General features: G+C 41.5%; 6 protein-coding genes, 3 long non-coding RNA genes, 2 other non-coding genes and 1 pseudogene across 25 annotated transcripts; 8 read left to right on the plus strand and 4 right to left on the minus strand.

Moving 5' to 3' along the window:
- The first annotated feature begins 14,871 nt into the window (after positions 1 to 14,871).
- Positions 14,872 to 20,715, plus strand: LOC122565109 (large ribosomal subunit protein eL28-like; annotated as a pseudogene).
- A 16,507-nt stretch (positions 20,716 to 37,222) lies between these two features.
- LOC122565055 (ephrin-A5-like) lies at positions 37,223 to 413,160 on the minus strand. Of its 3 annotated transcripts, none has more exons than XM_087976001.1 (5): positions 412,881 to 413,160; positions 94,372 to 94,664; positions 62,751 to 62,816; positions 60,935 to 61,006; positions 37,223 to 52,100 (listed from the first exon to the last, which is right to left on the minus strand). In XM_087976001.1, the coding sequence occupies exons 1-5, from the start codon at positions 413,000 to 413,002 to the stop codon at positions 51,985 to 51,987; spliced, it is 669 nt and encodes a 222-aa protein (XP_087832127.1). In that variant the 5' UTR covers positions 413,003 to 413,160; the 3' UTR covers positions 37,223 to 51,984. The 3 variants fall into 3 exon arrangements, with proteins under 3 accessions (XP_087832127.1, XP_087832126.1, XP_087832128.1); XM_087976000.1 differs by lacking the exon at positions 60,935 to 61,006 and adding an exon at positions 258,222 to 258,326; XM_087976002.1 differs by lacking the exon at positions 60,935 to 61,006.
- Positions 413,161 to 413,495: 335 nt separating this feature from the next.
- On the plus strand, positions 413,496 to 676,564 carry LOC122565405 (uncharacterized). 5 transcript variants are annotated; one of them, XR_015751896.1, is made up of 5 exons: positions 413,496 to 414,073; positions 460,568 to 460,666; positions 658,198 to 658,320; positions 660,162 to 660,288; positions 676,476 to 676,564. It is a non-coding gene; the product is annotated as an uncharacterized LOC122565405 (long non-coding RNA). The 5 variants fall into 5 exon arrangements; XR_006316156.2 differs by lacking the exons at positions 658,198 to 658,320; positions 660,162 to 660,288; positions 676,476 to 676,564 and adding exons at positions 487,433 to 487,628; positions 494,259 to 494,690; XR_015751897.1 differs by lacking the exons at positions 658,198 to 658,320; positions 660,162 to 660,288; positions 676,476 to 676,564 and adding an exon at positions 543,939 to 546,005.
- Positions 676,565 to 676,569: 5 nt separating this feature from the next.
- LOC122565406 (uncharacterized) lies at positions 676,570 to 730,041 on the plus strand. The gene is made up of 5 exons (XR_006316160.2): positions 676,570 to 676,694; positions 683,444 to 683,560; positions 710,734 to 710,891; positions 718,866 to 718,958; positions 729,692 to 730,041. It is a non-coding gene; the product is annotated as an uncharacterized LOC122565406 (long non-coding RNA).
- A 9,545-nt stretch (positions 730,042 to 739,586) lies between these two features.
- Positions 739,587 to 801,189, plus strand: LOC148142496 (uncharacterized). 4 transcript variants are annotated; one of them, XM_087976224.1, is made up of 7 exons: positions 739,587 to 739,938; positions 764,972 to 765,099; positions 775,979 to 776,044; positions 787,264 to 787,302; positions 791,541 to 791,648; positions 792,248 to 792,288; positions 800,699 to 801,189. In XM_087976224.1, exons 1-7 carry the CDS (start codon positions 739,884 to 739,886, stop codon positions 800,715 to 800,717), a joined length of 456 nt encoding a protein of 151 aa, XP_087832350.1. In that variant the 5' UTR covers positions 739,587 to 739,883; the 3' UTR covers positions 800,718 to 801,189. The 4 variants fall into 4 exon arrangements, with proteins under 4 accessions (XP_087832350.1, XP_087832348.1, XP_087832351.1 ...); XM_087976222.1 differs by lacking the exon at positions 792,248 to 792,288 and having other exon boundaries at positions 800,699 to 801,185; XM_087976223.1 differs by lacking the exons at positions 739,587 to 739,938; positions 792,248 to 792,288 and adding an exon at positions 764,194 to 764,891 and having other exon boundaries at positions 800,699 to 801,186.
- A 39,664-nt stretch (positions 801,190 to 840,853) lies between these two features.
- Positions 840,854 to 992,148, plus strand: LOC122565403 (calcium/calmodulin-dependent protein kinase type IV-like). The gene is made up of 11 exons (XM_043721352.2): positions 840,854 to 841,265; positions 896,252 to 896,330; positions 907,795 to 907,857; positions 944,850 to 944,932; positions 947,864 to 947,936; positions 973,567 to 973,657; positions 974,849 to 974,923; positions 983,277 to 983,352; positions 984,513 to 984,639; positions 988,080 to 988,232; positions 991,355 to 992,148. The coding sequence occupies exons 1-11, from the start codon at positions 841,144 to 841,146 to the stop codon at positions 991,499 to 991,501; spliced, it is 1,089 nt and encodes a 362-aa protein (XP_043577287.1). The 5' UTR covers positions 840,854 to 841,143; the 3' UTR covers positions 991,502 to 992,148.
- Positions 992,149 to 1,006,504: 14,356 nt separating this feature from the next.
- On the plus strand, positions 1,006,505 to 1,063,726 carry LOC122565401 (PWWP domain-containing DNA repair factor 3A-like). Of its 6 annotated transcripts, none has more exons than XM_043721346.2 (14): positions 1,006,505 to 1,006,840; positions 1,024,567 to 1,024,668; positions 1,030,035 to 1,030,123; positions 1,031,044 to 1,031,114; positions 1,034,083 to 1,035,297; positions 1,044,226 to 1,044,363; positions 1,049,086 to 1,049,156; positions 1,049,517 to 1,049,602; positions 1,050,564 to 1,050,624; positions 1,052,113 to 1,052,188; positions 1,053,262 to 1,053,312; positions 1,056,660 to 1,057,108; positions 1,060,593 to 1,060,681; positions 1,061,785 to 1,063,726. In XM_043721346.2, exons 2-14 carry the CDS (start codon positions 1,024,609 to 1,024,611, stop codon positions 1,061,867 to 1,061,869), a joined length of 2,541 nt encoding a protein of 846 aa, XP_043577281.2. In that variant the 5' UTR covers positions 1,006,505 to 1,006,840; positions 1,024,567 to 1,024,608; the 3' UTR covers positions 1,061,870 to 1,063,726. The 6 variants fall into 6 exon arrangements, with proteins under 6 accessions (XP_043577281.2, XP_043577283.2, XP_043577284.2 ...); XM_043721348.2 differs by having other exon boundaries at positions 1,044,250 to 1,044,363; XM_043721349.2 differs by having other exon boundaries at positions 1,044,253 to 1,044,363.
- Positions 1,063,727 to 1,074,729: 11,003 nt separating this feature from the next.
- trnaf-gaa (transfer RNA phenylalanine (anticodon GAA)) lies at positions 1,074,730 to 1,074,802 on the minus strand. Its single transcript has one exon. It is a non-coding gene; the product is annotated as a tRNA-Phe (tRNA).
- A 223-nt stretch (positions 1,074,803 to 1,075,025) lies between these two features.
- trnan-guu (transfer RNA asparagine (anticodon GUU)) lies at positions 1,075,026 to 1,075,099 on the plus strand. The gene has a single exon. It is a non-coding gene; the product is annotated as a tRNA-Asn (tRNA).
- An 87-nt stretch (positions 1,075,100 to 1,075,186) lies between these two features.
- Positions 1,075,187 to 1,088,938, plus strand: ndufs7 (NADH:ubiquinone oxidoreductase core subunit S7). Its single transcript, XM_043721345.2, has 8 exons — positions 1,075,187 to 1,075,303; positions 1,078,200 to 1,078,236; positions 1,080,550 to 1,080,618; positions 1,082,022 to 1,082,139; positions 1,082,465 to 1,082,644; positions 1,084,376 to 1,084,422; positions 1,084,511 to 1,084,599; positions 1,088,712 to 1,088,938. Exons 1-8 carry the CDS (start codon positions 1,075,288 to 1,075,290, stop codon positions 1,088,807 to 1,088,809), a joined length of 654 nt encoding a protein of 217 aa, XP_043577280.1. The 5' UTR covers positions 1,075,187 to 1,075,287; the 3' UTR covers positions 1,088,810 to 1,088,938.
- An 846-nt stretch (positions 1,088,939 to 1,089,784) lies between these two features.
- On the minus strand, positions 1,089,785 to 1,101,272 carry gamt (guanidinoacetate N-methyltransferase). Its single transcript, XM_043721344.2, has 6 exons — positions 1,101,077 to 1,101,272; positions 1,098,442 to 1,098,587; positions 1,096,823 to 1,096,886; positions 1,094,433 to 1,094,500; positions 1,090,617 to 1,090,727; positions 1,089,785 to 1,090,216 (listed from the first exon to the last, which is right to left on the minus strand). Exons 1-6 carry the CDS (start codon positions 1,101,255 to 1,101,257, stop codon positions 1,090,076 to 1,090,078), a joined length of 711 nt encoding a protein of 236 aa, XP_043577279.1. The 5' UTR covers positions 1,101,258 to 1,101,272; the 3' UTR covers positions 1,089,785 to 1,090,075.
- Positions 1,101,273 to 1,107,740: 6,468 nt separating this feature from the next.
- LOC122565107 (uncharacterized) lies at positions 1,107,741 to 1,128,637 on the minus strand. The gene is made up of 4 exons (XR_015751899.1): positions 1,128,505 to 1,128,637; positions 1,114,402 to 1,114,533; positions 1,109,526 to 1,109,636; positions 1,107,741 to 1,108,056 (listed from the first exon to the last, which is right to left on the minus strand). It is a non-coding gene; the product is annotated as an uncharacterized LOC122565107 (long non-coding RNA).
- Positions 1,128,638 to 1,141,432: the final 12,795 nt, after the last annotated feature.

Below are 1,141,432 nucleotides of genomic sequence, written 5' to 3' on the forward strand. Positions count from 1 at the left end.
TGTTTTCTCATGTGGCTGATTTCAGAATGAGTGGGCACTGTTTTAACATTAGGACTCGCCCTTTCAGGACAGAAATGGGAAGGCTATTTCTCTCTCAGAGGATCGTACGACTTTGGAACTCTCTGCCTCAGACAGAGAGTTCTTTTAAGGCAGACAGTTAGATTCTTGATGGCCAAGACAGGAAAAGGTGATCAGAGGTAGATAGGAATTTGAAATGCAGATAGATCAGCCATGATATTGAATGGCAGAGGAGGCGTGAGAAAGCGAATGGTCTACTTCTGCTCCTATTCCATATGCTCATATGTTCATCTGATCTTCCACCATCAGCATGAAACTGTGCAACTACACATCAGAAATAGACAGCAAGGGAAAAATATTTTTCCCATTGCTAACAGGAAGTCTCATCCCCCAGCAAAAGCATCTGAGCCTTCGATACACAATGTCCTTATGCAAGGCTTCTCTGTAACCAGCTGTCATGCAAAAGCTACTTTGTTAACAACCATTGCAACACCTCGCATTAATAAAGCATCTTCAATGGAGCAAAATATCCCACAATATTGAATCCAGGAAAATTCAATAATTAAAGTGGGTAAGAATCATTTTTTTTGCCAACGTGTTGTTGATAAATGGATGCATGGCAATACACATAATTTCTGTTTATTGTGATTTTAATGTAAAACACCAACTTGCTGCTAGTGTGAATGAAAGAAATCCATTTCAGTCAGGAGCTCATCCCTGGTGAAGCTGCCTAATCGCCCAACCAGCATCATTTTTAATGCCTCTGTTAGGACCTTACTGGGTACATGTGAAAGAAAATGGAGTACTGTGATCAATTTTGGGCCCCTTGTCTGAGGAAAAATATAATGGCATTGGAGGCAGTCTAGTGAGAGTTCACTACATTGGAGGGAGGGATTTTCTTTTGAGGAGAGATTGAGTGGATTGGGCCTGGATTCACTGGAGTTTAGAAGAATGAACGGCAACCTTGTTGAATCATACAAAATTCCTGGGGGGCTTGACGGTAGATGCAGAGTTGTTTCCCCTCAAGGAGGAATTTTTTCTCTTGAATGTTTGCAATGTTTTACTGCCGAGGGCTGTTGAGGCTGGGTCATTAAGTATGTTCAAGGCTGAGATAGACAGATGTTTAATCAGGAAAGGATTCAAGGGTCAAAGGGAAAAAGCAGGAAAGGTCAAATTGATGGGAATCAGATACGTCACAACCTCATTGAATGGCACAGCAGACTCAATGGGCTGACTGACCTACCAGTACTCCTCCGTCTAATTGGTCACATTCCCTACGTTCCTGAGTTTCAAATTAACCCCTTAGTTGACATCTTTTGCAAAGTCTTTTCCCTGGGGTCGGGGAGTCCAGAACTAGAGGGCATAGGTTCAGGGTGAGAGAGGAAAGATATAAAACAGACCTAAGGGGCAACTTTTTCACGCAGAGAGTGGTACGTGTATGGAATGAGCTGCCAGAGGAAGTGGTGGAGCCTGGTACAATTGCAACATTTAAGAGGCATTTGGATGGGTATATGAATAGGAAAGGTTTGGAGGGATATGGGCCGGATGCTGGCAGTTGGGACTAGATTAGGTTGGGATAACTGGTCGGCATGGACAGGTTGGACCGAAGGGTCTGTTTCCATGCTGTACATTTCTATGACTCTATGACTCTATCTGTTTTTGGGTGAAATTGATCTTTTGCTTTTATTCATTTGTGGGATGTGGTTGTTCCCGGCTAGGCCAGGATTTATTGCCCATCCCTAATAACCCAAAGGGGCAATTAAGGGTCAACTTGTGAATCTAGCATCACGTAGAGGCCAGACTGGGTAAGGACAATCGTTTCCTTCCCTAAGGGACATCAGTGAACCAGATGAGCTTTTATGACAATAGTTTCATGGTTATCATTGAAGTCTTAATGCCTGATTTTTATTGAATTCAAACTCCGCCATCTGCCATGGTGGGAATCAAACCTAGTCCCCCATATTATTGCCTGGGCCTCTGCATTAAAAAGCCTAGTAATCATACCATTACACTATTACCTCCCCCACTCGTCACTGTGCTGATAGGATGGGACTGCAAATTGGTGTATTTTGAAGTCACAAGTAATGGCTACAGTAGTTTTTATTGCTCAGTACATGAAAGCTTTCTTCACTGTTGGAATTTCACCTGCTGTTTGCACGTGTCAGAGAGACTGAGAACATAACAACAGGCACAGATTTAGTTGTGCTCGTTTGATTGCACATTTGTGTGTGAGGAGCTCTCCACACTGATAAGTTTTGGGACTGAAATTTCTAATCAAGAGCAGGACCAAGTTCCAACCAATTCAGACTTTTTTATATATTTAGGAGCAGAACTGCAAACTGGGAAATATTAACATAAAGAATATTCTTGCAAAACTGATTTTGCTGAGACATTCATGCAGCAAATATGTGAAACACAGTCACTGTAAATCTAAATTCACAACAGATTTAACTGTACAATTGGATTTAATAAACGTCAAATTAAATTCACAATCATTTGAAGTGATCTTGTTGGTTGAAATATGTTTTGTAGCATAACTGCGCAATTTAAATCTCCTTTCTTTCTGCCCAAAGGTAGATGCCACTCAGAACATTATGACCTCCAGCGTGGGTAGTGCAAGGAGGCAGCTCCTATATCCAGGAGAAAGTCAGGACTGCAGATGCTGGAGATCAGAGCTGAAAATGTGTTGTGGAAAAGCGCAGCAGGTCAGGCAGCATCCAAGGAGCAGGAGAATCGACGTTTCGGGCATGAGCCCTTCTTCAGGACAAGAGAGGCCCTGAAGACATTTATTGACAAAGAATAAGATTTTGATATGCTGTGGTAAAAACAATGAGTACAGATGCTGGAAACCTGATTCTAGATTAGAGTGGTGCTGGAAAAGCACAGCAGGTCAGGCAGCATCCGAGGAGCAGGAAAATCGACGTTTCAGGCAAAAGCCCTTCATCAGGAATAGAGGCAGGGGGCACTCTGCCTCTATTCCTGATGAAAGGCTTTTGCTCGAAACGTCGATTTTCCTGCTCCTTGGGTGCTGCCTGACCTGCTGTGCTTTTCCAGCACCACTCGAATCTAGAATCTGGTTTCCAGCATCTGCAGTCCTTGTTTTTACCTAGTTGATTTTAACCCTACTGTGAAACCCCTTACAAGGATGCCTGCCTTGAAGAAATTTTCCTCCTGTCTCTACAAGAATATCAGGGAGTCCCTCTCCCACTGCAACTACGAGGTCATTTCCACTGCCCTTTTGATATGCTGTGTATGTTGGTGGAGGTCTTCTGAGACAGTGGGTAGTGGCCGTGGCTCTGAACCAGAGGCTCCAGGCTCTAGTCTGACTTCAGGAGTTGATATCCAAGGAAAGTGTTTTCATAATACAGCCATTAGAGGGTTCAGTTTCCCAGTTCCAGCTGAGGTTGGGTGGATGTACGAGCTGAAAATGTGTTGCTGGAAAAGCACATTGAATACCAAATCAGGAGTTCTGTCCTGATTTGGTATTCAATGGAGCTTGCCACTGAAGGTACACAAGAGCAGGTCAAGGTTAAGCAATAACAGCCTACCTTGGTTGACTAACATCTATGTTGGTGGATAGGAAAGGAACAACCATTTCAATGAGGTATTGGTGATCACCTGGTAGCAACTCTAGAAATGAACCCTTGTAGGGGCTATACAAATTCTTTCCCAACAGTAACAGCATCACCCCTTTATATTCAGGAGAGAAGAATCAGTTGAATACGCTGACAGGGCTCCTCCAGCAGAGCCCATGTGTTGTCTGTCAGAGGTGTGTGTGTGACTGCAGCTGGGAGATTAAAAGCTGCCTCACTGAGTAAGTGATCTTCGAGCTACTTCCCTGGTTGTACAAGTAGAACGGACAACCTGAGATGACATGACTTCCCCTGTGAAGGGAACAGGAAGGGTCTGAACCACAGCTTGAGACCAGTGATTAAAACAGCATGGGGATTCGTCAATTAAGTGCGGAACACTGTACCACAAGTAATTATTAGGGACAGTGATGCATTAGCAGTTATTACTTTGTGCTGTCATGCTTTAGAGCTCAGTCTATGAAGGTTATTAACTTACTTCCCTGGGCAATTTTATCGGCTAGTCTAAAACAGTATGGGCTCTCCATCTTTGACCTCAAGGTCTGAACATAGTAAGAGCTGAATATATGAAGTGTTCTACTCAGTGGTGAGTGAGTCTGGCTGGCAGTGATGCATAATGATTGCTTTGTTCCTTCAACTATTCCAAACCAAACAATGTCTTTCCAGTGGGAGTAATTGGATATCCTTTTCACAGAATCAGCACAGACCAACAGGCTGAATGGCCTCCCAAATTATCTTAGAAACGGTAGATTTGGGGCAGTCTGAAGCATTCAAGAATCCTGCTTTCTGTGAGAAAGCAGCTTCGGATCATCAATGATCTACAGTTTCACTTTTGCTTAGTTGCTTCCTTGCCTTGTCCTCCCTGCTGGTCTGTCTCTGCATAATCTTTCTTTTTGCCTTCAGGCAGTATTCTCTTTCTCTCCTATCTTCTCCCTCTATCTCTCTGTCATTTGACTCTTTGTCTCATCCAGCTCCTTCTCCTTACCCCCCACCAACCCACCCTCCCCTCCTGACACCTTCCCCAGCCACGACAGGAATTGCAAAACCTGCGCCCGCATCTCTCCCCTCACCACCATCCAAGGCCCCAAAGGAGCCTTCCACATCCATCAGAGATTTACCTGTACTTCCACACACATCATTTACTGTATCCATTGCTCCCGATGCAGTCTCCTCTTTATTGTTAAAAATCACACAACACCAGGTTATAGTCCAACAGGTTTAATTGGAAGCACACTAGCTTTCGGAGCGACGCTCCTTCATCAGGTGATTGTGGAGGGCTCGATCGTAACACAGAATTTATAGCAAAAATTTGCAGTGTGATGTAACTGAAATTATACATTGAAGAATTGATTGTCTGTTAAGCCTTTCATCTGTTAGAATACAGTGATAGTTTCACTTCTTTCATGTGTAAATCACAAAACCCTTTTTTTAAAGTTGCATTCTCGGGTTAGCTGTTAACAATGGTGATAGCTAGACAATATGTTGAAGGTGTTAGCCCCCTGTGTGTTCTCTGTCTATGACCTGATGTTTAGATTGATTCCAATCTAAAAAGTGAGATAACAGAGTATTACATAAATTCATGCAGTTTTTGAGCTTAGAGTTCTACATGAATGTATGTGGTTTTTGAGCAAAGTGCAATGTAACTCTGATAGTACCAAAAAAATTCACCACACAAAATATATGTGTGCATGTGGGTCTTTGTCTGTCTGTGTGTGTGTCTGTCTGGGGTGGGGGTTGTGAGTGTGAGAAAGTGTGTGTGTGTGTGTGTATGTGTAGTGAGTGCAGAGTGTCTTAAGTCTGTGAGGGGGTGCATGTGTGGGAGTGTGTGTGTCTATAAGGGTGTGTGTGGGTGTCTGTGTGCGCGTTTGTGTGTATCTGTGTCCGTGTATATGTGAGAGTGTGTGTGTGTAAGAATATCTGTGTGTGTGTGTGTGTAGTGCAATGGTGATCACCTGTATTGTGACATGAACCCAAGGTCGCGGTTGAGGCCCTTGGACAGACAGGATGTCAACTTGCAGAACACTTCAGAAAAAATCTCTGGGATACGCGCATGAAGCAACCCCACTGGCCCGTGGTCAAACACTTTAACTCCCTCTCCCACTCCCCCAAGACATGCAGGTCCTGGGCCTCCTCCATCTCCACTCCCTTACCACCCGATACCTGGAGGAAGAATGCCTCATCATCCGCCTTGTGACCCTCCAAGCCCATGGCATCTGTGTGGATTTCACCAGTTTCCTTATTTCCCCTCCCCCCACCTTATCCCAGATCCAACCTTCCAACTTGGCATCGCCCGCACGACCTGTCCTACCTGTCTATCTTCCTTCTCACCTATCCACTCCACCTTCCCCTCCGACCTATCACCTTTACCCCCACCTCCATCTACCTACCACACTCTCAGTTACCTTCCCCCTCCCCCAGCCCCACCTCCCACTCCCATTTATCTCCAAGCACCCCCAACCCACAAGCCTCATTCCTGATGAAGGGCTTATGTCCGAAATGTTGATTCTCCTGCTTCTCGGATGCTGCCTGACCTGCTGTGCTTTTCCAGCACCACATTCTCGACTCTGATCTCCAGCATCTGCAGTCCTCACTTCTTCCTTCTCCTTGCTGTTGACATCATTTTGATCTGTGCTCGGAGAGATAAGCACTTGGCTCATGTTATGAGAGACTGTCATGACTTACCTCATGTACATTCTATGGGATGTTTCTTTCCATTGTGTGAATCTCAGAACTCCCTGCATAGCAATGGAAGCCAATGGGTCAGCACGCCAATCAAAGTTCCCTTAACCTGATGGCAGCTACACCAGGAGAAGATTGGCACTTACCATCCTGACTTGAAAATAGATCACCGCTCCTTCTGTGTCAGTAGGTCAAAATCATGGAACTCTGTTACAGCATTGTGGGTCAACCTACAGCACCAAGAATGCAGTGTGGCGGGAAGGCAGGGCATCACCTTCTCATGGGCAACAAATGCCAGATCAGTCAGCGATGGCCACATAAATGCAATAAGGAATTCAGTTTCCAAAAAGCTGCACCAATAAAATCATTGGTCATTCTAAATATCTGATTGATATTTAAGAACTTACCTCGATGCCAATGGTCTTTTCACAGCAGAGAGCGGCACGATCTGGGCGGAAGTGAAATTGGAGCGCAGAGCTGGTCGGGAAGGTAAGTGATTGATATTTGAGTGGGTGTGTTCTAGACCCCAGGCCCTACAAAGTAGGGCCTCCTTCCCATCCTCCTCCTCTAACCTAACTTTAAAGTCCACAGGTAAGCTACTCAGTGTTCTTGTTTTGGAGACTAAGTGTAGAGTAATGGCAGCGCAGGCAGTGGAATGTTCCTCCTGCAGGATGTTTGAGGTAGGAGTGACCACCGATGCTCCTGCTGACTTCACCTGCAGGAAGTGCAGCCAGCTCCAGCTCCTCACAGACTGCGTTAGAGAACTGGAGCTGGAGTTGGATGAACTGAGGATTATTCGAGAGGCTGAGAGGGTGATAGATAAAAGCTACAGGGACATAGTTACGCCAGAGAACAGAGGTAGCTGGGTAACAGTTAGAGGTGGGAAGGGGAGGAAGCAGGCAGTGCAGGGATCCCCTGTGGTCATTCCCCTCAATAATAAGTATACCGCTTTGGATACTATTGGGGGGGACGGCCTAGCAGGGGTAAGCTGCAGTGACCGGGTCTCTGGCACGAGGTCTGGCTCTGAGGCCCAGAAGGGAAAGGGGGAGAGGAGGAGAGCACTAGTTATAGGAGAATCTATAGTTAGAGGAATAGACAGGTGTTTCTGTGGACATGGGCGAGACTCTCGGATGGTTTGTTGCCTCCCGGGTGCCAGGGTCCGAGACATCTTGGACCGTGTCTTCAGAATCCTCAAGGGGGAGGGTGCACAGCCAGAAGTCGTGGTGCACGTTGGCACCAACGACATAGGTAGGAAGAGGGATGGGGAGGTCATTCAGGAGCTCAGGGAGTTAGGCTGGAAGCTAAAAGCTAGGACGGACAGAGTCGCCATCTCTGGGTGCCACGTGACAGTGAGGCAAGGAATAGGGAGAGAGTGCAGTTGAACACGTGGCTGCAAGGATGGTGTAGGAGGGAGGGCTTCAGGTATTTGGACAATTGGACTGCATTCTGGGGAAGGTGGGACCTGTACAAGCAGGACGGGTTGTACCTGAACCAGAAGGGCACCAATATCCTGGGAGGTAGGTTTGCTAGCACTCTTCGGGGTATTTAAACTAATTTGGCAGGGGGATAGGATCCGGACTTGTAGTCCAGCAAGTAGGTTAGCTGTTTGTCAGGATGTCCAAGTGTGTGGGGAGGCTGTGGAGAAGGTAGCACTGACAGGGAATACTTGCGGACACAGAGATGGGTTCAAGTGTGTATACTTCAATGCAAGGAGTATCAGAAATAAGGTGGGTGAACTTAAGGCGTGGATCGGTACCTGGGACTATCCACGGAAACGTGGATAGAAGAGGGACAGGAATGGTTGTTGGAGGTTCCTGGTTACGGATGTTTCAGTAAGATTAGGGGGTGGTGGTAAAAAAGGAAGGGGAGTGGCGTTGCTAATTAGAAATGGTATAACGGCTGCAGAAAGGCAGTTCGAGGGGGATCTGCCTTTGGAGGTAGTATGGGCTGAAGTCAGAAATAGGAAAGGAGCAGTCACCTTGTTGGGTGTTTACTATAGGCCCCCCAATAGCAGCAGAGATGTAGAGAAACAGATTGGGAAACAGATTTTGGAAAGATGCAGAAGCCACAGGGTGTAGTCATGGGCGATTTCAACTTCCCAAATATTGATTGGAAGCTCTTTAGATCAAGTAGATTGTATGGGGCAGTGTTTGTGCAGTGTGTTCAGGAAGCTTTTCTAACTCAGTATGTAGGTTGTCCGACTAGAGGGGAGGCCATATTGGATTTGGTACTTGGTAACGAACCGGGACAAGTGATGGGCTTGTTAGTGGGTGAACATTTTGGTGATGGTGACCACAATTCTGTGACTTTCACCTTGGTTATGGAGAGAGATAGGTGCGTGCAACAGGGTAGGTTTTACAATTGGGGGAAGGGTAAATACGATGCTGTAAGACAGGATCTGATGAGCATAAGTTGGGAGCATAGGCTGTCAGGGAAGGATGTCGTGGAAATGTGGAACTTTTTCAAGGAACAGATGCGACGTGTCCTTGATATGTATGTACCTGTCAGCAGGAAAGAGATGGTCGTGTGAGGAACCTTGGTTGACAAGGGAGGTTGAATGTCTTGTAAAGAGGAAGAAGGAGGCTTACATAAGGTTGAGGAAACAAGGTTCAGACAGAGCGTTGGAGGGATACAGGATAGCCAGAAGGAAGCTGAAGAAAGGGATTAGGAGAGCTAAGAGAGGGCATGAAAAATCTTTGGCGGATAGGATCAAGGATAACCCCAAGGCCTTTTATGTGTATATGAGAAACATGAGAATGACGAGAACGAGGGTAGGTACGATCAAGGACAGTAGTGGGAGACTGTGTATTGAGTCGGAAGAGATAGGAGAGGTCTTGAATGAGTACTTTTCTTCAGTATTTACAAATGAGAGGGACCGTATTGTTGAAGAGGAGAGTGTGAAACGGACTGGTAAGCTAGAGGAGATACTTGTTAGGAAGGAAGATGTGTTGGGCATTTTGAACAACTTGAGGATAGACAATTCCCCCGGGCCTGACGGGATATATCCTAGGATTACATGGGAAGCAAGAGAGGAAATTGCAGAGCCGTTGGCAATGATCTTTTCGTCTTCACTGTCAATGGAGGTGGTACCAGGGGACTGGAGAGTGGCGAATGTTGTGCCCCTGTTCAAAAAAGGGAATAGGGATAACCCTGGGAATTACAGGCCAGTTAGTCTTACTTCGGTGGTAGGAAAAGTAATGGAAAGGGTACTGAGGGATAGGATTTATGAGTATTTGGAAAGACACTGCTTGATTAGGGACAGCCAGCACGGATTTGTGAGGGGTAGGTCTTGCCTTACAAGTCTTATTGAATTCTTTGAGGAGGTGACTAAGCATGTGGATGAGGGTAGAGCAGTGGATGTAGTGTACGTGGATTTTAGTAAGGCATTTGATAAGGTTCCCCATGGTAGGCTTATGCGGAAAGTCAGGAGGCATGGGATAGAGGGAAATTTGGCCAGTTGGATAGAAAACTGGCTAACCGGTCGAAGTCAGAGAGGGGTAGTAGATGGTAAATATTCAGCCTGGAGCCCAGTTACAAGTGGAGTTCTGCAGGGATCAGTTCTGGGTCCTCTGCTGTTTGTCATTTTTATTAATGACTTGGAAGAGGGAGTCGAAGGGTGGGTCAGTAAATTTGCAGATGATACGAAGATTGGTGGAGTTGTGGATAGTGAGGAGGGCTGTTGTTGGCTGCAAAGAGACTTAGATATGATGTAGAGCTGGGCTGAGGAGTGGCAGATGGAGTTCAACCCTGTCAAGTGTGAGGTTGTCCATTTTGGAAGGACAAATAAGAATGCGGAATACAGGGTTAACGGTAGGGTTCTTAGTAAGGTGGAGGAGCAGAGGGATCTTGGGGTCTATATTCATAGATCTTTGAAAGTTGCCACTCAGGTGGATAGAGCTTGTAAGAAGGCCTATGGTGTAGACATAGAACATAGAACAATACAGCACAGAACAGGCCCTGCGGCCCACGATGTTGTGCCGAACATTTGTCCTAGCTTAAGCACTCATCCATGTACCTATCCAATTGTCGCTTAAAGGTCGCCAATGATTCTGACTCTGCCACTCCCACAGGCAGCGCATTCCATGCCCCCACCACTCTCTGGGTAAAGAACCTATCCCTGACATCCCCCCTATACCTTCCACCCTTCACCTTAAATTTATGTCCCCTTGTAACACTCTGTTGGACCCGGGGAAAAAGTTTCTGACTGTCTATCTATTCCTCTGATCATCTTATAAACCTCTATCAAGTCACCCCTCATCCTTCGCCGTTCCAATGAGAAAAGGCCTAGCACTCTCAACCTATCCTTGTACGACCTATTCTCCATTCCAGACAACATCCTGGTAAATCTTCTCTGCACCCTCTCCAAAGCTTCCACATCTTTCCTAAAGTGAGGCGACCAGAACTGCACACAGTACTCCAAATGTGGCCTAACCAAGGTCCTGTACAGCTGCAACATCACTTCACGACTCTTGAATTCAATCCCTCTGCTAATGAATGCTAATACACCATAGGCCTTCTTACAAGCTCTATCCACCTGAGTGGCAACTTTCAAAGATCTATGAACATAGACCCCAAGATCCCTCTGCTCCTCCACCTCACTAAGAACCCTACCGTTAACCCTGTATTCCGCATTCTTATTTGTCCTTCCAAAATGGACAACCTCACACTTGACAGGGTTGAACTCCATCTGCCACTCCTCAGCCCAGCTCTGCATCATATCTAAGTCCCTTTGCAGCCAACAACAACCCTCCTCATTAGCGTTCATTAGAGATTAATGTGTAAACTTAAAATGCATGGGATTGGGGTAGTTTATTGAGATGGATAGAAAATTGGTTATCAGACAGACAACAAAGACCAAGACTAAATGGATCTTTTTCTAAGTGGCAAGCAGTGACTAGTGGGGTACTGAAAGGATTGGTACAGGGACCCCAGCTATTGATAATATATGCTGATGATTTAGATGAGGCGACCAAATGTAAAATCTCCAAATTTGCAGATGGTACAGAGCTGGGTGGAAGGATGAGCTGTGAGGAGGATGCTGGGATGTTGCAGTGTGATTCGGACAGGCTGAATAAGTGGGCAAATGCATGGCAGATATGGCATAATGTGGATCAATGTGAGGTTATCCCCTTCAGTAGCAAAAATCAGAAGGCAGATTATTATTCGAATGGGTGCAAATGGAGAGAGGGGAATGATCGATAAGATCTTGGGGACCAGCATAGGTGCAGCAGACAGTAAAGAAGACAAGCTGTATGTTGGCTTTATAGTGCGAGGATTCAAAAACAGGGACAAGATTGCTACAGTCATATAGGCCATTGGTGAGGCCACACCTGGAATAATGTATGCAGTTGTGGTCTCCTTATCAGAGGAAGGATGTTCTTGCTATAGAGGGAGTGCAGCTAAGGTTTCCCAAGTTGGTTCCTGAGATGGCAGAGTATTGAGTTGGTTAGGATTGTGGTAGAAAAGTGTGGTGCTGGAGAAGCACAGCAGGTCAGGCAGCATCTGAGGAGCAGGAGAGTTGACATTTCGGGCATATTCATCAGGAATGTCCAGGCTTATGCCCGAAACTTTGATTCTCCTGCTCCTCGGATGCTGCCTGGCCTGCTGTGCTTCTCCAGCACCACACTTTTTGACTCTGACTCTCCAGCATCTGCCGTCCTCACTTTCTCCTTGGGTTCGGATTGTATTCACTGGAGTTTGGAAGGATACGGATTTCTCAGAAACCTATAAAAATCTTACAGGACTCGACAGGGTAGACACAGGCAGGATGTTCCGATGGGGAGGGTCTAGAACCAGGAATCATAGTTAAAGATAAGGGGGTAAACCTTTTAGGAGTGAGAAGAGGAGAATTTTCTTCACCTAGAGAGTGGACTTCTCTGCCACAGAAAGTGGTTGAGGCCAAAACATTGTTCTAAGGGGATTAAAGAGTATGGGGGGAGGGCAGGATGAGGGCATTCAGCTCGATGGTCAGCTGGGATCATATTGAATGGTGGAGCAGGTTCAATGGATCGAATGATCTACTCCGACTCCTATCTTCCATGTTCCTGTTTAGACACAGCAGTGTTCTATTCTCAGTAATTAATAATTAGGTAGATCCCAGACTCATTCAGAAAGAAGGATTAGTAGCAGTGAACTACCCAAACCAGCATCCAACAGAATATTCCTTTTGCAGATTCTTTACTAAGCATCAGAGCCATGATCTGGAAGCACAAGGGAACTCTGGCCTCCTATGATGCTATCCTACATCGGGATACTTTGCACTTGTTATTATTCCAGTCACTGAAGTATTGAGTCTCAGAGGAGCAGTGGATTCCTTGGTCTATTTGAGTGTGTGCAACCTCACTCAAGTGATAGATTATGAAGGTCTCTCTTTTTTTTCTCTCTCTCTCTCTCTCTCCCTACTAAATGAAAGGCTTGCAATTTTAAACCAAATTCCATGACCTCAGGAGATTATGAACTGCTTCAGTCAATGAAGTAATTTTTTTCTTCCAGTTTTGTTGTCGCTGCGAAGTCAGAAACATACAGCTAATGTGTCCGCGGCAAGTCCCCACAAACAGCAATGTGGTAATGAGCAAACATTCTGACAATGGCTGAGGGATAAATATTGACAAGGATAACTGGGGATGTTCGCCGTTGATTGCACAATACTCAGCACCTTTTGCGACTCCTCAGATACTAATGCAACAAGATCTGGACAATATCCAGGCTTGGGCTGACAAGTAGCAGGTGACATTCATTCCACACAGATGTCAGACTCTGACCATGACCAATAAGAGCTGAAAATGTGTTGCTGAAAAAGCACAGCAGATCAGGCAGCATCCAAGGAGCAGGAGAATCGACGTTTCGGGCATGAGCCCTCATTCCTGAAGAAAGGCTCATGCCCGAAACGTTGATTCTCCTGCTCTTGGATGCTGCCTGACCTGCTGCGCTTTTCCAGCAACACATTTTCAGCTCTGACCTCCAGCATTTGCAGTCCTCATGACCAATAAGAGACAATCTAACCACTGCCTCTTGACATTTAATGGTGTTACCATCACTGAATTCCCCACAATCAACATCCTGGGGGTATCACTGACCAGAAATTCAATCGGACTCACCAGATAAACAAAGTGGTCACATGAGGAGGTCAGAGTCTAGGAATACTGCAGTGCATAACTCACCTCCTACTCCCCAAAACCTGTCCACCATCACAAGGCACAAGTCAGGAGTTTGATGGAATGCTCCCCCTTGCCTGAATAGGTGTAGTGCCAACAACACTCAAGAAGTTTGACACCATCAGGACAAACCAGCCCACTTGATTGGCACCACATCCACAAACCTCAAATCTCTCCACCACTGACACTCAGTAGCAGCAGTGTGTACTAACTACAAGATGCACTGCAGAAGTTCGCCAAAAATTCTCAGATACCACCTTCTAAACCCACGACCACTCTCATCAAGAAGGCCAAGGGCAGCAAATACATGGGAACACCATCACCTTCAAGTTTCCCTCCAAGCCACTCACCATTCATACCTGCAAATATATCACCATTCCTCATTGTCACTGTGTCATAATCCTGGAATTCCCTCCCTGATGGCAGTGTGGGTCAATGCACAGCAGGTGGACTGCAGTGGTTCAAGATGTCAGCTCACCACCATCTTCTGAAGGGCAAATAGGGACAGCCAATAAATGCTGGCCCAGTGAGTGACATCCACATCTCACAAATGAAGGAAAACTCCCCCATGGGTCATCAATTATGTCCTGCAGCATCTGTTACATCCAACGGAAAGGGCCTAAATGGTTCTTAATGCCTTAGCAGAAAGAGATCACCTCTGACAATGCAGCCTTCCCTCAGTATGGTATGTCAGCTTGGACGTTGTTTACAAGAGGAAAAATTTTAAGTATGGCATTTGTTATGAAGATGTTGGTGTACTGTATCTTTAGGAAAGTTAAAAGCTAGCAGTGACAGCACCAAGTGTACTCAATAAGATACAATATAATATTCTCCAGCTACTGGGATAGCTAGGGTAGCTGGTTGCCAGGAAACAACAAAACAGATTCAAATTAGGCCAATCAGTTTAAATTATACCCTGAAAAATACCAAACTCCAATCCAGTTTGAATTTAGTATATTGACAATCTTAAAAGCCAATGACACAATCTAATACTTTGGAGGAATAAGACCGGGCAAAATTGAACAATTGAGAGGAGAACTGCCCAGCTACCAGCATGTAAAAAGACTGCCCGAAAAATAGCTCTCTCAAAGGTACCTTTATCAATTAGTAACCTGTGAAGCAGAATCCTGAAGAAGACACAGGAAGATCCAAATAGAAGAGCTGAAAGCTGCCTAGTTTTGAGATAAGTTTTGTCAATTTTAATTGGGAGTGTTATCAGACTAGTATTGTTGAAGAGGAAGGTAAACGATAGGTTAGAGGATGGAGTTGTAAATAGTTGTTAGTTAATTATTCTCTATTATATTTTAAGAAATAAAGTGTGTTAACTTTTACTTTAAATGCTTCTTGGCCTCTCGAATTTTGACAGAACACTGCACGGGATAAATCTTTTCTGTGTTGCTGGTTTTAAATTAAGCAGGAGGGTTTACCCCATGTCGTAACACATTGAGCATGTTAAATGGTGTCATATCTGTCAATATCCTGGGCTTGTCACCTTCTGGGCATATCCTGTGCTTCTTAGCTCATTTTTTTTTGTTCTGTAAATTACTCAGCAAAGCATGTTCCAAATGAGCTGGACATTCTCACCAGCTGCCAGGGTCAACAGTTCTGTCGTTACATTTAAAGGCCAACTGCTTACCATTTGGCTGACTGCAAACCAGGAAAATTCCTTCAGCTTGTGCCAGCCACCCCAAGATCCCCTGAAGTGTCTTCAAAGAAGCCTAAGTTGGTGCCCATCTGATGTTGCTGGATGGTGTCACTGTTAGAAGGTACATCCTTTTCACAACTGACCACCATCCCTTTAGACCCAGAGCCTGAGCTAAGATTTCAGCACAGGTCAGCGCCACCCTCAAAGACTGGGAAGTACTGCAAGAACAATGTCAACAAACTTCATGTGTTCCACAGGGTAAATGTCATCACCTTCACTCTATGGCCACATACTCACTCAGGTCCATCACTGAGGCTGACCGTGCCACCGCACAGGCATCTAAGGGACAGCCTCTGCCCACAAACCTCAGCATCTCACACGTGAGCTGCCGTCAAGGGCTCACAATCACCTCATCCTCCCAAACCTCTAACCCTTCCTGCCCACTGTGGTTCTGGGAATGGCTCACTAACTTGACATGGTTTTGCATGATCACAAACCACTCCCATCACACTGAATCCTTCTCTTTTCCTCATTGAGGGCATCATTGGCCCACAACTTGGCTGAGAAGGCAAAGACCACCGTGGGCCGGGAGGAGGGGTCAGGGATTTGCCGGCCACATCCACTTTAAGGACAGGGCTATCAGACTGGCAGAGGAAGGCAGTGTCAGCCCTTGCAACATTGTGCCCTGTTCTTCCCCAGTGTGCAGGAAGGCAAACACATAGCTCTGCATCAGCATCTTTCAGGTCCAGCTGAAAGTTCAGTAGCTAGCCGCTATGCGCTCAGACCTGCTCCAACTCTGGATGTTCAGTATCAATGGCAAGGCAACAATGAGGATGAGGCACTGCGATCTCAATCCAGGTGTCCCATAATACCATAAGATATAGCCACAGAATTAGGCCATTGGGCACCTCAAATCTGCTTCAATATTTAATCATGGCTGATGTGTTTCTCAACCCCATTCTCCTGACTCCTTGCCACAACCTTTGATCCCCTTACTAATCAAAACATCTCTACAGCGCTCTGTGACAATGCATTCAGCAGGTTAACCACCCTCTGGCTGAAGAAATTCCTCCTCATCTCAGTTCTAAAGGGTCAACCCTTCACCCTGAGTCTGTGCCCTCAGGTATTAATCTTTCCCACTTGAGGAAACATCTTCTCCACGTCCACTCTGGCCAGGACTCTCAGTACTCTGCACATTTCAATCAGATCCCCCACTGGCCCGCTTCCTTCTAATCTCCATCAAGTACAGACTGAGAGTCCTCAACTGCTCCTTCGATCAATCTTGTAATCCTCCTCTGGACTCCCCCCTACACTAGCACATCCTTCTGTAGATACAGAGCCCAAAACCACTCACAATATTCCAGTTCTGCTCTGACCAGAGCCTTATACAGCCTCAGCAGTACATCACTGCTCTTGTATTCTAGCCTCTTGACATGAATGCTAATACTGTTTTTGTGTTCCTAACTGCCAAGTGAACCTGCATGTTAATATTAAGAGAATCCTGAACTAGGACTCTCAAGTCCCTTTGTGCTTGAGATTTCCAAAGCTTTTCTCTATTTCGGAAACAGTCTACACCTCCATTCTTCCGACCAAAGTGCATAACCTCAAACATTCCCACATTGTATCCCACTTGCCACTACTTGGCTCACTCTACTAGCCTATTCAAGTCCTTCTGCAGCCTACTCACTTTCTCAACACTACCTGTCCCTCCACCGATCTTTGGATCATCTAACAAACTTAGCAACAGTCCTCATCCAGATCGTTAATGTATAATGTGTATAGTTGTGGTCCTGACCCATGTGGAATTCCACTGGTCACCAGCTGCCATCCTGAAAAAGACACATTTATCCCCACTCACTGCCTTCTGCCAGTCAGCCAATCCTCTATCCATACCAGTACCTTGTCCACCTTCTCATGTAGGTGGGTGACATCATCTGGAGTTCATGGGGAGGAGGAACAACCGACAGGCATCCCAGTAGCTTCTTTATAGGGCACCCCAGAAGTGCTTTGCCCCTCTAAGTCTCCCCTGCCAGAGAAGGGCTGGACTGAGAAGGGGGAGTCCGGACCTGTACAGCAGACTCTCAGCAGGCTAAGCCTCTTGAGGCTGGAAATCCTCAGAGTATGGCCACCACCTTGTTCGATTGATGGGGACACAACAGGTGGCAGGATCCATTCCAGCAGCAAAAGGCAGGCCTGAACTTAGAAACAATGTGAGAGAGAGCGAGAGCAAGAAAAACCCCTTCCAAGGGGACATCCATAGCACGGGTGTTGAATTATTAAGAAGCACTTTTGTTAATATATTTGTTCTGTTGTCAGTTGTAGTCTCTTTGTCCCAGTAAGAGCAGAGATGGTCCTCCAAAGTAGAAGATGTGGACCCTCTTCAAACAGCAGAAGAATACGCCATGATTCAAGCAGTACCTCTTTCATCATCTAAGTGGGTGACTAGAGATTGCTTTATCCAACAGGGAACCACACACCTAAAAGCTGGGAATTGCAATCAAGAGACACAGGAAGCTCAGGAACATTGCAAGTTGTGATAAAGTCCAGGGACAACCACAAGATATAGGAGCAGATGTAGGCCATTCTGCCCATCAGGTCTGCTCCACCTTTCATTGAGATCATGGCTGATCTGATAGACCTTAGCAACACTTTCCTGTATTTTCTCTATAACCCTTGAGATAGAACCTGATGCGCTCAATTCCTGGACATCCCGCATGCACTGTATTGGTTGAATCTGTCATGTGTCTACAGGCTCCAAGAGGGAAAGGTCTGTCCCTAGTCTGGGGTTCTCACAGCAACGCTGCAATATTTGAGGGTGTGAGGTGCGAAATGGATAAATCACATGTCAATTTACCAGAACCAAGTAGAGGAAACAAATCCACACTGTGCAGCCTATGGCCGTGGAAGAATTGTCAAGTGAAGATGCAGAGGCATTGCAAGGATATAGTCAAAGCACGTTGCATTCTGCAGCACTGCTGAGGTGCTGAGAGGAATAAGGTGCTTAAGGAGCAGTCTCAGCATGTGGGTAAACTCGTGTGTATTCATAAGGGAGTGGGCTCCTTTGTCTTTGATGCAAGGATCATTTGGGCACAAACATCCAGGTAGTGGAAGTGTTCCCTGTATCATCGCTGCTTTAGGGCAAGACATGTGCACTTTAGCTTTCACAAGGGTGAAACCAAAGCCACAGTTAAAAGGAAAAGTGTGCATTTTATTGCATAGATAAATCAAACACAAAAACAAATCAATACTTGAAGAGTGTGGCACACAGCAAGCAGAGGAAATAATAACAGGAACAGAAAATGTCTCAACACAGATGAGTCATCCCAGAAACAGGTGGCTATAGAGTGTGCAGGGCACTCTGCTCTGTCACTCACCAGCCATCCTTGAGTGCGCTAAGTGCCTTTGAAAGAGGCTGGCACGTGTGAGAGTTCCAGGTTGTACGAGTTCTGGCAGCTCCTTGGATATCAATGCAGACTTGCAACATCTGGCTGCTGTGGCCACAAGTGATTTGAACATTAAGGGAGCAGAATCATTCAGTGTTCACAAAAGAAGGCCAGTTGATGTAGAGTGCTTGGATTGCTATGTGGGTGTATTTGTTTGCACACTGTCCTTGTGGGAAACTAATGATGGTCGCGATTCCTAATGCCCTCACTCTCTGACTAGTCGCAACATGGGGCTAAGAGGTCAACTGATGGGCTCTGGCTGAGACAGCATCCGTGATGTTCAAGATGCACTTTAGGACAAAAGAACTAGGAGCAAGAGTAGGCAATTCAGCCCCTCAAGCTTCCTCCAGCATTGAATATGATCAGTACTATGTACTATGTACCTGAAATGATCCACTGACAGATTAATTCAAGGCAGCTTTTACCCTTCAGGCTACAAGGGTGGCATTGTTACCAAATCCTTATCCAGCAGCTGGGGTAGATCTGACACAATGACTCGGGAGACCCTTAGTTGTCTTCTGCACTGCCTGTCAGTTCTCTGCAGATATCTACAGCTAAGCCAGAGGATCTGGGTGTGCAGCAAACCACACCTCATCTTTGCTGGCTCCTCACCTGTTGCATTCCCCTCTGGAGGCTGTGTGATGGCCAATGCCAACTATTGCTCTTACTTTTGCTGATGAAGTTACCTCTGGTATCCAGTGCAGCAGTTCAGTTGCAGGAGCACTGCAAGAGGAAGTGAAGGATTGATCTCCACTGTGTTTCCTCAGCATGCATCCAATCTGTGAGAACAGTAAGTAAAGGTAAAGTCAACATAGTCCTATCAGATCATAGGGACTGCTCTCTCACTAGAGAGCGAGATGACTGATTGTGATTTAACCTGAGGGTCACCACGCCTCAGGTGAGAGAAGAAGTTGAGAAGGAATGTCCTTCCTATTGACCAGTCTTAGTAAAGGGAAATTTTTCCCCATTAAGCTCCAGGTTCTGTCCTCACTGACGGCTGTTATTGTTAAGAGGACAGCTCTTTCCCACCAACCTCAAAGGAGCTTGGAGGCATGTACTGCAGGATTACCTCGAATGTGATAATACCACTTCTCATGTACATTAGTGACTCTGATCTTACTTAAGGTTCCCTAGAAATAGTCCCTGTGTGGGACTGGAATAATCAGATGTTAGGAGTGCCCTCCCATCAGCCAGCCCTATCACAGGAGCCCTGTCCTACCAGCCTTCACCTTGGAGGAGAGGATGGGCAGGTTCAAAGTCACCTGCAATCTGGGGCACGGTGGGCCTTGGTCAAGGGGGTGAGTGTGATATCGAGTGAATGTGCCTTGCTCCATTGACTCTTGCTGATCTCAGAGTTCACAAGACGGCAACTCAGTCACAATACTCTCTCGATCAGTCCTTCATGGGATTGGGTCAGAATTGAACAGTATGAGAAGAATTCTGATTGGCAACAGAACTGATGAGACTCTTCTTCAAAACCTCTTCAGTTCCAACTCAAAATGTTAACTCTGTTTCTCTCTTCACGGATGCTGCCAGACTTGCAGTGTTTCTCCAGCATTCTCTGTGTTTGTTCCAGATTTCCAGCATCCATAGTATTTTGCTTTTATCTGCGTTGAATGAGGAACAGTGACATTCTGATTCACTGGGAATTGAAGACAGATAAATGGTTTTAGTGGACGATAACTGGACTTCTGATTCTTGAAGGACCCCTTTCGCTGGCTTCACATTCAACCCAGAATTCCGAGCCCCTTTCAAAAAGATGGCGGACGGTGGCGGTGAGACAAGAGGGGGAGATGATCATCCAGAACTGCTCCAGTTTCTTGAACAAAAGGAACCATCAGGTCTACATCACATAGTCCAACAATCTGAAGTCCAAAATCTCCTTCCGTTACAATGGACTTATTCACCTCAAAGCTGTGGGCATAGAGCCTGCAGCTGATGGGAAAGAAGTGGCGGTTGTCCTCAAAAAGCGAGCAGGTCAACGTAAGCCAGCAACTTCCTATGAAAAGATCACAATCAACAAGAATAGCCTCACTACCCTAAATAGTTTGCGACACATCATCCACAAGAACAAATACCGAAAGGACCCACGCGTGGCTGCACTTCAACGTGCTAGCGCCATTCTGAAGAGCCAGAAGCCAGTTGTTGTCAAGAAGAAATGCACTTGGGCTACCAAGAGTTCATAAACTTGGAAAAGTTGGGACATGTTTTATGATTAAAATAAAGGAGGATCTTGAGAGAAAATAATAAACAGGGGTTCTGTTCACTCTGAGAGCTGGCTTGGAGGGATTTGGATCAGTTTCAAGGTCCATCCACTTGTAAATAAAGGGTGACTTGGAGATGGCATACTGGCCTGTATGGAGTTATTTCGGTCACATTTCTGAAATGGCCACATTTCCAATGTGGAGAAAGAGAGGACTGCAGATGCTGGAGAGTCAGAGTTGAAAAGTGTGGCATTGGAAAAGCACAGCAGGTCAGGCAGATTCCAAGGAGGGTCAACGTTTCAGGCATAAGCCCTTCATCAGGAATGTGGAGGGGTAAGGGGATGAGGGAAGGCAATAGGTGGAGTTGATTGTGATAGGTCGGTGGGGAGGATGGACTGGTTTGGTAGGAAGATGGACAAATCAAGAGGCGGTGCTGAGTTGGAGGGGTGGATCTGGAATTAGATTAGATTGGATCACTTACAGTGTGGAAACAGGCCCTTCGGCCCAACAAGCCTACACCGACCCACCGAAGCGCAACCCACCCAGACCCATTCCCCTACATTTACCTCTTCACCTAACACTACGGGCAATTTAGCATGGCCAATTCACCTGACCTGCACATTTTTAGACAGTGGGAGGAAACCGGAGCAAACCCACGCAGACACAGGGAGAATGTGCAAACTCCACACAGTCAGTCGCCTGAGGCGGGAATTGAACCCGGATCTCTGGTGCTGTGAGGCAGCAGTGCTAACCACTGTGCCACCGTGCCACTCACCAGGAATGAGGTGAGGGCTGGGGAGTTTTGACTGGTGAAGTCAATGTGGTTGTAGGGTCCTGAGGCAGAAGAGGAGGCGATCTTCCTCCAGTCAATGGGAGGCTTTGATTTGGCGGTGGAGGAGGCCCAGGATTTGCATGTCCTCAGGGAAGTGGGAGGGGGGAGTTAATGTGGTTGGCCACATGGCGTTGCAGTTGTTTGGTGCATGCAGACCAGAGATGTTCTCCGAGTTGGCGTTTGGTCACCCGATGTGACCAATATAAAGGAAACTATGGCTCAAATGGTAACATGTCACCCTTAAGTCAGAAGGTTGTGGAGGGTCCCCCCTTCAGGGTTAACATTAATGTTTTAACAGACTTCTAATGAAGTGTCGCCAGACTTGAAATGTAAAATCTGCTTTCTTCCCACAGATGCTGCCAGACCTCCTGAGTTTCTCCAACTATTTCTCTTTTTATATACTGGTGTAAGTCTCTCCAAGGTTGCAGATGAGTGGGGTCAATTGGACCTTTCAAAACTGAGGTAGATAGATTTTTTATTGGGTTAGGGCAGTCACAGAGAGGGAACAAAGACAGAAAATGGAGTTGAGGAGCAGATTGACCGGTTTCATGCTGGAACTGGTGTTAATTGCAGCAGCCACGCTGTCACGCTAATTGAAATCAGCACAGGACAATGATCAAGCCTGGCTCTTTGCTATTCAGAATAGCTCACACGTTTGCTATCTTAACTGGCTGGACCATCAGGTAGGCTTGGCAGCAGTGCTTTGAAATATGCATCCCGGTGGTTAAACTTTTATTTTTCTTTGGTTTCGATTTGAAGTCTGTGCCTGAAGCAATAATGAAAATAATTACCTCCCATTTTCCATCATTTTCATCGATGTGAGCTATTTTGTGGCAGAAATAACCACTTTTTTCTGACATCATCGTAAATTTGAGAAAAATCACCTCATAATTTTCTCACAGAAATGCTCTGCAGCCGCCTGGACTATGTATAATGTCCTTTCTGTTCTATAGAAGAGGTCAGAATGTGGTACTTGGAGAAACAGTCCATCCAACATCCACAATAAAGATTACTCAGAGTGCTGGAACGGCATTGTCCACTCATCGGATTACCACCCACAATCGCTCAAGCTAATGATTCCTTTGTGGACTTCAAAGGTTTTGCCTCCATGATTTGAGCTATTTATCATCCTTTGAGGCTGATACTGTGGTCTGAGAAACTTGAACCAGTGGTGCAATTTGCTCACTGGAACACTGCATTATCAAGTTGGCCTGAAGTCTATTCCGCACACAACATGAATATGATCAAGGGGCTTTTTGCAGAAGACTAATGAAGGACACATCTTTTAAATTGGGGCATACCTCATAATATGCCTGGAGTAATGCAGGAGTACCCTGCAGGCCAAATACTTCTTGGAGGGAGGCCTGGTTAGGAATCTGAAATACCTCCACGGAGGCTGATAATCCATCATCAAGTCACCCTTCATTTACACGTGCACAGTACATGGATTCTGACCAGCCACTCAGAGCCAGTCCCCAGAATGAGGAGACTCTCTGAGACTCCTGTTTTTTTATTGTTTTCTTTTATTTTGGAGAAACTCAAAAACAAACAAAAACGAACAACCAAAAAAAAATCAAAATTGTCAATCACTCAGAGAGCTTTCCTCTTCTTCTTCCTTCTCCCTCCTCAGAGCACACTGGATGTGGGCAGTCAGCTCAGAGTCAGTCACCTCCTCTGACAGAAAAAGGAGAGTCCTTCACTCTATTTTAGAGACCCACGGATCAGTATGAAGAAGATATCCAGGACATTCTCATGAAATCCTCTTTCTCAGCAGTAGAATTTAATGGGAAGCTGGTAGAGTCTCCAATGCCTATATTCTGGCTACTTGTAAAATCTGAAGGTGTGGACCTTGTCCAAGCCCCAAAGACTTATACACAAAAGTTCATATTGCAATTCATGTGGATTTATCAGTCTTCTATTGTCAGCAATTCAGCATTGTCAACAGGAAATCCAGCAGATATGAGAAGTCATCACATTTTATTCTTTGCTTCAAACTTTAGGCCCAAAGTGAGTGTGTGTGTGTTTGAAGGACTATAGTTTTAATTCCACATCATAATTTAATGTTAATCAGTATGTGACACTACCTCAAGAATAAGCTTTTTTTTAGATTCCCTACAGTGTGTGGAAACAGGCCCTTTGGCCCAACCAGTCCACACCGACCCTCCGATGAGTAACCCATCCAGACCCATTTCCCTCTGACTAATGCACCTAACACTATGGGCAATTTAGCATGACCAATTCACTTGGCCTGCATGTCTTTGGGAGGAAACCGGAGCACCCGGAGGAAACCCACGCAGACACGGGGAGAATGTGCAAACTCCACACAGACAGTCACCCGAGGCTGGAATTGAACCTGGGACCTGGTACTGTGAGGCAGCAGTGCTAACCACTGAGCCACCGTGCTGCCCCTTTGTTCACAATAAACAGACAATTTGAGTTAATTAAGGAAGCCTGATGTCCACTTGACACAGTTGTAACAATAAGGAGCCATGAGCCTATACCTTTTTGGAGGGATGTGAAATCAATAATAAGTATTTTAAAAATGAATTGGAACTTACTGAGGGTAGACTGCAGTTTTGCAAGTCCAATGGTGATTCCTGAACAGAAATTGGCATGGGTCAGAATATAAACAGTAGAGGACTGTCTGCCCCTCTTCCGCGGTTACGTTAGGGCCCGGGTGTCCTTGGAGAAGGAGCACGCGGTGTCCACCAACACCCTGGAGTTGTTCAGGGAGAGGTGGGCGCCACAGGGAGTGGAGTGCATCATTTCTCCCTCCAATTCTATTTTGATTTAGTCCCTACCCTCCCCTTCACTGTTTGATCACACAGCATTGCCCTTTGATGTGAAGGGCAATGCTTGTCACTGGCCACTCGGGTGTTTCCTATCTTGCTGGTGGTGGAAATTGAATAAAGATTCATGCACTTTGTGAAAAAAAAGGAAAATAAGAGAAAAAAAAAGAAAAAAATATAAACAGTAGAGATGGTCAGCATGACAGAGTAGTTAAAGGCCCTAAATTGAGGTTCCCGTGTCTATGGAAGCATTGCTTTGAATCCCACAGCATGCCAGTAGTTTAATGATTTTATGGCACAGAGGTAGTGCCCATCCCTCAAAACCAGGAGATCTGGGTTCAAGTCTCATCTGCCATGGAAGTGTGTCATAATGTGGCTGAACATATTGACTAAAAAGATCAATGGGCAGTGGGGTTTCTGATGATCTCAAGCTTATGGTGGTATTGTGGGATAAATACCACACTCAGTGTCCAGAGGTGGTTAATGCCAGGAACTGTTTATTACAAACAGCTGCCAGAGAGATTCAAACCCTGATGTCTGTCTTTCTACGTATTCCCTCCTCTTTCTCTCTTACCAAATTTCTCAAAGTCTCTCTCTTGCTTAAAGTTCTTTTCAGCATTTCCTTTCAATATCAGTTAACTATCAATTATCAAATTAGGCTCACTAGAATGATCCCAGAGATATGGGGTTTGCCTGAGGCCTATACATTTAGAAGAATGAGAGGAGACCTAGTTGAAGTATCTAAGATTCTAAAGGGAATCAACCTGGTGTTGTGTGATTTTTAACTTTGTACACCCCAGTCCAACAGCGGTACCTCCAAATCAGAATTAACAAAGTGATTGGAGAAAGGATATTTCCTCTTTTGGGGTAATCTAGAACAAGAGCTCATTGTTTTAGGATAAGGCACAGCAGATTTAAAACAGAAACATGGAGAAATTACTTCTTCCAAGGGACGGTGAATCCGTGGAATCCACACCCCTAGAGTGTAATGGATGCCAGAGCATTGAGTGAATTTAAGGAGGACATTGGAAAATTTTCATTAAGTACTGGCTTAAAGGGTTATGGAGAGTGGACAGAAAAGTGGAGGGGAGGTCAGCCATGATTGTATCAAGTTGAGGTACAGGATGAGTTGTCTACTCCTGCTCCTATTTTGTAGGAGCTCTCATCGGTCTGGTGCCATCATTTAGCCTTAGATGGACCAACCATTTTGGGTTGCATTTACAAGCAAAGGCTCAGTCCTGACAAGCCAGGGGTCAATGCCAGTCTCACTCCACCCACAGGCTAAGCTTCAGTCAGAAGGACTTGTGGTCCGGAGCATCACAGAGAAAGATCAATGCCACATATTCCACACACACCATTACCTTCTGGAAAGTACATTCCACTTCAGCAGTGAATAGGCCAAGGCAATATGCAGATGTTTAAACGATGCAGGAAAAACAGCCTGAGCTATGAATTACAGTAAATCCATCTCTGACATCTTTATTAACCCCTTAATTCTCCATTGCAGCAGATACAAGATGGGAGACCAGCAATGCTGGCACGATTTAACTCCATATGGTGGTATTCAATAAGGTTACAGACTATACTGGTGGTGACTCTTGTGGTGCAGTGTTCGTGTCCCAACCTCTAAACCAGAAGGTTCAGATTCAAGTCCTACCTGCCCCAGAAATGTGTCGCAACATAGCTGAACAGGTCAATTAAAATAACTCCACTCTGTACTGGTCAACATCCTATAGCATCGCACCCAGGGGGAGGGGGGAAGGGAGTGAATGCAGCCCAGCATTAAAAGGTGAAAGCACAATTGGATTAAACTGGAGGTAAGTGGTTGGTTGGTGAACAATATAATACGTAGGAATGTAGGATTTAGGAGCAGGAATATGCAATTCAACCTTTGAGCCCACTCTATCATTTAACATGATCATGGCTAACCTAATCCTGATCTCAACTCCATTTTCCTGCCTGCTCCTCAGTGCCCTCCATCCCACTTTTCGTCAGAAACTGTAGTGATTAGAATCAGATTGGCCTCGTTGACTACGAAGTTCTGGATTGGCCCAGGTTAACAACTCCAACCAGGAATGCCCTGGCTGACGAATATAACCAGGGGTTTAGAATCTCCTCAGTTGAGGACTGACTCTGAGTTTGCTGGCTGGCCACAGCCTGTGTACTGTGCACTAGTAAATAAAGGGTGACATTGTGATGAGTTACCGGCCTCTGTGCAGTTATTTCAGAAACATATTGATTTCTTTCTTGAACCCTTTGATTAATTCTGCCTCCACTACACTCTGGGGCAGTGAGTTCCACAGATTCACAACCCTCTGAGAGAAGTATTTTCTCTTCATCTTAGTTTTGAACCTACCGCCTCTCACTCTATATCTATGACTTCCTGTTCGAGACAGTCCCTCAAGGAAGACTATCTGTTCAATGTCAACCTTATCAATCCCCTTTAGCAATTTATATATCTCACTCAGATCCCCCCTTGCTATTACTTTATTCCCAAATGCATGCTCCTTAATCTTCTCCAATTGTGCTGTTTGCAATAGCTTTCCACGTAGCCATCATTGCAATTCTGCCATTCACTGTCGCTGTCACCTCTTCAAAGAACTGCATCAACAATGACTTGTAAGAACTTTTACTGCAGTAAAGAAATCCAAAGCTTCATGAGGAACATTTAATTAGTCAAAATGGATGCTGAGCAAAAGAGCTCATTAGAAGAGATGATTAAAAGCTTGGTCACTTTTCTTTACAAATTGGATGATTAGGATCTGCACAACTGAAAGGGTGGTGGAAATGGATTCTATAGCACTTTACAAAAATGTAATTGGATTAAATACTTGAAGGGGAAAAAATATTGCAGGTTTACAAAATAGATTAGGTTTACAAAAAAAAAACTGCACAGACTTAATAGGCTGAATGGCCTGTTCCATGATTCCATACGGACTTTAAAGGGTAAGCTATCGTTGGAGAGGGACAAGAAGGTTCAAGAACATATGAGAGAAATTTACAAGACCTTGGAGTCCAGATAGTTGAAGGCACAAAACAACAAGGTGGAGTGATGTAAGAGGCAAGAGAATAAGGTAGATGGGGAAATGATAGGATCTGACTGTTAGACTTCATCAAATTGTCAGCTTTGTCAAACATGATCTTTCTTTCTGATATCCATGTTGGCTGCCTCCAATTACTTTCTTTTCATCTTGATATGTCATTATTTTGTTTTGAATTGGGGATTAAAACTTTTTCCCATTCTCGGAATAAGCTAACTGGCCTGTAATTATCTGGGTTAATGCAGTCCCTCCATTTGAAAATTGAGATTAATTCAGCCAACTCCCAGTGTTGAAGAACACACAAACTCTTAATCGGACCCTGACAGATCTCTACCTATAAGCATCATTGTTTATTTTTAATCTCTTTATTTATCCATGATGTTCTGAACAGTCACATAGTCTTGGGCTTAATGAAACAAATGAAGGAAAGAATTGGATTTATATGGCACCTTTCATGACCACAGAAGATCCTAAAATGTATTACAGCCCAGGGATGTGCACAGGAAGTGTACTAACATAGGAAATGCAGCAGCCAATTTGTATACAGTAAGCTCCCACAACCATCAGTGAAATAATTGACTGGTAATCTGATTTTGTGCTGCTGCTGGAGAGATAAATATTGGGCAGGAGTAAAGGGAATTATAATCTTTCCCCTTCAAGTACTTAATCCAATTATATTAGTTAGGCAATCAAGGGTTATGGGTAGAGAGCAGGAGAATAGGGCTGAGAAACATATGAACCATGATCAAAAAGTGGAACAGATTCAACGTGCTGAATGGCCTAACTCAACTCCTATATCTTATGGTCTTACAGTATAGGAAACTGGTGAGAATTTGCTTTGACGTTTTCTGAAATAGGTCTTACATTAGAACTTTGAGTACTTCCAGCATTTTCTGCTTTTATTTCAGCTTTCCATCGCGCACAGAATATTGCTTTTCACCTTGGTGTTACAATGACATCTGCGGATACATTACTCTGGAAATTCTGAAACCATTGACTATTTTACAGATATTACATATAAATTTCCATTACATGTGATATTACAATACCAACATATTTTCACAAACTGTCACCCTTCTTCCCTCCCTTTAGCATAGATCTAAAGTACAGCAAACTTTGTTTTAACCACTACCTTATTCACTGGTAATGATTAGATTAGATTCCCTGCAGTATGGAAACAGGCCCTAAGGCCCACCGAACAGTAACCCACCCAGACCCACTCCCCTACCCTATATTTACCCCTGACTAATGCACCTAATACCATGAGGAATTTAGCATGGCTAATTCGCCTGACCTGCATATTTTTGGATTGTGAGAGGAACCCAGAGCACCTGGAGGAAACGCACACCGATACGAGGAGAATGTGCAAACTCCACACAGACAGTCGCCTGAGGCAGGAATTGAAGCCAGGTCCCTGACACTGTGAGGTAGCAGTGCTAACCAATGAGGAGAAAGTGAGAACTGCAGATGCTGGAGATCAGAGCTGAAAAATGTGTTGCTGGAAAAGCGCAGCAGGTCAGGCAGCATCAAAGGAACAGGAGAATCCACGTTTCAGGCATAAGCCCTTCTTCAGGAATGAGGAGGGTGTGCCAAGCAGGCTAAGATAAAAGGTAGAGAGGAGGGACTTGGGGGAGGGGCGTTGGGAATACAATAGGTGGAAGGAGGTTAAGGTAAGGGTGATAGGCCGGAGAGGGAGTGAGGCGGAGAGGTCGGGAAGAAGATTGCAGGTCAAGAAGGCGGTGCTGAGTCTGAGGGTTGGGACTGAGAAACGGTTGGGGGAGGGGAAATGAGAAAGCTGGAGAAATCTGCATTCATTCCTTGTGGCTGGAGGGTTCCTAGGCGGAAGATGAGGCGCTCTTCCTCCAGCCGTTGTATTGCCATGGTCTGGCGATGGAGGAGGCCAAGGACCTGCATGTCCTTGGCAGAGTGGAAGGGGGAGTTAAAGTGTTCAGCCACGGGGCAGTTGGGTTGGTTGGTGCAGGTGTTCCAGAGGTGTTCTCTGAAACGTTCCGCAAGTAGGCGGCCTGTCTCCCCAATGTATAGGAGTCCACATCGGGTGTAACAGATGCAGTAAATGATGTATGTGGAGGTGCAGGTGAATTTGTGAAGGATATGGAAGGATCCCTAGGGGCCTTGGAGGGAAGTGAGGGGGGAGGTGTGGCCGCATGTTTTGCATTTCTTGCGGTTGCAGGGGAAGGTGCCGAGAGTGGAGATTGGGTTGGTGGGGGGTGTGGATCTGACGAGGGAGTGGTCTTTCCGGAACACTGATAGGGGTGGGGAGGGAAATATATCCTCGGTGGTGGGGTCTGTTTGGAAGTGGCGGAAATGTCGAAGGATGATACGATGTATCTGGAGGTTGGTGGGGTGGTAGGTGAGGACCAGTGGGGTTCTGTCCTGGTGGCGATTGGAGGGGCGGGGTTCAAGGGCGGAGGAGCAGGAAGTGGAGGAGATGCAGTGGAGAGCATCGTCAACCACTTGTTCAAAGACCGCAATTTCCCCTCAGACGTGGTTGACGATGCTCTCCACCGCATCTCCTCCACTTCCCGCTCCTCCCCAACCGCCCCGTGGCTGAACACTTTACCTCCCCCTCCCACTCCGCCAAGGACATGCAGGTCCTTGGCCTCCTCCATCGCCAGACCATGGCAACACGACATCTGGAGGAAGACCGCCTCATCTTCCGCCTAGGAACCCTCCAACCACAAGGGATGAATGCAGATTTCTCCAGCTTTCTCAATTCCCCTCCCCCCACCTTATCTCAGTCCCAACCCTCGAACTCAGCACCGCCTTCTTGACCTGCAATCTTCTTCCCGACCTCTCCGCCCCACTCCCTCTCCGGCCTATCATCCTCACCTTAACCTCCTTCCACCTATCATATTCCCAACGCACCTCCCGAAGTCCCTCCTCCTTCTACCTTTTATCTTAGCCTGCTTGGCAGACCCTTCTCATTCCTGAAGAAGGGCTTATGCCCAAAACGTCGATTCTCCTGTTCCTTTGATGCTGCCTGACTTGCTGCGCTTTTCTAGCAACACATTTTTAAGTGCTAACCAATGAGCTACGGTACCACCCTTTTTTTGTTGAAGACATATACATACATAATGAGGTGTCTGTCATTGACCGAGAGGGTATATGCTTGAATAAAATTTGAAAACATTGAAAACTTTGCCAAGAGATAACAAAGACACATTGCATTTATAAAGCACCATTAATATAGTGAAATGTCCAAAGACATTTCACAGAAACATATACAATGCAAATCTTGGTAAACCAGCAAAGATTATATCCCTCATGCAAAGTTTACTGTATTATTCTGTCCAGTTATTCTCGTCTTTTAATTTATTTACCTCAATGTAAATATTGTGTTCGTCAATCAAACAATGACAACATTTAAAAGGCATCTGGATGGGTATATGAATAGGAAGGGTTTAGAGGGATATGAGCCAAGTGCGAGAAAATCACCTGATGAAGGAGCGATGCTCCGAAAGCTAGTGTGCTTCCAATTAAACCTGTTGGACTATAACCTGGTGTTGTGTGATTTTTAACTTTGTACACCCCAGTCCAACACCGGCATCTCCGAATCGGGATTAGATTAGGTTGGGATATCTGGTCAGCATGGACAAGTTGAACCAATGGGTCTGTTTCCATGCTGTATATCTCTATGACTCAATGACTCTAAATGGCCACAGGACATACCAACAGGTGGTGCAATTTCAAGTCAATTTCGTCTCAAATACCATGAGGTCACAGTAGTCAGTTGAAGGTGTGAGTGAGAAAGCTGTCAGCTGGTAAGTTTTATTTAAGGGAAAGTTGTATTATTATTTAACTGATTTGTGCTGTAAATATGAAAGTATACCTGTGATGTGTATACCCCCTGCGTTACATTTCTATTAATTAGTGTGTGTTTTTACATTGATTATGTATTCCAAATAGTCTAGCGGCCCACATAATCAAACAGAACACCCCTGCTCCCATAAGTGCCAGTTAATAAAAAAGTTCACTGCATTAAAAAGGAGAAAGCCAGACAATATTTGCTGGTTTATATTTACTCCCAAGATTATAGTTCAACTATGAGAATGGGTGTTAGAAACTCAATTAACTCCTCCTTAACAACTAAGATTAAGCTAGTTGTGGATTAGGGTGCCAATCTCCAAAACATGCATCTTCAATTCTAAATAAAAACAGAACAAACTGCGGATGCTGGAAATCAGAAGCAAAAACAGTAGTTGTTGGAAAAGCTCAGCAGGTCTGGCAGCATCTGCAGAAAGAAATCAGGGTTAACGTTTTGGGTCGAGTGACCATTCCTCAGAACTGAGTTTCTCCCCAGAAATGTGAAGATCAAAACCAGCTTTCCTCTTACAGGTTTATCACACACAAAGAAAGACATTGCAGAGGGAAGAATAAGTAAGGCATGCAAAAATAACTGTGCAAGCTGAATTGATTGAATGGCCTCCTCCTGTACCATGATTCCATATAGCTTTGAAAGGAGGAGAAGGAGAAGACAATGCATAAACATACCAGACTTGCCTGTGGCCTATATCATCAGCTGTGAACCGTCAGCTCTTAATTAGGAAAAGGACAAAGTTCATTTGAAAACTTTGCCAAGAGACAACAATAACACTTTGCATTTATAAAGCACCATTAATCTAGCAAAATGCCCAAAGGCACTTCACAGAAACAGTGATCAAACAAGATTTGACTCTGAGTCACATCACATTTTACGACAATGGTCTAACAAGTTTGGCCAGAGGGGAATTATAAGCAGGCGCTTTAAAGGGTGAAAGAGAAGGGGACAGTTTTAGGGATGAAGTTCCAAAGCTGAGGGCAAGGCTGTTGAAACCCCACCCTCCAAGCTGGAAAGAAGGATGTTCAGGCAAATATCCCCTTGGCCCTTCATCTAATCCACACAATAGCAGAATTCGTACTCAGTCAGAATATGAGCCAGATGAAGGTGATCGGATCACGCAGCTCAATTTCATACATACTCATTAGATAGCCTGCCATTATACACTGAGCACAGACACCCAGTTCACAAAACTTTGGCACTTAATTAAAACAAAATAAGAAACTGGACAAAGAAAAATAAAGCAATCTAATGATGCAGAGATTAAATAATCCATTATTCAATTTATCAATTGAGGGAATGTATTAAACTAACATCATGACAGTGTCACTAACTACTATATTACATTATGGTATGCAAAGCACAGCGACACAGTTTTAATTGAATGGTTCAGAGCTCGGCATGCTGATACAAATGTAAACCCAGATTGTTGGGCAGCATTTTTCTCTGTCGGCCTCCGAACACTTCCATCAGGTTCAAGTGGGAGTCAGAAAGCTGCACCGGACAACAGGCACTCACTCGTTTGGGTGTTCCCCCAAATGTCTCCAAACGTGGCCAGAGGGTGGGCTCAATCTTGAAGCTGGGGAGGTGGTGGGCACTAATGGGAGGACGGTGACATTGGAAGCAGCAGTGCAATGCCATGTGGTAACTGTGAGAGAATAGGCACCCGGACGTGAAGGCCCACTGCCCAAATCCGTCACACATAAAGTTAACAAATCAGACTCCGCAGCCTTGTTGGAGAGAGGGTGTACACACTGTGGCTTGCAGCTGGAGGTGGACCAAGCACAGGGAGGAATAGCTGGCCCCTGGATCTGGAGTCAGGTGACCACCTCCACCCAGGTAAATCGTTGCCTGCACACCTACTGGGAACTGGAGGCTGATTGGAAAATCAGAGTGAACTTTCGAAACGGCACTGGACCATTCAGCCCCTTGGGTCTGTCCTGCCATTCTAGGTCATGACAGATCATCTAACTCAGCACCACTTTCATGCACTTGTCCCTTGATGCCATTAGTATCTAGAATACAAATTCATCATGTGGCCATTAATTAGGTGAATTGGCTGCCAGCCACTTGCAAGAAAATGGCTCAGGGATAGACCTGGCACACAGAGATGGGCAGCATGGAATTCCATACCCGCCCAACTCTGTTCCAGGCCATGGCAGATGCTGAAAGCCTAGACTATAGTGTGACGACAGCCACACTAACATCTCTGCAACAGAAGGCATAGTTTCAAGTCTCATTCCAGAGACTTCTCAACAGAAATCTATCATCCTAACAAAGGAGTTGCTGTGGGTTGCTGAAAATAGTATTAAATCAGGGTCCTGCCTGCCCTCATAAGCAAATGTAAGGAATCTCATAGCAATGGTTGCAACGCAGAGCAGTTGTGAGTTAATACCAGTATCCTGGGTAGTATCCAGCGCTCAGTTCACATCAATAAAACTGATTATCTGGTCATTATTACGTGAGGTTTTGGGCCCTCATGTAATGATTTTTTTTGCCCTGCTGTGGGCAAATTGGTTTCTAGAATCCCAACAAAACGGCAATGAGTAGGATGTAGTAAATCATGAACTGTAAAGCCCTTTGAGAAAGAATCATATTGCGAAAAAGGTAGGTCTTCCTTTTCTTCTCTGTTGGCTGGCAAAACAAAATGATAGGGTGGCATGACTGAAAACAACAAATGCTGGAGATCATAGCAGATCAGGCAGCATCCATGGAGAGAGAGCAAGCTAACGTTTCGAGTCTAGATGACTTTTTGTCAGAGCTGAAGTGAAGTGTGGAGGGGGCAGCATTTATACTGTAACTGGAGGGTGGGGTTGGGTGTAGAGCACCGAGGGAGAAAGGATGTTGATCGTTCAGATTAAGTGATCAGAATGTGAGAATAGCAGAACAATGGTGTTCAACTTCCAGACTGGAAAGGACAGACAGTTGGGGGGGCGGGGGGTGGGGACGAGGGGGACATAGTGACAGAGAATGTAACAAGTAATGCTACAAGACAGGCAGTGGGTTCACAATCTGAAGATGTTGACTTCAATATTGAGCCCAAAAGGTTGTAAAATGCTGAGCGAGAAGATGAGATGTTGCTCCTTCAGTTTTCATTGAGATTCTCTGGAACACCGCAGCATGCTGAGGACAAAGTGGCCAGCGAGCAGGACACTGGGTTAAAATGACCGGCCATGGGAAGGTCAGGGTCAGGCTTGCACACGTACCGGAGGTGTTCTGCAAAGCGGTGACATAATGGGTTTTGACAGAGAATCCAAGACCTGAGTTAAACTCTAGCCCAATCTGATTGGGTGGGTGGGGGGGGGGGGGGGGGGGGGTGGGGGGGGGGTTCGATGTCTTCTGTGGCTAAAAATGTTTTGCTATGAATCACACCCTGCGGACACTGGGGCCATCAGTTGCCAACTCTACCTAAACATGTTCCTGGAGATTCATTTTCGGGTTTCCTATCGCCATATCTCCTTCCCATCCTTCTGTTCACATTTCCAGAGTTTTTATTACTAATAAACAAAAATATTCAGAGGTTAAAATCACGTGATTCTTTTTTATGCTTTTTTGTTTTCAGGAATTGCTAACCAGAAAATAATCTGCAATCCCTGGAGACTCTACATCAAACATGGAGGCTTTCAGTCCTAGCAGGGCTTGAAAAGGAACACAAGCAAAAACCGAGATGCTAGAGATTGGAAATGAAAAAACAGAAAGTGCTGGAGAAACTCAGCAGGATCTGTGAAGATAGAAACAGAGTTAATATTTCAAGTCTAATGTGACCCTTCATCTGAATCTTCTGAAGAAAAGTCATACTGAACCCAAAACATTAACTCTGTTCCTCAGGTCAGATTCATTCCCAAGCACAAGGGGGTCAGAAGAGGTGTAACTGAAAGGGTCAGAGATAAGTTGTGGGTAAGTCAGTTTAACAGTTACCCAGGAGTTCGGGCATGTTTCTAATCCTCTGAGCTTTCCTGGGAAATTATTGAGCTGAAGTAAGTGAAAACCCTCTGAATTGATCAAGAGAGATCACTTTCAGCGATGCAGCAGTCCCTCAGTCCTATGTTGAAGTGACAGCCCAGGATGTGTATGCAAATATTGGCTCATATCTTGAACGTGCAAACTCCAATTCAGGTATGAGAGCCCAGCTGACATGGCTTGTTGGTTGCACAGTGCTTCAGTGCTGGGAAACATCAATGGATACCGATTAAAATTGTAGACTGAAGTAAATGCCAAGAAACAAGCGAGAGCATTCATCATAGTCACAATACACAGATGTGAATCATTATGCTACAGTTAGCATAGCACTGTACAATTAATGTAAAGGCCACCTAAGTTTACAAGGATAGCTCATTTTGTTTGAATAAACAGAATGTTCGCAGATGACACAATAAGTTTAAATTGACTTTACTGTGTGGTAAGACAAGCACAGAATAATTATCTAGTGTGGTTTTCCCCTACACATCTATGCCATTTGCTAACTCTGGCCAAATGTTTTAAGATTGCTGGAAAGCAATTTAGATTCAAGCATACTCTATTTTAAACACAATTGCCCAATGGTAATTTGTCACGTTATTTTAACACATCCATTTCAAGTGTTTATCATGTCGAATTGGTGAATTTTATTCAAGCTTTATGTTAAATGTGCAGTGCCCCACTGTTACCAGAAGATACATTGGGGAAGAGTGAGGGGAGAGGACAGTGCTACCATTTAAATTGGACCCTGCCACCCTGGGCATCTGGCTGAAATTCATCTGGTGCTAAAGGTGTAGAACTTAGTTATTCCAACAAGATGGCACGATGGCAGGAAACAAAGGGTATGTCACCCATTGCTTTCTTGAGCCATCATCACAGCCCTCTTTTTTTAAAAAATTGTTCATGCAATGTGTGCATCGCTTTCTAGGCCAGCATTTAATGCCCTTTCCTAACTGCCCAGAGGTTAGGATTCAACCACATTGTTGTAGGTCTGAAAGAACATGTAGGCCAGACCAGGTAAGGATGGCAGTCTCCCTCTTGAAGGGGAATTCCTTTCCTGAAGGACATTAGTTAACCAGATGGGTTTTTCTGACAATTGACATTACACTGCTAATTCTAGATTTTTGATTGAATTCAGGTTATAACTGGTGATCTCAGGTTATAACAATCTAGCGCTAAGTGATCTGCAACGGGGTGACTACCGAACCAGGCTGGACTCGAGCGATTGGCCGTGAGATGCCATAGCAGAGGAGCGTGTAGGAGACTGACTCACGCAGGGGAGAAATCGGGCCCAGGGTGGAGGAGAGTGAGTCCAGAATGGAGGAGCACATGCCTGGCGTGGAGGAGTGTGTGTCCGGCATGGAGGAACATGAACCCAGCGTGAAGGAATGTGAGCCCAGGAGTGAAGGAGAGCAAGCCCGGCGTGGAGGAGTGTGTGCCCAACGTGCAGGAGAGTGAGACCTCATGGTAGAACATCTGCAGACCCATGGCTAAAGAAGGACTATAGTTCTTTGTTTTTTCTACTTTATATTAAAAAAGACTGTAATGTTTAATTTTTAACTTATTTGTTTATTTTTCTACTTTGTACCCGGATACCTTTGCACTAAGATGGCACCGGGTTTGGTGCCATTGCATACTTTACACTGTCCTCCCCTACCCCTGCACTTGAGTACACAGGACAATAAACTTAATTCTAATTATAACACCACGAGGCCATTTCCTTTTCCTGTGTGTTGAAGACCATTACCAGGACCTTGAGTTCCGACTCTCCATGGTAGCACTGAGGGAGTGCTGCAGTGTCAGAGATGCCATTCTTTAAATGAAACCCAGAGAGTATATGATGAAGTCTCCTGGAAGACTACAGTTCTGCTAATTTGCTCTGGGAAAGCATGGTATACTATTTGTCCATTCTCTGCTGGGTTAAAACTCGTGTTGCCTCTCAATCAGCTGGTTACTTCTCACCCACCCTGATCAATTAAGATCAATTTTGTTGCATGTAATTATTATGACTGTCACATTATTGACACAATAGTTGCAGCTATAAAAGAGTTTATTGATATTTTATTACATCAACAATTATTTACAATGAATACAGTCAAACTTTCTTCCTTGGAGAGAGAATATTGATCATGTTGTAAGAAACCATTGTCCAGAAATTAACAGTTGAATGTAAATGCAAGTCATATTACATCTCTGTTTAGACATACAGTAAGAAATACAGAACAGCCCACCGCATATAAACTTTGATAAGATTAGATCCCAGCAAAATCATCATTTTTTAATGTAGAAAACAATTTTCATGTTCACTGATGTTTCGTTAAGTTATGTCGGTTCAATTCCAATTCCAGGTCATTTGTTTTCATGAGATTCAAAAGATAGTTACCAGACTAGCTGAGAGAAAAGGCCTTTGTGATTGTAACAGGGGTTAGACTTTGCCTTGGAACAGCATCTAGGTGGCCTGGGAGTTTGTAAAGATGAGTTACTCCAGAACAACAGGGCAAGAAAGCCAAAAAAAACTGGATCACAGCTGAAATGATTTCAAGGTTTGCATGCCTGACTCCGCTTACTAATGTTACATTCTGTCATATGCCACGCTTTGCCTTGCCTCTATCTCCAAGCCTGGGCATTCCCCAAATCCAAGACGGACGGATAAAATTAACGAGATTTTACCTCAACCCCTTCCTCAATGCGTCAATGCTCTCAGTTGTTTAGGCAACTGGATAAAAACGGCTAGTTAGATTGGAGGGGTACAGAGGCAGGGTTTCTGTCACACAGAATTTAATGGCCATTTAATGGCTCCAAACTGGCAAAACATCATGCAGGGCTGGTTCAGGAGGACCCCATAAGAGTTACCAAAGGCCATTTGATGGTACCACTAAAATGAAAATCAGAGCCAGCTTTGCAACCCACCAGATTTTCTGTTTTATTGACGTCAATGAAGGCATCGTATAAACCAGGGACCGGTTTGCTACTGCCCAGTGTATGCTGCCTTGCAAGCTGGATTTCACAGTGGAAACTGAAAGGAGAAGAAACATCAACAATTTGGATAGGAGTAGGGGTTCACTTCAAATGCTTAACTATCTTTCTCATCTGGAAGTTGATCGTTTCCAGCATTTTCTGCATGTATTTCTGACAGAAGTGATGTCACACTTGAACTCACAGTATGAACAAGATGAAGAACGCATATTAACCTCTACATTGGTTACACATCATTAAAATTACAGCACCTCCAAACAAAACTGCTTCTTCTGCTTTTAATGCAGGGGTGAAACTGTTTGTAATAAGTCAGTCTATTGAAGTAACAAATAGTGCAATTTTCATACAAATGGAACTATTCGGATGCTAACATTGGAACCCAAGACAATCCTATCACTCTTTGCCTTACATTTTTGTTGACACACAATTTTCTAGTTTCCTTGTCTTAGGACATCCCTCCAGATTGGTCCACTATCCCCTGGGAGAGGGCAAATAGCAAGTGAACAAACCAAAAACAAAGAGCACTCAGACACCAGGATGTTTGAAGGAACAATGTAGGGTGATTCACACTGGTGCTGAGGTGCTGCAGTTCCATAAGGAGCCATCACCTGGTGACCAGGATGAGATCCGTGTACATAAACCACTCTGTTGTTACTTGCCCACCAGTGTGTCACACCCCACTGAGACTCCACATGCACCCTACGCAACTTCAATTTAACTCGGTCACATTCACAACTATAACGTGAAAACGACTACCTGCAATTTTTGTATATTTCGGTGCATGAGAGACAGCATTTCCCATGTGAAAACTCAGTTGCAGCACTTCTAAAAACCAAGTGTAGGAAAGGATGTTTACAAATATTCAGTTCAGCCTCAGTGAAAATAAATTGCTCCCTTTTCGCATACACCCTCCAAGGTCAGTGCGGTACTTCCTATACTCTGTATGCATCAGGCCTCACTGAATGAGTTTGCAGCAAAGGTGTTGAGAATTGTTGAATCAGAGGAGTTCTGTACTCTTTTACGGATTCAGGTTCATTGGGAAGTGGATTAAGTTAAGTCCCACAGCAACTTCACACTTGAAATCACACGTATGAGATGTTAAGAACTGCCCAAACTCATTTCAGATAAGACTGGTGACAGCCCTGAAAGAAAGAAAGCTTTTGCTCTCTCTGTATGGGTTAGATTTGAATCAGAGTCCCAGAGGGAAAAAAAACATTGTTTGAAGATCCCCAGAAATATGAAACGTGGAGATTTTGCTTCTTTCTTTCAGGTCGTGTACAAATAGCCCATCTGATGATGGGCTTGGCAATGTACATTCGAGGGAAAAGCAATGCTGTCATATTAAATAAACTTATGGCTGCCTGGAGATAAATCTTCAGGCGATACAAGCTGCTTGAATAGTGGCAATTGGATCATTCAGGGAACTGAGGTCAGCACAATATGCAAAAAAAAGCCAAACGAGGGATGCACTGGACCAAACCCAGATCTTGGGGAACATGGGAAGCTCTTCGGACATATGAAGGATGCCCTTTTGTAGCTAATTGTTGTGCAGTGTGCAGAGTGCCCATGTGAAAGGGGCATGAGCTCACCTAAGGAAGTTCCCAAAGTTACAGCAAACCACCCAGTGAGATTCAAGTGAAATCCATATTGCTCCAAATGATACTCACAATAATGAACTACCAATGCAGCGTCTCAGACACTGAGAGCATATGTGAAAGGTTCGCTCTCTAATGACCTGCATTATCCACTGAAACATATAAGCTATGTAGGAAAACAGGAATGAGAATCAATATATCACCCAATCACATCCAAAGTACTTTATAATCGATGGATCACTTTTTGAATAACATTCATGTTTTACCTAGACAGCAAGCTGGGACCAATCATGACAACTACGTATTATAAACCAAGGAACAGTGACCCCAAAAGAATACTTTCATAATGAAATTAGATGATTGTACAAGGACTCATGACAGATTAGTTACTGCAATGTGTTTTATATCGTCTCCTCTAAGTTAATTTCCAAGACCTGACTGCCAGTTAGAGTGTGACAAGTTGTAAGCTTTCTCAAAATCTCCTGAGGTACATGCACAGTTAGCTTTCAATCCACGAGAATCTTCTAGCATCTTGGAACAATTGTCAAAACTTGTGCTTTTACTATCGAATCATCGTCATCATCATAGAAGCGTGGAAGTAGGCCTTTCAGCCCATCAAGCCCACACTGACCAACCCCCTTCCTCCCACCCGATCCCTGTAACCCTGCATTGCCCATAGCTAACCCACCTGGTCTGCACATCCCTGGATGCTATGGGCTGACCTGGTGCATTATTGTTCCATGTACCCTTTTTAATTGTACTTTTCCTTTGCCAAACCTCATTCTTTTCCCCTCAATGCCACTTTTAGTTAAAATCCTTTTGTATGAAATCATTAGCAACGTTGATATAAAGTTCATTTATTTTGAAGAAAGTGCTATAAACCTCTTGAAGTGGTATTTGCCCCTTTTGAAAAGCAGGTCAAGGAATTTCTAAATTACATCAGCCTTCAATGTCCTGCATCATCCTCGTAATCTGCATCCCTACTTCTAGATCTGTGTTACGCAAAGGACCTCATTGAATCCCTACTGTGTGGAAACAGGCACTTCAGCCCAATATATCCACACCAACCCTCCGAAAAGTAACCCACCCAGACCCATTCCCCAAGCCTATTATCCTGTGCATACTCCTGATCAACACACCTAACCTACACATCCCTGAACACTATGAGCAATTTAGCACAGCCAATTCACCTGAACTGCACACCTTTGCACTGTGGGAGGAAACCAGAGCACCCACAGGAAACCCACACAGACGCGGGGATAATGTGCAAACTCCACACAGACAGTCACCCGATGCTGGAATCAAACCTGGGTCCCTGGTGCTGTGAGGCAGCAGTGCTAACCACTGAGCCACCATGCTACCCCCACAATGACTGAAAGGAACAGGAAATTCTGTATCCTGGTTTCCAAATAAACAAAAACAAATCAACCTTTGCCCCTTGTTATTCGGCGCCACTTCAGGGAAGTGGCTTCAGAAATTTCAGAAATAATCATCTGTGTTGATACATATAGTGGTCTCATTGTGAAAAACATTCCCAAGAGATATAGAGAAAATGCACAGCAGCCAAGGAGATAGAACTTAACGAGGACAAACAAAAGTTTTGCTGATCAGAAAAGGGTTTTGAGGCTGGGCGAAATCACAGAGGGCAGAATCCATGCAGTTTAAGATTCTGCTGCTATATAAATGCAATATCGTTTACAGACATAGACAAATGGTGCTATGCACTGAAAGGTTCTGTGTTGGCCAAAAGAAAGAGGTGTCCAACCTCATTCCCACTTTACAACTCCATAGCCCTGAAGGTTACTGCACTTCAAGTGTCTACCTAACAATTTTAAAAGCTACAACGCAGGATTTTGCTTTACTTCTTTTTCAGACAGTGAGCCCCAGACCCTGCACCACCATCTGGGTGCAAACATTTCTCCTTAACATCCCAATAATGGAGGGGAGATGGAAAGGTTCAATAGACCCAGGGCTAAAACAAATGTTTATACAGAGGAGAAGAGATATACAGTCGGAGGAACCTGCAATAACATGTTAGAATGAAAATCATTTGATTTTGAAATAGTATAAGAAAGGGAAACTGGCACATTGATTTGTAAGCAGCTCTGGATATTCTAATAAAGGCAGACATTAGATGTAGGGCAATGTAATCTTTCAGAATGGAAAGTGCACTTAGTAACATTTCAGTTTTAAAAGTGACAGCATTATATGTTAAAAATTCATATTGTTCAGCCAGCTAAATGGGATAAACAGACAGCAATGCCTGGCTTTATTATAGATTATTGCAATTATTTTTAAACAAAACAAAGTACACTGACCAGCTGATTTTATTATTCTCCTCCATGTTACGATCAATGTGCTATTATGCTGACTATACCATTTTATTGTCAGTAAAGCAGCAGGTTTTTAAAATGGCGATGACTGTATGTCACCTGCACTACTTTCAATTAAAATAATAACAAGCATTTTTCAAAAAAATCAATGAATCAGCAAACTGTCCCGAATTTGCCAGATCTTGCATGTACCTCATCTTTCATAAAGGGGAGCTGTGATTTTGTGACTTAAAGATGATTATACATAACCTGTCTGTGAAAACTTTCTACAAACATTATAGAGGCACTTACCTTCTTGAAGGGGCTTGTATTGCATGGAGCCAAATCACTGGTGCATATGGCCCGTTGCAAAAATCTAACATCTCTACAGAACTCACAGAACGGTTTAACCTTATGTACTAGAACATGATAGGTTTGTTCAAAATCACAAATGAATGAGCTGGGGTAGGCAATGTTCTTACTTACAGCAAAGTCTTGACTGCAAAGACAAAACCTCTGGTAGAGGTAAAAAAGAGACTCAACGTCCCGAGTAACCTTTAATGATACACATTAACGGTCTCGCTCGATGGAGATATTTCAAATCATTCAATGCAGCTTCAATTCATTCCCTTATACAGAATTTACAGCATTGTCATGGGTCACATAGCCCAACCAACCACAGCTTGGCTTCCAAAGGTGTAAACACCAAAGCTGGCAGAACTGTGGTGAAAATGGATAGAGCTGACAAGATAATCAGAAAGACTGTGACCACGGCTCTTGCCTGAATTATGCAATACTCACAGGAGAGGCAGTCTCCATATGGAGGTGTGGACCCCACCTACCTCTCAGACTATTTACCCAATATCTAATGGTCTTTTCACATGTAAAGAACTCACAAGACTCTTCTATATTAAATTATACGATATCTTATCCTTATGACTACTATCAAAACTGCCAGAAATAGCTCACTGTATGCAAAGGCTTACTTTGACACAGGCTGGTGAGTAAGTGATGAATCAAAGCTAAAATCCTAAAGAAAAGCCTTCTGTTCAAATTTTTTCTTGTGATTGACTGATCCAATTACTTTCCTGCTTATCTAGTATTTGCTCCATTGTGCTTAAACTGCCAATCATATTGTGCATTGGACAAATTGCATCGTTCAATGATTCTGATCTTTCACAGAGGCATCATTCACATTGTCAAGTCATTATTGAGGAGATCTTGTTGAGATCACAGGGACTGGTTGTAAACCTGGGTTTGGATCTTGGGCAGATCAGCTGTGAGATGGTCCCCCTGCTTCCCTATACGGCTGCGCATTTCTGCACAGGCAGCAGCATAGTGACATTTAAGAGGAAGCCTAATTAGAATATGATGGAGAAATGAAAAGAGGGAATTGCTGATAGCATGAGATTGGATAAGGTGGGAAGACACTCATGAGAAGCACTGATCATCGAACTGAAAGGTCTATGTCTATGCTGAAAAAATTTCATAATGAATTGCTGGAGGAGGTTAGAACAGTCCTGCCTATGAAGAACATCCTCTTACACTTCTTTTACTGGACTGCAACATCATTAGGGAAAACATCAACGAATCTCAACACAATTAATGTTTCAAAACTGGGGCAACTGAAATGAAAATGTCACAACAAACATGAAATAGCACGTTTGATGAAGGCCATTGCAGAAGAGAAAGCAAGTTTCCAAACGGAGCCTTGGAGCATGAATGCGAGACACTTACACCCTGTCTTGGAGAGAGAGAGAGGCAGACAGACAGAGAGAATGGGATAGTATGTATCAATGAGGTTCAATGAAGAAGGATGGGCATTTTGTAGAGCATAAGCACTGACATTGACCAGTTGGGTCAAACAGCCTCTTTCTGTGCTGTTTAACCCTTCTAAAAGTATACTATAGCCTCACCCTTTATAGGAAGACTATTCAGCCTCAGCCAATATCCAACAGCAAAGGCCAAGAGAGGCTTCAGTAAAACAATTCACAAACTGATATCAATAGAACAATGTCATCCTTGGTACAATCTTCCAACTAATAATATTTACACAAAATACACAGCATAGGTGCAGCTGTAGATTGACAATGGGGTATTTCTGGCAGGCTTCCCAATGTTTCAACAACATTAATCCTTCAATTTAAATTTATTAGTTTACAATTTTGCAGTGGGGCAGCACAGCTGTATTCCAGAAACCTCCTGTGCAAAATGGTAGCATTCATGTGTACGTTCCCCTCTTACATCAACTGCAAATCGAAGGATTAACATCACATTTACAGCACACAAGTGATGTGTAAAATTAAATTACAGCTTTATGAAAGCTTCTTGGCACACATTTCATGAGTGTCTATTCCTTTGAATGGACTGGGTCTAACTGATATGGAAAGACCAGGAGTAGAGTTTGACTCAGTCACGCTACCAGTAATGAAAGCCCTGCAATGCAGACACATGGCCATGACTAACCTCATCATCTTTACAACGTGGCTACAGGGAATATGTACATTTTGAAAATACCTGTAGATTAATCCAAAGTTTGTACCTTCTTCCTTCCAACCAATTTAATATCTGAAAACAATCCAAGAGATCAGAAGCCAATGATGAACAACCCTTCATCATATGAGGTCGTAGCAATCACTGTGGTGGTCACCTTATCTGAATTTGACTAGGTGAGTCTGGTATCTGATCTATTCTCACAGTGCTTGATTGATTAAACCTGAGTGTTGAGTCTAAGTAGAGAGACAACAGAGAAGCTAATAGAAAGTTAGATTTGAAGTCTGGTATAGATATTTAAGCCTTGCTTAAAAGCCTGAAATAACATTACTGCACACTTAGAAATCCCTATCAGCATTGCTTGCTCTGAAAAAATACATATCAAATAGACAACAGTCACTATCAATTAGAATTCTCCCCATCCCCCCCAAAAAAGCACTGAACAATCAAATGATATGAAGTTTCCATTTATGATGAGAAAACAATTAAATAATTCCTACAAACTTGGGCGGAGAACCACATTGAAAGGTTAACTACTCCTGAGCAACAACAATATCCCAATTTTACATACAATATATAAAGATCAACTTAAGTAGTTTGCAAGTCATTAACATTGTCTTTTGGGCGACCTCTCCCTTTGAGCATTGAGTGTCCTCTGCAATTTAAAAACGGTTTTGAGAAACGAGGATTTTCTACAATACATTTTGCCACTGTCTCTGGCAGAATGTTAGGCATGGGATAGGGTGTATCGCATTTCTTAATATTCTGCAGAGAATTGGAAATCTAATTTATTTTGTTCTACTTGAAGGCAGGAATGTTACTCCAATTTTCAGACAGTCAAAGTACTTAAATCAAGGACTTCAATCCTGTGCTGGATTTGTGTGATCAACTAAAGCATGGTCCACTTAGCTAGTTTGTAGCTACAATGCAGGAATGTGTAAACCAGGCAGGCAATCATTGTCATCTTCAATCTCAGATAATGCAGGGGATTGGGAGAAAGTTTTCTCGTACTGTACTGCTCGTATGAAACACACATCTGGTATAGTCCTAACAATGACCTTGAAATGCTCTTGGCATTCTCATTTCCTGCAGGTGTCAACTTGCACAGATCAACAGCTGGCTTTTCTGGATTCTGACTGGTCACCTAAGGTGGGTTGTTGTATCAAGACATATTGAGTGGTCGGGAGCTTTGACCAAAATGGTACAAGGTTGTCAGTAAAGTGAACAACACATAAATACAGTTAAGAGGTTTGAAGTTATCTACTGGCCTGAATCAATTGCAGATCATAGTGTCCGGTGCATCCTTGATCCAGTATTTGAAAATTCAATTACAATTCAATTTCAGTTCTGGCACCACATTGCAAGGAGGATGTGAACACATTGGAGAGAATGCAGAAGCAATTTACAAGAACAGTTGCGGGGATGAGAAATTTGAGGATAGATTGAAGAAACTGGGACAGTTTTCCTCGGAGAGAAGATATCTGATAAAGCTTTTCAAAATCATGAGGGAGAAACTGTTCCTGCTCATAAAAGGATCAAGAACCAGAGGGCACTGTTTGCAAAAGAAGTAAATGCAAGATGAGCAAAGTTTCATTCAGCAAGTAGTTAGGGAATGGAATGCATTGCCTGGAAGTGCAGTGGAGGCAGGTTCAATTACGGCATTCAAAAGAGCATTGAATGATTATTTCGATAGAAATAATGTGCAAGGGTATGGTGAAAGAAATAGGAGATTGGCATGAGATACTGATGTTCTTTTCAAGGAATGGCGCAGGCATAATGGACCAAAGAGACTCCTTTCTGCGCTGTAGCAATTCTGCGATTCAGTGATTACTTCTTTTCAGAGGTGAAAACGCTTCTGTAGTCACTTCTACAGCTATATAGTTGTGAAAGTTGCCATTACGTCAGGATACATGATATCCATTACACAATCTGCTTTTCCACATGACTTACTGGCACTGTCCCTAACACCACTGGTTTAAGAAATGATAGGTCATTACTGTCATTCAGCCCCATATAAAGAATCTAAAATGCTCCTTGGTTTTTGGTTTTCAAGTCAATTAGATCCCTGGACAATGGCCCTTCAAAGACTTGGCTCATTTCTTTCAGAAACAGCTTTACTGGTTCTGATAAAACACGATCAACCATAGATGATCACTTTTTTAAAATCATGAATGGATATTCCTATATCCTTGACCAGTTGTCTTAATCTGTGTGTCCAACAATGATCAGATGAGGATCAATGTAAGTCTATATAGCGCACACATCTATCGCTCTTTCTAAAGCTCACAGAGTATACATTGACAGGAAGGGGTTAAAGGCAACACAATTTCAATGACAAGGTCACAAATTTTAGACCTTAAACAAACTAAATTCTCAAATGGTCATTGGCCAAATGGAAGTCTTGTGAGAGTGACCAATGATGTTCCCCCTCAGGAGTGTGTTTTCTAACTCCCCAATCTCCTTGCTGGCCACCAAAACCAGCAGAATCCAGGAAGATCACGTGTCAAAAAGAATTCAAACGGCTATGGCTTCAGCTGCATGGGTCAAAGCTGAAGGCTAGAAGCAGGAGCATCTATCCATCACCTGTGGAAACATGTATTGACACAAAAATTTTAATAGAAGCATTAGCGCATTTATTTGATTAACTGGAGAGTTAAACTAGAGTGAGGGATAGAAAGTGAGTGAAACGACTGCTACCAGTGGGAATTCTGGATATTACCATAGAATCCCTCCAGTTTGGAAGCAGGCCATTCAGCCCGAGTCCACACAGACCCTCCAAAGAGCTTCCCACCCTGCCTGCACATCGCTGGACACAATTTAGCATGACCAATCCACCTAACCTGCACAACTTTGGACTGTGGGAGGAAGCCCACACAGACATAGGTTGAGCGTACAAACTCCCCACAGACAGTCACTTGAAGCTGGAATTGAACCTGGGTCACTGGAGCTGTGAGGTTGCAGTGCCAACCACTGATCCACCTTGCCACCCTACAATTCACATATTCTATTACCAGTCCCAGCTCCTGCATCTTGCAATCTGTTTGCACCTGAGATTACATGCACCTGAGATTACATGAACAGAAGCCATATTGTGAAAGAATGAAGAGGACGCGTTTTCGTTGATAGTTTTCACGGGAACTATGTTGTGGTCAAAGTTAGAAGATTTCATATGAGTTCAGTCACGTATGTTCAGTGGATAACTGCATACCGCGTTGTGTACTGGAGTCCTCTAGTCCATGCTGACTGGGTTGCTCTCAGCAACGGTAGTCCTCCTGGGTAAAGGACTACAGAAAAATAATCAGGAGCTTGGGTCCGATCCCCAGTCACCATCCACTGAACTGTGATATACAGGGATGAGGACAGAGCCAGTTTGTAGGAACATCACAATCCATTCCCAAATGGCCCAGTGGCACACATGGAAAGGAAGAGGCAGAGGAAGGAACAAAATGGACTGTACTTGCTACCTTCATGTCAAGTAACCAGCTGGCAATCCTGTTCTGGCTTCACTGATGAAGATTTGGTTGAAGATATAGGAAGATCATAAGTACCCATGATATATGACCACCAGCCAACACTGTGCCTTTCCCAGATGTCTCTCTTCTTTAACTAATTCACATGATGTGGGTGTCACTATCTAAGCCAACATTTATTGCCAAGAGGGCAGTGTCAAATGCCGACCACTTTGCTGTGGGTCTGGAGTCACTTGTAGGCCAGATCAGGTAAGGAATTTTTAAATTCATTAATGAGATGAGTGTATCACAGGCTGGGCCAGCATTTGTTGCCCATCCCTAATTGCCAAAGAGCAGTTAAGAGTTAACCACATTGCTGTGAGTCTAGAGTCCCATATAGGCCTGACCAGGCACGAATGGCAAATTTTCTTCCCTGAAGGACATTCTGAACCAGATGGGTCCTCCAAGAATGGACAGCACTTTCCATGGTCATCATGAGACTCTTAATTCCAGATTTTTAAATTGAATTCAAATTCTTTCATCATGGCAGGATTCAAACATTACCAGGGTCTGTGGAGTAGTAATCTGGCGATAATGACACTAGGCCATCACCTCCTCTCATATCAGCTGGTTCTAAGAGGTAACATGGAGAAAGAGAACCCGTTCAGCTGAAAAGGGATCATCCCCTGATCCATGGGATGCTGCTTTCAGCTGAAACTCAGCGTATAACACGTGAATTAGCCCGACGAGGAATCTACTGCTGAGCAGAGAAAACGTGCCCATCTCAGTTGATGGGAGCTCTCAGGAGAGGAGTGTTGAACTATAAGCAACCTTTAATGAAAAGGTGGAAAACATCAGAGGCCTGCAGTGAGCACTTAACTCCTTTTGATTGACCAGGTGAAATGGGAACTCCAAAAATCAAAAGAACTGCGGACGCTGGAAATCTGAAACAAAAATGGAACTTCATTTTCATGACAGATTTTACAGTAATCATTTGCAACACTGAAATATGATTTTTAATTTCATAAAAAATGTCAAATATTGGTCATTTTTGTGAATTTGTTACCTATACTCTTTAGTTCACTCTCTTTTCTGCCCAGATTAATGGCAAACTGTTTTATTTTTCTGCATTGAATGCTCTCCCATTTCTATACTGAGATTATTTAAAAAATTTTAGTGCCGATGTCTTGCGTTTTGTGGCTGAGCTTGCATTTGTAGACAACTCTACTCCTATCTATGTCAGCTGTAGCTAAATTACTTGCAATCTTCTCTTTGAATTAGAAGGTGGTGGGGTCAAAACTCACTTTAAGATTCATGCCGACACTCTAGAAGCAGTATTGAGAGAATACTGCGCTGTCAAAAGTGCATCTTTAGGATAAGATGCTAATTCATGCCCCATCTGCTCTCTGGGACAGATGGCAATAATTGTATGTTACTACTTTGAAGGTGATTAGAAGGGTCCTCTCTGGGGTCCTGACAATATTCATATCTCAGCCAACATCAAAACAGAGGATTTGGTCATTACCATGTTGCTGTTTGTGGCAGCTAGCTTTGTGCGAATTGGCCATTGTGTTTCTTAAATTGCAACAGTGGTCACACCTTGAAAGTACTTCATTGAATATAAAGTGCTTTGGAATGTTCTGTGGTTGTGACAGCCGCTATGTAAATGCAAGCGGTTCTTCCTTTCCCTAGTTACGAACTGAAATTGTCAACTTTTGTGAAACAGGTTTGAAATTGGCAACTAACTTATAAGATCTACAATCCTCTATTAATGGAAACAGAAAAAAAAGCTAACCAGACAAGGGTAAAACACTCGCTGTGGCTGGTCAGCAGACACGTGGAACTCAATACCTCACTAACTCAAGCTACATCTTAAAGCATATATTCCTATAGAAGACCCACAGATTCTCTCTGCCCTGAGAGCCCTGTCCTCTCACTAAGATCAGGGGCTATTCGGCTTTATGTGCAGTGCTTCAGCACGCGAGTCAATTTCAGCTGCATTGCACTAGAAAATTGCTATGGGGGTGGGGAGCACCAGGTTGAGAGTTTGTGTGTGGGCAGTGTCAGTAAGGGGAGAATGTGATCACCAACACTGACCTATGTATGCATTTTATGCATATATTATATACAGGTGTATATATACTATATATACATATAGCACATGTATATATTTGATACACACACACACTATTCTCAATCCAAGTTCGGAGAAATATCCCATTGCGTGACAGAAGCAGCAGAATTACCACAGCAAGTCATTCAGTCGTCTCTAAGCTTTAAATACAGCAAAGTGATGAGAAAATAGACACAGTATCTGAAAGGGAATTGCATGTTGCAACTTTCTGATAACTTCAACTTGCTGGATGCCATACTTCCCAGCCCCAAGGAAGCCTCTAGCCTGACATGTCCTTCACAAAAGCTTTGTCTCTCTGAGTCATTCGTGACTAGAGGCAAAACATCCCTGTACTGACCACTGACTAAAACTTCAGAGCTTTAGAGAATTTCACCATCTTTGCCTGTAAGGCAAAACACTAATTTATTGTTGTAAAACAAATAGCACGGATTTGCAATATATATATATAGATATATATAAATATCTTACAGCCAGTCTATCCACCTTTTAACATCAGAGGTGACTTTTCTTACAAAGTCTTGTGCCTTTGAGGTGTTCATTACCACTTCAGCTCTGCAGAGTTAAGCCCTTCCTCCAATTCTGAGGCATTGTACAGGTATTTATATTATACAACTATCCACTTAGAAATTATTCCCTATGAGAGTAGCAGGTAGGATTACCAATGGTTCAGGACTGACCTGGAATCCATGGAATTGGTTAATCTCTGCAGCGAACAACCATGAGGCAAAATCACTGGGTTACCATGAAAGATTGCAGGTTTTGTTTTAGTAACTATAAAAATATTGGGAGATGGAATCACAAAGAAAGCTATCTGACTTCGCAGGAGGGAGGTCGTGTGTTGGAACCTCCAGGAATATATCCAACCAAGGTTAGCAAACCTATTGGCAGGCAGATGCTTAAAGCATTCACAGGACATTTCTGCCTGTTCACCATTTAAACACAGATGATGTGAAGTTGCTTATTTGAAACGGAGCCGTGGGCAGAGAAATGTTACTCTCAGTGTTTGTTCACTGATCTCGCCTTCTGGGTTATGATATGCCAGAGCACTGTGGATTTTGGGGTTTACAGGAGAGGAAGTGGCACCCATTTTTACACCAGCAGGAGGCTATTGCCAGATTAGTACATGACACCATCCATTGCAGCATAGCAATCACACTTTAACCTGCAGCGAAAATGCCACAGTTTCTCCCCACCCCTGCTGAACCCAACTCCCCACCCTGACAAAGTGACAGCTTGAACTACTAACCCCAACCCAGTCCAACCTCCTGCCCCCTCCAAAACTTCCATTCAGCTGAACCTCCTCCTCAACTCAATTCATTTACAGAACAAAAAGAAAACTGAAAGCAGGAACTAGCAATGAACGGTGTAAATTTGTGACTGCCTACATGGCGAATGGTGTAAAGAAGTTGCTGTTAAAGGGGATGTTTGGGGGAAGGGGGGAAATGGTGTGGATGACCGAAATTCCCAGAAGTCATCTAGGCTTCATCCTACTTGAGTCTTGGCTTATCAATGGAATGAAGGGTTGCACCAACATAGATTCCATTTGAGAAAACTTGCGTCTGGAGACCTCCATGGAGATACTTGTTGCTATATTTGGGTACTTTATATCAAACCCAAGGGGGCCCAAGGCAGTGCTTCACAAGAAAATGAGAGTTCCCAGTCTTGGAAAGCAGTAATGGAGCATATTTGTCCCTCGAATAATTTGTGTTGACGGCAAAGTTTCTCAGAAAATGGAGTCTCTTCCGTGTGAACCATGTCAATTCCACTGCTGCCACCATTTTGGTTTCAGTCACTTATGTAGAAATCACTTCTTTCATTCTCTTCTTGTTTATGTGCTATGATGTGAGAAATAACAGGAGGAGAGCTGCTGCTACAATGAACCAAGAAATCCTAAAGGTCGTGATCCCATTGTTATTGTGATACGGTTCAGGCGATTCATATATAGAATCATCTGCAAAACAAAGAAAAAAAAGTCAGCATTTTCAGCACTTTTCATTTTCTTCATGAACCCTGCAAAATCTAATAACGTAATGGGCAAATTAAAGAAAAGGCTTTACAATATAATGATTTAATCACATCTGAATGTCCTTCACATGCAATGAACTACTTTGACACACAGTGGCTGCTGGCTCCGTAGCTCAGGCACCAAGGCATCACTTCTTTCAGCTGTATTCTGTTTGAAAGGTAGAATAGGAAGACTAGAGTCTGGAGATTTGGATCTTTGGTTGCAGAAACCCCCAAGGATTGGCCACTTTGGAGTGTTGTTTGCTTGTTGTCCTGAGTGGTGATGCTGTGCTCACACAGGAAGTCCATACAACCTTAGAAGTTGAAGGAAGAGGCTTGGCCCTTTGAGCCTGCCACACTAAGATCACATTTTCCATCTTCAAGTTCCTGTACTATATTCTATCCCCAAACTCCCTTAGTATCAAATATATTGTATCTGAGGTCGAGAATTCCAAAGGTTCACGACACTTTGAGCGAAAGAAATTTCTCCGTATCTCACCCTAAGTTTCCAACCCATAGTGATCTGTGTGTCGTGAATTCTCAAGCCAGGGGTAATATCCCCTCAGCATCTCCCCTCTCAAGTCTCTGAAGAATTTGGTATATTTCAATTAGATCACCTCTGATTCTTCAAACCTCTAGGAAATATAGGCTTAGTCTACTCAATCTCTCATCACAGGCCAATCCATTCGGGTCAGGAGTCAGTCGAACAAACATTCATAAAGTGCATTCGGAACCTGCCTTCAGTTCTGTAAGTGGGAAGGTCCAACTCTAATCTTTCAGCAAAGACTTATTTTACGTGTGGATCTGAAATTAAATGCTGGGTATTTGTTTCATATTCGCCATGGTGTGTGAGGTGAGTCACTGCCCATTTTGGCCTTTCATACCAACATCACAAGGATAGATTGAAGAAGTTATAACTGTTCTCGTTGGACAGAAGAAGGCTGAGAGGAGGTTTGATGAAGTCATAAGCAGGCTGGATAGAGTAGATAGGGAAAACTTGTACCCGTTTGTGCAAGCAAAAAAAAACAGAATTAAACGTGATGTGCAAACGAAGCAAGGATGATGTGTGAAAACCCTTCTCAGACAGTGAGTACTGGTTAGTAGTATGAACTTCACTGACTGGAAGTGCCATGGAGATAGCTTCAACTGAGGTATTCAAGAGGATATTGGATGATTATTTGGATAGAAATCTTCTGCAGGGACAAGGCAGGAGATTGGCAATCAGTAATAGTATTGATGCAGGCACGATAGGCCAAATGGGCTCCTTCCACACGGTAACAATTCTGTGATTCTGTGATTATAAGCATGCACAGGCTCGATGAAAATGCAAAGTAAATCTCTCTCTACTAAAATGTACCCAAGGGCGGCACAGTGGCTCAGTGGTTAGCACTGCTGCCTCACAGTCCCAGGTTCGATTCCAGCCTTGGGTGACTGTCTGTGTGGAGTTTGCACAATCTCCCTGTGTCTGCGTGGGTTTCCTCCGGGTGCTCCGGTTTCCTCCCACAGTCCAAAGATGTGCAGGTCAGGTGAATTGGCCATGCTAAATTGTCCATAGTGTTAGGTGCATTAGTCAGAGGGAAATGGGTCTGGATGGGTTACTCTTCAGTGGGTCAGTGTGGACTGGTTGGGCCAAAGGGCCTGTTTCCATACTGTAGGGAATCAATCAATCAATCAACTCACAGAACACGGTGATTAGTCTGACTCACACTGGTCTCCTGTGTAGACTCAAAGTCGGGTGAGGCAGGAAGCCTATTGTGAGTTTACGGGTTTAACTGAATCAGGCAGCAAATGGTCAGTTAGCCAGATTAACCTGATTACTGATCCTGTTATCAATCAGCTAAGAATCAAAAGTTGTTGAACAAATCTAGGACTACTACTGCAGGTTCCATCTCCAGCCTGCTCTGAGTTAACTTCTCCCAGCCAGGGAGATGCTAGCATTGGTCCAGCTATTATTCATGAGATGGAAATGTGTTGCTGGAAAAGCGCAGCAGGTCAGGAATTCCTGAAGAAGGGCTAATGCCCGAAACGTCGATTCTCCTGTTCCCTAGATGCTGCCTGACCTGCTGCGCTTTTCCAGCAACACATTTCCATCTCTGATCTCCAGCATCTGCAGCCCTCACTTTCTCCTCCAGCTATTATTCAGCCATGTCCAGCATACACCTACACATATCAATACCATCTCTGGGAGACTCCTGCAAACGTAGAAGTCTCAATTTGCTGAGGTTGAGGGGAGTGGAGATATAGTCTGCCAAGCTATGTACCCAGGATACCAACAGGGGTGTGTGTCTGTATGTGCGTGTGTATGTGTGCGTGTGTGTGAATGTGTGTATGTGTGTGTGTGTGTGTGTGCGGCCCACAGCTGAGAAGCTAACACTTGTTGCCTTCACCCGCAGTTGAAGAAGAGACTTCACCGAGACAACGTGACCAGAAGACAGAAGCCTCACCTTATGAAGGATGCCAAGGCCATGAAGAGGGTGTGGAATAGATTCCTTAAAATAAATAGCAGCATTTAAGGGAAAGGAAAAGGTGAAGAAACTGAACTGTTTCCAATGGAACAAAGAAGGTTATGTGGCACTCTGATCGAAGGGTTAAAAATATAAGAGATTTTGATAAAGGTCAATTAGATAAAATTAGCCAATGAAGTGGAATGCTTCAAGTTAAGGTTTATACTGAAGAAATACACAGAGGTTCAGAGAATGTTTGTTTGCTCATGAACTATATTGTCAGGAAGTAGACTATTCAATAACAGAGGAGGCAGAATTAATTATAGATTAATTTGAAGAACAAAACATAAAAGACCAGCAGAATGGGATCACGGGGTGGACATTTAAAGGCAGAACAATGGCTCAGCTGGGAATCAAACTGAAGGATCAATTCCTGAGATAGATAGCACTGGCATGTGGGGCTGAATGGCGACAAAAGACCCTTAACCTCGACTTCTTCACATTATCAGTTGCCTTGCACTGTGAATGATATAACAACTGAAAGGAAAGACTACACTTGGCATTTAAAAAAAAAGTCCTGTCCCCAGTGACAATGATATAAAATAGAAACAGTGGATCTGAAGTACTGGGAGTGACAGCAGCAAATAGATTCATTGTGTTTTCTTTATTTTATCACCTCTCTGAAATCTCCACAATAAAAATGAGGGGCATTCCAAGGAGCCTCCTCTAGCAGTTTGACTCCCCACCGCCCAACCCTCCCCACCACCGACAGGGAATTTTAGCCAGATTTGGAATTCTGATTCCACCCGTCACTGTGTCAGAATAAGCACTGGGAATAAACCAAATGGGACATGCTGTGCACTGAGGGAACCTTGAAGGTAGACTAAAGATGCCTGACTGACTGTGCATGCTGTGAGTCACCAACAGTGCCAGTGCGATGCCCTCACTGAGCTCTGCCTCCAAGTCAGAAACTTCAGGCTTTTTAAACAGTGCTCTGGACTGTAGCTTGGGATGCAGAGGGATGCTCACAGCTGACAATCCCTCCCCTTCATGGGCTCTGCACGTCTTACAAACGCGAAGAAAATCCTTATTTAGAAGACTCTCCTCCGTGTCTTTGGTTGATGCTGCATTCGGACAAACCAGGCCCCTCGAAAGGACGACCAGAGGCTGAGATGTTAAGAAAAAGGAGCTGTCCTTCCGACACCACATTAACTGATTGCTTCCTCCTACTTCTGCTTGGGAGCATGACCTTCCCTCCTTCCCTTCTCTGGTTCCAGCTACCCTCACTCTACTGATTGCAATACCCATCCCCAAACCAATCACTTTCCTTCTGCCTTTTAAAAGGTGGAGGTAAATTCCATATGGGGTTTCAAAAAAGCTCTGGATATATGTTTGAAAGTGATTGATTTAGAGGGCTAGGGCTGAAGAATGGAATTAGCTGGGTCACTCTTTCAGGAGTCATAGGATCTTACAATCCCTACAGTGTGGAAAGAGGCCATTCCGCCCATCAAGTCCCACCTAGGCCCAATCCCCTACCTTATCCCTGAATTTCTCATGGCTAACCTACCTAGCCTGCACATCCCTGGACACTATGGACAATTTAGCATGGCAAATCCACCTTAACCTGCACATCTTTGGACTGTAGAAGGAAACTAAAGCCCTCAGAGGAAACTCACACAGACACAGGAAGAATGTGCAAACTCTGCACAGTTGCCCGAGGCTGGAATCACACTGGGGCCCTTGGTGCTGGGAGGCAGCTGTGCTAACCACCATGCTGCCCCAAGTCTCCTACCTTAATAAGCTCTCTTCTCCCCTCTTCCAGTGAAGTACCACTGAATCATTTGCCTTCATCTCATTATCCAGGAAAAGTTAAATGTTATTAAAAATGACACTAATTATTAATAATTCTCTGCAAGCATTTAACTTGTGAGTTGGTACACACAATGGGTCAAATGGCCGCCTCTATGGCTTCCATGATTCTATGCTGTTATGTGATGGAAGGCAATGGCCTAGCGGTATTAGTGCTGGATTGTTAATGTAGAGACCTGGGTAATGTTCTGGGTAACTGGGTTTGAATCTCACCATGGCATTTGAGCTCAGTAAGAATCCAAAAATTGACCATGAATTCTTTGTTGGAAAAACCCATCTGGTTCATTAATGTCCTTTAGGGAAGGAAACTACCATCCTTACCTGGTCTGGGCTACATGTGACTCCAGACCCACAGTAAAGTGGTTGACTCTTAACTGCCCTCTAGGCAATAAATGCTGGGCCTGGCCAGTAATGCCCTCATCCCCTGAATTATTTTTTAAAATGTGGCATGTTCTCATAACCTGTGACTATCTGGAGCATGCTTGTTCAAATTTCTGCATGGGTATTACATCTGCCAAGCACAACTCTGATCAGTTTTAGTAAGGGGGAAGGGGCAGCATGTATAAACAGGTATCAAATACAGATTTCCCAACTCCATATGCTCATGTTTGGACTAGGAACTGATGGATATAAACAGAAAATTCAAGCTGTAGTTTTAGCAGCCCACTAATGCCCATAGTTTATATCTGAACCAGCTTCAGTATGACTGGTTACGCTGATTAAAGAATCAGTCTTTTGCCTCTTGCTTTAATAAGCTCTCTTCTCCCCTATTCCAGTGAAGCATCGCTCAATCATTTACCTTCATCTCATTATCCAGGAAAAGTTAAATGTTATTAAAAATGTCACTGGTTATTGATAATTCTCTGCAAGCATTTAACTAGTGAGCAAATTAGTGTCAGCTTCCTCCGTTCATAAGGCGTCATTAAGCAAGATTCCTAGAGCACTTTTCAATGTATAATGAGAGATTAGGCTCCATGAAGTTTAACAATTAGAGTAAGGTATGCGTTAGAAATATTTATGGTAATATAAAAAGTGACTTTCTCCCAAACTTCGGATTTAAAATCTGTTTCAAGGTTTTAATTTCAATCACAATTTTATTTGTGAGTCTTTTCTCTTGTGTGATGCTGACGATGTATGGGAGACAATGCCTCTTCCTGTTTGCAAACCTTGAATCTGAGGAAAGCCAGTGAATCTTTTCATTCAATTTCATTTTCATACTGAGCCACTCCTTGTCCACGAGAACCAATTGAATTCAGTCGATAAATTAAGAGAGGCTCTTTTTTTTTTGCAAAGAACTGACTGGTGGGCTTTCTCAACGTTTTACAATAACTAGACTGCGGACGTACACATTTTAAAAACTGGTTTTAAAACAATGCAGACGCAGTGGGAGACCTCCCTGAGGCATTGCTCGCCAGGGTTGCAATATTTTCCAGCTGCTGAAGTACAGCTGGAGTGTGCTGCCCCTTTCTGACCACTGCTCCTGTAGAATGTTAGAACAGAACTGTGTAATGGTAACAGCACCGAGGAGGCTAATCAGCCCGTTGTGTCCATGACAGATCTCAAGAAGAATAACGCTGCTAGCGCCACTCCCTTGCCCTTCTCCCCTCGCCCAGCCCTGCAGATTTTTTTTCTCTTCAGAGATTTCCTGGTGAGGAAGGTTTTTTTCTCCATCCGCATTGTTCATGAACTCACAAAACCAATTAAAGTGCATTGTAATTGCGCCTGCTTGTAAATTCCTGGCCCCAGATGGAAGCCAGACTGTTAGGGTCAGAGAGAAAAACAATCCTCCACTAAAAGCTGCCTAAAAGCAAGCAGGAAAGGACTATCCTTCCAATTCCACGCTGTCTATAGGGTCGGCACTCCAACTGCAATCGCAGACTTGTCAGGAGCACTGTCAGAATTGACAATCCAAATATTAGCAATTCTGGGGTTCCTTTCTCTCTCCTTGTTGTATTCCTGAAGTTGAAATTATGAAGTTTGAACCAACAGGCACTGGTGCACATTGTGCACTTTTGCTTCAGATTTGGAGACAGTAAAGTGTAATGTAGGGACATGGGGAAAGCATGAGGAGAGGAACATTAACACAGTGGTACCATCTTTATAGCAATTCCCTCTGGTTAAATTAGAGCTCCTGTTTCTTCTCCCTGCATGCAGCAAAATGCCCGGAATTTAAAAATGAGTTAAAATGAAATTGTAAAGGAGCGATGAGAGATGGAGGGCAGGAGTTCGGTTTCTCGTACATCTTTCAAAGAAATGGAAGATAACAGGGCACTGGGAAAATGTCTGTCTTGCATATGGGAACTGACATGCTGTGCATTTTCATCACTCACTATTTTCACGAGATTTCAGGGGTCGATTGCTCTTCAATCTTTCAGAACGAGCAGATGCAATTTTTACTTTCAGAGATTTGAGATTAGACACTATTGTTAGAGAGCATTCACTTGGACCACTCCTTGAAAGGCAAGGACCTTCCTCACCACTAGATTAATGTCAGGGGCCCGCAGAACAAGTTAAACATTAATTGCTCACGATAGGGCATCAGTTGGTGGTAGAGGGGCCGACCAGGACATCTTCCTACTGTCAATTGAATGGGGGTGGAGATAAGAGGGCAATGGGGTCCCTAGTTGCCCTTTCTGCTTAATTAAATGTATCCTATCACCCCGCATCCCTCAACCATCAAACTTGCCGTAAGAGAGGGCACAAGACTATGTTCTCACTCTGATGGCAGCTCCTTCTCAAGACCAATAGTGCAGGCAACAGTTCTGTCTTTCAGTGTTGCGATCATTGCTTCGCTAATATTATTTTAAAATAGGTTTTCTGCTCCTCCCCTGTGACACTTATCCAGAAGGTGCTAACTCTGACTGAGAAACTAAATCACAATCAGTAGCAGGAGTCTTGACACCTCCTGGCTTGGCTGTGGCAGCCCTCCAACTACTCAGAGTTCAGATCTGTGGGCTTGACAGCACTCTCCAATCTGAACAGCTCAGTCTCACACCACAGAAACCACAAGGCTGCAGCCGTAGAAGGTTAGCATGGTGGGAGGTGGGGGGGGGTGGGAGAGTGGGGTGGTGGCAAACAGGAACCAAAGTGAGGGTTAACATTCATATATTGTTACTGCTTAGCTCAGTCAGATCTAGTTCCTTCAGTCCATTCGTTCAACAAGAGATTCCTATAAGGTCAGTGTGGAATGTGTCCATTCAACAGGGGAAGAAGGGTTTAGTACAAAGATGTGAAGCAATTACTGCACAGTCACTGAACCCCAGACAGCTATGTAAAAGCCATGGGGCTTGGCTTCACTGTATGTGGGAAGTTATGATTGCCTGTGGGAGAGATTTTACTATCTCTACATCTGCCAGTGAGTAACTCAGACAGCGGGAGATGGTCCAAGTTCCCTCCCCCGACCCCTCATCCCTCCCTCACTAATGTAACAGACCCTTGCTCACAAGAATGGTAACAATCCTCTCTGCTGCAGCCATATACACACACACACACACACACCAATAGCTCAAAAGCCTGTACTTCCCTTACCATCATTAAGATTGCAGGGTCCTCACTCCTGCCCCATACAGAGGACCGAGAGTCTAAGAACCGTTGTATTTTACAATAGATCTTTGCCCTTGGTTCGAGGGCCCTCACTCCACCATACAGCCTTATTGTGAGTTGAAGGTTCAAACATTAGAGGGTCCACAAGTCCCAAAGGATTTTGATCATGGTTTTAAAGTTACACTCTTAGACTTGATAATCCACATCTGCATTTGCAGTTTAAATCTCCTTTGCCCAACATCCTTACCCAATTATTGTAAGGTTAACACTTCCATTCAAATAAAGGACAAAAATAACGCACACACTAACGTTCACATAATTTCAAGCCCACGGTCTCTTTACTCTTACTTGATTTAGAATATTTACTCTCACGAGACAAATGTCATGTCAATCGGTCTGATGAGAATTGAGAAATAAAAATAAACAAATAAACTCCGAAATAAAATAATCATGAGTTTGATATTTAAAAACATGGTATTTTGAAACTTTACCAACAGTCAAGCTTCATAATAATTGCAGAATACAACAGACACACTTGACACCTCAGTCTGATTGGATTCTACTATTAGAAATGGTTGGTTAGAGAAACAGCAAGTACCACCAGGATTATTACAATATTATTATAATCCTTCACGAGCTAGGAATTCATGTTCCCTCAGTGCCTAATTGTTAACCCAGTCAAATTTTGTCTCCTTTCCCTCCCTCTCCTCTCCCCCCACATAGTAAATTTAATTGCCATTTCATATCTCTTATCCCAGATTTTACATCAATTATGAACTTTAAACATGAACATTAAGGCAATATTTAAGAAAAGCAATAACCCTGGGTGTAACTTTTCAAGAAAAGGATCAGGAGAGACACAGCAAAAGGAGAGAAAGGGAGGGAGAGAGACAAGAGAAAGGTGAGGCACTGTGATATTACTGACCTGAAGCTTCAACTGAACTGTTGTTTACATCGAAATCACCTTCATTCACCCCTACTGCTTCCATACAACTGTCTACGACAGAAATAGAAACAGCAGCTATGTGTCAGTGTGAGGGTGATTTTCAAAGCATAGGGTTAGTGAGCAACAGAAAAGGGATCCCGTTTCAAAGTCCCCTTTTTGAACTACAGCCTTCAAAAAAAGTTAGAAGTTAAGGGACAAAGTATTAAATAGTGCCAGTGGAATGGTAGAATTCATGATTGACTTTAGAGGAGTCTTGTTTTTAAAACACGATTCCAGTGATTAACGATTTAATGTTGAGCTCCCAAACCCATCACACTTGGCCATAAGTGATACACAGGGAATAAACCATTAGATCTTTACCCAGAAATGAGACCACATACTGTGTGTACATACCTTAAATCCCCATCCCTGTAAATAAATCTTAAGCTAAAACTGTGACTAACATGGCCCTAAATTATAGGCCTTCCCCTAGAATCAAACCTTAAACAAAAGCCAGACCCGCTGATCTGGGTTTTAAACTAATGACCCACCCCTAGAACTGGGTAATAAACCATATCTCTGTCCCTGCTTTGTGGCAATCCATAGTTAGCACGTGGAACTGGGCCTTAAGTTAAATCTGTCTTTCGGGCATGAGATCTCCCCATTGGTGGTACGATTACAAATTTTGATCACCAGAATTTACCTTCAACACAATATACAAAATTCGATGAAACTCCATTTTAAGTTTAATGTTCCACATCCCCCAACCTGAATTAGACGTGTTCAGCTTACAGTCTCCCTTCAGTTCAGTATTCATTGTGTAGGGTCTAGCCACAGTAATGATTCAAATAGATCTTTATTATGGTGGCTTCCTGAATCTCTTCAACCAACACTTTGCTCCCATAAATGGCTCTGCTGAGGGCTTTTAAAATCCTGCTCACCCTCAATGCTTTTGCCATCAGTCGGTTTTCTCAGACATGTTTTGCCTAAAATAAGCTCTCTCCAGGTAGCATCCATGATTATTTGAACCATGGCTCATGTTGGGATTTTGCTATGAGGTGAGGAAGCAGGCCTTGAGGCTACCTTAGACAGAATGGGAATTAAACCCTGGGTCCGTGATATTATTCAGAACCACAGGCTAACTGCCTGGCCAACTGAACAGCACCCATTATGACTGCCAAAATCATAGGTAACTCGATCGAGTTCTCTGTTATTTTAAATTGTTAGGTTTAGGACCCAGAATGAACATTTTGAAGAGAAAACTGTCTTTTGATCCAATGCAGTCAAAATGACTCAGTTTGCATCAGTTCAGTTTTCTGATCGAATTTATGGTTATCCTTATGTGATTCATACCATTCTCCAAACTATCCTTTTTGATATAACGCCTCAAATTAAAGCTGCATTAATTTTCCCCAATGATGAGCTTTAAAGATTTACTTGCCTCTCTTAGTTTCTCAGCAAATCTCCTCAAAGCAGGCAACTAAGTAACTCAGTGCTGTGTTTTAGTGAGTCTAACCCACTCTTACACCCCAACCACCCAAGATCAACTTAAAACTGAAGCTTTGTAAAGGGCATCGGGAATGTCCTTGATACGTGGATCAATGCAGCTTGAAAATTGAGGTATATCAGTGAAGATGAAATAAAGTGGAAGAAAATGGCAGCAGAACAGGGAGGGAAGAAGAAGTTAGAACAAGCAATTATTTTAGTGATACTCTACTGATTCAGTTTATTGATTTAGTAGCATCAAGCATGCAGTCTTAAAGGAACAATATCAACTACAGATTTTAGAAAAGACATTCAAACAGACATGACTTACTTGTTGGTCGGACATATACTTTTAACTTTAAGCAGGGTTTCCCAACAATATTAGGGTGAGGTGAAGCTGGGAAAAAAAACACAATGCAATATTATTAGTGCTTCGCACAACCGTGCCAGGTAATAAGGTTTCCTGACTTTTTTCACTGAATTTAGATTGACATTTCATTCTAGAACTAAAAATGTGCTACGTTGCTGGTGATAAAGTTTAAATTAGCCCTCTGCTCTGGTGCACATTATAGACCCCATTATATTCATTAGAGAGACCATAGCACCCATAAACTTTATAGCACTACACATCCTAGAGTCAGTTAGCACCGTTCATTATAGAACCATGGCACAATTGAACATAGATTCCCTATCACTCTTCCTTATAGATCCAGTAACATTATTAACTATAAAGCACATTGCTCTTTTCATCACAGACCCTATAGTTCTATTCACTATTGATCAGATATCCCATAGCTCAAATCATTACAGACTCCATTTTACTACGTATTATCAAGCCAATATCATTATTGAACAACAAACACAAAATTGCTGGAAAAGCTCAGCAGGTCTGGCAGCATCTGTGGAGAGAAATCAGAATTAACCTTTTTGGGCCCAATGACCCTTTCTCACTTGACCCAGAATGTTAACTTTGATTTCTCTCCACAGATGCTGCTAGAGCTGCTGAGCTTTTCCAGCAATATCTGTTTCACTTTCTGATTCCCAGCGTCCACAGTTCTTTTTGATTTTTATCCACCATTGAACAAAGCATGCCATTGCCAACATTCTACCTATGACCAAAAGCAGGTTAACAAATAAAGCACACTACTTTCTGTGGAATGATGCTGTTGACAAAATGGCTGCATGCACAACAACAGTCATTAATCTGCTGCATGTGAAGTGGCCTAAGATATTTTGGAAAATCACTGTGACGGGTTACACACAATGAAGTTCTTTGAAAAGGAAGACCAGTTTGTTGAAATCCAAGACTTTCCCATTACGGTGTCCCCATTTGTTTCAAAGAGGCACATTATTTTCCTGTCATATGCCTCACTTGATAGATCAATCTGAACATTTCTCAGTCTTCGAGTAGCAAAGTTTTTGTTCACATCTATTCGAAATTTACTTTACGCTAATTTCCATTTATGCCCTCGGGTCCTATTTTCTTGTCTTACCTTTGAAGTAATAATCTGGGTTTATCTTACCTATACTATTTAATATTTTATATAATTTGATGAGACGTTCAATTGAACATCTCTTTTCAGAATAATTGCTTTAATAATAGAACCATTGATATATCTGCTACTAAAGACTGGAGTCGTAAGCATAATTGGTTATATTTATTAAATATTTAATGTACTAAATTACCCATTTTATAATTCCTCTCGAATAGCTTCAAATAAAGGAACATTCTTCAATTTTCTCCTCTCTTGAAGGTCGTGCTGCAGTTTGAAGAAACAAGCAGCCCTTCTCCTCAGGAGCTTGCTAGCTTGCTGTGAAGTGCATCATAGCCTGATCTTTAGTTGATCATTCACAAACACTTTCCCAGTAGGATCACGGGATGCTGATGAGGAAAAGGAACTCCTGCGAACTCCTTGTCCTCGCTGCATAAGGGATTGAGAGCTGGGTTTTTTTTTGTGCCTTAAGCTAATTCAACACTCAGCTGAAAGAGAGGGCGATAAACTATACTGAGTGACACTTAGGGATGCGGTGTCTTGCTCGTTTTAAGTCGAAATTGAAAATGCACCCACTTTCCTGCAAAGCCAACCTCACCCAGTACATCATTAGGAAAGCTTTTCCCTGGACTTCACTGCATGATCAGCCCTGTTGTGCATTGTTTCTGAAACATGAGGCCTAATTTCTGGTGCGACTACCATTGTAATAGAAAGCTTGCTCACTGGGGCTCTGAATGTTACTGGCATGAATGATAAGGTCCTGTATCCTTAAACTGTGTCCCCTGGTTCTGGACTCCCTGGTCATTGGGAACACCCTTCCTGGGGTTACCCTTTCCAGTACTGTTAGAATTGTATTGATATCTATGAGATTCTACCCCTGTCCCACCACCTCATTCTAAATTCCAAAGAATATAGTCTGAGCTGATTCATACATCAGTCCTGCCATCACAGAAATCAGCCCATTTTATAGTAGCTAAACTACAATAAACCATCCCAAGGTAATTTGCACAAGAGTTGTTAAACAATAATTTGATACCACCTCACATACTTAGATATAAGGAAAATGAAAGAGGTGACCTTTAAGCATTATTGTAATGAAAGAAAGGATTGCACAGTTTTAGGCAGGAAATGCGATATAGTTTTATTTGCAAATGCTCTCAGTAAAGTTGGCAATGGACTGCATTATCCTTCCCTCTTGATAGTGTGGACAGCATTGATGGTTTGAAAGAAGGAGCAGAATCGAAACTGGCTGTATTTTTAGATTTAAGTGACAACAGGAGCCTGTATAAAGGTCATGAAAGAGTGACCTTAGAATCGTTGAGATGAAACCTGACATGTTGCATTCACAGTTACCACAGTGCCATCACATGTGGCTGGAAAGGGGTTAAAGCATTTTGAAATTCTAAAAGGAGTTTGCCCAGATGTCAATCTCTGACTAAACCGAGCGCACTGGACCTCAACAGTATAAAAAAAAGCAAAATGAACAAAGCATGGCCAGGGTGTGCTCACCCAGTGAGACGAGATGAATTTCGTTTTTGTCCTCCTTGCTCCTTTGTAGTCAGCTGGGATGTCTGTAAAAGCAGGTCTGATAGACAAACCCTTTGTCCAGAGATAAGAGTGTTGCTCTGTCTGGTTCTAGGGTACGGCAGCACAATGTAGCTAGATGGAAAATCAGGTTCATCTTACTGAAGGAGGTCGAGTGTCTTGAAAGTACATGGCCTTCAGAGGATGTTCAATGTGATCACACAATGGGAGCCCACATCCGGACTTGTTTCACCGCCACTCGCAGGCCCTCCTTTTGCTCACACTCCAATGTGACTATCAAGCTCACTTTGGAATGAACAGCCAGTGGGTCAAAGATCATTATTCTTTCAAAGGTATGATGTCGTTCTAAACTGCAACTGTTTGAATTCCTGTTTCCACAGGGACTCCTGGTAGTTGTATATGTATAGGGACAAGTAGTTTGGTCAATGGCGGTATCCATATCGTAAATTACAACCTCGAAGTAAAGTAGGTTAATGCCTCCATTAACATAGCAGGTCAAGGTACTTCAGGGGAATTTGATGAATGCTTGTGTTCTAAAATTTGAAGAGTCTAATCTTAAAGCAAATATGTTTTCACAATGCAATAGCAGTTACCCAAAGCTCTCTAGAATTATATAAATATGCTTTCCATCCATGTACTTTCAACAATATCACCCAACAGCAAATTAGTGAACAGTTCGACCGGATGATATCAGTAAAGTTGTGAATGCTGTCACTGGAGAATAAATATTGGCAATCTGTTTAACTATGGAGGGAGGGCCCAGACATCACAGCTGAATCCATCCTGATATCAAGATCTGCACAATTTTGAGCATTTGTTGACCAGATGAACATCTGGAACAGGAACTAGGGCCCAGCTTCCTCTCCCCAGTGTTGGGACATGAAGACTGGTTGAGGCAGCTCTACTGTTGAGTTAGACAGAACTGAGATCAAACCAGAGGTCCTCAAGAGACTATGATAATAAGAGAGTCAATAAGTAGTCCAGGATAAACTTCTTTCAGTAGACAGTGGTGAGAATGTGTATAATTTTGGTTTCCTTAGGTTAAAGAAGGATTCACTTGCCTTAGAGGGATTACCAGGAAGGTTGACTAGAGTGATTCCAGGGAAAGGCTATTGTTCAAAGAGATGAGATTAAGTAGATTAGGGCAAAATTCCATTGAGCTTTTTAATTCATTCACAGGATGCCGGCATCACTGGCTAGGCCAGCATTTATTGCCCGTCCCCAGTTGCCCACAGAGCAGTTATGGTCAACCACATTGCTATGGGTGTGGAGTCACATGTAGACCAGACCAGGTAAGGCACATTCCTTATGTAAAGGACTTTAATAAACCAAATGGCCTTTTCCTGACAATTGACAATGGATTCATGGTCATCGTTAGATTCTTACTCCCAGATTTCTTTTTGAGTGAATTCAAATCCACGGCAGGATTTGAACATGTGTCCCCAGAACATTCCCTGGGTTTCTGGATTAAGAACCCAGCAATGATATCCCTTAGCCATCACCTCCCCTACAATTTCAGAAGAATGAGAGGTGGTGTCAACAAACTACATAAAATTCTTAAAGGGGTTTCATAGAATATATCCATGGAGAACGTTTCCCCAGCTGAAAAGTCCAGAACAAGGGATAACAGTCTCAGAATAAGGAATCAGCTAGTTAAAATTAGCATGGATGCAATGGCCCTTTCTCTGTGCTGTAGATATCTATGGCCAAATGACTGAGATAAGAAGAAATGTCTTCACTTAGGGAGTTACTAAACTATTGAACTGTCTACCTCAGAGATCTGTGGATGCTCAGTTCTTGGTGATAGTCAAGACAGAGATTGATACACCATCATTGGCTACGAAGAAGAAGAAGAGCTACCTATTGAGGTAGTGGGGTAAGTTGATGGAGAAGATCAGGCCGGACTTTGCTGCATGGTAGAGCAGGCTTGAAGGGCTGAGTGATCTACTTCTGCTCTTTGCTGTGATGTTATCACATGGAGCGAGTGAAGGGCTAGCATAGACACATTCAGGATGAAGCTAGGTAGGTACATGGGGGAGATGGGACTAAGATATGATGACAGGATTAGATGAACTATGGTAGGAAGGGGGTCACATGCAGCATGACCATCAGTGCAGCCTCATTGGGTAAATGATCCAATTTTTTTGCTGGCCATGTAATTTATAATCCTGTAGTTCACCACCAGGTCTGGTGTTATTCATGTTGTCCTTTAATTCTGATGGATTCCCACAAACACCAGATGGAAGTTATATCAAAAATATTGGCGTAAACCAGATATTAATTAACAATCAAGAAGGATTCATATAAAATTCACTTCTCCCGACAGCTGTTATTTCATTACAAAGAGCAGAAACATGTGTCAATAAAACACTTAAATAGCATTATTACTGGTAATGAATAGTTTATACCAGATTGTTGCATATTTTTGTATATTAAGTTCCAGACGAGCAAATGGTTTGCCTCTTCAATGCCTGACAATTAACAGCTCCATTGATGTGGGCCTTCGTTTTGTTCAGAAAGTAAATTTTTCTCTCTAACATCACTGCAAATTGCAGCGTAATTCTTTATTTTCTCTTTCTTTGCGATGGGTGATGTCTATGCAGAGCAATCACCATCACCCTATTTCAGGGGACCCCTGCGCCCACATCAAACAAGCACTCCCTAGTGGAGTACAGGATCAAATTCCCTCTCTCCTGCTCAATGACCCTTGGAAGAGCACCTGTGTGACCTGCGTTCCTCTCCCCACCCCTGCGGTGCACAGCTCTATCTGAGTAAAACTGCCATCAGTGCTGAATTATAGCTCCTCAGGAGCTGGATTGCAAGGAAATAAATTCAATGGGGAAGACCATTATGTCCAGAAATCTGACCAGTGGTGCAGCCTCTCAGTTTGAATTAGAATCCCACCAATCTCTCTCAGGAAGTGGCCAGAAGTAGCAGCTAATGTCCAGTCCGGGCTCCTCTCTCTGTGCTGTAGATATCTATGACCAAATGAGAGGATGGGGCTAGATTTTCTCTTGGCCTGATGTGAAAGAACGCTCCATCTTGAAGAAGGGTCACTAGTCCCAAAACGTTAACTCTGCTATCTCTGAGGTTTTCTGATTTTGTGTATGGATTTTTTATTCCACTTTGGAGGCCACTTCAGACAACATTCAGAGCTATTGCCATCGATGTGGGACTAAAGCTGCATAAAGGACAGACTGAATCTGAGCAGCAGCTTCCCTTCTCTCATTGGACATTTGTAAAATGATGATAAATAATTCATTTTTATTCCCACTTTGATTTAGAAACCTTCTCTCCTGCAGAAACTGTGATACTACCAGCATCAGCTGTCGCTCGATCTGACAATGGTGCCGACTCAGGGGTGGGGATTTTTCCCATGAGTCTTCACGTGACTGAGCAGTCGATTCCCGACTGGAAAATCTTCAGGCACCTGAGGCAAGACATGCCACCAGGCAGCAGTATCCATAGACAAGGATTCATTTCCTTTCCTTTTCTGCAGTCGCTCTGCCTCACCATGAAGATGGTTGGACTCAGAGCATGTCAGCATTTTAACGGCAATCTTTAATGCCAATGCTGACACACTTCAAGGGAAGCCTCAGAGTATCTCCATCGGACTTTATTCACTCTCTCCTGGATTGTTGACTATTGTTGAGTTGAGACATCAGAACCTGGCAGGAGGGAAACCCTTCGATCAATCAGACAGAATATCCAGCCCACTGCGGTTGGTTTTGAGGGTGTTTTGCCTGAATGGTGTGAAGCTGGCTTCAAGAAGGACATTAATCCTTAATCAAGGGTCCTCCCATTGACTTCCAAGGAAGAGGACCAAAGTCCTAACTTACAGAGCAACTGCTGTCACACTTCTCCTGTACTGCAATGATCAGATGTGAACTGTGGATCAGTGACACATAAGGGCACTAGAGATTTTCTGTCAGCGGTAATGATTGTGCAATAGCATTTCCACAAGCAGGTTTGCTAGATTGAAGCACTTGACCACAAGTGGCCAGTGATAAACAGGGCCAGGCCCCACCAATTTGTAAATTGTCAGGGAATGTTTGCAGCAATGATGTTGAAATGTTATTGGTGTGAAGGTCATGCTTAAGTGTATTACAAGCCCCTGTCAGCAGCGGGCTTTCTCTTTGTGAAAGTGTTCCTGTTGTTCAGCTGTTAGATATCTCTAATTCTAGAGGGGGAGGGAGGGAGGTTGTCTGAAACTCCTAGCAGAGTTTTTCTGCATGATTCTCATTCTACGGTGGAACTGATGGAATGCCACATTGCCTGATGTATCTCTTTCGTGGCTGGGATGTTACACCAAGATTCTATCTCCTTGTTCTCAGGAATATTAAAGATCCTATTGCACTATTCAAAGCAAACAAGGGAACATTCTTCTCTCAACTAATAATAGAATCAATTAACACAAGACTGTGGTTAAGCTTCAGTCCAGGCATTGTTGTAACTGAATACAAGAGCAGAGATGAGTGTAATATCTTTAGGTATCAGTAAAATGACACTGAATCGCTCAGATTGTTGTAAAATGCAAGCGGTTCACAAAGATCCTTTAGGGAATGCAACCATCACTACAGATACAAAATCTTACAATTCCCTAATGCTACCACAGGAGGTTTATTTGCACAAGGGCTGGTGGTTACAGGGAGAAAGTCCAGCACCATTTTCTCAGAGTCAAACAATAAATGCAAATTGCTGGAAGCAGCCCAACAACAAGTGGAATGAATAAAATAACCATTTTGTTCAGTTCTTTCATGGGATGTAGGCATCACTGGTTAGGCCTTCAGTCATTGCACTTGAGAAGATGACAATGAGCTACTTTCTTGAGCTGCTGCAATTCGTGGGGTATAAAGACACCACAAAGCCATTAGGGAAGGAGTTCCAGGGATTCTGATACAGTGACAGTAAAGGAGCAGTGATATAGTTCCAATTCAGGATGATTTGTATAGCTTCGAGGGGAACTTGCAGATTGTGCCCTTGTCTTTCTAGAGGTTATGGATTTAGAAAGTATTTTTGAAGGGGCCTTGGTAAGTTATTGCATTGCAGGTTTTACACTAGGCGTTGATTGTATTAGATTCGTTTCCCTACAGTATGGAAACAGGCCTTTCAGCCCAACAAGTCCACACCGACCCTTCGAAGAATAACCCACCCATTCCCCTACCCTGTATTTACCCCTGACTAATGCACCTAACACTACGGGCAATTTAGCAAGGCCAATTCACCTGACCTGCACGTCTTTGGACTGTGGGAGGAAACCAGATCCCCGGAGGAAACCCACACAGATAGTCACCCGAGGTGGGAATCGAACCTAGGTCCCTGGCGCTGTGAGGCAGCAGTGCTAACTACTGAGCCACTGTGCTGCCCTACCGTTCAGGTGTTTAATAGAGTGTCAATCACGTGGGCTGTTATGTTTTGGATGGCATAAAGCTTCTTGAGTTTTGGTGGAGCTGTATTCATCCAGGAGATGGAGAATACTCCATCACATCCTGACTAGTGCCTTGTAGATAGTGGACAGACTTTGAGGTAGCTATTTACTGCAGTATTCTCAGCCAATCACCTGCATGTCTCGCAAACAATATTTATATGGCTAGTTCACTTCAGTCTCTGGTCAATGATAATTGGGGATTCAGCAATGCCAATGTCATTGAATGTCAAGGGGCGATGGTCATTGCCTGGCATTTGTGTGACGCAATTTTTTCTTGTTGTTCAGGGTGTCGGGATGTCTTTTTGTCGGGGTGTCTTTTTGTGGGGTAACAGAATCTTTCAAAGTTATGTCAGATTCATCGACACAATGAGCTATAGAAAGACAAATGCAGATATTGTTTGCCACTTACAGTGATACCACAGAATGGAGACAGTTAGGTACTTTTCACACCTGTAGATCACATTAAATAACTGGGGTTGAATTGATGCAAGAATCTGGTTTCCAGCATCTGCAGTCATTGTTTTTACCACCTTGATGCAAATCATTCCTTTCTTCAGCTTCCACACATTTTACTTGTATTTTACTTGAGAATTATTCCTGAAGTACTCACAAGACTAGTTGCTGAATTGAGTTCAGAGACTCTATAAGTTAAAACCACAAGTCCCATCCCCAACTTGATACAGTGATGTCAATATTCACTGTGGTTCTGTAATTGTGACTTGCAAGTTCCAATTGATCAACACATTGTTGGTTTTGATATTGGTCCATGATTGTTAAAAGTAGAGGGGAATGCAGACAGTGACAAAGATATATGTCATGTCGAGCAGAACATGTATGAACTATAACGATGTCACCATATCAAAATCTAAAAGCACTCAATCTCAGGAGCCTGTTCAATAGCAGATGTTAGCAGCTGGTTTTGCTTTCCTCCTACTTTTCTGTACAATTGTTTATGTGATCCCCCCAGACGCTGTGGTCACTGTGATCTTTCAACTCATCTTTAAAGAATTTTGTAATGGATAATGACAAATTTCTGCTTAGTTACCATTAGTGAAGAGTCTCACTTTTACAAGTCAGCAGTACTGCTTTATGAAGACTTTCTCCTTTCATCATGTGAACGTGTAAACAGCGATTTGCATTCACTTAAGAGTTTTCACATGGAAACCTCCTGGTGACTGCTTCACAGAGCTGAGTAGTAATAATCGAATGTATTGTATTGAGGAGTGTTTTGAAGAAATTGCTTGCTAAAAGATGAGAGAGAGGCAGGGAGGTGAAGAATAGGTTACACTGTGGACCTAGGTTTTGACAGTGCTCTATTCCTAAAGGTGACGGGGAGAGGTGCAGAAGGGAGTGGCAGAGGTAAGGAGGGGGTTGATGCAATGTTAATGAATCCAGAGGGTTACAAATTAGTACATTGGGGCTGGGTGGGGGTGAAGGAGGGGAAATGTTAGGGATTTGAAATAAACTACGGTGATAAGAAATCAATAAGGTTGTGAAAGACAAGAGGGATGGGTGGTATGGAATATCCTTTATAATTAAACATCGCCTTCTCTGCCTTTGAGAGGCTCATTTAAGAGGCTCTTTTTGGCCAAGTTTTTGGTCACTTGTCCTTGTGTCTCCTCATGTGGCTCTGTGTCAGACTTGGTTGGATGACCTTCCATTAAAAGCATGTAAATACATGCAGCTGTAGTTGTTGACAGGATGTTAAGTGGAAAAACACAGTGGTAGCCACTTGAGAGGCTTGGGCAGGAACTGAGGCTTGGTGATCACAAAAAAAATTCCATTCGTTATAAACAGATTGTCACACACAAAGCAACCTTACTCCCTGTGGCTGATGGCTTCTATTATCTTCCTCCCTGTCTTCCTCATGCCTAATACCTTCCCAATATTGGCATCGCTGATGTATTCTGATTCATAGATTCTGCAGAAAAAAAGCATGCTCCCAACAGGTTCGATTTGCAAACTCAATGATTAAAATTTAATTTGAATATTGCTTTGTAGATTAATTATTCTTATGATAATAACTAGCTCCATGTTTTGAGCTGGAAGAGGGGATAGTCAGCTCATTAAAGCACAGAGCAGAAAGCCAATGGCTTTAATCAGCCCAGCAGCCCCTCTCCCATCATAAGACATATTGGAACATCACTACCATTAGCAGATAAGTTGTGATGTAGCTATTGAACTGTAGCAGTACAGCTTGTCTGGGCAATGCAGACTATTACTATGCACTAACATTCATTTTCTCAACAAACAGGATTACAAAGGCTCACTAACCTATCTGCTAATAAGTTGCACATGATCATTCTGACATTGAATGATTCAAGGCAGTATGTCATATTAATCTTGGCACAAAGTTATTTGCACAGTTCAAGTCAAATTGCTTCCAGTTCTAGAAATCTGCATTCACTTAATGTCTGTTTAGTGACAGGGAAATCACTTTGCCAGCATGTTGTGAGCACATTGCAAACATGATATTCACGATAGTGCAGACTGGACATTGATGAGCATGAAAATCTCAAGATTCCTCCTGCTAATAAATATTCCTGCTCTTCTTATCTATGCAGGCATTAGTGCAGGACTGCTAAGTCCCTGGGTGCAATGGCCAGCAAAGATTTGGTCTCCAGAAGATTAGGACTTTGTTGCCTGCTTGGGACAGAAATAAGAAGCAGGCAGTAATGGGTACCCCGAATGGGCCCCATGATTAAGGTGAGGAAGGGGCTCTGACTCACTTCAGACAGTCAGAGGGCATTAAAGTTAAGTGGGCGATAAATGTGTTTCCATGGTGAAAACCAACCAGAGTTTCTGGTTTCATTAATTTAATAAACATTTGTAAGTTTAAGAAGGAAGGGTCTGTGACCGTTATTATTGAGTGCACAATGTTCAGGGAAAACTAACCCAACGATTCATAAATCACAAGGAAGAAAGAAGAGTTAGCAATATGATAACTGGGTTTGTAATGAAAAAGATGTACATCAAGACTAATTACTCCAGATAGACTTTTTCACGAAGTAATGCTACATTAGTACTTTAAACATTCTTTATGCCATCTCATTCATCCAATCTAAAATATACAATACCACATTGAATATTTGGCAACTTTAAAGCAATTCATTTTAATACAACAAAGCACTATTAGACATAATTGACTGTCGACATTTCTGTCTGCTAATTGACTATTGGGCCAGTGATCCAGACCAAACTGTTGACTCCTTGTAAAACTTGATATGTGTATTGCTTCAGAATGAATGCAGGGCTGCTGCATGCCAAGCCCGACTGACTGTATTGAAGCTGAGTGATTGTCTGAATTGTGCAGTGTAAGTTGTAATTCATTATCAGGGATGATTACTTTCAATAGGTAAGTAATCATTGTCTTGTTTTCAATTGTCACACCTTAACCCTTTGACAACCGCACTTTCCATTATTATTAAAATGGGAGGTATACCTACGTTCTCCTCAATAGCTTCACTGGCAAGCTGTCTGCTCAATTTGGTAATGAGCCATGTATTGCAGAAAGACACCAGGTTAATTCCCTGGTCTGTGTGAGTTATATTATTTTGATTGCCTTGATAGAGCAGAGCCACAATTTGCCTCTGTCTCCCAAGGCTAAATTAAAAAATTCAGGTTACATATGTACATGTGCACATGTAGGTATGCATGTTTATTTGGGTACATGTGTATGTTTCTGTACATATGTGTGGGCATGCTTGAATGCATATGTGCTGATATACATACAAAGTATGGATATTTTCTAATGAATCTGCTCAGAGATGTTATTATGTATCTCTGGAGCAGGTGGGACTTGAACCTGGGCTCCTGGTTCAGAGTAAAGACAGTGCTACTGTGCCACAACAGCCCTACGCATGGATTATAAAGTAAGCAGGTGAAAGTGAGGACTGCAGATGCTGGAGATTAGAGTCAAGAATGTGGTGTTGGAAAAGCACAGCAGGTCAGGCAGCATCTGAGGAGCAAGAAAATCGACGTTTCGGGCAAAAGCCCTTCACCAGGTCCTGGGCCGCCTCCATCATCACTCCCTTACCATCCACGCCTGGAGGAAGAACGCCTCATCTTCTTCCTGCTCCTCAGATGCTGCCTGACCTGCTGAAAGCACCACACTCTTGATTATAAAGTAAGCACCCAATCTGATGTTCCCCATCGATAAATTTGTTTGACAAATCATTGGCAAATCTACACATAAAGAGTGTTCGTTCCCAGGAGGCACTGAGGTATGGCCTGTACTCAGACCTTCACGACAACAATTGGGAGTGGAGGAGAGGGAGTAAGAAAAGACAGACTTCATATTAAGAACAAAGCAGATGACTTTACTCTTGCTGCATTATTCATTAAAATCCTTAATTCAGTTACTTGATTTTTAATGGTGGTTTTCATTCAATTGTGTGTGCTAAATATAAAGAAAGTACTCTTTTTCTTCACAGGAGCAAGTTTGAAAGTTTATTTCTCTCTTTATTGATGTCAGGATTTATATGCAAAGTAGCCAGTGAATCAAAACTCATTCCGCAGCCCTTACAGAGGGAAGCTAAAGAGGAGATCGGAACGGTACTTTGGATAATTAAATTCTGAGGGTATAGAATGCCCACTTGTAAAGGAGCATTTCATCTTTAAGATGTTAATATCGGAAAATTGGATTGGTTGAGGTTCTGTCTCGCTCAGTCACTATCTCTTATCCCAGATTCTCATTCATCTTCAGCTTCTTCACTGAACCACTTTGCCCAATAAAAAAAACACAAGCTCAGTTCTTGGCAAATTATCTCACTGTTTTTTTCCCCTAGATTCATCACATTTAAAGATTAAATGTCCTTCCAACAGGAAAGAAAGTTGATTCTCAGAGTACAGCCATTGATGTGAATATTCTTATACCTACAGCAAGCAATGGCTAAAACCAAATGGGACAGGCAATTTGCACATGAATCGCACATCAATAATAGAGGCAGCAGACATCAAGACACAAACTCTTCAGAAAAGGAAAGCACTTGCTTCAGAATAATCTTAGTTTGTTGATAGGGTAAGAAACAACAAATCTAATGTTTTAATAAGTTGTACAGTGTCACCCTGTCTGACTTTTACAATGCCTTAGAGTTTCTTTGGAATTCATTAAAATTTTGCAGACAAAGCAGATTTTGGAGCATTGTTTAGAAGAAATGAGATGTGGATTATCATAGATGACAGACCTGGCAAACGTCTTCATCTTTTATTTACCTGATCTGCGTGTGTAAATCAGCAACCCTTTCCATCAGATTATAACTGGCCAGATCCCACTTCAATTTGCAGGGCTAATTTCATTGGTTTGAGGCAAGATCTTCCCCGGGTGAATTGGAGTCAAAGCCTGGCAGGAAGAAATGTACTGGAGTGATGCTTAAAGAGGAAGGGACTCTGGTACAGTCCAGGGTATTCCCACAGCAAAATAAAAGAGTGGACAATCGAGGCCACAACTCCCTGGATAATGCAAGAGTTTGACAGAAGGATGGAGGAGAAAGAGGGGCAGTCACAGATTTGAAAAGCCAAGTAGGAATCACAAATTATCACGAAGTTCAGAGGATAACTAGAAAGGAAATTAATGGGGGCAAAAAAGATTAGCAGCTAACGTAAAAGGAATCCAATCGTAGTATATGGGCAGTAGCAGGTTGTGAGGAGGGGCAGGACTATAGTTGGTTAGTACAACGGAGAACTTGACAGCTATTTGAAAGGATATTTAAGACTCAGTAACATTGCAACAGGCCTGGAACCAATAGACAATAGACAATAGGTGCAGGAGTAGGCCATTCAGCCCTTCGAGCCTGCACCGCTATTCAATATAATCATGGCTGATCATTCCTAATCAGTATCCTCTTCCTGCCTTATCTCCATAACCCTTGATTCCACTATCTTTGAGAGCTCTATCCAACTCTTTCTTAAATGAATCCAGAGACTGGGCCTCCATTGCCCTCTGGGGCAGAGCATTCCACACAGCCACCACTCTCTGGGTGAAGAAGTTTCTCCTCATCTCTGTCCTAAATGGTCTACCCCATATTTTTAAGCTGTGTCCTCTGGTTCGGCACTCACCCATCAGCGGAAACATGTTTCCTGCTGCCAGAGTGTCCAATCCTTTCATAATCTTATATGTCTCAATCAGATCCCCTCTCAGTCTTCTAAACTCAAAGGTATACAAGCCCAGTTGCTTCAGTCTTTCAGTGTAAGGTAATCCCGCCATTCCAGGAATTGACCTCGTGAACCTACGCTGCACTCCCTCAATAGCCAGAATGTCTTTCCTCAAATTTGGATTCCAGAACTGCACACAGTACTCCAGGTGTGGTCTCACCAGGGCCCTGTATAGCGGCAGAAGCACCTCTTTGCTTCTATACTCAATTCCTCTTGTTTTGAAGGCCAGCATGCTATTACCAGATGTATGCCAGATCAGTTGAGGACAGCAGTTTTTTTTTCCCCACCCCCAAAGGATATTAATGAAAAATATAGGCCTTTTAAGGCAGTTTGACTGCTTTATGGTCAACATGACTGAATAGCTTTTATTTTAAATTTAAGATTTATTAATTAATTGAATTCAACACTGATTCTCATCAGCAGCAATGTGTAGCAATGACAAGATACATTGTAGAAACTCATAACAGCATCTTCTAAACCTGCTACATCTACCACCAAGGATAGATATATGGGATCACCACAACCCGCAAATTCCCCTCAAAATCACTCACTATACCCCGTTCCTTCATTGTTGCTGCGCCAAAATTCTGGAACAACAGACCGGTGAGCTTGACCTCAGTGGTGGGCCAGTTGTTGGAGGGAATCCTGAGGGACAGGATGTACATGTATTTGGAAAGGCAAGGACTGACTAGTGATAGTCAGCATGGCTTTGTGCGTGGGAAATCATGTCTCACAAACTTGATTGAGTTTTTTGAAGAAGTAACAAAGAAGATTGATGAGGGCAGAGTAGTAGATGTGATCTATATGGACTTCAGTAAGGCGTTCGACAAGGTTCCCCATGGGAGACTGATTAGCAAGGTTAGATCTCATGGAATACAGGGAGAACTAGCCATTTAGATACAGAACTGGTTCAAAGGTAGAAGACAGAGTGTGGTGGTGGAGGGTTGTTTTTCAGACTGGAGGCCTGTGACCAGTGGAGTGCCACAAGGATCGGTGCTAGGTCCTCTACTTTTTGTCATTTATATAAATAATTTGGATGCGAGCATAAGAGATACAGTTAGTAAGTTTGCAGATGACACCAAAATTGGAGGTGTAGTGGACAGCGAAGAGGGTTACCTCAGATTACAACAGGATCTGGACCAGATGGGCCAATGGGCTGAGAAGTGGCAGATGGAGTTTAATTCAGATAAATGCGAGGTGCTGCATTTTTGGAAAGCAAATCTTAGCAGGACTTATACACTTAATGGTAAGGTCCTAGGGAGTGTTGCTAAACAAAGAGATCTTGGAGTGCAGGTTCATAGCTCCTTGAAAGTGGAGTTGCAGGTAGATAGGATAGTGAAGAAGGCGTTTGGTATGCTTTCCTTTATTGGTCAGAGTACTGAGTACAGGAGTTGGGAGGTCATGTTGCGGCTGTACAGGACATTGGTTAGGCCACTGTTGGAATATTAAGTGCAATTCTGATCTCCTTTCTATCGGAAGGATCTTCTGAAACTTGAAAGGGTTCAGAAAAGATTTACAAGGATGTTGCCAGGGTTGGAGGATTTGAGCTATGGGGAGAGGCTGAACAGGCTGCGGCTGTTTTCCCTGGAGCGCGGAGGCTGAGGGGTGACCTTACAGAGGTTTACAAAATTATGAGGGGCATGGATAGGGTAAATAGGCAAAGTCTTTTCCCTGGGGTTGGGAGTCCAGAACTAGAGGGCTTAGGTTTAGGGTGAGAGGGGAAAGATATAAAAGTGACCTAAGGGGCAACTTTTTCACGCAGAGGATGGTACATGTATGGAATGAGCTGCCAGAGGATGTGGTGGAGGCTGGTACAATTGCAACATTTAAGAGGCATTTGATGGGTATATGAATAGGAAGGGTTTGGAGGGATATGGGCCGGGTGCTGGCAGATGGGACTAGATTAGGTTGGGATATCTGGTCGGCATGGACAGGTTGGACCGTAGGGTCTGTTTCCATGCTGTACATCTCTGTGACTCTAACTCACTTCCTAATAGCATTCTGGATGTCCTAGTCCCAAAAGATGGTAATAGTTCAAGAAGGCAGCACACCACCACCTTCTCAGGGGCAATTAAGATGGGTGAGAAATGCTGGACTATCCAATGATGCCCATTTCCCATGAATGAACAAAGAAAACAATAATCCCAGCTGATGTGGTGGGATTTGAATCCATGACTGCAGGACATTGGTTTGGGGAGTCTAATTTACTGATCCAATACTATTACCATAACACCACCAACCTCAAAGACAAGGGGTACAATTTTAAAAATGACAAATTCAGCAATATTTTTATCAAGGAAGAGTATTTATTAAATGAAGAGGTTGGGAAATGGGGTGAGATAAGAAGAAATATGGGGAAGTATTTGGAAGCCTGAGAGTTCTCAAAGTGACCTTGTCAGGAGGAGAGTAGCATCCTAAGTTGCTGAGGGGAGTCTACTTGTGTCTACTCTCTTGTCCTCACTTCACCTTTGGATTTTCATTAAATTCATCCTTACATACAACCAGGCAAAATACTACAGTGGTTTTCCATCACCTTCTGCAGGAAGGCTGACTAGGGGCCTCTCTTGCTGTTAGTGCCTGCCACCACATGTATTAAAAGGATGTATAGACTGACGACCAACATAGAAACATAGAAAATAGGAGCAGGAGTAGGCCTTTTGGTCCTTTCAGCTTGTTCCCCCATTTAATATGGTCATGACTGATCATCCAACTGATTTCCCACTTTCTCCCCATACCTTTTGATCCCTGGAACACTAAGCTGCATTAACAATGCAGCTACCACAGCCAAAATGTGGTGGGATGTGAACCAGGAGCTATCAGTCCAGAGGTGGAGATGTTCCCAATGTTCCATGGAACGACCAAGGGAAATAAGGGTAGAAATCATAGGACTGTCTTGAATTTTTAAATCCTTCTTTAGGAAAGGTGATATTGCCAAAGGAACGAGAGGATTGCAAAAGTTGTAACCCTAATTTTTAAAAGAAGACTAAACTTGACAATTACTGGGTGGTCAATTTAATGCAGACACTTTCAGAAACAACATTAATAGCCATGGACAGGTATGGACTAATAAAGGAGGTGTTAAATCTGAATTATGTTTGGCCAAAATGATTTGATTTTTGAATAGGGTAACAGGAAGAATGAATTACGGGCAGAGCAGTCAACGTTGGGGCAGAGCAGTCGACGTTGGGGCAGAGCAGTCGACGTTGGGGCAGAGCAGTCAATGTTGGGGCAGAGCAGTCGACGTTGGGGTAGAGCAGTCGATGTTGGGGCAGAGCAGTCAATGTTGGGGCAGAGCAGTCGACGTTGGGGAAGAGCAGTCAATGTTGGGGCAGAGCAGTCGATGTTGTGGCTTTTGAAAGGCGTTGAATGAGATACCACATTTATATTCATTCATGAAATGAGCAAAACTGAAACCCATAGGATAAAAGAATCAACAACAGTTTGGATACAATTGGCTAAGAGACAGAAAACAGAAGGCTGTGCTGCATAACATCATTTTGGTTTGTACTGTTTGCTTTCTCACACCCAGAGAAATTGATTTAAATGAATGTAACAAGCTTAAGGTATTCAACTGGATAATGACAACTGTCCTCAATTGATGGATATTGATTGCGAATATACAGTACTTTGAGGAAAGGCCAAGAGAATGGAACAAATTGATCACATGCTCAAATGTATGGCTCTGGTACAATGGGCCAAATAGTTTTCATTGACGATAACAGAGCCGTAAGCTGTACAATCGAGTGGCATCAACAAACCCTGAGTGGAGATCTACATACCCAAGTATTTTCCAGTGTCTTTCTAATAAGTACATCTTCTGCAAGTAAATGTCAATTAAAACACTTTGGATCACTCCATCAACAGCTTCAACCCTATTCAGGCACTATGGGAGAGACAAGAAGTCTGTTTATCTTCCTACTTCCACTTGAGTATAAAATGTTGATTTATTAATCAATGGCATTTGGAGAGTTCAGTTCAAACAGAATTACTTTTTTCTCTGAATGTCGCATGGGAAAACTGTTTTGCAATTTTTTTCTATTTTTGCCAGCCATTCTACAGTACAGTGTGTTCCAGAGCAGGGTTAGTGGAGGGGATGGCAGCATTGTGGGGATGAGGAATTGGTGAAAGTGGGTGAGGGATTGTTGTGAGTTGAAGTGCATTAACCTTAAAGGGGGCATATCTAAAATTGCTGTCAATCACCATCACTGAGTCAGGATGTGGTGCATGAGCCCTGACCCTCTATACTCTGCAAATCTACATCCAAAACCTCAACCTGAGCTACAAATCTTCTCAAAACTCGCTAAAAACCAACATCACTATTTTACCAGTCCCTGTAGTAAGAGTGATACATCAATATGATTTGAAAAATTTAACAAGGATAGGTTGGAGTACTCCAGTAAGAAAACCAACAGCTCAGCTCAGGATTCTTCTCTTACCTATGATGATATCCCATTCTCATCTGTTTCTTCTGTGAGTTTTTTTAACAGGTAATTAGTATTCCAGACCAATCCATATGCATGTGTGGTGAAGGATTAAGTCAAAAATAGGAAATTGGTATTGCGATTGGGATTGGAATTTGGCGAGCAGGACAGGAACTAGGAATGCCTGGCCGTGAAGTCGCTGCAGAAGAATTTCACATGAAGGCAATCAGTCTTTAAAGAGAAATGAAACCCACAGGAACTGACTTATGTCAGTGTAGCTTGGGCCCTGAGGCTGGGTCTGAAAACCAAGGCAGACACATTTGGATTATTGGTGGCACCCCTAGCTGTATTCTGGGCCTATCCTGTAACTGATCAGATGCCATCAGAGCTCCCATGATTACCCACCTCCAGCAGCTTCTGGTAGGCTGGCATCCCTTAAGTCTCAGCAGTGCCACCATGATACGTGGCCATTGCTGGGATTGCAACCAGCTGGGACACAGCAATGAATGCCTCACTTGTAACTAAATGAATGGGATCTGTGTAGTTAATATAGTTATTATCACAACAACTATTAAGTTTTTTTAGAATTAGAATTATTTTAGAATTCAGAATTAGGTTTAATTGTCACAGGTTTTCAAGTATAGGGATACAGGAGCAGAGTGAAAAGTTCCAAAGTCACCATTTCTAGTGCCATCTTAGGTACAAAGGTACCTGGTTACAAAATCATAGGTAAATCTTTTGTACTTAAGGAAGGGACTAGATTAAAGGTGCATTGATTATAGAACTAGCAGTGTTGCAAGGCTAAAATTTCAATTACTTGTCTGCACTGTCAGAGGGACCATTTAAGTTATAACATCTGCTATAAGTAGAACATATCTAATCTAGGAGATAAATAGTGCAGATTATTTGACAAAATCTTTTCAAATTTTGGTTCAGGTATAAATGACTTAGAAGCTGAAAGAAAAGGAAGGGATTTAGAGTGACCTTTTCTTCAGTCTGATCTTCCTGGCATTAAACGGGGACAGTTTTCAGCAGTTAACATTCTTCAACAGCATATTTTAGTTCCAATTAAGACCACAAACATGGTGGGGAAAGAAAGGGAAGAGAGGTTTGTCATAAGCTTGAGGGCATCTCACCTTTCGGATTTACCTGACCTTCCAGTTTAACCGAGTGGTTGACATTTTGCCTGCAAATCACTGCCTTGTGACCCTTTAATCAACACACGAAACCCATAGCTGTATAGCAAAACACCACAATAAGGATAGTGTCAGAGACTCTTGAGCACCATCCATCTGGGTGGACGTCTGCTGTCAACTGGTGCCATTGCGATCCATGAGAGGGGCAAGGACATGAACAAATCTGACCTTGACATTTGCAAAGATTTGAAAAACCCACCAAGAAAGCTCATAAAAACCCACCAGTCATCTGGCGAGATAGCAGCTAAATTCATGCAGCTGGCACCATCCTGTTAGCAGACTGATGGGATCGAGGGATGCCTGCGACCGTAAAGTAAACCATCATTGACCCATTGAATTTGTTAGGTTCAGTTTCCTCAATGACAAGGAAGCCAGATGTTCAAAGGAATCTGCAAAGGCATTGAACGAGGTGACCAACCTGTTATTAAAGTGGAGGTTGATGAATTGTCTGATTGTGGCCATAAGTTCCATGGAATGCATCACACGGACCTGTCGACTTCCTGCATTTTCCTATTTCCGTTGCAAGAGTAATCTGCTCAGAGGCAGTTCCATGATTTTTGAGGGGAGGGTGGGGGGTCCCATTTTCATCTACTTTCAGGGGGTGATAGAAACATAGAACATTGGAAGAGAAACGGGCCATTCAGCCTTGTGAGCTTGCTCCACCATTTAATTCACCCAACACAGCCCCCGTTCCCTCTTTCTTCCTGTATCTATTGATCCCTTTATAAATAACTCCTTTTTGAAAGCATTCAATGTTTTGGCCTCAACCATTTTATATAGCACAGAATTCCATTGGCTTAGGACTCTCTGGACGAAAAAAGTTCTCCACACCTCAGTCCTAAATAGCCTACCCACCCTGAATTGGGGCCTGTGGGTCAGAGTGAGGAGGCAGGTACCAAGTCCTTGTGAGGCAAAAGGGAACTGAAGATGCATTGTTGGCAACACAGTGGCTCAGTGGTTAGCACTGCTGCCTCACAGTGCCAGGGACCTGAGTTTGATTCCAGCCTCAGGTAACTGTCTGCGTGGAGTTTGCACATTCTCCCCGTGTCTGCGTGGGTTTCCTCCGGGTGCTCCGGTTTCCTCCCACAATCCAAAAATGCGCAAGTTAGGTGAATTGTCTATGCTAAATTGCCCTTCGTGTTCAGGGATGTGTAGGTTAGGGGCAAATACAGAATAGTAGGGGAATGGGTCTGGTTGTGTTACTCATGGGAGGGCCAGTGTGGACTTGTTGGGCCTAATGGCCTGTTTTCACACTGTAGGGATTCTATTATTTCGGACCATATGCTTGTCACTTTGGCAACTGGTCCCTAGTTTATAGAAAAGAATAGCCTGGTATGTAACTTTAAGTTGAATGTCAATGAGTTGAAAAATAAAAGTGGACACAGGCTGGAATTTAGTGATCATTCTGTGTGAAAAGTTTTCTCTGTGGTTGAATGGCCAATGTTTAAACATACACGGAGTAACAGAATCAAACATCATTAAGGGGAAGGCTTTAGGCTACTGTAGGACAGATAATCCAATTGCCCTCCATGTCTGCATTATCTTGTCACTCACTGAGGGAGATAAAAAAAACAACCAAATGAATATTGATTTCACTTTTGGGCTCTTTCTGTGCAAATAAGGAGCTGCTGTGTTTCTCTACATAAGTTCAATTCATACAGAGATATTTTGTTTATGCTTTATAACCAGAAAAAAGCTCCATATAAACTCAAGTGTTTTGTAAATGTTTTCCTAGGGTATTACTAAACATGAAAAAAATTGAAATGAATTGTGGGACTAAAGTGTTTGCAGAATATTTACAGTCGGCAACATGTTACATAAAGGCCACCCCGACTGAAGGTATAGGAAGCCTGATTTTCTTTTTAAAAGGGCAGTCAGCAACCTTGGCTCATTTTCCACTCTGCTCTCTATTCCAGCTCCTTCAATAAACTCCCACAAGAGGAGTGTATATATATCTTGTTCTTAACAATGTCAGAAGACAAGAAACACAATAAATCACATGTTATTTATGAGGAGCACTCATTGTATAACACTAACAGACAGCTAGTCAGAATGCTGCTTAAGGTAAACAGAGGAAAACTTATCATCAGCGCACTATGGGGTCGGGGATCATATTCCTCACCTGAGGCCTTACAACAGAGGTATTTAAACTATCATTATCATCTACACCCCATTGTGGGATTGTATTTCAAGCAGTCAGAGAAGAAGGCATAACGGGCAGTCTTTATTAAAGAGAAGACAGGATCAGCTATAGATAAATCTAACTCTATCAGCACCAGAGGATTTTGTTTTCATGATCCTTCTCTGCAGCTGGTGATTTTCTAATATGGCTTTCCCAGCTCCTCGGAATTGATAATGAGCTCAGTGCAGTTCAACATCCCTTGTGACATTCAGCAATGACAAGCTCACACAGTGTCTCATTGCTCGCCCCTTCCTTCTTTCAAGCCCTTGCCAAGTGGTTCTAGCACAACTACAGCCCTAGCCTTTACCTAACGATGTGGAAAATTCTCCAGTTATGACCTGTCCCCAAAAAGCAGAATTAATCCAACCCAGTTAATCACAGCCCCATCAGTCTGACTGTCAATTAGCAGGGCCGTTTTCGTCGACAGAGCTACCAAGCAGTACTAACTCAGCGGTAACTTTTTTAGTCACCAGCATTCAATTTGGGTTCTGCCTAGGGCCTCAGAGCTCCAGATCTCATTAAAGTGTTTGGTCCAAACATGATCAAAAGGATTTGAATTTCAGAGGTGAGCTGACTCAACTGCCCTTGATGTCAAGGCTGCTTTTAACTTGGTGTGGCATCAAGGAACCCGAGCAAAATTGACATCAAGCAGAATCAGGGGCAAAACTCTTCAGATGTTGGAGTCATACCTTGCACAAAGATGTTGTGGTTGGTCGGCACCAATCACCTCCACTTCAGGACATCACTGTAGGAGGATAGTGTCTCAGCAAATCATCTCCATCAACTTTACTCAATGATCTTCCCCTCTAACATAAGGTCAGAGATGGAATATTTACAGATAACTGGACAGTGTTTAACCATTCCCAACAAGTCAGAAACTCAAGCAGCCCATGTCTGCGTGCAGTGAGACCTGGACAATGTTCAGTCTTGGGCTGATAAGTAATGAGTAATACTCATGCCAGACAAGTGTCAGGCAATGACCAGCTCCAACAATTGAGGATCTATCTCTCCATGATGATCAATGGTACTAACATTGCTGAATCCCCAATGATATCGTCCTGGGTGGTTACATTGAAAAGAAATCTAACCAGGCCAGCCATATAAGTAACATGGCTGACAGAGCTGGTTAGCAGCTGGGAATCATTACGCAGCGCTGACATCCCAGAGCCTGTCCACCACCTACGAACCACCACCACATGTCAGCAGCATGATGGAATAATCTCCACTTGGCTGGATGAGTCCTATTCGAACAACATTCAAGAAACTTGCCATCATTTGGGAAAAAGCAGCCCACTTGATCAGCACCCTATCCCTTACCTTTAACATTCATTCCCTTTACCACTGATGCACAATGGCTGTAGTTTGCACCATTTACAAGATATACTCAACATTTCACCTTCCTCCAACAACAACTTTCAAATCCATAACGTCTGTCCCCTGGAAGGACAAAAAAAATTCAAATGCAATGGAAACATCGCTAGCCACAAGTTCCAGTTCAAGTCCTACGGCATCCTGATTTGGAAATATATTAGCATTCCTTCACTGTGGCTGGAGCAAAACCTAGAACTGCCACCAAACAGCTGTCCCTAAACCAGACTGACTGCAATGATTCAAGAAGGTGCTTCACTACCACCTGCTCAAGGGCAATTAGGGCTGGGCAATAAATGCTGGCCTTATCTTCGATCCTGACATCTCATAAATGGACAAAAGAAGCACTCCTCCACAGCAAAGGTCTTCTGTTAAAATTGCCCCAATTGATAACAGTTTCCTATTTGCTTTCCAATTTTCCAAAAAAACATGAAATTCCCCTCTTCACCTCTCTCTTTCATACTTTTGACCATAGGACATCGGAGCAGAAGTAACCCATTTAGCCCATCAGGTTTGATTTGCTCATTTTCCAGCATTCAGCCTCCATGTTTCTGAATTCTGGAATTGCATCCCTAAATCTTCTCACTTCTGTACCTCCCTTAGAAAAAGCTTTTGGTCATCTGGCCCAGTCGATGTTACTAGGAGTCAAATCCTTTTTGATAAAGTTCGTCTGAAGTCCTTTCAGATATTAAGCTATATAAAAATGTCGTTCATCAGTTGTTGCTTATTTCCTCAGTAATGATGGAAAGATATTTGGTGCTTTGTCGATGGAGCTGACTCACTTCTGAATTCCTCTAAGGAAACATTCTCGATACAAGGCTAGACAGTCAGTATCAATTGGCTTAAGGAGTGACTGTCACCTGGCCCATGTCAGATGCTGTCCTTTCACAGTCTTCAGACTGATCATTTACATCAAGCAAGACTAGGATCTTTGGTTGATCCTAACCACTCCTGACTCCTGCACTCACTGATCTACACAAGCCCTGGATTATGCTACTCTTGTTTTCTATTACTTAAATTGTATCGCCGCTCATCATCTCCATAACATCCTCCAGCTCCACAACCCTCTGAAATCTCTACAGTCCTCCAATTCTGGTCCCTCGTGCATCTTGCACAGACAAAATTAGCTGAATGGCTTGTTTCTTTGCTGTACCCCTTCTGTCATTCCTGCTTATTATCGCTGTACGACTAGACACCTTCAGCAGCCTAGACTATAATGCTTTACAAATACCAGCTGTTGTTATAGCACCACCTTCACGAACCAGCTCAGATCAGCTAACCCTCAACAGACTGAATTCAACATTGGATGTTCATAATCTGCAGCTCAGTTCCATACTGAAACATGCATTTTCTTGCAAAACCATTTTTGTTGAAATTAGTAGAAAATTGGTAGAAAAGGGGCACATAGTTTGGCATTCAAACATAAAGCAGCTAATAAAAACTGAAGTGAAGTGAAATGATACTGAATGGATTGTTTCCCTCAATTTAGAGGGAAGTTGTGGCGAAGTGGTAATGTCATTGGGTTAGTAATCTAGAATCCCAGTCTATAGGGCAGCATGGTGGTTCAGTGGTTAGCTCTGCTGTTTCACAGCGCCTGGAGTTGATTCCACCCTCCGGTGACGTCTTGTGTGGAGTTTGCACATTCTCTCCACGTTTGTGTAGGTTTGCTCTGATTTCCTCCGACAATTCAAAGGTGTGCAGGTTAGGCGGACTGACCATGGGAAATGCAGGGTTACAGAGATAGGGTGGGGAGGGGGATGTCTGGGTGGGATGCTCTTCGGAGATCGGTATTGATGTGATGGGTTGAGTGGGCTACTTCCCCACAATAGGGAATGAATAGAAAACAAAAAATGTCAAAAATACAATGTCATTCTGGGCTTTATAGGTTAAATAAATTTAACTTTTCTGGAGGTTGGACAGAATATTTTTCCTTCTGAAGCTGAAGGTTAGAAAGTTGGCAGAACAGATTCAATGGACTGAATGGCTTACTCCTGCTCCTATGTCTGATGGTCTAAAATGTGAAGGAGAGAGGCAGAGAAATTCTGTCATTTCCTGGGTCCCTAGATTAAGAATCCAGTGATAATATGACTAGGCCATCACTTCCCCATTGTCTTCTTCTAATGAAACATTCATAGAAGCCATATAAGGTGTAACCTGAACTGTTTAACCTGAACTGAATGCTATTTCTTACTCCTAGTGTTAGGCTTTTTTATGACTTTGTTGTATCACATCATCAACTTCTGGCTGACTACCATTGTTGTTATCTTGTTTTAACACATTGCCAATTTTTATATGCATATTGTCTTTACATTGTGTTTTTATGCTTCTTTTTCTGATTCACTTACAGAGCAGTTCTTTTTGCCGATATGCAGATCCACATGCTCTTATAGGTTGAATTTTGGAATCAGAAGGCGGGGCTACCCCAACTTGAGCTGCCCAGCCTCCAGATCTGGAGACTTCAGGAATTAAAAATTCATTTCCAGGAAACTGAGTTTGAAAGGAACATTATAGAAGGCCCTAAAACAGTCTCATATATTTTCTGTAATTGTCTGATTTATTAAATGTAAATACAGAGGAACTTTGATTACCCACATTCAATTAACTGAACTTTGGATCATCCGAACAAGAGTACAAGGTCCCGATGCATGGCTAACTATGTTATCCGGCATTGATTATCGGGAATTCCATTAACCAAACAAAATTCTCCCCGACCATATCCTTCGAATAATCGAGGTTCCTTTTTACTTATAGATACTCTAACTGGCCTTGAAAATGATTACCCTCTGAAATGCTACTTAGTTAAGTATTCACCACACAAGTCATATGAAGGCAAGATTTTCCTTCTCTCCCCTGAAGAGCATTAATGAATTTGGTAAGTTTGGTCAGCACTCACGAGACCAGCTTTTAAATCCAGATGTATTAATTTATTCTAAATTCCTTTCGGTACTGAGATTTGAACTTGAATATTCAAGCTTTAGTTTGGCCTTCCAAATTATTAGAGCAATAACATATTCGCAATGCTACCACTGCCCCCTTGATTAAAAAGGACATATTGGACCAAATGGTGCATCAAGAGGTTACGCAGTCAAGTTAACATTGGTTCATGAAGTCCACACCACGGGAGTAGTTGTCAGGTCAAGAGGTCTACAGAGTGAGAATGAGCAACAGATTAAGTCTACACAGTGTGATAAAACATTCCATCAAGAGCTGTTGGTCCTGGGAGGCAACATTAGTTTATGAAGTCAACATAGTGGGAATGAATATTGGATTAAACGTTCCATATAATGGTAGAGAACAATATGCAGTGGACATCCACATTGGCAATCAATAATAGTTTAAGAGGTCTACACAATGGAAGTCAACTGCAAATGGTATAGTGCAATGAGAATCAATGTTTGGATCAAAAGTATTTTCTATCTGAAAGGAACTTACTTACTGTTGCAGGTGATTCTATTCCTGTACCTGTGACTAAAAGGTAAAGTCACTGTAGTCCTACCAGAGCACAAGGCTGTTCTCCCATTATGGAGAGGGGGTAGTTTAACCTGAGGGTCACTACAGTTTTAGTTGCTCATAGAAGTCACAAGCTTGGTGTCTCTGAACTTCACAAGTTAACAGGTCCCTGGTTCAGTTTCTTATTGATACAAGCTGAGCAGTGTTAAGGAAGTATAGCAGTCTGGGGTCTTATTAATTGGCCTGTCAACGTCTAGTGAGCCATTGTTGGAAATATGAAAGTACAGATGTACAATAAGCTGGATTCAGGCTTGGAGGTGATCTCTTACTCAGCCATGTAGCCCTCCAGCCTTCATTATAATGGTTTTAATATGGTCAATGACCACTCAGGGAAGGAGTAGAACAGAGCACTGTATAACATTGGCTCATTAAGCATTTCCTAGCTTCTCAATCTTTACCACTAATTGAAACAAGAGCAGATCCAAATCACTAACTATCCTGGACACATCTCATCATTGTTATAGAGTCATAGAATAGTACAGCACAGAAACAACAGACCCTTCAGCAGCTGGATCCAAATGCTGGAATTCCTGAGCTCGTACCCTGAGCACAAGGACTGCAATGGCTTGAAGTGAAGGCCAACCAATATATTCTCAGAGATGGTGGTGATAGGCAATAAATGGAGACATACCAGAATCATGTTGGTGTAACAGAATTCACAGAGACAAAGAAATAAAGGAACAGGAAATATTGCAGATTAGGGAAACGAAGAAAAAAATGATTTAAACGATCACACCAATTGCCCAGTGTTGAATGAATACATTAATAAAAGTGTATGTTTGTGTGTTGTGTTGTATTTCTGTGTATGATGTGCTGAGCATGCATCTGGTTCTCCTTACTCTCTCCAACTGAAGGTGCTGCACCTTTCCCAGTTTGGCATTCTTCATCGATATGGCTAAGATGCAAGTGTTGGAAAGATATTCAAACATTGAGGGAACTACAGCCCAGTCCAGTCCTGTCATAACCTCCACATCTCCACCATCTACTGCTACTTAAAAGCACCTTTTCCTTCCACTGTGCCTTGCGAATAGGAGAGTGAGGTCAATTCAAGTAGGTACCTCGGCTGACTCAATCCAGTCTTCTGTTAATGTGATGCTTTAATAATGTGCTGCAATGTGCCTTGAAGTTTATTTCGTGGATTGTTCATATTGAAATCTACAATTCAAATGTCTGCATTTTATTTTCATTGTCAGCAAGTAAGTGCTGGCCCTCATGAATGCAAGATTACCACCATAAAACTTTGATGTGATATTGTACTTCTGTTGTAACATTTCTGACAGGCCCTGACTCATCACTTTAATTATCAAGCTTCTGTATATGTTGTGACAATACCTAAATTTCTAGCTGATCGCTGGTGCTGCAACTAACGGCATAAATGACAACATTGGAAACCTAAATGTAACTGTCGAAGATTTGATTAGCCACAAAGACAGAGGCACAGACATAAAAATTGCCTTTAGGCAATCTAAGATGAAGTCTGGAACTTCACTGAATGATGGGTAAGTGCTTCAATTAAGGAATATTTACATTCAGTTACACCTCATGGTATCACTGCTCCATTTTATAGCTGTGTGCCAGGTATTCTGGTGTGGTTTCCCCCCCACCCACCCCCTCCCCACCCCTGCGCCCCAAACACATTTTTGCTATGAATTCTCCTTTTTAACCCCTGTGTGTGGTTCAGGCTGTGGGTGCTAAGGGTGTGGGTTATTACTTCACATTTCCCTTTCAGTCTCTCAGGATTAAAGATTGCTTTCCTGGATGTTCCTCTGAGCCAATCTAGCAGAAAAGTCATCTGCATTAAACGTCTCCTGAGCATTATGTCACAAAAATGAGGGAGAAAGAGAGTGTGGAATAAAAAGCAGTGGAGAAAGTGTTTCAGAAGATATTTATAACCTCAGTTAATTTGAAAGCAAGACATTGGTCACATTTGGAGTACTGCGTATAATTCTGCTCACTCTGCTATAGGAAGGATAAACTGGAAAGGGTGCAAAAATGATTTACAAGGATGCTACAGAGACTGGAAAATCTACGTTAAAAGGAGAGGTAGGATAGGCTGGGACTTTTACTCTCTGGAGTGCGGAGACTGAGGGTTAACTTTCTAGAGGTTTATAAAATCGCGAGGGGCATAGATAAGGTGAATAATCAGGTGGATTACCCAGCATAGGGTAATCCAAAACTAGAGGGCAGATGTTTAAGGTGAGAGAGAAAAGATTTAAAAGGGACCTGAGCGGCAACTTTTTCACACAGAGGGTGGTGCAAATATTGATCGAGCTGTCAGGGGAAGTGGTAGTGGAGGATACATTAACAACAGTTAAAAGATAATTGGACAGGTAGATGGATTGGAAAGGTTTAGAGCAATACGGGCCAAATGCAGGCAAATGGGACTAGTTTAGTTTAGGAGATCTGGTTGGCATGGACAAGTTGCATGGCTCTATGATGCTATTGGCTTTTGTCAACTTAGTCAATAAAGTTAAGAAAGAATTTTGTCTATTGAGTGGAATTAAAACTGATGAGTTTTGATGAATGCAGAGTAAACTGTCTTGGCAGCCGTATCCCCCATTCTCATTATTCCACGCTGCCTTCTCTGGTTTCACCCTGATCTTACTCCTCTTCCTCTTCATACTCCACTCCCCTCCAGCATCTCCTTCCCTTCTCAGTTCCCCTTCTCCTCAATTCTTCCCTTCCCTCAAAGCCGACACCCACAATCCTGCTCCCCCATTTCTCCATGCAGTTCTACCCCCTGTTTTAACCTTCCACTCTCATAATCCCCACAACACACTGTCTCTCTCACCTTCACTTCCCTCTCCCTCCTTTACCTGAACCTCCCTTACCATCCTCACCTTTTATTCCCAGAAATCGGTGATTCTGTCCCCTGTGCCAGCCCCACATCCACTCACATCTCCCCAGTTCTCCACCCTCACCCCTGGCCTCTCCTCAGTCTTCACAACAGGAAGACCCAAGTGACTGAAGAATTAGATTGACTGAAGCATTTGTCTCTCTTGATTCTTCTCTCTGCCAGCTCGGGGAAGAGAAGCTTTGAAAACACAGGATGAGTCTGAAAATACTCTGGCACATTTGGCAAGCAAGCTAAAAATATTGAATCATCAGAGAGCTTTTATGTAACAAATTCCAAGATAACATTGCCAACAGGTTCCTTTTGTGATGGAATTGGTTTGGACCTCGCTGAATGAGTGCTCTAAACATTCGTGGATTACTAATAAGGGCAGAGGAGATAATCAATAGTAATTATTACCAGCGTATCTAGAAAATCGAATGAATACATGGATTCACACTGTTTAATTGTTTTATTTGATCAACCCTTCAGCCTGCAGGCAAAAGACACTCTCATCTTTTTATTTATTTTGGGTTCTCAAGCTGAGTTTTGCTATAGATTTATAACAGTGTACCTCCCTGCCTTCTATAAGATTGAAGGAACAGCCAGAGCACTGAGCAGTCATATTTATCATAGCCTGACTCACTCTACATAAACAGGGACTCAAAAATGCCTCACAACTGGAAGCATCTCTTTCTGATTAAGGCTTTGAACCTCCATTTTGTTTTCTACCTTTCCATCGCTCCTTATCTCTCATGATGTGGTGCAGTTCTGCAGATCCTGATTGTTCTCCTCAGTATCCTGCACAAACGGCCATGACTCAATGTATGTGCCTGAATATTTTGGAAAGGGGTCTTCAGTTTAGGGGGTTGAGGGGGATGCATTGGAACCTGGAACCCAAACCATGCACTGACCCAACATCCACTCGGTTGGATGTTCCAGCAGGGATAACAGGAGTTGTCTGACAACATGATGGCTCAGCGGTTAGCACTGCTGCCAGGGACCTGGGTTCAATTCCAGCTTCTGGTGATGGTCTGGGTGGAGTTTGCACATTCTCTCCACGTCTGTGTGGGTTTCCTCCGGGTGCTCCGGTTTCCTCCCACAGTCCAAAGATGTGCAGGTTAGGTGAATTGGCCATGCTAAATTGCCTGTAGTGTTCAGGGATGTGTAGGTTAGATGCATTAGTGATGGGAAATGTAGAGTAATAGGGTAGGGGAACAGTCTGAGTGGGTTACTTGTTGGATGGTCGCTATTAACTTGTTGGACAAATGGCCTTTTTCCACACTATGATCTATGAACCCACCTTCTCAGACATTAGCCCACCCCACCTTCTCACAAATAGCCCAATGGACTGCCAACACTTAATCCATACTTGCATAGCAAGGATGTTGCCTTGAATGATATGATAGTTGATGGCTAATGCTTATGGGCCATAAAGAGGGAAGAAGTCAGTGCACTCACAGGGTGAGAAACAGAAAAAGGGGTTGGGAAACATACAATCAAAAACTTATTTCAAATCATCCACTGATTCCTTTTTGAATACAATGATAGGTTATGAATAATGAAGGCCATTCAGCCCATCATTCTCAATGTTTCATTAAAGTCCTTCTGTCATAGCTTCTTATGCCTCCTGAATGATTTCAGTATTTCTGTCTCCGCTGTTCTGGGGACTGTTCAGAGCCTGACTTGTTTGTTTGCAGATGTCCTGCCTGACCTCAGTGATTTGTCCATTTGACCAGTTTACACCTCTGTCCTGTGGCCAAGACTTTGAAACAACGGCTATGTTAACCTCCTCGTGCGGTTGATCATTGCGGTGTACTCACATATATAAAAATACTCATTTCCGGGTCGAAACTCAAAGCCCAGAGAAAACGGCGTGAAGAGTTGGAACTTCTCGGAGAACTTCAGTGGGCCGTTTGGTGTGCGCGGCCTATTGCATTCCCAACGCTTGAAGCCATTGTTCTTGTGGTCACAGCTCCTGTAGCCATCAAAATTCACCATGTACAGAATGTAGCTCTCTGTCTTCTCCTCTGGCACGGAGGCATCATAGTGGGGGCAGTAGATATCAAGGTAATCATTGATGCAGACATCGACTGTATAGTCCCCTCTGTGAAACCTAAAATTCAGAAAGACAATTCAGCAACCAGAATGAACTGAATGAAAAAAAACTGCACAACTATTAAAGCAAAACCATGAAGATATTGAGTTTTTCTGCCCTCTCAGTGGATCCGAGTCTCTATCAAATGGTTCCATGGGTTATATCATCGCCTCTTGGTCAAATTGTTATGGGTTTGATTTGCATTTCAAAGCTTTGAGCCCAAAATGTAGCATGACTTATACCTTCCAGTGTAGTACTGAGGGAGTGCTGCACTGTCCAAATTGTGGTGTACTTCAGATGCAATGCAATAATGCTCGATCTGGTGAATCCTATCGGTCTTACGGCCTATTTTTACAAAACAACAGTAGAGCTGTCCTGGGACAATATTTATCAAGCAACCGGCTCCATTAAAATACATTCTCACAATATCCATCTGTGAGATTTTGCTGCGAGCAAAGTGACCTCCAAGTGATATGCTTCAAAATGTGCTGAATTGAACAAGTAATTCAGAGATTCTGGCTAATTTTTCTGGGGATATGTGTACAAATCCCATCAGAGACAGTGAAACTTAAATTTAGTAAAAACGTGGAATTCAAAAGTGAAAAAATTATTATGAAGACACAGCAAGTCAATAGAAAAAATACCATTTTCATGAGGGGAATTAAATACAAAAGTTGGACGTTTATGCTTTAGTCATATGGGGCATTGGAGAGACTTAATTGGTAGGGCTGTACACAGTATTGCCCTCTCTACTTAAGTAAGGGTGTAAATGCATTGGAGAGAGTTTAGGGAAGATTTACGGCTTGTCTTGAGGAAAGTCTAGACAGGCTCGGCTTGTATCTGCTGGAGCGAGAAGAGTAAGAGGCAACTTTATTGAAAAATATAAGATCCTGACGTTCTTGACAGGGTAGATGTGGAGATGATGTTTTCTTTGGTGAGATAACCTTTGATGAATTAGGAGCCACTGTTCTTAAGGGTTCACCTATTCAAAACAGAGATTTGGCTATTCTTTTTCTCTCAGAAGGTCATGTCCCTTTGAAAATCTCTTTTTGAAAAGGTGGTGAAAGCAGAGTCATAGAGCCATAGAGTCATAGAGATGTACAGCATGGAAACAGACCCTTCGGTCCAACCCGTCCATGCCAACCAGATATCCCAACAGAATCTAGTCCCACCTGCCAGCACCCGGCCCATATCCCTCCAAACCGTTCCTATTCATATACACATCCAAATGCCTCTTAAATGTTGCAATTGTACCAGCCTCCACCACATCCTCTGGCAGCTCATTCCATACACGTACCCCTTGAATGTTTTACGGTAGAGGGAGATAGAGTCTTGTTAAGCAAGGTGTTGAAAGTTTAACAGGAGTAGATTGAGAATACAATCAGTTCAGTCACGGTCTTAATGAATTTCAGAACAGGCTCGATGGTCTGAATGGCCTACACATGGAGTATGCTTCATGTGTTTGTTTTGACACAGATTTAAGCATGGTCTTCAAAAAGTAACTGGATAGATATTTGAAGGAGAAAAAAGGTGCAGGTTTCTGGAAAAGAAATTTAAATAAAAAGATTATTCTTCAAAAGAGCCACCTTAGGCTGAAATGCCCCATCTGTATTGCATCATTCTGTGACCTTACTAACTGAGGGATACGAGGCCAATGCTGACTTGCTCCAGCAGTGAATATAGTACATAGGCTAATTCAACTTCATCTTCACAGATAGGTAGACCTGACCAGGTAAAAACATTTATTACGCATGCAGCATCTGAATCAAGTAAGTTATCCCTTGCGCTATTAAAGGGAAAAGACTTAAATATAAATACTCCCCAGGCATCCTCTTTTAAGCACTTGCTCAACAAAGATTTTGCAGCTTTCCTGTTGGGACAATAGGTGGTTGAATCATTGAAAACAAGTGCAGAAGGAGGCCATTCAGCCCTTTGAGCCTGTGCCAACAGTCAATATGATCATGGCTGATCATGCAATTTCAGAATCCCATTCCCGCTAAAGATAGAGGCAATTGCATTAAGTGAAAGAAAGGCCAGAGGATGAGTGTGAGTAGAGTCAGGCAAAGTTATGCACACATTATTACATCAGGCACAGACTCTGGCAGTACATATGGTTTAGTATCTATTGAGTTTGAAGAGGTGGGTCAAGTTTATGTCTCTATGCTAGCTCCTGGCAGAGAAACTAGATTCCCGCACAGTGCAGGTGTGATTCTCCAGCCTTGTTTCCAGTTGCTGCAAACGCCTCCAAATTACAAATTCAAGGCCGAGAGGTCACATAGAGGCTATTTTTGTATAAGTCAATTAGCGGGCACCAGATGTGAAGCGTAATATCGGAAGCAAATTGATTGAAGACGGAATAAATGACGTGACAAGAGTCTCCCAGTGTAGCCCAAAGACCAGGTGGAAATAGTGGGTGGGCACTGGAGTGCCAGCTGTGGGATACGGGCACATTTTGTATCAAGCTCAATTAATTTCTTCCGATGGAATGGCCCAGTACACGTGCAGTCATTTGGGATTTCAGGTACAGAGTTTTAATATATCACATTAAGGCTTTCACCAAATCAAAGCACTTGCAAGCTGCTAATGTTAAGAGGCAGCTGTCTTTATTACACAGTTTGGCAAAACCTTTTCTCATTTGTTTCCAAACACATGGCCAGAGGGCATAAACTATTCACAAATGCATCATGCATTACCTGAATGACATTAACACTCTGACTTCTTTTCGCCTGCAATCAGTTTTGCAAAATTTTCCTTACAGCAAAATAAAAGAAAGGTTTGCTAGTGTTCCGGTGAATTGAGGTGTTAAATGGTGATTAAATATCCTACGTGCCAACCCTAACTCAGTTGGGAGAAATCTACTCTCCACCTCCAAAAAGCTGTGAATTCAGGGCACCACTCCAGAGGTTTGACCCCATAATCTCGCCGAACACTTCAGCATAGTGCCGAGGGAATGCTGCCTTTGGCAGAGATGCTGCCATCCAGATGCAATGTTAAATTAAGATGCTAACTTATCATAGAATCATAGAAGTACACAGCACGGAACAGGCCCTTCGGCCCAACTTGTCCATGCCGACGAGGTTTTGTAAATTGAACTCGTCCATCTATCCCTCTAAAACTTTTTAAAATCTATGTACCTATCCAATCTCGTGGCTATGTGTAAAACATCCACTGTACTATTCTGAAGAGGAACTGGAAAGGTATGCTGGGGTGCCCCCTTAATATTTATTCCACAAACCGAAATTGAGTTGTTTGGGAGCTCTCACAATATGCAAATTGGCTCCTGTTGTTTCCTCCATCACAACAATGATGTCATCTTCGCCAGTCAGATGGTGACAAAAAAATGCTGGGATCCAAGGTAGACAAGCAGGAAGTTGGAAGAACACAGCAGGCCAGGCAGTATCAGGAGCTGGAGAGTTCCTGACGAACTGATGCATCCAAAACGTTGACTTCTCCATCTCCTGGCGCTGCCTGGCTTGCTGTGTTCTTCCAGCCTCTTGCTTGTCTAAAGTCAGATGGCGACATGTGGTGGAAATGAACAATCCTAATTGAACATCATCCTCCAATCAAGGAACAGCTGACGATGATGCCAACAGTGACTGCAGTTCATTGGCTTCAACATTCTTTGGGTCATGCAAGACACAATATAAACAAACACAAGACTTCCTTTCCTTTTTTTTTAAACCAATACAAATGTGTTTGAGCTTCTTGCTCCTGAGGTCAAAAGTTTTTTGGGTTACTTTATCCCAGCCAGGCATTCGGAGAGAGCTGTCAGCACTCAATTGAAATCACAGGCTCAAACAAAGCAAATCCAGGACAATAACAAATTGCTTTCATTGTGTGGATCAGCCACTTAAATGTGTTTCAATTTTCCATTATCTTTGTTTGCTTTTTAGGCTCCACACTTTTGTTTTACAAAGGACATATATTATTTGAACATAAGAAAATTAGGCCAAGCTATGCCTGTATCATCTCACCACTACACCTTCTCAAGGGCAACTAGGGATGGGTAATAAGTGCTGGCCCAGCCAGTGATTCCATGTTCCACAAGAGAATAAAAATGTTTAGAAGAGTTGGAAGTGAAGTAATTGGAACACAATTGACCAGGTAGAAGTTGAAAGGGCATTGCCTCTTGTTGGAGAATCTAGAAACAGAGATTAAAGTTTAAAAATAAGGGGTCACCCATTTACGACAGATATGAAAAACATTTTTTCTCTGAAATTTGAGAGTCTTTGGAATTCCCTTCCTCAAAAGGCAGTGGATGGAGAGTCTTTAAGGCAGACATAGATAGATTCTTGAATGACCAAGGGGCTGAAGGGTTATCAGGATACGCAGGAATGTAGAGGTGAGGTTAAAATCAGATCAACCATGATCTTATTGAATGATGGGACAGGCTTGAAGGGCTGAGTGGCGTACCCTTGTTCCATCAGTTCTGAGGAAGGGTCACTGCACCTGAAACGTTAACTCTGATTTCTCTGCACAGATGCTGCCAGAACTGTTAAGCCTCTCCAGCAATTTCTGTCTCTGTTTCTAATTTCCAGCATCTGCAGTTCTTTCAGTTCTTGTTTGTTATTCATATAGTGCAGTCTGAACAGGCCATTCAACACACTGACCCTGTGCTAATCCGAAACCACACTTGTTCCCTGCCATTTGGCCCACAGAACTTGCCCATCCCCCTTAAGCACCAGCAGCGGTGGGGGTAGGCTTTTGGATCGGTAAAAGTTGCCCACTTAAGGGCCTCATTGGCAGTGATGTGGGAAAGCCATCTACAAACCCTCCTGCTAAGGACATGACTGGGGTAGGGGTGGAAAGGTGGACAGGGTTCCCATTCACAACCCACACTGTCCCCACACCCACCGGCACAAAACCCTCTGTGGGATGGTAGAAGATATTTGCCCATTGTCAGATAACCCACTGACGCTCACTGCATTGTCCATTTGGATGGGCTGCTGCAGGAGTTCCCAGAAGAAAGCTAAAACGGTTAAAGCAAAAACCCAGTCACACTTGGAAATGAATATCCTGTTGTCATGGGGTTCGATTTTGAAGATGGTTTGAGAACAAGTGGGAGCAGTACGTCTCATTCGTCAGTTTCACAGGCTTTTCCAAAGCCTTTTCAGGAGGGCAAGGGAGGAAAAGGATGGGGAGTTCAAAAAAAAAACACTAACTTGTCTGCGTCAGATCTATCATTGTGAAGCAATGCCAACATTGTGGTTGACTGGGAACAAGTGTTACATTACTGAACAAACAAAGACACAAACCACTGAGAGCAGTGGTTACATGGTCATTTGCAAAATGCATTACAGCAAACCACAAGGAAAACACAGGGTTGAGGTATTCGCACTTAAACGTCTGGCCATCTGCAAATGGCCGTGCAAAACTATCCATTTGACAGCTCACTTCTGCACCCTCTAAATTGCCAGTGAATGTGCTTAAACTAAATGCGTAAAGTCCATTAAAATTACAACACAGGAACAAGCCATTTTGCCCAAATGGTGAGTGCATCACTGGTGCTCCACTCAAGCCTCACTCCATTCAAAATCATCAAACCTTATCTGTGTAATGCTCTGTAAGTTTAATCACTCATGAACTTGTCTAGTTTCCCTCTAAACGCATCTATTCCTTTTGGCTCAACCACCCCTGCAAGTTCCACATTCTAAACGCTCTCCACATGTGTTTCTCCTGAAGTGGATCACTAGTGACTATGGGAACTGTTCTTAAATTCAAAGGCTGCCCCTTTGAGCTCCATCTGTGCCTCTGACGGTCCCAACATTGGGGGCATTTGGTGACCACCACCCACCTCTCCGCTCTTCCCCAACCTGGCAGGAAGGTTCCCCTGGTTTTGTAGTCAGGAAACTAGCCATCTTTCTCACTCACTGAGGTGGCAATCTGACACCCTTACATGGCTGTTAATTGTCCACTTAATTGGTGGTGTGTTGAGAAAGGTGAACGATGGATCTTCTAACCTGGAACTCAACTAGTGAGATGGCTAATACAGGGGCCTTTCTCACCAGGGCCAACTCACCCTCAGGTCTGTTCTGCCATGTAGTGAGATCATTTCTGATCTGCATTGCAACTATATTCACCCGACTTACTTCCTCGGATGACTGTAGGGGCAATTTTGGCATTGACTGACTCCAGTGTAGTCTTGCTCTGTCATTCCCGTCAAATAAAGGACAGACAATCCCCCCAGTCTGGCTGTGCTGTGTAGGTGAAGGGATCTCAGTCTGACTGCACCACCAGGAACAATCCCACCTTCCAGATGGAGCCTCAGCACTGATAGTTGCCTCCCACTGCAGGCCGAGCCAGTCAGGAAAGGGGACTGTGAACTAAAAGATGACCAGATGGGTAAGCCTTTTGGGTTTTCATTTTCGGGATGCCTTTGTGGAACTGAGCCCTGCTCTGAACTCCATCTTTGGGCCTCCCTTTCCACAGACTATGCTACTATCCTGATTGTGACGCTAGGCCTCCTTCAACTGAGATCCCCTCTACACCTCCACTCCCTTGTTACCAAACTGCCAGGCATCGGCCTTATGGGTTCCCAATTGCGGCTTCCTGCCACAGAACTCTTGCTGTCTTTTAGGCCATCACTTGAGACCAGGATGACTGTTCGCCATTCTGAGGTTGTGGGTCCTGTGGTGACCAATCAGTTCAGTGCTGGAACCACACACCCTGCCTGGGGCAGGTGGTATTTGAAGAGATAGATGAGTGGGGTGGTCTTTCCTCCACTTCCACCTGGCCTACATTTGGGCCTGTCCGAGATGCTTGAGATGATTGGCACCTTGGCAGTGGCATCTTGTCCATCTCGTTGAGCTAGAGATTCGGACCATCAGTGGGAATGGTAACTTTGGGGACCTCCTTGAAGTGTTCCCTGTGCCCTTCTGGTAACCATGTGCCACAATGAAGCTCAGAGTAGCCAAAGCATGGTGCTCACACATACCTTACTCACCCCTCTCTCTTTAAAATCCAGGCCACACAAATGCCAAATAGGAGAATGCATCAACATGTAGTCAGGGGTGGCCAGGAGGCTCCATCTCTGTTGATTATATGTTGGGAGACTCCCTTGCCTCCTGTGTTCATCCCTACAGTCCCTCTCTCAACTTGATCATAGAAGGATCAGACTCAGATGACAACCTCTTTACATGCAACCTTTCTCAATGCTCAGAGCATGTAAGCTTCAGTGCAGGAGAACAGACATCCTCCTACCTTGCCTGCCAGAACTAATGACTGATCTCCCAATCACAGAGTCACCCTGCCACAGATGCTGGCTTTCTGTACAATCTAGCCAGCCTCATTCCTCCAATCTACCCTCGTAGCCAGCAAGTTTATTTCCTTCCAATGCTGAATTTCATTTTGCAATCATTGATCATTTTTACTCCTGCCAATCTCATGGGTTTTGAGTTTCAGGTTAACACCACTGCTTGTGCAAAATCTCTTTACAATCGCACCTGAATCTCTTGCCCGAAATCTTAAATCTATGCCCCCCCCCCACCCCATGCCCACGCCCAGACCAAAGTGGGTGTTGGTTGCCCAAGTGGGTCATAAGAGACATTCCCTCTAAGCTGTGTGGCTACGTCCTGTGCTATTCCAATGTTCGGATCGTTCTGCCATAACGCACATTTGTCAACATGAATTCACTATAACGCGTTGATGAATGGGGACGCTGTTTCTACAGTCGAGAGTGTGGTGCTGAGAAAGCATAGCAGGTCAAGCAGCATCCGAGAAGCAAGAGGATCAAGGTTTCAGGCATAAGGAACCTTCAGGAATTCTGAAGCATTGATTCTCCTTGGATGCTGCCTGACCAGCTGCGCTTTTCCAGCACCACACTCTCGACTCTGATCTCCAGCATCTGCAGCCCTCACTTTCTCCTAGCTGTTTCTAAAGTGCAAACTCTTAAAACATGTGTTGGCTACAGCGCGATTGCATCATCAACACTTGAGGTGTAATTTGTATTGCACGATTCTTGTTTAGCCCAGGGATGCACAGGAACGTGACTATCGCTTTATAGACAAAGTGACTGTACCACAACGTGATCAACATTGGCATGCCAACTGTGGCACTGACTTCTGTAAGTCCCTGCCATGCACAGTCCTTGGAGGCCCACACAGCTGGAAAGAAAATGAGAAGGTCACAAGCTGACGTTCAGCCGTCATGAGCTCTGAGAGAGCAATGGCCAGCATAACCAAGTGGTGACAGCTGTACAGCTGTGCATCAGCTCTCACGGTTCTCAGCAAGGGGGTTACAATAACGTTCAAGCCTCAGAATTGGGTCACAAAGGGAAAACAGGCAAGGAAGCAGTGCCCTTGACCTCATCTGCCAACAGCCTCAGCATTGTTTCGTCTATCTCATATAAATCTGAAGACTTCTATCAAATCTCACTTCAATTTCTTTGCTCCAAGGAGAACAGCCCCAGTTTCATTAATTTGACCTTGGGTTATATCTAAAATCTCACATCACTAGAGCCATTCTGGCATTCTCTCAAGTTGTACAGATTGTTCCCAAAGTGAGGTGATCGGAACTGGATGTGAGACTCTAGTTGTGGTCTATCCACTGCCTCATTAAAGGCCTGATGTGGAGGTGCTGGTGTTGAACTGGGGTGGAGAAAGTTAAAACCACACAATACCAGGTTATAGTCCAACAAATTTATTTGGAAGCACTAGCTTTCGGAGCATTGCTCCTTCGTCAACTACCAGTCCGGAAGCTAGTTGATGAATGAGCGGCACTTCCACATAAACCTGTTGGACTATACCTTGGTGTTGTGTGATTTTTAACTTCATTAAAGTCCAAAAACCTTTTATCCACTTTTGTACAAAATGCCCTCTGTTTATGAAGCAACTCCAAGACAACTCTTCCTTCCAAGGAAGAGGGGATTTCCAAATATTGTAGCTCTTCCTATTTTGTTTTAACAATCCTGATTGCTAGTTATACAAAGATTCAGAGACAGCACAAATGGCTATTCGATATTCTGTCTCTGCACGTCTAACCTGTTCATGAAATATCTATTCACTTTCCAATTGGCATACAAAAGCTGTGGTTTGAGTGACATTTTGTTTTAATTCATAGGATGAGGATATCACTGACTACAATCAGTATTTATTGCCCATCCCCAATTGCCCAGAGGGTAGTTAAGAGTCAACCACATTGCTTAGAGTCACATGGAGGTCAGACCAGGTGAGGGTGGCAGTTACCTTCTCTGAAGGTCTTTACTCCCTCCAACAGTTGTCCTGATCATTATTACACTCTTAATTCCAGATTTAATTGAATTCAAATTGCATCATCACTATAGTGGGAGTCGAAACTAGATTCCTGGAGCATTGCACAAGGCTCTGGATTAATAGTCGAATGATAATACCACTAGGCCATCGCCTCCACTATGGTGAGAAAGGGTTGAAGCAGGGCCTTATGTGATCAGACCACTCCAAACAAAGATGGCAGCCCTGCCTGCTGAGAGCTGGTGAGATGAGGAATGCAGAACTGATTTAAAAAAGGATTCCCTTTGCAAAGAGTCTCCTGTAATTTATTCATCCACACATACATTAACATCAAGGAAGATTGGCAGCTGCAGAAACATAATTGGATTACAGGATCAACAAGGCACCCCAAACAGCTGTCAAATTCTCCAACAAGAAGAAAAGACTGCATGCTAAAGCAGTTAATTCCCTCTGTGCAACTATACATCCTGCTCTTTGGCATAGGTGATGCAAAGCATTTCTGTAAACACAAATCAACTTAGTCGGCCACAGTACAGTTCATTACAGAGTGCATTCTGATCATGTACATGTAATAGGTGTTTTTTTAATGCATTATTTTGTTTTGTTAACACCAGGCTGCCAGACCCACCTATCCTTTTCCATATTATTTGGAATCATGGTAACAGAAGCCATTTGGCCCATTGAGTCTGCAGTAATCCTCTGAAGAGCATTCCACCCAGGCCCACCCCATCCCAGTAACTTAACCTGCATACCTTTGATCTGTGGAAGGAAACCACAGTACCTGGAGGAAACCCACACAGTCAAGGGGAGAATGAGCAAACGCCACACAGACAGCTGCCCAAGGCTGGGATCGAACCCAGCCTGGTACTGTGAGACACCAGTGCTAACCTTTGAGTCATTGTGCTGCCCTAAGTTGGAAGGGGAGGGAGAAGTGCAAAATATGGTAATTTTCACTTTCAGGGAATGGATCAGCCTCTCGTTGACTTTAATGGAAAAGAAAACAGTTGGACAATGTGAATAGCCAGAGATCCACTATCACTGCTTTCCACCTTCATGTCATCTTCCCACTAGTGCATCTCAAAGCTGAATGTTGGCAATGTCACCCTTGGCTTTTTTGATTCATTCTTGGGATGGAGACATCACTGACTGGACCAGCATTTATTGACCATTCCTAGCTGCCCCGGAGGAGATGCTGCTGAGCTTCCTTCTTGAAACGCTGCAGTCCTTGGGCTCTGAGGTAGGGAGTTACAGAATTATGACACAGCAACTATGAAGAAACAGCAATATATTTCCAAGTCAGGACAATGTGGAGGGGAACGTGCAGGTGGTGGTGCTGCCATGCAAAGTGGGTGTTCAGATGAGAAATAAGTCAATGTTTAATTCCTCCCATGCTGAAAAATAAAGATCAGCCAATTTTCATGTTATCCTCTTAATTTCATGGATTTATAAGAAAACAAAATGTACAAAAGGTAATGGATAGGACAGGCTATTCCTTGGTTTCCAATAATAACGAGGAGTTGGCTGGGTACAAGCAATGTTGACTGCCCTTTGTCCTTGAACATTAAATTGACTTGGTTAATAGGCCACTTTGCTCCAGGCCATGTTTGCAAGATCAAAGCTTCTCTCTCAGAATTTAAGTACATCAGCTACACTAGCATTTCAGCGCAGACGCAAGTGCATTGTTAGAAATTCAATTGCTTCATTGGGATATTAAACTAAGGAATCTTTAATATTTTAACAAAAGGTTATCAACCTGTAATGTCGCTTTCTCCATAGATACAGCCAGACCTGCTGAGTATTCCCAGCATTTTCTGTTTTGAATTCCAGTTTTCTAACATTGCAAGCTATTGCTCTTGTGTTTTTTTTAATGTCTGCCAATTCGAATGAACTTTAAAGATCTCAGGGCGCTGTCTGGAAATGTTTTCCTGGTGTCTTCAATAACATACCTCCCTCACCAACAACACCAAAAGGAATTTCAATGATAATTATCTTCTATGTGGGACTTTGCAGTGCACAGATTAGCCACTGTGCTCACTACATAGCAAATGCTAACTACATTCCAGCAGCAAGTAATTGGACGTGAGCCCTCTGGGATATCCTGAGGATATTCCATGTATGCAAGTTCTTTCTAATTCTCTTCCCCCTGCCCCAACCAATGCCCTCCTCAAGGCAGCTGACTCTTTGATGCTTTTGTAAAGATGGTTCAAATTCAGAATTCCCCAAGTGGGAAATCCCAGATGCAAAGCTCATTCTCCAATGCACCATTACACAAGAGGGGAGACCCTGAAGGCCAGCACACTTTAAACACTGTCTCCTTTCAGTGCATTGACCTCTATTCATTATTTTAAATGCAGCACAGTTATCCCCTTGAAGAGCTCGACTATGATCAAAAGCTTTGTCAAATGAACATTGTGGATTGCAGTAACTACAGCAAGCAATACCTCATTAGCTATGCACGCTGCCAATAAAGTTTGCATATTCAGTTTGGGAGAGCCCTTTCTTTTATGTGGGAAGCAAGTGATGAATAAATGAGAATAAATCATCAAATTTATAATTTTACCGTAAATCACCTGAAAACAGAAATATTCACTTTCACAGAATTAGTTAAAAACTGATGCTCTTGTGAATTATCCAATCAGGCCATTCAATTCTCGATGCTGACATTTTAATTAGGCATGGGATCAGTTAAGTCATCCAAGTGGGGTCATAGACGCTTTGTTGTGATGGAGAGGGAAGTTGTAAATGTGTTTCTGATTGAGTGTAGGAGTTCCGCCATAAAGCCGTCAATGGTTCCACAGTGAACGAGAGCATAGCTCTCAATCAATACCTATCATCAGAGTAAAATTGGAAGATGATTTAGACTTATGATCCTGGGAAGTCCTACTTAACCACACCATGTATGTATTGACGGTTCTTTGGGGCTAATGACATTTGTTAGTAAATATTGATCTTGACAGTGATAAAAGGTAAAGTCACCATCCTGCTCGCTTACTGGGACAGAGACAGACCCAACTGGTGGTAGTGGCTCCATCTGAGGGCTACCACACCTCATGTGAGGGGAGAAGGAGAGTCCTTCTTGGTAACTTCAGCCAATGTGGGAATTGAACACGCACTGGTAACATTTCTCTCTACTGCAAACCAGTCACCTGGCTAACTAAGTTAACCAAATCGGTGGGGTGGCACGGTGGCTCCGTGGTTAGCACTGCTGCCTCACAGCACCAGGGTCCCAGGTTCGATTCCAGCCTCATGCGACTGTGTGGAGTTTGCACATTCTCCCCTTGTTTGCGTGGGTTTCCTCCAGATGCTCCGGTTTTCCTCCCACAATCCAAAGACGTGCAGGTCAGGTGAACTGGCCGTGTTAAGTTGTCCATAATGTTCGGTGCAATAGTCAGAAGGAAATGGATCTGGGTGGGTTACTCTTCGGAGGGTCGGTGTGGACTTGTTTGGCCGAAGGGCCTGTTTCTACACTGTGGGGAATCCAATCTGACCCTCAATTGGCCAGTGATACCCTGAAGAAGAATTAGCAAAATGTGGAGCACACACAGAACAGATATGGTAACTCATCTAAAGCTGCATTGTTCTTCTCATTGTTTCCACTGGATCATTTTGCTGTAGAGGTGAAAGCAGGTGAGGTAGGCACAGTAGGTGGTCCAGGGGCATCTTTTGCCCACCAAAGTTGCCCACAGACAGAGCGTTTGTGAGCCATTGACCTGAAGAGCAATGTGTATGGGCCTTATATTTGAGTGAGGGCTAGCTTTGTGGAATTATGGTAGCTCAACTCGAGAGTTTACAGCCCTGACTGACCTTTCACAATGACTTATTTTTCTCTTTTGAAAAAATGTATTCTTTCTGTCTGAGACAAGCACTTTGAGAAAATACATGTCTTGTTTCTGACCCTTAACCAGCCGATTCCTACCCTGCAAGGAGAAAAAAACAGAAACATTTCCAGGAATTTCAATGGAAGCCAAACATGAATAAGGCACGCCTCAAGTTCCTGTTAGCCTTTTGGGTCAGCACTTCTACTTAAATGCAACTGTCTTTCCATTCAACAGTAACTTTTAACCCAGAGAAGTCCTTGGCAGGTGAAGATACAGACGTCTGCACACTGAATGATGCTGGGGTTTGTTACCCCAAGGGGGCGAGTAGGCCTCTGCTGAACCACAGCTCATTTTCACAGGGCTGTCTGCTCATGAACCTTGACTAGGAAAACACTGAAAGACGTCTTTTTCCACAGAATAAAGTCTACAGTCCAGCTGGCGAACGCCATCCCACTCACTTTCAAACAATATGTCATTGGCAGATATTTGCTCGGTAATAAATCAATTCCAGCTGGCTAATGATCGAGCAATTATTTACAAAGCAGTTTTTCCTCATGGGCATTACTTGCACGTACCTGTAATTGTCTGTCTGTCTGTTTGTACAGACCCAGAATTTCCGCACCACCATTGCCGGAAATCAGACAAGCCAGCCTAAAAGATTGATAAATTTGAAGTGCAAGTTATGTCGCATGTAAACTGAGTTTCCACAATCACCTTGAAAACAATTTTGCTTCGAGCAAGCCTTGCTTACAAGACGTTCTCTGTCCCAAGTGCCAACTGTTGAAACAAGGCAAGTTTCCGCCATTTTCAAGCCTGTGAAGGGTTCTTTAAGTTAAACTGCTTTCCTTAGAGGCAAAATCACATTTTCAAAAATGTATAAAATGTGAAAAGTGCTTAACCTACTTCAAAACTGACCAGTGTACACCAATGAAAACAATAAATGGTCAATTATAGCTTTGGTAAAATCATTTACAGCGATTGAAACTTGTGGCGGCTGAGTAAATTATTTTTGTGATGAATTAATTTTTAGCTTTAATAATAGCAGGGCAGTGGCTCAGTAGTTAGCACTGCTGCCTCACAGCACCAGGGACGTGGATTTGATTACACTCTCGGGTGACTGTCTGTGTGCATATTGCATAATCTCCTAGTGTCTGTGTGGGTTTCCCCTGGGTGCTCTGGTTTCCTCCCACAGTCCACAGATGTGCAGGCTAGGTGGATTGGCCAATCTAAATTGCCCTGCATCCAGGCTTAAGTGGGTTAGCCATGGGTAGGGATGGGTAGGTCTGGGTAGAATAATTTTTGTTGGGTTGGTGTGGACTTGATGGGCTGAATGGTCTGCTTCCACACTGTAGGGATTCTATGATTTGATTCTATGAAGACTGCACAAGGTTATTATTCTTAAATATGTCAAAGACTGTATTTCAAGTTGGAAAGGGCTAAGACTTAGTTTCAAATACAAGAGATCTCCATTTTTAGGCGGAGATGTGGAGATCTCCTTTCTCTCAGAGCCTGTTAACATGTAGAATTCCCTACCCCTGAAGACAGTTGATGTTGGTTCATTAAATTCGTTCAAGGCCAGCTCTTGATTTCTTTTTAATAGACAAGAGCCTACAGGCTTTTTGGTGGCGAGCAGACAGGAAAATAGAGTTGTGATTGTAACTGATCACCTTATTGAATGGTGCAGTAAGGCTGAATTGTTCCTCAAGTTTTATATTCGTTTAAAGGAGTCTGAACTTAGATCTATTTTATTTGTTCATGGAATGTGGACATTGCTGCCAAGGGCAGCATTTATTGCCTGTATTTAATTGCCTTTGAGAGACAGTTTCTGAATCACTGAAGTCTGGGGCAGGGAAGGGGCAGTGGTAAATACGCTTATAACAGTGTTAGGAAAGGAGTTACATGTGTGTTGACCCAGGGTTGCCAAGTCTGGTTGGACCGATTTCTGGAGATTTCATCCTGAAGTCGCCTGTCTCTAATAACTATCATTCACCCATACATCACCTCACACCACAACAAGGGAGTTACCAGTGATCACAAACTGGCCTGGACAAGAATTACCAAAGCAGAAACTGAAGGTTCTGAAGGAAGGTCACTGACCCCCAAAAGTTAACTTTGCTTCCTCTCCACAAACGCTTTCCGGCCTCCTGAGTTCTCCCAGCAATTTCTGTTTTTGTTTCCGATTTCCAGCCTGCGGTTCTTTGTTGTTTTCTTTAGCCATATAAGTAGGTAGGTCAAAAGATATAGGTATGATGAAGGGCTGATGAAGGACTCTGGCCAGAAACATTGATTCTCCTGCTTTTCCAGCAACACACTGTCAACCCTGATCTCCAGCATCTGCAGACCTCACTTTTCCCTAAAAGATATGAGTAACTCATGTCTGGCTCCCCAGAGCCTGTCCACCATCAATGAGGCACAAGCCAGGTGTGTGATGGGATATTCTCCATTTGCCTGGAAGGTTTCAGCTCCACCAAGACTCAAGAAGCTTGACACCATCCAGGACAAAAATGTTTACCTGATTGGCCAACACACAGGAGCAGCAGTGTGTACCATCTACAAGATGGACTGCAGCGCTCACCAAGGATCCTTAGATAGGCAACACTTTTAACCTACCACCTAAAGGGACAAGGGCAATAGATACATGGCAAACCCCCTATCTTCAGGGTCCCCTCCAAGTCACACACCATCCCGACTTGGAACTGTATCTGTATTCCTTTATTGTCCCCAGTGCTAAAGCTTCCTACCTAATAGCACTGTGTATGGATGTATGCACTTACAGAGGCACAAGAATGCAGCTCACTCCCTCCTTCTCAACAGCACTTAGGGATGAGTTACAAATACTGCCCTTGGCAGTGACCCCCAATTCCATGAATAACAAAAATCTTCATGCTGCACTGCTTCCTATCACCCTTTGAAAAGCAGCATGCTCTGATATCTTGACTATCAGTCCTCTTACTGTTTATAAAAAAAAGCTATTAAATGGTTTTAATCAGGACAGATGCAAGAATACCAAACTTCAAAGGGAGCAACAATTTACATTGAATGAGAAAAGTATGCTGATTGGTTGACAAGTCAACTAACCATCAGTCATTTTCCTCTATTACAACTGAACAAAATGAAAAGAACTGTATGTTTTTCGTAAGAATATTGCCAAGATCTTTCTCCCCAGTTGTCATATTGATGTCCAATGTCTTTAATTTCTGGTTATGTCAGGGCAATCCCTGGCAGGTTTAGTATGGAACACGAGCTGCCTCAAACAAGACTGGGAGGATACAGGAAATGGAAAAGTGGTCTTCTCAGTTTGTAGAGAGAGCTTTACGCATTCATGTGATCTCATGCTTGTCTGCCATACATTGCTCAATGGGTAGGGCTTTCACCTCTGGTTCACAAGGTTCTAAGTTCAAGACTGATACTAAGGCATGAATGGAAAAATTCGACACTGACACCCTAGTGCAGTTGGGAGGGAATGTTTCCATGTCTGAAGTACTGTCTTTTGGATAATATGTTAACCAAGGCACCCATTTATCTGTTCAGGGAGGGTAACAATATCCCATCACAAAACAGTCATTATCATCTTGCTCTTTGTGAGGAGTTTGTGGTGCACCACATGACTTGTCGTATTTCCAATAGTACATCAGTGACAACACTTCACATGTACCTCATTGACTGTCAAGTCCTTTGAAACACCCTGCGGTTATGAAACTTGCTGGAAGAGTGTAAGGCTTTCCTTTCTTGTTGAAAAGAGAGAGATGTTGCCGAAGCTTTTTATCTTATACTCATCAGGACAATTGCAAGAAGGCCACTGTTGAAATATTGCATGCAATTCTGGTCTCCTTCCTATCAGAAAGATGTTGTGACACTTGAAAGGATTCAGAAAAGATTTACAAGGATGTTGCCAGGTTTGGAGGATTTGAGCTATAGGGAGAGGCTGAACAGGCTGGGGCTGTTTTCCCTGGAGCATCAGAGGCTGAGGAGTGACCTTATAGAGGTTTACAAAATCACGAGGGGCATGGATAGGATAAATAGACAAAGTCTTTTCCCTGGGGTCGGGGAGTCCAGAACTAGAGAGCATAGGTTTCGGGTGAGAGGGGAAAGATATAAAAGAGACCTCGGGGCAACTTTTTCACACAGAGAGTGGTACGTGTATGGAATGAGCTGCCAGAGGAAGTGGTGGAGGCTGCTACAATTGCAACATTTAAGAGGTATTTGGATGGGTATATGAATAGGAAGGGTTTGGAGGGATATAGACGTTTCGGGCAAAAGCCCTTCATGAGGGCTTTTGCCCGAAACGTCGATTTTGCCTGTCCTCGGATGCTGCCTGAATTGCTGTGCTCTTCCAGTACCACTAATCCAGAATCTGGTTTCCAGCATCTGCAGTCATTGTTTTTACCTTGGAGGGATATGGGCCAGGTGCTGGCAGGTGGGACTAGATTGGGTTGGGATATCTGGTCGGCATGGACAGGTTGAATTGAAGGGTCTGTTTTCATGCTGTACATCTCTATGACTCTATGACTCTAAGAGCAAATTGCAAATAATCGCAGCAATTCATATAAATCAAAGATCTGCTGCAGATCTAAAACAAAAACAGAAATTGCTGGAGAAACTCAGCAGGTCTGGACAGCATCTGGGGGGAGTGAAACGAGGTAGCGTTTTGAGACCATTGACTCTTCATCAGAACTGCTAGTAGCGAGGAGGTGTTAACAGCTGCTTATAATTCTGGTGAAGAGTGACCTGACTTGAAACATTAACTCTGCTTTCCTCCCACAGATGCTTCCAGACCTGCAGAGTTTCTCCAGCAATTTTTGTCTTTGTTACAGCAATTTATCTGGTGGGAGGAAGGGATGCTAGTTGTTGCATTTTGGTGGGTGGAGCTGTTGCCATGGAGAGACCAACAGGCACCAGTCTTTTTTTCTCTTTGTTGACCTCAGTGTGCCCAATGTTGGTTTTAGGTTCTTAAACAGGAACAACTTTACATTTGGTATCTCTCAGATACCCTTCTTGTTAATGATTTCAAAATTTATCCTGGAAAGGGCATTCAAAAGAAATATACATTTTAAGTTTTGTTTCAACCATTTATTATTTAAAAAAATATTGGTGGTTGATTAAAAATAAACCGATCCGACTGACAGTCAAGAATCCATCCAACTGGACAATGATGGTATCTGATTGCTTTCGTAGAAAAGGAAATAGACAGGCAGGAGGCTGGAGGAACACAGCAAGCCAGGCAGCATCAGGAGGGACAGGCAGGAGGCTGGAGGAACACAGCAAGCCAGGCAGCATCAGGAGGGACAGGCAGGAGGCTGGAGGAACACAGCAAGCCAGGCAGCATCAGGAATGGACAGGCAGGAGGCTGGAGGAACACAGCAAGCCAGGCAGCATCAGGAGGGACAGGCAGGAGGCTGGAGGAACACAGCAAGCCAGGCAGCATCAGGAGGGACAGGCAGGAGGCTGGAGGAACACAGCAAGCCAGGCAGCATCAGGAGGTGGAGACATTGACGTTTCAGGTGTAACCCTTCTTCAGGACTTAATAGACATAATAATTCAGGACTTAATCTTACAAGTAAACTGAAACATAGAAAATAGGAACAGGAGTAGGCTATTCAGCTCTTCAAGCCTGCCCTGCCTTTCAATATGACCACGGCTGATCATCCAACTCAGTACCTTGTTCCCCCTTTCTCCCCCTATCCTTGCAGCCCTTTGGCCTGAAGAACTGTACAAAATTCCTTCTTGAAACCAATTAATGTCTTGGCTTCAACTGCTTGCTGTGGCAGAATGTTCCACAGAATCACCACTCTCTGGGTGAAGACGTTTCTCCTCATCTCTGTCCCTATATCCTTAGACTATGACCCAGGTTCTGGGCTCCCTGGTTGTTAGTAAATGCAGGAAGAATGTTTCTATGTCTAGTGCTGTAGAATTTAATAGATTTCAATGAAAAAAACCCTCTCTTTCTTCTAAATTCCAGTGAACATAGTCCCGACTCATCCAGTCTCTCTCCAATTGGATTTGGAAATGCAGGGCTCTGATAATTTTGGACATGACAAGTGACTATTGGCGAGAATCTGGAGACAAGGCATGGAGCGACTGGAGGTAGAAGGTCATGGGACAATCACAACCTCAGGGAATGTGTCCAATCATGGTTGGCCACTGTAAAACCTATCCCACATTCATCAGGCTGAAGACTGAGGGTTGTCCTGATAGAGTGATGCGCTCAGCATTGATCAGCATGGCTCATTAGCAGTGATGTTAAAATGAAATGACACTGAGATGGAATTGTTCTCCCGTCACTTTGCACTGCACACCAGGCCACTGCCTCCATCTGCCCCCTATTCATACCCATCATTTCATTGTAATTAGCCGTGCACTCACTCTGTGCAAAGCGAGGGCTGCTCAATCACCTGGGACCACCTGCAGTCCTTACGGCCTGCATGATACCAAGACACATTAACAGTGGAAAAGGGAAGCTGGATTCGACCCAAGATAGAGTTGAAATCTGACCTTTCTCTGGCTCAGTTAATGCAACTCAAGCAATCAACCAACCGATGCTTCAATCTCTTTCCCCCGAATATTGCTTCCCATCTTCGCCCAGACTAACTGCTCTTCCTGGCTATTACAGCCATCCAATTCTCCCCTTCCCTTCCTGGAGGTCTAGCTGTGCACCAACCTTTTTTTTGTATGGCAGATCAGAATGTATTCTCCCAATGTCCACGCAGGTCACTGGGGAAACATCAGGAATGAGATCCATGCCTGAATTCCCTAACCCCCAAACCGTTACATTACCCTTTCCCTAGCCCCTACCACAGTAGAGCTAATTGCACTGTGCCAGCCTTCACCAGACTGAAAGCAGCTATTTTACCAAAGTCAGACAGTGAGTTTGGTACTTTCATAAACTATCTCGCATCACATTATATTAAAATTTAGTGGCTTATTAATCTTCAGTCACAGCTAATGCATCCATCAGCCTTGCTGTTATTACTCCTTCTATTATTCTCTCACTAAAGGTGTTGACTTTTTCAGCAGGGATGCAGTGTCACAGCATTTGTCAGCTCTGAATCATCTGTCCAACCACCATTATTAATTTACAAACACTTGCATGGTGAATGTTAGCAGGCTATTTGACCATAAAGAACATCACAATCCAACTTCTCTGAAACAGAATTGAGGGAGTTACTGACTGAGGCACAGCATGTGGCTTGCTGCCAGATTTTGTTTCCGATTGCTCCAGTGAGGCAGCTTGGGGCATTTACAGGTGCTATATAAATTCAACTCATGGAACGTCCAGCAGGAATGACAGTTTTGATGGGATTTCCCTCTGCTAACTCTTGAGTGCAGGGTGGAATTATATTGCTTTAAATATTGGCAGTGGCACAAAAGTAGCATTGTCGCCTTGGAGTTAGAAAGTTGTAAGATCAAACCTCACTCGCAAAGTCTTAAAAACACAACCTTGAATTACACTTTGGTCTTGTAGTGTGCCACAGAAGGTAGAATCTTTCAGATAAAAAAGACAGAGTGAGGCTCCATCTGCCCTCCCAACTAAACATAAACAATACCACTAGCATGGTTTAAAGAAAAACAGGCTATTTCTCCTAATTATAACTAGAACAAAAATCTCCTGAGCAATTGCTTGTTTATCTCATTGCAGCTCCTTTGGCTTTCTCCTATATTAATTGATCATGGATTTTCTGAAATTACAACAGTGAGCCCATGTCAGATATTATTCAGTGGCTATCAAACATTGCATATTCCTTTTGCCTTGAGACCCCTTCTCATAAGTAAGTGAAGTCACCGTAGTCCCAGAGGATCGTAGGCTGCTCATTAGAAAGACAGAGTGAGTGAGTGAGTGAGAGAGAGAGAGACAGAGAGAGAGACTTAGTCAGGTGATTTTAACCTGAATCCCACCATACCTCAGCCAAGAGAGGAGAAGGTGGGATCTTCATGGTAACCTCAGCTGCTATGGCAACCTGCACTGTCGGTATCACTCTGCATCGCAAACCAGCTGTCCAGCTAACTGATTCCCCACCCCCACACCTCCCCATACATGTCTAACAGTCATTACTGGGATCGAAGGTGTGCTAGTGAGGTCTTTCCTGCTTCCTTCTTAGATACAGTTGAAAACAATACAACCAGGAGTTACGTCCTTGTCTTCATGGTCTATGCCGAGCAGAATGGTCAACGTGGATGCACATTCATTCTCTCCATCTGTCCATGTTTGCATATATATTTTGTCTATGAACACCTGATTCCTGTTGCCACAAAGTGGTCACACTTTTCTGCCAATTTGTTTTCATGAGAATATTTAATATCCAATGTTAGAATGAAAGCGAACTATGTAAAGCTGTCAAATATGTTTCCATCCTCCTGTCACTGGAGCTGCATCAGTTTTGTATGTCTAAACCTTTCTGCTTATATCACAGAGAAAGTGCAACAACTCCACTTCTGTCCTCAAACTGCCACAGTCATATCAGTTATATTTAAAGAAAGAGCAAAATGCAATGAATTTAAAAGGAGGACTGAATGACATCCTTGTGGCCTGTTTTTAGCTACCATCTGCCTTTTAAATCCACATCAGCCAGGGATTGCAGGGAGTGTTGATGTCCGTACGGAACATGAAAGAGGTCAATCAGTTGACACAAGATATTCAAACATATATTGAGTTAGGAACACTGCGACTACTCTGGCACACTTTATCCTCTGGCAACTCACAGTCTGTCAATCAGTCTACCCCGAAATTGTTTCCACTGTGTGCTCACCTCAAGGTTTCGAAATTGTCACAATCCTTCAGTGACAAATGTGACGGGGGTTAGGTGAGGTGTGGGGGAGGGAGGGGGAGAGGAGACCTGTGAGACCAGCCCATATTGGATTTTGGAAGCACAGCTCTCTGTGGCAGCCATACGAAGCCCCCACTTTATAATCAAGAATAGCTCATTCTAAATTTTCTTGGATATATCAGCTCAGTACAGCATTCAGCACAGTACTCAACTGATCTACATGGCCCGGGGTTGAGAAAACAATTACAACTCCACCAACAACTGAAGCTGCAGGTTATACAACATTCAAAGGTGTAAAACTCTACTCATAGATGATTAGTTACTTGTTTAAAGTATGAAACTTCATGAAGAGATTGCTGCTTTTATAGCCTTCTTTTCTCTGTGGCACAGGCAAATCAGATTAAAACTGGTGTGAACCGCTGATCTGTGATACACTGCATATTCTAAATGAGATAGATTAGGCTTTTCTACGTTCAAGCCACATTGTAGTCCTTTAAAAAGAAAGATTCACATTCATACAGTGCCTTTCACCTCAGGACATCCCAGTACACTTTGCAACCAAAGAAGTGCCTTTGACACATGGTCACTGCTGAAATGTAGGAAAATGTAGCAGCCAACATGTGCTCAGCAAGCTCCCACAAACAGCAGTGTAACAACGACCCACATAAACACATTGCAATGATGTTGATGGGGGTTTACTTATTGGCCAGGGCACTGCCACCTAAGAGGTCAGGCAGGATCTAGGTATAACCTTTCACCCAAAAGATGGCACCTCCAATAGGGCAGCACCCCTTCAGTTCCTGCATGAGAACAACAACTGCACTTCAAATGCACATCATTGGCTGCAACCATCGAGGGACATCCTTAAATCACAAAAGGTGCTACATAAATGAAAGTTTTCATTTCAATTGTGTTAAGTTCCCAGGAGTGGAACACCATTTTCTAAAGCAGAGGTGAGGTGTGGTCCACTGAGCCACACCTGATACTCATGTCATGAGTGGAAAGTAATTAAAAATAAAATCCATGTAAGGCACTTTAGTAAAACATCTCAAAGTACATTTCACGGTTAATTACTTTTTGAGGCGTAGTAACTTTGTTTGGTAGAAAAACGCAACATTCCTTAGGTGTGAGTAAGGCTGACACCATGAAATGAGATGAGTGACCACCATCTAAATAGATGTGAGAGGTTAGAATGGGCTGAAAAGAAGCATTTAATTCAGAGATTTCTGTCCTTTCCACTCAATAGCAGGTTTGGGATATAATCCAATCGATGTGTTTAAAATACCAGAAGGATTCAATGGGGTAGACAAAAAGACATTGCCCTGATGTGGGTATTAAAAAGGAGAGAGCACATTAAAATCTGAGATAGGTCTTTTATGTTCTCATTAAAAAAGCTGCAATACTTCACTCCCTTACCCCCACTCCCAAAGAAAAAGCTGCTGGTATGGTTGGAGCTCTCAAGATTCAGATCGATAAGTTTTAGTTATGGAAAGTTATTGATTCGAGGAACATGGAGTTATGGCTACTAAACGGAACTGAGGTATTGATCAGCCGTATTAGAGAGAGCAGGCCCAAGGGGTATAAATGATGAACTCCTGCTACTCTGATCCCATTTGCAAGATCTTGCTGGATACAGCTCCACCTTTCACTGGAACCATCACCCTCCCATCTCTACGGCATCTAAATGTTTGTTATATGAGATTTTACTGTGGATGCGGGGGCAGATTGACCTGGTGGGGAAGGAACATCACCTCCAAACCCAATCCCACCTCCAAGAAAGCATCTCCCGGGAGGTGTCGCTGAACCAGCTCGTCTGCAGACACAGTTTTTTCCTTTCGCTGATGGTCCTGTTTGGTACAATTCTACACTTCACACAACCCAGAAAAAGTCACACCTTTATCCAAGCACATACTGAACTTACAGTGTAGCACTTGGGGGCACTCACTAAGATCAAGAGGATAGAAGCAACAATTTCTGTGGTTACTGTGCTATGCACTCTTTCAGCCATGTCTATGGATTGTGATTCTCCCATCAACTCAAGCATCAAGGGTTGTCCCTTCATGAATTCCAAACACTCTGGATTCTCTTAGCCTTAGGTGACCATAGACTGCATTATCTGGCTCAATACAGGGAGAACTAGCCATTTGGATTCGGAACTGGCTAAGAGACAGAGGGTGATGGTGGAGGATTGTTTTTCAGACTGGAGGCTTGTGACCAGTGGAGTGCCACATGGATCGGTGCTGGGCCCTCTACTTTTTGTCATTTACATAAATGATTTGGATGCGAGCATAAGAGGTACAGTTAGTAAGTTTGCAAATGACACTAAAATTGGAGGTGGGGTGGACAGCGAAGAAGGTTACATCAGATTACAACAGGATTCTTGATCAGATGGGCCAATGGGCTGAGGAGTGGCAGATGGAGATTAATTTAGATAAATGCGAGTTACTGCATTTTGAGAAGGTCAATCAGAACAGGACTTATACACCTAATGGTAAGGTCCTAGGGAGTGTTGCTGAACAAAGAGACCTTGGAGTGCAGGTTCATAGCTCCTTGAAAGTGGAGTCGCAGGTAGATAGGATAGTGAAGAAGGTGTTTGGTATGATTTCCGTTATTGGTCAGAGTATTGAGTACAGGAGTTGGGAGGTCAAGTTGCTGCTGTACAGGACATTGGTTAGGCCACTTTTGGAATATTAAGTGCAATTCTGATCTCCTTTCTATCGGAAGGATGTTCTGAAACTTGAAAGGGTTCAGAAAAGATTTGCAAGGATGTTGCCAGGGTTGGAGGATTTGAGTTATTGAGAGAGGTTGAATAGACTGGGGCTGTTTTCCCTGGAGCGTCAGAGGCTGAGGGGTGACCCGATACAGGTTTATAAAATCATGAGAGGCATGGATAGGATAAATAGACAAAGTCTTTTCCCTAAGGTGGTGGAGTCCATGAACTAGAGGGCATAGGTTTAGGGTGAGAGGGGAAAAATATAAAAGAGACCTAAGGGGCAACTTTTTCACGTAGAGGGTGGTACGTGTATGGAATGGGCTGCAAGAGGAAGTGGTGGCGGCTGGTACAATTGCAATTTAAAAGGCATCTGGATGGGTATATGAATAGGAAAGGTTTGGTTGGATATGGGCCGGGAACTGGCAGGTTGGACTAGATTGGGTTGGAATATCTGGTCGGCATGGCGGATTTGAACCGAAGGATCTGTTTCTGTGCTGCATATCTTTTAGACTCTATAACTGCTAATGCTCCTGGTCCCTTCCATCTCCAGCTTCTCCTCAGTTCATTGCCTCTGAGATCAATTCCCACTGTGGCCCCACTTCAAGGTTGAAAATTGTCGCGACTCGTCGTTGAAAACTGACAGAGCAGAGGCCTGTTAGAGAGGGAGCAACCCTGTTATAACTCAGTCATTGCTTGAGATCTTAAAGATCACAGTGATAAATTCCCAAATCAAGCTTACGCCTCCCAAGAAATATAATAGGATGACATTTTAGTTCAGTTCATGATTCATTTTCCTACTGAAAACACAGCACTGAGGGAAAACACAGCTACAAAAACAAGAACCACTTGGCCACTGCACTCTTGCCTCTAAATCAAACTTTGGGGTTTTTAGATTAGATTAGATTAGATTACTTTACAGTGTGGAAACAGGCCCTTCGGCCCAACAAGTCCACACCGACCCGCCGAAGCGCAACCCACCCATACCCCTACACATCTACCCCTTACCTAACACTACGGGCAATTTAGCATGGCCAATTCACCTGACCTGCACATCTTTGGACTGTGGGAGGAAACCGGAGCACCCGGAGGAAACCCACGCAGACACGGGGAGAATGTGCAAACTCCACACAGTCAGTCGCCTGAGGCGGGAATTGAACCCGGGTCTCTGGCGCTGCGAGGCAGCAGTGCTAACCACTGTGCCACCGTGCCGCCCACAGGAAAAGGATGTCATTTAAACTGGCACATCGTGGTTTCACACCTCATTCAGAGGGTCTCCATCTGTCGTGATGTGCCAGCCTAAATGATATCCATTTTCTGGAAGTCTTGTCCATCTGAGGTAGATGTTAAAGAACTTGTAGCACCATTTCAAAAGCAAAGGATCAGGTGTCCTGGATTTTGTCCCTGCTTCCAACAAGTGTCAATGAGAAATCCAAGAAAGAAAATGAGGCCATATGGTAGTGCAGTGGCTATGTTACTGGATCAGCACTCTGACAGTTAGAACTAATGATCTGGTGGTGTGTGTTCAAATCCCACCAGACCACCTATGAAATTTGCATTCAGTTCATTAAATGAATCTGGAATTAAAAAACTAGCATCAATAATGGTGATCATAAAGCTGCTGGATTGTTATAAAAACCCATTTGGCATTACTAAGGCCCGCGAGGGAAGGCAATCTGCAGTACTTGTGGGAAGGAGCCCAGACCCACAGCAATGTGATTGACTTTTAACTGTCCTCTGAGCAATTACTCCACTGTACTGAAAAAGAAGGCTTCCCAGCATCTTCTCAAGAGAAATTATGGATTGGCAACAAACACTGATGTTCCCAGCAACCACCCACAACCTGCGAATGAGTAAAACAGAAGTGGGTCATTCAATCTTACTTTAATCTGAAATACTTACCTTTGCTTACCTGCCAACTCCATATCAGAGACCCCTGTGCCAATGTTAATCTCTCAGACAATCCTGCCAAAACTAGGGCTGCAAATTTGCTGTTGCATATCCTGTTTGATACTTCAAACAAATTCTCAATTGCCTGTAAAGTGCCAAGGATGTGACAGTCCCTATATGAATACAAGTGTCCTCCATTTTCTTTTCGAGTTAGTGGAGATGGCATAATTCAGGAGGTGCAATTTCCACATTTACTTCAATATCTCAGTCCCTCCTGGCTGCAAAATGATTATGTTGTTACAAATGAAGAAATTACATCCAGCTAAAAATGTGTTTGTTAGTCTAAGTAAATTAGTTAATTTGACAGTGAAGCAAGAAAAACAAGGGTGTGGTAAAGCAGTGAACAGTATCTGTCTACAGAGCTATAAAAAATTCACATTTATTTCTCCCATCACGGGACTAACATAGTCAACGTGAAAGAAAACCCAGTACAATTGATTCTACTCAACTGATGAGTCTGGCTAGAGAAAAGTTAAATATTGTAAACTTCATACATAGAATATAAAATCAGGTCAGCTTAAGATTTTTTTAACTTTGACTTTTTGTGCTTTGCTTCACTTTTTGTGCAAGTTTTAGTTTCTTTGTGTCGATTATTATCCCTTAATTGACGTCACTTGTACGTGAAAATCATTGTACGTGCGTTAGTCTGGGTGTATCCTATCTTGTATCCGCTGGGAGTTTGGTCTCATCCAGAACTTTGCTGCCTCTAATCTACATCATGTGTGATTAGGTCCTATTCGCCAATCATACCTTTGTTCACTGATCTACATCGACTGATCTAACCTTGATCTTAATATTCTTAGCTTTGCTGAAGAAATACATATTCTGTTAAAGCTTTTTTTCCCTCTATGCTTACCAGGACAATTTGCAAGAATAACAATTCAAGCGGAAACCATATACTTGTATATCTGCAAAATATCCTCACAAGTGTAAGGTGAAAGGCTTTACCAAAGTATGTATTTCTTTCAGCAATACTCAGGTCTGTACCACCAACTGAGTGTTCCCTTTTTGTTTCCAAATTCCTCCATGGATTCAGATCACCAAAGCCTGATTCTTGAGCAATACTCACAGAAATTTCTAAAATAGAGTCTGCGTATCAGAAATTTAAATGTTTCAAATAAATACCCATTTTCCCCAATTATTTGTGAGATTAGGGAATATGACCATCACTTCTACAATTACTGCAATATTTAATCCAAACATCATATACATCACTTCAATGGGTTATACTGCTTTGCTGACAAGTAAAATAGTTTATTGACTATTTTGATTTGATTTGATTTATTACAGTCACGTGTGTTGAGGTACAGTGAAATGTGTTGCTTTATGTGCTTTATAGACAGATTGTACTATACAAGTGCGTCAGGGTAACAGAACAGAAAGCAGGATACAGTGTTATAGCTGCTGAAAAGGTGCAGAGAGAGATCAACATTAACATGAAACAGGTCCATTCAAAAGACTGATAACTGTGGGGAAGAAGCTGTCCTTGAATCTGTTCATATGTGTATAGAAACTTTTATATCTTTTGCTTGATGGAAGAGAGTATAAACAGAGTGGAAGGGGTCTTTGATTGTGGTGGTTGCAGTCCTGATGAGGCAGGAAGTATAGCTGAAGTCAATGGAAAGAAGGTTGGTTTGCTTCATGGACTGGGCTACATTCACAACTCTGTAGTTTCTCGCAGTCTTGGGAAGAGTAGTTGCCGTACCACACTGTGATGCATCCAGATTGGATGCTTTCTATGGTGCACCGCTAAAAATTTCTAACAGCCTTTATAAACATGCTGAATTTCCTTAGCCTCCTGAGGCAGTAGAGGTGTTGCTGTGCTTTCCTGACTGTAGTATCAATGTGGGTGTACCAGGACAGAATGTTGGCGATTGTCACTCCCGGAACATGATGCTCTTGATCATCTCCACCTCAGCACCATTGATGCAAACAGGAGGATGGTCTCTACTCCACTTCCTGAAATCAATGACTATCTCTTTCATTTTACTGAGGTTGATGGAGAGATTGGTGTTTTTATACCATGCCGTTAAGCACTCTGCCTCCTTCCTGTATTCTGATTCAGCATTATTTAAGATATGACCGACAATGGTGGTGTCGTCAGCAAACTAAATGGGAGTTGGTGTGGAGTTTGGCGACATAGTCGTGTGTGTATATAAGACGTACAGTAGGGGGCTGAGTACACAGCCTTGCAGGACACTGGTGTTGAGGATTATTGTGGAGGAGGTATTGACACCTATCCTTATTCACTGTAGTCTGTTGGTCAGGAAGTTGAGAATCCAGTTACAGAAGGGGAAGCTGAGACCTAGATCCCAGGTTTGGAGATATGTTTGTTTAGAATTATGGTGCTGAAGGTGGAGTTATAGTCAATAAGAGGAGCCTGACATAGGCATTCTTGTTGTCCAGATCTTCCAGGGATGAATGTAGGACCATGGAGATGGGGTCTGCTGTGGACCTGTTGCGCTGGTAGGCAAATTGCAAAGGATCAAGGCAATCTAGGAGGCTGGAGTTGATGTGAGTCATAACCAACTGGTTGAAGCACTTCATAATGACGGCAGTGATGGTCATCATCTTGAAGCAGGTGGGGACTTCAGATCGTATTGAGGAGAGTTGAAGATGTCAGCAAACACACCTGCCAGCTGGTCCACACAGGATCTGAGTGCACGGCCGGTGATTCCACCCGCACCAGTCGCTTTCTGTAGGTTCACCTTGAGAACGCCGACCTAATGTCTGGGTGGTGACCAAAGGAATTGCTGCATCAAAGACTGATGGGATAGGTGACATTGTTTCACTCTTGTCTGTTCACAGTAAGGATAGAATTTGAGAAGGTCACCCACCATGTCCTATATCACTCACCTACATATTACATTGTCATTTATTCACACACAAATTACCATTCTTATAAACCTTTGTACACTTTTCACACTTCCCACTTTTCAGCACAAGTTATCTTGTTTGCCATAGCTGAAGCACAGCAGGGAGAGAGCTGCAGCTGACAGAGTACTCCTCATGATGCACCTCGTTAGAAGAGCTTTCACGATGTATGAACAAGTGAAAGTCATGTTGACATGACTGTATCAGAGAACTTAAGTGGAATTGGCCAAGGTGAAAGCAGAACTCTCCCCAAGTATTTTGCCTTCTTGCCTTTCATTTTATCTCTCTCTCTCTCTCACTCTCTCTTTCTCTCTCTCTCTCTATCGTGCATACATTGCTCATCAATGCCAATGCAGATGCTAGACCTTTTTAGAGGCAAAGATTTTAAGGGTAATGGAACATAGGTGGGAAGATGGAGTTACGATACAGATCAGCAATGATCTAACTGAATGGCTGAACAAGCTCAAAGGCAGAAGTATCTATTACAGTTTCTATACGAGTAGTTGTACAACCACTGTTCCAGAGTCACAACCTTTACACATTCTTCTGTATTTGCCTGTATTGGACAGGTGTCACTGAAGGAACCATAGCATGAGTAATGGGCGCAGGACAACTCCTCTGAGTCAACTTCTCTCACTATTGTCAAGAACAGCAAGAGTATGTCCAAGCCGAAGGATATTGTAGATGGTTTGAGCTGGGAAGGAGCCAAGAGCTAGCAGGAACAGGTCAGCAGGAAGCATGAAGCAGGTTTAGAGGAAACAGAAAGTTGCTGGCCAGTCAGGAAAAATCCAAATGTTTTTCTTAAAATCCTGGTCTGGTGGGGGGTTTGGTTACTTACCACCTCCTTTGTCAGGAAGTAAGAAAGAAGATATTGTTTGAGACACAACTCTTTACATAATCATTTCTAGATCCTGTGAGATCTGGTGTGATTCAAAGTCTTCTCAGTACTACAATCCACACTTTGAAGCAAGTAGGTCGTGTGGTGGTGGACTCCATTCACAGTTTTTGTGTAACAGGGTGTCAAGTTGGTGATGGAGTGACATGGTGGCCCACTGGTTAGCACTGCTGCCTCACAGCACCAGAGACCTAAGTTCGATTTCACCCTCAGGCAACTGTGTGGAGTTTGCACATTCTCCCTGTGCCTCTGTGGGTTTCCTCCCACAGTCCAAAGATGTGTGGGTCAGGTCAATTGGCCATGCTAAATTGCCCATGGTGTTAGGTGCATTAGTCAGAGGGAAACGGGTCTGGGTCGATTACTCTTCAGAGGGTCGGTATGGACTTGTTGGGCCGAAGGGCCTGTTTCCACGCTGTAGGGATTCTAAATCTAATTCAGGCAGGGTCTCTGTTGTTCACAGGATTCGATTTACGATTCATTTTTGATGGTGTCTTGTTTCCTCCTAGTTATGCTCTGTGGTATTCCAAGCGTGATCTGGGGATTCCGCTGGTGGGATGATGTGGGATGTTGGTCTTCCTTGGAATGTCAAACAACATTTATGTCACAGTTAATAGAGTAAAGCATCAAGGTGCTTCCAAGGTCTGGTTTGAGCAAACAAATTAGGAGCGATGATTACTTCACATTCATGCCTTTCCCAACCAAAGAACTTTTATTCCTTGCTTATAAAGAATATCTGTTTCAACATCAAAGATATTAAATTCCACCACTTTTTCAAGAGCTTCAAACACTCAGGACTCTTAGTGAGAAGAAAGTTCTCCTCATCTTTGTTTTAAACATGCGAAGCCTTATTTTAAACCAGTGAGCCTCCATTCTAGATTCTCCCATGAGATATGGGCCAAACGCTGGCAAATGGGACTAGGTCAGATTGAGATGTCAGGTCAGCGTGGATGAGTTGGACTGAAAGGTCTGTTTCTGTGCTAGATGACTCTGTGACTCCACAACCTTCTGCAGCTCTGCCCCTAATGGCAGCGGTCCTAAGCTCAGTCAGTTATCTTGCTGAAGATATCTCCCTCTGCTGCGACCAGAGGCTTGAGTTCCAACATGAAACAGATATCCCTGCGCAGCTTCATTCAGCACAATTTGCAACAGTGAGCTGAGATATCTGGAAAATGGCTTCATCAATTTCACTTGTCAGTCTCTCGCCTGTTTCAAAGCAGAAATGACAAGGCAGCCACTGGAGACCAGGGCATGGCTGGATTTGGTACAAAGAGAGACTGCTGTCTCTCAGAATGAGGCTACATCCCACCAATCTCAAAGAGATTACAGAAAAGGAGACTGGTTCATTCACCCATCAAATAGAGCAACTCGACATTTGGAGGCGATACAAAGAAATGTGGTTCTGCAGCAAGCATATTTTATACTTGATTTATACACATTTAATGCTGTCACCAATTGCAAGAAATGGAAAGTATTCCTTTCACACTAATTGCATTGTAAAGCTTAACGAGCACAAAATTTACAAAATAAAATGGAAAGCATTTCCCCAACCACACTCCTAATAGTCCCATTGAATTAAAATCCAAGTATATATGGAACACATATGACATAACGCAGTGGGAAACCAGAATATTGCATGTACTGGCTACAAGTAAATATTCATCAACATCTCGTAATATTACCATCGAGACACAAAAGCCTTTGAAATTTTGGTAATGATAGGTTAAAAGTAACAAGAAAGTAACATGCTGACTGGAAAGCTGAAAGTGGGCTAAAACATAATCCTTTCACCCTTATGATCTGGGTTGAAGCTGCCCCAAGTATTGTAGAAGGAATTCATTGTGAAATTAATTTGGGAATCCAATCCTCGCCACCAAATTAAAAGAGCTTTGAGCATGAAATTGCCAATGAAATTCAACACCAATTGCCCTGTATCACCAATTTACTATGACATACCTTAGAATGATTAAAAGCCATTCAGTCCATCCAGCTCACATGATCATTAGTTCCTATTAACTCATATAAATGTAAAAATCCATGACAAAAACAAGAGACGTTTCCTGAAAGTACTGGTTAAAATTCAATATTCATCCCTGAAATTCATCAGTGAAATAGTCGTATGATTATTATCACAGTGTTGCTTATGGGAGCTTACTGTGCATAAATTGATTACTGCATCGGAATGCTACAATTAGAATTTCATAATTACTTCATTGGCTGCAAAGCACTTTCAGATATCCCTCAGACATGAAAGGAGCTACATAAACTGAGACCTTTCTTTCCAAGTACAGAGACCACCAAGAATCATTTACATTTTCCAACTGTTTCAAAACAAAAGCTATATCCTTTACACCTGCTTGTTGAATCAGAATCTGTGCCCTTGTTTTTCCTGAATTCTTCAATTATATCTCAATAGAAGCCATCAGTTTATTTAATAAATTAGTAACTTCAGCTGAAAAATAATCCTTAAATTCTTCAGTTTGTAAAAACATAGAGTCATAGAAAGGTACTGCATGGAAACAGACCCTTCAGTCTAACTTGTCCATGCCGACCAGATATCCTAAACCTAATCTAGTCCCATTTGCCAGCACTTGGCCCATATCCCTCCAAACCCTTCCTACTCAAGTAACCATCCAAATGCCTTCTAAATATTGCAATTGTACACATAAATTATGAATTGATCTTCTCTTTCTGTATCCAAGGAGCAGGAGAATCGACATTTCGGGCATGAGTCCATCTTCAGGAATGAGGAAAGTGGGCTGAAGAAGGGCTCATGCCCGAAACATCGATTCTCCTGCTCCTTGGATGCTGCCTGACCTGCTGCGCTTTCCCAGCAACACATTTTCAGCTCTGATCTCCAGCATCTGCAGTCCTCACTTTCTCCTTCTCTTTCTGTAGTCCATTTTAAAAGTTCACTTCAAACCAAATTGCACTCTAACTGCACTGTCTTGAACTCTTTCCAAAGTTAAAAATCACACAACACCAGGTTATAGTCCAACAGGTTTATTTGGAAGCACTAGCTTTTGGAGAGCTGCTCACTCATCCTGTTATTGAGACAACCATCTGATGAAGGAGCAGCGCTCTGAAAGCTAATACTTCCAAATAAACCTGTTAGACGATAACCTGGTGTTGTGAGATTTTTAACTTTGTCCACCTCAGTCCAACACCAGTTCCTCCACATCATGGCTTTTCCAAAGTGTGTATGTGATCACGGGTTCATAATGTTATAAGTCAACAAGTTGTTATTATTAGTATAAGAAGAGTACCAAGAGCTGAAAGGATCGTGATCACATGCAAAGGAATGAAATGCTATTATTTATTGAAGATTAAGATGAGGTTCGCTATCTGTGTATTGTAGTTTGAAGATATTGTAGTCAACTGTTGAACAGGATTTGGAGATGCCGGTCAATCACCTGATGAAGGAGCGTCGCTCCGAAAGCTAGTGTGCCCCCCATTAAACCTGTTGGACTATAACCTGGTGTTGTGTGATTTTTAACTGTTGAACAGGCATGCATGTCTGTGAATACAGCAAAAAACATGTTCCATATGAAGAGCAACAGGCTTGAAAACTAACCAGCAAAAACGGATTCTTGTTAATTGAGAATCGACCTTGACAGGTTAAGGCCCATAATGCACAGCACCAGCAAAGTTGAAAAAAAGGAAGGATTTGCATTTAAATAGCACCTGTTCTGACCTCAGGATGTACTAAATCACTTTGCAGGCAGTCAAGTCCATGCTTTTTGGAGTTGCATTGTGAAATAATTGGGAAATACAGTTTGGGTTTTCAAAATGAGTTGAGGTTGAGGTCCTGGAAAAGAGACTGCAGGAAATTAACACAGTTGCCAACATATACGGTGGCTGAATGTGTAAGATTTCGCCTCGTACATGTACAATGAAGAAAGGTGCTAAAATACTGTTGTAAGATCGGTGTAACATTTATGTTGAAAATGGCCACAGAAACGATCAAGAATTAAATCTACATAAGGATACAATGATTCACTGAATATTTAATAAATTATTCATGTTGCATTTGTCAATTATTAATGGTGCATGCACATTTCCCTCTCTCTCTTTTTGGACACTTCCCATCATTTTCTGGACAGTACATGACATTTCACAAGTCCATGCCAGCACTGTCACACGCTTGACTGCAATTCCACAAGATTGCACTCCACACATCATCAGCTCAGTTGAAATGTTGAGGGATTGTCATGTGTTGCTTTGAGATAGTCCAATAAGACAGGTAAATGTCAGCACTAAGGTGCAATCATATTTATGATGGATGGCTTAACCCCTTCCACCTAAAACTACCCAGGATTTATAGACCATCTCTTAGAATGTAATACCAGAGTGCAGGACCCCCTGTTGCTGCACCATATTGGAATGTGCACCTGATGATTGTTTTGCATCTCAGGCTTTATGAGATGAACAGATTGCCCATCTAAAAATGCAAAAAGCCTCATTGAAAGTCAATAACTACAGACACCAAGATATGTGCTGCAAATGTATAATTGTGAATAAAACTTTTCCAAATATTTTATCACAACAGGTGAACACTGACCTTGGATCACTATGTCTACAGTACTAGTGCACATCAATACACATCAAGTGCAGATTAGGTAGTTAATATGTGCATGTAATAGAGACTTCAACCCGCAGGTCACAAGTAAATAGTTTTATCCAGTTGTTAACGCTCTCCACTCTCAAGTCTGAAGCCTTATGGATTCAAAGTCCTTATTCTGAGAATTAAGCACAAAATCTATATGAACTTCTTAGTTAAGGACTGAGAGGAAGCTGTGTTGTTGGGACTGCCACAGCTTAGTAAGACATGAGGCCTCACCTGCCCTTTCAGATGGACATAACCAATCCCATGATGGGGTCCAAGAAGATTTGACTTGCATTCTCTTGAAGAAAGACAGATTGAATTGAAATCATTTCCTCTGGTGAGAGAGTCCAGAATCAAGGAGGCAAAATCATAAAGTCAGAACTAGGCTGTATGGGGCTGATGTCATGAAGCACAACTTTGCATTGTGGAAATCTGGAACAGTTCTGCAAGGGCAGATTGACAAACTGCACATTGAGATTGATGGTCTTTTGTTAGGCAAGGACATGATAGGATATGGAAACAAGGTGAGTAGATTGAGTTCAGATACAGATCAGTCATGATCCAATTAAACAACAAAGCAGGTTTAAGAGCTGAGTGGCCTTTCGCAGTCCTAATATTCTAACAACAAGGAACTCTCCTTGTACATTGCTAAAAAGAGACATCGAGTCAAAGCTTTTTATGAGGACTGGAATACAAGAAACCAAACTTAGAGAAAGGGAACATCATTTTTTTTTTCTTTCTTTTTTATTTCCCTTTTTTAAAAAAATTTAACCCCCACACTACCACCTAAGTGCGGTAGTGCTTATTTTATCCCCAGCACCCATGGTGTGTGTGTGTGCAGGTGTGAGACACAGTGAAAGACACAAAGTGCACAAATCTTTATTCAAGTTCCACCACCAGGAAGATAGGAAAACACCCGTGTGGCCAGTGACAAACACTGCCCTTCACATCAGAGGGCAGTGCTGTGTGATCAAAAACAGTGAGGGGGAGGGTAGGGACTAAATCAAAATAGAGTTGGAGGGAGAAATGATGCACTCCACTCCCTGCGGCGCCCACCTCTCCCTGAACAACTCCAGGGTGTTGGTCGACACCGCGTGCTCAACATCATTTATATAGTTTGAGAAGAGGTGCTGATTGGTTGGACTGCAATTGGCAGAGAGATGCACACACCACTGTTAACTGATTAAACTCAAACAAAGCAGGTAGACTCTGATCGGTCAAGATGTTGCCATGGAGAATACAGCAGGGATTGGTTATCTCCATAAACCTTTTCACAATGAACAAGGTGAAATGTATCAACACATTTCTTTTACTTATAAAGAATAAGGCCTTGAATGTAAAGATATGTCACTTCTGGCAGGGGCAAATGAACCACACTGCAAGCCTGACTGATGATCTTAAATTGGTTTCCAGTATAATTCCTAGCACAGTCAAGATTATCCAGTAAATGCTGTCCAATAACAGACTTAGATCTAATGTTGGACAAAATATTCTGAGGTTTTCAAACATGGACTCATTGAGCAAGATCAAAATGCTGTCTGCTATGGACAGTCAAAGGGACATGCTATTTTGTAGGGTTCACCATTTGTTGGGATGCACAACCCCACACCTGGCATCACTGACTGTGAAACTCACATATCACATTATTTAGAGTCATAGAGGCACTACAGCACAGAAAAGGTCCTTCAGCCCATTGTGTATGTACTGGTCACCTATCTATTCTAATTCCGCTTAGCCTGTGGCCTTGTATACTGTGACATTGCAAACGTTTATCTAAATACTTCTTAAATGTCTAGAGTATTCCTGTCTCTTCTACCCTTTTAGTTTATGAACTCCAGATATCCACAAGCCTCTGGGTGAAAACAGTTTCCTCAAATCTCCTCTCAACCTCCTGCTTTACACCTTCAAACGATACCCCTGTTTATTGATCCATTTACTAAAGGGAAAGGTTTCTTCCTATCCACCTTATTTATGTCCCTCATAATTCTGTAAATCTCAATCAGCTCCCCCCTTCTTTGCTCTAAGAAAAACAAACTTGTAGTACTCTATTTAGTCTCTCTTCAGAAAAACCGAAAGAACTGCAGAAGCTGTAAATCAGAAACAAAAACAGAAATTGCTGGAAAAGCTCAGCAGATCTGGCAGCAACTGTGAAGAGAACTGGACCCGAAATATTAACTCTGATTTCTCTTCGCAGATGCTGCCAGACTGACTGAGCTTTTCCAGCAACTTCTGTTTTAGTCTCTTTTCATAGCTGAATCACTCAAACCCAGCAACATCCCAGTGAATCTCCTCTGCACCCTCTTCAGAGTAATTATTGTGTGGTGACCAGAACTACACACAGTGGATTAACGAATGTTATGTACAGCTCCATGTTAACTCCTTGGTCTTGTATCCAGTGCCTTGACTAATAAAGGCAAGTATCTTCCATGCCCCCTTAACCACTTATCTACCTGCTCCGCTACCTTCAAGGATCGATGGACATGCATACCTTGGCATCTCTGATCCTCTGTAGTTACTAGGATCCTACCATTCAATCTGCATGCTCTTGTCTCGTTAGTCCTCCCAAAATGTGTCATCTTACAATTTCAGGATTAAACCCCATATCGTACATACTGCCCTGTAGTCTAAGAATTTATTTACCGCACCACCAATTTCTGTGTCACTGTTAATTTGCTGATTATACCTCCTACATGTTTAGTACGCAAAAATGTAACTCTGGCTTGATGGCAGCACCTGCTTTGTGGAAGTGGCCACTGATGAGTTAATTGCAAAGTAGCAGTGTGAGATGGCTAGCTTCACCCATTGCTCAAATTGTTGAGATGCCTTTCCCTCAAGACTGTCCTTGTTCCAAGGACAACAGTCCTCCCACAAACAACACCAAAAATAGAGTTAATTAGTTGTTCATTTCCATTGTTTGTGAGGTCTCTTTATGTAAAGCAGTGACTCTATTTCAGAAATAATTAGTTTGCTATGAAGTGCCTGAAGGCATTGTCTTGCTTTTCCTAAGTACACTGTCAATACGTTTAAGACACACGTTGTTCAACATTGATGAATACTCACAACAACAGACCTAGGAAATATGAAACACATATCTAAATTTTTTTTTAATTGAAATAAGATGCACAGTGCTTACAAGCGCATTGTTCATTACATTTTGGACATTCAATGCCATCTATTGCCATTTTCTGGGTTACACTTCAAGAATAAAAGCTTAAAATATCAGTCAATAATTTATAACAAAGAGGGAAATTCTCCACAGAAACCAAGTATGAAAAGAAATGTAACCAACAGCTTTAGTCACAGAATATCTTACTGATTTTTATACTTTACTTCAGCTAACTGTGCACTGCCATGGGAGATTGGAACCATAGGAGTCTAAAGTGTAAGTAGGGACTATTCAGTTCATCATTTTTGGGAAATCCACCCAAAGTAATCCTGTTGTCCTGCCCTGTCTCTGCTATCCTACACAGGCTCTGTTTCAACATATTTGTACTTTTACTTGAGAAAAGATGTATTGGCACTGGAAAAGGTGCAGAGGAAGTTCACTAGCTTGATTCCAGAGTTGAGAGGGTTGGTTTAGGAGGAGAGATTGAGTAGACTGGGACTATAGTTGTTAGAATTTAGAAAAATGAGGGGGAATCTTATGGAAACATACAAAATTATGAAGGGAATAGATAAGATAGAAGCAGGGAGCTTGTTTCCATTGGTGGGTGAAACTAGAACCAAGGGGCACAGCCTCAAAATAAGGGAAAGCAGATTTAGGATTTAGTTGAGGAGGACCTTTCTCACCTAAAGAGTCGGGAATCTGTGGAATCGCCTGCCTAGTGAAGCAGTTGAGGCTACCTCGTTGCATGTTTTTAAGGCAAAGATAGATAGATTTTTGAACAGGAAAAGAATTAAGTGTTATCGTGAGCAGGCAGGTAAGGAGGAGCTGAGTTCACAAAAAGATCCGCCATGATTTTATTGAATGTTGGAGCCAACTCGATGGGCCAGCTGGCCCACACCTGTTCTGATTTCTAATGTTCTTACTTTTCTTTAAAAGTGGCAGTGATCGTTCCACAACAAGATTGTCTATTTTATTTTATGTATTCACAGGATGAGGGTGTCACTGGCTGTGCTAGCATTTATTGTCCATTCCAGAGGGCAGTTAAGAATCAACCATATTGGGTATGTCTGGAGTCAGACGGTGCAGACCAGGTAAGGATGGCAATTTCCTTCTCTAAATGACTTTAGTGAATCAAATGGATTTTTCCCTAACAATCAAAAATGGATTCATGGTCATCATTAGACTCTTAATTCCAGATTTTTGTTGAATTCAAGTTCCACAACCTGCCATGACAGGATATTACCTGTATCTTTGGATTAGCATTGCAGAGATGATACCAGAGATAGGCCATCACCTGCCCTGATAGTTTATATAAAATCACCGAGCAAATTCAATTGCCACACGTATGCACATACCCAGATTCCGATGTTACATTCAACTGCAAAGGGAAATAAGGAGGGGAGAGAAAAGGTCATATCCTCAGGAAACTCTATAGCAGCCGATGTACAGAGTCAGTGGGTCTAGTAATTCAGTAATCCTGAGCGTCAGGTTAATGCTGTAAGGAACAGGGGTTCAAACATCACTGTAGCAATTAAGGAAATTTAAATCTGAACTAATAAATCCTCATTTGAACATTAGTCTCAGTGATGTTGATTGTAGAGCTATCATTGATTGGCAAAAACGACATTCTCAGAAGGAAATCTGACATCCTCACTGTAGCAATTGCAACGAGGTCAGCCAGGTGGAATCTCATAGAATATGACTTCCCTCATTGGGGCTGTTAACCTGGTCCAATCAGGGAGTTCTGGCTGACAGATATAAACAGGAGTGTATTGTCTAATGTACAAATGTCATTGTCACTGTCTTATATGTGGAACTGGGATTTGAGGTTTGTCCTCCTCTCCCTGTAAATTGGTTGAACGGTAGGGTTCAGGGCCCAGCTTTGCTGCTCCTCTCCCTTGTAAAATTGCTGTCTTTTGTGTACAGCTGTCAATGTTTTTTTTGTAAACTGTTTTGTAATTTGTTTAATAAAATAAAAAATAAATAAACAGGAGTGTCAGAGGTTCTGTTCACTCTGAGAGTTGGCCCTGAGGGAGCTGGATCAGTGTCAAGGACTCTCCCCATGTAAATAAAAGATAACGAGGTGATGGGATACCGGCCTCCATGAGGTTACTTCACTTAAAGGTCTGGTGGCATGTGACCTCAGAATCACAACAATCAGGTTGACTCTTAATTAGCCTGGCAAGCCTTCAGTTCAAGAAGCATGGGAACAAATGCTGGCCTCACCACTGATACTCACATCTCTTGAAAAAATAAAGAAAATACAGAGGAACATTGATTATTCGAAGGGCACAGGCGGGGACTATGTCATTCGGTTAATCGAATTCCTGATAACTGAATGCCAGATAACATAGTTTAGCCAAACATCGGGACCTTGCAATCTTGCTGCATAATCTGATATTTGGATAATCCAATGCCAGATAATCGAGGTTCCTCTGTATACCAAATGATTTCCCAAGCCAAGCTCGTGATAAGATGGAGGATACTCATTTTGGACTGAAGAAGCTTACAAATGCCATTTTACACCTTAAAATGACAGTTGAGTATAAAGCTTACCTTAATAATAAAATAATGCCATGAATTTATCATAATATAATGCTTTCAATTTTCTAAAGTGCTCTAAACTCTGAATAATGATTAGTGCATCTGGTGGATCACAAGATTCAGAAGATATATCACTTGCTTGAAAATGTTCACTCTATGGTGATAAACATTCGCAAAGTAAAATAAATCACCACAAACTGAGCATTTTCAATTTCAGACTGAATTGGAAATGTGGGTTGCTGGAAATAAAACTAGGGGGAAAGACTTGCATTTATCTTGTGCTTTCCATGACCACCAGATGTGTCAAAGCAGTTTACAACCAATAATCTGCTTTTAAATTTGCTGTGCTTTTTTTTGAACTGGTTAGCTCAGTTAGCTAGATGGCTGCTTTGCATTGCAGGGTAATGCCAACACCATGGTTACAATTCCCATGCTGACTGAGGTTACCATGAAGATCCTACCTTCTTAACCTCTACCTTTGTCTGAGATATGGTGACCCTTTGCTTAAACCACTACCAGTTGTCTCTCTCTCTAATGTGATAACCCCATGGTTCCAAACTACTATTTTTGCTTTACCTTCACTATAGGAACCTAGAAAATGTGGTAGCTGATTTGTATACAGCAAGCTCCCATGCACAACAAAATGATAATGATCCCATAAATCTGCTTTTGTGATGTTGGCTGGAGGAGGGGTGTGTTCCAGGACTATAGGGATAGACTTCCCTTCTCTTCTTCAGATCAGTGTCATGGCATTTATAATTTTATATCCAGCCAAGAAGACAGATAAGGTACTAGTTTAACATTTCATCCAAAACACAGGGCCTCCAACTCCCTCAGCACTACACTAGAGTGGCAATCTTGATCTTTGTGACGAGTGGCCTTGTGATGAAAAGGCAACAGGATCACTGACTGAGCCACAGCTGGCAGCCATTACATATTCTCCATTATTGAAATTCCTCAACTTGACGAATTCAGCACTTGAGAAGCTCTCACATGCACTGGGAATCTTAAGAAAAAGCAAGCATCCTTGGGAGGTCATTGTGAATCGAGTGAAAATTGGGCTGCTTCTCCAATTGGTATGGGACCACTGCCCAGTCAATGAACTTGAGGTCATCTCATTATCAAACTTTATGTGTATTGTTTTTTCTATCCATAAGCAGGCATCCCTGTCCTCCTTGTTAAGTCAGGAATCTGTTTGTTCTCTTTGCAATGCTTCAACTGCACCAATATTTACTTTCTTAAGTTTGGTTTAACCTGTGACTTTATTACAGCCTACCCAGCTGTGTCACAAATTCCTCCCTTGATCTCCAGTATCTTTCTTCCGTATTGATGTTACACTCCTAACTGTCAATCATGGGAGAGAGATATTTGAACAACTGCTGGTCACAAATAGAAGTCTCTCTGGGAAGACCAATTCATGTCACCGATCAGTAACGCTTTTCATGATGAAGTGTTATCTGAAAGACTTTTTTGCCATTACGTCTTAAGAGAGTACCTTGGATCTCCAGTGACTGCTTAAACTATTTAATCTGTATCGCTGCAGTGCAGTTATACTATCAACAGCAACGATCCTGTGCTCTAATTTGGGGGAGCAAGAACAAATGCTTTGAATAGTTTACCATTTGTTGCTGACCTTTACCATTTATTTGGGGAGTCCAGGACTGAGGGACATCATCGAAAAGTAAGAATCGGACCTTTCAGGAGTGAAATTAGGAAACATTTCTACACAGATAGTCAAAGTTTGGAATGCTTCAGTGCATGGCAATTGATGTGAGCTCAACCATTAATATTATGACTGACATTGATTGGCTTCTGAGGAAGGGTGTTTTGACCTGAAACGTTAACTCTAATTTCTCTCCATAGGTGCTGCCAGACCTGCTGACCTTTTCCAACAATTTCTGATTTACAGCATCTGCGGCTCTTTCGGTTTTTATTTTGATTGGCTTGTGTTGAGCCAAAGGTGTTAAGGGAAATGGGGCAAAGGCAGGGACATGGAGTTAGGTCACAGATCAGCCAATGTTGGATGCAACAGGCCCGAGGGATTAAATGTTTAACTCCTGTTCCTGTGTTCAATGACCTCCATGGTTCTTGGCCTCAAGTTAATCCAGTGGCGTGTCCTGTTGTCTGACTCCTGTGCCTATTCCTAATCCCAACCACTCTAACATCGGCAGCTTCATTTTCAGCTGCTTGTACCCCACACTCTGAAATGCTTTCTGTAAACCTCTTCACTTCTCTCTCTCCCTCCTCCTTTACAATCTTTCTGAAAACCTACTTCTTTGACCAAGCTTTTGGTCATCTGCACTGAAAATTCCTTTTGTGAATCAGTGTTTTTTTTTGTTGATAATAGTTTTGTTTATCAAATTGGGACATCTTGCTACATTAAAGGTACTACATAAATGCATGCAGTTGGCTGGAGGAATGCAAAGGATACAGATCTGGGACCTATTTCTTTTTGCACACAGTATGTATCACACAGATCTGAAACTGATAGTCAGAGGTGTCTTCACACTAGTAAAGAAGATGCATGCCATTAAGTTTATTCTAGTGTGATACACATGCTGAGCTTTTCCTGCCACCCAGATAAAAAGGCTTACAACATAACTGTTGGTGACACATAAACTAAGTGGAATGAAATAATCTCTTGAAAAAAATCAAAGCTCCCTTCTGACTAAACCAGCTATATTAGAATATGTTCTGAGAAACTCTGTTTTCAGTCGTGACCATGATCATTGCTATATAATCGTACATGTTCATAAGCAACGACACATACATTCATTTGGAATCTTTAATGTGCTAAACATCCCAAATAGCTTCGCAGGAGTGATAGAAATAACTTTGATCCACATTAGGAATTTAGACAATCAAAAGCTTGGTCAAAGAAACTAGATTTAAGGAAGAAGGTGAGGCATGTCCTGGGACCACAACTTGCTGATTAGGGTGAGCCCAATAACTGCAGCATCTTTGAAGAAGTCTGAAACATGGATCATAAGAGCCCTCTAAACTGGTCACCACCCAACATGTCACAGGAGCAGTCCACATTCATGCATCGGCATTTCAGTTTTTACTTGATCACTGCAACAACTTGATATTTGTGGCTCGAATTCTACACATTGTAAAGTTGCACAGGGTTAATTTTGCAACTTGCTTACTGGACACCAGAGGTGGCAAAGGAGCTGCACTCCAAAAGCTTATACCATCAAATAAACCTGTTGGATTATGAACTGGGGTTGTGTGGTTTTTAACTTCAATGATAATCAGGATCAATCTCCAACTAATTTCATGTTCCTAAAGTCCAGGAGAATGTCTGGAATTTTCCAATAATTATGATTTTGTGCTACCATTTATTGTACAGGAAGAACAAAGGAATAATTGAAACATAGAAAATAGGAACAAGCCATTCAGCGCTTTGAGCCTGTTCCACCATTCAGTAAGATCATGAGTGATCATCCCAACTCAGTATCCTGTTCCCACTTTCTCCCCATACCCTTTGATCCCTTTAGTCCTAAATCCTCTTGAAATGATTGTGGCCTAAACTACTTTCTATGGCGAAGAATTTCACAGGCTCACCACTCTCTGGGTGAGAAATTTCTCCTCATCTCAGTCCTAAATGGGCTAGTCCATATCCTTAGACTCTGATCCCTGGTTCTGAACTCCCCTGTCATTGGGAAATCCTTTCTGTATTTACGCTGTCTACTCCTGTTAGAATTTTATAGGTTTCCATTCATTCCCCTCAATCTGCTAAACTCTCGTGAATACAGTCCTAACTGATCCACTCTCTCTTCATACATCAGTCCTGCCATCCCAGGAATCAATCAGGTTTTAAACCTTTAATCGCAGAAGACTAAGCCTCGCTTTTATTTTGTTGAAGAAAAGAAATGTCTTTCCCAGTAGATTTACACAGTGCCTTTTACAAGCTTCGATGAGACTGAATATGAACTCTAAGTTTAAAAATAGGAATCATCATACCAGCAAGGTACCTGGCAACATATGGTCTTCAAAAGCAGGTGAGCCAAAAGACATCAGTCAGACTAACACATTTTTGAGACAGCTCATTTGCCCAGTAAGAACACGTCACAGTGATAATTCAGAATATTAGCTTTGAGGAAGGATTGTATAGGCTTGGGGTTGTTTTCTTTAAATAGAAGAAATAAGTTTAGATTTAATTAATGTTTATAGAGTAGAAGGATCCATTGTCCTCAGCAGAAAGATCAATAACTGGAAGGCATGAATTTTAAGTGATTGGCTAAGGATTAGAGGCGAGTTGGTGTCCTTGTTTCCAAACCCTTCAATGGGCTTGCCCCTCCCTATCTCTGCAATCTCTTCTCGTCCTAAAATCCTCCAGGATATCTCTGGTTCTCTAATTCTGCCGTCTTGAATATCCTTGATCCTAAGCATTCCACCGTTAAGGTTCAGTTGCCTAAGGCCTAAGCTCTTTCTACATCTGTCGATCTTATTTCCCTTCTTCAAGACAGTCCTTAACAAATAAGAAAATTGACCTCGTTGACTAAGCGTTCGGTCATCCGATCTACTTATGTGACTCAATATCATCGTTTGTTTTGGAATGCTTCTCTGAAATGCTCTGGGATGTTTTATTAAGTTAAAAGCATGAGATAATTATAACTTTTTGGTTGAGTTGAAGAGAAACCTTTTTGTTGGTGGGGTTAAGTATTTTAAAATTATATTTAGATAACACTTGAATCTGCACTTGAAGTGTCATAATCCATGTGGTATAAATCAAGAGGTAGAAAAATGACATTAGTTTGGACAACGCTGTCTCAGCTGTTGTAGTCACAATGGACTGAGTGGCCTCCTTGAGTGCAATACATTTTCTGCATTGTAAGGTAAACATTACTTTGCCCAGCTTTTCGCTGTATAATCAGCACGCTCTGGCATGCAATTACTATTACCTGCTTGGTTTGTACAGCCGTCTACAACGATTGTGACATTAAAAAGAAATAGTGTACTTATTTGTGGTGGAAAAGGGACAGTGGAGGCTGACGTAGTCCATGATGTGTGCATTGCAAAGCACCTCAGAGCGTCTCCAGTTACTAGGACCAAGTGAGCCGCACCCTGTATTAACATCTTCAAGTACATGAAACCCAATCTCTAGCTTCGGGCTGATGGTACAACCACCAACAATGGTGTGCCTGTTGTCAACGTACCCATTCAGACCAAAACATCGGCAGTAAGATAAAGACATACAATGGGCCGTTGAATATTATCAAAGTGGGATTAGTTGTAAGGCAGTAAAGTGAATGGAGAAACATGGTCTCTATTTCAAATGACCAGGGAAGGAGAACTGGGAACCAGACATGTTCTAATAATGCACAAACCTGGGGGTCACATTTTCAAGGCTTGAATTGGCATATATTAGGCACAGAAATGGCTGATAACTTGTGAGCTTAAATATAAACTCTCCAGAGGGACAGAAAATGAGGTAATGGTTCGGAAAGTGTATTCCAGATTTTTAGACCTAGACAGCTGAAGGGATATCAATCAATGATTGACAAATTAAAATCGGGAATGTTCAATAAGCCAGAAGTTGGCATACACAGATATTGCTGGAAAATGTGTTGCTGGAAAAGCGCAGCAGGTCAGGCAGCATCCAAGGAGCAGGAGAATCGACGTTTCGGGCATAAGCCCTTCTTCAGGAACGAGGAAGGTGTGCCAAGTGGGCTAAGATAAAAGGTAGGGTGGAGGGACTTGGAGGAGGGGCGTTGGGAATGCGATAGGTGGAACAAGGTTAAGGTGAGGGTGATAGGCCGGAGAGGGGGTGGAGGATGAGAGGTCGGGAAGAAGTTTGCAGGTCAAGAAGGCGGTGCTGAGTCTGAGCGTTGGGACTGAGAAAAGGTGGGGGGAGGGGAAATGAGGAAGCTACATAAATCTTCTGCCATCGCCAGCCCATGGCAACACGATGCCTGGAGGAAGACAGCCTCATCTTCTGCCTAGGACCCTCCAACCACAAGGGATGAATGCAGATTTCTCCAACTTCCTCATTTCCCCTCCCCCCACCTTATCTCAGTCTCAACCCTCGGACTCAGCACCGCCTTCTTGACCTGCAATCTTCTTCCCGACCTCTCCGCCTCACTCCCTCTCCGGCTTATCATCCTCACCTTAACCTCCTTCCACCTATCGTATTCCCAACGCACCTCCCGAAGTCTCTCCTCCTTCTACCTTTTATCTTAGCCTGCTTGGCATACCTTCCTCATTCCTGAAGAAGGGCTTATGCCCCAAATGTCGATTTTCCTGCTCCTTGGATGCTTCCTGACCTGCTGCGCTTTTCCAGCAACACATTTTTCAGCTCTGATCTCCAGCATCTACAGTCCTCACTTTCTCCATACACAGATATTGAACAGTCTGATGGAGCTGGGGATAAAGTGCAGAAATAGAGAGAGGTGAGAGCACAGAGGATTTGAAAACAAGTGTGGGAGTTTTAAAATTAAGGCAGTGTTTGACTAAGTAAAGGGAATTCCAAGAGATGTGACATCTTCTAGAACGTTGCATTCAATGGATGAGAGCATGAAATTACACAGAGTTTTAAAGCACAAAAACAGGCCATTCAGCCCAATAGGTCAATTTTGCAATCTACTCCACAGCATTGTGCTCTGACCCCTTTTCATCCAAACCCATCAACACCCCCATGATTTCTTTTCCCTCCAAGCACTTATCTAGCTTCCCCCTAAAAGCACTTATGGCATTCGATGTGGTAGTGAAATCACCATTATCTGAGTTAGAAGATTTCCTCTGAATTGAATAGAGACTATTTTATATTGAGTTTTCCCTCCCTTGCAGGTAGAAGCATTTTCACGATATCTGCCATATCAAACCTTTTTCATAACATTAAAGATTTCTACCAGATCACTTCTCAATCTTCTATTTTCTGGATCCACTGCCTGTTCTGTCTTTCCTAATAAAGTCTTCGGTAGAGTCATAGAGATGTACAGCAGGAAACAGACTCTTTGGTCCATCTCGTCCATGCCGACCAGGTATTCTAACCTAATCTAGTCCCATTTGCCAGCACTTGGTCCATATCCCTCTGAACCCTTCCCATTCATCTCCCCATCCAGATGCCTTTTAATTGTTGTAATTGTACCAGCCTCCACCACTTCCTCTGGCAGCTCATTCAATACATTCGCCCTTTGCATGAAAAGGTTGCCCCTTAGGTCCTTTTTAAATATTTCCCCGCTCACCCTAAACCTATGCCCTCTAGGTCTGTACTCCCCCATCCCACGGAAAAGACCTTGCCTATGTACCCTATCCATGCCCTTCATGAATTTACAAACCTCCCTCAGTCTCCAAAGCTCCAGGGAAAACAGCTCCAGCCTATTCAGACTTCTCCCTATAGCTCAAATCCTCCAACCATGGCAACATCCTTTTAATTTCTCTTCTGAACCCTTTCAAGTTTCACAACATCCTTCCTTTAGGAAGGAGACCAGAATTGCAGACAATATTCCAGAAGTGGCCTAACCAATGTCCTGTACAGTATAGTTCTGGTGTTGTGTTGTACTTGCAAATCTCTCTTTGCACTTTCTTCATTTCTTCTGCGTACTATTTGTGATTACTGCTGGAACTGTGCATGGTACTCCAGGAGATTTAGCCACGCTTCTGTCAGCACTGAACATTTTTGGCCACTTCTGTATCTTATGAATGCATCACAGTCATTGAAGATCATCTTCAGACACTAGTTCCTTCCAAAAGCTCAGCATTGGCTCGGTAGAATTCATTGAAACAATTTGGTAAGTGGAGTGTTTTTGGTGCTTCTCAGGTATTTAACTAGTAGTTTTGTTTTGATCTGAAGGTGGCTGAGCTGGTGACAATGCAGTAGGGTTGAGGGTTTGTATTATGTGGTCAAGAGGTCCCCTTGAGGAGAAAGTGAGGTCTGCAGATGCTGGAGATCAGAGATGGAAATGTGAGATGGAAAGATGAGGCGTTCTTCCTCCAATCGTCGTTTTGCTGTGGTCTGACGATGGAGGAGTCCAAAGACCTGCATATCCTTAGTGGAGTGGGAGGGGGAATTGAAATGTTGAGCTACAGGGTGGTTGGGTTGGTTGGTCCGGGTGTCCCAGAGGTGTTCTCTGAAACGCTCCGCAAGTAGGCGGCCTGTCTCCCCAATATAGAGGAGGCCACATCGGGTGCAAAGGATGCAATAGATGATATGTGTGGAGGTACAGGTGAATCTGTGGTGGATATGGAAGTTTCCTTTGGGGCCTTGGAGGGAGGTGAGGGGGGAGGTGTGGGTGCAAGTCTTGCACCTCCTGCGGTTGCAGGGGAAGGTGCCGGGAGTGGAGGTTGGGTTGGTGGGGGGTGTGGATCTGACGAGGGAGTCAGACCTCATCTTCCGGCTAGGAACCCTCCAACCACAAGGGATGAACTCGGATTTCACCAGTTTCCTCATTTCCCCTCCCCCCAGCCTGTCTCAGTCAAATCCATCAAATTCAGCACCGCCTTCCTAACCTGCAATCTTCTTCCCGACCTCTCCGCCCCCACCCCAGTCTGACCTATCACCCTCACCTTGACCTCTTTCCACCTATCACATTTCCGACACCCCTCCACCAAGTCCCTCCTCCCTATCTTTTATCTTAGCCTGCTGGACCAACTTTCCTCATTCCTGAAGAAGGGCTAATGCCCGAAACGTCGATTCTCCTGTTCCCTAGATGCTGCCTGACCTGCTGCGCTTTTCCAGCAACACAATTCCATCTCAAGAGGTCCCCTTGCTGGTCGCAATCCAATTCCAGCCGGTTTTTGCATTTAATGAGTTCTGTCATTGCAATATGAGAATGTTCAGTACAGGCCTCCCACCCAGAGGGAAAGCAACAGTAGCCCTACAGTGCTCTACTTAAAGCTGCATTTATGCTTAGCATCATATGAAGTTGCAATCATTTCAGATTAAGATGGTCTCCCGCTGGCTTTACACTCACCGCTGCCCCCATTCAGTTAATGTAGTCCTGGGAGGTATTAAATTACCATCCTGAGACTGTGCCAAAGTTTCCCTTCACTACCTAAAACAACAGGAGATTTATATTAGTCATTTAAACGCGGTTGATGTGAATGCTTTGATGTGGAGCAAATCTGTAAATTTGCAGCACTTCCAAAGCAATCATACACACGAAACCACAAACATGAATTTGACATTGAGATTACAAAAGGACTTTCTTTTCTTTCTGCTAATTTTCTCACCTTGCGCCACAGCAGAACAGTTACCTTCTTGCTGGGGTTTGCATGGTCCCACTAGTGCCAGCATCACCCCAGTGTCCACCCTCCCCTCCTTCCACCATGTCCCACCTGCCCACTGTCTTCTGGCCAAATGTTCATTGCACCTTAAAGTGATACAGTGAGACCCAATAGACGATTGGAAATCTCGGCCTGTCGGCATCCAACACACTTCCCAAAAAGATGTATTCTTCATTCCCACTGCTCCAGAAGACAATCACTGTGTGGTTTTAACAATCTCCTGCCCAGAAGGTCAGGATGTGCATTTATTGAGTAGCCTGCATATCCCAAATTCCTCAACATCTAATTCACTCTCCAAGTGCAGTCGCGACTTTCGAAAATGTCTGCAGACAGCAGGTCCCCATAAACAGCAAGGTAACAATGATCAGACAATGTTTTTAGTGACTCAAAAATGAAATACTTCAGACCCTGGAAATCTGAAATAAAAATAGAAAATGCTGGAAATGCTCAGGAAGTCAGACAGACATTTTTAAAACAAACCTTCACACCATGTGGGAATCACTGACTGTACGTGCCATCCTCTGCTATTTTAAGGGTGGCACGGTGGCTCAGTGGTTAGCACTGCTGCCTCACAGCACCAGTGTCCCAGGTTCGATTCCAACCTCGGGCAGTTTGCACATTCTCCCTGTGTTTGCGTGGGTTTCCTCTGGGTGCTCCGGTTTCCTCCCACAGTCCAAAGATGTGCAGGTAAGGTGAATTGGCCATGCTAAATTGCCCATAGCATTAGGTGCATTAGTCAGAAGGAAATGGGTCTGGGTGGGTTACTCTTCAGAGGGTCAGTGTGGACTGGTTGGGCCAAAGGGCCTATTTCCACACTGTAGGGAATCCAATCTTCTTGATCTGAGCAGCTAGCTGGGGCCATTTCAGAGAGTAGCTAAGGGTCTGGAGTCTGGGTCTGGAGTCACATGTAGGCCAGACCAGGTAAGGATGGCAAATTTCCTTCCCTGGGGACATTAGTGAAGCAGATGGGCTTTTACAAAGATCAACAGTGGTTGCATGGTTACATTGAAACACAATGCACAACTTTTCCAAACATTGAGAAACATTGAGGACCGCATGCTGCTCTCTCATTGGACAGAAACAAGTAGTGGTGAGTTTAACCTGAGAGTCGCTCATTTCAGGTGAGGCTGAGAAGACAGCACCTTCAAGATGACCTCAACTGGCAAAAGAGCTGGACTCACACTGTTGGTGTCACTCTACAACACATTAGTGCAGAGTTCATATTCAGAAATGTTGTGAAACATGATGGAAACCATTTCTCTCCACAGGTACAGACTAACATGCTGAGCGTTTCCACCATCATCTGGTTTTATTTCTATTTTCAGTGATGCTGATCAAGGGATGAACATTGAACAGGAACTCCCCTGTTCTTTTTCAAATGGTCTTTCACCCTGAGAGGGCAGAAGGGGCCTCAGCTTAACATCTTACATGAAAGATGGCTCATTTCACAGTGCAGTTTGCCCTCAGTCGACATCAGAGTGTCAGCCTAGAAGCTGTGCTTTAATTGCCTGAGTGGGATTTGAATCTATTGATCTGGAGGTTAGAGTTTGACCACTGAACCATACCTAACACTACAGTGAAAAACACACAGAGACACAACAAAACCACAACAGTCACAGTCTCAAATGCTGCTATCACTGAGATTAGCTCAGTCAAAGTAGACTCTCATCAAACTAGCATCTCTTTCCTCTGTGGCTAGTGAGTAGTGAGAAGCATTCTCTTAATTGTTTGATTCAGGCTGATTAAAAATATTTGGACAAAATCTTTTTTTCCAGAACATTTTATATATAAAATACATTGGCAAGAAGCCTGACATTCAAATAGAAAACTGTGTGGGATGTGCCAATGGATCTGCAGATAGGAACACAGGGATATCAACATCATTTTCTCACACAGTCTTCATATTCCTTTATGTCATTAGTAGCTAAAAGTTTATCGACCTTTGTCTTGAATGTACTCGATGCTTGACCTTCCACAGCTTCGCAAATCCCCGAGTAAAGAATTTGCTTCTCATCTCAGTCCCATATGGCTTTCCCACAGGTAGAAGGTCTATCCCTTGGTTCTAGATCCGACAGTCAGGGGAAACATCCCTTTCTACACTGACACTGTCTAGCCCTTTAAGAATGTTGTAAGCTTCACTGAGGTCACCTCTCATTCTTCTAAATTCCAGAGAATACAGGTGCAGTCTCCTCAAACTCACTTTATAAAACAATCCTGATATCCCAGTAATTAGCCTGGTGAATTTTCTCTGCACTCCCTCTGTGGAAACAATATCACTAGGTAAGGGGACTAAACTTCACAATATACACAAGGTGCAGTGTCACCAAATTCTTATAATTTAGAGGCAATGCTAAGGTAAGCTTGGTGGTTAGTTGTCAGTCTTCACCAACTGGTGCATTTTCCTCAGCAATGCCTCAACCAATCAAAGTCTACTTGCCAAGTCTCAAAGTATAAAGGTTGTTTTTTAATTTCCATTGACATTTCTTGTGAATGGCCCTGACAAGTGCAAATGCAATTCTTTTGTCTGACAAACCCTAACTTGGAGATATTGCATTTGGTTCCTAAATCCACATAATTGATAAAATCAATGAAAAGCTGAGGCCAATATCCTCGCACTGCCCTCACAAGTCATAACCTGTCAACATGAAAATTGCCCATTTATTCCTGTGCTGTTTACCTTTTGCTAATGTTCTGAAGACCCAACTCTTGAATCAGGGCTATTTCAATATGCTTGGCTGTGCTAAGAAACAGTACGCCAACATGGCAAGACACCTTTCAGCCTGTGTTGGGGATTTGAAAGAGTTAAGCAATGAGAACTCCCCTGCCCCGCCTCCAGGGCCTTATTAGTCTTCCCGTCAAATATTCATTCAATTTTCATTGGACAGTTATTATCGCTTTCACCATCCTCTCAGACAGTGCAAACCAAATCACAGCAACTTGCCATGTCAAAGAAATGCTCATGTCACCTTTGGCTCTTTTGCCTTAAATTTGTTTTCTCTAGTTATTGACCTTTCTCCCAGTGGAATCAGATTCTGCTTATATACACCTTCATGATTTTGAACATCACTATTAAACTCCCCTTGGCCATCTCTACTCTGAAGAGAACAAGCCCAGCTTCTCAGCTTTCTCTACAGAACTGAAACCTGTAAACTGTTAAACCAGTTTAGCTGAAGGGGGTCAGTAATTGGGGAGGTACAGGTGTAGAGTGCACTCTATCCAGGAAAATTGTTGTCTGGTTCCTTTGTGCTTTTTTCAAACCTCTCAGTGATGACCTCCACTGAAGGGTCTGCCACAGAGGGCCGAAGAGCAGGAAATGGAGGCACTCACAAACAGTATGAAGCAAAGTGGCACCAGCATAGACTTCCAACTTTCATGCCTCAAGGAAGTGCTGGCAAGTGGCACAAGAAGTTAGCCGATCTGAAAAGGACAGGCAATCTAAGGTGCCAGTTTCAGCTCCTTGGGCACTCAGAGCATTCTACAAACTCCTCCTCTGGGGAAATCTAAGGCGCAATTTCCCCATCCCCAGAGATGACGAGATAGACAAATAACTGGGCAAGTTGGCCCTGGAAAGGTATTTGCCACCTTCTTGATACCTCAGCGATTAAGTACTGGGTGAGATCAATGTGGTTGCCCTTCTTGACTCACCAGCAATAGAAGTCTACTTAAGGACATTAACTGGATGATGTGTGCCTTCGCAGCAGGTGAGAAAAGTGATTAAAGGCAACTTGCCTGTCAGGTTGGAGGGTAGTCTCCATTTGCCTCAATCTGGGGCCAACTAGTGGCACAGATGGGCAGCAAGCAGGACATAGTTACAGAAACCCATTAGATCCCCTGAAGACTAGGTTTCCAGCAATATCTTGGACCTACAGAAGCAGGAATTTAATGTTGAGTCCTCGGATTTGCTGAGAAGCTCTCGGGTTAGCTCAGAACAGGCCAATAGGGGCTTAATTCATTTAGCTTTCTCATTAGCACATCAGGTGGACAGTGTATCAGTCAATATTGAATATGCCAGCCCCTACTCTTAGACTGCAAAATGGTAAATTTCAGCCAAGATGCACAACTAACTCTTTATGCTCAGTCTGATGGGAGGGGTGACAGCTCAGGATCTTACAGCCTGTGGCATCACCTCCTCGAACTTCAATCACATCTGTTCTGGTCTTTGAAATCACATCTTCCACTGAAACAGGGCGACATCATCAAATCTCTCGCATTAGCGATCCTGATGCCACCAGGGATACAGCATTCAACTGCAAGTCATCACCTACTCCATTCAATTACGTCGCAAGAGAGAAATGTTAAACAAAGAGAAAGGACATTGAAAGTGACAGTCTGACAATCTGAGGAAGATGGTGGTGTCGGGGTAATAACACTGGGCTGAGTAAGTTAGAACCACAAGCTGATGTGCTGGGGTCGTGGGCTCAAATCTCACTGCGGCAGGTGGAGAAATTTGAATTCAATAAATAAAAATAAGCCGGTTGACTGGCAACCATGTAACCGCTATGGCTTTGTCAGGAAACACCATCCAGTTCACAAATGTTCTTGAAAGAAGGAAATGGTCTGCCCTACAAGTGACTCCAGACCCACATCAATGTGGTTGATTCTTAGGGATGGGCAATAGCCATTGAGATCCACCAGCCATAAACAGTAAAAAGGGCGGTGGCACTGTGTTGGTGTCAGGTTAGTGTTAGTACCAGCCAGTGCACCCACACCTTCGTAATTCATTAGATAATGAAGGGGGAATGGGGAAATTGGAGGGTTGAAAGCAAGTTTCCTGGACACAAATTCTTACATACTTGTGCTCTTAAAACATTGCAAGTAGTTTTGGACAAAGGAAAATAGCAAAGAAATGATGCGGTCTCTATAAGGATGGGAGTCTTCAAAGGAATGCTTAGGGATAACACAGTTCTGAGATACTTCCCTTCCCTCTTCATTTGGGGCACCTCCCACCATCCTTTTAAGAAAGCAAATAGAAGTTTGACCTTTGCTGCAGGGGGTTTGATTTTAAAAACAGTAAAATCTTGTTACGACTGAGGCTGTCCATGGAATGCTGTGCACTGTGTCAGTCTCCATATTTTGTAGAAAATATATTGACTTTGGAGGCAGTCCAAAAGAGATTCACCAGGCTGATTCAGAGGATTAAGGTGTTGACTCATCAAGAATAGATAAACAGATTAGGCCTTTATTCAAGAATGAGGGCTGATCTTATTGAAAGATACAAGATTCTGAAGGGGGGCTTGACAGGGTAGATGTTGAGAAGATGTTTCAGTTACTGGGGGCATTTTGAACTGTTACAGAATAATCAGCATTGTTACAGAATAAGAGGACACTCATTCAAAACTCAAATGTGAAGTAATTTCTTCTCTCAGAAAATAGTGAATATCTGCCATTGTGCATCCCGAGTGTTGTGGAGAATGGAAGTATTGAAAGAAGAGGTAGATAGATTTTTGAAATATTGAGGAATTGAGGGCTCTTAGGGGCTGGCATGAACAAGGGGTTGAGGTGTGAGGCCACTCAACCTCATTGTAAAGATTGGTAGGGCAGGCTTGAGGGTTTGAATGTTCTAATCCTGCTTCTAACTCCCTGTGTTTGGTCTTATCTTCTTGCCAGGAGCAAGTTAGGAACCAGTGATGCCACCATCACAGGATGGCATCATAACAAAAGGCTCTCAAATTTTCCAGCAAGATGTGGAAAATACATTGCAGAGTTTGCCAGTTCATCAGCCACTGGTGGGTGCCAGCCTTGCTACCTGGAGGTATGATTCGGAGATGCCAGTGTTGGACTGGGGTGTACAAAATTAAAAATCACACAACACCAGCTTATAGTCCAACAGGTTTAATTGGAAGCACACTGGCTTTCGGAGCGACGCTCCTTCATCAGGTGATTCCTACCATGTTGCCTTATTCTCCTCATCGCCAGTGCATGAGTGGCACAGAAAAATATGCTCAGGGGAATGTCCTACCTTCTCCATAGTCCCTCTTAATATGTGAAAGGCCAGGGATGTGGGTGTTAAAATGGTTAGCGGTAGGTTTTACATCATAACAACCTGCAGGTTAGGTGTACAACTGTGCAAAAGAGGTTGGAGAAATCCCTGCTCTAAAGTTCAGTCAAATCTGGGAACTTCTCAAAGTTCTCAAATGGGGCAGCAACAACACTTATTCATAAGACTCAAATTTCCTCAGAGTGCAGTTGTGACACAGTGATACATAATAACCCAGGTACAGCTCCACACTTCCACAGTCGCGTGTGGCTTGGGGAAACAAATCACAAAAACAGCTCACATGATCCAAGAACACTGCAGCCCAGCCCATTAGCAAGTTCAAATTATTTTGTGCCTTCAAAGTTGTAAAATGTCCCAAGGCACTTCACAGAAACATTATCAGACCAAGCACTCAAAGTTAAATTGTCCTTGCGGGGAGTTAACACAAGGCCAACATGCCAAGTAGCTTCCTTTTGTGCTGTAACCATTCCATGATTAGATTATCCTCCTTGACAATAGAATGCAAGCAGCTTAATGCACTAAATATGAGCTTTCTCAATCTTTTATTAGTGCATCAATGGTCCAGTATCAGTGTAAGGAGCTGAAAATCCCAAGGAAATTAAGGACCGATGTGTGACTTTGATATTCTAGCTGCCCATGGCAACAGGCCACTTCCTGTTTGTGAATGAGTAATATTAAGCTGTGAGAAATGTATCCAATTTGAAATTAAGCCGTCTTAACTAAAAACAAATATTCTAAGGATATCATTATTCTATAATGGTGCCCTATCCTGCAATGCATTAACCAGGTTAGAAGATTGAAATAGTTCAGAATGGCTTTTTGAAGTCTTATTTACACAAAATGCAAATGTTTGCTGTTAAAATGAATATGAGATTGAATCAGACAGCTGCTCATTCTCTTTCCCTCATCCTGCTCCTTTTAAATCTCTTTGTACATACCTTGTGTCATCCATAAGGTCCTTTTTTGCATTAGTCAGCTGGCTATTATGGTGCCAGCAAGTCTATTCTAAATAAATTTGAAATTTTGATATAAATTTGAAAATAAATGAATTCTACCCTTCAAGCTCTACTACTCAAATTTAGCTCAAAAAAATTAATTGAACAACGGCAGTCGACTGATATAACCCTAATGAAATAATGCAAGCTGAATTGTTCATCCAGCAGATTTGTCATTCAGTCCCTTCTCATTTTGTCCACGGCCCTATTGTAAATCATTATTTGCTTTTTACATTATCTATTATGTCTAATAGGTAATGCCTGTATTTCCTATTACATTTGTGTTCTTTAGTTCCACTAATGCTTTCATTGTGTCTTCTCCAGGGAGACCCACAGGATCTGAGGCAAGCTGCTTCAGCAGTCCTGCCTTGGTTAAATTAATGTACTAAATCTTACTGTTACTTTTTTTTTAATTGAGAGCTCTCGGTGGATAGAGCATGACGCCAGTATGGCTGAAAGGAAAGGGTCAGGGAGAAAATGAAGTTCCAATTGAGGTGACACCAAATCTACTCTCCTCACAACTTTGTGGAGGCTAAGACTGAGAGATTGCACTCAGTGCTTGATCCCAAATTTTGAAAGATTATTCATTTTGCAACCTGCAAAAAGGAGCTTAGAGTTCATAATTGCACTATTACAGAGCCAATCATCACTTCAATGTTGCAATTCTGATTTTGAGAGGCAGGCAGCAGTTGGAGAAAGAACCATATATTAGAATTAATTCTGAATCAACTTCCATATAGCTGCAAGTACAATTCAAAAGCATTTCAATAACGGTAAAGCACTCTCTGATGTCCTGAGGTCATGCTTTCCAGTTGCAAGTCCATCCCTTTTAAAATTTAAACTGCGTGTTCAGGCACGATCAAAACCACCCTTGTATTGTTCTCCTGCAGCCAGTGAAACACTGCTTTCAGAATTGCAGCAGAATTTCACTGGGTTCCCTGGCTAACACTGGCCATTCTGGGGCTGATAAATCTCTCATGCTGACAACAGCATTATTTTGTACCTGTCATCAGTACCCATAAATATTCCACTTTCATGCTGTTACCCTAATTCCACACAGAGACTCTGGCCAAGATGTCATGGGAGCTCCAATTGTGGACAGAAATACCAGTTTACAGGAAGACTACCTACACATTACTGAACTAATGTGCATTAAGTCCAAGACCCAGGCTACAATATGAAGATAACTCACGTGGCCTGAGCAAAAGAAATGAGGAATTAGAGCATCATACTCACCTTGATCACTTCCAGTGGATTTTACAATTTCACACACATTGCCAACACTTGTAATCTGATTAAGAATTTTGACAGTGTTGTTCCATTAGGTTCATGAGGACAGAAAGAATACAGATCACATTTCGCCCTTTCCTCTTCCATCTTTTTGAATCATGTTCAATAATAAGGAAAAATAACAGAACTGTTAAGCTAATCATGAATTTTGGCATCACAGTACACTATCTCGAATTGTTTTGGTTTCCCAAGGAGGTGATTAAGTGTAGGCAAAACATCAAGGAAGATGCAATTTTACAGAATTACTTTCCAGCTCCCAAAGATATAAAGGGAAGTTCCAGGATACTAATCCAATATCACACAATCAACATTATTTAATATGATCTTGTTGGATTGCCAAGGTCCCAAAAAAACTGGAGTTATATGGTTCCTCAATCCTATTAAATTTCTTAATCCACTGATCTTCAATCACTTTCATTCACCAGATTCTCACTTTTGAAATGAATTGAATGCAACCTCAAAATGGATTTGGGCCTGTATCCTACCACGCTCAACAAACAGCATCCATGGTGTGGTTCAAATGGCTGACTTCTAACACCATGGAATCCCTCCACTACTTCTTCATTGTTCCCCGAAAGGGAAGTAAAGGTTTGTGTAAGCTGAATAAGATGAGGTTAAGCTGAAGAAAAGTAAAATATAGAGTTTATTCTTAAAGTGTTTGAGGAAGTAAGGTAAAACATGCAGAAGTGGAATCCAACCTAGCACACCATTATGCATTTCTATTGCTGTGTTACTAATTATACTTGACTACAAGTTGGAAATGTAGATGTGTTTTGGGTGTGTAGTGGAGGTTGGGGTGTACTGAATGGGGTGCCTGCTGTCCCTTGAATTTGGGCTTCAAACCTCATTGACTCAGCTTAGCAGGCAAGGGATGGGCAGGTTAGGTGGATTGGCCATACTAACTCTTGAGTGCGATGTTCTTTGGAGGGTTTGTGTGGATTTGATGTGCCGAACAGCCAGCTTTCACATTGTGGGGATTCCAAAAAACAAAGAAGCTGAAAGTTGAAATGCCAGTGCAAAAGCAGGCAGGGCAATCCAAATGATTAAACTCAGAGGATGTTGGAAAATCCAAAGGAACAAAGACTTATAGACAATCGGGAAATCTAAATGAGGGGTTGTCATTCTAATGTTCTATTTCTGAAGAAGGAGATGTCGTCTAAAATATGAGTGCAGTTTGAAGATGTGTGGTCTAAAGCACAAGGGTCATTGAAAGTAAATAAACTGGAATAATCTCAAAGAGGTGGAACTGTCTGAAGTTTGAGCAAAGGCCTAAAGAAAGTAATGTGGCTGAAAGATTAGCAACTGCCCAAAGAGACGAAAGGACAATGCAGGTTTAAAGAAGATGACCGTGCTCAGGAAAGAAATGGGCCAAGATTAACCGGGGTGGGGGGGAAAATCATCAACAATGTGTTCTTTTGAAGGAAAACAACATAAATTGAGATTTTGAATTTGTGTGATCGTGCAGGGCTCTTACTGTACGAATAATCAATTGTCACAGCCTGGTAGAATGCAGACTGCTCATGGCTCTTTCACTAATAGAGAACTAATCATATAAAGCATCCTTTGTGCACTGAACCCCTTGGTGTCTTGCTTCAAAAGGCAACGCAATAGGGAGGCGGGTTTCACAAGTTAAATAAACACTTTGAAATGTTTTCATGCAACAAAAAAAATCTCGGCATCTTCGATAAACGCTGAGGCACAGGAGTCAGCACAGCATCAGATACAGGAGTCACGGGGGAGATGTGAAGGAATAAAACTACCCACAGTTCAGTCTTATAATACAAGAAACAGAAATGAATGCCATCCTGTCTCAATTAGGGGATGAGAGGAATCTTTTTTGAGGTTAAATATTTGGGCACTCTCTGGGGGTTATTATCTACAAAGACGATTTGGGAGGTGAAAATATTTCAGAATATTGGTAAATCTTTCTAAACAAACTCCACATGCCCTGTTTGTATTTTCATATTTGAGTGGTGGGGTAACTTTCATAAAGAAGGGCTTTCCTGAAGAAGGGCTAATGCCCGAAACGTCGATTCTCCTGTTCCCTAGATGCTGCCTGACCTGCTGCGCTTTACCAGCAACACATTTCCATATCTAACTTTCATAAAGTCAATGATAATTTATGGGAGTAAAAGCTAGGATTCAAATCTATTGATATGTCTAGAATTTTAGGTGTTGTCCTGACTTAGTTGAGATAATTCTCAACCCAGAATGTAGTGGCTTTGGACTCAGGTTCTACCTGAGGACCTCATCATCTGAGGTAGGCTTCCATTGTACTGCGGCAGAACTATTAAAAATATCTATTGCAATGAAACATCCTGTACAATCCTCCTTTCTGATGAGGTAACTTTCTCAGGAACTTGAAGGAAGCTCCATTCACACAGTAATGTGGAGTTTCCAAAGGCAATGGCACCCAATTAGTGAAAAAATGAATTACAATGAAGGTTATAACATGTAGGGAGCCAATAATACATTCTGCTGGTTCACTGCCCATCCCTCACCCCCCACCCACCAAAAGTAATCTCACTGCTCTGCTCTCTACCCCACAGTTCTGTGTCATCCCCTGTGTCTAATTTCAAAAACACTTCACCTTAAAACATACAACACAAGCAATGAAACGTTTCCCATCCTCGCCCCTCAGCCTGGGCTCAGTGCTTACACTCTGAGGTGAAAAGGCAAAGGTTCAAGCTGCACTCCAGAGACCTGTATTAGTAACTGACACTTCAACACTCTGCCAAAGTAACTTTGCATTGCCATCAGAATCTGCCTTTTAGACCTTGCATTAAATTCAAGCCTTGTCTGCACCCTCCCATTGATGTACAACATCCCACAGCATTATTCAAATTCAACAATTATCTTGCATCCAACATTATAATAAGAAATTATCTGGCTATTTTCCCTGTTGCTACATATGGGATCTTGCTGTGCACAAGTTAGCTATTACGCCCCTCCCCACAATGGTGAGCACACTTGAAAAACACTGGAAAGTGTTTTGTAATGTCCTAAATTTATGAAAGGCAACCTGGATTACACCTCTTCCCACCCTACCTCTTGCAAAAATGCCATCCCGTATTCCCAATTCTTCTGCCTCCGCGTATCTGCTCCCAGGAGGACCAGTTCCACCACAGAACACACCAGATGGCCTCCTTCTTTAGAGACCGCAATTTCCCTTCCCACGTGGTTAAAGATGCCCTCCAACTCATCTCGTCCACATCCCGCACCCCCACCCCTCCAACCGTAACAAGGACAGAACGCTCCTGGTGCTCACCTTTCACCCTACCAACCTTCGCATAAACCAAATCATCCGCCGACATTTCCGCCACCTCCAAAAAGACCCCACCACCAGGAATATATTTCCCTCCCCACCCCTTTCCGCCTTCCGCAAAGACCGTTCCCTCCGTGACTACCTGGTCAGGTCCACGCCCCCCTACAACCCACCCTCCCATCCTAGCACCTTCCCATGCCACCACAGGAATTGCAAAACCTGCGCCCACACCTCCTCCCTCACTTCCATCCAAGGCCCTAAAGGAGCCATCCTTTACCTGCACCCATCAAAATTTTACCTGCACATCCACTAATATCATTTATTGTATCCGTTACTTCCGATGCGGTCTCCTGTACATTGGGGAGACTGGACGCCTACTAGCAGAGTGCTTTAGGGAACATCTCCGGGACACCCGCACCAATCAACCACACTGCCCCGTGGCCCAACATTTCAACTCCCCCTCCCACTCTGCCGAGGACATGGAGGTCCTGGGCCTCCTTCACCGGTGCTCCCTCACCACCAGACACCTGGAGGAAGAACGTCTCATCTTCCGCCTCAGAACATTTCAACCCCAGGGCATCAATGTGGACTTCAACAGTTTCCTCATTTCCCCTTCCCCCACCTCACCCTAGTTCCAAACTTCCAGCTCAGCAATGTCCCCATGACTTGTCCTACCTGCTTATCTTCTTTTCCACCTATCCACTCCACCCTCCTCCCTGCTCTATCACCTTCATCCTCTCCCCCACTCACCCATTGTACTCTATGCTACTTGCTCCCCACCCCCACCCTCCCCTAGCTTATCTCTCCACGCTTCAGGCTCTCTGCCTTTATTCCTGATGAAGGGCTTTTGCCTGAAACGTCAATTTTACTGCTCCTCGAATGCTGCCTGAACTGCTGTGCTCTTCCAGCACCACTAATCCAGAATCTGGTTTCCAGCATCTGCAGTCATTGTTTTTACCCAACACAATATACCTGTATATGTTCTTCCTTTGGTCTTCAATGCCTTATAGAGTCCATTTAAAATGACCAGCCTCTTTTCAGAAGAAAACGTCTAATGAAGCTTTTAAGAATCTTTCCATTTATCGTCTTACCAGTCATGTTACCCGTGGCATTTTTCTGCTTATAAGCCCACCAGTCTTTAACAGCAAGCTTGTTTTATTAAAACCTAATTGACCAACCAGTGCCCTATTGCAATTTAACCCCAAGCATTTTACTCTCGACAATTTCCATTGTAGCCAGTCATTTCTTCTCCAATCCAGACTCAACACTAAACATTTGGATTCACAGATAGCACTGAAGAGTCTCAAGCTAGGCAGTTGCAGTCTTGGTATTAGGGACCAGCCACTTAGATCCAAGGTGAGGTTCCATTCCTTCACTCAGACTGCAATGAATCAGCCAAGAGGTCTGTGACTGCTCAGTCACTAAGCTTATTTAAAAATGAGATCAACAGGTTTCTGGACAGTAAGGGAATGAAAGGACATGGATTAGGAGGGAAAATTAAATAGATGTTAAAGTTCAACCATGATCATATAGAATGGTCGGACAGGCTGAAGGTGTATTATAGCCTACTCCTCCTCCGATTCCTGATGCTCTAGTGACACACCTTCAGTCTCTGTATATTTACACAATGAATTGATCTATTTCACAGTCACGACCTCAAGCGAACGCTGCAGCTCTCTCTCTTCATGTAAGGCGCAGACACACTCCTCACCTCATCCCAATGACATCTTCTCTCTTCTCCTTTCTGAGTTGTCTGCACTTGTGAAATGATCGGAGTTACTCTAGTTTAAATAGGTCGCTAACACAGAATGAAACCATTCCCATGATGCTGTGCACAACTGGCCTTCGGTCTGTCAATTCCAAAGCTGTTCACAGTAAAGCCATCATTTCTGTTTTGTTTTTGAGTATTACTGAAAGAGACATACTTTGTTGAAGTTTTTAATCTTGAACGTTTCGGGACATTTCACAGTTTACCAATTCAAGGGAAAAAGAACAATATTTATACTGTATGTGAGGACAATACTGACTGGTTGGCAAGTGGACTCTAGTAGAGGCATTGCCATCAGGAATGCACCTATGAATGCTGATTGATAACTAAATGCCAGGCCCTGTTTAAATTTAAAACCATGCAGGTTTTTATTTTCGTCAGGGTGAGAGGACTAATGAGCACACTAATGCCAGTAATGTCACTATTAGAAAGTACAATACAAAAAAAAAGCAAACAGAAGTACACCTGTTGTCAATCCATTCATGCGTTATTTATTCTGCAAATAGGGATCTGTTGTGGCTCAGTGGTAGTGTCTCTCCCTCTGAGTCAGGAGTCCTAAGTTCAAGTCTCACCTGCTCGAGAGGTGCATCATTATATTGTTGAAAAGGGTGGTTAAGAAAATGATTAGAGCAACTTGGGCTTTCAGGCACAGCAGCAGGAAATCACAAGTAGTGTTTTTTTTACCTAAAGTCTTATTGTCTTGGACTGGCTCCTTCACTCTCAAACTTCTCTCTCTCTCTCTCTCTCTCTCTCGCTCTCTCAACTCAAGGTTCATTCTTCAGGCTCAGTGATGGTAGGAATAAAACTGCAATGAGTGCAGTTTGTGTGCATGTCCACGATATAAACATTGTACATCATCAGGCTGAGCCTGTGCAGGAATGCTGCATACAAAAGCAAATTACCCATCATCCATCAGTCAAACAGATGTTCTTCCCTCCCCCTTCCCCAGGGATCAATTAATGGATTCCTGATTCCCTGCATTGCTTTGAATAGCCCTAAGGAGATTGAGGATGAATGCTGTAGTCTCTCCCCAATTCCAGAAGGATTGGCAATCCTGGGTTTAAAGTCGAAAGCAGGGATACCTCAAGTATACAGTGCTGTAGGATTTCAGCCCCATGTTATTCTTGATCATCAAATCCGTAAAACCTGTGTGACCACTTTCAGAGGAAGGACAAATCCTGTAATTAAGTATTAGAAATGATTTGATGTTCACTCTGTCCCAGATGAAGGATTTTTTGAACTGCTACTTATTGCCTGCTGTGGATGTAACATGGAGGCCACAATTGGAGGCTCATTAGAGCAGATTGAGCTCGATACTTTGTACAGTTCTTCAGTGAAACAAGAGCTACATTGTGAATATGAACAGATTGCCTTTCAATCAAATTGATTTCAGTCATTCACACCATCCCTTCAACTGGCTCCAATTGAGGTTAATCAGTCACTATATTCTACTGTATCCGTGGAGGGACAATCAATCTGGAACCATTCACTCCTCACAGCAGTTTATATGCAGAAAAAAAGACATAAAAGGGAGAACTAAACTGATTGGTATTGGCTGCTGTTCTGAAGACACATAGCCCTTCACTTTCACATTGTCTCTTACTGAAAGGCTTTTGGTCTGGGAGCTCAGTCCTGACTGAGGTGAAATTATGATGTGAAGTTTGCTTTTGTTAAAAGTCTTACACGCCTGCACTGACCTACAATGTGTTCTTTTATTTCCTGTAAGTGCTGCAGCTGGAGAGATGGACTCAGAGTTGTCATGTCCCCAAATTGGTAAATGTTTTGTGTGGCCACATCACCACCCACTGAGTGCAGGAAAAACAGGTTGGGACATGGCTGGAAGGAAGGTGGCCTCTTTAAGCTACATCAGCAGCTAACAGCGAAAAAGCACATCACGTTCACAGGTTGTGAAGTATGAACAGAAGAAATCACATCCACATTTTTAGGAGAAAATATTCCCAGTGATTTGAAGTCATCTTATTTTCATATTTAAACACACATACTCCCTCTCACACACACATACTTTCTCTGTCTCTCTCTCACACACACACACTCTCTGTCTCACACACATACACACTTTCTCTGTCTCTCTCTCTCATACACACACACAGTCTCACACACAAACATACACACACACTCTGTCCCTCACACACACACACACTGTCTCTCTCTCTCTCACACACACTCTCTGTTCTCACACACATACACACTTTCTCTGTCTCTCTCACACACACACACTCACACACACAGTCTCACATACAAACATACACACACTCTCTGTCCCTCATACACACACACTCTCTGTCTCTCTCTCACACACACGCAGACACTCTCTCTCTCTGATTATCTCTAGTTCCTCTTTAAAGCGTGTATCTTTATCACCCTAGCTGAGCTTTTCTCTTCTTGCGATTCATTTCCGCTATTCCCTTTCTTGCAAGGTCTTTTCTTTCCCTCGCACTCTCTATAAGCAATTTTACATTCCTCATTTCCATTTTGTTCTTTCTCCTCACCTACTGTTTGTATCTGTGCATCTTTCTTGGTCTCTCTGTTTATCAGTTGTGAATAATCTCTCTCTCTCTCCCTCCTGTGTGTATCGGTGAGTTCCAGGGGGTTTTTTTTGTATGTGTCTCCTCCTTCCTCTCTACCACCCCCCACCCCCGTATGTTTCCAACGTTTTTCCACCTTTTGCCCTTCAAGTCAATCACCATGTCCCTGATAACCCCAGTCCATGCCTCTTATACATCGTTCTAATAAGCTGAATGGTAATACTAACTGGATCACGATAAAAGTAAGTGCTTTGAACACAGCGATAGATTGGTACTACAGGCATGGTCTTGGATAAAAAAAATCTGATACCTGAACGTTTGATAAGATGTCCAGATTTGGTATAAGACTCAATAAAGCACTAAATATGAACTTAGCAATGAACAATGGTATATGAGTAACAGATTTCTATTTAGACTTTTCATTAAGTCTTGCCCAATTTAAACAATGCATTCTTAATAACAAGCTGATTAAATTATAGCTGATGTTGATGTCATATACATGGACTTTAGTAAGGCGATTGATAAGGTTCCTCACGGTAGACTAATGGAGAAAGTGAAGTCACATGGTGTGCAGGGTGTTCTAGCTAGGTGGATAAAGAACTGGTTGAGCAACAGGAGACAGAGAGTAGTAGTTGAAGGGAGTTTCTCGAAATGGAGAAAGGTGACCAGTGGTGTTCCACAGGGGTCAGTATTGGGGCCACTGTTGTTTGTAATAATATATAAATGATCTGGAAGAGGGTAGTGTTGACATGATCAGCAAGTTTGCAGATGACACAAAGATTAGTGGAGTAGCAGAAAGCATAAAGGACTGTCAGAGAATACAGGAGAATATAGATAGACTGGAGAGTTGGGCGGAAAAGTGGCAGATGATTTTCAATCCAGACAAATGTGAGGTGGTGCATTTAGGCAAGACTAATTCTCGAGCAAATTATACAATGAATGGAAGAGCCTTGGGAAAAGTTGATGGGCAGAGCGATCTGGGAGTGCAGGTCCATTGTACCCTGAAGGTTGCTGCACAGGTGGATAGAATGGTCAAGAAGCCGTAAGGTATGCTTGCCTTCATTGGACAGAGTGTTGAGTATAAGAGCTGGCAAGTCATGTTAAAATTGTACAAGACAACGTTTCAGCTGCATTTAGAATACTGTGTTCTGGTCGCCACATTACCAAAAGGACATGGTCGCTTTAGAGAGTGTGCAGGGAAGGTTTACGAGGATATTGCCTAGTATGGAAGGTGCTAGCTATGAAGAGAGGTTGAGTAGGTTAGATTTATTTTAATTAGAAAAAAGGAGATTGAGGGGGGAACAAAATCATGAAGGGTATAGACAGGGTGGATAGAGACAAGCTTTTTCCCCAGGGTGAAGGACTCAATAACGAGAGGTCATGCTTTCAAGGTGAGAGGTGGAAGGTTTAAGGGGGATACACGCGGCAAGTACTTCACACAGAGGGTGGTGGGCACTTGGAACGCGTTGCCAGCAGAGGTGGTAGAGGCAGGCATGGTAGATTCATTTAAGATGCATCTGGATAGATGCATGAGTAGGTGGGGAGCAGAGGGATACAAATGCTTAGGAATTGACCGACAGGTTTTGACAGTATATTTGGATCGACTCAGACTTGGAGGGCCGAAGGGCCTGTTCCTGAGCTGTAAATATTCTTTATTCTTTCTTTGTTCTTTGTATTAAAAATTGTATCAATACAACTCACTGGAATTTCATCTCTTACCTGGAATTTCATCTCTTACGTGGGCGGCACGGTGGCACAGTGGGTGGGCGGCACGGTGGCACAGTGGTTAGCACTGCTGCCTCGCAGCGCCAGAGACCCGGGTTCAATTCCCGACTCAGGCGACTGACTGTGCGGAGTTTGCACGTTCTCCCCGTGTCTGCGTGGGTTTCCTCCGGGTGCTCCGGTTTCCTCCCACAGTCCAAAGATGTGCAGGTTAGGTGAATTGGCCATACTAAATTGCCCGTAGTGTTAGGTAAGGGGTAAATGTAGGGGTATGGGTGGGTTTCGCTTCGGCGGGTCGGTGTGGACTTGTTGGGCCGAAGGGCCTGTTTCCACACTGTAATCTAATCTAATCTAATCTAATCTAATCTAATTTGCATTTTGATCAATGAATTCTTTTTCTGCTTTGTCATTCAGTGTACTAACGTACTTTCAAATGCCAAACATTACTTCTCTCTGGTGGTATACTGGAATCAGTGAGTGGTTTTGTCATGTGATCTGACAATGTATGCTAAGCAGGAGCTTATTGGCACCAAGTGAGCCAAAATGAAGAGGAACATTATCAATTTTCAAAATGCTACCGTCCCGAGGTTGCATTTTCTTAATCTCCTATGAACTCCAAATTCTAGCCTTGCAAAATATAGAGGAGGTGACGGCCTCATGATATTATTGCTAAATTAATAACCTGGAGACCCAAGTGATGTTCTGGGGATCTAGGGTTGAACCCTGCCATGGAAGATGGCGGAATTTGAATTAAATGAAAATTTGGAATTAAGAGTCTAATGATGACCATTGACCATTGTCAATTGTCGGGAAAACCTCATCTGATCCACTAATGTTCCTTTAGGGAAGGAAATGTCATGCTTACCTGATCTAGCCTCTATGTGACTCCAGACCCACAGCATTGTGGTTGACTCTCAACTACCCTTTGGGCAATTAGGGATGGGCAATAAATATTGGTCTAACCAGTAACACCCACATCCTGTGAATTAATACAAAATGCACAGAGAATCTCAAAATGCCGTATTGCACCATTTTTATGCACAAACTCACCCACACATAAAAAAAGAGAGCATCAGATGTGAATGACTACCTGTTTGATAAATGTAATCATTTTCTTGTGATTAAAAATATAAATATATAACTTTTCATTTATTGTTATTTTGCTTGAAAATTTATTTTGGACATTAGACATTTCACTTAATGAGCAAAATTAGCTTTTTGAGTGATTTCCTTGGTTTACTTATTTTCTCTAATTTCCTCTAAATAGCTCAACTATTTTCTTAAGTCCTCCATGTTATACGATTACACAGATCGCAGAAAAGCAGGAAATCTTTACAACATTCCAGAATAAAGTGGCATCACCTTTAGTTGTCATAGTATAATGGAGTCAGTGCAATGCATAGTCATTGCAACCCTCCATGTACAATGTCACAGTCATGGAATGTAGCCATAACATCAGCAATCATAGAACATAGACTGCATGGGAGTCTGAGGTCTTATAACAATGCAGGTAGTGTTGCTAATAAATACTGTGATATCTGTCTCAATAAAAACTCAATCTTTGTGCTACTTACATGAGCTAACATACAGGGAAACAATCAAATCATATCAAACAGGCAGTGGTTTTTCCTCAGAAACCACTTCACTCTGGAGGCTTCAATTGTCAATTTTCTCATCTTGCTTTTGATTTGTGTCCCCCATACCATTTTAGTGCTGGTATGTTGCTGTTTAGCTTTGAGCCAATTAATGAAGGGCAAAATAGCAACACACCAGCAAAATATTGACAAAGGATTTCCCATCTTAAACATCAACTTTGATATTCCCATTGTATCTGGTAGCTTACTTAAAAATTGTGGTAAAGCAAGTAAGCAGGAATGGTGTGAATGAAAAACTTTAATGTATTTTAGATGGAGTTATATATATTACAGACAGATACAGATGCAGTGGATGGATATATGATGCATGGCTATATTGCGAATGACAGCTGTGGCTCTGTTAGTAGAGCTTTTGTCTCTGACATACTGGGTTTAAATCCTACCTGAGGGTTTGAACACCAAAATCAACGCTGAGGCTCTAGTACTAGAGGAAACGTTAAACTGAGGCCACACCTGCCTGCACTGGTGAATGTTAAAGATCCCGTGGCACTAGATATGGGCCAAATGCTGGCAAATGCGACTAGATTCATTGAGGATAACTAGCTGGCATGGACAAGTTGGACCGAAGAGTTCGTTTCCGTGCTGTACATCTCTATGATGCTATGACTATAACACTACTTTGAAGAAAATCAGGGGAGTTTTTCCTGGGGCCTTGCACATATTCATTCCTTCTCAACACAAAAGCAGATTAGCTGGTCGTGATTACATCTCTGTTTATAAGAGGTTTCTGTGCACAAACCGAGTGCTGCATTTTCTTCATACACTTCATGTAACCTTGCATTTCCCAAGGCTAATCCACCTAGCCTGCACACTACAGGGTAATTTAGCATGACCAATCCACCTGCATGACTTTGGACTGTAGGAGGAAACCCAGGCAGACACGGGAAGAATGTGCAAACCCCACACAAGCAGTCACCTGAGGCTGGGATCATACCCAGGTCCCTGGCACTGTGAGGCAGCAGTGCTAACCACTGAGCCACCATGAGGATGCTGTGGAGCTCATCCAAACTTTGGAGTGGAGAGGCAGGAAAACCAGCAAGACATGGCCTTCATTAAAGTTTCAGAACCGCTAAAAAAAATCTGTACAGGTAAAACTAAATAATCCCGGTCACACAGACTGTGCGGCTGCACACTCCCCAAGTTCTGACTTTACAAGGTTGGATTATTCAAAGCAAAAAAAAAATCAGACACAGTAAATGTAAAATCTTATTGATTGTGCACTGAAAGCGAGGAAACTAAAGATAGGTTAATGCCACCCAGAGGCACTATGTTCAAACCTGTGTGGAGAGACATCAAAGTAGGTCCTTTGCTATTGAAGTAGGATTTTATTGGGGGGAGAAAAGGGCAAGACAAACCTGTAGATCATTTAAATCTATTGAGGTATGTTTATTTTCAGTGATGAAATTTGTCCACTTTAAGATCAGACATTTCCTTGCTGCAAACATAAAAATCATAACAGAAGTTTTTTTTGTATGAATACAGTGAAGTGACTGTTTGATGTGTTTGTGGGTGGAATCTACTGATACATTACACTCTGTGTATGGTTTCACTTATAATGGGAGGGATATGCATTTGGAGGCTGAAGCAGCCTTTGAGAGTCTCAGGTCAGAGGGAGGGAGGGAGGGAATGGTAGAATATTTTGGGGGACTGGTGCAGGGGTGAGGTTTTGGTAACTTATTTGCCTACCTTTACCCTCACCACATTCCCTTCTCTATAGGTGATTAAACAGTTGGCATCACAGCTCTAAGTAAAGTAACCACTGACCCACCTGCTTTATGTTCATCAAGTCAGCCTGAACTAAGTGCAGCGTTAACAACCATAATCCAACCTCGAAATTATCTTGACCTGATTCAGCACCGACGCTATTCCTTCACACTATAGACACTTTCAGAGCAGAGCCTACCCCAGAAAATTAGACCCAAATTGTGAACTGTTTCTTGACTGAGGACTTGTGCTGAGAAGAAACCATGAAAACAGCTTTCACTGCAGAGATTACAAACCTACGTTCAAAGTACCAGTTTCAGAGGCTGCTGCATGACTGGAGACACGTTCTGAAATAAACAGCACAGATCCAATGGTGTTAATTTGAACTTGAGCAGAGTATTTACCTCAAGTGTCCTGAGCAATAACTATCTATCAACTGAGATCTCTAGAAACACAGACCATCCAGTCTTTTACCACGTTATTGCTTGTGGGATCTTGCTGTGTGTTTAATGGCTTCCAAGTTTTCTGCATTAACACAATGACTGCACTTCAAAAAGTACTTTATTGACACTAAACTGCTTTGGGATATGTCCTGAGGTCATAAAAGGCTGTATATAAATATAAATCTTTCTTTCTTCCATAAAAGAGACATTTATTTCACCCCACTGAACGCAGCAAAATCAAGAATTGTAAAATGTAGTGTTTTCCAGAGTTCAAGTGGACATAAAAGGAGCATTTCACCCACCCTTACCCAATGAAACTCGGTGTTTTTTTTAATTAAATGAGCTAAAATGGATTCAGAGCTTGTAGCACCCCAGAGAGTGTAAGAAGACACGTACTGAGGCTATTTTTATACCATAGCTTCTGATCTGACAGCAACAGCCACATAACCAGTTCTAGCTTCATAGTGCATTGCATATTGAAATAATCAAGAGAGCTCTGCAAACACGTTTTGGTCTTTATCACTAGGTACAAAATAAATGTGAGGAAGTCTTGGTACTGCTACACAGGGCTTTTGTGAGGCCATATCTGGATTCATAGAGGTTTTACATGGAAGAAAGAGACCCTTTGGCTCTTACATAATGGATATCAAATATGCATCTATTCTCATTCCATTTTTCAAACTTTCGTCCATAGCTTTGTATACCAAGATGTTTGAAATGGTCATCTAAATAATTTATAAATGTCGTGAGGGCTCCTGTCACTATTACCCCTTTAGGCTGTGGATTCCAGATACCTCCTATCCTCTGGGTGAAAAACGTTTCCCTCAACTCCCCTCTGAACCTCCTGCTCTTTACCTTTGTGCCCTCTACCCTCTGGCTGAAGAAATCCCTCCTCATCTTAGTTCTAAAGGGCCATCCCTTCACTCCGAGGCTGTGCCCCCAGGTCCTAGTCTCTACTATTAGTGGAAACATCTGCACCACATCCACTCTATCCATCTCTTGGTGAGAGGTGGGAACAGTACCAGATGTAAAGAAGATGGTGGCGAGAAGATGGTGGGGAGAAGATGATGGCACTTATATTGGCAGAGCGGTGAAGGTCACTGACTTGTTGTCTGCATTGCAGGGCATTCCTCCAGAAGGCTGAGTCTGCACTAACCCGGATGGCAACTTCAGACTAGTGTGGTGCCATGCTCTTCACTGTCAGTCTTGAGGGAAGAGAACTACCTGCCCCTGCAGCACCACATCTTCCTGGTTCTTGCCGGCACAGCAGGGCATCAATTGCCCCCTGTCTGCCATTTCTGGAGCAAAAGTGTGGAGGGCAGCTCCGGACTGACAGGGTATGTCCATGTGCACAGCCAGCTTTTAAAGATAGTATGGACACTAGGGACACCGGTGAACTCTGGGATACCTTCTGAGTGGCGAGCTGTCTTTGGAACGGCATGTAGTAAACTGTAGCTGGAATCAGGCATGAGGGACACAATAGGGATGGAGTAGTTAATGAGGCAAATTTGGCAAGATACCTTGAGAAAACCCATGAGGCGTTGCAGTCTCCAAGATGTCCCTCCAAGAAACTTGACAAAACTCGGACTTAGCCAAAAAGAAAAGGAAGATTCTTTGCCTCTTTCAATTATGTTTTTTGATGATTTGTCCTCATGTCTCAAGTCTCGGGTGTCCAGTTTTGATAGGATCTACAGAATGACATGGGATGTTTTACATGATATTTATATGAAAGTTGTTGTTAATGCCAGAGGGACAATAGTGAGGAAGAGAGATGGAGGAAAACATGAAGGTTGCAATTTACCACAGGCTGGTCTCCTTCAGAAAAGGCACAGCAGAGGGACAATGTTAAGAAGAGCATTCCACCAAAAAGAGAGTATGACAATGCATTTATTTTGAGCATAACTTGATACACACATTTTTATTTCCCTACGTTGACAATAGATGGGGGAAAAAATTTCAGGAAATATTAACCACACATTCAATTATATCATAATCCCTTCTTCTGTGACCAGCAAGGTCTGGAGTGGGACTTGAACTGAGACCTTTTGGTCCATGATTAGGAATGCTTTCACTGTGCCACAAAACCTCGGGCAATGCATTATGTTGGCGATAAAAGAAGCAAAAGGAACCTAAAAGCTGGGCACATCTATTGTAATTTATTTCCCTGTGAAGAATGAAGACACTTTGATCTTCAATGACTCATTCCTTCTGAAAGCTTCACCACTTCAAAACAAAGACTAATGACACCACTTAAAAGAGTGTTGGACATTGGCCAAAGGAAGGTGCTGAAGGTGGTATACAGTTATAACGTGCAGATAGCTGGTTGAGTATTAACAGCTGCTCCTGAGGACAGTGCCCCATTGTGCTGCATTTTCGAACTGATTAAGACCGCCACCACAAGCTGCTAATATGACAAGGGCCCGATGATAATTGCGGTTGCCGGTTAAGTGGCCTCCATAATGCTGTCTGCCAACTTGTTAGATTCCATTGAAACCTAGCTGTGCTGAAGTAGAAGTAAGGGCTCCCTCGCATAGTGTTAATCAAGTTAACTGTCATTTTTACATGTCCTTCTGCATGAGTCCTTCAAGTTACTCTCTAGGTAGTAATGTTAAGTTTTCAACAGTTAGATGCTTGTCTATTAAAAAGAAATTGAACGTATTAGTGCCTGTGGATCTACATAAACACTGCACACCACAGCTCAAGTCATTACTTTGATCATGACGCACCAGCATATCTGTTTCCTTTGTCCTAACTGTTAACTTATAAAATTTAGTTGTGCAATTTGCCTCCTCAACACACCTTTCTACAGGAGCTGACCCATGTACACGTCTGGCTTCATGCTCACGGCATTTTATCCAGTACCATCCTAATGTTTGACAATTATTTTTTTTTAAGAGAGGCATACAGCAGTAGGTTATGGACAACAAAGTCAGAAATTGTCGGAAAAATGTTTTGGGTCCAGTGACCCTTCTTCAGAACTCAACTTCAGTACCTGGACCCTGAAGCTTTAACTCTGATTTCTCTCCATAGATGTTGCCAGACCTCCTGAGTTTTTCCAGCAATTTCTGATTTTGTTTTTGCATTTCCAGCATCCACAGTTCATTTTTTTTTGTTGAGTAGGTTATGGACACTTTCCCCATCGGTCACAGATCCAGGCTGTACCGTCTTCCTACTGGTTTCCTGGTGAGCATGGTCATCTAATTCCAAAGAAAAACATTCTGTAAAACTATCCTTAATTTGATACTAAACTTGCAGTTTCCACCATGAGAGACCACAGGGTGGAATGCCCAAAGAAAATGTCACTCTGATGAAGCAGGGAATTGGTTTTCTGAGGTTGAAGTTTGATTGTTGAAAACTGAAGGGGTTATCTTGGGTGGGTGAGAATATGAAGTAATGAGACTGACTGTACTTTTATTGAATGACAGAGCAGGCAGAAGGGGCTTCTTCTGCTTCTAATTCACACATTTTTGTAACCTGTTAGGGGACCTTTCAATTCTGACGCTAAATGCACTCCTTCCCATCAGGTTGAGAAATGCTACGATTCTCATCTGATGTGCACCAAATCTCATCTGACACGTCAGCACAGTGCTGACGGAGTGCAATACTGTCAGAGTTGCTGTCTTTTAGGTGAGGTATTAAACCAAAGACTGGTCTGTATTTCCAGGTGGACACAGAGGATCCTTTGGCCCCATTCTGAACAAGTGCAGGGGAATTCTCCTGGCCATCATTTATCAGTCAATCAACATTTCTAAAGTTAAAAATCACACAACACCAAGTTATAGTCCAACAGGTTTACTTAGAAGCACACTAGCTTTCGGAGCGTCGTTCCTTCATCAGGTGATAGTACCTATCACCTGATGAAGGAACGACGCTCCGAAAGCTAGTGTGCTTCCAGTTAAACCTGTTGGACTATAAACTGGTATTGTGTGATTTTTAACTTTGTACACCCCAGTCCAACACTGGCATCTCCAAATCAGAACATTTCTAAAGAAATATCTACAGAATGTGTGAAAATCAAATGCTACCATTTGTCTACAAGTGAAACTAGACACCAATTACTTACAAAAGCAAGTCTTTCTTTTCTTTATGTAAATAGGCTGAGGCCAAAAATTTGTAATAGTTTTCTTGGATACAGAATACAGCAGTGACACACAAACTGTGAAATAGGAACAGTTTGTAAAACAAGTGTTGATTTTATGGATGAGCACCCTTATATCATAAGTCATCCGTGATAGGCTTCTGTTGACATATTGAGGGTGATTAAATTACTGTACTAGAGATGTGATATACTGCACCACTGACAGTTCTGAAAGCATCTTATTTGTGCTGCTGGACCTAATATGAAACAGTACACAGTCAACGCTGTTTCATCTGACACAAGAATTGCAGGCATAGGCTAAAGCTAAATGTTCCCACTGCTGTTTTACACAAGATTTCGGCTTCAAGATTGCTCTCGAGGATGACCCGAATGGCTCAGTAATTAAATGCATTGTTGCTATGGCACGGCGCTACAGCAGAAACATTCCATGCTTGATCCCCAACTGTGCCAAGTTAAACAAATTGGATTTCACTTTGAAATAAACATTCATTCACTGGATGGAGGCAGCAGCATGTGCCGTCTATAGAAAGCACACATAGTAACTTGTCAATTGTCCTGCCATCACACTTCCCCAACTAATAGGTACAGGGGCAGCAGGCACATAGGAACAACCCAACCATCATGGTCCCATCCCATGTTGGACACTGCCATAACTGAGTCACAATTGTTTATTGAATTCAAATTCCACCATCTGCTAGGGCAGGATTTGAACCCAGGGTCCATAGATCTCTGGACTAACAGTCCCATGACAATACCATTAGACTGTTGCCTGCCCATGTTGTGGATTTGCTTTCAGAGCTATGAATAACAGCTACTTTGGTCAGAGGACCTGAGGTGCAGAGTACTCCCTGAATGTTGAGAGATTGGAAAGTATTGTAGGTGCCCTTATCTATAAGTCACTGGAAGCTAGCATGCGTACAGCAAGCAATTTGGAAGGTAAATGTTATGCTAACCTTTATTATAGATAGATTTATGTATAGGAGCAAAGGTGTTTTGCTTCAGTTGTGTAGAACACTGATTAGAAAGCACTTGGAGTATTGTGTGCAGTTCTAGTCCCCTTGCCTGAGTAAAGATATACCTACTACTGAGTGAGTGCAGCAGAGATTCACCAGACTAGATCTGTGGGATGGCGGAGATGTCTGCTGAGGAGAGATTGAGAAAATGGACCGACTTTCTCTGGAGTTAAGAAGAATGAGAGGGGAGCTCAGACCCACATAAATTCTTCAAGGCATGGGCAAAGTAAATGCTGAAAGGACATTTCCAGAGGACACAGTCTCAGAGTAAAAGGCAAACCATTTAAGACTGAGATGAGGAGGAACTTTATTAATTAGAAGGTGAAGCATGTTTGGAATTCTCTAATCCAGAGGATTGCTGAAACCCAATCTCTAAATAAATTCAAGACAGAGATTGATAGCTTTTTGGCTACTAATGAAATCAAGGGATAGGTGGATAGCATGGAAATATGGCATTGAGGAGGATGATCAGTCATGATCCAGAATGATGGAACAGGCTCCTGCCTCTATGCATAATGTTGAACAATAAAATTAACATTGTAGAAACAAAGACTTGAGCTTTGACTTGAAAATCATCTAAATCAGCACTGAGATTTATAATTGTGTCCTGCAAAACCTTTTTTGGAAATAACTGAAAGACTTTCAATTACACCTTCTAAGCCCATGATCTTTAACTACTAGAAGTTCAAAGACAGATGGTACATTGGAACGTCACAACCTGCATTTCCCCTCCATCATTGTCACTGGATGAAAATCCGAGAATGCACTTCTATTGTGGATGCACCCCTGTCAAGACCAGCATTCCCCTGCCAGCCCTGCCCCCCCCCCCCCCCCTCCACCCACTAACATCCTCACCCCAATGAACTGCAGCAGTTAAAGAAGACAGCTCACCACCGTAAGGACGATTAGAGATAGGAAATAAATTTCAGCCTAGCCAATGACACACATATCCCATGAAAAATTTCAAAAATGTTACATTGATGACCCAGCTTGCTAATCACCCTTCCTTTTGCCTCTCCTCTGATGTGCTGTATTGTGAACAGCTTTCTGACAGGCTAGCCCTTACTCTTCCTGTCATTAATTATCCACATTAATCAGAAATTAATCAGCATTGAATGCTGTACATGCATATCAATCTGAAAGATTAATCCATGCTCATAACCAACCACAAATGGTTGCACTTAATCTACTTGATCAAGTGCCACAGCCTTCCTTGAGAAGTTGGAAGAATGAGCCAAGGGTAAATAGGTTCCTATTTACAGAGGTTTCCATGATAACAACAGTACCACTGAAGGTGACCCAGTGCACTTCCTACAGTGCCTGTGCTGTGGGTATAAGGAGCTGCTGTTTGTGATCAAACTGTACCCATCAATTGGGTTACTCCGGGGGTGTTCTAAGCGATCAGAGAAACTGTACAGATCGCCAGCATACACTTATCAATTACTGAGCTATTTCCCCTGAAATCCATAAACCCATAAGCAAGCTCAACAAAAAAAAATGTAGGGCTCTGGGAAAGGAGTGAGAGTTAATTGGATAGATTCTGGGGCTTACATGATGGGCCATATAGCCTCCTATATGATTCTATGAACATTATGCTACCTATGCATGCGAGAGACCACTGCCTGCAGGGTGGACTTCAGAATACAGGCTTGGTGTCATAGCTCCATGAATCCTGCCTGGATCATTTATTACCATTGAATTCTTTCCATCGAATAACAAGGCAGCTTGACAGCAAGAGGGTACTCCAGAATGATACAGAGCGGGTATTAAACTGCAAGTTTCAAGTTGGAATGAGTCCCGAACAATCTCCAACCAGGCTGAATCTGATCTGCCACCACGACTGGCATTCATCGTGTGTATGTAATCTCAGATTGAGACGCATTTCTGTCTTTCATTCAGTATCACAATGAGACACAGGAAGCAGTGATGTGGCGAGTAAGTGGGAGTGGGCTGGTGCCCAAGTTTTTCTCCAACCATTCTCAAACCCCAATCTAACTGGATATACCTCAACATTGATTCTGTAAAATTAAAACTTGATCCATTACATGAGGCAGAAGCTTAAATAAAAAGCAGGGAAATCAAAGTGATTGAAAACATGTTTTTTTTTATTTGTGAGCCATCAAAGAAAGTCTGCAATAATGTCCTTTATCTAAGCTTTCAACAGATAAATGGTATCTTTCACTGATAACTGCTTTCAGGATTAGGTGGAGCTGGTGAAGTCTGGCAGTGGCAGGGTTAAAGCTCAGACAGAGGCTGTTGATGGAGATGAATGGAAGTGTCCTGCAGGGCTCTCCTGAGGAATGTATTAGCTGACAATTTACTACCAGAAGCAGTGATGCAGTCTGTCAGCTACCATTAGCCTATAGATCCAGCCTAATTGGACACTTTATTAAAGGTGCTTCATCTTGGAGGCTCACCATTTGATGATGGGGGAGGGAGAAATGGGGAAAGGGTAAAAAAAACCATTGCTTTAAAACATAAGCAGAATTTGTGTATGCTTCAAACAACCCTGCAAGTACCGTCTGTCCATGAAATCTAGAAGTTGGCTTTGCAGTATCAAATAATTGTGCAAGATGTGCTATAAATATTTATCATTCTGGAGATCATTTTGAAGGAAGGAATTCAGAGATGGCTGCTGCCAACTCCTGATGTTTCTTTTCCCTGGGACTTTCATCATAAAATGACTACAAAAATGAAAAATTTTTACACTTAACTGTTCATTGTTTATTATCATTTGATAAGGCTGTCTAACACTGAGGGGAAGCTTGCCGTGCGCAGAGCAAAAAGTTAAAAGAAAACGAATTAACTGTGCTCTGCAGGAGAAGGTCATTGGGAAAATGATCACTCTTGACGACAGGAATGAATAATTATGAACTTAGATAAAAAAACGATCACAGATGGGTTTCAGACCCTAACCTCATAAATCAAGATAAAATGAAGAGCAGTTAGAGCAGGTTACATTTGTTTCTCATACCATGTGTCTCATCACCTACATTAGATTTTTCTGCTCTCTTAGGTGCCCTTGCCCTCATTTCCACAAGAGGGATGCATTCTAACACGTCTTGGGTTTTAAGCTGCAAAAGGAATTCTCTTTGTATTTTCAATTGGTGGAAGCAGTGTGTAACTTCAGCACAGTGGCTCAGTGGTTAGCACTACTACCAACAGCACCAGGGACCCAGGCTCAATTCCAACCTGAAGTGACTGCCTGTGTGGAGTGTACACACTTTCTCTGTGTCTGGGTGCTCTGGTTTCCCTCCCAAAGGCCATGGTAAAACCAGGAACAAGATAGGTGGTGGGATGCTCTTTGGAGAGTCAGTGCAAACTTAATGGGCCAAATAGCCCCCACCCCTATGACAGTTAGAACATGGTGACTTGATAATTCTGCCTCTTCCCACATGATATCCTGCAAGAAACAAGAAGAATCAGCCCAACACTCCGGGGAAAAATATTTTGGAAAATTCCTCTTTCTTGACCAGAATAGCCTCCTCACTGGTCAGATGCTCTGAAGTATGAAGTAAAATCCAATTTTCTCCTCTCGCCATTCCCAGGCTGTCTCGTAGAAAGCAGCAACATTACCTTGGGGAACAAGCTGGAGTGCTTTTCCCCCTCATTAACCCAATAGTTCTGGGGTTCAATACCATTGTCCCAGAGATTTGCTAAAACTGTACACAAGTAGAGTTCAAAATTGACTGTGTGACATGGAGCAATTCATTGTCTTTTCTACTAGAGCCAAAACTGCCTTTCTGAAGAAAGCTAATCTGAAAGTGACACAATTGTCAGGTGCTACAGTTCCCTTACAACACCACACCATGATATGCAAATGGTTATCTAGCCAAGAAAATTTGTGGAGGAAAATAAGGAACTTGTGTTTATGGAAGTGCTTAATTACATTTCTCAGAATGCTGTCAAAGCCCCTAGGATGCAGTAAATTACATTTTATACTGACTGTGAGGGTGGACAATGTAGTGACCATTTTGTTCCATCCTACAATGAGATGAATGTCTTTTATATTCTGGTGGAACGCTGACTAAGAATGTTGAGGAATACACTTCTATAAATGGTCCTTGGAGATTTTATCGTCCATCTGAAACAGTAGACAATGTCTTGGTTTACAATTAATCCAAAAACATGACCTTGAGTTATTAAACCAAAATGGTGTCTAATTGCTCAAAGTTTATGCTCAATTGAAATTTTGATGCCAATGCAAAGGGGAAGCAAAACTGGCAAAATGTATCTGCCATTACACTGTGCAACAAGTTAACCAAACTACATCCAACACAATGCATGCTTTCTCCATGATCATCATTCTATATGATGATGCATTCAAATGTGAATTTTCCTGAAGCAAAATTGCTCTTTTCACTGCAACCCACCCCAAATACACTCCATTCCACACCTTATTCCGCAACACTGCGTTGGTTAGTCAATTGGTCAGGCTGTAAAAATTAAGTCTTTTTCTGTCTAACTTCATTTTTCTGTCCTCATGAGTGTAAGGTTAAATATTTCACTTCATCTCTCTCTTTAGCAAATTTCTCACATTGCTTTTTTTTTAGCAATATCTAAAACTGTTCAGGCCAGTTTGCACAATAACTAAAATATGGAAATTGATTTGAATGGCTCATTGAGAAATCTTAGGGACAGGCTAAACTCCTGAGAGGCCAGAAACAACACCAAAATGGAAAAGTGTGAAATAAGATCAATGAACGAATAATTATTCGATGTTGCTGAGTTTGACTGCAACAACTTGGAAAAGAACTTGAAGTTTGAGGAGAAAAGGAGGTGGAGTAAGCACAATTTCTATATTACAAACTTGCTGCTATTTGATGGAAACAGGGGTGAACAAGCAAACAATTGCTGCTTCTGTTCCTGCCACCACAGATTTCAATCTACTGCTCGAATCCTTAAATCCACCCAGACTGGTGAAGTTCAGAGCTCAAAGCCTCATCGTCCTAATAGTCAGTCTTCATTTATCACGTACACTCATTGGCCTCAACTTGATTCTGGTTGGCATTACTTGGAGGGAAGGCTAAAATCCCCTGTGAGTTTGAATCCAGCATTTGGCCAAAACATGCTGCCTTCAAAAATTCAGCACACAATTGGCAGTGAGCATTGTGCTAAATCCAAACTCCTCAATTTGCTTCAATGTGAGGAATTGGATTGCATTTAGCCAACGCCTTTGCTGGCTTATTTTCCATTTTTAGATTTGTACACGGTTTTGGATACATAATATGGCCTTTATCTAATTACTTATGTGTCCGATATAAAGACAGAGTATGACTCAAAGTGAACTGAAATGACAAATGTTCACTGTGAATTAAACCCAATTTTGCTCATTCCAGTCATCCACCTCTTAGCATGGTGGAGCATTGCTGTACCAGGGCAAGAAATCAATTGATATCTTGTTGCTTTTCCCTTTAGATTAAATGAACTGAACTCAGCCCAGGTTACACAACTAGACAGTATTCAGGGAATACGTCAGGCAGCATTCTCACTCAGTCCAGGGAAAGCATCAGCTTGCAGTTAGGCAACAGCCCTGCCCATAACTGAACCGTTTACTGTCTGGGCCGGTGTTGCATCTCTCCATGAGGCAGTAACCTGCCTTCAGGGCAGAAGGTGTGATCTTTCAGCCCACTGCTGTCTTGCAATAATTCTTTTTGGCAAGCGATCCTCATCAAAACTGGCAGCTGCTCTGAAGTGAGGGGACCTTGCCAAAGGGGAGGAAAATTGCCTCTTTGGGGAGCGGAAAAACAATAATCAGCTATTGCAAGAGTTAAACCTGTTCACCTGCCACTTTGTAATGGTTTCAGGGTGAGTCGACGTGGAGGCTGTAGGTAAATCACATGCAATTTGTATCACTTTTATTTCTATTGAATCTAACTTACAGCATAAACAGACAATTTGATTAATGAAAACCAGGAACACAGTCCAGAAAACTAATGCAGTATGCCCCCGATAATCGGACAAGCTTTAATGCAGCTCTTCACCCTGATGTAGAAACGTATTACATTTTACTGATGTACTTGGAAGTGTCAGAACAAGATTTGTTCCTCAGCTCTCCACAGGCTGTCATTTGTGAAGATAATGGACATACCACAAGGCTGAGCCATGTAGTAATAACACAGAAGGAGACAGCAGCAAGATGCAAATTTCAACTGCAACCTGTTTGAATCCGAGAATTTGATGGCACCGCTTGATGGATTTCAGTCTGCTAACAAGTGGGGAACAGAACACTTCAAATTATATTTTCGCCTCAGCAGTGCAGTATTCCCTCCTCCTCTCAGCATTTCAATGCCTGGGGAACTGTGGCCCCCGTGTCAAATGGTGTTGACCGTCTGCTAGGGTACACCTCCACAATGGATACACACTGAGGATATTACTGAGCCAACAGTTTCGCCCAGGGTCCTAGTCAATGAGTGAGCAACAACGTGCAAGTTAGGTGGGTTAAGCCATGATTAAAAACCCCAGATGGAGTTACTAGGATGGGGCTGTGGGCTTGGGTGGGGTGCTCTTTGGAGGATTGTGCATCCTTGATGTGACCGAATGGCCTCTTTCTACACTGTAGGGATTCTATGATGTGAGAAGTTATTGGCAGGGGAGCAGATGTTTTTGAAGCACTGTTATCAAAACCTCTATGATTCTATGAAAACCAAACCTCCAAGCCTGAGTCTGGATTCACTTTCAGTGCAGTTTCCAACAGAGGTCGAAGCCAGAGAGGAGGGGTTTGTCGTATGAAGAGAGATTGAACAGTTTACGTCGACAGTCTCTGTAATTTAGAGGAACGAAGGGAGATCAAATTGAGGTATTCAAGATGATAAAAGGTGTGGATAAAACAGACATGGAGCAGATGCTTCCTCTTCTGTCCCACTCTAGGACAAGAGATCATAGTCTTCAGATAAGGGGTAACAAATTTAAAAATGAGTTGAGGAGAAACTGCTTCTCCCAAGGCGCCATTGGGATGTAGTGACCATAATACAATAAGCTTCAATCTGCAATTTGAGAGGGAGAGGGTACAATCGGTAGTGACAATATTTCAGTTGAATAAAAGGAACTATGGAGCTATGAGGGAGGAGCTGGCCAAAGTTCAATGGTGCAATACTTTAGCAGGGATGACAGTGGAGGAACAATGGCGGATATTTCTGTGTATAACGCAGAAGATGCAGGATCAGTTCATTCCAAAAAGGAAGAAAGATCCTAGGAGGAGGCATGGGTGGCCGTGGCTGACGAGGGAAGTTAAGAAACATATAAAGTCAAAAGAGAAAAAGTATAACATAGCAAAGATAAGTGGGAAAACGGTGGACTGGGAAGCTTTTAAAGAACAACAGAGGATCACTAAGAAGGAAATACGCAGAGAAAAAATGAGGTACGAAGGTAAACTGGCCAAAAATATAAAGGAGGATAGTAAAAACTTTTTTAGGTATGTGAAAGGGAAAAAAAAGGTTAAGACTAAAATTGGGCCCTTGAAGACAGAAACAAGGGAATATATTACGGGGAACAAAGAAATGGCAGAAGAGTTGAATTGGTACTTCAGATCCGTGTTCACTGGGGCAGACACAAGCAATCTCCCAAAACTAACAGTGGCTGAAGGACCTGAACTGAAGGGAATTTATATTTGCCAGGATTTGGTGTTGGAGAGACTGTTAGGTCTGAAGGTTGATAAGTCCCCGGGGCCTGATGGTCTACATCCCAGGGTACTGAAGGAGGTGGCTCTAGAAATCGTGGATGCGTTGGTGATTATTTTCCAGAGTTCGATAGATTCAGGATCAGTTCCTGCAGATTGGAGGGTGGCTAATGTTGTACCACTTTTTAAGAAAGCAGGAAATTATAGACCAGTTAGTCTGACCTCAGTGGTGGGAAAGATGCTGGAGTCAATTATAAAGGATGAAATTACGACACATCTGGATAGCAGTAACAGGATAGGTCAGAGTCAGCATGGATTTATGAAGGGGGAATCATGCTTGACTAATCTTCTGGAATTTTTTGAGGATGTAACTCTGAAGATGAACAAGGGAGATCCGGTGGATGTAGTGTCCCTGGACTTTCAGAAAGCCTTTGAAAAAGTCCCACATAGGAGGTTACTGAGCAAAATTAGGGCGCATGGTATTGGGGGCAAAGTATTGGCTTGGATTGAAAATTGGTTGGCTGACAGGAAACAAAGAGTAGTGATAAACGGCTCCCTTTCGGAATGGCAGGCGGTGACCAGTGGGGTACCGCAGGGATCAGTGCTGGGAACGCAGCTTTTTACAATATATGTTAATGATTTGGAAGATGGTATTAATAGTAGCATTAGCAAATTTGCTGATGATACAAAGCTAGGTGGCAGGGTGAAATGTGAGGAGGATGTTAGGAGATTACAGGGTGGCCTGGACAGGTTAGGTGAGTGGACAGTTGCATGGCAGATGATGTTTAATGTGGATAAATGTATGGTTATCCACTTTGATGGCAAGAACAGGAAGACAGATTACTACCTAAATGGAGTCAAGTTAGATAAAGGGGCAGTACAAAGAGATCTGGGTGTTCTTGTTCACCAGTTAATGAAGGCAAGCATGCAGGTACAGCAAGTAGTGAAGAAAGCTGATAGCATGCTGGCTTTCATAACAAGAGGGATTGAGAATAGAAGCAAAGAGGTTCTTCTGCAGCTGTACAGCACCCTGGTGAGACCGCACCTGGAATATTGTGTGCAGTTCTGGTCTCCACTTTGAGGAAAGACATTCTGGCTATTGAGGGAGTGCAGCGTAGGTTCACGAGGCCAATTCTTGGAATGGCAGGACTATCTTATGTTGAAAGATTGGAGCGACTGGGCTTGTATACCCTTGAGTTTAGAAGACTGAGAGGGGATCTGATTGAGACATATAAGATTATTGAAGGATTGGACACTCTGGCAGCAGGAAACATGTCTCCGCTGATGGGTGAGTCCCGAACCAGAGGACACAGCTTAAAAATAAGGGGTAGGCCATTTAAGACAGAGATGAGGAGAAACTTCTTCACCCAGAGAGTGGTGGGTGTGTGGAATGCTCTGCCCCAGAGGGCAGTGGAGGCCCAGTCTCTGGATTCATTTAAGAAAGAGCTGGATAGAGCTCTCAAGGATAGTGGAATCAAGGGTTATGTAAATAAGGCAGGAACAGGATACTAGGTAAAAACAATGACTGCAGATGCTGGAAACCAGATTCTGGATTAGTGGTGCTGGAAGAGCACAGCAGTTCAGGCAGCATCCAAGGAGCAGCGAAATCGACGTTTCGGGCAAAAGCCCTTCATCAGGAATAAAGGCAGTGAGCCTGAAGGGTGGAGAGATAAGCTAGAGGAGGGTGGGGGTGGGGAGAAAGTAGCATAGAGTACAATGGGTGAGTGGGGGAGGGGATGAAAGTGATAGGTCATGGAGGAGAGGGTGGAGTGGATAGGTGGAAAAGGAGATAGGCAGGTAGGACAAGTCCGGACAAGTCATGGGGACAGTGCTGAGCTGGAAGTTTGGAACTAGGGTGAGGTGGGGGAAGGGGAAATGAGGAAACTGTTGAAGTCCACATTGATGCCCTGGGGTTGAAGTGTTCCGAGGTGGAAGATGAGACGTTCTTCGTCCAGGCGTCTGGTGGTGAGTGAGCGGCGGTGAAGGAGGCCCAGGACCTCCCTGTCCTTGGCAGAGTGGGAGGGGGAGTTGAAATGTTGGGCCATGGGGCGGTGTGGTTGATTGGTGCGGGTGTCCCGGAGAAGTTCCCTAAGCGCTTTGCTAGGAGGTGCCCAGAGACCGCAATTTCTCTTCCCATGTGGTTAAAGATGCCCTCCAACGCATCTCGTCCACATCCCGCACCTCCGCCCTCAGACCCCACCCCTCCAACCGTAACAAGGACAGAACACCCCTGGTGCTCACCTTCCACCCTACCAACCTTTGCATAAACCAAATCATCCGCCAACATTTCCGCCACCTCCAAAAAGACCCCACCCCCAGAGATATATTTCCCTCCCCACCCCTTTCCGCCTTCCGCAAAGATCATTCCCTCCGTGACTACCTGGTCAGGTCCACGCCGCCCTACAACCCACCCGCCCATCCTGGCATTTTCCCCTGCCACTGCAGGAACTGTAAAACCTGTGCCCACACCTCCTCCCTCACCTCTATCCAAGGCCCTAAAGGAGCCTTCCACATCCAAAGTTTTACTTGCACATCCACTAATATCATTTATTGTATCCGTTGCTCCCGATGCGGTCTCCTCTACATTGGGGAGACTGGGCGCCTCCTAGCAGAGCCCTTTAGGGAACATCTCCGGGACACCCGCACCAATCAGCCACACCGCCCCGTGGCCCAACAAGGGAGCAATTGGGAATGGGAACTTTTCTTCCACTTCAGACGTCCTCCTATCACATTCTGCTATTGGTGCCCTCAAAGAGATCAATTGACTGGATCCTGCTGGCCTGAAAAAGATCATTTACTAAAGCTGCATTCAGGTTAAGGGGCAAAGATTTAGGAATTTACTGCGGGGGTAGAGTGGTGATGTGAGGAAAAGAGTTTTTAAGTAGCCGCTCATAAGGACCTGGAGTTTCCCGCGAAAGACTGTGGTGGAAGGAGAGAAAATGGATGATTTGACAAGGAGGGCATTTGAAGGAAATTAACCTGCAAGGTTAAGAGGAGAGAGTGAGGAATGGGATTGCACTACAGAGTACAGCATGGACTTAAAGGACTGAACAGCCTCCTTTTGTGTCATGGTATCACATTTTCAGATTCACCGAGTTAAGTCATTAGACAGCTGAGGGATGTGGGACTTTTCTTGCAGCAGAAATTCAGAACCTAATGTGAACAGTGTCCCACAGTAAATCATCAGTGCTTCCATCGACTCCTGTCACTCTCATTGTACACATTACACAGTGGCAGGTACAGGGTCTGAATCAAACATAATTGGATGAATATAGATCAGTGCATAGAATTCAGACAGATCCAGATCTGATTTAGAAGACAGAGCCTATGCTCATCTGCCAATTTATTAAGATCGCCTTGGGATAATCTCAGAAAAACATGAGGTTTCTCTGGCAGGCTGAGCTTAAACTGCTCCTGGAATGCTTGAGAAAATGTTTTCTCCTTAATTCATTCATGGAAGTGGGCATCACTGGCGAGGCCATCATTTATTGCCCATCCCTAATTGCCCAGATGGCAGTTAACAAACACATGGTTTTCCCTTCCCTAACGGGCATTAGCGAACCAGATGTATTTTTACAACAATCTACAGTGGCCAAATGATTGCCATTAGTCCAGGGTTTTATTGAATTCAGACTTCACCATCTGTCTTGGCAGGAACCTATATTCCCAGATCATTAGCCTGGAGTTCTGGATCACTAGTCCGGTGATATTACCACTACGGTGCCACCTTCCCATTAATCTCTTGCTGTCCAAAATCTTTCACATTCGCTTTGTTCCTTCTTTCACTCATTCCTGCTCAGCAAACAGAATACTGGAGTCTGCCAGTTTCCACAAAAAACAATTCAGGGAGACAATCTGGGACCTTTTGCATGCTCAGCTAAGGTCAACCCGACAGGAATGCAGGGACACCAGGGCTTGAGTTGGAGATTCTACTGAGCTCCACAGCTCCTGTCAAAACATTCTGGAATAAATTGGCCCTGCACAACTACTAAGTGTTACTGAACATACATGATCAACATTTTGGCTGCAGTGACTTTTGTTTGTGTGTCTCAGTTTTCCATCTCATCTCTGCTTACATTATTTGTGGGAGCATTGCAGATCACTGTCAAGAAGTTTAGGAGTTGGGAGGTCATGTTGCAGCTGGAAGGACATTGATGAGGCCATTTTTGGAATAGTGCATTCAATTCTGGTCTCCCTGCTACAGGAAAGATATTGTTAAACTTGAAAGAATACAGAAAACAATTACAAGAATGTTGCTGCGGTTGGCGAGTTTGAGCTTTGGGGGTTATTTTCCCTGAAGCATGGAGACTGAGAGGTGACCTTCTAGAGGTTTAATAAATCATGAGGGGCATGGATAGGGTGAACAACCAAGGTCTTTTTCACAGGTTAGGAAATCCAAAACAAGACAGCATTGGTTTAAGGTGAGAGGGAAAATATCTAACAGGTCCCTGAGGAGTAACTTTTTTCACACAGAGCATGGTGCACGTATGGAATGAGCTGCTAGAGGAAGTGGTGGTGGCTGGTACAATTACAACATTTAAAAGGCATCGGGATGGGTACATGAATAAGAAGGATTTGGAGAGATATGAGCCAAATGCTGGCAAATGGGACTGGATTAATTTAGGATATCTGGTGCTGTACATCTCTATGACTCTATGACTCGAAGAGTCCGGAATGGAAGGGTCAACTGTACAGGAGGAAGAAAGGTAACAAGTCAAGGTGAATGATAGAGATGAGACTACCAGGATGAAGGAGAAGAGGAAGGCCAAATCCAGACAAAAAGGTGTGCTGGCAAGAGAGTTAAACACAGCAAGTTTGGAAGAAGGATTGATGATTGGCAGGAGGAGATGGGGAAGGCTGACCACTGTGGCGAAAACTAACTGAAATAGTGCTGGAAGCAGAATGCTTCAATATTTTTAAAACAGAGGTCAATAGCTTCTTGTAAATAATAGGTGAAAAATTATCAAGGAGGAGAGTGAATGGCAGAGAAGGTTTTGGGGCTGAATGGCTTGGTCCTGTTTGGTACGTTGATATGAGAGAAAGCAAAGAGAGATGATTCCTTAAAGCGACAGAGCATCTGACTATCAAGCTTTCCAAGCTGACCTGAATTTAGGTACGTACAAATTCTGTCTTCAAGGTTTCTTTATGCTAAGATTTAATTCTTACTCCAATTCTGCATCAATTATGAAGAAACTATAGACATTTGTGAGGGACAGCATCACCTCATCAAAAGGCCAAGGGCGAGGTCAGGAGGAAGATGTTGTGAGACAAACAAGAAACCCAATGATTGCTGCAAGGAGTGTGCAGACACAGTGACAGAGATAAAAGACAAAGTTAAAACATTATGTTAAAAGATGGCAGGGCAACAATATGAAGAATTAGTAATGGACAGTGTATGTGAGGAATAGGAACAAGTGGGATGCCAGTGTGAGGAGTGGGAATCAGGGATAGGATCGGTCCAGCAACTAAGATGCTATAAGAAGCCAGTATTAAAGATATATGTGAAAAGAGACAGAAAAAGAATTAGTGCAAGGAGTCGGAAATGAGGAGCTGGTGTGATAAGTGGGAGGTGGGACTAACTTGTCACAACAGCAAGTATTTCTTGCAGAATAAACATATGTGGACTGAGACTGTACTGTAGAATATTCATAATGAACCATTTCTGAGCCAGTAGGAAATTCTTTTGTCTTCTTTTCAACAAAGGCACTGACCTATTTATTTCTGAGTCTAACTATTGGCACTAATTCTCAGAACAGCCTAACTTGCAAATTAGGAAGGCATAAGCCATCATTCTAAATTACAGTCTTACCTATGTCCCACGTGACAAAATAAAACACTTTTATCTGTGATGCCCTGAAGTGAAAAAGATGAAAAAAAACTTTAACAGAGATCTAATGGACTGTCTTTATAAATTTACTCCTGAAAAACTCTAATGTAACTTCTACTGATGCCAACTGTGGCTCAGTAGAGGCACTCTCAACTCTGAACTAGAGACTCCAATGCACAATCTAGATAGAAAGTCCTGTTCTGAGGCAATGCAGCCCTGTCAGGGGTAACACCTTTCAAAAGAGATATTACACCAAGACCCCATTTGTTCCCATGGGTGGTTGCCAAAGGATAAAGATCTCATGAAACTATTTCACAGAAGAGTTGGTGAGGTTTGCACATGTCCTTGACAATATTTATCTTTCAAGCTGCAGCAAGATAAAAAACAGACAATCTAATCATTGTCTCGTTGTTGTCTGTGGGTGTTTCTATGCACAAATTGGTTTCTATAATACTACAGTATTTGATTGGCAGGAAAACACGTCAGGCCTCTTCTGGAGCTCCGTGTCCAGTCTGGTCACCCTGTTACAGGAAGTATGTCAATAAGCTGGAGAAGGTTCAGAGAAAATAACCAGGATGTTGCCAGGAATGGAGGATTTGAGGTTTGAGGAAAGGCTGGATAGGCTGGGATTTTTTTTGACTGGAGCTTAGGAGATTGAGGAACGACCTCATAAAGGTTTTTAAAATAGTGAAGGGGTACAGATAAAGGTGAATAGCAGGTATTCCTTTCCTACAGTAGGATATTTCAAGACTGGGGGGCATATTTTCAAAGTGAGAGGAGAAAGATTTATAAAGCTCTTGAGGGGCAACATTTTTACACAGAAACTGGTTCGTGTGTGGAAGGAAAATCCAAAGGAAGTGGTGGATGTGGGTACATTTACAATATTTCAAAGACATTTGGATAAGCACACAAATAAAAAATGTTTGGAGGGATATGAGCCAAACGCAGACAGGTGGGGCCAGTTTAGTTAGGATAATAGTCAGCATGGACTGTTTGGATCGGAGGGTCTGTTTCCATGTTGTATGACTCTATGACTCTATGAATCTACAGGGTATCCTGAGGTCATGAAAGGTCAGATATAAGTGCAAGCCTTCACTTTATAATTATTGTTAAACAACCTGAGACACATTGGGCTGAATCTTACATGATATTTGATGACGTGTTATAAGTTATGACATGTTCTTGGGAGGATTTTCCACCTCATGAGTTTTCTCACCATATCTTACCAAGCTCTCCTCATTATCCACCCGCCCCTCACATTCGATTCCAGCCCATCTTACCTCTCACTGTTCCGAGAACAACATGCCACTGCCGGGCCATCCAGGATTGAATTAGCTTTCCTTGAGCTTGCACCACCTTTCAAAATCTGTTAGGCAGTCAGACAAGCACTGCTAGTCTCGAGCTGGTCTTTGTGATTCCTGCTATTTGCTTCAGACATGGCAAACAGGGAGACATTGGTTCCCACTTTGTGGGCAGGAATCAGGATGACCTGCTGGTCAGGCAGATACACAGTTTAGGACGTCTCCTCCTCTAGGACCAGGGGAGGAGGCCAGGATACCAGACTGGTCTGAGACTCCCTGCTGGGTTAAGGCAGTCACAGCTGTCTGGAGGAATGCACAACACTTAAGAGAAAAGTCAATGATTCTCTCCACTCTGCCAGGCAAAGTGCTAGCACTTTCTCTCTGATATCTCACACCCACTCTGTCTCTGCTTCTGTACCTGCTTCCTGCCATTGCTCAAACTGTACCATTCTCATTGTTGCTGACAAACCCTTCCCGACACGTTCTCACCCACCTCACTACCAACACAGTAAACCTGCATGCTTGCTTGTACTGCCTACACACTCGCTCAGGACACCTCCCCATCCACACCAATAGTAAAAGCTGTGCCACGCACTTTTATCTCCCATAATACCTGCTTTCCTCTCATTCCAGGTGCAAAATAGTCTCCAAGAGGTGGAAAGAGTCAAGATAAATGGAGGCTGCCTGATGTTTAGATCTTCACCCCTCATGAGTAAAGGATCCTGACCTTGACCATCCTAAACAGCTGACCGGCCACGCCCAAGTCCTTTGATTGGCATCAGAGGCAGTCCTTGACTTATTGGGCCAGGACCCCCAATCGAAGACTTGACCAAGAACTGCTGAAAACCACCAAAGTTCTTTGTCTTTGTGTCTATGCGAAATGGCAAAGCAAGTCAGAACATAATATCTCTGGCTAAAGGAGCAAAGTGCAAATAGCCAAGACAACATAAAGGAGGGATGCTGTGCGCATCAAAGTAGGCTCAGAGTGAGTAAGAACAATGGTGGTGAGTGAACAGGACAAAATGTGTCTGCCCCAGTCCTTGTGCTAGTGTGTGTCCCTGAACACACAGTGTCCTTGCTGCAGTGTCACATCGATAGATGCTGACGCAGCCAAAGGTGCAGCATTGAATTGTAGAAGTGTCTTGTAAATAATTGGCATTGTGCTATGAGGTTTTAAGAGGCTAGCATATTGTTGGATGCCAATGTCCGTTAACGTGGGGTGTGTGTGGCCAGTGTCCATGAAGCTAAGATGTTAGTGCCCAACATCCAATATGAAGATCCTTTAGAGCAAGCAGCGAGCTAGTTTCAAGGACCCACTCTGGTTTCCACATCAAGTTTTGTCAACTTCAATAAAAAAGGAAACTAATGATTCATAAGGTATTTAATAAGAAAAAAATCCCCCTTAACTGGCAATTCACCACGGTCTAGTGAGAAACTACTCATGCCATTTGTCAAAAACATAAAAGATGGAGCAAGATAAGAGGCCTCACTGGACTTCTCCTTCATTTTTGACACAAATTTTATGAGGGCCCATTGCACTCAGAACCCTACAGGATTCCACCCGTTATGACACTGAGTCTCCACTAATTGCATGCATTACTAAACAAGCTGCTATTTTAAACAATGTCCTCAATTCTGAAAGAGACTTGTTCATTTCCTGCCAAGTTTGATTCTTGATCCTGGAAGTTCAAAAGCTTTTCAGTGGCTTTCTTCTATGTCACACACCATTCTCCTGAGTCTTGCTATTTGATGCAAGGCACTTTTCACTGCAGATGTTAAACAGAGAGCACAGTTCCTTTGGACTTGACTCTCACAGGTCTTCAGATAGACACCAAAAGCTTAAAGGGTGTAAAAGCCCATCACCCATTGAAAGACATGATGTGGAGATGCCGGTGTTGGACTGGGGTGTACAAAGTCAGAAGTCACATGACATCAGGTTATAGTCCAACAGGTTTATTTGAAATCACATTGAAAGACAGCACATCTTTATGAAAATCCAGCACCTGTAAATCACCCACCACAGAAATCAACAGGTTTGATGCCCGAAACTCCCTTGAAATACTTAATTCGCTAATTAGTGTGCGCTTCAGAAACTGCAATTTAAACTGCTTTGGTTGAATCAGATCCAAGCCCATTACTTTAAGAATGGATTCTAAGCTGATGAAGGAAGGCAGCTTCTATCCTGCTGTTCTTGTTTTCTCATGCACCAAAGTCCCCATTGTTCACTCGTCCTGACTCTGAAGCTTCCTTCTGAAACTAAGTCATGGCCTTGACTGCTCTGGAACTGCAAGACCCTCAGACATTGGAGATACTCACCCCTGTAAGCTGTTCTTCCCTCTGCTCCTCCCTGGATCATCGTATTCCAATGGTCCCTGAGCTCTCAAGGTTCTGACTGACACATGCAACGGGGCCCTTTTAAGCTCCTAAACCTTTATGCTGCAGTCACCAAACACACACAAGCTAATATCAAAATAACTTCATATTCATGGACCATTCATCATTTCCATTGGGGAAAAGAGAAATGGGTTCTCGCCTCCCTCCAAATCCTCCCCTTCCCCTCAAATGTCTCTCCAAATTTCACACATCTTTCCTGAGGGAAAGGTTTGCCACCTGCCCTCTGTTACCAGGTTGTTTGCTCGTCAATAATAAATCAAAACAATGAGCTGGCCGCTTAACGAGAGAGGAATCATTAGAGTTGAACTTGACCTTAACTTCCACTCATAGCCGACTCATCACGCAAAAGTGGCTCAGTAGTACAGCAAATTTTGCTTTAACTGGCATCTTAATCAACCAGCACTCTTGATATACCGGCAAAAATTATATACCTCAAATATCACGATTTACCACAATGTATTTATGTTGGAAATAAAGCACACCAGTGACATGTGTTACCCTTGCACTATGTCTCAATTACTTACTGTGTGTTTTTACATTGATCTTAGGAGGTGTGTTGATGTTTCTATATTTTCTTTTGAGGAATGTTGATGTTTCAAAGCTTTGCTTGGTCAGGGTTTACTGCGGTTCTGCAGACCTCTTATAAAAGGTTTGCTGTAATGAGGAGCAGGAATTCATGAGGATATTTATCGGCCCTGCTTGTAAAGTCAACCAAAGAGCCACCTTTGACCCCAACATGTGATGCAGAGAGTCAGCCTGCCTTCCTAGCCTCACCATGACCTCTCTCAATCCCTCCACTTTTGCTAAGTTTTCAGACTGCATGCCCAACACCCAATAGATAAAAGCAATTGTTTTACACAGAGTCTTAAGAGAAGCTGAAGCAAGAGTTACAGAACCAAATAGTTGGGGAGAGGGCACCCAGAGACCAGGGTTTGGGTGGTTGAAGGCATGCCCATTACAGTTGAGGTGAAGGAAACAGGGAGTCCACAGAAAGTGAAAGGTTGGAGCAACATAAAGATTGCACAGCAACGTAGAACTAGAGATAAGAAGAACGAGGCTATGGAGAAATGTGAAGAGGGGATTTTTAATATCAAGGCGCTGGTGGTCTTGCAGCCAACATAGACAAGCAAGTAGAAGGGTGATGATGAATAGGACGTGTTGGGATTTGGAGGAAATTTGGATGAGCTTGAAATTATTGGAAATAGAAGACAAACCAAGAGAGCATTGGCTCAGTCAGGTCTGGCTGTAGGTAGGGCATGAGAGATTTCCACAGTATCAGAGGTGGATGATTTGACAGAAGTGGATGTAGGTGGGGGAGTCCAATCAGACGTTAGCACAAACAGAAGGCCTTAGCTCAGGTATGAAGGGATATAATACAAATTCAGTCTGTTTTCTTCAGAACTTAGAAGGTTAAGGATGATTTGATTGAAGTTTCTGAGATATTAGCTGGAAACGACAGAGTCAATAAAGATATACTATTTCCACTGGTTGGGGATTCAAGAACTCTGGAATATAGTCAGAGAATTAGGGCGAGACTGTGCTGGAGAGATGTCAGGAAGCGCAAAGGATGGTTTGGTTTGTCTGTAGGACTTTTGCCCGAAACGTCGATTTTCCTGCTCCTCGGATGCTGTACTGTGCTTTTCCAGCTCCACTCTGATCTAAACTCTGTTTCCAGCATCTGCAATCGTCACTTTTGCCTTGTCTGTGGAAGTGGCATGTGGTGGACAGGGAATTGGGAAGGGAGTGAGGAAAGAGGATAGGACAGCTTAACAGTTTCTAAAGCAATTAGGACAAAGTCCTAGAAAAGCAAGGGAGGGCTTGAAACTGGTGTGCCCAAGGGCTGCTTCTGGGGTCAATGGACTGGAAATATTCCATCCCTTCCTCCTCAGAGTGACAACAGTGTTCAACCAAGGTGGCTCTGTATGTCAGAGTACTTCCTGACTTGAGCTCCCCACTTCAGGAGCAAAAATCCAAAATCCAACCCAAGGGCTCAAATTATATCAGTGTCCTTCTACTGCGTGACACCCCAAAATAGATAGGATCAGAGCCGGGCAATATTTATACCTCTGATCAATACAAATGTTTGTTCTTTTCTATCTGTTCTTCTTGTTCTACTTCAGTCTTGATTTGCTTTCTCCAGTGTTGAAACGAAGATCACAAACAAGCATATGACACAGACCCAGGGTGCAATTTAATAGTTGGAAAATGTGTTGCTGGAAAAGCGCAGCAGGTCAGGCAGCATCCAAGGAGCAGGAGAATCGGCGTTTCGGGCATAAGTCCTTCTTCAGGCTCATGCCCGAAACGTCGATTCTCCTGCTCCTTTGATGCTGCCTGACCTGCTGCGCTTTTCCAGCAACACATTTTTCAGCTCTGATCTCCAGCATCTGCAGTCCTCAGTTTCTTCCTGCAATTTAATAGTGTTTAGTGTAGGATGATGTCTGTTTAGACAGACTACATTAGCAGGAGTGCACCAAACATTCTTTGAAGCTTCAGTGAATCAGAGTGTGATTTTTTTTCTCTCCAGACATATTTTTCCATTTATTTCAGTATTTCAGTATTAGATCGTGCAAATATACTTTAAACTGTTGATCTCTTCAACCACTTGTGAGAACGTTCTTTTGGATGAATTAACTCATTTTCCTTAGCCAAATTAAAACTGTTTTTATAAGTGGTTTGATGTCCTACTAATACATGAAAAAGAAACAGAAGCAAACCTTTCAGCCCCTCAGCCTGTTCTGTCATTCAATAAGATCATGTCTGATCCGTTTGTGTTCCAAATTTCACGTTCAAATCTACCTCTGATAACCTTTGTTTGCCTTGCCAAATAAGAATCTGTTAATTTCTGCCTTAGAAATATTCAATGACCCCCCCCCCACCACCTCCACAGTCTTTTGAGGCCAAGTTCCAAAGCTGCATAACCCTCGGAAAAACTTCTCCTCGTTTCTGTCCTGAAGAGATGACCCCTAATTTTAAATCAGGGCCCCATAGTTCTCCACAAGGAGAAACATCTTTCCCACATCCACCTTGTTAAGAACATTCAGCATCTTATACACTCCAATCAAGTCAGTGCACATCTTCTAAACTCCAGTAGAAACCTCCCAGTGTACACGTACCCAAAAGCTTTACGAACAGGAGCAGGAAACTCAACGTTTCATGCCTTTGCTGTTGTTCAATGATTCTGAACTCAGCATCCATTTTGTCCACTTCCATTTCCTCAAAACCATCCAAGATGGCGGTGAAGTAGGGAGCTTCAGTCATAGCTCGTCTACTCTGTGTTTCTTTCTCTTTTTCCTCCTTTCTCTGTGTTTCTTTTCGCCTTTTCTTCACACCCGGCCTCGGCGAGGCATCTCCTTGTCCTGGCATCTCTCGTACTGGCATGGCAGTATCTTGGAGTGTGAATGGGTCCTGCCCGGGCATGTTCTGGGGGCAGCAGGAGGAATCAGGGAGATGGCAGCTTCAGCATTGCGGCCCAGCATGGGAAGAGCGAGCGGTGAGGGAGCTCCCGCCGGTATCTGTGGCGATGGTGTCAAGAACAGGCAGTTGAGGGTCTCCTGGAGACCGAGCTAAGGGGAGGACTCGTCCTGAAGAAGGGCTTATGCCCGAAACGTCGATTCTCCTGTTCCTTGGATGCTGCCTGACCTGCTGTGCTTTTCCAGCAACACATTTTCAGCTCTGATCTCCAGCATCTGCAGCCCTCACTTTCTCCTCAAGGACTCGTCAAAGTCTGCTGAACTCTTAACTTTATCCTTTTACTTTTATGTTAAGAAGGACTTTGATGTTAACTATTACCTCATTCTTTATTTTTCTACTTAGTCTATGAATGTAATGCTTAACTTTTTCTAACTTTTTTTACTACTTTGTACCTAAGCTTTCGTACCTACATACATTTGTACCTAAGATGGCGCCGTATGTAGTGACATTATACACTTTTCACTGAACTTCTGTACTTGAGTACATGTGACAATAAAATTTAAATCTAGATCTTTACATTCACAAAAATGTATTAATTTCAATCATGATCGCTCTAATCAGTTCCCAGTTTTTTGAGGAAATGTAATCCTGATTTCCACTACCCTTCGTGGAAAACCGCTTCCTGGTTTCTCTCCTGGTGATTACCTGTAATTTTAAGCCCAGTTTTCTGGGCAAATGATCTGAGTCAATCTAGCAACTGAATGGTCTTTGCTGCTATCACCAGCTGTGCAAAAGTCCATCCAATCACAGCATAGTGAAGACAGCTGATGGGGGTTGCTGGCCTCAATTTTAAAAATGACAGTTTGACTTGATACAGTATGGTTAACTGCCAATGGACACCCTTGTGAGATTCCACATTCTGCTACCTTGAGGGGTTAGTATTTTAAAGTAACGGGCAAAAGCCGCAAGCTTGGCTAAGAATCACTGACGAGACGAATTCTACATCACCTCATTAAGCACGGATGCACTGTTATCACATGGCATAATTTCAACGCCTGGGAGGTTTTCATCACAGTATTTGTGAGAAGTCTTTAACTCATCCAAACACTCAAGAGGTCCTTCCCATGATGAAGAGATGGGTAATCAGATCTGTAATGTCAGCGTGAAGCAGCAGTTGCATAGTGTGGTTCATGAGCTCAGTAGCTGTGCTCTTTGCATGCCCCCACACCTGCTCCCCCAGAGCACTTTCCAAATCCTTCACTCAATGTGCAGTTCACAGTATCCGTCCCATAAGGGGTGTTTATGCACATCATTGTGCTTGGGTACTGGCCATGCACAGAGGGAGAGAAAGAACAAAAAGAAGAATAAAATGTGCAAATATATTTTCCGACCCTTTCCTCTGATCTGAGGGTTAGAGAGGGGTCTTCATGCTTTAGTTATTGTCAGACTGCGATATACAATAAAAATGATTTGCATTTATATAACTGCTTTAATATAGCAAAACGCCCCAAGATATTGCACACGAGTGTAATCAAACAAAGACTGATACTAAGATATGTAGTTGGGTAGATAAATAATTGGTTTATCAAAAAGAATCATTGCAGCAAGCGTAAAGTTGCGATGATGATGCAAATAAACAAGGAATTATAATTCACAGCATGATTATAGACAATTATTAAAATAAAAATAAGATAATAAAAAGAATGAACAATTATGAATATTTCAGTACACACATAATTGCAGTATGTTCCAAATGTAGGTCCCCTTAATTTACAGAATAGGAATGAACGGCCGTCTGCACTCTGCATTTTTTATCACATAGTCCATGGATCATACATTGTCAGGTTGAATTCATTAAATTCTCAATCATTTACATATTATTTATGAACTTAATGAAATAGGGGAATACACTGTCTCATAGTCTATTTGTGCAGTATCTTACTTAGGTGTGTAGATGTGGGCAACACGTTCAATGTAGCAGACCTGGACTTCATCAAGGTTTGATAAGGTCTTGCATGGGAGACTGATAGTGAAGTTAAGAACCCACAGGATCCAAGGAAATTTGGTTAATTGGATCCAGAATTGGGTGAGTGACAGGAAGCAGAAGGTGATGACCTAGGGGTGCTTTTTTGACTGGAAACCTGTGATCAGTGAAGTTTGGAGGACTCAGTGGTCCTTGTTGTTTGTGGTTAGTAGAAACCATTTAGAATTGGAATATAGAAGTGTTGATCAGTAAATTCACAGATGATACAAAAATTGGTGGGGTGGTAAAAAAGTGAAAAGGATAGCCTTAGATTACAGGAGGAGATAGATGGGCTGATCAGCAGCAAATGGAATTCAATCAAGCTAAATGTGAGGTAATGTACTTGGGCAGGACAAACACAGCAAGGGATTACATGATGAACAGTTGGACCCTGAGAAGCACCGAAGACCAGATGGACCTTGGTGTGCATGTCCATTGTCGATAACGTGTTGCTGGAAAAGCACAGCAGGTCAGGCAGCATCCGAGGAGCAGGAGAATCGCCGTTTCAGGTCAGAGCCCTTCATCAGGAATTTCTTCAGGCATGAGTAACCTTCCATGTCGGGCATGGGTAACCTTCTTCACTGTCCACTACACCTCCAATTTTGGTGTCATCTGCAAACTTACTAACTGTACCTCTTATGCTCGCATCCAAATCATTTATATAAATGACAAAAAGTAGAGGACCCAGCACCGATCCTTGGGGCACTCCACTGGTCACAGGCCTCCAGTCTGAAAACAACCCTCCACCACCACACTCTGTCTTCTACCTTTGAGCCAGTTCTGTATCCAAATGGCTAGTTCTCCCAGTATTCCATGAGATCTAACCTTGCTAATCAGTCTCCCACAGGGAACCTTGTCGAACGCCTTACTGAAGTCCATATAGATCACTGAGGAGAAAGTGAGGTCTGCAGATGCTGGAGATCAGAACTGAAAATGTGTTGCTAGAAAAGCGCAGCAGGTCAGGCAGCATCCAGGGAACAGGAGAATCGACGTTTCGGGCATAAGCCCTTCTTCAGGAAGGGCTTATGCCCGAAACATCGATTCTCCTGTTCCCTGGATGCTGCCTGACCTGCTGCGCTTTTCCAGCAACACATTTTCAGCTTCATATAGATCACATCTACTGCTCTGCCCTCATCAATCCTCTTTGTTACTTCTTCAAAAAACTCAATCAAGTTTGTGAGACATGATTTCCCATGCACAAAGCCATGTTGACTATCCATAATCAGTCCTTGCCTTTCCAAATACATGTACATCCTGTCCCTCAGGATTCCCTCCAACAACTTGCCCACCACCGAGGTCAGGCTCACCGGTCTATAGTTCCCTGACTTGTCTTTACCGCCATTCTTAAACAATGGCACCACGTTTGCCAACCTCCAATCTTCCGCACTTCACCTGTGACTATTGATGATACAAATATCTCAGCAAGAGGCCCAGCAATCACTTCTTTGGGTATATGAATAGGAAGGGTTAGAGAGATATGGGCCAAATGATGACAAATGTGACTAGATTTTTTTAGGATATCTGGTTGGCATGAACACTTTGGGCCGGAGGGTCTGTTTCCATGTTGTACATCTCTATGACTGTATGTGGAAGTGCACTTGGAATGTCATGGGCCAAGTGTTGGAAAATAGGATTACGTTAGTGGTGGCTTTTGACTGGCACAGACTCAATGGACCAAAGGGCCTTTTTCAGTGCTGTAGACCTCCATGATTCTATTTATTAAATGGTGCCCTTTCCATTTAATTCCACTGCACGTTTACTTTTGTGTATTGTGGCAAGAGGCAGTGGCAATGGGAAGGATGATTCAAGGGTTTTCCAACAAAGTCCAGACAGAGCTTTGTCTGCCTTTCAGCAAGGAAACACATATTCAGCTGTTTGATGGTGTCAAAGTAGATTTTTAGATTACATTTCCAACTGTGTGGAAACAGGCCCTTCGGTCCAACAAGTCCATACCAACCCTCCGAAGTGCAACCCACTCAGACCCATTCCCCTACATTTACCCCTGACTAATGCACCTAACACTATGGGAATTTAGCATCGCCAATTCACCTAACCTGCACATCTTTGGCCTGTGGGAGGAAACCTGAGCACCTGGAGGAAACCCACACAGACATGGGGAGAATGTGCAAACTCCACACAGACAGTTGCCTGAGGCGGGAATTGAACCTGGATCCCTTGTGCTGTGAGGCAGCAGTGCTAACTACTGAGCCACTGTGCCGCCCAATTTGATACACAACATCTGAGATCAGTTTCAATGCTCATTTCTGGACATTTCCAAGGTTGTTCACATGCTTTTTGGCCAGTCGAGCATTCTAAACAGGTGCTGTGCATTCAGTAATGGGTCTTACATAACTACAAAACACAGAGAATAGCTTAGTACGAGATATATTGTGGTACTTGAGAAGATGTAGTCTTCCATTGGCTCTTGGAAGCATATCATGCACTTGGTAATCATATTTGAGATCACTCTGAATGTTGATTCCTGACACTTTGATGCAAGCTTGGTTCATCATCTAAGTAGCTGAGAAGTGGGGAGAGTCACAAATTTTGTGCAATTCCATAGCGTTACAGTTTTGGGGATTCAAGTTCATTTGATTCTGCGCCACTCATTCACTTCTCATTGTGATTGTCCCTTATAGATGGGTTGTGTTGCCTTGATTATGGAGCTACAGGAGAATTAAGTCATCCACATATAAATAGTGAAGAATAGGTATGGTGATAAAAATATAGGGGTGCCAGATTCACAAACATCCAACTTATGAATATGCATACAAATGAATGAACTCTCATACGGGGCATAATTTTAAAGACTCAACATACAAATATTTCCTGTACTTACAAGTGGCTCCTTTATATTGTCCTGCATTGTGCTCTGACTTGCATACAAATCGAATTGCAAGCAAACTCCAGAATGGAATCCATTTGTAACCTGGAGACTACCTGTACAGGCATTGTCCGAGAAAGTTAAAAATATAATCGGGCCTAATTTGGTTCCTTATGGGACCCCAGCATGTCGCATTATTCTAAGCACTGGAAGAGCTCGATTCAAATCAAGTGATTGTTGGCAATTATTGAGAGACGCCAAGCTCCAGTGAACACATGGCAGGGTCACTCGTAATTAAGGAGATTGTTGATTTTGTGATATTATTATCCATAGAGTCAAATGCTACACTAAAATCAGCCAGCACCTCCTTTCAATAGTATTTTCTGTTTGTCAGTGTAAGAAACAGCTCCTACACGACAATAGACTATGGGTGGTCATTTTCAATTGCCAGAATGTTAAAGGTCTAATTTTTTTCCCTATTTATGGGACATGGGTATCACAGAGAAGGCCAGCATTTATTGACCATCCTTAGTTTCCTGTAAAGTGAGTGACTTGCAGCGTCAGCACATTGCTGTGACCTGGAGTCACATGTAAGCCAGACCAAGTCAGGATGGCAGATTTCCTTCATGGAACAAGTGCTTTTATGACACCTGATGAGAGATGTCATGATCATCATTACTGAGACTAGCACTCTATTTCAGATCTATTAATTGAATTTAAGTGTTACCAGTTGCTGTCGTAAGATTTAAACCCATGTCCCCAGAGCATTAATCTCTGATAATTACTAGCCCAGTGGCATTACCACTACACTACACCCTAAATCCTTGTCATACCTTTCAGCCTCCAATAAAGCTCCCAATAAAGTAAGGAGGCACGGGCACAGTGACTCAATGCTGAGTTATAAAAGTAGGCTTTAACAAATGACTTAAAGAAGGACAGAGAAGTGGAGAAATTCAGGGAGGATCCAGTGCTTCGAGCCTGGACAGCTGATGACATGGAAATTGATGGGAGAGAGATTAACATCAGAATGCACACGAGGCTGCAAATGGAGGAGAGCAGAGATCTTGGAGCGTTGTAGATCTAGTGGAGGTGACAGAGTAGGAAGGGGAGAGAGCAGAGAAAGCTTTGAAAACAAGGATGGACATTTTCAAATTGTGTGCACAATCTGAGCAAGGTAGTAGTGGACACGTGATTGTATGGGCCAAACTATCACTCAATCACACACAGCAGGAAAGGGAAGTGAGGCCAGCTGAGTTAGGCAATTGATATTTTAGCATATGTTCTACCTTTCTTGACTATCTTCTTCCTTCTTTACCCAATTCATGCTGGGGCATTCTTCCAGATGGAGCTGCTGTTCTCTAGCAACTCTTGTAAGCCTCTGCTGATCCCCTGCACTCTCTATACTACTGCTGCCTCCAGTTACTCCCTTATGCTCACTGGATACCATTACTGTATATATGGTGCCTTATGGTTACATACACACACGTACAAACACACACATCTCTCCTCTTCTGCCAAATTAGTGAAGTGGTCACTCTTCTGGTCAGATTTTGACTGTGGGCCTCAAAAGTCCTTCTTCCAGCAGGTATCACCATACAGCAATGTTTTTCCACACCCAGAGTTTGCTGAGGCTTGCATTATGGTAAATAACCTCAAAATCAGACCAGAAGCAATTTGTCAAGTGGACCCATCTCAATCTCTTTTCAAACCAACACAAGTAGGATTAATAACGATGCCATTCAGAAGAACAGCAGATGTAAAGCTTTGAGCAGACAATCCCTTTGAGCTCTGTGTAATGCCAAGAGTGCATTCTCTCATCTCCTCCAAATGCAACCTTTACAAAAGTCTCAAATACTTCCTCAAAACTCTTTGCAACACTTGCATTCTCCATTCCCACATTTTACCTCTAAACCCCCTTGCTAAATTGTAGATTTACCACAGTGATTTCTGATGGCCAAACACTCACTTGCATCAGCAGCAATACAACAAGACCACTGATGAGCATTCTTTTCAAATATGATGCTCCATTAGTTATGAGTGGCTAAGGTCACTATGTGCAAGAATTGCAAATTCTATAAGAGGCACCTGACAAACTTTGTCTGCATGAGAGATTGTGTGTTTGGTTTGGTCACAAAATCAATTTGGGGAGAAGCAGTCTGTCTCTGCAAAGAGCCACCAGATGCCAGCCCACTGGCAATGTGCAAAGCAATGTTACTATTTTAAAAGGCGCTGTATAAATGCAATTTATCACTGTTAACGTTTCTTGTCACAATCAGGTTTTCTCAGTGCAGAGAGAGATTGTCATTTGGCAGCAATTGGGGAGTAGCAGGGGCTCCACAATTAGCTTGAAAGTCAGTTGCGTATCAGTTAGTAGCACCTTCATCTCATGAGTCAAATCCCACCTCAAGATTTGAACAAACCAGTCAATGTAGCATCTTTAGTCCAATACCGAGGGAGTGTGGCAATGTGGCACTGTTCATACAGGAGATAAACTAAGGCTCTACCTATCTGCTTGGATGGCTGTAAAAAAAGGCATTCTGCCTGGAGTCCTGGTCAATATTAAGTCCTCAATCAAAATCACATGAAGATCATTTGGTCATTCTCATCGTGCTGTTTGTGGGAGCCAGCTGTGCACAAACTAGTTGCCAGGTTTCTTGCACAGAGATTGCACCTCAAAAGTACTGTGTCGACTATAAAGTACTTTGCAATGTCTAGCTGTCACAAATCATGCTTTATTCTTTAAAGTGACAGATCCACGAAAGGTTCAAACCTTAAGCAAAGGTTGATTTATATTCTCAGAGTTAGATAGGATTTTACTTGATAAAGGAGTTCATGGTTATGTTTAAGGGAGTGGGGGGAGCAGAAGCCACAATCACAGCATGACTTATTGATGGGCCAAGTGGCTTTCTCCTCCTGGGAATTATTGTGTTCTTCTGAACATGGATAAAATACACCAAAAAGCAACTTCACCTTTAATATGCTAAACCTTCCCAAGATGATGCAGATGGGAAAGAATGTTCAGATCATCTCACTTCATCATTTTAGAAAATGTGAGCATCACAGCATTCCAGCTGTGTCTTAAAAGATCTCAGTGTGTTTATCTTGACCTTACCCAGGCCATGAAGCATAAGTGGAGGCAAAGTCCTTGTGGTATAACTGCTGGACTGTTAATCCAGAGACCCAGATAAAGTTCCTGGGTTCAAACCCTGCTATGGTAGCTGGCGGAATTTGAATTTAGTTTTTTTTAAATCTGCAATTAAGAGCCTAATGATTGTTGGAAAAACCTATCTGGTTCACTAATGTCCTTCCGAGAAGAAAACTACTATCCTCACCTGGCCTATACGTGACTCCAGACCCAACACCAATGTGGTTGACTTTTAATTTGGGATTAGGAGAAAGTGAGATGTTGGAGAGTCAGAGTCGAAATGTATGGCGCTGGAAACGCACAGCAGGTCAGGCAATAACCGAGAAGCAGGAGAGTTGATGTTTCGGGCATAAGAGAAGGGCTTTTGCCTAAAACATTGACTCTCCTGCTCCTGGGATGCTGCCCAACCTGCTGTGCTTTTGCAGTGCCATACTTTTCGACTCATTTAGGGATGGGCAATAAATGCTAGGAGAAAATGAGGACTGCAGATGCTGGAGATCAGTCAAGAGTGTGGTGCTGGAAAAGCACAGCCGGTCAGGCAGCATCCAAGGAGCAGGAGAATCGATGTTTCGGGCACATCGATTCTCCTGCTCCTTGGATGCTGCCTGACCTGCTGTGCTTTTCCAGCACCACACTCTTGATTCTGGGCAATAAATGCTGTCTAGCCAGTGACGTCCTCATCTTGTGAATGAATAAAGGGAAAAAAATGTGCATAGGCACCAGGTAAGGACAGGAACGAGCTTAGCCCTTATGCTCCCAATGTTTATTAGCTTGCCAACCGTCTCAAAAGTAGGTTCATGCATAAGAAACAGCAATGTGGACAGGAATGTCTATCTTAATGACAAGGATAATTCCTAAAGGAATGTCAAAGATGCTTCAGCCAAGAGAGTTGAAGGAATAAACCAACAACAAATGTTACAAGTGTCAACAGCCATGCAAAAACTCAATACTCAGGAAATAAAATGTTTGCCATCATTCAAAACCACGTCAGTTCTATTCCTGATTGCAGATGTTAAAGACGACAGTGTCAGCGATGGTAAGTCAGAAGCTGACACTTTGCAAACATCTTAATGACTGCCTTAAGATCCACTGAAGAGAGAAGCAACAACAAGCCTTAAATCTAACGATTTAACAATAATTAAATATTTACTTCATTCTGGCTGCAAATTCTGGCTGTTTTTTCTGTGTGGAAAGAATCTGAAGTCCTTTGCATTTATCGGTAATCAAAATGATCAAATCATTCTAATTTATTGAGGTGCTGTTTGCTATTATATTTTCATTCTTAAACTCAAGTAATTGAATTTTTAAAATAAAAATTATTTTTGATTTTTAATAAGTTTACTGTGTTTCTCAATGAAAATTGTGTAATCAATGCAAAGGGTTTCAAATGCTGAAAACCTTTCAATATGACTTTTTCTGTACTAGATATTCTTCTCTGGAAGGCCAGTTGTGAAGGATACAACTGGATCCAATCTCCTTTCAATCTCACATTTGTTTACTGAGCATTATATTACAAGCATTTCTCTCCTAGCTTGACAGTAACATGTTTAAGTGAAGGTCTCTTTATACATCACTGAAATCTCAATGAATGCCCTTTGCCTGTGCACAATTAAACTGGCTCTTCCATCAGCAGATAGCTAAATTTGGTGTCTTATCCTGATAATCAAGACTCATTACATATGCCCAGACAATACAGGTCAGAGAAACAGATCCACATTGTTGTTTAGGCCCATAATCCTTTCCAACATTCTATTTTTCCTGAAAGTAAAGGGATCTATAACTAGAGAAAGAATTATCTTTATGCAAAATACTGAAGAAAAAACAATTAAGCCCTTACTAGTAAATCGAATAAGGAATTCAAGAGATACAGGGGAAGGTGATGGTGTCGCAATATTATCGTGACACCAGAAATCCAAAGGCTTAGGCGATGTTCAAGAAACTTGGATTTGAACCCTTTCACTGCAAATGATGGTATTTTAATTCAAAATAAAAATCTGGAATTAACAGATTACTACGTAACATTGTTGGAGACACCAATCTTTATGTCCTTTCGGGAAAGAAATCTGCCATCCTTACCCTGGTCTGCCTTGCACATAACTCCAGACCCACAGTGATGTGATTAATTTTTAACTGTCCTCTGTAATGGTGAGTAATGACTCTCAGAAACAGAATTAAATTATATGGATGGACTACCCAATTCCCTCCCTTACAGCACTGTGGGTTTACCTACAACATATGGGTTGAAGAAAGCAGCTCATCACCACTTTCTCCAGGAATTAGGAATGGACTGGCACATCCGAGAACTGAATAAGCAAAAAGACGAAAGGGTTTTATCATATGAGGTAGTCAAATTGAATTGCACAAAGGCATTTGCAGGGAAAGTCAGATAAGTGAGAAAGGAAAGCAAAACAAAAGCCTAGATTCAAGTTGTAGAAAGAAAAGTTAAGTTTAAGTCTCATTTCCCTTGTTCTCAAATGTTGCTCATGGTCTTTTGGAAATTTTGGACAGCAATTTAATCAACTCAAAATGAATTTTATTTTTCTTCCTTGCATTAATTTCTCTCCAGAATTTGAAAAGTCTGAAACTAGAGTGTAAGCTATAAGTAAAGATGTGCTCATTGATTTCACTATCGAGTAGCTACAAGGGCAGGTCAAGGACTGGGACTTCCGCACGAAGTAACTTGCCAAAGTCTGTCCACCATCCACAAGGCACAAATCAGGAGTCTAAATGACTACTCCCCATTTCCCTGGATGAATGTAGCTCCACCAACACTCAAGAAACCCAACACCATCAATGATAAAGCAGCTCTCTAGTTTAGCATTCTATCATACACTTTCAACATTCACTCACTTCACCACCCATGGACATTGGTAGCAGTGGGTCAACAAGATACACTGCAGCAATTTGCCGTAACTCCTTCAAAGTACACCTTCCATAGCCGCAACTCTATTATCTAGATGGACAAGGGCAGCAGACGCAAGTGTCCACCAATACTTATAAGTTCCCCTCCAATCTACTCACCTGGAAATATATCATTGGTCCTTCACTGTCATTGGATCAAAATCCTGGAACTCCCTCCCAACAGTGCTGTGGGCATACCCACACTACAATGATTACAGCAATTCAAGAAGATAGTTCAACAACACCTTCTCAAGGGCAATTAGGATGAGCAAAAATTGCTGACCTCACCAGCAATGCTTGTACCCCATGAAAACAAAAATAAAAGTATCCCCTTAGTTGTGGATTTCTGATCACCGATATTTTAACTGTGGTCATATCCTGATCTCATCATGAGTTTCAATTGCAGTTTAACATGAAGTCTTTCGATGGATACAGGAACATTAGGAGTAGGAATAGATCATTTAAACCCTCAAGATTACTCTGTCATTTGGTAGATCATGGCCAATCTACACCTTAATCCCATTAATCTGTCCTTTCTCCATAGGTTTTGTATGAAATTCAATCCAAATTTTAATGTAATGAAGAAAACAGAATAATTATCATCGACATATTATTTCCTTTTTAATTTGCGTTGACTAAAATAGCACTGAAAAGGTCAGAAACTTGGCTTGATTCAACAAAAACCTTCCAATTAAGGAAAAAAAATTGAAGAAAGGTACTGGATTTATCACAGCCAGGACACCTGGAGGGGGAGTTTAATGAGGCAAGGATTTGGCTATGGGAGGGGATGAATCCCTCCCTGCCGGTGAAGTAATGACTCCCGTCCTGCTCACTCATGTATGATGCAGATTGATGGGACAGTCACAACGACACCTATGGAGATGCTCGGAGAATATATTATCCTACACTCATAATGAAGAGAAGGGTTAGGCTGTAGAGGTTGGCAGAGGAAGTAGGCAATAAGCAATTGAGCCAGATGAAAGGTTGGAGGGGTGTCAGATGGGGGCAATGAAAAGACACACTACTCAAAGCAAGAAGATCCACAAAAAGCTAAATCTGAAAGCAGTATTCAGCTCCTTTTTTTTGTGAAATGAATTTTTTAATTGTTCAGCTTTTTAGGATAGCTTTTCTACTTCTGAGTCCCTTTGCTTCATCTGTTTCCAGATTTCTAACAGAGCCATTTTAGCAGTGAGGTTCCTGCTCAATGTAAATACTGAGAAAAATCCCAGAATTTTAGCATCATTACGAGTACTGAAAGATTCCCTTTGAATCAATAACAGTGCCAAACATCAGCATTGCCTCAGTGTGTAGAACTCTATTTTCAAAGACTGGCTTTCCAAAACCCAACTCTGGAGTCTTGAGCGTATACTCTAAGATAAAATTGCAGTGAATAACTGAGGGAGTGCTGTACTGTCAGCAGTGCTGTCTTTCAAACGAAATTTTGAATCTGGGTCTTGTTTACTCTCTCAGGTTGGTGTAAAAGATCCCACAGGACCAAAAGTATCATAGAAACTCTTTTGATCGCCTGTCAACATTTATCCTTTGACCAAAATTTAGAACAGATTATTGGGTCACTTATTTGATTGCTATTTTTGTAAATTCTCCAAGGGATATGGGCAATGCCAGCAAAAGTGGCATTTGTTGCCCATCCTGAGTTGTCCTGAGGTAGTGATGCCAAGCCACCTTCTCAGACCACTGATTGCCAGTTTGTCACTACAGAGTGGCTTCTAGACCACTTCAGAGAAAAACTAAGAATCAATCACATTACTGTGAGCCTGGAGTCACACATAGACCAGGAAAGAAAGACAGATTTCCTTCCCTCGAGGGGTCACAAAATCAGATTGGTTTACGTGACAACTTGGTAGCCTTATAGTTACTTATGGCGTTACACTCCAAATTTGTTAAGTTATTGATTTTCGTTTCCCCTGTTGCCATAATGAGATTTGAACTCACATCTCTTGATCAGTGTTCCCATCCTCTCATCACAAGTTCAGTAATATGACCACTACAGGGAACCATCAATAACACTTCCAATGTGTTTAAATGCCTGCAAACAACTTTGGGACATCCAGAGATTGTGAAAGGTGATATATAAATGCAAAACCTTGCTTTTCTTTGTCACAGGAGACAGAGGTGCCAGGTACTTGCTGAGAGTAATCATTTTCCCTCTAAGTTTTCTTAATTATAAACCTACAAAGGAATAAATGAGGATAATAGCATCATCCCAGTCATTTTGTCTTTCACCAAAGTTATTAGAATTTTATTGCAGTAATCCATCACCTGTGGTGGGCCAAGTACAGAGAGGTCACTGGCTGCTGGCACTCGGCTTTAACGGCAGGTCCTGCTCCAGCAAACAATCGATTCAGCTCGGGAAGGTGGTGGCGGTGGGTGGTTGTGAGAGAAGTGAGAGGGGTGGGGGTATGGTTGGGAAGAGAGGAGAGAATTAATAGACCCAGAAGAAGGGGAGGAGATCATGGTTGCAGAGGGGGTGGAGAGATACCAAAATTAAAACAGCAAAAAAAACCTGCTTTAAGTGGGGAGAAAAATATTGTAAGAGGAACAATTAACCTTGGATTCAGAATATTTTAAATCCATTGCATAAAACATAGCTGCCGTCATGCAGAAAATCAGTAACAAGTGCTATTAAGAAAAGAAATGATGAATTATATTCTAAACGGTTGATTCCTTATGAAAGGAATGGAATGAAAAATGACTTATTGCCTTATTCCTTCATCCATTTGCAGTTAGTCTCCTAAGGATCAGTTAACCTATTGAAAGGACAGTCACTCGGTTGATTTCCCTGAGGGGATAACATTTTATTCTCTACACTGGAAGCATCATTTCATGTCAAAAAAAAAATCCGATTAGGCGATATACATGTAAGATAATATGACAGGATTTTTTTTTTTTAAAAAGAGCTGATTTTCCTCTGGTTGACCAGTCATACTGAACACTAAGGTATCTAAAGTGCAAAATGTCGATGTTTTCAGCAGCTAATGAGGAACAGAACAGAACTGAAACTCTTGCAAATGATTGTCTGATTACAAACAAACAGTCTTGGAAAGCTTCATTGCAGATGTATATAAGTGTGAGTGATCATGACAGAGCCCAACAGTTGAGTGGAGGTGTACAGGAACTCAGGAACGACCGTCCGGTAATCTGAATGGAATAATAGGAGAGGGTGCAAAGAAGGTTTACCAGAATGCTGCCTGGACTGGAGGGCTTGCCTTATGATGAAAGGTTGAATAAGCTCAGACATTTCTCTCTGGAGAGAAGGTGGAGGAGAGGAGACCTGATCGAGGTGTACAAAATAATGAGAGGAATAGATAGAGTCAATAGCCAGAGACTCTTCCCCAGGGCAGGATTGACTGGTGTGAGAAGTCATAGTTTGAAGATATTAGGAGGAAGGTATAAAGGAGACATCAGAGGTAGGTTCTTTACACAGAGAATGCATGGAATGCATTGCCAGCTGTGGTGGTGGAAGCAGAGTCTTTAGGGACAGTTAAGCGACTGCTGGACATGCACATGGATAGCAGTGAGTTGGGGGGTGCGTAGGTTAAGTTACTATATTTTACATTAGGATTAAATCTCGGCACAACATCGTGGGCCAAAGGGCCTGTTATGTGCTGTTCTTTTCTATGTTCTATGTTCTAGAAAATGAGGACTGCAGATACTGGAGACCAGTGTCGAGAGTGTGTTGCTGGAAAAGCACAGCAGGTCAGGCAGCATCCGAGAAGCAGGAGAATCGATGTTTCAGGCATTCCTGATGAAGTGTTATTGCCAGAAATGTCGATTCTCTTGCTCCTCAGACGCTGCCTGACCTGAATGGAATAGTGCTCAAACTCCATGTGGTCACAACTCAAGAATGAGGTGGGCTGCAGCATAAAGCCAACAAGGCATATACTGTGGACAGAGCTGAAAACTGTGTTGCTGGAAAAGCGCAGCAGGTCAGGCAGCATCCAAGGAGCAGGAGAATCGACGTTTCGGGCATAAGCCCTTCTTCAGGAATGAGGAGGGTATGCCAAGCAGGCTAAGATAAAAGGTAGGGAGGAGGGACTTGGGGGAGGGGCGTTGGGAATGCGATAGGTGGAAGGAGGTTAAGGTGAGGGTGATAGGCCGGAGAGGGGATGGGGGTGGAGAGGTCGGGAAGAAGATTGCAGGTCAAGAAGGCTGAGTCCGAGGGTTGGGACTGAGATAAGGTAGGGGGAGGGGAAATGAGGAAGCTGGAGAAATCTGCATTCATCCCATGTGGTTGGAGGGTTCCTATGCGGAAGACGAGGTGCTCTTACTCCAGGCGTCATGTTGAAATACTTGTAGAGGGAGGAAGAGAGTTTCTTCAAGGAAGGCATCCTTGCAAGAGGATTCGCAGTAGGTTAAAATCAACTAGGAGAAAGTGAGGACTGCAGATACTGGAGATCAGAACTGAAAAATGTGTTGCTGGAAAAGCGCAGCAGGTCAGGCAGCATCCAAGGAGCAGGAGAATCGACATTTCTGGCATAAGTCCTTCTTCAGGAATGAGGAGGGTGTGCCAAGCAGGCTAAGATGTGGACAGAGAGAGAAAAACAGCTTGCATTCCATAAAGAATAGAAATTACTCCTTAATATTAGGTAGTACAACTGCTCTCCAAACACAACTCAAGACGAAATTAGCAACTGTACAAGTTACATTTTTGAGAATTTTCCACATCTGATGTGAACATCCAGTGCCAAAGCTTTGCACACCAACCATAACAGTTCTTGTACCAACTCTAAACTCTATCCAACATAGAAAGACACAACACAGAAGGAGACTATTCAGTGTAGCATGCCTGTGCTGACTATTTCCGAGACCTAGGCAAAAGTAAGGACTGCAGATGCTGGAAATTAGAGTCAAGATTAGAGTGGTGCTGGAAATGCACAGCAGGTCAGGCAGCATCCAAGGACCAGGAAAATCGGCGTTTCGGGCATGAGCCCTTCATCAGGAATATTTGCGAGACCTGTTCATTCTATTAGATTCTTCTGCTTTTCTCTCTAATCCTGGAAAATTTCCCCCTTTATGCATTGATTGGAAGTTTATTGCATTGAACTTTCTTCCGTCACGCTCTCAGTATATTCTGGCTCGTAAGTAGTATCAAAAAAAGCCCTCATCTAGCTTCTGAGATCTTGTGCTTCTGGCTTTTGGTCACTTTCTTCTTTTCTCTTTGTTCCACTAGACATTTTCACACAGCACTTTAGAACATTGTATCTATGCCTCGCAGGAGATATGCTATTTAACTTTAAGGGATGTGTTCACGAACTCATGACCATATCATGGTATGTAACATAATGGTATAAACCTCTCAGTCTCTATCTGACTGAGCTGCGCCCTGTCACAGTAGGATGTACAGAGGGAAGCATGCTATCCAGACACACAAACGCCTGTAATTGTATTGTGCATATGTACAGTAAATACCAGGAGATGCAATAAAAGTTCTTGAAGTTTGTCATTTTGGTGTGCCCAACTCCTCACAACTTATATCACACAAGTATCTCAGTTTGATGGTTGCAGATCATCAGCCCTCACACCTTATTATCACATCACTCCCAAAATTGAACACCTCTCCCTTTTTAATGATCGGAGATGATAGTCCATTGGTGTTGTCCATATAATGATGTGGGAACCTGGATTTAAATCCTATCAGAGCAGATCTTGGAATTTGAATCCAGTAACACAATTAAGAGTCTAATGATGACCATGAATCTGTTGTTGGTTGTCAGAAAAGCTCATCTCACTTACTAATCCCTTTTAGTTAAAAATCACACAACACGAGCTTATAGTCCAACAGGTTTATTTGGAAATATTAGTTTTTGGAGCGCTGCTCCTTAGCCAGGCAGGATTATAAGACACAGAATTTATAGCACAAGATCACAGTGTCATGCAACTGATATGATATACTGAACAAACCTAGATTGCATGACACTTTGATCTTGGGCTATAAATTCTGTGTTTTATGATCCTGCCCACTAGCTATCTGATGAAGGAGCGGCACTCTGAAAACTAATATTTCCAAATAAACCTGTTGGACTATAACCTGGTGTTGTTTGATTTTTAACTATGAGAAAGTGAGGACTGCAGATCCTGCAGATCAGAGTCAAAGAGTGTGGTGCTGGAAAAGCACAGCCGGTCAGGCAGCATCCAAGGAGCAGGAGATACGACGTTTCGAGCACAAGCTCTTCATCAAGAAACATCGATTCTCCTGCTCCTCGGGTGCTGCCTGACCGGCTGTGATTTTTAACCTTGTCCACCCCAGTCCAAGACCGGCACTTCCACATCATAATACCTTTAGGGAAGGAAACTTCTATTCTTACCTAATCTGGTCTACATGTGACTCTAGACCCACAGGTGCTGCCCTCTGGGTCTTTAGACAATAAATGTTGGTCTATCCAGCAACAATCACATTCCCAAAACAAGATATTCTTGTTTATAGAAATCCGCTCAGAGTGTAGGAGCAACTCCGACATAACCCATCAACCCATCCACCCATTGCAGAATAACATGTGACAGAGCGAGGGGTAGGTGTCTCATCCTTCACCTGTCCCTGTTGATTCAGAGTGGGATGAATGCATCCTGACTGAAATAAGTCTGTAAAGTGCAGCCCAGTTACATTCAGCAGTGATTGGCTACTTTAGTCAAAGAGCCATTACAGGGACGGAAATGGAATGCTGGTTTGTTAAGGTGCACGCTTATAAATTTATCAATCTCTGCCTTGAAATTTCTTAATGACTCAGCTTCCACAACCCTCTGAGGCGGAGAACTCTAAAGATTCTCTACCCTCTGAGTGAAGATGTGCATTTTCATTTTCAGTCCCAAAAGGTATGTCTTTTACTCTGAAACGGTGAACCCTAGTCGCAGATTCCACTATAAAGGGAAACAGCCTTTCTATATCAACTCTGTCTATTCTTGAAGAATATTCTTAAGCTTCAATGAGATTACCTTTCATTCTTCTAAACTCCAGATAATACAGGCCCAACCTCATCAATTTCTCTTGACAGGACCATCCTCACATCGCCTGGAATCAGTCTGGTGAACGTCCACTACACCCCACCATGACAAGCGAATTTGTGCATGACAAGCGAATTTGTGCATGGCAAGCTCCCACAAACAGCACTGCGATAATGACCAGCTAATCTGTTTTGGAGATGTTCATTGAGGGATTAAAAATTGGTCAGGACACCAGGAATAATTCCCCTGTTCTTCAAATCAATGCCAAGTCCTGATAAGAGGTCTACCAAATTATGACAGGCATACGTAGGGAGGATAGTCAGAGGCTTTTTCGAAGGGTTGAAGATTCAGTTACAAGGGGGGACAGGTTCAAGGTGAGAGGGGGGAAAGTTGAAGGGAAATGTGAGAGAGTGTTAAGAAAGTGGAATGCACTGCAATAAGAGGTGGTGGAAGCAGGTACATTGGTGACATTTAAGAAGCATCTGGATGGTTATATGAATAGGGAGGGAATAGAGGGACACAGACGGAATAAGAGCAGGAGGTTTGTTTTTAGTTTAGTTAGGGCATAATGATCAGCACAGGCTTGGGAGGGGCAAAGAGCCTGTTTCTGTACTGTACGTCTCTTTTGTTCTTTTGAAATCTTGCATGACCAACTGCTGACAGCAGATCGGGTGTTAGTTTAGTATCTTGTCTGAAAGATGATAATCTAAAATCACTACCCCTCCAAAAAACAGTAATTAAAGAACATGCCTTCTCTTTTGTAGAGACTAACAGTCATCCTTTTAAGAAAAAATAATACAAGATAATGAGTGGAATAGATAGAGTCAATAAGAGACTTTTCCCCAGGGCAGGATTGACTGGTACGAAGAGTCATAGTTTGAAGATATTAGGAGGAAGGTATAGAGGAGACGTCAGAGGTAGGTTCTTTATGCAGACAGTTGTGAATACATGGAATCATTAGGGACATTTAAGTGACTGCTGGACATGCACATGGAAGGCAGTGAGTTGAGGGGTGCGTAGGTTAAGTTATCATATTTTACATTAGGATTAAACCTCGGCACAATATCGTGGGCCAAAGGGTCTGTTCTGCACTGTACTTTTCTATGTTCTGTGTTCTAAAAAAAGTACAAAGCATATTCAAGTTATAATTTCAACTGCAGCTCACTTGTCAATAATTAAGGAGTATTACATTTACCAAAGATTATTACTTTAATCAAATTACTTATGCATTTCCGATTCCCTCTCTGGCACTCCTAAGATTTTACTGTCTGACTAGGGTTTGATCTTAAACATGATAAAAATCCCTGGCACTTCATTATAGTGTCATCAAACAAACTTAAGTGAATATTAGGATAGGTGACCATAAGTATGGTCTAAAAGGTAGGCAATAAAGAACATCTGAAGGAAGGGAGGTGAAACAGAGAGGCAGAGGTGTCCTTCTTATTTCACCTCTAGCTTGAGGTAATGAATTACAAGAGCGATAAAATGGCACAGTATTAAATTGCAACGACTTAGTTGGAATTTGTTTTCTATAGGTCATCGACACTAATAAGCCCAGTAACACTAGTGATCACATAAAACAACGTGGAAAAGCATGGGAGGGAAGGAGGCTGGGAACATTTAGCCAAGGTCTCAACAACCTACCTCCAATTCCCAAAGGGTCCCCCTACACATTAACCTTGCATGTGCTCGCAAAGTACATGATACAACCTTTTGGGAATGCAGACAAGCTTGTGATGTGTAAATGATGCAAGTGTAAATTCACATGGATTTTGTTAATTATTAATCAAATACAGTAGTGCATTTGAATAGTCCTCACACTGCTGCATATCATTACAACTTTAAATGTTTAACGCTTAACCCTTCTGCCACCAGGAAAATGGAAAGATTCATCTCACCAAAAGTAAAAACAAATCCCGTTTTTTGGGTGCAGTGAGTGAGATGACTTTATCTGAATTACAAACCTATTCATTTTGGTGCACAGCTCCAACAGTGGCAAATGTCAGTCGTTTCTCAGAAATTGATGGCCCTTCAGGATCTGATCTGAAGTTACTTCAGGCGGTTCTGATTTGACTCCCCAGTGAGCAGGAGTTCACAATGAGAAACTGTTCCCAGATTTGATGCTAATTGGGTCAAAGTGCACAATCTCCAAGAGGCCAACAAAAGTGGGAAATGGATAATCTAATCAAGCCTCCTCAACTCCATACCCTCGGATGCATAGGGTGTTGATCTTCATCCTGAGGGATTAGTCTCATTAAGGTTGGAGTCTTTTTCTCTGGAATGTAACTAAGCTCCATTAGCCTTATTATGTAAAGTCTATAATACACAAATTAGCTGCAACAAGATTCCATTGCCTTGACCTGAATCAGAGGTCAAAAATAACCTATTTTTAGGACTCCCCTTGAAGACTACTTTTTGATTGTCAGTATATACTTTTATTATCCGTCATGCTTTCATTACTCAATGCAATCAGAGAGTAACATTATCTTCTGTATTTGTATTAACATGCAGGCAATTTGGACTCAAGCAGAAGCAGAATTAGAAGAATTCATCAATATCCTCAATAATCATCAACCCCATTAAAACCTAAAGGCACAACACACAAGTAAACTATTAATTTCCTAGATATCACAGTATTTGAATTGCTAAGAGGCAAAAGGCATAAGTTAACAAAAGCTTTTTCTCGAGATAATTGAGACATGCTTCTACGTACAAGACGCTGTCACTTTAAACACATTATCCACAGACTGGTGATGTCACAGTTAATCCATTTCCATCACATTTTCATAAAGTTAGAATATTTTAAATAGGTGGTTAACACCCCTATTACTGCAGAACAGATCTCAGTCTCAGATGTAAATTTAACAGTTCCATGTTTTCATTACAATAGCATCTACTACAATCTTTCCCATACAGCAGCTCCCAAATATACGCAACGTTAAGACATAGATATCACATTCATTAGCAAGTAATCCATGACCTCAATAATTTCAATTTAATTAACTCCTCGATGGTTGAGTTTTTTTTGTTGAGAGGTTTGACACTCGACTCTCTCCTCTGCAACCATTTTCACTTTCCTTTGCAGCTTGTCTCTGTTATCTGTCATAATCTGTTATAATCTGTGCTAAAATGTTCAGTACTTTTATTTTTATTCTTTTATCAATATTACACTGTGAACTGGAAATGATTTGTGGATTTTAGGACAACTTGTGATAAAAGGAGAAGAACAGACTAAACAAGCTCTTTGTTTGTTTGTGGAGTGAGGCATAGAGGCTAATTATAGGCTGAATTTTGATTAAAAGGGTTCTAACAGACTCAGCAACACCAGGAAGAAAATTATGTTTAAACAAGTGGCAGAAGTTGGCGACAAAAGAGGTCAGTACCCAGGAATTGGTTCCAACAAGTCTGGAAGTGACCCTATGTTCAAGCAAATGAAAGCTGTTGAATGGTAAATGAGGACTCAGGAAGAGTTGATCATTCTATCAGGGCAGAACCAGAAGTGAAGTGTTTTTTTTTAAACTATTTTTTCTGGGAAATGGATTTAGCAGCTGCTGAGGCAATATGAGGATTTGAAAGCTCCCTGCCCAATCTGCCACACCAGCTTCCAGAAGCACAAAGAGTAAAATCTGACTTAGAAGTATTGTTGCCTTTGCCTGAGTGAACTGAGAAGGTGACCATTTTTTTGGCAGCTCCAAAAAAGCAACCAAGAAGTCCCCATCTATGCCTGAGAAACAATGCATCGTGAAAGCCATTTAAGCAATCTGGCCAGTTCTATCATGTTCCTTTATTAATCCTTTAACTGTGTTTATCTTTTGTCTTTTGAGTAAATGGGGCTAAGAACAAATGCTGCGGATTTGAAGCATAGATGTTAATGAACTTATCCTGTTGTTTAACTTTTCCTCTGCTAAAGTTATAGTGTATTTAATAAATAGTCAAGTCTTTTGCTTGAGATACAAAACCAGTGTCTGGAATTAATTATTCACAAAGTCAGGGATTGGTTATTCGCAATCTGGTTTGGACAAGTTGTACAATTATTAGGGGTCTTCGATGGCTTAATTTTATGGTGTGGAGAATACAGAAAGGTTGATTTAATTTGGCTGTCTGTCTATGTGTTGTAACATATTCACATGTTTTAGTGGGTTTCCTTCTGAGGAAGTCAAATAAGGAAACAAAAAGAGTGGTATAAATTTGGAAATCCCTTCCACAAAGGATGCCAGATCAATTATTTTTAAATCTGAGACTTGCAAAGCACACGGAGTTCGGCCACAGTTCAGCCACAATCTCATTAAAGTGCCAAATTGGCTCAAGGGACTGCTGTCAAAATGGTGGACAGACAATTGGGAGAAAGACATAAAAAGCAAGTAAGAATCAGCAGAGCAGGCAAGCCTGTGGTGACAGGAAAACAAGGTTAACGTTTAGTATAACAATCTTCATCAGGACTGCAATGGGGCAAGTTATAGTTTTCACACTGTGTTTCCTCAAGGCCAATTTGTTAATGACCATTAAAACTAAAAGGCAGGAGTTCAAAGCAAATGCTTTCAGAATACCTTGCTAACAGTGGTTGAGGAAATTCATCTTTTAATCACTATCACATTTATTACCTAGTCACTTGGGTCACACTAAGTTCTGCCATCATCTAAATGGGCTGGTTCAAAAAGGCTCCTCATTTTGATTTTAATTCATCTTATTTAGGTACATAGGGTCCCATCAGTCACACTTAAAAGGAAATTTTACATACCAAAATTATTTTGTTTATTCAAAATCTGGCTAGCATGACCCCAACAGAACTATTAAATGTTTCATCATAGTTTTGTCACAGTTATATTCAATAACCCCATTTACAGTGGAGAACTGCACACCTATACTAAAAGTTATTTTGGGGTACAAATGTGTGTTCAGTTGCACTGATCAAACAATACAATAAAATACAGCAAAGGTTTATCTGATGAAGAGAAACAAGAAAAAAACAATTTGCATTTTACTTTGCTGTCTGATTGAGGCAAATGAAGAAATATTTTGGCTTTGCAAAAAGATTTCACAGAAACCAACAGAATTGGAGGCAAATTCCTCGCTGTAGTCAACTGTGTAAACCCTGCCTGAACGCTTCTGGAGGTAAGTTTCCAAAATCAGACAAATTATGGGGTTAAAATTTCCAAATCAGTACAACCTGCACAATGATTTGTGTTCTGGGAATGCTTATCAGGCCACCAGGAATTCTCCGATTAACATCCCAGCTAACCTGTTAAAATCGGCCCTCAAATTATGATGACATTACGTGTAAAGGAAACAGTTCAGTTGACATTTATAAAGAGCAAAAGAACAGAAATATTCAATTGGGCTCATGTTTCATTGCCAAACCCTCATCATATTACAATGACATGCGATAAATGTTGGAATTTTATTTCAATCCCAGACAAATGCTTAAATTATTCTTAAATACCAGCTAAGTAACAGGATAATCAGTGAATAGTATTGGAATAGTAGGTCAGAATAAAACACTTACTCAAAATCGCTGCTTTTGGAGATTAAGATGCTGAAGGGTTAAGGCTACTGGTTTTAACAAGAAGCTGATCCCTTCCAGAAATCAGTCTTTGTATTTCTTAACAGAGTCCACCAGCACTGCTTGTTCCTCTCTACCTTTGTTGTATTGTCCTACATCCATCTAAGATCAATTTACTGAAGAAGCATCATTTCAGACTCAAAATGTTGCCTCTGTTTCTCTCTCCACAGATGCTGCCAGACCTGATGAATTTCTCCAGCATTCTCTGTGTTGGTTTCAAATTTCCACCATCTGCTGTACTTTGCCTTTATAATAACATGGAATATATGGTCTTCAGGAAAGTTTCTTTTAATTCATTCCTGGGTTCGCTGGCTAGACTAGCATTTATTGCTTAATCCTTTGAGCCAGTCACAATTCAATAAAACAAAGTAATCATATTTTTTTCTGAGCTATTTCTCCACGGAACTGGGGTTTTATTACAATTCTTTTAGAAAATTAGTTGGCATCATGAAGGTTTCGGATTGTCATGAAGAAGCTTTAGCACAAGTAAGTAGGAAGGAATCCACAAAAATCTCCAACAGCAAAGGAATAATCCTACCTCAGAGTTGGTTTCACTGGGTGTTAATGAGATTGAAACTAGCGGAAATTAATTTTTCTTTTATTGTACTCCATTGTAATAGTTCTGCTTTCAGCCAGAGGAAATTGATACAAGGAGAAAAACAGGGCAAATACAAAAAAAGATTGGTCTCCAAGGGCTTGTTAATGGTAGTGAAGTCCTCATTATAGGCCGATGTCAGGACACATATTTTACAGGAGGTGATTTAAACTGCAAAAGATGTCCTAAAATCTCTCTTGGAATGAATTGGTGAGGTACAGGAAAGGCAAGATTTGAAAAGATCAACACAGTAATTCCAAAAGCAAATTGTACAGGCTGGGTCAAAGCCCTGGAACTCCTACGCCAACAGCATTCAGGGTGTGCCATTATGTTCCACACCCTGCAGCTGTTAGAGAAGATAGTTTAATACCATTTCAAATAACAAGGGATGGGCAATCGATGCTGGTCTTGCCAGTGCCACCCAGGAATGACGCAGTTTAATAGATGCAGCTACTATTGATCGTTGGAACCCAGTAAAAAAGCCACAATGGTACTTCCAGGGAATCTGAGGAAACATCAAAGAACAAATCAGTATGCCATCTATACTTGCCGCAGGTGGGTTACTAGTGTCCTACATTCACCTACACATCTTGGCACAGAGCATTAGCAGCACAGGTACAATGACTTTTCATCATTACTGGCTTCTTACAGCACAGAGAACACCAATTATAACTATTACACCGCCTCTAGCAATGTTATGGCAACAGGGAGGAGTTACTTCATCAACAAGAAAATGTACACAACTATTGCCAGAAAGGATAAATGTCTTGGATTTATATAGTATGTTTCACAACTTTAATGTCCATAAAGTGCTTTACAGTTAATGAAGTGTAACACAATGTTGTAATTGCAGGAAAGAAGCCAACTTAGCAAGCTCTCCAACACAGCAAGGTGATCGTCATTAAATACTCTGTCCTTATGATATTGACCAGGACTCTGGGGAGGACACCCCAACTCTTCTACAACACACCAAGACAGGCATGGCTTTAGCTTAATAGTTCATCTGAGACATTGCACCTCTAACAGTGCAGCCTTGCCTCAGTACTGCATTCAGATATCAACCTAGATTATGTGCTCATGTTTCTGGGATAGGAGTTGAACACATGACATTCTGACAAGGAAAGAACGCTGTCTCATTACTCATGGCTGACAACACATTAAAACGGTCAATGTTTCCCAAGGAACATGCAAGGCTGCCACTTGAAGGTCATAAGCTATCACCTTGTTCTTTAAAAATAGTGAAGAAAATACACATAGTTGCAAGGTGGGTTCCTTAGAGATGTGACCTAAGCAGTTGAATTATTGGCAGCACTCCACGTATCCTACACACCAAAACAGACAGCGACAACAAAATAACATGGGACAAATTAGATCTTCACTAAGTGGACACTGGTGACATTTAGATGCCAGGACTGCTCAGAGGTGAGAAGCAGCTTATACTAAATCCTCAAGGAGGGCAAAAAATTTCTATCAGTACATTACATAATATCCTCATGGGCTTCACTGCTGACATCAGGAAAAGCATCAAGAAGCTATTGAAGAACAGGATGACAATGGAGTGAACTATCTACTGGCATCAGACCAAGAAGTGAACCAAGGGGACAGGTTCACCAGGGTATTGTTACCCAGTACACTTTCCTCTCAGATCAAACTTTCCATTCTCTACTGCGCACACCTTTAAATGCAGAAGAGGGAGCTGCATGGTTCATGCAGTTCAAATAAACCTGCTTCATTTGAACAACTTTTTTTTAAGAGACATATAGCAGATGTCAAGATGTGCCTAAGATGGTAATTATTATCATCTTTGAATACCTGGTGTACCTGACTTGGTGCAAGTGGCACTTCAATACACAATATTATGTACTTGACGTGGGCTTATGTTGTTCCTCTCCCTGTGCACCTGTCTCCAAATGCTCTCTTACCTGAGGCACTAGATGAGGAGAATGCTCCCTCAAACCAGTTATGATTCACTGGAAGCTTAGTCAGTGTCTTTGGACATTTCATCAACCTGCTGTATTCATATATGTTGTGTCACACCTCCTAGGCAAGTGGGACTTGAACCTAGACCTTCTGGCCCTGAGGTAAGAACACTATCACTACACCAAAAGGCCTGCATTCATGCCTTTGGCTACGGAGCCTGCAACTGACTGACCTCCTTATAATAAGGGAGCTGATCAGCTGCTCCCATGCTGCTGTATGCATAATCTGAAGACGCCCAATGGACTGTCTCAGTAGATGAAGTTTGGCATTCAGAGCCCCTGACCCCTAGGTCTGTTTCCAGGCCTATTACCATATTTATTAATTGCAAAGAGGAAGGTGCTGTCACAATGTGCACAATGGTCAGCAATATTTACAACCCTCAGATACTGGTCACCCTGGGCTCATATGCAGCAATACCAGGATGACACTAGGTTTTCAGCTGATGAGTGGCAAATAACATTCACAAATGCCAGGCATCTCCAACTACAGAAATTTTAACCTAGTTTCCCTTGACATTCAATGGCATTACCACCACTAAAATTCCATTATCAACATTTGGTCGATTACTACTGACACAGAGACAGAATTAGACCAACGATACAAATGCTGTGCCGAAAACAGTAGGTCAGAAATTGGAAACTCCGAGGAAGGAAACTCACTTTCTGACTTCCCAAAGCCTATCCATCATCTACAAGACTCAAGTCAACCACATGATGGAATACCCTCCTTTAACCTGAGTAAATGTGGATGAAGATGTGCAGCATCATCGTGGACTAAGCAAGTTTTGTGACTGGGACCCTATCTACACATTGGCAGCAACATGCAACATCTACAAAAAGCTTTGCAACTACTTGCCAAGGCTCCCTTGACAGATCTTCCAAACTTTTACTGCCTTCTCTGTAACTTCTACTATTGAGAAGGTCAAGGACAACAATCAAATCAAAATGCCATTCTCTGAACCAAATAAGTTGAGCCAAAGTAAATTGCCCTCTGAGCTAAATACCATCATGACTTGGATTTATAATCATTTCTCCATCATTGACTCCAGGTTAAAATCCTGGAACTTGATTCCTAACAGCACTGTGAATGTAGCTACACTACATTGACTGCAACGGTTCAAAAAGGCAGCTCACCATCACTGCCAGCTGGACAATTAAAGATGGGCAATAAACAATGATGCTAAAATCCCACAAAACATGATAAATGAAATGCATGTCTTTTCCAGTGTGTTAAACCAAGTCCCGTGGCTTTTGATATGGGATGAAGAATAAGGAATCAAGACATTTCTGTAAACCTCTATGCTGTCTCAGAAGCCCCTTCCACACTGTCCACTTCCTCCGTCCTCTCGTCACTAATGACCTTTGTTTTCCTAATCACATCAGTTGTTGCAATGCTGAACTGAATGCAGATTTGATCTATCATGTGCAGCTGTAACCTCCTTATCTTTAATGGCTCACTTGTAATAATGGGACTGCAACAAAGTTTCATCAAATTAATTAGTGGGATGGAGGGACAGTCCTATGAGGAAATACTAAATAGAATAGACCTATATTTTTATATTCATTTAAGGATCTGGGCATTCCTGCAAAGCCATGCTATGTCCCCATTTGTCATAGTAATACAGCACAGAAACAGACTCTTCAGTCCAACCAGTCCATGCTGAACATCATTCCAAACTAAATTAGCCCCACACCTTGACAATCTTCTTCAAGATATTGTCTATAATTGCTCAGAGATTACCTTACAGGAGACCATAGGAACACAATGCCAGCAACTGTGTTACTTGGCTTATCTGTCTCATTGTTTAGTCTTTGATTTACACTGTGCTATTAACTCACTGATCCACATGGAACTTACTGAATTCAGTGACCAAACAAAGGGGATCATGCCGTTGAGTTCTGAAAAAGAGCCACACTGGATTCAAAATGCTAATTGTTTCCTTCTCCCCAGTTGCTGCCAGAGCAGCTGGATTTATCAAGCACTTCCTGTTTTTATTTAAGATTTCCAGCATCTGCAGCATTTTGCTTTGATGTTCAGATATTGCGCACTCCACAGCGGAACTAATGATTCGCCATTTACACCAATTAATGCAGTGGTTTACAAAAATATAATGTGATACCACAATCATTAGAGGAGTGGCTTTATTTCAATGACAAGACTTGCTCAAGCAATTCAGCTTTCAAAAATCCAATGAGAGGACTATCCTTGCCTTAACACCATTTTGACAAGCAAGCATTTAAAATTATATTGCAAGAAACCTGCGGTACCTAAAGAAGCAAAATATATTTGAGTATCATTATTAGCAAGGGAAAGATGTAGGGTCTATAGTTCTGTATGCAAATCCATATTGCATTCCACACAAGGAGTTAGTAAAAGCAATGAGGCAAGTAATGGAAAATGTAATATTAAATCTGTCTGCATTTAAAAGTTCTGCTTCACCAATAATCCCTCGATAATGAATTTGATGACTAAATACTGAATAATCCCATTGTCCTGAAGAATGAATTTGGATTTGTTAGAAAAAGATTCCGAGTGTTAGTCCTAAAGAGGATGAGCTAATAGGAATACAGTGAGCACAACAATATTTTATGAATATATTTGGTGGGGGGTGTGCATCCAGAGGAACCTGGATGCAAGTCTGGATCTTTGTGCATGCTGAACATACGCTGGACTAGATATACACGTAATTTGACTAAATCCTGCATAATTGATATGTCTGCTGCAGCAAAGAAAAATGACTTGAGTTTGATTAAGCTGGACGAGACTTTGGCCTTTTGCATCTTGCAGCTGTGTCACACTTGGTGTGGAGTAAGTCTCAATCTGGTTGCATGAATTACCATTAATTGGACCAACTCGCTTGGAGACGTATGAATTTAATTTAAAAAAATTAAAATTTATGGAAAATTGAACACGATAAAAGAAACAAAAAAAAGTGTTGCCAACCACAGAATTGTGCAGAGAATAAGGCATCCTCACCGAGTGCCTGATTTGCATAACTTTGGACTTCACTGAGCCAAGTAAGAAATGGATTTCTGTGTTCCCTGCCAAACAAATACAATATTCCATCACTTTCCCTGCAAACCTCTGCAGGTTTCAGTATGGTCCATTACACCCAAACCTTTGATAGAGTTAATCTCACACTTTCCATTTACTTGCATCTTCTCTTCAGTTTACATAGCCTCGAGCCCCAGGATATGTTGCAAATTGTTCCTTGGAATGTATTTCCATCACTGAATTGAGCAATGAAGTGTGCTTAAGAACTGGTTAGCAGATTCTGCCTGTGACATTATAATGCAGAATGAGTTTGGAATCAGACGGAAAGTCTCTCTCTCTCTCTCTCTCTCTCTCTCTCGCAACATTTTGATGAAAAAAAACCTCAATTTCACCATTTTGTTTCTTCATTGTTGGTTTGGAGAGACACAATCAGACATGTTTGCCCTGAAGTACCTCAAAGAAAGCAACATGTGCACTTTTTAAAACAAACAAAGTCTCCTACTCATGTGCTGAATGAGCAGAACCCTCAACTGAGTTGGCAGGCTGTGGTTTCAAGTCATACCCCAAGGATTTCTGCACATAATCCCAGCTGACCCATCTGTGAAGTAGTGAGGGGAGCTACACTGTCAGAAACGCCATCCCTTGGATAAGATGTCCATCTGTTGATCTGGGTGCAATGTGTTGATATTTGGTCAGAAGAGGTGCTATCAAGTGGCACTTACAGTAATAACTTGCTCGCTGATGCTCCATTTGGGTTTCACCAGAAACTAGACATCAGACATAGACTAAGGAACGGAATTGCAGAGGTGAGGTGAAAGTGATTTCTCTTGACATCAAAGCAGCATTTGACCGAGTGTAGCTTCAAGGAATAACATTAAAGTCAATAGGGATTAGGAGGAAACTCTTCTCTGTTGGAGTCATAGCTAGCTAATACAAGCGAAGATGGTTGCACTTATTGGAGACGGGTCATCCCAGCCCCAAGGGTTTCACAAGATGGTGTGCTTCACATAACAATCTTTAGTTGTTTCATCAATGGCCTTCCCTCCATCATCTGGTCAGAAATGGGGAACCGTTGCAAAGCGTTCAACTCTATTAACATCTTCTCATGTAATGAAGCTGCCTGTGTCCCATTGGGCATAGACCTGGGCACTGAAATAGAGACACACAGCATATCTGGCAGCATTCATGGAGAGAGAAACAGAGTTAATATTTCAAGTCTGATGAGTCTCCTTCAAATTAACTTGTCCCACTTTCTCCAAGGCAAATATATGACTCTGGGTATCCACATGGGTCCAAGTTATGACACTTTCTGTGCAAGGTATTTGGAATATCCCTTGTTCCAATCCTACTCTGGCCCTGATTTGGAGATGCCGGTGTTGGACTGGGGTGTACAAAAGTTAAAAATCACACAACACCAGGTTTTGTTCCAACAGGTTTAATTGGAAGCACTAGCTTTCGGAGCATCATTCCTTCATCAGATGGTTGTTGAGTACACAGTTGTATGACACAGAATTTATATCAAAAATTTACAGTGTGATGTAACTGAAATTATACATCGAAAAATACCTTAATTGTTTGTGAAGTCTCTCATCTGTTAGAGTGACCATGACAGTTTCACTTCTTTCATATGTAAATCACAAAACTTTTTTTAAAAGTTACATTCTCAGGTTAACTTTAACAATTGGTGTCAGCCCAGATAATGTGTTGAAGGTGTTAGCCCCCTGTGTGCTGTTGTCTGTGCCATAATGTTTAGACTGATTCCAATCTAAAAAATAAGTTAACAGAGTCTGACATCGATTCATGCAGTTCATTCAATCAACTGTACTTGATTTTTTACATTTTCCCTTCTGTCCCAGGCCCCATCACTTCCTTTCAGGTGAAGCAGTGATTTATTTGTACTTCAGTATCAAAGAAGAGTCAATGGATATGAAATGTTAACTCCGTTTCTTTTTCTCCACTATTGCTACCAGAGCTGCTGAGTATCTCCAGCACTGTCTGCCTTAACTTCAGATCACCAGTATTCACAGCATTTTGCTTTTGTAACGCCTGGACAATATTCGGGCTTGGGGTGATAAGTGGCAAGTAATATTAATGCCACCCAAATGCCAGGCAATGACCATCTAAGCGAGACAAACTAATTGCATACTTGTTCCATTCAACAGCATTATCATCACAAATTCTCCACCATTGAACAGAAACTTAACATGGCCAGCCATATAAATATTGTGGCAACAACAGCAAGAATTTTGCTGCGATTAACACACCTCGTGACTCTCCAAAGTCTGCCACCACCTACAAAGCACAAGGGAGGAGTGTGATGGAATACTATCCTCTTGTCTGGTTGAGGGCAGCTTCAACAACACTCAAGAAGCTCAACACCATTGACAGACACCAGTCCACTCAGTCAGCACCCATCCACCACTTGAATCCTTCACTCCCTCCAACACTGGTACACCCTGCCTGAAGTGTGTACCACACAGAAGCAACTCCCAAAAACATCCAGAGGGGCAAACGCAGCAAGCACAAAGGAACATCGAGATCCCCTCCAAATAACAGGAATGCTTCAAAAGCTCCTCATAATGAGGAGGTTATGATGAAGTGCTAAATAAATGCAAGTGCTTTTCTGTGAACTGTGAAAGATAACAATTTAATTTCTGTTGTGCTACTCAATCACTCGGCAAAAGGCTCACAGCCAAAGAATTGTTCTTACTGTGGCTACACGCTCGCTAATCAAACCATGCACAGCAAGATCCCACAAACAGTGGCTAAGATAAACAGCCAGGCATCTGATGTTTGTAGACATTTTCTTACCAACCGAATCGACCACACCTCTGGAACAAGTGGGATTTGAACCTGGTTCAGAGGGAGGGACACTGCCACTGAGCCACAAGACCCCTTTCAATCTGAATGCAGTCAAACATTTCTAGAAAGTTTTAAACAATCTGTTTGGAGATGTTATAACACACCTCTGGAGCTGGTGGAACTTAAACCCAGACCTCCTGGCCCAGAGGTAGGGACATTACCACCACGCCATGACAGCCCACAACACCCCCCAATCTGCTTTTTGCAGCCTTGACTGGTGATGGGAGTGGGGCAAGAGAAGGGGTATGGCAGGAATTGTTGTCCCGGTCACAGAAAAGGGGATTCCACCCCTTGGGATCATCAACGTCAGCCTGACGAAGCAGAGAGCTTTGGTTCAGGGCCTCATCTGAAAGACTGGATCTGAGGTAGTTGACTGTCATTGATCGTGCCAATTAAGGTGCATGGTAAGGTGTGCTTTTGTGGACTGACCCACATCTGGGAATACCACCACCTGAGACTCTGTAGATGGGCAAAGGGCAGCCGACAAGATACATTATGCTGTAGCACTGGCCTGTTTAGTTGTGTGTGATTTTTTTTCCCTATGTTGCATTGGGACAACAGGGTAAATTAGACGAGTAATACATTGTGCACAGTAGCTCTGTCCCCTTGTTAAATGAGGATCTCTACGCTATCAAGGATAGATATTGGAATGCACAGCTGGATATTTCAGTTCTCTGGATGCCTTGCTGTGCTCGTTCATTCCCCTTCGCCTGAAGAGACCTAAATCGGACTTCTACCCAGGAGGGGGTGGGGGGAGGTGGTTAGGGTGTTTCAGACAAGATGAAAATCTTCTCTAACCGACAGCTGTGAAGGGTCACGAATGAAAGCACTTCTGCAGCTTTCTTGATGCAATCTCCAATCTTATCCCCCATAGCGACAGCACCAGGATCTACGAAACCCCTGGAGTGACTGGTTCCCTTTATTCTAATACTTTTCTCATGGTGAATGCCTTTTCAGAAACAAATCCAACCTGAGTTGAATGAATTCAGCAGCCGATTTTGCATGGGCCCAAATCAGGCCAAGTGATGCTTATCGGCAAACACATTCAAATCAATTAGCATAACTGTCAACACCCAAAGCCTACATTTTGCTTGATGACATTGGTGGGCCTTGGAAAATTGAGTGTGATGAATGGGCTGCTGTTATTAGGAACATTTATTTCATTATTTCTTTGGCCAATCAGCCACTAATTGCACAGGTGACTGACAATGCTTGCTTTGTACTGACCATTAGTTAAAGGGGTCATTTTTGATTTCTTGTGGGATCAAGTACTTTCAAAACTACTGTAATACAAACTACCATCTGTGCGCTCTGAGGTGCTAAATGTCCAGGTATTAAATTTCCAATTTTTGACTTATTTTCAGATACAGGTTGCAAATATCTGGTAACAGAGGAGGGATTACAAAAAGAGAGACGACAGTAACATCCACTGCAGTCTTTTCACTCTGCTGCTGTCTCCAACAGATTATTTAGTATATTGTCCCAATACAACAGAGGAAAAATTATACAAGACAATACAAATTAATGTCACAGCATGATGGTGTCTCAAAGCCACCTTCCTGCATCCCTGCATAAGAAAGCAAAAAACAAAATGCTCTTCATTCCTGACTGGAGCAAAATGCTTCATTCTGTAACATTTTTAATCAATTGACCTCTGCAAGTTTCTCTGCAGTTGAGCCTCTTTTCCAAAGCAACTGATTGTTTTTAGTATGTCAGGATGTGATACTTTAGCTGCTCAGTCAGTGCTCAATGGGATACTTGGCACATCTTTTGTGATGACAGCTGCACTGCTAACTGCACCATGTGGTATGAGTTCAGAACCATATACACAAGGAAGGACACAGGTTTAATGTTTGGCCTATCCTAAGGTAGGATGATCTGGGTCAGGAAGCACTGGGGGCATTGCAGCTAGCTTCAGTAACCGGACAGTATTGAGGGGTTTGACAATCAGCAAGTGTCCCTGCTCTTCGACACATTCAACCTTTAAACCTTCAAGCCTTCAACCCGTTATGGGTGGCATGGTGGCTCAGTGGTTGGCACTGCTGCCTCACAACACCAGTGACCTGGGTTCGATTCCCGCTTCGGGTGACAGTCAATGTGGAGTTTGTACATTCTTCCTGTGTCTGTGTAGGTTTGCTCCCACAATCCAAAGATGTGCAGGTCAGGTAAATTGGTCATGCTAACTTACCCATAGTGTTAAGTGCATTAATTGGGGGTAAATATAGGGGAGGGGAATGGACCTGGGTGGGTTACTCTTCTGAATGTTGGGCCAAATGGCCGGTTTCCACACTGTAGGGAATCTAATCTAATAAATAGCCAGTGACACCCACATTCTATTTCAAAGAAGTCTGTTCTGCTATGCCGTCAGATCAAAGTTGACATGGATCTTAACTCCAGCCATCTGTTTTGGTTTCATATTGTGTAATGCCCTTGACCATTTGTTTGTAAAATGATGTTCACTATGACTAAGTACAGAAATCAATGAATCCTGGACAATAACCAATAACCATCATAATATACATTTATACAGTGCCTTAAATGTAATAAACCCTTCCAGGCACTTCACAGGAATTTTAAATATGAGACTGAGCCACCAAACAGAAAGAGATCATTGGTCAGATGTTCAAGAGCTTGGTCAAAGAGGTAGCTTATTAGGAGTGTCATAAAGGAGAAAAGTGAGGTAGAGAGACAGGGTGGAGTATTACAGAATTATGTGACTGCTGCAGAACAGAAAGAGACCATTTAGCCCATAATGTCTGTACTGGTTCTCCAAATGAGCAATGCCATTCCTTCACCTTGCTGCCACTAACCCTGAACATTCTGCCTTTTCAGATAATAATCAGTTCCCTGTTAAATACTTCAGCGGGACCTGCCTTCACCACACTCTCAGGCAGCACGTTCCTGACCTTAATCTCTCACTGTGTGAACTTAAAATCAAGACATTGCTTGACAGGGTGCCAGTGTAGGTTGGTAAGCACAAGGTCAATAGGGCTACACGTTATGCTGTGAATTAAGACAGGAGCAGCATAATTGTAAATGAGTTCAAGAGAGATGGTGAAATATGGGAGACCGGCCAGGACTATATTGCTAAGTCAGGGTTAGAGTTAGACAGTATTCAGCTGTTGGAAGTATGTCATCATAGCAATGGCATGAAGACATGGATGGAAGATCAAATATGACACCAAGGTTGTGAATGGATTGGCTTAATTTCAGACTCTTGCCAAGGAGAGGAATGGAGTCAAAAGCTAGAGAATGGGATTTGGAACGGAGACTGAACACAATGGCTGCAGTCTTCCCAAATTTGCCCAAAGTTGACAGATCTGCATATTCCAGTCTTGTGATGCCCTGTAGTCGAATGTCTCAGTTCACATTTGAGAATGGTAATCGAGACACTGGAGGTCTGCCAATACCCATGGAACTTCACACAAGTTGAACATTTATCTTCAAGACTGGAGGAAGAGTACAGCAAATCTGAAGGAGAAAATAAAGAAACGTGATCACTTCAGGGTTAGAGTACTTCTAAATAAAAGGTAAAGTCCTTCTGGACCATGGACCTGCACCAGAGGTGACTGGTGGTGATTTAACCTGAGGATCATCACACCTCAAGCAAGGGGAGAGAGTGAAAAAGACAGTCCTTTGTGGTAGCTTCAGGGTGCAAGCATTGAACCCAGGCTGTTGGCATCACTCTGCATCACATAGCAATTATCCTGTCAAATGAGCTAACCAATATCTCCCTCCCACTTGCAAAGAGGCCGCATTTATTAAAAGACAAATCACACCCTGTATATTTTACCATTATAATGAGAAAATAAGGAACTCAGTACATTGCAAATTGTGAGTGAAGAGGTATGCTCCTGGCCTCAGCACAGACCTAAGGAGGCGTCCTCTTGGCCCAGCATAGCGACTTCCCAGAGACCCAGCAATGTGGTCTTCGGGTGATATGTGGCATCCTCTTGGCTTGGCGTGGTGTCCTCTCGCCCTGCATGGCGATCTCCCATTGGCCAAGTCTGGTTGGTGATCTTCATGTGGTACGTGGAAGTCTCTTAGCCTGGCACAGTCTCTCTGTGGACCTCTGGTGTCAGGGAGGCTAGATTTCAACATAAACTGAGTTGGAAGACCATTTCTCTGCATTTTTTTCTCCATTGTGCAATTTATGCCTAAATCTGTAATGTGCACGTTGTTTTTACTTCTCTATTTTTCCAAGAATTGCAACAGAAAAAGCTATGCCTAGGGACGTCTGTACCTAAGATGGCGCCATAAATGGTGACTTACACACTTTTCGCTGTAGTCATTTGAGTACATGTGACAATGAAGCTAATTCTAATTCTAACTTTCCATTCTGCCATTCTTTGTACAGAATTTCAGTCAGTGTGAGCTTGTATCTGTAAATCAGAAACACTGCATGGAAACTGCCAAGCAACTAAACTGTTGGGTAGGAAACTGCATCTGAATCTCTGGTACAACATTGCAGAAAGTACAGTTCTTCACAAACGAACATGAAGTCAAATTAATTGCTCTGATAGTGTCCTCTAGCAAGTGTCCAGTCACAATGCAATACGTATGGCATGATAAAGTTAGGATCCAATTGGTTTATTAGTCTTATATAAATGGGAACCTTCCAGCCAAACAGGGTCCCTGTGCATGTGAGAGATGCAAGCAAAGTTGCATGCTCAGAAGATTAACAATGTATGTCAAGTGTCATCTTATTGCTTTAATACTCCAGCTACTGTGATACCCCTAGTTAAGATTATTAAAATATTTCTCCTTCTTTTGAGGTCAGTTTTGGATTGCCCTAAACCCCTTGGTATGAGGAGATTAACAGCTCAGTATGGAGGATAAAAATATATCATTAGGGAAACAAGCCAGTAATTTAACCTACAGCTATCTTTGAGCAGTCATTTGCCTGGTAATCAAATCTCAACGGGCTTAAGGCAGCTGCTGTAATTCAGTAAGATCATCCCTCATTAGCATTACTCCTCATTAAGAAAAGCACTCACACAGTGAGACTAATCAATATTGCCATTATAGAACTACTCTGAATTACTGTATTTAACCTATTAGACGGGAGCTTTCCAAATTTCTCTCATCCTTGGGTCCAAGATGTTCCCATGGGGGAGGGAAAGGTGATGTCATGTAAACAATTAATCCTTCCAAAGTCTTTGGAGTTCAGTGGGATTCATCTTCATCTAGGCCCTGATCCTCCTGGGAAGTTGCATTAACGTGTTGGTGCAAAAGAAGGAAGTAATTGTGGAGCAACTGGCTCAGACTATGCCATAGTTTCCTGGGGCTTTTGCATCATTTCCTTCCCCTGGTAAAATCAGGTCACAATTTTGCAGGATTATGCTGAGTTTGCCAATAGGCACCGCTCATGAGTATTGTGCCTGTTGTTTGAAAACAATGTGACTTACTGATCAGATCCCTAATATATGTCACCACCATATAATTAGAGCATCTACTATGAAACTATTAGATTCCAGGATCAGCATAACTGAAAAGGAAGACTTGGGGACATACATGCCTACTGGTTGTCCAAAGCACTTTATGGTCAATGAAGTATTTTTTCATGTGTAGTTACTATTGTAAAGTGGGAAACAAAACAGTCAGTTTACACACATATATAACAATGACAGATAGATCAATAATCAGTTTTAGTGATGTTGGTTCAGGGAGTAAAAGCAATAGGACACCACAGATAACTCAACTGCACTTAGAGTCATAGAGCTGTACAGTACGGAAACAGACTTTTCGGTCCAACTCATCCATGACGACCAGATATCCTAAATTAATCTAGGCCCATTTGCCAGCATTTGGTCCATATCCATCCAAACCCTTCCTATTCATATACCCATTCTTTGAATGATGTTGTGAATCAGAAGAAGCAAGCTCACCCAATCCACCAATAGTTCAAGATTATTTAGACATTGGATGGCATCTTAAAGCTACTCACTTTAAACAAAACTGAAATATGGTGTCCCTCCGAGGTTCCACTCCCACCAGGTCAACTTCTCCACCACTTTGTTCCTCTCCAAGACAAACTTTAAAACTGAACATAAGACATAGGAACAGAAGCAGTCCATTCGGCCCATCAAGTCTGTTCCACCATCTGTCTACCTTGGCCTTGTGCAGTATAAAATTCCACAAACTCACTACCTTTTGAGAGAAGCAATTCTTCATAATCTCTCTCTTAAATAGGCCTACCTCTTGTAGCCAGGTTTGCCGTCGCCTGTCTTAGTGTCTCCTCATGCAGCCCAGTGCCAGGTTATAATTAGTAATGTTACTGTCCTTCAGACATTCACTCATTTAAAAACTTTGCATCAATGCAAATTGCTGTTGTTCTTTGCAGTATCTGAGTTTGGACATTTTCTAGTTTTACTGAGCTGGCTTTCCAGCCGCAACTTAGTTGATAGCATCTCTTGGATTTGAGTTAGAAAAGCCTAGACTATAAAGCCTACCCAAAGACTCTTGGCTGGAGATGCTGGATGGCTACAGTAACAGAGGCCTTTTTCTGGATGAGATGACAAACTTAGGCAACATCTGCGCTCCCTCCCCTTAACCCCAACAAATGATTTCCTAAAAATATTTCGAAGAAGAGCATGGAAGCTTTCCGTGTTCGATACTTTCCCTCAACCAACATTATTAAAGCAGACGATCCTGTCATTTATCTCATATCTAGTGGTCTGTGATGCATTACAGTGTGCAAATTGGGCTGCTGGGTTTCTGACATTGCAACAGTAAGTGCACTCCAATTCATTCACTGCAAAGTGCTTTCAGACATCATGAGGTTGTCAAAGGTGCTATATAAATGCAAGTAGTTCCCACCCCACTGTTGCTTGAAACATCACACACAGGAAATGTTCTACAACACGGAAGCATTTTTGCTAGAGGTGTTAAATATCAGTCAGGAAAACATGGGTCATGATTGCGACTTTACTGTGTGATTAAGCAACCCCTGAAGAGGCTCATTCATTTGTTGCAAATGCGGCGGATGCTAGAAATCCAAAACAAAAGCAGCACATGCTGGAGATATCCAGCAGGTGAGATAGTGTGTGTGGAGAAACAAGAGCTCTCTTTTCAAGTTGACAACATTACAACCAACGCTCATTCAGCCCAGCACACCTGCTGACCCGTGTACACAGGATGTAAATAGCTTGGTGTAAAAGGAGAGGCTTATTTCTCCCGTAAATGGGCATGAATTAATTGGGGTCACTTTAGCGTAATTGCTTTTGTGCTCTGGAAATAAGAGCTAAAAAAATCAGTTAATCCCTGTGCTTTCTGTTCTGGCTTTGCATGGAATAAGCTTTTGCCCCAACTTTGTCCAATGAAAGAACTCTTTAATGACCTGCATTATAAGTGTTAGGTTGCTCACTGGAGCACCTGTGGATTTCTTGTTTGACAGTTTTCCATCACAGTTCAATTCACATAACAGTACTGGACCCTCTCTTGTGGTGCAGTGGTATGACCCTATCTCTGCACTGGGAGGCCAGGGTTTACATCACTTCTGCCCAAAACGTCGATTTTACTGTTCCACGGATGCTGCCTGAACTGCTGTGCTTTTCCAGCACCACTAATCCAGAAACTCGGTTTACATCCGTCTGCTCTGTTTGTGTGTAATAACTTCTCTGAACAGGTTGATGAGAAAAATAGGTTCAATTTATTAAAAAAAAAAATAGCATTGGTAGAGCATAAACAGCTCAAGGATGGCATCACACAATAAGCCTCACCCTTCAACTCATCATATTTCTGTGAATACAAATGCATAATACAAGGTCAACGAAGCTGCCTTCTGAATATCAGATTCAATCTTCTACCTCCTTCCTTGATTAAATGTATAGAGGAGGAAAGCAACAGAACAATTAGTTGAGAGAGAAATAAGGTCAACTTGAGAAAGTGGAGGTCAAACACCGAAAGGAGGAAGATAAAACAAACTGACATTTAAAGAAACCACCGTAGGACTCCCAACTGTCGGACTTTGACACAAACAGTGAATGAGGTTGAGAGCTCTTCCTCCTCAGACGATACTTGCACCCAAACTTAGGTCACCTCCAGACCTGTCCTTGCCCTATACAACTCTCAGTCTCTCTCTCTCTCTCACTCTGTGGGCCACTTCAATGAGCCTTTCATCACCATAAAACCTGAAGAGCTCAGCTGAAATCTCAGTGGTAAGTAATTGTTGCATGTGACATGTTATGAAGCACTCCATTTTCACATGACTATGAATCTCTGTCCCATCTGTTCTGATGGTGCAGGGGGGTCCTCAGACATGTCCATTTTTTCTTTATCTGAGGATTCCTCATTACCATCGTTGACAGGGCCCTTAGCAGTGACCAACCCATTTCACACACCTCTGCCCTCAACTTCCCTTCCCTCCCATAACAAAATTGTCCACATTTTCCATTCCACCAGCCTCCATGTCCAAATAATCAAAATACGCCATTTTCACCACCTTCATTGGGATGCCATCACCAAAAACATATTTCCCTCCCATTCCTTGTCAGCCTTTTACATGGACTGTTGCCTCTGGGACACCCTGGTCCACACCTCCTCCACTCCCAATACCACAGAACACCACTACAGCACATTCCCCTACAATCACTAAAGGTGCAAGACCTGCCTGTTTACTTCATCCTTCCTCACCATCCAAAGTTCCAAACACACCTTCCAGGTGAAGTATCAATGTACCGGCACTTCATTCAATCTAATGCTCGAAATGTATATCCTTCCCCAGCCCCACCCCCTCCCTCCCATTTATCTCTCAGCCCCTTTAGGCCACCCCCTCATTCCTGATGAAGAGTTTATGCTTGAAACATAAGACTCTCCTGCTCCTCTAATGCTGCCTGGCTGGCTGTGCTTTTCCAGCACCACACTTCTTGACACTTCATTCAATCCAGTCTACTATATTCACTGCTCACAATGCAGCTCCTCTATGTTATGGAGGTGAAACGCAGGCTGGGTGACCACATTGCCAAACACTTGTGTTGTCCACAAAAAAATGACCCCGAGCTTCCTGTTGCCTGCCACTTCAGCACATCACTGTGTTCCCTGACTAACATTTCTCTCTCGGGCCTGCTTCAGAGCTCCAGCGAAGCTGGAGGAACAACACCTCACCTCCCACTTGTGTACCTTACTGCCTTCAGGTCTCAATATCAAGTGTAACAATTCCTGATTGTAAACACCCTCCTCTGTGCTTATTACCTATCCTCACAACCTTAGGTCCTCTCCTGAAGTGGCCTGTTTTCAGCACAGCCAACCCATTTTCAACTGCTCATGATCCCCATTATCACCTATTTAGCTTCTCTTCTTGCCTTGCTTACTGTCAGCAATCTCTTTGTCGAGGCAAAAGTGGGTACTGCAGATGCTGGAGATTAGAGCAATGCTGGAAAAGCACAGCAGGTTAGGCAGCATCCGAGGAGCAGGAAAATCAACGTTTCGCGTGGGCTTTGGCCCAAAATGTCGATTTTCCTGTTCCTCGGATGCTGCCTGACTTGCTGTGCTATTCCAACAATCTCTTTATCTGCCTACCCTGTGTTCTCTTTCTCTCTGGGTTCCATCTCCACCTGTATGCTCACTCCCATGTTCTCCATCAGCATAAATACCACCTTTTCCGAGCTGATGCTATTTCTGAAGAAGGGTCACTGGTCTTGAAACAATTGCTCCTTTATTTATCTATAGATCCTGCTGAGTTTCTCCAGCAATTTCTGTTTTTGTTTGTTTTGTGAATCGATGTTGCTGCTGTTGAGCTGCAGCCGGTCTGAGCCTGGGATTGGAGAGCAACTTGGGTTTTAACATCCATCACCCCAGAGCCCACAAACCTCCAGTCCCACTGCTTTCTGGCTGAAGTCCACCAGCAGGTGCTGATCAATTAAGCAATGGGCTGAAGGGCGCATAAAATAATCACATTTTTACAAAATGCCTCAAGAGAATAAATTTTCATATTTATCTGATGTATTACATGCTGATCAATAATATGCAAATGTTAATTATTATATACTCAATGTTACTGTGCTTCTTTATATCTGTTTAGCTTTGGTTGATGTCAGAGGTCATTTTAAATTTCAAGAGTTAAAACTAAGTTGTATTGACAAATAGTTTGGCAATGTTGCTCTGTTCCCTGCATTTTCTCGGTTCCCTTTCTAGTCCTTCAAGGTTGAGTTTTCTGCTAGGACCATAAATCATGTCATTAACACAGTTTTTGTGACATGCATTACACGCCTGGGACGAGATTCACACGTATGAATACTGCAAGCTGAGCAATTTCCTGATGATACACAATTGGAACAGTCATGGCAAGACAGTCTTCAGGTTGGTTTTGGGAAGGATCATGGTGGAACAGTGACAAATTGTCCAGCAAGCTGCACAGATCAGAACCTGCTGCATATTACATGTGCACTACACAGTGATGAGTTTATTTATCCAGTGACAACTGGTACCTCATGGTATCTGCCACCAGTTGCCAGTCTCTGGCACAGGCTAAGAGGAGCTTGAGGTTACTTCACCGACACTAAGTCTGCTTTGTTTGTACTGTGTCCACAGCCTGTCTGATTTTCAGTGCTTGAAGAACGACCACTGGTGAATCTAAATAGATGAAGCACTTGTTATAACAAGATGGTTTATTGCATATTCGCAATAATGGTGTTTGGTCTATCACTTGCCCATTCCATCAACTGAAAATGAATATACTCGGTTGTTCTCCTCAGATAAGATTATTCTTCTGTCCTCAGGATCTTTTGGTGAATCTTTTGCTTTCTGATTCCAGTAGAATCTGAATAGTTTCCTCCCAAGTTAAAGCTTCTTTGGACTGTGAAAGATCTGACGGGTTTTTATTAAGAATTCCAATTCTATTTCTTATGAATTCCAATTTCAAACCTCCAGGGTTACAGTTTTCCACTAATCTGTAAAGGTCATCAATTAAATTGTCTCGGAGTCCCCTGGAAGTTGAACTCCTCTTCAACTTAAATTTTGCTCATTCAAGAATTTTGTTTGCTCTCAGATTGAAGTGGTCATCAAAGACTTTAGAGCATTGTCAAAATTATCTGTTCTCACTTTAATATTTTGTGGCTAATAACATCATCCGTAATAGAGCTCTGAATACAATAGTGTATTATTTTGTTCTGTTGAGACTTCGTGTGCAAATTAAAGCAATTCTGCATCTGAGGAATTGTCATCTCCATGAAGTCCAATCTAATATTTGCTATGGTCCATATCTGACCTTGAGGAAGAATTATGTCTCCTTACACATCTTCTCAAAGGGATTATTAATTTCCTAGGTGGACAATTATATTCAATAGCGAATGATTGCCAAGGATGATTAATTCTTATGGTTGTGAAGCTGTGTTAAATCTGTATCAATTCAGTTTTGCTTGTAAGCTGTTCTTCTCTAAGCTAGTATTCTTGTATTCATCAATGTTGTTTTGAATTCAATTACTACAGAGCTTGTTAGACTCTGTACAGTATTGTCTTTATTTGCTGGTCTTAATCTCTGTATTACCGCAACACAATATTAAATTCTCAATAAAGCTTTTAATTCTACTAAATGTTGTTCTGTAGTTTCGGCTTTCCAAATTGAGGTTCTTTATGATACTACACCTCCTGGCTCTTTATTGGGTTTTCTTGCCTTTTCTTTTCAAAGCGTTTCCTGCCACTCTTAACATCAAAGATGGTGGCTTCCACCCCACAGTTTTCCAGATTGCTGCAGCCAAGGTGGAGCTTTCCTGCTTCTCTCTGGCCAAAACTGACATTTTTCAGTCTGAAACACCAAACATTTTCTTCTACCCAAAAGTTTAAGTCAAATTTCTCTGACTGAGACCTTCAAAAACTAGCTGAAATCTAGGTTTAAATCGCTGTCTTGGTCCTTTTAAATCTCCTGTCTTTTCTTCTTCCACTAGAATAACAGTTCTAAAAGTCTCTTGTAGAGTGAAACTAAAGACTCCTTCAATATAGGGGTATGAACAATACTGGAATGCTTGTACTTCCCAATGTGATGCTGTGCATGGTTATAATTTTAAAGCTCTAACATATGAGCATTTCCCGTACTTACGATTGGCTCCTTTATATTGTCCTGCATTGTGTTCTGACTTACATACAAGTCGATTTACGAACAGATTTTAGAATGGAAAGCAATTACAATTTGGGATCAAAATCTTTACTTGCTAACCTTAAGTAAGTTTCAAGGCCTCCCCATTCGACAATACAGTTGAACCCCCGTATCCGCAGATTTGGTTTCCGCGGTCCCAAAAATATTACATGGAACATTCCAGGGGGCTGCTGCGGAGGTAAATTTCCCATTTAACTAACAGGGTTTGCTACTGTACGTGATTTTGGGCATCTGTGTTAGATTTTGGAATGTATCACCCATGAATACGGGGGACTTTGGGGTGGCACAGTGGTTAGCACTGCTGCTTCACAGCACCAGCGTCCCTGGTTCAATTCCCGCCTCAGGCAACTGTCTGTGTGGAGTTTGCACATTCTCCCCGTGTCTGCGTGGGTTTCCTCCGGCTGCTCCGGTTTCCTCCCACAGTCCAAAAATGTGCAGGTCAGGTGAATTGGCCATGCTAAATTGCCCATAGTGTTAGGTGCATTAGTCAGAGAGAAATGGGTCTGGATGGGTTCTAGATTAGAGTGGTGCTGGAAAAGCACAGCAGTTCAGGCAGCATCCGAGGAGCAGGAAAATCGACGTTTTGGGCAAAAGCCCTTCATCAGGAATAGAGGCAGAGTGCCTGTAGGGTGGAGCAATCTCTCCACCTGAATTGCTGTGCTTTTCCAGCACCACTCTAATCTAGAATCTGGTTTCCAGCATCCTTGTTTTTATCTGGGTGGGATGCTCTTCGGAGGGTCGGTGTGGACTTGTTGGGCCAAAAGACCTGTTTCCACACTGTAGGGAATCTAATCTTAAAAAGAAAACACGTGTACTAAGCTAAATATCTTTCCTGCCCTTTCATATTCCCTTGCCCCATCCCTTGATGGCAGTGATGCCCTTTCTGGGAGCTCCTTTTTACTGTCCCTTTCTGGTCATTTTGCCATCTTCATAGAGTTATTCCTTAAAGGGATTTAAATTAACTCCTGGAGCCTTCTCTTGCTTTTTACAGGGTCTACTTCACTCTGTCTTTTTCCAAGTGTGGTTGGCTTGTTCTCTCTTTTCACATTCCGTCCTCTTCTCCCTGCACTTCTTACCAACTTCTTGAAGAAGATTTGTCTTTTTGAGTGTTGAGCTTGCACTGTTGCTGCTTCTATGGCAACTGAAGCCTGCATTTCAACTGTTAAGTATTCTTAAAGTGACAATTCTCTTCAAGTTGTAAATTTACTTATCTTCAAATCAATTAGTTATTCTGGTTTTCTATAATTTTCTTCCTGTACTGGGGTCTTGGCAAGGAATTCAAATTTACACCACCGTTACCATGTGGTCTTTGCCCTGCTTGTTATTAAGGAGGAGAAAGTGAGGACTGCAGATGCTGGAGATCAGAGCCGAAAATGTGTTGCTGGAAAAGCGCAGCAGGTCAGGCAGCATCCAAGGAGCAGGAGAATCAACGTTTCAGGCATGAGCCCTTCTTTAGGAATCATTCCTGAAGAAGGGCTCATGCCCGAAACGTTGATTCTCCTGCTCCTTGGATGCTGCCTGACCTGCTGTGCTTTTCCAGTAACACATTTTCAGCTGCTTGTTATTAACTCATGATAACTGCCTTCTTTGTCAGAATGTGGCTCAGAATAAGTATTGTGTGTGTTGGTTTCCTGACACCAAACCTCCTTCAACACTCCTGTCTCCAGAGCTTGTCTAATTATCAATGGTAGAAGATAGTACAGTCTAAAGTGAAGATGCACTTGTCTTTTGTTGACAAGGTGGTTTCTTGCAATGATAGAAATAACTACCATTTTCATTACTCTTCCAAATGATTAGTAAGGCCTTTCAGGAACTGTTTAGAATACATTTGCTCCCTTTGAAGACTAGTGGAGAGCTTACTGTCACCACCCTGAAACTGAACATAACCTCATCAGGAGCTCAAAGTACCATGAACATTAATGCCTTCAGAAATATTACCTTAGTAGGTACTGTATGTTCACTGGAAATTTCTGGACAGTTCATAGAGTCATAGAGATGTACAGCATGAAAACAGACCCCTTGGTCCAACTTATCCACACTGACCAGAATCCTAAATGAATCTAGTCTCATTTGCATTTGGACCATATCCCTCTAAACCCTTCCTATTCAAATACCCATTCAGATACCTTTTAAATGTTGTAAATGTACCAGCCACCATCATTTTCTCTGGCAGCTCATTCCACACATGCACCACTCTCTGAATGCCCCTTAGGTCCCTTTTATATCTTTTCCCTCTCACCTTAAAACTGTGCCCTCTAGTTTTGGACATCCCTATCCTATATGATTTTACAAACCCATCAGATCACCCCTCAGCCTCCACAGCTCCAGGAAAACTAGCCCCAGCCTATTCAGCCTCTTGCAATAGTTCAAACCCTCCAACCTCAGTAACATCCAAGTTGATTGACTCTTATACAATAGGAAGTAGCAGGATCTAAAAGGAGGAAGTTATGATAGATGCTGTCCTTGCTTTGAAGGGACTCTGCAATCCAGCAGGTGCTGAAGAACCAAGCTGTGTCCATTCAGTGCCCAAACCTGGATTGCCATCCTCCTTGACTGTCCTGGAGGCTACAGCAGTTAAAGATTAATCTCCTGATCTCTGCTGAGAGAAAATCACTGTGGGGAGAAAAATAAAACAATATTATGAAAAATCATGTGTGTTTTCTTTTTCTGCACCCACATGGTGTTGAGAGTGTACTGTTTTCTTGTCTTTTTCATCAGATATTGAAATGCTCCCTTCTGCTCTGTTGAATGGATATAAAAAATCCTCTGGCACTTTGAGTTATCTCAGTGTCATGATCAGTATTTATCCCTTGACCAGCAAAGCAAAACAAAAGACATTAACTGGTCACTATCACATTGTTATTTGTGGGAGTTCCTGTGCATAAACTGGCAGACATGTTTCCTACATTACAACAGTGACCACATGACTTCAATGGCTGTAGATATTCTGAGACATCTGGTGTTGTGAAAAGCATTACACAAGTGCAACTCTTTCATTTTATTTGTACCATTGTTTCTTTCTTATTCTTTCACGGGATGTGGGCACCACAGGCAATTTAGTGGTCTGGCCATTTCAGGCACCAAATGAGAGTCAACCTGTGGATCTTCAATCATGTACACACCATTCAAGATTAGCAGGTTTCATCGCCTAAAGAACATTAGTATACCAAATGGGATTTTAAGATAATTGATGATAATTTTATGATTATCATTACTGTAATTAGCTTGTAATTCCAGAATTTTAAAGATGATACTGGATTTTAAACTCCACCCACTACCATAATACAGTTTGAATCCATGGTCTCATGAGCATGGGGATCTCTGGATCACCAGTGCAGTGAAATCACCATTTCCCCCACATTGGTTTTAAGCATGTTGAACATTGGAGATTAGAGGCTGTTTGACCAGGTTGGGAAACTGGGCGATGAGGTCACATGACGAAAACTCCAGGAAAATGCCACAGTGGAATTGGCAAACCTGATCAGGTTGGAAGTGAAGAAACAAATCTTTTTTTGAGCAGAATACAGTCAAAACCAGCAATCAGTTCCCTGGGAATTTACTGTGTGAGTCTATATATCCGATAACATTGCGACACTTACTTAATGAAGTCAATACCAGACTTTAGATGATCTATTGTGCATTAATGCCTTTTTAATCACTGAATTGTAATATCAGCAGTATTACACCAATTAAAGCTTATTATTGCTTTCAGCAAGGCTACATCGATTTGCAGCTTAGTTTTTCTGATTTAGAAATAAATCAATTGAAGATTGGATCCAAGCGAAATTTTAGAGGTCCAACTGTTCATTGTAGAGTTACAACATGGCTGTTAAATAGTTTCTCCTCATTTAATTAACTTACCAACTTTATGTTATAAAAGTGTAGAAAATGTGACTGACTCCAACCCACAAATCATAAATGATTAGTAAGTTCTATTCTCCCCGGAGTATTTTAGAGACAGAGATATGTTCAATTATTTCCATATGTTCCTCTTCATTAACAGTCATCAGAATTATATAAGAGACATGGTTTTAGGTAATGTCATTTGCAGGGTGGGAACTCATGAACAACTCCTCAGAAACTTAAAAAAAACTCCAAAATTAATCCCCTCAAAAATGACTGTTGGCAGAATCTATTGAACAAACAGCTATTATATGTGATAAGTTTTTTCAATACTTCATGAAGGGTCTCTGGATTATGGCAACTGAAAGAATAGTTCAAGTCAAAAGCTTTCCAGATTTGCTGGTCATGTTTACTTAAAAATGATGCAGCAACATGTGATTTTCACTCTACGTTTTCAGATGCAGGATAGGGTCTGGCCCATCAATGTCAGACCTCTCAGCTCCCCCAATGACTCCTCATACACTTCATGCCACCTCCATAGCCACTCAACCAGTATCCAGCAGGGGCAGGTCTCAGAAACCATGTAGAGATGAGAAAATAGCTTCTAACAATCAGACATACTTGGTAGTGACTAAGCTCCAACTCATTACAGTCAACTTTTAATTCTCAAGTGGCTAATCTTTTATGAAAATAAACCTCTCCAAACCCTCAACAAATCCTTTAACAGACTCTTTAAATTTTGATTAAATTTCAAACTCAGAAACCCCTCTGGAGATAATTTTATCTTTTGAAAATCAGCCAAGCATTCTAAACTGCAATGATATCCCTACCTTAAATAAAAATGTCAACAATGAACTGTATTGAAACGGCTTGTCCAGAAGCAATTGTTTTTCTCTTACCTACATCAGATGACCTGCCAATTGAAGCAGTCCGACTTAGAATCCAGCTTCTACTCTTACTGATAAGTGCAACTTGATTTTGTCTTTTTCAGTTCGGAAAAAAGGATTTTCACATTTAGGAACGAAATATTCTTAAGGTTCACTTCTGAGAAAATCCAGCCCAATATGTTACACGTGAGTCTGGACACATCAAAACTATTTTCTCTTTTAAATGTTTCTTCTGAATAAAATAGTCAAATATATTATATTGTGCTGTTGTAATATTGAGCTATAGTTAATAACTGGACTGAGCTGACTATGACCAATGTTAAGCAAACAGTTAATGTACTTCTAAGCTATCCCTTATTTTAGCATCGAATGTTATCCATTTATTTTAATGGGTTAATGTTTACATAAAAACAGTACACAATGGAATACCACAAACCAAGGCTGAGCTTCCTTGACACTGGTGTAGTCAATATTAATTTAGAAGGAGGTGCTGACTGTTGAGATTCTCTGAGTATTGTCAGAGGATTTTAGGCAGAATGTTCATGGTTCTGCCAAGATAGTTTTGATGATGGGACTGGTAGGAAGGCAGAGTGGGAGGATCAGCAGAATGGTGAGTTCCTGCTTCTCGCCAGGCTCGTTGGCAGCAGAGTGAGGGTGGCAAAAGTTGCCCAGAGCCCAAGAACTATATCTATCACCTTATTGAAGACAATTAATATTTCGGCTTCAACCCCTTTCTATGGCAAAGAATTATCTGTCTTCTCAAATATTTGATCGTATGATCCCTAAAATATCAACTTCAGGATTTAGCTTGTTCTGAAATTGTCCAAAGTTTCCAGTGTACTGGAGGAGGAAGAAACAGTAAGAGGTTCATTTGGCCACTCACCACATACAGGATCCATTTTTATAACTTTTTTTAGAATAGTTTCATTTCTCTCTTGTCAGCATCACCGCCTGATGGCAGATAACCAGGTTGGGCATGACAGTGATGCCCTTTGGAGTCAAATAGGTGGCCAGAATCACTGTTGCTAATCTTACTACAGTGTTGCCAATGCTTGTCAGTTCCATGTCCAAGCATGAGTCAGGAGAAGGAGGAGAAAAAAAAGGAAAGAAAATTCTGAGTTTATTTGTTTCTGTTTAATACAAAGTCTGCTTCAACTGCAATGGTAAGAGCAGGTGGCACAATTGGGGGAAAACTGGCTGGGAGGAGAAATTGGCAGCCTAAGTGAGCAGAATTGATGTACATCATTAAAATGAAGTATTTCAGGTTAATGACAGCATTTATTGGCATTTAATTCAGTCCCTCACGCTGCCGGGTTCACTAACTGATTGGAGTCAGCTCCCTTGATTATGTCACCATTGCTCGTTAGTTAAACAATATTCATTTAAATTAACTGGTAAAAAATAGTACACTTGAGTCATGTTTTCGTAAAATGGTTTGTGATTGCGAGACTCCATTTTTACAAGTTGAACGTAGAAAATCCATGAAAGGAGCAATGATCGCTCATCAGCATCATGTTAAATGCCTTTACATTGAGGAGTCAAACAATGCTGATTACTGCAAGTTACTTCACTATTATATAACTGCACACATTGGAGCACAGAAACAGGAAGAGGCCACTGAACCCATCCAGTCCATTGTCATTCAGTGGGATTGTGAATTCTTTATCCAACATCTCTTCATTGTTCTGAATAACCGAAGCCCATTCAACCTTGGACTTCAATTGTAAAACTGATCTAGCTTCAAACTAGTCTACAGGAGAGTGTCCCAAACTTCCAATAGCCTGGACATGCACTCAAACATACCTACGCTTCACTGTCATAAACCAGAGGACCTGAAACCAGAGGACCTGAACAAAACCCATGCAGACACGGGGAGAATATGAAAACTCCACACAGACAGTCACCCGAGGCTGGAATCAAACCTGAGTCCATAATGCTGTGAGGCAACAGTACTAATCAATATACATATATTGAACTCAGGTTGTATACCTGATGTGGAATGCACTTGGTAAATATGAAGACTGTTAGAATCGGACATGTTGAACTTTTTTGCAATATTCAAGCCAAAATGTTCTTGTTTCGTTTTTGTTTTCAAATTTTATGAACAAAGTATATTATTTAAGGGAAAAAATAGACTGTTGTTTCATGGTCACAAATATGGAGTTAAGTTTTCAATTCCAGATTTTATGAACTGAAGTTAAAATCCACCTTGAACCTGTGCTCCCAAAATATTAACTTCTGAGTCTATGGATTGCTACCACGCCAAGAAATCCCCAATTTAACTTCATGCCTGCTCCTTGGATGCTGCCTGACCTGCTGCACTTTTCCAGCAACACATTTTCAGCTCTGATCTCTTCAATGGTCAGGATTGGAGTGAGTTCACATTGCCACTATTCCAGCTTCCATGAGACAGGTAGGGTTCAAATGTGATCCTCAGCTGCAGGTTAAATTGACTACAAACTGGCAGCCATGCCAATAGGAATCAGTAAATCACGAGCTACAAGGTAAGCATCTTAACCACAAGTCAAGACAAGTATTTCTTTAATGAAACAAGCCACCTCTAAGCAAGCTATTAGATAGAAGCTTGTCCATCATTCCAAAGCAATTCTATATAGATTCATTCTCAATAGTTAGCTACAATAAGTGAAAAGAACACAGTGCTTCTGCTATCACTATCAAGTATAGCAGAGAGATATAACATGCGAGACATCTTAATGTTAGCCCTATTTAGCAATTGTTCTCTCTGTCCCCAACACTGACAGACTCTATGAAGAAACCACAGCCCCAGTTTTATGCTCCAACACAATGAATCTTCCTTATTGTCATCTTATTTATCACTCCAGCTCTTTTCCAAGTCCTGAATCTTACTCTGAATTTCCCATTCAATTTCTTTTTGACAGTAATACCTGCTTGAAAAAAGTTGTCAGTCACACCTTTTGTCACTTTATTGCATTCAATTGTGCATGTATTACAGATACCAATTGCCATCATTTTCTTGTCAAACACATCAGATGTAAGCATTGGCTGCTCCCTCCAAACGTGTCAAGTAATCAAAATTTAATGCAAAATCGTAAAAGCACGTTATTGCCTGGTGTACAAGAGTTAGTGTACAACAACTTACTTTGTTTTGAGAGAACTGCAAAAAAACCCAATAAGTTGTTTACTGCTCCTCCTTAACATTTCCTCCAATTTGGGGGTGTGGTGCAGACAGTGTGTATAAATATCTGTGCTCATCTGCTCTTGACACCACAGAAGAAAGCAGAAAGCAAAATAATGCATTTATATAGCAACTTTCTCATCCACCAGGAGTCCCAGAATCTGTGACAGTCAAATTGTTTTGAAGTAGCGCTTCCCTATACAGGGAACATGTCCCACATCCAGTCAGTCAATCTTACCAGTTTTCGTCCCAGGAAATTTGGACTGCATCAGATCAAGAATCACTTAGAGGGCAGGAAAAGACTGGCAGGTGAAGCCAATAACCCATTGGCATGGGAATGAGATAGTATGTTGTTTCACTTATTTAACCATGATGTGGAGGTGCCAGTGTTGGATTGGGGTGTACAAAGTTAAAATTCACACCACACCCTTATAGTCCAACAGGTTTATTTGGAAGCACTAGCTTTCAGAGCACTGTTCCTTCATCAGGTAGCTGTCTGATGAAGGAACAGTGCTCCGAAAGCTAGTGCTTCCAAATAAATCTGTTGGACTATAACCTGATGTTGTGTGATTTTTAACTTTGTCCACTCATTTAACAATATTTAAAAATCATACATGGCTGATTAGAACAATTTTTTTTCTCAGACATCAAATAGCCAGATTTCAAATATTGTTTTACATTGGCCATATTTCAAAAGTACCTTGTTGGTTGTAGTGAGTTTGGGAGTCCTGAGGTCATGAGGGATGCTATTTAAACGCAAGCAGTCCCCTCTTTTACAATCTTCAAACATTGACATCACTTTTTTTTAAAAACGCATTCTTGGGATGTGGGTTTATCTTTGCCTTTACTTGGGTTTTCACCTATGGTGATCGCAGTCTTATTAGAAAGTACAATAGGTGGGTGTATGGAATGAGCTGCCAGAGGAAGTGGTTGAGGCTGGTACAATTACAACATTTAAAAGGAACTTGGATGGGTACATGAAAAGTAAAGGTCAGGCATCATCCGAGGAGCAGGAAAGTCGACATTTTGAGGCCTCATTCCTGATGAAGGGCTTTTGCCCGAAATGTCAACTCTCCTGCTCCTCGGATGCTGCCTGACCTGCTGTGTTTTTCCAGCACCACATTCTCGACTCTAATCTCCAGCATCTGCAGTCCTCACTTTCACCTATATGAATAGGAAGGGTTTAGAGGGATATGGGCCAAGTGCTGGAAAATGGGGCTAGACTAATTTAGGATGTCTGGTTGGCATGGACAACCAAGCTTTCTGATTCAGACGCAAGATCATTAATCAAGAAATTCAGTTCTCCAAGGTAACTGCACTCAGCAGACCATTAGACTGCTTCCTTCTCTACTTCCACTGATGCGATACTAGAAGATGACCAGTCTGGTGGTACAATGGTAGTGCCTCTACCTCTGAATCAGGAGGCTGGGTTCGAGTTGGCATTTGTTGGACAAGTTGGACTGAAGGGTCTTTTCAATGCTGTACATTTCTAGGACTCTAGGGATGAACTTGGACTTCACCAGTTTCTTCATCTCCCCTCCCCCCACCTTGTCTCAGCCGAATCCCTCCAGCCCGGCACCGCCTTCCTGACCTGCAGTCTTCTTCTTGACCTCTCCGCCTCCATCCTACTCCGACCTATCACCCTCACCTTGACCTCTTTCCACCTATCACATTTCCAACGCCCCTCCTCCAAGTCCCTCCTCCCTACCTTTTATCTTCTCCTGCTGAACACTCTCTGCTCATTCCTGAAGAAGGGCCTGTGCCCGAAACGTCGAATCTCCTGTTCCCTGGATGCTGCCTGACCTGCTGTGCTGTTCCAGCAATAAAGTTTCAACTAGGACTCTAGTTGCAACTCATCTTTGCAGCCCCTCTTGGTTCTTCAGTGTAGACCACCATGCTGATACCCACTCAGCCTTAGCTGCAAAGACTCACGAGGTGGATAAGCAGGAAGTGAAGGGACCGTTGACTACGCAAAGAAAAACTTGCATTTATGTAGCATTTTTCCACAGCTACCATGATGTCTCAAAACACTCTACAAACAATAAGGTCTGTTGAGGCTTTTTGCGATGATGTACAGAAAACTATAGGCGAAGTTGCTTAGATTTAAATTAAGAAAAGCAGAGGATTTGGAAGGCAGTCAGTCGGATCATGGGGAATGCAACAGTGCAGTCTGAATGAGAGCAGGATGTCTCATCGCCCAGAGGTCCTCACATAAGCAGGCAGATGGTAGATTGACAGTGAGAACAAGAGCTATAGAAGCTTACACATGTGAATTCCTCTTCATCAAATGGTAATCTATATTTTAAGATATTTTAATGACAAGATAAGCTTGCATTTATATTGTGTCGTTCATAGCCTCAATGCTTCTGCAAAGCACACCACAGCTAATTAGTAAAATGGCGGTGGATTAGGGCTTCCAAGCCAGGGTCTCGTCAGCTCTGTCTGCTTTGCTTTTTGATTACTTTTTTAGCTCTCTCTTCTCATTTCTTTTTTTCTCCCCCTTTTCTTTTAGTTATCTCTTGAAGGGTTTGGTCACGGAAGTAGGGCTAACGCGGATGGCGAGTAGGCCCACTGCAGACTCGTGGCGGCAGTGTTGGAGAGGGTTTGTGTTCCCAGCGACTTCTGCATCATCAAAGAGATCCTTGAGCTGACTTATGGCTGCTGTAGGGGAAACAGGTCAGGATTCCTGGCAGCGTATACGTCCAGCACGGATTCATGGAGGTGGTGGAGGCGCGTTTGGGTGCAGTATGAGACCCTGCGGCATCAGCAGTGGCTGCATGGTGAGGTGGGCCTGAAATGGAGTTGGGTTTGGGCCAGTTTCATATCTGATGGCACCTACATTGGCAAGGTTCAGCCAGGACTCATAGTGGCGAGGGAGATGGTGCTGATGAGCAGGCGTATTTCATTCCAGCGGCAGTGATATGGTGAAGACTCTCGTGCCTGGCACAGGGCCCATGAAGGAGCACTTAACAAGAAGGACTGTTAAAGTGGAACACTTTTTCTTTATTTCCCTACTCTTCTGCCTTTATATTCTATGCCTTGGTTTTTTTGTGTGTTTTGAAATGGTGCCAGAGAGTGGTGGCACTTCACAACACTTTTGCCTGTTAGACAGTAAGGACTGCAGATACTGGAAGCAACAGTCAATAGATGTGAAGCTTGAAGAGCACAGCAGGTTAGACAGCATGCGAGGGGCAGGAAAGTCGACATTTCAGACCAAAACCCTTCGCCCTGATGAAGGGTTTCGGCTTGAAATGTTGACTTCCCTGCTCCTCAGATGCTGTCTGAGCTGCTGTGCTTTTCCAGCTTCGTGACTATTGACTTTTCACTGTATTTTGTAACAAAATACACATGACAATAACTAAATCGAATAACTACACCTGACATGAAGCCACTATTGTGATGTAGGAAATGTGATCGGTAACTTGCACACAGCAAGGACCCACAAACAGCTGATGAGATAAATAGCTGGCTTTTAGCAATCCTGTTCAAGAGGTGATGCTGACCAAGACACCCAGAGAACTTTGCTCTCATTCTTCAAGTAATGATGTGAGGTTTTTAAATAAAACAATTACCTCGGCAGGCAGACCAGACTTAAATGCCATTAAAAAGTTGAGGTGTCAGACAATGTATCTTCAGCACCGCAGTAAAGTTTCAGCTTAGATGAAAGCAAATTACTGCGGATGCTGGAATCTGAAACCAAAAGAGAAAATGCTGGAAAATCTCAGCAGAGCTGATGTTTCGAGTCTAACTGACCCTTTGTCAAAGCAGTGACAAAGGGTCAGTTAGACTCGAAACGTTAGTTCTTTTCTATCCTTACAGATGCTGCCAGACCTGCTGAGATTTTCCAGCATTTTCTCTTTTGGTTTCAGCCCAGGTGACTTGGATTCATAGTGGACTTGGGCTTAAGCCAAAAGCTTTCTGATTTAGACGCAAGATCATTAATCAAGAAATTCAGTTCTCCAAGGTAACTGCACTCGGCAGATCACTAGACTGCCTCCTTCTCTACTTTCACTGATGCTATGCTAGAAGACGACTAGTCTGGTGGTACAATGGTAGTGCCTCTACCTCTGAATCAGGAGGCTGGGTTCAAGTTGGCTTTTGTTGATAAAGGAATATAGTACAAAAGTAGTGAAGTATTGTTGTAAACAGCATTGGTGAGACCGCACCTGGAGTGCCACATGCAGTTCTTGGTCCCCCTACCTGAGTAGAGATGTAGTTGTATTTGAGGCGTTTCAGAGGAAGTTCACTAGATTGATTCCAGAGATGAAGCGGTTGTCTCATGAAGAGAGATTAGTAGTTTAGACTTATAGTTTCTGGGGTTTAGAAGAAAGAGAGGATACCTAAAAGGAGATACTTGAGACGCTAAACAGACGTGACAAAGTAAATGTTGAGTTAATGTTTCCTCATGTAAGGCAATCGAGAATGAGAGGTCAAAATTTTAGGATAAGGGGTAGCAGATTTAAGATGGTGATAAAGAGCCAAGTATTTCTCTGAAAGGGTCGCAAAACTGTGGAATGCATTACCCAGAATGTGATGAACTCTGGGACACTGAACAAATTTAAGGAGGACATAGACAGACTTTTAATTAGCAATGGGTTAAAGAGTTATGGAGAGCAGGCACGAAAGGTCGAGTTGAGATCAACCACAATCATACTGAATGGTGCAGCAGGTTTGGGAGGCTGAATTACCTACTTCTGCTACTAGTTCTTACATAAGTGCCATGTGTTTCAGAGGTGTGTAATAAAATCTCTGAACAGACTGAGTAGAAAATAGCTACCATATGCGGAACCAAGAGCAAGGCAAAAGATAATGGGACTCACGAGAAGGCAGGCCACTTTTCATGATAAAGAGAAAGTATTTTTCACAACCTCATGACTTTCTGAAGTGCTACTCATAGCCAGCAAACTACAGTACAGCACGACTTGTTGCTTCATGGAAAACATTTGTGAGAAGAATGTAGCATTTACAGTACAGAAACAGGCCATTCAGCCCATCTACATGAAATGCATTGCAGGATCCTCCAGTCCATCACCTAAGCCAATCTCCCATCCATTGACTCCATCTATATCTCCCGCTGCTTTGGAAAGGCAGCCAACATCATCGAAGACCCCTCCCACTCCAATTATAATCCCTTCCAACCTCTTTCACTGAGCAGAAATTACAAAAGCTCAAATACATGTACCAACAGATTCGAGAACAGCTTCTTCCCCACTGTTATTAGACTTCTGAATGGACTTCTCAAATTTCAAATTTAATGTCAATCTTACTCTTTCTGCACCTTCGCTGCAGCCATAACATTGCATTCCTCATTCTGTTCTATTACCCTAATGTACTTTGTATGGGTCTGATCTGCTTCTACGGCACACGAAACAAAATTATTCACTGTACCAAGGTGCACATGACAAAACTAAATCAAATCAAAATCCTCCCACCCTACTTAGATAATTTCACCCCAACAACATACCATCCCCAATAGCTTCTCCCTTTGGCCTGCAGCCCTTCTACACTGCTCACATTTGAAATTTATTCTCACAGCAACCTTTACAGCAGTTCCTCCCTTGTTGTTGGAAAGGTGATAGTATTTATTTCAGTCTGTCCTGGGCGAGTTCCTCAGTTTCAGCAGATAAGTTGCCTGAGGTATAACGCAGAAACCCATACTAGATGCAATCCAACCCTACAGGAGAGAAGGGAATGAGTGGGCAAAGAATTTTTTAAAAATACCTAACAATTATTCCCATTGAGTAACAAGTTAAAGGATTCTTAAGTGTCACCTTTACAACACCAAGGGGAAGCTGTTAATGTTGCTTTGAGGATGATGTTCAAGGCAGAAGCAGGGAAAAAAGTGCAGAAGTTGATGTACTGCCAGAAAGCTGTAAGAGTCGAGTACAGTAAATTAATGCTGGCCATGCTCCCTGATAGCCTCGAGCTAACTGCAGATAGGAATGTCAGATCTCCTCAATATGCTGTGCCAAACTTGTCAGCCTGTCTCCAGAGCTTTCACGGCCTGTGTTATGTAAACATACCACGCTCTTATCAAAACATAAAAAGGAAGAGCTGATTCCCACATGAAAGGATTGTTTCCCAGTGTTTGCCATGATTGTAGCAGTCAATGTGTTTAGTAACTACAATCAAGAGTCAATAGGAATGGTGCCATCATTATTCACTGCACTGTCTGGCTGCCTGGAGTGGTCAGAACCGACTTCAGGGAAATGTTCCTGACAGGTGAATGTTGCACAGTTGACATCAGGTAATGAGGATGCGGTTGATAATTATGTTCCAACTTACGGCCAAGGAGGTTTTTCAGAGACTGATTGATCTCCAGCGTTCTGATGGGTTGTCCTTAACGAGACAATTCGATCGATGAGTGTTTTTTTTAATTTCGCTGTTACATCCCAGGTGTCAATTCCACATCTCACGGCACTATTTGGGACACTACAAAAACCCTAAATTTACCCACAGCCGCAAGCTGTGTTTTTGCCCGATTACGTTTACATAGTCACTAAAAGGGGCTCCTGTTGTGTTGCTTAGGTCAACACACTGACACACCCTTTTATAGAGACAGCAATAAACTACATAATGTGAGAGTATATTATTCCAGTTGTCTTAATGAGCCCTTTTCCCCTATGGTCACAAAGTTTAAGTGTAAATTGCCATATCCTCAGGTCAATTAGAAGTTAATTGTTATTGGTTAAGGGAGTTTCCAAATTAGCAAATGTCATGACACCTGATTTTCTTTAGACAAGTTCCCAGGGCACTTGTGAAGCAGTGGTAGCATTCCCAATTCTGAGTCAGGAGGCCCACGTTCAAATCTCACCTGCTCCCAGAAATTGAGTCATAGAGATATACAGCATGGAAACAGACCCTTCAGTCTAACACGTCATATGTTATAACATCTCCAAAGAGGCTATTTGGAAATATTTGAGTCAAGGTCCTGAGGGAAGTGGTCATGTTGACCACACTGGACCAGAAAGGGCTAGAATCAAGTCCCACCTGTCCCAGAGGTGTGACAAAACATATCCAAACAGGTTCATAGAATGAAAGAATCACACAATTGCCAAAGTGCAGATAGAGGCCAAATTCCCACTAACCTTCTGAAGAGCATCTCATGCAGACCCACCCCATCCCTGTAACCCTGCCTTTCCCATGATTGGTCCATCTAACCTACACATCCCTGGACACTTATGGGACACTTTAGCATGGCTAATCCACTTAACCAGCACATCTTTGGACTGTGGGAGGAAACCGAAGCACTCGGAGGAAACCAGAGCACCCGGAGGAAACCCACGCAGATATGGGGAGAATGTGCAAACTTCACACAGACATCCATGGGTGGAACCAAACCCAAGTTTAAAAATATTCACAAATTTCCAACTTTGGTGTAAAACAAAACATCTTGTAAGATTTACACATCTGACCATCCATTATGAAGTGATAAGTTTCTCATGACTGTTTCCATTTCCTTCAGTTAACTCTCAATGCATATGTATAATGGAAAGTACTCAAGAATGCCATATCCTCCCCATTTGGGGATGAGGGGCAGTGATGTGCTGGGGACATTTGATCAGGCAGGAGGGTGGCACGTGGGCTCCTATCTCCACTGATTAACTCTATCACCAGTGTTGGTAGAAACCCAGTGGTGGGCAGGTTTGGTGGGGCTGAGGGCTCACCGTGTGGGGTGTGTAATACAGGAACTCGCTTATAGTTTCTCACCGGCTTCCGACACAGATCCTTTCTTCAGCGGCACTCGTTGCCTGACTGAGAGGAGTGGGAATAGGAAGGTCGCGGGGCTGGGGTTGCCATTAGCAACTGTGACCCTTGTGGCTGACCATTTGTCCGCCTCCCAAACACCCATTCTCTTCCATTCCTCCTGTTTGGCCTGCGATGATAACCTCGTGCTATTATCACTACACTATCAATGTTCTGAGGACGCAAGTATGAATCTCACCATTGGCAGAATGTGTAATTTAAATTCAATAAAATCTGGAATTAAAGAGTCTAATGATGACTTTAAACCATTGCTGATTGCTGCAAAAAAACCCATCTGCTTCACAAACAACCTGCAGGGAAAGAATTCTGCCATCCGTAGCTGGTCTAGCTTACTCGTGACTCCAGACTGACAGAAATGTAGTTGATTCTTAACTGGACCACAGGCAATTAGAAATGGGCAATAAATTCTACCCAAGCCAGTAATGGCCACATCCCATGGATAAATAACAAAAAGATGCATGCGTAGATGTAGTTCCAACAGGGGCCACCAGTCTGCGAATGCTGCTGTTGTTCAATGAAGTTATGACTTCTGATTGGCTGGCTGCTCTTAGGGGGCAAAAGCTCCCCCCTCAGAGTCAAAGAACGTCTGAGGCTGGCCTGAGTGGGCATGTTGTTAGGAGAACCTTCTCTGAAAGAGGTGACCTTTTAGATTAGATTGCTTACAGTGTGGAAACAGGCCCTTCGGCCCAACAAGTCCACACTGACCCGGCTTCTGCACCTCACCAGCCAATGGGCTGGACCCTCCTATCGCCGCCATTACATCTGGCCTTGTCTTATGTTAACCTCTCAGGCAGTAATTACATCTTTTTGCTAGAGGGGTGCTCTAGGACTTCATGCTGTGCATCTCCCAAAATACATCAACGACCACCGATATTTATTTGCTTTTTAACGAAATGCCCCAAGGCACTTTCACAGAAGCTTCTATGTTTCTATGTCAGATCCCCAGCATCTGCAGACTTTTGCTTTCACACTAACATACTTCATTAGGGATAAAGCAGTGCTTCCCAAACCTTTTCCTACTGTGAGCTCATTTCGAAGCTTGAAGATTGTCGTGACCCTGGAGTGAGAGTGAGGGGGTGGGAGCTGGTAGAGAGGGGGAGCTCTCAGAGCGTGGGGCATAGAGCGGGAGTACATTAATCAGGTCTCCAGTTTGGCCATTGCCCCTTCAGAGCTTGTGACCCCAAAGTTTCAACGCATGACCCCACTTGGTGTCCCAAACCTCCCTATCCTGGGAAGCCTAAAGTAAAGCATTTTGGATGTCCCGAGAGCCTCAGAGGCATCCTCTGAAACAAGTTATCTTTCAGACATTTTGACATGGAGAGGATGCAGAGGAGATTTACCAACCTGGGCTAGAGAGTTTCAATTATGGAGAGAGACTGGACAGACTGGGTTGTTTTCCTTAGAGCAGAGGGGATTTAGATGTATAAAATTATGAGAGGCATGGGTAGGGTAGACAAACAGGAACATTTCCCCTTAATGGAAGGATCAAGGACTGGGGGCAGATATAAGGGAAGGAGTAGAACAATCAGAAGGGATGTGAGAAAGAACATTTTCACCCAGAGGGTGGTGGGAATGCCTATAAGGATATTAGAGGCAGAAACCCTCTTAACATTGAAGAAGTATTGAGATGTACACTTGTGAGTCCAAGGCGTACAAAGCTCTACCACAGGAAAACTAAGTTGCCAATTTGTGCATATCAAGATCCCACAAACAGCAACTGACCTGAAGGACATATGGTCTGATTTAGTCCTTTGGTTAGGGGATATGGACAGACTGGAATAGGAGAACTCATCTGCTTTTCCTTTTAAAAAAAACTGTGCAAACTTTTATAGCCTCCTCCAAGAACAAATTGGACCTCAATGTTGGAAAGATGACTCCCATCTGACAGTGCAGTAGTTGGTCTTTGGCCTTGCTAGATTAGAACCTTGAGTCTTCAGAATGAGGACACTGGATAGGCCACTTTTGCAAGCTGCGTTCAATTCTGGTCTCCCTGCTGTAAGAAAGATGTTGTTAAACTTGAAAGAGTGCAGAAGAGATTGACAAGGATGCTGCCGGAGTTGGAGGGTTTGAGCTATAGGGAGAGGTTGAATAAGCTGGGGCTGTTTTCCCTGGAGTGTCAGAGGGTGAGGGGTGACCTTGTTTAGGTTAGATTCCCTACAGTGAGGAAACAGGCCTTTCGGCCCAACCAGTCCACACCGACCCTCCGAAGAGTAACCCACCCAGACCCATTTCCCTCTGACTAGTGCCTAACACTATAGGCAATTTAACATGGCTAATTCACCTAACCTGCACATCTTTGGATTGTGGAAGGAAACTGGGGCACCCGGAGGAAACCCACGTAGACACGGTGAGAATGTGCAAATTCCACACAGACAGTCGCCCAAGGCTGGAATCAGACCTGGGATTCTGGTGCTAACCACTGAGCCACCGTGCCACCCCGGTGGTTTTATAAAATCATGACAGGTATGGGTAAGGTGAATAGCCAAGGTCTTTTTCCAGGTTGGGGAATCCAAATATAGACAGCATAGGTTTAAGATGAGAGGGGAATGGTATACAAGGAATCTAAAGGTTAGCTTTTTCATGCAGAGAGTCATACATGTATGGAATGAGCAGCCCGAGGAAGTGATAGAATTACAACGTTTAAAAGGCATCTGGATGGGTGTATGGATAGGAAGGGTTTAGACAGATATGGGCCAAGTGCCGGCAAATGGGATTAGATTAATTTAGGATATCTGGTCTGCATGGACCAGTTGGACCAAAGGGTCTGTTTCCATGCTGTACAACTCTATGACTCCAAGACTCTTGAATCCAAATTCTGAGGACACAGTGCAGTTAGTCAAAGGCTAGTCAGACTAGGTCTAATGGCCCACTTGGTAATCCATGATTACCCATTTGCCTGCATTATTTTCTTGCATATCCTACCTGGGAGAGGGATTACAGGAACCTTAACACACTTCTACCTTTACTTCTCTTCCAAATTATACTTCTAACAATTTCCCAGCTGTGTTTCACTGCATTAATCTTTTACACTTCGCTTACAGTGAGTTGTAGAGCGATGGTGAATTTACAATAAAGTTCAAGTATCTGATAAAAGGGGAAAATGCCTACCTCCAGCTCTGTCATTCATCACCTTACTCATGAGAGGAAAAGAAAATCCCGTAAAAATTTTATGAGAGATGTCAAAAGAAACATTTGCAAGCCACGTTTAAAACAAGTCATCAATGCGTATTCAAGTTCTCTGCTCAAGCCTCTCACTGTAAAGGCCACAATCCCCTTTTGTGATGCTATGCTCCCAGAATATAAACAACTTGTAACTGCTTTCAGTTTGACTCCTTGATGTTTTCGCAGTCATCGTCCCCTCAGTGTTGACGAAACTGAGCACATCCCAGTGAACAAGAGCACACTGTATTCACTGCTCAGTGTGCAACCTCCTATGCTTGTTCAGGAGACCAAACATGGGGTGATCACTTTGCTGAACACCAAAAGCGTGACCCCCAAGTTACAAGTTGCGTGCTAGTTGTACTGTCCACCCCACTCTAGGCTAATTTGTACCAAATCTGACAAAAAGTCCCTGTCCTCAAACATTATCTTGGTTTCTCTCTCTGAAATGTTGCCTCACCCACTGAGTACTTTTAAATTCCTTCATAGGATGAGGGCTCACTGGCTAGGCCAGCGTTTCTTATGCATCCCTGACGGCAGTTAAGAGTCAACCACATTGCTGTAGGTATGGAGTTACATTTAGGCTAGACCAGGTAAGGACAGCAGTTTCCTTCCCTAAAGGACATTAGTGAACCAGATGGATTTTTCCAACAATTGAGGATGGTGATCATTAGACTCTTAATTCCAGACTGCTTTCTTAATTCAAATTTGACCATCTCCCATGGATTCAAACCGGGGTACCCAGGACATTACCTGGGTTTCTGGATTAATAGTCCAGCCATAATAGTGTTAGGCCATTGCCTCGCTAATTTGCAGCAATCCCGGTTATGGGTTTATATAGGGTGGATGGTTGAATGATTCTTATCTATTCTTTGAAGTAACACAGTGCATGTGGCTAGATATGATAATGAGCAGGGATTTGTTATTAACACCATACCATACGATCTGTTGTGAAGAATCTGCATGGAAGCTGTGTTGACCCAGAAAGTTTTTTCACCTGGCACGAGCACCTTTCCTGACCTAGAAAGGTCAACAAGTCTCACAGTGAGCAAGTTGTATAATTTTAGTGAAGAACGGCAGAGCCAAGTAGGAACAGACAAGTCTGAACCTCATGGCAGAAGAGGGTACTGCAGATAATGGAGATTAGAGTCAAGATCAGAGTGGTGCTGGAAAAGCATGGCAGGTCATGCAGCATCCGATGAACAGGAAAATCGACGTTTCAGGCAAAAGCCCTTCATCAGGAATGAGGCGGGGAGCCTTGGGGGTGGAGAGATAAATGAGAGGGGGGTGGGGCTTGGGGGACGGATGCTGAGAGTGCAATGGGTGGATGGAGATGGGGGTAATGGTGATAGGTCAGAGGGGAGTGGATAGGTGGGAAAGAAGGTGGACAGGTAGGACAGGTCATGAGGGCAGTGCTGATCTGGAAGGTTGGAACTAGGGTAAGGTGGGGGGGGAGGGGAAATGAGGAAACTAGTGAAATCCACATTGGTGCCATGGGATTGGAGGGTCCCAAGGTGGAAGATGAGGTGTTCTTCCTCCACTCATCGGGTGGTTAGGGAGAGGCGATGGAGGAACCCACATGTCCTTGGCAGAGTGGGAGGGGGAGTTGAAGTGCTCGGCCACGGGGCGGTGGGGTACGTTCGTGTGGGTGTCCCGGAGATGTTCTCTGAAGCGCTCTGCAAGTAGGAGTCCTGTCTCCCCAACGTAAAGGAGACCACATCGGGATCAATGGATACAGTAAATGTGTGGAAGTGCAGGTGAAACTTTAATGGATGTGGAAGGCTCCTTTGGTGCCTTGGACAGAGGTGAGGGGAGAGGTGTGGACGTAGGTTTTGCAATTGCAGAAGATGCCAGGAGGGGAGGGTGGGTTGGTGGGGTGGTGTGGACCTGACGAGATAGTCGTGGAGGGAATGGTCTTTATGGAAAGCGGATGGAGTGGGGAGGGAAATATATCCCTGGTGATGGGGTCTGTTTGTAGATGGCGGAAATGGCGGAGGATGATGCGATGTATCTGGAGGTTGGTGGGTGGAAGATGAGGACCGGAGGGTTTCTGTCCTTTTTGTGGTTGGAGGGGTGGGGTTTGAGGTGTGGGAAGTAGGAGATGCACTGGAGGGCGTCATCAACCATGTGGGAGGGGAAATTGCAGTCTTTAAAGAAGGAAGCCAAGCGATGTGTTCTGTGGTGGATTTTGAGAGTTGTGTGGTGGATACAAGGAGGCTTCAAGAGTGGTTTAGAAAGTTCAAGCAGTGGGCAAACACTTCACAGATGCAGTACAATGTGGCTAAATGGAAAGTTTTATGCTTCAGTGTGAAAAACAGAAAGGAGTCTTATAGTATAAATAGAACATAGAACAATACAGCGCAGAACAGGCCCTTCGGTCCTTGATATTGCTCGTCCCCCAACACTATCCCAAAAGCATCCACGTGCTTACCTAAGGATTGTTTAAATCTCCCTAACGTGGCTGAGTTGACTACATTAGCAGGTAGTGCTTTACACGCCCTTACCAATCTCTGCGTAAAGAGCCTGCCTCTGACATCTGTCTGAAATCTATCACCCCTCACTTTGTAGTTATGCTCCCTTGTACACGCTGACATCATCATCCTTGGAAAAAGACTTTCATTGTCTACCTTATCTAAACCTCTGATCATCTTGTATATCTCTATCAAATCCCCTCTTAGCCTTCTTCTTGCCAATGAGAACAGACCCAAGTCTCTCAGCCTTTCCTCATTAAGACCTTCCCTCCAGACCAGGCAACATCCTGGTAAATCTCCTCTGCACCTTTTCCAATGCTTCCACATCCTTCCTGAAATATAGCAACCAGAACTGTACACAATATTCCAAGTGTGGCCGGACCAGCGTTCTGTATAGTTGTAGCATGATATTGCGGCTCTGAAACTCAATCCCTCTACCAATGAAACCCAACACACCGTATGCCTTCCTGCTATTCTTCCCAAAGTGCACCACCTCACATTTAGCTGATTGAACTCCATTTGCCACCATTCAGCCTAATTCTGCAGTTTATCAAAGTCCCCCTGCCACCTGTAACATTCTTCCACACTGTCCACTACTCTAACTTTAGTGTCGTCAGCAAATTTACTAATCCATCCACCTATGCCTGTGTCTAAGTCATTTATAAAAATGACAAACAGCAGTGGTCCCAAAACAGATCCTTGTGGCACACCACTAGTAACCGGACTCCAGCCACCACTCGCTGCCTTCTTTCAGAAAGTCAGTTTCTAATCCAAACTGCTAAATCACCCTCACTTCCATGCCTCTGCACTTTCACCTCCAACAGCCTACCGTGTGGAACCTTATCAAAGGCTTTACTAAAGTCCATGTATACCACATCAACTGCCCTACTCTCATCTACATGCTTGGTCACATTCTCAAAAAACTCAATGAGGTTTGTGAGACATGACCTGCCCTTGACGAAACCATGTTGACTATCTGAAATCAAATTATTGTTTGCTAGATAATTATAAATCTTATATCTTATAATCCTTTCCAAAACCTTTCCTACAATAGAAGTAAGGCTCACTGGTCTATAATTGCCTGGGTCATCTCTACTGCCCTTCTTGAACAAGGGCACAACATTTGCAATCCTTCAGTCCTCTGGTACCAAACCTGTAGACAATGACAACTCAAATATCAAAGCCAAAGGCTCTGCTATCTCCTCCCTCACTTCCCAGAAAATCCTCGGATAAATCCCATCCGGCCCAGGGGACTTGTCTACTTTCACTCTTTCTAGAATTGATAACACCTATTCGTAATTAACCTCGATCCTTTCTAGTCTAATATCTCGTACCTCATTCCTCTTCTCTACAATATTCTCCTTTTCCTGAGTGAAAACCAATGAGATAAATGGCGATAAGTTGGGAAATGTGGATATCCAAAGAGATCCGAGTGTCCTTTTACACCAGGCAATGCATGTCAAGGTGTAGCAAGCCATCAGGAAGGCAAATTGTATGTTGGCCCTCAATGCAATATTTAGGTTCTAAAGTACGGATTTCTTACTGCAGTAATACAGGGCCTTGATGAGACCACATCTGAAGTATTCTGTGCAATTTTGGTCTCCTTACCTCAGAAAGGATGTGTGAGCCATAGAGGGAATGCAGCAGAGGTTTACTAGGCTGAGTATGGAGATGGCAGGACTGTCCGATGAGGTTTGATTGATTTGACTGGGCCTGTATTGACAAAGTGTTTAGAAGAATGAGAGAGGATCCGATTAAAACATATACAATTCTCACAGGGCTGGACAGGTTAGATGCAGGGAGGTTATTTCCCTAATTAGGGAGTCCAGAACAATGGAACACAGTCTTAGGATATAGAGTGGACAGGACTGGGATGAGGAAACATTTCTTCCCTCAAAGGGTGGTGAACCTGTGGAATTCTCTACCACAGACAGATAACAGAGGCCAAATCACTGAATATATTCAAGAAAGAGTTAGTTTTTTTTAGATTTTTTTTAAGATGTCAAGGGTTAAGGGGAGAAAGTGGGAATATGATCATATTGATTGGCGGAGCTGTCTGGCCTACTCTGACTCCTAGTTTCTATGTTTCTATGCTTGACTAACATTCTATTTTGTTGACCAGTGCTGCAGGGGAACAAAGGGATAGGGTGAAAATATGGACAGTTTGGAATTTGAAGGGAATGTTCACTCACCTCGTCGTGTCACTAACTCCATAACCCTAACACAACCTCCACTTCCCCAGCTCACTCTCATGTCGATGTCTCACATCCTTCAAAGGCAGCCTCCTGTCCCATCATGACAACAAAAATACCCAGTATTTTATTCTAAAGGTTTACTGAATCTGAATCAAAAATGACAAAATCCATTGAAACATTCCCCTCAATTTGCAAAATGTGTAGCACTTGCAAAGCACAACAGGTCAGGCAGTATTCGAGGAGCAGGAGAGTCAACATTTCGGGCATAACTCCTTCCTGATGAAGGGCTTATGCCCGAAACGTTGACTCCCATTCCTGATGAAGGCCTTATGTCTGAAATGTCGACTCTCCTGCTTCTTGGATGCTGCCTGACCTGCTGTGCTTTTTCCAGTGCCACACTTTTCGACTCTAACTCTGCAGCATCTGCAGTCCTTACTTTTTTCCCCTCAATTTCCCTCAAGCTCTCTTTCTTCACAGGGAAATGCTTTTGTTTATTCATTCACAGAGATATGGGTGTGCTGTGGGTCTGGAATCACATGTAGACCAGATCGGATAAGGATGGCATTTACCTTCCCTAAAAGATGCTAGGGAATCATTTCAACACAGGATCTCTGTGAAAAAACAGGTACATGCTGCACTGGGCAGATCTCAATAATTCCGCAGTGCTGCTTAAAAATTGTGTGGCCACTCTTGGCAAACCATACCAACGTTTTCTTTCCAATTTCAAACGTCGTTTAAAATCATTGACGTTATTCCGCACTTTGTTACATCTGTTCAGTTCACGGTGAATGCCCAGTCAATCACTGAGGGAACACAGCCAGTTTAGCCGTCTGCTATGTTAGGACCAGCCAAGCAACAGCTGTTAATGGAGAACAATAACTGCTGATGTTTAATGGCAGTGAGCAGCTTCCAAATTTGAAAGGGGCAACACAGATGAACTGAAGCCTTCACTTGCTGATCTCGCTTCTGTTTAAAGTGCTGAACCAGAGCGAATTGTGGAGAAATATTTTCTTTCAAAGGGTCATTCATCTGTGGAATTTCCTTACCAGAAAGCAGTGAGGGCTGGGTCATTGAATTTATCCAAGACTGAGTTAGATAGATATTTGATTGACAAGGAATTCAAGGAGTGTGCAGATAGGAGGACAAAACAAGCTCATCCATGATTTTATTGAATGGAAATGCACTGCCTGGAAATGTGATGGAGCCAGATTCAACTGAGGCATTCAAGAGGACATTGGTTGGTTATCTGGGTAGAAATGGTGCAAAAGGATAAGAAGAAGAGGCAGGAAATTGGCACTAATAACACAACTGGTAATATAAACAGTATAGGCAAGAAGGGCCAAATGGCCTCCTTCCACGCCATAATAATTGTGATTCTGAGAATGGTGGAACAGACCTGAAGGACCAAATGACCTATTCCTGCTCCCAAGTCCTATGTTCCTTTGAAATTCTTTCCCTGCCACAGATGTTTCTCCCTTTATCCTGTCCTGAAGATGTTAGGGTTAGGGATACAATTCCATTTAGGTTGGCCTGTGAGCTGGTCCGTTCCTCTATGTTGTATCGTTTGATGTTCTCACCAGGTTGTCTTGAGATTTCACTTAAATGATTGTTTTCTGTGAGTCATGATTTGGAGATGGCGGTGTTGGACTGGGGTGTACAAAGTTAAAAATCACACAACACTAGGTTACAGTCCAACAGGTTTAATTGGAAGCACACTAGCTTTCGGAGCATCGCTCCTTCATCAGGTGGTCATCAGGCGCTCCGAAAGCTACTGCTTCCAATTAAACCTGTTGGACTATAACCTGGTGTTGTGTGATTTTTAAGTTCCATGAGTCAAGCTATTCCATGAGTACAGTAGCCAATTTGAAGGCCTTGTTAGTTAACCATGACGGGCTTATCCATTACAACTGTACAGCCATCCCTTGCTCAAAATCCTAGCCCTAAACAGCAAGCTAGGCCTGTGAGCCACCTGTTTTGCATGGCTCAGTGAGTCATCACTAAGTGATGCTATGACTGCTAGTGACCTGCTAATGACTGAAGGAAGAGGTCTGTGGCTCAGTCAGTAGAACACCTACCTCTGAATCACAAGATCCATTTCAAGACCGACTTCAGAACTTGTTGACCACAGTGGGAGGGTTTATGACGTTCTGCCTGCTAATCCTTCTAATATTTCCCCAAAGATGAAAAAAAAATTATGCAAAGATATGAAACAAACAGTCCATACATTTTTATGTTCTGCATTCATCTTTGTCTTCAAATGTTTCCCAATGCATCGGAGATATTTAAAGATGGCAAGAAAAAGCATGCCTTCATTACAATTGCAGCAGGTCATGGCTACTGTTACTGAACTAGTAACCCAGGTGGCCTGAACTAACAATCCAGAGGACCTGAGTTCAAATCCCTTCATGGCAGCGTGAGAATCTAAATTCAGGTCTGAGCTAAAAAAAGCTTCTGAGAGACAACAGGTCAGATCGTATTGCCATGATAAAGGAAAAACTGGCTACTTGTCTCTTTAGGGAAGGAAGGCAAAGGCCTTTATTTGGTTCGACCTATGTGACTCCAGTCTCTCTGCACTGTTAAAGTGACCTCGCAAGCCACAAAGTTGTATCAAATCACTAGAGGCCGAGTTCTGGAAAATGTGATTAGGACTGATAGCTGTTCAAAGACGAGAGTAGGTATAATGGGCTGAACAGCTTTTTCTGTGCTGTTAAACTCTATGGCCATAAGGAGGCCCACTTCCAACTTCCCAGGAAGCCTAAGGATGGATATTAATTGTTGGACATGTACTACGAATCAACTAAAATAATACAATATCAAAATGGGACCATGGGGCTCCGGGCAAACTACTAATAGGTAAATTCAGGCCAGAATCGTAGAGGTTAGTCTTAAGTTAGATTTAACGCACAAAGTTCTTCCCTCCAAACCAGATCAGTATCTGATTTGCACCAGCTGAAGACTATTCAGAAAATACACAGTCATAAATGCTTCTCTAAAGCAAATCATTTAGTCTAGTCAAGATAACCAAATTACTCACGTTTGTGAGTTAAGCGACACACATTTTTCTTGCAAACTCTCTGGCACATACCCACTGAGGAATAGAAGATTGTAAATCGATGATTGGCAGCCTCAGTGGTACAGCTGCAGCTTATGTGATACTGTTACCAGATGCCGCCTGTAAATTCTGTCTAATTCTGGTCTCTGCCTTGATTTCTTACCAAGCTGCACATATATGTGTATTTTTGTAAGGGCTACAGCTTCTTAATATGCACAAATGAGAAATTTCATTAACTTATTCATGGCACTCTGCCGACATGACCTCACTTTCCACCATCACTGCCATGCACTCTGCACAGCAATAATAGGACCATCTGGAGTATACCTGAGATTAGACACTGCACTGAGGAGCAAATCAAATCCAGTTTGTAGTGCTTAATGAGTTAATTGTGCAAAGGAATACTGAAAAGTAAGGGCTGCTCAATTGTATATAGCATTTCCCTGAGAACTTGTTAAGACGGACACTCAATCTTTAACACCATCCAGCGCAGGAGGAGGCTAGTCAGCCCATCTTGGTTATGCTGGTTCTCCGAAAGAGGCTTCCCTTCCCTGGCTCTATTCCCATGGCTCTGCAAATTTGATTAGAGCTCTGATTCCATTTTGAAAGTTGTTACTTAAGCAATTCCCAACCTCCTTTCAGGCAGTACATTACAGTTCTTAACAGAGTTTGGAAAAAAAAACTCTCCTCACATAGTGTGTGGGTGCAGAAAGCAATTAGGACGGTAAGTGGTATGTTGGCCTTCATCTCAAGGGGGATTGAATACAGGTCTAAAAGGCATCTTGCTGCAATTTATGTATCCTATGTGATACCACACCTGGAGTGATATGCACAGTTTTGGTCACATTATCTAAGGAGGGATAGAGGGAGTGATGGGTTCACCAGATTAATGCCTGAGATGGTGGAGTACGTCTATGAGGACAGCGTGCAGACCCTGTATCTGTATTCTCTCGAGATGTGAAGAATGAGGATTTTCTTCATATGGTACGTCCACAATTCTAACAGGACATGGCAGGGTGGGTGTAGATAAGATACTTCCCTGACCTGAGAGTCTGGAGACACAATCCCATGATAAGGGGTAGGCTATTAAGAATGAAACAAGATGGAGTTGCTTCCCTTAGGGGGTAGTGAATGTTTTAGAACATAGAAAAATACAGCGCAGTACAGGCCCTTTGGCCCTCGATGTTGCGCTGATCCAAGCCCACTATCCTCCATATGCCTATCCAATGCCCGTTTAAATGCCCATAAAGAGAGAGAGTTCACCACTGCTACTGGCAGGGCATTCCATGAACTCACGACTCACTGAGTAAAGAATCTACCCCTAACATCTGTCCTCTCCCTACCACCCCTTAATTTAAAGCTATGCCCCCTCGTAATAGCTGACTCCATACGTGGAAAAAGGTTCTCATGGTCAACCCTATCCAAACCCCTAATCATCTTGTACACCTCTATCAAGTCACCCCTAAACCTTCTTTTCTCCAATGAAAAGCCCCAAGTGCCTCAGCCTTTCCTCATACGATCTTCCTACCATACCAGGCAACATCCTGGTAAACCTCCTCTGCACCCGTTCCAGTGCCTCCACATCCTTCCTATAGTATGGCGACCAAAACTGCACACAATACTCCAGATGCAGCCGCACCAGAGTCTTATACAACTGCAACATGACCTCAGGACTCCGGAACTTAATTCCTCTACCAATAAAAGCCAGTATGCCATATGCCTTCTTCACCGCACTATTTACCTGGGCGGCAACTTTCAGAGATCTGTGTACGTGGACACCAAGATCCCTCTGCTCATCCACACTACCAAGTATCCGACCATTAGCCCAGTACCCCATCTTTTTGTTACTCTTACCAAAGTGAATCACCTCACACTTACCTACATTGAACTCCATTTGCCACCTTTTTGCCCAGCTCTGCAGCTTATCTATATCCCGCTGTAATCTAACACATCGTTCCTCACTGTCAACAACTCCACCGACTTTCATATCATCCGCAAACTTGCTCACCTAACCTTCTAGCCCCTCCTCCAGGTCATTTATAAAAATGACAAACAGCAATGGTCCCAAAACAGATCCTTGCGGAACACCGCTAGTAACTGCACTCCAAGATGAACCTTTTCCATCAACTACTACATCAACTACATTTTGGAATGCTCCATCCCAGAGTGCTGTCACTGAGCAGATTCAAGGACCGAGAGTGTGGTGCTGGAAACTCGGCTGGCCCTCAACTCTGATCTGCAGTACTTATGTTCTCCCAATTAAGCAGCTTCAAGAAATAGTCCCCAGAAGTCAGTTGATTTGCGACATCAAGGGGATATCGAAATTGTACAGTTAAGTGGCATTGAGGTAAATGATCAGCCATGTCTAATTGAATTGAGTGCCTATTCCTGACCATTCATTCTTATTTTTCCCGAGCTTTTCTGCCAATCTTAAAACTATGTTCTTCAGCCAGTGGAAACAGTTTCTACTCAGCCAACATCCCTCAGAATTCTGAACACCTCCATCAATGCTTCCCTCCACTTTCTTTGTTCTAATGCAACCAGTTTCTCAGGTCTCCTCCCATTGCTGTACTCCCAATTTGGTGAATCTGTTCTGTGCCTTTATCAAGTTGAAATAAAAGGGACAACTTTATTAAGTCCTCCTTGAAGTGTTTCTGCTATTGGAGCTTGCCTGGGCTCATTCCGGGAGCATGATAGAAAATACAGACATAATAAATGGCTTAGACAGTGCCTTTCACATCCCCATGATAATACAAAGCAGCACACAGCTGGAAGGTTATTTTTGAAATGTTTTGATACAGGCAAATGTAGCATGCAATTCACCCACAGCAAGGTGTCACAGGATACTGACCAGCCAACACAATCTATTTTGGTGCTATCCCTTCAGCAATAAATTAATGCTGACTGGGACTTGAGGACAATTGTTGTTCAAGTAATGCCATGGGATTGTATTCTTCCTCTCACCAGGCACATGGGACCTCATTTTCAATTCTTATACAAAGAAGAAGACACCTCCAACAATCCAGCACTCCCTCAGTGCTGCATGGAAACATCAGCCTGGATTGTATATCAAGTCCTGGTGTGGAGCTTGAATCCATAACCTTCTTTCAGGCAACAGGGCTGCCACCTGATTAAACGTACCTCAAATGACCCATTCTTGTGCCATTTCAAAATTAATCATGCAAACTGAGCAACCCCAGAATTCACAAGTTCATAACATTATCCATTGAAAGCATTCCATCCAGCTGTGGTATGGCAACTGCTCTGCCCAGAACCATAAGAAACACAGCTCAGTCCATCACGCAAGCCAACCTTCCATCCATTGAGTCTAGAGTGCGGTGCTGGAAAAGCACACAGCAGGTCAGGCAGCATCTGAGGAGCAGGAGAGTCGATGTTTCGGGCAAAAGCCTCACTTTCTCCTTCCATCCATTGACTCCATCTATACTTCTCTCTGCCTTGGGAAGGCAGCCTACATAATCAAAGACGCCTACACCCCGATTATAATCTCTTCCAACCTCGTTCATCCGGCAGAAGTCACTAAAGCTGAAACAGACTACCAACAGATTCAAGAACAGCTACTTCCCTGCTGTTATTAGACTGCTGAATGGAGCTCTCAAATTTTAAACATAATGTTGATCTTGCTCTTTGTGCACATCTGTGCAGCCGTAACATTATAACCTTCACTCTGCTCTCTTATCCCAATGCACATTGTGTGGTATGACCTGTCTATAGTACATGCAAAACAAAACTTTTCACTGTACCTTGGTACATGTGACAATAATAAATCAAATCAAAACAAAATCAAACTTCCAAACATAAATGTTGAAATTGCACAGCGACTTAAGCAGGTCCTAAAGGAAAAAGGTTTATTTTCAGGCAGAATTCTTTATCAATCTTAAACCTAACCATGACATGACCCTGCCCCAATGATGGAACTGAAATAGCACCAGAAACAACTGAAAACAAAATGTTTTTTGAGTAGCTTTGTCCCCAGGTGTTGCTATTAACAAGGATAAACTACGAGCATGTCAGCCGGTTGGGGCAGCTGGCAGGTGCACAATAGGATGGTAATGACATTGGTCACCATTTTTGCTTAACATGGACCACACTAGCATGATGAAAGCAAATGATTATAGATGGCACAAGTTTAAAATAAAAACATTGTCTCGCTTTCAATTCAAAATAATAACTCCATTACCTTCTCCACAGATGCTGCCAGACCTGCTGGGTATTTCCAGCACTTTGCATTTTTAACATTGACCATACCAAGATTCATCCCTGATATCCAACAACTGCTGTCAATGTTGTCCCACTCTTGCCAAGTCTGCCTCACAAGAGGCAACAGATTCAACAGGACAGGAGTGGGAAATATTACTGAAGGTGGTCTCTCCAGTATGAATGAGGGAATGAAGTGCCACTGAGTACTCTGTTTTATTTTGCACACCTCACAATTTTCCTTCACATAAATAATTGATAATTTGGTGGATGGAATACTCAAGACCACCATCATCTTGGCTGCAATTTCTTATGTAGAAGCTGAAAGAACACACATCTTGACCAATCCTCACCCTGAGCATGATCCTGGGGGTATGTTTAAATTGGCATTATTCTAGCTTGGTGGCATGTTAGTCTTAACTCTGGTTGGTGGTTAGGCAGGCCAAGGGAACGGGTGCAAGGAAGCAATCCATTTCACCGCATTTTCCCATTTCACAAACCGACAGAAGAAAGCTGTTGGCATTGGTATGGCAGAGTGACAGGTGGCAATGAAGCTTGGCTGCTGGTTTGAAGCAGGAGTTACACAAGTTGCGTTTGGAAAATCTGAATGGATATACAGCAGATATGGAGGCAGTGCTTAGAGTATCGGCATGGGGCTAATTTAAAGGGAAGTGATAGCGTAGTGGGCACATCACAGGACTAGTAAGCCCAGAAGTCCAGACTAATCCCAAAATGGCAGATGAAGAGATTTGAGTTCACTTAAAACCCCAGAACTTTAAAAAAGCCAGCCTACTGGCGAGCATATTAACTACTGTCAATCATCAGGGCAAAAACCCACTGGTTCACTAGTACACTTTATGAATGGAAGTCCATAACTTTATCTGATCTGGCCTACACGTGATTTTCTTGCACCTGCCCTGTGGGTTATTAGGGATAAGCAGTAAATGCAAGTCTGGCCAGCATTGCTCACACAGAATCCCTAGAGTGTGGAACCAGGCCATTTGACCCATTGAGTCCACACCGACCCTCCAAAAAAGCATCCCACCCAGACTCACCCCACTACCCTTTCCTCTAACTATGCATTTCCTATGGCTAACCCATCTAGCCTGCACAGGTCTGAACACTATGGGCAATTTAGTATGACCAATCCACCTAACGTGCACATCTTTAGACTGCGGGAGGAAACTGGAACAACCAGTGGAAACCCACACAGATGCAGGGACAAAGTGCAAACTCCACACAGTCACCCAAGGCTGGAATGAACCCAGTTCCCTGGCATTGGGAGAAAGCCACGCTAACCACTGAGCCACTGTGCTATTCTAGCATCCTATGAACAAATTCTTAAAATTATCAATGAGATATAGCAGGCTATAGTTGGACACAGCTCAGAGACAGTCATTCGGCCCATTTAATCTATGCTGGCGCTTCTGCTTCACTCAAGCCTCCTTCCAACTCATTTCTCACCTAATCAGATAGCCTTCTATTCCTTTCACTGTTGTGTATTTTCCCATGGATGTGTCAATGCTATTCACCAGTATACCCTATAGTAGCATGTTCCATACTCTAATCATTCTCTGATCAAAGAGATTTCTCCCAAATTCCCTTTTAGATTCATTAGTGACCTTATACTTTAGACCACAGACTCTGATCTCCCTTTCAAGTGGAGGTGTCTCTGGTTCTGTGATCTGGCTTGTCACGGGGAACTCCACATCACTACTTCCCAGTTTCCAAACATGAGCATTCCCAATACCCCAACCCCTCAACTGTACATAGAATTGCACCAATATTTTCATTTACTTTAAAACTCTTTTTGCATTGAAATCACGATTGCATCTAACATTTAACTGCACACTTATCTCAGTCTAACAAACTGAGCCTGTTACAGGCTGTGATCTCAGTAAAGATAACATAATTTTAAACAGCTGCCCATAGCAGTGCCTCAATGATTCAATTTGATGGGCCCCATACATCCTTCATTCAGAATATCTTTCTCTTGGACTGAAATGAGCAGTTTTAATAGTTTTGATTCCTTGCCAAGTGCGAGTAAGATTTATTGGGTCCAAATCCAGATTTGTGTGAGGCTTGCAAAAACTTGGGGGAACAGTGAAATCTTTAACTAAAATGGCTGTGGTGCCAGATCCGAATGAGATTGTCCTCTCTGCAATTTGGGAACTGTACCTCTGGTAATGTTCTCTAATTTACAGTGGGCTATTTTAACACAACTTTTGCTCTGATTATAACACACAGGTTAATAACTTCAGTCCAAAAACCCAGAAGGTTTTTAAAATATATTTTCCAGGATGGGCACATTGCTGGCAAAGCAATGGTTGACCTGACAGCTGAAGGCACATAATGAGAGCTGAAGTCATGTCGAAACCAGAATGAGGAGGAGTGGCAAGTTCAATTCCCTGTGGAGCATTACTGAACCAGTTGGGTTTTTACACCAATTTGGCAGCTTTCAGGGTCATTTTTCTACCCTCTCCCTTTCATGAGACCACAATCTTGCCAGATTTGTTTAATTCGATTATCTCAATTTTTCTTTGCTGCAGGATTTAAACAGTGGATCACTGATCCAGTATCTGAACCACTATCCCACTGGACCCCACCTGTTAGCCATTGCAGCATCTGAGGAGATTAAACAGCCACTTTGGACTAATAGATCACATCTTTTCTCAAGGATATGATATTGAGGTTCTTTCTGTTACTGTTTAAGAATCGACTTCTCTCGTTCATGTGACAGGGAGGAGAGCAATCTGCTCCTTGATTGTCAAGTTAAGAAAAAGGCAAGCAAAATCATGTGGGTTGGAGCAAGGGAAGTTATGGCGTACGTGACAAGTGATTCTCAATGAAAATCAGGTTTGATGAAAGATTCAAGATGATGAAGACTAACATGCAAGTTAGCAAATCAATACAGTCCTTTATTTTAAAATATGTGAAGGAAATTGGTGATTCAAATCTATTGATTAATAAATGTCTCAGTTTGAGACCATAAATAAAACTAACAGGAGTTCAGAAAGGGTTTACAAGGGTGTTGCCAGGGTTGGAGGGTTTGAGCAGGGAGAGACTGAACAGGCCGGGGCTGTTTTCCCTGGAGCATCGGAAACTAAGGGGTGACCTTATAGAGGTTTATAAAATCATGAAGGGCATGGATAGGTTGAATAGTTATGGTTTTTTTTCCCCCAGGGTTGGGGAAGTCCAAAACCAGAGCGCCCAGGTTTAAGGTGAGAGGGGAAAGATATAAAAGGAACCTAAAGGAAAACGGTTTCACGCAGATGTTGGTGCATGTATGGAATGAACTGCTGGAGGAAGTGGTGGAGACTGGTGCAATTATAACATTTAAAAGGCATCTGGATGGGTACATAAATAGGAAGAGTTTAGAGGGATATGGGCCAAATGCTGGTAAATGGGACTAGGTTAATTTAGAATGTCTGGTCAGCATAGACAAGTTGGACTGAAGAGTGTATTGTACACTCTGTGATTCTATAAGTAGGCCATTCAGCCCCTCAAGCCTGCTCCACCATTCAACAGGATCATGGCTGATCCAATACTCATCATATCCATTTTCCCCTTAATCTTTGATTCCCCTACTGATCAAGAATCTCTCTCAGCCTTCAGTAATCACAAGGACACCACTGTGGGAGGTTCAACCCAGTGAGAGAAGAAATTCTTCCTCATATCCAACTTAAGTTAGAGCCCCTTTATTCTGAGTCTATATCCTCTGGTCCTATACTTAGGTCCGAGGTCGTGCATCCTCTCAGCAGTTACCCTGACAATCCATTTAAGAACCCAATATGTTTCAATGAGATTACCTCTCGTCCTTTTAAACTGTAGTGAGTCAAGTTCCAACCCTTTTAGCCTTTGCTTATAAGACAATCCCCCCATACCAGGGATCATCCGAGTGAAACTTCTCTGAACCAATGACATAATAAATTTCCTTAAATAAATGGCCTAAAAATGCTCTCGGAAATGGTGTCAGCAGCACCTCTAACAGTTGCAGAAAGTCTTCCCTACTCTTCTACTCCAAGCCCTTTGCAATTAGTGAATGTTCAGCAGCATTACTTACAGCTAGACATCTTTCACCAGAAAGTCAGGCAGTGAAGGACAGAACTGAAGCCTAATCTTTGCATGTGTTGTAGTCTTTTTTCAAAACAGAAGCACCCTTTACAAACATGCACCTCCAAACCCAACAACTGGTTCTGCATATAGTAACATGTGTGAATTCCACAGTTAATGTCCAACACCAGAATGCAATTCAATAGGCAATCATGACAACACTAACTTACGGTTGTATAGCACCTTTAAAGTAATACATTTCCCCAAGATGCATCACAAGAGCATGATGGAATATAATATGATATCTAAAGATCCCATGGCACTGTTTTGAAGAAGAACAGAGGAGTTATCCTGACCAACATTTATCCTTCCATCAACATCACAGACTATTATCTGGTTATCATCACACTGCTGTTTGCAAGAGATTGCCATGCAAGGTCTGAGTGCTGTGTTTCCTATGTCACAATAGCAGCTACACTTCAAAAACATTTCATTGGCTGTAACAAGCTTCATAATATCCATTAATCATGAAAATGCTACACAAGTGCAAGACTTTCCTACCAACGTTTTTTAACATTTCTTTTCACCCAGTGCCTCCAAAATAGCTCAATTGGTTTATCAATTAAATGATATTTGTGGGATCTTACCGTGTACAGCCTAGCTGCTGTCTATACCGACATAACACCAGTTGCTATGCCTCGCAGACAGTTGTGAGATCTTGCTCTGCGTAAAGTGGCCATCACATTAGCCTCTACAACAAAAGTTGGAGTTGTATTGCTTTGGAGGATAAGCACTTTAGGTGATGGGGCATCATATAAATGCACATTCTTCTCTTCCCACCATCTCTCACTTCAGTCAAACAAAACCACAATGTCTTTCTTGCCCTTGACCCACACAGGACACACTTATAGAAATCCATAACTTAATACACTTTCACGGGTTTGATGTTTTTTCTGCAACTATAGTATTGCAATAATTCCTCTTTTAAAAGCCATTACTCCATCAATGTTGCAGCAGCAGACGGTTGATTTGCTAATGCTCCTGCAGCCTGAGTAAACAGGGATCAAAGATCAGCTGATTTAGAACAGATGAAATTGATTTGAAATTGACAGGGAGATCAGAGGGAGAAAAGGGAAACAGCAGCTTTAATTACCCAGTGCTAAATGGATTGTGGTCTGCAGTGTCAGGGCCCACCAGCATAGATATTTTTGATCAACCTGTTTTTATATGTTACTACAAAACCCTGGAGCTGGTGAGACTCAAACCTAGGCCCCAGTACTCAGTGATAGGGTTGTTACCACCGTGCCACAATAACCCTCTGGCCCACCAACAAAATGGGGATCTCAGATGGTGTCCTGTTAATTAAGTTAACAAAAGTAATCAAATATCCTGGCAATCTTTTTCAGTCAGTGGTGGTTTTCAAACTCAGGGTGGTAGAGAGGAGGAGCAGGGCTCTCTTGTTGATTGCACAGTTCACTCACACGTGGTCATTTCAAGTTTACACACTATGCGCACCCAGGGCATAAAATACCAGAACTTCCTGACCACAAAAGTTAATGACACAGGCAGCTCAGTATTTGTGCCCTGGGGGCCCTGCGATAGCACCTGACTCCTCCCATTTTCAGTCCCCTGCAATAGCACCATCCTATTATTTCCACATTTGAGAACGATACACTTTTTCCGTACTTCCTTATTCCAAACCCCCCCCCCCCCCATCCCCCACCAGCTCTCAATTCCAAGCTGGAAATATAAGTTAAGATGTCATAAACAATCAAATACTTCCCAGCCAAATAATACCTTTTAAAGGAATGGAAAAACCTGCATTTATATAGCGCTTGTCGCACTGAGTGGCTGTGAAAAATGTACTTTACAGCTGATGAAGTAATTTCAAAACTAAAGTGCTGTGACTTTGGCAATATGGGAAACACAGTAAGCTCCCACAAAGAGCATTGTGACAATGAAACAGATGCTTTGGTTTCGTGTGATGCTGGTTCAGGGATAAATTTTGGACTGGGGATAACTCTCCAGTCCAGCTACAAAACAGTTTCATGGTATCTCTTACCTCTATCTAAGAGAGATCAAATAGGGCATTGGTTTAACATCTCATCCAAATTCAATGAATCATTGATTCCCTACAGCGTGGAAGCAGGCCATTCAGCCCATCAAGTCCACACTGACCTTCCAAAGAGCATTTACCCTGACCCCTCCCCCAACCCATAATCCGGCATTTTCCCCATGGCAAATCCACATAGCCTAAACATCCGTGGACACTACAGGCAATTTTCCATGGCCAATCCATCTAACCAGCACATCTTTGGACTCTAGGAGAAAACTGGAGCACCTGATGGAAACCCACGCAGACACAGGGGAGAATATGCAAACTCCACGCAGACCATTCAGCACCATCTCCTTTCTGAGACATGGACTTCTGTATTCAAAGTCTGGAGTTGAATTTGAACATGCAACCTTTGACTTTTGAGGTAACAGCACTACGACTGAGCCACAGCATTCATCATTAAGAAGACACGCACAGTGACTAATTTGTGCACAACAAGACCCCAAAAAACAAGCAAAAGCAATTGATCTGATAAGTTGTGTTTTTGGCTGTGTTGACTGGGGGAGAGAGTTTTAGCCCAGACATTGGTAGAACTCCTTGGAGTTACTCAAAGAAAGGGATGAAATACTTCTACATTAAACTAAGCCAATCTACTAATTATTGGTCACCAAACTGACTAGAAGGGTTGATGGAAAATCTAGGAGCAATAAAAGGAATTTAATGGGGCCTTCAATACTAACATCTACCAACTCCAACACACTCAATCCCTATGAATGACATAACAGCTCAACTGCACATTTAATCTCACTTTTTTCATTCATTATCAGGATCTTAGCATTGTTGACTGGGCCTAGATGTCCTTGAGAAGTGGTGGTGAGCTATCTTCTTGAACCATTGCATTCGGAGAGGTTACACTCACAATGCTGTGAAGGAGGGAGTTCCAGGACTTTTGACCCAGTGACTGAAGGAACGACGATATATTTCCAAGCCAGGAGGTAGGTGGCATAAAGGGGAACGTACAGGTGATGGTGTTCCCATGGTGTTCTGCTGACTTTGTCCTTCTACATGGAAGTGGTCTTGCCTTTGGAATGTGGTTCCTAAGGAGACTTGGTGAATTTCTGGAGTGCCTCACGTAGATAGTCCACACTGCTGCTACTGAGCGTCACAGGTGAAGGAACAGAATGTTTGTGAATTTGGTGCCAATCAAGCGGGATGCTTTGTCCTGGATGGTGTCAAGCTTTTTGAGTGTTATTAGAGTTGCACTCATCCAAGAAATAATATTTATTCCATCACACTCCTTACTTGTACCTTATAGACATCACACAGGTTTTGGGAAGTCAGGGGGTGAAGTTCGTCACTTCAAATTTCCTAGCCTGACCTGCTCTTGTAACCGCAGTACTTTTGTTACTAGTCGAGTTTGGTTTCTGGTCAGTGGTCACCCCCAAAATGCTGATGGTGGGGGAATCATTGATTGTGATGTCATTGAATATTAAGGAAAGATGGTTAGATTCTCTCTTGTGTTCTTTCTTAGATATCAGCAGTTCTTTGTTTATTTTATATCAGATTCTCTTTTGTTGGGCATCATTACTGCCTGACACTTGTCACCTTAAGCCTGGATATTGTCCAGTTCTTGCTGCATTCTAGCCTGGAGTGCATCAGTATGTGAGGAGTCATGAATGGTGCTGAACGTTGTGCAATCATCAGTGAACATCCCCACTTCTAACATCCTGTTTATGAGATCTTACGGTCAGTCTCTGAAATTAAAAACAGGAAATGCTGGATATACTCAGTAGGCCTGGCAGCATCTGTGGAGAGAGAAAACACCTGCAAAAGTGAAAAAAAAATCTTAGAAGCTGGAGTAGATTAATTGGTCCCATAAGTCTGCTCTGTCACTCTGTAGCATTATGGTTGATGTGATAGTTGCCTCGCTAGTCTACTCCTTTTATTCTTTTCAGTCCTTGGTCAATCAGGATCTATCTAAACATTATCTGGGTGCTTCTGACCAGAAGTGACAGCCCCTTAGGGCTCACCTCATTGAATCAGTGAACTCAGCAACCTGTAACTTCAACTCTTTCTCTCTGCAGATGCTGGCAGTCCTGCTGAGTATTTTGAGAATTTTCTATTATTAATTAGGGCGAACAGAGACCCTATATGAGAGCTCCAGGTCTCAGGGCCAATTAGTTTTTTTGGCCATTATACAAGATTAGATGCTACAGCAAACAGCACAGAATCTGTGCACAAGCTGTCTTTTGCACTGTTACGTCAAACAGCAATTTCATAACATTTTAGCTGCATGCCTGAACCCACCCATTATGAAATACTCTAAACATTACAGATGCCCAAGGAACAGAAGAGAACTTCAGCGAGTTTTAACAAGCCTCTTGAAGGTGGAAGGCTGAGGGTCAAGTTTAAAATGGAGCCTCCAGAGTATGGGGTAAGATGATGAAAGAAATACTTAATATTTTACTTCAAACCAATAAGTATTTTGTGGTTAAAAAACAGGATCCGATGGGAATGAAGAATTATAAAATAATAACTATAAGTATATTCTCAGGCAGAGTAAGATCTCAAATGAAAACCTTTTCTGGCGTATTATTGATTTTAAAAAGTATTGTTCGATAGAGTTGCACACCTAACCGGAAGTCATTCACCTTTTGATTCCTCCTTGTTGAATGTTGAAACTCTGTTTTGTTTCACTCCACAAACCTCAACAACTGAAGACAGTATGCTATTCGCCTGCAGAGGAGAGGTCATCACCATTCTAGCCCATTCCTCACCACACAGAGTCCCAGCACTGGCCTAGGTACTTTGTTTAGGGTTGGTGGCATGGTATAAGATTCCCCATCCCTAGTTAAGGATGATTAAGATCGATTGCAGCACACCCTCCCTGTTTTGCTTGTGCCACATCTTGGCAGAAAATAATGAAATTATTCTTTAAATAGCAAACAGAAGCAAGGCCAAACTGAATCTTCAGGAGAAGCAGAATTAAGAGGGCAAGTCAGATTTGGACCAAGGTTGCGGACATAATGCAATCCTCATTATATAATTAGAACCTTAGAAGAATCCCTACAGTGTGGAAACAGGTCCTTCGGCCCAACAAGTCCACACCGACCCTCCGAAGAGCAACCCACCCAGACCCATTCCCTATTAGTCTACATTTACCCCTGACTAATGCACCTAACCTACACATCCCTGAACACCATGGGAAAACATAATTTGATTGGTAATTAATTAGCAAAAATTACAGCAATTGAAGAGAGTAGTAGAGTTGGTGAGAATTACAGTGCAGCCCAAAGTGATAGGGGATGCAAAACAGAGACTCACAGCACCATCACTAGCAGGAGGCTGTCATTACAATGTGGCAACCTTTATGCTGGCATTATAAATGCGTGGACGACTGGGATTTAAAACTGAGAAATGTTGATCCAAAAATGATGAAAACACAAAGTAAAAGTTTTAGACAGCAAGTGCATTGTAATAAATTAGGTACATGATCAGAATCCTTCTTAAAGACTAATATTGCAATTTGTTATTGTGAACCAGGAGTACAAAGTGTGCTATGTTATCCACTTCCTGGCATTATTCTCACTAAGCATGCTTAGTAACATCAGGAGGCCATTTCATCATTCAAACAAGCTTGTTCTGCCATTGATTGAGGTCAGAGTTGATTTGTTTTATCACTGCATATACCTCATCTATCCATCAGTGCCTTCAGTAGATTTTTGGTAACCAATCTCAGCTTTAAAATCTATAATTGAGCATTAATAGTTGTTACAGAAGAGAGTGCCAAACCTCTGCCAACCTTTGTGTGTAAAACTGTTTCCAAATTTCATGCCTCTTATTTTTAGACTGTGCCTCCAAGTCCTAGAGTTCTCAAACTGTCTGAGGTTGTTTCCTTCCATCCAGCTGATCTGTTCCTGTTAATAATATTGAAAATTCAATCAAATCACAATTTAACCTTCTGAATTCCAGGGAATAAAACCCTAATTTGCAAGACCTTTCTCTATAATTTATCTCTTGGTTCAAATATAAGCTCCTCTATTAATGTACTGCTCATGGAGCCCAGACACAGTTTCACCTCGCACCCAAACAGCACCATTTCAAGACCACTAACCTGTGGGGCATTGAGTCTTGGTTAAGCACATCCTGACTTCAATTAGCACTATTGAGGGAACCTTCCAAGGATTAGCAGCCAATTTATGAATTCCTCACTCTTACAACTAAGGCAAGGGCTACATCACTAAGAAACAATTGGCTTCACAATATTATTATTAGTGCACATGTTAAGGACGAAAAAAATAGGATTTGGATTAGACCATTTGAACCTTTGAGCCTCCTGCACACTTCAATAAAATCAAAGTTAATCTCCTACATCAACTTCTCTTGCCTGCATTTGCCCCATATCTGTTAATAACCAAAAAATCTATTGATTCTGTCTTGAATATACTCAACAAATGAGCATCAACTGCTGTATGGTATAGAGAAATACAAAGTCTTGCAATTATTTGATGCAGAAATTTCTCCTCATCTCACCCCTTATTCTGATTCGGTGACCCCATGCTTTAGGTGCACCAGCCAGAGCAACAATTTTCTCAACATCTCACCTGCATAAGATCTTTAAGAAATTCATGTATTAATTAGATCGCTTGATATTTTTCTGGACACCAGGAAACATACAAACAGGCGCACATATACATTTCATGCATATACTTGCATTGTGAGATAGATGGGAAAAGTCAACTTGATTCTGGTGTTATATTTACCACAAAACATTAACCCAAATGTTAGGCAACAATTTCCCGGGACAAAACCCATGTTCAAAAGGGCGAACTTTCAACGAATGTTGCAAACCGTGGCCAATCCGGTTTTAATGCAGTAAGCACACAGAGATTAACGATCACTGACAGTAATTTCTGACAAAGTTATTTGGCTACATTTGTATGAGACTATGACTCAGTGGTTAGCCCTGCTGCCTCACATCACCAGGGACTCTGTGTGGAGTTTGCATATTCTCCCCCTGTCTGCATGGGCTTCCTCTGGGTGGTCCAACTTTGTTCAACAATCCAAAGACATGCAGGTTAGGTGAATTGACCATGGCAAATTGTCTGTAGTGTCCAGGGATGTGCAGACTAGGTAGATTATCCCTGGGAAATGTGGGATTAAAGGGATAGGTTACGGGGTTGGATCTGGGTAGGATCCTTTTCGGAGGGTCAGTGCGGACTCAGTGGTTAAATGGCTTCTTTCTGCACTGTAGTGACTCTATGATATGGGGGGCAATGAAGTGGGCAGTTGAGTCCTGAGCCCATTCCAATCATTCTTAGATCTTCCATTATGTCTTTGGAAGAACACCAACATTTTTATCTCAGACCAAAGTGGGCATTCTAAGTGGACTGGGTATTTGAGTGTTCCCCAAATCCCGGCTCAACTCCCTTCCTACCTGCCAAACCAAAAATTTGACCGTACCAACCAACAAATGTTCCTGGCTGCACATGGCCTATTTATTTTAATGCTGGGTACCTTTATACATTTTCAAGGGGAGAATGCACAAGGAACCTGCTTAGTCCCTTCATATATTTTTATATTACCCTGCTCAAAGATGTTAGTACACTGCTCTGGAGGAGGTGGGACTTAAACCTGGACCTCCTTGGACAACACAATAATACTGCAATGGCCCTGAATGACTGGTCTCTTCGTGGTTACTACACAAACATATTCAACTCAGAAGGTGCGTTACCATCTACCACTTAAACCAACTCTACCCTTTATTGGGAGCCGTTCAATCTCTGGTATTTGTCAGCTGCATTGTTTCATTCTCTGGCTGTAGATATTTGCCAAAGAGCAGCGGTGAAACGGTTAACAAATCTCACACTCACTAAATGGCTTAAGCACATCTCAGTCCCTTGGAACTGTGCATTATGTAAGAGTCTGTGACTTTTTAAAATACTGGTCACGATTAATGCATGTGCCCTGTTTTAGAAACAAAATTCGTTGAGGCCTGAGGTCACATAGTCCCTGTACAGAAAGCAGGGGATGTATTGCGCCCATTAATGTAGAAATCAATTGATGTAGAGTACAGCCACACAGCTGTGAAAACCATGAATTTTTCGTTCAAATGGCCCTAATTGGAGACACCTCTTGATATCTGAATGAGAGATGAAAGCAGTTAACTTAACGGAAGTGACCTTAATAATATGCAGATCTTGTGATGCCTTCCTATCAGATGGGGATTTTGACTGACAGTGGGATTTGAGTCAGAGAATTTCCAACTGCAATAAAATATTAATCGCAGAATTTTGCATTTCACCCTCTAATTAGCCCTGCCACAGGCTGAGGGTTCCCCTCTGGGTCCTAGTGCATGGGTCTGCTCTGAATTAAGTAATAAGGTATTAAACTTAGAATAGCCTCTCTTTTTTAAAAAAAAGTTCATGGAATGTGGGTGTTAGTGGCTAGGCCAGCATTTTTTCTGTTGTGATTTCTGTCCCGAATTGTTCAGAGGGCAGTTAAGAGTCATTTACATTGCAATGGGTCTGAAGTCACATGTAGACTAGACCAGGTAAGAATGGCAGATTTCCTTCCATTATTCTAATGTCATCCTCTTATTGAGAACATACCATTCCCTCTCATGTGTTGGAAAAGAAAATGTTTAATTTGGCCTATTCTGCCCATTTTTTCTCCCTAGTTAGCCTTATCCTCAAGTACCCTGTTTTCAGATGCAGGCTTAGATCGTAAGTAACAGCAAACTATTCTAGTCTGCGAGCTTCAAACTTCATCCAGTCATTGGGACATAACAGCAGACGTAACAACACAAACATGGAATGGTCAAGTGTCAGCCTTAGGCAAAAGTGAGGACTGCAGATGCTGGAAACCAGAGTTTAGATCAGAGTGGTGCTGGAAAAGCACAGCAGGTCAGGCAGCCTTCAAGGAGCAGGAAAATCAACGTTTCGGGCAAAAGCCAATTTTCCTGCTCCTCAAATGCTGCCTGACCTGCTGTGCTTTTCCAGCACCACTCTGATCTAAACAAGTGTCAGCCTTAGCCCAGTGGGCACACTCTGGCCACCTTCTGTCTTTGAGTCAGAAGTTATGAGATTAAGCTCCATGCAGCATTGGTAAATGTACCACCCAGGCTGCCATCTTAGTGCTGTGCCAAGGGATTGCTGCATTGTTGGCAGTGCCTTCTTTTGGAGGGCAACATATTTATCTTTTGGCCTCAAATCCACAGTCAGTTGAACATAAACATTCCTTTCAATACAAAAAAGTGCAGGCAAACGATTTCCCAGACTCCTGATCAAGCTTTAGCGCCAGCAATGAAGTGCATTGATGATGCTGGTTCAAATGAATTGCATTACCCAATTATTGATCTGTGTGCAAACTCGGCATCTATTTCACACACAATGGCCCATGTCTTCAGCTACATTAAATGTTTTTTTTTGTCAGAGGAATGTTGGACAAGTCAAGAGCAAGGCACTTTAGCAGGAATGTTAGAAAATAAAATGTGAGCCATGAAAGGAGATATTAGAAAAGTTGACAGAAAGAGGGGGGTGATAAGGACCATCTTTGAGTGGACAGAAGAGTTGAGACAGGGGAGCAGGGTTGATAGATAGGGAAGAAGGGTTGAAAAAGAGGGGAGAAGGGTCCAGAGAGAGGGGAGAAGGGTCCAGAGAGAGGGGAGAAGGGTCCAGAGAGAGGGGAGAAGGGTCCAGAGAGAGGGGAGAAGAGTCCAGAGAGAGGGGAGAAGAGTCCAGAGAGAGGGGAGAAGAGTCCAGAGAGAGGGGAGAAGAGTCCAGAGAGAGGGGAGAAGAGTCCAGAGAGAGGGGAGAAGAGTCCAGAGAGAGGGGAGAAGGGTCCAGAGAGAGGGGAGAAGGGTCCAGAGAGAGGGGAGAAGAGTCCAGAGAGAGGGGAGAAGAGTCCAGAGAGAGGGGAGAAGGGTTCAGAGAGAGGGGAGAAGGGTCCAGAGAGAGGGGAGAAGGGTCCAGAGAGAGGGGAGAAGGGTCCAGAGAGAGGGGAGAAGGGTCCAGAGAGAGGGGAGAAGAGTCCAGAGAGAGGGGAGAAGAGTCCAGAGAGAGGGGAGAAGAGTCCAGAGAGAGGGGAGAAGGGTCCAGAGAGAGAGAGAAGAAGCATACAGAGAGAGGGTGGAAGTGTTCAGAGAGAGGGGAGAGAGGGGGAGAGGTTGTGGGGTGGAGAGGAGAATTAGGGGAAGTGAAGGGCTTGAGGGAGAAGAGAGGGAGAGAGAGTTTTGGGTGGGAATTCCAGCTGAAGGCATGACCACCGCTTCTGGAACAACTAAGATTGGTCAAATGCAAGAGGGTAGCATTGGACAAACCCCCAAGCTGGTTGTGAGGCTGGGTGGAATTATGGGGTGGGTGTGGGATCTGGATGTTTGTGGGGGGAAAGCAGCAGCAATGCCAAAGATAGATTTGAAAAGGGGAAAAGTTTTTTTTAAGTCGAGGCATTACCAGACCAGAGTCTATTTAGTTCGGGATTGAGTGGGGTACAGGGCTTGGCATGCATTAGGACACGGACAACACAGAACTCCTACTGCTAAAGCATCGGTTTCACAAATCCTGTGTCTCTCTGGATGGGGTGCCATGTCCAAGGGAAAGTTTAATCCACAAAAACCATTTGCAAACTTTAAACCATTTGGGGGTGGGGCAGGTTCGGTGCTCTCCAGTTCGAACAATTGGACCTTTGGGTCCACTCTGCCGAGCAGTCCAGCTGCAGAGTAAAGCTTGATTGAAGGCAAAGTGACCGAACCCCTTCCAGGTCACTTCTGAAAGCAGCCGCCTGGATGTCCAGTCCCATATCATTTTTTAACATGCCTCTGACAGATAGCAGATAAGCAAACAATGGAGCAGAGACTGTGATTTACGCTGCACATGATAAAAGGGCTTTCAAGGGGTCCCGATAGGTCCTGGGGGGTGAGACAGCAACCTTTTGTCCAGCCAACAATTAATAGCTTCTCTCCCACTGATACAATCTCAACTACTAAGGCTGGAAAGTGGCAATGCTAAGTGTTAAGAGTTATCTGTCTTCCTATTGTATAATGCTCCTGTAAGGACAAGGAACTGAGAGAGAAAACTGCTTGTATTAATGACCCCCTTTTCAGTGTGAGAAAAACAGCAACACATTCCAGTAGCAGTTTATTCTCTGATCAATACCGTGATATATGTGGCACTAAATATATATGTTTGGCCTTATGTTTCTCTGCAAAGTGCAGATATATTAAACTTCTGTCTGCAGAAAGCAATTTTCTGCATCTTAGAGGCAATTAACATGTGGCATTTGTTTAAATGGTCAATGCCAGTTGTAGTTAGCCACTGAGGGATAATTCCTGCAGAATCAGAAAATCCCACAAGCAGGCTGAAGGACCCAGAATCTATTCAAAATTGATGTTTTTATTAATTAATATTATCATTGATTATGGATGACAAGATGCCAGATTCCACATTCAAATGATTCAGGACTGTTATTTGACCCACTTATGATCTGTACTCGCCCAGTCACAGCCCCTCACCCAGTCAAAAGCCCGTAGGGAAGGATCAAGCCAATGATATCATCCCCAAGATTTAAATGAAAGGAGACAAGTGAGAAAATCAATAACTAATGATGGAGATACCATGTTTGAGTTTAAAGATATTGAAGATTGAATTGGATGGAGGGAATACTGAGGAGGCAAGAGACTATGGAATGGGAATGTTCAAGAAGGAGACCTTGCAATGTGATGACACAGCCATGGCTCAGTGGGCAATGGCTCCCACCTCTGAGTCAAAAGTTTACGGGGTCAGTCTTAAGTATAATCCCAGTGCAGGATTGAGGGAGCACTGCATCTCTGCAGGAGCCACCTTTTGAATAAGCAGCTAAACTGAGACTCCATATCTGTGCTCAGAAGTGGACATGTATCCCAAGACACTACTTGGAAGAGGAACAGCAAAGTGTCTGTCCTGGTTAATACCTCAACTAACATCACTGAAACAGATGATCACACTGGCCACATAGATCCTTGTGAAACCTTGCTGCAACATCATTATAATGACCACACATAAGATGCACTTCATTGGTTGATTACAGACATAGAGTCAGAGAGATATACAGCACAGAAATGGATCCTTTGGTCCAACTCATGCATACCGACCAGATATCCTAAATTAATTTAGTCCCATTTGCCAGCATTTGGCCCATATCCCTTCAAACCCTTCCTATTCACATACCCATCCAGATGCCTTTTAAAATGTTGTAATTGTACCAGCCTCCACCACTTTCCTCTGGCAGATCATTTCACACACACACAACACACCTCTGTGAAAAAGTTGCTCCTTAGGTCCCTTTTAAATCTTTCCCCTTTGGGGTTGAGAAAGGCACAATGTGAATACTTATTTATTTTTACGAAGCGAGAAAACAAGGAGATGAATAAGGAGCAACACAATTTTTTTTCAAATTAATGGATAAAATGTTTGGGTGTGTCAAGATCCTAAATGAGATTGCATAAAGAAGAGCAGGGGAATTCTCCCCAGAATCCAGGTCAATACTTAATTTTTAACCAAAATCACAGAGTATCCAGTTACTGTTGCATTGGCTGTTTGAGAGACTAGCTGCAAAACATTGTGTGACTGTAGCAGCTCCAAAGTCATTTTCGTGTCTGTTCTGAGACCCACTGAGGTAGAGCAACACAGAAACTAGAACAGGGGAGAATGAAGAAGAAATTCAGAAGCAGAAGAGATCTGACAGAGATATTCCAAATCATAAAGGGTTTTGGTTCCAGAGGCAGAAGAGTCAGTAATCAGAGGACACAGAGTTGGCACTAAAGAACCTGGGAAGACATGAGGAACCATTTCTTTAAAAACTGGAATGCCCTTGCTCATGAAGGATGGTGGGAGCAAGTTCAATTTTAAAATTCAACCGAGAATTGCATAAACATTTCAAAAGAGAAAACAAATATATAATGGAAGAGTGAGGGGATGGCATTAATTGAATTGCTGTACCAAAAGGCCGACACAGGTACAAATGGCAGAATGGCCTCATTGTGTGCTGCATCATTCTGTGACAAACGAAGGCTTTGACCTTGAACTGAAGAGGGGTTATGTAAGAAAGTGTGTATTTTGACTGAAAACTTTGACTGAAAAACGAAACAATTGTGAGAAAGTCAAAGCTTCAAACAAAATAAAACCTCTCCAACAAAAAAACAAACAGTGTAATGTTTTCATTTAACTGCAAAAAATCAATTTTAAAGACCTGAGGCAATCAGATTTCAGAACGGATAAAGGAATTTTTTTTAAAAACAGTTTTATCAGCATGAGGCTTGTAAATTGTAAATTATTTTCCAGCCTCATTCAGCACCACAAACAGGCTCCAAACTTTGATTTAGAAACAGTGTCAGTTCCAATTGGATATAAAAGCAAATTTGCTTTGACAAAGGGTCAGTTAGACTCGAAACGTCAGCTCTTTTCTCTCCTTACAGATGCTGCCAGACCTGCTGAGATTTTCCAGCATTTTCTCTTTTGGTTTCCAATTGGGTAGAATCCTGGAGTTGTCATCATGTGACCTCTGACTGCCAAATGTATCACCCCATTCACACATCTGCCACTGGTTACCCAATACACCTCTCCTCATGATCACCTGCTTTCCCCAGTAAATTGGAAAAGTGTGTCAACACTCTATTACCTAACTGATTAACAGTCAAGAATCTACCACCTCAGAAAGGCTCCTTTGGCAGCACTTTTCACACTCATGCCCTCTACTATCACAAAGGACCAGGGCATCAGATATTTGGCAATGCCACGACTTGAAAGTTCCCTTCCAAGCCACGTACTATCTGACTTGGAGCTATCTCGCTGTCGCTGGGTCAAAGTTCTGGAACATCCCCCTTAATATCCCTGGAGAGTGATCTTCACCACCACTGTAGGCTGGATATCAAAAAATGATGAGGCAGAATACAGGAAAGAGATAAAGTGCTTGCTCAGTGTCAGCAAAATTAAAGAACTGACCATCAACTTCAGAAAACAAGGAGGAGGGCATGCCCCTATTTATATCAATGGGGCTGCGGTGGAGATAGTTGAGGGTGTCAAGTTCCTAGAACTGATCAGCAACAATCTGTCCTGGACCACCCGCGTGGATACGATGGTCAAGAAGGCACAACAATGTCTCTTCTTCCTCAGGAGGCTAAGGAAATTCAGCATGTCCATAAGGACCCTCATCAACATAGTCCCACATCTATTTGGGTGCATCATGGCTTGGCACAGCAACTGCTCTGTTGTGAATACAGCCCAGACCATCACGCAAGCCAACCTCTCATCCATTGACTTCACCTACATTTCTCAATGCCTTGTAAAGGCAGCCAACATCCTCAAAGACTTCTCCCACACCATTTATAATCTCTTCCAACTTTTCCATCAAGCAGGAGATACAAAAGCTTACTCACATACCAACAAGACAGTTTCTTTCCCATTGTTAATCTTGCTTTCTGTGCACCTTCTTTACAGTTGTAAGTTTTTATTCCTCGCTCTGTTCAATCACCTTGAGATGTTTGTATGCTATGATCTGCCTGTACTGCATGCCAAACAAAGCTTTTCACTGTACTTGGGTACATATGACAATAATAAATCAAATCAAGCGTGGACTTCGATTTTCTCAAGGGCAATTAGGTCAGGATAATAAATAATGGTGTAGCCAGTGACACTCACACACAATGAACAAATTCAATGTTGAAAACAACTTCCCCTTACCTCTACCCCACCATCTCCAATGTTTTAAAGCATGACTCAAAGGGCGGCATGATGGCTCAGTGGTTAGCACTGCTGTCTCACAGCGCTAGGGATGCTAGTTTGATTGACACCTCAGGTGACTGTCTGTGTGGAGTTTGGACATTTTCCCTGCGTAGGTTTCCTCCGGGTGCTCCCGTTTCCTCCTGCAATCCATAGACGTACAGGTCATGCTAAATTGCCAATATTGTTAAGCGCATTAGTCAAGGGTAATATATATATATAGGGTAGGGGATTGGGTCTTGGTGGGTGACTTTTGGGAGGGTTGTTGTGGACGTTTTGGGCCATATGGCCTGTTTCCATACCGTAGGGAATCTATTCTGTTCAAAGAAAAAGAACATGATTTTCTAATGCTCCTATGATTTTCTCCTGAGTTCTCACAGCAGTGTCCTGAAGATTAGGCTTTAAATCCTCAAGACTCCAGAGCTCCTCTGGAGGTTTGGCACTACCACTTGGTACAGATTATTTCTTTTTGGTGCGGCTGAGTGAATTTTTCACTGAGTCAATAATTCTTCTTCCTAAGCAGGAAGTGGTAACTCTAATTAGTTGCAACTGAAGCCACAAAGCTGTTTGGAAAAATGAGCTTTTTTTGTGAAATTCTACATGAATTTCTACATGAGAGCTTTGTCTGGATGACTGATACATTTCTCCAGATGCTAAATGGCTCCCAATTCGGACTGCAGCGCAGTACTGACCAAATTCTGCACCTTCTGAGGTTTCAGTCCTTGGGTGGGACATGAGATTGAGATACTATTAGTCATGCCAGGTGGATGTTAAAGATTCCATGGGTGTTTCCTCTTAATTTTGCTGTCAATCTGAACTCAGTCTGCAGCTCTCTCTCACCTCTGGGCCAAAGGTAATGACTTCAAGTCCTAGCCCAAAGATCAGACCTCAAAATCTGAACTGACACTCCAATGCAGTACTGCCAAAGCATTGTAGAGTCTTCTATTGGACCAAGATCTGGCCTGCTCTCTCAAGCTGATGTAAAAAATAATCACTGACATTTTTCAAGGGAAGTCTTCTTGCAGACGCAAGACATTAAGATATAGGAGCAGAATTGGGCCATTCAGTCCATCAAGATGCTGCCTGACCTGCTGCACTTTTCCGGCAACACATTTCCGTCCCATTCAGTCCATCAAGTCTGCTCTACCATTTAATCATGGCTGCCATGTTTTTCAATCTCACTCTCCAGCCTTCTTCTCTGTAACTCTTTAACCCAAAATGGCCATTACACCAGCCTGAAGTCCAATTCACTTATACTATGAAATGGATGCTTTCCACCTGAAAAACTCTTTTGGGGTAACATGACGTTACATCAGAGAGAATTATTGGCTCTCTTTTACACACTCCTTATTAGATGAAGTTGGATTGTTCAGATTATAAGGCATCATTCACGTACATGTTGAATTTCTTGGCCACCAATGACAGTTCCCTGGTAAACAGGACTATCTCCCTCAGGGCATTGTGGGTTAACCTACAACACATAGACTACATCAGTTCAAGAAGACAGCTCCCCATCACCTTCTCAAGGGCAATTAGGGATGGGCAATAAATGCTAGCCAGCGATACTAATTTCCCGTGAATGAAAAAAAGCTAGGAAGCTGTTGGTAACCCCTTTGCAATTCTGAGAATCCCGCTTGGGCTTAGATCCCAATCAGGCACTACACTGCCTGACACTGGGTTTCCCACGATCTTCACCATGAGGATCCTGCCACCTAAAGCTGCCAGAGTTGAGAGTGTGTTGTGGGAAAGTTCAGCAGATCAGACCGCATCCGAGGAGCAGGAAAATCGACATTTCAGGCCGGACCCTTCATCAGGGATGAGGCTGGGAGCCTCGGGGGTGCAGAGCTAAATGGGAGAGGGGATGGGGCTGGGGAGAAGGTAGTTGAGAGTGCAATAGGTGGATGGAGTGGGGGTAAAGATCGGAGAGTAGGGTGGAGTGGATAGGTGGGAAGGAAGATTGACAGGTGGGACAGGTCATGAGGGTGATGCAGAGGTGGAAGGTTGGAACTGGGGTAAGGTGGGGGGAGGGGAATATCAGTGAAGGGCAGGGACCAAGCCAGGTTGGGGGTTGGGTGGATGTCGGGAAGGGGGTTGCACTTGTCTTTGTTGGAGTCTCCCTGACCAAATAGGAGGGTATAATTTCCAACTTGCCTGCCCATCATCACCACCGCCACCTCCCCCACCCAGCCTACAGTCTGTCCTGTCAGGGCACAGTGGGCAACCTCACCACATACATGGCCCTACCCATCACCCAAAGTTGGCAAAACATGAGCAGCAGATCAGCCTCCAGGCTGGAAAGCCTTCTCTTCTCCTAATTGGGGTATTGGTGGTGGGCGGGGGGGCAGGGCAAAATAGGTGGCATCAGGGGATATCAGGCTCTATACCCAGCCTGATTAATCAGCCAACACCCCTATCACCTCAGTATTGCTGGAACTGCTTGTCAGTTGTGTCTATATGTGCTGTGATGAAAAGCAGCCAATATTAGCTGCAGATAAATTATGGCAGTTTCCATCTGAGAGGCGCTGGTTTGTAAAAAGGGAGAAATACTCTGGGCTCATATAGGGTATTGTGAATAAACCAAAATGGAAGACCAAGTCCTGCGTCTTCCTTTGTCGGATGGACGTTTGCCAGATTAACCTCCCCTCCTTCAAGCATTAAGTTCCACCCACTGTCACTGCTGTGACGTAACTGCTACATCCCTTCTTGCTGTCAACAAACTGGGCACGACCTCGCAACAGCAACTTGGAAGTAATACACTGCCTGTTTACCACTTTGGGATGTCTGTGAACAAGAGAACAAAGAAGACAAAAGCTTATATTTGTTCAGCACTTTTCGCAGCATCAGGATGTATCCAAAGCTGTTTGAAGCACTTCCTTCAAACAAAAGTGCAGCCATTGTTGTAACACCAGAATAGGCATCCATTTTGTGCACAGCAAGCTCCCACAAGCAGCAATAAAGCATCTGAACAACATTTAATGATCATGCAAAAGGGATAAATGTGATGCACCTGGACAGAGAGAGGAAGGTGGTAAAATTACAATCACGAGGGAGGTGGCACTATGTAAGCTAATGAAGTAGTGGGCAGCTGAATCTGAGTCCAGATAGGCTTCACTCAAGGGCCATAAAGAACATGGCTAACGAGAGAGTGTTAATTTTCCAAAATTCCAAAATTTAGCTGGAAATAGCAAATAGGAAGTAGGAAGTACTTGTGCAAGTAGGAAAACTGGAAACTAATGGCCAGTAAGCTTATGTCTGTTGTGGGGAAGGTGTTAGAATTGATCCCAAAACAGATTATAGTCACACACTTGAATTCAAGATAATCAGGAGCAGTCAATGTGGTTTTGTCAAAGATAGATTGTGTTTAATCACTTTATTCAATGTCTTTGAAAGAGTAACCTCCCTGAAGATGCACTGTATTTGGATTTCCAGAAAATGATTGGTAAAGACAAAGATTATTGTGGAATATAAAAGCTCATGGTTTTCAATGAAAGATATACTGGAATTAGATGCAGTCCAGAGACTGATACCATGTATGGAAAGTCTGTCTTATGAGGAGAGGTTCACTGTATTGAACCTGTACTCATTGGAGTTTATAGTGAAAGATGACCTTATTGAAACATGTGGGATTCTGGATGGACTTGACTGGATAGATGGGGGCTGGAAATGTGTTGCTGGAAAAGCGCAGCAGGTCAGGCAGCATCCAGGGAACAGGAGAATCGACGTTTCGGGCATAAGCCCTTCTTCAGGAATTCTTCAGGATAGATGGGGGAAAATTGTTTCCCATTGTGGAAGGGTCAAGGACAAGAAGGTCATAATCTCAAAATAAGGGGTTGCATGCTTGAAACAGATAAGAAATATCTTCTCAGAAGGTAGTGAATCTGGAGTTCTTTACTGCAGGGGACTGTCAGGGTGGGTTTTTAAGTATCTTCAAGGCTGAGAGACAGATTTCTAATCAGTAACAAAATCAATGTTGAAAGCAAAAAGGCAGGAAAGTGGAATTGAGGATTCTCAGGTCAACCAAGATCTTGTTGAATGCTCGAGCAGACTTAATGGACAGAATGGTATAATTGTCTTCCTTTGTCTTATGGTCTTATATGGTATATAGGGTAACATATTAGCATGGCTGGAAGATTGCCTGGCAGAAGCACAGTATACATTGGGTCCTTGTCTCATTGGAAGGATGTGATAAATAGAATTCCGCATGAGTCTGTGCTAAGGCCTCAACTTATACTTTATTGATTACTTGGATGAGGAGGCTGATGCATTGTAGTTAAATATGCAGGCTATGTTAAGATAAGTGGGAAAGCATTTTGTGATGAAGACCATAAGGAGGCAGCAGGTAAATATAAATGTTGAATGAGTAGGCAGAAACCTGATAATGGAGTATAATGGGGGAAATTGTGAAGTCCTAATTTTGGCAGGAAGAATGAAAAAGCAGAGTATAAAGTTAGAATGCGACGTACGGAATGTAATCAAGGCAGCTAATGGAGTGATATCCTTTATCACGAGAGGAACTAAACCTAAAAGTAATGATGTTATGCTTCAGTTATAGAAAGTAATGATGAGACCATATTGTGAATATTGTGTGCAATGTTGGTCTCCTTTTTTCAGAAAGGGTTTAATGCATTGGCAGTTTAAGAGGAGGCTTACCGGATTGATACCTAAATGAGTGGTCTATTTTATGATAGGTTCTGTAGATTGGGCTTAAACCCACTGGACTATGGAAAAGTGAGGAGCGGCTTGACTGAAGTATACAAAATGCCAAATGATCTTGACAAGATGTATGTATCCTCTTATAGGTGAGTCTAGAGTCAGGGTACAGTGTTTTAAAATTATAGGTTGCCCTTTCATGGAAGGTTAAAAAAAATCCGCTGAGGAACTCCATTTTTTTGTTTGTCATTTATACAAAAGATATGGATGAGAATATAGGAGGTATGGTTAGTAAGTTTGCAGATGACACCAAAATTATTGGTATAGTGAACAGTGAAGGTTATCTAAGGTTACAAAGAGTTATTGATCAATGGGGTCAATAGGCCAAGAAGTAGCAGATTGTGATGGAGTTTAATTTGTGTAAATGTGAGGTATTGCATTTTGGTAAAACAATGGCAGGACTTTGACAATTAATGGTCAGGCCCTGGATAGTGTTGTCGAACAGATGGACTTAGAGGTTCAAGTACATAATTCTTTGAAATTTGCATCACAGGTAGACAGGATGATTAAGAAGCTGTTTAGCATGCTTGCCTTCATTATTCAGACCTTTTTAGAATAGGAGTTGGGACTTCATGTTGAGGTTGTATAGAATGTTGGTGAGGAATCTTCTGAAGTTCTGTCATCTGGCTACAGGAATAAAATTATTAAATTGGAGAGGATTTAGAAAAGATTTACCAGGAATGGAGGATTTGAGATATAAAAATAGGCTGGAATAGGCTGGGACCTTTTTCACTGGAGCGGAGGAGGTTAAGGGGTGACCTTATTGAGATTTATAAAACTTTGAGGGGCATGGACAAGGTGAACAGCAAGGGTCTTTTCCCTACGGTGGGTGAGTTCAAATCCAGGGGGGCATATTTTTAAGGTGAGAGGAGAAATATTTAAAAAGGACATGAGGGGCAACTTTTTTTTGCAGAGAGTGACTCGTGTGTGGAATGAACTGACAGGAAGTAGTGGATGCAGGTACAGTTAGAACGTTTAAAAGACATTTGGATAAGTACATCAATAAGAAAACTTTGCAGGGATATAGCCAAACGCAGGCAGGTGGGACTAGTTTTGTTTGGAACATGGTCAGCATGGACTAGTTGGACCGAAGGGTCCATTTCCATGCCATATTACTCTATGACCATGATTTTTTTTGAACAGCGCCATTCGAGTTTACACATCTATATGAAATGGCAAACAAGGCTTCACATGGGAGGGCAGGACCACTGACAGTGCAGCATTCCTTCAACACTGAACTAGGACACTATAAAAAGAATCAGATTAATTATTTTATTCCCATCCTCCCAAAAATAGTGGTGGCAGTCCTTAAAAGTTAGAAATCAAAGCAATTTGTGAAAAAGATACTGGCATAATTTACAGTCAGTTTACATGTAGGATCATCTTGTAAGGATGTCACACCTTGGGTACAGAGAGATGGCTCAAAAGTCATTTAATACAATCAGAGATCTTTACAGCACAGAAAGAGGGCCATCATAGCCACACTGGTCATGTAGCATCTATCTATTCCAGTGCTGCCTTTTCAGCATTTTGCCTGTAGCCTTGTGTGCTGTGGCATTTCAAATGATTATCTGGATACTTTTTAAGTATTGTGATGGCTCATGCCTCAACTATTATTTCAGGCAGTAAGTTCCAGATATCCACATAACTTTTGTTTTCCTCAAATTCCCCCAAATCTCCTGCTTCTTACATTAATTCTATGTCCTCTGACTATTGACCCCTCTACTAAAAGGAAAGGTTTCCTCCTACCTACCATATTTATGTCCCTTATAATTTTGCAGACCGCAATCAGATACACCCTCAGTCCTCTTCTCTCAGGAAAACAACCCCAGCCAGTCTAGTCTCTTTTCATAGCTGAATTGTTCCATCTCAGGATTCTTGGTGAATTACCTCTGTTTCTTGGATATAGGTTCATTTCCAGTCACTTTGTTACCCTACTACGTAACATCTTCAGTGGGCCTCAGGCAAAGCAATGCTGAAAGTTCCTGCTTTCTATTTATATGTTTGGGTTTCTTTGGGTTGGTGATGTTATTTCCTGTGGTGATGTTATTTCCTGTGGTGACGTCACTTCCTGTTCCTTTTCTCAGAGGTGGTAGATGGGGTCTAACTCAATGTGTTTGTTGATAGAGTTTTGGTTGGAATGCCACGCTTCTAGAAATTTCCGTGCGTGTCTTTGTTTGGCTTGTCCTAGGATGGATGTGTTGTCCCAGTCGAAGTGGTGTCCTTTCTTATCTGTACGTAAGGATACTAGTGAGAGAGGGTCATGTCTCTTTCTGGCTAATTGGTGTTCATGTATCCTGGTGGCTAGTTTTCTGCCTGTTTGTCCAATGTAGTGTTTGTTACAGTCCTTGTGTGGTATTTTGTAATTCTGTACCTTCTCTGGAATAATCAAATCCTTGTGTGGTGACCAGAACTGCAGTCAGCCCTCCAACTGTGGCCTAACTACTGTTATATACAGCTCCATCTTAACCTCTCTGTGCTCATAGTCAATCTCTCAATTAGTAAAGGCAAGTACCTCTTTTTTTAACCACCTTCTCTAACTGTTCTGCTACCTTCTGGGATCAGTTTTGTTTTTTTATTCTGCAGATACTGGATTCAATAATTTTGCCCACCACACAACATAGAAATAGAAGTTTGCAGAAAAGCAGCATCGGACTACCAGCTAATTGATGAGCCCAAAACTTAGCTATGGGATCTGTCTGTGTCCCCAATATCTCCAAAAGTAGCCAGAAGTCAGCAAAGAAAGTAACTGGCAGTGTACACAGACAGCTTCACAAAATGGTGGCAGAGTGAAGCAATATTAAGGAATTAAAAAGTGCAAATCACAGCAGTGCCTCCATGCTGTGCAATTTGTGGTTGCTGAATTATTAGACTGGTCCATAACCCCCTTGAAAATATGCAACCCCAGATGTATTAGCCTCCAATTATGTATTGATGTGGAGTCAGTCGTGGGTAAGTGCAAACATTGTATTCTAAAATGGAAGCAAACAAACAGCAAGAGGAAGAAGGATCACTGGACTTTGTTTTCTCTCCACAGATGCTGCCAGATCTGTTGAGTTTCTCCAGCAATTTGTGTTGTTGTTTGTTTCAGATCTCCAGCATCTGTAGTTCTTCATTCCTAAACAGGATGCAGCTTTGCATTTCGCGGATAAGAGATGAGCATAAATTAGATGTTTGCAGTAAGATTTCCACAGATGTTAAATGTTTTTCAGTCAGTTCGGCAGGTTTGTACTTCCCTTTTGGAAGATAATTGGGATATGGATGATGTAGAGACCAACTGGCTTGGTTGTAGGAAAAATGATTTACTGAGTCACAAAAAACAAGTGTACTCTTAAAAATTTTGCAAGAGGTACTGAGTAAGTGATATTCACATGGATGATCCCTGGAATGGTAGGTCTAACATACGAGGAATGGCTGAGGATCCTGGGATTGTATTCATTGGAGTTTAGAAGATTGAGGGGAGATCTAATAGAAACTTACAAGATAATACATGGCTTGGAAAGGGTGGATGCTAGGAAATTGTTTCCGTTAGGCGAGGAGTCTAGGACCCGTGGACACAGCCTTAGAATTAGAGGGGGTTAATTCAGAACAGAAATGTGGAGACATTTCTTCAGCCAGAGAGTGGTGGGCCTGTGGAAGTCATTGCCGCAGAGTGCAGTGGAGGCCGGGACGTTAAATGTCTTCAAAGCAGAGATTGATAAATTCTTGATGTCACAAGGAATTAAGAGGTACGAGGAGAATGGGGGTAAGTGGAGTTGAAACGTCCATCAGCCATGATTGAATGGCAGAGTTAACTCGATGGGCCGAATGGCCTTACTTCCACTCCTATGTCTTATGGTCTTAACTGGTTTGATTGTAGGAAAAATGATTTACTGAGTCACAAGAAACAAGTGTACTCTTAAAAATTTTGCAAGAGGTACTGAGTAAGTGATATTACCAAACCCTTGAGAAAGTGCAGGAATAATTTCATGTGCCAGCAATGGCTCAGTGGATAGCAATCTTATCTCTGAGTCAGAAGACTGTGGGTCCAATTCCTGTTTGGATGCAACAATTGAGACTGATACTCCACATGCAGTGCAGAGGGAAGAGGTTCATAGTTTGAGGTATTGTCTTTTGGAAGAAATACTTAACCTCATTTACCTTAACCTCTCCTCTTGTTCACAAACTGGTTTTCTCCAGCACGTACAAAGGTTCTGGAAAAATAGTGGCAGCATCTGTACAAACAGAAGCAGAGTTAATCTTTCAAATCCACCCACCCTTCATCAGATCTCCCACTCCTTAGCTCGCGAGCTGAACTCCATCCACCCTTCTGGTCACCCAGTTAAAGGAAGGATTATATCTGAGAAGGTTGCACCTACAGGGAAAGGACCGAGTGCCTCCTCAGGCTGCTAACAATAGAAACAAGTTCTCTTTAGATGGCTCATTTGACATAGTCAAACCTCAAAAGGATATTATCGAAAGAAAATAAGGTTGTTCCTAATAGTCAGAGTACAGATCAAACTGAATCTGGTTGCAAAGCTCAAAACAAAATGTCTGTGATGTGATTCCGTTATTAGGCAGCACTTTCTGAACAATCTTGAGTGTGCTAACAATTAATTTAAGATAATTAGTCAACGTGATGAAGTGGCTCATTTGCGCTTGCTGGCAGAGACATACTTTCATACAAAATGACCCGCTCTCTGCAATCAAAAGGAATCTGTACAAGTCTTGTGCCTTTCTCGAAGGCCCTCGCTCCCTATTTTCCTCTCCATGTCTGGGTCAATCACAGTCAACTAGCCAACGATTCAACACCCTGTGATTGAAATTGTGGAGATTGTTTGAAATTTGGCATTTCTGTATTTGTCTGATAAGTGGAAGATGAACAACTTCAACAACAGGCCTCTCTTGCCAGCAACATTCAGGAACATGATCAGGAAGCCCAGGGAAACAGAAGGCAGACCTTGCCTTGTATTCTAATCTTACACTGCACCCTTAGGTCATGAGGGATGTGGATCGCACTTGAGGCAAGGTTCTCTTTGCCCTCAGGAGTGGGATCTAGCTGTGCTCTTCCTCCAGTCAGTGGCTTCATTTGACTAGCACACATTATCACACTGACTTCAGCAAAATCGTCAACATGATAGAGAAGGCCAACCGCCCCCCCATCAAGGAGGGATGTTAATCCCACAGGAGTCACATGCTAATTTCCTTGGTTGAGCAGCGGCAGTGAAACAGAAGGCACATCTACAAAAAAAAACCCTCTGACTTATTTCCATTTCCTTTGAATTATCATTAGTTATAAAAATATCAGGGCTAGGATCAAAAGGCTGCCTCACTGATGGTCAGATCATTTCGAAAACCTGCCCATTACTATTCAGCGTGAGGAGTGACGGATTCCAGCAATTTGCTTTTGGCGGCACTTAATGCATGAGTGAATGTAAAAATCATTGCTATTAATTTGTGTTCCCTCCCCTCAGCTAATTGTCCGACTTGACATTCCACACAAGCACAGTACTCAGGAGTAGGAAGAAGCCATTTTCAGGCCCTTTTTACCTGCTCCGCCATTCATAAGATGGGTGGTCACACTGACTCTTTTGTGATTTGCGCCACCCCCCCAACCCCATCCTCCCTAACTCTCAAATCCCTTGTTTATCAAAAACCTGACAAATTTTGCCTCCGATAAAGTCTGCCCAAGACTGATGTTTTTACACTTCCTCCAGGAGTCATTTATCTGCCAATATTGTGCCTAGATGTGAGTGTTAGGAGCTCTGGCTATTCCACTACAAGGGCCAGCACACTAGTCTTATCAAGTTCTGCTCATCACCCACACAGAAGTATTTCGAGCTGAAACGTCAAGGTGGTGATCGGAAACTTTAGCCACTTCAATAATCCAGCCTCATTTCTGAGGAAAGGAATTCCTGAGATCACCGACCAACATATTAAAAAAAAAACTCCTCATTTCTGTTTGAAAGGGGCGGCCTCTTATTCTCAAACAATGTCCCTTAGTTCTACTGATCCATTAAAGCATAACATCCTCCCACTATCCACCCTATTGCTGCCAGAGGAAGTGGTGGAGGCTAATACAATTGCAACATTTAAAAGGTATTTGGATGGGTATATGAATAGGAAGGGTTTGGAGGGATATGGGCCAGGTGCTGGCAGGTGGGACTAGATTGGGTTGGGATATCTGGTTGGCATGGACAAGTTGGACCGAAGGATCTGTTTCCATGCTGTACATTTCTATGACTCTATCAAGTCCCCTCAGGATCTTATATGTTTCAATAAAACTACCTCTCATTCTTCTAAAATTGCAATGTAGATTAGATTACTTACAGTCTGGAACAGGCCCTTCGGCCCAACAAGTCCACACCGACCCGCAACCCACCCATACCCCTTCACCTAACACTAGGGGCAATTTAGCATGGCCAATTCACCTAACCTGCACATCTTTGGACTGTGAGAGGAAACCGGAGCACCCGGAGGAAACTCACGCAGACACGGGGAGAATGTGCAAACTCCACACAGTCGCCTGAGGCGGGAATTGAACCTGGGTCTCTGGTGCTGTGAGGCAGCAGTGCTAACCACTGTGCCACCGTGCCACCCTCAAAGTGGATTAGATTAGATTAGATTACTTACTTTGTGGAAACAGGCCCTTCGGCCCAACGAGTCCACACTGACCCACTGAAGTGGCAACCCACCTAGACCTATTCCCCTACGTTTACCCCTTCACCTAACACTACGGGCAATTTAGCATGGCCAGTTCACCTAACCTGCACATTTTTGGACTGTGGGAGGAAACTGGAGCAGACATGGGGAGAATGTGCAAACTCCACAATTGAACCTGGGTCTCTGGCGCTGCGAGGCAGCAGTGCTAACCACTGTGCCACCGTGCCGCCCACAATATGTATATAGGTTCAATTCTTCTTCATACGATACTACCTTTATCTAAGAGTTATGAAGATTTCTCTGAACTAGTTTGAATGCAATTATAGCCTATTTTCAAATAACTACCAAAACTGGACATAGAGACTCACTTGCAGAGTAAATCCAACTACCAAACTGACTTGCATGTTAAGTACAAACATTTTTCAATTAACAGGATGAAACAATGCAGAAGTTGGCAATTGTATTTCCTCATTGAGGGAATCCTCAAAGTGAATTGACATGATAGACTGAATGGCCTCTTTTGGTGTGTGACCTTGCTATAGTTCTACACACAAAATTTGGAAAGGTCCTAGCAAATTTGCAAAGGACAGGTGAGTAACTAGCCTGATCCTCACCTGGGCATTCAGCTCAAAAGAAAAATTACATGTAGAAGATGAGCAGAGACGTGACAGGACTGGTGTGATGGCTCTTGCGGGGGAATAGCCAGGCCTTCCAATATTCGCCATCGAGCAAAGTATCAGCAGATGACTGATGCCTAGTGGGCATGTAGGATTGATAATCTCAGAAAAGATGGAAAGATAAGAAACTTGGTTAAAAAGCAAAAGAGAAAAGACTGCCAGGTCTCAATGGGCTAATCCCTCAGTACCTTTCACTAGATTAGCGTGATGCTAACTTGATGTCCCGTCTCTAACTAACAATGAAGTTTACAGACTATTTATCTCTGGTCTCTTAAGCCTTCCTGTGCATTGAACCTTTCTCGCCCCTGCCCCTGACTACAATCAACAACTTCCCAGACGACTGTCTCCACACTGGACTATAAAATACGCTCCTGACCATTAAAGCTTTTAACTGACTTCAGCTTCCATGACTAATTGATTCCACAGCTCGAGGATGCCTGCCCTGTTCGGACTTCAGTCAGAGGCTTGGAAGGACCAGTGACAGCTTCTAAGGCATTCAGCTGGCAGAAACCGCTTTGAATACTGGGCGATGCTGAGCTCAATTTGGATACAAATGGTTCTATCATAACACGCACAAATATTGCACTCTAGGTGAGAAGGCAACTAATACAGAAGGCAAGCTTCGAGATTTGTTTCCAAATAGCCTTCCAGTAGCAGCAGTGAAGCGGGGAGCAGGAAAGTTACAAGGAGTGCTCATTCAAATCCTATGCAAGTGGGAAGAGAGGTCATAAAACAAGGATCTACTTCCAATTTCAATAAGCTCAGCAAAACTAATATTGCTGCATTAAAGCACTTTGCAGTCAATATCTTCCTGAGACTCACTTCCGCATTTTCTGTGTCTGCACCATTACCAATGTAACCTCAATACAATTGCTCTAAATAGCCTACCTGTATCCTTAAACTGTAATCCTTGGTTCTGATCTCCTCAATCATTAGGAACATTCTTCCTAGGCCTGATAAACTTTAATAGTTTTCTATCAGATCAACCTTTATTCTCCTAAACTTCTGTGAATATAGTCCTATCTGATTTGGTTGGGGAAAGTGGGGACTGCAGATGCTGGAGATCAGAGTCAAGAGTGGGGTACTGGAAACACAGCAGTCATCCGAGGAGCAGGAGTTGCGTTTAGGGAAAGAGACCTTCATCAGGAATGAGGCTTGTGAGCCGAAGGGATAGAGAGATAAATGAGGGGGGGGGGAAGGTAGCTGAGAATGAGGTAGGGAGACGGAGGTGAGGTTAATAGTGATAGGTCAGAGAGGAGGGTGGAGCGGATAGCTGGGAAGGAAGATGGACAGATAGGACAGGTCATGAGGGCAGTGCTGAGTTGAAAGGTTGGAACTAAGATAAGATGGGGGGAGGGGAAATGAGAAAATTGGTGAAATCCACATTGATGCCGTGGGGTGAGAGGGTCCCAAGGTCCCAGGAAGACCAATTCCACCACAGAACACACCAGATGGCCTCCTTCTTCAAAGACTGCAATTTCCCCTCCCACCTGGTCGATGATGCCCTCCAACACATCTCATCCACTTCCCGCACTTCTGCCCTCAAACCCTAACCCTCATGCCGCAACAAAGACAGAACCCTCCTGGTCCTCACTTTCCACCCCACCAACCTCCATATATATCACATCATCCTCCGCCATTTCTGCCACCTACAAATGGACCCCACCACCAGAGATATATTTCCCTCCCCTCCCCTATCCGCTTTCCGTAAAGACCATTCCCCCCATGACTCCCTTCTCAAATCCATGCCTCCCACTAACCCACCATCCCCTCCCGGCACCTTCCCCTGCCATTGCAGGAATTGCAAAATCTGTGCTCACACCTCCCTCCTGGAGGAAGAACGCCTCAACTTCTGCCTCGGGACCCTCCAACCACACGGCATCAATGTGCACTTCACCAGTTTCCTCATTTTCCTTCGCCCCACCTTATCCTATGTCCAACCTTCCAACTTGGCACCACTCTCATGACCTGTCCTACCTGCCCATCTTCCTTCCCACCTATCCACTGCACCCTCCTCTCCGAAATATTATCCCCAGCTCCGTCTACCTATCGCACTCTCAGTCACCTTCCCCCCAGCCCCACCCCCCCTCCCATTTATCTCATCACCCCCTCAGCTCACAAGCCTCATTCCCGATGAAGGGCTCTTGCATGAAACGTCGATTCTCCTGCTCCTTAGATACTGTCTGACCTATCAGATATAGTCTCTCTTCTTTGCCTTACCTTTACAGCTGTAATACTTTTCTATGTTTTTTTCTGATAGAGTCATAGAGCTGTACAGCATGGAAACAGACCCTCTCATCCAACTTGTCCATGCCAAAAAGATATCCTAAATAAATCTAGTCCTATTTGCCAACATTTCGCCCATATCCCTATAAACCCACCCTATTTATTTACCCATCCAGATGCCTTTTAACTGATTAGATTAGATTACTTACAGTGTGGAAACAGGCCCTTTGGCCCAACAAGTCTACACTGACCCTCCTAGAGCAACCCACCCAGACCCATCCCCCTACATTTACCCCTTCACCTAACACTACAGGCAATTTAGCATGGCCAATTCACATTTTTTTTGGGACTTGGGAAGAAACCCACACAGACACAGGGAGAATGTGCAAACTCCACACAGACAGTTACCGGAGGTGGGAATTAAACCCGGGTCTCTAGCGCTGTGAGGCATCAGTGCTAACTACTGTGCCACCATGCAGCCCACCATCAATGATGAGGAGTTTATTCCAATGGTGTCTTGCAAACCTTCCCAAACTCCAAGGTCTGTAAAGTACCAACTCATTTAAAACTCTGACATTTGTAGACGACCCAAACAAAGTTTCATCAGTTCTCAACCTATGCTTAGTGCTTGGCATTGGGCCTAGTGCCCTGAGAGCGCTAGTTTAACAGGTTTGCATTGTTAGTCAGTAGCACGCTTGCCCCCAAGTCAGGTTTGTGCTCAAGTCCCACTCCAGGACTTGGAGACAAACAAAATTCAGGCTGACATATCAGTGCCATACTGAAAGAGTGCTGCACTGTCAGAAGTGCTGTTCTATTCAATAAGATTTTGAACTCAAATCTTGTCCATTTTGCTTGGGTGGGTACAAACGATCCTATGATGGCGTTTGAAAGAAGAGGAGATAAACTCTCTGCTGTGTCTCAGCAAAAATGTGTTCCTCAATCAACAGCGCTAAAACAGATCAATGTAAAACAAAGAACTGCAGATGCAGGAGATCTGAAATACACTAAAACAAAAATATGCTGGAGAAACTCAACAGGTCTGGCAGCATCAGAGGAGAGAAAATATGAGTTATCATTTGAGTCAAGTGACCCTTCTTCAGGCCACAAAAACAAAATCAGATTATCTTATATCACTGCCATTTGGGTGAACTCACAATGTGTAAATTGGTTGTGGTGATTCCTAAAATAAAATAACTACACTTCGAAATTACTTCATGGACATGAAAATCACTGTTAAATGCAAGTCTTTTCTTAAAATCTCATCAAGGCCTCAAATTTCTGTAGTTTGCTCAAGCACGCCCTCTCTTCATCATCACCTATACTCTGCTGCTCACCCTGGTAATCCACCTCCCTTCAGCTCGCCATAAACAGCCATGTCTTCAGTAACCTCAGCCTCACGCTCTGCATTCACTCGCAAAACCCACCTTCCCTCTTCTCCTTTAAGACTCACAGACTTTAGTCACTCTTCCTTGCATCTCTTTCATTGGCTTAGCATCCATTGTTTCAACAAAGCCTCTGTGAAGTGCTTTGTGATTTCTTTCTCAACAATTGTAGGTGTTACAGGACTGCAAGCTGTTGGCGATGGGCTTGGTGATACTGGATGAGTTGAAAGACTAATGACACCATGCAATGAAAAATAATTCCTCTGAATAATAAGCATTAATTTCTTAGTCTTTCCAAGACTTAAATTATATCAATCATAAAGACCCTGAAACCGAATAGATTTAGAATTGTACAGCACAGAGGAAGTGTGACACCATGAGATGGCAGTACATGAAGCCTTAGCACTTGTGTTAAATTCTTTGCTCTGCTACCTTAATAGAGACACTAACCTTATTTATTTGAGACAGATTAGGACTTCAAGATGAAATTTATATTAATTTTATTCAGTAGAACCACGGAAGTGCATAATAGAAACAGAAATGGCAGGAGTCACGTTATTAATGCCTTCATTCAAAAACATTCATAAAGAGTAACAATTAGGTTTAACATCCGACTTGTTTTACTTCAACAGAGAATCAATGTGGTTTTAGAAGCGAGTGATGAAGAGATTATGGGGTATCATTCCACTCCATTCCCTATCAGCAGTGAGAAGGCAGACATAAAGTGCTTTAAACTGGCCAAAATGTAACAGGCAGATGAGATGGACCCCACCAGTTAACCTGCCAATAGAAGTCGCAAGGTTTAACTGCGTTTACAAGCATAGATCATTCGGTATAAATTACAACACGCGCAAAAGCAGTCGGACAAATGAATACATCTGTACTGATTTAATTCTGCTCTCTTACACCATCAGGCTTAGTAATTCCACTGTGCAAACTCAATGAAGATGAAAAAAAGAAACAAATAAAGAATGTAAATTTTAATCACTGTAACATTCTAACTTTCAGCGGAGAAATCGAGGGTAACAATCCTACTTTAAGGTTAAAAACAAATTTGCATTTTCTGAATACTTTCTCACAGAGTCATCATTTAAAATTCACTAATTTTGACGTTTTCATATTTAGCAAATGTCCACATTCAACAGATAAACTCACCCCACCAACCAGCACTCTCTAAACAAGGGGCATCGCACTGGATAAATAGTCACGCTACAAAAGCTAGAATCATAGCTTTTATCCGGAATGTCATGCAAAATGATTTCTTAAGACTGAACATGCCTGTGTAATAGGCTTTGAGGATCACCTGAAGATAAATCTCGGATAGAACTAATAAAGTGACCCTTAAATGGAATTCAAAGCTTCCGACAAGAGTAAGAGAGATGCTAGGGGCCACAAAGGATGGATGACGGTCCGTTACCACGGTCAAAAGAAGATGAAAACCCGCTTGATCCAAGCCTCAATGTGGTGAACCATTTTCCATCCTTTGTTCAAAAAAAATCTGCTTCATTTCGGCAGCGAGAGAAAATTCGCCATTTTCTAACTCGCCGTGTTCAAGTCATACCTCGCGATCTTGACCATGACATCCATGGAGACAGTCGCTTCTCTGCCCCCCATAGGAGGAGGAAGAAATGCGCTTAGAGAAAAGAAAAGCTTTAAATTTTTGAAATGAAACATGCTCTTATTTCTTTTCAAAATAACATCATGATATCTTTCACAGGAGTCATCTCAAACTGAGCTGTGTGTTACCCAGGTCTCAACATGTCAAGTTTTTATACTTTACTCACATCTAACACAACAGACGATCTATTCTAGAAATTAAATATACATAAATCACTTGTAATACATCAGGAATTCGGGGGGATATCCTGAAATACATCATGTGTTAATTATAGTTAGCATAAAATGCTTAACTTGAGTCTTTTTTAAATCACATTTTCTGTATTATCCCACCAACACATCATTTGTCACCGCCTTGTATTTTCACTGCTCTGTTAAATGGCTTAACACATCACTAAAGCAGAGGTAGAAATTTGGCAAAAACAAACACTTCCCATGCAGTGCTATCATTGGAAGTTTCTCAGTTACTGTGACAAAATTGGAAAAATATCATTCAGAAACCCACAAAAAAAAAGACCTATTTCTGTTCAATGAAACTACATTATTCGAGAATACGAAGAGTTGAAGTGATTTTATCAGTCCAACATTCATCACACTGAAATCTCAAATAAATGAGCAGCATGCAAAATTGTGTTGCAAAAATGGTATAATTACAATTCCCTGCCTCCACCTAGCCTTTCCAATTACCTTTTTCAGTACGTTTTATAACTAATAAAAATCATCTTCTTTAAAGACTTTTCTTTAACACCACCATGGCTTTTCTTTCAGCAGTATATCAAGGAATACAGTGGAAAGTACAGTTTAAGTTAGATGATCAAACCATGCTCTTACTCAAATGCAGAGCCGGCATAAGGAGCCAAATGGCCCAGGCTTGCTCTTATTTCTTATGTTTTTCCAAGTCCCTGATGTGCAACTTCATCCCAAAGGGGCACGGACTTCAACACAAGCTATTTTCTTTGAGACTACCCAGTCAGACTCAAAAATCATTAACAGCTCCCGAACAGATGGAGTCAATAGACTTAAAATGATCCAGCATTCTTCACTGGTCAAAAGCAAACAAACCAAATACATTTGCTAAATCCTTTCTCAGCGTCATCACCTCCAAAGATGGAAAACACGTGCAATGGCCAATCCAGGAGTACATTTTATAACTAATAAAAATTATTTTCTTTGAAGATATTTCTTGAATGCCAACATGATTTTTCTTTCAGGTGATTAATCCTAATGTTTAAGGCTCTAAACTCTGGAAATTCCTCCCAAATGCTCTCCACCTCTCTCTCTTTTGAAGACACATTTGATTCAATGACCTGTTGTTTAATGGGTTTCTATGAAGCTTACTGGGATGTTGTGCCTGAATTAATAACATAGATAAATGCAAGTTGTTACTGTTCTTCCAAACTCAAGGGAGTTTGTATCTAGTGCTTCAATCTGATGATCTATGGTTTCCCAATGGTTTTATCAGGTGTTTACACTGGGTATAGTATGTTGATGAGGTCCTCATTTGTATTGATGTGATCAGGTTCAGCTGCCGCAGTGGGATGACAGGGACTGATCTCAGTGCCAAATAATCCAATAGCCTGGAACTATCATTGGACTAATTAATCCTGAATCCCAAGATGATGCTGTGGGAACATGGATTTGAAACCCACTAAGACAGATGGTGACACTTGAATTAAAAAAAATGATAACCTGTTGATTGTTCTAAAAACCCATTTGACTCACTAACATCCTCAAGGGAAGGAAATCTGTCATCCTTACCTGGTCTGGCCAACATGTGACTCCAGACTCACAGCAAAGTGTTTGACTCCTAACTGCCCGCTGGGTTATTAGGGATGGACAATGAATGCTGGCCTAGCCAGCTGAAGTCTGGCATGAGCCAGTGAATGGAAATAGGAACTGATTCAGCCTTTGATGCAAGAGCAATCCATAGGATGGAACTGCACAGAAGGAGGCCATTAGTCCCATTGAGATTGTGCTGGCTACTAATCACCACCTTCTCTTAACCACAACAATGTCCAGTTGGTCAAGGTGGTAAAGAGTTTCAAAATTCACATGCCATCAGAAGGATTGGACTTTTAAAAAACCTAACTAGCCATTTAAAAAAAAACACTGCTTGGAGATGTTGTGAGATCAGAAATATCCTGCTTTGTGGTTTCAGTTTTACAAATAATCAAGTCAGTAACAGGCCAATGCAACAGCCCAGACTGGGGTCAGAGACAGATGTTTCAGTGTTTCAAACTTAAAGCAGAAAAGGTTAAAAGGTAATTTGATAGAAGTGTTCAAAATCATTACGGGTTTGGATCAAGTAAATAAATAAATGGTTTATTTTGGCTGAAGAGACAGTTAATAGAGGACACAGAGTTGAGGTAATGGCAATAGAACCTGTACTGAGTGGAACAAGATCAGCCAGATGGATCTCATAGAATATGAGTTCCCTGATTGAGGCTGTTAACCAGATGCAATCAGGAACTCCTGGCCAACAGATTAAACAGGAGTGTCGAGCAAAACAAATGCAATTTAGTCTGCATTTTGCATCCATTTGGGGCTAGACATTGCTGTTCCAACATGGTGAAAACAAATAATAATGAAAGCAAACTATTGCAGACCCAGGGAGATCTGAAATACAAAGCTTGGTGAAAAATCTCAGCAGGTCTGGCAGCATCCATGGAGAGAGAAAAAAAGAAAAAAAAAAACAATAGTATAAACAGGAGTGTCCACCTGCACATACACAACAAGGGTGCTGGGGAAAAATAAGCACTACCGCTGTTAGACGGTAGTGTGGGGGAAAGAAAAAATAATAAACAGGAACATCAGAGGAAAAAAAAGAAAAAAAGAAGTAAAATAAATAAATAAACAGGAGTGTCAGGGGTTCTGTTCACTCTAGGAACCGGCTCTGAGCTAGCTGGGTCAGTGTCATGTACTGTGCATGTGTAAATAAAAGGTGACGCAGTGACAGGTCACCGGCCTTTGTGGAATTAATTTCGTTTCAGTTCTGAAATAAGACATAAAAATTGTAGATAGTGACCTGTTAGACTTTGGATTGCGTTGTCTGAAAGGAAACATATTCAAAAGTAACTTGCAAAAAAGAATTACATAAATACTTGGACAAATAATTTGCAGAGGTATGGGGAAAGAGCAGAGAGGGAGGGACTGATTTGATACCTTTTCCAATGGACGAAATGGCCTTCTTCTGTGCTGTGTTGTTCTCCAATCTTCCAATTTAGTCAAGTGGCATGGACCACAATCTATTCTTTACAATTTCTGCATTATTAAAAGTATTGGACATTGCATGTGCCTGAACGTCCTTTAATTTGGAGCCAGTTAATGCAGACCCAATTTCCACTCATCCTGTGAAGTTTTGAATGCTCATAATCCACCTCATCAAGAAATCAGCAAATGCCTCCATTTGAAAATTGTAAATGTTTAGGAGATTTAAGTTAACCAGATTTTACCAGCAGTTCTAAGCAGAGACGAATTATTTCTGAAAGAGGTAAAACTGCAAACCATAGCTGTGATGGAGCATCATCTAACATGCACAGCAGTTGGCTCTTTTCAGGAACATTGGCACCAGAAGTGAAGTTCAGTGGGTCTAGGAAGAGTGCCACACCAACGGACCTAAATGTAAAAGTCCTGAAGAGGTTGCGTTGTTAATCAGAATAGTTTGATTTAGCAATTATAGGCATGTCCTACTTTCAAGGGGGTAGATGAAATGCAAGATGTCCCGATCCTGTGCTTCCTAATCAAGTTAATCATTCACTTTAACATCCTTTCATACCCGTTTGGTTCCCCGATTAGTTTCCTAAATAACTGCCTGGTTTGAAACGAAGCCCTCAGAGGACAGAAGGTAGCTATGGGTGGAGTCACAGTCAAGGCCCCTGCTCCTGTAATTGTACCTATGCTGAAACATGCAAAAGGTTTCCAAGGGTACATCTCTCTCAACTGTGCAACACCTTAATTCATTGAAAAATAAAAGTAAGCATTTATATAGCATCTTTTACCACCTCAGGAGTTCCACAGGGCTTTATGGCCTATGAAGTCATTTATTTGATGCCTTAGTTTTCATTAAGTGGCTAATTTATGCACAACAAACTCCAAGAAAAATATCAGTTAGACCAACTGAGCTGCGGTACCAGAGGGGCTGTCAGAACTCCCCCCTCCCATGCTGACAAGGACCTGGGGAGAGGACACCGACAGGAAACAAAACAGTACCATGGGACTGGGTATTAGTGAGAAATCTTGGGATGCAAACTCCACCACAAAAGACGACAGGGCTTATTATATCGACTAATTCTTTCATTAAATCTCTGAAGATGTGGCAGGATGGATAGAGGGATTAGTTTCACCTAGTTATTACTCCTGTTGCTATGCTGCTCATCATGGGTGTCAGCCCCAGCCCACGACATTAACAATGGCCCAGCCAACCAATAAAATAATTGAGAGAGATAAAGGATTTGCTATTAAGAAGAGATCCCATGCAAGCCATAAACTGCCATTAATGAAAATTTGTCATTTGTTGACATAGCTGATTACAGAGCAGCAGGTTAACAGTATTAAACTGTCCAAAACTGTCAACGGCAGCTGATCTTTTGACACTTTTCTGCCACCTTTGACAGAACTAAGCTAGCTTCTCTGAATACCTGGCTCACAAACCAAAAACTCCCTGACAGTCTGTGGCTGGTGAAAGTACAGGGCAGCTGAACAAATCTCTTTTTTTAAACTTCTCAGCATAGTCAGCAGTCTCGGCATCAGAGATTCCAGCACCAGTCGGACTGTAGTCCACATGGTTTCATGACTTTGACCATCCAGCCTCCTCCTGCCCCTTCACACCCCAGCATCAGTTGGTTGGATCATATGCTGGGAGATTTGTCACATTACATCCCATCGTCAGGTAATTGGTCAATAATGGCGGTGATGGTACCCACAATCCTTGGCACTACAGAAACTTCCCTATCCACTTGGTGATTTCAGCTGGACTGCAGAGGAGGCTGAGAAACACTACTTCCTGATGCTTTGTAAATTCACCATTTCCTAGAGTCCAATTAAGGAAAGCTTTTCAAGAAAATGCTCCTATGATTTTTTTGTTGTTTTCTTTTACCCTGGGTAGGAGTTCCAGAATTTTCTTTTAACTCCAGGACAATCCATGCAGGTTAGGACCCCACATGACAGCCTATATCCAGGTGGATTACAGACCCCACGTGACAGTCTGAATCCAGGCAGATTACAGACCCCATGTGACAGTCTGTATACACGCAGATTACAGACCCCATGTGACAGTCTGTATCCAGGCAGATTACAAACCCCATGTGACAATCTGTATCCAGGCAGATTACAAACCCCATGTGACAACCTGTATCCAGGCGGATTGCAGACCCCATGTGACAATCTGTATCCAGGCAGATTACAAATCCCATGTGACAGTCTGTATCCAGGCAGATTACAGACCCCATGTTATACCCTATATCCAGGCAGATTACAGACCCCATGTTATAGCCTATATCCAGACAGATTACAGACCCCGTGTGACAGTCTGTATCCAGGCAAATTACTGACCCCACGTGACAGTCTGTATCCAGGCAGATTACAGACCCCATGTGACAGTCTGTATCCAGGCAGATTACAAACCCCATGCGACAGCCTATATCCAGGCAGATTACAGACCCCATGTGACACTGTATCCAGGCAGATTACAGACTCCATGTGACAGTCTGAATCCAAGCAGATTACAGACCCCATGTGACAATCTGTATCCAGGCAGATTACAGACCCCATGTTACAGTCTGAATCCAGGCAGATTACAGACGCCATATGACAGCCTGTATCCAGGCAGATTACAGACTCCATGTGACAGTCTGAATCCAGGCAGATTACAAACCCCATGCAACAGCCTATATATATCCAGGCAGATTACAGACCCCATGTGACAGCCTATATCCAGGCAGATTACAGACCCCATGTGACAATCTGTATCCAGGCAGATTACAGACCCCATGTGACAGCCTATATCCAGGCAGATTACAGACCCCATGTGACAATCTGTATCCAGGCAGATTACAGACCCCATGTGACAGCCTATATCCAGGCAGATTACAGACCCCATGTGACAATCTGTATCAATGCAGATTACAGACCCCATGTGACAGTCTGTATCCATGCAGATTACAGACCTCATATGACAGTCTGTACCCAGTCCAAGTAAACTTTTTGATATAAATGTTTGTGGAGGATGATGCTATGAAGCAACTTCCAGAGGAAAACTGAGCTGAGATACTATCTTAAATTTATAAAGCTCCTTTTGTTAGCTCAAGTATTTTATAGCCAAAGTAGTACTCCAGAGATCACAGCTGTAATTTAGAAAAACAGCAACCAATTTCAGCACAGTAAAATCCCAGGAACAGCAATCCGATAACAATCACATAATCTGTTTCAATGATAAAGAGTCACTGAATTCAAAAGCTTTACTCTGTTTTCTTTCACAGATGCGACCAGACCTGCTGAGTGTCTCCAACAATTCCTGTCTTTGTTTCTGATCTCTAACATCCACAATTCTTTGTTTTATTTTAATGCTTTCAGTGATGTTGGTTGAGGGATAAGTATCAGCCAGGCCATAGGAGAATTCCACTGCTCTACTTGATAAATGCCACAGGTTCTCTTACTCCCATTTGAATGGGCGAACAAGGCTTCCATTTAGTATCTGATCTGGAAGATAATACCTTAAACCAAGTAGCACTCTTGCAGTAGGGTGCTCAATCACCAGTCTTTATTTCTTCTAGCAGACCCCAGGTGGGGATTAAACTCATAATCTTCAGACTCGGAGGTGTGAGTGCCACCCAGCACGTCTTTGATTAAACACCACAACCACAAACTGCAGTTGCCATCAGTAACAAAATAGCTGAGAGAAATAGTCTTTTCAGGTTATGGATATGGAACAATAACCACTGTACAAAATACAGCTTTTCCCTTCTCTTTATCACATCAAGCTGTAACAAGGAGTTGCATTGGATGCTGTGTAACTTTGCTAATGATTCAGCTAATCGATCTGTTAGAGCTCTGTCTGCTTTACTGCGATCAATTACTGGAATTGTTATAAGCGTTTCTGAGAATCATTCTATCTAGTAGAGGTGCATTGATTGTGGGAACCAATACCATAAGAAACAGCAGCATGCACTGTGACATTTGTCGAAATGCTAACATGATATGAGCCATTGCAGTCTAATCTCCTTGTGTTTATTTCTTAATAGTCTCTGGTGAGGGCATTAATAGATGCTTCACTACTAGAGATCTACATGCCAAAGGAAAGTCAATATGTAAACATTCACGTTATTCTGAATCTGGAGGCAACAGCACAATGTCAATGGTACCTCATCAAAACCTTGCTCGGCTGCTGTTATTCTACAAGGGCAACCCTGACAAGCTTCACCTCAAATCACCTCTGCCACCATGCAACACGCAATCACAACCTCGCCTCAGTGTAACTAGAGACAAACAATTGCATCAGGTCACTACTTAAGCACTTATGTCAGCTGTGGCTCAGTTGGTAGCACGTACACCTTGGAGTCATAAGGTTCAAGTCCCAATCTCAGAGACTTGAACAGGAAGATCTAGACAATCAGCTCAGGGGAGTATTCAGGCTGCAGTCTTTCAGATGCAATGTTAAGCTAAGGCCACGTCTCCCCTGCCAGGATCACACAGCAGCATTCTGATGAGGAGCAAGGGCATTCTCCCTGATGTCCCAAGCGATATTCAGTCCTTGACTAACGCCAACAAATCAGATCATTACTGCACAGGTCATTTTTACAGCCTGCTGCCTGCAAAGCAACTGAAGTTCCAACATCACAACAATAACTGCATTTTTAAAAAGTATTTCATTGAGGGTACAGCAGGGTGCTATAAAAGGGGTTAGAGAAATAAATGAAGAGTCCTTTCTTATTCAGCACCTTATGCCTCCAGTGAAAAGCTTGTGTTCTTCTTATCTTGCTCTTCAACACATTACGGTCCCGTCCTAAGTGTTTCAGGAATGAAACATTATTCCAGATGAGAACCCCATCAGAATCGAAGCCCAGGGCAGGAATCAAGACTCAAAAGCAGACATCCTTTTACGTGAACCCAACAACACAGTTTAACCCACAATGGAGTGGAGTCTGCAAAAGCAGGATGCTTCTTTTCCCATCTGTGGCCCATGACCTTGCTCACAGGACAGAAAAAGTTTCCTGTTGGACAAATAGACAAAATATTTGCTGTCCAAGATTTGAGGTTTTACATATTTTCAGAGCAACCTCCTCAATGTGTCAGCAATGTGATACATCTTTCTCACTGATCTCATAGCTGAAAATGTGTTGCTGGAAAAGCGCAGCAGGTCAGGCAGCATCCAAGGAGCAGGAGAATCGACGTTTCGGGCATGAGCCCTTCTTCAGAAATTTTCACTCTTTCCACTGATCTCATACAGAGTCTCAACCAAACACACAGTCTTCCTTTCCTTTTCTTACAAAACCCAATCTTCTGCCCCCTTTTGAGTGACGTGACCCAATTAGACTGGAATCGTGGGCAGTTCTGAGTGCTGGACTCATATCTACAGGGAAATGGGTTCAGATTGTCTAAACTCATCTCACTTAGAATTCTTAATAGCTGTCAGAAAGAAAGAGAAACTTTAATTCCATCAGAGACAGGTGATTCAGGGTCCCAGAGGTGAAGGGAACTGAATTGACTGACTGTTTCTGAAGCTATTTTTGTTAGGTTCGAGTAGAAAGTGAAATTCTTACGAAAGAAGTATGAGGAATCACATGTGCAAGGCTACCATTCTCATTGAGTGTGGATAGTGTTGAATGTCAAATGTTTAAAAAGTTCAATAAATTGACACACAAACTATTTTAGGAGAAAGTGAGGTCTGCAGATGCTGGAGACCAGAGTCGAGAGTGTCATGCTGGAAAAGCACAGCAGGTCAGGCAGCATCCAAGGAGCCCTGATAAAGGGTTCCAGTCTGAAACATCAATTCTCCTGCTCCTCGGATGCTGCCTGACCTGCTGTGCTTCTCCAGCAACACACACTTGACACAAACTATTTTCTCTGATGGGAGGCATAAAAAAATGAGGGGGTTTAGAGTTTGGGATCAGTTCTTTGCAGCCAGTGCTCTGGGTTAGATATTATAAATCTCCACTAGGTGACTGGTCAGTGAGGGGACATGAAATATTAGTCAGATATCTAGCCCACCACTTCCCCACCCACTCAGATGCACAATATAGTTGACTCTCAGCTTTTCTCTGGAACAAGCTAGTCAGCGATATTCGATCAACAGGGCAGCCTCAAGGTGAAGTTCACCACAACCTTCTCAGGGAAATTTATCTCTTAGCCCCCTTGGCCCCCAACCCTCATTCCTGATGAAGGGCTTATGCCTGAAACATCAACTCTCCTGCTGCTCGGATGCTGCCTGACCGGCTGTGTTTTTCCAGCGCCACACTCTTCAACTCAGGAAAATTACTAATGGGCAGCAAATGTCAGCCTTGTCAGAGATAACCACATCCTGAGAATTATCCTTCTATTTCTTTCAAGCTACTGCTCTTCAAACAAAAAAAAACACCTTCCCCAAAGAATCAGGCTTAGCATCAAAAGATATTACAGGGTACAAACAGACTATTAAATCCATTATGTTTTTTTTCAATGAGATGTCCATTCCAATTTTTTTTGCTCTTGACCTTTAATATTATTCTTTCCAAAAGACCAATAAATTCCTTTCAACAATGGATTGTGACAGAATATTTTTTTCACTCCAGGTTGAAAAGTAGAATTCTAACCCTCACTCTTAAAGCCTTTTGGGATCTTAAAGTTTGGTACACCCTCACCAACCAATGTGGTGACAAACAATCTATCACTGCATAACCAAATGTAGTCCATTGCATACAATTTGCTTTTATTTTCACGGTGATAATTGCAATGAAACAGGTTTGAACCTTTGCAAAATGCAAGAGGATGAGACTTTGCTTTAAGCCATGGGCACCTACTTTAAAAAGGAGTTTTGCCACATGTGAATCACTGATGTTGCAACACCAGAATATGCCACACTTACCTTGACTTAAACTGGTGCCAAAGAATCATTTGGTTGGCAACTGATGTTGAAATTCTAGGTTGGTAATGAGCTGCTTGGATGCCTAAGGATACTGAAATGAAACAGCTGCCCAGAATGCATGCAACCCTGGCCCCTTCTGAGCTAAGTGAAGTCTCACTGCTGATGATTTAGGATAAAATTACCTTGGCAGAAACAAACATCCCTTACCTATTCTTGACTGGCTTGGTAAACATTTTGTAACAACATCTGAACTGGATCTGTGACTTTCAAGTAAATGAGTGAATTTTGCTTTCTGAGACACAGCATGATTTCTCTGGTCCAGTCAAAAGAATGAACATGACCACATTCCAACCAATCTGTTGCTTGTAAAACAAATAACAACCAAGAAAGATGGAACAGGCCCAGGATTCATTCTTTTAAAAATTGATCGAGAAATTTGAGGGTTCACCTAAAGAAGGCTTCTAAAATTACAAAGGGTTTTAGTCGGGTAGACTCAGAGAAGATGTTCCTCCCCTGGGAGTCCAAAACTAGGAGCAATAAATTAAAGTCAGTCACTTATTAATCTGATAAAATATTCAAGAGGAAGTTCTTTATCCAGCGAGTGGTTAGAACGTGACTCTCACTGCTACAAAGAGAAGCAGGGGTGAGCAGGGGTGATATAATAAAAGAACTGCAGATGCTGGAGATCTAAAACAAAAACAGAAACTGCTGGTGAAACTCAGCAGGTCTGGCAGCGTCGGTAAGAAGAAAGCAGAGCTAGCATTTTGAATCCAGTGACTTTTTACTACCTTTAAAGTGAAACTCCTGGTATTTTACCAGATGGCCAGCCACCGCTGGCACTTAGTGGTATTTGCCACCTTTCCCCGTGTGTGACACTAACTGAGAATGGCTTGAGGTTGTTCATTGCCACTAATCTTCCTTTGTCTTGAGTCTATCGAGTGATTTGTGGCAGAGGATATAGCAGTGTAGAGAATCTAAAGAGGCACTGTCCTTAGATAGCATGGTTTATTTCACAGTAACAATAGGCACAACTACATTTGCTGAGCTGTTATTACCAGGATCGTATGGAGCCGATATAGATCCATTTGCCCCCTCTGCAAGTTGGACTAGAACTCTGTCTCTGTCCACAGGCTTTGTGTCATGTAAGTAGAATAGATAGAGAAATGTAACAAGAACACCTTGGGAACCATTACCTTACCCAATGAAGCCGGATATGTACATGAGGAAAAAAGGAAGCAAAGGATATGTTGGTCAGGTACAAGCTCATGTGAAGCATAAATATTACCATCACTTGAACCAGTTGGTTTGTTCCTGTGCTGTAAATTCTATGTAACATATACTGAAATCAGTTAATTACTAATTAGAATACACTTTCTTTCTCTTTTTCCTTTTATTGCAGTGGCTGACTTCAGCTTCCAAGTGGTTTTTGACAAGGTGCAATAAGTTCTGCATTACCTTCAACTAATTGTGTTCCTGTAAATAATTTAGATCATGCACTAATTAAATTAAAAGCATAATCGACAATGAAGTCAAGTCTGCAGCCAAAAAATAGGCATGGCTTTATTAGTAGAGTTTTTATGCTCAATATGGTTGCGACTGGTCAAGTCAATTCTCTCTCTGGGTTCCTCTTGTTCTTCCACACCAATTCCCCTTAACCTCGAATCAGAAATATCTATTACATTCTGTCAGAGCACTGGCGCAGTGTTTGTCAGGAGTGAAAAGAGCCAAATGAAAAGAAGAACGTACAGAATTGTCACTGCAAAATAAAATGCAGTAACATCTTTGTAGCAGTCATAGAATTGCTTTCATAGAATCCCTATAGAGTGGAAGCAGGCCATTCAGTCCACACTGACCATCCGAAGAGCATCCCACTCAGACCCACTGCACCCCTGTAATCCCCATGGTTAATCCACCTAGCCTGTACATCCCTGGACACTATGGGTAATTTAGCATGACCAAGCCACCTAACCTGTACATCTTTGGACTATGGGAGGAAACCCGAGCACCCAGAAGAAGCCCACACAGACACAGGGAGAATGTGTAAACTTCACACATGCAGTCGCCCGAGGCTGGAATTGAACCTGAGTGCCTGGCACTGTGAGGCAGCAGTGCTAACCACTGTGAGGCAGCAGTGCTAACCACTGTGAGGCAGCAGTGCTAACCACTGTGAGGCAGCAGTGCTAACCACTGATCCACGGTGTGGATGGTCTCAGAATGCCTGTGAGGTGCACAAGTGCCTCATTAGACTCCCCAAGCATTGCCAGCAAACCATGAAATTGATAGAAATTTCTACTGGGGACATCAGTGTATAATCATCAGCATAATGGGCTCATCAAATGAAAATTAGTCAGCAACCCTCTCGCCTTGACACCGGAATGGCTTGGTGACTTCATTCCTGGAGGACTATGTGCAGTTTTAGTCTCCCTATCTAACAGGTGATATACTCACCATGAAGGAAGTGCAGTGAAGCTTCACTCGGCTAATATCGGGGATGGCCGACTTGTGGAATGACAACCAATTCGGCCTGCATTCAGTAGATTTTTGAAGAATAGGTGGGGATCTGACAGAGGGGAAAGTGCGGATTGCAGATGCTGGAGATCAGAGTCAAGATTACAGTGGTGCTAGAAAAGCTCTGCAGGTTAGGCAGCATCCGAGGAGCAGGAAAATTGACATTTTGGGCAAAAGCCCTTCATCAGGAATGAGGCCTCATGCCCAAAACGTTGATTTTCCTGCTCCTCAGATGCTGTCTGACCTACTGTGCTTTTCCAGCACCACTCTAATCTTGACGGGGATCTGACAGAAGCAGGGCTAAATGAACACAAGATGTTTTCCCTGGATGGGGAATCAAGAGCCAAGACTCACAATCTCAGGATACAGGGTAGACCATTGAGGTGACATGATAAACCATTTCTTCACTCAGAGAGTAGTCAACCTGTGAAATATGCTAACACACAAGGGTGTGGATGCCGGGTCACTAAGTAAATTTAAGAAGGGTTACATTTTTAGATTTTAAAAGGACTGAGGGATATTGGGAGAAAGCAGGAACGTAACGTTGAGATAAAGGATTAGCCATGAGAATATTAAATGATGAAGCGAGCTGAAAGGGACAAATTGCCTATTCCTGCTCCTAATTTCTATATTTCTTGATCTTGAATTCAAGTCTCACTCCAGAAACATGAACACAAACTCTAGCCAATGAGGAAATGCTTCATGATCAAAGGTAATAGCCTTCAGATGAGCTGTTAAATCAAGCCTCTATTACATAGCTTCTAGAAATTGGGAGGGGGTTGCTTCAGGACCCCAAGTGTTTTGTAAATTGTAATTTCGGATTTGCAAGTTCTGGGGCTGAAATAGCTGACCTGTCCTCTGCTTCCCCCACTCTCCATTCCCTTCCCACCCACAAAACATCCTCAATATTTATCCCTCACAACGAACACCTATAAGAAAAATTACTTGATCATTGTTTCTGAGACCTTCCTGTTCACATGCTGGTTGTTTGTGCTAATATAAGTGACTGATCTTCAAAACTACTCAATTCAGAGTAAAGCACTCTGGGACAAATAGAAGACAAGAAAGGAACTATATAAATGCAAAGCCTTGTCATTTTTTGAATGCATTTTCATTTTATAATGGCAATTTTGGCCCAGCAAGTTATTTTGCTCTTGCATGTATACATGTGATGGCTCGTTTTTGTGCCTCTAACACAGGGAAGTATATTAAAGATCCAGATTTGTAATTAAAAAAGACTGACAGGTAACTGGCTATTTCACACCTTGGGGCATCACAGCATTCCCACCAAGCCTTATGTCTCCACCTTATCAACGCCTTGGAGCCAGCTGATTTATTCCAGAAAATATATGATAGATAAAAAACAGTACACCCCACCCAAGATGAGCTAACTCAAGACAAGCATGTTCCTCTTTTGTGTGGCACGGCCAATCCCCGGCTGGGGCACTGAGTGAATGACCGAGTGGTTTAACCCTTTCAGTTTTGTCCCTGCAAACTCAATTAAAGATGAAGGAACTGTGAACTTTATGCCTACTTGAAGGGACAGCACGGTGACTCAGTGGTTAGCAATGCTGCCTCACAGTGCAAGGGACCCAGGTTTGATTCCACCCTCGGGCAACTGTTTGTGTGAAGTTTGCACATTCTCCCCATGCCTGCGTGAGTGTGCTCCGGTTTCCTTCCACAGTCCAAAAGATGTCAGGTCAGGTGAATTGGCTGTGCTAAATTGCCCATTAGACGCATTAATCATAGGTTAGGGGAATGAATCTGGGTGGGTTACTTTTCTGTGGTTGGTGTGGACTTGTTGGGCCAAAGGGCCTGTTTCCATACTGTAGGGAATCTAACCTAATCTAATCTTGAAGATACTCTGCTGTGAACTGAGAAAGATTCAATACTCTGCACTGGCCTCATTACCATGCACCTCAAGAAATAATGACAGGCAGCAGGTAAAACTTCCAGTGTTCAAAAAAGGTTACAGTTAGGTCTGTCAATGGCAACATCGTGTCAATATATACAACTTTCAACCTAATAAAACCTTCCAGGGTGCTTCAAACAAAATCAAACATTGAGCCACATCAGGAGATATTAGGACAGACAACTTAAAGCTCAGGCAAGGCCAGAGAGGAGAAAAGTAGAGAGGTAAAATAATATTATGATGGAATATAAAATAATATTATGATGGAATCCCAAAGCTGAAGTCTTGTCACTGAAGGTACAGAGATCAAAGTAGGTGGTGATTAAACCTCAAGAGAGCTAAGCCAGAATGGAGCAGCAGAGAATCTGAGGGTTGTGGGAGGCTGCAGAAAAATGGAGAGACGACACCACAGAAAGATATCAAAACTAAGATGTCAATTTTTTTTTAAAAAGCCAGAAAGAGATGCAGAGAGGTGTCCCTTCAACCAAAATGGGAGATATGGTGGATTCTCTGAGGACTGCATTCATATACCAAGTACAGTGTGGGCTAGAGACACAATGAAACTGTAATTCTGCAGCAATGCAATAAACAGTCTGAATGCCATGATAAGATCACACCAGAGTTCAGCATTGAACAGAAGACCAAAGTGAGTAATTGTCAGTGCACTTTTCAATTGGGATGCTGAGTGATTAAACATGCCTGGTAAATTATTTTCCTGCATAGTTTTGGTTGTCAAAGAAAGTAGGAACAGGAGTAGGCCATTCTGCCCTTTGAGCCTGCTCTGTCATTTAATGCGATTGGGGCTGATCACTTAATTCAGCACCCTGTTCATGCTTTCTCCCGTATTTTTCAACCTTTAACCCTAAGAACTATATCTATTAAGTTGACAATGAACTTGTCCATCACTTTCCTAGTCTGTCCGATTTCATCCCATATCTAACAGATAACTGGATTCATAGCAGTTTTCAAAATAGGTTTATCTGAAAGAAAAGCATATTCTGTATTACACCCGAGACGCAACGTTGTTTAAATATTGAGTTGATGTTGGGGAATGGATCCGGGATAAAGCAGATAGTGGTCTGGGTCATTTGCTGTGATGTGTCTTTCTGTTTGGTAACACAGTAAGAGTGTTTTGACGCAGTTTATACCAACCTGTCAAGCCTTGGACAAACAAACACTAACCCCACCCGAGGGGGGAGACAATAAGGAGGGAAAGGGTTGCCTCTGAATAACGAGGGTGCCCTGTTAATTTAGTGTGGTGTCCTTTCTCTGTTGTACAGGTATTAATCAGGGCCCCCATCAAAGGGTTCAGGGGTGAGGTCGGCAGGGCAACAGAAACACATTTTTATTTATAACTCGCGCCTTGCTGAATTCCCCCAGCCCTAATTTGGCACGATATATTGGACAACTTGCATCCGCAATGACAATGGCCACTGAGCCCCATTCTACGTCGCATTTAAACCAGTCACTCAATGGCTAATCAGATTAAAGTATTGAGAAATGATGGTCCCTACTCCATTCAGGCTACCCTTCAGAAGGAAGCCTCAAAAGCCTAAAAGCTTTTGAATGCTTCCCCGCCTTTGGCTATTACCTCATCTTTCCCCGGCTTTGTCCCCGGTCGCCGTGGTAACTTGCCGGAGTTGAAGCTAAACACTGGCACGCCGTCTCGTTGACCCTCCCTTTGAGTGGTACATGCTGTCGCCTACAAGAAGGGCAAGCGGTGCACTTTCACACAGGGGAGGGCGAGGCCAGCTTTGAAAAGTAATGAGAGAACGCTGCCACACTTTTCACTTCGCCGAGATAACAGCAGTGTCTTATCGATGGCCCTCGTCTGTCTGCAATCCCAGTGAAGCGAACATTGTGATTAGTGCACCCAACTCACGATGCGCAATGAGATTATTAGAATTTACTCAAAGTTGCTTGGCGCTTCCTCAACATTAAGCTTGCTGCTGCCCTTTTTTTTTGCAATGCAAGATGTCACCTTCTTATTGGCTCTTCTAATGCAAACAGCCATCATCCTCAGTTTATCTCTGTGTGCTAGACATCTAAACTATTAAAAATTTATAGGTCCTCGCGTACGTTTCATTGTATTGTACTGCAGTGAAACCTATGAGATTTGCTGCTATTTTAATTGGCTTTTCATTAAAGACACACTTCATTTGGAAAAAGAAAGGGTCTGTGAAAAGGAGCAATATGTAAAGGTGGTTTGTGAAGAGTCGAAACTGGATTTCTGAAGCTGAGTTTTTATTTATTCCCCAACTCAAAACGATGTTTTCAGAAAGCATTTTTTCCCCCTCTCTCTCCGTGCGGCTACATTTCACTCATTCTTTCTTAAAGGCACCGGCTTCCTATTTGAGTTCGAAGAGCCAGTTTAATGTTAGACTGGAGTAAGACTTTGGAATCCCAAGTAGTCCTAACAACGATGAACCCCTCTCCACACAGACTCCATTCCTTTGCAATACTGGGAGAGGGGATGTGGTGGTGGTCGGGGGTCGGGCGGGGGTCGGGCGGGGGGGGGGGGGGGGGGTGGGAGAAGAGAAGAAAGGCAATTGTAACTTGCACCCTTATGGGAACCCAATTCAGTACAGGGAGTCAAATCTCTATAGTTTTTTTTAAAAAAAGGATTTTCAAAAGGCTTTAAAATATTCTAAATACAGCAAGAAAACCATCCCAGTATTATTATCGCTTGACTTTTCTTTTCTTAAATTATCAAGTAACACACACTTTTTTTCTCCTCCAGTATGGTATGTCAAACATGTTTTGTCAATGAAAAGCCAAAGATTGTTCTGGGCCGCCTGCCAAAGCGCTGCTTGCTAATACCGACTGCATATAGCAAAATGTCACTTAACCTGGCTGATCAGAGTGCAAAAAAAGAAGTGGGGTGTCGGGGGCTATTTCCTTCACCAAGGCAGGTGCAAAGTTGTAATACTGGCAATGAGATCTGTCCCCAGCCACCTGTCTAAAAACGGTGTTAAATATTCATGTTTTAATGTTTCTCTTTTTTCCAAGGCACGGTGAAGGGCTGAAATTTCAAACGATTAAAAAATTAGATTCCCCCCCCCCAGTGTGCACTTAATGATCCACTAAAGAAATTACAGCTATCCACAGATTTGGAAAATGCAATTTCTCAGTGTTCATGGAAACAATATTGTCTCATTGATCCTTAACAGAAAAACCCCTCTCCTTTTAAAATTCAGAATATTGGAGATGCAAAACATCATCAGAGCAAAACTCGGTGCCAAAAATGAAGACCTTCGCAAACATAACAGAGGACCAAACAAAAAATGAAATCCTGTAAGTTCCAAATTGGCTGACAGTACTGGACTACCCAGAGATTGATTAGATTAGATTACTTTACAGTGTGGAAACAGGCCCTTCGGCCCAACAAGTCCACACCGACCCGCCGAAGCGCAACCCACCCCTACATTTACCCCTGCACCTAACACTATGGGCAATTTAGCACGGCCAATTCACCTGACCTGCACATTTTTGGACTGTGGGAGGAAACCGGAGCACCCGGAGGAAACCCACGCAGACACGGGGAGAATGTGCAAACTCCAGACAGTCAGTCGCCTGAGGCGGGAATTGAACCCGGGTCTCTGGCGCTGTGAGGCAGCAGTGCTAACCACTGTGCCACCGTGCCGCCCAGATTGAAGGGAAGGTGTCCTGCACACTGTGAAATGGAGGACAAACGGCGTTAAATCCTTCTGTCTGATAAAGTTAACACAAGTGCAACTAATGCTAAAACGAAGAGGAATCTTTAACTTGTTCAGGATAAAGTAACTTGGAATGTTGAAGTATTTTTATTGTATAGATTACAGACAGCACACGCACATTTTGCAAAACAAAACTACTGAAAAGGAAATTGTTGTACTAAATACTAAATTCGTATTTTTAAGAAATCCAGCCATCTAAGTCATTGGAAATAAAATTTAAATCTCAAGGAATGTATTAGGTAAGATTACAACCTCCTCGATTTGATTTGCACTGGTTAAAAAAAAGCATTTTGAAAAGAAAACCCAATTCCTGTCCCAATGATGGTATTGGTTCAAACCGCAGCTCATCTTTATTTCAAAAGGTCCTTAAAAATTCCATTATAGCTTCAGAATATGTATCAAATATACTGTGTGTATATAATCGCAGAACGTAATGGAAGCACATTTTTTATGATGTTCAATATTGGAGCCAAAAGGAAAGGACAGGGATTCATTGAAACTATCCTTTCCAAAAGAAAAAAAACTACACCGCCAAATAGCATCAATGTTTCCTAGGATTTAACAGCGGCTTCAAGAAATAGCCCATGTCTTGATGAAGTAACTATTTTGTAATGCATAGCAAAATGGTGTTAAAAGCATACCAACCTCTAAGAGCTAACCCAATTTAAATGCATGCAAATCTCCAAAGTTTTGTCTGAAAAAGATTAAACAGCAAGTTTAAAAAATCAGGATGTAACTGTTTGCTGGCTTTGAATTATTTTATCTATTGCTACACAAAATTAAATCTGACAATAGGTACTTTTTGAAAAGTAACAGGGGAAAAAATATTAAGTTGGAGTAATGCTTATCGGTAAATTTCATTTGCATTAGCATTTGTTTGGATTGCAAATATTGAGTGAAATGAAACTATATTTTTTTGAAAATAAAGATGGGTGTAACAAGATATTTTCATGTGGGCGGAGAGGAGATCCAAATTTTAAAATATAATTTCCAACATTTTTTTTGCGAGGTGGGAGTGAGGGGGAAGAACAGACGCACTGAAAAAAAAAGACTTTTTCAATGTATGCAAGTCATGGTAAGACAAATTTGGAATTTTATTGCAAACAATTTGACCCAAAAACGAAGAGAATCCTGTTGCTGGGGAGTTATAAGTTGGTCCCTGCCAGAAGAGGAAATGTTCACCTATTTGAACAATTTTTAAAAACCAGAAAATACAATGCCAACTTCACCGGATGGGACTGACAATAAAATCAGGATTTTACCTCAAGAAGTAACGCCAGTTAAACAGATGGATCGCTGAAAGATTGAGATAGTTTTAGAAGGATGGACAGCAGTCGGTTGGGAAGACACAAGGGCTTTAAGGACAAAAGCAGAAATTGCTGGAAAAGCTCAGCAGGTCTGGCAGCATCCGTGGAGAGAAATCAGAGTTAAATTTTCCTGGGGTCAGTCGACCCGAACGTTAACTCTGACTTGTGTCTCTGATTTACAGCATCCGCAGTTATTTCGGTTTTTATTTACAGGGATTTATGGACTGCATTACGAGTTACTTTACAATTGTAAAAGTCAGTTTTACTGACATTCTATTTCAACGGTTTCATTTACAATATTTCATTCTTTACCTCCATCCTAACACACACATCCTAAACACAACACTTAAGAATATTAATTTCTTGGGGAGCGTGTCATATCCGCAAGGCTGCAAGATAGAACACGTACTTAGCTATTTCCCAAACAGATGATACAGTAGCAGCTGATATCAGTGTGAAGGGAGAATAGACTTTTTTTTGCAGATAACGGATGGACGTTTTCATTCATCTTTCGGCTTCTGAAGCTTGTATTGATGCAGAACCAAAAATAATGCCTTGTTAGCGCTCCGAAAGCTAGTGCTTCCAAATTAACCTGTTGGACTATAACCTGGTGTTGTGTGATTTGTAACTTTGTCCACCCCAGTCCAACACCGGCACCTCCACATTATGGTTCCTTTGGAGGTGCTATCTATCAGTTTAAATGACTGAAGAAAACGGCTAGTGGTTTCCACAGCTTACTGCTTTCCAAGCTTTTATTTTTAATCTTTAGTTGAAAGGCCGACCTTGGTTTTATTTCCAATGAACAAGACTCGCCATTCGAGCCGCTGGGCTGGGTGGGATCTGTCTGACGGCCGGTGTTAATCTCCGAGGATGTCGGGCACTCTGGTGCAAAGCCCGACGTGCTTCATTCGCTTCTGCTCGCTCTCCTTTCAATTTCCCTTGGCCACTTTTCCGGTCTGATCATTATTTCCCGCGAAAGCTAAAGTGGGAAAGGAATGTGGAATCCGTGCGTCCAAATTTATTGTAAAGGTGACGGCAGTGGAGGCTAGACCAGTTTATTTTAAATCTAGAGAAATGCTTTTTATGTGTGTGTATCAAAAGGTACTAAGGGATATGGGCCAAACTCTAAGGGATACCTTGGTAGGCCGCAGATCAGCCACTTGAATGATGGGATAGACTAGAAAGGGTGAACGGCCGACTCCTGCCTGCTCCTCTGACAAGAACCTGGGAAGAAGCTGTGAGGCAGGGTCACTGGACCCGAAACGTTAACTCTGATTTCTCTCCACAGATGCTGCCAGACCTACTGAGCTTTTCCAGCACCTTGAGTTAATGTGTTTGATTTGCAGCATCCACAGTCCTTTCGGGGTTTAACCTACAAAGAATTAGCGCGCGCTTGAGGTTCTCTTATTCCACTGAAACAGCATGTCCAGTGGAATGGAGGTAACTACCAGATAATTGTACAACATCATTAATTTATCCGAGATTGAAGAAAGCCCTGTCTGTGGTGACAGTCCATATTTTTGTTCTTCCTGCAAAATCAAATTTTATACAAATACATACATTTGCAGCCTTAAGCCCGCTTTTGGTACACAATAATGCAAAGTCCAGAGCTCACCAATTAACACTCCTTCAGTCAACTGAGAGGCGAGATTATTTTAACATGGAAGCAGTGGGGGGAACTGTTTGCTCCAGTAGACCAGGGAATGCGTGTTCAGTGACTGTAAAACCTCCTCCTGCGGCTAAGGTAGAGCGAGTCAGTTTTATTTATTGTCTGTTGAAGTTTTATTATGGTGATGCGTTGTCTGTTGCTTTGTTTTTTTGAAAAAAATACATATATATATATACCACACAGAGTAACGGGCAATGCAACGCCAAACATCTGCTTTACCGAGCCGGCCAAGCGTCAATTTCACGGTCCGCTCTTTCGCTGATTTCATTTTGGTGAATTTCCAACAAAAGAGCAGAATTAAGAATTAGCCCGGAATACAGCGATGTCTGAAATAAACTAATTTAGAGCAATAAATATTGGCGTTTGGTTAATTGATTTCTGTTTACTGTGGTGAATAAGAGTCTGGCGCTGAAAACGGTGTGAATTTTTGCCTCCTTCTGGCCAGGCGATTTCATCCTTTGTGTGGAAGGTTTTCACCTCTCAGTCATTTTGGCCACAACATGGAATTGCTGGTCGGCAAATTTCCAGCCCAGTGATGAATTCCAACAGCAGTGAATCCCAAAGCAACTCCAACTCTCAGTCATAGAATTCCACAGAATTCCCATGTCCCTGGCTTTCCTTACACAGGCGTCCAAATCCTAGCCATTAAATGAGCTAGATTTCGCCCATCCGCACTCCACTACCAAGTGAGCAACACACAACGGCTTTTTTTTTTGGCAAATTAGCCACACGTTGACAAGCTCCAAGGAACTCGGAAGAGTTTGCTAGTTTCTTAGAAGCTGGTTACGAGCCAACTTGGCGTTCCAAATCAAAACTAACAGAACACAAACCCACAAAGTCACACGCAAACATACAGTCTAATTACCAAATTACCTCCAGGTGCTATTAAACAAAAAAAATTAGAAATAATGGGTAGGATTGTGTGATATATCACGTTGCAAATGTACAGGAGATTGTATTTACATAAAGGAGCGGCATGAGCAACATTTCCTTTCATAGGACACAACTTTGCTGAACCCTTAACCCAGCTTTATGTCTGATCCGTTGTCAAATGACCTGAACTCAGATTAGTTTAACTGGGCGCACCAAGACTAGATAAAAAGTAAGCTTGTACAAACTAGTTGGGAGCGTGTGTCAGGGTCACATCTCACAGAATTTCTCCGACTTCACAGTCCTGCCTGTGACAAGCTCACTCCAAATTAACTTCATGACGAGCGTTTCTGAGGCAGTGCGAATGAAAAAGCAAGCAATGCAATAGACTTGGCAAGGAGCCGGGAGCCTTGTAACAAATCTGATTCTGCCACTTGGATCGATATCAAGTGCTGGAAGTGGTAGCCAAAGCCAGAGGAGCAGATACCAATTTCTAACTGTTACATATTTACATCTGAAGCCAGTAAAGAAATACTGTAGTAGGTGTTAAAAAAAAAAGCTGGAACTTTGCAAGTGTAATCGCAGTCAAAGTTCCAGCTGCCATTCTTGGATCGGTATCAATCTGCAATGCAGGCCAATCTCTCTATTAAAACAAACCTAAAGCAATGCTGAATTAAGGCGGCAGGTTTCGCTTCTGTAATCTGTATTCAATTGGATAAGATGTGGTGAAGCAGTAAACCACTTTATAATTGATCGGCAATTTATGCAGGTTTTTAAATGTGCATCTTTTTTCTCGATTTATCTTGTTTGTCCTTTTTTATTGTTGCTGATTTTTATTGTATTTAATGATCTTCAATTCCAAATAGCTCTTTGCCAAAATGTTTTCGTCCCTCTATTAAATATTTTATCTCTCCTTTGCTTATTTTTTGTGGTCACTTGCACTGATGATCTTAATGATCAGAGGACAAGTCATTCCCACTTCAACTTGCACTCATCACTCCTTTTACCCTCCCGTCCCCTCTTTTTTCATTAAAAGCAGGTTTCCGGCGCAGCTACAGTACATGTGTGCTCTTGTGAATGCGTGAGTGCGTGTGTATAGAGTATTTGTCTGAGACGTGTGTGTGTGCACACTACTTTCAGGTAGTGTCACTCAAGTAGAAAATATAATTTAAAGGGAAACAGTGTTAAAGGTACTTCAACAGTGCTGGTGTTTTGTTTAGTTGCTCGGTTAAATGATAATTTTATATGGCACACTGGCAGTGGAAAGATGTTGACATGACATTCTGCAACATTAATAACCAACATTTGAAGAGATTCATACCTTGCTTGAAGCAGCAGACAGGGGATTTTGTGCGGGTTTGAGCTGCTAATGTAATTTAGTACAACTTAAATCCAATTGCGTTTCTAACACAAAATAGGAAAATGTAAGAATACTAACAGTACAGTTAGAAAAACAGTAGAACCTGTATTATTCTGACACCAATTTTCCATCTAAGTTTTCTCTAGTCATTAATTCATTAACTTATTGCACTGCCTACAGCCCAAGAAGGGTCAAACACAATTTACATTATCTACCATGTTTGGCATGTCAGACAGTCAGTGAGATTTACAGCACAGAAAAAGTCCCTTTAGCCTCTTGCACCACACTGGTCAAAAACAACTGCCTAATTACAAGATTAGATACACAAAAACAAAATTTTAAAGAATTCTTGCAAGTTTCCATTATGCTTCAGGCCCCCTCAAAATTACAATTCCTAGAACATTTTGTAGTATTGGATGTAGGTTTGCTCGCTGAGCTGAAATTCGCTAATTTTGTAGAATCTTCCAGTACAGGAGGCCATTTGGCCCAGTGTCCACACCAATACTTGAAAGAACTGCTCAATTAATCTGCAACCACGTCCCATTTTACCTTGTGGGATGGATTTAGCTGGCTGTTAGTTGTAGCAACATTATACAATTATGTGGGAACCTTTATTCTCATTAGTATTTCTAATGATAGTGCAGGTGCATTGTTAACCAGCAGTATAAACAAGTTGAAATGTTCCCAAACTCACTTACAGTGTTGATGCATTGCTGCCTGCTGAAGTCAGCCTCATGGGAGTGCAATGTACTCCAACACAACATTCCTTCCTCATCATTGAGTCAAAATTTTGAAATTCCCTTCCTCTTGCAATTCTTGAAGAGGACAACTCACCATCACCTTCTCAGATACCACATTCAGAGAGAAGAAAAAAAAATAAAAATACACATTTATATAAAACCACAAACCATAGTCATCAGTCCATGGAACTTGGTTCCATTTACATTTTCTTGTAGTAATTGGTTTATCTCCTTGGAATTTCAACACTCACCCGAGTATTTGGATAGGGGTGGTTTCAGCAGTGTTGCCTCAATAAGGGGCAAATGCTAAATTGGAATGCCAGGATTGGTCAATATTAGTAACTCAAGAGAGTTGTAAATTAATGAGAACGTGGATTTACAGGTAACTTGAGTGCCTCAGTTTAAATTAAGAATAAACCTTGGTCAGTTTTCCCATAGTAAAAGGCTCCCCAGGAAAACATCCTTCAAGTCAAAGGGGATAAAATATCATCAACTTAGGGTTAATACCCCAATGAGAAAATCTCAGAGAACTAGTTCAATGTAATGTCTCTTTAATTTGTCATTTGAAGGAATCATGTTGGCTCTGCAAACTATTCTTTGGCTGACCTTTTGGGGTTGGGTTTTCACTGATGTTCCTTCAGGATACTGAAGTAGTCTCAGGGTAAGGACAACACACTCTTTTATAGGTTTTACTTTGAGAATCTATTCACACTCATTCATGATGTCAGTTGTGGTGTGGTGGATAGGATGCTCACTTTGGAGTCTGATGGTCATGAGCTCAATCCCTCTGCAGTAAACCACAGAAAACTCAATGCTCATACTGAGTCACCAAAGGAGTACCATACTGTCAGAAGTGCTGTGTTTCAGATGATACCTTAAAATGTAGGCTCACTTGCCCTCTTGGGTAAAATATTATCCTACGTTATTACATATAAGAAACATTTATTCTTGAGCTAAATGAAAAGCTGATTATCTGGTCATTACCACGTATCTGTTCACAAGATGACCCCTGCATTTCCTGCATTGTAATTGTCACGATTACTTAATTGGCTCTTGAAGAATTTCTGAATGTTCTGGGGTTTCACACAATGACATAAAAGCAAAATGCTGGAGATCTGAAATAAAAACAAGAAGTGAAGGAAAAACTCAGCAGGTCAGCAGCATCTGTGGAGAGAGAAAGACAGGCAACGTACGTTTTGAGTTCAATAGTACTTCAACAACACTGAAGCAGCTTGGCACCATGCAGAACATAGCAGCTCAATTGACAGCACATCACACAAGCATTTAATCCCTCCACCACTAATACTCAGTAGCAGCAGCAATATGTACTATCTACAAGATGCACTGCAGAAATTCACCAAGGTTCCTCAGGCAGCACATTTTAAACCCACAACCACTACCATCTAAAAGCACAAGGGCAGCAGATACATGGGAACATCCATCTGCAATTTCCCCTCCAAGCCGCTCACCATCCTGACTTAGAAATATAATCATTGTTCCTTCACTGTCGCAGGGTCAAAATCCTGGAACTATCACCCTAACGGTATTATGGGTCAACCTACTGCTAAAGGATTGCAGTTGTTTAAGAAGGCAGCTCACCATCATCTTCTCAAAAGCAACTAAAGATGAACAATAAGCACCAAATCCCAAAATCCTGCAAGAAAATGTAAACCAGTAAGAAACAAATATTGAAAATGTTGGGAGAAACTCCAGTATTTTCTATGTTTTCTTCAGATTTCCAGCATCACCATATTTTGCTTTTTAAAAAAATGATTTTTCTTTGGAAAAAACACTTCTAATGGAAACTTGCTGAGTTTCTGTACTTAAGTGCAAGACAATTTTTGAAATTGTACATGTACAAAAAAAATGACAAAATGGTAGCAATGAAATTGATGTGAATAACTGAAACTGAATGAGATTGACACACTAGAATCAGCTAAAACTGCATGACTCACAACATTTTTCAAATGCCCAATATCTAAATTTCAACTTTTTTGGTTATGCAAACTTCTGCTAAGCAAAATCACCGATACTGCAGATTTGTTTTTGATTTCAGTATGTTGAAACAGAAAAGAAATGTTAATAAGTCAGCAAATCTCAGAATGGACTGTTTGCAATCTGTTGCCCTCAGGGATTGTGGAACCTTATGTTGTCAGGTGAGAATTAAGTTAACAGGTTAACCTGCAGTCTGACATCTGACGAAACAGCTTGCTTTGATGGACCCTGTCCCCACCTCAACTCAGTCAGATCAGTGAGGTGGCAGACCTCCCACGGCTAGCAGAACGGTGCTTCATTATGCAACTTATGTAATAAAATAATATTTAGAAGGAAAGGGATTAATAGGTTGGTCAGAGAATCCATGAAAAAGCAATCTGATGATGTGTAGAGCTCTTGTTAGTGTCTGGGAGACCTGCCTCAAACCAGTAACTGCAGACATTGTGAATTCTAGCCAACACAATGCAAACTGCACAAAGAGTTTTGTCCCTTTTCTGAAACATACACATTTGCAGTCGTCATTTGGCAAAGATATGTAGGAGTTCCAATAGACTGCTGGACATGTTTTGAATGCCACCTCCAAAGGTTAAAGGCCTGTCTGAGAATGATAGAGGAGCATCAATTACTTCTGTTATATCGCAGGGAGCCAGTTGGTTGGGGATGAAACTGGAGCCAATCTTTGTTTTTGTTTATAGAGCTATGCATTGCAAATATACACCTCCCTCCAACCCAAAAAAAACACAGTTCTAGTCTACTTTCCTTTCCAAAGGTTCAAGCGAATCACTAAGGCCTGTCACATGTTAACTCAATGAATACGCAACTAAAATTAAACTCACGTTGCACAGCGTGTTTCTCCCACTAAAACAACAGGACCTGGTTTCAAAGTCCCACCTGCTCCAGAGGTGTAATGACATTTCTGAACAGGTTGATTAGGAAACTATCTACACAACATAACTTTCATTTACGCTCTTCAGTCAGACAAGACTTAATCTAGTTGTCTTCCTACAAATTATGCACTGATGCTAAGCAGACATTTGACATGGTAATAGCAGTACAACTGATCAAGCAACCCCCATATAAGAACACATGGACAATTCCTGCGTAACTCGTGTCGAAAATATCCCTTTCTGCTGAAGTTAAATCTGTTATGAATTGAATAGAGATACACTTATTTACTTAAAGTAATTACATGAATTCTTAAACTTGGTAATGGGCAGTCTGCAAGTCCATTACATCAGACACAGTGTGAAATTCATTCCTGATTTATCCAATGGCATCAACATGTTGGAAGTAACAAAGATAGGTATGTGAGCTTTTAATTTTGAATCATCAGGACAATTTGCAAGAAATACTGATGCAAAGGAAAAATAACATTTATGCTGTTTCACAGGGGAGTGCAGGTTTGTGACCAAGTGGATGCTGCTTGGTAGAGGCACTGCCATTGGGAATGTACTAGCTAATGATGATTGTCAGTTAAGTGCTAAGCCTTGTTAAAATTTTAATCCAGGCTTTCCCCCAGAATCAACCAGAGAATTGCTGTCACTTAACAGCATAAAGCTTTGCCTGCCCTTAACAAAAAAGATATTGACCACCTCCTAGAAGTTCCTGCTTGTGAAACACACAATATTATCCAATATTGGTTGTGAGTCCATGATCGGATATAATTTGCTAAATAATCCTGAGTGTGCAAATAATTATGTTGACAACCAATTTAGGGGTGCCAGTCGAGATCACCATTGTACACCGAAAGTTACAAATGTGAATTCACATGACGCTGTTCTTTGCAGACAGCAAGGACATATGCATAAATTGTACCTGTTTCAACTCAACAAAAGATTGAACCATTTTCTGGTTCATATCTCAGGACAATACCATGATCAATTCGAGTAGACTTTCCTGGTTTCAAATGTAAACAAAGCTTGACATTTAACTGTCAGTCATCCTTAGCAGGTTCATTCTCCATGGCTGGGTCCTCTATCAATCAGAGTCCACTTGACCATCAATCAACATTCTCCTCTCATTCAGCACAAATTAAGTTTTCCATTTGCTTTAGTATTTCTTGTGAATTGAACTATTTAGTTAAAATGTTTCTTTTTCAGTGATGCTCGGTTTCTGTGTTACTAAATGACGAACAATGAATAATTCCTTTACTCCACCTCTTCTTATATACCTCAGTTCATATTCATCAAGCATTAACTTCATGAATAGGACCTCCAAATAAATTTTAAGGCATGCCACAAAGATTGTTCAGCCTTAAAATTCTCACCTATTTTCTCTTCCTACAATTTAAAAAGGAGCAGACAACACAGAAGGTGGTCATTTAGTCCAACATGACTATGTTAGGCCCTTTGAAAGGTCGCCTACCAACTAATACCATTGCCATGTATTTTTTCCCCAATTGCCTTGCCATGCCACTCCCCTTCAAGTAATGAGTCACTCACTTTTGAAAGTCACGAATGAATCTGCATTCACCACACGTTCAGCCAGCGCATTCTGAGTCATAACAACTCATCACCTAAAAATGTTTTTCCAATCAAACCTCCGGCATTTTTGATTTAATGATGACTTATGTGTTTCAAGGGGCAGAAACAGGCACTCAATACACCCTAACAACTGGGGGTGGGAGAGGGAAGAAGTGGGGAAAACTGAGTAAGAGGGGAGAGAGCATGACTGAGAAATACAGGAATGACTGACAATTTAGCTACGCAGGCCTTTGGAATTCCAAAAGTTTTACTGCACTTAGCTACAAGGAATTCGAAAACTATCGAATTTGGAACTGAGTCTGGCTAATGGATTTCTGTGCTCATTGGTTTCCCGACTGAGAAACAATCAGCTTTTGCATGCACAGGGAGGGCAGGTGCTCAGAAAGGTAGCAAGTTGTGAGATTTAAAGGATTACAAAACTACCCTAATCGGTGAAGGTTTCCATCCAGGGCCAACATGATCGATTACTTCCTCTTCTCACACTCCAGAGAGGAGAAAATTCCAGCCAATGTTTCTGCTTGGCCTTTTCTATTCCTCACTCCTTTCGAATGACCGAATTCTGTCTTATATCTTATGGTCTTTAAGATACCGGTCTGCCTGCTGTCCATTTTTGACAGCTTTTTTATTCTCAGTGTTGACAAATTGAAAACTAAAAGCAAGAGGTAAATGGAAAAATCACGTTGAATTCTCTTCTACATTAGGAACACGTCTGATCCAATGTGAACTCATTTCCTGAGCCAAAGAAGGAAAGGAAATGACAACAAAAAAAAAGCCTCAGTTCTCAGACAAGTGAGGAGTTCAACATTAATAGTTATTGTCTGTTTTGAATAAAAGAGGTAATTTTGTAGTGTTACACAAGGCTGAACTAGATAGAAACATGAGATGGAAATGGGGCTGTTATATGGCAGCCAAAATTCTCACCAAAAACAAAGCTGTGTCCAACACATGCTGAAGTGTCTACACAGGATTCGGTTAACCCTCAATGGTTTCTTGATTTTTTTCCCCCCAGGTGGAAATGTCAAATACTAGGGGCATAGTTTGAAGGCAAGAGGAGGGGGTTTGAAGGAGATGAGAGAGGCATTTTGTTTTACATAGAGGGTGGTCGGTGCTGCCAGAGGAGATGGTAGAAGCAGATATGGAGCAACGTTTAAGAAGCATTTAGAGATGCCTGTGGACAGGCATAGAACAGAAGCATATGTACAATGTGCAGTTAGATGGGATTAGTTTAGAATGCATCATGGTCAGTATAGACTTGATGGCCTGAGTGGCCTGCTCCTGTGCTCCACAGTTCTATGTTTTCAATGTTAGTGAGAACACAAATCAATGTGACATTTCAAGTGAAATTTCCTCTGCACCAGAATGGCACACAGTAAGTGGGAACTCCGCCACTTCCTCCCAGCATTGTTCCGCAAGAAATGAAACCTTTTTGCTCTCTCAACTTCATGCAATGAGAAAACGGCTAATAAACTGAGAATCAAGAATCATCCAAGTGAATCAACAACAAGTCTTTTCACTTCCCAATCGGTCAGGTACAGAAAGGATGGATCTGGTTTACAATTAACAATGGGCACATGGAAGTGGGGCATTTGGAGATTACAGAATCTCCACAGTGCGGAAGCAGGCCACTCTGCCCACTGAATCCACATTGATCCCACCTGAAAAGCATCCCACCCAGACTCACCCTGCCCTATCCCTGTACCCCTGCATTCCCCTTGGCTAACTCACCTAGCATGCACATCCCTGGACACTATGGACAATTTAGCATGGCCAATCTACCCTTACCTGTATATGTTTGGACTGTGGGAAACCACAGCATCTGGAGAGAATGTGCAAAGTCCACACAAACAAGAGCTTGAAGGTGGAATTAATTTCCTAGAATTCCCATAGTGTGGAATCAGGCCATTCAGCCCATCGAGTCCACACCTATCCTCCAAAGAGCATACCCTACCTATCCATGTAACCCTGCACTTCCCACAGTTAGCCCACCTGTCACTGGATACTATGGGGAGTTTAGCATGGCCAATTCACCTGACCTGCACATCTTTGAACTGTGGGAGGGAACCAGAGCACCCGGAGGAAACCCATGCAGACACAGGGAGAATGTGCAAACTCCACACAGACAGACAATCACCCGAGGGTGGGATCAAACCCAGGCTCTGGCACTGTGAGGCAGCAGTGCTAACCACTGAGCCACTGTTCCACCTATGTAATTATAAAACTGCTAGAGTACCTCAAGATGAAAGGAAGACAATCAGGTTTTGAAGGAAATGCATTACGTAAAAGGATGTAACACCACTATTTTGAAGAACAAGAGAATGATTTTCCCAGGTCCTCGCCAATATTTTACCTCAATCCTGTGCACTGAACAGATATGGACACTATGAGGTTGCTAATTGCAGGATCTTGCTTTACATCATTGTGCTACTTCCTCCATTGCAACTACACTTAAAGAAGTAAGTCATTGGCTACAAGCACTTTGGGATGTTTCACAACTGCAGCACAATAAATATAAGTCTTGCCTTTCCTTCTCCAGATTGTATATCTAGTATGTAGTGAACGAGTCTACCTTGGCTGGGCTGGCTGGAGACAAGATCCAATTGGTCTCAAGAACCCGGGTTAATGACGGCCAGTGTTCATCGCTTTGATCACGTACTTTTCATCAGTAACCTGCCTGGAGGGCAAATCCACAGAGCTGGAGTGAAAGCGGACAGTTCAGCTGTGATACCCTTCATACCCTAGCGGTTTGTCAACAATTCCTAACAGATCTCACACGCCTGACTGCTGGACAATGTACCAGAGAGCACCTGATGCCGTTTGGCAATTTACCACAGTGAGGGGTCAGAGGGGAGATGGAGAGAACTGACAGGGAGGACTTCCTCGTCAATTATTAAATACAAACGATCCAACTCAAAACCTACTGGACCTGAAGCTGTAAGGCCGTGTGCTTGTCCCCAGTGTGTTTAACACATGCATTACAAATGCAGGCATGATGGGGGGGGGGTGGGTGCTTACCCATGACCTAAGCAGAAAATCAAGCCATGGAGTGATCCTTCGAGCTTTCAGTATCTCAGATAACAATAGCAAAATGGTGCATTTCCTTTCCACCTTTGTGTGAACTAAATCCAAAGTAGAACAGACAAACAAATATCAGGTGCAGGTCAAAGGAGTCGATTTTTTGGAAAATTTTTTGATTCGATTTATTATTATCACATGCACCAAGATATAGTGAAAAGTATTGTTTTGCTTGCTAACCAGACAAATCAGACCATACATATGCAATTCACAATGAGGCACAATACAAACACAGACAGAGTCCAGAGTCAGTCATTCGAGGAACCAGAACCTCAGCATTCGATAATCCTATTAAAGTCATTTTAAAAAAAAATTAAATTACTTCAGGTCCAGGTAAATAAGAAATATCCAAAGTTCAACCTGAACTCATTAAAATGCTGCAAACAAGCGACGCCTGAACTTGTCCGTTCATGTGCCCAATGCTATACAATAAAGTTATCTTTTTTTTCTTTTCTGAGCACAATATTATGACCAATCATCGGGATAAATCGCTTTCCTCAAGCGCAGAAGGGCATGAAGCTACAATCGATTGCGGTGCGAGAGAAGGTTTTTCACTTCCCTGCACCCCACAATGAAACTTCGAGTTTCACAGCAAGTACATTTTATTCATCTCAAAGCGATCTACACATTTTATTTTAACTCCTTCCCATATCACATGTAACGAGAAAACAAACATATCTTGCACAATTCAATGTGGTTTAACTATTTTGTTTGGCAAATGGGAGATTGCGGCATTAAAAAAAACCTTCACCTAAATTAAGGTAACGAACCGTTAACCATTTTGAAAACATAAATTTGTGACAAAGAAATCTGCCTGTTGTTAGCAATACACATGGAAATTATTGACCACATAGATTGAGAACAGACTTCAGAGAAACCTTCTGAGATTGGCTGGAATAATTGAATAAGGATGAATTAATCAGGAGGAAAATAATCTTAGGGCTATTCAGGAAACAACTGGTGGAAAAAAAACATATTTTAACACAAAAAAAGAATTTCCATTCTTTTCTCAATGTCAAACAAGTTGCTAACAAAAATCACCAGCTGAGGAACTGCATCAAAACCATTCATCCCACTAATTTCACAAGCCTGTTATTAGAGAAAGAGGAATTTCCTTCCTTTAGGTGTCACAATGGAAAAGTTAATATACTACAAGGCCATATTTTGAATGCTATTTTCTAATTCCTTACTTTTTCTTCCAGCACATGATTCTCTTGAGCAATATGTTACATTAAAATATAAAAGACAGTGTTATTTGTACACTATAAAGGAAATATGGGAAAGGGACAATTGTGTAATCTGCTGCTTTTAACGCAGTTTCTTGGAATTAATGCAGGGCACTGGTCCAGTCATTGTTTGGAGCGGACTCAAGTCTTGCCGCATATTTGGAGATTGACTGCTATGTTATCTTCAACAAGACCGTACAGTGCATCAAAACAGTGCCGACAATATAACAGCAAATACAGCTTGTGATAAATACTAGAGCAAAGCAGCTTCCGACTTTTGCCTGTGTTTGGAAGATGCAGAGGGTGTGACCGTCCTTTTTTAAAAAAATACACTGACCTCCTGAGCAACACTAATCGAAAAATGTTTTTATAAACGTCAACCACCGGACAATTTTTTTTGTGCTGCAAGTACATGTTAAGAAACAAGGCTGTTCCTGTTGACTATTTCAGAAAGGAATGTTTTACTGTGCCTGAGTGTGCGCACTAGCTAACCATTATCGGATTAATTTCAGAGTTTATCCATGAGAATTATACATTTGTGACTGACTCAGAAAAATCTTACAAAAACAAAATAGCTGCAGTATTAAGTAAACATAATAAAAGTTGTTTCGTTACATTCACCATACATGGACAAATTAATGTTTCACCCAAGTCGCCCCAAAATAAGGATTCTCTCAATCTCCCTTATTTTTTCAGTCCTCGGCTGTCTTGCTGCAATCTGAGGGGGTCTTCAGATGACAAGATCAAGGAAGAAGCTACAATGAAGACAAAGGTGTCTCAATGCTCTCATCTCTTCCAAATGTGAAAGCAATTCCCTTTTCTCTATCTTAGAGAAAGATCATTTTGTACCAAATCTGGAAAAAATAACTTGAGATTATTTGCACAGAATGGTCACAGTGTTAATGAACCGTGGGGAATCTAAAGGTTTCTCAAACCAACCTGGACAGAGCTCAGAGCTGCTTGGGCCCTGAGTATTTTTTTTCCTCCCGTCCCGAAATCTGAAATTTCCAACAAATGAATTATATCTAACCAGTTAAATGCGAATACTTCTCGCTAATGGGTCTCATGGCGAAAAGATAAAACCTGCCGAAATGTTCAATGTTCAAAGGGTTTTGCTTCATTTTAATATAGATCTGCAATAGAAGATGATTGTCACAAGGCTGCAGTTGATAAAACACCCCTTGATTTAGTGTTAAGCTGGTGTTATTCAGTGGAGTTTTATTTTTAAAACAGACCATCACTCACCAATGTATATTCTTTACACAGAAGGAGAGTTCTAAAGCCTTTTGTTGCAAGAGCTCAGCCCAGCCAACCATACGGTTTATGAACAGTTGCTTTTCTTTTGTCCCAGACTTGGACATCGCTAGCTCAGCTAGGATTAGAAGATGGAATGCATCCTCATTTTACTTTTATTAAACCGAGGGGGACGATCTACCTTTAACGCAGTCGATGCTCATTTTACTTGCTTTATTTTTTAATTTAAGAAAAGTTAGTAGTTCCCCTAGTTCTATCCCAGCTGAGGTAATCTCCCTCTCACTGATCCTCCACTCCTTCTTTGGGTTTCGCCATAGCAGGTAGAACAAATTAGCCGCAAAACCACATTCCACTTTGGGATACAGTCTGCAGGTTCTGCAGCTTTAAAATGGCGGCAGAGGCGTGTTAGCCAAGAGGACGGCTCAACATATCTATTCAGAAAAATAAATTAATAGAAGAATTTTATCAAAATGCTTGCAGCAAATAAAAAACAGAAACTTCTGCAGCCAGGCACCTAAGGTAATGAACTCTTGATGCAGTCCAAAAGCAATTTACCAAAATGTAAATTAGAAAAAAAATTGTAATTAAGCAACAAAGTTAATATTCGTATAAATCCATAATGGCCAACTGTCATTCAGAAAGGCTTAAAAGTACATATTTCCAGCTAATGAAAGAAAATTAATCTCCAACGGATCTCTAGTTATAAAAATTCCAACATGGAAAGATTTAAATTTCTGAATCCAGAAGCACATTCAGAAGGGACACAATTATGAATAGAATTAAAGCAGTGACTTTAAGCAACAAAACCTTTAAAAGCAATTTTAAACAATCGATCTGATTGTTGCACATACAATTCTTGGGTTTTTCAGAACAAAAGTGTGCTTGCAATATTAAAAAATGTCAAAAGAGCAATTTGGGATAGCCAATAAATGTTAGTTTTTGGAATGTGAGTATAGCTACAAAAGCTAAGTTAATTTTTTTAAAAAACATAAATACATAAACAGTCGTTTTTACTAACTCAAAGACATTTCATAGTATATGCAAATCTCTACACAAAATTACTTATAAATATATATGTGTAGGAAAGACATATCTTCTATGTGATAAATATACATATATAAAATATACATTCCTACAGCAGAAAATGTATATGCAAAATAGTGTAAATACTAAAAAATACATTAAAATTGCAGGTATAATAACAGTTTAAATGTAAAGAGCTACGTGCACTTAGTAAACTCAAAATATAAGTATCTATTCTGCCACTGCAGAAATGCCACTATTTCTCACAGAGGTTACAGCGTTTAACATCTCAATGAATGCCACACGCTTGTAACAGAAAATGTAGTGGGGATTCCATTTGTCTGGCTTATGAGGCTGGTGTTGAGAACCAACATGGGATATGTACCTCATGTAGAACATGTTTCAGAACTACCTGAACCAGGTTAAAAGAATTCAGTGCTGTGCCAGTCATAATTATGGGCACAGTTGCCATTTCATTTTGATCTCTCTCTCTCTCTCTGCTGGGTCTTTCTCTCTGCTGTTCAATTTTTTGAGGGGAAATGAGTTCTTTGATTTTTCTGTCACATGTCAATGATCTCCAGGAATCAATTAGGATGCGCTTTAAATTGATGCTGGTCAAAGAGGGATCGATGTGACCTGCCCTCTGGAGGTTTGAGCAGCCAGTTCTGTAATTAAAAGCATTGGTTCTATTCTTGTGTAGCATTTAGTCCAGCTTAACCCAGAGAACAGAGAAGGTGCTACAATAAATGACCTGGGTGCCCAGAGATTGAGGGGGAAAAACAAAGAGAGAAATGCACCCAAATTTCTGCCCCTTGATGACTGGTGATTCCTGATGAAAAGCATAAATATATCTGTATATCTGGCAAGGGTAGAACTCAGCTCAGTTTTGCTGTCTGGCTATAGGAGCAAGACACTTTAACACATCCACTCCCTGTAACTACATTTCAGTGTATGTCAGAATCTTCAACAGAGGAAAGATCAGGATGACTGAGGTAGCTCCTGGGTCTCAGTTATATTAGGGCTTATCAAAATTCTCTTTGGTTTCTCCACAAACCAAGACTTAGGGGCAGGTAGCATTTTTCTGAAGAGCGTAAAAGAACATTAGGTACAAGATCTTACAATGGCTTTTGGTTTCTGCTGGCTTATCTATTTTAATCAATGTAAAACAGTTGTTGATTGACCTGGTAGATTTTAACATTCACTGCTTGGACTGTAGACCAGTGAAGTACACACTCCTTTATAACTCCCACCAACTCCTGATGACAATGAAATCAATGGAATGAAAATTGGCAGGTTCTACAAAGGACATGTTTGCTCTTCATACAGTGAAGTTTCAGTGCAGGTGGAGAATACAAACCACATCAGGAATTTCCAAACTGATATTAACATTGACATTCAACTTTCTCACAGACTGAGAGCACCAGACATTTGACAAGACATTCAATTGGGTGGTCTCACATTTCCCTCTTGTGCTTTTTTTTCCTCTGATTCCTTTCCACAGCTCGAAACTACTCTTTAACAGCTGCACCTTTCACCGAGAGGGCACAGAAGAGACGTGGCCTTGGCTGGAGTGATTCAGCCATGAAGAGAGATTAGATACGCTGGGATTGTTTTACTCAAAGCAGAGAGGGCTGAGGGAGGACCTGATTTATGTGTACAAAGTTCCAAGAGACATAGACAGGTTAGATAGGGGTCACAGTTTGAAGGTAAGAAGTCGGAAACTTTAAAGGAATTTGGGAGATAAAAGATATTGACCGAGAGGGTTTTATGTATGTGGAACTCTGTCTAAATGGTGATCGAGGTGGGAACCTTCAATGTACTGAAGAAATATTTAGATGAACACTTGAGGCACAATGTATATGAGGCTATGGGTCAAGTGTTGGAAAATGGGATTAAAGTAGATGGATGTTTGATGACTGGCTCAGGCACACTCAGTTGAATATCCCCTTCCCATGCTGTAAATTCTCTGACTCTATAACAGAGAGGAGGCATTTTGGTCCATCAAGCTGTGCTGACGCTGTCAGTCTGTGTCTGGAGATGTCCACTGCAACTCTCCCAAGGCATCCCTTGACAGGGTTAACCAGCCAAGCAATGCAAACAACCTGGAATATTTATTGGACAGTTAGCTTGAGCCTCAGCTACCAAGCAGAAGATGATGTGTATGTTGAAATGAGTGCACAGAGGCTGGCAAGGGCTCCACACACATGCTTATCATTATCCAGACCAAGTAACAAGTGGCCTCAGGCACCAATTGTAGACCATAAATCTGAAGTAATTCAAGGATGTTCCCTAATCTCACCAAGGTATCGAAGATAAGATGAACATACTCCTGCTCCCTAATTACAAACTGGAAGACCATAAGGAGAAACAAAGAGAGGTTATTGCACACTCCAATTTGGAATTGAATCTTTAAATTTTATGGCCATTAGACAAGGAATTCTTCGCCTCTTAGTACAGGAAATGGTTGAGAAGGATGCAAGGAACCTGTTAATAGAAGGATCTGTTTTGCTCAGAGTTCAAATTAAGATAATACTTAGGCAACAATGATCAGGAATGAAACAACTGAAAATAATTGACTTTTTAATTCACCAAAATAGTGAATTAAAGTAACTTTTGCTTCCTTTTTAATAAAAGAACCTGTAGCATATCTGTGAGTGATCTGTTACTAATGGATCGTCACACATGAATCAACCAAGCGGGCATAAGCTCACTTTAAGCCAGTGGAAATAAAAATCTATTCATTTCAGTTACAACTTGTACATCTTTGCAATTTTTATGTCAAACGCTGTGCTCCAAAACTGTATGCAAATGGCACGTTTTTCTCTGTTGTGTTAATCTGCATAGGCTCACCTTAGATGACAAGTGGTCGTTTCCCAAAATACCCTTCAAATAAAAAAGCACTGTTGCATCTCCATTTTCAGGGTACCCTTATAAGTAAAAAAAAAACAGAGAATTTTGTTTCCCACTAGAGCTGTCATCTTCAGAGGAACATGAATCAATTGTTAATTCCTTTATGGCAGAAACTTGTACCTCAGTGGCTGAACGGCCAGGTTATGTCATCAAAATCAGGTTTAATCTATGTCGGCAGCCATGACACACATGTCTGAAAAAGCACGGATGAAAATAGCAAGGGTGATGGGAGAAGATGAATTTCAATTTGTTTTCCCCTTACCCCTTCTCTTGAAATTGTTGAGTCATTCTGCAGTAAATAACATTCTCTTCAGGTCATTTATTTATGTTCTAAGCAATGTCCCCATTGCAAAAGGCACTGCACCACCCCAAGAATCCACAATATCAGAGGGATATGATTACACTGAAAGGGTGCAGATAGACTTACTAGGATGTTGCACAGCTTTTAGTTATGAAAAGCGATTGGACAGTCTGGGATTGTTTACCTTGGAGCTGCGGAGAATGAGTGGGGACAGAGTTGAGATATATAAGATCATGAGGGGCATAGATATTCTATACAGGAAGGAAACTTTCCCCTTTGTGGAAGGATCAGGGTCTCCAGCATTCATTTAAGGTAAAGCGCAGGAGTTTTAGAGGGGATGTGGGGAAATATTTTTCATTCAATGGGTGGTGGGTATTTGGAACTCACTGCCTGGACAGGTGGTAAAGGCAGAAACCCTCAATAACTAAGAAGTATTTAGATGTACACTTGCAATGCTGAAGCATAAAAGGTTGTAGGCCAAGTGCTGGAAAATGGGATCAGAATAGTTAAGTGGTTGCTTTTGAACAGTGCAGACTTGATGGACCAAAGGGCCTTTTTCTATGCTGTTGACATCTATGGCTCTCGGTGCAAGAGCTCAAAACCATGGGTATTACCACCTGAAAGACTTTAGCATATTGTTAGTCCAAAGATTACAATGTCTTGGCTCTCCAAAAGAGGCTTCGATGTGATTATGTTGTGGCTGGCAAGAATGTAGATTACATCTGAGAGAATGCGTTGACTGTTGCCAGACACAATTTAACTGTAATAAATTCTATGCTGATGCTGAACAGGGAATCCATTGAAACCCCAAAACCCAAAATGTAATGGGTTTGTACTTGGTAGCTTCCTATCTTCCTAGTTTGAACAAGATGTTTCCTGGTACTGTCCATGAGTGATGCATTTTTATAACAGGAATTGGAGGAGCATCACCTTCAAAATGAACTGCAATTTATTATGCCCAGTGGGTTCGATGAAGCCACCCAGAGGTGTAAATGTTTATGGATTGCAAGGTTATTATCTAACCAAGGAGGGCAGCATGATACATTGCAATAATGTTGATGTTAACTTTCCAACATCTGAACATCAATATTGGATTATATTCTTGACTGTAACAGGGACATCATATTGCTCTTGGCTAGCTCTGTGTTAATCTTGGATGTGTGTAATTTTACATCGTCCCTCATGACGATTGCTGGCAGTGTAAGAGGAAGGACCTTTGAAGAACTTTTTCCAAGTCTCTGACGATGATTCAATGCCCCAAGTTCTCCAAACTTCACAGCAAATTTTAACCATTCACTGGGGCAAGAAGTTTCTCCTGAACTTTTTATCAGATATAGTAAACTTTAATTTACACAGTTACACAGGAGCCTTGGTTTGAACATCATTGCCACATTCAATTACAAAGGTGTGTTTTCTGCACCCCTGGGTTCCTCATTCGAGCAGAGGCTGAAGGAATGAATGTTATGTTAAATTAGCCAGAACTGGCCAAACTCATCTGACCAAACAGCCAGTTTCAACCATTTCATTTACTTGACTGACAGTCAGTTCCTCGAAATAAAGGTACTGCTTGTTGACACTGCACCTGTCCTTAAAAACATTTGATTAGATTACGTAGAGTATGGAAACAGGCCCTTCGGCCCAACGAGTCTACACCGACCCTCTGAAGAGCAACCCACTCAGACCCACTCCCCAATCCTACATTTATCCATGACTAATGCACCTAACACTATGGGCAATTTAGCATGGCCAATTCACCTAATCTGCACAGCTTTGGATTGTGGGAGGAAACCAGAGCACCCGGAGGAAACCCACACAGACATGGGGAAACGTGCGAACTCCACACAGACTGTTACCAGAGGCCGGAATTGAACCAGGTCCCTGGCACTTTGAGGCAGCAGTGCTAACCACTGAGCTACCGTGCCGTTAAATTAGAGGAGCCACAAACAAATCTGGCAGCATAGAAAATCACTTGATTCTGATGGGTACACTATTTGGCTCCAGAGACATGATATCACTGACATCAATGAGTGGTACAGAATGTCAGGCAGTCCTTTTATTCTGAGATCTCATCTTCCCAGTGTAGACCAATAAAATGAAAATCACAAGCATTTATATGGTGCCTTTCATTACCTCAGGACATCCCAAAGCACTGTATAGCCAATGAAATACCTTTGAAGTGTAGACACTGTTATCGTGCGGGAAAGTGTACATTGTAAGCTCCGACCAACAGCAATGAGGTAAATGAACAGACAACCCATTTTGCATGAACTTCTGAAGTGATGGTGCTATTGTTAGAAGTCACACAATACCACGTTATCGTCCAACAGATTCATTTGAAATCGCAAGCATTCGAAGCGCTGCTGCTTTACCTGGTGAAGGAGCAGCGCTTTGAAAACTTGTGATTTCAAACAAACCTGTTGGGCTACAACCTGGTGTCATGTGACTTCTGACTTTGCCCACCCCAGTACAACAACAGCACCTCCACATCGTTCCTATTGTTACAATTTAGGTTTTGCATTACTTTGGACTGTAGGGACCTGTCAAATTCCTAGCGTGGCTGCTGCACTCAAGATGCAAGCCATGTATTGGAGAACAGCAAGTCCTACCATAAGTACGGGCTCACAATGTAAGTGGAACAGAGGCTTCCTAAGAAATTATTCCTGCATGTAGCAGGCCCATTAGCTGGGAATATTTAGAGTCTCAGCTCTTGCTCATTTTATTTCCCATGATTAGTAAAATACTTATGATCTATTTACTGCTCCATGACCAGTTTTTTTTGTGTGACAAAAAAAAACTGATGCGATTAACAGACAACATTAATAAAAAGAAGATTCTCCTCAAAAGAAATGGGAACTCAGTTGAACATAAAGGCCGTTCCCAAACGTCAAGCCAGACTTCAAAGCAGTTGGAAGTTAGTGAATTTTCTCAGACCATCTGCAAAACTCGATAACTATAATTCCTTCTTCTGTGATGTTTTCTGATTCATAACCTGACAAACCCTCAGGGGAAACAGGAACACCACAACAGATACAAACCAGCTTTGTTTCCATGGTATAAATCACTGTTCAGGGCAGGACTGGGACACACACGAAATGAATGGCTGGGGAACACCACAGAAAATGTCTGTATTTCAAAGTTATGCCCAGCACTGCCAACCACTCAGGATTGTGTTAATGATTTATTGATATTTGCAGCATTGGTTTAGATTTGTGAAACTCACAAAGATATATATCAATGAATGAGACACAAGGACAGGTAAGAATCAGATAAAGATTATAGGGAAGATTAAAGGGAGACTTGCATTTATATAGCACCTTTCAAAATGTCAAAATGTCCAAAAACGATTTACAACTAATAAAGTGTCACAAGTTGCAGTTACCTACAAATTGTGCTGTCATCTCCTCCCACCTGGATTGAGATTGCCATAAACTGTTGAATTCAGCTAATGGTGTAAAGAATGTCTTTAATCCCATTGTTCTGGAAATGGATGAAGATAGGATCACTATGTCTGATGTCAGAGTATCCAAACCTCTTCTATATCTGAAACTAAAGGGACTATTTAATGGAAAAGATGGAAACACCCCACCGCCTACCCACCCTAACATCCCCAGCCACAGAGCCACCATGCGCTCCATATCACCATATTTGGGAAGCCCCACATGAGAATTAGTCAGAGTGTGCGAGTGTGAGAAAATGAGGGTGAGAGAATGATGATGGGGAGAGGTTGTACAAGAGGTGGCCCCGAGCCCCACCGCACTGTGGTACCCTCAGTGAGTGCCCGACAAGGAGGTCCCCACCCAGAAACCTTCTAGAGGTTTCTTCAAACTTCATTTGCTGGGCTTCTGACTTGACAGCACTCAGAAATCGAAGCCATGGTGCTACTGAACTGGAAAAAAAGCAGGGGTCTGCAATAATTGCAATCTCACAATGCAAATGGACTAGAGTCTCCTTATGTCTGCCATTGGGTGAAAAGCAGGAGAACTAGGATGAAACCAAATTTGAAGTGATCCTTAGTTGCCGACCTCACAGGCCTCAATCAACAAGAAAGCCATAAAAGAACCTCCCATCCCAGCTTTAATTAGGGCAGCGACAGGAAGGCAGCAGACACCCCCATTCATCACCCTCCTGTTCCAGTGAACTCTGCACCCCCACCAACGTATAAAGCAGCCTCACAGGAGGGTATTAAAATTCCAGCCTCTGAACTTGACAAGATTCCTCCCAGGAATCTGGTTCCAAATTTAAATTTGACTGTGAGTACAAGACTTTACTTTGTAAAGTTTGAAAAGGGTGGCACAGTGGCTCAGTGGTTAGCATTGCTGCCTCATAGCGCCAGGGTTCCATTCCAGCCTTGAACGACTGTCTGTGTGGAGTTTGCACAGTCTCCCTATGTCTACGCGGCTTCGGTTCCCTTCCACAGTCTAAAGATTTGCAGGTTAGGTGAATTGACTATGCTAAATTGCCCATGATATTCAGGGATGTGTAGGCTAGGTGCATTAGTCAGGGGTAAGTGTAGAGTAATAGGGTAGGGGAATGGGTCTGGGTGGGATACTCTTCAGAGGGTCGGTGTGGACTTGTTGGGTTGAATGGCCTGTTTCCACACTGTAGGGGTTCTATGATCAATCATTTATTGTCACAGGAGATCTTTACTGATGTTTTGGAAACTATATTCTATTATTTTGTCTATTTTTCTACTGTCATCTCTGGTCTTGTCTGTGGTACTTTAAAATAAAAAAAGCACAATATTACAAACTTGCCAGTTTCCAATGCAAGTTCATAGGCAGTGGCACTGATTACCAAGCAGATTACACAGAATAGGAATGGCTAGCTACCCTTGTGCCACACAGCAAAACCTCCTGCTTTTGAACAACACAGAGTGAAAAACAAAAGGAGAAGGAAAGAGAGAGAGAAGAAAAGATTTGAAAAGCATGAGATAGGAAAGGAAGGGATTAAAGAGATAAAGAAAAAGGGGAAAAATAAAAAAAAGCAAAACAAGAAAGTGAAAGATAAGAGAGGGGAAAAAATGAAAGAAAGAAAATGAGTGAGACACAAGAAGCTAAGCGGACAGAGAGAAAGAAGAAAACATGCAAAAAAGAGGATGGATAAAGAGAGAAAAAGAAAATAAATGTAGAGAAATGCATAAAGAGAAAGAGAAAAAGACACGGAAAATAAATAAAAACACAGTGCTGGAGAAGTGTAACAGATCTGGCAGCAGCTGTGGAAAGAGAAACAAAGTTAATGTTTCTAGTCGGGTATGACTCTTCTTTGGAGAGTCAAATGGGTAAAGTAGGAAAGGATTATGAAACAACTCCACAGAGGCTGGTATCCCGTCACAAGTCATCGTTTATTTACGCATGGGAATGTCCTTGACTGTGGCACAGCCTTGTCAGAGTCAATAGCCAGAGTGTCAGAATCTCTGACAGTTCTCTATTTATCTGTCAGCCAGGGCTCCCCGATTGGACCAGATTAACAGCCCCAATCAGGGAACTCATATTCTGGCTGACCTCGTTACAATCGCTGTCCATCAGACACATGCTGCCAGCAGTTTGAGAAGCTGTGGCATAAAGGGTTGTCCTTGACTCAGTTGGGTTTTTGTGAATTGATGCCCATTGCCAGTTGAGTTTTAGCATAGGGCCTACAGACTGTTTTTAATATTGGGTTTTGCAGCCTCATGACGTATTTCGCACAAGACTTTAATAAACCAGAGGATGTTTTTATCATGTCAGTTCAAGATGAAAAGCCACCATTAGCACTGCCCAACTCTCCTCCATCCTGTTTGTGCTGTAGAAAAGGTCTTCCACAATCTGCTGGCCCACCTTGCCTCTGGACTCATCTTCTGCCCATCCAAACACAAAGAATCAAATAAAGGAAAAACTGAAAATAAAACTGAAGCTGCTGTAAATCAGAGACAAAAATGGAAGTTACTGGAAAAGCTCAGCAAGTCTGGCAACATCAGTGGAGAGAAATCAGAGATAACATTTCGGGTTGGCTCTGAGGAAAGCTCACTCGATCTGAAACGTTAACTCTGATTTCTCTTCACAGATGCTGCCAGACCTGTTGATTTTTTTTTCAGCAATTTCCGATTTTGTCATCAAATGGAGCAAGTTTGGTTTGAAATGGTTTGGAAGAAATTCCCGCCTCTGTTAATCAGTTGCTTTTCAACAAAAAAGCTTTCTTTGCAGTTTGAGTGCTTGGCAAAATTCTTCAACCAATCAACCATTAATAAAATGACACAACACAATCCAGATAAAAAATGTAACTGAGTTACAGTGTAATCAATAACAGGGAAAGTACACTGGGGTAACTGGAGGCAATTCCATACTTTGCACACATGGACCTGCCCCACAGGAAATATGTATCAGAGAGTCATGGCTATAGTTGTGGATCTGAGAATGATCACGCTGCTGGAGTCAGTAACCCAGAGACCCGAGCCAGCAGTTCAGACAACGTCAGTTCAAATCTTACCGGTGACAGGTTCAGAATTTAGATTCATCATAAAAATACCTAGGAATAGTGGAAATGACCATGAAACAGTTAGATTATTATTCTAAAATTAGTACATTAATGTTCTTGTAGAGAAGAAAGCCTGCTACCCTCACCTGGTCTGGTCTATATTCGTGTCCACACCAAAATGGTCAATTAATCTGCCTTCTGAAGTGACCTGCCGTAGCCACTCGACTGCATCAAGGCAATAAATGCCAGCTTTGTGAGTGATAATGCTTTATTAACAAAAAGGTGAACTTTTAGCTCTCCTTGAGAGCACCAGACTGCAATGCTGGGAATTCGGGGGTATGTCTTGTGTAAGATAATGCTGTAGTTAACCCACAAAATTCTAAAGGAGTTTATATCACACCACATCATAGGCCTAATAGTCTTTTCTGCTGTAAAGTACCTATATTTGTCTAATATATAGCAATCACAGTTCTTTGGTCACTGCAGAATTCTGAAAGGCATATCCCCATCCTATCCTCTGAAACATTTGCAAAATGACACAAGGCAAGGCAATTCAATCAGTTACCCGCACTCAAAGTCCTCAGCAGCTATTAATGGAACCTGGAGGTCTATTTGCCCTCTCCAGGTTTCACAGACCATGAACTTCTAACTGAATACAATTTATACATTAAAATTTTATGGGAAATCATAAAAGAGAAGAATCATGAGGGTGATTACCCAGAATTAGAGCACTGAGCTTCCAGGGAAAATGAGACAGAAGCTGTTTAGTTTTAGAAGGTGAGAGAGAAAGGGACCTTGTGAAAATGTATCAATGACCTTAAACAGAGCAGGGATGACAAGTCCTAATATTCCTTCGTGAGGCTCAGTGTCAAATTTAAAAATCACACAACACCAGGTTATAATCCAACAGGTTTAATTGGAAGCACTAGTTTTCCGAGCATCGCTCCTTCATCAGGTGGTTGTCTCCAAATCAGTGTCAAATTGTATTCAATCACACTGCTGTGAAGGGCCTTGGACATTTTAGTACATTAGAGGCTTTATTGAAATAAGAGTTTTGTTAAGGACAGAGGAAGAGAAAAGAGGCATAAACTGAAGGCTATAAAGTGATGTCTGGACACACTGGTGAATCCTTGAGGTAGAATTCTAGTTAGGATAGTGGAGGTATTTGTGGGCCTGCTGAATCTTGCCACTGCTTTCAGGACAACTGTTACTTTGTGAATAAATGAGCTCTCTACAGGTAAATTGTGAGCAGGTGACATGATATGATCCAACAGTGAATTGGCATTAGATCTGAATTTCACAAATGGGTGCCTTCTCATATTATGCGTTCAAGACAAATAGACAGAAAACACAATATAGATGGACATCTCTAGATTATGAAGAATTTCAGTAAGGTAGACAAGGAAACACATTGTGGAAATACTTGCAGGTAGTCACTTACAAATCCAACGAGGAACTCAGGAGAAACTTCTTTACTCAGTGAGGTGAGAATGTAGAACTTGCTACCCCATGGAATATTTGAAACAAGTACTAATAGTTTGATATGAGGGGACTGTTTGATAAGTACAGGATGGAGAAAGGAATATATGGGGTGACATGAAGTGAGGCAAAATCTCCTATGCCTCTTCAAAATAGCGCAATAAGGTTGTTTATATCTACCAGGGAGGGAAGACAGATCCTCTCTCAAGTATGTCATCTAAAAGGCAATGCTTCTAACAATATCACTGCCTCAATGCTGCTGTGGAGTTTTAGTCCAGACTCAAGTCTTTGCATGACTATATTCACAGAACTCCTGAATGATCTGCACATTAAACAAAGAACTGGCTAGAAAATTTATCAATACAATGAAAAATTCAAAGCATCTGTATTTATCAAGGTTCAGTTGCTTTGTAATAAATTAAAGTACAATTAAATATTTAAAACTCATGTCCATGTCTAAGTTTCTATTCTGAACTCCAAGAATAATAATATTCTGGAACTCAGGGGAGGTCAGTCAACATCCAGAGAGTAAAACAGGTTTTATTTTCCCTTTGGTCTATGTTTGGGACACACAACAGCTTGAATAGGTGGCCTTTCTCAATCAAGGAAACATTTCAGAAACGTAGACCAAGTATCCTACACCTAATCCAGATCAGATCCACCCTCAGATTAAAACTAAGATAATTATAATTATAAACAAAGCAACAGTGTCACTTTCCCCATTAAACAAAACAAGCCATCCGTGGAAGCCCAGTCTCCCGGGAAGGCAACATATATACAGTTACATCAACGTTGGTAAACCAAAAGTTTTTCCAAAAAGGCATGATTAACCAAGTGGAAGTTCTGCAGTCAAACGTTTTCTTATTGCATTGATCAACATGCATTGCAACATGCAGTTTGATTTGGAGAAAGGGAAGGAGAAAAAAAAAGAAAGAGTAGGAATGGAAATAAAGTCAACCTCTAAGCAGGTCATCAGTGCCCAGCTAGTGTTCCATGCATGGAGTCATTCCCATGCCCTTCCCCTCCAAATAAAAGCCCAAATTAATGAAGAAATTGCAAAAAGTTACGCAATGCAGAAACCGGTGATGAGGGTGGAAAGGAAATGCGGTATTAAGATGGCTGCCGACTTTTCTGGAAGTAGACGGAGCACAATCAAATCAACGCTGAAGTGAATGCAATGTGCATCTGCTTCACCATTTTACATGATGAAGGGAATCTAACAGAGGAAATTTCTTTTTCAATACACATTCTGCAAAACGACAAAACCGCAATTGTGACACGGGATGGAGCTGCACACAAGGGTAGGTATTGAAAATCCTCTTTGCTTTCTGTTTGAAGCGCTGGCAGTGACAGCACAAGCAGGTGCTGAGGTATCGCTCACAATAGCGGCAGCGATGGTGGATACGCGCATGCGTCTGATACAGGCAGCATTGTGCACAAGATGGACGGTTCGGGAAGTAGCAGGATAATGGCGAAGGGCTGCGACTGAAATCACGTGGGCAAGGTCTGCGGAACTGCAGAGGCAGGCAAGGCAGGAAATGAGACCCGAGGCAGCAAGATAGATAGAGGAAGAGCAATTGAATAGGACTGGGCGGAATATGGACAACTGCAAGCCCTCAAACATCCTTAGACAAACCTTGAACTTTGGTTTGCAAAAAAAATCAGACAGATTAAGGAGCTGTGGCTTTTGCAAGAATGCCATTACTAATGAAAGAGGTTTCTCTATCAAATATCTCTATTTATATCAAATATTTACTTTCACTATCGACAATATTCATTTTCACACTGCAAAGCAACCTGCTCAAACCAAAAAAAAAGGATCCGCCGTTTTCACAGAATATTCTAGTTTTTCTCGGTGGGTAATCTCATTACTGAAAATGCGACTTTTGTCCCAATTTTCTAACCTCTTTTAAAGAAGGAAAACACTTCTGCCACTTAATATTAATCATAACTAATAGGATTTTAAACTCAGAATCCAGGGCATGCCTTGAGTGACAAAAGGACTCGGCGGCCTTTCAAATCCCGCCAGTATATTCTTTGCTCCCTTAAAGCAAGCGCTCTTTGAGGTGAAAAGTAAAGCTGGGAACAGAAGCCGTCATGCACTGTAAGGTGCTTTGGTAACATAGCCCTCAGAAGGTTAATGGAGGACAATGTTCCGGCACTGAACTTGGAAATGTGATGATAATTTGATGAATTTCAATCCCTTTTGTGTGCCATACAAATGGAGCAGACCACTCTCCATAGGTGTTAAAATGGTGTGCGAAAAGCAGCTATAATCCATTGAATTATGGCTGTCTTTCAAAACCCTTGAATAAATGGACCATACAAAAACAAGAAACGGAAGGGAATGGGACTAGTGATATTTAGTCTGGAGCACACGGTTTGAAAGGAATAAGTCTCGAAGTGGTGAGGATTGCCAGGATAATATGATACTTGACATATAGTAAAGTTTAACTTTCAACAACCAGCTTCCCCCACTCCCTCCCTCCCTCCCCACCTTCCTGTGCTTTGTGCTCTGTGTCTTTCACCAGGCATAAGGCTTTTCCAGTGTGAAACCATCAAAAAAGAAAACCTTTTCTTGCTGCCATCAATTGTTGAAAACATGAGCTAATGCCTTGTGATCGCAATGCCGATGTGACAATGTGAAGGACTCAAAAGCCAGGAACAAATTCGGGCAGGTCTCTGTTCTTGAGGATTTTCATTTTGAGATGAGGTGGGGAATGGCAAAGACAAATTTGAATAAGGAATGGAGAATGAACTGTGTGAAACCTGAGTTTGTCTCAGCATCTCTCCTGTCTATTACGCTCATATCCCGAAGACCCCTCATGTTGATTGGCTACTGCGGACGTTCTATTGCTTGCACCTGCCTTGGACTTGCTTGTCTATTGAGCTTTTTTAGTGGCTCCGCTGGCATTGAAATCGCACCAAAATTTTTTTAAAAAAGTGAGATTCGAACCTATTCCCCCCTACCTCGCCTCACGACAAAACTAACCACGATTTGAGCGTTAAGGATCTCAGCTTTTATTTTACAACGGAGCAGGAGGAGAGAAGTTGTCGCAGGAGGCTTGAGGAACAACAAAATGGCAAGATACCTTCACTCCCCGTTTCCCCAGCATCCCCCTGCACCACGCCCCCCACCCACAACTGCGTCACGTGGTGAAAATTCAGCAATGCGGCTGTAGCTATTCAGTGTCACTGGAAATGAGCTTCACTCTTTGTTATTAGAAGTGCGGAGCGGACAAGCTCACTGAATGCCGACATAGATCGCCACGCTCTCACTTCAAGGGTTAGCTGAAATGAAATAAAAAGTAATAATAACATTTTTTTTGGACAGGTCCCATCTCATGGTCAGATTGCCGTGTCCTCGGCAATAGGATAACCGTTTTTTTTGTTACATAAACGCGTACGGGAGAAGCAAGAGGGATGGAGAGATCAGAAACAAAAGAGGTGGGAGTGGCAAAGGGAAAGCAATGGTGGTTGGAGGGAGAGAGGTGCTGATGGTAGCTGGAGGATGGCATTGTTTGTAAAAGGAAAATATCTTCCTGGATGATGGCCGGACAACTTCTTTGATCTAATTTTATTTTTTTGTCCCTCTGTCATGCGCCACATAAGAATCGAAGGAGGATATAACGCAGAAAAGGCTATTCAGCCCATCTCTTTGCAGGGGCTACCCAATAAATCCCACCATTCTATTTTGAATCCCTACCATCATATCCATGCTAATTCTCCCCCTCTCTTTTGAAAGTTACCCTGAAACTGTCTTTGCTACCTGTCCAGGTTGTGCGGTTCAGATCATAACAGTTCTGTTTGCCCTCATGCTGTCTTTGTTATTGAAGAGTTAAACCATGTTTTTTTTTCCAAGCTTCTGACTTCCCACCATTTTCCTTCCCATTCATCTTGTCCTCATTTTGCTTTCCCCATTTCATTCAAACTAATATTTGGAGGTCTTCTTCAGCATCACAGACTCTGACCCAGTTCTTACCAAAATATCAAAAAGAGACTGTTTTTCCTTCACATGGGTCAGCCCCATTAGTAATGTGCTAAAATGTTAATAAGATTCCAGAATTTATAGCAGTGACCACTGTTAACTGCACTATCAAAGTCAGCATGTGCTTAATTAAACATAATCTATCACCCCGACACACAGTATAGATACAATCTTCTTCACTCTGCTCCCCCATCTCTAAGTATTCAAATGTACCATGAGCACAGTCAGTGTTACCATTGCAAACAAAGTAATGGCAGCAATGACAGAAAGCCTAATTAACAGCAATATTCAGGGCAAAGGGTTTGTTCCGGCACAGAATGGGAACACAATAAAAGCCATAGTTTGCCTGAAAGGCCCAGAGGATTGTCAGTGTTCAAAAGGTCGACACAGCAGTCAAGTGTTGTCTATTTCAGCGAAGTGAATAACCTTTTTGGCACAAAATGTTATTCAATTACCCAGAGCCTTCAGTTGTACTCAAATAGTTTTGTTTTAAGCAACAAAAGTCTGCCTGCCGACAGGGAAGACACACTCAGACTGATGCATAAAGCTCATTCTATTGTATTTCAGTGCAGTGTGATCAGCCGCTGGGGAATACTTCCATCTGAGGAATAACAGACATTCCCGGTTATTCAGGTTAAATGGGATACAATCAAGTACACTAATTCAACTCAATGTGCAATCACTAATGCCTTACATCAGTGCAGAGCAGAGTATGTGCCTTAATGTGAGTGGGCAAAGGACAAGCAGAATGATGGTGATATAATGACAGAAAGACAACGAAGGACTGACAGTCAAGACATTCTGACTTCTGCTGACAATCTAAAATCAGTGGACGATATTAAATTAACTGACCATTATATACCTCTTCAAAATTTTGCTTTTTTTAACTGAATGGAATTGAAAATCAGGGTCAAGGCACAACTGAAGGCTGGACCACTCCATTATCATCAGTTTTAGAAAATAAGCAAAGTTTACGACTTCCGTCGGAGACAGGGATAGGAAGAGGGAGAGTGAAAGAGAGGGAGAGACACAGAAAGAGAGCACGAAAAAAAACATAGCAAATAAAAAAGGACAGACGGATGGAAATAGTTCCACAGAGCAAGACACAGAGAGCGCGAGAGAGAGAGAGATGAAAATGTAAGAAAAAGAGGGGCAAAGATGCCGAGAGAGATACAAAGCATCTGAAAGACAGAAATGATGCAGATAAGGATACACATATACACAGAAAAGAAGACACCCACAGAGACAGAGTCACTCACTCTTACAAAAAGCAAGTCGAGGAAAGAGTATGACACAGCCAGAAAGAGAAGACCGACAGTTTGGCAGTGGCCTGGCTGGCATTGGGCCTCAGGTAAATAAATTGTCACCATCTCCTCAGTGGAGCTGCCCAGCCTCTGGCTGACAATTTATGGAGAGCAGGATTTTAAGCCCACGTGGTCCTTTATCCCAGGAAAGGCTGCCCAGTTACATGGTCAATTGGCAAGGTACCCCATAAGACAACGATGTATGGCTCTCTCCAACAGACAATTAGACAGACAAAGGAAAGCAAGAGAGACAAAGATGGACAAAAAAAGGAGAGAAAGACAGTGAAAAAGAAAAAGACACACTGACAGAAATAGAGAGAGGGAGGAGAGAGAAGCAGAGAGAGAGAGAGAGAGAGAAAATGACAGAAAGAGAGGGAGACAGAGAAAGAGAACTATTGGCAAAGAGTAATTTTAATTTTTGGTATAAAGCTAGTGACATCAGATCAACCAGTTATCATATGTTTCTCCCATGATTAGGTTAACTTGCTTAATAGTCACCTGAGAGCACTGTCAAAGGCCAACATCTTCCACAATGCAGCAGTGAACTGGAATGTCTGACCAGTGAAGGCACCCAATTCCAGGACAGGGGTTTCAAACACAGCCCCGCACTAAGCTTGGAGAAGTGTCAGTTGCTTTGCCAGTTAATTGTAAATGACAGAAAGAGAGGGAGACAGAGAAAGAGAACTATTGGCAAAGAGTAATTTTAATTTTTGGTATAAAGCTAGTGACATCAGATCAACCAGTTATCATATTTTGGTGTTTCCCAACAAAGTAGGCTAAAGGACAAAGGGAGAAGCTTGTGAAACTAATCCACTCAGATGATTGAGTTCAACAACGACTCACATTTACATAGTGCCTTTGACACAAAACACCAGAATCGCTTCATGGGAAATAGATGTGATGCCAAACCACATCAGATTTTGAGTTAAATGATCAAAAGGTTGATCAAATAGGTAGGTCATAAAGGAGTGCAATGTAAGTGAAAAGCGGTGTAGAGAGCAAATTCCAGAGTTTGGGGTGTAGGCAACTGTCAATGGTGGAGAAATTAAACTGTAAATGGTGGAGAGCAGGGACGCTCCGGAGGCCAGAAATAAAGAGCACAGATAACTTGGAGGAACTGGAGGAGATTGGGCTATGGTGGGATTTGAATCCAATATCTACGTTTTAAAATCAAGACGTTGTTTGACAAGGAGACAGCGAGCACAAGAGAAATAGGTGAATGGGACTGGTTGCGATTTAAGTCACAGTTTTGTATGACCCCAAGTTTAGAGTGACGAATGTGGAAGACCAGCCTGGTGAGCATGGGAACTTAGTAAGTCCTCTCTTCCCATTGAAATTAGATTAGATTAGATTACTTACAGTGTGGAAACAAGCCCTTCGGCCCAACAAGTCCACACCGACCCGCCGAAGCGCAACCCACCCATACCCCTATATTTACCCCTTTAACCTAATGCTACGGGCAATTTAGCATGGCCAATTAACCTGACCTGCACATCTTTGATCTGTGGGAGGAAACCGGAGCACCCGGAGGAAACCCACGCAGACACTGGGAGAATGTGCAAACTCCACCTAGTCAGTCGCCTGAGTCGGGAATTGAACCCGGGTCTCTGGCGCTGTGAGGCAGCAGTGCTAACCACTGGGCCACTGTGCCGATTACTTTCTTTACAATTAGGACTTGATGTGAAACAGCATTAAACAAATCAGATTTAGTGTATAAATTGTACTTGGGTTCCTCAGCAAGTCTCTGCCACAACCCACCACTGAGCCTGAGGCAGTCTGTGTCCTGTCACTAAGCCCCAGATAACTTCTCCATTCCCTGGTTGAGGTAATTCTGAGTAAGGGAGCAGGGAAGGAAGCAGGGGGCAGATTTGTGGAAACTGAGAGGGTCAGCAATGTAATAGCAAACATTGCAATTTAAAAAGGGTGTACCTCCCCTACTGCATTGGTAATGCAATTATGAAAAATGTTAAATGGATCAATAATAGGTGAGCTATTACTGTTGTTGAGCTTTGAAGGTAGCAAAGACAAAAACAGTCTGAATAACTGCATTTCTATCCTGCAAAAATAAAGCAGGCAATCTTCCGTCATGGTTTGCAGACCAGAGAAATACAGAAGCACTGCGAGGGTTAATCAATTCCCTGTGTGTAAGAGCTTCCCCCACCATCCATTGCTGTTTCCACTGAAACTAAGTGCTCTCACAAAAATCTGTCAATTCTGCAGGAAATGGCCAATGAAGTAAAGTTTTCATGCTGTGTTTATAATGTTGCGAGCTCAGGGCAGCCTGAGGAAATTGACCTCCTCTGTTAACTCATACAATTAACTGGCAAAGCAACTGACACTTCTCCAAGCTTAGTGCGGGGCTGTGTTTGAAACCCCTGTCCTGGAATTGGGTGCCTTCACTGGTCAGACATTCCAGTTCACTGCTGCATTGTGGAAGATGTTGGCCTTTGACAGTGCTCTCAGGTGACTATTAAGCAAGTTAACCTAATCATGGGAGAAACATATGATAACTGGTTGATCTGATGTCACTAGCTTTATACCAAAAATTAAAATTACTCTTTGCCAATAGTTCTCTTTCTCTGTCTCCCTCTCTTTCTGTCATTTTCTCTCTCTCTCTCTCTCTCTCTGCTTCTCTCTCCTCCCTCTCTCTATTTCTGTCAGTGTGTCTTTTTCTTTTTCACTGTCTTTCTCTCCTTTTTTTGTCCATCTTTGTCTCTCTTGCTTTCCTTTGTCTGTCTAATTGTCTGTTGGAGAGAGCCATACATCGTTGTCTTATGGGGTACCTTGCCAATTGACCATGTAACTGGGCAGCCTTTCCTGGGATAAAGGACCACGTGGGCTTAAAATCCTGCTCTCCATAAATTGTCAGCCAGAGGCTGGGCAGCTCCACTGAGGAGATGGTGACAATTTATTTACCTGAGGCCCAATGCCAGCCAGGCCACTGCCAAACTGTCGGTCTTCTCTTTCTGGCTGTGTCATACTCTTTCCTCGACTTGCTTTTTGTAAGAGTGAGTGACTCTGTCTCTGTGGGTGTGTCTTTTCTGTGTATATGTGTATCCTTATCTGCATCATTTCTGTCTTTCAGATGCTTTGTATCTCCTCCAGTTCCTCCAAGTTATCTGTGCTCTTTATTTCTGGCCTCCGGAGCGTCCCTGCTCTCCACCATTTACAGTTTAATTTCTCCACCATTGACAGTTGCCTACACCCCAAACTCTGGAATTTGCTCTCTACACCGCTTTTCACTTACATTGCACTCCTTTATGACCTACCTATTTGATCAACCTTTTGATCATTTAACTCAAAATCTGATGTGGTTTGGCATCACATCTATTTCCCATGAAGCGATTCTGGTGTTTTGTGTCAAAGGCACTATGTAAATGTGAGTCGTTGTTGAACTCAATCATCTGAGTGGATTAGTTTCACAAGCTTCTCCCTTTGTCCTTTAGCCTACTTTGTTGGGAAACACCAAAATCCCAGGCAAAAGTCAGATGAGAATAAATTCTTGCAAAGCGTAAATAAGACTGAGGAGTTTGTCTTTCAAAGGTCCAATTATCAAGGCTTAGAGGACATGCAAACCTTGTGACACAGTTTGTGCTGAACTGCTTTGAGCTTTACTATCAATATGCTAAGTAAACCTGGTGACAAAAAGGAACAGACAGAACTGTAGCTCAAAGCCTACACAAACGCCCACAGCCTTTATTTTAATGTGGTCTTCACATCTTAGCTCATTACAGCAGTGGATGATTTAAAATTATTAGTTTACATCACTGGAGGTAAATCAGCCCCATGTGCTGGTGCTAACCCTTCAATTGGAACTATCTTGTTGCGACATATTTCATGCTTCACTAATTCTGTAATTGAAAGGATTTCCTGTAACTTGCCCTTTCATTTGTCTGGTGATAATTCAGAGTGAATACTGCCTTATTACAAAGTGTGCAGTTCATTCACTGCGCAGAAGCTGTCTAAGAAATCAGAGTTTGCACTCCACAAGCCCTTTCACACCATTCACCCATCAACCCCCATTAACAAATCCATTCATTCCTTTCTCCCTCATCTGTACCTAGCTGCTCCATGAATGGGCCCCAGGGATTTGACTCGACAGCTCACTGAGTGAACTACCATTCTAACTGCAAACCCAGTGTTCCCAAAGATTTTGCCACTGCGACCCCAGTTCCAGGCTTGAAAATTTACACAACTCTGTCCAACCCTCCAACGCGTGTGAGAGCAGGGTGGATTGCATGAAAGGAAAAAATGCTGAGAGGAGAGGGCCTCGAAGTGCAAGTGTTAAAGGATCATAGCTGTAATAAAATTGGTCAGATCTCCATGGTGACCATTGCTGCCTTGGACCTCACAACCCCCTTGGCATCTCCTTCCCCCAGTTTGGAAAACTCGACGCTAACTGATTCACCCAGCAATGAAGGCAAACTTTCACTATTCACCTTCTTAAACCTTTCCCAACCTGGAAAATATTCTTCACGTCTCTGTTATTCACTCATAGGCAAGGTACAAACAGTTCACATGATAGAAGGGCATTTTCTGCTCTTGAGTGTTAATCCTCTAAAATAATATGATCTAAGAAAGACAGAGGAAAAGAAAATAACAACATTTGGTGTGAAAAAATAATAAAATCAGGAACGACTGAAGGTGATTCCCACCACTTTATCCTTTGTGCATTGATTCAACCTTTTGCATAGAAAACATTTTCAGCTGTTAATCCTGTGCAGTATCCAAATCAATTATGAGAAAGAGGGACAAAGTCATGGGTTTTGAACAATTACATGCATCACGTTTATGATCATAAGATGTGTGCAGTCCGCAGTCTGCAAGTCCCATTGGAGGATACGAGATGAGCTGGCTGTTGATGGTACTGGTGGATTAAAACAGGTACACATCTGCATCCAAAGACTTGTTAAGTAAGAGCAATTTCCAATGGATAATTGCAACTCTGTAATCAGACACATTCTGGACAAAGCATGCTTTTCACCACATAGCACAGACACTGTTTCATCTTTCATCGACTCCCCAGGCACATTATGCTCCTCCATAATTTTATTTCAGGTGGCTTAGCCCCTCTATTTGTCCAAGTAGCTTTCATTTAAACATACTAATAATAATCTCTATTCTGTGATGTATGGCCCAGGTACAGGGACTTGCAATGGTCGCTTGCCAGCAGGTTTGACTGCAAATGTTTGCAACATGATAAAACTCTCAGCTTTGTCTCAAAACAGCAGCCTACATGTACAGCAGCAGACGCCCACAACAGCAGAGCACTCTCTGCACCAGTGGATGCTTTGTTACAGCTAACCTGAGGGAGAGGTGCGAGGGTGTAAGGTGTAGGAGTCTGCCCAAGGTTGAAAACAGTAAGCGAGAAGTCAAAGTCAAGTCAAGGGAGCAGTATCAAGGTAACACCAAGCTTATGTAACTGAGCCAGCGAAGTAGCTTCAACTGACAAATGCCACCCACCCCCCCCCCCAAAAAGGGTTTGTTTCAACTTTAAGCAACAAAGAGGTGATAACAAATTGGCAGCTATTTGACATCCCTTGCAAATTTATATTCCTATTCACTTCAAGGAAAATCGACCATAAGATGTAGGAGCACACATAAACCTTTCTGTCCATCGAATTTGTTCTGCGATTCGATCAGATTATGACTTTTCTCATCATCCTCAAAAGAAGGGCAAACTTTGCCCTTTCATAGAACAGCCCCTCCAGGTGGAAACTGTTTCTTATAAATTACTTTTAATTACTTGCTTGGACATGACTCTAGGCTAGTTGGGACTTGAACCTAGACCTTCTGTCCCTGAAGTAGGGAAACTATCACTGCACCACAAGACTCTTCATAAATCTCTTTCAGATATTCTTAATCAACCCATTCAGATGTGTTATGACATACCCTTGAAGCAAGTGGTACTTGAACCCAAGTCTTCTAGCTTAGAGGCAGGGAACAACTACTGAACCCCAAATTGTGGATCAGGAATAAAAACCTGGAGAGTGGAAAATGGATTGCTGTGTCATTTTGTCAAGATCTATTCAAATCCACTCTAGTGATGCTGGTTAAGGAATAAATAGTGGCCAGGAAATGTGTGTTCTTCAAAATCGTATACCTAAGAATCTAATAATGCAGCACTCCCTCAGCATTGCACTGGAAGCAACAGCCTGGATTTCATACAGAAATCTGTGAGGGGGGTAACTTCACCCTCAACTTCTGATTACCCACTGACACTTGGTAACTAACACAACCCCAGCTGTCACATTGCATTGGGGCTAGCACATTGGAAATCAAGCCTTATTGTTTTTGGACTTATCACAAACGTTAAAATAATTTACCAAAGGATGCAAAATTCTCCAATTTACCTACCTTTTAGACCCAGATTGACAAAAGGCATAGACCAGGTATCTACATATAACAATACTCGGCACGGTGGCTCAGTGGTTAGCACTACTACCTCACAGCACCAGGGTCCCAGGTTCGATTCCAGCCTTGGGTGACTGTCTGCGTGGAGTTTGCACATTCTCTGTGTGGGTTTCCTCTCACAGTCCAAGTTAGGTGAATTGGCCATGCTAAATTGCCCATAGTGTTAGGGACATTAGTAAGAGGGAAGTGGGTCTGGGTGAGCTACTCTTCAGAAGGAGGGTGTGGACTGGTTGGGCCGAAGGGCCTGTTTCCACACTGTAGGTAATCTAATCTAAATAGATTCTAGGGACAGGAAAACAACTACAAACTGCAGACATATAACTCTACTAGTTAAATTCTAACTCCTTATAAAATCCCCTAATACACATATAGAGACAAACACAGAGAGACAAATTAGAATTGGTGTTAGGGTGAAAGGAAAGCTTGGCTGGCAATTCAATGGCTTTCTTCAGGCTCTGGGTGTTCTTAGTGCAGAGACAAAGGCAGCACCTTTCTTTCCAAATGTCCAAAGGCTTTTCCATCTCTGTTCAGCTGCCAGAGAGCCAATCACATAGTTGTTGGTCGACAGGAAGTCTTTGACAACGGATCGTCACTGCCAGCTCATTAGCAAATAAACATCCCCTATTGGTTGAATAAACAGTATAACAGCACTTACAATAAGTGCCAGTAGTTTACTTTTTTAAAAGTGCAGCCATCCCTTTCATAATCCTTTGTTCTTAAAAGAGTCCAATTCCCATTTCAGTTCACATTGAAAAAATACAGAAAAATTTAAAGATACTGTCTTTACACAGAAAATGAATAATGCCGTGAGAATTATAAGAGGAGTCTATGTAGACCAATTATCTAGTGACCAATGGTAAGTTGAACAACAGTCGCTGTAAGACCTGTTTCATTTCTAACATGTGTGCTTTGTCACAATGTCACACTGAAATAGCCATACAAATATTGTGACTACAAAAGTAGTTCAGAGCTGGGAATCCTGCAGTGAGGAACTCAACTCCTGACTCCCCAAAGCCTGTCCACATCTGAAGGTACACATCCAGTCATTTGGGCTCCGCTGACGCCTCAGTAGAAGAGCTGGATAGTAAATGTACAGACTTGTATATATGAAAAATAAATTTCGATGTCTGTATGTAAAGCAATGTAATGTGTGCACAGGAATGGCATGACCAATTGCATAACGATCCAAATAATTTTATGAATAAAGTATATTTTTGAAATTAAAAAAATCATGAGTGCGAGAGAATGCTCCCCACTTATTTGGAACAATCCAGTTCCAACAACACTCAAGAGCACTCCTGACATCATCCAGGACAAAGCAGCCCACTTCATTGGAGCCACATCCACAAACATTCATTCCCTCCACCTGGTGCACGTTGGCAGCAACCCATACCATCTCTTCAGAAATTCATTAAGGCTCCCTAGACCACACCTTCTACAGTGTGGAAACAGGCCCTTCAGCCCAACAAGTCCACGCCGACCCTCCGAAGAGTAACCCACCCAGACCCATTATCCTCAAACGCACCTAACCTATGGACAATTTAGCATGGCCAATTCACCTGACCTGCACATCTCTGGACTGTGGGAGGAAACCGGAGCACCCGGAGGAAACCCACGCACACACGGGGAGAATGTGCAAACTCCACACAGACAATTGAACCTGGTATCCTGGTGCTGTGAGGCAGCAGTGCTAACCACTGAGCCACCGTACCCACTTCCATCTGGAAGGACATAACATCATAATATCCAAGGCTACGGGCTACTGTGGGAAAGTAGGACTAGTATAGAGAGTAGTATATTTTAGAGTTGATGGGCCTTGGGCCTCTTCTGTATTGTGAAATGCTCTGAGTAGTCAAAGAGCAAAGAGCTCTTTTGTTCCATATTCCTTCTCCAGCCATTCACCTCATTACCAGTTGTGCAATACCTGACCCCACAATATGCCTAATGTCACGGTCAAATTAATTAAAATCATTTTTGGATGTTAGTGAGAAATGTGATCAGATACCAACCAGATGGAAGAAAGCAGCGAGGCACCGTTCTATAGTACCGGTGAAAACAAAAATAATTTCTGTCATGCACTCTCGCCAGTCTCTTAATGCCCCAAACTTCTAGAACCAACCTAACATCCTTTCACCACACTTAACAGAAAGCTTGCCAATCTCACCTGTACTACAACAGAAAAATATTTCTGAGTAATTTACCAAGATATTCCGAAAAAACTAGATCAAGCTGTTGATTAGCCATCTTAATGTTACATTATGTACCTCTATCAAATCTCGACTGATTACATTCCTGTGAAGTGCATGGGATATTTTATTGTATTCAGGTGCTATATAAATACAAACTGTTACCATCAAGCAATCGCGGACATCACAAGGTGCTATTTAAATGCAAGTAGCTCTTTTGCTTTCTTTTATTCCCCTCGTCCACATCACCACCACCACATCCCCCCCCCCCCCCCCCCACTCACCCCACCCCGGTTGATAATAGGACACTACTGGAAGAGGATTGGGAATAGATTTTTGCCAACTACTGCATGTTGCATAACATGGCAGGGGACGGGGAACACAGAAATGAAGAATACTCTTGCAAGTAATGCGTGGAATGTAGGCTGAGACAGTTCAACAGCAACTCGGTTTGGGCTTCGATAAAAGTATCAAGGTTGTTTGACTCAGCCAGTGATGAGAGAGATTTGAGTCAGCTCCACAAGGCAGATGCTGTAATTAGACACTGAAAAGAGGGTCAAAGACACGCAAATGAGATCTTTAATTAATAGGAGATCTTCACAAAGATGTTAGTAATAGCTCGAGTTCAGACACTGGTATTGTATTCCCACCCTCTCACTGGCTCCAAAGTGGTCAAGGACATAACCAAAAGGAGCTTTCTACATACATAAATGTGTTCTGCACACATTGCTGTGAAACAAGCGACCATTGTTTCCAAAGTTAATAACTGAACTCTTTCAGCGGGACAGCACAAGGTTTCAATTTGAATAAACCTCCTTCTCTCTCAAGGATCTGAGCCCGCTGTTAAAATAATATCTAACAGTGACACATTTGCCGCAGCAGTGCTGATGAGGACTATGGGGCTAATTTACCCCTAGTATTTCAGTGGCAGAGAAAACTGGGCTATCAAAGGTTTATTCTCTTGACACCACTTTCTCCCTGTCCCAGAGCTGCTTTATAGAAGCCCTTGTGCTGAAACCATGCTGTCTAATATCAGTAATAAATGTTTTGGCCCAGATCTTACTGCAGCAGTACATTACACTGTGTATTCAGTTAGTGAAAACATTTTCCCTCTCCCTTCAGCTTAAAAACTTTTTTGGCCTTGGTAAAAGTCATAATTAACAGTCTATAAACTCTGGAAAAAAAAACAGGAATGATGGGGAAGGAAATAGGGAGAATTAGAGTCAAATTGGGCACAGAAACAGAAAGAGGCATAAAAAGATAGAAAAGAAAGATTTACCTTTGTAAATTAAAACATTTTTCTATGCAATTTACTCGATGCAGGAGAAAGATTTCCAAGTTTAAAAAATTTCTTTCCGAGATACTTTTTAATTGTCCTGTTGAGGGTAGGTAGAATATGAACCCAGACAGCCTAGCCCATAGGCAGAGCCACTACCAACTGCACAACAAGACCCATGCATTCACTTTCTAATCTTTTAAACAAAACAGCAATGTGGTTAGACAGCCCTCATGAGCACAGTAACAAAAGTAAAATCAAACAGTCAATGGAAATTTACAGAATCATAAAGGAAACCTGTCAAAGTCAAATCAAAATATTGTTATCCTGGATGATGGTGCACCTGCAGTGCCCACTGCGACCTAAAGAATGATTGTATGAAGAGGGTTGGCAGTGCTACATCTATTTTTAAGCACTGTTTGAATCAACCTTTTCAGACACATCTCCAGGCAAGTTGGGATTCGAACCTAGACCTTTTAGCACAAAGACAGGGACACCACACTCTGGGGTGTTAATAAGTATTGCAGAACTGCCAGTGCTAGTAACCAATACCTCGCACCATTAAGCATCAGCCTTAACTTTCTGTGGAGGGTGTAAATGGCAATTAATGTGCAAATCCAACAACATCCAAAATTCACAGGGAGGTTGAGGGTAAGCTTTCCATTATCACAGGGCAAGGGGTGACACAACATTAATTACTTAGGAGTTAGGAGAATTTCAGTATTTACTATCCACGTGGGTATTGTTTCCTCATTCCTAGTTGATTCATGACTTGCTTGCACATTGAGAACCTGTGGACAGCATTAACCTCTTCATTTCTTCGACTGCAGAATCTGGGCCAACACATTTGGATAAAATTCTGCATTTAACAACCAACTGGATGATTGTAAAAATAGCCAAGGGCTTCCAATCGTCAGTAGAAATGAAGCATAGGAAATGCAATATCTGCTGAGGCTGCACCCAAAAAAAAATAGAAAAAGGAAAGAAATTTCATTAACAAGGCCTCTCTCACAAGCTGAGGATATCTCAAGCACTCTGTAGTTGAATTTTGGTCTTATAATTATGGAAAAGTCGTAGTACAATCCCACAAACAGCAATGTCAAAATAACCAAGTCCTTTGTTTTCAGGTGTTGTTGACCGAAAAAGATATTGAGAAGAATGTCACTAATCTCCTTCCAATGGTGTCAAATTATGTTCAGATGAGGGGGCAGGTAGGGCCTTAACTTAAAGCTTCATCCCCAAGTAATACTTTGGAAAGTCAGCCTAGATTTTGTACTTTTAATCTTTGGAGTGATGGCATCTTCTGAAAACTTTCTGACCCTGAGGCAAGAGTACTACCAGCTGAAAGGTCCATTGAAAGCAATGATTGCGACAAGTGAGATCCAGATTCATTATGTCTGTGCAATAGGTTTGGACCAAATACATGAACAATTTCCTTTTATTAAAAATGAGCTGCATCTGCCCTGAAGATGGCTTCCTAACACATGTAGGAGGATATCCTTTCATTAAGGCAAGGAAATTCTTTCACCGTTCTGTTTATCAAGCATCAGAACTGTACCAATTGGGATTTGAAGCAGCATTGTCAAAGAATATATATGTACTTATGATATTCCCATATGTATTTATGATAAGACTACTTATACAAACCAGAGAAACTGGAGTTGGTCTCTCAAAAGGAAAGGGAAAGAATGCAGATGAGCCAAAGGGAAACTTCACAACATTTCCTTTGCAACCCATTTAGAATTTCAAGGTCTCCCATGAAAGACTGTTGTCTCAAAATCTTATTCAATGTAAAAGTATTAAGGGTTGATTATTAAGCAGAATGTGATGATCGTGTAGGTGTGAGCCACATGCAAATGATTTCAAAAGAGTTTGCATAATCAGTTGACTAGCTTCCAATGCTGCACCCTGTATTTGCTAGTACAGGTAGTTCCAGCTCACTTGAAGCCCATCCCCTGCCTTCATTTCAATGACTCAGCGCACACAGTCATTTCAATGACGAACTCTGTTCTAAGTCACATTCCAGCCATTCCAGCTCCAAACTAATCCCAGTCTCAAATAAGAGCACTCCTTAAAGCTCAATTGTTTTGGTGCATGGCAAAGCTGTCTGTTATCACCTAACAAAAGTCAGACACTTAGCATGGATCACAAGCTTTCAGAACTCAGCTGTCGTGCTAATTATTTAGAAATTTCAGAATAATGATGAGATGCAAGTCTCATTACACAAAGTACAACAAAAAAGGGAACAACTTCTTCCAAACATGCCCAGACAAGAGTGGCATGGTGGCTCAGTGGTTAGCACTGCTGCCTCACAGCGCTAGGGACCCCAGGTTTGATACTACCCAAGGGTGACTGTTTGAGTGGAGTTTTCACAGCCCCCTCTTCTGCGTGGGTTTCTTCCCATAGTCCAAGAATATGCAGGTTAGGTGGATTAGTCATGCTAAGTTGTCTGTAGCATCCAGGGAAGTACAGATGAAGTGGGTTAGCCATAGGAAATGTAGGGTTGCAAGGGCATGGGGTGGGGGGGGGGGGGGGAATGAGGGGTGTTAGTTTGGGTGGACTGCTCTTTGGAGGGTTGGTGTGGACTTGATGGGCTGAATGGCCTGCTTCCACAGTGTAGGGATTCAATGATTCATTTTGGTGATTGACCAATGAAAAGGGAGGAAGACCTGCGTTTATATAGTGCAGTCGCTGTTGTAACATAGGACACATAACAACCAACCTGCACTCGGCAAATCAATATCCTAGACCAGGCAATCTGGACCCATCCTACCCTAACTTATGAACATATAAATATATGAATTAGGAACATGAGTAGGCCACTCAGACACTAGAGTCTTCTCCATCATCCAGTAAGTTTACGGTTGACCCAGTTCCTGCCTAACTCCAATAATCTTTTACCCTTTATCAAGAATCTATCTACCAGTGCTTTTAAAATATTCAAATGCTCTGCTTCTGTTGTCTTTTGAGGAAGAGTTCCAAAGACTCATGACAAAAGAAAATTCACCTTACCTTTGTCTTTACAGGATTTCCCCTTAATTTTCAACAATGATCCTGAGTTCTAGATTTTACCACAAGCAGAAACATCCTTTCCACATCCATCTTGTCAAGGCCCCTCAGGATTTTGTGTACTTCAATCAAATAATCTCTTAAGTTTCCAAACTCCAGCAGATATAAAGCTACCCTAACCAACCTTACCCCATAATAAAAAAATTACCCATTCCAAGTTTTAGTCCGAGCAGCTTCCAGATCCTTCCTTGGCACCCATTGGTAAAATTGTTAAAAGAGTTTATTTTGAAAGTAACACCAAATTAATTCTACATCTTTGATGTTACCAGTCACAGGTCATAGAAAAGAAATAAAGAAACAGAGAGGACAGAAGAGAAAGAGAGATAGCAGTATGTAGACAGGCCTACTAGGGGCGAAGCCACTTTAGATTTAGTACTGGGTAACGAGCCTGGCCAGGTGCTAGATTTGGAAGTAGGTGAGCACTTTGGAGACAGCGATCACAATTCTGTGATGGGAAGGGATAGGTGTACTCCACCGAGCAAGATTTAGGAAGCGTAGAATGGGGAAGGAAACTGCAGGGCATGAGCACATTAAAAATGTGGACCTTATTCAAGGAAAAGCTCCTGTGTGTCCTAGATAAGTAAGTACCTGTCAGGCAGGGAGGAAGATATAGAACGCGTGAGCTATGGTTCACTAAGGAAGTGGAATCGCTGGTCAAGAAGAAGAAGAAGGCTTATGTTAGGACAAAATGTGAAAACTCAGTTCGGGCGCTTGAGGGTTACAAGGAAGTCAGGAAAGACCTAAAAAGAGAGCTCAGAAGAGCCAGGAGGGGACATGAGAAGTTGTTGGCGGATAGGATCAGGGTTAACCCTAAGGCTTTCCATAGTTAGGTATGTCAGGAATAAATGAATTACGAGAGTTAAATTAGGGCCAATCAAGGATAATAGTGGGAAGTTGTGTGTGGAGTCAGAGGAGATAGGGGAAGCACTAAATAAATATTTTTCGACAGTGTTCACTATAGAAAATGAAAATGTTGGTGAGGAAAATACAGAGATATTTGCATCTAGACTAGAAGAGATTGAGGTTCACAAGGAAGAGGTATTAGAAACACTGCGAGTGTGAAAATAGACAAGTCCCCTGGGCCGGATGGGAGCTATCCTAGGATCCTCTGGGAAGCAAGGGAAGAGATTGCCGAGCCTATGGCATTGATCTTCAAATCATCATTGTCTACAGGAATAGTGCCTGAGCTCTGGAGGATAGTAAATGTGGTTCCCTTGTTCAAAAAGGGTAGTAGAGACAACCCTAGTAATTACAGACCAGTGAGTCTCACTTCAGTTGTTGGTAAAGTGTTGGAAAAGGTTATAAGAGATAGGATTTCTAACCATCTAGAAAAGAATAATCTGATCAGGGACAGTCAGCACAGTTTTGTGAAGGGTAGGTCGTGCCTAACGAATCTTATTGAGTTTTTTGACAAAGTGACCAAACAAGCAGATGAGAATAAACCGGTTGATGTGGTGTACATGGATTTCAGCAAGGCGTTTGATGAGGTTCCCCACAGTAGGCTATTATACAAAATGCGGAGGAATGGGATTGTGGGAGACATAGCAGTTTGGATCAGTAATTGGCTTGCTGAAAGAAAACAGAAGGTTGTAGTTGATGGAACATGTTCATCTTGGTGTCCAGTTACTAGGGGCGTACCGCAAGGGTGTTGGGTCCACTGCTGTTGGTCATTTTTATAAATGACCTGGATGAGGGCTTAGAAGGGTGGGTTATTAAATTTGCGGACGACACTAAGGTCGGTGGCGTTGTGGATAGTGACGAAGGATGTAGTAGGTTGCAGAGAGACATAGATAGGATGTAGAGCTGGGCTGAGAGGTGGTAAATGGAGTTTAATGTGGACAAGTGTGAGGTGATACACTTTGGCCGGAGTAATCGGAATGCAAAGTACTGGGCTAATGGTAGGATTCTTGGGAGTGCAGATGAGCAGAGAGATCTCGGTGTCCATGTACACAGATCCCTGAAAGTTGCCACCCAGATTGACAGGGTTGTTTAGAAGGCATACAGTGTTTTGGCCTTTATTAATAGAGGGATTGAATTCTGGAACCAGGAGGTTATGCTACAGCTGTACAAAGCTCTGGTACGGCCACACTTGGAGTATTGTGTCCAGTTCTGGTCACCGCATTATAAGAAGGATGTGGAAGCTTTGGAAAGGGTGCAGAGGAGATTTACTAGGATGTTGCCTGGTATGGAATGAATGTCTTACAAGAAAAGGCTGAGGGCCTTGAGGCTGTTCTTGTTAGAGAGAAGAAGATTGAGAGGTGACTTAATAGAGACATACAAGATAATCAGAGGGTTAGATAGGGTGGACAGGGAGAGCCTTTTTCCAAGTATGGGGACGGCAAACACGAGGGGACACAACTTTAAAGTGAGGGGAGATAGGTATAAGACAGATGTCAGAGGTAGTTTCTTTACTCAGAGTAGTAAGGGTATGGAATGCTTTGCCTGCATCGGTAGTAGATTCGCCAAGTTTAAGTGCATTTAAGTCATCAGTGGACAGGCAAATGGACGTACATGGAATAGTGTAGGTGGGATGGGCTTCAGATTAGTATGACAGGGCGGCGCAACATCGAGGGCCGAAGGGCCTGTACTGCGCTGTAATGTTCTATGTTCTACAGCACAAGCACAGGAGTATTCTGTTGCAGGAGGTAACAAACAGGATAGATAAAGGGGAAATGGCTAATGTAATATATTTGAATTTTCAAAAGGATGTGGTACTGCACATAAGGCTACTGAAGATAAGAATAAGGTTTTGAGGGTAGTATATTAGCATGGATAGAGCATGGGCTAATAGAAGACAGGGAGTTGGGATAAAGGGAGTATTTTTAGGATGACGACCTGAAATTACAGATCAGTGCTGGGGCCATAATTATTTATAATACCTATTAATGACTCGGATGGAGGAAGTGACCGTACTATCACCACGTTTGCAAATGACACAAAATTAGCTTGGATGGCAAGTGGTGAGGAAGATACAGAAGGGATATAGGAAGGTTAATTTAGTAGGTAAAAACTTATCAAATGGAATATAATGTGGGGAAATGTGAGATTATGCACATTTGCAGGTAAAATAGAGGAGCTGAGTATCATTTTCATGAAGAAAGACTACAAAAAGCTGCAGCACATAGAGATTTGGGAGTCCTTATATATGAACCACAAGCTGGTATCCAAGTTCAGGAGATAATAGGGGAACCAAGTTTAAAATAAAGAAATCTTGCTAAAACTATACAAGACACGAGCCAGACCACACCTAGAATACTGTGAACAGCTTGTTCCCCTTACCTGCAGAAATATATTCTGTAATTGGAAGCAGTCCAGAGAAGGTTTACTCGGTTGACCCCCAGTATGGAGGAATTTTCTTATGAGGGGAGGTTGAGATTAAATGAATAAGACGTGACCTTATTGAAACATAAGAGGATCTTAGGGGCTTGGCAGAGTAGACATGGGAAAGTCGTTTCCCCTTATGGGAGAATCTCAGACCGGAGGGCATAATCTCAGAGGAAAAGGTCACCTATTCAACAGAGACACTGGGAAGATGGACATTTTTTAATCAGTAAGGAAATCAAGGGTTATGTGGAAAAAAAACAGAAAAAGGGTGTTGAAGCAATTCAAATCAGCCATGACATTGAATCTGTTCTGCTATTAAACAATGGGCCAAACCGCCTTTTCTGCTTCCACACCTTACTGAAGGCCGTTTGGTCCATCTTAATCCATTCAAGTGTTCCAAACTATCTTCCTAGTTCAAAAAACAACTATTTCTTAACTCATTTCACACTCAGAGAAACACACGTTGATCAGTCTCGATATGAAGACAAATTTCGGTACTTCTGTTGTAAGTGTGCTTTTTACTAGTCTGAACTTGTATCTTTTTGTCCAGCTCCCAAATTAATATGAAATTCTATTTCAGGTTTACTTTTTCCATTCAATTAATTATCTTATGCACCTCTAGCCGATTTCCTCACTGAATTCTTCTTTCCAGGCAGGAAATCGCTCCTGTCTCTCATCATAACACAGATCTTGCACACTAAGGAATCAGCCTCATAATTCTTCTCCACTCAGCCTCCAATGTTTGACAGCTTCCCTCGAGTATTGCATCTAGTTTTGGACAGCGAGACACATGCGCCACATGACCACCTCCAGGAACTTGCAGACTGCTGATGAGCTAATACGGTTCAACATCTTCTCTAAGTGAAGCTGTACAGAAATGAGAATTCTTGACCTGAATACAGTTTTCTTCAGTCACCAACCCATTCTCAAAGTGACAAACATCACAAATCCCAAGAGTGTACAGCAATAAGTACCTAGCTCATACTGTTATTGAAGTGTTTAATCAACACTTGCTTTTTTTTGGCCTCAGTATGCTGGCAGAGTTTAAAATCTATTACTTGATCATTAGGTTACATTTCCATATGTTGCAATTGGTGCCTCGGAATAATTTTTGTTCTGTTCGATTAACAGAATTTTACTCAGTGTGTATTCTTTAAACCAATCATGTCTCCTCATTACAAATCCTGTAGCATAAATATCAACATAGGTTTGTCAGGGTAATTTTGTAAATTTATCCAAATTAATATACCATGCATACTAGATACAACTTTAATATCACTTACTCTGTTGGTAATTACAGAGGTGCTACATTGCCAATAGAATGTAGGAGAGGAGGAGCTCACTCGGCCCATTAAGCCTGATACATCAATTGAAATAAACATGGATAATCTGGACCACTGTTCAATTTACCCAGCATGACTTCATACCTTTCAATACCCTGATTGAAGAGAAATCTGCCTTCTTTTCTCCTGTCTTGCAAGTTCCTATTGTTGCAGACGTAACAGCCTTGTTAATGTTACTGTCTTGCAATGAAGACTTTTCAACTACTGGAAAAAGGATTGAGAAAAGAAATCATTTGCAATATATAAACAACAGACACCTGTCACTATTTGACTTCAGTGGCCAAATCTTTGGCTCCCACACCACTTGGTAGATCTTGGGCAACTGTGGTGTAGGACATAATGCTGACGGATGATTAACCCAAAGAACAGGAGCTGCAGATCACTTTATCTATACCCCTCATGATTTTATAAACCTCTATAAAGGTCACCCCCTCAACCTCCTGCACTCCAGTGAGAAAAGTCCCAGCCTATTTTTATAACTCAAACCCTCCATTCCTGGCAAATCTTTACTGAATACTCTCCAGTTTAATAATATTCTTCCTATAACAGGGTGACCAAGAGAGTATCAAAGTCGACCACCCTTACCCAGTCTGGTCTGTAAGTCAAACCAATCTCACCATTGTGGTTGACCACTCTACTGCTTCTGAAGTGGCCTAGCAAGCTGATCAATTGTATCAAACTGTTTAAGGAGACAGCCCACTCTCACTTTCTCAGAGCAATGAGGGATTGACAGTATGTGTCAACTTTGCCAGGGTGGGCCACATCCCAAGAATATATTACAACAGAAACTGGCACAGAACATCCAATTGGTGTCGGAATTGTTCCAACAACACCAAAAGTAGCAAAAAAGTGCTCAGCTACATCCTCATGCTTTGTATGACTAGGTTTCTGATACTGTCTGCTTACCGTGAATCTGCACTGGAGAAGTAAAGTCTCACCTTCACCTTAAGGCCGGCGGAAGATAGCAAAGGGATTTAAACTGTAAGTTAATGGAAACCTAAACTTTCAAGATGATAGCATATGTGCTGCTAAATCATCAGATCAATAGCTTTCTGTTTTTTGCCATGGGTGTCCTTTCCAGCTTTAAACTGCAATTTTGCATCATCACTATGAATATTCCTAACTTCCCAATAAACACAATTATTTGTCCAATTTTGTTGAAAAAACCTGAACAGCTCATGTGGACTACAAGAACTGACTGTGTGACAGGAAAAGACAGTATCTGAGGAAACTAGGCACTTGGTTGTCACTTCCAAATTTGAGTCCAGTGTTAAAAGGTTCCCCTGGCTGCATTTGTACACTATATGAATGTAACTGGGTATCCTTGTTCATGGAAGGCATTATTCAAGAGCATAAAGCTACCCTAATTCAGTAATAATTTACATTCAGTGCGGTCACAGTTTGAACAACGTGAGAAATAGGAAGCATGTTATAAAAGGGATGCTGTGCTGAGCTTGAGTTGCACATGTGACTGTTTGTGACAGCATATAGTGTGCTTTACTATGTTGAACTAAGATCCAGAGGTAAGTATACAGAGATAAGAAAGTGTTAATTCTCCATAGAAAAGTGATGGGGCTCGAAACTCTGTTTCGCTTTCCAGTGAACTAAGATTTCTTTTGCACTGTTTATTTTTATTCAGATCACCATCTTCCTCAGTATTTTGATTTTATTTGAGATATATGATAACACAGGGGTATCTTGCGCACATCAAAAACTCTTGCAAATAATACGAAAAAACTAGGCATTGACTCAGTTGGAAAGAGATTGTGGAACAGAAGGAGTGTAGAATTGTACGAGTGCTGCCTTGTCACCCTTTGGATAAGCGACTCAACCAGTTGAAGTAGTCTGTCTGTCTGTCTGCATTAAATCAGGGAGAGCGGACAGTTCTCCCAATATCCTGGTCAACATTTCTTCCTCAACTGGTAAAAACTGATGATCAGTTGTCTCGATATTTTGAGACTATTGCTGGTGCAGACAGATTGCTGCATTTGCCGAGCTAACTTCAAAATAATTCATCACATGTAGTGCTTTCAGACGTTCCAATGATATGGTGAGGCGAGTTTTAGGTGAAGAGATGACAGACTTCAATATTTAATAGCTTTTTGCCTGCAGGCTAGGGAATCCCAGTTATTGCAATCAATGGACAATTATTTGTGGAATCTGAAAAATCTGTGGAATCCACGACCCCATACCCTTCCTGATCTAACGTCTTGTTAACAAGCTGCAGGAGTCCGAGAGATTGCATTCCCCTGCCAAAATGAAAATTTACCAGTGCACCCTCTGAAAAAGACCTGTTTGGACACCTGATTCACTTCAGCATTGCCGATGGTTGTCTCTCAGCTCCAGTGCTAGTTCAAACCTGACCGATGCTCATTTTATTTGCTTTATCTGTGCACTGAAGAGGGATTTTCGGATCTTGGCCGAGAAAAGCTCAGGAAATGCATGAAGAACGCGGATAAGACTGTTAACACAGGCATGTCGCTTTTATAACAAAAAACAAAGAACTGCAGAATCTGGAAATCTGAAACAAGAACTGGGATTGCTGGATAAACTCAGCAGTGCCTGTAGAGAGAAAAACAGAGTTAATGTTTCGAGTCAAGTGAGTCTTCGTCAGAACTTTTGTTAAGATGCGTCCTGTGCTAATTAACAAAATAGCTCTGTGTCAAGCAGTCAAGTGTGGAACGTTTATTGGCAGGTTATAGTCAGAGCAAGAACGAGGAAGGAATTCCACATTAACTAGAAAGTGACGCCCATCAATCCTGAAATGCAACTTCTGGGCAACCTGATAATCTCAATTGCCCAGTGGCACTGAAAGGTTACTGAAAATGAAACATATAAATTAGGAGATGAAATGGGCCATTCAAAAAAATCTCACCTATTTATGCTCCATAGTCCCTTACCCCTAGATTCTTGGTAGGCAAAGGAACCAGTGTAACCCTGCCAAACACAGTCCACAGGACTTGAACCATTGTAGGGAAACCCCACTGTATTTTTGAAATATCAGCTTAACTACTTGGCCATGAATACAGTTTAGAGATAGACAGGTTCTTCTTTCTCCTGATAAACAGTGGACATGCAGAAGAGACTCCAGATTTGTTTGGTGATTGCTAATTTACTGAATTCTTTTGAGTAGGAGATGGATCTATTTATGGATAAGGAATGGAGTGAAGGACTGCCATGTCTAAGAGTTTGATATCATATAATATTACAAAGAGCCAGAGAGATTCTTCTGGACTTGTCTTGAATGCTTAAAAAGAGGAAGATTCCAGACACTTTCCCAAATTATTTGGCCTAGAACTTTTTGGTTTTTAAAACCCTTCTCAAGTAATTGCATGGCTTTGGGTGGAGCGGGTCACTATGCCTTATGTTTCCCTAGGCATCACAATGGTATGAGGCAATCTCTGTGGACCAGTGGATCATTTGCAGTCTTCCACCTTTCATATGCTTGCAAGTTCTAACAAAAGAAGTGAGCAGATAATAGTCTCCCCACTATTTTAGAGATGGCCCCTTTGGAGGTGTTTGGCAGAACCACAAAGTAAATAATATATAAAGTCACCATAAGGCTGCTATTTCACTATAGAGAGATGAGTGATGGTGATTCAAGTGGAGGTCCACCATGCCTTAGGTGAGGGGAAAAGTTTGGGAAGGAGAGTCCTTCATGGTAATCACAGCCAGTGTGGTAATTGAACCTATGCTGTTGGTAGCATTCTGCATCACAATCCAGCTAGCCAACCAAATGAGCTAACCAACCTCTGTAAGAGCATGGAGTTATAACACCAGGTGATGCTGTCCTTCAGTCAGAGAAGGAGACCTGCACTTCTGCATTGTAATGGTGCAATTCCACCATCATGGCAAGTATATAATGCTGCCCAACTGAAATGGAGCAAGATCTAAAGGACATTAACCAACCCTGACACTTGCATTTGGCACTTGGCTGTTGAGAAGGTGTCACATGCTGCTACTGTTGTACCTGGGTGAAAAGATGCAGAGTGCAAAAGCAACATGGACAAAGCACGAGCCATGCTATTAGCACTTTACTTCCTCACATTCAGGTACTACCGGGGTTCAAAAGTGGGTCTTTACACTTCCCACCTATCTATCATCTGAAGGTGAGTGACAGGAGAGGCACCAGATCCAAGATTATAACTGAACTGGGGAGACTGACAGATGGTTTCTGGAGCAGCTTAAAGTGTTTTGGCTGACTCATGACATACAACATTATCAGCGAACAGAAGGGAAGAAATACTGCTACATTTGTGCATGCACTCACACTAATAAGTTAATTTAGATTCCTTTACAAGGCGATTAGTCATGAGCGGCAATATTTTGAGTGCGCACATTTGTGGAGGACACCTACAGTATTGTTTAACCTATGATCCTCCCCACTCTGGAATACTAATATACTGAGTGTGCACTGAATATGAAGGATAATAGATGCCTGGAAAATGACTGCCAGGCAGTAACCCAGTGAAACAGTTCAGATGATGAACTACTCTATTGTGGGAACATTCATACAGATACACAGTGTATATACACTACACACACAAAAACACACACGCACACAAACACAAACACACGCACGCACACAAAATCAAACACATTGCAGTGTTCAATGCACTGGCATTGAGGTGAAAATGATAAAACAAAGGGAACATCAAAGATCCTTCCATGTTATTTAAAAGAAAAGGAGGAATTTTCCCAATATCCAGGTCAACATTGTACCTTCATCCAAAACCATCTATAGCGCATGCAAACATACCCATACAACATGGAAGATATTCAACACAAATAAGTGTAATATGCTGCCTACTGACATATAATTATGTGACTGCTTGTGAGCCAAATTAGATCAGAAAATTGTTGACAGAAAAATTTACAATGGCATATTTTGTCAAAAGAGCACGCTGTATATTGTAGATATACACATGATTTCATTGCCAAGTCTGTGCTATTGCATATTTGTATATTTCTTTATATAAAATATAAATTTATCTGGATGCTTAGGGGAAAGATTAGATAGGGTTGTTTATCTCAGAGAAGCGAAGGTTGGGAGATGATCTGATAGATGTGCACAAGATTGGGAGGCATATACAGAGTGGTTAGGAAGACACTTATTCAATGAGTTAAAGTGTCAATTGCTGCGGGCGCAGGCTTAAGAGGTAGAAGGCTGAGAGAACATTTAAGGAGAAATTTTGAGGCTGCAGGGTGGTGGGGGGCAACAGAAGGAACCTGGAGCTCAGTCCCTGAAAGTGATGAGTTAGAAACTCTCATAACATGGAAGCAGTAATTAAATACTCATTTCTGTTGCCACAGCCTCCAGGGCTATGAGACATGAGCTGGAAATGGAAAGTGCAGCTAGACCTTAGTTGATTGGTATAGACATGGATTGAATGGACTACATCTGTGCTGTAAATGTATCAGAGTTTATCTATTTCTAGAACAGTATGCAGGAAGATACGTAGAAGGTACATGGGTAGAATTGATACTCGATAAGGCAATGCAAATGTTCTTTGAAATTTTAGCTTTTTATACAAGGCAGTGGCACATCACTTCACAGCCCTCTCATCATTCTGATACTAGGCTGCTTCGGTAGAGACTGTGCTGCTATTTTTATGCTGGCATTCCAAATTTTATGATAAATATTGTTGCTCAATGGGGTAGCATCCACATCAAAATAGCAGGATTTATGAATTAATTACAATAGCACCTTTTTTTATCTTGACATGTTAGTTTTTCTTGGACTAACTGAAATGTATGTATCAGAAGCAGGTGTAGGCCATTCAACCCCTCAAGCCTGCTCCATCATTAAATAAGAACATGGTTGATCTGACTGCAATCTAAAATCCACATTTCCTGCCAACCCCGATACTCTTTCACCTTCTCAGTGAACAAGAATGTATCTACCGCTCTTAAAAATATTCATGGACTCTGCTTCTACCAGCGTTTCAGCAAGAGGATTCCAAACACTCATCAACCTCAGGGATAGAAATTCACTTAATCTCGGTTTTAAATGGGCAACTCCTGACCTTCAGTTCTAGATTCTCCCAGAACAGGAATTATCCTTTCCACATCCATCTTGTCAAGACCCCTCAGGTTTCAATCAAGTCATCTCACGATCTTGTAAACTCCAATGGGTTCAAGCCTAGAGTCAAGAGTGTGGTGCTGGGAAAAGCACAGCAGGTCAGGCAGCATCCAAGGAGCAGGAGAATCAACGTTTCAGGCATAAGCCATTCCAGAGGAGAATCAACTCTTCTGCACCTCGGATGCTGCCTGATCTGCTGTGCTTTTCCAGGACCACACTCTCAACTCTGATCTCCAGCATCTGCATTCCTCACTTTCGACTACGTGATTCAAGCCTAGTCTGTTTTACCTTTCCTCATAAGACAACCGATTAACTCCAGGTACTGGTCTAGTCAACCTCCTCTGAACTGCCTCCAGCATATTTATATCCTACCTTATTTAAGGTGACAAATACCATGCACAGTACTCCAGACATGATTTCACCAGTGCCCTGAAGTATAACTTTCCTACTTTTGTACTTAACTCACCTCATTATCCTAATTACTTGCTGCATACCAACCCTTGATGATTCATGCATAAGGATACCCAGATCACTCTGCATTTCAGAGCTCCGTAGACTCATAAAACTTAGGTAATATGCTTCTTTACTATTTACCTTGCCAAAAATTGACCATTTCACATTTTCACCCACTCACAATCTCAATATATTTTTTGTAAAGTCACCATAGCCCCATGGCCAAGTAAGACTACCTCTCATTAGAGGGAGAGATGAATGGTGGTGATTCAACCTGAGGGTCACCATGGCTCAGGGAGAGAATCCTTCATGCTAACCTCAGCTGGTACAGGAGTTGAACCCATGCTGTTGGCATCACTCACCAGCCATCCAGCCAACTGAGCTAACCAAACCCTAAGAGCGTTTTGTAACCTCTTTGTATCCTCTTCACAACCTACTTTCCTACCTATCTTTGTGTTATTAGCAAATATTGTAACCACATCTTCAGTATGGTATCAATAACAGAGTTTTAAATAAAGAAGGACTTTCATTTATGTAGCACCTTTCATGACCTCAGGATACTTTAAAGTGCTTCACAACCAATAAAGTATTTTTGAGGTGAAGTCATAAATGCACTGTAAGAAACAAAGCAGTTATGTTGTACATAGCAAGCTCCCACAAACAACAGTGGGATATTGACCAGATAATATTTGCATGTGTTCATTGAGGGAAAAACACTGTCCAGGACACCATTGGGAACTTGCTCAAAATAATGCCTTGGCATCATTTGTGATCATCCAAAAGGAAAACACTAAATGTATGGAACCCATTACAGAATTTGCATCTTAAATCTTGTCCAAACTGATTGCAGTAAAGGTCTCAGGAGCCCTTGTTAATAAAAACAAGTTTTCCTTAATAAAAGGATTGACTGTTGACCCTGCAGGGTTTCAGGCAGAGAGCAACATGTTTTGACAAAGAGTAATAGCAAACTATTTTAAATTTTTCCACTCCTCAAAGACACTCCTTAAAATCGTCCTTTCCAACCAAGCTTTTCATGTGTGTCATAGGAACAGGAGAGGCCATTCAGTCCCTCAAACCTGTTCTGCTGTTCAAGGAGATCACAGCTGACCTATGGCCTAACTCCACATGTCTGCCTCTAGCCCATATCCCTCAATATCTTTGCTTAATGAAAAATTATCTACCTCTGACTTAAAATTAACAACTGATCTAGCATCAACTATGCTGTGCCATCAAACCTCTACCATGTAGAAGTGCTTCCTAACATTTCTCCTCAACAGTACAGGATCAATTTGTAGACTATGTCCCCTCACTCTAGAATCCCTGACCAGTGGAAATAGCTTAACTTTTCCTGTTTATCTCTCAAAGACTTCAATCAGATCACTCCTTAGCCTTCTAAATTCTGAAGAAAGCAGGCCTAATATGTAATTTCTCTTCACAACCTCACCCTAAAGTCCAGGCATCAGGTCCTAAAAATAACCTTTTCTGATTTGTGGTCAATTTTGCGATGAGATCCCTATGAAATATCTTGGAAAATTTTACTACTTTAAAAGGTGCTATCCGGTGGCAAGCTGTTGTTGAAGCAAAAGCAGTCACAGGCTGCTTTTATGCTAATGCGAGAGAATAACATAGCAAATTCAGTATTTTGTGCATGTGGAATTTCAAGGATACACTAAAACTGATCAAAAGCATCGTTTTTTTAAACCATTCTGCAGCCTTGCTCTTGCTGCAGATGATCTTGCATGTCATTAAACTCAGTGTCTGACTTAACAGTCAAGAGAAGTTGGTGTTCGGTCAGCTGCCACATCATGATGTCAAAGGCCTGTTGCTCAATTATATTTTGCATATTGTTCCAATACAAACAATGGTACTATTTGTTGATCTTGAAATAATTTTGAAGAATAATAGTCACACCTGTATTTTAAAGAAAAGCAAAGTCTCACTTCTGATGCATCTTGTTATTCGGTTGTACTGCTTCTAATAAGTTCAGTGATTATATTAGCTCATTTATTCACAGTGCAATTATGCTAAATGTGCCAAGTGGTTCACAGAAGGATCAAAAACCAAAAACCCAGGAGGGGATATTAGGTCATGTCAGGAGGGTGGGTTTTAAGGAATGTCTTAGATAAAAGGAAAGTGAGATAGAGAGGTGGAGAGGTTTAAGGAGCGCACCCCAGATCTTACGGAGAGAAAACAGAAGTCATGGTCATCAATGATGGAGATTTTAAAATTAGGGATAAAAACATAGAAACAAGGAGTGGGAGTAGGCCATTTGGCCCTTCGATGCTGCTCTGCCATTCATCAGAATCATGGCTGATCCTCCATCTCAATAGCATCTTCCCACTTTCTTCCCAAAACCAACGATGCCTTTAAAAATCTAAAAATGTATTAATCTCCTTTTTGAATATACCTCGTGGCCGCCATACCAAAGTGTTCAAGAAGTCAGAATCAGAGCAGAACAGGTATCCAGGAGGGTTGAGGGGCTGGGGGAGGGCGCAGAGACAGGAAATGGCGAGTCCACGGAGCGATTTGAAGAAGAGAATTTTAAAACCAAGACATTACACAACTCAGAGCCACATTAGCTCAGTGAGCGCAGGAACTTGCTGTGAGTTGAGATTTGGCTAACAAAGTTTCTGACAACCTCAGGCTAAGGATAGCCCAAAGGTAGAGGGAGCCCAGTATAGACATGAAGAAAGAAACAATAAATGAAAGGGAGAAACACTATTTCCAATGTCTCTTCCTTTTTTAAAGTTATTCCTTAAAACCCACCCTCCTGACATTACCTGGTATCTCCAGTGAAAATGTTTACTTAACTGCTTCTCTTACCATGTTGTTGGTTACTTCAATTTTTATCCAATTACACCACTGTGAAGTACAATGGGATATTTTACAATGTTAAAGCTGCTACATAAATGCAAATTTTTCTTTCTATTACAAAGCTATAAGACTTTAGCTCTGTGAGACGGCCGTTTTGTAAAATTTCTTTTCTGGTTAACTAAATAGATTGCAACGTATTTTTACTCATTTCTCACCTTCTCCACCTCCAATCGTTTCACATTTATTCACAAAATTTCTGAATTTTAATACAACTAATTCATCTTTTTATAATCATTCCCACATGTTGTCTAAAGATGGGCAGAGAAAGAGTGAAAAGGGTATCCATGGCCAACAGCAGAAAAGCGAGTGAGTGCAGATTTTCAGATAGAGTATCAGAAACACAAGGAAAACGAAACATAAGACTGATCCTTGTGACTCAATACATGTTTAGATTTCCCCAGTAATTCCACGCTTTCAGCATAATTTTTATTAAGTTTCATGAGCAATCCTGAAACTTATGACCTTGAATTAACCAATTCCGCTTTCATAGCGGTTCCTTAGCAATACCACAAAACAATAAACCATCCTTCATGGTTGATTTCACAGTCAACAGGACCCTTAAAAAGAATTAAGGCTTGCATTCACATCACACACTCAACAAAATAAGGAGAGGAGTAGCCCATTTCACCCCTCCAGCCTGATCCCCCATGATGCATTGCCAAGTGACTGTTTCAAATTCTTCCATAAACAATTTAGTGTTCTAATATTGTTAAGAGGAGACGTGAAGTCAATACTTTTCAACTTGCACTCATTGTTAGAAACCACAAACTTGGAAAGTGAAGTACAATTTATACGCCAAGAGACAAGAGTCCTAAGTGATTGGAACATGATTGGCACGGAGATGCAGCACAAACTGTCAATCTAAGTTAGGTGACAAAACTCAGAGGACAGGTAAACTCTGAGCACTGCCAGTTTGAACACAGCAATGATTTGCAGTCTTCTTAACCTGTTCCTGAATATAAAAGACCCTATATATGGATGAATGCCTTTTGCCTACAAAGAGTAAGGTCCTGTTTTGAATGCACACAGTTTTCATTATAAACAAATGAATTACTTAGGAATGGAATGGCTCCTGCTATATTGCATGAACGAGCACTCATTTTTCCCTCAGTTAGATGGCTCGGTGACTTATTTGGTGTTATTATTAGAAGTTTAGATTCAGGGAAACATCCAAAGCAGATGAGTTTGAATGCAGAACATATGAGCAGGGTTTCAAATCAAGTTCCATGACCAGTGGAGCAAGAATTACTTAAAAGATTGCTCTGCGGGACAAACAACACAAAGTAGTCTTCTATATGTAATCTCAAACAATTAAAATATAGCAATCACTAAATGTCCACTCAAGAATCAAATCTGAACATCTGAGTTTTTGAGTTTCAATTAGTTGGTTAGCTACGCAAAACATGCTAAATACCAGTTGTATTTTCTGAACTATACAATAAGTTGGATATTAATTCTGGATTTTCATTCTAATAAATACTCAAAGGGTGGAAATTTGCAGGATTATGGAGGTCACCCTTTCAAAAAGCCAACATAGCGCCCACTTTCTGTGTTGTAAGCTTGTATTGAAACATTCATACAAGAACCTGAGGTCATTAAAGGATTATTGGGACTGGATGTTTTTTCTTATGGGATAATCTAGATTTAATTTTAAAAATCAGAATTACTGAATTAAAACAGAGTTGTGGTGGAGTTTTTCTCTCTCAGATGGTCATGGGTTTTTTCGCATTCTCTTCCTCGAGGCTTGGTGGATACAGTAATTGAGTTTTTTTGAAAGGTAGAGCTGGATAAATTACTGTTAAGTAAGGAGGTGAAATGTAGGCATGAATGTAGGTTTGAGGCTACAATGACATTACTAAATGGTATAGTGAGTGGGAGGGCCTGAATTGCCTACTCCTGACCCTTGGTTGTATGTTTATTTTAAAGGGGTTATGGCTCAAAATGCTCAAAGATGGTAAAAGCTTTGCACTATTTAAATATACAATGATGAACTACTGCTCATATATTCCTATTGAAGCAGATGACCTTACCATTATTATGACTTTGTGAATCTGTTAGGAGAGGGCTCATCCACACACACAGCAATATGTCTAGTTCATGAATCTCAATGAAGCATTCCCCATCGTTAACACCTTGGCCATCCTATCTTGGAAAACATAAAAGCAGCGTTTTGAAAATAGATTATTCCTTAAACTGTGGCATAACATCATTAGGGTCCATCCATTACTTCAAAATCAATGTATAAAATGTAGGGTTTGAAAGTGGGGGAGGAGTGGGGGTGCAGGAACAAGAGAGTTATAATTTCTGCACTTCAAAAGAAGCATTTAGTCAGCTAAAACAGCTGCATTAGCTCAATATTTTTATTGGACATGTAAGAGAGATGGCAATAATTTCCTGTGCTGCTAAAATTCCCTTGTGATTTCTTACATATTTAATAACAGATATAATCAGTCAACGAGTAAGGCTTTTAAAAAGGATTCCCTAACCCAACCTCCCCCCAAAATATGAAGCTTCTGATATCAATGCACACAGTTAAAACCACATGAAACCCTCAAGTATCCAGATGCCACATGCTAACAGAGACATGGTTTAATAATGTTAGCTTACAAAAAGGCTGCCAAAAACAAATAACCGATGAAATCTGTCACAAAAGTTATTCAACTATCAAAAAATGCTGCAATTATTTAATCAAACTGGCTGTATCCCTTTGAAGATTAGTGTTGTCAACGGCAGGAGGGAGAAATTGTCTTTTATGAACTGATTATGGGATGAACATATAAAGCTTGCACTTGCTGTTTTGAGTAATTCTGTTTTCCTGCGTATTAAACAAAGCTTTTGATCTGAGATGTGTAAGGGAACTTAAAGTCACGATTTTGAATCAGATGCAGATGGGTGATGTTAGTTGCATTTGGAAATCCTGTCCCAGAGCTCTGGCTGGTTCCATTCTCAAGTCACAAAGGTTTCAGTCCCTTAATCAGGGGTATTGAGCAAAGATATTCCTTAGGTCAGTGAAATTACTTTGGATGAGATGTTAAATGGAAGATAAACAAGGGAACTTATCCAGATCTCCTGACCAACAGTTAACAATTGACCAGTACCCACCAGAAGTAAGAGTTTAACTGTTGTAGTTTAATTTATTTGCAATTTCAGTAAGGTGTTTGATAAGGTTTCCCATGGTAGACTATTGCACAAAATACAGTCACATGGGATTGAAGGAGATTTAGCAGTTTAGATCAGAAATTGGCTAGCTGAAAGAAGAGAGAGGGTCGTGGTTGATGGGAAATGTTCATCCTGGAGTTTAGTTACTAGTGGTATACCGCAAGAAACTGTTTTGGGGCCACTGCTGTTTGTCATTTTTATAAATGACCTAGATGAGGGTATAGAAGGATGGGTTAGTAAATTTGCAGATGACACTGAGGTCAGTGGTGTTGCGAACAGTGCCGAAGGATGTTGCAGGTTACAGAGGGACATAGATAAGCTGCAGAGCTGGGCTGAGAGATGGCAAATAGAGCTTAATGCGGAAAAGTGTGAGGTGATTCACTTTGGAAGAAGCAACAGGAATAAAGAGTACTGGACTAATGGTAAGATTCTTGGTCGTTTAGATGAGCAGAGAGATCTCAGTGTCCATGTACATAGATCCTCAAAGTTGCCACCCAGGTTGATAGGGTTGTTAAGAAGGCATATGGTGTGTTAGCTTTTATTGGTAGAAGGACTGAGTTTTGGAGCCATGAGGTCATGCTGCAGCTGTACAAAACGCTAGTGCGGCCGCACTTACCAAGTATTGCATTCATTTCTGGTCACCGCATTGTAGGAAGGACGTGGAAGCTTTGGAAAAGATTCAGAGGAGATTTACTAGGATGTTGCCTGGTATGAGGGAAGGTCTTATGAGAAAAGGAACTTGAGGCTGATTTCATTAGAGAGAAGAAGGTTGAGAGGTGATTTAATTAAGAGATATACGATAATCAGAGGGTTAGATAGGGTGGACAGTGAGAGCCTTTTTCCTCGGATGGTGACGGCTAGCACGAGAGGGACATAGCTTTAAATTGAGGGGTGATAGATATAGGATTGATGCAAGAGGTAGTTTCTTTATTCAGAGAGTAGTAGGGGCGTGGAACGCATTGCCTGCAACAGTAGTGGACTTGCCAACTTTAAGGGCATTTAAATAGTCATTGGATAGACATATGGATGAAAATGGAACAGTGTAGGTTAGATGGGCTTCAGATTGGTTCCACAGGTCAGCGCAACATTGAGGGCCGAAGGGCCTGTACTGCGCTGTAATGTTCTATATTCTATTTATGGGACAATACTGTGTACAATTGGATTTGATTACCCTTCAGCTGTAAGTCACTGGCTGTGCAGTGCGTTGGGATGTTTGATTTTGAGTGCAATATAAAAACAAGTTTTTTTTTCTGGAAATAGAGCACAATTAAAACTGATTAAACCTTTGCTCACAACTTGAAGCTCCATTTCATTTGGACAAAACTGAATTATGCCTAAACCCACATAAAGTGATGACTGTTCATAAAAGCAGTGTGAAGGGAACTAGGTAATTAATTGATGTTTTTTGCATTAGACCAAAAACGTACACTTACGACAGTAGCAGTAAGGTGACAAAAAATGTCCCAAAAATTCTCCAGGGAAGAGCCAGGAGAAGAGAGAGAGGAACCATCCTAAGGCACTGTCAAGAAAATAAACTTTAAGAGAACATTGAGAAATTCTGGAGAGATGTAACGAGATGGGTCGGAATGGGAATGGAATTCCAGATATAAGCATGGCATTGATCTTGGAGCAAGGGGATGGGACGGAAACAAAGGTGTATATTTATAATTAAACATTTTTACTTATCGTCAGGATGTTCCAAAGCATTTTACAACCAGGGAATTATTTTTGAGGGGGGGGGGGGGGAACACAACTCCAATTGCTGTTTAACAACTACCAACTGCAAACCTCATTAATGTCAAGTGTGGATTTGGATCAGGGTGTCGACATAGGAGCTCCACTCATTCTTTATGTCCAATAATGGAAAATGGTCTGTTGGGCAAGACACCAAACAGCCTGCTTGTGCAACTGAACCCCAGAGTGGTTCGCTTTGGGAAAAGACAAAAGTAGAAACAAAATCTGAATTACTCATTCCAATCACTGATGATAATTAACAGCTGAATTCATCATCTAGATGATACTTTTAATGATAGTTTTATTGTGGGTAGATTTAATTGTCCATAATGAACGAGAATGAGAATATCGAAATCCTTTAAACAAACAGAGTGAAGACACAACATTTCATAGATAGGCAGTTAAAAACATTGTGAATGCTAAAAATAGGAACATAAGCTAGCCAATAAATTTAATAATAATGGCTAAGACACTTTGAAAGCTTCCCTCAATAGTGAAAAGGTGATTGTAAATGGGATTCAAGTGTCCAGATTGCCTGCTTTTAACTGAGAAGACTGAAAATACCAAAGGCGAACAATCAAATGAGCACTTTAAATCAATCTTCGATTTGAGACATTTTTTAAAAACATATGCCCTCACCTCCACTGCTTGAAAGGAAAGGGATTGTTTAATGTCATGAATCAGCTAACAGGCACTTGTAAACCCAATGCCATGTACCCAATTCCATGGCCACTTTCAGTGCTTCACAACCAACTTCCCCTGAGATTTGCCAAAGTAAATTCTTTGTGCCTCAATCTGTAACTGTGACCAATTTGAATGTAAAGGGCAACACAGTTAAACATGATTCTGCCTTCACCTGCCTTCACCTGTACAGTTTATGTGCTGTGAAGATTTTGACCTGATTATCTGTGAACAATAGCAATCCCAGGTCAACTGAGTATTTCATCAACACGATATTCCAATATAAGAATCCACTAAATCAATATTAAATATTGCATCATTAAATTCCTCCAATTATTTTGGATGGTAACCAAAGCAAGGGCCCCAAAGATCTCATTTCGCAGCAGGCTGACCCTGGCAGACAGCTGGGTCCCAACAAATAAATGTGTGCATGTTTGTGTGCATCAAGGCACACATAGACTAAGTGGCATTGGTCCAACAGCAGGGTGGGACCCAGCTGGTGGACACATCATAGACTCCAGCAACAACCAAAGCTTTACCAGTGAGGAAGGAAAAACCACTGTTCTATCATCGAGACAGAATGTGATATGCTAACCAGTTTGCCCGAAAATAGATCTTCTCAGATTGCTCCTGCTTTAATTAGGATGTCTATTGACTGCATCTATAAAATGCTCAATCTGAAACACAGGGCTTGTGTCAGAGTCAGCTTAATCACTCGTGCTGAATCTAAATTAAACACGTTATTATACAAAATACGATCCTGTCATAATTAGAGCACGAGAAACGAATGGGACTGGACTAAATGATGGCATGCTGAGTAATGAAAACATGAATAATATCAGTGGATCAGGTTTACACATTTTAAGTGGTGCACTCAAATTGAGAATTCTATACAATAGAATGGACTGGAAGCAATTCAAAACATTGGAATTCTATAAACTGAAGTATTCTCATTTCCGGTGATATCATTTTACCAACTTTTCAGAACCAGCATATATTCAAGCTTCATTGCCAGCTGAATGACCAATCTCCTGCTCCGTTCATTATTATATATTAAAGATATTTATACAGGATATTTCTGTTCAGCCTGAATGCTCATTTACAATAGATCTCTGCCTCAAGGGCAGACTGACAGACGCAAGAAGATATGAGCAAACATAATGCGAACCAAAACACACTTAAGCTTTTAAAGAAGTTTTGTGTCTTAATTTGTGAGTGGGCAGAAGGGATTTTGATGACAGAATTAGCAATATTAGGAATTGGTGTCAGATTCAAATATATTGACTGTATGTAGAGCAGTTCCCCAGCTACCCTACATGAACCATCAATCTTTACACTAACTCCCTTTTCTCTTCCAGCCAAGGATTCCTCAGCCAAACATGATCATCCAAGTGATGCTTCTAGATTTTTTTTACCTCAGCCTCTCTCCAAACCTTGGCCCATCACCTCAGATGTCAAATCCTTCTTTGCGGAAAATAAAATGTGAACTGATAAGCATGGGAAAGATCATTTGGCCCAACATGCTTAAAGGCAAAAGTAATGAAGGGCTTTTGCCCGAAACGTTGATTTTCCTGCTCCTCAGATGCTGCCTGACCTGCTGTGCTTTTCCAGCGCCACTCTAATCCCAACATGCTTATAGCAGATCTCTGAAAGGGACTCTGTAGAGATTTCACACTCAAGGCTTTGCCCAGATTTGACAGATCTTTGTTTTAAAATCAACCCATTCAGAGAGGTTATCTCACACACTACAGCAGATAGGACTTGAACCCAGGCCTCTTAGCTCAGAGGTAGGGACCCTACTACTGGAACCCTCTGCTGGGAGACTCCAGGATTAAGAGGCATTGTTGAATAAAAACTGCAGTCAGACCTTTCAAGTGTGAAATTAGGACAGAGCTCTCTTGTGCAACTAGCAACTGCTAGGTGCGGGATTAATCATTAATTTTAAATCTGAGATTTACAGATTTTTGATGATGAAAGGTAGTAAGGGTGTAAACCAGAGACAGATGTATGGAGTTAGGTCACAGATTAGTCATAATCTCACTTAATGGTGACACAGACATGAGACGCTAACGACTCTATAAATAATATTTCATTTATCATTCTGTCTCAAGGAAAATATTTTGTACATTGCAAATTGAAAACTTTCACTGATGATTAAAATATTTTAAAATTGTGATTGTTGTCAACTAGCCCACATACTAATGTTGTAATTCTAAAGTTGTGGTCTAACCTTATCAATATCTTGTTGACATAGGAAAATGAGTGAGTGTTTCTGCACTACATTGATCGAAGATTAGCAAAGGGACATTATTAGCATGAACTGGGAACTTCAGATCATCAACCAAAGCACTGCCAAATATTGGGGTCAGTTAGCTCAGTTGGTTGGATGGGTGCTTGCACTACTTGTGGTATCCTTGTGCCAGTGGAGGCCCCAAATTCTCAAGTTTGCTCGAGGTGTAGTAACTCTCAGGTTAAGACCACCACCTGTCGCTTCTCTGTAATGGGACAGTAACCTACATCTTTACTTGCCAATATGTCATGGCCCTTCAGCAAATTATCACATTGGTGAAAATAGACACTAGCCACCCGTGACATTAATGTTTTATTATTGGAGTTCATTAAAATACCTTTGAAAAGTACTTCTGGACCTAATCAAAGCTTAAATTAGAGATTACCAAACCTTGGTTTTAACTGCCTGTAACTGCGAAGATTGAGGGGTGAGTTGGATCCAAGGTTGTTAAGAGAATACAACAGTGCAAAAAGAGAAGTTATTTCTGCTGGTTGGGGAAATCTAGGGCAAAGGGACATGCCATGGAAATGAGAGCTCAACCTTTCATCAGGAGTGAAATTAGGAAAAATTCCATTTGCAAAGAGTGGTAAAGTCTCGAATTGTTTCTTCTGCAAACAGCAATTGACATTGGGTCATTTACTGCAATTTTAAATCCAAGAATGATTACTTTCTGTTAACCAAGGGTATTAAGGGATAGATGGCAAAAGCAGTATGTGGAGTTAGGTCACAGGGCAGCTAGAATCACACTGAAGAGCAGAGCAGGCTTGAAAAACAAGGTAACCTCTTCCTGTACCTGAAGTAATATGAGGCATCGAAATACAAAAAGGTTCTGTCACATGCCTGCTATTCTAGCTGTTTTAAGATTGAAATGAGTGAATATCATGAGTTGTTGCAGGCACCATCAAATGTCTCTTCAAAGCCCTTTTTAGAGTCAACAGCCAGTGGCACGGCTGCACGAATGAAAATAAGGAGCTGGATTTTTTGTCTGAGAGCAGCAAATGGAAGCCATGACAGTTTCAGGCTCCTGACCTCAACTCTGGAGGAAAACAGCCTGTGATTTTCTCTAGAACAACAAATTATTAGCCAAAGGGCAGGTCTGGCATCCAATTAAAAAATGATGGATAGTATCTCAAAGCTGAAAGGCCATTCCACATGAAAGGAGTAGCTGGCTATGATGGAAGGTGGAGTAAGAGAGAATGTATTTCAACATACCCCCCATCTTTAATTTTATTAAGTGGAGTTGCAGCCCCAAGTGGGAGTGGAGGTGGTGGAGGTGAAGTAGTGGTGATGGGTTCGGAGAGGGGCAGTTTAATGCTTAAATAGTTAAGCATTAAACTGTGGAGTAAAATAGTTGTTTGACGCTCAAGAATTGAGTTAAGTAGTGTCATTCTGATTCCATAGGAAGATGGTGCAAAGAAGATGTCTACGCCAAGTTGCCAAGGGCAAGAAAGTATGACGGCATCATTAGCAGTAGGTCATATGATGACCCTTCAGAAATGTGCCCAATGAAAATCAGAAACCCAAGAGGTTATAATAGGATTAGAATTATTGGTTCAAATATAGAAACAATAAATGTAAAGCTCTCAAGGACAACACATTTTAAGTGCAGCTCATATGTTATGATTTCAAAAGGTATGAATGCATCTGATTTAAAGAAGGATAAAGGCAGCTCTATGTATCAAACAGGTTCTAAGGAGGGGAGTCCAGAACTAGAGGGCATAGGTTTAGGGTGAGAGGGAAAATATATAAAAGAGACCTATAGGGCAACTTTTTCATACAGAGGGCGGTACGGGTATGGAATGAGCTGCCAGAGGAAGTGGTGGAGGGTGGTACAATTGCAACATTTAAGAGGCATTGGATGGGTATATGAATAGGAAGGGTTTGGAGGGATATGGGCCGGTGCTGGCAGGTGGGACTAGATTGGGTTGGGATATCTGGTCGGTGTGGGCAGGTTGGACCGAAGGGTCTGTTTCCATGCTGTACATCTCTATAACTCTAAACAGCGAGGGAATATAACAGGGGACCAGGATTCAGACATGTGGCACAGAGTTCTCAAGGTCAGATCTTCTGCCAATGCTGAGGTTATTAAACATAGCCAGTTCTGCAGAACAGTCTCAGCACCATGTCTCCCCATTTCCCGCACCCCCACCCCTCACTCCCTCCGTAAATTCCTATTATGCTGCTTCTTCAGCTTAGGGATAAAGGTGCAACAGTGTCACATGACTTTTAAGATCATCACACTACCAATATAGAGCTTGGAACAGAAATGTACATCAGAAATTTAGATGTGGAAGTCAGAATGCCCAACCTCTTGCACAATTTTCTCAGCTTGAAAATTAATGGACAAGAAACAAAAGGAGGCAGCAAATCTGTGGCACTGACTTTACCTTTCCCAAATTACACACCCATTACCAGCAAAAGCTAATCGGAGATAAGGCACCAATCATACGCTAATCTTTCACCTTGATAAGTAGAGTTCACAGCCAGCTAAGACTGAAGGTATGGAAGTTGCCACGTTTTACTGAAAAGGGAGTTCTTCCCTGGTGCAACTGGAGGAGGCAATGCACATAGAAGAAAGGGAATGTCTCTCTCATATTTTACTTAAAACTGTGTTAATTGTGAATCAGTGTTCATAACAGACCAATATGAAGAGAGTTTGCTGTGTTTTTTTCCCCCAATATAAACATCAGTGCTATGTGCCCTCAGGTCAAGTGTAATTACGATCCAGTGAAGCAATGCCAAGTTACTGCCAAACTCCTGGAACTTAATCCAACCTTGGAGAAATGTCAGACATGTGACTCTTTCATTTACTTCTATCCTTAAAGCTCTTGCAAGAGGACTTACAGGAAATGGACAGCTTCAGAGAAAGCAAAGTACTTACTCAGCAAACAGAGCCTGCTGAAAAACAGAGCACCAGAGCAAATAGAGTGATTACAGAGTCTGTGTAGAATGAGGCTCCATTCACAGAGCACATTCATAAGTGACAGCAACATCCCCAAATCAAAGAAGGATAACTTTTCCAGCAAAAATGCATTGAGTGGAGGATGGATGAATAAGAGAAAGTGTGAGGATAAAATCGGTCTATCACGTAGAGCAACTAGGACTCCTATGTCACAGGTGGGAGAATGACTTATTCATCTCCATTCTAGAATAGAATGATGTTCTAATTATATACAGCCCCCAGACATTGGGCTACACTGAACCAGTTACTTCAACGTAACCATGTCAGAGGGCTGATACCAGTTCCGAGGCACTCCTAAGAACCAAAACTGACTCCTGACCAATCTTTCAGACTACCACCCACTTATTCTTCCCTCATGGGTACAGACTATTTTTAATCATTCATGGGATATGGCAGTCGCTGACTGGGCCAGCTTTTATTCCCATTCCCTAGATGCCCTGGAGTGATGAACTTTTTGAACTGCTGCAATCCATGTGCAGTATGGAGAACCCACAATACTTTTAAGGATGGAGTTCCAGGATTTTGACTATGGACAATGAGAGATCAGCAATATATTTTTAAGTCAGGGTGGTAAGTGGCTTGGAGGGAAACTTGCAGTTGGTGGCATTCCCATAGATCTGCTGCCCTTGTCTTTCTAGATGTAGTGGTCATTGGTTTGTGACGAGCCTTGATGAATTTCTGCAGTGCATCTTGTAGATGGTACACACTGCTGCTACCAAGCATTGATGGTGGAGAGAATGAACATTTGTGGATATGTTGATAATCAGGTTTTGCCTTGATGGTGTCAAGCTTCTTGACTGTTGTTGAAGCGGCACTCATCCATGAAAATGGGGTTTAACTTCATGGCAGTCTTGACTTGAGCCTTGGAAGCAGGAGCTGAGACATTCACAGCAACTGACGTTTTGCATCCACTATATTTATGGCAAGTCCAGTTCAGTTTCTGAGCAGTGATAACCCTCAGGAGTTTGATGGAGGATTAAGTGATATTAATACTATTGAAGATCAAGAAGTGATGATTATATTCTCCTGTGTTAGAAATGGTCATTGCTTGCTACTTGTGTGCCATGAATGTTACTTGCCACTTGTCAGCCCAAACCTGGATATTGTCCAGGTCTTGCTGTAATTGGACACAGACTGTCGTTGTCTGAGGAGCCGCAAATGCTGCTGAACATTATACAAGCTGAACATTATACAATCACCAGTGAACATTCCCACTTCTGACGTTATGATGGCGAGAAGGTCACTGATGAAGTAGGTTGAGTGAAGGACACTATCCTAAGGAACTCCTGCAGAGGTGTCCTGTAACTGAGGTGACTGACCTCCAACAACCACAGAGCAGAGGTGGGTACTGCAGATGCTGGAGATTAGAGTCAAGATTAGAGTGGTGCTGGAAAAGCTCAGCAATCCAGGCAGCATCCGGGGAGCAGGAAAATCGACGTTTCAAGCAAAAGCCCTTCCTGATGATGGGATGCTGCCTGGCCTGCTGTGCTTTTCCAGCACTATTCTAATCTTGATTTCAACAACCACAGCCATCTTCCTTTTGATCAGCAAGAAGTTTTCCCCCTAATTCCCACTGACTGTAGTTTTGCTAGGGCTTCTTGAAGCCCCACTCACTCAAATGCTGCTCTGATGCACTCTCACCTCACCTCTGGATACAGCTGTTTTGTTCATGTTGGGAGCAAGGCTTTAATGAGATTAGGAGCTGAATGACACTGGTGAAACCAAAGGGAGTATCAAAGAGTAGGCTATTGCTAAGCATGTGCTGCTTGGTATCATTGCTAATGTCCCCTTCTGTCACATTACTGATGATCGAGAGCAGACTGTTGGAGAAATAACTGCATTGGAATTATCCAGTTGTGTGTGTATAGGACATACATAGGGCAATTTTCCACAATTTCACACAGATGCCAGTGTTGAGGTTGTAGGAACAGCATGGCTAGGGTTGGAGCAAGTCCTTAAGCACAGTGATTGCTTTTTAAACTGCAGAAGGCTATTCATATCTGGTAAGATAATACTTTTGTTACATCCTGTAATATAAGAATGAGAGACATGAGTAATGTAGTACTGAAGGATTCAATAAACTTTTATTACAATTCCTGATAACTACATATATTACAAATCACAGGCACTTCCACGTCTGAGCTCAGCTAAGCATTCAGATGTAAACTGTAGCAATCTTCTCTCAGTCAAGCTCCAACAAAGGTCAGCAAGATGGAAACTTCATTAATGGCCCTTAAAAGGTATCTGGCAATACTAACTGTGACACATAACAAAACAGTCTCTGCTAATCACCTACCTCCCAGGTCTTACCAAAGGTTGCAGGTTTGTCTTTGTGGAATTGGTGAACTGCTCTCAGATGCTCGATTGGCACATACAACTCATGAAGAAGGGCTTATGCCCGAAACGTCGATTCTCCTGTTCCTTGGATGCTGCGTGACCTGCTGTGCTTTTCCAGCAACACATTTTCAGCTCTGATCTCCAGCATCTGCAGCCCTCACTTTCTACACATACAACTCATGAACAATATGTCACAGTGGCCCTGTACTCGATTTCAGGCGAGTGTTGGGCGGCCAGTTTCTGCTTCACCCTTCCAGTGCCAAAAAGGAATTTCCATTTCAAATTTTGTCATTTACATAAATGATTTGGATGGTAAGTTTGCAGATTACACCAAAATTGGAGGTGTAGTGGACAGCGAAGAAGGTTACCTCAGATTACAACAGGATCTAGACCAGATGGGCCAATGGGCTGAGAGATGGCAGATGGAGTTTAATTCAGATAAATGAGGGTGCTGCATTTTGGAAAAGCAAATCTTAGCAGCACTTATACACTTAATGGTGAGGTCCTAGGGAGTGTTGCTGAACAAAGAGACCTTGGAGTGCAGGTTCATAGGTCCTTGAAAGTGGAGTCACAGATAGTTAAGATAGTGAAGAAGGTGTTTGGTATGCTTTCCTTTATTGGTTAGAGTATTGAGTACAGGAGTTGGGAGGTCATGTTGCGGCTGTACAGGACATTAGTTAGGCCACTGTTGGAATATTGCATGCAATTCTGGTCTCCTTCCTATCGGAAAGATGTTGTGAAACTTGAAAGGGTTCAGAAAAAATTTACAAGGATGTTGCCAGGGTTGGAGGATTTGAGCTACTAGAGGCTGGGGCTGTTTTCCCTGCAGCGTCGGAGGCTGAGGGCTGACCTTATAGAGGTTTACAAAGTTATGAGGGGCACGGATAGGGTAAATAGGCAAAGTTTTTTCCCTGGGATCGGGGAGTCCAGAACTAGAGGGCATAGGTTTAGAGTGAGAGGGGAAAGATATAAAAGAGACCCAAGGGGCAACCTTTTCACACAGAGGGTGGTACGCGTATGGAATGAGCTGCCAGAGGAAGTGGTGGAGGCTGGTACAATTGCAACATTTAAGAGGCATTTGGATGGGTATATGAATAGGAAGGGTTTGGAGGGATATGGGCCGGATGCTGGCAGGTGGGACTAGATTGGGTTGGAATATCTGGTCGGCATGGATGGGTTGGACTGAAGGGTCTGTTTCCATGCTGTACATCTCTATCTCTCGAATATGAAACTATATACTAATTATTGATTCCAACACAGATAAAGATAATGGATAGCATAGGACATTTGAATCCAAAGAAATATAAAACAAAGAAAGAAAGCAAATTTGCTTTTCTTCAGTCCTCTGAATACCTTAGGATATCTCAAAGCTATTTTACAAGAAATGTTTTGCTTTTCTTAGTGAGCTAAAAGGAAAACATAATCAACGCACATTAGCTCTTGTACAAAATGAATGATGGACCAAGTAATTAGTGCGGTTTCAGGGACAAATATTGGCTTGGATATCCAAGAACTCCTTGTTCTCCTCTTCACAGTGCCATGAGATTTTGAAATATCGATCCAAAAAGGCAAGTATGACTTCATTTGAAATTTCCCTTGAAAGGCGAAATTCCCATCCTGTTATCATGACAACACCATTCAGCTTGCAAATAGTTAAATCTACACTTTCCATATTGTTTCCTTTCCCTCAGCATTCTGTTTAAGGTAAACATTGATTTTTATTTCATTTTTTTGCCAAAGATGGCAATACATTGGTGCTTTTAAACCCATCTATCATGGGATGGCACCTCTTGGCATCTTTAATGATAGAATATTACTTTTTCATCAGATGCATTAGTTAATTACTGCAAAGTGCACAGCCTCTTGCTGTTAACTGTTATAGGAACATACACTTAACAGGATCCAGCATGAGAATTGAGAATTTGATACGCATTGATTGTATATTGTGTTCCTAACGGTGCTGTTATTGAAACATATTAAATAAGAGAAGTGATTTCCTGATGCTGATGAAAGAATAATGGATCCTTCACACCACAGGTAACAATGGGAGACAGGGAGGTTAATCAATGCCAGATTATCGGCAACTATTTTGAAATCATTCCATTGACCTTATCGGGATGATTGAAAGACGAACTTTCTTATATAGTGAATAATCACATCTCAAAATAATTTACAGCTATGGGTGAACAAGCAGCATTGAAATGTTGACCACATTGCATTCCCATGATTGCTACTGAGATTGCAGAATGGCTGGAGATTTGTTCTCTCTCTATTTGTCTCTCCTTCATCACAATGCATCAAATCCCTCCAGTAAGTCCTTTGGGGGAAAAAAAATTGTAAGGTGCAAAAGATTTTTACATTGTCCTTTTACTTGTTGCTCCTGCATTTGCATCCATCCAAATTTTTAAGATCTGAAGAAAGGAATAAGCAGGCTGTGATTTGGAGTGTCTTGCTGTGCAGTGCTGCTACACTGACCCTGGGAGATGCAACAAAACCAAGGAAGCTGAGATCTGGTTCTGGAGAAGGACGGAGCAGGTCATTTTGTAAAACACATGAGTAATGAAGAGGCTCTCAGGTGGTGAAGAAGGAAAGATTGTCAGTGAATACTGTGTCATCAAGAAAAGGAAACAGGGATGGATTGGCCATTTCTAAGACAATGAAAATATGCTGAAGGAAACCTGAAACAAATAGAAAATGTTGGAGAAATTCAAGGTCAAGAAGGTCTGTCAGTATCAGTGAAGACAGAAACATTGTTAAGGTTTTGGGTCTGGTTTGGCTTTTCCTAACCAAACTGGACAGGAAACTCTCGTGACAGTACTTTCTCTCTCAGAGTTACTGATGAACCTTCAATATTCTGTGTTTGTTTCAGATTTCCAGCAGCTGCAGCATTTTGCATTTTATTATTGAAGGAGATAACTGAAGGACAATGAGAGTGATACAGACGAAGAGGAAGGGTGAGAGAGCGAACAATGACTTTAGACGATATTGAAAATGTTAGGCTTCCCCAAACATTCTGGAGAGGAAAGCACAAAATACAAGATTTGGAGAATGGAGTTCAGGACCTTCCATTGGGAGATCATCACGAATACAACCATTACAATGTAAGCAAAACTGCTGGAATGGTGATTTTCTTTCTCTGCTCAATCTCATGGTCATGAACTAACTAATTTTGAGCAGTCACAATTTAATTTGAACTTTCTGAGTGGGCTCATAGCAGGAGAATGCCCCATGTAAGGTGGCTCGTGTGTGGAATGAACTTTGAGGAAGTGTATACAATCACAACGTTCAAAAGACATTTGGATAAAAGACATGAATAGGAAATGCTTGGAGGGATATGGGCCAGGAGCAGGGAGGTGGGACTAGTTCAGTTTGGAATTATGTACAGCACAGACTGGTTGGACTACAGGATCTGTTTTCGTGCTACACGATACTATGACTACGTGATGATATTAGACGAAGAGAGAAAAATAATACAAGTATGACAAGTGTGGGAAATGAAATTTGCTTGAAGCAGTGATGGACAGTTCTGAGATCAGGGTTTAGTCATACCGCAAGGTCAAAAACAAACACAAGTTGCTGGGAAAACTGGCAGCATCTGTGGAGAGAAAGCAGAGTTAATATTTCAGGTCCAGTGACCCTTCTTCACAATTGCAAATAACAACCCGAAGCATTAACTCAGATCTCTCTCCTCTGCCAGACTGAGGAGTTTTATCAGCAATTACTGTGTTTGTTTCTGATTTCCTGCATCTGTGGTTCCTTAGGTTTTCTCATCGTGCCACGGGGTCAATGAGTCTTATTCTGTTTCTCATATCCAATTCCCAAAATCTGAAATGGGGGATTCATTCTCTCATTACTTTTATTCCTCACCTTAAAGGCATAAAAAGTGACCTTTTGTTAATAAAGAAAAAGGTTCTTTTCAATCACAGGTTCTGTACAAAGTGCCAGTTGGTGTGGGACAGCAATTAGGGGATAACTTAATTACTTAAAACAGAGGTAGCGCTTTGTTTTCTCAACAAGTTGGCCTGCTGAAAAAATAGTTTTTAAAATCAAATGCAAATTGTTTTGGGATGTGGAAATTCCTGGCAATGACACTTTCTTGACAAAGTGTTGGTGAGCTTTTTTTTAAATTGAATCACAACAGTTCTTGAGCCAAGGATGGTCCCATAGCCAGAAGAACCAGGAAGTTGAAGACATGGGTTTAAACTGATTGGCAAAAGAATCTTTCCGCAGCAAGTGGTCAGGAATGGACTGGCTGAGAGTGTGAGGAGGAGGCTGACTCACTTGTCACTTTCATAAGAAAACTGGATAAGCATCTGAAGGGCAAAATAAATTGCTGGACAAAAGAAGAAGGGACGGAGAATGAAGCTAGATAAATTGCTCTGGCAGAGAGCAAGCTTGAGCTCGATGAGTCAAATGGCTTCTAGTTGTACCATATTATATCATAATACGGTACCACAACTATCTTATAATTCCATGAATCGACACAGAAAACAAAACATCCAGAAAACACTACAGCTTGGTTTCTTTTTAAAAAATGCATACTCCTTCCTTCTGCTCTGTCCCATCGCCAAAACATGAAAAACTGTGCTGCAGACCAATTAGACACAGACACCATTTTGTGAAGTGAATGAGAATACACAAGCTTGTTCCTTGCTGATGATCTTCTTACGGGTCAAGCCTCAAGGAGTCCTACCTTCCCATTCTGCAGTGAGAAATCTCGGAGGTTTTGAGGACCATCATGCAGACAACACCGAAATAAAAATGCAGTGGACAGAACAGACAGGGAGATAAATCAGGGAAGTGGTGATTGGGTAGACGGATTTGCATTTCCGTAGCGCCTTTCATGACCTCAGGATATCCCAAAGCACTTTACAGCCAACTGAGTATTTTTGAAGTGTTGTAGCATGCAACTTAGATTTTAAAGATTGCAAGATGAAGAGGAGACTGAAGGTGAATGAAGAAAATTAGTTATAAAGTGCTTCCATATAATGCTTTCACGAGATTAGCTGAAAGTCAATGGACTAAAACCCAGTTCTGAGTGATTAAGGGTTTAACAGTTTCACTTGCTTGTGGGAACCTGAAGTGAAATATATTTGGATATATTAAAAGGCCTTGAAATTAATCCTGTCCCCTGACCCTGTAGCAGGCATTGAAGATGAAATATCCCCTTCTGAAGATTTAACACGGCCCCCTCCACATTTTATCATTCAACTGTCACATCAGAGCAAAAACTGCACTCTCTCTCAAGGTGGTATGACACTAGTGTGACTCCCAGTTTTAGAAACACTGCCCATGAGCTCAGAGGATTAAAAAGGGTACACTTCAGTGACTGACATCTCCCATAACCCCCCACCTAGCACGGCCCCTGAGTCCTTTCACAGACCCTGACAGCAGTTTCCTAATCAAAGAGGGATTATGTCCATTCAAGATGGACCCTTCCCAGAGAGCGCCGGAGAAACTGCCATTGTCCCCTAATGAAAGGGAAAGCAACAGAGTGAGACACACTGGACCAACATAGTGGGAAACTACTAAAGGGAGAAAAAGGCAGAGAAATGTCATGAATCCAGGTTTTCAGAGTACCATTTAACGTGTTCTAAAGCCTTGGTGAAAAGGGGTACCCCTTTGAGTTGAGGAACACCCGTACCCCGTACCCCCATCCCAATCACCACCTGTCTCCCCCAACCCCAGTGCAGAGCTCTGGAATCCTTAACAAATTAGTTGTGGAGTTATGAGAAGTGTTATGCTTGGATTAAGAGCAGTGAATGGGAGCAATGCACTGAAACTTTACATTTGGTTGGGAAATATGCTGCTGCTTATCAGGAGCCTGTGTGTCTATGACAGAAATTTCTATACAGCCGTCACAGTGATGCAGTGTCTCTTGGATATGCGGTGACATCGAGGGCACAGGCCGAGCCAAAATCAGAGTATTCTGCATGGCCGACAGTTGATATAGAAGAATGAGACAAACACTGTAAAGCAGAACATAATTATCTCCCACAAGGGACATGGTTTTAAAAATAGGAAGTAACGTGTGCACATGTTACATAAAATTACAAAATGTATCTGGACCTGGGGAAAGTTTTAGATTCATTCGTGGGTAGGCAACATTACAGCAACAGAAACAACCTTTGAAGCAGTGGAACATTGCAGTGCTACAATTATCTTCGAAGATAAGCTACCAACGAGACCTTGAACACATCTTTAAATTCTAAAACAAAATCTTTCCTCAAGGTTCACAACTCACAAAACTGAGATAACACTGGACAAGGTATCACAAAGCAGTGTTTCTGATAGGGACTCACCACCCAAAGACTTCCAACTTCTACTGCAGCTGCAGAGAGTTATTAAAACAACAGATCTGCTCATTTATGGACAAGCAGCAGAATTCAAGTCTTTCAGCAAGGGGACACTATCAGTTTTAGCCTAATTCACTTGAAGGAGGCCAAGTAAGGCATTCTGCTTCTGGCCAAAGCTAAAATCTCACTCTTGCTCCCAACTCAGGGAATGGATAATAAATTCAGACCAGCCAATATCACCCGCATCCGAATAATGATTTTTATTGAACCTGGGAATTGCCTAAAAATAAACACACACACCTTGTCAAAGCTTTTCATCTTGCATTCTTCGGGACATTCACAACGTAAAGAGGCTGTGTTTGTGCTGACACCGGTTCATGCCTAGCAGCGGCAAAATTGGTAAAATAAATTTAAAAAGACGAATGACAAAGACCTAACAAACCCTTAAAAATGAAAAAGTAAACAGAAGAGGAAAAAAACCTGTTAAATAAAGTAAAAATTTTGCAATTAAAAAAATTATATCGCTTGTGCACATGCACATTTTAAAAAAGGAGGCTTATAATCGTATCATTGGTGTCAGACACTCAGAATTTTTTATGCTGTATGTGAGGAGATTGTAATGAAGAATGCATCCATTAGATGATGACCAACAATTAATTGCCAGTCAACATCTAACCAGTGCAATTCCTATGACAATTCTTCAACCAATCATCACTTTATTCTTATACCTTGTAAGGAGCGCTGTCACTCTTTAGATTGGTATTCTTAAGATAATGTTCACTAATGCCAGCCAAAGAAAAATGCTTTGACAAAACAAGACTTTTTTCAGCAAAACCCAATTTCTGTACTACCAAAAGAACAATTTGTAATTGAAATGAAGTGACAAGTTGTAGACGTTAAACCATGAGATTGAGTGGAGAAATGTAACTCCACAGACCCCCATGACAAGTAGATTACAAATCCTTGAAACCTCAAGTGACTCTTGACTAAAAGCAGTGGAATGCAGAATTTCCACCCGCACTCATTTTTGCTGTTGGAACAGGAGGACAAATCGAAGATAGAGAAACAGTGAACATAAGCTGGGGAACAGTGAACATAAGCTGGCACAACTTTAATACTGAGAATTTAGGAGGGAAGATGTCTGAGACATTGAGGGATATATGAGGAAACCAGGGGTGACACTGATGAGAAGATTAAGCTGGGAGAGATTTCCTTCAGGTAAACAGTTTTACAAATAGTGCTGCAACAGTCAACAAGAAAGTAAAAGCAGCTAAACATGACTTTATGTAAGTTAAACAGTCAGAAAAGGAAAATTAAGTGATTGATTTATAGATGCTCTGCGGGATGTGAGCGTGTATGTCTGCCTCTGTGTTTGTATGTTGATCTGTCTAAAGGTCAATTACAGCTCGAATATATTGTGGATAGAATTGAGCTTGCGATCTATTGATCATAAATGAATTCAATCTTGCCAAAACCTTGTTCTTGAGGCAGTGCTTGTGTGTCAATGAATCAATTTACCATCCAATGCACTCGCTAAGAGTGAAGAGATCAGTGGGAAGGGTGGAAGTGAAAAAGAAGCAGTGAGTTGAAGCCGACTTTTTTTAAAAAGCAAAACACACACATGTCCAATTTATTTTCGATTTGCAGCTGCTTTGAAACCAGCAGCACATGGTTGAATGTGCTGTTTCTTGCCTTGGTTCGATCAAGGAATCAACGGCACGATGCACATGGAAAACGCAGCCCAGCTGCAAGTCTGGCGCAAAGCCTGATAAACAGCTGCTGCATGAAGTGGCGTGAATCCTAATACAATGTTTCCCGTCATAGCACCTCTGTATCACAGGATGCACAGATTGACTTTGTAGACCCCCTCAATGGACACACAAAGTCTTAGGATTTTGGATTGAAATCCGTGGCTTCAAAAATAAAATTTGTACATTTAGTTGACTTGTAAATAACAGATATGGCCATCAATAAACTTATTTTCAATGCATTTTAAGACTGTAAATTTACACTTTGCCCTGTGTTAGCAGCACTGATTTCTTAGGTATCAGTTAGATTTCTTGACAAGCTTTCTCACCATGACTTTGCAAGGCATTTTGTCCATCTCTCTCTCTCTTCCCCCCCTCCCCCCTCGCCTTTTCCCCAACCCATCGCCTGGTTCAGTTGGTAGCAGTTTCAGCTCTTGAGTCAGAACGTTGTGGATTCAAGTTGCCCCTCCAGAGGCTGAAGGAGGAAATCTAGGCTGGTACTCCCAGTACAGTACTGATGAAGTGCTGCACTGTCAGACCTGGCTCCTGTGAGACTTAAAACTAAGTCCTTTGTGGAAAGGATATTTAATTAATATTTGAAGATAAGCCAAGGATAGTGTCCTGACCAATATTTATCCCTCAGCCAACATCACAAATAAACATAAATTGCTGCCGTTGCAGCTTTTGGGATCTTGCTGTGCACAAATTGTAACATCTTCCACATTATAAATATGATCATATTTCAGTAAGTACTTAATATGCTGTAACATACTGAGGAGGACCTGCAGATCAGCCATCCCATTGCCCAATTACTGTTCACTCTTGCTTCCGTTTCCATCACTTTCTGAAAATCCTGCACCATGACAGAGTTTACTTAACCTATTGATACCTAATCACAATTCAGAAAAATATGATCAAACAAGTCATTGCACTTAATTCATCAATTGTCACTGATTGATTTGGATTCACCAGTACCCAGTGCTTGTGTTAAACAGCTCAATAAACAACCCTGTAGGCAGCATCTAAGTTTGGAAGGGCAAAAATATAGCTCTGCAGCTGATGTTCTAGACAGTTCAGTTGGACACAAGATCAAAAATCACATGCTAACAGAAGAAGTTATTGAAATGTGTGATGGAATGGGATTTTGTTTTTATATATTGACAATGCAGTAAAATTCTATAGGTGTACTGCAATCATTGAAACCCAGAGAATTAACATTTTCTCAGTTTAAACTACAGCATCTTCTGCAATAAAACAAGTCAATAAAATATTACTGATCCTGCAACCTCATAATTTAAAGCAGTGTAACAAATATTAACAGTTATTTCAAATGTAATAGTGATAGTCATACTGGGAGGGGCAGGGGTAGAAATCCACTAACTCCAGCCTGAGACCCATAGCACTGACCCCAAGACCATCCTTACTATTCCCTCCTAGAGCACAGCAAATTGCTTTAATATTTCTCAGTCAACTGTTAAATTATACTCTTTAGAAAGAAAAGGAACTGACCAAGGGATCATTGATTGTGAAAACAGAGCTTTGTCAATCTGTAACATAAATAAAATTAGAGCGATCACTGCAAAATACAATATTAATCCAATACCCGATACCAGAGGAGCAAAGATACCTGACATCTACTGATATCTGTGATACATTCACACAATGGCCATTGTGGCTGTAACCACTAGGTTGGGGACCTTACTGATCGCAGTATCATCTTACAGCATCAAATGCTTAGGTGCAAATCCTGTTTATAATCAGTCTGTCCGTTCTGCCTTTGCAATGATAATTGTTCCTCAGCAGTGAAAAGCAGGTGCCCACTGCCCGTTGGAACAGATGCGTGCTTGAGAAACAGGATTGTTAATGTACAGAAACAGCCCTTGGATCCAAACAAGGATCCAGCCCGCCCTCTTAAAAAGGGCTACACTTTAAAATCCAGATTTCTATGCATTTTACTGCTGCCACAATTGAGATTATTTAATGAATTGGCACTAATATCCTACAGGAAAATATATCCCAAAGCGAACTTATTTTAATATGAAATCCCTTTAACCAGTCATCTGAAATTGTTTCCACACTCCCAATACCAATGACTGACAACCAGAACTTGACCTCCATTTGTACAGCTCAGTGTTCTTTCCAAATGCACATTCGTGGGAAAGCAGCAGTTTATGGAGTGCAAGTGATATTTGATAAATGAAAATTTAAAAAGTGCTGGAGAAACTCATCAAATCTAGCAACATCTGTTGAGAAAGAGGAACAATTAACTTTTCAGGAACAGTATGACTCTCCTGCAGCAACAAGCACAGCATGCTGGAGAAACTCAGCAGGTCTGGTACCTGTTCTGAAGAAGTCTGATACTGGGTGCGAAATGTTGACTATTTCTCTCTCCAGACCTGCTGAGTTTCTCCAGCATTCTGTGTTTGTTTCAGATTTACAGCACCCATGATATTTTGCTTTTAATTGCCCCTTCTTCAGAACTCACTATTTAATGAATGCAAGCTTTGTTTTAAATACAAAACCTTCACACAACAAGGGGTTAAACCTTAAAAAATAGTCAAAAAGCACACGACACCAGAGTACAATCCAAGAGGTTTATTTGAAACCACAAGCTTGCGGGTTCAAATAAACTTGTTGGACTATACTCTAGTGTCATGATATTTTTGACTTTGTACACCCCAGTCCAACACCGGCACCTCTACATCTTAAAACATAGGATTGGGCCATTCAGGAGTGCTATCAGGGAAGGGACTATAATTGCAAACAGTAGTGGAAATTTGGAACATGCTCGTCCAAAAGGATGCTGAGGCAGGGGTCTTTGGAAGGTAAGCACGAGAACATGGCTAGATGTAGATCCAAGTGAATAGCATCAACGCTGGGATAGGAAGAATGGAATTCCTCTGTTCTGCCGGCAGCCATCCTGCAGTAACTCTTTGATATAAAAAGAATACTTGTTCACAAATAGCCAGTGCAACTTACTAAAATCCGAGTGAGGGAAAAAGACAACGAGAGCATTGCTCTGAAAATTTCACACACCCACTCATTACTCTCTGCTGAAGTGCTACAAACTCCTAGGTTGTCCACCAAAAAAGCAGTCAACTTCTAACACCCATTCTGCAGATTGCCGAAGTCATTAATTTGGCACTTCAAACCAAGCAGAGCAACAAGTCAATAATCCTGCTGATCAAACATTTCTATTGTGCTCTTTCAAAACAAAAGTTTTGCAGCAGATTTTTTAACAGTGCCTTGCTGTTTGTACAGCAAACCATCAGGTGCAAGATGCCAGCAGAATAGTTGCCTTGCTGATAATTAAAGACCTTTTAATTAGAGAGATGTGCTAAGCCAGAATCGAGATGTTATAGTTAAACTTACGGAATTTTATACAGTGGGTCGGTTGAATGGAAAATGGCTTGGCAGATGGGAATTCTACGCTTGGATGAGGCAGGCATTAACCTGGAATGGACAATTTAGTAGTGATCAGAGCTACAGCATTACGGTGACTGACCACGTCAAGTTCCATTTTGATTACAAGGCATTGGGGGATTTTTTTTACTAAAGTCTCGCACGGGTGGATTCCACAGTCCTGCTCTGTGCCTGCTCCTTCCTTTGAAAACCACACACTGGAACTTTCGCCACAACCCCCACAGTGATTGCTATTCCATATTAAAGCCACTGACCAATGGTGAGTGAACGAGGGAAATAATTTGGCACATGAACTTTTCCATGAAGATTACAAAATGAGCAGGCTCAGTAATGATTGACAACGTTATGCTTTTACTAAGCCAGTTTTACAGCAGCCGGCACTGCTATTTCACACCAGTGAAATTAATAATGACACGTGTGAAAATCACACTCGCAGTCCCTCCCACGTGTTAAAGATTCTGCCCAGAAATCCGACTCTGCTGATGGTGCAGCATGACTGGGGAAACTCAGAACGCAGCAACCCTCTGCACACTGACAGTCAGAGAGACAATGTGGACAGGCCCATCACAGCAGGGATCATTAACCTTGTTAAAATTACATCTATTTACACATCGCTTTTAAAAACAACACCGATTTTAAAATAGTACCTGACCTATTTAATTGTTCAGATAATTCCAAGAAATGCCCAGTAAGGAGAATATTGCACTTACACAACAATTTATATTCATATGTCACCATTTTCATCCCACGATGCCAGGCAAATGATGACACTAAACTCAAGATAGAGACAGATGGCCAAATGTTTGGTCAAAGATCCAGGATTAAAGACCTTTACAAACCTGTCCTGAAATCAGTTCTCTTGCCGTTGATACTGATCCCTTCCTTGGTCCCAGTCTCAGGCTGAACCAGACTATTGACACCCTGTGTCCCATTTGACAATCAGGTAAAATGCAGCTCAAATCCTGCATAATATCACCCACTGTCCCCACTCAACTGCCAGATGAAACCCTGATCCCTGCTTTTCTTACTTTCACATTCAATCATTGCAATGTTTTTTCTAATCAGTCTCCCAACTTCAATACAAAATTCTGCAGACCTAGAACTACCTTACAATAAAGTCCCATCCATACATCACTCCCTTGCTCACTGACCTGTGTTGACCCCAAGCAATGCAATAGCTCAATTTCAAAACTGCGATCCTAGCATTCATATCCCTCCAAAGTTCCATTCTCCATTTTCCTTTTCTCATCTACTGCAATCAAACTACCCTTAGAGGTCCCCCAATGGAGGAATTGCTGGGGACAATATCATTGGACTAGTAATTCAGAGGCCCAGGCTAATGCTGCAGAGGCATAGCTTCAAATCCCACCAATAGTAGCTAGAGAAATTTAAATTTAATTAATTAAATCTGGAGCTGAAAGCTAGTTTCAGTAGTGGTGATCACAGAACCATTATCAAATGTCGTGCCAGAGCCATTAATTCCTAGCAACAGATACATGAGAACTCTACCATCCAGAATCATGGAAATATATCGCTATTTCCTCAAGGTCATGGGATCAAAATTCTGGAACTCCTGCCCTAACAGCACTGTGAGTGCCAACACTTGATGGACTGCAGCGGTTCAAGTGGACAGCTCAATACAACTTTTGCAAGGCCAACTAGGGAAGGACAATAAATGCTGGCCCAGTCTGTGACGCCCATATCCCACGGGTGAATTATGAATAACTTCTCATGCATTCACCCATTTCACTTCTATTGCTCCACTATTGGCGACTGAACCTTAAGACAACCACGCCCTTAAATCTGGAATTCCGTGACTGTGGCACGTGTGAATTGCGAATCTTTACCGCAAGTGAAAAAAATCCAGTAATATGCCATTAATGGGTACAATATCCTTCATTTCCTGAAACAATCATTGCAGTACCAAAAAGGAAGTTCTCACTGAAGCGTTCCAAGTGTAGATAAGCAAATCCTAGGGGAGTTCTGTGTGGCTTGTTTATTTTGATTACATTCGAGATTTTAAAAGATAGTGTTTTAAGCGAAAAGAACAGAGCTTAGCAGGAATACTGATCCTAATTAGAAACAGAAATTACTAATTTCTTCAAAAGTAAAATTATATCAGCTAGGTTTCAAATGATCACTGCATTCACAGCTGATTAAATTTTTAATGGGCAACCAAGCTAATCATTCAACAATGGGTGGGGAAGCCCTTTTGGTAATGGACCAAATCAACAAAAGAAATTACACCGGGCAATAATGCTTACTTGTGAGGTTTTAACTATTGAATCTATTATCCATGAGACTGTGAACTTTTGGTGGTTAAAATTATATTTTGTAATGGAGTGTGAGATGCCCTGAACAAGAACTCTTCTCTCTCCCCATTTCTGAGCAAAGGTCAGACAGAACCTTGACTAATGGATTGCTGCATGCACCCATCCTTTCCATTTTCCTTACTGATGGAAGCAACAGACTGATCTTTCAAGTAAATTTAGCTGAAATCATAAACTTACAAAATGAATCTTACTGTACTTAACATAATTATTACAATGTCTTACACCAGTTCTCCTGCACCTCCTATACATCAAGGTACTTGATGTCCTTGGCAATAATTCCCAGATCTGGGCTCGACATCAGAGGAGGAATACAATGGCCTTGGGAAGGATATGCAGCACAGAGTGCACCAGAATGGTTTGTTTTACTCATTTGTTGGATATTGCTGGCTGTCTAGCATTTATTGCCTATCCCTGGTTGTCCTTGAGAAGGTGAGCTGTCTTCTTGAACCGCTGCAGTCCATGTACTGCAAGTAGACACACAATGCTGTTATGGAGAGAATTCCAGGATTTTACCCCAGTGACTGGGACTTAGAGTTAAATTATGAGGACACATTACATACACTTGGCATGTATTCCCCTGGGTAAAGAAGACTGAGGGGTGACCTGATCAAGGTGTCTCAAAGGATAAGGACCATTTGACAGAGTAGACGAAGAGAAAATACTTCCTCTTGTGGAAGAAGCTATTGAGGAGTGAAACCTGAAAGCACTTTTTCACACAAAAGGTACTCGCAGTCTGGAGCTCCCTCCCAAAATAAACAGTGATCACAATTCAATTAATGCTTTCATAACAGAGATCAATAGATTTTTGTGAGGCAAGGGTATCAAGAGATATGGAGCAAGACTGGACTGAGGCTGAGGAATAAATCAGGCATGATCTACCCGAATTGTAGAACAGGTTGAAGGTGCTGAATAGCCTACTACTGTTTCTAGAGTTTTTCAAAATCAACCTGTTCAGAGATTTTATTACACAATAACTCAGGCTTCCTGGCTCAGAATTAGGGGCACTACCACCACAACACAAGAGCCCTTACTTCTCTTTCTATTTTCCATTTTTAAAAAATTATCAATGTGGTAATTATACATTAAAGGTATGGGGAGTTACACGATGCATACACAAGGAAAGGATTTGTGTTAAGAAATATTTCTGTACAACATTGTCAACATGCTGACTCCTTTATAGAACTCTGAATTATATAAACTCTCAGCAGATGCAAGTTCCCAATATCATTACTTTAAATTATCAGTCCTTCCTTATATGCGACTCGTGTCTCAAGCTGAAGTATTTCATGTAATGAGATCCCACTGTAACCCAGTTAATTGAAAATACCAGTTTATGTTTATTTTCATGATTAGGATCCAATCAATGGGATTTTTGTTCCAGTTTGAGTTGACTTGCCATGCATTTTAGGTGGGATGGCTGAGGCACAGCAAGATGTTTTAAAAAGCAATACCTTACAATCAGTCTAATCTGCTTGCCAACAAGCACAATAAATAGATTGTTGGATATTATAAAAGGGAAAAATAAAATAAGTAGCTGTTCAGTATTTAAACATTGATGATATAATCGTGAGGCCTTACCTAGTGAATATTAGATTTTGTCGATTTACCGATTAAAGTCCCCTAGCACACTATTAACCATGACAAATAACATTTCAAAAGAACTTGTTAAGAGTTGCTCCTATATAATTTCCTTAAAGTGGTTCATAGACTCCACAGGAAAAAAAAGGTAATACATTTTTTAGGCGTTTTTTGTGACAGAAAAAAAATGTCTTTCTTCAAGTCTGTATTGATCTCTGATCGGACTGCTAAGCAGCAGCATCAGGGATGCAGAAAAGGCAATTGTTAGAAAGGGGTAAAATGGCATTTGAATGATCTTAAGAATAAATTAGGAAACGAGGTAATAATAAATCACACATCATATTTTCCCTCATTTGAGAGAGCTTTGAACTGTCTATATATGGCTGCTTATTTATTTTCAGTGTATCTACTACCGGCAACATTTTTTGTGTGATTTATAAAATGTCACATACTCTCATATGACAGGTCCACTTACAGCTTGGTGGAGAGTTTAAGGCAACTAAAACACAAAATCCTTATTTTGTGTAAACGAACCTGTTGTTATGAAACTCATGTATAAATTAACCACGTACAGGCAGCTTCATTAAAAACTCCCATTACCTCTGTCTGTGAGCAAGGCTATCAATTTTATAGGAACAATTTATTATAACGATGTGTATCACCATGCTGCATCTAGCTGGGTAATTTGCATTGTAAATTCAAATTAGTCCGTGTAATATTGAGAGCGCTACCATTTACTGACTGTCCAACTATTATTAGCGAGGCACGTTTGTAATTTGGTATTAACATAAATTACTAACATAGTTATTGATTTTTTTTCATGACCACACTAAGATCGTGGAAGCTGGATAAATATAGAGGGGAGATAAATATGAGGCAGATGGAGAGTTACAGAAACTGAGACAGCTCCAATACTTCTCCTGAAAAGTTAATTGGGAATATTACTCGTATCAATATTTCCTTATCCACTTTTGGAAATGTTGGCTTACCTTCATGGTGATAAAGTTTAAATGCATCCATGAACATCAAAAATGTTAATATGAAAGTACCTTGGAGAACAAATGCTGTGATCAAACAGATAATGAGTAAAAATTGCTAATTAAAGACCAAAAAAATTGCTAAGTACAACTGGCAGTGTTACAAATACCAAAGTTAAAATGATGGACTGACTGTGAACCTATCCTTCAGTTGAATAAAACAAAAGAATTCAAACCACTTCTAGAGTGCTTAGGTTTGGTATCAACTGTAGCTATCTCCTGTAGGTTAGTGTATGGTAATAAACACAAACCCGACTATACGCAGGACTCGCTGACAGAATCGGAGCTGTCTTGAGGCAAACAGAGCGCATTACTTTGGCACAATTAAAATGTTGTTATTCCCTCCTGGTCCAGACTTGAAATCAAGCTTTTTATTTGTGCTTGGGTGCCAATGAAAGAGATCGGATACATCCAAGCGTGGGGTAACCTCTCAAACTTTTATACATTGGAAGAGCAGAAACAGAGAGACGAATAGGCAAGGGCACTGACGGGTGCAGCCCAGACTTGGGAAGCTTAGCTTTTTCACTTTGTAACTGAAAGAGGGTGCGACAGGCAGGGATGGCGAGAGCTTTCTCCTCGCCAGCTTCGGAATCTCGCGGATACGGTGCAATTACGGCGTATTTAAATACCTCGACCGATGCCAAGTCAAGCAGCGGTGCCTGCTCTGATATCTCGATTGTCTTTGTCACAGGTCAAAAGGAATGGGTCTTTGCTGACTACCTTGGAGTGGGTGCGGAATGTGAGCGTTTACTGAACTAAACCAGAAACGCGCTGGAATTGCTAATTGCAAGAGTGGGCAGTCGGGATTAACCCTGGAAGCGGTCTGCTCTCCCTGAACTGCAGAAATAGAAACTGGTATAAAACTGAATAATTTCATGTGCTGTCTTAGTACGGGGGTATGAAATCTCAGCAACAGGCTCGCTTCTTGAACACAAAGTGCCCAACACTTTACTCCAGCACCTGCTTCAGAACAAGATCCAGTGTAAGCCGTCCTGGACTATTTCAACAATCTTGTCCTTTTCCTTAAAGAGAAAACGAGTCTGGAATCTCTCGTTAACTCTTCAGACAGGCGACAAAACTCAAAACTGAATTATCTACTCGAAAGGCAGAGTTCATTCACACTGCTTCCTTTGCGTTTTAAAGAATCATTTTCAAATTGTACACTGGCCTAAAAAGTTCGCTGGGTCAGGGATGAAAGCGAATGTTTGTTTGGTTTTGAGAATTTCCAAGTCTAGAATTACACTTGATGACAACCACATAAACCAGAGACTGAGACAGAGACACGCGGTGAAACAACCGTGTGGTTTAGAGAGGGGGAGACTATAGTGAGCTCATTTTCTACGGCGGACTGAGGAGTAAGCTTCTTACGGTTGCACCTGGGTAGTCTTGCTAATAAACCTCATTCCTCTCTCTCCTCCCCGAGACTGTACTCAATATATCTCATCTCAAGAACAGCTCCAGGTGGCGCGGCTTCATCGACAAAAAGAAAACACCTTCGATGCACATTGTAGTTACACAATGTTCGACGTTTACGGGAAAAGGGTGCTCAATTTTTCCCCGAATTAAACAAGCTCATTCAAGAAAGGGCATGCGGTATCGAGTGAGGGAAAATAAAGTTTAAACAATGAAAAGCTGTCCTTCTCACTCCAGATAGAATGCGAGTGGCCCATTCCAACTCGATAATGAACAAGTTACTTATGTAATCGAGCCCCCAAAATAGTGCATCGATCACTGTTGTAACATCTGTTAGATGGATCCAAATTTTTTAACAGCGATAAAATACAAGGGGTGATACAGGAACCTTTGTCACTGCAGTATCTCTTCGGATCAGCCGCGTTTTACGTGTCAGTCACTGCAATCCCCTTACAAATTCACCCTTAACAAAAACCTACGCCTTTTGCAAACTGATTTTTTTTTTGCTCAGCGGCCACACACCTCCAAGTGACTACGTCTTCACTTTAATACAATGCGTTCTCCTTAAAACAAAAGGAGGAAAATTAAAGAGCGCTGCGCAAGGCGTTCGCTGCTCGCTCGGTTAAGTGAGATGAAAGGCACCCGTAAGTTTGGTGTTGGCATTTAAAAGCGAAGGAAAAGCACAGTTCCTCCAGCAAGGCTGGCTTTCCGCATCAGTTTCAGACATCTGAAATTAACAGGACAATAAATCTGTGCACGATCCGGCTTGGGTCAGGCGCTGTGTGTACGTCGTTTTCCCTCGTGTTCAAAAAAAAGTAATTTGTTATGATTGAGAAGCTAAACAATTACAAGAGACGGCAGAAATAAAAGCAACTTTTGGATGCTTAATAAAACAGAGCAAATCAATGGGAAATTAGGTTACTGGGAATCAAGGAACTAGAGGAATGAAGGCAAACTCTTCCACTCTCACCAAAAATAAATTAAAAATACATGCAAAACATAAATGTAAACGCTCCCCCGTTACACTTCTCTGATGTGCAAATTGCATTACCTGGGGTTGGTGCTATTCCAGTACACGGCGTAGCGGTCAGCAACTACTTTCCCAGAATCTTCCGTCCAAACACAAACCCAAAGGGCCAGAAAGAGCAGCACAGCCACCTCCACGTTCATCATCGCCGATGAATCCGTCCGGCGGTCTTCACGCGCAAAACTCTGGTTGCAAATCAAAGCCTCCAGCCGCCGTCTCCATACGGTGCCTGAACCACAACTTTCAACAGGAGCAGCTCCTTTTTTTTGAAAAAAAAGGAAGAGTGAATCCAACCCCTATTACACTCGCGCAACCTAGCCTGCTTGGAGAGGGAGGTGTGGTGGGAGCGAGCAGAGAGGAGGAGGTGGCGGAAGGAGGAGGCGGGAGCGCTGGAAATTATGAATGAAAGCACCTTCCACCAGTTGTGAGCCGGGCGCCTCCGAGGCGTCTTCGCCAATCGGAGCTGGGCGGGGGCGGGACAGGACCATGTTAGGGCGGGCCGCCGTCTTGAGTGGCAGCCGCCGAGGAGCGGCCGACCAATAGTCGCGGGTCCCCGGGCGGATGACGTCACAATGGGAGCCCACTAAATCGCTACATTCCCTTCCAAAGCCTGTAACAATTCCGCATGCGACTCCCTGAGCACCCTGCCGCTGTAAACACGACTCAGGGGAATCGCAAGTCACATTTTAAAAGTAATTGCATCGCAAATCAGCAAACTTTAAGTAAACTCCACCATCCCCTGCCCTTCAATCACATATCACAAATTAGCGTACAAAAACAGAGAAGTGCTGGAGAAACTCAGCAGATCTAGCAGCATCACCTGTGGAGAGAGAGAGAGAGAAACGTTAACAGAGTTAACGTTCCGAGTTCAGTGACCCCCTCTCAGAACATGAACAAATTAGCAATTCATGTTAAAATACTCTAGAGTTTACGCCGACTTGAGACTGATTCTTCGGCGTGATCCTCCTGGAATTTTACAGTGCTAACAATGGAATGGAATTGTTTGTTTTTTTTTTATTTTGAGAACTGGATAATTTGTGCATGAATCCTTACAGGGAACCGTCCTTCTACCTGTTTCCGAAGCAACGCATCTAATAGAAAATAAAAAAAACATCAACTTGCAGCGCGTAAGCCACTAAGAGGGAATCAACTGTAGGATCTCTTTCTGCACACGTGTAATATTGAATAAGTGTGAAGAATATCAAAAAGAGTAGGAGGTAAGAACACGTCTTAATTCTGAATAATATCGCACTGATTTTTTAAATTATTTATAAAAGTAGCTTTATTGAAAAACCCTCATACTCTCGCGCTAGTTAACTCAATTATCTTTCTCCTTTCCATGTGCTTCCAACTCGTCATACTGCACCTCATAATGAATGTAACTGTATAACTTGGGCTCGCTCCTCTTCCAGGGTCCTCCTGCTTGGCCACCCACACTGTAAAGCTAAGCTCATTAAATGCCTGTATCCTATATCACACCAAGTCCAAATTAACCACCATCCCTGCGTTCACTGACTTGTATTAGCTCCTAGTTTGACAACGCCTTGACTTAAACCCAAACTCTCATGCTTACCTTCAAATCCCTGTATGGTGTCCCGATCCTCTTCCCTCCTCCACTTCTGCTAAACTTCCTTCAGAGCCAAACCCTTCAAGATCTCTGTGCTCCTATAACTTTGGTCACTTGCACTGCGCGATTTTAACACCTTGACTGTTTCGTTCGCTGCCTGGTCACCTATCCGCCTTTCCTCTTCCTCTAAAATGCTTCTGACAATCACCCTCTGCTATCAAGCATTCTGACACCTATTTACGATCTCGTGATGAATGCTCGCTGTCGCATTTTCTTCACTGGGTCTGCTGTGAAAGGACTTTCGAAGTTGTAATATGTTAAAAGTGATTTTGAAAGAAACACAAGCTGAAATCATTCTGATGAACAGTAAATATCCCGCCAGATTCATTCTCTCTCCCCAAATTCTATCTGACCTACCTGTTCTTAGGCGTTCAGGGACTGCAGTATTTTTGATTTTGTTTTAAATATAGTCAAGTTAAAATATGTGGAGACTCTTCACGGATCCGGGTCATCTCAGACCACTTCACACCAAGCCCAGTATAGTTCCTGTCCAAGAATACAATCTACACAAATAGTACAGTTAACACGTTGAAGCTAAAATCATTTAAGAGCAGGAAATTGAAAATACCATATTGATGGCATTTTAAGTGGATTAATATCTTCCTAATATGGATCTTAGATAGAAACCAGTTTAGCCAATTCATTTACAAAATCACAATTACCATTTATGGTATTACTAATTTATTCACAGGTTCATAAATATAGAATGGTCAATGAAACCAGAATGGTGTAACATGCGATTTATTGTAATTAAATGTGCTCTCACTATGAATCTTTCCTCACTTATATGGGAACATCAATAGTAAGCAGTGAGGAGTGTTAAGTTGTATCCCAATATTGTATTGAGTGTAGGAACATTTATATAATCTGCCTATATCCTTAATGATCCAGTTTTAGGTGAGCCACTAATCATCTCATTTGGTTAACCACACTGCTTGATGCGGCATTGTTGCAGAAAGGCATATGACAATACGGACTTTGATGCTTGTTGAATCTATCTTGTTTCAAGTAAGCAAGTTAATCACTGGTTAGGCCTCAGCTGGAGTCCTAACAAATCTGAGCACAACACTTTACAAATGATGTGAAAACCTTGAAGAAGATGTACATGAATTTAGCAAAATAACAATAGGAATGAGCTATATGGAAGGAAAAGAAAAGGTAGGCTGTTCTCTTTGGAGCATCAAAATTTAAGTGGCAATGTAAAGAAATGTTCAGGATTACATGGATTTTTGACAGATTAAGTAAGAGGAAACAGTTTTGTTTTCAACTAGTATTCAGCTCTGTAGCCAGAGGACACAGATGTAAAATAATTGGCAAGAGATTGAGGGGAGAAATGAGGAGAATATCTTTATCCAGCAAAGCTATTTTGATTTGAAATGCACTGCCTAAAATGGAGAAGTAAATTCAATCACAACTCTCCAAACTGAAATTGGATTATATCCAAGGGACCAAGGTTTGATTCCAGCCTTGAATGACTCTGTGGAGTTTGCACATTCTCCACGAACCTGTTTGGGTTTTCACCAGGCACTCGGGTTTCGACCCCAGCCCAAAGATATACAGGTTAGGTAGATTGTCCATGCTAAATTGCCCTGTAGTGTCTAGAGATGTGCAGGTTAGATAGGTTAGGTATGGTAAATGTAGAGATAGGGTGGGTCTGAATGGATTGCTCTTCGGACAGTTGGTGCAGACTTGATGGACTGAATGGTTTTTGCACCGATTCTATGATTCTATCTCGAAGGGAAGTAAAACACGGGACTATGGGAAAAGAGCAAGGATGCAAAACCAATGTCTTTCAAACAGGCTGCACAGGGAGAGTTAGGTGATTGATTTTGACTAGAGTGGACATAATAGACTGAAGGGCTTTGACTGTGTTGTAGATCCCTATGACATCTTTCTGAGCTGTAAAATTCAACCTTTTTCCCCACTCTGCTAAAGCATTGGCCCATGCTGGTGTATAGTTTCACACGTGTTATAATCCAACCAAGTAGTCATTTGTCATATATGAAATTAGACTTTTGAGCACCAGAAGACTTTTTGAGCATAAGTGGGGCAAGGGGATGAGGGTAGATCAGGGGTTGGGGAATCACAATATATCCAATCCTGTCTTTATTCCACAATCATGCATTCATACAGTTCAGTCCAGGTCAGCAAACAGGATACAGAATACTGCTTTATTATTCCTCTGCAAACGTATTAATTATTGGAGCAATTGACCATTGTCCCAACTATGGCTTATTTGTGCATCAGACCAATAGCAATGGGGAGATCAGGAGTTGTCTTCTAAATTACCTCTCTGTAACAGCTTTTGTAACTTGTGGCTTGGCAATATCATGAAGTAAAGTTAGGTAGCATAAGCAGACCATTGTACTCTGCTGATAATTCAATGATAATTACACTGCAGTAAAGTTGCAGTACCAATATCAAAATTGTTAATTGACAATTCATATCAAGCCCTGCTTTTACTCACTAAGATAATTCTTATATTTAATGAATAGCTTTCTGTTGTTATCTAACATGCCATAACGATGGCTAAATTTCAACAATTCCTTTTTGATTTTCAAGTGCTTTGGGATAATTTGATGTTAGTAGTCTTACAAAATAAATTCAGATCTTTTCCTTAAAATGTGAAGCATAGGATAGCTCTAAGTGTTATTAATGTTAGTCAACCACCAAAACAGACTGAGTTAAACAACCCAAAATAAAACACAAACATCACTGTACACTCCACAGTATATTTTATAACAAATGATTTACAGGAAGGAATTCAATGCTCTCATGTCAGATTTGCATTGTTGCAACTACTAAAAGCTGCTTTAGTTTCATTCTTGACAGCTGATCCTACCTCCCTTCCCATGCCCGTTTTAAATTATTGCCTTGTGAATAATTCCAGATATCCAACCATTCCTTCCATTTGTTTTATTTTTTTCTTGAGAAATGTGCAACACTGGCAAGGCAAATTCATTACTTAGCCCTAAACAGTTTCTGCATAACTTCAAATTGTAGTATTTAATGAAGTGCTCTGGGGCATCCTGACAATGTAAAAGGCATTTATAAGCGTAGTTCTTCTTTTCTAATTGTCCTCTGGACATTACTTATATGTAGATCACACCAACTTGAGGTAGTCAGCTCCCTTTCCTTTCATACTTTAACAGAATGGAATTTGAACTCTCAATCTCTAAGCTACCAGTCTAGTTTCACATTCAGTGTGCTACTGTTAGAAGCTGCATTTATGGAAACACAGTAATTGATGACTACAGAATTTAGAAATGGCAAGATGTTTAATCAGGAATTTGTAAGGAATTGCAATATCTTGTATAAAACTGTACACATCTTCGGATAACTTTAACCAATATGCTACAATGGTTACAGCCAGAATGACATCACGACTGACTATCACAAGACTTACCTAAGTCTTATCTGAAAATGTTTTCCTGCATTCACTTGGCATGAATACTATGTGTAGATGCAATTACAGTAAATCAATTACACAATTCTCCATAAAAACAATATTCAATCCTACTCCAGTGCCAGACCGGGAAGTCTTAGTCAGAATTTGATCCTGAATAATTACTTAAGTTTTATATTTAACTGATCTTTGACATTTGTAAGCGTCATCCACTAAAGAAAATGTGTTTTGTTCTCATCATGTTGATTACTAAGGTTAAAAATTAACCAATTATAATTGTGGCCATGGACATCATCTAATTGTATTCAAATTTGTAAAGTCACTCATAATTGTGATATCAGCTTTTCATTAAAACTCAGCTTCGAGCCTCCACCAGTGGCTCAGCTGGTTAAAAATCTCAGGTAGTGATAATTAAATTAGGACAGTATCAAGGTTCAATTCCCAATAAGTGCTGAACCAGCTGACACAGTTGGAAAGCTGGTAGGGATCCTATAATTATCTTCAATATCATTGGTTTAAGCAAAATAAAACTTGTCAATTTCTGATTGCTATCCAATAAGCAATCTTGTGTGTGTGTCTGTTGACTAGATGGTTGGCTTTTGGTGAGCACAGCAATATGAACAACACGTTCAATTCCTGCACTGGCTGAGGTTACTATAATGGTTTTGCCTTCTCAACTTTGTCCCTTGCTGAGGCACGGTGACCCACAGGTTAAACTCACTACTAAATGTCTCTCTCTAATGACAGAGCATCTCTATGGTCCTCTGGAGCTGTGATCACATATATTGTGTGTGTATATATAAGTATACATGTAGGTGAGAATGAAATTGGTCTCATCCCAGTGGTAGAATAGTCTACAAATGCTCATATTCTACACATATACGTGAAGAATGACTATTTTGGGTCTACATCCTTTAAAAAATGGTCAACATATCCAGGCAAGAGGGGAAATAATGGGGTATAAATAGCCCATATCAATACAGTGGTCTTCCAACTATGACAAAATATGCAGCACAAACACAGGCTGTTCTATCCAATGTGACCATCTATTGTCCACTGAAAACTCCTTCCATTCTTCCTTATCTGCCGTCATCACCCCTATGGCTCCTCTCTCTCTCTCTCTCTCTCTAGTGTGGTTGCCTAGCTTTCCCTTAAATGCTTCAATGCCATTTGCTTCAATACCAGTGCAAATTCCATACTCTCACCACTCTGGGTGAAGCATTTCTTCTGAATTTCCTGTTGGGTTTTTTTTGGTGATCATCTTATATTAACAGAGAGCCCCTAGTCTTTCTCTTCTCATTCTGAGTCTATTTTAGCAAAGCCATTCATAATTTTCAAGACCTCGATCAACCATTAAAAATAAGGAAGATGAGCACATATCATTTTCTCAGGATATCCCAAAACACTTAACAATCATTTAAGTAATTTTGAAGTGTTGTAGGAAATCTAGCAGCCAATTTGCACACAGCAGGCTCTCACGAATCAGTAATGTGATAATGATCAGATAATCTGTTGCAGTGATGTTGATTGAGGGTTAAGTATTGGGCAGGTTACGGCCCCTGCTGTTCTTTCCAATCATGCATTGGGATTATTTTACAAAAACTGAAAGAACCGCCAATGCTGCAAATCAGAAACAAAAACAGAAACTGGTGGAAAAGCTCTGCAGCTCTGGCAGCATCTGTGGAGAGAAATCGGAGTTAATGTTTCGGGTTGAGTGACCCTTCCTCAGAACTCAATTATTTATGTTAGAGATTACTTTGTGTTCACTTTAGAGAACATAGGGAGTCATGACTAGACATTTTATCTAAAAGATGAAAGACAATACCTCTGAAAAATAAAAGTTATTCTAGAATGTCACCCCAGTTTTATGGCAAAAGTGAGGACTGCAGACGCTGGATATCAGAGTCTAGATTAGAGTAGTGCTGGAAAAGCACAGCAGGTCAGGCAGTATCCGAGGAACCAGAAAATCGATGTTTCGGTCAAAAGCCCTTTTTCAGTAATGAACATTCCTGATGAAGGGCTTTTGCCCGAAACGTCAATTGCTTTTATTCTATGCATTTTTTCATGTTTCCCATAGCCTCTTTCTCTGACATGAGCACTTCTGCAACAGGGATCAAAGCTGAATGCTTCCAGGGATTCACTGAAGACTCTTTTGGCATCGAGAGGTGAGGTACAATGTTTTCAGGGACTTGAACATGCCCCTTCTTTGTGCACAAAATTAAAGAGCAAAATGCTGACTAGTGGAAGGTGTAACAAGAACTCGACCCTCAATCTACCTGTTTTAAAATGGCCTTAAACCAAAGATTCTAAGATGAGCATCTTTCATCCATTTCCAAACCCCATTTTGTATGGTTAAAAATCACACAACACCAGGTTATGATCCAACAGGTTTAATTGGAAGCACTAGCTTGGAACCACCATATGACTATAACCTGGTGTTGTGTGATTTTTAACTTTGTACACCCCATTCCAAAACTGGCATCTCTAAATCATTTTATATGAAGTCTGAAAAGCAAGAAACACTGTCCACTCAGGTAGTCAACAATTATCCATTCCCACAAACCATTTTTTTTGTTCTGATTGTTCAAGGGTCAATCCTAACTGCTCCCAACTAGAACTGAGAGATAATGCATTCAGATCATTCATTAATGAAACAGCTGTCTAGATAGAATGAAAGCACTATGAAAACTAGTTTGTTTGCAATTGATTTATGATACAAGAGTAACAACATTAAGAAAAAGCGCATAACTAAACTTTTCCTATCCCAAAGTTCTGGGGTTAGTTAGAGCAATTCTAAGTCTGTACTGTTCTACAAAAGAAAATGTAATGTGAAGTACATCTTTAAACTTTCAATTAAATTAAATTCTTTCACAATAGGCTGTAATGCATTTATAGCATAAAAGGAACTCAGTCACTGAAATAATAATAACCATAAAATTTATGGCTTGCTCAATGCAAAATTACTGTTCCATATCCAACCAAGATTGATGATTTAGATAGGTTAACCTTGAATGAAAATAATTGGGGTCCTTTGCCCCAGACATACTCATTTGTGTTTAATGTACCTGTGAAAGTGTTAACTCCTTGATTCTCAAATAAACAAGTTACCAAGTCAACTGGGAGTACTTTACTTTTCTAAACTGAGGAGACTACCACACAAGCCTCAGTAAAGTTGAAACGAATTGAGAGAAAACAAGTGGGACCAAATGGGTGATAGTTTAAAAGACTACAAAAGCCAGGAGTGTGGGAAAGTTAAAGGGCTCCTCTACTGGGAAAGAATAAGCCAGGGCGAGTCTTGATTTCATTGCACTGAGGATCTAGGAATCAGGAACTGTGTATATAGAAGTCAATGCCTCTTTTTGAAATCGCAAGGGGGAGGAAACTTAACAACTGTAGTGATGTTGCTGTAAGAGAAAGTGAATAGAAAACTTGCAATGAAGAGTAAAATAAGAGACTAGAAATGAGAATGAAATTGTATATCAGCTAGAAGATGGTCATTTGAAATCAAAGGCACTCCTGCATGACAATATGCTCTGCAATGGAGTTGGGTTAGCTCAGTAAGACATGTCATTATGGAGCAGCAAATTGAATGGGAAATCCAGTCATTTTTACCTCATCTTTATTTCCTTATATGGGGTGAATTTCCCATCTTCACAGCCTCGGTGATAATCTTACAGGGCAAATCATTGGTTCTTTACAGAACCATGTGGTTGTAATTCCATCAAAATTAATGAATAATGAAGAGAAGGTTCTATGAAGGGTGTCCAGGTGATGAAGATGAAAATCTACCCCAATTAGATCTAACATATGTTCTGCTCATCACACCACATGTCACACTTTGTTACAGATGCAAACTAATCCTAAATAACAATTTATTTAATGCTGGGTTCTTCTGAGCTGCAGCTTGAAGCTTACAGCCATTTTCCAATCTGCACAGTTCAGTGACCAAACAATAATTGCCTTTTGATTTACCCAAACTTGTGTTTCCACATTGACCTTGAAGGGACACCACTCCATCTCAGCACTGTCCTTTGCAAGGCAAAGTACTCCAATCCTTATAATGTAGCATATCATCTGACATACAGAGAGGTTTTAATTTAGAAGTGAAGTTAGTTACCAATTTACACTGCTGCTTCCAACCCCCAAGACTGCAGACAGCCAGAGATGTAAAGGGAAGATGTAATAATTTTGTATTAATTTTATTAAGAAAATAAATTGCATAAAAATTACAATCAAATTGCAACAATGAATTTGCGCTTGAAATGCAGATTTTAATTGAGGAGAGCAGTTTGATTGGAAGATGTGACCTGTGCTTTCATCCTTCAATCAGGTTTGCCCGTCCTCAATTATAACCTCTACCGCTACTCCTGCACATCCATTATCACTTAAATATGCAATAGCGCTATCTTCATGTAAATGACTTTAAATTTTAAGGTAATAGAATTCCAGCTTGTGACTGTTCTGAAAATCTTCAGGGTAATCTACTACTAGCACTGCCCCACTCAGTTTGCTCCCAGGGTGAGTGGAAAAAGGAATTGTTTTGTAAATAATAAACAAAATCAGATTCTTTTCAGTGGCTACAGTAAAGCCATCTAATAATGTCAGATAATAAAACTTGAAAATGGCTTTATTTTTTTCTCTGCTGACAATTGTCTGTTAATATTATTTAGGAGGCTACACAGGGTGTCAAGAACTATTTAATCAAATACTTGTAACTGCGCTCATAAAAACTTCAGCTTGTGTAGCAGTAACATTGAATTATGCAGGATAAATAGAGTTACAGTCCTCAATTCCATGCGCTCAATTGAATGTTAATTCACACCCTAACTTTGAAATTAATTAAGGAGGCAAGATCCCTTTTGAATTCACATATCAGCTTGAGTGTTAAAGCTGTGAGAATTAACCCAGCATGACATTTGTTTCTATTCTTGTTTTAAAATTGTTATTTTTACGAAGTGCTTATAAAACTCTTAAGTCTATTAAAAAAATGACTTCAACCCCATTAAAATCACGTGTATATGATTAAGGCGGAGTTGGTGGGAAAGGAAGACTTTCTCCAGAATTTCCTACTGAAAATTAAAGAAACCCTTCCTTCTATTTCCATGAAATACAGCCATTAAGCAATAGTGTAAAATCAATAAATCATCATTGGATTCGTGTTCACAGTGTAAATTCTGTATTGAAGGACTTACTGCTGCAGACAGTACCTTCTTCACCCTTTGAAAATAACTGTATATTCCTTAATGCACAGGAATGTGGATACATCTCCATTCCTGAGGAGGGTAGTGAAGAAAGCGTAGTGTGTGCACAATCAGCTCATGTACTGCATTTATATTGGCACATTTTACTGTGAATTTTGGGAATTCAGGACTTTGTGTTTTAAAAAAAAGAAAGCCTTGCATACACCTTTCACACCCACAGGCCATCCTGAAGTTTTTTTATAGCCAATTAAATACTTTTGAACTGTAGTCCCTGTTGTAATGTAGGAAATACAAGTGCCATGGGTGGCACAGTGGCTCAGTGGTTAGCCCTGCTGCCTCACAGTGCCAGGGTCTCATGTTCAATTCCAGCCTCAGGCAATTATCTGTGTGGAGTTTGCAGTTCTCACTGCATGTGTTTGGGTTTCCTCCGAGTGCTCCAGTTTTCTCCCACAGTCCAACGATGTGCAGGTTAGGTGAATTGGCCATGCTAAATTGCCCATAGTGTTCAGGGATGTGTAGGTGGGCTGCATTAATCAGGTGTAAATAAAGGATAGGGGAATGGGCCTGGGTGGGTTACTCTTTAAAGGGTCAGTGTGGATGTGTTGGGCCAAAGGGCCTGTTTCCACGCTGTAGGGATTCTAATTCAATCTGCACACAGCAAGCTCCCAAAAATCAGGAACACGATAATGACCAGGCAGCCTGTTTCTTGTGAAGTTGGTTGAGGTTTAAATATTAACCACGACACCAGGAACCACTTACCTGTTCTGCAAAATAGTGCCATGAGATCTTGTACGTTCACCTGAAAGGGCAGACATGACTTTGATTTAATATTTTGTTGGGAAAACATCATCTTCAACAGTGCAGCTGCTCCTCAGTACTGCACTGAAGTGTTGGCTTTATTTTTGTGCTAAGTACTTGAGAAGGGCTTGAAGTCAAAACCTTCTAACTCAGAGGCAAGAGTTTCTTAACTGAGTCAAGCTACAGCACAGAAACTACTCTCTGTTCCTGGCAGCAGATGTCCAGATCCAGTTTTAATGAACTTGCCACCAAATAAGGGAGTAGGGTTCAGCATCATTGAACTTGGGATGCCAGTACTGTATCCCAGATTCTGAACAAAATGGTGACTCTGATTTATTTTAATCTTTTTTCTTGCTCCTGGCGATGACCTGAAATGTGGAGGACAGTTCCTCATCTGGATTTCTCACATAGTTTAAGGTGTACACATTGCAGAATCAGAAGTCAAAAGCTTGTAAACATACCAACTATTTGTTCTTTAATTTGCTCTGTGCATTAGAGCTAATATATCTATTTATTGTTTGTTATTATATAATTTGGTGTGTTAGCTTTAATGTAAAGTAATGTACATGTACACTCCTTAATGTAATATCATATAATGTCATATAATATATGATATACTTTGTACACTCCTGAATACTCCAAGGAGTAAATATGTTTAATCTGTGTTAACAAATAGCTCAGTATTAAAACAGCTATTTGGTAGTACAGAACTTGAGTACCAAGGAAAAGAAATCATAATTTATGATGTCTTGTACTCATCAGGTTAGTTCATAAGAATACTAAATCAAGGGGATGTAAGGGGTTGACCTTTTAAGACAAAAATGAGGATTTGTTTTCACTAAGAGGCGAGTGAGTTTGTGGAATGTTTTGCAGCAGAGGAATTTTGAAGTTAGGCCATTAAATATTTTGAATTAAGGATTATCAGATCAGCCATGATCTCACGCAATGGTGGGCCAGACTCGATGGACTGAATGGCCTGCTTCTGCTGCTATGTCTTATGATCTTATCGGAAAACCAACATTAATATTGCAAGAACAGAAGGTTGACAAGTTGGCTCAGATTTGTAGGGGCATTGCCATGCCAAATGCCCTAATTTATGTTGATTGACAGTTAATGGCCAGGCTTTATATAATTTTGAACCAGGCATTTTGATTCTGAGTGACCTGAGAAATGAGCAAGTGAAAGGCTGTCACCTATTTTGTTGAGTTGAAGCAGACAAAGTGCATTCACATGTTCTTTCTGTCTCCAAGGAAGAGGGTCCAGTTTATGCAAATATATAGCTACCAATGCTTTCAGTAAAAAATTCTGTATTAATGCGTTTGTTTGTGTGTTAATCAGAAATTAACTAGGAATGAACTTGTAAACATGAAATAGATTTTAATTTTATATTATTCTCACATGTATGAACAAATAGCTTTTACCTCTATTTCATGAGATTATGGCTGATTTGTTTCCTACCTTCATCCACCTGTCTTGCTTCCATATCCCTTTGTAGCCTTGGCCAATAAATCTCTATTTTGTTTAAAACTAGTAACTGGATTTGCATCTATCACTTTTTTCCGGGAGAGAGTTCCACACTCCCAACACTCTTATTGCAAAGAGGGGCTTCTTAACACTTAATAGGGGAGACAGCAAATTTATTTCGTGTCACTGGACTAGTAATCCAGACCCCCAGTCGAATATCTAAGACCATGGGTTTGAATCTCTTCATGGAAATGGTGAAATTTGAATTCAATAAAAATATGGGATAAAAGATTAGCCTCAGGGTGACTATATAACCATTGTTAATTATCATAAAAACTCATTTGATTCACTGATGCCCAATAAGGAAGAAGATCTGCCATCCTTACCTCATCTGGCCTACATTGTCTCTCCAGACCCACAGCAATGTGGTTGACTCTTGGCTGCACTCTGGGTAATTAGTAATTGGTCTAGCCAGCCCACATCCCATGAACACATAAACAAAATGTCTTCTAAATATCTAGCTCTAACCTTAAAAGTTGTGTCCTATCATCCTATTGGAATCTAAGAGGATATTGCCTTAAGGATGCGCTTTTTAAATGAATTTAGCGAATATAGAATTCAGTCCATTGATGCTAAAATCTTTGGAGTGTGCGTGAAGGAGAAAACAGCACGACGAGTTCAAGATCGATTGCTACAGCCTGACGTTGTATGAGTGGCACTGATTTGTTACGTGTTTGATGAACATTAGCAAAGAACAGTGTGTGAAGAAGCAGTGCCTGAACAGCATTCTGATTTCAGACCTTAAATATAAGAGTGGAGCAACATTTAGTTAGTACTTGCAGTGTCAGGAAAAGGTGAGCATTAGATTACTCCTGCACTCCAGTAAGTGCATTCGCTTCCCAATAGAAGGCATCAGTTTCAACATTTTGTTTGCAGTTACCGATTGCAACTCTGAGATCATCGTAACTGTATTCTACATTGAGAATACCTCCCCTTCTGCACTTAATTTATCCCTTAATTATGTGTATGTGGAAGATAATGGCTGGATCTTGGTAAATTGGCAAGACACTAATTAAAGGGTTCAGCCTACAATGTAAACTGTAACAACCAAGCATTTATTATTGCTTACTATCTATAGTTATGACTGTCAACTTCAGGCGTCACATTTCAAAATGTCAAAAGTTGATTCAAATAAGGAAGTCAAACATGATTTTTATTTACCCATGATAACTTAGTCTTTGACCAAGAATTGGTAATTTGCAAGTGGCTATCCATCTATAGGAACTTCCTCTGAAAAATAACCTGGCCAGGATTTACCACCCAAATGGAATTTAGTTGCAATTTTAAGAAAAAAGGAAGACACATTTATACCTTTTACAATCTCAGGAGGGCCTGAAGCACTTTAGAGCCAATATCTTACTTTTGAAGGACAGACAGTGGTGCCAGCAATGCAACAGCCAGTTTTAGACAGCAATATCCTGCTAACAATATGATAATGACCAGATAATCTGTTTTCGTGTTATTAGTTGAGGAATAAATAGTGGTTAGGACATCAGAAACAATTTGTCTTGTTGAAATGATGCCATGGTATTTGTATGCTCCCTGAGAGAGCAGACAGGTTCAGTGTTAAATGCCTCACCTGAAATACAGTATTGCCAACGTAATAGCACTCTCTCAGTACAATTTAGGTTTAGTGATATCACTGCTAACACCAAAAAAGGGCAATACAAGCTAAATAAAACTCCAGATTAACAGCCTCAGAACTGAGACCAGCAATAAGTTACACTGCAAGAAATATGTATTATGTAGAAAACAGGAGTAAAATGTTAAAATAAGAGATAGGTCTTTTAGAAGTGATTTAAGAACATACAAGTTACCCAAAGGGAAATCGAAATATGAAATTTTCTTCCCCAAAAACCTTTTGAACCTGAAATTGTCAATTGAAAATGTCCAAAGTGAGACTGCTAATATTCAATTAGACAAATGTATTAGGGGGATACAGAAGTAGCTAAAGGAATCGGAGGTACATATCAGTCAAATTTTAATTGACTTACAGAATAGGATTGAGGGATGAATGGTCTATGTTTCAAAACTTAATGTCAACATCTCACATTGAATATGTCTTGTGAAATTGGATATTGAGTCAAAGCGTGTGGTGCTGGAAAAGCACAGTCAGTCAGCACCACACTCTTCGACTCTGATCTCCAGCGTTTGCAGTGCTCACTTTCCCCTTTATAATGGAGATTGCCAATGTAAACAGGTCTTGGTAATGCTGCAATTGCAGACTGTGGTCAATAGATGGCATCACAGCTCCATTGAACCTTTTTCCACAAGATTCACTGACAGACAATGGGAAAAGCCATGGGATTCTTTTTAATATGCGTAATTTCACAGCTCGTGGAGTCTCTATCTGTGCCAGTGTTTATTTCCCATTGGGTACTTAAGAGTCAATTACATCGCTATGAGACTGGAGTTACATGTAGGCCAGATCAGGTAAGATTTCCTTCTTGAAAAGCTCCAGATGAATTTTAATGACAATTGACAGCAGAGCTTTTTAATTTCAGATTTTTATTGAATTTAAATTTAATGATCTGCCGATGGTTGGATTTGAAACCATGTCCTCACATTAGCCTGATTTCTGGATTACTAGCACACTGACATTATCACTTCACCACTGGCATCTCCTGAAAGGTCAGGCAGTAATTGATTTTTTTGCTGCCACCCTCTGTTCCAATACATTGTATGACTGGACATTTAAGTCTGTAATCAGGGTTCGAAAATACATGCCATTGCATTGTACTTCTGATGTGAATCTTGTAGCATACACAGTGCACACAGTGAATTAAAGAGAGTGCAATGCCTTCTAATGTCACATTATGTCAACTTTTCCTATCATGCTCCCAGATCGCTGAGTATTCTGACAGTTACCAGTTATTATAATCTAAATGTGAATGAAAGAATCAAGAGTGATCTGCTATGAGTGCTCAGTCTGCAAAATTAGAAATCTATTTAACATAACCCATCAAATTGCAGTTACTTGATGTATTGCTACTGGTTTATTTTGTATGAAAGCAGTTTTATAATTCTTCAACATTTAATATACTTGTAATAGATCCCTTTCATATCTTCATTCATAAAGTTGCAATATGAGTAGTTGTCAAAATAAGTGAATTAGCCTCTTTTGGGTTTCCACTCACCATCCTGGGAGCTGCAATTTGTAATAAATAATGAATGTACAAAGGAATAAATATTAAAACATGTTTTAAAAATCAGAAACCCATATTGTTTCAAACAACAAGGGCACAGAGTCCATGAAAGAAAATGTTCTTCATTAACTTAATTTATTCAATGTTTCAATCCTTAAAATCTTTGCCAATGCCCCTTGTCTCGTGCATGTACTGGTTCCTTTCTGTGGTGGTTTTCCTTTATGCCAGTTGTCCCCGGTGACTACTTTCCAATTTGTCTGGTTGTTACCTGGTTATTCTTCCTTCCTGCCTCTCTGCCATGCTAAGGTGACAACAAACTCCATCTCCTCCAACTCTATTTTGATTGTCCCACTCAAGATTTAAAAAAAAATGCAATCCTTTCCTCCCTTAATCCACCTTCCTCTTGCAAGTTGCCAGCTATTAAAATTTGGATTTTAGACATCTGGAGGCATGAGGAGGAATGCAAGAGTGAGGGAGATAACTATCTTCAGAATTTTGGGGTCCTGGGAAATGAACGAGTCAGATGCCACAGAGCACATCATTGGCCTTTTATAGACTGACAGGGTAATACAATCTGGAAATCTTGAATCTCCTCATCATTGCTCATGGTAGAGAAACTATATAAATAGATACCAATCATTGACAATGAATAAGTTAAATCCCTGGATCTAACTTTAAAAAGAACTCTGTTTGGAAAGCTGGCTACAGTGCTGCAACTTGTCTGACACTGACAGATGACCTCATGTTGCCAAATAGGAAGTAATTGACGAGAGGTTAAATATTTAGTCCTGATGGTGAGATTGAGAGAAAATTGAGGTCACTATCTGGTCTTTTAGCAGCAGGGTAAAAAGTGGGATCCACTCCGGTACGCCTGAGTACAGGGTAGTCAGGAAGCATTCAAATAGTGGCAATAAAGGCTCCCTTACCCCAGACTCCCCCAAAACATATTTATAATGTCTACTCAATTTACAACGAATCTTCAAGATATACTGGTTTAACCCACTTAAAATACAGCTGCACAATATCGTTAAATAGCAACTGGGATAGCCAGCTTGTGATTTTACTGTCTCCCAGTATTGCATCCATAAATATAGCTCAATTAAGTGGTCCCTGAATTGAAGCAAAGATTAAGAAACGTGAAACAGGGGCCACAGGGGAAGATTCGCTCTGTCTGCTGTATTACAAATGTTTTCTCTATGAAAAATATTCAGGCTTCACTAAAAATATTGCACAGAGCAGATGAAATCTTCTCCACAGGAGATATTAAACAGTCATCTTCTGAAGACCTTTATACATAAACCTTTCCAGATTTTCTTCCCTGTTCTCAAGAGGGGCTCCAGCATTTAGAGATATGACCCACACAATGGCCTTATTCCAGTGGATGCAGAGGTCAACAACTCAAAGTCCCAGGGTTGATCTCCATTATATTGAATTAGCTGTTCTCTGGCAGGATAGGGGGTGAGAAGCTGTAAATGGTTTCCATCTCAGGGAAGGAGGCAGGTAAGAAATTCAGCCATTAGTCCTGTTCATGATAACTTTCCTATGGCTCTTGATGGAAAAAGTACATTTGTCAGAGTCAGAATGAAATGAATCAGACTTAATAAGCACCTGCCTTCCACAGCTCCTGACGACCATCAAATTACTCACTAATGCTCAACAGTCTAAGCTCACCCATGATCAGAGATGGGGAGAAACTGTTTTTACTGGCAGGTGAGTTGGGAACCAGAAGACAGAGATTTAAAATAATTGGTAATTGAAACAGAAGGGAAATGAGGATAATGTTTTCCTGCAGTGAGTTCTTATGCTGTGGAAAACTGTCTGAAAGGCTAGTCGAAGCAAATTCAATGGCAAATTTCTAAAGGAAATTGGTTGAAGATTCAGAAGGGAAACATTGGCAGGGTTATTGGGAGAGAGTAGTGGAGTGATTGGATACTTCTGTCAAAGATCCTGCACAGTGGTGATGGGCCTCCTGCTATGATATATGATTCAATAAATAATGCTAATTTAAGAAGATCAATGAATCACTATTACTTATTACATTAGAAATTGAACATGTAAATAAGGATGTTATGTTGTAGTTATTCAGGGCATTGGTAAGACCACATTTAGAACATGGTTGCAGTCTGATGAAGAGTCACCAGATTTGAAATGTTACCTCTGCTTTCTTCCCACAGATGCTCCCAGACCTGCTGAGTTTCACCAGCAATTTCTGTTTTTTTTGTTTCAGATCTCCAACATCTCCAGTTAATTTATTTCATTGTTGCAGTTTTGGTTCCCTTACTTAAGGAAAGATTTGCAAAGGCATTTCAGAGAAGGTTTATCAGCTTGATACCTAGAATAAGTGAGTTGTTTTACAGGGAAAAAAAATGGACAGACTGGACTTGTTTTCATCGGGGTAAGAAGAATGAGGGCTCATTTGATTGAAGTTTATAAGTTCCTGAATGATCTTGACAAGGTGGATGTGCAAAATAGGTTTGTCGCTGTGGATGAGTCCAAAAGTAGGGGACATTGTTTTAAAATTAGGGGTCACTTTTTTTTTAGCACAGGGATAAGGGGTAACGTTTTTCTCTAAGGGGGTTGTGTGACTTTGAAACTCTGCCTCAGAAAGAAAGCGGTAGAGGCAGGGTCATTGAATACCTTTAAGGTGGAGGTAAATAGATTCTTGTTGGGCAGGAAATCAAAGGTGATTGGGGATAGGTGAGAAGTACAATTCAGAACAGAAACAGCCTTGAAGGACTGAATGGCCTACACATTTGTATTTAGGATAGCCAACATTTGTGGGTGGATTACTCAGCCAAACCCATCATATGCAGGAGAGGAAGGGAGAAAATTTGAAGGATGGGAGTGGGAAGGGAAGCAATCAAATCTCAAAAGATAATACTTTATATTAAGAGGGAATAAGATGCTCCATCCATTGTTATTTGAAATCTATGTGGTCAATGTCAATGTGACGGGACCTTACTAGGGCACATTTCATTTTGGTATTTGTGCAAAGGACAAGACACTTTATTTAATGACATTGCACTCTGAATATCTGGCTGCAGCATAAGCTACAAAAATGTTTGTCGTTGCCAAAAAGGAAATGAGAAACACAACTACCAGCCTGGGTGCAAAGGAGTAACCTGCTTTGTTCTAAAAGTTGCAATTTGACAGGTTTTGCTTTCAAGCAGTTTGTCAAAGAGTAATCAATAAGGTCTCAGCGTGCTTTTTTTTGAGCCCAATCAGGCTTGGTGTACTGACAGTAAAATGCATTAAAGTAATATACCTTGTTAAAAATAGTATTGTCATCTCCAATTAGAATAGTTTGAGTCTGCAATGCCATGTGGTTTGAAATATGACAGCTATTTGTCAATCTTACCTACGTACAACTAAAGGCAAGCATTATTGACAAGCACTTGTTTGTTGACATACTCATTCCATTGACAGGCAAAAACTACCTGTCCTTCTTACTGACAAATGCTCATCCTTAGATGCAGTATTTTGGTAAAAGCTTGTGCTAACTGATATGTTTTAAGAGTCAATTAGGGCCATGATATCCTGATGCCCTTAAGTGGAATGATCTTTGACATTGTACTGATGCCCTGAACTCTGCTAGTATTTTATATCTGTCTATTTCAGATATAAAGTGATGGGAATTGAATTATATATGCAGTCTGCTGTAGGTCTATCTGAATTCTAATCGAGCTAACTTTTCAGTTTTGAAAGTAATATCTGAGAATATCATGCACATGTGTAGCATACAACAATAACTTTTGATTATGTAGCGCCTCAATTATCGTAAATTGTTCCTGCGTGCATTTTTGGAAAGTTAAACAAGCAACAAAATTTGATCAAAAGCAAGATAAGGCAGATGCTGGAAATCTGAAATAAAAACAAAAAGTGCAAGAGGAGCAGGTCTGGCAGTGTCTGTACAGAGGGCTGAATCTTGTTTTTTTTTTTGGTCAAATCATAGTTGCATCCAGGTTTTGGAGGGTTTGTCATCTTTAGGCCTGGAGTGTTTTCTCACCATATTTCAGCAAACTCATTTCATTAATCATCCTGATGAAGGGCTTTTACACAAAACGTCGATTTTCCTGCTCCTTGGATGCTGCCTGACCTACTGTGTTTCCCCAGCACCACTCTAATCTTGACTCTAATCTCCAGCATCTGCAGTACCCACTTTCACCTCATTAATGATCTACCCTGCCCTATGGCATCTCTCACTTCAGACTAGAACAATTCACCATTCAAATGATATCCCAAAATTCATCAGCATCCCTTTGCACCTGTACCATCTTTAAAGCGCAGTCAATCTGGAGCTACCCAGTATGGTTGCTAACATTTGCCCCAGACATGACAGACAGCAGAAAATCGGTATCTCTGTTTTACAGGCAGCGCTCTGGAGGTCCTGCTGGACATGATCATTCGCTTAAAGTGCATGTAAAGTGTTTGGCATTGACACTGTTGGTACATGGTGACATTGATGTAACACCATGCCAAACTTCACCATGTCCACCCATTGTCTGACCACTGCTGAAAACCATGACAAACTAAACAGTGAGACAAGACAGAAGTGTGTTAGGTCTGGCTGAGGAGGCAAAAAAAAGGCAAGGAAAGGCAAAGGTGCTGTGAGCATCCAAGGAGCCAAAAGAGCCAGAGAGGAGCCTTGAGATGCACCCAGATCCAATCCATGAGCTGGGTACCTGCTTCTGCGTCCAAAGTATCCTGGCAGCAATATTCCAATGATAGGTGCCGATGTGCTCCAAAATGCAACATTGAAATGCAGAAATGTATTGTAAGTGGTTTAGAAATGTGATGCAGTGCCCAATGCCAACATCCGTGGATGATGTTTGCGGGCAGTCCCTGCCAATGAATATGCCCACGATGTTAATGACTACTGTTCTAGGAGACACGGAAGAGCAACCAGCGAGTTGGAGTCGCCAGGTACTTGCTCTAGCTTTCATGTCGGGAAATTGTTGCCACCTAGTTTCTATCCAGTGGGTGGGAGAATGGGAAACTGCATATCAATGAGGTGATTGTTGGTAATAATGGTCTGCCAATGCTTGCAAATAGGTCTCTTGCTTCTCACTACCGAGATTCTTGTCTCATTGTTCAAAACTTTGTTGCAGAATTGGACTTTTTTTCTCTCAACATTAAAAATCTAATTTCTGCCAATCTCGCCCTACCTTCCCAACTGACTCACCAATGCCCATGGGATATGTGTGTGTGTGTGTGTGTGTGTGTGTGTGTGTGTGTGTGTGTGTGTGTGTGTGTGTGTGTCTTCTTCATTACTTGTCTCAGAGTTAGCTGGTAAGAAAATTATTCTTTACTTCACTCAAGAAAACCATAATTGACTTGTCACTGTTACAGTAAAAATTAGTTTACTGCATTTTAGTTTCAGAGCTTTGTGCTAAAAATAATTTGTTGTGACTAAGTGAGGAGTTGAAAGAGGGGAAGTGATTCATTCCCACCTCACCTAGTCATAAGAGAATAATCTGAAATTTAAAAAAATTAATCCATGGGATGAGGGCGTCACTGGCTAGGCCAGAATTTATTGCCTATCCCTAATTGCCTAGAGTCACATCTGGAGTCACATGTAGACCAGACCAGATAAGGATGGCAGCTTCCTTCCCCATTCATGAACCAGATGGGTTGTTCCTGACAATCACCAGTGGCTATCATTTTTGATTTAATTTCAGATTTTTATTGAATTCAAATTCCACAATCTATTAGGGGGATGCAAACCAGGTCTCCAGAACATTACCTGGGTCTCTGGATTAACAGTCTAGCGTTTTACCACTCAGCCATCACCTTCCCATTGCTATTCAGAAAGAAGAGCTGCAATTGCATCTTGTAAGCCATCAAGACTACAAACTGACATTGTAACTTTAGTGACACTTTGGAAAATCTTGACCATTTTTCAATTCAATTTTACAACAAATTTACAAAAGTTTCTCCCCAATTCCTATGCCTAAACCATTGGGTTTGAGCATTGTTGACACCAGAGTTGCTTCAATGGAAATAATACTGAAAAATATGAACTCCCAGAACAAAAACAGGTAGCTTTCATTGCCTGGCCCAACAACCCATGGGCTCAACTCAAGAAGGCAGTATTGCAGCAGCTTCAGGCTGACACTCAAAGCCAAATTTAGAAGATAAAGCCCATGTGGTAGGGAGGAGAAAGCCCAAGATGTCCAAGAATATGCTGACCATCACGACATGCAAAGCATTTCAGAAGCCAATCAAGGCCATCCAGAGAACCAGAAAAAAAGGGGAAAAATCATCTTCCCTCATAGGATGGTATTTCTCTTCATAAGGTTTTCAACTGCCATTCATGAACACTGCAAAGTACATTTTAAAGCAACTTCTGAATCTGAAATGACCCCTGATACAACCAGGTTATTTCCCAGTCAGATATATAACTGAACCACCATTGTTGGGGAGCTGCAACAACCAATCCAATGGCTGAAAAACAGCAAAGACTTAGCCCTGTTAGTCCCTGAACTGGGGTCTTCAAAGCTAGGAAACGTTTGCTCATTTGAAGACTCCATTCAATCTTCTTACAGATTTGGGAGAAGAAAACTCACTCTGCCCTTTCAGGAATGTGATAATTGCTGTAATCTTCAGATGGCACAGCGAGGTACTTCACTCTTGCCCATAGCAGGGACATTCCTAACAGGCATTCCCCTTAAGTGCCTACTTCCTGAGGAAATCCGGCTGTATTTGCAGGAGTGTTGTAAAAGGTGTGAGTACTATTGCACAATCTTGCTTGACCTGATCTGGACTTTGAAAGCATCTATTTCAGATCTCCCACTTAAGACAGTTGCAGTTATATCATTGTGAGAGCCAGATATTTGGAGTACAATTCACAGAGCCTCATGATGTACTGTTTTGGTCAGGAATGTGATGACATGATCTTGGTGATGTTCTTGATATTTTTCTTGGACTCGTCTGGCAATAAAGACCACGTACAAGGTTCCTGTGGAAGGACTAAAGCCGTACTGTCTCTGACAAGAGTTGGAATTCTCTCTTACAAATTGCCATGGGAACTAAGTGATATTCTGCAGACTGAGATGGACAATTTTTCGTTAGGCTTGTTTACCAAGGGGTATGACTGGAAGGCTGATAAATCAAATAAATCAACTGTGATTTAATTGAATGGCAGGATAGGCTTGAGGGGTCGAATAGCCCTTCTCTGTTCCAGTTTGCCATGTAGTATGCTGCTGTGCCAGCATGAGCCACAAGGGGTGCAGAAGAGAACAATGAGGATAAAAGATAAACTTGTTCAGTACAAATGACAAATATCTAGTCAGAGCATTACTTGTTATTCAATCTCAGATTCTGCTGATATTCATAAATTGGCCAAACTTTTCTAGTTTATGACATTTTAATGGCTGTTCAATGAAACTATAACCTTGTAAGTCACTGCCAACTGTCCATTAGCATCTTCATAATGCAATTTAAATGTGCATGCTTTAACGAGGGTTGTTAAAAAAAATTGTTTCAGTTTTCATTTTTGGCTTAAAAATAGACAAAAATTTCCCCAGTGCATTTGCAAGATAGAGTTGTTATGGAACTATAGAAGGAGGCCATTCGTTGATTGAGTCTCGATCTCTGCAAGGGAAATTTAGCTAGTCCCACTCCCCGAATCCTGCCCCTGCAGCCAAGCACCTTTTTCCATTTCAGATCATTTTCCTTTCAATTGAAATTGCTCCAGCACACTTTTAGGCAGTTCATTCTAGACCTTTACCACCCTCTGTGTAAAAATGTTACTCCTCCTGTTACCTTTAGTTCTTTTGCCAATCACCTTAAATCATTGTCTTCCCATCATCAATTCTTCTGCCAATAGTAACCGTTTCAGTCTATGTACTCTGTCCAGAACCCTCATGAATTTGAATACTTCCATCAAATCTACTCATGACCTTCTTTAAGGAGAGAGACTCCAATCTATTATGGAACTGTAGTCTGCTGTCTCTGGAACCTTCTTCATAAAGATTGCTGAGTAAAGTGGGCTGATTTTCTCCAGAGCATAGAGGAAAGAAAGGTGATCTTCTTGGAACATGCAAGATTCTGAAGAGGCTAAAGAGGATGGATACAGAGAGGTTGTCTTTCTCCTGGTCGGAAAAATTAAATTGTGGGGTCACAATTTCAGAACAAGAGGATGAGCATTTAGGCTTGAGGTGAAGAGAAATTGCTTCACTCAAAGGATTGAGAATTTTTGGAATTCTCCACCCCAATAGATGCAGATGCTTCATCATTGAATACATTTAAGGCTGAGATAGTTAGATCTTTGGTTGGTCATGGAATCAAGGGAAATAGGGGATTCGACCATTCCTGATGAAGAGCTTATGCTCAAAATATTGACTCTCCTCCTCCTTGGATGCTGCCTGACCAGCTGTGCTTTTCCAGCGCCACATGTTTTGACTCTGATCTCCAGCATCTGCAGTCCTCACTTTCTCCCAATTGGATGGCAAAGTGGAGTTGAGGTCCAAGGTCAGCCATGATCGTATTGAATGACTGAGCAGGTTTTATGAGCTGAATGGTCTACTCCTGCTGCTTTTTTTGTCTTCTCTGAACCCTCTCCTCAAGCTTCCACAGTTTTCTCAAGTGCAGAACACAGACATATGGACCCTAGTCCCAATCTTCTGGACTCGGTAGAGATGCTAGAGTTGGCAGCTGAATTGAGTTACAGATATTGGGAGAGGGGTGAGGAGGGGGTCAATAATAAACCAAACTTGTCATTCACAATTCACTGGCAAGAACAGGAAGGGATTGAATCTTGCGCAGGTGGCAAGACCACCAGCTAGCAACCTCTGCCCACAGCTAAACGATGACAACTTGGTAACGAAGGAGCTGACCACCGATTGAACCACGTCACACCCCAGTTAGTGTTCAGGAAAGACAGCAAGAAGAAATATCAATACACACTCATATGAATAACTAATGAGATAGTTATTTTGAAAAGCCCTGTGCTGCTTTGAAACCTCCACCTCCACTTCAAGTTTCGTTTCTGCATAAAAAGACCATCATAAATGGAGACAAAATAAGTAGAATTAAAATACTTGTCAACTTTGCATCAGTTTAATAAATGAAAAGCTTTTATCTGTCTGATGCAGTTTTATGTTGCATTTTATAGTGAGCAGATGTAAAGCATGGACACATTATCCACAGTAAGAGCTGCTCGTGACTGAGACGGATTATACATCCCCAGAGAGTGCACATTAACCCTCTCTATCCATTACAGTATACATCTTGACCAATAAATTAATTACTGCTAATGTATTTTATGTGTTGCTCTGACACTAATAGCATTGCAAAAATGGCTCTTTTTAAAAAATAGCTCCCATCGTAATCCATTAGATTTAACTTTGTAATTCCTTAATCTCTGAAAATTAAAAGGTGGGAGAGAAAATCGAGAGTGAAGTCAATGACTACCTTAGCAGTGATTGTGTCAATAAACTAATAGCCAAGAGATCGTGAGTTCAAAGCCCCCCCCACCGATGGCAAAGTGTAAAATGAAGGACAGGAGAGAATAATGGACTTTAGTGACCGCAAGATCATTTCTCAGTGTAACTGAAGGAAATAGACTATTTTCAAAAAAGGAAAAAATTATCAGTTCTGAGGAGTGGTTTCTGGACTCAAAATGTTAACACTGATTTCTCTCCACAGATGCTACCAGACCTACTGAGCTTTTCCAGCAATTTCTGTTTTGGCTTCTAATTTACAGTATCCACTGTTTGTTCAGTTTTTATTTAAAAATTATCAAACTGCCTTTAATGGATTCCAAGCTTTTTAAAAAATTGTTCATCGGATATGGATCCCTCGGTCTATGTCAGCAATTATTATTTATTCTGGGTTATAGCAAAGGTAGTTGTAAACTTCATTGACAATTCTTTGGGACATCATAAAAGGTACTGTATGAGTGCAACACTTTGTCCTTTTTGAGATTTCATTAGGTACTTTATGCAGACCTGAATGCCACATTATAGAAGAGGGAGTGCTGGAGGTCTTAAAAAAGCTTAAAGGTGGATAAATCACCAGGACGTGATCAAGTGTATCCCAGGACATTGTGGGAAGAAATTGCAGGACCCCTCACAGAGAAATTTGTATTATCTATAGACACGGGTGAGATGTCGGGGGACTCGAGGGTGGCTAAGTTGTGCCTTTCTTGAAGAAAGACTGTCAGGATAAGCCTGGGAACTGTAGACCTGTGAGTTTGACATCAGTGGTGGGTAAGTTGTTGGAGGGGATTTTGAGACACGGGATTTACAAGCATTTGGAGAAGCAAGGACTGATTAGGGATAGTCAGCATGGCTTTGTGTATGGGAAAATATGTTTCACGAACTTGAGATTTTTGAGGATGTGACCAAAAAGATAGATATGAGAAAACAGTAGATGATGTTTACATGGAGTTTAGTAAAGCCTTTGACAAGGTTCCATTTGGTAGACTAATTAGTGAAGTTAGGTTCAGGGAGAGCTTGCTGACTAGCTACAGGATTGGTTAGATGGTAGGAGACAGAGGGTGGTGGTGGAGGGTTGCTTTCAGGCTGGAGACCTGTGACCAGTTTTACGACACAGGGTAAACCCCTCTGCTAATATAACGCCGACACACAGAGAAACTCACCTTGTGCCATAATCTGTTAAATTTTGAGAGGCAAAGAACCATCCCAGATCTTACTATTTAAAGTAAAAATGAACAATTTTATTCTTTAAGTTCTAAAGCGAACACTAAACAACTATTTACAACTCCTTTCTTTTAAACCTACCTTTTACCTCCCACTCTGCAATACTCTGTAATAAAAAAAACTTCGATAAAGATTTTTTAAAAATCATGTTTCAAAACCAGTCAGCTTTGCCAATTTGCCTTTGTAGATATTCCTGTGTAGATTTTTGTTGGTCGGTGTATCTTCAGTTTTCTGCTGCACAACTGTCTTATGGACAGATACCTTTCAGACAGCTTTTCAGTTAGCAGTCTATGCTTGTTGGTGTTTTTGGCAGTTCTCCGTCGAACTGTTTAAAATGTCCTGTTTTATACCCCAAAACATCAGATCATTTCATTGGTTTGATGTCATCAAAACACTAAATTCAAATTCAATTGGATTTTGATATCTGGGGCATAATTTAAACTGATTAGCCGAATTTGAATTTGTTTTTGTTCCATGGCAATGCAACTCCAGCTATTTGAATCAACCAAGTGTTATATTTTTAAGTTGTTCAGCGCACTCTGTGCTTTCAGTCAGTCCTTGCTAGCTTCCTTTCACTCTTAAAGGTACAGCACACACCCACACCTTCATAACACCAGGGGTGTTTCACCGGGATCAGTGCAGGGTCCACTTTTGTTTTTCATTTATATAAATGATTTGGATAAGGAATTAGGAGGCATGGTTAGTAAGTTTGTGGCTGACACCAAAATTGCTGGTACAGTGGGCAGTGAAAAAGTTTATCGAAGGTTACAAAGGGATCTTGATCAATTGGGCCAATGGGCTGAGGTGTGGCAAATGGAACTAATTTGGTTAAATACGAGATAATGCATTTTGGTAAAACCAACAAGCGCATGACTTATACTGTTAATGATAGGGCCCTGGATACTGTTGTCAAACAGACAGACCTAGGGGTTCAGGTACATAGTTCTTTGAAAGTTGCGTCACAGGTGGACAGGGTGGTTAAGAAGATATTTAGCACGCTTGTCTTCATTGCTTAGACCATTGAGTGTAAGAGTTGGGGTGTCATGTGCAGATTGTACAGGATGTTGTTGAGGCCATTTCTGGATGACTGTGTACAGTTCTGGTTGCCCTGCTAGAGGAAGGCTATTACTAAATTGGAGAGGATATATCAGGATATTGCCAGGACTGGAGGGTTTGAGTATAAAGATAGGCTGGATAGACTGGGACTGGAGTGTAAGAGGTTGAGGGGTGGCCTTATTGAGGTTTCTATCATTAGGGACATAGAAAAAATGAATTGCAAAGGACTTTTCCCTAACGTGGGTGAGTTCAAAACTAGAAGGCATATTTTTACTGTGAGAGGGGAAAGATTTAAAAGGGACCTGAGGGGCAACCTTTTCTCTCCGAGGGTGGTTTGTATGTAGAATGGACTGCCAAAGAAAGCAATACATGCAGCTACAGTTACAACATTTAGAAGACATTTAGATAGATACATGATTGGGGGAGGTTTAGAGGGATATGGGCCAAATACAGGCAAGTGGGATTAGTTTAACTGGGGAAACTTGGTCGGTATGGATGGGTTGGACCAAAGGGTCTATTTTCATGCTGTATGACTCCATCACTCTATAAGTGCAAGTTAGTGCTCCTGATTACTTGCAATGTCATGATCCTAGCAGAGCAAGCTAATTGCTGCTTCTGTGCTCTAAACGTAACACGTACGCAGTCGACGATGGCCTGTGTATTTGAGAAGGGCTTTTGCCTGAAATGTCGATTTTCCTGCTCCTCGGATGCTGCCTGACCTGCTGTGCTTTTCCGGCACTACTCTAATCTTCACTCTGATCTCTAGCATCTGCAGTACTCACTTTCGCTTGTGTATTAGAGAAGCCAGCTACAAGATGGCACCTGTTCTGTCCTTTCTAACAGAGGTTTGGTGATCCCCTAAATGTAGTGATCCACTGCAGATTGAGATCTTTGGTTGTTGCCCCCTGTAGCAAACCAAAAAGATCCAGCAGTGCAAACTTTAGAAGCTGTGGTGAACTTTGAGAGTCATTGGCAAGGCGTGGCCTCATTGATGAAATAAGCAGGAGGCCTGTCCTATTGCAGGTGACTGCGCAGATGTGAGCACCCACCTGCAATTTTAACTCCAGCAGCCTGAGTGCACAGGTGAAGTGGGATCAAACAAAAAGGCTATGTTTCAAAAAATACAGAATATACTTCTCACTTTATCGCTGAAGACAGGAAAAAGGTGTAATGTTCATTCAGATTCCAAAAGGAAAGTTTAGGCTGCAGATGAGTCTCCTCTTCTCATTCACAAGACATCAGTTTTCCATCAGTCTTCACAGTGGAAGACACCAGCAACATGATCACAAATCCACCAACACACTAAAACAGCAGCTAATGAACTTGAAATACACTGTACAGACAACAATCAAAACTAATGTCATTTACAAAATACCATGCAAGAACTGTAACAAACACTACATTGGACAAACGGGCAGAAAACTAGCCACCAGGATACATGAACACCAACTGCCACAAAATGACATGACCCTCTCTCACGAGTATCCTTACATACACATAAGGAAGGACACCATTTCGACTGGGACAACACATCCATCCCAGGACAAGCCAAACAGAGACATGCACAAGAATTCCTAGAAGCATGGCATTCCAACTGGAACTCTATGAACAAACACATTGAGTTGGACATCATTTACCATCCCCTGAGAAAAAGAACAGGAAATGAAAGCAGGAATCATCAGCAGTGCTTTGTCCGGAGGCTCATTGAATATGTTACCTAGTATGGTGATGAAACATCTGAAAATGAACCTTCCAGCTCAGCGAACAAATTTACATCCAGTCTGAAGGTGGATATGTCACACAGACCAGATGGCAACATCCCAGGATTCTGAAGGAGATAGCTGAGGAGATTGTAGAGGCATTGATGGGTGATCTTTCAAGAATCACTGGAGTCATGGTGGGTCTTAGAGGATTGGAAAATGGCTAAAGTAACATCACTGTTTAAGAAGAAGGGGAGGCAGAGGATAGGAAACAGTAGGCCTGTGAGCCTGACCATGGTCATTTGTAAGATTTTAGAGTCCATTATGAAAGATGAGATTGCAAGTACTTGGAAGTGCATGGTAAATAAGACAGAGGCAGCATGGCTTTATCAAGGGGAGCTTGACAAACCTGTTAGAATTCTTTGAAGAGGAGGACTTACACAGTTAATAGTCAGGCCCCGGGGACTGTTGCCGAACTAAGAGACGTAAGGGTGCAGGTGCACAGTTCCTGGAAAGTGGCTTTTCCTCATATCACCTCTAAACCTTCTGCCCCTTACCTTAAATCTATGCCCCCTTGTCATTGATCCCATCTTCAAGGGGAAAAGTTCCTCCTGCCCAACCTATCTATGTCAACCCATCATCATTTTATACATCTCAATCGTGTACTCTGCCAACTTCCTCTACTGTAAGAAAAACAACCCTAGTCTGTCCAATTTCTCTTCATAATTGAAACTCTCCAGCCATCCTGGTAAATCTCCTCTGTGCCCTCTCCAATGCTATCACATCCCACCTGTAATGTGGATTCTGGAACTGCACACAATACTCTGTGTCCTAACCAACGGTTTGTACAGTTTCATCATAAAATCCCTGCTCATAAACTCATGTTTCAGGTAGTAAAGGAAATATATTATATGCCGTCTTAACCATGTTATCCACCTGACCTGACACTTTAAAGGACCGGTGTACATGCACACCAATGTCCCTCCCATCCTGGGTGCTTTCCAGGGTCTTATCATTCATCAGGACTTCCCCTGCCTTGTCTGTCCTTGTTTAACATGCCCATCTCTGAAAATCAGGTGAATTTTCTTTGTCATTTGGGGAGATAATTATACCTTTGTTACATTAAAACAGGAAGAGGCATTGCAGGCATTACTCAGTTGGCAGCACTGTCACCTCTGAATCAGATTTTTGTATGGGATCGAGTCCCACTTAGTGTCTTGACCACAAAAATCTAAGCTGCTCCTCCAGTGCAGTAATGCAGGAGTGCTACACTGTTGCAAGTGCCACCTTTCAGATCAGAAGTTAAACTGAAGTCTTCTCTGCACTTTCCGGTAAACATTAAAAAAATCCTATCGGAATGGTCTGTCCCATGTTCCAGCCAATTAGTCCCTCAAACCACAATACAACAGACTGTCTGATAATTATCATCTTGTGGCTGCCCGTGAGGTTTGCTTTCTGTAAACTGGTTGCTGTCTCTCTGACATTACAACAGTGACTATGTTTTACAAATAATTCATTGTATCTTTTTATTTGATCATGCAATGTGGAGTGCACCTGGTAAGTCCTGCATTTACTGACCATTCTTAATCGTCTGATAGGCAGTTAAGAGTCAACTACATTGTTGTGGGTTTGGAGTCATGTATGAGTCAGACCAGGTAAGGAGGGCAAATTTCCTTCCCTAAAGTGAACCATAAAGGTTTTTACAATAATCGATACTGGTTACATGGTCACATCAGCGAGTTTCAAGAAGATTTGTAGCTCAGGTTGAGGTTCTGGATGTACATTTGCTTGCTGAGCTGAAAGTTTGTTTTCAGACGTTTCGTCACCATACTAGGTAATATCATCAGTGAACCTTTCTAATGAAGCACTGATGGCATGGCCCACTTTCTATTAGAAAGCAGACCATGCCACCAGTGCTTCATCCAGAGGCTCACTGATGATGTTACCTAGTATGGTGACGAAACGTCTGAAAACGAACCTTGCTTTTTTTATTTTTATTGAACGCAAATTTCACCATGATTAAGATTCAAGCCCACATTCTCAGAACATTAGCCTGGGTTCTGGAGTGTTAGTCCACCAACATGACCATTATGGCACTACCTCCCCTTTTAGTATGTCTTGCAGCACTCTGAGGTTACAAGAAACATTTTTTTTTGCAGGCGTCTCCTTTGCTTAGGAACTGCTTATGAACATTAGGAAATGTGATGATGTATTTTAAAATGATTAGCTTGTTGGAGTCAGGATAGGAAAAGGAGATGAAGTTTAGTTATTAAGCCACCATTGCAGTCAAAATAAAAGTATCCGTCTATAATTGGATTGTCTCTTGTTTCTCTTCTACTCATGCTCATATCACATAAACCAATAACTATTTATAAATAAAAGAAATGGGCAACATAAGGACTGAAAGGTCAAACCCAATGTAATTATGACATATTGAAAAATTATCTCTTAATGGTCAAAAGATAGGGGGTATTTAATTTGTAGGGCTCTGCTCCACACTGAGTTGCTTTAAAAAATGAAGCAAATTTTAAATAAAAAATAGAAAGAGAGGACTAGAAATGAAAAAAATAAACTAAAATGCAAAGCAGACAAGAACAGAGTCTAAAAGGATTCATCGCTGATTAGATGGCCTGGAAAAAACTAAAGTCCAGAATTAGGATTGTTAGAGATAGATTTTGTTTTCTGCGAAAATTCAAACTATCTGCGATGAGTCACAAGTTAAGAATGATTTTATGGGTTGATATAATATTGGAACGTAATCTGTTATTATTTAGTTAAATATTATTACAGCAATTGCACTGTCTTAAATATTTTTACATTCACTGATTTATTGAGGAAATGCAGCTTAAAAAACTGCAGATGTTTGACTACAACTTGGAATCGTAAAGTCCGCCAAGAGGGAAACAAAAGTGCAAGCATTTCCACGAAATACACCAGCCACCACATCATTATATCCAACATGAATTTTCCCCACATGTACCATCAAAATCATTTTTTTCCTGTCTGAATTTGTTGAACTCAAGGTTGAACTTGACATCTTTTGGAGCCCTCACCTTGTGTGGAATATGGGCATTATTGGCAAAGGAAGCATTTGCTCTTCATGAATCACCTGGCTTTCCAGGACATTACAGAGGGTCATTAGCAGTAAACTTCACTGCTGAGGGACAGACCAGATCATGATAGCAGATCTCATTCCCTAAAAGACATCAGTGAACTTCATGCGTTTTTACAACATGGTCACTATTAGACCAGCTTCTAATTTCAAATTTTTATTGTATTCAAATTTCACCATCTGCCATGTTGAGACATGAATCCACATCCCCAGAATAATTTTTGGATTATTAATCTCATGACTCATTTTCCTTTTCCATTTGGCAACAATCTGCAAACTCAAACTTGACATCAACTAATCATTATTTCTTCATCTACCTTGTTTCCAATTCCTCAGTACAGTTTTGACCCTTCATCTAAGGATGATGAATAATCACAGGAAAAATTTCCTGTGATTCCCAACAATTTGATTCCCTACCAACAATTTCCTGAGTCTCCCATGGTATCAGTCTCTATTGTTCAACCCTGACCAGTTGCATCCCACATGGCGGATTAGGCACTGCATGCAGTTATCCCGATGACTCAGCAGAACAGATAGGGTTCCAGGTTGCATTCCTGATAAGTGCCAATGCTGTTGATCTCAGCCAGAATGGAGGTTAATATACAACATCTGGCTTAAGGCTCTACATGTTTTGGAAGTGATACAGAGAAAAAAAAACACTGTGCTTGAACCTCAATGGTTCTCTGGAAATGGTATTGCATATTGATACAGGGTGGGAGTAGTGTCTGGCTCGGTTCCAATGATCAATTAGCTTCCCCATACTCAGAAGATCCCAGAATCAGAGTTGAAAATTCCACAATAGAATGCCAAAGGCTAGTTTGGTGATTGATGGGCTGAGTTTGGAGTTTCATTGTTTTCAATGAAAAACACTCAGCTCAATAATAACATACCAGTGACGGCAAACTCTGAGAAAGATTTATAACTGATGTGAATCCCATGGAAGGGCTTGGGATCACTGGCACAAAAGTCTGCCTAATCATCAGGAAGTTGGCTGCCAGCACAATCTTCAGTGGTCTTTTATAGATGTTTAGATAGCAGTGGCAGTCCTGGCTAAGTGACATTACACATATGTGGACTATCACCTTTGATCATGCTAGGGTGGTAAAATAAATTAGTAATCACTAACCACAATATAAAGAGGAGAGGAAAGTAAGTTGTAATCTCATTGAGAGGTTTGTGTTATGTCATAAATTACATGAGCAAAGCACAAGTGATTTATTACTTGTCATCCAAACCCTGAAATTAATACACAGCCTACAAATCATTCTATGTTACATCTTAAGTACATATTGTTCATTATAAATGGCGATAGGTTTAGACTTGAATGCAGGTGACTCACTGTCTTGCTACAAGATGATGTTCGTAGTATAGACAGAAGGCCAATGTTGCAAAAAGAAATTTATTTTGCAATTTTACATTCTTAGAGCCATAGAGTCATACAGCACAGAAACAGTCCATGCCAAACATAATCCCAAACTAAACTAGTCCCACCTGCCTGCTCCTGGCTCATATCCTGCTGAACAGTTCCAATTTATGTACTTACCCAAATAGCTTTTAAACATTGTAATCGTACACATCCACCAGTTTCTTAGTAAGTTGATTCCACATACAAACTACCCACTGTGTAAAAAATTTGCCCTTGTATCTTTTTTTCAAACTCTCTCCTCTCACTTAAAAATGTGGCCCCCTAGTCTTGAAGTCCCTCATCCAATGGAAAAATCAACTACCATTAACCCTCTTTTCAAACAAGAACAAAATTTCATTTGTATAGTGTTTTTCACTACTTTACAGGATCCCAAACTATTTTCCAGCTAATGCTAGTAATTTTTGAGTATAGTCACTGTTGTAATGTAAGAAATGCAACAGTCAATTTGCACACAGCGAGCTCACACAAACAAGCACCAAATAATCCATTTTAGTCATGATAGCTGAAGAGTAAATATTGATCAGGACGTGATGGAGGACTCTTTTTTAAATCTTTGTTAAGGAATCTTTTACAACCACTGAGGGTATAGAGGAGGCCTCAGTAAAATCGAAAAAAGCAGCACCTTCAACAGTGCAGCACATCCTCAGTCACACACTGGTGAGTCAGCCTAGATTTTCTCACCAGGTCTCTGGAGCGGAGACCTACAAATTTCTAATTCAAAAGTGATAGTGTTATAATGGATCACAATATTTCACTGGTGTGCAGAACTGTGTAGCCATTAATCCTTCAACATTTCACTTCAGCATTAATTCTTGATTTGCAAATAAGAGTGTTACCAAGACTGGAAGGTTTGAGCTATAGGGAACGGCTGCATAGACTGGGACTTTTCCCCTGGAGTGTAGGAGACTGAGGGGTGACTTTATAACGGTTTATAAGATCAAGAGGGGCATAGATAAGGTGAATAACCAAAGTCTTTTCCCCAGGATAGGGGAGTCCAAAATAAAAGGCATAGATTTAAGGTGAGAGGGAAAAGATTTAAAAGAGATCTGAGAGTCAGCTTTTTCACACAGAGGGTGTGTGTATAACAGGGGAAGTGATAGAGGTGGATACAATTTCAATATTTAAGACATTTGGACAGATATATGGACAGGAAAAGTTTAGAATGCTATGCGCCAAATGCAAGCAAATGGGACTAGTTCAGTTTAGGATATCTGGTCAGAATGGACGAGATGGGCCGAAGGGTCTACTTCCGTGCTGTATGACTCTATGATGCAAGGGACCATGAATAGGGGCAGCTTGTATGATTGCAAAAAGCATCATTATCAGTCCCTGATCGTGGCCTCTGGCTGAATACACATTCTTCCAGCACAATCGCTCAAGAATAATTTGAGGAGGGACCCTTGCAGAATTTCCCCTTCCCTATTTCCTGTCCTCTTAAAATATCTCTATCATTAACAAAAACATCACTGGGCTAAAGCATTACAGTTAATTTATCGGGGTAACTTGCAGCGGATTACCAAGAAAGTCTCTCACCAGTGCAAATTTTATAGAGGATATGTCAAGGCCAGCCAGATAAATAGCTGCCGAGTGAAGATCAGATAACTCACAGGCAGAGAAACTGCAATTGAGTAATGGTCAGCCTCACAAGTGAAGATATTTATCACATCTTACTGGCGCCCATAATGTGATACCATATATTGAAAATAGAATTCTAAAATAAATATGTAACTTTTATGCATGAAATATATATATTCACCATGCATGTATGAGGAGGGCTTAAATGTGGAGGGAGAGAACCGCCTCCAGACTAAGTTATTGCACAGTTCAGAGAAAAATAGATTGATGATTTTGGTACACTTTGTGTCAAGGGAATTTTCCTCTATGCCGCAATACAGTATCCTACAGTTCACGCAGCTTGAGATCAGATGACCTTGGTCAAACTCTGAGATCCGGGTTGTGCTTTGAGGTCAGACAGAAAGTAATGTTGTGTACACAGTCTGTTTGCTGACTTCCTAATGGGGGTTATACCTAGACCACAGTAGAAAGCTGCCTCTCCAGTTGTCTCTCTCTGTTAAGCTTAAAAAGTATCCAGAACATGTTATTTAAATTAAATTTTGAAAGTTGGCTTTGCGCTTAGCGCAAAACTAAGGGCTCCTGTAAGACCACCTGCTAGAGGTGGTATCACATATTTCACTGAAGAGGCTATGCTGGCCAACACCTCAAGTAACATGGGTTGACTGCCGTAAATGCTTCACCTCAATGATAACATGTGGCAGCAAGGTGAATTGACTTGGCATTTGCTTGGAGTTTTTGGAATGAGTTGAACCACCAAGGGTTTTCTCACAGCACATGGTGTCAAAGTTTCTAAATGTGGCTTTCTGTTATTTCACATGACATTTGGCATTTCATCATTTATTCAAAAACACATTTCCCAGTCACCGTAAAACCATTTCTGCTTCGAGCACGGCAGAGGCCGACAGTATAACTCTGAAATCAGAGAGGTCATGTCTGAATGCAAATGGGAATAGTTTGAATTCCATTGGTCACTGTGTCCCACCTGGGCTTACCATCACATATGACTTCCCTATGCAGTCATAGACAGCTGGTGTCAAAGTTAGCCCTTATTTTAATGTGGAGTTTCAAAGATGTCTTTTGAATCTCTTCCTCACTGTATAAAGTCTTTGAGAAACTGATAATCCCATGAGTGCTCCTAATATATTTACAGTTTATCAGCTGGGAACTGAGTACTTACTTGTGCTTTAAGTAGTCATGCGTAGAATTACCTCACAGCCTCAAGACTCAGATTCACAGTCACACATTCACAGTGTTAACAAGGAGCTACAATTGCAAGTCTAAGCTCCTGCAAGATTGGTCAAACAACCGTATAACTGCAGTCTAGTCCAATTTGGTGTATTTGTATCCTTCTGTGTACCACAATAACTCGCATTCATGTAGTTACTATGTATGTTATATAGTTATGCAGCACAGTAAAATGTTCCCAAGATACATCACCTAAGTGTAATAGCACAACAATGGATATAAAGGTGGAATTATTCGTGCAAGTTCAACATTGTTAACTCTCTGTATGAGCTGTTCAATTCGTCCCACTTCTCCATAGCCCCAAAAATCTTTTCCTTGTCAACTAATGGTGAACCCAAAGTAATGCTCCATTACATTATACCCACTAGAACATTTTTCCATGTTTAGCCTGGCATATGCTTCATAGTGCAAAAGGTCTCCTGCAGCAGTAATGGAGAGCAAGTCTTCTGCTCTTCCGACTGTCCCTTACCACTCCAGCGATTATGCTTAAATTTAATAACGCTGCAGTATGCAGCAATTACCCAACTTGGAAAATAGATTTAAATATTAATAATAAATAAACTCATTGGATAACTAATGGCTTAAATGCCAAAGTATATGACATCATTAATATTAAACAGTTAAGGATTACTTCATAATTTGTTTGTAATCACAAGGCTTGGTGTGCAAGATCTCTTAGCAGCCAAAGGTTAGAAAAAGGAATTTAAAACAATGGTTTATTTTTAAATATATGACAGCAAAAATGTGAAATCCAATGAGAATGGCTAAGGCATGACAGGCATACTTTCAGGGAGTGAAATTAAAATTTTGCATGACATAGTGGTGAAAGGATTCAGCTGCAGAGTGTGGCCCCTTCAATAAGTGGTACTGAAATGAAAAGAACTCTCGTAGAGTTCAGAATTCAGCAAGGACATCCTTCAGCACAATGGAGAAAATGCAAGGTATTGCAGAAAGCACACTGGTGATAGATTCTGATGACATTTATAATGTATTAATAACCATGCTATTTATAATACAAACAGACTTACTTGGGAACAAATATTTTACAATTGTATTATCAGGAAATTCAAGTTTTACATTTCCTTTATGCATCTTTCATGGAAATGAGCATTTCATTTAAACCCAGAATGTCATATGAAGGGCAGACTTGCCTTTACCCAGCAATACACTAAAGTTGAAAGGAGGCCATTTGGCCCAATTTGTCTGTGCTACTATTAACCCCTCTACTTTTGGTTAACACCTCAGTTCAAACAGGAGAGAAGAAATAAGAAGACACATCTCCATTAAGTGGATTGCAAGCTTGGAGTTTGAAAGGGTGTGGGCTGGAGATATCGAAGGAGCAAAGAAACCCTACAGTTTTGAGACATTCAGCAAGGCCATGTTAGAGGAGGTCACACTGGGAAGCTAGGGAGAAGAGGAAGAGCTTTTCGGGTAGATACATTTGGAATGAATTGTTAAACACCATATAATGTATTTGAGTAGTGACACTGCAAATCTTCAACACAGTTTGACAATCAGTCATCGGGTAATGGAATGAATTCTGTATCTCAGTCCTTTGCGATTTTAATTTACCAATAAGAAACCAGGACTAAAATCAAGTGAAAAAAAAAGTCCCATAAATTTGATATTCCATTTACCAAAAGCTAGTCTGAGTGATTCTAGGAGTAATTTAATCTTTTAAACAATGAGAGGTTTTCTGTTTCTGTGTTTAAGAGATGAAATGAATTCCTTGACAAGATTATTGTTTTGTAATCACTCCAGCTCTCTGATATTTCCACACAATATATAGAGGCACTGAAATTCACAACATCTTAAATCAGAAATAGTAATTAAATCTTGATGTGATCTTGTGAAGGATTAAATTGATATTTACTTCCCTTATTTAATGATTTATTTGACAATGTTAGATATCAAGTGGATTGTGCCTTCTTGTGGCCATATTTGGTCATAACATGGAGGAGGGACCTTCTCGTACCACAGACATTGGCCCCTTGCCTGGGGTGACCTTTATGACTCGTGATACATTTGTACACTGAGCCATGAGAAAAATGGGAATGTGACCTTATTTATCTTTCATGACCTCAGAGTCACTAAATTAATGTTTGGTGTGCAAGCATTGTTGTTTTTGGAGGCAAACACAACAGCCAATTATTACATACAGCAAACATCCACAAACAGCAAGAGAGACAAAAGGCTAGTTATTCTCTTTTTGGCTGAAGGATGAATGTTAGCCGGGACTCCCACAGAACTGCCTGTTCTTATTCAAATACCGTCAGTGAATCAGATGGGACTGGATTTATTCTTTAATTCAATAGCTTTCCCAGTAGTGTAACTTACAGTTGGACTCTCAGAGCAGAGAAAGGGGCAATTTGCTACATTGTGCCTACATTTGCCAGTTCTTTGAAAGTGTTATCCAATTAGTCTTGCTCAAATTGTCCCTGAATTCTCTTTTCAAGTATTTATCCAGTTCCTTTTTTGAGTTTTATTATTGAATCAACCTTGACCAGTCGTGTTACGCAGCACAAACCTGATCATAACAACTGTGTAAATATACCTCCTCCAGCCACTTATTTTGAAAGTTTCTCTCTAGTACTGCAATATGTGCACACACAAAGTCACCATAGCCCCGCTCCCTCATTAGGGAGAGAGGCAACTGATGAGCGTCACTGTGCCTCTGGTGAGGTTGAGAAGGTGGAATCTCATGGTAACCTCAGCCAAGAGCAGGAATTGAACACGCTTTGTTGATATTAACTGTGCAGCACAAGCCAACTATCCAGCTAAATGAGCCAGCCAATCCCTTAGTACTGTAATATGAGTGAAAGTCAAGGGTTACTGTCAAAACTTTCTAACTTGGTGGCAAGAATGTCACCAGCTGACTATCAATGAAGAAAAATTGTTCATATTTATATAAAAAGACATTTTCATTTTGATAAATCAAAGTAAATGGCTAGCTTTTCAAATGTACAGGCTAGGAATACTGCAGCGAACAACTCACCTCCTGACTCCACAAAGCCTGTCCACCATCGACAAGACATAAGTCAGGTGTGTGATGGAATACTTCCCCCTTGCCTGGATGGGCACAGCTTTAACAACAATCAAGGAGCTTGACACCTTCAGCTGGACTGGCACCACATCTGCAAACATCCATTCCCTCCACCACCAACACTCAGCAACAGTAGCATGTAACATCTACAAGTTGGGCTGCAGAAGTTCACCAAAGATCATTAGACAGCACCTTCCAAACCCACAACCACTTCCATTGAGAAGGACAAGAGCAGCAGCTACATAGGAACACCACTACTTTCAAGTTCCTCTCCAAATGGCTCATCATCCTTCCTTGGAAATATATCGCAGTTCTTTCACTGTCACTGAGTCAAAATCCTGGAATTCCCTCCCTAAGGACATTATAGATCAACCTACAGCACTTGGACTGCAGCGGTTCAAGAAGACAACTCATCTCCACTTTCTCAAGAGCAACTAAGAATGGGCAATAAATGCTGGCCAAGATTAGAGTGGTGCTGGAAAAGCACAGCAGGGCAGGCACCATCTGAGGAGCAGGAAAAATCAACGTTTCGGGCAAAAGCCCTTGCTGATGAAGGGCTTTTGCCCGAAATGTCGATTTTCCTGCTCCTCGGATGCTGCCTGACCTGCTGTGCTTTTCCGTGACCACTCTAATCTTGACTCTAATCTCCAGCATTTGCAGTACCCAATTTCCTCTAATAAATGCTGGCCAGCCAGCAATATCCACATCCCACAAACGAGGATCTTCAACTGGGACCAGAGAAATAGTCATTGAAAAAAGAGGATATGTAATTACACTGAATGTTATAATGAGGTTCTGCTACTTGTGCTAAATAAACTGAAGTAAGTACCAGAGAAGGAGCTGTTTAGGTTCTGTCCAAATGGATCTACTTAACAGCCTGGCTGACTTGTTCGTCTTCACCATATTATATAAATCAACAGGAGTACAAGACATGCCTTTATATTCTGAGTGCTTAAAAGCAGAAAATATATTTACACACCTGAATTATGGTATTTAAAAGAAAATAATTCTTTATTATTGAACAGTTATGAGAGCAGGAGTCCGTAGGGATCAGTAAGAGAAAATTCTGGCTTTCATTAGACAAAGGAAGGGAAAAGAGAGCCAAGGGAGCACTTTTGGTCCAAATCACTGCCTCAATGTTTATGTAAAAAAAAATCTTAATTTAGAAATGTATTCCCTACCATTTAAAAAGAAATTCTCCCATTTCCCCTTCTCCGAAAGTGGCCAGAACTATTAGTTGCAAGAGCTGTGGATTCAAATTCCACCTTGGTAATTGAACAATTTGAATTCTTTTGTTTTAAAACTGGAAACAAAAATGTGGTACCAGTAAAGTTGATGAGGAAATGTCAGAACATTGCAAAAACCAAACTAGTTCACTCTTGTCTTTTCGGAGAAAAAAAACTACCGCCCTTACCAGTCTGAGCTTAAAAGTGACTCCAGTCCCACACTAAGATGATTGCCTGGGCTGGTCAGTTTTAGTTATGGCAACAGATTAGATAGACTGGGGTTGTTTCCCTTGGAGCAGAGGAGACTGAGAGGGGGATATGGTTGAGATATATAAAATTGAGGAACACAGACAGGATAGACAGGAAGCAACTTTTCCTCTTGGTAGAGGGTTCAATGGCCGGGGGACTGTAGCTTTAAGCTAAGGGTCAGGAGGTTTAGAGGGGATGTGAGGAAAACATTTTTCACTTAGAAGATTGTGGGAATCTGGAACTCACTTCCACTGAGTATAATCGAGACAGAAACCGTCAGAACAATTAAATATTTAGATGTGCACTTGCAGAGCCAAAGCATGCAAGACAATAGGCCAAATGTTGTCAATGGGATTGCAATTATTGGGTGGTTGTTTTGACTGGTGGAGACCTGATGAGTTGAAGAGCCTTTTTCTATGCTGTAGATCGCCATGACTCTATGATTCTATGACTCTTAATTTTCTTGTGAAGTGACCTAGCAAATTACTGGGCTATATGAAACCAGGACAATAATTGCTCACTGACATCTATGTCCAAAGAATGAATTATTCAACTAATAAAATTCTCAGTGTATGAGTGCTCCACACAAGGGCTTTTGTGCTACCCTAGTAACATCCCTACTAGAGTCATGGAGATCTACAGCACAGAAACAGACTCTTCGGTCCAACTCGCCCATGCCGACCAGATATCCCAACCCAATCTAGTCCCATTTGCCAGCACTTATCTCATATCCCTTTAAACCCTTCCTATTTATATAGCCAGATGCCTTTTAAATGTTGTAATTGTATCAGCCTCTGCTACTTCCTCTAGCAGCTCATTCCATACACGCACCACCCTCTGCGTGAAAATGTGCCCCTTAGGTCCCTTTTAAATTTTTCCCCTCTCAGCTTAAACTTATGCCTTCTAGTTCTGGACTCAGCCACCCCAGGGAAAAGACCTTGACTATTATTCCTATCCATGCCCCTCATGATTTTATAAACCTCCATGAGTTCACCCCTCAGCCTCTTCTGGACTAAAAGGCCTGGATTCAATCTGCTCCAGAAATGGGTCATAATTTTTCTGAACAGATTGATTCAAAAACATCTAAAGTATGTTTTGTTTGAGCATCTGGAACAAGAACATTAGTTTGAGGGCTCTCGTGGTGCAATAGCAGTGTCTATGCTTCCTGAGTTAGGAGACCCGTGTTCAAATCCCACCTGCTCCAGCAGCTGTATACATGTTTATTGGAAAACACCTATGGATGCTCAATAGTCCTTAATCTCATTCCAGTATTCCACTCAAGCACTTATTTCTCAGCCTAGACAGTGATTATGACTGGAGAATGCTAGACCTGGATCTATTTTCATTTCATCTTCCCAGATAGCACTTCATAATCCAGCTGGATATGCAACCAAACTAACTCCTGACAAATCAAGCCTGGGGGCTTTTTGACCTAACTTTTTATACCCTGAGACACCTATTCCATCCTGTATTAACATCCCCAATGGTGTTTCCCTCCTCTTTAAGTTCTGTTGATATCATTTACAGGGAAGGAAACACAGGATTGGCAGCTGTTGGGTCAGTCTAAAGATAGAAATCCTGAGACACTGACAGAGCGATCTGGAAAGAAATAGACTAAACATGTCAGATGGAAAATTTGCTATTGATAAGCAGGAAGGAATGCCTATTTTCAATTATAGTACTTTGTTTTCAATCTCAACATTTGGAGCAGCTTTGAACAAAAACTAATTTACCAGTATATTTCACTTTGTCTTTACCTGGAATAGACCATATCACCTAAACCCAATTTGTAGAATACCTTCAGTGCTCTGATGTTTAGTTAATTGAACTTGGTGAAACTAGATGCTTTCCCTTCTCTATAAAAGACAAGTCAAACCAATTATTAATCATGGCCACAGCCGCATCTCAAGGATCTTAAAAGTAGTAATTTGATCGTAATAAACTTGAGAAATGCTAGAAGAAGGACATATCATGTTGAAGCTTTTCATCTTAAATTCATCAGGACAATTCACAAGAAATCCTAATGTGAAAGGAAAACAATATTCATATAATAAGAGAGGAAATTGTTATTTGGTTGATAGATGGGCTCAAATAGGTGGAGGTGTATCAAGGAAATTGCGCCATTGGAAGATGACTGACAGCTAACTGCAAAACTGTTTAAACTTTAAACTAGGTATGTTGATTCTGATTAATCAAAGGACTAACCTAAGTAATAAACAAGAAAATGTCTGTCACCTACTTTACACTGTGCACTACAATACACTGTGCACTACAATGTATGTCCAACTGACAATCCCCAATTGGTTGTTAGTGAAATTCTTTGTACACTAAGATTATTTAGAAAATGCTTTCCATCTAAAGTTGTAGGTTTGCAAGCACAGGCTGGATGGATTTGATTAGTTGTCAATCATCACTAACTGGCACATTTCCGATGGCAACACCTCCTCGGATGCTGCCTGACATGCTGTGCTTTTCCAGCACCACTCTGATCTGAACGCTGATTTCCAGCATCTGCAGTCCTTGTTTTTACCTAACACCTCTACCAATCAGAGTACACTTGCCAACTAATCATCAATCTCCTCTCACACTATATAACTGTTATTTCCCCTTTGCATTGGCATTTTTTGTACACAAAATGTCTTTCTGTTCAGCAATCTTTTAGTTCTATTAAAAAACATGTTAATTAACATTGATTAATCAGTTATATGCACAGAACAAGACCTCTGTTGTAATCAAACAAAAGGTTTGCTTTATCCTAGGTTGCAATAATCTCAGGATTTATGTGTAAAGCAAAATTAGAAAATCAAAAAGCATAGTGATACAAAAGAGTTTGACATAACAATACTGCCATATATCTGATGTACATGTTTACTCTTAATTTTTAAATTTATTTTCTTCTCTCCTTTTGTTCCACTATACTGTATCTGTTGGCTCATTGAACAGATAGAATCCCTACAGTGTGAAAACAGGCCCTTCAGCCCAACAAGTCCACACTGACCCTCTGGAGAGTAACCCACCCAGACTCGTTCCCCTATTACTCTGCATTTCCCCCTGACTAACCCACGCATTCCTGAACACCATGGACAATTTAGCATAGCCAATTCACCTGACCTCCACATTTTTGGATTGTGGGAAGAATCCGGAGCACCTGGAGGAAACCCATGCAGACATGGGGAGAATGTGCAAACTCCACACAGGCAGTCGCCCGAGGCTGGAATCGAATGTGGGTCCCTAGCGCTGCGAGCCACCATGTCACCCATGAGGATCTGGAGTTCAGATCCTTTAGTGCTGAGAGCATAATGAATTGGCCATTATTCATGTGTCAGTCGCCTTAAAGTTATACTTTTAATAGTAATACAGCAGAAATGTAAAAAAACAAGTTATGGATTTTCTGAAATCTAATACTGATTCTAAGAAAGTGCTAGCATTTTGGAGAGGACTGCTGGAAATATGTTGTCCATCCCTGACCACCCTGAGAAGATGGTGGTGCTGAGCTGCTTTCTTGAACTGCTGAAGTCCATATGATGCAGATACACTCACAGTTCTGATAAAAAGAGAGTTCCAGGATTTTGATGCAGTGATACAGAAGGAACAATGACCATGAAGGCAATGCCTTCTTTAATCTCACCCCTTGCCCAAGATACTGTAACCCTCAGGTTAAGCTCACTGTCAGTCATCTCTCTATACTGGGACAGCAGCCATGGACCTCTGGGACTATGGTGACTCTCACTCTCTTTGAATCTTGATGGAAGCTCAGGCTATAGATTAGATTAGATTAGATTAGATTAGATTACTTACAGTGTAGAAACAGGCCCTTCGGCCCAACAAGTCCACACCGCCCCGCCGAAGCGCAATCCACCCATACCCCTACATTTACCCCTTACCAATTTAGCATGGCCAATTCACCTTACCTGCACAGCTATACTTTAAACATTATTTATTAATAGACTATAAATGATTATAAGGAGAAAGTGAGGACTGCAGATGCTGGAGATCAGGGTCAAGAGTGTGTTGCTGGAAAAGCACAGCAGGTCAGGCAGCATCTGAGGAGCAGGAGAATTGACGTTTCGGGCATAAGCCCTTCATATGCCCGAAACGTCGATTCTCCTGCTCCTCCGATGCTGCCTGACCTGCTGTGCTTTCCCAGCAACACACTCTCGATTGTAAATGATGAAAAGACTACAGAGCAGCATGCTCTGTGCTGTACAGGTTCCAACCTCCTACCACATGATAGCTAAACTTTTACATTACACTGCCTCTCAGATACTTACCTGCATACTTATTAAACCTTATCTCCACAAATAATTCCAGCATTTTCTATTCATATGTTAGATTTCCAACATCTTCAGTTTCTTCTTTATGCTTTGACAGTTTCTGTGTTGCCACAGGAATGGACACAGATATGTAGTTTTAATATGTAGTTTTAATACAAGTTCAATGCAATAACAGCTACAATTTGGATTTCAACTGATATTTTTAACAACACTCAAAACTTTTTCCTTCCCTCAATCTTTCTGCGCATACAATCCACAAGTTTTAAAAGTTCATGCTTTTAGGCCACATAGAAATGTAAAATTAATCAACAAGAAGTGTATGGCTTACATTAACTGTGTATCATTAATTTAATCCTGGCTATTTTATCCTGAATGCATTTAACTATAATTGTAACCATGAATTCATAAGATAATTACAAGCACACGGGGGGATCAAGTATTGAAGTAGGTATAACTTGGACATTTCATGAAGGTTTTCCTTGTCTGCTGGTGACAAAAGGCACCGTGTGAAATGAGTTTAAATAACGCCAGTGCAGTTCCTGGTGAGCACAGACTCAGAGCAAATTTCCAATGGGAGAACAAAGTGGTCATAGCAACAATGTTCTATAAATCACTATAGGTCTGGATCATAAAAGCCAACGAGATTCAATCACAGAAGCTCCTGTCAGTTATAGTCTTCGATCCAACTCATCCATGCTGACCAGATAGCCTAAATTAATTCACGGAACTCCATTAACAAACATATACATTTGGACCCTATATACCAATCATTAAGAAACAAAACCAACAACAAAACCAGAAATGACATCACCAACCCCAGCAGAACCAGACACATAGATAACAAGTTTGATAGAACACCAATGCTTCACCAGAGGCTCACTGATGATGTTACCTAGTATGGTGATGAAACATCTACAAACAAACTTACCAGCTCAGCAAACAGACAACCTCATCCACAACCTGAGCTACAAATCTCAAGTATTCTAATCTAGTCCCATTTGCTGCAGAAGATGAATTATAATGGTATATTTGGAGGTGCACTTGAGGTTCATTGCTGGAGCAGGGATCCCAAATTGGAAAGTGTTCAATTCTCCTACCAAATACCGAAGCAATGTCCTGTACAGCCACAACATGACCTCCCAACTCCTGTATCAATACTCTGATCAATAAAAGAAAGAATACCAAGCACCTTCTTCACTACCCTATCTACCTGCGACTCCACTTTCAAGGAGCTATGAACCTGCACTCCAAGGTCTCTTTGTTCAGCAACACTCCCGAGGACTTACTATTAAGTGTATAAGTCCTACTGAGATTTGCTTTCCCAAAATGCAACACCTCGCATTTATCTGACTTAAACTCCACCTACAACTTCTCAGCCCATTGGCCCATCTGGTCAAGATCCTGTTGTAATCTGAGGTAACCCTCTTCATACCGGACTTGAACTGTTATCTCTGTTTCTCTCGCCACAAATGCTGCCAGGCCTACACATTCTCTGTGTTTCTTTCAGATTTCAAGCACTTGCAGTATTTTGTCTTTATCAGAAGCAGAAAGAAAATCTCTTGGAAAATAGGCTAATTTAGAGAGAATCAAACTGACTTGAAAGTAAAAATACGATATGGGGAAGGGGCAGAATTCCTCAAAGTTAAAATGTGTAAGAGCTGGAAATGACAGGTTACTGAGTTTGTCAGTAGCGTTATTGATGGGAGTAATTTCAAATGCAGTCTGTGTGATTTGAGTAAATAATCCAGAGAATATGAGTTCAGTTCCCACCATGACAACTTGAGAATTTGAATTCAATTTCTTGAGGACGATATTGGAGGCTACCACTCCAGCGCAGTACTGAGGTACTGCAGCAGTGTCAGTAGTGCCACTTTTTGAATCAGATATCAAACTGAGGGCTGTCTATCCTCTCAGGTGGATGTAAGAGATTCGATGGCATTACTTCAAAGAAGAATGAGGTATTTCAAGACTGGGGACATATTTTTAAAGTGAGAGGAAAGAGATTTTAAAAAGACAGGGGCAAATATTTTTACACAGAGGGTGGTTTGCAAGTGGAATGATCTTTCCAAGGAAGTGGTGGCTGCAGGTACAGTTATAACGGTTAAAAGAAAGTTAGATAAGCACATTAATAGGAAAGATTTGGAGGGATATGAGCAAGGCACAGACAGTTGGGGTCAGTTTAGTTTGGGATAATGTTCAGCATGGACTGGTTGGACCCGAAGTGTCTGTTTCCTTGCTGTATGACTCTATGACTCTATAACACCAGGGGAGTTATTGCTGCTATGGAGATAAATGTAGATCGCTGAACCAACATAACAGAAAGAGATGATCTGGTCATGACCACAATGTTGTTAGTGGGATCTTGCTGTGCACAAATTGTCAGCCAATTGCAACTGCACGTTTAAAGTATGTTTTAAAACTTGTGTTTTTCTTCCATAGGCATCTCTGGCTAGATCCGCCTTAATTGCCAATACCTACTTGTCTAGAAAACTGCGAGAGGCAACCACATCGTTGTTGTCTAGAGTGGGTCAGGCCAAGGTAAGGATGGTGGATTTCATACCCTAAAGGGAAATGACATGGGCTTTTGCGATAATCAACGGTTGTTACATGGCCATCATTAAATCAAGTTTTTAATTCCAGATTTTCATTGAATTCAAATGTCACCATCTGCCATCATAGGAATGGAAACCATTAACCCACAATACCCTGGATTACTGACTTACAAGTCTAGTGACAGGCACTACTCCACTTCATCTGCTAAAGCACTTTTAGGTGGCCAGTCCTGTGAAACTGGTGCATTGTTATTTCCTTTTGTAAAACAACAAAATGAAAATAAACTGACACAGTTAAAATGACATTGAAGCTAATGGATTATCCTGTTAAACCCCACTGGTTCTATAATGTCCATTAGGAAAGTAAATCTGCTTGGCTAACACCAGTCGCACACCAACAAGCTTGGCTCTTAAATCAAAGCAAAATGCTGGAAATAGAAAGTACTGGACAAACTCACAAACTCAGCTGTCTGAGCAGTGTCTGTGGATACAGAAACAGAGTTAGTATTCACTATAATTGACTTGTTCTTAACTGACTCCTGAACTGGCTAATGTGTTAAAATAAAACAAACAACTGTGGATGCTGAAGATCTGAAACAAAAGCAGAAATTGCTGAAGAAACCCAGCAGGTCTGATTAGATTAGATTACTTACAGTGTGGAAACAGGCCCTTTGGCCCAACAAGTCCACACCGACCCGCCGAAGCGCAACCCACCCAGACCCATTCCCCTACATTTACCTCTTCAACTAACACTACGGCAATTTAGCATGGCCAATTCACCTAACCTGCACATTTTTGGATTGCGGGAGGAAACCGGAGCACCCGGAGGAAACCCACGCAGACACGGGGAGAATGTGCAAACTCCACACAGAGAGTCGCCAGAGGCGGGAATTGAACCCGGGTCTCTGGCGTTGTGAGGCAGCAGTGCTAACCACTGTGCCACCCACTGGCAGCATCTGTGAAAAGAAAGCAAAATTAATGTTTCAGGTCCAGTGATCCTTCTTCAGAACATTAACAAATTAGTATTTCGTGTTGAAATATGCCAGAGTTTATGCTAACTTGATACTGGTTCTTTGCATGATCCTTCTGAAATTTCACGGTGATATTAATGGAATTAGATTAGATTAGATTCCCTACAGCATGGAAACTGCCATTTGGCCCAACAAGTCCACACCATCCCTCCAAAGAGTAACCCACTCAGACACATTCCCCTACCCTATATTTACCCCTGACTAATGCACCTAACACTATGGGCAATTTAGCATGGCCAATTCACCTAACCTGCACATCTTTAGTCTGTGGGAGGAAACCAGAGTGCCCAGAAGAAACTGACACAGACACGGGAGAATATGCAAACTCCACAAGATAGTCGCTTGAGACGGGAATCAAGGCTGAAAATGTGTTGCTGGAAAAGCGCAGCAGGTCAGGTAGCATCCAAGGAACACGAGAATCGACGTTTCGGGCATAAGCCCTTCTTCAGGAGCTTATGCCCGAAACGTCGATTCTCATGTTCCTTGGATGCTGCCTGACCTGCTGCGCTTTTCCAGCAACACATTTTCAACTCTGATCTCCAGCATCTGCAGCCCTCACTTTCTCTCTGAGACGGGAATCAAACCCGGGTCGCTGGCACTGTGAGGCAGCAGTACTAACCACTGAGCCACTGTGCATACTGTATATCAAAGACTGTAACAAACACTACATCGGACAGACAGGCAGAAAACTAGCCATTAGGATACACAAACACCAACTAGCCACCAAAAGACATGACCCACTATCCCCATTATCCTTACAAGTGGACAAAAAAGGACAAAACTTCAACTGGGACAACGCATCCAACCTAGGACAGGCTAAACAGAGACGCAGAGAAATTCCTAGAAGCCTGGCATTCAAACCAGAACTCCATCAATAAACACATTGATTTGGACCCATTTTACCAACCTCTCAGAAAAAGAACTGGAAATGATATCACCCACCTTAAGAGACCAAGACACATAAATAGAAAGTGGGACAGAACGCCAGTGCTTCACCTGAGGCTCACTGATGAATTTACCTAACATGGTGACGAAACATCTGAAAACAAACCATCCAGCTCAGTGAGCAAAGTTACAACCTGACAGTAGGATAATTTGTGCATGAATCCATACAGGGAATTGTCTTTCGACCTGCTTCCAAAGCAGAACCTTTAACGGCTTGGTACACTGGTCAGTTGCATTAAACTGCTCGATAATTTTTTTAAAATAGTTTTGCAGTCCCTGTTTTCAATTTTAAAATTTGTTTTCTGTATTTTCTGTTATTTCGTACCCATTTTTCATTCGGCCTGAACAGACCTATTGCTACTTTTCCAGCCCGCCTGAAGTTCACTTGCTGCTTCAATTGCATCTGTCTCCTCCAATTTCAAAACAAGACTTCGCCTAGTGGCAGCAGAGTGGAGTGCAAGCAGTGTCAGACCATGACTTTGCAGCTGCCCCTGTTTAAAGCTTACTGCCTTTCTTTTGAAGTCCGACTGCTGTGGGCAATCGCTTCCAAATCTAAAATTAAAAATTTCGTTTGTAATAAAGCCATTAAATATACAGCACAGAAAACCAACATCAAAAGAAACCGAACAAGTACAACTTGTGACTAATATATAATTATGGAATATAAGAATCCACAAACTTCCTCTTAAAATCAGCAGATGTCTCTAGAAGTATTCTTGGATGTCAAAAATATTCCATTTTGCAAACACTTTCCAAACTTTCATTTCTGTCAGGGTTTATCATTTATGCAAATGCTCTATTCCAAAATGCGTCTTTCCATTTGCGTTGCTGTAATATAATTCCTAATAGTTTGCAAGGCCTTGTAATGGGAAATAAAAGTGGAATCTGTTGTATTAATGTGCAAAGCTCTCTCTGCGCGCTGCGAGTGGCAAGATTGCAAATGTAAGTTAGGTGTTTTAGAATTTTGCTGCAAATAATTGCCTAGATAAATTCCCCCATGAATACTGTACACACTGGAAATCCGAAATTTTAAAAAATGAGAATATTGGAAGTCTCAACACGTCAGGCAGCATCTGTGGAGAGGGAAACAAGAATAAATGTTTTCGGGTGAACAATATTTGTTCTTGGGAAGTCATGTCTCACAAACTTGATTTGAGTTTTTTGAAGAAGTAACAGAGGATTGATGAGGGCAGAGTGGTGGACATGATCTATATGGACCTCAGTAAGGCATTTGACAAGGTTCCCCATAGGAGACTGGTTAGCAAGGTTAGATTTCATGCAATACAGGGAGAACTAGCCATTTGGATACAGAACTGGCTCAAAGGTAGAAGACAGAAGGTGGTGGTGGAGGGTTATTTTTCAGACTTTTTTATTAGATTAGATTACTTACAGTGTGGAAACAGGCCCTTCGGCCCAACAAGTCCACACTGACCCATCGAAGCGCAACCCACTCAGAACCATTCCTCTACATTTACCCCTTCACCTAACACTACGGGCAATTTAGCATGGCCAATTCACCGAACCTGCACATTTTTGGATTGTGGGAGGAAACCGGAGCACCCGGAGGAAACCCACGGAGAATGTGCAAACTCCACACAGTCAGTCGCCTGATGCGGGAATTGAACCCGGGTCTCTGGCACTGTGAGGCAGCAGTGCTAACCACTGTGCCACCGTGCCGCCAACTTGAGGCCTGTGACCAGTGGAGTGCCACAAAGATTGGTGCTGGGTCCACTACTTTTCGTCATTTATATAAATGATTTGAATGGGAGCATAAGAGGTATAGTTGATAAGTTTGCAGATGACATTAAAATTGGAAGTATAGTGGACAGTGAAGAAGGTTACCTCAGATTACAACAGGATCTTGACCAGATGGGCCAATGGGCTGAGAATTGGCAGATGGAGTTTGATTTAGATAAATGCAAGGTGCAGCATTTTGGGAAAGCTGGATTTATACACTTAATGGTAAGGTCCTGGGGAGTGTTGCTGAACAAATAGACCTTGGAGTGCAGGTTCATCGCTCCTTGAAAGTGGAGTCACATGCAGATAGGATAGTGAAGAAGGTATTTGGTATGCTTTCCTTTATTGGTCAGAGTATTGAGTACAGGAGTTGGGAGGTCATGTTGCAGCTGTACAGGATATTGGTTAGACCACTTTTGGAATATTGCGTGAAATTCTTGTCTCCTTCCTATCAGAAGAAAGGGTTCAGAGAAGATTTACAAGGATGTTGGCAGGGTTGGAGGATTTGAGCCATAGGGAGAGGCTGAATAGGCTGGGGCTGTTTTCCCTGGAGCGTTGGAGGCTGAGGGATGACCTCATAGAGGTTTAGAAAATCATGAGGGGGCATGGATAGGATAAATAGACAAAGTCTTTTCCCTGGGGTGGGGGAGTCCAGAACTAGAGGGCATAGGTTTAGGGTGAGAGGGAAAAGATTTAAAAGAGACCTAAGGAGCAACTTTTTCATGCAGAAGGTGATGCGTGTGTGGAATGGGCTTCCAGAGGAAGTGGTGGAGGCTGGTATAATTGCAACATTTAAAAGGCATCTGGATGGGTATATGATTAAGAAGGATTTGGAGGGATATGGGCTGGTGCTGGCAGGTGGGGCTAGATTGGGTTGGGATATCTGGTCGACATGGACGAGTTGGACTGAAGGGTCTGTTTCCATTCTGTACATCTCTATGACTCTATGACTGAAAAAACAAGAACTATAAAAAGAAAATGTCTGTGATAGAGTGGGAATGATTAAGTGACAAGCCAAGATGAAGGCACAAATAGAAGATTCAATGCTGGGTCTGGAGGAGTGTCAGTATTTTCTAATCAGTCTGTTCAGAGATGTTATAGCCCACCTCCGGAGAAGGACAGGACCTGAACCTATGGCTTCTTAGTTCAGAGATGGGGACACTACCACTAAGCCACTATAGTCTTTCTTTGGAGTTTGGAAAAGCAGAATCATTACAACTGCTGTTCAAACAACAAAATAATTGTTGGGTTCTAAAAAGGATCTCTGAACCCAAAACATTAACTCTGCTGTCTCACCACAGATACCACCAGACCTGCTGAGTTTTTCTGATAGTTTCTGTTTTTGATTCTGATTTCCAGTATCCGCAGTTTTTTTTTAATCTGCAGTTTTAAAAAAAATATACAGGTATACAATCCTTTATCCGAAACCCTTCGGACCAGCTGTCTTTCGGATTGTGGAATTTTTCAGATAAAGAATAAAATGACATTTTCATCGTAAAATTTTAAAGAATTACCCAACAGCAGACCCACCTTTGATTATTATAAGCACTGAGACAGATTTGACGCCTGCCAATGTTGGGCCATACCACTATGTCACATCTGAGTCACATGGAGTTGAGATAACTGCATGCATGCCAAACAACCTTGTGAATGAGAAAAAAAACTTTGAATTTCGGAGCTTTTCTGTATTTGTTTTATGAAATAGTCCCTACTTATTCAAATTCTGACAATGCAGTGTGTGCTGCCAACACCTAGATAGCCACCAGTCATCTGTGCATGTGTAGATGATTGTGATGACTTCACACTGCCATCACAGAGCTTTCTGCTTACCCCCTCACCTCGCACTATCGCTGTCCCACTAACCACAGTTCCCCCCCGCCCCATCCCCCTCTTGCTAGTGGGGGAGATGTGGTAGTCGCATCCTTACCCCCTCATGGTTACACGCCTCACTGCATTCCCCTACCTCCCCCTCCCCCGTCCGCTCCAAAGGCTCCCAATTCAGTGCAGCTGTTACTGTGCCAACTAGAGTTGGTGTTCGCAATAAACACAGCCTCTGATGCAAGGTCATCAATCAGAAACAGTGAGGAGGGAGGAGAGGGAAGCCATCCCTACCTCACAGAGGTCAGTCTAGAAATGAGGCTTGGAATAAATTTTGAAAGTCAGGCATTAGATCAGCTCTCAATGAATTCCCACCTCCAGGAGATCTTGCTCAAGGTGGGCATGAAGTGGCAGCACCTGGCAGCAGCAATGAGGATCAATTAAGGACCCAGTTTGGGCTAATGTTTTCATGCTAATTTATTCTTTCATGTGATGTGAGCATTGCTAGATTTATTGTCTGTCCTTAACTGTCTCTGGACTACTTAAGCCATTTCAGAGGCAGCTAAGAGTCAACCACATTACTGTCTGGATTCCTAACAAAGGAGCTGAGCAAATACTGCTTACACAGTATGCAATCATGGAATGCAACAATCTGCACATTTTCTTTAATAGATTTAGATTTAGATTTTATTTTCACATGTACTCAAATACAGAAGGACAGTGAAAAATGCATAATGTCTCCACACACGGCACCATCTAGGTACAAAACAATGCCGGTGCAAGTAGTAAGAGAAACAAATTTTAAGAAGTTAAGCATTACCTTCATAGAATAAGTAGAAAAATAAAGAAATAAGAATTAGCAACCGTCCCTGTGAGTGCCCTTAATGCTGAATATTCCATTTTTAAAGCATTTTCAGAAGTTTTATTGGGCTTTATCATTTATGCAAATGTGCGATGTTGGCCAAACCAGGTAAGGGCAACAGATTTCCTTCCCTACAGGACATGAGTGAACAGATGGGCTTTTGTGTCAATTGATGATAGTTTCATTTACCTCTATTACTGGAACCAATTTTCAATTCCAGCTGAATCCAGATTTGACCAGGTGCTGTGCTGGGATTTGAACCCGCAGATATACTTATATCCATATCAGGAGCACCAGACTAATGACCTTAGCACTCTGCTGCCATCTTCCCCGCGATAAGTACATCACCATGATTTTTTGGACTTCAGCCTAGCTCCGTCAGTGAGTTCAGAAACCATCAATAACTGGGAGATAGCATCACAGCAATTAAGCCAATGGTTTACAGGTCTTTTTACCTTAAACTATAACCCATCACATAATCGGAAATTTTCTCATTCTCCAGTGTTACTCTTAAAGCTTCCTTTTCAACTGTGGTGTAACATTATTCTATCTCAGTGAGAGGTCTAGACATACAGTAGATTGATTTACATTTTTCTTCTTTCTGCATCTGACAGTACTGCCATCAATCTTGTTGAAAATCCATAAGATGCTGCTATGGTTGTTAGATGCAGAACATAAGATGTTACGATTTGTGAAGAGTTCAGAGTTGCTTGATTTTGTCAAAAGCTTTTCCTGGTTGGCATTCCAGCACTGCTATTGACCTTGGCGTAGTGCTGTCTTTGAGGCTCATTAACCTCTGTTCAGTTTGGAATAAAACCTGCCCAATTGACTCACTACCCCAAGTTATCTTTGAAATTCCGAGATGTTCCCAGTGATAAGAATCTGCATTCTGTAGGATTTTCATCATTGTTCAAACACTGTAATCATGTTCTTCTTTAGTAGCTCCATGTATCAATATATCATTGACGTGGCATGTTACATTTGGCATTGCCTTTCAATGTGTTTGACATTCATCTTTAAAAATTTCCGAAGCAGATTCCATACCAAAGGATAATCTGTTAAAATAACAGCAGCCAAAGGTTTCATAAATACAGTTAACTTTCTGGATCCATCCAGAGGTAATCACTAAAGTCCACTGTTATCATCCAGTGAGGTGAATCTTCCATTAGTTTTCAGAGTCTTGCATCCACTGAAGTCATTGCACAAAATTCATGTTCCACTGCTGTATTTGATCAAGTTAAATCAACATAAATTCTTATTTTACTGTTTTGTTTTGGTACTGTAACCCCATCTCATTGGCATAGTAAATGGTTTTCTAGGCATACACAGTATTTCTTTGTTAGGTTTATCCAAGAATGGGTGTGGCACTTCTCTGGTCTATAAGCAGATTTTGTATGGCACTGTTCTTGGGTAATGTGGTGCTCTGTCTTTAATTACCCCTAACCTGAGAAAAGATTTGGGAACTCAGTTTGAAACACAGTTCCTTTGTCTGCATCTTTAATTCCATCAGTTTTATAGATTAATTTCAGTCTTATGAATGCATTCCTGTTCTGAAGGACATGGAGGATTCCATGATTCTCTTCCCTGAAATGTGAGATTTGCCGTGAGTTGGCCTTTTACTTTCAATGGTGTTCCTCTAGGATCTTGCAACTTGATTCAGAATGTCTGCAATTTGATCTGTTTAAGCCACACAAACAGACCGAATAACGCCTAAAAGTCAACTCTGATGAAGAGTCATCGACACTTGGAACATTAGCTTGTTCTCGCTCCACAGATGCTACCTGACCTGTTGTGGTTTCCAGCATTTATTGGTTTCAACACCTGAATGCCAACCTAGTAACAAGATTCAATTTCATGGGATTTCCATTTGCTTCCAGTTTGACATTCCAGTGTTTATTGTCAGATTTGTTGATTTCTCCCAAAACTATTTTTTTTCTCATGAATGTACCATTTTCTAAAGGATTTCCTTTTGCTTCACTGCTGTCTTGCATGTTGACTGACAGGTTATTTTAAAATGACCCACTTTCCCTACAGTTGTAACACTGTGCTCTCCCTGCCACCCATTTGTGTGGTTTGTTCCTGCCACAACGAGAAGATCTCGTTTGCCAATTTTGGCTGCAATTTTCATGCACTTTGTCCTTTGTAGCCTATGAACTGGATCACTTTGCTCAATTCCTTCTACAATGCATCATTTTATCCATGAAAGAGCACTGCGTCCTGTTTTTGAAGTTCTGTTTGCTGAGTCACCACTTCTTCTGGCATTAAGTCCATTTGGCTTGTGAAAGTCTGACAAGGCCTTATCTGATATTCCGACTACAATCCACAATGCTATACCTGCAATCCAGATTATTCATGAACAAATCTATGCTTTTGCCAAGTCTCTGCTTTCTTCTGTTCAATTTCATCCACTTCATGATTAAAATTTCTCTTAAATAAACTTCAAGCATCTTCATACGATGCTATATTCTGATGTTCTGCTTTGCTATCACGGAAAAATTACTCATCTGGTCCTTCTGACATTTCTTATGTAATCCTAAAGCAATTTTATATCTCTTAAAGTATCTTCCCAACCCTCCCATTTCTGTGCCTATTATGGTCCCTGGATTGTCTGAAATGGTTCCTGGGGTGTAACGTTAGCCTCCATGGCTTTGGAGCTGTTCTTTCAAACTTTGTCTGTGTTTGACCTACTGTATGTTGTTCTGGTTGGACATTCACCAGTCTAGTTTCTAGGTCTGTTCTCCAACCTACTGCTGTGCTCGCAATGTCCCCAAATGTCTGTCAGTCTTCTACAGTTTTGACTCTTTCTCTTAGAGTCATAGAGTTGTACAGCGCAGAAACAGACCCTTCGATCCAACTTGTCCATGACTTGATTGCAGAGTTCATTTTGTGCTGGCTTTGATGCCTCACTTCACCATTTTCCCGGCCACCATGTTTTGTTGCACGTATGGGATCTAACTCTATTGAGTCACCCAAAGTAATGCTGCTGAATTTGATGAAAGTTTCTGCAAGAACATTTTATTTACAGTTTGGTCTATACACACATTCTCTCAGCTCCCTTCCCTTTCTCTTGGCTTAATCAGTCAACTCTGATATCATAACATCATAATGTATTTTAATTATGCATACTTTTGATGATAATCCCATTACTGTACACATTCCACAAAAGGCAGATTAATGATCAGCAAGATTAATGCTGCTAAGTGTTGGTTTAATGATTAAACCTTCATTCAATATCTGAGGGCACCTCCACCTTACAGCATCTTCAGAAATGGTTCCAATTCCTTCAAATATCCAGATTCCAGAAGGTTCCAAGGTTATCTCTGATTATCTCTCTCCAGATGCTGCCTGACCTGTATTATGGAACTGGAGGTGACCCCCCACTCTGAGAGTGATAAACCCAAACAACCAAAAGGAGCCTCACCTCGTAATCTGTTTTAAAACAAAGGTGGTTAAATGAAATGAAATCTTTTCACTCACTCTACAATCCAACAAGTAACAACTTATTTATTTAACTCCAACAGTGAACAAATTAACAGAACCATTTACAAACTGAATAATTCCCCTCTAACTACTAACTATTCTCTAACAAAACAAAGTCCTAATGGTATGCTGGTCCAATTAAATACAAGTCCCACTTATATAACAAAACAATTGAATTTAGTCTCTCAAAATTACAGCTAAAATACGTCTTCCAGAATGCTCTTTGCTCTCTCCACTGAACCTCCACCATGAACACTTTTCTTCATCGAAAGGTGTCTGGTGTCTGAAACACCTCTCTGTCCAATTCTTGTGTCAGGAGTATTAGTTAAGAGTACCATGGTATCTTTTAATGATACTTAATCAGAGAGCTTAAAGATTTCTGTGAGAACTGGATATTACTCTTCAGATGGCAGTTCACTCTCACCTTGATTTTCAAAATGCCCTCATCTTTTATATCCTTGATGACCCATTAATTTATTTACAATCGGATTGGTTTTAGGTAGTCAAAACCATCAGATTTAAATTTAGTTGGGTTTTGGTATCTAGGGCCTGATTGAAATTAATTGGCTCATGTTCAAGCTGGTTGCCCTAACATCAAAACAAGCCTCAGGTCAAAAGGTGTACTGCTGGAAAAGCACGGCAGGTCAGGCAGCATCCAAGGAGCAGGAGAGCTGATGTTTCAAGCATAAGCCCTTCATCACATTCCTGATGGATCACACCAGTGGTTTGCCACAAGGATCGGTGCTGGGTCCACTAGTTTTCGTCATTTATATTTGGATATGAACATAGGAGGTATGGTAAGGAAGTTTGCAGATGACACCAAAATTGGAGGTGTAGTAGACAGCGAAGAAGGTTACCCTAGATTACAATGGGATCTTGATCAGACATTTGGTATGCATTCCTTCATTGGTCAGAGCATTGAGTATAGGAGTTGGGAGGTCATGTACAAGACGTTGGTTAGGCCACTTTTGGAATATTGTGTGCAGTTCTGATTTCCTTCCTATCGGAAGGATGTTGTGAAACTTGAAAGGATTCCGTAAAGATTTACAAGGATGTTGCCAGTGTTGGAGGATTTGAGGTATAGGGAGAGGTTGAACAGGGCTGTTTTCCCTGGAGGGTTGGAGGCTGAGGGGTGACCTCATAGAGGTTTATAAAATCATGAGTGTCATGGATAGGATAAATAGACAAGGTCTTTTCCCTGGGCTGGGAGAGTCTAGAGCTAGAGTGCATAGGTTTAGGGTGTGAGGGGGAAAGATATAAAAGGGACCTAAGGGGCAACATTTTCACACAGAGGGTGGTACGTCAATGGAATTAGCTGCCAGAGGAAGTGGTGGAGCTGGTACAATTGCAACATTTAAAAAGCATCTAGATGGGTATGTGAATAAGAAGGGTTTGGAGGGATCTTGGCCAAGTGTTGGCAGGTGGGACTAGATTAGGTTGGGATAACTGGTCGGCATGGACATGTTGGACTGAAGGGTCTGTTTCCATGCTGTACATCTCTATGACTCTATGGCTGTATGTCAACTCTCCTGGTCCTCGAATGCTGCCTGACCTACTGTGGTTTTCCAGTGCCGCACTTTTCAACTCTGACTCTTCAGCATCTGCAGTCCTCACTTTATCCTAGTTGATCAAAACAAGCCTAGGTTGCGAACTACGCAACCAATATATGTTTCAATTTCAGAACTTTCTGTGAATCTACAGCTGCTTGCAGTTTTTTTTGTTTAAATCTCTAAACTTTTATAAGCATATCACCTCTTAAAGGGATGGCACAGTCTTCCCCTCTATCATTTTTACAACAAATTTGAACTTCCTGCCTTCCAATTCACAAATACTGTGCACAGCTTCACAACACCTGCTAAGTATTAGCAGTGTTTTCTGAATACAAAATGTCTTCCAATGCTTGGTATTTGGTTTACAGGACCAAAATCTCCACCTTCACTTACTTTAATGGATAGATTAAGAGAGCTCTAATCAACCGATCCAGTGCTGCCTATCATCTCTATTCCTCCGTAAAACCTGATTAGCAGCCAGAGGGCAAAAGAACCCAGTCTTTGCTCATTAGTGTCACATTCACAACATTTATGAGGAACTCTTGCAGCTTTCCACAGCAGTCCAACCAAGCTGAAATGTGTATGCTTTACTCTGGTGACACTGGGGGCAGATGTTTTTAATAGAGCACCAGATAAGGGAGATGATGACCTGTGCGCGAGGGCGTGTGCCTGCTTTCCATTTTTAAAATTAATTCTCAGCATATGAGTGTCACTAACGTTTATAGTCCATCACCTGAATTCCTCAGATGTTAGTGGGCTATTATTTCTTGAGCCACCGACAGTGTTTGATATTATTCAGTGTCTGCTTGGCACTTTAAAGGGCAGTTACAATGGTGCAGGTCTAAAGTCACATTTAGGCACTTGTATGTAATAATGGTGTGTTTCCTAGTTAGGTTTGAATGCCAATTTTACTGATAACAGACCTTCATTTGAACTGAACACAAATGCCCTGGTCACATTTGAACTCATATCTTCTGGAATACTAGTCTAGTAATAAAACCACCGCATTGCACAGTGAATAGAAAATCAGAGGAAAGTCATCATCCATGCTCAATCTCCTCTGCAGATTTTTATGATGACTCCCTGATGATCCTCTAAGCCCAGCAGCTATAAAGAGGAAGTTCTGCTCCAGTTAGTTAAAGCACATGGGGAAGTGGTAGCGTAGTGGTAAAGGCACTGGGCTAGTAATCCAAAACATGTGCTGTGGCATTGGCTTCAAATTACACCATGGCATATAATGTAATGGAATTCAAATAAAAATTGGAATTGAAAGCTAGACTCATAGCACAATGGAGAGAAACTGGAGGAGCCACCCCACATCAATCTTTGCACTGGAAATGAAAAGAGCAAACATAACTCTGTTCACACTGCAACATATGGGGTTTGTGCCAAAATTGGGAGAGATGACCCACAAACTAGTTAAGCAACAGCCTGCCATAGTCACACTCATGGAACCAGACCTTACAGTCAAAACCCTGTACACCATCATCACCATCCCTGGATATGCCCTATAGCAAAGGAGTGTTGAAATAGTCATTTACAGTTGGAAAGGAGCTGCAGTGGGTGTTTTCAATAGTGATTCTGGACCCCGAGAGATTTTATGGCATCAGATCAAACATGGGCCAGGAAATCTCCGTTGAATAAAATCTACTGCCTCACCTTATCTTGGCTGATTAATTAGTATTCCTTCATGTTGTACACCATTTGGAAGAAGCACTGACAGTGGTCAGGGCAGAGAATGTACTCTGGGTAGTGGACATTTCTGTGGCTCTTAGGAGTCATAAAGAACATAAATGCTGAACTGGGTCTATAGCAGATGGTGAGGGAACCAAAGAAAAGGTAAAAAAAACATACTTGATCTCATCCTTATTAATCTGCCAACAGCAGATGCATCTATCCGTGGAAGTATTGGTAAGAGTGACCACTGCACAGCCATTGAAGACATTGAGGATGCCCTCCACATTGTTATGTTGAACTATCACTGTGTTAAGTGGAATAGACTTCAAACATAGAGTTATAGAGTCCTAGTTAAGTAAAGCACATGAAACAGACCCTTCAGTCTAGCTCATCCATGCCAACCAGATATTCTCGGTTAATTTAGTTCTATTTGCCAGCATTTAGCCCAGAACCCTCTAAATCCTTCCGGTTCATATATCCGTCCAGACGCCTTTTAAATATTGTGATTGCATCATCCTCCACCACGTCTTCTGGCAGCTCATTCAGCACATGCACCATCCTCTGTGTGAAAACGTTGCCCCTCAGGTTTCTTTTAAATCTTTCCTTTATCTTAAATCTATGCCCTCTAAATTGGATTCCCTACCCTGGGAAAAAAAGTCTTGACTACTCAGCCTATCCATGCCCCTCATGATTTTATAAATCTCTATAAGATCACTCCTCAGCCTCTGAAGCTCCAGAGAAAATAGCCCCAGCCTATTCAGCCTCTCTCTCTATAATTCAAACCCTCCAACTCTGGCAATGTGAATCTTTTCTGAACCCTTTCAAATTTCACAACATCTTTCCTATTGCAGGGAGACCAGAAATGAATGTAGTATTCCAGAAGTGGCCTAACCAATGTCATGTACAGCCGCAACATGTCCTCCCAGCTCCTATATTCAATGCACCAACCAATAAAGGCAAACATACCAACTGCCTTTTTCCATATCCTGTCTACTTGCGACTCCACCTTCAAGCAACTATGAACCATGAGCTACTGCGCGCTATTAGCAGCAACAGAATGGTATTCAAATACTATTTGTTTTGTTTTTGCATGGCATGTCCCCACTTTGCCATGCCCATCAAAGCAAAAGATCTGCTCTGGTTCAATGGAGAGTGCAGGACAGCATGTCAGGAGCAGTATCAGGCATACCCAAAATATAGGTGTCAACTTGGTGAAGCTATAAAACAAGACTATTTTTGTGCCAAACAGTGAAAGCAGCAACTATTAGACAGTTAAGCATACCCACAACCAATGGATCACATCTAAACTCCACAGAATCGCCACATCCAGTCATAAATGGTGGTTGGCTGTTAGACAACTCATTAGAGGAGGGGATTCCACAAATATCCCATCCTCAATGATGCGCAAACCTAGCACATCGACATAAGAGATAAGGCTGAAGCATTTGAACTATCACTGTGTTAAGTGGAATAGACTTCGAACATAGAGTTATAGTGAAGTAAAGCACGCAAAACAGACCCTTTAGTCCAGCTCATTCATGCCAACCAGATATTTTGAAGAGGTCTCAGCCACAATGGCCAAAGGGATGATTCATCTTGACCCCTTCAGAGGTCCCCAGCATCAGAGGTACCGAATTTCAGCCAATTCAATTCACTCCATGTGATACCAAGGAACAGTTAGAGACACTGGATACAGCAAAGTTGATGTGCTCTGACAACATCAATCAAAAACTCTGAAGAGCATTTTCCAGAACCTGCTGATAGACAATCTGTTCCAGTACAGCAACAACATGGGCATTTACTTCATAACGTAAAAACTTACACAGGTATGTCCTGTACACAAAAAGCAGGAAAAATCCAACCCGGTCAATTACCAAACCAAAGAGAAAAATGCTGGAAAAGCTCAGCAGGTCTGGCAGCATCTGTAAGGAGAGAAAAGAGCTGACGTTTCGAGTCTAACTGACCCTTTGTCAAAGCTTTGACAAAGGGTCAGTTAGATTCGAAATGCCAGCTCTTTTCTCTCCTTACAGATGCTGCCAGACCTGCTGAGATTTTCCAGCATTTTCTCTTTTGGTTTCAGATTCCAGCATCTGCAGTAATTTGCTTTTATCCAATTACCAACCCATCTGTCTACTCTCAATCATCAGTAAAGTGATGGAAGATGTATTCAACAGTGCTCAGCAATCACCTGCTCAGAGATGCCCAGTTTGATTTCTGCCAGGACCACTCTGCTCCTGACCGTGTTAGAGCCTTGGTTCAAACACGGATAAAAAAGCTAAATTCTAGAGGTGAGATGAGAGTTACTACCCTTGACATCAAGATCATATTTGTCAAATGTGACACTAAGCAGCCCTACCAAAATGGGAGTTAAGGGGAATTGGGGGAAGCTCTCTACTGGCTTGAATCATTCCTGGCAAAGAGGAAGATGGTTGTGGTTGTTGGAGGTCAGCCATCTCAGCCCCAGGATGTCTCTACATGATTACATCAGGGGAGTGTCCTGGGCCCAACCATTTTCAGCTTCTTCATCAGCAACCTTCCCCACATGATATGATCAGAAGTGGAGATGTTTGCCAATGATTGTACAATATGCAGCACCATTTGTGACTCCTCACACAAAGAAGCGATCCAAATGGAGCATTACCTGGTCAATATCCAGATTTGGGCTGACAGATGGCGGATAACCTTCACGCCACACAAATACCAGGAAATGAGCAGCTCCTACAAGAGAAAATTAATCAGTCATGACACTCAATGACATTACCATCAGTGAATCCCACATTAATGACATACTGGGGTTACCATTGACCAGAAAATGAACTGGACTCGTCATATAAATACAGCAGCTACAAGAGCGGTTCAAGGATGAGAAAGCACGTAACTCACCTCTTGACCCCCAAAGCCAGTCCACCATCTACAAAGCACAAGTCAGGAATATGGTAGCATATTCCCCACTTGTCTAGATGAGTGTAACTTGAAAAAACTCAAGAAACTTAACACCATCCAGGAGAAGGAGCCCACTTGATTGGCATCACATCCACAAATATCCACTTCTTTTACAGATGCACCATTGAAAGCATACTGTCAGGGTGCATAACAGGCGAAAGTGAGGACTGCAGTGCTGGAGATGAGAGCCAAGATTAGAATGGTGCTGGAAAAGCACAGCAGGTCAGGCAGCATCCGAGGAGCAGGAAAATTGGGCAAAAGCCCTTCATCAGGAATAAAGGTGCATAACAGCCTGGTGTGGCAACTGCTCTGCCCAGGGCCATAAGAAACTACAGAAGGTGGTGTGCACACCCATCACAAATGCCAACCTTCCATCCATGGACTCTATTTACATGGCTCACTGCCGCAGAAAGGCCGTCAACATCATCAAAGACCATTGCACCCCGGTAATGTTCCTCGATAACTTTCTCCATCAGACAGAAGATGCAGAAGCCTGAACACATGCACCAGCAGGTTCAGGAACAGCTTCTCTCTGGCCATTATTAGACTGATGAATGGCCTCTCCAACTTCAAATAATGCTGATCTTGCCTAGCAAACGTCCTGTGTGACTTAACCCATATGCCTTTTTTCAGCCTATGTTCTGTATGTCCTTGCTTACTATGATCTGCCTGTACTACTCAAACAAATCATCAAATCCTTCCACTACCGACGCTCAGTAGCAATTGTGTCCTCTCTTCAGCATGCACTGCAAACATTCACCAAAGTTCCTTAGACCTCATCTTCCAAACCCATGACCATTTCCATCTGGAAGGAGAAACACAGCAGATACCTGGGAACACCACCACCTGCAAACTCCCCTCCAAGCCACTCACCATCCTGACTCGGAAATATATCAGCATTCCTTCACTGTCACTGGGTCAAAACCCCGACGTTCCCTCCCTAACAGCGCTGTGGGTCAACCAACAGCTCATGAATTGCAGTTCAAGAAGGTAGCTCACCGACACTTTGACAAAGCCAGCTCGGAATGGAAAATAAATGCTGGCCCAGGTAGTAATGTTCACACCCCTTGAGTGAATAAAAATAAATAAAATTAAATTTATTAAGTGTTTGTGGTGTGAATGTTTAACATTTCAGCTCTTTATTTTCTCCTTCTGCATGTGAACAGTATTGTGTTCCTAACCTGTGTGTCCAATCGAAACTGCTAGCCTCAGAGTCAAAATGTTGTTGATTCAATATCCATTTCTCAACTTAAGGGTACAATCCAGTCACTTTAACACTGAGGGACTATTGCACTGATGGAGTCCCACCTCTTCAATCACATAATATCTGACTTCATAAAAGCAAAATGCTGATGGTGCTGGAGATGGAAAATAAAACAGAAAAGTTTGGAGAAATTCTGCAAGTCTGTGGAGAGAGAAACAGAGAACATTTTCAGTACGATTTTCTTCAAAACTCCATGCCCTGCTCATTGTTAGACACAAAAGGTACAAATGATCTATCACACGGTTTCAAAAGAGAAGGTGGAACCGGGACAATATACATCCTCGACCAGCACATATATCTCCGAGAGCAGGTGGTCATTTATCTCATTCCTGTTTGTGGGACCATGTCCAATATTGTAACAGTGGCTGGATTAAACAAAAGTATTTTATTTGTTGTAAAGCACACTGGAGCATCCCAAGACTGCCAAAGGTGCTACAAAAATTCAGTGTTGAGGTGGCGGACTCAGAGGATATAATATTCACGATGAACTTTATTGAGCCTGCATTAGTCTTGGGCACAGCGAACTACTGGCACAAGTGTCACCTCGAAGCTGCTGTGTTATTCTCTGTGTGTCAGTGCTGGAGGGCATCTCCCGACATGAAAGCCTGGCTGCCTGAACCTGGGATTGTAGGCATCTGTAAAGTGCCTAAAGGCTTGGTCCTCTGTGATTTTCTAGCCAAGTCAATAATCTTAATGCGTTTTGAAAAAAAAAGCTCTCAAAATGTTCATGTCTTGCTGGGTCATTAGTGGACAGTCAGTCCTGTGATATGTTCTTTACACATTAAGTAATGGGAGTGTCAGTTTGGTTTTATGCTCAGTGCACAGCCTGTAATGGAAGAGTAGATCCTGTGATTTGTTTCCCAGGTAGTCAGTAATGGAGTAGCTACAGCCTTGTTATAGACTCCTCACACAGTTTAATGGGATAGTCACAATTCTGTGATACACTCTTCACATAATCACCAATATGACAAGTCAGCTCTGTAATACATTTCTTACGCAGTCAGTTAAAGGATGGTCACAGTCTTGTTATATACTCTTTAAGCAGTTTAATGGGACAATCAATCGAGTTATATACTCCTCATTTATGGCAGGGTCACAGTCCTGTTACATACCAGGTTGAGCTACTGCTTGAAACAGGGCTCATTAAAAACTCACAAGCCATGATACACAGGTCACAGCATTTTGACTGCATCATCTGTTTATTCGGCAGGCTAACATTTTGCCTCAAAGGAGTTAATGGTGCACTGCAGCACAGTGCTTCTCCTTTTCAAAAAACAGTTTGAAGTAGGATTTTACAAAACGGGTTCAAATGCATTAGAAGTGCTGCCAATCGATGGAGCCAAGCAACAAAAAGATATTCTGTTGATGGTTTGTCAAGGAAAGGTAGCCTCCTGCTTGCTCATTGCCATTCACATGGTGTTCTGAAGTGTGTTACGTTCCTTGCCAAATTGTCACACAAAAATGTAATCAATCCAGGGGTTATTCCCCCTTTAACTGGGAATTATTGATTACATGTTCAATGGATATTTCCAAATATTTTAGAATAAAAGTCCAACAGGGTTTTTGTTAATTTCTGTCTAATTGAGCAACAACAACTTGTATTTATGTGGTGTTTTGAATGTATCAAAGTATCAGTCACATAAGTGATTATTGAACGGCAGTTGACACTGAGCCACATGAATAAAGATTAGGTTAAGTAACCATATTGACTGTTGCTAAGGATTATGTTAATGACAAAAGTGGTGTAGGAAGGAAATTCCAGATGTTGAAGGCCAGATAGCTGAATGCATGGCAACCGATGGTGGAGTAGAAAAAAACTGAGGAGATGCAAGCGGCCAGAATTGGAGAGTGCAGAAGTCTTGAGTCTATAAGTGGGCACCTGCTTAGTTTTACAATCATTTATCCCAATGTTTAAGTTATAGGTAAGCTGCCCAGGCTGCCAATTAGTTATGTTGACCAAGGAGATTGGAGCTCTGATCTTGCCTTCACACAAATAGCTTATCTCAGCCTTTTGAGTAATTGACTGTTTGAATGGGCCGTAATCTCCTGGGTTCAGGAGGGAAAGAGAACAAATATCCACAGGTTATTGGACTGCAGGGTGGATTGTAGTCCTGATTAAAGTGGTGCTGGAAAAGCACTGCAGGTCAGGCAGCATCCGAGGAGCAGGAAAATCGACGTTTCGGGCAAAAACCCTTCATCAGGAATGAAAGTATTGTAGTCCAGTTGGATTGTAGTCCAGTCTAGTTGTGCTTTTATACATACCCTTTCCAACAAAGTCACCTGACAACAATTTTCTTCCTCCCTAATTAGAGGATCTGAACCCATTTGAGATACCTCTGACATCACTCTGGCTGAGACGGTGTCAACTCAGCACAGACTGAGTTTGAAACAGTAACCTTTCAGTTTACATGATTTCTATCCACTGGATAGAATCTGTGAGGCATTGGCTTGTTGTTTAAATGCCCAGTTTTAGGACCAACAAATCCTTGCCATAATTTTTCTAACTAAGTATGACCTTGCCTTTCTTTATCTTTGCAACTGCTCCAGCTTTGTCTGCCCTACTCAAAGCTCCAAACCCTTGGGCTACTGAACTCCCCAATACCCTTCTCCCATCCCACATTGGCATTAAATCCTTCAGGAGACCTATTGCAACTCTGCAGAACTCATTTTTTAAACATTTTCATTAAGAATTTCCTCAGGAATTCTCCCAAACTGTCCTCCTTAAAATCAAGCTTTTGGTCTGCTTTTCTGATCTCTCCATCTTTGGCTTAGCATCATGTTTTTTTCAGATTATTACTTTGTGAAGTACCTTGGGATATTTTTCTATGTTAAAGGAGCTATATAAATGCAAATTGCTGTTGACGTTGGGAGACCTCATTTCATTTTGATAACATCGTCCAATAAATCCACCAATTTCATTCATGTAAACAGTGGGATGACCTTTAGTTGAACGAATGAATAATGAGTTGGAAATAGTAATAGTTGCTGGTTGTAACCAAGTGATTGGCCTCCGTGAGTAAAAAGAATAAGGGAAGTAACTGTTTGCACGCTGATAAAATTAATCGGATAGGAATGTAGGAATTGCAAAAGGAAAAGACACCAAGATTCATCTAGCTCACCCTATACCATCCTAGTCATTGTATGATAGAATGATAACGGTGTTTGGACTAACCACACAATCTTTCAATTAATCTGCAGTAGACCCAGACATGATATAAGGGCAATCTGTGATCGAAAGCTTTGGCAACTATCAGGGATTGTCCCGATTTACCTAGGCACAGAAAACAGATGAATTGAAGATGTATAGTAGAAACTGGTCTGAAAAATGCCCACAAGTTAATTAACCAGATTAGTTATTTCCTTTGAGTTACATCTGCTAAATTCAGGCTCTGGTCATGAATTCATCAATACCATTGAGAAAAAGGAAATCCTCCACAATTACTATGAAATTTCTTTATAGTTCAATAACTGCATACATAATCTTTAGTGGGAAATGCTTTAGGTAAAACAACATTAAAGCTAAATTGCCTTCGACACACTCTCCACGTATCTCTACGGTGTTGTAATCCTGGCTTATTACATGGTTTTCAATTCAACTCATTTTGCTCCATGACAGATTTATTTTTTATTGGCATTGTGGAAGGACATTACCCACATCAGAGATAAGTCCAAACTCAGCAGAGTCTCTTGGACTTAATGGTGAGTTCACAGGAACCTATTTTGATTGTCACAAGGGCCTTGATCAGCAGTGTGAGAATCACAAACACATGTAAGGAGGTAAGGTCTGCTAAAGTGTCATAAACTGAGGATTTTAAATCCCCCACTCATTAAACATGAAAAAAAGGTTGAAGCTGTCAGAAAGAAGTAAAGAGATATCTTTGTTGAATTTTGTTGATTGACAGATGATCTATTATAGATTAAAACAAAATATTATCATGGGGTTGTACAGTGATCTTTGACATTTCCCAAAGGGCTACTATTAATGAATGTAAATGCTTGCCTGAGCTTCAAAAGCTACAGCCATCAGTAGGGGATTCTAAATTCACGATTTAATTGAAGTTTAAAAAAGACTGTTAAAGGAATAGTTACCTCTGAGGTGGAATCCATATAGAAGTTTATTTGTTTTTAAGAAGGGCAGCATGGTGCCTCAGTGGTTAGCCCTGCTGCCCCACAGTGCCAGGTACCGGGGTTCGATTCCAGCCTCAGGCAATTGTCTACGTGGAGTTTGCACATTCTCCCTGTGTCTGGATGAGTTTCCTCAGGGTGCTCTGGTTTCCTCCCACAGTCGAAAGATGTACAGGTTAGGTGATTTGACGGAGTTAAATTACCAATAGTGTTCACGGATGTATAGGTTAGGTACATTAATCAGGGGTAAATGTGGAATAATAGGGTAGGGGAATGGGTCTGGGTAGGATATTCTTTGGAAGGTGTGGACTTGTTGGGCCAAATGGCCTGTTTCCACACTGTAGGGACTCTATCATTTGAGAGTTTAAAGCTTTGAATGAGTTTAATGGATGGGAGTTTTTTAAATTATCAAGTCTATGATTCAGGGCTGTTGTAGATTGTTAGAAGATTACTTTTTCATCTCTGCACAGTTCCTGGGTCTACACATAGTATGTGAGTGGAGATGCAGGATCCAAAAGAGCTATGAAACAAAGTGGAGAGAATGGTGGCTCGGGGGTTAGCACTGCTGCCGCACAGCGCCAGGGACCTGGGTTCGATTCCAGCCTCAGGCAACTGTCTGTGTGGAGTTTCCACATTCTCCCTGTATCTGCATGGGTTTCCTCCGGGTGCACTGGTTTCCTCCCACAGTCGAAAGATGTGGGGTTTAGGTGATTTGGCCATGCTAAATTGCCCATAGTGTTCAGGGATGTGTAGGTTAGGTGCATTAGTAAGGGATAAATGTAGAGTCGGCGAATGGGTCTGGGTGGGTTACTCTTCAGAGGGTCAGTGTGGACTTGTTGGGCCAAATGGCCAGTTGGGCTTCTATGATTCAATGATGTGGGAGGTTTAAGTTGCTTAGAGAGGCAATGGAGGATATGAAGGGACTTGGGGGTTGCTGAGGGATGCATACTTGGTCTGGATGGGCCATAGAACTGGCAAGAGGATCTAACAGCTTCTGTAACAATTGGAATGAAGCCTCAGACCAAGTTCAAACCAGCCTACCTCAACCCTCGCCCAATCCTCTGGCACCCTTGAAAATCTTTCTGGGATAGTTGGGCTCAACTTGATTCCACTCTGGACTATGTGCAGTGAAAATTAGACCTAATAGAGCTCTTTAAACTGAGTTGGGTTTGAGTTGTGAAATTTCCCAACTCAAGTTATCCCTCTCAGAATCAAAAATCCTGCCCTATATGTTGGTATTTAAGTTCCTGATTACCGAACAATAAATGAGAATGACAAATCAATGAGATTTAATGCTCATCTACATAAACAATACAGCATCTGACTGTGACTTAGAGAGTCCATGGAATAAACTGACTCCATTCTCTCATCTAAATGAAACGTAAGTGCTTATACTGAAACATTGACACTTAAAGGAATATCTCTAAACCTCAACGAAACAAAAGAGAAATGGAAATTGGAAAAGAAAATGCTAAAAAGAAACATGACAACATCAAAAGATGCCAAAGAAAAAAAGAAAGATCAGGAGGAGAGGAAATAGTAGGGTGAAAGAAATGATTTGAAAAATAATTGCCTTGCATTGAAGTTAAAGAGTATATTGAAGATTTTTACAGCTGAAAAATTTTATGATTAATTATATAAGTTGATGCATTTGTTAAAATGACACAGAAGGACCAGCACTTGTATGTTTGTTGTTTTAATATAGTGCTATCAGGCTTAAGGCAAAGTACATAGATGCACCTCTCTATTAATGGAGCAACACACTTTGTTTATTTGGATAATTTGCCTTCCTGAAGAGGGAGAGAAAAACTTGGTTGAGATCGAAACATGTTGCCAAACTGTCAAGATAAATCAGTTCCAAGGTATTTCTTATGAACTAGTTAAAGGTACATCTCTTTCACCTCAAACGTGTGTCGCCACTTTAACCTCAAGAGCAACCCTTGCTGCACTAGTGCTTTATTTCATTTCCCACATCTGCCAACCTGATGCCCTCTTTGAATGAGTCTGTCTAATTAGTGTCAATTATTGCTGAATTATGGGCAGCCCTGGGCTGTGGACTTATGCCCACTGGGAACTAAATTGAAACTGCCCAAACTCATTCCACTTATGACCCTTCCTTAATAGCTGTCGGAGAGAGGAGACTTACACTGCAGTTGTCTAGACTGGATCCATGCCCATATCCCTGAGGTGAAAGGGCAGAAACTGTTCAGACTCAATTCTGTTACCAGGCAGAGAGAAGTGGTAGTCACATTGCATTTGCCTGAGTTCAAGGGTGCTCAAACCTACCACACCTATGAACATTCTTCCCTTGGCGCTTTGCATCTGAAAGCCAAGATAGAATGGAAACGTCACTTTCTCACTCCAGTCTTTCCTCTACAGCTTCTCAACCTTTCAATTTGACATATTCAGAGTATGCTGAACTCAGAACAATTAAAACTAACAGGCCCATGGTCAGACTTTAGTTCAAACTCACCAAATTTCAGTTCACACAGATATCTTACAAATAAAAACCCACTGAGTTTGTATGGTTTTCCAATTTTGCTTTAGCTTCCTAGCAGCTGCAGATGTTTTTTTTTCCCATTGGCTGTTCATATTTAATTCATTTTGACTGTGAATTTATGACTGCCTTAGACAGAGTGGGCCTTGACTTCAGTGTGTGTCCAGATTGTAAGCACTTACATATTATGGTTTCAACACAGTATTCAGCCGCTCAGGAGTTAATTTCTTTTATGGAAGATACCCAGCTTGCTGCTCAAAGCTGGCCAATTGAATTTGTTTCTTATTTCCATGTTACATGGTGCACATTAGCCCAGCTCAAGAGAATGAGAGACAATATATTATTAAAACATTGAATTAGCTCGCTTCGCCCAGTTCCTGTACTGCACAAGATGTGGCAGAACTGACAAAGTCTGCTCTGAATGATGTGCATCATTGTCAGTAAAATCAAATTCTTCTTGGCAATGAATCTTCATGAAAGGTACAGTCCATTAACCTCTTGAGAACAGCGCGGCTTAATTCTCTGACATCAACAAATGAAGGCCCCCTTGCAGAAAATAAGCATAAATAAACTGCTTTTCTGATTTTGAGTTTTGGACATTGATGTATCTGCCCCATTACTTATTCTCTTCTTCATTTCTTGCACTCTTCACTCACTTATGAAAGTGACAGTGGAGAAGAGTTTGCAAACTTTTGATTCACATTTGCATCACCTGAAGTTCAGAGCAAACAAATCAAATGTCAGAACTCTTATCCCATGAGTGTACAGTGCCATCTTCTATCTACATCCTTCATGGTACATAAATTTGTATTTTTCCATATAAATCCGATTTGAACCAATTTCAATTGACTTGGAATCTATTCCCAGGGGATAGTTTGTCAGTGCACATTATTTTTCTTGGGTGAATATGGAACGGAACTCTAGAAAGCAGAGTCCAGTTTTGTTATCCCCTAGGGAGCAGTTTAACCTGATGGCTTTATTGCTAGTTTGTGGTTTGCTAGCTCAAAAATGGTCTGTAGAAAATCATAGCATGATTTGAGAGAGCATACAAGCAACTAACATTTATCTTCTTAAAAAAAAGTCAGATTTACTTCAGAAAATAATGTACCAGAATGAGTATTGTCTTCCACAGATAAAGAATGTCACAGCATAACCATTTTTCATGATACAGCGATGCAGAACATATCCAACCAATTAGTTATAGACTAACAAACTAAAGTTTATAATGCAGACATTGTGCTATTTTCCTGCATTATTGTCTTCCCCCCATTTTATGCAATACACCACATATGTGTGGATCGGGGGTCAATTCTGCTCCAAAACCAGTCAGTTTGAAGGAGTAAAACTATTTTCAGGTATGCCAGAAACTCGAACATAACTGGAAGATTTCCCAAAATGATTTATAGCTTTGTCCAAACAGAAGAATATTTCCTGCATGCACTGTTCGCAGTGTCACTAATGTATCGATGAAACATGGTCCTGCAGTATACAAGAACAGCCTGGAGACAATGCTCCTTTTTTACAAGAACTTTTTCTGGAGTAGACCTCCCTGTGGCTGGCTGGTCAAGGTCGGAAATTCAGTTTGTGGAGAATGGTAGCTATAAATTCCCATGTCCACCCCCCCTCCATCTCCCACGACATTAACCGACACTTTAATATGGAACAACTCCCAAAGCACAACTTAAAGATCCTGGTGTTGCATTTACTGGATTGCCAACTAACTTAATTAAGAGTCAGCTGGTTTGGCATGATATTATTGTATGTGATTCTACTTGCGCTTTGGGAAATCAGGTTGTTCACTTATCCAATCTTGCTGTGTATCCATCATTACTTTTTGAACATGTGTAACTGCATTTGGAAAGAATTGAAAAATAGACAGTCTTTTCACAATATTGTATGTTTATTCCTGTACATGTTTTACAAGCCATACTCCAAGTTGTTAGTCCTCCCCATCTCAAGGGTTATGGGGAAAAGGCAGGAAAATCAACATGAGGAGCATTGGATCAGCTGTGATCCTGCTAAATGACAAAGCAGGCTCAAGGAGCTGAACAACTGTTCAGCCTGTTCCTGTTCCTATTTTTAATGGCCTTATGGTCTTATAGCTAAGTCCTTAGCAAATAGCATTACTGCCAAGCCTATTCTTGCCCTGCAATATACATACATGACTACATAATTTTATCAAAAATTACATTGATGTCCTCAATGAATTGACAATGTCAGAAGTCACACAACACCAGGGGTTCTAGTCCAATACGTTTATTTGAAATCACAAGCTTTCAGAGTGCTGCTGCTTTGTCAGTTGAAGTAGACTTCACCTGATAAAGGGGCAGTGCTCCGGAAACTTGTGATTTCAAGTAAACTTGTTGGACTCTAACTTGGTGTTGTGTGACTTCTGACTTTGTCCACCCTAGTCCAACACTGGCACCTCCACCTCACTGGATTGGATATGCCATTGTTTTTAAACAGAGAATATGGATGTCACAGACCTTACCCTGTTCAGGGAAAGTTTAATTTGACTGAAATTGAACTGACATAAAAACTGACAGGAAATTGCAGTGAAACTTCAAAACCTCAGCTGTCGTACTGCCATTATGTATACTCTCAATTACTTAACAGCCTTTGTAATGGAAGGGTTTTGTTGCCAGCATTGTTGTAGCACATTTGTCTGAAATATTTCTCTCTGCTAATTTAATTGACGTGTTATGTTATTTATTTTAAATGGGTTTACACATCTGTCAGGATGGAAGACTTCTCTTCCTGGATGATTGCATTGTCACATATCAGTATGATTTCAAGATCTTTGTTTTCTCTTCTGCTTTCAAGGTTAGCCCATCAACTGGGTTCCTCAATTAGAAGAAATGGAATTATTTAAAGAGAACATTTACTCAGCTGTCAATTCATCCTTTCTAATTTTAATAAAGGGAGCATTTGCTCTTCATTGTGGTGTTCTAACCAAGCTTTGGCTCAGGTTGATGTTTTAACAGCAATAAAACAGCAAAGAGATGTTTTAAAATGACATGTAAGTACTTTGTATGCCTCCATTTGATATCAGAACATATCTTCCCAGCCTTTTAATGGTGTGGGCGATGGTGAGAAATTTGAGAAAATAGGACCCATTTGAGTGCAGTGAGGACCTTCTTGATGTAAAAACCAAATGTCCCATTTTCCAACCAACCCATTGAGTCAAAGTGTTATAAGCATGGAAACAGACCCTTTGTTTCAACCTGTCCACGACGACCAGGTTTGCCAAACTAAATGAGTGCCATTTGCCTGTGTTTGGTCCATATCCCTATAAACCTTTACTATTCATGTATTTGGCCAAATGTCTTTTAAATGTTGTAACTGTGCCTGCATTTACCCTTTCCTCTGACAGCTCATGGCACATACAAACAACCCTTCGTGTGAAAGATTTGCCCCTTGGGTCGCTTTTCAATCTTTCTTTTCTCACCTTAAAATTATGCCCTCTAATTGAATATTGAGCTGTGATTCTCATTAGTGAGTGCCATCTTAGTATGGATTATCACTCATTAACAGTCAGATTATTACTTCATATCACCTCATTCATCTGCAGTTTCCCAGTTTCCAACCCATCAGATGGAAACTAGGTGCCAAGAATTCCTGACGTGAAAGTCAGAGCGGCCATCTGGCTGCTCCAGCTCTCTACTTGCTCCTCTGAACCTCTACCTTGGGCACTTAGCACCAACATCTCAGGGCACTCTCCATGTGCAATGATAGCACACACCCAACATCCATGAACATTGGCATCTAACACATGCCAGCTTCATTGTATCATCACGGTGCATCTCTGATCCACGAAGAGTACAGTTCTGCACTTCGATGATGTACTTTGGAACATCCTGGTATCCATAACTGGAATATTGTTGCAGGGACATTTTGCCCTCAAGGATGGGCATACAGCTCACAGATTGGACCAGGCTGCTTCACAGGACTACTGACCTGCTCTCTTAGGCACAAACTGAGAGAGTGCTATCTGGATGGTCACAGCATCCCAGATTTCTCTTGACCTGGATTTTCGCACTCTTCTGCCTCAACCAGAACTTAAAGGTTCACAGTGCTTCTGTCTTCTTCCTGGGAAGAAGGCCTGCGCCATCCCCATCCACCATTGCCCTCCGCCAGCAGGCCAAGCTCACTTTGAACAACTTCTCCTGTAACTCCTCTCACTTTCTTCAGGTCAAAAGGTGTGGCCATGAATATCCACATGGCCCCAGTTATGCCTGTCTCTTTGTGGGACATGTGAAACATTCATATTCCAGTCCTACTCGGGTCCATCCCCACAACTCTTTCTGTAGTACATTGATGACATCATGATGCTGCTTCCCTCTGTCATTCAGAATTGAAAACAATTTCTCAAATTTGCTTCCAATTTCCATCTTTCCCTCACCTTCTCCTGGTCCATCTCTGACTCCTCCCTTCCCTTCCTTGACATCTCTGTGTCCATTTCTAGGGATAGGCTGGCCACTAATATCCCCAACAAACCCAATGATTCCCAAAGTTACATGAACTATACATCCTCGCATCCTGCTTCCTGGAAAGGCTTTGTCATTCATCCAGTTCCTCCGTCTTCATTCGGCTGTTCTGATGATGCTGACTTTGCCGGGATGGGTGGCGGGGGGGAGGGGGAGGCGGTAGGGTTTGCTCTCAGAGATGTCCATCTTCTCCCTCAACCAAGAATTCCCTGCCACTGTGGTTGACAGGGCCCTCAGTCATGTCCGACCCATTTCTTGCACTTCTGTCCTCACTCCTTTTCTTTGTCCTCACAAATACGATAGGGGTCCCCCCACCCCCCACCCTCACTTATCACACCATCATCATCCACATCCTAAGGATAATAAGCTGCCATTTCCACCATCTCCAGCAGGATACCACCACCGGACATATATTCCCATCCCCTCCTTTGTCAGCATTTTGCAGGAACTGTTCCCTTGGAGACAGCCTGCCCCAGTCCTCCTCCATCCCCAACACCTCCTCACATGCCCACATCACCTTGCCATGCAATCGTAGAAAGTGTAACATTTGCTGTTTAACATCTCCTTCCTCACTACTCAAGGCCCCAGACATACAATCCAGGTGTGATCTACCTGTACTTCACTCAATCTAGTCTACTGTATTCACTGTTCAGAGTGTGGTCTCCTCTACACTGGAGACTGGGTAACCGCTTTGCAGAACACCCACAGTTTCCACAAAAATGCCCCTGAGCTTCCAGTTGCCTGCCATTTCAACAACCACCCTGTTCCCCAGCCAACATTTGGGTTTTGGGACTGCTGCTGTGCTCCACCGAAGCTCAGCATAAATTGGAAGAACAGGCTCAATAATGTTAAAACATCAACACCTTCTTCTTTGTCCTTTACCCAACCCTCACAACACAGGCCCTGTCAAGACTTGAGCTGCTTTCAGCACAACCAACCCATTTTCACCTACTTATGGTCCCCATTTTTTGCGTTTCTTTCTTCCTGGCTTACTACCATCCATTGCTTTGGCTCCCTAAAGGCCATTTTCTCTCCCTGGGCTCCATCTCCACCTCTCCACTCACTCCTTGTCTTCCTCCCCTCCCCACTTCAGCAGATATGTCTCATTTTCCCAGCTACTATTAGTTCTGAATAGAGTCCCTGCACTTGAACGTTAACTCTGCTCTCTCTACACTGATGCTGCCAGGCTTGCTGAGTTCCTCCATCAACTTCTGTTTTTGTTTCAGATTTCCAGCATCTCCACAGTTCATTATTTTATTTTACTTCTGTCTTGACATGTCTTTTAGCACAGACACAAAGCCAAGCAGCTTGTCATGGTTGCCAGCAGTATTAGTAAAGAGGGTGAACATGTTGTAGTCTGGCATCATGCCACATCAGTACCATACCGTACCATGTACCAACAGCTTATGTGCTAGATGCACTGCATGTATTTCAACCAAATGGCCATATCTCAAAGTCTAAGCAGTAGCCCTCAGTCAGGTCAAGGAAAACACCTTTCATTCTGGAGGTCTCTGAGCAGTAAGTCAAAAAAAGTTTCCAATATCAGTTCAGGACTTGGGCAACATCAGTGAGTCACTTAAGGAGGTTACGATCAGGATCCTCTCTTGGCAGGAATGCAGATCTGAATATCAGACACCCCACAACCGTCTTGGCTTTTCCTGTCTATGATGGGCTATTTTCTCCTAAAATGAGACAGAGGAAGGAACTGAGTGAGGTGAAAGTGGCTGGCACAGCTATTAAAGTTGGTGCAGTGAAGAAAAGGTGGCGTCTTGCCCTGAGTGAGTAAGTAGGAGGAGCAGAGGCTTGGTCGGGTTAATTGTCTAAGGGGATTGGCTCGGTAACAGCAAAGGAAGCAAAACGGTGCAAGCAACAGAGACAAATGTTGAAGATGCGCTTTGGCGAGAGGTGTGTGCAGTAGGAGAGAGAGCGAGTGTGAGGTTGCAGAGAGAAGATGCTGGTACTTACTCTGGTGGAGTAAAGAAGATTGGCAACCTTATTGCTACCTTACTGGGTATTCCTCAGGACAGATGATACCTCAATGACCCACAAGGCAACCTCAGTCCAGGCTGGCAGTGTCTGGTATTGTGGTCTCCTCTGGCAGTGCTGGGGGAAAGAGGACAGCCTTTCTATGTGCCATCCTGACCTCCAGGTCTCTGTCTGCAAACTGGTGCTCCAGTTTTCCTTTATCTGCCAAGTCCAGGGCAAACATGGCAGAATGTACAGGGCAGCACTAAAGTGCTGATGCTTGACTGTGTGTGCAACAGCTTTTAACAGCTGTCACCAGGTAAACAGAGATGCCCCAGCAGTGGGGGTGTACTTCCACCCACAGCAAGTGGGAAAATCAGGTAGACATCACACTAACAGGGTACCAGAGGGGTTTGATATCTGGTCAGCGAGGTGAGTTTGGGCTGAGAGTATGAGAAAACTCACGAGGCCTCAAAGAGAGAAACCCTCCACGAAACACAACTAAAAGATCACTTAGCCGATTTCTGGTAAATTCAGCTCATCATTCTGAACTTGATGGCGATAAAGTGATTGACATGTGTCAGATTTTAGGTTTGTAACCTTGCAGAAGGAAGGGAGTAGTCCCAATAACACACTTAATAAAGTGAACTATCAAAACGCTTTCAACAAATGGTTGGGTCAGATGCGGCTCATTGATAGATTGAGAAGATGGTGTGTTCATTTCCCACAATTGCAGGCCGATGCTGCAATGCAGTTCAGAGGTAGTGCTACACTGTCTGAGGTACAGTCTTCCAACTGAGGTGTTAAAAGTGAGCTCTGCATGTCCTCTGAGGCTGCTATGAAAGATTCCATGACGTTATTTCAGACTGGTGTCTTGGCCAACCACTCAGTCAGTGCAAAAACAAAGATCTGATCTGAATATAAATTAGAAAACAGAAATTACTGGAGAAACTCAGCAGGTCTGGCAGCAGCTGTGGAGCAAGCCCAATATGACTCTTTTTTGGAACTGAAAAGTCATGGTTCTACCGGTCTTTTGTTCCAAAGTCATATTGGACTCAAAATGTTAACTCTCGTTTCTCCATCCACAGTTGCTGCTCCACAGGTTCTGGTAAGATGGCGGCGAAGTAGGACACTCCAGCTCGAGCTCGTTCACTCTGCCATTTCTTTTTCTTCTTTTCTTTCTTTTCCTCCCTTCTTTTGGCCTTGGATACCTGACCCTGGCCTCTATCTCCCTGCCTCCAAAGCAGTGACTGTCAGCCCGCAGTGGAGATGCCAGCGACCAGTGACCCAGTGTCGAACATGACGACAGCCAGCGATTAGACCATGTGGAGGCCCCCTGCTCTAGTCTGCTGCTCAGAGCCCTTGGAGTGACTATGATACTTGTTTTTTAACTTGGTGTTTTTCTGACCTATGGTTACACTGTGTATAGCTGTAATGTAATTTTTTTTTTCTTCAATACTCTGTTCTGTAACTAAAGATTTTACCAAGGTACTGTGTACCTAAGATGGCACCGTGCATTGGTGACATTGTTACACTATGACTAACATTTTTTATCTCACAAATATATTTTATTCTTAACAAATATCTTTGTATAGTCTCAAATGCAATTTGGTTCTGTACATTAGCATATCAAGGAAAACAAAATTAGACTTTGAATCTATCCAAACAAACTAAAGGCAATCCCTCGAACATACAAGACTATATTGGCCTCCATTCCTGATGAAGGGCTTTTGCCTGAAACGTCGATTTTCCTGCTCCGCAGATGCTGCCTGACCTGCTGTGCTTTTCCAGCACCACTCTAATCTAGACTATATTAACATGCATTTGAGGCACTAAGGAAGACGAGCTGAAACTTTATTGCTGGAACAGCACAGCAGGTCAGGCAGCATCTAGGGAACAGAAGATTCGACGTTTCGGGCACATGCCCTTCTTCAGAAACGTCGAATCTTCTGTTCCCTAGATGCTGCCTGACCTGCTGTGCTGTTCCAGCAATAAAGTTTCAGCTTTGATCTCCAGCGTCTGCAGACCTCACTTTCTCCACTAAGGAAGACGAGTCTTGTCAGTGAAGGAGCTGTACCTGAGTATCTTTGAACCTAAGGTGGCACTGTAAGTGGCAACTTATCAACTTTTCACTGTACACGTTTGAATACATAGAACATAAAACATAGAACATTACACCGCAGTACAGTCCCTTCAGCCTTCCATGTTGCACTCTATCTTAACTATCCATGGGATAATAAAGCTCATTCAGTTCAATTCAATTATACCATGCCTGATGGGTTTCTCAAGCATTTTCCATTTTTATTTTGGATTTCCAGCATCAGTAGTACTTTGCTATTCTTTATATCCAACCATTGCTATCTGGAGCTGTACACAATATGGCTGCTCCATTTCATCCATTCACACTTCAATGATACTTCATAGCCACCAAATAAAACAAAGAGCTACAGATGCTGGAGATCTGAAACAAAAACAAAAATTGCTGGTGAAACACAGCAGGTCTGGCAACATCTGTGGAGAAAGCAATGTTAACATTTCGAGCCCAGTGACTCTTTATCTAATACATTATATCCATGTTTGTTAAAGGAGTAAAGTGTTTAGGCATGTTCTGATACTGTGAATTGAACTACGTAAGTGCAAACCTGTCTTTCAACATATACAAAATGTTCAAAATCTGTGTTTTAACAATGGAACTTTGTTGAAAGTAATGGTGCCTTTCCTCATCATCGAGAGTGTGGTGCTGGAAAAAGCATAGCAGGTCAGGCAGCATCTGAGGAGCAGGAGAATCAATGTTTCGGGCATAAGCCCTTCATCATCTATTCCTGATGAAGGGTTTATGCCCAAAACATCGAGTCTCCTGTTCTTCAATGCTGCCTGACCTGCTGTGCTTTTCCAGCACCACACTCTCGACTCTGACCTCCAGCGTCTGCAGTCCTCACTTTCTCCCTTTACTCATCGTGTCAGATATGTCCCACCTTTCTAACTTGCACTGGATCAAAATGCTGGAAATCTCTACACAATAGCAGTGTGTTCCTACACCACAACTCAAAAAGGTGGCTCACCATCACCATCTCCAGAGCAATTAGCGACGGGAAATAAATGCTGGCTCACCCAGCAATGCTGACATTCCATGAACAAATAAACATACATGGTATTTCCAGCTTACTGATACTAACTTCTGAAAATATCTGCTCCAGCAGGTACATGGGAACACCACCAGCTTCCAAGGTCCCCTCCAAGCCAGGCAGCATCCTGACTTTGAAATATATCACCGTTCCTTCACTGTCACGAGGTCAAAATTCAGGAATTCCCTCTCTAATGGCATTGTGGATCTATTTACAACACATGGATGCAGTGTTCAACAAGGCAACTCACCGTTAAAAACGTTACTGACAGCAAAAGATTGGCTGGGACTTCATGCCTGACCTCCCCTCATGAGTCCTTAAGCATCATAACTGCACATCACCCATCCAAACACATCTAGTATGGGATTAGATTAGATTACATTACATTACATTACAGTGTGGAAACAGGCCCTTCAGCCCAACAAGTCCACACCGACCCGCCGAAGCGCAACCCACCCATACCCCTACATTTACCCCTTACCTAACACTACGGGCAATTTAGTATGGCCAATTCACCTGACCTGCACATCTTTGGACTGTGGGAGGAAACCGGAGCACCCGGAGGAAACCCATGCAGACACGGGGAGAATGTGCAAACTCCACACAGTCAGTCACCTGAGTCGGGAATTGAACCCGGGTCTCTGGCGCTGCGAGGCAGCAGTGCTAACCACTGGGCCACCGTGCCGCCCATTTTGGTACATTCAAAACACATTCACTTACCTACAGTTAACAGTGTGCCAGTCATCTCCTGCTAGAGACAAAGAGCCTGAAACAGAAACTCAAAGACATGAGAAATAGAATCAAGCATAGGCCACTCTGCCCTTCGAGCCTGCTTTACTGTTCAATAAGATCCTGCCTGACCTTCTATCTCATCTACACTTTGAGGAGCTATCCTTGTATTCTTTGATTCCCATTGTATTTTTCAATCGTGAACGGCACAGTGGCACAGTAGTTAGCCCTGCTGCCTCACGGCTCCAGAGACCCGGGTTCAATTCCCGCTTCAGGCAACTGTCTGTGTGGAGTTTGCACATTCTCCCCGTGTCTGCGTGGGTTTCCTCTGGGTGCTCCGGTTTCCTCCCCCAGTCCAAAAATGTGCAGGTTAGGCGAATTGGTCATGCTAAATTGCCTGTAGTGTTAGGTGAAGGGGTAAGTGTAGGGGAATGGGTCGGGGGGGGGTTGCTTTTCGGAGGGTTGGTATGGACTTGTTGGGCCGAAGGGCCTGCTTCCACACTAAGTAATCTAATCTAATCTCTGACTTGAATGTGCACAATCATGGAGCACCCACAGCTCTCCAAGCTAGAGACTTCCAAAGATTCACAATACTTTGATCAAGGAAATTTCTCCTCATGTCAATCCTAAATGGTCGACACTATTTTCTGAGACTTTGACCCACTCATTTAAGATACCCCAGACAAGGGAAGTGTTCTGCAAGCAACTCCCCAGCCAAACAGCTTGGGAGCAAAAGCATCTGTTAAAATTGCATCTCTGTGCACCCTCAGACGATCAGAACCCATCCTCAAGATCAGATTGGCCATCCAATGATCATTGGCTGTGAAATCATTTATTTACCATAGGATGCAATCTCTGTTCCAGCCAAGAGGCAGTCCGGCTTCCTCTTGACTTCCTGTGGAAAGTCAACCCACATCACATGAGCCAACAACGCATTCCAGAGGTATAATATATTCTGGGGATGTGCTGTTGATGAGTGCGGAAGCATGGGAAGAGAAGTAAACAATTTACATTCTCAATTTCACATTTGTAATACAGTAATATCAGATGCATGTAAAATTCAAATCAACATATTCAGATACATTTTTTGATGGAGGGTGCATGGTAAATTCATCTCATTGACACTGAATTTTTTTTCCACTGACAATCAGTTTGGAAACAATTATAGTGGCTAGTTTGCAGATTACAAATTGTTCAATTCAGACTTTTAGATCAATTCCGCGAGAGAAAAAAAATCTGAAAGACCTGCTGCTCCCATCCTGTAACCAAAGGCAAAATTGATCAAGTTACTTTTAATCGACTAACATTGTTCTGAAAAGTGGTATTTATGTAATGGAAGCAATAAATAATAACAATATGTCAATAATCCAGCTAGTCACAGATTGAAATTCTTCTCATTGTCAGTGCACTGATCCTTGAATTTGAAAATGCTCTCCAATATAATTTTACTGAAGGAAGTAATAAATATCTTGCGGTGGAACAAAGTTTTCCAATAAAAATCTAAGCTAATTTAATTATTAGTGTGTGCAAACATTCACGATCATGTTCGAAAAACTGCTGACCTCTCAAACTATTCCTTCATCAGCCACCCAGAATTTTTCTGAATCTTACCTGTTTTGGAGTAGGCTTTTTGGAAGTTTCCCACCAGAGACTGACAGAGGTTTCTCACCACATCTCAGTTCATTAACTGCCTCCAAATCCCCACCACCATCTGATTGGTGCCCTTCTAGCCCCATCAACTCGCCACGGTGCTGGAAGAGGACAGCAGTTCAGGCAGCATCCAAGGAGCTTCGAAATCGACGTTTCGGGCAAAAGCCCTTCATCAGGAATAAATGAAGGGCTTTTGCCCGAAACGTCGATTTCGAAGCTCCTTGGATATTGCCTGAACTGCTGTGCTCTTCCAGCACCACTAATCCAGATATATTGAACAAACCTAGATTGCTGTTAAGTCTTTCATCCTTTAGAATGGATTACAGGTTTCAGTTCCAGAGTATCCTGGAACAGACTGATATCCCTGGTGCCAGTGCTGTCTTTAAAAGCCAGGACAACCACTGTTAGTCCAAAGCTCTCCTGCACGATTCCTGACATTTGTCCCAGACATGACAGTCAAAGGAAATTAGTTATCCTGCTTTGTAGGTAGGGACCTGGGAGTCCTGGTGCACAGTGTGATGCAGAGGCAGAATATCCTCATTCCCCCAGTACTGGCAGAGGAGGTCACTGCTCCAGACCACACTAGCTTGGTCTGAGGTTGCTCGTTAGTGCAGTCTCAGCCACCTGGAGGAATGCAGAGCACTGTAGGAAGAAGGTCAGTAATCTTGCCCAATCCCTTAGTACAAGTACCACAATCTTCCCTCTGATGCCTCATACTCACTCTTCCTCTACTACTGTACCAACCTCCCATAAAAGCTTATGCTCTACCACTCTCACTGTTGCCTGCACTCACTTTCAGTCCCTGACACCATAAACCTTGCATGCCCTCTGGGCTGCCTCTAACTCAGTTGGAACGTCTCTCCAACAGCGCCAAAGGTAACAGCTATGCCACTCACTTTCACCTCCCTTAATACCTGCCTCTCTCTTATTCCAGGAGGGAAACAGCCCATTATGGGGCATAAAGAGGCACTGACATTCAGCACCTCACAATTCTGGGGAGAGGATCCTGATTCTGACAACCCTGAGTGGCTGACTGACTGTGTCCAATCTCTTAGACTGGTATCACAGGCTCTCCTTGACTAACCATGCCATTATCCCTCTGAAGTGAAGGCTATCTCCTTTGACTTGATTAAAGACTGCCGACAAAGATGAAAGCTTCCTGGATTTGTGTCCAAGCCAAATGTCACGAAAGTACAGCAATACTATGACTGTGGTATCTCTGGCTGAGGGGCAAAGGGCAAGAAGGCAAAGTAGGGATGCTGTGAACATTGAGGTAAGCTCAGAGTGACTGACAGAGCAGTGGAAACTGATTAAGCTTCAACTTGCAAAGAAAATTTAGATTTCTGCCCGGAACAGATAAAATTGTGTAGCAATAGGAAAGAAGCTTAGCGTGGGGCTAATTTGGTGGGCGAACGGGGAATGGAGAAACTGGGGCTGTTCTCCTGGGTGAAGAGTGAAGAGTGAAAAGAGAAGACTTGAATGTAAGATTTAAAAGCCAAGAGGCTGGGCAGAGCAGAAAGAGAGAAACTTCCCGTTGTGGAAGTGTCAAAAACGAGAAGACATTAAATTAAGGTGATTAAGTTAAGGCAAAAAGAAGCAATGGTAACATGACATCCATGTGGTTTGGATCTAGAATGCACTGCCTAAAAGTGTGTTGGAAACAGATTCAATTGAGGCTTACAAAGGAGAACTGGATGTTTTTCTGACGGGAAATTTAAAAAAAATGATGCTAATAGGAAAAGTGAAATAGGTGAATGGTTCTTGGGAAGAGCTAGCATAGGCCTTCTTCTATGCTATAACTATTTTATGATTCAATGATAATTGTAGAGCTTTGTGCAGAGAATCAGATATGTCACAATGGGTTGAATGGCCTCCTTTATACTTTTATACGTGGAAGGGCCTGAAAGGGCTATCATAACCTCCTGTGCACAGCAGGTACCAAAACAGTGGACTTGGCCAAGGGTTTTCGCCATCTTCCCATCATTAGTTTAGAGGAAGATAATTTGCCTGCCTAACACAGGGGAAAGGCTCATGAAAACTTTCAACTGGAGTCTTTTTATGTAAATTGGGTTCGAAAACCAGTCATCACTTCCAGGCTAAGGTAGGAAGGGTAGTTGAAAATGTTATTTCTGTCAGGCCAGGAGGAATCTGACTATCCACCAAATTAATCTGGGCAACTGATAACCCAGACAATCTGCTCACTGCATTCACCCTTCCCGTGCCCCATGGTTCACCTGGAGTCCACGATCATTGCTCCACACTGAATCTGGTCAGCTGCAATAGGTTGGGCAGATTGCCAGTATTAATAAATTGAAGTCAGTCTCTTGAGATTGTCCAAGTCTCCGTCTGTGCCTCCCTGTTTTTCCACAAGCCATCTGTTAAAATACCCTCGCAGTAATCTAAAGGATGCAGCTGACGCCCCCATACATCCTGGAATACATTTTCCAAAGGAGGCCACTGGGGTAGGAGCTCGAGTACTTTTTAGTGCTCTTCTTGCCCAAATGTACTTAGACAAACTATAGCATATTATTACAGAATAATTAAGGAGTCCATTCAGCATGATGTGTCTCAGTGGACAGCATTCTCACCTCTTGCATCAGAAAATTCAAATTTCACTCAGGAAATTGGCACAACTACTCAGCTGACAGAGCCAGGACTGAAGGGGTGCAGCACTGTTGGAGTTGACAGACCCAGTACTGAAGGAGTGCAGCACTGTTGGAGTTCAGATCCAGTATCGAGGGAGCGCAACACTGTTGGAGTTGACAGACGCAGTACTGAAGGAGTGCAGCACTGCTGGAGTTGACAGACCAAGTACTAAGGGATTGCAGTACTGTTGGGGCTGACTGTTTTGGAATGGACAATAAACTGAAGACTCTGCTTCACTGATCTCTCAGGTCCATAACAAAGAAGTGCAGGGGAGATCTCTTTAACGTCCTCGCCAATATTTATCTCTCAGTCCCAACACTATGAAAATACATTGCCATGTTGTAATCATATTGCTAATTGTGGAGCTTGCTGTGTGCAAATTGGCTGTTCCAATTGCTTCATGGAAACAGTGACTAGTATTGTGATTTGTTTTGACCTCCTTATTTAAGGAAGGAAATTGTTTCATTGCAACAAGTTCAGAGAACATTCACTGTGATGATCCCTGGAATGGAAAAATGGTCTTATGTGCAAAGACTAAACAGATGAGACTCTACTCACTGAAGTTTAGAAGAATGAGAAGTGATCTCATTGAGACATGTAAGATTTTTAAGGAGCTTGACAGGGTAAATGCTGAGAGTATGTTGCCCCTCAAGGGAAAGTCTTGGACCAGAGGGCATAGTTTCAGAATAAAGAGGCACCAATTTATGACTCAGAAAAGGAGGAGTTTCCTCTCTCAGAGGGTTGAGAGTCTTTGGAACTCCTTGGCGCAGACAGCTGTACATGCAGAGTCCTAATGTATATTAAAGACTGAAATAGATCGATTTTAATCAGTTGGGGAATCAAGCAGTTAGAAAGAAAGGGCAGAAAAGTGGAATGTGAGGAATTTTGGATCTGTCATGATCCTGTTGAATGGCAGAGCAGTCTCCAGAGGCTGAATGGCCTACTCCTGTTCCTATTTCTTATAGTGTTATGACATTGTGAGGCAGTGAATAGTGACATGATAGTGCAAACACTTTCCTTTATTTCAGCAAAGGTCAAGTAACTGTGGCTTAGATAGGACATCAGGCATTAACTCTATGAGCTGGAAATGTGTTGCTGGAAAAGCGCAGCAGGTCAGGCAGCATCCAGGGAACAGGAGAATCGACGTTTTGGGCTTATGCCCATTCCTGAAGAAGGGCTTATGCCCGAAACGTCGATTCTCCTGTTCCCTGGATGCTGCCTGACCTGCTGCGCTTTTCCAGCAACACATTTCCAGCTCTGATCTCCAGCATCTGCAGACCTCACTTTCTCCTCAATTAACTCTATGAGGCTCATTTAAGGCTTGAGAACTGGATACATTTTCATTGTAATGAAATTACTTCTGGTTTTGTACTCATTGCACTTTACATGCAGGGGTTGTGTAACGGATCTTACTTGGATTCAAATGGTGTGCAGTGTGTTTCTCTGCGGATACAAGGCTGGAGAAACCAAGCAGGTCTAGCAAGAGAGGAACAGAATTAACACTGAGACTCTGGTATAACTTTTCTTCAGTCTAAAAGGTGTTGGAAAATAGGTTGTTCTTTAAACTTTTGACAGAGGCAGAGGGGGATCCAGAGGGCACCTGTTAATAGTGGAGAAAGTAAAAAAGGGATGTGAAAATGGTATAAATTAAGGTGTAAAAGGGAGAGAATTGGTCCTTTCTACAAAGTGTAAAGCAAATAAGACACAATCAAGCTGTAGGGGAGGAGTGGGGGTCATTGGGAGAGAATGTAAGAAAAGTGGACAAGAGACATAATGTAGTCGGTTTTAAAGTTATTGCATTCAATGTTGAGATCTTCAGGCTTTAAAGTGCCTAAGCGGAAAATGAGGTGGTGTTCTTCAAACTTGTGTTAGGCTTCATTGGAAGACTCCAATAGGCCCAGGTCAGAAATGTGAACACGAGAGCAAGGCAGTTTCTAGAAATGGCAAGCAACTGGGAGGTCAGGGTCATTCCTATGAACAGAGTGGAGGTGTTCCACAAAGCAGTCACCCAGTCTGCAATTTCATTTCACTATTGTAAAGATGACTGCATTGTGAGCAGTGAATGCAGTAGATTAGATTGAAAGAAATACAAGTGAAATGCTGCTTCACCTGGAAGGTGTGTTTGGGGTCCTCGACAGTGACGGGGGAGGAGGTGAATGGGCAAGTGTGTCTGCACCTCTTTCCCCGACACTTTCCCCATTATCCTGAAAATGTTTCCCTTTTAAGTCCCCTAGGCCTGTGCTCAAAACATCAGGTCTTGAGCACAAGAAGATCAAGGGTGAGGTAACAATGCAGTACTGAAGGAGGTTCTGTCTTTTGGAAGAGAGTTAGGCTTAGGGTGATCCCTGATATGGAGGGATTGTCTTATGAGCAAAGGATAAACAGGTCAGAACTCTATTCACTGGAGTTTAGCATGAGGAAGTGTTCAGAGTTATGGAGGCGTGGACCAGGATATCACAGAGGGAACAGTCCCTGCAGAATGCTGGCAGTGAAGGGAAGGGTAAGATATGTTTAATGGTGGCATCCTGCTGGAGGTGGCAGAAATGGCAGAGGATGATCTTTGAATGGGGACTCTAGTGGGTTGGAAAATGAGGACAAATTGTTTTGGGAAGAAGGGGAAGGGATGAGGACAGAAGTGCAGGAGATGGGTATGACATGGCTGAAGGCACTGTCAACTACAATAGGGTGGAGTGGTGATGGAACCTCAGTTGAGGATAAAGGAATCATGTTGGTGGCAGCTTGGTGCCAGATGGCATCATCAAAGCAGATGTGACTAAGACAGGCAAACTAGGAGAATGAATGGAATCATTGCAGGAAGCAAGGTATGAAGAAATGCAGCCAATGGGCTTGTAAAGGATATTGCTGAGCAGCCTATCCTCAGAAATTACTTCTCACCCCCAAGGAAGGGAAGGCAAAGTCAGAGATGGACCAGGTGAAGGTGAGGAAAAGATGGAAATTGGAAGCAAAACTGATGAATTTTTCCAATTCCGGATGAGAGCAGCAAATGAGTACATCATCAATATTTGGGAGAAGGAAGAGATGGGCGAGTCCGAGTAGGGCTTAAGGCATGTCCCACACACCCCACAAAGAGACAGGCATACCTGGAATCCATGCAGGTATCCATGGCTACACCGTTGACTTGGAGAATCTATTGTAGTTCTAACAGAGGTATAAAGGGTTTACAGATGTGAATACTGGATGGATTTTACAGAGAATAAAATTCAATCAAGCCGATGCTATTATGAAAGCAGATATAAGTGGAACTCTTCCTGTCACTTTCCCTGTTATTTGCCTAAATGCATTCATTATTAACTGCATAATTTCAAATTTGCATAATTACTAATAGCTCCAAAGGCAGTCATCAACCTATCACCATTATAACCATCACAATGTACTCACAATTACTCCCAGTATCATCAACATAGATAATATTGTATTAAGCAATGTTAAGATTCATGAGCACATTCCTGATGAAGGGCTCTTGCCCGAAACGTTGATTTTCCTGCTTCTCGGATGCTGCCTGACTTGTTGTGCTTTTCCAGAGCCACGCTCTCAACTCAGAGCTCTACCATGCTGACTCTCATTCCTCCTTCAATTCAGCTTGACACAGACTCAGATGCAGCCTAACATGGTCATATCCAAACGTTTCTCCTGTCACTGCTTCTTTGCTCTCCCTCATGCTTACAGTCACTCTGTCTGACAGTTAAACAGTACAAGCTGAAGGTAGTTACCAGGTTAGGTTAGAATCTAAAACAGAAGGAAGGTTAATGCTTTGGGACCATTCTTGAAAACAGTGGAAACATTGACCTGTCCAAGATCTTCACGAGCCCTAATATGTATTCTCAGCATCATCTGTTTTGACTTCAGAATTATAGTTTACCTTCTACCTTGTTTATCAAGCCCTTGGCTTCTGCTCTTCAGTTTCTCTCATATCTGAAGTTCAGCAATTTTTTTTTCTCCTTCCATCTACATTCTTTCATGCCTCTCTCTTTGCTGCCAGGTTTCACATTTTCCAAAACTCTTTTTAATCTATAACTCTGACACTTTTATTTCCCTCACCGGTCTATTCTGTGTCTTTTGTGTGAAATCTAAAACATCCCACCTTGCTTTCCTACTTTTTTTCCAGTTCAGATTCTCAACAAATTTATTATTGTTACTTTTCGCTAACATGTTTGCATCTCAGGTGGCCCATTAAGGTTTGGAAATGAAACATAAACTAATCAAAGGCCTTTCAACCCTCCTTCTTCCAGAGGTCAGCTTAGAATATAGATAGCAGTATATGGCACAGGAGGAGATCATTTCATACATCATACCTCTACTGGCTCTTCAATAGAATTAATGATTTATTCTCCTTCCCCTACACCTTCCCCATAATCCTGCAAGTCCCCAGGTCCCATGCTCTAAACGCTACATGCGGAAAGTACTTTACACAGAGGGTGGTAGGTGCCTGGAAAGCATTGCCAGCAGAGGTAGTGGAGGCAGGCACAGTAGATTCATTTAAGGTGTGTCTGGACAGATGCATGAGTAGATAGGGAGCAGAGGGATACAGATCCTTAGGAATTGGATGATAGGTTTAGATAGTGGATTTGGATCAGCTCAGGCTTGGAGGGCTGAAGGGCCTGTTCCTGGGCTGTAAATTCTTTTTGAGATAGTGCCATGGGATCAAAGGTGACATACCAGTGCAACACTGAAGGTGCTGTCTTTTGAATGAGGTGTTAGGGCGAGGATGATCCCTGGTGTGGAGGGATTATCTTATGCGCAAAGGTTAAAAAGGCTGGGGCTCTACTCACTGGAGCTTAAAAGAGAGGTGATCTCATATAGGATTCTTAAGGGACTTGACAGGGTAAATGCTGAGAGGATGTTTCCTCTCATGGGAGAGCCTAGAACCAGAGGGCATAATCTCAGAAAAAAGGGACAGCAATTTCAGACTCAGTCTTTGGAACTCTTTGCCTAAGAGAGCTGTAAGGGCAGAGCCTTTGTATACATTTAAGACTGAGATAGATAATTTCTTGATTGTTAGGAGAATCAAGGCTTATGGGAAAAGGGATGGAAGTGGACATGTGGAATATTGGAACAGTCATGATCCTATTGAATGTCAGAGCAGGCTTGAGAGGCTGAATGTCATATTCCTATTTCTAATTCTTATGGATGGTGTGGATGTAAAAGATCCCATGGCACTATCTCAAAGAAGATATCCCTCATGTTCGAGCCAATAACTATAATTTAATCAACTCAAAAGAATACAGGTCTTCTGGTCACTATTACATTGCAGTTTCTGGTAGTTTACTGTGTGCAAACTGTTGCATTTCTGACATGACAACATGGATAATCTTTCAAAAGTCCTCCACTGGTTGTAAAGCGGATTGAGACATCCAACCATCATGAAAGTCCATATGTTGTTAATTCCTTTTCACTTATTATGGAATCTGAATCCACATCCTGTCAAGCAAATGAATTCAATTTGAAGTCACTGCATTTGTTTAATCTGAAGATGTGCCCCATCACTGTGACTTAAATTTCTGAAGTGTTTCTGAAGAAGGGTCACTGGACCTGAAGCATTAATTCTGCTTTCCCTCCACAGACGATGCCAGACCTGCTGAGTTTTTCCAGCAATTTCTGATTTTGTTTCTGAATTCCCTTAAGGTTCGTTTTTGAAGAGAATTTAGGTTACTTGATGTGAATAAGAGGAAAAGGAGCAGCCAGCCTCACCACATCCCTGGCCCAACAAATAGTTGCAGAAGGAAGACAGGCTATGTCAGTATAAACTGACAGCCAAGGCTGGAGTACAGGTTGAGAAGATTTAAGTCTCTGTTGAGCAGCAGCAGTGTCTTTTAACGAGTGCAGGACTGAAAGTCGAGGGCAGAGGCAAATGTGAATAGTTTAGTTTGTGTAACATTACATAGCATAAACATTACTCATTCATCCTGTTATATATTATTCAGGCAAAAGAAAGACACAAATGCTTGATAGATTCAGGCTGTTGCACAACGACAAATACACATAATAGTCAATCTCCCATTGCCTTGCATGTTTGGGAATTGAAGACCAAGTGTAGCCTTCAAGTGAAACAAGGTTAGAGGCTTGGGGATAATTGGACCAGGGTGTGCAGATGTAATTCAGTCCTTCCACTAGCCGGAGGGTGTGATTACAGCCTGACAAGCTTTACATAAGTAGTCTCCATTATAACAGTGAGCATAGGAATTTATAATGGAAAAAGTTGACGGGAAATGCATGCAGATGTAAGACTTGTAATATATTATTGATAGGTAGAGATACTGTGATATTAACCCTCAGAGTATCAATCCATTTGGAAAGCTTCATATTTGCATGGTACAATCATTCTTGTGTCTGAGTTTTCAACCAAATATTTCTGCTAAACAGAATTCTCAATTTCGCTGTAAATATTCCCATTAAGGGCTGATTAAATATGGAATAAGCTACCGGAGATCAATACAGAGCCCACATGTTGGTGACAGACTTCGGTAAGGGATAACACCTTTATTTCCTTTTGAACCATAAACTGAAAAGCAGAAGTTGGATTGCTATATGGCTAGGAGCACCAGGACAGTTTTGCAAGTTGCAGATGAAATAGGATTGTGAAGTCGACACTTTCACTGCATGTTTTACAGCAGTGAGGTTGGTACCTTATGAGACAGAATGGCACCAGGAGTCTTTGAGTTAAGGAAACACTACCTAATGACAGCCTTCAGACTGGTCCACTGCTGTTCATTACAGACTTGTGCATTATTATACCTGGGTATTATAGTAGCTGTATATAATTCCAAATCGAGCTTATGGATATACGTCCAGTTTCAGAGTGATAAACTAAAATCAATTATGTGTAACTGAGGAAAAAGATCTTTTCTGGGTAGACACCATTTCATTTCTCTTGTTTAATTTTTCTTTGTCCACCTTGGGAGTTCTTCTGAACTATCTGGTTCATTGTGAGAAAAAACAAAATATTCACTGATAAAATAGATTCATTTTTGAGACTTAAATTGCCATTAATCTGGTGAGTGGATTTTGATATTAAAAATGGGTTGCACATTCTCTCTGTGGCTCAGAGACAGAGACATTCAGAAGCTGCTCTCTCACCTGCTCTCTCTTTCTCGGTGACTGAAAAAGAAAAACCTAATTGCTTTGTCGTAGAGTAACCCATTCACGTTTACCATTGTTAAAAATATGTTAGTTCACAAAGGAATTGAGTTATTTCCTGTTATGATGAAACCTAATGTGAACTGCTTTTGCCCTGAATAGTAGTGTCAGTCAGGTGAATTGATAATCTTGGTCGTTTAATTGGTTAATTACACATTTGTGACAGTTTATGGAATAGTAGGGCTTGATTATCAGTGCACTCTTCCCAATTGAGACAACACTTTACTCCGTGGTCACACTCGGTTCCAGTTCCACTCCAGAATCTTGGACACATGAGCTTGACTGACTCTTCAGCTTATTCCTGAGGGAGTGCTACACTGTGTGAAATACTGTGCAGCAGCTGGTCAGTCAGGGACGGGTCTCTGGAAGTGGTGTCAAGAAGGTGGCAGGTGGAGGAGCAAGCACAGAGACCCAGTATTGGCTGCTATGTCAGTGGAGGCCAGCGGTGGCTTCAGTGAAGAGATGTTTTCAGCTTGGTATCCAGCAGACCCACGATTCCTTTGGTCATCTTTTGTAATGACTTCTTTCCCGGGATTGACGATGAGATTGGTCCTTGGCGTGGCCTCTGTGGAGTTTTGCAGCGCGCTATGCCAGTGGACCGGTGTGGCAGTCTTGCAGCAGTACTGCCTTATCCCAAACCCAAAAGCCGTGAATTGAACTAAGATAGACTTTGTCTTGATCTTTAAATTTTTTTTCTTGGTTATGCCTTTTGTTATTAATGTAGGTGGTATGGTGACTTAAACACTTTTCACTGTATTTTTCTTTCGTAAAAATAAAAGTAACAATAGAATTAGATGTTATCGTCACATGTACTCAAGTACAGGAGTACAGTGAAAAGTGTAAAATGTCACCATTCTCCAGTGCAAAAACAGTAGAAATAAAAAACAAAGCAGAGCCAAAAGGAAAGAAAAACATCCAGATCTAAAAGAAAGAAAAAAAATATAAAAACTATTGGTCAAAGTCTTTGGAAAATGGGATTAGAATAGTTACATCACCACTTTGACTGGTGTGGACATGACGGAACAAAAGGCCCTTTTACATTGCTGTAAATCTCCATTACATATTGGGCAAGGTATCAGAGGGAGATTAAAGTGGTGCTGGAAAAGCACAGCAGGTCAGGCAGCATCCGAGGAGCAGGAAAATCGACATTTCGGGCAAAAGCCCTTCAGGAATGATTCCCGATGAAGGGCTTTTGCCCAAAATGTTGACTTTCCTACTCCTCGGATCCTGCCTGACCTGCTGTGCTTTTCCAGCACCACTCTAATCTTGACTCTGATCTCCAGCATCTGCAGTCTTCACTTTCACCTAAGGTATCAGAGGGATCTAGTGACTACAAAGTGCCAGCACAACAAGTTAACGCATTCAAAAAACATTGGCACAAGGCAGTAAACCAAGAACTGGGTGAAGAAAAGTAATCTTAATTTCCAAACTCAAGGCATCATGTATATCTCACAATACTTGTCAAAACAGTTATCATTAAGGACTGAATATGAATGTAAAGTTTCAAAGGTCCCTGAATTCTGGCAATAATTAAAAGGTGAAATTGTATGGTCGCTGAAGAAATCTTTTAAATAACCTCAGTTATCTTTCAGTTATTCCAAACATTCCATTGTTATTCCTACACCATCACAGTATTTCACATCTTAACTACAATCATTTTTGCTCAAAATTTTCAAAATGATTTATATGATGTAGTTTTTCCCAGCCAAATTCTGATTTAGACTTTTTTTACCACAAAACGATTGAGTTATGGTTTGTTCTTTAGTGTATCCAGCCCATTCAAGGCTGTTCCTTTGTTCAAATTAACAAAAAAACTTTAGCTGATGCTAGTTGAAGTAGTCAGTAAGAAACTAGTCAGATTTCTGCTTGCAAGTCCTATTCAATCATATTCTGCAGGAGTAACAATTCTTCTGAAGTTGCAACTCTGACACTTGGTAGTGAAGTCAGTCACACTTCATGTCCAGTCAATATTAAATCACAGAATAATCCAGATACAATAAGAAAAGATATGCGGCATTGTTCTGCATCCATCTCGTTCCTTATCGATCTGTCACTATCAATCTCTGTCTCCTCTCTTTCCTTCATATTTTGCTCAATGATTCCTTTCTCTGTCAGTCATTCACAGTTTATCTGTTTATCACATCACTTTCTGCCTGACTCTCACACTGTTGTCACCTCTCCCTCCATTTCTATAGCACCAACCTCTCCATATATATCTTGTTGTTGCACAATCAATCAGTCTCTAAATCCCTTGTTACCTCACACTTTCTGTGCCCTTGTCTCCCTCCCACTCTGTCCCCTCACTTCTCTCCCTACTGTTTTCCCTTGCTTTCCCTCTCACTGTGCAAGACAACATATCTGTCTTACTCACTGCTCACTTCACTTTCTCACTCATTGCAGTCCCTGCCTCTTTTTCTCCACTGTTGGTCTTACCTTCTGTATCCTTTTTCCTGCTTTATTCTCCCTCCCACTCTCTCATAACTCCCCTCCCCCTCCATACACTCTCCTTCCCCCAAACCACTTTGTCTGCCACCATAGTTCCCTCCCTGTGGCTCCCTTTCATTCATCCCCTCCACTTCCTCATCAACTCCCACAATGTCAGGTTGTAGTCCAACAGGTTTATTTGGAAGCATTAGCTTTTGGAGCGCTGCTCTTTCATCAGGTGGTTGTGACAAAGGAGCAACGCTCCGAAAGCTAGTGTTTCCAAATAAACCTGTTGGACTATAACTTGCTGTTGTGTGATTTTTAACTTTGTACACCCTAGTCCAAAACCAGCTCTTCCATATCATGGTCACCAACTCCCATCCACTTCCACATCCTTGCTACACCACCTCCACTCCCACCACTCTTACTCCTTCACCCCTCCCTTTCTGTAGTCTCTCCCTGCCAATTTCACCCCAGCCCAACTACTCCCTATCCCCCTCACCTTCCAAATCTCTCTTTGCCCCCAATTTCCTCTCTCATCCCATCCCACTCCCTCGACCAACTCCCCACCTGCTCCTTCACAGCACTGTCTATCCCCACCCCCTCCTTCTCCTCCCACTCCTTCCTACTCTCTACCACCATCCCACTCTCTCTAACTCCACCCCTTCCCTCTCTCTGACCCCATCCCCTCTCTCTCTCTCTCTCTCTCTCTCTCTCTCTCTCTCTCCCCCCACCCACCCCCTCGGCACATTCTCTCTGTCCCTACCCCCTTCACACACTGTCTAAATGACTAGTCTATTCCACTGTCTTTCGACTGAGTATTCAAATCAAGGTTCTAACTGCCCTCTTAGGCATTTAGTATAAGAAAACTTTGAAGTTTTCTTAGCAACCTGACAAATATTTATCACCTGACCTACATTATCACAGAATCATGGAGTGGATAAAGTGCAGAAGAAGACCATTCAGACCATCAGCTCGTCAAATGAGCATCATTACCTGTTGTCAACTTCCTGCATTTTCTCCATACCCGTGCACACTAATTCTATCGAGATGCCCTCTTGAATGCTTCAATTGAACTTGCTTCCACCATATTTCCAGTAGTGCATTTCAAACCCTAAATATTCACTGTGTAAAAAAAATTTATTCTTGCTTTTTTTGCCCATCATTTTAAACCTATGCCCTCTCGTTCTTGTTCCTTTTGCTCCATATTTACTCTAACATGTTCATGATTTTGAAAACCTCCATCAGATCTCCTTCCAGCCTCCCTCTCTCCAAGAAGAACAGTCCAACCATCTATCATAACTGAAGTTTCTCATCCTTGCAACCATTCTTGTCAATCACTTCTGCATCTGCTCCAATGCATTCACATCTTTCCCATAATGAGGCACCCACAACTGCACACAATACTCCAGCTGAAGTCTACCAATTGTCTTATGCAAGTTCAACATCACCTCTTTGCTCTTCTACTCTATGTCCTTATTAATAAAACCAAGAACATGGAGTTTTCTTAACTGCTCTCTCCAACTATCCTACTAACTTCAACAATCCGAGCATACATACACCCAGGTCCCTTTGCTCTTGCATTCCCTTTATAATTGTACCTGTTATTTCATATTGTCTCTTAATGTTATTCCTACAAAAGTGCATGATCTCACACTTCATTGTATTCAAATTCATCTGCCATCTCTCAACACACTCCACCAATATGTCTATGTCATTTTCAAATTTCACACTGTCTTGCTCACAGATTATAATTATTGCAAGTTTTGTGTATCTGCAAACTTTAAAATTGTTCCCTGAACACCAAGATCCAGTTGTTTTATCTTTCCTTTGGATTTATTATTGTCATATATACCTACACACAGTGAAAAGTTTTGTTTTGCATGCAGTACAGGTAGATCAAACCATACAAAGTGCATATGGGTAATAGAACAGAGCAAGGAATACAATGTTACAGCTGCAGAGATGAACAAAGAGCGAGATCAACATTAAAATTAAAATTTGAGAGGTCCATTCAGAAGTCTAATAACAGCAGTGAAAGTGTTGTTCTTGAATCTTTTGGTATGTGTGTTTAAGCTTTTCATCTTCTGCCTGATGGAAGAGGTTAGAAGAGATTTTTATGGGGATAGGAGGGGTCTTTGCTAATGTGTGATGAAGCTGCTCCTTTAACATGATTATATTGTCCTTGGCTTTTTTTCAGAGATGTTGTAAAAGACACAGACTCCGAAAAATCTAAGTTGAAGGGTTTTAGGGCCAGTTTGGTTATAGTTAACAGATACTGCCTCAAGTAAAAGGCTTTCAAGTTTTAAGAAAAACACTTAGAATCATAGAGTCATAGAGATGTACAGCATGGAAACAGACTCTTCGGTCCAACCTGCCCACGCTGACCAGATATCCCAACACAATCTTGTCCCACCTGCCAGCACCTGGCCCATATCCCTCCAAACCCTTCCTATTCATATACTCATCCAAATGCCCCTTAAATGTTGCAATTGTACCAGCCTCCACCACATCCTCTGGTAGCTCATTTCATATACTTATCACCCTCTGCGTGAAAATGTTGCCCCTTATGTCTCTTTTGTATCTTTCCCCTCTTACCCTAAACCTATGCCCTCCAGTTCTGGACTCCCCAATCCCAGGGAAAAGTCTTTGCCTATTTATCCTATCCATGCCCCTCATAATTTTGTAAACCTCCATAAAGGTCACCGCTCAGCCACCGACGCTCCAGGGAAAACAGTCCAAGCCTGTTCAGCCTCTCTTTATAGCTCAAATCCTCCAACCCTGGCAACATCCTTGTAAACCTTTTCTGAACCATTTCAAGTTTCATAACATCTTTCTGATAGGAAGGAGACCAGAATTGCATGCAATATTCCAACAGTGGCCTAACCAATGTCCTGTACAGCCGCAACATGACCTCCCAACTCCTGTACTCAATACTCTAACCAATACAGGAATGATTTGGAGATGCCAAACGTCTTCTTCACTATCCTATCTACCTGCGACTTGACTTTCAAGGAGCTATGAACCTGCACTCCAAGATCTCTTTGTTCAGCAACACTCCCTAGGACCTTACCATTAAGTGTATAAGTCCTGCTAAGATTCGCTTTCCCAAAATGCAGCACCTCGCATTTATCTGAATTAAACTCCATCTGCCACTTCTCAGCCCATTGGCCCATCTGGTCCAGATCCTGTTGCAATCTGAGGTAACCCTCTTCACTGTCCCCTACACCTCCAATTTTGGTGCCATCTGCAAACTTACTAACTGTACCTCTTATGCTCGCATCCAAATCATTTATGTGAATGACAAAAAGTAGAGGACCCAGCACCGATCCTTGTGGCGCTCCCCTGGTCATAGGCCTCCAGTCTGAAAAACAATCCTCCACCACCACCATCCTCTGTCTTCCACCTTTGAGCCAGTTCTGTATCCAAATGGCTAGTTCTCCCTTTATTCCATGAGATCTAACCTTGCTAATCAGTCTCCCATGGGGAACCTTGTCAAACGCCTTACTGAAGTCCATATAGATCACATCTATTGCTCTGCCCTCATCAATCTTCTTTGTTACTTCTTCAAAAAACTCAATCAAGTTTGTGAGACATGATTTCCCATGCACAATGCCATGTTGACTATCCCGAATCAGTCCTTGCCTTTCCAAATACATGTACATCCTGTCCCTCAGGATTCCTTCCAACAACTTGCCCACCACCGAGGTCAGGCTCACCGGTCTATAGTTCCCTGGCTTGTCTTTACTGCCCTTCTTAAACACTGGCACCATGTTTGCCAATATCCAGTCTTCCGGCACCTCACCTGTGACTATCGATGATACAAATATCTCAGGAAGAGGCCCAGCAATCACTTCTCTAGCTTCCCACAGAGTTCTCGGGTACACCTGATCAGGTCCTGGGGATTTATCCACCTTTTACCGTTTCTTATACAGTAAAAGGGGAGTGGCCAGTTCTCCCAGCTTAGTTTTTCTCTGATTGGGTTTGGTTAGCAAGCAGTAGTCTTGCTGGACCCAAAGGAGCAGGTCTAGGTTGATCTTCCTCTCTCTTGGACTTCTCTCCTATAAGACCCTGGGTTTGATGTTACGTTTTGTGCCAAGGGGTGTTTCTGGGGACTGTTGCAGGTATTGGGTACAGCATCATTGAGTTGGTACAGTCTGTTGGGTTTTCGGTCGGTTAAGTCATTCGGTATTCTGTTCTCTTTTGTTTGTGTTTCATTTGGTTACCTTGCACATAAATTCTGGTTTGTTTAAAACTAATTGGTTTGACCAACTGCGTCTCTCCTGGAATATCTGCATTACACCTGCTTAAAACAAAAAGGTAGGGTTGGGGCCACTTCCTTGAAAAGGTTTGAGGGGGTCTGGCCTGGTCCATAACAAACGTAAATCAGGAGAGGCAAGGGTCCCAATATTTATGAAGGTGGTAGTGTTATGATGAGCTGTAAGATGCTGTCTGTACTTTCTGCTGGATAGAAAAGCTCAAATGGCAGTATTTTGAAGATGGTTTTGTATCTGCTTCTTATTGGAGCTTGCTGTGCAGAAAACTGATCACTTTTGCCCATATCACAATTGTGAGTGCACTTCAAAAATGTGTTGTTGGCGTTTGGTCATGGAATGTACTATTTAAATACAATGTTAAAAATTCTTTCACAGGATGTGAGTGTCACTGACAAGGCCAGCACTTTTTTTGCCCATCCCTCATTCCCCTTGAGATTGTTCAGCCATTTCAGAAGACAGTTAAGAGATGATCACACTGCTGTGGGTATAGATTCATGTGTACCCCAGATGAGGTAAAGATGACAGATTTCTTTCCCTCAACGTTGTTAGTGAACCAGGCGGGTTTGATGTTTTTTCTAAGTGATAACCCACAGTTTTTGTATTATTTAACAGTTCTCTCTGTTATGTAATCTACCCAGGACTAATTAATTAAGAAGCAGCAAGAACACACAAGACATATTATTGTAAGGTAATTCTTGAATATCATTGATATTAATTTGCCCTGAGTTGGAGTCCGAGTTTGAAGTTTTACAGATCATGTCTTTTTTCTGTATTTTTATTTGTGGACTGAAAATAGGAAAACAACTGATTAAAAATCAAATATTGTTGAAGGATTATAGCACTTTCTAATAGCAAGTAACTTGTCACTCATTGTGAGTGTTGTGTACACAGCTGCTGGCTGAAGCAGTCATGGACAAAATGGAGATTCAGTTGGCAATAAAAAGTTGATTGTTCTGTGGATTAGAGACCAGTTGTCAATGACAAAGGCCTTCTTGCCTGCTAACAAAAATGTGATTGGCTTCCAGGTCACTGAATGGCTTGGGGCTGTGTACAAGATTGTGAGAAGCCATCAGATTGGCTATCTCCATTCTCTGCAGTAAAACAACTTAAGCCTGAAGAAACAGCAGTTACTATAAGTTGTGATTTTTAATTAATTAATTAAGTCAGAAATCTTTATAAATGTTAACCAGTCACCCTGTACCTCCTAAAAGCAGGTGAAAGGATTTGAAAAAAAGATGGAGAAGCAGCATGCTGATCAGCATGGAAAATCATGAAGAACATGGATAGGGTCAATAGATAAGATCTTTTCCCTGGGGTGGGGGGAGTCCAGAACTAGAGGGCATAGGTTTAGGGTGAGAGGGCAAAGATTTAAAAGGGACCTAAGGGGCAACATTTTCATGCAAAGAATGGTGCTTGTATGGAATGAGCTACCAGAAGAAGTGGTGGAGGCTGGTACAATTACAGCATTTATGAATAGGAAGGATTTAGAGGGATATGCGCCAAGTGCTGGCAAATGGGACTAGATTAGATTAGTATATCTGATTGGCATGGACGAGTTGGACCAAAGGGTCTGTTTCTGTGCTGTACATCTCTGTGACTCGATGAGGGTGACCTCAGCAAATCCTGTGACCTGAGATCACTGAGTTGCTTTCCCAGTGTTTCCTTGCACCCATAACAGCTACTTATTTTTCCATGTCTCTGTGTGTGTATATGTATAGGGGCAAGTTTAAGAGGGGGTAAAGCTTTAGTGTGTATGGATGGGAGTTTGTAAGGAGATCAGTGTTTTGGTTAGAATTAAGCTTACAATTCATAGTTGTTTACCTGCAGCTTTAGTCTTATTTATTTGTAATCAGTAATAATTCTTGTTAAATGCAGAACCCTTGTCTGTGCTTTCTGTTAACCTGGGTCTAAAAAACAAGTGGGAAATTTTGCATACTTTTATATAACATTTAACTTTAGTCATAACTTTGGGAATAGAAGGGCTTGATTTTCCATGTGCTATCCAAGTGAGGCATTATAAAGAACAAAGAAGTATTGCATGCATTCTTCTTTATAGTTGTTGCAGTTAGCACATGACTGCTGAAAATGCTAGAGGTCCTTTAATATGGCTGAAGCGATAATATTTCATTGTAATCGTAAAACACCAAAGACAAATTTCCACAATTACTTATGATATACAGAACAGAAGATGGTCACTCAGCCCAACTAGTCCTTATTAGCATTTATACATCTAAATGCTAAATTAGATGTATACCTAACCTCCCCGCATGTGTTTCTTTGCTATATTTACAAGTGAACTCTGTGTCACCACGTCTAGCTGTAAACAGGTTCCTGGTGCTGAGACTGTCAGATAGTTCTAGCTGTGTGATAAGGAATCAATGTGCAGACACCAGGATGCCGATTTGAGTCAAATGCATCTTAAATGATATCATGGGTAGAAATTTTTACAGTATCTTGGTGTGTTAGATTGGACTGTTAAATTCCCCAGATGGCTGCCCCACCCATAGAAAAATAGAAAATAGGAGCAGGAGTGGGCCATTCAGCCCTTCGAACCTATTCCACCATTCAATCTGATCATGGCTGATCACTGAACTCAGTTCTTTGTTCCCACTTTCTCCCCACACCCTTTGATCCCTTTAGCCCTAAGAACTACATTTATCTCCTTTTTTAAAAGATTCAATGTTTTGTCCTCAACTGCTCTCCGTGCCAGAGAATTCCACAGGTTCACCACTGTCTGAGTGAAGAAATTTCTCCTTATCTCAGTACTAAAAATGGCCTCCCCCACATCGTTATTTTCCTTAGGCCTGTCATTTTACAGAAGGACAAGTGAGGCCTGCACTGATCAGCCTTACCTGGGATTCATTTTAGTGTACAATTAATGACTGCTTAAGTGTTCTCCCAGTCTCAAATTGAGACTGATGCAAGGAGTTCAGAAGCAATGAGGAAGTCTGGATGGTTACTCTGCTCAGGTCTTGGCCAGAAGGTGGAAAGGAATGCCTCATTCAATGGCCTCCTTCCTACATTGGGCACTCCCCATAAGGTCTGCTTTCCACCTTCCTTACAATACGCGGGTGCTTGTTTCTCCAACCACACCGCATCACCTTCTGTCCACATTCCAAACCACCTTTCCCCAGGATGTTTCACATCCACTCCTCTCTCTCTGAAATAGCCACCAGAGCTTGGTCTCGGGGACATAGAGTCTTGGGACTGCATGGAGTTCCAGCAGTGACCTCTACTGCTTCTAGCACTGCTGAGACTACAAAGCTGCTGGCCAATCAGACTGGCTGGCAGTTCTCGGAGGTGTGACTGCCTCCTGAGTGAAGGGCACATGTCCAGCCAATGATTGGTCTTGGAGCATTCAAAGGCAAAATGGCATCTAGTTTGGCAATGATGTGTTCCCACCTACTCCTTGGGTGGCAGAGCAGGAAACCTCCATCCAAAAAGTATTGGCCCAAACATGACCTGTGCACATTGGTTCATCACATTTATAGGGCCATGAATTAGTGGTAATTAGCAGAAGAACGAGATTGGAGGTGAGGGGAATATATTACATGGTAGACCACTTCAGGCTTGAAGGAATGTGCACCTACAACAGATCCCAGCCATTTAGGGTCAGTAAGTGGGTCAAAGGCTGGTGTAAGAATGATGAAGTAGGATTGAGTGTCTAAATTGTCTACATCTGTTAGCTCCTATGTTACATTGTCAAAGCTACTGCACCATTCAGTACAATTCCACACTCTCCCAGTAATTACCTGGAGGTCACAGGAGGCTCCTATTGCTACCACATCATCCTGCTTTCAGTGTTTAAAATAACACAAATGCAAGTTTGATAATTAAAACAAATAAACTCCAAAATTATATTTTGACACTTTTTAAGGTATGAGTTGGAAGTGTGTAATTGCAGTTCCCTGGTCTTGTCTGTTTCAATTTCATTTCACAAAATCTGCTTGATCTGAACAGCATGAATCAAAATTACACTCTTTTAAACAAAAACCGCTTTTGTGAGTGAACTTTTTAAAGGGGAAAGCTGCCAGCTCAAGGAAAGTATTATTTCAAATTTGGATACAGCCATAGCATCAAGCACATCCCAGATCAGGCAGAACACAAGGAGATGCAGGGTGAAATCCTATCTAATCTGCTCCTGCAATACTGCTGCATTACTTCATTTCTTTAGCACTCGGTCCCTTTGCAGGACGTGTACACCTGTATCTGCAGATCAAGCTGCATGGGGCCAAATTCTGAACTTCAAGAAGATTTCAATCTTGAGAGTCTGTGACAGCAGAACCAATGATTCAGGTAATGTAAATGAATGTTTACCGAGGCATTAAGCTAAATCAGTCTGGTTCTCCTTCAGTCGTGACAACATGAGCAAAGTCACGCCAGGATGAGCAAACAGTTGACATCAACTCATCAACCATCACAAAATGATGCTAGATTTGTGAAATATAGTTTCCAAACCTGAATGTGCAAAACATCTGATGACTGTTTCAGATCTGGCATCCTAAGGAGTGTGCATTTTCTGCCTACATTACAGTCAATGGGTCAGCCAGCACAGAAAAGGGCCTTCAGCCCATCAATTCTGCACTGACCCATCTACACTAATCCCACTTTCCAGCACTAGGCCCAATTCCAATAACAGGGGTATTGGAGGTCATTTAAACAGGAACCAGATTTCTTGACCTTTGATTAACTGAAGTGTAAAAGGTTCCACAAATTTAATGTTCTGAGACAGAATGCCCGAGCAAAGGTAGTCTTTTGTTCAACACAGTGAGGATACAACAACAGTGACATACAAAATCAGATATCTGACTTGTCTTTAAATAGATTTTTGTTTCTTTAAAAAGGCAAACTCGTGACTTAAGTAACTTTAAAAATCCAAATTTCTTAATCCATGGTATAAATCCACTAATTACAATGAAGGCTTGTTAAAACCTATAAGCAGCATGTTTGTAACTCTTGACCTCATGCATGTAACAGAAGTTCACTGTAATGTATCTACTTTATGTCACTGTTAAATGTCTGACCCTTTGACATCTCTTACTTAACCCGAACTTAATGCAATAATACATCAAAACTGTTCCACCTACTCAAACTGCAAACCAGCCTGTCAATTAGCTCAATGGAATACATCAGCATGTGAACTGTCTGAACTTTCAATTAATCTTTAGTCCCTACCCATTTGAAAGAACATTCCCGCAGTCTTACCAATATATCTTATCTGACCATGTTCTCTGAATGATATAACTAGGATTTTTGCAAAATTAGCATGTTAAATTTTTATAACATTAACTGATTGTAAGTAGTAATAACTAACCCATCAAGAGGTTTCATAGCCCCTTGTGAATAGCATCACAAAATCACAGATTTCATTTTCTCATCCTTTTGTAATTTGGAGTGTGAACCTCTGTTAAACTGTATATTGCACTTATATAAGATTGTGGGGTAGCACAGTGGTCAGTACCGTTGCCTCACAGTATGAGGGACCTGGGTTTGATTCCAGCCTTGGGTGACTGTTTGTGTGAAGATTGCATATTCTCCCCATGTCAGTGTGGGTTTCCTCCCACAGTCCAAAGATGTGCAGGTTTGATGATTGGCAATGTCATACTGTCCAGAGATGAGTAGATTAGGCAGAGCCACAGCGATGGGATGCCCTTTGGAGCGTTGATATGGGCTGAATGGCCTGCTTTCATACTATAGGGATTCTATGGTTGTCATGCAGTCTTAAATTAAACTATCAGAAACACCCAGTTTATGTTTTTTTTTCAAACCTGGGCTGTGCTATATTGAGCTGAAGTCCTAGTAGATGAAATCTATTAATGATTATTATTAAAGCAACGTGAAAATGAACTGCCACTGGAAGCGTATTTTTGAACATTGAGATGTACTGACTTGTGTGACTCTTCCTGGAGCATGTTGCTTTAAAAACAATAATAATTATGCCTTCACAACCAGTCTGACCTTAGACACAGCGATCAAAATGTTCCAAAATCCCAACTCACAGCTCAGCATGAGTTTGGTTGAGAAATAATAAATGCACTACTGGAAACAAAGCATTATGGGAAGGATATCCAGAGAGCCAGGAGCTGCCAGAGTAGGAAGGGAAAAGACAGGGTACTCATGGGGGCAGGCCAATCACCAAACCTGTACATCTTTGGACAGTGGGAGGAAACCCACACTGACATGGGGAGAATATGCAAACTTCAGACAGATAGTCACCCAAGGCTGGAATCAAACCCAAATCCCTCATACTGTGAGGCAGCAGTGCTGACCACTGAGCCACCGTGCTGTCCAACAATCTTGCAAATTGCAGTGGTGGGATCTTAAAAATGTAGAATGCAGCACTGCTCCTGTGCCTCTACTCCATCCCGATGTGCCACCTGGGGGTACCTTGGCCATGATTAAGCTTCAGTGAGGGGAGACAGCAGGAAAATTCCAGTTGATATCTGCAGACCGAGCTGCCTCGGTCCTTAAGGATGTTTAATTCATGACCAACCACTCAATGACAGGTATCTTTTCCCGCCTACAAACCTGGCCTGTTTAAAAATGGCACAGAGGCAGGAACATGCCAGCAAACAGTGACAGGAATTTACAGACATATTTCCTCAGAACCCATGTCTGTGGCCACCTAACATTTGGACCTGATTTCTTTCCTTCTTAGCTGTCCTGCTGCCACTTCTGTGTCTGTGAGAATTGACAAATCCAGTGGAAGTTGCAATTCCTTGACTGCCAGTCAATCTTTTGTACTTTTCCCAATTACTTTTCCCATATTCACCTGTCACTTTTAACTAACTTTCTGAATGTATATCCCTCATTGTTCAAGGTCACTTCCCAGCAGAGGTCACTGGAAAGCAATTAGGAATGGGAATTCAACCAACATTCTCAACCCTCGCTCCCAGTAGGTGAGTTGGGCTGATTCAATGAATAGCTGTTAACTCAGCCCAGGTTATTAAATACCTGAGTTTAAATGCTGATTAGACAGAGCCCACTCACACTCCACAAACTCAGATTAGTTGTTCCTCATACAAAGTATTTTTAAACAACCTGTTGGTATGTTTTATTACCTGAAGCCAGGCCTCCGAGCTCTGTGCAGGGATATTACTGGGAGGGTTGTTTTTCAGACGTGAGTTCTGTGACCAGTGGAGTGTCATAAGGATGGTTGCTGCGTCCACTACTTTTCATCATTTATATAAATGATTTGGATGGGAGCATAAGAGGTATGGTTAGTAAGTTTGCAGATGACACCAAAATTGGAGGTGTGTGGACAGTGAAGAATGTTACCTCAGATTACAATGGGACCTTGATCAGATGGGCCAATGGATTGAGCTGTGGCAGATGGTGTTTAATTCAGATAAATGCAAGGTGCTGCATTTTGGGAAAGCAAATCTTAGCAGGACTTATACACCTTAATAGTAAGATCCGAGAGAGTGTTGCTGAACAAAGAGACCTTGGATAGCTCCTTGAAGCGGAGTCGCAGGTAGATAGGATAGTGAAGAAGGCGTTTGGCATGCTTTCCTTTATTGGTCAGAATATTGAGTACAGGAATTGGGACGTCATGTTGCGGCTGTACAGGATATTGGTTAGGCCGCTTTTGGAATATTGCGTGCAATTCTGGTCTCCTTCCTTTTGGAAAGGTGTTGTGAAACTTGAAAGGGTTCAGAAAAGATTTACAAGGATGTTGCCAGGTTTGGAGGATTTGAGCAATAGGGAGAGGTTGAACAGGCTAGGACTGTTTTCCCTGAAGCGTTGGAGGCTAAGGGGTGACTTTATAGAGGTTTACAAAATTATGAGGGGCATGGATAGGATATATAGACCAAGTCTTTCCCTTGGGTTGGGAGAGTCCAGAACTAGAGAGCATAGGTTTAGGATGAGAGGGGAAAGATATAAAAGAGACCTAAGGGGCAACTTTTTCACACAGAGGGTGGTACGGGTATGGAATGAGCTGCCAGAAGAAGTGGTGGAGGCTGGTACAATTGCAACATTTAAAAGGCATTTGGATGGGTATATGAATAGGAAGGGTTTGGAGGGATACGTCCCAGGTGCTGGCAGGTGGGACTAGATTGGATTGGGATATGTGGTCAGCAAGGACGAGTTGGACCGAAGGGTCTGCTTCTGTGCTGTATATCTCTATGAGTCTATAACTCTATACCATTGCTCCTCATATCTATAGAGATGTTCTAGACAATCTGTTCAGGGGTGTTCGTACCAAATGTCTGGAATGGATGGGCCTTTATTCTGACTTCCTGGCTCAGAGGGAGGGACACTACCGCTGTACCTTAAAAGTCCTCCTCACATATCCAAACACTCAGTCAAGTGCTGATCCAATTACCAATTAACTAAACAAATAATAAAGAACATTACAGCACAGGTATAGGCTCGTTGGCCCCGTAAGCCTTCACCGACACATTTTGCCCTTTCATACTACAACTGTCTTCGCTTACAAGATCTGTAACCCTCTATTCCCTTCCTATTCATGTATTCATCTAGGTGTTTCTTGAGCTGCTATTGTATCTGCTTCCATCAGCTTCTCCTCTGGCAGTGTCTTCCAGGCAGTCACCACACTGTGTAAAAGATCCGCCTCGCACATCTCTTTTAAACTTCCTCCCTGCACCTTGAACCTGTGCCCGCTAGTAATTGACCCCTCCATCCTGGGAAAAAGCCTCATACTTTCCACTCTACCTATGCCATTTACAATCTTATTAACTTCTATCAGGTCGTCCCTCAACCTCCTGCATTCCAGTGAAAACAAACCCAATCTATCGAACCTTTCTTCATAGCTAAAATCCCCCATACCAGGCATTTTCTGTACCCTCTGCAAAGCATTCACATCATTCTGGTAGTGTGGTGACCAGAACTGTATGCAATAACATGTAATTAACCTAATCATTATTTGTTCCCTAGTTCTATTTGTTTTCAGACATCCTTGCCAGTCCTGACTAGATGATAACTCAAGATGAGGGTAAAATCTGAGCGTGTTCTTGAAAGTAAGAGAATACTTGAATTTATATAGAATCTTCTGTATTATCATTATTATTATCAGGATTATTCAGCTACACTTTGAATATTTGGGGATTCTGTGTGATCTCCCATTTATTTCATTCCTCATTCAGTTAAGATCCTTATTTTAATTAGTGATTGAAATACTTCTTGCAAATTTTTCTCACCTCTTTTGAGTTTTGGTCCTCAGGGGAAGAGTTATCCTCTGATGTCTAAAATTAATCATTGTTCACTTGGAACATGGAGTACTGTTCAATTTTGAAAAATGGGAGGAGTATCAAAAAGACGTCACTTCTTGTCCTCATACAACATATGTTCACTTTCCACCTTGGAGACCTCAGTGATAATCAGGACTTATTTTCATTCCTCGGTAGACCAGGATACTGAGGATGATGATAGTAGATCTAATTTCATCATACCTGCTCACCACAGATTGGGTTATAACCCTGCGGCTTTCAAAGTCAGTATCTTTCAAACCTGTAATGGAGTACAGTTACAAAGTGAGCCACTTGGGAATGTTAAAATTGCAAAGAGTATGTGGAGAAGTGGCATAACATGAGGGCCATTTAATACCTTCATTTTCTCCTGCTTGCATTCTTCAGTTTTTGCATAAGGCCACTTTTAGGGGTCTGTTTAGCATCATTCACAGGGTTGGTAAATCGGACTTGATAGACCTCCCTGTATTGCTGAGTGTCGAGTGCCATTATAATTTTTAAGAATTACAAGAACTGTAACAGATTTTGCTTTTATTTATTCAGACATGGGGTGTGGGCATTGCTGACTAGGCCAGCATTTATTGGTCATCTCTAACTGTCTTGAGAAGGTGGTGGGGCACTGTCTCCCTGAACCACTGGGCGGCACGGTGGCACAGTGGTTAGCACTGCTGCCTCACAGCGCCAGAGACCCGGGTTCAATTCCTGCCTCAGGCGACTCTCTGTGTGGAGTTTGCACATTCTCCCCGTGTCTGCGTGGGTTTCCTCCAGGTGCTCCGGTTTCCTCCCACAGTCCAAAGATGTACAGGTCAGGTGAATTGGCCATGCTAAATTGCCCGTAGTGTTAGGTAAGGGGTAAATGTAGGGATATGGGTGGGTTGCGCTTCGGCGGGTCGGTGTGGACTTGTTGGGCCGAAGGGCCTGTTTCCACACTGTAATGTAATTTAATCTAATCTAATCACTGCAGTCCTTTTTTTTTGCTAGGTACACCCATAGTGCAGTTAGGAAAGGAGATCCAGCATTTTGAACTAATCTCAGTGAAGGAATGGGCATATTATTCCAAACTTAGGGTGGTTTCTGGTTAGGAAGGGAACATGCAATCATAGAATCTCTACAGTGTGGAAGCAGGCCATTCGACCCATCAAGTCCCACCAATCCTCTGAAGAGAATCCCACCCAGATCCATTCCCCTTACCCTATCACCCTACATTTCCCATGGCTAATCCATGACAAAACTTTGAATGTGCATGGATAGCTGAAGCCTGGCTTCTGCAATCTCTTCCTGAAGTTTCTAAAAAGTTCTGAGTCTGGCCTACTGTCCCATCAATCCTCTATTGATGGTTAAGTCTTCAACAGTTTAGGCTTTGTTCTCTAAGATTATCTCTCAAGTGGCTCTCTCTCTTTCTTGGCTTCTTGAAAAACTTTTTCAACTTGATCTTCCCTTTTTTCCCAATGTCTCCTATTTTTCATCCCATGCTCAATGTTGCTGTTCCTATGTTGTTCCTTTCGAGAGCAGTTTCAGTGATTACAGGGCAAGGTAATATTATTGTTGCTGTGATTGCATGTATAAGTGATGTAAGTACTCTTTCAGGACATGACAGAAAGCATACCACACCCTGCATTACCACAGATCATTAGTATCAAATAATTCAAGTACTTAAACAGCTTGTGAGGAGTAGTCATTATTTGTAAAAAGCATTCATAAAATATTACGGCTAATTTCTGTTGCCTTGTCTGACCTAGTAAGGGCATTAATATTCCTGCAATGAGAGACAACGTACAGCATTATGAAATTCGTGTATAGCCTTGGATATATCTCTCACTGACCCAAAACTGGCTTAATTGGGGCCCAAAATTGCCCAACGTCAAGTAAGCTTTCCTTGCGAGTCTCCTGCAGAAACACTCTCACATGTGCATCAGCAATTATATGGACTCTGCACCCTGCAACAGATTTTTCAGACATTCTGTATAGTGCATTCTTCTGGTCCCTATCCCAGAGGATAATGAATATTTGACTGGAGACAATATTTAAGGATCGGATACACTTATCTTTAGCCTCTAAGGCAATCAAGCAAAATTGTTTGAGGTGAGCATTGGGGTGGAAATGGGGAAGTGGAGTTGGAGCCCAAGTTCTGCCATGACTGTATCGAGCAACAGGGCAGGCTCAGGGGTTATATGATCTCTTTCTGCAACTACGTGTAATCTTGTAGCCGTTAATATAAAGTTTTTTAAATTGGTCACTCCACACCCTCCTTTTAGCTGCAATCGGCTTTTCAATTCTGCAGAAAAATGAACGGGCAAACAGAGATGTTTGCAACAGCTGCAAGTTACTCAACCTTTGTAAGTCAAGTTGATCCCAGAAACTACAATGGCTTCACTGCTCAGAATGTTTACTAGCCCAAAATTCCCAGCTGCATCACACTCCTTGAACGGACTGCACTGCAGGGAATCCACGTTCATAAAATTCTTTCTGTGGTCCACTTGTATAACATGAGATTTGAATACATGGAAGGCCCAAAGATCATGAAGCAAAGATTGTTCCATTGACATCAGGTCATTACAAACATAAGGGGGAATTAAACAAGAATGTATTTGCAGAGAATGAAGCCTGTTGGTCATTGAGGAATAATTCTCTCCCTCAAGAGAGGGTCTGTTTGACTGCTGCAGATACCCTCTATCACCTGCCCAATGTTGCTGGAGGTCCTGACACAACTGCTTGAGCTGTTCTCTTCAACACCCTCCCTCACTGTCACCACCTGCTGCTGGAGGTTCCATTACACTTGCAAAATCTGATTAAGCCACTATTGTAAATTTGAATTTCATTTGCATTTTTTGTAACTATGTTATCATTAATTCTGATCCAGAGTGGAGGCAACATTCAAAGAATCTAATAGTTACATTGCCGAACATTGAGTAACAGTTAGTGTTTATACCTGTGGCTTGGTTTGCTCAGTTGCTGGACTGGTGGTTTGTGATGCCAACAGTGTGGGTTCAATTCCTGAACTGATAGGGGACACCTTGAAGGCCCTGCCTTTTCAACCTGACCTTTTACCTGAGATATAGAGACATTAAACTCACCACCAGTCATTCCTCTCTAATGAGGAAAATAGCGTTTGGACTCCAGGGAATTTCACTTTCAATACTTACAACTGCAGAATACAGGTCAGAGAATGAATTACCTAGTTGTTGATCTGAAATCATCAGAGAGGGTACTAAAGTGATACATCTTGGGAATTGTCTGCATATGAATCATCAATACTCAGTAGGTGGCAAGTCAACTCAATGGACAGAACTTTCAGTTCTCAGGGGAGCAAACAGGGGAGGAACAGGCATGAAATTTACAGCATTGACCATTGTATAGCTAACAGTAGTCAGTCCCAAGGTCATTTTCCCCAGGGGTGGCACTATGGTGTTGTGTTATGGCATAGATTCTAGAGCAGACTTGCAGTGTATCTTTAAGACTATGGCATAACATCACAAGAGATGACATTCCAGTATAAAGGTACCCACTTCGCCTTCAGTCAGTCTCTCAGTGTAATGGAGTCAGTCTATTGTGTTTAATCAATTAGTTATGTGTATGAATTGTACATTAACATCAGTTAGCACTGAACTCAGACTACATTAAAATCAGATCTTACAATAACATAACTAGTTATGTATTACTAATAAACAATAATGTAACTCGTTATGTGTTACTAACGAACAATAACCTAATGAACTTCACAATATCTGTCTCAACAAGAACCCAACTATTTGTGGTAACAAATGGTGTTGTGAATTAACAAATAGCACTCAGACCAGACCACAATGATAGGAGAGTATGAACCAAGAACCATCATCAGGGATAACAGGGTTACACTTTTGCAAACACCAGATAGCCAATTAAGACTCTTTAAAGGTCATTTAAAGAATTTCACAGTCAATCTCTGGGCCCAGGGATATTAATGGCTCAACAATCTATATGGATGTGCCCTCTCAGCAGCAAGACTGGCTGCTGAAGGCATTTTTTTAAATTAAAAAATTTAAAAGTTAGAGAGAGAACTTACATCTTGGGATGTACGCGCTATGCAAATTGGAGGCCTTCTATTGGCTCTCCAGTTGGATAGCTTGTCTGCCATCATTATTTGGACAGTGAACCCACCGTTTAACAACTAATTGGTCAATTAGAATCACAGAATCACTACAGTGGGGAAGCAGACCATTCAGCCCATCAAGTCCACAATGACCCTATGGAGACCATCCCACTCAGACCTACTCCCTTTCTTATCCCTGAAACGCTGCATTTCCCAGGGCTAATCCACCAAACCAGCACATCCCTGGACTCTATGTGCAATTTAGCATGGTCAATCCACTTAACCTGCACGTCTTTGGCATGTGGGAGAAAATCAGAGCACCTGAAGGAAATCCACACAGACACAGGGAGAATGTGCAAACTCCACACAGACAGTCACTCAGGAATGGAATTGAACACAAGTCCCTGTAAAGCAGCAGTGCTAACCATTGAATCATAGTTCCACCCACTTGGTGGAATGTCACTGCTGGATGTTAAGCCCCCACTTGACTTTTGGTGTTGGGGTGCAGACCAAAAAAGGCAACATTTTGCCCATTGTCTTTTCGCTATCCTGCAAGTAACATATCAGAACTCAGTTCTCTAATCTCAGGCAAGGCAACAGTTGTGGTTATATCAGTTCTGAGGGATCAGAGATAGGAACAGAGAAGAGAGGGGGATAAGGGTGAGGTTAAATGAAGAAGCAAAGCCATAGTTCTGTTGTCACACACTGACCTCTTCTTCAGAATGTAGAAGAACTGAAAGAATTTCACAGTCAATCTCTGGGCCCAGGGATATTAATGGCTCAACAATCTATATGGATGTGCCCTCTCAGCAGCAAGACTGGCTGCTGAAGGCATTTTTTAAATTAAAAAAATTAAAAGTTAGAGAGAGAACTTACATCTTGGGGTGTAAGTTGAGGACTGTGAATAGCCTGCTAATTTGCAGACTCTCATGGTCACTTCCACAAGGGATAGTTGATCCTCATGTAGATTCACCTCAACACACTTTCTGGAAAAGAAGGGAGGAAATTGAACAAATATAAAAAGAGTACCAAGGTACTTGATGTATATGTCATGGTACCTTTAAGACACATGCTCATGACGTCATCACTACATCATAACATGTGACCTGATGGTAGAAAGATCTCACCCAATTTTAACTGAAATCACTTGAAGAATGACATGCTATTGAAAGTAGATTGCTATATTGTAATTCAATGTCTTAATATTAGTTGAGACACTGGACACATGCCACATTTGGCACATCTGATAAAATACCCTTCTGGAGGAAAATCACATCAGAGCCCAGGTCAAGAAGTCACCCAATTCTTACTAACATCACACAGCTCACTGGGAAAATCTAATTATTAAATGGTCTATTGCGAGGTAGCTGCTTATTCCAGATAGAATATTTGTTCTTGCATACAATGACTGTGCCTGAACACAATCATCTTTTTGTGCCAAACTCACATTTTGTTCACTTTGCTTTGTCACTTCAATCCAGCTCTGCGCAGTATTACAAATAATTTGCAACACAAAGATCAGCCATTCATTTGAACAGTTCTATATTGAGGTTAATGAATGTACTCCCCTCACTTCTCTTCATCTAACCTGATCAATACATCCTTCTATTCCGGTTTCCATCATGTGTTTATCTAGCTTCTGTCATGACAATGGAACTGAGTCGTTATGGATATATTGAACTTTTAATTCCAAGCCATGTTCTCACAGGAGGACTGCTACAGCAAAAGATAACTGTGGATATAAATCTAGTGACCGTCTTGCAAAATCCCCTGTTGCATGAAATGTTGCATCTGTACAGATGCAGGGAAATTTCAAACAGTAGGATTAGAATCGCAGAAATATTCAGCACAGAAACAGACCCTTCGGTACACACTGACAGGATATCCTAAATTAATCTAGTCCCATTTGCCAGCATTTGGCCCATATCCCTGTACATCCTGCCTATTCATGAACCCATCCAGATGCCTTTAAATGTTATAATTGTACCAGCCTCCACTACGTCCCCATCCCCACCCCCTCCAGCCCTGGCAGCTCGTTATACACAAACACACACTTTTGAATTTTTCCTCTCACTCAAACTTTTGGCCCTCTGGTTTCGGACTTCTCTACCCTGGGAAAAAGGCCTTGGCCATTCACCCTCTCCCTGCCTCTCATGATGTTATAAACTTTTGTAAGGCCACCCCTTAGTCTCTAACACTCCAGGGAAAATAGCCCCAGCCAATTCAGCCTCTCCCTACAGTCCAATCTCAGCAACATCTTTATAAATCTTCTCTGAACTCTGTCAAGTTTCACAACATCTTTCCTGTAGCAGGGAGACCAGAATTGCATGCAATATTCTGAAAGTGGCCTAACCAATATCCCGTATACTGCAGCAGCACCTTCAATTCCTATACTCAATGCATTGACCAGTAATGAAAGGCTGGCCACCTATGCCTTCTCAGCAGCAAACCATCTCTTGCACACTTTTTTTTGTGTTTTATCCTTCTCAGGATATACAAAAAAAGACTAACTGTGACTCTTGGTCTGTATATGTTTGTGCCCTCGTGCAGCATTGTGTACAGACTGGTATGCTGTGAAAGTCACAGTTAAGTACAGACATTAAACACTCCTGCACTGCAGGTAAAGAAAGGAGAAAGGTTACGCTCTCACTTTGAGACAAGAGAATGCCAATCAACCCACAATGCTAAAAAATCTTGATATCAGCTAACCAACCACCAAAACCAACACTACAATTATCATCTTATGTAATGGCCATATCATTTAACTATCTTACTCCTCACAATCAATTCAAAGATTGATCCACAAATCTTTCTAATTTTCTACTTTTTGCTTGAATTAATTTCTTATTCCTAATCTGTATGCATGTGCTGTGCATTACTATTTCTTCTCTCATTTTCAATAAGTAATAAACTCACTTCTTGTTAACTCAGAAAAGCTTGGTTATACTGGCTGTTTCTAAAACATTAACTTATTTGGTTTTAAAGAATGGTATCCAAACGAAGGGGATTCTTTTCAAATTAACCTTGTTCCACCCAACCAAGGGGGTAGGTGAATAAATAAGGGGAGCCACTTCATTTCTCCTCAACGAGAACCTTAATGTTTTGGGGAACCATAGCACGTTGGGGAACCTCTCAAATATAATTGGAACACTTCACGTTCATTAAATCTATTCACCTTAACATCTCCCTATGGTAGCAAATTCCACATCCTAACCTTACATTGGTAAAGAAGTTTATCCTGAATTCCCTTTTGTATTTATTAGTGGCTAACTTATAAAAACATAGAAAATAGGTGCAGGAGTAGGTCATTCAGACCTTTGAGCCTGCTCTGCCATTCAATATGATCATGGCTGATCATCTAACTCAGTATCCTATTCCCACTTTCTCCCTATACCCTTTGATCCCTTTATCCTTAAAAGCTATATCCACTTCCCTCTTGAAAATATTCAATGTTGTGGCCACAATCACTTTCTGCAACAGAGAGTTCCACAGGCTCACCACTCTCTGGGTGAAGAAGTTTATCCTCATTTCAATCCTAAATGGCCTACCCCATATCATTAGACTGTTATCCTTGGTTCTGGACTTCCCAATCATCAGGAACATTCTTCTTGCAGTTAACCTGTCTAATCCTGTTAGAATTTTGTAGGTTTCTATGAGATCTCCCCTCCTCTTTCTAAACGGCTGAGAATTTGGTCCTAACTGATTGAGTCTTTCTTTATACGTCAGTCCTGCCAACCCAGGAATCAGTCTGGTAAATTCATTGCACTCCCTGCATAGCCAAAATGCCCTTCCTCAGATAACGAGACCAAAACTGCACACAATAATTCAGATCTGGTCTCACCAAGGCCCTGTACAATTGCAACAAGACTCCTTGCTCCTGTACTCGAATCCTCACACTATGAAGGCCAACATACCATTTGCATTATGTTAATGGTTTTAGTTCTGATCAAGTCAACAAGTCGAAACGTCTTCTCTTTGTCTACCTGTCAAATGTTTTCATAGCTTTGAAGCCCTCAATTAGGTCATTCCTCAGCTTTCTCTTTTGTGTAATTCCAGACCTATTACAACATTATTGATGTTTAACAGCCCTCGGAGAAATTAGGGATGGGAACTAAATGCTGGCTTTGCCATCAATGCCCATGGACTAAAATAAAAAGTACCGGTGTTCCAGATCGCTATTTTCCGTGGAATTTAGATTTTTATTACGTGGTCTCCTTACTCCTGCTACCACAATGTGTTACTTCACAATTATTAAAACAATTTTAATTTAACTTTCATTTGACACATGTGAGAACATATCTGGCATAAAGCCACTGCACTTTTCAGAGACAGAATGAGATCTGGCCCTGAGTTACTGAAAATGTTAATGGAGTAAAACGGAGATATATTCTGCGTGTGCAGTCAGCCTCAGCTTGCCAAAGTCAATCGCTGAAAACTACCTCAATAAGATGCTGTGCTTGTATTTGTACTGGTTTAGTAGATTTGGCTTAACTTCAATAGATGTTTTTACTGACACTGGATGCGCATTTTTTTATTTGTTCAGCTGTTAAATTTTTTCACGCATTTTCACAACAGGGGCAAGCAAAGAATATCTGTGCAATCAACTTTGTCACCTTTTACTTACCGAACAACAATTGAGAAGCTGCCAGCGCATTCAGAAAGCATTTGAACATTCAAAGTGTCATTGAAGTGCAGTTGGCTTTTCAACTAAAATGAATCCCTTTGTACTGCTTGGATCCTTCTGCATTTGCTGTTGAGCTTTCAACCTATTGGATGTGTTTATAGGGCCAAGTGCTTTCTGTAAGATTGAATCACAAAGTTATTCAAGACAGTAAAAGTTTCAATGTACCACATAACTCAAACCATCTCAATGAACTCCACGATCGCTGGATTACACTCAAGATGCAATTGCTGTTTAGTCAGAAAATATCACAGCTAATTTACAAGCAACTTACCTCTCCCCCCACCACCCCTGCAGAAATAGCAAGTGAACAAGTGACTGGTTTATCTGTTTTAATAGTGTTAATTAAGGGAGTGTCTTGTGCACAAAAATCTCTCTCTCTCATCAAGCAAACACATGACCTTTTTAAGTTCACCTAGAGAGGCTGGTAGACCTTGCATTAATGTGTCATTTGAAATATGGCACCACCAACAACACAGTCCTCCCTCAGGACTGCGCTGGAAAGCCAAACTGGATTATGCATGTGAACCGAGCCAATGAATACAAGTAAATTATTTTCATGATTTATGAATCAGTATTGTTTATGTCTACATTGTTATATAGTGACTAAAGAGTAGTCAACATAGTTTTGGAAATAATAGGTCAAATATGACAACCTATATAAATTTTTTGAACAGCTAATTAGTCGAGTGGATGATGATAAATTCAGAGATCTTGTACACTCACTGAGAAACAGCATGGATTGGTATTTTGGGATGATGGTGTTGTAGGCCTACTTCTCACTTTGCTCTGTTTGAGCTTGTCTGCTCAATGGGAGTGGGGATGCTCTGGAATTGACACTATAGTTCACTTTGAGGAATTTTACAAAGCTCCCTCTGCAAGCCTGTAAGAGGTGAAGCATTAATGGAATATTTGATTACTCTCTTTCTGGATTAGTGGTGCTGGAAGAGCACAGCAGTTCAGGCAGCATCCAAGTAGCAGAATCTGGTTTCCAGCATCTGCAGTCATTGTTTTTTACCTATTTGATTACTCTGTTGAATTAAAAAGTTGTTTCATCACAGAAACTGAATTGTAGTGAGAATTCACTTTGGACATAATACTGTACCACAGGGATCTATGTTAGGCCCAGTATTTGTGAAACATATGCATCAGAAAACTTCTGATACAGCATTAAGAAAAAACTAGCTGAGACACAAGTTAGGTGAGCAGGTAACAAATGAAAAAAGGCCACATGGAATATAGAGGGATTTGAATTAATTAAGCAGGCTGAGGAATGATCATAGATTTTATGATCTATGTATGTTGATGAAAATGCAAACTAGAGAAAATAGAAAAAAACAGGCAACTCAAGTATGATATAGAAAAGCAGTTGTAAATGTCACTGGGGAGACCAATTGTGGTACATGATTCTGATCACACCATCTCAAAAATGCTATAATGATTGTTAGGGATTAAGTTATGCTGTAGAAAAGTTAGCATGGGTAAAAATTGCAATTAAACTAGCAAGGGAACACAATTTGTAAAAATAGTAAAATACCGTATATAATCCTGTATAGATCAAATTTTGTAGTTTTTTTTAAAGTTGAAATTAAGAGGTCGACTAATACACGGGCACACATTTTGAGGGGCTGAAATTCATGCTGCAGTTCAAAATACTGTATTAGTAGCAAAAGCCAATTTGATAGTACAACTAATCTCAGGTAAAGAAGAAAAACACAATGAATTACAGGATAAAAGCAAGAGACTGGTACAAAAATTTAACGTATCAAAGATTAATTGAAATCCTGCAAAATCACACTGTTCAACATTGTCATGGCACACTGAAAATGGAACATTTATTAAATTCTGAATGTGTAAGTGTCTTGAACTTTCCTGCCAAATTCTTCTGTTTCCCTCCCATTTACTCTCGTATGTTATGAAATTAAATATATACTGGTATGTAGCTATTATATCTCACTTTTATTCACAAATGGCACAATTAAAATGATTAACTTTTTAACAATATTAACTTTTGGATGTATAGTGAACAAATGAATGCTGTAGTAAACCAAGTGGGCTAAGTAGAGTTATGAAGGAATGAATGAATAGAAATGCAATATATAAACAAAGAACGGTGAATAGAGTTACTGGTATGAATGAATGCGATTTAATGCGATATAGTAGGGATGAATTATATATGAAATATATGGAAAATACAAGAGAGTCTTTGGCTAAAAATAAAGGGTCACTTATACAAGAGATCGACCAAAACACAAGTGTACTGTGTACATAAACGTCATCACAAGAAAATGCAAAAAGTTATTAACACTGGGTCTAAGTATGTATTTCAAAGAAATAAAGCTCATGCGTTTGATAAAGGGGATTAATAGCCATTATGTATTTAAGGAACTGTGTAGCTCACCTAAGAAATGGGCCCCACACATTTCAGATTGGGACGAACATCTGTATATATTGGACAGTGGTGAGCTCACAACTAAATTGTGACTGTGTCCATTTTACACCTAAAATGCAGAAGGCAACTTTTATTGATTTCTAGCCCATGATATCCAGTTCAGATCATAAATAGTCCTCATGTTACATCCTGAGTTATTATATTATTATATATTATATCGTATTACAAGCAATTAAAACACATTTAATTTTCAGTTGTCATCAAAAAGTTTGGTGCTGGAAAAGCACTGCCAGTCAGGCAGCATCTGAGGGGCAGGCTCGAAACGTCAACTCTCCTGCTCCTCGGATGCTACCTGAGTGGCTGTGCTTTTCCAGCACCAAACTTCTCGACTCTGATCTCCAGCATATTCAGTCCTCATTTTCTCCACATTTATTTTTCAACCAGCATTTGTTTGAATACTTAGATATTATCACTTGTTTGTGGGAGCTTGTGTGCAAATTGGCTACTGTGTTTTGTACAACAATTAGTACTAATTGTTGTACAAAACACAGTAGCCAATTTGCACACAAGCTCCCACAAACAAGTGATAATATCTAAGTATTCAAACAAATGCTGGTTGAAAAATAAATGTGGAGAAAATGAGGACTGAATATGCTGGAGATCAGAGTCGAGAAGTTTGATGCTGGAAAGACACGGGGAGAATGTGCAAACTCCACACAGACAGTTGCCTGAGGTAGGAATTGAACCTGGGTCTCTGGCAGTGTGAGGCAGCAGTGCTAACCACTGTGCCACCGTGCCACCCATCTTCCTTTTCTCTACATATTTTGGACAATAGGGCAGGTACCTGGATTCTTACAGGCAGGACTGGCTCACTTATATTGGCCATTACCCGCTAGGGTGCCAGGTTTGGAACACACCAAATTAGGCTTTAATTGTCCAAGTTAATGAAGCTGAGTTTCTTCAGTTCTGAAGCAGTCAGGGGGAAGTGGATGGTTGGCAAACTCAGAATTTGCCCAGGTGGCAAAATCTTTGGGCTGGCCCTGCTTAAAGACGTGTCAAGTGCTATGTTACCTGAGAGAAAATATAAGATGGACACATAAACTAGTTACAGTGAACGTTGCAAAGAAAAATATGCTACTAACTGTTTTCCAGCACTGCAATCTGACTAGAAGTCAACCTTCTCATTGTAAAAGTTCTTTCATACATTAATTAACTCCTCAGCTTTGTTCAATGTTTGCGTAACCTAAACAGATTTTTAATAAGAGATTAGGCATTCTATGGAGAATAACAGGTACGTGCGAGTGATTACAAGGCAGGAGTATAATTGAAATTCTCCAATGAAATCATAAACTGAGAAATCAAAACTTGAGCAGTTTGTCACTGTCATCTGATCCTTGAGATTAAATTCCAAACGTGCTATTATTCCCTAGTGCCTTAATTATAACATTCGCATCTTTAGGTTTCTGTGGATTTTTTAAAAATTTGAAGTTCTGTTCCAGTCAATCTTTGCACAAGCAGTGGCTCATTATGTAGACAATTCTCAGCCTGGTCCACGTGACAAGGCATTATGACATTCATAGATTAAGACTTCATTTGTGCAGGTGTGTTGCTGAATAACCTGCAGTCATTGATCACCACTTCACATTTTCCAAGAGTGCTCCTTCTTCGTCTGCACATACTCGCAGTTGGCAGCTCAGTGCAATACTGACAGCCTGCTGCATCTTTTGAGGTGCCAATGTTCAGATGAACCATTACACTGAGCCCCCTTCTGCACTCTCAGGCAGATGCAATGGATCAAGTGTCATTATTTCAAAGAAAAGCAGAGGAGTTCTCCTCAGTAGAGATTCACCTCTCAACCCGTGTGGCTGGAACAACACATGACCCGATTATTACTTTGTTGCTGTTTTTGGGACTTGCTGTGCATAAATTGGCTGCCTCGTTTCCCACAATGCAACAAAAAACTGACATCAGTGTTACTTCATTGGCTGAAAAGCACTTTGAGACATCTTAGGGTCATAGAAATGTACAGCAGGGAAACAGACCCTTCAGTCCCAACCCGTTCATGCCGACCAGATATCCCAACCCAATCTAGTCCCACCTGCCACCACCCGGACCATAACCCTCCAAACCCTTCTTATTCATATACCCATCCAAAAACCTCTTAAATGGTGCAATTGTACCAGCCTCCACCACTTCCTCTGGCAGCTCATTCCACCCTCTGCGTGAAAAAGTTGCCCCTTAGGTCTCTTTTATATCTTTCCCCTCTCACCCTAAATCTATGCCCTCTAGTTCTGGACTCCCCAACCCCAGGGAAAAGACTTTGCCTGTTTACCCTATCCATGCCCCTCATAATTTTATAAACCTCTAAAAGGTCACCTCTCAGCCTCCGACACTCCAGGGAAAACAACCCCAGCCTGTTCAGCCTCTTCCTATAGCTCAAATCCTCCAACCCTGGCAACATCCTTGTAAATCTTTTCTGAACCCTTTCAAGTTTCACAACATCTTTCCGATAGGAAGGAGACCAAAATTGCACGCAATATTGCATTGTTTTGGAACTTTGGTAAAAAAAAGTCAAACAATGGGAATAACATGGTGAGGTCATTGCAGGAGAGAGGGAGAGAGAGAGAGAGAGAGAGAGAACCTGCACAGTTACTGCCTTTAATGTTTGAATTCATGTATCTTGAAGCATGAAAAGCACAATGTAAATGCAAGAATCAAGGTCCCAAGAGTATAGATTCAAAGAGATCTGCAAAAGAAGCAAGGGTGAAGTAAGGAAAAATATTTTCACGCAGTGAGTAGGAATGGTATGGAAATGCACTGCCTAGAGGTATGATGGAGCCACCCCCAATCCTGAAGAAGGATTATACCCAAAACGTTTACTTCTCCAACTCCTAATGCTGTCTGGCTTACTGTGTTCTTCCACCCTCCTGCTTGTCCACCTTGGAAGTGTGTTGGAGGCAAGTTCAGTTGAGACATTCAAGAAGCAATAGGATGATTTTTTTAAAAATAAAAACAATGTGCAAGGGGATAAAGCAGAGGATTGGTACTAATACTCATTTAATAAATCAGAATTTAATACGTTTGTGCAGGCATGATGAGTCAGATGATCGCTTGCTGTGCCATAACGCTTCAAGGAGCTATGAACCTGCACTCCAAGGTCTCTTTGTTCAGCAACACTCCCTAGGACCTTACCATTAAGTGCTAAGATTTGCTTTCCCAAAATGCAGCACCTCTCATTTATCTGAATTAAACTCCATCTGCCACTTCTCAGCCCATTGGCCCATCTGGTCCAGATCCTGTTGTAATCTGAGGTAACCCTCTTCACTGTCCACTACACCTCCAATTTTGGTGTCATCTGAAAACTTACTAACTGTACCTCTTATGCCCGCATCCAAATCATTTATGTAAATGACAAAAAGTAGAGAACCCAGCACCGATCCTTGTGGCACTCCACTGGTCACAGGCCTCCAGTCTGAAAAACAACCCTCCACCACCGCCCTCTGTCTTCTACCTTTGAGCCAGTTTGGTATCCAAATGGCTAGTTCTCCCTGTATTCCATGAGATCTAACCTTGATAATCAGTTTCCCATGGGGAACCTTGTCGAACGCCTTACTGAAGTCCATATAGATCATATCTATTGCTCTGCCCTCATCAATCCTCTTTGTTACTTCTTCAAAAAACTCAATCAAGTTTGTGAGACATGATTTCCTATGCACAAAGTTCATTCCTGAGGAAGGGCTTATACCCGAAACGTCGATTCTCCTGTTCCTTGAATGCTGCCTGACCTGCTGCGCTTTTCCAGCAACACATTTTCAGCTCTGATCTCTAGCATCTGCAGTTCTCACTTTTTCCTATGCACAAAGCCATGTTGACTATCCCGAATCAGTCCTTGCCTTTCCAAATACATGTACATCCTGTCCCTCAGGATTCCCTCCAAAAACTTGCCCACCACCGAGGTCAGGCTCACCGGTCTATAGTTCCCTGGCTTGTCTTTACCGCCCTTCTTAAACAGTGGCACCACATTTGCCAACCTCCAGTCTTCTGGCACCTCACCTGTGACTATCGATGCTACAAATATCTCAGCAAGAGGCCCAGAAATCACTTCTCTAGCTTCCCACAGAGTTCTCAAGTACACCTGATCGGGTCCTGGGGATTTATCCATCTTTAACCATTTCAAGACATCCAGCACTTCCTCCTCTGTAATCTGGACATTTTGCAAGATGTCACCATCTATTTCCCTACAGTCTATATCTTCCATATCCTTTTCCACAATAAATACTGATGCAAAATATTCATTTAGTATCTCCCCCATTTTCTGTGGCTCCACACAAAGGCCGCCTTGCTGATCTTTGAGGGGCCCTATTCTCTCCCGAGTTACCCTTTTGTCCTTAATATATTTGTAAAAACCCTTTGGATTCTCCTTAATTCTATTTGCCAAAGCTATCTCATGTCCCCGTTTTGCCCTCCTGATTTCCCTTTTAAGTATACTCCTACTTTCTTTATACTCTTCTAAGGATTCACTCAATCTATCCTGTCTATACCTGACATATGCTTTCTTCTTTTTCTTAACCAAACCCTCAATTTCTTTAGTCCTCCAGCATTCCCTACACCTACCAGCCTTCCCTTTCACCCTGACAGGAATATACTTTCTCTGGATTCGTGTTATCTCATTTCTGAAGGCTTCCCATTTTCCAGCCGTCTCTTTACCTGCAAACATCTGCCTCCAATCAGCTTTCGAAAGTTCTTGCCTAATACCATCAAAATTGGCCTTTCTGCAATTTCGAACTTCAACTTTTAGATCTGGTCTATCCTTTTCCATCACTATTTTAAAACAAATAGAATTATGGTCGCTGGCCCCAAAGTGCTCCCCCACTGACACCTCAGTCACCTGCCCTGCCTTATTTCCCAAGAGTAGGTCAAGTTTTGCACCTTCTCTAGTAGGTACATCCACATACTGAATCAGAAAATTGGCTTGTACACACTCAAGAGATTCCTCTCCATCTAAACATTTAACACTATGGCAGTCCCAGTCGATGTTTAGAAAGTTAAAATCCCCGACCATAACTACCCTATTATTCTTACAGATAGCTGAGATCTCCTTACAAATTTGTTTCTCAATCTCTCTCTGACTATTGGGGGGTCTATAATACAATCCCAATAAGGTGATCATCCCTTTCTTATTTCTCAGTTCCACTCAAATAACATCCCTGGATGTATTTCTGGGAATATCCTCCCTCAGCACAGCTGTAATGCTGTCCCTTATCAAAAATACCACTCCCCCTCCTCTCTTGCCTCCCTTTCTATCCTTCCTGTAGCATTTGTATCCTTGAATATTAAGCTGCCAGTCTTGCCCATCCCTGAGCCATGTTTCCATAATTGCTATGATATCCCAGTCCCATGTTCCTAACGATGCCCTGAGTTCATCTGCCTTCCCTGTTAGGCCCCTTGCATTGAAATAAATGCAGTTTAATTTATTAGTCCTACCTTGTCCCTGCCTGCCCTCACTGTTTGACTCACTTCTATTCTCAGCTGTACCCATCCCAGATCGATCTCTTTCCTCACTATCTCCCTGGGTCCCACCCCCCCCCCCACCTTACTAGTTTAAATCCTCCCAAGCAGTTCTAGCAAATTTCCCTGCCAGTATATCCCCTTCCAATTTAGGTGCAATCCGTCCTTCTTGGACAGGTCACTTGTACTCCAAAAGAGATTCCAATGATCCAAAAATGTGAATCCTTCTCCCATACACCAGCTCCTCAGCCATGCATTCATCTGCTCTATCCTCCTATTCCTGCCCTCACTAGCTCGTAGCACTGGGAGTAATCCAGATATTACTACTCTCAAGGACCTCCTTTTTAAATTTCTGTAATCTCCATTCGGAGTCTCAACCTTTTCCCTTCCAATGTTGTTGGTTCCAATGTAGACAATGACCTCCTGCTGGCCCCTCTCCTCTGTGAGAACATTCTGCACCCTTTCTGAGACATCCTTGATCCTGGCACCAGGGAAACAACACACCATTCTGCTTTTTCTCTGCTGGCCACAGAAACATCTGTCTGTACCTCTGACTACAGAATCCCCTAACACAATTGATCTCTTGGAAGCCAACTTACCCCTCATTGCATCAATCCCAGAAACTTGGCTGTTCATGCTATGTTCCCCTGAGAATCCATCACCCCCTACATTTTCCAAAACAGCATACCTGTTTGAAATGGGTATATCCACAAAAGACTCCTGTCCTAGGTGCCGACCTCTCTTACCCTTCCTGAAGTTAACTCATCTATGTGACTGTATCTGAGACTTTCCCCCCTTTCTATAACTGCCATCCATCACATACTGTTGCTGTGGCAAATTCCTCATCGCTTCTATCTGTCTCTCCAACCGATCCACTCAATCTGATAAGATTCGCATCCAGCAGCATTTATGGCAGATATAATCCGCAGTAACTCTTAAACTTGCTTTAAATTCTCACATCTGACAAGAAGTACATATCACTGCAAAGGCCATTTTTGGTCCTTCACAATCTACAGACCCAGAAAATAACACCATCTTATTCCTCTACAAACATTGCCCCAGGTTAAATTAATAGCTATGGCTTATATTTTAAGTTTAATCAAGAGACTTATCTCCAAAACCATATAATCAAGAAAGAATCCACTATACTCACTACTGCAGCCTTTCTCTTGGACAGACTTAAAACAACAATTAACTTATCTGATTCTGTGCGGTGAACTTCACCCAACAGTTCCTCCAAGATTAGTTGTGAATTTCACTGTTTGTTGATTTTCCCAGATGCACTCCGCTGTCCAGCGATACACGAATTCAAACAGCAAAAGCGGTAACAGTTTCTTTTTCTTTCTTTTTCTCTCTCTCTCTCTCTCTCTTCACCATGTGCTTCCTTTGTCTGCTCTTCTCCCTTTTAAACTGCTGTTGTTTTGACTTTTTTTCCAAAGTTCCAAAACAATGCAACAGCATATAAAACGGTAATTGCTGCTTCTGGAATTCGAGGAAATCACCTCCAACACCTAAGATACCTCAAAAAAAAGGAGCAGCTCTTACAGCCAGAAATATTTCCCGTCCTCCGTCTTGGATAACCCAGAATCCTGTTCCAGGCCATGGATTTTTGACACAGTTACATTCATCTCAATTCACTATATATTGATGTATGGGTAAAATGCAGGGGCAAATTTAATAGACAGTGGGTTCTGCTTCCCACTGGAACCTTTGAGTAACCAACCTCTAGGAGCCATACTTAAATGGCACCCAGAAAGCATCTCAATCTCTGCAACCCAGTAGCATCACTCAACCTCTACTCATCATCCCTCACTCAACTCTGGAGATGTCAGAGATCCAAGCAAAATGCAGCATCACGCCTTAGCAATGCTTCCCTAGAGGTTTTCTGGAAGGTTGTCCAGAAGAGAGGAGAAATTATTCTCCCAAGGGATGGCAATAGCTGGCCATCTCTACTGACAAAAGCAGCCTGGGAAGAGGTGACTGTCAAGGTCAGCACCCGTGGGTGTCTCAAGAGAACCAGAGACCAGTTACACAAGGGTATGTGTCATTGTCTACTCAATGTTGTATTTTACTTTGAGTATGAGTTAGCATTGTAAGGTTGCCACTGTTGAAATTGTTTAATTGGAGGTTGGGCATAAGGCATCTCTAACAAATGTCTCTTGGTCAATCAATGGCACTTCTGTGCAGTTACCAATTTGGCACTACTGGCACCACAGTGGCACTGCCTCCCACACATCTAATAGGGTTCACTCTCAAAACAGAAAAAGATCTGCAGCACAGCAGCTCGTGCACTATCAGGTCACTGACTTTTCATCAAAACCAGGAGAACATACAAATCTAATGGTTTTTCACCAAAGACCTGCAGGGGATAGGGACACACTTGCTGGCTGCAGTCAGGCTTGCTGGTGTCAGTCAGTGCATCTGCTTCACTGGGGCAGGACTTGTTGGCCTTACCAGGTTTTCCCCCCAACACTATCAGTATTTAACAACAAGCCAGACCATGTGTGTGTTTGAGACTTTGCATGAGTTGATCAACTTGGAGAGACTTTGTTCCTAACACTGTAAGGATCTATGCAAAGAAATGCCTTGGTTGGCTATAAAGAAGATTGTATTCACCAACTCTTGGAGGTGAATATCTATGCTACCAGCTACAGGCCTCACATAATTGGATTTCTGAACAAACCTGTTTCCTGTTTTTGCCTGACCAAATTGCACCCCTGAGTGTAATTCCAGCAGATTGGGCTGTTAATGAGTGCTCATGACATGCTAATGATTGCAAATCAGGTTCCTGCCCATCCATGTCATTAAAGCTGACTGGCCTGAAAGGTTAGAAGAATTTGATAGCAAAACTTTTAAATCTGTTGTCAGGAAGCAGAATTTTTGCCTCCTGCCTGATTACCTTCCCCAGCATTTGCTTCTGAAAGCTACAGGCCAGTATGGGAAATTCTGCCCAATGGGTTTCTTGTTTAAATCTGAGTTGAAGGGGAATTTCTTCTTTCAGACGGTCAATGGTTTTTGGAATTCTCTTCCCAAGACAGCAGTGGAGGCTGCGTTATTGAATGTATTCGAGGTTGACTTAGAGCTTTATCTACAATGGCCAACTTCTCCTATTTCTTATGATCAGTTGATGCCCCTTATGGCTCCTTTAGCAGGAGTCACTGTGAGGTTTTGTGAAATGATGAGAAGCAGAAATAATAGTCTGCTTTCCTCTTTCCTATCTGATTTGGGTTCTGATTTTAACATTGAAATCACTGCTAACTCAGGACATGCCGGGATCTCCTCCAGTCTGAGTGGTTTACTATGACATGGGACAACTGCCTAAATGAAGTGAATTTAATAAGCCAAAAACCCTGAATGATTTAAGAAAGCATTAGGTGCTATGACTTTTTCCCTCTGGATGGACAGGCTGGGATGGGATTATTGTTCATCTTCCACCATGCCAAATAAATCAACATTGCAGCATGGTCGAACAATGACCAGAATCTGTTACTTCAGTCGGACATTCTGGAAAATGGTCTTGAGTGTGAGAGATGAAACGATCAGTGAAGCACATTGCTGTCTGACAGATGAACAAAGTTCATTCACTCTGGTATTGTACTCGAAAGATGATTCATTGTGCAGATGGCCAACCAGACACCACCCCCTGAAGTAACCTGACAGGTCATCTCACCAGCTATTACCTATCATTCATTTATGTGTCTATTGTTAAAGTGCGTAATAGGAGAGAGTGGAGAGGAGCGTAGTTCATAACATAGATAAATCATTGCAGCCACTATTCCATTGCGTAGCCTAAGCTCACACAGGAATGCTCCTAATGAGTTCCCAAGGCTCACTGTACTATTTTACTAAGGAAAGAATGAGAAAGAAAACTGGTGTATATTTGATGGCAGGGTGAGTATGCTTCCTCTTAATATATAGCCATTCCCAAGAGAATAAAAACAATCAATTTTGAGATTTGGAGGCTGATGTGTTTGGCACAATATGATGCTGAGTACAACTGGGCCAGCAAATTTGTACATTTTTCAGTGTTTAAAGCCCAGACACTACCTGACATAAACTCCCTGATTTTCATCCATCAATTTGAGTGGCTTCAAATGGAAAATTCACTACACTGCTTAGAAAATGCATTATGTGTCATGTTTGACAAGAGGCACTTCATTATTACAAGCCAACTGTATTGAAAAGCCGAAGGCTCAGGGGTAATGTTTTCTGTAGCATAACTTAATGAATGTAACTTGCAAATGATCTGATTTGTGGTGACTATATGAGAAGAGAGGAGGAGTGGCAGGGACAGTGACGTGGGATTGTTATTGTACATTATGATTGAATACTTTTTGGCTGCAGTCCATCAGAACAATTGACCAGCATCTGTGCACGAACAAGGATACAAATAGGGCGCCACCATGATTTTAAAAAATAATCCTGTATTGGAGATGTAAGTTCATTGACTGGGCCAGAATTTATTGGCCATCCCTAACTGCTCTTCAGCAGGTGATGGTGAGCTAACCACAGATAAGTCACATGCTAACCTATTTCAGTGGAGAATTATGGTGATTGAAGGGCTCTTGTAGTGCAATGATAGTGTCCCTATCTGTGAGCCAGGAGGCTCGGGTTCAAGTCCCACCTGTTCCAGAGGTGTGTCATAACACCTCTGAACAGGCTTAGGGGAAAAATAATTATGGACATTAATCTAGAATCACATGGAGGCCAGACCAGGTAGGGATTGTTGATTTGAGAACTTAGTGAAATAGATAAAACATCCATTAGTCTTATTATCAGTACTCATATTTGATTCCACAATTATCAATTAATTGAATTTAATTATTGTTGACATGGTCGCATTTGAACATATACTTATCCATATCATTAATCCAGGCCTTTGGATTGCTAGTCCATTAACATTGTCATAATACTACCATCACTTTCAGTTTATTCATGATTGCAATCTGGTAAACTATCAGTCATGTGTATTGTATATAAACTCTCATTTCTCTTTGTAATTGTGTCTACAGATATCACGCCTCAGTAGGATTACATTCAACTGTGGTACCTATAGCTGAACAGCAGCACATTCGTACAATGCAGATTTGTACTTGGCCACTTGAGATACAATATGGACTGACTGCTGTTCACACTAAAACTGTATCCAGTGACAGTTACCTCCAGGAGGGGGAAAATATAAAACCAGAGGCAAACCTTCTGAAATTCACTTCCTAAAAAAAAACAATTTCTCTCAACCTCTCCTCCCTTGTAAAACATCCCTTAAAATGTACCTTCTTTTGTCAATCTCTTAAGCACCCCTATGCGGCTCCATGTCAAATTTTGTTTGATAACACTCTTGCATAACCCTTTGGGGCATTTCACTATGGCATAAATGCAAGTCATTGATGTAATGCTAAGCCTAAAAATTGTTTAAAATATTGTGTCCAATTTTGAATGCCTTGCTTTAGGGGGGTAAAATTGCCATAGTCCCATAGGGCTGATGGAATGTACTCAAATCAGAGATAACTGGTGGTGGTTTAAATTGAGGATCACCATACCTCAGGCAAGGGAAGAGGTTGAGAAGGAGAGTCCTTCATAACCTCATTCAGTGAGAGGAATTGAACCCATGCTGTTGGTAATACTCCACATTGCAAATCAACAATCCAGCCAAGTCAGCAAACTGATCCCCAGCCGTTAGAGAGGAGACAAAGCCTTATAGACTGTGCAGTAGGGAGTCACTACCATAATTCCAGGAATGAGAGGATTTAGTTTTGAGAAGAGATTAACAAAACCTGGCTGTTTTGATGAAAGTCACAAAGGTTAAGAGACTTAACTGAGGTGTAAAATATGATAAGATTTGGGAAAGTAAGTCAGCAAAGATATTCCCACAGATGAGAGGGCACACGTCGTTTCAAAGAGAGACAGGGACAGGGAAGCGGCAGGGACAGGCCACTATAAATGCCGGAGGTAACACCACAGAAGCGCTTCACAGGAGGCTCCCAAGCACTGAGGATGTCACCTAGACAGGGGACGAAACGTTTGCAACAAAAATTTCCAGCTCGGCGAACAGAACCACAGCAACGAGCACCCGAGCTACAAATCTTCTCACAAACTTTGTTCAAAGAGAGAATAATAGCACATGGAATGCTTCATGAAAAAAGGTAGGAACAGAATACTGAGTAGCTTCAATGGGTAAATAGTAAAAAATAATAATTTTAAAGGATATCAGGAAAGAGGAAGAACATGAAAAAGATATCACAGAATTGTTATGGTGCTGAATATGTGCACTGGCTCTCTGAGCATTTTTCCATAATATCAATCTCCCTTCTTGTAACTCTGCATGTTGTTTCTATTTGAATAATCATCCAATGCCCTCTTGAATGCCTTAATTGAACCTGCATCCACCACTCATTTATCACACATTCAGACAATGCATTCCATTCCCTAACTCCTCAGTGTGTAAAAACAATTTTTCTCACCTCACTATTGCTTCTTTTGCAAAACAGTTTAAATCTGTGCTTTTGGATCTTTTACAAGCAGAACAGTTTCTCCCTATCTGTTCCCTTCCAGTCATAGAGTCATAGAGACGTACAGCATGGAAACAGACCTTTCGGTCCAACTCGTCCATGCTGACCAGATATCCCAACCCAATCTAGTCCCACCAAATTTCCTCTTAAAACTTCTTTTCTCCATTCCCACTTTCTCCTATTAATCCACATAATTGAAGTTTCTCATCCCTGGATGTGTTCTTGTAAACATCTTTTTGCAATTTCTCCAATGTGTTCATGTCGTTTCTGAAGTTTGGCATCTGGAACTGTGTGCAATATTCGATCTGAGATCAAATCAGTGCCTGATATAAATTCAGCCATAATGTACTCAAAGCCTTCATTTATGAAGCCTAGAACACTGTTGTTTTATTAACAGCTCTCTCTGCCTATCTTGCAATCTTTAGTAACTTATGTACATATACACCTGGGTTTCACGCTCCTGCACACTCTTTACAATAACGTCCTTTATTTTATATTGTCTCTTCAGGTTCTTTGTACCAATATGTATCATGTTACGTTTGACTATAATAAAATTTTCAGTAAACTGGAGTCAAGTGTAATTGGCATACTGTCTTTTCACAAAAGTATTTTTTGTGGGCTGCGGGTGTCCATTTTATTGCCCATCCTTAGTTGCCCTGAGAAGCTGCAGGTGAGTCTTACCCTTGCAATGACATCTTCCTCTCTGTCAACCAGTAGAAAGACATTTAGTGTGTTTGTTGTATTTGTATGCTAAATACGATTTAAACTCATGACAGAAAATTAAATTAGTCCCTTCAACTACTCTAAATACCCTTGTAACAATGTGAGAAATGTTGATTATTGGTAGTAAACCACTCTGGCACTGAAAATGAACTATTGCAAATATGGAGTCTCACTCCTTCAGTTTTAATTGTTGTTGGAGATTTTAATCTGCCTGCCTGACTTCCTTGCCTCTTTCCCTCTCTCTCTCTCTCTCTCTCAATCAGTTTTTGTTTCTTTTTATTTCCATCTCTATATTCGATTTACTTCACCTTAGATTTTCCTCTCAGAAATGCTGCTTTCCTATTCCTTCACTCTAATTTTTTGAGCAAATATTCAGTTGCTTGCCTTGATCTCTCAAGTTCCTCACACCAATGTTTCCTTCCTATGATATCAGTTTGCACTTTCAGCAACTCTGTGCAAAAAAGAACTTTTAAAAATCCACCTATGATACATTGAACTAACAGCATATGCCAATAGACACGCAGCCATAGCAAACTGTAACTTTTAATGCGCAGTGTGATTTCATGTTGCACATGCAGTGAGGATTTAAGTAAATGTTAAACAGCAGATTTTCAGCTACAAAATATTTGCATAAGAAGAAACTGTCATGCATGCAGCCTGGAAAAATAATTTGCAATCCACAGGAAACGTTGGCCCTAGTCATTAGAGACTGACCTGAAATGGTTTGGTAGGGCATTTTTACATCTGTTGGGGCTCATGATTTAGGGAGGAAGAGAGGGCCAGAGGAGTGCAGATGCAGCAGGGGACTTTTTATTTATGTAAAATATTTAAGACTGAATAATATTACAGACTGGCTAGACACGGATGAGATGTTTATTTTTCTTTTGTTAGGGCCTCACAACATAAACAACACAAGACAGATGCATGTCTGGGAAGTAGATAAGTAGGCACCACTGCCAAGTATACAAGAGAATTTTGAATACCAGCCTGACCTAATTTTCTTTTCTGTTGTTGAGGCCCCTCCCATTACAAATCCCTATGTCCTCCCAGTAGGAGGACAGAACCAAGTTGACTGAGTCAATCCTGCCAAATTTCTATTGAGGGCTGCGATCAGCTTAGCAATGTTGCACCATGGAGTAGTGGGCCCCTAGTCTGTTCCCCTGGTTTCAATCATCTCACTGGGGTAACTTGCTAAGTGGAGGGAAGCACTTCCCCAAAGGAATTACATGTTAAATAGAATTTATGGCAAAAGCCCAATAATTTTATGTTCATGTTTATGTTCCACACATGCATCCTCCAACCTTAATTCTCATCTTATCAACACATCTTCCTATTTCTTAATAGTCACCCATATATTTATCCAGATCACCTTAAATGCATCCAAGCTGTTAGCCTTAACCATCCCCAGTGACAACAGTAAAAATTTGGAAGAGAGAAAACAAACAGTTGGACCAATAGTTTTGAGAAATTCTTGGAACTTTTCTTTTGTCTCTCTTGGAGCTCTTAGTTGCTTTGTGAAAGGAAAGTTCATTCTGTTTTAATAATGGGATTCCCTTGCCTTACTGTATGGCAAGAGGAGAAGGAATGACAATATCCTATACCTAGGGAGGCTTTGATTGGAAGTCCAGAAATCATGAAGCAGGACATCTACGTGGGAACTGTCAAGTTTGAGGTTAGCTGCAAAGAAATCAAAACCATGTTATGGCAATGGTTGGTGTGCACAATGCCACGACAGGTTTGTATTAGTGCATCAACATGAAGTACTCATCTGCAAACCTCCTTTATTTGATTGTGTTGTATGCTTAACATAACCTTCTGTCCTATTTTTCAACTCATCCTTCCCAATTTGATTTCACTTTTCTCACTTCCCTAACTACGGATGCAAATTACATCTCCGTATTACTGCCAGACAAAGAATTTCACTTTCAAAATGGTTAATGTTAAATGTAGGCTGCACGTATGTTAAATCTCTCAAACGCATATGTTTTGAGGAATGGAACCAATTACTTTAATTGAAAATGCATGTCTTTCACAGTTTATGAACACAGGACAGCTCATTATTTACTGTTAAGATCAAAATCAATTATGTATAAAACATTAAACTCACAAAGGGAAGGTTGCTATAAATAAATGCCAACCGGCTGAGTTATAGCCTTCTGTCGTTTAGGTTACACAAATATGCCAAAGAATACTTATCATACTAATATTTGCATTCCTTCATTGAGGCAGGCTCTAAACTAAAATGCAATATGCAATGCACACAAAATGTGGCTACGTTTAGTTTAGATGATAAAACAGAAAATGAAAACTGAAGCCATTCTCCCTGCTGGATCAAAGATATTGCGTGTAACAGGCTGGACAGACTCCATCTATACTGAGTTTGTGCCCACAGGGTGGGGTGAGGAGTGGGTGGTGGGAGTTGGCGGTGGGATGAGATATTCGCAGAGCGGGGCAGGAATCAGGTAGGAATCCTATTCCGGATTACTATCCAGTCATGCCCAGTGTGAGCTGAGCTGTGCAGATATCAAGCAAGGACTAGTTTACTTGTGATGCCTTCAATGATTAAACAGAGCATCATAGTTACTAGTCTTAATTCACCCATTTTGGCCACACAATAGAGGATGATTGATATATAGAAAACCCTACTCCTGAGTGAATCAACACCTTCAACAAGAGTGGGGAGAGATGCAGGACCCTGCAAGAAAAATACCTTCAGTTCCATTTTCCACCTTTTATCATTTTGGATGTGGGGCTATGCAACGTGATATGTAGTTTGGCTTTTCTTTAAGAAATTGAGCCAGCTTTTGTTTTGATGCTTGGGTCATAAAATACTGAAGAATCCTGAACGTAGGACAGGTATGATTGTAGAGAATATCAAAGATGATTAACATACGTTGCTGTAATGATGCCCATGGAGACCAACAACTTTTAAAAGAAACTAATTTCCCAGTAACCAACAGAAATAACCAAAGTGCAAGATTTAATGTTTTAAGACTTTTATTGCAACAAGCTCAGATTAACCGAGATAAAACATTACATAATCGGCAACAATAAACTAAACTCAAGAAAAGACACCTTTGTAGTAACCAACTGATGCAATCGAGATATATCTGACAACCCCTTTTGCTGTATTCCATACTTCTGGTACATGCCTATCATTACAGGAACAAGTTTAAAGCAACATGGAGCTCCCCAGCAGAGTCACCTCACCCTGCCACACTTGTTCAAAACTTCCAGTATCTTTTGAATATCTTTCCACTCAGCCCAGATCTGACTTTCATGAGTAAGGCTTAAAAATGTGTTGCTGGAAAAGCGCAGCAGGTCAGGCAGCATCAAAGGAGAAGGAGAATCGACATTTCGGGAATAAGCCCTTCTTCAGGAAGCCCTTCTTCGGGCTTATGCCCGAAATGTCGATTCTTTTTTAGATTAGATTACTTAGTGTGGAAACAGGCCCTTCGGCCCGACAAGTCCACACCGACCCGCTGAAGCGCAACCCACCCAGACCCGTTCCCCTACATTTACCCCTTCACCTAACACTACGGGCAATTTAGCATGGCCAATTCACCTGAGCTGCGCATTTTTGGACTATGGGAGGAAACCGAAGCACCCGGAGGAAACCCACGCAGACACGGAGAGAATGTGCAAACTCCACACAGTCAGTCGCCTGAGGTGGGAATTGAACCCGGGTCTCTGGCACTGAGGCAGCAGTGCCAGATTCTCCTTCTCCTTTGATGCTGCCTGACCTGCTGCGCTTTTCCAGCAACACATTTTTAAGCTCTGATCTCCAGCATCTGCAGTCCTCACTTTCTCCTTTCATGAGCAAGGCCCAACTTTGATTACCCTTAGTCTGCCTGTTCCATGCCCTTCCTTTTGTACAAAAAACAAACTCTTACAAGCATCCTGCTTGGTTGTTAACACAAATAGTTCTTCTGTCTCTTCCCAATGGAAGCTGCTTTGTTTTACACACAGCAGTATTTTATTTATTTCTCTTTGAGTTTCAAAAATTTGCTGTTCTTTCATGAGAAATATTGTGTAAAAATGTCATAATTGTACCTTGATATTTTATAAAGGATTCTGTTGGAGTTTCTTCCACGTAATCAGACCACACATAGGCATGTCTCCAAGCTGATTCTTGAAGCTTCAGTTTTACCTTATTTTAAAGGAACATTTTTAAAGCACAACTGCTTGTATAGTCCAGCTCCATAATAATATACTATACACTGAAATATCATTGAAAGAGGACGGAAGCATGGTGAATTTGAATTTGAGATCCAAATCAATTTGGGGACAATCAGATTTATCAGACATTTCCTTCAATTCATCCCTGTTTAGCTTCATCAATCTTTTAAATAGTTCTCTATCATTGCAGAGGATGACGCACAGATTTGTGTCATTCTGTTTAAATAATATTCTTTTGTCTGCTGGTTTAATGTAGCATTAACCTATGTCAAGGAAATATACGACATTCAGTGTTTCTCCACTAATAGAATTTTCTGGGTGAACTTGAATACAGCCTCAGTTTTTGATAGTGCTAATGAATTAGAGGTGTTAACATTTTAAAGAAGTTCAGACTGAAACAAAATGAAAACACACCTTGCTTATGGGAATAATTTGGGGGTAAAATTATGCGGTGGAACTTTAAGTTGATGCTTTGTACTTAAATCTCACAGTGCAATTTCACACCACACTATTTTGTAAAGTATTCCATATTCAAATATAACCCTGATTTGGAGATGCTGTGTTGGACTCGGGTGTACAAAGTTAAAAATCACACAACACCAGATTATAGTCCAACAAGTTTAATTAGAAGCACTAGCTTTCGGAGCGCTGCTCCTTCATCATAACCATCTGATGAAGGAGCGGCACTCTGAAAGCTAGTGCTTCCAATTAAACCTGTTGGACTATATGCTGGTGGTGTGATTTTTAGCCAAATATAACCCCTTTACATTACAATTTAATTCTCAAATAAGGTAACTGGGGTTGACATTTCTGGATAACAGCAGAAAATTTAATTGCTTTTACACCATAACCTGCAAACTAAAATTGCCTTTCACAATCTGCCTCCTTGCTACTTCTCAGCCAATGTATAAGAGCCCATTTTAAATGTATCTTTTTGACCACCATCCTTTCAGTCACTTCTAGACCCCACAAGGAGAATTTAGATTTCCAATGCCCTGGCCATCCCCAAAGTTCCTGAACCCTCTTCCCACTGAGTGCTTATAATCATCCTTCAACCACTGACAATATCCCATGACCACCCAATATCAGACCGTCAGCTCAGGAAACACAGATGAGGCGAAGGAATTCAATAACACCTGGACTTCATGTTTTCAAGATAGAGAGTTAGAATTATAGGCTAAGGAGCCTGAGATGGATCTTGTACTCGACAGTGGAAAGCAAGCAATGGAGGTGGATCACACATCCAATTTATAACTATATCCAATTCTTCTCTCCAATCGCCACCTATTTTACTCCTGGAGGTAAAAGTGAAAAGTCATTCCTCTAATGTCAACACTGATAGAGAAGCTGGTAATATTTTTCAGTTATGAAAGCCAATTCTTTTTCTTCATTCTGACGGTTTCCTGGCAAAGCTCACAAAAGGGGCTTTCAGTGCAATGATATTCAGTCTTCATTTCAGCATCCTGTGCTTTGCGTGAGAACAAAGTACAGCCTCCACCGCTTACAGAGGGGTAGCTCACTCCTCATGTGCACTTCATCACCTGCTTTCACTCATTTTTCTTCTGAATTTCCTTCTTGGAGATGACAGATGAAATGCAAGGTTAAGCTGTTTGAGGGGAATGGCATTAATAATAGAGTATTGAAAAAGTGCTGGAATGAAATGTCTGTTTTTAAAAACTGGACAAAACTAAATGTGTATACTGTCATTGTATTTATCTGCTCTACTAAACATAATGCTTGGCATCAGTTATCACAGATTCTCTAATTTGTACCCTGATTGAACACTGTGTCTTAGTAAAGCAGAAATATGCTTCAAAATGTCTACTCATATTTAATTTACTATTACGCTGAAAAGGATGATGACAGGTGCTAAGAAATTTTAGATATCCATTTAGCATTCCCAATTAAGATGTGACCCCACGTGGGGTAATACTGTTTGTACATTGCCCCAACAATTTGCGCCTTTAACATTCCTCATCATTTGGCCACCCTGAAGATTTTTCTGCAGTTATGTTAGTACCAAATCATGAGCACCATGGTGCCCTCCTCCAGAAAGTGGGCTGGAGGAAGACAAACACAGTTCACAGGATCAGGCAGCCAGAAGAGAACTTTTAATCCTATCAATTTTCCTCAGCCATGGTGACTGTAACTTAGTTCCTAACATTTTCATTTCAAATTCAGAAGACTATAGTTCTAAATCCACTCCAGAGACTTGTACCTAAAAATCTAGGCTGATGTTTCAGTTGGATATTGAGAGAATGCTGTACAGTGGGATGAAGTGTTAAGCTAAGACCACATCTGCCCTCTTGGGTCAAAGCAAAATAAAATCATAGCAATATCTCAAAGAAGAGCAGGAGTGTTTCATCCGGCACTCTGACTTTTATTTATCCATCAATCAACAGGGATTGATGGTGATACATAGTTCCTAGCGGCAGCTAACTAATTAAATGATCAACTGCCTCCACTGAAATCGGATTTTGGAAACCCTGGTATCTGAAACCTGGAGATGGAAGTTAGCTCAGATAAGAGCAGGTCATTTTCAGAGCATTTCATTTGGATGGTCAAAGTACCACTTTGGAGAGCTGGGGTATCTTTGCAGATATAGTCAATGGACACCTTAGGAATAGAGTCACAGATCTTATAGTGGTGGCAGTTAGAAATCCTTTTGGAGAGGATCAGGAATCTTTTGAAGATTGTTAACTGTGGAGAAAATTGTGTGTAAAAGATACACATTCCCATTTGGAAGGTCTAACCTATTAAGAGGTGCAACTAGTGTCAACATATCAAGAAGTGTCAAGAATGTCATCGAGTGTCAAGATGTGTCAAAGGTCAACTAGTATCAAAACATGTTCTTATGAATGAGAATGTTTGTTTTTCTCATACAGTGTAGTCTGCAACATGGAACACTAAATACTGGAACTATATTTTTTCCTCTATGTGCATGGGATACTCAGTGATTTGGCATGGTAGAAGAAGGGGAAAGGGTGATGGTTGAAAATGAGCACTAAGTGGCATGTGGTATGAGCAAGCATGGAGGTTGGGAAGAAGACAGTAGCTTGCATGATTATTTTGGGGAGTGAGTGGGGTGTAAGGATCGAAGGCTAGTTTATGTTTAATATTCCTTCCCTTTGAGGTCAGGTACCACATTAGATCTAGTGGAGAGAAAACATATTTTGGGAGAGGAAAGGCATTCTCTGAGATTGTGGAAACTCATTAGAACTTGTAAAATTATGAAGGAATTGTCCAAAATCAGTTGAATTAAAAATACCAGTGAAAGGTATTTCAGAGTGCCTGTTCACAGAATTATAATAGGGTGTATGCTGCATGATTGGGCATCCAGTGACTTGAGCTTATAATCCACATTGATACTCACAGCACTGAGGGAGTGCTGCACTGTTGGAGGTCTAACTTTCTAGTAAGATATTAAACTGCAACCTTGCCTTCTCTCAAAGTTAGAGGTATAAGATCCCATGGTTCTATTTAAAGAATGGGTGAGATCTACTAGTGTCCTGGCCAACATTTATCTCATTGAAATAAAAAATGTTTAAGGGGTTTGATAGGGTTGCTGCTGGGAGGATGGTTCCCCTGTTAGGAGAGTCAAGAACCAGAACTCCCAGTCTCAAAAAAGTGATTGGCCACTTAGGTATGAGATGAAGACAATTTCTTCACTCAAATCATTGTAAAACCTCATAATTTTCTAATCCAGATGGCATATATGGCCATATTCACCCCTCTGCCAGCATGGTATATGTTATGGTGATGTTCACCAAAACCATCTGAGATGCCTTGGGGGGACTTATTGCAATCAGTCCTTCTTATTGGTGCTAGTCTAAGTTACTGATACCAAGTGGGGAATCATACTAAATGCTTGGCAGAAAAGATTCTCAGTGTTAGTGAAGAAAACATGTTCAATGTATAGGACTGACTAGTTATTTAGATTAAACTTCAGATACATGATTGCCTTAGCTCTCATTAGAAGCTATCTCTAAGAATAAATAATACATTACTGTTTAACTACATAGAAGTTATCCCAAGAACAATAAGTAAGCTGGTTCGCCCTTCCTAGGAATAAACCTGATGGATGGGGTTTTTCCCTTGATTCTGGATTAGTGGTGCTGGAAGAGCACAGCAGTTCAGGTAGCATCCAAGGAGCTTTGAAATCGCGTTTCGGGCAAAAGCCCTTCATCAGGAATAAAGGCAGTGAGCCTGAAGCGTGGAGAGATAAGCTGGAGGAGGGTGGGGGCGGGGAGAAAGTAGCATAGAGTACAATGAGTGAGGGAGGGGATGAAGGTGATAGGTCAGGGAGGAGAGGGTGGAGTGGATAGGTGGAAAAGGAGATAGGCAGGTAGGACAAGTCCGGACAAGTTGTCCCCATGACTTGTCCGGACTTGTCCTACTTGCCTATCTCCTTTTCCACCTATCCACTCCACCCTCTCCTCCCTGACCTATCACCTTCATCCCCTCCCCCACTCACCTATTGTACTCTATGCTACTTTCTCCCCATCCCCACCCTCCTCTAGTTTCTCTCCACGCTTCAGGCTCACTGCCTTTATTCCTGATGAAGGGCTTTTGCCTGAAACGTCGATTTCGAAGCTCCTTAGATGCTGCCTGAACTGCTATGCTCTTCCAGCACCACTAATCCAGAATCTGGTTTCCAGCATCTGCAGTCATTGTTTTTACCTCGTTTTTTCCCTTGATGTCAGTTCACTCTTTCAGAGACCAGCTATACAGTATCCAGTATATGAAAGTCACCAATGAGGATTACTAATACCCACTGGGAACATAGTGGTGGAGCAAGTGGAAAGAGATTCATTTGAACAAAAGCCTTAAAACCATAAGGGGATGAGAAAGAGATGGTTTCAGCAGAAAAGTAAGCCCAGTATTCTAAAAGCCCACAATGTTGCTTCTTCGTTTAATTTGTTTAGTTTAACCTACTCCATGGACATTGGACTAGGAATTGCTGTTATGAAGAACTTTCTTTTTTTTTGGATTGTTTGTTGAACAAGCTGATTGGTAAATTGTTTTCATGTGTGTGTGTGTGTATATACACATTATGGTCTTAAAGATGTCCTTGACCCTTCAATTGACAGACACCTGAAGAAAAACAAAAAAAGAGTAAACCTTTACACTTAAAAACAAAATTTTTGACATTGAACATAAAATCTTGAGGGAATAAAAGAATCCAAATTAGAATTACAAATATGAACAGAATTGCATCAGACAAGGGATGAACAAGGGCTGTGAAGAGCACAACTAACCTTTTGAACAAAGAAGTGAGAAAGAAAATTCCAAGCCTTGGTTGTTGCTGGTTTCCCTGTGCACCTTTTGGGTAAATATTCCTGCATTTCTGGCTGGGGAACTGGGGAATTAGGACTGCACAATTGTTGCCCTAGTGCCAGTCTGTACACCATGGGATAGAATTAGAAATCAGAATGACTGCTTAACAGCTGGCTTTACCTGCATCAGAATTACAAAATGTGCCAGCACCATAGTTCAACCTTGACCTGTGACCTCAATGCTATAGTTGGGATGAATTTTGTTTCAAAATGTGAATATCGCCTTCTGTGCAAGCTTGACCTCCGACCTCCACACAGGCTGATTAAATTCCCCATGTTTCTGATTTCGTAGGAAGCAGAAGCTCCTGGAAAATATTTCACTGTCAAGTGTCTATAGTTCCACAAAGTTTCATTAATAGACACATGTGTTTGATAGTTTATTCCAGTGCACCTCATTTGGAAGATTGAATTAAAGCAAGCAACTTGACTGAATGATTGATTGGAGTTAAGTCAAGCCTACAAATGCATGAAGCCATTTGAATATTCAATACCACTATGTTACAATGTGCCAGAACAGCACACTGTGAAAGTACAAAAGACTCATTCCAACCAGGTGAACGCAACATAATTTTTGGTACCATTTCAGAGAGCACTCAAAAACTATTAGAGTTTTATTAGACTACAATATAGATGACCAAGTATAGTCTAGGAAACGTTCAATAATTTTTAGACTAGATTCCCCACAGTGTGGAAACAGGCCCTTCGGCCCAACAAGTCCACACCGACCCTCTGAAGAGAAACCCACCCAGACCCATCTCCCTTTGACTAATTTCTAATTCTATCCCATGGTGTACAGACTGGCACTAGGGCAGCAATTGTGCAGTCCTAATTCCCCAGCCAGAAATGCAGGAATATTTACCCAAAAGGTGCACAAGGAAACCAGCAACAACCAAGGCTTGGAATTTTCTTTCTCACTACTTTGTTCAAAAAGTTACTTGTGCTCTTCACAGTCCTTGTTCATCTGACTATTCTGTGTTCAGAATTTCTTCACAATTTTCCATGTTGAATCATTTGTTTTTCTATTTCATCTGAAAATGTTGAAGCTGACTTGGATTTAGTTCAGAATTTAAAGCAAAACTTAGCCTTTTGAGAGTTCCTCAAGCAGAAACCAAGCCAACTGACAAGTCAATAATGGACCAACACCAGCAAGACTGAATGGCCATTCCTGATCATATGAATAAGCAAGTATTTTCAGTTGTAGAAGCTCTAACCATGGCCACACAATATTGACCCTGAGAGATGACAAAAAATGGTTGCCTTGTCAGACAACAATTTCTATCCTGTCAGAAAAGGACGGAGCAAATCTACCAATGCTGCCAACATCATACCAAATGATCTGCTCCACCACAGTGGGTATGGTTTGAATATCATGAACTGGGACTATATAGATATATATACATACTGGTAATCCTGTCACTGCTAGATCATTAGTGCCTTCTTGGTAGAAGATTTCAGGAAGCCAAGGTGAGCAAGTGTCTTGGCACTGCAGTGTGATTTTGCCAGTGCATGGAATTAGAAATGGTTTCTTATAGGCTGTACTATGGAAAGCCATTCGCTGATGTATGTCTTTCAGGATGTGCAGTGATAATATGTTGGCGTTACTGCTGTGTCCATTTTAACTTTCAGTCTCTTCAGTCCACAAGTGGTATTGATGGCTGCAAATCTTCTGATCAGCTTAAACCATCAACATGGTATACAGAAAGCGTGACCACCTTCTGAAATTTCTCTTTTGCTTGGTTGATTCTAAACTTCATTGTGCACAAATGCAAAAGTGTAATTCTTAAAACCTTTCTTCTTGCCAACATTGTGATGCTGTGCCAGTTTGTTGGTCGGTTGTGTATTGTTTTGAGGTCTGGCTTGGCTTTTGGAAGAAAATTTCCTGCAGATGTGCACCCAATCCCCTTGGTGCTATATGCTTTATAGAAAGCAAGGAAAAGCTGAACAATCACTAGATATTTGCAACAAATTGGATCTATTACTGATTTTGTTGATTGGGTACACTTTGCTGACTATTGCCTCAACTAAAGCTTGTAATTGTTTTTGGCTTTCCTTCAGGGATTCATACCCATGTCCATCCTCAAGAAAAGTGTTATTGGTATTGCCCTTTTCTCTTGTGAAAAAGATTCTTCCTGAAGGATTGAAATTATTTGAGGTGATGGCAAACTCCATGAGCCACTCTGACAGATCCTCTTCAGGAAAGTCACACTCATGCCCTTGGTTGTGGATGTTCTGACCAACTGGTCAATAAACTCTTTGGGGTTATTCACAGAATGACATATCTTGGAATCTGCTAATCCTTAATTCTTTAAGTTGGTCCGCAAGACCCTTGCAGATCTTTTCTGGATCTCTCTGATCATACATGGAAAGACTGAGTTAATTCTGCAAAGACCCCCTTGCCCCCTTATTGGTGGCAAGCAAAGACTTTAAAGCTGTTTTACACAGGAATAGCAAGGGCTCCAATTTCTGGGTATGCTCCCTGGTCACTACCATCCAGAAAAAGACTCTATGTTCTTCTTCCCTGTTTCCTGTCTGTCAACCAATTTTCAATCCAAGCAGTATGTTACCCCGCAATCCTATCTGCTTCAATTTGGCCCATTAACTTCCAAAGCCTGAACAAAAGCCTTCTGAAAATCCAAATACACCACATCCACTGGTTCTCCATTATTTATTCTACTAGCTACATCCTCCAAAAACTCCAGTAGATTAATTAAGCATGGTTTTCCTTTCATTAACTTATGCTGACTTTGTCTAATCTCATGAATGCTTTTCAAGTATTCTGTTGGCACATCTTTGATAATCAAAGACCACTTTTCCCTCCGCTCATATTAGGATAACTGGTCTGCTATTCTTTGCTTTTTTCTCTCCTACATTTTTGAAATTATGGGATCACATTCTCTACTCTCCAATCTGCAGGAACTTCTCCACAGTCTATAGCATTTTGGGAGATGACCACCAATGTACCAGTGCCACTTCCTTTAGAACACAGGGATACAGATTATCAGGCTATGGGATTTTTCAGATTTCAAACACATTAAGTTGTTGAGCATTATTTTTTTTCTTACAAATACTGGTTTTCTTCAATTCTTTCCTGTCACTACACATGTGGTTCAATATCTTACAGGCAGATCAGTGCAGTTGTCTATTCTCATATAAACTGGTGCTGTTTAAGGGCAACGAATTGTCTCTTTGTCAGAATTCTTTGTTGTCCAGTTGGTCTTCAATTAGTTTTCCAACTATCTACCACCAAGATATTAGAATTTTTTATAGATGGCCAACATTGCTACCAGGTTATGAGTTTCCCTCCAATAAGATATTTTACCCAATGTGACAATTTCTGTTGTATCCTATAACATTAGAAACTAGGTCTGGATATTATAGTATTGAAGAATCCAACATGCAATTATTGGAACTTTTATGTATAAACATTACACTCGGGAATATAGATGTCTGGGCTCATGTCAAGATATTAAGTCACAACAGAGGGGCATGGTTCCAGTCAGAAATCATGCTTCAAGTGATCCTAGATAAAATGGAGTATGAGATCTTTATACCCTCAGGTAGCATGCTAGGATGTGGTGTAGATATCATAGGCATGTGTCTTAAAGGCATACTGATATATTAAGCATGAGACATAACTCAACAGTTTCATCCCATTGATCTTGACAAAACCAAATCAGCATTGTTCAGGATGCATAATTTCATCTAAGCCATGGGACTATCAGGTTAATACGCATTAGTCTTGGACATTATATTGCTAGCCACTTATTTACCAAAACAAAGCAAGAGTTGTGCCTTTGACAACTATTTATTTACATTCCATAATTCAAATCAAACTCCAGTTTGCTCTCTCCCTATCCTTACCAATCCCTTATGGGGGTAATTCATACTATTTTTCAATTAACAGACAAGGGTAACACACCTGTGGAACAGGTGAGACTTGAACACAGGTTTTCTGGCTTTGAAGTAGGGACAGTACTAATGTGTACTGAAGAAGGGCTTATGTCCAAAACATCGATTCTCCTGCTCCTTGGATGCTGCCTGACCTGCTGCGCTTTTCCAGCAACACGTTTTTCAGCACAGTACTAATGTGTCACAAGATCTCCAAATACCTGTACTTTTCATGTTCACTTGAGCATCAGCTGCTCTCTGTTGTCTCTGCAGCATGCCTCAGGTCATTCAAAGAGGCCCTCCTGTGGCATAGTGGTAATGTCCCTATCCCGAGACTAAAAGTCCTAGGTTCAAGTCCCACCTGCTTTAGAGGTGTGCAATTACATCGCTGAACACATTAATTAGGAAAAATAGGTCCTGGTTTATTCATAATGGGACAATCATTTACAACATTGTCATTAGCCATCCCAATTTTACAAGAAATGCAAATCTCATTTTTATTATAGACTATGTATAAAAATATCATTTCTGAGTAACAGAATTTAAGTTGAATGTGCTATCTGGAAGACCTACTGGCTTTACAGGAGGTTTATTATATTCTAACTAATGTAACAGTTAACTGCTTAGAAAATGACACACACATTTCTGTGAGATGGTTATGAATGCATGTCTCATTTTCCCCCACCTTGAACTAGTGACTGATGATATCCCTGTCAGCCTCAGTTCAGTCACACCACCTAAAACAAAGAAATCCATTAACCAGCTCAGGTATGGCAAATCAACAAGATGTGGCCCTGAAAGATTGTGGAGACTTTATTGAACTATCCATCAGATACATCAGCATGTGGTTGAAACCAATGCAGAGGCCAAGCAGAGTCGGGCAAATATCATGTCCTGCTGCTACAGAAGGCCGCCTTCTGTTTAGTAACAAATGGCACAGGAATCAGTTTCACATCAATTGTCACAAGATATCTGCAATGAAATTCTTTGTAACAGAATGAAACCTCTTGTTGACCCTTGTGCAAAATAAGAAACAGGCAGCTTGCTAAGGCAAGAAACTGCCCAAATCAGACGTTGGGATTCATTGAAGGAGGATTTATTTCTCTGTTTAAAGCATGGAGTTGTTTGCAGTTGTTTCTCTCCCTGGAGATTTTAAAAGGTAAATAATCACTGCAAACTTTTAGAAATATAGTATTTGAACTTTTACGGTAGCATAAGTTCACACTAATAATCTCTTTCAAACTTAATTATTCATGTTACTGTTTGAAATTATTTGATTTCTCATGTTATATTTAAAATCCATTTGTTCCCCAATCCATAAAGATTAGGATGACCAGACAGCGATTGTAGTCTACACTGGAGATTTGCCAAACATCCACCCCATTTCTTTCTTTTACTTTCAAGAAGACTTGAGCATCAGGGTGTATTTTGCCCGGTTGCCTGATCACATCACATTGCAAGTTACATACTCACTTGATAAGAAAGGATCTGAAACCTATCTGTCTTCCTGTCAAGTGGTGGGCTATTCTGTGATGATGGTGGTAAGGGAGATGGGTGCGGGTTGGGGGGAGGTGCGAGCAGGCACAGGAGTTTGTTATGCTGGTGTGCCTGGAACAGTGAAAGGAAAAGCAGTCTTCATTCTTCTTTGTGGCAGCAAAAGCAGGAACTGGGTCAGATGATCATTTTTCTTGAAAGTAAAAGTAAGAAATGGGGTAGATGTTTGACAATTCCCCACAGTGGTAGAGGGACACCTAGATGGAGTGGAAGCTGGTGAGTAGGGCACTAACTGTATGCAGTGCCAGTGGGGTGGGGTACCAGGTAGGTAGAATGCCGGATGGGTAGGGTGCCCCCTCCACAGTGTAGACTGCAATCGTTGTCTGGTCTTCCTGGTCTTTGTGCATTGGGGAACAAATGGATTTTAAATATAACACGAGAAATCAAATTTCAAATAGTAACATTGTTAGAAACAAAATTAACTGAGACCACCAAAAGCTGGAAACAAGACAATTTATTTACGATCTTGCAAGAAAGGACTGCATAAGCTTGCTAAAGCAAATGAGCAATGAGCATTGGAACACGTATACAATTATACCTTTGAGCTGTGTGAGGTCATCTCTCCCACCCCCGTAGTATCCAATCATCTGTCTTACCTTGTGACTTAACTGTTGCTATGTGACTTCTCTTTATCTACATTAAACTCTAGTTCTGTTTTCTTGAACATACACTTTAACCGTCTTGCAAAACCACTATCACGTTAAGTTAGTGGTCTCGCATTGTTCTTCTTTTCCAATTGCACAAGGGGTTGCTAACCTTATCATTTTCTTGCAGCTGTCCTCAGCGTTATGCCTGGGCTTATTGTTCCTCTTTCTGATACACACATATTCTTATCTCTCTAGAAGCTTAATAATTGAGCTTTAACCCTTGCAATACTTAGCTTGCCAGCTTTATTAGTTTTCTGCAAAAACAACATACTTCTCTATTTCTCACAACATGAATAAATAATTAACTTTAAAAGAAGTTAGTGTGAACTTATGGATGCTTTATGGCTAACAGCAGCAGGGAAGGAGGTTGCAGAAATAATGGCTCAGGTATTCAGAAAGTTGTGAGCCTTTGGAGCAGTGCCAATGTGAGTTGTGCATGAGGATCACATGGAATCCAAAACACCAGAGACTCAATGGGCATCACCCAGGAAATTGAAACTTCCAATATTCAATTGCCCTTCATATGAAACCCTCTGAGAAGCCCCTTAAAGTTGGAAACTTTGGAGGTTTTTAGCTCAGTCGAGCTATGTCACCCAGGAAAATGTAGAGGATTATAAACCCACTCTAATGCCTGAACAACTATTAAACCAAGCCCTTCACTCACTATCAATGTCCCCAACTGTGCTTCTCCCCACCCCATTTGTGGTCTAAGACAAATGTCCTGGACCAGACACACATTTGCCCCCAAAGTGATCCAATTCCAACCCTGTCTGACCAAACCTTGGCAAACCTGAAACCCATTCTCAACTCAACCACCTCCAATACCCTACCATACTGGACTGACCACTCCCGGACCTGACTCCCCTTCCTCTCAATCCACTGGCTTAATAATGCCCACCAAAGAAAGGACAAACTCTTCCACTCAACAATCCTCACTCCTGACTGGACCCTGATTCAAGGAGAAAGTGAGGTCTGCAGATGCTGGAGATCAAAGTTGAAACTTTATTGCTGGAACAGCACAGCAGGTCAGGCAGCATCCAGGGAACAGGAGATTCGACGTTTCGGGCACAGGCCGATTCCTGAGGAAGGGCCTGTGCCCGAAACGTCGAATCTCCTGTTCCCTGGATGCTGCCTGACCTGCTGTGCTGTTCCAGCAATAAAGTTTCAACTTGGACCCTGATTCAACCCAACATCACTTTCCACAATGCCACCCCTCCCATTTGAAATAAGAACCCCTGAACTAAATCTATACTACTGGCTACCTCCCCCCAGTCCAGCAACTGACCACTCCCGGATGTGACACCACCTGCAACAGTTCACCCAAAATATTGTAACCATAACACTTTCACTCAAACCTCTGGCCCTAAACCTTTTCTGCACTTACCTAAACCTTAGTACCCTACCAAGCTTGCCCACGTGGCTCCCTATCCACCCTACTTACCTTGCCCACCTGGCACTCTACTCATCCTGCTCACATGGCATCCTACCCACCTGGCATCCTGCCTAACTGTCACCCTACCAACAGTGCCCACCTGGCACCCTACCCATCCTTCCCACCTGGCATCCTACTCATCCTGCCCACCTGGCACCACACCCACTGGCACTGCATACAGTTGGTGCTCTGCTCAACAGCTTGCACGCAACCTAGATGTCCCTCTACCAATGTCACCCACTGGGTACCTCCAATCCCCCACTTATATTTCATTGTTACACTTCCACAGAGGTTAATTGGTAGGTGGTGAACTGTATGGCTGGACACATTTAAATCATAGAACACTTCATACTGACTGCTACAAAAAGGGGTGTTATCTCTACAAAAGTCTATGTTGTTGAATTCCTGGACATAGTCATAACAGAGGCCCTTGTCTAGGAATCTCCAATGCAGAAAATGTCTCAAGTTAAGTGGGTCATTTTAATTCAGTTGAAGTGAGGCATCGGGCTACTGATCCTGGGCTATTAATAAGAGTACAGCTGAAGTAGGCTGATCTCCTCACCTAGGGAGTCTAGCCTTTATCAGAATAACCAATAAGTATGGAAAACTGCATACATTACTAAGGGTTCTATTTAAGAACGATCAAGGGGAAACCTATGGGAGACTCACATCTCACTTAAGTAAAGTGATGCTCTATCCAGCTTTGTGGAATGGCTTTTAAAGATAAAAATGGTGTGCGTACCACTGTATCCTCCTCCTTTTCAGGTTTCACCACCACATCCTGCATCTTTACCTAGGATTGGGGTTGTAGGTGGAGGTGGGGATGACTGGGAGAGTGCAGTGTCCTTTTTTTGTCAGGGAATAAGAATGCAGCAGACCACAATGCTTTGGCTGCTAATGATACTTTTGAGAAGGTTCCCACAGAATGTAGAAAGTAGGAGCAGGAGTAGGACATTCAGCCTGTCAAGCCTGTTCCACCATTCAATATGATCACGGCTGATCATCTAACTCAGTTCCTGCTTTCTCCCCATACCCTTTGATCCCTTTCGCCCTAGGAACTATATCTATCTAACTCCCTCTTGAAAACTTAGTGTTTTGGCTTCTGTCAGGGACGTTCACAGGCTCACCACAGTCTGGGTGAAGAAATTTTTCTTCATCTCAGTCCTAAATGGCTTACTCCTATCCTTAGACTGTGATCCCTGGTTCTGGACTCCCTGGTCACTAGGAACATCCTTCTTACATTTATCCTGTCTGGACCAGTTCAAACTTTATAGGTGTCTATGAGATGCCTTGTCTTCCTTTTAAACCCTAATGAACATAGTCCAAAACAGATGCAGTGTCTCTCCTTATGCCTGCCCTACCATCCCAGGTGTTGGTCTGGTAGACCTCTGTTGCATTCTCTGCATAACCAAAACATCCTTCCTCAGACAGGGAGACCAAACCTTCGTAGAATAATCCAAACCTATTCAGATATCTTTCCATAACACACAAATAATGAACTGTTATATTATTGTCACTGTTGTTGAGTGCTGCAGAGGACTTTTAAGCCACAACTGCATTGAACTAATCATGTTCAATTAGCAAGTTACCCTTGTCTTACTGGGTATCAACAATGGGGCACAATGGACTGGTATAAAAGAAATGGTAACATGACTGCTGCATTCACTTGAATTATTCTGTATGACTGTTGGTAATAAATGAATAGTATGTTAAGTAGAATCAACTGTTGTTCATATATAAAACATTGTTGGTGATTGAAGCCCAAAACTATGTGCATCCCATCAAAGACGTCAGGAGAGCCTGCCATTTCAAACAAAAACTGAGTGCTTGCTCTGTCTAGGGGAAAAATAATAGAATTGTTTGTTCAGGCAAACAATGCTTCATTCATATGTTTCATACAGCGATGCACTGCAGACGTGCTGATGTCCAAGCTAAAGAAAGGCATGAGCCAAAACCTGGGTGCAGCTGTCAATGTTACTGCTACAAGGAATGCCATGTCTACTCTGCTCCAGCTTCTCTTTGTAACACGTGACATAACTCTCTAATGCAGCCTTCCAGATGAATCTGAATCCACAAAGGCATTATACCCACTGCAAGACTTGGACAATTCCTACACATATGAGATAAATAAAATAGGAAATTTTTTCTTTCCAAGATGCCAAGCTTCTCTGAAATCCTACCTAATCCTTAACCCTAATACTAACCCCATTGAACTTCTCCATTTGCTCCTTTCTCCAATTATAGTAGATTCAGTGGTATCTATTGAGTAAGGGAACTGATGACAAATGATAAACTCTCACCAATTGCAAACCTGGTTACCACTTGTTGCTAGAAAGCAAACAGCAACTTCTGCAAAAATAATTCTTTTTGAAAAAATAACTTGATTTTTTACCTGCGCCTTTAAAAAGTTCCTTTTTGAGGTGCAGTCAGGCATTTGTCTGTATAGGGGACTCTTATGTTTGATCACTATTTCACAAATCACACGAGCATTATGGTGCAAAGGAGGCCATTTCATCCATCATGCATGCACTGGCTCATTACATTGCCTACTGACAATCTCCTGCTTTTCCCCTATACCCTTGCATTTTATATTTATCCACCTAATCATAGACAGTTCTCCCGGATGCCTCAATTAAATCGGCCTCCATTACATTTCCAGTCAGTGCATTCCATTCCTTAATTACTCAGGAAAAAAAAATCTTACTTCACCCTTACTTTTTTTGCAGATCACTTTTTTAATCTGTGCTGTCTTGTTCCATGTCACTTGAGTAAAATGAAGCCAAAACTGTTTAGATATCATTCTACATCATTTCAATCTCACTTTCACACTGTTATTGAACTCTCCCATAACACTTCTTTCCCCAGTTATCCTTGACTGACACTAAAAACACATCCTGCGGAATGTCTTCAGTGATTTGCTTCAGCCTTCATTGTCTTCATATTGTCAAGAATAAGTTGTTAGGCCTGAAAATTCAATGTTTAATTCTGTTAGTCTAAACCTTTGTTGCTCAGAGCACTAATATTTCAGTAAGCTTGGTTGCTCTCTCATTGTCAGAAGCAACAATAATTTGGTACCAAGCATTATACATCTCAGATGGAAATTATGCAGGGTCCAAGATCAGTCCTTCAACTTGTCAAAGGTAGTTTGAAAAGAAATGTAACAGAAACAATCACGATTGCCATATCTTGCAAGCAAAGCTTAACATGAAAATGGTGAAGTAGGTGTAAAAGTCAATGACCTGATGTATTCCAAATAAGTGATGGCATTATCTGAAAATATCAGAAGAGAGAAATCTCTGGCTCAGTCTGCAGATTGGAGGCTCAAGAGGATCTGAAGTTCAAGCTCTAACCAACCTGATCTGAAAGTTAATAGCTATAAAGCCTTCTGCCTGTCAATTTTATGCATGATAGTAACAACTTTGCTCTCACATATAGGCTCAAGTCTGGTTAAATAGCTGCATCACTAGCTATTATCAGATTATGCTTGAGATCAGAAGCTCGACTCACATCACTAGCTAGCACATCTATAATCATTAGAAGCAGTGTCGCTGACCTTATCTATCAGCACCAGATTCACTGGGTCAGATATATTCCCAGGACTCTGAATGATCAGACCATCAAAGGAAAGGAAGATTCAAGCTCCTGCACCCCAAGGACATTGCAGAGCTGATCAGCAACAATGATAACAGCAAGGTTAACATTTGATGTGCCACCCAACACTGAGTCAGAGGCAGATTGTGACTGACTGTAGTTGACTGATGATACATTTAATTCTATTTGGATCTTTTATTCCTATTCATCTTCTCTCCATCAGTGAATGTGTCTAAACATTGTTAATCTAAACATGGTCTTATAACATTGACATTTCAATTGTTGTTGCTGATATTCAAAAGCAGGCAGTGAAGTTTTGGATAAAATGGACCTTAAGTGGCCTTTCTCCAACATTCAAATTTAAGCTCCAGAAATACTATCCCACGCATTCCTTCTATTCACTGCATGCCCACAAACTGAAATCAATTCATTATGCATTTTTCTATTTTAACTAAGATTTACCAAAACTTTAAAGCTATGGGACTTTTCAACTCCCTCTATTTCCTTCCCTTCTGTGATCTTCAAGTCTTTAATATGACATGATTTGATTATCCCGTGATTCGTCCCACCTCTGCCTTCAAAGTTGTAACATCACATTTGTAAGCCACTCATATCCTTTAGGGAAGAAAGCTTTCCATCTTTGCATGGTCTGCGTTATATTTGATTCCAGTCGTGATGAAATAATCTCTATTTGTCTGGATGCATGCAACCCAACTAGTACCCCAGAAACTTGACAGGATCCACGACAGAGCAGCTGCTTGATTGGCATGCCTTATATATTCACTACTTACAAGGTATGCTGCAGTAACGCACTAAGGGTCCTTTGACAAGACTCTCCCAACCCATGAAGTTTACCACCTCAAAGGACAAAGGTAACAGATACGTGGGAAGACCACTGCCTGTAAGTTCCCGTCCAAGCCATACATCATCCTGATTTGCAACTATATTGTTGATCCTTTACCATTTCTGAACCCAAATCCTGCAAATCCCTTCCTAAAGTCACGGTGGGAATACCTACTTTTTAAGGATGGCTGCATTTCAAGAAGGTGACTCACAACCACCTTTTTAAGAGCATTTAGGGATAGACAATAAATGTTGGTTAAGCCATGCAAGTTCAAATCCCATTAAAGAATAAATGAAAAAAAAATGAGTATCAATGTCTCAGCTAATTGATTCTGCCTTTGTGGATTCTACTTATGACTAAACCTTCACCTAAATCTCTATTGAAGTCAATGGAGAGTATTCAGCATGAATACAGTCCATTCTCACCAGGTGGGTTAGCAACAATCAGGCCGTTATTTACCCAACAAAGTTAAGTGTGGATAAAAATCAAAAGAACAGGGGATGCTGCAAATCAACAAATAAAAGTTATATTTACTTTCAGGATAAGAGAAGAGAGACTTGAAAAAGACATGGGGGGGGGGGCAAATATTTTACACAGAGGGTGGTTTGCATAAGGAATGAATTTCCTGAAGAAGTGGGGAATGCGGGCACAGCTATAATGTTTAAAAGGCACTTGGATAAATACATTAAAAAGAAAGGTTTGGTGGGATGTGGGCTAGGACCTGGTAGGTGGGACTAGTTTAGTTTGGGTTTATGTTCAGCATAGACTGATTGGACCAAAAGATCTGTTTCCGTGCTATATGACTCTTTAACTCTCTGACTCTATGAAACATACTTTGTGACCATAGGATGTACTATAACACTTTTGCAGCCAATTGTGTATTTTTGAAGAGTTAGTGTAGTTGGAATGCAGGAAACAGAATAAAGCAACTTCTATTCTTATGCAATAGTCTTCCACACAAGAGAGTACTTTACATTGAAAATGGGGCATCAAAAACTTGCAAGCAATATTGAACAGATTGGTTTCTGAGATGTTTTAAGGAAGAACATGAGGTAGCAAGTTCAAGTTGTTTGGAGAGAAGGGCATTATGACTGAAGAATTGGTCTCTGTTGCAGATTATAAGCGAAAAGAATAAGCAATAGCCTGAACTCAGGGAACTGAAAGGTGCAGGGCTTCAATAAACAATTGAAGAAGGTTGCTCAGTTGGGGTGCAGTGGGGCTATCAAAAGAATGGGGATGAGTGGTACTTAAACTCAATGCTCATTGGAAGTAATGCCAAATCTCTCAGACTATGCCATCAATTGACCTATTATTAAAAATTGCTTCTCTTTTTTTGCTGGATCTTGATCATTATGTTTGTTTCCTATGAAAATTATAAAGAGGGAAGTTATATTTGTTATAAAATTAACTATGTTTATAAAAGATTTCAGATTTAAATCTCCAGTGCTGCATTGTATGATTCAGTAAATTGGACAGGCAAAGAGATAAATTGCTACTTGGATAATGAGAAATATATTTGGAACATTGTTAATCCACTCATTAACTCCAGGTAAATTGAATATTCATAAATGCAAATATGTTGCATTGCCTACATTTAATTTGTTAAAATATATTTAAAAATTACAGTTCAATGAAAATATTAAACAATTACAAATCTGTGAGCTTTGATAAACTCCAAACATTAATTACATTACCAGCTTGGATTTCAGATGCTGAATAAAATCAGTCAAAGATTTGCAGATTGTATCAAGCTATTGAATCTGAAGAGCAGACCTGGAAATACAAAATATGTAAGAGGGCAGAATGATTCCATATGCAATTTAATACAGGCACATATAAAATACTGCTCAAATGAACTTCTAAGTACTTCACAAATGGTCAGTAAAGTGAAATTCAAAGAGATTTAAGCATGTTAGTAGGTTTCAATAAGCAACATGAGTATGGTGCTAGCAAAGCACAGCAGGTCAGGCAGCATCTGAGGAGTAGGAAAATCGACATTTCAGGCAAAAGCCCTTCATCAGGAGTTCCTGATTTTCCTGCTCCTCAGATGCTGCCTGACCTGCTGTACGTTTCTAGCACCACACTCTCTATTCTAATCTCTAGCATCTGCAGTCCTCACATGTCCAGCCACTGTTTTACAACAATTAAAACAGAGTGCTGATCTCTATATCGAAAAGAAGAGCAAAATGCTACCTAACAATTTCAATGGTGAACACAGTACTGGCAACTGAGAAATAGTGGAAGCATTCGCGGTGGAAGATAGTTCAAAAAGCTAAGACTTACATTCGGAGACTTGACATAGCTGGACTGGAGAAAACTGTGTTTTCCACCTTGAAAGAAGGCAACCATGAAACATGTAGAGGTACATAAGATAGCAATGACACAGTAAACGTGAAATACAACATCAAACTAAATTGTGACAGTGGAACAATGAGGCTCAAGTTTAAACCAATGGAAGACAAATTTGGGACCACCTTAAACATGTACTCTGTGCCACCAGTAAATAGTACCATCTGCAAGGTACGCTGCAAAAACCTGTGAAGGTTTCTTTGACAGCATCTCCCAAACTTGCAACCTCTATGATCAAGAAAAATGAGGGTAGCAGGCATATGGGGCTGGTACCATAAAAGTCTCCTACTCTCCAAGTTACACATCACTGACATGCAAATATATCACTGTTTCTTCATTGTCTTTCTTCTTAGCATTTACTGGGTAGGGAAAGGATCCAGAAGGGAAATGTAGAAAATAATGTTTGTGTTAAGTTACAGATTTACCATAATACCTTTTAGTAATTCAAAAGGATTCTTCACTATCACTTTCTCAAGGACATTTACAAATGACCAATAAATGTTGTTCTTGACAGTGATGCCCACTACTAACTGTTTCAAACTATTTGATGATTAACTGATAGAAATTGATGGATGACTAAGCGATGAGAAATGCAATCATTGCACAATCATAAGACTAATAGAGTTAACTGAGCAGACTTAAAAGTTCATAGTGAGCCATTAAAGTACAATAGCTCCTGTTCACAAGTCCAATAAAGTTGTTGTATTCTAGTGGTGTAAGTTATGGAGAGTGAAACTAAAAGTTTCACTTGCCCACACGCAAATGGAATAAAATCTTATGTGGAACAAAGCATTCAGTATTGTTCACTAGATCAGTGTCCTCTAAAAGAGCACTTAACTTTTTACGCATCTTTTAAGTCCCAGGACATAACAATTTAAACTCTACAGGGACTGTACAGTTTTATATCAGCCAGAAGGCACTGCATTCTGACTTACAGATATAGATATAGTAAGTTTATGGTAGTGAAGAGTCTTTACAAAGTCTTCAATTTTCTTTCAGCCTCTGCTGAGTTATAAATATTCATCATAGACTTGTTTTCTTTTTCACTCTGCAGTGCATTGTGTTTCTTCTACTGGCCTGAAGCAATGATTTCACACTGCCTTGGGTGAGTGTTTCTGACAGGAACCAGATGTGTACAGAATTAAAATATAGGAAAAATCCACACATGCTCAATTTATGCAACCACAGAACTTCCCACCCACCACCCCTTCCCCACCACCACCTCCCCCCAACCCACAACACTGCCTGTAGCATTCCTTTCCATTAAAATGTTTAAACCATTTAAACTAAAACCTATAAAGTATATTGAGCACCACCCATAAATAAATTCCCACCCATAAAATTATCAACTCTTAAATCTTCAGCTGTGGTTTCTTTCCCTTGTTAATTACGAAATAACGTCTCCCTTGCGGAAAATCCTATTGGCACCAATTGGTTTTGATTGGCACAAAATCCATTCCACATGAATCAACTACGTTACCAAGTGCCTGTTCTTGGAAAATGAAAATTTGTTCATGCTCTTCATACCATGAGTAAGTTCATATGAGTAATTGATACCAGCCACATTAATGGAAAATCAGATAAATCCTTGAAGACGGAAAATTATTAAAACAGTGTGGAGTAAGCAGAAAATTTGGAATAAAGCAATGGAAGACCATGATCCAGCACTGATATGACGAGTAAAATGGACATTCTTGTACTGATGACGCGATAACTTGAATCTTGGGTGGTACGTGTATGGAATGAGCTGCCAGAGGATGTGGTGGAGGCTGGTACAATTGCAACATTTAAGAGGTATTTGGATGGGTATATGAATAGGAAGGGTTTGGAGGGATATGGGCCAGTGGGACTAGATTGGGTTGGGATATCTGGTCGGCATGGACAGGTTGGACCGAAGGGTCTGTTTCCATGCTGTACATCTCAATGACTCTAGTCCATTGTCTTATGGGCTCAGCTAATAGTCAACTGAATAGAGGTTCTAAACTTAAGAATGAATTTGAAAGAACTAAGGAAAAGGTGAGAAACTTAAAAACTGCTTTTTCAATGTACCTTTAACAATAAAAGAAATAGAAAGACCATCCTTTCTTTCACCAGCATGAAAAAAGCAATAGGCTTTTATTACCTCATTAAGATAGCAAAAGCCTCACAATGATCCTAGTTCTCCTAACATTATATTCATCCCAATTTAGTTCATCACTGACTGGCAAGTATCTTTAGTGAAGAAGGGCTTATGCCCGAAACGTCGATTCTCCTGCTCCTTGAATGCTGCCTGACCTGCTGCGCTTTTTCAGCAACACGTTTTTCAGCTCTGATCTCCAGCATCTGCAGTCCTCACTTTCTCCAAGTATCTTTAGTGTCCTCAAATTAATTTCCTTTCTTTTAAAACAAAATTTTCTGTTATTACGTGAGATCAAGAATTTTGCCTCAACTTCATTTCTTTCTATAATAATTCACCAAAGTTGTTCACCTATACATATAGAAGCAGAAAGCTGAAGAACCCTTAGCTCCAATCACCTAGTGCGTGATGAATAACAAAATTAAACTAGCGTGGACAAAGGCCAAGAGAGTCCAACTCTCAGTAACCTGCAGCCCAGTAAGTTTAACTCATAACAAGCTGTAGCAAACAGAAGAGTAAGCCAAGTCTAAATCACTGTAACCTGTAAGAACTTAACTCATGACATCCAGCAGCCAAGAGAGTTTACCTGCCCATCGCACCTGATCAAGGGACATGTGATCAGGAAGCCAGGAAGAGGAGGGGGCTCCACTGAAAGCCATTCTCCCCACCTCTGCTGCCAACCTTCAACCCTCAAGACACTTACCCTGGAAGCCCCATCCTACCATCACTCACCTGTAACATGTGATCCAGTGACAATAATAAAAATGAAATACTAAGATGCTGGAAATCAGAAACAAACAGAAAATGTTGGAGAAGCTTGGCTGGGTCTGGCTTCATCAGTGGAGAAAGAAGCAGAGTTAACATTTAGAGTCCAATAAGGGGTGGCAAGGTGGCTCAATTATCAGCTGCCTCTCAGTGCCAGGGATCCGTGTTCAATTCCACCCTGGGATGACTGTCTGTGTGGAGTTTGCACATTCTCTCCATGTCTGCATGGTTTTCCTCCAGGTGCTCTGGTTTCCTCCCATAGTCCAAAGATACGCAGATTAGGTGGATTGGCCATGCTAAATTGCCTATAGTGCCCAGGGATAGAGCATAGAACAGTACAGCACAGTATAGGCCCTTCAGCCCTCAATATTGTGCCCATCTTTTATCCCACTCTAAGATCAAATTATTCATGTTACCATCATCCATGTGCCTATCACAGTTGCTTAAATATCCCTAATCTATCTGACTCCACCACCACTGCTGGCAGTGTATTCCATGCATCCACCACACTCTGTGTAAAGAACCTACTTCTGACATCTCCCCTAAACCTTCCTCCAATCGCTTTAAAATTGTGTCCCCTCGTGATATCTATTTCCGCCCTGGGAAAAAAAATCTCTGGCTATCCACTCTATCTGTGCCTCTACCAAGTCACCTCTCATCCTTTACTTCTATGAGAAAAGCCCTCGCTCCCTCAACGTTTCTTTATAAGACATGCCCTCCAGTCCAGGCAGCATTCTTGTACCTCTGTACCCTCTCTAAAGCTTACACATCCTTCCTATGAAGAGGCAACCAGAACTGAGCACATTCCAAGTGTGATCTAACCAGGCCTTTGTAGAGCTGCAGCATAATCTCACAGCTCTTAAACTCAATCCCCAACTAATGAAAGCCAACACACCATACGCTTTAACAACCGTATCAACTTGGGTGGCAACTTTGAGGGATCTATGGATGTGGACCCCAAGATTCCTCTGTTCCTCCACACTTGCCAAGAATCCCGCCTTTAACCTTGTAATCTGCCTTTAAATTTGAAATTCCAAAGTAATTCACTTCACACTTTTCAAGGCTGAGCTACCACATCTCAGCCCAGCTCACCGTTCTGTCAATGTCCCTTTGCAACCTACAACAGCCCTCCACACTATCCACAACTCCTCCAACCTTTGTGTCATCAGCAAACCTACTAAACCACCCTTCCACGTCCCCATTCAAGTCACTTATAAAAATCACAAATAGCAGCACGGTGGCTCAGTGGTTAGCACTGCTATCTCACAGCGCCAAGGACCCAGGTTCGATTCCTGCCTCAGGCGATTGTCTGTGTGGAGTTTGCACATTCTCCCTGTGTCTGCTAGGGTTTCCTCTGGGTGCTCTGATTTCCTCCCATAGTCCAATGATATGCAGATTAGGTGAATTGGCATGCTAAATTGCCCATAGTGTTCAGGGAGGAATGTAGAGGAATGGGTCTGGGCGATACTCTTTGAAGGGTGGGTGTGGACTTGTTGGGTCAAATAGCCTTTTTCCACACTTTCGGGATTCAACAAAATTTCTATGAAAGAACAGATCCCTGCGGAGCACCACTGGTCACTGAGCTCCAGGCTGAATAATTTCCATCTACTACCATCCTCTGTCGTCTATGAGCCAGCCAATTCTGTATCCAGACAATCAAGTTACCCTGTACTCCATGCCTCCTTACTTTCTGAATGAGCCTATCACAGGGAACCTTATCAAATGCCTTGCTAAATCCATATACAGCTCAGACACTGCTCTACCTTCATCAATGTGTTTTATCACACCCTCAAAGAATTCAATTAGGCTTGTGAGGCGTGACCTGCCCCTCACAAAGCCATGTGTAGGTTAGGTGGATTAAGCATGAGAAATGCAGGGTTACAGGGAAAAGATGGGGGGATGGATCTGGTGGGATGCTCTTGGAGGGTAGGTGTGGATTCGATGGGCCGAATGGCTTGCTTCCACGCTGTAGGGGTTCTGTGATTCTTCACAGTTGAAAACGAGTCTTACTGGACTCAAAATGGTTACTCTGATTCTCTCTCCACAAATGTTGCCAGGCCTATTGAGTTTCTCTAGCGTTTTCTGTGTTTTTTTCCGGTGATGATAGATTGGTGTTGTACCAACAATGGTGTTTAGCAGGTCTTCCAATTTGTGGTTGCTTGGCAGATCTCAGAGAACAGATTATCTGCCTTGAGGACTCTTGATTCCGGGAAAGACCCCTGCTGACCAGCTGTGTCTTAGTGGCATTACAGGCTGCATTTGGGATGCCCACTGCATCCACTAAACCCGGCCCATGATGACCGATAGATGCAGAGTAACAGGGAAGTACAACAGTGGGAGGGGGGGGGCACATGACACCACTTCTTCTGAATCAAATGAGCTTAACAAGCATACAAAATAGGAGCAGTAGATCACTCCGCCCCCGTTCTGCCATTCAACAAGATCATGATCTGATTACTTTATATTCCCACCTGCCCAGGATATTCTTTCAACATTTGCTCATCCAGAGTATGACATCACTGTCTCAAAAAGACTCAAAGTCTCTGCTTCCATCACTTTTCAAAGAAGAGCGTTTCAAAGACAGGCGAAGAGTTACAAGGACCAAATAACACTGTTAAATTAACAGGACATACATTATGAATCAGATGAGTTCTAAAAAATCATGTCTTGGAATATGTTACAGGCTGTAAAAAATATTTTGTGTGGCAAGTCATTTGTAATTTATTAATATTAATATAAATCTGAGCTAAGGAGGAATTTCTGAAATAGAAATAACTATTTCAGTTTGATACAAATATTTCTAAACACATCAGCTCCCACAAATTTGAACTTTAACCAATCAAAATTCTGTATATATTTGCAAAAGGAAATCAGGGTGTGAAATTGAATATTAACTGTTAAATTTTCAGCTGAAATTCTAATCCCTGAATGATACATCTCTAATTATGGATATCTTTCTAATTTCTGCTCCCTTTTTGCAAACAGGTCTATTTGACCTGAAACGTATGGCTTTCTCATATTTTGCTTTTGTAGTTCCAATCTTTCATAGACTGAATTTGTAATTTTTTTTTTGAAATTTTCACAGTTAGGAAGAGGCAAGCAAGGTCAAGGCTGAAGTGTAAATTGTTCATTGCCTGGTCATTTTCCTAAATTACCAAATTTGTTGCATATACCAAGGGTACGTCCCAACTTCCTGAATTGGGAGGTGATCTTAATTTGTTTTGTTTTGCAAGCCTCCAGAAGCAATTCTCCCAACTGTGCATAACATTTTGAGCTGTCTAGCCATTGTCTCCATCCCTCTCCCTGGAAATTGTCTCAAGCTGAACTAAGTTGTAAATACCTTTTGAGATCATAGTTGACCCAGCAGTGGACCTTTGACCAAATATTTGCTTCACCTCTAAGACCAATCGAATCCACGTCCCTAACATTACTCAGCTCCCCCCATTGTCGCTGAAACCTTCATCCTTGCAATTGTTACACTTTGCACCCTTCTTTTAGCTTCCATAATTGTGAGATCATCCATCCTTTATTGTCCAAGTATAAATTTGCATTAAGTCCTGTTCATCCATTGCATGGAGAGCCTGAGGGTGTGGCGTTGTAGGGAATAGCCTGGCATGGAGGTGCGGGGCATGAGGTGCTATGAGGGACATAGGTGACAGCACTGAGCTGGGCATTTTATCAGACCACCTCTGCAGCCAATAGCTGTTTCCGATCTCTTTCCCTCATTGGTTGGCCCATCGCAGCCCACACCTATCACCGGAAATGAACATTGCTCCTCTGAAGGCAGCTAGCAAAGCCTGGAATTTTCCCATAGCTCACCTCAAGGCAAGAAATCCAGGCCATGCATCAGTACAACACAAGAGGAGGCTATTCATTCCATCGAGTTTAAGTCAGCTTTCAAAGGGCTGTCCGGTTAACTCCCTTTCCTCTTCTCTTTCCTCATATTCATGTAATTTCTTAGTATTCAAGTGATTATCCAGTTCTCATTCTAAAGCTGCCATTAAATAATTTATCCACCATTGCACTAGACATAGGTTAGGGACTTTATACCTCCTTTAAGCAGCTGCCCTGGTGTATGAAAATCATCCAACATGACACTGAGTGCAGGATTCTGCCTTGTGAACATGGTCAGTATGTATCTCGTTTTCCATCTGAACAATGATCAATATTTTACAGGGAAAAGGGGACAAGATTGAAGATCATAGAGAACAAGATTAGGAGTAAAGAAAGGAAGGTGCCAGGTGAAATAGAAAGGGAAACAGGGTTTACAAAGTGACATTTGAATCTGAAAGGGTGTAAACTGGTGGACAATTTGGAGGTTTCTGAGTTAGATTTGTAGACATTAAAACCAAGTGATAGAGTCAGTGCATTAGTTCTCTGAATCTGCTTTATCATTTACTTAAATATGAATCGTGCTACTCAATTCATATTAAATGCTACTTATGAGCCAAAAGACTAAAAATAACAAAATGGAATCAGCAATAGCAATCAATAATAAAGCAGGACGACAATCTCTATGAATATTTTGATAAATTTATTCAGCTACTATTGTATTCTCATGAGCTGAGAAAGTTATTGCTTTGTGCTGATACTGCTGTACTCATGGACAGTGCTACTTCCATGGACTCAAGCCTGCATCATTGTACCCTCATAGATTCTCCCAACCATGGGGACTGGGTGTTGTGTGTCAGTACTGCACTCTTGAGGATGCTGTACTTAACTAGACTGTTACTACTCTGGATCTGCTACTTCTCTATCTTTACCATACCTAAATGTAATTCTATCCTCACTCTCAGTAAGTCCTGTAAACTCAGATACTGATCACAACTCTCAAGTTTAGTTCTTCCATTGTTGGAGTCTCAATACTGTGTAACTGTTAATATCAGTGTTCCAGTGTAATGCATATCATCAGCATTAACATATTCATTTCCTATTGCTCTGTAGTTATTGTTGGAAATGTGATTTAAACCATATGACCATAGACAAAGGAGCAAAAGCATTTGACTCATTGAGTCCACTCCACCATTCACTGAAATTGTGGCTGATTTGATACTCTACTTTCCTGCCTTTTTCCTCGTAGTACTTGATTCCCTTGCTGATAAGAAACCCATCCATATTGGCTTTAAATATACAAATGACACAGACTCAACAGCCATCTGTGGTAAAGAATTCCACAGACTCACTACCAAATCCTAAAAAAAACAAATCCTCCTCATTTCTGACATAAACAGGTTTTTAAATTGTTCAAAAAGGAGTGGAATTGCATTCTATGTCCAATCCCAAAATGTTTCAATTCCCCTTCAACTCAAACATTGAAAACAAATATTCACTTGTATTGGGGATTTGACTAGCAAATGTTTGGAGTTATGAAAAAATATCAGATTGCTGAATGTAAGATAAAATGAAACTCTTTGCTTCATAAAAATCCTACTTATCCACACATAAACCGGCAAATACATTAGGATAGAAAATATCATATTTTAGCCAAGTGTCACTACCAGCACTGCATGGCATTTGCCATCTTTGCCAATATATGGTTCAGAGTAAGAGTTTCAGCAAGTTTGCTGTTCCCAATACTTCCTTGTGTGTATTTTGTTTAAGGCCTGTCTAATGGTAATTGGAAAAGCGCAGCAGGTCAGGCAGCATCCAGGGAACAGGAGAATCGACGTTTCGGGCATAAGCCCTTCTTCAGGAATGGCATAAGCCCTCCTGAAGAAGGGCTTATGCCCGAAACGTCAATTCTCCTGTTCCCTGGATGCTGCCTGACCTGCTGCGCTTTTCCAGCAACACATTTCCAGCTCTGATCTCCAGCATCTGCCGACCTCACTTTCTCCTAATGGTAATTGGTCACTACTGTACAGTTTTTATAAAAGAGACACTGATCTTATGGAGGAATGGAGACATAGAGCACAGAGATAGACCCTTCCGCCCAACTCTGCCATGCCGACCAGCTATTCTAAATTAATCTAGCCCTATTTGCAGCATTTGGATCATATGTCCCTCTAAACTCTTCCTATTCAGATACCCATCCAGATGATGTAAACAAGATCATTTATTACATGCAATAGGTATGTCCATCTAGTCATACGTAATTACTCGGATGCTCAGGTACTGTGTAGAATAAATCTGCTCCCTATAAAGGCTTGTGTAGCCCTGGAGATTCACTGCCTCTATCCAAGTACTGGGTAAAGCATTTAAGTTGCTTTCATCATACATGGTCCAAATCTTTACAAGTAGAGTGTGACATTAATTGTCCATGATTTACTTACTTCCGTACCTTTCTGGCCTTGGGACTTCACTTGACCTCTTAACAAAGTGAATATGAGTTATGCAGGAACACTCACTTCTTTGAGTTAGAGTCATAGAGTGGAACAGCACGGAAACAGATCCTTCGGTCTAACCGATCCATGCCGACCAGATATCCCAACCCAACCTAGTCCCACCTGCCACCACCCGGACCATATCCCTCCAAACCCTTCCTATTCATATACCCATCCAGATGCCTTTTAAAGTTGCAATTGTACCAGCCACCACCACTTCCCCTGGCAGCCCTGTCCATACACCTAACATCCTCTGAGTGAAACAGATGCCCCTTAAGTCTTTTTTATATCTTTCCCCTCTTCCCCTAAACCTATGCCCTCTCGTTCTGGACTCCCGCACCCCAGGGAAAAGACTTTCGTCTATTTATCCTATCCATGCCCCTCATGATTTTATAAACCTCTATAAGGTCACCCCTCAGCCTCCGACACTCCAGGGAAAACAGCCCCAGCCTATTCAACCTCTCCCAATAGTTCAACTCCTCCAACCCTGGCAATATCCTTGTAAATCTTTTCTGAACCCTTTCAAGTTTCACAACATCCTTCAGATAGGAAGGAGACCAGAATTGCAAGTAATATTCCAAAAGTGGCTGAACCAATGTCCCATACAGCCACAACATGACCTCCCAACTCCTTTACTCAGTACTCTGACCAATAAAGGAAAGCATACCAAACGCCGCCTTCACTATCCTATCTACCTGCGACTCCACTTTCAAGGAGCTATGAACCTGTACTCCAAGGTCTCTTTGTTCAGCAACACTCCCTAGGACCTTACCATTAAGTGTATAAGTCCTGCTAAGATTTGCTTTCCCAAAATGTAGCACCTCACATTTATCTAAATTAAACTCCATTTGCCACTTTTCAGCCCATTGGCCCATCTGATTAAGATCCCGTTTTAATCTGAGGTAACCTTCTTCACCATCCACTACACCTCCAATTTTGGTGTCACCTGCAAACTTACCAACTATACCTCTTATGCTCACATCCAAATCATTTATATAAATGATGAAAATTAGTGGACCCAGCACCGATACTTGTGACACTCCCCTGGTCACAGGCCTCTAGTCTGAAAAACAACTCTCCACCACCACCCTCTGTCTTCTACCTTTGAGTCAGTTCTGTATCCAAATGGCTAGTTCTCCCTGTATTCCATGAGATCTAACCTTGCTAACCAGTATCCCACTGGGAACCTTGTCGAATGCCTTACTGAAGTCCATATAGATCGTGTCCACCGCTCTGCCCTCACCAATCCTCTTTGTTCCTTCTTCAAAAAACTCAATCAAGTTTCTGAGACAAGATTTCCCACGCACAAAACCATGCCAACTATCCCTAATCAGTCCTAACCCTTTCCAAATACATGTACATCCTGTCCCTCAGGATTCCCTCCAACAACTTGTCCACCACTGACGTCAGGCTCACTGGTCTATAGTTCCCTGGCTCGTCTTACCACCCTTCTTAAACAGTGGCACCACGTTAGTCAACCTCCAGTCTTCTGGCACCTCACCTGTGATTATCAATGATACAAATATCTCAGCAAGGGGCCCAACAATCACTACCCTTGAGTTACCTTGCTTCTTGGCACAAACAATCAGCTAATTTAATCTTTGATCTTAGTGACATTAAATTACTGGAAACTAATCACACCACTGTGATGTTTAGTTTTCTCCAAAAACATGTCTGGACTTCTCGACACATAGGAACCTGAAAACATGGCATAATTTAACTTTGCCTAGAATTAATAATCATGCTACGAATTGTTTGGAATCCTAACTATAATACCTGAAGTTAATGGGCACCCTGTTAATGAGAATATTCGTTTGAGGAGAAAATTTGCTTAAGGACCAATTAATTTCCCATACATTTCACAGTGTTAACAATAGGAATAAATGCAAAAATGAAATGTTTGCTCACCGTGGGGTGTTATTATTAATGAATTTCTGTTGTAGCTTTCATTTTCTGCACCACAATACAAAGGCACTGATGCAGTTTGATGATGGTCTTCTTCACACATTCGGTCATCTTGGTATCTGATTTTAACAGAGATAAAGAGAATCATGACCTTGAGATTGCTCAAGAACTTGCCTTGTACTTTCTCAGTATCTCGCAGAGATGTTAATGATGACGATACTAACAGGTACGGCCAACATTTCTTCACCAATTGCAGAAACTGTGTAGGGAAGGGGCTGGCAAAACAAGCAGTTGGCGCTTCCACCTTTTCCTATTGAGAAAGTGCCCCACTGCGAACTTGGGTTAATGCAGTACAGTACTTCACTCCTATTTATTGTTAACAAGAACCTCATTAGGATAGAGTTGAAAAGCAAAGAAGTTATGCTAAACTTGCATCAAACTTTATAGTCAGACTACATTGGGAGTACTTTGTGCATTTCTGTTTGCCGTATTACAGAGGTACTGAATGTGATACAAGAATGATTTGGGGAATATAGGAATATATCGGCTTTTTTTTTCTCTTGAGAAAGGAAGTCAGAAGAATGACCTAACAGAGGTCTTTAAAATTTTGAAAAATTTGGGAGTCAGTACTTGTGGCAATATTTCTACTTCTGGGGAACACCACAATTAGAGACCATTAATATAAGATAGTCACCAAGAGTAGTATTTCATGCCTCCTCTGTTGAGTTTGGTCATGGAGGGTCATTTAATCCGCTGGGTGGATGGAACATTGCCACCTTCCTACCTCTTCCTCATTAAGTCCAGGACAGAAAAGCTCTTGAACAATCTTACCCCAAACCCCCTGCCACATGCAAACCCCTATGTGGGCAATTAAAGTATCCCAATTACAGTATTTCATGCGCTGACTGTCAGTAAATGAAAGAAGGCATAACAGGGAGATCCACAGGCTCTTCAGCTTCATTCACCGCACCTGCCATGACTTCAATCCCCATAGCTCGAGGCTTTGGCAGGCCATGAGAAAAGGAAATGGAGAGCTGGCTACACAGGCAATCAGTTGCGGAGCTGTGCCACACACTGCAAGGACACCTGCAGCAATCTGCATTGTGGTGTTGGCACTGTCATCTGGAAACTAGTTTACCAGCACATCTGTCTTTTTGGCTTTGTCTCTTCCAATCTCGCATTGGCATCATCTGCACTATCAGCTGGTGTGCTGCCGATAGATGTTTAGGACATCAAGTTGACACATCGGCTTGCATGTGAACTATTTCATTGCCTTCCCTACTACTAGCAAAAGGTATGTGCATGACTGCTTAATGTTATTGCACTGGTGCATTTCACAAAGATCCGGTGTTATAACAACAAAATTATTTTTCCTTCTCCTGTAGCCACTTGGTTTTCTTCACCTCTTCCTTGTTATCTAGTCTGTACAACCTTGAGGTCACTCGCTGCATTCCCTGGATATATAACTATGGCAAAGATCAATAAGAGTAATGTAGTAGGATATAAGGCATACTGTTATCATAACTGATCATATCTGTTCATCATACTTCCCCTGTGCTCACAAACCTCATACATCCACCAATGCAGAAAACCCACATCAACTACTCACTCCACGATAACATGTTCAATCCACCTGCTGCCTGCCTTTCATTTTGGTGCCCACAGGGAACAACTTTTCTTCACAAGATCTCCCAACAGACATCCTTTGGATAAAGAACAGGCAGCAAGATATGTTCCTTGTGATATACCCCATTTGATGAATGGTAGGCTTTGAACAACGGCAAGAGTGGTCCTTGCTAAAAAGGCTTAGGACAAGCCCGAGTCTCTGCGTCGCCCAACCTCCACCAATAGAGACTGAGTACAAACCCTTTATGCACTTGTGGAGAGACATAAACAATACTGCATATTACCAAAGAGAATTTCCTCAACAGAATAAGTGCTCTTCTGTGACAATAGACATTGGAGCAGCACGGTGGCTCAGTGGTTAGCACTGCTGCCTCACAGCGCCGGGGACCTGGGTTCGATTCCAGCCTTGAGCGACTGTCTGTGTGGAGTTTGTACATTCTTCCTGTGTCTGTATGGCTTTCCTCCGGTGCTCCGGTTTCCTCCCACAATCCAAAGAAGTGCACGTTAGGAGAATTGGCCATGCTAAATTGCCCATAGTGTTCGGGGATGCATTAGTCATGAGTAAATATAGGATAATAGGGTAGGAGAATTGGTCGGGGTGGGTTACTCTTCTGAGGGTTGGTCTGGACCTGTTGGGCTGAAGGGCCTGTTTCCACACTGTAGGGATTCAAAGATTCTATAAAAATGACCAATCGACAAATATTAATACCAACCCAAAGAAGGAAACATTAGGATAGTTAACTGAATGTCTGGTCAAAGAGCTAGGTTTTAAAAAAGCATCTTAAAAAAGGGAGGCAGGCAATCTTAGAGAGGGAATTATGAAACCTATTGCCTAGACTAGCCACCACTGGTGGGAGGATAAAGCAGGTCGTGATTATGCCAGAGGCCAGAGGTGGAGAAGCATGATGTTCTTGCATTGTTGTTGGGCTTGGGGAGTTTGTGACGATTTCTATTTAATAATTTCACAATTGTATCACTCAAACCAATTCATCCTTTAGGAATGCATTTTTAAATTAGCATGGTTAAATGGAAATAAAACAAAAATATTAATGATCATCCAAGGTTTATATTTTCAATCTCAAACTTCACACTAGTTCAGTGATATGTTAAATGCATCTGGTTGACAGGACAATCACAAATTCATTAGTGTGTGCAATCATTGAGATATTTTTCAATACATCAATCCATACTATTTTCTGAAACATACAATATGAGTAGAATACAATATGATAAATGGTAATATATAATTTGTATTCCACTGGAGTTTGTGACCCAACTTGGGGATGACATTTCTGCTCAGCTGAGATCCTCTGACTCAGCATGGACTGGTGCAGAGACAGCATAGCTCAGTTTCACTGCGGGCAATAAATGTACAGCCTGGGCTACTGGGGGAATGACATGTACCAACCATATTAACTGATGCACCATGCAGAATTCTGGATCTGAGGGCAGCAAGTACGTTTAGTAGAGACTTACTCTAATCTGTTTGTTCCTGGAACATTGATAATATGGGGAAAGTCACAATCATTAGTTTACCTGGTGAAGGTGGAGCTGGGCATTCTACTTGCAACAACTGAGTGAGTGGTAGAAGCATTACACAAGACAAGAGGAAACCCATTTTCACCCAGAGGCTGGTGGGTGAGTGGAATTCACTTCCTAGTGTGGTGGTTGAGTTGGAAACCCTCAGCTCATTTAAAAGAGACCTGGATCAGCACCTGAAGAGCTGTGACCTGCAAGGCGACAGAGCAGCTGCTGAGAAGCGCTATTAGAATTTATTCAGCTTTCAGTTTATTCAGCCCATGATGGGCTGAATGACCTTTTTCTGTGTCGGAACCTTTCCATGGCTTTAGAACTTGGAATCACTGTTTTTCCTCTGATTGAAAATAATAATAAGCATCGGTAAACGTTATGGCTGAAAGCACAATGTGCCTTTGCCTTTCTCCTATTCACTTTTTACTTATATATTAAATGGCACCAAAAACAATATAGTAGCGCCTCGACTTACGAACTTAATCCGTTCCTGGACCCAGTTCGCGAACCGAAAAGTTCACAAACTGAATCAATTTTCCATTGTTCGGATAGCGTAAGAATGCTTGGACGGCTGTTCACAGCACACACGCCAAAGACAAATTGAATGAGATCACGCGGGGCCTGAGAGCTTTTGCGTTCAACAAGCGCGTAGCAAAGCAGAACAATGAAACCACATGGTCGCACACGGGTTCGTTCGTACCTTGAATTTCATACGTACGTTAAAGCAAAACTTTATGTACAATCCTGTTCGTAAACCGATTTGTTCATGAACAAGGTAATTCGTATGTCAAGGCGCTACTGTATTTGAATAAAGCCAAGAACTGTGGAGCTGGAGCTCCGACATACACAAACACAGAAATTGCTGGAGAAACTGAGCAGGTTTGGCAGCATCCGTGGAGAGAAAACAGAACTAACATCTTTAATCCAATGACCCTTCTTCAGAACCGTCCTGACATGATATTGTCAGTTTAGAAATCGCAACAGTTCTTACTCATTCTATATTTGATTCTTTTAAGGCTTACTAAATGCCATTCCCATAGCAACATCAGCAGTCTGACTCAGAACGAAATAAAAGCATTATGAAACGAAGTGACTATTCAGTCTGTTTAAAATTCTTAAATTTTGCTCTTTGAGCGACTTTTCATATCAGTGTACGCAATCTTGTTGTGAAATGGAACACACAATCGCCCCAACAAAATTCCAAACGTTGTCATCCTCCTTCAAGTGTTGAGTCAATCAGATAAAGAAAAATATTGCGGTTAACACGACAATTTTGACATCCTCAGAACACTACAAAGCAGTTTGCAGCCAATTAATTCTGAATTTCATTATTGTTTTGTACACACAGGAGCCAATTTACAATTGCAACGAGTAACATCTAAATGGCTAAATACACTTCAAAGGAACATTCTAAGGTCACGTAAAAAGATGTTAACGCAATGGCCAACTCTGTCATCAAATTCAGAGATTGTAAGGAGCATCTTAAGAAAGTCAGCCAGATTGGAAAGGGAATTCCAAAGTTTAGGGCATTAACAGCTGAAGGCTTGACCACCGGTGGTGGATTCTGGATTAGTGGTGTTGGAAGAGCACAGCAGTTCAGGCAGCATCCAAGGAGCAGCCTGATTTCGCTGCTCCTTGGATGCTGCCTGAACTGCTGTGCTCTTCCAGCACCACTAATCCAGAATCTGGTTTCCAGCTTCTGCAATCATTGTTTTTACCACCGGTGGTGGCTGATTAACTTCAGAGATGCTCAAAAGGCCAGAGTTACAGGAAAGCAAAAATCTCAGAGTCTTGTGGAGCTGGGGGAAATTACAGAGATAGAGGAGGCATTGATGTCACGGAGAGATTTGAAATAAAGATGAGATGTCCAGCATTACAGAGGTGAGAGTGGCCAAAGACAGAAGGTCTGAAATTATTTTGTTACCAAGAATAAGGTAGACCACCTTTGTGATCTGCAGTGAAATACAAATACTTTTAGGCCATTTCAAATGTGTGGAATTATTGGATTTGAGAAATATTAGTTTTCCATTGTTTACCTTTTATAATTTTTAAGACTATAGACTTGTATAAATATGACCACAGCGTTTCAGCATTCAAAACTTTTAATATATAATATACATGATGAACTCTGCACTAACATTAGAATAAATAAATATATGATATATATGATGAGCTCTGTACTAACATTGGAATAAGACCTTGCAGGATTGTACAACCAAAATGAAGCAAAGGACTATGGCAGTGCTTCGAAAACTGTTTTCCAATATGGCTTCATTTTAAGCTGCCACACCTCTTCTCAAGGGCCATTTAGGTAACAAAGGCTAGCCGTGCCAAATGTTGTGATTCCTCATTGTTATATTTGGACAAGTCAGAACCCAGATTGAAATCTGGTTTGATAGTTCATATTTTGTTTTGATTTGGTTTCAACAAGGTGGCCGCTCACCAAAATATAAGTACACAGAGATGCAGATTTGAATTTAACTAGAACAGAAGATAATTAGGCATTAACCCATTCAGAACTATCACCTTACGCAGCAGATCTTTGTCACAGTTGTATGGAATTTACTTGCAAGTTTCTGCAAAATAGCATTGATATCAATGTCAATTAATCTACTCTTCATGTTCCGTGGTTTTCCTTCATTTGTTCTGGGAGTGCTGCCAAAGCAACATCTGGTATTTATTCCCCTAGCGATGATGGACCTCCACCAGGAACTGCTACAGTCTTTATATTGATGCTGCATCTGCAACACTGTCAGGAAATCTAGGATTTTCAGGTTGTGCTAATTCAGGAATGATCATAGATTTCCAAATCAGGATGCTGCAGGACCTAGAGAACTTGGGTTCTTACAGATTAAAAGATCTCTTTATAGCTACTTGCATGCCAAGTATTTCAAACTAATACAAAGCAGTATATATGTTAATGAAATGGACACTGAAGATGGATTTGCATACTGACCAAGGATAATTTGTTATTTTGTGTGTGTGTACCTTGAGGGAAATCCGCCATTCCCTACAGTCAGATTTAACAGGAAAGACAGAGAAATGTATATTTTCAATTAGTTACTCAGGATGGTCTGCAAAGGCAATAAATGCCCAGTAGGTTACTAAAATCTAATCCCAAACACAAACTGTTTAATGCATTGACAGACTAACAGCAAACGTATCAAGTCTGTGAAGTGGGACATATAGTGCGGTTTTCTATTTCTCTGATACACAAAGAAGAATTTGAAGCTAAGTAAAGTAAGTGATTTTTGATTATAACTGTCACTGTGCATGTTCACTTGTCATCTGTAAAATAAAGCAGCTTAATACTTGGATCTGACCTCATCTCCTTTCAGTCCACATACTACAGGAGAGGAAAGAACATCTGTGAAAGGCACAATATCCAGTTTGGATCATTTCTCTCTGAGGTCATCTCTCAGAACCAAGGCTAATGCTTCCACTCTGATTCGATAGATGCTGAGCTGGATGGTAAACCCAGTGCATGATCCGCAGGCTGTGCCACAATGTGGGGTAGATGGTGCTTGAGGAATTGAGTGGCTGGGTTCTTTGGAGGTTTACGAGTTCAACTTTACCTCTACACATTCCAATCAATGTCACTTGGTGCATTTGGTGCCTCCCCACATAAGCCTTCTCCATTTTGCTGTGTCACAAGCCAGGATCTCCCATGATCAGTGGGACATTTCAATCATGGCTTAAGGACATCCCAAAAGTATTTCTGCCACCCCTGGGAGATTCCTGCTACACCAGGTTGTGAGTAAAGTAGTTGTAGCCCACCACCTCCCACATCCCAACTCGGGTTACATTGTCATATCTTTAGCAATTGGGTCTTGAAACATGCAAATGAATATTTATGAGAAAACTATCAAGGCAAAATTGAGATTTAATTTTGCTGCAGGGCATTTAGGAACTGCAGGTGTAGTCTTCCCACTCTGAACATTTAAGTGACTCCATCTTGGAGTCGAATGGTTAATGCCTGTTTTGGTTGGCAGCCAAAAATTCTACATTGCTACAATTTGAGTGATGGAGCAGTGGTCTCATGTTATTAACCCTGTGTTTAAAAGAGTTCATGGTTCAAATGAAATTCAAAACACTGCCCACTTCCAAAGCTTTAATGGACAATAACAGCACTATGCACCAATGAACATATCAAACCTATGCAGAGTGAAGCCAACAGTGTTGGTTCTATTTTAGCACCAGCCAAGCTTACCATGAAGGACTTTTTTATTTCAAAAATATACTTTATTCATAACAATATCTTTGTATACATAGTCTCTGAAGCAGTTTGGTTCTGTATGGTAGTAGATGAAGAAACAAACATTGGAGTATATTTCTATCCAGCAAACAAATCCAAGGCATTTCTTACTTGTACAAGACTGTATTTATATGCTTTTGAGGCAGTGGGAGATAACTGAATGGACCCCCATTTAACTTTGGCAGGAAGACCTTAGATGGTGGTCTTTCCTCACTGCACCTTGGCATTAGCTGCCCCATGCTTTTGTGCATCCCTCAGCATGTAGTCCTCGACCTTGGAATGTGCCAGTCTGCAACACCCAATTGAAGTCAACTCCTTGCTCTGGAAAACCAACAAATGTTTGTCTCAGTGTGCGTCTCAGGGAACAAACCATATAGCACAGAGTCATGCATCATGGAGCTGCTTGGGACAAACCTCAACAAAAACTACTGCATCTTCCTTTGCAAAGGCACATTCCAGCAGGAGACGTATAACAGTCTCTACTCCCCCCACAGCCGCTTCAAGGGCAGTGTGTGGTGATGCAGAATGTCTGGGCATACATGAAGATCTCACAGGTAGTGTCCTTCTCACCACCGCCAAATGGTGTCTTGGTGCTTGTCGGAAGTTTCTGGTGGTAAGGGATTCTGCCAAATGACTTTGATAGTCTGCTCAGGGAACAATCTGAAAGGATCCATCCTCTTCTTTTCCCTCTGTGTCTCAACAGAACCATGTGCTGACCACTTCCCAATGGACTTGTGGTCAAAGTCTTTGCAAATTTCTCCATGAAGGGCAGGTGATACAGAATGGTCCAACTTCTTGGAGTGTTCCACGGAGGGAAGGCCGGTCCCATCCTTCGTAACATGGGGACAGGTAGAACCTCTGTACATAGTCACACTTGGTGTTGGCATACTGAGGGTCTACACACAGCTTGATGCAGCCACACATTGAGGTGGCCATCCATGGAAGACTCTCCTTCTCAAACGTGTGTGTTCAATTCCAGCGGCAATGGAGGTTACCACGAAGAACTCCCCCTCTCAACTTCTCCCCTCACCTGAGGTGTAGTGACCCTCAGGTTAAAACACCACCAGTCATCTCTCTAATAAGAGAGCCATCCTATGGCCTGATAAGACTGTGGTGACTTTACCTTTTATCTTTATAACAGTTTAACTTGTGATATAGCAGAAAATTAATGAGTATGCATAGAAAAAAATTTTTCATCCTGCATATTTATCTTGAGTCTCTGAATATACTGTTAAGTTTAATAGATTGACTAGACTTGTCTCCAAACATAGACTGCTGGACCATGTGTTAATGACTATAGGTACCAGGCACGCAAGTGTGTTGCTGAAAAAGCACAGCAGGTCAGGCAGCATCTGAGGAGCAGGAGAATCGACGTTTCAGGCATAAGCCCTTCATCAGGATTCTGATCATGATTCCTGACGATGGGCTTTTCCCCCAAAAAATTGATTCTCCTGCTCTTCAGATGCTGCCTGATTTGCTGTGCTTTCCCAGCAACACACTCTCGACTCTGATCTCCAGCATCTGCAGTCCTCACTTCCTGCAGAAGAATAGCATCACCGATACAAAACGGCAAAAAAAAACACTGTAGGGGAGAGATTTGTCCACTAAAGAAACAATGTACAGACTTATCTCAATGCCCCAGAGAAAGGCAGCACTGCGTGACCACACAGAACTCCACATTGATATCAATGAAGTAACACAACACGAACAAATTTCTTCCTTTGTAACCACTATTCTCAGAGTTAATGACTCAGTCCTTCCTTCTACTGACAAGCAGCCATTTTTACACCAAGATCATCAGGAACACAACATATATTTAGAAATGAAATTTAGGATTGTGTAAAATTGGTTGGATTTGCTGTCATTCTCCATTAAATACTATTGTGTGATATTCTGCCTGTTAGAGCTTAATGGCTCACTGCCAGGTCTCTCACGGTAACTGTGATAGTTTCATGGAGGCCAAGTTAAGGCGAGATAATTTATCATCTCTGCACCTGACAGCTTGTCGACAGTAGTTAGGCTCAGCTTTAAATAACAGGTCTCTATCACTCTCATTGCACATTATTGTGCATGTCTGTTCTTAAGTGACACGTCTGTTATAGAGATGAGCAACTTTGGCTGCATTACAAGAACAGGGAAAGAAACACATGCAATGGGTACTCTGCATAAACAAAACTGGACAAGTCACATGTGCTTACCAAGGTTGACCTGTTGGCATTTTTGGCAGAATTAGCTTGTTTTCAGTTGTGGATGGTTGTTTGGAAAATTCAATTGTAGATATCTTCTTGATGAATTACGACACACTTGTGGAGCAGAGGGATTTGAACCCAGGCCTCCTGGCTCAGAGATAGGTATCCTACCACAGTGCGGCAAGAGCATTGTTGTAGCATTTGAATCCATGCACCAAATCATTAGTCTGGGCCTCAAGATTACTAGTCCTGTGACTTTGTCACTACACCATCACCTCCCCAACCTTGCAATTGTACCTCTTGTATACTGGCTGGCTTGTTGTCATCGTGTGACCTCAAAACTGCTGCAGTAAGCATGTTTGCAGATAGTGTATGTCAGCTGTTAAACGTACGTCACTTGAAACATGGTGTCAGGGTAGTGCAGCTGAAAACGTATGGAGTTTCAGAGCTGTAAGAGAAGTCATCACTAAAAGAAATGTGAAGCAAGAAGTAAAAAAAATTGTCTGCAACACTGAGTTCCTAATGAGTCAAATTGATGGTGAATTTTCAACTCCATGCTGCTGTGGAAGTGAAACAAGATACGACACAGAATCGGAACTTCTTTCCACTTTGTAGTAAACTAAGAAATTGCTGCAGGATTAGTTATAAGCATTGTAACACTGCAAACAGTCTTCACTGGGAGCAGAAAAACCAAACAAATGAAGTTTTACAGGCTGTTAAGATGTACAGGTAAGACGATTCTTTATCCGAAATGCTCGGGACCAGCCGTTTTTCAGAATTTGGAATTTTTTGGTTTTCAGAATAAGTGACAGTTTAATGATGAAATTTTTTAAAATCTTACCGGAGGAGCAGACTTCTAAGTAAGAACAGGCCGTTGGTGCTTGGCCACACCCCCACCCCCCCACATCGCATCTGAGTGACATGCATCAAGTGGGTGTCGACTTGGGGGCATATACAGAGAAACCCCAGGCCTGTTGGTGCTTGGTCACGCAACCCCCCCGCCACGTTGCATCTGAGTGACACACATGGAGTGGGTGTCGACTTGGATTAACTGTTTGCTTGCCAAACAACCTTGTTAATGAGAAAAAAACTTCACAAAAAAACCTTCGGATTTCGGAACTTTTCGGTTTTTGGATGTTCGGGTAAAGGACCTTCTACCTGTACCATGATTCCCATATTGTTGTTATTTATGAATGATATTTGTTCCACATTAGAACCTCAAGAGAAAGGATGACTATTAATCAGTATGTGGCCACTTTGATACATCTATCTGAATTCTAAGAGTTTGGGCAACTGAAAGATGATCACATCAGAGATAGGATTGTCATAAGGGATCCTGCCTTGAGAGTGCATCTGGTGAGGGAGGATAACATACTTTTGACAAAGATATCAACACATGCAGAAGCTCTGTGGTTATCAGTCTTTAGTCAGTCACATGGGATAATATGCCATATCCTCAACTGTTTAAAGACATTTTGCTACAACATGCGGGTCTTTACTGCCCTCGATCTGAAGGATAGTTACTGGTAAGTGAAGCTGGATAAATATTGTAGCTTTCTAACTACATTCTGGGTGATACTGGTTGTGTATGCCACTTAGTATTTCCATTGCTCTAGAAGAGAATCTACGCAGACAGCACAAGACAGTTTGTGATATCCCCAGAATGGAAGCTGTTGTGGGTGATCTGCTGGTGCATGGATGTTGAGACACAATGGAATAATGGGCAGCATGGTGGCTCAGTGGTTAGCACTGCTGTGTCACAGCACCAGGGTCACAGGTTCAATTCCAGCCTTAGGCGACTGTCTGTGTGGAGTTTGCACATTCTCCCTATGTCTGCGTGGGTTTCCTCCAGGTGCTCCGGTTTCCTCCCACATTCCAAAAGATGTGCAGGTCAGGTGAATTGGCCACGCTAAAAAAACAATTGCCCACAGTGTTAGGTGCATTAGTCAGAGGAGGATGGGTCTACGTGGGTTGCTCTTCGTAGGGTCGGTGTGGACTTGTTGGGCCGAAGGGCCTGTTTCCATACTGTAGGGAATCTATTCTAATCTAACTAGAGAGAGTTTACCATATCTTCCTGAAGAGGAACAAGAGGAACTGTGGGCAATTGCAGTAAAGATGCCTCCTCAAACCAAGTACATAAGTTCTGTATTGACTGCAAAAGAATCTTGCCTGCATCTTAACAGGATGAGTTGTAGCATAAATGTAGCAAATAAAAAATGTGAAAGCAGTGCTACGACTTGTTGGATTCATGAAGTACTTAAGTTATTGTCTAATTTGTCATTTGAATGTGAATCTCTATGCTAGCTCACTGCTAATGGTATGCAGTGGTTTAGAGGCACAGAATAAGAAGCAATTTTCATTAGTATCAAACAACTTGTGATAACAACACAACTTGAGGTTCGACAATGTCAATGATGAAGTCTTATCACAGTGTGCCAAGAGAGATGGGATAGGAGCAACCTTAATCCAGCAACGACAACTAATTACACTTGTAACCAGGATATTAACACACATTGAATAAGGCTAAATTCGGATAAAGAATAAGTGCCTGATTATTGTCTTTGTGATCGAATTGTAATCAGTACCTGTTTTGGAGAGACAAATTGAGACTGGAGTCTGATTGTAAGCCACTTCTAAGTATCATTTCTAGCCAGTAAACCATTTCTAGCCAATAAAAACCTCAAAAGTATGTTATTTTGTTTACTGTGCTTTCATGTGGATATCACATTTGAGAAAGGATAACAGATGTATAAAGCCAGAATGCTATTGCCAGCAACACTCCCTATGCAGAAAGTTGAGGATGCTAAGACCGATGTGAAATTTAGATTCAACCAGAAGCAACAGCTCAACACACTGTGAAAGTCATCAGCACAGCACAGACATTGAATCTAAAAGACAAGTGTCTTGTTCAAATCAAGCAAACTACAAGATGCAACTTTCAAAGTGCTGCAAGATGTAGTGATGAAAGGATGGCCGAAAAGCAACAAGTTCACAGCTGTTAGTACAAGAGCTTGTTCGGCAGAAACAAAGTGATAGCCGAAAATAGCATCTTGTACCAAGGAAATAGAATCATTAGTCCTAAGGAGATGGGAAAGGAGATGCTGAAGTGCACCCTTGCAAATCATCAAGGAATTGAGATTTGTCTGAGAAAGGCACGAGAAGTGCTGTCCTGGGCAAACATGAGCAACAAGACTAAGGACCACATCAACAGTGCAGTGCTAAGGAGGCTAACAAAACCACTAATGACATATGACACCCCAGACAGACCATGAATAAAGCTTGAACCTCTTCATACTTGCAGAAGCTGATTTTTTTTTTTGAAACATTGACTACTATTCTGACGAATAGGAGTTAGACCAGCCGACGATAACAGCTACCAGAAATATTACAGAATGCCTGAAAGCACTTTTCAGTATTTAAGTCATTCCATTGTGTTGAACAACAAAGACCTACAATTCACAAGTGAAGAATTCAGATTCTTCATAAAGAACTAGGTAAATCAACACCATCCATCATCTCCACAATATCTCCAGTAAAAAGGAAAAGCAGTGACAATTGCCAAAAAGATCATAAAGAAATCAAGCAATTCCAGCAAAGACTTGAATGAGCAGTCTAAGTGAAGGAATACTGAAGGTCCAGAAAGGAGTCAAAATCAAAGACTGATATCACACTACACCAAACCATTCTTAAGACTACTGAAGCCAGGAGTGATAACAGACCCAAGTACCAAAATCAAGGTGAAATGATATAAAGCCAAGTTTCACACAGATAAAACCACAAGACACTATAGAGCTGAGCATTACAGAGCCGGTCAGAGGACAAGCCTTCAATGCTGTCAACAAGAGTCAGCCATATTGCAAATTGGGACTGTTGCAAAGTTAGCATCTCAATTGTACATGATGAATATGAACAACCACAGACATCAAGCACAGATATTTCCATACAATTAGACAGGCTTCGTTTTTAATGTAGGCAGCAGACCTAAAGAAAAGTGACCTCATCACCTGTTCAGAGTATAGAATGACCATCAGTCCCAGAAGGCCATTGTTCTCCAGCAACAGAAATTGTTCAGCAACAACAGCATGGCAAAAGGACTTGCCATGGGAAAAACTCACTGAAGAAAAAAATATAGGTACAAGCAGATAGCAGGGGCACAGCCAATGACAAGGTAAACATGTACTATTAGAAGAACTGCATGATTTAAAGACAATGAAATAGTTGAGCAGAGACTGATGAAATTACACTGATGCATGATAACATAGTTTTGTAGATGAATGATAATTTTCTTAGTGACTATGCATATTAGGTAATTTACATAAGTTGTAAATGCAAATAATAATGCTGGATATTTCATAGGAAAAAGTTTAATTGGAGAAATGCAGTTGTACTCTTGGTGTACTGGCTGGCTTGCTATAATCATGTGACTTCTATATTTGCTGTTGGTGCCTTTGTTTGAAGTAGCTATCATTTGGAACAACCCTGTTATAGTTTTGCTCAGTATCAATCGCTGAGTAACATTCCAATCATTCACTAAACATTATTTCAAAGTGCAACCACCATTGTTGTGTCATCAACATAGCAGTCATTTTGCCAACAGCAAGGTCTCACAAACAGCAATGAGACTTAATCCATTGTTTGCTGTGTTTAGGTCAAATGTTAGCTGGGACACCAAGAGAACTGTTTACTCTTTGTATTGTACTGTAGCATCATTAATATTCATATAAATCTTTTTAACGGGCAGACACAGCACTGATGTAAAGGTCATAAAAGCAACCAGTATCTCCAGCTATGAAGTTCTGTTTCAAATTATCATCATTCATTAAAGTCCCAGCTATATTTGAATGTTTCTGAAGTGGAATTTTCAAACTCTGATATGGCCCCAAGCATGACTGGGCAGAGGGGTTATGAGCAGGAAACCCATAAGTGTGATTGCCAGACTTGACTCCCTGTCATAAGAACATATGAACAGGGAGCAGGAGTCAGCAATTCAGCCCTTTGAGCCTACTCCAACATTTAATGCAATCATGGCTGATCCTCAACTCCATTTTCCTGCCTGCTCTCCATAACCCTTCAAACTATTATGATTTAAAAATCTGTCTTGTTCTTCCTTAAATGTACTCAATGTCCCAGCATCCACCACATTCTGGGGTAATGAATTCTACAAATTCCAATTCACTACCTTTTGAGAGAAGTCATTTCTCCTCATCTGAAGAAACAGTCTTTCAACCTTGTCAATCCGCTTTAGCAACTTATATACCTCAATTAGATCTCATTTTATTCTTCCAAATTCCAGAGAATATAGGCATCAACTGCTCAATCTGTCCTCATAAGACAACCCCCTTATCTCTGAAACCAGTCTGGTGAACTACCTCTGAGTCTGGTCTCATGAATGCCTTGTGCAGTTACAGCAACACTTCCCTATGTTTTAAATCTAAAATCACCACCTACAGGCCAGGAGTGGGTCAGAAGCCTGAGGTAGGTTGTGATAATGTTTGTGGTGGGTGGTAGTATGGCTGGTGGTGGGGTTTAGTTGGGCAATCCTGGAGAGGTAGCTTTGTGAGACTGACACACTTCTTACTCCCCCAGATCCAGAGGCAATGTTGGAAGAGTATCTACCTCTTCCACACAAAAGATATTTCTGTGACCTAGAAACCCAGACGACCAGGATTAAACCAAGATGAGGGACAGAATCTGAGGCATGAGGTCTCATTTTAATATTTAAGAGACAAACTTGTTTCATGTGAGCAAACTGTTTACACCCCACATCCACAAGTTAGAGACTGGTTGTCTCGGCTTTGAGACTCTTTTAAGTTTTCACATCACACCTGCCCTAAACCCAGTTGCTTTTAGGATTTAAAAATACTTCCCCACCCAGTTAAACAATTAGGTGAGATTTTAATTCTTGATTTTCATTGAGTTTAAATTTCACTATCAGCCATGGTGAGATTATGAACCAATGTCTCCAGCAAATTAGCCTGAAGTTCTGGGTTGCTTACTGTTAGCGACAATACTAATCTGCCACTGCCTTTTCTTCATTGGAGTCAACAGAATTGAAAATTGGAAGAGATGCATAACAAGTACCTGATTCAACATCACTTTACACAAAATGAACCCCAATTATTTTGGTTATCTCAATGCTGTTTTTCACACTGTGCTGATGCATTTAAAAGTTCCATGTTTATCCTAGAGGAAATTGTTCCATGTAAATAAAGCTTATGTAAATACCCCCTGTGGAGAAAACTAATTTTTTATTTACAATTGGATGGTTTGACACAGAGCTTGAGTAACTAGCTGTCTTCCTGATATTGATTTCTGTTCCACCAGCCTTCAAGTGTGTTTCTGAATAATATTGAAATCAGTTGTGACTCCTGCTTAAAAAAAATCCATCCTAATATCTTTAGGGGAGCCCAGGTTACTGACGTTAGGAAACAAAAGGCTTACGCTATGTCAGTCTGTTGGAAAACTGGTGAAGAATTAGCTTTGATGCTGTGTCAAGTCCATCAGAGACAGGTTTATTAGGCTCAGTCGCTTCGACAGGACCGGTAAATTACCCTGCCTGTGTGACAGAATCGTAAAGTGAGTAATGTCAATGCTTCCATCATTGTTTCATGAAGCATCTTACCATGAACACTTTGCAAAATTGAAATACCGTATCTTCCCGTATCAGTGAATTATATTTATAAAATATTAAAAGGCCTGCACAAGGCGAAGACTTGCAATGAGTTATGCGGTGACTTCTGTCATCACATGTCGTTTGACTTGCCCCAGTTGCGCCACAGGACATCTGTTGGAATTGTTACTTTAAGAGCTGTGGTGTCCTGGTGATGTACAAACTGACATCAAGATGACCATCTGTAAGCTATTTGCAACCAGACAGCTAGATTTCTGTGCAGGCCTTCCTGGTATTTTTAACATGATATTACCCAAATGAGCTTAAAAATGTGTTGCTGGAAAAGTGCAGCAGGTCAGGCAGCATCAAAGAAACAGGAGAATCGATGTTTCGGGCATAAGCCCTTCTTCAGGAATGAGGAGGGTGTGCCAAGCAGGCTAAGATAAAAGGTAGGGAGGAGGGACTTCGGGAAGGGGCGTTGGGAATACGATAGGTGGAAGGAGGTTAAGGTGAAGGTGATAGGCCGGAGAGGGAGTGGGGGCGGAGAGGTCGGGAAGAAGATTGCAGGTCAAGAAGGCAGTGCTGAGTCTGAGGGTTGGGACTGAGAAAAGGTGGGGGGAGGGGAAATGAGAAAACTGGAGAAATCTGCATTCATCCCTTGTGGTTGGAGGGTTCCTAGGCGGAAGATGAGGCGCTCTTCCTCCAGGCGTCGTGTTGCCATGGTCTGGCGATGGAGGAGGCCAAGGACCTGCATGTCCTTGGCAGAGACGGAGGGGGAGTTAAAGTGTTCAGCCACGGGGTGGTTGGGTTGGTTGGTGCGGATGTCCCAGAGGTGTTCTCAAAGGAACGACCCCGCCCCCCACCCGGCCTATCACCCTCACCTTAACCTCCTTCCACCTATCGTATTCCCAACGCACCTCCCCCAAGTCCCTCCTTGTGTGGGTGTGTGGGAATGGGTGTGTGTAGGAGTGGGCGTGTATGTGAGTGACTTTGTGTGGGTGTATGGGAATGGGTGTGTGCATAAGTGAGTTTGCGTGTGTAGGGGTGGGTGTGTGCATGAGTGAGTTTGTGTGTGTAGGAGTGGCCGTGTGCGTGAGTGAGTTTGCATGTATAGGAGTGAGTGTGGGCATGTGTGAGTTTTTGTGTGTGTAAGAATGGGTGTGTGCATGAGTGAGTTTGTGTGTGTGTGTTGGAGTGGATGTGTGCATGAGTGAGTTAGTATGTTTAGGACTAGGTGTGTGCATGAGTGAGTTTGTGCGCATGTAGGAGTGGGCGTGTGCATGAGTGAGTGTGTGTGGGAGTGGGTGTGTGCATGATTGAGTTTGTATGTGTGTAGGAGTGAGTGTGTGCATGAGTGAGTTTGTGTGTGTAGGGGTGGGTGTGTGCATGAGTGAGTTTGTGTGTGTAGGAGTGGCCGTGTGTGTGAGTGAGTTTGCATGTATAGGAGTGAGTGTGGGCATGTGTGAGTTTTTGTGTGTGTAAGAATGGGTGTGTGCATGAGTGAGTTTGTGTGTATGTGTGTGTAGGAGTGGATGTGTGCATGAGTGAGTTAGTATGTTTAGGACTAGGTGTGTGCATGAGTGAGTTTGTGCGCATGTAGAAGTGGGCGTGTGCATGAGTGAGTGTGTGTGGGAGTGGGTGTGTGCATGAGTGAGTTTGTGTGTGTTGGAGCGAGTGTATGCATGAGTGACTTTGTGTGGGTGTGTGGGAATGGGTGTGTGCATAAATGAGTTTGTGTGTGTGTAGGAGTGGGTGTGTGCATGTGAGTTTGCGTATGTAGGAGTGGGTGTGTGAGTGAGTTTGTGTGTGTGTAGGTGTGGGTGTGTGCGTGAGTGAGTTTGTGTGTGTGTGGGTGTGTGCGTGAGTGAGTTTGTGTGTGTGTAGGTGTGGGTGTGTGCGTGAGTGAGTTTGTGTGTGGGTGTGTGCGTGAGTGAGTTTGTGTGTGTGTAGGTGTGGGTGTGTGCGTGAGTGAGTTTGTGTGTGTGTGGGTGTGTGCGTGAGTGAGTTTGGGTGTGTGTGTAGGTGTGGGTGTGTGCGTGAGTGAGTTAGTGTGTGTGTAGGTGTGGGTGTGCATGAGTGAGTTAGTGTGTGTGTAGGTGTGGGTGTGTGCGTGAGTGAGTTTGTGTGTGTAGGTATGGGTGCGTGAGTGAGTTTGTGTGTGTAGGTGTGGGTGTGTGCGTGAATGAGTTTGTGTGTGTAGGAGCGGGTGTGTGCATGAGTGAGTTTGTGTGGGTGTGTGGGAATGGGTGTGTGTAGGAGTGGGCGTGTACGTGAGTGACTTTGTGTGGGTGTGTGGGAATGGGTGTGTGCATAAGTGAGTTTGCGTGTGTAGGAGTGGGTGTGTGCATGAGTGAGTTAGTATGTTTAGGACTAGGTGTGTGCATGAGTGAGTTTGTGCGCATGTAGGAGTGGGCGTGTGCATGAGTGAGTGTGTGTGGGAGTGGGTGTGTGCATGATTGAGTTTGTATGTGTTTAGGAGTGAGTGTGCATGAGTGAGTTTGTGTGTGTAGGGGTGGGTGTGTGCATGAGTGAGTTTGTGTGTGTAGGAGTGGCCGTGTGCGTGAGTGAGTTTGCATGTATAGGAGTGAGTGTGGGCATGTGTGAGTTTTTGTGTGTGTAAGAATGGGTGTGTGCATGAGTGAGTTTGTGTGTATGTGTGTGTAGGAGTGGATATGTGCATGAGTGAGTTAGTATGTTTAGGACTAGGTGTGTGCATGAGTGAGTTTGTGCGCATGTAGAAGTGGGCGTGTGCATGAGTGAGTGTGTGCGGGAGTGGGTGTGTGCATGAGTGAGTTTGTGTGTGTTGGAGCGAGTGTATGCATGAGTGACTTTGTGTGGGTGTGTGGGAATGGGTGTGTGCATAAATGAGTTTGTGTGTGTGTAGGAGTGGGTGTGTGCATGAGTGAGTTTGTGTGTGTTGGAGCGAGTGTATGCATGAGTGACTTTGTGTGGGTGTGTGGGAATGGGTGTGTGCATAAATGAGTTTGTGTGTGTGTAGGAGTGGGTGTGTGCATGAGTGAGTTTGCGTATGTCGGAGTGGGTGTGTGAGTGAGTTTGTGTGTGTGTAGGTGTGGGTGTGTGCGTGAGTGAGTTTGTGTGTGTGTGGGTGTGTGCGTGAGTGAGTTTGTGTGTGTGTAGGTGTGGGTGTGTGCGTGAGTGAGTGTGTGTGGGTGTGTGCGTGAGTGAGTTTGTGTGTGTGTAGGTGTGGGTGTGTGCGTGAGTGAGTTAGTGTGTGTGTAGGTGTGGGTGTGTGCGTGAGTGAGTTTGTGTGTATAGGTATGGGTGCGTGAGTGAGTTTGTGTGTGTAGGTGTGGGTGTGTGCGTGAATGAGTTTGTGTGTGTAGGAGCGGGTGTGTGCATGAGTGAGTTTGTGTGGGTGTGTGGGAATGGGTGTGTGTAGGAGTGGGTGTGTACGTGAGTGACTTTGTGTGGGTGTGTGGGAATGGGTGTGTGCATAAGTGAGTTTGCGTGTGTAGGAGTGGGTGTGTGCATGAGTGAGTTTGTGTGTGTAGGAGTGGGCGTGTGCGTGAGTGAGTTTGTGTGTGTTGGAGCGAGTGTATGCATGAGTGACTTTGTGTGGGTGTGTGGGAATGGGTGTGTACATAAATGAGTTTGTGTGTGTGTAGGTGTGGGTGTGTGCGTGAGTGAGTTTGTGTGTGTGTGTATAGGAGTGGGTGTGTGTGTGAGTGAGTTTGTGTGTGTGTATAGGAGTGGGTGTGTGCATGAGTGAGTTTGTGTCGGTGTGTAGGAGTGGGCGTGTACGTGAGTGACTTTGTGTGGGTGTGTGGGAATGGATGTGTGCACGAGTGAATGTGTGTGTGTGTGTGAGTGAGTTTGTGTGTGGGGGGAGTGGGTGTGTGCATGAGTTTGTGTGTGTGGGAATGGGTGTGTGCATAAGTGAGTTTGTGTGTGTAGGAGTGGGTGTGTGCATGAGTGAGTTTGCATGTATAGGAGTGGGTGTGTGCATGAGTGAGTTTGTGTGTGTGTATAGGAGTGGGTGTGTGCATGAGTGAGTTTGTGTGGGTGTGTAGGAGTGGACGTGTGCATGAGTGAGTGCGTGTGTAGGAGTGGGTGTGTGCATGAGTGAGTTTTTGTGTGTGGAGGGGAGTGGGTGTGTGCAAGAGTGAGTTTGTGTGTGTAGGAGGGGGTGTAAGCATGAGTGAGTTTGTGTGAGTATAGGAGTGGATGTGTGCATGAGTGAGTGAGTGTGTGTGTGAGTGAGTTTTTGTGTGTGGGGGCGTGTGGGTGTGTGCATGATTGAGTTTGTGTGTGTGTTTGTCTGTGTGAGAGAGTGAGTGTGTGTGAGTGCAAGAGAAACAATGGAACTACCTCATAAGTGCACCCATCAGTCAAATTCTCCTGACTATTTACTGGCTTGGCTGAAAAGGAACAAGCTAAATGATGGAGTAAATTGCTGTGGCACAGGTCGTTTTAGAACATAGAACATAGAACATAAAACAATACAGCACACATCAGGCCCTTCGGCCCACGATGTTGTGCCGAACATTTGTCCTAGCTTAAGCACTCATCCATGTACCTATCCAATTGCCGCTTAAAGGTCACCAATGATTCTGACTCTGCCACTCCCACAGGCAGCGCATTCCATGCCCCCACCACTCTCTGGGTAAAGAACCTACCCCTGACTTCCCCCCGATAGCTTCCACCCTTCACCTTAAATTTATGTCCTCTTGTAACACTCTGTCGTACCCGGGGAAAACGTCTCTGACTGTCTATTCTATCTATTCCCCTGATCATCTTATAAACCTCTATCAAGTCACCCCTCATCCTTCGCCGTTCCAATGAGAAAAGGCCTAGCACTCTCAACTTATCCTCGTACGACCTATTCTCCATTCCAGGCAACATCCTGGTAAATCTCCTCTGTACCCTCTCCAAAGTTTCCACATCTTTCCTAAAATGAGGCGACCAGAACTGCACACAGTACTCCAAATGTGGTCTTACCAAGGTCCTATATAGCTGCAACATCACCTCACAACTCTTGAATTCAATCCCTCTGCTAATGAATGCTAATACACCATAGGCCTTCTTACAAGCTCTATCCACCTGAGTGGCAACTTTCAAAGATCTATGAATATAGACCCCAAGATCCCTCTGCTCCTCCACCTTACTAAGAACCCTTCTGTTAACCCTGTAACTGCATTCTTATTTGTCCTTCCAAAATGGACAACCTCACACTTGACAGGGTTGAACTCCATCTGCCACTCCTCAGCCCAGCTCTGCATCTAAGTCCCTTTGCAGCCGACAACAGCCCTCCTCACTATCCACAACTCCACCAATCTTCGTATCGTCTGCAAATTTACTGACCCACCCTTCGATTCCCTCTTCCAAGTCATTAATAAAAATTACAAACAGCAGAGGACCCAGAACTGATCCCTGCGGAACTCCACTTGTTACTGGGCTCCAGGCTGAATATTTACCATCTACCACCACTCTCTGACTTCGACCGGTTAGCCAGTTCTCTATCCAACTGGCCAAACTTCCCACTATTCCATGCCTCCTGACTTTCCGCATAAGCCTACCATGGGGAACCTTATCAAATGCCTTACTAAAATCCACGTACACTACATCTACTGCTCTACCCTCATCCACATGCTTGGTCACTTCCTCAAAGAATCAATAAGACTTGTAAGGCAAGACCTACCCCTCACAAATCCGTGCTGGCTGTCCCTAATCAAGCAGCGTCTTTCCAGATACTCATAAATCCTATTCCTCAGTACCCTTTCCATTACTTTGCCTACACCGAAGTAAGACTAACTGGCCTGTAATTCCCAGGGTTATCCCTATTCCCTTTTTTGAACAGGGGCACAACATTCGCCACTCTCCAGTCCCCTGGCACCACCCCCATTGACAGTGAAGATGAAAAGATCATTGCCAATGGTTCTGCAATTTCCTCTCTTGCTTCCCACATAATCCTAGGATATATCCCGTCAGGTCCAGGGGACTTGTCTATCCTCAAGTTGTTCAAAATGTCCAACACATCTTCGTTCCTAACAAATATCTCCTCTAGCTTACCAGTCCGTTTCATACTCTCCTCTTCAACAATACGGTCCCTCTCATTTGTAAATACTGAAGAAAAGTACTCATTCAAGACCTCTCCTATCTCTTCCGACTCAATACACAGTCTCCCACTACTGTCCTTGATCGGACCTACCCTCATTCTCATCATTCTCATGTTTCTCACATACGCATAAAAGGCCTTGGGGTTATCCTTGATCCTACCCGCCAAAGATTTTTCATGCCCTCTCTTAGCTCTCCTAATCCCTTTCTTCAGCTCCCTTCTGGCTATCCTGTATCCCTCCAACGCTCTGTCTGAACCTTGTTTCCTCAACCTTATGTAAGCCTCCTTCTTCCTCCTTACAAGACATTCAATCTCCCTCGTCAACCAAGGTTCCCTCACATGACCATCTCTTTCCTGCCTGACAGGTACATACATATCAAGGACACGTCGTATCTGTTCCTTGAAAAAATTCCACATTTCAACGACATCCTTCCCTGACAGCCTACGCTCCAAATTTATGCTCCTCAGATCCTGTCTTGCAGCATCGTATTTACCCTTCCCCCAATTGTAAAACCTGCCCTGTTGCATGCACCTATCTCTCTCCATAACCAAGGTGAAAGTCACTGAATTGTGGTCACCATCACCAAAATCCTCACCCACTAACAAGCCCATCACTTGTCCTGGTTTGTTACCAAGTACCAAATCCAATATGGCCTCCCCTCTGGTCGGACAATCTACATACTGAGTTAGAAAAGCTTCCTGGACACACTGCACAAACACCGCCCCATCCAATCTACTTGATCTAAAGAGCTTCCAATCAATATTTGGGAAGTTGAAATCGCCCATGACTACTACCCTGTGGCTTCTGCACCTTTCCAAAATCTGTTTCCCAATCTGTTTCTCCACATCTCTGCTGTTATTGGGGGGCCTATAGTAAACACCCAACAAGGTGACTGCTCCTTTCCTATTCCTGACTTCAGCCCATACTACCTCCAAAGGCAGATCCCCCTCGAACTGCCTTTCTACAGCCGTTATACCATTTCTAATTAGCAACGCCACCCCCCCCCTCCTTTTTTACCACCCCCACCCCCCCAAATCTTACTGAAACATCTGTAACCAGGAACCTCCAACAACCATTCCTGTCCCTCTTCTATCCACGTTTCCGTGATGGCCACAACATTGTAGTCCCAAGTACCGATCCACGCCTTACGTTCACCCACCTTATTTCTGATACTCCTTGCGTTGAAGTATACACACTTGAGCCCATCTCTGTGTCCGCAAGCACTCCCTGTCAGTGCTATCTTCTCCACAGCCTCCCTACATTCTTGGACATCCTGAAAAACAGCTAACCTACTTGCTGCAATACAAGTCCGGATCCCATCCCCCTGCCAAATTAGTTTTGAGCCATGTTAACCTCTGTAGTGTTTGTGGGTAGAAGGATGCTGCCACAAGTCATCTTTGATTGGGTGTAAGGTCCTAAATTGATTACAGTGGTAGAGGTTTAACCATTATTGGTTGGTAACAAGAGGTGCTTGCCTTAATAATATGTTCCTAATTGTTATCATGCAATAAACCACAAGTTACATTCATTCATTAGGTATTGTACTAAGACTATGAGGTGACCTATGGATATGGGTGTGCACTCCATGAGATCCTAAGATTTTCTGGCTTGTCTTCATCCAAGCTTGAATAACATCACCAGATTAGGGAAATCTTAATCCAAAATTAACACTTTCGTAATTTATGCAACATATTTATGCTAGTTTTTACCCCATTGTTTACATTTGTATATTCTTGCATTTAATTACGTTTATCACAGCCCCATTTTCCTCAAGACTCATAAATTGAGAAAGTCTGGAGGTTTCACAATTTTCCAAGAATGTTAAAAATCACACAACACCAGGTTATAGTCCAACAGGTTTAATTGGAAGCTCTAGCTTTCAGAACACTGCTCCTTCGTTTGGTGGTTGTGGAGGACACAGTTGTAAGGTGCAGAATTTATAGCAAAAGTATCCAGTGTGATGTAACTGAAATTATACATTGAAAAATACCTTGATTGTTAAGTTTCTCATCTGTTAAAATGACCATGCTGGTTTCACTTCTTTCATATGTAAATTGCAAAAGTTTTTCAAAAAGTTACATTCTCAGGTGAACTTTAACAATTAGTATCAGCCCAGATAATGTGTTGAAGGTGTTAGCCCCCATGTGCTGCTGTCTGTGCCATAATGTTTAGACTGGTTCTAACCTAAAAAAAATGAACTAACAGAATCTTACATGGATTCATGCAGTTTTTGAGCAAAGTGCAATGTAACTGCAAGTACAAATTCACCCCACAAACGTCTATGTGTATGTGTGCACGTGGGTTTGTGTGTGTAGGAGTGTGTGTGTGTGTGTATGTGTGTATATATACAGTGCAATGGGGTCACCTGTAGTGTGACATGAACCCAAGGTCCCAGTTGAGGCCCTCCTTATGGGTAGCAAACTTGGCTATCAGCCTTTGCTTGGCCACTTTTCGCTGCTGCATGTCCTGAAGTCCGCCTTGGAGGATGGTCACTCGAAGGTCTGAGGTCGAATGTCCTGGACCCGCTGAAGTGATCCCCAACTGGGAGGGAACACTCCTGTCTGTTGATTGTTGTGTGGTGCCCATTCATCCATTGCCGTAGCCTCTGTTCGGTTTCATCAATGTACCATGCCTCAGGGCATCCTTGCCTGCAGCGTATGAGATAGACAACGTTGGCTGAGTCGCATGAATACCTGCCCCGTACATGGTGGGAGGTGTCCCCACACGTAATGGTGGTATCCATATCCAAACTCTGACACATCTTGCAGCGCCCACCATGACAGGGTTGAATGGTGTTGTCCTGAAAGCAGGTAGTTTGCTACGAACAATGATCAGTTTGAGATTTGGTGGTTGTTTAAAGGCGAGCAGTGGAGGTGTGGGGAAGGTCTCACACATGTACCCTCTCACAGACTTAGACCCCTTTACACTCACAAACACACATAAACACTCTCTTTCACAGACACTCACAAGCCCCCACCACCCCCACCCCACACACACACAAACCCACATGTTGGACTATAACCTGGTGTTGTGTGATTTTTAACTTTTGTACACCCCAGTCCAACACCGGCATCTCCAAATCATGACTTCCAAGAATGTATTCTCTTTGGACTTCAAAGATTGATAAATCTGGAGCTTGAGAAGTGTTGACCTTGACCTCAAATACTCGTACCCTGTGTTCTGCTGGAGGACTTTTTTTTTATCTTTTCCTGACCTGTTTGCTGTCTTTTGGAACTCATTGAACACCTTCTGCTATCTTAGTGATATTCAGGTCAAGAGAAGCGTGCAATTTTAAGAGTCAGAAGTGTAGACTGTAAATCACAAAGACATTCTCAACTCTTTGTGTTGCAGATTAAACTGATGTAGCATACCATTTACCTTGAGAATTATACCCCGCTCACCACATAGTGTCATCTCTGTGGGCAGTAATGAATGATTCTTCAATCTGATCCAATATGAAAGTGGCACTCACTCTTGTATCAAGCTTAAAATTAATGAGATGTTCGTTGACATGAATAGGCACTGTTAAACTTGATTGTATCATCAATTTCCATTTCAAATAAACTGGACATCCCTTCTAATACTGGTGGTTCTATCACATTCATATTTTTTATGAGACCAATTTGATTTCTTACTGCTCTGAATCAACTCGTGCTTTGCTACCTCTTCTGGAAATGTCCTATAGTTTTACAGCTGTAGCATTTTTTTTGTATTAATTAAGCATTGGTTGTATTTGTGAGACTTTTTGTTCCACATTTGATGCTGACTGTGAGAACCTGCTGTTTGGCACACTCATTGTATTCACTTGCCATATGATGCATTAGAATGCTTATACCTTTTAAAATGTAAAGGTACTGTTACTCTTCCATGATAAAACTGTCTGTCTCCTGTCACAATATCTCTATAATTCATCCTGATTCTGCTTCCAGAACAATCTGAACATCTTTATCCAAAATCAGATCCTCCCTTAGATAGTAATAAATATGAAGAAAACTATCAGTAATTCTAACATTAGTTTTGTGTTCAAAGCTCTATAGTCACATTTTTCCAAGAACATGTAGAGGACATTTCTGAAATGATCTATGGATTTCCCAGGTGCTGAACCTTTTTGTTATATCTTGCCCTTTCAATAATTGTATTTATTTTCACATTAAAGCAAGTATCATAACCAAAAACATCAGAACTTCTTAAAAAAGTATCTGCGTCTTTTTTTATAGTTTGTGATTTGCAACATCCTATTGAATGGATTTAAACGTTAGCATGTGATTTAGTTTTAGTTTGAAAGAATTCTGTAACTTAAGAAATGTTGTTTCCCAGATATCAGATCCTGTGTTTTACTTTGGTCTATCTCTGCCATTAAAGCTTGCAAGTGGTATTATTTCTCCTGCCACGTCTTCCTAATGTGATTATTTATTCTTCTTAATTTCATGCTTTTCATCTCTGCAGTATTGGAATGCTCTTTTAATCTCTTTTTGTTGAAGACTTCTATTTTGCAAATATCAATGGCGTCTTATTTTTCTTGATTAAAAGGTTTTGAACTATTTAGTGTAGAAATTCTGCTACATTTTCCTTCTTTTAATCCTGTTAAATAGCAATGATTTATAACTGTACTTCTTACTAAAGTTTCTCCTTGTTTTTCATGGTCAAAATGTAGGTTTCACATCTTCTGCAAAATGGAGGTGTCTGCTTTTCCATGACAAATGAATGGTTTCTTAACTTTCACGGCCTGATAAACAATGTCTGTTCTGTTCCATGACTTTCCCAAGGAAGCCTTCTGTCTATAACACATTTGTTGCACAAGAACCATAGTTTAAAATATGGATCTCCTACTCTTACAATAGAAGGTCTTTACACTGTCCTTCTCTGGTAGACTTTGTTTTCTTTAGTTTCTAAATTGCCCCTTTTGTGCCTTAATTGTGCTTCATGATAATCTGAGTGTTGTGCCCCATTATAAATGGCTTCTTTAGCCCCAGATTTCCCGACTATGCCTCATGGTTTACTATGATAACAATGCTCACATTATAAACTGTAACCAGGATTTTTTTTACTTTTAAACTTCTCAATAAATTAACACTTTTGGGTGTTAGTTTAACATTTTTCTCCTTGCTGAAAAATGTGTTGCTGGAAAAGCACAGCAGGTCAGGCAGCATCCAAGGAGGAGGAGAATCGACGTTTCGGGCATAAGCCCTTCTTCAGGACTGGTCCTTAAAATCCAGCCCTGAATTCCGGATTCCCACCGTCTGAACAAACATGCCTCCTGATTTTGCTTTTGAATGACCTACTTTGAGTTTGTGCCATTGTCCTAGGCACCCCCACCAACTAGAAATTTCTTCTCTCCATCTATTCTATCAAATCCTTTATTATCTTAAACACTCTAGTTAAATCACCTGGCAATCTTTTAAACTCAACAGAATATGAACTACTGCCTACAGCAGTTTTTACACCATGTAATTTCATTAAAGCAGTATGTCACATTTACATGAGGTTAAACAGAAAATTAAAGAAAAATCTTGCCCCTTATCATATTTCTCAGGCATTTCCCAAAGCATCTCACATGCATTGCATTACTTTGAGATGCAGGAACTGTATGCATTGGCAAATGCAGCAATCACTTTTCAGCAAGATGTCTGTATGAGCTATGACCTATTAATTGCTTACTATGTGTTGGTCAAAGGGGGAGCTAAATATAGAAATTCACATGATTCATCATGGGATGCCATGTCTGGTACACAAGACATTGCACCCAGATTGCCAGTTCTAAAAACAGAGGCAAAAGTGAGGACTGAAGATGCTGGAGATCAGAGTCAAGATTAGAGTGGTGCTGGAAAAGCACAGCAGGTCAGGCAGCATCCGACGAGCAGGAAAATCGACGTTTCAGGAAAAAGCCCTTCATCAGGAATGAGGCAGGGAGCCTCCGGGGTGGAGAGATAAATGGGAGGGGAGGTGGGGCTGGGGAGAAGGTAGCTAAGAGTGCAGGAGTTGGATGGAGGTGGGATGAATGTGATATGTCAGAGAGGACGGTGGCGCAGACAGGTGGGAAGGAAGAGTGGCAGGTAGGAAAGGTGATGAGGATGGTGCTGAGCTGGTGGGTTGGAACTGGGGTAAGGTGGGGGGGAGGGGAAATGAGGAAACTGGTGAAGTCCACACTACTGCCCTGGGGTTAAGTGTTCCGAGGCGAAAGATGAGGCATTCTTCCTCCAGGCATTGGGTGGTGAGGGAATGGTGGTGGAGGAGGCCCAGGACCTGCATGTCCTCAGCAGAGTGGAAGGGGGTGTTGAAATGTTCGGCCACGGGGGCAGTGGGGTTGATTGGAATCCAATTGAGGCTAGTTACTTACAGAGTAATAACATACAAGTTATTTCATAATATGCAAGGGGACCAACATTCACATTGTAGATTGGTGACCAAAAGCCCTATGTCAATGTTTCAGGAAAATATTACCTTTTCTGCTTGCCTAATGGGTAATCACCATAATGCAGAAAGAAGGAGTAATAAAATGGAGGATTAGGTCCTAATATGACTGGTTAAGAGCACAAAAAGAAATTGGATTATTAATAAAGGAAACGTTGATCAAGAGCTTCTTTCCTGCCTCAGCCCTTTTTCTTCTAACTTCAAAATGGTAAATTGAGCAGAAGTGTGATTAATGGTGTCAGATTACTACCCAGAATGATGGTCCAGACAGGAGGCAATGGAGGCAAAACCTTGGAATCAAATATGTGCTGTTATGAAAGGACCATAGGTTACAATGGATGGATGGGTTAAATGGATTCAATCATCTCCTTCTTCCATGTTTTTGAGATAATCCACTCAATTGTCCACTTTCCCTGTGAAAAGTAAGTCGCAGGGGGCTATTCAAAGACAAAAGCAAAGTATTGGCGATGCTGGAAACCTGAAATAAAAACAGAATGTGCCGGAGAAACCCACTCGTCCTGGCAGCATCTGAGGAGAGAGAAACAGAGTTAACATTTCAAATCCAGTATGACTCTTCATTGGAACTATTCAAAGATACTCTACTGTTCTGATAAGATTGATATGGCTCATGTATGGACTGTTTCTGACAATTCATTGGATTTCATTTCTAGTATTCCTTTCCCCTCCTAGATGACTGAAATCATTACATTATCATTTTCATTCTGTTGCAGGTCTAGGAATCCAAAAGCCCATTCTAATCATCCAGAAACATGGCATCCGGAGAATTTAAATGCATTCAATAAATCTGAGTAGAAAAATTAGGAATTCACTGATTGTCATAATATTAATGTACTAATATCTGTTAGGCAAGCAAATCTGTTGTCCTTAGCTGGAATGGACTATATGTGACTCCAGACTCACAGCAAAGTGTCTGAATCCTAAATGTCCTCTGAAATGGCCTTGGATGCCACTCATTTGTATTCCAGGAGCTAATACACTACTGCTTCTCAAGAGCAATTAAAGAAGGCCAATAACTCTGGTCTTGACAGAATTGCCCACATCCCATGAATGAATTTGTAAAATGAACTGATTTGGCAGAAACCAGGCATATGGTTCTATATAACTTAATGCCATACTCAATAACTTTGCACACTAGATCATCAGCGATGTGCTATCAGAATAAACTTTGAGTTTTTCTTGCTTCTGTACTATTTGAACATGAACGTTAACCGGCTTATTACAAAATAATGCAGAAACACATTAACTATTAGCATCAAACATTTTCAAGGTGGGTGTCGCATTGACAGACAGAGTACAAAGCATTAACAGTTCTATTCCAATATTATATAGTATAGTGCACCACTGGTCCGACACTAATCGTCTTTCGCTGGTGCAAAATTGGGAGTCATTTTGTTTATAGCCCTTGGCTATGAGGTGGTATGATGATAAGTGTGCCTCAGACACTTCTACTCAATTCAAACAGACATTCATTAAGACAAGCAGACAAGGGAGAGTTTCATCTTATCAGTCTGAGGTGGATTTGAACTCAGGTCCAAGTGTCAGAAGGCGACTATCTGACATCCTGTAAAATATGCCAATTAGCTGAGAAAAGAGAGAACATTATTCATTTTTAGAACCACATACAGCAAAAAAGAAGCCATTCGGCCCTTCAGATCTGTGCCAGGCTTGGAATAAGCTATCTAATTAACCCCATTCCACTGCTTATACCCTTATACCTGTAAGTGTTAACTTTTTAAGTTAATACACTCATGTATTAACATTTTGCCAATAGATGTCACTGATAGCATTTGATTAAGAACCAATTTGTAGCATTTATACTGACAGAAAAGAAAAGTCCCCAATGTACATCAAATATACTTTTTTCACATCAGTATGACAAACGTGTTCTGCATTAATATATCAAACATTTACTTTAAACACTTATGCCTCCAGCCTCTGTATTCAACCAGCAGGAAAGCTGTGTGTTGTCTCAACAGTAATGCACAACAAAAGGTCATCACTTAATTCAGAAATAAAATCAAACTTTGTAAAGTAGTTCATTCAAGAAATGCCTTTGGCAAGGAATGGCTCTTTACAGTGTAACAGTTTGTCTCTCATCTTTGTAAATCCGGTGTTTGGCATTCTAATTGAATGCCATACTCCGAGATTAACATTCTCCAGTGATGAAATTTTGTGAAATCTTACAGAACCTAGTCCTGGTTTTTATCATGTCTGGTAACAGCAGCAATACTAGAATAAATTGCAAATAATGAGTATTGCTAATATAATGTGGGTAAGACTTGAGCAGAATTAATGGTTTATGTATTAACTTCCAAGTAAATTACTTCTTTCTAACCTATTATACCAACTTCCTAATCCTGACACGACACTGACATTCTTATAATCCTGATCCCAGCATTATCATTTCCAACAATTATGCACATTTATATGACTCAGGGCACTGAATGTTATCAAAGCTATTATCCTTTTTGGGGCACCATGCAAGAATGCTCAGCTTTCTCCCAGAATAATTTCATGTCGGGGTTAAAGTTTCTCACGTACCACTTCAGGAACAGAGCCTCAAGATGTGATGGCACATACTGGGGAATGGTATGCCAGCAATCTACAATTTTATTTCCATTAAAATTAGTGGATGCAAAATTTTATTCAGTGCGAATGATTTCCTGATGAAAGTTGAGGAGGAGAAGACGTCCCGTCAGGTTTGAGTGATCAGAATACATAAGTTATAAAGCTCATATTTAAAAGTAATTTAAAAGATATTGAGTCATAGAGGTCAACGGCACAGAAGAAAAAAGGCTCTTCAACCCATTAGGTCTATGCTGGGCAAAAGCATGCATCCATATATTCTAATTCTATTTTTCAGCATTTGGCCATAGCTTCAATGCCTTGACATTATAAGTGTGCATCTCTGAAACATTATGAGAGTTTACCACTCTTACAGGCACAGGCCCAGAGTCTCACCACTCTCTGGGTGATAAAAAGTTCCTCAACAACCCCTTTAACCCATCTGCCTCTAATCTGAAATCCATGACTCTGAGTCATTGATCCCTCCACTAAAGGGAAACTAAGGTATACCCTATCAATGCCCCTCATAATTTATACATCGCAATCATGTCACCCCTCAGTCACATTGGATCGAAGGCAAACAACCCCAGTTTGTGCAATCTCTCTTCACAACTAAAACTCTCCAGACTAGGTAACATCCTGCTAAATCTCCTTTGCATCCTTTCCAGTGTAATCACAAAATTGAATGATCCCCTAGAAGGGTATAAAGGCAGTAGGAGTATACTTAAGAGGGAAACCAGGAGGGCAAAAAATGGGACATGAGTTAACTTTGGCAAATAAGGTTAAAGAGAATCCAAAGAATAAAAGGGTAACTACGGAAACAATAGGACCCCTTAAAGATAATCAAAGGTATGTATGTGTGGAACCGCAGGAGATGGGGGAGATACTAAAAAGTATTTTGCATCAGTATTTAATGTGGAAAAGGATATTGAAGCTAGGGAATGTGAGGAAATATTTAAAAAGTCTATATTACAGAGGAGGAAGTGCTGAATGCCTTAAAATAGATAAAGGTGGATATATCCCCAGAAATTCATCAGGAGGAGCCTAGAACTCTGTGAGAAGCTAGGGAAGTGATTGCTGGGCTCCTTCCTGAGATATTTGGATCATCAATAGCCAAAGGTGAGGTATTGGAAGAATGGATTGGCTAATGTGGTACCACTATTTAAGAAAGAGAACTATAGATCAGTGAGCCTGACATCAGTGGTGGGCAAGTTGTTAGAGGGAATCCTGAGGGACAGGATTTACATGTATTTGGAAAGGGAAGGACTGATTTGATATAGTCAACATGGCTTTGTGCATGGGAAATTGTCTCTCAAGAACTCGTTTGAGTTTTTTGAAGAGGTAATGAAGAGGATTGATGAGGGCAGAGTGGTGGACGTGACCTATATGAATGTCAGTAAGGTTATTAACAAGGTTTATTATGGTGAACTGGTCAGTAAGGTTAGATCTCATGGAATACAGGGAGAACTAGCTATTTGGAGACAGAACTGGCTCGAAGGTAGAAGACAAAGGGTGGTGGTGGAGGGTTGTTTTTCAGACTGGAGGCCTGTGACCAGTGGAGTGCCACAGGAATCGATGCTGGGTCCACTAATTTTCGTCATTTATGTAAATGATTTGAATGTGAACATAGGCGGTATAATTAGTAAGTTTGCAGATGACACTAAAATTGGTGTAGTGGACAGCAAAGAAGGTTACCTCAGAGTACAATGGGATCTTGATCAGATGGGCCAATATGGCTTTTGCCCAAAACGTCAGTTTTCCTGCTCCTCGGATGCTGCCTGACCTGCTGGTTTTTCCAGCACCGCACTCTAGGGCCAATGGGCTGAGGAGTGGCAGATGAAGCTTCATTTAGATAAATGTGAGCTGCTGCATTTCGGAAAGGAAAATAAGGGCAGGATACAGACACCTAACAATAAGATCCTGGGGAATTTTACTGAACAAAGAGATGTTGGAGTGCAGGTTTATAGTTCCTTGAAAGTAGAGTCACAGTTGGATACGATGGCAAAGAAGACATTTGGAATGCTTGCCTTTATTGGTCAGTGCATTGAGTATAGGAGTTGGGAAGTCATGTTGCGGTTGAACACAACATTGATGAGGCCACCTTTAGAATACAGTGTGCAATTCTGGTCTCCCTGCTTTAAGAAGGATATTGTGAAACTTGAAAGGATTAGAACAAAGAACAAAGAAAACTTACAGCCCAGAAACAGGCCCTTCAGCCCTCCAAGCCTGAGCTGATCCAAATCTACTGTCTAAACCTGTCGCCCAATTCCTAAGCATCTGTATCCCTCTGCTCCCCACCCACTCATGCATCTGTCCAGACGCATCTTAAATGAATCTACCGTGCCTGCCTCTACCACCTCTGCTGGCAGCACGTTCCAGACACTCACCACCCTCTGCGTAAAATACTTGCCACGTATATCCTCCTTAAACTTTCCACCTCTCACCTTGAAAGCGTGACCTCTCGTTATTGGATCCTTCACCCTGGGAAAAAGCTTATCGCTATCTACCTGTCCATACCCTTCATGATTTTGAAAACCTCAATCAGGTCCCCCCTCAATCTCCTTTTTTTCTAATGAAAACAAACCCAACCTTTCTTCATAGCTAGCACCTTCCATACCAGGCAATATCCTCGTAAACCTTCTCTGCACCCTCTCCAAAGCGTCCACATCCTTTTGGTAATGTGGCGACCAGAACTATACACAGTACTCTAAATGCAGCCGAACCAATGTCTTGTACAATTTTAACATGACTTGCCAGCTCTTATACTCAATATCCTGTCCAATGAAGGCAAGCATACCAGATCTCTCAGCTCATCAACTTTTCCCAAGGCTCTTCCGTTCACTGTATAATTCGCTCCAGAATTAGATTTGCCAAAATGCATCACCTCACATTTGTCTGGATTGAACTCCATCTGCCACTTCTCTGCCCAAATGTCCAATCTATCTCCTGTATTCTTTGATAGTCCCTTATGTTTTCTACTACTCCACCAACCTTCGTGTCATCTGCAAACTTGCTGATCATACCTACAGTGCCCTCTTCCAGATCATTTATGTATATCACAAACAACAGTGGCCCCAACACTGACCCCTGTGGAACACCACTGGTCACCTTTCTCCATTTCAAGAAACTCCCTTCAACTACTACTCTCTGTCTCCTGTTTAGATTAGATTAGATTACATTACAGTGTGGAAACAGGCCCTTCAGCCCAACAAGTCCACACTGACCCGCCGAAGCGCAACCCACCCATACCCCTACATTTACACCTTACCTAACACTACGGGCAATTTAGCATAGCCAATTCACCTGACCCGCACATCTTTGGACTGTGGGAGGAAACCGGAGCACCCGGAGGAAACCCACGCAGACACGGGGAGAATGTGCAAACTCCACACAATCAAGTCGCCTGAGGCAGGAATTGAACCCAGGTCTCTGGCGCTGTGAGGCAGCAGTGCTAACCACTGTGCCACCGTGCCGCCCACAAGAACTGTTGCTCAACCAGTTCTTTATCCACCGAGCTAGAACACCCTGCACACCATATGATTTCACTTTCTCTATTAGTTTACCATGGGGAACCTTATCAAATGCCTTACTAAAGTCCATGTATATGACATCAACAGCCCTTCCTTCATCTATCAACTTGGTCACTTCCTCAAAGAACTCTATTAAGTTGGTAAGGCACGATCTCCCCCGCACAAAACCATGTTGCCTATCACTGATAAGCCCATTCTATTCTAAATATAAATGGATCCTATCCCTCAGTACCTTTTCCAGTAACTTTCCCACCACTGACGTCAGACTCACTGGTCTAAAGTTACCCGGAATATCCCTACTACCCTTCTTGTACAGGGGTTCAATATGAGCAACCTTCCAGTCCTTCAGCACCTCACCTGTTTTTAAGGATGCCACAAAGATATCTGTCAGGGCCCCAGCTATTTCCTCTCTCACCTCCCTCAGCAACCTGGGATAGATCCCATCCGGTGCTGGGAATTGACCATCCTAATAACCTCTAGCATACCCAATACTTCTTCCCTACTTATGTCAATGTGATCCAGACTAATCAAACTTCTATCTCTAATTTCAACATTCATCATGTTCCTCTCCTCAGTGAACACTGATGCAAAGTAATCATTCAGAATCTCACCCATTCTCTCAGGCTTGACACACAGCCTTCCTTTATTATTCTTTAGTGGACCAATCCTATCTCTAGTTACCCACTTGCTTCTTATATAAGAATAAAATGCTTTGGGATTCTCCTTAATTCTACTCGCTAAAGCTATTTCATGACCCCTTTTCGAAAAGATTTACAAGAATGTTGCCAGGGTTGGAGGGTTTGAGCTACCTGTGGTGTCTGAATAGACTTGTGCATCAGAGACTGAGGAGTAACATTATAGAGGTTTATAAAATCATGAGGGGAAGTCATGTACATCATTCTAACTCAGAAGTATAGCTCCTGAATGATTTGGCCTGTGGGGAGAAATTTGGATGAATTGTATCAGAATTCCAGAAAGACCTTTCTCAATGTCAGGAGCAACATTTTTCTAAAACAATTCCACAGTTCAAGACAAGATCCTTGCTTGTGAGATTACTATTAATAGGGATTATTGCTCATCATCACCCTCAATATTATCTAATATCACAATATTAATACAAAGGATTATTCTCCCAGATGTCAAATAGAAACTAGACACCAAGAATTCCCAAGATATAAACAAAAGCAGGTGCTTGGCATTTCCAGCTCACCATTTGTTCTTCCAGATTTCTGGCACCAATGAATTCAGGCACACGACACAGGCAGTGGTCGTACACCCATGTTGTCAACTCCTTTGATCTTCAGGAAAGCCTTAGACACAGTGGAATGAGGGAACTAGTGATGGTTATATTAATCCAGGGTTAATTGAATATGAATTGATTGATTACTAGCTTCCCATAATGATACAATGTGTTTGAGCTTTATGGAGTATGGCTAACTGAAGTAAAGCTCTCACTAAAAGTATGGATTTGGACTCAGTTGACATGTGATTATCTCCTACTATATAACACATGTCCATGGACGTGGTATCCAATATCTACAGCTTCTCTGCAATACCATAGTACATCCCTGATCCACTTACAATGTGCTTCTATATTGCCACGCTGCATTTTGGGACTGCATAGGTAACAATCATTGGAATGCGGGTGCAGGAACACTATCCACGCTTAGAAAGACACTCAGCTCACAGATTGGACCAGGCTGCATCTTAGCACTGATCATTTGCTATCTTAGTGACCACTCAATAAGTGCTCACAGCATCACTGCCTTGCTTTTTTGCCACCTTGACCAGAGCTAAGAGGCACATAGAATTTATGCCTTAAATGTGCTTTTCTCAAGAAGTTATTATGGCAGGAAGCTTGCCATGGCTGTCAACAGTCATTCATCAAGATGTTGGGAAATGTTGCTATAAGGCACCATGTTATGTCTATGTCACACTGCAAACACACGGCATGTGTTTCAAGCAAAAGCCATGCCCAAAGTATAAGGGGAGTAGTCTTTGTTTGAGTCAAAGGAGATACCAATCAGTTAGGGGATCCCAGCATAGTAGTACGTATCGCCTCCATTATCAGGCAAGAGGCTTGGTCATTGTCATTTGGCTGCATGGGGTAGTCAGAGTCAGGATACCCTCCTTTTAGGGAGTTACAAGTTGAATGTCAGGCACCCTCCTCACTCCAAACCACCTGTCTCAGCTATCTCGATCATATTGTGGTCTGTTTTCTCCTGGAATGGGAGAAAGGGATAGATCAACTGAGATCAAAGTGAGTGGCAGTTGTTAGTGCTAGTGTAAGTGGCAAATAGCTGGTGAGATGTCCAGAAAGAGAGAGTAGGCAGTGCACAGGCCGTGGAGTCTTAGAGATGGAACTCCCTCCCTAAGAGAACTGTGGGTGTACTCACACTGTCATAATAACAGCAGCTCAAGAAGATAGCTCACCACCACCTTCTCAAGGATAGTTAGAGATGGAAAATAAATGCTAGCCTAACTAGTGATGTCCAATTCCTATGGACAAATAAAAAGAACTGAGATACAGATGCCATTTAGTAAGCTTGGCTAGCATCTTAATTTTCCACTCCATTGTACCTTTTCAGTCATCATATGATGTTTCTCACCTCTCCACGTTTTGTTATGATCCCAGTTGATGGCAATACAGAGCAGGTCAGATCCCAGAGTGACACTCAGCTTGACAGACTGCAAGTTTTATTTTTGTAATTTGTTTACCATGGTGATTTCTCACTGAACATAATCAAAGAGACTGTCAATGTGCTTTTAACAAATGAATATTAAATTTTATTACACACAAAAGGGAAAAGAATCACAACTTATTTTGTATTGCATAAGAATTATTTGAAATTGCCTTGTTGCAAATATCAAAAAGAAAGATTCAACACTTTCACCCTCAACAGCAACCTGACAGATACACAAATTTCATGAAGGGTTCCACTTTAAAGTTCCTTTGGCATGATGTACTTAGTTTCTTTCTGGTAAAGTACTGCATTCATTTGATGCCATCTTACAGGGGTAGAGAGTTGTACATTACAGAAACAATCCCTTCAATCCAACTTGTCCATGCCAAGCAGATATCCTAAGCAATCTAGTCCCATTTGCCAGCATTTGGCCTATATCCCTCTAAACCTTTTCTATTCAAGTACCCATCTAGATGCCTTTTAAATATTGTAATTGTACCCAACTCCTCTGGCAGCTCATTCTACTAAACTGCACTGTTGATTTCACAGGCCTATTCTCTCTGAATGACCTGCTTCACTCTGAAAGAGACCTGTCTACTCACTGACCTTATGGATGGTTCTGTCTTAAAATATCTTACTGTTAGGCAACAGCCTTAATGATTCCCATTTTGATTCTTTGAATTCTATAACACAAAACTATTCAATTCAGCAGTTATGTTTAAAGCCTAATTTAAATGCATGAAAACCATTTCCAGACAACCTACCACTCACGTAACTCAACTAGGAAACTAAATCTATGTTCTTCCTTTCTTAACACACACAATATTGAAAGACAATCAAACTTAAGACTTGGTCTCTCTGTTTTAGAACCTAAGTTTCCAAATATTCATGATATGTCATGAACCTTCGTTACTGCTGCCCCACCCAGTGCATATTAAGTGCATACTCTGGAATATTTTTGATAGTGCTGGTGCTGACAAACCTTAGTGATGGGCATAGAGTACAATTTATGTTGTCCTAGCTACTGGAAATGATGACAGACTTTCCTTTTAACATCAGCAACAACAAACTGCACTGTACAGCATCCCAAACGGAACAAAAACATCTCTTAATGCTTAACTGAAATGCAAGGAGATGATAATGAATATTGGACATCAGGGCTTTGAAGATAGCTAACTAAAGACTTCAAAAGTAGCTTTTAATGGGGATCTTGAAAGAGGAGGGGTACAAAGGGAATTCCAGACCATGAGGTCAAGGTGACTGAAGCCACATCATTCAGAGAAGTGAGAAAATATTAGAATCCGACAGCAGTGATTTTGTGTTAAACCAAGCATGCATGAGTGAGTACTCCATGCACTGTTTGCGTTGTTGCAGGTTTGCGTTGTGAAAATGAGAAAAGAAATAAAATCTTTCAGCAGATACTACTAGTCCTGTGCTTGGGAGCTCCATATGCCTGCATCCTGGGATGGCTAGAGTAACCTCATCTGCAAAAAACAATGAGGTCGCAATCCCTGGACCTTTTCCCTGCCGTTCAGGCTTATTGTTAAATGTTAGCATTATAGTCATAATCTTAAAAAAACTAGCTGAAGGAACAAATTCATGATGACAGATTTGTCCGACCTGCAGACTGTCTGATGTTTCAGTTTTCTGTTGTACCTTTTGTGGTATAGGTATGCATAAGCTATACTGAAGTTTGTCAGATGCCTTGGTTACTGGAGAACAGGGTGACAGGCTAAACTTTATTGCATGTAATCGGGGGAGTGTTCAACAGCTCATAGCACAGCTGAGTGATCCGACTCTTCCAGACTTCTGAATTGTGCCTACCCCATCTGCATCTATAGAATGTATAGAATGGTAAAACTGCCAGCCACACTTGCCTGAAAATGTGTAGTAGTATGATGCACATCAATGTTCCTTGCACCTATCTTGAGTAGCAGCATGTTCATTTCACAAGCTATCAGCAACATCAACAGAAACAATTTGAATTTATATAGCACCTTCAACACAGTAAAGTATTCCAGAGGACTTCACAGAAAAATTAGCAAACAAACGAAGTATTATGACATTTAGGATCAAAGGTTTGGTTAAAGATCTATATTTTAAGGAGCACTGTAAAAGAAAGAGGCTAAGAGGTGCCCAGCTTTGGGTGGCAATTCCAGATCCTGGGTTTAGTCAGTCAAAGATTAGGTAAACAATTCCTAAGGAATTGAGAAAGAAGATCACAAATAAGCAAGAAACCAGAAATGGGTGAGCAAGGAGATCTTGGAAGATTACAGGTTACAGAAAGACAAATTTAACCTAATCTTCTGTTTTCTCTTCCCTATTACTTGGAGAAAGTGAGAACTGCAGATGCTGGAGAGTCACAGTCACCCCATTCCAGATCCAACCCTCCAACTTGGCACCACCCTCTGACCTGTCCTACCTGTCCATTCTCCTTCTCACCTATCCACTCCACCCTCCCCACCGACCTATCACAATAACTCTCCACCTGCATCCACCTATCATCTTCCCAGCTATCATGCCCCCAGCCCCACACCCACCCTCCTATTTATCCCTCAGACCCCTCCCTCCTCCACATGAAGGGCTTATGCCTGAAACGTCGACTCTCCTGCTCCTCGGATGCTGCCTGACCTGATGTGTTTTTCCAGTGCCACACGTTTCGACTCTTCCCTATAACTTGTCTACTGACTGTTTTAAGACTCTGCACTGTATTTGTCTTTCCTTCCATTCTCCTAGTTACTGACATAAGCTCTTTGTTAAAAAAGAGGTCTCAGAATTAACACCCTTTGTAAAGGCTGGTAGAATGTTACCCCAAATGTAGCTACTTATTTTTGATTGGCTACATCTCTTTCCAGAATTTGTCCGTACCCCTTCAGCAAACTCCTGACAGCAAAGCACATTTTGAGGAGGCTTTTCTCGTGAAAGGTGCAAACTGTGGATGTCATGCTAAGAACATGCTTATTTGGATACCTGGTTTTAACAAAATTTTGGTTCTAATTGCTGACTGATTTTACATTTGCCTGGAGTTATAAAACATTCACCTGCAGGGTTAGCACTAAGTGCTGTTCAGAAGCAAGATTTGCATGGTGATCAATGTAACTTCCACACACCCAGTTGCATTGATGTCTGCATGCCACTTGTCACACATGGAAACACTTCAGGATGGCTCAGAGACTGAGGGGAGAAGGCACCATGGCCTTCAAGCATGGAGCTCCTCATGAAGAAGGTCCTTAGGAGGAGGGATGTCCTGTGCCCCTAGTGGGAGCAGCAGATCAGTTCATCCCTCTATGCTGCAACACCTCATGTCTTCCTCCAGATCAAGGTAAAGTTCTACTTGTCTAAGCACTCTCTTTCTCCTAGGCAGAAGTGGGTACTGCAGATACTGGAGAATAGAGTCAAGATTATAGTGGTGCTGGAAAAGCACAGCAGGTCAGGCAGCATGTAAGGAGCAGGAAAATCGACGTTTTGGCCAAAAGCCCCGACTAAGGGCTTTTGCCTGAAATGTCGATTTTCTTGCTCCTCGGATGCTGCCTGACCTGCTGTGCTTTTCCAGCACCACTATAATCTTGACCCTCTTTCTCCTGCTGACGTATACCACGTCTCCAAGAAGATAGAGTAGCTACAGAACACACTCTCCTTAGGGGAAGTTCTCAGAGAATGTACAGGAAAATTGTTGGTAGAAAATGGAGTTTAGACAAAGAAAGCCTCCCAAAGTGTTTAAATGTCCTCTTCAAGCTCTGCTGTCAACAGAAGGTGAACAGTGGAAGCTGGGAATGCCTTTAAGTAGCACTGAACCGTCAGCAATGGCTTGTTAACTGCTGCTCAGCAGGTTGCTATTAGGAAAGGTCATTAAATGAAACATCAATCACCACAATGACTTCTTCAATGTGTGCTAGCAGGCAATGTGTTTGCAATCAAAGCACTTGTGATCTTCAGGATAGCGATTCTGAGCACAAACTTCATTCTATTACCATTACCAAGGTGGTAGCCTGCACTGAAGGCAGACTCTATGGACCTTGCTGCTCAAGACCCTTTTGTCGACCAACTTAAATGCTCAGGTACCTAGATGCGTGAAGTCTCACGAGGCCACCATGCCAAAACAAAGGTCTGAGCTCATCTTGGATTGAAAAGATCAAATTTATGTGGAGCAACAAAGCTGAAAGTTTCCCTAAGCTTTCGCTAAGAGGAAATGTGTCCAGGCAATTTTGCACCATGAAAAACAGATTTGGAGTTAAAAGTTTCTGGTTCAGAAACAGAAAACAGCAGAATTGAATTGAATTGAATTAGCTTTATAGTCACATGCAACCAAATGTGTGCCATGAAAGGTTTACAATGTCACCATTTATGGCACCATCTTAGGAACAAGGTACCTCAGTACAGATACTTAAGTATGTGGTATAAAATAGAAAAAAAAGTTCAGCATAAGCATAAAAAAGGAAAAAAAAGAAGTGCTCAATTTATAGACCTTCCAAGTCCCAAGTCACCAGACTTGAAAATGTTTGGGAGTTTAGAATCATGTTAGGTAAATCAAGTGTATGTTTAAAGGACTGTGTAATCTATACCTTTGAATTGTGATGTTTCAGGAGGGCTAAAAACAAAAAGAGATATTCTATTCCAAAGTTTAAGGTATAGGTTGCTTACGAAGATGGTATTTGTTTAGTCAAGCATGCAGTCTTTTGCTGCAAGATCAGATTGTTATTCTTTCAACTCTTAGCTGAAAATTCAAACTTCTTTTTAAAAGTTATCAGTCTATACAGGGATTGCAATAAAATAAGATGTCTCATAGGTATTTATTGATCACTAACTATTTTGTGAACTGTCAGTCTGTAATAATGTTTGCAGGATGGCCCTGGCATTGTCAAGTCTTCCTGGCTTCACCATCACTCATTCATCCATTCTCGACATTAAAAAGTTTAGATCAAAACTGTATTGTCCATTATCTCAATAACTAAGCAATGGTGTTGACTGTTCATTAGAAAATGAATGGAATAATTTCACGTGGGCTGATGAATAATGTATCACAGATTTTGCAAAGGGTTTCATTGTTACAGCAAGCTTTGGCCCACATAAAATTTCACCCACTTTTCCCCATTTCTAATCCCACTTAATGGAATTAAGAAGATTTTATTTGCTTCTTCTTTTTGACAAAGCCTGGTACAAAACAAAACTTCACATCAGAGCTGAGTTAATTGGTGATACTTACAATTATATGATTCAATTTTAGACTTTCGATTTTTAAAACTGAGGTGTTGCATTGCATCGATTCAGTCAAAGCTTGAACTGTAGGCTTAAGGAGATAGATGGCTCAATAAATGTCAAGCCATCACATGGTGATAGGCACAGAGAATGACCTCGCACATCGAACTATTGCTCACGTAAACAACCGAAATTGGATTTTTATTGGATAACTCTTCTGTATAAACAAAACCTCTTCGCCAGTACTGTGTACATTTCATAGGCACTGCTCATCTTCAAGTATTTTGTACAATAGTAGTTTTACTGTGAACCTGAACAGTAAGTTTTGGCAAACCATTTAGTCATAAACGCCAAATAGCTGAACCCAATCTCATTCTTCCTGGGTATCCACACAATTCACTATGAGAACTCGTGAGATCAGGACCTCGGACTGAATTTCTGTCCTCTTTCCTAATCGGGGATGTGTGGACCATGTTCAGAATTTCCAACTCCTCCCCAACTCAGTCAGCATGGCCAGAGTTTATACCCAGAACTGTGTAACATAATTCCCACCAGATTTATCAACCAAGCCATCAAGAGGTTACATTGATGTAGTTGTAAATCCTGAATGGAAGCTTGCACCCATGTGCCCCCTGCAACCTCTCCCACTTCCCTCCATGCACCCACACACCCCCAAGAATCACGATAGAATCACCTTTGTCTTTAGTTTACACTCCACCAGCCATTACATTCAATATTGTTCTCCTTCAATTCTCTCATCTCTAGTAGTATCCTCTTCAAAGCACGTCTACCTTCCCCTTCCCATTCAGCATTCCAAAGAGGCCATTCTCCCTGCTATACCCTGGTCTGCCCCTCAGTAATTCTCAGCATACCTCCCTTCCCAGCATATAAAATGTCCTTGCAAGTCCCATGATGGAACATTTGTCCCTTTACCCCTTATCTTTACCATTCTTTCCAAACACTCCAAGTGAAATAGAGATGTATTTGTGTTTTTGCTAATTTAATATATTGTCTTCATAGCCCATAATGTAGTCTCCTCGAGATTAAGGTAATGAAATGCTTTTGGTGCATTATTTTGCAGACCACCTCTGTTGAGTTGACAAGCTTGATTTCTTCTAGTTGTCTATCACTTTAATTCTCCACTGTAGTCCCATCTGATCTCTTTGTCCTACTATACGGTTCCAATGAATCTCAATGTAAGCTTAAGGAACAACCTCACAGCTTTCATTTGGACACTTTACGGCCTTCTGCAGCAACTTTGAGTTGAACATTTCAGATCATGATTTCTAGCCTCTATTTCATTCAGATGACAATTCTTGTTGTTCATTCACTTCCCCCCCATTAATGCATCCTCTAGATTCTTTAATTCTCCTATTACCAAGTACTTTAGTGCTGTACCAGCATGCCTTTTAGCATTTAATCTCATCACAAATATTCCATTTTATTTTCTGCTCACTACCCCCTACATTGTCCCTTCCCAAAAAATCCCACTTTTGAATTTGTTTAAAACATGTCACAATTCTAGCCTTTCCAGTTCTGAAGAGACATTGACCTGAAATGTTAACTCGATTGCTTCTCCCCAGATGCTGCTTATCATGCTTTCCGGTATTTTCTGTTTTTATGCATAATCTTTGTTAAAATTTTGAATAAAAAGACAGAAATTCATTGTGTAGAAATCAGAACAAAGTTCTTCAGGTGTCACTCTCCTATGTTTATCCTTTCCAATGTAAACATGGTCATAATTCTGCCTGTGTGTGCATGAAGATAAGTATCTCAACTCTTGAACTTCAGCTTTGAAATCCAACAAATCTAATTATGCAGTCTCATCCACCTCTGAACATACTTACAGTATCACACTGCTAGGAGGTTCAATGAAACTTATTCAAATATTTAGTGACATATAAGGGACAATGTTCCCACAACTAAATGTATTTTCCCATCAATAAATCTGACATACCATATGCTGCTAGTAATAAAAAGCATATGGAAGCATTAAATCAAATGCCAAACGTATTTATTAAACAAGCAATGACTTCAGAACCACACATCTTGGATTGTTCAGATCACAATTAGATATTCTGAATGCTGGCCCTTTATTCATCTTGCCACACATCTGTTCCAGATTTTTGATGCAGAACTATTTTATTGGGCCAGGTACCTCTGAGAGCTATTGTGTGAATCACTGCCCACCTTTGTTTGATGTCCTCACAAAGTGTCCCACTCTCAACTGCATCCAAATCTTTCATACATCTCTAATGATGTTTCTATGTAATTATAGTTATCATTCCTCTGTACTCTCTCAGTATACCATTTCACATGCCCCTCTTGTGTCCTGCTTTCTTACTTTGTTGAATATCAATATATTTTAAATCGGCTAATAATTATTCAGACAATTACAAGCAGTTCTAAAGTGGTGTGTAAACATATGCATTCTTATGACAGTGCCACAAAATACAAGCATTCGTGCACTTGACATGTCAAGAGAAATTCCTCTCTCCATTGTGGTTGTGGAGCCTTCGCCACACTCCAAATAATTGGCTTACAGCTACACTAAGTAATGGAGTGAGAAATTTCAGATAAATGTATTAAGTATGTGTATGCTGATATATTATCTCACTGGGTAATTTCAGGGCCAAGGGGCTAACAGGCTGCTCTACCACAGTTACAATCATAATTCCCCAATTGTCCTCAGTGGCTAATTAAGTAAGGTGACATATCTCTGATATTTTCCATTGTGGTGACTCTTTCCATATCCAGTTCCTGTCAGTGTTGTATTATGGCATAGATTCCAGATCATACAACTACGTGCCAAGTTACACAAATGTTCTGGGATAAAAGTACCCAATTTTCCTTCAGTTGAGTAATGGAGTCAGTGTAATCAGTTATTGATTTGCATAATGTAAAGTAAAATAAGCAAGTGTAGAACCCAGATTATGTTTGTAGATCTATAACACAGCTTTGTAAATGTTGTAGATATATAAATAAATTTCAAGATATCTGACTCAGTAGAATCTGAATATCTGTAGTATATGGTATGTAGGCTGAGATATGTAGAGTAAACCACAAATGGCATCATGGTGGCAGTAAGAGGCATGGAAAACTAGTTGTGACTGCTAGTTGGTGGCAATAAGTGAACACAAAAGACTGAAAAGATGAACACAGCATGGCAGCTATGAAAACTCTTTGTCCAGTCGACATCTATCAATCTTTTGAATTCAAAGTTGAAGTTATAACTATAACCAAAATTAAAGTACTGGGATCAAAACTAAAGTGTACAAACTTGTGCTTAAGTGTATGTTGAAGCACAGTGAGTACTCAACTTCTCTCTCACAAGAAAGAAAAATGATAGATTACAAAAAGAGTTTTCATTGGTCCTGAATGAAGTCACCAAACTGTCCCTGAAAAAAAAGCTCAGAATTGCTGGAAAAAAACTTTCTAAAATAAAGAGGCCTTACTTGTGTCCAGATGTTAATTGATTCCACCATTTCTGTTTTCTAATCAGCACAAAAGTAAAAACTGATGTGTAACATCACCACTCCTTTTTGGTGCAAATGCAACCTACAGGCAAAAACCTGCTACTATAAGCCTGCAATTTTTAAAGAGGCAGCAATATACAATTTTTAACAAAACTGCAAAGGCAGCAAGAGCACAGAAAAGCACCACACTGCAATATAGATTCTTACATTTACATTTAAAGGAGTAACAATGATGGAAAACAAATATATGACCATGGATTTGCATTCCATTTCTTCAGGACTACAGTTATTTTAAGTAAAGCCTCAATGTTTATTTTATGCTGACAAAGAACAATAGGCAATCAAATGTATTCTCATTTGGACACTGAGCTGAAAATTTGTTGCTGGAAAAGCACAGCAGGTCAGGCAGCATCCAAGGAGCAGGAGAATCGACGTTTCGAGCATGAGCCCTTCTTTTCGACACTGACAATTATGTATATATGTCCTTGTCAGTAAAGTGTTCCCATTATTTAAAGGGGAAAAGGCAGCAGGTCACATAAGCAGCAAACATATAAGATAGTTCAATGACTTCATGACATGTGATTTCCAAGTATAAAGATATCCATATCACCTTCAGTTACACACTACGCAGAGTGAAATAAGTGTACATAGAACATAGAATATTACATCGCAATAGAGGCCCTTCGGCCCTGGATGTTGTGCCAATCTGTGGAACCAATCTGAAGCCTATCTAACCTACACTATTCATTTTCATCCATATGTTTATCCAATGACCATTTAAATGCCCTTAAAGTTGGTGAGTCTACTACTGTTGCAGGCAGGCTGTTCCATGCCCCTTCTACTCTCTGAGTAAAGAATCTACTTCTGACATTTGTCCTATATCTATCACCACTCAATTTAAAGCTATGTCCCCTTATGCTAGCCATCACCATCTGAGGAAAAAGGCTCTCACTATCCACCCTACTGAACCCTCTGATTATCTTATATGTCTCAATTAAGTAACCTCTCAACCTTCTTCTCTCTGATGAAAACAGTCTGAAGTCCCTCAGCCTTTCCTCATAAGACCTTCTCTCCATACCAGGCAACATCCTAGTGAATTGCCTCAGAGCCCTTTCCAATGCTTCCACATCCTTTCTATAATGTGGTGACCAGAACTGTATTCAATACTTCAAATGCAGCTGCACCAGAGCTATGTACAGCTACAACACGGCCTGGTGGCTCCGAAACTCAATCCCTCTACCAATAAAAGCTAACACACAGTGTTCCTTCTTAACAACCCTATAGGTGACAATGTTCAGGAATCTATGTACATGGATACCAAGATCTCTCTGCTTATCTACATTGCCAAGAATCTTACCATTAGCCCAGTAGTCTGCATTCCTGTTGTTCCTTCCAAAGCGAATCATCTCACACCTATCCACATTAAATTCCATTTGCCATCTCTCAGCCCAGCTCTGCAGCTTATCTGTGTCCCTCTGTAACCTGCAACATTCTTCTGCACTATCCACAACTCCGCTAACCCTAGTATCATCTGCAAATTTACTAACCCATCCTTCTACTCCCTCATCCAGGTCATTTATAAAAATGACAAACAGCTGTGGACCCAACACAGATCCTTGTGGTACACCACTGGTAACTGAACTCCAGGATGAACATTTCCCATCAACCACCATCCTCATCTTCTTCCAGCTAGCCAATTTCTGATCCAAACTGCTAAATCACCTTCAATCCCATGCCTCTGTATTTTGTGCAATAGCCTAAGTGGGGAATCTTATCAAACGCTTTACTGAAATCCATATACACCACATCAACTGCTTTGCCCTCATCCACCTTTTTGGTCACCTTCTCAAAGAACTCAATAAGGTTTGTGAGGCACAACCTACCCTTCACAAAACCATGTTGACTATCTCTAATCAACTTATTCCTTTCTAAATGATTACAAATCCTATCTCTTATAACTATATCTTATCTCTTAAGTGTAGTTGATGCCTGTGTAATTCACAGTAGCTTCAGAAAGCACAGAGCCCAGTCTCCATGTATAAATGTGACATTGTAGCCTTGTAAATAGTTAGTATTGTAAACAAATTTTAAGATATTTAACTCAACAGTTCAGTCATATATGTTATATGGGCTAACACATGCAGTAAAACACAAACAGCATCAACCGGTCCTTGGTTAGAATTGGTGGCATGACATGTGATTTAGTGGACAATCATTTATTCCAAGACTCGACAGAACTAATTTCTGATCTCAGACAACCTGAAGATAAAGAAATCTAATCCACCTTGCCAGTCAGACTGCATGAAAATAATGAAAGAAGACCAATTAATGCTCATGAAACAAAAACAAAAATTACTGTGAATCTCAGCAGGTCTGGCAGCATCTGCAGAGAGAAGGCAGAATTAACATTTCATATCTAATGACCCTTCTTCAGAACTGGACCTGAAATGTTGACTGTTTTCTCTCCACAGATTCTGCTGAGGTTCTTCAGAAATGTCTATTTGTGTATAAAATTTCCAACACCTGCAGCTCTTTGCGTGTTTTTCTGATCATTGCTCATTCAGTGCAACCCCATTCACCCAATCATGAATAACACCAACTCCTGGGCAAATCATACTAACAGAAGGCTGTGGCCAATTTCAGGAAAATTCTGACAATTTCAGCTCATTGGAGACATACTCAGGGCAAGTTTAGGAAGCCAACTGAGATTTTTGGTTGGCTTCCAGTTTCCCAGTGCGTCAGATATGGGTGGACAGCAGGGGCAGAAAAACAACCTGGTGGTAGGCCAGTGTGTTCGTGCTACAGACCAGAACACTTTGCCTTCCTGGGTTAAGGTACAGCAAATGACAATAGACGGCTGCTCTCCATCCATTTCTCACCTATCACCCAAGCACCACCAACACAAGGAGCCTGCCTGTTTCTTCAGGACATTATTCTCAGAAAGGTCTTAGGGAAAGCTGTCTTTATGCTGAGGTTACCCTCCAGTTACTTACCTTTTATGGCAGCCAGGTTCTTCTTTGAAGCTGGATGGCCTCAGATGTTCCTGCTAACTTGACAAGCCCGCCATCACCTCTAGCTGGACAGGAAACTTGATTCTGTGCTAAAAATAAGCTCACCCTCTACAAAATTATAACTGATTAATTCTCCGTCAGAGGAGAGTTTCTAACCTGAAAACAAACCCTGGTCTGATTTCTTCCAACCTGTATGGTGAAAGTTCAACCCCATGATTACTCTAGATACTTAAACAAAAACAGAAATTGCTGGCGAAGCTCTTGGGGCGGGTCACTGGCCTGGTCCTTTGGCAGGACACAGGGCGGGTCACTGGGTGGGTCACGGGGTAGGTCATGGGGCGGGTCACTGGGTGAGTCACAGGGTAAGTCACAGGGTGGGTCATGGGGCGGGTCATGGGGCTGGTCCTTTGGCAGGTCACAGGGCGGGTCACAGGGTGGGTCACTGGGCGGGTCACAGGGTAGGTCATGGGGCGGGTCACTAGGTGAGTCACAGGGTGGGTCATGGGGCGGGTCACTGGGTAGGTCACGGTGGGTCACTGGGTGGGTCACAGGGTGGGTCACAAGGTGGGTCACTGGGTGGGTCACAGGGTGGGTCATGGGGCGAGACACTGAGTGGATCACAGGGCGGGTCACTGGGCAGGTCACGGGGTGGGTCACAGGGTGGGTCACTGGGCGGGTCACGGGGTGGGTCACTAGGTGGGTCATTGGGCGAGTCACTGGGCAAGTCACTGGGCGGGTCACAGGGCGGGTCACAGGGCAGGTCACTGTGCGGGTCACTGGGTAGGTCACTGGGCAAGTCGCAGGGCAGGTCACCAGACTTAACATAGAATATAGAACATCACAGCACCGTACAGGCCCTTCGGCCCTTGGTGTTGTGCCAACCTGTGGAACCAATCTGAAGCCTATCTATCCTACACTATTCCATTTTTATCCACATGTTTATCCAATGACCATTTAAATACCCTTAAAGTTGGGGAGTCTACTACTGTTGCAGGCAGTGCATTCCATGCCCCTACTACTCTCTGAGTAAAGGAATTACCTCTGACATCTGTCCTATATCTATCATCCTCAACTTAAAGCTATGTCCCCTTGTGCTGGCCATCACCATCCAAGGAAAAAGGCTCTCACTGTCCACCTTATCTAACCCACTTCCAACATTACTTCTGCTTTCTCTCCACAGATGCTACCACATCTGCTGAGATTCTTAAGTAATTTCTGTTTTCCTTCAGATTTCCAGTATCTTTATTTTATTTCAAAATAGATACTTAACTAATTAATCATTTCCAATCTCCAACATGAGCCAGTAAGGAACACAGCACACCCCTACCTCCAAGTGGAATTTATCCAGCGTTTCAGAAAATTTCACTCAAAGACCTTTTTGGTACACAGTAGTGTACGATAAAAAGACTAAAGGAGGCAAGAAAATAATTAGCAAAATGGAAGGGCAAAATTAAAATAAAATAAAAATGTTAACTTCAATAACAACATTTATAAATCATCACAAGTGTTTAATCGGTCAAAGTGCTCAGTTTCCAATCTCAATAATCCTGAGAGCAGACAAGTAAATATATATTCCCTAGTGATGGGAGGACTGATAAATTGCTGGAACAGTTGATGAATAATAATGTCTGAAACTGAAAGAACAAGAATCCTATCTGGAGCTGCTCCCAATAGAATCTGACCTGACATCACAGGACAATTTTACATTTTAAAGAAATGCCTGTGCTCTTTTTGCCTCCCTGAAGCTGTGTGATTTATATTTAGAGCCTTTTCCCTCTGATTGTGAAGTTGGTTCAAAGTGTGAGCTAGAAGCTTCTGCCTCACATATCATACCTCATAGTGCATCCTAATTGGAAAAAGCAGGAAAAATGTGAATATTTCAAACATTTGTATGGAATGTAAGGCCTGCAAAACTGTCTGCACAGCCAAAGTACAATGCAGCTCAAATCCCTTTATCTCATTTTTCAGTGGTGAACGTTTGAGAATAACCGTTGGGAATTATTATTTGTTGGTTATTTTCAGTGAATGAACTATGCCAACTACCAAATTTCCATTTTCTTCCAGACAGTATTCCACACTCTCAAACCTATGAATTGATACCTCTTTTACGTTTGATTGCTTTAATTGGATCTACAGGTCGTGAATTGATTTTCCATTGCGCCCTTCTTCCTGTGGAGTTTGCTTTGCCTTCACTTGGTTAAACCTCAATAAGATACTATTGATAATCAGAAGCTCACCAAGCTGAGAGCTGCAGGTATTGATTCAATTTGATGTTCCTTGGGATAGTTCCTTGCATCATTCCTGAGAATGGTCCTTGAACTGAACATGGTTAGAATTATGGCTCTTGATTAACTAAATATCTATTTCTTGTCAACATGAAGGTACAGTTATATATTTTATTTCCACTGAACTTCCACAAACAGAAGTAGAAATCAGTCAGCGTAAATGTGTATAATATTGACATGGTCTTGTCACATGTCTCAGGATCAAGCAACCCATACTCCTGTAGGGGGAACAACAGTTTAGGGCTATAACGGTATAGAATGAGCATTTACAAATGTTCCCTTCCCTTCAGAAATGTCAATATTTTATCTCAGGTTGGGCATGTAAAATTAGACACACTCCCAAAACAATCAGCACTTTGTGAGGTTTCAAGTGAATTGCCACTCGCACTAGAGTTATGATCGTTGTGTTCAGAGACTAAGTTGAAGACTGCTGTTGTGTATATTTTTGTTTTAAATTTTAATAAAGTTATTCAGTTAACGTCGTCGAGAAAGAGTGGAGGTGCCGAAGGAGGAAAGAAAAAAGTAAAAATAAATCTCATGCTTCTATATGGCAAAGACTGTTCTTGAAATTAATCTGAAATTGAACATTGTCAGTTTCATTCTATTAATCTAACAGTTCGCTGAATTGAATTGAATTTATTTTCACTGAGGCACAGTGAAAAGCTTTGTCTTGCAAGCAATACAGGCAGATCACATATAGTTAAATAGCATGGATAGTAAATAATAGGTAAACAGCGGCAAAAATAAAAACATAAATGCAGGTAAATGTTAAGAGTTTGTGAGTCCATTCAGTATTCTAACAACAGTAGGGTAGAAACTGTTTTGAAACTAACTGGTGCGTGTGTTCAGGCTTCTGTACCTTCTCCCCGATGGTAGAGGTTGTAGAAAAACATTGCCAGGGTGGGATGGATATTTGAGAATGCTGGTGGCCTTTCCTTGACAGCAGGCCTGATAGATGGATTATATAGATGGGAGGTTGGCCTTTGTGATTGTTCAGGTCAAGTTCACCACTCTCTGTAACCGTCTCTGATCTTGAATGGTCCAGTTGCCACACCAGGTAGTGATACATCCAGACAGAATGCTTTCGAAGGCACACCTATAAAAGTTGGCAAGAGTATTCACCATCTTTCCAAATTTCCTCAGCTGCCTGAGGAAGAAGAGACGTTGTTGGACCTTTGTAACCAGTGCGTCCACATGAGGAGTTCAAGAAAGCTTGTTGTGGATTACCACTCCCAGGAACTTGACACTCTCCACTCATTCCATCTCTGTGCTGTTAATGTGTAGGGGGGGCATGAGTACCCGCTGAAAGTCAATAACGACTTCCTTGGTTTTGCCGGCATTGAGAGCTAGGTTGTTCTCAGTGCACCACTTTTCCAGTTCTTCCACCTCCCGTCTGTAGTCTGTTTCGTCACCATCTGAAATTCGACAGACTATGGTGGTGTCAACAGACAACTTGTAAATGGCATTAGTCTGGTATTTGTCAACGCAGTCATGGATACACAGTGAGTACAGAAGAGGGCTGAATATGCACCCCTGGGGTGCTCCAGTGTTGAGTGTTAGTGAGGATGAAATATTGTCCCCAGTCTTCACTAATTGTGGCTGGTGGGTCAGGAAACTGAGGATGCAGTTGCAGAGATTGGAGCTTAGTCTGAGATCACTAAGTTTAGTAATCAGTCTCGAGGGGATAATACTGTTGAAGGCTGAACTGTAGTTGATGAGAAGGATTCTTACGTAGCTGTTCTTGGCATCAAGATGTTCTAGGGAGGAGTGAAGAGCAAGTGATATGGCATCTGACATGGATCTGTTAGTCTGATAGGCAAATTGGATGGGTCAAGAGTAGTGGGGAGGCTGTAGTTGATTAATGCCATGACCAGCCTTTCGAAGCACTTCTTGACCACCGAAGTTAGGGCCACTGGGCGGTAGTCATTGAGACATGCTGCATGAGCCTCCTTAGACACAGGGATGATGTTGGCCCTCTTGGAACAGACAGGGACAGTGGTCTGCTGCAGGGAGAGGTTGAAGATGTCCGAGAAGACCTCTGTCAGTTGATCTGCCCATGCTCTGAGTGCACGGCCTGATACTCCGTCTAGTCCCATCACTTTCCTTGGATTCACATGAAGGAAAACTGATCTGACCTCTGATGCAGTGACTCTTGGGATAGGTTCGTCAGGACTTGTTGGAATAGGTGTTATCTCTCTGCCAAGATTCCGCTAAAAGTGAGCACAAAAGTCATTGAGATGATCTGGGAGGGATATGTCATTGCCTGTTATCTTGCACTGTCTCTTTTTAGAACCTGTGATGTCATTCAGTCTTTGCCATCGTCGCCGTGTGTCTGTCTGGGTCTCTGGTTTGAATCAGTATTGGTCCTTGGCTGTCTTAATGGCTCTGTGAAGGTCATACTTGGATTCCTTATATTTGAGTGGGTCTCCTGATCTGAAGGTCTCACGCCTGGTTTTTAGGCAGGTTCTATATGTCCTGATCCATCCAGGGTTTCCTGTTGGGGAACACCTGGATTGACTTCCTCAGTATGCAGTCCTCCACACACTTGCTGATAAAGTCTGTGACGGTGGTGGCGTACCCGTCCAAGGTACCTGTGGACTGTTTGAACACGGCCCAATCAGCCAATTCCAGACAGCACCAGAGTTGATCCTCTGCCCCCTCCGACCAGCACTGGACCTGTATCTACGAGGGGGTCTCCCTTTTGAGCTTTTGCCTGTAAGCCGAGCGAAGAAACACGGCATTGTGGTCGGAGTTCCCGAAATGAGGATGGGGAATGGAGTGGTAGGCACTGCATTACTGTTCATTTGATTCCTGTTGCAACAATGATAGTAACACAAAGACAGATCATCTAGTCCAATAGCTTATTAGTAAGTCTTTTCAGGATCCACTTAAAACAAACTTACAACGTGTTATTTCACTGTTCTCTCTGTACAGGCACACACTAATATACGTTGGATAATTCACTTTTACCTGCAGTGCCCTAGAATGATATCAGCCTCTCAATACTGGAAAATAAAACAGGCACTTCTGTCTAACGTGTAATATCCTGCATCTGTCATTCCCCAATTCTGACTGTTTGCAGCTATGTGATAGAAGAGCCTAGTGCTTGTAGAACAGATGCAACTCAATTTCTCTGCAATACTTTTGAGAATTGAATCCAATTTGAAACTTAATTCTCATGAGCAATGACCAGAACTATGATTTTTGTCTTTACAAAATGAATGCAATTTGATGTAAAAACTTTTCGCACCACTCTATAACATGTACAATGGTTGGAAGTTATTAAGCCTTTGTCGAACTTGGAACAAAAAGGAATTGAACAACTCCTACCCTAATAAATGAGAGAACATGGAGATAAACAGACTACTGTGACAGGTCACTTTGATTTCTTTCTCTTGAAAAGGAACAATTATGTGAGTTGGACAGAAAACAGGAAAGTATAGTAAACCTCTAACAGAAGTCACTTTTTTTTTGAATTCCTATCTTCTGGTGTGAAGGATATAATTGAAGCCTTTATAAACTTACATGCTTTCATTTAAAGATATACACTGAGTATCATGCAGCTCTAAACTAACAACAGTTTATAATTCTATATTCATTTTAAATTAACCTGTTCAGACAAATTATGGCACACGTGAAGCAAGTGGGAGTTGAACCTGGATCTCCTGGCTCAGAGATAGGGACACAACATCACAAGAGCCCCTTGCCTATTCCGAGACCTACTCCTTTTTTCTTTTTTGACATAATCCTTTTAAGCAAATGAAACTAATTAAACTAAATTAAGAGGTGACAGCCCTTAAAGGGACAATGTAACAAAAATCAAATCTTCTGAGATCCCAATCAATGCCCACTGTCTGAATACAGTTAAACACCCAATTAATATGCAATTAACATTGCTGACCCACAATCAGAATGTCCTACATTATGTGTCATATGACAAGATTTGTGATTCCTATCATTCGGCTTAGCAAAAAAGTGGCTTGTGATAATGTATTCCTGATAATGTATTCATTCTTGACAGAGGGACAATTACTGATTATCCTTCACAGAATAGGTACACAGAACAGCAATACTGACAAGAGCATGTTTCAGTCAAAAGCACAGGACCAATACTTTCCAAGGTCTGGAACAGTGGCATTAACAATGTCACAATCTAAATTGCGATGAATAATCATGTTATTAGCTACAAGTACTGTGTTGCTTTTTCTTGTTTGGATGAAGGGTGAAGGCTCAAGGATCATGTGAGGGAATTGTGAGGGTAGTTAAGGTCATTCTTGAATTAGTGCCATTTAAAAAGCATTTAGACACTAGAAGGAGAAGATTTAAGAATTCCACAGTGTTTAGGTTCCGGGAAATAATGAGCTAAACTTGGGCATGATGTGAGAAGTCTTGATTTTGACACAGTGAGAATGCAGAGATAAAGTAAAGCATGTAAACGAGCTAATTTCAGGAACAAGTCAGGAGGAACATTTTACCGTGCAAAAATTCATTAAAATGGCATTGTGTCTTGGAACAATATCCTAGGAAAGAGAAGAGATATGAGAGTGGGACTTCTACTTAAACAATTAGGACTTGATGTGGAAATTAAGGTGAAAGATATACTGGTTCCAAATTATTTCTATTTGTGAACTTACTCTCTATTATTCTGTTATCACCATCTATGTCTGTCATTGAGTGATTTTTGAGATATGGTTGATACAAACTGCAGGAGACCCAATTATTTGTAAACATTGTCTTTTATTGAATACTGTCTTCTAACTATGTATTGCACCAGCCATCTCACAAAGCTTTTAGATAGAACCATCTCCCAGTAGGTCTGGAAGTCATGTGATCTTATATGATTGATGATGCAGACGATCTTATTTAGTTATTAACTTTAACTTTACATCATCCCCTGAATCCCTGACTCTATGTTATACATGCCCTGGTTGGTTTGTTCTTCTTAGCCATCCCAAAAAAATGCATGGATTGGCCACTCAGAGATTCCATGGAGAAGGCTAATTAGGGAGCATGGGAATGAACTGGAGGCCAGTGAGGGAAAATAAGAGTGAATAAGAGGCTAGTGAGCGAGAGTCGGGGCAAGCTGGAGGTTAGTGACGGAGAGTGGAAGTGAACCAGAGGCTAGTGAAGGAGACCACCTGCCGGTGTACACAAAACAAAGTAACTCACCCACTAATAGAAAGACTGCAAATGATTTCAAACACCATCTCTCATTGGTGCAATGAATATATATGTACAAAGAGCACAAGGAGTCCTGGGTTTGTGTCCCAGATATTTCAGAAGTACCTGAACAGGTTGATTAAAAGTATCTAGACTCACAACCTCCATCAGGTTCCACTTTCACCCTACAGTATGTCTTAAAAAATAGCGTAAGGAGGATGCCAATGACATTCAGAGGCAAAAAAAAATATTGATTGTAATAAATATTCCAAACATAATGGGAAACCGACAATAATTATTGCTGCTAGGATTTGTTTGCCAAGTTTTATTTTTCAGTAGCATCCGGGAAATTAATTCCTGAAAAAATGTGGAAGATTAATAAACCTAAATGTTAGCAAAAAAAGCAGCAGAGCAGTGGGTATTTACAAAGGCTGTGCAGTGAGATATTGATTTAAATGGTCAGCAAAGATGAAAACTTGTGGCGAAACCAAGTGACGAAAGGGAATAAAATAAACAGCACAAGGGCCCAACCAGCACTTCCACATGGACTGATCAACATGAGGAGCTGGGAACATGACAGGAAGTGGTCGCAGCAAAACAGGGGAATGGTTATCGCTTCTAAAAAGAAATGATTGTGAAATAAAGGTGGGCAGTCTGCACATGCAATGGCATGGACTTTGCTCAGCCCAGAACGTTGTGATATCATAGATACATGCATGGATGCATCCTAAAGCAGATCGTGGCCAGCCGACTTCATTGGTCCGATCTATACTTACGCAGGGCCCAGCAGACATTTTGGTGTTTGGAGTAATTAGTCATGAATAAATGGAGGGTCAGCTCAGCAGCACTTTAAAAAGGAGGGTCATATCATCAATGGTAGCACCAACAACATGGTGCTTAGGACTGGTCTCACTCAACTGAACAAAGTGGCTCAATGAGAAGTTCATCAAATTCAACAGTTGACCACTATTTGACCAAATTAGCCAGAAGCAATTTATTTTACCAATTTGATACACACAACAGATATTGATGTAGACTCCGATACTAACATGATCTGGAGGAGCCGTTGTTGGACTGGGGTGTGCAAAGTTAAAAATAAATCACGCAACACCAGGTTATAGTCCAACAGGTTTATTTGATAGGGCAAAAGTGAGTACTGCAGATGCTGAAGATTAAGAGTCGAGAGTGTGTTGCTGGAAAAGCTCAGCAGGTCTGGCAGCATCTGAGGAGCAGGAAAATCGACGTTTCGGGCAAAAGCCCTTCATCAGGAATTAGGCTGGAAGCCTCCGGGGTGGAGAGATAAATGGGAGAGGGGTGGGGCTGGGGGGAAGGTAGCTGAGAGTGCAATAGGTGGATGGAAGTGGTGATGAAGGTGATAGGTTGGAGGGGATAGGTGGGACAGTGGATGGACAGATAGGAGAGGTCATGAGGGTGGTGCTGAGCTGGAAGATTGGAACTGCGGTAAGGTGGGGGAGGGGAAATAAGGAAACTGGTGAAATCCACATTGATGCCATGGAGTTGGAGAGTCCCGAGGCGGAAGATGAGGCATTCTTCCTCCAGGCATTGGGAGTGGTGATGGAGGAGGCCCAGGACCTGCATGTCCTCAGCAGAGTGGGAGGGGAAGTTGAAGTGTTAAAATATTGAGACACCAATTGCGAAGTGGTGCGCTGAATGCATACTTTTAAAAAGCGTTCTGGGCTTAGCAAAATCCATGTTACTTATTTCATACTCATTACTTTTTAAAAACGACAACCATCCCCCCTTTTTGCTGCTCCTTCATCATGTGGCCAGTGCTGCGGAAGCTAGTGCTTTCAAACAAACCTGTTGGACTATAACCGGGTGTTGTGTGATTTTTAACCTAAGAGTCAGGTTTGTGAATTGCATTCAGCACACCACTTCACTATTGGTGTCTCGACCTTTTACCTTTCGGACTGACCGGAAAGCTTTTTGAAAAGCAATGCCAAGGATTCTTGAAGGCAAATAAGACACCACTTGTCACATGGGTGATATCCTAGTACACAGACGAAAAAGTCATAGAATTTTAAGAACCGTATGAAGTGCAGACATTATAATCAATGCAAAATGCCAATTTCCAAAGCCACTTTTTGGCACACGGAACACAAGAGCAAGGTATCATGGTCAATCAAAGAAAAAATAAAAGCTATAAGTGAACTTCCACAAGCAAAATGTGTACATACCGTACTTTGCTTCTTAGGAACAGTGAACCAAGTAGAAAGCATTCATTCCTAAGCCAGCCAGTCTTACTCAACATGTAAAAGCACTTTTGAAGAATGGTGCTCTCATCCACCAGATTACAACTCTTCAGAAGATTAAGGAGAAGATACTCTCCTTATATCTCCTCACAACTGTCAAGATTTATTTATCGTAGGTGCCCTGGGTTCATTGCCCACAGTACTAGATGCAGTTTTCATTTAGGTCCAGAATGATGGAAAACAGGATGCCTGTATGTTTTACATCACGAACACTGACAGAAACTGAACAGGGATATGTACAATTGAAACATTGGCTATTAAATGGGATATAAAAGGTTTGCAGATTATCTCAAGGGATTGAGATTCTAGGTTGAAACAGATCATATGCCATTACCCACACTACTTGTAACAAAGGAATTTGCAAAAATGCCATGTGAATGCAAAGATTCAAGCTCAGGCTCATGAAAATAATTACATTTTGTCTGTGTCCCAGGCAAGGCACAGATAATACTGATACACTATCTAGGCCAATGGTGGATCAGGCTGGCAAAGAAACCTTTCTCCTCATCAAAGAAGTAAAATCATATTCTTCTGTGTTACCAGTACACTCCTAATCACTGAGGAGAAGCTCAGAGGAATCTGTGTTGTTTAAAAAGCAGATTTGGAGTGCACAGAGGTCAGATAAGGTGAGAAGAGCAGTCTAGATACGATCCAGCAGATCAGGTTTTTAAGAGGTATCAAAATCAGAAACAATGTTTAATAGTGTAGAAGACCAATTAGTACACGATCACAGGTCAGTTATACAGAAATTCCTGAGGCAAAAATCCTAAAAATGACTGAATAGCAGACAATTGGGATTCACAAAATGTAGAGCTTGAGCTTACCAGTCAGTATAGCAAAAGTAAAATACTGCAGATGCTGGAAATCTGAAACTAAAAAAAATTAAGTGTAGGAGATCTCAACAAGTCTGGCAGCACCTCTGGAGATAGAGAAACCATTTTAATATCTTGGGTCTGATATGAGTTTTCTTCAGAACAGTCAGTATGGTGACCTGGCATTTCAGTGGGAATAGAAAATTTTATCTTGTTGCGTCACACATGTACCATCAACAATCAGGTGTTGACAGAGCCATTAATGCCTTCAAAATTTCCAGAAAAGCCATGGGAAGAGGCTAGCAATAAATGTATTCAACTTCAAAAGGAAGACATATTTAGTCTAAATAGATTTGTCTTCAATAAAAATCAAATTTTCAAAAGTGCATATGACCACAGTGAAGTCAATGATCAGAGTGCTGATGTGAGTTTTTCAAACATGTGGTTTACCAAAAGAAATAATTTAAGAAAACAGACTTCAGTTTCTGAATGCAGAATTCAGGAAGTTCACAACAGAGATAAATATGAACCAGACAAGTTCTCCACTACATCTTCAGTCAAATAGTGAAGCAGAGAGGACTATTAAAACCATAGAGCTATTCATGTCTGAGAATGCAGACTGAGAATTTCCATCATTCAGCTACAGATCAACACCATTTGGGTATTTATCAGCAGAATCGCACATTAGAAAAAGATTAAAAACAGAAACGGACTTGAGGTGCAATCCCAGGCTGAACATCGTGGGCGGCACGGTGGCGGTGAGTGGCACGGTGGCACAGTGGTTAGCACTGCTGCCTCGCAGCGCCAGAAACCCGGGTTCAATTCCCGCCTCAGGCGACTGACTGTGTGGAGTTTGCACGTTCTCCCCGTGTCTGCGTGGGTTTCCTCCGGGTGCTCCGGTTTCCTCCCACAGTCCAAAGATGTGCAAGTCAGGTGAATTGGCCATGCTAAATTGCCCGTAGTGTTAGGTAAAGGGGTAAATGTAGGGGTATGGGTGGGTTACGCTTCGGCGGGTCGGTGTGGACTTGTTGGGCCGAAGGGCCTGTTTCCACACTGTAAGTAATCTAATCTAATCTAATCTAATCATTTCTGAGGACCATGAAAAGACCAAGTAGATAGAAAAACATCACAGAAGAAAACAGCAGAAGTGGTATGACTTGAGACACAAGGCCAAAACATTATCGACTTTGACACCAAGTCAAAAAGTCTGGATAAGGGAGAGACAAGCAGAGAAAACAGCTCTGGAGGAACTGATCAACTGAGATTATAGACAGAAGTATATCTGAAGGAATATTCAGGAGAAAAAGAAGAGATAGAGATTATGATTGTTATAGAATGTGGTGCAACTGTACATACTACATCAGCAGAATAATCCCTAGGTATGGTGAAAGTTAACAATAATAATAACAATGCAAATAACTAAATACAAATTGCTAGAATTACGAAAAAGAGGAAATTGCAAGGAGGTATGGTATAATAGAATATAGAAATAATGATGATGTAACTGATGATGTATCTCTGACATCAACAAGAGCAGAGAAAAAGAGGAGATCAGACCAGAGAGAAGCATGTCATACAGGGAGCTAGACACAACATTAGAAAGCTGTACTTAGTAAAGTGTAAATATATCAGCAAAGAGTGTTATAGCGGTGAAGAGAATGAAAGAGCAAGTCTAGAGTCAGAACTAACTAGAGATACTAAAGGCCAAGAAAAGTAGCAAACAAGCAAAATACATGCAGCCTCAAAGAGTATATGTATAGATACCTAAGCTTTAGAGATACAAGGTAGCACATATCAAATTAGGTATGACTTCAAACAGTGGAGCGCTCTCCCCCTGATTCTCACTGACTTCAATTTTTCTGGGGTTCTTTAATGTCTCACTTGGTCAAATACCACTTTGATATCAAGGCCAGTCACTCTCACCTCACCAACTTGAGTTAGGTCAAAACTGCCAAAAGACTGAGTCAGCGATGCGATTTGGGTTTGCAATGTAAGGAGGATTGGCTTGGTCTGGCTGCCAGTGATTCAAGTTGGGTTGGTGTGACAGTCAAAATCATATCCATTATTAAGGTTTTTAAAATTAGGTCATACAGGCAGTGAAACACACATACCATAATTGGCCAGCCAACCCATTTCTATTGTGTAATTCTGTACAATACTAGCAGGAGCTGGATTGAGACAAATTTGCCAGTTGGAGTTAGGTAAGTAAGGCATTTCCAACTACTAAGTTTGTCACTGAATATCTTTCAACAACAAACCCCAGATACCTTAAAGTTTTCATTTGAATGACCAATTCTTGAACTATCTCCAAACTCATCCTCTGTTTCACATCCATCTGTACATGATTTTACAAATAGCAACCATAATAAATTGTCATAATCATTAACAAGGTATTGAAAATGGTCCTTTTGGTGCAGTAGTAGTGTACTTACCTCTGAGCCAGAAGTCCTGGGTTCACATTCTACCTTCTCCAGAGGAGTATCATAACATCTCTGAGCAGGTTGAATGAAGAAAAGGAGAGCAAGGAGGGTTAATTCCAACCTGCACCAGGGATTATAATATCATCTCCAAGTAGACCAATTAGGAAAATATTTCTTAAATAGCCAGTCTTACTGTTTATTTTTCTAATTGCTTTTCAGCCAGTTTACAGTAGGGGACATACATTTTGGTCAAGTTTCACTTTTATCCCCCAGACTTGTCCACCTTTTTCTACTCATGTCCATTTTTTGGTGATGGTATACAGCCAGATGGTATATGTCTCATTCTTTGATGCTTACATAAATTGTTCAAAGAACCTTGGATCATTTATTTGCCCGTACAACTGAAATATTCGAGACAAAAAAAAATCTTTTCAATGTGGAAATCATTCAACAAACAACCAGGCTACATAAGTGATGAGGATCCAAATGGGTTGTGACAGTTGGGTCACGGTTTGAATACTTTTAATGTTTATTGAGTAAGTTGTTTATGTCACAAAAGTGGCAGTGGATGTCAACAGTGGTGTTCACTTTCAAACATCTTCAAGTTTTACGTGTATTATTTTTAAAAGTAGTGGGATTTGAGCTCCCTTGATGGCTTAATAGATAAATGCATTGGATTGTGTAGTGTTAAGATACACAAAGCAGAAAAGCTCTGGTTCTTTCCCTGGTTTATTCTGATCTCAGCCAGTCCATTACAATTGGACCCTGTATCTTGCAGAGAAAATTTGGTCAGGATTTCTATTACAGGTTGCTGCCCACCTGGAGTCAATTTTGGACAAGCCAGAAGAGTATTTTATAAGTAGCCTTATTATTGACTTATAGGTGGAGATGAAACAGTACGTTATTAGCTCCATTCCAGAAGAACAAAGAAAATCACCTCCATCGGGGGCCTTTTTGACATGGCTGGATTTGAACTCAGTTGACAGTTAAAGACACGGTTGAAGGTACTAACCTGACAGGGTCACCAAATAAGGGAAAGATGTCAAACTGTGATTTTTTGAAAATAACATGGAATGAAATTTGATCTATACCAATTGAATGAACATTTAACATACTTGGGAAATATTCACCTGTACACTACTTTAAAAGTGGTTATAAAATTCCTACAGTGTAGAAGCAAGCCATTCAACCCTTCAGGTCCACACCAACTCTCTGAAGAGTATCCCAACCAGACCCATCCCATCCCATCCCTGTAACCCTGCATTTCCCATGGGCTTCTCCACCTAGACGACACATCCTTGGACACTGTGGGCAATTTAGCATGACCAATCTGCCTAACCTAGACATCTTTGGACTGTAGCAGGAAACCAGAGCAGCTGGAGGAAACCCACGCAGACACAGGGAGAATGTGCAAATTCCACACAAACAGTTACCCGAGGCTGGAATTGAATTCAGGTCCCTGGTACTGTGAGGCAGCAGCTTTTTAACCATTGAGCCACCATAATGGCGTTATTCCATTTCTTCAAAATGTGCTAACATCTGCGATAAAGCAAGAGAGTGACAAAAAAGCATTAAATGTTAATGATCTAACATCACCATGAATATTGTTTACATTTGTTTTCTCCACAACTGACTCAAACAGTTGATCTGACTCAAACATAAGTTAAGTTCAACATAAACCAGTAACTCCAGCTACAGTATTGACAATTAGTCCTTACCCAAAAAAGGTGTAAAGATTGACAGAAATTAATGAATGTTACTATTAAATTATAAACCTGTGTAATTATCTGATTTTTGAAAGCAAGATCCCATTGTATTTAAATTGCTTTAAATCCCTTGCAGTTGTGTTTCAAGTTGAGTAATGGAATATTGTCTGGTATTCTTGAGTTCTGTATTATTCAACAGGTAATGTTCCATGGTTCCCGGAGCTTCTGTCTACCCTCTTACCACAGATAGCCGTTCCCTGGCAGCTTAGTTGATTTTACTTTGAGCCTTTGACATTGCCACCCAATGAATTTCCGAAGGAAGGTTAAGAACGTCTTTAGAGATAGGGATGGTATTGGTTAATTTTGAAATACTAGGTGTATAGAAAGTAGAATATGTTTAAATTCTTACTTATTTAAAAAAAGAAGGAAAATAAGAAAGGGAATTGTCAAATGCTATTTACTTTCCTGCATAAAATGTTGCCTAGAGCCCAGAGGAATGTCAGGACATTTCAGTTCTGTCAACCCACATGCTCATTACAGTGAAACCTAAGGTTGTAGGCCCTTTGAGAACTGGTCATGAGGGAACAAAAATACAGGTTCCTATGACGACAACTTGGTGGATTATGTTGCTGCCCTGGGCTGTGCTTTTGGAACTCAAAGATCAAACGGTAAGGGCAAGTGCTGCTGCAAACAGAGGCAGCTGTTAAGACGTCTTTTTTTAATGAGGTGAATTTGTATGATCAGGGTGGTGAACTGGAGCAACAGCAAGGGAAACGGAAAGGATGAATTTCAGCCCTGTCAGCTCCAAACAACACCATGTGTCTGTGCAAACAGATGGCACCCCAGAGCCCTGACTCGCACTTTAGCCAAGAAAATATTAATCATAAAAAGATATTTGTGTCCAAGTTCTAAGAAAGGTGTTTGATTAAGTTGTTTATAACAAGGAGCACATCTTGTCAAATGTCTTCTTCTACAGAAGCGGCCTATGAGATAACTTATTTTAGTTTCATTTTGCTGCCGAATAGTTGAATATCATGTTTTGAATATGTTGGGGCCACAGGCAATTTCAGCAGGATACCATTTTATAGACATAGGAAGAACTCTGTCAATCATCAATATCATATGATAGGATAGAAACAGAAAATATGAGTATAAATAGGCCATTTAACCCTTTAAGCCTGCTCTGCAATTCACAGTGATCATGGTTGATCATCCGACTCAGTAATCTCTTCATGCTTTCTCTTTGATGTCTTTCGTTCTAAGAACTGTATCTAACTCCTTCTTGAAAACAATCAATGTTTTGTCCTCAAGCACTTTCTGTGGCAGAGAATTTCGCAGGCTCACCACTCATCTCAGCCCGAAGTCATAGAATCCATTGAATCCCTACAGTGTAGAAACACACCATTCAGCCCTTTGAGTCTGCACCAGCCTTCCAAAGTGCATCACACCTAGACCCACACCCATACTCTTGCCCTGTAGCTCTCCATTTCCCATGGCTAATCCATCTAGCCTGCACATCCCTGGATGCAATGGACAATTCAGCATGGCCAACATCCTTAAACTGTAACCCCTGTTTCTGGACTCCCCATTCATTGGAAACATCCTTCCTGCATTTACATGGTCTGAATCTGTTAGAACTTTATAGGTTTAATGAGATTCCTTCTCATTATTCCAAACTTCAGTGAATATAATCATAACCGATCCAATGTCCTCACCCATCAATGCTGCCATCCCAGCGATTAGTCTGGTAAATCTTTGTTGCAGTCCCTTCATAGACAGAACATCCTTCCACAGATAAGGAGACCAGAAATGCGCATAATATTCCAGGTGTTGTCTCACGAAGACCCTGTACAATTGCAGTAAGACATCCCAGTTTTGGCACTCTAACCCTCCCACTATGAAGCTTATAATACCACTTACATGCTGCTACTGTAAAAAAAAGCACCACATGAATTTCTTAATTTTGTAATAATCACTCAAACTGTTACCCAAACACCTAGTCTCTCAAGGCAACCCACGTTGTGATGAAAATATAAACATGTGACCTACTCGCAGGTGTTTTCAACACTTTTATAAATGGTTGCCAATAGGCTGTGTGACAGAAGCCTCAAGACCTTCTTGTCTTTGATTCTTTTCTGTTTCATGCACAATGGGCAGTACTTTTTTCTCTTTTAATAGCTGCGAAGATCGAAAGTACATCCCCCTGTATGGAGGTGGACTGAGGCATCTCACACGATTATATTTGTCACAGGTAATCACTTCCACAGACATAGGTAAAACTCTTGATCTTATGGACAGAAAACTGAAGTCCCCTGTAGGACCTTCCAGCCTCCAACATCAGGGCATCATATCTAAAAGCCATCGGACAGGCCTTCACTCTCTTTAACCCAGGAGCTTCATTCAACGTCTGCTTATCACCCCACCAAACCCTGGAGATGTCAGAGACCTCAGCAAACAATGTCAGTGACACCTCCAGAGGTGTTGTCTTGAAGGCTGTTCAGGAGAGATGGATTATCTTTGTTCAGGATAGCAACAGGATGCTATCCCGGCTGACAAGGGCATCTTGCACAGAGGTGGCTGCAGGACTCAATGTTGACAGTCAATTCAACAGAATCTGGCTCCAGTGAAGTAAGCGGATGAATGACCTTCTGCATTCTGCCAGAGTATATACTACTCAATGCTTCACACCCCTCATTGTGAGATAGCGTTATAAGGTTGCATCAGCAAAGAGATGTCACGCAGGAGATTGGGTACCACGTATCTCTGTCAGAAACCTCACATGCAATCATAGAGTCATAGAGATGTACAGCATGGAAACAGACCCTTCAGTCCAACCCATCCATGCATTGTCATTTCTTTGCAGCTACACTGTGTGTATTGGCACCACAGTGGTACTGCTTCTGACACATCTGCCAGGGTTCACATTTAAAACAGAAACACGTGCTATAAGACTCTGCAGCTCACACACCGTCAGCTCAGTAACCTGTCTTCACAACTTATAGCTCTTCATCAAATGTTTGCATAGGACAAGAACACAGCCACAAAAGATAGCTTCAGAATGAATACTTCACAAGTATCTCAAGCACACACATTCATATCATGCTTTTTCATTGTGCATCAACTGTAGCTCTTTGACCAACTGAGTCAACTTTTATTGAGAAATGTTTAACACCTGACTTCCCAACATTATATTCTTCTTAATAGTAAAACAAGAAGGCAATCACAGCTCTGGAGGTTGACAAAGTCCTCATAAGCACTTGTTAATGTGGCTTAATGCTTCTCTCCTTCTACAGGACAAGAATATTCACAACAAGCACAGATCTGGCCAGATGACTGGGGGGGGGGGGGGGGGGGGGTGTTGCACGAGGTGATGTTGGGTGAGGGATGATGCCTGACATGAGACTCCAGAACCCCTTTGAGTAGAAGGCTTGAAGGAAAGCAAAAGGGAGATTGCATATCTATAACCATAAACTCAGAGATTCACACAGCACGGAAAGACATCCTTCGGTCAAACTGGTCCACACTGAACATGTTCCCAAATTAAACCATCTGCCTGTACTTGGCTTATATCGCTCCAAACCTTTTCTATTCATGTACTTACCGAATATCTTTTAAACATTGTAACTGTACTTGCATCCTCCCTTTCTTCTGGTTCACACACTAACCGTTCTCTGTAAAAAAAGAGTTGCCCTTCATGCCGTTTTTACATCTTTCTCCATTTTATGAGACAGGCTCCAATCTGCTATTCCCACCATCCCAATAAACAGCAACATCTGAATGAAACCTTGCATAAAGGAGCATGTTCATGGTGACTCAGTGGTTAGCACGGTTGTCTGATAGTGCCAGGGGCCCAGGTTCAATTCTAGTCTTCGACAGTTGTCTGTGTGGAGTTTGTATATTGTCCCTCTGTCTGCATGGACTTCCTTTATGCTCTGGTTTCCTCCCTCAGTCCAAAGTTGTGCACGTTAGATGAATTGGCCATGCTACATTGTCCAGGGATATGCAGGATAGCTGGATTAACCATGGGAAATGTATGGGTGGGATGCTTTTTGGAGGGTTCGTGTGGACTCAATAGGCCAAATGGCCTGTTTTCATACTGTGGGGATTCTAGGGCACTAACAAATCCTGATATTTTTCCATGAAGCCTCCAGATCCCACACTGCAGACAGGACCAAATGAAGAAGAGTCCCAGACTCCAGGCCCATTTCCCACCAGCATATCACATTGTGATTGTCAGATGAAACACATTCAAGGCCTTCCTCCCCACCTTCCAGCAACACAGAAACATTCACCTCAGTGGATATCGAGAGTTGGCTCAGGGCCATATTCTGGTGAGCACAGAACTGGCACAGACCCAGAGCTAGAGTAGGAATGTTGGAGAACATTGAGCCCAGTACAAGTAATGAGTCTTTGGACTTCAGCTGACAGAAATTGATTGATTGTTGTCACATGTACTGAGTTACAGCGGAAAGTGTTGTTTTGTGTGCTATACAGGCAGATCGAGCAAAGTGCATCAGGGTAACAGAATAGTGTGCGGATTACAATGTTGCAGTCGCAGAGAAGGTGCAGAGAGAGAGAAACCTGAATTAACATTTAAGAGGTCCGTTCCAAAATCTGATAACAGCGGGGAAGAAGCTGTTCATGAGTGTATTCAAGCTTTCATATTGATTGTCCAATGGAAGAGGGTAGAAAAAAGTATAACTGGGGGTGGGGTGGGGGACGAAGGGGCCTTCGATTATGGTGGTTGCTTTCCTGAGGCAGTAGGAAGTATAGATGGGGTCAGTGATGGGTGGCTGTTTTGCGTGGTGGACTAAGCTGTGCTTATGTAATTTCTCGCAGTTGCCGTACCATGTTGTGATGCATCCAGATAGGATGCTTTCTGTGGTGCATCTATTAAAGTTGGTAAGAGTCCTTATGAACATGCTGAATTTCATTAGCCTCCTGAGGAAGTAGAGATGTTGTTGTGCTTTCTTGATCATCACATCGACATGAGTGGACCAGGACACGTTGTTGGTGATCATCATTCCCAGAAACTTGACACTGTCAAATATCTCCACTTCAGCATCATTGATGTAGAGAGGAGCATGTCCTCCACTCTGCTTCCTGAAGTCAATGATCAGGTCCTTCAGTTTGCTAACGTTGATGGAGAAATTGGTGTCTTTACATCATTTTGCTAAGCACTCTATCTCTTTCCTGTATTCTGTCTTGCCATTGTTTGACATCAGCCAATTAAGGTGGTGTCGTCAGAAACTTGTCATTGGAGTTGAGGTGGAATTTGGTCATACATTTGTGAGTGGCAGATAAGCAGGGCAACATCTGGCAGAGGTCATGACCAGACTAGAGCAAAGGGCAGAGGAGTCTGCCCAAGTTCTGGCTAATTGCAGTTCTGGCATGTGAATAAATGGTTGCTTCCATGAACTGGATGGTGACCGCCTGACAACTACAAGCAAGACCCATTATGAGTAAGACTTCCTATCAAGTGGTGATATAGGCAAGTTTATTTTGTGTCTCACAGCTAGAATGCTGGAATACATCTTATAATATGAACACCTAATCATAATATGTGACCTGAGGGTATAAAGGTCTCAGACTTCATCTTAACTCAGCTCACTTGAAGCATGAACTGTGATAACTCTTTGTAACTGAATTACCTAATATTTGGCCAGACACTCGTGTGTCAATGAATCTAATTATGTAATGTTTGTACATACTAGTGAAATATAACAAAGGTTCTGTCAGATTCTTTAATACAATGTCATCCACATAAGGTTTTTAGTGTTCTGAGGGAAGACAGAAGCTTTGCCACATTAGGTAAAGATGCTGTGCTGACTTTGTAAGTGTCTGCACAAAGAAACTGCTTGATAATGAAGGAGTCAAGTTACTAAAGAAGTCTGTATGAATTTGTGGTTGGAGGAAGAAATCTACCATGACAGGAACAGACCTCAGATTTATGGTTGGCTCTGTGGACAAATATGTTTGTTGTTTTTATCTAACCAGAGTACTCCCATTAACAAAATTCCAGTGGACTGGATTGTTAATAAGTATCCATGGTATATGAATGAATGGAAAATAGGTGAAATGTTCTGAGGGTTTGATAGCAAAACCTTAACCCAACATCAGGAAACTGAATTTTTTGTCTCATGTAAAGTTAACTTCCCTTGAGAATGTAACTTTTAAAGAAGTTTTGCGATTTACATATGAAAGAACTGAAACCAACATGTTCATTCTAAAAGACGACAGACTTAACAAACAATTCTTTTTCAATTGATAATTTCAGTTACATCACACTGTAAACTTTTGCTATAAATTCTGTGTCTTACGATCTTATACTCCACAACCACCTGATGAAGGAGCAGCGCTCTGAAAGCTAGTGCTTCCAAATAAACCTGTTGGACTATAACCTGGTGTTGTGTGATTTTTAACTTTATACACCCCAGTCCAACACCTGCGTGTCCAAATCATCCCTTTCCCACCCTTCTGAAGTTCCAGCATGGGCCTGACAGATTTCACCCAATCCTATCTGTAAATCACAGCATGATGAAAATCTCAGCTGTCAGCTTGTTGGATGAGGAATACACCCAGTGACCTTTGAGACTCAGCAAGCGAGTTGCTCTATCAAGGAGCAGAGGAAATGAAAAATAAATTGATAGTGAAGAATAAAGAAAAAGTGAACATGGAGGATGAAAAGGGGAAAAAGAAACAAGTGCATGTAATGTCCTCCTTGGGGCTGGGAAACAGAAGCCATGTGGCTTTCTGGGTCCCAAACCCACCCTTTGGGTGGGGAAGGAAGAAACAGGCAGTGACCTGAGATTTTGTGTAATGTGGGCCATGGCAAGACTTGTGGCAGAATCAGACAAGAAGCCATATTTTATGCTTTCGACAGTGAGTGTGACAAGTTTCTTGCTAGGCAGCAGCATGTTGCCAATTAATGGAGATTATTGCTTGTTAAAAGGCTTGTTGATGACCCAAATCATACCATTAATATTCAGCTTCCTACCTTATCAAATGTAGCAAACAAGCCAGATATCACGAAATATCATCAACCAAACCACAGCGAGTACCTGGTGAAGTCAGAGTGCACCAGCAACTAGAATTGAGAGGCTACAGTAGGAATGAACAGACACCCAGCTCAAATATTGGACCACAGAGCTGCGTGCTTGGTCTCTTAGCATTTGCACACATTGTGAGGTGCAACTCTGTGACATCATCACAAGGTTACTCCAGTGTCCTAAAGCCCTTACACAACACACAGGAGTAATCTTCAGAGTAAAAATGCATCAAGCAATATGTACAGAACTTCTGTCAGATATGCCAAGCATTTTCTTCATTTGTTCACAATCACATGCCTGCAGAGGTTACTTCTTGCCCCAACTGGTCTACTTAGAAAGCAGCAAAACAACATGCAGAACAAGATATTTGTGAATCAGTCCCCTTTATAGACAATGGGTATAATCTGCTTTATTGTTTTATGTTTTACAGGTAGAAGTATTTTTAATTAAGCCCCAATCCCTCTATGAACACCTAGGCTGAGCATGTTCTTCTGTACAGTGCTGGAGCCTTGCACTGTCAGAGAGACTATCAATTTCAGGATATCCCAGTGAGATTTCCAAGTGTAGCAAATAGTGGAATAGGGTTAGAACCAGAAAGGAAGAGTGCCATAGGGCTGGGGCAGGTTGTTACTGAGTCAAGTTTTGTAAGATGTGGTGAGAAATTTCTCTTGGGCTTATGAAGAGAAACTTTCCATGAAACTCAGTAAATCTGACATTTAGCCAAAAACACATAAGATTCAACCCACGCTGTTTCTTTTTCCCAGCTGAATCTCTGGAGCTGCAAGGCCTCTGATCTTAGTCCAGGAACCTGTCCATCACCCTGAACTGAATAGGGCATCTGCTTCCATGACAAAGGTTTGACCCCATTAGAATCCCAATGAATGATTGCTTCGTCACCAGGTTGAGTTCAGGGACTGGAAACAGTCTCGGTTTCCAAATCCTGTGCTCCCAAAACTAAAATTCAGCCCACCTTCTTTCTGATAAGGCACTAAATTAGTAAATGATTTTCTTACATTTCCAAGATCCCATGGTATTATTCAGAGAAGAGCAAGTACTGTGTCCTGAATTAACACCACCAGAGTCTGGTTAATCGGTCATTTATCTAATTTGCAATGTGTAATATTATAAATGCACCTACGTAATAACAAACAGTTTACACTTGCAGATTCAAGATAAAATGCTTATGGATAGTGGGAACATAAGGAGGTGCTCCCTAAATGTAAGTTACTTCAAATATTTCCTCAAGTCCATTCATCTAATATCCTGATGGAAACCTCTGAATAAATAATCCCTGTTCCCCAAAGATATTTTACCATAAATCTTGCAATTTTTAATAAATTTAAATATCGCAAAAATCAAATAGTTTTCTTCTTATAAATTAAATTACCAATAAGCTTATTATGTAAACAGGTATCTAAGTATTAAAACTGTCAGATACCACTTTCAACAAATGAGCAATAAGTTAGATTCTGAGTTGAGCTTCTTATATTTGTTCTCTGTATATTAAAAGCTCAGTGCAGAGCATGAGGCAGGGGATAGGGTAATAAGAAGCCTGACACTGCACATAATTCCTTTCCTCTTAATTTTATTGTCCCAAGTGTCTTTATGCCTTGTATTAGCTAATGCCATTGAGAATGCTGAATGATGCAGTGATACACTATATGGCAGTCTTCCTTTGTGCCGCTGATATTTCCCTCTTCACCTTGCCCCAAATGTTTCAATTATCGTAAGGAAACCTCGAGGTCAGCTCCTTGTGTTTGGTGTTTTGTGAATGTTGCTCAGGGAATCATTCTCCAGGAGAGATGGACACAATGCACAGAAGTGCCAACTCATCTCACACATGTCACCGCAATGCTGACTCGTTACTTAAACCCTCACACACTTGTCAGAAATATTCTAGTCCACCTGGCCAGCTCCTGTTGTTCTTCCAAAACTCTAAAATTGTATGGACAATGCATCCATTGTTAAATCCCCAATTTTAAATCCTCAGCTTTTGTGTCGTCAAACACAATTACAAATTAATAATATGAATTGAAGATTTGTCCCGAAGCCACTAGGTTTATTCTGTCGACACCAGTTACTCTCCAGAACATAAAACACCAGGTGGCATGGTGGCTCAGTGGTTAGCACTGCTACCTCACAGTGCCAGAGACCTGGGTTCAATTCCAGCCTTGGGTGACTGTCTGTGTGGAGTTTGTACATTCTCCCTGTGTCTGTGTGGGTTTCCTCCCACAGTCCAAAGATGTGCATTTTAGACGAATTGTACATGTTAAATTACCCATAGAGTTAGGTGTATTAATCAGGGGGAATGGGTCTGGGTGGGTTGCTCTTCAGAGGATTGGTGTGGACTGGTTGGGCCAAATGGCCTGTTTCCACGCTGTAGGGAATCTGATCTCAAAATAGACCATCCTTGATGTGAGTCTATTTTGGCACATTGTTAACCTCCAATCAAATCTTGCTCTCACGTGGTGACCCTCCTTAGTTTAGTGGTTATGAAACTAACTGCTTGTCAAGATTAATACCAGCAACAACTAAAGCACCAATAACATAGGAAGAAACATTCTGAACCAATTGATAGAGGCATGAGGAGAATGAATGGGGGACAACAGGAGAAATTGTGAGGGGTATTCCAAGGTTGGCTGAAGAGATGTGTTGTAAGGAGAAGAGCTACTGAGATGTAGAGATGAAAGGGTTAGGGAGAGAATTCTAGGTTTGGAACATAGTCAGGCAAATGTAATGAGGGGGATGCACGGATGTTTAGGATGAGACAAAGTGAATTGCACAAGTCAGCTCACCAAACACTACAAAATGAGTCTCAGGTTTTCCTGATCTGAGATTTAGTATCAGATGGAACATGTTATGATGATGAATCACAGACCTGAAGTAATTTTAATTCCAAAATGTGTTGTTTTTAAAAGGAGGACTGCTACAGAAAATTTGTGGATCTCACTTCAGTAAATGTCTGACAAAGTTCTGTGTCAAGCCAATGGAATATTGCATTTTAAGTTATTGAGGGAATTTCAAACAAGGGCAGACTTAACAAGAGGATATAACCGGATGCTGGAGTTGGGGTGGTTACCATCTTTCCCCTTCCTGCAGAAAACCATCTGCTGCAGACATGTCTGTTTTATCCTGCAGGAATACATAAGACTAAGAATTTAAAATTCTATTTTTATCTCTACTGGAGTGGGCTAATGGGACTGAATGCTCTCATATGTACCAGCCTAGGTTAGAGCATTACCATATTGTGACAATCACTGTCACAGGAACATCCCTTAGTTTTCCATATGTTGGAGATAATGACCCTAGTTAACTCGGTGTGCTGCAAACCAGTTAAAGGGGCAACAAGACAACAAAGGGCTCTCACCCTGAATGCTGGTATTCAAACAGATTAGACGAACAGACCTGGGACTCGTCAAACCATTGGCAGCATCTCAATTTCAGGATGTTGTCTGCTGAGCATTGCAAGCTTCTGCTGTGGATCTTTGTATGACCGACCAGGTTGATTCCGGAGCAGGTGAACCTTGAACACTTTCAGCAGAATGACCCGCAAGGCAGTGGGATGTGGAGAGGAATCACTTCCTTTTCTTCCCTGTCACGCCCTGCTGCACCAGGAAGGCTTTTGGACTCAAACCACAACGCATCTTGATAGGCCAGTTGCTGTCATTGTGAACGATTGGTGACAAACTGCTCCCAATTCACTCATGCCAGTACTATCCGACTTCAAGGAAAACTTCCAAATTGTCTTTGACCCATTTTTATTGTCCTTATCTGGAATGGTGGATGTTTAAGAGTCGAGACAACACACCCTGGTGAGGGAAATGGTCTTTTGGTTGTCAGTCACAGTGTCCAGTTGATCACAGTTGATTTTGTGGGTGCTTTGCTTGAGTAGCTGTGGAATTGGCTTCAAGAAGGATATTTGCATTTGTTCAGACGTCTTCCCACTTTAATTCGGAGGTTCCAGACGTTAACTATGTCGCTGATGCTTAGTCCAGGTCTCACTGCTTTACAGGACAATGGTGATAATGACTGCTTTGTACTTTAGGAGTTTTAGTTGTGTTGGTTGTCAAACACTTGCTGCTATAATCTATAGAAGGATTGAGTGGGCATAGCAGATCAGCAAGTGTTTGACAACCAACACAACAAAAACTCCTAAAGTACAAAGCAGTCATTATCACCATTGGTCTTCCTCAGCAGAGGTATAGCAGTAGTTCAACATCTTCCAGATTCTCTCTTTACATGATGTAGAGGCTGGAATATTGGCCTGTTGGTGGATACAAGTTTCTCTTGGCAATATTCAAGCACAGAATTGCTACAACCTGAGCCAAGCTTGGGAGAGCTTGCAGATCCCATTATAGATTTTTAAGGATTTTAATGCAGCATTCACAGTTTTTCTGGAGGAAATAATTAGATTAGATTAGATTACCTACAGTGTGGAAACAGGCCCTTCGGCCCAACAAGTCCACACCGACCCACCAAAGCGCAACCCACCCAGATCCATTTACCCCTTTACCTAACACTATGGGCAACTCACCTAACCTGAACAATTTTGGACTGTGGGAGGAAACCGGAGCACCCGGAGGAAACCCACGCAGACACGAGGAGAATGTGCAAAATGAGATCTTTTAAGTTTAGCCAAGAGGGCAAAGAGGCACTGTTTAGTTGTCAAATCAGAAATAAAACTCTTCTAACTATGTAGCATTCTCAGTTTGAAAACACATCTACTGCAGAGAAGTGCTATCCACAGAACTACATCAACACATAAAGTTTATATTTTTAAATTATCTTAAACATGAAGCATGAAGTGTATTGAGACAAAATCCAGCTCTCTATTTGTTTGCTTCTACAGCTCGATTGAAATTGAACGGCAAATATATTGGTTTTGAGAGCACTGGATGCAAAAGCAGGTGCTGTTTCACAGCACTGTCAGTCTCACACCTGCTCCATGTGCCAGCAGCTTACGTGGCAAACACACTGCATGTGTAGCAAGCAACAAGCCATCTCTCCAAGTCATTAGGGCATAGTTCTCCCTAGATCACGGAGGCCCCCGGCAATTGAGGGTCCTGGCAGTAAGTCCAGGGAATTGACCACAATCGGGATTCAGAGTGCTCTCTGTCAGGGAGTACCTCCCTCTGTAGTCCAGTGAATGGGACATGGTCAGTCCTATAACTCCATAGCGACCAGACTAAGATAACGTGGTCTGGAAGATGTACAGCCATCAGTCAGGGGACTGGATGCTTCTCATCTGAGGCTGTCGATTAAATCACACGATGAGGTAGATGATGGTCAATCCATCAGGTCCATCCAGAGAAATGACCAAGAAAGGGAGTGAGGTGGGATTGTGGGGTGGGATCGTGGGGTGTGCGTTGTGTGGTTCTTGCTGCAGGAGGAATATTGAGGCTGAGGTGAAGGAGAGATGAACTGTATTTGTAAGGGGAAATATATTTGTGGGGCAATGTGTGAGGGGAGCTCTTCATCTACAGTCAGGAGCAGCCAGGTATGAATGCAGGGGATGGGAAGGAGAGCTGGGTGGGTGCAGATTCATCCGAGAAGGGCAGGAGAGGGTGGGGGAGGGTGTAGGGAGTTGGGGAGGTGAGAAGCTTGTGGAGCTTATGGAAGGATTATCAGGCCTCATCAAAACGGTACGAGAAAGCAGCTCTCCAGCATGTTCTCAAGGGTAACTAGTGATGGACAATAAATACTGGGGTAGCCAGTGACACCCACTCCCATGAATACATTAAAAGAAACAATGCCACAGGAAAGGGCAGTTACATTACACACAGACCTAATCCCTGGCAAACTAAACCCGTTGACTCCTTTTGTGCTGTGCCCCTTTCTGTCCCAGACATTGCTAACCACTTCATGAACACCATCACTTTTGCACACAGAGACCAAGAAACAATGGGGATGTTCGACCAACAGTAGCAATGGTGTCAGCAGAACCCATTGCCCTGTACACTCCTTGTTCGCCTTGCTTCCATATGCTGCAGCAGACTCTCAACATAGTCATCGATCCATGGTATATCCTGAATGGACAAGAACATGACATCATGCTAGCAAGTTACAATCAGACCTAAACAGAGACCAAAGAAAACAGATGTAGTGTACAATCAGTTACGTTTTTGAGAACATGTTCATGTCTTTATGTACAGTGTACTGTCACTCTAAAGTGCTGTCAAGAAGTTTATTTTATTTTTCCCTCCCCCTATGTCTCACTGTTGCCCCAGGTTGCAGCTGCGGTGGAAGGAGCCTAGTCGGCAATCAAGCCTGTTGACCCTGAAGGTGTGGTTGGATGAACTTGGACTGTCCTGATACGCTGCATAAAATAAACAGATAATATTACCAAGAAGGTAACCAAATCTTTCAATTAAATGTAATAACTTGCAATGATGAAAACTGACAGCAGCAACTACAGTTCTCCTGAATCAGGTCATTTTAAATTGAGCAGCTAACTTAGGCCAAATGATGTTACTCATTCCCATCTCTCGTGACGCCATGAATTGACACACTATGCAAGTTATGCATGATTCTGAACAATGCACAATAGAAAGCTTCAGGGTAACTACACTCACTGACAATGCAGGATGCAATATACTAATGATGGAAATGCTTATGGGAATCTTCTGTTGGGGGTAGAACATTCGGAAAGCATGTTGTCTGAACCTGCTATGGTTGAGACTGAGCAGAGTAATATATCACTACGTGGGAAAGGGAGGTTTCAAATGTAAATATTGGAGCTCAGACCCATACTATGCACCATGGCCTCTGATAATGGCTTTTACAGTCTTTTGCTGTCACTTGTCAAGTCTGAAAGGTTATTCTTAAGATGATGCAGAGCCCAGATGGGGTCCAGTTTTCTGCAAACGTTTTATTTGTTACTGGCATTCAGACTGTAAATTACACTGAGAAAAACGTGAACCATGGCCAGCTGCAATGTAACTGTAAATTTTAAAATTTCACTAGAGTAAAATCCTCATCAGAAACATAATTCCAAATGCTGGAGGTCTGAAACAGTAAAAGGAAAAGATTTGAATTTGCAAAGCAGGTTCAATAGTATCTGAATATGAAAGAAAAACTGGAACTAGTTTTTTGGTCATTTTCAGTTTTTACATGGTATTACACTGTGTTCGTTTCCAGCAATGTTTACATCCAATGCAAAATCTCAAATGAAGGAACTCATTCCCCTGAAGAAAGTTCATCCAGGGATGATTTGCCTTTATATGGGAATTAGCTCAGTTGGCTGGACAGCTGGTCTGTAATACAAAGTGATAACAACAGAATAGGTTCAATTTCTACACCAGCTGGTATTACCACAAAGGATTATCCTTCTCAACATTTTCTTTCACTTGAGGCATGGTGACCCTCAGTTAAACTACTGCAAATTGTCTCTCTCTAATGAGAGAATAGACTATGATGACTACTTTTGTCTATACATGTGTGAACACTGAGCAATGGCAGGTGGGATATCATCCAAAATACCCATCTTATTAACATTGGTATACCATATTAATACTGACCGACCAGAATCAAACACCATGAAAGAGAAGAAAGAAAAACTTTGCATTTGTATAGCACCATTCACAACCTCTAGCCATCCCAAAGCACATAGTTATTAAAGTTTTTTTTTGGAGTCTAGTCACTTCTATAATGGAGGGAACATCACAGCCAATCTGTATATGCCAAGCTCCAGCATTCATCAAGGTAACTAAATTAGATAATTTCTTTTAGACTCAATTGGAAAGAATATGCCAATAATCAAGCCCCACTCCGGCACAAACCTTTCCAAATGTATAACTACTCGATTAAATCACCAAGATGATAATTTTTCTGACTGACTGCTACTCAGGTTCAAAGTAACTCCCGCCAAGTTTTGTCATTAACAAGAAAATAATACTGTTTATTGTGAACAAACCTACTCTCTAACAAATGGCAAACAAACTTTGATTATGCATCATTAATAAACTCTACTTCTTTAAAGCTCCAAAAACACACACATTCATTCACAGACAAAAACAGATGGTTCGACACAAAAATTATCATAGGAACATGTGTTTTTTAGTGATGGTGACACAAGATTGTCTGGAGAGCAGTGGTCAATCTTCAATTCAATAACTTTTCAGTTAACTTGGTCTTTTCTTGTATTAGAATGTTTTATTTAAAGTCTCACGGATTGTTACATTTTCACTTACAGAAAGAAATGGCATGAGATGTTCTGCATGTCTCAGGGTGCATTGCAGTTACTTTAACCATCTGACTGCATCCTTTATGACACACTTCGAGGACAGATGAGACTTGAACCCTGTTCTTCTAGCTCAGAGGTAGGGACTCTTCCACTCGAGCCCAAAATACACTATACCAACAGGTTTGTGATCAACTGCAGCCGGATCAATCTGAAGCCTGTCATTAAGTAGTTTTTCCTTAACACAAAAATCCAGGCACCATGCTCATAAAAATCTACCTCACTGTTCTGAAAGTAACAGGGGTGAAATCTTATCAGACTCTGAGCAGCGTGGCGATGGCAAGATGAATCGTAGAATTGAAGGATGAGGCCGATAGCAATGTTAAGACCATCTCACCCTATCTTGTTCACTTTTCTCAAGTAGTGTGGCAAGATTCTCACTAGGCAATGATGAGGTCCCAAACTGGCCTAGGAGGGCAGATTGGCAACCACCAACATACAGCTGCACTAGGTATAGGTCCAACACAGAAGGGCTGTGTTCCTGAAGAAAGGCTTATGCCCGAAACATCGATTCTCCTGCTCCTTTGATGCTGCCTGACCTGCGTTTTTCCAGCAACACATTTTTAAGCTCATAGGTCCAACACAGGCCAAGGAACTCATTGCATGGCATGGTCCAGGCTGCCTACTGGGTTGTGGCCTTTCTCTCTCAGACACATTCACCAGGCATGCCCACAATATACCTGTCTTGCCTTGCTCTCTCATGCCTTGCACTGGCAATTAGTGCTGTCAAAAAACCAGTTAGATGGCTATGCTGTGCAGCTGATTCAGTCAAGGATGTACATATCTTGCCTTACATCACTACAAGCCACGTGGCCTCTGGTCACATCAAACACATGGTATCTGCAGTGAGCAGTACAATGTATCTGAAAGTCTAAGGGAAACAATCCACAACAATGTCCATGGGGACACCGATCAGTTGTGAAGGGGTTCCCAGCATTGTTGGCCAAGGGCAGCCTTCTATGCCAGTCTGGGCTTCAGCCATAGTTAGGTTGGGGTGGCTTTGCACAGGGGACCATGCCCCGTGCTCCAGTCAGTGCCATGATTACTTCTTTACCTTCAGAGGGGTCAGTCCCAGTGGGAGGACTGTCGCAATTCAGAACATGCATAGAAACCAGCCAGGGGTCTGGGCAGAAGAGAATTGGCACTGGCAGGTCAGGGTGCTCCAGGAGTAGAGATTGTGGAGAAGCCTGTGTGAGGTTTCTCCTTTGACTGGGTACCTCCTGGCAATGCCTTGTCTCCCTGTGAGGGGGTGAGTGCTCATGGACTGAAGTAAAAGTTCCCAATGCCACTCTCATTCTGCATTCAGCCCTGAGGGTCAATGCCTGAAGCAATGAACTGCAAGCATTATTAACTCCCCAGCAACCCCTGTCCATCCAAACAGATGAATGGATGCAAGACTGGCTGCACTGCTGCAGAGTCAGGTGATAACAGGTAGTGTGTTGATGAACTGGCTGTATTTCTCTGCTATGCGAGCCAGTGCCTCCTGTACATTTGTCTCCAACTACTGTTCCTCTCTGTGCAGCTGTACAATGTCCCTCATCATCAAGGCCAGAGTGTTATCTCCGGACAAGCACTCAGCAGGTGCCTGTCTTCTCCCACTGGGGTAGGAATCCTTTCCTCAGAGAGGGTGAGGACATAGATGTCCAACATCCCCATCCAGCATTCGGCACATGGCTGTTACAGTCAAAACAATTAGGGAAAGGTGTTGAGGTGCTCCAAGGGAGCGAAGAGGAAAAGTGTAGGCATGTGCTATTTATGGGGGTTAATGAGAGTGAATGAGGGAAGCTGTTGCATGGTTTTTAGAACGAGCATTGGTGAGAGGTGGGTGTGGTGACACAGATAAGTGTGAGGTAGCACAGTATCACACATGGACTGGCATAGCAGAGAGAAATATTGATCTTTTCCTGAACTGCTGTCCACCTCTGCAATCTTCGATCATGGCATGATGGACTGGCATCCTCTGCCAATCCTCCTGGAAGAGGAGTCCTCCTCTCCACCACCCCATCCTTGAGGACCTCCAGGTCCCTCTCAAAGAAATCTGTTTCTAATTTCTCTTTCTCTGCCATCTTTCCTCACTCCTTCCATAGCCGAGCAGCACTGATGGCAGCTCTCCACAACTGCAGGGGATGCTGATCTTAGGGAGGACCTCCACTGAGAGGGGAGTTGCTCCAGGAACGGCAGAAGTCAGATGTGATTCTTGCTGCAAAGGCTCAAATGTCAATCCTTGCTGTGAATTTGATAAGATATAAAGAGAACGTGTGCAGCCTTGCAGTGAGAACCACTCCACACAACACACTATGACTCACACTTTGCCAAAAAGCCATAAGATTCATCCCATGGTCTTGTATATCCAAAGTGTATCCCACTTTATCTTCATGTTGCTGGAAAGGAAGTCTCCTTATGCTTTAGCTACATAGCCATGTCCAACTTTCATTTTCCAGTTTATAGTCGAAAAGGAAAAATGAATGGTCCCTTACATGAGTGATACTCATTGGCAAGTATGTTGTGAATAAATCAGAAAATAAAAATTACTATTCTTCAAAATGAAGGGCAGCTGATATCTGGATCTGTACCTCCAGATGGGGAGGGAAGAAAATGACATAAAAAAGTGGAAATTTTGTCTGATATTTGAATTATATTTTACAATATTCCCTCAACCATGTTAAGCTTTATACATGAAGACCATATATCAGGAGCCTAGAGTGTACATTGGTGAATGGGATTTGAAGGGAATGAAAAGAGATAAAATCCACCCTATTCTGTACAAGCAATAATAAAAGAGTGTTTCAGCCATTATAAGACACTGTACCCTTCACAACACATTGTGAGCAATGCTAGATAACTATCACCAGTTGCTGTTAAAATTTCCACAGCAACTGACTGAGAAAAATATCCTTTCTGGATTTTTTTATAAGGGAAATTGAGGCTATTTAATAAGGACTGGAGAGTCAATAGGATCGACTGCTTGAAAAAATCAATGGCCAAGTGAAATACACGTTTCAAATTTGTCAGTTGCTCTATATAAAAATCCATTAAACTAACCGAGAGTGACAGATGGATGAGCCACATAGGCTTCATCAACAGACTGGGATAAACCATAGTAGATATATTGGTGATATGTCATTAAGCCAGAAAATGGTAAAGAAAGGTTTCTAAATATAAGCGTAACAGAAATAGCAAGGTGTTCCCAAAGTGAATGGAAATTTGCTCAGAAGATAAGGATAACAGCCAGACATTTCAATGTACTCTTCTTTCCTAGTAAACTCATAATTTTAACCACTTTGTGCTTTTATAATAAGCTTGTTCTGTCAATACTCATTTAACCTATTAAAGATGTGGATTCTCTGCTGGGACAAGGTTCCAAGAACACAGTTTGCAGTAGGGTATGTTCCCTCGGTTCTCATGTGAGCCAAGTAAAACCTACAGATTATATGATCATGGAGAGAGGAACATAACAGAAAATAGTGAAATAATACTTTTTTTTCCTCTTACATGCTGCATTCTCCTCCAATAAAGAGGGAAATGTGAAAGTGAGTCTTATTCAATATGTTTGAGTCATTTGGCTGTCATCTGAATGTACAAAGTAAGGTGCAGGAACAGATTGTTTGACCGCTGTGGCCTGCTCTGTCGTTCAGTTAGATCACATATTGCTGCCATATTGGGCAAGCTGTGATATGTGAACATGAGGCTTGCCACATTGCTACATTTGTGAGTGTGTAATACGCCACATAAATTAAAACAAAGGACTGTGGATTCTGGAAATCTGAAACAAAAACAGAAATTCCAGAAAAAACTCAGCAGGTCTGGTAGTATCTGTGGAGAGAAAGCAATGTTAACATTTAAGAACAGGGTCTTCTAAAAACTCAATGTTAACTCTGCTTTCTCTCCACTCCTCATAAATTGTTGGGCCGAGTACAGATTATTAGAAATTTCTGAAAGTGATGATGATTTAGTGAATTAAGCAATGACAAGTCTAGAGGTATAGTTGGTTGGAATTTCCATTGGAAGATTAAGTTCGCTCATTTGACAGCTTGTATCAGATAATTAAACTTCTTCCTGCATTGCATCTATGTTGCAGGCACTACTCTTCTGCCAATGATTTTTATCTCCCTCACAGTATCTCCTGAGCAAACGTCTTTGTGTTCCCCTGATGCAGATGCATAATATGTCTCCTCACTGTCTTGTATCCCGAACCTCAGTACATTATTGTAAAGTCTTGGGTGCCCACACTCTCATAAGTACAACCCTCTTTCAATCTTACATTGCACAAGTTCAATTTACAAAGAAAACCCACTAATATTTCTAGCTACAAAGTACCTCCCCTTTAAGGGTTGCAGGCTTGCCTGAAATACCATGAGCCATCTGCAACATTGAGCCTGTTAGTGCATTCAAGCAATGAATAGCATGGGCAATACTATCTGCACAGAGGAATCACGTAAGACAGCAGACAGCACCAACTTATGCTGTATACTGTGTGCAACACTTATTTATATATCTTGATCCCTACATGAATCAGAGATATGATGTGGAAGTGCTGGTGTTGGACTGGGTGGACAAGGTCAGAAATCACACGACACCAGATTATTCTTCCTCTGGACTCATGGCAAAGAGTCACTGATTACACAACGATATCAATAGATTTCATCCCACTATCTGACTTACCAATGGACTACGCTTCAGAATTTCATTCTTGGATACACGCATCTCCAACAATGATGGATACCTCAGTACCCCACTCTACCACAAGCCCACAAATAACCTCATAATGCTCTACTTCTCCAGCTTCTCCCCAAAATATGTTAAAGAAGCCATCCCCTACGGAGAAGCCCTGCATATATACAGGTTCTGCTGGGAGGAAGAGAAACGCAATGGACACCTAAAGATGCTGAAAGATACCCTCATAAGATCAGATACAATGCTGAACTCATTGATCTCCAGTTCCAAAGTGCCACAGCAAACAAAACCACAACAACCTCCTCAGAAGACAGGATAAGACCAATAGAATACCCTTCATTGTCCAGTACTTTCTGGAGCAGAGAAACTATGCCATGATCATTGCAACCTTCAACATGTCATTGATGATGATGAACATCTCATCAAGATCATCGCTATACCCCCACTTCTCACCTTCAAACAACTGCCAAACAGACCATCATTCACAGCAAACTGCCCAGCCTTCAGGACAACATCAACTATAACACCACACAATCCTGCCATGGCAACCTCTGCAACACATGTCAGATCATCACACATGGGAACACTGCCCACTACATACACGGACATGGCAGATACTCATGTGATTTGGCCAATATTGTCTACCTCAGATGCTGCAGGTGAGGATGCCCTGAGGCATTGTGTATTGGTGAGACCATGCAGATGCTATGGCAACAGATGTTGGACATCTCAAGCTTTCTGGTTAAACCAGGCAAACCTAGCAGATGTAATCTATCTATACTTCCAAAAGGCCTTTGATAAGGTGCCTCACAGAGGCTGCTGAGTATGGTGAGGGCCCATGGTGTTCGAGATGAGCTACTGGCATGGATTGAGAATTGGCTGTCTGACAGAAGGTAGAGAGTTGGGATAAAAGGTTATTTTTTGGAATAGCAGCTGATGACAAGTTGTGTTCCGCAGGGTTCAGTGTTGGGGCCACAGCTGTTCACTTTAAATATTAATGATCTGGATGAAAGGACTGGGGACATTCTGGTGAAGTTCGCCAATGATATGAAGTTAGGTAGACAGGCAGGTAGTTCTGAGCAGGTGGGGAGGCTGTAGAAAGATTTAAACAGTTCAGGAGAGTAGTCCAAGAAATGGCTGATGAAATCCAACATGAGGAAATGTGAGGTCTTGCATTTTGGAAAAAAGAATACAGGCATGGACTATTTTTTTAAATGGTGAGAAAATTCATAAAGCCAAAGTACAAAGTGATTTGGGAGTGCTAGTACAGGATTCTCTAAAGGTTGACTTGCAGGTTGCGTCTGTGGTTAAGAAAGCAAATGTAATGTTCATTTATCTCAAGAGGGTTGGAATATAAAAGCAGCGGTGTGCTACTGAGACTATATAAAGCTCTAGTTAGGCCCCATTAAGAATAATGTGTCCAGTTTTGGGCCCCACAACTCAGGGAAGGACATACTGGCACTGTAGCATGTCCAGCAGAGATGATCCCTGGAATAGTAGGGCTAACATACGATGAACAGCTGAGGATCCTGGGATTGCATTCATTAGAGAGGAGATCTAACTTACAGGATAATGCATGGCTTAGAAAGGGTGGACGCTGGGAATTTGTTTCCATTAGATGGGGAGACTAGGACCCATGAGCACAGCCTTAGAATTAGAGGGGCTCAATTTAGAACAGAAATAAGGAGACATTTCTTCAGTCAGAGAGAGGTGGGCCTGTGGAATTCATTGCCACGGAGTGCAGTGGAGGCTGGGACGCTAAATGTCTTCAAGGGAGAGGTTGATAAATTCTTGATCTCGCCAATCAGCCATGATTGAATGGTGGAGTGGCATCAATGGGCCAAATGGCCTTACTTCCACTCCTATGTCTTATGATCATATGATCTTATAGAGGACCATGTTGCTGATTAAAACAGCACTACATGGAAAGGTGCCAAGAGAGACAGGTTTCATTATCAGGTCCCATCTAAGTGACCAGCTCAAAAGCAATGCTGTCAGATCCTGAGAGAAGGCTGCTGTACCCCACCAATAGCTGCCTCCCCAGGAAAATCAACAGACAGAAACAATGCAGGAGATTTCAGAACACAGTTTAAAACACAAGTAGATTTCCTCTGTGCAGTGGGATGTTGAGAATTTATCTAGCTGTTTCTTTATGAACGTGTTTAAGATCTGTCAAGTTTTTTCATAGCTCCCTTCCCCTATTATGAACATGTTGTGCTTAAATTCATTGACCATGAGTGAATTCAAGTAGGGAGATGATTGCATTGTCGAAGGGGAAGAAATTATCTTTTTGAGAAGTTCATTAATTATATTTAAGTAGACTGATTTTATTTTTTGTGATTGCTTTTCCATTTATTCTCTTCTTTCTGTAATTTGTCCTTCTTCTAAACTTCTATTGTATAATTATGATATTAAAATTTCATTGCTCCTGCTATGCAAATACATAAACATATTTATGAAGATTTCCACTGTTGGGAAGTTTATGTGAAATCCTAAATGCATTAATTGAGGTATAACCTGGTAGCCTGATGTCTGCAGCTTATATTAGGAGACAGAACAGGTACAAGACTCTCTCATTCGGAAAATAAAGTGCAGAAATACTGCTTGTTGTGTTTAAAATAAAGGCCCCTCAGCTTGCATTGAATCACAATAATTCCAAATGCTCAAACCTCATATTTAGTTCTCTCAGTGAGAGAATTGACACTGTCCAGATCTCCCACTTGAAATGCACCTCCCAACTAGTGAATAGGAAAGCCCATAGATCAGTCCACTGCCTGGGTCTTTTGGCTGGTCAATGTAATGTAATGCATGTGCAATCTATAGAGGCAGGGCACTCGGAGAAAATATAAGTTTTAGACAAAGAAATGCTGTTGAATATAATAGTAGATGCATAAATAAATCAAAATGGCATATAAATTGTCTTTGCTTGCTCAAGTATCCACATTAATATAGGATAACAGTCAAAATTACCATAGAGTCAAACTTCACAGAAACTGTTCCAACATCTCTGCACCGACCAGACATCCCAATCTGACCTATTCCCATTTGCCAGCATCTGGTCTATTTCCCTCTAAATTCTTCCTGTTCATACACTCATCCAGACACCTTTTAAATGTTATAATTGTACCAGCCTCTACCACCCACCCTGGCAGCTCGTTCTATACCCGCTTCAGCCTCTGCGTGAGAAAGTTATCCCATAGGTCTTTTTTACATCTTTCCCCTCTCTTCTTAAACCTACGGCCTCTGGTGTTGGATCCCCTACCCCAGGAAAAAGGCCTTGTCCATTCACCTTATTTATGCCCCTCATGATTTTATAAACCTCTATGAGGTCACCCCTCAGCCTCTGACGCTCCAGGGAAAAAAGCCTGAACCTATTCTTCATCTTCCTTGTAAATCGTTTTTAAGTCCTCTCAAGTTTAACAGCATCCTTCCTATAGAACGATGAACAGAAATTATGCAGCATTCTAAAAGTGGCCCCATTAACCTCCTGTACAGTTGCAATATGATGTCCCAACTCCTATACTTGCCAAATGCTTTCTTCACCTCCCTGTTTACCTGTGATTCTGATTCTACCACAATTTAGAAGAGATGCACACAGTTTACTTAGATTTAACTACTTTACAAGTAAGGTGCTAAATGCATGGAACAGAATCCCCAAGGAGGGAGCTTTTACACAAATCTTGAAATGAAACACGATAAATGCCTGAGGGAAATTGAAGAATAATCATTTTTGTGACAAATTCAGTTTACTGAAGTTTTTTAGTTGGTCATCTATTTTTCAAAGTTAAATGTAGGTAGTTTTTGGACAACCCATTGGTTGAAACCCATTTGCATCCATTGACACCAATTTCAATTAACTCATCATTTTGAACAAAAGCAGAGTTCCATATATGGTCTTATGAAGATCAGGCCACCAAAATGACTCTTGGCCAAAATTATTGTTAGAGTCTCTAGCAAGAACTAAATTCCCATTCTGGCAACATTTATAACTGATGTAAAAATCAGACAACACCAGGTTATAGTCCAACAGGTTTAATTGGAAGCACACTAGCTTTCAGAGCGTCGCTTCTTCATCAGGTGGTTGACTGATGCTGATGTAGTTACCAGTAAATCACACTATGAGCTATAACTTAGTTATTGAAATCATTCTTGCTTTCACACTTGTGTTTTGTGCAATTTTCAGAAGTAACATTGCATCAACATATTTTCCCGTTGTTTTCTTACATTTCATGCTAACAGAAACAACAAACATTGAAAGGGATAAAGAAAACTTAGAACCAAAGGGAAGGCATATGTGGAATCACTCCAGGGTAAATGGATATTAAATATGTCAATTTTGACATTTACTCATAAAGTTGTATAGCTTAGAAACAGACCCTTCAGTCCAACTTGTCCATGCCAACCAGATATCCTCAATTAATCTAGTCCCTTTTGCCAGCATTTAGCCCATATCTCTCTTTTCTATTTTCCTATTCATGTACTCATGCAGATGCCTTTTGAATGTTGTAATTGTATAAGCCTCCACTACTTCCTCTGCAGCTCATTCCATACACACAGCTCCCTCGATGTGAAAAGGTTCCCCCTTGGGTCCCTTCTATATCTTTGCCCTCTACCTTAAAACCATGCTGTCTAGTTTTGAATTCTCCTACCCTGATAGATAGACCTTGATTATTCACCCTATCCATGTCCCTCATGACTTTATAAACCCATTCAAGGTTGACCCTCAGCCTGCGACGCTCTCAGGGAAAATAACTCCAGCCTACTCTACCGCTCCCCATTGATCAGATGCTCCAAACCAGGCAACATGCTTGCAAGTTGTTGCTGCACCATTTCAAGCTTCACAACAACCTTCTAATAGCAGAAAGACCAGAACTGAATGCAGTATTCCAGAAGTGGCCTAACCAAGCATAGTTTGATTGGAGATAATCAGCATGTCTTTGTGGAGGGCAGGTCATACCTCACAAGCCTTATTGATTTCTTTGTGGATGTGACAAAACATGTCAATGGAAATTTAAGGACCCAAGTCCCAGGTTTGATTTCTGATCTGTGCCCAGTTTGCTGACCATTAGTCAGGGAATATTAGTTGGGAGTTCTACAGTTAAGTATGCCAGTCAAAGAAAAAAATCGATCACTGTATAAGATCCCTTAATGAGTACCCTAAGTGTGGACCTTGTCCTGTCATGACAACGGATCAGAACCCTGAAATAAGATGGGCGTTTTTAATTTGTCATTCCGATCTTTTAAAAAAGGGAGGAGAAAATTCCTGCAGATGCTGGAATCTGTACTGAAAACAAAAAGTGCTGGCAATCACAGCAGGTCAAGCAGCATCCATGGAGAGAGAGCAACCTAATGTTTCTAGTCTAGATACTCTTCATTAGAGCTGACATGAACTGTGAAGGAGGCAGCATTTATACAATAGTGTTGGGAGGGGTCAGTGGTGGGGGGTGGAGAGAGTGGAGTGCTGGGGGAGAAAGGATGTTGGTAGTTCAGATTAAGTAATGGGAATGTGAGAATGGCAGAACAATGGTGTGTCTAACTGCCAGACTGGAAAGAACAGACAGTCCCACTGGGGTGGGGTGGAGGGACAGAGGACATGGTGACAGAGAATGGAACAAGTAAAGCTAAAAGAAAGGGGAGGATTCGAGATTCCAGCATCTGCAGTACTTAGCTCCTCCATTATGCCATGGAGGTTGCAGTCAAAGAACTCACCCCTAGACCCCATACACTGCAGGCAGTAGGGATTCCTCTCACTGAGTGCTAGACGCAGCCATCTAGCAAGCCATACAATATGGAGCAAGGCAACAGAAGGACTCTCTCACACCTTGAATGCTGGAATTCCATCATGGTTGAAAGAAATTGGAACAACAGAATCTCAATTACCCTGCAAAATAAAGAACCTTGAAATCATCTGTTTTAACTATCAGTGTCAACACAACTGGTAACCTCCACTTTGACAGACATAACATTATCCATTGCGTTATACTTAGAGACTGAGCAATCTGTCTTATCCTTTTTGACTTACGTCTTGTTTCTAAATTATGTGTAAGCCTACTTGCATTCAGTAATTGATAACTCACTCTTTGTTATCTCACAAAAGACTGGTTAAATTGGTTCCTTTTAAAAATGTAAGTTAATTTGATCTGGGAGAAAGGTATTCACAAGGGAAGGGATCCTTTTAATCAGCTGAGTGGGGAAGGTGAAAAGAGGGGAGCAAATTAATCGCTCCTCAGCCAGGAGCTTCACAATTTTGGGATATCTCGCTTGGAAATGTAATAAATTGGGGAACCTCGCCTGGGGTCTAGACATCACCCACCCCTCCTACCCCCCACCAAACTATCACTGAAATTAAATGGCTACCTGTCATTTATAATCTGGGCTCATTATTGATAGATGAACACTTAGATTAGGTTTTGTAAGACTGACCGTTCTTGCTGAATAAAAAAAAGCAAACTTCCACAACTTTGAGATAAGCAAGAGTAACAGAAGAAAACAAACATAACCAATACATTATGACACATTTCAAATCTATGGTATCAGCAAAGATCAACCTTAAAGACTGCCCTGATTCACAAAATCCACTTTTCATTTGAATCCCACACACTTCTAAACAAGGAAGGATTTCAATTCCTAAAGCAGGAGCCAGTGGCTGAATTCTTAAACCTCCACTTTCTATGGTCACCTGTGCAATAATATTTCTTTCCTGTTCAGTCTGGTTATGCATTGAAGCGTGTTATGTTGATTACCTGTGTAGCAAATAGATAGGAAGCAATGATTCCAGAACATTCCTAAAACAGCATTACTAACATTCTGGGCATGACAAGCACAGCTGTGTTATTATTAAAAATACAGTTGAGAGGGAACAGCTGAAATATCGAGTTGTTCAGAATTCTATTTGTATCAAACAGTGAATGGTACTTGTGAGTGGAAGGGATGGTTTGAAATGTTCAGCTAGACTGAAATTTGCTGCACTATGCATTGGATTTTATTTTGTCAATAAACCAGGGTTCATATTGCTTGTCTGTCAATTTAAATACAATTTCCTTTCTTTTTTTGTTGCCAATTTCATCCAAGCTGAAACTTTGCAGATTTAGATATGCAAAATAAAAATGGAGAATTATGCCAACCCAAAGTAAAATAACAAAGCTGGAAATATGTTTTGGGGCAATCAGCAGCTGAGGGAGTGGGTGATATTTGATACAAACGTTTTTCAGGATTGCAATTTAATTTGGAAAAGCCTCTACATAGGTTATATCAAAAGTATGGGAAAACAAAGAGGGAAAAATGGTAGAGGTCAAATTTGAACAGACAGATTGCTAATAGTTGTGTTACGTTCACCTACTAAGTTATTCAGAATTATAATATTTGTCAACATGTTCTGCTGTGGTTAGGATTGTCAATTGTGACTGGTATGTTCAAAGAACAAAGAACAGTCCAGCACAGGAACAGGCCTTTCAGCCCACCAAGGCTGTGCTGACACATGATGCCTTTCTAAAATAAAAACCTTTTGCCTCCACTCGGTACATATCCCTCTATTCTCTGCTTAATCGTACTTCCACGCAGTACATATCACCTCCACCCTCTACCTGTCAAGACTGATTGTTTTACCACCTGACCGCTACGATTTTTTGCTCCAGCCAAACAGCTGCTCCTGACACTTCCTTTCATATTTTATATATTCATATAAAATGATGAGTTTTGGTGGGTGTGCTAGCATTTATTGCCCATCCCCAGTTCCCCTACCATAGGGGAGAAGGTACAGAGGCCTGAGCACACCCACCAGCTGGTTTCGAAACAGTTTCTGTTATTAGAATACTGAATGGACTCACAAACTCTTAACATTCGCCTGTACCTGTGTTTTTGTTTTTGCCACTGTTTACTTATTATTTACTTATCTATGCTATTTAGTTATGTAATATGCCTGTATTGCTCACAAGACAAAGCTTCTCACTCTGCCTTGGTACATGTGACAATAAATTCAATTCTATTCAATTGAAAAGGTGGTGGTGAGTTGCCTTCTTGAACTTCACCAGTTCATTTGGTATAGGTACATCCACAATGATATAGGGAGGAGTTCCAGGATTTTGATCTAATACCTCCTTGTTACTCCAAACACCCCCAAGATCCTGCCTTTCATTGCTCAACACCCTCACCGCATCCCATCTTCCTGTAGCCAATCGTAGATCAAATGTTCTTTTCATTACTATACAGGATGACTATCAACGATCAGTCAAACTTCTTGTTTCCCTATTTCCAGCTTGTTTTTTGTAACTAAGAAATAAGAATGCAAAAGAAAATTAACATGCATTTTTAATAAATTCCCCAATGGCTGTTAGCAATGGAGTCCTGGATATGTATTTTCAATTCCAGGTGTCTCCAAGACAATCTGAATAGTTAACAACCCCACCAATGTCCCTTGTTAACCAGTGTAAAGGAGAGTGCAGAAAATAGCAAAAGAATATCCTTGAACAAAGGAAACCTGCCATTCTTACCCAGTCTGGCTGAGATGTGACTCCGGAACATCAGCAATGCAGTCAACCCTTAGCTGCCCTCTGGGCAATTAGGGGTGGAGATAAATGCTGACCCAGCCAGCAACACCCACATCCTGCAAAGGAATAAACAAATAAAGGTCAAAAGACAAGGCCTTGTTCAATTGTAGCACAAATATAATCAGTTGAAAAACACTGGTAATGGCTCTAATTCATCTTGCAATGGGCACTAAGTAGGCAGAGAGTTCTAGTGAGCCCATCTGCTCATAACATCTTAAAAACCAAAGGCAGTGGGAAGGTTGAATTATAAATTATGATGTGTGCCACTTCTGGAGAAGAGTTTGGTAAAGTTTGGTAGATGAGGAAACATTCAAAACGTTTTGTGAAGGAAGAGAGGTGACAGGTTGTAGTTTCTAACTTTCATCACTCTTACCAATCATAACTAATTGGACTCAGTTGTATCTCCCTCCCCATGTTTGAAGCATTGTCCTGAAGGAGTTTTGCTTCACACTTTTGTTTGTTATTTATTTCAATAATTTGCATGGGAATATAGGAGGCATGGTTAGTAAGTTTGCAGATGACACTAAAACTGTGGTATAGTGGACAGTGAAGAAGGTTATCTAAGATTACAAAGAGATCTTGATTAATTGGATTAATGGACTAAGCAGTGACAGACAGAGTTTAGTTTGGATAAATGTGAGGCATTGCATTTTTGTAATACAAACAAGGACAGGACATATACAATTAATCAGGACATATACAATTAATTGTAGGACCCTAGGTAGTTAGATTAGATTACTTACAGTGTGGAAACAGGCCCAACAAGTCCACACCAACCCTCCGAAGAGCAACCCAACCAGACCCATTCCCCCACATTTACCCCTGTGGGATATAGATGAATTAATGTTATTTCTGCAACTATAAATTCTGATACAGAACAAGAATGAGGAAATATATATATTCAGCTAAAAAAATGATATGTTAGCATGAGACATGATTATAGAACAATGGTAGATGTATGGGCAAACAGGAAAAACATCTGTTTCCCACTTGTACAGAGACACAGGAACAAACCCCAATTAAAAGGGCTTAGTGATAAGATGCTGTGAGGGGCAGCGCAGATGGAGGGAGTAGATAATGGTAAGCAAAGGATGGGATGACGTCAAACAACCTTGTGGGGGGCCAGAGATAGGCATTTGTCATGGACAAGGCCGGATAAACAGAAGTTGTGGGATCAGTCTTAAGGAAATGAGTGATGTAAGTGGAGGATGACAGCAAACAATGAAATAAGAAAAAAAATATGGGGATTCAAACTGTATAAATTTCTAGAGTTTGTTGGATTTGATGTGTATTTGTCATTGCCTTACCTGGCATTAGACATTGCACCCACTTGCAAGTGTACAAATAAACGACACTGTTTCAGATTTTTGGTCTCGGACTGAAATTATTGAAGTGGGTGAGCTTTTGTTTCTCACACCCCTTCACCTAACACATGGCCAATTCACCTAATCCACACATTTTTGGACTGTGGGAGGAAACCAGACGAAACCCATGCAGACACAGGGTGAATGTGCAAACTCCACACAGTCGCCTGAGGTGGGAATTGAACCCGGGTCGCTGGTGCTGTGAGGCAGCAGTGCTAACCACTGTGCCACCGTGCCACCCATAGTGTCGTAAAACAGAGAGACCTCGTGGTTCAGGTACATAATTCTTTGAAATTTGAATCACAGGTAGTCAGAATGGTTGAGCATTTAGCATGCTTGTCTTCATTGCTCAGACCTTTAAGTGTAAGAGTTGGCACATCATGTTAAGATTGTACAGAATGGTGGTGAGGCCTCTTCTGGAGTATTGTGTGCAGTTCTGGTCGCCCTGTTATAAGAATGATACTATTAATGTAGAGAGAGTTCAGAAAAAATTTAGCAATCTTGATGGAATGGAGGGTTTTAGATATAAAAACAGGCTGAAAAAAGTAGGACTTTTTCACAGGAGCATAGGAGGTTGAGGGATGGCCTTATTGAGGTTTATAAAATCATGAGGGTCATAGATAAGGTGAATGACCTAGGTGAATGTCTTTTCCCTAGAATGGGCAAGTTCAAAACCAGAGGACATATTTTTAAAGTGAGAGGAAAAAGATTTAAAAAAAAGATGAGGGGCAACTTTGCTTACGCAGAGAGTGTTTCAGGTGGGGAATGTACAACGCGAAGAAGTGATGGATGCAGCTACAGTTACAACATTTACAAAACATTTGGATAAGGTCATGAATAGGAAAGGTTTGGAGGGATATGGACCAAGTACAGGCAGATGGAACTAGTTTAGTTTGGGAACATGGTCGATGTGGACTAGTTGGACTAAAAGACCTGTTTCCATGCTGTGTAACTATAACTCTATAACTCTCAGCTGGGAGATATACATAGCACAGATGTGGGTCTTTGCAATGGGAAATCTTCTTGGTATATTTATGATGTTCCTAACTCAGAAAGACCTGACAAAATCCTCCTCTAGGATTCAAAGACCTAAAATTTTAAAATATGAAACTAATTTCTGACTATTAAATGGAGACTAGCAAAAGAAATCCTACTAAAATGGGAAGTAAAGTCTTGTTTTATGAGCAACACATCTGCCATCCAGAGCTTGACTGGTCTCATAATGCAAAGGATCTTGCACCTAAATGATACCTCGTCAGAAAAAAAGGAATAGATTTATTTTTTAGCACAGCGTCATGCACCCCAAACATCACAAAATGCGTCACAAATTTAGTCAAATGCACATGTAGATGTGTAGATGTACATTATGAGCAATTAACCAGAGTTAGTTAGTTGATTGGTGCATGTTGATAAGGACACTGGGATGGTTCTGTTTCGCTTCATGTTTTTGCCACAGGATTTGTTTTAGACCTATCTGACAGGCAAACCTCAATTTAAAGACCACCCTTCCAAAAATGCAGCACCTCTTTAATTCTGGACTGAAGTAGGCAATCTAAGTGAAATACTCAAATCTCGGCTTTTATCAATTCTTGATTATAGTCCAAATGTGCAATGTGACATTTATAGTTTGAACAAAGTTAAATTAGAATTAAGAGTTGTAAACCTGTTCTTTCTCTTTAAAGGCTTCTTCAAAGAAAGAATTGGATTTATATCACACCTTTCATGGTTACCAGAATTCTTAAAGCACTTTACCCCCCGCACCCCCCAATGAGTGATCACTATTACAGACCATGTGTTCCAGGACAAAGAAACCAGGAGTGCCTCAGTTTTGATCACCACTGCAGTAGCTCTTTCTCATCCCAGGAATTACAGGGCACCACAATTTGCTACTGCCCTCCCAGGTTTGTAAGACGGGAATTGGGGACGTGTGGTACTTGAGTGTTGGAGAAACAATGGGGATTGGTCTACCTGATTGATCACCAACCAACTGTCCCGGGAATTATGTTTATATAGAGTAGAAGACTGGGTCTATACATGTTGCCTCCCATTGTTGCACACATTAAAGCTTATCATCAAGGGTCACACAAAGAAAGTTGTGACTTAAATGTTTGACAGAGGGCCTCTTGTATTCTTGAAAATAGCATGACTCAGTGACATCAGGACAGATGGAGGCTGTTCTTAAAATTTTCAAATCATGAAATATATTACAAAGTTCTGGTCAAATGAATCATGGTTGCTTTCTGCCATATTAGCTTGATCTGTGCATAGGTTATATTTGACAATAACCCAAGTTCCAAACAAAACCCTGTCCTACATTACCGTTTACCACAAGCGATAGTTGTACTTAGTGTGGTTTTCCATTCAGAAATTGCAGTGCCATAAATGTGAATACAACTTTCAGAAAATTGTGTTTTTTATTTCATAACTGTGTTATAGTTTTGATTTATTTATTTTACACAACGCTGTTGAAATAATAGAACAAACTGACTAAAGAAGACATTGAAGTGATATCATCAGCCAACTCAGTAAGTAGATATTTCACAAAAAAAAACAATTGAAAAGAATGGAACAGCATCTAGAGAATATTGCTTTGAACAACTCTGGAAATTATTTGAGGAGCATCAAGAGAGATTGGAACCTGGGAGATAGGAAAAGAAAGGAGCCTGATAAAGAGAAGAGGTTAACGTAAAATATTTCTTCAAGTTAAACACACAATAGGATAATGTGGGGAAATAAAGCTTAAATTAATAATGAACAAGCATTTATAATGAACCCTTCAGTATGTCCCAAAGCTTTTCACATCCAAGGCATTTTTTGAGTTGCAGTCACTGTTGGAAAATGTGTCAGACAATTTCACATGGAGTAACATCCCATAAACAGCAACTGAGGAAATTACCAGTTAATCCATTTTGGTAATGTTGGTTGAATAGTACTTCTTGGTCAGGACACCTGAAGTGCCAAATAGTGCCATGGAATCTTTCATTTGAAGGAAGTTAAAAATCACACAACACCAAATTATAGTCCAACAGTTAAAAATCACACAACACCAGGTTATAGTCCAACAGGTTTAATTGGAAGCACACTAGCTTTTAGAGCAGTGCTTCTTCATCAGGGTCAACCACCTGATGAAGGAGCAGCATTCCAAAAGCTCGGGCTTCCAAATAAACCTGTTGGACTATAACCTGGTGTTGTGTGATTTTTAACTTTGTACACCTCAGTCCAAGACCGGCACTTCCAAGTCATCTGAAGGAAAGCAGCTCCAGTAATACAGCACTCTGTCAGGACTGTATTGAAGTGTCAGCCTAGTTTTAGAACAGATGGAATACTAACAGAGAACAACAAAGACTTGCACTTTGGTTAGATGACTTATGGTAATGAAAATAGCCTTCCTCATCTAAAACTTCTTGTAGCTCAATTGAACTTGCTCACAATCGTGAGAATTTTCTCAGTCATGTTAGCTGTTAGTTAACAGCTTCAACATTTGGCATTTCCTGTTGTTTAGTTTGAACCTGAGATGTTTTTCTTAAAATCTGTTTTAAGAACACAGCACTGAATGACAATAGCAAGCAGCCCAAATACCAATTCAAGAAAGAGAAAAAGAAAACAAAACGAGGGATGAAAATTCTTTTTGTCGTTATTCACAGAATAACTCATTATCCTTGCAACAACATTCTTTTCTCTGTGTTTCAAAAGCCTCTGTGTACATCTGTTGACAGGACAGGCAGTTTGTCCACCTTTCATGAAAGGTGGAATACTAAGCAGCTCAGTGCTGCCAGTCTGAGAGACAATGTGGTGTCAACCAGTATGAAGAAGGTGTGAAAGGCATCCACGCGCACAAAAATACAACTCAGAGATCACTTCTCCCCTGAGGCAAGCTTGGTAAGATTGAGTGGCTAAGCTTGTCTACCATTGGGCTGTTTCCTGCTGTAACCACAGGACTATAAATTGCTTTTTGAGAATTTGGTTGCATTATTTCACTGACAAATAGACATGCTGTATCTATTCAAGATGACTTGTCAGAAAAGCCTGAGGGTTCATTATTGAAAATGTCATGACTGAACTGGGAAAAGTGAGCCAATAATTGTGCCCCACTGTTCCACAAAGTGTCACTGAATACATAAATGTACAAAATCACAGTGAGACCACCAAAATCATCAAGTTGCCTGACTGGACTGGACTCAAGACAAAAGCAATTAACTCCAGGTTTCCTTAGTAACAGTAAAAAGGATCTCTATTTATTGTAGCACATTTAACTTTAACAACTTCAGTGAAAAGAAAGGATTTCTCATTTACGAAACTTATGCTACACACATTCGAAACCCCAAATATCATGGAAGGTTCACTAAGCTGATGTCAGGGATAGAGAGAATGAAAACAGGAATTGCTGGAAAAACTCAGCAGGTCTGGCAGCAGCCATTAATTCTGATTTCTCTCCCCAGATGCTGCCAGACCTGCTGAACTTTTACAGCAATTTCTGTTTTTGTTTCTAATTTCCAGCATTCATAGTTCTTTCAGTTTTTATTAGGTATGAAGTGACTGTTTTATGAGGAGAGGTTGAGTATGTTGGGCCTGTACATTTCTTATTGGAATTTAGAAAAATGAGAGGCAACCTTATTAAGACAGACAAGATTCTTAGGGGACTTGACAGGGTCGATGCAGACAGGTTATTTGTCAGTGAGTCGAGGAGCTGGAGACATAATCTCAAAATAAAGGGTCACAGATTTAAGACAGAGATGAGGACAAATTACTTCCCTCAGAGCAAACCTGTGGAATTTTTACTGCTGAGTTGTTAAGGCTGTTTGGGTAATCATATTCAAGACAGAGATTAACAAATGTTTAATTGGTAAGAGAATCGACGGTTAAAGGGAAAAGGCAGGAAAGTGGAGGAACAAAATAAGGTCAGAAGTCCAAACTATAATGTGAAAATTATTTTTCTCCCATTCCTTTTGATTTTGAAATGTGATCAGCCATTGTCTGCACAGTGGGTCATCCTCTGATTCAATAGCTTGGTTAGGCCACTGTTGGAATATTGTGTGCAATTCTGGTCTCTTTCCTATCGGAAAGATGTTGTGAAACTTGAAAGGGTCCAGAAAAACTTACAAGAATGTTGCCAGGGTTGGAGGATTTGAGCTATGGGAGAGGCTGAACAGGCTGGGGTTGTTTTCCCTGGAGTGTCGGAGGCTATGGGGTGACCTTATAGAGATTTACAAAATTATGAGGGTCATGGATAGGGTAAATAGGCAAAGTCTTTTCCCTGGGGTAGGGGAGTCCAGAACTAGAGAGCATAGGTTTAGGGTGAGAGGGGAAAGATATAAAAGGGACTTGAGGGGCAACATTTTGACGCAGAGGGTTGTACGTTTATGGAATGAGCTGCCAGAGGAAGTGGTGGAGGCTGGTACAATTGCAACATTTAAAAGGCACTTGGATGGGTATATGAATAAGAAGGATTTGGAGGGATATGGGCTGGGTGCTGGCAGGTGGGACTAGTTTGGGTTGGGCTATCTGGCTGGCATGGACGGGTTGGACTGAAGGGTCTGTTTCCATGCTGTACGTCTCTATGACTCTATGTGAACCGAGGTGTTTTCTGACATGAATGCTTTATTTCAAGCTTTCTTCACTTTCCTGCCATTTCCCTGCACACAGAGGTAGAGATGGATGCCTTCTGTCTACAGGCTGTGGATGTTTCTTCCACTCTGTTGCTCTTAGTATTTGCAGCTTTTTAAATGCACCGCAGTTCAACCAATCAGAGAGCTGTTTTTGGGCAGAATTTCCTTAACTTGAAAGATTTTTGGTGCCCATCACTTTCAAATTCTTCTTCTTCCAAAAAACATCATTGTATTGCACAGCTCAACAATATGCAACACTTCATTTTCAGACTGCAAGAATGTTTTTCCTGTTATAGGAATCCAACTCCCATTTCAGTTTATATTTCCAAACAAAATATAAAATATGCGACCTTAGACTAAAATAAGCTTAAGGTTTCACACAAGCAGTGACATATCTATACATCAGAAAGGATTGATGATCTAACAAGATACTTCCCTAGTGATTCAAATGAATGGATACACTGCCCAGTTCAAAACTAAGGCATGCAGGTCAGCAGGATCGCAGTTCCCAGATTCAATTCATGGTTTGTACTGAACTGATGTCACATGTGAGACAAGCTACAGCACTTGGCAACATATAATATTCACAGCACAAAAATCTATGATTCATCCAACCCAACTCTGATAATTCACGGATGCAAACAGCTCTAATCCCTCTAATTACTTGCACTATTCCCTCTTCCACCTCCAACAACCGTCTTTCTTCAGTTTGGAGAAGCTTGAATTGTCATTCTTAAGAACTGTCCAATGGCTCCAAAGGGCAGGTGTATAAACATGTCAACATCAGGAGGGAACAGGATCAAGTGCAATTGTGATGCTCTCAGTTGTATTTAGTTGTTCCGTGTTTGATTATGTGAGTCTTGTAACTGGTCTCTGTTTAATGTGTGTGATTTGTTAAATCTGTGCGTTGACTCAGAGCAAAGTAAACAAAGCTGCACAATGGCCTCTTTCCACACTTTAGGGATTCTATGATTTTATTCTAAATTTATAGAGATTAAGTGATCAGTGAGAAGGATGGTATTGAGATCACACAGAAAATGGGTAAAAGTCTAAGATAAGGACAGTTGCAAACAGTTAATGATTTTGTTATTGGATAGAATAGAACATTTTTAAGCTCAGTTCACATTTGAAAGCTTGCCAAGATTTTACATTGTCTAAACAAATGGTGAGGAAGAGGAATGGAATTATTAAAAATGGAGTGGAAATAGCTGTGAGCCTGAAAATATAGCATCAATCTTCCAAGTGCCCAATTGGAGATGATATTTTATTGAGATATTAGACGTCTCACCCAGATTACCTTTATGGCGAAGGCCGACAGCATCTAACTCTCAGACAGTAAAGTGACCAGCAGCATGCTTTCCACAGGATTAAGGATTCTGGAAATGAAATCTATCACAGTCTGCCCTTGAACCATCAACTGATCAGCAGCTGGCAGCCATCAGTTGTCACCAGGAAAGCAATGCAACCACCAGTGACCCCAGAACAGTGAGAGATCCAGGCCACAGGTGAGTGAAGCCAGAATAGGGAAGTTACAGAGTGAAGGTCACATGAAAGGGGTAGTGAGATTGAGAGCAAGATCAGTGGGAGGCTATTAGCGACTATCTCTTCCCTATGCCAGCTCCTGTGCCTTTGAACTTTCCCTGTGAGTGCACAAACCCAGCCCCTACAGTGTATGCTCCACAGCTTTCCCTTGTGGTGACTGTCTCACCTGCCATCAGTTGAATACCAGCAACATCAGAATGAAACCCCAAAGGCATTCATTACCCACTTAAGTGTTTCAGTTGCAATCAGAGTGGAAAGACTCAATGAGGGCCAACCAGGACTGTGATTGGTCCCCACCTGATTAAATGCACATCAGCCTCCAAATTCATCTCAGTGCAAAGCATTAAATTGTGGTGATTCTGGTAGGTTTGAGAAAAGCTATGGTGAGGTCTCAAAGGCCTGTCATGTCATGATTAGTCTCATCAAGAAGAAGTAAACTATCCAACGCATCTTTCAACAGCAAAGAATGACTTCACTTGAAGTAAAAGTCCAGAAATGATTGATGACAAGGGGACCCATTCTAAACTACTATTGTTTTTACTTTGTAATTCAATTTGATACCCCCTCTCAACCACCAACCTATCACCTCAAACATAAGGAGCCACATTTCACAAGGAAATCAAACTCTTTCACCGTTGAGTAGGCCAATGCTTGTGTTGGACCCAAAACAGTCAAACGAAATTTGGGATTGGCTCAGGTTTCTGGCTCCAAATTCGACTTATTTAGCCTGTATAAACTATCTGTCCCTACTATTGTAAACTTGCAACCCTTTCATTTTTCAAATAAAAGAACAATAAACTGATTTATGATCAGATTAACAAGGGTTGTGAATTGGCTCAGAAAGCAATGTGCTGTTTGTTTATAGAGGTCCTGTGTGCATATGCTTAAGGCTGTAATTTGCTCGGTACTTATTGGTTACATGGAACGGTGCTCTCAGAAAGGCGATATTTGATCCTTTACATCATTTCATAATTACACTTTTCCTTTTACATACTCTGAATGTTTGCTTCATTGCATCTATTCAAACCAGCAAATTAACAGCATGGAACCTTTATTTATTTCTTGTGGAAATAATTAAGTTGAGAGCTAACATTATTAAGATGTGACTTTGGAATTTTGCTACAGGAGAACAAAAAAAACCCAAATTGTTTATTTGAATTGCAACCAGGAGCCAATCTAAGCAACAAAATAAATATTTAACAGGCTCTCTTTTTCAGTAATAAATGTGAAGTATTAATTTTCCATTCATTTTACAACAATTTAATGAACATATGTTCAGATATAGTTAATTCACATTTTTGGAGCTGAGTTACAGATGGAAATAATAACTACAGGGCAATCTAGATTAAAGAGTAGGTATTACTTTAAAAAAAAAGCAAGAATGATTTTGATTATCTCAGCATAAGCTTGTAAAAGTAAAAGCCTGTACTTTATTTGTAAATATTATTGTCTTTTTTGATCTACTGTGTTCCATCTTTAATTCTCTCTTATCCCTATCTTAGATTCCATGTGCAGTGCATAGCCTACCATACTTCACTCAGATGCATGCATGTGCTTCAACGCTGAGCGCTGGCTAGCTGTTAGCTGCACTTGGACATAACCTCAACGACAATTTATATGTGAGTCCTTTCAATGTCGGAACTTCAGTGGTCCAGAATTGGAACAATGGCTGTTTTATCTTCTCTACCCACTGTGGCACGCTTAGAACCATGGAAATAATATAGTGCATTTGGCCCATCTTGGTCATGTCAACCTAAAACACCAAGGTGTCCTTTCAAATCCCATCTTCTTGCACACGGCCCATAACCTTACAGCTTACAACACTTATGTACTTTTTAAAAGAGAAGGGCTTATGCCCCAAATTTCAACTCTCCTGCCCCTTCGATGTTGCCTGACCTGCTGTGCTTTTCCAGCTCCACATTTTCGACTCTGATTTCTCCAGCATCTGCAGTCCTCACTTTCTCCAACATCTCCATCACCAGTTCAGGCAGCGAATTCCAAACACCCACCATCCTTTGTATGAAAAGGTTTTCCTCATGTCCCTTTAAACTGTCTGCCACTTATCTTGAATCTATGACCCTGGGTGATGAGCTGGTGAGGTCATCACCGTCCCCATGACCTGTCCTAACTGCCTATCTTCCATTCCACCTATCCACTCCACCCGTCTCTCTGACCTATCACCTTCATCCCCACCCCCATTCACCCATTTTACTCTTTGCTACCTTCTCCCACACTCCCCCCTGACCTATCACCTCCATCCCCATTCCCATTCATGTATTGTACTCTATGCTACTTTCTCCCCACCCCACTCTCCTCTCATTTATCTCTCCACTCTGCAGGCACTCTGCCTCTATTCCTGATGAAGGGCTTTTGCCCGAAACGTCGATTCTCCTGCTCCTTGGATGCTGCCTGACCTGCTGTGCTTTTCCAGCAACACATTTTCAGCTCTGATCTCCAGCATCTGCAGTCCTCACTTTCTCCTACTGAAGTAAGTTAACCTGTCCTTCAAAGATGTCTCACCCCTCTCCTTTAACCATCAACCTCAGTAGTACTGACTGCTTGCAATGGGATTCTAAAAGCAGCTGAGAAGCTATTCCTCTGTTTTGGGTCTGTTGTTCACTGCTCTGTTCCATATAATCATAACCCTATAGTATGGAATGAGGACATTCGGCCCATTAAGTCTGCACCCACCCTCTGAACAGCATCCCACCTATACCCAGACCCCACCCTAATCCCATAACCCCACATTTCCCATGGTTAATCCAATTAGCCTGCACATCCCTGGATACCGCAGCATAATTTGCTGTGGCCAATCCACCTAACCTGCACATCTTTGGATTGTAGGCGGGACTGGATTTCCCAGCAAAAACCCACACAGACACAGGGAGAATTTGCAAACTCCACACCCAAGACTGAAATCAATCACAGGTCCCTGGTGCTGTGAGGCAGCAGTGCTAACCACAGAGCCACAGCGTCACCTCAGTATTCCTGTAAAGTGTTTATGTCTTTACATATTTATACAATTATTTTTCAATAGTCACACTTGAATCTACCTTCAGTCCAGATTACAAAACTCACAACATAAAACAGATATCCTCACATTGCCCCTACGTCTTACTCCAAGCCCCTTAAATCCATGTTCTTTACTGACTGACCCATGTGGCACTGGAACCAGTGTCTCTTTCCTTGCGCTATCAAAACCTTTCATGATTTTGAACACCTCTACAATCTCCTCTTTGCCTTCCCTGTTTGAAGAAGAACAAACTCAGCTTCCCCAGTCTCTGATATATCTGGAGTTCATAGAACATAGATCATCAAAAAGTATAGCACAGAACAGGCCCTTAGGCCCACCACAATGTTGTGCTGAGACTTAGTCCTAATGTAAAATACAGTAACAACCTACACACCCCTCAACTTACTGCTATCCATGTGCATGTCCAGCAGTCACTTAAATGTCCCCAATGACTTTGCTTCCACCACCACAGCTGGCAACGTAATCCATGCATTCATCATCCTTGATGTTATTCCAGGAAATCATTTCTACACGTTCACCAAACTTGATAGATATTTTGTAATCAGCCTGTTCAGAGATGTTATGACACTTTTCAGGGACAGGAGGGACTTGAACTTGGACATCACCACTGCCACTAGCACCCTCTCCAACCTTACTATCTTTCCTGATGTGTAGTTCCCATAACTGGGTACAATATTTTCAATTTATCTGAACTAGTGACTTTTCAATATTTAGTAGAACTTCCTTGCTTTTGTACTTTACATCTCTACTTACAAAGCCAAGGATTTGATTTTTTTAATACTGTATGATGAGACAATATATTGATGTAAGTTATTTTCTTCCTTAATATTAACATCAGCTGCAGCGTACAGCTTTTAATGTAGCTCTGGACAAGCTGTTCAATAAAGGAATGGAACTTGTTTATTGTTCAGAAATAAAAGAGAGAAAAAGGAAAGGTGTTTAATTAAAGCTTGGGAGTGTTTATTAGTGAAGAAACACCACAGTAACACAGGTTATTACTGTTACCCTACAGGGAAGTTAAAAATATAACATTGGTTGAGCCAAAAATTATGAGTTGACTTGTTAGAGCATTGTCTGTTGTCTAGGTTCTGGAGCACTATCATGTTATTTGTCTGATTAACTGGGCTGTCCCTTTCAGATAACTAGGAGAAAGTGAGGACTGCAGATGCTGGAGATCAGAGCTGAAAATGTGTTGCTGGAAAAGCGCAGCAGGTCAGGCAGCGTCCAAGGAGCAGGAGAATCGATGTTTCGGGCATGAGCCCTTCTTCAGGATTCCTGAAGAAGGGCTCATGCCCGAAACGTCGACTCTCCTGCTCCTTGGATGCTTTCAGATAACTAGCCAAGTACTTCCTGTGGAATTCAGGACACCACTGCTGCTGGTGAGTCCATTAGGCAAAGTGCCACTGGGTGGCACAGTGGCTCAGTGGATAGCACTGCTACCTCACAGTACCAGGGTCCCAGGTTCAATTCCAGCCTCTGGCCACTGTCTGTGTGGAGTTTGCACATTCTCCCCATGTCTGTGTGGGTTTGCTCTGGTTTCCTCTCACAGACCAAAGATGTGCAGGTTAGGTGAATTGGCTATGCTAAATTGTCCATAGTGTGAGGTTCATTAGTCAGAGGTGGGTTTCTCTTCGGAGGGTGTGTGTGGACTGGTTGGACTGAAGGGCCTGTTTCCACACTGTAGGGAATCTCATCAAAGTAGTTAGCAGCAACGTACTGTTAATTTCAGAATCCAGATTGCAAGTACCCATGACAAAATGTTTTGTGTTCTAAATTTTCAAAATACTATTTTGCATTTGCAGTACACTCTGTATCATTAGTACAAGAAGCAATGGGCAAGAAGACAGTGCTAAAATGTCACCAGAAAATGGGGTTTGTAAGTACAATGATGTCTCCCTCAGCCCCAACTATATGAGGTCAAATAAAATTTCAAGATTGATCGATAAGAGCATGAAGGGGTAGGGATCAAAGGAGAGTAAATGATTTTGAGATATAAAGCAGCATGATTTAATTGAATAAGGAAGTAGGTTGGAGAGATTAAATGTTCTGCATTTTTGTTCTTGTGAATTTATTAGTACTGGGCATTCCCCCTTTGCTAGCTGGTATATTCCAGGCCTGCCCTGGCAGTACCTAAAGACTGGTTGGAAAATCCTTAGTATAACACTTAAAGGTGGGATTAAATCAAAGTACTGCAGACAGCAGAAATGCATCTGTGGAGAGAGAAACAGAGTTAAGATTTGATATGAATTTTCTTGGCTGCATATCAAGCTACTTCCTGCCCACCATAGGTTAATACCAACGATGACAGGATGAGACCCTTGAGAATACATTAAGGGTTTTAAACGGTTATGAATGGGAATGGATCCATGGGTCTATCCTCTACAACTTAGCTGCCTTGGAGGGAGGAAGGTGGAGGGGCAGAGTCCTTATTTAAACACCTCCATCACTAAACTCACCGTGGCAGGTACCATGGCAGAATGTATGTTTCCATTCATAGGCAGAATAGGGATTTACAAGTAGAAACAAAAAATTGTGTTACCTTCAAAAGAAAATATTACCGAGCTTATTGTAGGAATCAAATCTAGTAAAGGGCTACAAGTTTCTAATAACAGTCCTGATCAATTAATGCATGGTTGCTGAGTGGACCCAGTCTTTACTAATATGACTTAGATTGTCACACTAGAATGTAGATTTCTGAAATTACTGATGTCAACCCAAAGAGTTATCAACTGCAATTCCATTGCTCTTGGTACTGCCATAGCCATGAAGAAGGAACAAAAATCAGCCAAGGTTTTGCTTCCAGATTGAAAAGCAGTGTCTCTCACTGAAGAGTGTGCATGCAGACATCAGGTGAAAAGATGTGGCAATGATGTTCTGCACAGTTCTGGCCATGCTGTGGGGCTGATAAACCATACTTTAACCTACCTGGAGAACTATGAATTTGGTTAGGACCCACACCAAGGGAGTCCTGGCCTTTCCCAGCAGATGATGTACTGCCTTATTTGGAGTACAGTCCCCCTCTGTACAACATGGATTCTGTGTCAAAGGATATGCTGTATATTGCACTGAGGAAAATTCACCATGTGGATTCAGTGTGAGTAGCTATTACCGAATTAACTTGATTCAAACCACCCTAACAGGGAGGGAAACAGCAAGGGAAATGAAACAACTAGCTCAAATCTTGCAATGTACTGCATTGGATTGCCAGGCCAGTTCCTTAGTCATTTCTGGTTTGGCATGGATTGCGTACCATAATGATTGTAGATGAACCAGTCAACAGGCCAACGTAAGCAATACCCATATGAGACCCAGACCTAAGGGGAGGGAACCCACTCCGTCTCCACAGAACGGCATCTTGCAGCACTCATTACAGCCTCCCCTTATTGATATGGAAACAATATATTCCCCGATTGACTCTGCATGACTTTGCAAACTTTGGCAAGGTTAATACCAGAGCACACTAATGGCACATCACACCATTTGGCTCCTTGGTGGACAGATCACAGGGTTTCAGGCCCTTGCTGTCTAGGCCCAGGAATGAAGAATGCCAGTTCGAGTGGCATGCTCCAGAATGAACAAGTATATAACAAGTATTCACCTGAGAAGGGAAAAGAGTGGTATGCATCTGCATTGAAAGAGACTAATATGTTCTTCAGTTTTACACAATAAAGCCCCTCAGACATTTTTGTAAGGAATTCCTGGTAGAGAAGTTTTTCGCAAAGTGTCTGCTCACAACAGCGTTCTGGATTTTGCAGCAGTTATTTTAGGCAGAGTCTTCTCTCACTAACAGAAGGTATATTCTCTTCAACTTTCTCTCCTTCTCACCAGAAGGTGCTAGTTAAGGTCGGTTTCACAGACCTTCACTGTTGTGTTATTGCTGTAAGAGTTCTGTTGTTTTAAGAGATTGATGTGCTAATGATCCAAGAACCAAGATAAACCACATAACTAACTGCCATGTGCAGTCCAGAAAACGGCATGTTCATAGGAATTTGCATGTATAATTATGTGTAACATCACATAGTAATTTGACCTATTAATAAACCGTTTTGAGCTTTTCAAGAAAACTCAATGAGCCCTACTCAATGTGTGTTGGTTACCAGTAACACAAGAAAACACAATATTAACAATCTTCTGCTAAGGCATGCAAGAGTTCCTGAGCCTTGGAAGGATGTCAGATAAGGATAGATTGGAAATGAGACACAATTTATCCATTCCCCTCCCCCTGCAGCCATCATAGCTAAATAACCAATTGCACCATTTAGGTTGTCACATCTGGCTACTAGAAGACAGATAGTAGTATAAATCTAATGATCAACGATAGAGATGGGAGACTTGTATTTATATAGCACCTTATCGCTTCCTTTAGATATGCCAAAGCACATTCTAACCAATGGATTACTTTGAAATACAGTCACTTTAAAAAAACAGCCAATTTACACACTACAAAGTCCCACAAACAACAAATAAATTCTTGTTTCTCTTTCAGCAGTTGATTGTTGGATTGGAGTTGGTCAGAATTTGTGAATTTCTGGCTGTTCATCAGATCTTTTATGTTCCCCTTGAGCAACTAAGGCCTTGGTTTAATATCACCCATAAGGTAACCTCCAGCAAGGCGGTGTTCCGCAGTCCATCACTGAAATTATGATGTGGGCATTGAATCCTCAACAATCTGAATTAGAGGCAGAAATGTTCCCAACTGAATAAAAATATCAAATTTTGCTTTAAAGGTGATGTATGATAGAAAACAAACACTCATAATTGAAAAGATTACCAATACACAATAGGTATCAGCTAATCATTTGGTTAACACTGGGCTGTTCTGACTCCAAGTTCAGAGGCTTAGCTGTTACTTTACACTCCACTGTCAGGAAGGACCGAATTATAAAACAGCCCAGATTTGCTAACAAATTCCAAGGTTGTTATCTTGTCAATTTCTTGGTTACAATAATGAAGGAGTTGTGGGAGGCTCAATATTTTAAAACACATTCATGCTTTATAGTGTTGGGTAAAAAAATTGGCAAGAACTGATGAGACATTTGAACTTATTAGATGTGTCCCCTATGACCTCATTAGTTTAATTATATGCATTTTTGAGTTGATCAGACTCTTGCTTACTGAGAAAGTACTGGTATAAAGAAAATTTGGATTAGCCAGGTATCGCTGTGGGTTTTGTCAAAGTGTTTGCTATTAACTTGTTAAGGACTAACCCAAAGCACTGATTTAGCAGAGGCTCTTTTTTAAAAAAAAACTCAAAGCTTTAAAATAAGTGGATTTTGAATGATTTTTTCAAATCAAAACTAAAGGGATTATGAAAAAACATGAAAGCTTATGAAATTGATGATAATGCATTTGATGTGAAATGATAATTGGGTGGAAGCAATGCTCTCTGTAAGCTGCAAGGCCGTACAATAAAATGAATGGCTCTATACAAAGTGCGGTCTAGTGAGTCCCGTTAAATTACTTGGAATGCACAGACATGCAATAAAGTTTAAAGGGGTCACACACTTAATCACCTTCTGTCACAAGTTTTGTTCCCCAGGGATCAGTACTGGTGCTGAAAATGTGTTGCTGGAAAAGCGCAGCAGGTCAGGCAGCATCCAGGGAACAGGAGAATCGACGTTTCGGGCATAAGCCCTTCTTCAGGAAGGGCTTCCTGAAGAAAGGCTTATGCCCGAAACGTCGATTCTCCTGTTCCCTGGATGCTGCCTGACCTGCTGCGCTTTTCCAGCAACACATTTTCAGCTCTGATCTCCAGCATCTGCAGACCTCACTTTCTCCTCAAAGATCAGCACTGGTGCCTCAGCTTTTCATTTTTGAATGAACTAAGAGTGTGCTGTGTGTGCAAGTTTCCGAATGTCACAAATTTAGACGGCATGATAAGTGTGCAGATTAGAGCAAGACGTTACAAAATGACATAGACAGATTAAGTGCATGGGCAAAACTATGGCAGGTGGAGTTCTGTATTCCACTTTGGATCCAACATGAGACCAAGAGCTTTGGAGAAGCAAAGAGATTTAGGTGTCTATATAAAAAAAATCACTAAAGGCTAGTTCCATATACAAAGAAAATAATTAAAAAGGCAAATACAAGGTTGGCTTTTATCTCAAGGCAATTGAAATATAAAAGTGAGAAGTTAGTTTTTAAGGTCAGACTTGATCAGAGTACTTGCTTAGTACTGAATAGTAACTCAATGAAGCTATGTCGGACTTGGAAAGATGCAACGCAGATTTATTGAATGATAATTGGGTTTGCATTAAATTATGAGGACAGGTTGCAGAAGCTCAAGAAGGCAACTAATCAAGGATAATTAGGGATGAGTGATAAGTGCTAGCTTTAGCAGCAATGCTTACATCTGAACCATAGAATCATACAGTTGAGAAGAGACCCTTTGGCCCATCCAGCCTGTACCACCAAAAATACAATACTACCTACACTAGTCCCTCTTTCCCACACTCAGCCCACAGTCTTGAATGTTGTGATGCTACAAATTGTAATCTAAGCACTTTTTAAAGGCTGTGAGGCTACCCACCTCAACTACCCTCTGAGTCAATGCCTTCCAGACCCCCATGACTCTGTGTGTGAAAGCAACCTTGTTCTTAATTCTTCAACTAAGGGGAAAAGTTGTCTCTATTCACCCTGTCCTTGCCCCTCATAACCTTATACAGCACTACCACACTCCCCCCACCACCACCCCCAACCTTCGCTGCGACAAAGAACATTTGTTCAATATATTGTTTTAGTTGCATGACACTGAGATCTTTTGTGATAAATGGTAGAAAACACTCATAATTGAAAAGATTACCAATACACAATAGGTATCAGCTAATCATTTGTTCTGACTCCAAGTTCAGAGGCTTCAACTTTACACTCCACTGTCAGGAAGGGCCAAATTATAAAACAGCCCAGATTTGCTGACAAATTCCAAGGTTGTTATCTTGTCAATTTCTTGGTTACAATAATGAAGTAGTTGTGGGAGGCTCAATATTTTAAACACATTCATGCTTTATAGTGTTGGGTAAAAAAAAAGGCAAGAACTGATGAGACATTTGAACTTATTAGATGTGTCCCCTATGACCTCATTAGTTTAATTATATGCATTTTCTGAGTTTTATGATTCTGTTCCACAGCTACCTGCTGAAGGAGCAGCACTCCGAAAGCTAGTTCTTCCAAATAAACCAGTTGGACTATAACCTGGTGTTGTGTGATTTTTAATTTTGACTGACAGAGGCAAGCATCTCGTATGCCTCCTTAAGTACCCTGAGGAGGAAGTTTGTTTTTAAATGTTTGTATTCCTTTGAGTTTTGAAGGTTAGGGGTATTCTAATCAATGTTTGAAATGATAAAGTGATGCAATAGGTTTGATACAATGAAATTATTTTCTCTCGTGATGTAATCCAGATTGGAGATAAGAATGTGAATATAAACCCTAAGGTAGCTAAAATCTTGAAGTCTCTACCATAAAAGGCTGGATCAATTGAAACTCTTAAGACTGATATAAACAGATGTTTGTTAAATAGGATTATCAGGGGATATGGAGAAAGAGCCAGAATATCGAGTTAAGACATTGATCACCAATTATCAAATTGGGTGGCAGAATAGGCTCCAGGGCTCAGTACCTACTCATGTTCCTATGCTTCTAAATGTTAGGTTCTCTATACAATGAATCTCTCACTATCTTGGACTGAACATTGCTTAAGTGAGCAGGAGAGTTTTAATTCAGTTAGTGTGAACAGTTCAATGTTAATCCCTACTTACTTCTTGCCACATGGTGTATGCTCAAAGTGACAGCTACTCGCGTGACTGCCTCAGCTAATTGTGCACATACTGGGACTGTAATCTGATGCTTTGTTCTCCGGTCAGGTCTCGTTTGGCCCACTGTGATTCCAATTGGATCTGATCACTCGTCTGCACAGGAGGCTCTAAAAACAACTCACTGCAGATGTGGATACATGGGAAATATCACATACACTTTGAGAATTCTTTAAAGTATCCACTTTATCAAGAGAATAAAGAGTAGGAAATGTTTCTCAGAACATCAGTCATGCAGAAGTACCTTTGCAGTGTTAATGTTAATCCTTGGGACCTGCAGGTTTTTCTCCATGTCACACGCTATCATAACTTGGAACTGTTCCATTGCCATTCCTTTTTTGTCACTGGGTAAAAATCCTGGAACTCCCTCCTTTATACCATTAGGAGGTGCCTACTTCAGATAAGCTGCAGTGATTCAAGAAAGCAGCTGACCACTATCAATTCATCAAGGGTAATTAGGGATATGTAACAAACACTGGCTTTATCAATGATGTCCATATCGCATGAATGAACTTTAAAAAGCTTCTTCTGTATCAGGTGTTCCCCAGTTTCTACCTCACTTCTGAAGGTGCTGACTTGTGCTAATTCACAGCCATCAGTGTGTTAATAATCCTCCTGTGCCTTACCAGTATGCAAGGGTGGAGGAAGCCTCAGCTACGTCCAACCCTGTTCTATCCATGATTTAATAATCCACATCTAATTTAGTTGCAGAACACGTTCAAAGTGCTAAACCACTAGTTCCCATTCCAAAGTTCTTTTTTACTTCCAAGAACAACCTAAAGAAATGTATTTTGTGTCTCATATTAGTTGTCTATTCCATTCCTTCTGCAAAGATACCTGGTAATTCACCTTCACCAATGTTATGGTGCCTCTAGTCAGGAGTGGAACATTGTGTCTCAAAAATGGTCCTTTTTTGCACATATGCCAGCCATAAAAAGACTGAACAGGAAACAATTTGCAAACCCACACTTAGAGTCAGTGTAATATTGGTAATAATAATGTAGTCAGATGACCATTTTAAATTGAAACATCCTTTAAAGATCTTCTAGTACTCTGCATGTAAAATTGGAATTTGCTAAATTCTTTTCCCGACGCATACAATTAAAACTGGGAGGTCATACATTTTTCAGAATCACCATTACAAGAGAGCTTCATATGGTCAACTCCTGCTCCAAATGATTGTGTCCTTATTCCAGGAGTAGTTTCTAGTCATTCCTAATATTTAACACGAAGTGTGCGAATTATGCAGACACGGTTATAGAGCTTCTAATGCAATCTAATATGCCCAGAGTGCTGGTTTAATGACTACTCTGATAGCACTGCACATTCCACACATTCAGGCAAACTATATCACTATGGGATCCTATGTACCAGCCTCATGAAGGTCTTGATTTTTATGCTAATTATGGTATCCCCTCTGAGTGGTGATCCAAACACTGAGCCCATTTGAAAACAGTATTATGTTCAAAAGTAATGCTTATTTCCTGAGTGGCATTTCACTTCTTTGAGGCATGAAAGTAATCATTGTGCCCCAAACCATTGCGATTTAAAAAAGAAATATCGAGGCCATCAGCAGCCCTCCAATACCTGCAAGTGATCCAAACCTGTGTCAATTGAGTCTAGCTTCATGAGAACAGGATGCACACAAGACACAAGGACCCCTGGCTCAAGCTGTGCTGTGCTGACTACATTTTGTTTGCCTTGTTTAGTAAAATTTCTCAAATAATGCTTGCTTCTTTCTGCAAAATATTTGAGGCAATTTACTTCATCTTCACATTTTCAAAATAGTGAACATTATTTATCGTCCTCTGTATTGTGGGAAAAGTTCCAAATAGCTTACATGGGCTTTGGAAATCCTTCCAGGGATTTTGTTGATTAAAATTGGAGGTGTGGTGGTATGAACGTGCAAGGAATAGGCAATGACTAAAATAATGGATTGTTCAAAATTAAAATGAGACATTGTGGAGATCTGGATGACAACTAAAATATCAGATATAGAGACATGAAGGTGATGAAAATTATTTTGGGCATTGATTGTCATTGGCCATTGATCAACAATTTCTGGGATGTCGGTCAGATATTATATGAGCTGAAGGCATTCTGTTTTGGCATTCAGACCCCAGTTACTTATTTATTTAGCATTGCGTGGTCTCATATGTTTTGATGTGGAGGTGCTGGTGCTGAACTGGGGTAGACAAAATCAGAAGTCACACAACACCAGGTTATAGTCCAATAGGTTTATTCATCAGGTGAAATGAGGAGTAGCACTCCGAAAGCTAGTGATTTCAAATATACCTTTTGGACTGTAAGCTGGGGTCATGTGACTTTTGATTTCATAAGTTTTGAGAAGTAATGGAATAATTATGCCTCGTCTGAAACAAACATTTGAAGAGGTAGGGAAAAAGCTTGGATAAACTGGTTGAAAATATGGATATCTGAAATAATTATTTTTAAAAATCCAAGAACATCACTAAAAAAATTTCCTTTATGGTGACTTTTCTACTGGGGAATGGGCTCCCTTCAGGGCAAATGTTAGGAAATTATAATGTAGGCTTTTTCCAAATCAAAAATCTTTATCAACATCTCAATTTGCCTTTCTACCATTTTATAAAAACGTGCACCAATGTTTTTGGAGTTTAATTTTCACAATGAAATGCTGTTGATTCTGCAATCCCACACATTTTTTAGCAGGCAATTGTTCTCAGAGTCAATCCAACTCAGTGCCTGAGTGATGGTGTTGTAGTCCTATATCTCCAGATGATGCTGCCTGTGACAAACATGGTCATTGTGTGCACTACAGTTTGTAGATTAATTTCAGCATAAAAACATAACAAAGGAATATGCTAAGCCTTTATATGCAAAGTTAATCAATTAGCATAACATCATAAGTCCTTAAGAAATTGGAACAGGAGTATGCTATTACGTACCTCAAGTTGGCTCCGCTAATCAATAGGATAATGGCCGATCCGTTACTCCTCACATCCACTTTCCTGCCTTTTCACATAACCCTTGTTACCCCTAATAATTAACATTCTTAAATATACATGAGGACTGCACCCATACAACTTTTTGTTTCAAAGAATCACAACCCTCTGAGGGATGAAATTCCTCCTCATCTCAATCTTAAATAGGTGTCCCTTTATTTTGAGATTATGCCCTCTGGTCCTACAGTCTCCCATGAGGAGAAACATCCTCTCAGCATTTACCCTGTCAAGCCCCTTAAGAATCTTAAATGTTTCAATGAGATCATCGCTCATGCTTCTAAACCTCAGTTAAAGTCAAAACCTTAGTTTATCAGACATGCCTCCATACCAGGGATCACCCTAGTGAACCTTCTCTGAACTGCCTCCAATGAAATTATATCTTTCTTTAAATAAGGGGACTAAAACTGCTTACAGTACTCCAGATGTGGTCTCACCAGCACCTTGTACAGTTGCATATAAAGGGGACCCTTTTTCAGGATAGCGACCTGTGACCAGTGAAGTTCCACAGGGATCAGTACTGGGGCTACAACTGTTATAAAATATATTCATGACTTGGAGGAAGGAAGTGAATGGACTGTAGCCAAATTTGCAGGACGACACATAAATAGGCGAAAAGGCAGGTAGCGAGAGGGATACAAACAGTTTACAGAGATATAGTAATATGTTAAATAAGTGGGCAAAAAGTTGGCAATGGAGTATAATGTGAGAAAATGGAAGTTGTTTATTTTGTAAGAGAGGACAAAAGGACCAAATATTATTTAAATGGAGAAAAACTGCAAAAAGCTGCAAACACAAAGGGACTGGGGAAGCTTGTAACTGACACACAAAAAGCCAGCACACAGATACAGAAGGCAATAAGGTGAAAGTGAGGACTGCAGATGCTAGAGAATAGAGTTGAGAGTGTGGTGCTGGAAAAGCACAGCAGGGCAGGCAGCATTCGAGGAACAGGAGAGTTGACGTTTCAGGCAAAAGCCCTAATGGCAGTAATCTGGGGCAGCACAGTGGCTCAGTGGTTAGCACTGCTGCCTCACAGCACCAGGGACCCGAGTTTGATTCCGGCCTCGAGTCACTGTCTGTGTGGAGCTTGCACATTCTCCCTATGTCTGCGTGGGTTTCCTCCTGGTGCTCTGGTTTCCTCCCACACTCCAAACGATGTGCAGGTCAGGTGAACTGGCCATGCTAAATTGCTCATAGTATTAGGTGCATTAATCAGGTGTAAATGCCAGGAAATGAGTCTGGGTGGGTTACTCTTGGGAGAGTTCATGTGGACTTGTTGGGCCAAAGGGCCTGTTTCTATACTGTAGGGAACCTAATCTAAGGAAAGCTAATGGATGTTGACCACTTTTTTGAGGAAGTTGGAGTATAAGAGTAGGAAAGGTTTGCTGCAGCTGCATGAGGTGCTGGTGTCACATCTGGAGTACTGTAGCTTTTCCTTACCACCTTTCTGAAATGATAGCACTACATTAGCAAACGTCCAGTCTTCCAGTACCTCACCCATGGCTATCGATGGTACAACTATCTCAGCAAGGGGCCCAGAAATCTCTTCCCTAAGTTCCCACAAAGTTCTGGGATACACCTGATCAGGTCCTGGGGATTTATCTACCTTTATGCATTTTAAGGCCTCCAGCCCCTCCTCTTCTGTGATATGAGCTAATTTCAAGACATCACTATTTATTTCCCCAAGCTTCCATGTCATTTTCCACAGTAAGTACTAACGCAAATATTTTTTTGGTATCTCACCCATCTCCTGTGGTTCCATACATAGACAGCCACATTGATCTTTAAGGGCACTATTCCCTCCCTGGTCACTCTTTTGCCCTTAATGTACATACAGAATTGCTTTGGATTCTCCTTAGAATTACTTGCCAAAGCTTTCTCATGTCCCCTTTTTGTCCTCCAGATTTCCCTCTTAAGAATACTCCTACTGCCCTAATATTCCTCTTGGGATTTGCTCAATCCAGCTACCTATACCAGACATATGCTTCCTTCTTTTATTTGACCAGAGCCTCAATTTCTCTCGTCATCCAGCATTCCCTACATCTACCAGCTTGTTCTAATATTGAATTTCATTACACTTCTTTGGTTCCTAGGTACAATATGACATTCACATTCTCCATTCCTTTTATTTTCTGGTAACCATCAGTCCCATCATTCTCATGAAATCTGACCTTTTCCTTTAACTTTGGTTTTATAATTTTCCATGCAACTGAACCAATCCTCCTTTCTATTTAGTCTAAAGCCCTAATTATGGAATAATTTTTGCCTTTATTCATTCATGGGATATGGGCATTACTGACCAGGCAGCATTTATTGCCCATCCTTAATTGCCCAGAGGACAGTTAAGAGTCCACCCATTGCTGTGGGTCTGGAGTCACATGGAGGCCAGACCAGGTAAGGACAGCAGTTTCCTTCCCTAAAGGATGGATTCTTTCGACAGTCAACAATGGATTCATGGTCATCATTAGTTTCTTATTTCCAGATATTTGTTGAATTCAAGTTCCATCATCTGCCGTGGTGGGATTCAAACCTGGGCCCCCAGAACAGTATCTGGGTCTCTGTGTTACAGACAGCAATAATACCACTTGGTCATCGCATCCCCAAGCCACCTTCCCTAATTCACCTGGAGTCTGATCCCAATATGATTCAGGTGGAGCAGTTTCTTTCTCAAATATATATTTACTTTTATTATCTTTTGGCGATGTAGAAAGATCTTTCAATGTTTGGTTGCAGGCTCATCAGTGTGGAAATATTGACAGAAGTGACAGCTCTTACTTTTGACTTGTACAGGGCAGACTGCGTGACACAACAATGCAGGAGAATGAGGAGACAGCCAGGTAATTGGTGTCAAGTACAACCATCTACATGGCATACAAAGTCACCTCTTAGAAACTGCCTGTGTTTTTCTGGTTGACATGCACTGTCACATGAACCCCTTTTTGTTGAACAAGGAACTTGCTGTTATTACTGTTGCTTTGTCTTAATAACTCATGCAGCAGAAAGCTCTCTTCTGACCCCCTGTGTTGAACCGACCACATTTAAAATTGTTTTGATATTAGGTCACATTCATAGCAGTCTGTAGTATAAACTTGACTTTTTTTTTTAAAACCAGAAAGCATTTCTGTTTCTGAAGCATGCATCTGAAATCTAATTGTTTCCTTGTCCCTCCATCCTATCTTGACATTACACTTTCCCAAAGAAAGGATGTGAAAACTACAATAATAATTGGTTCCTTCCTAAAGTATTTCTCATTTGTTTGTGGGAGTACTCAAATTCGACTCCAATTATTTTCACCTTATTTAGACAGCTGTGGTTGGGGGTCTTGTGCAATGGTATTGTCACTATCTCTGGGTTCAAATCCCACCTGCTCCAGAGGTGTGTAGTAGAATCTCTGAACAAGCTATTTTGAAAATAAACAAAAGCAGAAATTACTGAAGAAACTCAGCAGGTCTGGCAGCATGTGTGAAGAGAAAACAGAGTTCATGTTTCAAATCCAATGACCCCTCTTCAGAATTCTGCTTTCTCTTCACAGATGCTGTCAGATCCACTGAGTTTCTCCAGCAATTTCTGTTTTTGTTTGTTTCAGATCTCCAGCAATGTAGTTCTTTTGTTTTATTTTTGAGTAGAAAATATCCATCCCTACCTCTGGGTTCAAAACCCACCTGCTCCAGAGATGTGCAATAACACCTCTGAACAAGTTGGTTAGAAAATATCTACGTAAGTGTTGTGAATGGTGGAAATGTCAACTCTAGGTTGCATAAAGATAGTGCATGCTCTGGGAGGCACTGGAAAATGATAGAAACTTTTATAACGATTGAAATAAGTGAAGATTCAATACGTTAACGAGATCAGGGGAGTGAAAGTCTGACCAGTAAGAAGCTGAGAAATAAAATAAAAGCTAGAGGCGCTGTGCGGGGATGGTTTCACCCAGTGCATGGCACAGCTCATGTTGCAGATTGAGGTCTTTCCAAACCATCACTGCCCCATTGCCAGCAACCCAATGAATCTGCATCAACAAGTGCCAAAAGGGAACAAAATAGATGGTGCAAGATACTGACCAGGACATTGATCCTTGCCCCAGTCTGAATCTTTCAAAATCCTGGACTGAACTGAATTAGCGTGAACCAAAATAAACAAAAACAGAAGTTGTACTGTGAAGTAGATTTGTTTCACCATCTTCTTTTCCCACTGGGATCTCCAGGGGCAGTAACCGCAAGCCAATGTTTCTCAGGACACCTTGATGGCACGGCTGATATTTCATTGCCCATACAACTGCACATTTCTACATCCATGCCAACCAAGTTTTCGAAACTAAAATTTGGCTCATATTCTCCTAAAGCTTTCCTGTCCAAATGTCTTTTAAATGTCATAACTGTACCTTCAGCTAACACAGTTTATTCCACATAACCAAGTCACACAGTTCCTCAACCACCATCCTTAACCACCTCTCATCATACAATCCTAACTCAATGTCTAAGTCAATGCTACTCTTTTCCTAATGCCCAGTGTAGCCCATCATCTTATCACTTTTACAGTGTGGGATAATCATATATAGTAAAGTCTTCAAAGATTCACTTTTATTCACCAACAACAATAGCAAGCAAAAAACAAACCAAAAGAGGCTGTATTTGCTTCTTGGAACAGAAAATGACTGGTTGCCTTTTCAGCACTCACAAATTTACATTCAATGAATGATCACCGCACTCAGCTCTTGTTAACTGGAACACAGTGTCATTTAAGTCCATGTGGCTTGTTGTGTCTGATGCTGCAGCGCTCTGTTGTTCTGAAGGTCATGTTAGAACATAAAACATAGAACAGTAGAGCACAGGAACAAGGCCTTCGGCCCACCATGTCTGTGTCAACAATATGCCAGTCGAAATTAATCCCATCTATTTCCTGCTTGTTCATGTGTCTGTCTAAATGCCTCTTAAACGTTGCTATCATATCTGCTTCTAACACTTCCCCTAGCAGCACCTGGTTCTTCCTCCAGCTCAGAAGACTACACCAGCTCTCCCAGTTCATCAGCATCCATCACTCCTCTTTGCCTGCTTATGTTGCGTAGCGCACAGCATGTTAGGATTAGACAACTCACTTTGTCCGTGATGTGATGCTGGCACACCCCCAAATTGATCCAAGCATCAGAGTCTCACCTTCAGGTCCATCGACTGCTCCACTATGCCTCTGGTGGAAGAATGGGCTGCATTGTTTCTTCACTTGGCCTCTTTCAGAGAGCTTCATAATGGAGTCATCAGCCATGGATGCAGAAGGTAGCCTTCATCTCTCGGGAACCAACCTTCTAATGTTCTTGAAATGCTGACCATGAGAATTCTGAAGGATATAAACATGTGGGTAGCCCCTGAGGAACCTGGTGCAGACTTCTTGGACATGGTACAAATTATCACAGATGACTAGCTCATTGATGGAAAGACACCTTTTTCTATTGATGACCACTGGGATAGGATGGCTACTTGCTCCTTCAGGCTGTGGGTCTCACTCCAGCAGTTAGCACAGCTCAGTGACAGTATCCTGGGACAGTGTGTGGTGATACAGTGCCTCGCTTACTTGGAGGAAACAGCATCAACAGTAATAATCTCTGATCCTCCTGCACATCCTGAGGAGACCTTCAATGGTAACCTCATCATATTGAGGCTGTCCAGCACCTGATGGAGGTTGCTGCTAGTCCTGGGCTTGCTGTCACTTCTGTACCTGCTCCATTTGTCTGCATTTTGTAGCATCATAACAACAGCGAATCATAACCCTTTCTGTGGCAGGATCCATCAGTCACCTGTGTGGAGAACATAGGAAACAGAACAGGTCCTCAATAATGTGAGCAGTCAGCATGCGCAACACTCATAATTGACAGTTTCGCATAACCCTCCAAACAGTGGAACACAACGCACTCTGACAACGTGGACTGTGGAATGCCTCTACATAGTACTTTGACATAGGACCCTACTCCAATGAATGCAGTAACAGCCATATCACAAGGACTATGTAAATACTGCATGAGTACTGAGACCTTGCCTCCAAACCACCAGGACAGACTTAGGATATCTTGGGACACTATCACAGAACCATCACCCAAGAAAGGCATTGTTGCATGTAAGAGCATGGTGGCGAATACTTGCAGCCAAGGTGAGAGGGGATCAATCTTTGTGAATACTGGCCCATAGGAGTCATTTTTACAGTCACCCAGGATCACTTCCGCTTCACAGAGATGACTATCTTCAAGCTGCAATAACCAATGATACTGCTTGTGAACCAGCAGTTGCAGCCCACATAGTTGGACGCTACTTATGTCTCTCACACACACAATGCAAAGATTTTAGATGACTTTAACCTGAACTGTGAAAATGCCTGATTAATGCAACTCTCACATTGCTCACCTACGGGGGCTATATGCTCAGAACAAACCTCTATATTTGCCCTGTCTGGCTGTGGTCATAGCCTCTTTCCATTTCCATCACATTCTTACGATTTGGCTAAGTGTGGAAAACAGCACAGGTCGTGCTGAGCCCCAGGCTGAGTTAGATAATCAAGCCTCCCTTGAATAAACTCCATCCTGCAGTTTCCCACATCCTTCAATGCTCCATCCTCTTCACCACCCACCCCCCCCCCCCATGTGTCAAATTCCCGCATTCACTATTCTTGACCCCACTGTGTTCCAGGTTTCTGTCTTCAATCCCCCACACTGATTCCCCAACTTCCCTAGCACAGTAGTATCCCCTGATAATCCCCTCTCCATGGATTCTTTCAAATAATCCTTGGACAAACGGACCTGATGGGTGACTGAACAGACCTTTCACTGATTTGTGTGTAACTTCCCAACTGACTGACTGTGAATCCACTGGTTGTTTGCACTGGACCTGTAGGACTGTCTGTGGCTCATTTCCTGCACTGACGGAATTCACAATCCCTTACTGTGTTTACCTCAAGCAATTGACTGACCATTTCCAAGCCTCTGGACTGAGATCCGATTATGCTTATAGCACATTGTACTGGTAGCCCCTAATTGCTGGCAACAGATCTTGATTTGACTGAGGTCTACTCCACTCTGACATTGAAACATGGCCATTTAGTCGAAGCACATCCATTGTGTTTCCTCTATATGTTGCTGGAGCTTGGTGTAGGTGTGAGATTGACATAGTACTATACCATACAGCAACTTGTACACCCCCTTCACTCATCACAGCTGACAACCATGTCCATGGCTTTATGTCTGTGCTAAAGGCAAGATAAGACAGTGAGCTTTTAAGCTCTGGCTGAGTGGACAAAGAACTAAAAGGCAAGGATGCTGTGAGCATCAAAGTAGTCTTAAAGTGAGTGAATGCAAAGAGAATGAGAAAGCAGCCCTGAAATGCAGGCAAATCCATGAGCTGGTGCCTGTCCTTGTGGGCAAAGTCTCCTTGCAGCAATGAAAGCTGCTGGTGGTCCAAAATGCAACCTTAAAATGAAGAATTGTACCATAAGTGGATTGGTGATGTGCCAAAGTAGTGCTAAGCACAGTGAATAGGGTGTGCCCTGAGATTTTGGTGCCTGGTGTCCAAAATGGAGGTGCAAAGGTACAAGTAATGAGCTGGAGTTGCCAGGTCTGACTTGCCTGTTGGAAATTGTGGCTGTCCCTTTTATTATCTGGCGTTTGGGAGAATGCATATTAGTGAGATGAGGTTAGGTAACAATAAGGATATCAATGCATGCTAACAGGCCTCTCACCACTTTCTAGTGAGAATCTCATCTCACTATTCAACACTTGTTTGGAAAATGTAATTTATGCTTTCATCTCAAGAAACTCCTAACTTTTTTTACTCATTCAGGGGATGTGGGCATCACAGGCAAGGCCAGCATTTATTGTTTATTCCTAATAACCCAGGGGCAATTAAGAGTCATGTGTAGGCCAGACCAGGGACATTAGTAAACCAGGTGAGTTTTCCAAAGCGTCATTTGATTCTTAATTCCAGATTTTGTTAATATACTGAATTCAAATTCCACCATCTGCCTCGGCAGGAGTTGAACCTAAATTCCTAGGGCATTATCCGGGTATCTGGATTAACAATCCCAATGATAATACCACTTGACCACCACCTCCCCAACTGCCCTTCTCATACTATTTACCCAACTTTCTTGCCATTAGCCATGTCCCTCAGGGACTGAGAAGATTCTGCCTCTAGTCAGAGAGACTATGAGAAGGACGTGAATGTAGATCTTACTCCATTGGTATCCTAAGCTGTTCTTGTTACTAACCAATATAACATCATCACCATTCTTGGTGCTCCAGCACGCCATGGAATTAACCCTTTCAGACCCTTACACCCTTGCTTCAGAGTAACTGAGAATGGGTGACAGTTTCATTCTTGGCAAAAATATTAAAACATTCTCAGATGCCAAACAAAAACAGAAATTGCTGGCGAAACTCAGCATGTCTGGCAGCATCTATTGAGAGAAAGCAGAGTTAATGTTTCAAGTCCGGCAGCTCATTATTTGGTGCTGGCATTGGTGTGAGTTACTTAATGGCAGCAAATATAAAGCTAATGCTGTTCCCTGTCTAGGATTAAAACTTCTGACAATTGGAACTGCAACAATTTTTTCAACAACACAGGACACCATTTTTACAAAAGAGAAATGACCTTGCATGCTGCTGCCATCCAGTGGCCAAGCAATTGTAATGCATACACCTATTTTACAGCTAAACATTACCTTGTACTGAAACCACACAGGGAGGGGATGTTCTTGTACATGGAGCTGCAATCAATCACTTTCAAGGGAATGGGGCATTTCCAACAATTTGCAGCGAACAGGGATCTTTAAGACTCCCTATAGGTTGACATTTGGAGTAAATTCTTACTCATGATATCTAAATCCTGGCATCAGATTTTCACCAGCAGTAGAGGGCTTTTTTTGTGCTTTTCATATTTTAACTGGTACTGACTTGGTTGAAGCATTAGTGTAAAATCAAAAGGATGGTTTCCTTATTCAACATGTGTGGCGAGGATAAGGGATTACTGCACAGTCATTATGTGATAAAAATGACCCAGGTAGACCCTAAGTGTCAGGGTTAGTCTGGCCGAATCGCATTCTTGCCTGCTTATGATTCCATGTCACTTACATCACAATGAATACATGTTTTTCACAAATAATAGAACAAATGACATTGACTGTCAAAAGAAAGTAGCTGCAATATCTGGGTTTTACCTTCCCGCGGTTTGCTCTGTGTACTTACCTTTATGCTAAAAGCTTCTGTCAGTAAAAAAATTGACATGAGTGTCATGGTAACCATGGTACAATGGGGGCTCAGTGTCATAGATCAAGCATTGAAGTAAGTTTGTTGTTCAATGCCACTACTTTTAATGTCAGGTCTCAGGGATAGCTTTAATACTGTCTTGAAATTGTTTTCTCCAGACTCAACAATTTCAAACCTCTTCCTATCTTCCACCTGGACAGACTTGGAGAATCCAAATGTCTGTTGTCCATGCCCAAGCTCACATAAGCCCTATTTACCCATGCCCCTGTGCACATTGACCTACAATGGTTACCTCAATTTTGTGCTGCAATAACACCTCAATTTTAAACATTTTATGCTTATTTTCAAATTCTTGCACAGCTACTCATTACAGTAACCACCTCCCTCCACTTCCCTGACCACTGTATTCTTCTAGAACCCTGTACCCTTTGAGAGGTTTAGGTTCCTCCTGAATCCTAATGAAGGGCTTATGACCGAAATGTCGATTCCTCTGCTCCTCGGATGCTGTATGTCCTGCTGTGCTTTTCCACCACTACATTCACGACTCATTCCTCCTATCCTTTCTAATTATATCTCCTTAATTTTTTTTGCCCCAATTTTGATAGCCCTGTCTTCAATTATCCATACTCTGATCTCCAGAATTCTCTCCCTTAACCTCCCTTAACTAGAGCGGCACAGTTGCCCTGAGGTTAACCCTGCTACCTCACAGCACCAGAGACCTTGGTTCGATCCCACCCTCAGGCAGCTGTCTGTGTGGAGTTTGTGTGTTCCCTCCATTTCTGCTGGATGCTTCAGTTTCCTCCCACAGTCCAAAGATGTGCAGGTTAGGTGGATTGCCCATGCTAAGTTGCCATAGTGTGCAGGCTAGGTGGGTTAGCTATTAGAAATGCAGGGATAAGGAGGTGGACTTGATGGGCTGAATGGCCTTTCCACACTGTAGGGATTCTATGAACCTCATTACTTCACTATACTGCTCAAAGAGTGTCCTTGAAGACTACCTCTGCATATATTTATCTATCTCCTCTTATTTGATTATTCGATAAAGTATACAATATTTTCTCTCAACAATTCCAATTGTCTATTTGGAAAGTGAGATAGAGACTGAAAAACTTGCATCTGTTTGGACTAAAATTGGTTTAAAGGTTTTGGTTAATTAATCAATTGGCTGAAGTTTGAAAAATGCCGTACTCATGTAAGGGAGATGATCAGGTCAATTTACAATGTGTATTTGTGTTTATTTGTGCTGCAAAAGTTGGGATTGATGGCACTTCCTGCACATGCTTATTTGCACAACTTGAGCATTAAACAAATAAGTTGGCTTGACATAGACTAGCAGTGAAGTTGAAGTTACCCAGTTTTAGGTCTAGCTAACAGCCCAGCTGGAGTCCATCTATCATTTCCCTCTGAGAAACTGATATTTCAGTAATAATAAAAATATCATCAAGGAGTTACAGTGAATGAGGTTCTCAACTTCCAATGTAGAGACATTATTATAACATTTAGTTTATGGTCTCTGTTTGGTAAAAAGAAACCAATACAAAAGTATCTGCACTACAATATTTGAGAAAAATATTTATGACTCAAATTGGGACTCAAAACAATGACATTGGGATTAAGAATCATATTATCCATCAAATGAGCTATCTGGGTTGTGCTGAAACTCACTGCACAAAGCCTGAACACATTGGATCAAGTTTAAGGAGACAGCAAAGTCTCATTGACATTATGGTCCCATCACACACTGGGAAATGTGATGAAATGTCTGCAAATTTTGATTGTTTTGTGTGCTATAGAGCTACACTGAAATGTTACTGTCGAATTCCCACTGCAATGCCATTTGGCAACATTACTGACAACATACACACATATAAGTATTGATTTTTTAACATTGGAATGCCCATTGGAAATTCTTACATTGCGGGTTCCAATGCAGTGTGAGTTAACATTTGTACTTCTTTTTGATGGATCCAAACTCCTGCTGCCGACCTGAAAAATGTCAGGAACAAGTGTGCAGCTGACAGCAGCAAAGCAGGCCAAGTGGGCATGTGCAACCCTTCCTGACATCCTTCTACTCAGGGAACACAGTGTTAAAAGTATCATCTATCATACAGATGAATACTATCACAGAATGAGCTATTGTGTTCACGCACAGAAACAGGCCATTCATCCCTGCCTATCCATGTTGGCATATATGTTCCATTCAAGCCTTTTCACAACTTGCCTCATCAAAATCTACCATTATAACCTTTTATTATCCGCTCCTTCATGTACTTGTCTTGCTCCTTTATAAATGCATCAAGACTATTCACTTCAATTTCCTATGACGGAGAGTTCTAAACTCTCACCATTCTTTGGTAAAAGAAATTCCTCTTAATACCTATTAGATTTCTTAGTTAGTATCCTAACAGTTTCTTGTTAAGCTCTTTCCCGCAAGAGGAAAGGCTCCCTGTATCCACTCGTCAAAACGCTTCAAAATTTTAAAGATTTTTATTAGGCCACCTCTCAACCTACATTTTAAAATAGAGGAGAGCCAGCATATCAATCCCTTTTTGACACATGTTATCCACACATTTCTGGTAAAATCATTGCAAATCATCTTTGTACCTTCTCCAGTTTTTTTGATATGCTTTTTATAACATAGTGTATGGTATCTAAAACATGATTTGCAACTTGGAAGCTGAACATACAATCCATTCAGTCTGTGCTGCTGCTGAAATTAATGCAAAGTTCAGTTTGTTGTATGCAATCCCTCATAGCCCATTCTTAAGTTCTCTGGTGTGCATAGTTTTCTTATCCGACTCCATTTGTCATTCACCTTATGTCTAATCTATCATCATGTGGGTGAAGCAGCAGGAAACAGGAAGCAAAGCACTGTGGTAGTTTCATTATGAGAGCCGTGCCTTAGATGCACAGTAACTATGTTATGAAATTATATGTGGAAGACTGAAATGGTGTCAAACTAACAATAACTATTCATGATATCAGCAGGAAGAGTACTTATGCAGACAGAACAAGGACAAGGTGAATCTTACAACTGATGTTCTAAGTGCCCTCTGAGAGAAATGATTGAGGACACAGAGTTATATCAGAAATAACAAGCAAAGAAAAGAAAAACAGCTCTATTTTTATGGGAAAATGAAAACTGTTGGAAAAGATTTAAGAACTTTTTGTGGACATATAACACCTAAAGAAAATTGGAACAATTGTAACTAACAACATCCTCAGAGTATAGAGGAGAAAAATGCCTATGAAATATCCATTATAATGCTGCATAGTGAAAAAAGTTCCAGAAAATAAGTCAGGTTTAGAGCTGTGCTGGGAACTTGTAAGCATGTCTTCGAATTGATTTGAATAGACGTTGAAGAAACATGGGAATTTAACTGCGGAGTGGACATGTGCTTCATAATGAAAGCCTCTTGATTTAGTCATACGTGGATTTCAGGAGGGAATCAATGTAATAGATTAGACTCATCTAATACATGATGGAGCTTCTCAAGAATATGATAAACCACGCATGACTGTGACAATACCCAAAGGACTGACAGAAAAAGTATTGCAAAGTTTGGCTGATGCAAATGTATTCTCCCAGCTGCCACCACTCCGTCTTCCAACCCACACAACAGCACTGAATTCTGCAGTTTAACCTTTACCCCAGTGTGTGTACCACACTACACAGCACACAGTGAAAGTCCTCATAAATGGCGAAAGAGACATCTTCTACTCTTTTATAATTTTGACTTAACACAGATCTGATGGCTTAAAACACCAGATTATATGTCAATAGATCAACAAAACAGAAAAGAAGATACTAGTTCCGAGATTCAGGAAACGTGTCTTTGAGTTTACAGAAAGGTCAATGGACATGAGCTTCAAGCAGATGCTCAGATTTCATATCAAGCCTGCACATATCGCCAGCAAGAATGGTGGAACTCGCTTTTCAGAGTTGGTGTGTGGTTGGGAATTGCCAAATGCACTATCCAAATGAGCATGGGAGACAGTCTCCTATGGTGTGGGACCAATCAGAAGTCTGACAGCTATGGGGTATACCTGCAGAAGTAGGTGCTGCTGACGATGCTCCAGGTTTGAGAGCGCTGCTCGGTATGCCTCATCATAATGTAGCATTTCACAGGCTCTGACCAAGCAGGTCACTCAGAACACCTCCAGATGGTTCACTGGGTCAGTGAGATCTGCCTTACATACCTGCAGCCTCCAACTGTAACAGCACCCTCCATTGGCAAAAAGGAAAACATGAGTCTAGATTAGAGTGGTGCTGGAAAAGCGCAGCAGGTCAGGCAGCATCCGAGCGACAGGAAAATCGACGTTTCGGGCAAAAGCCCTTCGAATCCCCCATTCCTGATGAACGGCTTTCGCTAAAACGTCGATCTTCCTGCTCCTCGGATGCTGCCTGACCTGCTGTGCTTTTCCAGCACCACACTAATCTAGATGCTGGTTTCCAGCATCTGCAGTCCTCACTTTTGCCAAAAAGGAAAACATGACGGCCAGAATAACTAAATTTACTAAATGATTCCCAAACATATCAACAGAATTGCACTTTTTGTGGTTTTTACTTAATTAGAACAAATGAAAATTATATAAATTAACAGGCAAAATGATACCTCAAATAAAAAGGTAAATTTCTTTCCTTTACATTTATTTTAAATTTGTGTTTACTTTAAGTAGTCAACAAAGATACATCTTACGCAATTAAGTATTCACAGCACTTCTGCACAAAGATGAAACCAGATAGCTACACAGTTCCACAATATTCTGTTCTCTTTCCATGCAGGTAAGGTCAGGGGTCTGATCTGACTACTTTCACATTGAGTTTCACGGCAGCAATTCTCATCAGTAAGGTGCACTTCTATGAAAGCTCTCTCCCTCAAGTCATGATAGTCCTTAGGGAGTAATATAGTTTGGTCACCTCTAGGAAAACATGGAACTCTTTAGAGTCTGAGTCATTCACAGGGATTTCCAGGCTTTTTAACCTTATAACCAGCTCCGTTCTTCTGCCAAACTGAAAAAGTGGCATCTTCCTGACAGCCTTTTCCTTCTCCTTCTCACAAGAATTCTCTATGTTCCTCTATCAATCTTGTTTACTTTTGGAGTTGTCTCTGCATCTATACACTATTGCCTTCCTTGTACAGCACCTCTGTTGTAGCTCTCCTTTGTGCCTCTAGCTCTCTGTTTTTCATTACATTAGTAGTTTATTTTTGCATGCCTTCTCTGTTTCTGTCCACATGGCTTTTCATCTTAATTTACCATTGGCTTTTCCTCCGGGTCAAAGGTAGCCAGGTCACATGGACTAGTATTTCTTGTGCTTCAAGAAAATGACAATTAATCCCTTTATATTTGGTGCAAACTCTTAAAAGCCCTCCTCAAACATTCAAAGTATTATAAATTTCAGAGAACTTTCAAATAAATTACAAAAGTTCCCAAATGCACTACTTCAGTGTCAAAGGTCACAGAATATAAAAAAGCAAAAAGCAATAATTCAGTCATTAAGCCCACACATTCTGAGACCATGCATTAGCTCCCCCAACAGTTCTCAAACTTTAATGTTTGCAGGACTCCTTCTCAAATGGATATAATCACAGCCATCATATCTATATGATGATACTCCTTAATACTCAAAATATGGAAGTGTTGGCTGTAAGGAGTGCTTTGATAATGCTTTTAAGAAAGCAGGCACTTACTCAGAGTTATTATTGAAATGGGTGTTTTGCTTCTCAAGGCAGAGAATGTTAACCATTGATGGGGCATGAAGAGAGCAGGAGTAAAATGAAGTTGAACATGGGAGAGAATGAAGAAAGCACGAGGAAAGCAGGAGTGTGGAAAGGGCAGGAGGAGGGATGTGAGAAAGAACCACAGGAGTACGGCAAGTGATAATGAGTAAGTACAGCATGCCACCAGCTACCTCCCATTCACTTCCTCCTCACCGTGGCATTTTCCAGCTATTTTGTGGGCTCATTGGGAAAGCTGAATTGAGAAATACTGATGTATCCTACTACTCACTAATTTAGTTCTGTGAGGAAAAAAACACATATTGATCATCACTTTATGACTCAGAAATATCTTAAGGCTCTGCACATGCAATTAATTATTTGAAAATAAAGTAACAATGATATGTGAGCCAGTTTAGCAGCCATTTTTTACTGCTATGAGTTAAATTGAATGGGCAGGTGGTGTTGGTTAAGAGAGAAAAATTGTTCCTAATAACAGGAAAACTGACTGTCCTTTTCTGAACGCTTACAAAGAATCTTTACTGGTCCAACAGGCGGCCTTCAGTCTGTTCCAATGTATATATGGAGAGTCCCCTTAATATAAGTGCTGTCCAGAGGGTACACTGAAATTTTGACTTACGTCCTGAACTTGTAACCTTCGCTTCTGTGTAGAACAACTACCACACAACGGAAAAGTCCAAAATCATTTCTCTCTGATACTCCCTATCCTGAAAACTTGCAGAATATTTAACCATTTAACACCAAGTGCTTGGATGATAGCTCTGTGGTATGAGAAAAATATATTGCAAGATATAAAATATTTGATCATTTCAGTTCAGTTATAGCACTGTACAAGGCAAAACCAGACCAGAAACATACCTTTTCTCTTGAAGGAATGAATTAACATGTGACAAATGCTGCTTCAGGGTGTCTGTTCCTGACATTTACGTCTCAGTGGAGGATACATTTGACTGAAGTTGGAAATGATTTTGTGTTAAATGGGTCAATGCCTTTGCTACAGTCGCGGACAAGCGATTATTATTCAAATGCATCAGGCATTCTTTTATTACTATTACCAATAATTTTTAGACTTTAACATACATTTCACAGGAGTTCTGTACATACCTAGTACAGTTCATTTCAGATTAGTCTTAATAGCTCTCCAGTTCCAAACTACAGCTGCCGGCTGCATCTTGAATTTAGCAAAAGAGTTTTTTTGCTAAATTTACCCTCTATTCCACCTTGGTCAGACTTTGAATATCTGTGTAAAACTCAAACAGTCCTCTGGCATAAAACGCCTCTAGGATTGCAGAATATTAATCTCTAACTCCTTGAATGTAAAATGTTATTGGCAAACATTCTACATGATGCCTGTTAGCCCTCCCCCATCACAAAGATCACCCCGAGGTAGAAAATGTCCCATGAATACAAATTTACAAGTTGGCAACGGTACAGAGAAAGACTTGTATCTCTCTGTACAATTTAGAGATGCAGAGGATGCTAACCAATCCAATGGGGGGAATGTCACATGCTGTTGACACAACTCTTCAAGTGTCTTTGTTGCCAAGCAACTGTAAAGCCTGCTGGGTCAAGTGCATCAGAATCACTTGGGGTGCAGATGTAAACAGGTCTGTAGGCGTAGACTAAAAACTGAAGACAGACCTGAAAGGAGACATTCTGAGGCAAGGTCAAGTTTTTCACTTTGAAGACACAGAACACAATGAATAAACATGAGTGGGGATACACCAGACTGCTCGATAAATGCCTATCAATAACGTTCTTAACTAAGAACATCTGAACTAAGTCAGAAATGACAACGACTGCAGAATTCCCTAACTAGCTACAAATTCCAAGCCAGCATAATTAGTATTTCCCAAAACTAAGGCTGAAAAATATACCGACAAGGCTCAGTATTTGAATTGAACTCAAGAGACCCTAAAGTAAGCTAATGGTCGAGTGAAAACAAGGGCAATATTTAAAAAACACACAATAAACAATAAATAAATTTAAGGAAGTATTACCTGTTCCCACCAAGGATAATTTTTTAAGGAGGATTATGGTATTCAAATGCCATTTTTATCACAATATTCCACATCATTTAGTGCATTTTAGCCTAAAGCACCAGTGTTTTTCAAACTTTTCTTATTCAACTGATTATATTTCATAAGAGCTAATCCTCAATATGTTTGTCTTTGTTTTAATTTTAATGGATTTGTATGTGGGGTTAGGTACAGCACCCATTTGTGGATGTTAACTCAAATGTACACAGAAAGATATTTAGAAATGACTTTAATAGCAAGATAAACGTACTATTAGAATGAAAAGACTTTAGAAACAAATAGAGTGCTGAGACTTGTTGTCAACCAGAGGTAAACAACTCAAACTGACCATAATCTACAACAACTCAAACTGACCATAATCTACAACAACTCAAACTGACCATAATCTAACAACGTAGTCCTCCATCGACACTGAACATTTTGTATCATTTTGGACACCAAGATCAAAAAGTGAAAAATTCAAATATTGAAGGGGATTAAGAGTGTCATAAAGTTCAATCAAGATTATCATGGAGAACAAACAGTCCTGGTGTAGGGGGTAGCATATTGGCATGGAGGAATACAGAAAGTAAATGAGTAATTTTCTGGTTGGCAAGTTATAATGAGTGGTGTGCCACAGGGACCAGAGCTGGAGCTTCAAATTTTAACAGTTTATATAAATGACTTGGATGAAGAAACTGAAGGTACGGTTGCCAAATTTGCTGATGACACAAAGATAGGAAGGATAGTAATTTTTGAACAGACATAAAGAGATTACAGAAGAATATGTACTGGTTAAATAGGTGAGCAAAGATCTGGCAAATGAACCATAATGTTGGAAAATAAGCAATTATCTACTTTGCCAGGAAAGATTATTAAAAAAATTATCTAAAAGGTGAGAGATTGCAGAGCTATGAGATGCAGAGCAATCAAGATAACTTAGTGAAGTTATCACAGAAAGGATAGGTACAACAAGTAATGTGAAAAGTTAATAAAATATTGGTGAGATCACCTCTTAAGTTTTGTGAACAACAATTGGCCTCCTTATTTAAGGTAAATCTGTCCTTTATCCCAACTGTATGAAACCAGCTAACTTTAACTCACAGATAGCACTGAAAGACCCTTTTACTACATTGACTGACCTACAGAAAACCTAACTACAACCTTGGCCTTGTTCCTTGGGAGAATGCAATGTAGCACCTTTTGGAAACACCCTGTGCCAGCTAATTAACTCCACAGCTGCCAGCTTCAAGCACACAGAGCAAAGACTGATTTATCACTAAACTGTGAGGATGCTGTCACTTTAAGAGGTTATTTTATCCATTTTTTTTAAAGAGAGGTTGTAAGGCAGAGGTGCAAATCTAAATATTTAAGACCACTTGTGTAAACAGCTTGGAAAGCCTTGGATTTTTTTTTAATGCAGCCTGAATGGATGTGGCCAGCTCTCACAGATCAGGAGATTTCTGAGTAGTATCAGAAGCTATTGGGGTCTCAAAAGAGTTGGAAGCTTCAGTGAATGTCTCCTGGCAACTACTCTCTCAGAATTTTCTCTGGACGTGTTCCTTCTGAATTGAAGAGCTGCATATGAGAATCTGTCTGAATTTTCCTTTTTTGCCAAGTTGTGTTAATGCATTGTCACTATACTGGAACAGTTGATTAGTAATAGTTACTGCATCTATTATTCTGTTATGTTTTCCAATGGAGGTAAGTTATTCTAAATTCCTCTTTCTTTGGTTGCATCTTAACTACAGTGGTTAAATAAATTGTGTTTTCCTTCACATCAAGTAGTTTGACCAGTTGCATTGCATTGGGAACATACACTTTACATTTGCTTTTACACCTTCCTAAACTATTTTGAGGTGGTCTGGTCTGGTCCATAACAATACTCAATATCAGGATCACACTTGTAGCTAAATGGATCGGATACCAGAAAGTTGGTGTTATTTGTGGACCTGAACACCAGCCTGAATGATACAGCAACTATAGAATGGAAGAACAAGAAAATAGGGTGAGCAAGTTGTAAATTTTGAGGTAATTGTTTAGATTATTTGTTAAGTTACAAGATGGAAGAAAGAGAAACACTGAAAGACAGCAGAAACATCTGAATGGCACGAATGCAGAGTAGCATTTGTTTTATATAACATTGAGGAAAGTGAATGAATTTACTCTGAGAGTGTGCCAATGTTTATTGTTCAAGATAATTAATTTAGTAAAACATCATTGTTGAAGATGACAGACAATACTTTAAACAAACTATTAAATTCATAAGCTATTACAACAAAATTGCATTTTTTTGAAGCTTTAGTATGTTTATCACAGCACACAGTTTGCTTTTAGAATGAGATAAGATTATTTGGTTGAACTTTTCCTACCTCTTTAGCAATTCGACCAATAGTACTGGGAAAGGCCATTAGCACCTAACTGCAATTCAAACTGGCTACACCTGTTTATATGGGATATAAGAGCTGAATTTTCAATTTCATCTGGTTAGCCTCACCTGCCTGTCTGCCAATTTCTATAGACCAAGAAAACTCATGCATGTAATTAATAAGTGAACAAAGCCCAGGGCATCAGTATAAACTTAGAAAGTTGGCCCAAAAATGTCAGAAAGGCCTCAACAGAATCAGAGGACATGTTAAATTTATTTTTATCCACAAGATGGAAATGTAGGCACAGGTTTGTTTTTTGTTTTAATCTGAGAAATTATTACACTAAGTGGGATCTAAAATAATAAACAATATTCACCAAGAATGCTGTTACCCTGAACTTCCAAATATTACACTTCACAGATCAATTGATTCTGAAGTGTTTCACTTATAAACCAGGGAATAACTCAGACTATATTACTTATACATTTTTGAGACTATTTCACTTAGATATAAAATTAACTTCTTATTTATATAAACTTGGATAAACATAGTACCATTATGAAGTTTGAGTAAATTCAATTTAGATGTGTTAATATCACCAGAACATTCAGTCTGAAACTACACTACCACTTTCTGTAGTTTCTGATGCACAAGAGCATTAGAGTAACTATAGGGGTCGGACTGCAGATCCAGATCTGACTCCCCACTGAAATGGAGAGCTGGTGGATCATGGCTAGTTTACTATCATAATTATCTGTTCCCATAAAAGTACAGTGGTGAAATTTCCCAAGACTACACACTACCATCAAGGTGTCAATAAACATTGGACATCCTTACTGTAACATCTTCTATTCCACTTGCTCATTGGCTTCTCTGTGTTTAAGAGGTTATCTGTCTATTAGACCAGGTAATGCAGGATTGTATGTTCCCAGTCAAGCAACTGGGTGCCTTAGTCATCTGAAACATATTTGAATCACTGAACATGAACTGAGTTAAGAGACATTTCAAACATTGCAGTCCACATTCTCTGGCCCAATGCTGGATATAGAATTAGTCTTTTTGTTCAATAAAAGTGGATGTGAGGAGTGTTGGATTAGCTATGAATCTATTGAATGGCAGAGCAAGCTCAAGGGGCTGAATTGCCTACTCCTGTTCCAGTTTCTAATGGTCTATGTTCTCCACCTGTTATATTCTCTTCCTCTTCCCACAATTTGCAAATACTCTTCTGTTGCATTGATCTGGTATACTATTCAAAGTTCAATAAAAGTTACACTTTTTCCGTGATCTTGTAATGTATGCTGCCTGTGGAACCTGCTTAAAGAAACAGATATAGGATTTTCCTGATGGGCAATGCCATGACACTTTCTATCCATGCTACCTTACCTTACTTAGTGATTTGTTAATAAGATCTTTAAAAATCTCCCCATACCAATCAAATCTTTAAAGTTCAAATTAAATTTGTTAAACTTATTCCACCTATAATTATGGTATGGATTAATTGAAGTCCTAAACTAGAGTCTTTCTTTGTTAATTGTCCTCTTCCTTTGATGGATTGAAGTAGATCTGGAGAGTACTGAGCTCTCTTCATGTTGGAACTGCAGACATCCAGGTAAACGGAGACAATGCAATCACACTAATGTGTCTTTGAGAGATGTAGAAGCTTTGAGAGTCCAGTTAGCCAGTTGCTGTAGAAAATCAAGCCTCATCAAGCATTATGTTTATCTGGTTGGTTCTAGTCAGTTTCTGGTCAATAGCAACTTCTAGGATTATGATAATGTGGGACACCATGACGATAATGGCATTTGAATGTCAAATGAAGGTAGTTATGTTCTCTTTTCAGAGTTGGCCATTGCCTGACACTTGCCTAGCATGGATAGCACATATTGTTTTTCATTCTAAGCCTAGATGTTGTCCAGAGTTGAGAGCATGGTGCTGGAAAAGCACAGCAAGTTGGGCAGCATCCAAGGAGGAGGAGAATCAATGTTTCAAGCATAGGCCCTTCATCAGGAATGAAACAGGAAAAGGCTTATGGCCAAAATGTTGATTCTCTTGTTCCTCGGAGGCTGCCTGACCTGCTGTGCTTTTCCAGCACCATACTCTCTATTCTGATCTCCAGCATCTGCAGTCCTCACTTTCTCCTAGATGTTGTCCAGGACTGCTGCACAGGAGCATGGACTGTTTCTTAAGAACTGTAAATGGAGTTGTAGTCAGTGAACAGCCCAATTTATAACCTGCAAGGAAGACTGATGTAGTAGTAATAATTGTCAACCCTAGAACGTTAATCAAAGGGAAAACAGCAAAGTTCTGGGCTGAAATGGCCCCAATTTGCATATTAACCTTTGCTCAATCATCATTAATTTTACTTTCATTAAAGCCCCTTGTTGCCAAACTCAGTGAAATATTGCCTGGATGTAAGGTAGGGAATCATTCTCACCTCAGCCCCAGAGTTCATTCTGTGTCTGTGTTTGGATCAAAGCTGAAATGACAATTGGAACTGTATATAAAAAAATTCAGCAGGTCTGGCATCAACTGGAGGAAGAGATCTGGCAGATCCTACAGGTCAGAATTTGAGCTGTTCACCAATGATTGCATACAGTTCAGCTCCATTTATAGTTCTCAAGATTAAAATAAAATCCATGCTCGGTGCAGCCAGATTTGGACAACATCCAGACTTGGAATGAAAAATGATAATTACTACCCTAAATACTACTATAAATTATAGACATGTATCAGGCAATGGCCAACTCCAATAAGAGAACATAACTACCTTCATTTGACATTCAATGCCATTAGCATCTCCTGCTGTTATTGATGCCAAGCTTGTAGGTGGGAAGGGCATTTAATTAGACAAGGTGGGGTCATGCCTGAACTCACAATTATGTTCTGGCTGGGAAAAGCAAAAGGTCGATCTTCCATTCTGTTGCAATTGAGGTCCTTAATTGGCCAATTAATAACTTCTTATAGGCCTTATCTCACGCTGCTGAATTAACCCAGCAGCAGCCATGCATGGTCTGCACAACTGCTGTAACTGTGTGGCCAGTTTGTCACATTCGGCCCAGCATGGAGGGAGGGATCAGAGTGGTGGTGTCTCTTGATCAAAGACACTCAGTGCCAGGCACAAATATCAGGAAATGGACCCCACTAAGGGCTACTCTGTCCTGCCCCTGCCCTTATTTGTGAAGCCCCACTCTGTGAACTCCACCCAACCACACACATAAGCTACCTATTGCCTGGGTCGCTCCATCATTCTGAAACCCTGAGCCTGTCCTTCCACTAGTAGTCATGGTCACTCCAGTGTCACTATTGTGCACAGGAACTGCCACCACTGATTTGCTAGAAGTGCTTGGATAAATAATCGTCACCAGAGACCTAGAGGACCATAGGGCTCATCTCGCATTACAGAGATTGAGTTTAACCTGAGGATCACCATCCCTCAGGCAAAGAGAGGTTGAGAAGGCAAGACATTCTTGGTGACATCAGCCAGTGCGGGAATTGAATCCATGCTGTTGGTGTCACTCTATATCACAAGCCATCCAGCTAACCATGCAGGGATTATCAGTAGGCAAGACATCACATTCCTGATGAAGGGCTTTTGTCCAAAATGTCGATTTTCCTGCTCCTCGGATGCTGTCTGACCTGCTGTGCTTTTACAGCACCACTCTAATCTAGACTCTCATCTCCAGCATCTGCAGTCCTCACATGCCTAAGACATCACACTTGGTATTTTGATTTCAGGGGAAAACCATCTGTGACTTCACCACGTACTGATTGGCTTGTAACTTGGTCACTTTGGGAAAAAGAATACAAGCATGGACTACTTTCTAAACGGTGAGAAAATTCGTAAAGCCAAAGTACAAAGGGATCTGGGAGTGCTAGTCGAGGATTCTCTAAAGGTAAACATGCAGATTGAATCCGTGATTAAGAAAGCGAATGCAATGTTGTCACTTATCTCAAGAGGGTTGGAATATAAAAGCACCGTTGTGCTACTGAGACTTTATAAAGCTCTGGTTAGGCCCCATTTGGAGTACTGTGTCCAGTTTTGGTCCCCACACCTCAGGAAGGACATGCTGGCACTGGAGCGTGTCAGAGGAGATTCACACGGATGGTCCCTGGAATGGTAGGTCTAACGTACGAGGAACGGCTGATGATCCTGGGATTGTATTCATTGGGGTTTAGAAGATTAAGGGGAGATCTAATAGAAACTTACAAGGTAATACATGGCTTGGAAAGGGTGGATGCTAGGAAATTGTTTCCGTTAGGCGAGGAGACTAGGACCCGTGGACACAGCCTTAGAATTAGAGGGGGTCAATTCAGAACAGAAATGCGGAGACATTTCTTCAGCCAGAGAGTGGTGGGCCTTTGGAAGTCATTGCCGCAGAGTGCAGTGGAGGCCGGGACGCTAAATGTCTTCAAGGCAGAGATTGATAAATTCTTGATATCACAAGGAATTAGGGGCTACGGGGAGAATGAGGGTAAGTGGAGTTGAAACGCCCATCAGCCATGATTGAATGGCAGAGTGGACTCGATGGGCCGAATGGCCTTACTTCCACTCCTATGTCTTATGGTCTTATGGTCTTATAGATCTTTTTAAAAAGAGGCAGTCCAAGTCTCCTGACACTAAAATAATTGGCAAGGCACATATTTGAGAGGAACACAAACAATTTACAGAGATATTGATAGGTTAAGGAAGTGGGCAACAAGTTGGAGCATAATAGAGTATAATGTGGGAAATTGCAAAGTTGTTCATTTTGGAAGGGACAACAAAAGAACAGAATAGAGTCATAAGGGTATACAGAAGAAACAGGTCCTCAGCCAAACTCATTCCTGCTGACCAAGTTTCCTAAACTAAGCCAGTCCCTTTTGCCAGCGTTTGGCCCATATCCCTCTAAACCTTTATTATTTAAATATTACTTAGAAAGACTGCAGAAAGCTGCAACACAAAGGGATCTGTACATGAGACACAGAAAGCTAGCACACGGGCACAGCAAGTTATCAGGAAGGCTAATGGAATGTTGGTCCTTATTTCAAGGAAGTTGTATATAAGTGTAGACAAGTCTTACTGTGTCTGTACAGGATGCTGATGAGACCACATCTGGATTACTCTGAACAGTTTTGGTCCCCTTATTTAAGGAAAGATATCATTTCATCGGAGGCAGTTCAGAGAAAGTCCATAGGATGATCACTAGGCATGGAGAGGTTGTTTTATGAGCAAAGGGACTCTACTCATTGGAGTTTAGAAGAAAGAGAGGTGATCTCATTGAAATATTTTGGATATTTAAAGGGCTTGACAGGGTAAATGCTAAGAGAATGTTTCACCTCATGGGAGAGTGTAGGACCAGAAGGCATAATCTCAGAATAAAGGGGCATCAATTTAAGACTGAGAGGATGAAGAATTTATTTTCTTAGAGGTTGTAATCCTTTGGAACTCCTTGCCACAGAGAGCTGTGAGGGCATAGCCTTTGTATATATTTAAGACTGAGATCGCTAAATTCTTGATTAGTAGGGGAATCAAGAGTGATGGGAAAAGGCCAGGAAAGTGGATATGAGGAAAGTCAGATCAGCCATAATCATGTTGAATGGCAGAACAGGTGCGAGAGGCTGAATGGCCTACACTTATTCCAATTTTTTTATGGTCTTATGGTCTTAAGCAAGACACCTGATGCCATAACAAAATTCTGCCCAATCCTTTGGGTTAATAAATGTTTCCAGCGTTTCATATTTTTGTTTTGGATTTCCAGTGTCTGCAGTATTTCGCTTTCATTTTGGAGCTGGCGGAACCCAAACCAAGCATCATGAGCAGGTTGTTAATGAGTATGCACCTTGATAGCACTACTGATGACTCCTATTATTTTGCTGACAAGTGAGACAGGCTTCTGAGGTGATAGTTGGCTTAGATTTACCCTGATAAGCTTGATGTGAAAGACCCAATGGCATTGGAGATCGACTAGCTTGATGGTCATCATTAATTCCTTAACCAAAATAAATGAGCTATTGATCAACCTGCTGCTTGTGGCACAAATTGTCTATGCAACAAATGTGACAACACTTCAAAATTATCCACTGATAGTGAAGTGCTTTGGAATGTCCCAAAGTATTAATTCAGTTTTTCAGTTTGAATTTTGGAATTGCTTTGTTTGCAATTCAACTAGGACATTGTACACACAGTACCTTGTACGTTGCACAAACTGGTTTGCTTTTCTGTATGGTCAATTACTTTAATAGAAGTAAGATTACAAATGTAACAGGTAAACTCAAAGCAGTAGTCTCTGAGTCATCTTAAAGTAAAGAAAATGTTGGCAACTAGAACTTCCATTTCTTTCTTTCTTCCATCTGTTTTTAATTCAAAATGTGGAGGAATACTATGGAAAACTATGAAGTTCTTTCTCTTGTTCAAACTAATCTTATCTCACCTGGCATATCTATTCTGCAACTACATTACAAATCAATTTCTCCATACCTTGCACTGAAAGGCTTTCAAATAGTTCCATGCTGATTCATTCAGGTGCCCTGTCACCTTCCCTTGTATTCTGAGTTGGTGTAACCTCATCAAAAATATTGAGCTTTCCCTCTTTTGGCGAATGAGATTGCACATATGAAACTTCCACTCATGAATATATTAATTTGGCTTCAACATATCAAACGCATAGTGGCACTTCTTTTTACATACAACCGGCATTGAGAATTACCCATTCTTTATACACTCACAAATTACAACAAGAGTGAATATATATCACAAATTAAATAACTTTTTTTTGCTGGGAACACAAAGTGATAAACAAGAAATCATTTACTGAGAAATCTCAGGTATCTCTAAGCTTTGCCCCTCCTGAGGGAACAAGACAACAGCTAGCCCATTGAGACTCAGCTTTCACTCTCATAGCTCAAGGACTTTAAAAGGTGTAAATATCAACTGCCTATACCTTCCAATCTGTACAGACACTTTCCCCTTGTTACCCATGTTGTGTGACTGTAAAATGTTGCAATTTCCTTTTTTTTAGTTTAATAATGAATACAGCTGTCATCCCTTTCACTAACAGAATATTTACTTGATCAAAAGGGGGTTAAAAAAAAAAGAGGGGAGCCGATCATCCCTCCTCACCTGGTCGTAACAATGGCTAAACATTTTTCAAGAACAACTTTGACCAAAATCCTGGGTTATTTTCAACGAAGTTATTCATAAAACAACATGCACCACTTCTATCTTCCTTGATAACGGCAAGGCAATGGTTTAGTAGTATTATTGCTGGGCTATTAATCCAGAGTCTCTGATAATGATCTGGAGACCTAAGTTTGAATCCTGATGGCAGATGGTGGAATTTTGATTCAATTGAAGATCTGGAATTTAGAGTATAATGATAATCATGAAACCAGTGTTGATTATGAGGAAAAACGCATTTGGTCCACTAATTTTCTTTAGGGAAAGTAATCTGCCATTTTTACCCTGTCTGGCCCACACGTGACTTCAGATCCACTGCAATGTGGTCGACTCTTAACCGTTCTCTCGGCTGTTAGTGATAGAAAATAATTGCTGGCCTAACCAGTGATGCCCGCATCCTGTAAATGAATAAAAATAAATAAGCCAGGTAGCACCCACCACCAGAAAAGAGAGCTATAGTCAAAAGAAAGGTTGCAATTCTGAGAATAGTGGACACCTGTCTTCAATCCCAAATTCAGGTGTGAAAGCTGAGAGGATCTGTCAGTTGAACTCAGCTGCTTTAAGTTATTGTTCTGACTCTGTCATGAAGAACATAACTACACTGTGAGCCCAATGTGTCAGATGATAACACACTCTAATCAATGATACTATACCTTCTGCAGTACCATCATTTGGCATCAGACATAAATTAGTTTGTTCACAGAATATATAATAATTGGACATGGAATTATTTTATTACCATTATTACACAAGTTTGTTAGGTCTAACAACTAACCTAACATGCAAACTATGCATTTACTGACAGAGTGCAGTGCAGTTTTTTAACTCAACGTTTTGATCTGCACTGCAAGAGAAAGCCAAAAGGAATCAATAATTTCATCCAGAGAATTAGTGTTGTTTTTTTCTAAATTACAAACTCCAGGCCCTTAAGATTATGCTCAATTCTACTTACTGCTTGTTGAAATTCCTTCTTTTCCTATTTTGATGAAGGAGTTACCTCAATTAAAATGAGCATTAAATAATCTGTCCTTTAGCATCGTTATAGTGCCCTGTAAACGTAACTTGTATATGATATATAATTGTGTAGGACCAGAACAATAAAGAACAGCATTCAGCAGATGATATGACCACATAGTGCAGAATCACTAAATCCAAAAATGGGAGAGATTAGCAGGGGGAAACTCTGGATCTTATGGCAGTCAGGCACCAACAGGCAAGTCATGGAGATTGGGAACTTGATTGAGAAAAGGATTACTCACCAACTGATCAAACACTGGCAGCTCTAGCACTTGGCTAAAAAGAAAGTAGGAAGGCATTATTTTGCAAAACTGATCAAAGAAAGAGGACCATGAACTAAGAAAGCCATGAGTTAAATAACATCTTAGTATTTTTCTCTCCTCTTTAAACTTATGAACAAAACAAAATAAATGACTCCTCAGTCCAATAATATCAAAGCATTACTAAAAACATGACTCCAATGCTGTACACATACGTGTTTTTTCTGTTTACAGAGGAAAGGGCTCTGTGTATTCTATATTAAGACATGTAGCTTCCAATACAGAAATGTATGTCACATTGCGAGCCCAAACGACAATTCTAAATTAGTTGTCAACCTATTTCAACTCAACAGAATGGATGACATCCATTTGCTGGATTATCTCTTGGGGCAATGCCTTGACCAATCTATGTCAACTTGTCCAGTTTAAAATTTAAACAAATTCTGGCAGTTAACTGTCAATCAGCATTAATGGTGCATTTTCAGTGACAATGCCTTTACCTATCAGCCTCTCTTGTTCATCATTCAGTGCACTCCGCTCAAGCAGTGTAAATGTTTTTTCCTTTGAATTGGTATTCTTGAGAAGGTCAAACAGAAAGTCTTGGCCAATACAATACACCCAGATTCCTAATGGATGACTGACCAAGAAATAGGAGAGTGTGTTGGATATGGAGAGGGGAACTTGTAAGGTCATGATCGTGGGGATAAAAGGTGAGGTTTATAAGCAAGGGCAGTGGGGCAGTTCTCTGGTTATTGAAAAGTAAGTGAAATATATTCTAGCCCTCTGCAAACATTATGGATGACATGGTGGATCAATTGTCAGCACAGTAGCTTTATGGGCAGCATGGTGGCTCAGTGGTTAGCACTGCTACCTCACAGACCAGGAACCTGGGCTCAGTTCCAGCCTCAGGTAACTGTCTGTGGAGTTTGCACAGTCTCCCCGTGTCTGTGTAAGTTTCCTCTGGATGCTCTGGTTTTGTCTCTCAATCCAAAAATGTGCAGGTTAGGGAGATTAGCCATGCTAAACTGTACATAGTGTACAGGGATGTGTAGGTTAGGTGGATTCACCATGTTAGGTGCCGGTTTACAGGGATAGGGTAGGGAGCTGGATCTGGGTAAGATGCACTTTGTAACGTCAATGTCGACTTGATGAGTTGAATAGCCTAATTCCACACTCTAGGATTCTATGTGATTCACGGAATTATGTGACTAAATGGCTAAAGTAACAATAGTTAATGCCACAATCCTGTTGATGGAAATACAAGTCAAAACAGTGAATATGTTTGCTTAAAAAAAACAAAGATTGCAAATATTGGAAACCAGACACAAAATCAGAAATTGCTGGAAAAACCCAGCAGAGTTTTTGGTTCTGAAGAAGGGTCACTGGTCCTGAAACATTAACTCTGCTTTCCTCCATGGATGCTGCCAGACCTGCTGAACTTTTCCACCAATTTCTGAATATATTTTACTGTCTGTCTGTTATCTTGAAAACTGATTTGAAACATACTTACGATTTAAAATCAGATAAGGTATCGTAGAGACGTATTTTACTGGACAAGTAAACCACAAAGCTGGCATAATAATCTGGATGGCAGTTTTGTTACGACCATGGTAATTTGAGATTTGAAGTACGCAGTTGGTATGAGTAAAAGTCACCACATGGCTGTTACTTTATCATTAGATTAGTTCACCATTGCCTTCAGGAAAGGAACCTATCACTATCCAAAATAGTCCCATAAAAATATCATTGAACATCAGCTGCCGACTGCAGCAGCTAAGATGGGGCAGCACGGTGGTTGGGGAGGGGGGTGGGGAGGTGGATGGGGTGGGGGGGAGGTAGTAGGGTGAATGGTGGGAGCACAGTGGTTCAGTGGTTAGCACTGCTGCCTCACAGTGCAAGGGACCCATGTTCCATTCCAGCCTCAGGCAATTGTCTTTGTGAAGTTGGCACATTCTTCCTGTGCCTTTGTGGGTTTCCTGTGGGTGCTTCAGTTTCCTCCTACAATCCAAAGATGAGCAGGTTAGGTCAATTGGCCATGCTGAGTTGCTCGTAGTATTCAGCGATGTGTCGGTTAGATGCATTAGTCACGGGTAAATGTAGAGTAATAGGGTAGGGGAATGGGTCTGGGTGGGTTACTCTTCAGAGGGTCAGTATGGACTTGCTGGGCCGAAGGGCCTGCTTCCACACTGTAGGGATTCTATGATTCTTTTATTGCAATTTTCTCAAAGTGACAGGGTTGAACAGTATCCCACAAATAAATTAAAGAGAAACGAAGTTCTGATCATTATCACAAGTAAATTTGAGTTTTAGATTTGATCAGGCATTTTAAAAAAGTATAAAAACAAAAGCTCATACAAGAGAATTAATCCAAAAGATATAATAAACAAAAAATTTAATATTTCGAAGTGTAAATGTTCCTCATGGGGGGAACACGCAAGATAGGATATAGAAAATACGATGATCAAGGTTGCATCAATCTACTTTTCATTATGTGCTTAATTTGTCCCTTCTAAGTGAACACTAACAACTTCAATTTATAATGAGCCTATAGCTTGTTCATGATAGCAAATTTTGTAATTTAACAATTGCTACCATTTCTATGAATCATGTGAATGGTAAGGATCCTTAAGAAATCTGATCATGACAAAGAACTGGATTTATTTGATTATTGAACTTCTGTTTCTAACCAGTTTATTTCTAGTCCAGTTCACTAATCTTCCAATAATGTTTTAGGTCCTTAAATTCCTTCAAAAATCTTTAAAACCATTGGAATGTCTAAAATAATTTTTTAATCAAATCAAAAGCTCAGATAGTCAATGAGGAGAGAAATTCGATTCAACTAGTTCACTCTGTCTCTCAGCTCAATTTTAGGAATCCAAAGTTCTTTTAAAAAGTCATATTTGAAAGATGTATTTTTCTTCTCTGATAAGCTACAAAAATATCCAAACCTGAGTATTGTAAAAACAAGACACGTTTTGTCAAAGCTTTTCATCTTGTACACATCAGGACAATTCTCAAGGTTACTAAATGCAAAGGAAAAATACAACATACACACTGAACAGTACTGAATGGTGAGCAAGTAGAGACTGACTGGTAGAGGCATTGCCATGGAGAATGCACCTATTATTACTGATTGACAGTTAACTGCCAGGAGATGTTTAAATTTTAAATGAGGCTGGTTGACATAAATTGGTCAAGTCATAACCCCAAGACATAATCCGACAAATGGATGTCATCTACTTTGTTGAGTTGAAACAAGTTGACAACTAATTTAGAATTCTCATTTGGGCCTGCAAAGTGGCACACATGTGTACTGGAAGCCACATATATTAATACATAGAGCTTTTTCCCTTGTAGACAGAAAACACATGTACATGGTAGCATCTGCGTCATTTTTCAGTAATGCTTCAATATAATATTGAACTGGGGTTTCATCTATTTTGATTTATTAATGAGGTTAAAGAGGAGAGAAAAATGCTTTCAGGCTCATGGCTTTCTCGGTTCCTGCTCCTCATTAATTGATCAGTTTTGCAAAATAATATTTCCCCACTTTTTTTATTCATTCATGGGATGAGGGTGTTGCTGGGGCCAGCATTTATTTCCCATCCCTAATTGCCCAGAGTTAACCACATTGGCTTGGCATGATGGTATAGTGGTTAGCATTGGCACCTCCGAGTGCCAGGGATCCAGGTTTGATTCCAGCCTGTGCGACTGTCTATGTTGCATTTGCTCATTCTCCCTGCATCTGTATTGATTTCCATTGGGTGCACTGGTTTACTCCCAAAGCCCAAAGATGTGCAGGTTCGGTGGATTGGCTGCTGCTCGTAGTGTTCAGGGATATGCAGGCTAGGTGGGTTAACCATGTTAAATGTTACGGGGATAAGTGGGATAATCTTCGGAGGGTTGATGCAGACTTCATGAGCTGAATGGCCTCTATCTGCACTGTAGGGATTATATGATCCATTGTTATGCGTCTGAAGTTTCATGAATGCCAGACCAGATAAGGAAGGCAGTTTAAAGGAGGTTAGTGAACCAGATAAGTTTTTCCCGACAATTGAGAACAAATTCATGATGTGAACTTATCTGGTTCACATTAGACTATTAATTCCAGATTTTCATTGAATTCAAATTCCACCATCTGCTATGACAAGATTTTGACATGGGTCCCCAGAATATTACATCGGTCTCTGAATTGACAGTCCAGTGATAATACCATAGGTCGTCCTCTCCCCCATCTCCATATAATTTACCAGATTTAAAGAGGGGTGTCAAAGTCTAGCACCCAGCACAGGTGAGAAGAAACAACTAGACAGTAGACTAGCTTTTATATAAATGATTTGGATGTGAACATAGGAGGTATGGTTAGTAAATTTGCAGATGGGACATAAAACTTGTAAGTTTAGTGAACAGCAAAAAAGGTTACCATACTCTTGCTAAGATGGGCCAATGAGCCAAGGAGTGGCAAATGGAGCTTAATTTAGATAAATGTGAGGTGCTGCTTTTTGGAAAGGCAAATCAGAGCAGGAGTTATACACTTAATGGTAAGGTCCTGGAGAGTGTTGCTGAACAAAGAGACCTTGGAGCACAGGTTCATAGTTTCTTGAAAGTACAGTCACAGGTAGACAGGATAGTGAAGAAGGCATTTGGTATGCTTGCCTTTATTCGTCAAATGCATTGAGTATAAGTGTTGGGAGGTCATTTTGCAGCTGTACAAGACATTGGTTAGGCCATTCTTTTGGAATACTGCATGCAACTCTTGTTTCCACACTATCATAAGGATGTTGTGAAACCTGAAAGGGTTCAGAAAGGGGTAACAAGGATGTTGCCAGGGTTGAAGGGTTTGAGCTATAGGGAGAGGCTGAACAAGCTGGGGCTATTTTCCCTGGAGCGTCGGAGGCTGGAGGGTGACCTTATAGGTTTATAAAATCATGAAGGGCGTGGATAGGGTAAATAGACAAGGTTTTTTCCCTAGGGTGGGGGAATCCAACATTAGAGGGCATAGTTTTAAGGTAAGAAGGGAAAGATTTAAAATGGACCTAAGGGACAACTTTTTCACACAGAGGGTGGTGTGAGTATAGAATGAGCTGCCAGAGGAAGTGGTGGAGGCGGGTGCAAAAACAACATTTAAAAGGTATCTGGATGGATATATGAATAAGGAGGGTTTAGAGGGATATGGGCCAAATGCTGGCAAATGGGACTAGATTTATCTAGGATATCTGGTCAGCATGGATGAGTTGGACCGAAGGGTCTGTTTCCAGCTGTACATCTCTCGGAGTCTGTGACACTATAAACATCAACAAGAAGAAGAAAATGCCAGGTCAAGTTAAGGTAATAGAATTCATAGAGCTAACTCAGGATGCAGGGTGAAAGAAAGAGCTTTAATGGATGGAGGGCAGACAGAGAAAGAACATTTTGATACATTTCAATTAATATTATTGAATTAGTGTCATTTTTGGAAATTTATTATTTTGAAACAACAATGATAAATTTAACACAATTCATGTCTAAAATCATTCTAAAGAATTATAGGTTTACATAAAAATCCTGAATTAACATCTTCAAATTGTCACCCTACTGTAAAATTATGCTTTGGGCAAGGTCATATATTGAAATGAAATATTTCCTTTGAGGTTTTTCACACCAAAATGTCAATAAATTTGCTTTACTAAATTCAATGTGCAGCATTTCATATTCATCAGTAATAAATCTAATTGATTCCTAGTGCATTAATTTCTTATTAAGTAACAGAAAATTCAAACACACCACTTAAATTTTAATAGTTAGAAATAAATAGTTTTCCAATTCTGAAATGATATAAATCAATTCATCATTACTATTTAATCAATTTCTTTCCATGCTGATGGGCTTCAACTCATTAAATTGACCAATTTAATATATACTTAATATAAATTAACTTAAAAGTACTTGAACACAAATAATCTTCGTGTGAAGCTGGAATTCATGCAACATTTCTCTCATTCAGTTCATTCTAATTACACTGTAGTGTCAGACATAATTAATTTACTATAAATTAAAATGTACTTACTAAGTAGATTAATTCATCCTTGCAAACAATTCAGATATCTTTTCATAGTTTTAATTCTTCATTCTCTTGCCTTATTTTGCAGTTTCTGTTTTCTGAACAACAGCTGAATGGCAATTTTGCAAGATTCTCTGTGAACACCTCTCTACAGAAAAATTATCAAAGAAAACAATTTGCATTTCTAGACCTCTGGACATCGGAAAGCACTTTAAAATCAGTGAAGTACTTTTGAAGTGTGATCACTGTCTTTTTTTCATTTTAAAAAGCAGAGCAATCAAAAATCTGCACAGCACGATCCCACAAGACCACCAATGTAATAATGACTAATTAACCTGTATTAGTACAATTGATCAAGGTTAAAAGTTAACCAGAACACCAAGAAGAGTTCTGTTGACCTTTTTTGGGAATTACCTTAGGATCTGGATGCAGGTTTGCTCGCTGAGCTGGAAGGTTCGTTTTCAGATGTTTCGTCACCATACTAGGTAACATCATCGGTGAACGTCCGGATGAAGCAATGGTGGCATGGCCTGCTTTCTATTTGTACGTTTAGGTTTCCTTGGGTTGGTGATGTCATTTCCTGTTCTTTTTCTCAGGAGGTGGTAAATGGGATTCAAGTCAATGTGTTTGTTGATAGGGTTCCTGTTAGAATGCCATGCTTCTAGGAATTATCTGGAGGCTCACCGATGATGTTACCTAGTATGGTGATGAAACATCTGAAAATGAACCTTCCAGCTCATCGAACAAACCTACATTCAGAACCTCAACCTGAGCTACAAATCTTCTCAAAACTTGCTAGTAACTTAGGATCTTTTATGTTGATGTGAGTGGGAAATATATGGGCTTAGCAATAAGGCAGCACCTTTGACAGTCCACACCTTGTAAATGTGATACAAAAGTGCCAATCTTTACTACAGACAAGTACCTGGAGTGTGCCTTGAACTTACAACTTTCTGACTTGGATTCCTAATTTGGACTGTTCTATACAGTCAAAAGCTCTTCACTTGCTGGCCTTCACTGGTTCCTGGTCCACCAACAACTCAGATGAAATTTTCCTATTTGAATGTAAATTATTGAAAAAGTGTGATTGGTTGGTGTCATATCAACCAATGGCTAGAGCAATTTATCTCACCCGAACACTTTTTTTTAGCTCTTTGTGTACGTAAGCGAGATGTTACGCAAGTTACTTGGCAAATTGTATGTTACTGGTGTGACCTACTGGGCTCAAAGGCTCTGCTACCACATTAAAAGTCCAGCTGGATATGAAGTTTCTGAACTCTTGAGGACAGAGTCATTGAGCTGGCCGGAGAAGGACAGTGCATACGATTCACAGTGGCTCCTTGGATATCTAGCACAGATCTGAAAAATCTGGCAGTTACAGTCACAAATGAGTTTTTTTTTAAAATGTGTGTATATATATTATATATGTATATACATATTCCTTTGATATGAAATAACTGTCAGTACCACCGACCCCCCATTCTATCTCAGTAGTCATTTTTTTCCAGTCTTCTTGTGGCTTGTAAGGATAGAGCAGCTGTAACATGTTGGTTTACAGTCATTGGAATTATGTGGTGGGGGCTGTTGTGGCACAGTGTGAATGTCCCTATCTGTGGTCTAAGTGGTCTAGATTCAAGTCCCACCTGCTTCACAGGTGTGTCATAACAATCTGAACAAGTTGATAAGAACAATGTCCAGACCTATGTGGCAAGGACAACTGAGAAGATTGAGTTGTTGATACTTTTGGCAATTAGTTGCCAGAATTTACTCACATTTATTCTTTCATAAGTGTATTTCAGAATTGGATACTCGGACGAATGTTGACATTCAGATGACCTGCGAATTGAAAACAAATGAATAGCATTGTTTAATCATTGGAGTCATGATGACTGCTATAGCCCCTTAGAAGGCCCACATTCCAAAGCTACATTTTGCTTTCTTTGGAAACATGGTTGTTAACCCCACCCAGTTTGGATGCTGTTTGTTGCACATTGAGCCCATACTGTGCAGTTGATTTTTGACCCAAATGGCAAGGTTACAAATTTGCATTCATGTGTGTGACTTGCATGCTCTACCGTGACCCATGATTTATCCCTCACTCTTAATAAGTATGTTCCTATACTTGTGCCTCTGATAACCCTGATTCAGTTAAGCCCCTTTGCATTATCATAAATGGACCGACCTTTATACCTAGGCAGTTTAAGGCACCGCTGCAAAACATGACTGTTAAGGTTCCAATGTACTTGCTGATCCAGCACCCACACCAATTTCCAAGCCAAATTCACCATTACTTGCCTTAACAGCCACTTCAAGACCACAGAAGCTCATATGATAAATTACCAGGTCCCATTCTGCTGTCTGCAATTGCCTCCAATAGTTGTTACCATTCCCTCTGCAACCAGAAACAATGTGACCCAGACTTGAGTATGTCACAGACTTAATGAATCACAGCTGAAAAATGCTCAGATCAACCTCTCCACTCTGACTGCAGACCCCCTCCCCAGCTATCCCACCCTGGACTGAGTTAGCAGGACAACTTGCCTGAATACCTGCCTTTCCATCTGTTCTGAAGTTCTATCTCTGAGCCAGAAACTTGGCTGCTTTTCACTCTGTCCTAAAGATCGACCTTGAGCCAAAGGTTACTGGCTGCTCTTTACCATAGACCAAGGAGGGACCAACTGCAGCTGGAGTGGTTCCATCTAAAGTGAAGAGAAGGAAGATGGCTGGCACAGTGGTGAATTGATCCAGAGTCCAGGCAGACGATCCAACAGAATAGAATTGAATCAGTTTCCATCAGCATGTTTTTGAAGGGAGTTTCGAGATTGGGCAGAAGTCAGTTGGGAAGAAAACATTAGCAAAGTGAGTTGCGTGATTAATGAGATGCAAATACATGCTGATATGTTTCTTGGCACCTGATGGTGAGAATTTGATCTTACCATCTAAGGAGGAAGAAGTTACTTAAAACAGATTTATTCAATAATCAGAATCTGATTTTTTTAGACTCTCACCCAATTAAGTCAGCATGCTCACCATTATTGTCGCAATTTCAGGGAGGGGACAATTGCGACCCTTGATTTTATCATTTGTGCCCTTTTGCAAATCCCTCCATGACCTCACTTCAGTCTACCTTTGTGACCTCACCAGTCTATCTCCATGACCTCACTTCAGTCTATTTCTGTGACCTCCTCCAGCCCTAAAATCCTCTGCAGACATTTTGCTCCTCCAACTCCAGCGTTCCCCATCTTAATCTTCACCACCACCAATAGTGCCTTAAACTATCTAGGTCTCACGTTTTAGAATTCCATTTCCAGTTGTCTTCATCACACTCTCCCAATCTTATGATATGCCTTGAAATCTATCTCCCTGGCCACACTTTTAGCTTATTACTGGCTTCTTTGGTTAGGCATCAATTTTGTCTGATTATGTTCCTTTATTTATTACATTAAAGTAATTACAGAAAAACATGTCATGTTTCAACTTACTCATACTGTCATAGAGTCATAGAGGTCTACAGTACAGATAAAGGCCCTTCAGCTCATCAAGTCTGTGCCAGTCTGGAAAACGCATGTATTGTTACGACACAGAGGAGAACCCCTCTGTTAATTAAACCAAATATCCAGAAAAGCTCACCTCGCCTCATTATCTGTTAAAATATGAGTGACAGAGAACTCCTAAATTCCACTATTTAAAGAAAATAACACTTTATTTTCCTAACTTTAATAGTGAACACTAAACAAAAACTATTCATAAACCTAAGAATGTTCTCTAATTTCTTTGATTGCAGGATGTGAGATGGGCAGTTAGCTCTCCGACTTTAAAGCAGTTACTTGCTCTTCGATGGCAGTTGTTCTCCCTCTAATTTGCAAAATACCGGGTTTATGTACCATCCATGACACATTCAGCTCTTGTAATTTGATTGGTTTCCAGGTGTCAAAATAATAAATTTCAATTGGCTCCTGGTATCCTGGGTATAATTTAAACAATTTGGAAAAGTTTGATTTGTTATCGAAACAACAAAGAAGCTCAGGTATCCTTTATCAGCCAATTGTTACTTTTGGAACAGCCTGACCTTTTGCTGGCAAATGTGTCTGCACTTTAAATTCAGAAAAGCACTTTCTATCTTAAAGTGACCATACATGCTTTCAACTTTGTAACACTATACTAATCCCATTTTCCAGCACATGGCCCTTGTATGCCTTGACCTCAGAACTGACTGCCTCTGCTGTTTGGTTTCAAGTATCTCTGGGCATCTGAGTTTGTTCTAAGAAAATTAAACAAACAGTGAAATTCACAGCTGACCTTGGAGAAATCTGTGTGGGGGAGCAACTAAATAGCTAGTTTTAAAGTTTAATTTTACTGCGTTTTTCCCCTAAATCTACAATAGCGAGGAGAGTGTATTCTTTTTTGATTATATGTTTTATGGAGATCTGTCTCTTGATTAAGCTTTAAAAATGTAAAACATAGGTACTAAGTTAAACTGCAGCAATGTTTTATAGACCAGTAAGGTTGCACTATTCTCTAGATCTGTAGATATTTAAGGTGCAAGATGGCCTTGAGTGGAGTGATGTGTTCTTCCTGTCAGATGTGGAAAATTAGGGACAGTTTCCATGTTACTGATGATTATGTCTGCAGGAAGTGTGTTTGGTTGCAAATCCTAATGGATCACATGAATCAGTTGGAGTTAGAGAAAATGAGGAATTTACAGAAGTTAAGGTATGTGATGGATGGCAGTTGCAGGAAGATAGAGTCAGTTAGATGGGTTACCTCCAGGAAAGGTAGGAGTGGAAGGGAGAAAGTGCAGGAGTTCCTGTGGCTATCCCCATCTCAAACAAGTATGCTGTTTTGGAAAATGTAGCAGGTAATGCACCCTCAGGGGAATGTTGCACTGACAGCCAGGTTTCTGGCTTTACTGTAATGAGGGGTATGTCAGGTTCCAAGCAATCAATTGTGACAGAAGACTCTAGTCAGAGGCACAAACAGATGTTTCTGCAGCCGACAAAAGACATCAGAATGGCGTGTAGCCTCCCTGGTGCCAAGATCAAGGGTATCTGAAAGAGGGACCAGCAGGAGGTCATTTGTACACATTGAAACTAACAACATAGGAAGAGAAAGGGATGAGATTCTGATAGAATGTAGGAAGTTAGGCAGGAATTTAAAAAGTAGGCCTTCAAGGGTAGTAATATCTGGATGACTCCTGGTACCGTGAGCTGGTGAGGGTAGAAATAGAAGGATAGAGCAGATGAATGTGTGACTGAGGAGCTGGTGCAGGGAAGAAGGATTCACATTTTTGGATCATTGGAATCTCTTCTGCGGTAGAAATGACATGTATAAAAAGGATGGATGCACCTGAATTGGAAGAGGACTATTATACTGAAGGGGTGATTTGCTGAGCTCGTAAAGATTTAGACTAATTGGGGAGTTAGGTGTGAGGGAGGAGAGGCGTGCTGGGATACAGTGAGAAAAGAGATCAGTCTGAAACTGGTGCAGTGGGAAAAGGAGTTAAGTCAAACAGTCAGTTGAGGCAGGAACAAAGCAGAGAATGAGATAGGACTGAGACATTAAACTGGATTTATTTTAATGCAAGAGGTCTATCAGGTACAGAAGATGAACTCAGGGCATTGTTTTGGAACATGGAACTTGGATACCATAGCAATTAAGAAACATGGCTCAGAGATGGACAGGACCAGCAGCTTAATGTTCCAGGGTGTAAATGCTATAGGAAGGATGAAAAGGGGGAACGAGAAGACATGTTGTGGTGTTTTTGGTTCAGGATAACATTGAGGCTATACTTAGGGAGGATATTGCTGGAAATATGTCCAGGGAAGTTATTTGGGTAGAACTGAGAAATCAGAAAAGGATGATCACCTTTTTGGGATTGCATTATAGACCCCCCCAATAGTCAGCCAGAAATTGAGAAACAGATTTGTAAGGACACCTCAGTTATCTGTAAGAATAATAGGGTGGTTATAGTAAGGGATTTTAACTTCGCAAACATAGATTGAACTGCCATAGTGTTAAGGGCTTGGATGGACAGGAATTTGTTAAGTGTGTATAAGAAAATTTTCTGGTTCAGTATGTCAATGTACTTACTAGAGAAGGTGCAAAACTTGAACTACTCTTGGAAAATTAGGCAGGGTCGGTGACTGTGGTGTCTTTGGGGGAGCACTTTGGTGCCAGTGACCAATTCTATTAGTTTTAAAATAGTGATGGAAAGGGATAGATTGGATCTAAAAGTTAGAGGTCTAAATTGGAGAAAGGCCAGTTTTGATGATATTAGGTAAAAACTTTCAAAAGTTCACAGATAAAGGGACAGCTGAAAATGGAAAGCTTTCAAAAATGAGATAACTAGAGTCCAGAGGCAGTATCATAGAATCCCTATGGTAAGGAAACAGGCCATTCGGCCCAGCACGTCCACACCGGCCCTCCAAATAGTAACCTACCCAGACCCATTCCCCCTCTACTCTATTTTTACCCCTGACTAATGTACCTAACCTGCACATCCTTGAACACTGTGGACAATTTATTAACCAATTAACCTAACCTGCACATGTTTGGACTGTGGGAGGAAACCCGAACAACCAGAGGAAAACCATGCAGACACAGGCAGAATGTGCAAACTCCACACAGACAGTCACCCGAGGCTGGAATTGAGCCCAGGTCCATGGTGCTGTGAGGCAGCAGTGCTAACCACTGCACCACCATGCGGCCCCACTGCCACCGTGCTGCCCCACTGTTCCAAAAGGTTTGCAGATAAAGGGACAGCTGGAAAATGGAAAGAATGAGGGGCAAGGCTGGTAGGTGTGGGGAATGCTAGGTGACTAGAGAAATTGGGGTTTTGATCAAGAATAAGAAGGAAGCATATGTCAGGTATAGACAGCAGGAATCAAGTGATTCCCGAGAAGAGTATAAAGACAGTAGGAGTATACTTAAAAGAGAAGTCAGGAGGGCAAAAAGGGGACATGAGATAGCTTTGGCAAATAAGATTAAGGAGAATCCAAAGGGATTAATCAAATACATTAATGACAAAAGAATAACTCAGGAGAGAATAAGGCCCGTCAAAGATTATCAACTCCACCGATGTGTGGAACCACAGGAGATAGGGAGATACCAAATGAGTATTTTGCATCAGTGTTTACTGTGGAGAAGACTGTGGAAGATAGAGAATGTGGGGAAATAAATAGCAACATCTTGAAAAATGTCCTTATTAGAAAAAAAGGAGGCGCTAGACATCTTAAAACATAAAGATGGATAAATCTCCAGGAGCGCATCAGGTATACTCTAGAACTTTGTGGGAAGCTAGGGAAGTGATTGATTGCCCCCTGCTAAGATATTGCATCATTGATAATCACAGGTGTGGTGCTGGAAGTCTGGAGGTTGCCGAACTTGGTGCCACGATTGAAGAAAGGTGGTAAGGAAAAGCCAGGGAACTATAGACCAGTGAGCCTGACATCAGTGGTGGACAATTTGTTGGAGGAACTCCTGAAGGACAGGATTTACATGTACTTAGAAGGGCAAAGACTGATTAGGGATAGTCAACATGGTTTTGTTAGAGGGAAATGGTGTCTCACTAACTTGAGTTTTTTGAAGAAGTAATGGAGAGGATTGATGAGGGCAGAGTGGTGAACGTGATCTTTACATACTTCAGGTGTTCAACAAGGGTCGTTGTGATAGACTGGTTAGCAAGGCTAGATCACATGGAATATGGAGAGAAATAGCCATTTGGATACAGAACTGGCTCAAAGGTAGAAGACAGAGGGTGGTGGTAGAGGGTTTCTTTGCAGACTGGAGGCCTCTGACCAGCAGTGTACTACAAGGATCATGCTGGGCCCACTTCTTTTCATAAGTGATATAAATGATTTGGATGTGAACATAGAGATATGGTTTGTAAGTTTGTAGATGACACCAAAATTGGAGGTGTAGTGGAGAGCAAAGAAGATTACCTCAGAGTACAATGAGATCTTGATCAGATGGGCCGATGGGCCAAGGAGTGGCAGACAGAGTTTAATTGAGATAAATGTGAGCTATTGCATTTTGGAAAGGCAAATCAGAGCAGGACTTTGACACTTAATGGAAACTTCCTGGGAGGTGTTGCTGAACAAAGAGACCTTGGAGTGCAGGTTCATAGTTCCTTGAAAGTGGAGTCCCAGGTAGACAGGATAGTGAAGAAGGTGTTTGGTATGCTGGCTTTTATTGGTCAGTACATTGACGTTCGGAATTGGGAGGTCATGTTGTGGCTGTACAGGATATTGGTTCGGCCACTTTTGGAATACTGCATGCAATTCTGGTCTCCCTTCTGTAGGAAGGATATTGTTTAACTTGAAAGTGTTCAGAAAAGATTTACAAGGGTTGGAGTGTTTGAGCTATAGAGAGATGCTGAATAGGCTGGGGTTATTTTCTCTGGAGGGTCGGAGTCTGAGGGGTGACCTCATAGAGATTTATAAAATCATGAGGAGCATGGAGAGGGTGAATCATCAAGGTCTTTTCCCAAGGTTATGGGAGTCCAAAACTAGAGGGCATATGTTTAAGATGAGAAGAGAAAGATTTAAAAGGGACAAATCTTTCACACAGAGGGTGGTGCATGTATGGAATAAGCTGTCAGAGGAAGTGGTGAAGGCTGGTACAATTACAGTATTTAAAAGGCATCTGGACGGGTATATGAATACAAAGGCTAAATGCTGGCAAATGGGACTAGGTTTATTTTGGATATCTGGTCAGCATGGACGAATTAGACAAAGAGTCTGTTTCCATGCTGTACAGCTCTGTAACTCTATAACTCTAAGTACACATCTAAATACTTCTCAAACATTGAGAGAGTTTCTGCCTCTATCACACTTTAAGGATTTGAATTCCAGATTCCCCACCACCCTGTGGGTGAAAAAACTTTTCCTCACATCTCCTCTGAACATCTTGCACCTTACATAATCCTATGATCCCGCTCACTGATCCCCCCATCAAGGGTAAAAGTCTCTTCCTGACTACCCTATCTGGGCTCCTCATGACTTTATATATCTCCATCATGTCTCCCCGCTCCCCCCCACCACCCCAAGTCTGTCCAATCTCTCTTCATGACTAAAACTGTCCAGCCTAGTTAAAATCCCTGTGAATCTCCTCTGCACCCTCTCCAGCACAATCACACGGCATCTAAAATGTGGAATACAGAACTGCATACAATTCCAGTATAACCTCACTGCTCTTAAGTTTTATGTCTTGGCTAATAAAGGTAGGTATCCCATATGTCTTCTTAATCACTACTGTGCCTCAAACTGTTATTTTCAGAAAGAAATGATGAGGAGATATGGGCCAGAGGCAGGTATCTGGAGTTAGGCCATGATCTCTTTAAAAGGTGAAACAGACACAAGGGGCTGAATGACCTATTACTGTTCCTGTGTTTCTATCAGATAATGTCTCTGTTTTGGACCTAACTAGTAAAATGTCATTGTTCCTTTAAGAAGGCCTGCATATCTCCATGATTCAGTTATGGACATCAACATGTAAGCTTTCTCTTGCAGCTCAAGCCGTGAAGATAATTTTTGATAACATGGAGGTATGATAGCATACCAGATGAACTCACCGAGAACTTGAATCATTTGTTCTGTCTTGGATATGAGCAAAGAGACAGAAGCTGACCAGCATCTATAGAATCTTACTCCATTGGCATGAATTCTTCAGGAGAAAATGCTGGTAGAAAGAAAAACTTTTTTGAATATGTTAATGAGTCTTTTTGTGCTGCTGCATATTTGGATTTAAAAATTCATCCCTAATGTTACACAAAATAGTCCAAACACTGCAGCAGGATTTTCCCCACATAATTCTGTGAAAGCAGTCAGAATGATTTTGATTTCATCTTAGGTTTCTGTTTTAGCTTTCTACTTCTGTTTATTTTGGGATTCCATTTGTTTAAACAGTGACAGCTGATGATCTCATTGGGGGATCTGACTGGGAGGATTTATTGTGTCAGTGTTAGACAACTGAACACATAGCTGAAATGGCTCAATTGCTAAAGTACCCACGGTCAATGACTGGATCTTTACTGGGTTTAATCTCTGCTTTACACTCTCTTGTTCAATTAGTCATGACAGTTGGGACCATTTGGAGAAAAAGATATGTGATCTCCTCAAAGAATTGTAGATAAGTTACTGTAAATGATATATTGCAAACTCCTTCAGTCAGAGATGGAGAGAGATTCTGGCTTCTTCAAACAGCTTAACCAACCCTACACTTGCAACAGGCACAAAGAGAAAGAAAATAGGATTTCTACTAATTAGAACGGATTTCACACTATGGATGTACAGATTACAGAGTTTACAACTTCCTGCAAGACATCCAAAATGTATGGTAAGAAGTCTTTTAAGATATATATTGCAGAGTACCACATGCTTGCATTTTCACAGCATGTTAAACATTAACTAAGAAAGTAACTGGGAACTCGTCCTGCTGCCAATGTATATATGTACATGTGTACATAGTTGGGAACAAAATACTCCTTAGTTAAAGTTTCAGGCTATTTAATTCCTATTTTGTTTTTCACATTCTGGTAAAGCCAATTAAAATGCCACACGTTAACTTGGCTCTAATGTATATTATTAAGGCGGATATATGATTTTGTGGTTGGTGCCAAGTCTTTTAATGCTGTATTCTTCATTAGATGTCATTGCATTGTTTTATGATGAATATAACAAATTGATCACCAAGTATCTATTTTTATTCATTAAAAAAGATGTGAATACTGTCCAATGTTCCTCAGTGCAGTAGATCAGAGATAGAAATATTGGCATGGGAACACAATGGTGTTTGGACTGAAGGCAACTGGAAGCTTGGGGTTACTTTTCCAGAGGAGAACTATGCTACTCTGTTTCCATCCCAACATTTCTTTCTCTGGTTTACTGCAGTGCTCCAGCAAGGCTCAATGCAAGTTGGGGGAACAACCCTCTTTTTCTGCCTGGGCCTCTTACACCTTCAAAACTCGACATTGAGTTTAATAATTATCAACCCATTATTGAACATTTATATTTTTCATTAACATCCTACCTCTCTCAGCTTATCATCAGAAGTTCCTTTCTCGCCTCTCCGTTTCTCTCTCTCTCTGTCTGTCTCTCTGTTTGTCTCTCTCTGTGTCTCTCTCTTTCTCTGTGTCTCTTTCTCTCTGTGTCTCTTTCTCTCTCTCTCTCTCTCTCATTCTCTCTCTCTCTCTCTCTCTCTCTCTCTCTCAGCACATTCTGTTTCCATTGAGGAAATCTTTCGGTTCACTTTTCCCCAGGGTATCAGCATCTTAATCTTTGTCTCGCTTCAAAACCTGAACTATTAGTCTGGCTTTACCCATGTATGTATTCTCACGAAGCACTTTTTCTGTACTCATCCATCTGTACAATAAGGCTGCCTGTCCTTCATACATCAAATTCTTCCCAACTTCCAATACTTTTTGTTTGGCAGTCCTTAACTATTTGATTTCACATTTTTAGTAGCTACTAAAATGTCACAATCAATGTTAATTTCGCGATGATATTAGCAACCTTGTCAAAACATGATTTTACTTGGTCTTCTGTCTCATTCTGGACTAATACTACAAGATCTCCACACCTACAAAATGAGTTCCTTGTGCCAGTTTCAAATCTTATGCTGTGTTTTTTGGACCTCCACATATTTAGCTCATGTTGACAATCAATAGATTCTGCCTTTTGACCCTCATCATGCATATTTAGACAATGTTTGTATTTGCTGGTGGCATTCCCTGCTCTCATAGTTTTGGTGATATTCATCTATTCAATGGCCCATTCTTGCATATATGTCCCTCTAATGCCAAATTGACCTTCAGAACAAATAGCCTCATTCCCTTCTTCAGTACTGGCTTGTCTGTGTTCAGTCAGCCTCTTATTTGCCTTGAATTGAATTGATTTGAACTGAATTGAATAACTTTATTGTCATATGTACTCAAATGAGTACAGTAAAAAGTTTATACATTGCTACTTACAGCACATCTTAGATACAAAGGTACCCAGGTACATCTTCTTCAGTTACAAGATCTCTGAAAATAGAGAAATAAAATGTTCAGAAGAGTGGTCTTCCAGGCTGGGAAGCCACTATACCAGGCTAGGAGGCCACTATACCAGGCTAGGAGGCCGCTATACCAGGCTGGGAGACCACTATACCAGGCTGGGAGACCGCTATACCAGGCTGGGAGACCACTATACCAGGCTGGGAGACCGCTATACCAGGCTGGGAGACCACTATACCAGGCTGGGAGACCATTATACCAGGCTGGGAGACCGCTATACCAGGCTAGGAGGCTGCTATACCAGGCTGGGAGACCACTATACCAGGCTGGGAGACCGCTATACCAGGCTGGGAGACCACTATACCAGGCTAGGAGACCGCTATACCAGGCTGGGAGACCACTATACCAGGCTGGGAGAACACTATACCAGGCTGGGAGACCACTATACCAGGCTGGGAGACCACTATACCAGGCTAGGAGGCCACTATACCAGACTAGGAGGCCGCTATACCAGGCTAGGAGGCTGCTATACCAGGCTGGAAGGCCGCTATATCAGGCTGGGAGACCGCTATACCAGGCTGGGAGACCGCTATACCAGGCTGGGAGACCACTATACCAGGCTGGGAGACCGCTATACCAGGCTGGGAGACCGCTATACCAGGCTGGGAGACCGCTATACCAGGCTGGGAGACCACTATACCAGGCTGGGAGACCGCTATACCAGGCTAGGAGGCTGCTATACCAGGCTGGGAGACCGCTATACCAGGCTGGGAGACCGCTATACCAGGCTGGGAGACCACTATACCAGGCTGGGAGACCGCTATACCAGGCTGGGAGAACACTATACCAGGCTGGGAGACCACTATACCAGGCTGGGAGAACACTATACCAGGCTGGGAGACCACTATACCAGGCTGGGAGACCACTATACCAGGCTGGGAGACCGCTATACCAGGCTAGGAGGCTGCTATACCAGGCTGGGAGACCGCTATACCAGGCTGGGAGACCACTATACCAGGCTGGGAGACCGCTATACCAGGCTGGGAGACCGCTATACCAGGCTGGGAGACCGCTATACCAGGCTGGGAGAACACTATACCAGGCTGGGAGACCGCTATACCAGGCTGGGAGACCGCTATACCAGGCTGGGAGACCGCTATACCAGGCTGGGAGAACACTATACCAGGCTGGGAGACCACTATACCAGGCTAGGAGACCGCTATACCAGGCTGGGAGACCACTATACCAGGCTGGGAGACCGCTATACCAGGCTGGGAGACCACTATACCAGGCTAGGAGACCGCTATACCAGGCTGGGAGACCACTATACCAGGCTGGGAGAACACTATACCAGGCTGGGAGACCACTATACCAGGCTGGGAGAACACTATACCAGGCTGGGAGACCACTATACCAGGCTAGGAGACCGCTATACCAGGCTGGGAGACCGCTATACCAGGCTGGGAGAACACTATACCAGGCTAGGAGACCGCTATACCAGGCTGGGAGACCGCTATACCAGGCTGGGAGAACACTATACCAGGCTGGGAAGCCACTATACCAGGCTAGGAGGCCGCTATACCAGGCTAGGAGGCCGCTATACCAGGCTAGGAGGCCACTATACCAGGCTAGGAGGCCGCTATACCAGGCTAGGAGGCCACTATACCAGGCTAGGAGGCCGCTATACCAGGCTGGGAGACCGCTATACCAGGCTGGGAGACCACTATACCAGGCTAGGAGGCCACTATACCAGGCTGGGAGGGCCTGGAGTCAAACTGGAGGTCAAGACTTGAACCGGAGTCCTGGAGTCACACTTGAGGCCAGGAGCTGACCGGAGGCCAGGAGAGAAGAATAAAACAAAACAAAGAAGTGAGTAAAAGAGAAGAAAAACAAGAAGAATGAGCAGAGTGGACCAGCTCCAGCTGAAGCATCCTATTCCATCACCATCTTGGGAACCTGCTCCTTGTAACTTTCCAATATGTAAATACAAAGTACATGATGCTCCATCATTTTCTTTACAGATAGTTTAAACAATAATTAATGCCAATTAACCTTGGAGAAATGCACTCTAACAGTTCCATTGCCATGTGGTTTTCCATCACTAACTATAATCTTACCTGAACCACTTCACTCTTTCTTTCCTTCTCTTCTGTAATATTTCATATCCACTGGATTAAAATTCATTTCTGAAGGCCTTAGCTATTGTAATATTGTAAAGCACACTGAATTTTCTCTGAATCCTAAAGCTTAATGAACACCCTGCTCCTGTATGCAGACCATTCAGATACTCAGAAAAAGTGGAACTAATTGTCGTCCCTTCCCAAGCCCTGGGGATGATCATTCATTGCCAAGGGAATTTTCAGGTTTCTCCAATAAACAATTAACATGCTCTGTAATTCCCAAATCTTTGTACTGAGTTATTGGTGTGGACTGCCCACGCAAATTCACCCCATAGACTTCTATATATGTGTGTGTGCGTGCACGTGAGGGAGAGAGAGAGAAAGAGTGTGTATGTGTGTGTATATACATGCGTGTGAGAAAGAGAGAGAGTGCATGTGTGTCTGTTATATGAAGGATATTCTTAAGGAGAGGGCTCAGACGATATTTACCAGGATGTTGCTGGGAATGGAGAATTTGAGTTATAAGGAAAGATTGGATAGGCTGGGACTTTTTTCACTGAGGCGTAGGAAGTTAAGGGGTTACCTTATAGAGGTTTATAAAATTATGAAGGATATGTATATAATGGCAGGTGTCTTTTCCCCAGGGTGTGGATTTTAAGACTACGGGACATATATTTAAGGTGAGAGGAGAAAGATTTAAAAAAGACTTGAGACAAATCTTTTTACACAGAGAGTGGTTTGCATGTGGAATGAACTTTCAGAGAGAGTGATGGATGCGGGTGCAGTTGCAATGTTTAAAAGACATTTAGTTAAGTACATGAATGAGAAATGTTTGGAGGGAAATGGACCAAGTGCAGGCAGGTGGGACTAGTTTATTGACTGATTATGGTTGGCATTGACTGGTTGGACCAAAGATTTTCACGCTCTATGACAGGCATTAGTAATCCAACCTCTCTACCAATATTAATAGAATCCAAGCCAGATGAAACCAAGACACACATCTGTTTTGTAGTGGGCGTTTGACTTCCTCGGTCTTACAATCCATACACCTTTCGAAAATACCGGTGGATCTGCTGTAATATGGTGACTTGACCAAATTAAGAAAGTAAGCACATTAATAGACACATTATGCTGCTCCCATGCATTAGTTATAAGGAGAAGTCTGGATAATGGCTGCCTCACATTACACAGGAGGAGATGCAACACAAATCTTAGAAAATTATTCAAGATAATCACTAGAATTAAAATAAAAGCTCTGTAGTTGCACAATATTGTCCCAATCCCCCGACATGAGTTAAATCAGGACAATCCTTCCTAATGAGAAGGAAATAGTATCGGTCAAAATATGAAATAAAAGTAGGAAATGCTGGAAATACTAAAGTCAAGCAGCATTTCTGTGGCACAGGAACAGAGCTAAGACTTCAGATCGATGGTCTCTTGTCATAACTTTCGGGAAACCGACCGGATACGTTTGAGGTCACTGTGGGGTCAAGCTTTTGTTGATGAAATGGGAAGTTAAGTTAAAAGTCACATTCATATTATTAAAAGTACTCGTGTGGACAATAAGATGGTCAGAGTAAATGTAGCAGAAACAGAAAAGTTGGGAAATTGAATCGAGGCCTTAGAGAAAGCAGGTTGGGAGAATTAAGTTAGATTTTCTGTTTTTTTTAGATTAGATTACTTACAGCGTGGAAACAGGCCCTTCGGCCCAACAAGTCCACACTGACCCCCCACCCACATTCTCCGACATTTACCCCTTCACCTAACACTACGGGCAATTTAGCATGGCCAATTCACCTGACCTGCACATTTTTGGACTGTGGGAGGAAACTGGAGTACCCGGAGGAAACCCATGCAGACACGGGGAGAATGTGCAAATTCCACACAGTCAGTCGCCTGAGGCAGAAATTGAACTCAGATCTCTAGTGCTGTGAGGCAGCATTGCTAACCACTGTGCCACCACGCTGCCCACCTATGCTACACTAGCAATCTGCTGTATAATTGTATGACTATCTTACTATATATTAATGTCCTAGAACTTGGCATACAGGACAAAACTTCTAAATTTACAGATGATATGAGGAGGATAGTGTGGAACTTCAAAGTACATTGACAAGTTGGTAAAATGAGCAGATTGGTGGCAGAGGAATTTCACTTTGAGAAAGAACATGTACAACATAAGGGGTACAACTGTAAAAGGGGTGTAGGAACAGAAGGATGTGGGTGTCTGTGTGTATATGTTGTGAAAGGTGGCAGGACTGTTTGGTTAATAAAGCATATAGTACCTGTGTCTTACTAACATGTGTTTAGGGACAAGGAGTTTATGCTAATTGTTCAATCTCAGGTAGAGTCTTGTGTCCAGTTCTTTGGGAAGACTGTAAAGGCATTGAAGAGATTGCAGAAGAGATCCAAAAGACTGGATTCAGGCATTAGCATGCAGATAGACTGGAGAATTTAGAACTGCTTTCCTTGGAGAAGCCTGAGAAGATGTCAGATAAAGACATTAAAAATTATGGAGGGTTTGAACAGAATAGATAGGAAGAAACTGTTCAAACTCATTCAAGGATGAAGAATTAAAGTAAATGTCAAAAGAAGTAAAGATATCAGAGAAAGTCTTTGATTATGGTCTAGAATGCACCGCCGTAGAGTATGGCAGAGGCAGGTTCAATTGAACCATTCGGAATGGAGTTAGACTTTTACTTGAAAAGGGAGAACATGCTGGGTCACAGGGAGTAGCCAAGAGGATGGCACAAAGTGAAATGGTCATTTGGACAGTGTTTCGCGGACATTATAGGCCAAATTACCAATTCTACAATTTCAAAATCGTTGCATTAATTTCCTGTTTTCTTTTGATAGCCTTTGTTTTAAAAGATGGTCTATTATAATAGAAAAACTTCCCTGGACCCAATATTACTTCTACCATTGACACAATAAACACCATCAACAGATTTTCTTTAATCATGTTTTCTCTAGAGATCAATGCTGTCAAGAACTGAAGTCCCGGGCTAAATAATTGCTAACTCAGCCTGTTAAATACAGAACTCACCCCTTTGTATCCTCCATGTGGACTGTAAAGTTATTGAGAAATATGATTTTCTTTTTGTTTCTTGATTGTAGTTCCTCTCAGTTATGACACATTTAGGCATGGTCATGCCAGACATTTCTTGCAGTTGACTCACTGTTTTTGATTGCTACAGCTATCTTTTGCAGCCAGCAATGCCAAGGCCTAGCGTTTTTTTTTTGGCTTCATCACTGCAATGTTGTTAGTTTCCCCAGGAAGGTGAATTGTCACTTGACTTACTGTCATGGTGCCTGAGATCTGCTGAATCCTTGCCAGCTGGCTATTGGCTACTGGTCAAAATGGGATGCAAGTGCATGAGAACTTCTCCCATTTCAGCTGCAGTTAGTGCACTGTTTTTTTTGGAGTGGACTATTTTCCAAAGCAATTTGACCCCTCTTTTCAAAATGGATTGAACACAGCCGGTGTTATGTCAGTGAAATGCACCATTAAACTGTATTTGGGAGGAAACCCAGGACATTTCTAATGGTTGTGTAAGGGGTTCCTGATGAAGGGCTTTTGCCTGAAATGTCAATTTACCTGCTCTTCGGATGCTGCCTGACCTGTTGTGCTTTTCCAGCACCACTCTGATCTAAACTCTGGTTTCCGGCATCTGCAGTCCTCGCTTTTGCCTCCAGGAACAACCTACTCTGGGAAGAAGGAGTTCAAACAGCAGCAAATATGTTCTTAAACTAGTTTTTTCTTTGATACATGATCACAATACGAGTCCTTTTTTAATGCTGCATGATAATGCAAAATGAGTGGCAGCATCCATTTTACATCTTTCACAATGTTTATATTTAAAAGATATGCTGCTACTGGCCATTTTACCAAGCCAACATTATCCATAGTTTTCAGGTTGAAGTCAGTGAAGGATACATTTGGAGCTCTTTTTAGTTTGTGGGCTGCCATACAGACTCAAAAATAACAGGGTCCAAGAAATTTGTGCACACTTCCGACAGGAAATAAGTAGGACAGCACCTTCATAAAGGGGATTACATCTTTGCGTGCCTAATGACCATCAGCAGGATGCATAATAGTGAGAAGAAGACACAATTGTGTGTGTGTTACATTATCAGTAGCTGCCACTGTCATTTTGACATTCCAGGCTCCCGCTAAAGGTCTGTGTTAACTTTACATAACTGAACCCCAAATTAAACAGAGTGGAGAACCCTCATCCCTGCAAATCAGTGCTATTTAATGGAACTATGAAGTACTTATTGGTTAGCTATTGGACATTGTCTTCTAGTTCCTATTATATTGGATGCATTTTTTGGAAGTTTCCACAGCCTGTCTAAAGTTTGAGTACTCCATAGAAAGTGAGTTTGCAGTACAATTTTGTAATATTGACCATGCTAAGGAGATGCAGAGTGGCCACATAGCTGGACCAGCTGATGGAAGAGGAAGGAGGAGCAGAGAAGACTTGTTGTGGGGGAGAATACATGGTTAAGATTTATAAAGTAAAGAAGGGCATTGATAGGGTAGACAGGAAGGAACTTTTCCCCTTTGTGGATTGGGAGGCATAGATTAAGGGAAGGAGTAGGAGGATTCGAGGGGATGTGAGGTAATGTTTTTTTGAGAGGGTAGCAGGAATCTGCAACTCACTGTCTGTGTAATAGAACCTGAAATACTCATAATATCTAAAGAGGTGTTTAGATGTGCAGTTGCAAGTCTAAGGCATACAATACTCTGGGCCAAGTGCTGGAAAATGCGATTAGAATATTTAGGTGGTTGTTTTTGACCTATGCAGACTTAATGGGCCAGGGAGTCTTTTTCGGTGCTATGGACCTCTATGACTCCATGATTCGATAACACCCAACAGCTGATTATAACCCCAGAAGGTCTTAAGGGAGCAATTCTCCTACCCAAACTCACGACACATCTGTTCTTTGCAAACGAACGCAACAATGAAATCTGTCAACTGCTGCGCGCACGAACATAGACGTATAAGACAGTATTGCCTGTGACTTTTAAATTTTATACATCTGGCTCATTTCAGATTGCTGCCACTATAAACAACACCTCACAGCATGCTTTTTAATAAGCGAGATCATTGTAGCAGGTGGAGACAGCATGAGGTTTTCTATGGATTGCAGGCACCCCCATAGTGTAAGGTTCCATTGACTGCAAGCACTTTTCTATGTGTGCTCATCCTCTGAATGTAACCAATGGAATCAAGCGACAAGGATTCCACTTCCCCAATGTGCAGTTGGTGTGCAAGCTCAAGCAGAACATCACACAGGTATGTGGGCAGCTGCCAAGATTCTTTCATTTTGTAGAGTTCCTACATTCCAACTGTATTTGACCCCTTACGATAAATTACTGTTCCCAGATCCTTGACTTCCTGACTCTTAGATCGCAATCAATAAGGATAGGCAGCTACACCCTCTCCACCATTATCCTCAACACCAGTGTCCTGCAAGGCTATGTACTCAGCCCCCCACGGTACTCCTTATACACTCATGACTGGGTGACCAAATTCTGCCCCAACTCCATTTACACATTTGCTGAGGCCACCCCATAGGAGGTCGTACCTCAAACGACAATGAGACAGAGTACAGGAAAGAGATTGAGTGCTTAGTGGCATGGTGTTAAAACATCAGTCTCTCCATCGAAATGAAGGAGCTGGTCATTAACTTCAGGAAGCAGAATGGAGGGCACACCCCTGTCTGCATCAATGGTGCTGAGGTGGAGATGGTCGAGAGTATCAAGTTTCTAGGAGTGATGATCACTAACAATCTGTCCTGGTTCACCCATGTCAAGAAAGCACAACAATGCCTCTACCTCCACAGGAGGCTAAGGAAATTCTGCATGTCCACAAAGATCCTTACCAATTTATATAGATGCACCATAGAAGGCATCCTATCAGGTCTTCTCACTGCCTCAAGAAAGCAACCAACATAATTAAAGACCCCTCCCACCCCGATTATACTCTCTTTCATTCTCTTTTGTTGAACCGAAGATATAAAAGTTTGAAGGCATGTACAAACAGATTCAAGAACAGCTTCTTCCCTGTTGTTATCAGACCTTTGAACAGATGTTAATGTCGATCTCTCTTTCTCTGCACCTTCTCTGTGCTTGTAACACTATATTCCGCTATGTTCTGCTACCTAATGCACTCCATATGGTACGATCTGCCTGTGCAGCACATAAAGCAACACGTTTCACTCTACCTCAGTACGTGACAATAATAAATCAAATCAAATCTAATCAAGTAAAATGGTAGCTAGTGAGTGATTGTTACCACATAACAATGACTCATTGCTCCAGTTAGGAATGCATTCAGAAAAACACAGCAGTCTACAATGAGAGCCATGCTGCAATATGGAGTCATCCAGAATGCAATGCCTGGCACCTGTCTTTAAAATAAGAAAAAGTTTGGATCTAGGCTATCTTCATAATATATTTAAATGGGGTTTGGTCTGGTCCATAACAGACTGAAACATACAAAATATTGAAAGGTTGGATATGGAAAGGACATTTCCTCTTGTGGCAGAATCTCAGAGAACGGTCACAGTTTCAAAATAAAGGATCACCCACTTAAGAGAGAACTGAGGACTCGCAGAGAATATGAGTCTTTGAACTCTTTTCTTTTCGTATGGTGATAGATGCAGAGTCTTTGAATATTTACAAGGCAAAGGTAAACACCTTGCTGATAAATAATAGATTTAAATGTTATTATGATTGGTGTAAATGTGGAATTGAGGTGAGTTAAATTAGCCATGATTTTATTGAATGATGGAGCAGGCTTGAGGGGTCAGATGACTACCCCGATCCTTATTCATATGTTCATATATCATGTGGAGTGAATTGAATTGACTAAAATGACCCTGACAACTGGGAGAAAATCGCTGACAGCCACAGTTTCTGAAACCTGATTGTTTGAAATGGCATTGGAAAAGGCAAGCAGAAATGAAAAACTCAGCTAACCAAGAAGAGGGCACAAAGAAAACAAAGGGACAGTCAGATAAGTCACTATTAGTAAACGTGCAGGAGCATATGTATGTGGACACAAGAGATGTTTTGTGTTACGTTTTAATGCTTATTTCTTTAAAGTTGAAACAAACTTCTAATTTGTGTTTCTCTCATTTTAAAAAGTCAACTTTTATCCATCCTTTTATCAAGCCAGAGAGTTCAATTTGTATGTGCCCAGTCTGAGAATGGGTCACATTAGTAATCTCTGTCAGAATTGTTTCCAAATTCTCCAGAGATTTAGAAACACAGAACTGATGTCAGTGGATTGTAAAGCTTCTCAGCCCAATGTCTTCCTCTGTAGCAATTTGTAATGAAAATGTAGAGATCCTGTACCTTTCAGAGTGTTGAAATGCTAGCAAGGCCTGCCTGATACAGTGCAAAGTATTCTGAACAAGTTAGCAATGTAACATTTGGTTGAAACAGCTAGCAGCAGCTGGGTTACCATGAGACAAAAACAAATTCAAATTCAGCCAATCAGTTTAAATTATACCCCAAGATACAAAACTCAAATCAAGTTTGAATTTAGTATTTTGATAATATTAAAACTAATTCAATGATCTGATGATTTGGGGTATAATACTGGGCATTTTTGAACAGTTGAGGGAGAACTACCAAGCCACCAACAAGTACAGACTGCCAGAAGAACAGCTTTCTGAAAGGTACCTGGCTATAAGAAGGTTGTGCAGCAGAACGTCCAAAAGACGACAGAGGAAAATCTGCAGAGGAAGATACAAAGAGAAGATTCGACAGCTGACTGGTTTTGAAAGTTGATTTTTTTTGTAAATCTTAATTGAGATTTTTTTATATGGTAGAGTGGGAGGTAAAGGATAGGTTTAAGAGAAAGGAGTTGTAAATGGTTGTTGCTTTAATATTCTCCATTGGACTTAAAGAATAAAGTTGTTAGTTTTTACTTGAAATAGTGACCTCTGGGATAAGTCTTTGCCTCTCGAATTTTAACAGCTTACAGCACAAGGTGAATCTTTTCTGTGTAGCTGGTTTAAATTAGCAGAGGAGTTTATCCCATGTCATAACAAATTGCAGTAACAGAATCTCCTTGTCAGAGTGGGCCTCCTGAGCCACAGCAGATGGTTTAATGCAGAGCTGATCAACATGGCACAGACCACCATATTATGAAGCTGTTTGATGGTGAACAGGCAATAGGTCAGATCCAATTTCCATTTCACATCTGTCTGCTTTTCATTTCAGAAGGTTCAAGGACAAAATTGATTGGGTTACAGACAATGAATAAGAAGGGTGCAATTACATTGCTTGGTGTATAGATCAGCAAATAGTGGAAGGATTTCGAGGAACAAATTCCACATGAAATTACAAAGTGGTATAAATATCGTACGGCAGTTATAATGAAGGGTTTTCATTATCTGTATATGGCTGCATCCATCCAGGCCTTACCCAGTGAGGGATCAGGAAACCACTGCTTACCTGCTGATATTTATTGAGTTTGAGTTGGCTGCAAACTGTTGAAATCACCGGGTTTTTTTTATAAAACCTTAAGGTATCTTGAGAATGTGACTTGAAAGAAGTTCTGGATTTACATATTAATGAATCAAAACTTGCAACCCATTCTAAAAGATGATAGACTTAACAGCAATCTAGGTTTGTTCAATATATTGTATCAGTTGCATGACACTATGATCTTGTGCTATAAATCCTGTGTTTTGTGATCCTACTCTACTAGCTACCTGATGAAAGAGCAGCGCTTCAAAAGCTACTACTTCCAAATAAACCTATTGGACTATAACCTGGTTTTATGTGATTTTTAACATAGTCAATGTAGATCAGCAAGCACAGAGGATTTGATGAGAGTCAACAGTATTTGGTAGGACCAAGAGTTTTGAGCTGGGAGGCTAGTCAGAAGAGGCGGTGAGAGTTCCAGCAGCAAAAGTGTAAAGTTGGGGTAGAAGCAGACAGAAATACTGAGGTCACGATCAGAAAAAGGTCCAATTGATTCAGTATTATCTTGTGCTTTATAATTGTTGACCTACTCAAGCCCCAGAAATTGTGATAAGACCTTCGACAATCTTGATAAATTACATCATTGTATTTATTTAGGTAGGTATGACTAAAAAAAAGTTGTATAATATCTCTAGACAAAGATAAAAATGTATAATCAAAGCATTTAACAAAACTGTTGGTGACTTTCATCTTTAACTGGACTTTCAAAGAAACATTTGATGAATTAATGGGTATAGAATGTATAAAATTAACCATTTGTATTACAGGTAGTTCTGCTATAACGTGCATTTCGTTAATGCAAATTCACTACAACATGATTAATGAATTAAGGACACTGTCTCTAAAGCACAAACCTTTAAAGCATGCATTGGGTATAATGTGATTCCGGCCCCATTAGTGTAAATGGTGCTGCTGTTACCCAATTTTATTATAACACAGGATTGCGCAAGAACGGAACTACCACGTTATAGCAAAACAGACTGTACTGAGAATTAAAATTGGTTTATTTGAATTTCTGGATCTTCCAAATTTTGGGGAATAAAAAAATAGTTTGTATTTTCATGATTGGATTGTGACTTTAAACAAATATTACTAATTATTCTATTGTATTTGCATTAATTTAAATGACGAACTACTAAATAAATGTAAAAATATCTCATTCATTTGCCTAAAATTCCCTATTGTTATGGACCAGATCAGACCCCCCGCCCTCAAGATACCCCTAGATCCTAACTTTTTCTTATTTTAAATGTAAATGTCAGGCACTATGTTTCCAATGTAATTCAATTGGTCAAACTACTCAACATTAAGCAAACTACAACATATTCAACATTATAGTTAAAATACAATAAAAGAAAGAAGAACTTGGGATAACTTAACTCTATTAGAAAACTTAACAGAATAATACATACAGTAACTATTACTAATTAACTGTTCCAGTGCAGTAACATTCCAAAAACATACCCTTGGCAAAAGACAAATTCAGGAAACAGATTTGTCTCGCATGCAATCCAGCAGCCTAGGTAGAGAAATCCCAACTTTTGGCTGTAATCAAAAGAGGGAAAAATATCTTCCACTTCTTCAAGATCCTAACAGCAGTTTCTGCTGAAAAAAATTAAAATCCCTGGATCTGTGTGTGGGAGACTACCCACACCCACTCAGGCTGCCTCCAATGTTCCTACTTTGAAAAAACATATAAGGCATCAGAAGTTCACAAGTTGTTTATCTTCTCATAGACTGCTCGGTACCTGGTCTCCCACACAAACACCCCCCCCCCCCCCACCCCCGATTTCTCTTTTAAAGAAACCAGGACAAAACACATCTCATAAAGGCACAGCATGGTCACAATAGATTATCCATATTGAAGTTAATACCACTGAAGTATGCTGGCATTGCAAATTCACAAATGTTCATATACAAATGACAGCATATTTCAGACAAAATATGTTTCCATCACTGTTTAAAACTGTATTGTTATGGTCAGTTTCATAATTTTATTAAACATCAAGCTTATTATGGACACTCACTAGCAAATTTTAACCTGATAAAAATAAACTTAATTTGGATCCAGAGTAAAATTAATATGGAGCATGCTATATAAATAATGAGCTGTTATAATGTTTTGCAGGATTTCATTCTAAATTGAATTTCCATAATTCTGAGACCTAGTGACATGGCAATTAATTCTAGTGAAGATACAAAGAACAAGTTAATTATAGCTGGATGTTACTTGTTTTTGAGCATGGTGTGTGCTTCAGAACGTGTCTCAAACAAATTAATAGAATAAATAAAACTTGAAGGGGTATGATAGATAATCTACTTGGCATAATTTTCAAGGCATGGATGTCTGCACTTGAAAAATGATAACAAAACTAGGAGAACCAAAGCGGTCAGGCCCAATTGTTTTAAAAAATAACAAAATTTTGGAGACAGTTGGAAATTTTCTCTGCATTGTGAGACAAGGCATGTTTTGCCAGTGAAACTGGAATGAGCTAGGAGAAAGTGAGGACTGCAGATGCTGGAGATCAGAGTCAATAGTGTGGTGCTGGAAAAGCTCAGCAGGTCAGGCAGCATCCGAGGGGCAGGAGAATCGACGTTTCATATGCCTGAAACATTGATTCTCCTGTTCTTCGGATGCTGCCTGACCTGCTGTGCTTTTCTAGCACTACACTCTCGAAACTGGATGAGCTCCCACCAGAATCTTTGCCTGGGCTCAGGACTTCCCTAACAAATTCTATACAAGATGGACACATGTATACATTTAAAGGGCAATTAACATCCCAGTAAAGAAAATTATTGGAATCTCTAGAGAAGAACACAATGCAAAATGGCCATTGCTGCTCCTGCCACCCAGTGGTATCTCATTACATTTTCATAGCTCTTTCTACATCACACAGCAAAGCTTAAATGCCTGTTGTAAAGCTGTTCCTAATGATGAGTATCAACCAATAATCCAGAATGCCATATAAAACATCAGAACCAAGATTAGAGTGGTGCTGGAAAAGCACAGCAGGTCAGGCAGCATCCAAGGAGCAGTAAAATCGACGTTTCAGGCAAAAGCCCTTCATCAGGGCTCCTGTCCGAAATGTCGATTTTCCTGCTCCTCGGATGCTGCCTGACCTGTTGTGCTTTTCCAGCACCACACTAATCTTGATTCTGATCTCCAGCATCTACAGTCCTCACTTTCGCCTATATAAAACATCACCCTATCATCTCTTGCTTATTTCAATATTTTATTGGCATTTCCCGTGTCTAATCAAAGTGACTCCAAAAAGGGTTCTTGCTGACACTAAAATGTGTGGTATCCTCCATTACAGAATTTACAAGACACTCAACATGTTCTATGAATTATTCCATTTCTTACAGCACTGCTTGCAGAACTATGGATTTGGAAAAGGGTGTATGTAATTAGCAACTCAGGAAAGCTTTTTTACACAGTGATGATGTTTTCTTCCTCTGGGTCAGAAGCTACAGGCTTTGAATCCCACACCAGAACTTATTGATTATGGAATGTGTATTTATAAGATGGCCAAACAAGTGGATTCTTAGCCTATGTATCCTTTCAATACAGTACACTTGATAGCAGGTGGTAAGAATGGGGAAGTTTCCTGGTCAGCCATTCTGCAGAAAGCAATGGCAAACTACTGTAATATTTGGATATACATGGAAACAAGAACAGATAGACAGAATAAGCAACTCAGGGAAACCTGGTATTTTCCCCTTTGAATTTAAGTTAAAATTCATCCCAAAGAATGGAATTCAGGGGTAAAGTTTATATCTTGTGGCATAAAGAACTCTCACATCCATCTAGTGCAAATTGAAAATTCCATTAAAACCAACAGAAAATTTACCCCAGAGTCTTCCCAGGCTGCCAGTATAAAAAATGTGCCAGACATTTGGACAATCCAAACTCAGGATAGAATTTTCTCCTCTGACGCGCCGAGAATGATGGTGAGTGATAGAGCTTAATCATGTGAGAAATTATCTAAATATCAGACTCTCACTCTGAAAAAGTACTTTCCTGATTCAGTCCTCATACCTTAGATGGCCTGTTCATAATCTCGCCTTCTTTCCATATTTGCATCTCATTGATCTCGTCAGATTGAAAATTGCAGTTCCAATCTTTCACTTTCACAATTGAGAAACATAACCAGTTAAACAAAGCAAGAACAAGGCTGACCCCTCCATCAATGTCCATTGTAGCTCATAGAATGGACATGCCAACTGTTATGAAGAAAGGGAGTTAAAAAGCTAGGAAGGACTTAGAGAAGCACAGAGAGTGCTAAGAGCTGTGTTGCCAGGATGCAAAAACAAGTTTGAATTTGGCCAATCAGTTTAAATTATGTCCCAAGTTAACAAAATCCAATCAAATTTGAAAAAATAATGTTTTGACAACTAAACCAATGAAATGGTCCGATGTTTTGGGGTATAGATATCAGACATTTTGAACAGTTACCCAGAGCAGCAAAGAGAACTGACAAAAGACCAACAGATGTAGGCTGCTGGTAAGAGCTCTCTGGGAGGTACCTATCTGGAGAAGAAGTTTACAGAAAAAGCACTGAAACCGACCTAGAGAAAATCTATGGGGAAATATCTACAGTGGAAACTGGGCAAAGCTGGTTTTGAAATGTGATTTTCTTTTGTCAATCATAATCGGGATTTTTATCTGAACAATACTGTCGAGGTGGGAGGTAAAAGATAGGCTTAAGAGAAAGAAGTTATAAATAGTTGCTAGTTAGTATTCTCTGTTAGACTTTTAAAAATAAAGCTATTCCTTTTTCCTTTAAATAGTGACTTTTGGGATAGTTCTTTGCCTCTCAAATTTTAGCAGCTTATAATACAGTCTGAATTTTTTCTGTGTTGCTTGTATGAATTAGCAGAGGGGTTCACCCTGTGTCGTAACACAACCATTTAGCTTCTCTTTACATGTGGAATTACTGCTTCTCTACGGGCAATGGGAAAATACTTCCTGCACCCTTCGTGAAACTTGACCTCGGCAAAGTACCAGCCTCACAATATCACAGTGCTTGGCCTCAGCCCAACTCAGGCACAAACTCAGCCTCAGGCCCAGAGGCAGGGACACTAGCAATGTACCATCAGAGCCCAGAGAAGGAACTTAAAGACTGAACCTGATGTTCCTAATTCACAATGACAATCTGTAGCAAGTTTGGAAGACAATACACAGCAGCTGCCATATCGTCACTCACAAAAGTAACTCTCCAAGGACAAGTGTGGTCAAGGCAGGTTCAAATGAAGCATTCAAGGCTTCACTGAGAGGCTGTATTGGATAGAAATTATGGGGAAAAAGCAGGAGACTGGTAATGATACTTGAGAGCAGTCAGTGCAGGCCTGATGGGCCAAATGGCCTCCTTCTCTGCCGTATCAATCCAGAGATTCACTGTGATGTGTGATGAGCTTTGGTGTGGGAAAGGAAATGGGTGGGTGACAGTGATGTGTGCATTTCGTGGTGGCTTATTGGTAGAAGTCTATTTGCAATGGAACATAAACGTAGACACTTTGGTTGTTCACCATGCATTTTGTAAGGTCACATATCTCAGAGTTCCAAATCAAGGCTTGACAATGAATGTCCCTGAGAATCTTCATGATTATCGCAGATGTGAGAGCTCTGATGTCCCTTCAATATTGCTACATGACATCTAACCTTCCCCAGAGAATACCTGCTAACATTGGGGCCTTGCTTCTACTGAGAATGAACAGGAAAATGAAAGCCCAGCAAGAACAGAAAACCACAGCAGCTGCCACACAGCCTCCAGAGGGAAGAGCAGCAGGGCAAGTTTCACCAAAGAGGCACAAAGAAATATTGAGAACTAGGGTTTATAGACATCACTGTAGTTATCTGAAAAAAGCAGGACATTGCTGCAGAAGATTGAGTATGCCCCAAATCAATATTTCAGAAGTAAATTTGCTGCTGGATAAGTTCTTGTGCTTCCAAGGACTGGACGTCAGTCTCTTCCTGGTGGCTGTCAAAGTCACAGCTTCACTTACCTTTTAAGACCATAAGACATAGGAGCAGAAATTAGGCCATTCACCCATCGAGTCTCCTCTGCCATTCAATCATGGTTGATAAGTTTCCCAACCCCATTCTCCAACTTTCTCCTTGTAACCCTTGATCCACTTGACAATCAACAACCTATCTATCTCAGTTTTAAATACACTTAATGGCCTGGCCTCAATAGCCTTCGCTGGTAATGAATTCCATAGATTCCCCACTCTCTGGCTGAGAGGCTCTCTCCATATGTCCATTCTAAAAGGTCTTCCCTTTACTCTAAGGCTGTGCCCTTGGGTCCTAGTCTCTCCTACCAATGGAAACATCTTCCCAACATCTACTCTGTTCAGGCCATTCAATATTCTGTAAATTTCATCTCTTACATGAATCTGACCTAACCAGGTCCTACAACAGACATTGTAACAAAGTAAGTGGAAATGTATTGACAAAACTGATGGCTTGTGCACAATAATGTAGTACCCATGCCCCTAATGCCGTCAGTATGTTTTCTTCTTCTTCTGACTCTCACTGTTCTTCATGCAGGTTTAACATCTACAAATGTAGGGAGCTTGCTTGGTAGTTGATTTGGAAGTCCTAGGCAGTGTTTTCCTCGTGCCTTTTGAACTAGAGGGCACAAGTACATTCGTTGCCTGCTGTCTAGAGGCAGTCTCACCCTCCTCAGCTTAAACACTTGTTGGCTTTGGGATCAGAGGGAAGGGAGCGGTTGAGGGGCATACGGGGTGGCAAAGCACTTCTGAAGTTTCCTGAGAAACTATTGCTGGGGTATTTCTGTGTTACTCATCCTTCTGGGCGAGCACACTGGCTATGCCCTGTCTTCTTGAGAGGAAAGGTCACCCAAAGTGAGATCAAGATCCCTTGCATCCTCACCTTGATGGCAATGCTAGGACCCATGGCTAAGGTGATGGAGTGGGTATAGCAGCCACTGAGCCTGTCAAAAGCCCTGAGCCTCCAAGGCAACTGCCAGTGAGACAACAACCTAGTGGTAATATGACTGGATTGTTAATCCAGAGACCCAGGTTCAATCCCCTCCATGGTGGATGCGATATTTGAATTCAATTTTAAAGTATGGAAATAAGAGTCTAATGATGACCACATATCGATTGGTGATTGCCGGGAAAAACTCGTCTGGTTCACGAATGTCCTTAGGAAAGGAAACTGCCTTCCTTAATTGGTTTGGCATACATGTAACTCCAGACCCATAGCAATGTGCAATTAGGGATGGGCAATAAATGCTTGTTGAACCAGCGACACCCTAATCCCATTAATGAATTTTTAAAAGTCCCTGTCCATAGAGGCAGCTAAGCGTTTGTATGCCAGAACGACCATCATAGTGAGACCTTTGAAGGACTCCTCTATCAGTCATCCGGCTTACCAAATACATATGGCACACCAGCCTGATGTTCCTGTGCCTATTGCTGCAAGTAAAGCACATCACTTATGACTTAGAACAGGGACAGGTCTTCTGCATGGAGCTAAGTGTCAAAGACCTCGGGTGTTTCTTCCTACACTCACTGCAGAGAAGTATGTGTTCATCAGATTTTGTCCCAAGTCTAATCTAGATAAAGGACCCACTCAAGTCTCTGAGCTGATTGATGGTTGACAAGCTTCTGTCTGAGAGGTTAAGCTGTCACTGAGGGGTTCAGACTGTAGCCTTTTCCCAGTGGAGAATCTCTAGATGTCGCAAGAAGGAGAAAGTGAGGACTGCAGATGCTGGAGATCAGAGCTGAAAAATGTGTTGCTGGAAAAGCGCAGCAGGTCAGGCAGTACCCAAGGAGCAGTAGAATCGACGTTTCAGGCATTAGCCCTTCTTCAGATTCCTGCTCCTTGGATGCTGCCTGACCGGCTGCGCTTTTCCAGCAACACATTTTTCAGCTCCAGATGTCACAAGTGCCTGCTTAAAACAGGAAAGGAAGTTATTTGGAGAAAATGGATAAAAGCTTATGCAGAAGAGTGAGTTAGCATCGCTGGTAATCAGAAAGGAGCACAACACAAAGGAGCTGACTGGGTTAGTTGCCCATTGGTGTCTGCCCTTTAACACATGAGCAGTTTTGATCTCCCAACCAACACAATCATCTTATCCTCATTGGGAGGAAGGAACCTGATGGCTGCCACCTCCCCTCCAGTCTTGGACCTCTCAGTCTGGTTGTGGACCATTTTCTTCCTGCAATGAGAGAACGAGAAGAATTGAGTAGATTACAGTTAGTGAACATATATAAACCCAAGAGGTGGTGAGGTGTCCCCAGTGAGTGAACAGGAACAGCGGAAGGAAGTTAGTTGTTGTAAAGGTGTGAGCCCTTTAGGGGCCATTTTGCATGTGATGGGTGATGCTATTACCCGTGATGAGATGTTTTGTGCAATGACAAAGTTAGCATGAGTGAATGGCCTTTTGAGTCTGAGGTAGCAGGGAGAAGATGGTGGCCTTGTGGAGCACAATAGGCCATTGACTTATCCGAGGCACTACTGGCCTTCCCTTTTGATGGCGGACGTAGCATTGATTCATGCTGCTCTCTCTGTCCAAGTTGGAAGCATCCATAATACCATAAGATGTAGGGAAATAAGTAGGCCATTCAGCCCAATAAGTCGGCTCCGCTATTAAATGAGTTCATGGCTGAACTGAGAATCCCCAAGTCCACTTCCTTGTCTTTTCTGCATAACCCTCAATCCCCTTATTGATTAAAAATCTACTTCAGACTTGAATATTCTTAACGAATCAACTTCAACAGCCCTCTGTGTTAAAAAATTCCACTCTTTGAAAGAAGGAATTTCTTTTCATCTATGTCTAAAATGGAGTCTTTGCTCTGAGATCATACACTCTGGTCCTAGATTCTCCCATAAGAGGAAACATTTCAGCATCTACCCTACCAAGCCCTCTAAGAATCTTGGCTCCCTCTTATTATTTCTGAACCTTAAGGAGTTCAGGCCCAAACTCTCCACCTCTCCTCGTAAGAAAATCCATCCATAAGCCGGAGTGAACCTAGTGAACTTTCCATGGACTGTCTCCAATGACAGTATATCTTACCTTGGACAAGGGGAGCAAAACTATTCACACATCTTAAGGGGTTGCCGCTTGTTGTGGTGAGCTGGGAAGAAGACTGACCTCCCTTTGTCAATTAGCACCTCAAGATTTTTCTCCTTGAAGTGGGGACCAATCCTAACTTTTCTTTTGTGCCATCTACTCATAGTTTCGAAGTGAGCAAATAGTGTGAGTGGTAGTTCTAGCTTGCAGTGTTAAAAGTGGTGACCCACTGGGTTTTAAATATGATTCCAGAGGCACAGTAGTTATAATGTCCTGACAGTGGCAAGCACTTCAGCCTTGTTCACCATGTGATTCAATGAATTAAGATGGCCAACATTTTGCTTGCATGGATAATGAGGTGAGAAGCATATGGGATGAGTCATCATTGGTCAGGGCAGAAATAACACCATGAAATAGTCCTGATGAATGGTCCTGCCTGAAATGTCGATTCTCCTGCTCCTCTAACGCTGCTTGATCTGCTGCACTTTTTCCGGCTCCACATTTTATTGGCCCTGACTTTCCAGCCTCTGCAGTCCTCACTATCTCCACCAACACTACAACATCCTTCCATTTCAACTGGAAGAATCCGGAATCTGTTCTTAATGGATGCATTCTTCATTCAACCCAAATGTCAATCACACAGTAAAATGCTAGAGAATGCCTTGTGCTGTAAATGAAGGATGATCTCAGAGGCACAGTAGGAGTTGCTTTTAGGTTAGATGAGTTTAGATTCCCTTCAGTGTGAAAACAGGCCCTTCAGTCCAACAAGTGGGAGGCACGGTGGCACAGTGGTTAGCACTGCTGCCTCACAGCGCCAGAGACCCGGGTTCAATTCCCGCCTCAGGCGACTGACTGTGTGGAGTTTGCACGTTCTCCCCGTGTCTCCGTGGGTTTCCTCCGGGTGCTCCGGTTTCCTCCCACCATCCAAAGATGTGCAGGGTCAGGTGAATTGGCCATACTAAATTGCCTGTAGTGTTAGGTAAGGGGTAAATGTAGGGGTAGGGGTGGGTTTTGCTTCGGCGGGTCGGTGTGGACTTGTTGGGCCGAAGGGCCTGATTCCACACTGTAATCTAATTTAAATCTAAGTCCACACCGACCCTCCGAAGTGCAGACCCATTCCCCCTGATTAATGCACCTAGTACTATGGGCAATTTAGCATGGCCGGAGGAAACCCACACAGACACGGGGACAATGTGCAAACTCCACACAAACAGTTGCTCGAGGTGGGAATGAACCCGGGTCCCTGGCACTGTGAGGGAGCAGTGCTAACCATCCAGCCACCGTGCTGCCCCCAACATAGCTGGAAAGAAGCCAAGGTAAACTCAGGGTGGAATCTTGCGGAGGTCTGAGCAACATAGGCTATGGTGAGATTTGTTTCAAAATTTGGTGAGAAGTCCGGTGAGGTTCATCTTGTCATTGGGAGCATCTCATGCCATCTCTTATCTTTTCACTGGGCAGCAGCAACTTACCAATTAAGTGGCCGGAGGGGTTATTGCTCGTTAAGTACTTTGTTAGTAGCCCAACTTGCATCATCACTATTCAGCTTCTCATCTTCCCAAAAGTGTCAAACAAGCTGGATGTTGAGAAATCTTGACTTGGAAACCAGAACAGGCACCTTGTAACTCAGCTATCTCCTCGCTGTGACCAGCCTCCACGTTGGACGCAAGGCACCAACAACCCAGGGGATGCTCCATGCTCACCACCCACATGCACCCCACCTCCAAAGACATTGGCATCCAACAAGTGCCAACCTCTAAGACCCCTCATGGCACATTTCTAATCCACTTACAGGACGCTTCCGCACTGGTAATGATCATTGCCATAATGCTGCAGAGACGTTGTGTGCTCATGAATGTGAACACAGCCCACAGAATGCATCAGGCTCCATCTCCAAGTGATTATGACATATCAGAGAGAAGGTGGAGGCACCTTGGCTGATGGCGTGAAGAAGATGTTGACCTTTTTCCACTTAACATTCAGGTGGTTGTTTTTAACCAGTGCAGAAGGGCCTTTTTCCATCCTGTAGACTTCCATGACCAAAGTGCTGGGCATTCCTGTAGATGGCTGAGGCAGTTTCTAATTGGGTGGCAACCTCAGACCTGGCTGCTATGACCAAGTGTTGAGGCTTGCACTGCTGATCCTGGGGTACAGGAGGTCCCACATCTGCACCACCCAATCCAGTAGGAGCTCCTAGTCCTTGCCAGCACAGTGGAGCATTAATATCCCCCATCTGCCATGTGTGGAACAAATGTCAGGAGTCATGTAGGTCAGCGCTGGACTGACAGTGCTTGTCTGGGTGCACAGCAGGCTTTTAAAGATGGTAAGGGCGCAAGAGATGCCAGCTAATTCCGGGATATCAAGGCAATTGAGAGTTGTTCCAGGAACAGCACATGATAAGATGAGGCTAGAATTAGATGAGAGGGTCACCGTGGGGACAGGCTAGGAAATCAACAAGGCGAGTTTGCTAAGATACGGTGAGAAAACTTGCCTGTCCTCTCAGCAAAAAAAACATCCAAAAAAATTGAACTCAACTTGCACTTCGCCGAAGAAAAGTAAGATTTACCGATGGTGTTCTAATTATAAGTAGTTGATTAATCATACTTGACATTAATCAGCAGCTGATATTGCCTACTTTGATGATTGCCCAAGACAAATTTCTATTGCTTGAATTTTAAGGAATATTTTGAGGGTTTCCATTGACAACATAACAACTGACCACACTTCAAAGGATAGCCGTACAAATCTTTCATTTTCAACATTCCAGTTTCTGTGCTGCTTAACCTTAGGAAGTCAAGGTGACAAAACACTCCTGGCATTTATTTTTTCAGACTACTTGGTAATCTATTTTTTGTTTCATAAGAATGCAAGGTATGTCATTCAGTATTTATTATAACCATGGAACCATTTGTCAAAATATATCCCTGAAAGGTAACTATTTCGGGGTTTCAATTGTTTTCAATAATGAATTCAGCAGTGTCTTAGTTATATCCATATGTTTATCTTATGACTATGACTCTTCGGATTCATAAATCCAAGAGCTGTTCCAATTGACCATCTTTCAAGTCACAGAGACACTTTTACTGAAGTTGGGATTACAGCTAGTTATGTCTTATGCATGACATCTCATTACAAGAGATACTGTGGAAGTCATCAAATTGCACAATAAGTTTTAAGTTATATAATCTATACCTAAATTCTCATTGCTCACTCTCGTTCTTCATTCCTTAAAACTGTATGATTTCATCAAATATTCCCCTTCTCACCCCATTAGATCCTGCTTAGAAGGAAGTGACAGTAGTGTTACATTCCCAGGTGCCTTTTCTCACGCATTTCCTCTCATTCCCGTCATAATTGGCTTTGCCAGAGTTGTCAGAATCAACTCCTCCTTTCTAAGAAAAGGAAGAGGGCATTGCACATGGTTAAATGGACATCCTGTTTCTCCAACTGTTGTCAAATTTAGCAAGATATAAAAAAGGATCATCACATGAATCACTACTTTCTACCCATATACTGCACTCCATTAAAATGAACAATCAAAGACAGGATTCCGTTCAACTTCTTAAAATTTATTAGTTGCAGATTCCTCCTTGCATTTGGCAGTAAAGTGTCTTCATTGAAAATGAAAGGTAAACACGAGTTACTTTTTTTAAGCAGCCAAACCCAATTTTACTTTTTTAATGCCTAATGAAATTTCCTCATGTTTTAGTATTTCACAGGTCTATAGGCTTCATCACATTGATAATTTTAATACAGAACAGCATTACAGACGAGTGTGCTAAATCAACATTGGCAGCTCATTATCAACATGTGATCTCTGCTCAACTGGATGATATGGTGAGTTAAGTTTATTAAGTATTTAAGAAGCTGATAGTCATTCAAGTCAAAGCTATTTAACTCATATTTTGTTTCTTTTCTTCAGTATTTTAGAATAGTATTTATGTTGATGTAGTACATTTTGGTTATATGGAGTTTGCGATGGTAGTCAGGATTTATAGTTCGGATTGCTGTTAACTGGTGGGGAACGTCTTCTATGTTTTCCTGAGCAACTGTGGTCAATAAACAGATCAGCAAATGTTTTAATAGCCGGAAACTCACATGGACAGCTCTTTGCTTATAATTTCCGCCATCAAAACTTCCCCTTCCACTTTTTGGCCCTTCTGCCGGGTCCTGACTATTCTCATTAATGTATGCAGAATGAGGACCATAGCACTGAGGATCAGAATTTCCTGCTTTCACATTGGAAGTGCACTCTAGGAAATTAAGGCGGAGCCTTACAACGAGTCTGAACTTCAACAGCAGCTGGTATAATTTTTCACTAAGATGGTGATCTAGATTTCTTTGACAGCTTATAGAGTTATTGATAGGTTAGGTAAAGGGGCAAAAATTTGGCAAATGGAATACAATGTGGAAAAATGTGAAGTCATTCATTTGAAAGGGAGAACAAAAGAACAGACTACTTTTTAAATGGAGTAAAACTGCAGGAAGCTGCAACACAAAGGGACTTGGAGGTACTTGTGCATAAAACACAGAAAACTAGCACACAGCTGGAGCAGGGAGGCTGATGGAATACTGGTCCTTATTTAAAGGGTGTTGGAGAATGAGAGTAGGGAAGTCTTTTGTAACTGTACAAGAGGTGGGTGAGACAACATCTGTATTACTATGAGCATTTTTGGTCCCCTTATTTAAGGAAATATATAATTTCATTGAATCAGAGAAGATTCACGATGATGATCCTGATATAAAGAGATTGTCCTGTGAGCAAAGGCTAATCAGGTTTGACTCCATTCATTGGAATTATAAGAATAAGTGGTGATCTCCCTGAAATATATAGAATTAGAGTCATGGAGTCATAAAGTTCCACTAGCACAGAGACAGGGCCTTTAGTCCAAACTGGTCCATGCCGCCCAAACTGTCCATCCATGCTAGCCCCATTTCCTTGCACTTGGCCCAGAACCTTCTAAACCTTTCCTATTCATGTCTTTGTCCAAATGCCTTTTAAACATTGTTAATGTACCCACCTCAACCATTCCGCTGGCAGCTCATTCCATATGTGTACCACCTTCTGTGTAAAAACATTGCCCCTCAGTTTCCCTTTTATTCTTTACCCTCCAACATTAAACTGATGCACTCTAGTCCATGTTCCCCAACCTTGGGAAAAAGAATGAATGCATTTACCTATCCATGCCTCTCATGATCTTATACACTTCTGTAAGATCTCCCCTCAGTCTCCTATGCTCTAAAGAAATAAGTCCTAGCTTGTCCAACGCCTTCCTCTCACTCAGACTGTTGAGTCCTGGCAATATCCTTGTAAATGTCTTCTGCACTCTTTCCAGTTTAATAACATCCTTCCTATAGCAAGGGTCCACTTGCAACATTTAAAAGGCATCTGGAAGGGTATGTGAATAGGAAGGGTTTAGAGGGATATGGGCCAAGTGCTGGCAAATGGGACTAGATTAGGTTGGGATATCTGGTTGGCATGGACTAGTTGGACCAAAGGGTCTGTTTCCATGTTGTACACCTCTATGATTCTCTAACTCTGTGACTAAAACTGAACACAATACTCCAAGTGCGGCCTCACCAACATACAACTCCAATATAATATCCCAATTTCTATACTCAATGCCCTGACTCAATGCCAATGTGCCAAAAGCCTTCTTCACTGCCCTGTCTACCTGTGACTCCATTTTCTGATTCTTAAGGAACTTGACAGGATAAATTCTGAGAGGATGTTTCCCCTCACGGGAGAGTCTCGGACCAGAGGGCATGGTCCCAGAATTAAGGAGCGCTAATTTAAGACTGAGAAGAAAAGGAAATTCATTTCTCAAAGGGTTGAGAATCTTTGGAACTTCTTGCCATAGAGAACTGTGGCAGAGTCCTTGAATCTATTTAAAGCTGTAATTGATAAATTCTTGATCAATAGGGGAATCAAGGGTTACAGATACAATGCAGGAAAGCAGAAGTGTGGAATTGTAGAATAGCTAAAATCCTATTGATTGGTGGAGCAGACTTGAGGGGCCGAACTCCTGTCCCAGTTTCTTATACTCTTATGGGCAGCTCCGAGTCTAATCATTGTGTAGCTAAAGCTTAACAGATAAAGAAGGATTTGGATTCAATCTCCAGTATGTTGAGATGCTGAAATCAGTCATACACTTCACAACATTCAACTGAGGTAGCCTAAGCACATTGCAGAGTTTGCATTACTACAAAATGAAGTTGGATGCAAAATCTATAACCACGCAATTAATAATCCACTAGAATTCCAAGATATCACTGCCTTAATGTGAACATAATGCTTGCTGGATTCAGTGCTGTCCTTAGGCTGTTGAATCAATTGTCCTCCAAAGCAATTATAAATCTGCCACATTGTTCACAGCTAAACAGTCTCTTCCATACTGTGATATGGACTAACAGGATGGATAGGCTACTGGCAGATGGAATTTAATAGCGAGTACCTTGAGGTGATACATTTTGACAGAAGGCTTATGGAAAGCCAATATAGACATACTGATACAGCAAGCATTGAGGGGTTCATGTGCACAGATTATTGTTGGTGGCAGGACATACTGAGAGAATATTTAGCAGAATATATGTGCTTCATAAGTAGATATATTGAATATAGAAGCAGGCAAGTTAAGGTGAGCCTTGATAAAATTCTGGTTTGGTCACAAATAGAATATTGCTTCTGGTCATCACATTTTAGGAAAGATATGAAAGACCTTAAAAACATGTAGAGATGACTTAACAGTATGGTTTCTAGCATGTCAGATTTTAACTACAAAATTAGGTTGGAGCAGTTGGGGTTGCTGATCTTAGACTAAATGAGATAGAAGCTAGATTTGATAGAAGTCTATATGACTATGGTAGGTTTATTCATGACAGACAAAGAAAAGATGTTTGCAGATGGAATAAGGGCAAGTGAGCACAGATTTAAAGTTTTGGACAAGAGATGAAATACAGGATGTGAGGAAAAAGATTTTTCAATACTGGTGCATGAAAATTGTTTTGTATGTTGTTTGTTATATCTATTCTGCTTAAAATCAAAGCTAAGTGTTGAGCAGTTCAGAAGCAATAGACAGTCTGTACAAGCCTGGCTTATTTGGTAGCATCTATAACTACAGGTCAGGAGGTTATGGGTTCACAACATTATCCAGGGACTAAGCACAATCTCCCAGCTAACACGGTGTTGTGCTGTATTGTGAGAGAGTGCTGATCTTCAGATTAAAATGCAGAACCAAGGATTCTTCTGCCTGCTGTGGTTAACACAGTGAATGTAAAATACTGATTGGTACCATTTTAAGAGATCTAGCCCTATGGCCAGCAAATTTCTTCTTCAACCAACACTACCACAAAATTGGTTGTTCATCGCATTTGCTGCTGCTGCAAACTGTTTTGTGCAAATTGGCTTTTTCTTAATTACTAAATAAACAATGACTGCATTTCAAATATTATGGTATTATGAAGCATTTTAGACTTCGTGAGGGACATTAGAAGATATGATATTAAATGTAAGCTCTTTTCTGGTAGATGTTGACATCCTTGTCATCTCACTTGTCATCTCACTCAGGTTTAATTGAACTTTATTGATGTTGAAATATGAGCATACAGCAACTTTATAAAACTCCAATTTTGTACATCTGCTTATTTTAAGCAAAGAATAAAGCTCATTGCTACCCTCATTTTGGAAAACAGAAAAGCCTTAGAAGTCCAAAATGGCATGTGCGCATTTGTGGGGGTTTAATTAAGGCAGTTGTCATATTTTGGTGAGGGCATTAGCACATGCACAGTGAATTTTCACTAGCAATATACAGAGTAGCAAAATAATCACATCAATCGGCATACAATGCTGACTTTTTTGAAGTTCAACCTTCAGCTAACGTTTTATACTCACAAAGATGAAGATCCATTAATCAGCAGGAAGAACTCCAACACTCACCCCTCCACCATGAACCGTCATCCCCAAAGGGGATCGTTAACTACTTATACATTAGTTGCTGCTTGATTTATTTTTTTCTCTTGCTCTAATTAAATGTTTGGTGCTTTCAATATTTGAATCAAATTGCAAAGTCTGAAAAACATTGTGGGGTAGGTGCTGATTGAGTACTCACATAATACCACAGAATGATCACACATCAAAGAACAAGGACATTCAGCCCAGATCACCTGTATAGGTTCCATACAAGAAAAAATACAGTTACTCCTACTCCACCACCGTTCTTGTGACCCTGGGTTTTTATTTGTTGATGGTTCTTATCCAATTCTCTTTCAAGAATAAAGATATAATTTGCCCTATCAATGCTTTCAGGCAGTACATTCCAGATTCTAACTTGTTGCCACAAAAAAGGAAAATAAAACAAAGATCTGTAATGGTGGAAATCTGAAACTGCTAGAGAAACTCAATAGGTCTGCCAGCATCTGTGGAGACAAAGCAGAGCTAACATTTCAAATCTAATGACCCTTCTTCAGAGTTTCATCAGCAATTTATGTCTTTGTTAATTGGACACAATAGTCCAGTTGAGGCCAAACCAGTGTTTTATAAACTTTCTCTGTGCCTCTATATATAAAGTCCAGAGAATGCTATCAGAAACTCTCTCATAAACTATCCGGCCAATTTCAATACCATGGGCAAACATTGGAATTAGGTTTAGGCTACAAACATATGCACTTATACCTGAAGTTTCTGTGTTCCTGAATCCCCTTTTAAAAATTGAACATTTCTTTTATGTTGCCTTTCCTTGGACTTTCTTCCAGAATGTATCACTTTACACTTCTCTGCATTCTTCAAAGTTTCTGACCAAACCAGTTGCTCCCTGTCACAGATGCAAGAGTAGCCATCTCCCTTGGTGTAAGCATAGCTTGGAAAATGAACAGAGATCACACAGGGCAGAACAAGTTGCTGGAGAAGGGAGGAGATGAACAGGACAAGAGGTCTCAATGGGAGGCAATATTCCCTTATGGTGTTCAGGAAACATTTCTGCAAACAAACCTTCGTGAGGAACAATGAGGAACAATGAGTGAGACATCTGAGCCTCAGTAAAGATATTAAAACTACCCTCTTCTGTAGGTAAAGACACAGAATGCCACGAATCGCATTGCTACTGGTTATGAATGTGATAGTGGCCGTTAGTTCCATCTTAAGTAATATCTCTCAATTTGATGTCCATGTTATGTAAGGGAAATCAGTGACATTCTGTACTCAACAAGAGCTCACTATGTTTCATGCTCACCAGAGACAAAGCAGGTGAGGTCAACACTTGTTTTTCTTGGATTTTAGGCCTCCTTGAGGTGGAGAGTTCTACTGACTAAAAACATATCCATTGTGCAGGTGCCCAACAACAATCTAAATGATACCACAACCAAAAATGATTCCACTCTCAAACTCTAGCTGGTTTGTGACCATAAGCAATGAATCATGCAGGCCAATGCCCAGAACCCTGGCAGTAGTCATAATGCCTTCAACTGTCTATTGCGCCAGTTGAATATGAGTCAGAGTGCCAAATCAAAGGATCATCCATTAACAGCATGACTGAAGACTGCTGCATAATCTGTGCAAATGTGCACCGTATACAGGACATACAATGAGAACCATGACCAATGCTGAAACAAAGCTTCTACTGCCTGGAGCACACGAGAGGATTCTGCAATATTCAACACAGCAGGTGTCAACAATCATGGTAATCTGCTGCATAACCTTGCCATCATGTCAGGACAATCTTTGCTTGGTCTATACAATGAAAAGTTGAGGTGCAGGAGCATGAGCAAGAGGTAAAGGATGTGGAAAAAGAGTAAGTGGAAAAGGAGATGGAAAAGGAGAAAGTGGAAAAGGAGATGGAAAAGGAGAAAGTGGAAAAGGATGCAACTTAGTCCTTTCTTAGGTATTATGCTTCGCAGCTCATGGATCGATAAAGGTATCTTTAAGAGAGCTATTCTCCGGACAGTCTGCAGATGCCATTGGCTTGGCAGTCTCCCCTCCCACTCACCCCCACCAAACAACTGTTCAATTTTCCCCAGTCGTATACCCCAAAGTATCAGATTGTGTCATTGGCTTTTAAGATTGTCAATATATTAAATTCAAACTTGATTTGAATTTGGTATTTTTCGGGGTATAATTTAAACTGATTGGCTAAATTCAAATCTGTTTTGTCACTTCCAAGCAACCAGCTAATCTAGCTTTTGACCAAGTGTTATATTGTTACCTTATTCAGAACATTTGGTGCTGTGTCAGCTAGTTCTGCTAGCTTTTAACTCTCTTAAAGTTACTGTACACCCACATCTTCATAACACCTCCCCACCAAAGAAAAATGAACCATCATAATGAAAAGATGGTTTCATTTTTTCCCTATATTTTAAACACATCACCATAACATACAGATAACTTCAATATAAGTTCATCTTAACTTCTTCCCATATACCTGTATTTATATAACATTAAATAAATACAAATCTCATCTAAACTTTATCAGGTAAATCCATGATAACACATCTACGACTACATTCTTGCAACTCGCAATATGTACAATTTTTAAATTAAAAGTCTGTAACATAAGACTCCAATGGAATAGTCTCATATTCTTGTCTTTAAAGCATTTTAAGAATGTAAGCAGATTGTAATCCGTGTACAGAATCGTCTCTGACACATTGTCCGTGATGTTATAAGGCCAGTACCAAACTCAATAGTTCTTTTTTGATTGTGGAGTGTTTCATCTAGTGGATGTTGATCTTCTTCAAAAATTAACCACCTGGCAGTTCAGTCCCATCCCCATCTTCCTGTAGGAGGACCGCTCCAACTCCAATGTCATGAACATCGATGGAGACTTTAAAAGGTTTTGAAAAGTTTGGTGCAGCTAAAACTGGTTTGGTGGTTAATATGGCTTTCAAATAGTGGCATGGTTCTGTCCACCGAAACTTTGTGTTCTTCTTCAGCAAATTGGTCAACGGTGCCACTACACTGCTGAATCCACTGAGTCCTAAGAATCGAAGCACCTCTTTCTTCGAGGTTGGTCGTGGAAATTCCTCAATGGCCTTCGGTCTTTGCTTTCCATGGGGTCAACCTTCCATAACCGATGTTATGTCCCAAGAACATCACTTCTGCTTTCACAAATTCCGTTTTATTTATGTTTATCACCAGTTTTGCTTCTCGTAGTCATTCAAAGAGCTCAGCCAATGTGATCTTTCCAGGACTTACCAAAGATTACTACATCATCCAAATAGACTGCACAGTTTGCTAATCTGGCCACAATTCTATTCATGAGTCTTTGGAATATGGCGGGCACATTCTTCATTCCAGAGGGCATCATTTTAAATTGATATAACCCATTTGGGGTTACAAATGCAAAAATTTCTTTTGCCATCTCTGATAAAGGTACCTGCCAGTAACCGCCCATTAAGTCCAACTTGGTGATGTAACTGGCTTGTCCAACTTTCTTGATACAGTCCTCCAACCTAGGAATTGGATATGAGTCCAATTTTATTACAGCATTGATCTTCCATTAATCCATGCAGATTTGTTGAGTCCCATTTGGTTTGGGAACTAAGATGATTGACGAAAGCCACTCGCTCTGGCTTGGCTCAATGATGTCCTCGTTGAACATAGCTTTCACCTTTATGTCGACCTATCTGGCTTTGAAAGGAATAAGCGGATAGGGGTGTTGTTTTATCGGAATAGTATTCCCTACATCTACTTCATGTACAATAGCATTAGTCCTCCCCATCTGATTCTTACATATGTCTTACACTGCAGTAACAAATCTTTCAATTGCATTCTATGCTCCTGAGGCAGATAGCTTCCTAACCTATCCCACTTCTCAACGATTTCTTCCTTTCTTAAATCTATTTTGAGGCACCTCAAAATCCACATCATCTGAATTTGATTCCTCACCCTGCAGGGCAGTAACTGATACCTGTTTCTCCAGTTCTTTTTCTCTAGTATAATACAGTTTCAACATGTTCACATGACATACTTGATACTTTTTTTTCTATCTGGCATCTTTACTGGACAGTTCACCTGACTTATCTTTTTCTCAATTTGATACGACCAACTAAACGAGGCTTTGAAGGGATCTCCTATCACTGGTAACAGTATGAACACATCATCCCCTCAGGAAAATGTCCAGGTCTCAGAGCTTTTATCCATCACCTGCTTCATTCTACACTGTGCCCTTTTTAGATGCTATTTATAATTTTGAGAGATACATAATCTAAGTGTGAGATCTCCGACTTTGGCCCTGTCAATTTTTCTTTAATTGATTTCGAAGGGCCTCTCACTTCATACCCAAACACTAACTCGAAGGGAGTGAACTGAGTAAATTCATTTGGGGCATCACTAATGGCAAACAATATGAATGAGATACCTTTATCTCAATCATTTGGGTAAGTCTGGTGGGATTTTTCGTATCCCCAAATCTATTCAAATCTATCTAAACCAGTTCAAATCCCGGATGAGTCCCCAAAGTATCAGATTGTGTCATTGGCTTTTAAGATTGTCAATATACTAAATTCAAACTTAATTGGAATTTGGTATTTTTCGGGGTATAATTTAAACTGATTGGCCTAATATGAATCTGTTTGATCATTTCCAGGCAACCAGCTAATCTAGCTTTCGACCAAGTGTTACATTATTACCTTATTCAGAACACTTCATGCTGTGTCAGGTAGTTCCGCTAGCTTTTAACTCTCTTAAAGGTACAGTACACCCACATCTTCATAACACTCTTTAGAGAAACCCACGTGTGACCCTCCTGTCCACTGAGTTGGCTCCTGTTAAAATTGTCCTCTACCCTGGTTGCAGATCACATTGCCCGGTGCTGAACACATTCAAGTCCCACCTCCAATCTATTCTGTAAGATAAACACAGATACGCATGATGCTAGTATCTGAATTGATGGCTGTGAGTATGAAATCAGGTGAAGTTCTTTTCCATCATTATCACTTTCTTGGAAGTGCTCCTTCATAGCCTGTCCAGATTGATCTCTTGGGTATCTGAAAGGAAATAAAGTGCAAGGATAAGATGTGGCATAGCATGTGCAGGAAGTAGGAAATGATGTTTAGGCCATTTGCAGCTTGTAACTCAGAAGAGAGAGTGTGGGAAGAGACAGATGTGGAATTATTGAATAGGATTATATGGAATGACACTGTTATCTTCACAGGTTACAACTCTGCCTCAACAACGCTTCTGTGAATAGTGACCAGCTCAATCTCCTCCACGCAATGTGTTTCCAGTTACTCCTGCCACTTTGTACTGCAAGGGAGGGGTTAGTGAGTGGTGTTCATGCTGTTTGGCTGATGTAACTTTTGTAGTGGAATGTTTGCAGGGAAATGACAGCCTGGTATTTTTTTCACAGAACGGTGTTAATCCAGAGACCCAGATAACATTCTGGGGAGCTAGTTTGAATCCTGCCATGGCAGTTTCTAGAATTTGAATTCACTAAAAAAAATCTGGAATTAAGAATTTAATGATAATTGTGAAACCATTGTCAGGAAAAATCTATCTGGTTCATTAATGCCTTTTAGGGAAGAAAAATGCTATTCTTGCCTAGTCTTTGTGACTCCAAACCCATAGCAATGTGGTTGGCTCTTTACTGTGCTGTGGGCAATTAAGAATAGGCCATAATGACACAGATAAGATTACTGAACTGCTTCTGGCACTACATCTGATTGAGGTTTAACTGCTGGCATTGACTTCTGCAGATATCTACAATCTTTGCCTTTGACTGCGTGCCTAGCGTGATTCCTGACACTCGACAGATGAAGGAACCTTCCCAGCTGCTCCTCCAATGCAACATTCAAAAACTTTGTACCCTGATATCTCCTAAACTACTCCTTTCCCCAGATCAGTTTCAATTTTTATAAAAACAAAGTGTAGCGGTTGCTGGACATCTGAAACAAACATAGAGAAGGGGCAGCACGGTGGCTCAGTGGTCAGTACTGCTGCCTCACAGTGCCAGGGACCCGGGTTCAATTCCCAGCTCAGATAGCTGTCTGTGTGGAGTTTGCATATTCTCCCCGTGTCTGCGTGAGTTTCCTCCAGGTGCTCCGGTTTCTTCCCACAATCCAAAGATGTGCAGGTTAGGTGAATTGCCCATGCTAAATTGCCCGTAGTGTTCGGTGCATTAGTCAGAGGGAAATGGGTCTGGGTGGGTTGCTCTTTGGAGGGTCGGTGTGGACTTGTTGGGCTGAAGGGCCTATTTCCACACTGTATGGAATCTAAGAATACTTAGAGCAGGTCTGGCAGGATCTGTGGAGAGAGAAACAAGAGTTAACATTTTGAGTCCGGTATCAATCTTCTTCAGAACATGTTTGTTTCAGATTCAATCTTTACTGGGCTGACAGTATCTGCTGCAGCTACAGTGCACCTTTTGATCAAGGCCAGATTTCAACAGTAAAGACTCACCTTAAAAATCCAGGATGTTCTGACCTTGGCCACCCTGTGGATAAATGTAGCCAGTGGACTGTGCATTTAGCACTTGCTGCATGAAGGAATTATTCAAATAAGCAGGCAGTCCAAAATCAGTGTGCTGCCTGTGTGACCTTAAATGCACATGGAATTAATGTACATCCTAATTCCTGCATCCATTCTTGAGATTGCCCAATTAAGACCTCGTTCTGTTTTGTAGTGACGAATATGCTTCAAAACTGAGGTTTTACAAGTTACAGATTTGTGACAATGCCTTGTTTAAAAGCACAGAAGTTAATTCACTAAGTTTTTATTCCATTTTAGATTGAAGAAACAAATTCTGCTATACAGTCAAAAAACAACACATCATCACACCGGAATAAAACTGGGGTAATCATATCTAGTTTTATGTTTCTGAAGACAAGAATGTGCACATTTCTATATGATTGTTCTACTACTAATATTTCAAACCACTAATCTGTTTCTTCCCTGCAGCTTTCATCCTCTCATGCAAACTCCTGCTTATCTATTGTTTGGTCTGTTGTCTACCTTAATCACTCCCAGGATACTTCATGAAGCATGTAAAATATGAACTCATGCCTCAGAACACATGATTGTGCGTTTCATACAAATACAAATACAAAACTTCCATCCCATCTGACCACTGGGTGGCTCTATTCAGTCTCATATACATCATTATATCTGAGTGGATGCATTTGCTTGTAGAGATGCCAATTTATCCTTCTCAAATCACCCAGGGAAATTCAAGTGTATCCCAAATATGACACACAAATTTGTAACGTGGCCACTTCAAAAACATCAGACAGCTGAACTTATATTTATTAGACTTTACACTCGTTATTATGACTATATTATTATCTGTAATAAAGCTGTCCACAATGGAATTCATTCAAGAATTGACTTTTCATTGAAAACTCAATTATACCATACAAATCAATTCTTTCTTCTGGAGAAACACCACTAGATTTAAACACTTGTCTTTTACAGGTATTTTTATTTTGTGATGTGAAATATTCTTCACACTTGTCCATTACCATCTTCAAAAGCCTGCTTTAATTTTCTCCAATTAATTATGACGCTATTTGGACTCGAGGGCAATTAAGCCTTCTGTATTTATCCAGTTATAATGTGGTGCAAGAGTGTTATCTGTATTAAGAATGGGACTTTATAGCCTATCAGCAGCAAGTGTCGAGCTTATTTTCAAACATGCCCATGCATACTTTATTTTAAAATGTCAGTTCCATCTCCAGCCAGTAGATGGTTCTGCTCAACATTCTACACATTTTCCTTTGCAAAGCGCAGCTGACACCTTGCCTCTCAAATCAGTAGGAGTTTAAAGATTTTGGCTCAGTTAAAAAATTGCCTTCACACACTGTAGAGATTGGAACAAAGTCGGCTAGGTGGACCGCCTAAAATAGGAGCTCCCTGAATGGGGCTGTTAACCTGGCTCTATCAGGGAGCCTGGCTGACAGATATAAATAGGAATGTCAGGGGTTCTGTTCACACTAGGAGGCAGCTCTGAGCTAACTGGGTCAATGATATGTATTATGCACATGTAAATAAAGGGCAACTTAGTGACAGGATACTGGCCTTCGTGGAATTATTTCAGTGGGGACGAGAGTGGAATTAATAATGCGACCATTCAAAAGCACCTACTCGTTGAAGCCCAACTAGACATCAACAGGCGCTACAACTGATTTTGCCATTAGAAAATGCTGCAATTGGTACTTATGAGTTATAAGGCATTCTAACGGTACTGGACACCTTTGCCAGGCCAACTGAGCTTGGGGAACACCACTTGAGTGAAGGAAATTGCATTGCCTCACTCAGGACATATCCTGAACAGAAGAACTCTAGGTCAGTCCAGAGCAAAACCTCAAAACAAAGCCAAGCCTCAGCCAAACAGTTAAAGTTTTCTCAAGGATCCGGGCCAGCAGGCTATTTTAGTTGCTGCTGGTGAGCAAACTCAAGACGACAGAAATGTCCCACTAGGCCTGAATTAAGTAATAGAACTTATAGGTCAGATTCCAGGAGAGCGCACACCCTGGAAAGTCCACCTACAGTTGGTGTGGAAGAAGTTATATTGCTTAGCAACATCCAAATCAGAACCAATCAAAATAAAGGTCTGATTAAATGGTGACCTAGTTCTAATGGAGGTCAGTACTGGCACAGCTGTATTAGTGATTGCAGAACCAGTCTTGACCAAAATTCACTCGAGACTCCAAACCTTAAGTTTGTGTCAGACCTTGGCCAGGCTGAGAACCTATGCCGGACAACCTTTACAGATTAATGGTACAACTCTGCTTCCGGTCTCTTATCAGAAGCAGCTGATTGTAGTAAAAGACTCAGGCCCAAGTATGATGGGAGAAATTGTTGAGAAAGATTCAACTTGATTGGCTCAACATTTTTCAATTACAAAATGGCTGTCTGACTGAAATCCTAATTAAATATTCAGATGATCTTCTGGCCAGATACAGGCTGAACTCCACCAGGGTCATCCAAGCTTTTCTGAAGTGAAGATGTTGGTGAGAAGTTATGTCTGGTTGCCAGGAAATGGATGCTCATATTCATGGCAATGGCCAGGTAACCCTGGACTCGATTACACATTGACTATGCCGGTCCATTCAGTGTGGTTGGACATGTGTAGAGTTCATTCGAAAAACAGAGGGATCATGATAGAAAAGTTGCCGGTATCTTTTGCATACACAGAGGTGTTGGTCACAGACAACAGGCCATCATTTGCCAGCAGGGAGTTTGAGTATTTTCTAAAGTTGAGTGACATTCGGCCTGTAAGGACAGCTCCGTACCATCTATCGTCCAATGGTTTGGCAGAAAGAGCAGTCCAAACTTTGAATGCAGGCTTACGGAAACAGCCTACAGCTTCACTCAATACCAAAATGTCCTGGTTCCTATTCGATTATAGGATCACCTGTGATGTAACCATTGGGACAGCTCCAGCAGAGTTGCCAATCAGGAGAAGACTCCATACCAGGTTACATCTAATCTTTTTGGACCTTGTGGGGAGGCTAAAACAGCATCAGGAATGCCAATGCCAAACACAAGACTCCTCTAAGTGAGTAAGGCAGTTTATTTCAGGAGGAGAAAGTGAGGTCTGCAGACGCTGGAGATCAAAGCTGAAACTTTATTGCTGGAACAGCACAGCAGGTCAGGCAGCATCTAGGGAACAGAAGATTCGACGTTTCGGGTACATGCCCTTCTTCAGGAATGAGCAGAGAGTGTTCAGCAGGAGAAGATAAAAGGTAGGGAGGAGGGACTTGGAGGAGGGGCGTTGGAAATGTGATAGGTGGAAAGAGGTCAAGGTGAGGGTGATAGGTCGGAGTAGGGTGGAGGCGGAGAGGTCAAGAAGAAGACTGCAGGTCAGGAAGGCGGTGCCGGGCTGGAGGGATTCGACTGAGACAAGATGGGGGGAGGGGGGATGAAGAAACTGGTGAAGTCCAAGTTCATCCCCTGTGGTTGGAGGGTTCCCAGTCGGAAGATAAGACGCTCCTCCTCCGACCGTCGCGTTGTTGTGGTTTGGCAGTGGATGAGTCCAATGACCTGCATATCCTCGGTGGAGTGGGAGGGGGAGTTGAAATGCTGTGCTACAGGGTGATTGGGTTGGTTCGTCCGGGTGGCCCAGAGGTGCTCTCTGAATCGCTCCGCAAGTAGGCGGCCTGTCTCCCCAATATAGAGGAGGCCACACCGGCTGCAGCGGATGCAGTAGATAATGTAGGTGGAGGTGCAGGTGAATCTGTGGCGGATATGGAAGTTTCCTTTGGGGCCTTGGAGAGAAGTGAGGGGGGAGGTGTGGGCGCAAGTGTTGCACCTCCTGCGGTTGCAAGGGAAGGTGCCGGGAGTGGAGGTTGGGTTGGTGGGGGGTATGGATCTGGATCTGACAAGGGAGTCGCGGAGGGAGTGGTCTCTACGGAAAGCTGATAGAGGAGGGGAGGGAAATATATCCTTGGTGGTGGGGTCCGTTTGGAGGTGGCGGAAATGACGGCGGATGATACGCTGTACATGGAGATTGGTGGGGTGGTAGGTGAGGACCAGTGGGGTTCTGTCCTGGTGACGGTTGGAGGGGCGGGGCTCAAGGGCGGAGGAGCGGGAAGTGGAGGAGATGCGGTGGAGGGCACCGTCGATCACGTCGGGGGGGAAATTGCGGTCCTTGAAGAAGGAGGCCGTCTGTGTTGTGCGTATTTTGAACTGGTCCTCCTGGGAGCAGATGCGGCGGAGACGAAGGAATTGGGAGAATGGGATGGCGTTTTTACAGGGGGCGGGATGGGAGGAGGTGTAGTCCAGGTAGCTGTGGGAGTCGGTCGGTTTGTAGTAGATGTCCGTGTTGATTCGGTCGGCTGAGATAGAAACAGAAAGGTCTAGGAAGGGGAGGGAGGAGTCCGAGACTGTCCAGGTGAATTTGAGGTCGGGGTGGAAGGTGTTAGTGTAGTGGATGAACTGTTCAACCTCCTCGTGGGAGCACGAGGTAGCGCCGATACAGTCATCAATGTAGCGGAGGAAAAGATGGGGGGTGGGGCCAGTGTAGTTGCGGAAGATGGATTGTTCCACATACCCTACGAAGAGGCAGGCATAGCTGGGGCCCATGCGGGTGCCCATGGCTACTCCTTTTGTTTGGAGAAAGTGGGAGGATTGGAAAGAAAAGTTGTTCAGGGTGAGGACCAGTTCAGTCAGTCGAAGGAGGGTGTCGGTGGAAGGGTACTGGGTGGTACGGCGGGAAAGGAAGAAGCGGAGTGCTTTGAGTCCTTCGTGATGGGGGATGGAGGTGTACAGGGACTGGATGTCCATGGTGAAGATGAGGCGTTGGGGACCGGGGAAGCGGAAATCCTGGAGGAGGTGGAGGGCGTGGGTGGTGTCACGGACGTAGGTGGGGAGTTCTTGGACTAATGGGGACAGGACCGTGTCGAGGTAGGAGGAGATGAGTTCGGTGGGGCAGGAGCAGGCTGAGACGATGGGTCGTCCGGGGCAGTCAGGTTTGTGGATTTTGGGCAGGAGGTAGAAACGGGCGGTTCGGGGTTGTGGTACTATGAGGTTGGAGGCGGTGGATGGGAGGTCCCCTGAGGTGATGAGGTTATGGATGGTCTGGGAGATGATGGTTTGGTGGTGGGGGGTGGGGTCATGGTCAAGGGGGCAGTAGGAGGAGGTATCTGCGAGCTGGCGTTTGGCCTCAGCGGTGTAGAGGTCGGTGCGCCAAACTACTACTGCGCCTCCCTTGTCAGCTGGTTTGATGGTGAGGTTGGGGTTGGAACGGAGGGAGTGGAGGGCTGTGCGTTCCGAGGGTGAGAGGTTGGAGTGGGTGGGAGGGGTGTGGGAGTTCAGGTAGCGGTTAATATCGCGGCGGCAGTTTGCAATAAAGAGGTCGAGGGCAGGTAGGAGGCCAGCACGGGGTGTCCAGGTGGACGGGGTCACATTTCCAACGCCCCTCCTCCAAGTCCCTCCTCCCTACCTTTTATCTTCTCCTGCTGAACACTCTCTGCTCATTCCTGAAGAAGGGCATGTGCCCGAAACGTCGAATCTTCTGTTCCCTAGATGCTGCCTGACCTGCTGTGCTGTTCCAGCAATAAAGTTTCAGTTTATTTCAGGAGACAAAGTTTGGTGTTGAAACCATGGAAATGGCCCTGCATGGGTAAGAGGCATGGTCAACGTGACATCAAGTCCCACAACATACAAAGTTTGGTTAGGAGAGTCAATCCTGAACAAGCACATGGACATGAAAGCTGCAACCTTGCAAAGGGGCAGGAGTAAAATATACCCAGCCCCTCAGAACCTTCAGCAACACTGTCAGATCCCCCTCCACCTAGCATCGAAGAAACCTTTGAGGACAAGATGGACACAGAAGATGTAGCAGCCTTGATGCCATTACCACCTGAAAAAGATTAACTTTGGCCAAGACATTCTAGGCACAACAGGTGGTTTACGGCCCAGAATATGCCGTCAAGTATCCGAGGCAGATTCAGAGGAATTGAACCTGGTGTGAAAACCAGAAGAAGCTACGGAAGAAAGAACGGGTCTATGCCCCAGGACTTGTGGGGGGAGGGGGGATTGTAGTGATTGGAATGAGGTCAGCTCGGTAGATATTATTGAATATGTGTTCTCTGATTGGGGCTATTAACCTGGTCCAATCTGCGCCTCCTGACTGACAGAAATAAACAGGAGTGTCAGGGGTTCTGTTCATGCTAGGAGCCAGCTCTGAGCCGGCTGGGTCAGTGTCATGTGCTATGCATGTGTAAATAAAGGGTGACTTGGTGATGGGATACCAAGCTTCATGGAGTTATTTCACCCACAATCCTTATCTAATCTGAGATTCATTTTCTGGCATAATTTCCAACCTGCATCCTTCTTTCTTTGAGCTCCAGGTTATCACTGACACATGTTTGAACTCAGTAGCCTGCATTGCAGGATAGAATTGAAGCCAAAGTTTTATACATTTACAATATGTTCCTTACAGAGCTACACATTATCATACACATACAACAAGTTTCATTCTTTTCCTACCTACGCAGCTTTTCACCCAAATCAGCAGGATGCTAAATAACAAGGAGCTAATTACCATATCTGAACAAACACCACGGATTTTTTTCAAACCAAAACATCCTACAGCTTTAAAGAAAACTTATTTAATAAGACAAAAGTAACATTCTTGAGGGTTAAGATTCATTCCTGTTGCCCTGGAGCTATACATAAAAACATTAATCAAACCCCAGTTCATGTTATATTATGATACACCTCTGTAGCAGGCATGACTTGCACTCAGACCCACAAATCTATTAATAAGACCACCACCTGAATACAATTAAACACTAAATTCATGTACAATTACCATTCCTTCCACCCACTCCACATTCCAATTGGTTCTTTCAGCCATTATAATCCTACTTTTGGGAATTCTGTCCCATCGCCATTTTATTGAGTGATCTGTCTTCAATCTTTTAAAAGCCTCTTTAAAACATTAGTTTATTAACCAGCTTTTCAATCTGTTCCTCTCAATAGCTGTCTTCACTCTTTCATTTTCACCAATTAATACGCTTTGTTTTGCTTTTCTGTAGCATGCTACTATACGAATTGAAATTACTTAGAGTTCTTAAAAATAAATGCCTGGCAAAGGCTTTATCCTCACCATTTCTTTTGAAAATAAAGGCATCAAGAAGAAAGAAAACTGAAATCAGCAAAGTGCTGTTTCAGATAATTAGCAGAGAATGCTTAATGGTATGCCTCTGGCAGAAGCTGATCTATTTATAGTAAATGAATTAAATAAGCATTAAAATAGCACATAGAGGAGTGTCATCTGAACACATTAAACATTCATTTGCTCAGTTATTTCAGCAGTTTTTCAGGTTGTGTTTTGTAAAAATTGATATAAAAATTGCTTCTTTTTCTGCAGAAAGTCTTCCATTTGAGTTGTGAATCTCTGGCAGCCTAAGGCTGTCATGTGAAAAGCTATCCAGATATTCTGATTTTACCAACTCCAATGGGAAATCTATTTTTATAAACTCTGAGGTATAGATTCATTTTAAAATTCTGGAGTAAACTCTCATTTTACTTGTGATCTTAAAGGTATTAATATTCTTACTGCATTTTGGGTTCACTGCATGCACCATCAAGTAGGTAGTCCATCTCACAAATAAAACAATTACATACTGAATGCTATTTAAGAGAGGTCTTCCTTCCCCCACTGAAGGATTGTAATCACATTGTAACAATATAACTCAGACAGGAAACCTCCTAAAGAGCAATTTAATGATTTTCATCTATTAACAGCACTGTTAGAAATGTGGGTGTGCATTGTACATGTACCCAGCCCATATTTCCAATTGTGTTTCCAGCAGTGCAGGGGTCATACCTAGCAATATGAACTCTAAACGTATCCTTCAGTTTGTGAAAAGCTGGATGCAGGAATAAGATACCATTACAGAAGAGCAGCCTGGTGATTCTCCAATCCACCATGCACCCTGCTGCTTTGAGATTAAGTCATAGACGATTGATTTAATTTGTAAAAATCCCTATTTTGACACCAATTAACCTAGATCAATTTTTAAAAATTAGATACAAATGTTTGCATGTTGTCTCTACTTGAAGAAAGTCAATTCCTGCAAACATTGAGCATCAAGCATGTTATAAGCATTTGGTTAAGTAATAACTACAAAAGGTCTAAATCCTCAACCTCTGGTAAATTGGATATTGGAAAGTATTTTTCTGAGTACTTTAAAGCTCTAACTTTCTTTTGAGCTTTTATTCCCACTATGTAATTTTTGGAAGCATTTTCAAGGGAATGTATGTAACACAACCCCAAACCATTTGATACAATGAGCTTCATGATCAAACAGGGCACTCAAATCCACAGGTGGATCAAAATTCACAGTGGTGCCTTCTAGGAGGCAATGTCTTAACTGACCATCAGCACGTGTGCAACATTGCCTTAAAATGATGCTCTAATCATCTTCACTGGATGATCACCTCTATGTGAATATTTGCCATCCAATTTCCTGACTGACCCCCAGTAAAATCCCCAGTAATAAGAGTCTGTTGGATAGACAATCTGATTTGACTCACTCATATTTTCCATCCCCTACCCTAAACTTGTCTATATCCTCAGCTCCATGAGGATAGAAAAGTTCAGATAATGTTTCAGGATTACAATACAAACATAAATGGTTGTATTTTCCAGTTACCATTGCACAATTTCCCTTGACTTTCTTTCGGAAAAGACCACACATTACTTTTTAGCAGACATTGCAGGGCAGATAAAAGACAAATACTACAGCTATGAGAAATCTGAAATAAAAATAAAGTGCTATGACAAGGCAGCAAATCTGGTAGCATCTGAGGACAGTGAAACAGCATGAACATTACAAATCAAACAGAACTCTATCACAATAGTCTGCCTTCCTGTTTTTGCAACCAAAGTGGATAACTTCACATCTATCCACATGATATTGCAATTGCCAAGTATTTGCCCACTGAGTCAATCTGACAAAGTCCCCCTGAAGCCTCTTAGCATCTTTCTCACAACACACACTGCCAACCAGAAATTTTGGACCAAATGGCATAGTCTCAGAATTAAGGGGCAGTAGTTTAAGACTGAGATGAGTAATTTCTTCTCTCAGCGGGTTGTGAATCTTTGGAAATCCTTGCGACAAGGGCAGAACTCATTGTATATTTATGGTTGAGATATATTTATTCTTGATCAGTAGGGCAATCAAGGCTTATAGGGAAATGGCAGCAAGTGGATTTCAAAGAATGTCAGTTCCCTTAGTGAGGCTGTTAACCTAGTCCAATCAGGGAGCCTTGGCTGATAGATATAAACAGGGGTGTCAGAGGTTCTGTTCACTCTAGGAGTTGGCTCTGTGCCAGCTTGGTTAGTACCTGGTACCATGAACATGTAAATAAAGGGTGACTTGGTAATGGCATACCAGCCTTCATGGAGTTTTCAGCTTACTCCTGTTCCTATTTCATATGGTCTTATTTTTGTGATATCTGGGCTCATGTTTCTCCCTAAAATCAGGAACCTGAAGCCCAGCATAAAATTCATACAGGGATCCACAAAAGGAAGCCATTTAGCATTTAGGTGGACAAACATATACACTAGAAACATTAAAAATAAGAGGTCAATGCCTGAGAGAAAGGAGGGTGGTTAACTTTCAGGATTGTCATGGGCATAACGGAGCTCTTAGAACACACTGGGTAGCATCCCTGCCTCTGACCCAAAAGCTCAGGGCAAATCCCACTCCAGGACTTGATGGTGAAGGAATTTGCACTCATAAGGTGGTCAAACAGGATGAGTGTCAACTTGTAAATCTTTCCAATATATGCCAATGCCAGGCAGTAAGAGTGAGAGAGAAGACAATAGTAAATAGCTGCAGCACCTTAGCAAACATAACCATGGAACAGATATCCATGGTTGCAAACATCCCTTCAGACCTGAAGATAGAGAGAGAATGGGTATAACATCTGAAGGTTCAGAGTATTCAGAAAAAAATTATGTGGCCCATTTGTCACAAGCATTTAAGAATAAAATAAATTCTATCCAGCAGGAGGATAAAAGCTACACAAGGAACTATTCCGTTTGACATCTTAGATGCAAAACAAAATACAGAATAATGAAAAATGTGCTTTACACTTCTGTTGGCTCTTCTGCTGTCTCTAAATTGTCAGTGACTGCCTGATATCGAGTATGAATGATTGCTTATTCACACCATCACCAATAACTGCCTAGGTCTAACATAACTTCCCCAACTCCACTTGTGCTTCAGCTGATCTGTTGTGAGACCCTCATCTATGCCTTTAATGCTTCCAGACTTCACTGGTACAGCACACTTCTGATCAAACTCCCATCTTCCAAATGCTATGAATTTACATGAATCTAAAACTCCACCACCTGTATCCCAAATCACACCAAGACTCAATTCAATCTTCATCCTTGTGCTCATTAGCTCGCAGGAAGCAACATCTTGATCTTAATATACTTACCTTTGTTCTTTAAGCCACTATATGGCCCACCCCTCCTTGTAACATACTGCTTCTTTACAACCCTCCAAAATATCAAGGCTTTGGCACATTCCAATTTTAATCCGTCACTATTGGTGGCTGTCTTCTATCAAAAAGCTATTTTTATTACTCTGCCCTTTAGCCACCTCAATTACTGCTGATCGACCTGTCTGTCCAGTTATCATGTAGTTCATGGGAGTGGCTCAATCTCGACATTGAATTGAATAAGCTTTATTGTCACTTGCACTCAAATGAATGCAGTGAAAAGTTTGCAATGTTCCCACTTAAAGTGCCATCTTAGGTACAAGATATCCAGGTACAGATACTTAAGTATTTGGTCTAACATAGAAAAATACAAAATAAAAAGTCCAGCATAAAAATAAAAAATATACTCCATTTATAGTCCTTCCACTCCAATCCTTGCCAGCACCTAGCCTCCAGTCCTCATCGGGCCAAGTCTTCATAGCACACTGGGCTTCAAAATACAAAGACTTGCCTCCAGTCCGCAAGGGCCTCACATCCCGCGACAGCCTCTATTCCTGGAACCAGCTCCTCATGACAGCCTCCAGTCCAGGAATAGGTTCCCTGCAGTGGGGAGTCAGCTCCCTATGATGGTCTCCAGGCCAGGAGTTGGGTTCCCGTGATGTTCCCCAGTCTGGGAATTAGCTCTCCATGATGGCTCCAGTCCAGGAAATGCCTCCCGATGATGGCCTCAAGACTGGGACTCGCCTCTCCATGACGGTCCCCAGTCTGGGAGCTGGCTCACCCACGATGGTGTCCAGTCTGGGAGTCAGCTCCCTACCACAGCTTCCAGGCTGGGAGTTGACTCCCCCCCAGCAACAACCCACCAGTCCGGGATGCACCTCCCCGCAATGGAGAGTCTCCTCTCCATGTTGGCCTCCCGTCTGGTGACAAAGAATGAACTTGTGCCCCTTTGGTCTATAGCACTGCATGATGGTATTGAAACACACATCACCATTCTCATTCATACTCTCATGGTATCTAACAACATGGTGAACAGCACATTACAATTCTAGGATGATGAGTCAAGATATGCATGTTAATTTAACAGCTTTATTTCTGCATTTTAGCACGGCAAAGCAAAGTCAAGTGCACGGACAAAATCTTCGGTACGTAAGATAGCCTGATGCTCTTAAGTCAATTTTGTCAGAAATGTCAATGTAAATCTAAGTTACAAAAAAATGACACACCTGGGATTACTCCAAGGTATAATCTGTAATGAAAAGTTAACTGCTTTCTTGGAAATGTCTTCAGCTGCTATTTTAGAAAAATCATCAATCTAAAATAAAAGTGTTAATACCCCACAGAATATCAGAGAAAGGAATTTCAGACTGTGTGTTTCTATGCTAACATCCCACATTGTCAATCTATTAAAATTTTGCTTTTTAGCGGTTATTCAAAGTCCCTTTTCCTGATTTGCTGTCATAGTATTTTTTGCTTGAACAAAGACCTGTAGGGATACAAGCCTGGAAACAATAATGTATATGAACACTGAGGTAAAAACTCTGGTCTTGTACTCAAGAGCACATGATTTTCTGCTCAAAACCTAAAGGGGTGAAATTGGTCTTCAGTATCACTATGCATCTGTTTCATGTCACTGCCAAAAACCAGGTTAATCCCCAAACCCTTGAAATTTGTGTAGGACATCAGCAGAAAATAAGGACTACATAACTTGAGATTTGAATGGAGGACTAGAGATCACGATGTTTGGGGGGGATTTAATGGGAATGGAGACATTACAACGCAATTCAGTAATTGTGGCTTGTTGGAGAAGATCCAGGGGTGTGGGGAAGTGGGGGCTGTATTGATTTTGGAGGTAGGTGAGGTCAAGAAGATTGTAAAGGTGGAGGAATCAAACATGTCATAGTAGGAGAAGAGGAGGTAACTTATAAAGTAACTGGAGGAAACATATTTGGTCCTCCAGTTCCTTCAGTCCCTCAATCTGGAATGGGCTTGTCCCCAGCATTTATACAGTTGGGACCAGGACCCCAGGCAAGGGGAAAATCTCAAACTTCGTAAAAAAGTGAGCATGCTGCCTGTTTAGAAGGCTTCAATGATCAACTGGCCTTCTAACAGCAGATTTGTTGTCCTGCCCTTGTAAATACCACTTTTAAAACAAAAATGTTTGTGGTGACTAAAGTCCCAATTTGAAATCTATAATATTTTAACTTTACACTTGACTCAAACCCCACCATTTATTCAGGTTAAAATTTATCCCCTTATCACACTAATGAAATTGACCCAAGATATCTTTCCTTTTTTGACTGAAGCATTAATGAAGCTGTTTAAAATCAATTATTTTCAATCATTTAATATGTTTTATTCAGGAAAATTTGATACATTAAATGCTTCTAATGTAATATTGTGCAGCTAAATTGCCAATTGGTGATAATCCAATGCTATTATTTCCTTTGCAAAGATTACTCCTGTTTCCACTTTCATTCAGATTATAAAATGCATGTAGTAGGAATCAGCTTTTGACAGGAAGCAGCTGTCAGTGAACCGTCACATCTTAGAAATGGAATATCTCGCCACCTCTGAAACCAAGGATTCATCTGTGAAGAATCTTTATATGTAAGAATATGTAAGGTTTATACAACAGGTATATGAAATGGAATTTACAGCACAGAAATAGACTATTTGGCCCATATAATTAATGCGAGCATTAATATTGCAGTGCATGTTTTACATAAGTCAAAATTCACTAAGGCCCCTTACACATCACCTTCCAAACCCACAACCACTTCCATCTAGAAGAACAAGGGCAGCAGATACATGGGAACACCACCACACGCAAGTTCCCCTTCAAACCACTCACCATCCTGAGTTAGAAATATATCAATATCGTCGGATCACAGTCCTGGAAATCCCCCCAACAGCTTTGTGAGTGTCCCTACAACACAAGGACTGCAGCAGTTCAAGAAGGCAACTCACCACCACCTTCTCCTAATTAGGTACAGTCAGCATGGCTTTGCATGGGACAAGTCATGTCTTACTAACTTGATTGAAGTTTTTAAGGAGGTGATGAAAGTGATTGATGAGGATAGAGTAGTGGATGTTGTTTACATGGATTTTAGTAAGGCTTTCAACAAGGTCCTTCATGGTGGGCTCATCTATAAGATTAAGATGCATGGGATCCATGGTGACTTGGCCATTCACATTCAGAACTAGCTTGCCCATTGAAGGCAGAGGGTAATGGTGGAAGTGTATTTTTATGGCTGGAGGTCTGTGAGTAGTGGCATTCCACAGGGATCCATACTGGGATCCCTGCTGTTTGTGATATATATAAATGACTTGGATGAAAATGTAGATGAGTGGGTTAGTAAGTTTGCAGATAATACAAAGATCGGTGGAGTTGTGCATAGAGTAGAAGGTTGTCAAAGGATACAGCGGGATATAGATCAGTTACAGATATGGGCAGAGAAATGGCAGAAGGAGTCTAATCTAGGTAAGTGTGAGGTGCTACATTTTGGGAGATCAAATGTAAAGGAAAAGTATACAGTTAATGGCAGGACCCTGAACTGCATTGATGTACAGAAGGATCTTGGGGTTCAAGTCTAAAACTTCCTGAAAGTGGCCTCACAAGTGGATAGGGTGATTAAAAAAGACATATGACATGCTTGACTTTAATGACTGGAGAATTGAGTTCAGGAGTCAAGATGCCATGCTGCAACTTTACAAGACTTTAGTTAGGCCACACTTAGAGTATTGCATTCAATTCTGATCACCTTCATTACAGGAATGATGTGGAGGTTCTGGAGAGATGCAGGAGAGGTTTACCAGAACGCTGCCTGGATTAGAGAGTGTAAGCTATAATGAGAGGCTACAGAAATGTGGGATTTTTTTTTCTCTGGAGCTGCAGAGGCTGAGGGGAGACTTGATAGAAGTCTATAAAATTATGAAACGCATAGATAGAGTTGAAATGTCTAAAACTAAGGGGCATACATTTAAGGTGAGAGGGGGAAAGTTCAAAGGAGATATGAGGGGCAAGTGTTTTATACAGAGAGTATTAGGAATATGCTGCCAGGGGTGGTGGTGGAGGCAGATACGATAGGGGGTTTAAGGAACTTTTAGATAAGCACACAAATATGCAAGAAATGGAGGGATATGGGCCAAGGACAGGCTGAAAGTATTAGTTTAATTTGACATCATGTTCAGCACAACTTCAGGCTGCATTGTTCTATGTTCTACATTCTCAAAGGCAACCAGGGACAAACAATACATGCTGCCTGGCCAGCAATGCCTATGTTCCACAAGTGAATAAAACAAAACAGATTGGATGTAAAAGAGCCTGCATCATGAAAATACCATCCTGAGTTTATTTATGATTAATCTGCTGTTTCTCTTTCCATACTTGTTCTAACGAACACAGTATGTCTTGAGATTACACCATGGATACTAACCTCCCAGGGCTCATTTCCTGATACATGCTCTGCTCTGCAAGCACTAATTCATAGAATCATAGACTCATATAGCACAGAAACAGACCTTTCAGACCAACTCATCTGTGAGTATTCAATGAATGCATTGGTCAAAACACTGAGTGTGGGAATTTGGATGAATGATCCGTACATTTCTGGTCGCCCTGCTATAGGAGGAATGTTGTTAAGTTTGAGAGAGTGCAGAAAAGATTCACAAGGATTTTGCAGATGTTGGAGAGTTTGAGTCCTAGGGGAGAGGCTGAATAGGTTGGGGTTATTTTCCCTGGACTATCAGAGGCTGAGGGATGACCTTATAGAGGTTTATAAAATCATGAGGGGCATGGATAGGGTGAACAGCCAAGTCTTTTTCTTAGGGTGGGGGAGTCCAAATCCAGAGGGCATAGGTTTAAGGTGAGAGAGGAAAGTGAGAGAGGGGTAACTTTTTCTTGCAGAGGGTGGAGTGTGATGACCTGCCAGAGGAAGTGGTGGATGCTGGTACAATTACAACATTTAAAAGGCATCTGGATGGGTATATGAATAGGAAAGGTTTAGAGGGATATGGGCCGAATGCTGACAGATTAGGATATCTGGTCAGCGCAAATAAGTTGCACCAAAGGATTTGCTTTTGTGATGTAGGATTCCAAGACTACGATTTGATGAATAAGAAAAGGTGAGATCACCCACTTCAACTTGCCTGCAGTACATTTGGGAAAATTGTGAGTTGAGCTATGGGTCTTTGGTTTCCTTTAAAATTAATTTTAATGGACACAAAATCATGGTTCAATTCACACCATTTTCTGGTATATGCTCCATACAAATGTTAAAGCAGAAAATTTCTCCTTGTTTGCATAGTTCCTGAGAAGTAGCTATTTACAGAACATTTGTCTCCATTTTCATAGCTAACATTCTTTTCTCATTTTTATAAGGTTTGTGAAATTTTAAGGAAAACAAATGCAATACATTTTACCAATGAATCATATAATGACCTGCAAGAGAGTTTAAGCATTCTACGCTCACACACAAATGCTGCCTTGGTGAGTATATATAACCTTGCAAACGAGTCAGTGCAATTACTCAGGGATATGTAGCCTCTTGGCTCATTGCTGCAGTAACCATGGTAAAAACTTACACAACAGATCACATTTAAAATTTGATTTGTGTATTGGAATTATTCATAGCACATAAAAAACTAGGTAATATAACAGTGAATGACTGTGAAAAAAGTGGTTTAGGATCAAGTAAGATCATACTGATTCACACTGCCCATTTTTTGAACTTTTCCTCAGATCCAGATAAATATTTCACCAGTGAATTCCTTCGGGTTCATCTGATTGGGTTTCTGTGGTTTTTCTCACATGCTAGTTTTTTTCAAATCCTTCCAATGCCTTCATCCCTGTCTGATCTGTTCCTTCCTCACACCTTCCAATGTATCTGTTCTTCTCTAATTCTCCCCTGCAATTTTCTGTTTCTATACCTTTCTTTCTTTCAGTAGGACACTACTTACAATCTATCCCTTTGACCAAGCTTTTCATCATCCAAATAAATATGTCCTTCCATGGCTCAATGTCAAATTTTGTTTCATAGTGTTCCTGCATTCTGACATTAAATGCCCTATATATTTTCTTACGACCAGGTGAGGAGGGGCGAATCAGCTCTCCTTTTTCATCTATCCAGGTAGGCCACAAAGAAGGTTTAAATTATTTTTAGTATTACGCGATACTTCCCTGTACAATGTAAATAACTATCTTTTACTGTAGTAGTAAGAAGACAATCACAAAGTTTAACTGAGTGAAATAAAGAGCAATTTTGTTAAATGCCAATCCCAAGAAAATTAATAAAGGTGCAAGATCAAAACATTCATCCTCTGTGAAGTCACATGGGCTCTGACATACAGACACAGAGACACACATACAAACACAAGCACACAAATATACACACATGCATAAACACACACACAGATATACAAACATACATGTACACACAGACATACAAAGACAGGTGCAAGAAGGTTAAAAGGGGTGGTTGTTGTAAGATCAACCCTCACCACTGTTCATCATGTTGTATGAGTTATCTGGTAGATTGCTGCCGCTGTACTGTTTCTTGGTAGGGGTCAACTTGGGACTGCTTGGTCGACTTAGTGATTGACTGAGAAGAAGCTTTTATTTTAAATAAGACACTGTTTATGCCATAATAACTACAATTTCAAGTTACATTATGACAATAGAGACTGTTCCAGAGACTATGAGGAAGACCTGGATGGTGGGTCAAACTCCTTCAAGATGCTAAGCTGTTCTCCCTACAACTCCAAATTACATGATCATAGTTAAGGCACTTTTCAATGTCAACTTTTTCAGACCCACACACCCATACAAAACAGTAGTGATTAATATGCAGAAGGTAAAGGAATATACAACTTAAAGTTGTTAGCATGTACTTGTGGCATCAGGTTTTATCATGAGATCACACTTGTTTAGTTGGTGTTTTGGACCCTGATCAGCAGTGAATACTGCAGTAATCCTTTGAGTTTTCAGTGCTGTGATGTTACTTAAGTCAGTTTGTCATTGGGTACATTTTTGTCTTGAGAAACAGAGAGAGAATGTCCTTAATCTGTGATAAATATTCCAGCTTCGCTTTCTGCCCTCTCTCCTCTCTCCTCTCTCTGCCAAAAGTGGCTACTTGGAATACAAGCATGTTTCTGTATTCAAAGGTTATGTTTTCAGGCTTGTTAATTGTAGCTCAGCTTCCATTTATAACACGTGAGCATTCTGATATAGGAGTAAAACAAAATAGGAGATTTGGGCCTTTACCCCTCTCTAGGGAACCTTAGTGACCTTAGAGAAGATATTAATTTTCACTCATCTGTTTCTTTCTAAATCCATGATTTATTTCATGGCTTCTTGGCCAAGATGTGTGGTCAGGTGATTGCTGTGACCATTTTAAGTCAGTGTTTTTGATTTCTTTTTAAAAACCATTTCAATCCATGAAAATCCCAAATGATGGAATTTGAAAATTCCATGCTCCATATCTTATATAAACATTTAAAAAATATAACTTATTGCTGTTGTTGTTCTACTGGCCAAGTGGGAGAATCCCAATGGAAATTTGAGCCCTAAATTAGACTTACCCAGGACTAATTGCATGAAAATACATTCCCAGTACAAAGCCTAATTTACCAGGAATTTGGCTCCATATTTGAGTGCTTACATCAATTAATACCACTGCTATTCTTTTACAATGTTAATTATTAATAGATGCATCCCAATCAATGCAACAGGATAGTCGTATCGAAACAGAAGTAACAGACATTATAGTTAAGAAAAATCGAAAGAACTACAGATGCTGTAAATCAGAAACAAAAACAGAAATTATCGGAAAAGATCAGCAGGTTTGGCAGCATCTGTGGAGAGAAATCAGAATTAATATTTTGGGTTGAGTGACCCTTCCTCAGAACAAATAATTCCCAAAAGAAGCATTGGTGGCATGTGAAAAGACATTTCGCGCAGCGAGTGGTTAGATTCTAGGATGCCCTGCCTGAGAATCTGCTGAAGGTCAGTTCCGTCAAGACATTCCGTCAAGACATAATCATTATCTGTAAAGGAAGAATGTGCAAGGCTAATGGGATGAGGCAAGTGAAGTGGGACAAGGCAAACTGGCCATTGGAGAGCCAGGGTAGACATGACCGTTTGAATAGCCTCCTTCTGTGCTGTAATAATTCCGTGGTTCTGTTTAATTCCTGTCATGGTCTTTCCCACCTATATTTTATTAATCTCCTCCAGCCCTGCAACATGTCCAGAAATCTTCATTCCTCTCACCTTGAGTTCTTCCATGCCTACTCACCTGAGTCTACCCAATCTCACTTTTATCCACTTTTATGAATCCTGCTATAAGTCATCCAGAACCTATCCTCTTCACTTTCTCGCAAATTCCTCCGCCTCTGCTTCTCCCTCTCCACTAAGATCACTCCTAAAACCCAAGCTTTTCATCCCACTATCTAATATCTTCTTCTTTGATTCAACATAACTTTCTGCCTGATTTCAGTTCTGAGAGGCACCTTAGAATGATTCTCCAACTAAAAGTGTAATAAAAATACTAGCTGTTGTTTAGTGGATTTAAAATTAATTGTCTTAAAATCAAACATTGTTGAACAATGTTTGATTTTAAGAAACATTGTTTCTTAAAATGTTAAATTAGAAACATGTTAAATTATTAAATGATAGCATTGCAAAGCACAAGTTAACTTATGCGGTGAACAATGGTCAAAATTTAAAAATATCAAATAAATATAGATTGCTGCCTTAATCTGAGGTGGGAACTATAACAATGTACTGGTGATCGGAGCCCGTGAGGTATTATCTTGACTGCTTTTGAATGATATATAATACTCTGTAGGTCATATGGAACACATGGAAAATAGCAATTAGAATTCGAAGGCAATAGAGGCAATAAAGGCTCAGAGATGATGATGCCAGGGGAAAAACACTGCAACATGAAACTTGGCTAATAATTCAGAATCCCATGCTAATGTTCTGAGGGCTGGATTCAAATCCTTATGGCACTTAATAAAACTTGAATTCAATAAAAGCCTGGAATTAAACCTAAAGGTGACCATGTAACTGTTGTTGATTGCTGTAAAACCCTATCCAGCTTATTCATGTCCCTTAAGGAAAGTAATCTTCCTTCCTTGCTTGGTCTGGTATATATGTAGCTAACTCTTAACTGCCCAATAGTCAATTAAGGATGGACAATGTTTCCTAGCCTAGCCATCAATGCCAAAATCTCATGAATGAATAATTTTAAAAGGAGCAGTTTAACAAGAAAATACTTTCTAGGAAGTTCTACACAAAGATTCCAGAAGGAAAGTCAGAGAGGTCTCAAAGCCATTTGGAGTTGTGTACTGCTCTAAACAGCAGAGAATTCAGCTGACAGGAATTAGCAATAGGCAGCAGAGGTCTGTGGCATTTACAATCTTGCTTCAGTGATCACACAGGGAGATTAGTCTGTCAAAATACACCATGAAACATAAAAAAACTCTGTAGCAGGTGGCTTACTTTGCGGTTTTTTTCAGGTACACCTGTTGTGATGAACAGGATACGTGTCACAAATCAAATGCTAAGAAAGACTTATTTTTAATAGCTTCCTGAGATGTGACTGGTCACCAAGTGTTTTGGTTGCTGCCAGCAACCTTGCCTGAAGCTGAAGAAGATACATGTTGCTGCTTGTAAAAAGGTCACTTCAAAGAATCTATTCCTATATAAATACAGTTTGATAGCAAAGTAAGCAGAAATAATTTTGTGTAGACTGCTCTTTTTATCCTGAATGCTGTCAGAAGTAAAACATTTGGTAACTGCCCTTTGGTCTTGCACTGTAAGGGGCTTCAGTTTGTCAAGTCGACAAACATAGTTGAGCTATGAGAGACACCACGGGGACAGGATTTGTCAGAATATATCCCTGTCAATGTCAGCAGCTCCGCAGCCATTTAAAGTTTCCTGGACCATTAATCAGATTGTGATGACCACCGCATCCCCAGATTCGAAGTCATGAGTCCATGGCCAGTTAAGTGTCAATGTCACATGGTGGGGACAAGAAAAAAGGCCCTGTTTTATTTTTGGAATGCTGGGGGAGGGTGCTTGGAGACTGGATCAAAAAGGTCAGGAAAGGAAAGAAGCTATTAAGAACCCTCCTGGGGGAAGGTGGTAGGGGGATGGCATGAGAAATAAGTCCATGATCAGGAAAGGGGTCCCTAAGGTATTGTCCCTCAGATTTTCCCCATCAGAGCAACCTGCCAGGCTTCCCTCCACTCTGTCCCTAACCTTTTCCCACCATCCTCAAAAATGCCAGGCAGTAAGCAGTTTTTAAATAACCATTGTCCCTCAACTGGGGGGACAGCAGGTGGGCCACCCTAATCTTTACCTGCACACCCTCACCTCCCCTCACAGTGTAAAATTTCAGACAGGATGGGGACAGGTGCACAGGCCTGTAGGGAGGTGGGGAACTGTAAAGCTCTGTCCTTGCAGTACTCAGAGATAGAACTTTTGCCTCTAAGTCAGGAGGTTACAGATCCAAATCTGACTCAGCCTCCACATGTACCAGGACAGCATCTCAATGCAATGACAGAAACATAGGAAACTGAAGCAACAGTAAGCTATTTGGCTCTTCAAGCCTGCTCTACTATTCTTTCTGATCATGGCTGATCATCCAATTGCTTACCTAATTCCCACTTTCTCCCTGTGCCGTTTGATTCCATCAGCCCTATATCTAACATCTTTTCGAAAGCATTCCATATTTTGTCTTCAATCACTTTCTGTGACAGAGAATTCTACAGGCTCACCACTCTCTGGGTGAAGAAATTTTGAACTGAAATGAGGAGATTCAGTCACCTGATATCCTTAGACTGTGACCTCTGGTTATCGGGAACATCCTTCCTGCATTTACTCAGTCTAGTCATGTTTGAATTTTATAGGTTTCAATGAGATCCCCCCTCATTTTCCTAAAGTCCAGTGAATATTGTCCTATCCGAACCAGATTCTCATCATATATCTGTTCCGCCATACATTAAGGGTGACCCGAATATAGGCTATTTTTTATAAGGGTTGATGAACTAAAATCTTCATCAGTGCACATTAACACCATTCTCCCTGCATTCAGGCCAACATTTATCACACAGTCAACATCAGTAAAACTGATCACAATCTCATTGCTATTGTATTCAAAGCAGATGTCACGTTTCAACACACTACAACATTTCCAAAGTATTTAATTGGCTCTGATATGCTTTGGAAAATACTTGAGGTTGTGAATAATGTAACTTAAATGCAATCTGTCTTTTGTTTCTTTATTAAAATCTGCCTTAAAATCTATCATTTACTCTATATTTAAAGATGGACCTAAGAAAATTATTCCTATGGAGTAAATTTAAGTCAGAATTTCTTTAGCATGTTAAAGCTTCATTGACCTTACTGACCTGGAACCCAGGGAAGGTTCTATTTGATTCAAAGATTGTGGATGTCACTCTTTTATTCAGAAAGGGAGGGAGAACAGAAATCAGGAATCTACAAACCAGTCAGTTGAATGTCTGTCACATCATTTGAAAATGTAATAAGCTATTATTAAAGACATTACAGCAGGGCACTTGAAAACAATTAAAGTAAGACAGGGTCAACATGGTTTTGTGAAAGGAAAATTATGTGTAAAGAATTTATTGGAGGTCTTTCAAAAGTAACATGCAGTTATAGATAAAGGAGAACAGGTGAATATACTGTTCTTTGATTTCCAGAATGCATTTGTAAGGTGCCTCATCAAAGTTTACCGCAAAAATTAAAAGCTCATGCTTTGGTAACATATTACCATGAATGGAAGATTGGCTAGCCAGAGGAAACAGAGAGCAGACATATTTTGTTTTTGGTTGGCATGATACAATGAATGATCTGCCACAGCAAACAGCCTCAACTTTTTATAATTTATATAAATGATTTGGATGAAGATATGAAAGCTTTGATTGCTAAATTTGCAGATGACAAAAAGATAAGTAGGAAATGAATTGTGAACAAGTCATAAGGAGACTACAAAAAACACAGAGATTGATTAAGTAAGCGGGAAAAGGTCTGGCAAATTGAATATAATATGGGAAAATGGGAAATTATCTATTTCAGCGGGAAGGAAAAAGGAAGCATGTTATCTAAATAATGAAAATTGCAGATCTCTCAGAAGATCTGGTTGCCCTGGTGCATGGATTACAGAGGGTTAGTATGCAGCTACAGCAAGTAATTTACGGAAAGTTAATTGAATGTTCTCACGCTGCAAAGAGTATAAAATTTGCGAGGTTATGGTTCCAATATACAGGGCATTAGTGAGAGTGTAGCTGGAGTACAGTATTGGTCATATCATTTCAGAAGATTGTAAATGTATTGGAAGCAGTAAAAAGAAGGTATACTGGATTAATGGGCGGCACAGTGGCTCAGTTAGCACTGCTGCCTCACAGCCAGAGACCCGGGTTCAATTCCCACCTTGGGCAACTGCCTGTATAGAGTTTGCACATTCTCCCCATGTCTGCTTGGGTTTCCTCCGGGTACTCCGTTTTCTTCCCACAGTCCAAAGATGTGCAGGTTAGGTGAATTGGCCACGCTAAATTGCCCGTAGTGTTAGGTGAAGGGGTAAATGTTGGGGAGTGGTTCTGGGTGGGGTGCTCTTCAGAGGGTCGGTGTGGACTTGTTGGGCCAAAGGGCCTATTTCCACACTATAAGTAATCTAATCTAATATTTGGAATGGAGAGTGGGTTGCTGGAAAAACAGAGCAGATCAGGCAGTGTTCAAGGAGCAGGAGAATTGACGTTTCGGCATAAGCCCTTCATCAGGGTTATGCCTGAAAAATTGATTGTCTGCTCCTCAGATGCTGCCTGACCTGCTGTGCTTTTCTAGCAACACACTCTCGATTCTGATCTCCAGCATCTGCAGTCCTCACTTTCTCCTAATATTTGGAATGGATGGATTATCTTATGAGGAAAGGTATCCATCGGTACTTAATTGAACATACCATTCTGAGGAGTTTGACAGAGTGGTTGTGGTTCTCCTTTTATGGGAGAATCTAGAACTAGCAGCCAAATATGGGGTTGCCCATTTAAGATAAAGATGAAGTAAAATTATTTCTTTCAGAGATCATGTCTTTAAAACTCTCTTCCTCAAAACGCAGAAGTAGATTAATTCTTGATATTTAACATTATTGAGGTTGTCACGTGGCTAGATTGGCTGTATAGCTCATTTGTGGTGCAGAGTAATACCAATAGGACAGGTTCAATTCCCATAGCAGCAGAAGTCACTATGAAAGTTTTGCCTTCTCATCCTCACTCCTTGCTTGAAGCATGGTGATCTTTAAGTTAAATTCACCACCAGTTATTTCTCTCTAATGATATTTTACCATTACCTTTTACTATATTTCCAATATTAAAGGTGAGTTCTCAGAGTCACAGAATGTAGATCTCTTTGTTAAGGAACTGTTTAACTCCTACCAGTACTGAGAGATACGTTTGCATTAAACAGAATTTTTTTTCCAAGTAACTTCAAATGTATTTACTTTAGTTATCTACACAAATTTAGAGATCCCAGCTGCCCCCAATACCTCTAGACTAACCTGTTAGCAGAGATACATAACAAACTAAGCTAGTATCTGAAATTTATGGTCTGTCATAGATGACAAGCTCTCCACATTTTCAAGAGTTCATCAAAGCAATGAAGATTAGATTAGATTAGATTCTCTACAGTGTGAAAACAGGCCCTTCGGCCCAATCTGTCCATACCAACCCACTCTGAAGAGTAACCAACCCACTCATTTCCCTCTGACTAATGCACCTAACACTATGAGCAATTTAGCATGGCCAATCCATCTGACCTGCACATCTTTGGACTGTGGGAGGAAACCAGAGCACCCGGAGGAAACCCACGCAGACACAGGGAGAATGTGCAAACTCCACACAGGCAGTCACCCGAGGCTGGAATTAAAGCTGGGACCCTGGTGCGGTGAGGCAGCAGTGCTAACCACTGAGCCACAGCATTGATGAGTAACAGAACACAGTTCAATCCAAATCAGATCAATCTCTGTGCTAATATGAATATGCTGTGGACTTTTATCCATGGAATTCCATTTTCCAAACAGAAATCTCAAAAGGTTTCTTGCTAAATCTCATTGTAATGTGAGTTTTCAAAATTGATGTCTTCAAAAATGTTCATCAGTCATTGAGTTGAATTGTTATATTATATCAATTAGAAATAATTCAGTCAAACAGTTTGTAATCATACTGTACAAGGTTTAGGTTCCCTCAAAAGCAGTGGTATATCTAACCTAAAATAGCCATATTAGTAACTAAATAACTTATTAAAAATTAACATCCATTAACTTACCCTAACCTCCTCAATCACTATACTTGTCTTTATCCATAACGCTAATCATGACCCATTTATTTCCCACATATCTTTTGTAAAGTCCACTCACAGGTATTCTAAATTTAATTGCCAATATTTTACCCAATATGTTTAAGGATTTCTTCAAACTGTGAACATGCAAAATATAATATATTCAAATTCTTTGTTTACAGCGAAGATGCTGCAAGTTGAAAACACAGAACCACAGAAGGCCTTCACTCAAGAAACTGAAAGAATTGCTGTATCACTTAAAATTACTCTGGCAACAACTAACAAGGAGTGCAGAAGAGTAGACATCTCCTTAATAATATTACAGTCCAGTGTTGGAAAAATGTTTAAGAAGTGAATTCCCACTCCCCAGTCGAGACAGATTTCTCTGAACTTGTGAAAATAATCATTCCCCTGACCATAAACTCTTACAGAAGCTAAAATGGAGACAATTAGCCGGCAAAGAGCTGCAAAGTTCAGGATTAAAACAAAAGCAATACACAATGGAAGACAGGATGGATAAAATCATTGACATGACTTGCCAGCTGGCAGGTTTCACTGTATTAAAGCAGGAAACTAATCAGCCTCAACTTTATTGACTGAGAATGTACAGCCTGTGAAAAGTGTAACATAAACCTCTTTTTTTCTACCTTTTTCATCACGTTGTTTCATTAATCACATTTTTGAGTCTCTTATTCCACAATGAAAACCTAGTCATTTTGCAGTTCACGATTACACGTAAAGGTGAGTCTTTTCAAACTTGATAAACTTTATAAATGCTTAATAGGAGAAAGTCTTATCAGGGCTGATTTCCTTCTGTTTTGCGCCCAAGAATGCTTTCTTTCTGGATGTAGAGCAGAGGTGAATGAGGAAGAGACTAAATGCAGTTGTCTTTGCCCTTAAGTGTTCCTGAATACTTCTGGGGTTTTGCAGGGACACACCCTTTATATAGAGTCATAGAGTCATAGAGGTGTACAGCACAGAAAGAGACCCTTTGGTCCAATTAGTCCATGCCAACCAGCTATCCCAACCAATCTAGACCCACTTGCCAGCATCTGGCCCATATCCCTCCAAACCCTTCCTATTCATATACCCATCCAAATGCCTTTTAAATGTTGTAATTGTACCAGCCTCCACCACTTCCACTGGTAGCTTATTCCATACACACCACCGTCTGTGTGAAAAAGTTGCCCCTTAGGTCTCTTTTATACCTTTCCCCTCTCACCCTATACCTATGCCCTCCAGTTCTGGACTCCCCCAAACCAGGGAAAAGATTTTGTCTATCGTATCCATGCCTGTCATGATTTTATAAACATCTACAAGGTCACCCCTCAGCCTCCAACAGTCCAGGGAAAACAACCTAAGCCTATTTAAACTCTCCCTATAGCTCAAATCCTCCAACCCTGGCAACATCCTTCTGCAGAAAACATGCACATTGAAATTATTGGCAAATCTAGAGGAAGCAGTATCCAAAAAACTTGCATTCTCATTTGCTCAGGACTCTGTTGCCACACCTTAGATGGAATTCCACAGCAACAAGTGAGCTGTACAGCCAAACTGACCTCACATTGGAGGAAATGACTGAGGCAGGGTATAAGAAGGTGTAAAGTACAAAAAAACTGAGTAGATTATTCAGAGTCAACGGGATGTCAAGTATCATTGCTGGATGCAATTTGGTTGAGAAGCTTGGCAGCTAGTGAACGTCCTGTACTCTCCGTAATTAACACACACACCTTGGTGATGCGATTAGGCCCTTCGGCCAAACAAGTCCACGCTGTCCCTCCGAAGAGTAACCCATCCAGACCCATTCCCCTACCCTATATTTACCCCTGACTAATGCACCTAACACTATTAGCAATTTAGCCTGGCCAATTCACCTGATCTGCACATCTTTGGATTGTGAGTGGAAACCAGAGCACCCAAAGGAAACCCACACAAACACAGGGAGAATGTGCAATCTCCACACAGACAATCATCTAAGGTGGGACTCAAACCCTGATTCCTGGCACCGTGAGGCAGCAGTGCTAACCACTGAGCCTCCGTGCCATCCTATAGTGATATTTCTCAGGAAATTTGCTGAATGAAAGAATGAGCACCAGGCTGATTCAGTGGATACTGTTCTGTGGCAGGTTAGAAGACTAACATGGCATAGAAAGCTTCATGCCTTGTGATCTTAGTAACAGTGAAAACTGTTCCAGACTTTGGAGTCACATGGCAGCAGCTGGCATAGCTGAGTCATGGCGCTGAATGTTTAATGACAGGGCTATCCAGAGGAAACTGCCAGAAAGTGACTTCCCAAAAGGAGATCAGGGTGGTCAAGACTTCAAAGAGACTTGGAACCCTACCCTCCCTGGCCGCCTTTAGCTGCAGCTGCACACAGCCTTGAGGCCTAGTTGCTTGATCTATTTTGTATTTTGTAGTTTGAACAAGTTGGAGAGTGAGTGCTTCTCTCTCTCTCTCTCTTTCTCTCTCCCCGCCATGGCATCCTGCTGATCCTATTTCTGAACTGGAAGGCCTCCAAAATAACATCAGCTTGGAGCCCAAGTGACATCCTTAATTGAACAGTGAGTCCGCTCTCTGATCACTGCTAAGTCATTGGGGGGAAAAATTGCTTGTGCATAATAATTTCCCAATTGTGCAGATTTCTGATCTCCGTTTGAATTTGATAATGGGATCCTGAATCCCCCAGTGAAATTCCTGCCCAGCTTGTCTTTAGTCAAATTTGGGTCCAAAGACTGACGTTATTGGACATACCCAGGTAGTACTTTATGCTGCTTACACACTGAAGATTCATTAAATTTGTCATGAAACTTTTTCTGATCATTTCTTAATAAAATAGCAGGCCTGTTTTTGCCAGTTGCATGGTTTCAGTAAAATATCCCAACTCACTCCTCTCAAAATTGGGACCACAGTGAATCAATAGTACAGCTAATTTTAGAGAGTGTGTCGAATATGGTTAAATCTAATGCAATCACTGCAGTCTCCCAAGATCAAAGTTGAGTCCACACTTCATTGCAGAACAGCACAAAGACGTGCAGATGAATAAATACTTCCCCATGGAGAGAAATTATTGACAAGGTCCGTAGCATTCAGCTTTGCAGCTCAGAACAGAAAACACACGATTGATGTCATTTCATCTAACAGCATGAGTAGTCACATCATAAACAAAAGCACTGCCAATTTCAGACAGAAAACCAATGTACAGTAAAATCCGTACATCTAATACACGAAGGATCCTGGCTGGCTCTCATGTGTTACATGACAGAAATCCAAATAAGAGGCTAGGTGACAGCCACGACAGAACACAACTCAATTGGTTTGTTAGTTAAAATCTACCAAATTAGATTGCTCCCTGTTATTAAGTGACAGTTATCAAGTGTTATTGATTAAAGAAAGGTCAACGACAGTAGTTTTTATCAACTGAAGGCTAATGTTGCGCAGGTAGGATTGGTCTTGGCAAATGTTAACATACGGGTGATGGCAGCAATTGCAGCCCTGCTATCACTCATTCCACAAAATCACATTTGCCAATTCAATTGTCTAATTCCTTCAGTGTATTAGACTGGCCTCCAGTCATGGTCAGGATCAAATGATAAGGATCATTATTCTTCCATTCAGCACATGTCTATTTTCCAATCTTGATATTTGTTTCAACTATTTACAATGCGCATGTGGTACATTACAAACACATAAGGTGGAATGAATTAGTTCCCTTCCTCTCAGCCTCCTCATTTGGCTGCAGTGGAGATTTATATTCATTTAGTATGAGGTTATATCTCTCTCTAATAAAAATGGAATTACCAATATTTATTGTATCATTAAGGAGCCAATTAAAGGATCTTCTTGAGTTAAATGCAATTTTTAATCAGGTTATAGAGTCATTCAGTCATAGAAATGTACAACACAGAAACACCCTTCAGTCCGACTCACCCATACTGACCAGATATCCTAAATTAATCTAGTCCAATTTGCCAGCGCTGGGTGCATAACCCTCTAAACCCTTCCTATTCATATACCCATCCAGTTGCCTTTTAAATGTTGTAGTTGAGCCAGCCTCCACAATTCCCACTGACAGTTCATTCCAGACACACACTACCCTTTACATTAAAAAGTTGCTCTTTAGACCCTTTAAAATTATTTCCCTCTCATCCTAAACCTATGCCCTCTTGTTCTGGGCTCCCCCACCCCAGGGAAAAGACCTTCACTATTCACACTCTCCATGCCCCTCATGATTTTATAAACCTCTATAAGGTTACCCCTCAGCCTCCGATGCTTCAGGGAAAACAGCCCCAGCCTGTTCAGCCTCTCCCTATAGCTCGAACCCCCCACCCTGGCAACATCCTTGTAAATCTTTTCTGAACTCTTTCAAGTTTCACAGCATCCTTCCGACAGCAGGGAGACCAGAATTGCACAAAATACTCTAAAACTGGCCGAACCAATGTCCTGTACAGCCGCAACATCCATTTTATTTTTTTTTTCACTTATATCATTGTCCTGTTATTGAACACTCCAAAGAACAAAATCTTTTGCAAAACAGATTTATTTACTATTTTTTGCTGTGGAAATGCTTTATATATACTGCCTTTAGCCCAAACCCACTTTTTCTCCGAATTTAACATACATTTCCAAAAGCATTCCAATAAACCTTGTTTTCTTTTGTTCCTTACAGGCTCAGGGGTTTTATATTCCTTTGTTTCACAGATATTTGTAAAGGGCTAGCTCTTTGACAAATGTACAGTTTTTCTCCGACTGGAGTCAGCAATCTTTTAGCATCCCGCCACCGGTCGGCAGTCTCAATTCTTCCTCTGACTGTGGCTCATCTAAAGGAATTTTAAAATTTGAGCACCTCCTTCCTTCCTTTCAGCCTTTAACTTCAGGGCTTAAAAATTCAAACTTGACACCTTCTGATGACTGGCTCCTCAAATACTACTCATAGTCACTGAAACATCTCCTGATTCCCCAATGCTTGTCCACCATTTACAAGGCTCAAGTCATGAGTGTGATGGAAAACGTGCACTTGCCTGGATGGGTGCAACTCCAACAACATGCAAAGGCTTAACATCATCCAGGCCAAGGCTGTCTAATTGACTGGCACCCCATCTACCATCTTAAATATTACTTCTTTCCATGTTAATGCACAGTAGCAGCCGTGTGTACAATCTTCAAGATGCACTGCACAAATTCACCAAGATTCCCTTGACAGCATCTTCCAAACCCACTTCGAACTGTTATGAAGGTGTCGTGTGTATTGTACCTTTAAGAGAGAGAGGAAGCTAGCAAGGACTGACTATAAGCATAGAGTGTGCTAAACAATTTAAAAATATAACACTTGGTTGAAACAAATTGCTGGAGTTGCATTGCCATGGAATAAAAACGATTTCAAATTCGGCCAATCAGTTTAAATTATGCCCCAGATACTAAAATGCAATTGAATTTGAATTTTACGGTTTGGGATGACCTCAAACTAATGAAATGATTCAATGTTTTGGATATTAAACCAGTCATTTTCAACAGTTAGGGGGAGAACTGCAAAGAGCACCAACAAAACAGTTGCTAGTCGAACAGCTCTCTGAAACGTACCTGTCCATAAGAAAAGTTGTGCAGCAGAAGACCGAAGAAAAGGTGACCCAGGAAAATACAAAGGAAAATGTACAAAGAGAATCAACAAAGCTGACTGGTTTTGAAACAATATTACTTTTGTCTAAATCGTAATTGGGTTTTTTTTTATCAGGTCAGTATTGTAGAGTGGGAGGTAAAAGATAGGTCTAAGAGAAAGGAGTTGTACATACCTGGTGTTTTAATGTTCTCTGTTGGACTCAAAGAATAAAATTATGAATTATTATTTTAAATAGTGATGTCTGGGATAGTTCTTTGCCTCTTGAAATTTAACAGGTTATGGCATGAGGTGAGTTTCTCTGTGTGTTGGGTTTAAATTAGCAGACAGGTTTATACCTTGTCATAACATAACACAGAGAAAAATAAGAGGCAAAGTCAAACATACAAAGTTAAAAAGGAATAGTCTTCTGTGCAAAAGGAAATGAGAGTAATATAATAGTCTTTAGGATGTCCTTGAAAGGTGAGACATAGGTTGTTTTATTAGTGTCTTGAGTCACCAGCAGTGGTGTACATTTGACTCCAAAGGGGTATTTTATTTGATGGAGCAATGCTCATGGTATCTTCTGGAACATAAGAAACCGGGCATGGATATTGTGGTATCAACGAATTGACAGACATTTAAAGATATTTAATACAACAAATTGCTATGTACAACCAATACATTCCTTAGACATATTAGTGGCTGAACTTATATTAAACTATTAGTTACAACTGAGGAGCAGCACAGAAGGTTTTGGGAGTTCTTGTTCATAAATCACAAAAACTAGCTTACAGGTTCAGCGAGTAATAGGACAGTCAAATGGAATGTTGGCCTTTATTACAAAGGAAATGGAGTATCAAAATAAAAATGTCTTGCTAAAACTATGCAAAACACTAGTTAGACCACAGCTACAATGTTGTGAACAGTTTTGGTCCCCTTATCAAAGGAAAGATATCTAAGGAAAAGAAAACTTTGAAGGCAGGCCAGAGAAGATTCAGTAGGTTGATCTGAGGTATGGAGGGAGCTTCGTAAGAAGAGAGGTTGGGTAAGTTGAGCCTGTACTCATTGAAATTTATAAAAATTAAAGACATCTTTATTTAAACATACAAAATGCTTCAAAAGCTTGACACGATAGTTGTGGAGTGGTTGTTTGGGAGAGTCTAGGGCCAGAGAGCATAATCTCAGCATAAGGGGTTACCCACTGAAAACAAAGATGAGGAGGAATTTCTCCTCTTAGTTGGTAGTGCATCTGTGAGATTCTTTAAAGTAAAGGGCTATTGAGGTTGGATTGTTAAGGCCATTCAAGGCAGGGATAGACAGATTTTTAAACAGTAAAGCAATCAAGGGAGATAGGAAAAATGGAGTTGTAGACTTTTAGACCAGCCATGACATTTTTTTTAATGACACAACAGTCTTGATGGGCTGAATGGCATACTGCTGCACTTATATTCTATGTTTCTATCATTTATTATCATTGTAAAAAGGAGGATATTGTGTTCAGTGTTCCTCTAATTTTCTTTCTGGTTGTATGGGTTCTGAGGTTTGTGCATAGTAATCATTTCTGGAGTGGGAAGTCAATGCTATGATCAGCGTGCCATCACTAATTGCCATGCACAGAACCTTGGATGCACAGCTTAGTAGCATAATGTTCTCATAGTCACAGAATCATAGAGTCATACAGTGCAGAAAGGCACTTCAGCTCATCGGATCTGGACTGACATAACTACCACTAAAGGCGTACGAATCCCAATTTCCTGCACCTGTCCCATATCAATGAATGGTATGTTATTAGCGAGTTTTGAGAAGATTTGTAGCTCAGATTGAGGTTCTGGATGTAGGTTTGTTCGCTGAGCCGGAAGGTTCATTGTCAGATGTTTCGTCACCCTACTAGATGAAGCTTCATCCAGAGGGTCACTGATGATGTTACCTAGTATGGTGACGAAACAACTGAAAATGAAACTTCCAGCTCAGCGAGCAAACCTACATCCAGAATGTTATGTTATTTTAAGTGCTCAGCTAAATAGTTTTTTAAAGGTTGCAAGGTTTCCAGCCTCCACTATCTTCCAAAGCAGTGCCTTCTAGATGAGTGAAAAAGTTTTTTTCTCAAATCACCTCTGAATCTCCTGCCCCTTACCCTAAAACCATGCCCCCTCATGATTAGCCTCTCAACCAAGGGGAACAGGTGCTCTCTATTCACCCTCTCCATACGCCTCATAATCTTATTCACCTTAATCATGGCCCCCCCCTCAGTCTTTGCTGCTCTAAAGAAACCAATCCAAGCCTATCTAGTCTCTCCTTATAGCTCAGATTCTCCATCGCAGGCAACATCCTGGTGAACCTCCTCTGTACCCTCTCAAATGCTATCACACACTTCATGTAGTGAGGTGAGCAGAACTTCACACAGTACTCCAGCTGTGGCTCAACCAACACTCTATATGCCTTCCTTACTTTCCTATGCAAGTGATCTGCTGACTTCAGGGATCTGCGAATAACTACCCCAGGATCCCTTTGCTATGTTATCCAATTTCTTGCCATTCATTAAACACTCGCTCATCTTGTTGTTTCTTATAACCTGAGTAATATGGTAGTATACTCTTAAGAGACATGTTTATGATAACATCACTATATCACAGCATGAGACCCTGTGAGTATAATCTCGAACTCCATCTTACTTCAGATCATGACATTCTGTTGGAAGTGTAAGACCATAAGGGATAGGAGCTGAGAGTGTGTTACTGGAAAAGCACAGCAGGTCAAGAAGCATCCGAGGAGCAGGAAAATCGATGTTTCGAGAAGGGCTCTGGCCCAAAACTTCAATTTTCCTGCTTCTTAGATTCCTGATGAAGGGCTCCAGCCCAAAACTTAAATTTTCCTGCTTCTCAGATTCCTGAAGAAGGGCTCCAGCCCGAAACATCGATTTTCCTGCTCCTCGGATGCTGCCTGTCCTGCTTTGCTTTTCCAGCAATGCACTTTCAGCTCTGATCTCCAGCATCTGCAGACCTCACTGTCTCCCATAAGAGATAGGAGCCTGCTCTGCCATTCAATATGATCATGGCTGATCGTCCAGAGAATATTTGAGTGAATGTAGACCTCGAGTGAATGCAGGCTCTCTGCATTCATCTGTCCTGCTATCCCAAGAATCAGATTAGTCCATCAAATAAAACTTGCACATATGCACAAGTTGTTAACTCGATAATTTATACAAACAGGTAAAACAGAGTTTAGAAGAGTAACATTTCAAAACTTCAATTCAATAATTTGGAGGTTTAATAACTCATCCTGATCTGTTGATTGTATACCCGTTTGGAGAGCTAATGTACTGTTCTCATTTGTGTATATTTGACAATTTGGTTGTCTGCTGCCAGCCGCTGTCATTCAATGATCATCATTATCAGGGTGTTCGTCTTCATGACAGCTGTTGTGCTGTATCTTGGCCGAAACTGGCCTTTCTGTGCCTTCACAATATAACACTATGATTGGCAATGACTTCATATAATCTGGATTGGTTGCATATTTTAGACACCTTTGCTGGTATACAAGTGTTTTTATATAAAAATAGAACAGAGAAAGGTGGATGCTGGAAATCCAAAATAAAAACAGAAATTGCTAGACTCAGACAGTCTGGCAGCATCTGTGGCGAATGATCCTCCTCAACTCTCGTGATTTCTCATCTTAGGCAGTTGCCAATTACAACTAGTCACATTGATTCTGGCTAAAGTGTAACAGATCAACCTTAAAAATGTTTTGAATTTTGCAGTCAAGAACATCAATGCGTAGATGAAGTGAAATTTCTTGGTCCTTATGTAAGTTGGGTAATCTTATCAATGTGTCAGACATAATCATCTTGCTGACTGGCATTTTTTCACTGCAGTGTCACACCTTACAGATCACTGACTGATTCAGTTGTGTCACATATGGTCTATTCTGTCACAGTGAGTGTGGTTTGAACCTAATGCACATGTGACTATACTGCGATATATGCATAATAGATGTTCTGTCACTGCTGGACCATAGATATCAACCAGGTAGAAGATTTTGAGAAACTATTTAAGCTTGAGTACTGGTCTTGCAGTGGGATTCTGCCATTGCATGGAATTGGTGATCTATTTAAAATTACGAGAGGAACTCTCCTAGGATGTATCATGGAGTACCATTTGGTGAGGTACATGTCTTTCAGGATGCACAGTGCTTATTTGTTGACTCATGCTGCCATGTAAATTTTAGCTTTTAGAGTTGTCATCTTGACTTTTCAGAACATATTATATTAATGCTTGTGACAGCTTTTGATTCTCTTATACCAGTGGCACAGTGTATGAGGACAACAATATAGCAAGCTTGGTCAACTTCTGAAATTTGCCTTTCAGTTGGTTGGCTCTGAGCTATATTGTTGAGCTTGCAATTGAGCACCTTCTTAAAGCTTTCCTTTGATGCCAGTGTTGTGGTGTTGGACCATCTTTTTGGTTACCTGGGTTCAGTCCTGGGTCTGGCATAGCCTTTGGAACCTGATATCCAGCACAAGCAATAGTGATGTCCCTTAGTGCCACTAGGTTTACTGATATCCATAAGCTTGTTATCTCATGGATAGGTGTGGCACTCTGCATCTGTTACAGATTTTAGTGATCTGGTATGCCTAGCAATGACGGACTATAGGATTGCAGCAATAATGGTGGATGCACCTATAACATATAATTGTTGTTGGTCTGTCAGTATTGTTTAATACTTGTGTCAATCCTTGTTAAATGCATTAATGGTATGGCATTTTTCTTGCTCATAAGATCCTTCCCAGTTTTTAATTGGTGTGGAGATAATGATTAACACAATGAGCATCTCTGATACTTTCTAAAAGCCACTCATGCACTTTTCTATTGTATCTTTCAACAAACTAGTCAATTTTGGGGTTTCTGTCTGCATGACTTGAATCAGAGTTTGTTAATCCTTAAGTGAATTATTTCCTGGAGCTGGTCTTCAAGAATGTTCCAGATCTTTTCTGCATCTTTGTGATCATCCATGGAAAGATTGAATGTGTTAATTCTGTGAAGTCAATCTTTGCCAATGGCAGGGAAGATGTTTTCAACTCTTTCATGGGATCAAATATTACTTGGTCTGTAAAATAAAGTTACATATGTTGTTTGAACAGTTGTAATTCAGTACAGATATCATTGGAAACCCACCTCAAAATGAGGTTTCTGTTATCCATGATCCATTTAAAAACATTGGATAGTACCACTTTTCCTGACTTTGTGTCTGGGTAAATTTAAAACTTTTCCTTCCTTAATAACAAAAGCTTTGCAACTGCAGTTATCAGAGACTGATAATTATGCATCAACTGTCAGGAAGCAGTGCATTCTAAATTTTCAGCTTCCTGCACTGCCCTGGATTTATTTTCAAATCTAAAGCAGCCTGTTTTTTTTTAAATAATGCAATCTTAAACTACAATTTATCTTGAAAGAATTTACATTCTCATCAAAAATAAATTAGTTCTAAATTCTTAAAAGTTAATATTCTATCTATAGATCTGTACAGCTGTCTGAAATCAATGCTTCTTAAGGGTGAGAAACTCTCTCTTTTTCAAAATTCTCTTTTGTCCAAAGTTATTATCCATTTGGTCTTCAATTAGTTTTCTAAATATATGCCACGAAGACATTGCAGAGTTATATAGATAAACACTGTTGTTATCATGGTGTGATTCTATCTCTGACACAGCAACTTACCTGATGCTATAATGCTTACATTTTCTGCCATGACATAAGAAATTGGGTGTGGATATTGTGGTATTGAATAATCTAAAATATGTTTATTATATCTAACTGTAATGTACAAATATTATATATTACATTTCTCAGGTGCACAGAGGGATGAGCTAATATCAATCCAATCATTGCAAAAGGGGAGTATGCTTCCACTAGAGTTGTGCTTTAAATGATGGAGTACAAGATCTTCATACCCTGAGGTCACACACCATGACGCAGTGATAATATAATGAGCATCTTTCTTAACATTAGACTGATTTGAGACATAACACTAGCAGGAGTGAATATTTCAGATGTCTTTTGCGTACTCAGAGCACACAGTATTCTATTTAATCAATTTTGTCACTGGGTATGATTTTTTCTTGAGAAGCCAGGAGAACATTCTCTCCAGGTGGTTCCAGTTGCAGTAAAAATTCATCAGCCTGGTTCTGCCAAAAACAGTTCATTGAAATACAAACTTGTTTTGCATATTCCATCTGTGAAGTTATGTTTTGTTAGGTTTGCTAACTGGCGGCAAGGTTCCATCTCCTGTTGTGAAACTCCCATAAAAGTGTAAACCAAAACAGGAATTCACTGGATTGACTAGTTTCAGGGCCTTTGCTAAAATGTTAAATTTAGTTCAGACTGTCTTTATTTATCTCATGTGAATTTCATGGCTCAGTCAATTTGTCAATTAAACGATTGCTGTGGCCATTTTAAATCAATGTTTTTCCTTTCTAAAAACATGTCAGTCCATGAAAATCCCAGGTATTTTAATCAGATGAAGGACTTCAAAAATCAGTAGTGCACATTTAATCACTATCATAACAGGTCTCGCAGCACTTGCTATATTTACTTCACTTTGGATAATGTTTGGTGCTGTTTTTCTTCTGGACTTCACACCGTTCAAGCATTAATAAGAAAATGTTGCTCTTTGTCACTTCTATCCTTCTGAATCATAGTTGTAATGTTTGTATGTCAAGATCTAACTATCATTAACTTTGCTTGTCCCTTTGAAATAATTGCCTGAGTACTCATGTTGAGGCAGTTTTTTTAATGTAAATTATTCTAAACTTCTGGCTCTAGAACAGAAGAACCCATTGAAGAGATAGTCATCTTACATTTTAAAAATTATTGAGTACAGCAAAAACTTTACAGACACCACATAACAGCATCATCTTAGGTACAAAGGTACCTACATGCAGATATTTAAGATCATATCCTTAGGGGGAAAAGATTAGAAATGCAAAGAAATAAATAGTCTAGCATTATAGGTCATGGGAATAAATGATAAAAAGAAAGAAGTAAGAAGTTCAGAATATCAGTCTTTCTGATGCAGTCCATGCTGGCATCTAGCCTCAAGGTAGACCTGCACTGCCTTTCCACTGCCTGCACTGGACCCATCAATGTAGGAGTCACCCCACTTTAGGCACCATCTTTTCATTGCTGGGTGCACTTTGCTGGCATTGTTGAACACACACTCACCCTGCAACAAGAGTTCCTGGCTCCACGGCCAGGCCAGGCTACCGCTGGACCACGAGTCCCACTTTGACTGCAGATGTCATCTTGCCAGTGCTGCTATCTTGACAAGTCAGCTACCACCGGTGTCACCATCCCCAATTGTCAGAGGAGTTTTGCTGCCATTGCCACCAGTTCCAAACACCAGGAGAATCACTGCTGCTGCCACCAGCCCTGTAAGGCAGGAGTCTGCACTTGCTCTGCTGCCACGGACCCCAACTTGTATTGTCCATCACTCAATGCCCTTGCGAAGGGGGTAGGCCCCTTTCTTGTACCACTTCAGTACCATCTGGTGCAGGTATACCCTCAGTGCAGTTAGGAAGAGAGTTTAGATTTGTCAGTTTAAATTTGTTTTGCATCCTTAAGAAATTGTGGCACAAAATGTGGCAGCAAATGTGCACACAATGCAAAGCATTTAAATAAAATATCAGTCTGTTTCACTTTCCTTTTGCTAATGTTCCTAAATCAGACAGCAAGGTCCCAGAATTACCATTGCTAATAGGAAAATAAATTATCGAAATGCAGTTCAAAGTTTAGTCAGCAAATCCAAATTCCCAGCAAGTGGTCTTGGGTCAGAAAATGGATGCCACATCATTGTAACCCTAACTGTGCCCGCCCTGTGTATCACTGAGTGAGGCTCATTGCTGGGATATGGAAATTAAATTTACACTTCAGTCTTAAGCAGAGGCCTGAGTGCAGCCTATAAAGGCCATAAAAATGTAAGTTGCTAGTGCTTACATTATCCTGGAAATCAGGTCATTTGTAATATAGGGTTATTAATTACTCATATATTGCACATAAGTTGTCATTATTACTCCTTCATTCTGAAGGCTAGGCTCTGTTGCAATAGTACAGTTGATGCAATGGTACCTGTAATTGCAGATGAATGTGCAAAAAAAAATCCATTGCATGCATGCCAATTAATATTCCTTTATTGTACAAGCACACACTCAATTAATAGAGAAATTGCTCTTAAAATGGGCAATAAAATTAGATAATTTACAGTAAGATGTGTTTTTCCTGTAATCAGCATTGTCATATTATCCTCAATTAGTAATGAATCAGACTAACTTTCATATATACGGAATCCAGTCAGACCCTTATTTAACAATATGGTTGTGGGAGAGGAAGTATTTCCTCAGTACCCTACATTTTCCAAAATCAGAAACTCATTTGACGTAAAGCATGTTCCATCTTTAATACACAGAATGAACAGAAGAAATTTTACATCATGGAAATCCTCATCCTGGTGCCAAAAGGAAAACACATGATTCTGAATGGCCAGATCTTTAATGATTGTTTAAAAACCAATGCTAAGAAACAGAACCCTAGCTATCAACATCACACCTTTGTCCAAAAAGATCATTTCAACCCCTTTTAATAAAATAACTCAGGAAGTAATTGTTTTGCAAAATCTATCAATCGTATTTGAAAAATCAATGTATTATAATAGAAATTCTTTTTAACCATTTATATCTAAAATGCCTTGAGGGTGGTTTTGTTTAAGACAATAAGACCATAAGAAATAGGAATGGAAGTAAGGCCATTTGGCCCGTCGAGTCCACACCGCCATTCAATCATGGCTGATGGGCATTTCAACGACACTTGCCTGCACTCGCTCCATATCCCATAATTCCTTGCGAGATTAAGAATTGAAGACATTTAACATCCCGGCCTCCACTGCACTCCGTGGCAATGAATTCCAGAGGCCCACCACTCTCCGGCAGAAGAAATGTCTCCTCATTTCCGTTCTAAATTGACCCCCTCTAATTCTAAGGCTGTGCCCATGAGTCTTACTATCCCCGCCTGATGGAAACAATTTCCCAGTGTCCACCCTTTCTAAGCCATGCATTATCTTGTAAGTCTCTATTAGATCTCTCCTCAGCCATCTAAACTCTAATGAATACAATCCCAGGATCCTCAGCTGTTTAAATTGCATTTAGTTAAGCTGGCATTCCTTTTGCAATTCTTTTATTTAGATCAAGGAACTGCACTACAGAATTCAACTAATGTACATCTTACTACCTCTATGTATTAAGTATTGGCTTTTGAAGACTCAGACATGCAGTGGTCATAGACAGATTATCGTTTGCAATGTTTCCTTCATGACACCTAGGAAATAATGTAGGTGGGTTGGGAATACAGAGCTGCACTCATTGATGCCTGGCGAGAGTGGGACTGGCAAAAATCCAAATGTACTTTTTTTTATAAGTACAGCTCTTTTATACTGAGTCTTTTTTTTTATGCTGTTGAATTGCACTTCTTACAAGTGTCACTCCCTGTGGAGAGTGCTGAACACAACATCATCCCTTCTATCAGTCAGGCTGTTGACAGAACCCCCAATGTGACAAAGCTTTAAAATATAAGGTTAACTCTTCCAATTGGCAATGTCTTGCCCTGTAATAAGGAAAGGGATGGTTTTATACCTCCAGAGCATTCTCAAAGGATGAATTCATTTCTTTGAGACAACATTATAATGTCAGACAACAAACATCTCTATCATTCTTTAGATTTTGCAATCCAATCCACTTCTGATACAAAAAGGCATACCACATTCTATAGTTTGTTTATAGCCATTAATACCTACACAAAATAAAAAGATAGCATAAGCAAAAGAAGCAGGGAGGAGTTGATGAGAATTTTTTTAGCAATCAGTTGCCATAGGATGTACTGTCTGAAAGTAAAAGATTCAATGGTGACTTTCAGGAGGGACCTGATTATACCTGAAAGGGAAACATTACAGGAATCTTGAGAAACAGTATGGAGTGGGATGAATTAACTAGCTGTTTCACAGAGGCAGGAGGAGCCAAATGGTCTCTTTCTGTGTAGTACGAGAGGTTGATTCCTCTGCGCTTGTTTGAACTCTGCTACACTGGTTTTACATTCATTACGAGGACAGCCAGGATCTCAAATCTCCTGAAGGACTTTCTTCCAATTTAATTATCATTTTTCATTCAGTCCAGCATTGTTTGAGCTACCAGTACCTATCCAGAAGTAGACTTCTATTGTCATAAGCAAAATTGTTAAATTATACACATTGAAATTAAATGGTGATTTGCATCTGAAGAAACTCCAATGCTCCACATGGTTTTAAAAATTAGAAAGCTTGTGATTTTAAATAAACCTGTTGGACTATAACCTAGTGTTGTGTGACGTTTGGCTTTGTCCACCCCAGTCCAACACCAGCATCTGCACATTATCTCTCTCCACAGGTGCTACCCGACTCACCACACATTCTATCAACCTTTGTTTGACAGCATATGTAAGCAGAACTGGTGATTAAATGCGACACTTAAAAGCTTTTGCATGTTGCTACCAAGAGTTATTATTAGTATAAATGCTATTATCCTATGAGGTGAAATTATTTAAAATCTATAATTATTTTAATGATAAACTATGTAGTATTTAAACTATGTATCAGTCTTATATCCCTCAGTAAAGGCAGTGATTTGAGTTCGTCACAATTTCCATTAAAACAAATAAATTAAGTCTCCTGAAGGTTTTTTTTTACAATTGATTAAATAGTGAAAAGTACTAAAAATTGTAAAGCAGAGACATAGGATCTCCTGTGGTGGATTGCATGGTGAGTTAGAGACTTTGCTCAAGTGTATGCTTTGAAAGATGTCTGATCAAATAAGAATGCAAATAAACCTAACATGTAACTGATTTGATTTTGATTTTATTCCATGTATATTTTGTAAGAATACAATAAAATACAGTGAAAAGCTTTCATTTGTCACCATATGGTGCTGTGTTGAATAATTTAAGAACAAGGAGAAAAAGAAAGATATAGCTTGAAGCGAGTTCATCAGTCCTGAGCTAGCTCATCACCATCGGCGACGTCTGCACTGAAATCTCTCCACCACCGCTTTGTCGTCATATACACCACACCCAACCAACATCGAAGTCGCCAATCCTCAGGTACCATTTTTGCCACTGGACTAATACTCCTCCACCACTATCAGCTTCCAGTGCTGACCCACCAATACCAGGGTCACATCTCTCTCTACAGGGCCAACCTCATCAATTTTGCCATGGTGCCCTTCTGCCACCGCTTCACCGATCCTCAGGCGTCATCTTTTGCTGCCGGGCCTACTTCACCAATATTGTCTCTGCTGATGTGACAGCTGCCAATTTCAGGTCCCGTGCTACGTCTGGAAAAGTAAGTAAAGGGTCACTCGAGGTCCATGTTGCGCCCACTATCCTTGGCACTGGGCCCACTTGAGGTCTACAGTAGGCCCGCCCAAGGTCTGGGTCCCAGGCCTGCTCGAGGGCCACAATATGCCCGCCCGAGATCCAGGAACAGGGCCCAGTCAAGGTCCAGAGTAGACCTACCTGACTTCTGGGCACTAGGGCTACTTGAGGTCCACAGTAGGCCTGCCCGAGGTCTGCCCCCTGATCTCTTGCCGCTCATTCCCTCCAAGCTCAGGACATGGGAAGAGAAGGGGGGAAGATAAAGAAAATGAGAAAAGCGGTCAAAGTGGATGAGCTCTGGCACAGGAACCCTACTCCGCCACCATGTTGGATTGAAGTTCCAAGAATGTTCCAAGAAAGACTGAAAGTTACAGAAAATATTTTTGACATAGGTACCAGTGGACTCCCATGACTGCCTCCCATAACTTCAATGGAAACCATAGCGAAATGATCCAACTTTCTTAATGTAGCATCTACTGATGTACAACCATCCTAATATTTTCACTTCCAGTAGCTCATAATAAATCCTTTGTGTAAATGATTATTTCCTTCTGTTGATTTTTAAAAAATTTATATATCACTAAACCATGCCATCTAATTTGACCTTTCTTGAAGTAATATTGTAAATCTACAGGGTCAGAATCATAAAATATACCTCAGTGCACTAGTAGACCTTACTTAGAATACTATGAACAGTTTGGTTCCTTTATCTAAGGAATGGTAGACTGTCTTTAGAGACAAGGTAAAAACAATGACTCCAGATGCTGGAAACCAGTTTTCTGGAATAGTGGTGCTGGAAGAGCACAGCAGTTCAGGCAGCATCCAAGGAGCAGCGAAATCGACGTTTCGGGCAAAAGCCCTTCATCAGGAATAAAGGCAGTGAGCCTGAAGCGTGGCGAGATAAGCTAGAGGAGGGTGGGGGTGGGGAGAAAGTAGCATAGAGTACAATGGGTGAGTGGGGGAGGAGATGAAGGTGATAGGTGAGGGAGGAGAGGATGGAGTGGATAGGTGGAAAAGGAGATAGGCAGGTAGGACAAGTCCGGACAAGTCATGGGGACAGTGCTGAGCTGGAAGTTTGGAACTAGGGTGAGGTGGGGGAAGGGGAAATGAGGAAACTGTTGAAGTCCACATTGATGCCCTGGGGTTGAAGTGTTCTGAGGCGGAAGATGAGGCGTTCTTCCTCCAGGCGTCTGGTGGTGAGGGAGCGGCAGTGAAGGAGGCCCAGGACCTCCATGTCCTCGGCAGAGTGGGAGGAGGAGTTGAAATGTTGGGCCAAGGGGTAGTGTGGTTGATTGGTGCGGGTGTCCCGGAGATGTTCTCTAAAGCACTCTGCTAGGAGGCGTCCAGTCTCCCCAATGTACAGGAGACCGCATCGGGAGCAACGGATACAGTAACTGATATTAGTAGATGTGCAAGTAAAACTTTGATGGATGTGGAAGGCTCCTTTAGGGCCTTGGATAGAGGTGAGGGAGGAGGTGTGGGCGCAGGTTTTACAGTTCCTGCGGTGGCAGGGGAAAGTGCCTGGATGGGAGGGTGGGTTGTAGGGGGGCGTGGACCTGACCAGGTAGTCACGGAGGGAACGGTCTTTGCGGAAGGCGGAAAGGAATGGGGAGGGAAATATATCCCTGGTGGTGGGGTCTTTTTGGAGGTGGTGGAAATGTCGGAGGATGATTTGGTTTATGCGGAGGTTTGTAGGGTGGAAGGTGAGCACCAGGGGCGTTCTGTCCAGCAGTGAAGATTTGCTGAATTAATCATGGATATGGAGGGTTTTCTTTAGAGGAGAGGTTGAGTAAATTGGGCTTGTACTCATTACCATTTAGAAGAATGGCAACATTGAAACATTGATTCTTAGGGGACTTGACAGGGTAAATGCAGACAGGTTGTTTATGCTTGTGGGAGAGTATAAGACCCAAGCGCATAATCTCAAAGAAATGGGTCACCAAGCTGAGACAGGAATGTGGGGAAATATTTTCTCTCATAGGGTTTTGAATCTGTGGATTTCTTTACCCACAGAGAACTGTAGAGTTGAGCCAATATATTCAAGACTGGAATAGACAAATATTTAATCATTAAGAGAATCAGGTGTTACGGGGAAAGGGCAAGGAAGTGGAGTTGAGGAGTCAAGGTTTATCAGTTCAGTCATGATCTCATTGAACAGCAGAGCAGATTGATGGGCAGAATGGTCCACTTCTATTCCTACACCTTATGGTGTTAAGCTCTGTAGGTCAAGTAAGTGACTTTGGTTCAGAAAATTGAAATTATTCCCTTTCAATATGAAATGTAAATACATAACTTTGTTTCAAGTTTAGTTTGTATTTACAATACAAGAGGTTTGCAACATGTGAATGTTGAATAATAAGAGCATGCCATTTTTGTGAAGATGACATCAAATTACACAGCAACTTGGGCAGCAACTTTCAGATCTTTGCAGTTACCTGCTTACTTCTGCCATTTCTGTACAGATAACGCTGAGTTCCATTAGCCTTGCTGTTACTTTGACAGCAAAATCTGGCTGACCATTTGGACACTTTGATTCTTAGATCTAAACATAAACTGCCAACTGTAGAAGAAAATATAGACTGCCCTCTTCTGGATACAGGAGGAACCATTGACAGAAAGACAGACCCTGATGATGGTATATTCATTGAAAATACCACAAGAAGCAATCAATAAGAAAAGCCTGTTCAGCCCATTTACCTTTCTGACCTTGGGGTTGAAATAGAGCAATAGGAAGCATCCAGCCATGCAATATCAGACATGGGAAGACTTGATGCTTCCACTGGGTGTCTGAAGTTAAGTGTCTTCCTTTCTCTAGCATTAACAACTTTTTCCTCAATGAGTGCGGTTATAAAATAATAAGAAAACATATATATCAGTGCATCGAGTCTTTGCCAGTCTTCATCCTCCATTCAAGTTCACCCAAACGCCCTTTCATGCAAATCTATCACAGATTCATAGCAAAAACTTGAATGGTGTGAAGTCTACCTTGAAAGAGTATAAAAGATCTCTCAACAGCCCCTGAAATTGATTTAACTGACAAAATGGGATATGCTTGTGTTTTCTTGTGCTTCAATTCCTATGAGGATCTCAGTGTCTATCCTTCCCCACCCCCGGATCTGACTCGTCCTTTCATCTCAATTATTTATCCTCTGACCAGCAGAGGGCAGTCAATGTTTTCCCTCTGCAATCCACCAATGTAAGTCTCAACCTGACTTCATTCCCCAGCTGTATCTTGCATTCAATCACTCCTTAACTGGGTTGATTCATTTCAATTCACCAGATTGACAAGTAAGTTTGTTTGTTTCAAATTTATGAATTCCAATACCAATCCAACCACACTCGCGTCCCAGTCAGGCGCATAGATGAATTGAAGCTTGCTAAATTGCTACAGCCATAGGTTTGTAATCAGAGGTGTCTAACTCAAGATGAGCGGTTGGAGATTGCTTTAACTACTTCACCCAGAAACTGGTGATTGCATTCTACAGATAGCCTGAGGAGATAGTGCAGGTAAATTCAGGTAGTTTTCATGTAATTAATAGGCATAATAAGTAAAGTAGAGTCAAGCTGATGGACTACAATGGTCTTTCCTGACCCTATATACTGTGTATAAATATTATTAATCAACCTGTCCAGGCATGTTCAATACACCTCTGTAGCAGACGAGACTTGAACCCAGGCTTCCTCGCCCAATGTAATGCATATCTCTTTTATGGAATTCCCTACACATCAAACAACAATTTCAATTAAGAACTCGATAAGCAGGAAGTTAAATCTTTAAGGTTTCTTTCCATATCTAGGTCAGTGCCAATATCAGTGAAGAACTTGTGCCACAACACTAAAAACTGATTCTAGTCTGCAGCATAGAGTGGACTAATTGCATTATATCAAATTAGATATTAACTTATTGAACTCAGCACATTTTGACATAGTCATGCAGGAAATGGCTAATTGCAGTATCAAGAGTTAAATCCATGCTTTATCTGCATTTTTAAAAGCCATTTATTATGTATTAGTTCAGAAACCTAACCAATAGACTAAGATTGGAAAAGATACAGGGCATGATAAAATAAGTAGCGATTGAATGGCAATCCTTACTCAGCGGATCCCATTCTTGCCTTTCAGTCAGAAGGTTGTAGGTTTAAGCCTTACTCTTGAGTCAAACATCTGAGCAGACACACCAGTGGTGAGAAGATGCCATCTCCCAGTTGGGGAAAAAACCTCTTAACATTATTTTGAAGATGGGTGGGTTAAATTACTGCCTGATTTGAGAGGTCCTGTGTTTGCATAAGGTGCCTTTTAAATGCAGTAGTTTATTCCTCATTCCTAGGTATTAAAGGCTTTTAGATCACACTAACAAGATTTATAAAAAATAACATAATGTGCCATCTGAATCCTTAGTCTTGACAGGAACGTGGTCCAATAAAAAGCAAAGAACTGCAGATGTTGGAAATTTGAAGCAAAATCAGAAATTGCTAGAGAAACTCAGTAGACCGGGCAGCAGATCTACCCCCCTCCCCCACTCCAACCTCTCACCCTCACAACTCACAGCCCTCCAATCCCTCTGTTCTAATCCCAACCTCACCATCAAGCCAGCGGATAAAGGGCCTGCAGTGGTAGTCTGGCGCATTGACCTCTACACCGCTGAAGCCAAACACCAACTCGAGGACACCTCTTCCTACTGCCCACTCGAACATGACCCCACCCCCCATCACCAAACCATCATCTCCCAGACCATACAGAACCTCATCACCTCAGGAGATCTCCCACCCACAGCTTCCAACCTCATAGTCCGGGAACCCCGCACTGCCCGGTCCTACCTCCTTCCCAAGATCCAAAAGCCTGACCACCCTGGCCGACCCATTGTCTCAGCATGCTCCTGCCCCACTGAACTTATCTCTACCTACCTCGACACTGTCCTATCCCCCCTAGTCCAGGAACTCCCACATACGTTCGAGACACCACCCACGCCCTCCACCTCTTCCAAGACTTCCGTTTCCCCAGCCCCCAACGCCTCATCTTCACCATGGATATCCAATCCCTCTACACCTCCATCCGCCATGACCAGGGCCTCCAAGCCCTCCGTTTTTTCCTCTCCAGACGTCCCCAACAGTACCCTTCCACCGACACTCTCATTCATTTGGCCGAACTGGTCCTCACCCTTAACAATTTCTCCTTTGAATCCTCCCACTTCCTCCAGACCAAAGGGGTAGCCATGGGCACACGTATGGGCCCCAGCTATGCCTGTCTCTTTGTTGGCTACGTAGAACAGTTGATCTTCCGTAATTACACCGGCACCACTCCCCACCTCTTCCTCCGCTACATTGATGACTGCATTGGCGCCACCTCGTGCTCCCGCAAGGAGGTTGAGCAATTCATCAACTTCACCAACACATTCCACCCTGACCTTAAATTTACCTGGACCATCTCTGACACCTCTCTCCCCTTCCTGGACCTCTCCATCTCCATTAGTGAAGACCAACTTGACACTGACATTTTTTACAAACCCACCAACTCCCACAGGCTACCTGGATTACACCTCTTCCCACCCTATCTCTTGCAAAAATGTCATCCCGTATTCCCAATTCCTCCGCCTCCGCCGTATCTGCTCCCAGGAGGACCAGTGGAACTGATGGCCTCCTTCTTTAGAGACCGCAATTTCCCTTCCCACGTGGTTAAAGGTGCCCTCCAACGCATCTCGTCCACATCCCGCACCTCTGCCCTCAGACCCCACCCCTCCAACCGTAACAAGGACAGAACGCCCCTGGTGCTCACCTTCCACCCTACAAACCTCCGCATAAACCAAATCATCCTCCGACATTTCCGCCACCTCCAAACAGACACCACCACCAGGGATATATTTCCCTCCCCACCTCTTTCCGCCTTCCGCAAAGACCGTTCCCTCCGTGACTACCTGGTCAGGTCCAAGCCCCCCTACGACCCACCCTCACATCCTGGCACTTTCCCCTGCCACCGCAGGAACTGTAAAACCTGTGCCCACACCTCCTCCCTCACCTCTATCCAAGGTCCTAAAGGAGCATTTCACATCCATCAAAGTTTTACCTGCACATCCACTAATATCATTTATTGTATCCGTTGCTCCCGATGCGGTCTCCTCTACATTGGGGAGACTGGGCGCCTCCTAGCAGAGAGCTTTAGGGAACATCTCCGAGACACCCACACCAATCAACCAAACCGCCCCGTGGCCCAACATTTCAACTCCCCCTCCCACTCTGCCGAGACAATGGAGGTCCTGGGCCTCCTTCATCGCTGCTCCCTCACCACCAGACGCCTGGAGGAAGAACGCCTCATCTTCCGCCTCGGAACACTTCAACCCCAGGGCATCAAAATGGACTTCAACAGCTTCCTCATTTCCCCTTCCCCCACCTCATCCTAGTTTCAAACATCCAGCTCAGCACTGTCCCCATGACTTGTCCGGACTTGTCCGACCTGCCGATCTCCTTTTCCACCTATCCACTCCATCCTCTCCTCCCTCACCTATCACCTTCATCTCCTCCCCCACTCACCCATTGTACTCTATGCTACTCTCTTCCCACCCCCACCCTCCCCTAGCTTATCTCTCCACGCTTCAGGCTCTCTGCCTTTATTCCTGATGAAGGGCTTTTGCCCGAAACATCGATTTTGCTGAAGCTCCTTGATGCTGCCTGAACTGCTGTGCTCTTCCAGCACCATTGATCCAGAATGTAGAAACGAAGCAGAGTTGATGTTTCAAACTTGAAGGGTCACCGAACATGAAATGTTGATTCTGTTTCTCGCTTCACAGATGCTGCCAGACCTGCTAAGTTTCTCCAACAATTTCTGTTTTAGACCATGTATGTTTTGTATTAATATATATAAATACATTGAGAATGTAAGTATAATTTATACAAGACCAAACATTTACACTGCATTCTCAAGGTTGGTGTTTTCATGAAGAAAGCAGAACATTCCTGTGAGTGGCACTTACTTCACTGAATTAATGTGAAATGCATTGCTTTTAACAACCCACTCACTTCCCCCTCAAGCTAACCCAGCCTCCCCCACACCAAGCCCTGTCTACTGGTTGGTGTCACTGTGTGAATTCCTGTGCCACTGCTAACAGGGGATGAAAATCAGTTGCTTCATTCCACAACGATGCAAAGCACTAATTAAGCGTTGTGAGCCTTTGATGAAACATTTCCTGATAGGTTTCAGTGTAATAATGTCAGCTATGTACCAGGCTGCCAGATGCAGAAATGGATTGAATCTGTACCAGCAGTGGGTGTTTGCTACACACCCCCTCACATTGGCATAAGCCAGAAACTGTCAGTGAGTGGGCTTTAAGTGAAATTTGAATGAGCTGTGAAGATGGTGAAATACAGAATCTATACTGGCTTCAAAATGGACACTGTGGCAAGGACATTCAAAAAGTTTAATCTATTGAGCTTCTTATGAGTTTCATTCTTTGAGGCTGTTTTCGTAATCTCAAAGAAACTGCCCTAGATTTTTCACATTGACATGTTATGCCCTATTTTAGCTCTTAAATATAGAGCCTTGCTCTGAAATTCTATTTTTTTAATCATTCACAGGACGAGGACATCACTGCTTAGCATTCATTCCCTAATTGCCCAGAGGGTAGTTAAGAGTGAGCCACTGTGGGTCTGGAGTCACATATCATCTTCCCCCTCCCGGGCAGCCTACAGCCAGCAGGACTCAACATTGAGTTCTCCAATTTCAAATAACCTCCTTCCCCATCCCTCGACTGCCTTCCCAGCCCCTCCCCCTCCCTTCCACTGTTCCCTGCCACCAACTGGATTCATTCCTCCCATTGACTAACCCTCTACCTATCTTCACCTATCCCCACTTCATCACCCTGCCCTGCCTCTCCCTTTATTTGCAGCTCTCCACATACCCCACCCCAGTCCTGAAGAAGGGTTACATCCAAAACGTCAACATCTGCACCTCCCAATGGTGCCTGGCTTGCTGTGTTTTTACAGCCTCCTGCCAACTATTTTGGATTCCAGTATCCGGAACTTCTTTGTCTCAGACCAAGTAAGGATGACAGTTTCCTTCCCTAAAGGACATTAGTGAACCAGATGAGGTTTTCCGACAATCAACAATGTATTCATGCTTAATTCCAGATGTTTATTGAATTCAAATTCCACCATCTGCCATTGCAAGATTCAAATCCAGATGTCCAGAACATTACCTGGGTCTCTGTATTAACAGCCCAGCAATAAATACCACTAGGCCATCACCTCCCCATTGACAAAGTGACTCTCAACATGCAGCTCGTAAAAAGCACACATACAAATTGATACATTACTTTTATACAGCAGTGTAAATGATGTTGAGATGATGAATGTGCTAGATCATATTCCCCAATAATTTCAAAAAGTCTAAAGATGGGACTGAGTGATGGAATGGAATGGTGGGATTGAAAAAAGTATGTTCGTTCTTGGCATCCAACAATGCAGCACTGAGAAAATTCACTCACTTAAAGTAATTGAGCAACAATGTTTGATTCTGCATGTAAGAACAGAAAACATAATGCAAAGCTATAAAACTCTACTAGAGAACTGGCCTGGATAAGGTTATGGTCAAGCTGAAAGACAGAAAACCCAAACACTTGTAAGTATAGTTATTAACCCCGTCCCTCATATTTTGTTCATTCTTTCTTTGCCCAACTGCAGTTTCTATTCATTCAAGTTCCCCGCAGCCACACTGATCACCCTACACCACAGAGGTATTTGTTAATTTTCATCCCTCACTTTATCTGTTTAGTCACTCATAGTCAGAGTTCTGTGTGCACATTAACTGGTATCCAAGGCTAGAGCATGAACAGAATACAACAGATATGAGTGAACTACTTTCAACTGTTAAGTTGCCAATCAGTCCACAGATTTGTGACTGGGGAAGAAATATTTCACCCTGGAGATATTTGACAAGTAAATCAAGTCCCAGAGAGAGTAGTGTATTCAGAGATTAAGGATCAGTTAGTATGTTTGAAAGGAGATGATTGCTTATTGTTGGGAAGGGTGCTTTGCAGGTTAGACTACAGCTTTAATAACAGAACGGTTTTCCTTCGGGATTGCAGTGAAGTGTGCATTATCTAATGTAGGGAATCCAGTGGAGATGGCCTTTAATGGGGTTGGGTTTGGAAAGGCTGTACAGAAGCAGAAAAGAAGAAATCCATGACAGAATATTCAAAAGTAAATTTCAAATGAACAGACTTGACAGAACAAATTACATTTTCTTTCTTTGGAATTATATTGTGAGAGTACAAATTGATTTCCCACTTTTGGTTTGCACAGGATTGACCAGATGAATTTTATTTACACAAATATTCTACAGGGATTTTAGGGAAGGCTTTTGACAAGGTATCGCAATGGAAACTGTTCAAGACCCTCCACCATTCTCGAGGCAAAGCATTGTTTCCTTAAATCCCCTCCAAATCTCCTTTCCCATACAGTAAATTGATGGTTTCTGGCAATTGACTCTTCTATCAAGGGGAAACGTTTATTCCTATTCATCCTATCTATGCCCCTCAAAATTTTGTAAACCTCAATCTGGTTCTCCCTCAGCCTTCTCTACACCAAGGAAAGTAACCCTCATCTATGTATTCTCTCTACAAAGCGAAAATGCTGCAGCCCAGGCAACATCCTGGTGAAATGGAAGTAAGAACCCTTGTGATCCAGGTCAAATTGACAAACTGGATCCAAGATTAGCTTACTGGTCAGAGGCAGAGTGTGCTAGTTAAAGGCTGATTTTGTAACTGGAAGCTGATGGCGCACTGCAGAGTTCAGTGCTGGGGTGCCTTGCTGTTTTAGTGTGCATTAATGATTTGAACAAAAATATATCAGGTTTTATCAATAAGTTCAAAGAGGACATTAAAATTGGTAGTGTGGTAAATAGCAAAGAGGAAAGATTTAGTCTACAGAAAGATATAAACAGGCTTGTCAGATGGGCTGAACAATGGCAGGATTTGAATTCTGGTAAGTATGAAGTTATACATTTTGGGGAACTAACAATGTAAGGGAGTACATGATGAATGATAGGACTCTGGGTAGCGCTGAGAAACAGTAAAACTTTGGCATAGATCCTTGAAGCCAACAGGACATGTGGATAGGGTGGTTGCCTTTATTCATCAAGGTATATAATACAAGAACTGGGAGGTTATGGTGGAGCTATATAGGACATTCATTAGGCCACAGCTGGAATACTGTGTGCAGTTCTGGTCACTGCACAATAGGAAGGATGTGATTGCTGTGCAGGAGGTGCAGAGTGTATTCACCAAGATGTTACAAAAACAGAAATTGCTGCTAGATATCAGCAGAACTGACTGCATCTGTGAAGAGAAAGCAGAATTAATGTTTGGACTCCAGTGAAGCTTCCTCAGAAGTGATTGTAGCTATGAAGAGATTGGCATATATGTTAAAGATGGGGTGAGGAGAGGAAGGAGAGGGGAGGAGTCAGCAATAGGTGGCAATGGAGCCCAGAGAGAGAGAGAGAGAGAGAGAGAGAGAGAAAGTAGAGAAAGGGAGAAAGAACAATGGTTGGGTAGATAAAGGAATGGGTTAGCCTCAGAGAATCAAGAACTGCTAATGAGGACCATTATTAGCTGACAATGGGTTAGTTGTTGAAGCAGCCAATGTGTTGACAAGGCCTAGTGTATGAGATTAAGGTAAGGAGATGAGAGAAGGTGCTCCAGCCTTAAAATTATTGAACTTGATATTGATGCTTGAAGTTTGCAGGATCCCCAAGTGGAGATATTGTTCTTCCAGCTTGCACTGAGCTTCACTGGAGCACTGCAGCAAGCACGAGATACAGATGTTAGCCAGGGAACATTGAAGTGGCCAACAACTGGAAACTCAGGGTCATTTTTGCAAACAGAACAGAGGTGATCTGCAAAGCAGTCGAACAACCTATGTTTCGTCTCTCCAGTGTGGATCAGACCACATTGTCGGAATCAAATACTATAGACTAGATTGAGTGAAGTGTATATAAATTGCTGCTTCACCTGGAAGATGTTTGGGACATTGGATAATGAGGATAGTGAGTAAATGGACAGATGGTACACCTTTTATGATTGCAAGGAAAGGTGTTGTGGGGGTGTGGGAAGGTGTAAGGAGTAAAGGAGGAGTGGACCAGGGTATCCGAGAAATAGCAGGTCCCACGGAAGACTGACAAGGGAGAGAAGGAGAATATGCGTCTGGTAGTGGCATCCTACTGGAGGGGGCGGAAATGGCAGTCAATGATCTGTTCAATGTGGATGCTGGTAGGGTAGTAAGTGAGGACCAGAGGGACTCTATTGCTGTTGTGAGAGGAAGAAGAATGGGTAAGGTCTGAAGTGTGGGTGATGGCTTAGACCCTGTCAACCACAGCAGTGGGGAATCCTTGGTTGAGGAAGACATTGAACATTTCAGATGCCCACTTGTAAAAATTGGCATCATCAGAACAGATGCAATGGAGATGGAGGAACTCAGAGAATTGAGTCTTTACAGAAGCAAGATGTTACGATGTAAAGTCAGGTTAACTGTAGGTGTCGGTGGATTTATAGCGAATATCAGTGGCCAGCCTAGAGCCCGAAATAGAAACAGATGTCGAGAAAGGAAAGTGAGGAGTTAGAGATGGACCAGGTGAACATTGAGAGCAGGGTGGGAATAGAAGTGAAAGTGATTTTCAAATTCCAGAAAAGAAAGGGGAGCAGCACCGATTATGACATCCATGTACCATAGAAAGAACCATGGATGGGGGCCCGAGTTGGACTGGAACAAGGAATGTTTCACATACATTCTCAGAAGGGTTTACAGCTGCCCATTTACTCCTTCCTCACCATCCAGAGCCCCAGGTACATCTTTCAGGTGAAGCAGCAATTACCTGCACTTCATTCAATCTAGTCTAATGTATTCACTGCTCACAATGTGGTCTGTTCAACACTGGGAAGACGAAATGGAGACTGGGTGACTACTTTGCAGAACACCTATGTTCTCCAAAATAATCCTGAGTTTCCTGTTGTCTGCCACTTCAGCTCACCAGTGTGCTCCCTGGCCAGGATCTCATTTTCCATTTGGAAACTCTGCAGCCTTCAGAACTCAATCTCAAGTTCAATAATTTTAGGGCCTGAATACCTCCTCCAATATCCTTATCCCAAAACCCACATAAACCAGACTTTGTCCTCACGTAAGCTACTGTCATAACCAATCCATTGTCAGTTGCTAATGGTCCCCACTTGTAGCTCTTGATCTCCCAGGCTGACCATTACCATTACCTGCCCAACTGTTGTTCTGTCTCTCTGGGCTCCAACTTCATCTATCGCTTACTCCTATCCCCTTTCCCCACACCATCTTCAACATATATACCAATCTTTTCTGAACTAGAATGACTTATGTGGCAAGGACTCGAAACATTGACTCTGCTTTCTCTCCACAGATGCTGCAAAACCTATTGTGATTCTTCTGCAATTGCTGTTTTTGTTTCTGATGTCTAGCATCTGAAGTTCTTTGGGATTTTTTCACCAGGATATTGCCTGTGCTGTTTTGTTTCAGCTATGATGAGGGACTCGAGAGTATGTTGCTGGAAAAGCACAGCAGGTGAGGCAGCATCTGAGGAGCAGCAGTATTAATGTTTCAGGCCAGAGCCCTTCGTCAGGAATGATGAGAGACTAGATAGACTAGGGTTAATTTCCTTGGAACAGAAAAGGCTAATGGTATCCTGATTGAAATCTACAAAATTATGAGAGGTATAGATAAAATTCATAGGAGTAAACTTTACCCTGTGGTAGAGGGCTTTATGACGAGGGGGAATAGATTTAAGGTAAGAGGCAGGAAGTTTAGAGGGGATTTAAGTAAAAATATATTCACCCAGAAGGTGGTGGATACCTCACTTCCTGAAGGGTTGGTGTAGGCAAAGATCATCACAACATTTTAATAGTATTTCAATAAACACTTGAAATGCCATTGTATAAAAGGTTATGGATGACATGCTGGGAAATAGGATTATATTAGATAGGTGTTTGATGAGAGATTTGGATGAGAGATAGGCCAAAGGGTCTTTTTCCATGCGCTTGGACTCTAGTTAATTGGAAAATGGAAATCCCATTCAGTGGATAATCTTGATTCCTTATTTGATGTTACTCAGTGTGTTAAGGGCTTCTGTGGGGGAGAATTTGTTACGTGCATTTAAGAAAACTTTCTCAATCTATACGTACATAAGAAGGTAAGAGCTGATCTTTTCATGGCCTCAGCTGCACTTACTCACCCTCTCACCATTACCCTTAATTCCTTTATTCTTTAAAAATTATCTATCATACCTTTAAAAGCATTTACTGAGGAAGCCTCAACTACTTCTCTGGGCAGGGAATTCCATAGATTCACCCACTGGGTGAAGAAATTCCTTCTCAAGTCTGCTTCCCCTAATTTTGAGGTTATGATCTTTTGTCCTAGTTTCACCTGCCTATGGAAACATCCTCTCTACTTCTATCTTATTAATTCCCTTCATAATTTTATATGTTTCTATAAGGTCTCCTTTCATTCTTCTAAATTTCAATGAATATATTCCTAGTCTACTCCGTCTCTCCTCATAAGCCAACCTCCTCAACTCTGGATTCAACCCAGTGAACCCCTTCTGCACCCCATCTGGTGCCAGTACATCCTTTCTCAAGTAAGGACACCAAATCTGCACGCAATACTGCAGGTTTGACTTCAATGGCACCCAATACAGCTGCAACATAGCCTCCCTGTTTTTAAAATTGATCCCTTTAGCAATGAAGGACAACATTCCATTTGCCTTTTTAATTATCTGTTGCACCTCCAGACCAACCTTCTGTGATTCATGAACAAGGACATCCAGGTCCCTCTGCATAGCAGCATTCTGCAATTTTTTACCATTCAAGTAACAGTCCTACTAGAAAAAGGGCAAAAGTGATCCACGCTTGATCAAATGAGTGAAGGAGTGGCAGATGGAGTTTAATGTAGATAAATGTGAGGTGGTGCATTTTGGTAAGGCAAATCAGGGCATGATTAATACACAATGATAGGGCCTGGAGAGTTTTGCTGAATAAAGAGAGCTAGGTGTGCATAGTTCCTTGAAAGTGGAGTCATAGGTAGATATGGTGGTGAAGAGATGCTTTGCATGCTTGCCTCCATTGAACAGAACATTGAGTATAGCAATTGGGATGTTATGTTGTGGCTGTACAGGATATTAGTGAGGCTATTTTTAGAATAATACATACAATAGTCATCACCCTTCTTTGGAAAATATATTAAACTTGAGAGGATGCAGAAAAGATTTACAAGGATGTTCTGTGATGGAGGATTTGCGTAATGGGGAGAGAGTAGACTGGGGCTTTTTTCCCCTGGAGCGTCAAATGTTGAGGGGCGTCTTTTTAGAGTTTAATAAAATCATGAGGGGCATGGATAGGGTGAATAGCCAAGGTCTTTTTCCTAGGGTAGAAGAGTCCAAAACTAAATTGCATAGGTCTAAGGTGAGAGGGGAAAGATTTAAAAAGGACCCGAAGGGTAACTTCTTCACATAGAGGGTGGTGCGTGTATAGAATGAGCTGCCAGAGGAGGTAGTGGAGGCAGGTACCATTGCAATATTTTAAAAGCATCTGCATGGGTATACAAATAAGCATGGATTGGAGGGATATGAGCCAAATGCAGCAAATGGGACAAGGTCAGATTGGGATGTCTGCTCAGCGTGGACGAGTTGGTCCAAAGGTTCTGTTTCTGTGCTGTTTGGTTCTATGACTCTTGGGAAATAACACAAGGCAAATGATTGAGATGTTCGTGGGAGAGCACTTTGGGATCAGTGACTGTAATTCTATTAGTTTTAAAATATTTATGGCCTGGCCCATAGGATAAAGTTCTAAACTGGGGTGACATTATAGAGGTTCATTATAGAGAATCATGAGGGACATAAATAAGGCGAATAGCCAAGTTCTTTTCCCCAGGGAGGGCAGTCCAAAACTAGAGGGCATAGATTTAAGGTGAGAGGGTCAAGGTTTAAAAGGGACCCGAGGGGCAACGTTTTCACACAGAGGTTGGTGTGAATATAGAGCAAGCTGACATAGAGAAAAAGAGAGAAGGAGGGAGAGAAGTGTTCAGTTCTTCCCAGCTTAGAAGAAGTCTGCCTGTTCTGCGATGAAATCTAATGTTAAACCTGAAGAAAATCAGTTTATCTATCCTGCAACAGTTGTTGTAAGCTGTGACATTTAGAACATAGAACGTAGAACATAGAAGAATACAGCGCAGTACAGGCCCTTTGGCCCTCGATGTTGCGCCGATCCAAGCCCCACTATCCTCCATATACCTATCCAATGCCCGCTTAAATGCCCATAAAGAGGGAGAGTCCACCACTGCTACTGGCAGGGCATTCCATGAACTTACGACTCGCTGAGTGAAGAACCTACCCCTAACTTCAGTCCTATATCTACCCCCCCTTAATTTAAAGCTATGCCCCCTTGTAATACCCGACTCCATACGCGGGAAAAGGTTCACACTGTCAACCCTATCTAACCCCCTAATCATCTTGTACACCTCAATCAAGTCACCCCTAAATCTTCTTTTCTCTAATGAAAACAGCCCCAAGTGTCTCAGTCTTTCCTCATATGATCTTCCTTCCATACCAGGCAACATCCTGGTAAACCTCCTCTGCACCCGTTCCAGTGCCTCCACATCCTTCCTATAGTATGGCGACCAAAACTGCACACAATATTCCAGATGCGGCCGCACCAGAGTCTTATACAACTGCATCATGACCTCAGGACTCCGGAACTCAATTCCTCTACCAATAAAAGCCAGTACGCCATATGCCTTCCTCACCGCACTATTTACCTGGGTGGCAACTTTCAGAGATCTGTGTACATGGACACCAAGATCCCTCTGCTCATCCACACTACCAAGTATCCGACCATTAGCCCAGTACCCCATCTTTTTGTTATTCTTCCCAAAGTGAATCACCTCACACTTAGCTACATTGAATTCCATTTGCCACCTTTCTGCCCAGCTCTGCAGCTTCTCTATATCCTGCTGTAACCTGCCACATCCTTCCTCACTGTCAACAACTCCTCCGACTTTCGTATCATCCGCAAACTTGCTCACCCAACCTTCTAACCCCTCTTCCAGGTCATTTATAAAAATGACAAACAGCAATGGTCCCAAAACAGATCCTTGCGGAACACCGCTAGTGACGGCACTCCATGAAGAAACTTTGCCATCAACTACTACCCTCTGTCTTCTTCCATCCAGCCAATTCCTAATCCAAACCTCCAACTCACCCTCAATGCCATATCTCCGTATTTTCTGCAGTAGCCTACCATGGGGAACCTTATCAAACGCCTTACTAAAATCCATATATACCACATCTACCGCTTTCCCCTCATCAACCTCCTTCGTCACCTTTTCAAAGAATTCAATAAGGTTTGTGAGGCACGACCTGCCCTTCACAAAACCATGCTGACTATCCTTGATCACATTATTCCTATCCAGATGTGCATAAATCCTATCCCTTACAATTCTCTCTAAGACTTTGCCCACAACAGAAGTGAGACTCACCGGCCTATAGTTACTAGGGTTATCCCTACTCCCCTTTTTGAACAAGGGAACCACATTTGCTATCCTCCAGTCTTCTGGCACTACTCCTGTAGACAAAGAGGACATAAAATTCAAGGCCAATGGCTCTGCAATCTCCTCCCTTGCTTCCCAGAGAATCCTAGGATAAATGCCATCAGGCCCAGGGGACTTATCTATTTTCACCTTTTCCAGGATTTCCAACACCTCTTCTCTACATACCTCAAAGCCATCCATTCTACTTATTTGTGACTCAGTATTCACATCGACGACAATGCCCTGTTCCTGAGTAAATACTGAAGAAAAGTATTCATTCAGTGTCTCCCCAATCTCTTCTGCCTCCACACGCAACTTCCCACTACTATCCTTGACTGGACCTATTCCTACCCTAGTCATTCTTTTATTCCTAACATACCTATAGAAAGCCTTAGGGTTTTCCCTAATCCTACCGACTAAGGACCTTTCATGTCCCCTCCTTGCTGCTCTTAGCTCTCTCTTCAGGTCCTTCCTGGCTACCCTATAACTCTCAATCGCCCCAATTGAACCTTCACGTCTCATCTTGAGATAGGCCGCCCTCTTCCATTTAACAAGGGATTCCAATTCCTTATTAAACCACGGCTCCCTCACACGACCCTTTCCTCCCTGCCTGACAGGTACATAATTATCAAGGACACTCAATAGTTGCTCCTTGAACAAGCTCCACATATCATTTACACTCTTGCCTTGGAGTCTACTTTTCCAAGCCACGCATCCTAAGTCATGCCTCACCGCATCATAATTTCCCTGACCCCAGCTATAACTCTTGCCCTGTAGTACACGCTTATCCCTCTCCATCACGAGAGTAAAAATCACCGAATTATGGTCACTATCCCCAAAGTGCTCACCTACCTCTAATTCTAACACCTGGCCTGGTTCGTTACCCAGAACCAAATCCAGTATGGCCTCACCTCTTGTTGGCCTGTCTACATATTGTGTCAGGAAACTCTCCTGCACACATTGAACAAACACTGACCCATCTAACGAACTTGAGCTATAGCTTTCCCAATCAATATCAGGAAAGTTAAAGTCCCCCATAACAACCACCCTATTACTGTCACTCATCTCCTGAATCACCTTCCCTATCCTTTCTTCAATGATTCTAGGACTATTAGGAGGCCTGTAAAAGACTCCTAACAGGGTGACCTCACCTTTCCTATTCCTAACCTCAGCCCAAACTACCTCAGATGGCAAGTCCTCATCCATCGTCCTTTCCACCACTGTAATACTATCTTTGACAAGCAATGCCACACCTCCCCCTCTTTTACCCCCACCTCTGACCCTACTAAAACATTTAAAACCTGGAACCTGCAACAGCCAATCCTGTCCCTGTTCTAGCCATGTCTCCGTAATAGCCACAACATCGAAGTCCCAGGTACCAACCCACGCTGCAAGTTCACCTACCTTATATCGTATACTTCTTGCATTGAAGTATACACACTTCAAGCCACTTTCCTGTTTACAGGCACCCTCCTTGGAAATTGATGCCATGTTCCTAACCTCCCTACACTCCAGGCCCTGCACCCTGAAGCTACAATCTGGGTTCCCATGCCCCTGCAGAGTTAGTTTAAACCCCCCCCCAAGAGCACTAGCAAACCTCCCCCCAAGGATACTGGTGCCCCTCAGGTTCAGGTGTAGACCATCCTGTTTATAGAGGTCCCACCGTCCCCAGAAAGAACCCCAGTTATCCAAAAACCGGAATCCCTCCCTCCTGCACCATCCCTGTAGCCACGCATTTAAGTGTTCTCTTTCCCTATTCCTCGAATCTCTATCACGTGGCACGGGTAACAAACCAGAGACAACAACTCTGTTCGTTCTAACTCTGAGCTTCCAACCTAGCTCCCTGAAAGCCTGTCTAACATCCTCGGCACTCCTCCTACCTATGTCGTTGGTGCCAATATGGACCACGACTTCGGGCTGCTCCCCCTCCCCCTCCAGGACCCGGAAAACGCGATCAGAGACATCACGTACCCTTGCACCTGGGAGGCAACATACCAAACGTGAGTCTCTCTCGTTCCCACAAAACCGCCTATCTGTGCCCCGAACTATCGAGTCCCCAATTACTACTGCTCTGCTCTTCTTCACCCTTCCCTTCTGAGTAACGGGGACAGGCTCCGTGCCAGAGACCTGAGCCCCGTTACTTACCCCTGGTAAGTCATCCCCCCCACAAGTATCCAAAACGGTATACTTGTTCTTGAGGGGAACGGCCGCAGGGGGTCCCTGCACTGGCTGCTTCCTCCCAGTCCCCCTCACTGTCACCCATCTATCTGCCATCTTTGGAGTTACTACTTCCCTATAACTCTGATCTATGACCCCCTCTGCCTCCCGAATGATCCGAAGTTCATCCAACTCCAGCTCCAGTTCCCTAACACGGTCTTGGAGGAGCTGGAGATGGGTGCACTTCCTGCAAGTGTAATCGGCAGGGACGTCGATGGCATCCCTCACCTCATACATGTTGCAGGAGGAACATTGCACTGCCTTCACTGTCATCCCTCTAAAGCTAACTTTTATTTTTTAAAAAAACTGGGTCTAAAGAATACAACAAGCAAAATTCAGCACTTACCTACTTACCACAACAGGTGTTATTATTAGGTTAGAGGAGGAGGGTGGGTGGGAGGCACTACCCGTGTAGTGCCTCGGGTTCCTCTCCTTCGCGCTTTTAAAGGGGGAAAAAACCTACCCAGGTAAGCTTACACTAACTGCTTACCTGGGTAGGTTTTTTCCCCCTTTAAAAGCGCCCTTTAATTTAACTGATAAGTTAGAGACCTTTTCTTAAGTGAACCATCCACTTTGTATCTCTTGCCAACCAATGGAAGCTCCTGAAGAAAACGGCTACAAAGCAATGTGCTAGCCATTTGAAGACTCAAAAGAGCCATCTCAGCCACAGAACCTGGAACAAAGGCTATTGAACTGTTTTTGTTCCAGTTCTTTCTCTCTGCCATAACCAATTTTCTTTGTTGTTGGTCTGTCTGCATGTGTGTATGTAAGGGGGAGTTTATAAAGGGATTAGAGTTTTAGTTAGAAATGGTATATGCCAACAGTTTATAACTGTTTATCTGCAGTTAAAATCTAATTATTTGTAATACAGTGGTTAGCACTGCTGCCTCACAGTGCCAGGGATAAGGGTTGGATTCCAGCCTCGGGCGATTGTCTGTGTGGAGTTTGCACATTCTCCCTTAGTCTGCATGGGTTTCCTCTGGGTGCTCCGGTTTCCTCCCACGTCTGTTTCCGTGCTGTACATCTCTATGACTCTATGACTCTAAGTGCAGGTTTGGTGAATTGGTCATGCTAAATTGCTCATAGTGTTCAGGGATGTGTAGGTTACGTAGATTAGTAAGGGGTAAATATAGGGTGGGGGAATGGGTCTGGGTGGGTTACTCTTCGGAGGATTGGTGTGGCCTTGTTGGGCTGAAGGGCCTGTTTCCACATTGTAGGGATGGTAATTCTAATTCAAAGTAATTTTTGTTCAGTATAGAAACCTGGCATGTGCTTTCTATCAACCTTGGTCTGACAATCAGATAAATCGGGGAACCTGGCATACTTTATAAAATCTTTAACTTTTGTGATGACACTGGAAGTCATGGCAATCAATTTCCAGCTTAAAACTCCAGTGAGTCATAACAACAGCAATTCATCCCTTATTAGTTTGGTTTATCATTTATGGTGTATATTTACAATACCGAAATTGTGAGACATTTATTTGATTATTATTATTCTTGATATGAATTTTAGTTAGGGGGTTTGTACTGATCGTAGCAAATGACTTATTATTAAGATGTTTTTTACAAAGTAATGATAGAATCGTTGCCTTTTTTCCCAGTGTGGAAATATCTCGACTTTGCTCGATGTCTGTTCCATCACAGTACAGCTGAAAAAACAAACTTAAGCCAGCAGGACAATATCAAGCAATCCTCTCAAAAGGACACTGTTAATAAATAATAGTACAATTTAAATTACAATTTGGAAATTTCTGCCAAAAGAATAATTGATGTGTAGCACTACCTACCACTTGGTCAACACCTTAACAAGATTAGAGTGGTGCTGGAAATGCACAGCAAGTCAGGCAGCATCCGAGGAGCAGGAAAATTGATGTTTCAGGCAGGAGTGCCCATTCCTGCCCGAAACATCGATTTTCCTGCTCCTCAGATGCTGCCTGACCTGCTGTGCATTTTCAGCACCACTCTAATCTTGACTCTAATCTCCAGCATCTGCAGTCCTCACTTTTGCCAACACCTTAACAAGCCCTTTATTCCAGGCTACCCCCTCCCTCCAAAGGTAGGAACCATTAGACAGAAACATCAGACTATTCAAATGAAAACATGTACACTAGTAGCCTTGTACCTGGGCAGCTGATGCCTAATGGTATTATTGCTATTCTATTAATCTGGAGACCTAGGTTATGTTCTGGCGACCAAGATTTAAATCCCTCCATAGCAGATGATGGAATTTGAATTCAATAAAAAAATCTGAAGTCTAATGATGACTATGAAACTATTGTTGGATCATCAGGAATAGCCCACCTGGCACTCCAATGTTCTTTGGGGAAAGAAACTGCCATCCTTACCTGGTCTGACTTACATGTGACTCGAGGCCCACAGCATTGGCTGACTCTTAACTGCCCTCTGGGCAAATAGGGATAGGCAATAAATGCTGGCCTGGATAGTGACACCCCCACATCATATGTCATGTGACTTTTTTTAAAAAAATGATCATTTAGAAATTTAGATCTAAAAGACACACCTGCAGGATTTACCAGTCATAAAAGGAACCTCAGTAAGTGATGATTTTTCACATCAGTCCGAGTCAGTAATTTGGAGATGTTCCCTTAACAGTGCTTGGCAATATTTCAATTAGACAACTGGTTTGAAGCAGTTTGCTCCATGCAGAACACTGCACTATAGTTTATAGGGGGAAAAGGAAAAAGGATAACATTGCTGTATTTAAAGCTCAATAAAGTAATTTTTATTATGGGTTACAAAAAAAAGCTATCTGAAATTCAAGCCAAGAATAATATGCACTGTAGGAATTGTTACATTGTGTAATTATCACGCCAAATGCACAGTGATTTCTGCCTCCAGACTCCCAGCAATTCTCACTGTTACTTAGCTAGTACGCCCACAGGCTGATTACACCACACTTTATTTGAACAGCAGTGCAGACACGGTGATACCAAAGCATATGTACAACAACAATTACATTTTAGAAACCTCTGTTTTATTATATTTTTGAACTTGGGCTGTAAAAAAAAACACTCCTGGTGTAAAGATGATTAACCAGGCTTTCCTCCTACCATGCAAAGGCTGATTGACGCCCTAAAAAGGTTCTTTAAAATTATTAAACCTTTTGATAAACAGAGAGGATGGGTTAGATTTTCTTCCACAGAGTCTGGGACCTCAACATCCGGAAAAAATGGGGGTCCTAAATCCACACTTGGTGACAGTGAGCTTGGCTCATCTTTGGGAAAACAGCCTCCTAATTGGCTGCCTCTGTGCCGACTGGCTTCCATAAGATCAACAGCAACTCCATTGGGAGGGATCTGCACTGCCAAGGGAAATTGGAAATCACGGAGGGATCACCTCACCATTGAAGTGTTATTGCTATCCTACACAGAAGGGCTACACTAAGGACTTGAAGCTGATAGGGACATTAGGATGGAGAGAAAATCTCTCGATGAGAATATGGCTGTGATTTTGGCCTTTCCTCCAAGTGGCTACTACTAGAGATTAGAGTCTCCAGCTCTAAAGAACCCACAGCCTGGAAAGTGGTGGTCTCCATACACAGGAAAAAATTACTCCACTGGTGGGAAGGCCCAGCAGTATCATTAAATCATCCTCAAGTGGGACACTAACCATTCTGCTTGGTTTTCTGTCTCTGAAGAGGCAGTGGACCCTGTCACCAACCTGATGCTGGGAAAGCTCCTCAGTCGCAGCAATGTGTTGGGGGGCTCTGTTTATTCAGCTACTCCCATCCAGCCCAATAATGGAAACCTCTCGCTTCCAACCCCATCTCCATAGTGGCAGGAAAATCCAGCCCAGTATCTCCAATGATGGAGGAGAGCACAACCCGGTGGCCATCAGTATCCCGCCCAAGAAATCAAAAAGAAAATTCAGAAGAACCTTCTTTACCAAGAGAGTGGTGAGAATACAGAACCTGCGAGCATAGGAAGTAGTCGAGGCTGATAGTGTAGCTGTATTTAAGTGAAAGTTAAATAAGCATGTGAGAGGAAAGGAAATAGAACTGTAATGGTGAAAGGATTTAATGAAGGAAGAGATGAGGTTTCAGTGGAACATACACAAGGGCATGGGCTGATTAGACTAAATGACCTGTTTTTGGGACCTATATTCTGTGTAACTTCCTCAACAACCGTGACCCCAAGATGTAGATTTCCTTAAAATATACCGTTTTGCAAAACGACATCACTTCTCATAAGTGAATATGAACAGTGAACAAGTCCTGCAATCACATTTTTGCCAAGAATCAGACAATCAGAGGAAATGAGTACCATAAGCAGGTATTTTCCGTTCCGTGAAATGGAACACTGGAGTGAAAACAGAAAACCAGCAATTGCACTTTTGTAACTCCTCAGCTTTAAGGACACTGGGTGGGCGCTAAGTGTCAATCATCTCCCGGGCACTGGTTGTCACAGCAGCCGAAGGGATTGACATTTGGGTTGACCAAACATTGGCTGACTCCAGGTTAGACCCCACGTACAATGGGCGTCATTGCACCAGTCAGCAGCGTGTGGGCGGAGAGCCTCGGCAGTGTCAAAAAAAAAGACGGCAGGTGTATCTTTTTGAAGCTTCTTTTGAAAACAGAATGATTTTTTTGAACGGGCAAGTAGTTGTTCAGTCCAGTCGGTCTTTGCATTAAAGAATATTGCATGTGGCACTTGCCTTTGACTTATTAACAGTGCTGCAGATATAAAATCGAATTGGAGGACCAGTTTTCTTTTAATATTGCCAAAAAGAGAACATCAAATAAGATTGGAAGAAAATATCACAAGAATATATATGATATCCATGATCATCATGCCAGCCTCCAGGTCTGGAACGAGCTGCGATTACTGGATAGATGGATCCCACAGAGAGATAGCCTTTGAAGATTACTACACAGTGGCACAGGAATTAGGAAGGTACTGTATATTCCAGGCTATATTTTGTTATGGGTGGGGGTGTACCTGCAGGCAGTGGCATGTGATGACTGATTGCAGTCTGACCTGCTCTCGTCTTGCAGTCACAAAATGCGTAACAATTCATCGCTCTGCTTCTGTGTTAATTACAGTCATTAAAAACACTCTGTGAGATGTTATTTAAGATGCATCGTTTTATCGGGAGTTTAAAAAAACATAAAACTAATAGTATTTTTCCCTCTTAGTCTCCCATCTGCAGCGTTGCGAAAGAAACTTTATTCACACAAAAATAGATTGTAGGGTTTTACAAAAGCTGAATTCAGTGTGAAAAGCAAATGTGCAGTAGCAATGTTTTCTCGATTAAATAAGGTGATGGAAATCGTTAATATAGCCAAGTTTACTTTTTTTTAACATTGTATGCTCAGCTAAACCCATCAAGAGTTTCTCGTTAGAAACAAGGTTTGACACATGACCCTCATTCAAATCAATAGAGTTCCATACACAATGTGCAAACTGTAACAGTCTTTGCTAATTTTGATTCTAATTTCTAATATTCCTCCGTATGTTAGTTTCTTTGTATCTGATACCTGTAGGTCCAGGGGACTGTGGGGGAAAGACCACTGGATCATCAGATTCTAGTCCATTTCTGTATGGTATCTCTGTAGCTTGATGTTTCACTGCTTTCTGCTTAATGCTTTGAGTTGCTAATGTGTTTCTGTTTGCCAGTGCAGTTAAAGAAAAGGCTTTCTACAACAATTGCACTGTTATTCTTTTGGTGGCTCACAGTTGTTCAGAGGTTGGGGCTTTGGGAACCCCCTGGAGACTGTGTCAGGACTTAAACAGGAGGCTAGAAATTTTGTGTTTTTTTAAAATATGCTCGTGAAATGGGACACCCCTGGCAAACCCCATATATTCACAGTGTGGGGGCATGGTGTTGGTCTTCCAAAATTTGTAGGGGATCCGTAGAAGTGTTTTATGTAACTGCAGGAGCTCTGGAGATACTGGTATTCATGGAGAGCCACTGGAAATTTGGACCTATTTATAGGTATCAAAAATTCTTAGGATTCGAATGATGTTAGCAGAGGCAAGTTGGTCTTGGCAAGGTGTCCCTGGAATATTGAAGGGAATCTTAATGAGTGTGCCAATATTCGCAGGAACCCTGAGAATATATCAATATTTTCGGGGAACCCTGCAAGTGCAATAGTGTTTTCTGGGGCCATGTTCTTTATTTGAAAGGAAGACTCAATGGTTGGTCAGTATGACAGTAGTTATAAGAGGTATTACCAAGAGGAAAGTTTAAAACCATTGCTTCATGTTGGCCAGTCTGTTTCAATGGTGTCCATATTCAAACCTTGTTGCTCCTGTTTTGTAGGCAAAAATTAGTCAAGGCTTTTTTCTCAGACCGTGATGGTCTCTGAAATTAGTGCAGTGCTTATTTTAATATTGAAAAGTTCCTGCATCCATTTAAGACCTGAACTCATAATTTGGTGAAGATTATTTGCAAGCTACAGCTATTTCTCTTGAGTTGCCCGGAAAATAGCTTCTGGAGGGACCACTCAGCAATAACTGAAAGTTATTAGCCCTAAAAAGTAAGTTGTGTATGGCAGTTCACCTGAATTTTGAAGTTGAAGCCTGAGCTTTGGGAGTGATAATGAATTTAGATTTCAGTGTTCTAACTTTTTAATTGAAATATGTCAGTAAGCTACCATCAAATTCCAGTTTTACTGCTTATGATGTTAACGAGATTCTTTTTCTCTAATGGAAAAGGAGGGCAAGATCTCACTTGATATACTTAACAGAATTTCCCACAGCTCAGAGATATGAGTAAGATCTTCACAGTAATCCAGTGATTCCTGGGTGGCTGTGTGTCTACATATCTGTTTACAATTTCAATGCTTAATTTTTTTACAGACTTTTTTTCTCACCCGGTGTTTAGAGACTTTTCTACTGCGCTAAGATCAGATGATGCATTCATTGCCATTTTAAACCAAATGTCTCCTTTTACTGGAATCTGTGGTTCAAATAGATTTTATTTTATTTGAAGTTTCAAGAGACTGAATACAAAACATAATCAAAGGTGAACTCTGTTGAGGGACTGTCCAACAAGAACAGGTCAAGTGTGATGTCAATTGCTGCTCTATTTTCAAGACTCTTTAATAAAAATAGAGAGTGTAATTATTGTATTTCTTTCTCTACACTGAAGAATGTTTGAAATGCGTTTTCTGTTAAAATAGTGAAAATAACATAATCTTCAATCATTTAAGTAATGGTCAGGTGCTGTAGTAATGTTGGAGTGAGATTTAAGGGCAATGGGCCACAGCCATCTCTTTATTCATTGAGCTGATTTGTATGACCTTTCTCCAATTATATTTATTGTACCAATCAGGCAACATATATTGGGGGTAATTTTAATCGACCTGGCCAGGTGAAATCCCAAAATGTTAGGTGGAACTTCAATAATGAGTAAAACTGAGTGCAATGTAAAATCAGAATTGGACTCAATTTCATCAATTTGTAGATGGGTGTGTTACCCAAAAGTGTTGCGATTATACTATTGGTGCGATGTCAATCTGACAGCAATTTAGGAATGGTTATTAGCAGAATGAGACCGAGTAGATGGAGAGTGGCTAACTGGTCATTGTACAGATTTTTTTTACAAAGTTAGAGTGTTCGTGATTAAATAATGCTTACCTGTAAAATGCAGCTGACTGGAGAAAAATAAACAGTAACGTAAAGCGAAAATAAAATTTTTGAAAAACCTAGTTTCTCCTGAAGAAGGATCACTGGATGTGAAACATTATCTCTGATTTCTCTCCACAGATGCAACCAGACCTGCTGAGTTTCTCTAGCGATTCCTGTTTTTCATTGGTTCAGTATCACAAAGCTACTATATAGTCTGGTGGGGAGTGTAACTTTATCAGATCAATGCAGGCAGCATTAGGTTGAGATGTTTAGCTAGTTAATGATATTTAGTTCATGCTTTATTTCTGAGACAAAATGAGGACTGAAGATGCTGGAGAGTCAGAGTTGAAAATCGTGGCACTAGAGCAAGTACAGCAGTTCAGGCAGCATCCGAGGAGCAGGAGAGTTGACAGTTCAGGCATATGCCCTTCATCAGGAATGTGGAGAAAGAAGGGAGCTGACAGATAAATGGGGGGGGGGGGGCACTTCACCAAGGAAAAAACATCCTATTTCAAGGATTGCAATTTCACCTTCCATGATCAACAATGGCCTCCATCGTATCTCCTCCACATGCAGCACCTCCGCCCTTGAATCCTACCCCCCTAAATGCAACAACGATAGAACTCTCCCAGTCCTCATATTCCACCCCACAAATTTCCAGGTACAGCACATTATCCTCCGCCATTTTCGCCACCTACAGTCAGACCCCAGCACCAAAGATTTGTTTCCCTCCCTACCCCATCTGCATTCTGCACAGATCATTCCCTCCACGGCTCCCTTGTTAGGTCACACGAGATGCAAAACCTCCACGCACACCTCCCCCCTCACATCCATCCAAGGCCCTAAAAGATAATTTCAAATCCAGCAGTGATTTTCCAGCACACCCTCCAACCTCATTTCCTGCATCTGCTGCTCTTAATGTGGTCTCTTCTACATTGGTGAGACTGAGTGCCAACTCGTGGAGAGGTTCAGAGAACATTTCTGGTCTGCATGTACCAACCCGCTCCACCAACCTGTGACCAACCACTTCAACTCCTCCTCCCATTCCTCCAAGGACATGCAAATCCTGGGCCTCCTCCACCGCCAAATCAAAGCCACTCACCAAATGGAGGAAGAGCACCTCATCATCTGCCTCGGGACCCTATAAACACATGGCATCAACATTGACTTCTCCAGTTTCCAAATCCCCCTACCCCCCCACCTCATCCCAGATCCAACCCTCCAACTTGGCACCGCACTCTTGACCTGACTTACCTGTCCATCTTCCTTCTCACCTATCCGCTCCACTCTCCCCACCAACCTATCACAATCACTTTCTACTTTTATCCCCCTATTGCCATCCCGCCCACCTTTCCCCAGCTCCATCCCCATCTCCACACCCCTGTTTATTTCTCTGTCTCCTTCCCCCCTCCACAATCCTGATGAAGGGCTTATGTCTGAAACGTTGACTCTCCTGCTCCTTGGATGCTGCCTGACCTACTGTGCTTGTTCCAGCGCCATGCTTTCCAACAGTGTTTTATTTCTGCACCTCTCATGAATTAGTTTTACGAGCAGTGATTTTTCTCATATTATGATCCTAGGTTCCCTTCACAACCTATGCTGAGTCGATTAGTCTGAGTCAGGATGACAGAGAAAGGCACTGTCCTTAGAAGAATGGGATACATTAAACCAAACATGATTCCAATTTTAGACATCCATTCAGTGACTCCCAGAACGAATGCATGTTTAAGAATATTGGGTGGGAACAAAGTTGGATGCACTTTTTCAGTTGCAATGGTAAATTATGCTACAGCAACTCAATCTGTATATCCCTCGGTGGAAAATTAGCAAGGCTTATAATATGCCCATTCCAGAGACAACTGCACCCCATTCTGAGAACCTGCAGAAAGGCAGCGAGAAAATCTGTTCAAAGGAAGAAATCTGGCAACAATAGGGAATTTTTTTAATGAAAAAGATTGAGAACAAGTAAATTACAATAGATTTATACAAGGATTGTCCACCATAAGGCTTTCCATCTGGCCAACCTAACAGTGTTCAAAATACACTTAATTGGAAGTGACAGTCTCTGTAAGGAGCTGCTCCTGCACTCACAGCCTGGTTCTCCTGCATTTGCTGCTGATAATCTCACTCCTCTGCTAAGGTGATGGTGGAGGCTGCGAGGGGAGGTTTGGCTGCAAGAGGGGGATTGTCTGCCAGGAATGGACTGAAACTGATCAGTCATTGTTCTAACATATTCAGGATTATTCCGTCAATTTCCAAGTAGTAACACAGCATTAGATTGAAATGTCAAGTACATTAGTTTCTAAATTGCTGCCATTTTGTTTTTGCAGTTTGCCACAGAGTTACACTTTAGTTATACCTTTCTTTGTAGTCAGAAACTCCATGGACTCTGATCCTGGAGTTGCTAGGTTGGAGCGCCACCTTTTGGAAGATGCTTTGGAGTTGTCCTTCAATTTCCTGGTAGAAAATGCTCTGGCAGAAACACAGATGGTGCAGTCTTTCACTCTGCTTCATTCCTATTTGATGGCACTGACCATCAATTTGGCCTGTCAGATAGAGATGAATGGTCCAAATCAGTTTTAAAGACTCACTATTTTAGCTATTTTAATTGTTGGACTTAACAGCTGTGAATGGGGCAGAAATAAAAAGTATGGCCTTGCTGCTATGAGTGCTTGAAATCATTTTAAAAGTCCTTGAAGGATTAATGTATGTACGAAGTTAGGTTCAACTCTAGAGTTAGATTAGTGCAATCTTTAGAAGACAGCAGGACAGAAAGTGAAAAACCATGAAAAATAAAGAATAGCATAAGAGACCAGAAATATAGAAGCCAAATTATGTCACTTGGTCCATCGGGTCTGCTCCACTAGTCAATCATGGCTGATATGTTTCTCAACCACATTTTCCCGCCTTCTCCCAGTAACCTTTCATCCTCCTACTAATCAAGAACCTATCTATCTCTGACTTATATATACTCAATGACCTCTAATTTTAAAGAGTCCCCATGTTTTGGACTCAGCCACAAAGGAAAATATTCTCTGCATGTCCATCTTGTCAAGACTATTCAGGAATTTATAAACTTCAGTCAAATCGTTCCTTACTGTTCTGAACTCTGGGGAAAACAAGCAAGTTTGTCCAATCCTTCCTCATAAATCAACCGGCTTGTTCCAGGGCCTATCTTGGAAGAGTTCCACATGGTGGCTCAGTGGTTAGCACTGCTGCTTCACAGTACCAGGGACCCGTGTTCGAATCCAGCCTCTGGCGACAGTCTGTGTGGAGTTTGCACATTCACCCCGTGTCTGCGTGGGTTTTGTCCGGGTGCTCCGGTTTCCCCCCACAGTCCAAAGGTGTGCAGGTCAGGTGAATTGGCCGTGCTAAATTGCCCGTAGTGATAGGTGCATGAGTAGAGGAATGGGTCTGGGTGGGTTACTCTTCGGAAGGTCGGTGTGGACTTGTTGGGCCGAAGGGTCTGGTTCCACACTGTAGGGAATCTAATCACTCCCTGAGCTTACTGACCAACAGTGGTTTCCTGTTAAGGCACTCCGAAATTCAAATTTCTCATCAACTAATCTAATAACTTTGTCTTCCCATTTGAGGCTTGTTCACAAAAGTCTTTTTTTTAGTTGTTTTGATGAAACAAACCAATTCTACTATTTATATTTCCAAAATTTGCTCACCAGCCCATAAGTGAGAAGAAGAATTAAGTGTGGATCTCTCACAAAAATGTGGACATCTCAAATTGATATGGTGTTCTTTGTATCCTTGGTACATGCTAAACAACCTTACAACCAATGCATTACTTGTGAAATTTTGTCTTTTTTTAAAATTCTTTCATGGGTTTTGATCATCATTGGCAAGGTCAGCATTTATTGTACATCCCAAGTTGGACAAATGCAGTTGCCAACTTGAACACAGGAAGGTCTTATGAATAACATTAATGATGAGTTATTCCTTGTTTTTGACTCAGTTGGATTGGATTACAAGAAGGTAGATAGTGCAGCTTAGTGCACCTGAATGCAATAAAATATTCTAAGCTGCTCCACAGGAAGAGAGAAGAGAAGAAGTTGATGAAATGATTAAAAGCATTCACAAAGAAATAGGTTTTGAACAGAATGTGGAAATGAAGAGACAGGTCAAAAGTTTTTTAAAAATTTATTTGTGGAATGTGGGCATCGCTGGCTGGCCAGAATTTATTGCTTGTCCCTAGTTGCCCTTGAGAGGGTGGTGGTTAGATACCTTGTTGAACCACTGCAGCCCATCTGCTGTGGGTTGACCCACAATACCATTAGGGATGGAATTCCAGAATTTTGACCAGCGACAGTGAAGGAATGGCAATATATTTCCAAGTCTGAGTGGCTTAGAGGGGAGCTTGCAGATGGTGGTGTTCCCATATGTCTGCTAACTTTGTCCTTCTAGATGGATGTAATTGTGGGTTTGGAAGGTGCTGTCTGAGGATCTTTAGTGAATCTCTGCAAGACACTTTGGAGATTTTACACACTTTAGCTACTGAGTGTCAGTGGTGGAGGGAGTTGTTGCTTGTGCATGACACCAATGGGGTGCCTTGTAGATGGTGGACAGGATTTGCTGAGTCAGGAGGTGTATTCCTTGCCGCAGTATTCCCAGCCTCTGACCTGCTCTTGTAGCCACTGTGTTTATGTGGTGAGTCCAGCTGAGTTCCTGATCAATGATAACTCCCAGAATTCAAGGGTGGTAACACTAGCAAAGTAGAAGAAGAGTAGTTGAAAAGTAGATGGGGAAGAAAGGAAGATGGTTCAGGGGAGGGCAGTGTTTTAAAATTTATTTATTTATCTATGTTTCAAACATTTATTGACTTTAGCTTAAAAATGTGTTGCTGGAAAAGCACAGCAGGTCAGGCAGCATCAAAGGAACAGGAGAATCGACGATTCGGGCATAAGCCCTTCTTCAGACGTATGCCCGAAACGTCGATTCTCCTGTTCCTTTGATGCTGCCTGACCTGTTGCGCTTTTCCTGCAACACATTTTTAAGCTCTGATCTCCAGCATCTGCAGTCCTCAATTTCTCCATTTATTGTCTTTAGTCAATTTACAGTAATGTTATTTTGATTTAACTAATCTTATCATTTTCATAAATATTGAATATGATTATCAATAATGTGTCAGATAAAAATAACCCTTTGAAAAATGGTTGAATGAGAAAGCCTATATTCTGGCAACAGTCTATATGTAAATACTAATTTTAGCCTTGGGATTGGACTCCTAGATTATTGGCACATGCTAATTCAGTATATGGGTAAACCTGTTTAAAATGAATGAGTTCATGTCCATATTGACTCAACAGACAAAGGAATTTAATATTCAAGAAACAGTAAACTGCAAGCCTGGGCAGGGCAAAAAATCAAATGGAGGGGTATCATGATGTTGGATTACCCTTGCCTTTTGCATCCAATGTTGGATGGTCAAAAAAACCCATTCAGTTCACTAGGGAAGGAAACTGCCCTCCTGACCTGGTCTGGACTGTATGTGACTTTGGACCCATATTAACATAGTTGATGCTTAATTGCCCTCTGGGAAATCTTGGAGAGATTATAAATGCTAGGCAATGAATACCAGTGAAGCCCACACCCCAGGAATGAATAAATAATAAAATAAGCATCTGACTTAGAAAACAGCATGAAATTTACTTGCTTCCAATGTCTGAAGAGGTAGGCAAGGGGTAATCTAGTATCCCAATCCTTGAATACGATTTCATGACCTGTCTAATCTTGCAGTATATATTTCTTAAATATCAAATTCCTTTGTTCTGGTGCGTTAACATGGCCATGAACTCATTCATTTTAAACAGGTTTGCCCCTACACTGAATTAGCATGTGCTAACGATCCAGGAGTCTAATCCCAAGGCTAAAATTAGTATTCACATATACTCTGCTGTCAGACTGTAGGCTTCCTCATTCAACTTGTTGTGTGAAAGCAATGTGAATAATAATATGGAGTGGCTGCCAGCGCAAGCATGTGGTGTAAAATCAAGAGAAGTAGGCATGAGCTGAAGACATTTTGTGTCCCTTTAAAGTGAAAATGCATTGTGCTGCTAGGAGTGGTTTGAACTTGACTTTAATGCAGGAAAACATTTAAAAATGATAACAAATGACAGAGAATAGGTACAAAAGAATTTCTGAAGGACTTGACGGAGAGAAAATAAGATGTGATTGATCCACAGGAGACCAGAAAGCCATCAGACAAACTGCTGAAGGAACTGAGACCAAATAGTCTAGCTTAATGGACTCAGATGCAGAGCCACAAATTAGTTCAATGGTTTCATGAGTGGTCAAGATCAGTGACTGTATAACCAATTGCCATACTTCACTACTAGCTTCAAACACTGTCCAAAGAATCCACAGTATCACTGACTTATTAACAAACTCTATAAATTGCGATTCATTCTGAAAATTCATAACTCCACCTCACCCTCATGGACTTGTGTTGCAATCCTCACACCCATCTTTCAGGGCTTTTGCATGTTGTCAGGTATTTCATCCATGACTGGCATATCCCCTGAACCCCTCCTCAAGCACGTATGTCTCACTTGCAGGACAAAGCAGCACATGTCTGGAGCAGGAAGACCTAACTCGCAGGAAATGGGTACGAATGCATTTCCTTAATCCATGAAGGGACTGATGGGTACTATATTCCATCAGTCATTTCTGATTTACAAGATGCAGGTGGTGTGAAGATGCGCCTCCACTTCCCCACTAACTCCTTCCCCACTAACTTCTTCCCCCAGTTCCATCATTACAATCCTATCCTTCTACCTTTCTCCTTTCAGATACCCAAGAAATATAATAAAAGCAGAAAGCATTGGAAAAACCCAGCAGATCTGGCAGTGTCTGGGGAGAGACAATTAGTTGACATTTCAAAGCCAATCTGACTCTCCTTTGGATTCCAAGAACTGCAGGCTGACCAGACAGTGATGGCAAAGACTAAAAATGAAAGAGCAGAGAAACAGTGTGGAAGAAGAAATATTGAGATTCATTCTCACGGTCAAAGCCACCAGCTCAGATACTGACACGTCCTGTAAATTAGACAACACCCATTAGAAATAGGAGCAAGAGTTGGTCATTTGACATACTAAGGCTGCTCTGACATTCAGTTGGATCATGGCCCATCCAACGCTTCTCATGTCCACTTTCCTGATCTTTCCCAAAAGCCTTGAATCCCCTACGATCAAGGATCTATTTATCTCAGCTTTGAATATACACAAGGACTCTTCCTCCACTGCTCTCTATGCAAAAGAATTCCGATGACTCGCCACCCTCTGAAAGAAGTAATTCCTTCCATTTCAGTTTTAAATTGCTTGCTTTCTATTCTGTGATGATGCCCTCTGGTCCTAGACTGACCCATTAGGGAAAACACCCTCTTAGAATTTACTCTGTCAAGCGTCAAAAGAAACTTGTCTGTTTCTATAAGTTTCAACCTTTTTAATCAAGGGGCAGGATCTGAATGTGCTGAGACACCAGACCTGGGTAGCCTAGAACCAGTGTGAGGAACAAGGATAACGTCGGTGACAGCTCACTGTACTGAGATTCTAAATACGTTCTACAGCAGAGGCCTCAACTGAACATGGAAGGCGTCAGAAAAAGGCTGATGAATATCTACGATGCACCACATTGTGAGGGAGCATGGAGGATTCCAGCTCCAGTTTGGGACAGGGCTCTACTCGGAGCTTGCACCTCATCTCTTTCAGGTTGTAAATGGTGAACAATTCAGAGAGTTATGGAGACGTACAGCATGGAAACACACCTTTCAGTCCAATTTGTCCATGCCAACCAGATATCCTAAATTAATCTAATCCCATTTGCCAGCATTTGGTACATATCCCTCTGAACCCTTCCTATTCATATACCCGTACGGATGCCTTTTAAATGTTGTAACTGTACCAGCCGCCACCAGTTCCTCTGGCAGCTCATTCCATACATGAAGCACCCTCTGCGAGAAAACATTGCCCCTCAGGTCTGTTTTAAATCTTTCCTCTTTCACCTTAAACCTATGCCCTCTAGTTTTGACTCCCCCACCCCAGGGGAAAGACCTTGACTCTTTACCCTATCCATGCCCCTCATAATTTTATAAAGTCACCCCTCAGCTCCAGGGAAACAGCCCCAGCTTATTCAGCCTTTTCCTGTAGCTCAAACCCCCAACACTGGCAACATCCTCGTAAATCTTTTCTAACCCTTTCAAGTTTCTATTCTTCCTATAGCAGGGAAACCAGAATTGCACACAGTACTCCAAGTGTAGCCTAACCAATATCCTGTACAGCCGCAACATGACCTACCAATTCCTATACTCAATGCACTGACCAATAAAGGCAAGCATACCATGTGCCTTCTTCACTATCCTATCTACTTTCAAGGAACTTTGAATCTGCATTCCAAGGTTTCTTTGTTCAGCAACACTCTCCAGGACCTTGCCATTAAGTGTATAAGTCCTGCCCTGATTTGCCTTTCCAAAATGCAGCATCACATGATTGTCTAAATTGAATTCCATCTGCGGTTCCTCAGCCCATTGGCCCATCTGATCAAGATCCCGTTGTACCCTGAGGTAACCTTCTTGACTGTCCACTGTACTGCCAATTTTGATATCATCTGCAAACTTACTAACCAATCCTCCTATCCAAATCATTTGTATAAATGCAGCACTGTGGCTCAGTGGTTAGCACTGCTGCCTCACAGCGCCAGGGACCCGGGTTCAATTCCAGCCTTGGGTGACTGTGTGGAGTTTGCACATTCTCCCCGTATCTACGTGGGTTTCCTCCAGATATTCCAGTTTCCTCCCATGACCCAAAGCTGTGCCAGTTAGGTGACTGAGCCATGTTAAATTGACTGTAGTGTTCAGGGATGTGTAGATTAGGTGCATTGTTCAGGAGTAAATATAGGATAATAGGGTAGAGGAATGGGTCTGGGTGGGTTACTCTTCGGAAGGTCACTGTGGACTTGTTGAGTCAAAGGGCCTATTTCCACACTGTAGGGATTCTATGAAAAGCAGTGGACCCAACACCAATTTTTGTGGCACACCGGTGGTCACAGGCCTCCAGTCTGAAAAGCAACCCTGCCTCCACCACCATCCTCTGTCTTCTACCTTTGAGTCAGTTCTGTATCCAAATGGTTCAGTTCCATGAGATCCAACCTTGTGAACCAGTCTGCCATGAGGAACCCTGTCAAACGCCTTACTGATATCCATATAGATCTCGTCCACTACTCTGCCCTCGTCAATGCTCTTCGTTACTTCTTCAAAAAAATCAAGTTAGTGAGACACAATTTCCCACGCACAAGGTCATATTGACTATCGCCAATCAGTCCTTGTCTTTCCAAACACATGTCAACCCTGTCCCTCAGGATTCTGTCCAACAACTTGCCCACCACCAATGTCAAGCTCACCAGTCAATAGTTCCCTGGCTTTCCATTAGTATACTTACAAACTGACCCAAGACTGACCACACCCCAACCCACTCACCGTCAGTGTTACAGTTTCCATTGCAACGCAGTGGGTCTTGCAGGGTGTCACAACAGTGCAGCACTGTGTTCACCAACAGCTTTCTAGGACAGGGGAGTGGCAGTGGCTATATGGGCTCAAGCCTCTTGTCTTTTGCCAAGATGACAGTTTGCGTCCCCTCACCACTGCCAGTGACTGTTACATGCCATCTGCCCTGATTGCTGTCCCCTTAACTAGATTGTACAGTCTGAAGCTTGACCTTTTATGGAAATTGCTTTACTTGACATGCGTTCTACCCATCACTGCAGACTCTTGAAAAGCAGTTCAGGCTGAGGAAGCTTTGCATAAACATCTCAATGGTGTTGCCCATTACAATTCATATGGCAGCATGGCTTGTGTTATGTGCACACTATACATAAACCTGACTTACACACCAGGGTCATGAGCCATGGTGTGAAAGGACAGCCTTTGCCCGACTTGGTTGAGGTATATCTCTGAGTTGACATGCAGCACCTATCATTATATCCTGCAGTCCTTATAAAGTCATGTCTTTGTGCTAACTGCTTCTCTCTGTCAAAAATTTAATGGATTTGGCTGCCTTGAAATAAGAGCCTTGGTGACCTCCCTTTGCAACATCGAATGACAAACTGGGAGATGTTGTAAACATCGTTTGCCCCAGCTGGAGTAAACCAGACTTACGAAAGTTCATGGTGATGGAGCAGTGCAGTCTTCACCCAGTTCTGTGGTTGCTGTTGTAACTGCAGTAGCTCGCCTATTTCAGTGCAGATATTGTCAGTGAAGAGACAGATAGTATGCCATGTTGAAGATCAACAGTCCAGTTAAAATTCCCCTCTCATAACGTCTTGCAGCTGACTATGTACTCAGCAGTAGGGAAGACTCCCTGTCAGTGCTGTTTAAAGGAAGCATCTACTATTTTCAAATTAGTTACTGGTTGATTGATACCTGCTGCAGCTGCAATTGTACAAGTAATTTTGCCAATTCTGGATTTGTTTAAAGTTGCTAAAATCTACAGACATGGTGTGGGAGGTGCTGAAAGACCTTGTGCTAACTTCAAGAGTTCTGTATAAGCCAACTACTCCTGGACATGGACACAGTAGTGTGCATCCTCCTTGGTGGCAGACACTGTTCTTTGCTGCAATGCTTCCTCAATATTCTGAACAGATAAGTCTCATGTTGACACATGGTGTCCTTCTGCCCCTCTTAGTTCTTCCTCTTTCAGCAGCTTTCTCTATTCCATATTGCTTGTGCTTATTTTCCTTGTCATGCTGTTTCTGCAGTTCTTCCCTGTTTTAATTAATACCCTTTTTCTCATTCTTCCTGACAGAGTAAACAATTTCACATGCTCCCACACTATATTCCATCTGCCAGATTTTTGCCCACTCACTCAATCTATCTATATCCATCTGCAACTCCTTATGCCTTCTTCACAATATACTTTCCACCTACCTTTGCGTTGGCTGTAAATTTAATTACTATACAGTTGCTCCCCTCATTTAAGCCAGAAATGTAAATTGCAAAGAGTTGAGACCCGGCACAGAAACCTGCAGGACTCCACTCCTCACATCCTGCCAATCAGACTAGGACCTGTTTGTGCCTTCTGCCTGTTTTCTGATAGTAGCCAATCCTCTATGGGCCCCCTTCATGGGGTGACACAGTGACTCAGTTGTTAGTACTGCTGCCTCACTGCGCCAGGGACCCTGGGTTCGATTCCACCCTTGGGTGACTGTGTGGAGTTTGCACATTCTCCTGTGTCTGCGTGGGTTTCCGCCAGGTGCTCTGGTTTCCTCTCGTGATCCAAAGATGTCCAGGTTAGGTGGATTAGCAATCTAAATTGTCCATAGTGCCCAGGGACATATAGATTAGGTGGATTAACCATGGGAAATGCAGGATTACAGGAAATAATATTAGGGGAGATGGATAGGGTGGGATGCTTTTGGGAGGGTCGATGCAGATTCAATGGGCTGAATGGCCTGCTTCTACAGTGTAGGGCACTTATGATTCTATCAATGCTCACATATATACTCATATATACACCCCTCTACCATTAGCTTTTAGGTTCCAAAAAAAACCCACCGGTTTAAATGTAAAGAATTCTGACATAGTTGGATAGATTGGATGCATATATGATATGTGTGATTAGCCAAATGCGGTAGGGTCCAGAGCAAGGGAACATGGTTTCAAGATACAGGGTAGGCCATTTAGGACTGAGTCAAGAGTGTGATGCTGTAAAAGTACAGCAGGTCAGGCAGCACCCGAGGAGCAGGAGAGTTGATGTTTCGGGCAAAAGCCCTTCATCAGGATTGAGCTGAAGATGCTGACCCTGTGAAATTCTCTACTACACAAGGTGATGGTGAACAAGCAACTGAATATGGGAAAGAAAGTCGAAAAAATAGATATGTTTTTAGATGCTAATAGCTTCTGGGGCTTTGGTAGAGAGCAGTGTGTAGCTTTAAGATAGAGAATCAGCCATGATTATAATGAATGCTTAGCTTGGGCCAAATGTCATAGCCTACTCCTATTTTCTGTGTTTCTATTAGGTTTGATTACATATCACACATACTGTCTTGGAAGAAGAACAGCACTTGTAACAGCAAAGTAACAGGTGCTAAGGAACTGAATTTTGCAGCCATAAACTCAAGGCATCTGTCACTAAATGTGCCATTTTGACACAATTTTGAAAGTCAACATCAACTTTTTCTTGTTAACTAACTATTGGAAGGAAATTGCGCTTTGGAATAGAGGAATTGTTGGACATTACAAGGCAAAGGGCCATCTAGTTAGGACATCTAGTGTTGGCATGATACAAGAGTAATGGAGAGGTTGACTAATCTTATCAGGCAATTTCTGTTATTGTCTGCAATGAACAAGAAAAAGCATGAAGTGGACAGCTTCTTTGCACCAGAGGTCCAAAGTTACTTCATTCCCTTCCAAACACACTATTCATAGTTTCAGTCTCATGTCCCAAGTTATTCATATATTACATCCCCAAAATGTAATTTGCTCAAATCCTTCCACCTTCAACCTGGGCAGACTGTTAATAAACCTATTATTTCCATGGATTAATTTGGAATTTACCCCTTTTTAAACAGAAGATATGTCCTCTGGATCTAATGTTTTGGACAAGGTGAATTGACTTATCATTGTCTACATTATCTTGTCCCGTAGAATCCTATGTAGCATTATTTCCAATGGGATCATACCAATTTATATTATTATTGTGCAAGTTCAAACAGTTGTACAAATAAATCTTTTTTTTCGCAAATTAATGCAAGCAATTACAAATTGACCTAAACCAACCATTACTAAAGCTACAAAATGACAATCTTTCACTTACTGGGTTCAATTATTCCATTGCCTTGACTATATTCACTTACCTACACCTGAGAATACTGTTGATTGAATTTTTAGTGTGAATGATGTGATACGCTGGCAGCAGTTAGCACCTCAGTTGTGGTTGCTGTGATGGTGGATGAGATCATTTTGTTTTACTTAGTAGTGCATCCGCTAATATCCTTGCTCAGAGAGAACTCAGAGAAACTGCAATGGGATGATGGTGGTCAGGGAATGGACCTTTTTTTTGTAATAAGTAAAAAATTCAATGTTGTGAATGATAGAATGCTTCCATTTTTTTTTAATGACAGTAGAACTTCAAACATACATTAACAAATTTGTGGAGTGAGCAGATAGGTGAAGTTCAATGCAGAAAATTGTGAAATGATGCATGAAAAAGCATAAATATACAACATTTAAAAAGTGTGACTCTAAAGGGTGTGCAAAAGCAGAGAACTCTGGGTGTATATGTACACAAGTCATTAAATGTGACAGGGAAGGTGTTAGTAAAGTGTACAGTTTCGTAGGTTTTCGTAGCAAAGAGGGATTCCGGAAGATACTAGCTGAACCTCAGTTGCGCACAGTTCTGGGCACCTTCATTCAAAAGGACAGTACAGAAGAGATCTACAGTCATGAGTATCTACAGATATGAAGACAGATTGAGAGAATTAGGGATTGTTTCCTTGGAAGGGCAAAGGCAAAGGGGAAATTTGATTGAAGTTCACAAAATCATGAGAGATTTGGTTGGAGTATATAGGGAGAAACTGTTCCCAGTTGTAAAAGGATGACGACTGAGAGAGCGCAGATTTAAAGTGACTTGCAAAAGAAATAAATGGGATGTAAGAGAAACCTTTCTCACACATGGAGTGATTTTTGTCTGGAATGCACTGCTTAGAGTGTGGTGGCACATCAAGGTCAGTTGAGGCATTTAGAGAGCATTGCATGATGATTTCAATGGAAATAATGAACAAAGCTACAGGGAAACGACAGGAGAATGGCACTTAGTCTCAATGCTCATTGGACAGCCACTGCAGAGATGATGGGCTAAATAGTCTCCTTCTGTACCATAGTGATTCTGTGATTCAAACAACTGTCAATCCAGAATTAACTCTAATACCAAAGTAAAATTGTACAATAACTTATCTCTCTCAGTAAGTTCCTGACAATTTTCTTTTCAAAGTTTTTTTTTACCAAACCATTAGTCTTTCAGAAACAGTGGACTGTTTTCCAACATGTTTTGGAAATGACTGCAGCCCAGTTCCAACTAATCCTGACCTTGACTCTTCTACTAAGAGAATACAAGTTAGACATTGTGACAGACACTGTTGTGACCTCACTAATTTTGTCCTTGGACTGGAACACACATTGTGCTTGGAAAATGGGTCATTTCATTAAATGACTATGAATGTCATTCTGTTGAGTTTGGATGTAGTATTTGGAGCAGAGGCTGAAAATTATCTTAGTATAGTAAAACCAGATACAGTCATTAGTACAGAGCATAGGATCACTATCTCTGAGACTGCTACTGATCCAAGGCAGGTTCCAAGAGAGTAGTGATTGGTGGAATGTGTGGGATGAGGAAATAAATTTATAAGATTAGCCCCCAGCAGATGTGCTGGTGGAGAGGGTCAGTAATGACATTCAAAGGATGGTGTTACTGCTTTTAAGAAAGCAATTCTGGGTTCCTCAATGGTGGGTTCCTTCAGTGAATGTCTCAGAAGGTGATAGCCCTGGATTCAATTCAAAGGAACTATAAATTTAGGATACTACTATGAAATTAGAGATTAGATTAGATTAGATTACTTACTTACAGTGTGGAAACAGGCCCTTCCGCCCAACAAGTCCACACCGACCCGCAGAAGCACAACCCACCCAGACCCATTCCCCTACATTTACCCCATTACCTAACACTACGGGCAATTTAGATTAGATTACCTACAGTGTGGAAACAGGCCCTTTGGCCCAACCAGTCCACACCAACCCTCCGAAGAGTAATCCACTCAGACCTGTTTCCCTCTGACTAATGCACCTCACACTATGGGCAATTTAGAATGGCCAATTCAAATGACATGCACATCTTTGTGACTGTGGGAGGAAACCAGGGCACCCGGAGGAAACCCAAACAGACACGAGGAGAATGTGCAAACTCCACACAGACAGTCACGCAAGGCTGGAATTGAACCTGGGGCCCTGGTGCTGTGAGGCAGCAGTGCTAACCCTTATGCCATCGTGCTGCCCCAGCACGATGCCATCGTGCTGCCCCATTTAGCATGGCCAATTCACCTAACCTGTACATATTTGGACTGTGGGAGGAAACCGGAGCACCCAGAGGGTGTGGATGGTGGTACACAATTACACAACAAACAGGAAGTGGAAGCTCCAAAAATGTAACCATTGATAATGGGGGAGCCCAGTGCATCATTGCAAAAGGCAAGACTGAAATATTTTCATTCACCTTTGGCTAAAAGTGCCGAATGGATGATCTATCTTGGCCTCCTTCTGAGGTCCCAAGCATCACAGATGCTAGGCTTTAACCAATTTGATTCACTCCATGTCATGTCAAGAAAGAGTTGAAGGCATTAGATTCTACAAAGGGTAAGGGGTCAGAAAAAAATAGGACAATTTTATTGAATCCATTTGTTCCAGAACTAGCCATGCCCTAGCCAAGCTGTTCCAGTTCATTTACGTGATGATGTGAGGAATTGCCCTGGATGTCCTGTGCATGAAACATATGGCAAATCCAACCCAGTCAATTACTACCCTATCAGACTATTCTCCATAATCAGTAATGTCAATGAAGGGGTTATCAATAGTGCTATCAAATGGCATTTGCTCAACAGTAACCTGTTCATTGTTCTTCAGTTTGGTTCCATCAGGGCTACCCTGCTCCTGATGTCATTACAATCTTGGTTCAAACATGGACAACAGACCTGACCTTCAAGTTTCTGCCTTTAATGTTAAGTCAACATTTGATACAGTATAGCATCAAGGAGCAAAAGCAAAGCTAGAGTTGGGGAAGACTCTCCACTGGTTGGAGTCATGCCTAGCACAAAGAAAGTCTAGTGGGGTTGCCGGAGGTCAATCACCTTCATCCCAAAACATCACTGTGGAAGTTCTTCAGGGGTGTGTACTAGATGCATCTATCTTCAGCTGTTTCATCAATGACGCCCCCCACTCCCCCTGCCACTCCCCATCATGAGGTCAGCGATGGGGAGAGGTTGAATAGATTAGATTAGATTACATTACATTACATTACAGCGTGGAAACAGGCCCTTCGGCCAAACAAGTCCACACCGACCCGCCGAAGCGCAACCCACCCATACCCCTACATTTACACCTTACCTAACACTACGGGCAATTTAGCATGGCCAATTCACCTGACCCGCACATCTTTGGACTGTGGGAGGAAACCGGAGCACCCGGAGGAAATCCACGCAGACACGGGGAGAATGTGCAAACTCCACACAATCAAGTCGCCTGAGGCAGGAATTGAACCCAGGTCTCTGGCGCTGTGAGGCAGCAGTGCTAACCACTGTGCCACCGTGCTGCCCAGGCTGTTTTCCCAGACCATCAGAGGCTGAGCGGTGACCTTATAGAGGTTTATAAAATCATGAGGAGCATTGATAGGATAAATAGACAAAGTATTTTCCCTGAGATGGGGGGAGTCTAGAAGTGGAGGGCATAGGTTTAGGGTGTAAGAGGAGAATGATTTAAAAGGGACCTAAGGGGCAATGTTTTCACACAAAGGGTAGTGCGTGTATGGAAGTGGTGGAGGCTGGTACAACGACAACATTTAAAAGACATCTGGATGGGTACAGAGAGCTATGGGCCAAATGCTGGCAAATGGGACTAGATTGATTTAGGATATCCGGTCAGCGGGGAGTTGGACCGAAGGGTCTGTTTCCTTGCTGTACATCTCTATAACTCAGTGCAATCATCAGCAATAAGGGTCACAATGTTCAGCATCAATTAAAATAGCACAGATAATGAAGCAGTCCATGTCCATATTCAACAAAATCAAGGCAACATTGAATCTTGGCAAGTAACATTCATGCCACACAAAATGCCACACAGTGCAATGGTGCAATGGCCATCGAAAACAGAAGCAAACCTCACCATCACCTCTTGAGGGTCTCTGGTATTACCATCACTGAATCCCTCACTATCAATGTCCCAGAGCTTTCTATTGACCATAAACTGAACTGGACCATAGAAATATTGTGGATGGCTAGGACTTCTGCAGTGAGTAACTCACCACTTGTCTCACAAAGCATGACCATCATCTATAAAGGACAAGAAAAATGCTGGAACACTCCCCACTTGCCAGCATAAGTGTAGCTCCAACAGCACTCAAGAAGCTTGATACTATCCGGAGAAAAGTAACCTTATATCACCCACAATATTCACTCCTTTCACCACCTACACACAGTGGCAGCACTGTGTACCATCTACAAGATGCGCTTTAGTAACACACCATCTTCTCCAAGGTAATTAGGGTTGGGAAATATATGCTGGCTTAGCCAGTGATGCCCAAAGCCAATTACATTTTTCTTCCCAGGTGGGAAACTAAAAACAAAATTGTATTTAAGATGGTTATTTGGTGTGGGTCTTGTTATTTTACTTAAGGTCCATGGCACAATGTTTGAGTGCAATTGGTCCGAATCTGAATTACAACTCAGGCTCCATGACACTTCTACAGCTCTGATGTCCAGAATCACAAGACTGACATGGAATGTTAACAGAATTACAAATCTGAAATCAAGCCAATTCCTGTGGGGAGTATTGTGCTTGTGAACAGTTCTGGCTTCTGATTTAAGATTCAACTCCCTACACTCTCAGTGAATTGCACAGGGAGGACTTGACCATATCATTGGAATAAGTGACCGACTGATCTGGTTTGCGTTTCTAAGGAACCATCTAGCCATGTTGTAGGAATAGCTGCTAATAACTGTATATCTGGCTAGCAGCTGTTTGATTTTCTTTTATTTATTTTTTCCGGTGAGTTAAGTGGCTGACCTTTAGTCAATACTTTACAATTGAGATTAGGAAGTCATTATGAAGCTGTGAAGCACAACTATCAACCCTCTCTCTGTGGTGCAGTAAACTTAAAGAGTGTCTTTTTTTCTTAGTTTGTTCAGAATGATGCAGTGTGAGAATGTGATAGCTTTCTTCTATAAGTTTTGCTGGAGTAGCTGTTTTCATTGCTGCCTGTCAGTTGCATCAAGATGTGTTATTAGTACACTGAGAAGGTCATTATGTTACCAAGTCTTCTGAGTACTAATCCCTGTGGCGAAATATGCTTTCCTTGACAGTTCTGTCTTCAGCTTTGGTGTTCAAATTGCATTTAGTGCATTGTGAAGATAAACTTAACCACTTCCCATTTCATTTCAGAATAAACCTGGTAAAAATATAATATAAATGCTTGTAAAAAATTCTCTTTTGAACTCACCATGTATTTGTTTGAAATACATACTGCTTCAAACAGCTGAGATCGGCAGACTTGCTTGCAATGTGGGATTGCATCCCTAGGTGTTTATAATGTTTCTGATGACCTGGCAATGCCAGAAAACAGCTGAATTGTACAAGTAGAAGTTTACTCCTTTTGTAGGCAGGAGTTGCTTACTGACCTAAGTCAGTTGTCAGAAATGGATTTGCAAAGTCATTGTGAAAACATCTACAAAACTGATTAAGTAGGAGATCAGATTCACTTAAGGTAACATTGCAGTTTCTAATCACCTTAAAGGGCCATTATGTTCTGCTGCTCCAGCTAACAGGACAAAGCCATTACCAAATAATAAGTAGACAATGACATGCATTTTAAAAAAAATCTTTGTTGGGATGTTGGTGTTGCTGACAGTTTGTTGCCTATGCCTAGTTGGGTTGTAGCTGCTACCATCTTTTGCGATGAAGGAGATGATGAAAAATTAAATGAGGATGCACAAGTATAGAAGTTTAAGGAGTAAAAAGCATATTTGAAGGAAAGGAATTTCAGTACCAGAGCGCTGAATCTAAGACAAAATGGAATAGAGTTTCAAAGGGTTTTGCCTCGAGAATGAGGCATCACTAGAGTGTGGTTAGGTTGATTTTGTCCTGCACAGACATAATGGGCCAAAGGGCCTTTTTCTGTGCTGTGGATCTCTATGACTCTTAAGTAGCAGAAAATTTTAGGGTCCTAAGTGTTTCAGATGCTTGCTGTGTGTCTATAAAGATCATATCATATCTGACCCTTTTCACCACTAAAACCTTCCAATTACCAGAATGAAAATTCAGCAGATTAAATTAATAATTTCTACCTGCATTTGGGACATGACAAACGCAATTTTTCAGAAATGTTATGGTTCAATCCTTTCATTTCCATGGGTGTTTTCAGCAATAATTTTAGACAAGTGTTTATGCCTTTTGTTACTATTGCCAAGATCTTGAGATCATTGCTAACAATCATAAAGAGGCCTACAGGCATTATTTTGTTTTATAAACCATAGTCTCTAACTCAGTCATACAGTGATAGAGATGTACAGCATGGAAACAGACCCTTCGGTCCAACCACTCCATGCCAATCAGATATCCTAACCTAATCTAGTCCCATTTTCCAGCACTTGGCCCATATCCCTCCAACCCCTTTCGATTCATATTCCCATCCAGATGCCTTTTAAATGTTGCAATTGTACTAGCCTCCACCACTTCCTCTGGCAGCTCATTCCAAACACATACCACCCTCTGCGTGAAAAGGTTGCCACTTAGGTTCCTTTTATATCTTTCCCCTCTCACCCTAACCTTATGCCCTCTAGATTTGGACTCCCCCACCTCAGGGAAAAGATTTGTCTATTTATCCTATCCATGCCCCTCATGATTTTATAAACCTTTATTAAGGTAATCCCTCAGCCTCTGATGCTCCAGGGAAAACAGTCTATCAGCAGGTGGCCTGTAACATCCAGTGAAGACTTTGCGGGTGAATGTGCAATATCTTGAATCAATCCACAGTTCCTTCCTTACAACCATCTATGTTTATGATATTTGATTATGGATGGCTGATGTAAAACCTCGATATTGCAAAGTTGGGCCACATCATAGAAATACGACGCAGGTTGTCCCTTCAAAATTCACAGCTGGTGTCAAAGCAAGACAAGAAGAGGCATGGTGTGTTTTACGTTCCATCATTTAATGGAAGACTTTCCATTACAACTAGTGATTGTCTATGAATAATTGTCACCTGCTACATGACCATGACTCAACCACCTTTCAATTAGGATGATGAGCATCATCATTTCACTTTTCGAGGAAATAAAGCACTTCAGTTGTCTTCACTAACAAAACACAGGGAGGTAAAAATCAACTAGGAGAAAGTGAGGACTGCGGATGCTGGAGATCAGAGTCGAAGAGTGTGATGCTGGAAAAGCACAGCAGATCAGGCAGCATCTGAGAAGCAAGAGAATCGATGTTTTGAGCATAAGCTCTTCATCAGGAAGATGAAGAGTGTATGCTCAAAATGTCAACTCTTCTGTTCCTCAGATGCTTCCTGACTGGCTGTGCTTTTCCAACACACTCTTCGACAGAGAGGTAACGGCCTAGTGATATTATTGCTGGAGTGCTCATCCAGAGACCCAGGTAAGTTCTGGGGTCTGGGTTCAATTCCTGCCATTGATAGATGGAATTTTAATTCAATAAAAATCTGGAATTATGAGTCGAATGATGACCATGAACTGATTGTTGGAAGGATTCACCTGGTTAATTAATCACAAGACACCAGGTTATAGTCAAATGGGTTTACTTGAAACGGCAAACTTTTGGAGCCCTGCTCCTTCCTCAGGTAGTTAGTGAGAGAGAATACATCAGACACAGAATTTATATGTAAAAGATCAGAGGGTCATACAACTTATGCAAATGTATTAAACAAACCTAGATGGCCATTAAGTCTTTAATCAGTTAGAATGGAGGTGCAGGTTTCATTGGTTAATATGTAAATCCCAGAATTTCTTTCAAGTCATTGCCCCAAGATAACTTACCAGTATAAAGGTGTCATCTCAGGTCAGACAATGCATTTTAGGTGTGAGGCCTTGTTTTGAGTCTGTTTGTGTCTGACATCAGACTGATTGTATTTCCAAAGTAGGAATTTGTAAAATGCCACATTAACTGTCTACAATGACCCTTGCAGTTTCAAATAAACCTGCTGGAACTATAAAGCGGTGTTGTGTGATTTTTGACTTTGTCCACCCCGGTCCAACACCAGCACCTCCACATCATGGTTCATTAGGGAAGGAAACTGCCATCCTTACTTGGTCTGGACTACATGTGACTCCAGACACACAGCAATGTGGGATGGGCAATTAATTCTGGCCTATTTAGTGATGCCCTCATCCTGTGAAAGAAGAAAAAATGATATGGCTTTAGCACAAGAAGTAATCTGATTGCTGGCCATTTTAGTTATTGAATTTCCAATATCAATAGTAGGAAGCTTCATAAACCAGTCTGTTTGATACCAGACATAGAAATCTTTTTAATCACACCAGCTTTGCATTCATGAATTTAAAAAATCATGTTGATAATGATTCCCTAGGACAATAAGTTAAAATCATAGTAAAGCTATTTTTTTTCTTTTTGCTGACATATTAGCCATATTTATCTTTCCATGAACTCCAGCAGCCAGCCAATACCATTCTTGACATGAACCGAGGCATAAGCAAGATCATTCAGTACAGAAGACTCACAGATGATTCTGATCCTATCCTCACCCAAAGTTCACACAAATGCAATTCAAGTAAAGACTGGTGTCATTGGATAATCATGGGCAGCATAGTGTCCTTCTTTCTCCACCTACCCAGAAAAGGTGAGGCTAAATGTGACATCTCTAGTATAATTTTGATCTACAGGATTTGGGAAGTTCCTATATAGTACATTATCAAGTTACATTGCAAAGATACACACTGAACTGTCAGGAAGTCCTACCCAGGAAAATACCACACTTTAAAATCAAAGTGTGCCAGAACAGATTTTTAATTGCATTCAGCCTGCCAAACCTGGATTGTTGGTCCCAAAGCCAGCTTTGGAACAGTTCTTATTCAAACTAGCCAACGACCCCTCATCCCATAAATGATTTTTCTTTTAATTAAGGCATTTGGTATGCTTTCCTTTATTGGTCAGAGTAATGAGTACAGGAGTTGGGAGGTCATGTTGCGGCTGTACAGGACATTGGTTAGGCTACTGTTGGAATATTGCATGCAATTCTGGTCTCCTTCCTATCGGAAAGATGTTGAAAAGGTTCAGAAAAGATTTACAAGGATGTTGCCAGGGTTGGAGAATTTGAGCTATAGAGAGAGGCTGAACAAGCTGGGGCTGTTTTCCCTGGAGCGTCAGAGGCTGAGGGGTGACCTTACAGAGGTTTATAAAATTATAAGGGGCATGGATAGGGTAAATAGGCAAAGTCTTTTCCCTGGGGTTGGGGAGTCCCGAACTAGAGGGCTTAGGTTTAGGGTGAGAGGGGGAAGATATAAAAGAGACCTACAGGGCAACTTTTTCACACAGAGAGTGGTACGTGTATGGAATGAGCTGCCAGAGGAAGTGGTGGAGGCTGGTATAATTGTAACATTTAAGAGACATTTGAATGGGTATATGAATAGGAAGGGTTTGGAGGGACATGGGCCAGGTGTGGCAAGTGGGACTAGATTGGGTTGGGATATCTGGTTGGCATGGACAGGTTGGACCGAAGGGTCTGTTTCCATGCTGTACATTTCTATGACTCTATGACTCTATACTGCAATTTTCTACAGTTTCTTTTGAGTGATCCTCTCAAAATTTTACAGTCTGGCTTTTTGTTCCCTTATTGTAATAATCACTATACACATCAATGGAAATAAGCATGACAAGGACCAAATGAACCTGGATTTTTATAAGTGAACACTCATCAAGCTTCTGGTCTCTTATCAGTTGTTTAGTAGATGATTTGAATAGTGATAATTTCTAACCAGGCTTACTATATTTATACAATAGAGGACTAATGATGCATCACACAAACTAACATGGTGTTATAGAGCCAAACAACAGAGAAACAGACCCTTTGGTCCAACTTGTCCTTGCCAACCAAGTTCCCCAAGCTATACTTGTCCCACTTGCCTGCAATTGGCCCATACCCCTCTAAGCCTTTCCTATTCATATACCTGTCCAAATATAACTGTACCTGCATCTACCACTTCCTGTGGCAGTTCATTCCACACACAAACCATCCTTTGTGTGAAAAGGCCACCCCTCAGGTCCCTTTCAATCTTTTTCCTCTCACCTTAAAAATATGCCCCCTAGTTTTAAACTTCCCCACTCTGGGGAAAGACCTTTGCTATTCATCTTATCTACGCCCCTCATTATTTTATAAACCTCTGTAGGTCACCCCTCAGCCTCTTACACTCCAATAAAAAATGTCCCAGTCTATCCAGTTTATCCTTAGAACTCAAATCCTCCAGCCCAACAACATCCTGGGAAATCTTTTCTGAACCCCCTCAATTTAATAATATTGTTCCTGTGGGAGGACAAACAGAATTGTACACAGTACTCCAAAAATGGCCTCACCAACATCTTATACAACATGATGTCTCAGCTGCTATACTCAGTGGTCTGAGCAATGAAGGCAAGCAAGCTAAGTGCCTTCTTAACCACTGTGTCTACTTAAGAGTCATCGAGATGTACAGTATGGAAACTGACCCTTCAATTCAACTCATCCATGTCAACCAGAAATCCTAAATTAATCTAGTCTCATTTGCCAGCACTTAGCCCATATCCATCTAAACCCTTCCTATTCATGTACCTATCCAGATGCCTTTTAAATGTTGTAATTGTGATGCAGATTACAAAAAATTATGTAACTGACCCCCTAAGTCTCTTTGTTCAATAACTCTACCAAAGGCCCTGCCATTAACTGTATAAGTCCTGCCTTGTTTGTTTTACCAAAATGCAATACCTCACATTTATTCAAATTACACTCCATCTACCACTCCTCAGCCCATTGGCTCAATTGATCAAGATCCCTTTGTAATCTTAGAGTCAACAATGAAAAAGGTTATCTCTCACCAATTTTGGCATAATCTGCAAACTTACAAAGCAAGCCTTATGTATTCACATCCAAATTGTTGAAATAAATTACAAACTAAAATAGACATGGCACCAATCCCTGTGAAACACCACTGGTTACAGGCCTTCAGGTCTGAAAAACAATCCTCCACCACCACTTTGTCTCCTACTGTTAAGCCAATTTTGTATCTAGTTGACAAGTCTTCCCTGAATCCCATGTGATCTAACTTTGCTAATTAGTCTACCATGTGGCACCTTGTCAAAGGCTTTACTAATGTCCATGTAGACTGCGGCTACTGCTCTGCTTTCATCAATCTTTTTGGTTATATCTTCAAAAAACTCAATCACGTTTGAGAGACACAATTTCCCAGGCACAAGCCCATGCTAACAATCCCTAATTGGTCCTTGCTTCTCCAAATGCATGGAAATCCTTTCGCTCAGAATCCCCTCCAACAATTTACCCATCATTGATGTCAAACTCACAGGTCTGTAATTCCCAGCCTTCTCCTTACAGCCTTTCTTACAATAAAGGCACAACATTAGGCACCCTTCAGTTGTCCGCATCTCATTCTTGGTTGTAGATGATAGCGATATCTCTGCTAGGGAACCCTCAATTTCTTCCCTAATTTCCTATAATGTCCTGGGATATACTTGATCAGGGTCCCAGAAATTTATCCACCTTATTTTTTTTTAAGACCTCTAGCACTTCTTCCTCTGAAATGTGGAATTCTTTCAAGAACTCAATATTTATTTTCCCGAGTTCCCTAGCCTCCATTTCTTTCTCCACAAAAAAAATTGATGCAAAATATTTGTTTAGTATCTCTCCCAACTCCTGTGGTTCCACACACCAATCGTTTTGATACTTAAGGTGCCCTATTCTCTCCCTAGTTTTAGAAGAATGAGGGGAGATCAAATTGAGGCATTCAACTTGATAAAAGGTGTGGATAAAATTGACATCGAGTGGATGCTTCCTCTTGTGGGGCATTATAGGACAAGAGGTCCTTTTATGGGGCATTCTAGGACAATTTTAAATAGAGTTGAGAAGAAATTACTTCTCCCAAAAGGTTGTGAATTTGTGGAATTTGCTATCCCAGAGTGTGGTGGCTGCCTGGGACAGTGAGTAAATTTAGAGGAATTAGAGGTTTTTTAATTGGTGATGGGTTGAAGGGTTATGGGGAGAAGGCAGGAAAATGGGGATGAGGAGCATATCTGCCATGATCGAATGGCAGAGCAGACTCGATGGGCTAAATGGCCTAATTCTGCTCCAATGTCATATGAACTTATGAACTGGTTGCTCTTTTGATCTTAATGTACTTGTAGAATCTCTTTGAATTATCCTTAACCTTATCTGCCAGGGCTATCTCATATCCCCTTTTTGCCCTCCTGATTTCCCTTTTAAGAATGCCCCTATACCCCTTATAGTCTTTAATAGATTCACTTGAGCCAGTGTGTAACTGAGTGTCACTACCACAATATATTTGGTCAAAGTCCAGCAACGAAACTCATTCACATGATTCGCCTGTAAATTTCAATGTTAACAGGGACTTGACTTTTGGTGTTTTTGGAAAAAGAGCAAGGTAAAATAGGTCACTATCTTTCTAGCCACATCCAAGATGACCCCCTAATATGCTTAGTGGACAAGTGCTGAAATTGGCACCCTGCAACATGTAAATCAATAATTATGGTCAATTAGCCTTGATAGACTGGATAATACCTTGTCAGTGCCATCATATCACTTATCGGTAGGTGGGTAGTAATGGGCAGGATGTTTTATGAGGCAGGCAGTCAAGGAGATCCTTACTGGGGAAAGGAACCTTCATCAGGAGCACCACTGCCTTGCTGACCAGAGTCTGTATCCCTGTCTCGTCTGCACACCTGCCCTCCAAAACCTGACCCCCCACTTCACCCCTCTCTTATGGTGAGTGTTCAGGACTTCTGGCCACTATGCTACCTTCCAGGTTGAGTGGGAGATGGTGTGCCGAACAGTATGAATAAAATCCACATGGCATTGAGGATTTTGGCACATGTTGAGTTTCTTGTACTGATTGACACCTATAGCTATTTCTTGCATTTTATACAATCTTGTACCTCTACTCCCTCATAACTTCCCAAGCTGTATTAATCTGTTCATTAATCATCCTAAACCCCTCACTTTCTCTACTAGCCTCCCACTTCTGCTCAAATCAAAACTCAGGCTGCTGCCACTGCACTCCTGTTCTTTCCTCTTCACCCCATCCCTCAACTTTTTTTGTCCAATCCTGACTCATATCTATTCTCTTCAGAGTTTTCTGTTGTCATACAGTTCCTATTGTTTTTCACCAACTTCAACAAACATGTCAATGCAACCATCTCTTGTCTGTCGAATGGGAGGCACTTTTGCCATTGTGGATGCTTGTTCTTTGCTATTAAAATTTCATTAATGGGTTGCATTGCAAAATGGGACAGTTTTATTTTCAGACTATTAGAAAATGGGGCATTAGGGCAATAAATAAATTACAAGTCTGCCTCTTTTTCCAGGCTTACTATCGGAATTTGCTGCATGTTTCAATCACACATCCTGTTTTGGAGAAAGTTGCAAACATCCATATTTGGCACAACACGAAGGTATATGAAACACACAAACTAGGGATAAGTTACATCAGGTTAAAATAAATGTTATAAAGCAGAATGGTTCTGTAATTGAGTAGGGGGCAAATGAGAAATGAGCTGCATTTTCATTATTGCTAACTCTTCTGACTCTTGTGGACAAATACATATTTCCCATTTCCTTGTGTGATTTCTTTAATTAAGAAATCAAGGTGAAGGGCAAGTCAGGATAGCATCAAGGTTGAAAGAGTAAATGACGATGAATTTAAATACCCATGAAGTGATGTTACTGACAGAACAGAAAAACTGCAGAGCTTGATGGAAAATGCAACATACAAATTGTTTCGCTATAACACAACAGTTGTGTTCCTCTGCAACCCTGCGTTATAGAAAATTGCGCTTTGGAAAAACGCTATAGAAAATTCCTACACCTGTTCAGTACAAAGTTCACATTGTCCAAACAGCATCCACAGTTCATCTATTGCGTTATTGCCAATTCATGTTAACAAAACGCACGTTATAGCAGAACAACCTGTACATGAATCTGGCACCATCTCATTACATCTATTGTTGTTTTCAGTCCTTACTCTTCATTGAGATAATGACAGAAACACTAGTCTGTCCCATCTTCATGGATTGATATATAATTTGTATAATAGTGAAGTTTTGCTTTTACATTGCAGGAAGAATGTGGTGTTACAACAGAAATACATGGATTCCAAGAGGGATTTGGAATTCGTTTTTCTGATTTAATGCTTCAAATTTTTCTGCACTGTTAAAACATTACTAACACGATCATTTCCTTATTTTCATCTTTTTTTTGAAGGGTGGGTGAGCTGCTACTTGTAAGTATTGGCCCTCTCTGGGTGAACCCACATTATCAAAGACTCTGGTAGATATACAAAGGAAAATAGTGTTATTCAAAGTTTGTGAGAAGATTTGTAGCTCGGGTGCTCGTTATTGTGGTTCTGTTCGCCGCGCTGGGAATTTGTGTTGCAGACGTTTTGTCCCCTGTCTAGGTGACATCCTCAGTGCTTGGGAGCCTCCGTGAAGCGCTTTTGTGATCTTTCCTCCGGCATTTGTAGTGGTTTGAATCTGCCGCTTCCGGTTGTCAGTTCCAGCTGTCCGCTGCAATGGTCGGTATATTGGGTCCAGGTCAATGTGCTTATTGATTGAATCTGTGGATGAGTGCCATGCCTCTAGGAATTCCCTGGCTGTTCTCTGTTTGGCTTGTCCTATAATAGTAATGTTGTCCCAGTCAAATTCATGTTGCTTGTCATCTGCGTGTGTGGCTACTAAGGATAGCTCGTCATGCCGTTTCGTGGCTAGTTGGTGTTCATGGATGCGGATCGTTAGCTGTCTTCTTGTTTGTCCTATGTAGTGTTTTGTGCAGTCCTTTCATGGGATTTTGTACACTACATTGGTTTTGCTCATGCTGGGTATCAGGTCCTTCGTTCTGGTGAGTTGTTGTCTGAGAGTGGCTGTTGGTTTGTGTGCTGTTATGAGTCCTAGTGGTCTCAGTAGTCTGGCTGTCAGTTCGGAAATGCTCTTGATGTATGGTAGTGTGGCTAGTCCTTTGGGTTGCGGCATGTCCTCGTTCCGTTGTCTTTCCCTTAGGCATCTGTTGATGAAATTGCGCAGGTATCCGTTTTTGGCGAATACATTTTTGCAGTTCTGGTGTACTGCAGTGTGTTGTGGCCCTTTTGAACAGTGTCTTGATGCAACTTCTTTTGTGTGTTGGTTGGGGTGGTTTCTTTTGTAGTTTAGGACTTGGTCTGTGTGTGTGGCTTTCCTGTTTACCTTTGTGGGTGAATTCTCCATTCGGTGTTCTCTGTACCCTCACGTCTAGGAATGGGAGTTGGTTGTCCTTTTCTTCCTCGCTAGTGAATCGGATTCCTGTGAGTGTGGCGTTGATGGTCCGGTGTGTGTTCTCTATTTCCGTGTTTTTAATGATTACAAAGGTGTCATCAACGTATCTGACCCAGAGTTTGGGTTGAATTTGCGGTAAGACTGTTTGTTCTAATCTTTGCATTACTGCTTCTGCTATGAGTCCAGAATGAAACCTGAAAGCAACAACACCTCAGATTCTAAGGACTACCTAAAGTGCACAAACCAGACATCCCACTCAGACCCATAGTATCACTACCAGGGACACCATCACACAAACTGGCTAAAGAACTACAGCAAAAACTGAAACACCTGATCAGCGGATCCAGACACACTATACAGTCAACACAGGAATTCTTGGACATCATCAGAAACATACACATAGACAAGGAAGAAACTATGTCTCATTCGATGTAACAGCACAGTTCACCTCTATCGACAAAACCCTAGCCAGAGAAACAATAGCCAACCTGCTGGACATACAGAACAGACAACAGGACATTGAACCTATCAACAAAGACGGCATACTCAAACTACTGCACCTGTGCCTCACAACACTCTTCACATTCAACAACCAAATATATGAACAAATCAACGGCACACCCGTGGGCTCACCCACCTCTGGACTCATAGCAGAAGCGGTAATGCAAAGATTAGAACAAACAATCTTACCACAAATTCAACCCAAACTCTGGGTCAGATATGTGGATGACACCTTTATAATCATTAAAAACACAGAAATAGAGAACACACACCGGATCATCAACGCCACACTCACAGGAATCCGATTCACTAGAGAGGAAGAAAAGGACAACCAACTCCCATTCCTAGATGTGATGGTACAGAGAACACCTAACGGAGAATTCACCACAAAGGTATACAGGAAAGCCACACACACAGACTAAGTCCTAAACTACAAAAGAAACCACCCCAACACACACAAAAGAAGTTGCATCAAGACACTGTTCAAAAGGGCCACAACACACTGCAGCACACCAGAACTGCAAAAAGAAGAAGAAGAACACCTATACAAGGTATTTGCCAAAAACGGATACCTGTGCAATGTCATCAACAGATGCCTAAGGGAAAGACAACGGAACGAGGCCATGCCGCAACCCAAAAGACTAGCCACACTACCATACATCAAGAGCATTTCCGAACTGACAGCCAGACTACTGCGACCACTAGGACTCATAACAGCACACAAACCAACAGCCACTCTCAGACAACAACTCACCAGAACGAAGGACCCGATACCCAGCATGAGCAAAACCAATGTAGTGTACAAAATCCCATGAAAGGACTGCACAAAACACTACATAGGACAAACAGGAAGACAGCTAACGATCCGCATCCATGAACACCAACTAGCCACGAAATGACACGACCAGCTATCCTTAGTAGCCACACACGCAGATGACAAGCAACATGAATTTGACTGGGACAACACTACTATTATAGGACAAGCCAAACAGAGAACAGCCAGGCAATTCCTAGAGGCATGGCACTCATCCACAGATTCAATCAATAAGCACATTGACCTGGACCCAATATACCGACCACTGCAGTGGACAACTGGAACTGACAACTGGAAGCGGCAGAGACAAACCACTATAAATGCCGGAGGAAAGATTACAGAAGCGCTTCACAGGAGGCTCCCAAGCACTGAGGATGTCATCTAGACAGGGGACGAAACGTCTGCAACACAAATTCCCAGCACGGCGAACAGAACCACAACAAAATAGTGTTATAACTGCAGAAATGTTTTCATTCATATTCAGCAACACAAATTAACATGCTCCAAAGTTTAAAAAATAGGGGAAAAGCATCAAATATTCTCAATATCTCATCCCTGCATTGAATGGGTATGCTATGTCCTTTGTGGATATAAATTCAATTATCCTAATGATGCCTGAGATCCACTTGTAGCTTCCAGAATAGAAATCTGTTGTTGACTGACTATTAATGGGTTAGCCATTGTGCTAAAAGTTTCCATTAAGATCTTACAGGACACCGTCTAATTCAGTTAAACAAGTCTAATCTTGCAAGATCATATAGATTAATTCCTGGTTAAGAAGTGAACATGGGTGTCCAGAGTGGAAACCTTGGACAAAACACGACCCGTTAGTCCCTTTTAATCTGCTATTGAGAGCCTTTGTTGGGATCTGAATAACAACGAAAAACACTGGAAATATTCTACAGGTCTGGCAGGACTTAAGGAGAGGGAAACAGAGTTAGCCAATTAAATCAATGACATTTATCATTGACCTGAAATGTTAACTCTTCTCTTGCAGTATTTATTATTAATTGATCTGTATTTGATTGTGTTGGCGGATTCATGAGTTATTGCAATTGTGCTTGATTGCTTAAGCCTGTGAGGGAGGAAAAGAGGCAAATGAGACAAGAAGACAATTTATTTACCTTTGACTCTTCTGAATTCCAATGAATACGGCCTGTCTAGCCTTTCCAGGTAAGTAACACAGTGGACATTTCAATATGGAGGCACTCTTTCCCAGAGTAAAAGATGGTTCTTAATTCTAGCACACCAGTGTGAGAAGGGTGCCCCTTGGCAAGATGATCAGAGATAGTGCTTACACCCAAGCAGATCGGGTGGGTCTTGGACGGCTGGTGCTCTAGACTGGGTTATATTGACAATGGTTCTGTAGCTAATGCTCTTGATCATTGAATTGCAGCCAATGTGTTGATGGCACGCACAGCCTGTGGTTGAAGATGAGAGTTCTATACGAGCCTTCATTGGGAATAAATATATTCTGTGCAGGTCCTGAGACTCCTGTAATTATACCAGCTAAAATATGTAATTATATACACAATCATCATAAGGAAATGGGGTAGGCCATTTAGGACTGAGATGAGGAGAAATTTCTTCACTTAGACAGTGGTAAGCCCATGGAATTCTCTGCTACAGAAAGCTGTTGAGGCCAAAACATTGAATGTTTTCAAGAAGGTGATAGATCTAATTCTTAGGGCTAAAGGGATCAAAGGATATAGGGAGAAAGCGGGAACAGGATACTCAGTGGGATAATCAGCCGTGATCATACTAAATGGCAGAGCAAGCTCAAAGGGCCGAATGGCCTATTCCTGTTTCAATTTTCTATGTTGCCATTTTTAAATTGCTGCCTCCACAGAGAGAAAATATCTTTGTAAGACCTAGGCTTCCTCCAGAAACATCAGACATACAGAACTTTCAATAAAGAATAGATATGTAAGTTCTAAGGTGTTTAAAGTTCTGTAAATAAAGTGTTTGAATTTAGATCTAGTGTGATCTCTGCATGAGTCCGTAATAACTAAAATACGCGACAACTGAATCTAAATATAACATTTCTCTTTCCAGAGCTACTGAGTATTTCTAACATTTCCTGTTTTTATTTTAGATTTCCAGCATTCAGTGTTTACACTTCTGTTGGATCCTCCTTTCTTTGTACAGCAAGTTCTCTTTGTCTTTACAACATTTCCATTCTTTTAAGTGTGAGAATTTTAAAGCTGCTCCCTTGTTGACGGACTTTGCGCTAACATGAGAAATCTGCCCTTTATCAGTCCTCTGGGATAGTTTAAATTACCAAATGTCCAAACTTAAATGCAAGGTGTTGGGGGGGTAAGAGCAAGGTAATGGGTAGTGGAGGATTTTTTTTTTGTGCATGAGACTTTTAAGTGGATTACTTGTACATGTATGAGGTTAACAAATCATGTATAAGTGTAATCTCAGCTTGCTTTCTTATTCTGATTCCTAGCTACAAAATGTCTGAGATTGTCCAAAAAATATGTCATTTTGACATGTTTAAAAGTCATAATAATTAAAAAGGAGCGTCAATTATCTGCCCTTCAATTATCCGAATATCGGATTACCTGGCAAGATCGCAATGTCCCAATGCTTGGCTAAATATGCTATCTGGATTCGATTATCCAGAATTCAATTAGCCGAACAAAAATACTCCCCACCCGTGTCCTTCAGATAATCGAGGTTCCTCTGTACTCTAACACTTTTTCTGTTGATCATTGTATTATTATTTTAACAGTTTATTATTTGTTACAGCTAAGATGATCATTTTGGACTAAACGTTCAATAGCGTAGTTTGCATTTTTTAATATTTCTGCAGAATACATTGCAATACTTTGACAATGTCTTATTTATAACTTATCTTTTAAACTCTATAAAGTAATGCAATGACTTTTTATTCCTCTTTTGTATCCGAGTTTTGTACCGAGGTACTTGTACCAGAGATGGTGCCATAAGAAGCAGACACTGTAAAAGCTTTTCACTGTACTTCTACAATGGAGTACCTGTCACAATAAAGGATATTCTATTCTACAATGGAGTACCCATGACAATAAAGGATATTCTATTCTACAATGGAGTACCTGTCACAATAAAGGATATTCTATTCTACAATGGAGTACCCATGACAATAAAGGATATTCTATTCTACAATGGAGTACCCATGACAATAAAGGATATTCTATTCTACAATGGAGTACCCATGACAATAAAGGATATTCTATTCTACAATGGAGTACCCATGACAATAAAGGATATTCTATTCTACAGGGTGGTGTATGAAACTGAATCAACAATATGCGACATGCAAGCCAATTCAATTAATGTTGTAATTTTTTAAAAAGTGTACTGGAAAAGCTCAGCACATTAGGCAGCATCTGTGGAGTGAGAATTAGAGTTAACATTGAATCCAACATTACTTTGTTCAGCTGCATGTTTCAGAACTCTGGCACTTGTTCATTTTACTTTTATTTTCCAAAAATACTTATTGTTTATTGTATTTTTCCATGTATTTTTAAAATGCAATTAATGACATAGGAGAAGGTTAAATTTTAGTGAAAGATTGAGCTTTAGCTGTTGAGATTGTGTAGTGTCCTGTCATTCAGATAAGGCCCTCACTGTGGTGTTGGATTTGTTTAGTGTGTGATATATTCCATTTTGAATTCAAGGTTATTTAATTCCAATTATGCTAATTAATTTTTATTGAAATGTATTTTATACTTTTTACTTTCTTATGTGTTACATCATTTAAATGATTGGATAATTCAATATTTTTTAATGCAGAATTATTTTGAATTATCAGAAGTAGACAGTAATTTGGAAATGTTCTCTGTGTTTCTGCTAAAATTGACAAAGTGCAATTCTCTGCATCATGAGTCAATCAATAGATTTTAATTCAGAAGCACAAGTTAGTAATTAGGTATACGATTGATGTACTGAATCAAGCATTGGATAGGAAGCTGTCTCATAAAGGAACCAGATATAAAATGGAATATTTCCTCCCCAGATACAGGATTGAAATGACAGAAATCTCAGTTGCTGTACAAATGTAACAGGCATTTTAAATACACACACTGCATGAGGATTATAAAACAGGGATTCTTTATTCTATTGGCAGTGAGCATTTATATACATTAATGGAAAAGCATAACTTGGAGAAACAAACTAATAACTATAGATATTCAAAGTTTGGGTGAAGATTTGTAGCTCGGGTGCTCGTTGTTGTGGTTCTGTTCGCCGAGCTGGAAATTTTTGTTGCAAATGTTCCGTCCCCTGTCTAGGTGACATCCTTAGTGCTTGGGAGCCTCCTTTGAAGCGCTTCTGTGGTGTTTCCTCCGGCATTTATAGTGGCCTGTCCCTGCCGCTTCCAGTTGTCAGTTTCAGCTGTCCGCTGCAGTGGCCGGTATATTGGGTCCAGGTCAATGTGTTTGTTGATGGAGTTTGTGGATGAGTGCCATGCTTCTAGGAATTCCCTGGCTGTTCTTTGTTTGGCTTGCCCTATAATGGTAGTGTTGTCCCAGTCGAATTCATGTTGCTTGTCGTCTGCGTGTGTGGCTACTAAGGATAGCTTGTCGTGGCGTTTCGTGGCTAGTTGATGTTCATGGATGCGGATCGTTAGCTGTCTTCCTGTTTGTCCTATATAGTGTTTTGTGCAGTCCTTGCATGGGATTTTGTACACTACATTAGTTTTACCCAGCATGAGCAAAACTAATGTAGTGTACAAAATCCCATGCAAGGACTGCACAAAACACTATATAGGACAAACAGGAAGACAGCTTACGATCCGCATCCATGAACATCAACTCGCCACGAAATGCCCCGACCAGCTATCCTTAGTAGCCACACACGCAGACAACAAGCAACATGAATTCGACTGGGACAACACTACCATTATAGGGCAAGCCAAACAAAGAACAGCCAGGGAATTCCTAGAAGCATGGCACTCATCCACAAACTCCATCAACAAACACATCGACCTGGACCCAATATACCGGCCACTACAGCGGACAGCTGAAACTGACAACCGGAAGCGGCAGGGACAGGCCACTATAAATGCCGGAGGAAACACCACAGAAGCGCTTCACAGGAGGCTCCCAAGCACTGAGGATATCACCTAGACAGGGGACGAAACGTTTGCAACAAAATTTTTCAGCTTGGCGAACAGAACCACAACAACTATAGATATTTATCCACATTCCAGCTCCACCAGATACTGTTGTAGACCTTAATTTGTAATCTCTAATCTGTCAAGTAGCAGCATTCAATTGGTGGAGCTCGTATTGCTAACTTTTGCAATTACTATGCCTCCCACACACAGGGGACATCTTTCTCTCCTCATAGACTCTGAAATGGGGAGTTTTGTCGAGATGGTTCATTTAAGTTTCCTGCAATTGCACCACTACTACTTGCCCAGCTCTCTCGCCACCATCAGCAGCTTCAATCTATTTATTCTTTGCTTTGTCTCCTTGATACAGTGACTCCCCAGTCTCAACGGCAACTCCAGCTTGTTGCTGCTTCCCTGCTTTTCACTCTCATTGTGAGGCTACTCAAGCGCAGGAATGCTGCCATTCAGTCTAATGAGATATCCAATAGCTGCATGCCTACTGCAATTCCTTATTTTGGTTCTCTTACTATCATCAATGGTTCCTGGCTGGCCCTAATCCGAGATTGCAGAATTCTGCTCCTTCCTGGTGGCATTTGATTCTGCCTCTTCAACTTGCCAAAACACAGTTTCCTGCAGGGAGGAGCCAATCAGTTTGCCTGCTTTGTGCTCTCTCGCAACAATGCCACCTGCTTTCAACTCAGATTTGTTTTAAATTAGAGGTTATCTCGGCTCCTGATACACTGTTCAGTAGGATATTGGGGTTAGCAATGGAGGATTGACATTGGTGTAGTCTTTTTAATTATGTGAATTTCTGCTCTCTTTCAGAAGGTTGTGGTATGATTACTGATGTATTATTCCACCGATACCATTAAACCTCCTGGTGTATCCAACAAGTAAAATCAAGAATTTCCTAAATTCAGTACCGGACTTCTGTTGAGTCAAAGTTGTATCAAAGGCACAATAAATATCCATGTCTTTGGATTAGGGAAGGCAAAAAGAGCCAGTTTCCACTCTGTTTTTAAATGACCATTAATAGAACTTAAATAAGAATAGCAATGATGTTTCATACAGTTGAATAGTTCAGCAACTTTCAGCGTCCAGGCTCAGACATGAATAATGGTTATTGGTTGAGGTTGTGGAAGGTGCCAGCTGTGTTTGAAAGTTTGTGTTAATTTGAGAAGAACACCTTCAATAAAAGAAATAAAATGATGAGAAATCTTTTTGAAAACAAAACTGAATTACCTCTTACCATTCTTCCTCATGGCATTGAAGCCAACTATAGCACACTACCTACTGCCTCAACCTGTTAAAAAATTTTTCACTCAGTCTAATTTAGGAAATTAGATTAGATTCTCTACAGAGTGGAAACAGGCCCTTCGGCCCAACCAGTCCACATTGACCCTCCGAGGAGTAACCCACCCAGACCCATTTCCCAGTGACTAATGCACCTAACACTATGGGCAATTTAGCATGGCCAATTCAAGTGACCTGCACATCTTTGGACTGTGGGAGGAAACCCAAACGGACACAGGGAGAATGTGCAAACTCCACACAGAAAGTCGCCCAAGGCTGGAATCGAATCTGGGACCCTGGTGCTGTGAGACAGCAGTGCTAACCACTGAGCCACCGTGCCACCCATCTGTACTGGTTTAAAAAAATGTACTCTTACCACCCGCTTTTTATATCCACCCATTGAGCTTTCGTACTGGAGGGAGAGTCTCAGAAAATTAACCACTACATTTCTCCACGCTGCAACACAAGAATAACATTTGTTCTTCACTGCCAGTATAGTAGCACAGGACACAAACTTGGTACTGTCATAAAAATAGTGTGATCGTATATGAGCTAAGTTGCATTGTTGCCATTGACTGTGACACTGATGTAATTTAGCAAAGCTGCAAATAAAATATAAATGCTACAGGTTGTCAGTAATTTATATTCTGTGAGAATAACAGAAATGGAACAATTAAACAGAATGGTGATAATTCTGCCGTCTGTATACCCTTGATTAGAAACTCTCGGTTACAATAGAGACCACTGTTAGAATTCAGCTTCCTAACAGTATCCATGAAGTTTAATTACCTTCACAAAGTGTTTTGTTAAATTAATTTAGGCATTTCAGTCAACTGTTTTTCACCATGTATGTTAACATAATATTAGGCATTGCTACAGAAATATTATCAATAATTATAATTTGAATTGAATATAATTATAATAAAGCAATGCTTGGAGACATTTCATTTTTCACTTCAGGCTAATGAATCCATCTGGACAGTTTGCTGTTTTCATGACGTAGCCTTGTTTTCTTGTAAATTTTATGGATTTGTTTATTCTTTTCATCGTAAATGGAGCTGAAAATATTCAATTGAATTCCACCATTTTGAAACCTGTTGTGGGCATATGGCTGGGGACCAACAATAAATTATTAAAGCTACAGTGCCTTTTAATTGGGAGGATAAAAACACATTTCCTGTCACATCAGAAATAATTACATTTTCCTGCCTTTTATAAAAGGCTGACAACATAAAGCATCTGTCAACATCTCAAAATAAAACACAGGTTAGTAAGTCAAATGGATATATTGTACAATTTTTCCATTGATATTTGTGGTACGATCTTACATTCTCATGCTTTAATTCAATTGTAAACCTACTTATTTAAATCCTGACTGATCTACTGTATATTTTAGGGGCTGTCAGTCATTTATTTCAAATTTTCAGCATTTATTCTTATTTTATATATAATTGTTTTTTATTTCAAAAAGCCTCATTTCTTTTATCTATTCATTTTGTGGGATGTGGGCGTCTCCGGATGCCCAGCGTTTACTGCCCATCCCTAGTGGCCCTTGAGTGATGGTGAACTGCCTTCTTGAACCACTGCAGTCCACCTGCTGAAGGTTGACCCACAATGCTGTTAGGGAGGGATTTCCAGGATGTGACTCAGCGACAGTGAAGGAATGGCGATATATTTCCGAGTCACGATGCTGAGTGACTTGGAGGGGAACTTGAAGGTGGTCATGTTCCCATATATCTGCTGCCCTTGTCCTTCTAGATGGAAGTGGTCATGGGTTTGGAAGGTGCTGTCTGAGGATCTTTTGTAAATTTCTGCAGTACACCTTGTAGATAATACATACTGTTATGTCTATTGAGTAAATATTTCTATTGAACTGAACTTGCTATCGCATTTTGTTGTTTTTCCTATGCGATGCCTTCAGAAAACAACTATGTTTCCTATTGTTCATACTTGTAATATCAGTGTAATTGAGGAAGAATCAGCCTAACCAACGCAAAAACATTGTATGAGTTTTATCAAAAACAATTGCCTTTCTGTTCTCCATAATTTTTTACACTGATCTGAAAAATTGAAAGGCTTAAAATAGTCCACTCCTGCAAGATTGGCTGCAATATCAGGTTGCAATTCCATTGATTGTGCTGGCTCAGAGAGTGCTTGACAATAATTGTTGCTTAGTAACCAGTTATCCTAAAACCAACAAGGCTGCAATGTATAAGTACTATTTTGGTATCCTAACAACAGTTGTCCAGTCATATGCAGAGCTTCTACTACACAGAAAGGGGTATAAAATCATAAGGGTCATAGAGCCATAGAGATGTACAGCATGGAAACAGACCCTTCAGTCCAACCCGTCCATGCCGACCAGATATCCCAACCCAATCTAGTCCCACCTGCCAGCACCTGGCCCATATCCCTCCAAACCCTTCCTATTCATATACCCATCCAAATGCCTCTTAAATGTTGCAATTGTACCAGCCTCCACCACATCCTCTGGCAGCTCATTCCATACACGTACCACCCTCTGCGTGAAAAGGTTGCCCCTTAGGTCTCTTTTATATCTTTCCCCTCTCACCCTAAACCTATGCCCTCTAGTTCTGGACTCCCCGACCTCAGGGAAAAGACTTTGTCTATTTATCCTATCAATGCCCCTCATAATTTTATAAACCTCTATAAGGCCACCCCTCAGCCTCCGAGGCTCCAGGGAAAACAGCCCAGCCTGTTCAGCCTCTCCCTGTAGCTCAGATCCTCCAACCATGGCAACATCCTTGCAAATCTTTTCTAACCCTTTCAAGTTTCACATCTTTCCGATAGGAAGGAGACCAGAATTGCATGCAATATTCCAACAGTGGCCTAACCAATGTCCTGTACAGCCACAACATGACCTCCCAACTCCTGTACTCAATACTCTGACCAATAAAGGAAAGCATACCAAACGCCTTCTTCACTATCCAATCTACCTGCGACTCCACTTTCAAGGAGCTATGAACCTGCACTCCAAGGTTTCTTTGTTCAGCAACACTCCCTATGACCTTACCATTAAGTGTATAAGTGCTGCTAAGATTTGCTTTCCCAAAATGCAGCACCTCGCATTTATCTGAATTAAATTCCATCTGCCACTTCTCAGCCCATTGGCCCATCTGGTCCAGATCCTGTTGTAATCTGAGGTACCCTCTTTGCTGTCCACTACACCTCCAATTTTGGTGTCATCTGCAAACTTACTAACTGTACCTATAGACAAAGTCTTTTCCCTGGGATGGGGGAGTCCAGAACTAGAGGGCATAGGTTTAGGGTACGAGGGAAAAGATATAAAAGAGACGTATGTGGCAATCTTTTTTCATGCAGAGGATGGTACGTGTATGGAATGAGCTGCCAGAGGAAGTGGTGGGGGCTGGTACAATTGCAACATTTAAGAGGCATCTGGATGGGTTTATGAATAGGAAGGGTTTGGAGGGATATGGGCCAAGTGCTGGCAAATGGGTCTAGATTAGGTTAGGATATCTGGTCGGCATGGACAAGTTGGACCAAAGGGTCTGTTTCCATGTTGTACGCCTCTATGACTCTATTCAGGAAGAGTCTTCAAACAAGCTAAGTTTCTAAGTATCATAGACAGGAGAACACTGAACAGGAGCAGGATTTGATTGTATGTGCTGCTGAGCCTGCTTTGTTATTTAATATGATTGTGGCTGATCTTGGGCCTCAACTCCGCCCTCCATCCTGCTCCCCATATCCCCTGATTACCTCACCGAGACCAAAAATCTACCTTTAACAACCTGAAATGCATTGCTTTTAATTCTATTGTCTAACGGTTCATAAAAGAATTAATATTTGTAATTATGTAAATGTTAATTTGGATTACCTTGAACTGCAATCAAGCCAGCAAAACTTCCTGATTTGTTCCCAGAACAAAATCTCTACTCTAGTCATTTATTGCAGGTTTTCAGCACTGCCACCGATTTGGAACAAGATACCAGAAACTGTATTTTTGTCACTTACCCAGAATCTCTGCCAATGTTAGACCATTTGATAGTGAAAACCCCGTAGGATAATTCTCAGCTAGGTATTTTGAAAATTTCTAGCTTTACAACTGGAGGCACCACTTTGTTCAACCTATTCTTGGAGGGCAATCTTCATGCAGCAATCTCTTGTTTTTAAGATCCTGAATACTGTGGATGTTGCAAATCAGAAATAAAAACACAAAGTGCTTGAAATACTCAGCAGGTCTCGCAACCTCTGGGCAGAGCTAATCTCTCTGGTCTCTGGCTCAATGGAGAATTGTTTAAGGAAAGTCACTATTCCATTCTTAAGAGTGTACTAATTATGCAACTTCACTCTCTAGCTTTTACTCTGATTTGACAGGTTTGATAGTACCACCCTTTTGATTCTTATGATTCAATTTATTTCATAGTCATTTGCTTTAATTAAACAGAAATGCCTGTAGTCTAATAGTGATAATGAACTCAAAGTTGAGACTTTATCTGGGTTTACTCATATATGTTTTCTTATTTTGTTAATGGTGTCCCTAGAGTTTATAACAATATTGTGATAACAGAACTAGATGACAATCCAAGTAAAATTTGAGATTAGGATGCATTCTATTTTCCACAGAGTGGTTGCATAGAATAGACTGTCAGAAGAAGCAAATGATTGTGTATCAAGTATAATCTTTTGAGAAAAACTGGGAATCCACATGAAACAAAGTTGGTCATATATATGGTTAGATCTGATGGAATTTTTTTTGGAATATGATTATGCTGCTGGATCCAAGGAAATGGCATGGCATGCAACCAAAATAACAGGTCTCAAAGGTTAATGTCAGAGGGTTGTTATCATAATAAGGAGTTTGAGAATCCCATTTCTTCAAGGTAACCCTTGAAATCTCTGTCAAAAGACTCCAGCTGCAAGCTCAGTCACCGTGTGACATTCAAATCATGAAGGTTAGCAGACATCGTACACATTTTGACATACTGATGACAACAATGAATTAAAATTACAATAAGATCTTATTATCATCTGTACTCAAAGAGTTACAGGAGTACAATGAAAAGTATACAAAGTTGGTATTCACAGGCACATTCTTGGTTACAAAACCATAATTAAACAAAACACCAAAACAACAATAGTTAAAAACACATCAGTTTAAAAACAACAACTGAAATTAAAGAAAAAGAGCCAAAAATAAAAAGAAAAATGTCCAGATCTTAAAATCTTTGCTTGCAGTCTTGGACAGTCCACTATTTTCAAATTAGTTGCCAGAAAGAGCCACATTCCTGTTGCCATTGCCTCAGATCGCCAGGAGAAGCTTTGCCATCGTTGATGCTGCCACCGCCTCAGACTAACAACTAAAAGGTTCTGAAACCACAATCCCAGTCAGGTAAATTGTGAAAAGCTAACTCTAAATCCAGGCTTAAAATCCAAAGGATCATCCCACACACACATTCATACCCTGTTCACAGCAGATTAGTATTTACCCATAAAAATCCATGTAAACACTAAATTCAAATGGGAGTTTCCTCTATATTTGTTTGATTTACCATTTCTTATGTGAGACATTTTTATCACTTCTGTATATGAGATTGAGCTCAATGCAAGGTTTTGGTGTGTTTTCATCTCTGTGAATCATTTTGGAGCTAGAGGAAGAAACCTGCAGGTTGATTTCATATTGTGCCCAGAATAATCTTACATTTTTTAAAAAAGGCTAAATGGCACTCTTGCATGTTCTGCTATTGGCTGCATTAGGAAATATCAAAGCATTGTTCTACTATGTTGTTCTCTTGTTGTTGAACTCATTGTTTTCTTATTCTACTAACAGCTGAAGCTAAGTCTTTCTTTTTAGATTTGTGAGTTGGGTGATTACAACCTGAAGTTAAAAATCACACAACACCAGGTTATAGTCCAACAGGTTTAATTGGAAGCACACTAGCTTTCGGAGCGCCGCTTCTTCATCAGGTCGTTACAACCTGGTGTTTGATAGAGAATGTACCAGGTGAAAATGGGAAGAGTGGCAAAGGGAAACTGGTGCATTATCACTGCTCCAAAAGATTAATGAGAAAGTCAAAACACTTCGCTTTACAACCAGAAGAAAGAAGACCTTCCTCACATTGGGGTTGCAAGGAAATAAACTCAAATGTCATTGATTAAAATTCAGTGCCACAAAGGCACAATGCTCCGGTTTGAGAACAGGGAGACTAACTAGCTTTGCCTTGTGTCGGCCAATAAAATTATAATGTGAAAAGATACATCCTCTGATCTTTTGCACTGTAAATAATTGAACCGTCTTTCAGTTTCTCATCACATCCAAGCAGATAGCAATCCACATCTTTGATTAATACTAATTGCCATCTCTGTTTTGAGCCTACATTGTGGATAATTTGATTGATTTACCTCTCAGTTATTTTGATGATTTTGTAGTTCCAACTGGAGATTAACAATTCATGTGCAAAGTTATTTATTCCATGTTGTCAGTCTGCAAGATAGCTAATGGTACAAAGAATTTAACAATATAAATTTGTAAAATGGTTAACCTTCTGTGACGAAAGAAGCCACCTTCTCGAACTGCTGCCGTCCATGATCAATATGCAAGTTGCCTTTAAGAAACATGCTCATGGTGTTCCTATTATTATTATTATTATAACAACATGTGACCTACAGGTATAAAGATTTTGTACTCCATCTTAACTAACCTTAGTTCACCTGAAACATAATACTCCAGTAGAAGCATGCTCCCTTGTTTGCATCGAATGGCCTACTATTAGCCAAGACACTTGTGTGCCTGATGAATGTAATAGTTTTATATCATAGTTGTGCGTTGGATTATCTAGTACCATGATTTCTATGCCAAAATTCTTATGTCATAAATTATGTGTTGGATTATTTAATACCATGACTTCTATGTCAAGTTTCTAATGTCATAGGAGTGTTGCCACATCAGGAAGCAAACTGACACTAACCAATGTTTTCCTTTATATCAATGCATAATAATTTGATTACTTTTCTCCCTGATCACTTTCACACCAGCCAATTAAGTACTTTTAAAATGTGCTGGTTGTTCTTTTGTATAAGTCAACCAATTTGTACACAGCAATGAGATGAATAATCAATGCCACATTGGAAAACAGTTTGGCAACATACTAGAAGTGGACAGACTGAAAGATCAATGGGAAAGGACTGAAATAAAAGGAAGCAACGTGCAATGTGCCACAACAGAGAGAGAGGTACCTGAGTTTTTCAGGGGATAAAGGCTTAAAGAGCATGTCCTACTGGGGAAGCTGTTGATGATCTCTGCCATCTGATACAGCACGAACTACATGTAGGGCCTATCATCAGTACTGCATTGACTGTGAACATGAAAACTGGAAGTGGCTTTTAACACCTGTGCTATACTGCCCTTCCAGTCATCCAGAGAAAACATTTCTGAGATTAGCAAATTTGCTCTTCTCCATCAGAGGCCACTCTTACCCTCATTATGTGAAACATGATTTTGATTTCAAGACTGTTCATTTCCTCCAATAAATCCACTATTCTGTTTGCACTCACTTAATTGCAACAAAATTGATTACACTTTCGAACATATTTTTCCCACAATTTCAACCAGATGCACCTCCACATTTGCTCTCATTTACCAGAATCCAAAATCATTTCAAAACCATATTTTATCAACTTGGCTGTGAAAAGGAACAATAAAGCCTCAAGGCCTACTCAAAAGAATTGGTAAGTTTGATTAACTGTAATGCAGGTATAACCTATTCGCTACTTTGTCTAATCTGCTCTGCTATATTTAATTTTAGGTAAAATTTAATTTTAGTAGTGTCTTGCATGTTTGGATTTAGTTATTCACTTAAGTTTTTTACTTATAAAATCACTGTATAAATTGTTGTGATCCTTTAAAATTTCATCTTGCACTCATCGGAACTAAAAGCCTTTTCATCATGTCTCCCTTAACAGAAATATTGAAATTATAAAATTATACTAGCCAATTATCACTTGAAAATGCAGATAGTAGTATAATTTGCAGATCAGCTGTAAACTTATCTATTTTACATTTGTTTATCACCCAAAGTGCATTTCCCTCCCTTTTACAGTCCAACTCTCATAATTATCCATAAACAAATAGCACAATTGCAGAGTATGGATTGATGGTATGTAATTTAAATTGAATCATTTAGTCATTAGTATTTTATTGGATGCTCCCCTTATCAGCACATGTTCCATTGAAGAATACCTTAGGGCGAGTAATGACCTTCAAACTAATGTTCTTACAATATCAATAATTGGACAGATTTGCTTTACCAAAACTCAAGGCAAGGGATATTTGTTACCTATACTTATACAGATAAGAGATACAATAGCAAGTCAGGTAATGAACGGCCAATGGCAGCATCATCTGTTTTCAACAGAGAAATTGTATTAAAGTTAGCAATTATCGTTGGAGTTCCAAAAAGGAAGAAATAATGTCATTATGATGTAGCACTCTATATATTTCATTCCACTTTCACAGTCATTTCAGCATCTGTGAATATTACATATTATGTACTGAGATTCCTACCATTTAGCTGCTGCAAACTAAATACAACTGGGATTTGCAATGTTTACGAAAAGTTACCTTGGGGGTGATTTAAAACAAAAGCCTACAAATCATTGAGTTCAAGTAACAATTTTTAAAGTTTAAGAGCACATTAAAAAGGAATTAAACAAGATGTAATATTGTAGAAGGTCATGAAGAAAATTTAATAGCGTCAATGGCCTGATTATATGTATCTTATGTAGTCATTTAGCTGGAAGTAATCACAGTACTTGAGATCATGTTGAGCATAAATTATATTATTTTAAAATCAACTTATCCAATTATCAGGTAAATTTCAATCCACTCTCTTGCTCCCATGCTAACATTTCTGCCCTTGGCCTACTGTAGTGTTTCAGTAAAGTGAAACTGAAGCTGGAGGAACAGCACCTTATTTTCTACCGATGCTTCTTACAGCCTTCAGGACACAATATTGAGTTCAACAGCATAAAGAACATAAACCCTATTCTCTAGTCTGATTACACACCTCTCCTCCACTGGCAGTGTCATTTGCATTGGGTTTGCTCTCAGCAAAGCCAATCTATTGTTGACTATCCACAAATTTCACTTATACCTATTTTGGGTCAAAATATCTCCTTTATTACCACAACCACCTGATGAAGGAGCAGAACTCCGAAAGTTAGTGCTTCAACATAAACCTATTGGACTATAACCTGGTATTGTGTGATTTTTAACTTTGTCCTTTACTACTAATAGCATTCCCTTTATCTTTTGCTCTGGGTGCCCTCATCATCTGTTCCATTTACTCCTCCTACCCTTTTGTCAAAAACATAAATATTGTCATTTTCCAGCCCTGCTCAGTTCCACAGAAGAACCATGGGACATGCAACATTAACTGTTTGTTTCTTTCTTAACCATTGTTGCCAGACCTGCTAAGTTTCTCCAGCACTTTGGTTATACAAAACAAAATCTGTACTTCCATATTACATGAAGGCAATTGAAATCCATATTTTGTACCCAAACTTCCCAACAAGATTATTTATTACATTATTTTACATCGAATGCAAAGTTGTGATTCTTTATTTGTTAAGGGCAAATAGATATTACTTATAAGCAACAAAATTAGGCAGATTATCTGAATTAACACCAAGATAATTGATTTTTAGTTTTTGTGAAAAAAATGTGGAAAGCACTCGTAAACATCTAGGAATCTTGAAAAGTAAAAATAGAATTTGACCTGCACTATTTTTCAATTGCACTGATGTCACTTGATTTACTATTTGATCCAGAGTCTAGTATTTTCTTCTGGTGAACTTTAGAGATGTTTTGGGCATTAATTTTGCTGATTTTCAATTAATACACTCATGTCTTTTTACATTGTGTATACTGCAGTCTGATTTAGCAGTTAAAAAGTTAATGAACCATTTGCACCTTCCAAATTAGTCACTTGATGCTGATATTGATTGTAAACCCAAGAAGACAAAACTAAGTACACTCCAGAGAACCTGAACCGGTCTTGTAATACACGAAAGACACAATGTGGTACTGTAATAAGGTTGTGCAAACAGATAATTGATGTGGAAAGAATTTAATGCTCTCCCCCAAAGCTGACATTGGAGGCAATTAATTGGGTGGTCTACCCACTTAAGGGTCTCATTCCTAGTTATGGTAGAAGCCTAAAAAGCAAAAATGAGTTGAGGAGGTCCCTTGTTCAAAGGCAATCCTGATTGAGAGACCCTGCATTAGAAGGCATGGAAGGTGAATGGGTTGCAGAAGTGGCAACAGTGGCAATAAAGAGCCAAGCCCCACCCCTTGTTGACAGCAACCCTTCCCTCCCTCCTCTCCTGTGACCTCCATCCTCCTTTCACTGATCTGTGACATGGATCCCTGTTAATTTAATGCCTCTCTTCCTGTAAACTACTGACAGTAGCCACTGCCTCCTCAGTGGCACTACCTGTAGTACACACCTGCTAGCCTCTGGTAGGTCCACAACTCTCGGGTAAGGGGCAAGGTTTCAGCCTCTGATGTCCTTAATCTTGGGGAAAGCCCAATGCTTACCACCAAGGTACATAAGGGATGCTTAATTCCAGCAGGTCTTTCCCAAAGGAGATGATGTAGCCTCCACAACTGGATTTCAACCAGCACCTCATTCCCCCCTCATCAACATTAAATACTACTCAGCAAGTCAGATGAAGCTGCAAATGATTTGCTAATGCTATCCTAAAATAAAAATAAAAGTGAATAAATTTAGGACGTTTTCTCGTAACTTCAAAAGATTGGCAGGAAGAGATACCCTACAGTGAAAATCAATACTTTCTGCCAATAAGATTTCTATCAGATTACAACCTTACTAATCCTAAAAACCTTAATATTTCAGAAGAGAATTACTCCCCTATGAAAAATGGTTATAAAATTACCCAAATAAGTTGTAATTAAGTAGAATGGGTGAAGCATAAACATTAGCATAGATCAGTTGGGACAAATGACCAATTTCTGTGCTGTTGGTGCTATGAAATGTATCTTTTTTATGGGGATGATTCATGGCTCAAACTTAACTCTGCTTGCCAGATTGCCAATGTCCAAATCGATGCCTTGAGCATATGTGGAGAATAATAGTGCATAGAAACTGAGATAGATAGATAGATAGAAAGCGAATCAAGGGTTACGTGGGAAAGGCAGGAGTGAGGATATGACCAATGTTGGATCAGCCATGATCCTGCTGAATGGTGTATCAGGCTCAAAAGGCCAAACAGCTTACTCCTAATTCTATGTTCTAAACTTTGGGTGCTTGCACCAAGGGAGTGTGAATTTCCAAACTTGGTTCATGGAATCCTCTCCATAAAGTCAGACTCATCACCTAAAAGCAAAATACTGTGGATGCTGGACATTTGAATCAAAAACAGAAAATGCTGGAGAAACTCAGAAACAGAGATAACATTTCGAATGCAGTATCACTCTTCTTCAGGACCTCCAACTCATCAAGATAGGCCTATTCTAACCTGAGCCAAATTCTTTTTACTTATCACTCTCTCTGCCAGCTAACTTTGATTAAGCAACATATCAAATTCAAAATTCTGATTTTTATATTCAAATCCCTGTATGACTTCAACATTCACCATCTCTTTAATGAGGATTTTGTACTTAAAATCCCCATGAACAACCACAACAGGATGTTGGTTCTTACTCTGTCCTTTGGAAAATATCAACATCCAACAATATCAGCTCAAGCTGTAATTAGGCTTAGGCGTTGAGCTGGAATCCACTGTTTCTCACTGACAGGCAAAATTGCTTTGAATTAAGCCTAGTTGACATTAATAAGTTCTGAAAATTTAGTTAGAGAGAGAGGGCAAAATGAGATTATATTATTAAATAACAATTCCCAGAAGTATAAGAATTAACTATCTTGTTTTTCTTTTATTAATTTTATTTTCCAGATGGCTTTTTGGTTGATAATAGAACAGAAATACCAAACCAAGCTCTCAGTAAAAATCTCTGAATGTCCAGAAGGCAAAATTTAAGCATTATTCTCAAAATGCCCTTATTTAACCTTCCTCATAATTTTCCATCATGATATTATCCAGCCTAAGACCTTGCTTGCAGTTGATTTGTTTTTACAAAATCATGTTCAAATCTGCTTATGGATAATACCATGGCTAAATCTAAATATTGATTGCAAAACATTCACAATGACCAAGGCTTTAAAATGAAGTGTTATTTGTAACCATTTATTTAAGAAACCACACTAAAATTGGCCTGGAAATTTAGCCTCAAAATTGCAGTTTGTTCCGTGCTTTCCAGACCTCCCTTGCATTCAATATATGGTATACAAGGAACACGCACTCATCTCAAAGTGTGCTGTCCGACAAAGAGTTGAAGCCCAAAAAACCGGTATGCATTTCCCATGGCTGAGACTGATGCAAATGAGGCATGAGTGCTGCTATTTTTCAGCAGACTGATTTTCAAGCCCATTTCACCGCCAACCTACCTGCTCTAGTCTGCAGCTCACTAGCCCAATAAAGAATACATGTCATGAATCAGATATAGGAAAATTTGTTGCACTCTCCTCCCTAAAGTCCTAAACATGAGCAGATCCAAATTCTTAGATTATTAACAAGACCCAAATCATTCTTTAATACTAATGCAGGGTAAACAAACTGTCAGTGTCAGGGCACATGTGGGCTCACCTCTCACAGCCTGCCCCTTCAAGCCCAGGCAATTCAGTCCTTTTGTCCTATAATAGTCAATTTTCTTCTACATACACCTGATAAGAGGATGTAGCATACCTACAGATTTACGAATTGTTTGTAAACATCTGGTGAGGTTAAAATGAAGGTTAACACTGACAAAAGTATTTTCAACCAGTGCCCCACACTGGTATGATTGTTAAGTGACTGGTGGCTGATGTGAAAGTTGCATGAGCTGAAGGCCAGGAGTGCGCACATCCTAACAGCTATTACAAATGCAAGTCAGTGGAGTTTTATGATAAAGCTCCAGGGAATTACTGTCAGATAAAATGTGGGCAGAGACGTAGGTTTTAATTCATTGGCTCTGCCGAAGGTCAGGAACAGAGCCAGATGGGACCTGAAAATTGAGGCCAGCGGCATTCCAGTTTCCTAATCTTCCCAAGAGCAGACATTTGGTCTAAAGGATCATGGATTCAGCAAAACCCCTCCCCACCTTGCACTGAAAATGGAATTCTAGTTCAGACCAGTGCAGTGATTGTAAAAAGGTCAGCCAGGTGGATTTCATTGAATATGAGCTCCTTGATTGGGGTTGTTAACCTGGTCCATTCAGGGATCCCTGGCTGGCAAAGATAAACAGGAGTGGCAGAGGTTCTGCTCACTACCGGAGTTCTGCTCTGAGCTATCTGAGTCAGTGTCATTTATTTTGTGTGTGGGGCTCGGTGACAGGATACCAGTCTTTGTGGAGTTTTTTCAACCTGTACCAGTCCTTTCCAACTTTAACTGTGTTTTAACTTCCCGCCAAAAGATGGGCAAGCAATCAAGCTTCTTAAGAGCCAGGTCAACAATAATATTAAGGCCTGGCTGAGACCTTCCAGTCATCCTCCGATATTTACCCTAGTCTGTGCTATTTGAGTGTTGTGAGCTTGCACATTTGGCAAAGGCTATAACTAGCATTGTTGCCTCATTAAAGGATAAACCCTAAACAAACAGTTGTCAGAATGAAAAATGCTAATTAGTACCTGGATTCCACTTTGCATATTCCACTATTATTTCGTGATATATTCTAATAGGACCTGAGAAGATACACTCTTGGGCATCCCTCCATGAACAGGCATTCTCTTTCACCTTCTCATTCCAAATCTTTCATTTTCAAACTATCTTTTTACTATCCCATTAGTTTCTCTTTGTCTACCTCTGATTTCTCTCTTTTTCTTCCTCTGATTTTCGTATAGTTACTGAATTAAATTGTTCTTGATTCAGGTCGAAGGAGTGACCTGGTGTAATTTGTTTAAGCTATCCCACCAGAGACAAAGAATAACCTGAATACAGAGATAAAACCTATCTATTATATTTGGAGAAGTGGCTAATCTTACTCATGGGATACATGGTTATTTATAATCCTTGATGAGCCTTGTGGAACAGAGGATTGTACATTTCATCACATGAGCTACTTTCTTAACACAAGGCAGAAAAGCTTAATATTGTTGAGCAGCAACCATCATCTTGAGCTGTGCATTATGTAACTTAATTTGTAGGGGTACAGTCTGTTAATGAATCACTGAAAATCTGCTCATCTTGATTCTGGTGTAACTGTCAGATCATGCCCACTGCAACAATTATTTCCACCCTGAGCCATGACTTTGCAATATTGTCAGGAGAATATTTTATTTGCACATCAATGGATGCTGGAGATCTGAAATAAAAACAGAAAGTATAGAGAATCTCAGCTGGAGAAACTCAACAGGTCTGACAGCATTTGTGCAGAAATTCGACCACTCGTAATGACAGAAATATCTCCAGCGTTCGTGTACCCCACACAGTTGAATGGTTTGATATCCTCACCTACTGTTGAGAAATGCGGGTGCAGTTCCAATGTAGCTAAAATCCCATTCAATTTCTTTGCAGACCACAATAAGAAGTCAATGCAAGTATAGTTTCAAGGTTTACACCCTTTTAATAGGGTTTGAAATCTGCCACACTCATGTTGATTGTAAGTCTCAAACTTCAGATACGGAAAATGTGTTGCTAGAAAAGCGCAGCAGGTCAGGCAGCATCCAAGGAGCAGGAGAATCGACGTTTCAGGCATGAACCCTTCTTCAGGAATCCTGAAGAAAGGCTCATGCCCGAAACGTCGATTCTCCTGCTCCTTGGATGCTGCCTGACCTGCTGCACTTTTCCAGCAACACATTTTCAGCTCTGATCTCCAGCATCTGCAGTCCTCACTTTCTCCTCAAACTTCAGATACCCAAGTTTAAACTTGCTTTAACTTAGATTGGGTTTATACCCAAGCACTGAATTATCTTTAATTACACATAAAGCAATAAGTTCAGTTGTAGGTGGCTGCACTTGGTGAACTGTTTGATCAATATAAATTCAGTTAAGTTAACCTTTATTCAGTCACCAACCTTGTACAGGTCATCTGTTCTTCTAAATTACATAGATTGTCTCAACAAGATGGCTAAAGCATCTAAATCTTTACTGCCTGTCCCATGGCTTGATAATGATAACCTGTACTCAAAACACATTACTCAGATCAAATACAGCCTCTGAAGTGCCGAGGACTTTTTAATGCTAGCAGTATAATTTTCAGCTATTATAATTCTGCTTTAATATTTTTTGTGTTCTATCTCTCTTACTAGTAGGGATAAAAGTCTGACTGTGTACTTTTTCTATCAAAGCAGGAGCTGATATATAGCTTTGTAATGACAGGAGCACTTAATAACCAATCACTGAAGCACTTTTTTTAAGCCCACAAAGTCTAATTTAAGGTTGATTTAAAGCCAATGGAAACTTCTAAAAAAAGATGTTTGTCTCATATTTAAATATAATGGCAGAGTACTTTGTGAAATACAGTCAAAAAGTATAAGTAATATAATATAAGTATGTGAGTATTCACATGGTGTCTAGTTTTCTAATTGAAACTAATGAAAAATGGATTATACTATGTTAAGTCCTACTTCTTGAGTTTAACCCAATTTGAACTTTGTTTGCTATTTTTAACTGTATAACCTCATTTTCCATCATCTTCCCACAGTTCTCAGATACATAAATTTCAAAGCATGAATTATTATTGTATAATATTAGCACTGAACCTGTTGGCTCATTTATATTGAATTATTTTTACAATTAGGATCTCCGTTAAAATAGTTGACAAAAGAATTGCGCGCAGATACATCAGTCATTATTTGCAGAGTGTTACAAATGCAATTTAAACTGTTGGAAGGATTACATAAAAATATCTTTTAATATGGAAACATTGGAAATTGGTTTTCAAATAATAATTGATAAATATGTATTTCTGGGGGGAAAGATAAGAGAATAGAATATAACTCTGCAATAAATGACATGGGGTTCCATTTTCAGGGAACTACATGAAAATGTTTATTTTGTCTCTGGTGTTCAAAAGTGAAGAATATTGGTTCCTGTCCTGTCAATGGAAAATTGGATATGCAATTCATCCTCATAATCAAAGCTCATAAACTTTGATTAAATGATGAAAACAATGCTGTACTGTAATGAGGCTGCACAATGATTCTTATTGGTTTGGGATTATTTTCTTCTGGCTTTTCTTTCTGTCATAGGGGTGCGACATCTGTTGTGTACAGATGTCAAGAAAAGCGAACCCAGAAACAATATGCTGCAAAGGTCCTGCAGAAAACAGTAAGTAAAAGATTTAAACTGATAGTGTGCTTGTACTGTATTGGAGTGTCAATGATTGCAGGTCTTGGATTACTACTGACATTCACAAGGATTAGTGACCAAAACTTTGGACAGTCAATGCAGCAAGGTCTTGCAATCACCTCCAGAGTGATTGCCTCCTGTAGCCAAGTAATTATACTGAGTTGCTGCAGTATATAACTAACCCTGTATCACAAAGCAGAGTAATATTATGATCTGAGATTGCTGAAGCAAACACTATCTCACTGTCAGATTTCAGGACTGTGTGTGGCATGCACACATGGAGAATAACGGTCTTTCAATTTTGGAGTCAGCCTGTATGGAACTGAAACTAGATGGCTAAATGTAAGTGAGAAGTACATTGTTTACTATTTCTCTGAGATAGAGATGAACAAAATGATAGATACTTGGCTTTACACTGATTCAGAACATTTCACAGTAATTGCTGTAAATTTTATTAGCTTATCAATGTGGAGAATTGTGAGGTAACAAATTCGGGAAGACTGATAAGGTGAGGAAATACACAATAAATGACTGGATATTTAGAAGTGTATTGTAGTAGAGGGATCGAGGAGTGCAGATCCTGAAGGTGGCTGGACAGTTAAATTATGTAATCAAGAATGCATCCAGAATACTTGCCTCTATTAACCAAGTTGAAGGAAGATGAGAGGTTATGGTGCAACTTTATAAAACCTTATACGCATTTGGCAACAGAAAGAGACGTGCAGTTCCAGTCATTGCACTGAAGAAAAGATGTGATTGCTCAAGAGATGGTGTTGGGGAGATTTACAGGGTTGTTCCCGAGACTAGAGAACTTTAGTTAGAAAGAAAGATTGGACAAGATTAGGGTAGTTTTCTTTGGAACAGAGGAAGTTGAGGGAAGACCTAATTGAAGTGTCCTAATTGAAGTAATGTGGGTCCAGATAGAAAGGCCTTATTCCCAGTTTTTTATAACCAAGGGGAAAGACTTAGGATAACATAGAACAATACAGCACAATGCAGTCCCTTCAGCCCACAATGCTGTGCCGAGCACTTATCTTAATCTAAGATCAATCTAACCTATACACCCCTCAGTTTACTGCTGTCCATCTGATAGTCTGGACGGCATCAGGACTATGAGTCCTGAAGAAGGGTTACATCTGAAACATTCACTTCTCCTGATGCTGCCTGGCTTGCTGTGTTCTTCCAGCTTCCTGCCTGTCTACTTTGGATTCCAGAGCTGCAGGTTTTTTTGACTCTGTCCTTGTACCTGTCCAGCAGTCACTTAAATGTCCTTAATGTCTCTGACTACTACCACCGCTGACAGTGCAATCCACGCACCCATCACTCTCCGCATAAAGAATCTACCTCTGACATCTTCTCTATGCCTTCCTTCAATCACCTTAAAATTATGACCCCTCGTGACAGCCATTTCTGCGCTGGGGAAAGGTCTCTGGCTATCTACTCTATCTATGCCTCACGTTAACTTGTACACCTCTGTCAAGTCACCTCTCTTCCTTCTTCTCTCCAATGTGAAAAGCCTTAGCTCAATCAACCTCTCTTCATTAGACAAGACCTCCAATCCAGGCATCATCCTGTCAAATCTCCTCTGCACCTTCTCTAAAGCATCTGCATCCTTCTAAATTAACCTGACCAGAACAGGACACAATATTCCAACTGTGGTCTAACCAGGGTTTTATAAAGCTGCAGCAAAAGTTTATAACTGTTAAACTCAATCCCCCTGTGAATGAAAGTCAAAATACCATATGCCTTCTTAACAACCCTATCAACCTGGGTGGCAACTTTGAGAGGTCTATGTAAGTGGACCCCAAGAGCCTGCTATTCCTCCACACGGCCAAGAATCCTGTCTTTAACCCTGTATTCAGCATTCAAATTCAACCTTTCAAAATGAATCACTTCACACTTACCCAGGTTGAACTCCATCTGCCACTTCTAAGCTTAGCTCTGCATCCTGTCAATGGCTTGTTGTAGCCTGCAACAGCCCTCAGCACTATCTTCAACAACACTGACCTTTGTGTCATCAGCAAACGTACTAACCCACCCTTCCACTTCTTCATCCAAGTCATTTATAAAAACTACAAAGAGTATAGGCCCAAAAACTGATCCTTGCGGGACGCCACTGTTCACTGAGCTCCAGGCAGAATACTTTCCATCCACTATTACTCGCTATCCTATTTTGGCCAGCCAATTCTGTATCCAGACAGTCAAATTTCCCTGTATCCCATACCTCCTAACTTTCTGAATGAGCCTACCGTGGGGAACCTTATCAAAAGCCATACTGAAATCCATGTACACCACATCAACTGCTCAACCTTTGTCAACTTCTCATGTCCTCAAAGAAATCAATAAGACTTGTGAGGCATGACCTGCCCCTCACAAAGCCATGCTGACTATCTTTATTCAAACTGTTTTTCCAAATACTGCAATCATAAATCCTATCACTCAGAATCCTTTCCAGTACCTTGCTTACCACAGATGTAAGACTTACTGATCTTAATTCCCAGGGATTGCCCTATTCCCTTTCTTGAACAGAGGAACAGCATTCACATCCATGCAATCTGCCAGTACTTCTCCCATGGAGAGTGAGGATGCATAGATCATCACCAGAGGCACAGCAATCCCATTCCTTGCTTCCCGTAGTAACCTTGGATATATCTGGTCTGGCCCTGATCTATATCTATCTTGATGCTTCCCAGAATTTTCAGCACATCCACTTCCTTAATATCAATCTGTTCAAGTCTATTAATCTGGTCACTGGTGTTTTCACTATCAAAATGGTCCCTCTCTTTGATGAATACTGAAGCAAAAAACTCATTTAGGGCCTTCCCTACTTCTTCAAATTCCAGGCATAAGTTCCCTCCACTATTCCTGATCGGCCGTGCCTCTCTCTAATCATTCTCTTATTCCTCACATGCGTGTAGAACGCCTTTGGGTTTTCCCTAACCCTTCCCATCAAGGCTTTCTCGTGCCCCTTCCTAACTCTCCTCAGTCCATTTTTGAGTTGTTTCCTTGCTACCCTGTAATCCTATAAAGCTGTGCCAGATCCTTGCTTCCTCAACCTTGTTGTGAATGAGAACTTTGAGGAGCCAGGAAACAGGCTTGAACAGATTGAAATTGAAGAAGTTCATATGCTGAAAATTTTGGCAAACATTAAGATTGATAAGTCCCCAGGGCCAGACCAGATTTATCCTAGGTTCCTCTGGGAAATGAGAAAGGACGTTGCTAAGCCGCTGGTGAAGATCTTTGCTTCCTCACTCTCCACAGGAGTCGTACCAGAGGACTGGAAGCAGGTGAATATTGTCCCTCATTTCAAGAAAGGTAATAGGGAAATCCCTGGCAATTATAGACCAGTCAGCCTTACGTCTGTGGTCAGCAAGATTCTGGAAAGAATTCTGAGGGATAGGATTTATGACTACAGTATTTGGAATTCAGTTCTGGCCGCTCTGTTATAGGAAAGATGTAGAGGCTTCGGAGAGGGTGCAAAGAAAACCAGGATGCTGCCTGGACTGGATGGCTTGTCTTATGAAGAGAGGTTGACTAAGCTCAGACTTTTCTCTCTGGAGAGAAGGAGGAGGAAAGGTGACCTGATTGAGGTGTACAAGGTAATGAGAGGTATGGATAGAGTCAATAGCCAGTGACTTTTCCCCAGGGCAGGATTGACTGCCACAAGGAGTCATAGTTTTAAGGTGTTCGGAGGAAGGTATAGAGGAGACGTCAGAGGTAGGCTTTTTACACAGAGAGTTGTGAACGCAGTGGTGGTAGTGGAAGCAGAGTCATTTGGGACATTTAAGCGATTGCTGGATATGCATATGGATAGCAGTGAATTGAGGGATACATAGGTTAGGACAACATTGTGGCCAAAGGGCCTGTTCTGTACTGTACTTTTCTACGTTCTGTGTTCTAACCTTAAGTAAGCTTCCTTCTTCCTTTTGACGAGAAGCTCCACTTCTCTTGTCATCCTTCTCCTTCACCTTACCATTCCTTGCCTGTCTCAGTGGGACAAAGTTATCCAGCGCTTGCAGCAAGTGCTCCTTAAACAGCATTGGCAGAAGACCGTATGTTGGTTCAATGTCCCATCGGAAGGATGAACGCTCCATCAGTGCGACACTGAGTTTTGAACTGAAATGTCTGCAGTGGGACTTGACCTGCAATGTTCTGTCTCTGAGACCTTGCTACCCACTGAGCCACAGCTTTTCTGTTGTGCATTTCCCATAGAACAATTGATCCCAATTTATACTCCATAGCTCCTGTCTAATAGCAGTATAATTTCCCCTCCCCCATTTAAATACCTTCCCATACTGTCTGTTCCTATCCCTCTCCATGGCTATGTCTCCATGGCAGTTGTGATCACTGTCATCAAAATGCTCTCCCATTGTGAGATCTGGCGCCTGTCCTGGCTCATTGCCTAGCACCAAATCTAATATGGCCTCCCCCTTTGTCAGCCCTTTCTACATATGGCAGGAGTTTTAGAGTGAATTAGAGGGGAAATGTTTTCATCCAGAGTCATCAGCATCTGAAAGTCCTTCCTTATAACTCTTATAACATTTAAAAAGTAGTTGAATATGTATTTGAAGTTTGTAATCGACAAAACAATCCCGCCTCAGGTGACTGACTGTGTGGAGTTTGCACATTCTCCCCTTGTTTGCGTGGGTTTCCTCTGGGTGCTCTGGTTTCCTCCCACAGTCCATAGATGTGCAGGTCAGGTGAATTGGCCATGCTAAATTGCCCGTAGTGTTAGGTGAAGGGGTAAATATAGGGGTATGGGTGGGTTGCGCTTCGGCGGGTCGGTGTGGACTTGTTGGGCCAAGGGGCCTGTTTCCACACTGTAAGTAATCTAATCTAATCTAAGACGATGGACCAAAATCTGGAAAGTGGGATTAGGCTGGATGGTTACTTGTCAGTTAGTGTAGAGCTGATGAACCAATAGCTATATTTTACACTGTAGATTTCCAGAGTTCAATACCATAGTCTCGTAGATTTATAAATTATTTTTCTTTCTCCCTGACTTCCACTGTCCAAGCATCTGAGTCAGCATAAGGCTGCACAATTGAAAATGTTGAGTTTTACCTTCCTGCAATCTTGCTAGGTAAATCCTCTTTCCATATCAGGCCCTTGAGTTTTGAATATATTTATGGAACATTAAATATCCACAGCCAAGCCAGGCACAAAAACCACAAGATACATTATGCTATTTTAGTACTCCGGATGCTATGACTGCAAAATAGAACTGAGCTGAACTGAGACTAACTAGACGATAGCAAAAGAGAATGGAGGTGAAAAAGAAATAATCTCATTTGATTTTTCCTTGATGTAACAAATATAGTTTTGAAGTACTATTATTATTTAGACAAAGACAATAACCATTTGTGTACAGCTATATGCCACAAGTGAGAAGAATAGGCCCATTTTTGGGTAGTGTCTGTTCAGCATAACATTTCTGGACAAAGGAAGAACTCCCTGCTCTTTGAATACTACAGGATCTTTAAAATCCACTTGAACCATTTGAACTGGTGAACAGGATGTTGATTTTATATTGTAAATAAAACATTTGGTTTTGAATCTCTATAATAGAGCACACCCTATGTGCAGTACTGAACATATTAATCAGGATTATGAGCTAAAATGATGGAGTGGGACTTAACTCAAAAATTAGGAGAAAGTGAGGACTGCAGGCTAAAGGCGTAGCCATGGGCACCTGTATGGGCCCCGGGTATGCCTGCCTCTTCGTTAGGTACTGGAACAGTACATCTTCCGCAGCTACACCAGCACCATTCCCCACCTTTTCTTTTGCATAATAGATGACTGTATCAGTACTACATCGTACCCCTGGGGAGGAGGTTGAACAGTTCATTAACTTCATGAACACCTTCCACCCTACCTCAAGTTCACCTGGACCATCTCGGACACCTCCCTCCCCTTCATTGACCTCTCCATTCTCCATTTCCAGTGACCAACTCAACACTGACATCTACTTCAAACCCACCAACTCCCAGCTATTTGCACTACACCTCGTCTCACCCTATCCCTTACTCCCAATTCCTCCGCCTCCACTGCATCAGCTCCCAAGAAGACCAATTCCACCATAGAACAACCCAGGCGGTCTACTTCTTCAAGGATGACAATTTCGCCTCCCACGTGGTCAGCGATGTCCTCCAGCGCATCTCCTCCACTTCTCACACCTCCTCCCTTGAACCCCACTCCTCCAATCTCAACAAGGACAGAACTCCCCCGGTCCTCACCTTCCAACCCACCAACCTTCGGATACAATGCATCATCCTCTGCCATTTCCGCCACATGCAAACTGACCCCACCAGCAGACATATTTCCCTCCCCACCCCTATCAGCATTCCGCAGAAATCATTCCCTCCGTGACTCCCTTGTCAGGTCCATGCCTCCCACCACCCCACTGTCCACTTCCCTTTCCACCACAGGAAGTATAAAACCTGTTCCCAAACCTCTTCCCTCCCCTCCATACAAGGCCCCAAAGAATCCTTCCACATCCAGCAGAGATTTTCCTGCACCTCCACACACGTCATCTTCTGTGTCTGTTGTTCTCAAAGTGAGCTCCTCTATATTGGGGAGACAGGACTTTGCTGAACGTTTCAGAGATCATCTCTCGAACACACAGACTAAACAACCCTGTGGCCGAACATTTCAACTCCCCCTCCCACTCTGTCAAGGACATGCAATTCCTAGACCTCGTCCACCATCAGATTCTTGCCACCCAACGCCTGGAGGAAGAATGCCTCATCTTCCACCTTGGGAACCTCCAACCACACGGGATCAATGTTGATTTCACCAGGTTCCTCATCTCCCCTCCTCCCACCTTATCCCAGATCCACTCATCCAATATGGCACACCCTCTTGATCTGCTCTACCTGTCCATCTTCTTTCCCACCTATCCACTCCACCCTCCCCTCTGACCTATCACCATCACCTCCCACCTTCAACTACCTATTGCATTCCTAGCTACCTTCCCCCCAGCCCAACCCCTTCCCATTTATCTCTCAACCCCTTTGGGCCACCCACACATTCCTGACGAAGAGCTCATGTTCAAAACGTTGACTCTCCTGATTCTCGGATGCTGCCTGACCAGCTGTGCTTCTCCAGCACCACGCGTTTTGACTTAAAATCCAAAAGTTGTCAACTTGGAGTATTGGCTGTGCTGAAATAATATTTGAATGCTAAAATTTGTTTTCCATGGAATATTATCATGAGCTGAAAAGGAAATCTTGTTCATTATCTAGATTTTCTAAGCATCCAGTCCCAGTAGTTGGTGACAGTCAGCCAAAATGTTGGTATCACAATTATCACACATATTCCTCACCTCCACACGACCGGTTTCAAAATTTTGGGATTTTCATGTTAATCCACTATTACGTACTAAATAAATTGTGCAGAACATGAAAATTTGGGGAAAGATTTTCTTTAAAAGTCCAATGGCTTTATGCTGATTCTAGTTCTCTAATTATTGCCAAATTACTATTTGTATGCTGTAAGTGAGTGGGAATTAGCCATGTCAGATTGTGTTTTGAGTGAGTTCATACAAATTTTATGTACCTGTAAAAGCAAAACATTTAAACGTAGGTTACCAATCAAACATCATAGTTTGATTAAATACTTGTTATTCCTCCTCTTATGCCACAAAGTCAAGTGTGAAGACACCATTCCATAGATATGATAACAGCTTGTCTGTGCAGTATATCAGCCTTGGCAAAATTCTGCAGACAACAGTTACCAAAAGTAAAGCTGATTGACAAGTCATTTGCATTCTATGCCATGGATTTTTAAAAGTGATGTATAAAAAGCTGAAGTACATTTTCAAACCAAAAACCTCTGTTGATAAATTCAAATGAGTGACATGAACTACAACTGCTGCTTGGAGCTATTACTGCCAGGAGGCATACAGTCATGGTATGCCACTCTGATCTATCCTGACCACCTACTCTCTGATAACTGCTGTAGCAACAACTGTGTGACATGTGTCATCCAACCAGGCCTAAATCCACCTACCTTTCTGCTGCTGTCCACTTTGCTTCATTGAAGAGGTCTCCATAGTTTTCAGCTGATTAAATTGCCAAAATACTGATATTTTCTTTTATCATTCTTTTTGCTTTTGCAATTTCAAGTGTTAGTCTAACTATTACACATTTATATGATCATTTAGTATGGTTACATGTTTTGACAGTGCTGTCTATTTTTAGTTACTGCTAAAAGTATTCTTAAATTGCATCTCTCACATAATTATTTTACATAAAATAACATGCGTGGAGGGAAAAGCTGATCTGGATACCTGGTTTTCCCAAAGATTTTTCAGGCCTGCATTTCCAAATAAATAAGGTAATGCTCATTGCCACCAGAAAAATTCTGAACCCAGTAACATGAAATTTAAAACATTAACGTTGAAAGCATCTTGTCCAAATCCTTGTAGACAAAGGTGGTAATTCTAATGACCCTAGAACCATAAACTGGGAGGAAGATTAACCAGTAAATTGTCAGGAAAGTTCCCTGACACAATGGTGCTGAGGTTGTTTCCCAGCAGCAGTTTGACTGCCGGCACAGACGAGTGTCAGGTTGGTGGTGGACAGGTGTAGTGATTGGTACTAGGTTGACCTCATTAACTACAGTGTCCTTGATTGGTCCAAGTTAATAATTCCAATCAGGAAAGCCTTGGCTGACCAAAATAACCAGGAGATTAGAATCTCCTCAGTCGCCTTGACGTGCCCATTTGCCACCGAGCGATGGGGATCCCCAGTGGAGAGGTCGCTACACAGAAGTCCTCCCCCTTTCTCTCAGGGATCTGAGGTGGAGGGTGCTGCACGCAGTAGTCCCCTGCAACCGCAGATTGCAGTTGTTCACAGACTCCCAGCCCAACTGCTTGTTCTGTGCTGCTGTGGAGTCAGTGGACCATGTATATATTGGGTGTGGGCGCTTGCTCTCCCTTTTTGATTTTCTAAAAAAAACTTCTCTGTTTTTGGTTGCACTTCAGTCTAACACTCCTGATGTTTGGGCACCTGGTGCAGAGGGGGGAGGGTAGGTCAGAGGATCTCCTCGTTAGTCTGCTCCTGGGCCTGGCCAAACTGGCCATAAACAGGTCCAGGCAGTGGGCCATGGAGGGGGTCTTTAGGACCGATTGCCTGCCCCTGTTCCGTGGTTATCTCCAGGGTGTCCCTGGAGAAGAAGTACGCTGTGTCTACCAAAACCCCTTGAGATTTTCAGGGAAAGGTGGGCACCGCAGGGAGTGGAGTGTATTATTTCCCCCTCCAACTCTATTTTGATTTAATCCCTGCGCTCCTCTTCCCTGTTTGATCATGCAGTATTGCCCTTTGATGTGAAGGGCACTGCTTGTCGCTGGCCACTCGGGTGTTTTCTTTCTTCCTGGTGCTGGAATATAAATAAAGGTTTACACACTTGTTGCTTTTCACTGTGTCCGACACCTGCACACACACGACAAAATATAGAATCTCCTCAGAAGAGGATTGATTCTGAGCTGGCTGGTCACAGCTGGTGTACTGCGCGCTAGTAAATAAAGGGTGACTTGGTGATGGGACCCTACCTCTGTGCAATTATTTCAACAGGCAATTTGAATAACTAATCAAATAATTCACGAAAGAACTGCAGATGCTATAAATCAGAAACAAGAACAGAAATTGCTGGCAAAGCTCAGCAGGTCTGGCAGCACCTGTGGAGAGAAATCAGATTAGATTAGATTCCCTACAGTATGGAAACAGGCCCTTCACTGACCCTCCGAAGAGTAATCCACCCGGACCCATTCCCCTACCCTATATTTACCTCTGACTAACGCACCTAACACTGTGGCCAATTTAGCATGGCCAATTCACCTAACGTGCACACCTTTGGACTGTGGGAGGAAACCAGAGCACCTGGAGGAAACTCACGCAGACACAGGGAGAATGTGCAAACTCCACACACACAGTCATCCAAACTGGGAATTGAACGCGGGTCCCTGGCGCTGTGAGGTAGCAATGCTAACCACTGAGCCATCATGCCAGAATTAACCTTTTGGTCCAGTGTACCTTCCTCTGAACTTGCTGAACTTTACCAGCAATTTCTGTTTTTGAATCACTAACAGTCGAATTAACCACCATTTTCCAGTAGCCAGAGTGTCTGCCAGCTGCATTGAGATGGCTTCCCAGGGGTTAGGGAGGGAAATGGCATCAGAGTGTAAAGCTCAGGGAGGAGCTGGCTGGCAGCAAATTCTGCCTCACGGCCCTAAAACAACCTTTGTTGGTATTTTTCCTTTCACCAGCCAAGTCAACAGTATTTTTTAAAATATAAATTTTAAAATTGCATTGAATTAGATATGGATACAGTTTCAGTGTTTAAAAGACATTTAAATAAGTTATTTTAATTTATTCATGTGGTGTGGATATTTAACCACATTGCTAGGGATCTGGACTCTCATGTAGACCAGACCAGGTAAAGATGGCAGATTTCCTTCTCTAAAGGACATTAATGAGCCAGATGGGTTTTTCCTGATGATCAACAATGGCTTCATGATCACCATTAGACCCTTTAATTCCAGATTCTTCAATGAATTCAAATCCCACCATCTGCTGTGGCAGGATTTGAACCTGGATCCCCAGAATATTAGCTTAGTCTAGCAATAGTAGCAAGATAATGAATGAGAAATGTTTGGAGGGATATGGCCCATAGGCAGGTGAAACTGGTTTGGGATTATATGAACTAGCTGGACCGAAGGATCTGTTTCCACGTCGTATGACTCTCTAAATGACCTCATGTCTTCCAGCCTGCCTCAGCAACAACCACCTTTCGCAATGGTACTGCTCAAGTTCCAGAGCTGCTGGCCTTCTCATAAGGCTTGCAACATGGAGAGCCTGTACACAGTCCAAATTGGATGGCAGGCCAAAAATTGGCCAACTAGGAGGCGGATGTGGTTCTGCTGTGCACCTCTGTGGAAATGGATCATGTCTGCCTCCAGGAATGCGAATTCTCATCATCATTGTACCCCACCCTCTGCCAATTTGACCACCATAAACCCCCTCCTTAACATTTTTGTATAAGAGTTTAAAATGTTGTTTCAATTGTCCTTTTTCTACCAAGTTCCATCCTTTCCTGAAAGTATTGGTCTCTTGCTGGGGCATGGACCAAGAGGACTCAGACACTTGTAACTCCCTCATCCAAGCTGTATTCATTAATTGCTTGCAAACAGCCAATGCTTCAATTTCTAAGAGAGCCACTTTTGTACCAAAAGATGTAAGGCATTATCCAATTTTTCATTTTCTAATCAATGGATACTGAACTGAATATCATTATGACCAACAATTTTAGCTTAGAAATTGAGACCTTCAAACTCTGTGTGACTCATCTTCTAAAGTAATAAATTCATTGAGGCAACATAAGATATTTTATTGAAACCTTAGAACCATTTTAATGTAATTAAAAATCCTCAATTTTATTACAGATTGATAAGAAGATTGCAAGGACTGAAATTGGAGTTTTGTTACGACTTTCTCATCCAAACATTGTAAGTGTGTCATTTATTGAACATTTATTGAACGGAGAATTCAAATGTATGTTTCCTTCAATTTCTGTAATGTTGACTATTTAAAGTCAGTTCCTGATGTTTAAACTGATGTTAATCCAATTTTGACCTTTTAAAGCATCAGCATTCAGTATTTTCAGTGAGAGGGAATAAATGGATTCTGTATACTCATAGACTTATTCAGTCAAATGGCCTGTTTCTGCATTGTAGATTCTGCAAGGGTTTAGTCAGAAAATCTCAGATACCTCTCAAGTCAATGGAACCATCTCAAACCCCAGATTTGTTGTTTAATTGAAAATGATTCTAGCCTGTGATTAATCCTTTTCTCAATTTATCTATCAGTGCAAGACAGTTGGAAAGTTTCAGCGAAGATGGTAATCAGCAACAGCTTCTATAATTAGTCTCAATATTTCTGGTATGGGTATACTGTTGATTGCTATGAAACCAGTTTTGCTTCAAGCACATATGTAGGTGTTTAATGTTAGAATCCCCATTGATTCTGATAATTTTTAAAAGGAATAAATCCCACGATGCAAATGGAAAGAAACCCATCATCAAAATTTCAATTCTTCAAACATTTGCTGTAACAAAGCAACTAAAATAATATCATTTAAACAATCAAAGATTATTTTGAATACAAAGGTCAATATCACTTTATATAATTGATACAACAAATATGTAGGTAACATAGTTACAAACACACACAACACTCCTCACCATGTGCAATCTCAGTCTTTCCAACTCAGTCTCCCATAAACAGAATCTTCAGTAGATTTGGCCCTTGATAGCAGTACTTTATCTGTAGTTCCAGATATGCTTAACACTGAAGAGGTGCATGTGTCCGAATTCTGTTATGAGAAAACTGCTTATGTTTTGTGCAAATATTACTTAGCACTTATTAGTCTAAGACTGGATGTTACCTGGTCTTGCTGCAAATGGACACAGGCTGCATTCATATCCAAGGAGTCACAAATGGAGCTGAATGTTATGTGAAGCCCTGTTTCTGACCTTAAGATGGAGGGATGATAATCAATAAAGCAGCCTAAAATACTAACTTGAAGAACTCCTGCAGTAATGCTTCATTTATTCCAGTTCTGTTAGTGTTCCTTGGTGTCATACTCAGTCAAATGTTGCCTGGAGGCCAAGGGCTAAAGGTCAGCTCTTTTGTCCATGCTTGGACCAAGGATGTAACATGGTCAACAGCTGAGTGGCCTGCATGGAATCCAAAGTCACACTACTAAGCAAATTATCACTGAGCAATTGTCACTTGACAACATAGTCAATGATCCCTTCCATGGTGGCACAGTGGTTAGCACTGGTTAGCAGTGGTTAGCACTGCTGCCTCACAGCGCCTGAGACCCGGGTTCAATTCCCGACTCAGGCGACTGACTGTGTGGAGTTTGCACGTTCTCCCCGTGTCTGCGTGGGTTTCCTCCGGGTGCTCCGATTTCCTCCCACAGTCCAAAGATGTGCAGGTCAGGTGAATCGGCCATGCTAAATTGCCCGTAGTGTTAGGTAAGGGGTAAATGTAGGGGTATGGGTGGGTTGCGCTTCGGCGGGTCGGTGTGGACTTGTTGGGCCGAAGGGCCTGTTTCCACACTGTAATCTAATCTAATCTAATCTAATCATCACATTACTAATGGTTCAGATGATGATTGGAATGATCAAAGTTGTCAAGAAACTGCCACAGCTGTTGAAATATTATCCCAAAATATGTGTAGATATTAGAGGAACAGGTGTTTCCAATGTTCTTGTTTACAGAAGCCACTTTCAATAATTGTGTCCTATCTCTGGACCAAGAGGCTCAGGTTCAAAGTCACTTAAAGAAGGGCATCTTGTGATGCAGTGGTAGTGTCCCTATCTCTGAGCCAGGAGGTCAGAGTTCAAGTTACGCCTGCTCCAGAATTGTGTAATAACAATAATAAGATAAATATACACAAAACATCACTGTAATATCCTGCCACAAGAATGATTTCCAAAACTACTATTTTTACAATGAGGTGACTATGAATGAGCAATTTGATTAACTGTTTGATTATATAAATGATTTGTCGAAGGAATTTTAATGTATTAGTGTTTTGTTATCAATTAATGTTTCTTTCTCAGTTGTGAAGTTGTCAGCAGACAAGCATATAAGCAAACAATAAAACACAACCTTTTCTGTCAACATGTTCATGGTTGATGCTAGGTGAATCGACATGGAAAAAGAAAGGCAAAAGATGAGGTTGATGAGTTGACTTTGGGAGATGCTAAGAGCCTATGGAGATGACAGAGAGGATAGGGAGTGTGAGGCACCATAGAAGGTAGATATACCTGACATGGGATGCAAAGGACAATGAAGGATGGGCATAGAGGATATGAAGGATCATGGAATATGGGAAAATGGGCAGAGGTTGGCACGGCGATTATGGTGGTGGCTACACAGGCATAGGTTGGCATGAAGGAGATATAGTCATCTGGTGGGTTCAGTGGTGTAGGCAAAAAGAATTGGTATGGATAGGGCATCGAGTGTGAGAGTAGTGTGAGTCATAGTCATACAGCATGAAAACAGGCCCTTTTACGGTCCAGCCAGTTGATGCAGAACATAATCCCAAACTAAACTAGACCCATCTGCCTCCTCCTGGCCCATATCCCTCCAAATCTTTCACATTCATTTACTTATCCAAGTGTGTTTTAAACTTTGTAATTGTGCCCACATCCACCACGACCTGAGAAGTTCATTCCACATGTGAACCATCCTCTATGTAGAAAATTTGCCCCTCTCTTTTTTAAATCTCTGTCCTCTCATTTGAAACTCCCCAGCCTAGGAAAAATATTCCTATTACAGAAAATAGGGAAAAATTAACCCTATCTATACACCTCATGACTTTATAAACCTCTATAAGGTCACCGGAGGAGACATGTCTAGTTTTGATCTTTAATTTTAAAAATTAAACAATATCCAGTAGCATCAGGAACTGGCACCTCTCTCCATTTTTCTTGGGTTGCTGGACTGGCTCCCAAATGAGACCGCTGCCCCTAGAATGGCTACCTAAGTAAGGCGTGTGAAACAGAATAAATAGAAGCAGGAGTGATCAAGTCTACTCCATCATTCAGTACAATAATGGCTGATCTTGGGCTTCAACTCCATCTTCCTGACTGTTCTCAGTATCCCTTGTTCAGCCAAGAGAGCCAAAATCCATCTATCTCAGCTTAAATGTATTCAACAATGGATATCCATAACCATCTTCTGAGGAGAATTCCAAAGGCTTCAACCTTTGAGAAAAGAATTGTTTCCTAATCGCATTCCAGTATGATTGGCCTGTTATCCTGAGACTGGGACCCTGTGTTTTATATCGCCTAACCAGCAGAAACCATCTCCCTACATCTACCCTACAAAACCCCTTCAGAAACATGTGTGTCTCAATGAGATTACTTCTTAGTCTTCCAGACTCCAGAAGTCTGGAGTTTTTTTATTCGCTTATGGTGTTTGGGCACCACTGACAGGCCAGGATGTATTGCCCATCTCTAGTTGCCCTTGAATAGGTGGTAGTGAGCTGCCTTCTTGAACCGCTACAGTTCATATGCTATAGACAGGGAGCTAACTACTGTGAGATAGATATCTCCCATTGACAATTCAAAGTACACAAGGGAGGTAGAGGACTTGGTGATCTGATGCAAAGATAACAATCTCTTTCTCAGTGTTGGCAAAACTAAAGAACTGATCATTGACTTCAGAAAGAAAGGTGGAGAATACACCCCCATCTACATCTGAGGTAGAGAGGGTGGATAGTATCAAGTTCCTCAGGGTGACGATAACGGACAATCTGTCCTGGACTTCCCACGTAGATGCGAAGATCAAGAAGGCACAACAACACCTCTTCTTCCTCAGGCGACTCAGGAAATTCAGCATGTCCATAAGGACCCTCACCAACTTATACAGATGCACCATTGAGAGTATACAGTCCGGGTGCATGATGGCCTGGTATGGCAACTGCTCTGCCCAGGGCTGTAAGAAACTGCAGGAGGTGGTTTGCACAGACCTGACCATCATAGAAGCCAACCTTCCATCCGTGGTGACCATTTACACAGCTCGCTGCCACGGAAAGGCTGTCAATATCATCAAAGACCCAGCACAGCCTGGTAATGATCTCCTACAACCTCTTCTGTCAGGCAGAAGGTATAGAAGCCTGAACACATGCACCAGCTTCTTCCCAGCCATTATTAGACTGATGAATGGACTCTGTAGCCTCAAATAATGCTAATCTTGCTAATGCTGATTTAGTCTAGCGCACAGCCTGTGCAATGTAATCTATTTGCCTCTGTCTAAGTCTTGTTGATTGGTACATCTTTGCTTACTATGATTTGCTTGTACCGCTCATAAACAAAGCTTTTCACTGTACTTCGGAACACTGTCAATAAATCAATCAATCACTTATTGGAGATGGTCATTGCCTGGCATTTGTGCAGTGCAAATGTTACTTGCTACTCGTCAGCCCAAGCATGATATTGTCCAAATCTTATTGCATTTCAACACTGACTGCTTCAGTATCTGAGGTGAATGCTGAATGCTGTGCAATCATTGACGAACATCCCCACTTCTGACCTTATGATGGAGAGGTCATTGATGAAGCTGCTGAAGATGGTTGGGCCGAGGGCACTACCTCAGGAACTCCTGCAGAGGTGGCCTGGAGCTGAGGTGAGTGACCTCCAACAAACACAACCATTGACCTACGTGCTAAGCATTACTCCAGCCTGTGGAGCATTTGCCCCATTACTTTCAGTTCTGCTAGGGCTCCTTAATGCCACACTCAGTCAAATGTGGCCTTGATGTCAAGAGCTGTCACTTTCACCTGACTTCTGGAATTCAGCCTTTTATCATGCTGGTTGGCTTACAAGTAGTCCTGTTTGGTGGCTGGGTTTCTTCTTTACCAAACTGGAAACAAGATATGACCTTAGCATGTTCCTTACCATACAGAAGCTGAAGAAACAAAGTATTTTTGGAATGGCAACTCTATGATTTCAACACAATCATTTGAACACGTTATTAGTTTTCATGTATAAAATTTATCATAAAGATAATTCATTGACTGCTTATGAGACATGGTTAGATTTTGATAAAGTTAAAAGGATAACATGTGAAGATACATAATGGAATTCAGTTGATTATATGTAAAACTGCTGAAATTACACCTGTAAATTCCCCAAACTCTGCTAGCGTTTAAGTTAGTGTGTCAAGTATCAAGGTCTGCACAGATTTCTACTTTTGACATAAGTTAAATTCGCAGATAAACATGCGCTTGTGGAACAAATGTCAGAAACACAAAAAACTAGAAAAGCATTATTCATCGTGCAAAGGGGATCATTCATGAGACAAGAGAAAATGGAGGACACCATGCTAACACATTGGCATGTCAATGCCAATTGACATGTGTAGAACCTTGGAACAGCTTTGTGCATATAGTCAACATCAATTAGTTTTTGGAGGGAAACTTAAGGTTCCCTCAGGAATGTAATCAGTTCCCAGCTTGGGAAAAACTAGAATTGAGTGTACTTTGCAACACTTGAATGCACTACATGCAGAAAGAAAGGCTTTCACTTGAAGCCAAACTCTCAGAATTTGGTGAACCTGAAGATTAAGATAACCGGAAATCTCACTTGGAGAAATGTGGTTTAGTATAAGAGGGAGAGAGAGGCTTGAAGAATGGAGAAACTCTAGCGGGGATATTGGTAAAGATGGAAAAGTAATAATGGGACAACATGGGGTGCAGGTACACACTTGAAGGTTGCTTGGTATGGTAACAAATTTACAAATTCTGAAGGAATGATAGACAATAACAAGGAGCCAGGTACACCTCGTACCCAAATGCTACATAGCTATGAGGATCAAACTGCTTCAATGACCGTTGTCTGATGATAGACGGATTAGTCCTAATGGACAATATGAGGCCGTTGGTCTCAAAAGTGTGTACTAAAGTCAAATGCTTTCCAGGATGGGCTGGTCCCTCCAGAAATGTGATTATTATTAGAGCTTGGAAGACCACTGGACAATGTAAAAGTAAGATAGGTACGTAGGATTAGGAGCAAGAAGTTAGGTTCCTAGATTGGAAATATGACACACAAAAATGGAAGGCAAGAAAGTGCAATGTAAACTTAGTGGGTCTGGGAGAGAACATGATCCCAGAAAGAGATCAGGAGCCATTTTTTTAAAATCCTATTAATAGCTGGGATGAAGTCAAATTGTTGCAGTCCAGATAGAGGAAGAGATAGAGGCAAGATAGATGGCATAGTTCATCAAGGACTAGAAATACAACACAAACTAGGAATATTTCCACAGAAGCCTGTGTGATGGAGACTTTTAGTGTAACTAGAAGATGAGCTGAGTAGGGCAGCACAGTGGCTCAGTGGTTAGCACTTACAGTGCATTCCAGCCTTGTCTCGGGTGACTGTGTGGCATTTGCACATTCTCTCCCTATTTGTGTGGGTTTTTACCAGGTGCTCTGGTTTCTCCCACAGTCCAAAGATTTGCAGGTTAGGTGGATTGGCTATGGGAAATGCGTGGTTATGGGGAGTTAAAGGACACTGGATTGGAAATTAGGTAGAATGGATCAAGGGTTCCTTCGTATTGGCAATCTTAATTGGTAAATGTTAGCCTCATTTCTATTAATCAAAATTGAACCTCACAAAAGATGCAGCAATGTCCAAACTATACACATAAATGGCATCTTTTTTCTTAGTGAAAATATTGGAAGAACATCGACAACCACAGGTGAGTGCTGGAAGACAGGAGGTTGGCTAACGTGGTGCCACTATTTAAGAAAGGTGGTAATGAAAAACCAAGAAACTACAGACTGTTGAGCCTGACATAAGTGGTGGGCAAGTTGTTGGAGGGAATCCCAAGGGACAAGATTTACATGTATTTGGAAAGGCAAGGACTGATTACGGATAGTCAACATGGCTTTGTGTGTGGGAAATCGTGTCTCACTAATGTGATTGAGGTTTTTGAAGTAACAAGGAGGATAGACAAAGGCACTGCAGTGGACATGATCTATATGGACATCAGTAAAGCTTTCAACAAAGTTCTACATGATAGACTGGTTAACAAGGTGAGATCACATGGAATACTGGAAGAACTTGGCTTGGCAAATGCGTGGTTACAGGGATCAGTACTTGGAACTATGATGTTATAGCCATCATGGAGACATGAATTTCACAGGGACAGGAATGGTTGCTGGATGTTCCAGGGATTATACACTTTAAAAAGAACAGGGAGGAGGTTAAATGATGATGGGGGAGTAACATTGTTAATTAGAGAGTGCAACACAGCTGCAGAAAGGGAGGTTGTTGAGAGGATTTGTCTACTGAGTCAGTATGGGTGAGAGTCAGTAACAGGAAAGGAGAAGTATCCGCATTGGGTATTTTCTATAGATCCCCGGGTAGCATCAGAGAGGTGGAAGAACAGATTGTACAGCATATCTTGGAAAGGTACAGATGTAATAGAATTGGTATTATGGGCGACTTCAACTTCCCCAATATTGATTGGAACCCCTTTAGTGTAGATGGTCTGAATGGAGCTGATTTTGTCAGGTGTGTCCAGGAAGGATTCCTGTCTCAATATGTAGATAGGCCAACTGGGGGGAGGCCATATTGCATTTGGCGCTAGGCAACGGGCCAGGCCAGGTGTCAGATCTCTTGATGGAAGGGCATTTAGAACATAGAACTTAGAACAGTACAGCACAGTACCAGCCCTTTGACCCATGATGTTGTGCTGAGCCCTTAACCAAAGATCAACCTAACCTATACACCTCTCAATTTACTGCCGTCCATGTGCTTGTCCAGCAGTTGCTTAAATGTCCTTAATGTCTCTGACTCTACTACCACCACTGGCACTGCATTCCACACTCCTGCCATTCGCTATATAAACGACCTTCCTCTGACATCTCCCCTATACATTCCTCCATTCATCTTAAAATCATGACACCTCGTGACAGCCATTTCTGCCCTGGGGAAAAGTCTCTGGCTACCTACTCTATCTATGCCACTCATTACTTTGTACACCTCTATCAAGTTGCCTCTCTTCCATCTTCTCTCCTGTGTGAAAAGCCCTAGCTCACTCAACCTCTCTTCATAAGGCAAGACCTCCAATCCAGGCAGCAGTCTGACAAATCTCTGCTGCACCCTCTCTGAAACATCTACATTCTTCCTGCAATGAGGCACACCACTGTGTTGTGCACATGCGTGCAGAGATCGCTGTTTCCAGGAACAGCGTACCACAATGTTGTGTTCGACAAGTATTTCTTCTTTAGTTAGTTTCTGTTTTCAGTTCCCCCTTGTAGTCCAAGACATGCAGCAGCATGACGAACAGACCACCTACATCCAGTATTCTTCAGTGGAGTCAAAAAGAGGGTAACTCCCAGGCAACTCAATGTGGAGGCTAGTATTGGGCATAATTCTCGCTGTCAAAACATTACAACATGGGTTAAGGATAGCCATAACAACGCAACAAGCGATGACAATAACAATGAACATGATGAAGGCATACAAAAGGTACGAACCCGAAGATTCTAGCCATCCTAGCCACCCTGGGGGATTATAATCATGAAACTGTTTCCCTTCCTGCTGGATCTTATCAGCCTCCAAGCAGATGTGATCTACTCGGTTAGTTATATTGTCCGAGGCATCTGGAATGTATGTGCAGCACTCGGGGCCACTAACAACATAGGTGCCACATGGTGCTGCTAGCAAATAGTCAAGGGCCAAACGGATTTGCAATGCAACAGTACAGGTGGCAATAACCTCAGCCGATACCTCGGAGCTGGCCGTGCTGACAGCTGCAAAGCCATCGGTAGTCTCATTAGCCAGCCTTTCCAAGGTCAAGGCCATATTGAACAGTTCCCTAGCAGCCTTAGCAGTTCCATAGGTGGGGAAGGTGATCATAAAGAATCGCTCAGTGATGGACCGTTTGGATCGAAGTAGGTTGGGATGAAGGCAGAGGGAACGCTAATGGCAAACAAAAGGGACCACGTAAGCAAGGTAGCAAGATCCGAACCAATCTGGAGGGAGCCAAGGGTAGGCCTTGAGACCACAACAAAATAAGTACCATTGTAAGTCCTCAGGTAATCAGTCTGAATTGCGGTTCAAATGGTTTTGAACCTTTCACCTATAGTCATGTTGACAGCCTCAAGGTTCAGAATACTTCCAGAAAGGAATTATCAGCAGCCGGACAGGGTAAGGAGCAAGGATTAGGAACATTTGCTGGTTCTGGCATTCCACCCTGACGTGCGATTACATTTAAAACAAATAGACCCTGTGTGCGTTCCTTCACCTGTGGTGCTTGTGAGGGACAGAGCCGGGGGTGGGGGCCTCCATCTATTCTCCCTGTTCGGACAGCTCGTAGTTCCGTGTTCACTGCTGCCTGTCCCATTCATGGCAAACCGTCTACATAATCCCATGAATATGGTCTGGTTCCTCCATGGTGCATCCTTTACCCCACTTGCCTCTACTTCATCATCCACATTCCCACACACGTGGTTTACCATCGCCTAACATCTCTTCCACTGGGTTTTCCCAGGTATCTCCGACAATGGTAATGGATTTGTTTGGTGGCAAAAGAACAGCCTCCCATTTTGCCGTTCTCATGTTAGATTAGATTACTTACAGTGTGGAAAGAAACCGTGCATAATTTTCCCGTTTTTAAAATTTCTACGAGGGTGTGTTTGGTGTGCAAGACTGTATTCCCTGTCATCACAATAGGCTCACTGACCTTCACAGCCCACACGGCACAGTCTAAAGTGGCTATACATCTGGGCAAGCGGTTCACTATGGAACCCTCAGCAGTAGAGTAGTACCCTATAGGTCGCTGTTTATTGCCATGGAGCTGGGTTACTACAGCTGAGTAAAAACCTCCGTCTTCGTTGCAGTTAACATGGAAGCCTTTACTAGCATGTGGTAATCCCAGTCCCTGTGCTGAGATTAATTCAGCTTTCAGTTTTGTATAGGAGTTGTCTTGCTCCGATCCCCAGTCAACATGGTCCGTTGCAGGTTTCCCCCCTTTTACCAATGATTGTATGGGCTTGACAACTTTGGCAAACTCAGGGATAAAATTCCTACAGTAATTAAACAAGCCCAAGACCTTTCTCACAGCACGGACTGTCACAGGCCGTGGCATCTGTTGTATAGCTGTCTTCCTGTCTGCAGGCATTTCTTTCATGCCTTGGGAAATTAAATGTCCCAAGTAAAGGACTCTAGTTTTCTCAAGTTGAGCTTTCTTTGGGCTGGCTTTTGACCCTCTGTCCTGCAAGTGCTTCAGGACTAAGTTTAGCACCTCCTGATGTCTTGGTTTGGATTCAGAAGCTAGGAGGATGTCATTGACATATTGGCGTATCGCACTGCTGTGGGGCAGGTCGATCTCCCTGAGTACCTCACTCATTACACGGTGAAAGATGGCTGGACTGTTATGGAATCCCTGGGGAAGACTGGTCCAGGTATACTGTATATTCCTGATGGTAAATGCAAACTTATCTTGGGAGTCATGGTGGAGGGGGATAGACCAGAATCCATTCACGATATCCAATAAAGATTTTGTGGGTGGGGGACAGCCCATTTATGATTGTGGATGAACTGATGATTATAGGGTGTAATTTAGGAGTGACCTTGTTTAGGGCTGTATAATCAATTGTGAGACGGAAACTTCCATGAGGTTTACTGACCGGCCATGTTGGGGAATTAGTAGTGCTTGTAGTGTCTCGGAGAATTCCCATGTCCACTAATTCTTTCACAATTTCCACAACCGCCCTTCTGGCTTCAGATTTTATGGGGTTTTGGCAGTGCAGCTTGTGTTTCAGACCCTCCACGATTACGGGGGCAATTTTAATCAAGCCTATATCTAATTTAGTCTTTGGCCACACCCCTGGGATAGAGGCACAAATGGCCCCAAAGCCATTATCCTCTAGCTGCCAGTCGCGAGCTGCAGAGGAGGCGATTTGGACAGTGCTCAAGTGGCTCGCATAAGTCTCCATTCTTTCCTTTCTCCCATCGGGACAGGGCCAGATTAATTAACCCTTCCCACAGTCTATAAGGACTTTGTACTCCTTCATTAAATCATTTCCCATATTAGTTCCTTCATTGTTTTTACATACATAAAATCATATCAGTACATACAGGATACTGATTTCTACTAGAATGGTCTCACTCAAGTACGCAGGGGTTCGTTGTCCACTAATCCCCTTCACATAATCATTTTGTTAGTTGTGGGCAAGGGTAGGTCACTAATAGATATGGAGGCTCCTGTGTCCACTAGTATCTCACACTGTTCTGCCCCCTACCAGTGCAGACATGTAAATCCTTCCCTCCTTATCACCCGTGCCCATGGGGGCTGCCGGACATCAGTCCGATGTATTCTCGGTGTTTGTTGATTTGCTGTGTTTTTCCCAACAAGTGTCTTCAGAGTGGCCCCTTTGGCCATAGTACTGACAGGCACAAGTGGGCTTCCCGTTGTTATGTTTCCTCCTCCTACAATCCTGGACAAAATGCCACAATTGTGACACGTGGGTCTGGATTTTGTCTTTGTAACACTGCATAGGTTTTCCTGTTTTACACGCACGGCGCGGGGGGGGGGGGTGCTTCCTTCTGTGTCTTCCTTTGCGCCTGTTGCCCATTCTACCAGGGTGTCATAGCCTTGAAGAATGACAACCCTCATTTTGAGGATGGCCTGGTGAATGGGAGACAGCCCGTCCTTGAGAGCCTGAATGAATGCCCAGTCAGAGCGATGTGTCTGGGCAATCCCTGAGCATTCTTGATAGACCCTAAACTGTGTCCCCCATATTTGGAAGCGCCCTCCCCCTTCTGTAGTTTGGTGTTTGTTATTTTTTCCCAATGGGTGGGCGGTTTCCCCAGAATATGCTGGTTTTCGGCCTTAAATATGCCGAAGAGCTCCTGCTGATCCTCGATATCTGCTTTAATAGGGGTGCCTTGGGTCAACCTGCCTTTCCCATAATCTTGACTTCGTTGCTGTGCGGCATCGGCTATGTCAGGCCCGTCAGATACGAGATGTCACTTGTCCTGAGGTGCATACAGCCCGGACCAGTTGGTGGATATCACTTAAATGTAGGTGGTGGCCCAGCCAGTTGGTATCTAATTCAACCCAAAACTTTGCATTATTATTGCAGGAAACTGTCTTTTGCGGGCTTTTTGTTGTACACGCCATCCAGACTATAAAAACTGATGTACCTCTTGATCGGGGAGAGATGGTGTGGTCAAGTACCGTGGTTAGGGTCAGAATCACGCTGCCCCTCTCAAAAGCTTTTGATTTAATAAATGTAATTGACTTGCTTCTAAATTTGAGTTTTATTAATATTACTACAACAAATTGCAGGAAGCCACCCAGGAAAGCTGAGATCTGGTGCAATTCACCTGGTGTAAACAGCTTATATTTTAGTTACCAGGGCCGAGTTAGTTCCCTGGGAGGGTGGTCCGTCGGTTCAGGCGGTGTGACAAGGGCCTCCCGGGTATTATAAGGTGGCCATGATTCCCACTGACTATCCTCCAGGAACTGAGGTTTCTTTTCCAGTTCCCTTTGTCGGGATTGAAGCATTTGCCTTTCCTTGGTTCATTTCTTTATGGACTCCAAAGTTTGACCTATAAGGCCAGCCAATTGGTGGACCAAAAGGACACCTATTTTCTTGGTCTTATCTTTCTCATTGTGCATGAGCCAATTTTGCTGTAGATCTAGGGTCTGGGATGGCTCCCATCCGCTCTTTCTCATCTGTCTGATGAGTGAATGTCTATCTATCATATACATATACTGGTTAATGAGAGACCCCTGGCAGTCCCCTTTGATCTCCCTGGCCTGCCATAACACTGATAGGATTATACTCACAGATCCTCTGTCGGTCGATCGCGTTTACCCATCAGCCATGCATGTTTTCCCACCGGCTGCGTCTCACCTGAATCGTTCCTATCAGAGTCCAGCAATACCTGTTTTAGGGAGTGATCATTTCCCTGTGTCCCACTTATTTAAATTAGGCATTTATCTCAGGCAGGAACAATCACACTGGCGTCTGAGTATGACTTAACTCAGAGGCCACAAACAGACAATCTCTCCTTCACTCTTACCAGATCTACAGCTTCTGTAGTTTGACCTGCTTTTGTCCGATATCCTGCCCCGATTTCTGGGATGTGGTCACCCTATCCAGGACCAGGAACATAACCTTGCTCGCTGTGTCAATTTGTTGTAGTAAAATTAATAAAACTCAAATTTAGAAGCAAGTCAATTACATTTATTAAATCAAAAGCTTTTGAGAGGAGCAGCGTGATTCTGACCCTAACCACGGTACTTGACCACACCATCTCTCCCCGAACAAGAGGTACATCAGTTTTTATAGTCTGGATGACGTGTACAACAAAAAGCCTGCAAAAGACGGTTTCCTGTGTTCTGCGCATGCGGGAACAGCGTACCACGCCATTGTGTTCTGCAAGTATTTCTTCTTTAGTTAATTTCTGTTTTCAACCTTGGGGTGCAGATTCATGGTTCCTTGAAAGTGAAATCGCAGGTAGACAGAATAATGAAGAAGGTATTTGGTATGCTTGCCTTTATTCGTCAGTGCATTAAATATAGGAGTTGGGAAGTCATGTTGAGGCTGTCCACGACAATGGTTAGGCCACTTTTGGAATACTACATTCAGTTCTACTCTCTCTGCTATCAGAAGGGTGTTGTGAAACTGGAAAGTGTTCAGAAAAGATTTGCAAGGATGTTGTCAGAGTTGGAAGGTTTGAGCTCTGAGAGAGAGGCTGAATAGGTTGGGGCTATTTTCCCTGGACCATTGGAATTGAGGGATGACCTTGTAGCAGTTTATAAAATCATGAGGGGTATGGATAGAGTGAATAACCAAGGTCTCCCCAGGGTAGGGGAATCCAAAACTAGTTTAAGGTGAGAGGGGAAAGATTTCAAAGGGATGAAAGGAACAGCAGAGGATGATGGGTGTAGGGAATGAGCTGCCAGAGGAAGTGGTGGGGGCTGGTAAGATTATAACATTTAAAAGGCATCTGAATGGGTATATGAACAGGAAGGGCTTAGAGATATGAGCCAAATGGGACTAGATTAATTGAAGATATCTAGTCGGCATGGACAAATTGGACTGAAGGGTCTGTTTCCATGCTATACAGCTCTATGACCCTAATTCAAAAGGATTCAGCAGTAACATCTGTACAGTACTACAACAATATCAGTCACCAGGAAAACATACACAAATCAAAATATGTGAATGAAAAAAAGACCAGATCGATAGTACAGCTTTAAAAACAGATACTGGAGAACAGATTTCCACATTGAAACAGCAGGCTAGCAGTTGGCAGCTACCTGATTTCTTTGTTCTTTGTTATTTATTCATGGGATGTGGGTGTCACTGGCCAGGCCAGCATTTATTGCCCATCCCTAATTGCCTAGAAGGCAGCAAGAGTCAACCACATTGTTGTGGATCTGGAGTCATGTGTAAGCCAGACCAGGTAAGGACAGCAGATATCTTCCCTGAAGGACACTTATGAACAAGATGGGTTTTTTCCAACAGTTGAAAATGGTTTCATCATCATTAGACTCCTAATTCAAGATATTATTGATTTCAAATTCCAGCATCTGCCATAGAAGGGTTTGAGTCCAGGTCCCCAGAACATTTCCATGATCTCTGGATTAATAATCTAGCAATAATGCCACTAGGCCATCACCTTCCTTTTGAGGGTAAAGTATGTAATGTATGTAAGTAAAAAGTATGATGTGTTGTGGTTTTGTTCATTTTGTTTAGTTTGTTTTTATTATTAATTTATTTATAAATATTGTTACGAAATGGGGTAAACCCTCCTGCTTAATTTAAACCAGCAACATAGAAAAGATTTATCCCGTGCAGTAATCTGTGAAAATTGGAGAGGCTAAGAACTATTTAAAGTAAAAATTAACAACTCTATTTCTTGAAGTATAACAGAGAATAATTAACTAACAACTATTTACAACTCCTTCCTCTAACCTATCTTTTACCTTCCCTTCTATAATACTAGTTCGATAAAACTCCTGATTTACAAAACAAAACTTCCTATCTCAAAACCAGGCAGCTTTTGGTTCTTCTCCGTATTCCTGTCTTCTTTTCTTCTTGGGGATTCTGCTTCACAGGTTACTGTTTGATAAAGGTATCTTTAAGAGAGATATTTTTCAGGTAGTCTTTACATGCTGGTGGCTTAGCAGTTCTCCTCTCAATTATCCAATCCTCCCCAGTCTTATACCCCCAAAGCATTAGATTGTGTCATTGGCTTTTAAAATTGTCAATATACTAAATTCAAACTTAATTGGAGTTTGGTATTTTTCGGGGTGTAATTTAAACTGATTGGCCTAATTCAAACCTGTTTTGTCATTTCCAGCAACCCAGATAATCTAGTTTACGACCAAGTATTACATTATTACCTTATTGAGAATACTTGGTGCTGTGTCAGGTAGTTTTGCTAGCTTCTAACTCTATTAAAGATACAGTACATCCACATCTTCATAACAATATAAAGTGGAATCTGTTATCATTTATTAGGGTCTGATGGGATACTTGAGATCTAATTAAATCAGGGACGAGGGAATGAATATATATGAATTGTTAATTAATGTGAATTAGTTGTATAAATATGTGGAGCTAATAATCAGTGAGGTGTGAGTTTTATAACATTTGGTTAATTGAAATAATGCTCTCATGAAAAGTGCGGACTTGGATTCTGTTCTAAAGCATTTATCATTGAGTGCAGAACACCGCTCACACAAACATCCTATCCACAGTGCTCTATGGCTGCAGAGCAGGCTATCTTTTCATTTGTTGAGTTACTGCCTCCCTCTTAAACCTCTGCCTCATCTGAATTAGATCTGAATCACTTACCTCTATTTTTGTCACAAGTTCACTTATTTCTCATGCCTTCAAATAAGAACATTTGATTTAATTGTTTAACCTCAATTTCCTGTTGTGACCTTATACGCTTGAATTGCAATTTTTATTCCTGTCCTGCTCTGCTTGTCTTTACCCAGATTGCTACACCATTCCAATGCTTCAACCTCTTACTTTGGATTACTGAATGTTGCTTCACCTAAACCTTCCACCACCTCTTGTTCATTTAAAGTCCAGTCCATAGCCCAGGTTACACAATTGCCCAGGAAATTGGTCCCAGCATTGTTTAGATGTAGTCTATCCCAGTGGAAAAAAAACTTGCTATTCCCTGACTACTGATGCCATTGCGCCATGCATCCAATCCTTTTCTTCCCACTGCACTCTGAGTTACATTCATTAGCTTTATATTCTGCTTGACTCTATGCCAGTTGGCATGTAGCTCAGGTAACAATCCAGCGATGATTTGATTCTAATTTTTGAAGTTCTGCGCTTTAACTTGCATCCTAACTCCCTTGGTTTTATCTATGTTGTTGGCTCTCACATGGGCCATGACCACCTGATCTCTTCCCTCCTTCCCCAACAAGACTACCATCTTTGTTTTAACTGGTTGGAAATTTGATGTCAGTTGCAGCTGCAGAAAACATCAGTATCTACTCCATAAGAACGTTACCACCCACAGAGTTTACATGTGAGCATGAATCACGCCTTAAGGTGAATAAATTCAGAGTGGTGATAGTTGCATTTATATTGCTTATGCAGCTTTTTTTTTGAAGCGCAAGTTTGCCATATGTAAAATGCCAGCAAAATCTTTCAGCAATACAGACAAGTTATGAAACTTTTTCATACATAATTGACATAAAGTCATTAGGAAAAACAGAAATCACTTTAATCCTCCTTGAAAAGTGCTACAGAATCTGTAACATTCACCAAAGTGAAACATCTTCTCAGCAGTGTGACACCCTAACAGTTAGTGCACTTTCTCAGCGCTCCACTGACTGCTAGCCTACCACAGCAAAATTAATATTTTATCGGAAGGAAGTATTATGGAAGAATTTGTCACATCTTTCAATCTGAAAACTTAGAAATGGATATACACCAGAAAGTTATTCCAGCAGAATTCAGTGTCAGTATATTTCATTAAACATCAGCTGTTTTACAATAACTAGATTATGGCTGCATTTTTTAAAATTTTTAAAAAAGAAAGATATTTACCAAGAAAGAGGGTTGTTTCTGATGTATGTTAATTGTGTGGAGCAGCCCAAACTGCAATGCCTCAATGATAATCTTATGATACTGCCCCAGTGGAAATAATTTAGCTCTATGTGCTTTCAATGAGGCTGACCTGGGGAGGGTGCAATGTTACTATGTTTTTTGACCTTTTGAAAATTATTGTGTGAATGATTTTCCCTGGTTTGTGAATATAAATGGAAAAAATATTAAATAATAGTCTACTAATAGAAACATGGAAATGTGTATGAACTGTTAAAGTATAAAAGTAAATGAAACAATGCAGATCCCAATTTATAATTTTGCCTCATTTATGATGCCTCACTTATGATGCTTCAGTAAAAGTACTCAACCAGTTACACCATCCATGTTTAGAGTGGGGGAAGCAATTATAATATATAATTGAAATAACAAGAATGATACAACATTCTTGACTGGACAACATCTCCGCTGATGAACTCAGCGGTCCCTCTCTGATGCCATCCCTATCCTGATCAACACTTTGAACCAAAATGTTCAATTGTAATCTTTTCACCTTAGGTTCCTTCTTGACACAAAATATAACCTTATTTAAACACAATGAAGTGATCCACTTCTCCCTGAGTCCAGAGAGCAATCATAAGAGTCAATACAAAATGTCTCATCTTTTGGCATTCAGCAGACTCAAAATTCGATGAAGTAATTAATATCTGTAGGGTTTCCATGATCAAGCATCAACCTGAAAAAGCCTTGAGAATCTAATGGGGAGATGTTGCATGAAACATTTAGGTCACGTTTAATTCCTGTGAAAGCAACTTATGTTGCAGCTGTTCCAAATGTATTCCAATTTAATATTTAAATTGACAATTTCAGTCAGAATCTATAGGGCACCAGTGAAAGTATTTATGTTGTAGGTGTTTATGAGTGAAGTCCTATTCTGCAATGGATAACGATGATGTATGGTCAAAATTGTTTTAGATTCCAAAATTAACTGCATGTATATAGGACAACTGAATGTTTGGCCATTAGTGCTAAGAGTTTAATTTCTTCTGTAAATTATGCAATGAAATTTTAGTTAATTTCTTGTCTGCACTGTTAAAATGCAGTCATCAATTATTTAATTGTTAAATGGGAATTTGAAATGAACATTTTTAGCCAGTGGAGTTGGGGGGGGAGATTAAACTACAGTCAGCACGTATTTTAAACAAAACAGACACTATATGTGTCTGTCATATTTGATTTAAGCTATCCAAAGGACACTAAGTTCAAGCATATGAGAAATGAGTTGAAACTTTATTGCTGGAACAGCACAGCAGGTCAGGCAGCATCCAGGGAACAGGAGATTCGACGTTTCGGGCACAGGCCCTTCTTCAGGAATGAGCAGAGAGTGTTCAGCAGGAGAAGATAAAAGGTAGGGAGGAGGGACTTGGAGGAGGGGCGTTGGAAATGTGATAGGTGGAAAGAGGTCAAGGTGAGGGTGATAGGTCGGAGTAGGATGGAGGCGGAGAGGTCAAGAAGAAGACTGCAGGTCAGGAAGGCGGTGCCGGGCTGGAGGGATCCGGCTGAGACAAGGTGGGGGGAGGGGGGATGAAGAAACTGGTGAAGTCCAAGTTCATCCCCTGCGGTTGGAGGGTTCCCAGTCGGAAGATAAGACGCTCCTCCTCCGACCGTCGGGTTGTTGTGGTTTGGCGGTGGATGAGTCCAATGACCTGCATATCCTCGGTGGAGTGGGAGGGGGAGTTGAAATGCTGTGCTACAGGTTGGTTGGGTTGGTTCGTCCGGGTGGCCCAGAGGTGCTCTCTGAATCGCTCCGCAAGTAGGCGGCCTGTTTCCCCAATATAGAGGAGGCCACACCGGCTGCAGCGGATGCAGTAGATGATGTGGGTGGAGGTGCAGGTGAATCTGTGGCGGATATGGAAGTTTCCTTTGGGGCCTTGGAGAGTAGTGAGGGGGGAGGTGTGGGCGCAAGTGTTGCACCTCCTGCGGTTGCAAGGGAAGGTGCCGGGAGTGGAGGTTGGGTCGGTGGGGGGTGTGGATCTGACAAGGGAGTCGCGGAGGGAGTGGTCTCTACGGAAAGCTGATAGGGGAGGGGAGGGAAATATATCCTTGGTGCTGGGGTCAGTTTGGAGGTGGCGGAAGTGACGGCGGATGATGCGCTGTACATGGAGATTGGTGGGGTGGTAGGTGAGGACCAGTGGGGTTCTGTCCTGGTGGCGGTTGGAGGGGCGGGGCTCAAGGGCGGAGGAGCCCACTTCGGGGGGGAAATTGCGGCTCCTTCTTCAAGGACCGCAATTTCCCCCCCGACGTGGTCGACGGTGCCCTCCACCGCATCTCCTCCACTTCCCGCTCCTCCGCCCTTGAGCCCCGCCCCTCCAATCGCCACCAGGACAGAACCCCACTGGTCCTCACCTACCACCCCACCAATCTCCATGTACAGCGCATCATCCGCCGTCACTTCCGCCACCTCCAAACAGACCCCAGCACCAAGGATATATTTCCCTCCCCTCCCCTATCAGCTTTCCGTAGAGACCACTCCCTCCGCGACTCCCTTGTCAGATCCACACCCCCCACCGACCCAACCTCCACTCCCGGCACCTTCCCTTGCAACCGCAGGAGGTGCAACACTTGCGCCCACACCTCCCCCCTCACTACTCTCCAAGGCCCCAAAGGAAACTTCCATATCCGCCACAGATTCACCTGCACCTCCACCCACATCATCTACTGCATCCGCTGCAGCCGGTGTGGCCTCCTCTATATTGGGGAAACAGGCCGCCTACTTGCGGAGCGATTCAGAGAGCACCTCTGGGCCACCCGGACGAACCAACCCAACCAACCTGTAGCACAGCATTTCAACTCCCCCTCCCACTCCACCGAGGATATGTAGGTCATTGGACTCATCCACCGCCAAACCACAACAACCCGACGGTCGGAGGAGGAGCGTCTTATCTTCCGACTGGGAACCCTCCAACCACAGGGGATGAACTTGGACTTCACCAGTTTCTTCATCCCCCCTCCCCCCACCTTGTCTCAGCCGGATCCCTCCAGCCCGGCACCGCCTTCCTGACCTGCAGTCTTCTTCTTGACCTCTCCGCCTCCATCCTACTCCGACCTATCACCCTCACCTTGACCTCTTTCCACCTATCACATTTCCAACGCCCCTCCTCCAAGTCCCTCCTCCCTACCTTTTATCTTCTCCTGCTGAACACTCTCTGCTCATTCCTGAAGAAGGGCCTGTGCCCGAAACGTCGAATCTCCTGTTCCCTGGATGCTGCCTGACCTGCTGTGCTGTTCCAGCAATAAAGTTTCAACTTTGATCTCCAGCATCTGCAGACCTCACTTTCTCCTCATATGAGAAATGAGAATAACTCACTAACTCAAGACGTTTAAGGCCTTTTTTTTCCTGGGATTGAGATTAACGTGCATGTCAGGCCATGAATCTGTTGCTTACTTTAGTTTCAGAGTGGCATATCTTCCATAAACATGTGCTGTGACAGATTGCTGGCTAAGGTTGCAATTACATTACCATCTCATTGACAGGGCAAAGCTGCTTCTTGCTAAGTAGTCATAATGTAAACTTAGGGTGGAGTGGGGGAGGAGGGGAAGGAGTCAATGCATTGTTGTCAAATCATGGCAGGAAAGGAACCGGGTTGGTCACTGGTGGATGCAAACATTCAAAGGTGAAGTCAGAAATAACAAAGCATCAAATAAACTTTGACTAAAATTTGAATGAGCATGCACGGGTCCCAATCTCAATTTTATTGCATGGATTATCAATTCTTCGTACCCCCTCTTACTCCTAACCTTCACAGGCTGCACCAGTGTACAAGGAGGTATTCCTGGTCACTTAAAGTCATAAAGCTGTACAGCATGGAAACAAACCCTTCAGTCCAACTTGTCCATGTGGACCAAATATTCTTGATTAACTGAGCCCCATTTGCCAGCATTTGGTCCATATCCCTTTGAATCCTTTCTATTTGTCATACCCATCCAGATGCCCTTTAAATGTTGTAATTGCACCAACCTCCGCCACATCCTGGACCAGCTCATTCCATACATACACTACCCTCTGCATGAAAATGGGTTGTGCCTTAGGACCCTTTAAATCGTTCTCCTCTCACCTTAAACCTATGCCATCGAGTTTTGGACTCACTTACCATGGGGAGAGGACCTTGGCTATTCACCAAGGTCCTCATGATTTTATAAACTTCAGTAAGGTCACCCCTCAGCCTCCAATGCTCCAGGGAAAATAGCCCCAACCTATTCAGCCTCTCCCTTTAGCTCAAACCCTCCAATCCTGACAACACCCTTGTAAATCTTTTCTGAACTCTTTCAAGTTTCACAACATCCTACCTATAGCAAGGAGACCAGCAATGAATACAGAATTCCAAAGGTGGGCTAACCAATGTCCTGCACAGCCACACCCAACTCCTATATTCAATGCACTGACCAATAAAGGCAAGTATACCAATACCTTCTTTGCTATCCTGTCTACCTGTGACTCCAATTTCATGGAACTGTGAACCTGTATTCCAAGATCTTTTTGTTAAGGAATGCTTCCAAGGACCTTACCATTAAATGTTTTAGACCTGATTTGCCTTACCAAAATGCAGCAACTCACATTTGTTTAAATCCATCTGCCGTTCCTTAAACCATTGGCCCATCTAATCAAGCTCCAGTTGTACTCTGACGTAACCATCTTGGTAGTCCACTCCACCACCAATTTCGGTGATATCTCCAAACTTACTAACCATACCTTCTATGTTTAACTGGAAGGATATGAGTGTTGGTTAGCTTAGTTGGCTGGACAGCTGCTTAGTGACTCACTGTGATGCCTACAGTGTGGTTTCAATTATCACATCAGCTGAGATTACCATGGAGGATGTTCCTTCTCAACCTCTCCCTCACTTGAGGTGTGGTAACCCTCAGGTTAAACCACAACCAGTTATGTCTCTCAAGACAGAGCAGCCATATTGTCTGGTAGGACTATATTGGCTTTACCTTACATACTGATTGAACATATATCTAATTGCATCACCATACATGTTTGATTTTAATTTGTTCATGTGATGCAAATGTCACTGGCAAGGCTGTATTTGTAGACCACCCTTAATTGCCCATCAGAAGTTTGTGATGGGCTGTATCCTTGAACCACTGCAATTTGTGATATGAATATGGCTACAGTGCTTTTCAGAAGGGAATTCAAAGTTTCTGACTGAGCAACTTGCTTGAGGCCATTCATCTCTCCCTCAGGACATCCCTACAGAATCCTCGGATTTGTCCTAGCCCAAAAGGCCTTAGGCTGATTTATCAACAACATTCTGTCGATCTTCAATCAGAAATGCGAATCGCACAGTAATCGATCCCATTTGTAACTCTCCAAATAATTACACAGTTCTTGCCTCCATGCCACAAAACATGAATCATGTTAGGGATTGTGAGAAACAAAGCTCACTCACTTCAATAATTTCAGTCCGAGACGAGATCTGAATCAGTAGTGTCATTTATTTCACACTTGCAAGTAGGTGTGATGTCCCGTGCCTATAAGGCAGAGGACATACACACCAAATTCAATTCATACACAATATTTATATAATTTGGTATCTTTTGTTTTACATTGCTCCTCCCCTGTTTACATCCTCCACTTCCCTAAGACTGGCCCCATTACTCCTGTCCATCTCTTGCCTTATCCGGCCTTGTCTGTGACAAAATGCTTATTTCTGACCTCACAAGGCCGTTTGACCTCATCCCATCCTTTGCTTACCATTATCTACTCCCTCCATCTGTGCTGCCCCTCACAGCATCTTATCACTAAGCCCTTTTAATTGGGGTTTGTTCCTGTATTTCTGTAGAAGTGGGAAACAGATGTTTATACCTACTGTTTATACAGGCATATCTAATTTAACTGCCTCTCTTCACAGCATTTTATCTATTCGCCCGTAATATCTACCATTGTCTTGCAGTCCCGTTTCTTTCTTGCATACATTTTTAGCTAATACAAAAACAATTATATATTTCCTCCACATCGTTTCCATTCTTGTTGACTCAGCTCTTGGCTAAAACAATTACACACTGGTGTGAGTTCATTTACTTTGTAAAATGGAATTGCAAAAGTAACATTAATTTACCTATATCCCACAATTTCCCCTTTTTCTTTAATTACCATTTGTTATCTTCTGCATTTTTCTTTTAAGCATCACCCCCGAAATTCACAAGCATCATTCCGGAGATTTCATCCATCTTGGTCTCACTCATCTCCTCATTATTTAGTTAATAAAGTTCTTCTCCTGATTTCCTTTTAGGGGCACCTGTTTCATCAAGGCTGTTTCAATCAGTCTTTGGGTGAGCCCTCGTATACAGGGTATGATACAACAGCCAATGGCCACCAATACCCTGACTACTACTATCAGGGAAGTAAGGATGGAAACCACCACCCCCTTCTACCTTCCAAACCAGGATTCAAGCCATCCTGTGAGAGATGTGTCTACTCCTGAATTCTCAGCCAGTTCCTCTGCTAAGGTAGTCAATCCCCTTAAGGCCCGAGTAATTGAACCATCAGGTGCAGTGTTATTAGGAATAAAGGTACAACAGCTTCCTCCTAACATCACACACACACGCACACCCTTTTTCTGCTAAAATCATATCAAGGGCCATTCTGTTTTCCCATGCCATCCTACTTGTCACATCAAGCTGTTCTGATATTCCTTTAACCGCATCTCTTGGATAATTTATAAATCGCTGTTGATTATAGAAAATGTAATTTATCCAATCTACATTTTTATTAATTGTTACCCACCAAAAGAGTGCTGACTCAAAGCCTGCTGCAATCTGGTTACGAGCCTTGAATTCATCAGGCACTCCCCTAGGGACTCCTACTGAATCGAGATAAATCCTGTCATCAAAATAAGTGTCTAACAGTAATCTCTTACCCCTTCCCTTTTTCCCTACTATCTTTTCCTTCTCAAATGCCAGGGTAAATGGAATTGCCAATTGTACAATTGCACATATCCCTCTCCAATCCGAGGGAGGGTGGGTCTCAGTATTTTGCCTCCACAGTACCACCACAGATCCACTCGGGGAACCTTTAGTGCTGAGTAGTTCCCTCCCTTCTCCGTTTCGGAAATATTCTTAATCTCTGTACATAATTTCAGCTCCCCTAAATCTCTCGACCGACTTGTACCTCGTCTGCACACACACGACGTGTGATTTCCGACTGCGGCGGAAAATGTGGGGGGGACTTTTGCATCTTTCTTCTCCAAGGGAGGCAACATCAGAGATAGGGAGGTACAATTCCTATCATTCCATGCAGTCTCATCCTGATACAGGGCTATCATACATTTCATGCCCTTCCTGTCTCACTTCCACCCGAGCGGAAAGGGAACCACCTGGGCCACTGGCCTACCCGAGGCACATGCATAGCAATTGCTCTTGTTCAGACTTTTTACAGTATACTTTATCCATTCAACCCAGGCATTTGCATCCCCGTACCCAGTTTCTATTTCGATTGTCTGTTTCAAGTCCTTTACCTCTATAATCTTTACTACTTTAGGATCATCGGGAGGGGTGAAAGGTTGTATCTCATTATCCAGTAATTCCACCCATTTTCCCTGTCCTACGCTAATTCAAAAACAACAGCCCAAGAAATCCTTCCCATTTGCTTTCATTTCTATCCCAAATGTTTCATTTAATTGTATCTCATAGGTGCCCCCCTTCCCAGAATTGCTTCATGCCATGTGTCAGGTATATTGGGTTACACTTATTGTCAGGTATATTGGGTTACACTTTTTATCGTGACAATCGAGAGCTGGTCAGAAGGGGGCTCAGTGTACTGTGACGAGACCATTATACCAAGTACCATCCCCAAGGCCATCCCCATAGGACTTAAGATGTATCTCTGAGCTGCGGTACTGTCTCTGATTATCTACATCCCCACAATTCACTAAGCTGCATGCATCAGGGTCTATTTCTTGTGGATTATCAGACTCAGGAACCATTAATAATACATATGAAAATGATATTTGACAAAATCCCAATACTAAGAGGGCTAGCATCATAACTCTAAGCATTCCCAGTACTTTAAACATCATGCTGAAGCACAAAAAGACTTAATATACAATCTTACAGAAATAATCCCACGCTCGCGTCGCCACTGTATAATCAGTTACTCAAAGTCTCTTTAGTCTGAGTTTCAGTGGGTCTTGCGTTGATTCGGCTGTCCAGACTTCTTCCTCAACTGGAGGGTCCACTGGCCCTTTGATCCGAGTGTAATGAGTCCAGCCTTTCTCCGCCATCTTTATTGCCATTTCGGTAGTCAAAAGAGCCTGGTACGGCCCTTCCCAGTCCAGCTGCAATTTAATCTGTCCATGATTTTACTAAGACCCAATCTCCCGGCTGGATGGGATGAACGGTGAATTCAAGGGGTGGAGTCTGTGCCAATAAACCCTGTTTCCTGAGGAAAGACAAAGAGGAGGACAAGCCCAGTATATACTTCTTTAAAAACAAATCTTTATTTTCGGGAATTGGCAATTCTCCATTCGTTCCCAGATAAGGTAATCCAAATAAGATTTCATAGGGGGATGGTCCCAAATCTTTCCTCCGCCAAGGGACAAGCCCAAAAGGCATCCTTTAAATCTATCACACGAAACCATTTGTGGTCATGGGGGATCTTACTTAATCTCTAATCAGTCCCTCAATTACTGGCTGCAGTCCTCGTGTACCTTCTATGGAAATGGGATATTATCACTCACAGACAATGTCCCCTTTCCTTTTTAAATTTATTAGAAGGGGAGGGATCTGTAGTTTTCCATGATTCCCTTCCCTAGCCCATACAATAGGGTCTATCTCTCTCTCCACATCCTCTGTCAACATTGCTATTTGTACACCTAATTCTTTTTCCTGAATCCCAATCTCCAGTCCTAAGAGGATAATCAAGTCTCTCCCTAGTAAGTTACTTCCTATATCAGGGATATACAACAATTCCCCTGTGACCCTATCCTTAGGACCTTCTATCATCATAGGTTCAAATACTGGAACAGTAAATCCTTCCCCTTTTACCCCCGAAACAGTAATTGACCGTGCCGACATTTCTACTTTCTTTGGTTTAAAATTCAGCGATGACCGTGCTGCCCCCTTGTCCTCTCCCTCTCCCCTTTCCTCTCTGCCCTACATGCTGCCACCCGCTGCTCCGGTTGCTCAATATTGGTTCCATTCTTTTCTTAACTACCTCATCAACCGTAGCTACCATCATTTTCACCTTCTGTTTTTGTCTCTCATCCTCTCTCTGTACCACTTTCTGTGCCTCTCTTAACAATTCATCTAATGGTTTTTCACTACACCCTTCTATCTTCTGTATCTTTGTCACAAAATGGACTTTCAAAAGACCCTGGTGCCACTGGGTCCTCAGGGTTCATTCCAGAATATTTCCACATTGAGTTTCTTAATCTTTGCAAGAAAGCTGAAGGAGTCTCATTTTTCTCCTGTCTAACTTCAAAGGCTTTAGTCAGATACTGCGACTTCGGAACTGCCTCTCTTATTCCTTTTAGAATCAGGTCTTTCAATTCCCTCATTTCTTCTCTATGCTCCGGGTTTTGTTTTTTTTTACTGGGGATCTCTGAGGGGAAACTTCGTCTCTCCCTGTCCAGCATCCCCATCTCCAATCGGGTGTTCCCTGTCCCATATTTTAATGGCTGCTCCTCGTATAAGTCCCCTTTCCTCCCCAGTAAATAGTATATTCATAATAGACATTAACTCAGCCCACGTATACAGACTGGGCCCCAAAAATTGATCAATTGGTTCAGACAACCCCACCAGATCCTCAACCAGGACCTTCATCTCCTTTTTAAATGTTCTGACCTCCCCACTGGTGAGGGGGACACTCACAAACCCAATCTCTTTGTCCCCTATTGGTACCTCCCGAAGGGGATAAGTCGTTACGTTCTTCGCTGTTTTTTCTTTCTTAAAGAAATACTGCAATATTTCTAGCTCCCCATAACTTCAAACACCAATTCATCAATTCATGCTAACTTTAAAGCCTGTCCCTAACTTGTAAATATATTTATATATTTACGTTCATTTATTCAGTATTTAATATTTAAAATGTAAAATGCATACAGTTCCCAATTTTGAAATCCACTGTAATCACCCAGTTTTAGTCCATTAATTTAAATCCAAAATTAGTTTTCTTATGTAGTCCTGACCAATCATTGCTCAATTACAATACTATAGGTCGTGAAATAATCAGAGCTGCCTTAAAAGAATTTGTCTATTCAAGTTAAAAAAAAACTTCTAATGCATGAACAATGGCCGAATCCAAGGTCACAGATATTAAGCATAGGAGTTTCGTTTTTACTACAATCTAATGTTGAACTGAAACTTCAACTGTCCTCCATAAATCGCTTTTATGTAAAGATAAAAGAGATCAGTTAGAAACTGATAATAAAGCAGTCATGACCTGTAAAAAGAACAGGAGTTATCATTCTTTTTTTCATAATCTCTATAGAATCCTTAACCTTAAAAGAAATCATGTTAAGGTTCCATAATTAAAATCAGATTCAAAACAGTCCTGGAACTTAAACTCCAGGGAATAAAACGCAAACATTCAATCACCAACAAACAAATGTGCATTCAAACCAAATCACAAAGGGTTAAACTTTCTACCAGCTGTACAGCTCTTTTCATTCTGTCTCTCTCACTCATTGACAAATAAATTCAGATATTTACAAACCCAGTCTTCGTCCGACCTGTACTTTGGCCAGAAGATGGCGGGACGAAGAATGGATTCCTTAGTCCATACAGAGCAACAATATTTAATCATCTTTTTCCCTTGTACAAGTATTATTTTGCCAATTCCACAACATCCTGCCCAAAGGGCTTTCTGGAGGTATGTTGTAAGGGACCCCGCCTCCATTTCCATTGCCTTTTTCTTCTTTTGTTTTCCCGGAGGCTTTTTCCTTACCCACGGCACAACCCATATTGAGTTCATTCGTTAGTCCCTTATTAACTACTAAAACTCAATCCCGGCCACCAAGGCAATACTTAAAAGTCAATTTTCTTACCTTGGTCTGTGCACAGGGTTGCCTGGCCCGTTTTTGCCATATTTTCTATTGAGCTCCTCTCACTGTCTGATTCAGATGTCTCTCTAGTGGGATTCGTACCAGTCGCCCAAGGGAGCGGACCAAACCGGGACACGAGACCGCTCCGCAATGGGAAACGGGACGCATCTTCCCAGTGTCCAGGGCCAGCCACTCCCCCTGGCGATGGAAGAACATCCCGGACAGCCCCCAATTATGACAAACAAAGCTCACTCACTTCAATAATTTCAGTCCGAGACAAGATCTGAATCAGTAGTGTCATTTATTTCACACTTGCAAGTGGGTGTGATGTCCCGTGCCTATAAGGCAGAGGACATACACACCAAATTCAATTCATACACAATATTTATATAATTTGGTTTCTTTTGTTTTACATTGCTCCTCCCCTGTTTACATCCTCCACTTCCCTAAGACTGGCCCCATTACTCCTGTTTATCTCTTGCCTTATCCGGCCTTGTCTGTGACAAAATGCTTATTTCTGACCTCACAAAGCCGTTTGACCTCATCCCATCCTTGGCTTACCATTATCTACTCCCTCCATCTGTGCTGCCCCTCACAGTATCTTATCACTAAGCCCTTTTAATTGGGGTTTGTTCCTGTGTTTCTGTAGAAGTGGGAAACAGATGTTTATACCTACTGTTTATACAGGCATATCTAATTTAACTGCCTCTCTTCACAGCATTTTATCTATTCGCACGTAATATCTACCATTGTCTTGCAGTCCTGTTTCTTTCTTGCATACATTTTTAGCTAATACAAAAACAATTATATATTTCCTCCACATCGTTTCCATTCTTGTTGACTCAGCTCTTGGCTAAAACAATTACACACTCGTGTGAGTTCATTTACTTTGTAAAATGGAATTGCAGAAGTAACATTAATTTACCTATATCCCACAGGATTAAACAAAAAACTTGGACGAAAAACTGAATGCAAGAGCTTTGGGGCAGGGAGCTGGACAAATGTTGTTTTGCATTGACGATTATCAGGCTGTGGAGTGCACTATTAGTGACTGAAAGAGACTTTACTGTTTAAAAATATATCAGATGGCTGGTTCAAAGGAAATGAGAATAAAGAAATCTAAAAATAGGATGAGTATATTGTTAATACTACTATTCCTACAGCACACAAACCTCAAAACAGACTGGACAGGCCTGCTTCCATTTCAAGGAATCTTCCATTTCTTTCAGGAGGAAAAACATTTTCAAATGCACCTTAGCAGCAAGTGTGTTCAAAGTTCGGGTGAAGATTTGTAGCTCGGGTGCTCGTTGTTGTGGTTCTGTTCGCCGAGCTGGAAATTTTTGTTGCAAACGTTTCGTCCCCTGTCTAGGTGACATCCTCAGTGCTTGGGAGCCTCCTGTGAAGCGCTTCTGTGGTGTTTCCTCCAGCATTTATAGTGGCCTGTCCCTGCCGCTTCCAGTTGTCAGTTTCAGCTGTCCGCTGTAGTGGCCGGTATATTGGGTCCAGGTCGATGTGTTTGTTGATGGAGGTTGTGGATGAGTGCCATGCTTCTCGGAATTCCCTGGCTGTTCTTTGTTTGGCTTGCCCTATAATGGTAGTGTTGTCCCAGTCGAATTCATGTTGCTTGTCGTCTGCGTGTGTGGCTACTAAGGATAGCTGGTCGTGGGGTTTCGTGGCTAGTTGATGTTCATGGATGCGGATCGTTAGCTGTCTTCCTGTTTGTCCTATATAGGACAAATTTATGGATTTCTCCCCTGCCCTTCTCACTTGCCCTAAAAATGGGGTTGGGGGGCTTCTGTGGGAAGAACGGCTGATTGAATCTTAATAAACTGGTCACAGGACTTCCACTCTTCAGGGACAGGAAGCCTCCCCTTGGAGGCTGGGAGATGTCCAGTAAAACAGCACTGCCACAAGCAGTGGCCATTTCTAGTGAACTGTGCTGAATCTGGCTGAGCAGATGAGTAAGGGATCTTTTCACATATTAGGCTAGTCAGCAGCCAGACTGCCCAATGCCAGCCATGCCACTATTAAAACTGCATCAGAGTAAGTGCTGGGCACTGTACTTTATATGCTCGTGCCTTTAAACTCGCGAGCAGGAGAATCTATAATCCACCCCTTTGATCCTCAGAAGCTGTTAACCCATTTAAGAAAAATGTCAACATTCTGTTTATGTGGCAGTATCAACAAAAGAAAGAAAGAAATTCCTGATAGATTGGCTCTGACACTGTTCCAATAGCATCTTCTGATAAATCTGGCTTTGACAGACTTTGGTCCCACCATCTAATCTATGCCTGAATGTTTCTGACAGCTTCCAGTCCCACCTTTCAACAGATCTAATTGTTTAATACTGATGAGTCCAAATCCAGTGTAAAAAGTTGGATTTTCTAGTGAATTGCCAAACTGACACATCAGTTGAAACACTGAGAGTTTAAAATGCTGACAATTGGTGTAAGTACTGACTGAGTACTCAAGGGAATTAGTTTGAGAAATGCATTAACTTTGCAACAAGAAGGAAGACTGCTATGCCTTGCAAAATCCTGCAAAAGTGTAATATTCACAAGGTTGCTTTCTGTCACCTTGCCCACCTCAAGGCAGGCAAGGAAGCACTCTTGTGGGCTTTAAAAAGATTGAGATTGTTTCAGCATTTAAGAAAAATAACCTCTGGTATACTACAGTGTAGAAGGCAAAAACAATGTTCTAGGATTACTACTATATTATGTGCATTTGAGGGCGAGCATATAAACAAAAGGGCAAAATTGGTTTAAGACATTTTCTCAGCAGAGTGCTGTGCACAGGATGCACACTCAATCTAATAAGGCCTCAAATTGGTCCATCTGACTAATTTAAATACATCATGTGAGCTGTCAGCATCGCTTGTGCTGTTCATTGTCAAGTCACCAAATTGGAGGAGAGATCAATATCATGCTGCTGGCACTACTTAAAAGCAGGCTGTAATATTTAAAGAGAATGGGCACATGTAGTGCTGATAATTGTATCTAGCTGAAAACTGCTGATAATAATGGGCAAAGGAAAAACTACAGCCCAGCCTACACCCAGCTAAAGAAGTGTTTTAAGACTGCAATGGTTTGCTATTGGATGTGATTACATTGGTTCTCCATACCTGTTCCAAGATTGGTGAGGGCATATCCATTATCCCACCCACTTGATAGTCTGAGTGAGAGCATTGAGGACTGACATTTTGAAAGCATCATGACAACTACCAGGAAATGTGCACCACTGTGGTTACGTATTTGTATTGCTTTTATTCAAGAAAAACAGCTTCCAGTTGCTCATATATTACTGTTTCCTAATGGGAAGCACTACAACTGAGTATTTGATGGAATCCTGAAATATGGCAAATCATGGATGGTTACAGCACACAAGGAGGCCATATAGCCCATCATGTCTGTGCCAGTCAACAAAGTTCTGACACACTATTCCCATTTTCTAGCTCTGGAAGCTGAGGCAACACAGGTAAATGCATCTCAAAGGTTACAAGAGTTTCTGATTTAACCACTCTTAAAGGCAGCGAGTCCAGTCTCCCATTTTAAATCCCAGTGTGTTTTTTTCCTGCTTGTCAGCCTGTATGGGAAAGCTAGTGAACAGTGCAGGAAGAACATTCTGAAATGCCATTTTCACAGTAATTGACAGGTGATACTGACTTTACAAAAAGCAGCTTGCAAATGTTGGAGGTATAAAGGCTTACAGCCACAGTCAATTCCACTGCCACTGGCAGTGCAATGCTTACCTAGCATTGGGCTCTACTCCTTGCTCTAATAGGTGGCATTGGGAAGTAATTTGTCCATGTTGAATATAGTTGCCTTACACACACTTCCTCAATGAAATTCCAATTCACATTCCATTTCTGAAGACCCACTGCCTTATAATCCCTTTGAAACCTTCCTTCCATCAACTTCTGCAGATTAATGTTCACCTTGGCTGGTGCTTTTTCTCCTCATTTGGGTGCCTCAAAGGTAAACCAGCATCATTCCAATTTCAACAATTAAAAAACAGGAAACTCCTGTAAAACAGTTCAGCATCTCCACAAACCTTTCTTCCTATTTCAGCCAAACTATGGCCAAAGCAGCCAAGAGCATTGCCTCAAACACCATAGCAATCAAAAATAACCAGGAATCTACATTGATAGAATTGAAGATCTTTTAACTAGCATGATTTTTCTTGCCAGGATTTACAAGGCAGCTTTAGTAACATTTCAGGCACTTACAGCCATCAATTTATCAAAGGAGTACTCTTCGGGCATTTTAATATTTTAACAATGGCTACACTTGTTTAAGACAATCACTATAGTTACTTAGATTACTGCCAGTGCCACGTGCCAGTGAGGCGAGGAACAGGGAGTGAGTGCAGCTAAACACATGACTGCAGGGCTAGTGCAGGAGGGAAGGCTTCAGATATGTAGACCATTAGGGTACTATCTGGGAAAGGTGGTACCTGTACATGAAGGACGTTGCACTTAAACTGGAGGGGCACCAATATCCTGGGCGGGAGATTTGCTAGAGCACTTCGGGAGATTTAAATTAGTTTGGCAGGGAGATGGGAATCAGAGCTACAGATCAAAGGAGAGGATAGTTGCTGAATGCGTAGAAATAGAATGCAAAGAGTCTGTCAGGAAAGATACACAGTTGTTAGGGCAAAGGGATGGGTTAAAGTTTATCTGTTTCAATGTAAAGGGCATCAGAAATAAGAGTAATGACCTTAGAGCATGGATCAGTACTTGGAACTACAATGTTCTGGCCATAACGGAGACATGGAGGATACGGGGGCAGGAATGGTTGCTGGATGTTCCAGGGTTTAGATCTTTTAAAAAGAACAGGGAGGGGGGTAAAAGAGGAGGGGAGTAGCATTGTTAATTAGAGAGTGCATCCCAGCTGCAGAAAACAAGGTTGTTGAGGAGGGTTTGTCTATTGAGTCAGTAATGGTGGAAGTCAGTAACAGGAAAGGCGCAGTCACTTTATTGGGTATCATCTATAGATTCCCCCAATAGCAGCAGAGAGATAGAAGAACAGATTGGACAGCATGTCTTGGAAAGGTACAGATGCAACAGAGTTTTTTTAGATTAGATTAGATTACTTACAGTGTGGAAACAGGCCCTTCGACCCAACAAGTCCACACCGACCCGCCGAAGAGTAACCCACCCATTCCCCTACATTTACCCCTTTACCTAACACTATGGGCAATTTGTGCCACCTGAATGGCACATCTTTGGACTGTGGGAGGAAACCGGAGCACTCGGAGGAAACCCACGCAGACACGGGGAGAACGTGCAAACTCCACACAGTCAGTCGCCTGAGGCGGGAATTGAACCCGGGTCTCTGGTGCTGTGAGGCAGCACTGCTAACCACTGTGCCACCATGCCGCCCACGGTGTTGTTGCTATATTGTTGCTATGGGTGCCTTCAACTTCCCCAATATAGATTGGAACCCCTTTTGTGCAGATGGTCTGGATGGAGCCGATTTTTGTCAGGTGTGTCAGGAAGGATTCCTGACTCAATATGTAGATAGACCACTGGGGGGAGGCCATATTGGATTTGGCACTAGGCAACGGGCCAGGCCAGATGTCCGATCTTTCAGTGGGAGAGCATTTCGATGGCAGCGACCATAACTGTCTCACCAAGTGGTATAGGAACAGACAGTATGGGAAGGGATTTAATTGGGGGGGGGAGTGGAATTATACTGCTATTAGACAGGAGCTGTGGACTATAAATTTAGAACAATTGTTCTGTGGAAAATGCACAACAGAAATGTAGAGGCTGTTTAAGGAGCACTTGTTGCGAGTATTGGACAACTTTGTCCCACTGAGACAGGCAAGGAATGGTAAGGTGAAGGAGTCTTAGGTGACAAGAGCAGAGGAGCTTTACCAGGATGCTGCCTGGATTGGAGGTCTTGTCTTATGAAGAGAGGTTGAGTCAGCTAGAGCTTTTCACACTGGAGAGAAGAAGGAAGAGAGGTGACTTGATAGAGGTGTACACGGTAATGAGTGGCATAGATAGAGTAGGTAGCCAGAGACCTTTCCCCAGGTCAGAAATGGCTGTCATGAGAGGTCATAATTTTAAGGTGGTTGGAGGAAGATATAGTGGAGATGTCAGAGGTAGATCCTTTTCGCAGAGAGTGATGGGTGCATGGAATGCACTGCCAACGGTGGTACTAGAGGCAGAGACATTAGGGACATTTAGGCGACTGCTGGACAAGCACATGGACGGTAATAAATTGAGGGGTGTGTAGGTTAGGTTGACCTTAGATTAAGATAAGGGCTCGGCACAACATCATGGTCTGAAGGGCCTGTACTGTGCTGCACTGTTCTAAGTTCTATGTTCTAAATTGCTGGAAGTGCTCTACAGATCTGGCAGCATCTGTGAAGAGAAATCAGAGTTAACATTTCATATCTGGTGACCCTTCCTCAAAACTGGTGACAGCTAGGAAAATGTTGGTGTTTATGCAGAAAATAGGGTGGGGAGAGGGGGTAAGAAGTAAATAATAGATGGGAATAGTACCCAAAAAGAGAGAAGAACAGTTGGACAGACAAAGGGGTGGATAATAATGTGGCTAGGAGGGTAAATAGCTATTAATGGAGACTGTTATTGGCTAACGATGGGTTGTGTGTGATAGCAGCTATATGATAATTGCCTGTTTTGTGTGATTGGGAGCTAGGACGTAGGGGAGTTCAAGTCCTAAAGTTATTGAACTCAATATTGAGACCAGAAGGCTACAGGGTATTGTTCTTCCAACTTACACTGTTTTACTGGAACACTGCAGCAAACTTGAGACAGAGATGTTTGGCCATGGAACAGGGTGATGTGTTGAAGTGGCAGACAACTGGAACCTCAGGATCATTTTTGCTGGCAGAATGTGGATTTTCAGTCTACACTTTGTTTTCACAATGTAGAGGAATCCACATTGTGAGCAGTGGACTTGATTGTGTGTGTTACACACTGCTTCACCTTGAAGGTATGTTTGGGCCCTTGGATACTGAGGAGGGCGATTGCAGGGAAAGATGCTGTGAAGCTGTGGGGTGGGAAGGGGGGAGTTGGGAGGGGGGGAGAGGTGTATTGAGAGTGAAGGAAGAATGGACCAGGGTGTCCTGGAGGGAATAGTCCCTGTGGAAGGCGGATAAGGGAGCGAATGTGTCTGGTGGTGGCATCTCGCTGGAGGTGGTGGAAATGACAGCAAATGACTTTCTGGATGTGGATGCTGATGAGATGGTAGGTAAGGACAAAGGGAACCCTATGACTGTTGCGGGAAATGGGTCGAACCCAGTTGAGAGCCCTGTTAACAATGGTGCTAGGGAATCCTCAGTTACCGAAGAAGCTGGACATTTCGGAGGCTCCCTTGTCGAAGTTGGCATCATGAGAACAAATGCAACAGAGATGGAGGAGCTGGAAGAATGGAATAGAGTATTTACAGGAAGAAGGGTGCAAGGATGTATAGTCTAGCTAACTGTGGGAGACAGTGTGTTTATAGTGGATATTAATGGCCAGTCTATCCCCAGAAATGGAAACTGAGATGTCGAGGAACGGAAGGGAGGAATCTGAGATAGACGAGGTGACAGTGAGGGTGGGGTGGAAATTGGAAGTGAAATCGATAAAGCTTTTGAATTCTCGACAAGAGAGGGAAGCAGCAGTGATTATGTTATCAATAAATTGGAGAAAGAGTTGTGGGTGGGGGCTGGAACAAAGAATGTTCCATATACCCCCAAAGAGACAGGCATAACTAGGGCCCATGTGTGTACCCATGGCCTTCCCTCTGACCTGAAGAAAATGAGAGGAGTTAAAAGAGAAGTTGTTTCGAGTCAGGACGAGCTCAAGCAGAACTTTCTTCAGAACTGCTGGTAGCAAGGAAAAGATGATACATATGCTGAAGACAAGTGGTGGGAAGGTAAAGGGGTAAGCAATAGGTGGACAGAAGCCCTGAGGGAGAGAAAAACAGTTTCAAAGACAAGAGGATGGATAATGGTAAGCCAGGGAGAAAGAAGAGCTGATAGTGGGGACCACAAGTAGGTGGAAGTGTGTTAGCTGTTCTGAAAGCAGCCAATGTGATGACAAAGCCTGCAGTGGGTAAAGGTCATGAGAGAAGGTGTTCAGGCCGTAAAATTATTACACACTACTGAGTCCTGAAGGCTGCAGGGTCCCCAAGCAGAAAATGAATTGTTGTTCTTCCAGTTGGTGCTGTGCCTTGCTGGAACACTGCAGCAAGCCTGAGGCACAAATGTTGGCCAGAGAACACAACTGGAAGCTTGGGGTCACTCTCTGTAAACAGAAGAAATACATCCAGCCTTGTATCTGTTTTGAATTGCTTAAAGTGTGGAGAATCAATGCCTCCCTATTGCTTTCTCCATGTCAATGCCTCAATCAGCTAACTTGCAAATTAATCAGCATGATTTACTCTGATAGGATAAATGGTGATCATTTAAATTTTAACATGCTTCCATTTGTTGTGATGAGTGAGACAAAAAACTTCTCCAATCTGTCCCTCTTTTCAGCAGTATTCAAGTTCTGTACTACCAAACAATAGATTATAGTTTGACAGTAAAACAGAATTCAACCTGTTATAACGAGGCAAGCACTTCAGGAACTGATTGAAAAACAAATTAAAATATTAGATCAAGTGAGCAGATTCGGCACACTTCTCATGTTTAACCTTTTACTTTTCAGATGCTCATTTAAAGCTTCCAGCACTCTCCAAACCTCCAGATTCAAATGTTAAAATGTCTTTAAGTATATCAATTAATTATTTCAGGGAAAGCGGAGGATTCGGTCAACAATGAAGAAGATGGTATTCAAGAAGCAAAAGTGGGACTCATTTATTATTTTGTGTTATAGATTAAACTAAAGGAAATCTTTGAGACACCTGCAGAGATCATCCTGATTCTGGAATTGGTGACTGGTGGGGAGCTTTTTGATAGGTATGTACAGACATTAAACAGAAAATGATTGATTATGTAATGTGTGTTTGTGTCTGTATGTATGTGTCATTTCCTTGAAACTCTAGGGAAAATTGACTTCAGATATCAAAATAAATAAAAAGCAGTGGAAAATAAAATTCTTCTAAAACGTTTTATCTTGAAAAGATAATAATGGCACAGAGCTTGTTAGTTCGCTGGCCTTGAAACATTGACTCCACTTTCTCTCTCTCTCTCCTAATGCAGCTTCTCCAGCAATTCTTTTTTGCCTCCTAAATATATAAAGTCAAGAGTTAGCAGAAAATTATACTGCAGAAAGAGAGAACTCCATTAGAACATAGAACATAGAACATAGAACATAGAACAATACAGCACAGAACAGGCCCTTCGGCCCACGATGTTGTGCCGAACATTTGTCCTAGCTTAAGCACCCATCCATGTACCTATCCAATTGCCACTTAAAGTTCGCCAATGATTCTGACTCTGCCACTCCCACAGGCAGCACATTCCATGCCCCCACCACTCTCTGGGTAAAGAACCCACCCCTGACATCTCCCCTATACCTTCCACCCTTCACCTTAAATTTATGTCCCCTTGTAACACTTCTTTTGTTACTTCAAGAAGTGACAATGTCCAGAAGAAATTAAATTACCACAGGCAGATGACGTGCGTTTAAAAAAAAGTAAAGTTGCCATAGTTCAACCAGACATAGGCTCATCTTTCAATAGAGAGCGCGCGGTGGTTTAACCCAACTGTCATCATGCCTCAGGTGAGGGGAGACATTGAGAAGGAGAGTCATTCATGGTTACCTCCGCTGGTACTGGAGTTGAACTCACGATGCTGGCATCACTCTGCCTTACAAACTAGCTGTCCAGCTAACTGGTCTCTTGATGTTATTATATGGACATGATGTGCAATTGTTAAATTGATATGCCAAAGATGGTGTACACTGCTGGCAATATGGAGTATGTAGCATAAAAGTGCAAATAGCAAAGACATAAAATTACCATTCTATTGTCTTTCTGAGAAAAATAAGATGCAACACAAAGACTAAATAATCTTTCTCAACACTTCTCAAAGTTGTTATTGTCTCATAGCAAGTTTGTCATCAAATGAGTGAATTGTATAACAGGAAACAACACATTTGAGCACCCATTATTTGATTAATTAAGGAGAATTTGCAAATCAGTTGGAGGGAACTATAGGACCAAAAAGATCTGGTCATATTTGGAGACCTAAAGCCTGCATTTTCACAATGACAGAAAGGGCTTCCAACTTAATCAAAATAGCCCACAGCACTGACTCTGGAAGCCTCCATTGAGCTTTTTTCACTCGGGTTGAGGTGTAGAAAGGGGTGGGTTGTGGAATGCACATCTGTGGATCACATAAGCAACTGCACATGTAAAAGTGCAGCTTCCTTCAGTCAAATCCAATTTCGATTAATGGAGTATCCAAAACCCAATTGTAGGCTTTATACTTTTCAAGAGAACAATACCCTTTTCTGGAGAGGTAAGATACCTTTTCTGGATAGATCCAGTGACCTATTTGGGAAAGGTTGTTCTGTTTTGGGTTGTTAGAGTTAGACATGAATATATATAAAAAGTGGGTAAATCTATTGGAATGCTCAGGCTATTGAGGCATTTAAATTTCATGCCCTTTGAATTATGTCTTTTTTAAATAGGATGTGACATGGATGCAGCATGAAGAGTGTGTTGAGATTCTGGAGAGCCTTTTACTTTTGTTTATTGTTTTTTTTTCCTACTGCTACGACAAAGCTCCAGATCATCAAGGTGGGCATTTCAGAGATCCGACCTCTGCAGTCTGTAATACTCTTGAAACTCTTTCCAAGGGCAGTGAACTGGACTGCTCCTGCCCCACCCCACCCCATAGTCCAGAGCATTCTCTTCCCCAGTTGGATTTGCAGAGTTACGAACTTTCCAAGATTTCAAGCCAAAGTAACCAATTTGTATGCTGTCAGCAATCTCCCACCCAAAAGCAGTGAGCTGCTTTCCCCACCTTCCCCAGGATTGCCTAAAGCTAACAAGGTCCAAAGTGTCTCTGTAAACAGGAGGGTTAAGTGAGCTGATCCTTTTCTAAACCACACTCAGTTCAGGGGAAAAGGCAAATAAAACTGACTTCAGGAAGTTTGCTGGATTCTAGAGCTTGAGATTACATTATATGAATATCTATGTGTGCAACATATTCAATTGTCTTGAACAAAAAAGGCCGTTGGCTTTATTAAAATAACTTTATCATTCAAGCCTGTATCATAGTCCAATCTCAAGGTCTAAGTCTTTATAGTTAACTATATTCAGTGGTCTTCTTTAAATATCTGTATTGAAGCATGATATGCCATCATCATGGTTACTGTGCAATGCTCATAAAAATGTAAGGACTAAGCAAGGAAACTCCAAAATAAATTAAAACTTTACAAAAAAAGCACAATTTTAGCTCTGTTTATTTGTATACAAAGTTGATGTTAGTACTGAAAAATGGATTTTTACTCATGTCAGCCACCCTGTTATATCAAGCTCTCCTAGTTCAATTATATAACTATGTTTGAATGATAAATCTTTTGACTTTACTACAATAACATGCCCCAGCCCCATCCTTGCCTTTTGAAGAACACTCTTCCCCACTACATTCTTGCCATCTTCTCACAGAAATCAATCTGTGATTGTTCTGATCTGAAATTGCCAAATTAATGATTGCTTTGTGCTGGACAATTGTGCAAACTCAGTTGGAAAGCTTACAGACAGGAAACCAAGAGCTTCAGTTCAACAATGAAGGTCTGAACCTCAATTCCAGAAGTGGAAAGGTCTAAGCTTGTGCAACCTTTTTCAGTAAGAATATCTTATTGGCTGAGTTGCTAAAACAAATCAAATACTTTGCTAAGTTGGTAATATTTTGTAACGTTACCTCTTTAATATACAGGATTGTAGAGAAAGGATATTACAGTGAGAGGGATGCAGCTCATGCTGTTAAACAGATTCTGGAAGCTGTTGCGGTGAGTCATGCTGATCATCTTTCACTCCCATTTAAGTTATTCCTCTTACTTCTTCCCCCTCCCACTTATTAACTTTTCTGTGCATGAAATAATTTGATCAATAACATTTTGACCTGGAAAGTCTTTTGTTCTGAATCAGCATTCCACTCCAGTCGTTAGATTCGCATTTTCTCCAATTTTTGTTGGACTTCAGTTTATCTTAGCATTTCATAACACACACATAAGCTGCTGAGAATGCACTCAGGATTAAATTTTATTTTTATGTATCTGAATTAGCTTCTATTTACTCTTAAATAAATAAGGCTAAAAAGAGGAAAGCAATCCCAAAACTGAATTAAATCTCAATGATTCCTGAAGAAAGGCTTATGCCCGAAACGTCGATTAACCTGCTCCTTTGATGCTGCCTGACCTGCTGCGCTTTTCCAGCAACACATTTTTAAGCTCTGATCTCCAGCATCTGCAGTCCTCACTTTCTCCTAAATCACAATGAAGCCTTATGAAATGCTCAGCAGTAATGTAATGCAGAAGCATAAAGGAACAAGAAACTTCCTCCTATGCAGTACAATTCAGTTATTCCATGAAAGCAATCAGAAATGTTATAGAGTCATAGAAATTTCCAGCACGGAAACGGACCCTTCAGTCCAACTCGCCCATGCCGATATTCCAACCCAATCTAGAGCTACCTGCCGGCATCTGGCCCATATCCCTCCAAACCCTTCCTATTCATATACCCATCCAGATGCCTTTTAAATGTTGCAATTGTACCAGCCTCCACCACTTCCTTTGGCAGCTCATTCCATACACGTACTACCCTCTGCATAAAATGGGTTGCCCCTTAGATCTCTTATATCTTTTTCCTCTCAACCTAAAATGCCCTTTAATTCTGGACTCCCCCACCTCAGGGAAAAGACTTTGTCAATTTGTCCTATCCATGTCCCTCATGATTTTGTAAACCTCTATGAGGTCACCCCTCAGCCTCTGACACACCAGGGAAAACAGCCCCAGCCAATTCAACCTCTCCCTGTAGCTCAAATCCTCCAACCCTGGCAACATCCTTGTAAATCTTTTCTGAATCCTTTCAAGCTTCACAACATCCTTCCAATAGGAAGGAGACCAGAATTGCTCACAATATTCCAACAGTGGCCTAACCGATGTCCTATACAGCCACAACATGACCTCCCAACTCCTGTACTCAATACTCTGACCAATAAAGGAAAGCATACCAAACGCCTTCTTCACTATCCTGTCTACCTGCGACTCCCCTTTCAAGGAGCTACGAACCTGCACTCCAAGGTCTTTTTGTTCAGCAACACTCCCTAGTGTTTAAGTATATAAGTCCTGCTAAGATTTGCTTTCCCAAAATGCAACACCTCATATTTATTTAAATTAAATTCCATCTGCCACTTCTCAGCCCATTGGCCCATCTGATCAAGATCCTGTTGTTATCTGAGGTATCCCTCTTCGCTGTCCACTACACGTCCAATTTTGGTGTTATCTGCAAACTTACTAACTATACATTCTTAAACTCACATTCAGATCATTTATATAACTTACAAAAAGCAGTGGACACAGCACCGATCCTTGTGGCACTCCACTGGTCACAGGCCTCCAGTCTGAAAAACAACCCTCCACCACCACCCTCTGTCTTCTGCCTTTGAGCCAGTTTGAGCCAAATGGCAAATTCTCCCAGTATTCCATGAGATCTAACGTTGCTAACCAGTCTCCCACTGGGAACCTTGTCGAACACCTTACTGAAGTCCACATAGATCACATCCACCACTGCCCTCATCACTCCTCTTTGTCTCTACTTCAAAAAACTTAATCAAGTTTGTGAGACATGATTTCCCATGCACAAAGCCACGTTGACTATCCCTAATCAGTCCTTGCATTTCCAAATACATGTACATCCTGTCTCTCAGGATTCCCTCCAACAACTTGCCCACCAGCAACGTCAGGCTCACCAGTCTAATGTGCCCTGGCTTGTCCTTCCCACTTTTCTTAAATAGTGGCACCACATTAGCTAACCTCCAGTCTTCCAGCACCTCATCTGTGACTATCGATGATACAAATATTTTAGCAAGGGCCCAGCAATTACTTCCCCAGCTTCCCACAGTGTCCTCAGGTACACCTGATCACTTCCTAGGGATTTATCCACTTTTATGTTTCAAGAATCCAGCACTTTCTCCTCTGCAATATGGACATTTTTCAAAATGTCACCATCTATTTCCCTACATTCTCTATCTTCCATGTCCTTTTCCACAGTAAACACTGATGCAAAATACACCTTTAGTATCTCCCCCATCTCTTGCGGCTCCACACAAAAGCTGCTTTGCTGGTCTTTGAGGGGCCCTATTCTCTCCCTAGTTACCCTTTTGTCCTTAATGTATATGTAAAAACCCTTTGGATTCTCCTTAACTCTATTTGCCAAAGCTATCTCATGTCCTCTTTTTTTCCCCTTCTGATTTCCTTCTTAAGTATACTCCTATTGCCTAATATGCTTCTAAGGATTCATTCGATCTATCCTGTCTATACCTTACATATGCTTCCTTCTTTTTCTTAACCAAACTCTCAATTTCTTTAGTCATCCAGCATTCCCTACACCTACCAGCCTTTCCTGTCACCCTAACAGGAACATACTCTGGACTCTCGTTATCTCATTTCTGAAGGCTTCCCATTTTCCAGCCGAACCTTTACCTGAAAATATCTGCTCCCAGTCAGCTTTTGAAAGTTCTTGCCTGACAGTTCTTGCCTAATTAAAACCTTCCTCCAATTTAGAACTTCAACTTTTCGATCTGGTCTATGTCGTTACATCACAACATATAATCCCAATTTCCAACAGTCAAAATGTGAAAACACCATTCAGAATTATGTTTCCAGGGTTCAGAATTGTCCTAACACCTTGATTTCTTGTCAGTAAAAATAAAACTCTTACCTGGTCAAAATAGTTTGAGGGATGCAATGCAACTTAATTAGCTGCTCCCTTTTCTTTTAGACACTAATTGAATGTAACAGGTGTAAGGATTGTTGAATCCTCTCAAGAATCAGGGCAATGGGAGAGAAGCCATTGAGTCCAACTTGTCAGAATCGATTAAAACACAGAAATACTTCCAATTTTAAAATACAATAGAGAAGTTATGAACTTTTCTTAACCAGAGTTTTATGGATTCTGAGTAATGCATCATCCATTCTGGAGGGACATTCCATTATAAGTCGGTTATTGAAGCTACACATGAACAAGTATGCGGTGTTTTCTGTTGCAACCACTAGGCCTCTGAGATTTTTCTGATGACCTTGCTTTGGTAGTGGTGTTTACAAGTTGTATCTAATTATTCATTTTTTTAATTTTACTCGAACCAGATCAGATATTACAATTGGCTGTGAGATATCTAAGAGAGAACTTGGGTGACAAGATCCAATCGTTCACTCTGTAGAGCTGCACAGAATTAGTATGAGGGCTGACTGTCATGGCTTTGCACCACACTTATTGCTTTAGCTGAACACAGTGAATACCAAAAAACGTTCAGCACACTGAAGTAGGGGTTGAACCCAATGGATCTTTCTTCCATTAAATTAAAGACTTCTTTTACATATGTGTGCACTACCAACCCAACATTTCTATGTGCTGTACAATGCAAGATGACTTAAAAAGGACAGTGTTTTAGGGCATGGGAGAAGAGAAATAGTAATTATGGGAATTACAGAGGAGGAAGTGTTGGATGTCTTGAAATGCATAAAAGTGGATAAATCCCCAGGACCTGATCAGGTGTACCCTAGAACTCTGTGGGAAGCTAGAGAAGTGATTGCTTGGCCTCTTGCTGAGATATTTGTATCATCGATAGTCACGGGTGAGGTGCCGGAAGACTGGAGGTTGGCTAACGTGGTCCACTGTTTAAGAAGGGTGGGAAGGACAAGCCAGGGAACTATAGACCAGTGAGCCTGACCTCGGTGGTGGGCAAGTTGTTGGAGGGAATCCTGAGGGACAGGGTGTACATGTATTTGGAAAGGCAAGGACTGATTAGGGGTAGTCAGCATGGTTTTGTACATGGGAAATCATGTCTCACAAACCTAATTGGGTTTTTTGAGGAAGAAACAAAGAGGATTGATGAGGGCAGAGCAGTAGATGTGATCTATATGGACTTCAGTAAGGCATTCAACAAGGTTCCCCATGGAAGACTGATTAGCAAAGTTAGATCTCACTGAATACAGGGAGAACTAGCCATTTGGATACAGAACTGGCTCAAAGGTAGAAGAGAGAGGGTGGTGGTGGAGAGTTGTTTTTCAGACTGGAGGCGTGTGACCAGTGGAGTGCCACAAAGATCGGTGCTGGGTCCTCTACTTTTTGTCATTTACATAAATGATTTGGATGCGAGTATAAGAGGTACAGTTAGTCAGTTTGTAGATAACACCAAAATTGGAGGTGTAGTGGACAGCGAAGAGGGTTACCTCAGATTGCAACATGATCTTGATCAGATGGACCAATGGGCTAAGAAGTGGCATATGGAGTTTAATTCAGATGAATGTGAGGTACTGCATTTTGGGAAAGCAAATCTTAGCAGGACTTATACACTTAATGGTAAGGTCCTAGGGAGTGTTGCTGAACAAAGACACCTTGGAGTGCAGGTTCATAGCTCCTTGAAAGTGGAGTCGCAGGTAGATAGGATGTGAAGAAGGCGTTTGGTGTGCTTTCCTTTATTGGTCAGAGTATTGAGTACAGGAATTGGGAGGTCATGTTGCGGCTGTACAGGACATTGATTAGGCCACTGTTGGAATATTGCGTGCAATTCTGGCCTCCTTCCTATCGGAAAGATGTTGTGAAACTTGAAAGGGTTCAGAAAAGATTTACAAGGATGTTGCCAGGGTTGGAGGATTTGAGCTATAGGGAGAGGCTTAACAGGCTGGGCCTGTTTTCCCTGGAGCGTCGGAGGCTGATGGGTGACCTTATAGAGGTTTACAAAATTATGAGGGACATGGATAGGGTAAATAGGCAAAGTCTTTTCCCTGGGGTTGGGGAGTCCAGAACTAGAGGGCATAGGTTTAGGGTGAGAGGGGAAAGATATAAAAGTTACCTACAGAGCAACCTTTTCATACAGAGGGTGGTACATTTATGGAATAAACTACCAGAGGAAGAGGTGGAGGCTGGTACAATTGCAACATTTAAGAAGCACTTGGATGGGTATATGAATAGGAAGGGTTTGGAGGGATATGGGCTGAGTGCTGGCAGGTGGGACTGGATTGGGTTGGGATATCTGTTCGGCATGGACGAGTTGGCCCGAAGGGTCTGTTTCCATGCTGTACATCTCTATGACTCTGAATTGTACACAATATTTCTTGGTTTGGTTACAGCTTATTCCCCCTAAAATAAACAGGACCCATCTGGCATTTGCTTCATTGGTTGTTTTATCATTTGTATGATTTAGCCTTGTGAATCTCTGCACAATACCAGATTATTTTTAAAATGTCACTACTTTTTAATCGAAAACAAAGTCCTAATGATTCTTTGAAAATGAATGCAGCATTATCAGAAAGACAACTTTAATATCTTATGTAACACACTACATATCCCTTATGTTGGAGCCTGATTAGTTTGAAACTAAATAGAATTTGCCTAGATTAAGGCTCCGTCCAGCCACCCACCCATTGTGTATCTTCTTTTCTGTAATTATGCAATGAACTTGCAGTGACATTGCACTGTTCTTCCAGATATCCTAGTCTCCCTGCTGAATTTTAATAGCCTATAATTTGAGGATGTCTGCTACTTACAAAATATAGCCTGCAATGAAGAGGCATAACAAAAGATCAACCTGTGTCTAACCTGTTTCTTTTTAGGCTCAACCACACAGAGAAAAAAACCTAATTATCGTTAGAGAGCCATGGACCAACTCAGCGTGAATGTCAGAAACTAGTTGGTGAATTCATTAAAACAGATTCACCAGTAGTCACGAACAGGATCTGGCATCATAGAGTTACATCAAAATTATAGTGCAATACACAAAACCTTGACTACACATTGCTCTCTGGATAACTAAATAAAATGATACACGTTGATTTTGCTTAAAATCCCGACCACTCACACCATTCCCTTTTCCGGTGGCTGTCTGTAGTATATTAGGAAGATGCACAGACCATGTGCCATTGTGATAGGCAATAGCTACAAAAGAAAGAAAAACAACAAATTGCGTATGCTAAAAATCTGAATCAAATTGCTATAGAAACCCAGCAGGTCTGACAGCAACTGTGGAGAGAAAGCAGAGTTAACATTTTCAGGTCCAATGATCCTTCTTCAGCTACAAGAGCATTCCTTGAATTGTACTAACTATGCTGACTCTTTAAGGCCATTCAACCAGCTGTTTGTACCTTGTTAGAGTGCAATGATCTGTTATTTATTTCCAAGTTCCACTCCCCCATAGCCTCCACAATTCTTGCTCCTTCTGTGAGCCATTCTGCTAACCTAGGTCAGCATGGATGGGTTGGACCGAAGGGTCTGTTTCGATGCTGTACATCTCTATGACTCTATTGAACAAGGCAACATGTTACTCTGTTATCAATTAAAATGACAGTCTCACCACCTCTTAAATGTATCCATATTTTTCATCTAAAACACAAGTTGATGACAAAGTGCTGATTGAGTTTCAAAGCCCTCAAATTGCTCAAAGCCTTTATTACCTTAAAATCCCCCCATGATCCATTTTTCTAGATGATTGGTATCATCTTTTTATCTGTTGTTATTTAAATATTAAGTATTGGAAGAGTAAACGAACATAATGTGGGAAGTGAAGGAACAGAGGAAGAAGATTTCCTCTGTGCTATTAAAAATTAACAACATTAATTTTAAAATTCTTAAATATAACCTAATCTTGACACTTTTGTAACTCTATATCCTGCTGTATCATTTGATTTCCTCTTCACTATCTCCAATTCTGCCAATTTTGGTGTCATCCATAAACTTACAAATCAGACCACCTACATTTTCCTCCAGATCATATATATAACAAAGGTTCCAGCACTGATCCCTGCAGAATACCACTAGATGCTGATTTCCATTCTGAAAAGCAACTTTTCACCACAACTGTCTGTCTTCTATGATAAAACCAGTATTGTGTTCATCTGGCCAGCTCAGTTTGGATCCCATGAGACTCTGTAGCAGACTGCCATGAGATACTAAAGTCTCTGTAGATAACATCCACTGCCTTTCCCTCATTAATCATCCTTGTCACCTCGTCAAAAAACTCAACCAGTTTGGTCAGACATGACTTTCCCAATACAAAGCCATGCTGCCTATCACTAACAAGTCCATTTGCTTTCAAATATGAATAAATTTGTCTCTCAGTATCTTACCAACAGCTTTCCCAATGCTGAATCAGGCTCAACAGTCTATAAAGTACTTGGATTATCTCTGTTTCCCTCATTAAACAAAGGGACAACATTGGCCATTCTCCAGTCCTCTGGAACCTTGGCCTGAGGCCGAAGAGCATGCAAAGATATTTGTTAAGGCCCTAGCTATTTCCTCCCTTACCTCCCACATATCCTGGAATAGATCCCACCTGGCCCTGGGATACTTGTCTACCTTAAAGTATTTCAAGACTCCCAACATTTCCTTTTTCATTATGTTGACTTGCCCAAGAATATTCAGACACCTTTCCCTTCCCTCAACCTCCCTTTCCCTTACCTCAACCTCCCCCCCATCCTTCTCTTCAGAGAATACTGATGAAAAGTACTCATTAAGGATCTCATCCATTTCATCTGACTCCACATATAATCTGCCTCCTTTGTCCTTGAGAGGGCCTACTCTTTCCCTAGCTATCCTCTTGCTCCTAATATATGTATAAAATGCCTTGGGATTCTCCTTATCCCTGCTGACCAAGGACATTTCATAGCCTCTTTCAGCACTCTTAATTCCCTGTTTGAGCTCCTTCCTACTTTCTCCATATTCTTAAAATAGAATAGAATCCCTACAGTATGGCAGTAGCCATTTAGCCCATCGAGCCCACACCAATCCTCCAAAGAGCATTTCACCCAGACCCATCCCCCTACCTATCCTCTGTAACCCTGCATTTCCAATGGCTAAACCACCTAGCCTTCACATCCCTATAAAATTCACACACCAGGTTGTAATCCAACAGGCTTATTTGGAAATACCAGCTTTCAGAGCCAAATAAACCATCGGTCTGTAACCTGGTGTTGTGTGATTTTTAACTTGTCCACCCCAGTACAACACCTCTACATCATGATTTAGATCCTGGGCAAATTAGCATGACCGATCCACTTAACCTGCACATCTTTGGACTGTGGGAGGAAACTGGAGAACCGGAGGAAACCCAAGCACACACATGGACAAAGTGCAAACTCCACATAGTCTCCCGAGGGTGCAATTGAACACAGGTCCCTGGTACTGTGAGGCAACAGTGCTAACCACTGAGCCACTGTGCCACCTATAAATCTAATTCTCTGATCGGGAATCGAAGACGGGCCACGGCAGTAAAAACATCAAATCCCAACCACTAGACCTCCAGGGATTATTCTTCTTCAAGATCTTTGTCTGGTTTTAGTTGGCAAAACATTAGGTATACTCCTTTTTTTTGACTAAGTTAATAATTTCCCCTGTCATCCGAGATTCCCAAGTCCTGCCATTCCTGCCCTTCAGTTTCTCAGGAGCACTCTAATCAACTGGTCCTTAAAAGACTCCCACGTGTCAGATGCAGATTTACCCTCCAACAGTCGCTCCCAATCCACATCTCTAATTCTTGCCTTACTCAGTTATAGTTGGCCTTCACCCCTATTTAACAACTTCATCCGAGCTCCACTCTTGGCCTATCCATAAGTATCCAAATTTGTACAGAATTATGGTCACTATTCTGAAAATGCTCCCCCATTGATCACCTGGCTGGGTTTATTTTCCAGTACCAGGTCCAGTATGGCTCCTGCCCTTGTTGGACTATCCACATACTGTTTCAAAAAACTTGTCTGGACCCACCTAACAAATTGGTCCCCATCCAAACCCCCAGCAGTAAGGCAGTCCCAGTCAATATGGGGCATGTTAAAATCAACTACCACAACCACAGTTATTTTCACATCTTGCCAGAATCTGAAGACATGTCTCTTCCTCTATTTTCCACTGGCAGCTGTGATGTCTGTAGTATAATCACAGCATTGTGATTGCACCCATCCCATTCCTGAGCTCTCTTCATAATGACTTGCTGCAATATCTCTCTAACACAGCTGTAATATGATCCCTAACCAGTAATGCAACTCCCCCACCTCTTTCACTTCCCTTAAGACATTGATATCCCAGAATGTTAAGCTGCTATTTCATATTTACAAAACAGCTTAACGCTTTTTGTACATCCATTGTCCTTAAAGTTGTTATCTGCAATACCTTTGAGAGCCCAGGAGGACAGTGGGTGATTGATTTGGTTTTCACTAAACAATTAAGATGTAATTAATTCTGCAGTTTGGGTTTAAAGAGCTTGGTAGTTGTTATTTGGGTGTCTTGTACCTGGTTGGAATTTGTATCCAATCTTGGTTAAGAAAACTAACAGGAAGCAGAGTTTTGGGTCATTCTGGAAGGATCTAACAGGGTTAACCATTAAATGAATGCAAAAGCAATATCTGTTGTCATGACCACTTGATGGGAAAATATAATTAGGTTTTGTGGGAGAGAGATCTGAGGCCAGGTCCTCCCAATAGTCTTTGTAGTAGTAGAACATAGAACATAGAAGAATACAGCGCAGTACAGGCCCTTTGGCCCTCGATGTTGCGCCGATCCAAGCCCACCTAACCTATACTAACCCACTATCCTCCATATACCTATCCAATGCCCGCTTAAATGCCCATAAAGAGGGAGAGTCCACCACTGCTGCTGGCAGGGCATTCCATGAACTTACGACTCGCTGAGTGAAGAACCTACCCCTAACTTCAGTCCTATATCTACCCCCCCTTAATTTAAAGCTATGCCCCCTTGTAATACCCGACTCCATACGCGGGAAAAGGTTCACACTGTCAACCCTATCTAACCCCCTAATCATCTTGTACACCTCAATCAAGTCACCCCTAAACCTTCTTTTCTCTAATGAAAACAGCCCCAAGTGTCTCAGTCTATCCTCATACGATCTTCCTTCCATACCAGGCAACATCCTGGTAAACCTCCTCTGCACCCGTTCCAGTGGCTCGACATCCTTCCTATAGTATGGCGATCAAAACTGCACACAATATTCAAGATGCGGCCGCACCAGAGTTTTATACAACTGCATCATGACCTCAGGACTCCGGAACTCAATTCCTCTACCAATAAAAGCCAGTACGCCATATGCCTTCCTCACCGCACTATTTACCTGGGTGGCAACTTTCAGAGATCTGTGTACATGGACACCAAGATCCCTCTGCTCATCCACACTACCAAGTATCCGACCATTAGCCCAGTACCCCATCTTTTTGTTATTCTTCCCAAAGTGAATCACCTCACATTTAGCTACATTGAATTCCATTTGCCACCTTTCTGCCCAGCTCTGCAGCTTCTCTATATCCTGCTGTAACCTGCCACATCCTTCCTCACTGTCAACAACTCCTCCGACTTTCGTATCATCCGCAAACTTGCTCACCCAACCTTCTAACCCCTCTTCCAGGTCATTTATAAAAATGACAAACAGCAATGGTCCCAAAACAGATCCTTGCGGAACACCGCTAGTGACGGCACTCCATGAAGAAACTTTGCCATCAACTACTACCCTCTGTCTTCTTCCATCCAGCCAATTCCTAATCCAAACCTCCAACTCACCCTCAATGCCATATCTCCGTATTTTCTGCAGTAGCCTACCATGGGGAACCTTATCAAACGCCTTATTAAAATCCATATATACCACATCTACCGCTTTCCCCTCATCAACCTCCTTCGTCACCTTTTCAAAGAATTCAATAAGGTTTGTGAGGCACGACCTGCCCTTCACAAAACCATGCTGACTATCCTTGATCACATTATTCCTATCCAGATGTGCATAAATCCTATCCCTTACAATTCTCTCTAAGACTTTGCCCACAACAGAAGTGAGACTCACCGGCCTATAGTTACTAGGGTTATCCCTACTCCCCTTTTTGAACAAGGGAACCACATTTGCTATCCTCCAGTCTTCTGGCACTACTCCTGTAGACAAAGAGGACATAAAAATCAAGGCCAATGGCTCTGCAATCTCCTCCCTTGCTTCCCAGAGAATCCTAGGATAAATGCCATCAGGCCCAGGGGACTTATCTATTTTCACCTGTAGAGTAGAGTACGTTCTTATAACCTGTAACTAGTTGCAGAGGTACAACAAACTACATTTGTTTATTCAAACAAGACTCCTATTGTTCAACTAAAACATAGATATCCTCATCTGCACTAGACTATGCAGGCACTGGAGAAACATATACGTATAAGGTTATTAATGTAAGCATATAACACTCAGTGAGCAGTGATGTTGTTCAGAAAACATAGTTTCACTTCACCATACAATGTGGTGATCTGACGACTGATCTGCCTGCTTATATAGTCTGATGAAGATAATAGATTGAGATATGAAGACCTAATGAATCCTGGAGAAGAAAACCTCAGGGCAAGAACACTTCAAAGAAAGACATAAAGCATTAATGCTGTGGTAAGAACTGGAAAAGAAGAAATCAGCCTTAAAGCAGTGGTACAGGCTGCAGCTTGAGGCAATGATATGTAGTGGGAGCAGTCCCACACCCAAGTCCAACAACACTCAAGAAGAGTGACACCATTCAGGACAAAGTAGCCCACTTGATTGGCTCCACATCCTCCACCAACACTCAGTAACAGAAGTTTCTGTACCTTCTACAATATGCACTGCAGAAATTCACTAAGACTCTCACAGAGAGGAACAAGGGTAGTAGACACATTTGAATACAGCACCTGCAGTTTCCATCCAAGCCACTCACCACCTTGATTTGGAAATATTGCCATTCCTTCAGTCCCACTGGATCAAAAATCTGAAATTCATTCCCTAACAGTATTGTAGGTCCACCTACAGCGCATGAACTGCTTCAAATCTGTGTGATTAGCAGGCCAATCCACCACCTATTTTACCTCCCCTCCACTCCTCTTGAAACATCTCAATTTTTATGTCACTTTATCTGCAATATTATTGAGGCATCATGTTTGATGCAGATGTCTGCATGCAAAATCTTACAATTGCCTTCCAAAGTTTCTTTCAGTCCATAATGTTATTTAGAGTACCAATGATGGTGAGATGGGAATATTTCTGGGAGTTCCAATTGTGCTTCTAGATTTTTAGAGCAGGTCCTAAGGGCATAGAATAGCAGGTACAACTCATATGTTGTATGTATATCTGCCCTTATCCCAGGATTTACATTTACCTTAGGATTTACATTTGCTGGCTCTTCCATTATAAAAGAAGATCTCTGTTTCTTTTTTAAGCTACACAAAGGAGGGCATTTATGGCTATGCCACCTCTTGGAAAGGCCAACTCTTCCTTTTATCTCTGAAGGTCGCGACTGCATTACATTTTTTGCCAAGCTGAAATAATTGATCAAGTACAAAATGTAATAGCCATCATCACTTTCCCTCTAGAAAGGCAGCACAAACTTCCTTAGCTGACATTGCAGGCGGCACCCAGGAATTGTAAAGATTGTTGAGCTTGGTTAATATCTTCTAGCAATCATGACCACCCTCCACCTGGCCATCCTTACTCAAATGGATCAGGCCAATATGCTGTCAACATCACTCACTTGAAGACTCTGTATCTCAACACTGGTTTTCCTTTATTAAAACTTAATTGTTCTCTGGTTTAAGCAGATTTACAATGGCATTTATTGCCCATCTCATTTTTTTCAAAGAATGTGATAGTGGACCTTCTGTTTACACTGCAAAACTCTGTGAGGAAATTTGAGTATATTCACTCAGCAATTGTAGTTCATGGGCAGCTTGTGTCCAAAGCAGGTTGTTGTAGACTGAAATGTGATGGTGTTCCTGTAACATTGGGACTCTAATCCCTTTGTGTGCCTGAGACACTATTGAAGTAAAGTTGGTGAGATTTGCAGTGCATCTTGTGGATCACTTCATTTTTATCTGGCAATTTTTTTCCTGTCTATCATTCATCTCTAGATTCCTTTTATTTTAAGTTTAATAACTAAGACTTCAGAGACCCAGTCTTTAAAAATAATCTCTGAACTCAAATATATAAGATACTATATAAGTATACCCTCCTGTGGTGCTAGTGGAAAACCTGAAGGAATCCACACCCATATCTGCAACACAGTATAGGGATGATATGGAATTATGTTAATAACACCCAAATCTATGCACCCTCAAGACAACAGTAAAGCAAGTTAAAAATCACACAACACCAGTCTATAGTCTTACAGGTTTGATTGGAAGCACTAGCTTTTGGAGTGCTGCTCCTTCATCAAGTGATTGTGGAGTTTAAGATTGTAAGACACAGAATTTATAGCAAAATTTTACAGTGTGATGTAACTGAAATTATACATTGAAAAATACCTTGATTGTTTGTCAAGTCTCTCATCTGTTAGAATGATCATGTTAGTTTCGCTTCTTTCATATGTAAATCGCAGAACATTTTTTAAAAAGTTACATTCTCAAGTGAACTTTAACAATTGGTGTAAGTCCAGACAATGTATTGGGTATTAGCACCCCTCTGTGCTGCTATCTGTGCCATAATGTTTAGACTGATTCTAATCTAAAAAATGAATTAACAGAATCTTACATGGATTCATGCAGTTTTTGAGCAAAGTACAATGTAATTGTGCAAGTACAAATTCAATCTTATACTCCACAATCACCTGATGAAGGAGCAGTGCTCAGAAAGTTAGTGCTTCCAATTAAACCTGTTGGACTATAACCTGATGTTGTGTGATTTTTAACTTTGTACACCCCAGTCCAACACCAGCATCTCTATGTCATCAATAAAGGGACTAAGGGAATTTATTGCTATTGGTGCATCACTAACTGCAGTTCCTATTAATGGGCTGAAAAACATCAGGGCTTACCTTGAACTGATGAATGGGCTCTCAACCCAGTCACTAGCCAAATTCCATCATCAGCCTTAGTCAGCTGCAACATCCAAATCATAGTAAACTAACATCACTTCAACCCCTCAATTTTCAGCATAGGTTGGAGCTTCTGGTCTGGGCCTGGATTAGGTTGAGTATCTAAGTAAAATGACACTAGACTGAGGTCCTTTAAAGACATTAACTTAACTGAGAAGAGCACAGTGTTTCTCTTTTGAGATCTCTGTCGATGTAATCTTGATTAAAAACCTCTCGACCTCCTGACAACATTATAGTATCGTGTCGGACTAATAAATGAGGTCAAGAGTTTTAGTCTCAAAGGGATAAGAGGCAACAGAGCAAAACGAATGGATAACATGGTCGCAAATTGGTAATTTTCAAGAAAGGCCTTTTTAAAAAAAATTGCAATTAATGTTTGTAACTGTTCAGTCACAAATTAGTTGAATAGTTGATTGCGAGCAAGCCAAGGAAGCAAGCCAAAGGATTGACTTCAAAGGAAATAAAACTTGCTAGCATCATTTTACACCATTGTACAGTGTCAATATCTGCCTCAATGAGTGAAATGGAGGATGCAAATGAATGTGGCATAAACAAGACAACTTTTCCTGCAACATTCCAAACAGGGACAAGTAAAGATTTGCAACAGAACATAGCAAAGTGTTGAAATGGTATTCTGATTAAAGATGGAATATTCATAACCAGAAATCCATTGTTTGGTAACAGGGCAATGTAAGCTTGCATTTATTTTCAATTTATTAAATATCAGTAACTTCAAAGCTGCTTAAAACTCCACAATTAAGAGTCTAACGCTGACCATGAATCCATTGCTGATTGTTCGAAAAACCCATCTGGGTCACTAATGTCCTATAATGAAGGAAACTGCAATCCTTACTTGGTCTGGCCTACATGTGACTCCAGACCCACATCAATGTGGTTGATTCTTAAAAAACTGCCCCCTGTGGACATGCAATAAATGACAGCCTAGCCAGCGACACCCTCATCCCATTAATGAATTTTAAAATGATTATGTAAAAAATTACATATCCCAGCATTGGTATCTGCCGGACAATACAGGACGTTGCTAAGCAACTATTAGTTGCAGAGGTGAAGGAGACTGAAGGAGGATATGCAAGTACAGAATTGAGCATATAAAGACATTTTAAATGTTATTTCAATAAAGGTTTTGCTTTTATTTTGAACAATTAAATGATTTTACTATTTCTGACAAAATATCTGGACATGGACAACTTGAAAGAAACCACCCATTACAAAGAAATGGGCTCAACCTCAAGTCTTAAATATAAACCTGTAACTTGACAGATGCTGCTGTGATTAAGTGTCATATTGACAAATACTCAGTGTCCCTGGCATGCTTGAAAGCACTACTTTCACAGCTAAACAATAAGATTTCTGTGGGTTCCTCGGCACAATAAAAATTGAGGCAATTATTGAGGTTTTAGAGTTCTTAGAAACTTTTCCAGCTAGAATCTTGCACATGGGCAGATTAAATCCATTCCAAGTAGATTTAGAAGATGGGAAGGTAATAAGATTTTACAAAAGGGAATCAATTGGAATTGGAGAAGAAAAAATAAGAAAAAAGGATAGGGAAAGGAGGAAGCAAGAAAACGGGGACACTAATGGAAGGCAAGAGAGAGAAATTTAGGAAGTGAGTTATATTGCTTTTTTTGTTGTGTGAAGGCAGGGTACAATGAACTAAGGTTGATTTTCTTCATAATAAATAAGTTAATAGAGGGGATAAGTGGATGGCTATCTTCCCAAACTCACCTTACCTTTGTATATCGCATTCTCCCACTCACCACAGGTGGAAGTGTTGGCCACTGGCAGACCCTCCAGGTATTCCTGGCAATGGTACCATTTTCAAAGCCCAGCCATGCACCCTGTCAAGCATTGGTAGTCCACAGCTCTCCTGCACAGATCCTGTCAATTGCCCAGACATGTCAGACAGAGGAAAATTGGCATCCCACTTTGTGGATGGACATCTGGAGACCCTGATGGATAGGACATATATGTTTTCACTGTCCTTGGAGCATGTCCTAAGATTTTATTCACTTATGGAGTGCCAGAGGAAAATGTGGTGAGCTGGAATCACCAGGTTATAGTTCTGACTTTCAAGTAGGGTATTGTTGTCATCTAATTTTCTATCCAGCAGTTGGAAGAATAGGAAACTACGTATCATTGAGGTGAGATAACAAAATAGAGTCACAGAGATGTACAGCATGGAAACAGACCCTTCGGTCCTACTCGTCCATGCCGACCAGATATCCCAACCAAATCTAGTCCCACCTGCCAGCACCCAGCCCATATCCCTCCAAACCCTTCCTATTCATATACCCATCCAAATACCTTTTAAATATTGCAATTGTACCAGCCTCTACCACTTCTTCTGGTAGCTCATTCCATACATGTGCCACTCTCTGTGTGAAAAGGTTGCCCTGTAGGTCTCTTTAATATCTTTCCCCTCTCACCCTAAACCTAAGCCCTCTAGTTCTGGACTCCCCAACCTGAGGGAAAAGACTTTGCCTATTTACCCTATCCATGTCCCTCATAATTTTGTAAACCTCTATGAGGTCACCCATCAGCCTCCGACGCTCCAGGGAAAACAGCCCCAGCCTGTTAAGCCTCTCCCTATAGCTCAAATCCTCCAACCCTGGCAACATCCTTGTAAATCTTTTCTGAACCCTTTCAACTTTCACAACATCTTTCCAATAGGAAGGAGACCATAACTGCACGCAATATTCCAACAGTGGCCTAACCAATGTCCTATACAGCTGCAACATGACCTCTCAACTCCTGTACTCAGTACTCTGACCAATAAAGGAAAGCACACCAAACGCCTTCTTCACATCCTATCTACCTGCGACTCCACTTTCAAGGAGCTATGAACCTGCACTCCAAGGTTTCTTTGTTCAGCAACACTCCCTAGGACCTTACCATTAAGTGTATAAGTCCTGCTAAGATTTGCTTTCCCAAAATGCAGCACCTTGTATTTATCTGAATTAAACTCCATATGCCACCTCTCAGCCCATTGGCCCATCTGCTCCAGATCCTGTTGTAATCTGAGGTAACCCTCTTCACTGTCCACTACACCTCCAATTTTGGTGTCATCTGCAAACTTACTAACGGTACCTCTTATGCACGTATCCAAATCATTTATGTAAATGACAAAAAGTAGAGGACCCAGCACCAATCCTTGTGGCACTCCACTGGTCACACGCCTCCGGTCTGAAAAACAACCTTCCACCAACACCCTCTGTCTTCTATCTTTGAGCCAGTTCTGTATCCTTGAGGAGAAAGTGAGGTCTGCAGATGCTGGAGATCAGAGCTGAAAATGTGTTGCTGGAAAAGCGCAGCAGGTCAAGATTCCTGAAGAAGGGCTTATGCCCGAAACATCGATTCTCCTGTTCCCTGGATGCTGCCTGACCTGCTGCGCTTTTCCAGCAACACATTTTCAGCCCAGTTCTGTATCCAAATGGCTAGTTCTCCTTGTATTCCGTGAAATCTAACTTTGCTAATCAGTCTCCCACTAGGAACCTTGTCGAACACCTTATTGAAGTCCACATAGATCACATCTACCTCTCTGCCCTCATCAATCCTCTTTGTTACTTCCTCAAAAAACCCAATCAGATTTGTGAGACATGATTTCCCATGCACAAAACCATGTTGACTATCCCTAATCAGTCCTTGCCTTTCCAAATACATGTACATCCTGTCCCTCAGGATTCCCTCCAACAATCTCCCCATCACCGAGGTCAGGCTCACTGGTCTATAATTCCCTGGCTTGTCCTTATCACCCTTCTTAAACAGTGGCACCACGTTAACCAACCTCCAGTCTTCTAGCATCTCACCTGTGACTATCCATGATACAAATATCTCAGGAAGAGGCCCAGCAATCACTTCTCTAGCTTCCCACAGAGTTCTAGGGTGCACCTGATCAGGTCCTGGGGATTTATCCACCTTTAACTGTTTCAAGACATGCAGCACTTTCTCCTCTGTAATTTGGACAATTTGCAAGATGTCACCATCTATTTCCCTCCAGTCTATATCATCCATATCCTTTTCCACAGTAAATACTGATGCAAAATACTCATTTAGTATCTCCCCCATTTTCTACAGCTCCACACAAAGGCCGCCTTGCTGATCTTTGAAGACCCCTCTTCTCTCCATAGTTACTCTTTTGTCCTTAATGTATTTGTAAAAACTCTTTGGATTCTCCTTAATTCCATTTGCCAAAGCTATCTCATGTCTCCTTTTTGCCCTACTGATTTCCCTCTTAAGTGTACTCCTACTTCCTTTATATTCTTCTTAGGATTCATTCGATCTATCCTGTCTATACCTTCTTTTTCTTAACCAAACCCTCAGTTTCTTTAGTCATCCAGCATTCCCTATACCTACCAGCCTTCCCTTTCACCCTGACAGGAATATACTTTCTCTGGATTCTTGTTATCTCATTTCTGAAGGCTTTTCATTTTCCAGCCGTCCCTTTACATGCGAACATCTGCCCCAATCAGCTTTTGAAAGTTCTTGCCTAATACCGTCAAAATTGGCCTTTCTCCAATTTAGAACTTCAACTTTTAAATTTAGTCTATCCTTTTCCATCATTATTTTAAATCTAATAGAATTATGGTCGCTGGGCCCAAAGTGCTCCCCCACTGACACCTCAGTCACCTGCCCTGCCTTATTTCCCGAGAGTAGGTCAAGTTTTGCACCTTCTCTAGTAGGTACATCCACATACTGAATCAGAAAATTGTCTTGTACATACTTAACAAATTCCTCTCCATCTAAACCCTTAACACATTGGCAGTCCCAGTCTATGTTTGGAAAGTTAAAATTCCCTACCATAACCACCCTATTATTCTTACAGATAGCTGAGATCTTCTTACAAGTTTGTTTCTCAATTTCCCTCTGACGAGAAGGGGATCTATAATACAATCCCAATAAGGTTATCATCCCTTTCTTATTTCTCAGTTCCACCCAAATAACTTCCCTGGATGTATTTTCAGGAATATCCTCCCTCAACACAGCTGTAATGCTATCCCTTATCAAAAATGCCACTCCCCCTCCTTTCTTGCCTCCCTTTCTATCCTTCCTGTAGCATTTGTATCCTGGAACATTAAGCTGCCAGTCCTGCTCATCCCTGAGCCATGTTTCTGTAATTGCTATGATATCCCAGTCCCATGTTCCTAACCATGCCCTGACTTCATCTGCCTTCCCTGTTAGGCCCCTTGCATTGAAATAAATGCAGTTTAATTTATTAGTCCTACCTTGTCCCTGCCTGCCCTGACTGTTTGACTTGCTTCTGTTCTCAACTGTACCAGTTTCAGATTGATCTCTTTCCTCACTATCTCCCTGGGTCCCACCACCCCCTCTCCCCCCCACCCTACCAGTTTATATCCTCACGAGCAGCTCTAGCAAATATCCCTGCCAGTATATTAGTTCCCTTCCAATTTAGGTGCAATCCATCCTTCTTGTACAGGTCACTTCTATCCCAAAAGAGATTCCAATTATCCAAAAATGTGAATCCTTCTCCAATACACCAGCTCCTCAGCCATGCATTCATCTGCTCTATCCTCCTACTCCTGCCCTCACTAGCTCGTAGCACTGGGGGTAATCTAGATATTACCACTCTCGAGGACCTCGTTTTTAAATTTTTGCCTAACTCTCTGTAATCTCCTTTCAGAATCTCAACCTTTTCCCTTCCTATGTCATTGGTTCCAATGTCAACAATGACCTCTTGCTGGCCCTTCTCCCCCATGAGAACATTCTGCACCCTCTCTGAGGCATCCTTGATCCTGGCACCAGGGAAGCAGCCCACCATTCTGCTTTTTCGCTGCTGGCCACAGAAATGTCTGTCTGTACCTCAGACTAGAGAATCCCCTAACACAATTGATCTCTTGGAACCCGACGTACCCCTCGTTGCATTACAGCCAGTCTCAATACCAAAAACTTGGCTGTACATGCTACGTTCCCCTGAGAATCCATCACCCCCTACATTTTCCAAAACAGCATACCTGTTTGAAATGGGTCTATCCACAGAAGACTCCTCCCCTAGGTGCCTACCTCTCTTACTTTTCCTGGAGTTAACCCATCTATGTGACTATATCTGAGACTTTCCCCCATTCCTATAACTGCCATCCATCACATGCTGTTGCAAATTCCTCATCGCTTCTAACTGTCTCTCTAACCAATCCATTTGATCTGATAAGATTCGCAGCCAACAGCATTTATGGCAGATATAATCCGCAGTAACCCTTAAGGTCTCTTTAAACTCCCACATCTGACAAGAAGTACATATCACTCTATTAAAGGCCATATTTGCTCCTTCACAATCTATAGACCCAGAAAATAACACCGTCTTATTCCTCTACAAACACTGCCCCAGGTTAAATTAATAGCTATGGCTTATATTTTAAGTTTAATCATGAGACATATCTCCAAAAACATATAATCAAGAAAGAACCCACTCTACTCACAACTGCCGATTCTATGTAGACCACACTTAAAAACAATGATTAACTTATCTGATTCTGTGCTGCGAACTTCGCCCAACAGTTCCTCCACTCCAATGTCCAGCGATACATGAATTCAAACAGCAAAGGAAAATCACCTCCAGCACCTAACATACCTCAAAAAAGGAGCAGCTGTTACAGCCAGAAATTTTTCCCGTCCTCCATCTTGGATTACCCAGATGGAGCCTCGTCATGCTAACTACCAAGAATCTAATATTGAAGTTGACTACTTGGTTGGAAAATGGGACATTTTGCTCTTGATGGCAGGAGGCTCCTCACTGCCGAACTAATGCAATTCTCCCAACTTTTTTCCAATCCCCATGTTGTTCCATGCCTGAGAAGATTTCAGTTACAGTTTACGCTGAGGGAAAGGCTGCAGAGTTGGAAAAAAACAAGATCAGTGTAACGTCAAGGCAGAAACTTCAGAGGGTACACCAACCTTTCACATATTATTAGAAGTAGTTCTGTCAGCCTCTCAATAGCATTCACAGGAACAGGTTATTAGAATGTCAATGTCACAGCCACTCAAAGGTTTTTAATATTTCACAAATGTTTATTTTTTTTTTCCATTCATTAATGGAATATTAGCTAGCTAGACCAGTTTTTATTGACTATCTCAAATTGCTCAGGATAAGGTGGTGAGCTGTCTTCTTGAACTGCTGCAGTCCTTGAGTTGTCGGCATTTCAACAGTGCTGTCAGGAATTCTGTAACATTTCAGCAATGCTTGATGCAGCATGTTACTCTCAGTTCTTCTGTTCAATGCAAGAGCATGCATGCATGTATGTAAGGACAGAATCCAAATTGACTGTGATACTCTCCTTACTAAATATTTGGAATGAGACTCGAACACAAAGTGTGATCGCTGGGATGCAAAACCCATGCCTTGCCAGCATTCTCCATAACCTATAAACAAGCAAAAGGAAACCAATAACCAAGAGTAATAGTCAGTAAATATAATGGTTTCAATCTTCATTTGATCAGTTATACTGCAGCTTACAACAGGATCAGAATGAATGGACTTGTGAAATAGAGCAAATTTTGCACCTGGAGGATGATGGTTGAATGCAAACTATGGAATCAGATTAATTTTTCATTCAAATGAAATTAAGCAGCCTTGAATCTGATGAAAGTCATTACACAATTGGCTGACATTGAAACATTTGACAGACACCAAACTCAGAGCTTGTCACCACACAAATTATGAAAAAAAGCTTTGTTGTGCACACTGTGCTGCAGATGATGGTAAATTGATTCCATTAGGGCCAATTTTTAGATTATTCAAAAGGCATTCACTTACACAGAATTAAAAATAGCCCCAACAACGGATTGTTTTGAGGAGAATAATGTGGGAGTAATGATTTTTTCTGTCAATACAACATGACTGTAACTTTCCCACAACCACAATTTTGAGCAAAATTGGAATGATGTTCTTTTTCCAAAAGTGTAGCAGAATCTTGTTGAAGCAGCAGGTATCTCATCTGATGGAGTCTGGTGAGAAACCCACTCTGTCTGTCCCCAGAAAAGGCCTGGCAAAACCATGGGGGTAGTAGGGAAAGAAGACAACAGAAGTCCTGTCCAGCAAGAGCTTCCTTCAATCAGGGGGTAATGCTCTGGGGATTTGGTAAAACATGATTCAAAACCCATCATGACAGATGGTGAAATTAATGAAAGAAACTGGAATTGAAAGCCAACCTAATGGTGATTACGAAACCTCTGTCGCTTGTTGTAAAAACCCATCTGGTTCATTGATGTTCTTTGAGGAAGGAAATCTGCCTGTCATAATCTGATCTGGTCTATACGTGACTCCAGAACCACAGAAATGTGGTAGACTCTTAACTGCCCTGTCAACACCATTCAAAGACAAAAAAGGATGATCAGTTGGACCAAACTGATACAAAGTCTAAGAAAGGAGATGAAACTGGATGGACCGCTCAGCATTGATCTATCGGCACCAGAAACAACAGCAGTGACCTAGTCCTGTCAATCTTGCAAAGTTCTCCTTGCTATCATCTGGGGTTTTGTCCATCCTCTGATCAAACAACAGCCTTGAATCATCTTCATGGAATCATACCTTACATAAAATGTCTAAAGACATCACCATCGCTTTCCCTGGGTATGTCCATTAGACCATATATCATTTCCCATCATCAGAACAAATTCAACAGAGGTGGCAACACGGTAGTATACAGTCAGCAGGGAACTGCTCTGGCAGTCCTCCTCATTCGCTCCAAACCCACAAAGTGTCATGTCACCAGGTCAAACATGGGCAAGGAAACCTCCTGCTTATTCCCACCCATCGCAATACCCCCTTCTAGGGCTGATGAATCCAAAATCATCCATGTTCCACACCAACTTGGAGAAGCACCGTGGGAAAAAAGGACATAGAATGTCACAGTTGCTCCATTTTTAATTGAACCAGTGGAGTCCTGACAGTGGGGACAGGGCTGCTAGACTGAGTCTGCAGCAGGAAGGAAAGTAACTATTGTAGTTAGTCAAGCCTGGTCCAGCACAGGGGTATAATTTTCAAAAATCTTACTTCTTTAATTATAGCACCTCATAATTTGTTTAAGGACTGAAGACTGGAATACATGTAGACCTTGTTATCCTGAGTCGGCCCGCTAATGACCAATAGTTTCACAAATAGCAGATGACAGAAAAGGTAACAGCTCCATAAACAGTATCACTACGAATACCAAGGTGTGAGAATCCTGATGACAGAATCTCAAAGCCCAGCCTCTAAGCTTCCCAGGTTTCTGGCCATTTCAGTGGGATTTCAAAATGTGAGCACAAGAATCTGCTAAAACAGTCGGATCCACAATGTCGTGGGGCAAAAATTTTACTCTGGTTGGGAAATTCCCAACTCCACAAACCCAACTTGAGAACAACTCCATTGTTCTAATCTTTAATACTGGGGAATGGGGTCGAAGAGTGTGGTGCTGGAAAAGCACAGCCAGTCAGGCAGCATCCAAGGAGCAGGAGAATCAATGTTTCAACCATAAGCTGTTCATCAGGAATGAACTGGAGAATAGGTGCAAACTGAAGTAGGGCATTCTGCTCCTAGATACAGCATAGAGACAGCCAGAGGGTGGATGGAGAACCAGAGTGTTAACTGATAAAATCTCCGGATGCACCACCCTCCGACACACCCAGTTGCATCTCATTACCGACATGATAACCCCAACCCTTTACCCATTTCAACCATTTCCACATCTCTATTGCAATGCAAGGCCCATAAACTAACTTCAATTGCTTCTCATACCTTCCTTGCCAATCTATGAACTCCAACCACTGTTCATGGTCCTTTATTCCCTCCATGCCGACTCATCTAATCTTCACCATGGGAAGACCTCAGTCCCCATGATGAGATTAAACAATAATTTTCTAAATGTCTATTATAGACTTCACTGTTTTAAAATAAAAATGTCATTGACAAAAGACCATCCAAGAAACTTAAATTCCCTCAATTACTTAATCCCTGATGAGAAAAAGATTTCTTTGAAGTATTTAGTCCCCTATAAAAACCAACACATGTATTCATGCTCCCCCAACCCATTTAAAAACAGCTATAACTTCTCTGGGTTGTGAAAGTTCAAATTTACAGACCTAACACTATCGTAATGAAAAGTTGTAGAAATAGAAAAGGTGCATTAATCATATGATGATAAGCCTCATGCTCATATCAACAAATATTTATTGAAATATCAAGCATAGATGCTTTTCCAAATGCAAGCTGAGTGACTTTTCTTTCTCAAAATTTAAACAAAGAATTTAACTAACTACATCTTCAAAGACCTTATCCAATTTTACACACATTCTGACCTCTGTAAAAGAAGTATGTGACCTCACCCAAGAGATTAATTTATCTCTAAATAATTCTGAGCAGATTCAGACCTTTCCCTCAAATGTCGAAAGCGCAGATATGTTTCATGTTTCAGAAATCTGTGTAACCAAAACTGTTTCTGTTTGAAGGCACCTGACCTTCTTAACTATGCAGCTGTCTCAGTAAAATACCATTGTGTAAAATGCCTCCGGTCCCCATTCCCAACCCCCACCGCCACCCCCATGAAAACAGTTGTTAGCAGTTCCAAGGATAGGAACCTCTGAGTTCTGGGCTGTACTGCTTTTTGAGCTAAGGTACAAAACTACTCCAGCTTTACAAAGGTTTATGTAATAACATCATCCTCCCTCCTGAATGCCACATATAAAATCAATTAAAATTGGCTTGAACAGTCACTGAAACTCGCAATTGTTAAAGCCACAGACTTTACACTTTCTGGTAAAACAAAATCTGTGAAACACTTTTAACCCAATGTAATAAAAACAAAACAACTAAAAGGAGGGAGAGCATTTCCTAGCTCTGTATTTGTATGCAATTCCCAAGCATAGCAGGAATGCAAGAAAGTCAGGCATGCTTTCCAATACACCTTATTTTGGTACAGTCAGTTCTGCTATAATGAGCATTTCTTCAACACAAATTGGCTATAACGCGATTGAAGAACTGAGACTATTACTTGTAGAACGTGAGCCTTCCTTACATATATTGGCTGTAACACAATTTTAGTCCCATTGGTTTAAATGAAGCTGCTATTACATGATCTTTTTATAACACTTGATCACATGGGAACGGGAACTATCACGTTATATCAGGACAGATTGTATTCAGATCTGAGTAAATCTCCCCATGAACCAAAGAGTTTATATATAAATACAAGAAAAGTCATCCCAAAAACACAGGAACAAAGAATAAATCACATTATAGCACATGTGCAATCTTAGCACGGATATCATTACTAAACTTTGCCAACATACTTCAATAATGACCTTTTAAGTTTTAAGACCCTTTCATAATTTTCAACAGCAGTGAAATTCTCTGCTGTGCCAATGCTGGGAAACCTATCTGTTACATCATTGTACAACTGCTTCAAGCAGGAGAGGCTGCAATTTACTGCAATAATCAGAAACAAATATCAGTAGTACATTAGTTGGCCAAAAGCCTTTCAAGTACAAAATTATGGTACTGTTATTTTGTTAATGTGAAATGCTAATTTCTTTTTCAATATCTTTTCAGTATTTACATGAGAATGGAGTGGTACATCGAGACCTGAAACCAGAAAACCTCCTATATGCAGATCTATCATCAGAAGCACCACTGAAAATAGGTAAGCCTCAATGTACATAATCACAAGTAACTGAAGGTTTGCCATACCTAGAAGCTGGGAGAAACTACAGAATTCCTTAGCAATACAGCAGATTTCCTATTCGCTCTGTGAATAGCAAAATTGTCAACAAATTCACAGTCTTGCTAACCATGACAATAGGAAAGTTCTCATACATGTTTAACAAATGTGTTTTGTTTTAAATCCTGTATCTCAGAGTAAAAGCCATTTTCCATATAAGAACTGACTCTCTGATCAAGTGACAGTATGTTGTTCACTGTTGAAGCAACAGAGCTAAGGTCAATTCTGGCTCCACATAACATGCACATACTTACACCTTCTCACAGGAATTATTGGAAAATATTCAGGAAAGATCTCCTGGCCAGGGCTACAGGTCTCCAATTTACATCAGCCCGTTTTAGACACACTTTCTTCATATCTCTGTAATTTATGTTGTGAACATTGGTTTTGAGACCCCGGTTGCTTTCTGTCTCAAACTGAATTTGAAGGTTTCTGAAAAACTCTCCAAATTCTATTTAAATAAAAATACAAAACATCGTAGATTGAATTTGAAAAGAGAAGACTAGTTAATGTTTTAAGTACAGACTGCTTTTACATGTATATGACATTCTGACAAGGAAGATCTAATTTTCTGGGGTACTGTCAATGATTGAGAACATTTTCTCTTGATCTCTACCCAGAATTTTAGATTTTTTAATATACTTGTTTAAGATCATGGACACCACACTGTTTCTGTTTTTATTTTCAGTTTATGTGTAGTTTATTTCTTACTAAAGCCTTATTGAGATAGCCACTATCCTGCAAAAATGCCCAACAAGATTAAAATGCTGTTTCCTCTCTATTTTTCTTGATTTTCTTAACCATATGGAACCTTTCTGATTATAACTAAAAAATTTTTTAAAAATATACTGTTGTCCTTAGCAACAAGAACCATCTGTATTGTTGAGTTACCTGAACCTTTCATCTGTTTCAAAAGGCAGTTATTAAAGTAGATGCACAGATCACTAGTCTGTCAGGTATGAAAATGTTGGCTTTACAGCATTGATGCTACCATTATATTTGATAACTATTCTAGGCAATGACATAGACCTTTGTTCTGACAATAACAACAAACACAAACACGTTGTAAAAATAGAATATTCACCATTGATCCTGTTTTTTTTGTTGATTTAGCTGACTTTGGTCTATCCAAAATTCTGAATGAGCAGGTTACCATGAAGACAGTTTGTGGGACTCCTGGATATTGCGGTAAGTAAGTAGGATTTCACTGAATGTCTAACAAACATTGACATTTTGATGCAAGAATACTTGACCACAAAACTCTAAAAATCATATGCCAAACACTTCCACTGAATTGAGTTTATTTGGATAAAGGGGAGCAAGCAAATCATGCTGAGAGTAAAATGCTCACTTGACAATCTCATATTATTCTACAGGAGCAAATTACCATTTATAATGATAGTGGAATATTCCCATGAGACAGAGAATCAAGGTGATTCAACTACTTAAGTTACTGAATGGCTAACAAATGCATTGTTCTTGTAAAATTGATTAAGTAAAGCACTAATCACCATTCTGTTCCACAGCAGATCCTTTGGTGTCTGGACAATAAAATATAGGAGAAAGCCATTCAGCCCCTTGAATCTGCTTTGTCATTCTGCATCATGATTGATAGCTACCTCAATGTTAAGGTCCTCTGCTTTCCCCTTATCATTGGTAGCTCGAAATCTATCAATCTCTGTCTGGATCTTGCATAATGACTGAGCTTCCACAGCTCTCTGAGGTAGAAAATTTGAAAGAATCACCACCCTCAGACTGAAGATGTATTTCTTCATCTCAGTCCTAAACAGCTTACCTTTCATTCTGTGACTGTGTTCTCTGAGACTAAACCCCACAGGCAGGGAAACCATCTTTTCAGCATCTACACTGACCATCCCTTTATGAATTTTATATATTTCTCATTCTTTTACACTCCAGAGGACACAGGTCCAATCTCTCCTCATGAGGCAGTCCCATCATCCCAGAGAAAAGGTCTGGTGAATTTCTGCTGCAGTGCGTCTACGGCAAGTATGTCCTTCTTTAGACAAGGGGACACCCAGAATACTCGAGGTGTAGTTTCACTAGTGTTCTATATCAGTGAAGCAAGACATTTTTGCTCCTTTACTTACAGCCTCTTGCAATAAAGGTTAACTTAACATTTACCTTTCAAATTGTTTGCTGCATCTGCATTCCAGGTTCAGTGACTTACGATCAAGAACATCGAGGTCCCTTTGGACATCAACACTTTCCAATCTCTTATTATTTATGAAATACCGTACACCTACATTCCTTCTATCAAAGTGAATAACCTCATTTATCCACACTCCACATATTTCAATGGTCATACACTTGCTGACTCAGTAAGGCTTTCTAAATCACTGTATCATAGAATCCCTACAGTGTGGAACAGGCCATTTGACCCATCGAGTTCACCTGACGCTCCGAAGACCATCCAGACCCACCCCCTACCCTAATCCTGTAACCCAGCATTTCTCATGGCCGATCCACCTAACCTACACATCTTTGGATGGTGGGAGGAAACTGGAGCACCTGGAGGAAACCCATGCCATACTTGGTCCAAGTGTTTCAGCTGAAACCAATCTGATTTACTGTGCAAGCCAAGTGCCAGCACAGGATGCTGTTAACACAGGAGGGCCAGCACTACCATTTCTGTTTCGATAGCAGCTTCAATGTAAAGACACATCATGTAAAGGTGCTTCACAGGAGCATTAAAAAAAGAGAAAAACATAATGTTAGGATTCAGCAGGCATTGGTCGGATGGCCAAGTGCTTGGTCAAATATGTAGACTTTAAAGAAGTGTCATAAAAAAGAGGAAAGCGACATAGAGAGAGATTCTGCTTTAGTCAGAAAATTAACAACCATATTCTGCCAACATTTAGATGGGTAGGGCTGGCCACAACAGGCATGGCCCGCTGAAAATGACAATCCTGAAGATGACAATTTTCAAATTATTTCTAGTGATGTGGCACTGATTACTTTCCTTTGGCAGCTTGTTCTACTGTGGAATATGTCCCTCCTCACAATTCAAATCTCTATCAAATTTTATATCATCTGCAAACTTGAAAATGTTACAATTTGTCCTAACATCTATATGTTTTCTAGTCAACCTGTTCAGAGATGTTATCTACACACTTCTGGAGCAGGTGGGACTTGAACCTAGGTCCCTTGGTCCAGAGGTGGGAGTACTACCACTGAATCGCAAGTGTGCCCACAGGCCCCACATCTATATCCTTAATATAAATGGTAAACAGCTGGATACAAGCACTGATCCTTGCAGTACTCCATTAGTCACAGTCTGCCAACCAGAGTATGACTTACTTATTCCGACTGTCTGCTTTATGCCGATAACCAAACCTCAATCCGCACTAGTCTATGACCCCAGTTCCACGTACTTTAATTTTGTTTGCTAACCTCCTATATGGTACTTTATTAGAAGCTTTCTGAAAATCTAAATACACCACATCCACCAGTTCCCCCTTATCAACTCTGCTAAAAAACATGCTTAAAAGAGTCTGTCAGGTTTATCAAATATAAGTATCTCTTCACAAATCGATCAGCTCTACCCTACCTCCTTTTCCTGTTTGCCCATCTCTCTGAAATGGCAAATACCCTTTGTTCCCAGTTGGTGATCCTACTGTCACAATATCTGTAATGACAATTAAATCATACCCTTTTACTTCTACTGGTGCCTTCAATTCATCTATCTTGTTGCAAATGCTGTGTGCATTCAAAGTGCTTTTTAATTCTGCCTTTTCAACACTATTCCTTAATTTGACCTTGGTTGATTCTTGGATTGATTTCTGCTATGTTTCACTTTCCTTTATAACTTCCTCTTAGCTACGCTTAAATCTTCCCTAACATCACTAGCAAATCTCCCCAAAAGGATATTGATCCTAGTCCAGTTAAAGTGTAACCCATCCTCCTTGCACAGATCTCATCTGCCCCGGAACATTCCTAATAGCCCAATCCTCCCTCCTGAACCAGGCACTGGTTTTAACTTTTGCAAGATTGTGCTGAAATTTGCATGTACTTTGCAAATGTAAGACTGTGACAACTCACTCTTGCTACTATGATACCTTTCGTGATATATATTGCAAAATAAATTATCTCTGATCAAAGCCCACCTTTTAACTGAGGAGAAAGAGAAGCTAATGTGGAACTGGTGATCAGAACATTAAGCTCACCTTGCCTTGCCTTTCCAGTGTGAGGTCTGAGTCATTCATTTCTGAGCTTTATTTGAATAGACCACAGTCAACTCCTCTCCAAACCTAGCGCCAATACATGACATCAGGCTTGTAAGCATAAGAAGTTGGCTAAGCCTCAAAGGAGACTCTGGCAGCAGTGCCCAGCAGTCAGTTCAGTGGCGGAAGGGTGGTAGTGCTGGAATGGAGAACAATTGCTCTAAGGAGCAAAGGCCTTCTGTTTCCATGTGGACAGAAGACAGTCGTACTGCCCTCAGGACCATTTTTAGAAACTGCTTACCTTTTTACTGTTCACCTGAGATGCCTTTATGGCAAAAGTGAGGACTGCAGATGCTGGAGATCAGAGTCTAAATTAGAGTGGTACTGGAAAAGCACAGCGGGTCAGGCAGGTAGACGATTTTCCTGCTTCTTGGATGCTGTGCTTTTCCAGCACCACTCTAATCAAGACTGAGACTCCTTTATACCCGCTGTCCTCCGGTCAAGGCTGACCATAGAAAATATAGTCAAGATCAAAATGATATTATGGCTCAACATCTGAATTTCAATGAGGCCTTATTCTACCTGGTGCAAGGGCTTCACTGTCAAAATACTATATAGTTCTGTAAGGGTCTGCATGCTATCTCTTCGTCAGCCATGGTGGTTAAATTCAGGGACTATCATTGCAATGGCAGCTTTAATAATATCCACAATCACATGACTCACTAACTTAAAGCTTTTAAAGATCTTAAAGGACAGAGATTCAGATGGTGCTATCAAACACTGGATTAATATCACAAAGATTTGTTCATACAAATAATGACAATACTTCAAGCAGACTTCGAAATGAGGTAATTGGAGTTATGTAAGAAGCAATTAGGTGATGTGATATGGAAGCTAAGAGTTTGTGTTTTGTCTTTTGCTTGAATGAGCCTAAATAGGCAACATCACATTTACCTTCAGATTAGTTTAATATTGCCATGCATGATGACTGACTGTTAACTACATGTTTAACTTTGTTAAATTTTAAATAAGGCAGGTAGATAAGCTGGTATTGTCAAGGGATTTCCCCAAGAAATGAACCAGCAAATGGCTCTCATCTATTTTGTTGAGTTGAAGCAGGCATAATATGTGAACATAATATGTAGTTATTTCTATCTACAAAGAACAAGGCCCCGTGGATTAATAAATGCAGTATATGTAAGCAAGTGTAACTGGCAATTCTAAATTGGAATTCTCTCTGGATTAGAACACTATATTAGTCTCAGTTGGAACAAATTGCAATCAGTAAACTTTGCTAAAGAGATTATTTTTTACTGTGCATTATTTCTCAGACTGCAGACATGCACACTGTATAATTTTATGCATTAGGCCTTTGCAAAAGCTGATTGTAATGGGAAAGAAATAGAAATTGACATGCATGTAGTGAGAGGCAGTATTATTTTGGCACCTTGAAATTACTGATTATCACCTTTGCTAGAAAGACCACAGCTCACAATTTTGGAGCATCAAAGGTTGGGGACAGCAGGATGAAGTAGGTGATTCGCAGGCAGGGCATGCCAGAGAGAGTTGCTGAGTGAATGATGTCACCAATCTTGCAGGTGCAAACCATGACTGGCACTGGCTGATGGCTGCACATCAATGACATTAACAGTAAGACAAGTAGTTCATGCACTGCCAGATGCAGTCAAATGTGTATGTGCAAATGTTCCCAGTATCCGGCCAATCAGGGTCAGTAATTAAAGTGTAACAAAAAGTCTCAAGGTTTGACAGGAGTGTAATCAAACAAAATTTGATATCAAGCCACAAATGGAGACATTAAGCCTCAAGGAGTATGTTAAAGGACAAGCAAGTGCTAATGAGGCAAAGAGGTATAAGGAAAGAATTCTAGATTTTAAAACTGAGCCAGCTGATGAAACACTTACCAATGATGGTTAAAATAGATATGTGCAAAAGGCCAGAAAATGAGAATAGCAGATTTCTAACGGTTAGTCCATGAATAGATTTGAAAAGAACAATCAGAATTTTAAAATCAAAGCATTGATAGACTGGAACCTAATACAAATCAACAAATGTAGAGGTGATGGATGAAAAGGACTTGCAGCGAGTAAGAATATAATAGCAGAGTTTTGGTGAGCTGAAGTTTATGGAGAGAGGAAGATGGGAGGTTGACCAGGAGAGTATTGGAATAGCCAATCTAAAAGTAACAAAGGCATAAATGAGGCTTTCATTAGAACATACAAGATATATGAAGTAGGAATAGCTGTAGGTTTTTGAAACAAGTATCATCATTCATTACTATAATGGCTGACCTTCCATCACAATTCTGCCTTCTTGCATTATCACTAAATCCTTTAAGTCCATTGGTAATAACTTGTAGTGCACATGAGCTAAGACAGGGGCTGAAATAGATGAAGGGCATGTGCCCGAAACGTCGAATCTTCTGTTCCCTAGATGCTGCCTGACCTGCTGTGCTGTTCCAGCAATAAAGTTTCAGCTTTGATCTCCAGCGTCTGCAGACCTCACTTTCTCCCTGAAATAGATGATGTTATGCATGTGGAAGTAGACAAAGCTGATGATGGAATGGATGTGGGATCAGGAGTTCACCTTGGGCTTATACAGAATTACATGATTCTGAAGCTCAACAATGGTCTGATGGTATAGGTGGCTAAGGAACAGAGCGTCTGGCAGAGAATAAAGACAATGGTTGCACTCTTCAGAACATTTATTTTGAAGAAATTTTCTGTTCAACTAGTACTGGACATCAGACAAGCAACCTGACAAATCAAAGGCAATAGAGGAGTCAAGAGAAAGGCTGGTGAGGTAATCTGGAAGTCATCAGTGTTTATGTGAAAGCTGTATCTCTTTATTTGGGGCAGCATTTAAGTTGACAAATTGGAGCATCCAAGGATAGATCTTTGAGAGGTAGTGGTCAGGACATGAGGAGAAGCCATTGCAAATGATTCTTTGGCTTTGATTGGAAAGATAATCATGAAGCCTGGGACGGCAGTCCTAGCCTGTTTGGCAATGTGGTGGAGGTAATGGAAAAGGATAGTATGATCTACTGTGTCAATTTTATGCACAGGCTGAGAAGCATGAGGAAGAATCATCTTCCATTTGTCATAACCACAGTGGACTTTAATTAAGAAAGATTCAGTGCTATGAGAAGGGTGAAGACCTGTTTTAAACTTTAGAAACATCGACTCATGAGAAAGAACGACATGGATTGAGAGGTGATATGTTTGAAAATTTTTGGCAGAAAAGGGCATTTAAAGCTGGGGAAAGTTTGTAACAACAATAGAGTCAAGGATTTGTTTTTTGAAGAGGTGTATGATAATGGCAGATTTGAAGAGACAGGAGACAGAACCAGAGGAGATGGAATTGTTCACAGCCAAATATCAGCTGACATGAAACCCAGAAGGGGAAGTTAGCTGGAATAGGATCAAGGCAGTAAGAGGTGGGTCTTATTCAGAAGATCAGCTCAGAGAAAGCATGATAACAGATACGAGAGATATTAAAGTGAATGAATGTTGAAACATTGGGAAAGAGGTGCTCACTCATCCTCAAACAGCAGAGTCACAGGAATGCTCAAAGCGCTTTGCATTCAAAATTCTTATTTAAATCAATTTGTGGGTGGCACGGTGGCACAGTCGTTAGCACTGCTGCCTCACAGCGCCAGAGACCCGGGTTCAATTCTCACCTCAGGTGACTGACTATGTGGAGTTTTTGCACATTCTCCTCGTGTCTGCGTGGGTTTCTTCCGGGTGCTCCGGTTTCCTCCCACAGTCCAAAGATGTGCAGGTCAGGTGAATTGGCCATGCTAAATTGTCCGTAGTGATAGGTAAGGGGTAAATGAAGCAGTATGGGTGGGTTGCGCTTCGGCGGGTCGGTGTGGACTTGTTGGGCCAAAGGACCTGTTTCCACACTGTAAAGTAATCTAATCTAATCTAATTGGAGCAGCTCAATTTCTTCTTTTGCCTCTTGTTTGTTTCTTATGTATTGAAAGAAACTTTTACTATCATTTCTCATATTACTGGCTAGCTTACCTTCATATTTGATCCTCTTCTTCTTTATTTCACTCCTTGTTATCCTCTGTTTGTTTTTGTAGTCTTCCCAATCTTCTGATTTCCCAGTGCTCTAGGCCACTTTATAAGCTCTCTCTGTTTCTATGATACATTTCCTGACTTCCTTTATCAGCCACCCCCCCCCCCTCCAGATAATCTTTCTTTCCTTTGGGATGAACCTCTGTACTGTGTCCTCAATTACACCCAGAAACTCCTATCATTGTTGTTGTAATGTCTTCCCCACTAGGCTCTGCTTCCAGTCGATGTTCATCAGTTCCTCTCTAATACCCCTGTAATTACCTTTATTTAATTGTAACGCCATTACATCCGATTTTGCCTTCTCTCTTACAAATTGCAGACTGAACTCTACCATATTATGATCGCTGCCTCCTAAGTGTTTCCTTACTTTAAGATCTTTTATAAAGTCTGACCATTACATAGCACTCAGTCCAGAATAGCCTGTTCTTTTGTGGGCTCCATTACAAGCTGTTCCAAAAGACCATCCTGTAAGCATTCCATGAATTCCCTTTCTTTGGATCTATGAGAGAGTTGGAGGTGAGTTACACACTGCAGTATTCCTAGCCTTGTAGGCTACCTGCTCTTGTAGCCACTGTGCTTATGTGGTGAGTCCAGTTGCGTTTCTGGTCAATGTTAACCCTAGGGATGTTAGTAGTGGGGGATTCAGTGATGGTAACACCATTGAATGTCAAGCAGTGGTGTTTAGATTGTCTCTTCTTGGAGATGGTCATTGCCTGGTTTTTGACTGTTACTTGGCACTTGTCAGCCCAAGCCTGGATATTGCCCAGACTTTTTTGCATTTGAATATGGACTGCTTCAGTATCTGAGGATTCAAAAATGGTGCTGAGTACTGTACAATCATTGACAAACATCCTCGCTTCTGACCTCATGATGGAGGGAAGGTCAATGATGAAGCAGCTGCAGGTGATTGGGCCTAAGATGCTACCCTGAGGAACTCCAGCAGAGATGTTCTGGAGCTGAGATAACTGACCTCCAATAACTGCAACCATCTTTCTATGTGCCAGGCATGACTCCAACCAGTGGAGAGTTTGCCCCCTAACGCTCATCGATTCCAGTTTTGCTCGGGCTCCTCGATGCCACACTAAGTTGAATGCAATCTTGATGTCAAGAGATATCACTCTCACCTCACTGTTTCTCTCTCTGCAGATGCTGCCAGACCTGAATATTTTCCGCACTTTTTATTTTTATTCCTAAAGTTTAACAATATGTATTTAATGCTTAAGTTATTGATGCTATTGGATTATTTTCCATTTTTTTCAGCACCTGAAATCCTGCGAGGCTGCAGCTATGGGCCTGAGGTGGATATGTGGTCTGTTGGAGTCATAACTTACATCTTGTAAGTGTGCTTCAAACATGGTTATACTGTCATGAGTACAGCACCATATTATAATGTTGCAAGGAACTCAGACTCTAGCCACTAATACACAATATGTTTTGTCAAAATTATGGATGCCAAAACATAGGTAACACAAAGCAAACCAACCTTGGGGCTCGATTTCATGCTGGCACTAATTTGATTTGCTAACTTTATTAATTGTAGGCAGTTTCTCAGCTGAATTATTCTAAAGCTGTTGAATTTCATGCATAAATTGTGGTAGCCTGCTGATTAAACCTGTCTAAGCAAATGTGAAAATGAAATGACAGTTTTTAAAAGCCATATGTTTTCTGCAAATTTCAGACATTTTAAGTCTCTTTTTTAACCTTGCTGAAGTTTTTTTCCAGAGTAAATTAGCCACAGTTAAGAAGGTGCTCCTTGCCTTTACCCCCTTCTATACTGATTTCATGTCAGAAGTTTTCAGGAGTTATTTTCTCCTCTGCTTTAACCTTATGTGCACCTACATGAAGTACTCACAACTTTTTCCTCACCATGTTTGATGCTGTTCTACTGAATTAGATGTGGTGCAGCATGAGGTGCCTATTGATGACACTGTTCCATTCTGCCACTACATTTAACATTCCCATAGCAGCTTGCCTGCACAGAGGTAATATCAGGTTTCAGGCCAACCTATTGCTGTCCAGCCTACATATTTGGCCTGGTAGCAGTTGGTCCAGTTCAGCATGAGGATCGCTGCTGACCCAACTCTAACAAAAAATCCCTGTAACCATTACCAGGTTGGCGCACCTTAACCCATAATAAGGTTTGCCTGGTCAGGATACTCTGACAATTGGTCACCATACAGTGAAAGTTCAAGTGTTGTGCTGTGTGATTTGGATGCCTCCTAGGAAGCTGTTGTAATGGATTGGTGGAAAATAGTGAACAGTTTATACCAAAATCTGCTTTCATTGTGTCAAGTTCAAAATCCCAGGCAGAGAAGAGGAAGATGTGACCTACAGGGTATAGCCTGATTTGTTGTTAGAGTTATGAAATTTTGAAGTGTTACCTGGTGAGCAACACCTTCCACATCAAACCACTTCTCCTAATTTTTATATTTCGGTTTTTAATTTAACATTGTTTTAAAATACTCTCTGTAAGTTAACTTTTGTTATTTTTCCTAGGCTTTGTGGGTTTGAACCATTTTTTGATGCAAGGGGTGACCAGTATATGTACAGCAGGATCTTGAACTGTGACTATGAATTTGTCTCCCCCTGGTGGGATGATGTGTCTCTAAATGCAAAAGATCTGGTAAGTATTGCAGAAATCTGAGCAAGCGTTTATATCTCAAATAATAAGGTATAAAGTGATAAGCTGATAGTTTGTGTGTTATAAGATACAAGCAGAAAGGGCTGTTTCAGAGCTGCTGAGTACCGTGAATGAACTTGAAGTTATTCTGAATATGAGACACTTTAAGCTTTTGTTAAGGGATTGGAATACTGTATGTGAGACTTTGGAGGAACCTCAAGGAATTGGATCAAAATCCTGAAACTTACTTCCTCACAGCACTGTGAGTATACCTACATCCCAATAACTGCAATGGTTTTAGATGGCAGCTCACCACCAGCCAGACAACAACTGCTGGCTAACGACACCCACATCCCATGAATGAATAAAAAAAACTTACCATGGAGGAAAGTACCTTCGTTCAACTACTTTCAACTTGTTTACCTCAAGATATGACCTCATGGATAGTGACTCAGAATGGGAATAATGTAAGATTTCCCCCTCTTTATCAAGGGCATTTTAAGTTAATTTCAGTGGCCAACAGCAGAGTCAGGACACACTCCATTCGCACCAACGACATGCACCCAATGTGTACGGAAATTAGCATTCAATATTTGCCAGCCTCTAACAGCCCTTGTGCCAGTTACAGGAAGCTTTTCTATTTCAGCTTTGTAACTTGGGCTTCATTGGCTGTTATTGTAATGTTTCAGGCAAGGTCACTGCACTCAGAGATGTGCACCATCTTAAATACTGGATCAGACTGCATCTCTGGGCTTTTTTACATTCATGTTTTAATTTAACATAGTCTTAAAATACTCACTGTAAGTAATATTTCGTTATCTTTCCTAGACTCTGTGGTATCTCTATCATAGTGCTCACTTGCTCCAAACCCACCTGGATGCTGACAGCATGTCTGCCTTGCATTTTACTTGCCTTTGAGCTTTGCCCCTTAGCCAGAGAAACCAGGTGCATTTTACTTCTGTATTGCCTTGCCAATTAACACAAACACAAGGGAAGGAAGAATACCAGGGTTGTCATTAGGCCTCAGTCAAGTCACTTGGGGATAGCCTTCAGTCAGGTGATCACGGCACAGGAAGTAAAGGGCAGCCTGTGGTATCAGTTCAGGGGCTTGGACCCAGTCAGCTGCTCAAAGTGGTCAGAGTTGGGCTACTCCTTACATAAGGATGAGGAGCCAAATGTCGATCATTCCATTATCCATCTTGAGTCATTCTGCATATTGGGGACTTTCAATCTGTTCTGCTGGCATGGTCACTTTTGGTAGAATTGCACTGAGAGTTGGGTAGCAGCTATTTTTGTTTTATAAGATCTTATCAGTGTATATACGAACAAGTTGTCATGTTTTACTTACTTATGATGATCCTATTATTATAATGGGGAGATGATGGCCTAGTGTTATTATTACTGGACTCAGATTGTAAGTTTGCTCGTTGAACTGGAAGGTAGTTTTCACATGTTTCATCACCATGCTAGGTAACACTATCAGTGAGCCTCCGGTGAAGCACTGGTGTTCTGTCCCGCTTTCTATTTGCGTGTCTTGGTCTGTTAAGGTGAGTGATAAATTTCCGGTTCTTTTTCTCAGAGGTTGGTAAAATGGGTCCAAATCAGTGTGTTAATTAATAGAGTTCGAGTTTGAATGCCAGGCCTCTAGGAATTCCTATGCATGTCTCTGTTTAGCCTGTCCTAGGATGAATGTGTTGTCCCAGTCAAAATGGTGTCCTTCTTCGTCCATATGTAAGCATACTAATGATAGTGAGTCATGTCTTTTGGTGGCTAATTTTCTACCCTGCAATATCCTGCAGAGACTGTAACAAATGCTACATCAGACAGACAGGCAGAAAACTATCCACCAGGATACACAAACATACGCAGAAACCCTAGCAACGCCCTAGCCACACATCGAACACATCTCGGAGATGACAACCAGACTATTCCGACCCCTTGGCATCATGGTTGCCCACAAATCTACCATCACACTGAAACAGCTACTGATGAACCTTAAGGATCCTATACCATGAACCAGCAAAACAAATGTCATTTACAAAATATCTTGCAAGGACTGTAATAAAACTACATCGGATAGACAGGCAGAAAACTAGCCACCAGGATACACCAACACCAACTAGCCACCAAAAGACATGACCCACTATCACTCGTGTCCTTACATACGGACGAATAAGGACACCACTTCAACTGGGACAACAAATCCATCCTAGGACAGGCTAAACAGAGACATTCACGGGAATTCTTAGAGGCCTGGCATTCAGACCAGAACTCCATCAATAAACACACTGATTGGGATCCCATTTACTAACCTCTGAGGAAAAGAACTGAAATGATATCACCCACCTTAACAAATCAAGACACATAAATAGAAAGCAGAACAGAACATCCGAGCTTCACCAAAGGCTCACTGATGATGTTACGTAGCATGGTGATAAAACGTCTGAAAACAAACCTTCCAGCTCAGTGAGCAAACTTACAACCTGAGCTACAAGTCTTCTCAAAATTACTATCGCTGAACTGTTAATCCAGAGACCCAAGTTCAAATCCCACTACGGCAAATGGTGGAATTTGAATTAAATAAAAATCTGGAATTAAGAGTCTAATGATGACCATGAACCCACTGTTGATTGTCTGGAAAAAAAACCCATCTGGTTCACTAATGTCCTTTAGAGAAGGAAACTGCCATCCTTACCTCGTCTAGCCTACATGTGACTCCAGACCCACAGCAATGTAGTTGACTCTTAACTGCTCTCTGGGAATTGCAATAATGCTGGTCTAGCCAGCGATGCCCTCATCCCATGAATGAATTTAAAAATAAGAAATTGAAGCTAATCACTCTAATGCTCTAAATATGCTATCGAACTGCATTTGGTGCCTCTGAATCTTCCAACTACACAGTGGTTAGCACTGCTGCCTCACAGCGCCAGAGACCCAGGTTCAATTCCCGCCTCAGGCGACTGACTGTGTGGAGTTTGCACATTCTCCCCGTGTCTGCGTGGGTTTCCTCCGGGTGCTCCGGTTTCCTCCCACAGTCCAAAACTGTGCAGGTTAGGTGAATTGGCCATGCTAAATTGCCCATAGTGTTAGGTGAAGGGGTAAATGTAGGGGAATGAGTCTGGGTGGATTGCGCCTCAGCGGGTCGGTGTGGTCTTGTTGGGCCGAAGGGCCTGATTCCACACTGTAAGTAATCTAATCTAAACTAATTTGATGTGACAGATTTTGTTTGCGTTAAAAAGCATCAGGATGCAACAAAATGTGAAAAAAAGAAATGGGACAACTTTGCAACCAAAGAAAAAACTCACTAAAAAAACTCAGGTTTTGATAAAGTAAATTTGAATGTTGAAATGGTCTTTGTTAAGATCATGTTCAATAATGGTGATTCACAACCAATGAGATTTCTTCCTAGTGCTATTTCTAAGGCATCGTTTCTTCACATACAGGTTAGAAAACTGATAGTGCAAGATCCACAGAAACGGTTAACAGTTCATCAGGCCTTGCAACACCCTTGGGTGACTGGGAAAGCGGCTAATATTGCTCATATGGACAACGCTCAGAAGAAAATGCAAGAATTTAATGCAAGGCGCAAACTTAAAGTGAGTGAATGAACATTAAGCAGGGAATTATGCAATAAATTAATTTTAAATGTTGAAATGGCATATACCTATCCGAGACTACACTTCTGCCTTAAAGTCTTCCTTCCCTTGATCCCATGCATGCACATATAGGTACAGGTGGAATTAGGAGAAAGTGAGGAATGCAGATGCTGGGGATCAGAGCTTAAAAATGTGTTGCTGGAAAAGCGCAGCAGGTCAGGCAGCATCAAAGGAGAAGGAGAATCGACGTTTCAGGCATAAGCCCTTCTTCAGGAATGAGAAGGGTGTGCCAAGCAGGCTAAGATAAAAGGTAGGGAGGAGGGACTTAGGGGAGGGGTGTTGGGAATGCGATAGGTGGAAGGAGGTTAAGGTGAGGGTGATAGGCCGGAGAGGGGGTAGTGGGGGAGAGGTCGGGAAGATTGCAGGTCAAGAAGGTGGTGCTGAGTCTGAGGGTTGGGACTGAGAAAAGGTGGGGGAGGGGAAATGAGGAAGCTGGAGAAATCTGCATTCATCCCTTGTGGTTGGAGGGTTCCTAGGCGGAAGATGAGTCATGCTTCCTCCAGGCGTCGTGTTGCCATGGTCTGGCGATGGAGGAGGCCAAGGACCTGCATGTCCTTGGCGGAGTGGGAGGGGGAGTTAAAGTGTTGGGTTGGTTGGTGCGGGTGTCCCAGAGGTGTTCTCTGAAATGTTCTGCAAGTAGGCAGCCTGTTTCCCCAATGTATAGGAGGCCACATTGGGTGCAGCAGATGCAGTAAATGATGTGTGTGGAGGTCCAGGTGAATTTGTGATGGATATTGAAGGATCCCTTGGGGCCTTGGAGGGAAATGAGGGGGGAGGTGTGGGCGCAAGTTTTGCATTTTTTGCGGTTGCAGGGGAAGGTGCCGGGAGTGGAGGTTGTGTTGGTGGGGGGGTGTGGATCTGACAAGGGAGTCGCGGGGGAGTGGTCTTTCCGGAATGCTGATAGGGGTGGGGAGGGAAATATATCCTTGGTGGTGGGGTGGAATTAGTTCTTATTGAAAACTATAATCACTCTTATTTGAAGTTGTAAATAAAAGTGTGGTATCAATAGATATCAATGTTCAGGAACTTTGCTGATTCAAGGAGCATTCACTTGTCATTCTTAGTAGCAACAATGAAGCAGATGCCACTTTACTACAGCAATAAGGTATGTAAATAGGATTAAATCAGATTTAATTATTCTACAGATGAATCTATTGAAAACAAAAAATGACAGCGGGACAGACAACATCCGTGGAGAGATAGCAAGCCAATGTTTTGAGTCTAGATGACTCTTCTCCAGAGTCTAGAGACCTTTCCCCTCCCCATGCCCCACCCCACACACCCCCACTCAGACTATCTGCTTTTTTCCAGTTTGGCAGCTGACACACCATTGTTCTGCGATTCTCTCATTCCAGTCACTTAATCTGCACTATAACAGCCTTTCTCTGCCAGATTATTAATCAGTGGCAACATTGTTTTTGGCAGTTAAAACCCCAAAGGACAACATTGAGCAAGACAGGGGAGAAATAAATGGTAACTGAGTCTTAAATTATTCCAAAATTGATTGTTCCTTCTGGAGATAATGTTTGTAATACCTTCATGGTATTACCTAACATCATGATATTAGGATATCAGTGCACAAATTTGAAAGGGTTCAGAAACGTTTTACAAGGATGTTGCCAGGGTTGGAGGGTTTGAGCAGTAGGGAGAGGCTGAACAGGCTGGGGCTGTTTTCCCTGGAGCGTCAGAGTCTAGATGGTGACCTTATCGAGGTTCATAAAATCATGAAGGGCATGGATAAGGAAAATAGACAAGGTATTTTCCCCAGGGTGGTGGAGTCTAAAACTGGACAGCATAGGTTTAAGGTGAGAGGGGAAAGATTTAGAAGGGAGCTAAGGGGCAACTTTTTCACAAGAGGGTGGTGCATGTATGGAATGAGTTGCCAGAGGAGGTGGTGGAGGCTGGTAACATTACAATATTTTAAAGGCATCTGAATAGGTAAATGAATAGGAAGGGTTTAGAGGGATATGGGCCAAATGCTGGCAAATGGGACTAGACCTATTTACGATATCTGGTTGGCGTGGATGAGTTGTACCAAAGGGTCTCTTTTCGTGCCGTATATCTCTATGACTCTAATGACAACAAAAACAGTTGGCTTTGAAAGTTCCTTTCGAAATTAGTCCTTCAAACCCCAGTAAACTGAGGAACAGAAGTAAGCGATTTAGCCCCTCAGGCTTTCGATTAAATTAAGGCTGATCTATATCCTCATTCTACTTTCCTGTCTTAATATCCCTTAATATCCTTGGCTAGCAAATGTTTATCAATCTCAGATTTTAAATTATGAATTGAATTATCATGTACTGATTTTTAAGGAGAAATAATGACATTTATATCACCTATTTTCTGAATAGGTTGAGCACCCTCTTCCAAATGGCCTCATTCTGATTTTGTGGTCATGTCTCCTTATCCTAATCCTTCTCATCAACATAAAAACTTTCTATCATATCACTTGACATTAAAGTGTCATGCACTACATTCAAATACAGGTCTGTTTTATGTGATTACCAAATTCATGCCAATTTCAAATGTTGGCAAGTAAATATATTATTGATCAATGACATCAGTTGGATATGTTACTAACAAGTGCTTCCTTTGGAAAAGCAACTTTGTTATTTCAAGTTCATGGCAAATAGGAACATGCTATGAGAGAAGGCCCAAACATTAACCTACTTTAGAAATTTAAGAACTGTAACTAAATGAATTAAAAAATTCTAAATTGGTAAACAATGAAAATGCTGAGATAGGATTTCTTCGTTGATAATCTATGACTGACATCTATACCTGATGAATTTGCTGTTGATCTCTTGTTTTCCATATATTTAGATGCTCAAGTAATATGCAAATTTTCAAAACATTAACTCTCAGGAGAGAAATACTGACACATATTTCACAAGCAATCTGTGCATTTCTTAGAATAATGCTTCATGTAAATGACCATCTTCTGCTTACAGCTAGAAAGAAACTTTAAATAAACTATGGTGTATACTTAACTGAGCCTTCCATTGTAGTACATGATGAAAAAAATACTGAGATGTTGTGCTGTTTTGATTTTGCTTTGATAGGCAGCTGTTAAGGCTGTAGTAGCCTCAAGCCGACTGGGAAATGCCAGCAATCATACCCACAGCAATCATGACAGTGTCAAAGGAAGACTCAATTCTTGCTCCCTTCAAGAGCAGAGCACAGAAAAGGAAAATGGACAAGAATCATAGCTAAGCTCTTGCGAGTGGTTCCCAAAGACTGTCTTCCTCATGGAAGATATGCAAAGAATGCTGGCAATGTTCAATGGCTCAGAACTTTCTTTCCAAAATGAATGGTGATAGCATATTTTGCAAAAAAAAACAATTCTGTAACGTATGTTCCACATCTTGTAGTGGAATGAAATGGCAGATCTTCAAATCATATGTGAAGATTTTATATATATATATATATATATATATATTTATAGTATTTTATGTTGTAGTACTCAATGTAGACTGATAATGGTATAAACATAATTCTAGGGTCACTGCAGTTTTACAACATTCAGCACAACATTTGTATCCAACTGCTCTTTAGTCCATTTGTTGGATATAATGTCCACTCTAACTAATTTTCATGGCAGATGCTTTGACTCTGAGGCAAATGGCATACATTAATTTAAATAATTGAAAGAAAAAAGAAACTTGGCCTTAATCACAAAGCAATGAAGATGCTTACTGGGTCATGTGTGAAAATTCTCAGTTGATCCACAGATTTTGAATGACTGTATGTAATGAAATAATAAAAGTAGACCAGAACAAGGCATACAAATCAATATGATGATTTTTAATTATAAATTTACAATAATCTGATAAATAGGGTACAGCAGCAATGAAAAAAATATTAGCTATCCAAAATAATAACAGATATTGTTAGAAATCCCTAGTGGGTCAATGCACACTTGAAAAAGAAAGACAGGTTGTTATCAGTTTTTAGATTTTCCTTGTTCTTTCTAGTTCAGTATTACTAATCACTCTAAAAGTGAATCCTGTGCCCTCAAGAATAAAGAATATATTGCTGCTGTTCAATACTTATACAAAATTAATGGCCAAGGGACCATAATGGTAGATCACTTAATTGTGTTAATGTATCTTGCCGTATTGCTCCTTGCCATGTTTCTCATCTTCTGAAGGACTAAATGATAATCATGTCAGGGAGATAAGATCAGTTGTATAATTAACTTCATGACTACACAGAGTACCAAGATAATGTTAACCCTTACCTATTTCTTATCCCTCTTTGAAACTTCAAAACTGTGCCTGAGATTTGAGCCTCCCTTCGCATGATTATTATTATCTTAGGAAAGTGTCTGTCTCTTTCATTGTTTGAAACTCAAACTTAACAATGGAGTTACATTTTGGACCCAGAGACAGAGAAAGGAAAATCCAAATCCTTCTCCCACCTTTCTGCCAAGTACTCATTCATCAAGCTGTCAATAAAGAATAACTTGCTTTTTCGCCCATGGTTGCGAAGTTATCTAGTTAGCCGCTTGCTGTATCCAATCTATAAAAGCAATCTGACATTACACATGCAAGTATTTGAAGAAACTCTATCTGCCAGTGCTACATCTCTGCCAAGAGTTGATCACACCTACTTTCCACCCAAGAAGATAATATATTCAGTGTGTTCAGTGTATTCAGTGAAGTGGCAACTTCTGAACACCAGGTGGAGGGAGAATTTTCATTGCTGTCAGTGCTCCCATTACCTCCCAAACAAAGTCCAAATTCAGCCCAAAGGTGCTGCCTCTCTCTCTCACCCTTCATAAGGAGCCAAGTGGCCATGTTATTTGATGGCCAGCACTACTTTAGCTACCAAAAGAGAAAATGCTGGAAAATCTCATCAGGTCTGGCAGCATCTGTAAGGAGAGAAAAGAGCTGACGTTTCGAGTCAAGGGTCAGTTAGACTTGAAACATCAGCTCTTTTCTCTCCTTACAGATGCTGCCAGACCTGATGAGATTTTCCAGCATTTTCTCTTTTGGTTTCAGATTCCAGCATCCGCAGTAATTTGCTTTTATCCACTACTTTAGCTACTCCTGTCCCGCTCCTGGATTCTCTAATCCAGGCCCCCTCAGATACATGGAAATTCAGCCTCTTTAGGGCCATCTGTACATGTGAAGTCATTCTGCACAGAATGGAGTGAAATCGACCACTTGTGCAGACGCATCCTGACTTATGGTCGTCTGTTGCCAATACATGATGTCACCAGTCTGTTCACAAATGTGCAGGCAGTCATTTTGATAGCCATCTTTGTGTTCAGGTCAATTATTCTGAAATATTTAATGGAATGTTTGGGATACATTAATGAGGCAGCCATCAGATACAATGGGTGGAATCTTAAAGGAACCTAAATGATGTGGGCAATAACGAGAATGGGGCAGAATTGTACAAGAAATTCAGCTCTTTCAATGTTGGGAACAATTCACTGCATCTTTTAACTAATTTCCAGGCATCAAGGTGAGATTTTTGCTTGGCAGCTGTGAGTTGCCAATTAAGGACGATTGTGGCTTGTTAACACCTTATTAACTGCACATCTTGCCTTATTAATACTCAGCATCTATCATATCATCTCTGGATAGCAAACTAGACACCAAGAATTCTTGATATGGAAGTCAGATTAAGTATTTGGTGACTTCAGCTCACCACTTGCTCTAGAGGACCTCCACTTTTGACACCATACACCAACATCTCAGGCCACTCTCCATGGGCACCAGCTTCATACGGCCCACATTCACGGATATTGGCATCTGACATATAGCAGCCTCTAAGAACCTTCATGCACATCTCCAATCCACTTACAGTACACTTCTGCAATCCAATACTGCACTTCGAGGTGGAACAAAGTGCAATCATTCTAATGCAACAAGGACACTTCATGACCAGGGACATGAAGTCAGTTCATGGACAGGGTCAGGCTGCATCTCTAAATGATTCATTTAGCACTCACTCCATGATCCTCACAACATCCTTTCCTTACCTTGCCTTTTTGTACCTTGCCTCTCAGCTAGAGATACCTGTGACAATAAAGCTAATTCTAATTCAGGTTCACAATACTACTGCAATGTCAGCATTCCTCAGTAAACACAATGAACTATTGGTCGGGGTATCCTGGTCCAGTAAGTCCCAGAAAAGCTCAGCCGGTCAGGCAGCATCCAAGGAGCAGAAAAATTGACATTTCGATCATCGGGAATGAGGCTTGTGGCCCGAGGAGGCTGAGAGATAGATTGGAAGGGGTTGGGGCTGGGGGGAAGGTAGCTGGGAATGCGATAGGTAGATGAACGTGGGGGTGAAGGTGATAGGTCGGTGAGGAGAGTGGAGTGGGTAGGTGGGAAGCAAGAAGACAGGTAAAACAGTTCAAGAGGGCAGTGCTGAGTTGGAGGGATGGATCTGGGTTAAGGTGGGGAGAGGGGAAATGAGGAAACTGGTGAAATCCACATTGATCCTGTATGGTTGAAGGGTTCCAAGGCAGAAGATGAGGCCCTCTTCCTCCAGGTGTCGGGTGGTTAGGGTTTGGCAGTGGAGGAGGCCAAGAACTTGCATGTCCTTGGCAGAGTAGGAGATAAGTGTTTGACCACCCTGCAGTGGGGTTGTTTAATGCATGTGCCCAGAGATGTTCTCTGAAATGTTCCACAAGTTGGCACTTGTCTCTCCAATGTAGAAGAGCAACAGACACAGTAGATGACATGTGTGGTAGTACAGGTAAATCTCTGTTGAATGTGGAAGGATCTGGGATCAATATGGATTTCACCAGTTTTCTCCTTTCCACTCTCCCCACCTTATTCCAGATCCAATCTTTCAACTCAGCACCTCTCTCGAACTGTCCTACCTGTCCATCTTCCTTCCCACCTATCCGCTCCACCCTCCTTTCTGACCAATCACCTTCACACCTCCTTCATCTACCTATCGCATTCCCAGCTACCATCCCCCCAGCCCCAAACCCCTCCCATTTATCTCTCAGCCCCCTTGGGCCACAAGCCTCATTCCTGATTAAGGGCTTATGCTTGAAACGTTGATTCTCCTGCTCCTCGGAGACTGCCTGACCGGCTGTGCTTTTCCAGCACCACAGTCTTTGATTCTGATCTCCAGCATCTGCAGTCCTCACTTTCCCCCAGTAAGTATTGGGCAGCTTCCATACATGGTCATACAGTTGCTCAAGGTGGTCAGAGTCAGGATCCTCTACTCATAAGGGGTAAGGAACTAAATGACAGGCAGTTCACCACCTGTATTGTTTCTTTCTGTCTAATTATGGTCTGTTTTATCTTCTGGAATGAAAGAGAGAGGAAAGTCTTAAGGAAAATGCAAGTGAGTGCATAGTTGCACTTTCTGGTATAGATGGGTGATGTCCCAAGCAAGTTAGTAGGCAGCACAGAAGATTAGCGCTTTAGGGGTTGGTATGGGTGACAACAAGTGAGGGAACATTTTATAGGCAATAGAGAGTGTGTTAGAGCATGACCCTTGATGGGACGTGGGTATGGCAGCAGAGATAGAGTGATTGAAAGATGTCGCAGATAAGTTGGTGACACTTACGCTCGCAGAGTAGAGAAGGTCATTTACCTTCTTGCTACATTGCTTTACGTTACACCAGGTGGCTGAGACTACACTGACTTAGGTGGCAACCTTGGACCTTTCAGATATTGTCAGGTGTTGTGTCCTCCACTACTGGTCCTGTGGAAGAGGATATCCCACCTCTGCACCACCCATACAGCAGGTTCTCCAAGTCTGTGCCCACAAAGTGGGACACCGATTTTGTTTTGTTTCTCATGTCCAGGAACCATGCAGGACAGCTCCAGACTAACAACGTTTGTCCAGAGGCACAATGACCATTAAAGCACCAGGGATGCCGATCCATTCTGGGATGTTCTGGTATTGGCAAGTTGTTCTCGGCATTGCAAGTGATAGAGTGGGGCTAGAACTGAACGAGAGAGGCACCAAAGAGGAGGGCAGGTCATTAATGAGACGCGTTTGGTGAGATGCAGTGAGAAAACCCATAAGGCCTCACAGAGATAAACCCTCCACAAAACTCAACAAAAATAGCAGCCAAAAAAAGATTTAGCCCGATAAAGTAGTTAATGTGACTAATCTGTTTCCCTGAAGGGAAGCTGATCAAGCTGATCAAACTTTCTTAATTTGACCAGTGACTTCTCAAGTGTTTTGTTAATATGGGAATTAACTGACTCTATCCTGAATATGATTTTCTAGCAGAAATATGTTATATCAAAAATTAATTCCAGGCCAACCAGATAAGAATCTTTAAATAAGTTGACATTTTATCAGAAATCTTTGACAGTAGATCAATCACTCTTTCAGGTATGGGCTGACCCACTGCATGTTTTCATGCTGAACACTGGATTCCAGCATCTGCAGTTTTTTTTTGTCTCGACATATTGTCAAACTTATTTCTGCCATCAGCACTCAATTAAATTAAAAATAGTGAGAAAGCTGTTTTTATGTGCACTGTACCAACTAACTCCTGATAAGATGTAACAATTACATTTCAATTTTAAGAAATTAAATTGAGATTGTTTTGGTCTTAATAAACAATTAAACATAGCATCAGTAAATTCAACTGACATGTAAATCTTTAGGAACATAACAACATGATGATCTAGAAATATACATACAGCTAGTGGTTGCATACAAGGTCACATCTTCATTTGAGTTAGAGTTAAAAGTACGTTTTTGTGATTTATCAATAATTCCAAATACTTGCTCAACTAAGACTCTATCCTATCTTAGGCATATTTGAAACTGAACTTTTAAAATACTATGTTTTTTATAAACTAATTTCTTATAGTACTCGGTCAGATGTTCAATGAAACCCATCTCTAATACCTGTACAATATGTTAAAACTTATTTATGAAAGCTCGTGGGGTATAATTTATGTTCCAGTTATATTGGTCATGTGTATTGAGTTAGTCTAATGACATAAATCAAATAGAGCTTCATAATCTAATATTTATATATGCTGTGTGTATGTATGTGGGAAGGAGCAGGGGATGGGAGAGAAATGGTGAGAAACTAATCTCCCTTTGCATGTGCTGACTTATATACACATTAACCATCTGTAGGATTAGAAATAAATATTATGTGTTAATGGGCTAAAATGTAGGTGATGCTTATGCAGTCAAGAATAAATGTGTCCTTGCATACAAATTGCACTAGTAAAAATTCACCCAAAATCTTTGCCTTAAAATATAGTCAAATTCATGAATTACAATTTGATAACATTAGACATGCAGCTTATGTCCAAAAAAGCCAACATTCTCAAGAATATATTTTTCACAGATTACAGAAATTTGGCAGCATACAGTAAGCTACAGATCCATTAATTATCACAAAGCACATGAAAGCCATTAAAACCTCAATGGGCTGAAAAATCCTACATATATAACTGAAGCATTCAGAAGTTCAGAAGAAACTTTCACTTTAGGGGAAAAGGCATTCTACTTTTTAGGAAAGTAGTCCTAAGTATTAATGTATACTCTTGGGTTTTCTTCTGATTTTCCAAGTCTCATCCACTTGACATTATGGTGGATGATTTGGGGAATTACTGCAAAACTTCATATCATGAGGAATACATCAAAATTCAGTATGATATGCTTCCCCCTAACAATAATGTATGCCTTATGCAAAAACAGATAGATAGTGTAAATAATTAGCAGAATGCCAAACTGTCTGGTATTATTAGAGAATATTAATAGGTGAAAATATTTACTTACATGTAAAATGCTTTATAAATTCCACAACAATTGCCTTTGGTTATTATACAAATTACAATGTACTTCTTCCCAACTAGATAAACTGCTAACATTTAAGATGTTGATTTTCTAAATGTAGTAACTGTTGTATTTCAAGTTTTAGGGTAAAAAGGAAATAGTGTGATAAGGATTTATTATAATTTTACCAAATCAGTTATTCTCTATTATCATGCCACATAAAGCAAAAAGAAAATGTAATATGAATTTCAAATTATTTATAGGACTTCAAAGGATGATATCAAGCTCATTTTTGACATATTATACATATTTATAATTGATTAAATGGCTTTTTAACTGAGAATGATCTATATGGCATTAGGCATTATTTATGTGTGGAGAATTTTTTGCCAGTCTATTGCGCAAGACTTCCAATATATCGTGTAGAAGATAAATATATCTTGTGGACAGCAATCTTTTTAACTGCAGTATTCTTTAGGCAATATGCGGTTGATTGTATCTTACAGTAATTCTGTCTAATTTAGTAAGGAGCAGTATTTTTGACTATAAAACAGTACTGTTACATGTCACAAATACACAAAATGCAACTAAAAATTGTTGAATGTTTTACAACAAATAGTGCAAATTGCAAGACTATAGTTGTGCTTCAAATATTCCTATTACAGCTGATGTTCTTTACATTATTTTGATTTCACCCTTATTTCTGAAATATCTATGTTATTCCATAAACATGCAAAGTACCTGTTGTTTGAAAGAATTCCAGATAGTAGGGCTATGTTTCTTGTATGGCTCATGGATCAGGAGCCAACAGCAACAGCTGCAACTGTTATTATGTCATCTATACTCATAAATAAAAATTACAAAATAAGTTTTGTCTTGACTCCAGTACTCTTTACAACTGTTTGTACTGTAATATATAAACCATTTTTGGTTAAGAGATTGTAATATTTCATTAAATCAGTATTCAAAATGGTTATGTATTTGATATACAGTAACTGTTGTTGGAATTATAAGTACAATACATTTTGAAAGAGTTACCAACAGCTTGTATATTCCCAATAACTCTTCATATTTAATGGAGATTAATTGTATGTGTTAAAATGCAAAACGGGCCATATATCTTTGACTCCTTGTCAGGAGGAGTCACTACCAGAATTAAAACTTGTTATATGCAAATGGTTGATCTCCAATGTCATTGCACATGGGGAATCAAAATCAATGATGGTCCTCAAGTGGAGCAACAAAAGGTACACAACATTGTGATTTTGCTTTATTCCAAGTAGATTACCTATGAATTTTATACAGAAAATGACAAAACAAATCAAAATTCTTGTGATATAAGTTGTGGAGATCTGCAAATTATGAAACTTAATTTCTTCAAAGTGTACAGTTGCAGGTTTGATAGTGTAATGATTTTATAAGAGAAACAGTATCTAGAGATATAAAAGTAGCACCGCCCAAACATGTAATGCTTAACATACATTGAAAATTTATATTGTCCTTTGTCTATCTGTATTTAACATAGTCAGAACATTGTATTAATTTGTAAGGACAATACTTTGAAGAAAAATTAGATGTTGAATTTTCCCAGCCCTTGAACACCATTTGCAGTGGTAAGTCAGATGAGAAGATATGGTGAGTTTATAAAAATGAGATTCTTGACTTTGAGGAAAAAGATGTCCAAGTCTTGAAAAGCGAGATAAGAATTGATTAACTGGATGAGTGGCAAGCGACCTATTTCAATTAATTTACAGCTCATTAGTACCTAATCTCACATCCTTTATATGCAGTTTCCTATTCCCCCATCTACTAGAGAGAAACTAGATGGCACAAATTCCTGCCAGGGATCTGATGGCTCCAGTTCAGCACTTGCTCGTCTAGGCCTCCATCTTGGACAGCTGTCCAACATCTCAGGAAATGTTCTGGGGGAAGAAACATCTGCACCTCCCCCTCACTCCTGATAGATAGAGGATGACATCAAACACAGCAGCTTCACCACAGGATCATGGCAAATCTCCAACTCACTTTGAATAAAGTTATCCAATTCAATAAGGCACTTTGGAGTACACTGGCACTTTTCATTGTAATTCTGTCCTAGGCCCTGCTAATGTGTGGGGAACTGGCATCCATTCAATGGGTTGGACCAGCATGAATCTCAGGATTTGTGACTTGCTGTCTTAGTACTCTCTCACTTTGAGCCTATTCGGATGTTCATAGCATCTCTGCCATTCCTTCCCTTGCCATTTTGCACTTTGTCACCCCATTTAGAATTTAGAGGCTTGCAATCCTTTTGCCTTAGCTTGCCTGTTAGCACAAAGCCAGGTAGCTTGTCAGAACTGTCAGCAGTGCACAGCCAAGGGGATGGACATGTTCTTCTATGGCACTGTGTAATGTTCAATGTCAAACTTACACCATGTGTCAGCAGCTTACATGGCAAACACACTCAATTGTTCCAACTAAATAGCCACGTCTCAAAGTCCAAGGGAAGTAGTCCTCAAGTCAACTGGATGAATTCACCTTAGTTTCCAATATTGTAATCTCCTTCCAATGTTCCATAGCCTACACAGGGTGCAGAAGCTGCTTACTTCATATCCTGAACAATAAAACGTCCACACCATTATCCTGTTGCAATGCTGCCTTTCTTGGATACTATGCAGGATTGGGGGGGAAAAGTACTCATTATTGCTGCCACAATACAATTTCTTATTGAATGTGTGCCAAAAGACTTACGTCAGTATCAAGACAAAGATGTGTATCAATCATGTAGAGGGATCCCACTGGCTTTCTTATTTGGGGTCTCCATTTCACAATGTTAAGAAGATGCTGTTCAAATGCTTTTTGTGTATTCTATGACAGCTGAATGATCACATTTCTGAGCAGCTCCTTTGTGTCAGATATTGGCCACATAGGCTCATTGGAACCACCCAACTGGATCTAGGCACAGAACCCTGTGGTCACTGCCATGAGGGCTACTACATAAATGGATGAAGAAAATATAAAGACCAGGACTAACATCAAATTCCAGTGAATGTGGAGCTACCCCCTACTGTGAAGCTTCCAGCCATAGGTGCCATGATGATGCAGCAAGGATACAGGTGAACCACAGAGGCTCATCCTCTCATGAATGTCATGCAGATGATCATTGAAAAGATAGATCATAGAATTCCCAATGTGTGGAAACAGGCCATTTGGCCCAACAAGTTCAAACCGACCCTCTGAAGACAAACCCACTCAGACCCACTCCCGTACCCTATTACTCTATACTTACCCCTGACTAATGCACCTAACCTACACATCCCTGAATACTATGGACAACTGAGTTTGAGGCAGTGTCACCATATGCTGTCCGGGGATAGCAGTGAGAACATCATATCATGATACCCAGCATATCTGCAATGCAATACTTTCTTCCAATGGGGCCACCGACATAAATAGGATGGCATCCACATCAGATTTTCATGCAAGTCATATCTGGGACTTTGTGCCAATACCACGCGGATAGAAGATGCCAATTGATTCTAAGGATCTCTGCTCCAGATAACTGGCTAAGCTACAAGATAGACAACATGGATCCATGAGAGCCACAGCATCATATCAAGTAAGAACAGGAGGGTGTTTTTCAGACAGAACAGCATCTTCAGTACCATACAGTGCAACAGTTCAACCAAAGTAATGCAGACAGGACCTCTTTATGAACCTCACTGAATGGAACATAATTGCGTGAAGTCATCTTTCACTGATTGTAATTGTTTTGATGCTACTGAGACCAGTATCCCATATATCATCCCAACTGCAACTGAAGCTTAATGGTTTGGTTTGTCTCTGTGGTTCAGTTTGTTTCATAAAAGCTAATTTCATTATATCCACTGATTTAATCTTGTCACAGTTGGCACTATGGAATGTGTAAATAAAGATGAGGTTACAACATTGTGTGGCACTAAAGGTGGATAGTCTCCCTACCTTTATTCCTGTAGCTGCAGTTAAATTGACATTCACTCACACAGCTGATGATGCAAAAGGTTCACAGATTTACAAATGTCATCATGTATTTACAGTATAATGAACTGCCACCGCTGTGCCCTCTTACCTTTCTCTCTAATCACACATAGGTGCAGCCAAGGTATCCGCAGCTGGGGTAGAGCAAGCCTGTCCTATCCTGGAACCTTTTGGTCTTGAGAATTTGGTGGGGCAACCCCAAAGAACCTCCTGAGAATGTCCTGCCCAGATACAAGTTTACCTTCCTCAGCCTTAACTTGCAGAGGGTCAGTGATTGCAGGCAGCATGGACATAGAGGGCACAGTCACCTCTGGAATGTCCTAAATGGAGAATAATGTGGGGGCCCATGAGTGGAGATGCAGATCAGGGTGCCAGATATTGACTGTGCCAAACCTGGGTTTCCATGGCAGCTACTAAATTGTTCATGGACACAGCCAGACACTCACATGCCAGACACATCATGTTACAGATAGTGTTGGCTGACTCCCCAATCTTGAAGTGCTTCTGACAAACGTGCCTGCTGTTCGTATGTCTGCTATTGCCTTTGAATAAAGTTGCCAATGGCAAACAGCGCGTGCAGTCTCCTGCCAGAGGCTGAGCAGGTGCCTGGTCTCTGGCAGACCTCTGAATGCCAGGGTTCTGTGATGTTTCTTCCTCTGTCAGCTGCAGAGACATGCCAGTAGTATGCGCACCAGAATCAGCTCCTGGCTGCATCCAGCTATTGAGGATTCAACTGAGGAATCAGGGTGAACTGTGGAAGATGCAAGAGTCAGCCTTGCTTGTGCTTCCTCTGAGGGGTCTGTAGCTATTGCTCAGCGATGGAGAACAAGATGATGACGTGGGAGGCTGATCTCTTCATGGAGATGACTACTGTATATAGATGCCATTGGTGACTGCAGGAAACAAGAAAAAGATCAGTTGTGACATAGGGGTATAGGTTTGGGCATGTTAAGACTATGTTCACTGTAGCAGTAGTGAGAAAGCAGCATAGCACTTGTCAATGAATCTTAATTGGTTGCCAGGACATGGAGGCATCACCACATGGCAGTCACAGTTCTCTCTTGCTAAGGCAAGGATTCTCACATCAAGGGGTGAGGAGATAAATGCTGAGCACACCACTACCTATCTTGGCTGCCTCTGCCCTACTAAGAGATATTTTCACCTTGAATAAGAGAAAGGGATGGACTCAATGAGATAGAAGTGGCTAGCACAGTTAGAGTTAATGCAGATAGAGAAAAAATGGTGAAAACTCCAGATGAGAGTGAGTATGTAGCACAGAGAACATGCAGGGTGATAGTCTGGGACTGATTTGGTGTGATTAAGAGCAAGTAAAGGAAGAAGCTGTGTGAGAATGGTAGACTGCAAGCCTTGGTGCGAGGAGGCTGCAATAGCAGATATTGAATCAATATGAAATAGCAAGAAGAATATGGTGGCACCTACATTTCAGGTTCACAGAAGGTCATTAACTTTCTTCCTGCACTGCTGGGTGATCCTTCATTGGCCTGGATGGCAACGTGGGACCAAGCTGGTGGGGCATAGTGCCATGGGCTCCTCTAGTGATCCTGAGAAAAGAGAATGACCCTCTTCTCCAGCATCCTGTCCACCAAGATATCCAGGTCCCTGTCAGCAAACCAGGGTGTCAACCTGCCTCGGTCAGCCACCTGTCGGGCAAGTATTTCCACACAACTGTGAAGAGCAGCTCCTAGCTGACAACACTTCCCCTGGTGTATAGTTGAGGTTTAAACATGGCACTGGCTGCAGGAATCCCAGCAAAAGTAAATACTTCTACCAATGACATGCACACTAAAGTTCAAGTGTGGCACAGAGGTGTAGTGCATACATAATGAAATGAGCAGCAGAAAATTATGTGAGAAAACTTGCTAGGGCTCATAGAGAGAAACCATTCATGAAACTTTCTGAAATTGACATTTACCTGATTTTTGCGAAAATTTCAGCCCTATATAACTTCTTCAATGGATAATGAGTCATTGAGTCATAGAGATGTCCAGCAAGGAAACAGACCCTTCGGTCCAACGCATCCATGCCGACCAGATATCCCAACACAATCTAGTCTAACCTGCCAGCACCCAGCCCATATCCCTCCAAACCCTTCCTATTCATATACCCATCCAAATGCCTTTTAAATGTTGCAATTGTACCAGCCTCCACCACTTCCTCTGGCAGCTTATTACAACAATGTACCATCCTCTGCGTGAAAAAGTTGCCTCTTAGGTCTCTTTTATTTCTTTCCCCTCTCACCCTGAACCTATGCCCTCTAGTTCTGGACTCCCCCACCCCAGGGAAAAGACTTTGTCTATTTATCCTATCCATGCCCCTCATAATTTTGTAAACCTCTATGAGGTCACCACTCAGCCTCCGACGCTCCAGGGAAAACAGCCCCAGCCTGTTCAGCCTCTCCCTATGGCTCAAATCCTCCAACCCCGGCAACATCCTTGTAAATCTTTTCTGAACCCTTTCAAGTTTCACAACATCTTTCCGATAGGAAGGAGACCAGAATTGCACGCAATATTCCAACAGTGGTCTAACCAACGTCCTATACAGCCGCAACATGACCACCCAACTCCTGTACTCAATACTCTGACCGATAAAGGAAAGCATACCAAACGCCTTCTTCACTATCCTATCTACCTGCAACTCCACTTTCAAGGAGCTATGAATCTGCACTCCAAGGTCTCAGCAACACTCCCTAGGACCTTACCATTAAGTGTATAAGTCCTGCTAAGATTTGCTTTCCCAAAATGCAGCACTTCGCATTTATCTGAATTAAACTCCATCTGCCACTTCTCAGTCCATTGGCCCATCTGATCAAGATCCTGTGTAATCTGAGGTAACCTTCTTCACTGTCCACTACATCTCCAATTTTGGTGTCATAGGCAAACTTACTAACTATACCCCTTATGCTCACACCCAAATCATTTATATAAACGACGAAAAATAGTGGACCCAGCACCGATTATTCTGGAGTCCGAAAGCAATTTTAAAAATTTTGCAAAACATCAATGCTCCCAAAACAGTTCAGTACGAAAGCAAACTGGTCTTAAATTCTAGCCAAGTACTGCAGATGCTGAAGATTTGAAATAAGAGCAGAAGCAGCGAGAGAAACCCAGTAGGTCGGGTAGCATCTGTGGAATGTGAAACAGCGTTAGCATTTCAAGTCCACTAAAGGTTATTCATTAGAACTGGGTTAAAACTCTCTGCTTCCCAAATTTTTTTAGGCAGTTTTAAAATAAGACAGGAGAATGAGACAAAGACACTTAAGAAGTTTACTTTTGTCCTATAATCTTACTTCCAGTTTTCAAAAACACTTCCAACGATCTTAGCAAATCCCACCATTGACACCTTCAAGCAATGGGAGGATAAGACTTGAATGCTAAAAAAGGACATAAAATACTTCCAGAATCCAATCAAAAACAGAATTTTGAGCCCACTGGGAGTGGGAATGAAGATAAAACAGCCAGCAAACTGGTTTTCCTACTCTGTTACCAGTACTGTTCATTTTTGCCAAAATATATCTAGATTTAGAAAAGAGAGAGAGACAGACAGAGGGCTCTTGGAGTGATAATGAAAATTTATTTGCATTGTGAAAGTTGTACAATTACAGAGTAAACACTGAAAGCATTAGCTTGCTTTCCATTTAAAAGTATCAGGAATGGATTTATTTTGCGATGGAAAGAATGCATAGATTAGAAAGATTAGAAATGCACAACTGGATGTGGCAGGATTACCGAGCTTAAATTGTAAAACACAGAATTTATAGCAATTGCTATAATTGCACAGAAATTGCGATAAATTCTGTCTTATAATTGTGTCCTCCACAACCACCTGATGAAGGAGCGGCGCTCCGAAAGCCAGTGCATCCAAATAAACCTGTTGGTCTATAATCTGGTGTTGTGTGATTTTTAACTTTGTACACTCCAGTCCAACACCAGCACCTCCAAATCATGACTACTATCTTCTCACGTTGTTCAAGATGGAGGAGCTATTGCAATTATGTTGCACTTTTCAGTGGAAATAGGCTAAATTTCTTGTCTTTGTCATAAAACTACCTTGTGTCACATTTCCAAAGAAACATTGATTCTCCTGCTCCTTGCATTTATTTTAAATCATGGTTCTCTCTCCCTGCGATCTGATGTGCTCCTGACCTTCCTGGGAACAGCACCGTTCTTCCCCACTCGATCCGAGCAACGCCACAGTCGGTCATCCAGAAATCCCTTTGTGTTTTAATTTACTATTTTGAGGAGCAGCATGTGCGGATCGATCCTTGTCACCAAAGAGAAAAGGATCAAAATGGATTGCCAATGGGTCTTTCGAAAACAGAGCTGCAGTCACATGGCACATCGATGGCCGTTGGTGACTGTTATGTGACGTAATTTAAAAGGGGAGGCGGTGGGCGGGGCCTGGGCCCCCAGCTGACCCTTGATCCCGGAAGTGACCCGCACCTCCTCCCTCCTCTTCCCTGTCCATTTTCTGCAACCGGAACTTGGTCGTTGCTCCGACGACGACGGCAGGGAAACGAAAGAGAGTTGGTGCAAAAAACGTGAAAAAGTACAAGGAGGTGGACTGGGTGGGGAAAGGCAACGGCTTGGAAAGTTCGGCTTTGTTCACGACTTCGTTTGGGGGAAGGAGAAATGATTTTGCGTGGGAGAGGGTGGAGAAGGTAAAGAACAAATAAATCGTCGGATGCCTGTGGTGTTGGAGTGAGCCGCCGGGTTTCTGAAGGGAAGGCGGAGGGGGACGTGACTTTACGTTCCTCTCCACACCGTTAGATTCACCCTCCTTCAGCGATCGAGAACAAGTGGGTAAGCTTTTTCCTCATTTTATTGTTGATTGTACTTCTGTGGATGCGTAGATATACAATACTGTATATGTGTGTGTGGGTTTTAAACTGTCTCCACCGGAGGTGGTCGCTGGTAGCTTTTCACAAAGTCGTTGCCAAGTCACGGGAGTGGGGTCTATTGAGCTGCGTTTTCTTTTATTGTCGAGAAAGAACGAAGGATCCATTTGGGTAAGTTAGAAGACTTTTAAAGTCTCCTCCATGAGGTTTTGAGAGAACTCCAGTAACTGATTAGGAATGAGCTGATTAGAAGCACCATTGGGTGTTGTAAACTTCTGTTTAGTATATGCCGGAAGTTTTTTAGATCAGTTGCTTTTGACTTATTTATTCAGTCTTATTATATGCATGGGCATGTTTTCCGTAGCAAATGCAAAACCATAGTAATTTGACAACATTTTGTCGCTCAAATGAATTAACCTCTAAGCTTGGATTTAATATGCCTGAAATTGTGGAAACTTGCTGATACAAAGGAAGCTGAGCATTTCAGTTGGAAACATTATTATTTTAAACAGACTATCAGTTTAAAAATCAACAGTAAACTGACGGATACCTTATAAAGTGAAATTTATTAGATATTGCAATTCTGAAAACAAAGCAGGTCCTGGGGCCTCAGCAACAGTCGTAACAGCCGATGCAGTTTGAATCAGTTCTAGGGCTGCTGCATAGCTGCTGAAAACCATCGTGCATCCTAGGAATTCTAATGTAGCAACTAAAGAATGTGGATGTTGATCCCTCTGATCAGTCTGACCACATGTTTATTTCAAGACTTATTGGTCATTAAAAACAGTCTAGTGAGAACATACTTTAAGTCCATGTATGTTATTTCATTTGTTATTAGTGAGTTGATCTGCAGATAGAAACTGAAGGATGAACCAAATTAGAGTCATACAGATGTACAACATGGAAACAGACCCTTCGGTCCAACCTGTCCGTGCTGGCCAGATATCCCAACCCAATCTAGTCCCACCTGCCAGCATTGGAGGTGTAGTGGACAGCGAAGAGGATTACCTCAGATTACAACAGGATCTTGACCAGATGGGTCAGTGGGCTGAGAAGTGGCAGATGGAGTTTAATTCCGATAAATGCGATTGTGGTGCATAAATCTGAATTTAATATTCAGAGTTTCGGATGATAGAATATAATGAATTTTAGAACAAGTTATGAAAAATATAAAGGTAAACTATTTGAGCAGATGATCGCAGACATCAAGGGGAGGGTAGCATGAGTATTTGAGAGAATTTGATAGGGAGAGAGGGCAGGATTGCAGAGGAACAACTGGGAGGAAATGGAGTAATGGAGTTATTTTTAGATGGATCTAGAAAATATTGAGGGACTGCCCTGCACTGCATGGAGAAATTTGAAAGCAGGAGAACAGATTCCTGGAATATATTCAACCTAGGTAGCAGAGCTGAAAGCCTTAACAAAAGCACTGGAGCTACCCAAGAACCAGCGGGCCAGCATATGTACAAGTAGCAGATAGTCCTTTAACACCGTACATGACTACCTGATAGAATGGAGAAAGTGAGGACTGTGGATGCTGGAGATCAGAGCTGAAAATGTGTTGCTGGAAAAGCACAGCAGGTCAGGCAGCATCCAAGGAACAGGAGAATCGACGTTTCGGGCATAAGCCCTTCTTCAGAATAGAATGGGCCTAGCAAGGATGTGTCATTTCATCTGGAGAGCACATACAACATAAGGAACAGATGAGGGTTCTTGACGAAGTAGCAAATAAGCTGCACTAATTAAAATTTAAGGCTCTCAGCCTATGGATGCACACGATGGCTCAGTGGTTAGCACTGCTACCTCACAGCGCCAAGAACCCACCTTGGGCGACTGTCACTGTGGAGTTTGCACATTCTCCCCATGTCTGCGTGGGTTTCCTCCGGCTGCTCCAGTTTCCTCCCACAGTCCAAAGATGTGCAGGTCAGGTGAATTGACCATGCTAAATTGCCAATAGTGTTAGGTGCGTTAGTCAGGGCTAAATATATGGTATGGGAATGGGTCTGGGTGGGTTATTCTTCAGAGGGTTGGTGTGGACTTGTTGGGCCCAAGGGCCTATTTCCATACCGTAGGGAATCTAATCTAATCTACCTTCAACTGAACCCTTCCCTCAGGCCTTTTACCTGTCCATGAGAACTTTCTTAATTTCTCTGCCCCTCTTACCCATTTCGGCTGTAGTGTGGTCTCTCCAACCTTGGCTATTTATTGGTCTACAAACAAAGGGGTGCTATTATCTAGCGTACTGACCTCTACTTTGCGGAAGTTGAGTGCCAGCTTTGGAATCCACCTCTATCTCCCCCGTACCATGACCGCATTGCAAAACATCAGGCTATTGTGTCCAAAGCAGTCACTAGTCTCATTTCATGGCTTTGTCCGAGGGCAATCATGTCTCTCAAACTTGATTGAATTTATTTTAGGAAAGCAAAAAGATTTGAGGGCAGAGTGTTAAATGTTCCACATGGGGCTGGGTGGGGAAGGGGAGGTGGGGTGGGGTTCTCAGATGAGCAGAATTCATTTTCAGGGTGTTGCAAACTTGTGGGATTCTCTCCCGAGAGAACAATCAAAATGAAGTCATTGAATACTTTAAAGATTATTTGAATAAGTTCTTGATCAACAGGGGAATCAAGGTTGCAGTGGGTATATTGACAAGGAGAGCGAGGTTGTAATCCTGTTAGCCATGATCAAATGGAAAGAAGGACTGAATAGCCTACTGCTGTTTCCAGTTCGTAAAAGGTGACCCAACACCACTGTTTTAATTACAATTAGAAATGGATAATAAATGTTACCAGTGATGCCCACATCCTTGCCAAATTAGCAAAAAAATGCAAAAACAGACACTTTGGGTGGCAATCCATGTGCTATTTATTGGTCCACCTGAGTAGTCCATTGCCAGCTTTCTGCCTCACTATCAACTGCAAAATCTTGAGTTTGGCAATTAATAAATACTTAATGAGGCTTTTACACTTTGATCTTAATTATACATTTATGTTGTGATCTGCAGTGGATCTAGTCCTGCATCTTATGGAATCCCACTTAACACCGTCTTCTATTCACAAAATAGCACCAGTCAACTGCTTCCTGCCACTGGGCCAATCTTGGAACCAACTTGCCACTTTTCCTTGGATTTTATGGAATTTTTCTTTTCTGATGAGCCTTCCATAGACTTTGCACCTTATGAATTTTAGTTAAGCTTGAGGCGCCTTCATTAGCCACCTTTGATTTGCCTTTTGTACCGGCAATTACTTTAAGTTGGACCTTCCTTTAGATTGTTGCTAAATATGTCTTTTTGGTTAATTAATATCAGACTACCTTCCAATAATTTACCGCCACCATCTCTGGGTTTGCCTGCCGAGCCAGGAGCCACTTCATCTATCCCTTCTTGACAATCATACAACTTTATGGTCCACGCCAACCAGCGAATATTGGAAAATAATTATCAGAACCTCCTGCAATTTCCTCCCATGTTTTCACGGACAGCTTGGGATACATTTCATTCTGTCCTGATGATTTTGTTTACTTTCAAGGATGCTAACCCTGTGAATCTTTTCCTTCCTTACTATCTTTATCAGGGAACCTAGTAGTCAGTGAGCGCAGGTTACAGTATTGGCAGTGATGCTTTGGATGAGTCCAAGTTAAGGCGACAGGAAAATGGGTGACTGACCAGGAGGCTATTGGAATACTTCTGTCTAGAGGTAACAAATGTTAATAAGTGTTTCAGCCACTGGTAAATGGAAATTGACAACATGAGAGGGGTGCAAATAAACAGTCTTTATAATGGAAATAATTAGGTTGGTATGGCAGCTCAGTGTCGATTAGGACATTTAGGTGGTGAGTTGTCTGGTTCAGCCTGAGAGAGGAGGTTAGGAGAGCTAATGGAGTCGGTGGCTAAAGGAGTCTTTTGATAGAGACCATAGACAGTGGAAGAAATTGTAGTCCAATTTGGACTGAATGTCAATTCACAGAAGCAGTAGTGAATCTGAATGAAATGGCAGAGAGATACAGCTTTGTAATGGTGACTGACAGGTGAGTATTATCTTCTTTGACACCATTGGAAACTAAAATTAATATTTTAATTAACCTGCCTCGATATGTTATGACAGGTGCGACTTGAACCTGGACCTATTAGTTCAGGGTTAGGGACCCTTGTACTTGACTACCAGGGTCTGTTTGGAAGTAGTGAACAGTGGCAGAATGGAAATGATCAGTAAATGAGTGAATGTCCTGTCTTGGCATCCAAGATTCAAAGGCAATAGGTAGATGCAGTTGTGGGGTGGTCCTGATGGGTCAAAGTGGAGGTGGAGCGAATAGGTGGGAAGGAAGATAGATAGATGGCACTGCCGTCTTGAACGATCCCACCTGTCCATCTTCCCTCCCAAATATCCAATTCAACCTACCACTGTCACTCACCTCCCTCCCCCACGCCCCCACCTGCATCAACCTATCACCTTCTAAACCACCTTCTCCCCACTGCCACCCACCCTCCTATTTATCTCTCGGCCCCATTTGATGAAGGGCTTCTGCTCGGATGCTGCCTGACCTCCTGTGCTTCTCCAGCGCTGCACTTTTCAACTCTGACCTCCAGCATCTGCAGTTGTCACTTTCTCATAGTTTGAAGACAGGCTGAAAGAAGGACATGTGGTCAGTGAGGGGTTAGGGATTGAGAGACTGGTTAGCAAGGTTAGATCTCACGGAACACAGGGAGAACTAGCCATGTGGATGCAGATCTGGCTCAAAGATAGAAGACAGAGGGTGGTGGTGGAGGGTTGTTTTTCAGACTGGAGGCTGGGTCCTCTACTTTTTGTCATTTACATAAATGATTTGGACGCGAGCATAAGAGGTACAGTTAGTAAGTTTGCAGATTACACCAATATTGGAGGAGTGGTGGACAGCGAAGAAGGTTACCTCGGATTACAACAGGATCTTGATCAGATTGGCCAATGGACCGAGAAGTGGCACATTAGAGTTTAATTCAGATAAATGCGAGGTGCTGCATTTTGGGAAAGCAAATCTTAGCACAACTTATACACTTAATAGTAAGGTTCGAGGGAGTGTTGCTGAAAGTGTAGCTCCTTGAAAGTGCAGTCGCAGGTAGATAGGATAGTGAAGAAGGCGTTTGGTATGCTTTCCTTTATTGGTCAGAGTATTGAGTACAGGAGTTGGGAGGTCATGTTGCAGTTGTACATTACATTGGTTAGGCCGCTTTTGGAATATTGCGTGCAATCCGAGTCTCCTTCCTATCGGAAGGATATTCTGAAACGTGAAAGGGTTCAGAAAAGATTTACTGTGATGTTGCCAGGGTTGGAGGATTTGAGCTATAGGGAGAGGTTGAACTGGCTGGGGCTGTTTTCCCTGGTGGGTTGGTGGCTGAGGGGTGACCTTAGAGGTTTACAAAATCATGAGGGGCATGGATAGGATAAATAGGCAGTCTTTTCCCTGGGGTCGGGGAGTCCAGAACTAGAGGGCATAGGTTTCGGGTGAGAGGGGAAAGATGTAAAAGGGACCTAAGGGGGAACTTTTTCACGCAGAGGGTGGTACATGTATGGAATGAGCTGCCAGAGGAGTGGTGGAGGCTGGTACAATTGCAACATTTAAGAGGCATCTGGATGGGTATATGAATAGGAAGGGTTTGGAGGGATGTGGGCTGGGTGCTGGCAAGTGGGACTAGATTGTGTTGGGATATCTGGTCAGCATGGACGGGTTGGACTGAAGGGTCTGTTTCCATGCTGTACATCTCTATGGCTCTATGACCCTTATGATTTTATACCCCTTTCTGTGTAGTAGAAGCTCTGCATATGACTGGACAACTGTTGTTAGGATACCAAAATAGTACTTATATTTTGGGTCTGTTTCCATGCTGTACATCTCTGATTGTAAGTGTACATAGATTACCATTTTGTTTTATATTTTAAAATTGATTTCACTTTAAAAGTTACTTTATTTATCAATCTAAGGACGCTCTTGTGGTGTAATCATGGTGAATCTGTTTATGGACTGGGAGGTCTAGCTTCAAGTCCCACCTGCTCGAGAGGTGTGTAATAACACCTCTGAATAGGTTGATTATATAAGTTGGTTAAATAAAAAAGTAAGCATTTAACAAAGAAATATTTAAATTTTAATTATCGATTTTTTTTCCTGATGAGGATTCTCCTTCAGAAACTAACTGCAACTTTTACGCTGGATTTAATAGGAAAATATGGTTTACTTAGGTTATTTCACTTAAAGTTGTGATTTTCAAGAATGTTGCTAAACTTTGTGATTGATTGAATTGTGTGATTGCCAGTTATGTTCACATGAAGATGGTTGATTGGATGATGCAAATGTATCAGGACCCCATGGAACAACATCCCAAAAGGAATCCGTACCTTATGGAGATGAGGCATTTCCACAAAATTCCATTCAGTTTTTTCGAATTTGACGATGGTCAATGCAGCATGTCCTTGAGACACCATGGGAAAAGGAGATGGTGAATTATATTGGGTTGTTTACGGAGTAGTCGGATGTTCATTTGGCAGAATATCTCAGTACCAGAATTTTAATGAAACATCACGATGTAGCTTGATGAGAAGTGTCAATTCATTTTTCCACAACTGGTGTCACAGTACCATCATCTTAGAGAAAGTGAGGACTGCAGATGCTGGAGATCAGAGCTGAAAAATGTGTTGCTGGAAAAGCGCAGCAGGTCAGGCAGCATCCGAGGAGCAGGAGAATCGACGTTTCGGGCATAAGCCCTTCTTCAGGAATGAGGAAGGTGTGCCAAGCAGCCTAAGATAAAAGATAGGGAGGAGGGGCGTTGGGAATGCGATAGGTGGAAGGAGGTTTGGTGCACCGATCTTGAATCTCTTCATAGCCAACTGCCGCCACAACATTAACCGCCTCAACCTGTCCACCCCTCTTACCCACTCCAACTTCTCACCCTCGCAACGTGCAGCCCTCCACTCCCTCCGCTCCAACCCCAACCTCACTATCAAACCGGCAGACAAGGGAGGCCCGGTGGTAGTTTGGTGCACCAATCTTTACACCGCTGATGCTAAACGCCAGCTCGCGGACACCTCCTCCTACTGCCCCCTTGACCGTGACCCCACCACCAAACCATCATCTCCCAGACCATCCATAACCTCATCACCTCAGGGAATCTCCCATCCACCGCCTCCAACCTCATAGTCCCACAACCCTGAACCGCCCGTTTCTACCTCCTGCCCAAAATCCACAAACCTGACTGCCTCGGCTGACTCATTGTCTCAGCCTGCTCCTGCCCCACCAAACTCATCTCTGCATACTTCGACACGGTCCTGTCCCCCTTAGTCCAAGAACTCCTCACCTACGTACGGGACACCACACACGCCCTCCACCTCCTCCATGATTTTCGCTTCCCTGGCCCCCAATGCCTTATCTTCACCACGGACATCCAGTCCCTATATACCTCCATCCCCCATCACAAAGGCCTCAAAGCCCTCCTCCTCTTCCTTTCCCGCCGAACCAACCAGTAGCCTTCCACTGACGCCCTCCTTCGACTGACTGAACTAGTCCTCACTCTGAACAACTTCTCTTTCGAATCCTCCCACTTCCTCCAAACCAAAGGAGTAGCCATGGGCACCACATGTGCCCCAGCTATTTCTGCCTCTTCGTCGGGTATGTGGAACAGTCAATCTTCCGCAGCTACACTGGCTCCACCCCTCACCTTTTCCTCCGCTACATCGATGTCTGTATCAGCGCTACCTCGTGCTCCCACGAGGAGGTTGAACAGTTCATCTACTTTACTAACACCTCCCATCCCAACCTCAAATTTACCTGGACCGTCTCAGACTCCTCTCTCCCCTTCCTAGATCTCTCCATTTCTATCTCGGCCGACCGACTCCCACAGCTACCTAGATTACACCACCTCCCACCCTGCCCCCTGTAAAAACACCATCCCATATTCCAAATTCCTCCGCCTCCGCCGCATCTGCTCCCAGGAGGACCAATTCCAATACCGAACAACCCAGATGGCCTCCTTCTTCAAAGACTGCAATTGCCCCTCCACTTCCTGCCCCTCCAATCGCCACCAGGACAGAACCCCACTGATCCTCACCTACCACCCCACCAACCTCCACGTACATCGTATCATCCTTCGTCATTTCCGCCACCTCCAAACAGACCCCACCACCAAGGATATATTTCCCTCCCCTCCCCCATCAGCGTTCAGAAAAACCATTCCCTCCGTAACTCCCTCGTCAGGTCCACACCCTCCACCAACCCAACCTGCACTCCCGGCACCTTCCCCTGCAACTGCAAGAAATGCAAAACTTGCGCCCACACCTCCCTCCAAGGCCCGAAGGGATCCTTCCATATCCTTCACAGATTCACCTGCACCTCCACACACATCATTTACTGCATCCGCTGCACCCGATGTGGCCTCCTCTACATTGGGGAGACAGGCCGCCTACTTGCGGAACGTTTCAGAGAACACCTCTGGGACACCCGGACCAACCAACCAACCCAACCACCCCGTGGCTCAACACTTCAACTCCCCCTCCCATTCCACCAAGGACATGCAGGTCCTTGGACTCCTCCATCGCCAGACCATAGCAACACGATGGCTGGAGGAAGAGCGCCTCATCTTCCGCCTAGGAACCCTCCAACCACAAGGGATGAATGCAGATTTCTCCAGCTTCCTCATTTCCCCTCCCCCCACCTTATCTCAGTCCCAACCCTCGAACTCAGCACCGCCTTCTTGACCTGCAATCTTTTTTTTTAGATTAGATTACATACAGTGTGGAAACAGGCCCTTCGGCCCAACAAGTCCACACCGCCCCGCCGAAGCGCAACCCACCCATACCCCTACCCCTACATCCTTCCCTTACCTAATCTTCTTCCCCACCCCTCCGCCCCCACCCTCTCTCTGGCCTATCACCCTCATCTTAACCTCCTTCCAACCTATCGCATTCCCAACGTCCCTCCTCCCTAACTTTTATCTTAGCCTGCTTGGCACACCTTCCTCATTCCTGAAGAAGGGCTTATGCCCGAAACGTCGATTCTCCTGCTCCTTGGGTGCTGTCTGACCTGCGCTTTTCCAGCAACACATTTTTCAGTACCATCACCTTGTACTGAAGATGCTACTGTGGGGAATAGGCTGTCATTTCAGTTCCCAGTCTTTGCAATTGCAAGAATGCATGGAATGATCATAGTGGCTTTTGTCGAGGTTCACTTTGAGCCGTTATCATAACACAAGACCGTGTGCAATACAAACTGTTCTCAGAGATGCATACCAAAACTAATATCAATTGTTGCTGTCAACTCTGTGAAGGATATTGTGGTGCATGAAGCTGACAAGGACCAAAAGTTGCAGTCTGGCACATTCCAAACCCAAGGACATTGTGCTGTTGGGAAGAGGCACAGAAGCTGGTACAGTCTAAATGGGTAAAGAGCACACTTTCGGGCCCTCTGACTGTAATACTACACTGGGCAGGAACCATTAAAAATATCCCTTGGGATGTATGTCTCATGAAATATTTAATGTAAATGTAGATCCAATTTACATGTGAAAGGAACCATAAAGCCCCATAATATTATGTTTAACCTAAATGATCATTTTGTACTGAAGTAATTTGATTTTTACTTCAATGTCCTTTTACAAATTTTCTTGAAGTTTGTTTTGGTTAAGTAGGAAAGGATTACATCCAAGTGACTTCCTGATTTTTATTATATTATAAAAGTTCAGCATGCTGAGGCTGTATTTTCTTTTTAAAAGCTTGTATCTTTAAAAAATTATACTCTGATAATGGTTTTGCAAACACGTGTTTCTCGTGTGTTAAGGTCAACCCTGTGCTTTTCCAAAGTGTAGAAAAATTCTACTTACCAACCATAACAGCCAGTGGAAAAACTCACTTCAATTTTAAAAAAATGCATACACTTCCATTGAGAACAATAATAGTACACTTATGTGATATAATGCCATTGCAGGGAATTTGATTGAATTAAAGATGGAAAGCATAAAGCATTCATAGAATGCAGGCATAGCTGGCAAACTGGATTTCTTGTCCATCCAAAATGCCTTTGAGAAAAGGTTAGTAATTTGCCTTATTAAATGCTCCAATCCTTGTTGAGTATACTCTGGTGCTGTTAGGGAATGAGTTCCATGATAATGAAGCAATACCAATATATTGCCAAGTCAAGATGTGATATGATGAAGGGAAATTTGGAAGGGCTGGTATTCTCATGCAACTGTTCAACTTTTCAGTCCAGATAGCTGAGATCACTATTTTAGAAAGTACTGTTGAAAAAGTGTTGTTACACAAGTACAGTGTATATCTTGCACCACTTGTGAAAGGAATGAAAGCTTTAAAACCATGGATGGGTACCTATCAAAAATGTGTCTTGAATGATGATAAATCTCATGACTTAGAGTCATAGAGATGTGCAGCACGGAAACAGACCCTTCAGTCCAACTCGTGAATGCCGAACAGATATTCAACCCAAGCTAGTCCCACCTGTCAGCACCTGGCCCATATCCCTCCAAACCCTTCCTATTCATATGTCTAGATTAGAGTGGTGCTGGAAAAGCACAGCAGGTCAGGCAACATCCGAGGAGCAGGAAAATCAACATTTCGGGTAAAAGCCCTTCATCAGGAATGAAGGCAGGGAGCCTCTGGGGTGGAGACGTAAATGGGAGGGGGGGGTGGGGCTGATGACAAGGTAGCAAAGATTACAACAGGTGGATGGGGGTGGGAATGAAAGTGATAGGTCAGAGAGGAGGATGGAGCGGATAGGTGGGAAGGAAGATTGGCAGGTAGGACAGGTCATGAGGATGGTGCTGAGCTGGAAGGATGGAACTGGGGTAAGGTGGGGGGAGGGGAACTGAGAAAAATGGTGAAGTCCACATTGATGTCCTGGGGTTGAAGTGTTCCGTGGAGGAAGATGAGGCGTTCTTCCTGCAGACATCGGGTGGTGAGGGAGCGGCGGTGGAAGCAGCCCCGGACCTGAATGCCCGCATCAGAGTGGGAGTTGAAATGTTGGACCACTGGGCGGGGGGCTTGATGTTCTGTGGAAATGCCTCATCTCCATAGGGTACTGATTCCTTTTGGACTCAATTCTGGACTCCTCCATCCCAGGGAAAAGACTTTGTCTATTTATCCTATCCATGCCCCTCGTGATTGTATAAACCTCTATAAGGTCACCCCTCAGCCTCCGATGATCCAAAGAAAACAGCCCCAGCCTATTCAGCCTCTCCCTATAGCTCAAATCCTCCAACCCTGGCAACATCCTTGTAAAACATTTCTGAACAGTTTCAAGTTTCACCACATCCTTCTGGTAGGAAGGAGACCAGAGTTGCAGTTCCAACATTGGCCTAACCAATGTCCTGTACAATGCAACGTGTTCCTCGCAACTCCTGTACTCAATATTCTGACCGACCAAAGGAAGCATACCAAATGTCGCCTTCACTATCCTACCTACCTGTGACTCCACTTTCAAGGAGCTATGAGCCTACACTCCAAGGTCTCTTTGTTCAGCAACACTCCCTAGGACCTTATACATTTAATGTTAAGACCAGCTCAGATTTGCTTTCCCAAAATGCAGCACTTCACATTTTATCTGAATTAAATTCCATCTGCCACTTCTCAGCCCATTGGCTCATCTGATCAAGATCCTGTTGTAATCCTTCACTGTCCACTACATCTCCAATTATGGTGTCATCAGCAAACCTACTTACTATACTTCTTATGCTCACTTCCAAATCACTTCTATAAATGACGAAAAGTAGTGGACACAGCACCGATCCTAGTGGCACTCCACTGGTCACAGGCCTCCAGTCTGAAAAACAACCCTCCACCATCACCACCCTCTGTCTTCTACCATTGAGCCAGTTCTGTATTGAAATGGCAAGTTCTCCCTGTATTCCATGAGATCTAACCTTGCTCACCAGTCTCCAGTTGGAAACCTTGTCAAACGCCTTACTGAAGTCTATATAGATCACATGTACTGCTCTGCCCTCATCAATCCTCTTTGTTACATCTTCAAAAAACTCAAATCAGGTTTGTGAGACACGGTTTCGCATGCACAAAGCCATGTTGACTATTCTTAATCATTCCTTGCCTTTCCAAATAAATGTACTACTTGTCCCTCAGGATTCCCTCCAACAAATTGCCCACCACTGACGTCAGGCTCACTGGTCTATAGTTCCTTGGTTTGTCCTTACCACCTTTCTTAAAGCTTCCCACAGAGTTCTCTGGTATACCTGATCCGGTCCTGGGGATTTATCCACTTTTGTGCATTTCAAGAAATCCAGCACTTCCTCCTCTGTAATATGGACATTTTTCAAGGTGTGTCACAATCTATTTCCCTACATTCTATATCTTCCGCAGTAAATACTGATTGAACTAACTTGTTTATTACCTCCCCATCTCCTGCGGTTCCACGCAAAGGCCATGTTGCTGATCTTTGAGGGGCCCTATTCTCTCCCTAGTTACCCTTTTGTCCTTAATGTATTTGTGAAAACCCTTTGGATTCTCCATAACTCTATTTGCCAAAGAGTTGTTTTAGAATTGCACTTGTGCAGGCAAGTAGAAGATTTTCCATTTCTTTTCTGGGATTTTTTCAGGGCTGTCGGCCTCTCCTGTAGCCAGTTATCTTAGCTGTATCCAGATGAACTTAAATTGGCTGAAAACTAACGTCTGTGATGGGTCTCCAAGCTGTGGCACAGGTGGAATCATTCCATGATTCCAGCACAGGAGGAGGCTATTCAGTCTATTATTGTGCTGACTCATCATAACAGCAACTCGACAAATCCGTCTTCCACACACTTCCTACAGTATGACATTTTCTATCTTCATCTAATTAACCAATTCCTTTTGAAATCCGTGCTTGACTCTATCGACCATGCTCTAAAATTTCAGATTCGTTTATTAATAGATCAGATTACCTTTTTTTTTCATTTGTCTAAGACTATTCTTGACTGAATATGGCATGAATTTGATCTGATTCGCTGGATGTGAGATCATCTGACTCCATCTATCACATATTGGTTCTGCTGTTTGTGCCTTTCAAATGCTGTGTGCAGATTCCCCCAAATGGCACCCAATTCTTAAGTATTCCTCCTGCTGTTCCTGGCATGCTGTATAGTATCGAGTATGTGGTACTAGAAAAGCACAGGTGGTCAGGCAGCCTTCGAGGAGCAGGAGAATCGACGTTTCGGCATAAACTCTTCAGGAATTCCTAATGAAGGACTTATGCCACAACATCAATTCTCCTGTTCCTTGTATGCTGCCTGACCTGCTGTGCTTTTTCAGCACTGCACTCTCTACTCTGATCTCCAGTATCTACAGTCCTCACTTTCTCCTATGCTCTATATAGTATGCATTGAATGTGTTTTTTGCCTCATTTGGAGATGGTAGAACAAGGGTTTTCTTTAAGTGAGAGATTGAGACTGTGCAAATGCTAATGCTCAGGCGAGCAGTGTCTGTAGAGAAAGGAACAAAATTGATAGCCTCTTTAGATCTGATGAAGGATTATTGATTAGAAACGTCAATCATGTTTCCATTCCTCTTGCTGCCAAGCCTGAGTATTTCCAGTATTTTCTGTCCAATATTTGCAATAGTTTGTTTTTGTTTTGGCTTGCATATGGTGATTGCTATGTCTTTTGATAATACTGCAAGAATCCAGTATAACACATTAACATCCCTATTTCCACCAGGGCAAAATCTTGAAACTCTTCACAATTGGAATAGTAATACTGATTTTCTAATTCCTGAACGTTTTACACTTGTCGAAAGAGTGGGCCATTGGTATGAAGCACACTTTGGATTTGTATGGTTTTGGTAGTTTAAAATTTTATAGCTGATAATTTTACTGTATTGCAAATAAGCAGGTGTATTGGGTGGGATATAGATTTATTCTACAGCAGCTATAACCTCCAGGTACAACTGTGAAATAAATGGCTGTGCTAAAGAAAGTCTAAATTAGGTGTTGTTGTGCAGAGCTGTATAGAAACTGCCTCCATGAAAGGTGCAGGTGGAAACATTTGTTTTTGTAAGATTTTGTTGTTGATTTTTCAAATGTGGTTTCTCATTTTTGAAGCCCCTGCCACAACACAACCACAACCATTAAGCTGGACTTGCAGCTGTGTTAGTTTGATTATTCTGCAAATCAGCAAATGTAAATTTTCTTCCATTTGAGGTTTCTGTTGAGATTTTTTTCTTTTTGCTTTGCAGTTTTTTTTTACAGTGCATCTTGAGATGCGTACTCATTCAAGCTCAGCACTAGTTTGCTTGTCTGAATCTAGCAGGTAGTCCAACTGAACCTGAACTAATCCTAATCTGATTTCAACATGTACACATCCATCAAAGGCATTTATGGCCAATTTCATTCTGTCTGATTTAGTGGAATAGAGTTTGCGGATAACCTGACCGATGATCTGCCCCTTATTTACTTACACACAATCAATCGGATGAAATTCTGTTTAATCAGTGCATGGTACTTTATTAATGAGAACTAATTGACTAGACACTTAGTCAACTCAGAGTCCAACATTTTAGGCCCACTTTTTTCAAAAGAGCCAAAATTTCAAATGATTGAGAGCATTTTCAGAATGGACTTCTCTGAATATGTGATCTTTTCATATTTCAATAATTTTGGGCTATATAATTGAACATAAGGCCTCTGTGCAACCAGCCATTAATCACTCTTGTAGAATTCTACAGTAGTTCCTGCTACAACTGTTACTGAAAGACGTACATGTTAGGAGTGGGATCCCTGTGTTCCTTAATGAGATCCTGGATCATAAACATAGATTTCTGCTAAAATATTGTATCAATCGTCATGAGAGCTTTAAAAAAAACTTTTATTCCCGCAAACCATAAGTTATTTTAGAGTCAAAATGCTGATAATGTAAACTGACAGCAAAAAATACTAGTTAAGTAATCAAGTTAGTCAATATTTGGAAAAAGTTAGTTCAGATTGTGATGTTTCTGATTCATGCACTTCAGTCCAAAATCAATTTCTTCCACTTTGCCGAATTGGAGTATGCCGTCTGGTTAATCTTCAGTTATTATGAAGAATTTTGATTAAGTGGGTAGGAGGAAACTTTTACAGGATTAGTGACCAAAGGGCACAGGTTCAAGATATCTGTCAAATCCAATTTGCTCTCTGAATTTCTTCATGTTACTTTACTTATTTGAAATTGACTATTTGACAGAGGAATGGTGAAACCGCTTTAGGAGAATTCTGGTATCCTGAAGGAAAAGGCACCTTCTGTGGTGCACATCCTTTAGCCTATGGCAGACAACACAAACCATTTGGAACAAAATGACCATTTTAGAAGTGATGCTGTCCTGTCGATGAAATCAGTCCACACTCTGCACTCTTCTTCGCTGTATTTTGTACAAGTTGCAGTCTTCCCCATGCCAACCCAACCCTAGGATGTTTCAATTCAATAAAATATAATAATGTATCTTAAAATAGTTCCATCAAGGATTCCTGTTTTGAATTCCTTCTTGCAGTGCTCATTACCCTTGAAGAATGTCTCACTGTTCAAAAAAAACCTTCATCTCTCAATATTGCCATCCTCACTAAATATAGTGAAATTTCCAGCCTTAGCATTGACCTCATTGCTGTTAAGATATTTACTTTGTTTTCTGGAACAAACTGTATTCATCAGTTTTGTCTGCAAATCTTTGGCGTAAGTATGGGCAAAATTAGTTGCACAAAGATTTCTAATATTCTATATTCAGCAGTTTGTCTTAGCATCCATTGCTATACATAGTTTCAAATGAGTCATTGCAATTTTTAAAGGATATCTTGAAGTACAGTGGCTGGCTCATGATTGATATAGAGTACTTTGATTTCCTGGAGTGTTCATTAACTTTTTCATTATGCTTTATTTTACATAAATTAATTTGAATTCAGTGAAAATTTAAAGATTCCTTTCACTTGTATTCATGAGCACATTGTTGCTACTGTTGAAGTTAACAGATTTGTTATTCTAATTGTGATTTTTTTTATTATTGTATTTAACAAGTTTTATTCTGTTTGCTTTGAGTTTTAGTTTTGCGTGACATTTTTAAGCAACCTGTTCAGAGATGTTATTATGCAATTCTGGAGCTGATGGCCCTTGAACCAGGTTGTTTGGCTTAGCTGTAGGGGGCACTATCACTGCCACAAGAGCCCTTTTAAACCAAAATTTGAATAGAGGAGCATGTTGACAAGTGAAGCTTTGTTTGTGGATCAGTGGTGCTGGAAGAGCACAGCAATTCAGGCAGCATCCGAAAAGCTTTGAAATAGACGTTTCGGGCAAAAGCCCTTCATCAGGAATAAAGGCAGAGAGCCTGAAGCGTGGAGAGATAAGCTAGAGGAGGGTGGGGGTGGGGAGAGAGTAGCATAGAGTACAATAGGTCAGTGGCGGAGGAGATGAAGGTGATAGGTCAGGGAGGAGAGGGTGGAGTGGATAGGTGGAAAAGGAGCTGGGCAGGTCGGACAAGTCCAGACAAGTCAAGGGGATCATGTTACTGGAGGTTAGAAACTAGGATGAGGTGGGGGAAGGGGAAATTAGGAAGCTGTTGAAATCCACATTGATGCCCTGGGGTTGAAGTGTTCCGAGGCGGAAGATGAGGCGTTCTTCCTCCAGGCGTCTGGTGGTGAGGGAGCTGCGGTGAAGGAGGCCCAGCACCTCCATATCCTCGGCAGAGTGGGAGGGGGAGTTGAAATGTTTAGCCACGGGGCGATTTGGTTGATTGGTGCGGGTGTCTCGGAGATGTTCCCTAAAGCGCTCTGCTAGGAGGTGTCCAGTCTCCCCAATGTAGAGGAGACCGCATCGGGAGCAGCGGATAGAATAAATGATATGAGTGGATGTGCAGGTAAAACTTTGATGGATGTGGAAGGCTCCTTTAGGGCCTTGGATGGAGGTGAGGGAGGAGGTGTGGGCACAGGTTTTACAGTTCCTGCGGTGGCAGGGGAAAGTGCCAGGATGGGAGGGTGGGTCGTAGGGGGGCGTGGACCTGACCAGGTAGTCACGGAGGGAACGGTCTTTGCGGAAGGCGGAGAGGGGTGGGGAGGGAAATATATCCCTGGTGGTGGGGTCTATTTGGAGGTGGCGGAAATGTCGGCGGATGATTTGGTTTATGCGAAGGTTGGTAGGGTGGAAGGTGAGCACCAGGGGCGTTCTGTCCTTGTTGCGGTTGGAGGGGTTGGGTCTGAGGGCAGAGGTGCAGGATGTGGACGAGATGCGTTGGAGGGTATCTTTAACCACGTGGGAAGGGAAATTGCGGTCTCTAAAGAAGGAGGCCATCTGGTGGGTTCTGTGGTGGAACTGCTCCTCCTGGGAGCAGATACGGCGGAGGCGGAGGAATTGGGAATACGGAATGGCATTTTTGCAAGAGGTAGGGTGGGAAGAGGTGTAATCCAGGTAGCTGTGGGAGTCGGTGGGTTTGTAGAACCTAAGTGAAGTTTTGTTGTCATTCCTTCTGCCTAGCTGAAGTAAAACTCTTCCTTTGGAAGTGATAGCCATTGCATCAAGAGCTTTTTTAAAATATTGTATAAAGATTATTTTCTACTAAATTTCACTCTTGACAAATTGGGATTTCTCTGAATATTTTTCATTTTACATACGAATTACAGTAATTCTTTGTTATTTATTTGTGCAGCATCAATTTTATTAGATGGCTGTGAACCAACATCTTAAATGCAAAGAAGCATCAAATTGAGTTTTTTCTTTCCCCTGCACAGTATATCAATTTGGAACAAACTGGATATGCTGACTCGAAAGCAATGAGTGATTTGGATAAATTCGTCTTTTGCAAATGGCAAGGTCGGCTGTGGCCTGCAAGAGTAAGTTTACTTTTTTATTTGTATTTTTCTTCCATAATTTTCAATGTTTTGTGAGCTGATGTAATCAGGTTACTAATCTACTTCATTCTATACATGTGTTCCTTTTCATAGGAAATGTTGGCTTCATCTAAGACATATTCTTTCACTCTGTCACTAGCCAAGTTTCCATTAAACTCATTTTGTAAATCAATTTTACCAATTTATACCAACCTATCTTGGCTAATGTTCTCAGCAATGTGTACTTGTACTGAACTGGTTTGGTGCGAACCATCAAATCCCAGTCATTTATTTTGCTAGGCTGCTCAATTCTCTAATGGAAGTTGTCTTCTTCCTCCTTTCATGCAATGTGACATCACTAACAAAACCAGTATTTATTGCCTATCCCTAATTGCCCTTCAAATGTTTTTGCAAGCCACTGTCCTGAACCGGTGAAGTCTGTGGTGTAAAAACTTTCACTATGCTGTTGTGGAATGAGTTATTAGATTCTGACCAAACAGCATTGAAGGGATGGTAATATATTTCCAAATGTGAATATTGTGTGGATTAGATGAGAACTTGCAGGTGGTGGTTTTCCCATGCATCTGCTGTCTGTGCCTTCAAGGTGCTAATGGGAGTTTGTAAAACTGGTGGATGGAGTGCCAATCAAGCTGGCTGCTTTCTCCTAAATGGTGTTGAGCTTTTTGTGATGTTGGCGCTACAGTGATCAGGCAAGTGAACAGTATTCCATCGCACATCTGGTTTGTGTTTTGTAGATGGTAGACAGGCTCTGGGGAATTGAGGTGTGTTATCGGGCCAGAATTCCTAAACTTCGACCTGCTTTTATAGCCATAGGATTTATATGGATGGTCCAGTTCAGTTTCTGTTTAGTGGTAACATCCAGAATGTTGTTAGTAATGCATAGACTATTGACGTCAAGAGGAGATCGTCTCTTTGAAGATGATCTTTACCTGATACTTGCATTGTACAAATATTGCAGCCCAAGCCTGAATGTTGTCTATGTCTTGCTGCATATGGACGTGGACTGCTTCGGTATCTGACGAATCACAATATTCTGAACCAACCCTGCTTCTGACCTTTATAATAGAAGGAAGATTGCTGATGAAGTAGCTAAATTTGGTTGGGTCTAAAATACTACCCTGAAAAACTATTTCCAGCTACAAGTCCCACCTTCTCCAGAGGTGTCTTAACATGACTGGACAGGTTTAGTTAAAAATATATACCCTGAGGCTCCTGCAGTGATGTCGGGGACTAAAATATTGACCTCCATCTAGCACGACCATCTTCCTTTTATGCTAGGAATGACTCTGACCAGTGGAGAGTTTTTCCCGAATCCCATCAACTCTTGTTTAGTTAGAGCTCTTTGAGTCACATTCTATCAAATGCTACCTTGATGTCAAGTGCAATCAATCTTGACTCACCTCTGGATTCAGCTCTGTTTAAATACACTTCAGTAAATTTAGCATCAATATTAAAGCACCTTGTTTAGATGATTGAATTGGGTGTCATGGTAGTAATTTCCACAATCTCTAATTACAGCAATTAAAAGGAAAGACTTTGTAGAAATGCAATTTTGAGATTTTAGGGCAAAGCAGCATATATAAAGGAAATTTCATGGCTCAAAGATGTGATGCAATGTGAGTCTTTTCCTTTTGCCAACACTTACAATATTTCATGCAGCTGCTATTACTTAAACTGTGACTGTATGCTGTGTCAATGCACTTGTATTAATATCTATTCTTTCAGTCCTCCTGTTTTGTACTTCTGCATAGTTTCTTTCACCTTTATAGTGTATCTATTACCCATTTGCTTTTTAGCTTAAATAGAAACATTTTGAGATTTTTGTCTTTGGTATACCCCTTTAGTATGCACCTCCCTTGTGTTTTGCTACAAATCAAGTGAAACTATTCTTGGGTATTAGTATTCTAAGGGTGTGTTTCATTGAATAAAATGGGAGATTACCAATAAAATTTAATATAATTAGTAAATATTTTTAGAAGTCTTACTATATGGTTTCCATTTTATTCACAACCTGTCACAGTATTTTGTTCTTAGTGCTCAATTTTGAGCATTTGCTTTACTGAATTCTTATTAGGAAGTCTAGTCCTGACTGTGAGCTGTGCTGATAAAGGGTGTGCGTTGTGTTCTTTTGCAATGAGTATTAGGCTTGGCTGCAGTTGAAAAGCTTACCACTTCATTATGTAAACTTTAATGTGGAGTACATCAATTTAAGTAAAGGAGATCCTGCTCAAGGCCTCAGCAAATGTTCAGGAGATCAAGCAATGAGTTAAAGGAAGAAAATAAATACTAATAGAACTTTAATCTAATTTGATGCAGCGTACAGCATCACAGGCCAGGAACAAGATCCATAAAGAATTTGGAGGATTTGTCGTGAAGAATCACATAGAAAGAGGAGAAATCAGATAGGGAAGTACTGTAAAAGAGAGAGCGTCAGATTGAAATGGAACTGGTTTCAATGGGGCAGTTTTTTTGGGAAAATAGTGACCATCATCATTGGTCGAGAGAGAAAGAGTAACCATTTAAGGTCAGTGACTTTTTTTTTTTGTTCTGATGAAAACTGATCTGAAGCGCAAAACCTTTTTCTTTTTGCATCCATGCTGCCTGAGTCTTTCCAGCATATTTTGTTTTTATTTCAGATTTCTGGAATCGGCAATATTTCATTTTTGTGTTACTATCATTAAGTTTAGCATAGTTACGGAAAAGAGCATGGAAAGTCAAAGGTGAAGATACTTGAGTGGAAGAGGGCAAATTTCAGTCAGCTGGTAAAGGATCTGACCCAGGTGGCTTGGAAATGAAGATTGACAGGTAAACTGTTAAATAAGCAATAGGAAGCATTCAAAAAGGAAATACTTGATGCACAGACTAGATACATTCCACTGGGGGGTGAAGTTGATGAGGGGAAGAAGAGAAGAGCATTCAAAATAATGAAACTGAAAAAGAAAATTGAAAAAATGTCAGGTTCATAATGTAGTTAAGAATCGCAAATACATGAAGCACAGAACAGGATATGAGGAAATATAGAGTAAATGATGCAAGTTCTATAGAAGGTGCAAAAGCAGGCATCTGGGATTTTATACATGCCTTTGAAAATTGCTGGCAAATAAGTTTCAAAAGGCCTGTGCTATCCTTAGCTTCATAAAGTCAGAGTGCAAAGCAAATAGTTTTTAAAACAATCACTAGTTAGGCTATGACTAGTGTTGTTTCCCTTCCAAGGCACTAAATGTTTTTAAAAAGATGTTCAAGGCTTTGGAGAATTTTACAGTTCTTCTGAAGAATTATGTTGGAATCAAAGTATTGACTCTTGTTTTCATTTCCACATACACTGCCAGGCCTATCAAGCTTATCAGCACCGTCTTTTTTTTTTATTTTCAAGAATGGTAGCGCAATGCAAGGTCCCAGTGCAGTGAGGAGAGAAGCTGTTCTTCTGCAGAAGCTGTTCTTCTGCACAATCCTGACAGCTGAGAAGGCCAAGGAAAGATTTAAAAGCAATGTTTATAATTTAAAAGGGTTTTGATAAAGACAGAGAAACTGTGTTTACAATGACAGGATTATTGGTAACCAAAGAACTCCAATCTGAAAATAATTGAAAGAATGAAAGGGGAGATGAGGATTAATGTTTAAAACAACAAAATGGTGATGGAAACCAATTCAGTAGTAACCATTCAAAACGAATTAAAAAGTGGGAAAAATCAGTTATAGAGAAAACATTAAAAATCAGATTAAATTAATATTTCTTTCAAAATACAGGTATAAACACTGTTCCTAGTTAACTCTTACACACTATTTTAACTTAATAATGTTTATATTTGTGTCTTGGTGGCCTTTTTGGTTTTAGCAGTGTTTAGCTTTTCAACTGATTGCCAGCTGGAAAGCTGCACTTCGCAGTTTTCCACAGATGTGAGATCTCACTATTCCGTGATCAGTCAATAAACACCAACAATCGGTCAGGTCCTGTAAGATTTCACAATTTATTCAATCTCGGCCGGGCATAAGTTGCCCAGTAACAGAGGTTAAACACTCCCGTGTTCCTTGGAGAAACTGCGCACATGGCTTAAAACAAAGACATTTTTATACCTTTTCTTAAAGAGAGGTACAATTGTAGACCACATTCAAACAGCTACCAATCAATTTTAACAAAATTGATTTATTGACAGCAACTTGTTCCCAGGAAATATCATTGGGCTCAGTGTCAAGATTAGAGTGGTGCTGGAAAGGAAAACAGGTCAGGCAGCATCCGAGGAGCAGGAAAATCGACGTTTCAGACAAAAGCCCTTCGTCAGCCCATTCCTGATGAAGGGCTTTTGCCCGAAATGTCAATTTGTCCTTTGTCCTAATAGAAACTTACAAGAAAATACATGACTTGGGAAGGGTGGACGCTAGGAAATTGTTTCCGTTAGGCGAGGAGACTAGGACCCGTGGACACAGCCTTAGAATTAGAGGGGGTCAATTTAGAACAGAAATGCGGAGACATTTCTTAAGCCAGAGAATGGTGAGCCTGTGCAATTCATTGCCGCAGAGTGCAGTGGAGGCCGGGACACTAAATGTCTTCAAGGCAGAGATTGATAAATTCTTGATGTCACAAGGAATTAAGGGCTACGGGGAGAATGCGGGTAAGTGGAGTTGAAATGCCCATCAGCCATGATTGAATGGCGGAGTGGACTCGATGGGCCGAATGGCCTTACTTCCACTCCTATGTCTTATGGTCTTATTGATAATCTTGTTTAAAAATTAGTACTGTACGAAATTAAAATCAATTTATCTGTCAGTCCATGCTCAAAAACTAGGTAGAGATTGTCAGGCTTGCTTCATGAGTAATGTTTAGTCAAATTGGAATCTTTTAACCTATAAAGTTTTTTGCTGAATTTGAACACATACTAAAGGTCAAAGATGAAAGGTCAATTTATATTCCTCCATGTCACCTTGTCTTGCATCACTTGAAAGTTGTGGTTTACATAACGTCAATGTCCCAAAATGCATCAAACTGGTGAAGAGAGCCAAGTATAAATTATTCCAGATGTAAGACCGTACAATAGCTAACTGTAGTTAGCCATTACTTTTGATTATTATACCAGTATTAGGTGATTTTGTACTACTGCTACCATGAGTGACTGGTCAAATTTGATCCCAGAGAGAGTGCAAGGACATAATTCTGTAATGTATTCTTGTAATGCTTAGCAAATTGAATGATGTAAAAACTTCACATTCACAATTACAATTGATTTTAAAACCATTTGGAACTGTTTCCATTTGGAACTAAAGTAATTATGTAAATGCAACTTAAGTCTTGATTGCATCATTTTCACTTGGAATAAAATGCATGTTGTAATTTCTTTTTTTTTATTGAAAAGATATTGTCGAAATCTGCCAATTCTCCCAGTAAGGCATCTGAGACCATTTCCGATTGTTTAGATGTCCAACTAATATGCTTGGATAAACAGTAAGTATTGAAGCAATGGTGAAACAAATTGAATTTCCACTTGCCACTACAAAGTTTGAAAGGACCTTGGTGACTGACTCAACACTGACGTTTTCTACAAACCCACCAACTCCCAAGCCGCTTTGACTAAACCACCTCCTACCTTGCCTCCTCTAAAAATGCTATCCCTTATTCCCAATTCCTCTGCCTCCACCGCATCTGCTCCCAAGAGGACCAGTTCTACCACAGAATGCACCAGATGGCCTCCTTCCTTATAGACTGCAATTTCCCCTCCCACGTGGTGGTTGATGCCCTCCAGCGCATCTCATCCACCTCCCGCACCTCTCACTCGAGCCCCACCCCTCCAACTGCAATAAGGACAGCCTATTTCTGATTAAGGGCTTTTGCCCAAAATGTTGATTTTCCTGCTTCTCGGATGCTGCCTGACCTGCTGTGCTTTTCCAGCACCCCACACTCTAATCTCCAGCATGTGCAGTCCTCACTTTCACCTGTTTGAGTTCTGTTATGTGCTCCATGAAATCCAATTCATATTCTTCTCATAACTAGCATTATTTTGTATACATATTATTTATTCATATCCATGCTTCTTAATTCATTTGCAAAAGCTGATGAGAGCTGCTCACACCCCTCAACCAATATTGTTTGGACTGACTCTGCAAATATTGTCCAAGTGTCAGGTTTGCTCCAGATGTTTGTATGAAGAAGCAAAGAAAGGACACTAAATTTCCTGGTATTTAATGTTCAAAAGTTGTAGGGTGACCATCCCAGGTTTATAAGACAGAGTCTTGTTCCTCTATTTGGGGTCCTGGATCGTTGGCAGAATAGGCTTGATTGCCTCCTGTTCTTGGGCTGCTATTGTACAAAATTGTTGATGTCACAGTTGTGCAACCACACAGTATAACATTTGGTTTGTATTTTAGGTTGTGTGTTAAGCACAGAGACACAAGACCATTTGAGCAAAAACAAGCTGAAGATATTAGCTCTGGGTTGGGTGAGTACTTGCCTATGAAACCTACAAATTTCATAACTTTTTTTGAAAAACAATACCGTTCTGAGCAAGATTAATGTATGATTAACTATTGCTCCATACAGCTTGCTTAGTTCAGTAGTCTTAAATGCAGGAGCTGGTCCTTTATGATTCCATGGCTGCACTTGAAGTATAACTGACCTTGATTTATTTTCATTTTATCTTGGACTTTTACTAGCTTTTATGTGCTTACTTGTACAAAATACTGAAGCATATTGAATTGTTGTATTTTCTGTAAACTTTTTTTATACAATGGTTTGATAGACTTGCTGAATTTGATATATGTTTTTAAGGAAAAAACTTACCAACACCAAACACATTAGTTGAAGACTTTTCCCAGCAATATAAAAGTGTAATCATCCTGATAATATAAGCAAACGTGAAAAATATTACTTCAAAAAATTTCAACCTGCTGTAGGAATACCAGGCTAATCTTGATGAATGTGTGGGCATTGATTGCCATCACTTTCCAACTGGAGATGAAAGTTTACAGTTTGAAAGAGTTTCTGTCCTGAGAGAGTTTCACTGGGCAGCACCATTGAACTGCAATTGTGATCTTGTTCCACAGTAGGAATGAACAGGTTCTTGTAGTGCCCAGATGAAAAGATAATTATCTTCAGGTTGGAGGAACATTTTGATGCATTATAACCCCAGGTCGTCATTCTGATATCTTGCTAAGCTCGAGGTGCCAACAGTTGAAATGGTATGGGTCCTTGAGCCAACTCATTGCTTGTTACCTGAAAATGAGGAATTCATTATCACCCTCTCTGGCTGCTGTCTTGCATAGAAATATGTTCATTACACATTTTCATTTCACCCTCGAACTCAGCACCACTTTCCTAACCTGCAATCTTCTTCCTGACTTCTCCGCCCCCCCACCCCCACTCCGGCTTAACACCCTCACCTTAATTTCCTCCCACCTATCGCATTTCCAACGCCCCTCCCTCAAGTCCCTCCTCCCTACCTATTATCTTAGCCTGCTTGGCACGCTTTCCTCATTCATGAAGAAGGGCTTATGCCCGAAACGTCGATTCTCCTGCTCCTTGGGTGCTGCCTGACCTGCTGCGCTTTTCCAGCAACACATTTTCAGCTCTGATCTCCAGCATCTGCACTTTCTCCTAGAGCATTTTCATTTTAACATTGCAATTTGGCTTATGTACATTTAGACCTCTTTACATTGGCAATCAAAATCCTCACCATAAAATAATTGTGCTGCACTTTAATTGCTTCCATTTGTTCTTGCATAACAATGCTGGTTGTTTAATGTCAGAAGTCTTGGCTAGCAATGTACTGAATAAGTCACTGGATTTGTGATTTTTTCCTGTGTAGTGATGATGTATGTTAAATTGCTGCAACTACTTAGCCATGTAAGATTTAGTAAGAAAAAGCTTTAAAAATAGAGTCAAAGGGGTGATGACCGTGTTCAAAAAGAATTGCTAAACAAAAGCATATTTGCTAATAGAAAGAGGATATTTTTGATAATGAGGCCCTATATATATTTCTGAGATATTAGTTCAAGATATCCTGTTTCTTTTCCCAAACATGACTTTATATGCTTGTTAAAAATTATTCCCCTATTTTGCTCCAGCAACGAGTGGTTGTGAAATTGTTTGTAAGTATGCACACGCATTTGGATTTCACATTTCTGCTAGTACTTTGAGTATAAGCTTTTGTGTTGGGGGTTTGGCATAATGTTTGAGGTACTCTTTGCTCACTTCTTCCCTCTCATTAGATATGTGCGCAGAATTAGATCCATTGAGTCTGCTCTGCCATTCAATCATGGATTATCTGTTCCTTAATCCCATTTTCCTGCCTCCTCCCTGTAACTCTTGAGCCCCGTACGAATCAAGAACCTTGGCCCCACAGTCTTCTACGGCAATGAGTTCCAGAAATTCACCACCCTCTAGCTGAAGAAATTCCTCCTCTTAGTTCTAAAGGATCATCCTTCTCTCTGGGCTGTGCCCTTGGGTCCCAGTCTGTACAACTAGTGGAAATATCTTTTCTCCACCTCCACTGTATTCAGGCTTCAATCAGGTTCCCCATCGTCCTTCCAAGCTCCAAGTACAGACCCAGAGTCCTCGACCACCCATCTTACAAAAAGCCTTTCATCCCTGGGATCATTCTTGTTATTACCTCCTATGGACTCCTTCCAAGACCAGCACATCCTTCCTTAGATATGGGGCTCAAAATTGCTCACAATATTCCAAATCTGGTCTGACCAGAGCCTCATCCAGCTTCAGCAATACACCTCCGCTGTTGTATTCTAACCCTCTTGAAATGAATGCTAGGATTGCATTTATCTTTCTAGCTGCCAACTGAGCCTGCATGTTAACCTTAAGAAAACCCTGAATTAGGACTCCCAAGTCCCTTCGTGCTTCAGATTTCCAAAACCTTTCCCTATTTAGGAAATACCCTGCGCCCCCTATTTTTCCAACCAAAGTGCATGAGCTCACACTTTCCCATATGGTAATCCACCTGCCACTTCATTGTCCACTCTCCTTGTTCAAGACCTTGTGCAGCCTCCCTGCTTCTTTCACCTGTCCCTTCACTTTTGTTGTCTGCTATCATGGCAACAATGCCCTTAGCTCCTTTGTCCAGATCATGGAAATGTTCGGTTGTATTTATAAACAGATGTTTTATAATGTGCTGTCTCGTGTTCTGATTTGCATACTAATTGACTTATGAACTTGGGAAAGAAATCCTTTCATAGCAGAAGAACTGAATGTATTTTATTTTGGTATGCATGAATAAGACAGCATTCATAATTTAATGCAGGCACATACTGTAGAGATTCCTAGCAACTGTGATGGCGATATGTTTAAAATTTCTCTTGGAATAGATAACTTGAGAGCATTATTTACATTTACAATGTTTCATAATTTTGTTTTCCCTGCTCTAGTCTGTATCAATATACTTTTCTTTTTTTAAAAAGTGCATGAGGAAGACTTTACGCATGAAGAAGCTGTGGAAGAACTGACTTACAGAAAGGCACTTCGAATCGCCCTGAATATTTTAGCCAATCGTGACAGCCATGTTGCTCAAATGACTATAAAAGAACCGGTAATGGCAAAGACTCGAGTTTTGACTTCAAAAGAGTTTAAAGAGTATTCCTGTGTTCACAATGCAAATAAAACACAAAATACACCAAAGAAAAATGGATTGCGTTCACTTCAGGGACAAGAAACTGTATGCACTCGACAAAGTAGCAGAAAACTATCTTGTATCAACAAATTACCAGAGGTTGAACAAGAGAAAAGACTGACCAGGTCATGCACATTAACTCCAAATTCAACTAAAATGAAAAACCATGCTGGTAAGGAAAAAAATAGTGGAGTAAGGAGAAGTATGGGAAGGCCAAGAAAAAATCTCTTTAAACTCCAGCCAAACACTTCATGTGGCAGTCACACACGGTGTGAGCAACCATTACCAGTGAAACAGGAAGCTGCTGATACACACAAATATTGGGGTGAAGACAGGCTGCAAAATGTAGGAAAGTCATCTATACCAATACATGATTCTAAAATTTCTGGAGAGGGGAAAGATCAAAATGGAGAAGTTAAAATGATGACCCTTAGATCAAGGGTTATTTGCAAATCTGCCTGCAAAGAAGTTACCAATTCTTCTGTACAATTCAGCTGTAAACCTTCGGTTACTCCAACGTCTGACTCTCGTAGCTATTTAGAATCTACTCCTAAACGTAGGACTAGTGACAACATTGGGTCACATGAATGTTCTCACTTTTTAAGAAGACCCCGTAATGTTCAGTTAGAAATTAAAAGTAATTTGGGCCAAAATAAATTGGTAGAAGAACAGAAAAAGAGAAAAGGAAACAAGTGCCCAGAACCTGTAGAGTGCCTTCATACCAGTACAACCTCTGCTGATTGGGACATTAATGTTAGATCCAGCAACCAGCCAAACATAGATGATTTTACAGGAACCAGGAATCCCATGCAGCATGTAAATGGGCACAAAAGAAGCATTTCCGATAATTCGCAAATGTTTTGTCCTACTACCCAACTAAATAAACAAGAGGCGTTTCCTCCTTCAAAAATTCAGAAAAAGGAGGAAGGTTCAAAGATGCACACTTTATCCACTGCAGAGCCTGACACGACGATTCAGTCACCAGCATTTCAAGTTGATGAAATAGGTAAGTTAATCTCTCTGTTAAAGGATAACATCCATTAACTATTGTTGCATTGCAGGCAATAAAATGATGTGAATTTTTGTTTTTAGGAAATGTTTAAGGAGTTTCCTTACTAAAATATGAATTACAAATGGCAGTTGGTTTTTACTTGACTGAAATGTTAGAAATTATGTCTATGAATTTGAAACGTGTTAAACTTATCAGTGAAGATACAATTCAAACCCAAAATATACCCATTGTCAATAATTAATAGCTTGGACTAAATGACATGAGGAATTGTATTTGTTCAGCTCAAAGTGCTTGTAACATTGCCAGAAATTGTTAGGCATCACTGTACTACTAAAGGTCATTTTGAAAAGCTGTAACTTCAGAAAATCAGTTTTTGTTTTGTATTTAAAGTAATATTTTAATTTATTTTTACTCACTCCCTAGTTTACAACATGAAGGAACTGTTCTACTTAGTATTTGTACAGCTGCTTTGCAAGAGCAATCCAAAACTGCACTCTTCGGTAGAATATTCCTCTGCCTCATTTGTTGACATTTTAATTTTTAAGTATTCATCATTGCTCACAACAAAACATTTTGTGACGCTCGTAAAGAAATTTCTCCTATCTGTATTTCTCTCGCATGTGGTCTCCGTGTACATGTCTCAATGCAATATATATGTTGTATGGGTTCTATTGATGACTCCTTTTCAGTGATTTCCTTATCTAGTAGACCTGCACTTGTCCTTTTAAATTTTAAGTTTTAACTAAACCTTATTAAATGTTGCATTGGTTTTATCTACTCTATTAAAAATGGTTCACTATCTTAAGACTCTCTCAAGTTGGTCTGATTCCCGTTGTATTGATTAAGTTATGATTTCCTGTAACTTTTGTATTTGATGAACATGACTTCAAACATTATAGGCACTGTTTGGCTTAACTGTTGTCATGTATAAAATTTGTAGTATCATGGTCTTATACTCTGTGTCCATTCCTACAACTCAATATTGTCTGTTCTTAACTAACTTTATCTACTTGCACTTGCATTTCAATTAATTATAGATCCAACATACGTTTATTCTTTTACATCTTTCTTTTGTCTATGTACTCCCATTTCTTGTTTTTTTCTCCCGAAATATATCACCACCCACCTCTGCATTAATTTGCTTCCAATGACCTGCCTGATCATCCCAATGTCTTTTTGATCTAATTAGCAATTTTATTTCTTTCAGGGCTAGCAATTGAGACAGATAATATGTTGATGTTCAGGATAAGATTGGATTGGTAGTTGATGGGAAGTACTGATAGGGTAGGGAATGTTCTGCACCACTGGGATAACATAGGAGAAATCAGGCCATGCAACTCTGAGGCATCCAAAAGTTAGATTTTTCTTTAAATATGCAAAATTCCCCAATTTACCTGTTTTAAGACCCAGGTTGACAGAGCACTGAGTGGGTTCTATACTTAAATAAGCACTATTTATTAAAAGTAGACCGACTGTAGTCAGAGTTAAACATTATGAACCATTGGCATATAATTCAACTCGTTAAAACTCTTATCCTCTTTTAAACTCCCCCTTGTAGGCGTGCACACACAAACATACACAGGAAAAAACTAACTTGGGTGTTACGGGAAGAGAGAAAAATTGGGAAAGCATATCAGTGTTCCTGGTTACAAGATCTGCTGAGGTGTTTCTCTAACTAATGAATTAAAAGTCTAAATTAATAGCAACTCTGAAGGAAAAAACTGGTTTTCTTCAGGTTTAAAATGGCTTTTACTGCAGATAGTAGATCTCCTAAGCTTATGGAATTCACAGCTTCTCACTCCATTATCCTGTTCACAGCTCCAACCTGTTCAATTACCTGAGAATCAATCCTGCAGTTGTTGGCAGGCAGAAGGCTTTGTCATCAATAACTGATCATGAGTCCTCAAATCAGCTACTTGTTGCTTGTTGAATCTTCATTTGTACACACGGTGGCACAGTGGTTAGCACTGCTGCCTCACAGCGCCAGAGACCCGGGTTCAATTCCCGCCTCAGGCGACTGACTGTGTGGAGTTTACACGTTCTCCCCGTGTCTGCGTGGGTTTCCTCCGGGTACTCCGGTTTCCTCCCACAGTCCAAAGATGTGCAGGGTCAGGTGAATTGGCCATGCTAAATTGCCCGTAGTGTTAGGTAATGGGTAAATGTAGGGGTATGGGTGGGTTGCGCTTCGGCGGGTTGGTGTGGACCTGTTGGGCCGAAGGGCCTGTTTCCACACTGCAAGTAATCTAATCTAATCTAATCTAATCTAATCATATCTACACCTATCAGTTGCAGCACATCTGCAGACTGGGTTGAATGGCCTGTTTCTGGATTGTTCTTCATGTTGTTACATTGCGGGTGTAATAGATTCTGTGAGAGAGAATTAAATTTTATTCTGGGCACAGCTGAAGGAGATATTGTTTAGAGATCTTTTGCAGCAGAATTCTGTGGTAGGTGATTGTATTCTGTATGTTGGTATAATTGGGCAGCAGCTGAGCCATGCCTTCCTTAATTTCAACTATTTTGGTACTTCATGCAGAGAACCTCAGTGGAAATGGATATTGAACTTGCATTGTTGACACACCATTCTGTATTGCAAGCCAGCAGATTTAAAATAAGGATGGAAAAGGATAGACCAGATCTAAAAGCTGAAGTTCTAAATTGGAGAAAGGCCAATTTTGACGGTATTAGGCAAGAACGTTCGAAAGCTGATTGGGAGCAGATGTTCGCAGGTAAAGAGATGGCTGGAAAATGGGAAGCCTTCAGAAATAATGAGAATCCAGAGAAAGTATCTTCCTGTCAGGGTGAAAGGGATGGCTGGTAGGATAGGGAATGCTGGATGACTAAAGAAATTGAGGGTATGGTTAAGAAAAAGAAGGAAGCATGTGTAAGGTACAGACAGGATAGATAGAGTGAATCCTTAGACGAGTATAAAGGAAGTAGGAGTATACTTAAGAGGGAAATCGAGGACAAAAAGGGGACATGAGATTGCTTTGGCAAATAGAATTAAGGAGAATCCAAAGGGTTTTTACAAATACATTAAGGACAAAAGGATAACTAGGGAGAGAATAGGGCTCCTCAAAGATCAGCAAGCCGGCCTTTGTGTGGAGCCGCAGAAAATGGGGAGATACTAAATGAGTATTTTGCATCAGTATTTTCTGTGGAAAAGGATATGGAAGATATAGACTGTAGGAAAATAGATGGTGACATTTTGCAAAATGTCCAGATTATAGAGGAGGAAGTGCTGGATGTCTTGAAACAGGTAACGATGGATAAATCCCCAGGACCTGATCAGGTGTACCCGAGAGCTCTGTGGGAAGCGAGAAAAGTGATTGCTGGGCCTCTTACTAAGATATTTGTATCATCGATAGTCACGGGTGAGGTGCCGGAAGACTGGAGGTTGGCTAACGTGGTGCCACTGTTTAAGAAGGGTGGTAAAGACAAGCCAGGGAACGATAGACCGGTGAGCCTGACCTCGGTGGTGGGCAAGTTGTTGAAGGAAATCCTGAGGGACAGGATGTACATGTATTTGGAAAGGCAAGGACTGATTCGGGATAGTCAGCATGGCTTTGTGCTTGGGAAATAATGTCTCACGAACTTGATTGAGTTTTTTGAAGAAGTAACAAAGAGGATTGATGAGGGCAGAGCAGTAGATGTGATCTATATGGACTTCAGTAAGACGTTCGACAAGGTTCCCCATGGGAAACTGATTAGCAAGGTTAGATCTCATGGAATACAGGGGAGAACTAGCCATTTGGATACAGAACTGGATCAAAAGTAGAAGACAGTGGGTGGTGGTGGAGGGTTGTTTTTCAGACTGGAGGCCTGTGACCAGTGGAGTGCCACAAGGATCGGTGCTAGGTCCTCTACTTTTTGTTATTTACATAAATGATTTGGGTGCGAGCATAAGGGGTACAGTTAGTAAGTTTGCAGATGACACCAAAATTGGAGGTGTATTGGACAGCGAAGAGGGTTATCTCAGATTACAACAAGATCTTGACCAGATGGGCCAATGGGCTGAGAAGTGGCAGATGGCGTTTAATTCAGATAAATGTGAAGTGCTGCACTTTGGGAAAGCAAATCTTAGCAGGACTTACACACTTAATGGTAAGGTCCTAGGGAATGTTGCTAAACAAAGAGACTTTGGAGTGCAGGTTCCTAGCTCCTTGAAAGTGGAGTCACAGGTAGATAGGATAGTGAAGAAGGGTTTGGTATGCTTTCCTTGATTGATCAGAGTATGGAGTACAGGAGTTGGGAGGTCGTGTTGCGGCTGTATTGGTTAGGCCACTGTTGGAATATTGCGTGCAATTCTGGTCTCCTTCCTAGCAGAAAGATGTTGTGAAACTTAAAAGGGTTCAGAAAAGATTTACAAGGATGTTGCCAGGATTGGAGGATTTGAGCTATAGGGAGAGGCTTAACAGGCTGGAGCTGTTTTCCCTGGAGCGTCGGAGGCAGAGGGGTGACCTCATAGAGGTTTACAAAATTGAGGGACATGGATATAGGGTAAATAGGCAAAGTCTTTTCCCTGGGGTGAGGGAGTCCAGAACTAGAGGGCATAGGTTTAGGGTGAGAGGGGAAAGATATAAAACAGACATACTGGGCAACTGTTTCACGCAGACGGTGGTAAGTGTATGGAATGAGCTGCCAGAGGAAGTGGTGGAGGCTGGTACAATTGCAACATTTAACAGGCATTTGGATGGGTATATGAATAGGAAGGGTTTGGAGGGATACGGGCTGGGTGCTGGCAGGTGGGGCTAGATTGGTTTGGGATATCTGTTCGGCATGGATGGGTTGGACCTAAGGGTCTCTTTCCATGCTTTACACCTCTTTGGCTCTAACTAGAATTCTTCGGCAAAGGCAGCTTGTGAATGAAAATGTGAGTCAGGTGACCTGTTTCTCTACTGAACATGTTGATTTCAATATATTTGAACTTTTCTGCCATTGCTTCTAATTTACAAGCCAAAGAAAAGAGTCATTTTTCCCTATTGACATTAATCAGAAATATTTGCGCTGTAAAATCTAGCTAGACTGGAACTTGCTGGGCTTCAAGTCCGTGTTAGTGCTATGTTGCTATTTTCTGACCTCCACCTCATCAACTCCCATTTTCAGGTCTCCTCTCCCCAGTTCATAGGCTCCATTTTTGCCATTTAACTGGGATTCATGTCAGGCCTCATGTTGTCCCATGCTCACTGTCCAGCTTGTAGATACATCAAAAGTGTTCTGGAGACTGGAAATTTAACTCTTCACTCTCAAAGGCCAGCAAAACAGCTTCTGCTTTTGCAATCAGCACCAGGAGAAATTTGTGCAGTTATTGTAAACTGCCCCTTCTGTATAATCATTTTGTAAATTTGAATTAGAAATATGGCAGTGCTGTTCAGAAAGTAATCTTTCATTTTGATATGAAGTTTGTATTACTTGCTTGTTTATTTACCATGCCCTACAAACATAGATCCCATCATCAACCATTTAGAACATAGAACAATACAGCGCAGAACAGGCCCTTTGGCCGTCGATGTTGCGCCGACCTGTGAACTATTCTCATCTTGTCCCTCATCATCCATGTGCTTTTCCAAGGATTGTTTAAATCTCCCTAATGTGGCTGAGTTAACTACATTGGCAGGTAGGGCATTCCACGCCCTTACCACTCTGAGTAAAGAACCTGCCTCTGACATCTGTTTTAAATCTATCACGCCTCACTTTGTAGTTATGCCCCCACGAACAAGCTGATGTCATCATCCTAGCAAAAAGGACTTTCACTGTCTACCCTATCTAATCCTCTGATCATCTTGTATGTCTCTATCAAATCCCCTCTTAGCTTTCTTCTTTCCAATGAGAACAGACCCAAGTGTCTCAGCCTTTCCTCATAAGACCTTCCCTCCAGACCTGGCAACATCCTAGTGAATCTCCTCTGCACCTTTTCCAATGCTTCGACATCCTTCCCGAAATATGGCAACCAGAACTCTACACAATATTCCAAGTGTGGCCGCACTATCGTTTTGTATAGTTGCAGCTTGATATTGCAGCTTTGGAACTCAATCCTTCTACCAATGAAACCTAACACACCATATGCCGCCTTAACACTATCAACCTAGGTGGCAACTTTCAGGGATCAATGTACATGGACTCCAAGATCCCTCTGCACATCCAAACTACCAAGAATCTTTCCATTGACCCAGTACTCTGCCTTCCTGTTATTCTTCCCAAAGTGCATCACTTCACATTTAGCTGCATTGAACTCCATTTGCCATCTCGCAGCCCAATTCTGCAGTTTATCCAAGTCCCCCTGCAACCTGGTACATTCTTCCAAACTGTCCACTATGCCAACGACTTTAGTGTTATCTGCGAATTTACTAATCCATCCACCTATGCCTGTGTCTAAGTCATTTATAAAAATGACAAATAGCAGTGGTCCCAAAACAGATCCTTGTGGCACATCACTAGTAACTGGACTCCAGGCTGAATATTTTCCATCAACCATCACTCTCTGCCTTCTTTCAGAAAGCTAGTTTCTAATCCAAACTGCTAAATCACCCTCAATCCCATGCCTATGCATTTTCTCCAACAGCCTACCATGTGGAACCTTATCAAAGGCTTTACTGAAGTCTATATATACCACGTCAATTGCCCTACCCTCATCTACATGCGTGGTCACCTTCTCAAAAAACTCATTTGTGAGGCACGATCTGCCCTTGATGAAACCATGTTGACTATCAGGAATCAAATTGTTGCTTGCTAGATGATTATAAATCATATCTCTTATAATCCTTTACAAAACCTTTCCTACAACAGAAATAAGGCTCACTGGTCCATAATTACCTGGGTTATCTCTACAGCCCTTCTTGAACACGGGCACAACATTTGTAATCCTCCAGTCCTCTGGTACTGAACCTGTAGACAATGACAACTCCAATATCAAAGCCAAAGGCTCTGTTATCTCCTCCCTAGCTTCCCAGAGAATCCTCTGATAAATTCCATCAGGCCCAATGGACTTGTCTGCTTTCACTCCTTCTAGAATTGATAACACCTGTTCATAACTAACCTCTATCTTTTCTAGTCTAATATCTCATATCTCCTTCTCCTCTCCAATATGCTCCTTTTCCTGAGTGAAAATCGATGAGAAATGTTTGTTTAGCACCTCTCCAATCTCCACAGGGTCCACACTCAACTTCCCACTTTTGTCTTTGGCCCTATTCCTACCCAGTCATCTTTTTATCCCTCACATACCTATAGAAAGCTTTAGGATTCTCCTTTATTCTATCTGCTGAAGACTGCTCGTGTCCTCTCTTTGCTCTTCTTTACTCTCTCTTTAAAATCCTTCCTAGCTGATATGTAAATCTCCATCGCCTCACCTGAACAGTCTTCTCATCAACACAAGCTTCCTCCTTCCACTTAACAAGAGATGCAATTTCTATAGTAAACCACGGTTCCCTTACCTTATCACTTCCTGCCTGCCTGACAGGGACATACCTATCAAGGACACGCAATATCTGTTCCTTAAACCAGCTCCACATTTCTATTGTCTGCATATTGCTACCCGATTCTGTGCATCCTAATCGCATTATAATTGCCCTTGCCCCATCGATAACTCTTGACCTGTGGCATGTACCTATCCCTTTCCATCGCTAAACTAAACATAACTGAATTATGGTCACTCTCTCTCCAAAGTGCTCATCTACAACTAAATCAAACACCTGGCCTGGTTCATTACCAAGCACCAGATCCAGAGTGGCCTCCCTCTTGTCAGCCCTTCGACATACTGTCAGGAAACCCTCCTGTACACATTGGACAAAAACTGATCCATCCAACGTACTTGAGTTATAGCATTTCTAGTCAATGTTGGAGAAGTTACAGTCCCCCATAATGACCACCTGGTTCCTTTCACTCCTACCCAAAATGATTTTGTTAATCCTCACTTCCACCTCCTTGGAACTCTGCAGAGGCCTACAAAAGAAACTCCAAGCAGTGTGACCTCTCCTCTCCTGTTTCAAACCTCAGCCCACACTACCTCAGTAGACGAATCCTCGTCAAAAGTTCTTTCAGCCATCGTTATACTATCCTTGACTAACAAGTCCACACCTCCCCCTCGTTTACAGACTTGCCTCTTCTTAATGAAAGATCTAAACCTTGGACCTGCAACATCTATTCCTCACCCTGTTCTATCCATGTCTCCGAAATGGCCACAACATCGAAGTCCCATGTACCTATCCGTGCTGCAAGCTCACCTACCTTATTTCGGATACTTCTGGCGTTGAAGTAGACACATTTCAAACCACTTCACTGTCTGCCAGCACATTCCTGTTACCCTGAAATCCTGTTCCCTGTCCTCCCTATTTTCATCCTCCTGTGCACTGGAACTACAACTCCGGTTCCCATCCCCCTGCTGAGCTAGTTTAAACCCACCTGAATAGCATCAGCAAATTTCCCACCCAGGATATTACTGCCCCTCTAGTTCGAGAAGACCGTCCTGTTAGTACAGGTCCCACCTTCCCCAGAATGAGCCCCAATTATCCAAGTACCTGAAACCCTCCCTCCTGCACCATCCTTGCAGCCACATGTTCAGCTGATGTCTCTCTCTATTCCTTGACTCGCTATCACGTGGCATGGGTAACAAACCAGAGATAACAACTCTTTTTGTTCTAGCTCTCCGCTCTCATTATTTGTCTCAGACTCACTTCCAACTCCAAATCCACCTTGATGTTGACCGAAAAATAATCCCAACTGGTATACGTATGTCCTTGACAAAATATTCTGTCCATGAATATTCTGAAGTTTTGCTCAAATGCAGAATGTGCTTTCCAGTTGAACCAGCTAGACAAGTGTAATTGTATTCAGGTTCAAATAAGAGGCCAGGCTTGATGGCCTAAAGGCCTTTTCTTTTGAACCTGTGGTCCATCACTGGTGATGTAAATATCTGTACTTATGCAGGATTACACTCATCCTCTTTGTCAGTAGAGTTCAGTTCAATAGATTCCCTTTCAACAAGCAAGCGCACAGATAATGGGGAGGAGGATGAAGAGAATGACGATGAAGATGAAAATCTTCCAAGTATACTGCTGCACCAAGGTAAGACCCTTAATTTCTAATCTTCTAGTGCACATTTATGATATGTAATTTCTCCTCTGTCTAGTCATCCTTTTTCCAAGATCTGTCAGGTTCAAAGCAGTGTTGCATATAGAGCTGTTTGAACAGAATTGACCTATGTACAGTTAAAACTGCTGAATGTTGACCCTTTATGTGAAATGGTGGTGTCTCTTAATGGATATTGCCAGTCTAAAGTTTTTTAAATGTGATGTTTTATGTCCTTTCTATATGTAGTGAAACAACTCCAAGCAGTGACTATGCAACACAGCCTGAGGCTGCCAGCACTGTAGATTCCACCTTCTTTTGCTGCAGCAGCAGCCTTTTACTTAAAGAAGTGATAGAGACTTCACTGTGATATAATGCTCTTATGTTTGCATTAAACTGAGAGTACAACAGTAGAAGTAGACAATTCTGCCTGTTCCAACATTCTATGAAAATACTGCAGATCTCTGTTTTGACTCCTCTCGTGGTATGATTCCATATTCCTGAATACTCTGGTAGCAAAAATCTCAGCTTGAATTTAAAATTATTAATTTATTTATCATCTTTTACAGAAGAAAGTTTCACACTATCACCATCCTTTATAGAAATAAATACTTAGTAACTTCTGTCCTGGATAGCTTGGTACTGATTGAGTTTGTCTCATTGACTTGACAAAATGTGTTTTTCTTTGTGCCCTATCGATTCATTACCAAAGTTCAAGTCAGATCATCCCCTAATGTTTGTGTCCAGTGGGTGAAAGTTTGGCTTAGTTACTTTAAGGAGAGTGCGATTTTAGACCAAGACTTGCAACTATGTCCCATGGACATTGTGCTCTTGTTGTCGCTGTAAATGTATTCCATTGGCCTCTGTTCAGGAGCAAAAGTAGAGAACCAGTGTCTTCCACACTTTGGACATTGTTGACAGCAAAGAAAATTGGGTGACAGATGACAGTGGAGATGTGAAGTTTGTGTACAACTTTGGTGGGTGCAAATGTTGCAGTACTGTTTCTAAATATTCATAGATTAGTAGAATTAAATAACCATTCAATAATATATTGTATCTTCACTGGTCAAGAGTAAATTTGGTTATTGATGGATAAAACATATTCTCTAATCTGTCTTCAGGTTCTTAAAATACGTGTTGTTTTTCTTCAATGTATAAAGCAGCTATTTTTGCATTCACTCATTTACAGCTGGCTTCCCTTCTGGATCTTATGCACTCATTAACAATACCAAATAAAACTTGCCAGATTATTGAAGATTTGTGATCAAGAAAATTCAGTTCAGAAAAGGATTGATTTCCTGATCACCAGTCTTGAATATATCTACCTATTTACCTTGTAAGCAGTTAAGCAAGACTCACATTAACAGCTAGCAGCACTAAACCGGATAAATGTAGCCTTACAGGACTTTTAAAATGTCATATGTGTGTTCTAAGAAATTTATGGGAATGTATTTTTAATAATTTTCTTAGCTGGGTTAGCTCCAACATGTTAAGAATACTTCTTCTAGAAAATAAATAAACAACATAGTACTAATCAAAGCTTTCTATTTAAAATATGCCAGTACTGATCAGAAATGAGACATTTACACCAGTCTTTTAAACCTTTTCCATTTGTTATAGCACAGAGATAGCAAGCCGGACCAAATCAGACTTGCTAACAGTGGGTTGCAGCACAATGAAATTAAAATATTCATTGGCCCTCAATTGCCCAGTTGTTCCTAACAAGACTTTGTGAATAAAAGTTCAGAGTTTAGATTGGAGTAGTGCTGGAAAAGCAGAGCAGTTCAGGCAGCATCGGAGGAGTAGTAAAATCGATGTTTCGGGTAAAAGCCCTTCATCAGGAAATGAAGGACTTTTGCCCGAAACGTCGATTTGCCTGCTCCTCGGATGCTGCCTGAGCTGATGTGCTTTTCCAGCACCACTCTAATCTAGATTCTGGTTTCCAGCATCTGCAGTCATTGTTTTTACCTAATAAAAGTTCAGACACCCATCTTGTAGTTTAAACATATATTTTCAATTTATTATTAATAATTAACTTAAGTTAAGCAAAGCTAACTGACAAGGTAACAATGTAATCTAATTAATGTTTATGATTTACACCCAATCTTCTTTAATCTTAACTACAGCCTCTCACCACAGACACAATTAAGACAGAAATTGGGGGAAAACATTAGTTGCAGTTGGCCAGTTAACTTTAGGTGTTTTGAGCAATGGTTGCTAAATGTTCGTACAATCCTTGGAAATTAGTTGCTCACAGACACTAGGGACTGTATATCTTGCTTGAATTCTGACATTGATATAAACAACTTCTGCAGGCTGCTGAAGATTTTTACTTGAGTCTTGCAGACTGGGGTTCTTTTCACAAACTTTTCAATAGTTCAGTAATTGGAAGATAACTAGACAGCAACCAAAACTCCATCCAGCGGCTTTTACAGTCAGATTGTTTTCTGATTAAAACCCAGCATGTACCTTTTCAAACTACAGTTTCTGTTTTTGTTTTAGTATTCTTGTTGTTTGATTGGCTGACCTTCCTTTTAACTGATCCTTTTAACATTTGAGCAGCTGCAAGTTCTTATGCATCATGCATCTCAAGTTCTGAAACATTTGCAGTGTTCTTAAAACCCAATAATCAACTTGCAATTACTTTGCAGCCCAGTTCCCACAAACATATATCAGTTTTTGTTCTGCCCATTTTTTTCACAACATACTGCTGCTCAAAATCTAAGTTTAACTCTCTCCTTCAGCTTGCAATTCCAAACCAAAAATGAGAAAAGTACAGAAAAATGGGCGGCACGGTTGCACAGTGGTTAGCACTGCTGCCTCACAGTGCCAGAGACCCGGATTCAATTCCAGCCTCAGGTGACTCTGTGTGGAGTTTGCACATTCTCCCAGTGTCTGCGTGGGTTTCCTCCGGGTGCTCAGGTTTCCTCCTACAATGCAAAAAAAAATGTGCAGGTTAGGTGAATTGGCCATGCTAAAATTGCCCGTAGTGTTAGGTGAAGGGGTAAATGTAGGGGAATGGGTCTGGGTGGGTTGCACTTCGGCGGGTCGGTGTGGACATGTTGGGCCAAAGGGCCTGTTTCAACACTAAGTAATCTAATCTACAGAAGAATGATGGTCCCAGTTAGTTGTTTGAATTTTAATTTTTTTTTCTAAAAACTACGAAGTGGTCTTAGTGATATAGACCTCTTTCGCAGGCAACTGAGAGTGGAAATGGGTTACATTCTTCTTTCTTTATCCAATCTATTTCAATTTCCGAGCACTATGGTGAGATATCGATAATAAACTGGATTTGCTGTTCTAAATGATCAAATGCTTTGTCAACCCTGTAATACAGTGGAAGGATTGCTAATAGATATTAGATTTCTCAAAATGATTAATTCCTTCATTGAAATTTATCAGAAGTATAGTCTTATAACATCAACTAAGTTTTTTCATTATTCTGGGTATGGTATTAGTACTGGGATCTGGGTATGGTATTAGTACTGGGATCTGGGTATGTCATCCATCCATGATTACTTTTGACAAACTGGGGATCTGCCTTGTTGAATATGCATACCCACAAAGCTGCTGGGAAATCAGTTCCAGGCTTTTGTCCCAGTGACAGTTAAGAAATTATGCAGTTCCAAATCCGAACTGTGTGGCTTGGAGGGAAAATTGCAAGTGGTTGTATTCCTGATACTGTGTTTCTCATGACCTTTTCTGTGGCAGAGGTCATGGATTTGAAAGATGCTGCTGAAGAAGTCTTGCACAGTTGCTGTGATACATCTTGTAGGTGGTAAACAGGGCAACCTCTATTATCCAAACAAGGACAGAGTATTTTGCTCGGATAATCGAATGTTCGAATAACACAGGGACCTTGATTTTTTTTCAGATAATCAATGTTTGGATAATTAAGGTTGTACTGTACACAGTTGCCCTATGCATTGATGGTGGAGGAAGTTGATAGATGCAGTACCAATCATTCAAGCTGCTTTACCCTATGTCGTGTTGGCCTTTTGAACATTGCAGGAACTACACTCCTCCAGAAGAATGAGAGTCTCACTCCTGATTTGTGCCTCATATGTAAAGAGGCTTGAAGTCAGGAGGTGAGTTACTTGCCACAGTTGAGAGAGTCTTTATATTGTCTTACATAATTGCATTATCTTGCACAAGGCTTTAATATTGTTCCAAGGACAAAAGAATCGTATGTGAAATGCTACAGAAGAATCATTTCTTCTCTTGGTCAAGTTAAACCATTTGGTAAAACAAGTTTGTTTTGACTGTTGTAACCTGAATTTTTTCCAATCCTGATTTTTATTTTTCTTCTTTCTCCAACTCACCCATGAGGGTGCAATCTTTTTTAAAAAAAATCGAAAACAAGAACTTTATACGTCAGTGCATTTGAATTGCCATTTTCTTGATCATTATTAGTAACATACATAAAATCAGATGAGATTAGTTCAGCTATGTGGCCCTCCTATCCATTCATCCACTAACAATTTTTTAAGACTCATTTATTGAAGAATGGCCTATTAAAATTATTTTGGCAAAGCATACCAACATTTTGATTCAGAATATTTCCAATCTGCCTTGAGATTTGAAAGAAAAATCAAACCTGAATTAAAAAGCTTTATTTGTTTAAAAAGTTAATTGAAAAGCTGTTGTGAAATGAAAAATTGAATTGTACTGCCAGTAATCAGGAGTAACTAGATTTTGTTATTTGTTTTATTTTTGCAGAGCAATGGTCAGTAACTGAAGGGATGCTAGTTTGGTGTAAATTCCAGAAGTACCCATATTGGCCAGCAGTGGTAAGTGAGAAAGGGGACAGAAGTACAAGTTATATTTACTTAATTTTGTAAATTTGAACTATGACAATTTTCATACACTCATTTCTAAAGAAAAAAACTTGCATTTATGTCATGTTTCACAAACGCATCCCAAAATGCTTTACAACCAATTTCAGTACTTGAGGTTGCACTTAAGAAGTGATATTGGATGCACAGCAGTCAGTTTGCACATAGCAAGTTCCAATAAATAGCAATGTGATAATGACTGGACAAACGTTGTAACTTAGGGATACATTTTGGTCAAGAGATAGAACAGTGCAGCTTTGCCAGTCAAGTTTGGATATATCAACTTTTATTAGTATGCATCCCTGCTTTCAACAGGTAAGAAGTGTAAAGCCCAGGATCAAAAAGGCCAGCATACTGTTTGTCGATGAAAATATAATAGATGTAGAAAAGAACAAGAAAGGGTAAGTGAGACTCCTTTCAAACAGTTGTTGTTAAATAACTTCATTGTAGTAGGTTTCAATAGCTCAGATATTTCTGTTTAAACAGTGTGCCACACCTTTTTAATGGGATTGAGCATTAAATTCGTAACTCAGTTTTTGATTTTATTGATGTACTTTACATTAACCCTTGAATACAGTTTTGTATGACTTTGTTGTGGCTGTCCAACCTTTTATTTAATATCCACCACACTGCAACCTACTCTTTCCCCAACATTGACTTAGACTTTGGCTTTGTGTTGATATGGGGCATCCTATGGTGCCATCCTAAGTAGAGATCATGTGTACACATTGCATTGTCTTTCCCTGCTGGTGTAACACTGAAGAAACTAGACTTTTGCTTTGATGTATCTGAATCAAACAGAATATAGCTGCGTATACCATTTAAAAAGATTCATTTAGCTACTATTCATTCCAGGTTAAAATCTCTTAGTTATTTCCCATGCCAAAGAGATCTTTTGTGAATTATCATAGAGCATCGGAGTCTGAGGAGTGACCTTATAGAGGTCTATACAATCATAACGGGCATGGATAGGATAAATAGACCAAGTCTCTTCCCTGGGATGGGAGAGTCCAGAACTAGAGGGCATAGGTTTAGAGTGAGAGAGTGGTACATGTATGGAATAAGCTACCAGAGGAAGTGGGGGCTAATACAATTGCAACATTTGAAAGGCATCTGGATGGGTATATGAATAGGAAGGGTTTGGAGGTGTATGGGCCAGGTGCTGATAGGTGGGACTCGGTTAGATTGGGATATCTGGTCGGCATGGACGAGTTGACCGAAGGGTCTGTTTCCGTGCTGTACATCGCTATGACGCTAAGTAGCATGCATTTCAGCATATTCCCTTTTAAACCTAACGTGGTGATGAATACCCTGTAATGTTTCAATACATTAACCAATCATACTTGTTTTTGAATACTGCAGCTTTACAGTGTCTGTAAGGACCCTGAAACCATTTGATTGTGAAAACCGTCATCAGTTAACAGTAAGTTTACAAATCTGTTTGTTCACAGCCATATAGATTAATTGAAGCAAGGTTTAAAACTGCTGTTTAAAGCTACCCTGATGGATGACTTAATTGCCATGATCATGATCTCTATGCATGATAGCTGTTGGTATAAAGTTAACAGTTACAATATAATCCCTCATTCTTTTTATTTGGGGAATGGTAAGAAGGTATCAATAAAACAAAACAATGGTCTTGCTTTTCGCTGTTATTTCATAGCTACATTAGCACACATGCTTTGGCAGAAGAGTAAGCAGAATTGTGTTCAGCAGTACGATCACTCCAGTATGCTCACTTGAGTTCACATGAAATTGGCCAGTGCTCATGAGGTTTGTCCCAACATGAGTCAGCAGCTTCTGGGATTCTGGACTTAAGGCATCATATGCCAAATTTACAAACTACAATCATTCAATGAAAGATAATGGTGCAGCAGTCACAAACTTTGTTATGTCTTGGGGTACAATTAGTTTTCACAGATTTGGATCACGTTGAACATATATAATTTGCATTGATCAGTGAATCTGTCATGGCCATAAATCCTCAGGAACAAGTTGGAGTCAGTTTTATTTTCATACAAAGGGACATTAGAATATAAACAGCTACTGAAGAACAGTCAGTTACAGTATTTAATAGGAAATTAAATAAGTCCTGAAGAGCAATTCTAAAAATAGAAGAAGGCAGTGAGTGAAGCATATATTTTCACCACAGTGTGTCATCACAACATTTTTATAAATTCACAGCTCTTAGTGACACTATCTTTTAATGCACTGTGACCATTAAGCTGAAAAAAATTCTATTTTTTTTTAATTAAGAGCTTCCATCGTGCTGATGTGACTTCAAGCCAATCTTTTTCCAATAAACTTGCAAGTTCTGCTCAGATTCTGGTATCTGTAACAAATACCACCATACTATTTGAGACCATCCGCAGCATTCAAAACAATCAAATGTTTAAATCAAACAACCCACAACACAATTTTTAAAACACGTTCAATTCACGCTATCTCCTAATTATAACAGATCCTTTCAATAATGCACAATCTGCATCCATACCTTCAGCAAAATTAATCAGTTCTATCTTGGGCTTTACCTTTATCTATGTACCAAGTTTTGTTGACATGCATCCCTGTTGAGATGTATGGTCCTCAGACAAACAGTTTAACAAATTGGCACAAAAACATGATTTTTATCTTTGTTGCTAGGCTGGATAGAAAAATGTAAGGACGGAAGCAAAAGTATTGTAGATCACTCAGCTGCCTCTTTTTTTTCTGTTTAATTTCTAAAACCAAGTTTAGTAGATATTGAATCTGGGAGTGCTAACAATTTCTCTAACAATGAAATTTCAAAGCACAAGCTCTTAATGTGCTATTATAATCTATTAAACAGGCATCTATTCAATTTATAAATCTGTCAATCTTTGATCTTAATATTTAGAAGATCCTTACAATTGTTCAATCCTTTATTATGCAGGCTGCAGCACGGTATATTTATAAGACTTCCGTTGATTGGTGTGTGGCTCTAATCGATGATTATCGAATCAGAAGAGGCAAGTTCTATCAAGTTAAATCCTTTTGAAAAGAGCACAAGGCATTTTAAAACAAACTTTTTCCAATGTTGCTGTTGCTTTATTAACTTGCCCCCTGTTATGGACTAAGCCAGACCACTCAAAACATGATTAAGCAGGCAGCCCAGACCATAAATTTGCAATTTGTTTCGGTAAGTAAACAGTGAAAATTATCCGGATTAAGTTAGCGAGGTTGACTACCAGGTTTTAAAACAGTCAAAAATTTATTTGCAAAATTACATAATGAAACACAAGGAACAGAATAAAGAACCCCTACAGAACTCAGTCTGTCCAAACTAGACTTAAATATGCTGTTCCGAATATACACAACAGTCCCAATAAGCAAACCCTCTTGAAAAGCAGTATAAAAAATGGAACATATGCTTACAGGTTGAAGTTACAAGGGCAGAAGGAGAGAGTTTCCACACAGCTCACTGTTGAACCCCCAACTAGTTCTGGACTGAACTGTTCAGCTAGAGAGCTGACCACTCCCCTTTCATTCTACAGGTCACTTCTAAAACATGACCACTTTGGCCTGAAATCTTTGGCCTTTTGTTTACATATAAACAAAAGGCTTCTCAAAATCCTTTTCATCTCTGTACTAAACCAGTCTGATCGGACCCTGGCCTGGTTTATGACCCTTCTGGGGGAAAAAAATCAAGGACACCGTATCCTTGAGAAAGGACCAGCTTTTAGGAAAAAGGACCAACTGTGTGACTCCCCTTTTCCAAACCTTGCAAACATAGCCTGTGCTTGTTTATCATAGTTTTCCACAATATAGAGCACGCTTTTAGTCTATATTCTGCAAATATGCAAGTAATCATCTTGAAACGGCTTTTGCATTTGCAAATCATTATAGGAGAAAAGGAAAATCTTCTACTGTGTCCACAGCAACATGGCACTCATGTCTGTAACCGGTCCCCTCAGGATCAATAAAAAAAACACATCACTAGAAACATTTTTCTAAGTTCTGTGACAATTTGCTCATTTAAATTACTTGATACATCTGTATAAAATTTGTCTTTTGAACTAACTGTATTGAAATATCTTGGCAGGCTGTGGATCCTTCACTGGTTCCTTTGTTGAGTATTGTACAGCTGAACTTAGTAAGTAGTGTTGATTTTAAGATTATCATTTTTCTATTTGCTATTATTTTTGAATGCATTGTTTTAGCTGATCGAATTTTGAGTTTAACATTCTACTGCTAAATGAACTGAGTTGAACTGAAGTTCCAGAAAGGAAGGCGTTTTTGTTTTTGCTTGATACTAATAAAGAATTAATGTCCCAAAACAAGCCAAGGTATTTTGGTTTTTGGTGTACTTTTGCTTCAAGTATGAAATGTTCCGAGAATTTTCTTTTCCAAGCGAGACACACACAAGGTCACCATTCCTGATCAGGCAGAACAAGAAAATATCAGTTATAATCCAAATGTTTCTACTAAGTTAGCTGATATGCGCCAGGTCAGTGATCAGATTCTGCAATTAACTGGAGCATTGTTGAGAAGAAAAGAAAATCTAACTTATATTTACAACATGCCTTTAGTAGAAAAACATCTCTAGGTGCTTCACAGAATTTAAGAAGATTTGATTCCTGCTTAAAGGTAGAGATATGAGGGCAGATTTGAAAAAAGAAAAGGAGTTTAAGGAGCCTCTCAAAGAAGAAAAGGGAGGATTCTGAATAAAGTTCCAGACAGATGAGGACATGGCCACCAATGATGGGGTAAAGAAATAGACAAAAGGCCAGAATCTAGGTGAACACTGCAGAGGATTGTGGGACTGGAGAAGATTTCAGGAGCAATGAGACCATGCTGATGGGATGCATGGTAAGAATTTGAAAACTTGGGGAACAGGGCGTGTTAGGTGAATAGGTTTTGGAGTCTGTTAGGATATGGACAGTCGAGTTTTACATGACTGTGTAAGTTTGCAAGGGAGTGGAAGTTGAGAAACCAGCCAGGAAAGCATTGAATAATTGCCCCACACCCCACAAAAAACCTGAGTTGAGTTTCTTGGTTGTAGAGTGCCCCCTGAGGAAGTACATCCATCATTTGTATTTGGTACAATTATGTCCTCACTAAATCCATCTTCTAAGAGAGGCACATTTTATAATTAAAGTAAAATATTTTAACATTTTGATCAAGCAATTGAAGTATTTATTTTGATAATGAGAATGGTAGATTAATACAAAAAGAGCACAAATATTTTCCAGACTGAACATTTCCAAAACTTTGCTGATTGGAGTTCTGCTTTGCAGAACAAATTGTTGTATTTGATTATATAACCTTCCAAAGGATCACTTATGATAAAGTTGAATCCAGTATAATTCTGTCTGAGAATCCATTTTAGTATCTGCTTTTTTGATCATTGGCTATTTAGAAACGTTTTCAACAATTCTTAATCATCTTACAGTGGTGGTATTTTAATTCAGTTAAGTATTAGCCTGGTAAAACCATAACACTGGATGACAAACAGAGTCAGCAAAATGCAATAGACCTAGGTAGTCCAACAATCAGCAAATCAGATCTAAGCTCTGTGGTCTTGCTATATAAAATTATAAACGCTGGGTGGACGATTAAACAGTTCCCTGGAAAAGAGGCCCCACAAATGACCCTAACTTCAATAAAAAGAGTGTTCACACATCATGCAAAAGATCAGGCTATAGTATTTTCGAAGCAATGTCATCCAGAAGTTCCACGTAGCCAATGAGCCACTGTTTTCTCCAGAGGTCTTAGCATAATTTGCCAGCCTTCAGCCAAATGATATCAAGAAATAGTTGAAGTCACTGGTTACTGCAAAGACGGCAGACACTGACAATATTCCAGCAATAGTAGTGAAGGTCTTTGCTCCAGACATAGCTGCGCCTTGAGCCAAGCTATTTCAATACAGCTACAAACAACCCTGGCATCTACGTGGCAACATAGACGCTTACTCCAGTATGACCTGTCTGTACAACGCAGGACAAATCCAATCCTGTCAATTGCCACCATATCTGCCTACATTTTAATGATTATAAAAGTGATGGAAGGTAGTATCAACAGCGCTATCGTGTGGCATTTTCTTATTAATAACTTGTTCGCGTGCTTGGTTTGGGTTCCTCTCATGCTGAGCCCACTCAATCTGATTTAATTGCAGCCGTGGTGCAAACCTTGACCAAATGCCTCAAGTCAAGGTGAAGTGAGAGGGACTGCCTTAACATCAAGGTGGCATTTCATGGAGTGTGGCATTAAGGAAATAAATAGAGTTGGCCTCATTGGAATTCAGGAGAATCTCCCCACTGGTTGGAGTCATACCAAACCCACCTCTAAAACAGAGGCCCATGTTCACCTCCCACCTGCTCCATGATCACCTTCAATTAGTTCATCAATGAACTACCATCTTCCGTAAGATCAGAAATTGGAATGTTTGATGATGTGTTCAGTACCATCAGTCTCTTTAGGTATTAATATAGCCATGACCAAATACAAAAGGACTTAGACAACATACAAGATTGAACTGATGTATGGCATTAATACTATTTGCCACTTAAAGTATGAGGCACTGGCCATCTTCAACAGGAGAGATTTTACCATTGCTTCTGTGCAATCAATGGCTTTAGCAAAGATGGATTCCTCTGATCAACATCCTGGAGGTTACTGTTGACTGGAACTGGATCAGTTTTGAACATACTGTGTTGATCAAGTCAGAGATTAGGAATTCTCTGGTTCCCCTCGCAAGTCTGTCACCATCCTAACTTGGAGCTAAATTACTATTCCTTCTCTGTTGTGAAGTCAAAATCCTCGAATTCCCTGCTTGATAGTATTCTAGATGTACCTGCACAGCAGCGACTGAAGTGTTTCAGGAAGCTAGTTTGCCATTTCTTTGGGAATTGGATAGATAATAACTGCTGGCCTAGTCAGTAAAACCCACATCCCATGAATGAGTAAAAGAAAATAAAGTACATTTGTTTTTATTCTGGCCTTCACAGATACAAACTGTAACCTCTAAATTTCAAGGGGCTTATGTTTGTTTGAACTGTAGAATTCAGCCAATGATGACACTTGAATCTTTTGCTTTCAGCTGCAGTTGGAAATATAAGTATCCCAACCTTGATATGGGTGCCAGCATCGACCCTTTTTCTGTTGGGCTAAGTTTTTTTTTATAGCCACTCATTCACTACCTGTTTCTAGACTTCTAAACAGTGAAAAACAGTCCAGTGTGACGTGATATCAGCTGCAAGGTGAATAATAATTGAATCAGACAAAGAATGAAAATATTGTTTTTTGCATATGTTTAAATTAGGGGCTGTAGTCCCAAATAGCATTTTCTACAGAGTCGTAGCAATTAGGAGGAGGTTGGACAATCAGTTTTGAAAGGGAGGCTTAAAATGGTCTTTAATCATCAATGAAAAGGTTAAGAGATTTTAGTGAGACCTTCTTGTTTGTAATTATCCAATTTCAATTCTCTTTGTTCCTGTGCAGGTATCCCAGTGCGAAAATCTTTTGGACAAGATCCCTCATTAATGACCTTTCCATACAGTTCCATTGCAAATCAAGTGGACGGAGGACATTCTGATTCTGAAGTTGAGACCACACCATCCAAACAACATCCTACCAAAAAACTGCTTCCCGATAGGAAGAAAGCTGCCAGAGACAGAGCTAATGAGAAACTTGTACAATTCATTGTCAAGGCAAAGGGTGCAGAGAAGCATCTTCAGGCTGTAATTAAGGGACAGAAGCCATCCAGGTGGCTAGAGGAGTTTAAAACCCTTACCCGCAACTCAAGTGTCATTGATACATACCTTGAAGATGACTGGCAGCTGGACCAAGTAGTTAACTACTTAAAAGCTGTCTGTGAAATGAGTGTGAGCACAAAACTCTTAGAAGACTATGAGAGATCAAGGTTTATCCTGGATGTCCTTTTGCCAGAGGTGAGTGGTAATGGAATATGTAGAGGAATAGGCTTCTATTTTCACGTGATGGACAAGTTGCAATATGTAAAATTAATGTATAGACTAATTACATTTCCCTGTGCCTGGTAAAGTACTAGTTCACTGGGACTAGAAAATGAAAAGTGAGTTTTGCGTCTCAGCAGACTTAACCTAATACAGTTGGGCTCTGCACCTGGTATCAGTGCTTCACCAGAATGGTACCAAGACTTTGAGTTGAAACATGAAGTCAGGTTGCTTAAGCTTGGCTTGTATTTCAAAAGTTAGAAGGGGAATCTAATTGTAACTATTACTACAAGAGGATTCAATAGGATAGATGCAGATAAACTATTTATTTTGTTGGAATCCAAAAGAAGTGGGCATAATTTTAAAATTAGAGTTAAGACATTTTGGTGTCAAATCACAAAAAGCATGTACATATTAAAGTTCTAATGGAAATCTAGGGTACTGACTCACTAACTTGTCAATTAGTGAGTCTATTAAATTTTGAAGACAGATCAATAGATTTTTGTTTATCATTGAGGTATGTAGAAGAAAGGCAGTTAAATGGAGTTGAGGTGCAGAACACAATGAGCTAATCAAGTGGAGAAAGCAGCTTGAATAGATTGAATCCCTTCTTTTGCTTTTGAGTTGGGGAGGAATGAAAAGTTGTTAGTGCTCCATTCTTTTAATTTTCATTTTAATATTGGCGTTTATCCAGAGAAAGATGTACCAATTCAAGTGTTTGGTTGAAAACCTTTTTCTGAAAGAAAAAAATCTAATTCCTCAACCTTGGCTGATGCACTTTACAAAACATTGAGGATCAAAAATCTTGCAATGTAACATGCCATAGGCAAGTTGAGTTGATGGCTCTTGTGAAATGGAAGTGTTGATAGAAAATCACAGAGAGAAAAGGGTCGTACAATTACATATGCATCTTTAATGACCTCAGTACACCCTAAATGTAGAACAGAAAACAAAAACAGCACAGTGGTTTCATTCAATTTTTATTCCAGTAACTTATCAACAATGTGTGAACTTGCAAACACTGTAGATGTAGAATATGTAGAATTTGCTGATGAAAGCTTGATCACCTCTAATTTCGTTTTCTTAGTACAGAGGAACCTCGATTATCCGAATGAGATGGGCAGGCACTATTTCATTTGGATAATTCATTATTCGGTTAATTGATTTCCTTTGGGCTCCGTTTTCTGTGAAGTCTGCTCCCCGTTCAGGAGACTAGGCAAAAGCACCCTGTCCCCCTGTCCGCCCCCTCCCCGCACCAACCCCCTTACACCCCCAACCCCATCTGTTCCCACCCCACACCCCCAACACTTCCCACCCCAACCCCATTCACTCCCACCCTGCCCCAACCCCGCTCTGCCGTCCATCCCCACCCACCGTACACATTTCTGGGGAGAGAGAGAGGGCGGGAAGTCAGTCATTTAGCGAAGGTGCCTGGACTGTCCAGGACTGTCACTGCAGCATTTCAGTGAGCCAAGTTTGTTTTTAATCATTGTACCTGTAAACAAAAGACACGAACAGGGTTGAAACAGCTCTTTGACATAATGTTTATATTGGGACCTTGAGAACGCCTTTGGATAGTGAGTACAAAATGGTTGACTTTGGCAGCACAGTTTAATGTTATCTACACAATCACATGACTAATGTAGTTCCCCCTCTTTTGAGCATCCCTCCCACCCCAAACTGAAGCTTAAGTATAGAAGCTAAAATACTGCAGATGCTGGAAATTGGAAATAAAATTTTAAAATGCGGGAAACCTTTAGTCCGATAGTTTTGGCAGAAGGAAGAGTCAAGTTAAAATGTCAGCATCTGCTTCAGACCAGTTTTGATGAAAGCTAGCAGAATGATTGCAGTATAGAAGAGGCTATTCAGCCCATTATCTCTATTGGCTCTCTGAAGGAGCAATTCACCTAGTGTCAATCCCCTAATTTCTCCCAGTAATCCTGCACATTCTTCCTTTTAAAGCTTTAGAAACGTTTCTATACCGAGCAGTTACAAGGCTCCAGTCAGAACTAAGAACATTCAAACTGGATGTTTGCTGCAACCCAACAGGGAAATTCTTATTCTGCAACTGTGAGACCTGTGAAAGCTCAAACAAATCTGAACAAACCAGTGAGCACACCTCTTAAAGGGACATTCATACAAACAAGAACTATAATGCATGATAAAACCTTCTTCAAAAGGGATGAACTGCCAGGTATAGCAAATGGCCAACGTGTGGTTACCACTTTTAAAAAGTCATTATAATCCATGCAAAACATCAACCCTGAAAGATCAACACTCTTTCTCTTTCCAAAGATGCTACTAGATATCCTGAGTATTTCCAGCTGTTTCTGTTGCAGATGCTGAAAATCTGAGTAATATTTTGCACCTGCTTTACTGTTTTTAAAAAACTGCCACTGATTCACTTCCAGTCCTTTGCTCACAGGATATATGTTTTGCTGACTGGGCAGCACTTCTATTCCGTTCCTAATTGTCCAAAGAGCATTTGAGTCAGTTATATTGCCGTGGATGTGGGATTATATGAGGAGAAAGTGAGGACTGCAGATGCTGGAGATCAGAGTCGAGAGTGTGTTGCTGGAAAAGTACAGCGGGTCAGGCAGCATCCGAGGAGCAGGAGAATCGACGTTTTGGGCAAAAGCTTTTCATCATAGCCCTCTTGACCTGTCCATTACGTTTCCCATCACCGTCCCCTTGATCTATCCATCAACTTTCCCATCTGTCTGCTCCATCCTCCTCTCCAACCTATCACCTTCTCCCCCACCTTCATCTACCCAGCGCATTTTCAACTACCTTCTTCCCCCACCTCCACCCCCCACTTATCTCTCAGCTCCCTGGCCCACAAGCTTCATTCCTGATGAAGGGCTTATGCCCAAAACGTTGATTTGCCTGCTGCTTGGATGCTGCCTCACCTGCTGTGCTTTTCCAGTATCACACTCAACTGGGTTTACATGTAGATTAGAGTAAGTAAGGACAACAGATTTCCTTCCCTAAAGGATATCAGTGAAACACATGGGTACCTAGGACAATCAACAGTAGTTACGTATTACATTAGGTAATCCTTTTTATTGAAGATTTTATAGAATTCAGATTTCACCCTCTGTCATGGTGGAATATGAGCCATGTCCCCAGAATATTGGCCTGGATTCTGGATTGCTAGCCTAGTGACTTTACCACCACACTACTACCGCTAAGAACTTCCATTTGTCTCTGTCACCTTGTTGATGTTCACTGTTTTCTCCCTGTCTGCTTGTGTTTAATCAGATGTTCATCAAAACTTGTGTTCACAGCCATACCTTCATCCTGAGCAAATCTCTCCAGCTTTTGCTTACTCCACATGGATTCCAAATGAAAGTCGTCGGTTTATTTATAAATCCTATCATGCTTTTGGTATTGTTGTTGGTTGCCTTCTTGCACTATATTTCATACAGCTAAAGCAACTTTCCTTTCGTTTTCAATGTAGGCTATTATTTGTGCAATTGCTGAAGTTGAACAAATGAGCATCAAGAAAGCCGAAGAAAAATATATGAAGGGCCCACTTCACAGTGAAAGGTGAGAATTATGTATGTTATCCAAACATATTTTGAATTTTAATACATGAGTTACTATGAAAAATCTTTAGGGCTACCAACATTGAATTACCATTTAAATGAATAATAAGTGGGGATAGCTGATGTTTAAAATGGAACAATAGCATCAAATGCTGAAATTATTCCTGCTGAATTGCAAACCATGATGCAAACGAAGATTTGAATCAAAGACCTTTGACATTGCGTTTGTGTAAAAACTATTCAATAAGTTGGCCAGAAAACTAAAATCGCTTAATGGGTTGATGGAATTTTATCTTCTCTCAGATGCCTGTTTGTACAAAATGAGTTCTTTATCTACACGTGCATACATTGCCAGCTGACTTCATTGATTCAGTATCAAAGGTCACATAATGTGATCATCTGGACCGAAGAATTTTCCTTAACTGCATGGCTGCTGCTTGATTCCTGTAATCTGATGTCGATTCTCATATTTGGGCAAACTAAAAGTCTGTGGTTCAGTCCTCCTATATTATATAGGGACCCTATCATTACCCATTAAATCAGGTATCCCCAAATGGAGTGGTGAGGTGAAATATTGGGGTTGTGTACTCTGAGGCAGCAATGGTCACCCTAGCACTTTGATAGACTTATAAAGATGTATCACCTCTTAAACATGCACACACGAACACAGACACATACAGACCCCTTCATACTAATAGCCATAGCTAAAATAAAATATCACAATACCCTGGATGTTGGCAGAAGAACTTTAAAAATTGCAGTCAAATAAAAATTTCTAAACTTGAACTGTGAGTGGGGTTAGATGTACAGAGAATGTCTATTGTCAATTGGCATGTAGACAGTAGTTGAATTTAAGAATTCTCAGAGTTGAGTTGTATAACTTTGGATGAAGTATTCTTGCTTGGTAATAGTGGTATTAGCAATACAGGATGATTCAAACTCACGATCTGATTTGTTCCCTTTACTCAATCTGTTTTCTTTTTACTGTGACAAAAACACCAAAATGCCAAGACTGATGGTGATGATGGCATTTACATGCCAAAAATGTTTCAAGTGGAGAATTTCAAATTAAAGTTAACTTATAACCTTTACAATGTTTTGCAGGGAAGTTGAACATTTTAACAAGGAGATTGAAAAAGAGATGAAACTGAAACAGAAGCTCCTGAAAAAGGAGGAATCCACTAGCTGAAGCTTTCATTCTTGAAATGCGTGTGTATATAAGATTGGATGAAACCCATATTTTTTTGTGCAAAGTAATATCATTTTTGATAGCAAGAATTTAAATGTTTCTTATAAAATATTGAAACCAATGGTGTACAGTAACCTAGGAGTTCAGAGCATGTAAATAACCCATTTGGGGAAGTCTATTATCTGCTTAAGTCTCAGCACGTAAAGGTTTGAGCCTTAAGTTTTTTTAAAGAGAGAGAAGCCATTCATTTTGCAAGGACTTAAAATTTTGCCAAGCTCAGTTAAATTTGATAGCCTTGTTGTATCCTTTTCTCAAACATAAAGAATTTATGCATTTTGTTGATTTTGGTTTTGAATGGTAACCAACTTTGTGGTGCAAGATCAATATTCCCCTAAGAGTGATTAATGAAGATATTTTCAAATTGCTATTCTGACTACATGCACAGTATAATACGAGAGTATGGTATCAGTAAAAATCACACTTGGAGACACTTGCCCAGTTTTGTTGGTCTAAATCTGGACTGGTGAGTTAGCTTTCATATGTTCATGTTAACAGTTGACATGTCGTTAAGAGTATCCTAAAACTTAATTAAAAATGAAGCACTGTTGCATTTGAGAAACTTTCAAATCCCCAGTTCTGTCTTCCATACGGTGCTAAATACTAAGTTTGACATAGATTCTCACTAAGGCTGCAAGTTAGACTGAGACTGGTAAACCTAGTAACAATATAGTTAACATAACGGTTGTGATATTGTCATGTTGGTTGCAAGAAACCTGTTCACTCAGCTCTTTCTATGGGCTGCTTACAAATTCCATTGAGCAGGCACTTTAATGAAAATATTTGGACTTTGCCACATCACATTAGCTGATCTGGTCCTGCAAGCTTAAAATTCAAGCTGCACCCAACTTTTTTTATCCTTGGTAAAGAAATTTTATGAAAACCAAGTTTTCTGGTTTTACAATTCATACCGAAGCCTAGACCACTTAAGGGATAACGTGTTATGAAAGTATCACGAGCTTGCATTCTGAGTTGACCATAAATTGCATTTGATTTGATATGATAGGTGGATTTTATATTGGAATGTAATTTAATGCCACTTGAACGTAATATTTTCAGTGCTTGCAAGATGTATCACCAAATTTCACACTTGCTGAATATTGTTTACCTTCATTTAGTGAGTTTTTGCATGAACATTTTATGGAATGTATGAATTCAGAATGTTGGCATTCTCCTCCTGCCCCATTCTACATATTAAAAGACAATTCCACTCTATGCAGGACCTGTGTAAAACTCATTACTGCTTTGAAAAAAACTTTTGATCAATTTCTTAAAATTTTTGTTATTGTTTGCATTCCTATAACTCTTTTTAATGTAAAATACCATTGGAGATTTTCTACAAATGGCAATAGTAAGGAGAAGACCAATAAATAAACTAGTTAGATTAGGAGATATCTTATTGAGTACCAGGGTTGGAGGTTTAGAAATTGAGTGGACTGCAAGCATTTTAAAACCATCTTCCTAAACAGTTTTCAAGATAGGGAGAGGAAAAGACAAGTAAGAGTTTAAAGATGCAGTTCTTGAGATTATATGACCAAGGTTTATCAGGGCTCTTTAAAATAATCCGTTGTGAAACTAGGAAAGGCTTATCTATCCAAATTGGGATACTGACACAAAACCAGAAGTTTGTCAACTGTGATACTACTCATTTGCAGGGATATTTGATTTTATGTATTGAGGAACTTCAGTCCTCAATTTTACCTTCAAATTTTTTTTTCGTTATTACAATGATCAGTTATCATTTCAGTAGAGTGGATAATGTGAAAAGAAAATAAAGAATGGAATTAACCTTATGTCAAACAGGAGAGGAGACTTGAGTGTTAAAGCCATAATAATTATTCTTAATGGTGAAATGTATTTTCATGATGCTGTCATAGTGATCAGAAATTGCAAAACAAAAAAATTCCTTTGGGTGTTTCAGGTTATATGGGGAAAGAAAAGAAATTTAAGTTGTCTCTTATATAATGTCACCATTACGGGACTATGCAAAATGCTTTTGTAAAGACATTGCAAAGTGCTTTACAGCCAATGACTTATTTCCTGGAGCCTGGCCTCTATGACTCAATAATCCTTATGACACTCCACTAATTACATTTCGCCAGACCCTCCCTTTTGTGTTGATCAATCCTTAATCCATGCTCATATGTAACCACCAGTTCTGACATCCTATCTTGTGCAATAACCTTTTATGTGGTACCTTATTGAATGCCTTCTGAAAATCCAAAAACATGACATCTCCTGGCTCTTCTTTCTCAACTCTGCTTGTTATATGCTCAAAGAACTCTAGCATACTTGTCAAACACAGTTGCCTTTTCACAAAACTGTTTGATTGCATCAAACTTTTCTAAACATAAAACTTTTCTAAACAGTTCTTTAATGAACTGTTGCATTTTCCTGACAGCCCATGTTAGACTAACTGGACAATAGTTTCCTGCTTTCTGCCTTCCTTCTTGAACAGGAGTGTCAGATTTAACAGTTTACCAATCTGCTGGAACCATCAAATATACATTTACAAAAAACGTATGACATCACAACATTAAAATTGGGTCCTACTCCACCACACATGTGTGCTCATCAATTCAGCATTAGAGTATATTGTTGTATATCCTCAACTTTAAAAAAAATTTGAATGTGTTCTATATTTCTGAGACTCATGGGTCTCAATTTAACAGTGCCATCCTGATTTTTCTGGTTGGACTCCTGTTAATTGTTAGTAGGACATGTTGGAGATTCTGAAGTGGAGTGGAACATATAATTGAGATTACATGGCAACAGATATTACTTGCATTCAGTTATGTTGAAATCTCATCAGATTAAATACAATTATGAAATATGAGCTTCTATGTAAAGGTTTCAACTGATATAGTTTGTTTGATATAGCTGTATGAGCAGATTAGTTACTGAAGGCCATCATTAGCCCAGAGTTCCTTTAACATTGATGCATACTGTTTGAAATCTGCCCTGTTCTTGACTCTGGAACTCTACCCACCTTCAAACCCACACACCTATTGTCAGCATTTTCTGTTCATTCATTGGCAAAACTTGGATCAGTCAAGACAATGCCTCACAGGTTCTGATGATTAGAAACTCCTATTTTTTTAGTATTCGATTTTCCCAAAAGCTAAGCATTAGCACTGAACCTCCTTAATAATATTGTTCCATTTTCAATCTAATATTAGTAGGTCCCATAAATTATAAGACAATAAAAAGTAGGAACATGCGAGTCTGCTCTACCATTCAGTAGCATCGTGGCTGATCCGATACTCCTCACATCCACTTTCCTGCCCTTTCCCAATTACCCTTGATTCCCCTCCTGATCACAAATTTATCTGTCTCAGTCTTAAACTCTGGCTTCTCAGCTGTCTGTGTAAGGAGTTCCAAAGAGAATCAACCCTCAGGAAAGAATTCCTCCTCATCTAAGTTTTCAATCTACAATTTGTGATCTGGAAGAATGTGTGATATGTAACTAGAGTTAGTGGCTCCTATATCCCCTGATTTTAGACTTTACTGTGAGGTACTCTGCTGACCATGCAAACTATAAACACTGTGCAATCAGCTGGTTGACTAGTATGGAAATCCATAGAAAATGCTCATTAGGTCAACCAATAAATCCCAATTTCAAGGAACACTAACCGGAAATGGAAGCTTGTACTTCCTACATCCACGTTTGCTTGTAGAAACGGGCAATTTTATTAGTACAGAGAAAATAGCTGGATTTGCATACTTTTTAAAGCCAACTTACTGGTTTGAGAGAGTGAGACTTTTTTGGTGTCTCTCTTTTTGAGAGAGGTGAGTAATATGGCTGTGCCATTAATGTCAAAGAAGGATGAAGCTTCACAAAGTTGGATCCTATTCAGTATGTTAACACAAGTCCTCCACTCATTCTTTCCAGTTGAACATGGTTGACACAATGAGTAACCATTGTTCTTATTTGTCTAGGCAAAAGACAGTGATTTCAAGTATGTGTATACAGACAAGTACATTATTGTATGTCCTGGGGTCATATTTTAAATTGGTTCAACAATTGTGTATAGCTACTGGTGGTGTGGAACACTGGAGGTGTGAAAGTGCTCTTTACAAATGAAAACTAACTCGAGTACTTTCCTATATTTCATATTTTGAATGATTTTAAATTCAGTCCTTTGTTTCCAGTTAGATGTCTATGTAGTATATAACAGATTCACGTTAATAATGTTTCACTGCTGTTGGTTTTTGTGTGATGTGAACATTAAAGGCAGTATCACTTTTTTTCATTACTTACAAATAGGGTGGGAGTATTATTGCCAAGGCTACCTTTTATTGCCCATCCCTATTTAGCTTTAAGATGACGGTGATTCACCTTCTTGGGCCATTGCAGTACATGTGGTAAAAGTGCACCCTTTGTGCTTTTAGGAAGGAACAAATTGCTGTCTGGTTTAACATTTGAAAGTTCCAGAGAGAGAGAGAGAGAGAGCAGCTGTTAGAGAGACAAAGTGATACTGATGGTATGCCAAGGAAAAAGAAAAGGGGCCAATAGAGAGTAAAAATGGCATGACAACACCTGGCTGTGAGGCTGGGTAAAGGACAAAGGGTTCTAAAATTATTGAACTCTGTATTGAATGCCAAAGGCTGCAAGGTCCCTAAGCAGAAAATGAGATGCTGTTCTAGCTTGGGCTGAGCCTCACTGGAGCACTGCAGAAAACTCAACAGAAATGTCGGCCAGAGAACACAATAGTGTGTTGAAGTGATGAGCACCTAAAAGGTCAGAGTCATTTTTTGCAGATACAATGAAGGTGTTCTGTAAAATGGACACCCAATCTGCTTATTATCATTGCAATATAAAGCAGACTGCATTGTGAGCAGCAAATGCAGTAGACTAGTTTGAAGTGCAGTAAATTGCTGGTTCACCTGAAAGGTGTGTCTGGAGCCTTCGACAGTGATGAGGGAGAATATAAACAGGCGGCTGTTGTACCTTCTGCAATTGCATGGGGAGTTGCTGTGGGAAGATGTTGAGACTGGAGGAGGACTGGTCCAAGGTGACCCAGAGGGAACAGTACCTGTTCAATGCTAACGAGAGGAGAGGGGAAAAGGTTTCTGGTTGTGGCATCCTGTTGAAGGTGTTGGGGATGGCAGCTTATCATTCTAATGGGGATACTGAGAGGCTAGTAGTAGAGAAACTAAAGGATAAAAGTAAAGGGAGGATAAGAAGGTGGGGTACGTTGCTGGTTAAGATTAAAACCATAGTAAGGGAGGACACTTAGTCTGGATGTTGTGGAATCTGGGTGGAGCTGCAGAACATCGAAGGGAAAAAGACATTGGTAGGAGTTGTGTACAGACCACCAAACGGTAGTTGTGATGTTGGGGACTGTATCAAACAGGAAATTAGAAATGTATGCAGTAAGGGTACAACAGTTATTATGAGTGACTTCAATCTACATACTGATTGGACTAACTAAACTAGAATTTAGAAGAATGAGAAGAGATCTTCTAGGAACACAAAATTAAGATAGAGGCTAGGGGACATGGCCTCAAGATTAGGGAAAGTAGATTAAAGACAGAGGAGGAACTGCTTTTCTCAGAGTGGTGAATCTATGGAATTCTCTGCGCAAGGAAGCAGTATCATTAAATATATTCAAGACACAGTTGGATGGGTTTTTGCATGGTAGGGGAATAAAGGATTATGGGGATAATGAGGTGGAAGGAGCTGAGACGATAGATCAGGCATGATCTTTGAGTGGCAGAGCAGGCTTGATGGGCGAACTGGCCCACTCCTGCTTCCATAACTATGAAACTATGCAACTGGTAGCAATGTGATGGAGGAGGATTTCCCAGAATGCACGAGGGACGTTTTCCTTGACCAATACATTGAAGAACCAACTAGAGAGCAAGCGATCCTGGACTGGGTATTGTGTAATGAGAGAGGATTAATTAGCAGCCTTGTGGCGAGAGATTCTTTGGGGAAGGGTGCCCATAATATGGTAGATTTCTTCTTTTAAGTTGGAGAGGGACACAATTAAATCTGAAACTAGGGTCCTGAACTTAAAGCTAACTTTGGTATGAGGCATTGGCTAGGATAAACTAGCCAAGGATACTTAAGGGGTTGATGGTGGATAGGTAATGACAGACATTTAAATAACAGATGGATGAATTGTACATCCCTATCTGGCATAAAACAGGGAAGGTAGCTGAACCATGGCTAATGAGAAATCAGGAACCGTATTAAAGCCAAAGAGGAGACATCTAAATTGGCCAGAAAAAGCAGCAAACCCAAGGACTGGGAGAAATTTAAAATTCGGCACAGGAGCACAAGGCATTTAATTCCGAAGGGGAAATAGAATATGAAAGTAAGCTTGCAAAAAACAAAAAAACTGACTACAAAAGTTTCTAGAGATGCATGAAGAGAAAAAGACTGGTAAATACAAATGTAGGTCCCTTGCAGTTAGAATCAGGTGAATTCATAATGAGCAACAAAGAGATGGCATGACCAGTTGAACAAATACTTTGATCTGTCTTCACTGAGGAGGACATAAATAACCTTCAGGAAACCTAAGATGGAGGACAAAGAATTTTTTTGAGGTTTCTTTCAGTGTTGGAACTGATTTCCTTAAATTCTAGGAGCAGTAATTACTGTTTTATAAGCTGTTGAATTGTTTTGGAACTTTAACATCGAAACAAAGGCACTTTAAAAAGGTTGAAGACAGACAAAGGCCACATAGGGAATGAATCAAACTGAGAAATATACTTGCACAGCTGATTGTGTCTCCAGTTTGGCATCAAGTATCTCTGGACATCACAGTTCATCTAAGAAAAATAAACAGCGAAATTCACAGCTCACCTTGAAGAAACCTGTGCAGGGGAGCTCACAGCAGGAGAGTAGCTAAGTGGCTAGCTTTAAAGTGTAACCTTACATTTTTTGTAAATCTATGATACTAAGAATGGGTTCTTATTTGATGCATTTTTATTGAGATCTGTATCTTGATTAAACTTTTAAAATATGGTACTAAGTTAGCCTGGTTATTAGCCTAATTTACTTAGAGTGGGCTGTTTTCTGGGACTGTAGGTTGTTAAGGTGCAAAGATGGCCTTTAGTAGAGTGATGTGCTCTTCCTGTCAGTTGTGGGAGATTAGGAAGAATTTCCAGGCGCTATTGATGATCATATTTGTAGGTTGTGAAACTTGAAAAGGTTCAGAAAATATTTGCAAGGATGTTGCCAGGTTTGGAGGTTTTGAGCTATAGGGAGAGGCTGAATAGGCTGGGGCTGTTTTTCTTAGAGCATGGAGACAGAGGTAACATTAGAGAGGTTTATAAAATCATGAGGGACATGTATAGGATAAACAGACAGTCATTTTCCTGGGTTTGGGAGAGTCCAAACTAGAGGGTATAGGTTTAGAGTGAGAGGGGGAAAAAATTAAGAGATCTAATGGGCAACTTTTTCACGCAGTGTTTTCAATGAACTACCAGAGGAAGTGGTGGAGACTGGTACAATTACAACGTTTAAAAGGCATCTGGATGCGTATGTGAATAGGAAGAGTTTAGAGGGATATGGGCCAAATGCTGGTAAATGGGACTAGATTAGTTAGGATATCTGGCTGGTGTGGATGAGTTGGAGCAAAGGGTCTGTTTCTGTGCTGTACGTCTCTGTGACTGGAAGGCCCTTAAAAAATTTGCAGTGCTTAAAAATTAGAACAGCTTTGGCTACAATCTTATAATCCTTCTTCGATGTAAACATGGCCCAAAAAGTCTGTTATAAGACCATATGATGTTGGAGTAGAAGACGACCATTGAGCCCATCATGTCTATTCCGCCATTCAATGAGATCTTAGCCTGCTATCAGATAAACCTGGAAGGACACATGCAGAAAATGCAACCAAATCGAAGATTAAACTCCTTTTCTTTCGGGGTCATGACTGGTATCTGCTGAAACCTGGTGGTGTTCTCGTATGTTACAACCTCGTCACCTGGAGAGAGGTGCTGAAGGGAGGTGTAACAACATTTGAAAAAAATGTTCCCAGTTGGAACAAAAAAATTTATGAAGCTACAAAACAATGTAAGGGAGATCTGTTTGCTTCAATCAGATGCTGCCAGTAGTAACTGATGCTCCAAATAGCTTGCACTTAATATTCTGTTATCATAAAAGTATTGTAGGCCTGTTTAGCACTTTTGTTTTGCCATAATTCTAGCACCTGAGATGCAACAAGGCCATCCAATATTCTGTAGTTTTCTTAGATTCTCCCTTTATGAAGCCACGCTGGCTGCTTGATTTATGTCCAAATACTCGCCTCTTGCATCCTCTATAATAGACACTCAACATTTTCCCAATAACACACATGAAACTGTAGGTAATTGTTTTGTTTCCTTCACTTTTTAACTAAAGGTATTACGTTGGCAGTTGGGGGAGGTTTCCAAATACAGTATTAAACCCATGGTCAGCCTAATGTCAGCGGTGGGGAATCTTTGAGACATTAGTCCAAGAAACAAAATTGAACTTGGAAAATTTGGGTTAACAAATGAAAATCAGCATGTGTTTATTACAGAAACATTTTTTATTAACTGAATTGAGTTATGTGATGAAATAATGAGGAGGCAAGTGTAGTTGATGTTTATATGGACTATCAGAAAGGATGTAACATGATAAAGAATCACATAAGCGACCTGAAATAAAACTACTGGGATAATGATTCAACCCCCTTACCAGTACAGGATCAGACTGAAGAATTATTACTGAACTTGAAATGTTAACTCTGCTTTCTTTCCACAGGTGCTGCTAGAGCTGCTGCGTTTCTCCAGCATTTTGTATTTTCTTTCAGAATTGGACTTCTCAGGGAATATTCAGTTGTGAAGTATTTTATTGAGACAAAGTCAAAACAGGCTTATGACTGCAATAAACTTGGACAATTAATTATAGTCTAAGCCAGGTTATATGCTTGCCATATTAGTTATGGATACTGAATGGCACTTGTATTCAGTCTTCTGGGGTTTTTTCTTCCTACTCTTCATGTCTTGTCTGCGTATGAACATAACAGACCTTGCTATGCTCGAGCCCTCTGAGCCATACTACCTCTGTGACCAATCATATGTACACTTTTACAAGTGTGTTGTGGCACCAAGGCTTATGGGGAAAGGACAGGAAAGTTGACGTGAGGAACATCGGATCCTATTGAATTGTTGAGCGGGTTCAAGGGGCCAAACATCCTATTTCTATTTCTGATTATATGGTACTTGGTCAATAAGTTAACTTTGCACATAAACTGTTAAAAATCACACAACACTTCAAAAAGCATACAATCTGTAGGCAGTCAGTCCATGTGACATTTTATAAATTCCTCCTTTGGAAATAGAATCAGTCTGGCTCAAGATTGGGATACAGACTCTAACCTCACACTTTTTGATACATAGTCTGAGCTGAGATGTTACCTCTTTTTATATACTGATAAAACCTTAAGTTGTCTCAGGACTGTGACTTGAAAGAAATTCTGGGATTTACATATTAATCAATCAAAATCTGCATCCCCCTTCTAAGTGACTAAAGTCTTAACAGCAATCTAGGTTTGTTCAATACATCGCATCAGTTTTATAACACTTTGATCTTTTATTATAAATTCTGTGTCCTATGATCCTGCTCCACGAGTTACCTGATGAGGGAGCAGTGCTCCAGAAGCTTGTAGTTTCAAATAAACCTGTTGGACTATAACCTGGTGTAGTGTGAGTTTTAACTTTGTCCACCTAGTCCAACGCTGGCACCTCCACATCATAAACTGTTGGAATACTTTTCATACAGTAGCCATTCCCTCCAAGTTGCAACTTCTTCAGCAAGACATATTCCTTTAACATTCTGGTTTTCTGTTAAGGATAAGGAGTATTATGATACATTTTACTTTTCCTCCCAGCTTTATGGTTTTTCAGTCTAATACTTTTGTCACAAACAATGGCAACTGCTTAATTGGTAGAAAAGTTTGCATTACTCAGACAATTGTGTTTATGCTACTGCAGATACTGGAAACCTGAAATAAACAGGAAGCTGGAGCAATACAGCAGGCAACATCTGAAGAGAGAAAAAACAATAATATTTTGAGTCCCTTATGACTCACCTTCAGATCTGTACTTATAAAATAATTTCAATCATGACATTATTATGAATAATAAAACAATTATTAGTGAGATAAGGAAAAGGCTTATTTTAAGGTTATGATCAAAACTAACTTAGGCAACACAGTGGTCAGGCTGGGGTATTATGTCAAGTATTTTGAAGATTAGCCTTATGACCCACACAACTGTTTTTCAGACTGAATGGAAATAGGTAGTGGATTCTACCAATCCACTATTAGGACCACTGTTCTTTTTGGAATTATTGATGACTTGTTCACTATATAATTTTAAAGATTGCAGACAAGAATTTATGGATATATGGAGTCAGGTTAAAAATCCGCCATAATCTCACTAAATGACAACAGGCTTGTATGGCTAAATCTGACACAAAACCCAAACATACCAAATCATAAAAAATGATAGTAACAGATCTCGGGAGGACACAGTTGTTGAAATAGATAGGCACATAGTAAATAAAATGCAATGCATAGATGTGTGAAGTTATTGACTTTGGTAAGACTAATGAAGCAAAGCAATAAAAGCTAATTGATACAATTTTAAAGTAGATGTAAGGATAGAGAGACGTCAGGGTGTGTGAATGTCAGTCTCTGTAGGCGGCAAAAATGTTGAGATGGTTGATAAAAGTGGAAATAAGATTTTTTTATAACTAGATGATTGGAGCAAAAAAAGAGGTTTTGCTAAACATGCAGAAGGCGTTGATTAAATCTGAGTTGTGTCAACAGTTCTGAACATGCTATTTAGGAAAGATTTCAAAACATTAGAGGATGCAGTGGTGATTTACTTAATTGTGTCAAGCTTAAAGGATTTAAGGGTCATCAAGAGACTGGAGAAACTGAAATTCATCACTTTAAATGGAGAAGGTTAAGGGGAGAATTAGAAGAATAGGATTAATAAGGAGAAATTATTTGCAGTGACAGGAGGGTGTAGAGGGCATAGATTTAAAGTAATTGGAAAGGAATCCAGAAACTTGTTTGATAGATTGCTGGCTATTAATGACATCACAGGATATAGAGACAGTGTGGGAAGATGGTAATGAGGTGGATGATCAGTTGTGACCTAGATTGTAGAGCAGGATCAGGGAGTTGAATGGCCTACACTTATCTCTATATTCTAAACTACAAGAGGAAATAATTCTTTATGCAGGGTATTATTGATAGCACTGTATGAAAGTATGGTCAAAGCAGATTCAATAGTAACTGTGAAAAGGAAATTGGATTATTACTTGAAAAGGAAGAAAATTGTTGGGCTTTGGAGAAATAGATATAGCACTTTGAAAGAGTTGGCTCAGAGCTGAATGATCTTTTGTGCTGTATCATTTTATATTACAGCATAATTTTAATGTAAGAAAAATGTTTCAGGGCAGAACTGACAAGCAAAAGATGAGAGGTTAGGAAGGGTGTCCAACCTTAAGTGAGGTGAGGGCAATAGAGGGAATTCATGATGCTGAACTAGGTATTTGGAGCCAATAACAATTATGCAGTAGAACTTCATAGAGAGATTAAAGGCAATGGTGCAACATTACATCTTCAAAGCTCTACTGCCATACCTGTTGTGTTTCTCCAGCACACTGTTTTCGCTACTCAAGGTTACAGAGGTTCAGGATTAGTCCTTTCTACAAGATTGAGCTTCTGATGTAAGAACGTGTAGTTGCCAATTAAAAGAAGATTGGATTATGACTAAAAGAGAAACTGCTGGAAAGTCTCAGCAGATCTGGCAGCATCTGTAAGGAGAGAAAAGAGCTGACGTTTCGAGTCTAACTGACCCTGTGTCAAAGCTCTCGATGGAGTTCTACTGTAGTGTTCATGACTGCCCTCAGATTTATCCAACTAGATATCTTGTAACAAGTGCAAGAAGCCTTCAGGAGAAGGAAAACAGATGTGTTTTAAAAAACGTAGAGTTAGTGCTTATTCAGTAACCTGTATAAGGAAGGGATTTGCATTCAATGCTCCCTGGACAAGATGATTACGAATAACCTGAATTCTCCCGTCCTGTTTAATATGGTTGCGTCCAATTCGTTCCTAGTTGATTTCAGAGCTTTTGCTTTCACTGAAGAAAAAAGCTTTTTTCATCAACGCATGTGTTTTAAAGCCTTTGAATTTCTTTCAAAAGTTTAGCTATCGTTGTAGGTGCAGGAAAAGCAACAGCCAGTTTGTATACAGCAAGGTCTCAGATACATCATCAAGATAATCATCAAGTAATCTGTTTTTATTAGTTATATTAATTGAGGGATAGATATTGACCATTACACTCTCTGGTCTACGTAGTTAATTTAATGTGGAGTTCCTGTGGAAGTGATTGAACCAAACAGCAAGAAGTTGTAGTTAAGGTGAAGGTAGATAACCATTTATTTAAGACATAAGGCAATATGTAGATACAATGAAGAGGAGTTTGGGACTACCCGGTTGAATAATTTATTTTCTCCGCTGTCAATCCAGAATGTGTCATAATGTGGTGGTTTCTTAATAGACCTCTGGAAAGCCACACAGTTTTAAGGGCAATTGGGGATGGGCAACAATTGCTGTCCTTGTTAATGATGTCCACAACCCATCAAGAAAGCCTCCATGATTCCTGCATGTTGATTTTTAAAAAACCCAATCAATAAACATCCGCATAGCCAGCATAACAGTTAAATGAATTGAAGTGAATGTTCAAAATGTTAGGAATGCCACACGCAGTTTGAAACTGGCGTATTTGGGAAGAGAAAGGAAAAAAGGTTCTGCCGAAACCCGGGATCGAACCAGGGACCTTTAGATCTTCAGTCTAACGCTCTCCCAACTGAGCTATTTCGGCACCACACTAGCGGCCGGTGACTGAGGATCCAAGTGCACGGCGTGGAATGTTAGCCTCATCGATCAGTGTGGTATCCGTGGGCGTTCGAAACCCTACAAAACGATCTGTGTTCTTAAATTGCTTTAAAACATTTTACAAATTGAATCCTGTGTGCAGTGCCCGCCGCCATGGGATCGCTGTCTGTACCTTTATTAGGCCTTCCCAGAGACCTCTGCAGCAACTGGTCTCTGTGGCGCAATCGGTTAGCGCGTTCGGCTGTTAACCGAAAGGTTGGTGGTTCGAGCCCACCCAGGGACGGCTAGTACTTTTATTCCCAATCATTAAAAGAATGTACGATTTAGAACACGCAAAGATGCCTTCTATTGTCGTGAAGCATTCTTAAAGGACTATTTATTTCATTGCCGCTGACCCCCCCCCCGGACCCTCCTGTTTCGGCGGCGGCGGCGGAGGGACCTATTTCGGGGGAGCACCAGCTTCCGGTCAAGATGGCGACGCTGGGAGGTGAGTGCGTTGTTGTTTAATCGCTTTGGTTTTATGTTTGTGTTCACGGCGCAGATCACAGGCGGGAGAGGGTAAGGTGATTGTAGTCGGTGTGATCGAGAGTGTCGGGTTTCCCGCTGCGGTCACAAGGACATAAACCTGCCCGGTGTCCCGGCCCTGACCTTTCCTCCTTGACAGCGTCGGCCTCTCGGTTTACAGATTGTGCTTCAACTATTAAACAACTCAATGTATCGATACTCTGTGTACGTGCATAGACTTTACTTTCTGTGTGAGACGTGCAGCCTGGTCCAGACCTGGCCGTCCTTTCTATCGCTGAAAATGTGTTGCTGGAAAAGCGCAGCAGGTCAGTCAGTATCCAAGGAGCAGGAGAATCGACATTTCGGGCATAAGCCTGAAGAAGGGCTCATTCCTGAAGAAGGGCTCATGCCCGAAACGTCGATTCTCCTGCTCCTTGGATGCTGCCTGACCTGTTGCGCTTTTCTAGCAACACATTTTCAGCTCTGATCTCCAGCATCTGCAGTCCTCACTTTCTCCTTCCTTTCTATCCGGTCTATTAAAATCGTCCAAATCCACTCCAGAAACCCCCAGGGATACAGTAGGTCAGGCAGCGTTTTTGGAAAGACGTCTCGGGCCTGGATTTTGAAACGACTTTAGAATGTTTAGACTATTCAGAAAGCAGTGCCCTGACGAGGGATCACCGTACTCGAGACCTTAATTCTGCTTTCTCTCTGCTGCAAGACCTGCTGAGTTTCTCCAGCCATTTCTTTTTCGTCCACCTGTGCAATTAGAGACAAAAAAAAACTGCAGATGCTGGAATCCAAGGTAGACAAGCAGGAGGCTGGAAGAACACAGCAAGCCAGGTGGCATCAGGAGGTGGAGAAGTCAATGTTTCAGGTGTCCTGAAGAAGGGTTACACCCAAAATGTTGACTTCTCCACCTCCTGATGCTGCCTGGCTTGCTGCATTCTCTCAGCCTGCTGCTTGTCTTGTCTGTGCAGTTGTCTGTCTCAATGTTAATCTCCTAGTTTGTGTTTATAGTATACCATGTACAGTGAACTGAGTGAAGGTAATTGGAGGAAGGTTTAGGGGAAATGTCAGTGGTAGGCTCTTTACTTAGAGAGTGGTGGGTGCATGAAATGGAGCTAGATACATTTCACTTGTGCTTTTGTTACATCCAGACTTGACTACTTTAAACTCTCCTGACTGTCTCCCATCCTGCCGCACCAAACTTGAACTGTGCCTGTATCCTTGTTTGTACCAAATCCCATCACGCATTGTTGTGTTTTGTTGGTTTCTGGTACACGATCATCTCAATGTTTATGTTTAAAGCCCTCCATGGCCTAGGTCTCTAATCTCTATAACCTCCTTCAGTCTTACAGCCTCCAATAACACCAATACTAGCCTTATATGCATCCCTAATTTTCTGCACCCCTTTATTGAATATTATGTGTCAATTGTCTAGGTCAGCTTCTTGAGGGCATCTGGGATATACAACAAATGCTGGCCTAGCTAGCAAAACCCACATCTTGAACATAAATTAAAATGTATATAAATTCATAGTTTTTCTCAATAAAGCTTAAGACGAAGTTGCCCAAGTATAACGGACACTTTTTTTTTGGCATGTGGACTAATAAATGGGGAAATTATGCTTTTCCTTAAACCAAGGAAGCTGTGTAAAAAGGTGTTTGCAATTTTAATACACAAGTTAAAGGAACACATCATGGGTTAAATGTTTTTGAGCAGTGAGGGAAGATGCTAGACATGTGTATGGAATCAGGGCAGTTTTGCTCAGAGATGGTCTTTTAATTGAGGGCTAGTTGTGTGGTTCAGGAGGGCTCTGCAGAATTGTTACTACTTGATTGGCTTCTAGGCAAGTGGCTACAGCATTTTATGTGAACAGTACAGGATAAGCTTCCAGCCTGTAAAGAGAAAGCACCTAAACCCCTGTCTCTTCTTTCTGTTTAGAGAAGGAACAGAAAATCTTATAGTAGCTGTTCCCATTCATTTTCCTGTAAATTGCTGTCTGTGGGAATTTCATTGTTGAAAAAGGAAAGGGAAAAGCACCTCCAGAGATGCTGAAAGGTCAAATCCTCATCCAGTGAATGAAAGACTGAGAATTGGTCTATATGTAACACTGAAGTTTTAATGGAATGCTTAGGGGTAGCAAGAGAGGATATCAGAAAAACTTTTACAACATATAAGTACTTATTTTTATTCAGTGCACCCCCACTCCGGAAGGCAAATGGACTTTTCCACTCATGGGGCACTGCTAAATTAGGGGACTTAGTTAAAACTGAGATGGGAAGTTGTTTTTATTCTCACAGATCATACTAAAGATCTGAATTCTCTACCCCTGAAAGGCGTGGAATATTTAAAACATCACAAAGTATTTAAAGAGGTGGTAGGTAGATTTTTGAAATGTTGGGAAGTTGAAAGCTATGATAAGTTGGAATGGAAGAGAAATTGAGAACTGAGCCAGGATTTTGTTGACTGGCAGAGCGAGGTGGAGGGGCTAAATGGCTTACTCCGACTCCTATTTACAGTACAGCTTTGACAAAGGGTCAGTTAGACTCGAAACGTCAGCTCTTTTCTCTCCTTTTAGATGCTGCCACACCTGCTGAGATTTTCCAGCATTTTCTCTTTTGGTTTCAGATTTCAGCATCCGCAGTAATTTGCTTTTATACAGTATATGTTCATTGGATTACTTCACTGTATCTCTCCTTGCTCAACACTCCAATGTTTGCATAGTTAATAAGGATAATTAGGTTCACTGCCAGCTATTTAAAACTATATGTTAAACTATAAACATTTATGTTTTTAATAAACTCAATGGATTGAAGTGTGTTTCATTTTCAAGTCATTACTCAGTTTGTGTGTTTTTATTTTGTCTCTTGCAGTTTTGCGTCTCGGTGGATTCGTATCCGTTGTTTCCAGGTCAGCCTACAAACCTTACATTACTTTGTAAAAGCTGTCTTTAAAGTGAAAGATTATTGAATGCAGCCTCCTGAGCTGGGATGGGGTGGAAAATAATGGAAGTAGTGACTTTAAACCTCAGAATGAGAGACATGCTGCAAAAAAAAAGAAAAACAGACTGACTATCTAAGGTTTGTCTTATGAAGAGAGATTGAACAGTCTAGGCTCTGGAATTTAGAAGAATGAGGAGAGATCAAATTGATGTGTTCATAATGATAAAAGGTGTGGATAGACGTGAAGCAGATGCTTCCTTTTTTCGGCATTCTAGGACAAGAGGTTATAGTCTAAAGTCGCAAATTTAATACAGAGTTGAGGAGAAACTACTTCTCCCTCAGGGTTGTGAATCTGTGGAATTCACTCCCCCAAGGTGTGGTGGATGCTCAGACAGTGAATAAATTTGAGGAGTTAGTCACCTTTTTTAATTGGTGATGAGTTAAAAGGATATGGAGAGAAGGCAAGAAATTGGAGGTGAGGAGCATATCAACCATGATCAAATGGCTGAGCAGACTCGATGGGCTGAATAACCTAATTCTGCTGCTATATCTCATGAACGTATGAGCTAAATTTCTTTTTGATCCAGAGATGACTGATGGAAGTTTGGAATAAACAGGAAATGCTGGAAATGTATACTCTGTTAGTCAGCATATGGAAGAGGAAAAGCGGTTTACATCCTAGTCCTTACCTTGCTACCCTTCCAACAGTTTTAATTTTACCTTCCTAGTTATCAAGAAATTTTGTTGCTATTTCCTGTTTCCTGTTTCACAACAGTATTGTGCTGTCAGTTACTTTCATTTTCACCATTTACTTTTCCTGTGTCAGGGTAGCAAGATTATAGTTAACTTGGTGAGGATGATCATCAAACAATATTCAGAATGGAGTGCCTGAATAAGGTAGTTAAAGCTATTATAGTATTTGAGAAATATCAAAATTGTGCCTCAGCTATGAAAACTGAGACAGTTTTATTCAAAAAAAGAAACCAGAATATTGATTGTTTCTTTGACTCCATTTTGCTGCCAGACCTGATAAATAATCCCAGCATTTCTTGTTTTGATTTCCAAAACTAGAAATGTTTGAATGAAAATATTAAAACATTTGAAGATCCAAATTAATAAAAACCCTTAAATCCTTAGCTGCTTATTAACTTTAGTGCCCAACATTTAAAAGGTTTAACAAGCTTTTAAAATAACTGAAATTCTCTATTTATACATGATCTGTTACTCTCAGCCTCTATTGTTCAAATGCACCTGCTGGCCCTGTTCCAAATCATTCCTTTGTATAACAAAATGAAGAATCAAGTGAGGAAGCAGAAGTGCATATTTAAGACTTCTTGAGAATGTTTCATGGATGTTAAACAGCATAAGGATGAAATGGCCCAGTATTAAGAATGCATTTATCAAAAAGAAATCCACTCTATTTATTTATAGACTTTCACATCCTCAGCATGTTCCAAAATCCATCATAACTAATTACTTTTGAAATGCTATCAGTTGTTTTGTGGGTAAACAACGCAATTTGTGCAGAGGAAGAGTTCCAAACAGCAGTTAGATAAATGACTGAGTTTCCTCCTCTTGCCCTTATAGGATTCATACGTTACTCATTTGTTACAGACTTTGGGAGATTTGTTTTATGTGCAAATTATCAGAACAATTCAAGATGCTGTTGTGCATTCTTGTTAGTGTGCCCAGTGTTTCACATCATTCCAATGTGAAGATAGAAGCCATTCTTTAGCTCTTTGCTTGAATACTGGTTACATGACTGCAACTTAAACTTTGCTCTATGACAAAGATTCTCATCCCTATTCAGTGCTCCCCCAAGACATCAAGGTCCACATGAAAATCAAAGCAGAAAACTGTGGGGATTGGGAATCTATAATAAAAACAGCAAAGGCTGTAAGAGCTCAGCAGATTGGACAATATCTGTGGAGCAGTTTAAAAAGTAATGTTGACATTTCAAATTCTGATGAGAGGTTGTCAACCCAATAAATAATCTTGCTTCTCTCCTGTCCACAGATGCTGCCTGACTAGCTAAATATTCCCAGAATTTTGTTGTTTTAACCAGGTGCTCACTCTTTAGGAATGTCATGTGCGTTTCAGAATGCCGCGCATTGGAGCTTTGGGTTGTCACTTAACTGTTTCTTTGTTTTCACGGCTATAATTATATTTACAAATAATACTTTTGGATATAATTTTGCAATATTGCAAATTATTACAATGTAAGAAGTATCATTAAAAGCAACACTGTATACATTTCTTTAATTACTGACTTGTTTTTCAGACCCGGTTCAGTCCTTGCTAGTCATTCACGGTGTCTCCATCAGACCACAGTGACAGAAAAGGCAGAAAGGTAAGACTATTTTAAGACCATTGTCAAGTACGTATTGTAGCCTCTGTGCCAGAATGATTAAATTGTAATGGAAATAGTATTTAGCTGATTGTGTCGGAAAAATGTAAGAGAGCATATGTTTTGTAAAACAGTCCACGTTATTCTCATGCATGATATCAGACACATCTGGACTGCAGCTTTCCCTCTCATAGGAGGCAATTATAAAGGCATAGTTTATAATATGTTAAAATCCCCAACTATTTTGAGCAATTAAGTCAATTTGAAACTTTTAAAAGACAGATTTTGGAATAGTCCAAAATCTTGCCTTTAAGCAGTTTCAATCAGCTGTTCACATCTCATTACTCCCCGATAGTGACAAATAAAAAGTCTTCACTGATATCAGCCATGATCAGGTCTTTAAAGCATTTCAGTTTGCTGGTTATGTCTGATAAAGTGGCTATGCCCTAGTGATGGGATTCTGGTGCATATTTTCACAGTCAGCATTCTGCAGAGTGCAATGGTGACTAATTGACACAATTGATAAAGGAACAAGGTAATAGTGAGACAAGAATGTGGGGGGAAAAAGGGTTGAAACAGGGGAGGAGATGGGAAGCCTGAAAAGTGTTGCAAAGAGGTGGCAGCTGTGGTCAAAATACAGAGGAACCACGATTATCCGAAGGAAACAGGCAGGGAGTATTTTGTTTGATTATTCGAATTCCGGATAATCGAATTCCAGATAAGATAGTTTAGCCAAGCATCGGGACCTTGTGAAATTGCTGGATAATCGAATGCCGGAAATCGAGGATCCTCTGTATGTGGCAATAGAAAGGCAAATAAATCTCAGGAATGTAAATCACTCCCTCAGGCTTATGTGCAAAAAAAAGAATGTACCCCACATTGCATCATACATTTACCCTTACTTATGACAGAACCATCCTCCATTACCAACATCCAAGTGAAAATGGTGGTTGAAATTTAATCAAAATCTACAATTTGTTTTATTAGAAATGTTCAATTTAACAAAGCTGTATTTTATCAACATTTTTGAATATGTAAGCATAGCAGGGATTGACCAGAAAAGTACCAAAAGTGTGTGACAGTTCATTGCATATGTGAAAGAAGAAAACAATTCCCTTAAGTTTCATTGATAAGTCTAACTTGAAACATGAGCAGCATTTGTCTTAAACATACGGACTGAACCTTTCTTGAAAGGGAAAGAACGATCAACTCATCAAGCCCACTCCATAGCTACCTCTGTCTACCACCCAATCATTCTTTCCTTTTCCTTCTAAGAATTAAACAGAGAACTGAATCTGCCCAGTTTTCAATATTATCTCAATGACTTCACAATAAGGGGACATTTATGTGTTTTTTTGGAGGTTTCATTTAAAATCTAATTGGGACTGGAATTGTTTGTTTTCCAGCTCCACACTAGCCAAACAGGCAAGCACTGAATTAGCTGCCAAGAAGTTTTCGCTTCCCAGCAATAAAGGAGAGTATGTCATCACAAAACTAGATGAGCTGATCAATTGGGCCCGACGGGTGAGTGCTGCATTTGCAAAGAGATAGTGTTAACTTGTGTGTGTGATTATGCAAGTAATTGAACAGATGTATTAAGTGTTTAACTAATTAGATTTAGGATATGGCTTCAAATTACAGCTACATCTGGCTATTATCTACTAAAGTGTATTTTGGGACTGATAACATATTTAATATATTGCATTGCAGCTTTATTTATTTTAATCGTATTTTGTTTACAGTCTGTGGCACAGAGGCATTTTGAAAATAATTGATTAGAAGTGTGTACCTCTCTATGACTCGAAGTGAGAAGTATTTGTGTTTGAAAGATTGTTTTTAATGCTTTCAGAGTTCTTTATGGCCCATGACCTTTGGCCTTGCCTGCTGTGCCGTTGAAATGATGCACATGGCAGCGCCCAGGTATGACATGGACCGGTTCGGCATCGTCTTCCGTGCTAGTCCTCGGCAGTCAGACGTCATGATCGTGGCTGGTACCCTCACAAACAAAATGGCTCCAGCTCTTCGAAAGGTGACCCAGTGATTTTGTCGCCATGCTTTCTGCAGGTTTCCTCCTTTCGAACACACACAATATTAAAATGCTGTAAATGTGAAGCTAAGACAGCCGATTACCTTCTGTAGTGAGAATAGTCGATGTTACTGATCAATCTCCTTCTTCAGAACTGTTCTTCTGTTGAGTGTTACCCTGCAAAGGCTTTTCACTGCTTGGCTGATTGACCTGCTGTGTGCACAGGCCTTCTCTCTTTTGGTCCATTTGAGAGGAGGAAGGAGGTGGCGTAATAGTAACATCAATGTCATCCAGAACTTTGGCTAATGTTCTGTGGGCATGGCAGATGGTGAAATTATCTACAAAAATCTAAATAAAATATTCTCGGGACATGGATTTGAATCCCACTAAAGCAGCTGGTAAAATTTGGACTTAGTAAAAATTTGGAATAAAAAGATAGCCTCATGAGATCCCCATGAAACCACTATTGATTGTTGTAAAAACCCATCTGGTTCACGAGTGACCTATAAGGAAGGAAATCTCCACAGATCTGACCAACATGTGACTCCAGGCCACACAGGAGTATGATTGACTCTTTGCTGTCATCCGGGCAATTAGGAATGGACAACACATGCTGGCCCAGTCAGCAACATTCAGAGCCCGTGAAAGAATTAAAAAGAATTGTTCTCTGAAATTAGTTATATTGTAAATCAATAATGTTTTGTGCTTGAGAAACAGAGGATGTCTGAAAATGGTAACTTTTTGAAATACTAATCCTAGCATTGGCAATCTTAACAAGAAGAACAATTTTTAAAATTCAGTTTAAAGGAAAATGCCCAAAATGTTCCATCTTCCTAAAACAGGAGGGATGCATTTCAACTCTGTTACAAAAATGTTTACAAAATAAAGTTAATTAATGATTTGGATGTGAACATAGGAGGTATTGCAGATGACACCAAAATTGGAGGTGTAGTGGACAGCGAAGAAAATTACATCAAATTACAATAAGATCTTGATCAGATGAGCCAATGGGCCAAGGAGTAGCAGATGGAGTTTACTTTAGATAAATGTGAGGTGCTGCATTTGGGAAAGGTAAGCCCTGCTCTGATTTACACACTTAATGGAAAAGTCCTGGGGAGTATTGCTGAACAAAGAGACCTTGGCTGTTGCCCGGAGCTTTGGAGGCTGAGGACTGACCTTAGAGATGTTTATAAAATCATGAGGGGCATGGATAGGATAAATAGACAAGATGTTTTCCTTGGGTGGGGGAGTCCAGAACTAGTGGGCATAGGTTGAGGGTAAGAGGGAAAAAATTTAAAAGGGACCTAAGGGGAAACATTTTTTTGCAGAGGGTGGTGCGTGTATGGAATGAGTTGCCATGGGAAGTGGTGGAGACTGGTACAATTACAACATTTCGAAGGCATCTGGATGGGTATATGAATAGGAAGGGGTTAGAGGGATGTGGGCCAAGTGCTGGCAAGTGGGACTGGATTAGGTTAGGATATCTGGTCGACATGGACGAATTGGACCAAAGGGTCTGTTTCTGTGCTGTACACCTCTCTGACTCTATGACTCTAATTGATATTTTCTCACAAGTACAATGTTAATACAAGTTTAAAAATTAAACAATCCATTTAATTACCATCAAAATGGATTTGTAGCCAAATGTTAGTCATTATTGAGCCACCAAAACCATATAAAAGAAGAACTGTTATATGATGGAAAGGTAAATTCCGTTTTATTTATTTTGTGTAGGTTTATGATCAGATGCCTGAACCTCGCTATGTAGTCTCTATGGGCAGGTGAGCATATTAATAAGCTTCATAGCAGATTTTACTATTTTGATCACTGTTGAAAGCCAAAGTTCTAATAGTGACATTGTTCTTACAGCTGTGCAAATGGTGGTGGTTATTACCATTACTCCTATGCTGTGGTGAGGGGCTGTGACAGAATTGTGCCAGTAGATATTTACGTTCCAGGTGAGTGCAGTAATCAAAGAAAAATTGCCAATTTATCAGTGCAACACATATCATAGTAAAGCTGATTGTTACTGGACTGGTAATTCCAAGACCTTGACTAATGATTCAGAGTCTTGAATTGAAATCTGACATGGTAGCTGTGGGATGTAAATTCAATGAATTAAATACATCTGTAATTTAAATGAAAGGTACTGTAATTGTTAGTGACCTCCAAGCCAATAGCTTGTCATCAAATTACAGCTGGTTCACCAGCATCCTTCAGTGAATAAAATCTGTCCTTAACTCAGTCTGATCTACGTGACTCCAAACCCACACAATGTGATTGACTTCTTAACTGCCCTCTGAAACAGCATAGTAAGCCATTCAGTCATATGGAAGAAGTAGGAGAAAGTGAGGACTGCAGATGCTGGAGACCAGAGTCAAAAAGTGTGGTGTGGGAAAAGCGCAGCAGGCCAGGCAGCATCCGAGGAGCAGGAGAATCGAAGTTTCGGGCATAAACCCTTCTTCAGGAATTCTGAAGAAGGGCTTATGTCCGAAACGTCGATTCTCCTGCTCCTTGGATGCTGCCTGGCCTGCTGCACCTTTCCAGTCATATGGAAGAAGCAAGCTTACAAGCTTGACAGTATTTAGGGTGAGACAACAAATGCTGCTTTGCAACTAATACCCACATTCTATAAATTATCTCTTGTTAAAAGTTTATTGTTTAGTTGAATATTTGATAATGTGTTCCTCTACAATAGTAGGGAAAGTGAAATCATATGTGGACTACTATCCATTATATCTATTCAGTCAAAAAGATAATGAGCAGGAACATACATCTTTTATTCCATCCTCACCAACCCAGGGCCTGACTCACTGGTGAAATAAAGTTAAAAGCATGTGACCAGAGAAGACTGTAGGGTGGGGGTGATAAGGGAGGATTATTTTTAGTTAAAATTGAAATTAGTGGTGAACTCCCTAAAATCAAGCCCCTCTGTTAGCTCAGTTGACAAAGTAAATAATGTGAAGCTGAGAGCCTCAGAGATTTGATTCTCTGTTCCCAACATGTTAGCTGACCTTGACTGAGGCAGCAGTTGTTAGACAGGAACATTTAGATCCATGTGAGGAAAATTATGGGTTCTATGATTGATCCTGCGAGCCCTGATGGAGAGCACGTGTTTTTGAGCTGACTGAAGATAGGGGAGGTGATGGTATTCTGGTATCATCACTAGACTATTAATCCAGACAGCCAGATCGTGTCTGGGGATCTGGATTCCGATCTTGCTTTGGCAGATAATAGAATTTGAATTCAATAAAGAGAAATCTGGACTTGAAAGATTAATGATGACCATAAGGCTGTTGCCAATTGTTGGAAAACCCTTCTGGTTCACTAATATCCTTGAGAAAGGAAATCTGCCATCCTGACCTGGTCTGGCCTACATGTAAATCCAACCTACAGGAATGTGGTTGACTCTTAGCTGCTTTTTGGACAATAAATGTTGGCCTAGCCAGCGATGCCCACATCTTCATGGATAAATAAAACAAAACAAACTTTAGTGTTGCTAACAATGAACAACTTGCCAGTAATGAATTCCTGAAACCGTGTTCCACTGACGTTTTGTCCACACAACTCTGCACCAACTTAACCCAATCACTTTGATTTGCCACTTTTAGCAAACATGAGAATTATAATTCGGGGTCCAAGAGAAGGGTTGCATATGGTGCTGGTCATCAGGACCACGTCTTCAGGAGTAGGGCATCCTGGGCACAGGTAGCAATACCCATCACCCACCAATCTGAATCATACCAGTACCTTAGAGAGTTGGAGTCTGAGTAGCTGCTGCTCCAATCAAAATTCAGTTTCTCATGGTCCTCCAAATACAGGCTTCTCCTATCCTACATTTGCTGCTGATAGGCTCACTAGTGAGGGGAAGCTGAGAAAGTCAGTGACTGCAGTGAGTGAGTCATTGGGACCAATGCCAGCCAGACCCAAGCCTTGAGGTCAAATCCAGGGCAATGCTGTTTACTGCCAGAGTTGTGCCAGAGAGAGGAAGGAGACTGTGAGGAGGGAATGGGGAGGTGGTAAAGAAATGCGAGGCTACAACAGGTGGGGTAGAAAGAGTCTAGGATGGGGGAGATGCTGGAGGGGGATGCATGGTGGAGAAGGCTGAAAGAGTGGAGTCAGAGGGAAGGAAGCTGCACAGGAATGGAATGAAAGGCAGACCAGGAAGGAGGACGTTACAGGTGGGGGAGCATTTAGGGAGGCTGGAACAAGGAGACTGCAAGTGGGGCATAAGAAAGAGGAATTTGCGTTAGGTGTAGGACAGAGGCAGCACTTAGCCTCCCCATTCTCACCTCCCCCCACTAAGTGTGAGGGGAGTATGAGTGAAGGAGGCGGTTGCAATTGGGGGTGGGAAGAGGAGGCTGTAGGGGGAGTGAGGCTACGTGGTAGTGAATAGAAGGTACTTACAAAGGATATAAAACAGTTTTAAACCCATTAACAAAATAATACTCAACTAACTGGGAGCCAGGAAAACTTTAAATCACCTGAGCTAATTAATTAAGGATAGTGATAAATTCTTCTAATTTTGATACTTAGAGTCCAAGTGCTAGTGGGTTTTGAGGAGTTTTGTAGCTCAGGTCGAGGTTCTGAATGTAGGTTTGCTTGCTTCCAGCTCAGCGAGCAAGCCTACATCCAGTCCAAGTGCTGCAAATGAATACACATATATAAGATGTTGTTACTACATCACCTAATAAATGAGTTAAGGAGAATAAAAATGCAGCAACTGCAAATCAGAAAGTAGCCCTCAAGGAAATCATAAGAGCCCTCAAAAAAAGTATTATGACATCAGACCGGGTTCAAAGAAATTGAGCTAATCGCGTACAATGAACAACTAGGTTGTGTGCAATTGTCTGACAAAGCTATATCATATCTTACCTGCATTTTGATGGCCTTTATAAATAAAGGCATAGTAAACTGACGTGCAGAATTCTTGCTAAGCCTATATAAATAAAGGCTTCAATTTCCAATTCTCAGCATTAGAGTAATGTGAAATCTACATAGAGACTTAAGAAATTTACTATCACAAGCCTAGAAATGAGCAATTACAGAGAATCTGGGGCTGCGCTCCTTAGGCAAAAAGCCTGAGGAGATTAGACTGAATAGTACAAAATTATGAAGGGTTTAAATTGTGAAAAAAGACAATTGTTTCCGGTGGCTGGAAGACTGGTAATCACACTGTCCAGATTTAACCTCATGGGTTGATTGACAAAACAACCAGAGGCAACTCAAGGAAAAAATGTTTATGCAAAGTGATTAGGATTGAAATAATGTTGCTCCTCCGTGTGGTGGTGGTGGGTCCAGATTCAAATGAGTCTTCAAAGGAGATTATGTAAATACTTGGAGAAAAATTGGGAAAGAACAGCTGGACAGAGAGGTGATAGGACTGACTTTGTTTCTATTGGAAGGAGCTGGCACAGACTCTAGCCCAAATGACCTTCTATGCTGCTGTGTCCTATTCTGTAGAACCCAGTGCATCACAAAGGTACTCAAAGTTGTTGAGGGTTAAAAGGGGTTGATAAGGGTCTTGGAAACAGGAGAAGTTCCATGACCCACAATTTCTCTCCAATCTTCTGGAGACACCACTGAAGTGATATCTGCTTCAGCTTCACATCGGACTCCACACTGAGAATCCAATGTCACAGTTGCACAAGATTAATGTATATCTTATTTTAAAATTGCTACATTATTATTGCTTGTGTCTATCATGACTTGTATCATGCACACAGGAGCTGATCCACTTTCAATCAAATTTGTGGAAGGTCTCTGATTTGTTCTCTTGTATTGATTTAGCCCTGACATTGTACATCAGTGGCTTGCATTTGGAACCAGTCCATGGACAAGTGTTCTATGGACCACAATTAGAGAACCACAGTACTGGAGAGCTTCTGTTTCCAGTAGAGAATGGAGGAAACAAGATGGAGAAAGCCTACCTGAACCTTAAGAGTCTTGTATTGCATCTTGTGTTATGTCTCCATTCAGTTGAATTCATGCAAAAGAGTTGCTACCCCTTTTGATATGATTACTTCAAAGTGTTATTTTGGATATCTAATAGCTTTTCCTTTTACATTAGGCTGCCCACCTACAGCTGAAGCACTTCTATATGGAATTCTGCAACTGCAGAAGAAAATAAAGAGGGAAAGAAGGTTAAGCATTTGGTATCGGAAATAAATGGATGTATAATTGCAACCAGTATTTATAACATGTGGGTCATAATGGGATTCTTTGGTGGAGGAATGAATTTTTTTGTTGTGATATCATATATAAATGTGTCCTATAAACTTTCATTTAAAAAGTTGACACATTTGCTTTGGCGTTTCTTTGTTTTCAATATTGTTTTTCAGCAGTTTAGCATTTTGAGATAATACCTGTTTTGTGCAGTATGCCATTTTCCTTAGCTCTGCTGCTAATGATTCCCACCCCATTTTTCAGATGATTCCCTGACTCTAGCAGATAGGCAATGGTAAAAATTGGAAAGCTTTCCCATAACTTCTATGAATTACATCTGGCATAATAATAATTCATAGATTCTGTATTTTTAAAAAACAAATTAGCGAGTACTCCTCCATTTCTCCTTTTTGATTGACAAGAGTAACATTGAGGAAAGCAAAGGTTTGTCATCAGTTGGCTTTAGCAATAGTGGAGAAATGGGGGTGGGAGTCTTAAGGAAATGTTAAATTTAAAATCTAAATACAGGAAAACAAAGTAAAGAGACAAATCTGACTTGTGGCCAAATCTTTCTTCCATCACATGCAAGCTTCCTTGGAGGTGTACAATGTTTATAGCAACGTGGCCAGCACTGCTATTGGATTTTTTTTTTAATCCCCCTCAGATACTGCAACCAAGCATCATCATAATTATAAGAATAGCAAAACTTTCTCAAATGTACTAAAGGTATTTTTCCACTTTCAAATCAATAACTCACCAGTTTTAGGTATATATCAGTTTACGGTTGGATTATAATTTAGAATATTACAAGGTGCTCTGAAGATGTGAGACTAATGTCAGGTGTCTCCTTCACACCATTTTTGAGTTGTCACCAAGTACAGTAGATCACCACCATTGGATTCTTTTTATGTATTCCAGTTACTTCTGTACCAAAATCTGGTAAAATAAACTGGTAGAAAATAAGACACTTCGGGTGAATTTGTGGATGAAAGGCAGTTGTGAGTAAGTCCTTTATAAAATTGTGACAAGTATTGTGCAAATACAATTTCCAAAAGTGTAGAAATACACTCTGACTTTCCAAAAAATGTCACCAATAATTGAACCACATTGCTTTCAATAGTAATGCATAGATATCATCAGTTGTGTACAACACTTTTCATCGTGTCACAAAGAATCTGGGATACATTGATCCATTGAATCTGATAAAAGGCATCCTTTATGTTAAGACTATAATGGTTCTTTGTGACAGTATTAGTAAAAGTTTGCCAGTTAGTGTTTAGTTATCTTGGGTGTGATCATCTTATGAAAAGAGTAATATCGGCAATCACTGGGGGGAATTAGGTCTATCACACTGGTCTGAATATTCTCCTCCTTGAAGCCGGACTCCACCAAATGAGGCACTTGAGTTTCCTGGACAGGTAAAAGGTATATGTTAATATGGCAAATGTTAAACTGATCACACAGCATTACATGTTCCAAAAATTCAAAATGTTATCCTTCTTTATAAAACAAGATAATAGTCCAAAATATAGAAGCCTTTTTTAAAATAAATGTTTCTGTGTGAGGGGCAACCAGGCAGACAAACAATTTTGAGAACTGCTGTTACCCCCAGCTGAGGAACAGCAGCTCAGATGTAAATTAAATCACCTGTATTCTTCCAGCTCATTACCTCAAACTTACAGGAGCTCCAAGCTGGATATAAAATGCAAGCTGTTTAGAATGTCCAGTTAGTTTTGGCAGCTTCTGAATGAATCAAATAGATCACACCTACATTTCATGGTAGCTTCAATAAGGTGTGTTTTATTCCTACCTGGAACATTTTTTCAATGTCATTATACTTTCCCTTCAGCAGCTCTCCCCAGGAGGTGAGGTTGCAGTATGTAAGAACGCCACCAGGTTTCAGCAGACGACAGGCGTGACCCTGAAAGAAAAGTTTAAACTTTTGGTTTCGCTGCATTTTCTGCTCGTGTCCTTCCAAGATTAATCTGATAAATTAACCAAACTGTGTCAACACCAATTACAATATCAACCCTGAAATTGGGCCGGGTGATAACTGGATCCAAGCAGAGAACAAGGAGGAGGTGAGAAGAAATGGAGAGTAAGTAATTGGGGCAGGGAGTCGATGGTTGGGATAGGAAGAAATATAGAATGATTACAGACTCCCGAGCATGTCTGTGGAACCTGCTTGGATGCTCTGGGGAAGAGTGTGGTGGGCCTATAACTGATCAGTATCAGCCAGGATGCTGCAATAGGTGATGGATGAGTTTCTTGCTCTGTAGAGAAGAAGGTACACAAAAACACTATGATTGTGGGGATGTCATATGGTCAGAAAAGCTGCTAAGGAGTAGAGGGCTTACAGATCAAATTTTCGGGGGGTTGTCAGTTAACAAGATTAGTTTTGTCACCCAGAAGGAGAAATAATAGTAAAACTTGAGAATTTTGCAAACTGGTCTGACTTGTACACCTGAAAATAGAGCTCCAATACAATAATTTCTTTCCAGGTTTTTGCTGGATTTTCCCCTCAGAGCCTAGAGTTGCTCTCGAAATAGGAGAATTATGTCATCAGACTTTCTTTTTAAACAAATGACCCAGTTACATTTCACTAAAATTGGGGCAATGGTTTAAATATCAAAATAGAAATGCGACTGTATGTGCACAAATGTGCTGATGAAAGATGAGAAAAGCAATCCACTGTTGGTCAAAACCTGTTACATTTCAAATGTTGCCCAGTCCTGATAAAAAGTCATTAAAATGAAGCTTTTGTTTCTTTCTCCAAAAATGCTGCTGGATACTTTCAGCACTGAATTTTTGCACCAGATTTCCAGCATCCACAGTACTTTGCTTCTTGTGGAAGGATGTGAAATGGCTGTATGTACGTGATAGATGCACAACCCATCAAACGAAGGAGCAGAAGTCAGCCATTCGACCCATTAAGCCTGCTCTGACATTCAACAAAATCGTGGCTGATCTGCTAATCAGCAACTCCACTTGACTGCCTTATTCCTGTAAATTTTGGTTAAAAAAAAATGCTGTTGTGTTTATTTGCAACACAAGCAACTTGAAACTGATTTCTTTGACAAGAAACGCACAGCAATTTAGTTGGAATGTGTAACTTGATCTGATCTGCTGTAGAACAATTGAAGGTTTCTGAAATGTGTACCATCCAACATCAGACAGGTGACAGAGTTTAGAACTTCTTGCAATTCCACCATTTGCCTGAGTGGGTACAGATGCAATGACTATTAATAGCAGGGTGTAGTTTGCTGTACTTTGTGAAGGTGATATTTTCCTGCTTTAACAATTATCATTGTGCTTGGACAATACTATAAAAGAATTTACATTCAAACCCTGAAAGAATTGAAACCAATATGGTCATTCTAAAAGATGAGAGATGTAACAAACAATCTGGGTCTTTTTCAATATATAATTTCAGTTACATCACACTGTAAACTTTTGCTATAAATTCTGTATCTTAAATCTTACTCTACACAACTACCTGATGAAGGAGCAGCACTCCAAAAGCTAGTGCTTCCAAATATACCTGTTGGACTATAACCTGATGTTATGTGATTATTAACTTTGTACACTCTCTAGTCCAACACCAGTGTCTCCACCTCATAGCTTGATCCAGCCACGCATGAAGGTAGCTATTAGGATGAGGGTAATGTTGGGTATGTTCTTAACCCACACCCCCTTATGTATAGCTTTGTACATGGTGTCCCTATGGACATGGGCCATCTTAGACCTCCAGGTGAAGCAGAAGGTGACTCAGGTGACTGCTTTGGTGCAGGCTCGGGGAATAGGCCAGACCTGCACTATGTGCAACAACACCAAGAGTACCTTACACTTGATCAGGTTTTTACCTGCAATGGAGAGGGAGCGATGCTCCCATCTGCCCAGCTTTTGCCTTGCTTTGGCAGTACAGTCCATCCAGGTTTTGGCACATGCACGCCCACATACCATACCCACCAAAGCTTATTCCCAACCCCTTCAATATCTCTTTCATTAGTTTAACCCACCTGCAGAACACAGCAAGTGGCTCCCACTGGCAAAAGGTGTTTTCTAATCAACCTATTCAGAGATGTTATTATGCACCTCAGTATCTGATGGGTCTTGAATATGTGCCTCTTGGCTCAGAGGTTTAGGGACACTACCACTGCACCATAATGCCTCCCCCTAGCAGGATGCTTTGTAATGCCAAGTGTACCTATATCTGATCATGTATGCACATGATCTTCAGGTTCACCCATATAGACTGCATGAAGACAAGTTTGATGTACCTTATAAACATTCACTACGAAACATGTAATCCTTGTTCAAATTATTTGTATGTAGTCTTAGATTAAATGGAGAAGCTAGCTAATGATAGTAACTGAACCTTTGTGCTCTGACTGTAAGTAGAATTAACAGCACTGGCTTGCGCATTTTCAGCTGACACACTTCTGAAAAACGAATCAACTTGAAAATCAAATTTTCTCATTCACTGAGGAGCTAATTCTCCAGGGGCCCTATAACATACAGCCAAATTTTAAAGGAGACATACACTTAAACTAAAATAATATTTTTTGAGACAGATAATATGGCGCCAACTGGTCACAAAAACCCTCAAAAGTGTTACTTTATATACTTTTGTACCAAATGAAACTGAACTGATTAAATTAAGAAGTGATAGACCCTTAAAGATGCATGATAAAACAATCAAAACTTTAAAAGAACAATTAAAACTTTTCTGTAGTTTTGAGCGAAGATAATGCACACCAGTGTCTCCAGCGGTCACGAAACACAGAAAGCCTGAGGTATACCCATATTTGTACCTCTCCAGGGTCACCTGGGCAGAGATGTGACCATCAAAGAGCAACAGGCAAATTGGTCTGACCCAAAATTAGCCAGTTTATAGCGGTTTGCATCATTCTTCTTACTTGTCACCACCTGTCCCCTACCCCAACCCAAGTCCCTCACATTGTTCCCCCTCTAGCCCTTGCACCCCAAGTCCCAGGTTTCTGTCACCCTCAAATCCCAAGCCATGGGTTTCAGAAGTTATGTGACACAAATGCAATGTGCGTACATGGTGGAGGCATGTGGATAGTCTTTAGCTCCAGCTCTTATGTGGGAAAGCATTTGTAGATGAATTGTTGATTTATCTTGAAATGAAACACTCCAGAAAAATTAGCGTTAAATTTAAATGAATGTTTAACAATATGATAAGTCTCAATCAGTGCCCAATAATCACTTTGACACTAAAAATTACTCTCATAGATGTAGCATTTAATTCCACAAGATTTTAATTATCATAGATTTATTATTTTTAAAAAATGTCTTTTCTCTTTACATAATTTGCTATATACGATATGAGATTGAGTTAAATATTCTAAATTAGACATTCTGGTAGGTGCCTCAGTAAGAATTCTTTAGTCTAGGTTGTTAATGAGATAGACAGTTGGTTGCCCTATTAACATAGGTCCAAGATTTCCCTTACAGTGTAGTGCACTGTTTCAGGTTTCTGATCACTGCAAGTTCCAGTGCAAAAGCCCAGTGAGAGAGACTGTGAGCAAGACTAACTGTAATGAATGACTAGTACTAATCATATACTGATGACTGCAAATTCTGGGCCATTCTCTTCACTTACCTTTATAAAAGAAAACTGATGTGTATGCCAGGTTTCCTCAGACAATGGGTAGGTATCATAAAGAATTCCTGAAAAACAAATGAACAAAGTAAGAATTTGTGTTTTGTTCTACAACCAGAAATTAAATGAGACGATGACAACTTGCAATGATACCGAAATGTTTAATGTGGTAAAATGTTGCAAGGCATTTCATAAGGATGTAAACAGACAAAATGACTTGAACCCAAGGCAAAGAGGGTAACATCATGTCAAAGTCTAGTCAAAGAAGTAGGTTTCAAGAGCAACCTGAAGGAGGAGAGAAATTTGGAGGGGTTCAGGATTGGATGCCAGAGAATAGAACTCAAACAGCTGAAGACACAGCTACCGGATAATGGAAACATTGAATTCAGAGACATATTCATCCAGAAGTGGAGGAAGGAAGAGGTCTAGTCAGAGGCTTATCACACTGAAGAAAGTTGTTGGAATAGGTGTGAGGCCCAGTTAAGGATTGAGCAAAATGATGAGAAGTATCACTTTGCAATACCTGTGCACTAGTTTCTGAAAGTAAGCATGCACATGCAGCAGGCAGTGAAGAAGGCAAATGGTCTTCAGAGCAGGAGGATTTGAATACAGGAGCAAGAATATCTTGCAATCATACGGGGCTTTAGTGAGACCACACCTGGAATATTGTGCGGGGTTTTGGTCTCCTTATTTGAGGAAGGATGTTCTGGCTATTGAGGGAGTAGAACAGGGGTTTACCAGACTCTGATTCCTGGGTTTGGCAGGACTGACGTATGAAGAGAGACTGGATCAGATTACATTACAGTGTGGAAACAGGCCCTTCGGCCCAACAAGTCCACACCGACTCGCCGAAGCGCAACCCACCCATACCCCTACATTTACTCCTTACCTAACACTACGGGCAATTTAGCATGGCCAATTCACCTGGCCTGCACATCTTTGGACTGTGGGAGGAAACCGGAGCACCCGTAGGAAACCCACGCAGGCACAGGGAGAACGTGCAAACTCCACACAGTCAGTCGCCTGAGGCGGGAATTGAACCCGGGTCTCTGGCGCTGTGAGGCAGCAGTGCTAGCCACCGTGCCGCCCAGTTAGGACTATATTTAGTGGAGTTTAGAAGAATGAGGAGGGATCTATAGAGATCTATAAAATTGTAATAGACAGACAGGGTAAATGCAGGAAGGATGTTCCTGATAATCAGACAATCTAAAACTAGGGGTCACTGGCTCAGGATAAGATGTAGGCCATTTAGGAATGAGATGAGAAATTTCTTCTCTCAGAGAGTGGTGAACCTGTGGAATTCTTTGCCGCTGAATGTTTTAAGAAGGAGTTAGATATAGTTGTTAAGGCCAAAGATATGTTTGAGCAAGCTTGAAGGGCCATCTGGCCTACTCCTGTTCTTATCTTCTGTGATTCTTAGACAACCCAGTGCAATGCTGAGTCATACTGATGTGCAAAATCATTGTCTATCATAGTGTCAGGTTTCTAATCACAGCTATTGACTCTGGAGTCAATTGACTAGGGACTAGAAGATTGAGTCCAGATTCCAATTCCTGATCACTAACCAATGATCCCCAATAGAAAATTTATGCCTGTGGATTTCAGTGGTGAAAACAGTTTCCGGCTGAGCTCCCTAATAATGAGATTATCAGAAGCAAGGGGCGATTCATGAAACTGCAAAGGTTTACATTGGCAGAAAAAAAGTTCAATTAGCAATAGGTGAAAAAAGCCATCTTTTTAAACATTTATGTATTAAATAAAAGCAGGAACTACCTTAATGTTGGAGAGGTAGCCAATTCTTTTGGCAGCTTTTTCCAAAAAGAATTTTATCAGCAATCAGTTGCTGGAAAGGATAGCTCTGCACAGTTATTCACTCGAGTGACTCTGCTCTCTCAATGATTAATCTGTACACTCAGTGTCATTACCTCTGAAAATGATTTTTGCCACATTGTCCAACATCGTTGTCTTGAAGCTCTGACTTAGGTTTGCAAATGCTGTCCACAGTTCCAACACAATTTTTTCTTCCAAATACTACAACAGCAGCAATGGTGAAGCAGCAATTCAGTTGCATCATTTATATATGGTAGACATTGCCTCTTATCTACCAGTAGCACAAGCTCCATCCAAATAAACTGCACTTTTAAAATATTCAAACTGGCAATACGAATCACAGCATAAAGTTTTAAATTTTATTATAATCCAATGTTTTGTTATTGCTGTTTATCATGTAGTAATGACGACTGATTCTCTTGATATATCACATATTGGCTTATTCACTACCTGGATTCAGAATCTTATTTATCAAGACACATTAAAAAAAATGCATGTTTACATTGCCAACGGTTTAGTAATAAAGTACTTCAGAGAAAAAATACTACTGTCAAACTTACCGTCAAAATGCGAATCTGGTAATGTTGAAACTATATCTTCCCAGAGGCCCTTGAGGGGAATAATCTGCATTGAGAAATGTAAAAGGCTGATTTCAATTATGTGTAATTACACTTCCATAATTATTTGTACATTAGCAGAAACGATCTTACTAGGGTGCTGTTATAGAGAGAAACACCATTGTAAACTTGATAAGCTAAAAGGCTTGTGTCTGTGCTTTAACAATCTATGGGCTACTACCTCTTCTATATAAAGGAATGAGAGTCTAGCATTTGTATATTCCTACAATCTCTTTAAAATATCTCAAGCCACTTCCCACAAATTTTGTTAATTTCAAATGCAATGTCTGTTGTCATAATGGCAAGGACCTCATTCATTTTCCATACAAATGCAAAATATGCAGAATTTTAGACTGCATCTTCAAGAACACTACTTACTAAATAGAAAAATAAATCAAAGGACTGCAGGTGCTGAAGATCTGAAACAAAAATAGAAATTGCTGGAGAAACTTGGCAGGTCTGACCGCATTATGGAACAAAAGCAGAGTTAATGCTTCAAGTTCTACAGTTCTGAAGAAGTGTCACTGGGCGTGAAATATTAACTGTGCTTTCTCTTCACAAATGCTGCCAGACCTGCTGAGTTTCTCCAGCAATTTCTCTTTTTATGTACTGAACATTACAAGCTACTTCAAAACTGATGAATCTATCTGCTAATACTATGGTTCTTGCATTAACGGTCTTTGAAAAATTGCTTTAATATATTTTACAGTATGAATTTAGCAATGTGTTCAACAATCTCCATGCAACTTATTCATGCTGTACTCAGTTATGTTTATTTTTTCTCTCTCTATTCATTCCTTCCCAATGAGCTTTGCTCCAGCCAGATCATGGGGCCAAAGAACAAGAGTTAAGGTTTGAGTAGTGTGAGATGCATGATAATTTGTTAGTTCCTCCTAGACATGAATCAGCTCACCAAATCATGGTCTTCAATCAGGAATTAGCATGTTTGCCTACAATACGTGTTTCCCCACCTAGTACCTGGAAGGACAAGGGGAGCAAGCATATGAGAAATGACCAGAATCAAATCACACACCATGATAATGTGGAAATATATCAATGTTCCTTCACAGCTACTAGGTCAAAATATTGGAAATCTCAACCTCATAATGCTGGGGGATTCCTTTCACCACATAGACTGCAATGGTTCAAGAATGTGCAAAATAGAAATTGTCAATAGATGTCTGTTGACCCCACATTATATGGAAATGTTATGCAAATACATGTTTTTCTTTGATGAGGCAATTGGATCACACAAATTTCAATCTAATTGGGTTTTATAGCAGTTGATAAAGTGAAGACTGCAGATGTTGGCGATCAGAGTTGAAAAGTGTGGCGCTGGAAAAACACAGTAGGCCAGGCAGCATCCAAGGAGCAGGAGAGTCGTTTCGGGCATAAGCCCGTCATCAAGAAAATAGCAGTCCCAACCGAAATGAGTTTGGTTGAGCAGTTTCACTTCACTCATCTTTCATATAAATGCAAATTTGCGTAAAATCAGTAAATTAAAACAAAAAAATTTGTGAAGCGGCTGCAAAACTATCCAATGTTTATTTATACACACTTACCTTGTGGGGTTGCTCTTTAGCCCATTCCTGTAGTCTTTTAAACACCCCTTCATTACATTCAATGATCCAGTGCTCTTCAATATTTAAAGACTCTATCTTGGTGGCTGCAATTGCCATTCCAAATCCAATTTCCAGAACACGTCCTCCTAAGCCAAGAGTAAGAAATTGGTCTTATTGCTATTTTTTCCCTGTCATTAGTTGCACCATAGCATGCTACTTCCACCCAATGCCTTTAAGACCACCATTGCACATAATGACAGTGCTACCAGAATCTATTGCACAACCAGAAAACAGGGTGGGGATTAACAGTTGTTGGGCTAATGACTCTGTAACTCTACTGTAAACTGATATGCTAGCTGCCACATGGGGACACTAGCTAACTGCACTGGCCTAATGTTCTCATATCTCTAGGTCACAGCCCCTCTTTACATCCAAATTCCAAGGTGGGATATTTAAAGATACAGAAAAGTGTTGCTATATTGGAAAACCCAAGGCATTGCCATTACCAGACAAATGAGAGAAAATCAGTAGAGAAGGAATATCATTCCAACTAAATTTATTTTGCACTTCCAATGATCCTCAAAAACAAATTTTAGGGACAATAGACAATCACAGAGCCATAGAGGCCTGCAGCACAGAGTCTGCTCCAATCAAAAACAACTACCTGACTATTCTAATTCCATTTTTCGGCAAATCCAACTCCATTTTCCAGCAAAAAATGTACAATGAAAAGCTAATGAAACACAAATCACATAAAACAAAGCATTAGACAAACCGTATTTGAATAATATATAACGTTTTTAATGTGAAATGCAGGAGTAAATGCCAGGTTATGGAACCATTTAGCTGCAGCTGTCACGAACTTCACTTCAAATTCTGAATGAATGACAACATTGCACAAGTGTGCAAACGTTAGGAATGTGGCAAGACAATTCTGATAAATAATGTTACACAAAGAAAATACAAAATTGTATCTAATCTAATTTTATTGATTTGTTAAAAACATGAAACTGAATTTGATTTTCATCAACGTATCTGAAATTGGTCTCCCACATTTATAATGGCACTACTGTCTAAGGCAGCTTCACACACTAACTGAGGAAGAAAAATATGTTTCAGAATAATGTATTCAGAAAAAAATGCACCTTATAATACCTTGTCTAATTATTGAAGGAATTAGGGGGATCTATAAAATTCAAACAGGACCAGACAGGAGTAAATGCAGGAAGAATGTTCTTGATGACCAGGGAGTCTAGAACCAGGGGTCACAGACTAAGAATACAGGTTAGACCATTTAGGACTAAGATGAAGAGAAATTTCTTCACCCAGAGAGTGTTGAGGCTGTGGAATTCTTTGCCACAGAAATTCTCTAAACTGATTGAGGCCAAAATATTGAATGTTTTCAAGAAGGAGATACATATAGTTCTTAGCACGAAAGGATCAAAGGATATGGGGAAAAAGCCTGTAGAAGGTACAGAGTTGGATGATCAGCCATGATCATATTGAATGATGGAGCAGGTTCAAAGGGTCAAGTGGACTCCCCCATTCCTATTCCGACAGGTATATTTGGAAGCACTAGCTTTCGGAGCGCTACTCCTTCAGGTGTTTGTGGAGTATACTGGAAATTGCTGGAGAAACTCTGGTAACGTCTGTGCAGAAAGAACAGTTACTGTTTCAAGACTTGTGACACTTCTTTGAAGATTCTGAGTCTGTCTGTAGTTCAGTGCACAATTACTTTAGGGCCAATTTTTTATTTTGTCGATCTAATTGTAAAGAAAATTTGCAACAAAATTTTATCAAAAATCTAATCCTTCATGTGCTGTGAGTGTTCCTACTTATCAATATAAAGAATATCCTTTGTTACAAACAATGCCATGACATGTCCCCAGAGAACACAACTGAACAACCTAATATTATTTGTAGCTTTTCTCTGATTCCCAATAAAATGCATCAAGTCAGCATCAAAGGCAATTGCACCAGAGAAGAACATTATGCCTTAACATCATTCTACCTTGCACTGACTGCAAAACGTTCACACATCTGGTATCTATTATTTGAATGCACAATAAATAATCACAGTGGAAGATAACTATTCAGTAAACTCAGGTAAAATCAAATTTCCCTTTTGAATGCAGTTGGCATTCCCTCATAGTCACTGAGATTAAAAACTGGGTCATAGAAAGTTTTGTAAAATTTCCTAAGAATGTGTCCAAATGATTTTATCCCAAGACGGGAGTAACTGAGCAATTCACAACAGTCCACTTTTTAAAATCCACGTCGATATAATCTGATCTGTCTTTCAATCTTGAATCTCAGTCCTTAATTTGTACATATTTTAAGACATGGAACCTTTGCCTGCACAAAGTGACAGAGCGACGGAACCACCCCCCCCCCCCCCCCCCGAACTAAAATTAATTCTGAACTTTGGAGTGTTCGGTAGCGGTTATGTGAAGGTTGGATGCTGCAGTTAAAAATTAAGAAGGGAAAATAATATTCAATAAGCGTGGATTCTCTTACACAACAGAGCTGACCCAGTTTATAGAATAGAATCCATGTGAGCAGGATTTTAAATGTAGGGGGAAGGGGGTGTCTCACGGCGATGGTTACTTGACTGAAAGGAGAGAGTGGACAGTACCTTTTGAAGCTGCAACACTAGCCAGTGAATGCATATATGGGGTCTCCCAGCGCTCCATCACCGGTTTGCCCAGGATCTGCAAATGGGTGTCGCTGTCATTGTACTCGGCGCTCGCTAACCTCCAGTCCGGTTTGCAGTCCTCACCCTGTGAGAAAATGGCATCCTTGCTTTCCAAACTCATTCTGTTTCCAATCAGGGTGGAGAAAGGGGCAGGTTTATAAGAGCTGCGATTTATGCTGACCTTGCAGCTTTAGCCCCCTCCCCCCCCCCCCCCCCTCAACGTAACGCTGGTATGTTAACGTTATCATAAATAAACATTGCAGCAGCTGGGGCCTAACAGTTGTTACTGAGCTTTACAAATTCTGACAGCAGAGGGAGAGGGGCACAAGTGACTTCATAAAATTCTTCGGGGTGGGCTGACAAAACATTGGAAGCATTACACCCCCACTTTTTGAAGACGTTAATTCTTTACTGAGTCAATTGAATGGGATGGGGACATCACTAACATTTATTAACCATCCCTGATTGCTCTCGAACTGATTTGCTCTCTGGGCAATTTCACAGAATCTCCCACATTACTGTAGAGTGGTAGGGTGGCTCAATGGGTGGCACTGCTGTATTACAGTGCCAGGGAACTGGGTTTGATTCCAGCCTCAGGTGACTGTTTGCATGTTCTCTGTGTCTGCATGGGTTCCCTCTAGGCCTAAGATGTGCAGGGTAGGTGGATTTGTCATTGCTAAGTTGCCCATAGTGTCCCCAGGAGTGGGTCTGGGTGGGATGCTCTTTGGAGGGTCAGTGTGGACTTGATGGGCTGAATGGCCTGCTTCCAATCTATAAGGATTTTATGAAATGTTGACTAGACCAGGTAATGATGACATTCTAATGATAATGGATAGTGTTTAATTCCACCGTTTTTAAAAAAAAGGATTGACTTTATATTTCACCATCTGCATTGATGGGATTTGAACCATAGCTTAGAGACCAGGAAATACACTACCACTTCCCCCAACATAGCTTGTCTAATTTCTGTGGGACAGGCAGCAGCACCCTGGTTGACTGCAAACTGACCACTCCATCAAAATATTCCATTTTTTAAAATTGCCATCAAAAAGGAGAGAGGCTGAGTTGACTGTTTCAATGCCGTGGAAATACTCACATGTGAATAATTCACATTTCTGTTTGGAAGGATCGTGTGGAGATCTCAGTGGTTGCTTGGCCACCCTCAAGAATTCTTATTCCTTTCAAATAAGAAGTTAACAATGTTGCTTTGCATGCAATGTCCACCTTGACTGTCTGTTTAACTGTCTGCCTTTCCACAGAATAGCCTATTGTGTCCTGTACACTGCAAAATGTCAAAGATGTAAAATGTGGAAGAAACCAGCTGGTGACTGACAGATTCATCAGACACCCCTCTTGTGGTCAGCGACTTTATTTACAGTAAAATTCTACAACAGCCAGAAACTCAATGGTTTAAGCTACTTCCACGGTTTTCCTTAACTCCAACGGGTCTAAACATATGTTGTTGTGTCCTCTATGGATTCTGTCTAGGTCTGGATGTTGAGTTTCCGTCCTGATCTCTTGAGGTTGCTCCCTTAGACTAAACGCTGAATCTGCTGCATCTCTGTCTCTGCCTTATAGAACAGTGGATACTGCCTGACTCTCAGAAGTTCCAATGAATTGTTTTATTTACTAAAACACAGAATACTGGTATTTGTATTTCAGCTGCCCAGCATTCTTCTTCCATTCCTCTCTTCATAGTCTCGGGAGCATTTGAATTACATTACACCATGTATATCATCAAGCTTTTCACTGTGCCTCGGTACACATGACAATAAATTCAATTCAATTCAATTCAATCAATGCATTCTCATTATACAATGGCTATTGTGCATTGGTCTATGGGTATTGCCACCACTGAGCAGAGAAACAAACCTACATTCATAGAAAAGCAGCATAGCAGTGTGACATCGTGTGACAATTAATTGAATTCAGGCTTGCTTCAAATTAAATTTTCCTACAGAAAAATACACATTAACCCCAGGATTAATACTATACAGTATGTGTGGAGACGTTTTATTACTCTTCATGGGATGTGCGCGTCACTGGCTGGGTCAGCATTCATTGCCCATCCCCAGTTGCCCTTGAGAAGGTGGTGGTAAGGTGCAGTCCATATGCTGTAGATTGACTCACGCTGCCCTTAGGGAGGGAACTGCAGGATTTTGACCAAGCAACAGTGAGGTAACAGCAATATATTTCCAAGTCAGGATGGTGAATGGCTTGGAGAGGAACTTGCAAGTATTCCCATGTATCTTCTGCTATTGTCCCTCTAGATGGAGAGGCTGTGGGTTTGAAAGGTACTGTCTAACGAGTCATGGTGGATTTTTACAGTGCATCTAGTAGATGGTACATGCTGCTGCTACTAAGAGATGGTATTGGAGAGAGTGAATGTTTGTGGATGTGGTGCCAATCAAGAGGGCTTTGTCCTTGAATGGTGTCAAGTTTCTTGAATGTTGTTGGAACTGCACTTATCCAGACAAGTGGGGAGTATTCCATCACACTCCCAACTTGTGCCTGTAGATGGTGGACAGGCTTTGGGGAGTCAGGAGGTGTGTTACTTGCCACCATATTCCTGGCTTCTGAACGCCTCTTGTGGCCATTGCATTTATTTGGCTTGTCCAGTTCAGTTTCTCATCAGTGATAACCCCAGGATGTTGATAGTGGGGGATTGATGATGATAAGGCCATTGAATGTCAAGGGCCAATGGTTAGATTCTCTCTTCTTGGAGATGGTAATTGTCTGGCATTTTTGCAGTGTGAATGTTACTTGTCACTTGTCAGCCCAAGCCTGGGTATTGTCTGCTGCATGTATACATGGACTGCTTCAGTTTGAGAAGTCACAAATGGTGCTAAACATTATGCAGTCATTGGTGAACATCCTCATGACTTTACGATGGAGGGAACGTCATTTATGAAGCAGCTGAAGATGATTGGGCCTAGGTCACGACCCTGAGGAACTTCTGCAGAGATGTGAGAGAGCTGAGATGATCAAGAAGCACAACCATCTTCCTATATATCTCCAACCAGTGGAGTGTTTGCACCCTGATACTCATTGATTCCAGTTTCGCTCGGGCTCCTTGATGTCAAGGGCTATCACTTTCACTTCATCTCTGGAGTTCTGCTCTTTTGTCCATGTTTGAATCAAGGCTCTACTGAGGTCGGGAGTTGTGTGGCTCTAGCAGAACCCAGTCTAGGTGTCACTGAGCAGGTTATCATGAGCAAGTGCTCCTTGATAGCACTGTTGATGGCACCTTCCATCACTTTACTGATGATAGAGATTAGACAGATGGGACGTAATTGGCCAGGTTGAATTTGTTCTGCTTCTTGTATACAGTACATCTCTGAATAATTTTTCAATTGTCAGGTAAATGTCACTGTTCTATCTGTAGTGAAACAGCTTGGCCAGCAGTAGGTTCTGGAGCACATGACTTCAGTACTATTGCACGAGTGTTGTCAGGACCCATAGCCTTTGCAGTATCCAGTGCTTTCAGCTTGATATCACTTGATATTTGTAGGGGGATTTCACAAGACTGGTTTATCCAACTCAGTTCATGTTCTCCGGCCTTGGAGGTGAGCAAAGTTAAGTGAAACTTAATTCCTTGCAATTCCAAGTTGTAGTTGTGTGATGCCATTTGGACAGTGAAAGAAACAACAGGTTCTAACCAGGAGTAATTGTATGTGTTGTAGTTGTATTGTGAGTGGTCTGTTGATGTGCAGGTGAACTGTTTTTAATGGTGACATTCTATCATCTGTATGAGAAACACACACTCTGTGTTCTAAAGCAGTCAAGATGGCAGGAGCTGTTGGGAATTTGCTATGGCTTTGTTCATATGTACAAAGTTATGGTTCAGGTACTCCCAATAATGAAAGATATGCCACTTGGGTCAACATGGCTTTGTGTGTGGGAAATCATGTTTCACAAACTTGATTGAGTTTTTTGAAGAAGTAACAAAGAGGATTGATGAGGGCAGAGCAGTAGATGTGATCTATATGGACTTCTGTAAGGCATTCAAGAAGGCTCCCCATGGGAGATCTGTTAGCAAGATTAGATCTCACGGAATACAGGGAGAACTAGCCATTTGGATACAGAACTGGCTCAAAGGTAGAAGACAGAGAGGGGTGGTGGAGGGTTGTTTTTCAGACTGGAGGCCTGTGACCAGTGGTGTGCCACAAGGATCAGTGCTGAGTTCACTACTTTTTGTCATTTACATAAATGATATGGATGCGAACATAAGAGGTACAGTTAGTAAGTTTGCAGATGACACCAAAATTGGAGGTGTAGTGGACAGCGAAGAAGGTTACCTCGGATTACAACGAAATCTTGATCAGTTGAGCCAATGGGCTGAGGGGTGGCAGATGGAGTTTAATTTAGATAAATGTGAGCCGTTGCATTTTGGGAAAGCAAATCTTAGCAGGACTTATACACTTCATGGTAAGGTCCTAGGGAGTATTGGTCAACAAAGAAATCTTGGAGTGCAGGTTCATAGTTCCTTGAAACTAGAGTCACAGGTAGATATGATAGTGAAGAAGGCATATGTTATGCTTTCCTTTGTTGGTCAGAGTATTGAGTACAGGAGTTGGGAGGTCATGTTGTGGCTGTACAGGACATTGGTTAGACCACTGTTGGAATATTGCATGCAATTCTGGACTCCTTCCTATCAGAAGGATGTTGTGAAACTTGAAAGGGTTCAGGAAAGATTTACAAGGATGTTGCTAGGGTTGGAGGATTTGAGCTATAGGGAGAGGTTGAATATGCTGAGGCTGTTTTCCCTGGACCGTCAGAGGCTGAGGGGTGACCTTATAGAGGTTTATAAAATCATGAGGGGCATGAATAGGATAAAGAGGCGAAGGCTTTTCCCTGGGGTGGGGGAGTCCAGAACTAGAAGACAAAGGTTTAGGGTGAGAGGGAAAAGATATAAAAGAGACCTAAGGGGCAACTTCTTCACGCAGAGAGTGGTACGCGTATGGAATGAGCTGCCAGAGGAAGTGGTGGAGGCTGGTACAATTTCAACATTTAAAAGGCATCTGAATGGGTATATGAATAGGAAGGGTTTGGAGAGGTATCGGCTGGGTGCTGGCAGGTGGGACTAGATTGAGTCAGGATATCTGGTCTGCTTGGTCGAGTTGGACCGAAGGGTCTGTTTCCATGCTGTACATCTCTATGACTCTAAAGAAAATCCAGCTCATTGCTTTCAAATCTTTCCATCCACAACCTTGTTTCTCACCATCTCTGTCATCTCCTTTAGCTTGCAACCTTCTGAGATATTAAGGTTCATCTGATCCTGGCTCTCTTATTTTGTTTAATAATGTCCCTGTGCAGCAACTTGAGATAGTTTATAACGTTAAAGGTGCTAAATAGATGCATATTTTTGTTGTTGAATCAAGGCATAGTGGAGAGAGCGGGAAATATTTGGACCAGTTTAGATTATGAAAGTACCACAACAGACTTATGACTCAATTTTTTTCACACTCTCAAAATACACAATGTTCATAACATCCTTACCCAATTATTAAATCATTTTTATTAATTTTCCAGTGGATATCAGGTAACCAAATGTCTCCTGAATTGTGAGTACAACCTTTTTAGATTAATTCTGACAAATTACATTGCTACTTGTAAATCCATAAAATGGTAGTTTTGAGTACAGATCAGCGTAATGTGAAGAATTAGAGAGATGGTTGTCTGCTGATAAAGTCACTGTCCTTGTAATATAGAGATCTGAGTTAATGCTCAGGAGATAAGGGTTCAAACCATGGTTACTTGTGGAATTTAAATTAAATTAATATATCTAGAATTGACAGCCACTGTCATTAATAGTAACAATGAAGCCATCCTAGCTAGTTGTAAAAACCCATCTAGCATCACTGATGCCCTTCAGGGAATGAAATCTGCCACCTTTGCCTGGTCTGACTTACACATAAATCCAGACCCACAACAATAAAGGTAACTCTCAACTTCACCTTCTGCAGTGTCAAAAAGTGTGGTGCAGGAAAAGCACAGCAGATCAGGCCGCATCTGAGGAGCAGGAGAATCAACGTTTCAGACATCAGCCCTTCATCATTTTTAATGAAGGGCTTACGCCCAAAACGTTGCCTCTCTTGGTCCTCAGATGCAGCCTGACCTGCTGTGCTTTTCTAGCGCCACACTTTTTGACTCTGACTCTGCAGTATCTGCCATTCTCACGTCTGCGCTCTCTCTCTCTCTCTCTCTCTCTCTCTCTCTCCACCTTCTGCAGTGCCTGAACAAGCCACTCAGGGTTGGGAATATATGCTAATTTTGCCAGTGATGCCCACATCTCATCAACAAAATGTTTAAAAATACCAGATACCCTGAAAGTATGACATATCTTTCAGGAGACAGCCTGCTATTACCTTGTCACCAAATATATATCAGGGCTGAGAGTGTGGTGCTGGAAAAGCACAGCAGGTCAGGCAGCATCCAAGGAGCAGGAGAATCGACATTTTGGGCATAAGTCCTTCATCAGAAATGTATATAACTCCATCATTCATCTCTTGTAATATTCCAGAGCATTTCTGCACCAACTTCAATGAAAAATTGTTAAATATTTGATGAAAATGAGTTCAGGAGTGATAGACAATTATGGTAAGGCACATTTTAATATTGTTACAAGTACCATACAAATGCTGACTGGCTTGTTGCCTTCAGTAGTAATGCGTGCATGTCACTATCTAAGCAATTTTTTTAATCATATTCCAAAGAAAACTCCATTGAATCTGATAAAAGGCAGCCCTTTATTATTCATTTAAAGACTACAGTGCTAGTTAGTGTTTAATTATTGTCGGTGTGATCATCTTCGGAAAAGCATAGAATCGGCAGTCTTTGGGAGGAATGAGATCCATAACACAGGTCTGAATGTTCTCCTTCTTGAAACCAGCCTCCACCAAATGAGGCACTTGCATTTCCTGGATGGGTTAAAAATGAAAATGCTTAGGAATATGTGAAACAATCACACAATCTTGTATCTCCTGGAAATTCAAGCTGTTATCCTTATTTACACACAATAAAGAAGTTTTGACATGCAAATCCCTGGATATTTTAGGTGCTCATCAAGATGAGGGCCAAGGAAACAAAACATTTTCCATCTCAAGCTCTGACTGTTACCATTAGGTAAAGTCTTGACTGTAAATTAAATCTCCCTCTGTGAGTTTGCCAATTTGATGTTAATTGATATTACCACCTCTGCAATAGGTGGGACATGAACCTGGGCTGCAAGTTAGTGTCACTACCATTGCACTACAAGACCCTAGAGAGGGAAGGCATGTGGGCCACATCCTGTGCAGACATACATTGCTGAGCAGGTGGGACTTGTACCCAGGCCTTCGATCCCACAGGTAGGGACACTACCACTGCGTCATTGGAGTACTTGGGTTTTATGGGTTCCATTGTCACTGGAAATTGGATCCACGCTGCCTAAATTATCTAGAAAAAAAGGCATAAATATCTTCCCATTCTTTGAAATAGTTTTATGTGGCCTAGATTTCTTTTTGTGCTCTCAAATATAAATCTTACTGCTGTGGTTCTGTTTGCCGAGCTGGAAGTTTTTGTTGCAAACAGGGACAGGCCACTATAAATGCCGGAGGAAACACCACAGAAGCGCTTCACAGGAGGCTCCCAAGCACTGAGGATGTCACCTAGACAGGGGATGAAACGTTTGCAACAAAAACTTCCAGCTCGGCGAACAGAACCACAGCAACGAGCACAAATCTTCTCACAAGCTTTGAATAAATCTTACTGTCAAAGAGTTTTGAATTATTTGAAGTATGCCCTCTGAGTGCCACTGTCATCACTGAATCAGATGTTTGTGACTTGCAGCCTCGCTGCAGGATTTGAGCACACCATCAACCCCAACACTTGGGAGTGCTGCTTTGTTAAAAATGCTGTACTTTCAGTGACCCAAGGTTGTCTTCACCAAGACATCGTCCACCCATCAGCAAAACACATTAACAGACCATTCCTTAGTGATTATTAAACTTTGCTGTGTGCAATTTGTCTGTCATCTTTGATCATGGAATAACAATGTTGGTGTTTCAAAAAGTAATCCATTAGCGGTTAAGCAATTCATGGGGTGGTCACTCCTGAGGATCTGAAAGACACTTTGCAATTGTATGTCCTTCAAATTCTTTCTCCCATAATTTTTGGTTTATTTTAATTCCAAAGGAACTATTACTTTAACAAACACAATTGAATTTTGGAAGCAGAAACTAAATCTAATGGCTGTTCAATGATTTTCAATCAACACACAATAAGATTACAATATTTTTAGGATCACTGAGAGGTATTTGGAGCAATCTGTGCATGCTGGCAGCTTCCAAATGGATCTTTCCTATATTGCATTGTGGTTTCAGATAATGGATGTTTGTTCTATTCCTACCTGGAACAATTTTTCAATGTCATTATACTTTCCCTTCAATAGCTCACCCCAGGAGGTGAGGTTGCAGTATGTACGCACGCCACCTGGTTTCAGCAAACGACAGGCATGACCCTGAAACAAAGGAAGTTTAATGGTTGCAGGTTTATTTCTTTGCATTTTCTCTTAGTGTCCTTGCCAGATGTACCTACTCGTTCAAATAACCAAACCCCAGCTTTGCACCAAGAAAATCAACATTAATATTAAGGTTGGGCATGGAGCTGAGCATCTGAATTATTTGTGTATACCCTGTGAGTGCCACACTCATCACTGAATCAGAAATTTGTGACTTGCAGCCTCACTACAGGATTTGAATGCACTATTAACGGTGCCAACAACACATGCGGGAAGTGCACCCAACTCCAGCTCCTCAAAAACCGAGTTAGGGAACTGGAGCTGGAATTGGATGAACTGTGGATCATCCGGGAGGCTGAGGGGGAAATTGAGAGGATGTACTGGGAGGTGGTCACTCCTCAGACACAGGATAAGGACAGCTGGGTTACTGTCAGGGGGACGAAAGGAACCAACAGTCAGAGCCAGGATCCCCTGTGGCCATTTCCCTCAGCAATAAGTTTTGGATATTGCTGGTGGAGATGGCCTACCTGGGGAAATCCATAGTTAGATTAGATTAGATTACTTACAGTGTGGAAACAGGCCCTTTGGCCCAACAAGTCCACACCACCCCTCCGAAGCGCAACCCACCCATGCCCCTACATTTACCCCTTACCTAACACTACGGGCAATTTAGCATGGCCAATTCACCTGACCTGCACATCTTTGGACTGTGGGAGGAAACTGGAGCACCCGGAGGAAACCCACGCAGACACGGGGAGAACGTGCAAACTCCACACATTGTCAGGTCTCTGGCACTGAGCCTGGCACTGTGGCTCAGAAGGGAAGGGGGCAGAATAGAAAAGCGCTAGTGGTAGGGGACTCAATAGTTAGACGGATGGACAGGAGATTTTGTAGTCAGGAACGGGACTCCCTGGTGCCAGGGTCCAAGGCGTCGCAAATTGGGTTTACAGGATTCTGAAGGGGAAGGATGGGCAGCCAGAAATTGAGGTCATATTGGCACCAATGATATAACCAGGAAAGGGATTGAGGATCTGAAAAGTGACCACAGACAGCTAGGTTGGAAGCTGAAGAGCAGGACGAGTAGAGTAGGTTTGCTACTGGTGCCACGAGACAGTAAGGTGAGGAACAGTCAGCGAATGCAGCTTAACATGTGGCTGCAAAGCTGGTGCAGGAGGAAGGTATTCAGATACTTAGACCATTGGGATGTCTTCTGGGGAAGGTGGGACCTGTACATGAAGGACAGGTTGCATCTGAACTGGAGGGGCACTAGTGTCCTGGGTGGGAGATTTCCTCTTGTGGTTCGGGAGGGTTTGGCAGTGGGGTGGGAACCAGAGCTACATATTTGAGAGGGGGGTAGTTGTAGATGGTACAGTGATAGGATGTAGTGAATCTATTGGGAAGGTTTTTCACGCAATGAAACAAATGGATCAGTTAAAGTGTGTCTGCTTTAACACAGAGAGTGTCAGAAATAAGAGTGATTAACTTGGAGCATGGATCAGTACCTGGGACTATGATGTTGTGGCCATAACGGAGATGTGGGTTTCACAGGGGCAGGAATGGTTGTTAGATGTTCCAGGGTTAAGAATGTTTAAAAATAACAGGGAGGGTGGAAAAAGAGGAGGGGGTGTAGCATTGCTAATCAGAGAGTGCATCACAATGGGCGGCATGGTGGCACAGTGGTTAGCACTGCTGCCTCACAGCGCCAGGGACCCGGGTTCAATTCCCGACTCAGGCGACTGACTGTGTGGAGTTTGCACGTTCTCCCCGTGTCTGCGTGGGTTTCCTCCGGGTGCTCCGGTTTCCTCCCACAGTCCAAAGATGTGCAGGCCAGGTGAATTGGCCATGCTAAATTGCCCGTAGTGTTAGGTAAGGGGTAAATGTAGGGGTATGGGTGGGTTGCGCTTCGGCGGGGCGGTGTGGACTTGTTGGGCCGAAGGGCCTGTTTCCACACTGTAAGTAATCTAAACTACAGAAACGAAGGCTGTCGAGGAAGGTTTGTCTACTGAGTCAGTATGGGTGGAAGGTAGGAACAACAAGGGAGCAGCCACCTCATTGGGGGCTTTCTATAGACCCCCTAATAGCAGTAGGGAGAGTGAAGAACTCATAGGCTGGCAGATTTTGGAAAAATGCAGATGTAGCAGGGTTGCTGTTATGCATAACTTCAACTTTCCCAATATTGACTGGAACCTCTTTAATGCAGATGGTTTGGATGGAGCTGTTTTTGTCAGGTGTGTTCAGGAGGGTTTCCTTACTCAGTATGTAGACAAGCCGACGAGGGGAGAGGCCATTTTAGATTTAGTACTCGGCAATGAGCCAGGACAGGTGTCAGATCGCGTGGTGACTTTGGTGACAGTGACCACAACTGCCTCACATTTACCATAGCCATGGAGAGGGAAAGGATCAGTTACCAAGGGAAGATATTTAATTGGGGAAAAGGAAATTATGACACTGTCAGACAGGAGTTGGATAGAGTCAATAGCCAGAGACTTTTCCCCAGGGCAGGATTGGCTGGCACAAGGGGTCATAGTTGTAAGATATTAGGAGGAAGGTATAGAGGAGACGTCAGAGGTAGGTTCTTTATACGAAACGTTGTGAATGCATGGAATGCGTTGCCAATGGTGATGGTGGAAGCAGAGTCATTAGGGACATTTAAGCAACTGCTGGACATGCACATGGATAGCAGTGAATAGGGGGCTGCGTAGGTTAGGTTATTTTATTTTAGATTGGGAATAATTCTCGACACAACTTTGTGGGCCGAAGGGCCTGATCTATACAGTACTTTTCTAAGTTCTATGTTCTATCAACCCCAACACTTGGGGAGTGCTGCTTTGTTAAAAATGCTGTGTTTTCAGTGAGCCTAGGTTGTCTTGACCAACACATTGTTCACCCATCAGCAAAACACATTAACAGGCCATTGGGCATCTGAATCCAGATTGAGAGACTGAAGAGGGAACAGGAAGAAGGAGTGGCAGAGTAGGTATTGGGGCTGGGGAGGAATGAAGAGGGTGAGAACTAGAAGTCTAGAGACAGACAGGAACATTCTGTGGGAGTCTGCTCAGATGTTATTGGTAGATTGCATCAGACCAATCACTGTTCAATAGCAGGAGGGCACATTGCAATAAGGGAAAGCAGGTTTCCCTCCTCTGTGTAGAGGGGATGTTTAAGAACATGGGGAATGGAGAAGGTGCTGTTGGTTGGTAGGGAATCTGGGAAAATGCCTAGAAAAGTGACTAAGGAGAGAATGGGACATCCATCAAACTATGGAGCTCCTGGCAATGATAAAGTTGTGCACCAGAAGAATAAGAGGGGATTTGATTGAAATGTATAAAATGGTTACAGGGCTGGACATAGACACAGGGAGGATGTTTTCCAGGGTTTGGGAGTCTGGAACAGGGGGTCACAGTCTCAGGACAGGTCATTTGGGACTGGGATGAAGAAACGTTTCTCCACTCAACGGATGGTCAATCTGTGAATTCTCCACCACAGAAGGTTATGGAGATCAAGTCACTGAGTATATTCAAGAAAGAGTTAGGTATTTTTGGATATTAAAGACACCAAGGGATATGGTGAGAAAAGCGGTATATGGCATTGAGGTAGGGGATCAGCGGTGATCATATTGAGTGGTCTAGCAGGCTGTAAGCACTGAATAGCCTGTACCTGCCCTGAGATTTTAAGTTTAAATTTTTCAGTCAACAAGATAAATTAGTGCAGTGAAAGCAAGTTGCTGGGTTAACTTGGGGAATGAGGCCGTCAGGTTTTCAAGCCTATTGTAGAGTCATATTTAACTGAAACGGGGACAATTGCTCAACAAGCAAATTAATTTGATGGAGCAAAAACACAAATCTCTATTTACAAAATTTCCAAATTCACCATTGACCCCCAATCCCTCACACCTCCCACTAACTCCAGCTCTTCATCTGCCTTATCCTATATAGATTCAATAAATGAGGCCATACATCACTCAAAAAGCAAAAATACCAGTCACAGATAAATGTAAAGAAAACCCATAAATAACAGCTCCAGGCCCCAATACAGAAAAGGTCTAAAACTTCCTTCCTTTATTTCCTGCTCATTTACTCTTTGCCCCCACAGGTTGGTCAGAGATGGTTCCCACCCCTAATCATCATCTAATGACTCCAGCTCAAAATAACGTGTGGACTTTGCTCCAATTCCCCCTGGGGACAGTAACTTGCCAATGTTAAATACCAATTCATGAATGAGGAGTAGCCACCAGGATAATGAGTTCAAAGAATAACATGCACCTAAGATTAAAAGATTCAAGAGGAAAGGTAAAGATAAACTGGAATAATTCAGAAAATTGAGGGCCAATCTTAAACCTAGAACCTAGCTTTTCAGAAAAAGAAGAACTTTCCTCAAAAAAATGATAGTGAAAATCTTGAACCTTCTCCCTCAAAAGATTGTATGGTGCTAAGTCAATTAGAACTTTTAAGTCTTAAGATTTTTTTTATTAGGTGAGGATATTAATGATCAAAGTCATGCAAATGGAGTTGAAGTACAATTATATTTGAATAATAGAAAATAACTTAGAGGCTAAATAGTCTGTATTTGCATAGCCCAGTGTGAATCAGCATCTTCATGCGTGGAGAAAAGCCATAGACCAATAAGGCAGAGTGTTACAAACTGGCAGTATTGTAATATATTGATAAAATTAATGACTCTATTAATAATACAGCAAACTTAATCACAATAGCAAAACTGGAATCAATGGCAATGGGGGGAAAGTCTCCACTGATTGGAGTCATACCTGACACATAAGAAGATGGTTATGGTTATTGGAAGTCAGTCATCTCAGCTCCATGACATCTTGACTGTGGAGTTCCTCAGGATAGTGTCCCAGGCTCAACAATCTCCAGCTGCTTCCTCAATGATCTTCCCTCTATCACAAGGTCAGAAGTGAGGATATTTCCCAATTATTGGACAATGTTCAGCACCTTTTGCAGATATTAAAGCAGCTCATGTGCAAATGCAACAAGTTCTGGACAATATCCAGGCCCTGAGTGACAAGTGGCAAGTAAAATTTAGACAAATGCCAGGTAATGACCATTTCTAACAAGAGACAATCTAACACCACCCCTTGACATTCAATGTTGTTACCATCATTGAATCCCCCCCTACCAATATCCTGGGAATTACCGTTGACCAGAAAGTTAACTGGACTCAACATGTAAATACAATGGTTATAAGAGCAGGTCAGAGGCTAGGAATACTGCAGCAAGTAACTCACCTCCTGACTCCCAAAGCCTATCCACCATCTACAAGGCAAAGGTGAGGAGTGTGATGGAATGCTCCTCACTTGCCTGGATGGGTGCACCTCCAACAACAGTCAAGAAGCTTGATACCATCCAAGACAAAGCAGCCTGCTTGATTGGTATCACATCTACAAACATTCATTCTCTCCAATACTGACTCATTAGGAGTAGTACTTATTGTCTACATGTTGCACTGCAAAAGTTCACCAAAGATTCTGAGATATCACCTTCCAAACCCATGACCACTTCCTTCTAGAAGGTCAAGGGGAGCAATTATATGGGAACACTACCATCTGAAAGCTGTCCTCTGAGCCATTTACCATCCTGACTTGGAAATATATCACTGTACCTTCACTGTCACTCGGTCAAAAACCTTGAATTCCATCCCTAAATGCATTGTGGGTTAACCTACTGCATGTGGGCTGCCGTGTTTCAAGAAGGCAGCTCATCACCACCTTCACAAAGGCAACCAACAACCCCAGGGCATCAATGTGGACTTCAGCAGTTTCCTCATTTCCCCTTCCCCCACCTCACCCCAGTTCCAAACTTCCAGCTCAGCACTGTCCCATGACTTGTCATACCTGCCTATCTTCTTTTCCACCTATCCACTCCATCCTTCCCCCCCGCCCGACCTATCACCTTCATCCCCTCTCCCACTCACCTATTGTACTCTATGCTACTTTCTCCCCACCCCCACCCTCCTCTCACTCTCTCCACCCTTCAGGCTCTCTGCCTGTATTCCTTTTGCTGTTACTGTTCCTTGGATGCTGCCTGAACTGCTGTGCTTTTCCAGCACCTCTCTAATCTAGACTCTGGTTTCCAGCATCTGCAGTCATTGTTTTTACCTACTGAAAATAAATGCTGGCCATCTATTGATGCACTCATCCCACAAGGAAATAAAAATAATGCAAATATACATTTGAGAAAAAAAGTTAAAAGGTTAAAAATCTGCAGCTTTGACAGTGTACTTTAAAATCCTCAGAAGAGTATAAAGGTAGTAGGAGTATAGTTAAGAGGGAAGTCAGGAGGGCAAAAAGGGGACATGAGATAACTTTGGCAAATAAGGTTAAGGAGAATCCAAAGGGATTTTATAAATACATTAAGCACAAAAGGATAATGAGGGAGAGAATAGGGCCCCTCAAAGATCAGTAAGGCAGCCTATGTGTAGAACCGCAGGAGATGAGGGAGATACTATAAGGGTATTTTGCATCAGTGTTTACTGTAGAGAAGGACATGGAAGATACAGAATATGGGGATATAGATGGTGACATCTTGAAAAATGTCCATATTACAGAGAAGGAGGTGCTGGATGTCTTGAAACTTATAAAGGTGGATAAATCCCCAGGACCTGATCAAGTTTATCCTACAACTCTGTGGGAAGCTAGGGAAGTAATTACTGGGCCCCTTGTGGAGATATTTGGATCATCGATTGTCACAGGTGAGGTGCCAGAAGACTGGAGGTTGGCTAGTGTAATGCCATTATTTAAGGAAGATAGTAAGGAAAAGCCAGTGAACAATAGACTGGTGAGCCTGACATCAATGATGTCCAAGTTGTTAGAGGAAATCCTGAGGGTCAGGATTTATATATATTTGGAAAGTCTAGGACTGATTGGGGATAGTCAACATGGCTTTGTGCATGGGAAATCATGTCTCACAAACTTGACTGAGTTTTTGAAGAAGTAATGAAGAGGAATGATAAGGGCTGAGCGGTGGACATGATCCATATGGCGTTCAACAAGGTTCCCCATGGGAGACTGGTTAGCAAGGTTAGATTTCATGGAGACATAGCCATTTGGATACAGAATTGGCTCAAAGGTAGAAGACAGAGGGTGGTGGTGGAAGTTTGCTTTTCAGACTGGAAGCCTGTGACCAGTGGTGTGCCACAAGGATTGGTGCTGGGTCCACTGCTCTTCATCATTTATATAAATGATTTGGATGTGACCATAGGATGTACAGTTAGTAAGTTTGCAGATGACACTAAAATTGGAGATGTAGTGGACAGCAAAGAAAGGTTAGCTCAGATTACAATGGGATCTTGATCAGATGGGCCAATGGGCCGAGGAGTGGCAGATGGATTTTAATTTAGATAAATGTGAGGTGCTGCTTTTTGGAAAGGCAGATCAGGGCAGGACATACACTTAATGATAAGGTGAAGGGGAGTACTGCTGAAAAAAGAGACCTTGAGTGCAGATTTATTGTTCCTTGAAAGTGGAGTCTCAGGTTGATAGGATAGCGAAGAAGGTGTTTAGTATGCTTTCCTTTATTGGTCAGAGTGTTGAATATAGGAGTTGAGAGATCATGTTGCCACTATTCTAGGACATCTGGAATATTGTGTGCAATTCTGATCTCCCTCCTATTGGAAGAATGTTGTGAAACTTGAAAGGGTTCAGAAAAGATTTACAAGGATGTTGCCAGGGTTGGAGGGCTTAAGCTATAGGGAGAGGATGAATAGGCTGGCTTATAAAATCATGAGGTGCGTGGATAGGGTAAATAGACTAGGTCTTTTCCCTGGGTTTGTGGAATCCAGAACTGGAGGGCATAGGCTTAGGGTGAGAGGGGAAAGATTTAAAAGGGACCTAAGGGGCAACTTTTCCATGCAAAGAGTGGTGCATATATGGAACGATCTGCCAGAGAAAGTGATGGAGGCTGGTGCAATTACATCCAAATGGGTACATGAATAGGAAGGGTATGGAGGGATATCAGCCATGTGCTGGAAAATGGGGCTAAATTAATTAATGATATCTGGTGGGCATGGATGAGTTGGACCGAAGGGTCTGTTCCCGTGTTGTACATCTCTATGACTCGATGTGGTTTATGTCATCTGAATCAATCCAAGGGATTATTGTTTGCCATTACTAAGGAGTAGGAGAAAGTGAGGACTGCAGATGCTGGAGATCAGAGCTGAAAAATGTGTTGCTGGAAAAGCGCAGCAGGTCAGGCAGCATCCAAGGAGCAGGAGAATCAACGTTTCTTCATTTCTGAAGAAGGGCTTAAGGAGTAGAGTGGAAAGCAACTTCAATTGTACACTCTTGTGCAGTTAAACAAGTCAATTTGGAAGCTTCTGTTTGAGATGTGCTAGTCCTCCAGAAACTTTGCTATAACATTATCTTGCTGAGATATGACTGGACATTCAGATATCCGGGACAAGGATACTTACAAGTGGGAAATGAAGATGGTATGGAAGTTACTCTGGCAGTTATGTAGTTAACATTGTACTGTATGCCCGGGATCATATTACAGGACTCCAGTAACAGATAATGGTCGTGCATTGTGATAGGTTAACTGAATCACTGGTAAATGAGCTAATGCTGAATGTCTACCACCTGATGAAGGAGCGACGCTCCGAAAGCTAGTGTGCTTCCAATTAAACCTGTTGGACTATAACCTGGTGTTGTGTGATTTTTAACTTTGTACACCCCAGTCCAACACCGGCACCTCCAAATCAATGCTGAATATGATGGTGTTGTCATGTGATAGGTTATGTGTGATGGAGGGAACCAGTGTGGCAGACAATGATTAGTTTAGAAAGATAAATCAAGCCAGCATGATTGGTTATGCTAATATTATCTGACAGTGCAGGAAGAACAACTGTGTAAGTTGCAGGAGAACAAAGAGCCTGCAGGCAGCCAGGGAAGACATTCACAGGGGAAAGCTCTCACAGCTTTGATTTTGCAAGACTATAGTTTAATTTCGTGAAGGACTTTCTGTGTCTCCTGGTAATTTCTTTTATAGAATATGGATTAATTCTTCCACAACAATGGCAGGCATCAACACAGACAATTGGGAGACAGTCATCAATAGTCAGGACCTCTGAAAGCTGACAGCTCAGAGGGACATTGGAAAAGATGAATAAAAATGCAAAGTTCAATTTCCCAAGAAGAGGACTCAGAGTAAAAGCTAGTGAGGAGTGATTTGGGCCATTTTACTAACTAATGGTGCTACATAAATGCAAGTTGTTGTGTCATCAAATTTTATCTTTGGTTGTGAAAGCAAATGAGTTTTTTTTTCCTTTTCAATTTATTTTTTAGGAATTCTCTACGATACTTAACCGTTGTCAGAAGGAACCTGGCATACGCACCAGTTTGCTTTTATAAAGGTAAATGCAAGGAGCAGCTCAGAATTTGACAATGATGAACGAACATCACTTTCACTTATTCACAGGTTTTCTGTGGGCTTTTGCCGTGGAATTTGCAATGATTAGGAATCTGAGGCAGCACACTGTGCTCTACACAGGATCTGGGATCTGAACAATCAACTGTGTGTACGTCATCAGGTTAGCAACTGTTACTGAGTATAAGCAAGTGTAAGTAACAGCTCAGTGCTAAATCACCTGATGAAGGAGCGTCGCTCCGAAAGCTAGTGTGCTTCCAATTAAACCTGTTGGATTATAACCTGGTGTTGTGTGATTTTTAACTTTGTACACCCCAGTCCAACACCGGCAACTCCAAATCAGTGCTAAATCATGTACTGAAAGTAAAACAAACAGAAGGAAACAAAGATGTGATTAGAACACAGAGCAAAAGTATAAGTATTTTTTGTCCAGAAAGAAAGCCTGAAAACAATGACACTCCACTCCTTTGCAAAAGTTCATTTTCAGACTCCAAGAGATTTTTTTGTTGCTGGTTGAGACTTATTATGAAGTTAAACATTCATTTATATTTGAACGAACAAACCCTAACATTTTTGGTGAGCTCAGTGTGTATCTAACACATCCCTCCCTGAATTTGAACGTATGACCACATGGCAAGATGACAGAGTCAGCCTTCCCTCTTTTGAGATGATTGAGGTTTGTGGTCAACTCTGTTAAGGGTTCAGTGATGATTTGGAGATGCTGGTGTTGAACTGGGGTATACAAAGTTAAAAATCACACCACACCAGGGTATAGTCCAACAAGTTTAATTGGAAGCACACTAGCTTTTGGAACCACTCCTTCATCAGGTGGTTGTGCTTAGTGTGGTTCAGGTGCATTGCTCTGGCTTAGCAGGCTCTCCACCATATAATTGATTTAAATATATAATAGGTCTGGATAGTTCAGTCAGTAGAGTATTAGACTTTTAATCAGAGGGTCCAGGGTTCAAGTCCCTGTTTAGGTGATGCATATAATTGAGGTAAAGGCAGTGGGTTGAGAAAGTTAGAGTTCCCTCACTAGTTTTTACTTTGAGTCCTCTTCTTGGGAAATTGAACTTTGCATTTATATTCATCTTTTCCAATGTCCCTCTGAGCTGTCAGCTTTCAGAGGTCCTGACTATTGATGACTGTCTCCTAATTGTCTGTGTTGATGCCTGCCATTGTTGTGGAAGAATTAGTCCATATTCTATAAAAGAAATTACCAGGAGACACAGAAAGTCCTTCACGAAATTAAACTATAGTCTTGCAAAATCAAAGCTGTGAGAGCTTTCCCCTGTGAATGTCTTCCCTGGCTCCCTGCAGGCTCTTTGTTCTCCTGCAACTTACACAGTTGTTCTTCCTGCACTGTCAGATAATATTAGCATAACCAATCATGCTGGCTTGATTTATCTTTCTAAACTAATCATTGTCTGCCACACTGGTTCCCTCCATCACACATAACCTATCACATGACAACACCATCATCTTCAGCATTGATTTGGAGATGCCGGTGTTGGACTGGCCAGCTCTTTTCTGGCCCAAATCACTCCAAAGGAGTGTAATCAGACAAAAAAAAAACAGTTGAAATCAAGTCAAGGAGGAGACATTAGGTTAAAGGTCCATCAGAAACAGGTTTTAAAAAGCACTGTAAAGAAGGAGAGTGGGTCAGACCCACTTTGGAGGGAAATTCAGAACTTAAGAACCTAAATGGCTTAAATACAGAAATTGATGATAGGTACAACAGGAACATGATCAGATGGGCCAATGGGCAAAAAAGTGGCAGATGGAGTTTAATTCAGATAAATGTGAGGTGCTGCATTTTAGAAAAGCAAATCTTAGCAGGACTTATACACTTAATGGTAAGGTCCTAGGGAGTGTTGCTGAACTAAGAGACCTTGGAGTGCAGGTTCATAGCGCCTTGAAAGTGGAGTCGCAAGTAGATAGGATAGTGAAGAAGGTGTTTAGTATGCTTTCCTTTATTGGTCAGAGTATTGAGTACAGGAGTTAGGAGGTCATGTTGCGGCTGTACAGGATATTGGTTAGGCCACTTTTGGAATATTGCGTGCAATTCTGGTCTCTTTCCTATCAGAAAGATGTTGTGAAGCTTGAAAGGATTCAGAAAAGATTTACAAAGATATTGCCAGGGTTGGAGGATTTGAGCTCTAGGGAGAGGCTGAACAGACTGGGGCGGTTTTCCCTGGAGTGTTGGAGGCTGAGGGGGTGACCTTATAGAGGTTTACAAAATTATGAGGGGCATGGATAGCATAAATAGACAAAGTCTTTTCCCTGATGTGGGGAAGTCCTGAACTAGAGGGCATAGGTTTCGGGTGAGAGGAGAAAGATATAATTGAGGTAAAGGCTCAGTTGGTTAGCACTGCTGCCTCACAGCGCCAGAGACCCGGGTTCAATTCCCGCCTCAGGCGACTGACTGTGTGGAGTTTGCACGTTCTCCCCGTGTCTGCGTGGGTTTCCTCCGGGTGCTCCGGTTTCCTCCCACAGTCACAAAGATGTGCAGGGTCAGGTGAATTGGCCATACTAAATTGCCCGTAGTGTTAGGTAAGGGGTAAATGTAGGGGTAAGGGTGGGTTGCGCTTCGGCGGGTCGGTGTGGACTTGTTGGGCCGAAGGGCCTGTTTCCACACTGTAATCTAATCTAATCTAAATATAAAAGAGACCTAAGGGGCAACTTTTTCACACAGAGGGTGGTACGTGTATGGAATGAGCTGCCAGGGGAAGTGGTGGAGGCTGGTACAATTGCAACATTTAAGAGGCAGTTGGATAGGTATATGAATAGGAAGGGTTTGGAGGGATATGGGCCGGGTGTTGGCAAGTGGGACTAGATTAGGTTGGGATATCTGGTTGGCATGGGCGAGTCGGACCAAAGGGTCTGTTTCCTTGCTGTAGATCTCTATCACTCTGTGATTCTATATGATGCCAACATCAGCTGCCGTTAGAAAACGTGTCCTATGTTGCAGAATGGTCGAACTGAATTACTCCCTCCCTTCACTGCTACAGCATTTAGGTCATAAAATGATCTGTTGGCAGAATAGAGAACAGATACACGATTCATATTGGTTTAAGGAAGATGGAGTTTACATGAGTTAAAGCATTGCCCCAAATGACAACTATAAATCTTAATTTGAGCTGCAAATCAGCCAAGATTCACCTTTAATGGTTCTAATAAGAGAGTAGAGACCACTCATGCAGAGATATTTTTTAGATGTGACTGTCAGGGAAATTCCTGTTGGAAAAGGAGTTGCCTCTCTGTCTCTTTCATAATAACTTGAAGTTATTCTTACTTACATTCAAGCATAAATCGTTGGCCTTGCAATTTGAAGCTGAGAGATGACTACACCAAATGTTAAATGCAGACCTGGGATTTTGTCTGGCATATAATTATTTTCTATTTTAAATAAGGTGTGCAGGTTTCTCTCTCCCTCCTCCCCAGAATGCCTCCAATTATTTTTTTCTTTTTGAAGCACAAACTCTTGTCCATCTGCAGGAATTCAGTCATCCTTTTGGTCAATGAGTTAAAAAAAAAATTATGTTTTCATCACTGAAACCCACACACATTGATTTTCCAAAAGAGATCACAAGCTAATGATCAGAAGCTGCAAATCCTGGCTCAATTTTCTCATTGGAGAGAAAAAAGTGAGAACTGCAGATGCTGGAGATCAGAGCTGAAAATGTGTTGCTGGAAAAGCGCAGCAGGTCAGGCAGACAAGGGAGGCGTGGTAGTAGTTTGGCGCACCGAACTTTACACCACTGAGGCTAAACACCAGCTCGCGGACACCTCCTCCTACTGCCCCCTTGACCATGACCCCACCTCCCACCACCAAACCATCATCTCCCTGACCATCCATAACATCATCACCTCAGGGGATCTCCCATCCACCGCCTCCAACCTCATAGTCCCACAACCCTGCACCGCCCGTTTCTACCTCCTGCCCAAAAACCACAAACCTGACTGCCCTGGCTGACCCATTGTCTCAGCTTGCTCCTGCCCCACCAAACTCATCTCTGCATACCTCGACACGGTCTTGTCCCCCTTAGTCCAAGAACTCCTCACCTACGTACGGGACACCACCCACGCCCTCCACCTCCTCCATGATTTTCGCTTCCCCGGTCCCCAACGCCTTATCTTCACCATGGACATCCAGTCCCTGTACACCTCCATCCCCCATCACAAAGGACTCAAAGCCCTCCGCTTCTTCCTTTCCCGCCGTACCAACCAGTACCCTTCCACTGACACCCTCCTTCGACTGACTGAACTGGTCCTCACCCTGAACAACTTCTCTTTCCAATCCTCCCACTTCCTCCAAACCAAAGGAGTAGCCATGGGCACCCGCATGGGCCCCAGCTATGCCTGCCTCTTCGTAGGATATGTGGAACAGTCCATCTTCCGCAGCTACACTGGCACCACCCCCCACCTTTTCCTCCGCTACATCGATGACTGTATCGGCGCTGCCTCGTGCTCCCACGAGGAGGTTGAACAGTTCCTCCACTTCCACCCCGACCTCAAATTCACCTGGACCGTCTCAGACTCCTCCCTCCCCTTCCTAGACCTTTCCATTTCTATCTCGGGCGACTGAATCAACACGGACATTTACTATAAACCGACCGACTCCCACAGCTACGTAGACTACACGTCCTAACCCCTGTAAAAACGCCATCCCATATTCCCAATTCCTTCGTCTCCGCCGCATCTGCTCCCAGGAGGACCAGTTCTAAAACCATACAACACAGATGGCCTCCTTCTTCAAAGACCGCAATTTCCCCCCAGACTTGGTCGACGATGCCCTCCACCGCATCTCTTCCACTTCCCGCTCCTCCGCCCTTGAGCCCCGCCCCTCCAACCGCCACCAGGACAGAACCCCACCTACCACCCCACCAACCTCCATGTACAGCGTATCATCCGCCGTCATTTCCGCTACCTCCAAACGGACCCCACCACCAGGGATATATTTCCCTCCCCTCCCCTATCAGCGTTCCGAAAAGACCACTCCCTCCGTGACTCCCTCGTCAGGTCCATACCCCCCACCAACCCAACCTCCACACCCGGCACCTTCCCCTGCAACTGCAAGAAATGCAAAACTTGCGCCCACACCTCCCCCCTTACTACCCTCCAAAGCCCCAAGGGATACTTCCATATCCGCCACAAATTCACCTGCACCTCCACACACATCATCTATTGCATCCGCTGCACCCGATGTGGCCTCCTCTATATTGGGGAGACAGGCCGCCTACTTGCGGAACGTTTCAGAGAACACCTCTGGGACACCCGCACCAACCAACCCAACCACCCCGTGGCTCAATACTTCAACTCCCCCTCCCACTCCACCAAGGACATGCAGGTCCTTGGACTCCTCCATCGCCAGACCATAGCAACACGACGGTTGGATCCTTGGATGCTGCCTGACCTGCCTGACCTGCTGCGCTTTTCCAGCAACACATTTTCAGCTCAATTTTCTCATCTCCAGCCAAGTAGCACTAAGACTAGTAATATCATTAAACAACTGAGATTAACAACCTGGCACAGACTAGTGGAAAAAGTTATACCTTGTAAATTAGTCTCGGTCAGTTATGGACAAGGTATAGTCCATGAGGCTACCGCTTAATAATTAAGCTAATGCTGAAAAGAAGAAATGTTTTGTTGAAAGTTTCCATCAAACTCTCATCAGGGCATTTTGTGTAAAAAAGCCATAGTTCAAAAATCTGACAGTTTGTATCAAATTGCATGATGCTTTGGCAGTTCACAAGAATTCTGCATGGTGGGGGAGTCTAAAACCAGAGGACATAGATTTAAGGTGAGAGATACAAAAGGGTCCAGGGCAACAATTCTTCCATACAGAGGGTGGTGATTGTCTGAAACAGTTACTAGAGGTAATGGTGGAAGCGAGTACAATTTTGTCATTTAAGATCCATTTGGACAGGTACATGGATGGGATGGGTTTGGAGTGAAATGGACCAAACACAGGCAAATAGGACTAGTTTAATTGTGAAAACTGGATGAACAAGTTGGACTGAAGGGCCTGCTTCCATACTGTAAACCTCTCTGATTCCATGGCTCTATGACTCTAAGCAGGGGACAAACTGTACCCAATCTCCCTTGCTTGCAAATTCACAACAGTGTGCAGTTGATTGTGCAATTTGACAACATTTGTTGGATAATCCTGAATGAGCAAGCAATTAAGCTGATAATTAATAGAGTGTCATCAGTCAGGTTCACAGTATGGTGTATTTGCTTGTACTGAAAGCTACCTATGTTAATGCACTATGACCTGTACTTTGCAAACAGAAAGAATATGGGCATGCATTGCTCTCGTTTCAACTGAACAAAATAGACAATGAACATTCATTGGTTCATTTCTCAGGGCAGATGATAGATATACATTGGTTCATTCATAGAGTCATAGAGATGTACAGCATGGAAACAGACCCTTCGGTCCAACCTGTCCATGCCAACCACATATCCCTACCCAATCTAGTCCCACCTATCAACACCTGGTCCATATCCCTCCAAACCCTTCCTGTTCATATACCCATCAAAATGCCTCTTAAATGTTGCAATTGTACCAGCCTCCACCACATCCTCTGGCAGCTCATTCCATACACATACCACCCTCTGCATGAAAAAGTTGCCCCTTAGGTCTCTTTTATATCTTTCCCCTCTCACCCTAAACCTATGCCCTCTAGTTCTGGACTCCCCGACCCCAGGGAAAAAAACTAATCAGAGTTAACCTGTATGGCTTAAAATTAAATAAAATGCCCGTCTGTTATCTGTCAATCAACATTAATAGGTGCATTTTCCACAGAAACATCACTACTAATCAGAGTCCACTGGTCAACCAATCAGCAATCTCCTGTTATTCAGGATAACTGTTGGTTTTCCCTTGAGTTTCTATTCTTTTGAAATGTCATGATGAGTGCAAGACAAAAAAATTGAAAATAAAAATGCTTTTTCTGCACTATACATTCTGTATTCCTAGGTGACTATTTAAACTAATAATTAAATGAAAATGTTTTTATCACCAATTTAAAGTTCTCATCCAAATGCTCAAACCTTTTATGGCATTGGCTTTTCCCAGCTTTGTCAATTCTTCCATCCGGACAATACTCAGATCTCTTTGTTGGTCCAATTCTGGCTTCATATTTCTATGACTTCCATTGATAGAGTCATAGAAATGTACAGCATTGAAACAGATCCTTCGGTCCAACCCATCCATGTCGACCAGATATCCCAACCCAATCTAGTCCCACCTTAAGCCTATGCCCTCTAGTTCTGGACTCCCCTACCCCAGGGAAAAGACTTTGTCTATTTATCCTATCCATGACCCTCATGATTTTATAATTCTATAAGGTCACCCCTCAGGCTCCTATGCTCCAGGGAAAACAGCCCCAGCTTATTCAACCTCTCCCTGTAGCTCAAATCCTCCAACCCTGGCAACATCATTGTAAAACTTCTATGAACCCTTTCAAGTTTCACAACAACCTTCCGATAAGAAAGGGACCAGAATTGCACGCAATATTCCAAAAATGGCCTAACCAATGTCCTGTAGCGCTGCAAAAAGACTTCCCAATTCCTGTACTCAATACTCTGACCAATAAAGGAAAGCATATCAAATGCCTTCTTCACTATCTATCTACCTACAAATCCACTTTCAAGGAGCTATGAACCTGCACTCCAAGGTCTCTTTGTTCAGCAACACTCCCTAGGACCTGACCATTAAGTGTATAAGTCCTGCTAAGATTTGCTTTCCTAAAATGCAGCACCTCACATTTATCTAAATTAAGCTCCAGCTGCCACTCCTCAGCCCATTGGCCCATCTGATCAAGATCCTGTTGTAATCTGATGTAACCTTCATCGCTGTCCACTGCACCTCCAATTTTAGTGTCATCTGCAAACTTACTAACTGTACCTCTTATACGCACATCCAAATCAAGTGAACAGCATTTTCTGTAAAAAGATCAACCTGTCAACACAGTTCAAATCAGTATATAAAAGTTCAGAACATTTCCTAATCAATGATCATTTATCATGTACGCTTAAAATCTTTAACCTTTAATCTTTAAATCTTTAATTCTTTAATCTAACCTATATGAGCTTGTTCATGACCTGTGTAGTTTACTGTTACAGTATTACTTAAAATACAAGGGTATGAAGTGTATACAGAAAGACTAGTGGGCAAACAGCCACACGAATTAAACAGTCCTGCCAGTGTTGCAGAGCAACTAACTTATCAAGAGTTTGCCACTTAGTGGTGCTATGAAGGAAATTACCAATGACAAACTGGATTTGAAACTGAGTGTAAAATATATGCAAATGGTGGCTGAGCTGGAAAAAATTAGTTTGTGGAATTCTCTTCCTTAGAAAGTACTGAAAGCTGGCTTACTGAATTTATTCAAGGCTGATTTAGATTTTTGATAAACAAGGTTGTTGGGGCTATAGAGGTGAATGGGCAGTAAAGAAGAATTGAGACCACAACCAAATCATCCATGATACCATTGAATAGTACAGCAGGCTTGAATGGCTGAATGCCCTGATCCTGCCCCTATTCGTTTGTTTCAGTGTGTTCCTAATGACAGCAATTCTAAGCCTATTCAGTTGAAACTAGTATGATAGCCAAATCATTAACTCACCTAAACCAGGCTCTGAAATACAAACTAGCTTCCCATAAATTGGCTTACTCAACACAGATAGAGGAATGACTCTGAGAATCATTCTATTAGCACTGTTTAACCTCACTGAGCCATTGGAGGAGGTGGAGGTTTTTAACACCAGACAGCTACTGCTGGAAAGATATTCCTTAGGAATTTTGAACATAATCTATCTCCGACAATTCCACTTCACCAAATGTATAAATAATTTATAAGTCGAACCATCTGATGCAAGTAGATGTTATAAACAAAGTAGTCCAGGGTTGTCTAAATTATACAATTTGTATAAATAAACTAATGGTTGATAATGTAATGATATTCTGATCAGGCTTATTATTAAATATTCACAAAATATTCCAGGACATCAAGGTGCAAAACATTCATATCATTTTGTTTTCCATTTTAATTCCTTAAATTTTCCTTTCAGCCTTCTCACATCTTTATGCTCCCACAGTTCTGATCTCTCCCTCTTCCCTGGTTTATAGCCCTCTATTGTTGGTGGAGAGTTCAGCTCCTTCAATCCATAACTTAAAATCTTGTGATCTCCCCACTCTTCTTTAAGATCTTCCTTGAAACAAACCTCCCTAGCCAAACCTTTGATCCTCCACTTTTAATAGTTCATTATTTAGCTCAGCAACAAATGTTCTTTGATAACATACCAGTGAAATGCTTTGCTACAGTAATGGCTTTACATACATGTAACATATTGCTATTACTACTGAAAATTAGACCTAGTGATTTAAATGGATTCCTGTCTTCAGAAACTACTTCTAAATGACATTCGTAAAGAACACTTTAAAAATTTCAGAGATAAAAGACTGATGCCAAACTTACCATCAAAATGTGAGTCTGGTAATGTTGAGACTACATCCTCCCAGAGCTCCTTGAGAAGAACAATCTGTGTTGGAAAGCATAAATTACAGTTAAGTTATAACTTTCCTTTCCTAATTATTTGGGCACCAGCAAGAAATTGGGATTTAACTAGGAGGCCCTTTGGAAAAGAATCACTGCCAGAAACTTGAAGACCCAAATGGTTTATTTCTGTGCTGTACCATGCTATTATTCTATTACATTTGCCATATAAAGGAGACTTTTATTTATATGCAGTAATACAATCTGGCATATCTCAATGCACTTCCCATATCCTGTGTTACTCTGAAATGCAATGACTTTTGCTGTGTAGGCAAGGACGCATTGATCTTGTTGCATACAGCAAGGGCTCACAACTCTTAATCTTGGTATCTAAAGCAAACTTTTTAATTAACCAGTTTGTGGATGTCAATAGGTGAGAAGGCAAGGAGTGAGGGTGACAAAAAGTGTACAGAGGGATACAGTTAAATGAGGTGGCAAAAATTAGGGCAGTGGGCAAGTAAATAATATGGGAAAACATGATGTTACACACTTTGGCAGGAAAGTTAGAAGAACTGAATTTGTTTAAATTGGGAAAGATTGAAGCAATCTATAACACATTGGAGGTCCTAGAATCACAAAAGCTAGCCAAGGTCAGTCAGTAAGAGGGAAGGCATGTAATCTTATCCTTTATTTCAAAGGGAGGGAAGTTTAAAAATAGGGAGATCTTGCTGAAACTATATGAGGCACTAGTCATACCACAGGTGAAATACTGTGAACAGTTTTGGCTTTCTAATTCAAGGAAAGATATGCAGGCAATGGCAGCTGCCCAGAGATGGTTCACTGGGTTGATCCTGGGTATGGAGAATTTTTCTTTTGAGGAGAGTTTGAGTAGATTAGGCCTGTAATCATTGGAGTATAGCAGAATGAAACTTATAAGATTCTAAGTAGATTGTGGAAAGGTTATTTCCCTTGTGGAAGAGTGTTGGATCAGAGGACATAATCTCAGTATAAGGAGTTGTCCATTTAAGACAGAAATAAGGAGGAATTTTGTTGTCTCTGAAGGTCATCAATCAGTGGAATTCCTTACCACAGAGGCCTTTTGAGGCTAGACCATTAAGCATGTTCAAGGCTGGGAAAGATACATTTTTGATCACTAAGGGAATCAAGGGTATGGGACTAAGGCTGGAAAGTGGAGTTGAGAATTATGAGATCAGCCACATGACCTTATTAAATGATGAAGTAGATCCGCGAGGCCTGACTGGCCTACTTCTGCCCTCATATCTTATGGTCTAATGGTATAACAGGTGGTCATGACTGGAGTTTAATGTCACATTGAATCAGGGGTATGCCAGTCAGGTTCTGAAGCCTGCTGTACTGCTCATCCAATGGATTACAACCTTGTTGGCTGCAGCTCGGAAACATTATTTATTGAACAGCAGAGGTTACTTTGAAAATGATCAGTTACACCCGAAAAACAAATTAATTACTGCATTGGTGACCTTAACAAGATGCTACTTTGTAAATTGTTTGAGCTCTCTGCTGCATAGTTCTACAACTTCCACCCAAATTGTCCATGTTGTAAATGATTGCTTTTATTTTGCTGTTCATCTTTATTTCCACTGAAATGTATTCCAGGCAGAAGGTGGAACTAGTCCAGAGCAATTAGCCAGAGAAAATAGCAAGATGAATGGTGCATGGTTTTTGCTTCACTGAGATAAAATGCCTCAGTAGACTGTAGCATTTGATTGGTTTTTGCTATGTATGTCTACATAATAAAAACCACAATCATTCTTTATATGTTTTCACATCCAACACCTGGAGCAACAGTTGCAGTCGATACACATGGGCATCAATTTATTCAAGCCACACAACATTCCCCATCATAATTGTGTCAAAATTAAGTTTCTTTTTGTTGATGTGGTTGGATTGTCCCATTTTATTCCAGCATTGTACCTTCACCTTTGTGATTAAATTTTGAATTTATAAATGTGATAATAAGCCCAAATAAGATCAGAATGGTTGCAATCACTGCATTCCTACTGTTACCATGCAAAAAATCAGTAACATTTTAAAATGATGCCTTTATTATAACAACTGCAAAACTCAGGTTGAAGTTTGCTTGCTGAGCTGGTGGATTTGTTTTCAGACATTTCATCACCATGCTAGGTAACATCATCAGTGAGCCTCCGGTGAAGCATTGGTGTTCTGTCCCACTTGCTATTTATATGTCTTGACTTGTTGTGGTGGGTGTACGAATACCAGTGATAGTTGGTCATGTCTTTTGGTGGCTAGTTGGTGCTCATGTATCCTAGTGCTCATATATCCTGGTGGCTAGTTTCCTGCCCGTCCTTCCAATGTAATGTTTGTTGCAGTCCTTGCAGGGTATTTTATATATGACATTTGTTCTGCTGATTGTGGGTAGGGGGTACTTTAAATTAATCAGGAGCTGTTTCAGTGCAAGGTTTGTGAAGGTTTGTAGTTCAGGTTGCGGTTTAGGGTGTAGGTTTGCTCACTGAGCTGTAGGTTTGATATCCAGATGTTTCATTACCTGGTGAGGTAACATCATCAGTGGTGACCTCCAAGTGAAGTGAAGCTGTTGTTTCCTGCTTTCTATTTATATGTTTGTCCTGGATGGGATTCCTGGGGTTTGTGGTGATGTCATTTCCTGTTCATTTTCTGAGGGGTTGATAGATGGTATCTAGATCTATGTGTTTGTTTATGGCGTTGTGGTTGAAGTGCCAGGCCTCGAGGAGTTCTCTGGCATGTCTTTGCTTAGTCTGTCCCAGGATAGATATGTTGTCCCAGTCGAAATGGTGTCTTTTTTCCTCCGTGTGTAGGGCTACGAGGGAGAGAGGTTCATGTCTTTTTGTAGCTAGCTGGTGTTCGTGTATCCTGGTGGCTAACTTTCTTCCTGTTTGTCCTATGTAGTGTTTGTGGCAGTCCTTGCATGAAATTTTGTAGACGACGTTGGTTTGTGTCCATGGGTTGTACAGGGACAACACATCTATCCTGGGACAGGCTAAGAAAAGGCATGCCAGAGAATTCCTAGAGGCCTGGCACTCCAACCACAACACCATAAATAAATACATAGATCTAGATACCATCTATCAACCCTTCAGAAAATGAACAGGAAATGACACCACCACAAACCCCAGGAACCCCATCCAGGACAAACATATAAATAGAAAGCAGGAGACAACAGCTTCGCTTCACTTGGAGGTCACCACTGATGATGTTACCTAGTCAGGTAATCAAATGTCTGGATATCAAACCTACAGCTCAGCGAGCAAACCTACACCCTAAAGCTATTTCAGTGTTGTGGCAGAATTGTGGGTCACCATGATGCCTAGGGGCCAGAGTAGTCTGGTCATCATCTCTGAACTGTCTTTGATGTATGGTAGGGTGGTGAGAGTCTCTGGGCGTGTTGTGTCTTCTTGTTTAGTTCTGTTGTGCATGAATTGATGGACTGCATTTATCAGGTAACCATTGTTCCTGAATATGTTGTATAAGTACCAGGATACATGAGTACCAACTAGTCACCAAAAGACATGACCAACTATCACTGGTATTCATACACACAGACAACCAGGGACACCAGTTTGACTGGGACAATACATCCACACTGGGACAGCTAAACAAAGACACACACGGGAATTCCTATAGGTCTGGCATTCAAACTGGAACTCTATTAACAAACATATAGATTTGGATCTCATTTACCAACTTCCTGGAAATGATATCACCCACCACAACAAACCAAGACACATAAATAGCAAGCAGGACAGAACACCAACGCTTCATCGGAGGCTCCCTGATGATGTTACCTAGCATGGTGAAGAAATGTCTGAGAACGAAACCACCAACTCAGTGAACAAACTTACAATCTGATCCACAACCTGAGCTACAAATCTTGTCCAAAATCTCAACTGCAAAACTATGTAATGTGTAGGCACAGGGCACTCACCTTGTGGGGTTGATCTTTAGCCCACTCCTGTAATCTTTTAAACACCTTCATTACATTCAATGATCCAGTGCTCTTCAATGTTTAAAGACTCTATCTTGGTGGCTGAAATTGCGATTCCAAATCCAATTTCCAGAACACGTCCTCCTAAGGAAAGAGAAATCATTCTTGCTACTGTCCAACTACCTCCATCTGAATGGCTTTTAAAAAGATTGAATTTGCTTAAAAGAGAGAGTGGACTGACCTTTTGAAGCTGCAACAGTAGCCAGGGAATGCGTATATGGGGTCTCCCAGTGCTCCATCACCGGTTTTCCCAGGATCCTCAAATGGGTGTCACTGTCATGGTACTCAGCTCTTGCTAACCTCCAGTCCGGTTTGCAGTCCTCACCCTGTGAGAAAATGGCATCCTTGCTTTCCAAACTCATTCTGTTTACAATCAAGATGAAGAAAGGGGCTGATGGCAGCTGGAAGCTGGTTTATAAGAACTCCGATTAATGCTGACAATGCAACTTCCATCTGTCCCTCCCCCCTCAATGTAAAGCTTATATATTAACCCTACCATAAATAAGCATGAATCAACTGGGGCCTAACAATTGTTCCTGAACTTTACATGTCCTGGCAGCAAAGGGAGAGGTCCACAAGTGACACCAGTGTGCTGTTTAAATCATACCCCTATCTTTACGACAACATCAATTGAGGAATTTTTTCCCCCAAAAGTGTACTTTATTTATAAAAAGTTATAAAATGATTTTTGACAACAAATTGGACATTACTGAAAGTGTGATACAGTTCAAGTTCTTTCCACACAGCAGTAGCACTCTGGGGTGCCTCAAAACAATCACAATTACTTGTTATATTTACACCATCCATTCCTTGATAAATTAATTGCCTGAAACACTGTTTCCAGGTGCTCTGAATGCTATGATAGGAAGGCCTTATGCTGTGAATCATCCCCAAACTTTAGTGAAACTCTCAGCATTTATCCTGGACCTTGGAATTTCCGAGTCTGCAACATTCCGTTACAATCAACTCTTCGGGCAGACCAAGAAGTGTAGCACTGATAAACATTCCTGAAGAAGAGAAAATGCTGGAAAATCTCAGCAGGTCTTGCAGCATCTGTAAGGAGAGAAAAGAGCTGACGTTTCAAGTCTAACTGACCCTTTGTCAAAGCTAAAAAAAGGGGAGAAATAGGCTGCATTAGCAGAGGGATTGAATTCAAGAGTCGTGAAGTGATGTTGCAGCTGTACAGGACCTTGGTTAGGCCACATTTGGAGTACTGTGTGCAGTTCTGGTCGCCTCACTTTAGGAAAGATGTGGAAGCTTTGGAGAGGGTGCAGAGAAGATTTACCAGGATGTTGCCTGGAATGAAGAATAGGTCGTACGAGGATAGGTTGAGAGTGCTAGGTCTTTTCTCATTGGAACAGCGAAGGATGAGGGGTGACTTGATAGAGGTTTATAAGATGATCAGAGGAATAGATAGAGTAGACAGTCAGAAACTTTTTCCCCGGGTACAACAGAGTGTTACAAGGGGACATAAATTTAAAGTGAAGGGTGGAAGGTATAGGGGGGATGTCAGAGGTAGGTTCTTTATCCAGAGAGTGGTGGGGGCATGGAATGCGCTGCCTGTGGGAGTGGCAGAGTCAGAATCATTGGCGACCTTTAAGCGGCAATTGGATAGGTACATGGATGGGTGCTTAAGCTAGGACAAATGTTCGGCACAACATCGTGGGCCGAAGGGCCTGTTCTGTGCTGTATTGTTCTATGTTCTATGTTCTAAGGTGAGTCATGGCAAAGGGAGAAACAGTCTCTCTTTCTCTCGCTCCCCACTCTCTCATCACCTTTTTCCTCTCCTCTTCCCCCTTTGCTACCCGTCTCCCCTGTTTTCCATTTTGTCTCTGCTTCATCCCTCCCCCCCATCCCCCACATATTTTGTCACATAGCACTGGTTTCAGCCTTGGTCATTCACAGCTTCTAATCTTCCTATAATCTCTCTATGCACTGTCATCATCACCTCTTTATTGCTACCTCTTTATTGCTACCTTTGCTTTGGGAGCCATGACTCACCTTCTCTCAGCCTAGTATAAATACCTCCCTATTTCTCCCCTTTTTTTAGCTTTGACAAATGGTCAGTTAGACTTGAAACAACAGCTCTTTTCTCTCCTTACAGATGCTGCCAGACCTGCTGAGATTTTCCAGCATTTTCTCTTTTGGTTTCAGATTCCAGCATCTGCAGTAATTTATTTTTATTCCTGATGAAGAGCTTATGTTCGAAACGTTGACTCTTCTGCTTCTTGGATGCTGCCCGACTGGCTGTGCTTTTCCAACACCACACTTTTTCACTCTGATCTCCTCCATCTGCAGTCCTCACTTTCTCCTAGTTATTGAAAACCTCACTGCGAAGCCTCTTCCAAGGATGCCCACCTTGAAGAAATTCTCCACAAGCCCACATTCAAGATGAAGAGCTTATGCTCGAAATGTTGACTCTCCTGCTCATACTATATCACACTTTCAGTAATGTCCAAATAGTTGTGAAAAATCATTTTATAACTTTTAATAAATAAATTATACTTTTAGGGAAAAAATGCCTTCATTCGATGTCCTCCTAAAGATAGGGGTATGATTTAAACAGCATACATAATACCTGGCAATGGTTTGAAAGTTCTTGTGATGAAGCCTTCTGTTAAGTGATTTTGACAGTCTGGAAACAGTATGCCGTTTGACCTGCTGTGCTTTTCCAGCTTCATATCTATTGGCTCTGGCTTCCAGCATCTGCAGTCCTTACTGTCTCCTGAATTTGACAGTTTGTCTGTGAACAATCTGACAGAATCCTCCATCTTCCTTTCCCTCAAGATCTCAAGATATCGCATGTGGACCACTGCTCAGCTAAATGGTCATTCTTTCCATACAAGTGGACCAGCTGGCCAGGTTATTGTGAAGGGCATAACAGTTGAACTTGTCCCGATTCATATTTATGCTCATGTACTTTCCAGCAGGAATCACTGGATAGCATTTGGGAGTTTAAAAATTTGGGTGATTAAGGCTAACTATAGTTATCCTGCCACTTGCTATCATGCTCAAATAAGTAACTAAACATAGACTGTAATGGATAGTCTGAAGCAGAACAACTTATATATATTTACTGTGTTTCATTCATAAAATTCCCCATGTCACTTTGCAGGAGCAGTATTATACAAAACCAAAATACAGACATAGGATGTGATTTGAATGAATCTTTACAACAATCAACAATGGTTACTCAACACCAGATCTTTTTAATTGAATTAAAATTTCACCATCTGCTATGTCCCTAGAACATCAGTCTGTGGTTCTAGATTGCTGCTTCTTCATCAGGTAGCTGTGGAGCAGGATCATAAACACAGAATTTATAGCAAAAGATTACAGTGTCATGTAACTGAAAACAATATATTGAACAATTGCCCAGATACTGTAAGTTGTTCAATATATTGTTTCAGTTGCTTGACACTGTAATCTTTTGCTATAAATTCTGTGTCTTACGATCCTGCTCCACAGCTACCTGATGAAGGAGCAGCATTCCGAAACCTAGTACTTCCAAATAAACCTTTTGGACTATAACCTGGTGTTGTGTGATTTTTAACTTAGTTGTCGAATATGATGAGGAACAAGGGAATAATTGATGTACAGTATTGAATCCAGAAGGATAGGGGTTCCTGTCACTGGGATCACATACTGCCTGAGACGCCTTTGCCAACATGTATCTGATAACAACTCCTGACAGTGGAAAACAAGTGATGTAAGTTGTTCAGAAGATTAAAACCAAAGCACTTCTTATTCATGGGAGTTCTGTAACTGGATAATAGGAACATGGGTGTAAGCTCATGGTGGGTTTAGTGAAATTTAGGCACTTTTATCAAAGCTTGTAATCTACTGCCCAGATACTATAAAGTATCAAGTCTTGTTTGTCTTGGATAGAATTGATATCTTGCATCACAGCCTGAGTAAGTACCTTCAAGAAGAGAGGAAAGGTAAATTGGAAAAGAAAACAACGAATGGAGTTTACAGAAATTATTCAGTAAACAGCTGAGCCACACAAATCAGTAAAGTACTACAAGAAAAGTTAAATCATAAGAGTGGATTGGTGAGGAACGTCCACCAGCTGTGGAACCAAATGCCAGGAAAGAGTCAGCAGTAGAAGTGGGGAGGAAAGTACAAAAATGCTGCCAAACCTTTACACAATATAACTGCACAGAAATAAAGTTAAATTAGTCAAACAAAATACTTCTAACGATTGGCAGCTGCATAGTCAGGTTGATTGACAACAACTGACTAGCAGTGTATGAATCAATAGATTTTCCTATGAATGCAGTTGTCAAATGTGACATGCTGGATTGTCACTTGATGGATGTGTGAGCTGAAAAGCATTTGAGACGTTAGCTCAAAGACAATAAATCGCAAAGCTAGTTGGTCACATGCAATCAGAGAACACAAGTTAGGGTGAGTTTTTTTTTGCCTTGTCTCAAAATGTCAGCTCAAGACATATGGCACACCAAAGTTTACCTCTTCCCAGTTCCAATTACTTTGTGTTTTTTTTGGATCAAAGTGCAATCTCTTTGTGCGCATCTTAGTTTGAAAGAACAGCTCTGTCTCTATTCATTATAATAGCTCGTGAGTTACGTTGCTGCTTTTGTTTAAGAAAATCACAGCTTTAAAGGGTACCCAGACTCTAGAATTCAAAAACATATCAAAAATCAACATTATATAACTTCAATAAAAATCAGTGTAACATCAGTGTCAGTGTGACAGTGCAGCACGGTGGTTCAGCAGTTAGCACTACTGCCTCACAGCACCAGGACCTAGGTTTGATTCCGGCCTCGGGCAACTGTCTGTGTGGAGTTTGCACATTCTCCCTGTGTCTGCGTGGGTTTCCTCTGGGTGCTCTGGAACCAAGTTCACAGGGTGCAGAGGAGTTGTGCCCCTTGCTTGAGGTGGGGATCCATTGTTAATGTATAGCTTGTAGGTCTACCTGCTTTTCTTGCATCATGTTCCTATGCCATTGAGGCCTCCTCAGCTTAGACACTATTTCCCAGTTTAAGTACTGGGAATATTCAGCAGGTTAGGCAGCATCTGTAGAGAGAAAGAGTTAATGTTTCACATTGATAATATTTTATCTTTATATGTGTCTATATTTGTCTGAATATCACTTCCTTTTGCATTGCATCATCATCACCACTTCTATCATTTAATCACTCCTGGCCTCCACCCATTTTGTTTCTGTTTCAGACAACAGACTTGATTAGAATCTTTTCATCTCCAACACCTTTCAGTTCCAAAGAAAGGTCATTGCTTTGAAAGGGTAACTGTTCATCTCTCCACAGTTTCTGCCTGATGAGTGTTCTCAGCATTTTCTGTTTTTGATTGCACTAGTGATACTGGCAGGACCAACTAACTGCTATATTTAAATGGCCTGGTTTTAAAATCTATATCTGTAAAACTATATCAAGAGAACTTACAAAATTATGCATTTATTCATTCTTAATCAACTCCACTTACTACATTCCCAATAATCCTCAATGAATTTATGGAAATAATATAAATTCCTAATTCATGTAGAAGTTTAATAAACTTGCACATTTAATCAAAATAGATATTATTGATTATATAACACTAAAAGTTGATGACATGAAACTCTGTACTGACCTTTACAGGGGGAGTGGTATAAATACCCAAAAAGGGGTTGGTTAGTTCAGCTGATTGGACAGCTAGTTTGCAATGAAAGGTGATGTTGACAGTGTGTGGGTTCAGTTCCTGCACTGGCTGGGGTTTCATGAAGGACTCTACTTCATACCTCTCCCTTCATCTGAGGCATGGTGACTCTCAAGTTAAACCAACACTGGTTGTCTCACTCAAATGTTGCAGTGCTCTGTGGTCTAATAGGACAATGATAACTTTAACTATTAATGGATCCATGGAGGACTGGGAATTAAGAGTCTTGGGAGCACTTGAAAGATGTCATTAAGGCCATGGATAGAAAAATTAGGTAACTAATAGAACATAGAACAATTCAGCGCAGAACTCAATATGACCTGTGAACTAATCTAAGCCCATTCCCCTACACTATCCCATCATCATCCAGGTGTTTGTCCAAGGATTATTTAAATGTCCCTAATGTGGCTGAGTTAACTACATTGGCAGGCAGGGCATTCCACACTCTTACCACTCTCTGAGTAAAAAGAACCTGCCTCTGACATCTGTCTTAAATCTAGCATCCGTCAATTTGTAGATATGCCCCTTGTACTAGCTGACGTCATCATCCTAGGAAAAGACTTTCACTGTCTACACCATCTAATCCTCTGATCACTTTGTATGTCTCTATCAAATCACCTCTTAGCCTTCTGTCAGAAACAAAAACAGAAATTGCTGGAACAACTCAGCAAGTCTGCAGCATCTATAGAGAGAAATCAGAGTTAATGTTTCAGGTCCAGTGACCTTTCCTTCTGATGAAGCACTAGTTAGACCATAGCTGGGATCCTGTGATCAGTTTTGGTCCCCATATCCAAGGAAAGATTTATTGGCCTTGGAGACAGTCCAGATAACATTCCCTAGGTTGATTCCAGGTATAGAGGAACTGTCTTATGAGAGGTTGAAGAGGTTGGGACTGTATTCATTGGAGTTTAGATGAATGAATACAGCCCCATTGAAACATACAAGATTCTAAGGGGACTTGACAGGGTAAATGCAAAAATGTTGTTTCGCCTTGTGGGAGTCTAGGACCAGAGGGCATAACTTCAGAATTAGGGTCACACATTTAAGACACAGCAGGAATTTATTCTTTCAGATGTTAGGGATTTTGAGGAATTCTTTACTGCAGAGAGCTAGTATTTAAGTATAATCAAGGCCTCAATAGACAGATTTATAATCAGTAAGGGAATCAAAGGTTGTGGGGAAAAGGCAAGAAAGTGGAGTTGAGGATTATCAGATCAGTAATGATTTCATTGACTCGCAGAGTGGGTTGTTGAGCTGAATGGCCGACATCTGTTCCATTGTCTTATGGTCATTCTTCAATATTCATGATTGCAGTTTGTTTCCAGACACAGCATTTAAGAATAAATGTAGCTCAGTTTACTAAAATCTGTCTACTTAGGATTTACAAATCTCATGCCTTAAATACTTCTTCAATTGTAACTGTGCAAATTATTTTAAGAAAAGCAGGTCATCACGACAAGTATTTTTAGCCTTCTTTTAACTCGGACATGAAACCACTCCCATTTACTTCACTGCGGTATGTGGAGCAGTATCTGTGCTGAAAGTTGAATTGTCAATAACAATGATGGTATCCTTTATTTCTAATGACGCAATTGATTTTTCCTCCATTTCCCTCCAAGCATGTTAATTTGGATTAATCAAGATATCAAAATGGTTTGGAAAGAAGATCTTGTTTTTTAGTCAGCCCTCCTTCTTTGCTTTTGCATTGACGCTGTATTTTTCTGCGCAGTGTCTTGGGACGAGTTACTGTAATATACTTGAAGACGTCTTTAAAATGCAAATTGTTGTTACTGATGGGACTTACAGTCTTAAATTGTAACAGCATATGCTACATATACCTCCCCATGATGCATTGAACTGAAATCAAAAGTCTGTTTGGTCTCTTAACTTTTATTCATCTTTAACCCAAAAATCAGTATCATATTCCAGAGTAAAAAAAAAGCAGTTTAATTGCTAACAGTACTCAGCAGTTGGCAACAATTAACTCAAGTTTGTCCGTTGGAAGTGTATATTTAACTAATTAAATAACCAAGATACACTGACTGTAGATGTAAATTCCAAAGTTTTATTGAAAAAACAAATGTTACATAAATCAAATAAAAAGTAACTTGAACAAACAATTGCTTTATGTTTAGAGAAATTATCTATTCATTTTCTGTTGAGGTCTTGATTTTTTTTCTGAAGTATACTCATTCAGCTTCCCACTTACTTTTGTCACTGCTCGTTCATTTAATCACTGGTTGCAGACATGGCAGAGGATACATGTTGCTGGGTGAAGTGAAGTATTAAGCAAGGGATTTATTTAAGTCTTTAGCCACAGCACAATAGGAACACCTAATAACTGGCAAATGAGGTAAAGAAATGACAATTTAGTTTAATGTGTGTATTTAAGTGAATATCTTTGACTGCATTCAACTTTGGGGTGAAAATCCCAGCTTTGCAGTATCCCCATAGTTTACCAACCGTGGGAGCGGTGTTCCCCCAAATCAACCTCTTCCAGAGTGTATCGGAGCCTCAGATGCCAGCAGTCAGGGACTCAAAGAATTTGTCCTCTGGCTGTGGACAGAATTTCAGAGTTCTTGCATTTGTCATAGGGGCAGATCAGCATCATACATTTAAAATACTAGATATATCAAGTGATTAAAGTGCAGTGCCAGTGATTTGGCACTAGGCAAGGGAAAACTGTAGTCAGTATTATCTACTTTTAAATGCAGTTGTGCTTAAAGGCACAATTCAAGTGCTGCTCTGAAAATAATTTAAGATTACTTGTCTTGCCATCAGTTGGAATATATAGGTTGTCACGGTATCTCCAATGTTTTGGAGCATGTTGGAGTGAATCTTCTTTGATGCTGGGGCCCCTGTAGTTAGGGATTCTGCTGCCTTACTCATTGCAAACATGAAAAATCATTAGTACCATTTCAGGAGGCCCCTGAGCCAAAGCACATTTAGGTATCTGTCTCACATTCAGTGCTGTTTTAACCACAAAGTAATTAATGTACAAAATAAATGAGTTACCCAATTCTGAGTGTTTTTACAAGCTTTGTATTCTGAGCCTGAAGCGGTTCCATTCCCTGGCACTGTCTGCCCTCTCTTATTTCAGTCTCTCAACATTTTGTCGCAGTTGGAGATGTTTTTATCTCTTTATGGAAGCTGTGTTTGGGTTTTGGGGCTGCAGTTCTGGTCTTTCCTACAAACTGGAGGATTGTG

Source organism: Chiloscyllium plagiosum, unplaced genomic scaffold, assembly GCF_037043375.1.
Source record: "Chiloscyllium plagiosum isolate Xiang-an unplaced genomic scaffold, Cpla_swu_hap1 HiC_scaffold_28, whole genome shotgun sequence".
NCBI lineage: Eukaryota > Metazoa > Chordata > Chondrichthyes > Orectolobiformes > Hemiscylliidae > Chiloscyllium > Chiloscyllium plagiosum.

Excerpts from the sequence above, each read along its gene's own strand:
- LOC122565055 (XM_087976000.1), bottom strand. The coding sequence starts at position 413,002 with ATGATGAACGTGGAGGTGGCTGTGCTGCTCTTTCTGGCCCTTTGGGTT. Across the intron at positions 258,327-412,880 it reads TGGAATAGCACCAACCCCAG|GCCCAGTCAAATCAATCAAA; the intron begins GTAATGCAATTT and ends TTGTCAATACAG. Across the intron at positions 94,665-258,221 it reads GCTCACACATCCTTTCTGAG|GTTTCACAGAGGGGACTATA; the intron begins GTAAGGAGACCA and ends TCTGAATTTTAG.
- LOC148142496 (XM_087976222.1), top strand. The coding sequence starts at position 739,884 with ATGGATGTACAGATTACAGAGTTTACAACTTCCTGCAAGACATCCAAA. Across the intron at positions 739,939-764,971 it reads CAAGACATCCAAAATGTATG|TATTTCACAGGTCTATAGGC; the intron begins GTAAGAAGTCTT and ends CTCATGTTTTAG. Across the intron at positions 765,100-775,978 it reads CTGCTCAACTGGATGATATG|ATTGAAGAAACAAATTCTGC; the intron begins GTGAGTTAAGTT and ends ATTCCATTTTAG.
- LOC122565403 (XM_043721352.2), top strand. The coding sequence starts at position 841,144 with ATGATATCCATGATCATCATGCCAGCCTCCAGGTCTGGAACGAGCTGC. Across the intron at positions 841,266-896,251 it reads GTGGCACAGGAATTAGGAAG|GGGTGCGACATCTGTTGTGT; the intron begins GTACTGTATATT and ends TTTCTGTCATAG. Across the intron at positions 944,933-947,863 it reads GGTGGGGAGCTTTTTGATAG|GATTGTAGAGAAAGGATATT; the intron begins GTATGTACAGAC and ends TTTAATATACAG.
- LOC122565401 (XM_043721346.2), top strand. The coding sequence starts at position 1,024,609 with ATGAGTGATTTGGATAAATTCGTCTTTTGCAAATGGCAAGGTCGGCTG. Across the intron at positions 1,050,625-1,052,112 it reads AAAACCGTCATCAGTTAACA|GCTGCAGCACGGTATATTTA; the intron begins GTAAGTTTACAA and ends TTTATTATGCAG. Across the intron at positions 1,053,313-1,056,659 it reads GTATTGTACAGCTGAACTTA|GTATCCCAGTGCGAAAATCT; the intron begins GTAAGTAGTGTT and ends GTTCCTGTGCAG.
- ndufs7 (XM_043721345.2), top strand. Across the intron at positions 1,082,645-1,084,375 it reads TGGCTCCAGCTCTTCGAAAG|GTTTATGATCAGATGCCTGA; the intron begins GTGACCCAGTGA and ends TATTTTGTGTAG. Across the intron at positions 1,084,423-1,084,510 it reads TATGTAGTCTCTATGGGCAG|CTGTGCAAATGGTGGTGGTT; the intron begins GTGAGCATATTA and ends TTGTTCTTACAG.
- gamt (XM_043721344.2), bottom strand. The coding sequence starts at position 1,101,257 with ATGAGTTTGGAAAGCAAGGATGCCATTTTCTCACAGGGTGAGGACTGC. Across the intron at positions 1,096,887-1,098,441 it reads CTAAAGAGCAACCCCACAAG|ATTATTCCCCTCAAGGGCCT; the intron begins GTAAGTGTGTAT and ends TTCTCAATGCAG. Across the intron at positions 1,090,728-1,094,432 it reads ATCAGTTTTCTTTTATAAAG|GGTCACGCCTGTCGTCTGCT; the intron begins GTAAGTGAAGAG and ends CTTTTCTTTCAG.